The 1,121,359-nt window shown below is 35.5% G+C and overlaps 23 protein-coding genes and 3 long non-coding RNA genes across 69 annotated transcripts; 12 read left to right on the top strand and 14 right to left on the bottom strand.

Annotated features, from left to right (window-relative positions):
- The first annotated feature begins 10,697 nt into the window (after nucleotides 1-10,697).
- On the top strand, nucleotides 10,698-45,136 carry LOC123530250 (protein phosphatase 1H-like). Its single transcript, XM_053522095.1, has 11 exons — nucleotides 10,698-11,034; nucleotides 16,380-16,569; nucleotides 17,467-17,565; nucleotides 18,586-18,720; nucleotides 21,676-21,788; nucleotides 25,572-25,656; nucleotides 26,716-26,834; nucleotides 28,604-28,667; nucleotides 32,082-32,189; nucleotides 33,452-33,603; nucleotides 35,510-45,136. Exons 1-11 carry the CDS (start codon nucleotides 10,805-10,807, stop codon nucleotides 35,688-35,690), a joined length of 1,476 nt encoding a protein of 491 aa, XP_053378070.1. The 5' UTR covers nucleotides 10,698-10,804; the 3' UTR covers nucleotides 35,691-45,136.
- A 2,032-nt stretch (nucleotides 45,137-47,168) lies between these two features.
- Nucleotides 47,169-69,088, bottom strand: LOC123528449 (WD repeat-containing protein 82-like). Of its 2 annotated transcripts, XM_045308165.2 has the most exons (9): nucleotides 68,860-69,088; nucleotides 58,238-58,335; nucleotides 57,850-57,916; nucleotides 56,518-56,617; nucleotides 55,597-55,713; nucleotides 54,660-54,815; nucleotides 49,718-49,798; nucleotides 48,844-49,056; nucleotides 47,169-48,322 (listed from the first exon to the last, which is right to left on the bottom strand). In XM_045308165.2, the coding sequence occupies exons 1-9, from the start codon at nucleotides 69,033-69,035 to the stop codon at nucleotides 48,293-48,295; spliced, it is 1,038 nt and encodes a 345-aa protein (XP_045164100.1). In that variant the 5' UTR covers nucleotides 69,036-69,088; the 3' UTR covers nucleotides 47,169-48,292. The 2 variants fall into 2 exon arrangements, with proteins under 2 accessions (XP_045164100.1, XP_045164101.1); XM_045308166.2 differs by lacking the exon at nucleotides 49,718-49,798 and having other exon boundaries at nucleotides 68,860-69,076.
- Nucleotides 58,342-67,851, bottom strand: LOC123528448 (uncharacterized). The gene is made up of 3 exons (XM_045308164.2): nucleotides 66,265-67,851; nucleotides 62,460-62,633; nucleotides 58,342-62,035 (listed from the first exon to the last, which is right to left on the bottom strand). Exons 2-3 carry the CDS (start codon nucleotides 62,541-62,543, stop codon nucleotides 60,938-60,940), a joined length of 1,182 nt encoding a protein of 393 aa, XP_045164099.2. The 5' UTR covers nucleotides 62,544-62,633; nucleotides 66,265-67,851; the 3' UTR covers nucleotides 58,342-60,937.
- Nucleotides 69,089-74,761: 5,673 nt separating the features above from the next.
- LOC123530251 (glycerate kinase-like) lies at nucleotides 74,762-104,890 on the top strand. 2 transcript variants are annotated; one of them, XM_053522088.1, is made up of 8 exons: nucleotides 74,762-74,833; nucleotides 82,353-82,627; nucleotides 90,766-90,928; nucleotides 91,770-91,953; nucleotides 92,886-93,037; nucleotides 100,569-100,744; nucleotides 101,180-101,305; nucleotides 103,576-104,890. In XM_053522088.1, the coding sequence occupies exons 2-8, from the start codon at nucleotides 82,427-82,429 to the stop codon at nucleotides 104,389-104,391; spliced, it is 1,818 nt and encodes a 605-aa protein (XP_053378063.1). In that variant the 5' UTR covers nucleotides 74,762-74,833; nucleotides 82,353-82,426; the 3' UTR covers nucleotides 104,392-104,890. The 2 variants fall into 2 exon arrangements, with proteins under 2 accessions (XP_053378063.1, XP_053378064.1); XM_053522089.1 differs by lacking the exon at nucleotides 74,762-74,833 and adding an exon at nucleotides 78,528-78,636.
- Nucleotides 104,891-108,674: 3,784 nt separating this feature from the next.
- Nucleotides 108,675-122,287, bottom strand: LOC123528488 (dnaJ homolog subfamily B member 9-like). The gene is made up of 4 exons (XM_045308241.2): nucleotides 122,133-122,287; nucleotides 112,414-112,645; nucleotides 111,538-112,044; nucleotides 108,675-111,048 (listed from the first exon to the last, which is right to left on the bottom strand). The coding sequence occupies exons 2-4, from the start codon at nucleotides 112,637-112,639 to the stop codon at nucleotides 110,978-110,980; spliced, it is 804 nt and encodes a 267-aa protein (XP_045164176.1). The 5' UTR covers nucleotides 112,640-112,645; nucleotides 122,133-122,287; the 3' UTR covers nucleotides 108,675-110,977.
- Nucleotides 122,288-122,330: 43 nt separating this feature from the next.
- On the top strand, nucleotides 122,331-152,651 carry LOC123528487 (protein cereblon-like). Of its 3 annotated transcripts, XM_053522093.1 has the most exons (10): nucleotides 122,354-122,489; nucleotides 125,516-125,747; nucleotides 137,429-137,595; nucleotides 142,929-143,134; nucleotides 143,861-144,064; nucleotides 144,591-144,771; nucleotides 147,706-147,771; nucleotides 149,184-149,384; nucleotides 151,095-151,288; nucleotides 152,309-152,651. In XM_053522093.1, exons 2-10 carry the CDS (start codon nucleotides 125,690-125,692, stop codon nucleotides 152,484-152,486), a joined length of 1,455 nt encoding a protein of 484 aa, XP_053378068.1. In that variant the 5' UTR covers nucleotides 122,354-122,489; nucleotides 125,516-125,689; the 3' UTR covers nucleotides 152,487-152,651. The 3 variants fall into 3 exon arrangements, with proteins under 3 accessions (XP_053378069.1, XP_053378067.1, XP_053378068.1); XM_053522094.1 differs by lacking the exon at nucleotides 125,516-125,747 and having other exon boundaries at nucleotides 122,331-122,489; nucleotides 143,861-144,025; XM_053522092.1 differs by lacking the exon at nucleotides 125,516-125,747 and having other exon boundaries at nucleotides 122,331-122,489.
- A 10,699-nt stretch (nucleotides 152,652-163,350) lies between these two features.
- On the top strand, nucleotides 163,351-301,173 carry LOC123528489 (cyclin-dependent kinase 17-like). Of its 6 annotated transcripts, none has more exons than XM_045308245.2 (18): nucleotides 163,358-163,453; nucleotides 195,896-195,948; nucleotides 228,784-229,003; nucleotides 243,618-243,760; nucleotides 271,635-271,751; nucleotides 274,830-274,886; nucleotides 278,627-278,741; nucleotides 279,913-280,007; nucleotides 282,856-282,918; nucleotides 285,516-285,639; nucleotides 286,414-286,474; nucleotides 288,535-288,594; nucleotides 288,791-288,994; nucleotides 289,990-290,032; nucleotides 290,647-290,737; nucleotides 294,025-294,102; nucleotides 295,249-295,263; nucleotides 299,134-301,173. In XM_045308245.2, the coding sequence occupies exons 3-18, from the start codon at nucleotides 228,862-228,864 to the stop codon at nucleotides 299,163-299,165; spliced, it is 1,440 nt and encodes a 479-aa protein (XP_045164180.1). In that variant the 5' UTR covers nucleotides 163,358-163,453; nucleotides 195,896-195,948; nucleotides 228,784-228,861; the 3' UTR covers nucleotides 299,166-301,173. The 6 variants fall into 6 exon arrangements, with proteins under 6 accessions (XP_053378066.1, XP_045164180.1, XP_045164178.1 ...); XM_045308243.2 differs by lacking the exons at nucleotides 163,358-163,453; nucleotides 195,896-195,948 and adding exons at nucleotides 214,571-215,253; nucleotides 219,214-219,571; XM_053522091.1 differs by lacking the exon at nucleotides 195,896-195,948 and having other exon boundaries at nucleotides 163,351-163,453.
- Nucleotides 301,174-312,957: 11,784 nt separating this feature from the next.
- On the bottom strand, nucleotides 312,958-316,911 carry LOC128547976 (uncharacterized). The gene is made up of 2 exons (XR_008366837.1): nucleotides 316,207-316,911; nucleotides 312,958-316,054 (listed from the first exon to the last, which is right to left on the bottom strand). It is a non-coding gene; the product is annotated as an uncharacterized LOC128547976 (long non-coding RNA).
- Nucleotides 316,912-321,771: 4,860 nt separating this feature from the next.
- On the bottom strand, nucleotides 321,772-447,174 carry LOC123528810 (cAMP-dependent protein kinase type II regulatory subunit-like). The gene is made up of 13 exons (XM_045308817.2): nucleotides 446,640-447,174; nucleotides 410,646-410,681; nucleotides 409,580-409,632; nucleotides 408,508-408,591; nucleotides 393,715-393,756; nucleotides 389,980-390,044; nucleotides 360,482-360,623; nucleotides 355,888-355,989; nucleotides 352,145-352,219; nucleotides 350,904-350,969; nucleotides 336,895-336,955; nucleotides 330,165-330,233; nucleotides 321,772-325,078 (listed from the first exon to the last, which is right to left on the bottom strand). Exons 1-13 carry the CDS (start codon nucleotides 446,857-446,859, stop codon nucleotides 324,948-324,950), a joined length of 1,146 nt encoding a protein of 381 aa, XP_045164752.1. The 5' UTR covers nucleotides 446,860-447,174; the 3' UTR covers nucleotides 321,772-324,947.
- Nucleotides 372,035-680,024, bottom strand: LOC123528430 (ectopic P granules protein 5 homolog). 7 transcript variants are annotated; one of them, XR_008366830.1, is made up of 49 exons: nucleotides 679,878-680,024; nucleotides 672,372-672,941; nucleotides 671,335-671,613; nucleotides 669,970-670,137; nucleotides 669,123-669,283; nucleotides 668,480-668,562; nucleotides 666,694-666,833; nucleotides 665,599-665,810; nucleotides 665,137-665,236; nucleotides 664,642-664,765; nucleotides 663,679-663,835; nucleotides 662,807-662,953; nucleotides 660,664-660,818; nucleotides 659,642-659,659; nucleotides 650,763-650,914; nucleotides 649,707-649,847; nucleotides 649,040-649,204; nucleotides 648,238-648,360; nucleotides 647,354-647,601; nucleotides 646,225-646,365; nucleotides 643,988-644,108; nucleotides 643,185-643,288; nucleotides 642,478-642,574; nucleotides 630,159-630,392; nucleotides 629,176-629,345; nucleotides 628,726-628,871; nucleotides 626,585-626,760; nucleotides 622,698-622,839; nucleotides 621,185-621,356; nucleotides 620,258-620,348; nucleotides 619,757-619,834; nucleotides 617,742-617,884; nucleotides 615,374-615,542; nucleotides 614,171-614,416; nucleotides 613,551-613,682; nucleotides 612,660-612,741; nucleotides 610,000-610,130; nucleotides 608,880-609,072; nucleotides 598,783-598,953; nucleotides 598,117-598,292; nucleotides 597,172-597,351; nucleotides 596,401-596,558; nucleotides 586,008-586,207; nucleotides 585,015-585,263; nucleotides 584,120-584,342; nucleotides 583,542-583,748; nucleotides 580,953-582,907; nucleotides 372,390-372,730; nucleotides 372,035-372,359 (listed from the first exon to the last, which is right to left on the bottom strand). XR_008366830.1 is itself a non-coding variant. In XM_053522064.1 (47 exons), exons 1-47 carry the CDS (start codon nucleotides 679,911-679,913, stop codon nucleotides 582,613-582,615), a joined length of 7,806 nt encoding a protein of 2,601 aa, XP_053378039.1. In that variant the 5' UTR covers nucleotides 679,914-680,024; the 3' UTR covers nucleotides 570,792-582,612. The 7 variants fall into 7 exon arrangements, 2 of the variants coding, with proteins under 2 accessions (XP_053378039.1, XP_053378040.1); XR_008366831.1 differs by having other exon boundaries at nucleotides 372,396-372,730; XR_008366833.1 differs by having other exon boundaries at nucleotides 372,035-372,347; nucleotides 372,401-372,730.
- On the top strand, nucleotides 463,140-563,614 carry LOC123528557 (protein polybromo-1-like). Of its 22 annotated transcripts, none has more exons than XM_053522070.1 (46): nucleotides 463,140-463,236; nucleotides 469,204-469,336; nucleotides 470,329-470,364; nucleotides 472,510-472,548; nucleotides 478,589-478,686; nucleotides 480,500-480,647; nucleotides 481,309-481,473; nucleotides 481,739-481,921; nucleotides 482,420-482,587; nucleotides 482,973-483,061; nucleotides 483,729-483,758; nucleotides 485,252-485,275; nucleotides 487,828-488,058; nucleotides 488,345-488,414; nucleotides 488,964-489,062; nucleotides 495,217-495,282; nucleotides 499,485-499,502; nucleotides 502,959-503,123; nucleotides 503,428-503,559; nucleotides 504,706-504,878; nucleotides 505,060-505,192; nucleotides 505,656-505,823; nucleotides 506,174-506,388; nucleotides 506,621-506,663; nucleotides 509,401-509,616; nucleotides 512,226-512,312; nucleotides 513,025-513,098; nucleotides 517,437-517,487; nucleotides 519,253-519,493; nucleotides 520,183-520,257; nucleotides 520,781-520,927; nucleotides 521,590-521,677; nucleotides 523,192-523,440; nucleotides 525,298-525,395; nucleotides 525,786-525,857; nucleotides 527,066-527,104; nucleotides 529,343-529,513; nucleotides 531,278-531,316; nucleotides 533,821-533,859; nucleotides 536,638-536,787; nucleotides 541,464-541,653; nucleotides 546,528-546,656; nucleotides 551,979-552,308; nucleotides 554,780-554,933; nucleotides 558,585-558,814; nucleotides 560,103-563,614. In XM_053522070.1, coding segments are annotated over exons 2-46 (5,484 nt in total). In that variant the 5' UTR covers nucleotides 463,140-463,236; nucleotides 469,204-469,216; the 3' UTR covers nucleotides 560,105-563,614. The 22 variants fall into 22 exon arrangements, with proteins under 22 accessions (XP_053378045.1, XP_053378043.1, XP_053378058.1 ...); XM_053522068.1 differs by lacking the exons at nucleotides 499,485-499,502; nucleotides 536,638-536,787 and adding exons at nucleotides 497,515-497,562; nucleotides 537,256-537,378; XM_053522083.1 differs by lacking the exon at nucleotides 499,485-499,502 and adding an exon at nucleotides 497,515-497,562 and having other exon boundaries at nucleotides 551,979-552,143.
- On the bottom strand, nucleotides 590,763-596,036 carry LOC128547975 (uncharacterized). Its single transcript, XR_008366836.1, has 3 exons — nucleotides 595,577-596,036; nucleotides 592,527-592,612; nucleotides 590,763-591,394 (listed from the first exon to the last, which is right to left on the bottom strand). It is a non-coding gene; the product is annotated as an uncharacterized LOC128547975 (long non-coding RNA).
- Nucleotides 679,945-741,201, top strand: LOC123528431 (UDP-xylose and UDP-N-acetylglucosamine transporter-like). 4 transcript variants are annotated; one of them, XR_008366835.1, is made up of 12 exons: nucleotides 680,017-680,244; nucleotides 695,761-695,926; nucleotides 707,886-707,999; nucleotides 708,905-709,007; nucleotides 712,637-712,686; nucleotides 713,859-713,940; nucleotides 718,465-718,516; nucleotides 728,671-728,780; nucleotides 731,163-731,238; nucleotides 731,992-732,067; nucleotides 732,470-739,056; nucleotides 739,399-741,201. XR_008366835.1 is itself a non-coding variant. In XM_053522096.1 (11 exons), the coding sequence occupies exons 2-11, from the start codon at nucleotides 695,850-695,852 to the stop codon at nucleotides 732,699-732,701; spliced, it is 972 nt and encodes a 323-aa protein (XP_053378071.1). In that variant the 5' UTR covers nucleotides 679,945-680,009; nucleotides 695,761-695,849; the 3' UTR covers nucleotides 732,702-741,201. The 4 variants fall into 4 exon arrangements, 3 of the variants coding, with proteins under 3 accessions (XP_053378071.1, XP_045164067.2, XP_045164066.2); XM_053522096.1 differs by lacking the exon at nucleotides 680,017-680,244 and adding an exon at nucleotides 679,945-680,009 and having other exon boundaries at nucleotides 732,470-741,201; XM_045308132.2 differs by having other exon boundaries at nucleotides 679,990-680,062; nucleotides 732,470-741,201.
- Nucleotides 738,978-740,653, bottom strand: LOC128547778 (cell surface glycoprotein 1-like). Its single transcript, XM_053520950.1, has 2 exons — nucleotides 740,607-740,653; nucleotides 738,978-739,746 (listed from the first exon to the last, which is right to left on the bottom strand). The coding sequence occupies exons 1-2, from the start codon at nucleotides 740,651-740,653 to the stop codon at nucleotides 738,978-738,980; spliced, it is 816 nt and encodes a 271-aa protein (XP_053376925.1).
- A 5,599-nt stretch (nucleotides 741,202-746,800) lies between the features above and the next one.
- On the top strand, nucleotides 746,801-750,681 carry LOC123529425 (uncharacterized). The gene is made up of 2 exons (XM_053520757.1): nucleotides 746,801-747,352; nucleotides 749,351-750,681. The coding sequence occupies exons 1-2, from the start codon at nucleotides 747,167-747,169 to the stop codon at nucleotides 749,489-749,491; spliced, it is 327 nt and encodes a 108-aa protein (XP_053376732.1). The 5' UTR covers nucleotides 746,801-747,166; the 3' UTR covers nucleotides 749,492-750,681.
- Nucleotides 750,682-777,279: 26,598 nt separating this feature from the next.
- LOC128547777 (arylalkylamine N-acetyltransferase 1-like) lies at nucleotides 777,280-781,037 on the top strand. Its single transcript, XM_053520949.1, has 2 exons — nucleotides 777,280-777,336; nucleotides 780,366-781,037. Exons 1-2 carry the CDS (start codon nucleotides 777,280-777,282, stop codon nucleotides 781,035-781,037), a joined length of 729 nt encoding a protein of 242 aa, XP_053376924.1.
- Nucleotides 781,038-794,232: 13,195 nt separating this feature from the next.
- LOC123528436 (uncharacterized) lies at nucleotides 794,233-810,981 on the bottom strand. The gene is made up of 7 exons (XM_053522063.1): nucleotides 808,585-810,981; nucleotides 806,838-806,977; nucleotides 806,171-806,415; nucleotides 801,594-801,729; nucleotides 799,852-800,043; nucleotides 796,780-796,956; nucleotides 794,233-795,292 (listed from the first exon to the last, which is right to left on the bottom strand). The coding sequence occupies exons 2-7, from the start codon at nucleotides 806,896-806,898 to the stop codon at nucleotides 795,240-795,242; spliced, it is 864 nt and encodes a 287-aa protein (XP_053378038.1). The 5' UTR covers nucleotides 806,899-806,977; nucleotides 808,585-810,981; the 3' UTR covers nucleotides 794,233-795,239.
- A 151-nt stretch (nucleotides 810,982-811,132) lies between these two features.
- On the bottom strand, nucleotides 811,133-813,422 carry LOC123544133 (uncharacterized). The gene is made up of 2 exons (XM_045330199.2): nucleotides 812,837-813,422; nucleotides 811,133-811,854 (listed from the first exon to the last, which is right to left on the bottom strand). The coding sequence occupies exons 1-2, from the start codon at nucleotides 813,240-813,242 to the stop codon at nucleotides 811,433-811,435; spliced, it is 828 nt and encodes a 275-aa protein (XP_045186134.2). The 5' UTR covers nucleotides 813,243-813,422; the 3' UTR covers nucleotides 811,133-811,432.
- Nucleotides 813,423-875,861: 62,439 nt separating this feature from the next.
- LOC123529070 (atrial natriuretic peptide receptor 1-like) lies at nucleotides 875,862-928,876 on the top strand. The gene is made up of 21 exons (XM_053522062.1): nucleotides 875,862-876,630; nucleotides 877,185-877,397; nucleotides 883,212-883,358; nucleotides 885,110-885,261; nucleotides 891,338-891,473; nucleotides 894,447-894,541; nucleotides 906,505-906,631; nucleotides 910,145-910,235; nucleotides 910,830-910,950; nucleotides 911,513-911,647; nucleotides 913,692-913,796; nucleotides 914,737-914,808; nucleotides 916,042-916,207; nucleotides 922,581-922,727; nucleotides 923,012-923,183; nucleotides 923,725-923,871; nucleotides 924,785-924,977; nucleotides 925,646-925,820; nucleotides 926,505-926,603; nucleotides 927,152-927,243; nucleotides 927,836-928,876. Exons 1-21 carry the CDS (start codon nucleotides 876,114-876,116, stop codon nucleotides 928,310-928,312), a joined length of 3,579 nt encoding a protein of 1,192 aa, XP_053378037.1. The 5' UTR covers nucleotides 875,862-876,113; the 3' UTR covers nucleotides 928,313-928,876.
- A 14,118-nt stretch (nucleotides 928,877-942,994) lies between these two features.
- On the bottom strand, nucleotides 942,995-1,036,322 carry LOC123530257 (leucine-rich repeat serine/threonine-protein kinase 2-like). 5 transcript variants are annotated; one of them, XM_053522058.1, is made up of 68 exons: nucleotides 1,036,305-1,036,322; nucleotides 1,032,776-1,033,008; nucleotides 1,031,822-1,031,913; nucleotides 1,030,505-1,030,584; nucleotides 1,029,430-1,029,518; nucleotides 1,020,231-1,020,374; nucleotides 1,019,057-1,019,182; nucleotides 1,017,698-1,017,826; nucleotides 1,016,991-1,017,113; nucleotides 1,015,208-1,015,314; nucleotides 1,014,382-1,014,468; nucleotides 1,012,896-1,012,981; nucleotides 1,012,520-1,012,626; nucleotides 1,011,717-1,011,846; nucleotides 1,011,024-1,011,154; nucleotides 1,010,204-1,010,332; nucleotides 1,002,123-1,002,203; nucleotides 1,001,305-1,001,447; nucleotides 1,000,602-1,000,716; nucleotides 998,604-998,704; nucleotides 994,377-994,596; nucleotides 993,986-994,084; nucleotides 992,943-993,152; nucleotides 988,714-988,869; nucleotides 986,748-986,891; nucleotides 986,487-986,569; nucleotides 984,976-984,993; nucleotides 982,458-982,530; nucleotides 975,888-976,054; nucleotides 974,963-975,073; nucleotides 974,378-974,508; nucleotides 972,758-972,909; nucleotides 972,261-972,384; nucleotides 970,401-970,512; nucleotides 970,060-970,131; nucleotides 969,389-969,499; nucleotides 969,041-969,136; nucleotides 968,584-968,726; nucleotides 967,964-968,120; nucleotides 966,903-967,029; nucleotides 965,986-966,051; nucleotides 964,807-964,903; nucleotides 963,659-963,713; nucleotides 963,124-963,252; nucleotides 962,007-962,165; nucleotides 961,456-961,547; nucleotides 960,706-960,797; nucleotides 959,853-959,953; nucleotides 958,954-959,025; nucleotides 958,443-958,534; nucleotides 957,837-957,964; nucleotides 957,256-957,359; nucleotides 956,950-957,023; nucleotides 956,201-956,264; nucleotides 955,676-955,741; nucleotides 954,910-955,071; nucleotides 954,374-954,472; nucleotides 954,039-954,164; nucleotides 953,616-953,720; nucleotides 952,265-952,477; nucleotides 951,915-952,028; nucleotides 951,270-951,442; nucleotides 949,895-949,973; nucleotides 949,035-949,210; nucleotides 948,565-948,708; nucleotides 947,329-947,501; nucleotides 946,925-946,999; nucleotides 942,995-944,573 (listed from the first exon to the last, which is right to left on the bottom strand). In XM_053522058.1, the coding sequence occupies exons 2-68, from the start codon at nucleotides 1,032,993-1,032,995 to the stop codon at nucleotides 944,401-944,403; spliced, it is 7,929 nt and encodes a 2,642-aa protein (XP_053378033.1). In that variant the 5' UTR covers nucleotides 1,032,996-1,033,008; nucleotides 1,036,305-1,036,322; the 3' UTR covers nucleotides 942,995-944,400. The 5 variants fall into 5 exon arrangements, with proteins under 5 accessions (XP_053378033.1, XP_053378032.1, XP_053378036.1 ...); XM_053522057.1 differs by lacking the exon at nucleotides 1,036,305-1,036,322 and adding an exon at nucleotides 1,034,631-1,034,879; XM_053522061.1 differs by lacking the exons at nucleotides 948,565-948,708; nucleotides 1,036,305-1,036,322 and adding an exon at nucleotides 1,034,631-1,034,880.
- Nucleotides 1,036,323-1,040,294: 3,972 nt separating this feature from the next.
- LOC123528540 (inter-alpha-trypsin inhibitor heavy chain H3-like) lies at nucleotides 1,040,295-1,065,322 on the top strand. Its single transcript, XM_045308309.2, has 13 exons — nucleotides 1,040,295-1,041,062; nucleotides 1,046,171-1,046,328; nucleotides 1,055,927-1,056,037; nucleotides 1,056,378-1,056,628; nucleotides 1,057,252-1,057,415; nucleotides 1,058,571-1,058,859; nucleotides 1,059,125-1,059,834; nucleotides 1,060,643-1,060,736; nucleotides 1,061,440-1,061,523; nucleotides 1,062,848-1,062,979; nucleotides 1,063,797-1,063,985; nucleotides 1,064,445-1,064,763; nucleotides 1,064,983-1,065,322. Exons 1-13 carry the CDS (start codon nucleotides 1,040,943-1,040,945, stop codon nucleotides 1,065,320-1,065,322), a joined length of 2,961 nt encoding a protein of 986 aa, XP_045164244.2. The 5' UTR covers nucleotides 1,040,295-1,040,942.
- A 4,334-nt stretch (nucleotides 1,065,323-1,069,656) lies between these two features.
- Nucleotides 1,069,657-1,072,851, bottom strand: LOC123529720 (uncharacterized). Its single transcript, XM_053520756.1, has 3 exons — nucleotides 1,072,720-1,072,851; nucleotides 1,070,372-1,070,605; nucleotides 1,069,657-1,069,932 (listed from the first exon to the last, which is right to left on the bottom strand). The coding sequence occupies exons 1-3, from the start codon at nucleotides 1,072,769-1,072,771 to the stop codon at nucleotides 1,069,721-1,069,723; spliced, it is 498 nt and encodes a 165-aa protein (XP_053376731.1). The 5' UTR covers nucleotides 1,072,772-1,072,851; the 3' UTR covers nucleotides 1,069,657-1,069,720.
- Nucleotides 1,072,852-1,073,664: 813 nt separating this feature from the next.
- On the top strand, nucleotides 1,073,665-1,075,097 carry LOC123530258 (uncharacterized). The gene has a single exon (XM_045311027.2). The coding sequence runs from the start codon at nucleotides 1,073,697-1,073,699 to the stop codon at nucleotides 1,074,699-1,074,701; it is 1,005 nt and encodes a 334-aa protein (XP_045166962.2). The 5' UTR covers nucleotides 1,073,665-1,073,696; the 3' UTR covers nucleotides 1,074,702-1,075,097.
- A 1,686-nt stretch (nucleotides 1,075,098-1,076,783) lies between these two features.
- Nucleotides 1,076,784-1,078,859, top strand: LOC123529332 (uncharacterized). The gene is made up of 2 exons (XR_006682111.2): nucleotides 1,076,784-1,077,066; nucleotides 1,078,405-1,078,859. It is a non-coding gene; the product is annotated as an uncharacterized LOC123529332 (long non-coding RNA).
- Nucleotides 1,078,860-1,088,985: 10,126 nt separating this feature from the next.
- LOC123529331 (arylsulfatase B-like) lies at nucleotides 1,088,986-1,091,156 on the bottom strand. The gene is made up of 2 exons (XM_045309632.2): nucleotides 1,091,025-1,091,156; nucleotides 1,088,986-1,090,777 (listed from the first exon to the last, which is right to left on the bottom strand). Exon 2 carries the CDS (start codon nucleotides 1,090,761-1,090,763, stop codon nucleotides 1,089,276-1,089,278), a length of 1,488 nt encoding a protein of 495 aa, XP_045165567.2. The 5' UTR covers nucleotides 1,090,764-1,090,777; nucleotides 1,091,025-1,091,156; the 3' UTR covers nucleotides 1,088,986-1,089,275.
- Nucleotides 1,091,157-1,105,431: 14,275 nt separating this feature from the next.
- On the bottom strand, nucleotides 1,105,432-1,110,300 carry LOC123529033 (arylsulfatase B-like). The gene is made up of 2 exons (XM_045309202.2): nucleotides 1,110,167-1,110,300; nucleotides 1,105,432-1,108,369 (listed from the first exon to the last, which is right to left on the bottom strand). The coding sequence occupies exon 2, from the start codon at nucleotides 1,108,356-1,108,358 to the stop codon at nucleotides 1,106,868-1,106,870; it is 1,491 nt and encodes a 496-aa protein (XP_045165137.2). The 5' UTR covers nucleotides 1,108,359-1,108,369; nucleotides 1,110,167-1,110,300; the 3' UTR covers nucleotides 1,105,432-1,106,867.
- Between the last annotated feature and the right edge of the window lie 11,059 nt (nucleotides 1,110,301-1,121,359).

Below are 1,121,359 nucleotides of genomic sequence, written 5' to 3'. Positions count from 1 at the left end.
TTTGCACCGAGAGTAGATCTAAATGTAGTATTTTATATTAATGTGTGTTGTTGTTTGCGAGTTAAAATGTATGAAGTTTTGTTTTCTAAATCTATCTTTTTTTTGGTGTGAAATAAAGAGGTAATTAAACAGTGTTGAGGTTATAACACACTAAATAGTTGTTGTTCTTTATTCTATATAAAATTGACCTATTTCCAATGACCGCAGCACACATCAGGACCCATTTTAAATTTCTGGAACTTACATTCTTTAAGAATATTGTCAGTGCTAACTAAAAATCAAAAGAAAAGTGGGGGTCATGTTTGATGCAATAAAAAATAATTTCAGTGAAACACACAAACTGCAAAATCAGCTAAACAATGAGACCCCAAATTATACTGGTGGTGTATGATCTAAGTTTCCATGAAAAATTTTGTCATGTTGTTATTTCATTATGAAAATGCCACCTACATGTCAAGCATAGATCTGTCATGTGATTCTAGCAACAACAAAAAATGCAAAGAAAATAAGGAAAATAGCTCTACAGAGCAAAAAAACTGAGGACTATTTGTATCCGCCATTATGCGACTACCATTTATTTTCGCGCCATTTTTCTAATTAGTGTCTGTATGCCTTGAGTACAATACTGAATTCGACTGGACTCGTACACAGCAATAATAACCAATATTTGGACTCGGCATTCGCCTCTTCCAAATATGGATTATAACTGCTGTGTACGAGTCCAGCAGAATTCAGTATTGTACTCAACACTGTTAAATAACCTCATATTATGTAAACTGTCTTTCTATAATTATTGTATACTTTTGTAATTACAGAATACCACTTAAGCAGATTTTGGATGGTCTTCTCCTATCTTCTCTTACTTTTAAACTATTTTTCTAATTTTGGTTGTTCGTGAGGAAAATATCAAATTGAGAAATATAAACGGTTGCGCTCCCATGATATAACAGAATGGGTTCTTTTCTATATAAATTTACCATATTATTTGTCAAATTCCCCGTATATATATATTTACAGAAATAATCCTGTTTTTTTTATCATTTTGGTCTGATATATACAGCGCGAAAATACGATAATACGATGTGAAAACATCAATATAGAAAAAGAAAACGTCTTTATCGAAAAGCAAAGCACACCAATTCGCCATTTCACTGGGAAAGATTTCGAAATTTGAGAAACCAAATTACCTCTAAAATTTGGGAGGCAAAAAAAAAACAGCACATTGACAACCTAGCCGCAAAGTTAAAACAAGAAAATCGGAACGCTAAGAGTTGGTGGACCTGTCTTAAATCCTTCATTAAACCTCCTTCATCAGTCTCTATACCCCCACTTTCTTCTGGCGATAACATTATATTCAATGACACTGATAAGGCAAATCTCTTAAATGACTTTTTCGTTGCCCAGACTCGAATTGATGAAAGACGAGCCCCCTTTCTCCTTGATTTGCCCGGTATTTCTGACCAAACTCTGGATGACATTACTTTACTATTACTCCCAGCGAGGTGGAATTGGTACTAAAGTCACTTCCGCTAGGGAAAGCAGCTGGTCCAGACGGAATTAACAATCGTATACTTCGTGAACTTTCACATGAACTGAGTAGTCCTCTCAGTACTCTCTTCAACTATTCAATTCAGATCTCTCAGGTTCCTGACACATGGAAGGAAGAAAATGTTTCTCCTCTTTTCAAATCTGGCGACCCTTCATTAGTTAGTAACTATCGCCCTATATCCCTTATCAGTACTGTCAATAAAGTATTTGAAAGAATTGTATTCAAACAGACTTTCAACTTTCTTCGAGATCATGATATTCTTACTCCTTTGCAATCCGGTTTTGTTCCTGGTGACTCTACTGTCAACCAACTAGCATATATCTATAACTTATTTGCACAGGCTATTGACTCCGGTAAAGAGGTCAGAGCTGTATTTTGTGACATAAGTAAGGCCTTCGATCGTGTCTGGCACAAAGGACTTATTTTCAAACTGAATTCTGTAGGTATTTCCGGACGTGTTTCTTCTTGGTTCTCTTCTTACCTTAATAATAGAAAACAAAGAGTTGTTCTTCCTGGTTGTAAATCGTCTGAAAAGTTCATTACAGCTGGTGTTCCACAAGGGTCAATTCTCGGGCCTTTACTTTTTCTTATATATATAAACGATATAGTACTAGATATCCAAGCGAATATTAGGCTCTTCGCTGATGATACTAACCTTTTCATTGTAGTAGAAGATCCTATCACTGCTTCAACTATTTTAAACTCGGACCTGCAGAATATAACTTCATGGGCAGAAAAATGGTTGGTAAAATTCAATCCTTCGAAAACTGAATCCTTACTGATATCACGTAAAACTCATAGAAATATTAATCATCAGCCAATCAGAATGCAAGGCGTACAAATAAACGAAGTCCGTAATCATAAACACTTGGGTATCAATCTCTCGCATGATCTGCGGTGGTCCACACACATTGAATACATTAAAAGTAAGGCTTGGAAAAGAATCAATTTTATGAAAAAACTAAAATTTCAGCTTGATAGAAAATCACTTGAAGTCATATATATATCTTTTATAAGACCAATTTTAGAGTATGGAGACGTATTATTTGATAACTGTACACAAAATGAAAAAACGAGAGCTTGAGCAAATTCAACAGGAAGCGGCAAGAATAATTACTGGAACAACAAAACTTGTATCCATTGATAAACTCATGACAGAGGTTGATTTAGAATCTTTGGAAAAACGGCGATACAAACACAAACTTATTCTTTTCTTTAAAATGAAAAACAATCTTACCCCACAGTATCTTTCAGATCTTGTCCCTTCGTCAGTTGGCAGTGAGCGTCGCTATCCACTCAGGAATGCCAACGACACGCAAAACATCCTCACACATACTGACTTTTATTACAAATCATTTTTGCCTTCAGTTATCAGAGACTTCAATGCGCTCCCACTTCAGACACAAAATGCTCCAACGGTTGCATCATTCAAGCGAATGCTAAATAACGATCTACCAAATGTCCCCAGCTTCTTCTTTTCTGGTGACCGTAAACTGCAGATCCTTCACACAAGATTACGCACTCACTGCAGCTCTCTTTCCTCTGATTTATTTGAGAAAAATAGTATCGACTCTCCTTTGTGTGACTGCGGGGAAATAGAAAATTCTTACCACTATTTCCTAATTTGTCCAAAATACACAGATCTCCGACCTGAATTACTTACTACGATCTCCCAACATTGTAACCCCTCTATTAATGTTATCTTAAACGGTGATACAGTCTAACCTGTACTAACGGTCACCTCCGATCAGCGGTCACCTCCGTTCAGCGGCCATTTTATGACGCCCCCGACGGAGTTTCCTCTATTTTATCACTTTATTCAGCGGCCACCTGCCGTCCGCGGCCAGCGGCCACCGAAATTGCCTCCCGACCGCCGTATTTGACCCCTTTCAGCGGCCATTTTTCTTCCAAAATCAATTATTTTTAGGCAATAATCACCGAAGATACACGATTTTCGAGAAGCACGTGATTGCTAAGTTTCGCTTGACTTCACCACAAGAACGACAAAATGACATGAGCTTCTCAATTAAAACTGATAACCAAAGGTGTAATCCCCTTTTTGTTATGATCAAATGGCCAGTAATTATCGGCAATTAGCGTGTCACCTCGTGTCAATTTTGTTGTTCACAGTTTGACCTCGGTTAAAGATAATACTCGATAACTAACTAGTAGCATAATATTTGTGACTTTTTATACTTCTGTCATCAAAATACTATTAAATTTATACGAAATTAATTGTGTTTGAAAAAAATTATAAAAACTCCATCTTTTACCGAACGTAACGGCAATCGTAGATTTTAGCGTAGACAATAAGCGCGGAGAGTAGCTTCCCTTACCAAAATGGCGAAAGTTGTAAACAAACTTGTTTTGAAGTTGGAAAATTGTCTGTAACAATTTTTGTAGTAAAAAAATCACGCCGGAATTTTAGATTGCTAAGAAGACCATTCGTATTGCGAAGGCAAATGCACGTCATTGTATCCTGGTAAAATAATAATGGGAAACCCCCCAAAAATGGGCCTAAAGGCTATACTGGCTAGAAGTCTGAAAATACATATATTGGCTGCACCTCCGATCAGCGGTCACCTGGCTTTAGCGGCCAAATTGTCTGCTTCCCTTGGCTGGCTGCTAAAGACAGGTTAGACTGTATTTCACTATCTCTCGATTCCAATATAACAATTTTTAATGCCGTTCAAAAATTCATTAGAGAAACAAAACGAATTTAGCAATAGCTAGTTAATATGTAATGTTGCATAAAATACAATTGCATCTATATATGTATACACGTCATATCTAAACATTATCATTAACATTATAATTATCTAAACATGTTGATTATTTGATTGATTCAGCTATTTTCTTCACACTTTATCCTTATCGTTCATCCGTTTATCCTTTTTTCTTTTACTTGTTTAAGTCTTTTACAACTCTAAATTTAGTTTGGTGTTTAACTTACATTTTACACTTACCATTTAAATCAGTATCAAATATCTCTTTAAATGAGATTTGTTTGTTATTTCATATCAAGCCTTGGTGTTTCTGAATTCTACTTTTCAAAGTCATTGCTATATGTCTGAATATGTTTTCATATTTAAACTCTTATTGTACTTTACAAAAGCACTTTTTGGTTTATTGAAATGTGTCATCTTTTCATGTATTATATATAATACTGTATTAACTGGTAAATAATCGTGCCATGAATAAACATGTAATTTTATGTAATAAGGAGAGGACAACTATAAGCTAATATAGCTTTCTGTCCAGTTCCCGGAATGTTGTATTGTAACTATTTCATGCATTTCGGAATAAAAATATGTTTAAACTAAAACATCAATATCGTAATTTTGCATCGTATATTTGCATTTTTGCATCGTAGACCATTTTAGACAAATGGGTCATGTAGGCCTACACAAGAATGTCCATATCGATTCAACAGCAAACGAAAGCATTTGGCACCTTACGGAAGAAAAAAAATCTGCATTACATAAAGATTCTCCCAATTACATTCTCAACTTTGTAAAATAGTTATAAAAATGTGAATAAAAAATATGTTATAATTAAGTCGCATGCAGGATTCGACCCGCAGTGTACCCGTCTATTTTTTTGTTGTGATAAGGTTTAAAGCAGGTGGTATACTTGGGTCCTACGTAGGAGATAATCTGCTGTCCTTCATGTATTGAAACTTTGACAATTTGATAATTACTCAAACGTTCAGCTATATATATCGGAAGACCAAGCGAAATCTATAAATAAAATGGAATAATTATTGTTCGACGGTGTCGCTGAAGTAGTGCCTGGTAATTTAGTGTCCATCGATCAAAAAAAGCGAGCAGCTTTACGAAAGAGCCTTCATCTTAAAGGTAATAGACGGAACAAAGAAATAAACTACTGCTCTAGTGAGTTGACTGAAGTGAAATGGCGTTTCATACACTGTCAATTATAGACGAAAAATAGGAAAAACTTTCGGTCATTTCCTGTCTATTTTGTTCATGCATACGCGAAATCCTAAACTCATCAAGAGTTCACAGGTAACAAGAATGCCTCAGATACCAATCACTTTCAAAAGAAAACGAAAAAGCCAACTTTATATAACTCCCGTATTCTTCTTTACTTTATCTATCGGCTGGGGCGTTCTTACAAGATCATGCATATTTCAACATAAAGCCAAAGGAACGTGTGATTATTTAATTATTTCCCTAAAACTGTAGATATTTTCTCTGCTTATGAAAACGTTCACTTTGACACCAAAAAAAAAGGCGTTTGATTTCATATATTGTGGCACCGCCAACGAGCATTGAGGTACGCTGCAAATAGCTATTATGCATAAACACGCTAAATATTTGATTTTCTTTATTCTACATAAAACTGAGTATCTTCCCATGGCTACAGCACACACCAGGACCCATTTTAAATGTCGATATTATTTTTTCTTTAAGAATATTGTCAATGTTGAACAATAATCAAAAGAAAACTGAGGATCATGCTTGATGCAAGAAAATTATTTTCAGTCAAACAAACACACTGTAAAATCAGATAAAAAATGAGACCCTTAATTGTAGTGAAGGTGTATGACCTATTTAAGTTTGTTTTCATGACAAGTTCTGTAATGCTATTGTTTCAGGCTGAAAACGCTACGTAAATGTCAAGCATATAGGTCTTTTATGCGATTTCAGCAAAAACTTCTATGAAATTAAGGGAAATAGCTTTACAGAGCAAAAAAAAAAGACTGAAGACTATTTGAATCCGCAATAATGCGACTACCATTTTCTTTTGGCGCCATTTCCATAATATCCAGTGTCTGTATACCTATGATTGTGAGTGTACGTGACAGAAAAGGCAATGGTGTCTAGCTTCAATCAAATAATTTTGTATAGTAGAAATTTAAGAGGAAAACGAATGGAGTTCTTACATGTAAACAACAATTTTCGCGTCGGTCCAACAGTAAACGAAAGCATTTGGCATCTTATTGAAAAATCTGCATTACATAAAGATTCTTCCACTTACAATCTCACTTAATAACAAAGTAAAAAAATGTGAGTATACTTTTTTTAAGCAAGTCGCATGCAGGATTCGAACCACAACATGCCCGCCCATTTTATGTTATGATCAAGTTTAAAGCAGGTGTCTATCCATTGCAGAAACTTTGGTCCTAAGTATGGGATTATCCGCTGTCCTAAATGTATAAAAACTTTGCCAATATATATTGGAAAAACACGATTTTTTGCCGTTATTACATGATCGGACCCAGTGAAAAAGGTATTTTATGCAAGAATACAATTTCAAACTTAATTATCTTATGTCAAAATACTTAATTTATGAAGGTTTACCGCATAAAATATTTATTATCAGTAGATATGAGTAAAAATCATAGCACGTTCCAGAACAGAGAAAGGCTCTTTCATTCCCTTAACTTGAAAGTTTAAGCGTATACACAGAATGGATCATTTACAAACTGAGATAGATCGTAAACATTTTGCTGAAATTATCATTATGGTTTTAAGATGAAATGGAAAACATAATAAAATGATATATCTTTATTAAATCCCTTAATTAATTCTGAAAATCTTAATAATCTAGATATGGCGCCGCAGATTCTTAAAAAATATAATTATAAAAATAATGAAATAATTATAAAACAATCTGTGGTTTAATCTGAAAAAAGGCTTTTCCAAGTGTTTATTAACAAGTAACATGTAATTCCTACACCCTACCCTCTAGTGTCCACACTCTTTTAAAAATCGACAATGTAATGAAAGAGCTTAAGATTAGCAAATATTCTGATATCATATAACATAACACTTGTGTTTAATAAAATCCAGGATAATTTTAAATAAATAAGAAAAATTCTGAAAATAAACGAGAAATTTTAGAATATCTATCTATCCACATATGAGGTTGATAACAGCAGGAGGGAGATAATTCCAGTGATATACTGTTCTGGGGATGAAAGAATGCTTTAAGTAATATCTGTAGTTGCTGTGAATATCTTGTAACTGGGGGAATGGAAGTGACGTGTTGGGCGGGAGAGGAGAACTAAGCAGCCTTCTTTGGGGCCGGCAACTAATTCGTGGTGGATTTTATACATAAGGAAAAGTCTATTATCAATACGTCGGAGATCAAGGCGACGCAGGTTGAGGGATTGTAACATGTCTGTGACACTGGAGGTTTAACGGTAGTCAGCCTTAATCCAACGAGCTGCCCGTCTCTGGACACCCTCGATCTGGTCTACGAGGGTTTGGGTATAGGTTGACCACACTTCAGAGCCATATTCCAGCTGGGGTCTAACAAGTGTCTGGTAATAAAATCTGTAAAAAGACCTCTTGGAAGCATAGAATGCAACCAAGCAGAATAATAGCAGACTTGGCTTGACTGAATCTGATCATGAGAGGTGATTAAATATTCAATACTTCTCACGTTCCCTTGCACCGGCCATGGACTTAAGGGGTTCAGATTTAACCTTGATCACGGTTTCTGCGCAGAAACCCTAAAGATTTGCTTTCTTTGTTCAACTATTGATGTGGGCGTCCCATGACAGATTATTTGATATATCCACGCCGAGGTAATGGCCGAGGTAAACATAAATAAAGATCTTTGTATTTTGTACGCTTTCATCACATTAACATTATAATCCCTTGAATTGATGTTAACGCCTTTTCCATGTTACACATATAGATAAAGCTTACTATTGAATGGATTATACCATAAATTTCAAATATATGTTAAAATTCTAATAATTATCAATACCTACGACAATGCAATTTAAAATACTGCAGAACACGTATGATCCCCAGATTGAGAAATCTGCCGTTTCATTATTTAATATATTTATATTTAATTATTTATCATTATTATATTAGTATTATCTCAACATTTACTTTTTATGTAATAATGATAATTAATAATACTATATACAAGCAAAGAGCTATAAAAAATAAATGGAGGAATAGCCTCTGACTGCCCCCGGTTTTTCTGTCGTTGGATTTTATAAACTGTGCTACGTCAGGGATTTCAACCAAGCTGTGTGCTATCTTGAAAAGCATGGTCGGACGTAAGAATCTACGGCGGTCCTGAAGTGATTCCAAGCCGAGACTGGTGACCATTGTAGTGACACAACCTGGGCTTCTGTCTGTGTAGTCGTTGCAGACATAGTGAACAGCACGGTGCTGCGCCTTGTCTAAACGTTGAAGCGTTGATGTCTTCCTCCGCTTTGTAGGGATCCCAAGAAGAGGCAGCATATTCCATTGTTGAGCGGACCATTGACTTGTATGTGGTGTCACGGATTTGTTTGCTGCAGTCTCTTATGTTGCGCCGGAGGAAACTTAGTGACCTGGAAGCCTCAGCTGCTGTTGACTGTGTGTGCTTCTCCCATTGAAGGCCATCACTGAGGGTAACTCCAAGGTACTTGACACTATCTGTGACCTGTAGCTGCTTGCCGCGGATGTAGTAGTTTGTTTCACGGCGATACAGCTTGTGCGTTATGATCCTCAGTATAGAACACTTTTCAGGGTGGAAACTCATCTACCACTTGGATTCCCATTCCTTTCGGGAGGAGAGGTCAGTTTGGACATTAGTGGCATCCTTAACAGTGCGGATGTGCTTACAAAGAAGCGTATCATCGGCAAAGAGATTTGCTAGGGACGACCTGCATACCGAGGGGAGGTCGTTGATGTAGATGAGGAATAAGAGGGGTCACTGTTCCCTGAGGCGCTCCAGACTGTACTTCAAGCTTCTCTGACGTACTCCCCACTACAAGTACCCGTTCTACCGTTCAGTAAAGAAAAGAATCCACTGAAGTGTGTTATCTCTGATGCCAAAAAAATGTAACTTTTGTAGGAGTCGCTGGAATGGAACTTTATAAAAAGCTTTGGCGAAATCCAAGAGAATGACGACCACTTGGTCCTTTCCAGACTTGAGTTTTTTCGCTATGCCCTGCATGGTAGAGATGAGCTGTGTTTCGCAAGATCGTCTTGAGCAGAAACCTTGCTGACTAGGACTAAGGATATTGTGTGAGTTCAGATGTTTCATGGTAGAACTATAGATGATGTGTTCAACAGTTTGCTGACAACAGAAGTACGTGAAACAGGCCTGTAGTTGGCAGGGATCTTCTTGTGGATGGGAGTAATGAGAGCTTCTCTCCAGTCATCGGGCATGGTACCATTGTCAAGTGATTTTTGAAAGATATGTGTGAGTATTGGTCCTAAGTCATCAGTTGCCAGGATGAAAAATCTGTTAGAAATACCGATTGGACCAGAGGCTTTATGGGGTTTGAGGTTCTTCAGCAACTTGACGACGCCGGGAGTTGATGCATGGATTGGATGCATGGTTGGTATAGTGCTCGGACCCAGGTCTGGAATGTTGGATAGGTCCTCTCTGATATAAACAGACTGGAATTGGTGGTATCTTAGCTTTGCTGTTGCTACAGCTGTGAAGAAAACCGTCCTTGTTCAAAAGAGGCGAAATGTCAGTGTCTTCTTGTTTCTTACTTTTTATGTATGAACAGAACCGTTTCAAGTTCTTGGTCAAGTCTTGGTCAATAGTATGTATATACCTGGTGAATTTCTATGGGCTCTACGAATCTCCTTTTGGGTTTTGGCATTTAAAAACTTGTATCAGTCCCAGACCTCCCTACTGTTGATTGAGTTTGCTTTATGATAGGTCCTGGCCTTACGACGACAGAGGCGACGTGTCATAGTGGAGACCCATGGATGAGTGAGCTAAGCTTAGTAGGGACATGCATATCAATGGTGTTATGAAACCCTGTCTTGAAAGCTAACCACATGTTGCATCACCCTGCGAAGTTGTAGCTAGAAAGGATTGGTAGAGATCAGTGCACGCTTTCTTGATATCCTCTTTGCTGATGTTGTTCCATAGAAAAATCTTCTTCCTTGGTGGTCTGGATTAGACTACTGAGCGCATGTGCCTGTTTGTTATTTTTCACTGTGAAAATACCAAATATATTTCCCTCTTATATGGCGGTAATTCACTGAAAAACGTGACAAAGTGTGTAAGCCTACAAAATCGCTATTCCACAGTTCGCATCTCCGGTAGATGTGTAACGAGTGGTTCATATCTCTTTACGGTATATTTTACCTCTTTACGCTAAAATTGTTATCTTTACGCGCCACTCTATGTCCTGTTTGATTTGTTTACATTCACTTCCGGGTACGATACCAAACACCTCCTACTTTCAGTTTTAATATTTTGACAGAAAACGTAAAACAGCAGTGAAGACATGTTTACGGAGAGTTACATAACAATATGTTAGGAAAATTTAAAGATGCGGCAGCAAATGTCATGTCGAAATATTCGCAGAAAAATGATGGAATTCAAGTGGAAAAGGTACAGAAACCTGAAAAATATACATACGCTCGACCGTATTTCCTAGGATTGGACAAAGATGAGGTGAAATGTGCACAGGATTTTGCATGTAGGCCAGTTATCAAGCCGAGAAATATAGACGGAATGATCTTGCAGTGTGGATATGCTGAGTATGTAAAGTATTAAAAGTGATATATATATAGAAGATAGAAGATCTGATAGAAAGTTTTTCAGAATCATGACACATATTTTTATCCTTCTGCTTTCTTTTTCATACACAGATAATGACCGTCTGTTTCGTACACCAGTAAAACAAGATCTCATTCGGTTCCCATGGCGAGATTTGCTCTATATGCCTTTCAAGTTGCGAATCTATTTATTTTTATAGCTCTTTGCCATATATTATAACATTTATCTGTTTTATAATAAACACAATGGAAGTGTCTAGGGGTATGGATCCGTACCTCTAGACAAGCCTGTTAGGGGTTTTCTAGGGGTACGGACCTCCTTTTTCTAGAGATTTAGGGTTATTTATATCTTAAATTTTGTTGAAAATGAAATAACAACAAAGTCTTAACCAGTCTTCACTTAAAACTTGGATCTAATTGGTTTACAGATACCAGCGTTCATCTGATTGTTTACCTTCTCTTTCAAAACCTAAATAACTGAGGAACTTCAAATGAATACACTGTTCTGTGCCGATAGGAATTAGTTTGTTGTCAAATAAACTGTTGATAAAAGCTAGATTAATGAATGAATCTATCCCTTAAATGAATTCTATTTGAAATTCAGCAAATAAATAAATAAATAAATTAGGCATAATAATATGCACCAGTCTATTTTGTTATTTAACAATGTACATTGTTGTATAATGATAATCGGCACGGAACTTTAATAATCAATTAAGCGACATTAAGTAAAAGAAACTGTTTGTGAAAACGTCCCATGTATCTCGTAACGGCTACCAAATGTGTGAAAAACGTAAATACACTAAGGGCTAATTATCAATTAAAAATAGTTTTCCCCCAACATACTTAAAATTATTTTGTTTAATCTTTATATCTTTTTTTTCTGCCAGTTCGAAACTTCTTGATTTATTTGGTGTTCCTCGGTTATTTACGTTCCGAAAGAAAATGTAACAAATCGGATGAATGTTGTTATCTGTAAACCATTTAGATCCAAGTTTAAGGTGAATTCTGATGAAATGTTATTTGTTATTTTTTTTCAACAAAATTTGAAATGTAAATGACCCTTAATCTCTAGAAAAACGGAGGTCCGTACCCCTAGAAAACCCCTAACAGGCTTGTCTAGAGGTACGGATCCGTACCTCTAGAATCAGATTCTAGAGGTACGGATCCGTACCCCTAGACACTTCCAAACACAAAATAACGAAAGTTGTATTTTAACTTGAGATGCTAATTTTGCCAAGAAAAGGTAGAGCTCCTGTCTTCAACAGACACAAATCCTTTATTTTCCGGTGATGTACTCAATTAAATAATAAATCATTTACATGAATATTAAGATCATTATATATATATACCTACTGCACTTTAAGTATATAAAGGTTGAAACATTTGTAATGTAATACAAATGTTGTTTAACATGAATTATTAAATGTAGGGTATTCAGATTCAGGGTACTTTTTTCTGTTTTATTCTGTTACAGATAACTTTATTCATAACTTGTAACCAAATTCACCATCATCACCTTTAAATAGTTGCCAGTATTACCCCATCCATTTGAAAATGTCTTGAATTCATGTTTGTATTTAGTCATGACCGTTTATATGCTACTATATGACATTGTGTTACATAGATTAATGTTTTATTTCAATGATAAAATGATAACAATAACATGTTTAAGGGTTCATTATGGCCTTATTTTTTTTTAATTCTAATCTTTTTTTGTGTGATTAGAATGATCATACAGTTGACATAGCATTTCGCAAGCCCAGTTCACTAAACTAAATTCAATAAGAAGACATCTACAGGTAGAAATGAATAGCAGCAATGATGATTTAGAATACATACCCAGAAATGACTCTCAGTAGGACAGAAAAATTTAAATATGAGGCAAAGTAAGCAATATTCCATAATTCACATAAGATCTTTATTAATGCCCCACTGTGGCGGAGGGATTATAGGAATGGTCTGCGTCCGTCCTTCCGTCCGTCCGTCCGTCTGTCTGTCTGTCCGTCCTTATGTCTGTTCTTCCTTCCGTCCGTAACAAAATCGTGTCCGGTCCATATCTCCTAAACCCCTTGAAGGATTTTCATGAAACTTGGGTCAAATGATCACCTCATCAAGACGATGTGCAGAACCCATGAGTCAGCCTTGTCGGTTCAAGGTCAAGGTCACAACTCAAGGTCAAAGGTTTGAGCCTGCCATTTTGTGTCCGCTCTATATCTCTTAAACCCCTTGAAGGAATTTGATAAAACTTGGGTCAAATGATCACCTCATCAAGACGATGTGCAGAACCCATGAGTCAGTCATGCCGGCTCAAGGTCAAGGTCACAACTTAGGGTCAAAGGTTTGAGCCTTCCATTTCGTGTCCGCTCTATATCTCCTAAACCCCTTGAAGGATTTTCATCAAACTTGGGTCAAACGATCACCTCATCAAGGCGATGTGCAGAACTTATGAGTCAGCCATGTTGGCTCGAGGTCAAGGTCACAACTGAAGGTCAAAGGTTTGAGCCTTCCATTTCGTGTCTGCTCTATATCTCCTAAACCCCTTGAAGGAATTTTATAAAACTTGGGTCAAATGATTACCTCATCAGAACGATGTGCAGAAATTATGAGTCAACCATGCCAGCTCAAGGTCAAGGTCACAACTAAGGGTCGAAGGTTTGAGCCTTCCATTTGGTGTCCACTCTGTATCTCCTTAACCCCTTGAAAGATTTTCATCAGACTTGGGTCAAATGATCACCTCATCAAGAACTCATGAGTCAGCCATGTCAACTCAAGGTCAAGGTCACAGCTGAAGGGCAAAGGTTTCAGTTCTGTATCTCCTAAACCCCTTGAAGGATTTTCATGAAACTTTGGCCAAATGATCACCTCATCAAGACGTTGTGCAGAATTCATGAGTCAGCCATGTCAGTTCAAGGTCAAGGTCACAGCTAAAATCAAAGGTTTACCCTTTCACTATCCATAGCAGTGGCGGGGGATTTAGCTGTCTTTCAGACTGCCTTGTTTTATTTGCAACTTGATGATCTATTCATGAACATATAAAATTTAATTGCGCATGTTGAAGCATTTGGCCCATTTTAATAATCTGCAAGCTGGTTTAGAATACCTGAGTACACTATAGATTCTCGTGATATAATCCGGATTCCTGTGGTGAAGAAGTAGATTCAGGTATTCAGTGTAAAAGATAAGTCTGTTAAAAAGCTCATTCAGTACTTATGTTGTATTGTTATATGTCTTATTTTACCACCTCACCTCAACTCCCCCTGTAGTTTCCACCTCTTGGTATACTGTGAAATCATTTGATATTTTGGGCATGAAATTACACTATTTTAGCCAAAACAGCAGTTTCTTGGGTATTTATGGACATCAACTTTAAAGACAAAATGAATTGCCATTTCACTCATTCATTGGGATTCAGTTTTATGGATTAATGCAGCTGCAAAATTTCTCATTTCACAGTATATTATCAACATGAAGTGGACATACTGTCAGGACTTTCATATGTTAGATTTTTTGGGGGGGGTTTTGGTCCCTTTTCCAGCTGTATATATCTCTCTCTCTCTCTGTCTCTCTCTCTCTCTCTCTCTCTCTCTCTAATTTTATTCTGTCAAACATTTTCAGAGGGCATCTATTATACAATGTTAACATCATTTTTGTTTTAATGATTTGCTTTTGTGTTACAAGTTTAGTATTCCCAGTAAAAGTCTATTGTTAAGCAGTATTTTAAACTTCCTTAATCAACATTTATGTTATAACAAATATTATAAAGTATTGTTTCATGATAAAAGTATAATGTATTGCACTGATTAGATAGAGGGTATTGATTTTGTAATACTGCATTTAATATTGATATGCTTGTTACGATTAGGCTCTTCATTACTGGAGTAAATAAAAGAACTTTCCGTCTATTTATTAATTTTGCATGTAGATCTATATTTGTGCAAAGAGAGAAAAAAAAGTTTAAAACCAATGTACATGTATGTGGTCTGAGATGAAAGCTTTAGCACACTGTTTCTATCAAAACTTTTAAACAATTCAGTCCATTCCTGTTCAACAGTTGAAACTGAAGTTTAATTTGACATAAAATTTTACTTTACGCAAATACTTGAGGTTTTTAATCTTATCTATTTTTATTGTTGAATATTAATTGTCGAATATTTACTTTCCTCAAATGTTTGATGCAAAGGAAGTTAAATAAAGCCATTACATAATTTTGGTGAACTTTCAACCTTTTAGCTTGCTGGTGGTAAGTGATTCTGCCTTTGCGACCAGTGCAGACCAAGATCAGCCTGCACATCCATGCAGTTTGATCATGGTCTACACTGTTCGCCATTCAGTCAGTATCTTTTTGGACAGCACCCCTTTTAATAGTTAATGGTACTGTCCAAATTGAAAGATGGACAAGTTCATTGTAGAAATTTAGCAGGGTAAGTGTTAAGGTTTGCAAGGTGTAAAGCAGTCTCAAGAACATAGCTAAATGTCATGTGAATAAGATGGAAAATGCAGTAAATGGTTGTTACTGTTTACTTTTCGCAAGATGTATGTATATCATAGTTACAGTTTATATCTATTGTTAATATGTAATATGTATAAAAAATTATATTTAACAATACTCCATCAGAAGAAAGCAAAAGAAAAAAAAAATGTTGAAATATTTTATTTAGAAATTTGTTATTTTTTTGTAAAAATCAGTAATCCCAGTATTTTATCTAAATAACTTAGCAAAAAGCATGGATACCAATGATTTTTATTTTTTGTTCTGTTGTGTATGATGTAAGCCACTTATATGGCAAAAAAATTAAAAAAGGTTATGATAAAAAAATGTGCAATTTTTGTTACTTTTTTTTTGTATATATCACACATGGAATTTTCTCAGTAATGAAAATTTAAAGTATTTCATGTAAATTTTGGAATTTTTTAGATTATTTTATCATTTATGTATTATCATACATACGGAAGTAAAAATTTAAGAAAATTTATCAGTAAATTTAATTTGTCACAAAATTTAATTCATAGATTGTTTTTGTTCTTGGTTCTCTAATTTGATAAACCAATTTTTAATTAGTCATTCATTTATCATGACAAGCATGGTGACATAACCTTATGACTGCTGAAATTAACAGGGTAAATATTGAAGCAGACATGCGTAAATTCTGTTTTAAAAAATGACTGTAGAAAAAATTCTAGGAAAAGTCCTTAAGTCAGGGATTGAACTTGCTACTTCAGGTTTTGTAAGTCCTGGTTCTTACCACCAGACCCTGTTCTTTAACCAGTCGCCTTCAAGCTAAAAATAATTTAAAAAAAATGTAAACATAATTATATACCTTCAGGTGTATAAATGGTGGGAAAAGTGACAATAATGAGGATAATGCGTATGCATGTCTTCTTCAACTGAAGTCAAAAACGAAAAATGGAAACTCACAACCAGCAAGCCCAACTGGAAAAAATAATGGGTCTAAACAGAAGGACAATAATGGTATATTTGAGAGGTCTATGATTGAAATAGCATCTCATGGAAGGGTAAGATATATTGATTTTTCATTTGTTTTTAGGGTTTAAATACAATTCTCCCAAAATTAGAAAGATCTTCATTTTGATAAGGAGGCCACACAGAATATCTTTCTGACATAATTAAATTCAGGTTTGGTATCTGGTTTAGAAAAAAAAAAACACAGAGCAAAATCTTAAGAGTTATAAATGTATGAGTTGTTTGGAATGTTAATGAATGAGGACCCAGTTTATAAGAGTGACAGGGACTTATGCTCTTAAGCAAGAAATGTGGGAGAAGGTCATGTACTGTGGTATATTTGATGGCTGCCAATGCTCTCTGGCCATATACATGTACTGCGGTATATTTGATGGCTGCACATGAAATGTTCATGTTTTATTGCAGATACAGAGTCCTGTTGCAATGTACTGTGGTATATTTGATGGCTGCCAATGCTCTCTGGCCATGTACTATGGTATATTTGATGGCTGCCAATGCATGAAATGTTCATGTTTTATTGCAGATACAGAGTCCTGTTGTAATGTACTGTGGTATATTTAATGGCTGCCAATGCTCCATTGCCATGTTCTGTGGTAAATGTGATGGTTGCCAGGGCATGAAATGTTCATGTTTTGTTTTATTACAGATACACAGCCCTGTGGCTATGTACTGCTGTGTATTTGATGGCTGCCAATGCATGAAATGTTCATGTTTTATTGCAGATACAGAGTCCTGTGGCAATGTACTGTGGTTTATTTGATGTTTATTTGATGACTGCCAGTGTATGAAATGTTCATGTTATATGTGGCAATGTACTTGACTATTTCTCTGTTATTCTACTGGACTATTCTACTGTGGCAATGTACTGTGGTATATTTGTTGTTTATTTGATGGCTGCCAATGCATGAAATGTGCATGTTTTATTGCAGATACAGAGCCCTGTGGCCATGTACTGTGGTATATTTGATGGTCATGCAGGATACCAGACTTCTCTTATAGTCTCTAGACTTTTACATCAACATGTTCAGGTATGTCAAGCATTTAGTATTCTTGCAAACTGGACAAGAGTTTGGAGAACATGGGACTTGTTAGAATATATTCTTAAGTATTATACATTTTCATGGGATACTGGAAAAAGTTGCGTTGTAAATATTCCAGTTTCATTGAAATTGATTTCTGTATCTTAGTTTACCAGTAGTCCGACATAGGATGAATTGAATATGTTGAACCATTTAGCTACTAAATTTCATGTTGCTTTCCCCTTATATTACAGACTAGCAGTTGCTGCTTGAATAATACTGATTTAATAAAATTATCTTTCGTAAGCTGCATTTAGAATATGCTAATAGTACAACCAGTATTTATTTAATGCTTTTTTTGTGAAGTACTGGGAATGATCAGTGAGATGTAATCTGTATCAGACATACTGTTAGTGACTGTGTATTAACCTTTACCCTGCTAAATTTCTAAAATGGACTGGTCCATCTTCCAATTTGGACAGTACCATTTATTATTTAAGAGGGTGTTCACTGAAAATTTACTGACTGAATAGTGAATAGTGCAGACCATGATCAGACTGCACAGATGTGCAGGCTGATCTTGGTCTGCACTGGTCGCATAGGCAGAAACATTTGCTGGCAGCAGGCTAAAGGTTAAAATCTGATGTTTTGAGTAAAACTGGATGAAAACTCTAGGCAAGTTTTGTTCTTTGTAGTATATTTCTCTGTTAATAATAATGTTGACGACAATTTCATAATGTTATGCTGCAAATTATAAAATGACATGGAACTTTATGCATTGTGCATCTTTGTAATGATACAAGATGTCTGAGGTCACTTACATTTATGAGAGTCTGTTGCCCGTTCTGAGCAAAATGAATATTTCAACATAAATAAGACTGAAATAAAAGAACCTACGTATTCAATTGTTTTCATAAAAGTTATTAATTATGTAAACTGTATTTAATCTGTAACTAATATCAGCTCTCATGTTGATTGAATATTTACTTAACGTACACCAACATAGCAAAGTTTTGTTTTCATATACAGGAAAAGTTACTGCAATGTCTAGATCTGATACTAGAGAAATCCAGTGGTACACCACCATGTCCATTTGATGTATTCAGTAATATAAGCATTGATGATCTCATTGTTGGGGCACTGGAAGAGGCCTTTCAAGAAATGGTTTGTGAAAGTGTTTAGTTTATTTTTACCTCACCTGTCACATAGTGACAAGGTGAGCTTTTGTGATCACCCTTCGTCCGTCGTCTGTGCGTCTGTCCGTGCGTCCGTGCGTCCATCCGTCTGTCAACAATTTCTTGTCTGCACGATAGTGGTTTCATTTGTGAATTTATTTTAACCATACTTGCACACAACTTGTATCACCATAAGATCTCGGTTCCTTTCTTGAACTGGCCAGATCCCATTATGGGTTTCAGAGTTATGGCCCCTGAAAGGGCCAAAATCAGCTATTTTGACCTTGTCTGCACAATAGCAGCTTTATTTATGATTTGATTTTTACCAAACTGGCACACAACTTGTATCACCATAAGATCTTGGATCCTTTCTTGAACTGGCCAGATTCCTTAATGGGTTTTAGAGTTATGGCCCCTGAAAGGGCCAAAATTAGTTATTTTGACCTTGTCTGCACAATAGCAGCTTCATTTATGATTTGAATTTAATCAAACTTGCACAAAACTTGTGTCACCATAAGATCTCAGTTCCTTTCTTGAACCGGCTAGATCCCGTAATGGGTTCCAGAGTTATGGCCCCTGAAAGGGCCAAAATTAGCTATTTTGACCTTGTTTGCACAATTGCAGTTTATTTATGATTTGATTTTAACCAAACTTGCACACAACTTGTCTCACCACAAGGTCTTGGCTCCTTTCTTGAACTGGCCAAATTCCATCATGGGTTCCAGAGTTATGGCCCCTTAAGGGTCCCAAATTGGCTATTTTGGCTTTTACAGCCATTTAGAGACTTCACTTATGGTTTTATTTGATACAAACTTCCAAAATATCTTCAACGACAATAAATCTTAGATTCCATGACATATCAGATCCAATTGTAGGTTCCAGAGTTATTTATATCTGATTACCTCCCCTGATTGTAATCAAAATGGATTTATATCAGTAAGTACTTATAGGACTTATTTGAAATTTCATAATTGTCATTAGCTGGACTGAGACAATCAGGGTAGATAACTATGGACTGATTTTATGTCAAATTACCTCCCTTTATTTCAAATTAAAATGGGTATATCTCCGTAACTAATGAAGATACTGATCTGAAATTTCATTTATGTCAACAGATTTATTTGGCAGAGCCTTCTATTGTTCACTTACAATATTTTTTTTTTAATTACTTCCCTTTTACGTTACTATAAATAGCTTATTTTTAGGAACTTTTTTATTATTGCCGTAGGGAAAAACTGAGACCACTTTTCTGTGGTACAACATGGATGGTACCTCCAATTTTTAGGTGCATTTTGACATATCTGTACCTTGTAAGAACTGTTTTTTTCTTTTTGGTTAAATTTCTTACCTTTGTTGTTCCTGTCCTTTGGACTTAAATATTTTTACTGAGGACCTTCTTGTCCTCAAGTGCAATGATAACAGGTGAGCGATATTGGGCCATCATGGCCCTCTTGTTATTTATTCTAGCTTGATTGTGATGAAAGCTTCAAGCTGATTTGAACCACTTTCTAGTCCTCTTCCTGGAATAATCATTACTGGTGTCATATGAGAAGTTGTGGTATTGATCCCAGTGGGGCTTGACTCCGTCACAGCCAGGTTGAGCGGATACACCTCTGCCACTAGACCACCCTTCCCCTTTAATTTGTTTGATGTGGGTCTTAACAGAAATATTTCAGTAAGAGTTCATTAAATATGTGGAAAGATTATTCAAGCTATGCCTAAATTCCATGTTTTGTGCAAGTAACTGATGACTTCCCTATGTGTGAATCAGAGTTGAGAGGACAAATTATTACGAATGCATGGGTGTGACTTGGTTGGAATTTTAGTAAAGTCATATTGTTTTAGGTCTAAATTAATGGTTTTCATTTACTTTTTGCTGCATTCTAGAAATTTCTGTGCTACATTGTAGTAACATTTTTTGCATTTTTGAGTTTTGATATCTAATAAAGAAATATAAGTACTGGTAGGTAGAGCCCTTGTTTCTGTAGGGAGCTTCTTTAAAGAAATATGTATCATCTTCTTTCAGCTTGTGACCCCTAGATGGTTTAACACTGTTATATGTTTATATAGTTTTCATCGTGTATATGTTTTAAATGCTCTGTGTTTTTGTTTGCATGTTTATCATGCAGACACTGTTGTAGATCTTTGATGAAAGGGAGCCTCATTCTTGGAAAGTTGCTTTTTTTTATTGGACATTTGTCATTGTTAGCTCACATGAACACAAAGTGCTCAAGGTCAGCCTTTGTGATCACCCATTGTCTGAAGTGCATCATGCATCATCATCAGTTTCACTGTTAACACTCGAGAGGTCACAATATTGGCCCAATCGTCATTGACCTTTAACCTGGAATGTCTGCACTGAGTAAATTTTCAGTGAACACCCCTTTGAATTATAAGTGGTACTGCTCAAATTGAATAATGGACCAGTTCATTTTAGATCTTTAGAAGGGTAAAGGTTAAAAATGGCCAGAATGTTACTCTTAATAAAATCTTGCAAGTGTTAAAAACTGGGTTATATCTGTGTTCAAAACTTAGCTCACTAGATCAATTAGTAGGAATTGTTAACACTGTAGAAGCTGCATTTTCTGCTTGGTCTTCATAAAACTTAGAATGTTTGTCTGTTTGAAATCTGTGATATATTTATAACAGGGTCACTTGTTTTTTTTTATCTTGAGAGGTTTTGGTAGAGTAAAATGATTGTTGGGAGGAGGGTGATGATATGACACTAAGAGACAGTATCTAGACATCATGCACCCAAGCTGTGAAATTGAAGTGAGCGATCTAGGACCATCATGTCCCTCCTGTTTCTCAGATTTTGAATAACACATTTTCTGCTTTTTATGTAAAATATTTCAGGTGAACTTTAAACATCATAACACTTAAGCACTCATTAATTTTTTTAAAGAAAGGCTGTAAAAATATGAAATAAATTGTGTCATTACAGGATGAGCATTTAGAAAGTGAAGGTTGTAGATTCCATGTAAAGGGAGGCTGTACTACCCTTGTTGTATTGTTACTTGAAGGAAAGATGTATATAGCTAATGCAGGAGACAGTAGGTAAGTGTTGTATTGTTACGTGAAGGAAAGGTGTATATAGCTAATGCAGGAGACAGTAGGTAAGTGTTGTATTGTTACTTGAAGGAAAGATGTATATAGCTAATGCAGGAGACAGTAGGTAAGTGTATTATTGTTACTTGAAGGAAAAATGTATATAGCTAATGCAGGAGACAGTAGGTAAGTGTATTATTGTTACTTGAAGGAAAAATGTATATAGCTAATGCAGGAGACAGTAGGTAAGTGTTATATTGTTACTGGAAGGAAAGATGTATATAGCTAATGCAGGAGACAGTAGGTAAGTGTTGTATTGTTACTTGAAAGAAAGATGTATATAGCTAATGCAGGAGACAGTACATAGGTGTTGTATTGTTACTTGAAGGAAAGATGTATATAGCTTATGCAGGAGACAGTAGGTAAGTGTTGTATTGTTACTTGAAGGAAATATGTATATAGCAAATGCAGGAGACAGTAGGTAAGTGTTGTATTGTTACTTGAAGAAAGATGTATATAGCTAATGCAGGAGACAGTAGTTAAGTGTTGTATTGTTACTGGAAGGAAAAATGTATATAGCTCATGCTTGAAGGAAAGAGGTATATAGCTTATGCAGGAGACAGTAGTTAAGTGTTGTATTGTTACTGGAAGGAAAAATGTATATAGCTCATGCTTGAAGGAAAGAGGTATATAGGTAATGCAGGAGACAGTAGGTAAGTGTTATATTGTGACTTGAAGAGAAAATGTATATAGCTTCTGCTTGAAGGAAAGAGGTATATAACTAATGCAGGAGACAGTAGGTAAGTGTTATATTGTTACTGGAAGGAAAGATGTATATAGCTAATGGAGGAGACAGTAGGTAAGTGTTATATTGTTACTGGAAGGAAAGATGTATATAGCTAATGCAGGAGACAGTAGGTAAGTGTTGTATTGTTACTGGAAGGAAAGATGTATATAGCTAATGCAGGAAACAGTAGGTAAGTGTTGTATTGTTACTGGAAGGAAAGATGTATATAGCTAATGCAGGAGACAGTAGGTAAGTGTTGTATTGTTAATGTAAGGAAAGATGTATATAGCTAATGCAGGAGACAGTAGGTAAGTGTTGTATTGTTAATGTAAGGAAAGATGTATATAGTTAATGTAGGAGACAGTAGTTTAGTATTGTATTGTTACTGGAAGGAAAGATGTATATAGCTAATGCAGGAGACAGTAGGTAAGTGTTGTATTGTTACTTGAAGGAAAGATGTATATAGCTAATGCTTGGAGGAAAGATGTATATAGCTTATGCAGGAAACAGTAGGTAAGTGTTGTATTGTTAATGTAAGGAAAGATGTATATAGCTAATGCAGGAGACAGTAGGTAAGTGTTGTATTGTTACTGGAAGGAAAAATATATATAGCTCATGCTTGAAGGAAAGATGTATATAGCTAATGCAGGAGATAGTAGTTAAGTGTTGTATTGTTACTGGAAGGAAAAATGTATATAGCTCATGCTTGAAGGAAAGAGGTATATAGTAATGCAGGAGACAGTAGGTAAGTGTATATTGTTACTTGAAGAGAAATGTATATAGCTTCTGCTTGAAGGAAAGAGGTATATAACTAATGCAGGAGACAGTAGGTAGTGTTATATTGTTATGGAAGGAAAGATGTATATAGCTAATGCAGGAGACAGTAGGTAAGTGTTATATTGTTACTGGAAGGAAAGATGTATATAGCTAATGCAGGAGACAGTAGGTAAGTGTTGTATTGTTAATGTAAGGAAAGATGTATATAGCTAATGCAGGAGACAGTAGGTAAGTGTTATATTGTTACTGGAAGGAAAGATGTATATAGCTAATGCAGGAGACAGTAGGTAAGTGTTATATTGTTACTGGAAGGAAAGATGTATATAGCTAATGCAGGAGACAGTAGGTAAGTGTTGTATTGTTAATGTAAGGAAAGATGTATATAGCTAATGCAGGAGACAGTAGGTAAGTGTGTTTGTATTTACTTGAAGGAAAGATGTATATAGCAATGCAGGAGACAGTAGGTAAGTGTTGTATTGTTAATGTAAGGAAAGATGTATATAGCTAAGCAGGAGACAGTAGGTAAGTGTTGTATTGTTACTTGAAGGAAAGATGTATATAGCTAATGCAGGAGACAGTAGGTAAGTGTTGTATTGTTAATGTAAGGAAAGATGTATATAGCTAATGCAGGAGACAGTAGGTAAGTGTTGTATTGTTACTTGAAGGAAAGATGTATATAGCTAATGCAGGAGACAGTAGGTAAGTGTTGTATTGTTAATGTAAGGAAAGATGTATATAGCTAATGCAGGAGACAGTAGGTAAGTGTTGTATTGTTACTTGAAGGAAAGATGTATATAGCTAATGCAGGAGACAGTAGGTAAGTGTTGTATTGTTAATGTAAGGAAAGATGTATATAGTTAATGTAGGAGACAGTAGTTAAGTATTGTATTGTTACTGGAAGGAAAGATGTATATAGCTAATGCAGGAGACAGTAGGTAAGTGTTGTATTGTTACTTGAAGGAAAGATGTATATAGCTAATGCTTGGAGGAAAGATGTATATAGCTAATGCAGGAGACAGTAGGTAAGTGTTGTATTGTTACTTGAAGGAAAGATGTATATAGCTAATGCTTGGAGGAAAGATGTATATAGCTTATGCAGGAAACAGTAGGTAAGTGTTGTATTGTTAATGTAAGGAAAGATGTATATAGCTAATGCAGGAGACAGTAGGTAAGTGTTATATTGTTACTGGAAGGAAAGATGTATATAGCTAATGCAGGAGACAGTAGGTAAGTGTTGTATTGTTAATGTAAGGAAAGATGTATATAGCTAATGCAGGAGACAGTTGGTAAGTGTTGTATTGTTAATGGAAGGAAAAATGTATATAGCTAATGCAGGAGACAGTAGGTAAGTGTTGTATTATAAATGGAAGGAAAGATGTATATAGATAATGCTGGAAATAGTAGGTAACTTTTGTATTGTTAATGGAAGGAAAAATATATTGCTAATGCTGGAGACAGTAGGTTAGTGTTGTTTTTTAATAGAAGGAAAACTGTATATAGCTAATATTGGAAATAGTAGGTAAATGTTGTATTGCTGCTGGAAGGAAAGGTATATAGCTAATGCAGGAGATAGTAGATAAGTGTTGTATTTTTTTCTAGAGGGAAAGATGTATATAGCTAATGCAGGAGACAGTAGGTTAGTGTTGTATTTTTTCTAGAGGAAAATATGTATATAGCTAATGCAGGAGACAGTAGCTAAGTGTTGTATTGTTACTAGACTTAGTGAAAAATACACATAAAGTGTTTAAATGTTTGTGTTGCAAATGTCACCTATAGTCTTGAAACAGTGTAGGAATATTATTCAGCATGTGAATTAATGCACTTTAGTTTTTTCTGGATTTCACTCAGCAAGACAAGAGTTATGGCCCTTGACTTAGTCAAAAATATGCATTAAGGGTATAACAGTTTGTTTATCATGTATCTCAATATGTGCTTGACCTAGAGTCACAAAACATTAGAGGATTGTCATATAGAATGCTAAGTTGTACACCTGATGTTCTGTTTGGCATTTCACTCAACCAGATTAGAGTTATGGTCCTTGACTCAGTGAAAAATATACATTAAGTGCTTAAAAGTTGTGTTGCATATATCTTAAAAAAGAATTTCACTTGAACCAACAAACTATGTACAGTGACAGGAAGTGATGCACCAGTGTCCTGTGGATACATAGCTAGATTTATCTTGCTTTTATGTTACATAGTTTACAGTTAATATTTCCGTACTTTCAGGGCAGTTCTATGTCAAGGTGATAAAGTAGAACAGGTGACCACAGATTTCAATCCAGTTACTGACAAACAAAGGATAAATTATGTTGTAGGTAAAATTTAACACTTGGTATACAATGTCAGTGGTTACATCTTTAAGTTTTACAGCAACTGCTTGGCCAATTCTTACTATTGAGTGAACCAAGATTAAATATTCAGCAATGGAAATGAAAAAATCCTGTCTTGCACTCCTGGGTATAAAATTACTCTTGTGTTTCAATTAGTGAATGAATGTGTAAAAATTCATACACTACTAAAGTAAAGCAGTACACTAATAGACATTTATAATCGATCACCTTGATTTTCATATATTTCTTTAAGAATACGTTGAAATTAAAACAATAAAGTATACAATCACTTTATTCAATATCTTAATAACAATATGGGCGGTTTCATTTCATTTAAAAACAGAACATTTGAGATTTGTTAACAACAACAGTTTGAACAACAACACCCACACTTTCCAAAGTCACACTTTCTCTTTGTCAAATTAATATCATTAAGCAGTTGCTAAGAAGTAGAATTCGATGTATTGCCACAGCATTTGAGTTTACATGATCTTGAAAATGACGGCACAAGGTCTCATATAGAGATATATGATTTCGATGCGTAGCCGTTTTTAAGCAGTTATTAATGCGAGCAGCGGACATACGAGATATTGATTGACTGTTCTTGATAGATTTAAATGTTTTTTGGTACACAGGTGTAACATCATAAAATACAATTTTGATGCATTTTCACTATATCTCAGTTATTACGAAATACATTTGATTCAGACTTGACATAGTTGTTCCACATTTTCACCCACATCATATTACACAAGGTGCATAAATCCTGCACCAATATTTCCTGAATTATGCCCCCTTTTTGCTTAGAATTATATAACTTATATAGTGTTTTGATACACTTTATCTGTACCTCTCTTATTATTTGATATTTTTTAACACAGACGTGCAGGCTGATCAAGATCTACCTGGTCACAAATGCAGAATCAGTTGTGTCCAGCAAGAAAAGGTAAAGGTTGTTTAAGCATCACAGAATCCCTAGTACAAATTAGGCACCTGATCATAATGCAGTATAGACCAATTTTTTACGTTTATATTTTCAGGGGCATATACACCCAGAATATCTCCACAATGAATTTACATGTTTAGAATTTCCAAGACGCTTAAATAAAGTTGATGTCGGTGAACCAATGTTGTGCCGCAAGCCTGGCAGGGAAGGATGGTAATTTGTTTAGTAATATATCAGCTGTCTTTATTTTTTTGTTGGGTTAATGTCACACTGACATGATTAAAGTCATATGGCAACATTCCAGCTTTTGATGGCGAAAGAAGACCCCAGGTGCTCATCCGTGCTTTATTTCATCAAGGGTGGGTTTTTGTATGTATACTGGTATCTCAGTACTGGTAGGAATAGATTAAAACTTCACAAATTTGTTCACTGTGATGAACTGACATGCAGTGCTCAGGTTCTGTAACTATTTGCATTGTTACAAAATTATGCTACTTTTTCGACTTTCTTCTGTCCAGTTTTTTGTATGTATGCTGATATCTCAATACTGGACTGAATTGAAACTTCATGAATACTTGTTGCTTGTTATGATCTATCGTGTAGTACAAAGGTTCCATAACTATATTTAACATTTTGATGTTACAAAAATATGCCCCCCTTCCACTTTTTGAGCTTTGTTTAGCTGATATCTCCGTACCCACTCATGGGAATGGATTGAAACATGATCTGACATGTTCTGCTTTGTTTTGGCTCAATTTTTGTAAATTTAGGTTTTGTATGTAAGCTAGTATCTCAGTAACAACTAGTAGGAATGGTCTGAAACTTCACACACTTGTTCACTGTGATGAGCTGACTTGCACTGCTCAGGTTCCATAAAACTGTTTTATTTATTCACAGAGTTGTGCTCCTGTTTTGACTTTTGTAATTAACTGATGATTCATTTAACTTTATTTAGTGACAAGCCATTGAATAGTCCAGTGTTGCTTCCCTCTTACAGCCCTTGTTTATAGCAGCCTTTGCTGTAAAATTATTGACATAGTTACTATTCTGAAAGTTTGTTTCACCTTTAAGTACAAAACAAAATTTTAACATTTGGCTAGAAGTAAAACATCTAAGATGCTGTTGAAATGATTAGTAAAATCAACACTACATTGGTTTTAACAAATGTTTTTAACAGGTTTTGTCTGCTTTCATTGTTTTTCAATGCTTAATATCTATTTTATATTAAAAAGTCATATTTTCACTCCATTAAGTAAGTAAATACTTTTAATGTCATTATTGTTTTCATCTATCTTGACACATAAATGTTATACTGGATGTGTGAAGTTCATAAATGATGACATTTGATATCCAGCATTCATAAATGATGATATTTGACATTCGAAGTTCAGAAATAATGATATTTGGTATATAAAGTTCATAAATGATGATATTTGACATTTGAAATTGATAAATGAAGATATTTGATATCCAAAGTTCTTAAATGATGATATTTGATATCTAAATATCATGAATGATGAAATTTGACATCCAACATTCTTAAATGATGATATTTGACATTTGAAATTGATAAATGAAGATATTTGATATCCAAAGTTCATAAATGATGATATTTGACATTCCAAGTTCATAAGTGATGATATTTGACATTTGAAATTGATAAATGAAGATATTTGATATCCAAAGTTCTTAAATGATGATATTTGATATCTAAATATCATAAATGATGAAATTTGACATCCAACATTCATAAATGATGATATTTGATATCCGAAGTTTATAAGTAATGATTTTGACATTCAAAGTATTTGACATTTGAAGTTCATAAATGATGATATTTGATATCCAAAATTCATAAATGATGATATTTGATATCCAAAGTTCCTAAATGATAGTAGTAATAAAGATAAGAAATGTCATTTAAGTTTAGCAGAACTCTCAAAACCTGTAGTAGTTTGATGTTCAGTGATTATTTATTTCAGGAGTTATAAAAAAGTAGAAGAAGATGATCTCAAATTTCCCCTTGTAACAGGGGAAGGTAAAAAGGTGAGATGAAATACAATAAGCAATATCAAGATTTACTTTGCTCACCTGCTCAAAGCGCAAGGGTGAGTTGTTGTGGTCACCGCTGGTTCACCATTTGTGTGTTAGTCTGCCAGCACTTTTTGAATAAAAGACTTGAAGATGTCCATGCAGGCTGATCTTGGTCTGCACTGGTCGCTATTCAGTTAGTAAATTTTCAATGAACACCCCTGATAGACCAGTCCACTTTAGAAATTTAGCAGGGTAAAGGTTAAAGACGTAAATATAGTTAAGAAATTATCACATTATAGAAGTCTTTCAAAGTTACTGAAAGAATTTTTGACAACTTAAAAAATGTGACTGCAAGGAGTTAGAGAATTGTTCAGTTTGTACAAATAAGACTCTGTGGTCAGATTTGGAAATCTCTAGCTGTTCAGTTTGTTCATATCATGACTCTGTGGTCAGATTTGGAAATCTCTGTTCAGTTTGTTCAAATCATGACTCTGTGGTCAGATTTGGAAATCTCTGTTCAGTTTGTTCAAATCATGACTCTGTGGTCAGCTTTGGAAATCTCTGTTCAGTTTGTTCAAATCATGACTCTGTGGTCAGATTTGGAAATCTCTGTTCAGTTTGTTCAAATCATGACTCTGTGGTCAGGTTTGGAAATCTCTGTTCAATTTGTTCGAAACTTGAATCTATGGTCAGATTGGAAATCTCTGTTCATTTGTTTGAATCATGACTCTATGGTCGGATTTAGAAATCTCTGTTCAGTTCTTTGGTCAGATTTGGCTCTCTTGGTGATCTAGCCAGTATTAGTTTGTGATACAATTTAAGTAGGACATTCTTGCAATTTTATTCTGACAAACTTCATAAGTTGGCTTCCTTTTCAAACCATTGTGAACATAATAATTAGCAAGAATATTTTTACTCTATATAAAAATTCCATAGAATTCACATAAAAATACTGTTCACACTACCTACAAAACAATATTGTAGGGGTTATATCATACATGTCAAGTTTCCCGGATAGTCTGGGAGTTTCCGGATTCAGACCCAATTTCCCGGACGTACGGAAAACTTAAATATCTCCCGGAAAATCATTTTTCCATAATAAACATACCTTTAGTGTAATTTTGGACAGGTGCCAGCCTTAGCCAGACAGTTTTTACATTCCAATGGGCAAAAGCTAAAGTTTAAATCCAATATTCCAAGCATCAAATTAAATGACTAATTACACACTGAGGCTGACGTAATATATCACTAGATTAGCAAGGTCACGCTCTGATGACATCAGTAAACCTGTGTATATATGGGCTATTTTTAGATTGTGTTAATTGGCGAGTTTACATAATAATATGGATAATTTAGATGGGAAAAGATATTTAGGGGTACATTTGAAATTGAATAGATAAATTGGAGTGATGGCAATCATTACCACTGATGGCAGAAGTGTCGACAACTAAATATAGGCAAAGAGCTATAAAAATAAATAGATTGGCAACTTGAAAGGCATGTAGAGCAAATCTCGCCAACCTCCCGTGACAAAAAATCGAGATCTCGTTTACCGGAAGTGGCGCTTTCTCCACGCGCCATTTTGTATGCGAAAGCAATTATTCATCGGTAAAATAATTATCACCGTATGACCACGCTTCTTTCGATGGCAAAAAAAAACGTGTACTTCGTATCTTAAGACCATTTCAAATTAAGCTAATTTTGTTTTAGAAGCTAACATGTATTTTAAATGTAGTTTTAAAGGTACGAAATTGTAACTCCATGCTCGCCGATGTTTGTTTTTAGTAAGATAACGCCGAATCACGTTCTGACATGAGCTCACACGAGATTACAGCCAGTTGCCATTCTGTGTATTTTATACTTCTTTGAAATAGGTTAAAACATTTTTTAACAGCTATGATTTTGTATTTTTATTGAGTAAAAACACTAACACTAATTTTTTAATAAAGTCAAAATGGTGAAAAATTGATTCATTTCCAATCTATTTTAGCTACTGCTCATGGACTAAAATTCTAGGAATGTCAAAAAGACCTGCAGATTATTCACTGGATACTATACTACATGAAATAGAAAGAGATGTGCTAGTTCATCAATTCCTCTGCTTATTAAAAGATAATAATTGAATAAATTTAAATCAATACTTTTTTGAAAAGAATGTTTTAACCCTTACCCTGCTAAATTTCTATAATGAACTTGCCTATCTTTCAATTTGGACAGTACCATTAACTGTTTAAAGAGATGACTGACTGAATGGCATACAGTGCAGATCATAAACAGACTTCAGATATGTGCAGGCTGATCATGACCTGCACTGGTCTCAAAGGCAGAATTAATAGTGTCCAGTATAATAAGGATAAAATGCAAATTACAACCCCTGAAACCATTGCCCAAATCAATTAATCAAGTCAGAAAGGATATGGTTTAGATCTAATCTGTTTTAAGTTTTATATTCGACCTAAAATTTCCTAAAAAATGCTGGTCGTTAAAACTCCTGGATTTTCATCAAATCTCCTGGATTTTCAACTGATATCTCCTGGAAAATTGTTCTGGGAACTTGACATGTATGGGTTATATAGCTACCATATCCCTCTTCATTTTATCAGTTTGAAGTGAAGTCATCAATAATTCCAGGGTCATTGATGGACTGTTGGGACCGTTTCTCATGTGCTTTGGTTTATATTACTCCCAAGTTTCGTTTATGAAAATATATCTGTATATATTTGATATAGCCATTATGGAAATTGATAATGGCTTTTGTTGAAAAAAATAATTTGCTCCTCATGATCAGCAGTGTTGCTTCAAGATAAATAGGGGTCAAACTCTTAAACAGTCTGTGTAACCTTTGAAGCCAAAGTGTAACCTTTGAAGCCAAAGAAAATTAGAGACATGATGGAGTAAATCGGAATGCAGTCTGACACGGTTGGTCAGATTACCTTAGATATTCTCTCATTAGCTTGACTATTCAAAGAATAGATAGAGCTGTTGCAATCACCCATTCGTTTGCATTGGTGTCAGTGTCCCAGTTTGGTGCAGGTTTTGTATGTAAGCTGGTGTCTCAGTAACTGCTTGTGGGAATAGACTAAAACTTCACAATTTTGATGAAGTTTTTGTTTGGTTAAGTTTTTGTATGAAATCTGGTATCTCAGTACCCACAAATGGGAATGGAGTGAAACTTCACAGACTTGTTCACTGTGATGAGCTGACATGCATTTAACAGGTTCAATAGCTCTGGGTTGTTTTTTTTTTTTCACAAAATTATGCCTCTTTTTGACTTTTATATTCAATTAACATTCTATAGTGACAAGGCTGTTGAATAGTTTAGCGTTGCTGTTGTGTTTATTTGATATCGAAAAATATTAATTTAGAACTATGTATTGAAACATTTCATGCAATACTGTTCATGTTTTTCCCCCAATGATATTTCAGGCTCGTGTAATGGGCACTATAGGTGTAACTCGCGGACTTGGTGACCATGACCTGTACGTGTTTGACTCTTCAATTTGGATTAAGCCATTTCTTTCATGTAAACCAGAGGTAAATTAAACCATTTCTTTCCTGTAATCCAGAGGTAAATTAAACCATTTTTGCATGTAAACCAGAGGTAAATTAAACCATTTCTTTCATGTAAACCAGAGGTAAATTAAACCATTTTCTGCTTGTAAACCAGAGGTAAATTAAACCATTCCTTTCATGTAAACCAGAGGTACATTAAATCATTTTTTTCATGTAAACCAGAGATAAATTAAACCATTTCTTTCATGTAAACCAGGGGTAAATTAAACCATTTTTTGCATGTAAACCAGAGGTAAATTAAACCATTCCTTTCATGTAAACCAGAGGTAAATTAAACCATTTTTTTCATGTAAACCAGAGGTAAATTGTCTGGAACATCATTCATATGCCATGCTTGGTTTTTAGTTCCCCACCAGTGTTTCATCAAAAGGGATTTATGGTTAACATCAAACCCTGTCTGTCCGTCCATCAGTCACTAAGTCAGTCACACAAAGTGGGATCCTGTGATAACTTTAAAAGTACAATATGGCTATTGCAAGAAAATGAGAGAAAAATGGCCAAGTAGGATCCTACTAAGAAAGTGCATGATTTTTAATGAAATTTGGTAAGTAAGTAGAGGACAATGTAGAGAACACGCACATTACTTAATTTTCTCTGTTTGTCTGTCTATTCATCTGCCAGTCTGTCCTGTCAGTCACATTTTGTGGATTCTGTCACAACTTAAGTGCAAAGCATTTTTACAGGAAACTTGGTACATGGATATCCATGGATGTCAATCCATCTGTCAGTCACAAAAAATAGATTTGTGTTAACATTCAAAGAGCAAGAAATTGTTTCATGAAATCCAACTTTCAAATGGTTGGTTATTTGGAGAGTATGCAGGTTCTTCAATTAAATTTCAATTTAAAAATAGCATTGAATCACTTGCCCCTCATCGATGTACATTCGAGCCTCACTAGGGGCGTTGAATTCTTCATGTGAGGAAGCCATCCAGCTGGCTTATGAAAGGTCAGTGGTTGTACCCAGGCGCCCACCAGTGATGAAATAATGCACTTAGGGGCACCTGGGGTCTTCCTCCACTATCAAAGCTGGAAAGTTGCCATATGACCTATAATTGTGTCTGTGCAACGTTAAACCTAACAAATAAACTTAAAATGACTTCTTCTCATCAACTGCTTGATGGAGCATCACTAAACTTTATAGTATTTTTGTCTGGTCCTCTCTCAATTTTGTTCATTTGTTAACTTAGTTATGATTATTTAACTTGGCTATTTATTATATAGGTGCGTGTAATAGATCTAGAAGAACATCAGTGGACAGAGGATGATGTGATAATTCTTGGCACAGATGGATTATGGGATGTCACCACAAACCAAGAAGCTGCCGATATTGTACATAAAGAATTCTCATCCTGTCACAAAACTGATTTAACAAAGTAATCCTTTACACTTGCTTTTCCTCTGGTGATGGCTGCATTTGTAGTCATAGACTGTGGTCCTGCCAGGATAGCTCAGTCGATTTAAAACAATAGTATGAATGGGAAAATGAAATATTTGGTACCTGAAGGAGGGAAATGTTCTCGACGGTGAATGACAAAAGATAACACAGTCAAGTCTGTATTAATGGGAGCTACACTATCTGGCTTTATAAAAGTTAAACAGGGTCGACAGTTTGACCCACAGGCGAGGTGTATGTTCTCTTGTGACAATTTGATAAAAGATATTCTGTCTGAAATCATTTGTCCTCCACCTCTGATTCATGTAGGGAAGTTGGCAGTTACTTATACAGAACAGGTTTGTACTGGAACAGAATCCAGGAACACTGTTTAGGTTAACTGCCCGCCGTTACATAATTGAAATACTGTTGAAAAGTGGCGTTAAACCCAAAACAAACTACAAACAAAAGTCAGTTTGGGAGGTTATCTGACTGGCTGCTTAAAACAGATGACTGCTAAGGCAAGTTTAACTGTTTGTCATTCATACTTTGGCTCTAAGTCACATGAGGAAGTTGTCAGTTACAAGGATAGAACTGCAGAGTACTAATACAAAATCTGGAAGCATTGGTTAGATTAACTGATTGATGAATAAAGGAAAAGCTGTTGACATGCATTGAACAATCAAAAAACAAATTTAGATTGGCTGCTTTACAATACACACTGAGAAGTAAATGTTCATATATTTTCTTGTTCATGACCATTGTCTTCAAACATAGGAAATGTTGGAGTTATCAGTTGTCAAAAAGCTGTTTTAAGCAAGCACTTGTTCTTATTTAAGAACTCTGGCAAAAATATAGTTGAAAAAGTAACAATATGCCATATAGCTCAGTCAGAATTGAAGAAAAAAAAATTATCTGGCCTATTCTTTGTGAGTTAAAATACAGTAGAACATTGCTCACTGCACCTGGGCTGACATGAGGAATTCATTTAGTACCCGGTCAATTACATTAAATTTCCTATGTTTGGTTCACTTGAAAACCTAGATTACTCGAGCAATTTTTCATACCCTTGAGGTCTCCAGTAATCTTATTTACAGTAGTATTCAAACATGGCTTAATTTAATTGCCAGTTAAACAGAGAAGAATTTGAAGCTATGTATATTCTGCATTCTAGTATGCTCGACTTACGCTAGAAAAACGTCACGTTAACGTGTGGTGATGTCATGTTTTTGCTGTGACCAAGAAAGAGTGCTACTATATTTTATCTACTGTTTTAGATTAAGGGCGTATGAGAATCGAAATAATTTATAGCAAAATCGTGTTTTAACACTATTTATACATTGTGGCGGTAATACGTCCTACAAATAATTTCAACCGGGCTGCGCCCTCTTAAAATTATGCCCGATGTATAACTGCCCATTATGCATAAATAGTGTAAAAACACTCTTTTGCTATAAATTATTTCTTAAACAATGGTTGACATACAGACTGGTAAGTGTTCATTCATACTCGGAAAAATGAAGTCCAGCATGATTTTTTTTCAAAATATTTCAATAATCATATAAGAGGGAAAGCAATCAAGGGTCTTCTAATTTACTTCGTTTCAAATTTCATATGCTTAGATATTTTACTACTAACACCCTCATGGTTAAATGGGCATTTAAACTCTGAACCCTTTATACAACAGGTGACAAACCACTCAAAGGCTTTATTTGATAAGTATACATATATTGAACAAATTTAGCGAAATTGGATAAAAATTTATCACTGACTTTGGATGTCTCCTAACAGCATTTTATTCAGGCATGTAAAGTAGATTGGATTCTGAACACTTTCTGAAACACTTACACTATGAATGGCATAGTTAAGGATCAGCTTGATATCATAGTTTGTTTCTCCTATTTCAGATATACAATAGCTGCTCAGGAACTTGTGTCAGATGCAAGGGGACACTTTACGGGTCAAGGCTGGAAGAAAAAGAATGGGGGAATGGGTTCCTTTGATGATATAACTGTGATGATTATACCAATCAAAAATTACCTCGATCGGTGGAAGAGTGGACATTTATTAGACAGTGGTGTGACATAATTCCTTCAAATCTGTTAAAATAACTTTATGAAAATAGTCTGAAAATGTTATATCATAATAAACATCTGCTGCTCATACAGATGTTTTAAAAAAAACAAAAACAGTGAGATTATAGGAAACTTCCTGTATTATAAAACCCTGAAACTTATGTTCATGATATACTCCAAGAAAACTAGTGTTTTAAAACCTAGAAACTTTTACCAAATTCAGACTAATTATAAAACCCTGATTGTCTGACAGGTTTTATGACTTAATCCAGTTTTAAAAACATCTTGTCTGAAAAAATTCGTCTTGTTTGAAAACATTTTAATTTGAAATCCACTTTACTTGTGATTTTTAAGCAGTGTGCAACATTAATGGTAACCCGATCGCCAATGGCTATGAAAAATCGGCTCGGGCAACAGAAAATCAGCAGACCTAACCCGTCGGGCTATGAAAAATTCTGAGGAATAAATTTACCAAAAACGATCATTGCAAATGAGCGCATTTTGCTAAGTTCCCTCGTCAGCAGATCATGTTTACATTTGCACCGTTTCCGTGCATTTTACACATTTGTAAAATCTACCTCAGCTGCAAGGGAGTTAACTGGGGTACCTGAGAGATGACAACAACTTGCGCGCTGAGAATGAATCGATTGAAATATTTTGCTGGGGCACAGCCAGGAAAGGCATTCAAAAGGCCAACAGCATTGACACTAACGGCAAAATAAAGAGAAAAATATGAGAAAGAGGTCTGTTCTTTGCGGAATAGTTCTTCTTTCTGTCACCATGGCCCTGTTTATTGAAAACTAGTACTCAAATGAAATTCAAATTTTGATAAATTTGTACAGTTTGAATCCATTATATTTCCGGTCTACTGTATAAAAAAATCAAATCTATTTTATATATTTTCCAACCTATTTCTAGTCTACAAAGCTGTTTTGCTCTCGTTCTGTGTCTTTTACTTTCTGCACAATTTTGTGAACACTGTTTCAGATTTTGAAATCAGTTCTGAAAAACTCGTACAATATTCCAAATAATCTGAAATATATCAATATTTACCAACCTACAGCACTATATTAAAATAAATTAAATAAAACATATTGGAATGAAAGTCTTGATCATTCTTGTGCAAAAATTGATGGGTCTACGAAAAATTCTGTCAGGTTACAAAAAATTGGAAGTCCGTAGCCTAAAAAGTTAATGTCGCACACTGTTTTTAAGAACACAAACCTTCTAAATGTATAAAAACATTGAAATAATTTATTTGGAAACATAGTTGTATTCATTTAGTGTATGAAGATATGAGTCACGCCTTGAGAAAGCCAACATAGTACATTTGCAACCAGCATGGATCCAGTCCAGCCTGCATATCTGTGCTGTCTGGTCAGGATCCATGCTGTTTGCTTTCAAAGCCTATTGCAATTAGAGAAACGGTTAGTGAACAGCTTTGATCCTAACCAGACTGCACGGATGCGCAGGCTGGTCTGGATCCATGCTGGTTGCAAACGCACTATTTTGGTTTTCTCATTGCGTGGCTCATTTGATGTTTAGATGTGATATCAATTACTAGTGTGATTATATGAATTGTATATAGGGAAAAAGTCCATTTTGTGTGAAACTGAAATGAGTATTATCAAATGTTTGAAGTTGTGGTTGTAAAATAAGTCAGTGCCATAGGTTTGATGTTACCCTTTGTCTAGTATTATAACATCTTGACCTTGATCTTGTTTAAAGTATAGATGTTTTTCAGATGGACTTGTCTGTTTTAAGTGAGAAAAGGAGAAATTGCAGTTTTTCAGTAGGAAAACTAATATGTGATGAAAAGAATCCTACATTTTGAATGTGTTGAACTTAATGAATGAATGAATGAAAATGATAAAAACAGTACACTTCAAATTCCAATGGACCAAGCCTTTTATTCCGGGTTAACTGAAATCCGACAAATTGATATTTTATGCACGCGTTTTCGGAACGGGACTTGAAAATGCCTTCTAGCCGAAGTTTTGAGATAAGAAAGTTGTATACATACCTTGTGATAAATGTAATCAAAATTACCTTTCGGCAAAAGTTATCCAGTATTTAATGGTCAAATCAGAAAAATTTAGTTTACGAAAAATACACTTCTACTACTTAATGAATTTTTTAGGACAATTAATATCAAATGATCAACTAGAGATGCTTTTGAGAAAAGCGCATGTCTTCCATAACTGCCTAATCATCTAAGTAGTAAGTCAGTCTTTATATACTGTTTACTTAATCCACATGTGCATGCGCTTTCATGACACCAAAAGGACGCCTATACTACTAGTAGTATAGGCGCCAGTTTAGGGGCAAAACTGTGCCAGAAATCTGAGTGTTTTTGGTAATTCAAGGGCCATAATTCCGAAGTGCCTAGGCCGATTTGGCAAGTTATTGAACTTGGCCGAGCACTTATTGGCAGACACATTTTGTTGAAGTTTGTTGAAGATCGGATGAGAAATGTTCGACTTAGAGTGCAGACACAGACTGGAGTAAATCAATATGTCTCCCACATCACTGTGTGGTGGGAGACATAATAAAATTTGCATGCACAAAACTTTGACTGTACACTTGATCTTTTTCCATCTAATAAGAGTAATAGCATTTCTAATTAGTATTTTGTTTCTAAACTTACTTGCTTGATTATTAAGGCTCCCAGTATCATGCAAAACAGTTTACTGTTTTTGCCTTTGCCATCTGCCTGCATTCAGCTTGTTCAAGCTTCTCTGTGTGTGTGTCTGTTCGGGTTAAACGTCTTTTTCAGTCATATAAACGATGGTGTCTACTTGTAGCAGTGAGCACAATGCCCAACTTTATAGTGCTGCCTCTATGGAATATCACGCTGTAGACACGTGGCATGATACCCCACCCAGTCACATTATAGAGACACCGGACTGAATGAAAATTGGCCAGATTTCAGTGAAACTTCATAGGAGTCTTTGGTATGAAGCCTAGATTTGCATATCGTTAGCACGTATCCCTTAGAATGTGTTTTGCATAATTACTGCCCCTGACAGGTATTTTTATACGCCCGTTTGAAAAACGGGACGTATTAAGGGAACGCCCCTGGCGGGCGGGTGGGCGGCGTCCACAGACCTTGTCCGGAGCATATCTTCTACATGCATGAAGGGATTTTGATGAAACTTGGCACAGTTGTTCACCATCATGAGACGGAGTGTCATGCGCAAGAACCAGGTCCCTAGGTCTAAGGTCAAGGTCACACTTAGAGGTCAAAGGTCAAATTCAAGAATGACTTTGTCCGGAGCATATCTTCTTCATGCATAGAGGGATTTTGATGAAAGTTGGCACAATTGTTCATCATCATGAGAAGGAGTGTCATGCGCAAGAACCAGGTCCCTAGGTCTAAGGTGAAGGTCACACTTAGAGGTCAAAGGATACAAGAATGAAAACTTTGTCCGGAGCATTTCTTCTTCATGCATAGAGGGATTTTGATATAACTTGGCACAAATGTTCACCACCATGAGGCGGAGTGTCATGCGCAAGAACCAGGTCTCTAGGTCTAAGGTCAAGGTCACACTTAGAGGTCAAAGGATACAAGAATGAAAACCTTGTCCGGAGCATTTCTTCTTCATGCATAGAGGGATTTTGATATAACTTGGCACAAATGTTCACCACCACGAGACGTAGTGTCATGCGCAAGAACCAGGTCCCTAGGTCTAAGGTCAAGGTCACCTAGAGGCCAAAGGTCAGATACAAGAATGACTTTGTCCGAAGCATTTCTTCTTCATGCATGGAGGGATTTTGATGTAACTTGACACAATTATACATCATCATGAGACGAAGTGTCATGTGCAGTTCCCTTCTTTAGAATTACTTCCCTTTGTTGTTACTATAAATAGCTTATATTGTAAGTTTTTCATTACTAGTCGTAGGGAAAAATCGAGACCACTTTTCTGTAGTACAACATGCATGCTACATCCAATTTTGAGGTGTATTTTGACCAGTCTCTACCTGGTAAAGATTTTTGTGAGGACTTACATTTTTTTTTTTTTGATTTTTTTTTTTTTTTTTTTTTTTTTTTTTTTTAAGATTAACTTCCCTTAGTTGTTACTATAAATAACTTATATTGTAACTTTTTTATAATTGAGCGTAGGGAAAAACCAAGACCACTTTTCTGTGGTACAACATAGATGTTACTTTCCAATTTTAGGTGTATTTTAAGGTATCTCTACCTGGTAAGGAGTTTTTTTGTGGACTAAGAAAAACAAAACACTTAGTTATTACAAAAATTACCACAAAATTAAAATTCCATTTGCAAATACAGGTGCTAGAGTAAAGAAATTTGCTGTGACGGGCGTATATTGTGACATTCTTGCACTCTTGTTTTTAAATAAAATGTGTCCAAACTACTCTTACTGTTGGTGCACTATTGGTCATAATTCAGTGAAACTTTGCAGGAATGATCAATAGCAAACGTTATTCTGCATTTAAAAGAAGTTTTATGGTTAAAAGATTTTACACTTGAGTTATTGCCTTTTGATTCTTCTACCTAAAAGCATATATAGAGATTCTTGTCCACACTTAAACTCCAACACTTCTTGCCAGAATTCAATGAAACATCACAAAAGTTTGGTATAAAATCTAGTTATGCAGACCTTTGGCATGGTCTACTATGATTATTTTTTGCAGAGTTATGGCCCTTTGAAGGTCATTTTTTATTTTAGTAAATTTCTCACAACTACTTCACCTGTACTATTTGTAGGATTTCAATAATGTCTTTAACCTTATACATAACGTAAACTATAGCATCCTTGATAGTTTTCAGTGCCTGTTTTTCTATAATAAGAAAACATTTAATTCAACGTTCCATTTCCAAGAATAAAACTTTGTTTGCTTTGGGTTCAGCGCCGTTTTTCAACAGTGTATCAGTTGTGTAACAGCAGGAAGTTATAGGAAGTCTATACCAATACTAACCTGTTTTCCGCAAGTATTAAACTGCCAACTTACCAACATGAATCAGAGGTGGAGGACGAATAATTTCAGACACAATGTCTTTTATCAAATCATCAGGGAGAACATATGCCCACCCAGGGATCGAACTCGCAACATCACGATCCATAGATCAGCTCTCTCCCTATTGAGCTAAGCAGGCGGGTCAGAATAAAAACTGCCTTACCAAGGTTACATATATGGGAAAACATACTGCCTTAATAAAGTTAAATACATGGGAAAACATATTGCCTTACTAAAGTTAAATACGTGGGAAAACATACTGCCTTAATAAAGTTACATACATGGGAAAACATATTGCCTTACTAAAGTTACATACATGGGAAAACATACTGTCTTAATAAAATTAAATACATGGGAAAAATACATAGATTTTTTGTTCAAAAAATCTCAATCTAGTCTATTTTGAAATTTATTTCAGTTGTATATTTATTATTCATTGATTTTATTGTGCTCTTCTGTAACTACCGGTATATATTCATCAGGTATCTTGAAATTCAGCAAATATTTGCATAACCTTTGCCCATAGGTTAATCACTAGACCTCTTGACATTCCTTGTTCCTTTATTATGGAAGTATTATTTATTTTTAGCTCACCTGAGCAATGCTCAGGTGAGTTTTTCTGATCGCTCGATGTCCGGCGTCCGGCGTGTCTGTCGTCCGTCAACATTTAGCTTGTGTATGCGATAAAGGCTGTATTTTTCAACTGATCTTCAGGAATTTTGGTCAGAATGAAAACCTTGATGAAATCGAGGCCGAGTTCGAAAATGGGTCATCTGGGGTCAAAAACTAGGTCACTAGATCAAATCAAAGAAAAACCTTGTGTATGCGATAGAGGCTGTATTTTTCAATTGATCTTCATGAAATTTTGTCAGAATGATAACCTTGATGAAATCTAGGCCTGGTTCGAAAATGGGTCACCCGGGGTCAAAAACTAGGTCACTAGGTCAAATCAAAGAAAAACCTTGTGTATGCGATAGAGGCTGTATTTTTCAATTGATCTTCATGAAATTTTGTCAGAATGATTACCTTGATGAAATCTAGGCCGAATTCGAAAATGGGTCATCAGGTGTCAAAAACTAGGTCACTAGGTCAAATCAAGGAAAAACCTTGTGTATGCGATAGAGGCTGTATTTTTCATTTTATCTTCATGAATTTTGGTCAGAATAATTACCTTGATGAAATCTAGGCCGAGTTCGAAAATGGGTCATCTGGGGTCAAAAACTAGGTCACTAGGTCAAATCAAGGAAAAACCTTGTGTATGCGATAGAGGCTGTATTTTTCAATTGATCTTCATGAAATTTTGTCAGAGTGATTACCTTGATGAAATCTAGGCCAAGTTCGAAAATGGGTCACCCGGGGTCAAAAACTAGGTCACTAGGTCAAATCAAGGAAAAACCTTGTGTATGCGATAGAGGCTGTATTTTTCAACTGATCTTCATGAATTTTGGTCAGAATGATTACCTTGATGAAATCTAGGCCAAGTTTGAAAATGGGTTATCTGGGGTTAAAAAGTAGGTCACTAGGTCAAATCAAAGAAAACCCTTGTGTATGCGATAGAGGCTGTATTTTTCAACTGATCTTCATGAAATTTTGTCAGAATGATAACCTTGATGAAATCTAGACCAATTTTGAAAATGGGTCATCAGGGGTCGAAAACTAGGTCACTAGGTCAAATCAAAGAAAAAAGTTTTGTATGCGATAGAGGCTGTATTTTTTAATCGAGGTTGATGAAATTTAGTCAGAATGATTGCCTTGATCAAATCTAGGTCAAATTCGAATATAGGTCATCTTAGCTCAAAAACTAGGTCACTAGGTCAAATTCAAGAAAATACTTGTTTACACTTAAGATACCACATTTTTGATCCAATCTTAATGAAAATTGGTCAGAATATTTGTTTCCATGAAATCACTATGTCAAACATGTTTACACTGTTATGGTGTGTTTATCAGGTGAGCGACCTAGGGCCATCTTGGCCCTCTTGTTATTTATATGTACATGAGTAAAAATGACCGATGTAACTATTTACTTTATTCAGATGTGTGATTGAAGGTTCATTCTAATTCTATTTCAACAGTTTTTGAACATGTTGTTGGATTTTCTTTTCTTTATTGATACTTATCATTACAAAAAAAAAATACACGACAGTTTTGTCAAAAAGTTAAGACCACTTTAGCAATATGCGGACATCGTTCTGAAACTGAACCGAAAAAAAATTTAGAATGCATTGTGATCAGCGGGTCATTTCACATACTGTAAAATCATTTAAATTCGCTGGCATGAAATTTTGCGCAATGTGAAAAAGGACTGTTTCGCACGGGCTTTAATTCGCGCATTTTCTATTTTAGAAATGAAAAATAAAGTTAACAAGAGCTGTCCGTAAGACAGCCAAGCTCGACTATTCGAAATATTGTCACAGAAGCAGGAAATTATTACCCAAAATGTTAAATATCAAAAGAGTTTTAAGTTCGAAACGGGACATAATTTGACCAAAATGCACATCAGAGTTATGGGACTTGATGCTATCAACTAGTTTAATAACCCCGAAGAAACATGTTAAGTTTCAATTCCATATCTGCATTAGTTTTGGAGATAGTAACTTGCATGTAAAACTTTAACCAGAATTTTCTAAGTCCAAAAGGGGACATAATTTGCTCAAAATACATGTTAAGAGTTATGGAACTTGACCCAGTGAGGTTGGTAACTGACCTAGAAAAAAATAAATAAGTTTCAAAGCTATATGCTTTTTGGTAATAGCTGTATGTACTTGCATGCAAAACTTTAACCAGGATTTTCTAAGTCCAAAAGGGGGCATAATTTGCTCAAAATACATGTCAGAGTTATGGGACTTGATTCTATCAACTAGTTTTATAACCCCGAAGACACATGTGAAGTTTCAATTTAATATCTGCATTAGTTTTGGAGATAGTAACTTGCATGTAAAACTTTAACCAGGATTTTCTAAGTCCAAAAGGGGGCATAATTTGCTCAAAATACATGTCAGAGTTATGGGACTTGATCCAGTGAGGTAGGTAATTGATCTAGAAAAAGAAAAAATAAGTTTCAAATCAATATGCCTTTTAGTAATAGCTGTATGTACTTGCACGCAAAACTTTAACCAGAATTTTCTAAGTCCGAAAGGGGGCATAATTTGGCCAAAATACATGTCAGAGTTATGGGACTTGACCCAGTGAGGTAGATAATTGATCTAGAAAAAGAAAAAATAAGTTTCAAATCTATATGCCTTTTAGTAATAGCTGTATGTACTTGCATGCAAAACTTTAACCAAAATTTTCTAAGTACAAAAGGGGGCATAATTTGGCCAAAATGAAGGTCAGAGTTATGGGACTTGGTGCTACCACTAGTTTTATAACCCCGAAGACACATGTGAAGTTTCAATTCAATATCTGCATTAGTTTTGGAGATAGTAACTTGCATGTAAAACTTTAACCAGAATTTTCTAAGTCCAAAAGGGGGCATAATTTGCTCAAAATACATGTTAGAGTTATGGAACTTGACCCAGTAAGGTTGGTAATTGACCTAGAAAAAGAATAAATAAGTTTCAAAGCTATATGCCTTTAAATGATAGCTGTATGTACTTGCATGCAAAAACTTAACCAAGTTGTGACGCCGACGCCAACGCCAGGGTAAGTAGAATAGCTAGACTATTCTTCGAATAGTCGAGCTAAAAATAATAATAGTGCGTTCTTTAATTCGCGCTTCGGTCCTAGCGCAAAATACACGAAAATTTGTCCTACGCGAATAAAAATGATTTCACAGTAAACTAAAACATTCACAATGGAATCCTAGTCGGGTCAACAAACTTGTTCTGAAAAGTCCAAAATGGTCATGTTTTGCACAAGTTGGTTATTTACACACTTTCATCCAATTTCAAATTGAAATTCAGCTTGTATATGGAAACCCTAGCTGATTCCCAAACTAAAATAAACAGCATGAGTTCAGACTCGGTTTTTGTTCTGTTTATATATGAAATGGCATTCAAGAAAATCATCAGTGGACAGATACCTCTGTAACCATGTTTAAAACTTTTAATTGATTTCCAGTTATTGTACATTTAGATTTTTTATCAATTTCAAGTTTTTCTAAATTCCATTATGTTTACTGTGTTCTTGCTAGATTAATTGGAAAATTAGGACATCTACTAGTTATAGATTATTCAAAGAAAGTGACTTCAGACTGCCTTGTTATGTGGGCACTGCTTTTTTATGGTCATAAAAGGCTAGAAATAGATTTACACAGCTTACAGTAATGATTATTTATACCTCATTTTGCTCACCTAATTTAAACAACAATTTTACGATATGCCATCGTGTATTTATTTCGTAGAGGTAATATTTACTTTGATGTTAATTATATGATAAATACTAATATTTTTGTTTGCATACTATGTTAATGTTAATTTGTCATGAATAATATTGTTGAATTGGACCAATAATATACTGTGTCATTTTGTTTGTAATTGTCATTTGTTTAGAATAGGCATTTATGTATCCAGTTCTCCAGTCTTGAAATTTTTCAAAGAATGATTTGGAATGAACTGAAAATATAACGAGAGCACTGCAATGCAGAGCAATATACGCCCAAAGGTATGACCTTTGACCCATAAGTGTGACCTTGAAACGAGCCATCCGAAACATGCGCTCTGCATGTCGTCTCGATGTGGTGAACATTTGTGTCAAGTTTCTTCAAAATCTTTCAAGAGTTACAGAGCGAACACAAAATTGCTAACAGACGGACATTGGTGTCATAACATGATACGTCCGTTCGGGCATATAACAAGACCTGTCGGGAGGACAGCAACGCTCAACTAATCAACAGCCTTGTCAATTGAATAAATACAAAAGTCAAAAAAGAGGCATAATTTTGTAAAAATGCAAAGTAGAGTTATTGAATCTATGTACTGCATGACATATCATGACAGTGAACAAGTGTGTGAAGTTTCAATCCATTCCCGTTAGTGAATACTGAGATACCAGCTTACATACAAAAGCTTGACCAAAAACTGCTAAGTTGAAAAAGGGGCATAATTTTGAAAAAATGCAAAATAGAGTTAAGGGGCCTGCACAGTGCATGTCAGATCATGACAGTGAACAAGTGTGTGAAGTTTCAATCCATTGCCAAAAGTGGATACTGAGATACCAGCTTACATACAAAAACTTAATCAAAAACTGCTGTCGAAAAAGGGGCATAATTTTGAAAAAATGTGAAGTAGAGTTAAGGGACCTGCATAGTGCATGTCAGATCATGATATTGAACAAGTGTGTGAAGTTTCAATCCATTCCCATAAGTGGGTACTGAGATACCAGCTTACATACAAAACCGTAACCAAAAATTTCTAAGTTGAAAAAGGGCCATAGCTTTGTAAAAAAGCAAAATAGAGTTATGGAACCTGTGCAGGGTAAGTCAGTTTATCACAGTGAATAAGTGTGTGAAGTTTCAATCCATTACCACAAGTGGTTACTGTGATACCAGCTTACATACAAAAACTTAACCAAATCGGGACGCTGACGCGAAGGCCGACGTACTGGAGAGTCCAATAGCTCTACTATTCTTTGAATATTCAAGCTAAAAGGACAGGATTGGTCCAACACTCCTGCATGACTGGTCTACATGCACAGCTGGGGGAATCATGACTATCAGTAATCATAACCTATATCCAGCAGACTTTGGTAGATCATGGTTGGTAATTATAACCTAAATCCAGCAGACATGTAAAAACCATGGTTGGTAGTCATAATCTATAGCCAGCAGACATGGGGAAAGTCATGGTTGGTAATCATAACCTTTAGCCAGCAGACATGGGGAAAATCATGGTTGTTAATCATAACCTTTAGCCAGCAGACATGGGTAAAATCATGGTTGGTAATCATAACCTTCAGCCAGCAGACATGGGGAAACTCATGGTTGGTAATCATAACCTTTAGCCAGCAGACATGGGGAAACTCATGGTTGGTAATCATAACCTTTAACCAGCAGACATGGGGAAACTCATGGTTGGTAATCATAACCTTTAGCCAGCAGACATGGGGAAAATCATGGTTGGTAATCATATCCTTTAGCCAGCAGACATGGGGAAAATCATTGTTGGTAATCATAACCTATAACAAAGCCTACAGTGACACACTTTGGGAGATCATGATCAAAATGCAGCAAGTATTCAAACCTTGGTTCAATGTAGCGTTTTACAAAATTATCAACTTGTAATAAACATTATAATGATGGTAATAAAGCTTTTAGTTTAATTCATTACTAGCAGTGCAATTAACAATTTAACATTATATTACTTTAAGCTTCAAAGACAACTTGTCTGCAGTGGATCAAGAATTGGACTCCATCAAACCCAACGGTGCAAGTCTGTAAACTCAAAATGGTGTTTTCATAATACATTGATTCCATCCAGCTGTCATAAAGAGCTGCAGATAATGTATATATGTGTGATGGCTTTGCCAGGGATGAATGTGGCTGCAGAAACAATGAACCAACAACACGTTTTCAAGTTTAGTGTATTTATCTTTATTATGATACATTTTTTTTACAAAATTGTATTAAACTGAATGTCATAAAAATGTCAATATAGAAGTCACTTCTATTTTAAAAAGAAAAAAACAACTTATAAACTGTTAAAAGGAGACCTTTGACATTTACATACTGAATTTTAGTACGAATTTTAGCCATTCCTCAGGCTTGGGATTAAATAAGTTAACCATGGACCCTGAAAATCTACCAGCTTAAGTGTGCAATATCTTTTCAAACTACAGTATTAAAGGTGTATTCTGATAACCGAAGCCAGTAATCAGCACCAGTGCTGAATTTCAAGACTTGATTCTATAGTTCAACAGACTAGCTTTTCCAGCTGTTGTTAGACTGATTGTTTCCGATCTATGATATAATTTGTACCCAAGACTGGGTACATTGTTTACATCTTTTATTTTCTTTCTTTTTGACACCAGAGTAGCACTTCAATTAAAGTTTAAGTCAATAAGACACAGTCTTCAAACTAATCCAAAACTTATATGCATTACACTAACTTTAAATTACATTTTGTACGGACTGCACATAATTCTTACTTAATGAGATTGTGCCAAGAAAGTTGCTTATATAAATCGATTGCAACATCCTAAAGCATAAAATTCAAATGTCACATGGCTACCTTGAAGATACAGAATAATGACTTAAACCAAAGACTGTTGTATCAATGACAAAAATGATTATTTTACGATGAATTCCACTGACAGTTCTGTCCTATTTCATACAATATCCACATCCTGATCTTTCTACAGCTGTAGCTGTCTTTTTTATTATTATTCATGGTATAATGTCCTCTGCTTAAACTGTACAATTTTTCAGCAGCATCAGTGCATTATCATTTTGTCACTTTTCACTATGTCTAATAAAGTATGACAACAACTGACTACACTTTTAAGTATTTACACTGTGTAAAACTTCTATCATGGACACAGCATATATCCTCTGTGTAAAACACACATACCATGGAAACACAGCATATATCGTCTTGTGTACACACATTTATTATGGACATGTGAAATCTGCTGATTTTGATTCCTCCATTGCACTTCATACGTAATTCCCTGTTGCAGAGAGTTATACATTCATTCATCTATGTAAGGAAGCCAAAAGGCCTGAAAGACAAATAAATACATTTTTGTACAAGGACAAAGTTCACAGTAACATGGTAAAACAACAAGAAAAAGAATCATAGGCAATGTTAAGGAAAATATTGCATAATGCCCATTTGGAACAGTGAAGTGTACTATAAATCAAAATCCTGCTGAAGACGAGACAAGTTCCTCAACTTGTATAAATATATTAGAATTTCCTGAACATTCTATTCATTTTCTAGGACAGTGTCTTCAAATCTTTAAGTAGTGTTCTGTAATTACTGTTAGAGAAAAAGAAAAGAACAGGTCTCCTCCAATCCCAGTTATACTGTTAGAATCCATAATGAATCAAGACACGTGTAACTGTTCTGTCTGCATCAGGTGTTTGAGAACAGGGAAATGACTAAGTCAAGTTTTAGATACATTTTCATGTATCTCGAGGAAGCTTAGAATGAGAGAAGAAAAGAACAATTCAACTATATAAGCTTTAAGCTGTACTGTTTAGAAATTTCTATAAACTGTACTGAACAGAAAGAATTTACCATATTTGTACATGCTGTTGCTAACATCATAAATTTGGGGTTAAACCCGACACACTGTACAGGACCAGGATGGTCACAACTCATCGTTGCCACCTTGGCGCCAGATTCTGTATTCCAACAGTGGACACGTCCATCTGTAGATCCGCTGAACACAAATTGGGAGTCTGGACTGAATGAAACCTCTAATGGAATACCTTTGGTGTTTGTATGTCCCTGAAATTATTTACTTATTTTTTAACAATATGAAGTCTAAACAACATTTTAGCTGAAAAGTGAATAAAGGTTTAAAACCTGGCTAGGATATATATAATTCAGCGTTAACAAGTACACGTCTCAGAATGTTAAAAACTTTCATCTCAAAGTCATTTCAAGAAATGTGATGCATGAAAGAACTTGACAGAAAAATTGAATAAAATTTGGAATTCAAACCTAATGTGATGTACATGTAGTGCAACAAGCTTCCAATTTGACACCATGATAAGCTTTCAAGTCCTTTATGTACATTGTAATATCATTATTATGCCTAAGGATACCAATTTATATGGATTTAAAGGCTGTATGAACTTGTATCAATCCTAAAAATCCTAAAAATTTAACTCCAATGAAAAAATAAAATTCCCTAATAGTTTAGCAAAAAGCGTAATCCCAAAATTCAAATCCCCTTGAAATGGCAGATATGGCTGAAAACCAAGAAATTTCATGACCACAAAATTAAATGATTTCACAGTTGAGTATTTGATCTGTGTATTGGGGCAAATGTATTAACACAATTTCAATGAAACATAAAGAACAAAAAATAAAATACAAATGTAGAAGGGCTGAACAAAACAGACAAATAAGAGCAACTTTTCAACAAACATTTCAACTAAAGTACCCCTTCCACGTAATTCTTAGCCATTCTGGTATAGGAGCTCTCAAATGGGTCATTATCAACTTCTTTCTTTCTGCATGGTATCTGATTTGTATACAAGACTTTAAATCATTTTTTTTGCCCTGTACAAGTATCTAATGCTAATCAGTAAAAAGATAACTATTACAAAATGATAAAAGTGTGGAAAAGTGAAATGGTGAAAAGTATAATCACGACAACTGAAATACAGTGAAACCTGCACAGCTGACTTAAACAATTGTGTACCGGTAGTTCAAGTTTGTTTTCCTCATAAAGGTAAAAGGTAAAGGTAAATTTTATTTACCGTTGCTTTGTGAAACAATTAACATATGCTCTGTAGAGCCTTTGAGCCTGCCTATTTTAAGAACAGTTTGCTGGTACCCATTTACAGCTAGGTTGACTGAGGAAATCGTGATAAAGTGCCTTGCCCAAGGACACAACGCAATGGGAGTAGCCAGGATTCAAACCAGGGGCCTTCAACTCCATAGGAAAAAGTCTTAGCCCTCTCGACCAATGCGTCTACACACGTATACATTACATGTTTTGATTGCTTGAAACCCTGGATAACTATAGTGTTTTGCTCATTGCCTTGTGATTCTGAGTAATCAGTATTTAATTGTACAAGACTATATAATATACTGCATTACAAATATATTGCAGATCAATGGCTCTGATTCTTGTTTTTTTTTGTTGGGTTTAACAATTATATTTATTACATTTATAGGTCATATAGCAACATTCCAGCACTAATGGGGAAGGAAGACCCTAGGTGCCTCTCCGTTCACTTTTTCATCAAGAGGGAGGGTGGGCACCTGGGTAGGGCTGAAAGCCAGCTGGATAGCTCCCTCACATAATAAATTCAACGCCCCAAGTGTGGTTCGAAACCACATCAGTAAGGGGTTAGTGATTCGAACCATGGCTCTGCTACACCGATGAGTGCAGTGTAATAATGTACTACTGGTCAAACTAGAGCTATCACTAAAGGTGATGAATGTACCCCCCGCATGCACTGACACAGTACATTGCAATTTGACACACACAAGACTGCATAATTATGTGGACTGTATGTATATAGACTGTATGTATACAGTATAGTAACAAGAGGACCATGATGGTCCTGAATCGCTCACCTCTTCCCACATGACCCAGTTTTGAGTATGACGTCGTTTTTTTCTATTATTTGACATAGTGACCTAGTTTTTGAGCTCATGTGACCCAGTTTTGAACTTGACCTAGATATTATCAAGATAAAAATTCTGACCAATTTTCATGAAGATCCATTGAAAAATATGGTCTCTAGAGAGGTCACAAGGTTTTTCTATTATTTGACCTATTGACCTAGTTTCCAAAGGTACGTGACCCTGTTTTCAACTTTACCTAGATATCAAGGTGAACATTCTCACTAATTTTCATGAAGATCTCATGAAAAATATGGCCTCTAGAGAGGTCACAAGGTTTTTCTATTTTTATACCTACTGACCTAGTTTTTGACCGCACGTGACCAAATTTCGAAACTGACCTAGATATCATCAAGGTGAACATTCAGATCAATTTTCATGAAGATCCATTGAAAAATATGGCCTCTAGAGAGGTCAAAAAAAATTTCTAATTTTAGACCTACTGACCTAGTTTTTGACCGCAGTTGACCCAGTTTCAAACTTGACCTATATATCATCAAGATAAACATTCAGACCAACTTTCATACAGATCCCATGAAAAATATGGCCTCTAGAGAGGTCACAACGTTTTTTCATTATTTGACCTACTGACCTACTTTTTGATGGCACGTGACCCACTTTCGGACTTGACCTAGATATCAACAAGATGAACATTCTGACCAATTTTTATGGAGATCCATTCAAAAGTATGGCCTCTAGAGAGGTCACAAGGTTTTTCTATTTTTAGACCTACTGACCTAGTTTTTGACCGCACATGACCCTGTTTCGAACTTGACCTAGATATCATCAAGATGAACATTCAGACCAACTTTCATACAGATCCCATGAAAAATATGACCTTTAGAGAGGTCACAAGGTTTTTCTATTATTTGACCTACTGATCTAGTTTTTGAAGGCACGTGACCCACTTTCGAACTTGACCTACATATCATCAAGATGAACATTCTGACCAACTTTCATACAGATCCCATGAAAAATATGGCCTCTAGAGAGGTCACAAGGTTTTTCTATTATTTGACCTACTGACCTAGTTTCTGAGGGCACGTGACCCACTTTAGAAAACGACCTAGATATCATCAAGGTGAACATTCTGACCAATTTTCATGAAGATCTCATGAAATATATGGCCTCTAGAGAGGTCACAAGGTTTTTCTATTTTTAGAACTACTGACCTAGTTTTTGACCACACGTGACCCCGTTTCCAACATGACCTAGATATCATCAAGATGAACATTCAGACCAACTTTCATACAGATCCCATGAAAAATATGGCCTCTAGAGAGGTCACAAGGTTTTTCTATTATTTGACCTACTGACCTAGTTTTTGACGGCACGTGACCCAGTTTCGAACTTGACCTAGATATCATCAAGGTGAACGTTCTGACCAATTTTCATGAAGATCTTGTGAAATATATGGCCTCTAGAGAGGTCACAAGGTTTTTCTATTTTTAAACCTACTGACCTAGTTTTTGACGGCACGTGACCCAGTTTCGAACTTGACCTAGATATCATCAAGATGAACATTCGGACCAACTTTCATAAAGATCCAACGAAAAATGTGGTCTTTAGAGAGGTCACAAGGTTTTTCTATTATTTGACCTACTGACTAGTTTGAGACATGTGACCAGTTTCGACTTGACAGATATCATCAAGGGAACGTTCTGACAATTTCATGAGTCTTGAATATGCCTCTAGAGGGTCACAAGGTTTTTCTATTTAGACCTACTGACCTAGTATTTTGACGGCAGTGACCCAAGTTGAACTTGACCTAATATCATCAAGGAACATTCTGACAATTCATGAATCTTTGAAAATATGGCCTCTAGAGAGGTCACAAGGTTTTTCTATTTTTAGACCTACTGACCTAGTTTTTGAAGGCACGTGACCCAGTTTCGAACTTGACCTAGATATCATCAAGTGAACATTCTGACCAACTTTCAAAAGATCCATGAAAAATGTGACCTCTAGAGTGGTCACAAGCAAGTTTACGATCTAGACGGACGACGGAACCCAGATACAAAAGCTCACCTGTCCATTTGTGACAGTGAGCTAACAAAAACAAAGCCCATTAACTGCAGAATATTTATCTAAAAGAATGTAACAAGCATGCACACTAGGGTTTGGGACTGATCACTGTGAAGTTTATTAAATGTGTGCAAGAGTTGGTAGATAGCACGCACAAATTGCTCAACTGTATTGTGACAGTATGTTAACAAGAAACAAAGTCCCATAACTAGCAAATATTTTCACTGAAAGAACCTAACATGCCCCATGCACAACTACTGTGTTTACTGATCACTTGTGTGAAGTTTCATTAAATTGTGTCAAGGGATGAGAAGATGGCAGCACAAGATGTTGAGTCTATGTACATAGTATAGTAACAAAAACAAAGTCCCATAACTCTGCAAATTTTTTTTTCTAAAAGAACCTAACATGCCCCATGCACAACTACTGTTGTTACTGATCACTTGTGTGAAGTTTCATTAAATTGTGTCAAGGGGATGAGGAGAGATGGTGCGTACAAGATTGTGTCTATGTATATATTATAGTAACAAAAAAACAAAGTCCCATAACTCTGCAAATTTTTTTTCTAAAAGAACCTAACATGCCCCATGCACAACTACCGTTGGTACCGATCACTTGTGTGAAGTTTCATTAAATTGTGTCCAGGGAATGAGGAGAGATGGTGCGCACAAGATTGTGTCTATGTATATAGTATAGTAACAAAACAAGAGCTGTCTCCATAGGATGACACATGCCCCCGATGGCACTTTGAATGAATAGTTATGGCCAATGTTAGAGTTTAGGACCTTTGACCTACGGACCTGGGTCTTGCGCGCGACACGTCGTCTTACTGTGGTACACATCCATGCCCAATATTTTTAAAATCCAAGCATGAATGACAAAGATATGGACCGGACACGCCCATCAATGCACTATGTTGAAATATGACCTTTAACATCTAAGTGTGACCTTGACCTCTGAGCTACGGACCTGGGTCTTGCGCACGACACGTTGTCTTACTGTGGTACACATTTATGCCAAGTTATTTGAAAATCCATCCATGGATGACAAAGATATGGACCGGACACGAATGCACTATCATGAAAAATGACCTTTAACGTCTAAGTGTGACCTTGACCTTTGAGCTACGGACCTGGGTCTTGCACGCGAAACGTCGTCTTACTGTGGTACACATTCATGCCAAGTTATTTGAAAATCCATCCATGGATGACAAAGATATGGACCGGACACGCCCAACTATCATGAAAAATGACCTTTAACGTCTAAGTGTGACCTTGACCTTTGAGCTACGGACCTGGGTCTTTCGCGCGACACGTCGTCTTACTGTGGTACACATTCATGCCAAGTTATTTGAAAATCCATCCATCGATGACAAAGATATGGACCGGACACGAAAATTGCGGACAGACTGACAGACCGACAGACGGACGGTTCAAAAACTATATGCCTCCCTTCGGGGGCATAAAAACAAAGTCCCATAACTCTGCAAAATTTTTTTCTAAAAGAACCTAACATGCCCCATGCACAACTACTGTTGGTACTGATCACTTGTGTGAAGTTTCATTAAATTCTGTCAAGGGGATAAGGAGAGATGGTGCGCACAAGATTGCGTCTACGGACAGACGGACAGACGACCAGACGGACAGACAACCTAAAACCAGTATACCCCCCCTTACAACTTTGTTGTCAGGGGGTACAATAACTGAATATAAACGTGTTCTCACCACAAAAGTCTGTAAGGGAGTTCCCTGGAAGGCGTCAATTAAACGTATCACCTGACCATTGGTAGAAACTACAATCAATTTACCATCTGGACTAAACTTCATCCCCGTCCAATCACAATCTTTGTCTTGTGGTAGTTTAAAGGTTGCAAATGGACCCTAAATAAAAAACATACAAATGTTAAAATCTTTAAGTCAAGAATTAACTACATCAACTAAGAAATTTTCCCTTTAATTCTACTAGCTGAACTAACAAAACTAATTTTGTTCAAAATAAAAGTCTGCCTAAGTTTCATCAAAATAAGTGGAAAATTTACTGGTTACGGATACAACTTTACTACACAGTGATTAAAAACTACTAAAAGGATCATAAAGCTTTTTAATGTCTGTTTCTACCCTGACTACAAACCCTCCTAATAACACCAGTTGTCAACTGAACTCAAACTTGGTACAAACAATGACTATTAGTTTGACAATTTGTTGTTTTTTATTTATTTCTATAGGTAAGTGAAGCTTTTGTCTTTGGCCAATTCACATTTCAAATTCAAAAGTTACGCTGAAATCACCAGGCAGTAGTTTGAACAAATAGGTACCCTTTTATCATCAATGCCAGTCACTAATAAAATATTAAGCAATGATGATCAGTGAAAAGTAGTTTTGTCTTTAAGGACAATGCTAGAACACAGCTGTACATTCTAATGTTTCAGTAAGACTAAACAGAGACATGCTGGAAACTCATGTGGTACTAAATGACACAGCTGGTAGTTACATTTTTATCTCCTACTCAAATTAACTAGACATTTTTTTAGATTTTTAAAAATATCATTATGACATACAAAAAGGGAAACAACTCCTTTGCTTAAAACCCTGGCAGAGTAACTGTTACACAGCTAAAAATTTAATCTTTGTACTTAAACTCTTATTTCTTAAAACGTCTTACCCTATCAAATGACCTAAGATCATATAGTTTGACACATTCCGAGTTAATACCAGCTGCAAAGATGAGACCTTCAGGATCAAACGTTGCCACAGGCCGACCTGGTAAATGCATCTGTCCCTAAAAGAAAAATAATTTACCAAATTATAACTTTTCAGCTATCATATCTTGTAACAGTATCACATATACTTTTTTGAGCAGCCATCACTTACAATTTTGTGGGTGGGTGGGGGTGGGGGGGGGGGGGGGCAAATTAATCACTAAGAAGTTGCAAGTACAATAACTGCTGAATCTTGGTATCTCAAATTGCAAGGGCTCGAGCGTTGAACTTTGAGATAACCACATTTAGTTTGCCAAAATGTAAGCAAGAGTTAAAACTTGCCATGTGAGGTCATCTCATTAATGCAGAAAATGTGTGTAGAGTTTGAAAACAATTGGACTAGCAGTTTCTGAGAAACATGCTCCTATGCAAATTTTCTTAAAATTTCTTTGTTAAAAACGGTGCATAATTTTGACAAAATAAAAGCTAGAGTTATGTAACTTCTCCTGTGACTTAGTGAAAGCACTTCTGAGAAAACTGCTTATGGTACATGCAAAACTTCTCCAAAATTTCTAAGATTTAAAGGAATATAATTTCAATGAAACAGAAGCTCGAGTGATATGACTTGTCCTTTGAGATCATCTAATGACACTGAAGACATGTGTGAAGTTTTAAAGCATTTGGTCACATACCCAGTAGTTTTTGAGAACCGTATTTATATGCAAAACTTTGGTGATGGAGAAGCAGGTCACAACAAAAGCTTTCTAATCCAAAAAATTTCAAACACCATAGTCGAGCTACAAAGTAGTAAAACAGGCAAAAGATGAAATTTTGCAGTTATATAGTTGGTATTTTTCAAAATAACTTGTAGAAGAAATATTTACCTGACAATTTTGTGACCTAAGGTCCCATAATCTGATGGTCTTGTCAAGAGATCCGGACAAAAATGTGTCATTTATTGGCGACATATTTAGACATACTACCCTGAAAAAAATCCAAAATATTAAATTTATACAAATGTATAGCTGAAGATTTCATTTGCTTTTTACTAATCATTATTTTCAGTTGACCTAAACTTTAAGTGAATCTGAACACTTAAAACATCATGTATAAAATCATGTCATAAAAATACTTATGTATGGTTTTGTGAAACACCAAAATTCATTTGTTTTACCAAGTAACATTCAAATACTGATAAGATTTAAACGTTAATGTCCAAAATGAGGTCATGGTCAAGGTCAAACTGAGGTCAGGTGATGTGTGAAGATGAGTAATGGTCACAGGTTACATCTGCATTAGTACCAAGTCATTCTAGTAAAGGGTATTGATGTTAGACGAAACGGTCCCATTTGGTTAACCTCGTACGGACGGACGGACGAACGAAGTAACGAACGGATGGACAGGACAATCACTATATGCCTCCGGCATCAGTAGATGCCCGGGGCATAATAAAAACAAGGAGCTGCGTTCAATAAATGCTTGATGCCCCCGGTGGCATCCTTGTCGATACAAAGCAACCGAAGTCCAAAACGAGGTCAAGGTCAAGGTCAAACTGAGGTCAGGTGATGTCTGAAGATGAGGAATGGTCACAGGTTACATCTGAATTAGTATCAATTCATTCTTGTAAGCGGTATTGATGACAGACGAAACGGTCCCATTTGGTTAACCAAGAGATGGCCCATATAAAGTCCAAAATGAGGTCAAGGTCAAACTGAGGTCAGGTGATGTCTGAAGATGAGGAATGGTCACAGGATACATCTGCGTTAGTATCAAGTCATTCTAGTAAGGGGTATTGATGCTAGACGAAATGGTCCCATTTGGTCAACCTCGTACGGACGGACGGATGGACAGGACAATAGCTATATGCCTCACGCATCAGTAGATGCCGGGGGCATAAAAAATTAAAATAGTAATAAATTCAAGGACTGTTTAATTTTTTTATATTTTTTTTCCAATGGTATTTCAATGATGTAATAGTGACCTATTACCAGCACTGTCTTGTTTTCAGCAAGTAACTTCCCTAGAAGTACATAAATCAGAGTAGAAGAACAAATTACTTCAGACAAATTACCTTCAGTCCACTTTTCACAGAGAAGTTAAGCTTAGCCTGGGCATCAGACCTCGTTTACTTCTGTACTCTGTATACAGAGCTAACCTGGTAAGCTTAAGAACAAACTTTATCAACAAACTGGATAAAAATTGGATTATGTACTTACTTTTTGGTGTGTCCAGGAAAATACCTGATGTATTTATTGTCATGTAACGATAAGTACCGGATGGTATCTGCAACAGATGAAAGTCTGTTATGTGACATATAATTTCTATGAATGAATAAAGATACATAGTATATTATAAAAATTTCATAGGAAAAATACATTTAATCCTTATCATGCTGATCACGATTGTTTCTGCCTTTGCGACCAGTGTAGATCATGATCAGCCTGCACATCTGTGAAGTCTAATCAAGATCTGCACTGTTCCAAATATATGAAGCATCATATCTGTATCATGAATACATGTACTTGAAATAATATTGTATGTGCACAGTACACAAGTACCCATAACAAGACAAAACTAGCTACATGTAAGTGGCCCATAACTTACCATCCACTTTTGTTGAACTGTGTAATGCTGTGTTTACAGCGTGTGTGTATCGTATCAGATCAACCCCATACTTTTTGCTGTTCAGTGTCCTTTTCGGTCTAAAAACAACAAAAACGTTATATATGATGACACATGGCATTTAAAAAAGAGACAAGCATGTCGTGTATAAAATTGCACCTGCTCATTCAGCTCAACACAGAGTGACAGCTGAACATTCACAAGAAATATATTTCACAGGATTAAGCGACTTGAATGGCATCCAATAAATTTTTTTTTGGTTTTCAATAACTACTTGCCAAAATCATGACAAAGATCAAAATAAACCCCAAAAAGTATTAAGTTTTTTAGTCAATCCATCCCTACCTAGTAGATTCAGCACATAAAATGATATAAAGTTTATGTGAACAAAGCAAGATTTCTCTTTGGAGTCTCCCTTTGCATACAGGGATGTCGGAATTCTGGTTTGGGACTCAGGTCAGCAGGGCTTGACTTCAACTCTGTAGAGCAGTCATCCATAGCCATAGGGCAACTTCAGCTGCTATTTTTGTACTTGCCCAAACCCAATCTTTAGTTGTCCAATGTATGGTGATGTGATGAGATATTGCAGTGCAGTTTAGCTTCAAAAACAGTGGTACATGATTTTCAGAGAAGTATTTCTTGGGATCTGTCATATATTTCACTGCTTGACGGGCAACTGAGTATGGTTTTTGGCTTGCCCAAACTTCTTTTGCCTACCCCAGGCAATAGGGCAGTCCTTAAGCTCGAGTCCTGGTCAGTCAGGTGAGAGATTTAAACTTTATTCTTCTAGTCCTATCTTTACGTGAAGTGAAGTCATGCATTTCTGTACTTGTACACAAACTTGGTCATACAATCAGCTTTCTTCTCTGAATAATCAACGAGAAAATAGAACTTGACAGATGTACAGTACGTCCAAGATGAAAAGTCAAGTTGTCACGCGACCCTCGCGACAAAAACTTAACGAGCGTGTTCAATTGTGGTGTCCCGGACACGCTAGCAGTCCTGAGCGGACACTGTGTTCGTTTATTTCAGTCTGCACTGCAATGCGCAGCGATGTGAACGTGGTGATTTGCAGTGTCCGGACACGATGCATCTCCGTGTTCAATCGATAAATCAATAATAATGGTGTCATTTATAATTTCTATTAACAAAATGTAAATGCAGATATTTCTATTAAAACCGAGTCCTGTAGGTTTAAATAACGAGAGAAATTATTTGATTTGTTTAAAAATCATATTTATTATGTGAAAAACAATAATCACGTCGTACATTTCAGGTAATTGTCGGAATCTAAGTATAATTATATTATCACCCTATATGTTGATCAAATGTTTTCTGTTTATTATATACCCGTTAAAAATACTGTTCTTGTTATTAACAGGTTTCTATAGTTCAATGCTGATTGAGGTGATTATGCATGCGAGAAATTCAAAGTTTTTTTATTTGTTTGTTTTATTTACTATAAGTACCAATATTGTTTTACATAAATATTAAATACAGGAGTAAATTTCAATGATGTTTGAAGTAGTTTACATTTTCTTTCAAGATTTCATTTGTTCAGTTTATTCACTAATATTACTAACATTGTTTAACTTAAAAATTAAATATGTAGGCCTATGATACAAAAAAACATGTATAAATATTATTAAATTTCAACGATTTTTTAGTATTTTATATTTTTTTTAAATTTTATAATAGATGTATTAGAATGTGATCATACTTCGTTAACTGCATGAAGCGTACGGATATCATAACATTATGTACAAGTACGTGTGCAGATTCAATGCATATTAATTCTAAATATTGGATAAAAGTAAGTTACATTAGTTCTTGCAACTTGCATCGCATCAGTATTTAACCATGTTAACATGTACCGACAATAATAAATTGTTTTGCTTGATTTCTTCAGATCCAGTTTGCATCCAGGGCCTTGGTATACGGATGTTAATTCCCCAACAACCTTTGTCCGTACTTAACCATTTTCCTAATATGTAAGTGTCAGACCTAGACCGGCTTTACTGTGATATTAAATCCTAGCATGTTTTGTACATATTCATAGGAAGTCTTAGCGTGGTTTTCCCACTTTTCACATTGATAAGGACAATTGTTGCTAACCATCATGAAGACGTAGCTTTTTTTGTAGGGATTCAAGATTAATAACTACATGGACTCAACTACTGGTAGTTTTATACCAAACACTACTATTACATCAAACAATGAAAAGTCGGAAGTTTTTCTTTTATTTTCTTCAACCATATAAAACTCATCTATTAAGAATAACATTATACAGCAATATACATACATTTACATAATGAGACAAAGACATAATAACAAGCACACAATTATACATAGACGCTTACACATGTAGACAAAATAACAGGAACATGAAGAAAAAAAGTAAAACACTTATCAATGCTTACACAAATTTGAGGCGAATACACTCATGAGTCATAACCAAATAACATTATATACAGCAATATACATATATTTACAAACGGAGACAAATAAAAAACATAAAAAGATGCAGACAATTACACATAGACACAAATATCAATACATGTGAACAAAATAACAAGGGCATGAACATGAAACATAAAACAAATAAAACACTTATCTACAGTGCCTACACTGAAAAACGACAAATGGCCTCATGGTTCATGACCAAGGGGGTGCGTCCTCATCTCAATCCATGTTTAGGAAATTCATAAATGTACCCAGTGACAAGTCTGTCAACGGCGCCTGGTCATTTTCAGCCTCAACCTCGGACTTGGCCCTCCGCCTCTCCTTCCGCTGATTGCGAGTCTGTCGTCTCAACAGTTCATTGATTTTGGGAACAACGCGTTCCTTCCACACTATTTCTGAAGATACGTCTGGGTAGTAGTACGTTACATACTTCCTTATAGCACACTTCCTAACAGGACACAGTTCACTTTTCTGAAGCTTTCCGCCATCGTACCAATTATATTGGAACCTTAAATTCCCGATTCCGAAGAGTTCCGGAAAGAACCTAAGCACAAGTTTTCCCGCAAAGTTTCCCGGGCAGTGAGAGTCGGCAACCATTTGCTGCAGTACCCCCTCGTCGATCGTGTAGTGGTCTGGTATGCCATCAGACCGAAGGTCTTGTGCTGCTTCTGCAGTCTCGGTTATTCCAGAAGGAACCGATCCCTGGGCCACTAATCTCTCGAGTAATTTCCTGATTGCCCTCTGATTGTCTATAATTTCGTTGTATTTCCTGGATGTCGCCTCGCCCTGTTTCTTCAACTTTTCAACTTCTTTCATAAGCGATCCCTGGGCAGCGTCTATGCCCTGAAGGTAAGTAAGCAACTGGTTACCTGAGGTTGGTCGTACTGATCGAAAGCTAAACTCTGGTCGCGACGGTGTGGATGGTGTGAGTGCATCATGGGCAGGTGTAGCTGTCAGCACTGGAGTAGATGACACAGACGTCACCGATGAACTGTTGGCGGCCGTCGTTGTGGTTACGGTGATGCTGTTTCCGGTCACCTGCACAGTCGTCGATGGGTAATAGCCTGGAGGAGAACATGCATCGGGCACAGACGGTAGTGGATCTATGGGCTCTGGCGCAAGTCTGTTGGCAGCTTCATGGGCAGGTGTAGCTGCCGGCACTGGAGCAGTTGACACAGACGTCACCGGCGTACTGTGGGCAGACGTCGTTGTGGTTACGGTGATGCTGTTTCCGGTCACCTGCACAGTCGTCGATGGGTAATAGCCTGGAGGAGAACATGCATCAAGTACTTTAGCTGCCGGTTTACCACTCGGAGTCTGAAAAAGAATTATAAAATAAGCTAAGATTTAAACATTAATTATATTCATGTTATAAAATATAAACAGTATTTGCGCTACGACGACCACCACTTAGGTACTCTATATAATGATTTTGTGACATAAGCTTTAAAGTACATCATTTAAAGCTTCATTATGGCTACTTGTCAATCAATATTTCCATCCTCGACACACATTTAGTATGATAGTTACATTTATTTTTTCTCAGTAAGAAGTGTCTCACAAAACACGAGTCATTGGGGTTGCAGGTTCCGGCATAATGTGTTGATAATCTTTGGAATTATACTTAAGTATGTAATTATTCTTTATTTTTTTACTGTAGAGACAACATAAATATCTAAGGTCGCGCAATCCAGTTTAGTGCGTTATTACGAAGGCATTAAAGATCTAATTGTCATCTTACTTTGACTGATTCCGTTGCCTTCCTCTTTTGCGGTTTGCTCCTTTGTTTCCCTGAACTCTGCTCTTTGGTCATACGGGCCCGCATGTCCTTCTCTGAACCAGATGCGATTATAACAGCGACATCTACCTGGCCCTTGTTCCCCCACTGAATGTCCTAAGTTTCGTCAATGGCAATCTAGAAAGAAATGAAATCTAAATGATACTCATAGGCCAGATAATTTTACAAATACTTTCCTTTAATTTAAGCCATTAAAAATGCATAAAATAAATAGAAAATTTGTTTGTTTCAGTGTAAAATCGAAATATATTTCACTCGTGAACACCATAATTTACATTTTCACTCGTGGCTGCGCCATTCGTGAAAATATTGCATCATAGTGTTCACTCGGTGAAATACATTTCGATCTTACACTAAAACAAACAAATATCCCCTCTGTATTTTATAACGGGTACATGTACCTATCGTATAATGAATCACGTGATACCGTGACTTTTTGCAATTTGATTTTGTTGCAGCTGAAATGTGTTTATATAATTATAAATTTATAACATATATTAAAGGCACTAACATCCAGATTTAGGCTAAAAAGATTCAAGTTTGGTCATATGACTTTTTGTTTCTAAACTATTTTAAGAATGCCAAGTAAGGAAAAGAAAAATATGCCCATGTCGGGTTTCAAACCGGACCGTCTCAGCGATAAAACTTCCGCTGTGTTTTTTTGCAACTTTGTTCAATATTCTTCGGTCAGGGCAATATAATACAGTGAAATGAATATAAATACCTCTTTGAGTGATTTGACAATGTCTAAATTTTTATACACTAGATTTAATAAATCTGTAGGTGCCTACACACCACTACAGTGTCAGCTTAACGCCTAGCCCCTATGCAAATTTGATAAATCTTTAGTAGCCAATGCACTACAGAAGTGTCAGCCTAACCCCTGCTCCCTATGCAAATTTGAGAAATATTTAGTAGCCAATACACTACTAAAGTGTCAACGGACCTGTAGCCCCTATGCAAATTTGATAAATCTGTAGTAGCCAATACACTACTAAAGGGTCAACGGACCTGTAGCCCCTATGCAAATTTGATAAATCTGTAGTAGCCAATACACTACGAAGTGTCAAAACCCCTTTTTGACATTACACAGAGGCAAATTTTTGGCACATCACCGTGCACTATATAATTAAGAACCTTTGAATTACATGTATATTATCTTGTACAAATACATTGTGTGCAGAACTTTTGTATCGCATGAAAACTTGAACAATATAATAATGGGTAGGATTTCGCATGATGTGAAACTTTCTATAATTGAAATGCATAAATCAGGGAAAAAATCTAAAGAAATATTAAGAACTTTGAATGAGAAAGGACACTGTGTTTCTAGAAAAAACGTGTCATACTGGATACATAGCTACGACAATGGTTATTTTAATCCCGGTGAAGTAATCGTAGAAAAACGTGTTCCGAGGAAAATTTCACAAAGGGATATAGATATAGTACAAAAATTGCTGACACTTAATCCAAATCAATCTAGCAGAGACATTCATCAGGAACTTAAGATTGATGGTGCAGACTTCAGTCTGAACACGACGAAGAATGCAATAAGTGCTGCAGGGTTTACTTGCGACAGTCCAAGATATGCTCAGATGGTGAAAGGTGACAATCAGCCACCGCGAGTGCAGTTTTGTAAATCATTGATAGACAATAACGATTCGTTAGATGACATTATCTTTAGTGACGAAAGTTCAATTCAGTTACACAATAACAAAACAACATGCTACCGGCCAAAGGACTCGATAAACCACATAATGCCAAAACCAAAACACCCGTTGAAAGTTCATGTTTGGGGGGGAATAAGCAGGCGTGGTGCAACAAAGTTGCTCGTTTTCGAACGTATTATGGAGAAAACTTTTTTCACTAACTCTATATTAAAAGATGTGTTACTGCCGTTTGTACAGACAAGATACCCTGACGGTCATAGATTTCAACAAGACAACGATCCCAAACATCGCTCGCATATGGCCAGAGATTTTATGTCAGACAATGGTATTAATTGGTGGGACGTTTGGCCGTCCGAGAGTCCGGATTTGAACCCGATTGAAATGGTGTGGAACCAGTTGAAACGTAGTTTAGCTAAAAAAGAACCTAGAACAAAGGAAGAACTTATTAGTGCTATCAAAAGTTTTTGGTCTAAAATTATGACAGTAGAATTATGCAACAGGTACATTGATCATGTTTTTAAAGTTGCCCCAGTTTGTATTGCGTTAAAGGGAAAGGCAACTGGGGATTTACCAAACACATTGTTTTATGAACGATCAGAGGGGAGAAGTTTTAAGTTCTTCAGTGATTTGATGAAAACAGTGGAATTCCAGCAGAAATGCGCCGACTAAATATTGTTTAAGTCAGACAGGCAGAAAATTTTGACTATACAGTATTTGGTGATACATACAATTGTCAAAAAGAATTATTCTGTAACAGAAAAGTGTTGCAATACATTTTTATGCTATTAAGCTGACTTGCTTTCATTCTTACTGTGTTTACATGAATTCATTTATGAATATGTATGTAAATATACCATGCTATTAAACCGATCGGTTTTGATTGTTACTGTGTTTCCATGAATTCCTTTAAGAATATATGTATGTAAATATACCATGCCATTTAACAAGTTATTTCATAAATGAATGAAACGGTAATATATCTTCATTTTATTTATTGTTCTACCAAAAACAACAATATTGACATCATCTATCAAATATATTATAATTTATCAAAAAAAACTTGATTTTAAGATTTTATAATCACGCCATGTTAAAACACGCCGATTACGATAACAAAAGCCTGACATAAAATTTATTTATTTATTTAAAATGTAATGATCCTTAATAAAACAGTTTATTTAACTGACTTGTGTGTTCATATACAGTATGTATGTATAGAGCCGGCTACCTAGGAAACGCATGTAGAGCTTTTATTTTTCAATATATTTGCTTCAAACTTTCAATATTGATAAAGAATAGATATAGCTAGAATATCAGGGCATTTTCATTTAGATATCCACATTTAAGTAAACACAATTACATAAAAAAGGTCAATTTTCAGCAACATTAACTGTAACATTTCATACAGCGCGATCGTAAATAGCTACTATGTTTTTAAAGTAAATAAATTTAAACCTCTGCGAACATTTAATTAGACTTTTGGCTGTAAAAGGCAAAAAACAGAATACAAAAATCTTTAATAATGAAAAAATGCCATAAATCTAAAAACATACATATTGTTAACTATAAAGAAAACAGTAAAGTACACAGAGTAGCGTATTTATCGATATGACATAATTATAGGCATCTAAAAATATACATGTGTATGGAAAAGTATCGGACGTAAATATTTTTTTTTATAAAGGTGTTTTTAAAGTTTTAATATATTTTAAAGGCAGCTGTTTAAAGGCTTAAAAATTATTTAATAAGATTGACTTAGTCAATGTATATATATATACATGTAGCTGTGCCTATACACTGTACTTTTTATTTCCTTTTTTTTGTAATTCTGTCGCCTTTTATCAATACATTTTGAAGTGTTTTAAGGTAATAAAAAGATATAAGCACGAAACTTGGACTTGCATTTGTGTGTGGGAAAGGGAACTTCTTACATAGCGTAATTATTATATACTTTACTTTGATTTTGGCATCGTTTTCATTATAAAAGCTAAGGTTTTAACTTTTGTCGAGTCATCATACACTAAGTAGTTACACATTCAATACGAATATATAAGTGTATATTATCAAATGAATCTCACCTCTTCACTTCGGATAAATCCGGATGTTCTGATCTGAAGTTTATTGTCGCATCTATACCGCACGAGAAATGGGTATCTGTGGGTTTTGTGAGTGGACGGTAAGCCATTGTTGTACAAAGTTTCACAAAAAGTATTTATATAATATTTAACACTTTCAAAATAGATCTTTACACTAAAACTATATAGAACGAGATGAAGTTATTAATCCTTTTGAACACAAACGGCTTAGATAATAATGTAATGCAACAATGTAGACAGTAATAACTGAATGGAAGGATTGAAGCTGTAACTGTCCTTTTATTCATTTCAAAAATGGAAGAAAGTAAAATAAGTGCAGATTGGTTGCTTAAATGACCCAATCATATCTAACTTCACCAGGTGATAATTTGTTTACCGACAAAGAAAAATAGTTGTATTTTGTTACATTTGTTTTTAACATACAAATGCAGGTAGTCCGCACTTCTATTGTCAATATTTTTTTTAATCCTACCCAACAGAAATGTTGTTAATGTCGGTGCTCTGTACTCTCCGCCATTTATTCCTCAATTAATTGATAATAAGGTGGTAATGACAGGAGTGAGAAAACAGGTTTGTGAAGAATTTCATCAAAGAACAAATGTGTAAAATAACATTGCTTTTCGTTCCATTGCAAAATTACAAGATACAGTAACTTAAAACGATAATGAGAACATGAAAACATATCAAAAATCTAAATTTATTCTATAAAGGCACATACAATATGTATATGTATCTTAATTTGAGATACCGATGACTTTGTAATCGCCGTGTTGAGAAATGTACATTATACTGTACCTGAAATATTTTGCATACAGTAATTATTTGACATTACTTACAAATGAAGTAACAAAAAGCTGTATCTAACATACCGGGAAGTTGAAAAAATAATTATAACAGAATTTTACTTATAGATCAAACACGATCTTATCAAAGATATTTTCACATATTATAGTAAGTAAACATTGTACATACATTTCTAAAACTCCTTAAGGGCTCAAATTTTTATTAAAGTTAAGTTAACATAGTTAGAATAGATCTAGTCCAAGTAATTTAAAAAAAATTTAGCTACGTAAGTGGAAGTAGAAGAATAACTATAGATTAGACAGAAACTACAACTACAATTAAATTTTCAATAACTTATCAAAAAACAAAAACAATCTCATGCAAATTGTAACATAAGATTTAAAATGTGTAAAAATGTTGCAACATTTAACTATAAATTAAACAAACTGATCATCAACAACATGCAGTATGAAAATAACTGAAATATAGTTACAGATCTCGTTCATGTTTGATATTTTCCTGAAAAATAAATTAAAAAAAACAACAGCAAACAAACGAACAAAACAAAGGCACTGATTTAGCTAGACATTAATTCTGACATATTAAATGCACAAACACATTGAGTGAACACTTAATGCCTAATTATACATGTTAACTTAAAACTGCCCTATATACATGTACGTAGTCTTCACTCGATGCGTACGTACATCCGAATTGATATTTGCGTAAGTTTTCTATATCTTATTTATAAAAGACAATTTTATCAGTGGTGCTATTATTATTATTCCCTCGAAAATCTATTGAACTACTGAATAACAACAATAACTACTTAAAAAAAATACAAGAAAATGCACGTATGTTTGTTTATGGTTTGCGAAACGGACACGGTGAATCGCCGCGAATGAACACCCAGAACCATCGTGTCCGTGTCCACCGTGTTCCGGACACGCTGATCGCCGCAATTTGCGGTGGAAACACCCAGCTGGGTGGTCAATTTACAATGAACACGCTGCTCTAGTGTTGCGGTGATGGGTGTCCATTGGAACTTTTCATCTTGGACGTACTGTAACTAGAACAAAATTTAACATGGGAAGTCTATATAAACCATGTGACCTCCAGGGTGGGGCTATATTTGACCCTAGAGGGATAACTTGAATAATCTTGGTAGAGGACAACTAGATGATGCTACAAACCAAATATCACAAGCCCTAAAACCTGTGATTTTGGACAAGAAGATTTTCAGTTTTTCCCTTTGATTGTCATGGCAACCAAAATTTTGTATGGAATTAATTTCTTGGAATAATTTTCAAAGAAGACCATCAAAGGAACACCCCTGTGAGTTTTCATCAATATTGGCCTGGTGGTTTAGGAGATGTTATTTAAAGGAATGTGTTTTTTTTTCCCTTTATAAGTCTATCCATCCATGGAACATCCCTGAAAAATTGGTCTGGTGGTTAAGGAGATGTTGTTTAATGGGAAGTGTGGACGGACGCCAGAAGGCATACAGACGGACGATGAGCGATCACAACAGCTCACCCTGAGCACTCTGTGCAGCTAGAATGTAGGCTTGGCATCCGGTTACTAGACGGCTAGACACTTCCTTTTATCAATCCATTTTAAGACTTACACCATATAGTTTTGGCCATTGCGTATTGACAATAAAGGTTATTGCTAACCTATTAAGTAGAAAAATATAATTTGCAAAGAAATTTATACAGCAAATCCATTTAAAGTCATATTTTATGGATGGATGTCAAAATATTGATGTCGCGAAATCGGATGACGTGAACTTACGTCCCTCCTTGACAGTCGTATATTACAATTGAATCGTCATCACTGCTAGATATCAATGTTTCACCGTTCGAAGAAAAGTCTATGCTTGTGATTTTATCCGTATTTTCTCTGAATATTTTGGCAACACGGAAATTACGGACAACATTTTCCGTCAATTTCATTTCGTCAATGAACATTGTTGATACTTAGACTGTATGAGGTGTATTTTGTAGTATGAAAAGGACTTTCGCATAAATATCATAACCCAGTCTAAAAAAAATGAGCGGAAAAAATACGTTGTGCTATTATCACGGATACTTAGGTATAAGAACACCAAATTATAAGGTGTTAGGTCAAAGGGAAGTAACAGTTTTCCCATAGACTTATATTGTAATGTTTTGGGTTATAGCACTTTCCTAACATTTAAACTTTTGATGCCACCTACCCAGGGTGAAGGAACTATTCAAGGCCTTAAAGAAAACAGCCAGAAATATACATGTTGACCATCATTTTTGTGCACTTTTTTCACCCGCAAGTCAGTAACCCCCAGTCCGGCAGTGAATTTTTGTTTACATTTCATGAAAATACTAAATCACTAAAACAAGCAAAATTTTCAAACAAAATACACTTCAAATATTTTTTCCTCCATTAATCATGGCTTAGTACTTCAATTTAAGAAATAAAACAGTTTTCAAACATATTCAACAGATATTTCACCAATGAGAGACCACTTTACATCTTAAATATTTGTCTCGAAATACCATATACTTTTCAACCAATCAAAGGCCCTGTTAGTTATTTCACTTTGACCTAAAGAGATACTTTTTTTCTTTTTATATGAACAAAATATTGCTCAGAATGATAAAATAAACATTTACGAACTGAGATATGATTACCTTTTTACTCGGATACCCAAATGCTGAAAATCACTGACGAAATTTTGGTGGCGGGACTTGCCTGCATTCTGAGATAGAGATAATATTTCACTTGAATCAAGAAATCCATGATATTTCAGTCACCGTACTCCTAATATTTTACCCATATGGTTCAAATGAGGAATGCATACTAATAAATGTCCCGTCTAACTGCTTGCGTGTATATTTCATGAATACGCTGATATTTATGTCGACGTTGGGTCTATTTCTTACCCCACCCACCACCAAAATCGCGTGTTTTCATAGATTTGCACCTTATGCGCCTATCAGACAACTTTAGGATGCAAGAGTGTAATCAAAACTGAACGAATATATAGCAATAAGTGGTACAGTCAAGGAAATTAATAAATTGAAATCTATATATATACGTTAAACGGACCCCGTGGAGCAGTCAAAATAAGCACCTGACATCCAGAAATTGTAGGAATTTGACTGCTGATGCTACATTCTACAGCCTGTATTAGAAAATATGACGTGCAGAACTTGTTAAAAGTGTAATGTCACTGTTAGATATTTACGTTTTACCAGACTGGCAAAACAAATGACATAAATCTTCATGTAGTCCCGAAGATTAAGGATAAAAGTAGGAAAATTCTCAAATGAACACTATTTTTAATGCCTTTTTCAGTTTCTGTAAAAGAAAAAATGCATTACAGAGGAAGCACCATGCATTTTTGCCAATGTGTTAACACAATCTAACGAAAAATGTCATTTAAGTTACTCAAAATAAACGGGACATCATAAAAAAAGGCAAAAAATAAGTATTTTGCTATTAAAGGCAGGTAATTCAGATTCGTATTATCATCTATTGTCAATCGCGATTGATAAATTGTTTCCCTTTATGGTGAAATATCGTTCATTCCGTATTTCTCACATAATTAGCGATGTGCTAACGCAATTACGTGACTATATTTCAATAAATCAGCAGTTATTTTAACTATAAAGCCCCCTATTTACCGTTCAAATATACCTTTGAAAGAGATACTTTTTTCATTTTTCGAAAATAGTACAGAAAATAAAGTAAAATTGACACCAGCGACTGTTTCAAATACAGATTTGTCTAAATTTTATGCAAATTAACACAAAATGTATGAGAATGATCAAGTTCAAGGTCCAACTGTATCATTTCAGACATTCACTGGGCTTTTCCTTTTTTATAAAAAAAGAACGCTATCTTTATTCTTTTTGCCAAATAATATTCATTTCTCGGATTTCCAATTTACACAGAGCTATCTGGTTCCAGTTATTGTTTACTGTATTCACAATTGTGCATATATAAGCTTGAAATTCAGTCAAAATCTTATAAATATGCATAGAACAGCATATATGCTGCAATATAGCTTTCTGAGGCAGAAAAGTACCTCTCCGTCACACCAGTACCAGTAGTAGTCCCATTTTTATGATAAATTTTCATGAAAAATCTATGTGAAGACACGTTTTATGTTTTAATAGTTTTAAACCAGACACTATCATGCAATTAAAACACATTCATCGTGTATTTCTCTGTTTAAAGCCACCGACACGGCATGGCAATTTAGCAATTCAGGGTGCCCTTTAGGTCAAAGGGAAGTAACAGTTTTCCCATAGACTTACATTGTAATGTTTTGGGTTATAGCCCTTTCCTAACATTTAAACTTTTGATGCCACCTACCCAGAGTGAAAGAACTATTCAAGGCCTAAAAGAAAACAGCCAGAAATATACATGTTGACCATCATTTTTGTGCACTTTTTTCACCCGCAAGTCAGTAACCCCCAGTCCGGCAGTGAATTTTTGTTTACATTTCATGAAAATACTAAATCACTAAAACAAGCAAAATTTTCAAACAAAATACACTTCAAATATTTTTCCTCCATTAATCATGGCTTAGAACTTCAATTTAAGAAATAAAACAGTTTTCAAACATATTCAACAGGTATTTCACCAATGAGAGACCACTTTACATCTTAAATATTTGTCTCGAAATACCATATACTTTTTCAACCAATCAAAGGCCCTGTTAGTTATTTCCCTTTGACCCAGTCAAAATTCAGTCCGATCCTTTTTTATTTCACATATTTAGACTTAAGAGCATTTCAATATGATAAGCATATATAACCATTTAGAATTTCTTTTACTAAAAACGAAAAGAGATATTGGGATGTTATTTCAGGGTTACAGACTGCCAATTGCTTTTCAAATGCAAGCAGGACCTTCTACTTCAAGTTAATACACTCCCTTATAACTTTGAAGATTATGTGTAGGCGCTGATTAAAATTTATGGTGTTTTTACATATAATGTGTCATTAAAAAGCTATGCATAGCTTATGTTAACTTGTTGAAATCTCTCCGACAATAAATAAATTTTGATTTGATTTGATTTGATTTGAGAACAGGCATAGTGGCAATAGGTTAGAAGGAGCTAGCTTTGGCTGCTGTGTGAGACACAGAAGGGGCAACATGTTCCACTGACCTACTGTTCTAGGAAAAAATGAATATTTGTAGGAATCTTACCTGTGTTATTGTGTATGAAGCTATATATATCACCATGTCCGTGCCTTGTTCTTGATTGTTTTCCCAGAGACTTCCATTATAACATTATGGCGTGTACGGCCATAAATAAAAAACATGTATATCATTCAGTCACATTTTTTTTTCAAGGACTTTGTTAGTATCGGACAAAAACATATCAATAGTGATACTTTATTTAAGTAATTTTCGTGTGAATGAGATGACCCCATGTTTACATCGTTCGCATGGCGGGAGAAATTCATTAGATAAAACTTTTTTTCAATACACTTAAAATGTATAATGAAATACTGTAAATGCAGTAAAAATATTCCATTTAAAAAAAAAAACAACACATCTTGGGTTTGTTTACATGACTGACCAATCAGAACGGACAAACAATATCTTATTCCAAAGTATACACTTACCTCATTCCCAGTAAATTCCCTGTACTTTTTATTAATTGGTTGAATTGGTGGTCTCTGACCATGAATCCATTAACAGCCTTATAAGGCTCGTTTCATTTCAAATTCTAGTCGATGCCCTCTTTTTATTACTTCCAAATTGTTAACATTGTGTCTCAATGCTGTTAAAGATATAACTTACTGTCCATGTGTCTGTCTGTCTGTGCGTTCGTCTGTCCGTCCACCAACCCACCGTCCATCCATCCATCCATCCGTTCAACAGAAAGTAAGAGTTTTCTAGCTTTTTTGACCAAGGAGAACATAGCTTTCCTGGCTTGGCTGACATGATGATTTTTAGTTTTAGAAAAGTCACCATTATCCACAAACTAAATATCTATGTCAGAAAAATCATGTACTAATTCTAAGTTTTCATTAGTAAAAGAAAATTGTGGTGTATTTTCTAGACGATTCCTTGCCCCTAGCAAATATTACAGGTTAGAGAACACCAATTGTTTTCCCAAAGACTTCAATGATAACATTATGGCGTGTACGGCCTTAAATCGAAATATTTATATCTAATCAGATTCTTTTCAAGAACTATTTTAGTTCCACCAAAATATCGGACGAGCGGTGGTCTAGTGGATAGTGTGTCGGCCGCTCAATCCAGGGGTCGTGGGTTCGAGTCCCACTGGGGTCACGAGCATGAACAGACTCAATCAAACCGAGTCTGCAATTTTCACTGCTTGCCTTGTTCTCGGTGCTTCCGAGGGATCTACTTTCCAGATTTTATTCTCATATGACACCAGTACTGGCTTTTCCGGAAAGTGGACTCGAGAGTGGTTCCAATAAGCTTGAAGCTTTCGTCACAACCGAGCTAAATCAAATTAGTATAAACTTAATATTGGACGAAAATCATATGAATAGTGATGCTTTATTTAAATAATTTTCATATGAATGAGATGGCCCAATGTTCACATCGTTCGCATGGCGGGAGAAATTCATTAGATAAAACTTTTTTTCAATACACATTAAATGTAGCAAATTTTGTCAAAATGTATAATGAAATACTGTGAATGCAGTAAAAATATTCCATTTTGAATAGAAAAAGTGGAAACTCCACAGGTCGCTCAACACAACAAAAATGAAAATGTTGCAGGCTCGGTTTGATTGAGCCTGATCATGGACGGTAGTGGAAATGCAAGCTACCGTCCACGCCCTCTAGCCCCGGGTTGAGCAGAACTCAACATTTACACATGTTAAAAGTACAAAAACAATTTAGAGACATCCGCAGATGTGTTCATACAGTGGTGCACATGGAACCTTCAATGCTACACTAGTGTGTAATTCCATGAAAAGCGGCATATGGTCCCCAGTTAAAATAATGGGCTTGCCCTAAACGAGAAAACAATGAGAACATATTCACTTCTTGGGTTTGTTTACATGACTGACCATTCAGAACGGACAAATATTACCTTATTCCCAGTTATACACTTCCCTTATCCCCAGTAAGTTCCCTGTACTTTTTTGAATTGGTGGTCTCTGACCTATAAATGAATGTTTCGTTTCATAATTGCCCATTTTACAGTGCTATTGTTAAACACGATCCAATACCAATTGTTTTACAAAGTTTCAGCAAGAAATGTTCAGTTTTAAGAAAGATGTTGACAGTTTACTGAGGTCACCCCCTGTTGATTTACAGGCAAAGATTCAGACGAGATCTATTGTTGTTCTATTGCAATTTTTCACCAAAGTTTAAGTTATCGGCATAGCATTTTGTTTGGAAGCTGGCATATGATTCATGCCGTAAGAAATAGAAATAAATTCTATTTATTTTGATCATTCTCTGACATTAACGAGATAAAAATGAGCATTTTTAGTCCAAAAACTCAGATGCATATGGGCACACATGTCAAACAAAGATACCAAAATTAAAAAAAAATAATATTCAAATTTCACGCTTATTTTTGTACGAAAACGTTTTTCTACAACATCTACAATATATTTGTGACCATTAACATTACCTGTGATGGCCTTCGACAAAAGTCACGCTTTAGCTCTAATATAGGTCAGAGAACATCAATTGTTTCCCTTAGACTTCCATTATAACTTCTACATCTATGCTCGTACTGCCAAGGGCTTTCGTATCGCAGGCAAATGACGACATCACAATGGTTAAAAGCTTCTATATGTATAAGTTAAAAACAGATAAAAACCCTAGTAGTGTCTAGGCGGTGTATTTCTGCAGGCGGTGACTGAAGTCGCCTGCAGATGTGGCCTGCACGAGGTCTGGTGGGAGAGCATTCCACTCACGGGTAGTACGGAGCAGGAAGCTGTTCTTGTACTGCTCATAGTTTGCACGGAGTTCAATGTAGGCTTGGTGGTGTTTTCTAGTAGCATGACGGACAGGACGTTGGAGGTACTCCGGGATGGTAACAGGAGACTCTTTGTTAACTGCCTTGTAGAAAGTAGTCAGTCGTTTTTGCTGCCTACGTTGTTTGAGAGGATGCCATTTGAGGTCGTTCAGCATAGATGTAACGCTGTCTCTGTAAGAATGATTTCCCGTAACGAAACGGGCACCCCTGCGTTGCACTTTTTCCAATGTCAGAATATCTTGTTTGTAATAGGGGTCCCATACTGAGGAAGAGTACTCGAGATGTGGCCGAACAAGAGATGTAAATGCTTTCTGTTTCACTTCCTGGTTGCAGTTGTAGAGATGTCGTCTTAAAAGGTTTAGTATTTTATTAGCTTTGCCAGTAATATTGTTTATGTGGTGTTTCCAGGTAAGATCTGAGGTAAGTTCAACTCCGAGGTAGGGATGGGAATCTACCTTCTGGAGGACATTGCCTTCGATATTATAGCTAGTTTCAATATATATTTTCCTGGTAATCTTCAGTAGGTGACATTTGGCCGCGTTAAAGTTCATGAGCCAGGTGTGAGACCATTCGACCAGAGAATTCAGATCTTGCTGAAGTTGTAACATATCACTAATACTGTTGATGGTACGGTATAGCAAACAGTCATCAGCAAATAACTTAATAACTGTCAGAGGTGATACTTTATTAGCTATGTCATTTACATAAAGTAGAAACATCAGAGGCCCTAACACTGTGCCCTGAGGAACCCCTGAGATAACTGGCGCATCAGAGGATGAGGAGCCATCCAATACAACTCTTTGCTGGCGATGACACAACCATGCTTCAATCCATTTGTTGGTGGTCCCAGTGACTCCATAATGGCGTATCTTGTGCAGAAGCTATCTGTGCGGCACAGTATCAAAGGCCTTACTTAAGTCCAGTATAAGAGTGTCAGTTGTTTTCCTATGATCAAGTCTGCGAGATAAGTCCCCCACAGTGTTAAGAAGTTGAGACTCGCATGAATGGTTAGATCGAAAACCATGCTGGAAGGATACCAGTGTGTCATATTTGTCAAGGTGTATAAATAAAGGATAATGAGTGCATAAACCATGATTTGCCGTGTAGATGTACAAGGTGTACTCCTTAAAAAAATGTACACCTCAGGTTTATACAGCAAGGAGTACCGTCTAGATGGGCCTTAAAATGTATCAAAGCTGATATTTCTTCTAATACATGTTATGAACTAAAACATCAAGATGTGACAACAAATATGTTGTTAGTTCAATATTTTAATCCTTTTAGCACTCCAGTAAGTGATAAAGCTGTCATCAGTTGCAAAAGATGTTGATTAAAAAATTAAACAATGCTAGATTGTTACAGGGGATAAATTAATACATTATGAAAAGCATTATTCAGTAGACTTCCTGGATTATTCAATAATGAATAAATGAGAAATAGCACCTCTAATCAGTTAGTAGATTAGATAATCTTTCTATCTTGTATTTGTTTTTTTGAACATTTTGTAACAACAGAACTCTTTGATTGGAGGCTTAAAAACTATAATCAGATGCAACTAATATGTCAATGATTTAATCAGCCTAAGCCTTTTAATTTCAAATCTTTTTTTTCATATACCTTATTTATTAAATTTTATCATGTTATGTTCAGTCAATATTATAAATGCAGTCATTGTAATATGTTGATGCAGCTTTAGACTTTGGTATTTTTCTCAAATTAATCATAAATTTAAAACAAATATTTTAAAAGCAGACTAAGTACCACAGTTTCTGTCAGTTAACCATGAAACAGATCAACAATTACAGTTTACTTTTGAAGTCATAAAACCTATGAGCTGAGCCATGCAAAGATGTGTCTTCAGACAAAATATACTGAAATATATATCTTTTCAAATTTCAAACAAATGATTCTTCAAAAATAATATTTGCAGAATTCAGCTTCAAAGAGCACTATGCTTATAAATGCCATTGCTTTTTCCTTAATACCAACAATATTTATTATTATTTTAGATACTAAATTCATGTACACACTGAGAAAATTATTATTCATTTTAGAATTAATGTGTTTTTTCTGCAGTTCACTGAAGGTGTAATTATTGTTAAATTAGATGTATAATAGATATCTTTTTTTTTCAACTTGTGGTCATAGAAAGTTTATTCATAATTTATTACTAAATTAAATGTATGTATATATTTACAATTTGTGTTTCTTTTCTTTGTGATTATAGACAGTTAATAAATACAAGTTTTGAGAAATTGCATAAATTATGTATTTAATATTCAACTATTGATATTTTTGTATCTTAGTTAAAGATTCGACTTTTGATATTATAAAAGTCTCCCAAATGATTATTAGACTATCTTGAATTTTAATAATGTATGCAGATAAATTTTGTAAAAAAATAACAGAACAAAAAAGAGTCTCTTTATTCAATGAAGCTCTACAAATTCACAATAACTTATAATTAACTGACATTCCAATGTCATCATATCATGTCCACTTATAAAACACAAGTGTCATAACAGCTATTTCCAAATTTTCATGCATTCTATGTGGTCTGCGTTTTCCAATACCTATTATATTCTTTGTGGTCTGCATTTTGCAGATCCCCTATATAACTCAACTGGTCTGCACTCCTCTTTCCCTTTGTGGTCTGCGTTTTACCCTGTGCCGCTACGGAATACTATGTGCTCCATGGTCTTACACAAGATGCACGTTAACGACACAGGACGATAGTTTGCAGGGTTGGTCTTATCACCCTTTTTGTAGACTGCTGTCACGTTAGCATTCTGCCAGTCTGCAGGTACTTGGCCAGTGTCGTACGACTGTTGAAATATGACAGAGTATCGGTGCTATTTCCTTGGCCATCATCTTCAGTACACGAGTGGGGAGAAGGTCTGGACCAGAGGCCTTTGATGGATTTAAGTTCAAAAGTAATTTCTCAATGCCGGGTGTTGTAAAGTTTATATCGGGCAATGGTGATGTTGGGTCACCATCTAATGCAGGAAGTTCATCGTCAGGCTCTCTAGTAAACACTGAAGTATATTGGTTATTCAAAGCATTATTATAACATTATGGCGTGTACGGCCTTCCATAAATCGAAACATGTATTCCAGTCAGATTTTCTTCAAAAACTGTCTTAGTTCCACCAAAATATCGGACGAAAAACATATGAATAGTGATACTTTATTTAAGTAATTTACGTGTGAATGAGATGACCACCTGTTTACATTGTTCGCATGGCGGGAGAAATTCATTAGATAAAACTTTTTTTTCAAAACACATTAAATATAGCAAATTTTGTCAAAATTGGTGGTCTCTGACCTATAACCTAAGTACGTCTCACTTCGCATCCGCTACATTGTACCACGTATTTGCAATAAGTCGATAGTTACTTCCCTTTATTTTTAATGCGCCATTTGTTGACAGAAGGTTACCAATCCTGCTTTTTACAAATTACATCATTGTTTTACTTCCTTCATTGCTATGATAAGACAAGGAAGTAATATGAAATTAGGCGCTGCCTATCTGACGGGAAAACCTAGTCATACAGAATCTTATTTCTGCATTCATTTTTCTTTTTGAGATTTTCAGTTGTGACAGTAAGCCTGACGGTTTTGCTCTTCAGCCTTTTGTTAAGAAAATTATGAACAAAGGCAAATTTTTAAATGTTTGGAATAAATGAACAAGATCAAATCATTTCTTCAAATGTATCCATTTCTTCAAATGTATCAAAACTAGACTTACGACAGAAAAATTGTTCGGTGCACAGAAGCTGCTAGTCCCAGAATGCACCAGAGGCCACTAGTCCAGTATATACAGTTGGCGCTATGGGCCCCAACGATCATGCCTTTGCTGTCAATTCGTTTCTCTATTAAATACAATTTTCTGAATCCGGGAATGCAAAGTCTCTTTTCAGATCATGTAAACATAACAAATAGTTTTAAAAATACACATTAATCCTGTGTAACGTCACATTCAACCTCATGGTATCAGCACATTTAGATTATGTGGGTGCAACATCAAGTCAGACGTGGCAGTATTTATACTTAATAGCAAACTTAGAAAAATTCTTTTAAAACTTATCTTTGTAAAGAGATAATGGACATCACAATTAATAAAAAACCAGTGTGAATTTAGTTGCTATCTAAAAGGCAGAGTTCTCTTGATAAACCACAGTGCCCCATAAGAATAAAAGAAGTTGTGTTATCATTAATGGAAATTCCTGGTATTACAGATTCTTTTTATGAAGTTTGATGTTCTATTAAGTTATTAACACAATGTCAATTGTTTGCATTAATAATAATCCATAATTCCTGAATGTAATATCAGTTTATCAGTTTGTTATGATTCTTAGACTACAATAAAATTAAAACTCAATTTGACACTTTTTGTATTCTATTAAAGAATATAAGATTCTTTCACTGGTTGTAGGTGCAGTTGGGAATATCCGGCCTCAAGGGAAACTGTCTAGTTCCTGTTTTGTTTTATCAGTTGCAGCATAATGTCATGATTTTTATGCCCCCGAAGGGAGGCATATTAGTTTTCAACTGTCCGTCCGTTCGTTAGTTTGTTCCTCACAACGTTAACTTTTTGCATGAAGGCACTTGACTCGCGAACCACTGCACCCAGGACGTTCAAACTTCACATGCTGATAGTATGCGACCCCTACTGACTTTGGGGTCACCAGGTCAAAGGTCAAGGCGCTATGGGGGGCATTTGTCACCATTAGTGACAGCTCTTGTTGTTTTTTTTTTTTATAAAATAACGTTTTTGAATTGAGAAATATACTATCAGGAACAAAGAGGAACTGTCAAGGTATTGGATTTTTATTCTGTATTATGAAATAAAATATAAATTGCTACATAAATCTTCTACAAAAATGTAGTTTGTTTTACATCATTTACAGCACGAGAGATCCTTCTTTTACAAAAAATGCTTAAGTCTAATGCAAGTCTATATTAAAGTCAATGACCCAACTTGACTTTTAGATGTTGACTTTGGAACCATGATGGGTGCCAATGATAAGGTTAAAGGCGCAGCATAAACCAGTTTAAATTCACCATAGTGTGTTTGCACTGACAGTTACAAGACATAGCCCGACTGTGTTCCTTTCATGCGTTGTCTTAAAGTTTTTTTTCATATATATATTTGATAGATAGGTTAATGTGTACACATTCATACATACACTTCTATGGGGTTGTGGTTTGATGGGACTGCATTCACGGAATCTGACCTTTTCTGTTCTCTGTTAGATATTAATCTTTTTTTCAGATCTAAGTGAAAATTATGCGCTGTTTGTCTCACTAATTGTGTTATCCCCAATGGAGCAAACACTATGTGTTTTTTCAACATCTATAGTCCGTAATATCATTAAACTATCTCACTCAAGTTAATTAAGATGATTCCTCTTAACAGTACCTTATGCTTGCCGTAGTTTGATACAGAAAACCCATGATATCTCAGACTTTTTAAACATCTTTTCCACACAGTTTTCATTCAGTACTTTGATTTATTTAAACCGATTAACTCTGTCACTTATATCAAGACAAGATAATACTGGATGTAGGATTTTGTAGTTTTTACAGACATTCTGTAAATATATGGACTTTCCATAAATTTAAAGATGTTTTCAGTCTATAGGATCTGAATTCTGTTAGAATAACAATTTAAATCAAAACTGCAGGTTCAATCTTAAGATTTTAAGACTGTATGCATAAAATGATAAATGAAGCTGATACTGCAGATGCATTGAATACTTTCATTATGTTCATAAAGTTAAAGGTTGTGACATAAATGCCAATTTGCCTGGAGATTATGGCAAGCAATTGATTTACCAAGCATTGCCAAGTGTGTGGGCATTTTAAGATCAGATGGTTTTACCATCATCACATGATTTCCTTGTCAACAGACCGCTCTTGTTTTTGTTGGAGTTTAACCCATTTTTGGATTTTATAATGTTATCCTATCGAGCATTTACAGGGGGCACAACTGTGTTCAACAATGTTGACATTATTCTTGTTTTCAAAGTGATTCATTGAAATATTTTTGTCAAGCCGGCTGGCGGTGAGCTCGACATAGTTGTCACAATGGCAATTTGGTGTATGTTCTTGCGTCCGTTCGTCCGTCTGTCAAGATTTGTTTGACCGGACCATAGCTTTCACCTGCATGGAGCAGTCTTGTTTATATTTGGCATGAAGGTTAACCTCAGTGAGACGGAGTGTCCTGCACAAACCCCAGGTTCCTATCTTAAAGGTCAAGGTCACAGTCAGGGGTCAAAGGTCATTTTAGAGCTTGTCCGGGCTGTAACTTTGCCATGCATAAAGCACTCTTTTTTAGCTCACCTGGGCACGAAGTGCTCAAAGGTGAGCTTTTGTGATCGCCCTGTGTCCGTCGTCGACCATCGTCATCGTCAACAATTTGACTGTTAATACTCTAGAGGTCACAATTTTGAGCCAATCTTAATGAAACTTGGTCAGAATGTTACCCTCAATAAAATCTTGGGCGAGTTCGATAGTGGGTCATCTGGGGTCAAAACTAGGTCACAAGGTCAAATCAAAGGAAAAGCTAGTTTATACTGTAGAGGCCACATTTATGACCATATCTAAATGAAACTTGGTCAGAATGTTAATCTTGATGATCTTTAGGTCAATAGGTCAGGTGAGCGATACAGGGCCTTCATGGCCCTCTTGTTTTATTTAGCATAAATGTTTGCCTCAATGAGACAGATTGTTGGGTGCAACTCCTAGTCTTTTTGACAGCTGGCAGGCTTGACATGTTGCCCATGGGCATCTAGTTACTAGAAGTTCTTTTTACTAAAAAACATTTGGCTATTATTTTGATACATGTTTTGTATGTAGCTTATTGGCCTTTTATAAATCCTAAAAGTGTTACCTCCACCTGTGATATGTTCCAGTCAAGAAGAAAAAGTTTTTGTAAATGTTGACAGTGGCAGATATTTGATCCACTGTATCTTTTAATTGAAGTAGATAGTACATACCATGTTGTAGAGCATTTAGTGAAATTTTAGTTTAGTAATTAATAATTATGCCCATCCAGCATCACTGGAAATCATTTAAGTTAATTAATCAGGCCTACCTAGTCACTACCATCTCATACTATTCTTATGCCCAGTTTTGTTATTTAATTTGTTATATATTCATGTGTGCCAGTGAAGACGGAAAAGACTTATAGATTGAAATATGTCCCCTTTCAAAAATGTCTAAAATATTAATTTGAAAAAATTAATTATGTGATGGATAGATCTATAAAATGATCAAATCAATATGTCAGTATGATGATAATTCTTTTTTTTCAGGTAGATGTTTAACTATGATACTGTAGAACAGTTTTGGAGTGTATTATAGATGTACTCTACACTGACTTATCAGGATGTACATCTGTCAAAACTGGGTCAGTAAATTATCAAGGACTTGTGCTTCCACATGTATCTATCAACTAAGAGCCGGACATTTCCTTGTTCAACATAACATAAGACACAGTAGAAAATTGTTATCCTATAAAACTGGAAGTAGACTGGATACATCTTGGGGAGCTTCTGTCTTTACCAGACAAGTAGACAGGAGATCAGAGGTAAATATAGAAATAAACACTTCTTTTGTTTTGAGAAAAAAGGTCTTTGCAAATAATTGCATCACTGTGTAACCTCTACCATATCATATTAATGTAGTATATTTAAGTATTACATGTAAAGTTATTGCAATATTAGGTTAGAAGGAAAGTGATGGAAAAAATTTGAACGGTGAGTTTTTGAGATCCTTCAAGATTTTTTGTTAGCCTGCTAACCTATATTGCCAGTTCCTGATATTATGCATTTTTGACATTTAAGTTTGTAAGGCATCTTAGAAATTAAGCCTGGAAAAAGAAATTACATTATTTCTTTCAGAGGTGCATACCTACATAGATTTCTAGTTAAGTTTTATTATCTGTTTTAGCAACACGTATTTTTTTGTAAAATTGAAAACTGTACTATATTAGGAAGTAAGCAAAACTATCAAAGTTTTATTTAGTTTTATAGAAAAAAAAATGGAAAATTTTACATTGATATACTAGTCTAATACATCTTTGAATTTATTATGCTGTTTTGGGCTGCCAGTAGTAGCCATAAAACTTACATAATAAAGTATATACATTTTACAGAAACAGATTTGTTTGAACTTCACAGTGTTAGTAAATTAGAAATTTCGATATACAACACATAAACATAATGCTAAGGTGTGACTTGTAACAAATGATTATTATTACTGTATTATGGCAAATTATACATAAGCTTGAACTTTGCAGAGTTAGAAAATAAGATATATATATACATGAAAATAAATATGCAGTTACACATTTGATAGTGTGTACATTTACTAGCAGTAGTGTATGCATACTGCAAAAAAATGATAAATAGCAATTTATACCAAACTGTTTGGCAGCGTCTGGAGGTCATAAAAAGACATGCCACAGTCCTAGATCTGCAACTCGACCGATCTTAGACATCATCCATATAACAAAATGTCATGGTTAAGTGTTGGAGAATTATGTATGTGTACAGTGTAAATTACCTAAAACTCACTTTTAGCAACAAAACAAACAACTCCAGTCAATCATTGAGAGATGATGATACAGGTGTAATTTTTGAAAAATGGCCACCATTTGACTGACATCATGAATTGGTCCAGTTTCAGAATTCAGACCAGTTACATTGCTTTAAATCTCCTTAAGACATTACTGCATGGGACCCAAAATATGGCTCTAAGCAAACACATCTGAGATTTGATGATTAATGTTCAGTCTAAGCTTTGATAATGTACATTAACCAGCAAAAGCGATCTTAGATTTGATAATGTACATTAACCAGCAAGTTCAGTGTACTTTAACCAGCAGGTTCAATCTGAGACTTGATAATGTACATTAACCAGCAAGTTGAGTCTGAGATTTGATAATGTACATTAACCAGCAGGTTCAGTCTGAGATTTGATAATGTACATTAACAAGCAAGATCAGTGTACATTAACCAGCAAGTTAAGTCTGAGATTTGTTAGTGTACATTAACCAGCAAGTTGAGTCTGAGATTTGATAATGTACATTAACCAGCAGGTTCAATCTGAGATTTGATAATGTACATTTACAAGCAAGATCAGTGTACATTAATCAGCAAGTTCAGTCTGAGATTTGATAATGTACATTTACAAGCAAGTTCAATCTGAGATTTGATAATGTACATTTACAAGCAAGTTCAATCTGAGATTTGATAATGTACATTTACAAGCAAGTTTAATCTGAGCTTTGATAAATGAACATTTACCAGCAAGTTCAGTCTTAGATTTGATAATGTACATTTACAAGCAAGTTTAATCTGAGATTTGATAATGTACATTTACAAGCAAGTTCAGTTTTAGATTTGATAATGTATATTAACAAGCAGGTTCAGTCTGAGATTTGATAATGTACATTAACAAGCAAGTTCAGTTTTAGATTTGATAATGTATATTAACAAGCAAGTTCAGTCTGAGATTTGATAATGTACATTAACAAGCAAGTTCAGTTTTAGATTTGGTAATGTATATTAACAAGCAAGTTCAGTTTTAGATTTGATAATGTACATTAACAAGCAGGTTCAGTCTGAGATTTGATAATGTACATTAACAAGCAAGTTCAGTTTTAGATTTGATAATGTATATTAACAAGCAGGTTCAGTCTGAGATTTGATAATGTACATTAACAAGCAGGTTCAGTCTGAGATTAGATAATGTACATTAACAAGCAAGTTCAGTTTTAGATTTGATAATGTATATTAACAAGCAGATTCAGTCTGAGATTTGATAATGTACATTAACCAGCAAGTTCTGTCTGAGATTTGATGATGTACATTAACAAGCAAGTTCAGTTTTAGATTTGATAATGTATATTAACAAGCAAGTTCAGTCTGAGATTTGATAATGTACATTAACAAGCAAGTTCAGTTTTAGATTTGATAATGTATATTAACAAGCAAGTTCAGTTTTAGATTTGATAATGTATATTAACAAGCAAGTTCAGTCTGATATTTGATAATGTACATTAACAAGCAAGTTCAGTTTTAGATTTGATAATGTATATTAACAAGCAAGTTCAGTTTTAGATTTGATAATGTATATTAACAAGCAAGTTCAGTTTTAGATTTGATAATGTATATTAACAAGCAAGTTCAGTCTGAGATTTGATAATGTACATTAACAAGCAAGTTCAGTTTTAGATTTGATAATGTATATTAACAAGCAAGTTCAGTTTTAGATTTGATAATGTACATTAACAAGCAGGTTCAGTCTGAGATTTGATAATGTACATTAACAAGCAAGTTCAGTTTTAGATTTGATAATGTACATTAACAAGCAGGTTCAGTCTGAGATTTGATAATGTACATTAACAAGCAAGTTCAGTTTTAGATTTGATAATGTATATTAACAAGCAGGTTCAGTCTGAGATTTGATAATGTACATTATCAAGCAAGTTCAGTTTTAGATTTGATAATGTATATTAACAAGCAAGTTTAATCTGAGATTTGATAATGTACATTGATTAGCAAGTTCAGTTTTAGATTTGATAATGTATATTAACAAGCAGGTTCAGTCTGAGATTTGATAATGTACATTATCAAGCAAGTTCAGTTTTAGATTTGATAATGTATATTAACAAGCAAGTTTAATCTGAGATTTGATAATGTACATTGATAAGCAAGTTCAGTTTTAGATTTGATAATGTATATTAACAAGCAGGTTCAGTCTGAGATTTGATAATGTACATTAACAAGCAGGTTCAGTCTGAGATTTGATAATGTACATTAACAAGCAAGTTCAGTTTTAGATTTGATAATGTATATTAACAAGCAAGTTTAATCTGAGATTTGATAATGTACATTGATAAGCAAGTTCAGTTTTAGATTTGATAATGTATATTAACAAGCAAGTTCAGTTTTAGATTTGATAATGTACAATAACAAGCAGGTTCAGTCTGAGATTTGATAATGTACATTAACAAGCAAGTTCAGTTTTAGATTTGATAATGTATATTAACAAGCAAGTTCAGTCTGAGATTTGATAATGTACATTGATAAGCAAGTTCAGTTTTAGATTTGATAATGTATATTAACAAGCAAGTTCAGTCTGAGATTTGATAATGTACATTAACAAGCAGGTTCAGTCTGAGATTTGAGGATGTACATTGATAAGCAAGTTCAGTTTTAGATTTGATAATGTATATTAACAAGCAAGTTCAGTTTTAGATTTGATAATGTATATTAACAAGCAAGTTCAGTTTTAGATTTGATAATGTATATTAACAAGCAGGTTCAGTCTGAGATTTGATAATGTAAATTAACAAGCAAGTTCAGTTTTAGATTTGATAATGTACATTAACAAGCAGGTTCAGTCTGAGATTTGATAATGTACATTAACAAGCAAGTTCAGTTTTAGATTTGATAATGTATATTAACAAGCAGGTTCAGTCTGAGATTTGATAATGTACATTAACAAGCAGGTTCAGTCTGAGATTTGATAATGTACATTATCAAGCAAGTTCAGTTTTAGATTTGATAATGTATATTAACAAGCAAGTTTAATCTGAGATTTGATAATGTACATTGATAAGCAAGTTCAGTTTTAGATTTGATAATGTATATTAACAAGCAGGTTCAGTCTGAGATTTGATAATGTACATTAACAAGCAGGTTCAGTCTGAGATTTGATAATGTACATTAACAAGCAAGTTCAGTTTTAGATTTGATAATGTATATTAACAAGCAAGTTTAATCTGAGATTTGATAATGTACATTGATAAGCAAGTTCAGTTTTAGATTTGATAATGTATATTAACAAGCAAGTTCAGTTTTAGATTTGATAATGTACAATAACAAGCAGGTTCAGTCTGAGATTTGATAATGTACATTAACAAGCAAGTTCAGTTTTAGATTTGATAATGTATATTAACAAGCAAGTTCAGTCTGAGATTTGATAATGTACATTGATAAGCAAGTTCAGTTTTAGATTTGATAATGTATATTAACAAGCAAGTTCAGTCTGAGATTTGATAATGTACATTAACAAGCAGGTTCAGTCTGAGATTTGAGGATGTACATTGATAAGCAAGTTCAGTTTTAGATTTGATAATGTATATTAACAAGCAAGTTCAGTTTTAGATTTGATAATGTATATTAACAAGCAAGTTCAGTTTTAGATTTGATAATGTATATTAACAAGCAAGTTCAGTCTGAGATTTGATAATGTACATTAACAAGCAAGTTCAGTCTGAGATTTGATAATGTACATTAACAAGCAGGTTCAGTTTTAGATTTGATAATGTACATTAACAAGCAGGTTCAGTCTGAGATTTGATAATGTACATTAACAAGCAAGTTCAATCTGAGATTAGTATAATTTGAAATATGAAAGCTTGACATTAATTGTCACATCACCTTGACATTAGTTGTCAACTCAGCACATAAAGTGGATAAATACATCATTAAATCACATATTATTCAAAGAGATGTTCACTGAAAATTTACTGACTGCATAGCGTCGGATGTGCAGACTGATCTTGGTCTGCACTGGTCGCAAAGGCAAAACCACTTGCGGCTAGCAGGCTAAAGGTTAAAAAGAAAATATGTATCTTACAATGTCAATTAATTAATTTTCAGTATAATCAAATTCTGAAACAGAGTTTTTAGCTCACATAAGCACAAAGTGCTCATGGTGAGGTATTGTGATCACGCTGTGTCCGGCGTCTGTTGTCCGGACATGCGTGCGTCCGTTAAGTTGTCCGTCCGTCATCAACATTTTTGTTTTAACGACATCTCCTCCAAATCCAATGAATGGATTTTGATGAAACTTGGCCTTGATGTTCCTTGGGTGGTCCTCTACCAAAGTTGTTCAAATGGTTCTGCTTGGTTGCACATAGGGGCTGCCAGAGATAAAAATAGAAAAAACTTCAAACGACATCTCCTCCTAAACCGATGGTCTGATTTTAAAATAATTCCACACAAATGGTCCTTATGTCACCCTCTACAAAGATTGTTCAGGTTATACCGATTCCTCAAAAAACATGGCCGCTGGAGGCGTGGTCACTTTTCCTTATATGTATATAGTGGAAACTTAAAAAATCTTCTTGTTTGAAACTGCAAGCACGATTTTAAAATAATTTTACACAAATGGTTCTTGTGTGACCCTCTACCAGGATTGTTCATATTATTCTGATCCGTCAAAAACATGGCTGCCAGGGGGCGTGCTCACTTTTCTTCTCTGAATTAATAATAGCTAGAGCCTTGATATTTGGCGTGTGATATCAGATTTGTAGTGTCTACCATAATTGTTCAAATTATTGCCCTAGGTTCAAAAGTGTGTGACATGTATATAATATAGGCTAACATATAGGCTAACATAGAAGAAACCTAACTCTGTACTATACAAACACACTTGAAGCCTTGTACACAGGTGAGTGCTTTAGGGTCAATGACCCTCTTGTTTTTTTAGCCCACCATCATCAGATGGTGGGCTATTAAAATCACTCTGCGTCCGTGGTCCGTCCGTCCGTCATTCCGTCCGTTAACAATTTCTCGTTATCTCATCTCCTCAGAAACTACTGGGGGGATTTTGACCAAACTTTGTCAGAATGATGTATTGGTACCCTAGTTGTGTCCCCCTAAAAATCAGACTGGTTCAACAATTTATGAGTGAGTTATGGCCCTTTGTTTATTTCTATAATTTCTATAGATTTATATAGGGAAAAACTTTGAAAACCTTCTTGGGGCCTCCGTGGCCGAGTGGTTAAGGTCGCTGACTTCAAATCACTTGCCCCTCATCGATGTGGGTTCGAGCCTCACTCGGGGCGTTGAATTCTTCATGTGAGGAAGCCATCCAGCTGGCTTACGGAAGGTCGGTGGTTCTACCCAGGTGCCCGCTCGTGATGAAATAATGCACGGAGGGGCACCTGGGGTCTTCCTCCACCATCAAAGCTGGAACGTCACCATATGACCTATAATTGTGTCGGTGCGACGTTAAACCCAACAAAATAAATAAAATAAAACTTCTTGTCCAAAACCACAGAGCCTAGGGCTTTGATATTTGGTATGAAGCATCATCTAGTGGTCCTCTACCAAGATGATTCAAATTATTTCTCTGGGGTCAAATATGGCCCCGCCCTGGGGGTCACATGGTTTATATAGACTTATATAGGGAAAAACTTTGAATAACCTCTTGTCCAAAACCACAGGGCCTTGGGCTTTGATATTTTGTATGTGACATCATCTAATGGTCTTCAACTAAGATTTTTCAAATTATACCCCTAGGGTCAAATATGGCCCCGCCCTGGGGGTCATATGGTTTACATAGACTTTTATAGGGAAAAACTTTAAAAATCTTCTTGTCCAAACCACAAAGCCTAGGGCTTTGATACTTGTAATGTAACATCATCTAGTGGTTCTCTACCAAGTTTGTTCAAATTATCCTCCTAAGGGCAAATATGGCCCTGCCCCGGGGGTCACATGGTTCATATAGACTTATATAGGGAAAAGCTTTTAAAATGTTCTTGTCAGTAACTACAACATTCAAACTTGGACCACATGGATATTTTTGAGTGGCAAGATGAACCTTGACATGAGTTGACCTTGATTTTGACCTAGTGACCTACTTTCACATTTCTGTAGCTACAGCCTTCAAATTTGGACCACATGCATAATTTTGTGCACTGGAAAAAACTTTGATCTTTATTTTGACCTAGTGACCTACTTTCACATTTTTGAAGGTACAGGCATCAAATTTGGACCATATGCATAGTTTCGTGTTTCAAAATGAAATTTGACATTGATTTTGACCTAGTGACCTACTTTCACATTTCTCAAGCTACAGCCTTCAAATTTGGACTACATGCATAGTTTTGTGTACCGAAAAAAACTTTGACCTTGACATTGACCTAGTGACCTACTTTCACATTTTTGAAGGTACAGGCTTCAAATTTGGACCACATGCATAGTTTTGTATTCTGAAATAAAATTTGACCTTGATTTTGACCTAGTGACCTACTTTTACATTTCTCAAGCTACAACCTTCAAATTTGGACCACTTGCATAGTTTTGTGTACTGAAATGACCTTTGACCTTTACATTGACCTAGTGACCTACTTTCACATTTTTAAGGTACAGGCTTCAAATTTGGACCACATGCATAGTTTTGTATTCCGACATAAAATTTGACCTTGATTTTGACCTAGTGACCTACTTTTACATTTCTCAAGCTACAGCCTTCAAATTTGGACCACATGCATAGTTTTGTGTACCGAAACAAACTTTGACCTTTACATTGACCTAGTGACCTACTTTCACATTTTTGAAGGTACAGGCTTCAAATTTGGACCACATGCATATTTTTGTATTCCGAAGTAAAATTTGACCTGGATTTTGACCTAGTGACCTACTTTTACATTTCTCAAGCTACAGCCTTCAAATTTGGACCACTTGCGTAGATTTGTGTTGTGTATGGATATGAAATTTGACCTTGAGCTAGTCAATAAGTCTTGAAATTTGGAACACTCAAAAATGGCACATTGGTGGGCGCCAAGATCACTCTGTGATCTCTTGTTTAATGATAACACACATTCATTTGCATCTCTAATGATTATTGATTATTTTGTATTAAAAAAGTTTAATTCAATTTCACAAGTGTGTAAAGAATCAACACTTGAATTTTTTATTTCAGTTTGTATGTAGACGGTTCACTACTGTTAAATCATCTTCAGGGAAACTGAACAAGATGGAGTTACAAAATATACGCCAAGATGCGAGGGATATTTTTGACGCTGCTGTTAAATCTGTGTACCCGCCACAGATGATCAGGAACGCCCTGACTGTATCACAGGATGGTATGATGACATTTGTAAATCACCTCATAGAGTGTGTATTGATGCTGTTGTTAGATCAATTTATCCACCAACAATGTTCAGGAACACATGGTTTTAAAATCACAACTACACCTAAGGTTTTGTTACCATTTTCCAGCTGTATTGGTCATTGAGAACCTCATACGCCACATCAGGCATCATTTCAGGCATGGGCGTGTACCTCGGTAGAATCTGCAGCAAACAAGCCAGCTCAAAGGCTTTCTTAAATGAAAAAATTATACCTCTAAGTGCTATGTGGCGAAGTCAGTGGCAACAACTTAAGCATAGCTGTTTAAAAAGATGTTAATAGTTTCACTTTTACTATTTTGACTTTCAAGGTATTGGAATCATAATGACAGTCAACAAGTTCATGTACTATTTCAGCCGCCTCTGTCTGTTGCATATACAAACAAATGCCCGCTCGCTTAGTTCAGTAGGGAGAGCGCAGATCTAAAGATCATGGGGTTGTGAGTTTGATCCTTGGGCGATGCATATGTTCTCCATGATGATTTGATAACAGACATTGTGTCTAAAATCATTGTGTCCTCCTCCACCTCTGATTCATATGGGGAAGTTGGCAGTTACTTGTGGAGATCAGGTTTGTACTGGTACAGAATCCAGGAACACTGGTTTGGTTAACTACTGGCCTTTACATAACTAAAATAATTAAACCCAACACAAACAAATGGCTTTTCATAACAACTGGAGAAAGTTGAAATTGCATAACGTAGAGTATGTAATCAGATGGAAATTTCCAATTGTCATAACTAATACCTTCTTATGGAATACCTGCAAATATTTTGATTCCTCTATTTCCCCCTAGGAAACACCTTGCATATAGATGGCAAAGAATATGATTTGCGCAATAATGTGTATGTTGTTGGTTTTGGTAAGGCAGTTTCCGGCATGGCTCGTGCCCTTGATGACTTGATTGGATGCCATATTGTTCAAGGAATCATCAGTATACCATATGGATCGCAAAAAGTCTTTACATCGATCGGAAAACAGTATGTGTTGAAAAGTTTGTTTGCAGTTTTAATTTTTATACATGTTTATGTTTGATAGTAAAAGAACAATATAATGTGATTTATTGACATTAGAATACATCTGAACCTGCCTAAGCCGTCACCTGTATCAAGCAGCCAGTCGGCTTACTTCCCAAATTGACATTTTTTTCTCATAACTGTTCTTAAGCAGCCACTTGCCTTACACAGCCAGGCTTTCACTCCACTATTTAATACAAGTTCAACTGTATTTACATGGAATGGTGACTTTTCAGACTTTGAGGTAGAAAGATAAAATTGATAATATTTTAGCCACTAGCAAGTACCTAGGTAAAACCACTGACCTCTGCAATCAGCTAGACAGCTTCCTCATTGAACTCATTGTGAAGCTAAAGCCTGCAATGTTGCAGTGTATCCAAGTCAGAAATTGTTATTTAGATGAAAGGATCTCATACAGTGAGTCATTAATACAGTTGAATCTCGGTATCTCGACTTCTAAAGGGATGGAGCATTTTACTTTGAGGTAACCGAAATTCAACTTAAAATTATATTTTGTGCTTGTGTTTTCGGGACAGGACTTGAAAATGGCTTCAAGATAGCCGAAATTTTGAGATAAGCGAGTTCGAGATGTCAGGTTTCAACTGTATGAGTAATGGACTGGTTTTTGTGTTTTAGCTGAGCCAGTGCATGAAGTTAAATCTAAACAAATAAGTAAATTCCCATTCACTTTATGTTCAGACATTAAAAGCCACAAAATTGTATCTCTGTGAAATAGATGTTTTGGTCAAAACCATTAAACTTTGTGTCCATGAAATTTAATGATTTCACAGTATTTGGGCAAGTAGTGTTCCAATTTTTCCATTATTTTACAATTTAATTCCATGCTTAGATACACTTGCTGTGATGTAATAGAAAAGGAAAACATTTTATTTTAGGGATTTGTGTGTTAAGGAAGGCAGCAAGATTAAGGTATTTGAGGGAGCAGAGAATAATATGCCAGATGAGAATGCACACACTGCTGCCATGGCGATTGAAGAACTAGTCCGAAGTCTGGGTGCAGACGATCTGCTTATAGTGCTCATATCGGGTAATATATTTGTATGCTGTTAACTTGAAGGAACAGTCTGATTGATTGTTTACATAGTTTTTAGCTCCACTATTTGAAGAACAGGGGGGCTATTCTACTCGCCCCCGGGGTCTGCGTGAGCTTTCTTCGTTGAAGTTTTTCGGCAACCTTTGTTTTTATGTCCCCGGCATCTACTGATGCGGGAGGCATATAGTGATTGTCCTGTCCGTTCGTCCGTCCGTCCGTACGAGGTTAACCAAATGGGACTGTTTCGTCTAGCATCAATACCCCTTACTAGAATGACTTGATACTAATGCAGATGTAACCTGTGACCATTCCTCATCTTCAGACATCACCTGACCTCAGTTTGACCTTGACCTCCATTTGGACTTAGGTTGCTTTATATGGGCCATCTCTTGGTTAACCAAATGGGACCGTTTCGTCTAGCATCAATACCTCTTACTAGAATGACTTGATACTAATGCAGATGTAACCTGTGACCATTCCTCATCTTCAGACATCACCTTGACCTTGTTTTGGACTTAGGTTACTTTATATTGACAAGGATGCCACCAGGGGCATCAAGCGTTTATTGAACGCAGCTCCTTGTTCTGTCATATTTTTGTTACTATTGCTTATATATTACTGTAACTTCACATAAACATTGTCCAGCATACAAACAAAGTATGTGCAGGGGCTGGGCCCATTATACAGGTCACCAAGATGTTATACTTAGGTTATTTTTAAGGTTAAAGTTTTTCGGCAACCTTTGTTTTTCTGTCATATCTTTATTACTATTTCTTATATCTTACTGTAAGTTCACATAAACATTGTCCAGCATACAAACAAAGTATGTGCAGGGGCTGGGCTCATTATACCCAAGGTCACAAAGTTGTTATACTTGGAATTATTTTCATGTTAAAAATTTTCGCAAGCTTCTTTTATATACATATCTTTGGTACTTTAAAAGATAATGACATGAAATTAAAAATGTTTCTTTATTGTCATCATCTGCATGTGTGGTTACAATCCCCATAACTCTAATTGTATTTTTGACAGAATTATGCCCCTTTTATACTTAAAGTTTTTTGGCAATCTTCGCTTTCTGGATATAACTTTAGTACAATATAAGGTGAAGACTTGAAAGTTAAAATATATCTTTATCATCATCATCCGCATGTGTGGTAACAATCCCCATAACTCTGATTTTTATTTTTGACCAAATTATGCCCCTTTCATACTTTAATTTTTGGACAAACTTCGTTTTCTGGACATAACTTTGGTACTATATAAGATAATAGGTTGGCCGGTGGTCTAGTGGTAACACACTTGACTTTCAGTCCAGATGTCCGGGGTTCGAATCCCGGTCCAGGCACTGGAAATTTCTGAGATGCTCTTGAGTGTCTCCCACCTAACTAGAGGCCTGTACTGGTTCTTCCCAGGAAAGACGGCTTCGCGTGTATCGGTGCTATACACCGGGCACATTAAAGAACCAGACTGTCTATTCAAAAAGAGCTAGGCTAAGTTAGCCGGACACGTCTGTATCTGAAAATTTCTCTCTGTCTGTTCTGGGGGCTTTATCTCACTCAGTCCCTCTGATCAGATCACTCTGTGTCTGTACTAGTAGAGGATGATTTCGCGCCCTGTGTGACTGCAGTTGTTTATCATGAAAAGGGCGCTATGGCCTGGTGCACAGTAAAGTGCCCAATTGGGTTAGCAATTAAGTCAAAAAATAAAGTTTTTACTTTGCCTTGAAAAATACCTTTTTTCTACACTTCAACATGTTGTGCACAAGGATCAGTACCCAAATAGATAACTTTTTGGAAATTTTTTTCAAAAAAGTGGATTTAAGTTGCCATGTCGGGTTGGGGACGGACATTACACTGTCATTCAAATTAGATTCCTACTGTAAATGTTTTATGCAAAACCACTTCTTTTATGTGTATTTTCTAATAGTTTGAAGTCACAGATGAAGAAAATATATGCCTTAACTCTTTGCTTTTCCATATTTTTTTAAAAATAGCTAATTTCTTTGAAATTACGATTATTTTCTGTTAATTGTAAAATTCACTTTAATATAAAATTTGGAAAATGGAACATTTACAGCAGGAAAACACCTTTAAAGCAATTAATTAATACAAACAACAAAGTAGAAACATAAATACCCTTATTTATATTACATTTAAGCAGAAAATATCATAAATAAATAGTGCCGGAAACGGGGGACGGACATTACATAAAATGACTGGTTCAGCTTTTATAACTACTTTGGAACATAAATTACTCTAAAATTCAAATTTCTTAACAAAGGAAACATTTGTGTCATTTCAATAGGTAATATGTCTATAAATATAATAAATGGTTTTACTAAATGATAAAGGAAATTCATTTCAGACATTCATTCAAATAGCAGTTAAAAAGCAAGCAAGATTGAAGTACCGTATTTTCCCGAATAGACGCCCCCGGGGGCGTTACATTTTCCAAAGAGGGGGCGTTCATTTGAGGTAAAAAAATAAGAATTAAAATTTTTACAAAACTTAAAAACATCGTTCAAACCAACTGTAAAGTGTTTCTGTGTTGTTTAATTCCCCCAAAAGGTAATTATTTGGCATCTAATTTAATGCAGTTTATCTTAAAATTATGCATTTAAATACGGTACCTCATGTATTCCGTGACACGCTCGCGACATTACACATTACGTCATCATATCCAAACAGCTGTGTACTCCGATAATATTTTCCTTAGTACATGCGGGTACTGCAATACACAATGTCAGTGGTTTGACACGCTGTTTATGTGCCGGCTTTTAAATTAAAAGTTATTAGAACTGCCGAAGAAAAGGTTAACACTTTGCCGCAAATTTGTTTAAAGTCGACAGGAAGCTTGTGCGCGGGTGGTGCAAAAACAAATCAAAAATGGATTTACCGTTTATTTTTCTATTTGATGATTGGATACGTACCGTACTTAGTATAAACGTTTTGGATTTACGTTACATGTACTGTTTAATAGTGTGTTTAATTCTTAATACATTGGATACTTACTGTAAATTACTTATTATGTGGACTTATAAAAATGAGGTAGGTGATTTTTTTTCGTTCTTGTTGACTTTTTCCCCCCTCCAAAACGGGTGGGGGGCGTTAATTAGAGGGGGGGCCTTAATTCGGGAAAATACGGTATTTCATTTTTACTAATTTTCAAAAAGTATTCTGCTAGTATTAAGCAGTATTTGTCAAAATCAGCTTTACAATCAATTCTTTACTGCATATTATATGTATGCAAGTACTGTTCTGTTTCAAAGAAAAAAACATACATGCAGTACACGCATTCCCATAAATATAATCCATATCTAACAACCTTCCAGTAGAATACAAGCATATTAAATGTAGATGACCATAACATTACTGTATCAGTTTAGCTTTCTATCAGTGTTGTGTTTATGGTACAAAAAGAAATAATGATAACATAATAATGTTCTGTCTATGATTGAAAAAACATTGTTTTTTTGGGGGTTTTGTATACTTGTTTGTATACTTGTACCAATCTTTTATTTTTCACTGTTTAATTTAATACAATACTTTTTTTTAAAAAGGGGAAGTCCTTGGCAAAAAAGGCAAAATACATCCTTACTAGGGGTTTTAATTTTATACAATACACTGGATTATAACACTTACATCAAAGAGTGTTGTTTTAGGTAAAGATTCCATAATGATCAATTAAGATCCAGTTTAGGGGTTTTATGGTCCCTTGTATATTGGCACCCTGTTGAGAAAGTGTGATTTTGTGATCTTCTATGGCCACCTGTGTTTTATGGCATGTTGTTGCCATCTCAATAGGTCACTAATTAATTATGTTGTTTTAATTAAGGAATGATTTTGATGCATCTTATGACCCTTTATTGTGTTGATGAAAATATAAGAGAAAATATAAAAGATAAGAAATATACAGTAGGGCACTAGGGAGGGGGATCAAGTGTTTAAACAGTATGGTAGCATTTCAGAACGTTTTTGTAATTACTAAGGGACAAAAGGGGGGCATAGTTTTCTGGATATGATGTTAAAACTTATAAATTACAACACTATAAATTTCAAGAAGACAGATGACTAAAACTCTACTTACTTTTTTCAACATGTAGTTTTAGTAAAAAAATGTAATGTCCGTCCCCCAACACTTTAAATGTGCTTATAGATAATGTTTGGGAAAGTTTTACTTTATATATATACTCATTAGTCTTTTTTCATGTTTTTTCATGAGTTCTTTATATGAAAGTAAAATTCATGTATGAAACTGATTCATTTTGCTGAAGATTTCAACAAATTTTGACATTTTTTTTACACACAGTGTTTTTAAGAAAAAATGTCACAAAACAATGTATTTTACTGATTTTAAATGCATTTTTTAAAAAATTTCAGTTCTTACTGGTAAATCAGAAATAAAAGGAATTGAATTTGATAGAAAATAACAATATATATACAACATTTAAAATCAATGATAAGTGGGGACGGACATTACGGGGACGGACATTACATATAACTTTTACACTTTGTCAATATCTAAAAAACTGCTTGATGGATTTATACAATTTTTGGAAATGTTACTCATGTCATCATATGTAATAAAAATGTGCTGCAAATTTCTAGTTTTATAACACTTAATGAAGTTTATGGTAGGGGGACGGACATTACGGATTTTTTGTCACAAACTAACTTTTGATGAGATATTCGGCTATATTTATTTATAGACTTGATGTACAGAAATGATACATTGACTATTTCAACTTACATATTTTTCAAACTTTTCAAGGCCATCCCACATGTTCTAGCACCAAAAGATACTACTTTTTTCTTCACATTTTTAAGTATAACATTTTCAGATTTCTAGGGCATTACATCCATACAACTTTGGTTCAAACCATGATTCTCAAAACAAGAAATACAGAAGAACATGATGTTATATATCAAATGAAAGCAAAGATAATTTTCTTTCACAAAATTTAATAGTGAAGATGTAAAAAGAACAGAATTTCTGTGAGACAGCTTACAAAAATGATGAAATTTTAGATGCTAACCCGTTACATGCAAAAATGGCTAATTTTTGCCTACTTAAACTTGTCGCACTACTTTATTTTTAAATTTTCATGAGAAATGTTCACCTCCACATCTACATCTGTATCATACCTTACTTATAAACTTTATTTCATAGTTCTATCTTGTACTGTTTGAAAGATGGGGCTATGTACATGATTTTTTGCTGAATTGGGCACTTTACTGTGCACCAGGCCCTATATAAATCTGGTATAATAATAATAATGACTTGAAAAATATGTCTTTACCATCATCATCTGCATGTGTGGTAACAATCCCAATAACTCTAATTTGTGTGCTTGACAGAATTATACCCCTTGGTGTATCTTCCTTTTAAAGTAGAGGTCTCTTATTGAGACATATATTCATTTTACTGTCATATCTCCGAATAGTGGAGCGCACTGTCTTACGGACAGCTCTTGTTATGTATACACAATATATTGACCTTATTGCATCTTGCATTTACAATATGTAGGTTTTATTGCATCTTGCATTTACAATATGTAGGTCTCATTGCATCTTGCATTTACAATATGTAGGTCTTATTGTACCTCCCGACAACAAAGTTGTAAGGGGGTGTATACTGGTTTCAGGTTGTCTGTCTGTCTGTCTGTCCATCTGTCCGTCTGTCTGTCTGTCTGTCTGTCTGTCCGTAGACGCAATCTTGTGCGCACCATCTCTCCTTATCCCCTTGACAGAATTTAATGAAACTTCACACAAGTGATCAGTACCAACAGTAGTTGTGCATGGGGCATGTTAGGTTCTTTTAGAAAAACAATTTGCAGAGTTATGGGACTTTGTTTTTTTGTTACTATACTATATACATAGACACAATCTTGTGTGCACCATCTCTCCTCATCCCCTTGACACAATTTAATGAAACTTCACACAAGTGATCAGTACCAACAGTAGTTGTGCATGGGGCATGTTAGGTTCTTTCAGAAAAAAAAATTGCAGAGTTATGGGACTTTGTTTTTTTGTTACTATACTATATACATAGACACAATCTTGTGCGCACCATCTCTCCTCATCCCCTTGACACAATTTAATGAAACTTCACACAAGTGATCAGTAACAACAGTAGTTGTGCATGGGGCATGTTAGGTTCTTTCAGTGACAAAAATTGCAGAGTTATGGGACTTTGTTTCTTGTTAACATACTATGTACATACAGTCTGCATATGCAATCTTGTGCGTGCCTAATCTACCAAACCCTTGCACACAATTAAATGAAACTTCACACAAGTGATCAGTACCAACCCTAGTTGTGCATGGTGCATGTTACATTCTTTTAGATAAATATTCTGCATAGTTATGGGACTTTGTTTTTTGTTACTATACTGTATACATACAGTCTATATACATACAGTCCACATAATTATGCAATCTTGTGTGCGTCAAATTGCAATGTACTGTGTCAGTGCATGCGGGGGGTACATTCATCACCTTTAGTGATAGCTCTAGTTACATCTTGCATTTACAATATGTAGGTCTTATTACATCTTGCATTTACAATATGTAGGTCTCATTGCATCTTGCATTTACAATATGTAGGTCTCATTGCATCTTGCATTTACAATATGTAGGTCTCATTACATCTTGCATTTACAATATATTGGCCTTCTTGCATCTTGCATTTACAATATGTAGGTCTTATTGCATCTTGCATTTACAATATGTAGGTCTTATTGCATCTTGCATTTACAATATATTGGCCTTATTGCATCTTGCATTTACAATATATTGGCCTTATTGCATCTTGCATTTACAATATGTAGGTCATATTGCATCTTGCATTTACAATATGTAGGTCATATTGCATCTTGCATTTACAATATGTAGGTCATATTGCATCTTGCATTTACAATATGTAGGTCATATTGCATCTTGCATTTACAATATGTAGGTCTTATGCATCTTGCATTTACAATATGTAGGTCTTATTGCATCTTGCATTTACAATATATTGGCCTTATTGCATCTTGCATTTACAATATATTGGCCTTATTGCATCTTGCATTTACAATATGTAGGCCTTATTACATCTTGCATTTACAATATATTGGCCTTATTGCATCTTGCATTTACAATATATTGGCCTTATTGCATCTTGCATTTACAATATATTGGCCTTATTGCATCTTGCATTTACAATATGTAGGTCTTATTACATCAGATAAACACAATACATCTGTCTTTTTGCATCTTGTAAACATAATATTTGTGCCTAATTTCTTTGTGTAAACACAATATATATGTGCCTTAATGTATATTGTGAACACAATTTATGTGCCTTATTGCATCATGTAAACAAAATATATTTGCCAAATTGCCTTGTGTGAACACAATATGTGTGCCATATTGCGTCACTTGTGAGCACAGTATGTATGTCTTATTGCATTATGTAAACAATATGTGTGCCAAAATGCATTGTGTTGTATGCTTGATAAAGAAACATATGTTATATTTCAGGTGGTGGCTCGGCTCTTTTACCATCACCCATACCTCCATTGACACTACAAGATGAGCTTGAAATGACGGGGATAGTGTCACGAAGTGGTGGCTCTATACAGGACCTGAATGTGTTACGTCAGAACTTAGAAAGTCTCAAAGGGGGAGGACTAGCACAGAAAGCTAAACCTGCCTCAGTAAGTTCACATCAGTAAAACTGACGGAAGTCTAAACTCATGACTCATGTTCCAGCACCAATGTCATTTCAGTGTGTATACAATTGCAAAATTCTTTCATTTACAGTGTATCTAATTGGTTTGCAACTGCTGCATAGGATTGTAAGATCCACAGACCCAATGCATCACTGATATTCACAAGTTACTTTACATTTTAATTACAGTATGAGCTGCCATCCATGATCATTTGAAATAACAAACATTTGTTAAAATGCAGAAACTAGGTTAAGATATGGATCTGAGACTTTAAAACTGAGATTGGAAACCAGTCTCAGTATGCAGTTTTACTATTGGTCAGTTTTTCAAATTTGTATCCAGAATCAACCAATCATATGTTGGAGATTTGTGACTGATCTTCAGTCTAAGAAAACCTTGGAGTCTGGTTTATATTTTCAGGTTATATCATTGATTCTGTCAGATGTTATTGAAGATAAACTAGACATTATCAGTAGTGGACCTACAACACCACTCCTTAGTTCTCCAAGACAATGTTTACAGATACTGGAAAGGTTAAAGATCAAGGTAAGCTATAGAGGATATTTGTTTGTTTCAGTGTAAGATTGAAATATCTTTCACGAGAGAACACCAGAAGGAATACTTTCACAGGTGAAAATGTAAGATATCGTATTCTTGAGTGAAATATAATTTTGATCTTACATGTAAAACAAACAATTGTTTTCTTTATTTCATGCTTTGAATTTACCCATTACATAATTTTGTACCAGTAAAAAATATTTGATAAGTATTAGATATATTTTACTCTGATATTTCTATAATTCACCAAAAGCATGTAATAGAAGGTACTTTCCTCTTTTAAGTGATAGAAATTATATTTTCAAGTTTAAAGCAGCATGACTAGAGATGTTTGTCCAAGTGCCAAATTTTCAAAACAGAAAAGTTTATTGATTATTAAAAAATAATTGCAGTCAAACGTGTGTTAAGCAACCAGCCTGGGGAGTGATATTATCTGGCTGTTTAAAGTAGGTGACTGTTATAGACAAGTTAGAACAAAATGTTGATATGGGAATTTATCAAACTGGCTACTTAAGGCATATGGCTGCTATGGAAGGTTCAACTGTATACGATAAGTCAATCACCACACTTAGCTTGAAATCGTCGTCAGGTCCCAGCAAACTTTCTATATAATGTGAATTTTTGATGGCTTGAACTGTCGATAACTCAACAAATTTTGTTTGTCCTGTCAAGTTTGAGCGAACAAAGTTAAGCTATATATTTTTTTAATTGTATTAAAGATAGAATCCTACATTTGTTCTTTGCAGGTAATCCAACTACTTGATCATAATACAAGAAAAAAATAATATTAACTTTCTGATTTAATAGAACACTTAACAATACAAGAAAAAAATAACATTGACTTTCTGATTTAATACAATACTTAACGTGATTCTGTTTTAAACATTCAAGCCATTTTCTAAAAGAAATAAAGATAAGATGTCTTTTGCAAAATAACACTATTTGAAAATCTAATAAACATCTTCTTTCAGTGTCATTTAAAGAAATCACTAGTTTCTAGATATTGTGTAATTATGTCTCCCCCACTACTGGGGGAGACATATTGTTTTTGCCCTGTCCGTCCGTCTGTCACACTTCATTTCCGATCAATAACTGGAGAACCATTTGATCTAGAACTTTGAAACTTCATAGGTTGGCAGAGTTATGGAGTAGACAACCCCTATTGTTTTTAGGGTCACTCCATCAAAAGTCAAGGTCACAGGGACCTGAACTTGTAAACCCATTCCAATTCAATAACTTGAGAACCACTTGACCAAAATTGTATAAACTTGTAGGATGATTGGACATGCAAAGTAGATGACCCCTATTTTTATTTCAGGATTACTGTGTTAAAGGTCAAGGTCACAGGGTCCTGAACATAGAAAACCATTTCCGATCAATAACTTGAGAACCAATTGACCCAGAATATTGAAACTTCATAGGATGATTGGACATGCAGAGTAGATGACCCTTATTGATTCTGGGGTCACTCTGTTTAAGGGCAAGGTCACCGGGGCCAGAACATGGGAAACCATTTCTGATCAGTAACCTGAGAACCATTTGACCTAGAACCTTCAAACTCCATGGGATGATAGGGCTTTCAAAGTAGATGACCACTATCGTTTTTGAAGTTACTCCATCAAAGGTCAAGGTCATAGGGGCCTTAACATGGAAAACCATTTCTGATCAATAATTTGAGAACCACTTGACTCAGAATGTTGAAACTTCATAAGATGATGGGATTTGCAGAGTAGATGACCCCTGTTGATTTTAGTGTCACTTTGTTGAAGGTCAAGGTCATATGGACCAGAAAATGGAAAATAGTTTCCAGTCAATAACTTGAGAACCATTTGACCCAGAACCTTCAAACTTCATAGCATGATAGGACTTACAGAGTAGATGACCCTTATTGTTTTTGGGGTCACTTGAGCAAAGGTCAGGGTCACAGAGCCTGAAATTGAAAATTCCCATCAGCAACTTTAGAACCACTTGACCCAGAATGTTGAAACTTCATAGGATGATTGGACATGCAGAGAAGAAGACTTCTAATTACTTTGGGGTCACTCAATCAAAGGTCAAGGTCACAAGGTCTTTCGCTGACCCCAATAGATTTCTTGCCTTTTACTACTATGCACTGGGGGAGACATGCGCTTTTCTACAAAAGCATCTTCTAGTTTTTCATAAAGTTTATTGGCACATTGGTCTGTCAGCATGTTATGATTTCAGGACAAGATTCCTGCAGTAGAAAAAGGTACACATACAACATTTTATATTTTCAGGATAAGGTTCCTGCAGTAGTAAGAGATACACTACAAGAAAAAGCCTCCCAGGGAAGATCTTTAGAAGACAGGTCACCTTACCAACACAATGTGCAGAGTTTCGAATCTCAATGGGAACATGTCAAGAATCTGATAATTGGAAGTAACTCTATAGCGACACAAGCTGCATTTCAGGGTGCTGTAGAGAAGGGTTATGCACCCATTATTTTGACAAATACTTTGCAGGGGGAGGCACAGGTAACAGCTGCAATGTTTTCAGAACTCGCCAAGTACGCTATACTTTCTTTTGGCGATATTCCACCCCATCAGGGTAAGGTAACTCTTTGTGAAACAGAAGTTGGATTAACAAAAAGAGGAGTTTCAAAAATGGACTTGAAACGCATAGAAGAAGCTGCTGATAAGGCATACAACAGTCGAACTGGGCTTTGTATTATATGTGGTGGAGAGACGATTGTGAATGTAAAGGGAATGGGAAGAGGAGGACGAAATCAAGAAATGGCTCTTGCATTTGCTATTGAGTTTGCGAAAACTGTGCAGGATGATAGGAGTGGAGTTTTGAAAACTTTCCATGTAGAATTTTTGAGCGGAGGAACAGATGGCCAAGATGGACCAACTGATGCTGCAGGCGCAGTCGTTAACAAGAACCTCATTCCTACAGCAATTTCTGGGAAACTTAATCCAAAGGATTACCTCAACAACAATGACTCATATACACTGTTTAAATCTATAAAAGAAAATAATTGTTTAATTAATTGTGGTCTAACAGGTACAAATGTGATGGATATTCAGATTATGATTGTTAAAAGCCTTTTGTAGACTACTTCAGGTGCTGCTGTAGATTTGGTAATATTTGCGTACTTGTTTTAGCATTTCATGGTAAACAGCCTTAGTCCTAGAGTAGTGTTAAGAATTTGCAAAATGTGAGTGTTATCGGACATGACGTAGACTGATATTCACACACAGAGTTGTAATTCGATATCTTGAACTCACCTACATCCAAATTCTGGTCATCATGAAGATATTTTCAAGTCTCATCCCGAAAACACATACACAAAATACCATTTTAAGTCAAATTTCGGTTATCAGAAAGTAAAATGCTTGATCCCTTGGAATTCAAGGTACTGAGTTTCAACTGTACTTTGAATTGGCAAGTGACTATTCGCAAATAAAAAAAAAACACATTGCAAATGTAAACGAGTCTACATGGACCAATTGTGTTTAAACAGTTATCACTTTTTCACACTTATATTTATGTTATGTAGAGATTATATTGTACATACCTTTTAAATATCATTTAATAAAAGCGTATGCAGTATCATGTTGAAATTAACTTTAATATGATTTTTAAAATATCAAAACTTAATGTCACCAAGACTTTGAACAGTACAAAGGTCTTGGCCAGACATGATTTTGATAATTGATAAAGAGTTACCTCTGCCGCTGAGATGGTTCAAACTTCTCGGTCTGTTCAATGGTGCAAACTTTAATAAGTGTAACAAATTTTGCCAGTCCCGTCAAGTTCTCATAAAGTCTGACTGTACATCATTTTGAAAGAAAATCTTTATGGCCAATCAGCTCCGTTCAGGTCACTTACTTTGGGTCACTCATTCTTCACAATTGGTTTGCTTACAATGACAGACTGACAGGCAGATTGTGATTATCAAGGGCTTCTGCCTAAAGGCGAGGCTCTAATGAGATGATGGTAGTGATTAATGTAAACTACATTACTTGGTTCATAGCTGAATTGAAATAATTTAGTTTAAAGGTCAAGGTAACACTTTGGGTTACAATGTCAAAGTGCCATTGCTGGTAACATTCTTCTTTGTCCTAACACCAGACAGCAGGGGGCATTTATGCCTTATGGACACATTTCTGGTTTGTGTGAGGCCTCTAACATGGTGCCTGCCTATAAATAAAATAATGCCTGGAGGAGTACCTTGGTCTTCGTCCAACATTTAAACTTGTAGATTGCCACAAAACACACCCGTGCATTGTCCAAAGGAACACACTTTAAGCCTTTAAAACAAATACACAAACAACTACTTAAATTGACATTTTTTTTTATTTTGATCAAAATTTCAACAAGTTTCAACAATTATACAAATAGTTCAATGTTTTAATTATTAAAAGAGAAGCACTACTCGTACAATAATAAATGATTGTGTTATAGTAACTAGTCAGTAAAAAAAAAAAAATACAATAAAAATTGTTAATAAAACAGACAAAAATTAACTCTCAGAAATTCTTTCCATGAACAAGTAAACTTAACACAAGAAAGGACAAATGAAATTAAATATCAAAAGATGTTACACCATAAAGAGTACTGTTACCTTAGTTCTTGTGCCATTACTATATTCCTGATACCCTTCAACAAAAATACTATATATAGTTGAACCAGTATTCAGGAGCCAGCCAGTGAAGCAACACAATCTGTCTGCTTAAGGCAGGTGGCTTCATAAGAAAATCTAAAAATCAATGAGGACTAAAAGTCAATTTGTGAACCTAGAAGACTGGCTACTTAAAGCAAGTGGCTGCTTACTGCAGGTGGCCTCTGAGGCAGGTTCTGCTGTATACAGTTATTTTTGATTTTCTCAAGAAAGTAAATGATGTATTCATACTTCAAACTTGGTTACAAATAAATCCTTTTAAGGAGGCAGTCCTTAAATTCCAAGCAACTTGCATGAAAGTTGCCCATTAACACAATTGTACATGCTTAATGATTATATAAAATAGTGCATTAAGTGCAAAGTATATGTGGAAAATATCCATGTTATCAGTAAATAAAAGATATAAAAGGCACTTAAAATCCCCAAAATAAAACGGTAACCAGAAATGATACAGTAACTAATGGAAGCTATAAAAACTGTGGCAATTAATTATGATTAACAGTTAACGTTTATTTGACAAACTGCATACATTTTGTATTATTTTAGTCTTCGTTACATAAAAAAAATTACTGTGGTTAAAGTTAGAATGTTGTAAAATGTTTTTATCAGTGCATGTTTACAGCTGCAATTTAATTTTAACTGTGCAAGGTAACAGTTGCAATTGTTTGTGTGAATTAATTGCTGCAATTTAAGTTGTCTTAGTGCAAGTCAACTGCTGCAATTTAGCTTTTTTGTGCAAGTCTGTACAAGTTAAAAGCTGTACTTTAGCTTTATTGGTGCATGTAACAGCTAGAATTCAGTTTTTGTTTGTGTATGGTAACAGCTACAATTTAACAATTCATATGTTCGTGTAAGTAACAGCTACAATTCAGTTTTTATTTTTGTATGGTTACAGCTACAATTTAACAATTCAAATGTCTGTTCAAGTTAACAGCTACAATTCAGTTTTGTTTGTGCAAGTTTAAACTGCTGCAATTTAGTTTTGCTAGCCAAACTTCATTGCCCATCACCAATGAACTTCTGATTAGCTTTCTGACTGTTTGACGGCACTGACCAGTTGCAGGTTTTGCACTGACTCATAATTTACATAATTAATATAAATCTATAAGCAAAACGAAACTATAATAAATATCAATGAAAAAAACATGAACACATTTTTAAACACTGCAACAAATTAACATAACAATTTTGAAAAAAGAAGCTAACCGGTATGATTTAGCAAAAACATATACAAAGAAACCCTCAAAATGAAAGATTACATTGATATCAATATTCCAAAGTATCGAAGGAAACTCAAAAAAAGATAATTTCCTTCTTATGATTTACATAACTTTATATGGGACTTCCACCTGATTTTACAGGATACAAACAAATAAAATACTTAATGTATGACATGTTGATTCAACTGATAAAATATTGATACAATCAATGCATGTTAGAAAAATTTCATAGTTAACAATTTGAGCACAGTGTGAACACCAACATTACAGCCTGCACATTTATGCAATCTTATCTGGATTAATACTGTACGCTTATCAGTTACATTAAAGAGCTGAAATTGATAAATTAACAGTACTGATGTGGAGTTAAACAGTACATATGCGTATTGATACGGATACATCCTAATCGCAAAATACTAAAATTAATTTTTCAAAAGCGGCACTTATTTATGAAAAAGCCCTTTTAATCAAATCAAAGTTCAGTCACAGAAGTTGATTTATATTGTTTAATAATTCAAATTCCTTAAACAAGAAATGCACATGTGTACAAATGTACAGTATGTGCAGAGCTCTAAGTGTAATAACTCAATTGCCTCCACACATTTTTTGAAGTGTGAAAAAGAAAACTTGCACATCTTTACAATTCAACAAAGTCACATAATCATTCCTTTCAACATACAAAAAGTGTCATCATTTACTAAAAACATATATCACAGTCTGAATGAATATTATTAGTTGAACCAAGAACTTTATCATAACCCTGTAATTTCAGTTTTAACCTATAGCCTGCTAAATTTCTAAAGTGGACTGGTCCATCATTCAATTTGGGCAGTACTGGTTCAGTGCCTAAATCCGGACAGTGCTTAATTATTCGGACACCGTTTAAAAATGGTTTACGATCATGATTTTTTACTGAAATGAATAGAATCGACGCAAACGAAAGCTTTGATGACCAGCTGTCAACAACAGGGTACGAATGTAAGCTTTTCCACAGAAAAGTACCTTCAATATACGCACAGCATAAGTAAACATTGTGTGTGTTGGGGATGATGTCATACAGCGCGCGCCAGTTATTTGAGGTGCGAAGAGGTACTGATTAAATAAGAAAAATATTCTGCCTATTGCAGACGACTCTTTTTGTTTGCTGATCGAAACTGATGTAAAACATGTTTTAGAATTCTGTACTACCCTCAGTATTTATCTAAAAGATTTAACCAATTTCTGTTATTATATCAATTAATTCAATAAAGAAAAAAATGCCAGCATTTTGCAGACAAGGGAAGCAATGCATTAGATAACTCGGCGCAGTGTCATTATAATGATCCCCGTACTAGTTGTGTCAAAATGTATGACAGTGACAGAATAAACATGTAAGAAAGAATAATTTTAAACATTCCTGTTTGCTCAGATAAATTTATTATTATTATTGTTATATTTGGCAATTATATAAGGTAGAAACTAGTCCATAGATAACGTGATGACAGGTAATAAAATTTTATTCGGACGGAGATATTTGTATATATTTTACAGGACTGTATTTGACTGCTTTATTTTAAACGGCGTGTTTATTGTTATTTTGGGTGCACATATTCGTTGTATTTTATACCCAAATAGTGTCCGAATATTTAAGCACTCTGGAGGTCAATTTTGACAGCTTTTACTTGCCCAATTCGGATGACATTTTTATGATGAAATCAGCAATATACGGTTTTGTTGTTTTGCAAAGAGATTTATAAAGAACCTAACATTATACAGTTAAAATTTTATGCACGTGTGGTTTCATAATGCAAAGTTACTGTCAAAAATCCACCAAAAGTGTCCGGATTTAGGCACTGGACTAGTACCATTTATTATTTGAAGAGGTGTTCACTGAAAATTTACTGACTGAATAGCAAACAGTGCAGACCACGATCAGACTGCATGGATGTGCAGGCTGATCTTGGTCTGCACTGGTCGCACATGCAGAATTACTTGCCACTAGCAGGCTGAAGGTTTACATCAACAGACAACATAACAATACGTATATTATGCTTTTCATGAAATGGATTTTACAAAATGTTTGATCCATCTTATTTGGAACAAGCTTTTTTCTTTATTTCTCTTTAAAAATCAGACAACTGAAATGAGATTATACATCTTTCCAACGAACTGCAAGGGTGGTAATAGGAACATTTTAAAACTTCAAAATATCTTGATTAGTTTTCCTCTCATTGTTTAGAAATGATTTTGATGCAGAATTTTCCATTGTAAATTTTAGCTATTTTTTGATGCCTAAAATTTCTAAAAGATCAACAGTGATATTGTTTGTGAATGGATTGTAAAAGAAATTCAGGACATCTTAGTTAGTATAAAAACAACATTCCAAGTACAAAAAATGTACAACTTTTAGTTCCTTTTTGGAAATAGTGATTTTGCCCAATTTCTACAATGAGAAAAATACAATTTTGGCCAAAAAACAAACAAACAAAAAACATGATATGGATTAGGTGGACCAAACAGTAAAACAACATTAATCAGAAGAACAACTTATTATCTCACAAGAGGATGAAAAACTTACAGACTGTTTAATTTTGCATCAAAATCTTTACACTTCTTGTTTTGGTTAAACACAATTTTCGATCAGGTCCAGAGAATAAAAAAGTTCTATCTTATAATGAATAAATAAGCACCTTTGGTTGTGTTTGGGGTGCTCTGTGCTTCTGGGAAATTATTTTATTTTTTGTATCCCAACTTCCGTATTTAACTATCTGTCAACCATTTTGAAGGGTCTTTAACCTTTTATACCAGATTTACACAACACTTCCTGATGTTTAACTAAATTTTTGCATATGGTAGTGGCCAAAATTATGTTACTTAATTGAAGCATCGTTACTTCTGTGTAACCATACATTAACTGCCAGTTTGTTTCTCTTTATAGTCTTATATCTACTGTAACTTTTGATTTACATATTAAATATTGTAGAATAGCCTCTTTGATTTTTCATAGTTCAGAAAGAATCCAGTGAATTAAGACTTATTAGAGTCACAGTGTCAAAAAAGTTAACTATTCAGAACCATCAAGAAATCAACATTTCATTTGGTAAAATATTATTTTATGATTGTTTAATTCCAAGAATTTTTGTCTGTATCTTCTCGCAATATTTCAATATAATGTGCCTAAAGAGAGCTTGTTTTGAGACCCAAACATTTACTGTACATTATAAAAACGCTCCTCTAAACAAGTGGGACAGCCATGTAACAAAATGAAATGTATTTCTAATTATTAATACGATAGTATAATGGAAAAGTTAAACTAAGATTAAAAACGCCTTGCAAAAGTAGTTTTGTCCAAGTTCCTTATTATTTATCGTCTTCCTTTCGTCTTGTAATTTTTGTGGATATATCTGATATGAATCACAATTCACATACGAAATTTTACACACGTTACGAACATTCAGATAAAGAAAACGATACAATCAAGCTGCCAGTTTTCACCATGACTTCCTCAATCCTTTTGATCCCGACTTTCCTCACTCCTGCAGATTAAATGCTAAACTTAAAATCTGACACACATGTATCCTTAATTCTGTAATATTTAATGAGGAATTCCCTTGAATCTTTTATTTAATAAGCAACACTTTCACCCCCTAAAAAGATGTGATTACGTTAACGGTTATGTAGTCCTGACAATGAACCAATTCTTTAATGGTTAGGTTTAATGTGAGAACCCTATCTCACTCTGCCACAACCATCTTTATGGAAAATATGGCTCATTATAATCCACTGACAGTTCCCATGGCACTAGACGGTCATCAATCATGTGCATTCAGTGTGCGTGGTTACTGTATTTCCTATACGTTGTGTAACAGTTCTACAAGTTCTGCCATCTGAAAAAGAAAACACAGTCACAGTGTAAACACTAGATATTTAAGAAACAACTTTCATTTACTTCCATATTTCATGCAGGAGAGGGGATTCAATGTATAATATTATTATTAAACTTCATATGACTGAAAAAAAAAAACACTAAAAATTTCTTGCAACCTACATGTAGGAAGTTATTAATCTGTACAATTTATATGTATAAATTAACAACTGATCTTTCCAACTGACTAAAGTTCAAATAAAAGTAGCCTGCACAGACACTGATAATATATGCGTTGTCCACCAAAAAAACATAAAAATGTATGATAAACATTAAATGTCTCCCTAAATCTGCTCCTGATGTCAACTGGCATTGAGTTTCTGAAATTATCAACAATTTCAAACTTGCAGAAAGACAAAGAAAGTCAAAATTGTCAGACTGGCTTCACAGGCTAAAGTAATCTGTTGTAACTACTAACAATTCTATATAAGTGCCAAAGCCTTATACTTACTTTGAGTATTAACTTTTACATTTTGCATATTCATATGATGGTGTCCACCGAAGCCATTCATATGTCTTGCATGATTGTGCATATGTTGAGCATGGTGACTATTATGTTCACGATCATAGTGATTATGCACCTGATGTCCAAAAAAATCATCATCTTCGTTATCATCACCAAATCCAAAATTCAAGTCTAAGTTTGAAAATGGATCAAAATTAAAGAAATCACCATTATCATCGTCGTCTTCAAATAAGTCATCGAAATTAAAAAACTGAGCATGTTGTCCGTCATTTCCTCCACCAAAGTGGAATTTAAATCCATTTTGGTGTGCCTGGTGATGTGAATGATCATGATGTGTTTTATGTGATCTAAATGCTTCATCAAATCCTTTAAAGAAATCATCAAAGTTGAAGTTAAACCCTCCTCCACCCCCTCCTCCACCATTTTGTTCACCATCATCTCCGAACTGGTCATACCTTCGCCTCTTTTCTGGATCCGACAATACTTCGTATGCTGGAACATACAAGAAAAATTTGTTCGAGTCTACGGTAGCAGAAACAGAAACTAAAACACAAAATGTTTTTATTCAATTTCGTTAAAAAAGGAAGTTACTTTTACATAATTACAAATATATGATGTACATCAGTTTGGAGGCATAAAAGATTTTTAGGGCATAATTCAATAAAATTGAGGTACATTGTAGGTTTAAATTCAGTACTGCTGCTGTTTAAGTAGATATAAAAACATACTTTACTATAAAAGAATCTGAATTCCATACCATTTTTTTCAGTAATTTAATCGAAACACATTTCATAGGATTGCGACTCAAGCTTGATTCAAATACAGCTTCAAAAAATCAATCGGAATAAATTACAAGCATACCTTTTGCAATTTCAACAAACTGTTTCTCTGCATCTGGGTCTTTGTTTTTGTCAGGATGATATTTAACAGCAAGTTTTCTGAAGGCACGTTTAATTTCTTTTTCCTTCGCATTTCTCTTCACTCCCAAAATTTCATAAAAATCTTTCTTTGCTCCAAGCACTAGATAAGAATCTAGCGCCATGATGCAGCATATAGCTGATAGATAGAAAAGTTGATCGCAGTTCATTTTTATCTGTAATGATATAAACACAACTTACACAGTTAGAACAAATTTCTTTGAAATCAAAACAGTTGAACCTAGTGACATGTTAATTTTAATAACAATAATATGAAAGGCATAAAGTGGCCTTTGAGAAACAGTCAAATCAAACTAAAATATGTACTTCAAACAGCATGTCTTCAAATAATATTCATACATTTGTAATTGATAATTTGAGCAAGTGGGAACAAAAAATCCTTTGAACAATGGACGCATACTTCAGTACTAAGTCCAATAATGCACACTATATTGTATACAAGAGCACTGCCTTGCGGGTGCAGACGCTCATCTGATTTTTTTTTGTCTTTGATAGTTTAGGAGAAAAGCTGACTTAAACACGTAACTTAACCAAGAAATCTGATTTTCTAAGTCCAAAAGAGGCCATAATTCTTGCAAAAAGCAATGTAGAGTTATGTAAACAGTACTTGCTGTGCAGAGTCAGCTTTTAATGGTGAATAACTGCTAAAAGTTTTAAAGCAATAGCTTTGACAGTTAAGGAGAAAAGTTGACCTAAACGCAAAACTTACGCAAGAAATCTGATATTTTTTAAGTCCAAAAGGGGCCATAATTCTTGCAAAAAAGCAGGATGGAGTTATGTTTCTTGCTGTACAGAGCCAGTAATTGATGGTCAACAAATGTTGAAAGTTTTAAAGCAATAGCTTTGATAGTTTAGTAGAAAACCTGACCTAAACACAAAACTTAAACAGGCAACACCAATGCCGATCAAGTGATGACATTAACTCATCTTTTTTCTCTCTCAAAAATCAGAGGAGCTTAAAATGGATAAAAAGAAAGAAAATGGCTAGGCTCTTAGTATGGAGGTCCAGTCACTAGACCTCACCACTGCCAAAACATACAGGGCTATAACAAATGGTAACAAGCAAATTCGATGAATTGGTATCCCCCGCCGAAAGGGTTTGTGGTGAGGAATGGCAAAAAGATATATCCGGCAAAAAGTTAAGGACGTTAATAAGAAGCAAATAATTTCATTAGTCAAAATCAATTTAACAGAAAACAAATGTTTAATTAAAGAGTACATAATAAATTTATGATACTTCGATCCTGACTAAAGAATTTATTTTGAATGGGATATGCTTACTGTAATAAGCTTAGCTTTTAAAATTAAATGCAGTTAATTGAAATGTGAGCTTGAAGTTTAACTGAACCAAAATATTGTCTTTGAGTGGTTTGGCACCAGGTGTTGCTGTTTAACATGTACACTTGAACTTAAAAGAACAGATATCCTTAAGAGAACACAGGTAAGATATCACGAACATGGCTGAGGGCATTAGGTTTGTGCAGTCACAACTTAACATGTTGAAGGTTTGAACATTTAAAAAAAAAAAAAGAATGGAAATATATATATGTATATATACATATATGTTTATTTTTTTAGGGGGTGGGGGTGCAGCGGAACGGGAGAGGATAAAAAATTTCACATGTTGATTATAAATATTGACTGAAAATTAAAAATGAAAAAAAAAAAAGGGGTAAAAGGGGGGGGGGGGGGGGGGGGGGCGGGCAGAGGATGCATGATCAGTGGTGGGCATGACTGGGTGGCGAAGTGAGGTGGGGGAATGGTACAACTTGGAAGGTTTGAAAAAAATCTAAAGAAATGAAAAAAAAAATTATTATTCTTTTTTTTTGTGTGTGTGTGGGGGGGGGGGGGGGGGGGGGGGGGGGGGGGGGGGAGGGGGGTCTGACCAAGGCAAGTGGGTGACCAGGTGTGGCAGCGCAACTTTACATGTTTATAATAAAGTTTAAGTTTCATAGTTCTAGGTCAAATATATCAAAAGTTATGATGCAGAAATTGCCATATTTATAGTACCCTATATAGTTAACACTAAAAACTTCTAAGGGCCATAACTCTGGTGTTACTTGGGCAATCTGACTGAAACTTGACGGGCCGCAAGAACTCATAGTGGTGAACATGTATATGAAGTTTAAATAAATATTCCCAACCATTTCCTAGATATGGCTCCGGACGGACAACGCCAAAACTATATCCCTCCGACTTTTGTCGGGGGATAACAAGAGCTCCGCCAAGCGGGGCAATATATGCCCGAAGGGTTACATCATAGGATGGGAGAAACATTTAAAGAACTTGACAGTTGTATCCCAAAGGACTGGAACAACAAAAGGAAAACTTCAAAAAAAACAAATCTAAGTCCACAAAAAGAAAATCCTTATCAGGTACAGGTATGTAAAAATACACCTAAAAATTGGCGGTACCATCCATGTTGTACCACAGAAAAGTGGTCTCGTTTTTTCCCTAAGCCAACAATAAAAAGTTTCAAAATAAGTAGAGTAATTGAAAAAAAATCCTATCAGGTATTAGGTATGAAAAAAAAAAAATATTGTAAGTGAACAAAAAAGAGATCTGCCAATAAAAAAAGGCACTGCAAATGCAGGAGCAGTATACACAAAGCAAAGTCATATATGACCTTTGATCCTTAAGTGTGACCTTGACCTTGAAGCAAGTCAACCGGAACATGGCGCTCTGCATGTCGTTCAGTGGAGGTGAATTTCTGCACAAGTTTCTTTGAAATCCTGTCCAGCAGTTAAAGAGTTACAGAGGGAAGCAGAAACAAAACTACATGATTTTTGACCCCTAAATGTGGACCTTGACCTTGAAGCGAGTCATCCAGAACATGGCGCTTGCATGTCGTTGGCTTGTGGGTTGTGGTGAAACATTGTGTCAAGTTTCTTTGAAGCTCCTTCAGGGCTCAAGATTTACAGAGCGAGCGGGATCTAGACGGACACCAGCGCCATAACATAATACGTCCCTTCAGGCATATAACAAGAGCTGTGCTCAACTTATTTATACCAAGTTATACAACTTGGCTATGTCAGTAGGTCTGATTCTTGAAAGCACTGTGTTAAGTTTCAGTCCAATACATATAGTTATTACTGACATTTTCTAATATTCAAAAGGGCCATAACTTGAATTAAATTCAACCAAGAGTTACCTAACTTAGTTACAAACTAGGAAACTTTGCATAAAATTTTATCCAAAACATGCAATGGTTTATGAGATAAGTACTTGCAAATTTTTTCAAAAAAGGCGGGTCACCGGCACTCAGCTGAGTAGAACAGCTTTCAGCTAAAAGGGATAAATCAAAATTACACTTTCACTACGAAGTTCTACCATTTTTTTTTCAAGAGATTTCATCATTCAGCCTGCAGGTTAGCACACAGCTGTCAGGGATTTCCTGGACGCGTGTTTTTTTAGGCCAAGGACTCGCATTTGTGAACTGATGTGCATCCGCGGGACCCGCTTTTTCGCCAATCACATTTTCAGTAATTTGGTCCTTTTCAGTATTTAAGCTTCTTTTCGGTAGTTACTGTCATTGGTGCTTGCACATTTTAAGCGTCTAGCTGACACATGATTCTGACTACCTTACCGCTACCTTACTTTTTGGTCATAAATTCTCCACAGACGTAAATAATAATGCGGAAAACGATCCAAATAATAATATCCTAGGCCAGTCTGATGTCAGAAATTGAAACTAATACCAAGGGAAACTCGAAAGAAAGAAAGTTTTTACACAAATGGACAGATAATTTTGTATGGCTTTGCTACTGAAATAATGTTATGTATTGCAGCTACTGTGTATCAAAACTATATAACTGAACAAACTTTCTGCTGCAGACAGACCACAGTCATAGTATTATAAGTTCGATAACACTAACTCTATGACAAAATCTAGTAAATGGCTACAGCAATAAGATTTACCCTTAGAATTCTGAGATGACAAAATCATATAAAAAGGTAGTTATCAGGGTTACCAGTAGGATGAATAAAAATAAATACAGGTCAACTTATGTCTTTTAAGTTGTTTAGATATTTGCTTTACAATTCATGGAAATCTCATTAAATATAATTTGGGACCCCCAAAAGTCACCTAGGACTTCCAAACTGGCAAGTGTGGGAGTCTTGGGACCCCCATCTGGAAAAGCCAAGGGAAATCCCTGAGCTGTGCTTGTCTATCAATAATGATAAATGATACATGTACACCATGAAAAGCATGAGGCAACATTAAAAGTATGTTTACAGAACACATGTATTATTGCATTAGTTCCTTGTAAAATGATTCATTTTACACTAGAGGTGATCTTGCGTACATGTACATACAGATATCTACTATAAGTTTTCAAAGTGACTTTAAGTGTCCAAAAACTAGATGCTTAACCTCCATTCTAGACACTGGTAATCAGCAATGCTTGGTGTTCTAACTAGTCCCTAGTTTAAACTAGTGCTTTTCCAGTTAAATCCTCCTTAATACTACCCTACAATCTGACAATACTGTTCAACTGGGTGGTCAATTTAACACTTGACTTTATCAATGTTTTTCAAATGCAATGATAAAATAAAGGTATTAAGCAGCTAAAACAACTGGTCAAATTGACCAGATCAATACCAATAAATTTTTATCAGACAAAAATCCTCTGAGGCTGGCTTCCATTTAATTGAAAACATGCTAAAAGTATTTTTAATACAGACATATTTTTGTGAAATGAAAAGATCCTTGTGTTTGTTTCTTTATGTCTACTGCTTATTGTTTTTAATCCTTAAATGTTTTTGTAATTTGTATGTCTATGACGGAGTTGCTGATCAGTTCTCTCCAAATCTGATTTGGGGTGATAATAGGTCTTTTAAAACCATTTTCTAGCAATACACAGTTGTGTCCTTTTTTCTTTTCAGTGTCTTACACAGATCTTTTTTATGGCAGCTTTTAGACCCTTGGTTCAAGATCAGCAATTCCAGCATACCTTTAATCATGACCTGCTTGAGTTGTCTCTCTTTTTTACAGCTTTTACATAATATGTTCTTACTGTTTTCATCATGTTGTTATAGTCGGTCAAAAGCTCTTCAGAGCTTATGTTATAATGTTGCTTTCTTGCCGACTTTAAATAAAACTTATGTTATCTTAACGAACTGCCCTATTCCCTGAGGTCGGATGCTGAATGCGCTGATGTTATTGTGTTACACCACAGACACTTGGGGCCAGGACCATCCATCTACCACACTCTCTTCTGGCCCTGGTTAAGTTTAGCGAATATTTTTTAGCATTTTAACATATACGGAGCATAGGATATGATTTTAAGTCCAACTAATTTGACGCGATCCTAGGAAATACTGAGATAATTTTTTCATATGGGCAATATTCCCACTCGCGTCAAACGCTCGAAAGACCAAAATAGTTGACGCAATTTCCGATAAAAAAAATTTCATCGCTGCCAACGCTTTACACGCTATAGGTTTAAATGCTGATTATTTTACGAATCGGCCATAAATTCAAATAAAACTTACATGTATCAAAAGGGGATTCAATTCCTCATTGATTTATGTAAAAATTATCAAATAATATCCAAAATTACAAATTTTCTGGTGATTTAAACCTATGTATGTACTGTACATGATTAACGTTTACCGTGTATACAAGCAAATATGCGCAAGTGAAAAAAACAATAACTTTACATGACTGTGCACTGTGATTCATCCTCCATTATTTTGGTCCTTCAAAGACTTGACGATGGATTGCCAGTCACAAATATAAAACAATCTGAATGTCAAATTATTCTGACTCAGGTGACTATCATAAAACACATTTTGTAACAATATCAGCATGTTTTAAAAATGCACTTTTTAACATCAATGCTATAAAAATAAGAAGGTATGAAACAGTGCACTATATGTCCAGCTGCAGAGTACTGTGGCCGGATAGGCGGCTAATTCCATATTTTATTACATTCAAGTGGTCATCTCTGATCTTTGAGATTTAGCAGTATGGTGACTGGTGCAATGCTAGACTAGATTATAAGAACCATCACCGACACCGTGAAAGTGACAGGGTTGCCTTACCTTCATCTGTTACACAGACACTTGGGGGTCAGCACCCCTCCCCCTCCCATTCCGTCCCTGACAACCTTCAGTCAATACATTTTTGTTTTTTAAAACAAACTGAGCACATTTCTTGATCATCCAACGACTTCTGTTACCATTTCAACATGTTTGAAAAATTCCTATACTCTATCAATGCTCAAATAAACTAAAGACAACTTACTTCACAATGTAAACACGATTTTCTTGTCCAAGGAATAGGAGAATAAATCCCAGCTTGATGTTGCGCAGTCAAATTTCCTAAGCAGAGCCGGGACACAGACGATATCGTTAGCGGTTAAAATAACAAGAGCACCGCCTTGCGGGTGCTGACGCTCATCTGATTTTTTTTTTGTGTAATAGAATATTGTCCTACCATATTTTCTAAGTCTAAAAAGGGGCATATTCTTGCAAAGCAGGATAGAGTTTGTTCTTGATGTTCAGTGTCCACTTATGATGGTGAAAATGTTGCAAGTTTTAAAGCATAGCTTTGATAGTTTATGAGAAAAGTTGACTTAAACATAATACTCAACCAAGAAATGATTTTCTAAGTCCAAAAGGGGCAATAATTATTGCAAAAAGCAGGATGGAGTTATGTTGCTTGTTGTACAGGGTCGTTATGATGGTGAACAAGTGTTGCAAGTTTCAAAGCAATAGCTTGATAGTTTAAGAGAAAAAGTTGACCTAAACATAAAACTTAACCAAGAAATCTGATATTTTCTAAGTCCAAAAGGGGCCATAAATCTTGCAAAAAGCAGGATGGAGTTATGTTTCTTGCTGTACAGGGTCAACTTATGATGGTGAACAAGTGTTGCAAGTTTTAAAGCAATAGCTTTGACAGTTTAGGAGAAAAGCTGACCTAAACATAAAACTTAACCAAGAAAACTGATATTTTCTAAGTCCAAAAGGGGCAATAATTCTTGCAAAAAGCAAGATGGAGTTATGTTTCTTGACGTACAGGGTCTGCTTATGATGGTGAACAAGTATTCCAAGTTTCAAAGCAATAGCTTTGATAGTTTAGGAGAAAAGTTGACCTAAACATAAAACTTAACCAAGAAATCTGATATTTTCTAAATACAAAAGGGGCCATAAATCTTGCAAAAATCAAGATGGAGTTATGTTTCTTGCTATACAGAGTCAGCTTATGATGGTGAACAAGTATTCCAAGTTTCAAAGCAATAGCTTTGATAGTTTAGGAGAAAAGCTGACCTAAACATAAAACTTAACCAGGCAACGCCGACGCAGACGCCGACGCCGACAACCACTCAAGTGATGACAATAACTCATCATTTTTTTTCAAAAAATCAGATGAGCTAAAAATACTTGCTTGGAAAGTCAACAGCCGCGATGCTTGGGATAGTACAGACGCTGGGTTTGAAAGAACTTTTTTGGGCAGGGCCACGGGTTCGCTCCGCGCTTCGGGCATTCTTTTTTTTTCTTTTTCTAATATAATATTTTCATTTTCTTTTTAAACAATAAATTCTCAAGATATAACAAAAAATACCTAAAAAAGGAAAAAAAAGGATCGCCCATAGCGCGGAGCGAACCCGCGGCCCTGTCCAAAAGTAAGCACACAGAACCAGCGTCTGTACTCTCTCAGCCACCGCGGCAGCTGACGTCATGGGCGAGTATTTTTATTTTAACCACTAAGGATATTGTCTGTGTCCCGGCTCTGTGTAGTAAATCTGATATCAAGCTGGGGTCTATTCTCCTATTCCTTGGACAAGCTAGTTTGTGTTGAAAACGCTCGAAGTAAGTTGTCTTCAATTTATCCCTAAATACAGGCATTGTCCCTCAAGACTGGAAAAAGGCAACAGTTGCACAAGTCTTTAAAAAAGGTCTCAAATCAAAACCCAGCAACTATTGACCAATCTCTCTGACCTGTATTGCGTCCAAACTCCTTGAGCACATCGTGGTTTCAAATCTTATGTCCTTCTTTGACAAACACAATATTATCAGCCAGTTCCAGCATGGTTTCAGGTCGGGTCATAGTTGCGAAACTCAGCTTATTAATTTTACCCAGGAACTTTATAGTAATTTAGAACAAGGCCAACAAACTGACGTCATCGTAATGGATTTTTCTAAGGCATTTGACAAAGTTGACCATTTGAGGCTAATTTACAAGTTACAATCCCTAGGTGTTAGTCCCCAAATAACTAATTGGGTCAAATCCTTCCTCTCTAATCGTACCCAGAAGGTCGCAGTTGAAGGTCACCTGTCCAGCGAACTTCCGGTCCTGTCTGGAGTTCCACAGGGGTCTGTCCTTGGGCCTTGCCTTTTCCTTGTATACATAAACGACCTGCCTGACTCAGTCAAATGTAAAACCCGTATGTTTGCAGATGACACCATCGTTTACCTCACTGTCAAATCAAATAATGATAGCATAGCCCTTCAAGAAGATCTCCATAAATTAGAAACATGGGAAAGAGTCTGGCAAATGGAATTTAACCCCGACAAATGTGAAGTCCTTAGAGTAAGTAGGAAGAGAAATCCCTTTATATATCCCTACAGGTTACACAATACAGAGTTAAAGTCCACCTCATCAGCTAAATACCTATGAATAACTATCTCCAATGATTTGAACTGGTCACAACACATAGAAAACATAACTTCTAAGGCAACCTCTTCCCTTCGATTTATTCAGAGAAATGTCAAGACAGATAACATAAAGGTCAAAGAAGCTGCATACACCACCTATGTCCGCCCCCAGCTAGAATACTGTTCAATGGTGTGGCATCCCTGGCAGAAAACCCTCACCCATAAACTTGAACGAGTCCAAAGGTCAGCAGCTAGGTATGTTATGAATGATTACAACTATACAAGCAGTGTAACTGAAATGTTGAAATCCTTAGAATGGAAAACTCTCCAGTACCGTAGGTTAAACTGTTTATTACTTTTGTTTTACAAAGTAAGGACCCAGACCGTTGCTATTGACCAAGGTTACTTGTCCCCCATTAGAAACCTGAACTACTTGATCCCTTATTCCAGCACTCAATACTTTGCTAACTCTTATTTCCCTAGAACCATCCGCCTCTGGAACTCCCTCCCCACATCAGTCAAAGCTAGCCCCAGTCTCAGTATCTTTACAGAGAGGCTGGCGGCGGTCACTATGTAATTCTTCCATTCTGTCCTATTTTAACTGTAGCATACTGTCCTTTTATCTTTTACTTTTAATACTATAATATACTAAATTTCTTTAACAACTGTTTCTCTGACAGCGCCGACCAGTCATAATCGGAAATTGATTGTTGGTTGTAACGATGTAGATGTAGATGTAGATGTCTTTATTTTTTCTGAGCATTGATAGCATATGGGAGATTTTTTAAACTTATTGAAATGGTAACAGAAGTTGTTGTATGATCGAGACATGTGCTCAGTTTGATTTAAAACGCGAAAATATATTGGTTGAAGGTTGGCAGGGGCGGATTGGGAGGGGGACAGGTTCTGACCCCCAAGTGTCTGTGATCTGTTACGGAGCGCCTGGGCTAATCATTTAAAATTACAGAGACGAACCGAACTAAAATAAAGCATAGAACTTTTTTCAGATACAGAATTTATCACATAACGAATTCTTACCTGTGTTTCTATACTTGTCTGGGCAACTATAACGTCACGAATGTTTTAAATAACTACACTCAACAGTTTGACAGCTGTGTCGTCATCAAACACCAAAATCCGGAAGTACACGACATGTTTTCTGATTGGACAGAAATTCCACGTGTGTGAATGGTTTACAGTTTTGAAATACACGAACGACTTTTTATGATCTTTTTCGAGAACCCGACAAAAAAATCGGTGTCGGATATTCTTATTTGGGTTTTCCGCAGAAAATATCAAAACAAACAACTGCGGAGATGGCCGACGAAGATCTCTTACCGCTTTTAGGCATACATATGCCTCCCAATGACGATGACAGCTCTGATAGTAACAGTGGTATGTATAAATTTTAAGAAAACGCTTCAAAACTGCAATGATTTCCTTGCATATTGAACAGTAAATATTTTTGTACCGAAAGTTGTCTAGTAACCGGACACTGAAATATCCGATTTGGGATAAAAATGGCAACGTTTATTGATGAGTTCAATGACGTGACATTTGAAAAACATACATATTAGCTCGATAGAGTACCAGAAGCGTTTAGTCAGTTTTGTAGTCAGTAGCTTGATGTTAAGGCTCATGTAAAGCGTTTGACACCACCCACAGTAGCTAAAAAAATTCAGCTTGGAGATGTTTATGTGCATGCTGTTATGGATCTCTGAGCTGAAACATCTACATCTACATCTACATCTTTCACCCAACCGTCGATTTCCGACTATCACTGGGCGGCGCTGTCAGAGAAACAGTTGTTAAAGAAATGATATGTTACAATGTTAAAATAATAAAAGCTAAAAAAGACAGTATGCTACAGTTAAAATGGGGCAGAGGCAATAGAATTACATACTGACCACCGCCAGCCTCTCTCTAAAGATACTGAGACTGGGGCTAGATTTAACATAAGTTGGTAGGGAGTTCCAGAGACTGATGGTCCTTGGGAAGTAGTAGTTAGAAAAGTACTGAGTGTGAGACATGGGGATTAAGTAATTTAGGTTTCTAGTTAATAAGATGAGATTGGTCGACTGCAACTGTCTGGGCCCTTATTTTATAAAACATTACTTATGAGTTGTGTAACCTTCTATATTGGAGTGTATTTAGTGTTATTTCTAGAGCTCAAAAAGGGCAGGGTGCTGCCAAAAAGGGGCAGGGTGCTGTCCGAAAGGGGCAGGGTGCCCTTTTAGATGTGAAAGTTACCATAGCAGTAGTTGCATTTCTAGATGTCTATAGTTAATACATGTATGTATTCCATTTATCTTTATTGCACACTTAAAAGAAATGTCACAGAATAAAGTGCTAAATCTTCCCAAAACTAGTAACAAAGTTTACAAAGGCTTTTTACTTACTTTATAGTTTAGGTTAAACCATTCAAGCCTTTCTCTTAAAAATGTCACCAAGAATGTCAACTTATTCATATGAATGTGAAATAGTGGATGGCCTTAATATAAGCTTAATCTTGAAACCAAGATCATGTTGTAAACAACATAGTTAAAGGCCTGTTTCAGGTCACATTGTGAACTGATAATTATCAAAAGTCCTAATGTATTTATCAGGTCTTTCATCAATATTTCATTAACAGAAAAGTGCTATTACAGTAAAGTTAAGGTAGTAGAGGTGTAATAGCAATGTTTACAAAATGGCATTTGCATGGTATATTCTTAAAGATGACCGTGTTTTGCACTGTATTGCAAATTTTAAACAACTTTTACCATGCCGTTTTTTCTAAATTTTGTATAACTTGTGGTATCTCCTCTAGCTCAAGTAGAGAAAAATTTCAAAGTGATGGCCGCTTTATAAAATGTTTGCAGAGAACTCATTTTACCATTAATTTTAATAAAAGAATCATCAAACTATTGTTAAACAATTATTAAACACAAAATAAAAATGTGGATATCATTTTATATAGTGTTCCTCAAGTAAACAGATTTAATGATACAGAATTCTTATTTCAACGTTGAAAAAATAAGGTCGAATCCTTGTTTCTGTTTTGAATTTTGCTTACTTCATTCAAAAATTACCTGGAAGATTAAACCTAGCCTATTCTCCAATTATTAAAATGGACAAAATGTAGACTTTTACAATGTAAGTAAATAGTATCTTACTAGATGTTAACTTAAACCATTCTGTTTAAAGATAGTAAAGGCCTTTTCAGTCACAAGAAACGATTAGCAAAGTTTTTTTATCAGTTTTCATCAAATCTATTCATTAAACAGAAAATGCTATACAGAAAGAAATCTTAACTAAGCGCAAAAAATTTCCATAGGTCTGTACCACCCCGGAATTGCTGAAAGTAGGTTTTTATGGTAGGTTGAATGACACTTTAAACAGGAGGTACTTATTACACATTACTACTTAAAGTTTACTAAATCGCATATCCAAAATATACTATCGGATACTGTACACTTTCGAAGTGATCTGGAAAGTAGTTTTACTCAGTTTAAAGACCATTGGTAACGAGATAGTTCACTATTTGATGTTTCTCATCAATTAAAATTCAGGACTTCAGCTTTATTTGAAGGAAAATGGAAAATTGCATACGACATCGGGAGTAATAAGATTTGAAACGACATCTAACTTTCTTACTTTCGGTAATCATACAAGTGCCGCATTTTCTAGTTAAATTACAGTAGAATCAAACTGCATTTATCATTTGTTACTAAACGACGGTCTAATTTACATTTTGCCCAAGACTCGAGTGACTTTAGTGCTGTATCAACAATGTTAACACTAATCTGTGCATCGCACGATTTCTGTCAAAAATCGCAGGCATTCACAGGAATTTGGCGGGATTTAGCATAAGATCAAAGGCAACAGGGCACATTTTACGGGCAGCGTGGCGGCAGTAAAAAAGGGCAGGGCGAGGCGCCCCGCTGCGTCGCTCTAGAAATAACACTAGTATTCCATTCTAAAGTTTTCAGCATTTGTGTAACACTACTGGTGTAACTGTAGTCGTACATGACGTACCTAGCAGCTGACCTTTGGACATTTTCGACTTTGCTAGTGAGGGTTTTTTGCCAAGGATGCCAGACGCTTGAACAGTACTCAAGTTGAGGGCGGACATAGGTGTTATAGGCAGCAATTTTGACCTTTTTATTGTCAGTTTTCACATTCCGTTGTATGAAGCGAAGAGTGGAAGTTGCTTTGGAAGTGATATTGTCAATGTGTTTGGACCAGTTTAGATCTTTGGAAATGGTTATGCCTAGGTATTTAGCTGCCACACAAGTTTTTAACTCTATGTTGTGAAGTTTGTAGGGGTAGACCACGGGATTTTTCTTTCTAAAAATTCTAAGGACTTCACACTTGTCCGGGTTGAACTCCATGGACCATGTCTTCTCCCAGGTTTCTAATTTAATGAGGTTTTGTTGCAGGGATACACTATCTGAAATGGAGTTGATGGTAAGGTATATTATGGTGTCATCTGCAAACATTCTTGCGTTACATTTGACCGAGTCTGGTAAGTCATTGATACATACCAGGAAGAGACATGGCCCAAGAACAGACCCCTGGGGAACTCCAGACAGTACAGGAAGATCACTGGAAAAATGACCATCAACAGCGACTTTCTGGGATCGGTTGGACAGGAAAGATTTGACCCAATTGGTAATTTGTGGGTTGACACCAAGGCTTTGTAGTTTATAAATTAGTCTTATGTGATCAACCTTGTCAAACGCCTTGGAGAAGTCCATGACAATAACATCTGTTTGTTGGGAAACGAATTCCATACTGAAACCTAACCAGGAATCGTGCTAGAAGTTTGTCACGCTATAATTTCATCAAATGAAATGCAATGGACTCATCTTTTACTTTAAAATATTTCTAATCCATTTTTCTTTTGATCTGGCATAATATAATGGAAGTGTCTAGGGGTACGGATCCGTACCTCTAGAATCTGATTCTAGAGGTACGGATCCGTACCTCTAGACAAGCCTGTTAGGGGTTTTCTAGGGGTACGGACCTCCTTTTTCTAGATATGTAGGGTTATACCGTATTTTCCCGAATTAAGGCCCCCCCTCTAATTAACGCCCCCCACCCATTTTGGAGGGGAAAAAAAGTCAACAAGAACGGGGAAAAATCACCTACCTCATTTTTATAAGTCCACATAGTAAGTAATTTACAGTACTAAAGTCCAATGTATTAAAAATTAAACACACTTTTAAACAGTCCATGTACCGTAAGTCCAAAACATTTGTACTAAGTACGGTACGTAACAGAAAATTAAACGGTAAATACATTTTTGATTTGTTTTTCCACCACTCCCGCACACGCTTCCTGCCGACTTTAAACATACTTGCAGCAATGTGTTTACGATATACCCTTTTCTTCGGCAGTTTTAAGAACTTTTAATTTAAAAGTAGGCACAACAGCGTGTCAAACCATTGACATTGTGTATTGCGCTATTAGCTACCCGCATGTACTATGGAAAATGTTATCGGAGTACACAGCTGTTTGGGTCATGACGTAATGTGTAGTGTCGCGAGCGTGTCAAAAAGCCAGACATGGAATACACGAGGTACCGTATTTAAATGCATAAAAGACACACTGCATTAAATTGGATGCCAAATAATTACGTTTTAGGGGGATTAAACAACACAGAAACACTTTACAGCTAGTTTGAACGATGTTTTTAAGTTTTGTAAACATTTTCATTTTTTATTTTTTTACCTCAAATAAACGCCCCCTCTTTGGAAAATGTAACGCCCCCGGGGGCGTTAATACGGGAAAATACGGTATATATCTTAATTTTTGTTGAAAATGACATAAAAAAATAAGACTTAACCAGTGCCCGCCCGCTTAGCTCAGTAGGTAGAGCGTCGGTCTACGGATCGCGGGGTCGTGAGTTCGATCCTCGGGCGGGGCGTATGTTCTCCGTGACTATTTGATAAACGACATTGTGTCTGAAATCATTAGTCCTCCACCTCTGATTCATGTGGGGAAGTTGGCAGTTACTTGCGGAGAACAGGTTTGTACTGGTACAGAATCCAGGAACACTGGTTAGGTTAACTGGCCGCCGTTACATGACTGAAATACTGTTGAAAAAACGGCGTTAAACCCAAAACAAACAAAAAAAAAAAAAAACAAAACTTAACCAGTGTTCACTGAAAACTTGGATCTAAATGGATTACAGATACCAGCGTTCACCCAATTGTTTACCTTCTCTTTCAAAGCCTAAATAACCGAGGAACTCCAAATGAATACACTGTTACGTGCCGATAAGTTTGTTGTAAAATAAACTATTGATAACAGATAGTGAGTGCTTGTAACCCTTAAATGAATTCTATTTGAAATTCAGCGGAATAAATTAAGCATAATAATATGCACAAGATATAATGTAATCGGCATGGAACTGATTGTTTAATAATCAAGATATTAAGTAAAAGAAACTGTCTTGTATCTCATAACGGCTACCAAATGTGTGGAAAACATAAATACTCTAAGGATTAATTATCATTAAAAATAGGTTTTTCCCTAGATATTTAACTTTTTTTGTTTAATCTTAATATCTTTTTTTCTGCCAGTTCGAATCCTTATGATTTATTCAGTGTTCCTCGGTTATTTACGTTTCGAAAGAAAATGTAACAAATGGGGTAAACGTTGTTATCTGTAAACCATTTAGATCCAAGTTTAAGGTGAATTCTGATGAATTGTTATTTTTTATTTCATTTTCAACAAAATTTGAAATGTAAATGACCCTTAATCTCTAGAAAATCAGAGGTCCGTACCCCTAGAAAAGCCCTAACAGGCTTGTCCAGAGGTACGGATCCGTACCTCTAGAATCAGGTTCTAGAGGTATGGATCCGTACCCCTAGACACTTCCTAAAATAATCCATGCAACATAATTTGAACACAAGTTATACACACAAGTTTCAAATTGGTACCCATGTCTGCAATATTTTGTTCACCATTGCAGTTGTCACATGATCAGGGTACTCTTCATTTTGAAAACTATTAGGCGATATAGAATCTTTATTTATTGATCAGGTCGGCATGACGTCACATCCGGAGCAATCGATTATGCAAATCACCTTGGAGGTGAAAGCAGGACCCGGCAATTCGTAGCAAATTAACTAGCGGTGCTGGTTGCGATGTTTTTATTTTCAAATAAAACAAATCAAGAGTCATTTTTTTGTTATCTACAGTCCTTATTCTATGGTACAAGCTATATATTTTTCAAAAAAGTAGGATTTATGTAATAATTGATTTTGTGGCATTTTAAAACGGTCTGGAAAAAGTGACACATTAGGTATTGTCAGCTCTTCGGCGCTACGGATCAGTTATAATAATTAAAACAAGTTTCCAAGCTTATTCAACATTTTCTCAGTTCAAGTCAGTTGCATATATAAGTATTTAAACTAAACTAAATATCTGAGAACATAACATTTTTTTATTCAACTTCTTTGCTTAAAATCGTAGCAGTTGTTTCTTTCATCTTTCAGAGAATCTTGTAAGTGTCTTGAAATAGAATGTTGTTTTTTTTTTTCAAGAATGAACAGATCAAATAAATAAGTTACTTTTTAGTTAATTAATTTTCTGATTTCTTTTATGTCTTTTTAAAATAAGCTGATTTTCTAAATGTTTTAATGCTCTGAAATAATTATATTGTTGCCATTTTCTGAAATGTACTTTGTGCGATATTTTATTGTGTTTTATGTAAAATGCTATGGAATGTCGAAGTACATTAAGTATGAAAGTCATTTAAATAAAGTAAATAAAGTTAAATACTTATACTTTATTCTATGTAATCTTACTGCAATTTTTTTGAAGAAGAAATGTCCTTCCAGTCACAAATTTGTTTGGTGAATTGTTTTTAAAATTACAAATGAGCTATATGCTTGGGCATGTGTATAACGTTTTTTTACGTAGTAGCTCTATTAATCCCTTTGTCAGTTGACACGCAAATAACAATAATGTGCATCTTCCAAATCACGGGTGGTAAACGCGCAATCCAGTTCCCACTGGGAATGTGCTAAAAATGGGTTGCGTGACTTCCGGTGCTGGTGTTGCGCATCAATATATACAAAATCGAGGTAGGTGGGTTTTTGTTTTTGTAAATAATGACACATTTACGAGCGCTTTCGAAAAAAAGCAAAATGCTATTCGACACAAAAATGAATAAAGATTATATGTGTGAAATACCAACTTTTTAATTTAAGAATCAGCTCCGTTATCACGAAAACTCTGCTGGCTCGAGCTGTCAAAAAAGCATGGAATCATGAAAAATGCAAATTTTCTAACTCTTGTGCCTTCTTTCTGGAAATGTGATGCTTCTAATGATCAAACGCGCGTAAAACAGTCATGAATATTACATACACTTGAATGAAATGTTGCTTTTGGGGGAAATATTGGCAAAAATTAATCTGGAATGGGGTTGTGTCCCGGGAATGGAGTTGCGCGTATATATTATATACATTATGATGTATAAGAGCAACTCCATTCCTGATGCGCAACCCCATTCCCGATGCTTTTTAGCTCACCTGTCACAAAGTGACAAGGTGAGCTTTTGTGATCGCGCGGCGTCCGTCGTCCGTGCGTGCGTGCGTCCGTGCGTCCGTAAACTTTTGCTTGTGACCACTCTAGAAGTCACATTTTTCATGGGATCTTTATGAAAGTTGGTCAGAATGTTCACCTTGATGATATCTAGGTCAAGTTCGAAACTGGGTCACGTGCCATCAAAAACTAGGTCAGTAGGTCGAAAAATAGAAAAACCTTGTGACCTCTCTAGAGGCCATATATTTCACAAGATCTTCATGAAAACTGGTCAGAATGTTCACCTTGATGATATCTAGGTCAAGTTCGAAACTGGGTCATGTGGGGTCAAAAACTAGGTCGGTAGGTCTAAAAATAGAAAAACCTTGTGACCTCTCTAGAGGCCATATTTTTCATGAGATCTTCATGAATATTGGTCAGAATGTTCACCTTGATGATATCTAGGTCAGGTTCGAAACTGGGTCACGTTGGGTCAAAAACTAGGTCATTAGGTCTAAAAATAGAAAAACCTTGTGACCTCTCTAGAGGCCATATTTCTCAATGGATCTTCATGAAAATTGGTCAGAATGTTCACCTTGATGATATCTAGGTCAAGTTCGAAACTGGGTCACATGGGGGTAAAAACTAGGTCAGTAGATCTAAAAATAGAAAAACCTTGTGACCTCTCTAGAAGCCATATTTTTCATGAGATCTTCATGAATATTTGTCAGAATGTTCACCTTGATGATATCTAGGTCAAGTTCGATACTGGGTCATGTTGGATCAAAAACTAGGTCAGTAGGTCTAAAAATAGAAAAACCTTGTGACCTCTCTAGAGGCCATATTTCTCAATGGATCTTCATGAAAATTGGTCAGAATGTTCACCTTGATGATATCTAGGTCAGGTTCGAAACTGGGTCACGTGGGGTCAAAAACTAGGTCAGTAGGTCTAAAAATAGAAAAACCTTGTGACCTCTCTAGAGGCCATATTTCTCAATGGATCTTCATGAAAACTGGTGAGAATGTTCAGCTTGATGATATCTAGGTCAGGTTCGTAACTGGGTCATGTGCGGTCAAAAACTAGGTCAGTAGGTCGAAAAATAGAAAAACCTTGTGACCTCTCTAGAGGCAATATTTTTTACGAGATCTTCATGAAAATTGGTTAGAATGTTCACCTTGATGATATCTAGGTCAAGTTTAAAAGTGGGTCACGTGCCTTCAAAAACTAGGTCATTAGGTCAAATAATAGAAAAAGCTTGTGACCTCTCTAGAGGCCATATTTTTCAATGGATCTTCATGAAAATTGGTCAGAATTTTTTATCTTGATGATATCTAGGTCACATGTGCTCAAAAACTAGGTCACTATGTCAAATAATAGAAATAATGACGTCATACTCAGTTCAACACTTGGTCATGTGGGGATAGGTGAGCGATTCAGGACCATCATGGTCCTCTTGTTTGTCAATAGTGTCCCCGTAAGCAGTATTTGAAGCAAATAATTTTGATATTCGTTACTTCAAAACAGTTGAGTTATCATAAAAAGCATCAGATGTCCTTAGATTAGGCATATGAGGTCAGAAACTTCCATTTTTGTTGATTTCATACTTTTTTCACGCTTCTTGTTCGCCTGAGTTTTCGTGATAATAGAGCCGAAACATAAATTACAAACCAGATATTTTACACATATGATGTATTATCATATTTGTATCAAATAGCATTTTGCTTTTTTCGAGAAAATTTATACTTGTCTCATACTAAGCAAAAACATAACTTCACATACCTCAATTTCGTCTTTTTTTACGCGCAACACCAGCACCGGATGTTGCGCAACCCATTTTAAGCGTATTCCCGGCGGGAATTGGATTGCGCGTTTACCACCCGTGCAAATATCATAAGACCCTGAAGGCATACATCAAACGGATAAGACAGGAAATTTCCATAAGGCCCCGAAGGGGTACATCAGAGGGATAAAACAAACAGGAAATCAATCTATTAATTAGTGATAGGCATTAGGAACTGGTCAAAACTGATTTTCATGATACACCACATACTGGTTGGTTTCCATAGTGATTTATGACTTATGACTGGAATGATTGCTTTAATTTTGTGGTTTGTGGAAGCAGTCAGTTGTGACAGTCTAACAATAATTAACAAAAAAATATGGATGCAAATTATCGTTCACAGTTTTAAATAATTGACAATTTACTACAAAACAGAGGTCAGTATTTTCGTAAATAGAAGTCATCAATTTATTGATACGTCCTGGCTTTTCGTAAAAAGAAGCTAGCATGCAGTTATCATATATCATTTTATCACCACGTGTAACACAATAGCTCTAGATGTCATATTACATTTAAAACAATTGTAACATATAAAAATCTCTTTGTGTTATTAATGCAGATAAAGATCTTTTATTGTGATCCTGATATGCTTCTAGGGAGAATAAATCCCTTCTCCAGTATTTACACATGATGTACTATTAAGCTTTATATTAGACCTTTATAACGGACACGGACAATGTAATCGTACTATGTACTATGGTCAATATCTGGGGTTTTTCTCAAAACACAAAAAAATGTAACCACAGGAGTTCGTTTTTTTTTTAAGATATTAATATAATAAAGCCTTATAATATATTATTATAATTATCAAGGCACAACATATCTTTATAATTCTTGGCAGTGCTGTCCTCTGCTGCGAATAAATCTTATCCACAAGGAGAACTCAGACGAACACATTATATCTACATATACATCAGATGAAAAAATACCATGTTCAGTTTAAACGTCACATACCTGTACTTTTATTTATTGTCTGCCATTTGATAAAATAACATGTTTTACTTTTGAAATTTTTGAGAATTATTTTGACAGCCTATCGGCAAGCAACGCGTTCATCGTAGTGGCAGTAAATACATTTTGAACTAAATTCATTGGTAGGTGTTTGTTTTTTTTTTGTATAGGTAAAACAATTCTGACCTCAACTCAAACAGACCATTACTAGGTCTTTTCACTCAAAAAAGTAAAGTTTATGGCAGAACATTATCTATTAATTTAGATACAGCAAATTTGAACTTTGATCCAAACAGCTCTAATGTAATTGCAAGCTGGTGTTTTTTTAACTATGTTATTTCTCATGTTTGGTGATAATATGTCATTCTAAACTCTTGACCGAAAACCATTTTTCTATTTTCAGTAACAAACAAGCAGCTACCCCATTTATATCCAAGCCTTTCTATATTAGAAAGCTGCGTATAAACAAAGTTTTTTTTTTCATTACATCTCGTTGTCATTTACTGTAATTAAGCTCAATCAATTTAAGCGAATAAGGATTTCTATAATATGAATTCACACCGACGTCTGTGTCGGTTTTGCTCTTTGCTCTCGGGTCAAAGTTGGCCATCTTCTAAATTTTTCTAGTAACTGCCCCTATAATCATTAAACCTTATATTTTGTAAAAGTGTTGGTTCAATGTTTAAGTCAACCTTCTCAATGCCTTCTTACTACAATCACTATAATAAAAAAGCATCATTTCTTAAGGACTGGTCTTGTTAAAGGATAAATTTCTGATATGCTCCAACTCTTTACGCCTGTACAACTGGCAATGGCTTCATCTCGTATCTCAAAAGTGCAAATAGGCAAGTAAGAACAAACATTAAACCACATTATTTATTTTATAATAAAATAAGCTTCTGAAATAAATAGGTACTGTTTCTGTGAAATACCAATATTTTACCAACCGGAGTGGAATTTATTGCAAAACTTAACTTCCGTTTTACAGGCCATGTTATAGCTGATATTGTTTCTAAATATCTATCTTCCTCCATCCCTCTGACTTTTACACCCTGACTACCAAAACATGAGACAACAAACAAATAAGTTTTATGTTGTTCTATTTTTTAAGTATTGTCCCAAACACCCATATCGTTAAACCACCTAATTACACTCCTACACCGACCGTCAGTTATCTTTGTAATTTCTATTCATATTCCTTTCTTTTTTAACTCCTTGTGTATCTTTTAGTTGTTTTAGAGCACCCCAATCTGACTAAAGTACATCTCCTATTACGCTACGCATAGGATCTGACAACGAGCTATTGATGGCCTCGTTCTGACAACCCTTCCGCTAGCCAATTAAAAGTTAACTTACAACATTCTGCAAGCTTTAAAAAGCCTTGGTATTTGATATTAACTATTTTTATGTAGAAAATTGTCAGATAGCCGGTTAGCTCTGTCGGTAGCGCTCTTGCTCTGTAAGCGAGAGGTCCCGGGTTCGAGCCCTGGTTTAACTGCAAATTTTTCTTACTCTTTGACTTTCGAACAAGTTGTCTGATTGGTTCAAACAAAAATAGATTTGCGAAAATAAAAATAGCAATCTTGGAAATCCAAAATATACAGAAGACGAATATGAATGGGTCAATCTGACTAAAGTACATCTCCTATTACGCTACGCATAGGATCTGACAACGAGCTATTCATGGCCTCGTTCTGACAACCCTTCCGCTAGCCAATCAAAAGCTACCTTACAATATCCTGCAAGCTTTAAAAGCCGTGGGTTTTGATATCAACAATTTTTATGTTGAAAGATGTCAGATAGCCGGTTAGCTCAGTCGGTAGGGCACTTGCTTTGTAAATGAGAGGTCCCGGGTTCGAGCCCTGGATTAACTGCAAATTTTTCTTACTCTTTGACATTCGAACAAGTTGTCTGGTTGGTTCAAACAAAAATAGATTTGCGAAAATAAAAATAGCAATATTGGAAATCCAAAATATACAGAAGACGAATGTGAATGGGTCGTTCTCAGATCTTCGTTTAGAAGATCAAGTACTTTAGTCAGATTGAGAGCACCCCATTCTTTCCCAAACAGTTACAAATACGTCAAAGATCACTGTTTTTGTAAGTATGTACAGCATGCAACTTTACAGGATTAAACTTTACCTCTACACAATTTAAAAGACGATGCACTGTAATTATAATTATACATATTCTCGATACACACTAAGTACAATAGGTTACCATGATTCCAATAATATGTTTGAGAAAACCCCTCAAATTTGACCGCTGTACAGAGTAAGTTTACATTTACATTTCCATGTCCGTGTCCATGATAAAGGTCTATTATGACACCTCTCATTAAATCTCACACAATCAGAATTTAGGTAAGAGGTGTTTTAAATTTTAATTAAATTTGGCGTGACTGAATCACTTTTGACACCACAGTTAAAGCTATCTGGATTTCAGAACTATTTTAATGGCAGGCTACAAAATAGAACGAGAAAAGTGAAACAAATGGAGAAACCTAGTTAGGTGAGCTAGATTCTCTATTTTATCTATTTTTAAAAGACCTCCAATTTTTTAAATTACGACTTTCCTCCAGTCCGTCACAAATACGTGACCTTGCAGCTTACACGGATCAATGATGAATATCACGTCTGAAACCTAAAAAAGAAAGTTTTCTTTCTCAGGAGTGATTTCTGGAATATCATGCTACATTATAAATTCATTGACTTATTAATATTGCCCAAAATTTTACTTTAATCAAAGAAAAACAACCAGCACTAGTGAAACATGAAACGCTTTTCAATTACAATTTAGCGTTTGCTGTCACCTCCGCTTGTTGCTACGCAACGCGATACGCTGAAGTGCCCTGATATCCGACCTGAGCAATTGACATTTTCTGAAAACTTAAACCTTCTAATGTATGTTTTTATGGATTTTATCGAAAATAGTTACGTTTATGATTAAATTATATTCATACATAGGTAAAATTTTGATATTGATTTTCAAAAATAACCACATGCTCTGAACAGTTGCATGACATCATCAGTTTCTCACGAGAGACTGTGCGAGATATTGCATTTTGAAACTGGTTAATTAACCAAATGGGGTTTAGCCATAACTTAATGGACGCAACGATCAGATAATAAAAACAGCGTCAGTCAAGTTATGGTAGCCAGAACTACACCCACAGTTAAATTTTCATTTTGGAAATTATACCTGACAGACCCTTAATATTCATAACAAATGGTTATGTAATTGTTCAGAAGAAGTAGAAAATACTTTTTATAACACGGTTACTTTTTCGGTAATATGTATTTTGTCTTGCAACTTTGAGTCCAACTGTCCACATTCTATTTTGCAGAAAGTATCAAACTCCTTTTTCAAACATATATTTTCTCTAAATTTGAATTTATTGTGTGTCTAACATATTTATCTGGTACTGTAGGAAATGAAAAATAGTTAACTTTTATATTTTTTGAAACATTGCAGCTTTTTGTCATTTTGACAGCTCTACTTTAACTTTCATTTTACAATTTTTGCAGTTTTTTGAAATGTACATGGTTTGTAACTCTTTCAACAACCAGAGTACAAAGTCGTGGAGAAATATATTAGACACACAATAATCGTAAAAGTAGTGACAAAATATTTTTGAAAAAGAAGCTTGATATCTGCTACAAAATAGAAGGTGAGCAGTCAAAGTACATGTGATATAGAACAAGTGTGTTGTTCAATAGAGGATAAACTGTCTTGAAAGTTTCTTCTGTTTATTATGAAGGGTTTGGTGTATTCTTTATGATAAACCAAGGCCTATGTGGCATAAAAAAACTAAAACAAAAAATCACCAAAGGGGAGGTTTGAAAAGGCTTTACAAGAACCTTAAGAAGTCTAATTGATCAGTGTAGGTAAATATCAGATACCTACTTTTATGAAATTGACAAAAAGAAGTGAACATGCCATGAATATACCTTTCCGCGGGAAGTATTTGCAGGATATTTGCTGCTACCAGTGAAATGTCAAAAGTAACTTGTCAGACTCATACTGTGACCTTACAGATAATGTTGCAAATTAATTGATATACGATTCTCAGCTCTTACCAAAGCTCTTCATCAACAGTTTACCAAAAGATTACAATCTTCTTAGTTCTTCTCGCGATCAGTAGTCTTCCTGCGAATATACCCCCGAACAAGTAGTAGATATCAGTTGCGGCATGATCGCGGGTAGCAGCAAATATCCCAAGAATACTTCCTGTGAATAGGTATGTTCACTGCATGTTCACATCTCTTTGACCATTTCCTAAGGGGTATGTTTACTTTGACATATACACATTTATGTTAATTGTAGATGGAAAAAGCTTTGGTCTTCCCATATTTGTAGGTTTGTTTATTAGAATATTTTTTGTATTTGATTTGTTACTGATAGCACAATAATTATTTAAAAGTACACTTTTAATAGCGCAATAATTATATATAAATATAGTGTACAGCCTCATATTTTGCATTATATTGTCTTTTGGAAATATTACAGTCTAAAGTTATCTGAAAAATATCATCCAGTTAAGACCTGTTATCTATCTGAAGGCCATAACTTTGGATAGATTTTAACATATGCGTAAAAAAAATTGTTTCCGGTATCCTGACCTACACTAAATTTTTGGCCTGACCCTAAATGTTTTTATGGCCTTGGAGAATATTTTTTTCAACTTTTTAACAAAAAGTTGCAAAACTGCACTTTCTTTGCTTTAAACATGGTCATTGATGTTAGAAATCAACTTACTGAATAAATTAATAAATTGGTTCAACGCTCTAGGGGCGTATCTACATGTAATAATTATGTGTAGATACGCCCCTATTGCGTTGAACCCTCAGAGGCTCTAAAGGCATAACCCCCTTATTTGTCTTCATTTTTTGACACAAAAATAATTTCCGAAAAAGAAAATCCCCCCAAAAATTTTCCGACTGACCTACCAGTAGAACTTAAGCTTTTGTTTCTAAATTTTCTTAAAAGTGCTTTAATGCTGTGATTTTTCTTTTACATTTTCAGCTGGAACAGATGAGGAGGAGGCTGAGATGGAACAAGATGTTGAGGTTGCAAATGATAATGAAGAGGAAGTTGAAGGTGGAAATGTGAAGGTGAAAAAGAAACCAAAGAAATCAAAAGAGGCCTCAAGAAGCATGTCTTTTGATTCTTCACTACCCAGTTCTCATACAGTATGTAATATCTATTTGTTTGTTTTTGGTTTAGCAGCATTTTAACAGTATTTCAGGTATGTAATAATAAGCAGCTGACTTTACAAATATTCCTGGATTCTGTACCATTACTAAATTGTTCTTTGCAACTAAATGCCAAATTCTCCACATGAATCAGAGGTGGATGACAGTTTTTTCAGACACCATATCTTCTACTAAATTGTCTCAGAAAACATATGCCTTGCTTGGAGGTCAGAGTCATGATGCCAAGATCTGTAGATCTTAGGGTGAGTGGTACAAGCTATAGAGCTACAGAGACAATATAAAGTTGCATTGATTTTAGGCACTCAATCTTCTAATATAATCTATGTTTACTTTCCAATGTTGCAGACTTAAACAAAACACATCATTTTTCAGTTTAGAATGTAGTAATGTTTCTTGTTTATTTTGTTTTCTTGATAAAATTAAAAATTGCAGTTAAACAAGAAATATTATAGAATAATCACTTAGAAACAGGGTTGGCAACTACCCGCCCAGGGCGGGTTTTCCCGGGTTGGGCAATACTCCTAAAAATGAATGAAGTGGGCAATACTGGGCAATAAGAAGTTTTTCTACTTTTTTTAACCAAAACAATTGAGTTTCTATGTTATAAAATGTGAGCTAATTCTTACATTAAGTTTTACTTACTTTGAAATCAATGGTGAAGTGATAGGTAGCTGATAGAACAGTTTTATTAGCCCACCATCATCAGATGGTGGGCTATTAAAATCACTCTGCGTCCGTGGTCCGTCCGTCCGTCATTCTGTCCGTCCGTCCGTTAACAATTTCTCGTTATCGCATCTCCACAGAAACTACTGGGGGGATTTTGACCAAACTTTGTCAGAATGATGTATTGGTACCCTAGTTGTGTCCTCCTGAAAATCAGACTGGTTCAAGAATTTATGAGTGAGTTATGGCCCTTTGTTTATTTCTATATTTTACATAGATTTATATAGGGAAAAGCTTTGAAAACCTTCTTGTCCAAAACCACAGAGTCTAGGGATTGATATTTGGTTTGAAGCATCATCTAGTGGTCTTCTACCAAGATGATTCAAATTATTTCTCTAGGGTCAAATATGGCCCCGCCCTAGGGGTCACATGGTTTATATAGACTTATATAGGGAAAAACTTTGAATAACCTCTTGTCCAAAACCACAGGGCCTAGGGCTTTGATATTTTGTATGTGACATCATCTAGTGGTCTTCAACTAAGATTGTTCAAATTATACCCCTAGGGTCAAATATGGCCCTGCCCTGGGGGTCATATGGTTTACATAGACTTACATAAGGAAAAATCTTGAAAATCTTCTTGTCCAAACCACAAAGCCTAGGGCTTTGATACTTGTAATGTAGCATCATCTAGTGGTTCTCTACCAAGTTTGTTCAAATTATCCCCCTAGGGTCAAAAATGGCCCCGCCCCGTTGGTCACATGGTTCATATAGACTTATATAGGGAAAAGCTTTTAAAATGTTCTTGTCAATAACTACAACATTCAAATTTGGACCACATGTATATTTTTGAGTGGCAAGATGAACCTTGACATGAGTTGACCTTGATTTTGACCTAGTGACCTACTTTCACATTTCTGTAGCTACAGCCTTCAAATTTGGACCACATGTATATTTTTGAGTGGCAAGATGAACCTTGACATGAGTTGACCTTGATTTTGGCCTAGTGACCTACTTTCACATTTCTGTAGCTACAGCCTTCAAATTTGGACCACATGCATAGTTTTGTGCACTGGAAAAAACTTTGACCTTGATTTTGACCTAGTGACCTACTTTCACATTTTTGAAGGTACAGGCGTCAAATTTGGACCATATGCATAGTTCCGTGTTTCAAAATGAAATTTGACATTGATTTTGACCTAGTGACCTACTTTCACATTTCTCAAGCTACAGCCTTCAAATTTGGACCACATGCATAGTTTTATGTACCGAAAAAAACTTTGACCTTCACATTGACCTAGTGACCTACTTTCACATTTTTGAAGGTACAGGCTTCAAATTTGGACCACATGCATAGTTTTGTATTACAAAATAAAATTTGACCTTGATTTTGACCTAGTGACCTACTTTTACATTTCTCAAGCTACAGCCTTCAAATTTGGACCACATGCATAGTTTTGTGTACTGAAATGAACTTTGACCTTTACATTGACCTAGTGACCTACTTTCATATTTTTAAGGTACAGGCTTCAAATTTGGACCACATGCATAGTTTTGTATTCTGAAATAAAATTTGACCTTGATTTTGACCTAGTGACCTACTTTTACATTTCTCAAGCTATAGCCTTCAAATTTGGACCATATGCATTGTTTTGTGTATCGAAATGAACTTTGACCTTTACATTTACCTAGTGACCTATTTTCACATTTTTGAAGGTACAGGCTTCAAATTTGGACCACATGCATAGTTTTGTATTCCGAAATAGAATTTGATCTTGATTTTGACCTAGTGACCTACTTTTACATTTCTCAAGCTACAGCCTTCAGATTTGGACCACTTGCATAGTTTTGTGTACTGAAATGAACTTTGACCTTAAGATTGACCTAGTGACCTATTTTCACATTTCTGTAGCTACAGGCTTCAAATTTAGACCACATGCATATTATTGTGTACCAAACAAACTTTGACCTTGACATTGACCTAGTGACCTACTTTCACATTTCTCAAGCTACAGCTTTCGGATTTGGACCACATGCACAGTGTTGTGTATGGAAATGAAATTTGACCTTGAGCTAGTCAGTAAGTCTTGAAATTTGGAACACTCAAAAATGGCACATAGGTGGGCGCCAAGATCACTCTGTTATCTCTTGTTATTAAAATTATCTTTTTTTTTACACAACAAAATATTTTTATGTGAAAGTAAACACCTTTCAACATTTTTCACATGAATTTATAAACGACACAGTATTACTTTTATATATAATCTACACACTGTCAGTGATCACATATTGAATGATCTCTCTAGGTCACAACTAGATTTTGCTTAGCATATGGTAGTCTAACAGTCTAGTTCTTCTTTATCACGAAGCTTTCTATCTATCTATCTATAAATACTGCATGACACCCTTGTGAGTATTTTATGCAGGTGCGCGTCAGTGCATAAGAGTTTAAAAGCAGGAATGTACAAGAGAAATAAAGTAATACATAAAGTATTTGTGAGAATTTGAGACAAAGCTGATAGTGTTAGTAAAAAGGCGAAATGTACAGTAAAAGGATTAAAAACAGCCTGGTCACTCAGAAGTCCTGGCCCAGCTTGGTTACCCCTTGCCTAAACTGGCCCAGGGTAGGTGCCTGAGCAATGTCAGCTGGCAAAGAATTCCAGAGTATGATGGTAGCCGGATAGAAGGAGAACTTGTAATAATTACAGGGTGTTTGAATTTGCCGAAATGATAGGGAATGCATATGTCTAGTGAGCCGGGTGGGAGGTAAAAAATATAAGATGGCATTGGCACTGCAACCAGTCCATGGACAATCTTGTAAAACATCAGTAGCCTTTCTGTAACAGAACACAAGTTCTGCAGTTTTTTTTTGGTCCCAAGTCTGTGTCTGAGTTTTCTCTGAATTAATACCATAATTTAAAGACACCCTTTCAATTGACCCAGATGCTGGCAAATCTAGAAGGTTTTTATTGCAGGACAAAGTGGTCTTAGGCTGATCTAAAACCAACACACTGGTGACACTGCAACGTTTTAGTGTATGAGCTTTCAGTCCCTCAATTTTGGCACTAACCACAGTGCCACAGTCTTTATATTTTGCAATCTTTTTATAATCATTCCTCAGTAACATTAAAACAATTCCACAAAGAGTACGTAGGTTTCATGGTTATATGATAGAAATGACTGTGTGATCTAAATTGGAAACTGAATGGCCAGATTTAAGTTATTCACACTTCTAACTTTAATCCCTTAATCTTGCTCAATAATTGCTCAGTCATCATCATAATAATGTCTATTCAATAGATTTTTATAGGTATTACAACATTAGGTATGCAGGTATCTGTTGTCACTATTTAGGTTGTATGTCAACTAAAGTGTTGAAATATGTATTGAAGTATGAACTGAAATATCATATTACCCAGTACTGCCCACTATTGCCCAGTAAAACCTGGGTTTTCCCAGTATTACCCACTGGGCTGGGCAATATGTTTAAAACCTGGGTTTTTGCCAACCCTGCTTAGAAACTGAATATACCTCTGTTGTTTTGTAAATCAGAAACGTTCATAGATGGAAAATTTGATTCAGAATAGAATAAACCTTAAAATGATCGAAACTGTTTAAAGAAATCATATTGACACGGTCAGGAAAAGTCTAGATAACATTCGTAATGGAATATTTCATGAAAATAATTATATCTCCCCCAAATATTGTTTTTGCCCTGTCCCTCCATCTGTACATCACACTTCATTTCTGATCAATAACTGGAGAACCGTTTGACTTAGAATCTTCAAACTTCATAGGATGGCAGGGCTTATGGAGTAGACGACCCCTATTGATTTTGGGGTCACTGCGTTTAAAGGTCAAGGTCACAGGGGCCTGAACATGGAAAACTGTTTCAGGTCTGTAACTTGAGAACCACCTGACCCAGAATATTGAAACTTCATAGGATGATTGGACATGCAGAGTAGATGACCCCTGTTGATTTTCGGGTCATTTGAACAAAGGTCAAGGACACATGGGCCTGAACATGGAAAACAATTTCCTGTCAGTAACTTGAGAACCACTTGACCCAGAATGTTGAAACTTCATAGGATGATTGGACATGCAGAGGGGATGACCCCTATCGATTTTGGAGTAACTTCATGAAAGGTCAAGGTCACAGGGGCCTGAACAAGGAAAACAATTTTCTGGTCTGTAACTTGAGAACCACTTAACCCTGAATGTTGAAATTTAATAGGATGATTGTACATGTAGAGTAGATGACCCTTAATGATTTTGGGGTCACTTTGTTAAAGGTCAAGGTCACAGGGGCCCGAACATGGACAATCGTATCCAGTTCATAACTTGAGAACCACTAGGCCCAGAATGTTGAAACTTAATGGGATGATTGGACATGCCAAGTAGGTTGTCCCTATTGCAGCCAACCATCAGTGTCTCTTTGACTTTCGCTCTTGGCCCCTATTGACTTCTTGCATATACGACTATGCATTGGGGAGACATGCGCTTTTTAACAAAAGCAGCTTCTAGTTATTCTTATTAATGACTGATGCAGATTCTAAACCTGTGTTGTAAAATCTTTTTTCTGAAAGTTGTCAGTATTATATTTTGTACGCTCGCTCAGATAAATGAACTTTTTTATTTGCATTTTAGTACCTTGGAACTGATCTAGAAGAAATTAGTGGTAGAACAATTTTAGAAGATGATTCAGTTATAGAACTTCCACTGGTTACCCTACCTGGCACTATACTGGTACCTGGCCACATTATACCACTGTACTCACACAACCAACATGAAGTGGCCATGCTGAAGAGCGTTGTAGATTCCACAGATAAAACATTCGGGGTAGTTGCTCTGAGGTATGTTATAGAATCATAATGATTGGCAGTATATATATATATATCTGCTGTGGCATATATACTGGTATAGACTGGTTTTCAGTCTAGAGTCTAACAGAAGTGTATTACTTTATATAATACCATATGGAGAAGTAAGACTTAAGTCTTCTATGATGGAGATACAAAAGGTGAGTTTTGAGACTAGTCTAAGAATGCAGCCTTGCCATTGGTCGATTTTGGGAATGTGTTTAGAAAAAAACAGTCAGAGGTTAGTGTTAAAAAGACTGGTTATATGCTGTAAATGCCTCATTTGGAGCACCAGTTTTTAGACCGATTAAATGTTTATAATCTAGATCCAAATTTTAGACATTTAATTAATCGGGTGGCAGTGTGTGGCTTTTTCCAGTTACTCAAATTTGGGACTTGCCTTAGTGTCCGTAACAACAGCAGAATGCCCAACAACAACACTAGTATTGTAGTTTCACTGGATTGATTTGTTCACATTTATTTAAAAAATGTGGATGGCAGAAATATCAAGATTTCTTTCAGTATATCTCTGTTAAGGGGTATTAATGAGACAAGAAAGTGGAGATTTTCCCCAGGTCTTGATATTTGAACACGAGTCAGCTTAAGGGAAAAAGGAAACGTGCTCTAACCCTTGTCAGAAGAATATTTGTGGATAGCTGGATTGCCATTCACTTCTGTATTTCTGCAGAAGTGTCAAGATCATTTTTAATGTAATTTCAGGATGGACGAGGAATACCGTCATATTATAGCTGGCATTGGTACAACTGCAGAGATATACTCGGTTAAAAATGAGATGGATGATGCCTCTGGTATTTCAACAATTACTGTTCTTGCACAGGGCCGCCAGAGATTTGAGCTGAAAGAGTACAGGAGAACTATAACTGGGCGAGTGAATGTTAAAGTTCTGGCTTTCATCAATGCGAGGCAAACAATTTAAGACAAAATAAAGATTAATGATGTTCGGTATACAATAACTAATTTCCAGAATTAGTGACCAGTCAGCCAAAGACCTACCAGCCCAGGGTTGCTAAACATACGTTAGTTTTTGTATAGCCAAACAGAACTACTGCTGTAAAATGAAGTTGGAACATTTTTATGCCCCTGGCATCTACTGATGCGGGAGGCATATAGTGATTGTCCTGTCCGTCTGTACGAGGTTAACCAAATGGGACCATTTCGTCTGGCATCAATACCCCTAACTAGAATGACTTGATACTAATGCAGATGTAACCTGTGACCATTCCTCATCTTCAGACATCACCTGACCTCAGTTTGACCTTGACCTTGAACTTGACCTCGTTTTGGACTTAGCTTGCTTTGTATCGACAAGGATGCCACCGGGGGCATCAAGGGTTTATTGAATGCAGCTACTTGTTGAAAGTAGTTTAAATACTAAGAGCTTAGTAGTACAACTAAAGTTTTGACCATTTAACTTTGGAATAAATTTCAGAATCATTATGGGGACAGTGAAAGTGTTACCAGATACAGAGTTAGGTGAGGTGTTTCAAGGAGTTCAACCACATATACACTGTAAGCTGTGTTGTTTAGAAGACCATGAGGAGGATTTTAAGGTGGCAATGGATAGACAGGGCCGAATTATCTCCTGTGTGAAAATGACACCAAAGTCTAAGGTTTGTAAGTCTGCACTTTCTGAATTTAGTACTTGTTGATTGTCAGTATGTCTCCACATGCATTGATTGTCAGTATGTCTCCACATGCATTGATTGTCAGTATGTCTCCATATGCATTGATTGTCAGTATGTCTCCACATGCATTGATTGTCAGTATGTCTCCACATGCATTGATTGTCAGTATGTCTCTACATACCAGAAGCTATGTTGCCCCACATGTACGGGGAGATATATTGGTTTTGTCTTGTCCGTCAGTCTGACACAAAAGTTTGTCAGGACTATTCCTCTTGAACTACTGGTGAGATTTCAAGCAAACTTTGTGGGGTTGCTCAGTGCGATGGTTAGTTTTACATATTGTCATAATTTTTTGGTTGAAATTCATTTTGGTGAAGTTGTTGCCGCTTAAAGGTCTGCTTTTACTAATTTATTTTTGGATTTATAGTAATTTATACAATATAGTATTGCCTCAATAAAGGGTGGTAAACTCGAATCTATCCATAGTGGATTAGAGAAAATGAATAGGAATTTAATTAACATGTTTACTGGGATTAAATATGTGGATTGACTCAACTACGAAAGCCATTAAAGTTAGTCTGCCACAAGTATTAATGATTTCACAGTAAGGTTCTACCTTGTTTTTTGAATGGATTTCTTTATTACCATACCTCAGTTGGTGTTGGTATTGCAGATTTGTTTCCTCACCTCTTTTGACCATTTTATCAATTATACTGATAACAGCGTTATTCAAAATATATAATAACAATGACATTAAGAGGTATGTATATAAAAATACTTAGGAAAACTAGTGCAATTTGACAAAAAATAAAGTAAAATTGTCATTTACTACAGTGAGATAGGTTATTCAGAATGCACTCGTAGGTGAGAAATATAAGAGGCAGTTATTTCTAGAAGATTTTTAGCTCACCTGAGCATTGTTCAGGTGAGTTTTTGTGATCGCTCGATGTCCGTCATCTGTCTGTCTTCTGTCAACATTTAGCTGTGTATGCGATAGAGGCTGTATTTTTCAACAGTTACTGATCTTCATGAATTTTGGTCAGAATGATTACCTTGATGAAATCTAGGCCAAGTTCGAAAATTGGTCATCTGGGGTCAAAAACTAGGTCACTAGATCAAATCAAAGAAAAACGTTGTGTATGTGATAGAGGCTGTATTTTTCAAATGATCTTCATGAAATTTTGTCAGAATGATTGCCTTGATGAAATCTAGGCCAGTATCAAAAATGGGTCATCTGGGGTCAAAAACTAGGTCACTAGGTCAAATCAAAGAAAAACCTTGTGTATGCGATAGAGGCTGTATTTGTCAACTGATCTTCATGAAATTATGTCAGAATGGTTGCCTTGATGAAATCTAGGCCAAGTTCAAAAATGGGTCATCTGGGGTCAAAAACTAGGTCACTAGGTCAAATCAAAGAAAAACCTTGTGAATGCAGTAGAGGCTGTATTTGTCAACTGATCTTCATGAAATTTTGTCAGAATGATTGCCTTGATGAAATCTAGGCCAAGTTCAAAAATGGGTCATCTGGGGTCAAAAACTAGGTCACTAGGTCAAATCAAAGAAAAACCTTGTGTATGCAATAGAAGCTGTATTTGTCAACTGATCTTCATGAAATTTTGTCAGAATGATTGCCTTGATGAAATCAAGGCCAAGTTCAAAAATGGGTCATCTAGGTTGTAAAACTAGGTCACTAGGTCAGATCAAAGAAAAACGTTGTGTATGTGATAGAGGCTGTATTTTTCAATTGATCTTCATGAAATTTAGTCAGAATGATTGCCTTGATGAAATCTAGGCCAGGTTTGAAAATCGGTCATCTAGGATCAAAACCTAGGTCACTAGATCAAATCTATATAAAACCTTGTGTATGCGATAGTGGCTGTATTTTTCAATTGATTTTCATGAAATTTGGTCAGAATGATTGCCTTGATGAAATCAAGGCCGAGTTTGAATATGGGTCATCTAGGATCAAAAAGTAGGTCACTAGGTCAAATCAAAGAAAAACCTTGTGTATGCGATAGAGGCTGTATTTTTCAATTGATTTTCATGAAATTTGGTCAGAATGATTGCCTTGATGAAATCTAGGTCGAGTTTGAATATGGTTCATCTGGGGTCAAAAACTAGGTCACTAGGTCAAATAAAAAAAAGCCTTGTGTATGCGATAGAGACTGTATTTTTCAATTGATCTTTGTGAAATTTGGTCAGAATGGTTGCCTTGATAAAATCTAGGTCAAGTTCGAATATGGGTCATCTGGGGTCAAAAACTAGGTCACTAGGTCATATCTAAGAAAATACTTGTTTAAACTCAAGAGACCACATTTTTGGTCCAATCTTAATGAAAATTGGCCAGAATATTTGTTTCCATGAAATCACTAGGTCAAACATGTTTAAACTGTTATGGTATGTTTCTCAGGTGAGCGACCTAGGGCCATCTTGACCCTCTTGTTTTTTGTTTGGTTTAACACCGCACAGACACAATTTTAGGTTATTTGCTAACTTCTAGCTTTGATAGTGGAGGAAGACCCCTGGTATTCCTCTGTGTATTATTTCATCACAGGTGGGAACCTGGGTAGAATCATTGACCTTCCATATGCCTGCAGGATAGCTTCCTCACATGAAGAATTCCATGCCCAGAGTGAGGTTTGAATCCTCACCAGTGAGGGGCAAGTGATTTGAAGTCAGGGAACTTAACCACTCGGCCATGAAGGCCCCTATTCCTAGAAGAGTATATAAAGAAGTTATGGTTACACCATAATTTTTTAGGGACAGCTATATTCAGTATTGGTTTGAAAGCTGGTTTATGTGTGACAGGAACTTTGCTTAGTGTATATTTGCTTTATGTTTATGTTCTCTGTTTACTGTGAAACACATTGGAACTGTTTTATTACTCATTAAATGACCTGTTTATACTTTTGTTTGCAGATAAACAGATTTAGTGCAGCAAATTATACATGGTGGCCTCCCTGGGTATATAAAATGTATGACACTGTAAGTTCAAGTTTTCAAGAACTCCATCTTTACATACAGTGAATAAAATCTGTCAACAGTTTCAATTTTTCAGTGATGAAATTTACCTGATTTCATTTTATGTTAAATTTTTGATATGCTGGAAGGTGTGTATTATGTGATGGCACGGGTCGTCCATCCATCTGTCTGTCAAATTGTCAGCTATTTAGTTTCCACTCAGTAAAATAAGAAAATTCTTTGATCTGTTATCCTCAAACTTGCTTATTGGCAATAGCTGATCCATATTAATTTTTATGCCAGTGTACAAGAAGTCATGGTTGACTGTTACTTGCTAGGCCCATTACTCATGGGCAGAGGTTGACCCCTATTTATTTTGAATTACCCCCATCATGTCTGAGATGTATCAGTCAGATATCAATGTCACAGTGATTTTTAGTGCTCAATATCTTAGAATGCCTTCACCTACAATCCTCAAACATGGCTGGCAGACACTTTGCTGATGGACATATTCTCCTCAAACTTTGCTAGCATAATACTTATGGGCAGCAGATGGCCCCTGTTAACTATGACTCCCATGAAGAGGAAGGAATATGTTGTTTTGGCCTGTCTGTCGGTTGGTAGACAATTTGTTTTCCAGTCATTTTGTCGAGCCCGCTTGCGAAGTGAAGACATAGCCGTCCAAATGGCTGTTCGGTGTATGTGCGTGCATCCGGATTTGTTTGCCCGAACCATAACTTTGACATGCATGGAGCAATCTTGTATATATTTAGCATGAATGTTAACCTCGGTAAGACAGAGTGCTGTGTGCAGACCCCAGGTTCCTATCTCAAAGGTCCTGGTCATAGTTGGATCTTGACAGCTGGCGGGCTCAACCATGTTGCCAATGGGCATCTGGTTTAAAGAACCCTTTGGCCTACAGTTAGTCAGGACTCGGAACTCCATAGGATGATTGCTTGTGGTCAGTAAATGACCAATATAGTTTTGGAGGTCAGTAGGTGAAGCGTCTTAATGACCATGACACTGAATATTGTTTCCACTCAAGAACTAAATAACATTTTGATGTACTGTCCTCAAACTGAAAAGGATGATTGCCTGTGATCAGTAGATGAATCCAGTTGATTTTGTGTCAGTAGGTCATACATCAAGTTCACAGTGACCTTGAGAATGAAAATGGTCCCCCCTCAATAACTAAAGAAAGCTTTGGTTTACTGTCATTGAAATTTATGGTCCCTGTTGCTTAGGGGGTCAGTAGGTCAAAGGTCAAGGTCATAATTACCTTGAGACTGAAAACCATTTTCACTGAATAACTAAAGAATGCTTTGACCTATAGTCATCAAACTTTTTTTTAACTTTTACACTAAACAGTTATGTAGTTAATAATTTAACTGCTACTACAAATATATCATTAAACGTGTTTTGATTTCTGTAACCAGGAACTGTTAATGAAGAGAGTTAAGACTGAGCTACAGAAGTGGGATGATACCCTGAGTTCAGATAAATTACCAAAAGATGCCACCAAATTGTCGTACTGGGTCACGCAGAATATTCCACTAGATGATAGCCTAAAGTTACACCTGCTTAGTATAAATAATGCCGTACAGAGATTAAGATGTGCACTGCATATTATTTGTAAGGTATGTTTTGACAGAGCTGAGATGTGATAATATATAGAATTAAAGGGATAACAGGAAAGGGGAGATATTTCTTGTAATAAGATTACAGCCAGCACATTTATGGAAAAAACCTGTGTTTATGCCCCCGAAGGGAGGCATATTAGTTTTCAACTGTCTGTTCATTCGTTCGTTAGTCACAACATTAACTTTTTGCATGAAGGCATTTTACTCGCAAACCACTGCATCTAGGACCTTCAAACTTCACATGCTGATAGTACTCATTGAGTACACGACCCCTACTGACTTGGGGTCAAAGGTCAAGGTCACAGGGGCCAAGGCTAACTTTTTGCATAAAGGCACTTTACTCGCGAACCACTGCATCCAGGACCTTCAAACTTCACATGCTGATAGTGCTCATTGAGTACACGACCCCTACTGACTTTGGGGTCACCAGGTCAAAGGTCAAGGTCACAGGGGCCAACGTTAACTTTTTGCATGAAGGCACTTTACTCGCGAACCACTGCACCCAGGACCTTCAAGCTTTACATGCTGATAGTACTTATTGAGTACACAACCCCTACTGACTTTGGGGTCACCAGGTCAAAGGTCAAGGTCACAGGGACCAATGTTAACTTTTTGCATGAAGGCACTTTACTCGCAAACCACTGCAACCAGGACCTTCAAACTTCACCTGCTGATAGTACTCATTGAGTACACAAACCCTATTGACTTGGGGTCACCACGTCAAAGGTCAAGGTCACAGGGGCCAACGTTAACTTTTTGCATGAAGGCTTTTTACCCACGAACCACTGCATCCAGGACATTCACACTTAACATGCTGATAGTACTTATTGAGTACATGACCCCTACTGACTTTGGGGTCACCAGGGGTCAGAGTCACAGGGGCCAACTTAACTTTTTGCATGAAGGCACTTTACTCGTGAACCACTGCATCCAGGACCTTCAGACTTCACATGCTGAAAGTACTTACTGAGTACATGACCCCTACTGACTTTGGGGTCAAAGGTCAAGGTCACAGGGGCCAATGTTAACTTTTTGCATGAAGGCACTTTACTCGCGAACCACTGCACCCAGGACCTTTAAACTCACATGCTAATAGTACTTATTGAGTACACGACCCTATTGACTTTGGGGTCACCACGTCAAAGATCAAGGTCAAAGGTCAAGGCGCTGCAGGGGCATTTGTCACCATTAGTGACAGCTCTTAGTTACTTAGAATTTCAGGCTAAAGCTTGTGCACTTTCATTCTATTTCAGTTATTAGAAGATGAATATACCTTTTGTTAGATGAATTTTAATCTCATCAGTTTAAAATTTTTATTTCAAGATAAGATGGCTTCTGGTTTGATGATAGTTAAGTATGTTACTTTAATGGTTTTCATCAATGAAGTAGGTCTTAAACCTTTTGCTAAATATCTGATCAGTCTCCGAGTCTGTTTCCAGCCAGGCTTTAGTTTTATAAAACTGAAAAAAAAAAAAAACAGTTTAAGAATGCAAGCCTTGTCATTGGTCAGATTAAAATGTTGCATAGAAATAACCATATAGAGTTTTGAGACTGTTCTCCAAATGTATTGTAATAATCTAGGATGACAGGCTTGATAAGTGTTTGCAGTACAGTGTGGCAAGTTACAGTGTTAAGGTATCAGTTTAATAATCGAAATAGATTTGTCATGATATCAAAAATACATCAGAATTTGGTTTTCTGTTTCAGTGTTCTATTTTATGCTGCAAAGATTGCAATGAGCAGATAGCAGACATGTCCAATGTATTCAGTATGTCAGTATCTGGGCCACTGTCAGCATACGTCAACCCTGGAGGTCACGTGCATGAAACAGTGACAGTTCACCAAGCAGAAAACTTAAACTTGATTGGCCGACCTTCAACAGACCATAGCTGGTTCCCAGGGTAATGTGAAAAATTTATTTTTACAACTTCGCTGGTATAAATGTCTGCCATTAGGTGGGAAAGTATATTTTTTGGCAGGTTTGATATGGCATTATGCTAGTAAACTACTGTAAAAGCAGAAATTTTCATGAGGGTTTAAATTTTGCTATAATCACGAGACCCTACATATTGCGAAAATTAATCTTCGCATAAATATTCACCATTACTACAATTCAAGTAGGATACCATTTTTAAAATTTTGCAAATATTAAACCTCACGAACATACTCAAAATTTCAAATTTGAGAAATTTTGAACCAGCAAAAATATATGCTTTTACAGTAACCTGCTGTTAACAGTGTAGCTTGATTCCGTACCAGTGCTATGTTGTTTTTCAAGTACCTGACGTCTTCCCTGAAGGTACAAATGACTTCAGTGGTGTTATCTTCGATCAGATGATGTTTGTCCTGTCTGGGGATTGAACCTGTGGTCGCTTGTGTAGTCCTATGCTCCCTTGATTGTGCTAGCTAAGTGGGTAAGACAGCTTTGACTACAAAGTTTAGGGTGGTATATAAAAGTCCTCTTGTGGTTGGTAACAGCTGTATATATTTTGGATTAAAGCTTTCCACAATGTTCCCTAATCATCGAAACTACTGATATAACCAGGCTGAATACCTTTTGGATAAATTTAAATTTTACCCTTTTTTGACTAAGAAAAATTGGTAAAAGTTTTGCATACGACTGTCAGGCTGTATCTCAGTAACAAATTATTGGCTTGAAACTTCACACAGTGCATCCTGGTCATCAGACTTACTGATATAACCTAGATAACTCTTTGTTTGAATTTAATATAAATTGCAGCCTATTTTCGACTAAACCTTTTTTGCAACTAACTTTCAAGCTGTAGCTCAGTAACCTTTACATCTATTGGATTGAAACTTTACACAATGATTTTAGTCAGTAACCAAGTTAGATAACCCTTGATTAATTTCAGTAGTGTTGATGCAGCTTACTATTTTGTTGATGCATGTTTTATCTGCAGGTATGCTTGGACTATCGCACAGTGTAAGAGATGTTCGGCTCACATGGGTTGGAAGTTCACAACAAGAAGAAAAGACCTTATCCCTCATAAATTTTGGGGCCTGTGTCGGTCCTCGCTTATACCTGGAATGTCTGATCCAGATCATAAAGATAAAGGTGACTGGACACCTGTCATGTGATACACATGTATATGAAGCAAAACGGATGACTATGCCGTATGATCTATGAGAAAGCAAGATAAGAGGTCACTTAAGCCATGTTATGTGAATTGTGAAATAAGAAGGATAGAGATGTATGGACACCTGTAATGTGATATATTAAATAAATCCATTGTAATACTTTTACATTATATTGTTGCAATGACTTTTCAGAATTGTTCACATGGATAGAAGTTATCTTTTTTTTGGTTATGTCAATATGTCTTAAATATCAGTGATGTCAAGCTATCTCAGATGCATTTGACATCAACCAGTCTTAGATAAAACTGATGTCAACCTGTCTAAGATAAAAGTGATGTCAACCTGTCTTAGATAAAACTGATGTCAACCTGTCTAAGATAAAAGTGATGTCAACCTGTCTAAGATAAAAGTGATGTCAACCTGTCTAAGATAAAAGTGATGTCAACCTGTCTTAGATAAAACTGATGTCAACCTGTCTAAGATAAAAGTGATGTCAACCTGTCTAAGATAAAACTGATGTCAACCTGTCAACCTGTCTTAGATAAAACTGATGTCAACCTGTCTAAGATAAAAGTGATGTCAATCTTTGATACTTGCAATGTCAACCCATCTTAGAGGTGTTTGACATTTAGTTACCATTGATAACAGTGTTTTAGCCTGTTTTAGAAGTGAGTGCTGTCAAATTATTATAAATACCATTGATATGAATCTATTATTTTGTCTTTCAGAGATGTGTGTAGTTAGGCCTAAATTTTTATTATGCTACATTATGATACATGCAATAGCCAATGTCTTTGTGTAATTTTATATTTATTGTTTGCTATGATGTAGTAGTGATTTGTTGTAGTATTAGTCTACTGGTTGAAAACCAGTTTTGGGGACTGGAGAGCAGTCTGTTAATCCAATCCATTTTTGCCCATTTTACAACTTTACCATGTGTAGATGGATTTCATATAACTTTGTATAAAGTTAGACCGTAACAGGATCAGATCTCTAGGTCAAGACCAAACTTAGAAGTCATAGACTTAAGGCGAACTTTCTTGTCAGGTCTATTTCATATGCATAAACGGTTACTTGAATTATGCAACACACTTTTTAACAATAATAAGACAGTATGTCTTGAGCAAGATTTAGACCCCCTAGCCCAATAGACAAGGTCAACAGCATTAGAATGAGTATTTCACATGTAAATGAGGAATATTTTGTGTACATTGTATTACAGTATATGAAACAAATATTGAAAAAAGTTTAGAATGCTGGCTAGACCATTGCCCTGTAGACATTACACAAAAAATCAAATCATCTGGTTCTATTAGCAAACTGTATAGAGCTTTATGTAAGATTATAATCAAATGAAAATATTTTCACTACTTGTTCCATTGCCTATTACCAATAGGGACAATGTATTGTTTGGCAATACTTCTTTCATTTCTTTTGTTAAAGAATATTGCACAATGTAAAAGGTATGTTACAGGCATGTGGAAACTGATTCAATGTACGGTTTGAAGAGATATTTATGAATACATGGAATGACTGTTGATGAGTTTTTGTTTGTTTTAGTTGACCCGAGTATGATTTTACTGTTAACATATTGGAGGCATCATTATTTAAGGTAGTGGACTTCTAATGAAAATTGGTATTTTCTGTTTGTTTATGTGTTCTCTGTAGGCAATGTTTATGTGTTCTCCTTAGGCGAGTTTGGAATTCTCAAGTTAATATGAAAAAGAATTTTCTGTTTTTGCTGAAGGCTGCTGAAAACACATGTCGAGGATCGTACGGAAATTGCTGATTGTCATTACAGGGTCTGCCACCTTGAACGTCATTAATGAAACCTGCATGTAATATATTTGTAGAAATTCAAGATCTTGGTCAAGTTCCATATTGGGCAAAATTGCCCATTTTACTTGGGGACAACAGGTTTGTACTGGTACAGAATCCAGGAACACTGGTTTGGTTAACCGCCAACCATTTAATAACTGAAATACCATTGAAAAAAAACAAACAAACAGTCATGTTCTAATACTCAGTCTAATATCGCATGTGAAGTAGTCAATGCAATATAGACTGGCTCCTGGAACATGACTGACTTCTACATGCGCAATACAGACTAGCTCCTAGAACATGATTAACTAAATCACATGCAACTTAAGCTGGCTGCAGGAACATGACTGACTATTTTACATTTGATATAGACTGGCGCCTAGAACATGATTGACTTCTTCACATGCAATATAGACTGACATTTAGAACATGATTGACTTCTTCACATGCACCTAGAACATGACTGACATCTTCACCTGAGATATAGACTGGCTCCTAGAACATGATTTACTTCTTCACATGCAATACAGACTGGTTTCTAGAACATGATTGACTTCTTCACATGCAATACAGACTGGTTTCTAGAACATGATTGACTTCTTCACATGCAATATTGACTGGCTCCTAGAACGTGACTGACTACTTCACATGCGATATAAGCTGGCTCCTAGAACATGACTGACTACTTCACATAGGATATAAGCTAGTTCCTGGAACATGATTGACTTCTTCACATGCAATATTGACTGGCTCCTAGAACATGACTGACTACTTCACATGCGATATAAACTGGCTCCTAGAACATGATTGGCTTCTTCACATGCACCTAGAACATGACTGACTTCTTCACATGTAATATAAACTGGCTACTAGAACTTGATTTACTTGTTCACATGCAATACAGACTGGTTTCTAGAACATGATTGACTTCTTCACATAGGATATAAACTGGCTCCTAGAACATGATTGACTTCTTCACATAGGATATAAACTGGCTCCTAGAACATGATTGACTTCTTCACATAGGATATAAGCTGGTTCCTAGTACATGATTGACTTCTTCACATAGGATATAAGCTGGTTCCTAGTACATGATTGACTTCTTCACATGCAATATAGACTCACTACTAGAACATGACTGACTATTTCATATGCGATATAAACTGGCTCCTAGAACATGATTGGCTTCTTCACATGCACCTAGAACATGACTGACTTCTTCACATGCGATATAGACTGGCTACTAGAACATGATTTACTTGTTCACATGCAATACAGACTGGTTTCTAGAACATGATTGACTTCTTCACATAGGATATAAACTGGCTCCTAGAACATGATTGACTTCTTCACATAGGATATAAACTGGCTCCTAGAACATGATTGACTTCTTCACATAGGATATAAGCTGGTTCCTAGTACATGATTGACTTCTTCACATAGGATATAAGCTGGTTCCTAGTACATGATTGACTTTTTCACATGCAATATAGACTCACTACTAGAACATGACTGACTATTTCATATGCGATATAAACTGGCTCCTAGAACATGATTGGCTTCTTCACATGCACCTAGAACATGACTGACTTCTTCACATGTGATATAGACTGGCTACTAGAACATGATTTACTTGTTCACATGCAATACAGACTGGTTTCTAGAACATGATTGACTTCTTCACATGCGATACAGACTGGTTTCTAGAACATGATTGACTTCTTCACACAGGATATAAACTGGCTCCTAGAAAATGATTGACTTCTTCACATAGGATATAAGCTGGTTCCTAGTACATGATTGACTTCTTCACATAGGATATAAGCTGGTTCCTAGAACATGATTGACTTCTTCACATAGGATATAACCTGGTTCCTAGTACATGATTGTCTTCTTCAAATGCAATATAGACTCACTACTAGAACATGACTGATTTCTTCAAATGAACACACAGACTGGCTGCTAGAACATGATTGACTACTCCATATTTCACTGAAGAATTATATATAGATTTAAGATAATTATAAATGTGTATGACAATTCTGGCAAAGAAATGGATATAAATACACTGTTTGTACACTTCTGCATTGTCAATAGCAGACGCAGTGGTCCATTTCTTACACTGTCTGACTACGAAACAAAGGATGACAAGTTCGAGCCCCTGCTCCTTCTGCTGAAAATTACTAACATTGGAATAGTTCATTTTACACCTGGCACGCTAAAAAAAGCAGGGCAGTTTCTGGAATCTTGCACTATCATCCCACTAAAATTACTGTTAGTTTCTACAGGTGTTGCCTATATAGGATACTGGTGATGAATATAAATAAGTCTTAATACAAACAAATTAAGCAGATGAATGAAGAAGAGTCCAACAGTCTACACATTAACAATTTGCATACATTTAATTATGTAAAGGTTATTATGCCAGGCTAATTTATTTGAAGTTTGAAAATGATAGTCTTGGTACTTACCTAGTGCACACTTGTTTTCTATTGTCATTTATATCTAAGAGAAGGCTTTGAAATATTCATTTCAGTAATGTTATATGCATGCACAATCTCATAACCACATCTTTAATGTCTGGCTCACCTGAGACACTATACTTTAAAGTAAATACAATTTATTCACCAATTTATTCTCGTGATAGTTTCACATGTTTAAAGTTTAAACAAATAGTTTGAATTGCTTCCTTTTATTTTTCACAGAAAAGATCAATTTGTAATACTGAAATAATTATGGAACATATAATTATAAATTTGAAGTTGCAAGTCGAAATCTGTGTAGTTCAAAACTACATTTCCTGAGGTCAAAAACTAGGTCACTGGGCAAATCATAGAAAGATACTGTTAACACTCAAAAGGCCACATTTTCAGTTTGATCTTCTTAAAACTTTGTCAGAATGTTTGCCTCTGTGAAATCTAGATTAAATTCAAAACTGGTTTACATGAGTTAAGAGACCAGGTCACTAGGTCAGATCATGAAAAGACCTTGTTAACACTAGAGAGGCCACATTTTCTATTTGATCTACACAAAACATTGTCACTACATTTGTCTCTATGTAATCTAGTTCAAATGTAAATTGGGTTATCTAGATAAAAAACTAGGTCAGACCGTAGAAAGATACTGTTAACTCTCAAAAGGTCATATTTTCTACCTGACCTTGATGAGACTTGGCTGGAATGTTTGTCTGATTAAAATCTAGGCTAAATTTGTAACTTGGCCGCTTGGGCAAAAACTAGATGATTAGGTCAAATCAGAGGAAAACTTTGTTAACTCTGTAGAGGCCACTTTTTCAACCTGATCATCATAAATCCTTGTCAGAATGTTTGTCTGTATGGTATCAAGGTCAAGTTCAAGAGTCAGGTACCGGAGACCAAAAACTGTCACTAGGTGAACTATGCCATTTAAATAAACATGTTCAAAATATTTGTCTGTGTGAAATCTAGGCCAAATTAAATACTACATTATCTGGTCAGGTGAGCGATACAGGTTCTTTATAGCTCTCTTGTTTTGATTTATTTATACAGTCTGTACGTTTTACAATGTTCTGCATTCTTGAAAATTCAGTTAATATTTTGGTAGCGGATGATCACAATTTTCAAAGGAAATGGTTTTCTTGTTTCAAAAAAGAAACTGTAATTAAACAATGCATTTATTCTTTAAATCTGAAGATTCATTAATAGACAAAGATGAACGGACAGTGCAGAACTATAAGATTAACGATCATACTTATTATGCCCCCCTTCAAAGAAGGAGGGGTATATTTTGATGATGTCTGTCGGTATGAAGACCAATTGGTTTCCGGATGATAACTCAAGAATGCTTGAACCTAGGATCATGAAAGTTGATTGGGAGGTTGGTCATGACCAGCAGATGACCCCTATTGATTTTGAGGTCAGTCTGGCAAAGGTCAAGATCACAGTGGCCTGGAACAATTAAATGGTTTCTAGATGATTACTCAAGAACACTTTGGCCTAGGGTCATGAAAGTTGATAGGAAGGTTGATCATGACCAGCAGATGACCCCTATTGATTTTGAGGTCAGTCCGGCAAAGGTCAAGGTCACAGTGACCTGGAACAGTTAAACGGTTTCAGGATGATAACTCAAGAACGCTTGGGCCTACAATCATGAAATTTGATAGGGAGGTTGATCATGACTAGCAGATGAACCCTATTGATTTTGAGGCCAGTAGGTCAAAGGTCAAGGTCATAGTGACCCAGAACAGTTAAATAGTTTCCGGATGATAACTCAAGAACGCTTGTGCCTAGGATCATGAAACTTGATAGGGAGGTTGGTCATGACCAGCAGATGACTCCTATTGATTTTGAGGTCAGTAAGTCAAAGGTCAAGGTCAAAGTGACTCGGAACAGTTAAACTGTTTCCGGATGATAACTTGAGAATGCTTGGGCCTAGAATCATGAAACTTGATAGGGAGATGAATCATTACCAGCAGATGACCCCTATTGATTTTGCGGTCAGTAAGTCAAAGGTCAAGGTCAAAGTGACCCAGAACAGTAACTTGAGAATGCTTGGGCTTAGGATCACGAAACTTAATAGGGAGGTTGATCATGACCAGCAGATAGGTCAAAGGTCAAGGTCACGTTGACCCGAAATAGTAGAACTTTTCTGTTCATCGACCAAGTAATTCCTGTTCCTTGTGCAATTACTGAATGGATCAAGGGGGGGCATTTCTTGTTCTACGAGTTCTTGTTATTCCGTTATTTCTTAGATTTGAAAATACATATTTTGTAGGAATTTGAGTTGCAACGATACCAAGAGCTTCCATCAAAAATTTCCATTTATTTTCTTACAACACACCCAGTAGGCAGGGTTCAATGTAGCTTTCATACTCGCAAATTTACCTACAGGTATATCATTTCAACTCTGTTTATTTTCATATATAAAATCAGGGTTCCTGACCCTCTTCGCAGAGAAAGTTGATGATTTGGGAGGATCCTATTACACAGAGAAAATTGATGATTTTGGAACAATATATTTTCGTCTCCGGGGTTTATCTCAAAAATTTTTTTTTGCTTGGGCATCTAGGACTAACCTAGCATCAGTTGTAAGCACAGATTCCTGGTCCTAAATTCTAGACAGTTTTTTACTGACTAGGTCCTATTCCCGTCATTTTTAGCTCACCTGAGCACAAAGTGCTCAAGGTGAGCTTTTGTGATCACCCTGTGTCCGTCGTCGTCAACAATTTGACTGTTGACAGGTCACAATTTTGGCCCTATCTAAATGAAACTTGGTCAAAATGTTACCCTCAATAAAATCTTGGATGAATTCGGTATTGGGTCATCTGGGGTCAAAAACTAGGTCACCAGGTCAAATCAAAGGAAAAGGTTGTTAAACTCTAGAGGTCATAATTTTTGCCCAATCTTAATGAAACTTGGTCAGAATGTTACCCTTAATAAAATCTTGGACGAGTTCAATATTTGGTCATCTGGGTTGAAAAACTAGATCGCCAGGTCAAATCAAAGGAAAAGCTTGTTAACACTGTAGAGGCCACATTTATGACTGCATCTTCATGAAACTTGGTCATAATGTTAATCTTGACATTTTCAAGATCCATTTTGAATCTTGGTCATGTAAGGTCAAAAACTAGGTCACCAGGTCAAATGAAAAGAAAAGCTAGTTAACACTGTAAAGGAGACATTTGTGACCATATCTTAATGAAACCTGGTCAGAATGTTAATCATGATCATTTTTAGGTCAAATTCAAATCTGGGTCAGGTAGGGTCAAAAACTAGACAACAATATGAAAGAATATATTGCCGTATTCTTTTGTAAAACACATTACGTAACATAGAATAGATATGTTAAATAAATAATAAACACGTTACTTATAGTTGCATTGATGCAAATCTTTAATTTAACCGTGCAAATCCTGGTAATCAAGTTGGAATATTGGAATATATGCATAACATAATATTATATGGTAAATAAAACATTTTTATACAAACATGTAGAAAACAATACCTTTTCCATATTATCCAGATTCATATCAAGTTAAATCTCTCAGTTTTAAGTAAAATAATAATTAAAATAGTTTGTTCGTTTGTTAGTTTTGGGTTTAACGCCATTTTTCAACAGTATTTCAGTCATGTTACGGCGGGCAGTTAACCTAACCAGTGTTCCTGGATTCTGTACCAGTACAAACCTGTCCTCCGCAAGTAACTGCCAACTTCCCCACATGAAATAGATCTAAAAACAACATGTAGCATCCCTCTGATATTGTGACAGAATGATAATCATACAACATCATCAAGTCATGTGAAAAAGTCAATCAAAGAAGTGGTCAATACAAAATGGTAACATATCTGTCCATAATTTTTCTATTGTGGAAAAAAAAATAGAAAATAGATCCCTTGTTATTGTTACATTTATAGAAAACGTTCGGTCACATAGAAAAGATATAAACGTTTGATATGTATGAATTTGTTAATGAATTAGTAATGGTAAATGGAAGTTGAAACAGGTTTGGAAATAGTATGTGGTAACGTACATATCTATTTAGATTTAAAGACTTCTTCATATTATGTTGCCTATGAAACAATATCATTGCTTTTGCAATTACATGGTATAAAGATTAATTATTGCATGGTGAAATATAACTAGATCTACTTAATATGGATTTTAAAAAATACATGTTGTTCCCTAGCTTCCCCGAATTTTGGTAACATATCTATCTGGTGTTTGAGGGACAAACATTTAATAGCCACACTTTATGCCAAAAAAAACAAACAAACAAAAAAAAAACAAACAGAAAACACGTTTTAAACAGGCAAAGTGCCTTTCCACTCAGGTTTTAAAACTAATTGGTAAGAAAATTAAGTCTATTTTTTTTGGCCATACATAAAAGGTAAAGTGACGTTACTTTGTTTGTTTTGGGTTTAACGCTGTTTTTCAACAGTATTTCAGTCATGTAACAGCTGGCAGTTAACCTAACCAGTGTTCCTGGATTCTGTACCAGTACAAACCAGTTCTCTGCAAGTAACTGCCAACTTCCCCACATGAATCAGAGGTGGAGGACTAATGATTTCAGACACAGTGTCGTTTATCAAATAGTCACGGAGAACATATGCCCCGCCCGATGATCGAACTCACAACCCTGTGATCAGTAGACCAACACTCTTACCTACTGAGCTAAGCGGGCGGGCTTCAAAGTGACGTTACACCAACATGTACATGACGTTACACCAACATGTACGTATAAATGTATCGCCCATATGGAGCACATAAGGAATATGTAATGTGCTCAAATGTGTCAAGCACATAATATTTCAGTCTGATTCTACTAACTGTACTATAGTTTGTCATAGATGGTTCAACATTTGTATTAGCAAATACATCAGTGGGACAAGATTTTCACTAATTTGCATGTGTAGAGGAGAATCGATGTGTAGCTTTTCCTCGGTAAAGGATATTTATACATGTTTTTAAAAAAGAAAAGAGTAAAATGTGTCTGGATTGTGATTATGGAATAAATAGGTATATAGACCTAACTAAACTAAAGGAACCAGCGTGGGAGCCATCTGGTCTAGTCGCGTAATGGCTGCCAGGTATTTGAACACTAATTTTTCACTTGGCATGGCAACAGAGGTCTAAACTGAGGCTAGTTTTTGTTTAAATTTCATTGTGGATGTATTGTTGACATTTTGGTAGGAAAAATGGGAGAGCAGGTTGTATTTGGTGAAGTCAAGCTCAGTTTTAGTATGAGCAGTACTTCCAGGTCACAGCAGTGTGATTTTGATGTCAGTTTACAGTAAGTAAATGTGACCAGAGAAATCTCTCTTAGAAGATACATGACCCCTACTTTTCTCTTCATTTTATATCAGTTTTATCATAACTCTTTAAAATTAGGTAAGGATTTGTTCTCTGAAATGGGTCTAGCTATGTTTGGTAGCTCTTTGAAAAAGGTCAGTTTTATATAGAATATATAGGGAAAACTATTTAGGCTATTGTGACCTATAGGGGCCTACCTGGTAATAGGTCATAATGCAGTAATTCGGTCAAAAATGTGCTTCCATGGTGTAGTCGAAAGAAGTCCCTAATAAATAGATCCTAATTTTTCCATTTTTTGCGCATTTGCATGTAAATCGGGGGCCAAATGGGCATTATTTCACTCGTGTAATGAATTTTACATAAAATAGGACACTTTTCATGCTAATATTCGCAAGTTTTCGAGTTGTTTACTTGAAAATGAAAGTAGGGTGTTTATTCTGCGGACCGCTTTATGAAATGCGGCAATATGAGGGTACCCGACTTCAGTTGACTTGCATTCATAACTTTATCATGACATCACAGTACATTAGGGGTTCTAACTGACCAATCAGAGAGCTGCATTTTCGAGTACCTGCCAGTTTCCACTTGGGTATAATGAAGTATATTTACAATGAACATATAGTGACTTTAGAAATAAATATCACACTATTTTAGAAATCAAATTAAGATCTTTCACTGCACATGCCCCAGATGATGCTACAAACAACAAAACTTTGAAGTTTCATTGAAATATTATATTGATTTAATACCTTTATTTCAGTTAAAAGTTTGAGATTTTACACAGGGAGTCTATGATAAAGTCCGAGTAAAATGTAATCAATACCCAAGTGAAATAAATATCATTCTGCAATGTTTTGGACATGTTAAAGTTATTAATTTCACTGCATACTATTCAACACCCCTTTTTCTTTTCGTTTTCTTGAAGTAAATGTATGGTTATCTTGTGGAAAATAGGTCTACGACAGAGTGAAAATCTAGAAACTGTACCAAAATTGTTCTGAAGTAGCTGAATTTTATATGAAACAAAGAACAATTTCTTTTATTGGTATATAGCCTATAATATATGAGTGGGGTATTAAAAGGGGAAATAACAACTGCAAGACAATGGAATTTAGCGGTATCTATTTTAGGCTAATGAAGCGCTAATATGTTATCGCTTACAACAAAAAGCAAATAACGTCGTGTAAAAATATTCATCCACCAACTGTTGTCAAAATCATTTTAATGCTGATATAACATTATCCTGACTCTTTTTAGTTATACGGTATGCTCGTACAAATTAAAAAAAATCAGATTTGAGGACATAAGCGGCAACAGAATCCCAACAATGAAAATGGCCACCAAACTGTCTTTCTAAGGTAACTTTACATTTTTATCGTAATCCCAACCCTTAGACTGACTCTAAATTCTTTGGTATATTGCAGAATGAATGTATATCCCACTTTCCTTAGTGAAGTGTATTATGTTTTCGACATTTATTTGTCTGATTGTAATAAAATCACTCCCCCAAACTGTTTCTGTCACTTACTTCGAGCACTGACACAAGTGACTGGCAGTGGTCTAGCTGCCGCTGATGTCATTCATCTATCTATCTTATGTTTCTTCCTAACGCCCCTTTCGAGTAATATGAAAGTAGGTGCTACCTAAAAGGCAGAGCTCCCATGAAAAATCACCAGTGCCCGTTAAAAATTAAAGGAGTGGTGCTGGAATTATCTGGAATTATGGATTCGTTTAGGAAGTTTATGTTCTTTAGATCTATTAAAAGTATTAATGATAATTCATGATTTCTGAATGCATGTTTTAGACTGCATCAAGATTAATTCTCGACATGTGAAAACTCTACAAATATTCTGTATATAATCAAAAGAAAGTTTGGTATAGATTAACATCTGCACCAAGATTGATCAGGTCGGCGTGACGTCACATCCGAAGCAATCGATTATGCAAATTACCTTGGAGGTGAAAGCAGGACCTCGCAATTCGTAGCGAATTAACTAGCGGTGTGGGTTGTGATGTTTTAATTCGCAAATAAAACAAATCAAGAGTCATCTTTTTTATCATCTGCAGTCCTTACGCTATGGTACAATCTATATATTTTTCAAAAAAAGTAGGGTTTTTGTGATAATTGATTTTGTGGCATTTTAAAACGGTCTGGAAAAAGTGACAGATTATGTATTGTCTGCTCTTCGGCGCTACGGATCAGATATAATTAAAACAAGTTCCCAAGCTTATTCAACATTTTCTCAGTTTGCTATATATATATTAATCTAAACTAAATATCTGAGAACAAAACATTTTTTTTATTCAACTTCTTTGCTTGAAATCGTAGCAGTTGTTTCTTTCATCTCTTTCAAGTGTCTTGATTTTTTTTTTCTTTTTAAGAAAGAACAGATCAAATAAATAGTAAATTAATTTTCTGATATTTTTATGTCTTTTTTAAATAAGCTGATTTTTAAATGTTTTAATGCTCTGAAATAGTTATATTGTTGCCATTTTCTGAAATGTATTTTGTGCGATATATTTTATTTAGTTAATGTAAAATGCTATAATGTCGAAGTACATTAAGTATGAAAGTCATTTAAATAAAGTTGAAAACTTATACTTTATTCTATATGTAATCTTATTGCAGACATTTTTTTTGAAGAAATGTCCTTCCAGCCAAAAATAGTTTGGTGAATTAATTTTAAAGTTTCAAATGAACTAAATGTTCGGGCATGTGTATTGGTTAAAGTTGTTTTTTTTTATGTAGTAGCTCTATTAATTCCTTTGTCAACTGACACGCAAATAACAATAATGTACATCTTCCAAATATCATAAGACCCTGAAGGCATACATCAAACGGGTAAGACAGGAAATTACCATAAGGCCCCGAAGGGGTACATCAGAGGGATAAAACAAACAGGAAATCAATCTATTAATAAGTGATAGTCATTAGGAACTGGTCAAAACTGATTTTCATCAATATACCACATACTGATTGGTTTCCATAGTGATTTATGACTGGAATGAATGCTTTAATTTTGTGGTATGTGGAAGCAGTCAATTGTGACAGTCTAACAGTTAACAAAAAAAAAAATGGATATTGAAAACTACAAGATATGACTAACATTATTCTAGACAAAGCGTGCAAATTATCGTTCTCAGTTTTAAATAATTGACAAAACAGAGATCAGTATTTTTTTTTAGTATTTTCGTAATTGGAAGTCATCAATTTATTGATACGTCCTGGCTTTTCGTAAAAAAGAAACTAGCATGCAGTTATTATATATATCATTTTATCTCCGCGTGTAACACGGTAGCTCTAGATGTCATATTACATTTAAAACAATTGTAACATATAAAAAACCGCTTTGTGTTATAAATGCTTTTGTGATCCTGATACCCTTCGAGGGAGAAAAAAATCCCTTCTCCAGTATTTACGCATAATGTGCTATTAAGCTTTAAATTATGACACCTCTCATTAAATTTCATACAAATGAGAATTTAGGTAAGAGATGTTGATTTGATTAAATTTGGAGTGACTGAATCACTTTTGACACCACAGTATAAGCTATCTGGCTTTCAGAACTATTTTAATGGCAGGCTACTAAATAGAACGAGAAAAGTGAAACGAATGGAGAAACTTAATTAGATGAAATAGATTTTCTGTTTTATTTACTTTAAGAAGACCTCCGATTTTTTAAATTATAATTTTTATCCAGTCCGTCACAAATATGAGACCTTGCAGCTTACACGGATCAATGATGAATATCACGTCTGAAACCTAAAAAAGAAAGGTTTCTTTCTCGGGAGTGGTTTCTGGAACATCATGCTACATTATAAATTCACTGACTTATTAATATTGCCAAAAATTTTACTTTAAGCAAAGAAAAACAACCAGCACTAGTGAAACATGAAACGCTTTTCAATTACAATTTAGTGTTTGCTGTCACCTCCGCTTGTTGCTATGCAACGCGATACGCTGAAGTGCCCGGATATCCGACCTGATCAATAAAGAAAAAAAACGTATTTGAATAATTTCTGTTATTCTTATTAAAACGCACTGCATCAACAATTTTACATAACTTATTATCATACTGGAAACCAGTCACAAAATGATAACTGCTTCAAATTGAAAAGCTTGAACTTTGAAAATTTCAAACCTAACAGAATCTCATTAGGCCAATAGCCAAAGGAATTCTGTGTCTTTGCGTGTGAATGTTGGGCAATGAGGACTTAACGTAAAAAGTTAATGTTCCAATTCCAAATTTACTTACAATAGACTTTAGTTATACAATATTTTCAAAACTCATAATAATACAAAAAAAATGAAATAAAAAATAAAAATTTAAAAAAAAATCTGGTCCAGGTGAGGTTCGAACTCACGACCTCTGGATTACAACGCGAACTCGCTAACCACTACACCATTGTGGAGTTATGACGTCTTCAGACAAACATAAGTATATATAATAAAGTTCAGTAATGGCAGCGTGACAAAAGTCGTTTCAAACTGAAAATATTGTGTTTTATTTCTTTTTTTCTTCGTAGAAAATGTATTTAGCATTAATTTCTTATTATCAAACGCTCATTTGCATTTTTATTCAATATTCAAAGCAGTAAGCGAGACGCTTTTGTCAACCATAAACAGTAAGCGTCTACTGACGTCTTTACTGATTAATTGCATAGTGTACTTGAAAAAATCCGAACAACACCGATTCCAAAAAGTACCACGAATTTTCAACTCGATAGTATACACAGTTAGATATCTCTATTCGTTTTATTTTTCATACGTTTAACTGTAATGCGACGCTGTTGGCGCCGCTTTGCGGCGCCGGTAGCTCTGCTATTACTAGGAGCTGTGTGTCAGTGTGAGAAAAATTTAAAAAATAATTGACAAGAGTTGTCAAGATTTAAAAGATGACAGCACGTCATCGGGTGAGTTTAATGATTAAAAACACTACTTCAGCCATCTAAGGATTGTAGTAGGATTGCATGGCCTGCTTGAATCTATAAAGATCAGGTTTAGTCTTATCATTTGGCGTATCAGAATATTTTATGATCTGAATCCCTCTGTACTGTTCATACTGTTGTAGAGGCCACATATGAATAAATCGTTTGATGGCCGTTTTCTTTGTGTTCTCCCAAATTATAAAATTATAGTCATCACAATGTCACAACATCATTGATAGCAACTAGCCTTAAATTTTATGGGAGGACCCTCCCAATGTTTATTTAAACGTGATTTAAATGCATTTACTGAGGGTAATGACACTACATTATCAGGTAATTCATTCCAGGTATCGATTACTCTCAGACTGAAAACACTTCTTCTCAATTCAGAGTTAGATCTTCTCTTATATAACTTATACCTGTTACCCCTAGTTCTGTTCTGACCTATCAAGGAGAAAAACTTCAGATAACTTTATCGTAACCATGGAGGACCTTGAACACCTGTATCATGTCTCCCCTAAGCCTTCTATATTCCAGAGTAGGTAAGCCCAACAACCCCAGTCTTTCACAATATTCCATATTGCCTAAATCTGCTATAAGCCTAGTTGCCCTTCTGGACATTCTCTATAGCAGTCAAATCTTTCTTCAATCTTGGATTCCATACTACAGACACATATTCCAAACGTGGCCTGATCATTGCCTTATACAGAGACAGAAACATACTATATCCATATATGTAAAAGTCCTAAAAATGAGACCAAATTCCTGTTTGCTTTATTGACCTTTTCATTGATATGAATAGAAAACTTCATATCTGCATCAAAAACAACTCCAAGATCTTTCTCACTATGTACCCGACTAATTTCGGTAATCTGATTGTTACTACTTTTCATATAAACATGATAAAAGGTGTCAGTAATTTCCCTTTTCCAAAAGTGCCAATGCTTGCACTTCTTACTGTAATATACCATTTGCCATTTTTGAGCCCATTCACATGCACTAAACACACTATGTTGAAGCACTGACTCTTGTGCAGAGTCAGAATATAGTTTGGTATCATCAGCAAATAATTTGGTCACACTTTTCATTATGTCTGGCAAATCGTTTATGAAGATTAGGAATAATACAGGCTCTAAGACACTACACTGGGGTACCCCACTTACAACTCTTTTTCCAGGAACTCATTGACCCATTAACCATAACTCTTTGCTGTCTATTGCTAAGAAAATCCTTTATCCAAGCAAACACCTTCCCTCTTACACCATAACCCCAAATCTTTTTAAGAAGGCGTTTATGAGGCACCTTGTCAAATGAAGCCCTAAAATTCATATAAATAACATCAACATCTTCACCTTTATCTAATTTATCTGGCAATTCCTCTATACAGTTAAGTAGTTGGGTCACACAGGAGTAGCCCCGCCTGACACCGTGTTGATCAGTCGAAATTAGTTTGTTAGACTGCAAGTGCTTAACTATTGCCTCTCTTATTATTCTTTCCAAAAGCCTACAACAAATCAAAGTAACACTTACAGGTCTATAGTTTTCTGGTTTACTTCTTTTACCACTCTTTTATAGCGCTGTCACATTGGTGTCCTTCCATTCAATGGGCAATTTCTCTTCATTCAAGGTCTTAGTAAATATTCTCCTCAGCAATACAGATGACGGATCGATGCATTCTTTAATCACTCTAGGATGAATCCCATCTGGTCCTACAGCTTTTTTGGGATTAATTTTTGTATATGCTTTTTAACATCGTCCTTGTGTATGATGATTTCTTCTAAAATTGTATGGTAGGGTCTATCCTCAAAATTTGGTATGTTATTTACATCTTCATCTGTAAAAACAGAACAAAATTGTTAGTTCAATATTCTAGCTCTCTCACCATCCTCCTGGACACATTTTCCATACTCCTCTTCTAACGAGCCATCTGTTACATTAGTTTTTAGCTCACCTGTCACAAAGTGACAAGGTGAGCTTTTGTGATCACGCGGTGTCAGTCGTCCGTGCGTGCGTCGGTAAACTTTTCCATGTGACATCTCTAGAGGTCACATTTTTCATGGGATCTTTATGAAAATGGGTCAGAATGTTCATCTTGGTAAATTCTAGGTCAAGTTCGAAACTGGGTCACGTGCCTTCAAAAACTAGGTCAGTAGGTCTAAAAATAGAAAAACCTTGTGACATCTCTAGAGGCCATAATTTTCAATGGATCTTCATGAAAATTGGTCAGAATATTCACCTTGATGATATCTAGGTCTAGTTCGAAACTGGGTCATGTGCGGTCAAAAACTAGGTCATTAGATCTAAAAATAGAAAAACCTTGTGACCTCTCTAGAGGCCATAATTTTCAATGGATCTTCATGAAAATTAGTCAGAATGATCACCTTGATGATATCTAGGTCAAGTTCGAAACTGGGTCACGTGGGGTCAAAAACTAGGTCATTAGGTCTAAAAATAGAAAAACCTTGTGACCTCTCTAGAGGCCATATTTCTCAATGTATCTTCATGAAAATTGGTCAGAATGTTCACCTTGATGATATCTAGGTCAAGTTCGAAACTGGGTCACGTGGGATTAAAAACTAGGTCAGTAGATCTAAAAATAGAAAAACCTTGTGACCTCTCTTAGAGGCCATATTTTTCATGAGATCTTCATGAATATTGGTCAGAATGTTCACCTTGATGATATCTAGGTCAAGTTCGAAACTGGGTCATGTGGGGTCAAAAACTAGGTCAGTAGGTCAAATAATAGAAAAACCTTGTGACCTCTCTAGAGGCCATATTTCTCAATGGATCTTCATGAAAATTGGTCAGAATGTTCACCTTGATGATATCTAGGTCAAGTTCGAAACTGGGTCACGTGCGGTCAAAAACTAGGTCAATAGGTCTAAAAATAGAAAAACCTAGTGACCTCTCTAGAGGCCATATTTTTCAATGGATCTTCATGAAAATTAGTCAGAATGTTTACCTTGATGATATCTAAGTCAAGTTCGAAACTGGATCACGTGGGGTTAAAAACTAGGTCAGTAGATCTAAAAATAGAAAAACCTTGTGACCTCTCTAGAGGCCATATTTTTCATGAGATCTTCATGAATATTTGTTAGAGTGTTCACCTTGATGATATCTAGATCAAGTTTGAAACTTGGTCAGGTGGGGTCAAAAACTAGGTCAGTAGGTCTAAAAATAGAAAAACCTTGTGACCTCTCTAGAGGCCATATTTCTCAATGGATCTTCATGAAAATTGGTGAGAATGTTCAGCTTGATGATATCTAGGTCAGGTTTGTAACTGGGTCACGTGCGGTCAAAAAATAGGTCAGTAGGTCGAAAAATAGAAAACCTTGTGACCTCTCTAGAGGCCATATTTTTCACGAGATCTTCATGAAAATTGGTGAGAATGTTGACCTTGATGATATCTAGGTCAAGTTTAAAAGTGGGTCACGTGCCTTCAAAAACTAGGTCATTAGGTCAAATAATAGAAAAACCTTGTGACCTCTCTAGAGGCCATATTTTTCAATGGATCTTCATGAAAATTGGTCAGAATGTTTTATCTTGATGATATCAAGGTCACATGTGCTCAAAAACTAGGTCACTATGTCAAATAATAGAAATAACGACGTCATACTCAGTTCAACACTGGGTCATGTGGGGATAGGTGAGCGATTCAGGACCATCATGGTCCTCTTGTTGTGTTTTGCCTCACATACTTCCAAAACACTTTAGAGTCATCTTTGATCTTAGCAGCCAGATTCCTTTCATAATTGTATTTACACCTTTTCAGCTCATTTATTAAGTTTATTCCTAGCTTTTTTATATTGATCATAAGTTATACTGTTTTTACAGTTCTGATTTCTATGCCATTTCTTTCTTTTATTCCTAATTGCATTCAATGCAGTAACATCTACCAAAGGATTTCTTTTCACATGGGATACAGCTCTTATCACTGGTGTATTTTCTTCAGTTAATTTAGTTACGGTTTCGGTAAAACTACCTTATGTGACCTGAACTCCTTCATCCAACGCTTCATTGACAAAAATTTCATTCAAACCCTGACTGATTTCAAGGTAATTTCCTTTGTTAAAATTTCTACGCACAGTTTTTGATTCTGCCTTTTCAGTATAACAATTTAAATCAAAGGATAAAACTAAATGATCACTTTTACCCAGACTTGGATTATACACCACTTCTACCATATTAACTTCATTGGTTAATATAAGATCTAAAATGGAAGGTTCGTTACCCTCTCTCAATCTCGTTGGCCTTAGTACATGCTGGTATAAAAAAAGATCTCTAACACTCTCATGGAATTTGTATGCATAGTGATTTTCTCCTACTGTGGTAGTCCCAGTTTCCCAGTCAATTTCTTTAAAGTTAAAATCCCCCATTAGCAATAAATGAGAGACTTTTGAATTGTATACTAAATTTAATAGGGTTAACAGTTGATCGTTACTACTGTTATTACAACTAGGACTTCTGTATATACAACAAAAAACTAACCTATCATTACCCTTCAAATGAATCTGTCCGAAAAGAAATTCCTCAAAATCATTTGAAAGAACCAAATCACTTGCACATAAATCAAACCTGACAAATACAACAACTCCTCTACCTGATCTTGTAGTATTGACAAATTTATTATATCCTGGTACTGAATAAAATTCATCAACAGTCCCTAACATTGTATGTTTGGGATATATTTCCATTAAGGCTATAAAATCATAGTTCTCTTCAATCGCCAAAGCCAACAACTCTGATTTCTTATCCTTAGACAAACAGTCTACATTAGAATACATAACTTTTAAAATATCAGCAGTTATATAGTTCTGACATGGTAAAACATTTCCATATGTACAACTAAAACCGTTTCCCTTAGACCCATCTTTGTCAGGGCTAAAACACTTACTATTCACACTTCTGATTTGGCCTTTTCTCAATCCTAATTTCTTTCTGACTTAAATCAGTTCCGCCTAAAATAGTTTCATTAATTTCCTCATTACAATTTTCACTATTTGTGAGTGTAGTGTCAATTATCTGTTGCGACTTGGCCGGTACCATAGAATCATCTACTACTTTATCCCTCAACAGAACATTACCCGTATCCATATCCATGTCATCAGTAGACCTCTCATTATTACGTCTAGCACTACCCTTAGCAATTTTACTTTTCCTATCTCTCCTCTGTTCCTCAGTAAGATCTTTAGCAATTATAACATTCGATAACTGATGGTCAGCCTTTTCTTTTATATACTTAGCATTTTCTAACAACATTTTTCTCTGTTTTCTATCTTTAAGCAATAGCTTTAAAGGCCTAGTTCTTCCTACTTCTCTCTTTCCTAACCTGTATGAATTCTCAATTTCAATAACATCAACTCCTACACTTTGTGCTATTCTATTGAATAACTCCTCATCATTTTTTAGCTCGACTATAGGAAGTATAAGGAGAGCTATCCTACTTGCCCCGGCGTCGGCGTCGGCGTCTTTCCGCGTCCCCACCTTGGTTAAAGTTTTGTGCACTTTCCCTTTTTAGCTCATCTGATTTTTTGAAAAAAAATGATGAGTTATTGTCATCACTTGAGCGGTTGTCGGCGTCGGCGTCTGCGTCGGCGTTGCCTGGTTAAGTTTTATGTTTAGGTCAGCTTTTCTCCTAAACTATCAAAGCTATTGCTTTGAACCTTGGAATACTTGTTCACCATCATAAGCTGACCCTGTATAGCAAGAAACATAACTCCATCTTGCTTTTTGCAAGATTTATGGCCCCTTTTGTACTTAGAAAATATCAGATTTCTTGGTTAAGTTTTATGTTTAGGTCAACTTTTCTCCTAAACTATCAAAGCTATTGCTTTGAAACTTGGAATACTTGTTCACCATCATAAGCAGACCCTGTACATCAAGAAACATAACTCCATCTTGCTTTTTGCAAGATTTATTGCCCCTTTTGGACTTAGAAAATCAGTTTTCTTGGTTAAGTTTTATGTTTAGGTCAGCTTTTATCCTAAACTATCAAAGCTATTGCTTTAAAACTTGCAACACTTGTTCACCATCATAAGTTGACCCTGTATAGCAAGAAACATAACTCTGTCGCTTTTTGCAAGATTTATGGCCCCTTTTGGACTTAGAAAATATCAGATTTCTTGGTTAAGTTTTATGTTTAGGTCAACTTTTCTCTTAAACTATCAAAGCTATTGCTTTGAAACTTGCAACACTTGTTCACCATCATAAGCTGACCCTGTACAGCAAGCAACATAACTCCATCCTGCTTTTTGCAATAATTATTGCCCCTTTTGGGCTTAGAAAATCATTTTCTTGGTTGAGTATTATGTTTAAGTCAACTTTTCTCATAAACTATCAAAGCTATTGCTTTAAAACTTGCAACAGTTTTTCACCATCATAAGTGGACACTGTACATCAAGAAACATAACTCTATCCTGCTTTTTGCAAGAATGATGGCCCTTTTTAGACTTAGAAAATCATGGGTAGGACAATATTTCTATTACACAAAAAAAATCAGATGAGCGTCAGCACCCGCAAGGCGGTGCTCTTGTTTAGCTCACCTGTCACAAAGTGACAAGGTGAGCTTTTGTGATCGCGCGGTGTCCGTCGTCCGTCCGTGCGTCAGTGCGTGCGTCCGTCCGTAAACTTTTGCTTGTGACCACTCTAGAGGTCACATTTCTCATGGGATCTTTATGAAAGTTGGTCAGAATGTTCATCTTGATGATATCTAGGTCAAGTTCGAAACTGGGTCACGTGCCGTCAAAAACTAGTTCAGTAGGTCTAAAAATAGAAAAACCTTGTGACCTCTCTAGAGGCCATATATTTCACAAGATCTTCATGAAAATTAGTCAGAATGTTCACCTTGATGATATCTAGGTCAAGTTTGAAACTGGGTCACGTGCCTTCAAAAACTAGGTCAGTAGGTCTAAAAATAGAAAAACCTTGTGACCTCTGTAGAGGCCATAAATTTCACAAGATCTTCATGAAAATTGGTCAGAATGTTCACCTTGATGATATCTAGGTCAAGTTCGAAACTGGGTCACGTGCCATCAAAAACTAGGTCAGTAGGTCAGATAATAGAAAAACCTTGTGACCTCTCTAAAGGCCATATTTTTCATGGGATCTGTATGAAAGTTGGTCTGAATGTTCATCTTGATGATAGGTCAAGTTCGAAACTGGGTCACGTGCGGTCAAAAACTAGGTCAGTAGGTCTAAAAATAGAAAAACCTTGTGACCTCTCTAGAGGCCATATATTTCATGAGATCTTCATGAAAATTGGTCAGAATGTTCACCTTGATGATATCTAGGTCAAGTTTGAAAGTGGGTCACATGCCATCAAAAACTAGGTCAGTAGGTCAAATAATAGAAAAACCTTGTGACCTCTTTAAAGGCCATATTTTTCATGGGATCTGTATGAAAATTGGTCTGAATGTTCAACTTGATGATATCTAGGTCAAGTTCGAAACAGGGTCATGTGCGGTCAAAAACTAGGTCAGTAGGTCTAAAAATAGAAAAACCTTGTGACCTCTCTAGAGGCCATACTTGTGAATGGATCTCCATAAAGATTGGTCAGAATGTTCAGCTTGATGATATCTAGGTCAAATTTGAAACTGGGTCACGTGCCTTAAAAAACTGGGTCAGTAGGTCAAATAATAAAAAAACCTTGTGACCTCTCTAGAGGCCATACTTTTCATAGGATCTGTATGAAAGTTGGTCTGAATGTTCGTCTTGATGATATCTAGGTCAAGTTTGAAACTGGGTCAACTGTGGTCAAAAACTAGGTCAGTAGGTCTAAAATTATTAAAATCTTTTGACTTCTCTAGAGGCCATATTTTTCAATGCATCTTCATGAAAATTGATCTGAATGTTCACCTTGATGATATCTAGGTCAGTTTCGAAACTGGGTCACGTGCGGTCAAAAACTAGGCCAGTAGGTATAAAAATAGAAAAACCTTGGGACCTCTCTAGAGGCCATATTTTTCATGAGATCTTCATGAAAATTAGTGAGAATGTTCACCTTGATGATATCTAGGTAAAGTTCAAAACAGGGTCACGTACCTTCGAAAACAAGGTCAATAGGTCAAATAATAGAAAAACCTTGTGACCTCTCTAGAGACCATATTTTTCAGTGGATCTTCATGAAAATTGGTCAGAATTTTTATCTTGATAATATCTAGGTCAAGTTCAAAACTGGGTCATACTCAAAACCGGGTCATGTGGGAAGAGGTGAGCGATTCAGGACCATCATTGTCCTCTTGTTCATCTTATCTCTGTAATTACTTGATGGATTTGATTCAAACTTGAAATACTTATTCCTCATCATCATCCACATCATCTGACATAAGGGCCATAACTCTGGCACCAATATTTCATGAATTATCCCCCCTTTCCACTTAGATTTTCGGGTTAAAGTTTTGATGCACTTTCACTCTATCTCTGTTATTACTGAATGGATTTGATTCAAACTTAAAATAGTTGTTCAACATCATCACCCACATCATATGATACAAGGTGCATAACTCTGGCACCATTTTTTCATGAATTATTCCCCCTTTTTACTTAGAATTTCAGGTTAAAGTTTTGGTGCACTTCCACTCTACCTCTGTTATTACTGAATGGATTTGATTCAAACTTTAAATAGTTGTTCAGCATCTTCACCCACATCATATGACACAAGATGCATAACTCTGGCACAATTTTTCATGAATTATTCCCCTTTTTACTTAGAATTTCAGGTTAAAGTTTTATGCACTTTCACTCTATCTCTGTTATTACTGAATGGATCTGATTCAAAATTTAAACAATTGTTCAGCATCATTACCCTTATCATATGGCACAAGGTGCATAACTCTGGGACCAATTTTTCATGAATTATTTCCCCTTTTTACTTAGAATTTTAGGTTAAAGTTTTGATGCACTTTCACTCTGTCTCTGTTATTACTGAATGGATTTGATTTAAACTTAAAATAGTTGTTCAACATCATCATCCACACCATATGACGCAAGGTGCATAACTCTGGCACCAATATTTAATGAATTATGCCCCTTTTTGCTTAGAATATACTTATATAGTGTTTTGATACATTTTATCTTTACCTCTCTTATTACTTTGTTGATATTTTTGACATAGACTCAGACTATTGTGCAATATCTTCATCCACAATTGGAGTCATTAAACACTTCAGTGACAGCTCAGATGTGCCCAGTTTCACTATCCAGCATCGAAATAGTCGAGCGTGCTGTCTCCTGTGACAGCTCTTGTTTTCCTCTCTACACCACTTTTATCAGTACTTTCTACCATATTGAAACAGACCACATTCATCTCCCTTCTTCTGTCCTCCATTTCCTTTGTCCGTTCATCAACATACAACTGCATTTTCTCTGTTACCCTTTTTTCTAAATCTGTTTCTGTAACTTTCAAAACTTCATCGATGTACTCTTTGTTACCACCTTCAACTACCTGTAACCTATCTTCTAACTGTTATAATCTCATTTCTTGTTTTTCCTTTTATAACTTTCATAGTAGCACTGATCTCATCTAAAGTAGGTGACGTGGCTTTACAACTTTTACACTTCCATGTGAAGTCCTTGATTTCTCCCTCTGTAATCAGCTTATAAGCCTCTGGTGATATTCCCCCCCCCCCCCCCCCGCACACTTCATACAAAAGTTTAATTTACAACCTTTACAACACATAATACTATCAACCCAAGCAAGGTCCTCATCACACTTAGCACACTTTTTATACAAGTCAGGACTATTTAATTGTTTACTCTTATTTACATTTAGATGCATTTGTACAGGTGTACCAACATTTGGCAGTGTACGAAATTTGAATCCACTGGCCCGTTTGGGCTACCAGATTGGAAATTTTCCAAGCCCAACACCAGTTTCAATAGCCCGAACTTTAAATACATAATTTTTGCACCATATAACATTTTGTTTTACAGACATCTCTATGCATGTTTGAAGTAATAAAAAAGACATACTGTACATGTTTGCCCTGTTTTTGAAAAATTTTAACTCTAAATACTCCAGTCCAGATCAGCATCGTCAGAGTCCAAAAGCATCGGACATAACACTCCTTGCCAAAACAAAATCTAAACTGTTACGCCCGATTTTTTAGGATCCGCACTCGCCAATTACTGCAACTCAGACTGTTGACAATTTACAAGATGTAATAACGAGTGCTGAATACACATTTACACACACGCTGATAGCATAATTTAAGCTCCGCCTACTGCAGGTACTTGTGAGATTTTCGCAAGAAGTATGAAAGCTAATCAAATTATCCGTTACGTTACTGCGGTTACGTCTTTGACAATGTGTTTGACTGTCAACACGTGAGAGTGCAAAACCAACAATAATTCCATAAGCGTTTCTCAGTCTGGATGCAGTACTCATTTAATTAGCATGATTTTTTAAACAAATTAGGAAAATTCGGTAGCCTGGTCGGGCTTGTACCTGCAGAAAATCGGTAGCCCGAGCTGAAATTTCGTAGCCACGGGCTGTCGGACTACTGCGAATTTCAAACACTGATTTGGAAATATACTCCTACCCTAAGCTGACTGATGTCTAACTGGAGTACTATGGTCATACCCACTAGCCATATTACACGGCCTGTAAACACTGGCTCATCCTCTTTGAGGAGATGAGTTGAAAAAAGAGCCAATGATACTTCCGAGGAGGCGCTAATGATAGGAACTTTATGCAGAATGTAAACAAAGAAGAAGGGTGAGTTGATTGTTTTCTTTCTCAGATAAATTTAAGGCCCTATTTAAAAAAATAGTCAATGTAGTTCCAATCAGAAATGATTATACTTTTTATATATGCAGGCCATTTTGCAAGGTAAATGCATTCAATGACGTGAGAACTTTTGAAAGTTGGAAAATAGAGCAAGTCCAAACCAAAAGTAGACATTTTCCCATACATTTCACCCTAATTTACACAAATTTAAGATTTTATAGTCTCTGCGTCAATCTTGCTGAAAAGCATATCTTAATACTGCATGACTTATGTTGTTTACTAGCGTGTTTATCCCGTATATGTGCATTTATTACCATGTGGAGGAGCCACCGCCACAGAGGAGGCGCTAAGAACCGGAGTGGGAGCCAAAGCACTTTGAAACTGAGATTTTTTTTAATGTATCATCAATTCTTACATACCAGAGCTTTATCATGATTCCCTTGGGTTGTGACAATTATCTAATGGATGATATTGTAACAACATCCTATTCATTTAGAATGTATTACGAGATATTTGCACTTCTCTTTTCTTTTGCACTTGTCTAATGATGGGCTATCATGGCGTTATAAGTTGTATAATTATGATATTTTCTATGTAAGGGACATTTCCTAATGCACAACGGTTTTCGTGTCCAACGCATTTTTGATATTTTAATAGTTAGTGTTAACTTTGTGGTAGTCTTGAAATGCAATTGCAATATGTGCTTCACTTGGTACTTACAAATGCTAAATAAATATATCTGTTTACTTGTAAATTGCTTAATTCGATTACATATATGAAAAAATGCTAACACTCAAAATACTCTCCCAGATGTTCTAACAATAACAATGAAACTGAAAACGTTAGATATCTATTCCCCGGTCGAACCGCATATAGGTTATGTCTTATCCTTGTCCGTTTGGCAGTCGTTCTGCTGTCAAAGTCATATTAAGTTATTTTGTACTGGGAGTTTGTAAATAGGGTGCCATCTTTTGAGGCAATATTTGATGTCAGACATTGTTTTTAAGTAATGCTACGTTGTCAGAATGGGTATTGACCGTTACTGAGCTTACAGTTACAGAATTATAAATACAATTTTTTTTATTTTACAGAATTGGGCATCATTTCTTTGCGATTCCTTTCAAACATTAAAAATAAAACTTCCATTTAACATTAAAGTCAAATATCTCTGTTACTATCAAAGCTATTGACTTGAAACTTAAAATAGTTATTTACTACCAAAGTTTACACCGGGAGAAACAATCCCTATAACTGATTTGAATATTGATGGAGTTATGCCCCTTTTTAACTAGAATTTTGGTTAACACTTTTGATAGCATCAAATATCATTGTTACTATCAAACAGAACAGAACAGAACAGAATTTTATTGAGACTTGTACATCGTACATCGTCTAAACACTAATATTACAATATACACGTTCAATTTTAAGGAAAGTAACAAACATGTTATTAACTAGAAAAGAGAAAACAATATCTAGACATATAATATATAATCAAATACAATGCAATTAACAAAGAAAGTGAGAATACAATGACATGGGTTCTTTATAATGTATTATTAATAACCTTTTTTTTTTATTGCCTCTTTGATACATTTACACACATTTATAAGCTCATCTTTGTTGGTCGAATTTAGTAGTTAATGGAACTATTGAATTGAAACTTAAAACAGTTATTTACTGTCAAAGTCTACACCAGGAGAAACAATCCCTATTACTCCGATTTGAATTTTGACAAAGGTGTGCCCATTTTTAATCCCCCGCCATGGCGGAGGGATTATAGGAATGGTCTGTGTCCGTCCTTCCGTCCTTCCGTCCTTCCGTCCGTAACAAAATCGTGTCCGGTCCATATCTCCTAAACCCCTTGAAGGATTTTCATGAAACTTGGGTCAAATGATCACCTCATCAAGACGATGTGCAGAACCCATGAGTCAGCCTTGTCGGTTTAAGGTCAAGGTCACAACTCGAGGTCAAAGGTTTGAGCCTGCCATTTTGTGTCCGCTCTATATCTCCTAAACCCCTTGAAGGAATTTTATAAAACTTGGGTCAAATGATCACCTCATCAAGACGATGTGCAGAACCCATGAGTCAGCCATGCTGGCTCAAGGTCAAGGTCACAACTCAAGGTCAAAGGTTTGAGCCTTCCATTTTGTGTCCGCACTATATCTCTTAAACCCCTTGAAGGAATTTTATAAAACTTGGGTCAAATGATCACCTCATCAAGACGATGTGCAGAACCCATGAGTCAGTCATGCCGGCTCAAGGTCAAGGTCACAACTTAGGGTCAAAGGTTTGAGCCTTCCATTTTGTGTCCGCTCTATATCTCCTAAACCCCTTGAAGGATTTTCATCAAACTTGGGTCAAACGATCACCTCATCAAGGCGATGTGCAGAACCCATGAGTCAACCATGTCGGCTCCAGGTCAAGGTCACAACTTAGGGTCAAAGGTTTGAGCCTTCCATTTCGTGTCCGCTCTATATCTCCTAAACCCCTTGAAGGAATTTTATAAAACTTGGGTCAAATGATTACCTCATCAGAACGATGTGCAGAAACTATGAGTCAACCATGCCAGCTCAAGGTCAAGGTCACAACTAAGGGTCGAAGGTTTGAGCCTTCCATTTGGTGTCCACTCTGTATCTCCTTAACCCCTTGAAGGATTTTCATCAAACTTGGGTCAAACGATCACCTCATCAAGAACTCATGAGTCAGCCATGTCAACTCAAGGTCAAGGTCACAACTTAAGGTCAAAGGTTTCAGCTCTGTATCTCCTAAACCCCTTGAAGGATTTTCATGAAACTTTGGTCAAATGATCACCTCATCGAGACGTTGTGCTGAATTCATGAGTCAGCCATGTCAGTTCAAGGTCAAGGTCACAGCTAAAATCAAAGGTTTTACCCTTTCACTATCCATAGCAGTGGCGGGGGATTTAGCTGTCATTCAGACTGCCTTGTTAACTAAGATTTTTATGTTTTATAAAGTTTTTTTCTGGCAAAGCTCTAATTCAGAGTCAAGCACTGAGAAAAGTCGAGCGCGCTGTCTTATGGGCAGCTCTTGTTATTTTATGTAGAGTATGTGTATATTTGGGTAGTATAATACAATTTCAAGCATCAAATTATAAACATTAGAAGGAAATAGATATTACATTGCGAGAACGAAAACGTTTTATACGAGTGTTAATCACCCAGGAAAAAAACTGGTCAGTGGCTCCGACTCTGGACTTTTGCGCCTCCTCCAAGGCTTTGGCTCCTCCTCTTAGCCAAAATTGAACATAGAGGGGTAAAACCCGCCGTTAAAACACATAAATAATTCAGATTTAATATACCATTATGGGAAAAATTGGTACAATGTATGTTTACTCTTATTTGTGTAAATTAGGGCGAAATATATGGGTAAATCTCCACTTTTGGTTCGAACTTGCCCCATTTTCCAACTTTCAAAAGTTCTCACGTCAAGAAATGCATTTACCTTGCAAAATTGCCTGCAGAAATAAAAAGTATAATCATTTCTGAGTGGAACTACATTGGCTATTTTTTGAAATAGGGCCTTAAATTTATCTAAGAAAGGTAACAATCAACTCACCCTTCTTCTTTGTTTACATTCTGCATAAAGTTCCTATCATTAGCGCCTCCTCGGAAGTATCATTGGCTCTTTTTTCAACTCATCTCCTCAAAGAGGATGAGCCAGTGTTTACAGGCCGTGTATTAGCTGAATCCAAAAGCACTACCACAGCAATAATAGTCCAAATTAGTTTGATTATAAATTGCTATTTATTTTTCAAGTAATAACTTCAAGTAAACTAATTCAATAAGTGAATTCTGAAAACTACCACAATACCGATAATACTCTAAATAGTTGGATTATTTAATTGCTATTTTATTTTCAAGTACATTAATTCATAAGTGACAACAGTCACCACTCACTAGTTAATCAATTTAATAACTGAATTCTAAAGCACTGCCACAACAATAATAATCTAATTAGTTTAATTATTTAATTTCTAATATACAAGCATCTAGCTTCAAATACACTTATTCAGTAAGAGTTTAGTCACCACAAACTGTTAATCAATTGAATAACAAATACATGCATATATAGTTATACACTTACGGTACTAACAATATACGTCCTAGTTACAATTGACCCAACTAGAAATACCTAAATTTCTCAGACAGTTAATCTCAATTAATTTTTCAAAATAAATACTAGTACATTGATTTAACAAGTTTCATCACTCATTAGTTACTCATGTGACAAACAGTTGATGTATATATATATATATATATATACACTCGTAGTGTTGTATCCAGGATGTAAATAGGGCATGGGGCAGTGGAAAAGGGGCATGGGGCTAGGGGGGTCCGGGGTTCCCCGGAAAATTTTCAAATCATGCGCGTCATTTCGCGCAATTTGGAGGCATTCTGTGTGTATTTGTGTGATGATGTACCATTGTATTTCCCTCAAATATTGCTTAGTTATGCATCTATTGTATTAAAACATATTTTGAAAACATCTGCTTATGTCTTTCTTAACACAGGCAGTTGACTAAGTTGTCCTTGGCATCTCAGTGAGATTAATTGTTAATGACTGTTTACATTCTATTTTGTAGTTCTAAGAAATCAAACTTTTTTTCAGAAGTATTTTCTCACTTTTAAACAGTTAAAGTAGTTGTAAAAACTGAAAATAGCACGTGACTAGTGCATCACAAACTAAAATGACTTCTGCACTGCTATCAGGCGCAAGTCACTGATGCACGTGCATACGTGAACGAGTACATTAATTTTTTCAAAATGTATTTTCAGAAACGTATATCACTTCATAAGTATGAGTAAACAAGTAAAATATAGATTTATTTACCTTTTAAAGAACGAAGTTAAACTCCTGTTTGTTTGTGCAATTTTAGCACGCTCATTTTGGAGTTGAATTTTCTTCCGTTTTTCAGAAGGCATGATTTACTTTTACACTGGTAATGTCAAAGTTTCTAGAAAGAATGACAACCTACATAAAACTTTCTTGGCCAAAAAACTCTGTACAATAAGAAAATTATAGTAAATTACCTTTTAATTACCGTTTAAATTAATTCCAGTTAATCCTCAGATGCTTGCCGACGTGACAAAAACAATCCTTAATTAAGATACTTTCCAACATTTCTTACAATCGTTTGTTTTTTTTTCTGCGAAAAACAACGATTATCCCAATCAATTTCGATGACAAACACTCGCCGCATATACATTTATGTAAATCGACTCGATAAACTTGCACACTGTTTAATGTACACGGATCAATACACACAGACACACGCGACCTTGATTACATGACATAATTAGCGATAGCGAGAAACTGCCGATTGATGCTTTAATTGCTTGTCAATCAATCGCAGTTTCGGCGCGTGATTAGTGGAATAAGGCGGGGCTTCACAAAGGGCATTAGAGTGGCGCAGTTACACATCGAATGGCGCTAAATACGGGCAGAAGGGTGCAAGAAAAAGGGCGGGGCGCTCCGCCTTTCTAAATCTCTCTGGATACAACACTAACTCGCTATTCTTACATCTTTTTAGTCACAGTTTAGTCACGGTTAAACCAACTGTTCTATTCTGTTCTGTACAATAAAAATAGATGTTCTGAGTTCGTACAGTCCACACTCAGACGCTTATAGATAACATTTAATAACAGCCAGAAAACAAAAAGACTATACTATATAAGTAGTGAAATAAAATGTTCTGTAATTAGTTCAAGAAAAATCTAGGCAATCACTTCCTGACAGTGATATATAAAACTACTGATGTAATCACTAATTATTAGTGGTAGAATCTTGAATAACCATTTTCTGGCCACGATATCAATTGGGTGTACACCGTCCTTCAATAGAGACTGATGATATACGTATCTGTTGCACTGTTTTCTTCCTGACCTAGATTTAACTAAAAAACAACTAAATCACGGCGATATGTACCCCAATTCAAGGTTCACTGACGCAAGTGACTGGCAGTGGCCTAGTTGTCGCTGGTGTCATCAATATATCTATCTGTTGTTTCTTCCTAACTCCCTTTTCGAGTATTACTAGGAGCTGTGTGTCAGTGTGAGAAAAATTTAAAAAGTAATTGACAGGAGTTTTCAAAAGTTAAAAGATGACAGCACATGCCATGTCATCAGGTGAGTTAAATGATTTAAAACACTACTTCAGCCATCTAAGGATTGTAGTAGGATTGCAGGGCCTGCTTGAATCTATAAAGATCAGGTTTAGTCTTACTCATTTAGCGTATCGGAATATTTTATTATCTGAATTCTGATATTTTATAGTTGTTATCCCGCTAAGCTTTACCCTTACAGAAGCAAGCCTCTGTGGCGTACATGCTGCGTATTTGCTGTGTATATGCCGCGAACACAGTAGTACGCCAGAGGAGTACATTTTACATACACCGCATGCCGCGTACATGCCGCGTACTATTTCGAGGAGTACACAGCATGTACGCAGGAGGTCACTAGTACACTTCTAGTACGCAGCACAGACTCTGAAAATTTAAGGAGTACACTGCATGTACGCAGGAGGGACTTGTACAAGAAAATAGTACACTGCATGTACACCGCAGATACTTCTAAATTTATAACACTTATATTTAGTTGCATTAAAGTTGTTTCCCCTTGATGCAGTTACACCATTTTCTTCAGATGTTTACCAAATTACATGCTACAAAAATTGGTTTATTTCAATGAAAAGTGGATGAAGAAAAGCATACTAATTTATTTGATAACATCAATCTACATTATTTTGGTAAGGGTAAATACTTATTGATGCATGTCATTTATCTTTTTTCTGTTTTTTTCTGTCCAAAGATCAGCATTTGCATAAGAAAGTTGGTGGGGTAAGGAATTTACATTATCACAGCAGTTTCGCCACAAGAGTACACAGCATGTATGCAGCAGGAGTACACAGCATGTACACCGCAGGACTCGGGCCAGGAGTACACAGAATGTACGCCGCAGGAGTACACAGCATGTACGCCGCAGGGGTAGTACACCGCAGGCTCATTTGCATGTGAAAAGTGTATGTGCCGCGTACATGCTGCGTACTATTTCCCGCATACTAAATTCCTCCAGCGTACATCCTGTGTACTATGTAGTCCACAGCATGTACGCAGCAAGTAGTACGCGGCAGAGCTCATTTGCATGTCAAAAGTGTACTACAAACGTACTATCGGTGTATGTGCGGTGTATATCCTGCGTACTGTTTAAAGCCCTTGATTTCAGTACACATCATGTACGCATCATATACGCTGTATGTACACAGCAAGAGTACGCAGAAGGCCTTTTTCTTCTGTAAGGGTACCCTTGTCTGCATTTTACTGTAAGGAAAACAAAGACATTAAAAAGTAAAAAAAAAATCTTAAAATGCTGGTCAGACTTACTTGCTCCAATAAATAAAACATTAATATTCATGTAGAAACTTCAAATGGGTTGAAATTAACTAACAGACATAAATATTCGGAAATACGATGTGAACAGGTGCGAGGAGATACCTGCGCTGACAAGGTTTCATACACAGCAGACTGCCGATGACACTAAATTGCAGAAACAAAACAAAAAATATCAGTGAGGCAATTTTATGCTTTAATGTTGTCATAAATTCATTATCAGAGATGTATTCATTACAAATACATTGTACATGTACCAGAAAACGTTTCCAATGGGTTTCGTTGGGATTTCCTAACCGAAATATGCAGAATAAGTTTGGACGTGACGGGACAGCGACAGTCAAAAGTTATCAGGCTATCCCGAAACGTCCTGTTATTTGGACTAGATCAGGTTGCAAGACGACTAGCCTGGGAATCCAGTCTGCCAATTTCTAACCTTTTTTTCTACCTGCAAATTGACAGCCTAGGGAAACCTGTTTTCCGACTGCAGCGCCACCTATATTACACCCGAAATATGCGGGTGTTTAATAAAGAACGATAACTTCTGAAAGCAATAATCCATGGCTAAAAATAGAAACGGAATTCTCATGGAAAAAACAGATCGGAATCGTGTTCTTCCGAAGGTTTCCGAACATTTCCGGGCCATAGACAAATACCAGTTTGTACCTCCCATAGCTTTTCCAGCAAGTTGTAACAACTTTAAATATGTCAGTATAAACTTAAAATTTGCATCATAGCTATCAAGATGTTATTTTAATGCAGACCTAGTGATCTACGAAAATTGTCGAAATTTTGGCAGCATTGCCTCGTTTTCGATTCAAACAAGCGCAAATATGATCACATGTTAATTAGGCTAATTATAGAAAATCGATAATCAGTAGTTACATGGAAACTCCTTCAGATTTCCCCAGGCGTTGATAATATCAGTAACTCGATGAATGCCAATTAACACTAATTAGCGCAAATTAAGTGATATCTTTAATGCATAAATATTTAGAATGATTTCTTGTGACAAAGCACATATATTATCAACGGCTTCCCAGGCTACAAGACGACATATGAAGGAAGGCTGTTCCGTATCACCACTGTATAAGGGAAAAAAGAAAACTTGAAATAATTGGCAGAAGTATGGTTATATATCTTTATAGGATTAACTACTGTGTTTATAATTTATGGATGAAAGTGTATGTACATTTATGTATGCTGCATTGACAGTGCACAGTGTTCACTCATTCCTCCAGAAATGCTTTAGTCACCTTCATATCTTACCCAGACAAATGACACTAAAAATCTAAAGCCAACACTAGTTTGCAAATGACGACCATAATTAATACTAAATTCTGTTAAAATGGTGCAGGACTATAACAAAGATGCATGATGGCAGGAGTCAAATGTAGAAATATTTTCTACTAGCTAAAATTAGCTAAATTAGATAGTACCTTTTTGTTCAGCTAATAGGAAGAGCTACTAAGAACATTGTAAAAGTGAACAATAGTATTTAAATACTTTGTAAATATTTTACTAGCCAAAACTTACTAAATGATTAGTCTCTGTAAGTAACCACTCACAAAAAAAAATTTCCTACTAGCTAAAACTAGTTACATGTACTTCCATTTCTGTCTGCTTACCAGCTAAAATCAAAGCCTACCTGGTGCACTCCCCTGATAAGGATAAGACTTTTTTAAATCCATATATAAGAAATAATAAGTTCCCAATCGTGGTTTATCGTAGAATAACCCCTGTTTTGAGTTCTTATGTGTAAGAATATATCACTAAGGCCATAGGCCTGAGTGATATATTGTTTCGCATAAGAACGAAAAAAACTCGGATTATTCTACGATAAATCACACTTTGGAACTTGTTATTTCGATTCAAACACGACATACTAGCTGCAACAACTGATACGGGGACTGGAAACAGGCATTTATCTTATCTGATGCTGTCGTCCAATCGAAGCGTATGCCGTAGGTTATTCTGCTATTACTCAAACACTTACGCCTTTCAGTTTAACTCGTCCTTTCAGTGAAAATCTGGGAAAGCATTTGTTGAATTTTTTGTTGAAAACAAAAGTTCTGCCATGAAATTATTGCCTGCATCTGTTTTTAAATGGAAAATATCTACATTAATGTTACTTTTCGCCCTGTGAAAATGGTTAAATCTGGACTTGTCTTACCCAGAGAGAAAGATGTTGTTTTTTACATGATATTTGCCTTGTTGATTCAGAGTATTTAGAATAAAAAAATTAGGACATATTTTAATGAAAATAGCAAGTCAAAACTGTAAACTGTTGCCTGAAAATATTTGTTTATGATATTGCTCTGTTCTTCACCATTTAAATGCGTGTTAAACCTAGATGATTTTCTGCAGTTTTATCTAAAAGTTCGGAATACTAAATGTAACTTCGTTGTCGGCCTTTTTAAAAAAAATATTGTTATTTTAATTTAAATACATTGTATTTTTCACACATCAGTTTTAAGATTAAATTTATTAAACTAAATTTTGGAGTTTAAACAACAATTTCGTTTGAAACATTCCCTACATTCAAGAAGAATGTTTGTTTCTGTATGTAGAAATCTGACATTATAAACAATAATTACAATTATTGCTCTACAAGATTAAGAAAAGTGTCAGCTTTCTCTTATTTTCCATTTTTTTTTATTCAAATCCAACAAAAATCGGCCCTTTGATAAAGGTTTGAAGTTACGTGGTAAAATATTTCTTCAGGGAAGTGAGCTCGAGTTAATTCATAATAATTAAGCATATCACCACATGCAGTCGCATGCTGTTTTTGCTTCAGAATCCCTTTAGATCAATCTCTGATCATCTAATTATCGCCACTTAACATGTGACTGGTAAACCCTTTGAACAATAAGTGTTATAGCTCCATGATTAATTTGAGGTAATATGCTAATTACGCGCTAATCGATAGTGGCGAAAACAAAATATCGATCGCTAACGACTGGTCGATATTTACAGGTATGGACGACAGCATAGTACAGATAAATGTACTGATTTATACGGAGTTTCTACTCCCCGTATTAGACTTTCCTGATACTAGTATCAACAGAGTTAGGAAAAATGGTAACTACTTTTAACGACCTTGCTACGCACCTGGATCGGATGACGTCATTGTACGCGTGTGGGTTATTGCAGAAAAACCCGAGATAGATTTTGCTTTACATGTATATAGGTTATTTGCTGATCTTGTTAGAATTTGTAATATTGAATAAGTAACTTACTAAACACAACTGTCATCGTAATGAATAACTGCAACATATATACAGTCCACATGTTTCAGCTAACAAGATTGTACAATGTAAAAGAAGGGCTTGCATGTGTTAGATACCCAAATTGCTGCAGGTGGTCAGGGTTCTTGAGACTATCTTTCAATATGAGTCCCTTCAGCTGCATTAATCAGGATATGGTTTGCGACTATATAATGTGTACAGTCTAGGATTACCTGGACTAGAAGATCATCATCCTGTGTGATGGTTAAGTAAGAGACATCATTGTTGATTATAGCTTTCAGTTTTTCCTGATGTCTGAAAAGGTTGTACATCTCACAAGGTGTTCTCGAGTCTCATCTTCCTGCTTACAGAGCTTACATGTGGCTGAGACTATGTTCTGGTTGAATCTGGTGGTATTGCTTTATAGATGGATGTGCCAGTAAGCCTGGCTTTCACTTCTGCACGTCAGATTTCATAAGGTTTTTAATTGTGTGACTTCCATAGATTATGTGGGGCTCCAATAAGATTTGTCTGAATTTGAATATACTTTGTTCAGTTTGTTGATGATTTTGATGTTAATTCATCTTCCCATGTGTTCTTCCAATACTCATTGGTTGCCTTCTTCAACATCTGTTTCCATCTATGGTTCATGAGAAATTGTCGTAGAGGATCTTCAGATGTTGGCAGATTGTATTTATCTAAGGTCTTTCTGACATTTGAAGTGAATGTGTTACTTTCAATGTTTGACATTGTTAATTGTCTTTTCATGATACTAAATTCACCTGAGTCTGGTAGCCTGGCTATATTGAGAAACAGAGACAGGTAGTTTCAGCCGATGACCAACTCTACAGATCCTGAGCTGAGCAACATGTTTATTGCTTCAGTGGAAGTTCTCTCGGGGATTCCTTGTAGCTGTTTGATGTAGGTTTGTTTTAGTGAGAATATGGACTTCTATACTCTATAAAAATCTGGATACCAAGAAGGTCTTCCACATCTTGTATGGTGCCATCCCTCATCTGGTGTGTAGACCAGGACCAAGTAAAGGGTATATTGTTCTCTGAGCAGTTTCTAATCTGGCTTCTGGATCTACGGTGTTTCTGTTGTTTTGATCAATTCCTAAATGCTTAACATAAGATACGCAAGAGATTTCCTGCCCCTCCAGTTACATTTACTGGTTGCTTGCATTTAACTGTATTTCGGACTTGTCTAGTTTGATCACGCTTTGTATTAAATTCAACCAGGTCTAACTTGGAGTTTGAGATTGGTTGCAAGAAGGTCAGTGTCATGGTGACCTTGAGCTGGTAATTAGTTTCCAATCTTTAACATAAGAACGCTTCATCTTATGGACCTCAGACTTCATAGGCAGGTTTTCTCTGACCAGCAGAGCCCATATTGATTTTGGGTCTGGTTGCTTGAAGGTTAAGGTCACTGTGACATTGAGCTGAAAATCGTTTTTAGATTTGTAACTCAAGAAGGCTTAAGGTCAGGAACCTCAAACTTCATATGCAGGTTGATTGTGATTGGCAAGTAAACCCATTGATTTTTAGGTTATTAGGTCAGAGGTCATGGTCTTGATTACAGGTTAATTACTGAAGAATTCACCTCAAACTTGTTAGGCAGGTTGGACTAGAACAAATGACCCAATTAATCAGGGGTCACACTGGGATTTTTTTTCTCTGAGCCACTGCTTTTTCCGAAGATAAAATTATGAGGCTAACAACGGCAAAGCGCATAGCGTTACGTTCTTGTAGGACTACATTATATGTACCAAAGTACTCATACCACTCAAGAAATTAATGTAGTTATTACATATTTCTTAGTAACCCTTTAAAAAGCTATTTAGAAAATTAATTTCTGTTAACTTCTAAAATTATCATTTTTATAAACATCTGCCATTTAATAACAAAAAATTCAGAACATGACATTTAAAATAAAGATGTTAAAAAAGAAGAAATTTTGTTTTAAGCAGTGTCTTATTTTGCACATTGCTTATGAGTGGGTGGGGTTCGATGCCTTCGCATGTTTTATTCCCAAAAAAAAATTAAAATGAGCTCTTTTTGCAACAGTTTTCATATTTTTCTTAAATGTAGACTCTTTATTGGGTTTTTATTTAAGACTGCACTAAAAAATCTCGTCAGAAATGACAGAAATTTCCGAAAATGAAGGTCGCGAAAACAGGTGACAAATACGGAAAACGTAAGTTAGAATTAAATTTTTCATAAAATACCTATGTTTTAAATTGGCTTCCTCCCTTTCAATAATAGATGTTGTTTGTCTACACAGATTATCGATTTTTCACACCTTTTGGTTCTTAATACTGGCAATAATCGTAGTTTTGCAGACAGACGTAGCTTCGGGCCATTTTCGCCTTTTATAAAATTTCGGAGCCACATTTATTTTTTTGTCGCAAATGGCTCAAGTGGCGATCGACAGCGTGACCCCTAATTAATTGTTAGATCAGTAGGTCAAAGATCAAAGTCTTGCAGATCTAGAGCTAAAAGGTTGTTGTCGCAATTAATGCTCCCACATTTAAACAATTTAGTGTCTTGTTTAACTGTTAAATGTTTATGAAATTTCTACCCAGTTAAACGAAAGGTCACCCAAAACAACATGAACTTGGTAAATTGTTACCAGATATTTGCTTGAATTTGTGATATCTTTTCCCATTTGATTTGAGAAAACAATGCATTTTCGATTTGGGGCCCCTGTAAAAAAGGGAAAAAGTCATCCAGAGCCATCACTGAAGAGTTACTGAAGGCCATTTAAACGGTATTGTTTCATGTTTGAAAGATTGTGTAAATGTTTACAAGAGTATGTGAACATGGGAGCCTTAGTTGCATTAGGTATTTTTTCACCTGTTCATTCACAGTTAGTATGGCACCATTCAAACCATGCATGTTTGGATTTTAACTCAGTTCAATTTATTTATTTCTCTCAGGTCATAAAACATGACAACTGATTCCATTAGATCTGACTTTTTAGCTCAGGGGTGAGCTGTTGTGGTCATACATTGTCTGTTGTCCATCCGTCTGTCCACACTTTTCTTCAGATGGCATATCCTCTGAAACTACTGGTCAGAATTGCACTAAACTTGGACAGTAGCATCCTGGCAAGATCTTCTATCAAGTTTGTTCAGATGTTTCAATTTGGCCCTTTTAGAGGGCTACCAGAGCTAAAAATAAAATACTGGTAAACCTTGAAATGACTTTTTCTCATGAACCACTGGATGAATCTTCATCAGACTTGGTCTGTAGCATCATTATAAGGTCCTGTCCCAAATTTTGTTCAAATTAAGGGGCTTGGTGTCTTTTAGGGACAGCTAGAGCTAAAAACAGAAAACAAAAGTTTAAATGGCTTCTTCTCATGAACTGCATGATGGACATAATCAAGCTTGAGTCTGTAGCATCATTGCCCTCTGGTCTGGCTGAAGTGGGAGCATATTTCAGTTCTTGTTTCATTGGGGTTTTAATTTGTAGATTGATGCAACCATGAAACCTGAACAGATAATAATTGATTTTCTAAGATTTACTTTGATATTTTACAGCATATCTCCTGCAGAGAAAATATTGATATTAATAAAAAAAGATAAGTTACTGACTACACACTGAACAGTTTTTGGAAGATTTTCAGTTATCAGCAAAACTTGCAACTAGCACATTAATCATGTATTTTATTTATGGGGGTTTCTGAAAGCTTTCATGAGATAAGATAGTTACCTAACCTGAGGAAGAATCATGAAATTTACTGGTATTAGTTTTAAATATACTGGTAACAATCTTAACATGATTTAATACAGTGAAGTGCTTAAATTTTGTGGGAAAATCATATGTGAGGACATGACTTTGTATAGATATGGAAAAAAAGGCATTTTATTATGTAGTGTGTGTGTGTGGGGGGGGGGGGGGGGGTGCAGGTGGTGATCCAGATGGGAACATATTTATTTAGTACTGTCCGTCTTTTTGTCACAAAGTTTGTCTGCAGAACTCCACAAACACCACTAGGTGGCCTTACACCTAACCTTACAAAAGTGATCATTGCCAAGCCTAGTTGTGCATATTGTCGGCATTTTCTGGTTCGATGAATTTCAGTGTAGTTATAGCCCTTGATTTATTGTAGTTTACCTTGGCCACGCAACTTCTCCAATGCCACATGGAAGATTACACCAATCTTTGCAAAATTTATCATTGCCAAGCCTAGTTGTGAATATCATCAGCATGTTCTAGTTTGGTAATTTTCAGCACAGTTATGATCCTTGATTAGTCTGAATTTTATGATGTTTTGACCACTTCTCTTATGATATTTGGCAGATTTCCAGTACAGGAGTGATCAGTGTCATGTTGCCGGCATGCTCCAGTTCCTTGATTTCCAGCAGAATTATGACCCATGATTTGTCAAATTCTTAGGTGTCTGTGTTACTTCTCCAATACCACTGGTTTGAATTATGTCTCCCAACACACAGTGATGCGGGAGACATATTGATGTACTCCTGTGTGTATGTCTGTCTGTCTGTCTGTCACAAAGCTTGTCCGCACTCTTAAAGTCGAACATTTCTCACCAGATCTTCACCAAACTTGAACAAATGTGTTTGCCAATATGTCCTCGGCCAAGTTTGATAACTAGCCAAATCGGCCCAGGCGCTTTGGAATTATGGCCCTTGAACATAATTACCCATACAGAGTTGTAGACCGGTTACTCCAACTCGAACAGATACCAGTAGGCTGCAAACAGTAACATGCGCTTTTCTCAAAAGCACCTCTAGTTCCTCCAGACTTTACAAGAGTGATCAGTGCAAAGCCTAGTTGTGTAAATTGTTGGAATGTTATGGTTGAATGATTCTCACTTGAGTTAATTTATAGCATTTTACAATGCCTGCATGGTATATACCTTTCTCGTGAAAAACAAGCTCTAGTTTTGTTAGTTAAAATTTGATTTCATGGATTGTAACACCCCACCCCCCTCCGCTCCACCCCTCCACATACAAACACACACATGCTTACAGGCATGAACACTTGCACAAGTAAGTTGTAACTGGTTAGGGAAATGGGTATTCTGCATCTAAAAGAGATCAGTGTATCAAGTGTATCAAAAGTGGGTATGAGTGATTTGTAAACAGCACAGCATCATTTTCCGAACAGTATCACAAACATTAATATTACTTGACTGAAATACTAAATTCGTGAAAAGCAAAGTTGAAGACTGCAAAAAACCACTAAATTCTTGAAAAAAAAATTGCTATAAAATTTTCTCACAGGTTTCAAGGTCTTGTGAGGACATGCATGTTTTTGTGTAGGAAATTAGGAATACTGAATAGGCCTGGTTTTAATTGATTACAAGAGGATGATTTAGTTTACAGAACCAGTCTTTGGCATTGACCCATGGCAGTTTACAGTGAATTTATGGGAAAATTGTTACTGTATCTTGGGGTATGGTTCATAGTCATTAAATTTTGTAGAGAAATAAAATCTGGATAATGGCTTAGTTTAATGGTGCAGGCAGAGCATGTTTATAATGAAAGTATATCTTTCTAGACCTCGTATAATTTCCATACATCAGTGTTTTTAGTGAATATATAATTCTGAGGATAATTGATGAAATTGCTTCAGTTCTACGACTGTTGGTACTATGCATGGAAAAACGTGATGATGATACAAATTCTTTTGTTGCTGCTATATTGTTTACCAACAATTAAACATTTTCTCCCATATTGCTTTTGAAGTATTACAAAACCTGTATTGAAATCTTGAGTTAAATCTCTTCTGTTACAGAGATGTCTCTGTAGCCAGTGGTTAGAGTGTCTGACTTCAAATCACTTGCCCCTTGTTTGGAGTGTGAGAAAGCCATCTACCTGGCTTACAGAAGGTCTGTGGTTCTACCCAGGTGGGCTTCTGTGCCTTAATATTGCATGGAGGGTCACCTTGGGTCTTCCTCCACCTTCAAAAGATGCAAAGTTGCCATATGACCTAAAATTATGTCAGTGTGACGTAAAACCCAACAAACAAACAAAATTCTATCCCAGTCATTTGGGAAAAACACCAATGAAAAAATACACCGGGAATCAAGTTTGGGGTATATTTTTCATAGTCTGAGAAAGATGCCTTTGAAAGTTATGTTTAGTTGTACTAGATCCAAGAGAGTTTTTTTCCCTCTGAAAAATGCACCAAAATACTAACATAAATAAGCAGCTTTATTTACATCAGTCTTGATGGATACATTAATCTTATGCAGTCTAAACATTGCTAGATAACCTATTGAGATAAGCAGGTAGGAATTTATTAACTCAGTACCTTATCTCCCATCTCTGGTTTTTTAACAAACTTGAAGGCCAAACAAAAATGAGATAAAAATTGCTTCCAGAAAGGAATGGCTTGGCTAGTTGAGGAAATAGAGTCCAGAAAAGGCAATTGTTTTAGGCTAGTTAGTGCCCCCTGTGCTTGAAAATGTAGTATATGTACACTATATCCTGAAATTTTTCTTATAACCTATTTGCTCAAGCTGTATAAATATTTTTGTTTGTCAATAATTAACATTACCTCTTTACACAATAATGGGACCAGCCACAACTTAAGTCCAGAGATTTGGGTGATATTTCCTGTGATACCCATTTGGCAGATTACCTTGGTCAGCATTGTCTTCTGGTGAATATCGCATCATATTCAATGGCAACAATTATTTTATTAATCCCCTGCCAAGATTAATTCGGTGTTTTAAGAATGGTCTTTGTCTGTTCGTCCTTCCGTCTGTCCATAGCAATTGTGTGAATATGTCCGCTCCATATAACTTAAAGCCCTTGAAAGATTTTCATGAAACTTGGGTCAAATGATCACCTCATCAAAATGATGTGCAGAACGTATGAGTCAGCCATGTCAGCTCAAGGTCAAGGTCACAAGTCAAGGTCAAAGGTTTGAGCCTTCCATTTTGTGTCCACTCCATATCTCCTAAACCCCTTGAAGGATTTTCATGAAACTTGGGTCAAATGATCACCTCATCAAGTCGATGTGCAGATCTCATGAGTCACAATTTAATTTATTAATCCGCAATAATCTGTTCAAAAGTTTTTTTTGTCCTTCCGTCTGTCCTAGCATCTGTAAACCTCCTAAAAGCCCTTGAAGATTTTCATGAAATTAGGTCAAATGATCACCTCATCAAAATAATTGCAGAACAATGCTTGCTCAAGGTCAAGTCACAATCAAGGTCAGTGCTTTCCTCCATTGATCACACCCATACTTCCAAACCATTGAAGGATATTATGACAACTTGGGTCAATTATCACTTTTCGAGGCAGAACTATGGTAGGACCATTTGGACATGGAGTTGCAACTCTTGTCATTTAAAAGGTAATTGTGAGCTGCTGACCTAACCATTACCACCACTGACCTAACCATCACTGGTGGTATGGATTTTAGTTTTGTTATGTGAAATAGTCAGGTCATCAATTTTGTCCAGAATTAAAGGGAATGGTGTTGACAGAGGTTGTACTGTAGTAAGTTTATGACTTTTTCTCTTTTTATAGACGGAAGCCAGAACATAGATGGTTGAATCACATACAGATAATTCAAGGAAATTGTAAGTAGCTCTGTAGAAGTCTCGTGTATTGTATGTTGCATACAGTTGTGTAACTTACAACTCATGTGTAAGATCAACTAGCTGGGAAGTCTTTCAATGAATGCTATATATTATTCCACAGGCCAAATGAAATATTTCTTCTGTAAATCAATTTCTCTTGCAAAAGGAGAATGTAAAAGGCAGACAACTGATTGCTTATCAGTGGTTATTAAGCCTGATTAGAAGTCAAAGACATTACAGGAAATAATGTGATTGAATGGGAGATAAACCATTTAACTAAACACCCTGGATGTCTTGATTTGTTTGTTTCCTACTGTACATTCTAATATACTGGGAAATTGTTGATATTTGTAGTGACTAATTTTCATAGATTTCTTGGTGTTATTAATCCATGTAATTAAATCCAAGTGAACAAATAAAATTCACATTTAATTTAATACATTCAAAGTTGGAAAATCCTTGAATCCATTGCCAGACAAAATTTTGGTTTGGCTGAAGTCATCAGATTTCATGCCAGTAAAAATAAACAATTTCACAAGTTTTGAAAAAAAAAGGTGGAAATTTACTAGAATTGTTTCCTTGTGTGTCTGATTGAAAGACTAGTTAAGCATTGTTGTAAGATGTGTTTGTGGCCCCAAGCGGGATTCAGAAGCTTGTACTCATGGCAGACACTTATTCACTTCACCACTTGCCCTTTCAACTGTAGGAAATGGTAAGTTTTCATATTAAAGACCTATCCTGAACCAAAGTTTTGGAGGTACCTACACACAGGTCTCCTCATTCTTTTCATTGTTCTGTTTGACAGTCAAGATTCATATGGGCATATTTGAATAAAACTTTGTAGAAATGGCTGCAACTTTAGGAAAATGGGTCTTGCAAGTTTCAGTAAAATTGCTTGAGGAATGCAAGAGTTATGACCCTGAGTACTTAAACTGTGTTCAGTATAGATGGTATTACTTAGGAAACCACACAGAACTATTTCTGCTCAATAACCAGGTAGAAATGAGAAATTTTGGATCAGGCTTGGTATAAACAGCTTTCTTCGAGACAGGGTATGTCTTCTGGACATTGGTGTAAAGATCAAGGTCACTATGACTAAAATAGTAAAATGGTTTCAACTAAATAGCTTCAGTTAGGAATGGAGTATTAAAACGAAACTTAGAATGTAGGTAGCCTACACTTAGACCAAGTTTCAGTTGCATTTTGGATTGCTTGGGTTAAGGTTTAGGCCACCATTCCTGAGATAGAAAAAAATGTCATGACTTCCACTCAGTGACTTAAGTTAGGAATGATATATGTTGACCAAATTTGGTGTATAGGTAGCTCGAATAGACCATTATGAGATTTAAGCTAAACCCATTGGGAGATGATACCAATTTATTTATAATTATGTCATATTTGGGAAAGGGCAACATCTTGTGGCTTGACTCCCAGGTATTCCAGTGGATTTTCATTAATATTTGTATTCAAGGCACTGATCCAAAGATTTTCCTCCTCTTACTCTGTTTTGTATAAGATGGTTGACAGTTACATGACAGAAATGGTGATTTTGTAATTTAGATATTGTAGAACATTGTAGCATGGAAAACGTTACACAAGAAACAAGACAGTATAATGGTGCAAATATATACTGTTTTACTGTTTATGTAGATAGGGAGGGGGTAAGAGTTAGATAGTATCTGTACTGATAAGGAGTATATCTGACAGTGAGATGGTGCCTCTAAACAGGTAGATATTGCCAGTTTCTGGCTTACATTCTCTCTTAGAGAATTAAATTGCTTGAAACCAGTTTTCATATGCATGATACCAGTTTGAAATGTATTCCCCCTCAGATTGAGTTCTTACAGTTTTGCCCTTGGTCCAGTATTATAAAATTTGAGAGGCCAGATTTTGAATGCAGCCTTGTCATAAATTTGGAGACCAGATTTTGAATGCACCCTTAGATTTTGAATGCAGCCTTGTGAATGATTAGGCAGATTGCTTTCAAGAGGTCTGTGTATTCAAAGATCCTTCAGAAGCATAGAAAAGAATCAGGTACATTATTGACTCAATTCATGAGAGGTAATTTATAGTACAAAACCCCTCAAGCCCCTTAGTACCAGCTTAAGTGTAATTCTATAAAAACATGAAATACAAAGTCCCCAGCTGGAAGGTGACTAATTATCGCCTAATAATCAGATATCTGTCTGACACCAAGTGATGTACAGGTCAATACACAATATGTTGTACATACAATTTTCTGGTATTAAAATTTGCAAAAAAAACCCCAAACTATAGTTGTTGATTGCTTTTAGAGTTTAAAAGTATAAAAAGGTATTTAATTTCAATATTTCTTTTTAGCTCACCTGAGCCAAAGACTCATGGTGAGCTTTTGTGACTGCTCAATGTCCGTCGTCAGTCGTGCTTCGTGTGTCTGTCAACATTTAAAAAAAAATCTTCTTCTTGAAAACCACTGAGCAGAATTACACCAAACTTCACAGGAATGATTCTTAGAAGGCCCCCTTAAAAAAATGTTCAAAGAATTGAATTCCATGCGAAACTGGTTGCCATGGCAACCAAAAGGAAAAACTTTAAAATCTTATCCAAAACCGCAAGGCGTAGAGCCTTGATATTTGGCATATGACATTATCTAATGGTCCTCTATGAAGATTGTTCAAATTATGCCCCTTGGGTGAAAGGAGGCCCCGCCCCAGGGTACCCAAGTTTTACATAGACTTGTATAGGAAAAGACTTTGAAAATCTTCTTGTCTGAAACCGCAACACCTAGGCCTTTGATATTTGGTATGAAGCATTGCTTTGTGGTCCTCTACCAAGAATGTTCAAATTATGCCATTGGGGTGAAAAGAGGCCCTGCGCTGTGGGGGAGTCTCAAGTTTTACATAGACTTATATAGGAATTTTTTATATGCCCGTTTGAAAAAGGGGACGTATTATGGGAACGCCCCTGGCGGGCGGGCGGGCGACGTCCACAGACTTTGTCCGGAGCATATCTTCTTCATGCATGGAGGGATTTTGATGAAAGTTGGCACAGTTGTTCACCATCATGAGACGGAGTGTCATGCGCAAGAACCAGGTCCCTAGGTCTAAGGTCAAGGTCACACTTAGAGGTCAAAGGTCAAATTCAAGAATGACTTTGTCCGGAGCATATCTTCTTCATGCATGGAGGGATTTTGATGAGACTTGGCACAATTGTTCACCATCATGAGACGGAGTGTCATGCGCAAGAACCAGATCCCTGGGTCTAAGGTCAAGGTCACACTTAGAGGTCAAAGGATACGAGAATGAAAACTTTTCCGGAGCATTTCTTCTTCATTCATGGAGGGATTTTGATGAAACTTGGCACAATTGTTCACCATCATGAGACGGAGTGTCATGCGCAAGAACCAGATCCGTGGGTCTAAGGTTAAGGTCACACTTAGAGGTAAAAGGATACAAGAATGAAAACTTTGTCTGGAGCATTTCTTCTTCATGCATGGAGGGATTTTGATATAACTTGCCAAAAATGTTCACCACCATGAGACAGAGTGTCATGCGCAAGAGCCAGGTACCTAGGTCTAAGGTCAAGGTCACACTTAGAGGCCAAAGGTCAGATACAAGAATGACTTTGTCCGAAGCATTTCTTCTTCATGCATGGAGGGATTTTGATGTAACTTGGCACAATTGTACACCATCATGAGACGAAGTGTCATGCGCAGGTCCCTTCTTTAGAATTACTTCCCTTTGTTGTTACTATAAATAGCTTATATTGTAACTTTGTTGTTGTTTTTTTTAGATACAGCCTTGAAATTTGGATGACATATACAGTTTTGCACACCGATCTTAAAACTGACTTTCAGTGACCATGATTGTGACCTACTGACCTATTTTCTAATATTTTAGCATCACTTTGCCATTTGAAACATGTGGCTCATATTACTTAGGTGAGCGATTCAGGGTCATCATGATCCTCTTGTTTTAATAAGTTGGTGGAAAAATAATGAGAAAAAATGTAAGAAATCATAATATAAAATGGTCATAATGCCTTTGTCCAAAATGTGGCTGCAATTATTTTTTGTTACGAGGATAAAACATTATTTTCTTGTTAAAACCTGTTCCTCATACATTAGATTTGAATATTTGAGTAACAATTTAGCAGAAAGTATTATTAAATCCCATTGTTTTATTACCTCCCTTTATGGCTCTGACTGTTTAATTTCATGGGAAGTAAGGGAAGTAATTCTTGAGAAAACACCAACAGATTTTTAGCTCACCTGAGCACTAAGTGCTCATGGTGGTATGTGACCAAGCTGTGCATGCGTCTGGTCAGCAACAGTTTCTTTAAACAACATCTCCGCCAAAACCACTAAATGGATTTTGATGAAACTTGGCCTTGTTCCTTGGATGGTCCTCTATCAAAGGTGTTCAAAGGATTTCACTTGGTTGCACATAGGGGCTGCCAGAGCTAAAAATAGAAAAATCTTCAAACGACATCTCCTAAACCACTTGTCCGATTTTGAAATAATTTCACACAATTAAGGAGTCCTTATATAACCTTGTACCAAGATTGTTGAAGGCTGATCCTGGTCTGCACTCAGGTCCCAAAGGCAGAGCAGGCTGAAGGTTAAAAAAAAAGTAAAGAAAATGATTTGCTTGGCCAGCTTAGAACATAAATATGAATGAGGAAAAAGAGAGCTGACGTTTACAAAGACAGGAGAAGGACAACACATGTCATCTGAGCAAGTGAAATTATAATGTATATATAATATGATAACCTGCGTGTTATACATATGTAGTCCATATTTGTGATTTGGTGGCTTACTGAGTGCATGCAAAGTTTTGTAGAGTGGCTGAGAAGAAACCTCCAGACAAATGAACAAGCAATACAGTAATGTTACTTTTGAACAAATGCCATCATCACTCAATGAAACTGAAAATATTTGATCCGCACCATAAGAAAACCAACATGGTGCATTTGCGACCAGCATGGATCCAGACCAGCCTGCACATCCGCAACTGCAAAATCTGGCTAGGATCCATGCGGTTCGCTTTCAAAGCCTATTGCAATTAGAGAAACAATTAGCGAACAGCATGGATCCTGACCAGAATGTGTGGATGTGCAGCCTGGTCTGGATCCATGCTGGTTGCAAACGCACTGTTTGTTTTCTCATGGTTTGGCTCATTTATGTAGGATTTCAGACTTGTATTTTGTTATTGATTAAGGACAGAATAAGGACAGAAAGGAACTAATTGTGGTGAAAACTGGGAGTGGTGTATTGATAATTAAATTTCACAGGAAATGAACTCCATTGTTTTCTTGAAGTAAAATTGGCTTGCGCTAGACAGTTCCCTAGAATATTAGTCTTGAGTACTGCTTTAAAAGAAAATTACTGGAGTCATGAAAGAATACGGTTGACACTTAGGTAGTGATTACTGGCACAGTTGCCGGCACGAGAGAGTCTAAAATATTCCGAGATTTCTGGAAATTATCCAATAACCGACATTTCTTTGACTGAACTTGAATGGGCTGAGAAATGTAAGAATCAATTTAAGACAACAAGTCACCTTAGTGTTAATTGTTGGGGAGTGCTGCCCGCAGCATTTATATCCAATTATCCTGTTGATATTTCTTTTGGTATAAACAACATATTTGCTTTTAAAGTAGCATGCCTCCAGATTTGGCTAAAAAATAATCTTTCTTTCAAATTGAAGTTTGGTCATATTATGAACATTAGAATATGAATTTTTATACGCCCGTTTAAAAAATGGGACGTATTATGGGAACGCCCCTGGCGGGTGGGCGGGTGGGCGGGCGGTGTCCACAGACTTTGTCAGGAGCATATCTTCTACATGCCTAAAGGGATTTTGATGAAACTTGGCACAGTTGTTCACCATCATGAGACGGAGTGTCATGCGCAAAAACCAGGTCCCTAGGTCTAAGGTCAAGGTCACACTTAGAGGTCAAAAGTCAAATTCAAGATTGACTTTGTCCGGAGCATATCTTCTTCATGCATGGAGGGATTTTGATGAAAGTTGGCACAATTGTTCATCATCATGAGACGGAGTGTCATGCGCAAGAACCAGGTCCCTAGCTCTAACGTCAAGGTCACACTTAGAGGTCAAAGGATACAAGAAAGAAAACTTTGTCCGGAGCATATATTCTTCATGCATGGAGGGATTTTGATGAAAGTTGGCACAATTGTTCATCATCATGAGACGGAGTGTCATGCGCAAGAACCAGGTCCCTAGGTCTAAGGTCAAGGTCACACTTAGAGGTAAAAGGATACAAGAATGAAAACCTTGTCCGGAGCATTTCTTCTTCATGCATAGAGGGATTTTGATATAACTTTGCACAAATGTTCACCACCACAAGGCGGAGTGTCATGCGCAAGAACCAGGTCCCTAGGTCAAAGGTCAAGGTCACACTTAGAGGCCAAAGGTCAGATACAATAATGACTTTGTCCGAAGCATTTCTTCTTCATGCATGGAGGGATTTTGATGTAACTTGGCTCAATTATACACCATCATGAGACGATTGTCATGCGCAATTCCCTTCTTTAGAATTACTTCCCTTCGTTGTTACTATAAATAGCTTATATTGTAACTTTTTCATTACTACTCGTAGGGAAAAATCGAGACCACTTTTCTGTAGTACAAAATGCATGTTACATCCAATCTTGAGGTGTTTTTTGACCTATCTCTATCTGGTAAGGATTAGTGTATGGACTTACACATTTTTTTTTTGGATTTTATTTTTTTTTAAAGAGTTACTTCCCTTAGTTGTTACTATAAATAACTTATGTAGTAACTTTTTATAATTGACCGTAGGGAAAAACCAAGACCACTCATCTGTGGTACAACATAGATGTTACTTTCAAATTTTATGTGTATTTTTAGGTATCTCTACCTGGTAAGGAGTTTTTATGTGGATTTAGAAAAACAAAAGAATTACAATAATTACTAAACAACCACAAAATTAAAATTCCATTTGCAAATACAGATGCTAGAGTAAAGAAATTTGCTGTGACGGGCGTATATTGTGACATTCTGGCACTCTTGTTGTTTCTAAAATATTTTAAAAGTTCCAAATCAAGAAAAAAAGATGACCCGGACCGCCACAGCAATAAATACATTTTCTCGTTGTCATAACCAATAGCGCTATAGCTGAAGTAGTGAATAATGACTTCAAAATATAGATATTTATAATCGAGACAGTTTACTTGGAGTAAAAGCGTGACAAACGCTTTTCGGTTTTCATTGTAAAAATTGTTAAAAACAGCAAATTCTCATGTGTTTCCGTAACATAAAGTTTGTCAGTAATTAAGTTTTAAAGCCTTCTTAAGAAATATAGCATTTATTTCAAGATATCTAGAATTCATTTTTTTTTTTGTTGTTGTCGAACGATCTGGAGGCATGCCGCTTTAACCATATAATAAATGAAATGTGCCATTAGAAGCTACAAATCGTCAAAGGGAAGGGTGGTTGTTTGAAGGACAAACTGTTTTCTTTATGCCATAAGAGAAATTCCACTTGAAATTTAAGCTTTCAGACACACTTGGGTAATACCACATTATTTTGATTTGGATCAAGTAAAATTGCTAAACGGAATTGGGTATTTTAAAACACGTCACTCCACGATTTTCATTTCAGTTGCATATACATGTATAATGTACATCCAATTTGAACATAGTCTGAGAATGTACAATGTAAAAAATTGTTAACTTATTTGCCAGAATTCAGTGAAAGGCATCAAGTATTCAAGTGTACAAAGTAACCTATCCTGATTGCCCATGCAAGAAAGAGTTACGTTGGCATAAGTATAAATTAGATGAAAATGCTTTTCCTTAGGACTAATATAAATATTAAGTACTATTGTATTACATTTATGAAACGTTTGCATTAACGACTGTGTATTAAGTTGAAATTCATTAAAATGCAAAATTAAACAATTATTATTATCTCCCTTTTCCTGTCTTGGTTGGGCAACCAAGAGAGATTGGAAACCAATTTATTTAGAAGCTTTTAAGACACAGTTTTATAACTTGCCTTTTGGTTAAGGTTGTTGAAATATCATGATAATTATCATCAAAACTCAGTGGTATAAATAAATTCATTTTGAGGGGGAAGGGCAGTAATTACAAAATATCATATCAATTAAACATATTTTGGTAATAGGGATTTAACACTTTGTAATGGATCTTTTTGTTTCCAAAGAATTAGTTAGGAAAAGTGAAAAATGTCATGAAGTGTTGCATAAGTTTCCATATAGATGTTATGCTTTAAAGGACTGTTGTCAATAATGCGCATGAACTTTTACAGATAGAGCCAATAAAGGGAGGTAATAAAAACAATGGATTCAGTAATACTTTCGGTATTCAAACATTTGACAAATATATGAGAAAATATTTGTTGAAAATAAGATTCAACAGGAAATTAGTGTATTTGATACACTTGACAAAAAATATGGCAGTCTTAAAATTATTCTAAACAAAGGCATAATGATCCTTTTAATGTGATTGCTATAGTCAGAAAAAAAAAAACGATAACCTCTACCCACCCAGGGACTTCTGATCATTCATTTCTAAATTAAAGGAGAAACAAAAACAGCTAGCATGAAGTAATTATTTGCTCAGTAATGCAGGCAGCATATATATTGTAGATGCGGTCAGTTTGATTTTACGAAAAACAAAATAAAATCAAGAATTCTCTATTTTGGGCTTACATAATTATGCGTCTTGAAATGCATAAGAATGATTTGAATTGCATATTGTAAACATTTAATTGCATAATTACGCAGATAATCAGTTTATTTGTTTCTCTGGATACTGAACAAGATTTTTGAAATGCATTTTGTCACAACATCTGTAATGTTTGTGGATTTTTTTTGTTCATTTTAGTGCACATTAGTGCTGAAGTTAGATTATTATTATCAAGCATGGTTAAAGGTATTTGACGATACTGTCATGGCAAAAAAAAATGAAAATCGACAGGCTGCTGAAGGTAATTTAGCTGTCTTTTATCACTCTTCCTTGCAGCTGTATTGTACTAATGAACACCATCTTCTCTGCTCGGAAACAATTTAACAAATATAGCTTTTACCAAATTAGGTAGTAGCGAGTAAAGGCAGTGAATTCGGTAAAATGTCTTGATTGGAATTTTACCGGTACACAAAATAACGGCTGCGTCATTCATAATGAATCTCCCAGACATTGTTCGGAAAGTAATTAGATATTGTGTCTCAATGAAATAGTGTACTACCAAAAGACTGATGTAAAACATTGATTTTGAAAGTTTCTGCAAACAAGACATTTTAACAGGATCATATTAATTGTGGATGCTAATTAAATATGGCCTTGTATGGTTTCCAGTGCATACTGTTACGTGCTAGATATTAGAAGTGTATTTTTTTGTTTGTATATTTTTGTTTCTGGTAGTGATTAAGGTACAGTTGTCACAGTTGGAATATTACTTTCCAAATCAGGTTGTGCTACTCGTAGGTAAGTGAATATTTCATGGCTTATCCCCTTGTTTTGATTGTTGTTTAACTAGCTCAGGTAAATATAGACCAATATGATATACAAAGATTAATTTGGTAAAAAACTGTTAATTTTCGTGCTAATTGTGTTAGGAAACATTTTTATGCCCCCAAAGGTGGGCATATTAAATTGCACTGTTGATGTGTGTGCGTGCGTCCATGCACCCGTGTAAATTCTTGTCTGGGCTGAAACTGCCACCCATAAAGGGATTTTGAAATTACTTGGCATAAATGTTCACCATAATGAAACAATGTGTCATGTGCAAGACCCAGACCCCTAGCTCCAAGGTCAAGGTCACAGAGGTCAAAGGTTAACAAGGACTGTTTTGTGTCCTGTCCATAGCTCTGCCATTCATCAAGGGATTTTGTGTCATGTGCAAGATCCAGAACCTTAGCTCTAAGGTCAAGGTCACACTAAGAGGTTAAAGGTTAACAAGGTCTGTTTCTTTTCCTGTCCATAGCTCTGCCATTGATTAAGGGATTTTAAAATTACTTGGCATAAATGTTCACTATAATGAGGTGACATGTCATGCAAAGACCCAGACCCCTAGTTCCAAGATCAAGGTCACACTAAGAAGTCAAAGGTTAACATAGTCTGTTTCTTGTCTGGTCCATAACTCTGCCATTTATCAAGGGATTTGACACAAATGTTAACCGCATTGAGAACGTGTGTAGCGCTTATGACCCGGGTCTCTCAGTCAAGGTCAAGGTCACAAAATGATTCATACCTAAACTATAATGGCATATTTTGCGCAGACAACTGTAGCACTCTTGGTCACACTTCTGGGGTATTTGTACACTGCTAGTGACAGCTCTTGTTAAAAAGTCAGTTTTGATTGTCAAGCTAACAAGAATTGATATGATTTCAGAAGGTTATTTAGCTTGACATGTAGGTGTCTAAGCTTTGAAAGGCAGTCGCAGTTAATCACTTGCTGCCAGCAGGCTATAGGTTAAAGAAGATATGGAGTGGAAACCTTGACCTTGAATTTAATGACCAAGTCATGTACTTTGTATGTTGTCTTGATGAGGTAAACAATTGATGCAAGTATTTTGAAAATGAGGTTAACAATTCTTGCTAGTTTATTGTGATTGTGATCACTCTGTGTCCGGCTTCTGTCTGTTTGTCCGTCAAGTGGTCCGTTTGTCATCAACAATCGTGTTTAAATGACATCTCCTCCAAAACCACTGAACGGATTTAATGAAACTTGGCCATGATGTTCCTTGGGTGGTCTTCTACCAAAGTTGTTCAGACGGTGCCGTTTGGTTGCACATAAGGGCTGCCAGGGGTAAAAATAGAAAAAAACTTCAAACGACATCTCCTCCTAAACCGATGGTCCGATTTTGAAATAATTTCACACAAATGGTCCTTATGTCACCCTCTACCAAGATTGTTTAAATTATACCGATTCGTCAAAACACATTGCCGCCAGGGGTAGAGGTCATTTTTCCCTATATTTATTTAGAGGAAACTTTAAAGGTCTTCTTGTGTGAAAATGCAAGCCTGATTTTAAACAATTTAACAGAAATGGTCCTTGTGTGACCCTCTACCAAGTTTGTTTAAATTATTCCAATTCATTAAAAAAAACATGGCCCACGGGGGGCGTGGTCACTTTTCCCTATATGTATATAGTGGAAATTTAAAAAATCTTGTGTGAAACTGCTTGCCAGATTTTAAAATAATTTCACACAAATGGTCCTTGTGTGATCCTCTACCAAGAGTGTTCAAATTATTTTGATTCGTCAAAAAACGGCAGTCAGAGGGCGAGGTCCCTTTCCCCTATATGTATATGGTGGAAAATTTTAAGAATCTTCTCGTGTGAAACTGCTGGCTCGATTTTAAAATAATTTTACACAAATGGTCCTTGTGTGACCCTCAAACAAGTTTGTTCATATTATTTTGATTCGTCAAAAAACAGGGCCGCCAGAGGGCATGGTCACTTTCCCCTATATGTATATGGTGGAAAATTTTAAGAATCTTCTCGTGTGAAACTGCTGGCTCGATTTTAAAATAATTTTACACAAATGGTCCTTGTGTGACCCTCAAACAAGTTTGTTCATATTATTTTGATTCGTCAAAAAACTGGGCCGCCAGAGGGCATGGTCACTTTCAGCTATATGTATATGGTGGAAAATTTTAAGAATCTTCACGTGTGAAACTGCTGGCTCAATTTTAAAATGATTTTACACAAATAGTCCTTGTGTGACCCTCAAACAAGTTTGTTCGTATTATTTTGATTCGTCAAAAAACATGGCTGTCAGAGGTCATGGTTACTTTTCCTTATATGTTTATCCGGGTTGAAACATTTAAAAATCTTCTTGTGTGAAACTGCTGGCCGATTTTAAAATAGTTTTACACAAATGATCCTTGTGTGACTTTTCCCTATATATATGTAGTTGAAACTTGAATTGCCCAATTTTAAAATAATTCCACACAAATGGTCCTTGTGTGCCCTTCTACAACTATTGTTGAATTTTTTTTGATTTGTTAAAAAACATGACTGCCAGAGGGCATGGTCACCTTTCATCAACAATTTCTCTAATTGAACAACATGATGAAGATCTCCAAAACCACTGAATGGATTTTGATGAAACTTTACACAAATGATCTCTAGATAGCCCTCTTTCAAAGTTGTTCAGATGGTTCGGGTTCGTTGAACATGTGGGTATTTTTGGTTTGAAATAGGTTTTCAGAGCTATCAGACTTCAATTTTTTTTTCCTAGAGCTTTGATATTTGGCATGTGATATAAAGGCCCGGTCACACCGACCGAACTTTGTTGGAGCATTCCTGGAGCGGTGAAAAAATTTCATCACCGCTCGTTACCGTTCACCACCGTTTAACAGAAGTTGGCCCCCGTTAAGGCAACGCCGTATACGCTTGGCCACCGCTGATGGTCCCTCCTACCGCTCCGAAAGTTTTGAGCTGCACAAAATATTGCGAGCGGTGAGGAGCGGGCAATTTTCCGCTCCGGCAAAGTTCACCACCGCTCTAACAATGCCCAGTCAAGTTTGGCACCGCTAGACGCAAGTTCGTGGACGCTTGGGTCCGCTAGGCCAACGCAGAAATCTTGAACGCTGGACTACCGCTGCTTCGCCAGCTTTGCCCGGGCGGTGATTAAACGTTGCACAAACTTTTGGTGGAGCGGTTGTAAGCATTTTACGAGCGGACACGGGATTGCTGGAACGGTGTCGGGCGTTGAAGCAGCGATCCATTGCGGTGATGAACTTTGGTTTGGCGTTGGTATGGAGGTGTCGGAGCGGGACCAGAATCGCTACCGCTCGCTACCTTTAAACCAACGCTTTAGCAACGCCGGCTTCAGCGGTGCACCTCTAAGGCAACGTCCGTGTTTTCGATTTTTTTCCCATTTTGTGCGCGGTGACGAGCATTGTCTAAATTCCACCTCCTCTCCCTACCGTTGAAGGAACGCTCCAACAAAGTTCGGGCGGTGTGACCGGGCCTTAAGGGTGTGACTCTGTACCATAATTGTCCAAATTATTGCCTTAAGGTAAAAAATGGTCAAGTGAGGTAAATATTTGATGCTAATTTTATGTAAATTTCAAAGTGGTCTAGAAGATATGGAATGGACACTCAGTGAAATTATTTGGCCTTTGACCTTCAAATATGACCTTGACCTAAGACCTAGTGACCTAGGTTAATCACTGCACACCATCTTGTTGAGGTTAATATATCTTCCTTACGTTAACACAATATGAAGCAGATACAGAGTTAACCTATTTTATCTTAAATCTCCCAATGTGACCTTGACATTGACCTAGTGACCTTGGTTGTATGCTCTGCACATTGTCTTGAAGAGCACAAACATTTTTCTGTATAACACGTCTGACTGTTGCACTTTAAGACTGGGAACAATAGGCAGTTTTAGGACTTTTAAATGTGTGTCATACAAACAATTTGGTTTTCATTAAGCTTGATCCATAGCAGTTGTCTTGTTGGATTTTAACTTCCTTAAAAGTATTTGATAAGATATTCCCAATTTCTTGTAAGCATGACTGTTCACTACTCAGTATAAGTTAGTAAACTAAATATAATTCTCTTCAAGTTGGCTCTTTAATTACCGGTTCGTCTTCATTAGCATTACACCTTTTTCATAGATAGTGACTTAAGTACAACCTATTATTAGATAGAAGCTGCAAACGCTTGCCTCTTTTACCCAAATATGGATTTTCATTGTTGTTCTTCATGCAAGTGATGTAATAATGCGCACACAGATATTGGTTTCCGATAAAATCTCAAAGGATTCCATTTTGTTTTCTCAATGAATGGCAAATGTTCTTACAACGAAGGCTTGGCAATTTTTAAGACGCAAGAACCTAATGGAATGAGTGTCATTAGACGCAAGGATTTCTTTTGTCTAAAGCAGTTGGTTCACAGATTTTTGTAAAAGAATGAAATTATGAAAATTGTATTTTGTTAATGGTACTTTCTTATGAACGTCCACCTTTGGTGTGAACATATTTTTAGTTTGATTATTCAAAGAATAGTCTAGCTGTTCTACTCTCCCTTGAGTCGGTGTCTGGGTTGGAGTCACACCTTTTGCAGTATATTTGGCCAAATTATGCCCCCTTTTGGATTTAGACTTTGCATGCTATTTCCAAAGCTAATGTTGATATTGAATTGAAACTTCACATGCCATTGTGTCTTTGGGGTTATAAAACTAGATGATAGCATCAAGTCCATTAACACGGACATGCATTTTGGCCAAATTATGCCCCCTTTTGGACTTATATTTTCTTTTTCTAGGTCAATAACCAACCTCACAGGATCAAGTCCCATAACCCTGACCTGTATTTCAGATGAATTATGCCCCCTTTTGGACTTCCTGGTTAAAGTTTGTGTGCAAGTTTCTATCTCCAAAACTAACGTAGATATTGACTTGAAACCTAGGTGATAACATCAAGTCTCATAACTCTGAAATGCATTTTGGCGAAATTATACCCCCTTTTGGACTTGGAAAATCCTGGTTAAAGTTTTGCATGCATGTTATTATCTCCAAAACTAATGCAGACACTGGATTGAAACTCTATAGATATTTTAACATTTAAGGTAATATTAATAATATCTGTCATGTATTTACGAATTGGGTAGAAATATTCTCTCAAGGGCAGCTGCGCATTGGGCGGTAACAAGGCTTCCGCGTAGTAAGGCTAGTTCCAAATGAGATATTGTGATAAAACTTGGAGGTTTCATACCAGGAAGAAAGGTTTGGATTGTATTTGTCAAGATCAGTGGATTATGTATTCAAATGAAAACATAACTGTTCCTTGTCAGGTTTGAAATCCTGGTTTTGTAGGTTTTGTAGTGTTGCCTTGTTTCTATGGATATACATTTTATGTCAGTCATTGAGTATTTGATTCAGCTCATCTTTGAATGAGCAGCTTTTAATGATTATGAATATTTTTGCTGCATTTTGTTGTCTGAATTGTCTGAATCAGATAACCTGTGGTTTCTGTCTCCATTGTAAAGACCACTCTATATTCAGCATAATGTTTTCTCCCTGTACTGTCTGATCTAGAGGCAGAATTGTGCTTGAGAATTATGTCTCCCCCCTCTGGGGGAGACATATTGTTTTTGCCCCGTCTGTCCGTATGTTATCCTTCATTTCCGATCAATAACTGGAGAACCATTTGACCTAGAACCTTCAAACTTCATAGGGTGGCAGGGCTTATGGAGGAGACGACCCCTTTTGTTTTTGGGGTCACTACGTCAAAGGTCAAGGTCACAGGGACCTGAACATTGAAAACCATTTCCGATCAATAACATGAGAATCACTTGACCCAGAATGTTGAAACTTCATAGGATGATTGGTCATGCAGAGTAGATGACCCCCATTGATTTTGGGGTCACTCAGTTGAAGATCAAGTTCACAGGGGCCTGAACATGGAAAACCATTTCCGATCAATAACTTGAGAAGGACTTGACCCAGAATGTTGAAACTTCATAGGATGATTGGTCATGCAGAGTAGATGACCCCTATTGATTTTGGGGTCACCCCATTAAAGGTCAAGGTCACAGGAGCCTGAACATGGAAAACCATTTCCGATCAATAACTTGAGAACCACTTGATTCAGAATGTTGAAACTTCATAGGATGATTGGATATGCATAGTAGATGACCCCTACTGATTTTGGGATCACTCTATTAAAGGTCAAGGTCACAGGGGCCTGAACATGGAAAAACATTTCCGGTCAGTAACTTGAGAACTAAATGACCCAGAATCTTGAAACTTCATAGGATGATTGGACATGCAGAGTAGATGACCCTTACTGATTTTGAGGTCACCAGATCAAAGGTCAAGGTCACAGGGGCTTGAACATGGAAAACAGTTTCCAATTCATAACTTGAGAACCACTTAGCCCAGAATGTTGAAACTTTGTGGAATGATTGGACATGCCGAATAGATGATTCCTATTGGATCCAGCCACCAGTGTTAGTCCCCTATTGACTTCCTGCCTATATGACTATGCATTGGGGGAGACATGCGCTTTTCTACAAAAGCATCTTCTAGTTTCACTTACCTTTACAGGAAATATTGTATGTGACAGAGAGATTTATTGGTCCTCCATCCCTGTTCCATTATCAGGACTTGCAGAGAACATTTGTCAGTACTGGTATATATAAAATCCCGGAACATTCAGCAGGTTCAACTAGCCAAAATACTGTCAGATATGGCATTGGAAAAGTATTAAACAAAAATCCTACAGATTTTCGTCACGATCCCTCTACAGTAACATGCGATATATACCGAATGAGATATACTATTGAATTAAAAAAATGTGGTCTTCTGGCACATGCACAGAGCGTCTGACTTTGGATTTTTTGGAAGAATACGCTTTTTCCTTGTGTGTAATAAGCATCCACATAACTTGTCCGAACCGCAACATCTTCTACATCAGTATTGTTTTTTATTCCAAAATCTACCTTTAAATTGATACAAACGCATACTTCTGGGGAAGCCGATGGACTGTGTTCCCGATTGAGGCATTGCCTTATTATGTCTCCCCCAGGAGACATATTGTTTTTGCCCTGTCCGTCCGTCTGTCCGTCCGTCCGTCTGTCCGTACGTCACACTTCATTTCCGAGCAATAACTGGAGAACCATTTGACCTAGAACCTTCAAACTTCATAGGGTTGTAGGGCTGCTGGAGTAGACGACCCCTATTGTTTTTGGGGTCACTCCGTCAAAGGTCAAGGTCACAGGGGCCTGAACATTGAAAACCATTTCCGATCAATAACTAGAGAACCACTTGACCCAGAATGTTGAAACTTCATAGGATGATTGGTCATGAAGAGTAGATGACCCATATTGATTTTGGGGTCATTCCGTCAAAGGTCAAGGTCACAGGGGCCTGAACATTGAAAACCATTTCCGATCAATAACTAGAGAACCACTTGACCCAGAATGTTGAAACTTCATAGGATGATTGGTCATGAAGAGTAGATAACCCATATTGATTTTAGGGTCATTCCGTCAAAGGTCAAGGTCACAGGGGCCTGAACATTGAAAACCATTTCCGATCAATAACTAGAACCACTTGACCCAGAATGTTGAAACTTCATAGGATGATTGGTCATAAGAGTAGATGACCCCTATTGATTTGGGGTCACTCCTCAAAGGTCAAGGTCACAGGGGCCTGAACATTGAAAACCATTTCCGATCAATAACTAGAGAACCACTTGACCCAGAATGTTGAAACTTCATAGGATGATTGTCATGCAAAGTAGATGACCCTATAGATTTTAGGGTCACTCCAGTTAAAGGTCAAGGTCACAGGGGCCTGAACATTGAAAACCATTTCCAGTCAATAACTTGAGAACCACTTGACCCAGAATGTTGAAACTTAATAGGATGATTGGTCATGCAGAGTAGATGACCCCTAACGATTATGGGGTCACTCTGTGAAAGGTCAAGGTCACAGGGGCCCGAACATTGAAAACCATTTCCGGTCAGTAACTTGAGAACCACTTGACCCAGAATGATGAAACTTCATAGGATGATTGGTCATGCAGAGTAGATGACCCCTAACGATTTTAGGGTCACTCTGTTAAAGGTCAAGGCCACAGGGGCCTGAACATGGAAAACCATTTCCAATCAATAACTTGAGAACCTCTCGACCCAGAATGTTGAAACTTCATAGGATGATTGTTCATGCAGAGTAAATGACCCCTATTGTTTTTGGGACCACTCCGTTAAAGGTCAAGGTCACAGGGGCCTGAACATTGATAACCAGTTCTGATCAATAACTTGAGAACCTCTTCACCCAGAATGTTGAAACTTCATAGGATGATTGAACATGCAGAGTTGATGACCCCTATTGATTTTGGGGTCAGTCTGTTAAAGGTCAAGGTCACAGTGGCCTGTTCATGTAAAATCATTTTTTGGAAATAACTTGAGAACCACTTGACCTACAATGTTGAAACTTAATAGGATGATTGGACATGCAGAGTAGATGACCCCTATTTATTTTGAGGTCACTTGATCAAAGGTCAAGGTCACAGGAGCCTGAACAGTGACTGGAGAACCACTAGGCCAAGAGTGTTGAAATTTAGCGGGATGACTGGACATGCCAAGTAGATGATCCCTATTGCAGCCAACCATCAGTGTCTCTTTGATTTTTGCTCCTGACCCCTATTGACTTCTTGCCTATAGGACTTTGCATTGGGGGACACATGCGCTTTTTTACAAAAGCATTTTCTAGTTTCATATTAGTCTTCAGTAACTTTATGATGATAATCACTGCTTTATAAGTTCGTCATCATCAGTACCATAATGGCTCTCGGCTGCAGTAAGTTTGGCATCATCATCATTAAGAACATTAATCTTCATAATATGACCATCAGCTAGATATGATGTATGAGAGGTGGAAGCGCCATACCTGAATAAACAGTTTGCCAGCTTGTGATCAGGTAGTTACAGTTTGGCCTTATCTTCTTTGGCCCGTTTTAAGTTTTTTCTCCTGTGATGTAATTTTACACTTGTGTAAAAAGGCTCCAATTTTTTTTTTTTACAATTTTTAAACAGCATTTATTCATAAAAGCATTTTGGCATCTGTTTTCCCTACACATGTTTGTGAAAAAAACAAGAAACAAAACAGTATACAGGAAGGATATGCATATGGTTTTCATTCATTGCAATCATATAATTTGAGTTATTAATTAGTATATGAATGAAATAATTATGTTACCAATTAATGAACTGCGCATTTCTAAAATTTAATCAGGAAGAGGCACTTATAATAAAAGTTCTGAATCGTTATCAGTTTTAGTTTGCATACATTCAAGGAAGGAGTTATATAAAAACAGGAATGCCTCAGTTATCAGTAGAATATGGTTTATCTGCTGAAATCATTGGAAACCCTGTTGATTATGAATGGCCTAGATCTCTGCAGCATGAATGAAAATTTTTGTAGAAATAACACTCTTGTGTTGAGGAAATTACCATCTGCTCTATGGTTTGTGAGAATGAAAACAAATAGGGAATGTTTGAATGAAGAACATGAACTTAATGATTAGGATAGTGCTCATGGCGTTTTGTGGTTTTTAGAATTTATGGAGGTTTGAAAAAAATTTAATTCCATGAGAAAGGAGTGCATTTAACTTTCAAATTTTTTATATCATGTTCCAGAATTTGGTGACATGTATAAAGATGGATAGAAACTACCATTTTTGAGACTTTTTAGACTGTTTAAGATATGATTGTTATTCTTGTGGAGAGATGGGATATTGTGTTGGAAAAGAAGTTTGTTACAAAGAGAGAAATTCATGGGAGTGATAAAACTGTGCATTAGTCATATACGTATATATGAGCCGTGCCATGAGAAAACCAACATAGTGGCTTTGCGACCAGCATGGATCCAGACCAGCCTGTGCATCCGCGCAGTCTGGTCAGGATCCATGCTGTTCGCTAATAGTTTCTCCAATTCCAATAGGCTTTAAAAGCGAACAGCATGGAGCCTGACCAGACTGCGCAGATGCGCAGGCTGGTCTGGATCCATGCTGGTCGCAAACCCACTATGTTGGTTTTCCCATGGCACGGCTCAATTATGTTGCTATCTTGGCAATGGCTTTAATTTCCTGTAAAATCATTTAATTTTGTATGCATGAAGTTTTGACGAAAATGGCTGTTATGTGGGCATATGAGTTTGTGGATTTCAACTTTGGAAGTTAAAATGAATAGAAATTATATTTGGTTGTTGGAATTCCATTTTGTGGATTTATTCAATCATGAAATCCACAAAAGAAGTCCACGACGAATATAAAAGATTTATAGTACTTTTAATTTTTATTTACAGTCTCATTTGCTCAAACTCAATGGAACTGTCAAAATTTGTTTGAATTATCGGCATTTCAAGCTATTGAACTATATACAAAATGTTATAAAGGGATTTTGCGGGGACCTGATGGTGAGTTCAAGTGAAAGGTGGTGTATGAATTATCTGAGTTTGAGCAATCGAAGTTCGACTGTATTTATTTCTGACTTGTTATCTTACATTTGTGTTCTGATCAGAAGGTGGTTACTATACTTAAAGGTTTGAATCTTGGATGAGACGTGTGATTTACTTCATACATCTTCCTCGTCTCTCTCCTTTGCTTTAAGTAGAGGAGTTGTCATTTACATTTTTTAGAACATGTTACATGTTAATGCTTTAAAGGATACATGTTAAAAAAGGTTAACAGATCCCTATATAACTGAAATACTATTGAAAACCAGGTTAAACCCAAGGAAGTGATTTTCTAAATTGTAGAAAATTTCTTTGTTATAGATAGAGTTTATGAAGTGAATTCTTCGTGAAAAAGAAACCGATAGGGAGTGACCGATCGAGGTTTCTTTTTCTCGAAGAATTCTCTTCATGGACTCTATCTGACATAGTGTGAAATCTACGTTTGACCAATCAGAATTGCAGAGTCGGTCGTGTCGACGCTTTTCAGCATGTAGAGCTGTTCTTCGAAAATTATTGCTTCAGTCAAATTGGTCTTCAGGAATAAGAAGCCACATTTTTAGCTCGACTATACAAAGTATAAGGAGAACTATCCTACTCGACCAGGCGTTGGTGTCTTTCCGCGTCCCCCACCTTGGTTAATGTTTTTTTTACACTTTCTCTTTTTTCAACTATCTCTGTAATTACTTCATGGATTTGATTCAAACTTGAAATAGTTATTCCTCATCATCATCCACATCATCTGACATAAGGGCCATAACTCTGGCACCAATATTTCATGATTATCCCCCCTTTTCACTTAGATTTTCAGGTTAAAGTTTTGATGCACTTTCACTTTATCTCTGTTATTACTGAATGGATTTGATTCAGACTTAAAATGGTTGTTCAACATCATCACCAACATCATATGACACAAGGTGCATAACTCTGGCACCAATTTCTCATGAATTATTCCCCCTTTTTACTTAGAATTTTCAGGTTAAAGTTTTGATGCACTTTCACTCTACCTCTGTTATTACTGAATGGATTTGATTCAAACTTAAAATAGTTGTTCAGCATCATTACCCACATCATATGACAAAAGATGCATAACTCTGGCACAATTTTTCATGAATTATTCCCCTTTTTACTTAGAATTTCAGGTTAAAGTTTTTCACTTTCACTCTATCTCTGTTATTACTGAATGGATCTGATTCAAACTTAAACAATTGTTCAACATCATTACCAACATCATATGACACTATTTGCATAACTCTGGCACCAATTCTTCATGAATTATTCCCCCTTTTTACTTAGAATTTCAGGTTAAAGTTTTGATGCACTTTCACTCTGTCTCTGTTATAACTGATTGGATTTGATTCAAACTTAAAATAGTTGTTCAACATCATCACCCACACCATATGACGCAAGGTGCATAACTCTGGCACCAATTTTTCATTAATTATTCCCCTCAAAATTTTCCTTAGAATTTCAGGTTAAAGTTTTGATGCACTTTCACTCTATCACTGTTATTACTGAATGGATTTGATTCAAACTTGAAATAGTTGTTCAGCATCATCACCCACACCATATGACACAAGGTACATAACTCTGGCACTAATATTTAATGAATTATGCCCCCTTTTTGCTTAGAATATACTTATATAGTGTTTTGATGCTCTTTATCTTTACCTCTCTTATTACTTAATATTTTTGGCACAGGCTCAGGCTATTGTGCAATATCTTCATCTACAATTGGAATCATTAAACACTCCAGTGACAGCTCTAGTTTCCCAAGATGTGCCCAGTTTCACTATCCAGCATCGAAATAGTCGTGCGCGCTGTCTCCTGTGACAGCTCTTGTTTAAAAAATAACTCACTCTGATTTGTCAAAAAAGTAGGTTGCACACTATTTGGTTGTTGTAGTAAATGTAAGTTTTATTCTGGAATTCAAATTTGTTCATCCAGTTTGCTCGCATGATATGTGGTTCGAGATCTTGCCAGATGCCAGTGGCACTGTACTGTATTGCTCCCACAGGAAAGCGGAATTGATCACCAATTATGACTTGGGCTATTGATACTTTGGTGATATTTTGGTGGGTCTTTTTAAGTGTGTGTGTACAAGTTTTTCTTGATGTCATGGCATTTGCAAACTACAAAATGAAGGGGCACTTGAAGCGATTACTCTGTTAGTGATTATTTACATTCATTGATGTTTTGCAACAGGGCTGGCGTCTCATGGCTGTCTTATCGCTGCGAGGTACATAAATGAATGTTTTGCAGTTTAAAAGTCAGTGGACCCTTAATATATTTAATGTTTTGCAGGTGCTACATTTCATTAAAAGCTTCCCTATTACCTTACTTTTAAGGCCCATGTCCGAAAACAGTTTTTGGATCATCCTGCTTGTGTCCATCTATTTTGATAATAATATCAAAACTCTAAGGCAGGACTTCACTTTTCAGATGTGCAGCTTCTAAGTTTTTAATCAGAGTTTTAATGAATAAAATGAGTCAGTACTGTTACCTATTGTGATAGTCAGTGGACCTCTGAAGTCTGGCACTATTTCTCCTTCTGTAGGTTGTTTAATTGTTCTTTAATTAATTAGTGATTCTAAATTTGTCCGCAGTTCAGACAGACTATTGTCTAGTTTAATGATACTGTGGTGAATTGTCAATAGTGCAAGAGTTTTTTTATTACTTTCTGGTCTGGCTAGAAAATTTGGCATCGTGGAAGCAGTTTTAGGCTTTAACATTCTGACAGCAGTATCACAGGTTGCTCTATTTTTATGTTGGGAATACTTGAAGTTTTTATTCTTAGAACACAGGTTGGTCATAAAAGTCTTGGTAAATAAGGGTAATATGTTTGGAAATGTTGTAAGATTGAGATATAAAGCTCTTATAAGTGGATCAGGAAACAATAAAGCTTCTTTATAACATGGAATAAATGGCGGAATAGTAACCAATTTGCAAACTTTTGAACAAGTGTATATGCCTATTACTGTATCCTTTAATGTGGTTGTGTTTAAAAACGCTTGAAGAATACTGCGAACTTGTTAAATTTTGTGAGCTTAAAATTTCTTGGTTTCGGCTGAAATGGTTTCTTTTTGGGAGTACATGAATTTATAAATTTCAAATTTTTAAATTAGCATATATTTGTTTGGTGGAATGTGAAATCAGTTTTATGGATTAGGGTGCAGTTGCCACAGAAATCCATGAATTTGATGGCCAGCCAATGATAATGATTTCGCAGTAGTACTTCTTAAGTTCTTATTGATTAACTATTGAGCTTTATTCATGGTGGAGTTATATCATATATTATAGATTTCCACTCCTACATCTTGAAAATTAATTGATGAAAGATATACACACATTACACTGCAAAAAGAGATGTTTCATTAATAGAGATTCAAGTGTTGTGATTATAAATATATATGTACATTTATGATGGATTGATAATGAAAGTTCAAACATGTGGTGATATTTGGCTGATATAATGGATGTAAACTAGTGTTGTTATTTGGAAATTTGAACGGAAATGCATTGTTTTTAGATGTTAAAGAAGTGTTAAAAGGAAACATTTTTAGTGGAGATTACAGTGAATATAAAGTTTAAAGTGGAAAAAAATTTGATTTCATATGCAATGGTGGATGTAGACCAGCACTTGTCTGGGGAAACACAGGTAAAATATAGATAAAATTTATCTATTTTATTTGACTGAATTGTATTTATCTTAACCTGGTTTTTAAGTTTCCAGGAAGTCAGTGACTTTTTATCTTGATATAATTATGTGTCAGAACATTATTATTTGCCAGAAGACTAAGTAATAATGTTTTGATTGCTGGAAAACATTGGAAGTATGTAGATTGTACTCAGAAAATTAAAAAAATATAAAAAATAATTCTCCAAACTTTTCAATGTATTTAGGCCGTACCAAAGCATTTATAAAGTATGTTATACCTAAAATGCCAGCTTAAAAAAGGCCATTCTCAGCTTTTCAATGTGTGTAAGACTATACCCAATTTCTCCACCCTATGTGAAAGACAGTTTTCCCAAAGTATGGGCCGGTATAAAAAGCTGCACAATTGTCAAATTTTCAGTGTATGTAAAGCTCAGTATCTCAATTTATGTGAAAGACTATGTAGTCTAAATTTGTCAATGTGTGTATTGTCAAATTTACCCCAAATCTCAACTGACACGAAAGACCTCCCTGAGTCACAATTCTTCATTGTGTGCATGTAAGACAATTCCCAGAATCTCAACTGACATGAAAGACTAGTCACAACTCTTCATTTTGTGTTAGTCCATACCCAAAATCTCAACTGACATGAAAGACCAGTCACAACTCTTCATTGTGTGTAAGACCATACCCAGAATCTCAACTGACATGAAAGACCAGCCACATATCTTCATTGTGTGTAAGTCCATACCCAAAATCTCAACTGACATGAAAGACTAGTCACAACTCTTCATTGTGTGTAAGTCCATACCCAAAATCTTAACTGACATGAAAGACCAGTCACAACTCTTCATTGTGTGTAAGTCCATACCCAGAATCTCAACTGACATGAAAGACCAGTCTCAACTCTTCATTGTGTGTAAGTCCATACCCAAAATCTCCACTGACAGGAAAGACCAGTCACAACTCTTCATTGTGTGTAAGGCCATACCCAAAATCTTAACTGACATGAAAGACCAGTCACAACTTCATTGTGTGTAAGTCCATACCCAAAATCTCAACAGACAGGAAAGACCAGTCACAACTCTTCATTGTGTGTAAGAAAATGCCCAAAATCTCAACTGACATGAAAGACCAGTCACAACTCTTCACTGTGTGTAAGGCCATACCCAAAGGCCGTACCCAAAATCTTAACTGACATGAAAGACCAGTCACAACTCTTCATTGTGTGTAAGTCCATACCCAAAATCTCAGCTGACATGAAAGACCAGTCACAACTCTTCATTGTGTGTAAGGCCATACCCAAAATCTTAACTGACATGAAAGACCAGTCACAACTTCATTGTGTGTAAGTCCATACCCAAAATCTCAACAGACAGGAAAGACCAGTCACAACTCTTCATTGTGTGTAAGACAATGCCCAAAATCTCAACTGACATGAAAGACCAGTAACAACTCTTCAATGTGTGTAAGGCCATACCCAAAGGCCGTACCCAAAATCTTAACTGACATGAAAGACCAGTCACAACTCTTCATTGTGTGTAAGACAATGCCCAAAATCTCAACAGACATGAAAGACCAGTCACAACTCTTCATTGTGTGTAAGACCATACCCAGAATCTCAACTGACATGAAAGACCAGTCACATATCTTCATTGTGTGTAAGTCCATACCCAAAATCTTAACTGACATGAAAGACCAGTCACAACTCTTCATTGTGTGTAAGACAATGCCCAAAATCTCAACTGACATGAAAGACCAGTCACAACTCTTCATTGTGTGTAAGACAATGCCCAAAATCTCAACTGACATGAAAGACCAGTCACAACTCTTCATTGTGTGTAAGACAATGCCCAAAATCTCAACTGACATGAAAGACCAGTCATAACTCTTCTTTGTGTGCATGTAAGACAATACCCAAGTCACAACTCTTCATTGTGTGTAAGACAATACCCAAAATCTCAACTGACATGAAAGACCAGTCACAATATTTCATTGTGTGCATGTAAGACAAAGCCCAAAATCTCAACTGACATGAAAGACCAGTCACAATTCTTCATTGCGTATAAGACAATGCCTAAAATCTCAATTGACATGTGAGACCGGTCACAGTTCTTCATTGTGTGTAAAACAATACCCAAGATTTCAAGTTAAGTGAAAGACTGTTCTCAGCTCCTCAGTGGGAATGGGTATGTGAAAGATCACTTTATGAAGACATACCCCGGAAGTCGAAAGGTGCCCACATGTTCTTCTTACTTGTCAGTGTAGGTAGACCTGGATATAGTCTGTATACCTAGACCTTAAAACTTACATGCTTCCCTAAAATTTCAATTTCTTAAGCTGTTCTACGATTATTACATGCCTGTTGAGCTGTATACAGCATTATATTCAAGAACTCTGACATGTTTAGTGTAAAACGCTTTTACCATTTATCTTTTAGATATTTCTGCAAGTTCCTTTTATTATCATTTACTAATTTATTATACAGATAGAAACATTGAACCAGAAATTAAAGTTATCTATTTTGGCTGGAATGCACATTTATGCACATTATAGACTTAGGTTTTAAAGTTTGTGGAGTTTTTGAATTGCTTTTGTGCAGTGATCAGTCGAGTAATATTTCCAAGATCATAAAGTTTCAGATCAACTTCCTGTTTTAGAAAGTGGTCAGCTGTTTGTTGAGCATTTATTAGAGCTACAAAAGTTAGTTGGAACATAATATAGATGACAAAACACGACCATTCTTCCCCGAATTACTGTTGAAAAATGGTCTAATAGGACCCGGAAATACTGTAAATCCGGTATTATTTGCGGTGTTATAATTTTCGCTATTTTTCGCGAATCGGGTGCATCGCGAAATCATGAATCCGCGTAAATATCCTTCCATAACATACAGACATATTCGAAAAAATGTCCAAAATACGGTCAAGTTCAGCAATCAATACTAGCCGCCTGTACATCGATGTTTATTGAATATATTTCAATTCATTTCACATTTCAGTACATTATGAATAATTCATGTAGAATATACTGCTTAAGGTTAGATTTACATGCAGCTGGCAGTTTTTTACGGAGAGCATCTCCTTGATGCACATCGTATGTGTCACCCAAACAGAGCGCGTGTTGCCCGAGGGGAAGACCCATATCATCCCAACATTATCATCTCAACAAACCTGGTATTTTTACACATTTTGTTTAGACAACAATAGGGATAAGCGGACAATTTATATTTATCACACTATTGTATTATATACTTGAATGTATGTTAATTATTTATGAAATGGCTGTAACAAACTTTGAACATTTTATCAGCTATTATAATCGCCAGTAAATTGAATAAAGGATTTAAAGGCTCAATTAATTCAGTCTGTGTGAATAAAGTAACCGATTGCTAATACAAAATAACCGTTACGGACCAAGTGTTTAACGAGTTTGGCATGCATAAATTCGGTACGGTACTGAAAAATGGGCATTAATATAATCACGACTTCCTGAAAAAATGGAAATTCCGCTAATAAAAGATAAGAACCTTCGCGAATTTAAATTCTTGACCCTTCCGTCGCGAATTCATAAAACTGCGAAATAATTCAGGGTGCCGGAATTTGCGAAATAAAGATCACGCTAATATAAATTGATTTACAGTAATCATGCCCAGAGAACTTGCCAGGACATTACCAATTGTGGGTTGGGTCATTACCAGTTTTAAGTCAGCTGACTGCCCCAAAAGTGCATTGATGGGAAATGCATTCAATTCCAACTCCTCTCCCAGGTCGTGGGATGGTAAACATGAGAAACTAGAAGCTCATAGTGGCAGTTTCTCTAGAGAGACTTATCTTCTTGTCAGTATGAAGTGCTCCATCAACCTTAATAACTCCCACAGGAATAGGGAAACAGCCAGCATGTTATCTTTGCTTGTCTATCCGCGGGTTATGGTGACAATATCTAGAACAACTTCAATTTATTCCATTATAAATAATCAAACAAAAAAACGTTAGCAATTAACAGTTTTGGTTTTCTTACTAAAAGGGCATTAAATAATCACACTTCCGGAAAAAAGGAAATTGCCTATAAAGGGGCATTATGAACCTTCGCAATTTAATTTTTGTGGAATTTATAAAACGCAATTTTCGGTGCCGTACATTTAAATAAAATAACGTAATCATAATATTTGAAGTATATGCCCCAGAAATAAGAAACGGGACTAATTAACAATGTGTTTTTTTCCAGTTTTACGCAGTGACTCCCTACCTATAGTAGAGAAATTCTCATTCAATGCAACATCTCCCGCGTCGTGGGATTGACATGTAAACTGAACTCATGTGCCAGTTCCAAAATATTCTTAGAAAAGGTCATAATTAATAATCAACAGTACTAGGAACAGAAGAGTTATTTGTTGTCTTTTGCGGGTTGACAATACTGTACATTTCATATACTTCCTTATTATATCAAAAATCTACTTAGTTTCATTTTGGTACTTAAAATGAAATTAATTCCAACTTTAAGTTACCAAGGAAAATGTTTCTTATCTTTAATTATCTCTCTGTGTTTTGTTTTCTGATTAAAAGCCCCCTATATTTCTGTGATTTTCAAATCTGGTTTAGGCTGTAGTTGATTGAACAGATCAGTGACTAGGTATGTTAGGATACCTGGCTAATATGTCCCCTACCCCAATTTTTGAGTCGGCTAGATTTCTCATTCTTAAATGGCCTCACAACACAGCGAAGTGATGTTGTTCCATTAGATTGTCTCTAATTTCAAAGAGTTCATTGACCGAATGAAGTTCATTTATATCAATCCTATTTGCTATGACTAATATACGATGTAATCTGGTATATTTATGACTTGTAATTGTGCAATACTCGAATAAAGCCACGTATTTTCTTCCGCGGTAACTCATTACGCATAAACACGCATAACGATTCTGCGGGATTTGGTAATACATTTGCGCATATGATTATGGTGACGAATTTTATGCCCTTTTGTCACAAAATAGCAAATATGATGTTCACAAATTCAAATAAAAACTGCATATTAACTTATTAGCCAAATTATCCATTTGTTACCCTGTCCGTTTCAAAAAATAATCTTTAAAATCATTGCGTAAATAACAAACTTATTGTGCTATGCATTTTATGAATTGCGCAGACTTACAAAGCTTGCGTAACATCCAGCGAAAGACAAAATATAGTTCCAGAACATATTGCTAGTATTTTATTGAGTGGGTACCTCTGAAAGCATTTGAATGTCTCTTATCAGAGTTTACCACATCCATGAAATTTAATTATGACAGCTTCATTTTAAATGACCCGAATAAGATATGTGCAGTACGTTAATTCTTCCGCGAGACTTCGCGGATGAATCCTAACTACATTCTGGACACTTGTCGGCGAACACGCGTGACCTGTTTATAACAACGCTTCTACGACTTTGCGTGGGCTGAATTTTGCAGTCAGTAAACGGATAAATTATCGGAAGAAGAAGCTCTTACTGGTTTGTTTAGTTACTACTGATATTAAAAATGATTTTATTTCTGATTTTTCGAGAAATAAACAAATCGGCGAAACATTAAATTGTATTTTCTTGTAGTTTTTGAAATCGAAAGTAGATCGTCTATGTTTGGCTGCTTTGACGAAACGAAACAACGCTTTTATGAAAAGGTTTAAATAAGAGGTAATTTAACCGTAAACTTCAATGTCAGATACTGCCAATTGCTGCTAAATGTCTTCGTATCATCACAATTTGTAAAATATATTGTTGAAACTGGAGAAAAGTGTAATCGTATCCGGATATATTTTGGGTAAATATCGAGCTGTGTTATGAAATTTTAACATTCAAGTAACATACATGATAGATATTATTGTAACAGAAATGATTCTAGAATTTAATTTTATTACACCTACATATAATCTATATCAGACTCATATTCTAGTCCTGAGGCATGATCTGAAAGTAAAAAGATGAAGTGACAGTCATACTTTGGATATTGTAATACTAGAAAGAATCTAGGTAGTATTTAGAAATTGAAACAGAAGATTTTCAGTTAAAATCGCACCAAAGGATTTCTTGTGGTAATACCCCAAACCCTTCTTGCAGGAGGGTGTATCCTCCCACACCCTTCCCCCATATTGCCACTTTACAGTTTGATACATTTGCCCTTTTACCACCTGCCGCAATGCCCATTTCAAAATCTGACTGCAATTTAAAGCGGAAAGAAACTCCCCTCCCCGCACCCACCCTGCTACCGACCACGTAAAAATGGCTCAAACATTTTTTCTGCCCAGTCTGAGCCTGTCTGTCTACATGAATCAAAATGGATAATTGAAAGTGGATGGACTTCGGGATAACAGACATGATTTTTAAGGGGTTAACAAGTCTGAAATAGAATAAATGATAATTTTAACTAAAAAAGAACTGCATTTATTAATATCGGTTACACTGTATATTGACACTCAGCAACATTTACATACATGTATCTCTAAACGCAAAAGTAAGTATACTTTAAATTGACATCACTTATAATATGATTGAACAATACCTAACATATGACAAGGCTATCGCCAGGCCCATTATAATATCTGTAAAATATCAGTTCTTTCGTCCATCCGTTACAAATTGTATGTGGCAATCCACACTGTAAAATTTTAATATTATAAATTGTCATATTCAAATTTTATCAAGTGCGAATATATACCAGCCGATAATTGCCTCTTTTGGCAATGCCGGAGGCAAATGTTTACTGGAAAATATATAAAGTCATGGGCAGTATCTTAGTGTCAGCTGTCAAATTGTAGTTTGTACTTTCAACATTTTTATTTCTGTGAACCACTCTTCAATTTTAGAGAAATATATTGGGTTTAAATACTTGTATAATGTCAATCAAAGTTTTACTAGGCATCAACCGAATGTTCATTTCATTTATTGTAACAAAATCTCTCTTTAGTTAGGGAAAAAAACTAAAAACAAACTGAAACTGGTAGACTATACTGTCAGTACATCAATCATTAGCCGACTCAGGCCCTTCAAGCCTTTGATAAATCATACTGACGCCATATATTTTGTGGCAGGTATATCAAACACAGCAGTCAATTATGTCTATCTTTTTTGAGTTGTTTAAGTTGTGATTTGGTTACCTCCCTTTTATTTATAGTCACTAAAAATGGTGATCTGATTACCTCCCTTTTATAATAATCCTCACCTCTTTGCAGAAAATGGGTAACTGAGCTGAAATAAAGAAGCACATATTCAGTTTTTGTGTTGGGGTGACATTGATAATTTGATTACCTCCCTTTGGTATGTCTTTCTTTGTAATTATCTGATCACCTCCCTTGAATATGTCTATGCTTGTATTTTGTGAGGTGATTGTAAAATTTGTTTAGTGTATTAAACTTTTCCTTATTTTGTGAAATAAAAAAAGTCACAACTACCGTAGATACCCATGTATAATGCGCAGTTTTTTGACCCCCGGGACCACCCCCGAATCGTGGGTGCGCATAATATACAGGTACAGACAATTTTCCTACTTCAAAACAAGTTTGTTACCGATGTTCGCCATTTTGGTAAAGGGAAACTACTCCCCGCACTCACTGTCTCCGCTAAAATCTAAGATTGCCGCTACGTTCCGTAAAAGATCGAATTGTTTATTTTTCTTTGAAACAAAATTAATTTCATATAAATTTAAAAGTATTTTGACGAAAGAAATGTTTATAAATCACAAAAATTATGATACTAATTAAAGATCTTTAAAGAATTATCTTTAACCGAGATCAAACTGTGAACAACAGAATTGACACAAGGTGACACGTTAATTGCCGGTAATTACTGGCTTTATGATCGTGACAAAAAGACTATCACACCTTTTGTTATCAGTTTGAATTGAGAAGCTCATGTCATTTTGAAAGATACCATTCCGAAATATTGAATCAGCTGCTATTTATTTATTCAAAATAGTGAATTAAAAAAGGTAAAACAACAAATATAACAATAATTTACTGGTTTTATTCTCGAGAAAACAAAAATCGATAGTACCGTGAGACTGATGCTGCTCTCCGCCGCGGAGATAAAATTTATTACCGATGTCGATGTAAACTCTACTTTCGTTTTCCATCCACCTCAAAAATTGACCAAAAAAATTTTTTTTTTTTTTTTTCCTAGGATTTTGGACTAAGATCGGGGGTGCGTATTATACACGGGTGCGCATTATACATGGGTATCTACAGTACTATCAGGTTATGTTATATTCAGATTTTCGCTTCTGGATAAATAAACTATCATCTATAATAACACAAGGTCATTAACGAAATTTTCAGTTTACCTTGAAGCATTTCTCCTGATGTTGCATATATCAGTATGTTGCACATATCATTAATTAATATGACCAGTCATACAAGGTGTTACAAAACTGTAACTTCAAACGATTTAGGTTGTTAACAGAGTGTAATTCAATGTTACCAGTATACAGAAACAAGATGCAACCAACAAAAAGATTGTAACCTCACATTCTTCTTACTTGTAAATTAGAAATGAGACATACATTTTCATGACTTTGAAAGAAGAAGACATTTTTAAGATGTTAAGCATGAATGTTCCTATTAAGGGTAAATTTCACTTGGAATGCAGTTTTGGAATGATACAAATTAAGATCCAAATTGGAGAGAAATGTGTTCTCCCTGTAGAAGTCGGTGTTCGAGGTCAGATTGTCAGTGACTTGCTCCAATATTTAATGCAGTTTATGATAGCTTAATTATCTGATGTCTCCCTGTAGGGCAGTTACTGAAATATTGAAAAATTCAGATTAATTAAAGACTTACAGGTATTTCAAAGCTGGAAAGTTGTCATTAAACACCCACAAATGAAGTACTCCTGGAGTCTTGTTATACCCCAGCCCCCACACCTTAAATAAGCAAAGTTTAGGGGGTATATAAGGATCATCTTGTGTTGGTTCATTGGTCTATCAGTTGGTTGGTTCATTGCAAAAAAAAAAAAATTGTAGCACAAACTACTTTGAAATTAACACTTTTATTGAAAGGGTTCAAACAGAACCTTATACGTGTGTTTTTAGGCATGAAGTGGCATATTTTTGAGGGTCAGTTTGGGCTTTGCAGGGTTAAATGCCTATGGAAAAAAACTTCTTATTTCCTCTAAAAGCAATTTTGTTTGCCTGTATAAATCACATTCAGTGACAGCTCAAGTTAAATGATTATTTGTGTATTTTTCAGGGTGCTAGTGCTGGATACCCAGTTGTAGTACATCCCGTGCCGCGGAGGTGGCAGAACGGCATACAGCATCTTACAAAAATGATGAATTTGAAGAAGCTGAAACGTCGATTGTCACTGACGTTCAAAGGGAACCGAGGTCTTGACACCAGTCTCTCAGACCTTGCTGAGCAAATGACCATTGAAGACAGCAATGGTATCACAAAAGATAGCAACAGCGCTGGTAAGAGGCAGTTACGTTTAGTTCTTGAGTAGGCAAAATGGTAACTGTTCTTACATAAACAGGTGTTTTGATTCAAGAATACTTTTCAGAAATGACACCACCTTGTTTCAAGTTGACACAGGATTATTATGTTCTCTTTAAAAGATGTGGGAGTATATTGTTTTGCTTGTGCCTGTCTGACTGCAGTTTGGTCTCTTCATCAGTCAGTTTTGTGAACTGTCCATTAACAAGGGAACACTTTTGCTGACAGTGGTTGGATTAAATATGATGATTGCCTGTGGTCAATAGATGACAGTAAATATGGGGTTTTCTGTTTTACCCATAATTAGCAATTATTGTTCTATGAATTGTAAGACAAACTACCTTCTTTCTGATAGAACTGTTCTCACTTTTTTGAAACTACCTGTTTATAATGATGGACAGATTCCCTGCTTGAAACATTCTGCAAGGTTATTGATACAGACAGTATCCAAACAGAAATAGGTTAGAAGTTGAGAAAACAGAGTAACAGTAAAGAGAACAACAGCTGAAAAGTTCCTCAGATTTAAAGCCCTGCTCCGCAGCTATTCAAATTCTGTTGTGTATGCAACCCATGAGTACAATGGGTAACAGTTACGCGCCACCTTTAGCACGCAAAACCACAGGTATTTTATATAGAATTTTATATAGAATAGACTCTATTTTGACAGGCTTCTTCAGTGACAATTTAAGGTTAAAAGGTAGGACTGGAGCAGGTCTTTAAGTCACAAGACTGTCAGACAGACCGACCAACTGACTGACCTGAGTAGGTAGGTTACAGCTGAAATGAGGGGAACCTTTAGAAATGCATATTGCTAGGGAAATAGATGGAAGATACCTCAAGTGGCTAGATATACACTGAAAGTGAGCTGATGATCATTTTTGCATTAGAAACAAGATTTTTAGCTCATCCAAACAGAAAACTGCTCAGTGTGTCTCTTAAGTCTTAATCTTGTTGTTAGAAAGTGGTACACCATTCCTGAAATACAAAATGTAATACCTGACTTCTTTGTAGACTCTCTCTCGTGATTGTTCAAATTATTCTGATTTCTTAACAGTAAGCCCCATCATTGGTCAATTTTCTGACGGATCTTCATGAAATTAAACAAAAGTATAGATGACACAACAGGGCGGTATTGCTTCATCTGGATATCTTCAGTAACTGTAGTTATTGCCCTTTAATTGTTTTAAAATTCAGTATTTTACTCAAAACAAAATACCCATTGATGGATTGTCATGAAACCTAATACAAATATAGATCATCATAGAGTTTTTCCCCTTGACTGTAAAAAAGAGGAACTAACAAACTATTGCTTGGTCCTTTTGTACATAACTTGTGTACCAGTATGTCTGGAAATTAAGTATCTTTCAAAATATAATCCCATCATTCACAAAACAATTTAGTTTGTGGGGAATATAATTTTGTCTCCCACCACACAGTGGTGTGGGAGACATATTGATTTACTCCAGTCTGTGTGTGTCTGTCACAAAGCTTATTTGCACTCTGAAGTTGGAACATTTCTCATCTGATCTTCACCAAACTTGGAACAAAATGTGTTTAACCATAAGACCTCGGCCAAGTTCGAAAACTAGCCAAATTGGCCAAGACACTTCGGAATTATGGCCCTTGAACATAATTGCCATTAATCACCGGCACAGCATTGTAGAAGGTTACTCCCATCCCCTACCGCTGAACAGCATTGTACACCGAAACAGCATTGTAGACCGATTACTCCCAACATGTGAATACCAATAGGCCACAAACAGTATACAAAGACAGACTTACTATTCAGATGATTAGGCAATTGTGGGAGACATGCGCTTTTCTCAAAAGCACCTCTAGTTGAATTTACTGATTTTGCTTGTTTTTAGCTCACCTGAGCACGAAGTGCTCAAAGGTGAGCTTTTGTGATTGCCCTGTGTCCGGCGTCCGGCGGCGTCAACAATTTGACTGTTAACACTCTAGAGGTCACAGTTTTGAGCCAATCTTAATGAAACTTGGTCAGAAAAGCTTGTTAACACTCTAGAGGTCACAATTTTGGCCCAGTCTTAATGAAACTTGGTCAGAATGTAACCTTCAATAAAATCTTGGGTGAATTCGACATTGGGTCATCTTTGGTCAAAAACTAGGTCACCAGGTCAAATTAAAGGAAAAGCTTGTTAACACTGTAGAGACCACATTTATGACTGTATCTTCATGAAACTTGGTCAGAATGTTAATCTTGATGATCTCAAGGTCCATTTTGAATGTGGGTCATGTAGGATCAAAAACTAGGTCACTAGGTCAAATCAAAGGAAAAGCTTGTTTACACTGTATAGGCCTCATTTATGACCGTATCTTAATGAAACTTGGTCAGAATATTAATCTTGAGGCTTGATAAGTTAAGTTCAGATCTGGGTCAGGTGGGGTCAAAAACTAGGTCACATCAAAGGAAAAGCTTGTTAACACTTTAGAGGCCACATGTATGACTGTATCTTCATGAAACTTAGTCAGAATGTTAATCTTGATGACCTGTAGGTTAAGTTCGAACCTGGGTCATGTCGGGTCAAAAACTAGGTCACCGGGTCAAATCAAAGGAAAAGCTTGTTAACACTGTAGAGGCCACATTTACGATTATATCTTCATGAAACTTGGTCAGAATGGTAATCTTGATGATCTCAAGGTCCAGTTTGAATCTGGGTTATGTAGGGTCAAAAACTAGGTCACCAGGTCAAATCAAAGGAAAAGCAAGTTTACACTGTAGAGGCCACATTTATGATCATATCTTAATTAAACTTTGTCTGAATGTTAATCTTGATAATCTATAGGTCATGTTCAGATCTGGGTCAGGTGGGGTGAAAAATTAGGTTACCAGGTCAAATCAAAGGAAAAGCTTGTTAACAGTGTAGAGGCCACATTTATGACTGTATCTTTATGAAACTTGGTCAGTATGGTAATCTTGATGATCTCAAGGTCCAGTTTGAATCTGGGTCATTTTGGGTCAAAAACTAGGTCACCAGGTCAAATCAAAGGAAAACCTAGTGTACACTTTAGAGGCCACATTTGTGACCATATGTTAATGAACCTTGGTCAGAATGTTAATCTTGATGATCTTTAGGTCAGTAGGTCAGGTGAGCAATACAGGGCCTTCATGGCCCTCTTGTTGTTGTTTCTAATAAATAAGTAATTATTTTATCATTCCACAATGACCCCTTCAGCATTAACTTTATAGAATTGGAAAATACAAAGATATTTCCTTCTGGCTATATTGGAGATAAATTAAAAGGAAATTGTGTGGGTGATATTGATATTTCTTTCTTCTGTTTCATTGGTTGCTGGTAGTCTTCCTTGTCAGCAATGCTTTATTATTCTGTGGACAGCTCGTAGCCGTAAATCTTGTCTGGAAATATTTTCTAGACCTAAATGTTTGTTTGATATGGCATTAAGATGTAAAAGGAAAGGTTTAGACTCCTATAATGCAATCATGATACTGGCACTACTAGGATCAGTGGAAAAATGATTGCAATATGAAATCCGCTACTTTTAACTTGGTTGGGCATCGGGTTAGTCATGTAATTGAGCGAAGATGTGTCTGTACTAAAGTAGTAAAACATGAAAAAAGCCTCAGTCTTTTCTCAAGTCCTGTCATAGCCTGCAGCGATTCTTTTTGCCATTTTGGGAAATGGTCCGGGTCTGGGCAAATTTGGAAAAATAATTTTTTGACAACAAAATTTTGTATCTACACTCATTTGTTCCTTTGATAGATGAGGTGTCATCAGTTTTCTCTTCATTAGACATATTTCTGCTTGCTAAGAAGGGAACATTGGTCATATCAGGCTTGCAGTATAATTACTGTGCGCCTAGATATAAGACCAGAGGAACACCCAGTATTGTACATGCAGCCTTGCCTATAAACACTGACCACATATTGTTGGAAATTATTCATTTTTAGCTCGACTATTCGAAGAATAGTCTAGCTATTCTACTCACCCTGGCGTCGCGTCGGCGTCGGCGTCACACTTGGTTAAGTTTTGCATGCAATACATACAGCTATCATTAAAGGCATATAGCTTTGAAACTTATTTATTCTTTTTCTAGGTCAATTACCAACCCCTGGTCAAGTCCCATAACTCTGACATGTATTTTGAGCAAATTAATGCCCCCTTTTGGACTTAGAAAATTTTGGTTAAAGTTTTACATGCAAGTTACTATCTCCAAAACTAATGCAGATATTGATTGAAACTTCACATGTTCTTCGGGTTATAAATCTAGTTATAGCACCAAGTCCCATAACTCTGACCTTCATTTTGGCCAAATTATGCCCCCTTTTGGACTTGAAAATTCTGGTTAAAGTATTTGCGTGCAAGTACATACAGCTATTACTAAAAGGCATATAGATTTGAAACTTATTTTTTCTTTTTTCTAGATCAATTAACCTACCTCACTGGGTCAGTCCCATAACTCTGACATGTATTTGAGCTAATTATGCCCTTTTGCGTTAGAAAATTCTGGTTAAAGTTTTACATGCAAGTTACTATCTCCAAAACTAATGCAGATATTGAATGAAACTTCACATGTGTCTTCAGGGTTATAAAACTAGTTGATAGCACCAAGTCCCAAACTCTGACCTTCATTTGCCAAATTATGCCCCCTTTTGGACTTAGAAAATGTCTGGTTAAAGTTTTGCGTGCAAGTACATACAGCTATTACTAAAAGGCATATAGATTTGAAACTTATTTTTTCTTTTTCTAGATCAATTACCTACTCACTGGGTCAAAGCCCCATAACTCTGACATGTATTTTGGCCAAATTATGCCCCTTTTGGACTTAGAAATTCTGGTTAAAGTTTTGTGTGCAAGTACATACAGCTATACTAAAAGGCATATAGATTTGAAACTTATTTTTTCTTTTTCTAGGTCAATTACCTACCTCACTGGGTCAAGTCCCATAACTCTGACACGTATTTTGGGCAAATTATACCCCCTTTTGGACTTAGAAAATCCTGGTTAAAGTTTTGCGTGCAAGTACATACAGCTATTACCAAAAGGCATATAGCTTTGAAACTTATTTATTCTTTTTCAAGGTCAATAACCAACCTCACTGGGTCAAGTTCCATAACTCTTAACATGTATTTTGAGCAAATTATGCCCCCTTTTGGACTTAGAAAATTCTGGTTAAAGTTTAACATGCAAGTTACTATCCCCAAAACTAATGCAGATATTGAATTGAAACTTAACATGTTTCTTCGGGGTTATAAAACTAGTTGATAACATCAAGTCCCATAACTCTGATATGTATTTTGGTCAAATTATGTCCCCTTTCGAACTTAAAACTCTTTTAATATTTAACATCTTGGGTAATAATTTCCTGCTTCTGTGACAATATTTCGAATAGTCGAGCTTGGCTGTCTTACGGACAGCTCTTGTTCATTGAAAGCCTTATGATGCAACTTTGATGTCGCACTTTGACCATCAAAATAACTCTACAACTTTGAAATTGCCAGAATCTTACAATGGGCATAGCCATTAGATGTTCTGTAAATATATGTAATGTATCAAGTATGCTGATTGGTGAAGTATATACTGGTAATTTTAATTGGTTGACCATATCAAACATTTAAGAAAAAGGTCGCTGTCCTGGATCATACACCTGAATTAATTTAATTTAAAAGAATTTCTAATATATTTTATGATAATATGCATATCTGATTTTGGAAATGCCTATTAAAATTTTCTTTAGCAAGCTGAAATTTTGCTGACAATGGTCTGAATTTTGCCGGCATGGATAAAGAAATGTTAGTTAATATGGATTTTGTGATTGAGTCAATTAGTGCAATTTTTAGTGATCTTTCATTCTAGAATTTCCCCCCAATTTGAAATTCTTACTCACCCTCTCTTTCCTCCTTCCCTTCCCCCACCCACCTCTGCACCCACCTCTGCACCCGGCTCCATGATTGGCGTTCTGAAAGTGAAATTGTCTTATTTTTGAAAAGCATTAAGGTTTCAGACGGTATATAGCTGGAAGTAATTAAAATGTACATGTTCCCACAGACAAATACATTAAATTTTATCAGGAAAAAGTCATGAACAAAGCTGTTAAATGAATGACTCATCAGTTTTCTTTGTTGGGATAGAGTCTGTTTTTTTTTAAGGAGCCTGATTTAAATTACTCATTTGCAGTATTTAGACCTGCATCAAGGAAACATTATAAATGTTAAAGGGACTTCTGGCAATATTTTCTAAATTTTCTCAAAGTCCTGTTTTTGAAAATCTTGAATATCCAAGAGTTATATAACTGGAAGAGGAGGAAACAATATTAACTGCTGATTGGGGTGGGCGGGGGAGGAGGGGGTGGTCGTTCGCAAAAACATAAACAACAACAGTGACAACAACATCAACTTTAAACACACAAAAGTCTCAAAATTTGATTTAATCTCAAACATAGATTGCATGATAAATAAGCTTTGTAGATAGAATGCAAAACTACTATAATTATCTACTATTTAATCCAAATTTTTTGTAACCAAGCTTCTTTGATTTCTCTCTAAATTTATTGAGATAGCATTCATGTTCGATGTTAAAAAAAAATCTCGGAGCAGTTATTTGAATTTTTTGTTGAGCCCACTTGCGGTGAGCTTGACTTAGTCGTCACTTTTGGTGGGTCGGTGCTTGTGTGTCTGTCTGATTTTGTCTGGACCATAACTTTGACATGCATATACCAATCTTGTTTATATTTGGCATGAATGTTTACACCTAAATGAGCAAGCGTGCCATGCACAAACCCCATGTTCCCATCTCAAAGGTCAAGGTCACAGTTGGAGGTCCAAGGTCAGATTGAAGTTTGACCGGAGCGTTTCTTCCTCATGCAAAAGAACTTCAAACTTCATAGGGCGATAGGACTTACAGAGTAGATGACCCTGTTACTTTTGGGGTCACTCCATGAAAGGTCAAGGTCACAGGGGGCTGAACATCGAAAACACTTTCCAATCAGTAACTTGAGAACCACTTGTCCCAGAATGTTGAAAGTTCATAAGATGATTGGACAGGCAGAGTAGATGACCCCTACTGATTTTGGGGTCACTCAATCAAATGTCAAGGTCACAGGGGCCTGAACATAGAAAACGATTTCCAGTTCATAACTTGAGAACCATAAGGCCTAGAATGTTGAAACTTTGTGGGATGATTGGACATGCCAAGTAGATGATCCCTATTGTAGCCAACCATCAGTGTCTCTTTAGACTTCCGCTCATGTCCCCAGTTGACTTCTTGCTGATACGACTTTGCATTGGGGGAGACATGCACTTTTCTACAAAAGCAAAAGATTTCAGTTTTGACTATTTTTGTTGATTTATCATTAGAAAACTTTCAGGATATCTTAGTTAGCATAATTGTAACATTTCCATATGAAATCGTAGTAAAATTTTTAAAAAGATATTTTTTTATCAGAGTTGTTCTTGGGCCAGACTTTTACATGGGGAAATTCAAATCAAATATCAAATCTCTCATAACGAAGCTGCAATTCTTTGAAAGAAAATATAGATTTCGTGGATCAAACAGTAAACATTGTGGTGCCTGGTGTTGTTTGGCCTTTACCTTGGTTTCATGTAAGAAAGTTACGATTGACTTATGGAGAACAGTAAGCAATTTAGTTAGTATGGGTATAAGAAAACTTAAACCCTGAGTTGTTAAGTTACTGAAACACATAAAATGCCAAAGCAAGCATGAAACAAGCTCAGACACAAAGAAAGCGGTGATGTATACAGGAACAGTCCCTTTAAGACCTATTATCAGAACATGATCAGCTTATCAATGCATCTTATGTTTGTAACATAATCTTGTGGTAGAGAATCTGATATTAATAAAAATAAATAATGAGTCAAAATGTTGCCAGTGCATCTTGCACCTGTGGTGCTTTACCATGCTAGATTAACATTTGAGCTGTGTCATGAGAAAACCAACATAGTGGCTTTGCAACCAGCATGGATCCAGGCCAGCCTGCGCATCCGTACTGTTCGATAACGGTTTCTCTGATTGCAATAGGTTTTGAAAGCAAACAGCATGGATCCTGACCAGACTGCACGAATGCGCAGGCTGGTCTGGATCCATGCTGGTAGCAAACGCACTATGTTGGTTTTCTTATGGCGCGGCTCATTTATCCTGTTTAAAGGAGGTTTTGCAATGAATTTTTTTTTTTTTGGCAGAAGTCATTAAGAGTGTCAAGTATTTTGATCTCTTAGGTTAACTGGAACTGGTCTGTGTTTTGAATTTTATATAATTCATCACAATGAAAGCTCAGATATGGTCTTTGCAGTAATGTTGGTGAAATTTAGATAAATATTTTTAGTTTTCAAGGCATCTACAAAATGTTCAGGGTGAGCTATAAGTAAAGGTTGATAAATCGGCAGTCGTTTTCTTGCACTGTGCTAATTTTCATATAGTCTGTCAGTAATTGTGTTTCAAAGCTTTCTTAATTTCCTGATATCTAAAAAAAAGTTTTTATTTTTTTGTTGTGGTATGATCTGGAGGCCAGTGCCTTTAATATCTGTTATTTTGACTGCAAAAGCTGCTGATTGGAGTGTTAAACAGATGTTCAGGTGCATCAGCTGTACTGAAAACATGTCTCAGAGAAAAAAAATATACAAAAGATTTGTTTAATTGTGTATGTACACAATGTTAAAAATATTTTTCTACATTTCTGCTTTCTCCTTTTTATTATCTAAGCAAATTCCTCTGAAGAAAAGGGGCATAATTAACCAAAATTTGAATAGCTTGGGAGTTATCTCGCATGAAGAAAACTTTAACCAGGTTTCAATGAATAAGACTTAGGGTCTGAATATAAACTAGTTACCAATGAACAAAACATTGGGTCTGAATACAAACTAGGTATCTATGAATAAAACATAGGGTCTGAATACAAACTAGGTCCCAATGAACAAAACATTGGGTCTGAATACAAACTAGGTATCTATGAATAAAACATAGGGTCTGAATACAAACTAGGTCCAAATGAACAAAATATAGGGTCTGAATACAAACTGGATTCCTATGAATAAAACATAGGGTCAGAATACAAACTAGGTTCCTATGAACAAAACATAGGGTCTGAATATAAACTAGGTCCCAATGAACAAAACATAGTGTCTGAACTTTAACCAGGTTCCAATGAATAAGACTTAGGGTCTGAATACAAACTAGGTCCCAATGAACAAAACATAGGGTCTGAATACTTTAACCCTGTTCCTATGAACAAAACAAAGGGTCTGAATACATACTAGCTCCCAATGAACAAAACATAGGGTCTGAATATAAACTAGGTCCCAATGAACAAAACATAGTGTCTGAACTTTAACCAGGTTCCAATGATAAGACTTAGGGTCTGAATACAAACTAGGTCCCAATGAACAAAACATAGGGTCTGAATATAAACTAGTTACCAATGAACAAAACATTACGTCTGAATACAAACTAGGTATCCATGAATAAAACATAGGGTCTGAATACAAACTAGGTCCCAATGAACAAAACATTGGGTCTGAATACAAACTAGGTATCTATGAATAAAACATAGGGTCTGAATACAAACTAGGTCCAAATGAACAAAACATAAGGTCTGAATACAAACTAGATTCCTATGAATAAAACATAGGGTCAGAATACAAACTAGGTATCTATGAATAAAACATAGGGTCTGAATACAAACTAGGTCCAAATGAATAAAACATAAGGTCTGAATACAAACTAGATTCCTGTGAACAAAACAAAGGGTCTGAATACATACTAGGTCCCAGTGAACAAAACATAAGGTCTGAATACAAACTACATATCTATGAATAAAACATAGGGTCTGAATACAAACTAGGTCCAAATGAACAAAACATAGGGTCTGAATACAAACTAGATTCCTATGAATAAAACATAGGGTCAAAATACAAACTAGGTTCCTATGAACAAAACAAAGGGTCTGAATACATTCTAGGTCCAAATGAACAAAACATAGGGTCTGAATATAAACTAGGTCCAAATGAACAAAACATAGTGTCTGAATTCAAACTAGGTTCCTATGAACAAAACATAGGGTCTGAATACAAACTAGGTCCAAATGAACAAAACATAGTGTCTGAATTCAAACTAGGTTCCTATGAACAAAACATAGGGTCTGAATACAAACTAGGTCCAAATGAACAAAACATAGTGTCTGAATACAAACTAAGTTCCTATGAACAAACATAGTAGGTCCCTATAAACAAAACAGGGTCTGAATACAAACTACCGGTAGGTCCCAATGACAAAACATTGGATCTGAATACAAACTAGGTCTCATTGAACAAAACATAGGGTCTGAATACAAACTAGGTTCCTATGAACAAAACATTGGGTCTGAATACAAACTAGGTTCCTATGAACAAAACATTCGGTCTGAATACAAACTAGGTTTCTATGAACAAAACATAGGGTCTAAATATAAACTAGGTTCATATGAACAAAACTTTGGGCCTGAATACAGATCAGGTCCTTGGACAATGTGAATGTTCTGTGTGAACATTTTGACAGAAGACAATACATTGTTATTTGTAATGTAGCTTTGATGCATGTGGTGAAGTGCAGTTATTTGAATGGAATAAGTTAGTGTTAATACACTAGAATATTTTATTAGCCCACCATCATCAGATGGTGGGCTATTCAAATCACTCTGCGTCCGTGGTCCGTCGTCCTTCCGTCCGTCCGTCCGTCATTCCGTCCGTCCTTCCGTTAACAATTTCTCGTTATCGCATCTCCTCAGAAACTACCAGGGGGATTTTGACCAAACTTTGTCAGAATGATGTATTGGTACCCTAGTTGTGTGCCCCTGAAAATCAGACTGGTTCAACAAATATTTAGTAAGTTATGGCCCTTTGTTTATTTCTATAATTTACATAGATTTATATAGGGAAAACTTTGAAATCTTCTTGCCCCAAACCACAGAGCCTAGGGCTTTGATATTTGGTATGAAGCATCATCTAGTGGTCTTCTACCAATATGATTCAAATTATTTCCCTGGGGTGTAATATGGCATGGTTCGCACAGGTCCTTGAAAGTCCTTGAATTTGATCTTAAGTCCTTGAAAAGTCCTTGATTTTTTTCTTCCAAAAATCCCCGAAAAAGTACTTGAATTTTGAAAAAAAAGGTAGAAAAGTCCTTAAATTTTGCTAAAAACGGGGGTGCAATCGTATTGTAGGGGAAAAATACAAAAAATAAATAATAAATAAGTCAAAACGAGCGATAAAACGGTGTAAAATAAAAATACATGCACACCCACGGAGGGAACGCTAGTTGAACACCGTTTCGGTACGGAAGTTAGATACGGAATAGCGATTTTCACAACGTTAAAATATTATGCGCAAGGTCATTGTAGCGTGACTTATCAACAACAACAATGAGTGGCCCAAAAAATAAATGTAGTTTCGCCAATAAATGGCTTACACAGGATGATTATTCATCGTGGTTAAAGGAGTTTAAGTCAGACAAGCATAAGTGTATGTGATAAACTCATTGATGTCGGAACTATGGGAGAAACTGCGTTGAAATCACACGCGAAAACAAGAAGTGAAGTTTCTTGAGGACAAATTGAAAACTAGTCTTGAGAGCTTGAAAGACTTATAAGAAACATGTACTAAGTATGTATACAGGCAAATATAGCTCATAAAAGGTAATCCCATTGAAGATCTCATAAAGGTTAAGATATGCTATTGTAGCTTATGGAAAATAAAACTGTTCTGTAACTTTTCTTCTGTCATAATCACTGGCGCCAGATCAGAAAGAAAATGCCTCTGTACATATTATACCCTACCCCTAGGTATTCTATAAGAACCATGGTCGTGAACGGGAAAATATACTAACCCGTTTCAATCGCGCATTTCATACCTAAAACACGCAGTTGGGTAAATGTGTACTATGGATATCAAACAGGTGGTAATTTATCTTCTATTGTGTACCGGTCACATTTTTCAATACATCTTATCTTAGAAAAACAACGCGTAGTTTATAGTAATTTCAACATTACACAAAAAACTTGCTTGAACTTCCCTGGTGAAGTTCCGTTCTAGATTACAAAACCATTCTGATTGGCTGTAGTAAAAATGTATGTCAATCGTCATTTTACTACACGTGTTCGCTAAAATGTGAAAATGCAGCAAAATGTGCAAAATGAATAAAATATACAGAACAGACGCAGACCAATGTACGATTTCAAATTAAAGATCATATACAAGATGAATTTCATTCATCATTTCGAGTTTTAGTGTAAAATTTTGATTTTTTTAAAATCTGTTTTTGTTTGTTTACGTTTCGCCAAACATGTGCGCACTGCCGTGACCTCTAGACCGGATGTTCATTAGGGAAGTTCAAGCAAGTTTTTTCTGTAACGTTGACGAAAGCATAAAATATGTTGATAATCTCAGCAATATGGAATATTGAGACAATGTGACTGGTGCACGATGGAAGATAAATTATCGCTTGTTCAATATACTAGGTACCCATTCACCGAACTGCGCGTTTAAGTTGAGAAATGTACGATTGAAACGGGTTAGTGCACTTTCCCGTTCATGACCATGGTTCTTATAGAATACCTAGGGGTAGGGTATAACATGTACAGAGGCATTTTCTTTCTGATCTGGCGCCAGTGGTCATAATGCCTTATGAAGAGCCTAAATGGTTTTGTAATTTAAGATTTAAAGCGATTAAAATAGTCCTTGAAAATCCATAAAAAGTCCTTAAAAAGTCCTTGAAAAGTCCTTGAATTTTCTTTGCCAAGTCCTGTATGAACCATGTATGGCCCCGCCCCGGGGGTCACATGGTTTATATAGACTTATATAGGAAAAAACTTTTAAAAACCTCTTGTCCAAAACCACAGGGCCTAGGGCTTTGATATTTTGTATGTGACATCATCTAGTGGTCTTCAACTAAGATTGTTCAAATTATCCCCCTAGGGTCAAATATGGCCCCGCCGCGGGGTCACATGGTTTACATAGACTTATATAGGGAAAAACTTTGAAAATCTTCTTGTCCAAACCACAAAGCCTAGGGCTTTGATATTTGTAATGTAGCATCGTCTAGTGGTTCTCTACCAAGTTTGTTAAAATTATCCCCCTAGGGTCAAATATGGCCCCGCCCTGGGGGTCACATGGTTCATATAGACTTATATAGGGAAAAGCTTATAAAAACTTCTTGTCAATAACCTACAACATTCAGATTTGGACCACATGTATGGTTTTGAGTGGCAAGATGAACCTTGACATGAGTTGACCTTGATTTTGACCTAGTGACCTACTTTCACATTTCTGTAGCTACAACCTTCAAATTTGGACCACATGCATAGTTTTGTGCATTGAAATAAACTTTGATCTTGACATTGACCTAGTGACCTACTTTCACATTTTTGAAGGTACATGCTTCAGATTTGGACCACATGCATAATTTCGTGTTTCGAAATGAAATTTGACCTTGATTTTGACCCAGTGACCTACTTTCACATTTCTCAAGCTACAGCCTTCAAATTTGGACCGCCTGCATGGTAATTGTACCGAAACAAACTTTGACCTTTACATCGACCTAGTGACCTACTTTCACATTTTTGAAGGTACAGGCTTCAAATTTGGACCACATGCATAGTTCTGTATTCCGAAATAAAATTTGACCTTGATTTTGACCTAGTGACCTACTTTCACATTTCTCAAGCTACAGCCTTCAAATTTGGACCACATGCATGGTTTTGTGTACCGAAACAAACTTTGACCTTTACATTGACCTAGTGACCTACTTTCACATTTTTGAAGGTACAGGCTTCAAATTTTGACCACATGCATAGTTTTGTATTCCGAAATAAAATTTGACCTTGATTTTGACCTAGTGACCTACTTTCACATTTCTCAAGCTACAGCCTTCAAATTTGGACCACTTGCATAGTTTTGTGTACCGAAATGAACTTTGACCTTAAGATTGACCTAGTGACCTACTTTCAGATTTCTGTAGCTATAGGCTTCAAATTTAGACCACATGAATAGGATTGTGTACCGAAACAAACTTTGACCTTGATATTGACCTAGTGACCTACGTTCACATTTTTGAAGGAACAGGCTTCAAATTTGGACCACATGCATAGATTTGTGTTGTGAAGTGAAATTTGACCTTGATTTTGACCTAGTGACCTACTTTCTCATTTCTCAAGCTACAGCCTTCAAATTTGGACCACTTGCATAGTTTTGTGTACCGAAATAAACTTTGACCTTAAGATTGACCTAGTGACCTACTTTCAAATTTCTCAAACTACAGTCTTCAAAATTGATGCACATGCATAGTTTTGTGTACAAAGAACTTTGTCCTTGAAATTGATCTAGTGACCGTCTTTCACATTTCTCAAGTTACAGCTTTTGAATTTAGACCACATGCACAGTGTTGTGTACGGAAATGAAATTTGACCTTGAGCTAGTCAGTAAGTCTTGAAATTTGGAACACACAAAAATGACACATTGGTGGGCGCCAAGATCACTCTGTGATCTCTTGTTGTTGCTACATTACTGAAATATAAATGAAAAATGGTGCTCAACCAAAAAACGACAGTCAAATTTTATTTGCATTTCAGATTTGATACAAGAACCACATTCTCGTATACATATACAGATAGGTGATGATGATGATGTCCCTGATGATATCACAGCAAACCCAGAGGAAAAACGAGATTATATATCCCCAGTCCGTATGCGGAACAGAAGAAGATTCAGTGAGGTAAATAAAGATACTGCTTTTTTTCCATTGTGCAGATGGTGCCTTTCTGGCCAAATGGGAACACCCTGGCTATGTTGAGCTACCCTTGCCATGTGGAGGCACCCTTAGACAAGTGATTTTAAAAGATTGCTGAATTGAATTGCATGCTTGTCACCTCTGTGAGCCATGCTTGAGTCATCTGAGAAGGTTATTCTACGGGTTTGCAATCGATAGTTCCACCAAGATACCCACCCATGCTTAAAATAATGCTCGCTGGGGTACCTCTGGTCTTCTGGTCGAGTTATTAAATAAATAATCAAGTTCCATACAATCTAACACAAAAATGACACTATTGCACTAAAGGAGTAGTACATTGTCAATAATAAAGTGATAGCTGTGTAGCTGGAGGTGCTGTAATATTGTATATTCTGTCTCTGTACAAGGATATATCCCATAGAATATGATCAATAGATAGTGGGTAGGTGAAAAAATGTCATGTTTTCAGCATTGGGTGATACATGTTCATTACCAAGTGAGCAGCTTTAAATGACATTGATTATCCTTGGCTCACCTATTACATGGTAGAGATATTATTCTAGAATGATTTTCTGAATTTGGTAGTTAATTTTCTGTAATATGAAAATATATTTGAAAAGAAATCTATGCATCTGTCTGAATTTGTTGCATTTAATGCAAGATAGGTAACTACGTACTTGTGGTAAAAACATCTTTTATAGGAGTTATGTACCTTTGTCCAAACTTACCTGATAGTGTATTTGATTAATTAATTTAAACTAACATAGAGGTTTTACGTCATGAGGGTTTCACAGACACATTTTTTTGTCCCTTTGAAGACAGTTTGACCCAAAATAACCTCTTTGTCATATCCTTTCAATACCTCCAAGGGAAAATCATTTGTGATGAAAACAATCCAAGGACAAAATAATTAATCCCAGTAGACAATCCATGCAATGCCTTTTTCTTGGTAAAACATCCCCTTGACAATATTTACCTCTAGGACAAACTTGAGATTCCACAGTGCTCACAATTTAAAACACAGGTCGACTTGACCACCATTTACTAATTTGATTTTAAGAGCCTGCACTTAGTACATCTTTTGTCATATTACACTGAAATTAATGGTTGACCAGAATCTATGTAACAATTATTTCACATGCTGGTATATGATATGAACAGTTATGATGAACTTACAATAAAAAATTGTTTAAATTTATTTACACTGTGAAAACTTGCAGCTTCTATGAATTTTTGAGGAACTGTTCTGGAATTTTTCTTGACCTGTTTAAGAAATGCTCTTCAGCTGTTCTCTATAGATCTGTAAAAGAATAGTTTAAATATAGTTCTTGTAAATTGAGACAAATTTTCATGTTAATTTTGATTACTGTCTGTTGCACATATTCAGGACATAATTTTATGCACCTGAATTTTTTTGTAAGTTGGGGCAGTAGGCAATTAGAATTTTCCGAAATGTATTTCATAATAATAGTAAATATATATAATTTATTAGAGAAAGAGAATTATTAAGTATACTAAAAAAAGCTAATGATAGTTTACAGACATTGCATATTATTATTTTGAGGGCAAGCCCCTTAAAATTTCTTTAAAATGCTGTAGTCATTTAACTTTGTGGGCACAAAATTTTGTGGTTTTGGTCATATTGGCAATTTGTGCGACCCTAACCTTGTGGATGCCTATTTTAGAACATAAAATGAATGGGAATTCACTTGATCATCTGGAACCATGAAACCCCCATGGGAACCAGCGTGAAATCAACCTTGAAACCATGAAATTGATGAAAATTAGTCTACCATGAAAATTAATGATTTCACAGTACTGATTACCATAGATTTTCAGATCAGTACATATATTTTCTGTTCTGGAATTTTACTTTGTAACAGACTAGCAATATTTCTCACAAATATTTTCCTAGGAGGGGAAAAAGTCCCTATGTTAACAAAGAAATAGCCAACAAAAAATTCAAGAAACTGAAGCAGGTGAGAAATGGAATTGGGCAATTACCAGAAATGATTAAAGCATTACACCTGAGGAATATAAAAAAAAGGCAGGAAGCAAGTGTTTGTGTTTGCCATGGAAACCTTGAGGTACTGGCCCATCTGTTGGAGTTTGATGTATTGTTCTAAATAAACTATGGAATCATTAGGTCAGGTATAAAAAAATAAGTGTTGTCAGATTGGCAATGTAATGTATTGGCATTTGACTTAGTTTACTCAAAAATTCATTGGATTTATCAAAGCAACTTAGAATTCTGAGTTGGAACCAAATTAATGTCAATGACCTATCAGCAATTATAAAATATTTTAATACAGGTATCTAAAACATTTACTCATTGATGTTGTTTTGAAATGCTTGTGTCAGTGCACACTGAACTGTAAATGCTTCCAAGCATAATGCTAACATCTGTAAGTATATCAAAGCATATGACACACATATCTGTTAAAGCTTCCAAGTCTAGGGCACAATAATCTTTAAATGCTTGCAACTGTGATGCAGGATAATCTGTACATACCTCTATTGTTATACATTCTAATCTGTAAATGCTTCCAAGCAGGATTATCTGTAAATGCTTCCAATTAACTTTACATTATTCTCTAAAATTTATTAATACTTCCAAGCTTTGTGCTCTTTAAAAAAATAATGGTTCAGAGATTAATTCACTGTAAACTATACATGTTTACTGGAGAATTGCATTGTAATTCATAAATTATTGTAAGCATCACTGACATTTGTAAATGCTTGCTAGTGTAATATATCCAAATTAATCTGTACATGCATCACATTAAATCTAAAAATTTGATTTATTTCCCAGCAAAATCAGGAATTGAAATCATAAGATCAATTTTTTACCCCACTAAAAAAAGTCTATTGATTGAGAACAATGACAGAGACAGCGTCATATGTTACTTGTTGGGTGTTTATTGTTTTTGTGCAGCACGTTTTGGTACATATAAATCTATACAACATGCAGTGATTCATGTAAAACTTACAAAAAATTAATTCGGATAAACACATTTTGGATTTTTTTTTTCATTTTACATTTCATAATTGTGAAACAAATATTTTTTCATCATTTTCTCAGTTCTGGGAATAAGTTATTAGAATGCACACTTCCATAGATAAATCACAGAATGTGAGAATATCTTGTGTTCATGTCTTTTTGAATGGCAGAAATTCTTTGATTATTGCCTGTCATTAAGCTTGTTGGGTTGGGTAAATATTTGTCATTTTAACTGATTGGATTTAAGCATTCTGGTGAAGACTGATTTCTTTTAGGCCTTACAGGAAGCCTCTTCTTAATTGATATTGAGAGGTCTTTATGGATATTGCATTTTGCTTATAGTGCTGTGTTTACCTTAGGAAGAATCTTATTCTTCTGTACAGAATGGATAAAAAGCAGATTACAATATTCTGGGACAATTTTTGTCCAGTGTGCAAAGTGATTAGTGCTGCGTTGAAATATTGTTGAAAAGAATTGCAATCGGGGAAATTTAGCAAGGCTACCTGCAGTTTATTGTGAACTCATTTTGTGTCTTTCATTCTGTAAAGTGAGTTTCTCAGCAATTTGTCTACATTCATAAGATATTATAAGGTATTACGAATTGCGGCCAAAACTTGCCCTGGAAAAAACGACAACATTGAATCATCCCATATTGTATAGGACAATTTTCATACTTCTATTTTTGCAGTAGAAAAAGGAGAGCAATACAGGCAGACATAATTCCATTTTTAAAATTTTGCAATAACATAGGGTCAAGCATTTACTGAGGATAAATTTTATGGGAATATTTTCATCAGTCAAACAGCTTTTACTTTTAAGTTAACATTGGGATTCAAACCAAAGTTGTTGTGTCATCCAATATGGAATATATTGTATCCAGTACAAAATATATTGGACAGTCACATGCTACAAATGTGAATCACTGATTGGAAGAAAATAGGTACAGAATAAAACAAGATATATGAAATATTTCAGGCGAGGGAAATGTTTTGAGGTTGCTCATGATTATTAGCAAAATTAGATTTGTTTAAAATGCACAGAAATGTCGTTTATTGATTAAGAACAATGTACTATCCAGCGTCAGATGTTCTATTATAACCAGGTGTATTGTTTATATGCAGCATACTTCGTTTTAACAAAATTGTATAGCAGCGATTTTAGCAGTGATTCATACGAACGTTAGATTAATCTCTTGTAATCAAATCTAAATTACACAATTCTGATTTTTTTTTCTAAAGATAAGAATTGTAGATTTTTTTATGCTTTACATGTGAAACAAATATTTTTTTTCCACCCATTTCTCAGATCTCGAAGGAATAAGCACTTTCATTGATAAATTACAATAACTGAGAATATTGTGTCTTCATGTCTTTGTGAATGGGAAATATGTTGGTATGAATTCTGGGGGAAATTCTTCCTTTCACTGTCTGTCATTAAGCTTGGCAAGGTCGGATTTTAACTGCTTGGATTTTAAGCACCCTGATAAAGAAAGTGATGTTTTTATTGCCATACATAGAGCTTCTTAGTTGATACTCAGTGATTTTTATTGATACTGCTCTTTGGTTATAGTGCTGTGTTTACCTTTGAATGGATGCTCGTTTACAGAAATAATGGATTTTTGTTGTTGTTTTTTTTCCAGAAACTTGTTGAGTATTACAATGGATTTAAGTGTGCAAAGTGATAACTGCTGTCTTGAAATTATCAGAAGTATACTTGTGTAAGTGTAGTCGGGGCTTGGCGCTGTCTATTGGAAATTGACACATTTTGTTCATTAATTAAGTTGACAGTATGCCATGATGTTTACTGTATGTGAAGAGAGCTGTAAGTGGAGAGAGTATTGTTTAATCATAAATTACATTGATATTGAAACCCTTCTTTAATACTCTGATGAAAAAGCCATGCACATCTTCATTAAAATGCAGTATTGAAGTCATGACAACATACTGCTTCCACATTTGATCTACTATGTAATAAAAAGATGTTTTAGAATTGCATTGACATATCAGAACAGTGTTGCACTTAACCCTTAGCCTGCTAAATTTCTAAAATGGACTGGTCCATTATTCAGTTCGGGCAATACCATTTATTATTCGAAGGGGATTTCACTGAAAATTTACTGACTGAATAGCCAACAGTGCAGACCATGATCTGTGCAGACTGAGCTTGAGCTTGGTCTGCGCTGGTCACAAAGGCAGAATCATCTGCTGCCAGAAGGCTAAAGTTTAATTCACAAACTCTGAATAGATTATTAAAGAAGTATTTAAATGATTATGTGATCAAAAAATCAAAAGCTTGTGAATGATTGTGTGAGCAAAACGCGGAAGCTTTATTAATGCATTGTCCTGAGAAGCAAAAGCTTGCAAATGATTCTCTGACTGACAAACAAAAGCTTGAAAATGATTCTCTGACTGACAAACAAAAGCTTGAAAATGATTCTCTGACTGACAGGCAAAAGCTTGCAAATGATTCTCTGACTGACAAACAGAAGCTTGAAAATGATTCTCTGACTGAGAAGCAAAAGCTTGCAAATGACTCACTTAATGTCTGACTGACAAGCCAAAGCTTGTAAATGATTCACTTACTGACAAGCAAAAGCCTGCAAATGATTCTTTGACTGAGAAGCCAAAGCTTGTAAATGATTTACCTACTGACAAGAAGCAAAAGCTTGCAAATGATTCTCTGATTGACAAGCAAAAGTTTGCAAATGATTCTCTGACCGACAAGCAAATGCTTGCAAATGATTCTGTTACTGACAAGCAAATGCTTGCAAATGATTCTGTTACTGACAAGTAAATGCTTGCAAATGATTTTCTGACTGACAAGCAGAAGGTTGTAAATGATTCTCTGACCATAAAGCAAAAGCTTGTAAATGATTGCAAAAGCTTTTAACTGATTTTTTTACTGACAAACAAAAGCTTTTAACTGATTTTCTGACTGACAGGAAAAAGCTGGTAAATGCATATCTAGCTTGAAAATACATCTTTGACTGAAAAGCTAAGGCTTGTTAAAAGCATTTATATGTGTTTATCCACATTTACATTAAAATTTAATCTATGTATTTTATAATGTTTAGGGATAGGGTGGGTATCTAAATGATAATCAACTTAACAAGTGTTGGAGAGAGTTACACAGATTAAGCTTGTATTTACAGTGGGTTTCTAGCATGGTGTACTGAAATTTGGCAGGTATTTCTATGATATCTGATTTGTAAATGATGCTAGATTCCTTGCATAGAAATAATATTGTATCACCATCACCAGTCATTTCAAATTGGAAATATCTGTTTTAAAGAAAGTATTTTTTTCATGTCTTTTTATGGATGTGTGTGCCTGAAAGTGTGTGTGACATTGTCCTTAATGCTTGCTATCGGATTTGGACATTTAGATTGCATATTTAGATGACATAAGATAAAGACACCTGTTGTTAGGTGCGAGCTGCATAAATTTTGAAAGTGCTGTATGATGTGTTTTAGAGGAAGTTATTAATTCATTGTTTTTACTAATTGACATGAATCTGAAAGTCTGTTAACAAAACTTATTAAGGGATGCCTGTTGTTAGACATTCTTTAGAAAGGCCAGATTATGCCATACTCTGGACATTATTGTCAGATATTTAGATACTCTTGTTGAATGACCCCAGTTATTTTATTAGGTCAATTTAAATTATTTTTATTTGGCCATGAAAGAGGATGTGTTATGGGAACACCTGTGGCAGATGGGCTGCATCCACAAAAGTTGTTCGCTGTCTTAACTCGAGCAGTTCCAATTTTTACCAAACTTTGTCACAATGTTTATGAGCATAATGTTTTGGTCAGCTCAGATAACCAACTGGATCCTTGAATATTCTATCTGGAGTTTTGGCCCTTGAATTACCAAAAATTATAAAATTTAATAGTCTCTGCTGTCAATTGTTAGTAGTTCTTATCCAGTGTTCACCAAACCTGGTCATTATGTTCATGAGCATAACTTCACAGACAACCAGCTGGATAGTCTCTGTCACTCTTGAGTTATTGAAACTTAAAAATACAATTGGAATAAAGTTCTTTTTACACTACTAAAATATGTTTTTACCATGACAGTTTCAACAACGGTCTGTTGTCTTCCTCAGATGTATCGTACTATGACGATCGGCTATCTTCGGCCTTGTCCGTCAGTTTCCGGTTTCGTGGAAACAATGAACAAAGGGTCGTAGACGTGGGACAGCCTGTACGCCCCCTCATCCCTGTTCATGACCGTGCAATGTTCACTAAACTATGTCAAAATATTTATGGGCATATCATCTAGGTCAAGTTCAGTAACCAATTTGATAGTCTCAATTGTTGTGGAGTTATGGTCCTTGAATAATTAGACATTTAGAAAACTAACAACTAGTCAGCTCAATATTTACAGTATTTTGATTTATATTTATTGAGTATTTTAAAAATCAGAAGTTATTTGCTTTGAAAAGGACAGTTAGGCAATCCAGTCGAAGACACTATGTACTTTGGACGTTCTGTTCGTATAAATGAATGTCATAAGATAGATGTCTGTTAAGTGACACCTGTCATTAGGCATGAGTTAAATGTGGCTTGATGGTGCTGTGCTTTAGACATGATGGTCTGTTTTTAGATGACATTAGAAAAATACAGATTCCTGTGCTTAGGTATGAGTTGCATGTGGCTTGATGGTGCTGGGCTTTGGACATGATGGTCGGTGTTTTAGATAACATAATTCAAGGGTTCAACGCAATAAAGGCGTATCTACATATAATAATTATATGTAGATACGCCCTTGTTGCGTTGAACCCTTGATATGGTAAATGTCTGTTAAGGCATGAATTACATGTTGTTTGATGGTGATTTGGGCTTTGAACATTGTGGTTTATTATTAGATGTCATAAGGTATAGTGTCTTGTTGTTAGGCACGTGTGACTGGATGGTGCTTGACTTTGGACATTATGTATCAAAGGGACGTTATTTGTAAGGCATGAGTTACATGTGTCTTGATGGTACAGTAACCGTACTCTGGGCTTTGGACGTTATAGTCTGTTTTTAAAATATCATTAGGTAATTGTCTGTTAAGAGGCATTAGTTAAGTCTGGCTTGATTATATGCTTGGCTTTGGCCATTAGTGGTAGTTATTAGATGTCATAAGATAAATGACTGTTAAGGGCCATTATTTGTTAGGTATGAGTTACATGTGGCTTAGTTATAGTGCTCATGACTTCGGACATTATGATCTGTTATTAGATGTCATTAGATAAGTAACTGTGAAGGGATGCTTGTAGTTAGACGCTTAATGGTGCTCTGGGTCTCGGATTTAGATGTCATAAGATCAATATCAGGATTGTTTTAGCAGTTTGCGAATTTAAGGGGACGCATATTGCTACATTCACAGTTCATACAGAAATGCGGAAGGGGTGCATATTCAAGAAATCGATGGTGTGAAAATAAAATACATATTCCTAAACTGATATAATACTGATGGACACCTGTAATATTCAGTATTTTGTGGATAAGGATGTGGTACTATGAATGTAATAGGAAAACAGAAGTCTTTGTGAAAGTACATTCAGCACAAAATATTAAGTTTTTTTATAAGGAAAAAACAGGTTTTTTACAATAACAGTGTTCTAAATAATATTGAAGGGATGAGATTTTCTTTCTAATACACCAGGTTTGCTTAAACATGTAAAAATTTAACGCCACGTCATTTCAGCTCGGGATGGACGCCATATTTCTCATTGATAAAAATGTAAACAAATAAAATCAGAGTGGGATTAGCATTGCAAGGGCATAACATGACATTCTACACAATGAATACCTTAGAACAGATATCTAAGATGCTACACAGGTCAGGCGGGTTAAATGCATAATGGCGATCACTTGAAATTCATCTTGAAAAGGTGGTTAATTTTAGTTTATTTACATGGTTTTTAATTTTCCCACGACTTCTCGGCGATTCACTGCAAATGTATTACTGCGCCGGACGAAAGGTAACTCTAATAAACAATGGGAGACAACTTAGGTGTCAGCACATGTACGATTTTTAAAAAAAACATGTCGATGATTATAATTTCTTATCAAATAATGAATCCTATTCAGATATTCGTCTTTAATATTAGAAAATTATTAATTTCTGTGGACATTTGTCAAAAAATATTACTTACATTGGACTACTTTGCGCATCAAACTGGTTTCCGCTTCAGTTGTGAGGCACTTCCGTTATACTTTTTGACAACAATAACAAAACACAAAATGAATCAATAAAGTCACTTATAAACCGACTGCTATTTAAATCAGTGTGTTACAACATTATACATGTTCGTTACGTTATGAGATAAAGTTTATCTTGAACTGCATAATCCGTTAATTACGTTTAGATGATATTGCATTTACAACTTATTTGACCCCATTTTTTTACGTGAATGACAGCATTCTCGTGCAACTCGTGCAAACAGAGTTATGAAAAGTATGGTGGAGAATTCAAGGATAAATTATAAATGACATTAAAGTGAGGATAATTGTATATTCGTCCAGTTTTGATCATTGACATGCCTGCTGTGTATTAGTAACTTTTGTGAACAAGATTATAATGTTACTTTTGCACATATACACATTGATTGGACCTCACAACCAAATTTCATACCTTATTTTAGGGATTTTTAAGACAATACATTTTCAAAAGTTTGTTGAATGTGTTTTGATATTTAAGTGCATTGTAGTTCATGAATACCAAGTTAAAAATTAATAATGGCAACATTTCTAGGCCCTTATTGTAAGCCACTAGACTTCTGTAACGATAAATGTTTAATGTATTAAGGGGAATATACTCTTTTAGTTTTGGAATGTGGCATTCCTTGACCACCGTATCTTTTCTTACCGGTATGCACTACTTTGTAAACAAACTAAATAATGTGTTTTAGCTTACATATGCGAAATGAAAAGCAAGACAGTGACCATATTTCACATTCTTTCTTTAAATTAGAATCTGTAGGACATTGATAAATGTTTGGACAAGGTGAAGCACTATTATTTTCGCACCAAAAAGTCTTAATTGTTGACTTTGAATGTACACAGTAAGTCTTATGTAATTCAACAATAACTTTCTGGTTTCAGTTTTCTCATTTTTATTTTAGTGAGCAATCCTTTGTGTACTTATAACAGTTGAAACAGTATCAATTTCATGTACCAAAACCTTGTACTTTTTTGCAGGTAAATTTTATCATACCCCACCCACTTTTTTCTAATTTCAAAGTATGCGTCCCCTGAAGTTATTCTGTTGAAAAAACCTGAATGACCTAGCAGTTTAACTCGGTATCAAATTTACGCAGACGTTTTGAGCCATTCTTATTCTGTCAAGACTGTCGTTGATAATAAGTTATGAAAATTGCTATACAGAACACTGCTAAAAACACTGGTAAAAACTATTTCCAGAAATGAGACATTTTCTTAGTTATAAAATGAAAATGAAGACTTGACCAATGAATGAAGATTTGCGTAGAAAAAGATGTTGTTTGTGAAGAGTATTTACGACAAAACGTTATATGCTAACAAGAGACAGTTAAAGTGGGAAGGGTTTATATGCTGACAAGAGACAGCGTGAAGTGGGAAGGGTGTTTGCTATTCGCTGACATTCAGAAAAATAAAAGTGGAGTTTAGTGTGGATGTTTTCCATGCACTGTGATAATGATTGACCAGGAATTGCTTGCACGGGTAAGTTTTTAACAATTCTAGACTTTTTTATGCACCTGGGCATATAGTGATTGGACTGTCCGTCCTTCTGTCCGTTATTCTGTTCGTCCGAGCAAACAAGCGATCATCTGTTGGATACTGAAGACAATAGGTAAAGGTAAATTCTGTTAATTCTGTACTGATTATTGGGCACTTTCAGTAGCTTGTGGGGTACCTTATAACAAAAGAAATCTCCAATAAAGGTCCATTCGTAATAATGATAGTCCATCTGTACGAACCAGATTGCCTATAGCCCACATCAATAACCCAATTTAGTTCATACTAGCTCTCAACAAATCTTGTGGCAAGACCTACAAACTAAATATAGAGATGACCTTGACTTTTATATGATCTTCACCTTAATGCAACTGTCAATATTTTGCCCGTCCGGGAGGGCGGCGGGCTAACCCAGGGGAATTTGACATTTCAAAAATTTTGTTGTCTAAATCCCCACCCAAGAGACAACCTTTTTTGTCTAAATCCCACCCTAGAGCCTGGTTGGTACATCAAATGTTTGTCAAATTCCCGCCTGTCGGGAATGGTCTTCTGTCTAAAGTCCCGTGTATGCCCACCGCTTTCCCGGGCGGGCAAAATATTGACAGGTGCATAAACCTAATACCTCAGAAACCAACATCTTTGGTCATATATTTGGGAGCATGTTTTTAGCTCGACTATTCGAAGAATAGTCTAGCTATTCTACTCACCCTGGCGTCGGCGTCGGCGTCGGCGTCGGCGTCACACCTTGGTTAAGTTTTTGCATGCAAGTACATACAGCCATCAATTAAAGGCATATAGCATTGAAACTTATTTTTTCTTTTTCTAGGTCAATTACCAACCTCTCTGGGTCAAGTCCCATAACTCTGACATGTATTTTGAGCAAATTATGCCCCCTTTTGGACTTAGAAAATTTTGGTTAAAGTTTTACATGCAAGTTACTATCTCCAAAACTAATGCAGATATTGATTTGAAACTTCACATGTGTCTTCGGGGTTATAAAACTAGTTGATAGCAGCAAGTCCCATAACTCTGACTTTCATTTTGGCCAAATTATGCCCCCTTTTGGACTTAGAAAATTCTGGTTAAAGTTTTGCGTGCAAGTACATACAGCTATTTCTAAAAGGCATATAGATTTGAAACTTACTTTTTCTTTTTCTAGATCAATTACCAACCTCACTGGGTCAAGACCCATAACTCTGACATGTATTTTGAGCAAATTATGCCCCCTTTTGGACTTAGAAAATTTTGGTTAAAGTTTTACATGCAAGTTACTATCTCCAAAACTAATGCAGATAATGAATTGAAACTTCACATGTGTCTTCCGGGTTATAAATCTAGTTGATAGCAGCAAGTCCCATAACTCTGACCTTCATTTTGGCCAAATTATGCCCCCTTTTGGACTTAGAAAATTCTGGTTAAAGTTTTGCGTGCAAGTACATACAGCTATTTCTAAAATGCATATAGATTTGAAACTTATTTTTTCTTTTTCTAGATCAATTACCAACCTCACTGGGTCAAGTCCCATAACTCTGACATGTTTTTTGAGCAAATTATGCCCCCTTTTAGACTTAGAAAATTTTGGTTAAAGTTTTACATGTAAGTTTCTATCTCCAAAACTAATGCAGATATTGAATTGAAACTTCACATGTGTCTTCGGGGTTATAAAACTAGTTGATAGTAGCAAGTCCCATAACTCTGACCTTCATTTTGGCCAAATTATGTCCCCTTTTGGACTTAGCAAATTCTGGTTAAAGTTTTGCGTGCAAGTACATACAGCTATTACTAAAAGGCATATAGATTTGAAACTTATTTTTTCTTTTTCTAGATCAATTACCAACCTCACTGGGTCAAGTCTCATAACTCTGGCATGTATTTTGGGCAAATTATGCCCCCTTTTGGACTTTGAAAATTCTGGTTAAAGTTTTACATGCAAGTTTCTATCTCCAAAACTAATGCAGATATTGAATTGAAACTTCACATGTGCCTTCGGGGTTATAAAACTAGTTGATAGCAGCAAGTCCCATAACTGATATGCATTTTGGTCAAATTATTCCCCCTTTTGAACTTAAAACTCTTTTGATATTTAACCTTTTTGGGTAATATTTTCCTGCTTCTGGGACAATATTTCGAATAGTCGAGCTTGGCTGTCTTACGGACAGCTCTTGTTATGTTTTAAAAACACAGCTCCTTGTTTTATTTGATTCAAGGATGTTTTAATCATTATTGATATATTTATATTACTTAATTATAGTATTACTAAATTATGATGGCTTACAATTGTTTATTGGCATTTATCCACTTTGTAGTATGGCTGAGCATCATGGTACAGTTCTATTTTTAGCTCAGCTGAGAGCAAAGTGCTTGAGGGGAGCTAGTGTGTTCACCCTGTGTCTGTGGTCATGGGTCATCCATTGTCAACAGTTTGAATCTAAATACTCTAGAAGTCACAATTTTAGCCTAATCTTAATGAAATTTGGTCAGAATATTACCCTCAATAAAATTACAGAGGAATTCTTTGCTGGATCATCTAGGATAAGAAACTGTGTTACTAGGTCAGTTAATAGGAAAACCTTGTTATCACTCCAGAGACCACATTTTCTATCTCATCTCTATGAAACTTTGTCAGAATGTCGCTCTGTCTTTATGAAATGTAGGACAAGTTCAAAACTGGGTTACCTAGGTCAAAAGCTAAGTCACAAGGTGAAAACATAGAAAAACCTTGCTAACACTCTAGAGGCCACATTTCGAGTTGATCTTCATATAACTTTGTCAGACTGTTTGTCTCTATCAGATATAGTTAAAATTTGAAACTTGATTACCAGTGGTAAAGAACTAGGTCACTAGGTCAAATCATAGAAAAATATTGTTAACACTCGAAACGTCACATTTTTACCTGATCTCCATGAGACTTGACAGAATGTTTGTCTTTTTAAAATCTATGACAAATCTTTAACTGGGTCACTTGAGAAAGAACTAGGTCATTAGGTCATGTTGTAGAAAAACTTTGTTAACACTGTAGAGGCCACTTTTTCACCTTGGTCACCATAAATCTTTGTTAGAATGTTTGTCTGTATGAGATCTAGGTCAGGTTCAAAAGTAGGGTACCTAAGGTCAAAAACTATGTCACTAGGTCAATTCATTGAAAAACTTGGTCAATGATCTTTCCTGATTTGTGTAGCAGAGATACTTTAATAGGGTTTTCACTGAATTCTTATATAGTTTTCCATGTGGATGAAACTATCAGAACCGGCGAGGTTAGTTAAGGTATTTTCCTTGCATTGTCATATATTTTTGTCTCAGGTTGGCAGGTTTAAAACACTAACTAAATTTAATTAAATTGATTTATCTGTCAGCAGAACTTTCAGTCTGACTGTTTTGGATTTATTTTTTGCACACATTTCAATCATTTATTTCATTCCCAAATTCAGATAACACAAACAGCTATCATATCTTATATTCTCTTTCATGATATGAACAAACTGTCTTTAGAGACGGTACATCACAGAGAAATACAGTATTCATACGAAATAGGAAACAAAATTACAAAACAAGGAAGTAATTAGGGAACCAGGATGTCAATTACGGATTTCTTGTAGACTGTGTCATGTCCAGAATAGTTAAGACTGTCTTTTCAGAGTGTTGAGCAGATTTGATATAAGGCATGTGGAAGGGAGAAAATCTTGGTTAGATTTTGTAAAGGGAGACAATCTGTGTACATCTTTTAAATGAAGTTTGAAAAAAAAAAAACTTTGATCAGTAAGCTGACCTGTTAATTAATTGGAGATATTTGCCAGTCAATACAAAATATATTTTAAACCTCACTTTTTGTGTCCTCAAAAATTTTGGGAAGGGTTGAGGGCGGGGGTGGGGGGGCACTTGTCAGTCAGTCTGTCTGTCAGTCCTAATTTGTGTCGTGCATATCTCAAAAAGTATTTGACCCAGAGTCATCAAACCTCACTGGATTGTTATGCAGCTAGGGAGGTTGTGCACCTGGTGTTTTAATTGGGATCTCACACAGCCAGACCAGAGTTATAGCCCTTGACTTAGTCAAAAATATGCATGAAAGGGCATAACCATTTGTGTCATACTTATCTCAAAAAGTGTTTGACCTAGCAAGCATTCCTACCAACCTTTTGAAAAGTGGGTACATGTACCCAAATATTTCAGTAAATGTGGGTACCCCGCTTAGCTCAGTAGGGAGAACGTTGGTCTACGGATCGCGGGGCCACGAGTTCAATCCTCTGGCGGGGCGTATGTTCTCTGTGACGATTTGATAAAAGACATTATGTCTGAAATCATTCGTCCTCCACCTCCGAAAATTCATGTGGGGAAGTTGGCAGTTACTTGCGGAGAACAGGTTTGTACTGGTACAGAATCCAGGAACACTGGTTAGGTTAACTGCCCGCCATTACATGACTGAAATACTGTTTAAAAAACGGCGTTATACTCAAAAAAAACAAACAAATGTGGGTACAGGATAAAAAAAGTTGGGTACAAACCATACAGTTAAAAAAATTTTGTTTATGGATAAAGACCATAGATGTGACCATTCATATTCTTGAGTACATCATTTTCCATGTAGTTAGTATTATTTCATTCGAAAATTCTGAAAAAAGCTGTTTTCAAAAAATTCCAGCTGATACTTATTTTTTATACGCCTGTTTTGCACCTGTGTCTTATGGACACACATCTAAGTTTTCATCTAAAAAATAAAGTATATTGTGCACTGTAGTGAATATAATCAACTGCCAATCAGCGTTATGGCATCATGCAGACCCCACATAGGCTCCGACTACTCTAGTTGCAAATGCATGTCTCTCTGATAGTAGAAATTAGTTATACTGTAGTGAGCTTTAGAAATAAATGTATTAAAAACCAGGCTCCAGTTATTATACATATCCCTTCTGTTTATACACAGTGTACTTTATCAGTACATCAGTATCAATGACAGTGCATGCACAATGGCATTTCATAAGATATTCATGGTTATGGACAGGTTTTCATTTCATTCTCAGTTAGACATTTGGTCAGTCCTTTGACAACAGAACAATTGAAAATAGAAATCGCCACAAGTATTAATTATCGTACTTCATACATATAAAGTTCAGAGTTGACTATAAGAATCTTCCACTGGTTGTAGGTGCGTATGGCAATATCTTGCTAGAGTGTGCCTGTTAAGGTGTTAACAAAGCTCTTTAAAGTTACCGCAAAGAAGTTACCATAGAGCCAGACATTCAGTTTATACTAATTTGTCTTAGTTGTATTGTGATGAAAGCTTTAAGCTAAATTGAACCAAGAGTCCCGCTTCCTTTAAAAAAAAACAGTACTGCAGGTGCCATTATGATAAAGTGTGATCAGGTTACAAAATATTCCATACAGAAAACATTGTCTGAAAAATACCGTTCTATAGTAGTATATAGCCATTCAACAAAGTCATTAACTACTATAATCGGCCGATTATAGGTCGCACTCGTGTATATAAGGACGCAGTGAAAAAATATCAGCAGAATTCTGGAAAAATGCTTATACCCACTTATCACTTATCCGAATTTATGTTTGTCCGAAATTCGCTATAGTTTCTACGAACTCGCCGTTTTTGCTAAATCATTGTCGATGTTTTTTGCATTTTGTGCAAGTATTTAAATTGAAAAACCTATACTCTGTGTAAGCACTAAACTGCCGCATTCCCTGATCACACCATGAATATTGACGCCAGTGGAAATGAAAGTACACTTTGGCACATGGCGGTAAAATGACGTAATTTTAAGATTGGTTTGCAAATTGTTTTGAACATTACGGATCAGCGACTATGATAATATTGGATCAGTCTAAAATCTCGCATGCACATGTTTACAAATGCCTCCGGGTATGATTAAACGGTTAATTGTTTGCAGATCGTGACAGTAGGTGTAAGATAAGTAATGCCTCGGGTGTGAATTTCTCGATGAACAAGAGGATTATAGACAGCTATCAAAATTATGTTTGAAGACTAGATAATCGATTTCTGGGCTACCTGATACAGAGTTTCAAGTATTTTAATGCAAAATGTGTAAAAAAAGTAATTTAAGACGCCGGGTCCCGATACCGGCTGTTAGCTTTGCCCGAGTCATTGGTATTTACTCCCTTTGAATTCTCTTCAATATAAAGGTACGCAATGTAAACAAAGATCGATTTTCTTAATTTTTGAGTCAGGGGAAATGTTTGGTCTTTTTCTGTCCCCATATATAGGACGCATCGGTCCTTCAAGACCAGAATCTCAGTAAAAAATGTGCGTGTTATATTCGTAAGATGGCGGTATATACATAATGTTTAGATATGCTAATAATTTTCGTCATTCATAGGCAAGAAAAATTTCACATGTCTGCCTGTCAATGACAGCTGTCTTACACAACATTGTCTTACACATGCAGACATGTAAGACCCATGTAGACATAAGGAACAGTCAGTATTGCAAATGTATTGAACCAAACTTGCTAGATCAGGAGGTAAGGCACAAGGCTACCAAATCAAGGTCATGAGTTTGATACAGGGACAGTAAAGCAATGATCTCCATGAAAATGTTAAAAGAGGTTAACATGTCTGAAAGTCATTTTTAGCTTGACTACTCAAAGTATATGGAGAGTTATCCTTCTGCGTACACACCTTGGTAAAAGTTTTGATGCACTTCCCCTTAATCTCTGTAATTACTTGATGGATTTGCTTCAAACTTTTAATAGTTATTCCTCACCACCAACCACAACATTCGGCTTTTTACTTAGAGTTTCAGGTTAAAATTTTGATTTACTTTTGCTCTATTTCAGTTATTACTACATGGATTTGATTCAAACTTAAAATAGTTGTTCCACATTATTAGCCAAATGAATTGACACATGGTGAATTTACCTTTGCAGAAATTTTCCATTGATAATGTCCCTTTTATACTTATTTAATGTTTTGATACACTATATCTATCTGTTGTTACTAAATCCATTTGACACAGTTGAATATCATCATCCACATTGGAGTCATTCAACACTCCAGTGACAGCTCCAGCTTCCTCATTTGTGCCCAATTCACTATCCAGCAGCGAAATAGATGAGCTGGCTGCCTCCTGTCACAGCTCATGACTCTCCTCCACTAGAAGTGAAGAAGTTGTCAGTTGCATGCAGATCATAAGCCAATATTTGCCTGAAATGCTGTAGCACTGGCTAGCTGCTGTGTTATGTACTGTAAAAGGTTTAGAAAAATGGTGTTAAAGCCATAATAATGGAACAAAATGAAGTATTGTGAAATCTTGACAACAAAATGCTTTTAATTTGTTCACAGACATCAAAAAGAAATTAAGGAAAAGTCATGAAAGGTGTTGTATTAAACATATTGTTGTTGTGGGTTGTTTTTTTTCTGCAATAGAGAAAGAAGAAAGTCTTTATATCGGAGGAAAGGAATGTGCAGTTTTTGGTGTACTGTTTCTGACACACAAAAATGAAAATTGGCAGGCATTCAATGCCTGTATCTCTTCAAGACATACAATTAAGATATTATAATTGTATCAAATCGGATATTTTTGGAAACTTGTTCTAGTATTGAATTCCAATTTGCCAGTGTTGAAAATGTGGAAGAAAGAAAAAAAAAATCACAGTTATTTAATGTTGAATAAGCTTTCTTTATCAATTAATGTCTGTAAGAATCGATAGCATGAGAGGAATTAAAGTTTTGAAGATGATGTTTTTAAATATATGAAGACATTTGCATGTTTCTGTTAAATACTGATATATATAAACTTGCAGCTTGTAATATCTGACTGCTCTTACTGGTCTGATTGAGAAGTATGAGATTAAAGAAGAGCATCTGAGTTTAATGCTTGTTCAAATCTCAAGTCAGAGCATATCTCCATAGTCTTACGTGTTCAAATTTCAAGTGAGAGCATATCTCCGTAGTAGGGGTGTAACGATACATCGAACTATCGATGCATTGCGATACTAAGTGTCCCGATAGCATGCATCGATAGAAAAGTCACGATCCAATAACAATCGCCGATAGTTCCTTCTACAATCGATAGGTTCGATAGTTTTGAAATTTTAGTAAATACAGAAATAATTTATAATTTATAAACCAAGAAACAGAGCCAGCTTTCATTTGCGCCTCGGAAAATGTTTACGTCTCCATTACAATAATTACCCTCACGGAATTAAACTACCATAAAGGACTGAGAAGTCTGGGAGATAATTAATAAATTTAGTTTCTTAGAAACTTTGATTAAATATATTTAAATAACCTGTTAATTTTAGATGAGAAAATGTACTATGGACATGGAGAAAGAAGGCTACTTGTATTATACAGCAAACTGTTCGGTAGGGCCCTTCATTTAGTGCTGGTACACCTTAAACCCGATCCGTTAATTTTCGTCTTTTTCGATGCTTTGGGTTATTAAACATGTTGACATTCGCAACAAAATGGCCGATTCGTTTGAGTATACCTTGCATAGGTTTATTGTTTTACTTATTGTTCCAAAGCCAAGGAAGGCAAGAATTATTTAATGTTAGAATTATTTCTGTCCGTTTCAGTTATACAAACATCTCAATGTGTGTTAACAGCAATTATAAACAGTGTCGTCTCTTACACTGTGTAACAATGCCAGTTGTTAGCTTTACTGTATAAAATATGATGGCCGATAACTATTGAAATAGTATTGCAATAGTAACCTGCAATAGAATAGTATCGCAATAGTTTTTAAGCAATATCAATAGTATTGCAATAGTCAAAATTGGCCTCAATAGTCACCCCTACTCCGTAGTCACTTACTTTAATAGCAGCAAGTATTGAAGCTCTTTACGGCTGTTTCACAAATTCATATTTGTACTGTGTGAGGAGTATCGAAGCTCTTATCCAGCCAGTTTTACTGTGTGACTAGCACTGTACCTATTTATACTCCTAGATACAAAGTGTATCTGAGTCTGCTCTATATTTTCTTAACCCTTTCCCACATCGATACGTTTATCACGGTATCTATCGATTACCAAACAGAAACGTATTGACCCGTGTCTATCGATTACCCGATAGAAACGTATATTATCGAGTATCAGCCATTTGAACAGAAACATCTATCCCCGTATCTCATAATCAATCGCTTTATTTTCATTCTTTTCCTAAAGAAAAGAATTCCGGATGTTTACTAACGCAAAATATGGGATTTCGTCATCAATATTTGCGTAAAATATCATGCGGTTACTATTTAAATTTATCGAGTACTTTGCAAAAATAGACACCGGGGTTTTTTCCTACATGTGCACGACACTACGTCATGGAAAATTACTGTGAAAACGACCTGCAACTGGCTGGTTCGAAGGACTTTCCTCGTTCTAAAAATAACAACCATTTAACATCTAATTAAGTATTTTTAAATGTGTTAGGTCATGAAGGTCACGCGTGATACATGCGGATTTCCCCTAAACAACAATTTGTGTATACGATGGCTCGGAATTTATGGCCTTACATAACGGGAAGTGTTAATCAAAACAGAAGGACCACTGACTTCCAAATATTTTATGACACCCCAAGAGTTAATTGCAGCGGAAGTCACCCGTGATGTACCGACGTTTGATCAGCAAAATATTACGTAATATTATCTAAAAATATTTTAAATTTTAGCACAAGAATACCCTAGTCGGTTACGAGTCTCGATGTCAGCGATCTTTTTGCACTTTCAGAAATTTTACGATCCGTTATTTATGTAGTGTTATTCGCTGTCACATAGTGACAAAGTGAGCTTTTGTGATCATGCTTCGTCCGTGCATCCGTCAACAATTTCTTGTCTGCACGATAGTGGTTTCATTTATGATTTTATTTTAACCAAACTTGCACACAACTTGTATCACCATAAGATCTCGGTTCCTTTCTTGAACTGGCCAGATCCCTTTATGGGTTTCAGAGTTATGGCCCCTGAAAGGGCCAAAATTAGCTATTTTGACCTTGTCTGCACAATAGCAGCTTTATTTATGATTTGATTTTTACCAAACTGGCACACAACTTGTATCACCTTAAGGTCTTGGTTCCTTTCTTCAGCTGGCCAGATTTCATTACGGGTTCCAGAGTTATGGCCCCTGAAAGGGCCAGAATTAGCTATTTTGACCTTGTCTGCACAATAGCAGCTTCATTTATGATTTTATTTTAACCAAACTTGCACACAGCTAGTATCACCATAAGATCTTGGTTCCTTTCTTGAACTGGCAAGATTCCTTTATGGGTTCTAGAGTTATGGCCCCTGAAAGGGCCAAAATTAGCTATTTTGACCTTGTCTGCACAATAGCAGCTTCATTTATGATTTGAATTTAATCAAACTTGCACAAAACTTGTGTCACCATAAGATCTCAGTTCCTTTCTTGAACCGGCTAGATCCCATAATGGGTTCCAGAGTTATGGCCCCTGAAAGGGCCAAAATTAGCTATTTTGACCTTGTCTGCACAATAGCAGCTTCATTTATGATTTGATTTTAACCAGCTTGCACACAACTTGTATCACCACAAGGTCTTGGTTCCTTTCTTGATATGGCCAAATTCCTTCATGGGTTCCAGAGTTATGGCCCCTTAAAGGTCCAGAATTGGCTATTTTGGCTTTTGCAGCCATATAGAGACTTCATTTATGGTTTTGTTTGATACAAACTTCCAAAATATCTTCAAAAACAATAAATCTTAGATTCCATGACAAATCGGATCCAATCGTAGGTTCCAGAGTTATTTTATATCTGATTACCTCCCCTGATTGTAATCAAAATGGATTTATATCAGTAAGTCCTTATAGGACTTATTCGAAATTTCATAATTGTCATTAGTTGGACTGAGACAATCAGGGTAGATAACTATGGACTGATTTTATGTCAAATTACCTCCCTTTATTTCAAATTAAAATGGGTATATCTCCATAACTAATGAAGATACTGATCTGAAATTTCATTTATGTCAACAGATTTATTTGGCAGAGCCTTCTTTTGTTCACTTACAATATTTTTTTTTAATTACTTCCCTTTTACGTTACTATAAATAGCTTATTTTTAGGAACTTTTTTATTATTGGCCGTAGGGAAAAACCGAGACCACTTTTCTGTGGTACAACATGGATGGTACCTCCAATTTTTAGGTGCATTTTGACATATCTGTACCTTGTAAGAATTGTTTTTTCTTTTTGGTTAAATTTCTTCCCATTGTTGTTCCTGTCCTTTGGACTTTTCATAAAATTTTACATCAAAAGTTAACCTCAGGAAGACACAATCCAGGTTACTTGGTCCAAGGTCAAGGTCACACTAGGTCAGGGGTGAAACAGCATTAATTTGACTGCCTGGAAGCTGTTGAATTAATTATTTACCTCATCAAGATGACATGCAGAGCCTAGGTCACTAGGTCCAAGGTCAGGGTCAGTCTTGAAGGCAAAAGATCATAAAGCTTAATCATGTGGGGTGCATATCATATAAACTGCTCATAAAATTAGCATAAGCTCAGCTTATCTCATCAAGATGACATGGAGACCACATGACCCAGGTCAACCCTCGTCTGTCGTCTGTCCGTCCACAATTTCTTGTGAACACAATAGAGACCACATTTTGCAAGCAATTTTGATCAAACTTGTACAAAACTTGTATTGGCATCGTATCTCGGTTCCTTTCGAAAACTGGTTAGATCCCTTCATGGGTTCTTGAGTTATTGTCCCTTAAAGGGCCAGAATTTGCTATTTTTGTGCGTCAGCAATTTCTTGTCTGCACGATAGTGGTTTAATTTATGATTTTATTTCAACCAAACTTGCACACAACCTGTATCACCATAAGATCTTGATTCCTTTCTTGAACCAGCCAGATCCCATTATGGGCTCCAGAGTTATGGCCCCTGAAAGGGCCAAAATTAGCTATTTTGACCTTGTCTGCGCAATAGCAGCTTCATTTATGATTTGATTTTAACCAAACTTGCACACAACTTGTATCACTCCAAGATCTTGGTTCCTTTCTTGAACTGGCCAGATTCCTTTATGGGTTCTAGAGTTATGGCCCCTGATAGGGCTAGAATTAGCTATTTTGACCTTGTCTGCACAATAGCAGCTTCATTTATGATTTGAATTTAATCAAACTTGCACACAACTTGTGTCACCATAAGATCTGGTTTCCTTTCTTGATCCGGCCAGATCCCTTAATGGGTTCCAGAGTTATGGCCCCTGAAAGGGCCAGAATTTGCTATTTTTGTGCGTCAACAATTTCTTGTCTGCACGATAGTGGTTTAATTTATGATTTTATTTCAACCAAACTTGCACACAAGCAGTATCACCATAAGATCTTGGTTCCTTTCTTGAACTGGCCAGATCCCATTATGGGCTCCAGGGTTATGGGCCCTAAAAGGGCCAAAATTAGCTATTTTGACCTTGTCTACACAATAGCAGCTTCATTTATGATTTGAATTTAATCAAACTTGCACAAAACTTGTGTCACCATAAGATCTCGGTTCCTTTCTTGAACCGGCCAGATCCCATAATGGGCTCCAGAGTTATGGCCCCTGAAAGGGTCAAAATTAGCTATTTTGACCTCGTCTGCGCAATAGCAGCTTCATTTATGATTTGATTTTAACCAAACTTGCACACAACTTGTATCACTCCAAGATCTTGGTTCCTTTCTTGAACCAGCCAGATTTCTTTATGGGTTCCAGAGTTATGTCCCCTGATAGGGCCAGAATTAGCTATTTTGACCTTGTCTGCACAATAGCAGCTTCATTTATGATTTGAATTTAATCAAACTTGCACACAACTTGTGTCACCATAAGATCTCAGTTCCTTTCTTGATCCGGCCAGATCCCATAATGGGTTCCAGAGTTATGGCCCCTGAAAGGGCCAAAGTTAGCTATTTTGACCTTGTCTGCACAATAGCAGCTTCATTTATGATTTGATTTTAACCAAACTTGCACACAACTTTTATCACTCCAAGATCTTGGTTCCTTTATTGAACTGGCCAAATTCCATTATGGGTTCCAGAGTTATGGCCCCTGATAGGGTCAGAATTAGCTATTTTGACCTGTCTGCACAATAGCAGCTTCATTTATGATTTGAATTCAACCAAACTTGCACACAACTTGTATCACCATAAGATCTTCATTCCTTTTTATACGCCCGAAGAGACGTATTATGTTATCGCATCGGTGTCCGTCTGTCTGTCTGTTGGTTAGCAATTTCCCTTCCGCTGTGTAACTCTTGAACCCATTGAAGGATTTCATAGAAACCTGACACAAATGTTCATCTCATCGAAACAACATGCTGAGTGCATGTTTTGGATGGCTCACTTCAAGGTCAAGGTCACACTTAGGGGTCAAATGTCATATGACTTTGTTTTGTGTGTATATTGCTCTGCATCTGCGTTGCATTGCAGTGCACTTTTTTTATTTATTAGATCTTTCTTTTGTTCACTTACAATGATTTTTTTAATTACTTCCCTTTTATGTTACTATAAATAGCTTATTTAGTAACTTTTTTATTATTTGCCGTAGGGAAAAACCAAGACAACTTTTCTGTGGTACAACATGGATGGTACCTCCAATTGTTAGGTGTATTTTGACATATATATATCTGTACCTTGTAATATTTTTTTTTCTTTTTGGCTAAATTTCTTCCCTTTGTTGTTCCTGTCCTTTGGACTTACATATTTTTTCTGAGGACTTAGATTTATTTTTAATTTCTTCCCTTTGTTGTTCCTGTCCTTTGGGCTTCATCAGTCAAAATTTTGCTCCTATCCTCCTCTGATGTAATCCTTTGAGCATGAAACTACTGGCCTGATTTGAAAATAATTTTATTTGAAGTAACTTTAAGAAAATTTCAGCTATATTTTCTCATAATTTTTTTGATTGATCTTGATTATGATTTTTTGACCTTCTTGTCCTTAAATGCAATGATAACAGGTGAGCGATATAGGGCCATTATGGCCCTCTTGTTATCAGGCTCTGGGTAAATTATGTTTATCAACGAATTGTAAGCTTCTGCAAAAAATAACTATCCAGGATAGGAAAATCAAACTGGAATAAACTTTCAATGAAAAACTAGCTCAGTGAGGATGAATTAGTGTAAATGATCAGATGTAAAAGCGTTGAACAAATCCATAATTTTACCAAATTCTGAATAATCACCTTTAATCATCTACTTGATGAAATTTCTGTTACCCTGATCAATAGTTTGGACACAGTGCTTATACATTGTTTATGTGCACAGTTTAAACAATGTCGTATTATTGCTTTATTTCATTCATTAGCGCTAGAGTATTTATGGTCATAATTGCCGTGGTGACAGACTTCTCTTGGCTTGATAGCAGTTGTATTAGTGTATTTCATTGGTCAGTTTTAGGTGTCATATGGATTCTACAACAGTCAATATTTTCTACAAAAATAACAGTTAGGAAGAAATTATATAAACATTGGTCAGTAGCGGAAATATTATATAGACTGTATTATAGTGGTTCATCTAGACTGTGAAAGTTCTCAGGAAAGTAAATCGTTTGGAAATTATGAGTTATTACACCCAACAGACAGCTTTGGTAATCATCTTTTTTTTCATTGTTAAACATTATTATACAGACTGTTCAAGTTACTTGCGAGTGTTCTTTGTTAAAGCCCTGAAAAAATAAAATAATGAGTGTTCTTCAGTTGTTTTTCATGCCAAGCAATTCTTTATATTTTGACAGCATTATCATATTTTCTTGATTTAATTATGTACGTGCTATTATTAAAAGTAATCGTAATTTTTTATATAAAGTAAGTTCTTAACAAATAATTGACAATTTTCTCATATGAAATGTCTTTTATTAGTTCATTGTATATAACTGTTTTTTCCAGATCAACAAATTTATGGTCTTGGAATTTAGAGATGCACATGTGTTTGTCAGTTTATCTAATTAAATTCTGCAAGATTTGTCAGATTTTATACTAAGTTAGCAGGGCTCGACACTAACACTGGTCCGCTGGTCCGAGGCCAGTGAAAATCAACAAGGACCAGTGAAATATTTGGAGGACCAGTAACTGTTTCATTTAAAAACTTAGTGGAAACTGCTCTTCGGACCAGTGGCCCAAAATGGTTAGTGTCTAGCCCTGCTTAAAGTCCCAAATGAAGTGATGTTTCTGTGTGGTACCCATTGGTAGTGTTTGGATAGTGTGCAATGATGGAAAAAAATTATGATGAAATAGCTGTCGTCCATAGTTCCTGTAACTGTTTATGTTTTCAATAGTCTTACCACAAAAGCATTTTAAGTTTCTATTTTCCGACTCCTTTTACTGTTTAAAGCATTTTTTAACTGTAACATTTGCATGATCGTAAGAGGCGACTAATAGGGTCTTAACACTTAGTTTTGCAGTAACTCTGTGATTCTAGCAGGTATGCAAATTTTGATTCCATACCTCATGTTTTTATTTCAATGTAAATGAGATGAGGAACCAAATTTATAGTCCTGTTTGGCACCATATAACCTATACTGTGTTGGTGCGCTGTAAAACCCAAATAAATAAATAAATTTCTATAAATAGATACCATAATAAGGTTGATCCATTTTGGAGTGTATCGGAATAGTATGCTGCATTATACTTTATAGAATTGCAAAAGTCCTTACATTTAATTTTAAATGAGGACTTCAGGTGGTTTGTTGTCAAATTTATAGTACAGATGCACAAGCATTGAGCCCTCATGGTTTAATATAAACCATGGTAAATTAGAGGACAAACCACAAGAAGGTCTCAGTTGTCATTCTTTCATATTCATTGAAATATTATGATAAAAATTATGCTGGGCTTTATAATGAACCCTACGTCATCAGTAACTGACGTCATAATGCTGTCATGTCAGTCATTGTTTATCACAGAATATAAAGACCTTGAACTTCTTTGTTTAACTGGCAATCAAATCGAGCCATCTTAGAATATAGATTGTAATTTTGTTTGATGAACGTTTTTTGATTGAAAAATTATATTGAATAGGAGGAATATTTAATGAGCTTTTGAAATTCTAGCATACGTAATTGTTTTCTGAAAGAATATGATTTCTCTTGGGGGGTTTGTTAATGATATTCATTGCAGAACCAATTACAGGAACACTCCTGGAGACTGGATTTTGTTTATTAACTTTTCACTTATTTAAGACAAAAGATTTGTCTGGTACCAGTATTTTACAAGTTGTTTCTATGTGTGATTTCTTTATCAGACCTTTAAGATAAACTGTTAGATGGATTATTTTGTGTCGCATTATTCAGCATAAGAATTTTTGTAAACAACTTGTCATGAAATTCTTGAAGGATCATCACTAGGTTTGTTCTGTAGCACCCTTTGTATGAACCCTTCACTTCTTTGGCAAAGTGGTTTCATGAAGTGCTTGCATGTTAGGCCAGTTTGATCAGGTTAGCCATGTAATGCCAACTTGGCAAGTTTGCTTGCCTAAGCAATGGTGGTAACTCCAAGAAGAGACAGAAGTCTGGTATGTTTTTAGCACACCAGAGCACAGCTTGCTCAAGTAGATCTATTGTGATCACTCACCATGGGTTGTTTGACAATCCTTTTTTGTCAACATTTTCTTAGAACAACATCTCTGAAACCATTATGTCGAATAAGATGAATACAAGCCTAGATGTTCCATAGTTAGAGTCCTCTTCAAAAGTTGTTTGAAGAATTCTTGTTGGTTGCAAATCGGTGCCGCCAGAGCTAAAAATAGAAAATACTTCGAATGACGTTTTGTAAACTGATGGTCTTTAATACTTTGAAATTTTTTCACACAAAATGATCCTTTAGTGACCCTCTGCCAAGTTTGATCAGATTATTCAGATTTGCCAAAGAACATGGCCGCCAGAGAGCATGGGGACTTTTCTCTATATGTATAATGTAAGAATGTTGAATTAAAAGAGAAATCTTTCTTAGAACAGTCTGTTGGATGTTCTAGAGAGCTTTTAAGGTTGTTTATTAAAGTATGCAGGGGACAAAGTTAAAATACTGGCAGGTATTCTGCTATTGGTATTATTCATTTTGAACTTATTTTCATGGTATTACTAACCATGATTGACAACATTAGATTCCAACGAACAAGTGACATTCACATTTGTCAGATTTTATTCAAGAATAGCTTGGAGACTGGGAGAACATTGATAAAAAGGTAATTGATAAAAGTGTTTCTTTTTTGTTTCAGGAGGTAACGAAACGTCTTTCCTTACCAGCAGACATCCGATTACCTGGACAGTTTCTGGCGAAACAGAGTCGAACTCCAGAAGGCCAACTCAGTCGGCGGTCACGGAGAAAATCCCTGGTGTGTTACTTTAGTTTATATTTATTATTTTAAGCTAAATTTTCATTATGTAATTATTGCACAGTTGTAAAATCCTAATGTCATAGTTTTGTTTTAAACTGCCTTTTTATGTTCCCGCATTTATGTGGGGGGCATATATTGTGTTGCTGCTGTCTGTACGTCCTGAAATCTTGTGTGTCCAACTCCTCCCACTCTATTAGCCTGATTTACTTCAAACTTTCACAGATAAGCTTGATGTGTAGAGGACATAAAGGAAGGAACTTTTGCTGTGACTATTTTTACCTCAGGCCCTACTTAGCTCGACTTTTCAAAGAAAAAGTAGAGCTATTGCACTCGCCCCAGCATCGGTGTCGCCGTCGCCGTTGGTTAAAGTTTTTGATAAAGTCAGATATCTCTGTTACTATCAAAGCTATTGACTTTAAACTTAAAATACTTATTTACCATCTAAGTCTATGCCAGAAGAAACAATCCCCATAACTCTGATTGAATTTTGACAGAATTATGCCCCTTTTTAACTTAGAATTTTTTTTTTTAAAATTTGATAAAGTCAAATATCTCTGTTACTATTAAAGCTTTTGACTTGAAACTCAAAATAGTTATATCCAATCAAAGTCTGCACCAAGAGACACAATTCCCATAACTCTGGTTTGAATTTTGACAGAATTATGCCCCTTTTTAACTGAGCACTTTTGGTTAAAGTTTTTGATAAAGTCAAATATCTCTGTTACTATCAAAGCTTTTGACTTGAAACTTAAAATACTTATTTACCATCAAAGTCTACCCCAGGAGAAACAATATCCATAACACTGATTGAATTTTGACAGAATTATGCCCCTTTTTGTACCCCCCGACAACAAAGTTGTAAGGGGGGGTATACTGGTTTCAGGTTGTCTGTCTGTCTGTCCGTCTGGCCGTCTGTCCGTAGACGCAATCTTGTGCGCACCATCTCTCCTTATCCCCTTGACAGAATTTAATGAAACTTCACACAAGTGATCAGTACCAACAGTAGTTGTGCATGGGGCATGTTAGGTTCTTTTAGAAAAAAAATATGCAGAGTTATGGGACTTTGTTTTTTTGTTACTATTCTATATACATAGACACAATCTTGTGCGCACCATCTCTCCTCATCCCCTTGACACAATTTAATGAAACTTCACTCAAGTGATCAGTACCAACAGTAATTGTGCATGGGGCATGTTAGGTTCTTTTACAAAATTTTTTTGCAGAGTTATGGGACTTTGTTTTTTTTGTTACTATACTACAGTCGACATTGTATTAAGAGACCACGCAAGGGACTGCTAAGAAGTGGTCTCTTAATGGAATGGTCTCTTAATGGATTCCAGTTAGATGAAAAGAAAAGATATTTTTAACTGTTAATATAACTGTATTTATTATGAACATAATGTATGGTTTAAAAATCTATTTCAACATCGTGAACACTTTTCCAAGTCCACAAACAGTATAAATTATGGCTAGACTGTTTGTCAGTTCGACTGATACAAAGGTTAACTGCATTCAGTCACGTGCAAAACGTACTCGCTAATTACACAGATGAAGAAATGCCCGGTAGAATTTGGTACCCGGTCGCTTAAAAAATAGATACTTTTGTCGAATATTTTAACTGTCGGGACTTCATTAATGTGGTCGCTAGTCATTTAATAAAAAAGTTGTTTAATGGAATGAATTCATGTACTGAAAACGTTCGGGAGGGATTTTGACCGGTCGTTTAATACAAAAATCGCTTAATAGAGGTGGTCGCAAGTACGATGTCGACTGTATATACATAGACACAATCTTGTGAGCACCATCTCTCCTCATCCCCTTGACACAATTTAATGAAACTTCACACAAGTGATCAGTAACAACAGTAGTTGTGCATGGGGCATGTAAGGTTCTTTCAGAAAAAAAATTTGCAGAGTTATGGGACTTTGTTTTTTTGTTACTATACTATATACATAGACACAATCTTGTGCACACCATCTCTCCTCATCCCCTTGACACATTTTAATGAAACTTCACACAAGTGATCAGTAACAACAGTAGTTGTGCATGGGGTATGTTAGGTTCTTTCAGCGACAAAAATTGCAGAGTTATGGGACTTTGTTTCTTGTTAACATACTATGTACATACAGTCTGCATATGCAATCTTGTGCGTGCCTAATCTACCAAACCCTTACACACAATTTAATGAAACTTCACACAAGTGATCAGTACCAACCCTAGTTGTGCATGGTGCATGTTACATTCTTTTAGATAAATATTCTGCATAGTTATGGGACTTTGTTTTTTGTTACTATACTGTATACATACAGTCTATATACATACAGTCCACAAATTATGCAATCTTGTGTGCGTCAAATTGCAATGTACTATGTCAGTGCATGCGGGGGGTACATTCATCACCTTTAGTGATAGCTCTAGTTAACTTAGAATTTTTTGTTAAATGTCAAATATCTCTGTTACTGTTAAAGCTTTTGACTTAAAACTCAAAATAGTTATTTACTATCAAAGTCTACACCAGGAGACACAAATCCCACAACTCTGATTTGAATTTTGACAGAGTTATGTCCCTTTTTAACTTAGAATTTCTTTTACTGGCAAAGTTCTAATTCAGTGTCAAGCACTGAGAAAAGTTGAGCGCGCTGTCTTACGGACAGCTCTTGTTAGTTTTGCTGTATAGAATATAGAAAGAAATAATGTTGTGTCCAACTCCTCAAACACTATTGAAAGGATATGCTCTAAAGTTTCATGGATGACGGACCTTGATGTGAAGATGACCATAAATGATAGACTTTTTTCTGTGGCTTTCTTTTTTTTATTTCACAAAATAGGACAAAGTGAACTCCTCATACACTTTTTGAAGGAATGGATTCAAAGTTGCTCAGATGCACAACCTTATTTGAATACAATTTGCTTCAAACTTTTAGTTGACCATCCTTCGTGTGAAGATGGTCTGTACTAAAAACCTTGCTATTTAGAGGATGGCGTAGTAAGTGGGGGCATCCGTGTCCTGTGGACACAATTCTAGTTAATCTTTCACTTCTTTTTCTTAAATTGTTAAATGTTTTTATTTTTCAGTCTGAAATTGGGTTTGGCAAGATAGAGTCATATACAAAACTTGACAAATTGGGTGAGGTAAGTGACAAGAATAGACCAATTATTGGCAACATCTGATTGTTGATTGGTTTCTGAAAAGAATGTCAGTGTCACATTGCTGTCCCATCCATTTAATTCAAACAATATATAAGTAGCACATGTCAGTGAGGGTGTTATTGATATGTCAACTCCAAAAATAATTATTTGCTCAGGGGTTAATAAATTTTGAGGGTTGACAATATCAGTAACACCATCACTGACATGTGTTATTTATTATATTATATGGAAGCATCCAAAACAAGAAAAATATTAATAGCAACTGAAATTGAGTGCGATGCACAAAGGACACCTCTGTGCAGGTGTGATTAAAATTATTACTCTGGAATTATTCAAAAACGCTGATGGCGTGAGAGACATTAAAATTAGTACCTTTTGAGAGATAGAGACTTTGAATTAGGTGTTTTACATGAGGTATAATAAAGATAAATACAGTTTCTTTGATCCTAAATTAATTTGAGTCATTTGATTTGATTTCATATTCATCTGAAAAAGTAAAATGCTTAATTCCACATCGATGACTTGGAATCACCTGCCATTCACTGATGTGGGTTCAAGCTTCTTTCAAGGCGTTGAATTCTTCTTGTGAGGAAGTCATTCAGCTGGCCTACAGAAAGTTGTTGGTTCTACCTACATGCCTGCCTGTGATAAAATGATGCATGGTCGGGCACCTGGGGTCTTCCTCCTCCATCAAAAGATGGAAAGTCACTGACCTATATTGGTGTCATTGTGACGTTTAACCCAACAAAAAAAATGATCGAAGAAAAAAGGTGGGTCTGATCCTCTCTTGCGGCGTTGATTTAATTCATATGAGGAAGCCATCCAGCTGGCTTTCGTAAGGCCAGTGGTTCTACCCAGGTGCCCACCCATGATGAAATATTGCACAGAGGGGCCCCTTTGGTCTTCCTCCACCATCAAAAAGTCTCCCAACAACAAAAATACTAAATATTTAAAGAAAAACTTTCAGTCAAAGACAGTTTAACATAGTTGCCTCCCCAATGTTATTATTCAATTTTTGCCTATTTGAAGTGTTTACTTTGTTTCACTTGAATTTAAAATATGTTGATTTCAATATAATATGAATATAATCTATACAAACTGTCAGAATAGAAAACCCATCCCTATATGAATAGTCATTGTAGACATTTTATGCTTGAAAATTTTCACACCTGTTTTAATTTGCAGTGCTCAAGTTTGTGCATACAGGCGAAAAACAAAACAATAGCAGATAATATCCTTTGTACAATAAATATGATAGGTCCCCTCCCTTACTGACCACCTATCATTTTCATTGTGAAATTCAATTCCCCAGTTGGTCTGGAATCTGAGATTTATTCATTTCCTGTAGAATAAGCTTCCTACTATAGCTGACTTCTGTAAGTCCCTGTCTGAAGTGAACATGACCTTAAAATTTTCCCCGGTACTTTTACACTAACAGTGAACTAGTCCCCAGCTCTAATTGGGCACACTGGTCCCCACGCTCTAACTGGGTATGACAGCAGGCCAAAGCGTTTTTATCCACCTGTCTCTGAAAGAGTGGGGCGTATTATGTGAACACCTGCGGCAGGTGGGCGGCGTCCAAAGCATGTCCGCTCTCTAGGTCGAACAGTTTTCATCCAATCTTCACCAAACTTACTGACAATGTTTGTCGCCATAATATCTCGGCCAAATTTGATAACCACCTAAATTGCCACAGGCACTCTTTGATTATGGCCCTTGAATTACTCGAAAAAATGTGAATTTAGCCTTGTCCGCTCTTCAAGTCTAACAGTTTTCATTCAATCTTCACCAAATTTGCAGACAATGTTTGTGGCCATAATATCTTGACCAAGTTTGATAACCATCCTAATTGCCCCAGGCACTCTTGCATTATGCCCCTTGAATTAGGCTAGGTTCGATGACTGGTGTATTTTGTGACAGTCTAGCACTCTTGTTGCATGTTGACAGACTTTTTCTCTATAAACACATTCAAAAAGTTTTTACCCTAAAATGATCAGTTTAAATGGTTGCTATGATTACAATAGTTTATTAAATATATATGATATTAGCCAGGTGTCAGCACAACAAAAGGGCATTAATTAACATACTCACCAGATATATCATTCACCAAAACATAATAGGTAAAAAGCAGTACTACTGGAAATAGAAAAACATTGTAAATAGATGATCAGATATTAAAGCACTTTCAACAGCTGGAGATATCCTAGGTTAAGAGGAATGTAAATACAATAATGGCCATCAGTAATTAAATATTGACCTGAAAATGTCTGACAGTGTCTGTGACAGAGTATACTGTCTGATGTAAACAAGCCGATAAGTTCAAGTCTAGTTCAGTATACATTTCAACTTCCCTATCACGATTTTGAAGACCCCCTCGCTGCCCCCTTTGTAACTTAAGTTGTAAATATGTGGTGCAAAAGCTGTATTGCACTGCTGAATAAAGTGTAGTCTGCAAGTTTCACGGATCCAGAGGCAGGTTTCTGAAAGCTTAGATATGAAATAACTGTGCATAGTCCTCACCCACCATTTGTTTCTCATTAAAAAACACTAAATAACTTTGTCTACAGGGTATCATTATAGGTATTTCAGTTCAGTGAATCTTAACAGTCTATCAATGCACTGGCATAACCTTACAGTCACTGTATATGACAGTTCGTCAATAATGAACACTGAGGGAATGTCTCTTAGATGCTAAAAACTGTAAAATTATGTAATTTCATAGGCATAAAATTTCGTGGTTTCACCAAAACTGCTGTTTCATGGGGATATGAAATATTTGTGGATTTAAGCTTTTGAACATGAAATAGATAGAAATTTTACTTGCTTGTTAGGATTTAATTTTGTGGATTGACTCGGCCTCAAAATCCACAAAAATTTGTCTCCCACAAATATTTATAATTTTACAGTACCTGTGACAGCATGGGGTAGTATTTTGTAGCATTTACGTCATAAAAATCGTCCTTCGTGACTTAATGATATGCTACCGGTTAGATGTGGTTTTGACAAGTTGACCAACACCTACATAAAAGAAAATGACATTCCTCTAACTGTTTGCCTAATTGATTTTTTGTTTTTGTTGGGTTTAACATGACACTGACACAGTTATTGGTCATATGACAACTTTCCAAACTTTGATGGTAGAGGAAGATCCCAGGTGCCCCTCCATGCATTTGATGAAGAATTCAATGCCTGGAGTGCTCAAACCAACATCAGTGAGGGGCAAGTGATTCAAAGACAACGACCTGAACCACTCGGCTACAGAGGCCCACTTGCATAATTGAAGTTAATCCCTTGAAATGATGATGAGTGTTGTCTGAAAACTATCTTAAAAATTTAGTTCAGTTGCTTGCTACAAATAAATCTTCACAGTTTAAACTTACATATATGAATACTTGCAAAAGGAGAGAAAAACTTGCATTTTGCCACTTTAAAACAAAGTTCTTGTCAAGAAAAGCAGGTCCAATTTTACAATCATTGTCAGAAACTGCTGGCCCTTTACAAAGATCAATATACTGTTTAATAATAATTTGACAGACATTTTCCTAGCATAATTTTCTTCCAAAACTGTTGAAGTAAGCAGTGTATCTCAGGTGAGTGACATAGAGCCATCGTGGCCCTCTTGTTAAGAATAGCGCTTGTGTTGTCAAACATTATATTAACAAAATTAATATGAAATTGTTTAAAAGTATAACAATAGAGCAATTATGTCACTTTGATTTCAGGGTACATATGCAACAGTGTTCAAAGGTAAAAGTCGACTGACAGACAATCTGGTGGCCCTTAAGGAGATTCGACTAGAGCACGAAGAAGGTGCCCCGTGTACAGCCATTAGAGAAGGTAATATATTGCACAGTAGTAGCTCTTGCTATGCATTGCTACAATCTTCCCATTCAAATGCCTTACAAAGTTCGAAACTGAAGAAATAATATTAATTTGTCAGTGGTTTATAACAGTAATGTATGTCTCGACTTAGAGAAATATCCAGAAATTTAGCTTCTGAAAACTGTATAGGATTAAGAAAAGAAAATTGAAACTCTAAGCAGATATAGATGTGCAAGCATTAAATGTTGAAAGTCTGTGTAAACAATTTGGTTTACCTATTGATCAGTTACTTGAGATTGCTTTGGTTTGCAGCTGTCAAATTTCATTGATTCCTGCCAGTAGTCAGTAGATGACTCTCGTTGTTTTTGGGATCAGTAGGTCAAAGGTGAAGGTCACAGTGACAGAAGTGGTTAAAAATTCTACACAATGACATTTTGTCAATCACTGTCAACCAATTTTGGTGACAAAATTAATGCACACAACCATACATTGACATGTTGTTTCTCACATTGTGAATCTAATGGTTTTAGTCAGCTGTGTAATCAGACCAAGAGTACACAAATAATATTTTTTGCATGGAACATGATTTAAATGGACCTGTGAATTAAAAATGAAAAAAAAAATGTCACCCTAATGATACACAAGACAGTAGTCAACTATTTTTAACTGATATCTGACTTGTATATTCCCTTAAACAAAACAGTCAGACTTGTGCTATTGACCACCTGTGTACAGAGACCACCACTAGTGTCATTCCTAATTTAAGCATTTGCAATCTTAATAACCCTGCAAATTAACTTCGTTAGATTTTGTCTTTGTATAGAAGTTTGACAGTATAGTTTTGCTGAACTCTTGACATTACCATATAAATCTGGTATAGGGGCCTGCATTAGCCAAGTGGTTAAGGACACTGTCTTCAAATTACTTACCCCTCACCAATGTGGGTTTGGGCCTCACTCAGAGCACTTAATTCTTCATGTAAGGAAGCCATCCAGCTGGCTTATTGAGGGTTGGAGGTTCTACCCAGGTGCCAGCTTGTCATGGAATAATGCACAGAGGGTCACCTGTGGTCTTCCTGCACCAACAAAAGCTTGAAAGTGGCCATATGGCCTATAACAATAAGCCAAACAAAAAAAAAAAACCTGGTATAATATTGCTAACTTAATTTTTATGTTTGTTTTTTCAGTGTCTCTACTCAGGGAACTCAAGCATGCAAATATTGTCACATTACATGATATTGTCCACACAGAAAAGTCTCTCACCCTAGTCTTTGAATATTTGGTAAGTTCATTTTAATACAATGTCTTACTATTGTACATATTACTTGATTATTTGGTAATGCTGGTAAATAGTAACAGAATATCTGTTTTAGTGGCAAAATATTACATCATGATATGAGTTAATGCACAATATTCATTTACTTTGATATTGAATATTAGGTATTATAATTTTCTGTATAGTGTTTATCTGAAGTTAAATAACTATCGCCACGTGTAGGTGCTTTACACTGCGTGTATTAAAGAACCAGACAGTCTGTTCAGAAAAGAGCTAGACTAAATTAGCCAGACATGCCTGTATCCAAAAAGATTTCTCTCTGTGTCTTACAGGGGCTTTCTCTATCTCTCTCCAGGTCACTCTTTACTAGTAAAGGATGAATTTGGTGCCCAGATTGGCTGCTTTTGTATGTAAAGCACATATGTGTTATCATGAAAATGGTGCTATATAAATCTGGCATAACATAATAGTTATTGTAAACAAATAGTCTGAAGACAGACCAGTTGTAGAATACAACCTTGCCATTGGTTAGTTAAGGTTTTGGTTAAAAAACAACCAATCAGAAGCTAGAGTTTTCAGCCTGGTCTCAAAACAACTTTATAGCCTTGAAGACAGAGTTTAAATGAAACATTTCCCTGAAATTCATCTCATTTTCTTGACAATGAAATATAATTTTCAAATGAACTGCCAGTTCGTTTTCCTTTTTCAGTCTCTTGGAAGAAATTAGGTAGTCTCTTGTCACAGTATTAAGGTTATAAATTAAATAACCTGTTCAAGAGTGTTACAAGCATTTCATTGCCACTACGATAAGATTTTCTGTCTTTTTTTTATACTCAGAAATCAAAAGTTCATTTTCTAGATTTTGGGATTTCTGGTTATCGGATAGCAAATAATAGCTCACTTGTTGTTTTTTTTTCAGTAGGGAGAGAACAGGGTTCAGGGTTATAAAACCTGTGTTTAGAGACCAGTCTCATAATGCCAGCATCTGATTGGTCGTTTCTAAGCACAAATTTGAAATTTACCAATGGAAAGGTTCCATTCTGAGACTGGTCAAATCAGTGCAAGGACTACCAGTCTAGAGATGATGAGTTTTAATCTCAAAATGAAGGGATTTTTTTCACATGATGATATGACAGAAGATGATAGTTCTGAAGTCAATTTTCTTATGGTTCATGTGAAGAAGTTGCTAGTTATTGCTTAGAACAATTTATTACTGGTATAGAGTCCAGTACAGTAGGTGCATGCATGGCCAAACTTTTGGTAGAACAATTTATTACTGGTATAGAATCCAGTACAGTAGGTACATGCATTACTGATATAGAGTCCAGTACAGTAGGTACATGCATTACTGGTATAGAGTCCAGTACAGTAGGTACATGCATTACTGGTATAGAGTCCAGTACAGTAGGTACATGCATTACTGGTATAGAGTCCAGTACAGTAGGTACATGCATTACTGGTATAGAGTCCAGTACAGTAGGTACATGCATGGCCAAACTTCTGTTAGAACAATTTATTACTGGTATAGAGTCCAGTACAGTAGGTACATGCATGGCCAAACTTCTGTTAGAACAATGTATTACTGGTATAGAGTCCAGTACAGTAGGTACATGCATTACTGGTATAGAGTCCAGTACAGTAGGTACATGCATGGCCAAACTTCTATTAGAACAATTTATTACTGGTATAGAGTCCAGTACAGTAGGTACATGCATGGCCAAACTTCTGTTAGAACAATTTATTACTGGTATAGAGTCCAGTACAGTAGGTACATGCATTACTGGTATAGAGTCAAGTACAGTAGGTACATGCATTACTGGTATAGAGTCCAGTACAGTAGGTACACGATGGCCAACTTCTATAGAACAATTTATTACCTGGTATAGGTTCCAGTTCGTAGGTATGCATTACTGGTATAGAGTCCAGTACAGTAGGTACATTGCATGGATCAACATTTGTTCAGAACATTTATTACTGTATAGAGTCCATTCAGTAGGTACATGATGGCAATTTGTTAGAACAATTTATTACTGGTATAGAGTCCAGTACGTAGTGAGGTAACTTGCATTTACTGGTATAGAAGTCCAGTACAGCAGGTACATGCAATGGTAAGCGTCAGTAGAGCTGCAACTTTGTTAGAACAATGTATTACTGTATAGAGTCCAGTACAGTAGGTACAGCATTACTGGTATAGAGTCCAGTACAGAGGTAATGCATGGCCAAACTTCTGTTAGAACAATGTATTACTGGTATAGAGTCCAGTACAGTAGGTACATGCATTACTGGTATAGAGTCCAGTACAGCAGGTACATGCATGGCCAAACTTTTGTTAGAACAATTTATTACTGATATAGAGTCCAGTACAGTAGGTACAAGCATTACTGGTATAGAGTCCAGTACAGTAGGTACATGCATGGCCAAACTTTTGTTAGAACAATTTATTACTGATATAGAGTCCAGTACAGTAGGTACAAGCATTACTGGTATAGAGTCCAGTACAGTAGGTACATGCATGGCCAACTTTTGTTAGACATTTATACTGATATAGAGTCCAGTACAGTAGGTACAAGCATTACTGGTATAGAGTCCAGTACAGTAGGTACATGCATGGCCAAACTTCTGTTCAAGACTGAAAGAAAGAACAAAGTTGAGAGCAGTTTTAAAGATTTATGGATTTGTTTATGCTTCAAGATATTTTCCAAGATTGCAGTAGTTTTGCTCATGTATGTAGCACTATGTGTTTGTATACACTAGTGGAATGGCTTGCAGTTCAACAGTCAAAACTTTGCCAAAAGTCCAGAAGACCCATGTATATCAAAGTGTTCATTCCTTTGATCTCACTTTTTTATTTCAGGAAAAAGATCTCAAACAGTATATGGATGATTGTGGAAATATAATGAGTATGACCAATGTGAAGGTTTGTGCCATACTGTCAGATCAGTAATTTTCTTACAGGACTTATTTCCATGGATTTTTTGGTTGAGTCACAAAATTTAGATACAACTCACCAGTAAAATATCTTTTCATTTTATGATTAAAAGTTAAATTTCAGGAATTCATATCCTAAGTTAACTGCAGTTTATGCCACTTTTTTATGCACACAGTATTTGTGTATTTTTGCTATATATATAACAGACGTCATAGGATGAAGTTTTTGTTGTTGGTGATAATGTCAGAAATACATTAATAATCACATCAGTACCAAACTGTTAATGTTCATTTTCAAAGTTCTCCCTGCACAAGCCCTGTTTTACCCTCTGCACAGAAAAGTTCAAAAAGTAATCAGCAGGTAAGTACAGTAAAATATGGCATGAAGTCCGGAACAAGCAGAATGCTTGAGTTTTGAGCAATCCAGACATAGGTCAGTTAGGGAAAATGGCTGTGACCACATGGATCCTTGAGTTTTGAGCAGTCCAGACATAGGTTAATAAGGGAAAATGACTGCGCATCCAGACATAGGTCAATATAGGGAAAATGGCTATGACCACATGGATCCTTGAGATTTGATCAATTCAGACATAGGTCAATATGGAGAAAATGGTCATGATCACATGGATCCCTGGAGTACCCCAGGTGAACTGGGCATTGATGCTAGAGAGAGCATTGTTTTACTGTGAGTTAAAGGTGTCTATTGAGTTTGATCTAGAAGTGAACATACTGCTTTTAGAATTTTATTTTTAGCTCGACTATTTGAAGAATAGGGGAGCTATCCTACTCGCCCGGGCGTCGGCAAGAGGGTCACACCAATGTTAAAGTTTGCATACCACCCCAAATATTGTTCAAAGTCATTGAGATATTGCTTTGAATTTGTATTTTTAGCTCAACCCATTGAAAATAGGGGAGGGTACCTATCCGCCCTTGCTGTGGCCTTTGATCAGGATATCTATTAATGTTAATGTTTGCTACCAACCCAAATATTTTCAAAGTCCATTGAGATATTGCTTTGCATATTTTGCATACTTGTTTACCATCATAACCCCAGTCTGTAAAAAGGAGGAGGCAACTCTATCAAGCATTTTGACTGAATTATGGCCCCTTTTTGACTTAGAATATGCTTATTGTAATGTTAAAGTTTGCGTACAACCCCAAATATTTTCAAAGTCCATTGAGGTATTGCTTTCATATTTTGCATACTTGTTTACCATCATGACCCTAGTCTGTAAAAAGGAGGAGGCAATTCTTTCAAGCATTTTGACTGAATTATGGCCCCTTTTTGACTTAGAATATGCTTATTGTAATGTTAAAGTTTTACTCATAGCTTATATTATACTATCAAGCATGCTGTCCACTGACAGCTCTTGTTAATTCCCCGCTACAAGTTGTGGTGGGGGGAGGTGTTATAGAAAAATGGTCTCCGTACGTCCGTCATTCCATCTGTCCATAACATTTTGTGTGCTCTGTATCTCCTAAACCCCTTGGAGGATTTTCTTGAAACTTGGGTCAAATGATCACCTCATCAAGATGATTTGCAGAACCAATGAGTCAGCCGTGTCAGCTCAAGGTCAAGGTCACAACTCAGCATCAAAGGTTTGAGTCTCCATTTTGTGTCCACTCTGTATATCTCCTAAACCCCTTGAAGGATTTTCATGAAACTTGGGTCAAATGATCATCTCATCAAGATCATGTGCAGAACTCATGAGACAGCTGTGTCGGCTCAAGGTCAAGGTCACAGCTTAAGGTCAAAAGTCTGAGCTCCATATATCCTAAACCCCGTGAAGGATTTTCATTAAACTTGGGTCAAATGTCAGCTGTGTCAGCTCAAGGTTTAGGTCACAACTCAAGGTCAAAAGTTTGAGTTCTGTATCTCCTAAACCCCATGAAGGATTTTCATTAAACTTTGGTCAAATGATCACCTCATCAAGATGATGTGCAGAACTCATGAGTCCGCAATGTTGGCTCAAGGTCAAAGTCACATCTCAAGGTCAAAGGTTTGAGCCTTCCATTTTGTGTCCACTCTGTATCTCCTAAATTCCTTGAAATATTTTCAAATTCATTGATGTCGTCATACATGAGCTATATAATATACTTAACAACGTCAATGCTTCCACCCAATACTGTCAACCCTTTCACTATCCATAATAGCGACGGGGGATATAGCTGTCTTTCAGACTGCCTTGTTCAGTTACCTCAGCGCCTGTTACCTCAAATTATTTGTCTCTCACCTCTGTTGGTTTGAAATTCCACAAGGGATCTAGAATTCTTTCATAAGAGGATGTCACTCCTCTAGCTATTTGGAAGTTGGTGGTATTACCTTGGTGCCCACCCATGCTTGAAGTAATGCCAGGAGATGCAGGTACAAGCAGGAAAGCAGCCATGTGATTTAGTATTTGTCAGTGAGCCGTCATGAACCATAAAAAACAATTTTCTATCTTGATAATATGAGCAATTAATAAATGAAAAAATATATATATCAGTTCTCCGCTAGAACTAATTGTTATGTTTTACTGGTTATAGATAATTGGTGTTTATTTAGAACCTATGTAAGCCTTTAATATGAACATTTTCTACTTTCAGATATTTTTGTACCAATTGTTACGCGGGTTGGCATATTGTCATAAACGTCAGGTGCTACATAGAGATTTAAAACCTCAAAACCTACTCATTAATGAACGAGGGGAACTCAAATTAGCTGATTTTGGTAAGTAAATGTAGTTCAAGGCATTTCTGTAGTTCAGTGCATCAATGTACTTCAAACCTTGATGTTAGGTCACACATTTTTAAACACTTTCTGCTTTCAAGTGTGTATATTTTAACACTTTAAGGATTGCAGTCAAAGGAGATTTGAAATCGTCTATATAATTTGCAGGACCCATTGATTGTTGTATGAAAAGTTGACAGAAACACAATTATTGAAATATTTTAAACTATATTAATGATTTCTACAATCTGCTTTTATAAAAAGGTTAAAGATCATTCACTTTAACTTGAATATATGAGCCGCGCCACGGGAAAACCAACATAGTGGATTTGCGACCAGCATGGATCCAGACCAGCCTGCGCATCCGCGCAGTCTGGTCAGGATCCATGCTGTTCGCTTTCAAAGCCTATTGCAATTAGAGAAACCGTTAGCGAACAGCATGGATCCTGACCAGACTGCGCAGATGCGCAGGCTGGTCTGGATCCATGCTGATCGCAAAGCCACTATGTTGGTTTTCCCATGGCACGGCTCATATAAAATATTATATGTACACTTATACACTAGATCTTATTTTGGTTTATCTGAATATCAAAAAGTGAAGATTTTTTTTTTAGGAGAAAGATTATTTTCATTCTGCACTAGACTCACATAACTCATATGTTATTCAACTATTTTTAACCTTTTTTCATATTTTATTAGTAAAGGTCATCAGATGAAGAAGTATGGATTTTCCATATGAAATTGCTGCAATGGAACTTTTTCTTTTATTTGTAGGTTTGGCAAGAGCCAAGTCAATACCAACCAAAACATATTCCAATGAGGTTGTTACCTTATGGTGAGTGTATATGAGAGCTTCTGTGCGAAAACCAACTTTAGGACTTTGCGACCGACAAGGATCCAGATCTCTGCACATCCATACTGTGTGTTTATCTTCAACTTAAATACTGTTTGTTTATTAACATCAACACTTGTATAGGACTGAGAAGCAAACAGGATAGATCGAGATTAGGCTGTATGGACGTGCAGGGTGATTAGGATCCATATGGGTCACAAAGCCACATTATACAAAGCATTTTATCTTCAGATGTGTTCCATGTAAGTCAGTTAGGGGATTGAGATTTTAGGAATTGCACCTGTACTTGTAAAAAAAAATACTATACATATCTATCAAGGGCAGGTCCAAAGGGGAAAGCATCTTTTATAAACCCAAACCTCCCACATACCGCCTCGTTAGCTTAGTGGTAGAGCGTCCGCTTCGAGTGCGGGAGGTCGTGGGTTCGATCCCCGGCCGCGTCATACCAAAGACGTAAAAAATGGTACTAATAGCTTCCTCGCTTGGCACTCAGCATTAAGAGGATAGTGCTAGGACTGGTCTGCCCGGTGTCAGTATAATGTGATGTATGGGTGGTGTATCATGCCACGTGTCTGCGGCGTGATATTCCAATGAGGCAGCACTATAAAGTAGAGAATTGTGCTCACTGCTACAAGTAGACACCGTCGTTTATATGGCTGAAAAATTGTTGAAAAAGACGTTAAACCCGAACACACACACACACACCAAACCTCTCACCTTATTCCTACCCCTCAAAATCTGGCAAACATGAATTTTTATACCCCTGTCTCTGAAAGAGCGGGGCGTATTATGTAAACACCCGTGGCGGGCGGTTTCAGCGTCCAAAAGCATGTCCGCTCTCTATGTCAAACAGTTTTCATCCGATCTTCACCAAACTAAATGAAAAATGTTTGTGGGCATAATATCTCGGCCAAGTTCAATAACCAGCAAAATCGCCCCAGGCACTCCTTAGTTATGGCCCTTGAATTACTTGAAATCTGCAAATTTAGCCTTGTCCGTCCTCTAAGTAAAACAGTTTTAATCAGATCCTCACAAAACTTGGTGACAATGTTTGTGGGCATAATATCTCGGCCAAGTTCGATAACCAGCAAAATCACCCCAGGCACTCTTGGATTATGGCCCTTGAATTACTTGAAATTTGCGAATTTAGCTTTGTCCGCTCTCTAAGTCGAACAGTTTTCATTTGATCTTCACCAAACTTGCTGACAATGTTTGTGGGCATAATATCTCTGCCATGTTCCATAACCAGCCAAATCGCCCCAGGCATTCTTGGATTATGGCCCTTGAATTAGGCCAAGTTTGATGACGGGCGTATTTTATGACAGTCTGCCACTCTTGTTTATAACCTACAATTGAGATCAATCACTTTAGTCCAGATTTTCATTAATCCTTTCTAACAAAATTGTATATTATTTATGATTACTGAAGTACAGAGACTAACGGCAGTCTTACTAAAAAGCTATCAACTTTATCAAGTTGCCTTTTTTTTGTTGAAAGATGGCATGTCAAATACCCTTGCTCTGTGTCAATTATAATTCAGATTGCATTATTTTAAATCCACTTAGCAAACATTTTTCTGAGAGGGCATAACACCCACACCAACCCCACCCTTTTTCAAACCAAAATTTTGGATTCACCCCTGGTTATGCATCTGCGGAAATTGGTTTGAAAAAAACTTTTGCTTCCCTTTATTTAAATGTTTGAAATGTCAGGTTCTTCAAGTTTGGCAATAGCAGTCTGAAGATTTACGGATAAAGTGTTTAAACGCTGAAATGAATTTTGATATTATGACACCTTAGTGTGATACTGACATGAGAAATATTTATGAAAATCAGCGTTGTATGAACCCATACCGAAGTTTCGAGGACTGGTAGTTTGGCTGTTGACCAGTAGACCATTCATTAAGTGTTTTATTGCATGACAAGAAATCAATTGTCGTAGTTGTATTTTTGAAGTTTTGTCTGTAAAGCCCACTAAATGTGCTGAATATAGCACAACCTATAGACAAGTGATTTTGTTTAATATGTGTTGATATTTTTCAGGTATCGGCCACCAGATGTCTTACTAGGCTCCACAGAATACGGCACCCCTATTGATATGTGGTAAGTTTTATTTTGTTGTTGTTATTGTTAGAATAGACAAAATGTCAGGAATGATATACAATAGTAATATCATAATCTTCCCCACTACAAAGATCATTGAGGGGAAGTGCAATTTACAAGAAATATGACTCTACCTTGTTTACATTTTGAATTATTACCCTTTATATGAAACATACACAAATGTCTTTATTTTCAGGGGAGTTGGTTGCATATTTTATGAGATGGCATGTGGTCGACCATTATTTCCAGGATCAACTGTAGAGGATGAATTGCATTTAATATTCAAGACTTTAGGGACACCAGACGATAATGTATATCCTGGGCTGTCTCAGAACGAGGAGTATTTGTCATACAGTATACCAGTGTACACCGCAGAACCTTTAATAAATATTGCTCCAAGGTAAATCTATACATGAGTTTTTAGCTCACCTGAGGACAGTTCATCCATCCACATTTTCTTAAAGAACATTTCAAAACCACCAAGCCAGTTTCAGCCAAATTGTTTTAGGAATGTTGTATGGGTGGCAGCTAAAAGGAAAACTTTAAAAATATTCTACTTGGAAACCAGGGGCATAATTTTAAAATAATTTCACAGCCAAATTCTTTAAACATCTGCAAAATTCCTTAAATTATTTTCATTTGTCATAAAAACATGGCAACATTGGGAGGTGCCAGTTTTTTCTATATTGCTACTTTGAAAACTTTAAATATCTCCAAATTATTTCACCTCTATTTTACGTCTTGTGTGATGTTTCAAACAATTGTAAAGAAATATTTCTTGGAGGAAACTCCACCAGGATTATCTAACTTGGCCACCAGAGCTAAATATAGAAATACAGTTGAAACTCTCAAATTCCAAGGGATCAAGCGTTTTACTTCAAGATAACCCAAATTGACAAAAATTATATTTTGTGCATGTGTTTTTGGGACAGGACTTGAAAATATCTTCAAGATAGCCAGAATTTTTATATAAGCAGGTTTAAGATATCATGTTTCTAACTGTATCTGTATTGGTTTGACCTTTTAGAAGACTGTCCAATTTGTAACTTTGTTTCAGAGAGTTTTGATACAAATACATTTGTTAAAATAGATTCTACAAAATGTACTTTTTTCCTGCATTAAACAATTGCACATGCACATGCTTTCAATCAGTGTAATACCCTATATAATGAAAAATAATCATCAGTAATTTGTTCAATTCTATGCTGAAATCCACTGATGTTGACATGTGTAGCAAACGTGTTCTCTCAAACACATAAACTCATAATTATGAGAACCAGCAAAATTGTTTAAGTCAAGGTATCCAGTACTTTGAAATGTTGGATAAATTAACATACTGATTTCCTGATGTATTTTTTATTAACTGTCAATCTTTCTTAATTGTTTTACTTCCAGACTAGACGGCGATGGCCTGGACTTGTTAGCAAAATTATTACAGGTGAGTTTTCATGCTTTTCTTCACAAAACTATCAGGCTAGAGTATAGTGGTAGAGATGTATCAGTTGAATCGAGTGTTTTGATTTTCTTGTGCAAGTTTGCAAAATGTAGAAAAGAGAAAATTGGCAGCTGGTGTTTCCATAGTTACTGTAGTACAACGTAAAGGGGTTTGACAGGTTTTGTTAAGTGCGTTCATCTTGCCTACATTGTATTGTGTTAATTCTTTGTATGGGGGAATTCGTTCTTGGGAGATGTCTCCCTGAGATCAATTTACAGATACAGATTTTAAGTACTTAAGGTAGTTCTGCATATTTGATAAACTGGAAGTCACTGCATAAGGGCACTTTCCTGGAAAACATAGAATAAATTCTGGACTCTACATATGGATAGGAAAATTTTTACAGATACTTATTTTATACCTGCGAATCAAAAATAAAAATATGCTGAATGAAATGAAGCTGCCAATCCCTTTTAATGAGCATGTATACAATATGACAGAGTAACAGTAAGCTAGAAGTGGGCCTGTTCTACATGGTTCAGTACTTACAATGTGCCCATCTTGCAGAAGTTGCAAAATATATTTTTTTACAGTATATTATTTTTGCTATATTTCAGTATCAAGCCAAATTACGTACATCTGCTGCAGAAGGCACCAGGCACGCTTTCTTTAACTCATTGGGACCCAGTGTAAATAGATTACCAGATAGTAAGTTTCTTTTGTTTTTAATTCTGCCTGCAAAGATAAGGGACTTTTGCAGAATTTTTATCGTAACATTGTTTTTAGCTCGACTATTCATAGAATAGTAGAGCTATTGGACTCGCCCATGCGTCGGCGTCCGTGTCCCAATTTGTTTAAGGTTTTGTATGTAAGCTGGTATCTCAATAACCACTTGTGAGAATGGATTGAGACTTCACACACTTATTCACTGTGATAAACTGACCTACACTGCACAGGTTCCATAACTCTATTTTGCTTTTTTACAAAATTATGCCCCTTTTTCGTCTTAGAAATTTTTGGTTAAGGTTTTGTATGTAAGCTGGTATCTCAGTACTTACTAATGGGAATGGATTGAAACTTCACATACTTGTTCACTGTCATGATCTGACATGCACTAAGCAAGTCCCATAACTCTACTCTTTTTTTTTTTCAAAATTATGCCCCTTTTTCGACTTAGAAATTTTTAGTTAAGGTTTTGTTTGTAAGCTGGTATCTCAGTAACCACTTGTGGGAATGGATTGAAACTTCACACACTTATTCACTGTGATAAACTGACCTACATTGCACAGGTTCCATAACTCTATTTTAATTTTTTACAAAATTATGCCCCTTTTTCGACTTAGAAATTTTTGGTTAAGGTTTTGTATGTAAGCTGGTATCTCAGTACTTAATAATGGGAATGGATTAAAACTTCACATACTTGTTCACTGTCATGATCTGACATGCACTAAGCAAGTCCCATAACTCTACTCTTTTTTTTTTCAAAATTATGTCCCTTTTTAGCTCATCTGATTTTTTGAAAAAAAATGATGAGTTATTGTCATCACTTGAGCGGTTGTCGGCGTCGGTGTCGGCGTCTGCGTCGGCGTTGCCTGGTTAAGTTTTATGTTTAGGTCAGCTTTTCTCCTAAACTATCAAAGCTATTGCTTTGAAACTTGGAAGACTTGTTCACCATCATAAGCTGACCCTGTATAGCAAGAAACATAACTCCATCTTGCTTTTTGCAAGATTTATGGCCCCTTTTGTACTTAGAAAATATCAGATTTCTTGGTTAAGTTTTATGTTTAGGTCAACTTTTCTCCTAAACTATCAAAGCTATCGCTTTGAAACTTGGAATACTTGTTCACCATCATAAGCAGACCCTGTACATCAAGAAACATAACTCCATCTTGCTTTTTGCAAGAATTATTACCCCTTTTGGACTTAGAAAATCAGTTTTCTTGGTTAAGTTTTATGTTTAGGTCAGCTTTTATCCTAAACTATCAAAGCTATTGCTTTAAAACTTGCAACACTTGTTCACCATCATAAGCTGACCCTGTACAGCAAGAAACATAACTCCATCCTGCTTTTTGCAAGATTTATGGCCCCTTTTGGACTTAGAAAACATCAGATTTCTTGGTTAAGTTTTATGTTTAGGTCAACTTTTTCTCTTAAACTATCAAAGCTATTGCTTTGAAACTTGCAACACTTGTTCACCATCATAAGCTGACCCTGTACAGCAAGCAACATAACTCCATCCTGCTTTTTGCAATAATTATTGCCCCTTTTGGACTTAGAAAATCATTTTCTTGGTTGAGTATTATGTTTAAGGCAACTTTTCTCATAAACTATCAAAGCTATTGCTTTTAAAACTTGCAACAGTTTTTCACAATCATAAATGGACACTGTACATCAAGAAACATAACTCTATCCTGCTTTTTGCAAGAATGATGGCCCTTTTTAGACTTAGAAAATCATGGGTAGGACAATATTTCTATTATACAAAAAAAATCAGATGAGCGTCAGCATCCGCAAGGCGGTGCTCTTGTTTTGACTTAGCAGTTTTTGGTTAAGTTTTTGTATGTAAGCTGGTATCTCAGTATCCACAAATTGGAAAGGATTGAAACTTCACACACTTGTTCACTGTCATGATATGACATGCAATACAGAGGTTCAATACCTCTACTTTGCATTTTACAAAATTATGCCCCTTTTTCAACTTTTGTATTAATTCAATTGACAAGGCTGTTGAATAGTCGAGCGTTGCTGTCCTCCGACAGCTCTTGTTGATTATGTAGTTAACTTCATTTCTGAGGCATACATATTTGAGCCGTGCCATGAGAAAACCAACACAGTGGGTTTGCGACCAGCATGGATCCAGACCAGCCTGCGCATCCGCGCAGTCTGGTCAGGATCCATGCTGTTCGCTTTTAAAGCCTACTGCAATTACAGAAACCGTTAGCGAACAGCATGGATCCTGACCAGAATGCGCGGATGAGCAGGCTGGTCTACATCCATGCTGGTCGCAAACCCACTATGTTGATTTTCTCATGGCACGGCTCATTTATGACAGATGTAGGAAAGTACTGTCAGATGTTTCTGTCATAATGGAAATTGAAATATGAGGAAAAAAATTGAGCTAGTGAATTTGTGTTGCTCATCACTGCATTAATTTTGGAGTGGTCATGATGTTAAATCTTAAATTTCTTGTCCCGCGGTGAAGTACTGATGTCAACTCTTAAATTTCTTGTCCCGCGGTGAAGTACTGATGTCAAGTCTTAGATTTCTTGTCCCGCGGTGAAGTACTGATGTCAAGTCTTAGATTTCTTGTCCCGTGGTGAAGTACTGATGTCAAGTCTTAGATTTCTTGTCCCGCGGTGAAGTACTGATGTCAAGTCTTAGATTTCTAGTCCCGCGGTGAAGTACTGATGTCAAGTCTTAGATTTCTAGTCCCGCGGTGAAGTACTGATGTCAAGTCTTAGATTTCTAGTCCCGCGGTGAAGTACTGATGTCAAGTCTTAGATTTCTAGTCCCGCGGTGAAGTACTGATGTCAAGTCTTAGATTTCTAGTCCCGCGGTGAAGTACTGATGTCAAGTCTTAGATTTCTAGTCCCGCGGTGAAGTACTGATGTCAGATCTTAGATTTCTTGTCCCGCGGTGAAGTACTGATGTCAGATCTTAGATTTCTTGTCCCGCAGTGAAGTACTGATGTCAGATCTTAGATTTCTTGTCCCGCGGTGAAGGACTGATGTCAGATCTTAGATTTCTTGTCCCGCGGTGAAGTACTGATGTCAAATCTTAAATTTCTTGTCCCGCGGTGAAGTATTTATGTCAAATCTTAAATTTCCGTAACCTTAGAGTGAAGTTGTGAAGTGAAATATTAATTTTTTTTATCAAACGGATTACACAAAATTTATCAAAATCATGCAAGAATTAACTGTTAATGTATAATATTTGAATATAATCACATACATGCATAAAATTGGGACATAACCTACTGTAACTTGTTATTTCAGCTGTGTCAATATTTACTATACCAGGAATAGCTCTACATAGAGATCCCGGCATGAGATCATCATCACTTAACTCATCAGGTATGAAAACAGATCCAGTTTTTAATGTTTCAACAAACAGTATATAGAAAGTATTGAATGCAAACATGCTTTTTAGCTCAACTAAAAGAAGTATGGAGAGCTGTCCTGCTCGACCCTTTTGTCAGCGTCTTCCGCATTCGCACTTTGGTTAAAGTTTTAACTTTCACTGTATCTCAGTAATTACTTGATGAAATTGTTTCAAACTTAAAATAGTTATTCCTCATCATCACCCACATCATATGGCACAAGGGCCATAACTCTCACACCAATATTACTTGAATTATCCCCCCTTTTTACATAGAATTTCAGGTAAAATTTTGATGCACTTTCACTCTAACTCAGTTATTACTAAATGGATTTGATTCAAACTTAAAATAGTTGTTCCACCTTATCACTCACATCATATGACACAAGAGATGCAAACTCTTGCACCAATATTCCATTGAATTATCCCCCTTTTTGCTTAGAATTATGCATATTTAATGTTCTTTATCTCTTATTACTTTTAAAATACTTTTTGACACAGACTTGAGCTATTGTCAAATATTGTCATTCTTTTTGGAGTCATTAAACACTCAAATGTCAGCTCCAGCTTCCTCAGATGTGCCCAGTTTCACTATCCAGCATCGAAATAGTCGAGCGCCTTTTCTTAGAATGGATTCTATGTCTTTAATAACAAACAAGGTCTTGCCCATTTTTCACAAAATTCACTTGATGTGCAGCGAATAGGTTTGTTTTGGGGGAATAAAATGTTGTAATTTTGGCCAAAATGGCAGTTTCTCAGAGATGTGTAGTAGTGCATTTTTCATTTTATGGATTAAAGAGAAAATTTTGTAGATTGTGGATTGATGCAGTGATAAAATCTGCGAAAATAAATTCATTATAGATAATAGTGATTTTATAGTAATTTAAAGGGGACTATTTAAATTAAAGAAATCGAATAAAGTGCATGAAAATGCTCCATAATGCTTTATTTTTATGTATAAAAATATTTACTTCAAATACCTGTACTGTTTATTGTATACTTGTAAATCATTTCTTGTTGAAAACTTGTGTGGTGGAAAATAGGTTGATGAAATCTATTAAATGTGTTCAAATATTCCCCAAAAATTGTGACTTACCTTATATTTCCTGATTATTTCAAAGCATTTAATTCATCAAGTAAGTATATAGTAGTGTGAAATCATTTGATATTCATGGGGTTTGTGATTTTATGTTTCAAACAATTACTACAGAACATAGCATATATTGTTCCTATGAGTTTAGTAAGGACAATTTATTATTTCTGCATGAATGAACGAAACACTGAGAAAAAAATCAGATTGTTTTTCTAAAAACATTATATGGTTCAGAAAAAAAGTGTGAAAAAAGATTTTAGTATATTTTTACTGTGTTTAAATAACTCAAACTTGTCATCTCCAAAGTGTAGCAAGTTCAAAAGTAAAATCTACGTACAAAACTATTAGAAAGTGCTGCCCAGGAGGAGAAATATTTGTCCATGTGATAATTTGATGACAAACATCAAACCTCTGGTTCAATAAAGTCTGTTATTGATTGCACGTATATGTCTAAATTTAAACTCCTTATGGTAAAGAACTGTTGTTTAACTGAAAAGCTTTATAGTCCTAAAACATACGTAATAGTGAATAAATAACAGAGGCCAGTGAGGTTGATACAAAATGTTGTCAGCGTGAGAAAACTAAAAACACCAGATGTGCTTACAATCATCCCACCTTGATACTGTTCAAAATAAATTCCCAGAGCCTGCCCACTTAGCTCAATAGGGAGAGCACAGATCTACGATTTGCCTGTTTACAATCCACAGGCAAGGTGCATATTCTTTGTGACAATTTGATAAAAGACATTGAATCTGAAATCATTCGTCTTCCACCTTTGATTCATGTGGCGAAGTTTGCAGTTACTTGTGGAGAACAGGTTTGTACTGTACAGAATCCAGGAACACAGGTTAACTACCCGCCTTTACAAAAACGAAATTACCGTTGAAAAATGGCGTAAAACCCAAAGCAAACAAACAAAGAAATAAAAATAAATCCCTGTTGGTTTGTGGAGGAAGTTTTGCATCGAGTATTAACATGAAGTATAAGATAAAATGTAATTCAAAATGTAATGCATAACTGAGCCATGAATTGGCTAGATGCTTAATAGTAGAGCTTCCTGGGTAAGCCTGGTAGGTAGAGCACAAGACTGTGTCTCTAAGTTGAGAGTTCAATCCTTGGTGAGATAAATGTTTTTCATGACAATAAAACATAAGACAATATGTCTGAAGAAATTCATTCTTCACCTCTGATACATGAGGAGAAGTTATAGGTTACTTAGGGAGAACAGGTTAGTACTAGTAAAGAATCGAGGTACACTGGCTAGGTCAGCTGACCATTACTAGATATTAACTGAAATACTGTTGAAAAATGTTTTAAACAAGAAAAAGTGAACAATTATTAAACTGGTAATAAATTTTCTGGTTCAAAATGGTCGATATATAAGTAGTGTTAGAATACCCCCATGATGTTAAATGATTTGACATTTACTTGTTTGTGGCTTGAAGTGATACAAGATTTCATGATGCATTGTAATCACATGTAATCCTCAAACATTTATGTTTCTTATGGCAAATGAAGTACTAGAACATAATCACTGCTATGATATATGAATATTGTTGTCATCTCCTGGAAATATTTGCTTTCATAGTGAGAGATGAAACATGTTATGACTACATCTGTTTCTTTCAGCAAAAGCATGGCTTAAACATATATCCATAAATTCACTCTTAAGGTCAAAAGATTTCCTCTGCACAACATCATGTGTTTCCTTTTGCATTGGCTGTACAAAAAAAAAAGAAAAGTTTATTATGATAAAACTATGATTGGAAACCAGTCTCAGAACTCTGAAAACTCTGGCAGCTGATTGGTTGATTCCTGAAAACACATTAAAATTGACCAATGGCAGGTCTTCATTTTGAGACTGGTTTACTCTTTAGGAACAGAGTGTCTCAAAAGCCAGTCTCAAACTTCTGAAAATATACGTTGCTGAAAACAGCTTAACTTTATCTGAATAAAAATAACCCTCTGTTAAACCTGCTACTCCCACTTCCTTCCATATGTATAATCTTTCTTTTAAACAACAAATGAATTTCCTGATCTTGATGCTTCCTAAATTCTCTTAAATAATATCGCATCATTCTGTCCTCATCCATAATGCATTGCAGATCATTTCCGGTACCATTTGATGTAATTAACTTGTGCACATTTTGACTTGAAACTAGTCTTCTACACAGTATCATGATTATGTCCATGTGTATACACAACTTATGTTGCTTTGTAAACTATAAGGAAACACTGTCTTCATTGTGCATTTTCCTTTTGATGAAATTTTTCCAAGTTGTTGATAATTTTTTGCCAAGTTTGTAATTCTGTTGCAAGTATCTTATTATTACCACATATAATCAGTTTGCTGTTTCTCATTTGATGGTTTTTTTTCGGTTTTGAAAGACTAAGTGTGGAATTTGATATGATGTAATGAATAACTGCATATTTAAAAGTACTTTGACAGTGTCCTTGGATATGAGAAGTGAATAAAGTTTGACATATTTTGGATGTAACAATTTTTTTTTTCGAATAATTAGCTCGACTATTCAAAGAATAGTCTAGCTATTCTACTCACCCTGGCGTCGGCGTCGGCGTCACACCTTGGTTAAGTTTTTGCATGCAAGTACATACAGCTATCATTTAAAGGCATATAGCTTTGAAACTTATTTATTCTTTTTCTAGGTCAATTACCAACCTCACTGGGTCAAGTTCCATAACTCTAACATGTATTTTGAGCAAATTATGCCCCTTTTGGACTTAGAAAATTTTGGTTAAAGTTTTACATGCAAGTTACTATCTCCAAAACTAATGCAGATATTTAATTGAAACTTCACATGTGTCTTCGGGGTTATTAAACTTTGATAGCACCAAGTCCCATAACTCTGACCTTCATTTTGGCCAAATTATGCCCCCTTTTGGACTTAGAAAATTCTGGTTAAAGTTTTGCGTGCAAGTACATACAGCTATTACTAAAAGGCATATACATTTGAAACTTATTTTTTCTTTTTCTAGATCAATTACCTACCTCACTGGGTCAAGTCCCATAACTCTGACATGTATTTTGGGCAAATTATGCCCCCTTTTGGACTTAGAAAATCCTGGTTAAGTTTTACATGCAAGTTACTATCTCCAAAACTAATACAGATATTAAATTGAAACTTCACATGTGTCTTCGGGGTTATAAAACTAGTTGATAGAATCAAGTCCCATAACTCTGACATGTATTTTGGGCAAATTATGCCCCCTTTTGGACTTAGAAAATTCTGGTTAAAGTTTTGCGTGCAAGTACATACAGCTATTACGAAAAGGCATATAGCTTTGAATCTTATTTATTCCTTTTCTAGGTCAATTACCAGCCTCACTAGGTCAAGTTCCATAACTCTTAACATGTATTTTGAACAAATTATGCCCCCTTTTGGACTTAGAAAATTCTGGTTAAAGTTTACATGCAAGTTACTATCTCCAAAACTAATGCAGATATTGAATTGAAACCTAACATGTTTCTTCGGGGTTATAAAACTAGTTGATAGCATCAAGTCCCATAACTCTGATATGTATTTTGGTCAAATTATGTCCCCTTTCGAACTTAAAACTCTTTTGATATTTAACATTTTAGGTAATAATTTCCTGCTTCTGTGACAATATTTCGAATAGTCGAGCTTGGCTGTCTTACGGACAGCTCTTGTTTTGTCTTTTTCTTGATTTTTTTTATTAAGTCTTTACGTTAGTTTTTTGATTCTGCATTTCTTCTTGTTAGAGGATTAAAAATGTAAACGATGTATTTACAATTAAAGGATTTATATATTAACACTGTTTATAAAGGTTCCAAGAAAAGTTTGTTCTGTTTATATTTTTTTGTATCTTTAAAAAAGCATATCTCTTTTAGTTACAAAAAAAGTATATAAGAAGTTTTATTGTTTTGTTTCAGGTAAAATACGAAGACAGAGTATGCTGTTTTAGACAAGACGTGACTGTCTCACTCTGGTTAGACTGATTAATTTGCGTGTAGACACTTTTGCTACTAAGGGGCCTTATTGGGGGCAAAGTCTGACCCCAAACAGGGTCAAAAACTGACCCTACTTGTCTTGTGATAGTGCTGTATGTAGCTGCCATTTGGGAAATGTGAAAATGTGTAAACATCGGAATACAAGTTTGAGGTCCACCTTGGGGTTTTCACACCGTGAGCAAGGACACCGAATTGATGCAGGAGGCCCCGGTGCTTGGGTCCAATTACAGTAGAAATGGATAGATGCATGGTCATTGTTAAATATTCCTCTTTTTGCAGATTTTCTGTAATACAGAAAAAAGAGATCATCTGAGACTTGTCTTAGCATATCATGATTGTTGATTCTTGTATATATGGATAGGTGGGCTCTCAATTGATATATATATTTGTTGGAAAATGATTACACTGTAAGAAAGATGTTTTAAGGTTTCCATAAAAGCATATATTTGAGCTGGAGTTGAGTAAAATGAAAAAAAATATACAAACAGTGCAGTAAAACTGTCTAAATCTGCATTTTTTTCTCCAAAGAATAATGTAAAACAAAAAGAGAGAGCTTGAAACTTGTATGTAATAGATCATGAGTAAAAATTTGGCTGTTGTATGATTTGTCAGATGACCTTTTCTCCACATTAATCTAAGGTTAAGGTCACTGTACCTAGTGACACAGATTATTAATATATGATCCTCTACAATTTTAACCAGAAATAGGGAGTGCCTTTAATTTGCTTTGAAAAATCTCGTACAATCATGTTTCTATTAAAAGTGCTGCTTAGTCCTTGATTCTAAAAATAGACTATTCTTCTAAGTGTGCTAGTAGTTTTGAAAATGTCAGTTGTCACAGAGAAGCAAGGGAGGTAACTCTTATGAAGATGTGAAACAAGAAGCAGCTGATGATATCTTAGACATTGTGTATGTTACCGATAAAATATATTTGTAAGGTCTTTAAATAAATAATATTCAGTATGCCTTTCTGAAATACTGGGCCTCAATTTATCAAAGTTCTTTGTTTTATAGAGATTAAGGCATAAACTCATGAGATTAATTTTTAGCTCACCTAAGCACCAATTGCTCAGGGTGAGCTATTATGATCATTCATTGTCCAGTTTCCATCATCCATCTGGCTGTTAACTATTGCCTTCAAACACCATTTGCTCTGAAACAGTTTGGTGGAAGATGATGAGACTTGGCCTGGTAGAGCTAAAAATGGAACATTCTCTAAACTGTAAATGGGATTTTGAAATAGTTTCTCACAAAATTTAATGATCATCTGGTGACCGTCTATCAAAGTTTTTCATATTATTTTGATTTGTCTAAAATTCTGCCATCAGTGGGCCATTGTTATTTTTCTTTATATGTATACAATAGAAAATTTCAATAAAAATCTTGTCAAAAACTGCAGGAACAAAGCCAGCTCATTGTTCCCTTGATGTATATAGTAATAGCTTCAGAAACTGCTGACCCTTGAATGACCAAGCTTGTTCAAGTTGTTTTGATTTGTCAAAAAACGTGACTGCCAGACGGCTTAATCACCTTTTTCCGATATGTATATAGTGGAAACTTTAAAAATCTTGTCGGGAACTGACAAGACACAAAACTTCTTTGGTTGACCCATTGCAAAGAGTGAAAGAGTGACAAGATTTCCAGTTTATCAAAAAAAAAAACAAACAACATAGCCTCCAGAGCAAAAAATAGAACCATCTTTAAATGTCATCTTCTCTTAAATCTCATCCAATTCTAAAAAATGTTTTGTAGAAACCTTCCTTTGGTGATGCACTACCAAGATCATTCCAATTATTCTGATTCATCAAAAAAAATAAAATGGCCACCAGCCAGAGCTAAAACCAGAAAAATGTTCCAACGGCATCTCCTGCTAAACTGTTGAAAAGATAATTTCACTAACAAGCACATTGGATGACCCTCTTTGTTCAGATTATTTTGATTTGTAAAAAAAAATTTGCTGCCAGGTGGGTCACTTTTATCCCGAGGGAGCATAAGTTTTGAACGTCTGTCGTGTCAGTCGTCGGTTGTCACTGTCGAAATTTCGTGTCTGGTCAATCTTTGTATCGATGGACGGATTTAAATACTTGGTATGAATGTGACCACAGTTAGAGACGTGTCGCGCACAAGACCAGGTACCGTAAGCTCAAAGGTCAAGGTCACACTTAGACATTAAAGGATAGTGCATTGATGGCGTGTCCGTCCAATCTTGACGATGGATGGATTTTCAAATTACTTGGCATGAATGTGTACCACAGTAAGACGACGTGTCGCGCGAAAGACCCAGGTCCGTAGCTCAAAGGTCAAGGTCACACTTAGACGTTAAAGGATAGTGCATTGATGGGCGTGTCCGGTCCATATCTTTGTCATCAATGGATGGATTTTCAAATAACTTGGCATGAGTGTGTACCACAGTAAGACGACGTGTCGCGCGCAAAACCCAGGTCCGTAGCTTAAAGGTCAAGGTCACACTTAGACGTTAAAGGATAGTGCATTGATGGGCGTGTCCGGTCCATATCTTTGTCATCGATGGATGGATTTTCAAATAACTTGGCATGAATGTGTACCACAGTAAGACGACGTGTCGCGCGCAAGACCCAGGTCCGTAGCTCAAAGGTCAAGGTCACACTTAGACATTAAATGTCATTTTTCATGATAGTGCATTGATGGGCGTGTCCGGTCCATATCATTGTCATTCATGCACGGATTTTAAAATAACTACGCATGAATGTGTGACACAGTAAGACGATTTGTCGCGCGCAAGACCCAGCTCCGTAGGTCAAAGGTCCTAAACTCTAACATCGGCCATAACTATTCATTCAAAGTGCCATCGGGGGCATGTGTCATCCTATGGAGACAGCTCTTGTTCCTTATGTATGCATATAGTGGAAACTAAAAATCTTTTTGTTAGAAACTGCTTTATTCTGATTTGAAAAAATTAAACCCATAGCAGCAAGAGATAAAAATAGAAATATGTTCAAATTGCATCTTTTCCTAAACCACTGGTCTGAATTTGAAATAGTTTCTTCCTTTGGTGATCCTCTATCAAGTGAATGAATTCATTCTGTTTTGAAAAAAAAAACCATGGCTGCCAGGGAATGTGAGGTAAATGATTTGTCTTACCTATAAGTCTGTAGAGGAATCTTTGAAAATCGTGGCCCAAGTTTAAAAAAAAATTTTGCCCAAATAAGTGATCTTTGGGTGACCCTCTACAAAGTCTATTCAATTTATTTTGACTTTCATATTAATTAAAAGCTGCCAGAGCTTTAATAATGTCCAAACAACATCATTGGTTTGATTCAGAAATACTTCCACAGAAATGCTTCTTGAATGACCATCTACCAAGAGTGTTTCCTGTTATTCTCTTTTGTCAAAAAATATGGCAAAACGGCTAAAAATAGAACAATCTTAAAATGAGATCTTTTAAACCACTGGTCAGATTTTGAAATTCCACAGAAATGTTTTTGTGTGACTGCCTTCTAAAATCAAAAACAGTTGTGAACTTTCAAAAACAAAAAATATGACGGTCAGGAGCGAGTCTAGTTTTCTCTGTATGGCTATATGGTGAACTTTGACAATCTCCTCCGAGTCTGCAGGCCAGTTTCCAAAGTAATTTGGCAGGTATGTTTCTTGTTATACCTGTGTGAGCAGTGAAACTCTAGTGAGCGATATAGGGCCATCATGGCTTTCATGTTTCCAGTCCTTGCCATTGTGTTAGTAAACTACCAAAAATTCTCGGAAATGGTGAATTCTACATTTTGCTTCTTAAAAAAGTAATCTTTTAAACTCTTGTAAAATTAAGGCGTTTTTCCAAAAAAAAAAAAAAATAATTGTAGTTTTATGTCTTGTGTGAAATTTTCAAACTTATAACTTTGATAAATTATTGGCCGAGGCTAATTAGCAAGGTATTATCTATGTGAGACTGTTGTATTAAACACTGGTGTGGAAGTTGCTGGAGTTGTCTACTGTATTGTGTAAATCATGAATTGTACAGAGGCGAAGAAAATCAACATTTTTAAGATATTTTTTGTACATAGTTCTACTGAAAGAAAAACATGCTTTATTTATGTGTATTTATGTATTATTTACAGCTTTTTGTTGATTTTGTTTTTTGTTTCTAAGTCGCTTGCATTATCTTGTAAATTATTTGTTTATTATTTATATGCAGATTATAAATTTAGGAACAGCCAGCTTTTAGACAGATTTTTATTTGGGAAATTTTTATAAGAATATTGATAGTTACTGAATAGTGTGTTTGGGTTTAAGATTATATTTCTCAAAACTTCGGATAGATCATTTCACATAGAAACTTCGAGGTAGAGATAAGACTAGACAGAATTTAAAACTATTCCATTTATCGTTCTTTCCCGAAGTTTATAGATTAAATTAAGAATTGTTCAAGTCAGACGTTTTGTTTAAACGTTTTGAGCTTGACTTTTTGAAGAAAAAGTAGAACTGTTGCACTCGCCCCAGCATCGGCGTCGCAGTTGGTTAAAGTTCTTGATAAAGTCAAATACCTCTGTTACTATCAAAGCTATTGACTTAAAACTTAAAATAGTTATTTCCTGTTAAAGTCTACACCAAGAGAAATAACCCCCATAACTCTTATTTGAATTTTAACAGAGTTATGGCCCTTTTTAACTTAGAATTTTTTTTGTTAAAGTTTTTGATAAAGTCAGATATCTCTATTACTGTCAAAACTTTTGACTTGAAACTTAAAGTAGTTATTTACTATCAAAGTCTACACCAGGAGAAACAATCCCCATACGTCTGATTTGAATTTTGACACAGTTTTGCCCCATTTTAACTTAGAATTTTTTGCTTAAAAGTTTTAAGAAGTTTTAACTAGCAAAGCTGTAATTCAAGCACTGAGAAAAGTCGAGCACGCTGTCTTACAGACAGCTTTTGTTAATGGGAAACTTAAGACTATGTTAGGACATACTATTGCTTTCTGTGAATGAAGTGAGGAGAGCTTTTCATGCCTGTTTTATTGTTTAGAAAAAGAAAATGTAGACAACATGTCATTGAAGATGAAGCCTATTTCTATTTCAGGCCATCAACTAATTCTTAGTTTGTTTTCTTATATTTTTGACAGACTTACTATCTTCTAACGACTGCCTTTATTTTCTTTTATTATTTTTTGTATTTGAATGCCAACTAGAGGCGGAGGACATATCATGGCAAACTTTTCTCTGGCTTACTTGGCAAAGTGGAGTGGGGTGGGGGGCAAAATTTTCATTTTCTTTTTTGAGGGGGGTGGGGGGGGGGGGGAAAGAGTGTAATAATATGTTTTTGTCTCATATTTTTTGTGAAGACCTGGTTGACAACCTGTTGTTTCAGTTTAGACAGTCGTTTTTTGAGAGATTTATATTTGACTTTGTATCTATTATTGTGTTTGTCTTTGACATCAGAATAGTTGCATGGGTTTCACATGAAAGATATCAGATTCATTTAGCTTGTCCTTTGTCAGTTTTGTTTTAACAAATCTTTATATACTGCAGGGTACATTGATCATGGTATAGAACAATACTTGATGTCATTAAAAATGCAAATTTTTTCAGGATTTTTTAAATTTTCTATCTGGTTTGTAAAATAATACACCATTAATTATCAATAAAAACCATGTTTGAAAACTATATAACAATTTATATTCAGTTTGTTACAGCTGAATTTAATTAAGAAATAATAAGTATCAAAATAAGGTTTATCGTAGGATTACCCGAGTTTTAGAGTTCTTATGCGTATGCATATATCAGGTCTATGCATATGAATGACAGAGGAGGGTTATTCTATGTTAAACCTTACTCAGATACTTATTATTTCAATCTAACACAACTTATTTCAGATAACGTTAAAATGATAATCAGAGGAGTATTTTCATCAAACATAAATTACAACTGCGTTCTATACTGCAGCATTTGGCCAAAACACAGTGCGCGTGCAGCATAGTTCAAGGTCTGTTTATGCAGAATAACTCGAGATAGATTTTGCTCTAAAAGTATGTAGTTTATTAGCTGGTCATGTTACAAATGAATATAAATGTAAGCTTACATGGAAAATGTTTTCTTAGCTACACGTTTTGGTTTTCAATGTTTTAACAAATTTGTGTTTTTAAGGGCGTTAAGTTAAGACAATTTTTAAAAATGAAAGTATATAATCAGTGCTAACTGTAATGAGTGTACATGTATGTTATATCATGGCATTTTTGATCGTATGAAGAAAAGAAAGTCAGTTTTAAGGACATTAAACTTTCATAGTAAACCCTTCACAAATACAAGTCTCTACAATATCTTTTAAAAAAATATTATTTAAAAATGCCTACACGTATATAAATTACCGTGAAATAATACATTCTTGCAGGCATAAAGTTTTGCATCAAAATGGCAATTTCATAGGGAGATACATTTGTGGATTCTAAATTTTGTGGTTTAAAAAAGAGTCTTCAACTAGGATATTATTTGAGGAATGACAAGTCCACGAAAATTAGTGCCCCACAATTAATAGGAATTTAACAGTTATTTAAATATCACTAAATTATTATCCATTTGAAGAGTGGAATTATCTGTATGAATCATTCACAATAGTCAGTGAAGATAAAAATTAAGATGTAACCAGCCAAAGGGTTACAGAACACAAAACAAAGTATTATTATACATGTTATCAGAAACAGCATGTAAATTTATTTAAGCTTTAAATAGTGATAGGCATAGTATTATTGCTTTTATTTGCTGTTAGCTTTAAAACTGCTTTACAGATAACCATATCTAAAAGATAAGTAACAGAGTGCAGTCATGTTGTAAAGTTGTAAAATCTACTTGGTGCCCAGTATTGTGCATCTTAGATGCCATTTTTCCTGAAATTTTTAACTAAGTTGCTCATAACGTTATCCTTTTTGGTGAACTATCCACCTATTTTTTTAGCTCACCTGTCACATAGTGACAAGGTGAGCTTTTGTGATCACGCAGTGTCCGTCGTCGGTGCGTCCGTCCGTCCGTAAACTTTTGCTTGTGACCACTCTAGAGGTCACATTTTTTGTGGGATCTTTATGAAAGTTGGTCAGAATGTTCATCTTGATGATATCTAGGTCAAGTTCGAAACTGGGTCACGTGCCATCAAAAACTAGGTCAGTAGGTCTAAGAATAGAAAAACCTTGTGACCTCTCTAGAGGCCATATATTACACAAGATCTTCATGAAAATTGGTCAGAATGTTCACCTTGATGATATCTAGGTCAAGTTCGAAACTGGGTCACATGCCTTCAAAAACTAGGTCAGTAGGTCTAAAAATAGAAAAACCTTGTGACCTCTCTAGAGGCCATATATTTCATAAGATGTTCATGAAAATTGGTAAGAACGTTCACCTTGATGATATCTAGGTCAAGTTCGAAACTGGGTCACATGCCGTCAAAAACTAGGTCAGTAGGTCAAATAGTAGAAAACGTTGTGACCTCTCTAGAGGCCATATATTTCATGAGATCTTCATGAAAATTGGTCAGAATGTTCACCTTGATGATATCTAGGTCAAGTTCGAAAGTGGGTCTCGTGCCATCAAAAACTAGGTCAGTAGGTCAAATAATAGAAAAACCTTGTGACTTCTCTAGAGGCTATATTTTTCATGGGATCTGTATGAAAGTTGGTCTGAATGTTCATCTTGATGATATCTAGGTCAGGTCTGAAAGTGGGTCACGTCCCATCAAAAACTAGGTCAGTAGGTCAAATAATAGAAAAACCTTATGACCTCTCTAAAGGCCATATTTTTCACGGGATCTGTATGAAAGTTGGTCTGAATGTTCATCTTGATGATATCTAGGTCAAGTTCGAAACAGGGTCATGTGCGGTCAAAAACTAGGTCAGTAGGTCTAAAAATAGAAAAACCTTGTGACATCTCTAGAGGCCATATTTGTGAATGGATCTTCATGAAAATTGGTCAGAATGTTCATCTTGATGACATCTAGGTCAAGTTCGAAAGTGGGTCACGTGCCTTCAAAAAGTAGGTCAGTAGGTCAAATAATGAAAAAACGTTGTGACCTCTCTAGAGGCCGTATTTTTCATGGGATCTGTATGAAAGTTGGTCTGAATGTTTATCAACTGGGTCATGTGGGAAGAGGTGAGCGATTCAGGACCATCATGGTCCTCTTGTTTAACTAATTATGTATGAATCTGAAAAAAAAAATTGCAAAACCAATTCTTTTTATATTGGTTAACAAATGCTCTTTAAATATTTATTCTGGAACAGATCTATTGATTTCATGGAAAATTTCAAGCTGACTTTTATCTTAGACTGAAACAAGTCATCTACATGGAGTTAATGGTATAGGTACAAATTTGAACAGTTAAGATAATTGATGTTCAAAGCCGTATTTTCTACCAGTTTAAAACCACATTTTTGTGCAATGAAAATAGTTCTTGGTTTTACTACTACCGGGCTCAACATATAAATCATTGTTTTTAATGCTTGAAAACCTATATGGAGTGAAAAATTGTTTACTGCAAGATGTTTTTACTATGGAAGAAGAACTGTGATAAATGAAAAATTGAAAAAAAATCTGGCAAATTGAGGAACATGATTTGAGCCGTGCCATGAGAAAACCAACATAATGGCTTTGCGACCAGCATGGATCCAGACCAGCCTGCGCATCCACGCAGTCTGGTCAGGATCCATGCTGTTCGCTAACAGTTTCTCTAATAGCAATAGGCTTTGAAAGCGAACAGCATGGAGCCTGACCAGACTGCGCGGATGCGCAGGCTGGTCTGGATCCATGCTGGTCGCAAAGCCACTATGTTGGTTTTCCCATGGCACGGCTCATTTACTGTTTTAAACTAGTGGCCTCAGATGTAGTATGATAAGATGTTAACAGTGAGTTGTTTTATTCTCCAAGATTATTGGGAAGCAATTTCACTATTTAAAAATAAGCACCATATTTATTTTCGTATTTACTGTTGTTAAATTTTCTTGCATTTAAATTAATGTTGTTTTTTTTTCGTTTTAATATTACAAGCACGCAAGGAAATTAAAATCAGTGCAGAGTCATAGAGGATATAAAAAGTTCATTCATTTTTGTGTTTGTAAATGTCCCCAATTACAGTCATTTCCTGCAGAAAACTCATACTTTGGTGTAATCCTCATATACGCAGTTACAGGAAAAATGGAGAGAAAAAAAATAGGACAAATTTGCACATAGTTTTGCATATGAATGACATGCAGTAATAATAATGGCAATTTTTGAACTCGTACTTTTGTTTTTTTCTGCTACCAGAAGTAAGTGCCATGTTATCATTCCTTCAGATAACATTAATAATTATAAACAATGACCCGATGTAAGGTTTATTATGTATCATGAACTGTGCAAAACATAGTGGTCACCAATTGTCATTTCAACATAACAGATCTAGCACTGTGTAAAATTTTCATTCCTTGATACAATCCTCAGTAATCTTGGCGCAAATTGAAATTTGAGATAGCCTTTGGGGTATTTGCAGGAAATTATGGTAGCACTTAATGTAAAAAGAACATAAATTTTTATCTCAATGCAAAACTGTTGTAAATTTTGGGATGCTATAGTTTTTGCTATGAGGTGACAAGTTATATCAGTGCATCATGTCCAAATATGTCAAAATGTTTCATCAGCAATGTAGATCATTGTTACTAGATGTAAGTAATTCTGTGTCTCTTTTAGTACTAATCTGTGCCATTGTGTATATTATATCATTATTTTCTTAATTGATTACAAAAAGAATAATGTCATATCATAATTTTTCTAGTATTTATGTGCTCATGTCACAGACTTCAGGGGGTACACAGTGTGTTCCCATACTGTATTCATGATTCAATAAATAATCTGTAATAACACTAACCACAGAGTTTAGTTTTCCTTTCTTACAATTGTTGCCATGGCAACAGTTTTTAAATACTTCCTTTATAATGTAGAAAGAAGGCATATACAGTCGAACTTGACTTAGTGTCAGCTGACTGTCCAAATTAATTTCCCAATTTCAACTGCTGCAGCAGCCACTTGTTTTAAGGTAGTTTTCATAGTAGAAAAAAATTCAATTTCCGAAAGACCTCTTTGGTAGCCTAGTAGTAGCGTGCCTGCTACGAGCGTGTGAGGCCATGATTTTGATCCTTGGCCGCAATTAAAATGGTAGATGTAGCTTCCCTCGCTTGGTGCTCAGCATTTAGAGGATTGTGCTAGGACTGGTCAAGTCAGGTGTAAGTATAATGTGACTGGGTGGGGTGTCATTGCATGTGTCTTACGGCGTGATATTCCAGCGAGGCAGCACCATAATGTTGGGTATTGTGCTCACTGCTACAAGAAGACACCATCATTAATATGACTGAAAAATTTAAAAGACGTTAAACCGGAAACACACACACACATTATTTGCGAAAATGTTAAAATTGTGATTTTCCCATTAACCCCCAGTTTGAAAACTTGTGAGATCCAAACTTTTCAAACTGGTCTAGCAAAACAATCAAGGATGACCCTAATTTTTTTCTTTGTGGAAATTTCTAAGTATATTCTGAAGTTTTGAAACATCAGGGTTAAATCAAATTCTACTCCAAACATTTAGAATTACCTCAAGTTGCCAAATTGTCACTCTTTTGGCTGGCAACTTATTGCAGGTTTGGTGTGTATAGATTGTCACACTGTGGTCAGTCAGTGGACTGTGGTCCAGTGGTAAGATGCCAGACATTGCAACCAGGGATCTTGAATTCAAGTCTGCACTACCGTGTGTGAAATATAGCTTTACACCTAGCATGTAGAAAACCAAAGAAGCCTCTGGAATACGAGCATCTTCTATACTTGGCTCTAAAATTACCAACATTCTTCTGGATGAGTTAACCATACTACATTTATGTAGTAACTGGTTATTCTGCCCTTAAGGTGTAAAGCAAATTTATCTCTGATCAGCTTTAACATCCATCAACTTGCCTTGTACATTATGTATTTACTTTGGTCAATGGGCCAAAGGTCAAGGCTATATGAATCTTAGTGTTCCTGTATGTTAAATTTCATAAAAATACTTCTGTTTCGTGCCATCAACCTCTGAAGCAAATGAATTATTCAAACTGTGTTTAGTTTTTACTTGCCTGTGGTCTCCAATGTTTATGAAACTGGAGAAACTTTTTGTTTACAAGAGGTGTAGGCATGTTAACTTTACTGCACTGTTATTTGTCGTCAGTCTTCTGGGGCATAAGCTTGTGTCTCACTGATTGTCTGCTGGGGCGTAAGCTTGTGTCTCACTGATTGTCTGCTGGGGCGTAAGCTTGTGTCTCACTGATTGTCTGCTGGGGCATAAGCTTGTGTCTCACTGATTGTCTGCTGGGGCATAAGCTTGTGTCTCACTGATTGTCTGCTAGGGCATAAGCTTGTGTCTCACTGATTGTCTGCTGGGGCATAAGCTTGTGTCTCACTGATTGTCTAACAGGCTACCAACAATTCCAAACACCAATCCTCTGAAATCTGAGCTTGAATTTTGACATCCAAAGGTGAACACGGAGTAATTAGTAGTGATGACAAGATAAACAAGTGAATGAAGTATTGCCATGCAATACAAAGTCCCCTACTGGAAGGCACCTAATTTTCTCTACTGCAGTATAACATAATGAACTGATATCTGTCAATGATGTATAAACAATATTGTACTACATATACAATATAATATAACAAAACACTTGGATTAAAATTTGCATATATAAAAACGTACAGTTGTTTTCATTTGGATTTTTTTTTGGTCGATTATACAAAAAATTATCATAAAAGTTATTCAAAGTAACAACAAAGTGAAATAAACCCTAAAAAAAAAAAAAAAAAAAAAATCTATAAAATTTAAGTCCACAAGAAACTCTTTACCAGGTAGAGATATATCAAAATACACCTAAAATTTGGATGTACCGTGCATGTTGTACCACAGAAAAGTGTTCTCAATTTTTCACTACGGCCAGTAATAAAAAAGTTACAATATAATCTATTTATAGTAACAACAAAGGGACATAATTCTAAAAAAAGTGTGCCTCATAGTGGTGAACATTTCTACCAAGTTACATCAAAATCCCTCCACGCATGAAGAAGAAATGCTCCGGACAAACTCATTCTTGAATTTGACCTTTAACCTCTAAGTATGACCTTGACCTTAGACCTAGGGACCTGGTTCTGGCATGTGACAATTCGTCTGATGGTGGTGAACATTTGTGCCAAGTTACATTACAATCCCTCAATGCATAAAGAAGAAATGCTCCAGACAAAGTCATTCTTGAATTTGACCTTTGACCTCTAAGTATGACCTTGACCTTAGACCTAGAGCCGGGGCTTTGCGCACAACATGTTGTCTCATCCAGGGAAATGTTTGTGCCAACTGATATTTAAATCCTGTTATGCATGACAAAGTTATAGACCGGACAGGAAAAAAATCTTACTGACCTTTGATCTCAAAGTGTGACCTTGACCTTTAAGCTAGGGTTCTGGGTTTTGCGCATGACACATCGTCTCATCATGGGGAACATTTATGCCAAGTAATATTGTAATCCTTTGATGGATGCCAAAATTCATGGACCGGACAGGAAAAAAACCCTATTGACCTTTGGCCTCCAATTGTTACCTTGACCTTTGAGCTAGGGGTCCGGGTTTTGCACATGACATGTTGCCTCATAATGGGGAACATTTGTGCCAAGTAATATCAAAATCCCTTCATGGATGACAAAGTTATAGACCGGACAGGAAACAGACTCTGTTCATGCCATGTTAACATTTGACTGCTAAGTGTGACCTTGACCTTTGAGCTAGGGGTCTGAAAGTTGTGCAAGACACGTCGTCTTATTATGAGGTACAATTATGCCAACTGATATTAAAATCCCTTCATAGATATGAGAGTTATGGACCGGACAGGAAAAAAGCCCTGTTGACCTTTGACCTCAAATTGTGACCTTGACCTTTGAGCTAGGGGTGCGGGTTTTCCGCACGACACATCGCCTCATCATGGGGAACATTTTTGCCAAGTAATATTAAAATCCCTTCATGGATGAAAGAGTGATGGACCGGACACGAAACAGACCCTGTTCATGCCATGTTAACATTTGACTGCTAAGTGTGACCTTGACCTTTGAGCTAAGGGTCTGAAAGTTGTGCATGACACATCATCTTATAATGAGGTACAATTGTGCCATGTGATATTAAAATCCCTTCATGGATGGGAGAGTTATGGACCGGACAGAAAAAAAGCCCTGTTGACCTTTGACCTCCAATTGTGACCTTGACCTTTAAGCTAGGGGTCCGGGTTTTGCGCATGACACGTCGTCTCATCATGGGGAACTTTTGTGCCAAGTAATATTAAAATCCCTTCATGGATAAAAGAGTTATGGACCGGACACGAAATTGCGGACGGACGGAATGACAGAATGACGGAATGACAGAATGACGGAAAAGCGCATTCCTATAGTCCCCGAAACTGGTTTTCAACCAGTAGGGGACTAATAAATTCACATGTCAACAAACTTGAGGCTTTTCACTTGGAGCTCTAGTTACGCATATTGAAGACTAGTCAGATACCCAATCGAATCCACTTGTACCCAGTCAGATTTCTGAGCTCCATTGAACTTCAGAACTGGTGACCATAGTTCTAACCATTCAATATCAGTGTTCAGTTGAAATTAACCACAGACTGCCCCCTCAGTCCCCAAAAGAAAGTGCTTAAAGTGTTAGTACTGGCCTTTTCGAGTACCAAAACAGGATTTGAAAAAGTAAAACTACAGATAAAATAGAAATTATTTATTGAACATTAATATAACATTGGAAAACATACTCCCAAATTTCATCATTTAACAAATTTCTACTGACAATCATTCCTTGAAATAAATTAAAACATTAAAAACATTTACAATATTACTAAGTACCAGAGTCCAAAATGGACTCCGAGTCTCTCACCTGGGTATTAGAAATAGAAAATTCATACTATGTTAATATGGGTATAGTCATATTTTATCAAGAACCAATCTTTTTGACAAAAGTAGGTTAATGACACACAGAAAGGCATTATACTCTTTCATGAAAAACTTTCTACAGTTTCTAGAAAATATAAAAAAGATTGGCTATCTACACCTGAAATGTCTGGGGCTTCTACCAGGTAAGAGAGAAATGAAATCTACAGTAACACTTGTACATACTCATTACAATCACATAAATGGAAGGTAGTAGGGATTTATATGAAAATGGTGCACTGGAGTGTGTAGTGACAATAGGAATGGTTGGACACTGTGACAATGAATTTTAAGGTAGTTCTGCATGTCTGATAAACCAGAAGTAATGGCGTAACATCATGATAACATAGAATAACACCTGGACTGGGTATATGGAAATGAGAAATGTTTCTATGAATAAATGGCAACCTGTGAGTAAATATTTAAACCGCAATGTTACTATCTTTCTAAAAAGGACATATGATATTAAAACCTTCGAATTTAAATAATGTCTTAAAACCAGCGTGTAATGTGCAGATCTCTTTAAATATGTACAAATACCTAAATAAACAAGCATGGGGACCAATATATTTTGTACATTTTTTTTCATCATATCACACACCATTATTTACTTACAACTATGAGAATTTTAAATTCTTCATTACAGAAAAATTTCTATTATCAAAAAAGTGATCAAAACCGTGTTTTCCATAGCTGCATATTAAGAAAACATGTGAGGTCCAAATCTTTAAGATCAAAATCAAGCACTCCATCCTATCTTTTTTATTTGCCAAATTTTCTAAATATATTCTTAAGTTTTAAAAAATTAGAGTTTAATCACATTCTACAATATATAAAAAATTTTGATCCATGCAGAACTACCTTAATGAATCTAGGATGATTATTTTCCATTACTCAGAACAATATTTTTTACCTTGTATATTTCGGCCGTATCGCACAGCCTTCGTCAGCAAAGTGCCTCGTCACTGTTGCATAGTGTCACGTGACAATTGTTGATCACTTAACCGGGATGAGGGGCTGGAGTTACCTCCAGCTTACAACACTCTCCTAGTGTTACGTAATCACCAATTGTAACATGACGCTATGTAACACTGACTTGGCACTTTGCTGATAAAGGCTGTGCGATAAGGCGAAATATACAAGGTAAAAAATATTGTTTTGAGTAATGGAAAATAATCATCCTAGATGTACAATCCAGAACAAGAGAACAACCTTCATAGTTGTACCTTAATGAAAGTAAAATGTTCATTCACCTTAATGAAAGTAAAAAGTTCTGAAATGACTATCAAAGTTCATGTTTCTCGATCATTTATATTCTGATTCAAATCAGTCTTTCTATACAATAACAAGAAACGCGGCAATGCCACGAAACCAGGTTTTCAACACTTTTCATAAGAATAAAAAAGTGTACTGAATCACAGTGCACCACAACCCTAACCCTAACCTAACCCTATTTTTAGTAACAATGACCTTGACCTTGATCCCAAAAACCCCAAAATCAATCCAAAGCTACAACTTTATATAAGTTTTCTATACACCAAGTTTCATCATGATAGCTCATTCCTAAGTTAAGTTATTGACTGGAAACCCTTTTTCTATTTTAAGTAACAGTGACCTTGACCTTGACCCCAGAAACCCCAAAATCAATCCCAGCCTTTGTCTTGATACAAGCTACATACATACCAAGTTTTATTCAAATATCTTTACCGAAACAAAATTTATTGACCGGAAACCCTTTTTCTATTTTAAGTAACATTGACCTTGACCTTGACCCCAGAAACCCCAAAATCAATCCCAGCCTTTGTCTTGATATAAGCTACATACATACCAAGTTTTATTCAAATATCTTTAATAAAACAAAAGTTATTGACCGGAAACACCAGTTTGACGCCGCTGCCCGCCCATCCGCCCGCCCGACCAACGACATACCCCAATCTAGTAACTCAGGTTTTCGTTGAAAACCTGGTTAAAAATACAGCACTAAGGACTACTCTACTGATCAATGCCTTTAACCTTTGTCAGAAAGGTCAACTGAGTCTGAAATGCAAGAGACAATAACAACAAAAGTTGAGCCACTGAGCTTTTTAAAAAGTAAAAAAACAAGCAAATTCAATGAATTGGAATCCCCCGCCGAAAGGGTCAGAGTTCATGAATGGCAAAAAAATATATCCAGCAAAAAGTTAAGAATGTTACCAAGAAGCAAACAATTTCATTAGTCAAAATCAAATTAAAAGAAAATGAATGGTTTGTTTGGGTGGGGCTGGGGGGGTGGGGTGAGGATACAACAGTTTACATGTTGATTATAAATATTGATAGAAAATGAAAAATGAAAAAAAAAAAAAAAAAAAAAAAAAAAAAAATGGGGGGTAGGGGGGGGGGACCAAGGTAAGTGGCGACCAGGTGTAGGTACACAACATCACATGTTTATAATAAATGTTCATGGAAAAGAATGAAAGAAGTTTAATGAAATTCTTCCAATTGGTTGGTTTGTTATGTACAGATCTGTGGATTTTTAAACAATTAAAGGGCAATAACTATATGGAAAATTGACCAATCAAAAAAAAAACTTGAAGGGCATCGTCGCAGTATCTTGGTTCATGTCTGTTTCAAGTTTGATGAAATTCTACCTGCTAGTTACTGAGAAATGGCTGCAGATGGACATTTTTCATTAAATCAAGGGCAATAACTCTGACGGAAATTGACCTATCAAAAAAAAAAACTTGACGGGCATCAGCACAGTATCTTGGTTCATGTCTATTTCAAATTTGATGAAATTCTACCTGTTAGTTACTGAGAAATGGCTGCAGATGGACATTTTTTATTAAATCAAGGGCAATAACTCTGAGGGAAATTGACCAATCAAAAAAAAAAAACTTGACGGGCATCAGCACAGTATCTTGGTTCATGTCTATTTCAAATTTGATGAAATTCTACCTGTTACTTCTGAGAAATGGCTGCAGACGGACATTTTTTATTAAATCAAGGGTAATAACTCTGAGGGAAATTGACCAATCAAAAAAAAAACTTGACGGGCATCATCGCAGTATGTTGGTTCATGTTTATTTCAAGTTTCATGAAATTCTACCAAGTAGTTACTGAGAAATGGCTGCGGACGGACTGACGGACGGACAACGCCATTTCAATACCCCCCTCCCGATTTCATCGGCGGGGGATAAAAAAATGAAAGTGTAAAAGATTTTGTATAATAATCATGACAATGCTCTGTGATGCAAGTGCTGGTCTAATTCATTTACATCGAATGGCTGGAACAATTTTTACCAGACGTAATTCACAACAAGTACAACACTTTGGGAATCAGCAATATTGAGAGGGCAACTGGAAGGGAAATGAAAATTATATGACTGTATTATGATATCTCTTTATCACATTTTTCAAGTGGTAAGTTTCAAGTTCCTTTTAACCTTTGACTACATGAATTCTGTATACATTTCTTTCAGTGTCTTTCTTGGCTCCGATTATCTAAAGAGAAACAAAGTGACATAAATTTATATATATATTTTTTTCAGATAATACACAGACTAAAGACAAAGGTGACAAGCCAAACTTGATATTAGAAATGTGGTATATAAAATCTTCAGGGTGCCCATACAAAAATGGAATCTAAATGCCTTTGTGAGGTAAAAGTGTATACAAGTGGGGATAAGGTGCAAGCTTAGTAGTACATTATATAAGACTTAAAATTAAATTCACTAACAAGTTAAAAAAAAAGAGACTGATGGCCATGAATCGCTCACCTATCCCAAAGAACCCAGTGTATGAATGAGTTTGAATGCTCGTTATTCTATATTTGACATAGTGACCTATTTTTTTGAGCACAGTGACTAGAATAACATCAAGATAAAAAACTGACCAATTTCATGAAATCCAGTTGAAAAATATGGCCTCTAGAAGGTCCAAGCTTTTCTATTATTTGACTAATGACTAGTTTTTGAAGGCATCGTGACCCACTTTTAAACTTGACCTAGATATCATCAAGGTGAACATTTCATACCATTTTTTCAAGAAATGATCATGAAAATATGGCCTTAGAGAGGTCACCCAAGTTTTGCTATTTTCTGACTATGCTAAGCAAAATTTTGCCCGCACATGACCCAGTTACGAACTGACCTAGAACATCATCAAGCTGAATTTACTGCACCATTTTTTGAAGATCCATGAGAATATGCCTCTAGAGAGGTGACAAGTTTTTCTATTTTTAGAACCTCTGACCCAGATTTGACCCCACTGTGACCCATTTCGACCTGACCTAGAAAATCAATCATAGTGCATTCGACCAATATTCCAGAAGATCTCATAAAAATTGGCCCTAAGACGTCACAAGGTTTTTACTATTTTAAGATCTACTGACCTATTGTGAACCCACGTGGACCAGTTTCGAACTTGATCTAGTATTCATCAAGTATAACATTCTGACCAATTTTCTGAAGATCCATGAAAAATATGCCTACTAGAGAGGTCACAGAGTTTTCTCTATTTTTAACTACTGACCTAGTTTTGACCGCAAGTGACCAAGTTTCGACTTGACCTAAGATTATTTTCAAGGTAACATTGACAATTTTTCATGAAGATCCATTGAAAAAATGCCTCAGAAGGTCACATTTATTTTTTCAATATTTTGACTATGACTAGTATGTAGATCACATGATCAGTATTGAATCTTGACCTAGAATCATTTAAGTTTAACATTCTTGACCAACATTCATGGAAGTATCTCTGAAAAGTAGGCTAGAATACAAGTTATTCTATTAGAACCCACAGACTATTTATTTACCCACTGCCAGTTCGAACTTGACCCTATAATAGGTCAAGGTGAACATTGACCCAAATTCTTAAAATCCATTGAAGAAATATAGCCTATAAGAGTCCAAGTTTTTCTTTTTTAGAACCTAATGACCTAGTTTTTTGACCCTGACATTTCGAACTACCTAGTATCAACAAGGTGAACATTCTAAAACAATTTCATGAAGATCCATGAAAATAATGGCTCTAGAAGGTAACAAGTGATTTTTATTTTTAGACCTACTGACACAAGATGTTTTGCCCACGTGACTCCCAGTTCGAATGACCTGATATCATCAAGTGAACACTGACCAATTGGCATGAAAACTGTGAAAAGGCACTCTAGAGAGGTCTTTCTGATTATGGTGACATGACCATTTATAGGCACGTTAAACCATTTTCGAACTGACCTAGAATCATCAAGGAACATATATGACCAATCAAAGATCCTTGTCAAAATATGTACTCTAGAGTGGTACACAAAAAAGTATTACGGAGCACGGAGTACGTACAGACGACCCGCAAATCACAAAGCTCGAACCTTTAACTTTTAACAGGTGACATAAAAAAGCTCTGGACAAATAAAATACATCTCCAAAGATCTCTTTATAAAGAACATAAGTAATACAGTCTATAATGTACATGATATGAGTCCACTGTTTGAAAATTGCCCCTAGGAAAGTGCATGAAATCAACATGTCAATTTTCAATTAGTTGGGTTTATCTGAAATTTCTCCTTGCTTCCAATCACTCCAGACTGATTTGAGCAAATAAAAAACAAGCTAAGAAATAAAACCTGTAACACAAATATACTCCATTGAAAAAAAGGCAGTTTTTTTAAAAATAAACATCCACTGCAAAAACATGAGACAGGTCCAATTATCCCAAACAGAAGCTATGAACATTTTCTTGAGCACAGAAGTACTAAGTTGAGTGAAACTCGCAACTATTTACCTTTAATATAATATACATCATATTAAAAGTGTGGTCTATCATTCAATTTGGGCAGTATCATTTATTATTCAAAGAAATGATCTGAAAATTTATTGACTTAATAGCGAACATTGCAGACCAAATTGAGCTGTAGGCTCACCTTGGTCTGCACTGGATGCAAAGGCAAAATCACTTGCCTCCAGCAGGCAAAGGGTTAAAAAAAACTAAAAAGACATAACCCTTAAATTTGTATGTTTCAACAATCTTTCAGTAGTGACTTTACTGTACTTTTTTTTTTTGGAAAGGTATTCTCTTCAATTATGACTATTTGGTGGTAATAGATATTGTGAGAAGTCATGAAAATGTTGAAAAGTAAATACTCTGACAGATGTGCTCTCACTGTGACGCCACATCTATGAGCCGCACCACGAGAAAACCAACATAGTGCATTTGCGACCAGCATGGATCCAGACCAGCCTGCGCATCCACACAGTCTGGTCAGGATCCATACTGTTCACTAATGGTTTCTCTAACTGCAATAGAGTTTGAAAGCGAACAGCATGGATCCTGACCAGACTGCACGGATGCGCAGGCTGGTCTGGATCCATGCTGGTTGCAATTGCACTATGTTGGTTTTCTCATGGCACAGCTCATATAGTCATTATTCTGTTACTAAACAAAATTTGTATTAAAGTTTTCACATCAGCTTAATGTAAGTGATATGCACTAAACTAAAACTAAATGGAGGTAGTTAAAACAAAAACATGATTACACTGTATATGTGCATGGCAAGCATAGACATTAATATAATCTCTGAAGCTAGTATAATATGGTAAACCAGCAAAGTAAAGTTAATATGTTAAGATTTGATTTTGTCCACTGTATACCCCAAATAAACTTCTTATATAATGATCTGCACTTACCTAAAAATTCATCGAAAGTACATTTATTTTCTGTCAAATTAATTTTGAATTGGCTAGTATGTCAGTTATCAGTTTTTTAATTGTTGATTTTTTTTTTCTGAAAAGAAATCAAATTTCAAGACTGATGTATGAAACATTCAGTTTATGAACATTAATTAGGAAGGGCCCCTTATTCTCGTGTAAACAGTAACTGAACATAAAAATGTTACAATAAACACAAGGCAGACTATTCTCATTTACAACTGCAGTTATTACGTTACCCTATTAAAGAGGTAAGCTAAGAAATAACAAAATCTCTTAAAAAATAACAAAACAAAATTGTAACCAAAAAATAGAAAAGAGTTCCAATTTTGTTTTCATTCAAATACATAACTGCCTTTGATATATATTTATACTTTTACACCTTACCAACAATACAACAAAAACCATTTTATGAAACATTGCAAATACATGCTTCTGAATATGGTAAATGCAATTTCAGATTTTTTTTTAGGATAAAAACACAACAAAAACAGCAAAGAATCTGTTGTTGCCATGGCAACAGATGATCATGTAGCACCAGTTGCAGAAAGAAAAACTGGAAACATTCACATGTTACACTGCAGCCAAAACATGGGCTATAATAACTCGTACACCAGCCACTACATCAACAATCACTTTCTGAGTACAATGGGTGACATACCAATAACATTAAACCATCTCATAAGTCGAAGCTGATCTGAACACTTCATAAGAACATATAATGTATCCTACAGAATGTGTCTTGTCAAATATTTTATGTTACTTCTAGAGTATAAACACAAAAACACTAATTCGGAGACACATGGTATGTACATGTATTACAGATCTACACATACTATGCAAATGCAACAAACTTTCGAACCATTTTAAACTTTTTTTTTTTTCAAAACAAAGCAGTTATTTACCCCTATTAAACATGTCAAAAGTAACCTCCCTTGAAAAATATGAAATACATCTGTCCAGAGTAGTCTCCCTTCAACAAATTACAACTTAGTAGGTCAATGACAAGTCCTTATTTAATGGTAACACAGATATTTGGAAGATACAGCACTGCTTCAAAGACTAAATATACCAAAAGCATATTCTTTACAAACAGACAGACTAACCGATGGATGCATTTAATTTACATTAGATCTGGTGAGCTATAGATGGAACATCACTAAAAAAAATCTATCTCCCTCCCTCTCTCTGTCTCTCTGTCTTGTGGAACAAATGAATTAAAGCAAATTCTAAAGAAGGGTAAATTATTGTTCTAAAAAATGCTGCAAAAAAAACACAACATATTAGTAATTTCTTTTAGAGCTATAACCCAAATATGACAACTTTAAAAATCTTCACAGTAAGATCCAAACAAGAGATTGTATTTCAGTTTAGTGAGGAAGTATTATTCATTCAACTACTGTGATATCATTAATATTCGTGGGGGACTAATTTTCGTAGATTTCGTGGTTGAGCCAATCCACAAAATTAAATCCCAACAAACAAGTAAAATTCCCATTCATTTTATGTTCTTTTTTTGTTGGTTTTAATGCCGCACCGACACATGATAGGTCATATGGCGACTTTCCAGCTTTAATGGTGGAGGAAGACCCCAGGTGCCCCTCCGTGCATTATTTTATCACGAGCGGGCACCTGGGTAGAACCACCGACCTTCCGTAAACCAGCTGGATGGCTTCCTCACATGAAGAATTCAATGCCCCGAGTGAGGCATTTTATGTTCAAAAGTTGAAATCCACGAATTCATATCCCCACGAAATTGCCATTTTGACAAAACCACGAAATTTCATGCAGAATGAGAAAAAGGCCATGCTTTCCGATTTATTTCCATTTTTTGAAAATGAAGAAAACGCTAACAATAGAAAATGTGACCAAGTGAGTTCTTAGCCATATTTATAAAGAAAAAAACACTTGAGTAACATATGAAATGTGTATAATATCACCAGCGCTCATTAGTCATGCACTAGAAGCATGATGTGAAATAGACAGAATTTAGTAAAATTATAAAACATACTCATGAAAAACAACTGAAATACCAGTAGTATGAATTTATCACTTTTGATATACAATAAATATATCTTTCTTCTGTTGATGCTTCACAGACATTTGAAAATCTGAGTCTGTTTTTGACATATTTCATTATTACAGCATAATTCAACCATATAGCACAAAGTCAGAGACAGATTATTGTGACTGTCCAGAAGACATTAAGAGTCTTGATGTAAATGTTCTCATTAATTCTCACCATTTGCTTCTGGTTCAACATGTGTACATATTTAAGTATACTGCAACTTTAAGTGGACTAAAACAGAAAGTAACAGACATTATCTTTAAAACTTGACTGGCATTTAAAAATCGAGAAATTGTCTTTTTCCGAGATAATGTTCTCAGGTTCATTAACAATTCCACTGAAGCTCATTAATAATAGTTTATTAATATCAGAAAACTGTTAAAAAACCAAATTCTAATGAAAAAAAAAAAAAAAATTTTACAAAGGAATAATGCTTATATTTGTCAACCAATACTGAGATCATATAAGTATTAACAGGACTTATTTTAAAAACTCCAAACACTTTATAATGCAACAAAGGGATGGGAATGTTATAACGAATGTAATTACACTTGAATATTCAATCGTAACAGAAACTGTGTAATCTGTCTGTCTAAACAAGAAGCTGCGTTCAATAAATGCTTGATGCCCCCAGTGGCATCCTTGTCGATATAAAGCAACCTAAGTCCATAATGAGGTCAAGGTCAAACTGAGGTCAGGTGATGTTTGAAGACGAGGAATGGTCACAGATTACATCTGCATTAGGATCAAGTCATTCTAGTAAGGGGTATTGATGCTAGACGAAACAGTCCCATTTGGTTAACCAAGAGATGGCCCATACAAAGCAACCTAAGTCCAAAACGAGGTCAAGGTCAAGGTCAAACTGAGGTCAGGTGATGTCTGAAGATGAGGAATGGTCACAGGTTACATCTGCATTAGTATCAAGTCATTCTAGTAAGGGCTACTGATGCTAGACGAAACAGTCCCATTTGGTTAACCTCGTACGGACGGACAGGGCAATCACTATATGCCTCCCGCATCAGTAGATGCCGGGGGCATAAAAACAAAAGTGGACCAATGTATTTCTACTGAGCATGCTCACACCCATATCTGTAACAGGGTGGCAAAACATAAATGAGACAGTTTCAAAATGTCATGCATTTTTAGTTTGACAAGAGATACTGAAAAAGAACTGCATGGTTCTTTCACAACATGCATAGCTTTCACTCCTCAATGGGTATGACAAACATCTGACATGGTATCAACAGTCATCCCTAAACACTAAGCAGGGTTTTTCTTATACATGTACATCTAAACAAATTTTCTTCTGAACACGATATCTGGTGACACTATACCATGTCCAGCACCTCTATGTAACAGCAGTTAAAAGGTATTTATGTGTATGCAATTATGTTCTAAACATTATCAAAGAATTTCTGCAATTAATGCAATATACATTAGGCATGAACACACAAATGAATATTTTTCACTATATTTTGAATGGCAAGATAGTTTATGAGAGCTTTGTGCATGTATTCAAAAATATGTCCTTGTCCAAACAATATGTAGCAATGCAAATTCAGCAGCTGTTTAGCCTAGAAAAAGTTTCTAATACAGTATAACCTCTGTTAGAGATACCTGTAATAAGCAAATACTTCCCTACAACAGGAGATATTTTCTTTCACGATAGATTTAATTTTTAGTCAATCTACTTTACCAAAGCAACAACCTGTATACAACAAACACATTGCAGTCTGTAGAAATTGCACTGTAGTAGTTTTGAGAATACGGATAAGACTTTGTATGTCTTAAAATACTTAAGGTAAAAAGTACATGTTTTTACTCTTCCTATTAACTTTTGTCTTACTTTCCCTGAAAGTTGAAAATATTCTAGACAGCAGCTAAGGAAGTAAAAATTAGAAGTAAAATCAGAGGTTGCTATTATTTCCCTTTCCATCTCATTTAGCAAGAAAATATGAAGTACACATCATTTGTCCTGTTATTTTAGTACAACTTAAACTTATTTACGACTACAATAAAACACCTCTTTAAAAATACACATTCACAAAAGAAGAAAAGTGACATTTGTTTTTAAAGTTTCTTAAAAACTAATGAAGCTGTAGTGTTTATATGTAAACAGTACAAGAAAATGATGACCTGTCAAGACAGGTTACATACTTGAGATCTACATCTTCAGTAAAAGTTTGATTTAAATAGACCGGAATATTATATACCCATCTTTTATTACCATCTTTCTCCATTGAACAGTAAAAATCTTGCCAGTCTGGACTGCCCTATTACTGATTAAACTTTATAATGAGGAATACTGACTGTGGACAGAACAAAATTTACTGTTTTAATTACTGCAATCATCCATACAGACATACTATAAAATGTCTATTAATACAGACAAAATTACCTCCCCTTCCACTCATTTTATCCATTTCATCAAGGTAGACAAAATTGGCTTCATTTTTCAAACAATATCCCTTAACAAAATCAATGGGTGGACTTTGCTAGCCTTGGTCAATTTAAGTAGGGGGTAAGGGAACTTTGGCCTACATCGGTTTGTCTATATTCTGCCACTTCATAGTAAAGGATGAAAATGGTTACAAAAGACATGTACATTTTACGTAACAGACCTACTGGCAATCAAGACAACAGTAAACAGACAAGTTCATCACATTTTTTGGAAGTTAAATATGTTATCAAACACATCTGTCCATGAACAGTAACAAAAACTACAGACAAATTGCACTACAGACAAATGGCAAGCTGTTCATATTCCATAAATATTTCTGTTACTTGTACATCCTTCACACTGAATAAATAACTCCATGCAAGTAAATTGTCATCATCTGGAATATAATTATCATTTAAATTTTTGTTTTTTCTCCTGGACATTTCAACTGGGAATGTGCTCAACAAAGTATATCCCAGTATCGCCTTATACAAAAAAAATGGATGAAAAATCTACAATGGTAATATTGCTTAACAATAAAAGGAATAGAGAGAGTAAATGGGCACGATATGGCTGAAGTTCTATCGCAAATCACTGATGGCTGCTTTAGAACCAAATACGGAGACGAGTTGTTCTTCATAACTGTCTATACTTCTCTTCATGATGTCCATACAAGGGCCTAGCAGACGCTCGAATGCTTGAACATCTAATACTGAAATATACAAACACATTACTTATGATTTTTAAAAAGTGTAGACCTAATGCTGTGAAATCATTCAATTTCATGGGCACCAAAATTTCCTGGTTTTGGTCAAACTTTGTGTGGATATGGACTTGTGGATTTCAAGCTGTGAACATAAAATGAATGGGAATTTTACCTGTTAATTTGGGATTATGTCTGCAAATTTGCTAAACTGAGAAATTCAAGAAAATTATTACCTACAAAAATCAATGATTTCACAGGATGTGAGTTAAGACTAAACTAGAGCTGCTTTGAGAAAAGTGCATGTCTCCCACAACAGCCTAATCATCTGAACAGTTATGTATCTGAGTCAACCATGGATCAATACATGTATCACTGGCATCTGTGTACAGAAGGATTTTTGGTAATATAAGGGCCATAATTCTGAAGTGCCAGGGCCGATTTGGCTAGTTATCTAACTCAGGCGAGGACTTATTGGGAAACACATTTTGTTCAAGCCTGGTGAAGATCAGATGAGAAATGTTCGACTCAGAGTGCGGACAAGACTTGTGCCAGACACACACAAATGTTCGACTCAAAGTGCAGACAAGTGTGTACAGAGAGATTTTCGGTAATTCAAGGGCCATAATTCTGAAGTGCCTGGGCCAATTTGGCTAGTTATCGAACTTGGCCGAGGACTTATTGGTAAACACATTTTGTTCAAGTTTGGTGAAGATCATATGAGAAATTTCGACTTAGAGCGCGGACAAGACTTGTGACAGACACACACATAAACACACACACAAAGATGGGAGTAAATCAGTATCTCCCACATCACTGTGTGGTGGGAGACGTAATAAGGCCAATGTAGTACACACATTCTGGTTATATATCAACCCTGGTTTTCCCTGGGAGCAGACTTAATTTTCACTGCATATGTTTTGCCACAATGTTCCAGAAAAAAAAATCAGGTCGAACAATGTTTACTAACACCATTATAGGTATACAGCAGTTAGTTAACCTAATCAGTGTTCTGGACTCATTAGACCTGTGTTCCTCAAGTAACTAACAACTTTCTCACATGGAGAACATGGTGTGCCAGTCATCACAGAGAACATGGACCTTGCCTGAGATTCAAACCTTTCACCCATTGACAGGAAGTTTTGTCCATCTTGAAGAAAGTCAGCATAAAAACTATCAAATCTGGTAGTTAGAGGACACTGTTACAAGTGTAAAAGTTCAATAACAAGTCATTTATTATATGATAATGTCACAATATTATTAATGAGGGAGGTTCAACAAGTTCTGATATGGTGGTTATACCAGTTTTACTAGTAAAGCTAACGGTGTCTGAAGTTTTGTATAAATGTCAATTCATCTATTAAGACATCAAAACTAAAAATTATTGACAAAATAATTATTAAATTTTGCATGTATGGTCAAGGTGTTGCAAGGGTCATGATGTTAATGTCACATTTCTCTGAATGCAAAACTGGGTAGTTTATGTCAAAGCCTCTAAAATTATGCAAAATACGAATGCTTCCGCTAATGTTCAACAATTAAGCTTTACCACATACCTTTTAATTTGAAAGTGGTAAGTAAGTATTCATATAAACGAGTTGTTATTTGCTCTTGTATAAAAAAAACTTCAAATGTGTAAGATGTACAGTGCAAATGATGCAACATCTTGATTGCACATACAAATGAGGGGAACAAAATACCTGATTCATGAAATATTTCCAAATTTTATGAGTAATATACATTACTGAATGTGAAAAGAATATGAAAACGTTATAACCTCCTTATCAGAACTTTTTGAACCTCCCTTGAAGTATCATGTGAATTGCTTCAAGTGGAAAAGGACTTTGAGTCAAGTTTTGGGAAATCCCACTTGTCACCTATTACTGTAGTAGGTGTTATGTCAAGTATAAACTGTTATCTTTATCAAATACTTGTGCAGGACCTTGCTTTAACAGTGTGATAAAATGAATAACCTGTATATCAGCATTATTTACAAAACCTTTTTGTTGGGTTTTGGCGGTAATACAGTTAGCAGTGTTGCAATGTAAATTTGGTTCTATTCCTAGCTGCAAATGAAATAAATTACACTAAAATACATGCTCCCTACTGTAAATCTGGTATTATTCGCGGTGTTTATATTTTCGCTATTTTTTTCGCGAATCGGGTGCATCGCGAAATCATGAATCCGCGTAAATAACCTTCCATAATATACAGACATCTGAAAAAATGTCTAAAATACCGTCAAGTTCAGCAATGAATACTAGCTGCATGTACATCACTGTCTACAATATTGAATGTTTTTCAATTCATTTCACATTGCAATATATTATGAATGATTCATGTAGAATATACAGCTTTTAACGGCGAGCATCTCCTTGATGCACTTCGTATGTGTCAAACAAGCAGAGCGCGTGTTGCCCGATGGGAAGATCCATATTTTTTTTACACATTTTGTTTAGGCAACAATATTGATTAGCGGATAATTTATCATACCATTGTATTATATACTTGTACGTTAATTATTTATGAAATGGCTGTAACAAACTTTGAACATTTTATCAGCTATCAAGTGTAATAAGAATAATCGCCAGTCAATTGAGTAAGGATCCAAAGACTCAATTATTTCAGTTTGTGTGAATAAAGTAACTGATTGCTAATACGAAATAACCGTTACGGACCATGTGTTTTTAAAGTACGGTACTAAACAAGAGGGCCATGAAGGCCCTGTATCGCTCACCTGACCTATTGACCTAAAGATCATCAAGATCAACATTCTGACCAAGTTTCATTAAGATATGGTCATAAATGTAGCCTCTAAAGTGTTAACTAGCTTTTCCTTTGATTTGACCCGGTGACCTAGTTTTTGCCCCCACATGACCCAGATTCGAACTTGACCTAAAGATCATCAAGATTAACATTCTGATTAAGTTTCATGAAGATACAGTCATAAATCTGGCCTCTAGAGTCTTAACAAGCTTTTCCTTTGATTTGACCTAGTGACCTAGTTTTTTAACACACCCTGACCCAGATTTAAACTTGACCTATAGATCATCAAGATTAACATTCTGACCAAGTTTCATTAAGATATGGTCATAAATGTGGCCTCTAAAGTGTTAACTAACTATTCCTTTTATTTGACCCCCGTGACCTAGTTTTTGACCCGACATGACCCAGATTCGAACTTGACCTAAAGACCATCAAGTTTAACATTCTGACTAAGTTTCATGAAGATATAGTCAAAAATGTGGCCTCTAGAGTGTTAACAAGCTTTTCCTTTGATATGACCTAGTGACCTAGTTTTTGACTCCATCTGACCCAGATTTAAACTTGACCTAAAGATTATCAAGATTAACATTCTGACCAAGTTTCATTAAGATATGGTCATAAACGTGGCCTCTACAGTGTTAATTAGCTTTTCCTTTGATTTGACCCGGTGACCTAGTTTTTGACCCGACATGACCCAGATTCAAAATTGCCCTAAAGATCATCAAGTTTAACATTCTGACTAAGTTTCATGAAGATATAGTCATAAATGTGGCCTCTAGAGTGTTAACAAGCTTTTCCTTTGATATGACCTAGTGACCTAGTTTTTGACCCCACCTAACCCAGATTTGAACTTGAGCTATAGATCATCAAGATTTGACCAAGTTTCATTAAGGTATGGTCATAAATGTGGCCTCTAGTGTAAACTAGCTTTTCATTTGATTTGGCTTGGTGACCTAGTTTTTTATCCTACATGACCCAGATTCAAACTGGACCTTAAGATCATCAATATTAACAATCTGACCAAGTTTCATGAAGATACAGTCATAAATGCGGCTTCAACAGTGTTAACAAGCTTTTCCTTTGATTTGACCTGGTGACCTAGTTTATGATCCCAGATAACCAAATATCGAACTCGTCCAAGATTTTATTAAGGGTAACATTCTGACCAAGTTTCATTAAGATTGGGCCAAAAATGTGACCTCTATAGTGTTAACAAGCTTTTTCTTTGATTTGACCTGGTGACCTAGTTTTTGACCCCAGATGACCCAATATCGAACTCGTCCAAGATTTTATTGAGGGTAACATCCTGACCAAGTTTCATTAAGATTGGGCCAAAATTGTGACCTCTAGAGTGTTAACAAGCTTTTCCTTTGATTTGACCTGATGACCTAGTTTTTGACCCCAATGACTTAATATCGAACTCATCCAAGATTTTATTGAGGGTAACATTCTGACCAAGTTTCATTAAGATTGGGCCAAAAATGTGACCTCTAGAGTGTTAACAAGCTTTTCCTTTAATTTGACCTGATGACCTAGTTTTTGATCCCAGATGACCCAATATCGAACTCGTCCAAGATTTTATTTAGGGTAACATTCTGACCAAGTTTCATTAAGATTGGGTCAAAAATGTGACCTCTAGAGTGTTAACAGTCAAATTGTTGACGACGGACGGACGGACGGACGGACGGACGACGACGGACGCCGGACACAGGGTGATCACTAAAGCTCACCTTTCAGCACTTCGTGCTCAGGTGAGCTAAAAATGGGCATTAATAAAATTGAAATTTCGCTAATATAAGATAAGAACCTTCGCGAATTTAAATTTCTGACCCCTCCATCGCGAATTAATCTGCGATATAATTCAGGATGCCGGAATTCGCGAAATAAAGATCACGCTAATATAAAGTGATTTACAGTATTATTAACAGCTTATTACAACCTATTTACTCTTTTCTATTAATGTACTTGACCAAAAATTATTTTCTCTCCTGAAATTCGGTTCACTTGAAATTACTAACTCATCCACTTTAGCAAAGAAGATGAAATCACATATCAACCGGATTAATCTACCAAACCCCTAGAATTTTTTGGAAAGTGCAAAGAAATTGTTTTCATTGATAAACAGGATCTTATTTCATTTACATAAGATTTAGGGTGAGCTTGCTCTTCATCAGTTTCGTAACTGTTTTATATTATCAAATGATTTTGAGAACTTAATGTAAAGGCAAATATGTCTACCTAAATAAGGGTTCTATCATAAGTTCTGCAACGTGAAAATCCAATGAGTAACAGGAAATAATGTCATATCTTAACTTGAATAAAATCTTACCTGCTAATCTAGTTTTTCCAACAGCATATACTGTAGCTGCTCTTGGCTTATGAGTTAACAAGGCAAGTTCTAAAATGAAAAAAGTTAATTATCTTACTGAGCAACTTTTAAAACTGAAAGGAAAGCATTAAAATTGCAAGGAAATTAATTATTAAACTGAGATAAGGCTACCCCATGAAAAGGATAGGCAGTATACCTAATGAATGCTTTTGTAAATGAAGTTGCCACTGTTATTTCAAGTAAACTTATATCTGTTCAAAATGAAATGAGAAATTTTTCAAGAAAACAGGAAGTCCCTGACTTTCAAACCAAAGATCAATGGGATTTTAATGTAGTGGCATACAAGAAATAAGTCAATAATGAAACAGTTACAAATAACATGGTTGCCACTTAGTTGAGAAAATGAAATTCCTTTTCCCAACCAAACCATACTTTTCACTGACCAATACCATCATATTTTTTCAGCATTCTCCTCTATTACAGCCGTTCAATCCACCCTTTTGTATTTATTTTATTTCAGGTATAACAAACTTTCATTAACAAATATCAAAGATATATGAGTGTTAACATTATAATAATGATATTTGTCAGTGACAATAATTGACTTGACTTGGCTATAAATACACCCCTCAAAATTACACCGAAATGTGTTTGGAAATATTTATAAATACTGCATGAAGACTGCCATATAGCCACTGAACATTTCAAACATCGACCCAGAATTTCATTTTTCCCAAACTTTTCCCTGACTTTTCTAAAATTTCATTTTTCACTGACCATTATCAAGATTTCCCTGACAATTCACTGACCTTGAAAAAAAAATTTTCCCTGACTTTTCAAGGTAAGTGGCAACCCTGAATAAACAGATATATCTCAGCCAAGATGTGCCACAAGTCAGTACTTCTCCCCTTTGCAATAACCATATTGAATCTTGTTTTTGATTATCAAATAATCAAGGCCTTCGAGTTCAGCTGTTTATCGTCTAATTTATCATGGTTCAGAGTTTAGATGCACAAGAATTTAACCACGCGGACTTAAGCAAAGGCAGAAACATTTGCTGTGGCAGCAGGCTAAAGTTTTATATTCTTAGAGTACTGATTATTGACTTCTCAGACGCACCATCAATGAAATTCTAAATCCCGACAAACAATTGAAATTTCTGTCCTGAAAAGACAGCTCTTTAAAGTCAAAACCATGAAAATGTATCCTAACAAAAACAAAATTAAACGATTCCACAATATCTTTCAAGTAAGAACAAACTGCCAGTTTGTATGTCATAAGAGACAATCCAATAGAATGCAATTACAGCTGTTATAAATCTATCTCACTTTTCACAAGTTGTTGCACAAGATTAAGTTTTGTGTCTGAATTATGTGTCTGGGCATAAAACAGTATTAATGAATTTGAACAGCACAATGTCATTCACTTACCAAAGCTCTTATAAAACTGTAACATATTGAGAAATGTATGTGCAGAAAGTATTGATATATTTCTACTAGATCTTGCTAAGAAAGTTGCAACATGAAGTTTGTAATACTATAGAATAACTTAAATTTGTTGGCACATATTTTTGTGGCTTCTGGCAAAACATGGGAACATAAAACTAGATGATTTTGTAGAAAAACATGTCTCCCCCAAAGCATAGTAATAATAGGCAACAAGTCAATAGCGGGTAGGATCGTAAAGAGATACTGATAGTTGGTTTAGTGACATGCAGTAGGAATAATCTACTTGGTATGTCCAATCATTCAATTAAGTTTCAATGTTCTGGGTCAGTGGTTCTAAAGTTATAGATTGGAAATGGTTTTCCATGTTCTGACCTCAACCTTTGAAAGAATTGCCCCAAGATCAATAGGCGTCATCTACTAGACTTGTCCATTCATCCAGTGAAGTAAGCCCTGTTACCCTATGACCTTTGATGGAGTGACCCAGTAACAATAGGGGTCATCTATTCTATAAGCCCTATCATCCTATAACGTTTGAAGGTTCTAGGTCAAATGGTTCTCCAGTTATTGATCAGAAACAATTTTCCATGTTCTGGCCCCTATGACCTTGACCTTTGATCAATAATAATCATCTACTCTGCATGTCCAATAATCCTAAGAAGTTTCAACCTTCTGGGTCACATAGTTCTTAAGTTAATGATCAGAAATGGTTTTCCATGTTCAGGACCCTGTGACCTTGAAATTTGATGGGGTGAACCCAAAAACAATAGGGGTCATCTACACCTTAACCTTATCACCCTATGAATTTTGAAGGTTCCAGTTACTGATTGGAAATGAAGTGTGACGGACAGACAGAGCAAAAACAATATGTCTCTCCACGTGGGGCAAAATAAAAATCTCACTAAGGAGCAAAAAGATAAAGAGCAGACACAAAATAATCCCTAACTGACCTTTGAATTTACTGCATAACCTTGATCTTAAATAAGCTTGACAGAAATGTGCCCTTGACACACTGTCTCATAATGGTTTGAAAACCCTTCTAGGGCTAAAGCACAACAGATTGTGCAATAAATATTCCCTATTAAACCACTGATCTCACAAGATTTTGACCTCAAACTAGCATGACCTAAAGTTACATGTCTGTGTCAAGTTTTTGTTTGTTTGTTTGTTTTGGGTTTAACGCCATTTTTCAACAGTATTTCAGTCATGTAATGGCTGGCAGTTAACCTAACCAGTGTTCCTGGATTCTGTACCAGTACAAACCCGTTCTCCGCAAGTAACTGCTAACTTCCCCACATGAATCAGAGGTGGAGGACTAATGATTTCAGACACGATGTTGTTTATCAAACAGTCATGGAGAACATACCCCCCGCCCGAGGATCGAAGTCGCGACCCTGCAATCTGTAGACCAATGGTCTACCTACTGAGCCAGGGCTTTCACGAGTGGGTGACTTGAGCAAAATAGGCGCTTTGGAACTTCAAACTTCGCTCAAAACTAACCTCAAAGCGAAATGCAAGTCGATTTTCTTTGATATCCGCATTCGCTAATTACCGCTTCCCAGACTGTTGACAATTTGCACGGTGTCAAAATGAATGTTGAATACACAGAGACACACGCTGATAGCATAATTTAAGCTCCGCCTACTTCAGGTACTTGCGAGATTTTCCCCGAGAAGTGTGAAAGCGAATCAAATTATCCGATACACCATAGTCGATTGGTTCAGCCAATTAGCGCCGCGGTTACGTCTTGGACACTTTGTGTTTAATTGTCAACATGTTCGAGTGCAAAGAACAATGTTTAATAAAGAAATTGCTGATTAACCATGCGATTAATTGAAATATTGTACACAATTATTTGTTATCTATGGTAAAAGAATGACATGTAATGTATTAACTATGTTAAATTGACTTCCATCAATGAATTGATTTGAATATGTATTTCTAGTTTACACAGTTTACTTTCAGTTTTATTTGAGCGAGATATTCACCGAGGTGGTGGCTCAGTGTTAATAATAAATACTTCATACAGACATCATCAAAAATCGGCATGTTACATTTACAGTTAAGTTTTTTGTGAGAAATAAAATGTTCTGTTCTGTTAACAGCATCGGCTTGAATTTTGAAAACGACTTTTTTCAGAATTTTGTAATGAAACAATAACCACTGTATGGGAAATGACCTAACTATGAAAATGAATGGTCACTTCAGTATTTTTTATATAGAAACAAGAAAATTACAGCCACCTTTTGTATCACTCAACAGTATGGTGGTTAAGGAAAAGTCTTCCCACTTCTCCCTAAAGTCTCCCCACTTCTCCCTAAACTAGCTGGAGGAGAAGTGACTCCTCCCAAAAAACTGTACCTAACTAGACCCCTGTGAGCCACTGTGTCAAGTAGTGTCAAAATCCTTCCACAAGTAAAACAAGAGGACCATGATGGTCCTGAATCGCTCACCTCTTCCCACATGACCCAGTTTTGAGTATGACGTCGTTTTTTCTATTATTTGACATAGTGACCTAGTTTTTGAGCTCATGTGACCCAGTTTTGAACCTGACCTAGATATTATCAAGATAAAAATCCTGACCAATTTTCATGAAGATCCATTGAAAAATATGGTCTCTAGAGAGGTCACAAGGTTTTTCTATTATTTGACCTATTGACCTAGTTTTCGAAGGTACGTGACCCTGTTTTGAACTTTAACTAGATATCATCAAGGTGAACATTCTCACTAATTTTCATGAATATCTCATGAAAAATATGGCCTCTAGAAAGTCACAAGGTTTTTCTATTTTTATACTTACTGGCCTAGTTTTTGACCGCACGTGACCCAGTTTCGAAACTGACCTAGATATCATCAAGGTGATCATTCAGATCAATCTTCCTGAAGATCCATTGAAAAATATGGCCTCTAGAGAAGTCAAAAGATTTTAATCATTTTAGACCTACTGACCTAGTTTTTGATCGCAGTTGACCCAGTTTCAAACTTGACCTAGATATCATCAAGATGAACATTCAGACCAACTTTCATACAGATCCCATGAAAAGTTTGGCCTCTAGAGAGATCACAAGGTTTTTTTTATTATTTGACCTACTGACCTAGTTTTTTAAGGCACGTGACCCAGTTTCAAATTTGACCTAGATATCATCAAGGTGAACATTCTGACCAATTTTTATGGAGATCCATTCACAAGTATGGCCTCTAGAGAGGTCACAAGGTTTTTCTATTTTTAGACCTACTGACCTAGTATTTGATCGCACATGACCCTGTTTCGAATTTGACATAGATATCATCAAGATGAACATACAGACCAATTTTCATACAGATCCCATGAAAAATATGGCCTTTAGAGAGGTCACAAGGTTTTTCTATTTTTAGACCTACTGACCTAGTTTTTGAAGGCACGTGACCCACTTTCCAATTTTACCTAGATATCATCAAGATGAAGATTCATACCAATTTTTCATACAGATCCCATAAAAAATATGGCCTCTAGAGAGGTCACAAGGTTTTTCTATTATTTGACCTTCTGACCTAGTTTTTGAAGGCACGTGACCCACTTTCAAACCTGACCTAGATATCATCAAGGTTAACATTCTGACCAATTTTCATGAAGATCTCATGAAATATATGGCCTCTAGAGAGGTCACAAGGTTTTTCTATTTTTAGACCTACTGACCTAGTATTTGATCGCACATGACCCTGTTTCGAACTTGACATAGATATCATCAAGATGAACACACAGACAAATTTTCACACAGATCCCATGAAAAATATGGCCTTTAGAGAGGTCACAAGGTTTTTCTATTTTTAGACCTACTGACCAAGTTTTTGAAGGCACGTGACCCACTTTCCAATTTCACCTAGATATCATCAAGATGAAGATTCAGACCAATTTTCATACAGATCCCATAAAAAATATGGCCTCTAGAGAGGTCACAAGGTTTTTCTATTATTTGACCTACTGACCTAGTTTTTGAAGGCAAGTGACCCACTTTCAAACCTGACCTAGATATCATTAAGGTGAACATTCTGACCAATTTTCATGAAGATCTCATGAAAAATATGGCCTCTAGAGAGGTCACAAGGTTTTTCTATTTTTAGACCTACTGACCTAGTTTTTGACCGCACATGACCCAGTTTCGAACCTGACCTAGATATCATCAAGATGAACATTCAGACCAACTTTCATAAAGATTCTTTGAAAAATACGGCCTTTAGAGAGGTCACAAGGTTTTTCTATTATTTGACTTACTGACCTAGTTTTTGAAGGCACGTGACCCACTTTCAAACCTGACCTAGATATCATCAAGGTGAACATTCTGACCAATTTTCATGAAGATCTCATGAAATATATGGCCTCTAGAGAGGTCACAAGGTTTTTCTATTATTTGACCTACTGACCTAGTTTTTGACGGCACGTGACCCAGTTTCGAACTTGACCTAGATATCTTCAAGATGAACGTTCTGACCAATTTTCATGAATATCTTGTGAAATATATGGCCTCTAGAGAGGTCACAAGGTTTTTCTATTTTTAGACCTACTGACCTAGTTTTTGATGGCACGTGACCCAGTTTCAAACTTGACCTAGATATCATCAAGGTGAACATTCTGACCAATCTTCATGAAGATCTTGTGAAATATATGGCCTCTAGAGAGGTCACAAGGTTTTTCTATTTTTAGACCTACTGACCTAGTTTTTGAAGGCACGTGACCCAGTTTCTAACTTGACCTAGATATCATCAAAATGAACATTCTGATCAACTTTCATAAAGATCCCATGAAAAATGTGACCTCTAGAGTGGTCACAAGCAAAAGTTTACGGACGGACGCACGCACGCACTGACGCACGGATCGACGACGGACACCACGCAATCACAAAAGCTCACCTTGTCACTTTGTGACAGGTGAGCTAAAAAGATAGAGAACAGTTTGCAGAATAATCCTTATATGATCTTTGATCTCATCATATGAAACTGACCTTAATAAACAGACATGACCAAAAGTTGTGTTCTGTACATTATGAGTGAACACAGAATAATCCCCATTTGATTCTCCCTGTGGCCTTGACCTTCAATACACATGACTGAAAACCTTTCCATTATTGTTAAGATTTTTGCAAAGTAATATGAAACACCTCCCATGAGGCATAGAGGGACCAACAGACACAAAACGTTGTTTTTTTCCTTGCTGTTCTTTGAGTAGGAGAAGAGACAGTATATATATTTTCCTTTATAGAGAGTCATCTTCTTTTAGCAAAAGTAAAAATTTTCATATGTAAGTTTACCTCCAAAGTACATTCCCTTTTTACATCTCATAACCTCCATTTCATCTGAGTCAGGTTCTTTCTGTAAAAATAAAATCATCACAATTTTAAAGAAATTATCTGCTGTGGAAAATTTAAAAGAAACATATCGCTCCAGTGTTAAAATGAACAGCTAAAATATACAACTTTTATATAATGCCTAACCGAATATTATTAGTTCCTTAAGGTATTAAAATACATTGTATTTGTTAAATACAAAATCTTTTCCAAATCAGGGGCAATAACTCTGGTGTTAATGAAATCTACAGAAATATCTGTTGGTGAAAATAAATAAATATAAAGCCTGACCACTAAAATTGTGTTTACAAACAAAATAAAATTAAATCGGAAACACGGATGTTAATGCTTATAAAAGGGCGAGTGTCATAGCTCCAAACTACTTCGAATATTTAATCCAAGAAGGGGCAGTACTTTGTGAAAGGCAAAATTAAGATATAGGACCTGTTGTATATATACATATTTAATAAAAGAAATAGATAATGTCTCAAGCACCTGTGCCATATATTTTGTGTCTTGGAGTAAAAAAAAAAAATCTTTTTTTTTTTCTTAATCCAAGTAACAATTTGATTAATTTTTTAAGATCTTGTTAGTTTACTATTTTATCTACAATATGTGACCAAATATGACAATAATACAGTGCATGTCAGACTAACAGTTATGTGAAATATTTTACCTGACATATAAAATTTCTAAAATTTAAAGTAAAACGTAATATATAATCCCTATTACAGCATGTCTTCCCAATAATTTCAGCTTCTAGTCATGCTGTCATTCAAATCACAGAAGAAAATGATAGAGACACTGCTTTCATTATATATATATCATAGTGACATTCCTATTATGCTCCTTGAAAACAGTGAAAAGCACACAAATATACAGAAATCAAGCTTCAGAATTACAGACATGCTATATAACCACCATAGCATAATATATTTCAGCCATCCTATAATTTCTTACTTTTTTGTTTATTTATTTCCAGAAACATACATAAGTGCATAAGCCATTCAGCTGTTTGTCTATCTCCTGCAAACCATGTAATGCTTTTCCAAGACAAAAGTTACAGCTAATCATTATATGTGAATATGTTTGTCCTCTTTTATGTCAATGTTGTATGTTTTAAATTTCCACATAAAATACCATCAACAATCACATAGATTTTGCTAGTTAACAATAAAATTAAAACAAGAGCTGTCCGTAAGACAGCACGCTCCACTATTCCGGGATTTGACAGTAAAAGGAATACATGTCTGAATAAGAGACCTCTACTTTAAAAGGAAGATACACCAAGGGGCATAATTCCATCAAATGCACAAATTTGAGTTATTAGGATTTTTACAACACATGCAGATGATGATAAAGATATATTTTGAGTTTCAAGTCATTATCTTATGTAGTACCAAAGTCGTCCAGAAAACGAAATTTGTAAAAAATTAATAAGTATAAAAGGGGCATAATTCGGTCAAAAATCAAATCAGAGTTATGGGGATTGGTACCACACATGCAGATGATGATGAAAAAGATATATTTTAAGTTTCAAGTCTATCTTATATTGCATTAAAGTAGTATCAAGAAAGCGAAGATTGCAAAAAAGTTTAAGTACAAAAGGGACATAATTCTGTCAAAAACACAATTAGAGTTATGGGGTATGTAGCCACACATGCAGATGATTATAAACAAATACTTTTAATTTAAAGTCATTATCTTTTAAAGTACCAAAGATATGTTATAAACGAAGCTTTCGAAAACATGAAAATAATTCAAAGTATAACTCCTTGGTGACCTTGACCTTGAGTATAATGTGCCCAGCCCCTGCACATACTTTGTTTGTATGCTGGACAATGTTTATATGAACTTACAGTATGATATAAGCAAAAGTAACAAAGATATGACAGAAAAACAAAGGTTGCCGAAAAACTTTAACGTTAAAAATAACCTAAGTATAAACCCTTGGTGACCTTGACCTTGGGTATAATGGGCCCAGTCCCTATACATACTTTGTTTGTATGCTGGACAATGTTTATGTAAAGTTACAGTAAAATATAAGCAATGGTAACGAAGATATGACAGAAAAACAAAGGTTGCCGAAAAACTTTAACCTTAAGAATAACCTAAGTATACCACCTTGGTGACCTTGACCTTGGGTACAATGGGCTCAGCCCCTACACATACTTTGTTTGTATACTGGACAATGTTTATGTGAACTTACAGTAAGATATAAGCAATAGTAACAAAGCTATGACAGAAAAACAAAGGTTGTCGAAAAACTTTAACCTTAAAAATAACCTAAGTATAACAGCTTGGTGACCTTGACCTTGGGTATAAAGAGCTCAACCCCTACACATACATTGTTTGTACACTGGACAATGTTTATGTGAAGTTACAGTAAGATATAAGCAATAGTAACAAAGATATGACAGAAAAACAAAGGTTGCCAAAAAACTTTAACCATGAAGGGTCACGCCGACGCCGGGGCGAGTAGTATAGCCCCCCTATTCTCCGAATAGTGGAGCTAACAACACTGAATAAAGCATGATAAATAACACAGACACTGCAGAAAAATGACAATCAAGGATCTAACATGACTGCCTGTGTAAGACAGTGTTTTTTTTCTCTACCCGAGGAACACCAGAGAATCAGTTTGTTCTCTGTGTTGTCCCTAGAGTTGAGAAAACATCTGCCTTTACCAGCACACAACCCAACATCTAAGCTCAAGGGCTTGATGTTTTAGACAAGAAGATTTAAACAAGAGGGCCAAGATGGCCCTAGGTCGCTCACCTGAGAAACACACCATAACAGTGTAAACATGTTTGACCTAATGATTTCATGGAAACAAATATTCTAGCCAATTTTCATTAGGATTGGACCAAAAATGTGGTCTCTTGAGTTTAAACAAGTATTTTCGTTGATATGACCTAGTGACCTAGTTTTTGACCCCAGATGACCCACATTAAACTTGACCTAGATTTCATCCAGACAAACATTCTGATCAAATTTCATGAAGATTCGGTGTAAAACGCAGTCCCTATTGCATACACAAGTTTTTTCTTTGATATGACCTAGTGACCTAGTTTTTGACCCAAGATGACCCATATTAGAACTTGACCTTGATTTCATCAAAGCAATCATTCTGACCAAAATTCATGAAGATCAATTGAAAAATACAGCTTCTATCACATACACAAGGCTTTTCTTTGATCTGACCTAGTGACCTAGTTTTTGACCCCAGATGACCCATTTTTGAACTTGGGCTAGATTTCATCAAGGTAATCATTCTGACCAAAACTCATGAAGATTCGGTGTAAAATGCAGTCCCTTTTGCATACACAAGCTTTTTCTTTGATATGACCTAGTGACCTAGTTTTTGACCCAAGATGACCCATATTCGAACTTGACCTAAATTTCATCAAGGAAATCATTCTGACCAAAATTCATGAAGATCAATTGAAAAATACAGCTTCTATCGCATACACAAGGTTTTTCTTTGATTTGACCTACTGACCTAATTTTTGATCCCAGATGACCCATTTTCGAATCTGGCCTAGATTTCATCAAGGTTATCATTCTGACCATAATTCAAAATGATCAATTGAAGAATACAGCCTCTATCGCATACAAAAGGTTTTTCTTTGATTTGACCTAGTGACCTAGTTTTTGAACCCAGATGACCCATTTTCGAAACTGGCCTAGATTTCATCAAGGTAATCATTCTGACAAAATTTCATGAAGATCAGTTGAAAAATACAGCCTCTATCGCATACACAAGCTAAATGTTGACAGACGACAGACAGACGCCGGACATTGAGCGATCACAAAAACTTACCTGAGCAGCATTGCTCAGGTGAGCTAAAAAATTTTACCCTTTATTAGTCTGTGTAAAAATAAAACTGGTAGATGCTATATGCCAAGCTCAGGGCATTACCGTTTAAGACTTGCAGGTTTTTAGAAGTTCTTTTTGTTAAAAGTGCACCATAAGTGGCTGAAAATCATAACTGGCAAAACTGTAACAATGACATATTATGGAAATCTTAAAACAATTCTATCTTCAGTAAAAGAGAAGACTGTGGCAAAAAGTTTGTCAACAATAAAAATCTATTTAAAACAAAGCCTGGCAACAATAACATATATCTGGCAAAAATAAAATGACATTGACAAAACATATATAGAATCAGGAGACTGTAAGCAGATATTGGTTGTAAGTCAAAACATGTACCACTGAAAAGTGAAAGCTCTAATAAATATTTCACTGCAAAAAAGCAAAGTCTGCCAAGTCTTATAAATAGCTGAACTTTGTAAATATCATACATAGTAAGTGAAAGAAACGCTTTACGAGACAGACAACAAGTCTTAACTTCTAACAGAATACATGAGATAGGAAATAAGTATCCATCTTTTAGAAGAGCTAAGTGTTATGTATGGCTTAAACTTTATAAATATTTTAGTGTAGTTAATAAGACTATTTCAACTACTGCTTAACAAGACAGAAGGACAGTTCTAACTTCTTACAGAATACACAAGACAGGAAATACCTATTTAAAATGTAAAAGTATCCACCTTAAGAGAAGAAATGCATTATAAAAGTTGGCAAGACTGTGGTGTTGTGATGGTTAAAAATGAAGACAAAAGAAAAATGAAAGAAACCAAGCTAAAACCAGGAGTGGCATCCACATGTCACTGTGACATACCTCCTGAAAAAATAACAGAAAACAATGAAATTAAAAGGTGTGGAGTTTGTTATTTCAAGGTCAATACATGATACTGTTGTCTTCTCATAAATTAACTTAAAAAATAAATTTCTGAAAAAAAATTTCAAATCGCATTCTAGACTTATGAATAAGTTCAGTATGGCAGAAAGAAATATTGGTCCTTGTTAGAGGACATTCAACCACTTTTTCATACCTTCTGAATATCAAAGACTTTTTTGTATTAATTATGGATTTTCTCTTCATTTGTTTTATGTATGCTTTCATTGTTTTAGTCTTTTATACAGTCTGGATACCATGCTAAAAGCTAGGACTTATCTTTTTGTTGTTTGTTTGTTCTTCAGTGTTTTCAAAAATATTCAAACCCACACCATCCTTTGTGATGTTGTGTAATTTATTTACTTAGTTAACTGAGCAGGCTCATTTATTTATCTATGGCATAATGGTGGACTGACTGGGATGTAGTCAATATTAACACAGGCTAATGCACTGTAATATTTGTTTTGTACAATCAATATTATCATTCTAATTAAAAGATCTGTGATTTAGTTAAAATCAGAAGCATGAAAATCTGCATTTCGAAGGTCCCATAGAGTTTTAATAAAGATATTCTGGCATTCAAAATCCTAATACCAAGACCAGTCCAGAAATATCCCTGGCCTAAATGGAATGCCATACCTTCTCCTGTTTTCTATGAAGAAATCACAAAAAAATATTTCTCAAGGGTATCACACTAAAATTACAGTTAATGTCTAGAAAAAAGCAGAAATGGCACATATTTTTCAGCTATATGATGGAAAATCGATCTTTAGATGAATTTTGTCTGTTGAGAAACATAATACAGACATTTCTGGGGCAGCATTGATTCAATAATTTACAGATACCTGTCATCCCCAGAAAAAAACACAATATTTAGGACTTGCACTTTAAAACGGATCAACACTGAAACATTTTTTGACACAAAAATTCAGAAATGTAGAACAAAATCCATCATGGTCAAAATCCTGCCCCCAATCCCCTTTGATATTCATGGACTGAACTGAAGAAGATGTCTAAAGTCATATTTAGTAAGACCATTTTCTACTCAGCCCTCATCTTTTGTTTAAAGAAAACTTAACAAAAATAATATTAACAATATTGTAAAATAAGTAATTTTAGGTGATAATTATCTATTCTTGAATTGAACAAATTGAAAATGAGCTGTACATAATTGCAAGAATCAAAGGGGGAATTTGTCTTCATCGGCAACATTCAGTAAAAAGTATGTGTGTGGGTTTGGAGTTCGGAAGGGGCTCTGTATTCAAAAACTGATTCAGATTTAGTAACAGCGTTAAGCTTGAAAATGTTGCGCAATCAAACTATTTTCTATTTTTTATTAGTACTCTGATGTCAGGAAGTATTTAAAGGTAAATTGTTTACAACCATTTATTATGAGTTATTTTAGTTCATACAGTTTTCTATTATAAGACATAGATTCCATCAATAGATTTAGTATAAAATATCTCCCATCATAATAAAGCATCACTGCCTTCATAAACAGTTTGTAACTACAACATTTAGTCACAAGGCAACTAATTTCAAACTGAATCTCCCTAAAATATCCTTGTTCAGGCCTTGTTTCTATAAATGCTTGCCAGACAGTCAACAATCAACTTTCTAGGTTTGAATTTCAAAGCATGAAAATGTTATATTAATATTCTTCTATAATCTCACGTTGGAAATTGTAAACACCCTAAAATAGGGATTTCAAATTCATCGTAAGTCACAAGTCACGTATAATTGAGTCAGAATTTGCAAGATAAATTATTACAATAAAAATAAAGGAAAATAACGATATTTTGAGTTTTTGTTTCTATAATTAAACTGACCTTTGGTTAAATCTGTAATACTAATTATAGTGAAACTTTGTACCATGAAATTTCTATCTATACTGCCACGCTATATTAATAAACATAATGAAACTAATTGGAATAGCGCTATATTTCAAGTAAACAGAGATATTCTATTACATCCTTAAAACTGCGTAATTTCAAATGAGATACTATACTGAACCCAATTAGAAATCACACTCCTTATTTGTGTTGTTATTAATAGCGGTTAGGAAAAGTAACTGATATGAAACTTGTTTTAACCACACCTGATAATTCTGTCTGTATAAGAAATGTTTACTGCATGATTCAAATGGAAGACAGCCTTTTTTGTATTTTTTTTTGGATGAAGTAGCCTTTGCCTTTCAAAAGGTGAAAAATTTGGTGATTTCTTTAAACGCTTTTTCCTTTCATTAAAAATTGTGAGAAAAAATGTTCACTGGTACTGATGATAAACCCGGACAGATGATAAAGTCGACCACCTTGGAAATATTAGATTGCAATCAGTTATTTATAAAACTGAATACACCATCTAATAGTTTCCACTTACAACACCAACTGGTGTAAATAAAAACAAAATTGGTAAATATTTTGTATAAATAAATGACTTACATTTATCTGTATAAAAGATATTTATCCAAAATTACTGGGGAAGACAGTGTTTTTTTTGCACATGCTCACTGTCGCCACATGAAGGCCTGACATTGGGTCACTTTTCATTACTTGATCAGGAATGACTGCTGCAGCTTTTTGGGGAAAGTTTCAATGTAATACTACGAAGAAAATTTTGTAAATGACAAAGTGTTCGAATTTATCATCAGTCAACCTGCTTACAGTCCCCATTTTACTAACCCCTTTCAGGGCCTCACTTTATTTGAGTTTGCTAACTAAATATAAATTTGAATTATGTAAAGTTTTAGCAAATGTTGAGCTTTATTTTGATACCAACCATTGATTACAAATTGCAGAAATAAACAAGAGGGCCATGATGGCCCTATATCGCTCACCTGTTATCATTGCACTTGAGGACAAGAAGGTCCTCAGAAAAAATATCTAAGTCCAAAGGACAGGAACAACAAAGGAAAGAAATTTAACCAAAAACAAACAAAAAATTCTTACAAAGTACAGATATGTCAAAATACACCTAAAAATTGGAGGTACCATCCATGTTGTACCACAGAAAAGTGGTTTCGGTTTTTCCCTACGGCCAATAATAAAAAAGTTACTAAAAATAAGCTATTTATAGTAACGTAAAAGGGAAGTAATTAAAAAAAATTTTTTTGTAAGTGAACAAAAGAGGGATCTGCCAAATAAATCTGTTGACATAAATGAAATTTCAGATCAGTACCTTCATTAGTTACGGAGATATACCCATTTTAATTTGAAATAAAGGGAGGTAATTTGACATAAAATCAGTCCATAGTTATCTACCCTGATTGGCTCAGTCCAACTAATGACAATAATGAAATTTCAAATAAGTGCTATAAGTACTTACTGATATAAATCCATTTTGATTACAATCAGGGGAGGTAATCAGATATAAAATAACTCTGGAACCTACGATTGGATCTGATTTGTCATGAAATCCAAGATTTATTGTTGTTGAAGATATTTTGGAAGTTTGTATCAAATAAAACCATAAATGAAGTATCTATATGGCTGCAAAAGCCAAAATAGCCAATTTTGGACCTTTAAGGGGCCATAACTCTGGAACCCATGATGGAATCTGACCAGTTCAGGAAAGGAACCAAGATCTTGTGGTGATACAAGTTGTGTGCAAGTTTAGTTAAAATCAAATCAAAAATGAAGCTGATATTTTGCAGGTCAAAATAGCTAATTTTGGCCCTTTCAGGGGCCATAACTCTGGAACCCATTATGGGACATGGCCGGTTCAAGAAATGAATCGAGATCTTATATTGACATAAGTTTTGTGCAAGTTTGATTAAATTCAAATCATAAATGAAGCTGCTATTGTGCAGACAAGGTCAAAATAGCTAATTCTGACCCTTTCAGGGGCCATCACTCTGGAACCAATAATGGAATCTGGCCAGTTCAAGAAAGGAACCAAGATCTTACGGTGATACAAGTTGTGTGCAAGTTTGGTTAAAATAAAATCATCAATGAAGCTGCTATTGTGCAGACATGGTCAAAATAGTTTATTTTGGCCCTTTCAGGGGCCATAACTCTAGAATCCATAAAGGAATCTGGCCAGTTCAAGAAAGGAACCACGATCTTATGGTGATACATGTTGTGTGCAAGTTTGGTAAAAATCAAATTATAAATAAAGCTGCTATTGTGCAGACAAGGTCAAAATAGCTAATTTTGGCCCTTTCAGGGGCCATAACTCTGGAACTCATAATGGGATCTGGCAAGTTCAAGAAAGGAATCAAGACCTTATGGTGATACATGTTGTGTGCAAGTTTGGTTAAAATAAAATCATAACTGAAACCACTATCGTGCAGACAAGAAATTACTGACGGACTGACAGACAGACGACGGACGAAGGGTGATCACAAAAGCTCACCTTGTCACTATGTGACAGGTGAGCTAAAAAGTTACAGGTTAAAAACCTCATTTTCTGTCCGGGTTTATCATCAGTACCAGTAGCCTTTATAAATATTTAGATCTGGAGTAATTCCATGATAACATAAACTTATAGACAAAACATTTTGTTTTATTTCTTGTTAATATTTAACTTTTTGAAATGTCAAGATAACAGCCTAATTGTAAAGAAAACCTCCAAACCTTATAAAAATACACTGAAGCCCTTAACTTCATTCCAGACTTTTTCCTTACATTATTACAGAAACAGTGATGGACCAAAACTGATTACAATAAAAGTCTAATGAAAAACAATTCTTCCAAAGGCACTAATACTGTACCGACAAGCTTACAGAATGTAATAATACAAAAAGGTTTCTAGACTAAAAGATTTGTGAACATTACCGCTGTGTCAGACATATTTTCTATTTCAATCACGTACAGACACAGTTTATACCCCACAGAAATCCTACAGGAATAGTATCACAGTGATCCCGATTATCTACACTTTTCTAGTTTAGTTATCTCTTGTCATATCTCAAAGAGATCCTGGCTTTGAGATCACAGCAATTTCTAACGATCTGCTATTTCATGCCCCTTGTCTGTAACACAGTTTTTTCATTAATTTAAACTAAATAGTTGATCAGCATACTTTTTAAAGAAATCTAAGTGTGGTAATTGGAAACACAGCGTTGTTTTTTTTTTGCGACTTCTTTGGCCGAAAGCTGGCCCTAGTCTCCTTCCAGGAAGTATGTTTCTCACCTATTTTTGGCAAATATCCTCTCCAAATATATATTTTTTTATTTTGAATATTCAAACCAAAACTGTTTATGTGCATGTCAACCACTTTAAAACACAAGGCAATGTGCTTTGAAGTTTAACATAAAGACATTTACCTCTGAAGAGAAACATATTTATGGAAATTATTATTTTAATTTGGTAGGATTTTTCCCCCTATTTTAGTCATTTTGATGGGATTTTCAGGGTATTTTTACTGTAGGGTCTATCTGAATTAAGTTCATTACTATCATTATATTGAAAAACAAGAGGACCATGATGGTCCTGAATCGCTCACCTGTCCCTACATGAACCGAGTATGACGTCGTTTTTTCTATTATTTGACATAGTGACCTAGTTTTTGAGTTCATGTGACCTAGTTCTAAACTTGACCTAGATATCATCAAGATAAAAATTCTGACCAATTTTCATGAAGATCCATTGAAAAATACGGCCTCTAGAGAGGTCACAAGGTTTTGCTATTATTTTACATAATGACCTAGTTTTTAAAGGCATGTGACCCAGTTTTGTACTTGACCTAGATATCATCAAGGTGAACATTCTCACCAATTTTCATGAAGATCTCATGAAAAATATGGCCTCCAGAGAGGTCACAAGGTTTTTCTATTTTTAAACCTACTGACCTCGTTTTCAACCGCACGCGACCCAGTTTTGAAATTGATCTAGATATCATCAAGGTGAACATTCTCACCAATTTTCATGACGATCCATTGAAAAATATGGCCTCTAGAGAGGTCAAAAGGTTTTTCTATATTTAGACCTAGTGACCTAGTTTTTGACTGCAGTTGACCCTGTTTCAAATCTGACCTAGATATCATCAAGATGAACATTCAGACCAACTTTCATACAGATCCCATGAAAAATATGGCCTCTAGAGTGGTCACAAGGTTTTTATATTATTTGACCTACTGACCTAGTTTTTGACCGCATGTGACCCAGTTTCAATCCTGACCTAGATATTATCAAAATGAACATTCTGACCAACTTTCATGCAGATCCCATGAAAAATATGACCTCTAGAGAGGTCACAAGGATTTTCTATTATTTGACCTACTGACCTAGTTTTGGACCAGACGTGCCCCAGTTTCGAACTTGACCTAGATGTCATCAATATGAACATTCTGACCAATTTTCATGCAGATCCCATGAAAAATATGACCTCTAGAGAGGTCACAAGGATTTTCTATTATTTGACCTACTGTTTTTGACCACAGTTGACCCAGTTTTGAACTTGACCTAGATATCATCAAGATGAACATTCTAATCAATTTTCATGCAGATCCCATGAAAAATACGGCCTCTACAGAGGTCACAAGGTTTTTCTATTATTTGACTTACTGACCTAATTTTAGATCTGACGTGACCCAGTTTCGAACTTGACCTAGATATCATCAAGATGAACATTCTGACCAATTTTCATGTAGATCCCATGAAAAATATGACCTCTAGAGAGGTCACAAGGATTTTCTAGTTTTAGACCTACTGACCTAGTTTTTGACCGCACGTGACCCAGTTTCGAATTTGACCTAGATATCATCAAGGTGAACATTCTGACCAACTTTCATGAAGATCCCATGAAAAATGTGACCTCTAGAGTGGTCACAAGCAAAAGTTTACGCACGCACGCACGGACGACGGACAACGGACGCTGCACGATCACAAAAGCTCACCTTGTCACTTTGTGACAGGTGAGCTAAAAACAATAAACAAATAACAAATAATCCCTAATATAAACTACATCTTTAAAATTCTTTGATTTCAAAAATAAAGACGCATTTTCGACGTAAATGTAATGAAATAAAGAACTAAAAGTCTGCACTAATTTAAGTATACTACAAGAAAGTAAACCTCATGCACAGCTTTAAAAAAATCTATTATTTGAAATGAACAAAACTGCATAAAAAGAAATATATTCAGCTGACAAAATCTTCCTTTTTTTTTTACTTAATTATTTGACTAAGGTGAGCAAAAACAGACTTTGCTCATCTGACAGACACAAATGGAAAAGGCGGACTAGTGTGTGGAGCATTATATGCCAAAAGTAATGTCTTAGAATCAAAGGTCAAAGCATTCTGAAGGGACTGAATGGAAACTAATTTGGACACGGATGGATGGATGAACAGCAAAATCACTTAAAATAACTGTAAAAATGACCTTGTACTAAAAACCCTCAATAATAAGAGGGGTTCATGGTGAATTTTCAATTTTAAATTATGGTCACTATGATCATAACCACATTTCGTGAACAAGGGACCCGAGAACCACTGACCTCAAAATCAGTAGGGGTCATTCACTGTCCTTGCACTGTGCCTGCCAAGTTTGAGGATTGTAGATGAAGTAATTCTCAAAATATTAAGCTGAAAATGTTTTTGTACTAACAGGCTCCTATGACCTTGGCATATGACCCATCAGCCCCAACAGGCTTCATCTACTGCCTACTGAAAATATGCACACAAAGTTTGGAAGTCACAGGTCAAATTGCTCTAAAATATTGAGAGGAAACTGTTTTTGATGACCCTGATCTTTGACCCACTTATTCGCAAGTCAACAGGGGGGCCATGCATTGTCCAAAGATAATATGCCTGCTAAGTTTGAGCATCTCAGGTCAAAGGGTTCTCGACATACAGAGCAGAAATGGTTTCTGTACTAACAGTCACTGTGACACTGACTGTAGACTTTAAAATCAATAGGGATCATGCGATGCCCATTAGCAATGCTTATATCAAGCTTGAGGATCATAGATCAAAGGATTCTTAAGTTACTGAATAGAAACAATTTTTGAACTATTAAACAGTCGCTGTGACCTTAAATGTCACCCAACTCATCTCATAATCAATAGGGGTCATTCTATGCCCGTGAGCATAGGTCAAAGCATTCTGTACTATGTTGAAACAAAATTGTTAACAGATGTACAGAAGACCAGCACAATCACATAATACATCCTTTGGGTGTCCAAAAATTTATAGCTTAATGAACAAACAAGGTAATATAAACAAGAGCTGTCACTAATGGTGACAAATGCCCCCGCAGCACCTTGACCTTTGACCTGGTGACCCCAAAGTCAGTAGGGGTGGTGTACTCAATAAGTACTATCAGCATGTGAAGTTTGAAGGTCCTGGGTGAAGTGGTTCGCATGTAGAGTGCCTTCATGCAAAAAGTTAACGTTGGTCCCTGTGACCTTGACCTTTGACCTGGTGACCACAAAGTCAGTAGGGTTGGTGTACTCATAAAGTACTATCAGCATGTAAAGTTTGAAGGTCCTGGGTGAAGTGGTTCGCGAGTAAAGTGCCTTCAAGCAAAAAGTTAACATTGGCCCCTGTGACCTTGACCTTTGACCTGGTGACCCCAAAGTCAGTAGGAGTGGTGTACTCAATAAGTACTATCAGCATGTGAAGTTTGAAGGTCCTGGGTGCAGTGGTTCGCGAGTAAAGTGCCTTCATGCAAAAAGTTAACGTTGGTCCCTGTAACCTTGACCTTTGACCTGGTGACCCCAAAGTCAGTTGGGGTTGTGTACTCAATAAGTACTATCAGCATGTGAAGTTTGAAGGTCCTGGGTGCAGTGGTTCGCGAGTAAAGTGCCTTAATGCAAAAAGTTAACGTTGGACCCTGTGACCTTGACCTTTGACCCCAAAGTCAGTAGGGGTCGTTTACTCAATGAGTACTATCAGCATGTGAAGTTTGAAGGTCCTGGGTGCAGTGGTTCGCAAGTAAACGGCCTTTATGCAAAAAGTTAACGTTGGCCCCTGTGACCTTGACCTGGTGACCCGAAAGTCAGTAGGGGTGGTATACTCAATAAGTACTATCAGCATGTGAAGTTTGAAGGTCCTGGGTGCAGTGGTTGGCGAGTAAAGTGCCTTCATGCAAAAAGTTAACGTTGTGACGAACGAACTAACTAACTAATGAACGAACGGACGGACAGTTGAAAACTAATATGCCTCCCTTCGGGGGCATAAAAACAAATTTCTAAATAAGGGCAAGTGTTAATTAAAATTAACTATCAAAATACCAATTATCATGCTTTCATAAAACATTCCAACAATAGAACATCAAGTGAAATATTTACCATATTTTTCACTGTGACTCTGGCTTCTCCATCCTCAATGAAATACATACAGTCAGCACTGTCACCCTACAATGAATGAAATACATACATATCAGCACTGTCACCCTACAAAGCAGGAAATACATACAATCAACACTGTTGCCCTACAATAAAGTTTATAACATCGGTAGTGTCTCCTTATAATGAATGAAATACAATCGGCACAGTTGTCCTATAAAGATGAGCAATGTCACCCTGTAATGAATGAAATATATACAATCAACACTGTCTTTCTACAAAACCATTACTGTAACTGACTGAATTCAGGCATCTGCGACCTTGACCTTCGGTGTATTGGCCAAAAAGAAAATATCCTTTGACTAAAACCTATGTGCCAATGAAGTTTGAAGGTACTATGTCAAATGGATTTCAAGCCATTGATCAGAAACAATTCTCAATGTTCAGACCTGTGACCTTGACTTCTGACTTACTTCATCCCTAAAGCAATATGGGAAATCTAATTCTTGTAATAATGAGATCATTTCTTGTTATTATGAGATCTTTTCTTGTAATTACATGATAATTTCCTAGTAATTATGAGATCCTTTCTAAATCTTGAGATTTCTTATAATTTAAAGAGAAAGTTCTTATAATAACAAGATAATACATTCAATTAATATTTTTCATTTGACACAATTCCGTTTTTTTTCATGTTTTGGATCTCTGGTAACCCAGTTTTAAACTTGATTTCAAAGAGAGAAACAGCATGACAAAGATTAATGATAATTACACAGAAAATGCTGATTCTAAAACAACCAAGTGAACTAGTTGCTAGTTTTTGATCACCAGTGACCCAGTTTTGAACTTGTTCAATACTATACTGAGGGAAATGTTCATACAAAGTTTCATTAAGAATGGACAGAAATTGCAACCTCTTTAACTGTTGTCCTTTTTGTACTTAGGTGCGCTAGAAGCTATTTAATGAGTTTTAAAACTTTTATGCCATTAGCAAGAACATCAGCTGCTCTTATGAAACTTGGTTAAACAGACTGGAAAAAAATTCTTATCATTCTATCTACATTAGAGGGAACTTGAAAACCAGTCTAATAATGGAACCTTTCCATTGGTCAAATTTCAAATTGTGTTGAGAAATAACCAATCAATGTTTGCGTTTTGAAACTGGACTCCATACACAATATCATTACACTGGGGTCAGATTTCGAGACGCCCTTTTCAAACTTCATGACTATATCAAATCTTACCTGTTTTATTATAACACTATTATCTTCATAGGTCTTTGAAAATAATGCATCAGCAATATTCATTCTTTCATATGGCTGAAAAAAAAAAGAAATATGTGTGCTTAAACATTCTAAACAAGAGCTGCCAAAAGAGGCAACGGGCTTGACTATTTCTATGCTGGTTAATGAAATATGGCATTTCTGAGGAAATTAGAGCTTTACTTGAGTGATTAACACCCTGGCAATACTTCTTTGTCAGAGGAAACAATATATTACATGTGTGAAATGATGGAATAGCTGCTTCACACCATAAATCTCTGAAAATAATACATCACCCACATGTACACTTCATACATGATGTGGTTGATGATGTGGAACATCTTTCTTAAGTTTGAATCAAAGCACTAATGACTATCACTCTTTCTCTGTTATTACTGAATGAATTTAAGTTAAGATAGTTATTAAGATTTTTCTTTTCCACTGCCATGACAACCAGAGTTCCGCATTGTAATGACATTCTTTAAGAACCACCAATGTCAAGCTTTATCAACTTCCAAGAAATAGTTTCGGAGGAGATGTCATTAAAAGTATGACAGACAGACAGACAGACAGACGGATGAACAGAGATAACAATATCTCACCCCTCTGGTGAGCTAAAAAAAAAGCCTATACTAGAAAATGCTTTTGTAAAAAAGCGCATGTCTCCCCCAATGCAAAGTCCTATAGTCAAGAAGTCAATAGGGGTCAGGAGCGAAAGTTGAAGAGACAATGTTGGTTGGCTGCAATAGGGATCATCTACTTGGCATGTCCAGTCATCCCGCTAAATTTCAACACTCTTCGCTTAGTGGTTCTCAAGTCACTGTTCAGGCTCCTGTGACCTTGACCTTTCATCAAGTGACCTCAAAATAAATAGGGGTCATCTACTCTGCATGTCCAATCATCCTATTAAGTTTCAACATTGTAGGTCAAGTGGTTCTCAAGTTATTTCCAAAAAATGATTTTACATGAACAGGCCACTGTGACCTTGACCTTTAATGGAGTGACCCCAAAATCAATAGGGGTCATCTACTTTGCATGTTCAATCATCCTATGAAGTTTCAACATTCTGGGTCAAGTGGTTCTCTAGTTACTGATCGGAACTGGTTTTCCATGTTCAGGCCCCTGTGACCTTGACCTTTGATGAAGTGACCCCAAAATCAATAGGGGTCATCTACTCTTCATGACCAATCATCCTATGAAGTTTCAACATTCTGGGTCGAGAGGTTCTCTAGTTATTGATCGGAAATGGTTTTCCATGTTCAGGCCCCTGTGGCCTTGACCTTTAACAGAGTGACCCTAAAATCGTTAGGGGTCATTTACTCTGCATGACCAATCATCCTATGAAGTTTCAACATTCTGGGTCAAGTGGTTCTCTAGTTATTGATCGGAAATGGTTTTCCATGTTCAGGCCCCTGTGACCTTGACCTTTGATGGAGTGACCCTAAAATCGATAGGGGTCATCTACTCTTCATGACCAATCATCCTATGAAGTTTCAACTTTCTGGGTCAAGTGGTTCTCTAGTTATTGATCGGAAATGGTTTTCAATGTTCAGGCCCCTGTGACCTTGACCTTTGACGGAGTGATTCCAAAATCAATTGGGGTCATTTACTGTTCATGACCAATCATCCTATGAAGTTTCAACATTCTGGGTCAAGTGGTTCTCTAGTTATTGATCGGAAATGGTTTTCAATGTTCAGCCCCCTGTGACCTTGACCTTTGACGGAGTGACCCCAAAATCAATAGGGGTCGTCTACTCTTCATGGCCAATCATCCTATGAAGTTTCAACATTCTGGGTTAAGTGGTTCTCTAGTTATTGATCGGAAATGGTTTTCAATGTTCAGGCCCCTGTGACCTTGACCTTTGATGGAGTGACCCCAAAAACAATAAGGATCGTCTACTCCAGCAGCCCTACAACCCTATGAAGTTTGAAGGTTCTAGGTCAAATGGTTCTCCAGTTATTGCTTGGAAATGAAGTGTGACGTACGAATGGACAGACGGAAGGACGGACGGACGGACAGGGCAAAAACAATATGTCTCCTGGGGGAGACATAATTATGACCAAAAAAAATAAAATGTGAGGTTTTGTCCAACTGACTTATTTGATAATAATAAACAAATGTATAAAATGTGAAGGCTATAGCTGCCACAGTTTTCAAAAAAAGTGGATCTAAACAAAAATGTTTAACCAAAGCAAACACCCATCACAGAATGACGCCAATCCCTAATCACTGTTTATTTCATCAGACAAACTAGAAAGTCAACAAAGCATCAGACCTTTCAAAAGATAACAAAAGCCAGACAGTAAACGAGTTAAAATGGAAAAATGGATCAAGGAGTTTATATTTTCTATGAAATACAGCTGAATTACAGATCAGAACATTAAGCAGCCAGACAATATGATCTAAAGATATACCAACAATCAGAACAGTCACTCATTCATTATGATATAAGTAATATGGTAATACTACAATAAAACAGAAATCTTGTCTATACATTTTTCTCCTTTCTCGTTCTTTACAATTTCAAAACAAAATAACTGAAAGCTGCCTCATACAATGTCTGCTTCAAGTAATTTTTCAAATACATTACAATATATATTGTATCATTCATTTCTCCTACAACCTTCGTTTTTCCTTTAAAAGCCTGATGTTTTAGACATTATTGCAGACAAAATAAGTATCGAGAAGTATCACAGTTTTTGCTTTGTTCAAAACTGGTGGTAGTTACCATCTATAGAATCAGGTTTTATTTTAACAACCAACACTAATTTAACTGAAATTCTTGTCATCACTGAAAGGGCATTAAATTCTTTGTCCTAATTTTGTCTCCAGAATGGTTAAATTGCTTGCAGAACCATTAATGCTACAAATAATTGGAAATAATTCTCATTGCGAGACAAAATCAATAGATATTTTATCATCATTCACCCATTGTTAAGACAGAAATTTTTTACTCTCAGTTTCTGCTGTGGGGTAAGTTTATGATCTTTCGAGTTTTTTCACTTGGTCGATAGGGAAGGTAGCATTTAAGGGGAGGGTAAGTTGTGAGAACTTGACCAAAACAACAACATATGAAATATGTCAAAGTTCTGTGAAATTTATTTCTATAATCTGAAGCAAGATAAGCTGACTTTCTAATATCTGAACATGTACAGAGACAATGTTTCATTCAGTAAACAGTCTTAAAAACTTCCAAACCTTACACGTTTTTGTTTCATGAGTGGACATCATGATGATTTAAGGAAGGGAAGAAAAAATCTTAATTTGTGCATACAATCTATTATCATTTTAATATTTTTATTTGTTGCATTTAACATCGCACCGACACAATTATAGATCATATGGCGACTTTCCAGTTTAAATGGTAGAGGAAGACCCCAGGTGCCCCTCTGTGCATTAATTCATCACAAGCGGGCACCTGGGTAGAACCACCAACCTTAGGACGGCTTCCTCACATGAAGAATTCACCGCCCTGAGTGAGGCCCGAACCCGTATCGATGAGGGGCAAATGTTTTGAAGTCAGTGACCTTAACCACTCAAACACGGAGACCCCCCAATCTACAATTAGGTAACCTATGTATCCACAGAGTGCCTGTGTCTAAAACATATATGCCAAACAAATCCAATTTTTCCTCCAAGAGTAAAGAGCAAGCAAAAAAAAAATTTTAATCAAGGGAAGTAACAAACCATACCAGAAAAGACTCTCTTGATGTGTCTATCTTACCTCTAAAGTTTTCAGCATGGGTACATTTTCCAGCAGTGATTCATAAACCTTTCTTTTTTCATAAGCATTTTTCAGCACTATTCTTCTAAATGTTAATCTATCCTGAAATAAGACAAATAAAACTAGACAAGAGGGCCATGATGGCCCTATATCGCTCACTTGAGTAGAGTTGCTTGCTTGAACAAATTTCTTAGCTAAAGCTTTAAGATCTAGGCCTTCTGGTTTATTTTTAGCAAATTTATGAAGATTTCAATCAAGAAACCCTGGGGCTGGTTCAATTTGATCCTGGGGGGTCAAGATTTGAACAAATTTTGTAGAGGTCCACTAGGCAATGCTACATGTCAAATATCTAAGCTCTAGGCCTTCTGGGTTTTTTTTTTTTGAAAATTTTGAAGATTTTTCTATGTACAATCAAGTAACCCCATGGGGCAGAGCCAATTTGACCCCGGGGGTCATGATTTGAAAAATTTTTGTAGAAGTCTAATAGGCAATGCTACATGTCAAATATCTTAGATCTAGGCATTCTGGTTTATTTTTAGAACATTTTTGAAGATTTTCATATGTAAAATCAAGTGACCCCTGGGGCGGGGTCAAATTTGACCCCGGGGTCATGATTTGAATAAATGATGTAGAGGTCCACTAGGCCATGCTACATGTGAAATATCTAAGCTCTAGGCCTTCTGGTTTATTTTAAGAAAAGTTTTGAATTTTCATATGTAAAATCAAGTGACCCCTAGGGCGGGGTCAATTTTGACCCTGGGGTCATGATCTGAACAACTTTAGTAGAGGTCCACTAGGCAATGCTACATGTCAAATATCTAAGCTCTAGGGCTTCTGGGTTTTGAGAAGATTTTTTAAGATTTTCCTATGTAAAATCAAGTGACCCCGGCAGCGGGGCCAATTTTGATCCCGAGGGTCATGATTTAAATAAATTTTGTGGAGGTCCACTAGGCAATGCTACATGTGAAATATCTAAGCTCTAGGCCTTCTGGTTTATTTTTAGAAATTTTTTTGAAGATTTTCGTAATTATATATAATCAAGTGACCCCTGGGGCGGGGTTAATATTGACCCCGGGGTCATGATTTGAACAACTTTAGTAGAGGCCCACTAGGCAAGGCTACATGTCAAATATCTTAGCTCCAGGGCTTACGCTTTTTAAGAAGCAGATTTTTAAGATTTTCCTATGTACAATCAAATAACCCCTGGGGTGGGGTCAATTTTGACCCCGGGGTCATGATTTGAACAAAATTGGTAGAGGTCCACTAGGCAATGCTTCACACAATATATCTAAGCTCTAGGGCTTCTGGTTTTTGAGAAGAAGATTTTTTAAGATTTTTCCTATGTAAAATCAAGTGACCCCTGGGGCGGGGTCAATTTTGACCCCTGGGGTCATGATTTAAACAAACTTTGTAGAGGTCCACTAGGCAATGCTACATGTGAAATATCTAAGCTCTAGGCCGTCTGGTTTATTTTTAGAAATTTTTTGAAGATTTTCATATGTAAAATCAAGTGACCCCTGGGGTGGGGTCAATTTTGACCCGGAGGTCATGATTTGAACAACTTTAGTAGAGGTCCACTAGGCAATGCTACAAGTCAAATATCTAAGCTCTAGGGCTTCTGCTTTTTGAGAATAAGATTTTTGAAGATTTTCCTATGTAAAATCAAGTGACCCCTGGGGCGGGGTCAATTTTGACCCCAGGGTCATGATTTGAATAAACTTGGTAGAGGTCCACTACGCAATGCTTCACACCAAATATCTAAGCTCTAGGGCTTCTGGTTTTTGAGAAGAAGATTTATAAAGTTTTTCCTTTCGGTTGCCATGGCAACCAGAGTTCTCCATGGAATTTAATTCTTTGAACAATTTTGAAAGGGGGGCACCCAAGGATCATTCCTGTGAAGTTTGGTGTAATTCTGCCCAGTGGTTTTCAAGAAGAAGATTTTTTTACAAATTGTTGACGCATGACGCATGACGGACATCAAGCAGTCACAATAGCTCACCTTGTCACTTCGTGACAGGTGAGCTAAAAATGCTTTTGTAGAAAAGCGCATGTCTCCCCCAATGCATAGTCATATAGGCAAGAAGTCAATAGGGGACAGGAACAAAAGTCAAAGAGACACTGATGGTTGGCTGCAATAGGAATCATCTACTTGGCATGTCCAATCATCCCACTAAGTTTCAACATTCTGGGTCTAGTGGTTCTCAAGTTATGAATTGGAAACGGTTTTCCATGTTCAATCCCCTGTGACCTTGACCTTTGATGAAGTGACCCCAAAATCAGTAGGGGTCATCTACTTAGCATGTCCAATCATCCTATTAAGTTTCAACATTCTGGGTGAAGTGGTTCTCAAGTTGATTGAAAAGAGTTTTCTATGTTCAACCCCCTGTGTCCTTGACCTTTGTTGGAGTGACCCTAAAAACAAAACGGGTCACCTACTCTGTAAGTCCTATCACCCTATGAAATTTGAAAGTACTAGGTCAAATAGTTCTCAAGATATTGACTGGAAATGGATTTCCATGTTCTGTCCACTGCGACCTTGACCTTTAATAGTGACCCCAAAATCAATAGGGATCATCTACTTTGCATGTCCAAGCATCCTATGAAGTTTCAACATTCTGGGTCAAGTGGTTCTCAAGTTACTGACCGGAAATGGTTTTGCATGTTCAGGCCCCTGTGACCTTGACCTTAATTAGAGTGACCCCAAAATCAATAGGAGTCATCTACTCTACATGATCAATCATCCTATGAAATTTCAACATTCTGGGTCAAGAGGTTCTCAAGTTACTGATCGGAAATGGTTTTGCATGTTCAGGCCCCTGTGACCTTGACCTTTGGAGTGACCCCAAAAACAATGAGGGTCGTCTACTCCATAAGCTCTTCCATCCTATGAAGTTTGAAGGTTCTAGGTAAAATGATTCTCCAGTTATTGATCGTAAATGAAGTGTGACGGACGGACAGGGCAAAAACAATATGTCTCCCCCAGTGGGGGGAGACATAATGACTTCTAATATGGTGAAAATTCAAGCAAATACTGGTGTAAAACAATATTAAGAAAAAAACTTTCAAATCAATGAAAAGAGCTGTTTGCAAACATGTATGCCCCTCCATGATGGCTTGTCCCATTTTCAGTTTCGTGATCACTATGACCTTGACCTTTGACCTACTAACTGCAAAAACGACTCGGATTATTAACATCATGAACTCAGTCATGCTAACTGTGAAGCCAAGTGAATTATTTGAGCCATGCAATATTAAAATTATTTGAATGAAAAACAAACCTCTGACATTTTACATAAATGTGTGACCTTGACCTTTGAACTAGGAGTCAGTCTTTTGTACATGACACATTGTTTTGTTATTTCTGCCAAGTGCCACTGAAATTCTTTGATGGATGGCAAATATGGTCAAGGCACAAAACAGACCTTGTTTATTCCAAGTGTTTTATATTGATTTGGGTTTTACGGCGCACCAACAGTTTATTCCAAGTGATACTTTATCTTTGAGATAGAGGTCTGTATGTTGTGCAAGACACATAATTTTGTTATGAGGAACATTTTGTACCCAGTAATACCAAAATCTGTTGATTGACCTTGGACATTCAAGTGTTAAAGGGGTCTGGTCTTTGTGCCATACATGTCATACTAAAATTCAGAAGGTGTGTGCCAAGTAGTATTAAGTTCCTAGATGGATGGCAGAGTTATGGATCAGACATGAAAATGTGAAAATACTGGCAGAATGACAGAATGACTGGTGGAAAAGCACAATCAATCAATCATACAGATCCCAACCTATCTAAGTACATGTATTGGCAGGGAACTCTGCAAGACTTTGTAAAAAAAAAAACTTAACAGGATCATTTAAACTACATCTGAATGAAACTTGCCAAATCTACTTGCAAGATGATGCTGTGTGATGCAATTGTTGAAACACGATGTACATACAGGCAAAAGCTGACTACAAAGCTCAGTCAAGTCTTTAACTAAGGTGAGCTTAAAATTGTGGTTTATGAAGAAAGCTACACAGTGCAAGTGGCATGTGTTCATTTATTTTTCATGAACCATCCTCTAACAAAATGCTCACGCCACAGAATTATTCCCAATTTCTTGACACACACAGCTTTTCACAAATAGATCTGCTGTTGAATTACCCAGTTCAGACTAATTAGTAAATTTCACCGAACAAATTAGTAGAGTGCATTGTAATTAAACAAGATTCTTTTGTGGTGTGTTTCTCAGAATATCACTTTTAGTTCTCAGACTGACTGTTGCAAATGGCAGACCTGTCTCTTCAGTATTTCCGTAGAAGGGAAGAAATAAAACTTCTTTTCGCTTCTACACTGCTAGTAGAGAAAGTTCTTACAATTTATTTTAGCTATATACTTGATTACTCCTAGCTAGACTTACAGGCAGAACTCACAGGTTGAGATTTCATTTAGGTATTCTTCATTCTAAACATATCTTCCATACTAAAATGTGGAACAATGCAAGTTTAACCAGATTTACAAACTTATTAATGAAAGTATACTTATTGTTAGCATTATTTTCTGTAAAAATGTTTACAATGTAGGATGAGAAACATACAGAAAATTACATACCATAGCCCATATTGAACCTTCACTGGTAGCGACTATTGTAGCTGCCCTAGGCATATTGTACATGAGTGCTAATTCACCAAAACTTCCAGAACTGTCATATTTACCAACTTGTTTGTTGTCTACAAATATGTCATATGTACCACTGAAAGAATATAAAGAAAAGATATGAGAGACCTGATTCAAATTAAAGTGTTCGTACTACATTTCTAAAAAAAAAAAATATCACAACACAGTATCACAATAAGGAATGTGAAAGAAAGATAGATTTCTTGGACACTGAGAGGTATACACCAGTCTTGCTTCTGCTAACAGCTTTCAGAGATGTACAATGCATCTACAAGAACAGCAATTCAAGGTTTAAACAGAGAACTATCATAACTTGTTTTTCAAAGGAATATAAGACTTAAATTTCATATCTGAAAATAAGAAAAATTTCTAAATAAAGTTTATGTAAAACATAAAATTAACGTGTTTATGTGTATAATCAGTACCTTGCATTAGGTTTAAAACAGTACACACTGTATACACATATAACTAAACTTAGTATAAATGTGTACTACACTAAAAAAAAAAAAACATATATAAAATTCATATATTTAGTAAAATAAGGATTTTCTAGGTCTGAAGTAAAATATATAAAGATAGAACATTTTAGTGAAAGAAGTAATGGGAAGTATTAATACCAAAATACAGGTCTTCATAGTTGCAGCTGTATCCTTTACCACTAACATAATAACAAGAGCTGTCCGTAAGACAGCCAAGCTCGACTATTCGAAATATTGTCACAGAAGCAGGAAATTATTACCCAAAATGTTAAATATCAAAAGAGTTTTAAGTTCGAAAGGGGACATAATTTGACCAAAATACATATCAGAGTTATGGGACTTGGTGCTATCAACTAGTTTTATAACTCCGAAGAAACGTTAAGTTTCAATTCAATATCTGCATTAGTTTTGGGGACAGTAACTTGCATGTAAAACTTTAACCAGAATTTTCTAAGTCCAAAAAGGGGGCATAATTTGCTCAAAATACATGTTAAGAGTTATGGAACTTGACCCAGTGAGGTTGGTAATTGACCTAGAAAAAGCATAAGTAAGTTTCAAAGCTATATGCCTTTTGGTAATAGCTGTAGGTACTTGCACGCAAAACTTTAACCAGGATTTTCTAAGTCCAAAAGGGGGCATAATTTGCCCAAAATACATGTCAGAGTTATAGGACTTGGTGCTATCAACTAGTTTTATAACCCCGAAGACACACGTGAAGTTTCAATTTAATATCTGTAGTAGTTTTGGAGATAGTTACTTGCATGTAAAACTTTAACCAGGAATTTCTAAGTCCAAAAGGGGGCATAATTTGGCCAAAATACATGTCAGAGTTAAGGGACTTGACCCAGTGAGATAGGTAATTGATCTAGAAAAAGAAAAAATAGTTTCAAATCTATATGCCTTTTAGTAATAGCTGTATGTACTTGCACGCAAAACTTTAACCAGAATTTTCTAAGTCAAAAAGGGGGCATAATTTGGCCAAAATAAAGGTCAGAGTTATGGGACTTGACCCAGTGAGGTAGGTAATTGATCTAGAAAAAGAATAAATAAGTTTTAAATCTATATGTCTTTTAGTAATAGCTGTATGTACTTGCACGCAAAACTTTAACCAGAATTTTCTAAGTCCAAAAGGGGGCATAATTTGGCCAAAATGAAGGTCAGAGTTATGGGACTTGGTGCTATCAACTAGTTTTATAACCCCGAAGACCCATGTGAAGTTTCAATTCAATATCTGCATTAGTTTTGGAGATAGTAACTTGCATGTAAAACTTTAACCAGAATTTTCTAAGTCGGGGCCAAAAAGGTGGTGACAGGGGATGTAAATTGTTGGCCCAAAATTAACAAATTTGTCCAAGGGTATTGATGAGGCATTGACCTTTGACAAACCCCGATGAAGGTAAGTGTAAATTAGATCTAGTCAAACAAAGAATAATAATTATTACTGTAGTTTGATTAAAAAATATAATTAATCTATATGTCTTTTAGTAATAGCTGTATGTACTTGCACGCAAAACTTTAACCAGAATTTTCTAAGTCCAAAAGGGGGCATAATTTGGCCAAAATGAAGGTCAGAGTTATGGGACTTGGTGCTATCAACTAGTTTTATAACCCCGAAGACACATGTGAAGTTTCAATTCAATATCTGCATTAGTTTTGGAGATAGTAACTTGCATGTAAAACTTTAACCAGAATTTTCTAAGTCCAAAAGGGGGCATAATTTGCTCAAAATACATGTTAGAGTTATGGAACTTGACCCAGTGAGGTTGGTAATTGACCTAGAAAAAGAATAAATAAGTTTCAAAGCTATATGCCTTTAAATGATAGCTGTATGTACTTGCATGCAAAAACTTAACCAAGGTGTGACGCCGACGCCGACGCCAGGGTGAGTAGAATAGCTAGACTATTCTTCGAATAGTCGAGCTAAAAATACTTTAATTTGCATACAGTGGATACTTTCTGAATAATTTATTGCCTTGGCTACTTCAACATGATTATGTTCAGAAGAACAGACTTCTCTAGAATTTCAGAGCACTGTGCACATTCAACCAAAGTATGCGCATGTACCTGTAAATTTAACTGACAGTTTTTACCATATGCTTATTATGTTGGGATAAACTACACAACAAATGCAGCAACCTTTTTGTTCCAAGCTAATTTGAAATTACAATTCTCACTTTCAGAGCTGTGATGATGATCCATTTGAAAAGGGGCTTTCACAGTTCGCAATCAGAGCTTGATAACATAATTTGCTTCTAGGATACTCTCTTAATGTATATCTTATTTGTATATATATCATTCTTTCACAATAAGTTAAGAAGACTGATGTCACATTTACCTGTTATTGTCTTTTCTCAATGAATGAGTCCCTCTGGGAAATATGCCAGAATAAAGTCTCCCTAAACTCATCATTCTGGTAAGATTTACAACTAACACACAACAGATCTCAGATGAAAAATGGATTGTCCTAAAAATGGTTTTATTATGGTAAATAAGTATATGAGGAAACTTGCTCGACTTTTATAAAAAGTAAATGTAAAGTAAGTTAATAAAAAATAAGGAAAAATAAAAAAACTCTTTACAAATGTGCGTTGAATGTTACCTCCAATGATACTGATGATAAGCAAGGTGTTAATCATTCCAGACCCAAGTCAGGTTTCCTCACACAAAACTCATATCCATTCTTTCTTTCTAAAAGGTAGTAAATACTACCTAAAGCAAGTGGGATAAACTCAACTGGGTCAGCATGCAGCAAAGCCAAACTGTTTGAAAGAACTGCTTGAATAAAGCTAAAAATGCAAGTTTGGTGAAGAATGATCAAAAGGTTCATGGGAAGAAGACACTTGAAAGGTTTTTTCTGTTTTTAGATAGCTCTAGCATGCCATGGCCAAAGAAGTATTTCACATGAAGAAGCTTTTCAAATTATTTTTTTTCTATTCTTAGCACTGTTAACAGGGAGGACAAAGAAACAGATCCCTTTGTAAAAACTGAACAGGAAAGTTTGCAAGAATGCTATACAAAGTCAGGTCAAGCAGTTCATGTCAACACTTTTTTTAATTTCCAAACATCTCATCTAGCTATCTGTGAGAAGAAGCTGAATGTTTTTTTTTCTCTATTTTTATGCACTTGCAAGTCCTCAACATACAAAGTAGTGGAAACATTTGAACAAGTTTGAGAATGGCATAGGCAAGGGTGCTATTTAAAGAAAAGCTGCTATGATCTAATTCTAAAATCAAAATCTTGTATTGCAAATAATGGTACTACCTGACAGTCTTCTGTCTCTAACCACATTTGCTATTTCTGTAAATAAATTCCGTAAATACCACCAAACTGACATAGATTTAAAGAAAATACTGTGCAGAGAATTGACAATGTCAGTCACAGGGAACAAATCTATGAGAAAAATGATATACCAGACAAACTATGACGTATTGCAACTGGAAAATTACCAATTAAAGACCAATGTTCATCAGGAAAACTGAAGTATCTGAAATTAGTAAAGCTACTATAACTGTAGATCAACTTTCCTTCAGAATGTGTCTAGAATGTGCCTATCCTAAAATAAATACCGATTCAAATCAAACCTAATTCCTCAAATAAATAAACAGAGCAGTAAATAAGCAAAGCCTTCAAACATCAATCTGGTAAGCCCTGGTAAAACCAAGAACTAATATCAGCCAAAGATGACCTTTTAAAACCATCAAGTTTGAAAATCCACTGACTATTTCTTAGCAAAATTTCACTGTAACAACTACCATCAACTAAAGTTTCAATTTGCAAAAATTTACTAGCAAAGGAATCAATCAGCTTGCACATCAATAACACCAGAAAACCTAATTTAGAAATTTGGCTTCTCCATCTAAGTTTTCATTCAAATATGACTACATCTCAAGAATCTTTAGCAAGACATTCTGTAATCCTATGAACCTGGGATGAAAATGTTTGACTTTGGCCCGAGGTTGGCTCAAAAAATGAAACATGTGTTCTGCACATCTTCTACATGAGTGAAACCATGATTCTAATTTTTATCAATACCTGAGAATGTCTACAAGCAACATAATCCAAAGCTTAAACATAAATTATATTTACCTTCAGTTGTAACCTTGACCTTAGGGTTGGTGATATTGATACATAGATTCTGTATATCATTTTTTGATTTGATGAACATTCAACTAAAGTTTAAACAAGATGTGTTTGTAAAACAAACTTGCCACCTATGATGGCTTCCTGAGATCACTGTGACCTTTGTCCTCTGACCAACTGACTGCAAAACAGTAAGGCTTATCTAATGACCACAGGCAATCATCCTAAGAAGTTTGACGCCTATAAGCCAAAGCATTCTTCAGACATCAATAGGAAACTCATGGTTGACAGATAGACAGACAGGCAGGTTTTAACACAAACACTAGCGTTCTTCAGTTACCGATGGAAACCGATTTCCCGCTCAAGGTTAAAACAATTTGACAAATCTGAAACATCGGGGCCAAGTGGAACTATTTGAAAAACTTAAATGAGGGCCTTACAAGGATGCAACAAACTAAGTTTGGTGAAGGTCTAAAAAGTAGTTGATGAGAAGTTGTTTAAAGGGTTTTCTATTTTAAGCTCTTACTGCCCCTAAAAGGGTACATGAGTGGAATCATTTCAACAAAGCTAAGGCTTAAAAACAGGTTTCCATCTAGTGGGTCCAGATGAAGCTCCATCAAGTGGCTCATATATGAGACTTTGTTTAAGGTAAAAAGCTAACACTGAATGATGGACAATGGACACAGCACCAACCTTCATAGAAATGAGCCTAATCTACTGTGCTGATGATATTATGCAGTATCGTGCATTGAACCATGCTGCAGTTCATACTGACATACAGCAACTGAAATAAAGACCCTTGTATTTTAGCTGTGTGTCATTACACCAATGGTTCAAACCACTTTAATTTGCAGGTTTGGGTAATAAGAGTTCTAGAAAAGTTGAAAAGAGGCCATAATTGGTTTTACATTCAATCAGGAGTAACAAGTAAATTCGATGAATTGGTATCCCCCGCCGAAAGAGTTTGTGGTGAGGAATGGCAAAAAAATATATCCGGCAAAAAGTTAAGGATGTTAATAAGAAGCAAATAATTTCATTAGTCAAAATCAATTTAACAGAAAACAAATGTTTAATAAAAGAGTACATAATAAATGTATGATACTTTGATCCTGACTAAAGAATTTATTTTGAATGGGATATGCTTACTGTAGTAAGCTTAGTTTTTAAAATTAGAGTGGTGGAACCTATGCTCGCGGTATTTTGTACATATATAATCTTTTTAAGAAGCAAGAAAAAATTATTATTTCGATTTGCCTATGCAAAAACATAAAGTTATCCTCCTTTTATCGAAACATATTGTTGATGTGCGTCATCACGTGACTTAGTCGTCTCATAAGCTATCGACACGGCATACGTGAAAAGGTGAAAATTCGCCCTGAAGGGAACCTATGCTGGCGGTATGTAATATCGATTAAACTAAGGACGATAAAAATTTCAGCAGGCTAAAAATGAACAAACAAGCATATGCGAATATAATATTTAGAACATTACTCATTTATTATGTGAAAAACAAAATAAATGGGGATAAAATTTAGTGTGTGCCTCTATGTGTATATTTCCGTTACAGAAATGGAGTCACTATTAGAACAAAGCTTAAAAACGTATAATAATGTTGTTTAAAAACAGAATATTCAAGTATTAAAGATTCAAACAACTACAGTGATTAACTCGCTAATGTTTTCTACACTTCTTTTGTGTGTAGGAAATTTATTCCTCACTACATCTCAAAAAGAACCATTTCGACTTTGTCAAAATACTAAGATCAACATCGATCTTTTCATGGTTCGAAAGGCACTCGTAGTGTAGCCAGGCGTCACATTCATCACATCTTGCTCTTAAATGTATCTTAGATCTGAATGTAATGCATGATTTCTAAAAAAACTAACTTTAGTTGAGTGATTTTGAAATATCTGTGTGACATTTGTGCGACAGATACAGATTGCGTAAAATGTATCGGCTGCTGTATACGTCACGTGAGCGGCACGCGCGGCTATCGCTACGTTTGTTGTAAAGGCATTTCACCACTAGTCGGTGTTGAACATAGCATGATGAAATATTTTTATCAGTGCTTCTGCAGAGAGCATATTTATCGAAATACCACGAGCATAGGAATACCGCGAGCATAGGTTCCACCACTCTAAATACAGTTAATTGAAATGTGAGCTTGAAGTTTAACTGGAACGAAATATTGTCTTTGAGTGGTTTGGCACCAGGTGTTGCTGTTTAACATGTACATTTGAACTTAAAAGAACAGATGCTCTTAAGGTATTGGACCCCTAATAGTAATGTTTAAAAAATGGCATTAATTTTGCTTGGTATATTCTTAAAGTTGACCATGTTTCGCACTGTGTTGCAAATTTTAAACAACTTTTACCGTGCCGTTTTTTGTAAATTTTGTATAATTTATGGAATTTCCTCAATCTCAAGTAGGGACAAATTTCAATGTGATGGCCACTATCTAAAACGCTTGCAGAGAATTCATTACAACATTAATTTTGATAAAAGAAACATCAAACTATTGTTAAACAATCATAAAACACAAAATAAAACTGTAAATATCATTTTTTTTCTAGGGTGCCTCAAGCAAACAGATTTGATAAGACATAATTCTAACTCCAACTTTGAAAAATTAAGGTCGAATCCTGTGGGTCTGTTTTGAATTTTGCTCACTTCATTCAGAAATATCCTTGGGGCAGACGTAAAACCTACCTACATTTCTTCCACAGTATGTAATCTAAAGAATGAAGGCAAAATAGAGAACTTTTACCGCATGTAACTCAGTATTTTTCAAGATGTCTAACTCTACCCCTCCTGATTCAGAGGTAAATTCACTTTGAACTGCAAGGAAACGCTTATAAAATGAATTTTTTTCCAGTTTTGTACAATGCATCCATAATAAGTCTTGAAAGAAGTAAAAATTTACTAGAAAAAAGGAAAACACGGGGAAAAAAATTTGGTCCCACTGGGGCTTGAACCTACGCCCCCCTGAAAATTGCAGTCAAAGTAGGTTTATTGTAGGAACTGAATACTCTTCAAAAAGGAGGTACTCTATTACAGGTGTTGGGATTAACGCTCTTATATGTATGACGTTATTTACCGCCATTGTATGTAAGACATCGTTGACGTCACTTACTATGTACAGTCGAGTCCACTTAATACGAACTCGCTTGATACGAATTTTTTGGATTAAACGAACAAAGTCCGAATTCCCCGGCCGAGTCCTTCTATTTTCTTTGTAAAATTATTTCGGTAATAGCGAACTCGCTTGATACGAATAATCGGTAGATACGAACACATTTTGGAAGTCCCAATAAGCTTAAATATTATACTTTTCCATCTTTTGATACGAATTAATTTTAGAAGTCGGGGCCGTTATAAAATGTGTTGAAAATAATAATATGGTCAAGCTTGTGCCGCTTGGTAATTGAACAATGGAGTAGTTTACACCTATTCACAAACAAATACTCGGTCCTTTGTGTATCATGTCAATATAAAACAAGAGCTTGTCGAACACGAAATGCCCCCCTTGATGCATTTAGTAATTGCACAAGGAACAGAAATTATATGCACACTGTAAATAAGAATATGTAAACCATGTGACCCACAGGGCGGAGCCATATTTGACCCTTGGGGAATAATTTGAATAATCTTAGTAGAGGATCACTAGATGATGTCATATACAAAATATCAAAGCCCTAGGCCCTGTGGTTTTGGACAAGAGGTTTTTCAAAGCTTTTTCCTAATAAGGCTATATAAACCATGTGACCCTAGGGGTGGGCCATATTTGACCCCAGGGAAATAATCTGAACAATCTTGGTAGAGGACCACTAGATTTTGCTACATACCAAATATCAAAGCCCTAGGCCCTATGGTTTTGGACAAGAAGATCAGAAACCATTTAACTGTTCCTGGCCAATGTGACCTTGACCTTTGACCTAATGACCTCAAAATCAATAGGGGTCACCTGCTGGTCATGACCAACCTCCCTATCAACTTTCGTGATCCTAGGCCTAAGCGTTCTTGAGTTATCATCCGGAAACTGTTTTACTGTTCAGGGTCACTGTGATCTTGACCTTTAACATACTGACCTCAAAATCAATAGGGGTCATCTGCTGGTCATGGCCAACCTAACTATCAATTTTCCTGACACTAGGCCCAAGCCTTCTTGAGTTATTGCCTGGAAACCATTTTACTGTTCCTGGTCACTGTGACCTTGACTTTTGACATACTGACCTCAAAATCAATAGGGGTCACCTGCTGGTCATGACCAACCTCCCTATCAACTTTCGTGATCCTAGGCCTAAGCGTTCTTGAGTTATCATCCGGAAACTGTTTTACTGTTCAGGGTCACTGTGACCTTGACCTTTAACATACTGACCTCAAAATCAATAGGGGTCATCTGTTGGTCATGACCAACCTCCCTATCAACTTTCATGATCCTAGGCCCAAGTGTTCTTGAGTTATCATCCGGAAACCGTTTTACTATTCAGGGTCACTGTGACCTTGACCTTTGACATACAGACCTCAAAATCAATAGGGGTCATCTACTGGTGATGACCAACCTCCCTATCAACTTTCATGATCCTAGGCCCAAGCGTTCTTGAGTTATCACCCGGAAACGGATAGGTCTACATTCCGACCGACCGACCGACAGACCGACCGACATCTGCAAAACAATATACCCCTCCTTTTTCAAAGGGGGGCATAATAATTTAATCAATTAACAGGTCAAAATTTAAAGAAGTGTAAATAATTTTAAACACATTATTAACGTTCTAGTGTCGATACAGGTAGGCTATGTCTTCCAAAATATACAAACTTTTATACCTCTTAGAATTTTTGTTATATAGTACAAGCTTCAATGTTGGCGGTGGTTATAATTTGGCGCTCTTGACCTCGAACGCACATTAAAAATTAAATTAATACAGTTTTACCTGTTTAAGTATGACTTTTCTTGAGTAATTTCAATGTTATCTGAATGAATTAACTTAATCAGTTTAAAACTATTAACTACTTTCATGTATCATAATATTGGAATTTATTCACCGATGATACCGGTGATACTGCCCAAATTGCTCGGACAAATTATCTGGTCATACATTCATTAATACGAATTTCGTTTGATACGAACATATTTCTTAGGCCCGGTTGAGTTCGTATAAAGCGAGTTTGACTGTATATGTTTTTGGTTTGAGGGTTTCAGAGAATAGATTGGTAAAGTACACAACGCGTCTATTGTTATACGACCCTATTTTCCACATTTTGGTGCCGTGACCAGGATTCGAACCTGGGTTGTCGCGGACAACGCGAAGTACTAACCACTATACAATCAATCGTACAAAGCCCCAGATCCCCCACCCCTACCGAAATATCGTCTTGAAGACAGTCCTCCATTTACAGTAACTGGAGTAGATTTTACAGGTGCATTACACGTTAAAGATCGTCATGGAAACCAGGAGAAAGCTTATATATGTCTTTTCACTTGCGCCTCTACACGAGCTTTACACCTAGAAATTGTTCAGAATTTAACAGAAAAATCATTTCTACAGGCGTTTAGAAGATTTTGCAGTAGAAAGTCATTACCACGTATAATGGTTTCTGATAACGCAGCAACGTTCCAGTCTACATCAAGATATATACGTCAGCTGTTTGAATCCCAGAGCATACGAGAAACTCTAAGTCAGGAAGGTACACAGTGGTATTTCATCCTGACGAGAGCTCCCTGGTACGGCGGATGGTGGGAGCGCTTAATAGGAATTACCAAAAATACTCTAAAGAAAGTTCTAGGTCGCAGATTTATTACGTTAGAGGAACTCCAGACGACAACCACCGAGGTAGAAGCGATACTCAATGATTGGCCAATTACCTATGTATCATCCGATGTCTCGGACCCAGTACCTTTGACTCCATCGCACCTGTTATATGGTCAGCAAGTGACGTACCTCCCATCACAAAATGTTCCAGTTGAAACGTTATCAGATCCAACGACTGGCAGTCGTTCCAGTCTTACCAAAAGAGCCAGGGTACAGAAACAACTAACTGATCATTTCCGGGAACGTTGGCGACATGAATACCTGACGGCCTTACGTGAATACCACCGAGTGACGGGAAACAACCAACAGAAGATCTCACCTGGTGACGTTGTTCAAATCCATGAAGATACACCACGTGCGTGGTGGAGATTAGGTGTTATTCAGGAACTCGTTTACGGGAAAGATGGACTTGTACGTGCCGCGAAAGTTAAATCAAACAATGGAACTTTAGTGAGACCGATTGTTAAACTTTATCTTTGGGAACAAAGTGACTGTTAATAAATGTTTCATGAAGATCGCGCTATGTAATAATGTTCCGTGAAAAAGACTGACCGACAAACTTTGCTGTCAGAAACTGAAGATTGTAATTCAGTTGTGAAAATTTCATATTTGTTTATATATGCATAGTTAACGATTTATTGCCAATTTTAAATAGTTCTGCATCGGCTAATAAGTTATTCAGTGCATTCAGTTTATTCCTAAACTGACTCTTAGTTAACTTCAAATTTCATATTTTAATACTGAACACTTGAGTAATTAATCATTTCGCGGCCCCCAGTATGTTGGGATTAACGCTCTTATATGTATGACGTTTTCCACAACAGGTCCAATACCTTAAGAGAACACCGGTAAGATATCTTGAACATGGCTGAGGACAAGGTTTGTGCAGTCACAACTTAATATATTTATTTTTAGGGGGTGGGGGTGCGGGGGGAACAGGAGAGGAAACAAATTTCACATGTTGATTATAAATATTGATGGAAAATTAAAAATGAAAAAAAGGGTAAAAGGGTGAAGTTGGGGGGGGGAGGGGGGCAGAGGATGCATGGTCAGTAGTGGGCATGACTGGGTGGAGGAGTGAGGGGGGGGGGAATGGTACAACTTGCATGTTGATAAATAATCGTGGAAGGTTTGAAAAAAATCTAAAATAAGAAATGAAACAAGAGGGCCATGATGGCCCTATATCGCTCACCTTTCATCATTGCACTTGAGAACAAGAAGGTCCTCAGAAAAAATATCTAAGTCCACAGGACAGTAACAACAATGGGAAGAAATTTAACCAAAAAGAAAAAAAAATCTTACAAGGTACAGATATGTCAAAATACACCTAACAAGAAATGTGGCAATGCCACGAAACCAAGTTTTCAACACTTTTCATAAGAATAAAAAAGTATACTGAATCACAGTGCACCACTTTAAAGCACAACCCTAACCCTAACCCTAACTTTAAATCACAACCCTAACCCTAACCTTAACCTAACCTAACCCTAACCCTATTTTTAGTAACAATGACCTTGACCTTGATCCCAGAAACCCCAAAATCAATCCCAAGCTACAACATAAGAATAAAAAAGTATACTGAATCACAGTGCACCACTTTAAAGCACAACCCTAACCCTAAACCTAACCTAACCCTAACCCTATTTTTAGTAACAATGACCTTGACCTTGATCCCAGAAACCCCAAAATCAATCCCAAGCTACAACTTTATATAAGTTTTCTATACACCAAGTTTCATCATGATAGCTCATTCCTAAGTTAAGTTATTGACCGGAAACCCTTTTTCTATTTTAAGTAACAGTGACCTTGACCTCAGAAACTCCAAAATCAATCCCAGCCTTTGTCTTGATATAAGCTACATACATACCAAGTTTTATTCAAATATCTTTACCGAAACAAAAGTTATTGATCGGAAACATCAGTTTGACGCCGCCGCCCGCCCACCCGACCAACGACATACCCCAATCTAATAACTCAGGTTTTTGTTGAAAACCTGGTTAAAAATTGGAGGTACCATCCATGTTGTACCACAGAAAAGTGGTCGCGGTTTTCCCCTACAGCCAATAATAAAAAAGTTACTAAAAATATGCTATTTATAGTAATGTAAAAGGGAAGTAATTAAAAAAAAATATTGTAAGTGAACAAAAGAAGGATCTGCCAAATAAATCTGTTCACATAAACGAAATTTCAGATCAGTATCTTCATAAGTTACGGAGATATACCCATTTTAATTTGAAATAAAGGGAGATAATTTGACAAAAAATCAGTCCATAGTTATCTACCCTTATTGGCTCAGTCCAACTAATGACAATAATGAAGTTTCAAATAAGTCCTATAAGTACTTACTGATATAAATCCATTTTGATTACAATCAGGGGAGGTAATCAGATATAAAATAACTCTGAACCTACGCTTGGATCTGATTTGTCATGGAATCCAAGATTTCTTGCTGTTGAAGTTATTTTGGAAGTTTGTATCAAATAAAACCATAAATGAAGTCTCTATGGCTGCAAAAGCCAAAATAGCCAATTTTGGACCTTTAAGGGGCCATAACTCTGGAACCCATGATGAAATCTTGCCAGTTTAAAAAAGGAACCAAGTTCTTGAGGTGATACAAGTTGTGTGCAAGTTTGGTTAAAATCGAATCATAAATGAAGCTGCTATTGTGCAGACAAGGTCAAAATAGCTAATTCTGGCCCTTTCAGGGGCCATAACTCTGGAACCCATACAGGAATTTGGCTAGTTAAAGAAAGGAACCAAGATCTTATGGTGATACAAGTTGTGTGCCAGTTTGGTAAAAATCAAATCATAAATAAAGCTGCTATTGTGTAGACAAGGTCAAAATAGCTAATTTTGGCCCTTTCAGGGGCCATAACTCTGGAACCCATTATGGGATCTGGCCAGTTCAAGAAAGGAACCGAGATCTTATGGTGATACAAGTTGTGTGCAAGTTTGGTTAAAATCAAATCATAAATGAAACCACTATCGTGCAGACAAGAAATTGTTGACGGACACACGGACGGACGACGGACGAAGGGTGACCACAAAAGCTCACCATGTCACGTTGTGACAGGTGAGCTAAAAAAATATAAAAAATTTTGGAGAGGGGTGTGGGGGGGAGGGGAGGGGGGTTGGGAGGGGGATGTGACCAAGGCAAGTGGGTGACCAGGTGTGGGTGCACAACTTCACATGTTTATAATAAATGTTCACAGAAAAGAATGAAAGAAATTTAATGAAATTCTGCCAAATGGTAAATCTGTTATGTACAAATATGTGGATTTTTAGAAAATTAAAGAGCAATAACTCTAAAGTTACAAAAGAAACCCGTTCTAAATTGTGAGTGCACAACCACATTATAGTGCTCTAAATTCTGTTAAAGTTTCATAGATCAAGGTCAAATATATCAAAAGTTATGATGCAGAAATTACCATATCTATAGATCTATAGTACCCTATATAGTTAACACTGGAAACTTCTAAGGGCCATAACTCTGGCATTACTTGGGCAATCTGTCTGAAACTTGATAGGCCCCATAACCTCATAGTGGTGAACATGTTTATGAAGTTTGTTTAAAAAAATTTAAATAAGGATTTTTTTTTTTTTTTTTTCTGGGGGGGGGGGGGGGGGGGGGGGGGTGGGAGGGGGATAGGGAGGGATGTAATCAAGGTAAGGGGGTGACCAGGTGTGGGTACACAACCTCACATGTTTACAATAAATTTTCATGGAAAAGAATGAAAGAAATTTAATGAAATTCTACCAAATGGTAAGTTTGTTATGCACAAATATGTGGATTTTTATACAATTAAAGGGCAATAACTCTTAATTTACTAATAAATCCAAACGAAATTGTGTGTACACAACCACATTATGGTGATCTAACTTCTGTTTAAGTTTCATAGTTCTAGGTCAAATATATAAAAAATTATGATGCAGAAATTGCCTATTTATAGTACCCTATATAGTTAACACTAGAAATTTCTAAGGGCCATAACTCTGGTGTTACTTGGGCAATCTGACTGAAACTTGACGGGCCACAAGAACTTATAGTGGTGAACATGTATATGAAGTTTTAAATAAATATTCCCAACCATTTCCTAGATATGGCTCCAGACGGACGGATGGAAGGACGGACTGAAAGACGGACGGACAGACAACGCCAAAACTATATCCCTCTGACTTTCGTCGGGGGATAATCAAACTGGAGTTATTTCAAAAGGTTTGTTTGATGACAAGGGAAGCGCTGTAGAAAGATTCAATCCAATACATTAAGATACAACTTGATAGTTGCATGCAAAACTTTAGATGAAAAGGAGCCATAATTTGCTAAAAACTAGTGATACTGCTATCATGACATCATGGTTCACTGGTTCTTTCTATTGTTTGAAATGAAAAAAGCATCAGGCAGTAAAAAAGATCACTAGTCCATGATGACCTCACACCGATTACAGACAAAAAAATACAAATAAACATGCTTCATTACTTATTTTCATTAAGAATACTTTCTCTCTCTCGTCTTTCTGACACAATAGCAAGTATTTTTTGAGACGTAATAGCAATTTATGTCTGTCTGGCAGCACTTTAGTTTTTGTTTTGTACATCTAATACAATGTGCAACTACCATGTGCAAAACCCATTAACAACAGACAGGGCCAATTCTTTAACAGAAATGCACAGTGCCTCATTCACCAACCGTAGCTAGATTGCTTTCTGTGACTTTTCCAAACTATATATCTTTTGCAGCATCAACAACAGTCAAGTCTGAACACAATGGGCTTTCAATTTCATTCAAGCGTATCTAATGTAACTGTTTAACTGAAGGTAGGGTAAAGACAACATCAGTACATGCAGTGTGATTAATTAACCCTCATTTTAATTAAGCTTATTCATATATCATATCATGGCCAAGAATGAATGTCTGAAGAACACCCTGAAGGACTACAAGTAAACATTACATATGAGTAAGTTAAATCTGTTGTACTAGCATTAAAACTTAAACCCCATTCTGGGGAAAAATTGCACAGCCACTGCTATTCAAGTTAACAAATAGGGATGGCTTATGAACAGGATTTGTGAATAACTGAAAAATATTTATGCATCAAAACAAAAAAATGCTGAAACTTTGAATGTTATATACCAATGACATAGGCTGTAATATGTCTCATGAAACACATGAACCTAAAGTAGACTTAGAAAATGTAAACTGTAAACACAGTTATTAATGGCTCTCTAAAGTAACTTTTAAGAAAGAATACATTTCTCTCTCCTAAACAGGATGTGATTTGAGCATTCATTCTGTTTGTTACATTGAATTGTATCAGTAAAGCAGAAAAGATGTCCAAAATAGTCTCCAGCAAGAAAATTTGCCACCCATAAACATTTCCAGGTCTCCCTTAAATTTCCTCATTTGGTAAAACAGACATAAAATACAGAACAAGAAAAACTAATTTGATAAAGAAGTGTCCCTGGTCTCGCTGTACAAGTGTAAATTTTATTGTGTCATCGCTAAAAAGTCTGGCAATACTGAATAAATTGCACACAAAGAAAAAGTCAGAGTCCCAGAGGAATTAAAGCAACTACTGCATTCTGATATAATGATGGTGGTTGTTACTGCAGTTTGGACCTACTTTTCTGTAGACTATAGGTGGGTGGGGTAGAGGCAATTATATTCTAGATAATAGAGCCCCATAAGGCAGAGGCATTTTATTTATTTTCTATTAACAGTTTCCACAGATTTCCATCAAATAGACTGGTCTTCAGATACAAAGAGCCCACTATGGAATATTCCTTGACACCTTTGTGGACAGAATCATCTGAATGCTATGTTGGGGGAAAAAAACATCAGAAAAAACTGCAATGTTGCAACAGAAATAAAAGAAGCTAATTTTTACCATAAACTGGGGAAAAAAAGGTGAAAGGTGATAAACTAAGGTAATCAATGGAGGTTATCACTTCACAAGAAACTGTAACAGAGTTATTGACATTCTCCATCTAGGAACATTTTTCACAAAACAATTTACTGACAGCCAATACAATCTTAATTCAACCATCAAAAAATAATATATATATATAAATACAGGGAAAAAAGAAAAAAGCCGAAAGTGAAGGCAATCCATATAAATATATTCATGATCCATATATATATATATATATATATATATATATATATATATATATATATATATATATATATATATCGTAAAATTATAAAATAACTTCACGCGCTTTTATATATATATTAAAGTTTACTGGGGTCCATGTGACATTCACTTTTGAGCTAGGGGTCACGATCATGCACAGAACATACTGTTTTGTAATGCCAAGTTATTTGAATATCCATCTGTGTATATAAAAGTTAATGAACATTAAAGTATGATCCTAACCTTTGAGATAGGGGTCTTGGTCTTGGCATGTGACACATCCGTACCGAAATAAATGATCTGGACAGAATAGGGACCTCTTTGATCGCTAAATGTGACCTTAACCTTTGAGATAAGGGCATGACAAGTCCTTGTCATTTGTGCCACATTATAATGAAATCCCTGGAAGTGTTATGGGCTGAACACAAAACAGATCCAGTAACCTTGTGACCTTGATCATTGAGCAAGGGGTTTTGGTCTTGCTTGCAACACTGTTTCTCATTATGGGGAACAAGTGTCATAGATATCAAATGTTTATAGAGAAAAGGATGTTTGTAACCACTTTTCAAAGCAATCCAATTGGGAAAATTTAGTTTGTAATACAAGAAAGCCATAAGAAATGGTCTCCTTTGGCTTTGAAATAAATAGAAATAGTTGGACATATTTCATTATAATGTAACATGCAACTTTCAGCCCAGTTATTCTGTTGAATCAAGCAGAATCATTTAATAATAGGATATGGATTTAAGGCAAATTCACTTTAAAAATAGTGTTTTAAGCTTTCAGACTCATTAAGTTTATCTTTCAATCTTATGTTGCAACAACAATCTAAATGTAAGCATTGCATGCCACAAAGTAATTCTTGCTAAATGGAGATAAAATAGCTTGCTTCTCAGACAAGTAGAAACTGCATAAAAAAAAGAGGTAATAAAATTGCACAATTATTGCTGCTTAGGTGGTGAGTGAGTCATCCCCTGCCTTTTTGAAGAAAAAAATTGAGATAGTCTGCCTTTCTGTCTGTCATGCTTCATGTCCGGTCAATAACCCAAGTTTCAATATATGAAACTGTCTGAACAATGCACAGCAAATGGACATGTCAGACACTGTTACAGAAGAGCCTTAAATAACTCAAGAGTTACAGATACAGAAGGACCTAGTGCAAGATATCTTTGCAATAACATTAAACCTTTTCTAAAACACTGTGCCTGGACATGATACTTGGTTAGATTCCTGACTTCCAATCAATGTCCAATATCCTTTTCATATTTATCAGCTGGATCTAATACTTTACTTGGCCATTACCAGACAACAATATGGATTTAGACAATTTTGGTATAGACCTAGAGTTTATTAGCAATTACTGTACATAGTTATAGTCATGTGAGGAAGCCATCCAGCTGAGGTTCTACCAAGGTGTCCGCTTGTGATGAAATAATGCCCAGAGGGGCACCTGGGTCTTCCAACTCCATTAAAAGCCAGAAAAGTCACCATATTATGACCTTTAATTGTTTAAGTGTGATGTCAAACCCAACAAAAACAAAATAAACAAAACAAAGAAAGTTATAGACAGTTGTTGCTTATCTGTTCTGAAATTAACAAAGGGCTATAACTCTAACTCATTTTCTTCACTTACTTCTAATACATAATGGGTAATTTTCAAAGAAAGTTTGAACCAGTTCCATTTGACAATGACTAAGGAGCTTAACATACAAGATTTGTGGGACACACATATACCTTGTAACAATAACATTGAACTTCAGACACATGAAAATACAGAACAAGATAATAGCTGTCTGTAAACACATGTCTGACCTACTACTCCAAACTACTCCTGACTACTGACCATGACAACTCCAAGCATTCTCTAATTATTGATTGGAAACCAAATGGTTTAACTGCCAACTGACAATGACCAAAATATAATATCCCCTCTTCTTTAGAAGGGTTTTGGGGGAGGTGAATAAAATGTGTCCCTGGCCTTGTCATATAGTGTTTGCAATATTTGGTGTTTACCTAAAAAGCACAGGTTTTTATTTGTTTTCTTTGGTATATTCAAATACAAAGAGTGTGCATTATATTGATCATCCTTGACTTATGTAGATCTCTGTGGACAAAATCGTTATGGAAACCACCATTAGCAATACTGCAATAGGTGCACTAGTAAAAGAGAAATAAATGTAGCTAATTTCTATCATAAACTCGAGGAAAACAAGGTAAACAGGGATAAATTAAGGTAATCAATGGAGTTAATCACCTTTCTAAACTAACTCAGGAAGCTGAAAATGACACTTCTTTTTTCCACCACCTAAACAGCAACAATTGTGCTGTTTCACTGCCTCTTAAATACAAGTTCTGCCTGTCGGTAGTGCAAGCTATTTTATCTACATTTTGTTGAAATTATTTGTAGCATGCAATGCTTACATTTAGGCAACAAAAGATTGGAAGATGAAACTAATGTGTCTGTACATTTAGTAGACACACTCAGTCCAGCACATGCTGTCGATTTTTGATTTTGCATGTTTGTATCTAGAAGTAGTGACATGAAATTCCAGTTTGTAATTACATTTCCCTGGCACACACTAAATAGTTCCATCCAACAAAATTACTGATCTCTTAGCTTATAAATCATGTTTATTTGCCATTTGCATCTTTCAAATGAAATTTTCTTGCCTGGCTGTTAAATATAAGTTTATAACAAAACAAAGCAAAAAGTGAATTAACCAACAACCAAATACAGTACCACAGCAGGATTTGACCAGACTTCAAAAGAGATGCTGCAGTCTCCTAATTGAATTGCAGGTAGACTATAAATTGCAGCAGGGTGAGTGAAAATTCTAGGCACGCCTAATGAAGGATGGCTTACTTTCAAAGAATTTGCTTTGTCCTGCATTAGACACATTCTTTAGAGATCTGTGAAGTTTCTCTAGGAAGAAACTGAATTTAACTGATTTATGTATGCATTAGAAACAGGTTACACTGTATCCTTTTGATGAAGAGTGTAACATAACTGCATGTAAAGACCAAATATGGTGTTGCTGAGTTCCTTTCAGCCAAATTGTTGAATTAATGTCATGGACTGCATAGCATAATCACATGACAGAATTGTCATTGCTAGCAAGATTCTGAATGCAATGTAGACAGGGGCAAGAGTTTCCAGTGACTTTAAAAACACTTGACCTTGGAAACACTGCAACTGCTACAGCAGATAAAGAAACATATAAAAATTGTTTGTGGTAGATATCCAGCTCAAGACTAAATATAAAACAGCTTGACTTTTTTATATTCAGTCAATATGTAGTATCCGAAACCATTATGTTAAAAAACATGATGACACTGAAGCGCTTCCTCAAGTGCAGTTTCAATCAATGAAACTTTCAAACAACTGAAAGCATATGGACATGCTGCAAAATTGTTTTCAATGTATAGAAATACCTAGCATAAGATATTTTTGCAATAACATTAAACCTTATCTAGAAAACTGCCTGGACATGAGACTAACTTAGCTTCCTTACATTCTAATTAATGTCCAATATCCTATTCATTATGATCAAATGGCTCTGTAATTTAGTGCTATGGATTTAGAGACTAAGCCGGCAATTTATTAGTATTAAATGACTGCTAACATTGCTTTTGCTTTTATTTTAAGCATCAAAATAGGACAATAACTTCAGGAATTAAACAACATTTTAAAGCTTTTCTTCACTGACACACTTCTTAGGATGAGAAATCATCTTTGAAATTTTGAACAAGTTCCATAACTGTACTTATGAATATAAGCTATCACTAAATGTGACTTTCTTGTTTGAAGACATACCAACATTATTTTAAATGATACAGGACTTATCATCTTTTGCGGATGGAAGAGGTCCACATGTGCCTTTCAGAGCACTTGTTCATTACAGGCAAAACCTGTGTAAAACCTAGTGACCTTCAGTAAGCAATACATATATGTGGCCAGATGGTCTAGTGGTAACATGCTGGACTGTCAATCAAGGGGTCAGAGATTCAAATCCCGGTCCAGGCACTGGAAATTTCTGAGATGCTCTCTAGTGTCTCCCACCTAAATAAGAGGCAGTTACTGGTTCTTCCAAGAAAAGACAGCTTCACATATATCGATGCTATACCCAGCACATGTTAAAGAACCAGACTGTCTATTCACAAAGAGCTAGGCTAAGTTAACTGGGCAAGCCTGTATCTAAAAGGATTTCTCTCTCCCTCTGTTCTTGAAGCTTTGTCTCACTTTGTTCCTTTGGCCAGATCACTCTATGTGTCTGTAGTACAGTATGAATTTGGCACCCTGAGTGGCTGCCTTTGTGCTACGTAAAGCGTCTTTGATCATGTTTATCATGAAAAGGGCACTTTATAAATCTGGTATAATAATATAATAATATCTGTACTTCACTAACAAGAGGTTACATTTTCTTGATCTCTGCAGCCTTCATTATTAAGAGTAATGATCTCTATAAAAGTGGGGATATCATTTTTCTAAGAATTTCTTGATCTTGACAGCCCCCATTCATTAGAGTAGTGATCTCTATAAAGCTAGAGTTAGAGGTGGGATGATAAATTGCATGATTACTGTCAACTGTTTATCTGTGAAACAATCACTATGGAACCCTGGAGAAAAATAATTAACAGCCATGTTACAGTATATTGACCATGTGCTAATCAACAATCAATAACACTGAATGTGAAGTAGGACACTGGTATTAGAGAATTCTCTTATCTCTGTCACCATGGGAAAAATGACAAAGAATCTGACCCTCTTCATTTAGCAACAACTTTTTTCCAGAAAAGAAAATTTAGTTTATTCTGATCAATAACCTTGCATGTATAGCTATAGAATCTGATCTTGTTAATCTTTATCTTGTTTCACATTTTCTCAAATAAAAACAAGAGGGCCATGATGGCCCTATATCGCTCACCTGATTAAGACTATTTAAGACGAGTACTGAAATCTTATCAAACATTATACATGTGGTCCAAACCTTTTTGCTGTAGCTTCAAAAACAAGAAAGTAGGTAAAGTAGGTCAGGTCTAAGAACATTAAAGATAAGTATTGAAATCTTTATCGAAAGTTATTGACGTGGTCCAAATTTCTATGCTGTTAAGATCAGTGTGTAAACCTGTATATGTCATCCAAATTTCAAGGCTGTATCTTAAACAAGAGGACCATGATGGTCCTGAATCGCTCACCTTCTCCACATGACCCAATTTTCATGAAGATCCATTGAAAAATATGGCTTCTAGAGAGGTCACAAGGTTTTTCTTTTATTTGACCTAATGACCTAGTTTTTGAAGGCACATGACCCAGTTTTAAACTTGACATAGATATTATCAAGGTGAACATTCTCACCAATTTTCATGAAGATCTCATGAAGAGTATGGCCTCTAGAGAGGTCACAAGGTTTTTCTATTTTTATACCTACTGACCTAGTTTTGACCAAACGTGACCCAGTTTCAAATTTTATGTAGATATCATCAAGGTGAACATTCAGACAATTTTCATGAAGATCCATTGAAAAATATGGCCTCTAAAGTGGTCAAAAGGTTTTTCTATTTTTAGACCTACTGACCTAGTTTTTGACTGCAGTTGACCCAGTTTCGAACTTGACCTAGACATCATCAAGATGAATATTAAGACCAACTTTCATACAGATCCCATGAGAAATATGGTCTCTAGAGAGGTCACAAGGTTTTTTTATTATTTGACCTACTGACCTAGTTTATGACTACACGTGACCCAGTTTCGAACTTGACCTAGATATCATCAAGATGAACATTCTGACCAATTTTCATGAAGATTCATTGAAAAATAGGGCCTCTAGAGAGGTCACAAGGTTTTTCTATTTTTAGACCTACTGACCTAGTTTTTGACTGCAGTTGACCCAGTTTCGAACTTGACGTAGATATCATCAAGATGAACATTCAGACCAATTTTCATACAGATCCCATCAAAAATATGGCCTCTAGAGAGGTCACACGGTTTTTCTATTATTTGATCTACTGACCTAGTTTTTGACAGCATGTGACCCAGTTTCCAACCTGACCTAGATATCATCAAGCTGAACATTCTGATCAATTTTCATGGAGATCCATTGAAAAGTACGGCGCCTAGAGAGGTCACAAGGTTTTTCTATTTTTAGACCTACTGACCTAGTTTTAGACTGCAGTTGACCCAGTTTCAAACTTGACCTAGATATCATCAAGATGAACATTCAAACCAACTTTCATACAGATCCCATGAAAAATATGGTCTCTAGAGAGGTCACAAGGTTTTTCTATTATTTGACCTACTGACCTAGTTTTTGACCGCAGTTGACCCAGTTTCGAACTTGACCTAGATATCATCAAGATGAACATTCAGACCAACTTTCATACAGATCCCATGAAAAATATGGCCTCTAGAGAGGTCACAAGGTTTTTCTATTATTTGACCTACTGACCTAGTTTTTGAAGGCACATGACCCAGTATCGCAACTTGACCTAGATATCATCAAGGTGAACATTCTGACCAATTTTTATGAAGATCCATTGAAAAATACGGCCTCTAGAGAGGTCACAAGGTTTTTCTATTTTTAGACCTACTGACCTAGTTTTTGATGGCATGTGACCCACTTTCGAACTTGACCTAGATATCATCAAGTTGAACATTCTGACCAATTTTCATGAAGATCTTGTGTAATATATGGCCTCTAGAGAGGTCACAAGGTTTTTCTATTTTTAGACCTACTGACCTAGTTTTTGACGGCACGTGACCCAGTTTCGAACTTGACCTAGATATCATCAAGGTGAACATTCTGACCAATTTTCATGAAGATCTTGTGAAATATATGGCCTATAGAGAGGTCACAAGGTTTTTCTATTTTTAGACCTACTGACCTAGTTTTTGAAGGCACGTGACCCAGTTTCGAACTTGACCTAGATATCATCAAGGTGAACATTCTGACCAACTTTCATAAAGATCCCATGAAAATTGTGACCTCTAGAGTGGTCACAAGCAAAAGTTTACGCACGGACGCACGGACGGACGGACGACGGACGCCGCGCGATCACAAAAGCTCACCTTGTCACTTTGTGACAGGTGAGCTAAAAACAAAAATGTAGGTCAGAAGGTCAAGATCACAGTCAAGTGACCCCTAATTACTTGGGGTCAGGTAATTATAATTAAACAGTCTAGGAAATATGATGAGATAATTTTTGAAGTATATTTTCCTATACAAGTGACCCCCGGGGCGTGGGCCTCTTTTCACCCCAGGGGCATAATTTGAACAATTTTGTTAGAGAACCACTAAGCAATGCTACAAACCAAATATCAAAGACTTAAGCCTTGAACTTTCCTATATAATGTAAAACTTGGGGTCACCGGGCAGGGTCTCTTTTCACCCCAGGGGCATAATTTGAACAATTATGGTAGAAGACCACTAGGCAATGCAACATACCAAATATCAAATGCCTTGGCCTTTCAGTTTCAGGCAAGAAGATTTTTTAAAGTTTTTTTCCTATATAAGTCTATGTAAAACTTGGGACACCCTGGGTGGGGCCTCTATTCATCTAAGGGGCATAATTTGAAAATTTTTGATAAAGAACCACTAGGCAATGCTACACATCAAATATCAAAAAGCCTAGGCCTTGCAGTTTCAAACAAAAAGATTTTTTAAAGTTTTTCCTATATATGTCTATGTAAAACTTGGTACCCCCGGGGCAAGGCCTCTTTTCACCCTAGGGGCATAATTTGAACAATCTTAGTAGACGACCATAAGGCAATGCTACATACCAAAAACCAAAGGTCTAGGTCTTGTGGTTTCAGACAAGAAGATTTTTAAAGATTTTCCTATATAAGTCTATATAAACCATGTGACCCCGGGGCGGGGCCATTTGTGAACCTAGGGGAATAATTTGAACAACCTTGGTAGAGAACCACTATATGATGCTACATACCAAATATCAAAGCCATAGGCCCTGTGGTTTTGGACACGAAGATTTTTTAAGTGTTTCCTTTCGGTTGCCATGGCAACCAGCAACCAGAGTTCTGCTTGGAATTAAATTCTTTTGAACAATTTTGAAAGGGGGCCACCTAAGGATCATTCCTGTGAAGTTTGGTGTAATTCTGCCCAGAGGTTTTCAAGAAGAAGATTTTTTTAGGAATTGTTGACGGACACACGATGCACGACGCACCTCGGGCGGCGTACGACGGACATTTGGCTCAGGTGAGCTAAACAAGAGGACCATGATGGTCCTGAATCCCTCACCTCTTCCCACATGACCCAGTTTTGAGTATGACGTCGTTTTTTTTATTATTTGACATAGTGACCTAGTTTTTGAGCTCATGTGACCCGGTTTTGAACTTAGATATTATCAAGATAAAAATTCTGACCAATTTTCATGAAGATCCATTGAAAAATATGGTCTCTAGAGGTCACAAGGTTTTTCTATTATTTGACCTATTGACCTAGTTTTCGAAGGTACATGACCCTGTTTTGAACTTTACCTAGATATCATCAAAAGAATATTCTCACTAATTTTCATGAAGATCTCATGAAAAATATGGCCTCTAGAGAGGTCACAAGGTTTTTCTATTTTTATAGCTACTGGCCTAGTTTTTGATCGCACGTGACCCAGTTTCGAAACTGACCTAGATATCATCGAGGTGAACATTCAGATCAATTTTCATGAAGATCCATTGAAAAATATGGCCTCTAGAGAGGTCAAAAGATTTTAATAATTTTAGACCTACTGACCTAGTTTTTGACTACAGTTGACCCAGTTTCAAATTTGACCTAGATATCATCAAGATGAAAATCTAGAACAACTTTCATACAGATCCCATGAAAACTATGGCCTCTAGAGAGGTCACAAGGTTTTTTTTTATTATTTGACCTACTGACCTAGTTTTTTAAGGCACGTGACCCAGTTTCAAATTTGATCTAGATATCATCAAAATGAACATTCTGACCAATTTTCATGAAGATCCATTCAAGGGTATGGCTTCTAGAGAGGTCACAAGGTTTTTCTATTTCAAGACCTATTGACCTAGTTTTTGATCGCAGTTGACCATATTTCAAACTTGACCTATATATCATCAAGATAAACATTCAGACCAACTTTCATACAGATCCCATGAAAAATATGGCCTCTAGAGAGGTCACAAAGTTTTTTCATTATTTGACCTACTGACCTACTTTTGAAGGCATGTGACCCACTTTTGAACTTGACCTAGATATCATCAAGATGAATATTCTGACCAATTTCTATGGAGATCCATTCACAAGTATGGCCTCTTGAGAGGTCACAAGGTTTTTCTATTTTTAGACCTACTGACCTAGTTTTGGATGGCACGTGACCCTGTTTTGAACTTGATCTAGATATCATCAAGACGAACATTCAGACCAGCTTTTATACAGATCCCATGAAAAATATGGCCTTTAGAGAGGTCAAAAGATTTTTCTATTATTTGACCTACTGACCTAGTTTTTGACGGCACGTGACCCAGTTTCGAACTTGACCTAGATATCATCAAGATGAACATTCAGACCAACTTTCATACAGATCCCATGAAAAATATGGCCTCTAGAGAGGTCACAAGGTTTTTCTATTATTTGACCTACTGACCTAGTTTTTGATGGCACGTGACCCTGTTTTTAACTTGACCTAGATATCATCAAGGTGAACATTCTGGCCAATTTTCATGAAGATCTCATGAAATATATGACCTCTACAGAGGTCACAAGGTTTTTCTATTTTTAGACCTACTGACCTAGTTTTTGACCGCACGTGACCCAGTTTTGAACTTGGCCTAGCTATCATCAAGATGAACATTTAGACCAACTTTCATACAGATCCCATGAAAAATATAGCCTTTAGAGAGGTCACAAGGTTTTTCTATTATTTGACCTACTGACCTAGTTTTTGATGGCACGTGACCCAATTTCGAACTTGACCTAGATATCATCAAGGTGAACGTTCTGACCAATTTTCATGAAGATCTTGTGAAATATATGGCCTCTAGAGAGGCCACAAGTTTTTTCTATTTTTAGACCTACTGACCTAGTTTATGATGGCACGTGACCCAGTTTCGAACTTGACCTAGAAATCATCAAGATGAACATTCTGACCAACTTTTATAAAGATTCCACAAAAAATGTGACCTCTAGAGTGGTCACAAGCAAAAGTTTACGGACGCACGCACGCACGCCGCGCGATCACAAAAGCTCACCTAGTCACTTTGTGACAGGTGAGCTAAAAAAAACTCAAATGCAAAGATAAAACAGTCGAATATTTTATGCTAGATATACTTCTTAGTGACAAAAGATGCTTATTGTCATGTTCATTTAAGACAAAACAAGAGCACCGCCTTGCGGGTGCTGACGCTCATCTGATTTTTTTTGTGTAATAGAAATATTGTCCTACCCATGATTTTCTAAGTCTAAAAAGGGCCATCATTCTTGCAAAAAGCAGGTTAGAGTTATGTTTCAGTGTCCACTTATGATGGTGAAAAACTGTTGCAAGTTTTAAAGCAATAGCTTTGATAGTTTATGAGAAAAGTTGACTTAAACATAATACTCAACCAAGAAAATTATTTTCTAAGTCCAAAAAGGGCCATCATTCTTGCAAAAAGCAGGATGGAGTTATGTTGCTTGCTGTACAGGGTCAGCTTATGATGGTCAACAAGTGTTGCAAGTTTCAAAGCAATAGCTTTGATAGTTTAAGAGAAAAAGTTGACCTAAACATAAAACTTAACCAAGAAATCTGATATTTTCTAAGTCCAAAAGGGGCCATAAATCTTGCAAAAAGCAGGATGGAGTTATGTTTCTTGCTGTACAGGGTCAACTTATGATGGTGAACAAGTGTTGCAAGTTTTAAAGCAATAGCTTTGATAGTTTAGGATAAAAGCTGACCTAAACATAAAACTTAACCAAGAAAACTGATTTTCTAAGTCCAAAAGGGGCAATAAATCTTGCAAAAAGCAAGATGGAGTTATGTTTCTTGATGTACAGGGTCTGCTTATGATGGTGAACAAGTATTCCAAGTTTCAAAGCAATAGCTTTGATAGTTTAGGAGAAAAGTTGACCTAAACATAAAACTTAACCAAGAAATCTGATATTTTCTAAGTACAAAAGGGGCCATAAATCTTGCAAAAAGCAAGATGGAGTTATGTTTCTTGCTATACAGGGTCAGCTTATGATGGTGAACAAGTATTCCAAGTTTCAAAGCAATAGCTTTGATAGTTTAGGAGAAAAGGTGACCTAAACATAAAACTTAACCAGGCAACGCCGACGCCGACGCCGACAACCGCTCAAGTGATGACAATAACTCATCATTTTTTTTCAAAAAATCAGATGAGCTAAAAATCAAATTAAAAAATTTTTTTTTTCTTAAAAGTAAAGAAACTGGGCTGGACATTTAAAAAAAATCATGAATTCAATGTAGGGGATGGACTTTCTAAGTTTCAATCAATAGTTATCTAACTTGCTTATGTAAGTACATTTAACAAGCAGGATGCCTTGTGTAATTTCCATGTACCAAATGTATTTGTTACTGAGACACAGCTTGACAGTAAGTTGTACATAAAACATTTAACACAATTTTCTTTGCTGAAAAAGCCAAAAACTCACAATGAAATCAATCAAAAGTTACTTTATTTGGTTATTTCAGTAGATTTCATGGCTGGGAAGCATTGTGTGACATTTCAATCCAATACAGAAATGGCCTTGCATGAAAAATTTCTAACAAAAGTGTGACACCAAAATAGCTTTCACTCTTCTTGGAATAGGTGAACAAAAAACTGAACCTTTTTTTTTTTTTAAATGAGATTTTAGCATTTCTGCTATCACTGAAGTATTGAAAGTGTGTTTTACAATGACAAATCAATGCTTCCATGATGATCGCTTCAAAAACTAATTGTTATGTTCTACATTTTCTCAGAAAAAGGTTAACGCAATATTCTAAGTGTTCCATCCCCAGTATTAATTCTGATTGCTTTATATCAGCAGGGAATAAAATAAGATATTCGTTCAGTATTAATGGTTCCAACATCACTTTCAGTAAGACACGTAATTTTATCAATAGGGAGTTCATGGCTGAGCTTTTCATTAGTCACTAGCCAGAGATGGCGACTATTTTTGATAAACTCTAGCATTTTGCTTAAGGTAGAATAATCTCTAACAAGGAGGAAGTGAAACTTTGAAGGAAAACATTCTAAAAGACTATTTCACATATTGTAATTCTTTTAAATATGAATCAACAATAAGTAAAACCTTAACAATGTGAAACATGTATCAAGTAATTTATTTATTTATTTATTTATTTATTTGGGTTTTACGGCGCACGACCACAGTATAGGTTATATGGCGCCAAAATATATCAAGTAAGTTCTGCAGTAATAGACTGCAGTAATAGAAAGCTTTGGTTTCGAGTATTACTTAATCTTTTCTGAAACAAGATATTTCTTCAATTTCCCTTTGAGTATCAGACCAAGCCAATCATATTATATATGAGGATATAGAATTCCAGGAAATTAAAGATATATTCACACTTCAAGAAGCTTCTTCTACCACCTGAATATCTTGGGGAGGGGCTCAATTGAGAACAAGCAGAGATATTCTACAAGCCAGCTATACAGCTTCCTGATAAGATGGCACAAGCAGGGTTCAAATTCAAAGTACTGCTTGACTGTGGAGGTTCCAGGCCTCTTATACAGGAAAACAATGGTCACCCCTATTTAACCAACAACTTCTTTCCATCTAAATAGGAAAAGTGGTGTATAATAATTGTACACTACATAATGTGTTAGCCATTTCCACAGTTTAAAATGTTTTTGGCAATTTTATGTCTGATTCACCTCTGACTATGCCATATGGTATTGTAACTTATACTCAGGTTTGGCAAGTAAATCATCTAATTTTCAATCAAGTCAAACCTACCTGTCTATGACATAGAAATTATCACCATCATCACCTTGGTCAATTACATGCTCTCCTGGAGTCACCTGTAAAACAACAAAGCAAACAATTGACATTCACTAGTAGTATCTGCTCCACCGGGGATATGTTTTCAACCACAGAAATATAATGTGAATATTTTCTTTTCGCTGAAAACAAAAATTTGCTTCAAAAGACCTGTCATCTAATAAAGTCCAAAAATAACAAGAGCACCTCCTTGCGGGTGCAGACACTCATCTGATTTTTTCTGTCTCTGTATAATTGAAACATTGTCCTACCCATGATTTTCTAAGTCCAAAAGGGGCCATAATTCTAGCAAAAAGCAATGTTGAGTAACGGTACTTGCTGTGCAGAGTCAGCTTTTAATGGCGAATAACTGCTCCAAGTTTTAAAGCAATAGCTTTGACCCTTAAGGAGAAAAGTTGACCTAAACGCAAACTTAACCAAGATATCTGATATTTTCTAAGTCCAAAAGGGGCCATAATTCTTGCAAAAAGCAGGATGGAGTTATGTTTCTTGCTGTACAGAGTCAGCTTATGATGGTGAAAAAGTGTTGCAAGTTTTAAAGCAATAGCTTTGATAGTTTAGGAGAAAAGCTTACCTAAACATAAAACTTAACCAAGAAATCTGATTTTCTAAGTCCAAAAGGGCCATAATTCTTGCAAAAAGTAGTATGGAGTTATGTTTCTTGCTGTACAGAGTCAGCTTATGACGGTGAACAAGTCAAAGCCAAGCAATAGCTTTGAAAGTTTAGGAGAAAAGCTGACCTAAACATTAAAATTAACCAGGCAACACCAATGCCAACGCCGATCAAGTGACGACAGTAACTCATCATTTTTTTTTCAAAAAAATCAGATGAGCTAAAAATGCTCAGTAACCTCTATCAAACACCATGTTATAATACATTTAACTGTCTACACCCTGGTCCAGTGGAGCCCTGCATTTTTCAAAAGGTAAGCATATTTTCTAAGTGAAAAATACATATCAAATTTTATGCATTTCAACTAATTTAGAACAAGCTATATCTAAAGAAAACTTGTCACCATGTTACTGATCTCCATCAATGAAAAACTAACTTTAATATTGTTTAGTGTTCAATTCTGTAAAATGTTTGAGTCATAGGAGTCTGTCATATCCACATTTATTTCCATAAAATGGAAGATATCTCTTCAAAATCAATACAAAATGCACAACAACTAAATTCAAATTTGTGAAACTTAACTGAATGTATGGAAAGCAATTTTGCAAAACCAAGAAATATTACTTTGCATGAATATCTGCAGAATTCAACTGATGATAAAAAATATTTCAATGAAAAGCAAAAAACTATTAAAGAAAGACAAGTGTTGCAAAATTTGTCTTGCTCTAAATTATTCACAGGAAAAGAGTATGGGGATGCTTTTTCTTTATTTGTTCAGCAACACATTTGATTGATCTGACATGGGTACACCACAATTTTTCAATGGTAATTCAGTTGTTGCAAACAATTAAACTAACTATCATTGATTTTGTACCTGTACTGACAAGCTCACAACACAACACTCCCACATGTCTCCAGGATGGAGAGAAAATTTCTTACTTTTCACTGATGTTTGTTTGTATGTAAGCTTAAATTCATAGTCGCTACCAGTTTCCCATAATATGGGCAATGATAGTAAGGTAGTGGAAGGATAGTGCAAGATACAAAAGACATTCTAATTCCAGAAGTTTCCCTGGTTCTTTAGCGTGCCAGGTGTTAAGCATCCATACACAGGCCTCTTCTCCCAATTTTGAGAATATTAAGTTGGAAGAGTGGGTGCTCAAATTCATGGACCCTGGTTTTGCACTCAGTGTTACCACTGGAGTGGACCACTGCGCCAGCTCTACTAGTCACTGAGCTAAATGAACTGCCTTTTAGGTCAAGAAATTTGTATTCAGTGGCAGTGCTTTTTGGACAGATGGTTTCCTTGTGAAGATTTTATTTCTGATCTTTTACATTCTATTAAATAACATCCAATAAAATACTGCTCTTTACTCACATAAAACATTTTATTTCCTAATAATAATCATTAAAAATAAGATTAAATGTCTCATGTTTATTCGATTTACCCAAAATGTTCTGGAGAAATATTAATCAAATACAGTTAGAAAGCCTTACTTTTTGAGAAACATCCTCCCAGGAGATTTTCCTAGATCAATATTTTTTGCCTGCCTGTTCAGTTCACAATATATAATGTCTGATACCTTTGTTTACCACATACGTCTTTCTACCCAATATCATATGCCCTAAATAATTTCATATTAAGCTTTTCCCATATAATTTTGTACACCCTCCCTCCCTTCATGTTGGTGGTTATTGAAGATAAAAACAGCTATCTAGTGTTTTAGCAGATTCAAATGAATGTACATACTCAGATGATGTAATTTTCCACTATATAAATTGGTCATCCTGAAAAAAATTCTTCGATCTGCAGCAATAATGAAATTCCTTACCCAATGCATTTTACTATCATTTTAAATTTACACCAAAATGGCAACTTCTGCAGTTTTTGATAATCAGTTCATTTATTTATTTTGTTGGGTTCAGAGTCACACCGACACAATTTAGGTCATCCTGAGACTTCCCGCTTTTAATGGTCAAAGAAGACCTAGGTATCACTCCAGACATTGTTTCAGACACCTGGGAAGAACCAACCACCTTCTGTATGCCAGCTGGGTGTCTTCCTCATTAGAAATTTTACACCCCAAGCAATATTTCAAACCTATTTCAAGAGACGGACGAGTGACTCGCAGTCAGCCACCTTAACCAATAGAGTACAGAGGCATTTTTTGATGACAAGACCAAAGACTGCCTTCAAGGCATGATTTCAAGCACTGGCAGGCACCTAGGTAGAACATTTCCCAAGTCAGCCAATATCCTCCTTACAATGAAAGACTTGCAAAAGCCAAAGGCATGCAAAAGCCTACAGACTTAAATGAAAGAAGCCTACAGACTTAAATGAAAGTAAGTAGAATCTAACAGCGCACCTACACAAACTGTTACAGTATGTAGCACATATGCTGTATAATTTGCAGTATTTAGACTGCACACTTTCTTTCGGATCTTTTGCTAATTACCTTTCTTTTCAATGAAAGAAACAGCAGCTATTGGTATGCACAATTACAAAACTGAACCCCTAATAACAGAGTTACACCTAAAGAATTTCATTATGTTTTCTAGAATAAATTATGTTTCAGTTTTTGCTTCGGTTCTGTTGATGAAATGTGTCAAACATCACACATAATTCACTTGCAAATGTTGTTGACTTTAAGCCAAAGGAATTTTGCATGTGTGTTAAACGTTACACTGACACAATTGTAGGTCATATCCTGATCAATGTAAAATGCATTTTGTTAGTTACATTTACTTTACGCAGAACGAAACTTGAAATTTTGGTACCAAACTCTGTCAAATGATTATAAACAAAGTTTGGAGACCAGTCTCAAATAAAACCTTTCCCATTGGTTACTTTCATGATTAAGCTCAGTAAGAACCAATCAGATGTCAGAGTTTTGAGACTTGTATACAAACTCAGATTTATGTTAAACCTAGGATTTTTTAAGACAACTTTACCCGTTTTTCCAATCTTGTAACTTTTTATCCTGTTTAGGCCTTTTTTCTAGACATAACAACATTACATGAACACTTTTCTTTGTATGATCTATTATTACATGAAAACATGTTAAGTCGTACTTTACCTTCTTTTCAAACATGGCATCTAATACACAGTGCATTTGTTCCTGAAAAACAAAAGAAAACCAATAGAAATAGCAAAGAAAAACAACAAAGTTAAACAAGAGCTGTCCATAAGACAGCCAAGCTCGACTATTCAAAATATTGTCCCAGAAGCAGGAAAATATTACCCAAAAAGGTTAAATATTTAAAGAGTTTTAAGTTCAAAAGGGGACATAATTTGACCGAAATGCATTTCAGAGTTATGGGACTTGCTGCTTTCAACTAGTTTTATAACCCCGAAGGCACATGTGAAGTTTCAATTCAATATCTGCATTAGTTTTGGAGATAGTAACTTGCATGTAAAACTTTAACTTAATTTGCTCAAAATACATGTCAGAGTTATGGGACTTGACTCAGTGAGGTTGGTAATTGATCTAGAAAAAGAAAAAATAAGTTTCAAATCTATATGCCTTTTAGTTATAGCTGTATGTACTTGCACGCAGAACTTAAACCAGGATTTTCTAAGTCCAAAAGGGGGCATAATTTGGCCAAAATGAAGGTCAGAGTTATGGGACTTGCTGCTATCAACTAGTTTTATAACCCCGAAGACACATGTGAAGTTTCAATTCATTATCTGCATTAGTTTTGGAGATAGTAACTTGCATGTAAAACTTTAACCAGAATTTTCTAAGTCCAAAGGGGGCATAATTTGCTCAAAATACATGTCAGAGTAATGGAACTTGACCCAGTGAGGTTGGTAATTGATCTAGAAAAAGAAAAAATAAGTTTCAAACCTATATGCCTTTTAGTAATAGCTGTATGTACTTGCAAGCAAAACTTTAACCAGAATTTTCTAAGTCCAAAAGGGGGCATAATTTGGCCAAAATGAATGTCAGAGTTATGGGACTTGCTGCTATCAACTAGTTTTATAACCCCGAAGACACATGTGAAGTTTCAATTCATTATCTGCATTAGTTTTGGAGATAGTAACTTGCATGTAAAACTTTAACCAGAATTTTCTAAGTCCAAAAGGGGGCATAATTTGCTCAAAATACATGTCAGAGTTATGAAATTTGACCCAGAGAGGTTGGTAATTGACCTAGAAGAAGAAAAAGTAAGTTTCAAGAAAAAATAAGTTTCAAAGCTATATGCCTTTAAATGATAGCTGTATGTACTTGCATGCAAAAACTTAACCAAGGTGTGACGCCGACGCCGACGCCAGGGTGAGTAGAATAGCTAGACTATTCTTCGAACAGTCAAGCTAAAAACAGAATTATAAATAGCAAAATGTAAGTTTTATTAACTTTTCCATTTACTGAAGGATGCATTATGCACTTTTGTTTTAATTTCTTTTTAACTTTAAACAATCATAATATGAACTGGAAAAATCTCTAAAAATATAACTAGCTGTAATAGGGTGTGAACTCTCAAGAATTTGAGCACTGAAGGAACAGCAAAAAATCCCCAAATCATTTTTTTTTTTCATAATAAGACTCAAAAGTCCCATGTTTATACCACTGGCGTAGCACCCTGTAGGCACTGCTGGCCCGGGCCTACACTTTCCCCGAAAAAAAAAACAACACTAATACATCCAGAATGCACATGAAGATTACACAATTTAACATTCATTTTCATTATCTTTCTGGGAGACATACCTCCAGACCCCCTAGCTAATCGCACCTTCGGTGTTCTTATATTTGGGCCTACTACTTGAAATTCCTCAGCTACGCCGCTGTATAAATGTACATATTTGCTGCACACATAATATATGTACACGTATAACATTTGCTGCAAAACACTGATAAAATTTTGCTCAGAATTTTGATACTGATCTTAATATCTAACCTCAAGATTATATACAAACAGTTTTATTAAGTTTTAAATATTTCTGATTACCTCCCTTTGCAAGACACTACAAGGCTTTAAAGCCCGATTTGCAAAATGATTTTCGGGTAATAAAGTAATAAATTTTGTTTTTGTTGTTGGGTTTAATGTCACACTGACACAATTACAGGTCATATGGTGACTTTCCAGCTTTTGATGTTGGGGAGACTCAGTATCTCGAACTGGTTTATCTCCAAATTCTGGCTATCTCAAAGACTTTTCTAAGTCCTGTCCCAAACACACATACACAAAATATCATTTATAAGTCAAATTTTAGTTATAAATCTCAGGGTACAACTCTCGATCCCTTAGAATTTGAGATACTGAGTTTCAACTATATATACATATATTATTCTCTGTTTACCTTTTTTAAATAATTGTTCATTTTTTGGGCATAATTTATCTTTAAAGTGGTTAACTTGACCTTCTTTCAAAAATGACTTTATGAAAATTAATCTATACCAAATACAACAATTAGCTGTCAGTTTTATGGCATATGATATAACGGCTTATGAACAACTGATCAAACTTGTCATAAACAATGTTAGTGTACCATAGGTCCTCATTACAGTTGTATAAGACATTGTTATTTATTGCACTTGTACCAATACATAACCTGTCATATAGATGATATAGATCAAACAGCAATTCACTATGACCAATTGAATGAGGTGATCGTTTATTTATCTCAAACTTTTTCTCTGTTTCACCAAAGTGAAATGTTGGATTATATCCCCATTCGTTCCACTGTTTCAAACAGAGAGATTGTCAAATAATATTTAACTGGTACAGACTTAAAATTTTCTGCCTCACAAAACTTTAGCCTGCTGGCGGCAAGTGATTCAGCCTTTGCAAGCAGTGCAGACCAAGAACAGCCTGCACATCCATGCAGTCTGATCATGGTCTGCACTGTTTGTTATTCAGTCAGTAAATTTTCAGTGAACACCCCTTTGAATAATAGGTGGTACTGCCTAAACTGAATGCTGGATCAGTCCATCTTAGACATTTAGCAGGGTAAAGGTTTAGTATGGTTTCAAAATAATGCCACACTGTATCTGCAGTCCCCAGCAAAACACATTTTTTTAAATTATTTAGTTTTGACTGGGTTAAATCACAGATAAATAGGGAAGAGGTGTTTATTAATTAACCCTTATACAGGTTTACATCCCTTATGCTGGCAATGCTTCAGTTTATAGTCGAGCACTGAAAAGTCTAGCTTTCCGCCTCATGGACCGCTCTAATCACTTTTAGAAATGGAAATGATTTTTAATTGAAACGGTATATATTTTTAAATGGAAACAGTGTAAACTGGTATTATTTTTAAATATAGAAATAATTTTTAATTGAATGGTACAAATTTTAAAGTTAGCAGTGAAACATTCCCAGTGTACATCTAATGCTTAAATTTGTTGCTTTCTGTATTCTTTTTGAAGTTTAAGTGGTTGTAATTAATAATTTTATTTATCTTTAGTCAAGTATACTAGATACATCTCAAGAGTAGAAATAACTCATATTAATATGAATAAATAAACGTATGTAGTAAAATTAAATAAATAGAAATACTCCTTTCAAGAACTAATTTTAACATATTTTGTACACTGGAAAGGTTTCCTGAAATGCTATTTTTTAATATTTGTACAAATGCTGCTGTATGTTTTAATATTTGTATATACAAATAATGCTGTTGTTTTATGTGCTGTATAGTCTCAAATATTTCTTATAGAATGGCTGTATACATGTATATTTGTTTATAATGTATATGGATGAGACTGGAATAAACAAGCAAATTCGATGAATTGGTATCCACCGCCGAAAGGGTTTGTGGTGAGGAATGGCAAAAAACTATATTCGGCAAAAAGTTAAGGATGTTAATAAGAAGCAAATAATTTCATTAGTCAAAATTAATTTAACATAAAACAAATGTTTATTTAAAGAGTACATAATAAATGTATGATACTTTGATCCTGACTAAAGAATTTATTTTGAATGGGATATGCTTACTGTAATAAGCTTAGCTTTTAAAATTAAATGCAGTTAATTGAAATATAAGCTTGAAGTTTAACTGGAACGAAATATTGTCTTTGAGTGGTTTGGCACCAGGTGTTGTTGTTTAACATGTACATTTGAACTTAAAAAAACAGATGTCCTTATGAGAACACTGGTAAGATATCTTGAACATGACTGAGGGCAAGGCTTGTGCAGTCAGAACTTAACATGTTGAAGGTTTGAACATTTAAAACAAGAGCTGTCTCCGTAGGATGACACATGCCCCCGATGGCACTTTGAATGAATAGTTATGGCCGATGTTAGAGTTTAGGACCTTTGACCTACGGAGCTGGGTTTTGCGCGCGACACATCGTCTTACTGTGTCACACATTCATGCATAGTTATTTTAAAATCCATGCATGAATGACAAAGATATGGACCGGACATGCCCATCAATGCACTATCATGAAAAATGATCTTTAACGTCTAAGTGTGACCTTGACCTTTGAGCTACGGACCTGGGTCTTGCGTGTGACATGTCGTCTTACTGTGGTACAAATTCATGCCAAGTTATTTGAAAATCCATCCATCGATGACAAAGATATGGACCGGACACGCCCATCAATGCACTATCCTTTAACGTCTAAGTGTGACCTTGACCTTTAAGCTACGGACCTGGGTCTTGCGCACTGCACGTCGTCTTACTGTGGTACACATTCATGCCAAGTTATTTGAAAATCCATCCATCGATGACAAAGATATGGACCGGACACGCCCATCAATGCACTATCCTTTAACGTCTAAGTGTGACCTTGACCTTTGAGCTACGGACCTGGGTCTTGCGCACTGCACGTCGTCTTACTGTGGTACACATTCATGCCAAGTTATTTGAAAATCCATCCATCGATGACAAAGATATGGACCGGACACGCCCATCAATGCACTATCCTTTAACGTCTAAGTGTGACCTTGACCTTTGAGCTACGGACCTGGGTCTTGCGCACTGCACGTCGTCTTACTGTGGTACACATTCATGCCAAGTTATTTGAAAATCCATCCATCGATGACAAAGATATGGACCGGACACGAAAATTGCGGACAGACCGACAGACCGACAGACTGACAGACTGACAGACCGACAGACAGTTCAAAAACTATATGCCTCCCTTCGGGGGCATAAAAAAGAAAAAAAAAAGAAATGGAAATATATATATGTATATTTATATTTATTTTTTAAGGGTGTGGGGGTGCGGGGGAACTGGAGAGGAAACAAAATTTCACATGTTGATTATAAATATTGATGGAAAATTAAAAATGAAAAACAAGAGGGTCATGATGACCTTGGATCGCTCACCAGAGTAATATGAGCTACATGTTTCTAATGTCAAACTGATGATTTTTGGAAAATTTTCCGATGTACAATCAAGTAACCCCTGGGGCGGGGCCAATTTTACCCCTGGGGTCATGATTTGAACAAAGTTTGTAGAAGTCTACTAGGAAATGTTACATATCAAATATCTAAGATCTAGGCCTTCTGGTGTATTTTAAGCAAATTTATGAATATTTCCCTATGTACAATCAAGTAACCCCTGGGGCCGGGTCAATTTGACCCTGGGGGGGTCAAGATTTGAACCAATTTTGTAGAGGTCCACTAGGCAATGCTACATGTCAAATATCTAAGCTCTAGGCCTTCTGGTTAATTTTTAGAAAATTTTGAAGATTTTCCAATGTACAATCAAGTAACCCCTGGGGCGGGGCCAATTTTACCCCGGGGGTCATGATTTGAACAAAGTTTGTAGAAGTCTACTAGGAAATGTTACATATCAAATATCTAAGATCTAGGCCTTCTGGTTTATTTTTAGCAAATTTATGAAGATTTCCCTAATTTGACCCTGGGGGTCATGATTTGAACAAATTTTGTAGAAGTCTACTAGGCAATGCTACAGGTCAAATATCTAAGATCTAGGCCTTCTAGTTTATTTTGAGAAATTTTTTGAAGATTGTTCTATGTAAAATCAAGTGACCCCTGGAGCGGGGTCAATTTTGAACCAGGCGTCACGATTTGAACAAATTTTGTAGAGGTCCACTAGGCAATGCTACAAGTGAAATATCTAAGCTCTAGGCCTTTCTGGTTTATTTTAAGAAAATTTTTAATGATTTTCCTAAGTAAAATCAAGTGACCCCTGGGGCGGTGTCAATTTTGACCCCAGGGTTCATGATTTGAACAAATTTTGTAGAGGTCCACTAGGCAATGCTACATGTGAAATATCTAAGCTCTAGGCCTTCTGGTTTATTTTTAGAAAATTTTGAAGATTTTTCTATGTACAATGAAGTAACCCCATGGGGCGGGGTCATTTTGATCCTGGGGGTCATGATCTGAACAAATTTTGTAGAAGTCTATTAGGCAATGCTACATGTCAAATACCTAAGATCTAGGCCTTCTGGTTTATTTTTAGAAATTTTTTAAAGATTTTTCTATGTAAAATCAAGTGACCCCTGAAGCGGGGTCAATTTTGACCCCAGGGGTCATGATTTGAACAAATTTTGTAAAGGTCCACTAGGCAATGCTACATGTGAAATATCTAAGCTCTAGGTCTTCTGGTTTATTTTTAGAAAATTTTTGAAGATTTTCCTATGTAAAATCTAATGACCCCTGGGGCAGGGTCAATTTTGACCCTGGGGTCATGATTTGAACAAATTTTGTAGAGGTCTACTAGGTAATGCTACATGTGAAATATCTAAGCTCTAGGCCTTCTGGTTTATTTTTAGAAATTTTTTGAAGATTTTCCTATGTAAAATCAAGTGACCCATGGGGCGGGGTCAATTTTGACCCCGGGGTCATGATTTGAATAACTTTAGTAGAGGTCCATTAGGCAATGCTACAAGTCAAATATCTAAGCTCTAGGGCTTCTGGTTTTTGAGAAGAAGATTTTTGAAGATTTTCCTATGTAAAATCAAGTGACCTCTGGGGCGGGGTCAATTTTGACCCCGGGGTCACCCCGGGTGACCAAGGCAAGTGGGCGACCAGGTGTGGGTGCGCAACTTCACATGTTTATAATAAATGTTCACAGAAAAGAATGAAAGAAATTTAATGAAATTCTGCCAAATGGCAAGTTTGTTATGTACAAATATGTGGATTTTTAGACAATTAAATATATCAAAAGTTATGATGCAGAAATTGCCATATTTATAGTACCCTATATAGTTAACACTAGAAACTTCTAAGGGCCATAACTCTGGTGTTACTTGGGCAATCTGACTGAAACTTGATGGGCCGCAAGAACTCATAGTGGTGAACAGGTATATGAAGTTTTGAATAAATATTCCCAGCCATTTCCTAGATATGGCTCCGGACAGACTGACGGACGGACGGACGGACAACGCCAAAACTATATCCCTCCGACTTTCGTCGGGGGATAATAAAATATATATATGCCCACCATGATGGCATATCCCAGGTAAACAAGTATGTAAATTTCAGTCTAATGTGCTTGGACCTTGACCATTGACCAACAAACAACAGGGACCATCCAGTGACCAGAGACAATCAAGTTATAAAGATTGATGGCCATAGGCCAATTTTTGTCCAGCTACAGATCAATTACCTTATTTAACCTCTGGCCTTGAACTCTGACCTACTGACACCTGAAACAATGTCATCAGCTGACCAATCATGCTATCAAGCCTGACAGCCATAAGCCAAAATCTTCTCCACTTACTGATTGTAAACTGTTTTGAGTCTGCAGGTCATTTTTGACCTCAAAACAAGAAAGAGTCATCTACTGACCACAGGCAATCATCTTAATATGAAGTTTTACAACTTCAGCCTGAAGTATTCTTTTCAGTCGAATGGTCACTTTCTGACCTAAAATACAATATGGGTCACCTAAAGACTACATGCAAACATCCTATAAACTCTGACAACTGCAGGCATCAGAAGCTGTTTCCAATCTCAATAATTCACTGACATTAACCTCTGACATACTAGTCAACAAAAAGAACAGGAGCCATCTACTGGCCACAGGCTGTGAAAATTGACCACTATAGGCCCAATCCTCATTTCTAAATGACTGACAGACAAACCAACCAACATAAGCAAAATACAATACATTAAAATGTATCTACAAAATTAAATGTTACAGATTACAAAGGCAAGATTGGGTCAAGTGCTAATAGCAGCACTTGTATTTTCTTTTCTATTTCACATGATTGTACTTCTCACTTTGTTTTTTCTAGTACTACTTCAAACATTGAATCTAATCCTACAAAATTATACTGCCATAATATACAGAAATGTTTATTCTAAAGCAAAATTACTTAAATTTAAACTGATTATTATTTTTATCCTGAAGCGGACATTGTTAGTTTATTTACCATTAAATCATTAATATGAATGCGAACACTTATTCAGGTATAATCAAGGTGATTGATCGGTTAAATACTTAAAACTTCTTTTTAAAGTCTGCAGCTTATTAATGAATTTAAAAGCACACTAATTTCATATACGATTGCTGCACTCAGACATGCAGAATGTTAATCCGGTTAAAAAGCTTGATTATGTACATACAAGTCAATCACATTACAAAATTAATGGCAATAAACTGAAGGTACTGAAGGCATACCACTAAAATACTAAAACTGGTAATCAATACAAAATGACCATGTCCAGTAACGGTATGGACAAATTGTGTTCCTTAAATGCAAATAGACCAAATTCCTATTGATTTTTTTCTTTCAAATTTCAAGTAATTACATTCATAGTTGAAGAAATATACACTTGATTTATTAATCTGCTAATATTGTATTTTACAATGTCATGTGGTTTAATTGAATAGTCAATAGATTGATTTTGCTCAGCATCAAGAGAAATAAATTATGATACTTTGAGACCATATTATTTCTGACCATATCATTTCTGAATAAAATTTAGACATGACCATGTTTTATTTTACTCATAAAATCATTAAAATCCTACCAGACTACCTTAATGGGACAATTAATATGGACTTCTAAAGAGCACTTTTTATGATTTTATGGTTTTGAATTTTGAGGTAATTTTCTTTACAGTTCAATAAAATCTCATATAAGAAACCAAAATCTATAGAGGAGTGATAAACTTTAATCCACAGCATTGAAACCTTTTCATGCAGCAGATTACTTTCACACAAAATGCTGAAGCAAGCAGACTTTAAAAGTTATCTTATTTTATATGAAATAAAACACAATGACCGTTATGGAAAAGCCAAAAAGAAGTGCAAGTATTTATCACAGCTGATTTTACACAACAACTGTATACAGTGTCTATATTTATGCCAAGTTTTCCCTTCTTTTTATATATTTAAGAAAATTCAAATTGTATATAAACTCAAAGAACCAGAAGAAATAACAACACTAACTTTACTTAGCACACAAAGTTCTAACATAAACCACAAGATTGATTTCAAGTACACAAGAACAAATTTTGTAGAGGTCCACTAGGCAATGCTACATGTCAAATATCTAAACTCTAGGCCTTCTAGTTTATTTTTAGAAAATTTTGAAGATTTTTCTATGTACAATCAAGTAACACCATGGGGCGGGTACAAGATTTGAATTTTTTTTGTAGAAGTCTACTAGGCAATGCTACATGTCAAATATCTAAGATCTAGGCCTTCTGGTTTATTTTTAGCAAATTTATGAAGATTTCCCTATGTACAATCAAGTAACCACTGGGGCTGGGTCAATTTAACCCTGGGGGTTCAAGATTTGAACAAACTTTGTAAAGGTCCACTACGCAATGCTACATGTCAAATATCTAAGCTCTAGGCCTACTAGTTTATTTTTAGCAAATTTTGAAGATTTTTCTATGTACAATCAAGTAACCCCATGGGGTGGGGTCAATTTGACCCCGGGGTCATGATCTGAACAAATTTTGTAGAGGTCCACTAGGCAATGCTACATGTCAAATATCTAAGATCTAGGTCTTCTGGTTTATTCGTAGAAAATTTTTAAAGATTTTCCTATGTAAAATAAAGTGACCCCTGGGGCGGGGTCAATTTCGAACACGGGGGTCATGTTTGGACAAATTTTGTAGAGGTCCACTAGGCAATGCTACATGTCAAATATCTAAGCTCTAGGCCTTCTGGTTTATTTTTTAAAAAATTTGAAGATTTTTCTATGTACAATCAAGTAACCCCATGGGGCAGGGTCAATTTGACGCAGGGGGTCATGATTTGAAAAAATTTTGTAGAGGTCCACTAGTCAATGCTACATGTCAAATATCTAAAGCCTCCATCACACCAAACTAGTTCTCAAAACGTCCCAACCCGTCCTAGAAAATTGTAAAAGGGGCTGCGATCTGGCTAAAACGTCTGAAATTTGGCCGGAAAATATCCTTAACATGATCATAGTTAGTTCTTAAACAGTTCTCGATACATCCATTGCGTCTTTATCCCATCTGAAGTACGTTTATAATAAGTTCAGTTTGGAAAAAATGCCCGTTCACCTCATGTGAACACCATTTGTAGGCAGTCAAAGTCCGTCTGTAGTTTAAAGAAGTTTGTAACTAGTCCTACTTCATTCCGAGTACGTCGAAATACATCCTAACTAGTTGTTAACTTGACCAACTCGCTCACAGACAGTTTAACTCGTTCTGATTACGTCCTTATCTCTCCCTAGTACGTTCAGAACGTAAACTGCAATCACGTTCTGGCCCGATGGCTATCAAAAGCCATCACATTTCGCCCAGTTCTCCTTTTCGTTTGGCTCTTCAACCTCTCAAGACACAAAAAATCTACAGCAATAGGCAAGTATCAATATGACTCCAAAGAAAAGTGAAGCCAAATAGAGACAGGGTGTAAAGTGTTAAAGCAGTAAAAGACCAGTGTCTCAAAAAAAGCCGATACAGTCTTCTGAGTCAGCTCCTGAAAGTGAAAGTTGAGAGGATGGGATGAGTGTCGTAATATATTCCCTGCACCTTCTAACGACTCTGTCTCCAAGTCCGAGGATGAAGGAGGACAGAGTCAGAGACCAAAAGGCATAAACTTGGCTAAACCTTGTGCCCAAATCTTGAACCTGTACGACAATGGCATGTATTTATACCCTAACTTGTGTAATTGTACTGCAGACGGGATCAACGTTGTAGGAACTGTGAATAAACTTACTAAACGTACTTAAAACGTGCGGAGCGTACTGAGAACGTATTGTAAACGCTTAGAACTGTTTTGAAACGCATTGCAAACTATAACTAGAAAATGCTTTTGTAAAAAAGCGCATGTCTCCCCCAATGCAAAGTCCTATAGGCAAGAAGTCAATAGGGGTCAGGAGCGAAAGTCAAAGAGACACTGATGGTTAGCTGCAATAGGGATCATCTACTTGGCATGTCCAGTCATCCCGCTTAATTTCAACACTCTTGGCCTAGTGGTTCTCAAGTCACTGTTCAGGCTCCTGTGACCTTGACCTTTGATCAAGTGACCTCAAAATAAATAGGGGTCATCTACTCTGCATGTCAAATCATCCTATTATGTTTCTAGGTCAAGTGGTTCTCAAGTTATTTCCAAAAAATGATTTTACATGAACAGGCCACTGTGACCTTGACCTTTAATAGACTGACCCCAAAATCAATAGGGGTCATCTACTCTGCATGTTCAATCATCCTATGAAGTTTCAACCTTCTGGGTCAAGTGGTTCTCAAGTTATTGATCGGAACTGGTTATCAATGTTCAGGCCCCTGTGACCTTGACCTTTAACGGAGTGACCCCAAAAACAATAAGGGTCATTTACTCTGCATGAATAATCATCCTATGAAGTTTCAACATTCTGGGTCGAGAGGTTCTCAAGTTATTGATTGGAAATGGTTTTCCATGTTCAGGCCCCTATGGCCTTGACCTTTAACAGAGTGACCCTAAAATCGTTAGGGGTCATCTACTCTGCATGACCAATCATCCTATGAAGTTTCATCATTCTGGGTCAAGTGGTTCTCAAGTTACTGACCGAAAATGGTTTTCAATGTTCAGGCCCCTGTGACCTTGACCTTTCACAGAGTGACCCCAAAATCGTTAGGGGTCATCTACTCTGCATGATCAATCATTCTATTAAGTTTCAACATTCTGGGTCAAGTGGTTCTCAAGTTACTGACCGGAAATGGCTTTCAATGTTCAGGCCCCTGTGACCTTGACCTTTGATGGAGTGACCCCAAAATCAATAGGGGTCATCTACTCTTTATGACCAATCATCCTATGAAGTTTCAACATTCTGGGTCAAGTGGTTCTCTAGTTATTGATCGGAAATGGTTTTCAATGTTCAGGCCCCTCTGACCTTGACCTTTGAATGAGTGACCCCAAAATCAATAGGGGTCATCTACTCTTCATGACCAATCATCCTATGAAGTTTCAACATTCTGGGTCAAGTGGTTCTCTAGTTATTGATCGGAAATGGTTTTCAATGTTCAGGCCCCTGTGACCTTGACCTTTGACGGAGTGACCCCAAAATCAATACGGGTCATCTACTCTTCATGACCAATCATCCTATGAAGTTTCAACATTCTGGGTCAAGTGGTTCTCTAGTTATTGATCGGAAATGGTTTTCAATGTTCAGGCCCCTGTGACCTTGACCTTTGACGGAGTGACCCCAAAATCAATAGGGGTCGTCTACTCTTCATGACCAATCATCCTATGAAGTTTCAACATTCTGGGTCAAGTGGTTCTCTAGTTATTGATCAGAAATGGTTTTCAATGTTCAGGCCCCTGTGACCTTGATCTTTGACGGAGTGACCCCAAAAACAATAGGGGTTGTCTACTCCAGCAGCCCTACAACCCTATGAAGTTTGAAGGTTCTAGGTCAAATGGTTCTCCAGTTATTGCTCGGAAATGAAGTGTGACGTACGGACGGACGGACAGGGCAAAAACAATATGTCTCCTGGGGGAGACATAATGATGCACTAAGGATGTAATGCGGTCGAGTTAAGTCTTTCTGTGAACGAGTTAAACGAGCTACAAACGGAACCGGTCGGTGTGCACACGTACTTAAATTGACCACCGATCGCATTACGTCATACCACGTCTCTAGTACGATCGAAGTACGGCGGTTCAGTTCTTAGTACGTCCATCTCGTTTTAAGTACGTTGTCAGTCCGTCTAACTGTAGGATGGAATGATCAGCAGAAATTTTTGAGTAGGCTCAAAATTCTGGAGCACCATTCCCGTTCAACCCCATCCGAGCCAGTCCATAAAGTTCTTAGACAGACAGTAGAACGTCGCTACTACGTTTGTTCCGTTGCCATACAGTTTGAGCCCGTTCAGCTACATTTAGAACGTACTGAAAACGAGCTTGGTGATGGGGGTAAGCTTTAGGCCTTCTGGTTTACTTTCAGCAATTTATGAAGATTTCCCTATGTACAATCAAATTACCCCTGGGGCTTGGTCAATTTGACCCTGGGGGGTCAAGATTTGAACAAATTTTGTAGAGGTCCACTAGGCAATGCTACATGTCAAATATCTAAGCTCTAGGCCTTCTGGTTTATTTTTAGAAAATTTTGAAGATTTTTCTATGTACAATCAAGTAACCCCTTGGGGCGGGGTCAATTTGATCCAGGGGGTCATGATTTGAACAATTTTGTAGAAGTCTACTAGGCAATGCTACATGTCAAATATCTAAGACCTAGGCCTTCTGGTTTATTTTTAGAAATTTTTTTAAGATTTTCCCATGTAAAATCAAGTGACCCCTGGGGCGGGGTCAATTTTGACCCCGGTGGGTCAAGATTTGAACAAATTTTGTAGAGGTCCACTAGGCAATGCTACATGTGAAATATCTAAGATCTAGGCCTTCTGGTATATTTTAGAAAATTTTGAAGATTTTTCTATGTTGACCCCGGGGGGTCATGATTTGAAATTTTTTTGTAGAAGTCCACTAGGCAATGCTACATGTGAAATATCTAAGATCTAGGTCTTCTGGTTTATTTTTAGATTTTTTTTTTTAAATTTTGCTATGTAAAATCAAGTGACCCCCGGGGCGGGGGTAAATTTTGACCTCGGTGGTCATGATTTGAATAATTTTGTAGAGGTCCACTAGGCAATGCTACATGTCAAATATCTAAGGGTAGGCCTTTTGGTTTATTTTTTAAAAAATTTTGAAGATTTTCCTATAGAAATCTATGTAAAATCAAGTGACCCCTGGGCCGTGGTCATGATTTGAACAACTTTAGTAGAGGTCCACTAGGCAATGCTACATGTCAAATATCTAAGCTCTAGGCTTCTGGTTTTTGAGAAGAAGATTTTTTAAGATTTTCCTATGTAAAATCAAGTGACACCTGGGGCAGGGTCAATTTTGACCCCGGGGTCATGATTTGAACAAACTTGGTAGAGGTCCACTAGGCAATGCTTCACACCAAATATCTAAGCTCTAGGGCTTCTGTTTTTTAAGAAGAGAATCGTAAAGTTTTTCCTTTCGGTTGCCATGGCAACCAGAGTTCTGCATGGAATTCAATTCTTTGAATAATTTTTGTAGAGCTTCACCGAAGGAACATTCCTGTGAAGTTTGGATGAAATTGGCCTAGCGGTTTATGAGGAGATGTCGTTTAAAGCAAAAGTTTACGGACGACGGACAACGGATGATGGACGACGGTAGCCGGATGGGACGGTGAGTGATTAGAATAGCTCACCCTGAGCCTTTGGCTCTGGTGAGCTAATAAAAAGACTTTAAAACTGCTTAAAATTTGAGGAAAAAAACCTGTACTTACAAGATAGATCAGCTCAATTTACCTAATTATTTCTTACAATTTAATGCAGTATTACAGCATATAATATTATCAGAGATTTCATTAAAGGCCCATGGGGACGTGAAGCCCTGGCTACTTTTCCTGTAGCAAGCAAAGTTCTAAATGGGAGGCCTCGAAGATTCAGCTCTGCCTGGCAACTTCCAACTTCTACTTCAATAAATAATGAAACCCCTGACTGTATTATTACAACTTACTGGTTCTAATGATCTAAAAAGGAAGATAGGTTTTACGGCTTCACTCAACCGCTTTCTCTGCTCATCTGACTTTGGATGTACAATCTGAAAAACAGAACCAAAAATATTATTATCCCAAAATAAAACCTGTGTCTCAACAAAGCTAGGTTGGAAAGGGAAGGAGAACTACATCACCAGTCATTGACACCTATAGCAGCAGTTATATTATGTTTAAATAAATATTTAAAAACATTTATATTTGAAAACATATTACTGCAGAATCAATGGGCCATTGTGCTTAAATTGGTAAAAAAAAGAACTTTTTTCCCCCAAATTTCTGAAAAAAACCTTGTGCCCAGGTAACTGCCTAGTAGTGTGCCCAATACACACATTTTAGGTCTATCCACAATCCAGTAGATGCACCACATGGAAAATAAACTTTACCAAATTACTCTCTAAAAGCTTTTGGTATGCTCCTTAATGACCTAATGAATCAGAAAAACACGGCATGCATTAAATTTTGTTTATCCTCCATCATCTATTGCTGAATTATTTGCAAATTTGCATATAACACTGAGATAACTAACATAAAATCAAACTTTTGTCTTGAATCTAACATCCATATTACCACAGGCTGTAATTTTCATGGTTTGCTCATAATGCTACCGTCTTTATCCTGAAGCATTCGACCTGTACCAAAAGTGATTCTACTTTTTCTGAATGCAAGTTAATAATTTTCTTTACCAACCTGCAAACTGTGCAATCAATGGCTGTGGGAAGGTAAGTAGGTAGGTAAGCAGAGAATTTTTCAATCATACTATTTATATTGATTTATAACATAATGTAAGCTATGAAATAGTGTCAGAGCCCCCTGAATATGTATAAAGTGTGTTCATCAATGCTCTAACCAATCTGTAGTCACAGATGTGGACACATAGGCAGATGCTGGGCAAGTAGGATAGTTCATATCTCAAGTACAGAATATTAATTTTGTGATAAAAATTTTGAGTACAGAGCTAGTGACAAGTTTTGCTATTAGCACCTTGACAGAACTGTAACTATTACACACAAAAAAACCTAACTTTAAGCATACTTTTTGGTCCCCTTCCTCCTCATCTGCCTCTGGATCATATCTTTCTGCTGATACTGAAACAGAAGCAAAATATCTAATATACTGAAATAACAGTAAAACAAATGGTAAAATACTGATATCTATTTTAACTTTGCCAAAATTTTGATATTTTACATTCAATAAAAGATATAAATATATAAAAAAAGATATATATAAAATATATATATATATATATAGAGAGAGAGAGAGAGAGAGAAAGAGAGAGAGAGAGAGAGAGAGAGAGAGAGAGAGAGAGAATCAGTATTTATATCTGAAAACCAACAAAAATGTAGAACTGGCATAAAATTAACTAAAACTAAAAAAGAATAAAAGAAAAACAAGACATGTTTGTAAAACACACATGTCCCCTGGAATGGCCGCCCAAGATCACTATAACCTTTGTCCTTTGATCAACTGACCGCAAAAACAATAAGGGTTATCTACTGACCACAGGCAACTTTTAAAAACGGTTCGACGCCTGTAGGCCAAAACATTCGGAAACTGTTTTCAATCTCAAGGTAACTATGACCTTAAACTTTGATCTTTTGAAGGACCCCATAGCAGAAAGACTTTGAGTTAAGATGGAAACCATATTCCAAGCCAAGGTCACTGTCACCATGACCTTGCCTATGACCTCTGAACAATGACCCTCAAAACTGATAGGGGCCATCTGCCAACCAAGTTGTAAGGTTCATGTGCCAAAGCATTCTTCAGTTATTGTTTTCAGTCCCAAGGTTACTGTAACTTTGACCTTTGACGTACAGACCCCAAAACAATAGAGGTTCTTACTAACGGTAAACCACAGGCAATCATCCTATGAAGTTTGACAACTGTTGGCCAAAGCGTCCTTCAGTTATCAAGCAGAAACCATTTTCAGTCTCAAGGACACTTTGACCTTGACCTGTGACCTAACAAAACAATAAAGATTATCTACTGACCACAGGCAATCATCCTATGAAATTTGAAGCCTGTAGACCTAAGCTTTCTTCAGTTTTAGATTGGAAACAGACACCATATTACATGCAAAAACAGAGTAAAAAAGTATTACCTGATTTTCTTCTGGCAAATTGTCTAGGCGGGGGCTCTGAAAGTAGAAAACAAAATATATGAATGTCTGAAAGAAGCAAGTTAACAGAGTTACCTGGAAAATCTTTAAATCAATTTATGTAGCACACTAACCAAAAATGTGTTACTTCTTGAGCAACTAACAAAAAGACAGCTTTATAAGAAACTCTTCTGAACCAACCATCCAGAGGACAACTGCTTACAACTTTCTTAAAATGATTTAGAACTCTTTGAGAAGCCATTGAAAGGATAGCTGCTTAAGCTTTCTTCTAAAAACTCTTTGAGCCATCAATCAATGAACAGCTATGTTCACTTTCCAGAAAAAAATCTTCGAGCTACCAGCTTACAGCTTTCTTTTGAGTAACAAACAGCAAAAAATTCTTTTGAGCTACTAACCATAGGAGAGTTTCATGCAAAGTTTTGGCAACCCACAAATAAGGAAAGTTGTTTGCAAATGTTTAAAAGAACTGTTGATTAACCAATAAAAACAACTTTTTGAGCAACCGACAACAACTGCTTGCAGAATTTTGAAAAGGACTCTTTCAACTGCCGACAAAAGACCAGATGTTTACAGCTTCATTTAAACAAGACAACAATGGGGGCTCTAATTTTACATCTAATGAATAATAATACAAAACTGTTTGCAAATGTGATTGTCCTCTTTATAACACTTTGAATATGGAGAGAGAACAACTATTATTGGCCAGATTAGATTTTCACATAAGTAAATTTAGGACATAGGACACTGAAAAAACTTCTAAATGGAATGTCTGACACTATTTCTTTTTACCACAAAATGGACACAGAACACAATTACATTCAGCCGAGATAACCTGTATCATTCCCAGCCATTTCTGACACCACTCTGGTGACAAAATCTAGCTGAGTCAGGAAAATTATAGGTAATTAAGCCCACTGGTTAGCTGGTTATTTCATGTTACCAACTGATATTTGCAGAAAGCAATCGCTATTATGATAAAATCCATTGGGAATAGCTAATGTATTATCAATAAAATGCATTCTGTCCTTCAAAAAAACAACAACAAAAAACAGCTTCCTGCTTTCTGAATTCAATTTCGAAATGAGTTTTAAATTAAGATAAAAGAGAGCTCAAACTTAATAATCAAATGCTAATTCCGAAAAAAATTGTGTGCATAAATAATGAAGCATTCCCTGTAAAAACTGCTCCTCAGTGAAGCTCCACAGTAAAATGATAAATTGAAAAATTCTTTATTTTTAGTGCAATATTCTTTTTGTATTTCAAAACATAAATAGCTAAAACTGAAGAAATTTCCTATCCCTTTTACAATGTTAAACTTTATTATGGTATTCTGGGCAAATGAGGCAGAAAGAAGCTGCATGATACCCAGACCAAAGACAGGTAACAATTTCATATTTGTACATGTACCAGTACATCTGACTGAAGGCCAAAGAGTTCAAAGGCAGGCTAGTCTGAAGGCATGCCAGTCCAAAGGCCCAGTAGTGTGAAATTCATCACTGACTACAGATCTGCCAAGCTGTATGTCCAAATCCTCATTACTCCAAAGGCCAAGTCAACTTTCTTCCAGCAGTCTGAAAACCAGTCATGCAGAACATCTAATTCAGACTAGCACAAGCCTTAAAACTAGCTCACCTTCAGACTGGCAGATATTCTGAGTAGGTTTAAACTTTTAAACTGACGAGCCATCGGACTGGCGAACCTTCAGACTAGCAGGTCTTTCGAGAAGTAGGTCTTCAAACTAGCCGGACTTCAGACTAACTGGTCTTGGAACTCTCTGACCACCCTGATGTAACTCTAAATCTCTACACATGATGATATGCGTCTGCTAAAATTTGTCTTATAACTTTTATCAAACTGCTTGCTACACTGAAGCCTTTATATACAGGTTTTACAAGCACATATTGAACTTGTATGGTCAATTTCTAAACTGTAATGTTCTCAATTTTGATAGCCATACTTAGAACTTATCAAGAAAGAATTTGTATATTATGCATAAACATACAAGACTACCTTGCCTCAGACTCAATGACAGGCAATTATAAACTAACACCCTGTGCAAGGTGAAAATTTACTAGAAAGGCATTCTTCTGCTACCTTGCCAAAGACTCAATGACAGACAATTACAAAATAACACCCGGCCATGCCTTCTTTATAGTCTCCTTTAAAATTTATGTCTCATCATATGAAGTCCATTTTGATAGTGTTTCAGAAATATTTTCAATCTTCCTTATCTCTCTTTTGAGATCAACTTTATGAGAGCAAAAAAGATTTTCAGAGAAAATTCTAAACTCATTATAAAAGTACAAACAACTTAATCTGCAGACCTTGCAAATCTATTATCCTACCATACCATATCATTATTGCTAATTTATAGGATTGCTGACTTAGCCTATGTGCACAATGCAAACCAGTTTCATTATTTGAAATATATATGTATTTAAAGCACCTGCTTTATGGAAAGGCTCAACTTGTATACATGAGCATGTTTACAATTATAAAAGCCATCATTACAAAATACAGCCTCTATCCTGAAAAACAGTGACGGACTTGCTCAATTTTTATCTCAATGCTTTTCAGACTGACTGTGTGGAAAACGAAGAAAATTTGGTTGCACTAAGCCAAGACAACAAATGAATATCAAAAAGTAGGCATGGCAGGTGTGCCATGCTTGTGCATCTCTCAAGTTGCAAGACAGAACAGAAGTTATCATTATGAGCAGAGATCTTCAGCCATAAAACTAGAAAATTCACATTCTGACTGGATAGAAGTTGGGCCAGCACTGAAAATAGCTGAAAGGAATGTTTAAATATGACAATTCGGCTGAAAGGAATGCTTAAATATGACAATTCAGCGGCAGTAGCAGCTGTGACAAGTGTATTATGATATAAAATTTGTTTCAAAGATGCTGCAGCACAATTTCTCCGTGACAAAATAATATCTAAAGTACAATATGAAATCAATACCTCATTAAATAACTCAGAAAGTAAGATTTTTTTCACAGCTGTGAATTTTTGTCTATATCATGACTTAAGAATTCCTTTAATGCTTGGAAGGGATGGCCATGCAAATGACTAAATATAACATTGATCTTTAGAAATTGTGATAAAGGCTTTAAGTTTGAGTCCGCTCCCTCAGTGCTGTGTCATAGGCGTGGTTGTGATATTCAATACAATAGGGCCAAGTTGGTCCTCAACAGCTCTCTTGGGTAAACTGACTCCTGTGTGCAGTGGAACAGACATAACTGAACACAACTAGGAGAGGAACATGTCAGGATGGGACAGAACAAATTTGGTCAAGAGATCATTAACCAAGCATTTCATGTTTGTTGCACTAAAGTACTCTATTTCTATTCAAAACTGTATCAGACCTAATGTAATCGGGTATCATGAGCAGAACCATCTGAATGAACCTGAGCACTTGTGGTCAATATAATACTTCAGACCAATTGCAACTGAGGTAAAGATCCATCTTGCACTCTGTAAGTAGAAATTGTTTAAAGCAAATCTTTATTAAGTCAATTGCCAAATGGAGGATAATGACTGACAGACAGATGGACAGACACATTATTAGCAATGATTTTCTTCTGGACACTAAAATACAAAAATTGCTTTTAGAAATACTAACTTATTCTTTTTGAAAAATGTAAAAATGCACTTTTCAGAAGGGTTACTCAAAGAAGATATACTGTACACAAGAAGACATGAATAAAACAAAGCTAATCTCTTGATCAAGGCCATAGACACTTGTGAGCTAATTGTTGACACAATTTTACAGAGAGAGATTTTCCCATCACAAGTGTCAGGAAGCGGTTTCATCCTTCAGCCAAGTGACAAGCGGACATTCAGTAAATATCAAGATACTGTAATTTCAGAAAGCAACCCTTCAATTACAAGCCAAGATCTCATTTGTCCTTCTGGTTAAACCTCTTCGATTTTTGTTGGCAGCTTGCAAAGATAGGAAGAACAATTAGTGTAACAGCAAGCTGGATCTAATGGACAATTACAAGTCAGCTACTTTATAATCATTGTGTTTGCCCCTGAATTGATCTGTTGCACTCTGTAATCAGCAGACATTCAATTTCAGTGCACTTTGCACAACTTGCTTCTCATCATGTCCAATGCATTTCTGCAAACTAGCCTTGAAGTGTCTGAAATTGCACTCATTATCAGGCTTATAAGCAATGGTGGTGCTATAAGATTTACAAGATTGAGATGATGTTCATGAATACTGGCAGATGTGGTTTTACTCCCTCAAAATTGCCTGTAAGAAGAAACTGAATACTGTGAAATCATTTAATTTCATCGGCTTTTGGCCAAAACGGCTGTTTCGTGGAGACGTAAATTCCTGGAATTCAAATTTTCAAATTTGTTCTTTATTACTTCCACAGGACTAGATCCAGTATATTATTTTGTTCTTACATGTGAAACCTACACGTGTCAAACAGTGCTACCATGGCTACCGAATTTGCAATCTACGCCGCGTGAGATTGGCGAGTGATCATGTGCCAATTAACAATCGCGTTATCTTATACGACCCCTAATTTGCAAAACTTAATGAAACTGTGAAATATTCAGTATGAAAAGTTGGCGCCAATTAAAAAGTGTCAAAACCGTAGCACCAGCGATATAAAATTACAAGCTGTTGAACATGAGCATGTGTTATTTCCTGCCGAGAAACGTGTAATGTGAATTGGGTAATAATGCATCAGATGCAAATCTAGCAATTTTATAATATTTAATAGTCGCAAAGTGTACTAAGTCTGTAAAAATAAAGGCTAGTGTATAAACATTTCAGAGCAGAGATGAATAAATGCAAATAATAGTGCTGTCTGTCAAGTTACGCTATGAAAAACTACTATTTTTAGTATCTACTTTTAATTTCATGGTTGTGCTGAACCACTAAATCTATGAAAATTAATCCCCCACGAAAAATAATGATTTCACATTATATAATTTTCAGTCTCAAGTATGCTGTGTTTTTGACATTTGTTTGTTTCTTTGTTTTGGGTAAGTTAATGTAACTGGTCAGTATTCCTAGATTCTGAACCAATACTACGCAAGTAACTGTCAACTTCTTCGAATGAATTGTAGGTGAGGGATGTAATGATTTCAGACACGTTTCCATCAATTCATCATGGAGAACATACGCCTCGCCCAGGAATCAAACTAACTGAGCTAAGTAGGCAGGGGATATTAACTTTTGACATAATAAGTGGTTCACCAAATGACCTATGACCACCATGCTTCACAGTTTGATGGTGGTAGGCTCTAGCATTCTCTACAAACTGATGTTAATACTCTCAAGGTCACCTTGACCATTTGACCTTCTGACCCACTAGTGATGGGCCGACAATCGGCGACAATCGAATAATCGTCGGCGTTGCATTCATGAGCGCAATCGCCGACTTCACTTTTCCCTGACGGATTAATTTCTTGTCAACCTAACAGATAATTTAGTTGTTTCTGACCTTATTCTTTCTGGTATTTACAGTTCTTTGGGGCAATTACGCCAAGGGAAACTACTCTACGTAAAAACTTCTTCCTCCAAAGTGTCAAAAGAAATTGATGTCATCTGTGATCACCCAGATTTTGGAAGAGATATGACTTTTACAAAAATAAGCCGGGGAAAACCATCAACCTAAACCTTTTGACATTAGTATGGCAGTATGCATAGCATGCCATAAGACTTACGCAAGCATATTAGCAAAAGTATTTTCAGTTTTTGATTTTGTGGGATTAAAATCAGTCCAGTCGTTAACTAAGAATTAATAATTTGTTAATACTTTTTTTTGCTCCAAATAATTTTAATTTAATAATATAATATCACTGGATAAGTCCCTGGCAAAATTAAGACAGTACCTGATTTGAAGGTTACTATTTTCACAAATATTTTACTTTTATGCTGTTAACTTACTCATATTTATGAAGGGATACAATAGAAATAGTATATTTGATGTCTGTGAGGTTCATTTCTTAATGAAAAAACATACATTGTGAGGTGAACTTATAGATATGCAACTAGAGTAACTGATTATCCGATTATATCCGATTAATCGAATCGGTTGGCTTGTCCGATTATGCTGATTAATCGGTTGGCAAATCTAACCGATTTGCCCATCACTATGACCCACTAAGCTATTATGGTTTATCTGCTGATCATAGGTAATCATATATTAAGTTTTGCAGTATATGCCCAAGCATTCTTAACCATTTTCAGTTTCAAAGTCACCGTGACCTAAGGCCTAAGCATTCTCCAGTTATTAACAAGAAACAATTACCAGATTAATGGTCATTGTGACTTCTGCCTTTGACCTACTGGTTATGAATTTTATGATGTTTAAGTTTAATGAAAACACAAAAAACTGACTGAATGAAATTTGCAGATAAAGTTGTGAAAACACATTAATTCAGGGAGAGCCTAAATTGTCCACCTGTCATATAGCTGTTATCAGAATGATTTTCAGGAAGTTCATGTGGGAGGAAAAAGTAGGTCACCAGGTTGTGGTGTGTCTTTAAAATGTTTATAACAGAGAAGCTCTAGCCATGGTTCTATCACTGCTACCAACATTCCGTAAGTTTGAAGATGCTAAGACAATATGATCATCAATAGCTAACTGCTAGCAGCCTCTGGTCAGTCATTTGTGAAGGTTTTGTATCTTAACAAAAGGCCATAGATTCTCACTTGCGGCCACCATGAATTGTAACGGTACACTCGAGGAAGCAGTAAAAGAACTGACAAGGAACTTCAGAAACACTTCAACTTGACTTTGTAAACAATATCAATAACATTTGAGCCGTGCCATGAGAAAACCAACATAGTGGCTTTGCAACCAGCATGGATCCAGACCAGCCTGCGCATCCGTGCAGTCTGGTCAGGATCCATGCTATTCGCTTTCAAAGCCTACTGGAATTAGAGAAACTGTTAGCGAACAGCATGGATCCTGACCAGACTGCATGGATGCGCAGACTGGTCTGGATCCATGCTGGTCGCAAAGCCACTATGTTGCTTTTCTCATGGCACGGCTCATTTATTGTTGATTTTCATATAAATTTCTTCACACAGTAAACTTCTGAGTCATTTGCATTCTCATGAAAAGATCAGTAACAAAAAATTAGGTAACATAATTATGGTTCGGACTTCCCCCCACACTATATACAAAATAAAAAGAAATACAAGCGATTAATCATATATAACATTTAGAAGTTACTTCACTACATATCATCACCCAATGTCTTATTTGTACTTTTTTGTAGAAATTGACGTCATTTATCAGCCAAAGTACCAGAAGTTTTATAATTCTCTATTCATCATGTATGTTTTTTTTTGACAAAGTGATTTACTCACATATCATCTGTAATTGCACAATTAATCAAACTACATAGCACAAAAAAAGTCTAAATGGTAAGATTAAATCATTATTCATTTTGAGTAATTAAACATTAAGAAACTTAACTTATTTAGTCCCACAGCATCTAAAAGAACCTAAGATGGCAAATAATACTTTATGAAATTTTATTCACTAAAATCTTTAGAGAATTGTAAACATGATAAAGACTTCAAAAATGTATAGATTTACAGTCACTCACTTCAAACCCGGTAATCTCCAGAATCATAACCTTTTGGTTATATATGGAAATGCTTCTGTTGTGATTTCCGGTTATGATGGTTTTCACGTAAAAACAGTGACACAGGTAAGGAATTCTTACGTTTTTTTTCTAATATTACTATAAATGAAAAATCAGTGAACGCTATTCGATGCACAATTGAACAATTATTAGATACATTCAAGATTTTCCGTGCAGTGACCAACTATTTGCTTCCTGTCAACTTTATAAGTTGTACACATAATGACATTTCAGTGTTTCTGTGCCACCCATACCGCTTTCTGCTATTGTTTACGAACACATACGTTTTCTTGCGGCAGATAGTCGGCATCAGCTGATCAATGATACACAAACGTTTCAATTTATCCCCACAGAAACGTGTGAGAGGGTTGTTTACAACCGAAATTTTGCAGTTTATTATAGGGGTTATGATTAGGTTGATGATGTTATGATTCTTCGAAAGGGGTTATGATTTTTTTGTAAAACAATACCTGCCATAGGAAATCTAAACTATTCTGTCATGAAAAGCAAAATAAAATCATGGATGTGCGGAATACCATGTCTGCATTGAATGTCTATTTTGCTGTTGCTAATATTATTTCCATTATCTCAGTTGTTTTACGATAAAGTCGTGCTTTAAATTTTCATATTAAAAGTTAGGCCACTAAATGTGTATAAATTCAATATAGCAGAGGAATTATTTAAAAAAATGTTTCAGACATCAACAGAAGTGTTTCACAACCTTATGTTTTGTACCATCATGCTATAATTTCTAATATGAAAACTTAAAGCGCTACTAAATAATATTAGTGACAACAAATTGACATTCAATGCAGACATGGTAATCCGCACCATGTCATGCTGATCAGTGGTGTCAAGTTTGTTTTTGAAATCCATCCATAAATGACAAAGTTACAGACCAGACAGGAAATCAGGATGGTCTTAAATAAGGGGAGTGAATTCAGAAAGCAAGAGTGATTGATTTAAGGTTCTTGCATGCAACACATTGCTGTGTCATGCTGATCGTTGGTGCAAAATGTTTTTTTTAAATCCATCAAATGATTCATGAACAACAAAGTTACAGACTGGACATGAAATTGGATTGGACATTCAATAAAGGAAGATAACTCAAAGAGAAAGATGGGTAGATGGTAAATTATGGTCAACTGCACATTTTCTCTAAATGTCCTCTATCAATGTTTGCAATTTGCATTAGTTTGGATGCCCTGGACAAGCATATTCAATAGAGGGTGATAACTCAAAAATGAGAAGGATAGAGTTATGGTTCTTGAACATGACACATCATCTTGTCATGCTAATCATTGGTGCCAAGTTTTTTTGAAGTCCATTCATGAATGACAAAGTTACAGACCAGAAATCCAGATGGACATTCAATGGATTTGTTTGTTTGTTTTTGGTTTAATGCGGTTTTTCAACAGTATTTCAGTTACATAACGGCGGGCAGTTAACCTAACCAGTGTTCCTGGATTCTGTACCAGTACAAACCTGTTCTCCGCAAGTAACTGCCAACTTCCCCACATGAATCAGAGGTGGAGGACTAATGATTTCAGACACAATGTCATTTATCAAATAGTCAAGGAGAACATAAGCCCCGCCCAAGGATCGAACTCGCGACCCCGCGATCCGTAGACCAACGCTCTTACCTACTGAGCTAAGCGGGCCGTTGGAAGAATATTAAAAAAGGAAGACATGTAGATTTATGGTTCTTGCAAGCAACATATCCTCATGTCATTCTTTTTTAAAATCCGTCCATGAATGACAAAGTTACAGACTGGACACAAAATCGGGACATTATGAATGAATGGACAAATGAATGAACAAACAAACGCATGCTGTAATTACTATATGCTGCCCCCACAGGTGTGAGGGGGATGTTATAAAAAAACACATAACATTTAAAAGATTTTAGCATATAAAATTTTATAAAGTTTAGGAAAAAATTAATTTTTGCACGATCATGTGTTCTTTCTTCACTGAATTAAACTGAACAGTCTTTGGGTCTTAAATTGACAGATTTTACTCTTCTTGCATTTAAGCATCTTTTCATCTTGCTTGAGGAAAAAAATCAATCCCAGGCCATAAACATTACCATCTAAATATCATTGAAAGTTAGGAATTAGCTTCAAAAGACCTTCTATATTTACAACTTATTATATACTGACAAATATATAGACCTAAAGATTTTAATAAAATTACTGAATGCCTTTGAATGAATGAACTTTATAATATCATAAGATAATTTCAATACAGTGTTACATATGCCCTGATAAGAAATTTTAACAATCCCTAAGGTCAACCATGCCATTCTGAACTATAAAAGAGAGTGCAATGATCAAGTGACATTATCAAATACTTTATGACTTTTTAACCACATTTTTCCCAGGTACTGGAACAAACAATTTTAATGAAATATAGACGAATGGCTTTATCCGGGAATCATTAAAGACTTATCTAATGGGCAGATGTTTTTCCAAACGAAGCAACTGTTATGGAAGCAAAGTCTCAACCTGTTTTGGTAGAAGTTGGTAGTTTCTAGCCTTAGATGCAAATTGGCCAAAATAAAGGTAAGTATCAAAACTGAAGGCCCTGTGTGTTTCCTTCAAAATGATATTCAATGCGCATTTTGACGGATTGCTGGCTGTATGTCAATTAAAACAGAGGCCTAACTAGAAATTGCTTTTGTAAAAAAGCACACGTCTCCCCCAATGCAAAGTCCTATAGGCAAGAAGTCAATAGGGGTCAGGAGCGAAAGTCGAGATGGTTGGCTGCAATAGGGGTCATCTACTTGGCATGTCCAGTCATCCCGCTAAATTTCAACACTATTGGCTCAGTGGTTCTCAAGTCACTGTTCAGGCTCCTTTGACCTTGACCTTTGATCAAGTGACCTCAAAATAAACAGGGGTCATCTACTCTGCATGTCCAATCATCCTATTAAGTTTCAACATTCTAGGTCAAGTGGTTCTCAAGTTATTCTCCAGAAATGATTTTACATGACCAGGCCCCTGCGACCCTGACCTTTAATAGACTGACCCCAAAAATCAATAGGGATCATCTACTCTGCATGTTCAATCATCCTATGAAGTTTCAACATTCTGGGTCAAGTGGTTCTCAAGTTATTGATCGGAAATTGTTTTCCATGTTCAGGCTCCTGTGACCTTGACCTTTAACAGAGTGACCCCCAAAATCAATAGGGGTCATCTACTCTGCATGTTCAATCATCCTATGAAGTTTCAACATCCTGGATCAAGAGGTTCAGAAGTTACTGATAGGAAATGGTTATCAATGTTCAGGCCCCTGTGACCTTGACCTTTAACGGAGTGACCCCAAAAACAATAGGGGTCATTTATTCTGCATGAACAATCATCCTATGAAGTTTCAACATTCTGGGTCTAGTGGTTCTCAAGTTACTGACCGGAAATGGTTTTCAATGTTCATGCCCCTGTGACCTTGACCTTTAACAGAGTGACTCCAAAATCAATAGGGGTCATCTACTTTGCATGTACAACCATCCTATGAAGTTTCAACTTTCTGGGTCAAGTGGTACTCAAGTTATTGATCAGAAATGGTTTTCAATGTTCAGGCCCGCGACCTTGACCTTTGACGGAGTGACCCTAAAAACAATAGGGGTCATCTACTCTAAATGACCAATTATCCTATGAAGTTTCAACATTCTGGGTCAAGTGGTTCTCCAGTTATTGATCGGAAATGGTTTTCAATGTTCAGGCCCCTGTGACCTTGACCTTTGACGGAGTGACCCCAAAAACAATACGGGTCATCTACTCTTCATGACCAATCATCCTATGAAGTTTCAACATTCTGGGTCAAGTGGTTCTCTAGTTATTGATCGGAAATGGTTTTCAATGTTCAGGCCCCTGTGACCTTGACCTTTGATGGAGTGACCCCAAAATCAATAGGGGTCATCTACTCTTCATGACCAATCATTCTATGAAGTTTCAACATTCTGGGTCAAGTGGTTCTCTAGTTATTGATTGGAAATGGTTTTCAATGTTCAGGCCCTGTGACACTGACCTTTGACGGAGTGACCCCAAAAACAATGGGGGTCGTCTACTCCAGCAGCCCTACAACCCTATGAAGTTTGAAGGGTTTAGGTCAAATGGTTCTCCAGTTATTGCTCGGAAATGAAGTGTGACGTACGGACGGACGGAAGGACGGACAGACAGGGCAAAAACAATATGTCTCCCCCAGAGGGGGGTGAGACATAATTCAGCATGGAGTCCGAAAAAAAGTAATCGGTTTTGTTATGCAGAATAGGTACGGGAGAGGTTTGTATACAAGGCATTGTGCATTGTTGGGACTCCTCCTTTTCCCCTAATTTTTTGCCACCTGGCCATGCAAATATGGTAATATTTTGGAAGATTGGTCCATATTTTCACGAACCTTAGTTTATTATTAGTTAAGTTTGGACTACAGAGTCTTATAAATGGCAAATATTGTTAATGGATTTTAAGGAAGCATACAAATACATGATAGCTATATGCTTTATTTCTTTCAAATCTCTGGGTTTAGTTGATTTTTGCTGAATCAAAAGGAAGACGGTCTCCGGCTGTCTTGCGAAAAGTCCAAAAGCTGGAATCTGCTACCTTTATGCAACAGATTCAAGTGAAAATAAATCACAATTATCAAAGTTCTTAATTGAAACAAGAGATCACAGAGTGATCTTGGCGCCCACCAATGTGCCATTTTTGAGTGTTCCAAATTTCAAGACTTATTGACTAGCTCAAGGTCAAATTTCATTTCCGTACACAACACAAATCTATGCATGTGGTCCAAATTTGAAGCCTGTACCTTCAAAAATGTGAAAGTAGGTCACTAGGTCAATGTCAAGGTCAAAGTTTGTTTCGGTATACAAAACTATGCATGTGGTCCTAAATTTGAAGCCTGTAGCTACAGAAATGTGAAAGTAGGTCACTAGGTCAATCTTAAGGTCAAAGTTCATTTCGGTACATAAAACTATGCAAGTGGTCCAAATTTGAAGGCTGTAGTTTGAGAAATGTAAAAGTAGGTCACTAGGTCAAAATCCAGGTCAAATTTTACTTCGTAATACAAAACTATGCATGTGGTCAAAATTTGAAGCCTGTACCTTCAAAAACGTGAAAGTAGGTCACTAGGTCAATGTAAAGGTCAAAGTTTGTTTCAGTACACAAAACTATGCATGTGGTCCAAATTTGAAGGCTGTAGCTTGAGAAATGTAAAAGTAGGTCACTAGGTCAAAATCAATGTCAAATTTTATTTCGGAATACAAAACTGTGCATGTGGTCCAAATTTGAAGCCTGTACCTTAAAAATGTGAAAGTAGGTCACTAGGTCAATGTAAAGGTCAAAGGTCATTTCAGTACACAAAACTATGCAAGTGGTCCAAATTTGAAGGCTGTAGCTTGAGAAATGTTAAAGTAGGTCACTAGGTCAAAATCAAGGTCAAATTTTATTTCAGAATACAAAACTATGCAAGTGGTCCAAATTTGAAGCCTGTACCTTCAATAATGTGAAAGTAGGTCACTAGGTCAATGTCAAGGTCAAAGTTTTTTTCGGTACACAAAACTATGCATGTAGTCCAAATTTGAAGGCTGTAGCTTGAGAAATGTGAAAGTAGGTCACTAGGTCAATATCAATGTCAAATTTCATTTTGAAACATGAAACTATGCATATGGTCCAAATTTGATGCCTGTACCTTCAAAAATGTGAAAGTAGGTCACTAGGTCAAAATAATGGTCAAACTTTTTTCCAGTGCACAAAATTATGCATGTGGTCCAAATTTGAAGGCTGTAGCTACAGAAATGTGAAAGTAGGTCACTAGGTCAAAATCAAGGTCAACTCATGTCAAGGTTCATCTTGCCACTCAAAACCATACATGTGGTCCAAGTTTGAATGTTGTAGTTACTGACAAGAACATTTTAAAAGCTTTTCCCTATATAAGTCTATATGAACCATGTGACCCCCAGGGCAGGGCCATATTTAACCCTAGGAGGATAATTTGAACAAACTTGGTAGAGAACCACTAGATGATGCTACATTACAAGTATCAAAGCCCTAGGCTTTGTGGTTTGGACAAGAAGATTTTCAAAGTTTTTCCCTATACAAGTCTATGTAAACCATATGACCCCCAGGGCGGGGCCATATTTGACCCTAGGGGTATAATTTGAACAATCTTAGTTGAAGACCACTAGATGATGTCACATACAAAATATCAAAGCCCTAGGCCCTGTGGTTTTGGACAAGAGGTTATTCAAAGTTTTTCCCTATATAAGTCTATATAAACCATGTGACCCCCAGGGCGGGGCCATACTTGACCCCAGAGAAATAATTTGAATCATCTTGGTAGAGGACCACTAGATGATGCTTCATACCAAATATCAAAGCCCTAGGCTCTGTGGTTTAGGACAAGAAGGTTTTCAAAGTTTTTCCCTATATAAATCTATATAAATTATAAAAATAAACAAAGGGGCATAACTCACTCATAAATTGTTGAACCAGTCTGATTTTCAGGGGGACACAACTAGGGTACCAATACATCATTCTGACAAAGTTTGGTCAAAATCCCCCCAGTAGTTTCTGAGGAGATGCGATAACGAGAAATTGTTAACGGACGGACGGACGGACAGACGGAATGACGGACGGACCACGGACGCAGAGTGATTTTAATAGCCCACCATCTGATAATGGTGGGCTAAAAAAGGTCATTGCTTTTGTCAAAAGGTAGATTGATAAGATTCTGCCTCTCTGTCCTAAAATTTTGTTTGTTTACTTTGTGTTTTGCCCCATTTTTCAACAGTATTTCAGTTAGGTAATGGCAGGCAGTTTACCTACCCTCCTCAGTATTAACCTGTTCTCTGTAACTAACTCCCAACTTCTCCACAAGAATCAGCAGTACATGGAGGATGAATGACTTTGACACAATGCCTTTTGTAAAATCGTCGAGGAGAAAACCCTGGAACAGAACTCACACCCCAGAGCTCCGTACCCCTGTGAAATAGGTTCATGAACTTTATGAATTTATTCATGAATTTGTAAGAATTCATGAATTATGAATAATCAAGAAAGTTCATGAACTACAAGGAAAAATTCACTAACTTAAATTCATGAACTCTTAAGTTCAAGAATATTACTTTCATTTCATGAACTTGTAAATGTAGTTCATAAACATTTCAGAAATTCCATTAAATAATTTAAGAAATTCATGAACTTGAAAATGAAATTCAGATAATGATTGAAACTGTGATTCAGGAATTACTGAGTTAGCATGCCCTGTAAAAAATGTTCTATAACTAGTAATAAGTTCTTGAACATTCAAGAACTTCTTGACAGTTACTGTTGGTCTAGACTAAGAACCAAAATTGTTCATGAACACAGGTTCATGAAAAAGTACTAAAATTCAAAACCTTTCTCTGGTTCAGTACCAGTTCTTGTACCCAATTGTGAGTTTCTGAACTGTTCATTCATTAAACATAAAACTTAGGTTTACCTTTTATAAATGAATAAGTTCATGAACTGTTCATGAATGTTCATGAACATTAAATTCATAATGTCACATGATCAGTTTCCATTATTCTGTTGCATGCTGGGAATTTTTTGTACATGTGAATCTGCAATTTTTGAGAAGTTTGTGCAGCAAATAAGAAGGAAATATTTATCATACTACACTTAGGAATGGTTTAAAAGGAACATAAGTATACTGAATATCAAATAAGTAATTATGGAGTGGTCATAAATCATTCATTTTAAAAAATATAAAATCCTTTTAAAATGTCAAAAGTTTTCACGACCCTGAAGCAAAGCTATCTGAATTTCAATCTTGAGATTATACAATGTTTAACTTAATGTTTTGTAATTTATACAGCAATTGTTTACTTCTTATTATGCTCCCAATCCCACTCTAGTTTACTGTTTTACTCAACATATCATTTGTTGAGGGTGAAAAATGTTATTGTCAGAGTGACTCAGCAGATACTAAAAAAACAGTCTCTGGTCACTATCTGAACAACACTTTGACCTACAGGAATTTTTCTTGTATCAAAATCTACAGATACTGTTCAAAGAATTTCATTACATGCAGATCTCTCAGATTTCATAGTGTTACACTCCTGCCAGGTTACCTTGACTAGTTCATGAATTAGTTCATGAAACTTGGTGTATTTATTTTAATTCTATTTTTTTACAAAAATAGTTCATGAAAATCAAAATTTATGTTTCATGAATTTCAATATTCAGGAACTAGTTCATGAATTAAAATGCATGTATGATTTTCAATTCATGATTTTATTCATGAACATCAAAATCTAGTTCATGAATTAAAATCCATGTATGATTTTCAATTCATGAACAAGTTCATGAATATTGAAATTCATGAAACACAAATTCTGATTTTCATGAATATGTATGATTTTCAATTCATGAACAAGTTCATGAATATTGAAATTCATAAAACATAAATTTTGATTTTCATGAATATTTATTCATGAACTGTTTAATGAATATGTTCATGAATCTTTTTCACAGGGGCATATCTGCGTAGATCTGCCCTCTCTCTATTTTTATGATGTTGGAGCAATTTATAACATTCACATGTTGGTGTCAAACTTGGAACCCCTAAAGTCATAGGCTGCCCATTATAATTTTTGTGATTTTCAAAATAACTGGCTTATAATGCTGCTTTTCTATTGTTATGCAAAGAACTTATTTTAGACAGACCACCCTTGAGTAAAACAATATACCAGGTGCATGAAAAAAAAGGATCCAAAATTCTTTAAACTATGTTAATTAAATATTCAATTTTATAACAAATAATATATGATATAAATTACTGAAAAATGGAAATGGCAAGAAGTTTATAACAAAAAATGAGGCAGCCACATTTCAACGAAAGACCTTACGACTCTTAATGAATGCACAGAAGACAGATTACTTATGATAATTAAATCAATTAATTAGCATATTGTAATTAAATAACTTGCCCCAGAAAATTAACTTAACATATGCATACAGAGCAACCTACACTAAGAAATGTATGAGCTGAGAAACACGTTTCCAAATTATTTCTAGACCTTAAATTCCTATTCAATCCTTTTTGCTGCTTCTTGTAACAGAACAGGACTGTCATTATATTTCATAAAAACATTGTTTAAACCAAATGTATGAGCCTTTATTTTTCAAAATATTAACATTCCAAATTTCACTAGGTGAACTTTAATATAGTATGGCAATAGAGGCAATGGAATCGCATCAAACAGTGCCAAACGTAGTGCAGAAATGTCAAAACAGCCTGAACTTGTGAAAATGTTATAAAAAATTATTTTGAATTTGTGATAGTTTTTCCTGTTTAATTTGAGAAAATTGTGTGCTCCCACTGTAAAAGGGAAAAAGCCAGCCAGTGTCATAACTGAAGACAATAACTGATTGCAGTTTAAACAGTACTGTTTCGTGTTTGAAAGATCGTGTAAACGTTTAAAAATTTCTGTAAACATGGAGTCTTACATCCTTAAATAAAAAACTTTGTTGTATATTACCAGTGTTCATTCCAGAATGTTTAAAAGTAGTGTCAAAGGGCCCCATTAAGGCAAATCCTTTGGGACATTTGAAAAAAAAACTGGGATAACGAAAGAATAACTGTTTTACCCGTAATGAAAAGCAGTATTTTTAACACTTTTTCGTTACATGTAGCTCAACATATTACTTAACATAACAAGAGATCGCAGAGTGATCTTGGCGCCCACCAATGTGCCATTTTTGAGTGTTCCAAATTTCAAGACTTATTGACTAGCTCAAGGTCAAATTTCATTTCCGTACACAACACTGTGCATATGGTCCAAATTTGAAAGCTGTAGCTTGAGAAATGTGAAAGCAGGTCACTAGATCAATTTCAAGGACAAAGTTCTTTGTACACAAAACTAAGCATGTGCATCAAGTTTGAAGCTGTAGTTTGAGAAATTTGAAAGTAGGTCACTAGGTCAATCTTGAGGTCAAAGTTTATTCTGGTACACAAAACTATGCAAGTGGTCCAAATTTGAAGGCTGTAGCTTGAGAAATGTGAAAGTAGGTCACTAGGTCAAAATCAAGGTCAAATTACACTTCAGAACACAAATCTATGCATGTGGTCCAAATTTGAAGCCTGTACCTTCAAAAATGTAAAAATAGGTCACTAGGTCAATGTCAAGGTCAAAGTTTGTTTTGGTACACAATCCTATGCATGTGGTCTAAATTTGAAGCCTGTAGCTACAGAAATGTGAAAGTAGGTCACTAGGTCAATCTTAAGGTCAAAGTTCATTTCAGTACACAAAACTATGCATGTGGTCCAAATTCGAAGGCTGTAGCTCGAGAAATGTGAAAGGAGGTCACTAGGTCAAAATCAAGGTCAAATTTTATTTTGGAACACAGAACTATGCATGTGGTCCAAATTTGAAGCCTGTACCTTCAAAAATGTGAAAGTAGGTCACTAGGTCAAAGTAAACGTCAAAGTTTGTTTTGGTACACAAAACTATGCATGTGGTCCAAATTTGAAGGCTGTAGCTTGAAAAATGTGAAAGTAGGTCACTAGGTCAAAATCAAGGTCAAATTTCATTTCGGAACACAAAGCTATGCATGTGGTCCAAATTTGAAGCCTGTACCTTCAAAAATGTGAAAGTAGGTCACTAGGTCAATGTCAAGGTCAAAGCTTTTATCAGTGCACAAAACTATGCGTGTGGTCCAAATTTGAAGGCTGTAGCTACAGAAATGTGAAAGCAGGTCACTAGGTCAAAATCAAGGTCAACTCATGTCAAGGTTCATCTTGCCACTCAAAACCATACATGTGGTCCAAATTTGAATGTTGTAGGTTATTGACAAGAAAATTTTAAAAGCCTTTCCCTATATAAGTCTATATATATGAACCACGTGACCCCCAGGGTGGGGCCATATTTGACCCTAGGGGGATAATTTGAACAAACTTGGTAGAGAATCACGATTACAAATGCCAAAGCCCTAGGCTTTGTGGTTTGGACAAGAGGTTTTTCAAAGTTTTTCCCTATATAAGTCTATATAAACCAAGTGACCCCGGGGCGGGGCCATATTTGACCCTAAGGGGGATAATTTGAACAATCTTAGTAGAAGACCACTAGATGATGTCACATACAAAATATCAAAGCCCTAGGCCCTGTGGTTTTGAACAAGAGGTTTTTCGAAGTTTTTCTCTATATAAGTCTATATAAACCATGTGACCCCTGGGGCGGGGCCATATTACACCCCAGGGAAATAATTTGAATCATCTTGGTAGAGGACCTCTAGATGATGCTTCATACCAAATATCAAAGCCCTAGGCTCTGTGGTTTTGGACAAGAAGATTTTCAAAGTTTTTCCCTATATAAATCTATGTAAATTATAGAAATAAACAAAGGGCCATAACTCACTAAAAAATTGTTGAACCAGTCTGATTTTCAGAGGGACACAACTAGGGTACCAATACATCATTCTGACAAAGTTTGGTCAAAACCCCCCTGGTAGTTTCTGAGGAGATGCGATAACGAGAAATTGTTAACGGACCGAAAGCAGCCAACCTGTCTTAAGCAGACAGTGTCTCATTTCCCAAAATGGTCATTCATTCTATAAATGACCTGCATTAAGCAGCCACCTGCTGTAAGCAGCCACTTTTTCCCACGCCTATGGCTGCCTGCTAAAGACAGGTTTTAGTACATACACTCCTACTCCTAAAACCACTTTAAGAAAAGAAACATTCTCCCCATTTTAAATTAACTAAATTACATGTGCAAGAATAAATCAAAGGCCTGAATGGCCTGAGTCGGCTAATGATTGATGTACTGACAGTATAGTCTACCAGTTTCAGTTTGTTTTTAGTTTTTTTCTTAAAATTTCATAACACAGCTCGATATTTACCCAAAATATTATATCCGGATACGATTACACTTTTCTCCAGTTTGAACAATATATTTTACAAATTGTGATGATACGAAGACATTTAGCAGCAATTGGCAGTATCTGACATTGAAGTTTACGGTTAAATTACCTCTTATTTAAATCTTTTCATAAAAAAGTTATTTCGTTTCGCCAAACATAGACGATCTACTTTCGATTTCAAAAACTACAAGAAAATACAATTTAATGTTTCGCCGATTTGTTTATTTCTCGAAAAATAAGAATTAAAATCATTTTTAATATCTGTAGTAACTAAACAAACCAGTAAGAGCTTCTTCTTCCGATAATTTATCCGTTTACTGACTGCAAAATTCATGTGTGTGTGTAGAAACCCACGCAAACTTTATAGAAATCATACGATGCGTGTATACGTTCAATGTGGGAGAATTAAGGCTGATCGGGATCGGCTATGTTACCTAACGCATCCAGATGATTCAGATTTTGTTTTTAAAAAAGCATTGTGTGCATTTCTGTAATTTTATATACGTTTAGAAATTATTAGACATGCGTATTTGCATTATTTCTATACGTAATTTACGCTAATACGCATCTTATCTGGAGCCCTGTGGAACTATTTTTTGTCTTTCGCTGGATGTTACTATATTGGTCATAGCAAAGGGAATTCACGCAACTTAACTTCATTCTTGCAGTGAACTGTTTGAAGTTTGAGAAATCTAATGGAACTACATCGCTTCACTGTGTTATTTGGTCCATTTAGACTTAGAGAATCGCTGGATAGCAAGGACTTGTCAAAACGATTACATCGTTTAGCCGACTCAAAAAATCCAGTATGACAATACAATTCCATTAAGGACGACAATATGTAATGTACAAGAAGCATTTGGAAAACAAACAGAAAGCATTTAACAAGAGATGACTAATGACAGTGCATTTGATTATTTGAAACCCTCAGCATAATACTTGCTTTATCAAAATCTCTATGTTGAAAAAGTGGCATAAGTTTGTAAACTGTAAGCCATAAACATGGAGCCTTGTTGATAATAGACAAGACAAGACGTACCAAAGAGTTTGAAAGCAATCAGTACAAAATAAACTTACTTACATGCAATACATTCAACAAAATGGGGAATGATTATGCCAAAATTTAAGCCAGAGTAATGAAATCTACTCTTTGAAATCACATCATGCCAAAGACTTATGAAGAGTCTGAAAGCATTAAATTTTGGTCTAGAACTTTCTGTGGTCAGCTCATGACGCTGAAGTTATTAACCCTGTGCACTGAATGTCAGATCATGACAGTGAACAAGTGTGTGAAGTTTCAATCCATTCCAATACCAGCTGACACACAAAAACGTAACCCAATCAGGACGCCAACACAAGACTCCAACGCACGGGTGAGTCCATTATAGCTCTACTTATTCTTTGAATAGTCAAGCTAAAAATACTCAGAACACTTCAAACTAGAGATGCTTTTGAGAAAAGAGCATGTCTCCCACAACTGCCCCTTAGATGATGAAAAATGTTAGTTTCTCTAGATGTTTTAGACGAGTGGATCCAATTAGATGGTCTGGATGAGTGGATCCAATCAGTAATTCAAGGGCCATAAATGAAAAGTGCCTGGGCAGATTTGGCTAGTTATCGAACTTGGGTAAGGTCTTATGGCCAAACACATTTTGTTCAAGTTTGGTGAAGATCGGATGAGAAATGTTCGACTTAGAGAGCGGACAAGAGTAAACAGACGGATTTTTTCGGTAATTCAAGGGCCGTAACTCTAAAATGCCTGGACTGATTTGGCTAGTTATCGAACTTGGCCGAGGTCTCATGGTCAAACACATTTTGTTTAAGTTTGGTGAAGATCTGACGAGAAATGTTCGACTTAGAGTGCAGACAAGAGTAAAAAGGCTGATTTTTCGATAATTCAAGGGCCATAACTCCAAAATGCCTGGACCGATTTGGCTAGTTATCGAACTTGGCCGAGGTCTCATGGTCAAACACATTTTGTTCAAGTTTGGTGTAGATCGGATGAGAAATGTTCGATTAAAAGTGCGGACATGATTAATAAGGCCAATTCTTCGATAATTCAAGGGCCGTAACTCCAAAATGCCTGGACCGATTTTGCTAGTTATCGAACTTGGCCGAGGTCTCATGGTCAAACACATTTTGTTTAAGTTTGGTGAAGATTGGATGAAAAATATTCGAATTAGAGTGCAGACAAGAGTAAAAAGACCGATTTTTGGTAATTCAAGGGCCATAACTCCAAGACGCCTAGACCGATTTGGCTAGTTATCGAACTTGGCCAAGGTCTTATGGTCAAACACGTTTTGTTCAAGTTTGGTGAAAATCGGATGAGAAATGTTCGACTTAGAGTGCGGACAAGCTTTGTGACAGACAGACACACACACACACACACACACACACACACACACACACACACACACAGACAGACTGGAGTAAATCAATATGTCTCCCACACCACTGTGTGGTGGGAGACATAACAAGTCAAATAACAATGACTTGGAAAGGCAAGAACACCTTGCTCTTTTATCAAGGAAGCTCAAGCTGAGTTTCTTAATTAAAGCTATTTCCAGAAGTCCAAAGACCTTCTTCCTGTTCATTGCATATTGATAAATAAACATTAAAACCGACTTCTCCAATCCTTGCATCATTTCTAGACAGCTAACAGATCAATGACCTTAGAGAAGACTTTTCAACACATGTAGACACCAATAATGACCGTATGACTATAGATTCTAAACTTTTACTTGGAGCAGAAAACAACCTTGTTTAGCGAAAACTTTTTGTTTGACTGATTATAACATGACGTTACTAGAAGTAATTAGTGCTATTTACCTACACTCCGTGCAGCCACCGCACCTCGCCGTTCTTTTCTCGACTCACGAAATGCATTCCTTTCTATACAAAAATCATCCTCTACATCCATCATGATTTGTACATCACACAGATCGAAGAGAAAATCGTAATCCCTTTCTATGGTTTCTCTACATTTCAGTGAAATCAAGCTTTTTCTATTTTTCATGCAATGTTACAAGTAAAATCAATAGGCAACATACTGCTCCTATATTTTAAAAGAACCCATAGAAAAGAGATATAATTATCTTCCTATATAAAAAATTCCTTCCAATAAAAATGACAATTAACAGCGAGATTCTAAGTTTCTCCACTAACTATGACACCGTCACAAAAACACATTTCAAAATGTCTTATAATTCTAAAACTTTTTGTTCCAGTTGCTGCTTATATATATTGCTTCCGAGCATAGGCTAAATAAGCCGCTAATTGACAAAATTTCACACAAAAAAGAAACATTCAAAATATTATATACTATGCCTTAAATGAAAAATGTCCATTTTCCAAAAACATACAAAAAACTTTAATCTAAAAGGAAATTCCTTGCTCCAATCACAATATTCATTTAAAACAAATTTCCTGGAAGGTACCCATAAATCCTTTGAGAGGATTCCCACCTTTCAAGAACAGCGCCTGCAATTTCATATACAATGCTAGTCATGCTAAAATACAATCATTTATATAAAACGGAAAAAGCAATGGAAAAAGACATCTGCATATCATTTACGTCCCAGGATCACGACATTATAAGAATATGTTTCCAACACTATTCCAAGTATTCCGTGTCCTCTGAACTGGTACAACAATTTGCAAGGCTAATAGATAGTAATAAAAGCATAGAAAAGGAATGACAAATAATTTTCTTTGATTTTGCAAGCATATAATTTATGTCCTTAAAGGTTGATTTTCACTTTTAGTCTGCTTGGAGAATTATGATGTTCCCATGTTTTCCCAAAAATCAATTATCTTGTTCAGCTGACTTTTGGCCTTCATAAACATCTACCATCATTTAAAGGTCCATTACTAAGGGAAAGTGAGTTGGCAATTTTTTTCATAGCCAGTGCATAGACTTTTGCAAGACACTAAATAATGAAGATTGGCAGGTCAAAATTTACAGAAGGTCTTTGGAACTCAAAGAAATGTATGTGTATTATGTTGAAATTTCAATGAATCGACAGAATGACCCCCAATGTCTTTTAACCTTTCTTCATACTTCATAGAAAAATAATTGTACATATACTGCGATTTATTTCGAATTTCTACATACCAACTTTCATTTTCTAATAAAATGAAATAGTTTCTGTGCTTTTTAAAAGAAATTAAAATGTTCACTTTCCTTAGTATTGGACCTTTAACAGTAGGACTAACAGCTACAGTAGATCAGTGTACAACTAAGTCTGATCTTACATTACCATTAATCAGCTTTAAATTGTAAGTAACCATTAACTGAGCCTTCCCTGCAATGTACTCTCTTAGTTAAAAAGTACTATTGTTCTCTACAGTACTGTTACAGTAATTAAATTTAGGCCAGGAAACCATGGTAACCTTTGAAACATTGCACAACATTAAAACACAGCAGCTCATACTTACCTGTTTCTACTTCTACAGACAATGAAAAATCTATTGAAAATATTCATTACCTAATTGCATGTTGGACTTTTGGACTTTATTTGTAAGAACTTTATTTTCCATTTGAACAAAACACCAAGCGCAGTTCCAACAATACAAAATCTGCAAATCAGCACAAATCCTGCCTTTAATGATGTATGATTTCCAGGCAACACCCAATGACATGAAACTTTAAACTTAGAAAACCTGGAAAACACACCTTTAAAGGAAGATTATGGAGACTGTGTTTTTATGTACATTAGAATAGCGAACTGTCATGAAAGTCTGCCAATTATCCTCTGAGAGGCCAAAGATCTCTTGTAAAATCAATGGAAAAACAGATACCATATTTAATCACTTTAAACATGACAACAGATAGCTTTATTACAGCTCGAGTAATTTAATCTATTTGCAATGACATATTGCTTATGAGAGTCATGGGAGAAATAAATAATCCCGCCTGCCTTACAAAATTAAAGTAAGATTATAAGTCAGATGGCTGGCAAATCAATCTTTCAAAAGTCTGTCAGTCCGACTTCAGGGTCAGTTGATCAATCTTCAAAAAGTCAGTTGGACAATCTCTGGTAAGTCCATTGATCAATCTTTAGCAAGTCAGTTTGCCAGTTGATCAATCTTTGTGAGATTACCAATCTCTGGTGTGTCAGTTGGTCAGCTGATCAACCTTCAGTAAGTCATTTGGTCAGTTGATCTATCTTCAGTTAGTCAGTTAGGTAAATTGATCAGTTTAATGTAAATCAGATGGCCAATCTTTAGTAAAATCAGTTGATGTATCTTTGGTAAGTCTGTTGGTCAGCTAAACGATCTTTACTAAATCAATTGGTCAGTTAATCAGTGCTTGGTAAGACAGTTGGCCAACTGATCAATACGTGGAAAGTCAGTTGGTAAATCTTAACAAGTCAGCTGGTCAGATAAATCAATCTGATCAAGTGACCCCATCTGATAAGTAAGTTTGTCAACAGATCAATCTCAGGTAAATTAGTTGATCAAGTTGTAGTAAGTCAGTTAATCAATCTGTAAAGAGTTGATCAATTTATGGAATTGCTGTCAACTGGTCAGTTCATAAACCAGTCTTGTAAGCCAGCAGGTCATTTGATCAATCTCTGGTAGTCAGTTGATCAATTTGTGTTTAGTCAGATTGACAGGTCATTTGATCAATCTCTGGTAGTCAGTTGATCAATTTGTGTTTAATCAGACTGACAGGTCAGCTGATCAATCTTTGGTTGTCAGTTGATCAATTTGTGGTAAGTCAGACTGACAGGTCATTTGATCAATCTCTTGTAGTCAGTTAATCAATTTGTGGTAAGTCAGATTGACAGGTCTGGTACGTCAGTTGATCAATTTGTGGTAAGACAGATTGTGTGATAAGTCAGATTGACAGGTCAGTTGATCAATCTCTGGTAGTCAGTTGATCAATTTGTGGTAAGTCAGATTGACAGGTCTGGTAGTCAGTTGATCAATTTGTGGTAAGTCAGACTGTGTGATAAGTCAGATTGACAGGTCATTTGATCAATCTCTGGTAGCCAGTTGATCGATTTGTGGTAAGTTAGACTGTGTGATAAGTCAGATTGACAGGTCATTTGATCTCTCAGGTAGTCAGTTGATCATAAATCTGACTGACCGCCTTTAAGCATAATAACACTTTTGCATAATGCCTAAATCTAAATCAACTGAATGTGCACATCACAGTTATAAGAAATGCAGGAAACAGACAAATGAAACAGTAAAATACCAAATAAGAATTGAATGTCATTACAACTAAGTCTGACAGGCAATTCAGAAATACCAGAGATTATCAAAATCTAATTATTCTGCTTCAAACTTTCTTTAAAAGAGGACAATGATGATTCAGGCTTCCACCAGTCTTACATATTCTTTCATACCTGGCCGTGATTATTCTACTCTGATACTAGAGCAGCTACACCATGTCTGAAATGATGCCTAGAGGTGCACCGGGATCTTCCTCCACTGATGAAAGCTGAAGAGTTGTTACATGACCTAAGTCTTTACACAAAGTGTAAGAACAGTTAAGTAATTTTTTCAGTCTCTATCTAAAAACTAGGATAGAGTAAAGTTTTTATTTTGTCTGACAAAAGGCCTGGCAAGACTCTCATTTGAAGCTGCATGACTCCAATCATAATATCTATGTAGACTGTCCGTGCTAATGCTTTTTAGAGGCACAGAGGAGAATTTAGTTCTTCACCCAGTATCTGTGTATAGTGCTTATTGAAATAACAGTATTGTAAAATATTGTGAATTATAAAACCAATATTGCATTTATCAGTATCTATGCTCAATCAATACCAGACAGGCATTTGATCAATGCTAGTAAGTAAGAACTCCCTGTGTACAGTTCATTTAAAATTCTAGAAGAGGGGGCGGTGGTGAGATTTAATGACAATGTATCAGGATATAAGGCAAGGTGGTCTAATAGACTTGGGAGCCTGTGGGTGAGACGCATCTATGGAAAACTGAAATGCCTGCACCTACTTTCTGTTCCAAACCTTATACTTTAAAACATTACTTGGGGACCATATTTCTGTAAGAAAAATATTCAAGTTGCAGGAAACTATGAAATGCTGACCATTAGCACATTTGCACCATTCAAAAACTTTTGGCATCCTGGCTCTATTTTCTGGATAGTATACAAGTGTACTCCATTTTAAAACATCTATCATTTTTCATGTCAGACCTATTCATCAGTGACAAAAAACATCAAGTCAGAGAATTAGTGATATGATCTAACAAAACAGTTCTGACATGATGCAGTCAAATCAATATGAAATAGCATATAATTCTGTATAATAAGTCTATGAGCTGCAGAGCCACATATAAATGGTGTTTTCAGACAGTACTTAGTATTAACCTTTACCCTGCTAAGTTTCTAAAATAGTCTGGTCTATCATTCAGTTTGGGCAGTACCACTTACTACTCAAAGAAGTGTTCATTGAAAATTTCCTGACTGAAGTAGACGAAGATGAACCTGCACGGATGTGCTGTTCGCAAAGGTAGAATTACTTGCTGCAAGTAGGCTAAAGGATAACCAACAACCATTGTCATATTCATCCTTATCAAATTCTGGTACTGGTTCCATGCTTTAATATCCTTCTGACAACATAGCATATGATATTAGCCTAGTAACTATTCTGGCCCTGAAAACAACATCTATTAACCCTGCAGCCACAATCTGACATAAACAAGAGCACTGCCGGTGGGTGCCAATGCTTGTCTGCAAGTGCTGGACAATATGTTAAAAAAAAGAGTTATGGTTCTTGGCCTTCTTACTCATCTTAATTGATGAAAAAAAGAATGTAGGCGGTTCAAAGCTACAGAAAGTATTCAAGAAAATTGAACTTAAACAAAAAACAACCAAGAAATACTGATTTTCTAAGATAAAAAGGCCCATAATTCTGACAAAATGCAAAATAAGTATGGTTCTTGACCTACTTACTAAACTAATGATAATAAACAAGTGCACAAAGTTTCAAAGCTATAGCTCTTATAGAAATCAAGAAAAGTGACCTAAACGAAAAGAAATTCAAATTTTCTAAGTACATAAAGGACCATAATTCAGACAAAATGCATACCTGACTTATGGCTCTTGGCCTACTTACTCGTCTAATGATGATAAACAAGTCAAGCTAGTGTTCTTACGGTATTCAAGTGAAGTGGGCCTAAACAAAAATTTTAACCAAGAAATTTAAATTTTCTAATTACAAAAAGGGCTACAGTTCTGATAAAATGCTTTCGGTTCTTGACCTATATAGTCACCTAATGATGATACACAAATGCAAAGTCTCAAAGCTGTAGCTCTTATAGTTTTTTGAGAAAAGGTGAACCTAAACAAAAAATTAAACCAACGCCGACGCCGAAGTTCAAATGACGACAATACATCGTAGATTTTGTTCAAAAATCAGACAACCTAAAAATGCATTCTTGATTGTGATTTTCTCTGATCAAGATCCCTCATGCCCCTTCTTGCAGCAGGGGAAACTCTTCTTCCTGCATCCTGCTTTCCATTTCATGGCTTGCCTCACAGCTTTGTAGCACATGATTGTAGCATGTAATCTTAAGTCCAAATCAAATATGGTTGGCTATGCCCCTGACTTAATTAGTTATCAAACCTTTGAAACATTTTGATGGTAACTGGGCACCAGTCCTGAAAACCGAATAATCCATTTATACAGACTGCGATCTGTTTAAAACATTTTCAATACAGCAATTTTAATACATGCAGTTCAATGTCCTCCCACGCAACATTCACAAACAAAAGCAATACTCAACTGTTCAAAAGCTTTGGTTGTAACAAACATAATCATGCAATACAAAATTCCTTTCAGGAAGGTGACTAATTATCTCAAATACAGCATTCTATGATGTATACAATATTTTGCTTTACATACAATATGTATATGGCAAAATGTTTGGATCTAAAGATGTCTAGCAGACATCTTTCACTAAAATACTATACTTTTCGATAATATCTTTAAATGTGGAAGATCTACATAAAAAAAATTAACTTCACTAAATATAATTATGAACTAACTGTATTTTAATTTTAGTAAATATATTTACAGTTCAATGCCAGGTATAAGGTTTAACAAGGCAGTCTGAAAGACAGCTATATCCCCCGCCACTGTTATGGATAGTGAAAGGGTTGATGGTACTGGGTGGAAGCACTGATGTTGTTAAGTATATTTTATAGTCCATGTATGATGACATCAATGAATTTGAAAATCCTTCAAGGGGTTTAGGAGATACAGAGCAGACACAAAATGGAAGGCTAAAACCTTTGACCTTGAGTTGTGACCTTATCTTGGCTGACTCATGAGTTCTGCACATCGTCTTGATGAGGTAATCATTTGACCAAAGTTTCATGAAAATCCTTCAAGGGGTTTAGGAGATTCAGAGTGGACATAAAATGAACGGCTCAAACCTCTGACCTTGAGCCGACATGGCTGACTCATGAGTTTGCACATCGTCTTGATGAGGTGATCATTTGACCCAAGTTTCATGAAAATCCTTCAAGGGATTTAAGAGATACAGAGCGGACACAAAATGGAAGGCATAAACCTTTGACCTTGAGTTGTGACCTTGACCTTAAGCCGACATGGCTGACTCATGAATTCTACATATCGTCTTGATGAGGTGATCATTTGACCCAAGTTTCATGAAAATCCTTCGAGGGGTTTAGGAGATACAAAGCGAACACAAAATGGAAGGCTCAAACTTCTGACCTTGAGTTGTGACCTTGACCTTGAGCGTACATGGCTGACTCATGAGTTCTGCACATCGTCTTGATGAGGTGATCATTTGACCCAAATTTCATGAAAATCCTTCAAGGGGTTTAAGTTTAAGTTAAATGGAGCGGACACCAAATGTTACGGATGGACGGATGACTGACCATTCCTGTAACCCCCTACCACTCGTGGCGGGGGATTAAAAAAAATTCCAGTTTACACATTTATACTGTGTGTAGATTTAAACGTATTAGGTATGTACTATTTTAAACCTAACACATTGTACTGTTTTATATACACAAAACACATAAATAGTTATATACAATGTACTAGGAAGTTACTGTACAAATTTGGGTATAATATATTTAAATCTACAGATCTGAAAATTTACAGTTGTTGAGTGCTTCTGTCATCAGCTGTTTGTCATCTATTTATATAAGTCCATCATTTTAAAAACTTTGTTTTTAAATTTGTAGGAAAATTCATAAAAATCGTGAAATACTTAATAACATTAAAGGGGAGTAATTTTAAAGAAAATAAATCAATTTTTAATATGGTCCATATGACACATCTGCTTGTTATGATTACCGTTTATGCCAAGTAATTTTAATATTCATGCATGAATGAAAAGTTACAGACTGGAAAAGAGACATGACATAAACCTCTACTTCCTAGTGTGACCTTGACATTGAAGCATGTGGACTAGGTCATGCACATGATACATCATCTTATTATGAGGGTAATTAAATTTTGTACTAAGTAATATTAAGATGTTTTGGTGAATGATCGAGAAAAATTTTTTTTTAACTTTTGACCTCAGTGACCCTGACCTTGACAGCTTGGTGTCTGAATGATGTCAATGGCACATTGTCTCGTTATCGGAAAAATTTGTGTCAACTAATACAAAAATTTATTGATGGATGACTCAGCTATAGACCAGACAGGAAAAAAGCCCTGTTGACGTTTGACCTCTTGACCTTTGAGCAAAGGTGGTTGTGGTCTTGGTGGTTGTCTCACTTTAAGGTACAAAGTTATTTTAAAATCCCTTAATGGGTGATAGAGTTATGGACAGGACAAAAAAAGTGCGGACGGATGATAACATGTACTGAAAGACATACTGAAAAGCACAATCCTATAGTGTCCCCCAAACAGGATTTCAATAGGTAGGGGACTAAGGAGCAAAAACATCTAGCTACTGGATCTGTGAAATGCATGTCATATCATCGAAGTGAACAAGTGTGTGACTTACACTTCCAGATTTCTTCAATTACCGGTATGTCAAGATAGCGTAAGGGACTGTCCATTTATTGCCCTTTTCCACTATCACAAATTTCTATGGTTGAAGTGCACCCTAATCATGGCCTCAAAAAATCCCTTTCTGTGAATCAAGTATAATGATGTCAAGTGTATCAGCCAAAACATCCCCATGTGAGGCTTAAGCTGCTGAAAATAAACTTTACAAGACCTAGCCCTCCCATCCGCAATTCAATATTAAACTACCACTAATATATATACAATGTAATAAATGGTTAGACCTGGTGACAATATGCTAAATGAGATTGCTAATAAATTTACATGGCAACATTAATGCATGAGGACCCTGTTTTTCCTTATCACAATGAAAAGTATCCAATATCTTAGTTTTCACTTTTTTGTCTGTTGCCCTAGCAACCATGGTATCTGTTACTTCATAATATTGATCTATAGACATTCTTCCATGAAGAGTTGTTGTTCCTTCACTTCTGCTTTGAACAAGAACATTCACCTCTGTCAACATCTTTGAGGAATCTTAAACTTAAAAATGACAGCCACAGTTACAAACTTTTTTGTACTGTCTGTAAAGTCTGCATAATTACAGGAATAGAGCTTGCCATGAATCAAATATAACAAGGTGTCTACATCATTCTGATGTCTTAGAATACAAATGGCAGGCGAGATAAAAATAACTCTAACTCTAAAAGGTATGAGTTATGGTATAAATAATTTTAATGGAAAATTATAGCAATTTTGGTTTTTTTTTCTACTTACAAAGTTATCTTCAGTAAAAAGAGTCAGTCCCAAAGCAAAAATTAAAGTACATTTTCCCCCAAAGTCAAAATGATTGTCAATTATCAGACTTTCACAAACTGCTTATCAATTATCAGACTTTTAATACTGTTGCTACTTTTAATCTTTAATGTGCATTCAGCTGGACAACAATTAAAATGCCATCAAAAATTTCTATATATATATATATCAACAAATAATTGTCAACACACTTTTTGGAGATATATTCCCCCATTACACCAGAGTTGAGAGCAAGGCTGTATCTTAAAAAACAAGAAAGTAGGTCAGCAGGTCAAGGTCACAGTCAAGTGATCCCTAATCACTTGGGGTCATCTGTATTATAATTAAACAGTCTAGGAAATATGATCTGATAATTTCTGAAGTATTTTTTCCTATATAACTCAAAATTATAAAAAGTGACTCCCAGGGCTGGGCCTCTTTTCACCCCAGGGGCATAATTTGAACAAACTTGTTAGAGATCCACCAGGCAATGCTACATACCAAATATCAAAGGCCTAGGTCTTGTGGTTTTAGACAAGAAGATTTTTAAAGTTTTTTTTACTATATGTCTAAGTTAAACTTGAGACGCCTGGGGCGGGGCCTCTTTTCACCCCTGGGGCACAATTTGAACAATCTTGATAGAGGACCATAAGATGTCACATGCCAAATATCAAGGCTCTAAGCCTTGCGGTTTTAGACAAGAAGAGTTTCAAAGTTTTTCCTTTCGGTTGCCATGGCAACCAGAGTTCTGCATGGAATTAAATTCTTTGAACAGTTTTGAAAGAGGACCACACAAGAATCACTCCTGTGATGTTTGGTGTAATTCTGCCCAGTGGTTTTCAAGAAGAAGACTTTTTTAGAAAATGTCAATGGACGGACGACGCACGACACAAGACGCACGTCACACGATGGACATTAAGTGGTCACAAAAGCTCACCATGAGCCAAAGGCTCAGGTGAGCTAACAAGGGCCTGAAATTTCAAACAAAAAAAAACTTGTGTGTACTGGATATTAATTGACTTAATGTGAAAGCCTAAAGGTAAGTGATGTGTGAGACTTTAATGCATCACAAATGAGGTTTTACTGCCCAGGAGGTCACAGAGAATTTCAGAGTAAATCAATAAATAAAGACAAAATGTTCCACACAGAATCAATAAAAAATGATAAAGATAGAGGTGAAATCCCTACAGTGTCCTTAGTGACAACATCATTCCACATTTTCCAGATATTTGCTGACATTTTCAGACAATCATGAAATGATGCTTATGTGTGGGTAGCATCACCAGAATAAGGTCATAACTTAACAGGAACCTTTCAAAAAATATATTGATATCTAATTACTTAATAAAGCTTAAAGAGGCACACCTCCAGATCTGTTCATAAGCAAACAAAATGAAAAAAGTTTTTCATAAAAGTGATTCAGTTGCTTCAAGGCAAAACTCTTGAGAAATCTGTCAAACATACACTAAGAAAAGTTCTCTACTGTGTTGCAGGGTGCCCGCTGTCGGCCAATGGCGCCAAATGCGACAAAATGTAAATTCTGGCGCTAAAAATCTTCAATTGGCGAATTTCATTGGCGCCTACAAGATAATCCTCGATCTGATCTTCTGATCTTTCTCAAGGACGCAATAACGATATTTAACACAACGTGTCAATATCGATTTACACCTCGGGGCATAATTTAAAACTTCGGGGAGTCACTAGAGCGTTCCTCCACACAAGATCGAAATATCAGTCAATCTGATTCGCCAAATTTAGCCACGCCTACTTACACGAAAGCAAATGAAACAATATTAGCTGTGCTTCGTCTAATGCACCACCTTTTTTATGATGCAAAAAACACGAGATAAATTTACAGGTTATTTTAATGACAATCCGATTCGCCGAAGTAATCGAGACCCGAGAAAATGCTGGAAATAGTGACACGTCAAAGCGCGATCAAAATATACACATATTCTCGTAAATTTCAGTCGCGGTCGTGTAATTAATTTCAATCGAAGAATTTTTGACATACAAATGAACTAAAGCAGTTCTTTTACATGCCCAACATACAGCATTGATACACGGGATAATTTTAAAAAGCTGAACCCCAGAGCTTCTAAACAAAGTGCTAATAATACCTGTAGGTGGTATTTTCACTATACATTAGTATGTATGAAAGGAAATAGAAATTTAGTTATATATATAATGAAACTTAAGCATTTTAAAAAGCTTTTCAAAAGTTACAAAATAATATAAAACAACACTGTTTTTGATAAATGACCTAATTAAATTTTGAAATAAAAAGTTAAAAGAATAAAGAGATAAATATTCATGTTTTAAAAACATCTATTTAGTGAAAATGACCATTAAAGGGAGATAATTAAAAATGACAAACTATATAAAGGGATAATTTTATTGATTGAGAAATTACTTTTGTTTAGAAAATGTTCTTGAAAATGGTTGAGAAGATTAAAAACTATTTTTGATTCAATGTGATATTAGGATAAATATTCATGTTTAAAAAACATCTATTTAACTACTAGTGAAAATGACCCTTAAAGGGAGATAATTAAAAATGGCAAACTATATAAAGGGATAATTTTATAGACTGGGCAATTACTTTTGTTTAGAAAATGTCCTTGAAAATGGTTGAGAAGATTAAAAACTATTTTTGATTCAATGTGATATTAGAATAGACAGGTTCAAGAGCAAATTGCATGGTTACTGTAAAGAATCAAATGAAAAAGAGATTGAAAAAGAAAATGGTATGTCGCCCATCACAGACTATTGGCTCCAACTTGAGAGCCACTGGCACAAACTTTTCCTGATTGGCGAATTTGTTGGCGCAAAGTGAAATTGACCCAGAGGAAACCCTGTGTTGGTCACAAAGCAAAGTTCCAGAAAATTTAATGCACTTTACATCTCCTGACTACCTGACATGTCTTCTGAAGTGTTTCAAACATTTCACAATAAAAACAGGATACTCCAGATATTCATAATATTAAGTGGATTAAGTCTTTACATATATTTATACTCTAGACATCAATGGTAATAAATGGAATGGGTAAAATTTATTATGCAGAAAAAACATGAGGAAAAGCAAAGGAGAAAATCTGCTTGCAAGTATTTTTTTTCTGAGGTAGACACAGCTAGGAGTTAAATAACCTTTATAAATCAAAGAAAATTTCCAGCATATATGTCATGTAGGGGACACACATCAGCACCCCTGCATCGAAAATACACCTTTTTCTGCCTAAAAACTGTTCATAATAAATCACATTTGACTATACATTAACTTTTGTTTATTTGTTCCAGGTTTAGCACCATTTTTCAACGTATTTCACTGATTTTCAGTAAAGTAATAGCAGAAGTTAACCTAACCTGTTCTCTAAGAAATTGCCAAGTTCTCCACATCATCATGAATCAAAGATGGAGTATGAAATGACTTCAGACATGACGTCTTTTATCAGATCTTCAAAGAGAACATACCCCTTGCCAGAGGACAAAAGTCATAACCCCATGTCCATGATCTGTAGCTTTATGCTGTAACTTCTCTTGTGAAGTTTCAATCCAATATATATGTTGTTAATTAATTATTTTGAGATACAGTTTAATTGTTTGTTATACACAAAACTTAAACTGCATTTGAAGTAAAAAAAAAAAAAAAAAAGGGCCATAATTTATTGTAAATTCAAACCAGATTTTTAGTAGGTTTAATGATGGGAAACATTGTGTGAAGTTTCATTCCAAAACATACAATTATTACTGAGATACATTGTGATAGTAGCATGCAAAACGTAAACAAGTTCAAGTTGAAAAATGGACATAATTTGTATCAAAATTCAGATTAAACCAAGAGTTATCTATCTTTGTTATTTCAGCAGGTTTAATGATTTAGAAGCACTCTGTGAAGTTACAATCTGAAACAGCCAGTCTGTATGTCACACAAAACTAATTCAACACAAGGGACATAACTTCCATTTCATTCAATTGTATAAACTGGATTTTGATCCTGCAATGCAAAACTTAAATCCAACTACAGTGCTTTAGGGTATAGCGGATTTTAGGGTATAGAGGATAGATTGACAAATTTTATATTAAGACTTGAATTATTGTATAAATTTTCATATCATTCTTTTACTGGCATGCAAACAGATATTCTGACATACATTTTAAATATTTGCTTCTTGTGGTATTTTTCATATGTCATCAAATGTAAAATAAAGCTATCCCCTATAGACGAAATTGGTGTATATGTAAAAAACGTCAGTGAAAGAAAAGTATTTGATAGAAATTTAAAAAGCTGAATGTTTTTAAAAAGAGAATACATTATTATTCTGATTTATATTACAGAAATTTTGGAAAGTTTGTTAAGATGTGGATTTTAAACTAATAATGTAAAAAATGACCAAAGCTATCCTGTACACCCTAAATCAGCTCATATGTAAACAATGGCGAGGAGAGAAAAAACATGAATTTCTATGAAAAGCTGACTGTTTTAAGAAGAATAGATGTTTTCTGTCTGATATACTGAATAAAAACTACTATTTCCATTTCTTTGAATTGGAATGCAGGAAAAATTAGTTAGCTATCCACTATACCCTAAAGCACTGTATATTAATGCAGACATTAACATCCTGCTAAATGCCATAACTCTCCATATTTCTTAAAAGCTAAAAAAAAAAATCTAACACCTAACAGTGATTTTACCTATCATAGGTTCATCATCACTTTCATCTGTTTGCATGGGCTCTGACTCTGCAAACCGAACACCTCTGCTTCTTTCATTTTGGTCATCACTCTTCTTGTCATTTAGTTTGTTGAAATATTCAGCTGCAAATTTAACCAGATCGGGTGGCCTCTCTTTTAACACTGCAACTGTGAAATCTTGAAGGAGATCAGTTAATCCGTCGGGTATTTCGAAGCTCATTTTATTATCCAGTGCAATTTCAGATCTGTAAAGCAATATTCATGTATGTTCCAGTTGACAAATAAATAATAGTTACAGACCAACCTAACAGTCGTGCACTTCTCACGATTGACGTCAACGCACGGTTATATTCTTCCGCGTTCAACACTTTGAAATTTTTCACGTTAATTCATGAATTTCATTTCTAAAGGACCCACACAAAAGTGACTTATTTCACGCACTGACTTCGTATGTTAAACACTAATTGTTTACAATAACATCTACGTATTTATACAAACTACTTTTCGAAAATTTATGTCGTCTGAACTTCTCAGATAAACATTGTGCGGTTTAGGTCAGAAGACACTAATTTTATCTATATCTAGGTTGTACAGTAGTAAATAAATTTGCTATATGTTCTATATAAAATTAACAGTATTCTGCCAGGCCATTTAAAAAAATACTACCATTTATGTTCTTAAATGACCTATAAATCACCAAAATACACATAAAAAGTACTATCTTCTAAGAGAGATTTCTTGTCTGACAGGTAAACAGTATGGAATATCTTCCAAACTGACAACTAAAATGTGGGCATGAACACATGAGTAATAAGGTCTATTTACATTTCTATAAATGCAAAAAGTATCCTTGAAAATACTACCAGAATGTCAAGTTTAGGTCCACAATAGCCCAGAAGTGTTTGATTACTTATTTAGTACTATTGTCTGTATATTAAGGTTACACTTCACCAATTCAGTTCCTTCTTTATTTCATATAAACAATGAAATATTGAGACCTCATTTTCAGTACTTTAGAGTATTTCAATGATATGAAAAACCATACATAGTCATTTAGCATAACATGTCTTCTTACCAAAAATTAAAAAAAAATATTGAGATGTTACGTTACATATATGAAAAATAATATGTTTTGAAAAGCATCACCCTCTGAAAATGCTCCCATGAAAATTGCCATTTAGCAGTAACACGTATGTAGACATTTTCTCAATGACTAAAACTAAAACCTGCAAATTCACAATGAAATTCCCAATATAATAAACAAGAAAACTCAGCCAAAAATATAACTGCCACATCATTATATGATTCATTTTACCAGATTTCATCAACATCATGGAACTACATTTTGGACTACTTCACATGTAACACTGAGTAGTCCCTTTCATGTTTGGTCTAATCAGTCCTTAATCGTGCTCAAACCCCCTTTTGGGTGTTGGTATTACTCGCAGCTGCGTCAGTGCAAATTGAAAAGAGATGTCAAAAGTGGTAGACGTTAAAAGATGACAGCACGTCACCAGGTGAGTTAAAATATCAAAAACACTGTTTCTGATATCTAGATCTTTTCATATTCTGACTGGTGATTAATTACAATATAGAATAAATATCGTTTTTAATTTTTCTCATCTAATTACCATGCCTGGCCTGATAGCGACAAGAAAACTACAATGTACGTGATAATAATTAAGCAATATATTGATCACTTTTTTCAATGATATGATGTTTGAAAAATCAATCTTAAATCATATCATTTTCATTGTCGCTTCTTGTCTTTTATTTTTTTCATGTCACTTTTTAGTGAGATCAAAGTAAGAGTGCAGAGCCTGTTTGAAGCTATCAAGATAAGGTTACAACGACATTTGACGGAATGTTAAACTGTTCCATATCACTCCAGTGTAAGGGAAACAAACTTGATTAACGACCAGCTTGTGGCATAAAACACTAAATACCATGTATTCTTTATAACACTGACACACATCAAACGGCTGCAATATACATCCCATAAGATGTTGCACAAGATGGTACACATCCCAATCCGAATGGGGGAAATTAACAATACCAAAATTAAAATGATCCCTCTTGTCATAAATGTTGGTATGTATAATAGTGTCATTAACAGAGAGATGTAAATCTCAGAACGAAGAAATAATATCCGAATTGTTAGTTATTAAACGCTTTATTAAAAAAAAAGGTTATGACCCAAATGTTTTGAGATACACCACATGTTTGGTGTTCAGCCCTTTTACATACGCTAAGCTTTCCTCTTTGATTGTGTCTGATGGAACAGGTGGAGTATTCTGTGACAGTTAGTTCTTAAATCCGACCGGGACTGAGCTATTTTGATTTCTCTCTTCTGGCCTGTTTCGTCGGGCACTTAAGGGTGTTTCCCTTGTTAACCTGTCTTCTGCAAAGGCATTGAGTACATGCGTTTTAGGTTAATAAGGATTGCTTTTTATATAAATATACAAGAGTATTTTTGTGTTTTATATAACATGCATTCTGTTGCGTATGTTAGGGTTTCACCTAGCGAGGATAACTTTTATTTGCACTGTCCTGTGACTTTGGAACATGATGGGGGTAAGAGTAAAGTTAGGTACAACAAAAACCGGTTTAAGCTCCCCAGTGGTGGTTTTGCCACTGACCGTTCCAAGGCGGTGTCCCACTGTGTTCCTTTAGTTTTTCGTTTTGTCCTAGTGTGTTTGCTTTGTGTGAGAGGGTGTTTTTGTATTGGTCGTGTGCGCGTCCGCGTGCTGGGTTAACGCGAACGCGCATACCACCAACACACACATACGCGTACACACACACACATACGCACGCATGCACACACACACACACACACACACACACACACACACACACACACACACACACACACACAAAGACAAAACGAACAAATAAAGGAACACAGTGGAGCACCGCCTTGGAATGGTAAGTGCCTAAAGACATACCACAGTGGCTGCAAAAGTCTATAGAACCTCAGTTATTTTGACATGAAAGCAAGCGGCATAAACCATCTGCGTGCTGTGAGTTTCGTTTTGGGAGGCTGCGTTTTTTTTTTTTGGAACATGGCATTCCCTGTTTGATATTCATCATTGTTTTTTTTTTTCAATTGCAACTTGAGATTAGTAGGTGTCAGTGGGCATTTGATCCTCTATATGTCATTCAACAGAGAGGGGTAGTAGGACTTGAAGATAAATTGTATAAAAAATGAATGGGTTAAAAAACGAAGACAAATATCAAACAGAGAATGCCACGTACCACAATCGCAGCCTCCCCAAAACGAAACCTACAGCACGCAGACGTGCACACCACAAACACACACACACATACACGCGCACACACACAAAGCCAACACACGAGGACAAAACGAACAAACAAAGGAACACACACACATACACAAAGCCTACACAAGAGGACAAAACGAACAAACAAAGGAACACAGTGGGGCACCGCCTTGGAATGGTCAGTGGCAAAAACACCACTGGGGAGCTTAAACCGGTTTATGGTGCGCACCCAACCTCATTCTTACACCCACCATGTTCCAAAGACACGGGACAGTGTATATGTACTCAATGCCTTTTCAGAAGACAGAGCAACAAGAGAAACACCCTTAAGGGCCCGACGAAACAGGCCAGAAGACAGATATCAAAACAGTTCAGTCCTGGTAGGATTTAAAAACTGCTTATCATAGAGTCCTCCCCCTCTTTCGTCAGACACAATCAAAGAGGGAAGCGTAGTGTCCAACTGTAAATGGGTTGAACACTAAACATGCGGTATGTCTCAAAACAGTTGGGTTATAACTAGGGATGGGAACGAATGTTCGAATATTCGAATATTCGAAAATCGGTCGAATATTCGAATATGAAAATCAAATTCGAATATTCGTAAATTATTGTATTTTTTCTTTTTTAAATAAGTATCATTGATTTTGGGCAATATGAGCATGCTAATTCTACAGAATAAAACCATGTCATGTTAGGTTATCATGTATCAAAAGATGTCCAATTAACAAGAAAATAGCAATGCATAATTGGCAGGGGCCATCGTTACTTATTAACAGTTTGCAACAGGCGTCAATGTGTCAGATGCATGTCAAAAGATGTCCAATTATCAAGAAAATTGCAATGCATAATTACCTGGGGTTATCGCTACGGATTAACAGTTTGTATTAGGCGTAAATGTGATATCTTTTTATCTTTTGTTCATTTTTATTGGCGCCTGTTTTGTGTAACAAGTTGTAGAATTTATTTTTTCGAAAACAATACCAAACTTGTAGATATTGTCGATCTTTTCACAATATTTTGTACGACGTTTCAAACAATCTGCAGAATCGGTTTTCATCCGCAATCGGCCGTATTCGAATTAAATTTTGAAGTAGTTAATAATAAAATCAAGAAAAACGTATGATTGATGCACAAGTTCATGTTGAAGGAGGTTTAAGTCTGCCTTACTTGCATTTTACACGACGATTTTTACACGCCGATTGAAATTTTTCAAAATGGCGGCGGTAATACAACAGCGCGTCACGTGTTTAAATGGGACGACCTGCTATTTTTATATAAAATTGCGACGGTCTAAATTATAATCATTTTGATTTTTTTGTATCATTTTGAAGCTAAAACACTGAATTAGTTAAATATGTTCATGATTATACTGACCGAATCGTGAAATAAAACGCTAGGATCGGCGGGTTTTGCTATGTAGGATCGGGTTACCCGAAACAAACATTTTTTGGGCCTTATTTACGATTATCCACGCTTTAAACAAATGAATACGTTATGTATATGCCAATCACTTAATAAGAATTTAAAGCTTCCATTAAAACTAACCGAATATTCGAATATATTCGAATATGGCAAACCGAATATTCGAATATTGATTTCAGTATTCGTTCCCATCCCTAGTTATAACCTCTTTTAATAAAACGTTTTATATTTTTACTAAATACATTTGGAAAATTACCATGACCCAAGATCTTACGAAGTTTGTAAACCACATCCCCATAAAAAACGGGTTTAGAAATACCTTCTCGCAGAAGTGTCTTTAAATTACTATTGAATTTTAAAACTAAATCAGAATTACGATAGTAATATTTAGCAAAATATTTACGCAATTTGTAATAACGGTAGCCTTGCTGAAGAAGTTCTATATAAAGCCTATATAAAATCGCTATTTTTTGGGTGTCGGACATGTTAACTTAATAAAAGATAATAAAATCTATAAGAAGATCCTTTGGAAGCACAGAATGCAATCAAACAAAATAATAGCAGACTCGGTTTGAATGAGTGTGTTCATGAGAGTTAATGGAAAGTGCAACATCCCCCAAACCACTAGCACCGGCTTAAGCGGGAATCACATTTTAATTGCCATTTTTAAATTTTTGGGTATGTGACAGAGTCATTTATTATAATGGAATCCTATGGAAATGCCGTTTTCAAGGGCAGCTAACTCTTTTTCAATAGTGGTAAATAGTAACCTATGACTTTTATTGCATACCTTTGTTTCTTAGATGATTGTCCTTCAAAATCCAAAGAAATTCTCTTATTGGGAAAAAATCGCCCATCTCATATACAGAGACTTTAGCGTACGCCTTTAAACATCCTTAATATTCATAAATGGGTTGGATCAATATTTTCACCCCTAGCAAATTGCTGGTATCCAATATCAGCTGCAAAGAATTAGGCAAAAATAATAAAGTACCTTGCCTAAAGACATACGGCAGTGGCTACAAAAGGCTATAGAACCTCAGCTATTTTGATGTGAAAGCAAGCGGCATTAACCATGACCTTCCATGATTCGACACACACTTTTCAAGCATATTCACAGGCTCATTTTAATAATAAATACGTCATTTAAATATTTTTGACTGTATGTTTTTTCAAGGGATTTTATGAGGAAAGGCTCTGGTACGATTGGAAGGTGTTTCAAGGTTATTTGTCTAACTTGTCGGGGAAAAGTATCAACAAATCAAGTACGCATTTATTTATAGAAACAAATAATTTGTTCACAATGTAATCTTTAAAAAGTTAAACTCCAGGATACTTTGCTGACTTTGGCTGTAGAAGTTATTTTGTAGGTGTATTATTTGATGTACCTCCTTGCTTGCCTTTTCTACATTTTCGACATACATAATTACATAATCATTCTTGATAGATCTTGCAGAAAAAAATGAGACTTTTCATGTGTCATATTTTAAATTTTCCTTTACACTTAAAAAGTGTGTTGTTTTTTTCAGGATCGTTGTCACCACAGCTACAACTGTCCGAAACGAAAACAATCGGGTGGCGAAAATACGTGACATTCCATTTCAATCATGTTAGAGCGTTTGTCAGTTTCTGATACTTTATTCAATAAAGGTTAATGCATCCGTGTGTTTTTAAATATTTGATTTACAAAAACATATAGTATAACAGCAAATCATCAAGAGCCATGTTATAAAAATCGCAACCGTTTTTTTTTTTCAAACATTTGTTTGATTTCATTGGCAGAAACACCTTTGTATGCCAGTACTTTCTCTGGATAAAAAATCATTTCAGCTGATAATTTTCCAATTGTTAGTTTTTGCAAGGAATTGGTATCGGGAACAAGGCCAATATACCGTCTCATGGGACAGCTAGAAAAACTGGGTCGGCAATTCATCTTTCTTGTGTAATGGCTGAATATATCACTAAAGAATGCAAAGAAAATGCAAACATTGTCACCACCATTTTAGATTTAGTGTCTAGGGATAATTCGCGGTTGTTACTAAAATGAGGGCGACAGGTTTTTATTAAGGTCGGCCGTGAGACTGGAAACACACCTATTAACAAATTAAAGGATAGTGCAATCCTTAAGAACCTAAAACGCATGTACTCAATGCCTTGCAACAAGGAAAACACCCTTAAGGGCCCGACAAAACAGGCCAGAAGACAGTTCGTTTCGTAAAACATTAATATGATGTAGGCGTCAAATAATGGTAATATTGTTAGCCGCTTTGTCTGCTGGAACTAAAAAACAAGGCTAAATAGCAAACAGGGAATACCATGTTCCAAAAATGCAGCCTCCCAGAAAAAGAAACTCACAGCACTCAGATGTGCACACTACCAACACACACACACACACACACGCACGCACGCACACGCACACGCACACGCACACACACACGCACACGCACACACACACACAAAGCAAAACGAACAAATAAAGGAACAAAGTGTGGCACCGCCTTGGAACGGTCAGTGGCAAAAACACCACTGGGAGCTTAAACTGGTTTATAGTACGCACCCAACCTCACTCTTACCTCCGCCATGTTTCAAAGACACGGGACATTGTAAATAAATGTAATTCCCGCCAGCTGAATCTCTAACACATGCAATGGAAACAAAAAGGCATGGCATGTAAAACAAAAATGTTGCTGTATAATCATATAAAAGGCAAACCTTAAGAACCAAAAACGTATGTACTCAATGCCTTTGCAGAAGACAGAGCGTCAAGAGAAACACCCTTCAGGGCCCGGCGAAACAGGCCAGAAGAGAGTAATCAAAACAGTTCAGTCCAGGAGGGATTTTAAAACTCGTCAGACACAATCAAAGAGGGAAGCGTAGTGTCCAACTGTAAACGGGTTGAACACTAAACATGCGGTATGTCTCAAAACAGTTGGATCGTAACCTCTTTTAACAAGGCAATCTGAAAGATAGCTATATCCCCCGCCATTGTTATGGATAGTGAAAGGGTTTATGGTATTGGTTGGAACCATTAAACAATCGAGTTGTGACCTTGCCCTTAAACTGCCAGGGGAGTATTTTGAATTCTGCACATTGTCTTGATAAGGGGAATATTACAGCCAAGTCATATTGGATTCCTTCAAGGGGTTTAGGAGATACAGAGTAGACATAAAATGGAAGACTAAAACATTTGACCTTGAGTTGTGACCTTGACCTTGAGCCAACATGGCTGACTCGTGAATTCTGCACATCGTCTTGATGAGGTGATTAATTGGCCCAAGTTTCATGAAAATCCTTCAATACGTTTAGGAGATACAGAGCGGACACAAAATGGAAGGCTCAAACATTTGACACTGAGTTGTGACCTTGACCTTAAGCCGACATGGCTGACTCGTGAGTTCTGTACATCGTCTTGATGAGGTGATCACTTTACCAAAGTTTCTAGAAATTCCTTCAATGGGTTTAGGAGATACAGAACGGACACGAAATGGAAGGCTCAAATATTTGACCCCCGAGTTGTGACATTGACCTTGAGCCGACATGGCTCACTCATGAGTTTTGCACATCGTCTTTATGAGGTGATCATTTGACCAAAGTTTCATGAAAATTCTTCAAGGGGTTTAGGAGATACAGAGCGGAAACAAAATGGAAGGCTCAAACATTTGACCTTGACCTGTGACCTTGACCTTAAGCCGACATGGCTGACTAATAAGTTCTGCACATTGTCTTGATAAGGCGATCATTTGACCCAAGTTTCATGATAATCCTTGAATGGGTTTAGGAGATATAGAGCTGACACAAAATTGAAGGCTGAAACATTTGCCCTCAAGTTGTGACCTTGACCTTGAGCCGACATGGCTCACTCATAAGTTCTGCACATTGTCCTGATGAGGTTATCATTTGACCAAAGTTTTATGATTATCCTCGAAGGAGTTTAGGAGACACAGAGCGGAAACAAAATGGAAGGCTCAAACATTTGACCTTGACCTGTGACTTTGACCTTAAGCCGACATGGCTGACTAATAAGTTCTGCACATTGTCCTGCTAAGCTGAAGATTTGACCAAAGTTCTAGAATTATCTTTAAATAGTCTTATGAGATATAAAGCGGGCACAAATTTGAAGGGTCAAACCTTTGACCTCCAGTTGCGACCTTTACCTTGAGCCAACATGGCTGACTCATAAGTTCTTCACATCGTCTTGATAAGGCGATCATTTGACCCAAGTTTCATGATAATCCTTGAATGGGTTTAGGAGATATAGAGCTGACACAAAATTGAAGGCTGAAACATTTGCCCTCAAGTTGTGACCTTGACTTTGAGCCGACATGGCTCCCTCATAAGTTCTGCACATTGTCCTGATGAGGTTATCATTTGACCAAAGTTTTATGATTATCCTCGAAGGAGTTTAGGAGACACAGAGCGGACACGAAATGGAAGGCTCAAACATTTGACCTTGAGTTGTGACCATGACCTTGAGCCGACATGGCTGACTCATGGGTTTTGCACATCGTCTTGATGAGGGAATCATTTGACCAAAATTTCATGAAAATCCTTCAAGCGGTTTAGGAGATACAGAGCGGACACAAAATGTTACGGACGGACAGACTGAAGGACGGACGGAGATCATTCCTATAACACCCTCGACCCCCCCACCCCCACTCGTGGCGGGGGATAAATAAAACGTTTTATAATTTTGCCAAATACAGTTACCATGACCCAAGATCTTACGAAGTTTGTAAACCACATCCCTATAAAATAGAAAAAGTGGAAACTCCACAGGTCGCTCAACACAACAAAAACGAAAATGTTGCAGACTCGGTTTGATTGAGCATGTTCATGGACGGTAGTGGAAATGCATGCTACCGTCCACGCCCTCTAGCCCCGGGTTGAGCAGAACTCAACATTTACACATGCTAAAAGTCGAAAAAATTTTTTTTAGAGACATCCGCAGATGTGATCATACGGCGGTGCACATGGAACCTTCAATGCTACACTAGTGTGTAATTCCATGAAAAGCGGCTTTTGGTCCTCAGTTAAAATAATGGGTTTGCCCTAAACGAGAAAACAATGAGCTGAACTAAACAAACTGGAATTTAGAAAGGGGATCTGAGGTTATGGAGCCTGATATCACAGGAACTGTCAAAAGACAAAATTAAAAAGCAGGCACCATATCCAAGGGGTGATTAAACAACATCCAAAGCTATGAAAGCGGGAGTATTGGAACCACCCAGGCCGAAATGTTCCTGCTGAGAAACTAAACAGTACTAGTAACACGACATAAAAGTCGTGCTGAACGATCTGAGAAGATCGAAATATAACAGCCCTGATTGAATGTACGGTGAGACTTTTTACGGCCGCCACACGGCACAAACAACGCTGCTGTGATAATAAAATAGAATCAAAGCACTGAAAGTATTGGAGGATCGATTGTCTTTGAACAACACAGATTGTACAAGATTTTGACGATTAGCATTTATCATTTATCAATTAACATTAGCTATTTGACATTGACGGAATCGGTTACCTAGCCAATGATTGACGGAATCGGTTACCTAGCCACTGCCTTCTCCGCACGTAAAAATACGACTGTTTAATACATACTCCTCGTCAATCATTTCTCGAAACATATTTATTAGCCTCTGATCTGTTATCCATAAGCTATACTCTGTGTACATATGAATTAAAATACTGCAAGTAACTTAAGACAGAGCCCTTTGCAATATTTTGCGTGACCGATAAAACCATAACCCGCCATCAGTATTAGCCCGTAATTGCATTCATGAATACTTTTGACCGTTTAACTGAACTTGATGCTTTTAAGCATTAAGAAACAAATTATTGTTTGATTTACTAGTACGTAATATATTTTTCAAAAAATAAAACAACATTTCTATACAAATTTCCAAAATGAAGGTCTGTAAAGCCAGCGGAAGATGTAGACCCTGAAATAATTTCTGCTCCGTTTAGAAAACGTTTCAGCACTTTATAAAAGTGTTATCTAATCCAGTCCATATCTGACCATCCTTGGACCAATATCTCTTTTTTATAGCATAGATATCGTAATATGATGTCAGAACCATTATAGTTTTGCTCACTGGTTTTAAGTCGGACCGATATCATGTCTAGGTCCGATATCGATCAGGTATCAAACCGTCTATCCGTCACTGGGGATACTCCGTCTTTTACGCAGTTCACTGTTATTGACAAAAAAACTCATCAACGTTGAAATCGGCATGCCAAACAGGTTACATTTATAACATAATTTTATTTAAGTTACATTTCTTACGACATCTGGCCAATACTTGACCTTTGTTGTTTTTGATGTGTTTTACATATATGAATGGTTAGGTACTGACTGAGGGGATTTTTAATCATATCATATACACATAACACTATGCCTAATCGTTAGGGAAAAATGGTGTGGGTCATATTTTTATATCGGGCAGACATAGCGCCTACCCGCCAATATTCCGACTGCCGTCAGTCCAATATAGGCATGCAAACTGAATGACACATCTATGAATTAGGCGCGGAGAATAATCAATAGTAAAGTGTAACAATACTAACATGCTGTTCAAAGTGAACCTTTGATTTAAAAGTAACGTGTAATGTTCCTAGCGCCGTCATTTCATTACTATATCAACATTTTGATGGAATACATATACATTTGTATGTAAACGCTAACTGACGGAATGAATAATTAAGAAAAAACAAAAGAAAACATCTATAAAATCGAACAAATATTTCTCATTCACAATATTTACAACTCACAACTTTCCCGTGTCTCGCTATGCTATGCTAATATAATCGTAAATGTATTAGCCAGAATCCAAAATAGTCGTAAATATATTAGCCAATAAATCTATTTATATCTTCGGCGTTTGTCCGGTGACCTAGTTTTCGCGCATTAATATATTACTGCAGTCAGAAACAAAAAACAACAGAAATGTATATTATACTGACTGAAAAATACGTTAAAATTGACGTTCGATAGCTGAAAATACCGTCGTGGCAAACTAATTATATTTTGATGGTTAAATAAATGTATGGCACGGAACTATTTGTTTGTACCTACGGCACTACTTTTGTTCGGTCTGCAGTAAGGAAATTTCTACATTGTTAACTTTGGATCGTGAGACAATCGATCCAAAAAGTGGAAACTCCACAGGTCGCTCAACACAACAAAAACGAAAATGTTGCAGGCTCGGTTTGATTGAGCCTGTTCATGGACGGTAGTGGAAATAGGTTTTGAAATATCTTGAAGTGTCTTTAAATTACTATTGAATTTTAAAACCAAATCAGAATTACGATAGCAAAATTGAGCAAAATATTTACGCAATTTGTAGTAATGGTAGCCTCGCTGAAGAAGTTAACTTGTAATATAGTCATTACGTTCATTAAAATCCTCGACATGACAACACACTCCGACAAACCGAATTAATTGAGAAATATATACCCCATAAGATGTAGCCCGAGATACATCCCCATCCAAATAGGGAAAATTTACAATAATAAAATTTAATTTTTTTCCCATTGTCATAAATTTTGGTATATATAATATTGTCATAAATAGAGAGATGTTTATCTAACATTGAAGCATCAGTATCCGAATTGTTAGTTTTATTTAACTGAAGCTCCCTAGGATAAATAGTATCCACCAATTGACCAAAAAACGGATTATCCATGTTAAGAATACCATCCAGATAGCGTGATGTATAATTAAGTGCAGTTATAATGTCCGTCTGCGTATCTGGAGAAATGCTCAGCATAAAGTCTCCTTCATAGCAATATAAAAACAAATCTGCGACAAGGGGTGTACAGTTTGTTTCCTACTTGTTTATGTAATTTAGGAAACCAGTACATGGTTGGAAGTTTAATTTGTTGATTATCTATACGGACTTTCAAATTAGAAACTTCAGTGATGTGACCAGTGACCTTTTTCTTCAACAGAATGATTCAATGTATAAGCTTCAGAGCTATTTAGCTCATTTTGTAAAAGTAATGCATTCAGTCTGACACTTTTACAAATTTCACAGAAAACATTGAATTGTTTGATTTTGACACAAATAGTATCAAATGCTTTCGCAAAATCCAAATTTATGCATAAACTGAGTAACACAAGAACAAGGATGAATATCCCAAACCATGTTGTTGTTTTGTAAAAAGTTCAAAGGTTTCCATACGTTCATAACGACATCACGAACAAACGATTCCAGAACTTTTCATAAAATAACTGTTAAACTTACTGGTCTGTAATTCGCAGATAGGTGTTTATCCCCCTTCTTAAAAATAGGTGTTATTTGAGCCTTTTTCCAGGTAACTGGTAAAACCCCAGTCTCTAAAGAAGTTGCAAAAAGCTTGGAAATAGTGTCGCTAATCTCAGTACTGCATTCCTTCAAAAACAAAGGGTGAATTTAATCCACGCCTGTACATTTATTAGTTTTTAAAGTGTCTGATTTTTTTTACAAGAGATACATTGATATTAATACTGATTAGCGGGCCAATGAACCCCCTATCTTCAAGTACTGGAACATAATCCAGATCCTCATCGGTAAAAACACTAGAAAAAAACGAGTTCAAAAGTTCTGCCTTCTGTCGGTCAGAGGTTGATAATGATCCTTCTTCTGTTCTCAAGTCGCTTATACCACTACGGACCTGGAATCCCTATAACATTAAGTGGGATATTATATGTTTTATAAAGTACCACCATTTTTTCAATTTTACAAAATTTCAGAAATGCTTAAATATTGGGTGAAGAAAATGCCCTATAAAATTAAAACGAGTTCGGTGACCTGTGTTTTTTCTTCTCTTGTTTGTCTTGGAAATTAATGTTCTTCAAGCTCACAGGGTATGAAAAAATTCTTAACGTTAGAAAAAACTCGTTCCTACATCCTTAAGTGATTGTAAGAAGCATATCCAGTCTATTAAAATCCTAACAGAAAGTGCGTACCAGTAAAGTGCATTCTAGCCGGTAAGGTATAATTGGTTTTAACTGTTCTTAAAATAGGGTCGCTCAAAGTATCAAGACCTCTGGGACAATACACCCTTGGACTTTACTCCTCCAGGTCTTTACACCCTAGGACTTTACACCTCCCTTATTTATATACTATAGATATCTATTGTGTAGGCAATAATAATTATTGATTATTCAAGTTATAATTGATTCGATTAAATAGAAAGTGTTTGTCACACTTATAATTGATAATTAAAAGCTAGGCTTGTAGCTATGTGCAATATTAATCTACTGATGATGGTAAATTAAATACATTGAAATACATTGATTTTTTTAAAGAAATAAAAGTTACTTGTGCATTTTTTGTAGACTCTCAACATAAAATATTTAGCTTAATCATTGACATTTCCCAAATAGATTTTAATTCTTTTTTTAAATGTTTTAAGAATGAATCCTGGTTCAAAATTTTGTCAGGTTCAGATATGTTTTTTTTCAGATTTATTTATTATTACAGTATTCTAATTAACAACTCATTTTTAAACATACTGTGAATTTTAATTGATCACCTTAGAATTAATTGTCAAATATTGCGAAGGAAGAAACATTATACATTAAAAATGATAATTAAAAAGTGTTCGTCAATTCATTTTGTGTCAGTCATTCCATTTTACAAAATAATATTGATAATTTTTTTTAATGTATTATGAAATGTATTAATGTGAAAGATAAAATACATATATTTAAGACACCATTTTTCTGTTTAAAATGGATCTCATTGCTTCATGATTTATATTGTCCAAGATAGAAGAATCAATTCTTAACAATAATGTTGTCTTAAATACATATGTATATTATCTTTCACTTTCCTGTGAAATTCCAATCCAAGCAAGTGTCACTGTTTGATAGTAATGGCACAATTGTGCATCATTTCTCACATTCCAGAGATGCTAGTAATGTCTAGCAATTAATTAATTTCAACAATATTATCATTGAAAAACTTGAAGAAGGAAAAGAACAAATTCGAAGATATATCACTTTTTTAATTTTCATAATTTATAATTACATTCTCATGTAACTCTGTTACAAATTAACATATAAGAATGTATTTTATTATAGTTTCAGTTTTAGATTAATTGGAAATCAGCTTAAACCTTTGACCATTCGCACAATCATATAATAAGGATGGCCAAGATATCACAAAATATACAGTTGTAACAAATATAAGTTCTAAATATATCTGTAAGCGTTTTATTTCTTAAATGCATTAGCATAATATACATATTTAGAAGATAATATCCTAGTGAATTATATATATAATACTTTATGTGTCTAATTAGCAATCAATTCATGCCTTGAATATTTTCAGTCATCTTTATTTCTGATAAGTTACTTAGCCATATACTCGGCTGGACCATACACACGGCTGATTCCTTGAAGGAACTTGGTTGCACTCAGTTCCTTTTTTTATATTGATCCCAAAGCTCGAATCTTTTTCACAATGTCTAGTTTGGCGACGCTCTTGTCTCCCAACACCATGGTCAACTAGTTCATTGCTGTCGATCTCGGCGTCAAAGGCCTGTTTCCGCAGAGCTGGCACCATTCGGTAGAAGGATAGTGACCGGTACCCACAATCACTGTTTAGACGGTTATGCCAATCTGAAAGGGAGATAAATGAAATTATAATAATGTATTTAAAAGTATTGAATAGTTAATAGAATTTGATTAAAAAGAGATTGTTGATCTAAACATTCATTGCTTATAATGCACTTGTATATTCCCTGTGTGATGTATTATATATATTCTAATAAATTGTTGGGCGACCTGTGGAGTTTCCACTTTTTCTATTTTACTAATGATACTTAGTTCTTAAGAATGTCAGTATTATCTAAGACTGTAAATACAATGTATTTATAATTTAAGTGTAATTCAAATTGTTATTTGTAATTATTGCTATGCTTGATGCTATATTTAAAAGTTGTTCTTCTTAGGTGTAGTAGGTCTAAAACAAATCATTTTCTTTGGCCTTGCATTTAAATATATTGAACTGCTTAAGATTGCTTAGTTATTACCTTCAACATCATTGTTTGTGCGGATCCTATACTTGAAGACAAACCAGCTCTCAATGGGAAATCACTCTTACTCTATCCACTGTTGTCTGATGTAACGGACAAGCTCCTTCTGTTGCTCATTGTTAGCACTTACTGCTAGACTGTTGAATGTTGTTGCGATTGTGATTGCTCTGCAGGAATGGTAGAACAAGGAGTTTATGGATCCAATCCCAGACTGACTTGCGCTTCATGTAGGCTGGACCGAGCCCAATAGTTTGAACATGACGCCACACAGACTGTGCCCAGTGGAATGTGCATCCCTTGATCTGCAACCCCGGAAAAACGTACCATAGCCTTTTATTAAAAATCTCATATGGCATAACTTAATAAAATATTTATTATTTTTGCTATTTTGTACACTTAAGACATTTTTGAATTGTTTTTTCTGCAATTTTTAACAGACTGTTGTAATGCGACGAAACTTGAAATAACAATTAACCACAGTAAACCATATTTTCAGAAGTAAAAAATGAACCAGTTTCTTATTTCAGTAAATAATAAAATGGAAATCTTTAAAAGGCTTCATTTTTTTTTTATTTTCACCCATATATGTTATACCTCATGTTGTCATGTAGTATTTATTTCACAAAGAGACGGTAAATAAACTTTAAATTTACCTTTTTTACTTTTTATCTCTCCATACCGTATACGGAAGCTGTGGAAAAATTAGTAGCAGTGCCTGACCTATCGATACGACACCGACCTTGTTTTATTTCCCAGAGGAAGTATCATTGTACTACGACACCGGAAAGGAATATGGCGGCCAATGTGAAGTTTTAGAAAGAATTGGATTGTTTCAAGCATTTTTAGGAGAACTGAACATTAAATTACCCAACGTACGTAATAGTATTATGCCAATTACATGTATTCGTCAGATGCATAATAGATGTACACACTTAGTAATCGGATTGAACATCAAATCTTGAAAATAAAACGTAGCGTTATCTTCTTTGTTTTCCAAACATCGATTTTTCATCGATTTTATGAGAACGTACAATATGTTAAAGCGTTGCACTAAGTAGTCTTTCAAGTGAAATATGGCAGTTTATTTATCTTTGACAGGATTGTCCTTGCATTGCCTCTTGTGCATATATCAGTTTGTAGTGCTGCAGATATATGACACTGGGCATTTTTTTTTATGAGTATATGTGGCTGTTTATGTACCAGTCCAGATATGTATATCTCTTACTGCTATATTCGTGTTACATCTGGTCTCACGGTATTTGATTTTTGCGAGAACAGCAAAGTGCAGCACTCACTACTGGAAACAGATTTGATCTACATTGAAAGCTCTTTACGTTTCACACCCTATTCAGGGGTGTGGAATTCCTATGTCCGACTTGTCCGACTCGGGACTTTTTGACGGCGGACAAGTGGGTTTTCACATTCCGTTTGTCCGCGGACAAGCACAAATCTTCTGGTTTGAAATGAAAAAGGAAAGAATAATTTAGAAACGCTGAACAGTACTTCAAGTTTATGGAGTTTATAAAAGAATTTGACATACGAAACAGATGTTTCACCAGCCGAGCGGCCTCTCGACTTCTCAAGTTTTGGGAAAACCAAACTGCGTCTAAATTTAGCATTTCTTTCTCTGTATTCTGATTGGTTCCCTGTTATGAACTCGTGTGAATTTTGCACACGATAACTCGGCGAAAAGAAACCGGAAACGTAAATAAATATCAAAATGTTTTGGACAAATTCGTTGTTACAACTTCGTCTGCCAACAAAAATGGAAGTCAACAGTCAAAGCACAAAGCGATCGCTATTACGAGTCAGGAAGTATGATGTTTTCTGACAGTCAGAAAGTTTCGTGCTTTCTCACCTGGCTTCGCATGGCATGATGGGCAGTCTTTTAGGCCTTGTGGACAAACAAAAACTAAAGTGTCAAAAGCTTTTTTTTTTGAAACAGCTAATACACTTTATTATGTTTGCTTTTGTAACTACTTGTAGATTATTGTTCAAAATAAAGAATTATTTGCATGCTTAAATGTTGAAAATCTGGGCAAGTAAGTTTTGACTGCGGACAAGTAGATTTTTAAGTGGCCCTTGTTCGTGGACAAGTGAAAAATATTGGGATTTCCACGACCCTGCTATTTATGTAAAGATAGGTTAATTATTTTTAAATACCCTCGTTGATCATTTGACAATGTAAAATCGGTAATGAATTATGTGTTGTCCAAATATTTGACAAAATTACCCTGCCACTGTCTTAAATTAATTGCAGTAATTATATTTGTTAATGTCGTATTAAATTAATTCTGAAAATATAGGGGTCCGATACATTTTACACTTTCACAGGAAGCACTTTATCAAGTCAGAAGCCGTACTGCGAAATTAGAATTAACTCCCTTGGCAAAAGTGAAGGTCACATGCGCCAGAAATATGATGGGTTTAAAAGTAAACAAGGACTAGAAAAATGATTTTCTTGGAAAAGGAAATAATAGCAACGTAATCTTTTTTATGCCCCCATTATCTTCTGATGCAGGAGGCATATAGTGATTGTCCTGTCCGTTCGTTCGTTCGTCCGTCCGTACGAGGTTAACCAAATGGGACCCTTTCGTTTAGCATCAATACCCCTTACTAGAATGACTTGATACTTATGCAGATGTAACCTGTGACCATTCCTCACATTCAGACATCACCTGACCTCAGTTTGACCTTGATTTTGACCTCATTTTGGACTTGGATTGCTTTATATGGGCCATCTCTTGGTTAAAACCAAATGGGACCGTTTCGTCTAGCATCAATACTCCTTACTAGGATGACTTGATACTTATGCAGATGTAACCTGTGACCATTCCTCATCTTTAGACATCACCTGACCTCAGTTTGACCTTGACCTCATTTTGGACTTAGTTTGCTTTATATGGGCCATCTCTTGGTTAACCAAATGAAACCATCTCGTCTAGCATCAATTCTCAATATTGACATTATAGGATAAATCCTGTTTTCCGGTATTACCCACCAATAAACACCAGTTCCCAGTTTTACGGTGAGCGGGGTAGCGACCATTACGCTGTGTAACGGTAGTGTTTAATATTATCTTTTTTTCAAGGTTAAAACAAAGAATATGAATAAAAAAGTATTGCAGATTATCATAAAACATTGTTGTCATTAAGATTTAGCAAAAATATCCTCAATGTTTAATTTATTTGTAACATTGTATCTTTTATTCTACACTACCGCTTCTGTTGCTCGATACCAAAGGTGTGAAATTATTCACATTTTTCAAGGTTAACAAATAATTTTTGCAATTTTTTTTGCCAAGGTCGTAAAATACTATTTTCATTGTGAGAAAGTAAGAACTTTCCTAAAATCTTGTCTTCTGGCAAAAATAAACGCTGATATTGTACACGGTCCGTATATCGGTTAATCTCGCAAGCCCCCCTGACTCTATTTACGGAAATATCGGAACACTGGATTTATCCTATAATGTCGATATGGTCAATACCCCTTACAAAAATGAATTGATACCAATACAGATGTAAACTGTGACCATTCCTCATCTGCAAACATCACCTGACCTCAGTTTGACCTTTACCTCGTTTTGGATTTAGGTGCAAAATCTATTGACAAGGATGCATCAAGCGTTTATTGAATGCAGCTTCTTGTTTTCTTTATTTTACTCATTTATTCCCTTAGTACCGCAAAAATAGGTGCAAACAGGCTACTAGGTCTTTTATGTACCACTTTGACATCTAATGTACCACCTATATATTATATAGTAATGTAACCAGGTAATGGGGTCTAGGATTTCGATGTTTTCACAGACATTCTGTATGGTAAATATGACAATCTATAAATGCAAAGATTTTCAGTCTGTGTAAATCATAACTAAATGTACAAACTGGGTATATGACATAAATTTGAATAACAAAATCAAAACCACAGTTTAAAATAATATATGATTTACATACCATCGAATTACCCATTTTCAAACCCCAAAAAAAAATTTGAGAAATTATTTACAATTAATGAATTTTTAGTGTTTCCTGCAGACTCTAAAAGGAGCATGTTGCTTCCTCAGAAAAAGGGCACTTTCTGCGCATGGTTTGGCACTAATTTAGGCCTAATGAGCGCATCGTAATTGTGCAAAAATAAATCTACATTTTAAATGATTACAAATACAACCTTTTAGGATTATTATTGATTAATTGACCATTTTCTTCTTCCTTCCTTAAAAGCTACACTGCCGTCCAATGTGCTTAAAACAATGAATTTTAGTCTATTCTTCCCAATTAAAAGAGTATCATAAAACAGTTATTGATTGCATAATCCTGTCAGTTCTTAATCATGGTCATCAAAAGATCGTGACACGCATTCAGTATTCTTGGTTGATGCACCCACATGTCAGCCTGTTGATCGAAGCCGCTAATCGACGGTACTATACACAGAACATGTCCCGCGGACATTCACTTTCCTTGCTGGTTTTGAAAGGGCACTTGTCGAGTTAAATAAGGCTGATAAAATAAAAGGCCACATGGCGCGTATGGACAGTTTGAAGGGCAGCATGACGGCACTTCAAAAGGGGCATGGTGCTGCGCCATGTTAAAAAGGCTAGTTTTACAGGACATGATAAATTTGTTATCAAGTCAAGTGATGACTTGGACATTTAAAAATAATAAATTAATTTACACAATATATCTTCAGCAATAAATAACATAATCCAATAATCTGTTTTCAAACCACCTGCAAAAACTGCATAATTATAATAATTGCTTTGACGATGTAAGAGCCTTTTAAGTTTTTGAACTTTTTAGCTCACCTGAGCACAAAGTGCTCAGGGTGAGGTATTGTGATCGCTCACTGTCCGGCGTCTGGCCACTTTTTCCTTTAAACAACATCTCCTCCTAAACCAACAGGCCAATTTTGATGAAACTTCACAGGGATGTTCCTTGGCTGGTCTTCTTGAAAAATTGTTCAAAGAATTGAATTCCATGCAGAACTCTTGTTGCCATGGCAACAGAAAGGAAAAACTTTAAAAATCTTCTTCTCAAAAACCAGAAGCCCTAGAGCTTAGATATTTGGTGTGAAGCATTGCCTAGTGGACCTCTACCAAGTTTATTCAAATCATGACACCGGGGTCAAAATTGACCCCACCCCAGGGGTCACTTGATTTTACATAGGAAAATCTTAAAAAATCTTCTTCTCAAAAACCAAAAGGCCTAGAGCTTAGATATTTGACATGCAGCATTGCCTAGAGGACCTCTACTAAAGTTGTTCAAATCATGACCCTGGGATCAAAATTGACCCCGCCCCAGGGGTCACTTGATTTTACATAGGAAAATCTTCAAAAATTTTCTAAAAATAAACCAGAAGGCCTAGAGCTTAGATATTTGACATGTAGCATTGCCTAGTGAACCTCTACAAAATTTATTCAAATCATGACCCCGCCCCAGGGGTCACTTGATTTTACATAGGAAAATCTTCAAAAATTTTCTAAAAATAAACCAGAAGGCCTAGAGCTTAGATATTTCAAGTGTAGCATTGCCTAGTGGACCTCTACAAAATTTGTTCAAATCATGACCCCGCCCCAGAGGTCACTTGATTTTACATAGGAAAATCTTCAAAATTTTTCTAAAAATAAACCAGAAGGCCTAGATCTTAGATATTTGAAGAGTAGCATTGCCTAGTAAACTTCTACAAAAAATTTTCAAATCATGACCTCCGGGGTCAAATTGACCCCGCCCCATGGGGTTCCTTGATTGTACATAGAAAAATCTTCAAAATTTTCTAAAAATAAACCAGAAGGCCTACAGCTTAGATATTTCACGTGTAGCATTGCCTAGTGGACCTCTACAAAGTCTGTTCAAATCATGACCCCCGGGGTCAAAATTGACCCCACCCAAGGGGTCACTTGATTTTGCATAGGAAAAATAAACCAGAAGGCCTAGAGCTTAGATATTTGACATGTAGCATTGCCTAGTGGACCTCTACAAAAGTTGTTCAAATCTTGACCCTCAAGGGTCAAATTGACCCAGCCTCAGGGGTTACTTGATGTATATAGGGAAATCTTCATAAATTTGCTAAAAATTAACCAGAAGGCCTAGATCTTAGATATTTGATATGTTACATTGGCTATTAGACTTCTACAAACTTTGTTCCATTCATGACCCCCGGGGTAAACTTGGCCCCGCCCCAGGGGTTACTTGATTGTACGTCAGAAAATGTTCCAAAAAATTTCTAAAAATCATCAGTCTGACATTTGAAACATGTAGCTCATATTACTCTGGTGAGCAATCCAGGGTCATCATGACCCTCTTGTTTAAGTTAGGATAGATTTTGATATTCATCACATTTTATAGTTAATTAAATGTCAGTCTTTTTCTCAAAACAAAATAAAATAACAGACAGTTATCAGATGACAGAAAAATTAAGAAAAAAGTGAAAACTATTATCTTTTAGTGGTACTGTATTTAGACCAAGTAGCCAAACGCTAAGAAACATATTTTTTCAGTTGAAACAATAATGATATGACATAACAGTTTATACTTTTTTATTTCCTGTGGGTCAAAAATTGACCCTTTGTCATAGTGAAGGTTTGGTTGGACCCCTCTGAAAAAAAATTGCTGGATCTGCGCATGCATTAATGGCTAAGGATCTGAAAGTTCCTGTTGCATATAGTCTCAAAAAGTATTTGACCGACCTAGAGTCATGAAACATTTTAGGATTACTACTCGCCATCTGAAGTTATTGCACTGGAGGTTTTGTTTGGGATCTCACTATACAAGTCTGGGGTTAGTCTAAAATATGCATTAAGGTTGTAACATTGCAAATTTCATTTATATTAAATTGAATTTCAGATTATAAAAGAAAATGCCAGCAAAGAGAAAGAGAGGCACAGCTGAGTGTAAGTCTGAGGATCCTGAACGCTCACCCACGCCAACTTCTGTCTCCTCCAGCAAGAAGAGAAAGAAAGAACTGCAGTATGATCCTGTAAGTTGCTCTAGTGTATTTTAGTGTTTGATGACATAGGTAAATATACTTGTATTCAATTGTAGGCTTGTTTAATTTGTGTCAAGACCTACAAAAAACTAAAGGCTTGGAGTTTTAAGACAACTTCTTTAAATATCTAGATTCCATGTTTTGACCATTGAATCAAAATACTACTTAAGACTGACAGGTTAGGACTGTTCTTGGAAGTAGATAGGTAAGACCAATGTCCTGTATAATAGATGTTATTTTTAGCACATACACTTGGGGGAGGGGTCTGGCTTAGTTAAAAGGTGTATGTCTGTATGCTAAACATTCACCAGTTTAGTAGAGTTTACATCAATATAGTTCAAATGTAGTGGACATAAAACGATGATTTCTTTACATTTGAGCCACACCATGAGAAAACCAACATAGTGCGTTTGCGACCAGCATGGATCCAGACCAGCCTGGGCAGTCTGGTCAGGATCCATGCTGTTCGCTGACGGTTTCTCTAATTGCAATATGCTTTGAAAGCGAACAGCATGGATGCTGACCAGACTGCGTGGGAGTGCAGGCTGGTCTGGATCCATGCTGGTCGCAAACACACTATGTTGGTTTTCTCATGGTGCAGCTCATTTATAACATAAAATTGCTTTTTCATGACGATCAGAAAATGCTAAGATCTCATGCAAACAATATGTTATCAAATGGAAGATGCAAATTGCCATTAAGGGTCCACTACCTTAATAGATGTTTTCATGTGTTTAGCAATTTTTTTATCTCGAAGCTGTACAGAAAATTACGACCATTTGAAAATCATTCTATTATTATGTAGGAGAAATAATTAGTATTATTTAACAATAATTGTTTTTTTGAAAATTTGAATAAGTGTTTATCAGATCTAGATTGAAAATTGCTGATACATATTTGTTAACAGATTAAATAAGGCTGCTTCAGTTTACAAGATATAGCTTTGCCTTTCATTCACAGATAGTAAATTCACTTGTTTTCAGGTTTGCCAGCCAAGCACCTCAGCAGATATTGATTTTGTAAGAGCCTAGAATTGTGCTTAGAAGTTTAGTTTTGACAGTCTTGTGTTCTAATGTTGTTATTGCATGTTTTATTCCAGCATGAGGTTTCCTTGTCAGTGTTGATTATTATTTAAAGGATCAGAATACAAAGGCAAAGAAAATGCATTAACATTATTTTCCTTTTCTTCATTTGTTTAACTTTGGATGAAAAAGAAAAAAAAATCGGCTTTGGCGTTCACTATTGTTTTAAATTTAAAATTCACTTAGTAGAAGTTATATGATGCAACAAATGCAAGAATGGGTCTTGATGTATTGCCTTTTGTCAGGGGTTTTATTTCAAATTTGGGTTTTAAAGATTTAATTTGGACACTTGTGGGAGACAGTATATCTGGTGTAATAATTCAGGTGCATGTTAGATTAGACTAATGGAAGATGAAATAAAAAGGGCTTGGCCATTTCATAGTCAGAAATATTTTGGATTTGGATATAAATGGAGGTCACAATTTTAATTCAGTGGACTGCAATTGCAAATATCCTTCTTTTAAATAGATTTGATTGATTTCATGACTTTAAATTACTAAAAATAACATTTGAAAGCATCAGGTCTAATGATACCATAGTGGCATGTATTATTTATTTCTGATAAATGTTAGTATGAAATTGGATGTAAATGTGCATAGTTTTTACGGTCATGGAATCAGTTAGGTAATTTGGACTATTTTGTTGATTTTCCCCCACAAAATTCTAAATTACAGTTGGTCAAAAAAGAAACTACCCTCAATCTAGTCCATGTCTAAATAAGAGATGAACACGAAGAAAGACTGGATGAACCTGATTGACTTTGAGGTCATAGGGTAACAATAGAAAGGTCATAGCGACTATTAGTATAAACAGGGAAGTATTATATGATGGCGCTGGTCATTGATCTTTTAGTCTTTAAGCAGAATACTTACTGCTCGGTAACTTAAAAATGTTGTGTCCTATGGTCTTCAGACTTGATATGCACATTGCTTATAGGCAGTGAATGACCTTTATTGATTTTTAGGTCATAGGGTCACATATGTCAAGGTCACAGTGGCTACTCCTACAAAAAGTTTGTTTCTGTGAGTATTTTGAGATCTTGGCAGGTACATTGCCAGTGGGCAGTGAATGACTTGGAAATTAAATGATTTTGATATCATTGGGTCAAAAGTAAAGAACATTTACCATATGGACCTCTCATCTTTATGAGGTTTCTTAGTCAAACATCATGGCCACTTCCGTGATAAGTGTTTAGATGGACTTAAAATTTGGTGTTACTGGTTGGCCATCTGTCTGATTGCAATCAAGTTTCCGCTGAACAACTTAAATTATTTTGACTAATGATCCTCAAGCTTGCTTTGAGCATATTTTGCTGGGTACAGCAACACTTATTGTTTACGACCATGGCACCAAAAACATATAATGTGAAGTGTAAGTTCTTCCTTCATAAACTAGCCAAAATGAATTAGTATAGACTTACTAAAACTAAATTAATCACCCCTTCTGCCTTACCTGTCTTTAAGTTCTGTATGTCTGACATACAAAACTGTGTGTTAAAGTAGTACTGAATGAAATGTCATTCTGAATTATTCAGTTTTAAAGCATGGTTGTAATTAAATAAGCCTGTTCAGTAGGAAGTTTTATCCAAATTCTATTTGAGCTGTGCCATGAGAAAACCAACGTAGTGCGTTGGCGACCAGCATGGATCCAGACCAGCCTGCGCATCCGTGCAGTCTGGTCAGGATCCATGCTGTTCACTAATGGTTTCTCTAATTGCAATAGTATTTGAAAGCGAACAGCATGGATCCTGACCAGACTGCACTGTGTTGGTTTTCTCATGGCGCGACTCATTTCTTGCTGTAGATTTTGGGTCATCAGTCTGATATCCTAGTCACCAAAACTGTCACAGTACTTGCAAGAAAAAAGGTGTCAACTTTATACATGGTTATCAGTAAAGCACCATTTGTGGGATATAATTGCATGGCTCAGCTTTTCTGCCAGACACTTCCGCTTAATTCTCCTCAGTTTAGGCATAAAAAGATAAATATAAAGACTGTTCAAAAGAAGATTGAAAATGGATTGAATTTTTTTTTTCATAAGTTTGCACAAACCTTTATAGTGGCATTTGTGTTATATTTTCAGGTACAGCCATCCACATCTCATACAGATGATGTAGATATTGTAAGACCCTTCAGAAATACACCACCTATTGTTTATACTTTGATTTCACTGTGAAAATCAGGAAGTATTACATTTAAAATGTGCATAACTTTAGATATTTTAAGAGAAATTCAACCTGATAATGCAAGTTTGGTGTAATTCTGACCAGTAGTGTCAGAGGAGATGTTTAAGTAAAAATGTTAATGCATGACAATGGACGATTGTGTCTAAAAGCATTCATCTTCCATATCTGTTCCGAGTCTCACCCGGGGCATTGAATTCTTCATGTGAGGAAACCATTTAGCTGGCTTACAGAAGGTCGGTGGTTCTATCAAGGTGCCTGCTTGTGATGAAATAATGAACGGAGGGACACCTGGGGTCTTCCTCCACCATCAAAGCTGGAAAGTCACCATATGACCTATAATTGTGTTGGTGCGACATTAAACCCAACAAAATAAAATAGGTAAATCCACATCCGTTCCATGTAGAGTAATGGCAGGTACTTGCAGAGAACAGGTTAGTTCTGGTACAGAATCCAGGAAAACTGGTCAGGTTAATTGCCCGTCATTACATATAAATGAAATACTGTCAAAACTGGTAAGTTAAACCCAAACAAAGAAAACTTAACCATTGTGTTCAGTGTATAACTGTCAATCTTTATCCTATAGAAAATGAATAAATAAAAAAGGCCTTCAATATTCACACATCAAATACTTAAATCTTTAAATTTCTTTTTTTTCGTACCGTAGATACCCATGTATAATGTGCACCTGTGTATAATACGCACCCTTAATTTTAGCCCAACATTCTGTGAAAAGAAACATTTTTGGTCAGTTTTGAGGTAGATTAAAAACAAAAGTAGAGTTAAAAATGACACCAATAATAAATTTTACCTGTGGGGCAGACAGTGGAATTGGTCTCCCTGTACTGATACTGATTTTTGTTTTCTTGATAGTAAAACCAATAAAATATCTTTATATTTGTATTTTTAATGAAAATTATAGAAAGCAATTGTTTCAAGATCTCGCAAAGGCATCTTTTAAAATTACACGAGCTTCTTCTCAGTTCAAACTGATAACAAAAGGTGATCTTTTGTTACATCTGTTAAATTTTAAAGGTTAAATGGACAGCAAATATCTGCAATTAAAGTGACACCTATGTCAGTTTTGTTGTTCACAGTTTGATCTTGGCTAAAGGTAATTCTCGATCTTTGATTATTATCATAATATTTATGCTCTTTGATATTGTTTTTCAAAATAATTTTGTTTAAGGAAAAATAGTCTAGTCTTATCTACTGCGGAACATAACGGCAATATTAATTTTTAGCCTGGACAGCGCAGAGAGTAGTTTCCCTTTACCAGAATGGCAAACATCATGAACAAACTTGTTTTGAAGTTGGAAAATCATGTTTACCTGTGTGTAACACACAGCTGTCCTGGAAGTAAAAAAAATATGCGTTATACAGGAGTATCTACGGTAAATTGCAGTATCTGAAGAAAAGTTAGGGTCATGTTGATACTGAAATGTTTTCAGTGATGGAAAAAAAAAAGATTGGTAAAATAGAATGGATCTGAAACTGTGAAAAGGACATGGAGCTAATCTTGTGATAATTGAATGAGATCTTGTTTAAAAGTTATGAAGCACTTTGATCAGCTGATCAGGATGAAACATGATTTCATAATTAAGAAAACAGTTATAATTTTGTTGTTTATTATTATTTGATACACATACATTACAAAATACAACTGGCTTAAAGAAAGAAAATATGTACTATGTTTGAATTTGCAGTAGCACAGTATAGATGTTGTTATACTTCCTGATTTTTGCTAAAGACTGTTTCTTAATTTTGTTGATTTGTAAGCAATGTCTTTCTAATTTTGCGTTACTGGTGCACAAATGCTGTATTTATTTTATAAGCTTTTTTCACTGGGATATTTGACAACACACTGAGATCATTGAAGTTGGGCTTGAAATACAACAAAATAACAACTAGTACATTTTGAGGTACTTTCTTGATATATTTAACCTTTACCCTGCTAAATTTCTAAAATGGGACTGGTCCATCATTTGGGCAGTACCATTTATCATTTGAAGGGGTGTTCACTGAAAATTTACTGACTGAATAGCGAACAGTGCAGACCATGATGTGCAGGCTGATCTTGGTCTGCACTGGTCGCAAAGGCAGAATCACTTACAGGCAACAGGCTAAAGGTTAAGTTCCAGAAATTTCAAATTGATAGATCCATGGGTGTGCCACTTTTAATTTGTAGTTAAATGCCACAAATAACTTTTAGATGAGAAGTATTTGTGTTTGCTTAGAAATGTCCAGGCTTTTACTCTGAGAAAAAGTAAAAGAACTATTTGAAATTTGGACCTATCTGTTATTAGAAAGGGATTGCTTATTGAATATATTATCTTTGTAAACTAATGTAAAATCTCTTTTACTAGTGGGCATATATTCTTCTAGAACAATAGTTTACTTTAATAATCCTCTTCAAGTGTTCTTTGCGAGCAAAAATATAATTTTAAAAAAAGAAGATGAAAATAGAATGATAATAGTTAAGTGCTTGAAAATTGATGCCTAATGCAGAGATTTTACTTTATTTGGTTGCATGATTCAGTCTGCACAAAATTGTCATTACAAGAATATTACAAAAACTGACTTCCATAAATAATTATGATCCGTGAGTTTGGACCAAAGTTTTATATGTTCGAGACAGTCAGGTAAAAAATTCCAGCATCGTTGTTTTTATAATAGTATCTAAATTACTTGTAATCTGGAAAAACAAAATGTTTGGTACTCATTGTTTTGTTTAAAAAAAAAAATGGATTCAATGATTTTCAAAAAGAGAAACTATAAATTAATAGGGGCTTCAGTGGCCAAAGTGGTAAAGGTATATCTGACTTCAAATCACTTACCCCTCACTGATGTGGGTTTGAGCCTCACTTGGGGTGGAGAATTCTTCATGTGAGGTAAACACATTTCTTCACCTGGGGTCTTCATGCACCATGAAAAGCTGGAAATTAGCCATATGACATGTGACTGTCAGTGTGATACCAACAAAAACAATGAGAGTGACATATCACTGTTCGCTCAAACGTCTTTGGCTTGAGCGCTCTGAAATTCTGTCAATAAGGCTGCAGAAGTAAATCTTTAACAAAATATATCCCCTGTATGTAAAATAATGACCAGGAACAGAAATGTGAGAAACATAGGATCACCTGAAAATATGAAATGAATCAGGGCGATCAAATTCTAGCGAGCATGCTGACAAAAGGGGTATATTTTTTTTAAGGTAGACTTCTGGAGTCGCACTGATAGAATTTCAGACTCCTGTGCAGCAGTTAATGTTTAAATAAATGTTGAAGTTTTGTGTAGTCTGATGTTTGGTTACTGTATGTATTTGTTTGGTTGATAGTCATTTTGTTAAGTTGAACTGCACCATACATAGTTTTATTTTATCATTTTAAATACTTTGTTAAGAATTGTTACTGCTCAGGAGTTGTTCCCCATGTAAAATAGGCTACCACTAGTAGTCCAGTCTGTTAAAAAATGTTTGATTATTAAATATTCTTCCCTTTTAGTTATAATCTTAACTTTTCAATCATATTTACATAACCTGGCTCATATTCACAAACCAGGGTAGGATGTAATGTATTTATAGTCTGTTTCAGTGTATAAGAAAGTCTTGTACCCCTGTAGTTATAAAACTTATATTCTGTTTCAGTTTTAGTTGCTGTATTAATAGTTTGTGGTTTCCGTTTCCTTTTCAGCATGCCTGTACATTTATTACATTGTAATCCATCTTTATAGTTTCTATCCCTGGTTTGGTTCAGAAGTTTGGGGTGCTCCTCTGCATTTTTGTTAACTGATTATGAATAAACACATGCTAGAGCAGAAAGTGTTCCTCTGCATCATTCAGGTTGTGAGAATTCAGTCGTTAAATGTGTTAACATCACTTTTGTCAAAAGGACTGCAATAGAAAATTGTAAATATTTTATGAAGCAGAAGTTTTTGTTTAGAAACACTTTTCTGCTCTCGTGATTGTTTGAGTCAAGTATCAGTATAGTATTTGAGCTTGGTTATGTTGAATGCATGTTGTTAATATAGTGTTTAATAGTTTTGTCCATTTTTAAGAGGATTTTAGTTTATATTCCTAGTGAACAATGGTGATATGCATGTTAACATAATAATGGTATCGAAAATTTATGGCATAATAATGTCATGATTTGGAGGGTTTGCCGTGTGAGGGACGTTATTAAATATAAGAAGCACATGCTAAGATCAATCCATATGATCTATAGAAATTAATGAATGGGAAAGTAATAACATTCCTGCCTTCATGAACCATTTACTATTGGCCCCAATCAGATAGTTTAAAAAGATGGACGGATTTTGAAATTTGGACACAAGTTCTGTAAAATTTGTCTATATTTCAAATGGTTATCTCAAAAATGTCTTTTTAGCTCACCTGTCACAAAGTGACAAGGTGAGCTTTTGTGATCTCGCGGTGTCCGTCGTCCGTCCGTGCGTCCGTAAACTTTTGCTTGTGACCACTCTAGAGGTCACATTTTTTGTGGGATCTTTATGACAGTTGGTCAGAATGTTCATCTTGATGATATCTAGGTCAGGTTCGAAACTGAGTCACGTGCCTTCAAAAACTAGGTCAGTAGGTCTAAAAATAGAAAAACCTTGTGACCTCTCTAGAGGCCATATATTTCACAAGATCTTCATGAAAAATGGTCAGAATGTTCACCTTGATGATATCTAGGTCAAGTTCGAAACTGGGTCACGTGCCGTCACAAACTAGGATCAGTATGTCTAGCACTTAAAAGAAAACTTTGTGACCTCTCTAGGAGGTCCTAATATTTTCAAAAGATCTTCATGAAAATTGGTCAGAATGTTCACCTTGATGATATCTAGGTCAAGTTCGAAACTGAGTCACGTGCCTTCAAAAACTAGGTCAGTAGGTCAAATAATAGAAAAACCTTGTGACCTCTCTAAGGCCAATTTTTCAGGACCTGTATGAAAATGGTCAGAATGTTCATCCGATGATATCTAGGTCAAGTTCGAAACTGGGTCACGTGCGGTCAAAAACTAGGTCAGTAGGTCTACAATAGAAAAACCTTGTGACCTCTCTAGAGGCCATATATTTCAGAGATCTTCATGAAAATTGGTCAGAATGTTCACCTTGATGATATCTAGATCAAGTTCGAAAGTGGGTCACATGCCTTCAAAAACTAGGTCAGTAGGTCAAATAATAGAAAAACCTTGTGACCTCTCTAAAGGCCATATTTTTCATGGGATCTGTATGAAAGTTGGTCTGAATATTCCTCTTGATGATATCTAGATCAACTTTCGAAAGTGGTCACTGCGGTCAAAAACTAGGTCAGTAGGTCAAATATAGAAAAATCTTTGACCTCTCTAGAGGCCATACTTTTCAATGGATCTTATGAAATTGTCTGAATGTTCATCTTGATGATATCTAGGTCAAATTTGAAACTGGGTCACTGCAGTCAAAAACTAGGCCAGTAGGTCTAAAATAGAAAAATCTTTGACCTCTCTAGGGCCATATTTTTCAATGGATCTTCATGAAAATTGGTGAGAATGTTCACCTTGATGATATCTAGATTAAGTTCAAAACAGGGTCACGTACCTTCGAAAACTAGGTCAATAGGTCAAATAATAGAAAAACCTTGTGACCTCTCTAGAGACCATATTTTTCAATGGATCTTCATGAAAATTGGTCAGAATTAATATCTAGGTCAAGTTCTAAACTGGGTCACATGAGCTCAAAAACTAGGTCACTATGTCAAATAATAGAAAAAACGACGTCATACTCAAAACTGGGTCATGTGGGAAGAGGTGAGCGATTCAGGACCATCATGGTCCTCTTGTTTTTTAGACAAATGTGGGTATTCTTTTTTTAACCAAAGGGCGGGCCCTGCTTTATTGAAATGTTTTGATCTTGGGGAGAAAAACTAAATTTGTCATCAATTATATATCATTTTGCAACAACTTTTTTTTGATTTTGCAACGAGATGATATATCTGCTTTCAGGCTGAGATCATTCAAGAGCTGTTTGAGACAATAAGGAACTACAAATCAGAGGAGGGGAAACTACTCTGTGAATCCTTTATCAGAATACCAAAAAGAAGGTATAGTTACATTGCTTTTGTGTTTGCAATTGTAAACTTATAAAACTTACGTGTTTATAATTCCCAAATAAGGCACACTGCTATGATGTGAAACAATGGCAGAGCATACAAGAGGTCACATGGTTCAGTTGGGTGATATTGTTTACATAATGTCACATTGTCATACAAGATATATGCGTTTTACTGGACGTTTCCCAGTAGAGTGTTTGCTGTTTCAACAGCTGTCTTTATTTCATAATTTTGTGGTTTTAGGGAACTATACATTTAAAAGTTTGCAATATTGGATCGCCCGCCCGCTTAGCTCAGTAGGGAGAGCGTTGGTCTACGGATCGCTGGGTTGCGAGTTCGATCCCCGGGCAGGGCGTATGTTCTCCGTGACGATTTGATAAAAGACATTGTGTCTGAAATCATTCATCCTCCACCTCTGATAATTCATGTTGGGAAGTTGGCAGTTACTTGCGGAGAACAGGTTTGTACTGGTACAGAATCCAGGAACACTCAGTCTGGTTAGGTTAACTGCCCACCGTTACATGACTGAAATACTGTTGAAAAACGGCGTTAAACACAAAACAAACAAACAAACAGCAATATTGGATCAGTTTGAATAATGTAAATGTAAGCTATGTATTAAATGTTAATAATTTATATTTTGGTTTGAAATACATGGTCATATCTTGGTCTCTGGCCTTTACACACTGTTTAGATGCTCACTTATTTTTTACCCAAACATAAACTTCTAAACCTTGATTTTTTCATAAGTGAATTCCATTTTTGTAAAATTGGAAATAGAATTATATTAAATGATTAGAAAGTTATTAGAAAGTTAGGAAAATCTTTGCATAAGTTACAGCCTTTGAATGAGTTTGTAAATGTATTTGAAGTTTGTTTCAAAAAGACTACATTTCATATAGTTGCAAATTTGTCTGTGTCTGTTCCAGAATATTTGTCTGCTAAAGTTAAACAAGATTTGGCCCAGACTTACAGAAATTTGTGACTATGAAGTGAACTTGTGCATAATATCAGGACAAGAATGCAGTCATTGTTTAGAAGTTATGATGCTTTGAATTTTACAGAAAGTTGTATTATTGTGCAGTACTAATAAATGCCTTGTTCGGATAACACATACAAATTTGAAAGAATTTGGCCTAAACTTACAGAAAAGTATAACTATGAAGTGAATTTTGCATATTGTCTGGATGTAAATACACCTTGCCTGCTTTATGAGTTATGACCCTTTGAAATTTTACAAACAGTAAAATACTACTAAAGCATAATTCACATTAATACAGTTATCAAGAGGTCTGTCCAAAACTTACAGAAAAGAATAACAGTTACTATGAAGTGAATTTGGGCATATTGTCAGTACCTTGCCTGCTTTATGAGTAAGATACTACTAAAACATAATTCATTTACAGTTATCAAGAGATCTGTCCCAAACTTGTAGAAATGAATTACATGGTGTGAACTTAAATTACATATTGAGTTTTTTCAAGGGACCTAGGCTATACAAACAAATGCATTGCTAATGTGAGATATATATGTACTACCATATAGCCCAGTATAAATGCTCCCCATTTATATATGTTCTATTTATGCCCTAAAAATGTTATTTTCACATGTTGTCAGGATATACATGTTCTGCTGTTTGCCCCAGTATAAATGTGCTGCTAGTAAACACACCATTATAAAAGAAATTCATTGGCATGATTCCTATGTCCAGGAATTATACATTAGTTTAATTGACAAGCTGATGCTTTTCTTAGACTAAGTTGACAGCTGTTCTGAAGTATATGTTTTATCTTTATTCTGGTAGAACAAATCCTGATTACTATGAGGTGGTCACACAACCAATGGACATGTTGAAGATTCAACAAAAGATGAAAATGGATGAATATGAAGAAATAGAACAACTTACAGCAGATGTTGAACTCATGGTGAACAATGCCAGAGCTTACTATAAGGTCAGTGTAACTGGAATAAAAAACAGTATCGGTCATTTACTAGAATGTTTGAGGCTTCAACATTTGTACATGTATGTCTGCATGGAGAAGTGCCTTTAAGTAGTCAGGTTGGGGTTTCATGACATATACATGTATGCCTGCATGGAGAGACGCCTTTAGTTAGTCAGGTTGGGGTTTCATGACGCATACATGTATGCCTGCATAGAGAAGCACCTTTAGGTAGTCAGGTTGGGGTTTCATGACGCATACATGTATGCCTGCATGGAGAAATGCCTTTAGGTAGTCAGGTTGGGGTTTCATGACTCATACATGTATACTTGAAGGGAGAAGATACCTTTAGGTTGTCAGGTTGGGGTTTCATGACGCATACATGTATGCCTGCATAGAGAAGCACCTTTAGATAGTCAGGTTGGGGTTTCGTGATGCAAATATGTATGCCCTTGTTCTGTTTTATGTCTTGGAAGGTTTTCACTAGTTATCAGCAGAGTTGTTCTAAATTTACACTGATTGTCTGTCCTGGTGTATATATAGAGAGGTATGTAAAGAAAGAAATTTTAAATTTGCTGGGTATAGCCCTTCGGTTTTTTTTTTTTAATGAATGTAAAAATAGATATTTTTGGATAACTGGTAGTACTTCAAGTCTTACTTTACAATGTTACAGAAAGGATCCCAGGAGTATATAGATGCTACAGACTTGTTGGACCTATATTACGAGATACGTGATGAGTTGTTAGTAGAAACATTTGGAGACAACAAGAGTATTATGGATGATGATGATGAAGATGGTGAGCCTGACGATGCTAACGTTTCTCTTGAACAGTTACAGGTAAATAGGAGACTTTGAGTCATAGACAAAAAATTTTTTTTTGTAGTTTAGCATTTTCCAAATTTCATCTGGTTCAAATTTGTACTTCTGGGTAATTTACCTATTAAAGGTTAAGTATTTTATATGTCAAAATTCAGGCAATTTTGCTTCAACACAAAGTATTAGTTTTAGATAATCTGACCTTATGTGATTGTCTTCAACAATACTGTACCTCCCTACCTGTAGTGTTTCAATGCCAGATGATATTTTCCTCGTGTATTTTCAGTCCAAGATAGCGAATATAGTGCAGCAGGAGGGTGCTAAGTTGAAGGGACTTCCCCCTCCAGATGGTGATGATGAAAATTCGTGTGACCCTGAAGACTTGGAGGGACTTTTTGCTGCTGTTGCGAATGCACAGGATGGAGATCGAACAATTAGTGAACCTTTCCATCTACTTCCTTATAAAACAGTGAGTACTGTCAGCACAGTAGGGCTGGGGCCTTACTTGTTCCTGTGGTTAAAGTCACTACATGTATCTTCAAATCACTTGTCCTTTACCTTTTTAGATACAAGTCTGTCCTGGGTTGCCAAGTGAGAATACCATCCAGCTGGCTTGCGGAATGCCAGTGGTTCTTTCCATGTGCAGATTCATGCCTGAAATAATGTTTCAAGGGGCAACTGGAATCTTCTCTGCCTTTAAAAATAATTACCTGAACAGTGTTTGACTTACATTCCAGCAAAAGTGGGGTTTTTTTTGTCACTATTATGTTTATGCCTTTTCAAGTTCATTTTAGTTTCATGATATATTTATGAAAGTATAAATCTTGGATCCATTGATGTGTGAAGAGGGCTTTGTGAAGATAGCATGCAGCTTAGGGAAAATGTTTTAGAATGAGAAGAAAATGTAAAATGCTAGCATGTGAGTATTATGTTTATATCAAAATGCACAAATATTTCTTTATTCCAGCTGTACCCCAATTACTATGATGTAATAAAAGAGCCAATTGACTTGAAAATGATAGCCAAGAAGATCCAGGACAATGAATATAGAAGCTTTGATGACATGGATAGGGATATAGCATTGATGGTGCATAATGCCAAAACATTCAATGAACCCAAATCACTCATATACAAGGTATGCTGTCTGTTTCATTGTAACCAGCCCAGTCAACTCAGTAGGTAGTATACAAGACTAGGAGTTCAGAGCTAGGTTGTTTCATCTCTGGGCAGAACATGTTTTTCATGACAATTTGACAGAAGGCATTGTGTCTGAAGAAGTGAAAACAGCTTAGTTTCTCTTAAGAATCCAGAAACATTGGTTACATAATTGACCACATAATTATATGATTGAAATACTGTTAAAAAACAGTTAAACATAAGAAAACTAAACAGACATATTTTTTCCAGATATTGATATATACTTTGTATGTGGGTCTTAAATTTGCTTTTAAATGTGTTTGAACTAGATTCTTAGTTAAGAAAAAACTAACTGCATATTGAATACAAATTTGCTGTTACAGGATGCGTGCACATTGAAAAAAGTATTTGATGTAAAGAAAAGAGAACTGGAACATAGAAAATCAAACGCCAAATCCAGTGAGAGACATAGGTAAGACACATTATCAGCACTGCAAGAAAAAAAAATCACCTCTTATTTAAAACTTTGTTTTTAGTGACTAAACCGATCTATAACTGTAGTAATCAGTCTTTTAGCCTAGACCCCCCGAAAATTTTTTTGTCAGGCCTGTTGTCTCAGAATGTTTGGTAGCTAAGTCAAAACGCCAAAACCAGCCATGGATGCTTATGACATCAATTCTATGTTTTTAAATATATCTACCAACATTTATGGTAATATCAAGGAACTGTTATGCTTAAATTATTTATATTTTGTTTTACAAATATCAAATTAAAATCTAGGGTTGGCAGGTTCTCAGTAGGTGGGGTTGAGTAGCTAGAAACTAACAACAGTTTGTTAGGCCTTAAATTGCCAGGAAAAGGTTGATGTAACACCCTGAAATGGAAAAAGATGAAGTATGTCTGACATTGTTAATCTTTACCCTGCTGGCGGCCAGTGATTCTGTCTTTGCGACCAGGCTGAGCTAATCATGGTCTGCACTGTTTGCTGTTTGGTCAGTATATTTTTAGTGAACACCCCTTAATAATAAATAGTACTGCCAAAATTAAAAGATGGACCAGTCCATTTTAGAAATTTAGCTGGGTGAAGGTTAAACATCATGTGTAATGATAGGATAAAGTAATTTATTATCATGACACAGGAAATCTTCCAAACGCAGGAAGAAAATTAGGTATTGTTTATTAAAGTTGAGTTATGTTTATGTTAGAGAGATTCACATTTCATCAGCTTTCTTGTATGTGTACAGATTTACATAGTAAAATAATGATATAACAGGTGTTCAAAAATTTTGTGACATCTTGCAGCTTTATGAAAATGTAAATTTGTCATTTATTGTAAGTGTAGATTTCATTTAAGATGACTACATAGATTTTAATCTGCCCATATGGGTTTATGTATGAAATTTTCACCTCTCTTTTGAATAGTTTATTTGTATCTCCTGCTGAAGGGGGAGGGTTATAATTTCTATCACCTCATGTCCGTCTAGTCTGTCCAGAGCCATAGCTGTGACACAGTTTAGAGGATTTAAATAAAACATGGTAGAAGTAAACTGCTGTAGGATATTTCCATGGAATTGCCACCAGGAATGGCCCTTTGAACATATAATTCATAAGTAGTGTTTTTATTCTACTGTGCATCATGAGTCATATCTCAGACATAGATTCATATAAACATGGTCATAATGCTAACTGTTATCGGTAAATATGGCCCTGCAAGTTTCAGTGAAGATGCTTGAGGAACACATGAGTTATGGCCCTTAGTACCTCACTGTGTATTGTATTTCTTTGCAAATGGTATAGGTCCATTTTGGCTTTGGATATTGTGAAAAGGCTTAGTACATACATTTTGTATATGGCTTTCTTGAAAATTGAGGTACCATACATGTTTTGGTCTCTGGGGTCAAGGTCATGGTTGCTGTTACTTCAAATAGAAAATGGTTTCTGCTCAGTAACTTCTGTATGGAATAATATTTTGTAACCAAACTGCTTGCATGGAGGCCATGGTTTTAGTTGTATTTTGGGTTGCATGGGTCAAGGTCAAGATTATTGTTACAAAAATTGTAAAATGGCTTTCACACAATAACTTCAGTTAGGAATAAGGTAAGCAGACCAAACCTGGTTAATAGGTAACATTTATAGAGACCCAAAAACGTTTTGGTAGCTTGTGCCAAGGTCATTGTAAATGTTTTTTTTTATCAATAATCTAGTTAGGAATGAGTTGCTTTAAAGGAGACCAAAATTCAGTTGCACTGAAGTGCTTTTTCTTGGGAGAGAATGTTTTTTTCAAGGGTGAAACCTTTATTACATTCAGCAGGGGATACCAGTTATCTGAATTTGCTTGTTTGTTTTGCATATTCAGTGTCTTATTGCTTTGTGCTTTTTATCCGCAGCATACTTATCTATAAAAGAATAGTGTTATAGTTCATCTGATTTTGCTTATGTAAAATTCCTATGTTACAGTGAATTTAATTTTTTGAGTGACGCATGTCACGTTGTGATGACACACCTGTATGAAAAATAATAAGAATCATAATCAGTTTTGTGATAATTACATTTTCATTTTCATGTATTGCAGACTGCAAAACAAAATGTTTTGTGAAATTATCCTTTAATCCATTTTCCATTCCTGACCTAGGCCAAAGTTTCAAACAATTCTTTGTTTCAGGTCAGATAGTCCAAAAAGAACCGGGTATGTTAATATCTTTTAAAATGAACAAATTTTAACCTTTTTATAAAATAAGTTTTAAATTGGACATGTTTTTATGCTCCCTGAAGGGGAAGCATTTAGTCATCTGTTTATCGGTCCGTTTGTCTGTCAGTCCCGCAGTTCTTGTCCGGAGTATTTCTCAGCAACCACTAGCTGGAATTTAGGGAAACTTCATAGGAAGCTTTATTCCCAAGAGGAAATGTGCATATTATCTACATTTTTCACTGAGTTGTTGCCCTTTAGTTGGCTATAGTATGATCCATTTCTAGAGTATTCCTCTGCAACACTTGGCTGATATTCACTGAAACTTAATGGGAAGCTTCATTCCCAAGAGGAGATGCGCATGTCTTGTGCACGCTTTTTAGCTCACCTGTCACAAAGTGACAAGGTGAGCTTTTGTGATCGCGCGGTGTCCGTCGTCCGTCGTCCGTCCGTGCGTACGTGCGTCCGTGCGTCCGTAAACTTTTGCTTGTGACCACTCTAGAGGTCACATTTTTCATGGGATCTTTATGAAAGTTGGTCAGATTGTTCATCTTGATGATATCTAGGTCAAGTTCGAAACTGGGTCACGTGCCATCAAAAACTAGGTCAGTAGGTCTAAAAATAGAAAAACCTTGTGACCTCTCTAGAGGCCATATATTTAACAAGATCTTCATGAAAATTGGTCAGAATGTTTATCTTGATGATATCTAGGTCAAGTTCGAAACTGGGTCACGTGCCATCAAAAACTAGGTCAGTAGGTCTAAAAACAGAAAAACCTTGTGACCTCTCTAGAGGCCATATATTTCACAAGATCTTCATGAAAATTGGTCAGAACGTTCACCTTGATGATATCTAGGTCAAGTTCGAAACTGGGTCACGTGCCTTCAAAAACTAGGTCAGTAGGTCAAATAATAGAAAAACCTTGTGACCTCTCTAAAGGCCATATTTTTCATGGGATCTGTATGAAAGTTGGTCTGAGTGTTCATCTTGGTGATATCTAGGTCAGGTTCGAAAGTGGGTCACGTTCGGTCAAAAACTAGGTCAGTAGGTCTAAAAATAGAAAAACCTTGTGACCTCTCTAGAGGCCATATATTTCATGAGATCTTCATGAAAATTGGTCAGAATGTTCATCTTGATGATATCTAGGTCAGGTTTGAAAGTGGGTTACGTGCCATCAAAAACTAGGTCAGTAGATCAAATAATAGAAAAACCTTGTGACCTCTCTAGAGGCCATATTTTTCATGGGATCTGTACGAAAGTTAGTCTGAATGTTCATCTTGATGATATCTAGGTCGAGTTCGAAAGTGGGTCACGTACCTTCAAAAACTAGGTCAGTAGGTCAAATAATAGAAAAACCTTGTGACCTCTCTAAAGGCCATATTTTTCATGGGATCTGTATGAAAATTGGTCTGAATGTTCATCTTGATGATATCTAGGTTAAGTTCGAAACTGGGTCAACTGCGGTCAAAAACTAGGTCAGTAGGTCTAAAAATAGAAAAACCTTGTGACCTCTCTAGAGGCCATACTTGTGAATGGATCTTCATGAAAATTGGTCAGAATGTTCACCTTGATGATATCTAGGCCAGTAATGAAACTGGGTCACGTGCCTTAAAAAACTAGGTCAGTAGGTCAAATAATAAAAAAACCTTGTGACCTCTCTAGAAGCCATACTTTTCATGGGATCTGTATGAAAGTTGGTCTGAATGTTCATCTTGATGATATCTAGGTCAAATTTGAAACTGGGTCAACTGCGGTCAAAAACTAGGTCAGTAGGTCGAAAATTATTAAAATCTTTTGACCTCTCTAGAGGCCATATTTTTCAATGGATCTTCATGAAAATTGATCTGATGTTCACCTTGATGATATCTAGGTCAGTTTCGAAACTGGGTCACATGCGGTCAAAAACTAGGCCAGTAGGTCTAAAAATAGAAAAACCTTGTGACCTCTCTAGAGGCCATATTTTTCATGAGGTCTTCATGAAAATTAGTGAGAATGTTCACCTTGATGATATCTAGGTAAAGTTCAAAACAGGGTCACGTACCTTCGAAAACTAGGTCAATAGGTCAAATAATAGAAAAACCTTGTGACCTCTCTAGAGACCATATTTTTCAATGGATCTTCATGAAAATTGGTCAGAATTTTTATCTTGATAATACCTAGGTCATGTTCAAAACTAGGTCACTATGTCAGATAATAGAAAAAAACGACGTCATACTCAAAACTGGGTCATGTGGGAAGAGGTGAGCGATTCAGGACCATCATGGTCCTCTTGTCTTCAATAGCTACTTGCTGGAGTCCTAAGAAATGCGCTAATTTGATAAATTCTGCTTTTGTGCTTTTAATATGCAATAATCATATTGCCGGGAGCATCTGCTTTATCAATATTTTCTTGTTTAAGTTTAACTCTCAGTCTTATCTAGAACCTGAACCAAAGATTGTTCAATATTACGGCCTTTGCAACCAAAATATTATGTTTTGCACTACATGAAAAGAGAAGAAAGCCTAAACAAGAATACATATGAATATGTGCAATAATGGTTTATTTTATCAAGGACTCGAGGGACAACCAATGTTCAGAAATTGACAGCTCAGTTTGCAGCCCTGGAATACCCAGAGCCGATAGACCCAACAGATATCATGGAGTATGAGGAAGATTCGGGGGCAGAGACCGTCATGTCTGAGGAAGAGAACCCTATGTGGCATTTGTTTAATGCTGTTAAGAACTACACTACTACAGATGGCTTGAAAATCATTGACCCCTACATGAAACTTCCTAGTAAAAGGTTTGTTGTTTATTAAGTCAACAGTTTCCATAGTGTGGTGATCTCTGCTTAAACAAGTCTGGCACTGAGATCTTTGTCTAGCTGTATTTTTTTTGTGCGGGGGAGATATGTGGGAATATTAAATCTGTTTTAGGAAGATAATACAAAAACATGAAAAGGTTATGCGCAAGTTCATTTACTTCCATTTTTCAATAGTTCTAGTATTTTTACTTTTTACTTGAAGTATATTGCAGGTAACATGTTTTGTAGAGTTTGTTGTTGTTTTACATATTTCAATGAATTTTAGGTACTATCCAGATTACTATGAAGAGATTAAGAAACCACTGTCTGTTATAAATGTGCAGAAAAAGTTGAAGGTAAGATATTCTGACATAAGGGATCCTTTATCACTGTTTCAACAAGCAACTTATTCAAGTATTAAAGGTGTTTGATAAAAAATATATTTTTTTTCTAAACCAAGGTGTAAAATATTAAATGACAGGTTTTTAATTTATTCAAAATTGTTTTATAAGTTTTTCAACAGTCCACTTTTAGGGAGGAAAAATGTGATAAAATTAATGATATTTGTAGGGGACTTATTTTTTGTCGCTTGTGGAAACAAAGACCTAGTTAAAACCCAGGAATTTATATCCCAGCGAACTACCTGTTATGGCCCGAATGACGAAATTTTCATGTTCATAAAATAACATTTAAAGATGCTGTGCATGGTCCATTTTGACAGATGAGTAAAATAAAACATGCCCACCCCTATACATTTAAACTGAACTTTAAATTTCTTCATTATTATTTTGGAAGAAGAAGAAAAAATCAATTTATCTGCTTCTGTAACCGAGTGTGGAGGATTTGATTGCAGATTTTGTCCGGAAGATGTGATTTTGTTCTAAAATACGTTGTTTATGTTTCAGACTGGGGGATATGCGGGATTAGATGATTTGTATGCTGATCTTAATCTTGTGTTTGAGAATGCCAAAAGATACAACGCTGATGAGTCCATTATCTTTAAGGTAGATATGATAAATAAATATCAGGATGCTTGATTACTTCATTTCATTGCCTAAAGCTTCATGACCTTGATCCAACATTTCCTGAATCAAGGTAGATCAGGTGTTTGGTTGTTAACACAATCTAACACTATCTGGCCTGCAGGCTGTTGAAAAACAATCCACACAAAACTGATAAAAACATGTGTTCTAGGAATAAACTGTATTTTTTCTGTTATTTGTGGGGTTTGTGAGCTGTTTTTAAATTTACATATATGGTATTGTTTGGAGCAGTTCTACATATGATTGTTAGAATAATTACCTTTTGTAAATGATATTAATTTTGTTAAAGATTTTGTTATGTAAAATCAAGACTAGTTTAAAAAGTGATTGTACACATGAGCTTAGGCTTGAAATAGGTGTATCTAATTTTTAACTGGAAACTTAGGCCACACCAAATTGAAAAGTTGTTGATCGGATTTTTTTTCTGAAAAAAATTGAGGCGGCGAGCGAAAAAATAATTTAAATATTTTTTTTGGTTTTTGAGAAAATCAGGAGCGAGCGAAGAGCGAAGAAATATATTTGTCTTCATTTGGCTCTCGACTGACTAATAAAAACGGTTAAATAGAATGTATAGCCCTTTTACATAAAAAATAATTCCCCAGGAATTGAGAAAATCTGACCTGCAGACGCACAACAAAGCGAACTCTTGAAAAAAGGTAATAACATTGGCATACAGTACACTGTTATCAAATAATGTATGCTTTTGAAAATGCTGTTAGAAAATATGTAATAAACAACAATGCACATGGGTGAAAGTTTTCCGGAATACTCTGGAAGTTCCAGATTTTCCATCTCGGCCGGGATCGTTTTTCCAAATCGTCTAAATCCGGGTCGAAATTCGGGGGTGCGGGGGGGGGGGGGGGGGGGGGGGGTTGGTATTGTGTCATCAATCAACAAAGCTTGAAAAATCAGTCGATCGGCGACAAACACAATCGACTCTGTTTATCACATTTGCCGTTTGCAGCGCATCTCGCATATTGTCAATATGTAACGACAATTTTGATTGGCCCGCATAGGCGCTGTACTTCAATGAAAACAACTGTTACATTTTTCATAAATTTTACATGCGCCGAACAGTTCCCGCGCATCAGAATTTGCACGGACTTTTGTCTGCAGCATGCATTTCTCGATTTCTTGCATGCAATTTTATCTTCAGACACCACGGACATGTAGCCGCCTCGTATATTGCGAGTTATGTCTTATACGAGTATTGGTGGGTTAAAGTCTGGATAGGGAGGAGTGGACCTCTCTGTATGCTCATCCGATCGGACGCGTGGATTTTACCTCATAACTTTACCAAATGCAGAAATTACATCCCTAAAACTAACCTGGATTGACTGGAATTTACCCGCGAATCGTAAAGATATCAAAACGTCATACCAGTAATTTTCCATTCCACGAACACGTGCGACCTATCGTAATAATAATATCTAATTTAGGCTAGATCGCCGTTACTTTTGTTTATCGACACGTACACAAAAAACGTGCGTAGTGCATTCATTTTTTAATATAATCGCTTTAAATTTTTACACTGCTTGAGAAGTAATACAGTTTGAATTCTATCACGATTTTAATAAAATATCGACAGAAATGTAGGCAAAAGTCTATAAAAACAATCGAATTTTCATACATTTATTTGTAAAATTTCAAACAGCGCGATCTTAAATATTTATTTATTTCTAAAAGTAAATAAATACAACATTCTATGGTCATAAAATTCAGACTTTTGACAAGAAAGTACAAAAAAACAGAATTAAAAAATCTTAAATAATAAAAAAGCGGCAGCTATTTCAATACATGAGTAAAACAATTTTTGGCAAACAGATTTCTGTGTAATGCGGCAGAATAGGTTACGTGACCTCATGAACGTAAATAGAAATATAGTTTTAAAATAAAGCAGTATGATGTCGCTGTGGTTTTAGATAAGTATGATAAGTAAATGAATATTTGTAGATGTATTTTTGACACGACACTATGTGAGATATTCTTCTCAAACAATAATGTAAAAAAATTTAGGGCAAATAGGTCACTTATCGTTTGACACATTTACCTGTCAGTTAATACGGGATATTGCACATTCGCTTTTAAAAAAATTAAAGAAGATACTTTTTTTACTGTTTTAAAGAACCGAGGCGGTACGATCAGACAGTGATGTGTCACATGGCGCGAAAACATGACGTAATGCCATGACAATCTCGGGCAACTTTGATCTCCACTTCAGATGCCATGATACCGACACACTTCTTTTTGCTCTTTAAGGGGGTTTTAACTGATGACGAAAACAAGGCCAGTACTTATTTTATCAACAGAATATTTACCGATAATTGTTAATGTTTTTTTCCGCTTTGAACAGGGGTGGGTTGATGATAATTATTTTTCGGGATTTTCGAATCCAAAGCAATCTAGATCAGATAGGATACAAGAAAAATAATTAACAGCTGCATACTGATAAAAGGAAGCAAGATTCCTGTTTGTTTCATATTTAATGTTAGTCCCGGCAGTGCAGGACCAAATGTCCGGCCATTTTTTGGCAACTTTCGTGATGTCTGGATTTTATTATACACACCTTGTAAAGAGTTCCAATTATAAAACAAGCGTCAACCATGGAAAAGTCACTTTTATAAAAAAAATATTGCAGTGATGATTACTCGTTCCCGTTACGTACCGAAATTTACTTCAACTGTTTGTTTTAAAACATCATTTTAGACGACCGTTTATATAACTATTCACTCACGTTTTTCATGACTTTCACGTGCGCCTAAAAGTTGCCGCGTCAAAGTTTGCACAGACTTGCACACGCATGTTTTGATTTCTACGGTTTGCACGCTTTTTATCTCCAAAGTATCAATCTTTCCACGAGGAACAGGAGGAAGATCGAGATTTCTTTCGGGGATTAACACGCCGTAATTAGGGCTGCACGGGATAGTGCCTGAAAAATAATGTTTTTACCGCCAGCGTACAATACTTAGGACTTAGAAAGCAAACATGGTAACAAATGGAGATGGGCTTGGCTATCTGAATGTGACACTGATGGTGATCGATGGGGTCTTTGGCTACGAAAACCGGATATTGCCGAGTCTGCATTTTGTGAATGTTGTGCCAGAACATTAAAATATGGTGTCATGAAAAAACAAAAATGTTGCTAGAATTTTCAGGTAGTTTCAGTCTGAATCTTACAAAAATATGTTGAGGGTATATTGTGTAAACAAGTCCTTGACTTAGAAAAGTTATTGTTAACTGAAAATCATGCATTCTGTGCAATATAATAAGTAAATTTTTGGCACATATAAGGGTAGAATAGGGCTGTTCTAAGCGTTCAAAATCACTAATTCTCAGAAGCTTCCGGGGGGCTTTGGCCCCGCTACCAGGGCTTTGTCCTGGGCCCCCCTACCAGGGCTTTGTCCTGGACCCACCGGGGGCCCTGGAGGCCCCCAAACCCCAGCAAATTTTTCAGGATTTTCAATATTCCATACTTTCACCCATGAATGCATAACCTTAAACCATACTTATCACATACATATGACTGTGACTTGAATATTTACTACTATGAAAATGTAGCAATTTTAGCACATGAAATATCTCTGTAAGTGTAATACTAGACCTATTAAAGCTTTTGATTTGAAACTTAGAATAGTTATTTACTGTCAAAGTCTACACCAGGAGAAACAATACTCTTTAAGTCTGAATTTAGACAGAGTTATGTCCCTTTTTGACATAGAATATTTTTATTTATGTTTTATATAATGAGCAATAGCTCTGTTACTTTCAAAGCTTCTGACTGTTATGCCCCTTTTACTGGCAAAGCTCTGATTCAGGAAAGTCGAGCATGATGTCTTATGTACAGCTCTTTTCCTAACTTTAAACTTTCATAACATATTAAATTTGTTGAAACAAAGTCTCAATTAAGGTCTGAAATGGAGATTAACGTGCATTAACATTAGTCTACTAAATGATTTGAAAAACTGAAAATCGAAACTGGTCTAAAAACAACTCGTAATGTAAATTCCTTACCCCACCAACTTTCGTATGCAAATGCTGATCATTTGGACAGGAAAAACAGAAAACAGATAAGTGACATGCATCATTAAGTATTTACCCTTACCAAAATAATGTAGATTGAGGTTATCAAATGAATTAGTATGTTTTTCTTCATCCAGTTTTCAGTGAAATAAATCGATTTTTGCAGCATGTAATTTGGTAAACATTTGAAGAAAATGGCGTAACTGCATAAAGGGAAATAACTTTAATGCAACTAAATATAAGTGTTATGATCTATTATAGACGATGTGAGTGTAGTATGTATTTATTTTTAGCTCGACTATACGAAGTATAAGGAGAGCTATCCTACTCGCCCCGGCGTCGGCGTCTTTCCGCGTCCCCACCTTGGTTAAAGTTTTGGTGCACTTTCTCTTTTTTCAACTTATCTCTGTAATTACTTGATGGATTTGATTCAAACTTGAAATACTTATTCCTCATCATCATCCACATCATCTGACATAAGAGCCATAACTCTGGCACCAATATTTCATGAATTATCCCCCCTTTTCACTTAGATTTTCAGGTTAAAGTTTTGATGCACTTTCACTCTGTTATTACTGAATGGATTTGATTCAAACTTAAAATAGTTGTTCAACATCATCACCCACATCATATGACACAAGGTGCATAACTCTGGCACCATTTTTTCATGAATTATTCCCCCTTTTTACTTAGAATTTCAGGTTAAAGTTTTGGTGCACTTTCACTCTACCTCTGTTATTACTGAATGGATTTGATTCAAACTTAAAATAGTTGTTCAGCATCATCACCCACATCATATGACACAAGGTGCATAACTCTTGCACCATTTTTTCATGAATTATTCCCCCTTTTTACTTAGAATTTCAGGTTAAAGTTTTGGTGCACTTTCACTCTACCTCTGTTATTACTGAATGGATTTGATTCAAACTTAAAATAGTTGTTCAACATCATCACCCACATCATATGACACAAGATGCATAACTCTGGCACAATTTTTCATGAATTATTCCCCTTTTTACTTAGAATTTCAGGTTAAAGTTTTGGTGCACTTTCACTCTATCTCTGTTATTACTGAATGGATCTGATTCAAACTTAAACAATTGTTCAACATCATTACCCTTATCATATGATGCAAGGTGCATAACTCTGGCACCAATCTTTTATTAATTATTCCCGCTTTTTACTTAGAATTTTAGGTTAAAGTTTTCATGCACTTTCACTCTGTCTTTGTTATTACTGAATGGATTTGATTCAAACTTAAAACATTTGTTCAACATCATCACCCACACTATATGACACAAGCTGCATAACTCTGGCACCAATAATTAATGAATTATGCCCCTTTTTGCTTAAGATATACTTATATAGTGTTTTGATACATTTTATCTTTACCTCTCTTATTACTTTAAGTTGATATTTTTGACATAGACTCAGGCTATTGTGCAATATCTTCGTCCACAATTGGAGTCATTGAACACTCCAGTGATAGCTCTAGTTTCCTCAGATATGCCCAGTTTCACTATCCAGCATCGAAATAGTCGAGCACGCTGTCTCCTGTGACAGCTCTTGTGATTAAAATCCATTTGAGAACAATCTGGGACTGGAATTATAAGCATTTATACACTTTCACTTCCGTAAAAAGTAGCACACCAAAAAATTTTGGACTGATTTTTTTCAATGGGGCAAGAGCTAGCAAAAAAAACAAAAAAATTTTTTTGTGTGTGTGTTTCTGTAAATATATATGAGCGGCAAATCCGATGAACAACTTTTTAATTTGGTGAGGCCTTACTGGAAAAAAAAAAATCAACGTAAATTGAAACTATTTTTCAACAGCATTTGATTAGTAACAGAACTTTAACACATTAATAAATGTAGTTTATAATGATATGTGCAGCGTTTAGACAAAAAAATGGCTGGCATAATTTTTAATGTCTAAATTGTAATTCAGAAAAATTTGATTTTGATGTTGGCAGTTGTCATACATTTTGAAAAAAAAATTGTAGGAAAAAAGATTTGAAAAATATTTTCAGGATCCTGTAAGCTTTTAATGTTTTCAGTGTTAAATGTAGTGATACGAGTATTTTTCTTTCTTTAGAATTCATGCTTGCTACAGAAAGTCATGAGAGAGAAGAAGAAGGAATTAGAAAAGTTTGGATACAAGGTACGATATGCAACAATTTTGTTTCTTTACACAAACATTTAATTTTTTTTACAAGCTTTTTCCACTGTGTATATGAGAATACTAACATATTATGACTTTTTTTTCGATGTCATGATAGTGTGATGGGTTTCATTATATCCATGGTGGATCAGTACTCATTTCCTCATTGACACAACCCCATGTTAGTTTTGGTGGTAGGAATCTTGCGTCTATTTATAGAAATACTGTAGTTAGTAGGTAGCTTACCATAGTTATTTTTTTCTGAAGTTTATGGTTTTGATGGGAGCATTATGGTAAATTTTATTGGTTGCAAGGAGGGTAAGTGAGAATGTGTGGACTGAAACTTAATTTCTTCTAAAGTTAAAATATTTACTGCAAAACAAAGAGGAGTGATATTTTTAATGTTGAGTTGTAGTTATGTATAAAGGTATCATTTGAACAGATACCATAATCATAAATGGTAAAAATAGGATGGTGAAAAGCTTGTCTGAGTATATATTTTATACCTTACTCTGTAGGGCGGTGTTGTAAATTAAGACTTTGACTTTGTAAAAATAAGGGATGGGTAAATATTCGAATATTCGAAAATCGGACAAATATTGGAATATGAAAATCAAATTCGAATATTCGTAAATTATTGTATATTTTTTTTTTTCAAAATAAGTATCATTGATTTTGGGCAATATGAGCATGCTAATTCTACAGAATAAAACCATGTCATGTTTGTTTATCGCGTATCAAAAGATGCCCAATTAACAAGAAAATGGCAATGCATAACTGGCAAGGGCCATTGTTACGGATTAACAGTTTGCAACAGGCAGGTGTCAATGTGTCAGATGCATAATTACATGGTGTCATCGCTACGGATTAACAGTTTGTATTAGGCGTAAATGTGATATCTTTCTATCTTTTGTTCATTATTATTGGCGCCTGTTTTATGTAACAAGTTGTAGAATTTTTTTTTTTCGAAAACAATACCAAACTTGTAGATATTGTTGATCTTTTCACAATATTTTGTACGACGTTTTAGACCATCCACAGAATCGGTTTTCATCCGCAGTCGGCCGTATTCGAATTAAATTTTGAAGTACTTTATATTAAAATCAAGAAATAACATATGATTGGTGCATAAGTTCATGTTGAAGGAGGTTTAAGTCTGCCTTATTTGCTTTTTACAAGCCGATTGAAAATTTTCAAAATGGTGGCGGTAATACAACAGCGCGTCATGTGTTTAACTGGGAAGACCTGCTATATTTAGATAAAATTGCGACGGTCTGAATTATAATCGTTCTGATTTTTTGTATCATTTTGAAGCTAAAACACTGAATTAGTTAAATATGTTCATGATTATACTGACAGAATCGTGAAATAAAACGCTAGGATCAGCGGGTGTTGCTAGCCTAAGGTAGGATCTGGTTACCTGAATCAAATATTTTTTGGCCTTATTACGTACGATGATCCACGCTTTAAACAAATGAATACGTTGTGTATATGCCAATCACTTAATAAGTATGTAAAGCTTCCATTAAAATAAACCGAATATGGCAAACCGAATATTCGAATATTGATTTCATTATTTGTTCCCATCCCTAGTAAAAATACCTTGTTGTGAAAACTAATTGTATACATCAAGTGAGGTTTAAGTAGAGCACATGAACCATTTAGCAAGTTGGTTCACTAGGTATATTTGATGTACATAATAGTAATAATATATATGTAGTAAGATGTATTGGGTATTAAATATATAGCACTGTTCTTGTATTGAGTGTACATGTAAAGCATCAGAATTCACCCTATTGTGGCACCATGCACTAGAAAGTGTGTGATCTTTTTCATTGTGATTAACTGAGTGAATGAAGTTGTATTTGACTGATTTTAATGTTGTGTACAAGAAAAAATGGTATGGAAATATTGTACATATTAGAATCCAGCCTGAGCCTGAATGAAACTCTTGTGTGTTATGATAAAATAATACATTTACGAACAGTTCAACTCCGCAATTCCTTTGTTTAATACTCATTTTGTTAAGTGTGAGTGCTGTTATACTTGTAATTGAAGAGGGAAATGTAATGAGGTAAATAAGTAAATCCGCAAAATACCAGTTTATTAATGTAAGATAACTTTGATTACCAGATTGGTTGAGTACACATAGAAATGGTTTATACATATTGTCAGATTGTAGATGATTATTTCATCTTGTAAAACATTTATGATGTAATAACTACTCTATAGGAAATGTCGATACCAGAATTAGGCATCCATTTTGAATTTCCTATGCTGGTGAGTAGAAAGAAGGGAGACAAATCTTTATTTTACTGCTTCTTGATGTGTTTTTAGTTGCTTTTGTATAATAAAATATTGATTATTTTCTCACCTTATTTTGGGTTCTGAAAAGATCTGTCATGGCAGTGTATTTTTAGTTTTACCTTACTACGTATAGTTGTCAGTCAATATTGTTACCTCCCTTTGGAAGGAATTTGTTGTCGATTGATAAGGATAAGGATGTTCAGTTTAGATTACAGGGTATGACTTTCATGAGAATTATTTTTAATCATCTTTGGTATGGGAATTCATGTAAAAGTATGAGGTTATTGTATTTTTGTATAGGGAATAGCTAAAGGGCTTTGCATTCTGAACAGCCCTTTTTATATGCCACAGTATTTTTTTTTATAGAAAATGTAGTGTTTCACTTGAAAATACCTACTAGATAATTGTAATACATGTACTTTTGAACTTAAATATTTTCAGTTAGTTTTGTAACTATAAAATTTGTGTAAGTTTTTCAAATTTACTCACAAAACAAACCTGAATTTTAAAGGGAGGTAACCATTGTAGTAATCCTATTTATTATACGTAATATGACATTGTGTTAGTTAAGTAACAGAATATAGGAATGTTGTTGGCTGTGACATGTAATGTTGTATTGGTGTATGAAATGCATGAATGTGATATTTGGAAAGTATGTAAAATGCACTTCTGATAGATAGACGTAAAAACAGACAGTGAATTAAAAATGCATCAGCTTGGTAACAGAGATCTGGAGCTTGTTTGCAGAAGCTTACTAGTGACTTTGGTGAAAATTGCATCTTGAAAATCATTTTCCAGTTATTAGTTACTGTATTTTTTTAACATTGTCAATAGCATTTTTCTTTTGTACGTCACAATGTGCATAGGGCGTTCATTAATTTTATCCAAAGTAGACAAGGTGCTGTAGAATTCTGTCTTTATTGTTTCTAGAAAATGATTTTAACAGAATTTTCATGTCTGCATGAAATCAAATAAAGGAACTTTCTTGACAGTTTTTGTTGCCAAGGTAACATGTTTCAAAACTATTTTTCTTCAATTTTAACTTTAGTTGGACATGGATTTGTAGAAGCTGGGACAAAAGTAAATGAATACAGTATGTGTGTTGTGCATTTTTTGCAAGTCTGTATATGTCATATACATTTTAGTAGTTCCTATATGTAATAAATCAATATGAATATGATAGCTCAGTTACTGAACACTCGTTAGACCTTGAACCAAAAAGATTGCAAAATGTGGGTCGAGACAAGTTTCAGAGTAAAGCTTTGCCATTGGTTGGTTTCAACAAGCAATCAGAAGCTGCAGTTTTTAGACTAGTTTCAAAACTCGAAGTGTTAAACCTAAGTCTGTGTACATTTTAGCTTGTAACTGGTGTAAGCTAATGTAGCACAAGAGCGTAAGAAAACATGTTGTTTTTTTATGTCCGCCTTTAGGGGTGGCATATAGTAATTACAGTGTCCATCTGTCCATTTGGACATCCTAAATTCCTGTCTGGTCTGTACCTTTGTCATCAATCATCCATCAAGGGATTTTTTTTTTTGGTTGGGGAGGGGGGGGGGGGGGGGGCATGCACTTTTTTCAAAAGTAGTCTCTTGTTTAAACATGAAAATTTATTCTTTTTTTTTTTAGATATATAGATATATTCCAACTGGCACCTTAATTACTTTGGGTAGACAAGAACAAGTTAATGGGATGGGCAGTAAAGTTTCATGAAATTTGTACAGTTCATGAATAGACATTGAATTCATTTAAAACATTTCTTTAAAAATCTATTGCATATTTGTTGTGTTATACAATAGTTGTTATAGAAATTATCCATATGATTATATTATGTTGGTTTGATAATTTTAATGTAAAAATTATGTTGTGTTTTAATCAATGTTGTTGCATGTTTCAAGGCCCAGGATGAAGCTCATGTAAGCTATATTGTTTGTGTGTGTGAAATTACCAAACTTAACTTGACTTGTGCTGGATATAAATTACTGTTATGGCTAATTATTAAATATATTAACTTTTTAGAAACAAGTTATTTTATAATTATGTAAATAAATTTCAGCATTATTTGGTAAAAATTGTTAAAAGTCCTTCATGAGAAGCTATGCTGTAATATTTATCAGAAATTAGGCCTCCCTTCTGCAAAATGCAGTGTGCCTTGAGGTATTTATTCAGGGATATATGGTATTTAAACGGCATGCTGGGGGTTAAGTAAAACATTTTCATTAATATTGATATATTAGTAGTTACAGAATTTATATTCAGCACTAACTAAATGTGCAAGTGTCTTAACAGAAACTTTGCTGTCTGTAGGACTGATATTAACATCATTCTGATTAACAGTACAAAAACTGAATCAGTTGCCTGCCAGATTAGCTCTAAAGGTTGGACAGAGGTCTTGAGTTTGAAAGCTAGAGGGATCTTTGGTTTGAAAAGCAGGGGGAGCTCAGGTCTTGTGTTTGAATCCTTTGGTTTGGATCCTGGAGCAGCTCAGGTCTTTGGTTTTAAAATCCAGAGGGAACTCAGGTCTTTGGTTTGAAATGTGGGGTGAGCACAGGTCTTGAGATTGAATCCTTGGGTTTGAGTCCTGGGGTAGTTGAAGTCTTGGGTTCAAATCCCTGGGATCTGAGGTTTTGGGTTCAAAATCTCTGTGAAGTTGAGGTTTTGTGTTTGAACCTTTTGGAAAGGTGGGGGTTGTCTGTGATGATTGACTGAAGACAATATATCTTAAGGTCATACGCCTTCCGTTCCTCATACATATGTAGCAGTTGTGAAAACCAACAAAATAAAAACGATCTTATATAGTTTCGTTAACATGTTTGCTCCAGTAGAAATTAACCACTAAACATGGTGTTCCCTGAAACACCAAAATAAGATTTCATCTTTCTTCTTTCAGTTTCTTTTATGATTATATGTCTAGGTATATTTAAGATAGCAGTCATTAGTGTAGAATCTATTACTTTACTGTCCATCTTCTAACTTATTTTATGTCATTGATTTAAACTGTTGGAAAATGAGACATAAGTTTACATTTAATTGAGAAACTACCTTCCATATCCAAAATGAAGCTTGTGTCAGTGGTTTGGCGGCTGTTTCGACATTATCTTTGTAAAACTTTTTAAATTCATTTTGATAATTTTTTAGATGTACTTTGCTAATTTTCCAGTTATATTTCTTGTTAATGTATGTATTTTTAGCCCACCATCATGATGATGGTGGGCTATTAAAATCACTCTGCGTCCGTGGTCCGTCCGTCCGTCATTCCGTCCGTCCGTCCGTCCGTCCGTTAACAATTTCTCGTTATCGCATCTCCTCAGAAACTACTGGGGGGATTTTGACCAAACTTTGTCAGAATGATGTATTGGTACCCTAGTTGTGTCCCCCTGAAAATCAGACTGGTTCAACAATTTATGAGTGAGTTATGGCCCTTTGTTTATTTCTATAATTTATATAGATTTATATAGGGAAAAACTTTGAAAACCTTCTTGTCCAAAACCACAGAGCCTAGGGCTTTGATATTTGGTATGAAGCATCATCTAGTGGTCCTCTACCAAGATGATTCAAATTATTTCTCTGGGGTCAAATATGGCCCCGCCCTGGGGGTCACATGGTTTATATAGACTTATATAAGGAAAAACTTTGAATAACCTCTTGGCCAAAACCACAGGGCCTAGGGCTTTGATATTTTGTATGTGACATCATCTAGTGGTCTTCAACAAAGATTGTTCAAATTATACCCCTAGGGTCAAATATGGCCCCGCCCTGGGGGTCATATGGTTTACATAGACTTATATAGGGAAAAACTTTGAAAATCTTCTTGTCCAAACCACAAAGCCTAGGGCTTTGATACTTGTAATGTAGCATCATCTAGTGGTTCTCTACCAAGTTTGTTCAAATTATCCTCCTAGGGTTAAATATGGCCCCGCCCCGGGGGTCACATGGTTCATATAGACTTATATAGGGAAAAGCTTTTAAAATGTTCCTGTCAGTAACTACAACATTCAAACTTGGACCACATGTATATTTTTGAGTGGCAAGATGAACCTTGACATGAGTTGACCTTGATTTTGACCTAGTGACCTACTTTCACATTCCTGTAGCTACAGCCTTCAAATTTGGACCACATGCATAATTTTGTGCACTGGAAAAAACTTTGACCTTTATTTTGACCTAGTGACCTACTTTCACATTTTTGAAGGTACAGGCATCAAATTTGGACCATATGCATAGTTTTGTGTTTCAAAATGAAATTTGACATTGATTTTGACCTAGTGACCTACTTTCACATTTCTCAAGCTACAGCCTTCAAATTTGGACCACATGCATAGTTTTGTGTACCGAAAAAACTTTGACCTTGACATTGACCTAGTGACCTACTTTCACATTTTTGAAGGTACAGGCTTCAAATTTGGACCACATGCATAGTTTTGTATTCTGAAATAAAATTTGACCTTGATTTTGACCTAGTGACCTACTTTTACATTTCTCAAGCTACAGCCTTCAAATTTGGACCACTTGCATAGTTTTGTGTACTGAAATGACCTTTGACCTTTACATTGACCTAGTGACCTACTTTCACATTTTTAAGGTACAGGCTTCAAATTTGGACCACATGCATAGTTTTGTATTCCGAAATAAAATTTGACCTTGATTTTGACCTAGTGACCTACTTTTACATTTCTCAAGCTACAGCCTTCAGATTTGGACCACATGCATAGTTTTGTGTACCGAAACAAACTTTGACCTTTACATTGACCTAGTGACCTACTTTCACATTTTTGAAGGTACAGGCTTCAAATTTGGACCACATGCATAGTTTCGTATTTCGGAGTAAAATTTGACCTGGATTTTGACCTAGTGACCTACTTTTACATTTCTCAAGCTACAGCCTTCAAATTTGGACCACTTGCATAGATTTGTGTTGTGTACGGAAATGAAATTTGACCTTGAGCTAGTCAGTAAGTCTTGAAATTTGGAACACTCAAAAATGGCACATTGGTGGGCGCCAAGATCACTCTGTGATCTCTTGTTAAAAGAAGTCTTGTATTGGTTTCTTGTACAGGGGAGTACTTGTTATAGTTGTTTAACAGATGAAGTTATTTATTTATCTTAACGGTTAACCTACTTAAGAGTTTTAGTCTATGGCTGTTTTCTTTTGTAGTTCATAGATTTTCTTTTGAGTGACCTTAATATGAAGAAAACAGGAGCCATGCTACATTGTAGTACTATGATGGAAGTCGTATGATAAAAAAAATATATAAATAGCTTAAAGTATTTTCACAGTTGACTAATTAAAACATTACTTTAGGACATACCTTATTGATGCACTGCCTCTTTACAACTAGTCTCTGAGTTTTGTTTACAACAATATATTGCAGAAGTCGTACGATGAAGATCTGGCCAGTAAGAAGACGAAGAAGAGTTTGACACCTTTAGTGGAACCTGAGAAGAAACGAGGCCCGCCGAAGAAAACACCATTTGATGCGGATGAGCTTCTCAGAAAGAGACTGATGTCACTGTATAAATCTGTATATGACTATGCAGTGAGTAGTGCTTTCTTAATTGTGATCTTGAACAGAGATTCTACTGAGATTCTGTGTAATGTAGTTCAACCATGGCAATTGTGCATGTCCAGTTTAGAGGTTGGCATGGTCAAGTCATAATCAGGGCAAAATTTCTTTAGTGTAGTATATAACTGGTCATTAAACCTTAACCTTTGTATCATCTTTGAGTGTAAAACATGGCTAGTTCGTTAGGGATGACAAGTTTGAAAGTAAAATTTGTTTAGTTCATAAAGGATGTCAAGTTTGAATGTAACACTTGTTTGATATTTATTTATTATTGTAGGACAGCTCAGGTCGTCTGTTACGTCAGATTTTCATGTATCTGCCATCAAAGAAAGATTACCCTGACTACTACAAGGTTATTACAGACCCTATAGATCTCAGCATCATTGAAGCCAAGATCAAGGGAAATAAGGTAGGTTATACAGATATGTGCATACCAAGCAATTCTAAGATGGGTTTACTTGTCAGTTATCATGCTGGACACCATTGATTCTGCCTTTGTGACCAGTGTAGATCATGACCAGCCTGCACATCCATGCAGTCTGATAAAGATCTGCACTGTTGTCTGTCCACTCAGTATATTTTTGGTAAGCATCCCTTTTAATAGTTAATGGTACTGTCCAATTTTAAAGATGCACAAGTTCATTATAGAAATTCAGCAGGGTAAATGTTAAGTTAATGAAAATTGCTGTTAGACTAAGGTTTTAGTTAAACGTAGAAGTAAACAGATTGATATAATAATAATATCTATATTTAATATAGGTTACACATAATGTATTACAGTATATTAGCATATAACATTTAAGTTTTCAGTGTGGTCTTCTGTATCAAGAAAAAAATTTTTGAAAATTCCCAGTTGTAATTTTGCTTGGTTCTTTCTGTGTTGTTGCACCATAACAGCTAGATCTTTCAATTGAGAACCATCATGTTCTACATTTATAATTTTCATTGTTTCCCTTTCTTTGTGTTTTTTCTTTTTAAAAATTAATATTTTTGACAGATCATTGAAAAATATACAATTTGTTCATTTTAGAACTAATTTCTGTATGCAGACCTGGTACCTTCCAGGACTAGTCCTGGTTTCAGACTTTTGACTGCCAGAATTTCCATATATACCTCTATTGAAAAAAGGATACTTCAGATTTGAAAATGTAGGTTTTCAGGCTTTTGACTGCCAGGATGTCCATATAAACCTCTATTAAATAAGGAGATTTCACTTGAAACTGTAGATTTTCAGGCTTTTGACTGAATCCCAGGTGTGTGTATATGATGCAAAATTGAATGAGGAAGTCAAAAGAATCAGCTTATTTCTTATCAGGTATTTTAATTAACCCTTTGCCTGCTTAATTTCTAAAATGGACTGGTCCATCTTTCAATTTGGGCAGTACCACTAATTACTCAAAGGTGTATTCACTGAAAATTTACTGACTGAATAGCGAACCGTGCAGACCATAGACTACACAGATGTGCAGGCTGATCTTGGTCTACACTGGTCGCAAAGGCAGAATCACTTGCGTCCAGCAGACTAAAAGGTTAACAATTTCATTGTACATTTCAGTACCCATCAGAGTACAACCTGATGTCAGACTTTGACCTGATGTTCAAGAATGCCCGCCACTATAATGAGGAAGGTTCACAGGTCTATACAGATGCCATCACCCTGGAGAAAGCTCTGAAAGCCAAATGGAGGGTGATCAACCAAGCCGCAGGCACACCAAGACCTGGAAAATCGTAAGTTTTTACCTTGCCTATTTTGACAGGTTTCACTAAACATTTGGCTATACATAATACTTTGTCTAATTTTCGGATCATTTGTTCAGTTTGGAGTGGTGTTAGAGTTTTCAGGGGTTTCAGTTTAGAAGGATTAGTATATAGATAGAAATTATTACATATTGACAATTTTGTGTTGCAGGAAGACTCGTAAAGGTCCGGCACCAACTACATTGGCATCCAGACTTCAAGAATTGTATGAATCTATTAGAGATTATCAGGATGCAAGGGGAAGAACTCTGTCCAGTCCTTTCATGAAAGTGCCTGCAAAGGCTGTAAGTTTCTTTACAATGCAATGTTTCTTACTTGTAGAAAAAAGGTTTATTACTTTTGAATTACTCAATTTTGTTGGGCATAAAGTTAAGTTTTTCAGGCCATGTTAGATTAAATGTCACGGATTTGACATGACCGCAAAATTATGAAAATCAGTTTCTCACTAAAAAAATGAAAATGTAGTAAGAACATTAAGAAAGAGGCTATGAAGAGAAATCCAAAGGGAGGGAGCAGTGTGCTGAACAGCCTCTTAGTAATACCCAACGTGGCGGAGAGGATTCGAAAATTTTGAAAATGTCTGCAATGTGATTAGTTGAAAAGGTAATGTAATACTGTCAGTGATAAAAGAGCTGGAAAGACTTAGTTGAAGTTTATATTTCTCATAATAAATGATTTTTACTTAAATGATGTTAGGATGTAACTTAGAAACAGCATGAAAATGAAAAATGATTTCATATGTTTCAGGATTATCCGGACTATTATGAAGTAATTAAGAAGCCTATGGATATGTCTAGTATATCACAGAAGATGTTACTGAAACGTTACGAGTCTCTTGAGGACATGGTTGCAGATTTTGTACAGATGTTTGACAATGCTTGCAAATACAATGAACCAGACTCTCTCATTTATAAGGTAAAACTATCCACATTAAATTAGCAGTTTGATGTTTGATTAGTATATTGCAAGTCTTTCTCTCACCTAAATGTAGAAATAAAGACATTCTTAACAAGTATATGAATTTCTTGAAGTTAGATCTTTATATGACAAAATGAATACAGGTCAAAAGTCGTGTGTTATCTTTGATGTAGTAAGTGGAGAGAACTGCAATGTTTTTATACATAAATTTGGTTAGATTAAATGAATGTCATTACATAATGACTTCCTTTGAAATATCTAACAAATTGCATTAAACCATATTGATTATGTATGAATTTCTGTCTCGTGAGATTGATACAATATTTAATTTTTTTATCCTATCCCAGGATGCTCTGACACTACAGAGGGTGTGTCTAGAAAAGAAGGTGGAGCTTAGTGATGATTTTACCAATGAGGTTCCAGATGTGCGAGCAGTTGTACAGGAAATGATGACAAATCTATTTATAGCTACATATAATCACCAGGATGAGGAAGGGAGATGTTACTCAGACTCATTCTCGGAACTGCCGGAACGAGACCCTGGAATGGACCCTAATGCAGAGTATGTAGCCTACATTTTGTAGCATTCTAAAAATCTGTTTTCATGTAAACAAGTGTAATAATAATAATAGAACTTGAAGAAAAAAGTTGCTTGTTAAGAATGAATTAAATTAATAGACTTACACTTAAATTAGACCCAGTTAAGCTACAGGATTTAGGGTTTTGGATATTATTTCATGCAATCTTGTATGAGAAAGTGAATTCTTAGAATATTGTTTTGATTTATCTTTCAGGAGACCGCTGTCTTTTGACAAGATAAAACGGAACCTGGATCGGGTATGGATTATTCTTGTGATTGTGTACTATTTCTCAGTGTTTGGTGTAATTAAATTTTCTTTCCTGTAGACGAAGAATCTTGGTAACATTTCAATATACAGTGAAATCATAATTTTCGAGGGGTGGGTGGGGAGTGGGGGAGGAAGACTAACTTACCTGGATTTTGTGGTTGAGCCAATCCACAAAGTTAACTCCCAGTGAATAAGTAAAATTCCCATTTCTTTTAGGTTCAAAATTTTAAAACCATGAATTCTTATCTTTGTGAAATAACGGTTGAGGACAAAAGCACGAAATTTCATGCCCATGAAATTAAATGATTTCTCAGTAAATACTTGTTGCTTTAAGTGTTAAATATGTCAAAGGTTAAAGATGCAAAGGCTTTAGTTTTACTATTAGTAGAAAGCATGTATGATCTAGGTAGTAATTATTACTGGGGGAGACATATTGTTTTTGCCCTGACCTGTCTGTCTGTCCTTCTGTCCATCCGTCACACTTCATTTCCATTCAATAACTGGAGAACCATTTGACCTAGAACCTACAAACTTTATAGGTTGGCAGAGCTTATGGAGTAGACGACCCCTATTGTTTTTGGGGTCACTCCAAAGGTCAAGGTCACAGGGACCTGAACACATTTCCGATCAACAACTTGAGAACTACTTGACCCAAAATGCTGAAACTTCATAGGATGATTGATCATGCAGAGTAGATGACCCCTATTGATTTTGGGGTCATCCTGTTAAAGGTCAAGGTTACAGGGGGCTGAACATTGAAAACCATTTCCAATCAATAACTTGAGAACCACAACCCAGAATGTTGAAACTTCATAGGATGATTGAACATGCAGAGTAGATGAACCCTATTGATTTTAGGGTCACTCTGTTAAAGGTCAAGGTCATATAGGCCTGAACATTGAAAATCATTTCCGGTAAGTAAGTTGGGAACCACTTGACCCAGAATGTTGAAACTTCATAGGATGATTGGACATGCAGTGTAGATGACCCCTATAGATTTTTGGGTTACTCTATTTAAGGTCAAGGTCCTGGTACACAGAACATGGAAATCCATTTCTGGTCACAGACACTTGGGGGTCAGCACCCCTCCCCCTCCCATGCTGCCCCTGACAGCCTTCAATCAATACATTTTTGTTTTTTAAAACAAACTGAGCACATGTCTTGATCATCCAACGACTTCTGTTACCATTTCAGCATGTTTGAAAAATTCCCATACTCTATCAATGCTCAAAAAAACTAAAGACAACTTACTTCGCAATGTAAACACGATTTTCTTGTCCAAGGAATAGGAGAATAGATCCCAGCTTGATGTTGCGCAGTCAAATTTACTACATAGAGCCGGGACACAGGCGATATCGTCAGCGGTTAAAATAAAAATACTTGCTTAGAAAGTCAAAAGCCGCGATGGTAGGGATAGTACAGCCGCTGGGTTTGAAAGAACTTTTTTGGGCAGGGCCACGGGTTCGCTCCGTGCTTCGGGCATTCTTTTTTTCTTTTTCTAATATAATATTTTCATTTTCTTTTTAATTAATATATTCTCAAGATATAAAAAAAATACCTAAGAAAGGGAAAAAAAAAGATCGCCCATAGCGCGGAGCGAACCCGCGGCCCTGCCCAAAAATAAGCTCAAAGAACCAGCGTCTGTACTCTCTCGACAACCGCGGCAGTTGACGTCATGGGCGAGTATTTTTATTTTAACCACTAACGATATTGTCTGTGTCCCGGCTCTGTGTAGTAAATTTGACATCAAGCTGGGATCTATTCTCCTATTCCTTGGACAAGCTAGTTTGTGTTGAAAACGCTCGGAGTAAGTTGTCTTTAGTTTTTCTGAGCATTGATAGCATATGGGAGATTTTTTAAACATATTTAAATGGTAACAGAAGTTGTTGTATGATCGAGACATGTGCTCAGTTTGATTTAAAAAGCGAAAATATATTGGTTGAAGGTTGGCAGGGGCGGATTGGGAGGGGAGACAGGTTCTGACCCCCAAGTGTCTGTGTTTCCGGTCAATAACTTGAGAACCATTTGACCTAGAACCTTCAAACTTCATAGGGTGATAGGACTTACAAAGTAGATGACCAAGGTCACAGGGGGCGGAACATAGAAAACTCTTTCCAGTCAACTTGGGAATCACTTGACCCAGAATGTTGAAACTTCAGAGGATGATTGGTCATGCAAAGTAGATGACCCCTATTGATTTGGAGGTCACTGTGTTAAAGGTCAAGTTTACATGGGCCTGAACATGGAAATCCATTTCCGCTCAGTAACTTGAAAATCACTTGACCCAAAATGTTGAAACTTAATAGGATGATTGGACATGCAAAGCAAATGACCCCTACTGATTTTGGGGTCACTCGATCAAAGTTCAAGGTCAAAGGGGCCTGAAGATGGAAAACCGTTTCCAGTTCATAACTTGAGAACCACTAGGCCTAAAATGTTGAAACTTAGTGGGATGTTTGGACATGCCAAGTACATGATCCCTATTGCAGCCAACCATCAGTGTCCCTTTGACTTTTGCTCCTGTCCCCTTTTGACTTCTTGCTTATATGATTATGCATTTGGGGAGACATGTGCTTTTCTACAAAAGCATCTTCTAGTGGACATTCTACTTAAATAACTCAAGTAAGATTAATTGTGTGGCTGATTATGCAGGGTACTTATTATTTAATGTTAGGGATGTTACCCCTGAATGGACATGATATTAACAACTTATTATATAATTTTAGGGGCGTTATCGCAGGATGGACAGGTTCCAAGATGACATGTTTAAGGTGTTTTCTCGAGCTCGTGCCCTAAGTCGCTCTGACTCACAGCTGTATGAAGATACTGTAGAAATGCAGATGTTCTTCATCAAGACTAGAGATTCTCTGTGTAAAAATGGAGAAATCCTTCTTACACCGGCTCTCAGCTTCACAGAGAAACATATTCATAGCATAGTAGAGGTTAGTATTTGAGAAAAGCGTGCTTCTTTCATGATTTATTTACTTGTTTTTAGCTCACCTGTCACAAAGTGACAAGGTGAGCTTTTGTGATCGCGCGGTGTCCGTCGTCCGTGCGTGCGTGCGTGCGTGCGTCCGTAAACTTTTGCTTGTGACCACTCTAGAGGTCATATTTTTCATGGAATCTTTATGAAAGTTGGTCAGAATGTTCATCTTGATGATATCTAGGTCAAGTTCGAAACTGGGTCACGTGCCTTCCAAAACTAGGTCAGTAGGTCTAAAAATAGAAAAACCTTGTGACCTTTCTAGAGGCCAAATATTTCACAAGATCTTCATGAAAATTGGTCAGAATGTTCACCTTGATGATATCTAGGTCAAGCTCGAAACTGGGTCACGTGCCGTCAAAAACAAGGTCACTAGGTCTAAAAATAGAAAAACCTTGTGACCTCTCTAGAGGCCATATATTTCACAAGATCTTCATGAAAATTGGTCAGAATGTTCACCTTGATGATATCTAGGTCAAGTTCGAAACTGGGTCACGTGCCCTCAAAAACTAGGTCAGTAGGTCTAAAAATAGAAAAACCTTGTGACCTCTCTAGAGGCCATATATTTCACAAGATCTTCATGAAAATTGGTCAGAACATTCATTTTGATGATATCTAGGTCAAGTTTGAAACTGTGTCACGTGCCGTGAAAAACTAGGTCAGTAGGTCAAATAATAGAAAAACCTTGTGACCTCTCTAAAGGCCACATTTTTCATGAGATCTGTATGAAAGTTGGTCTGAATGTTCATCTTGATGATATCTAGGTCAAGTTTGAAATTGGGTCACGTGCGGTCAAAAACTAGGTCAGTAGGTCTAAAAATAGAAAAACCTTGTGACCTCTCTAGAGGCCATATATTTCATAAGATCTTCATGAAAATTGGTCAGAGTGTTCACCTTGATGATATCTAGATCAAGTTCGAAAGTGGGTCACGTGCCTTCAAAAACTAGGTCACTAGGTCAAATAATAGAAAAGCCTTGTGACCTCTCTAGAGGCCATATTTTTTCATGGGATCTGTATGAAAGTTTATCTGAATGTTCATCTTGATGATATCTAGGTCAGTTTCTAAAGTGGGTCACGTGCCTTCAAAAACTAGGTCAGTAGGTCAAATAATAGAAAAACCTTGTGACCTCTCTAAAGGCCATATTTTTCATGGGATCTGTATGAAAGTGGGTCTGAATGTTCATCTTGATGATATCTAGGTCAAGTTCAAAACAGGGTCATGTGCGGTCAAAAACTAGGTCAGTAGGTCTAAAAATAGAAAAACCTTGTGACCTCTCTAGAGGCCATACTTGTGAATGAATGTCCATAAAAATTGGTCAGAATGTTCACCTTGATGATATCTAGGTCAGGTTTGAAACTGGGTCACGTGCCTTAAAAACTAGGTCAGTAGGTCAAATAATAAAAAAACCTTGTGACCTCTCTAGAGGCCATACTTTTCATAGGATCTGTATGAAAGTTGGTCTGAATGTTCATCTTGATGATATCTAGGTCAAGTTTGAAACTGGGTCAACTGCGGTCAAAAACTAGGTCAGTAGGTCTAAAATTATTAAAATCTTTTGACCTCTCTAGAGGCCATATTTTTCAATGGATCTTCATGAAAATTGATCAGAATGTTCACCTTGATGATATCTAGGTCAGTTTCGAAATTGGGTCATGTGCGGTCAAAAACTAGGCCAGTAGGTATAAAAATAGAAAAACCTTGTGACCTCTCAGAGGCCATATTTTTCATGAGATCTTCATGAAAATTAGTGAGAATGTTCACCTTGATGATATCTAGGTAAAATTCAACACAGGGTCACGTACCTTCGAAAACTAGGTCAATAGGTTAAATAATAGAAAAACCTTGTGACCTCTCTAGAGACCATATTTTTCAATGGATCTTCTTGAAAATTGGTCAGAATTTTTATCTTGATAATATCTAGGTCAAGTTCAAAACTGAGTCACATGAGCTCAAAAACTAGGTCACTATGTCAAATAATAGAAAAAACGACGTCATACTCAAAGCTGGGTCATGTGGGAAGAGGTGAGCGATTCAGGACCATCATGGTCCTCTTGTTAAATAATGAGATGGTCTGTGTGGTCACTGACATCACATCAAATCACTTGCCTCTCACCAACATGGATTTGAAACCTCACTTTGGGTGTAGAATTCTTCATGCGAGGAAGTCATCCAACTGGTCAGTGGTTTTACCCAGGTTCGAGCCCATACCTGAAACCTTGCCTAGAGGGGCACCTGGTGTCTGCCCCATCAAAAGATGGAAAAGTCACAAGTCCAACAAAATTTAAATATAATGAAGTTTTGATTCAAGGTAGTTCTACATTTTACTAAGTACCAAACCTGGTGGAAGAAAGAGTTTTGCGTTATTATTCTAAGACTTAATTAATAGCTTATATAGTGTATAATAATATGGTAGTGTACAAGTAAAGACTGAAGAAGGAGAAAAACACACTGACATTTTAACAAAATAAACTTTACTAAAAAAATTTATTTTTAATTAGTTTACCCAAATGTATAAGAATTTTGTCAAAAAAGCACTAGTTTATCTGTTTTTGTGTGCTTACTGCAGGCTGAGAAGTTGGCAAAAAGTGTTGCTGAACAAGCAGAAGATGAGAAGAAAACAGATGTTGATGAAACTCCACAAGTATCCACTGATGTAAGTCTGTGTATTGAGATCTTTTTTGTGTCATTTTTAGCTCACAAGAGCAAGACCTTAATGATCAGTACCAAGCCTAGTTGTGCATATCGCCGGCATATTCCGCTTTGCTGCACAAAATGGCCGCCAGAGCTAAAAATAGAAAAATCTTGTCCGGCTTTCACAGGTCAAACTGCTGGCTGGATTTCCATGAAACATCACAGGAGTAATCAGTACCAAGCCCAGTTGTGTATATCACTGGCATGTTCCGCTTCGCTGCACAAAATGGCCGCCAGAGCTAAAAATAAAAAAAATCTTGTCCAGCTTTTACAGGTGAAACTGCTGGCAGGATTTAGATGAACCTTTACAGGAGTGATCAGTACCAAGCCTAGTTGTGCATAATGCCGACACATTCTGCTTTGCAGCACAAAATGGCCGCCAGAGCTAAAGGTATACATGGGGGTAGACATGTTTTTGTGACAAAAACATCTTCTAGTTGTGGTTTGTCTCTCAGCAGCTTTAGTGTTAACCCATTGAAGACCTCATTTCTTGAGTAATCTTTGAGATCTTGATCAAATACAGAGTTATGACCCTTGAAAAATTCTAATATATAAACACTTTGTACCAGAGTACATACTAGTATATTAAAACCATAAGTGACAAATTTTTACAGATGTCTAAGCCCACGTGAAATGGAAATTTTATAAGACATATTGTATAACTCTGTTTACAGGGAGAAGGTAATGAGAGCTTGAAATACAAAGATCAGATATACAGAGTAGGGGATTTTGTATACATTGAACCAAGGTATGTTAATTTCATTTTTAGCTCGACTATGCAAAGAATAGTCTAGCTATTCTACTCACCCTGGCATCGGCGTCGGCATCGGCGTCACACCTTGGTTAAGTTTTTGCATGCAAGTACATACAGCTATCATTTAAAGGCATATAGCTTTGAAACTTATTTATTCTTTTTCTAGGTCAATTACCAATCTCACTGGGTCAAGTTCCATAACTCTAACATGTATTTTGAGCAAATTATGCCCCCTTTTGGACTTTGAAAATTCTGGTTCAAGTTTTACATGCAAGTTACTATCTCCAAAACTAATGCAGATATTAAATTGAAACTTCACATGTGTCTTCGGGGTTATAAAACTAGTTGATAGCACCAAGTCCCATAACACTGACCTTCATTTTGGCCAAATTATGCCCCCTTTTGGACTTAGAAAATTCTGGTTAAAGTTTTGCGTGCAAGTACATACAGCTATTACTAAAAGGCATATAGATTTGAAACTTATTTTTTAGCTCGACTATTCGAAGAATAGTCTAGCTATTCTACTCACCCTGGCGTCGGCGTCGGCGTCACACCTTGGTTAAGTTTTTGCATGCAAGTACATACAGCTATCATTTAAAGGCATTTAGCTTTGAAACTTATTTATTCTTTTTCTAGGTCAATTACCAACCTCACTGGGTCAAGGTCCATAACTCTAACATGTATTTTGAGCAAATTATGCCCCCTTTTGGACTTAGAAAATTTTGGTTAAAGTTTTACATGCAAGTTACTATCTCCAAAACTAATGCAGATATTGAATTGAAACTTCACATGTGTCTTTGGGGTTATAAAACTAGTTGATAGCACCAAGTCCCATAACTCTGACCTTCATTTTAGCCAAATTATGCCCCCTTTTGGACTTAGAAAATTCTGGTTAAAGTTTTGCGTGCAAGTACATACAGCTATTACTAAAAGGCATATAGATTTGAAACTTATTTTTTCTTTTTCTATATCAATTACCTACCTCACTGGGACAAGTCCCATAACTCTGACATGTATTTTGGGCAAATTATGCCCCCTTTTGGACTTAGAAAATCCTGGTTAAAGTTTTGCGTGCAAGTACATACAGCTATTACTAAAAGGCATATAGATTTGAAACTTATTTTTTCTTTTTCTAGATCAATTACCTACCTCACTGGGACAAGTCCCATAACTCTGACATGTATTTTGGGCAAATTATGCCCCCTTTTGGACTTAGAAAATCCTGGTTAAAGTTTTACATGCAAGTTACTATCTCCAAAACTAATATAGATATTAAATTGAAACTTCACATGTGTCTTCGGGGTTATAAAACTAGTTGATAGAATCAAGTCCCATAACTCTGACATGTATTTTGGGCAAATTATGCCCCGTTTTGGACTTAGAAAATTCTGGTTAAAGTTTTGCGTGCAAGTACATACAGCTATTACCAAAAGGCATATAGCTTTGAATCTTATTTATTCCTTTTCTAGGTCAATTACCAGCCTCACTAGGTCAAGTTCCATAACTCTTAACATGTATTTTGAACAAATTATGCCCCCTTTTGGACTTAGAAAATTCTGGTTAAAGTTTACATGCAAGTTACTATCTCCAAAACTAATGCAGATATTGAATTTAAACCTAACATGTTTCTTAGGGGTTATAAAACTAGTTGTTAGCATCAAGTCACATAACTCTGTTATGTATTTTGGTCAAATTATGTCCCCTTTCGAACTTAAACTCTTTTGATATTTAACATTTTGGGTAATAATTTCCTGCTTCTGTGACAATATTTCGAATAGTCGAGCTTGGCTGTCTTACGGACAGCTCTTGTTCTTTTTCTAGATCAATTACCTACCTCACTGGGTCAAGTCCCATAACTCTGACATGTATTTTGGCCAAATTATGCCCCCTTTTGGACTTAGAAAATTTTGGTTAAAGTTTTGCATGCAAGTACATACAGCTATTACTAAAAGGCATATAGATTTGAAACTTATTTTTTCTTTTTCTAGATCAATTACCTTCCTCACTGGGTCAAGTCCCATAACTCTGACATGTATTTTGGGCAAATTATGCCCCCTTTTGGACTTAGAAAATCCTGGTTAAAGTTTTACATGCAAGTGACTATCACCAAAACTACTACAGATATTAAATTGAAACTTCACATGTGTCTTCGGGGTTATAAAACTAGTTGATAGCACCAAGTCCCATAACTCTGACATGTATTTTGGGCAAATTATGCCCCCTTTTGGACTTAGAAAATCCTGGTTAAAGTTTTGCGTGCAAGTACATACAGCTATTACCAAAAGGCATATAGCTTTGAAACTTATTTATTCTTTTTCTAGGCCAATTACCAACCTCACTGGGTCAAGTTCCATAACTCTTAACATGTATTTTGAGCAAATTATGCCCCCTTTTGGACTTAGAAAATTCTGGTTAAAGTTTTACATGCAAGTTACTATCCCCAAAACTAATGCAGATATTGAATTGAAACTTAACATGTTTCTTCGGGGTGATAAAACTAGTTGATAACACCAAATCCCATAACTCTGATATGTATTTTGGTCAAATTATGTCCCCTTTCGAATTTAAAACTCTTTTGATATTTAACATTTTAGGTAATAATTTCCTGCTTCTGTGACAATATTTCGAATAGTCGAGCTTGGCTGTCTTACGGACAGCTCTTGTAAAATTTGTTGTTTTCTGGTCTCAGAAGATTTTACTTCAGCATTGCTATTATACTGATTATTTTAATGCTTTATCACCTTTATTGTACCCCCCAACAGCAAAGTTGTAAGGGGGGGTATACTGGTTTCAGGTTGTCTGTCTGTCTGTCTGTCCGTAGACGCAATCTTGTGCGCACCATCTCTCCTTATCCCCTTGACAGAATTGAATGAAACTTCACACAAATGATCAGTACCAACAGTAGTTGTGCATGGGGCATGTTTGGTTCTTTTAGAAAAAAAATTTGCAGAGTTATGGGACTTGTTACTATACTATATACATAGACACAATCTTGTGTGCACCATCTCTCCTCATCCCCTTGACAGATTTTAATGAAACTTCACACAAGTGATCAGTACCAACAGTAGTTGTGCATGGGGCATGTAAGGTTCATTTAGAAAAAAAAATTGCAGAGTTATGGGACTTTGTTTCTTTGTTACTATACTATATACATAGACACAATCTTGTGCGCACCATCTCTCCTCATCCCCTTGACACAATTTAATGAAACTTCACACAAGTGATCAGTAACAACAGTAGTTGTGCATGGGGCATGTTAGGTTCTTTCAGCGACAAAAAATGCAGAGTTATGGGACTTCGTTTCTTGTTAACATACTATGTACATACAGTCTGCATATGCAATCTTGTGCGTGCCTTATCTACCAAACCAACCCTTGCACACAATTTAATGAAACTTCACACAAGTGATCAGTACCAACCCTAGTTGTGCATGGTGCATGTTACATTCTTTTAGATAAATATTCTGCATAGTTATGGGACTTTGTTTTTTGTTACTATACTGTATACATACAGTCTATATACATACAGTCCACATAATTATGCAATCTTGTGTGCGTCAAATTGCAATGTACTGTGACAGTGCATGCGGGGGGTACATTCATCACCTTTAGTGATAGCTCTAGTTTTAATATGCTTTGAATGTAAAGTGTTAATGTTTTCTTTTTATACCCCCGAAGGAAGGCATATTGGTTTTCAACTGTCAGTTCGTTCATTCATTCGTTCGTTAGTCACAGTGTTAACTTTTTGCATGAAGGCACTTTACTCGTGAACCACTGCACCCAGGACCTTCAATCAGCACGTGCTGATAGTACTCATCGAGTACACGACCCCTACTGACTTTGGAGTCACCAGGTCAAAGATCAAGGTCACAGGGGCCAACGTTAACTTTTTACATGAAGGCACTTTACTCGCGAACCACTGCACACAGGACCTTCAAACTTCACATGCTGATAGTACTTAATGAGTACACGACCCCTACTCACTTTGGGGTCACCCGGTCAAAGGTCAAGGTCACAGGGGCCAATGTTAACTTTTTGCATGAAGTCACTTTACTCGCGAACCACTGCACGCAGGACCTTCAAACTTCACATGCTAATAGTACTTATTGAGTACATGACCTCTATTGACTTTGGGTTCACCAGGTCAAAGGTCAAGGTCACCAGGTCAAAGGTCAAGGCGCTGGGGGGGCATTTGTCACCATTAGTGACAGCTCTTGTTGTTTGATTTATATGAGCCTATGCCTCGTCAGTGACATGGCTCGTTACAGGTAAAAAAATTACCAATAAAAGAACCATTTACTTAGAATCATGAAAGCTATGTATCTATGAACAGGCTTACATCTAAATCAGGAAGAATACGAAAAAGAAATTCAAAGTATTTGAGGTATCTTGTTATGAAACCAAAAAAAAAAAAAAAAAATGAAAAGCTTTTGTTATGCTTACTGTTATAAAGTTTTTTGCTACTTGTTGATAGTTTGTTTATGCTTTGAGTTATTTGTTTGTACATAATTTATTGTACCCCCCGACAACAAAGTTGTAAGGGGGGGTATACTGGTTTCAGGTTGTCTGTCTGTCCGTCTGTCCATAGATGCAATCTTGTGCGCACCATCTCTCCTTATCCCCTTGACAGAATTGAATGAAACTTCACACAAATGATCAGTACCAACAGTAGTTGTGCATGGGGCATGTTAGGTTCTTTTAGAAAAAAAATTTGCAGAGTTATGGGACTTGTTACTATACTATATACATAGACACAATCTTGTGCGCACCATCTCTCCTCATCCCCTTGACACAATTTAATGAAACTTCACACAAGTGATCAGTACCAACAGTAGTTGTGCATGGGGCATGTTAGGTTCTTTGAGAAAAAAAATTTGCAGAGTTGTGGGACTTCGTTTTTTTGTTACTATACTATATACATAGACACAATCTTGTGCGCACCATCTCTCCTTATCCCCTTGACACAATTTAATGAAACTTAACACAAGTGATCAGTAACAACAGTAGTTGTGCATGGGGCATGTTAGGTTCTTTCAGAAAAAAAATTTGCAGAGTTATGGGACTTTGTTTTTTTGTTACTATACTATATACATAGACACAATCTTGTGCGCACCATCTCTCCTCATCCCCTTGACACAATTTAATGAAACTTCACACAAGTGATCAGTAACAACAGTAGTTGTGCGTGGGGCATGTTAGGTTCTTTCTGCGACAAAAATTGCAGAGTTATGGGACTTTGTTTCTTGTTAACATACTATGTACATACAGTCTGCATATGCAGTCTTGTGCGTGCATGTTACATTCTTTTAGATAAATATTCTGCATAGTTATGGGACCTTGTTTTTTGTTACTATACTGTATACATACAGTCTATATACATACAGTCCACATAATTATGCAATCTTGTGTGCGTCAAATTGTAATGTACTGTGTCAGTGCATGTGGGGGGTACATTCATCACCTTTAGTGATAGCTCTAGTTTTACCCTGTTGCTTGTTAATCATACATGTGTTTAGCAGCTTTACAATATGTATGTACTCCTTTCATTACCTTCAGACTTGAGATTAAATTAAAAGTTCAGTTAATACAGAAGATTTAAGATTTTATAATAAAGAAAAGGTTCATTTATCAGAATTTTGTGATAAAAGTCCCACTGCAGTCCCGGGAGGTTGATATGGAAAATGTTCATCCCTCGAAATTTGAATATAGAGTTCAGCTAATAACTTTTGAATAACAATTTTCCTATCACCCTCTTAGACATGCAATATTTATATAATATACAGTACAATATAAAGTATGTCAGATGAATCACTTTCAATCAATAATTCAGAAAACAGCCTGTTGCTGTTTTCCTACTTGTCGTTTATATGTACACAAATACTGAATATGTCTTTTGTACACTTATTCAGTATGTTCCTTGAGATGTTTTTCCCAAAATTTAATGAGATTAGTACTTACTCAAACAAGTAAAGTCAAGATAAAATCAAAATGCTACTTACAAGATACGGAAGTTTTCTCTTTTTACAGAAAATATTTAATTCGTTTTGTTACGTATTAAAGGAATATGTTGATAATGCTGTGTGATTTTTTTTCTTTTAGTACTAGGCCACATGATATTTGTTCAGTATATGAGTGCTGTGTACTTTCAGAGATTCAGATAGCGAGCCTCACATATTCTGCATTGAGAAGATTTATACAGACAGCACTGGTCAGCAACAGGTCTATGGGAACTGGTTTTACCGACCTAACGAGACTTTCCACCTGGCTACGAGAAAGTTCTTACAGAAGGAAGTTCTGAAAAGTGACTGCTACGCTAGTACTTCACCAAACCAAATCATTGGAACATGTTTTGTAATGAACGTCAGAGAATATTTCAAATATAAACCAGAGGTAACCTTCAGTTATATTATGTCCCACAAGGTATATCCATTTTAAATGATATTTTCATACATAAGTTGTAAAATTCACAGATGATAATGTTGTTCAGGAATTTACATAAAAAGTATTTATAGACCCATTTTGGATTTGATATTTTGAGGTTCTGAAAGAGAAAAGAGAACCTGCAGTATAGAAGATTATCTTTGTTTTGATATTGATAGTAGAATCTAAATGATAAAAAAGTAACAGTTCTAATAATTTGATTGCTGCTTTATTAATAAGAGTATAGTGATATCTCGGAAAAGTGTGAACAGTATTAGGGACACATAAATATCTTTGTAGCGCATAAGTTGTTGCCCTCAAAGAAGTTAATTTACCAGGGATTATGTTTAATAAGAAAGAAAACATGTAGAGAGGTGTTTGCTCATGGAACTGTTGTTAACAGTGTTTACAGTATTTCATCTTTTAACCCTTAGCCTGCTAAATTTCTAAAATGGACTGGTCCATCAATTATAATATAATACCATTTATTATACGAAGGGGTGTCCACTGAAAATTTACTGACTGCATAGGGAACAGTGCAGATCATGATCAGACTGCACATATGTGCAGGCTGATCTTGGTCTGCACTGGTCACCAGCAGGCTAATGATTAAAATTGTCTATTCACCTACAAAAAAGAGTAACTGTTTTATATTGTAGGGTTTTGCTGACAATGATGTGTATGTGTGTGAGTTTAGATACACAAGCAAGACAAGAAGTTTCAAGAAAATCAAGGTAATGCATGGGTTTTACTTGCTTTGTGAACTATACATTCACACATTGGTGTAAGTACAACTTGTAGTTTAATCATCAAAATGAAACAGGTCTAGAAATGCAGGTGGAGCTGAAAAAATACATTTGGATGTTGTGAAAGATTATTTGAAAGGCGAGTCAGTCCTCCCTGCTGTGCATGTGTAAATTGTGAATATATACTCCATATGGAGTGAGGCAATCACTTAAGATGATGATTAACATTAACACTGAGGTTATGTTTAAAGATGTGCTATACTTGCATTTCAGTCAAATATTTTATCATTAGATATTGATTTAAATGTGGAAAATAATTTTCAAATAGATTTAACTTAGCTAAATATATTAACAAAATATATGGGTAGAGCTGAATCATTTAAACTTACCATTTTTAGTGGCATGAGATGTTCATACCGTATCTACAAATATACATTTGATGGTGTATAGTACTTTATGGCTGAGGATAAAGAGTTTTCAATGTAATCAATATCTGACGTGTATATTTTAGTTATGGTCTGTGCCAAGAAATGAAGATTTGAAGTTGATAGAACGAGAGGTTCCATTTCATCCAATACGTGTAGCATCGATATTTGCTGACAAGGACAAAGATGAATTTGATGATGGAGACACAAGTATTCTTGATAAAGAACGAAATGTAGGTTTTCCTTTGCGTAATAGTTTTAACAGGAAATAAGATATGATATACAGTCAAACTTCATTCACTAGAACTGGGATGAATTGAACTCCACCCTTCGCTCGAAGTCATTTTCCGGTCCCAGCAAAATCCATATATACTTGATAATTCTGACAGTCCTGTCGAGTTCAAGCAAACAAACTTTGACTGTAGAATCAAAAATGTTGATAAGAGTTATTTAGTACGAAAGGCACTTTTAACAATATAGTGAAGTAGTAATATACTGGGAAAAAAGCCACCAGCTGAGTCTGGATACTGCATGCTGGAACCCTACTGGAGACATAATTTTGCATGCCTATTTGAACCTAGCACTTGTTTTTCTTGAGGCAGCAGACTTAGACGTGTTCAGGATATGCTTTATAGTCGGGTCAGCTACTGAATAGTTAGACTAAACTGATGTTCAAGGAAGAAAAACTTTGGAGCTCATAAAAAAAATATTAGCCTTGTAAAAATGGAATACTGGTGGAAGGGAAAATAGACAAAGAAATGTTGTTTACTGTCACTGTTTTGATATTTTAAATGAAGTAAAAATCTGTAAATGACATTGCAGAATAGAGTCTAGTACAATTATATAGCAGTAGTAGGTTAATAATGAAAGTTGAAAAGTTAGTTAATGTTTGCAGGATGTTCTGGTTAATGTTGGCGCACCGAATGAAGATGGACAGATCTTGTATGAACAGATGAGTACGACTACAGGAGTTTATAAAGTTGGTGAGTTAACTGTACTTGCACTTTTACAGTCATTTTGTTTTTATATGTATAGTGGACTTAAAAATTCTAAAGGTAAAATAAGTCAGAGTTTTATTTGTTCATTATGTGATGCAACCAAGAATTTAGGGAAAATAAGTCCCCTACAAAAAATGTATTAATTCCACTTTATTATCCCCCGCCGATGAAATCTGGAGGGTGGTATTGAAATGGCGTTGTCCGTCTTGTCATGTCCGTGTGTGCGTGCGTCCGTCTGTCCGTCCGCAGCCATTTCTCAGTAACTAGCAGGTAAAATTTCATGAAACTTGAAATAAACATGAAGCAACATACTGTGGTGATGCCCGTCAAGTTTTTTTTTTGGATCGGTCAATTTTCCTTAGAGTTATTGCCCTTGATTTAATGAAAAATGCCCAAAAATGTCCATCCGCAGCCATTTCTCAGTAACTAGCAGGTAGAATTTCATGAAACTTGAAATAAATATGAACCAAGATACTGCAATGATGCCCATCAAGTTTTTTTTGGATTGGTCAATTTCCGTTAGAGTTATTGCCCTTGATTTAATGAAAAATCCACGTCTGCAGCCATTTCTCAGTAACAAGCTGGTGGAATTTCATGAAACTTATAATAAATATGGACCAACATACTTCAATGATGTCTGTCATTTTTTTTTTCAATTGGTCAATTTTCCTTTGAGTTATTGCCCTTTAATTGTTTGAAAATCTACGGATTTGTACATAACAAACCAACCAACTGGTAGAATTTCATAAAATTTCTTTCATTCTTTTCCATTAACATTTATTATAAACATGTGAAGTTGTGTACCCACACCTGGTCACCACCTTGCCTTCGTCACCCCCCCCCCCCCCCCCCCCCCCCCCCCCCCCACCCAATAAAAAAAAAAAAAAAAAAAATCTTTCCTTTTTATTATTATTATTTTCAAACCTTCCATGAATATTTATCAACATGCAAAGTTGTACTGTTCCCCCACCTCACTCCTTAACCAAGTCATCCCCCCCCCCCCCCCCCCCACCTCCCCCAACCAAAAAATAGCATTCATTTTATGTTAAATTGATTATGACAAATGAAATTATTTGCTTCTTAGTAACAACCTTAACTTTTTGCCAGATTGCCATATTTTTTTGCCATTCCTGACCACAAACCCTTTCGGCGGGGGATACCAATTCATCGAATTTGCTTGTTTATATTCATATACTTGCGGTGAATAGATAATGAAAATCTTAATCAGCCTGTCACAAAATGTGAAGACCTGTGACACCATATTTTCAGGTGTGGTTTCTATCACTTTTCTATACATGCCTCTTGTATGTAAATTCATGAAAAAAAAAATCTGGTGCAGACTTTAGGTACCTGTTTACCTTTACAACTTACATTTTTATGGTCAGGTACTTTTATGGATTTCCAGTATTTGTAGAAGAGTCATTTCATGTGTTTTCTAATTCTTTAGAGAAGTGTATTTTGATAGATAGTGTTCTAATCAGTTGTGTTTGATTTCGTAGGAGATTGTGTGTATGTGAAGTCTGACCTTGACAAGCCTATGATCTACAGGATAGATAGAATGTGGGCTGATAAGTACGATCAGAGATATTTCTATGGTCCCCTGTTCATCCGCCCATGTGACATTGAGCACCCGCCTACGAGACTGTTTTACAAAAATGAAATGTTTATCTGTGGCGTGGAGGAGGCTCGGACCATGGACAGTGTGACAGGAAGATGTTGCGTGTTGCATGTGAGGGACTACTGTAGCAGTAAGTAGCCTTTGTTGTCAAATAATGTATAACCAGTCAAACTTGAACAGAAAAACTTTCTAGCTGTTGAGATCTTGTCTTGGTGCATGTCTTTTCTCTTGAATTTTCAAATTTTTATTATTTAAAACTGGTTAGAGAAGTTAGTATTTGCTAAATTAACTTGCACCTCACTGATAGGGGTATGAAACCTTGCTTGGATGTACAATAGTAGTCTTGTATGCTTATGGAAGGTCACTGGTTCTACCGAGATGCATGCTCATGCGTGAAACTATGCTGAAGGGGTACCTCGGATCTTCATCCACAGTCAAAAGCTGGAATGGTTATCATATGACATAATTATGTCTCCCACCACACAGTGGTGTGGGAAACATATTGAATTACTGCTATCTGTGTGTGTGTCTGTCTGTCACAAAGCTTGTCCGCACTCTAAGTCAATCATTTCTCATCCGATCTTCGCCAAACTTGAAGAAAATGTGTTTGACCATAAGACCTCGACCAAGTTCGATAACTAGCCAAATCGGCCAAGTCACTTCGGAATTATGGCCCTTGAACATAATTACCAACAACTACCGGCGCAGTATTGTAGACTGGTTACTCCACTTCACTACTGCCGAACAGCATTGTAGACTGGCACAGCATTGTAGACCAGTGACCACTACTGACACAGCATTGTAGACTGGTTACTCCAACATGTGAATACCAGTAGGCCACCAACAGTATAAAAAAGACAAGACTTACTATTCAGATGATTAGGCAGTTGTTGGAGACTTGCGCTTTTCTCAAAAGCACCTCTGGTTTGTATTAGTGTGACAAAACACCAATAAAAAAGTAGCTGATTTGTTTGTTTTGCAGAAAAAAAAATGATAAAAAAGCAGGTACAGGGCAATTTACTTTAGACATATAACTGCCAGGTTTTAGTATTATGAAGTAGTCAATCTTTGCCTGACACTCTACCTGTAATTAAAGTTTGCTTATGTTCTGGTGGTGCTGAACATTTTTAGCTCATCTGATTTTGGGGGAAAAAAGATGAGTTATTGTCATCACTTGATTGGCGTCGGCGTTGGCATTGCCTGGTTAAGTTTTATGTTAAGGTCAGCTTTTCTCCTAAACTATCAAAGCTATTGCTTTGAAACTTGAAACACTTGTTCACCATCATAAGCTGACCCTGTACAGCAAGAAAAATAACTCCATCCTGCTTTTTGCAAGATTTATGGCCCCTTTTGTACTTAAAAAATATCAGATTTCTTGGTTAAGTTTTATGTTTAGGTCAACTTTTCTCCTAAACTATCAAAGCTATTGCTTTGAAACTTGCAACACTTGTTCACCATCATAAGCTGACCCTGTACATCAAGAAACATAACTCCATCCTGCTTTTTGCAAGAATTATTGCCCCTTTTGGACTTAGAAAATCAGTTTTCTTGGTTAAGTTGTATGTTTAGGTCAGCTTTTCTCCTAAACTATCAAAGCTATTGCTTTAAAACTTGCAACACTTGTTCACCATCATAAGCTGACCCTGTACAGCAAGAAACATAACTCCATCCTGCTTATTGCAATAATTATTGCCCCTTTTGGACTTAGAAAATCAGTTTTCTTGGTTGAGTATTATGTTTAAGTCAGCTTTTCTCATAAACTATCAAAGCTATTGCTTTAAAACTTGCAACAGTTTTTCACCATCATAAGTTGATGCTGTACATCAAGAAACATAACTCTATCCTGCTTTTTGCAAGAATGATGGCCCTTTTTAGACTTAGAAAATCATGGGTAGGACAATATTTCTCTTATGCAAAAAAATCAGATGAGCGTCAGCACCCGCAAGGCAGTGCTCTTGTCTTAAATTGATTATTATAATTGTTGTAGGTCGTCCAACAGAAGTACCAGAATCTGATGTATATATCTGTGAGTCAAAATATCATGAAACAGAAAAGACTGTGAGAAGGCTCTCAAAGGGGTTAAAGGTAAAACTTAAACTTTCATTTCTGCTATTTTACAGGAATAAAGAAATTGTATTAGTTTGTTGTTCAAAATATACCATTCTGTCAAGATAGAAGTGATGTATTTCTCCAGAGCTTCTCTTTTAACAAGCTTTTTAGGTATTATGATTATGTGATAGTAGACTATGACATGTTTTTGAAGTTATAAAAAATCGTAAATGTAGGATATGACTATATTGTACAGAAAGTGAGTTGAAACTAGACTTGAATAGATTTGGCTTTACAAACTTGGAGTTACTACACTTAAATTTCAGATTAAAATTGAGATTTTGAGATAGCAGGATTTTTTTTTATTTATGTACAGTTTTGAGATACCTGATTTGAATAATATGTCAAATATTAATATTTTCCTAGAAACACTCGCTATCACCAAGGGTTACGGATGATGAGATTCTGTTCTTCAGGAAACAGATCATCCCTACAAAGGTAAATTTTAGTCACCATGTTACATGTTTTTGTTTAAACCCTTTAGCATGTAGATTTTTTATACCCCATGTAAATGGCTTTATATGCCACAAGTTGATATTTGAGGGCTTTATGGTGAACAGTTAAAAGTTATCTTAGTTGTAGTGAGTCGAAACTGTTTTCTATTTAGCCAGCGTATTATTGCAAGTTTGTTATGAATATTTATCTTTTTTTCTTACTGAGTAGGTGGAAAAATGGAGGGTTTTAACTTAAGTCAAACTGAATTTCATGTGGGTCTTAAAATGGAGGGCCCATACTAAAGTAGGACTGAATATCCAGTGGATTTAAAAATGGAGGGCGTGAACTAAAATAGAACTGATTATCAAGGAGTATAATATCAGAGAGCCTGAACTTAAGTTGGACTAATTATGAAGCGGGTGTGAATGTGGAGGCTGTGAACTAAAATAGGACTGTTAATGGTCAGGTGTAAAAATGATTGATTATCGTGTATGTGTAACGATATTTGATGTGAACTAAAATGGGGCTGATAACTGAAATGATTCGAGGACTAATAGAAATGCAAACAGGTCTGATAAATGATTGATGAAGTTCTAGAACTTATTATACTGTAGAAGAGCTTACAGGTGTAATCTATGATTGGTGATAAAGGTAGCTTAAGTTTCAAAACTGTAAAATATTTTCAAGGTCTAATTGGGTGAAGTTATTTAATACATAAAATTTTGACACTGATATATGTTTTCATAGATTTTTCGATACATTTTATTACCCTTTTATTTCTTAATTCTGTGAAATCATTTAATTTGTGGGCATGAATTTTCATGGTTTCAGCAAAGTGGCTACTTTTCTGGACATGTTTTTGTGGATTTCAAATTTTGAGAATAAATGGCAGTTTATGGTTTTTATTAGGATTTGATTTCTTGTATAGCCACAGACAGAATAGATATTAAAATTGGTCCCCAATGAATTGGAATGATTTTGTAGTAATGTGCTGAAATAGATTTCACATTTATTTGATAAAAAAAATGGGAATGGTTTTCTATGCATACTAATTATTACTGTGGAAATTATTTACTGTTCTGGGTGTATGTCTGGTGTCCTGTATTTAACCAACATGGCTGATTTTTGAAATAAAAAAAAATGTTAGATAGATGTAATATACATGTATGTTTTGATAGATATGATATACATGTATTTATTTCCATCCATAGGTGGAAATAGCTCACCCATTCAATGTTATTAATAAACAGGTATAGAATGTTTGAATTTCCTTTCTTTGAAAGACAAGCAGAGATTTCTGACCATTTTTTTCTGTTAACTTACGTTGAAAAATAGAATAGCTTGTCTAATCTTACATAAGTTGTCTTACCTTGGACATATTTTCAAATGTGAACTGACTAAGGTTTTTTAACATCCCAGGATACTGTGAAATCTCTGAATTTAATTGACACAACATTTTGTGGTTTCGCTCCCAAAATGGCTATTTCATGGATTACACATTTTGAAAATTAAGTAAATGGGGTTTTATTTGGATGATTCAAACTTGTGGATTAACCTGTCCGTGGAATGCTTGAAAATAAGTGTCCTCTGAATGTAAATGGTTTCACAGTATATATCTGTTTTTTTAGGGGGGGTGTGGGGGGGGGGGTGTAAAAATTATTCAACGGTTGTACTGTGTTTTATACCTATCCTGGTTTCTTAAAGAATCCCAGTCAGTTTGCATTAAGGTGACAGAAAATATTTAGCATTAAAAAACCTCATTAAAAATTGTGTAAATTTGCAACAAAAATCCTACCAGTTTGTGTGTAGTACAGATCCTACAAATAGAAGTTTTTATTTTTCCTTCCATAATAGTTTACCTTTAGTTCAAGTTGGCTTGCTTATTTGCAATTTTTTATGTCAGGAAAAAAAAGGATATGAAGTACTCGAAAGAAATCTTTGCTTAAGCTGTCCTCCAAAAGGCTTTCGGTGTTGCGTTTTTGTTACTCAGTTAATTTTGTTTTGAAGTTGTGAACATTCCTTATTTGAGCTGAGCCATGAGAAAACCAACGTAGTACATTTGCGACCAGCATGGATCCAGACCAGCCTGTGCATCTGCGCAGTCTGGTCAGGATCCATGCTGTTCGCTAACAGTTTCTCTAATTGCAATAGGCTTTGAAAGCGAACAGCATGGAGCCTGACCAGATTGCATGGATACGCAGGCTTGTCTGGATCCATGCTGGTCGCAAACGCACTATGTTGGTTTTCTCATGGTGCGGTTCATTTCTTGTGACTGAACAAGTCATATAGAAGGGTCATGTTTGAATTAGTATTCTAGTGTGTTTATGATGATATATGCTCAACGCTCGAAATTTATATTTAAATCCAGTTCCCATACATATAGTAAGAAATACATATTATTTTATAATTTAAAAAAAATAGGCATATTAAAATTGGCAAACCCTTCATTTTAGTGTTGATGATTAATTGGGATATTTTTAGTTGTTCCTGTGGAGATCTTTGAGGAAAGCAGACATGCTTTATGTTCAGTTCAGTTTTGATATCAATACAGTTATGTTAATTTTAGCGACTATGTAGCTTTTGATGATTGATATCAACCCCAGCTGCCACTCTTGGCATTCTTTCACACATGGGCAAGTCCCTGGGTAGAACTACTGGCCTTCCCGAAGCCAGCTGGATGGCATACTCAATCGAATCCATAGGTGATATGGAAATGGTTCGAAGTCAGTAACCTTAACCACATGACCACAGGGGCCTGAAGATGAAATGTTGAAGAAATATACTATAAGCTTTGCTTTAGTGATCAGCAATTATATATCTAACAAAATATGTGGCTTCTTAACACGTAGATGATTAGAAATATATAACGTTTAATTTCATATTATGAATGAAGTCTTTTGTGGTTGATTAATTTTTATGGACCAAACACTGGATGATATTTGGGAGTTTCTCAAATAAAGAATAAATTATGAACATAGAGCAAGATTAATTATCTAGAAAAGCAGGGGACCTAATACTGAACAGCTTATCAAAGCTTTGTAAATGATGATATTAATATCAAATTTATGTTATGAAGGATCAGCTAAATTGTTTGAAAGGCAGTTATTGAGCTATATATATTTAGCTTCATGTCTAGGGGTTGTGGGTGGGTTTGAATCCTGATGTTGACCTTGTGTGTATGTGATCAGTTGTTTTGAGCATATGTTCAACCTGCATGCTATATGATAAATGAAATACTTCTAAGGAAAATTGCATGAAGAACACAATTGAAATAGATAGTCTGTTAATTTTGATTTTCTTTGGCACTGTATGATTATATAATGCACTAAATTGATATTGAATATATCTGAATATTTTTAATCGTCAGTAATTAACCCTATCTATATATCTGGAAAATACTAAAGAAATTTCTAACAGCTTTTTCTAATTCAGTGATTTAAAAGATTTTCAGTAAATTTTGGTTGTTGTTTTCTTTTTACCATATATAGGAGCCATCTCCACTTCTAGTCAAAGCGTCAGAGGAGAACCTGGCTTACGACGGTGATGAGTCACGTGATACATTTACGACCGATACTCAGCCAGAAATATTGAATGAATCTCTAGACGAGTATGGCATGCCTATTCCGGCTGTAATAAAAACACCGCATACAACGAAGAAGGTATATCATCACCATGGTGGTTTGATTTGGTTGTTTAGATTTAGTTTGTTTTCTGATATACATTTTGATTTTTATAATTCTTACATTGGTTTCTATTAAATATTTTTTTTTGTCTTTCCACTTAACACTTAATGAGGAGTGTAAAACATACCCGTATTTTCCCCAAGTGTTGGGAAACCCTTAAAATTGGGACACCCTCAAAATCTGCAAAAATAATTACATTTGCAAAAATAATTTTCTCGTACCTAAAATTTTGAACAGAAAGTTCTCAGATATTTTTCAGTTTTTAAAATTTCTGACAGTATGTGAAACAGTTATTTTACAACAAAAAAATGAGAAAAATTGAGAAATGAATTTATATTCCTTTTGTAATGGACTTGTCAAACTTATAGGGAACTTGTTTTAGTATCTTTACAAAAAAGATATAGTTTTTATCAATAATTTGATTGATCCAATGCAGTTAAAAAAAAAAAAAGTTGAGTCAGTAGTCAAGCACTAATATGATTCCTGGGGATATATGTGACAACAGATTTTGTGGGATTTGTTTTCTGTTTTTCTTTTTCTTTTGCCTGTCTATTTATCCCAGGTAAAACCGATGTCCCTAAAGTTTAGGACATTTTTCTATGAATATTTTTTTTTAAATTAAATCTTGGTACAGTTAAAAAATAACTATTTCTGCGTGTCCCAAAACTTGAGGAAAATACAGTAAGTGCAACAACACTAAATCACGTAAAATCTTTCACAATTTTGTGATAAGTATGTTTGGCAGAAAGAGCATTTTAGGCCATCTGATGATATATAACAACAACAAAAAAAAAAAAGAAAAACAGTGTCAAAAATGCAAACAAAATGAAGGTCAGGAAATTAAGAGTCATCTTTGATTTTCAGTTGTTGCATTTAAACTGAGGGATTTCACCAACAGTGGGCTTTTACATTTGCTTTTATGATATATTAAGACCATGTAAAATAAATTGTTTGGGTTTTCAAACCTTGTCTGTCACTTGAGGTAGGTTTTCTTATGCTTTTGGTAGAGGCCAGAATGCATTCTGAAGGTGTTTCAGTAATATTAGCTTAACAGTGATATAATTTTTGAAGAATACCATTGTTGGAGTTCAGATGTTTAGGAGCTATATCAGAAGTGATACAGGGATACATACCTCAACAAAGGTGGTTTTATTAAATGGAAAAAATTCAGTGTTTTAGAAATACTATTTCTATCCTAACATGTCATCGTCCCCAAAAATTGCTTGTTTTATGCTATATTAATTGTCAGCGTGCCTGTAAAGATTTAGGCTGACTTCATGAAAGAGCCGATTTTTTCAGACGTCCAATGATTTTATGGCACAATAACATCACAATTAGGAAAATTGGTCGGGTTGAGTATTCTGCCTTTGCGACCAGTGCAGACCAAGATTAGCCTGCACATCCGTGCAGGCTAATCATGGTCTGCACTGTTCGCTATTCAGTCAGTAAATTTTCAGTGAACACCCCTTTGAATAATAGATGGTATTGCCCGAATTGAATGATGGACCAGTTTATTTGAGAAATTTAGCAGGGTAAAGGTTAATAGGAAAGATAAAACTGGTAATTTGTAGGTTTTCTTGAGAACAAAACAAACAGTTTTACATGGTCTTAGTGAAAACAAAGTAATAGTGTGAGATTTTACTAATTTACGAGTATCGTAAGAGAGGGTTTTAGGCCTTTGCAAATATTTTTTTTGAGTAGGTGGAAGTACATTTGACACATGAATTATTTGATTTTAAGGTTGAGGGATCCACGGGGGGAGAAGGCAGCAAGAAAAAGGTGAATTCAGAATGCTTTATGAAGAAAATATTATTGTCAGAATTGTTGGCGTATTGCCAAAAATTGTCCCCATAAATTGCTTGTTTTATGCTGTATTAATTGTCAGCGTGCCTGTAAAGATTTAGGCTGACTTCATGAAAGAGACGATTTTTTCAGACGTCCAATGATTTTATGGCACAAACACATCACAATTAGGAAAATTGGTCGGGTTGAGTTAGAACAGAAAATGCTATTAACCTTTAGCCTGCTAGCAGTGAGTTATTCTGCCTTTGCGACCAGTGCAGACCAAGATTAGCCTGCACATCCATGCAGGTTAATCATGGTCTGCACTGTTCGCTATTCAGTCAGTAAATTTTCAGTGAACACCCCTTTGAATAATAAATGGTATTGCCCAAATTGAATGATGGACCAGTTTATTTGAGAAATTTAGCAGGGTAAAGGTTAATAGGAAAGATAAAACTGGTAATTTGTAGGTTTTCTTGAGAACAGAACAAACAGTTTTACATGGTCTTAGTGAAAACAAAGTAATAGTGTGAGATTTTACTAATGTACGAGTATCGTAAGTGAGGGTTTTAGGCCTTTGCAAATATTTTTTTAGCTCACCTGTCACAAAGTGACAAGGTGAGCTTTTGTGATCGCGTGGCGTCCGTCGTCCGTCGTCCGTGCGTGCGTAAACTTTTGCTTGTGACCACTCTAGAGGTCACATTTTTCATGGGATCTTTATGAAAGTTGGTCAGAATGTTCATCTTGATGATATCTAGGTCAAGTTCGAAACTGGGTCATATGCGGTCAAAAACTAGGTCAGTAGGTCTAAAAATAGAAAAACCTTGTGACCTCTCTAGAGGCCATATTTTTCATGAGATCTTAATGAAAATTGGTCAGAGTGTTTACCTTGATGATATCTAGGTCAAGTTCGAAACTGGGTCACGTGGGGTCAAAAACTAGGTCAGTAGATCTAAAAATAGAAAAACCTTGTGACCTCTCTAGAGGCCTTATTTCTCAATGGATCTTCATGAAAATTGGTCAGAATGTTCACCTTGATGATATCTAGGTTAAGTTTGAAACTGGGTCACGTGCATTCAAAAACTAGGTCAGTAGGTCTGAAAATAGAAAAACTTTGTGACCTCTCTAGAGGCAATATTTGTCATGGGATCTTTATGAAAATTGGTGAGAATGTTCACCTTGATGATATTTAGGTCTAGATCGAAACTGGGTCACGTGCGGTAAATAACTAGGTCAGTAGATCTAAAAATAGAAAAACCCTGTGACCTCTCTAGAGGCCATATTTTTCAAGAGATCTTCATGAAAATTGATCAGAATGTTCATCTTGATGATATCTAGGTCAGATTCGAAACTGGGTCAGGTGCGGTCAAAAACTAGGTCAGTAGGTCTAAAAATAGAAAAACCTTGTGACGTCTCTAGAGGCCATATTTCTCAATGGATCTTCATGAAAATTGGTGAGAGTGTTCAGCTTGATGATATCTAGGTCAAGTTCGTAACTGGGTCATGTGCGGTCAAAAACTAGTAGGTCACTTGCCTTCAAAAACTAGGTCATTAGGTCAAATAATAGAAAAACCTTGTGACCTCCCTAGAGGTCATATTTTTCAATGGATCTGTATGAAAATTGGTCAGAATTTTTCATCTTGATGATATCTAGGTCACATGTGCTCAAAAACTAGGTCACTATGTCAAATAATAGAAATAACGATGTCATACTCAGTTCAACACTGGGTCATGTGGGGATAGGTGAGCGATTCAGGACCATCATGGTCCTCTTGTTTGATTAGGTGGAAGTACATTTGACACATGAATTATTCGATTTTAAGGTTGAGGGATCCACGGGGGGAGAAGGCAGCAAGAAAAAGGTGAATTCAGAATGCTTTATGAAGAAAATATTATTGTCAGAATTGTTGGCGTATTGCCAAAAATTGTCCCCATAAATTGCTTGTTTTATGCTGTATTAATTGTCAGCGTGCCTGTAAAGATTTAGACTGACTTCATGAAAGAGCTGATTTTTTCAGACCAATGATTTTATGGCGCAATAACATCACAATTAGGAAAATTGGTCGGGTTGAGTTAGAACAGAAAATGCTATTAACCTTTAGCCTGCTAGCAGTGAGTTATTCTGCCTTTGCGACCAGTGCAGACCAAGATTAGCCTGCACATCTGTGCAGGCTAATCATGGTCTGCACTGTTCGCTATTCAGTCAGTAAATTTTCAGTGAACACCCCTTTGAATAATAAATGGTATTGCCCAAATTGAATGATGGACCAGTTTATTTGAGAAATTTAGCAGGGTAAAGGTTAATAGGAAAGATAAAACTGGTAATTTGTAGGTTTTCTTGAGAACAGAACAAACAGTTTTACATGGTCTTAGTGAAAACAAAGTAATAGTGTGAGATTTTACTAATGTACGAGTATCGTAAGTGAGGGTTTTAGGCCTGTGCAAATATTTTTTTTGATTAGGTGGAAGTACATTTGACACATGAATTATTTGATTTTAAGGTTGAGGGATCCACGGGGGGAGAAGGCAGCAAGAAAAAGGTGAATTCAAAATGCTTTATGAAGAAAATATTATTGTCAGAATTGTTGGCGTATTGCCAATTGTTAACCTTTTCTTACCAGCATGTTTTGTATGAATGCTTGAGATTTATATTTTGGGTTTGGAGAATGCATTAGTAAAACATGTATGTGTTTTGAAGAAAAGGGTAGAAATTGCTTGAAACTGAATGGAGACTGAGGAAAAATTCCAGTATGATGTAAAATGTATGAATTTTAACCAAAGCTAGGTTGAAAATAGTTTCTTTGTAAAATCTTTTATAGTAGAACCATAACTTTTTGTGTCTCACGAAGCTTGCAGGTTGGGATACTTAGATTTGCCTTTGTTTGTACAACTGTCTCTAAGTCCGAATTTGTGCCATGCATATTTCAAAAAGTAATTGTCCTGAAACATCGTAGTATTGTCATTCAGCATGTGAAGTTTTGCACATAGGTTTTAATTGGGATTTCACTCGGCTAGACTAGAGTTATAGCTTTTGACTAAGTCTAAAATATGACTGTCTATCTGAACTTGTGTCGTGCATATTTCAAAAAGTATTTGACACAAAGTCATAAACCTCACAGGATTGTCATTCAGCATGTGGTGTTGTGCACTTTGGTTTTAATTGGGATTTTACTTTGCCAGACCAGAGTTATGGCTCTTGACTTAGTCAAAAAGATGCATAAAGGGCCTTGATATTTGTGTTGGATCGTCATGAAGCCTCATGTAAGAATATTATTGTTCAGCATGTGACTTCCTGTCCCCCCACCCCCCACCCAACACACACGCCTACATAAGACTGTACAGTGACATTAGAAGGGGGTATCCAGTGTTCTGTAACTTTTGTAGGATTTTGTTTTACTAGTCTAGTGACAGGTGACTATTAATGAGAATATGCAAATGAATAGGTAGGCCAAGAAAAGGTTTTAATTTTTTTCACACCTACAGACAGTGAAGAAAGTTTTATTGAACAAAATATTCTAGGCAAGAAGAAAAATTGGGTTATTGATCTCAAGTTTAAGACATTTTGCTAGATATTTTTATGCTTGTAGGAAATTTTAGCATGAATTGAATGGGAAATTAGTTATTCTGTAGAAAAGTGTATTTGGTTTATATCAGCTTGTGCTACCCTGTTTTTGGTTTTGGAAATAAATCCCACCTGCGATGTCTTATATAACCTATGTTACAGTGTGTTAAGTAGATTTATGTTACTGTCATAGTTTGCAGTACCAGGAGGAAGTTATATTTATCACCCTTTATTTGTATTTACCTCCCTTTATAGTCACAGTTACTGCTCAATTGAATACATGAACAGAAGGGAGATAACTAAAATTTTAACTCATCAAACAGACAATAAGAATTTTACAAGAATTTCTTTGAAAAGAAGGCATTACTATTTCTACAGTTAAAAAACCCCACATTACATTAATAAGCAGAAAAATGTCTGTTGGCTGAGCTAAATAGTGATAGCACAGTTCTACACTACACAGTTCGCGGGATTGAGTTCTGTTCAAGAGCGGCACATATGTTCTCCATGACAGATTGATAAAAGACATTGTATCAAAAATTATTTCATCCTTCACTTCTGATTCATGTGGAGAAATTGGCAGTTACTTGTGGAGAACATGTTAGTACTGGTACAGAATACAGAAACTCTGGTTAACTACCCGTCATTTCATAACTGAAATTTTGTTGAAAATGGCACTACATTGAAAACAAAACAAAGAACTTAAAATTGAAGCTTTTCCTCCTGGTAAAAGTTTTGATTATAAATCCACCCTACTAATATTTTAGATATCTGTATTATGAAAAACTAGTTAGATAAAGAATTGCAGGAAAGGGCTGAAGTGCAGGCCTTGTGTATTAAAAATAACATGCTTGAAACAGAATTTATATATTATGTGTATTACAGTGTGTTTAGGATAGCAATTTGTTGAATGTTATTGAGGATAGAAATTTTTGTTCAGTTTAAAGTGCTTAAAAATTGTGCAAAAAATTACTTTGAAAATTGCATCAGTGCATGTAAAGCCCTTAGTTTTTTAAATGGTTAAACACTGCATTCTTTTAAAGTACACTAAGCTGAAGTATGTAGAAATTCTTGGCTTTGCATTATTTTGAAGTATAAAATATGTTACATTATCTTGCCTTTGAAATATTGTTAAAAGTTATAAAATTTAGTATATTGTCATTTATTATGACAGTTAATGCATTTCTTAGTCTTGTGTAAATTTGTAGATGTTTGAATAGTTTGTGTGAAGATGTTTTTCCTTTCAGATGTCCTCTTAAGTTTTGGTCAAGGTAACTTAAGGTGCATAAATATTTATGTATTGTCTGGTTTTAAAAACAGATGTTAAGAACTAAAGATAAGCCAAGATGTAAGAGATATGCATGTCAACAACAATAGAATCACCAGTTTGTGTGAAAACTTTGTACAAAAAAATACTAAGATAAGTGAATGTAATTCGAAAATTGCTTGTCAGTTTTTAACCAGACTTTGCATTTCTGCATTCAAGGATTATCTATTGACCTTTAGCCTGCTGGCAGCAAGTGATTCTGCCTTTGCGACCAACGCAGACCAAAATCAGCCTGTACGTCTGTCCAGGTTGATCATGGTCTGCACTGTTCACTGTTCGGTCAGTAAATTTTCAATAAACACCCCTTCCAATGATAATTGGTATTGCCCAAATTGAATGATGGACTAGTCATTTTTAGAAATTTAGCAGGCTAATGGTTTTTTTTAAAAAGATATATAAAATGTTAATAGGTAAATATGTTTGTTTTAGGGTAAAGGTATGAATTGGCGAGACAAAAACAAAGATAAACGGACACAAATTAGTGGCTACATTGTGTTTTCTGGAGAATTTCGTAAAATTGTACAACAAGAAAACCCAGAATGCAATTTCGGTGAAATCAGTCGTCTTGTTGGTGGGAAGGTACTGTATTGGCTGTTGTCCTGGTCATGTGATATTGTCGTCATAGTAACATGTTGTCATAGCAACCAAGCTGTTTTCACCATCATAGCGGGCATGAAGCATGATTTATTTATTTTGTTTGCTTTTTCCATTGGGTCAAACACAACTGATTGATTTTTCTGGGGGCCCTTGTATTTTTTTAAATCCAGAAAAATTAATTTTAAAGTACTTTTTGAACTTACATATATTTAAAAAAACATTCTAGTAATTCTGTTTTGTGCCATATTTTTTCTTTTCATTTTGAAATTGCTTTTCATATAGCTCAAAGGCAAATCAGTCAGTTCTGTTTCTGTGGAAATGAAAATTTATGTCAACAAATTTTCAGCTGCTGAAACACTGTGGTTTCTAGTTTCCATGGGAACGATAGGAAAAAGTGTGTTTGACCCTGAACCTATTTTTATTTTGCATGTTGGTTTACTCATTTTATAGGTGCGAGCTAAACGATATCCGAGTGGCTTTGTCTTGTTTTCTGGCGATTTTAGACGGAAATTGACTGAAGAAGGCAAAAATCATTACACATTTGGAGAGATAAGTCGGATGGTAGGAATACAGGTAAAGATGTCCTTTATGGTAATAGATATGTAAGTCTGAATAAAATTGGAAATCGCTTGAATTTGCTAGCTTTCGTTGTCATTGAATTGGCAGAATGAAGTTACTTAGAAATAAGTGCTTGGATTCGTTTAAGCAATACTTTCAACATTAAGTGTATTTTTTCACAACCTCTGGGAACTGTTACTGCATGTTTAATCTTTAACATGCCTTAGGGCTACAGAAACTTATTGGTTCTGCATGAAAAAAAGGTTAATGTCTTTAAGATTTATTTGATACAGTCACTTTCTATCTTTTATTTTTCCAAATTTTTATTTTCTGCTGGGTTGTTTGGGTGCAAAGAAAAACTGGGTTATTGTGTATGAGTACAGTCTTGACAAGTTTTGACTGCTTTAAGGTATTCACTGAATCTTGTTTTGGTGCACCTGTATACTGGTATTATACTGTCTTGTACACTTTATTTTCTTCATCATTGTCTCTTGGTGTTGTAATATTGTCATTTCATTATCCCAAGTGATAATAACCTTCCTAATGCCTTTGTTTTTGTTTAAAATATTTGAATGGTTCATTTTTCTTTCTCTCCTCTCCCAATCTAATGACTGTGAAATTGACTAGAAATCAAAATTATATAAAGAGTTAGTCACCAGTCAAAACAGAAAGTCTAAAGTCTTTTAATATGGTAGATCAGGTGTTACAAATTTTTTTATTCCATCAGATACTGTAGATTAACATTGTATGACATACTTAAGAAAAAATAACTTAAAAAAAAATATAGCAAGCAACAGTGGTATTTTATTAGAACTTCCGCTTTCCACTTACGTATGATAGCTGTAAGATCTGATGTATATATATTTGATTCTCAGAAGAGAAAAGAAAGTAATGTTATTTTAAACTGTTCATCCCAAATTAGTGTTAAGAAAAGCTTATTGCTCAATACTGTATGATTGAAACATCAGTGAATGATGGCATGATTTTTGTGTTGTATGATGTTATTTTCACTGAGTATAGACCTTGGAATGCGCAGAATGTTGTATGTGTTAGAGTAGATTTTTTTCCAGCATTATTTATAAAATGCTCTTGGCTTTTATAAGATAGAATTGTTAATGCTTTGAAAATATTTACAAGCCTAGATGTTAGCATTTCATTGTTTTATATGTAGAGCTATATAGGTTCATATATAATATAAGCTTCCTGTACCTTGATTTCATAACGCCTTTAGGCTTCCTTGCAGTGTTCTTTTACGGAAGTGTTTGAAAAAAGGGAGGTAACACCAGTTTTCTTAACAGCATTTTCACTAGAACTACTGTATATGTGTATAGTAAAAAGATAGGCATTGTTACACGGTAAAAAGGTGCTACACAGTGTTAACTTTTTATATGTCCATCTCTGAAAGAGCGGGCCATATTATATGAACACCCATGGCAGGCTGGCGAGCGGGCGGAGGTTGGCGTCCAAAGTAAGTCCGCTCTCTACAAGTCGAACAGTTTTCATCAGATCTTCACCAAACTTGCTGACAATGTTTGTGGACATACTATCTCGGCCAAGTTCGATAACCACCAAAATTGCCCCAGGCACTTCTGGATTATGGCCCTTGAATTACCTATTTAGCCTTGTCCGCTCTCTAAGTGTAACAGTTTCCATCCAATCTTCACCAAACTTGCTGACAATGTGGGCATAATATCTCGGCCAGGTTCAGTAACCAACCAAATCGCCTCAGGCACACTTGGATTATGGTCCTTGAATTACTTGAAAAACTGCCTATTTAGCCTTTGAACAGTTTTCATCCAAGGGGCGTATTTTGTGACAGTCTGGCACTCTTCTTCTACATGGAGTTGTCAGTTTTGACATGATATATGCCAACTTGATCTTTTACAGTGGAGAAATTATAAATTTATTAAGAACTTACGAAAGAATGAAATTTATTACGAATGTGTAGACTTCTTTTGAAACATTCTAATAAAGAGAATTGTATTGTATTTCCCCCCCTGCCAAAGGCAACATGTCTGTCCTGCTGTTTGTGCCTCCATCCGTCCAAAATTGAAAATGCTTATTATCAAAAAAGTTTTTTAGCTAGAATCATCAGATCTCAAATGATTATTAATTATGTCTCCCCCCACCTCTGGGGGAGACATTGTTTTTGCCTTGTCTGTCTGTCTGTCCGTCCGTCCGCCCATACATCACACTTCATTTCCGATCAATAACTGGAGAACCATTTGATCTAGAACCTTCAAACTTCATAGGGTTGTAGGGCTGCTGGAGTAGACGACCCCTGTTGTTTTTGGGGTCACTCCGTCAAAGGTCAAGGTCACAGGGGCCTGAACATTGAAAACCATTCCCGATCAATAACTAGAGAACCACTTGACCCAGAATGTTGAAACTTCATAGGATGATTGGTCATGTAGTGTAGATGACCCCTATTGTTTTCGGGGTCACTCCATCAAAGGTCAAGGTCACAGGGACCTGAACATTGAAAACCATTTCCGATCAATAACTTGAGTACCACTTGACCCAGAATGTTGAAACTTCATAGGATGATTGGTCATGCAGAGTAGATGACCCCTATCGATTTTGGGGTCACTGTTAAAGGTCAAGGTCACAGGGGACTGAACATGGAAAACCGTTTCCGATCAATAACTCGAGAACCACTTGACTCAGAATGTTGAAACTTAATAGGATGATTGGTCATGCAGAGTAGATGACCCCTGTCGATTTTGGGGTCACTCTGTTAAAGGTCAAGGTCACAGGGGCCTGAACATGGAAAACCGTTTCCGATCAATAACTTGAGAACCCATCGACCCAGAATGTTGAAACTTCATAGGATGATTGTTCCTGCAGAGTAAATGACCCATATTGTTTTTGAGGTCACTCTGTTAAAGGTCAAGGTCACAGGGGCCTGAACATTGATAACCATTTCTGATCAATAACTTGAGAACCTCTTGATCCAGAATGTTGAAACTTCATAGGATGATTGAACACGCAGAGTAGATGACCCCTATCGATTTTGGGGTCACTCTGTTAAAGGTCAAGGTCACAGGAGCTTGAACATGGAAAACCATTTCCGATCAATAACTTGAGAACCACTTGATCCAGAATGTTGAAACTTCATAGGATGATTGGTCATGCAGAGTAGATGACCCTTATTGATTTTTTGGTCAGTCTATTAAAGATCAAGGTCACAGGGGCCGGTATATGTAAAATCATTTCCGGAAAATAACTCGAGAACCACTTTACCTAGAATGTTGAAACTTAATAGGATGATTTGGACATGCAGAGTAGATGACCCCTATTTATTTTGGGTCAAGGACACAGGAGCCTGAACAGTGGCTTGAGAATCCCTAGGCCTAGAGTGTTGAAACTTAGTAGGATGACTGGACATGCCAAGTAGATGATCCCTATTGCAGCCAACCATCAGTGTCTCTTTGACTTTCACTCCTGACCCCTATTGACTTCTGGGACTTTGCATTGGGGGAGACGTGCTTTTTTACAAAAGCAATTTCTAGTTAGCACATGGCCTTTGCCCACAGGTAGTATTATCTCGCTTGACTAAGAAAAGTAAGAGTTTTTCCCTTTCATTTGGGAAAAAGTAAGAATTTTTGACTGTATCCAAGATTCATCAAGTTCTCAGTGACTGCATAGTGCCCTTTCACTATTTTAATATTCATAAATTCCCACACTGTAGGGCAGTTGTGCACATGCAACTTTTGTCAGGATATCTTGACTAACTTTAAGAGTTATTGACCTTTAATTGTTTTAAAATCTTTAAATTCCAACATAAACCAAGTAGCTAAGCATTAGAATTTCATTACTAAAACTATTTAAGGATGAAACCTCTATTACGTTTGCCAGGGGTTAACAATTTACTGAATTTGCTTGTTTTCATAAAAACTCCAAATTGGTTATATGCCGTGTTGAATAATTCATTTAGGCTATGCCCTTGTGAAATGATTTCTCAGGTTTATAACATCTTTGTCATAAATATATTGAATATGATTCTGCTATATATTATTCTGTAAGTGAAGAACGGCTGAATGTTTTGTGTTCTGTATTATTTCGGCCTGCTTTTTGATGGTACCACTGTGTTATTGTAGTGGAGGAACTTGGAGAAAGAGGAGAAGGAGAAATACGAGGATAAGGCTCGTAGGATTGCCGAGGAGCAGCAGGCCAAACAGGCCGACGCTGAGAGGGCTTTCAACATGACACTGCAGCAGCAACAGCCACAACAACAACAACATGCCACCCCAGCGGAGAGTCCCAGACCCAGCACTCCTGCGCAGCAAGGTTGGTGTTATTATGTTTCAGTAGTTATTTTTGACTGTGGCGATTGTACACGTTAACTATACCTGTCAAGGTAGTTCAGTAGCTTTAGACAAGCTATCTAGAAGTTGTCAGCTAAATATTTTGATAGGCTGTGAGGACTGTATCCAGCTGCCAGTGTTTATTTCTTGCAGTTACAATGGATTTTTAGCAGCATAAAATCTTTCCCTCTAGACAGTCTTAGAAGAAAGTATTCAAGCACTGGCTGTTGCAGAGTAAGAACATTGTATATACATTACATAGAATAGTTAATTTTCTGCTGATAGCTTGTGGAAGTTTGATTTTAACTCAGAACCCTGCCCTAGCCAGAAGTTGTGTCTGAACAGGCCTTTTGAGTAGGCTTCCAAATTTACATCACGAAACACGCCATATGACCTAAAGTTTTGTTGTTGTGACTAAAAGTGATCAAATTTCTTATGGAATGAAATCCTTCCTGATGTTGTATTGTGAAGTAGCATTACTATATCTAGAAGCTAACACTGTATTTAACACGAGATATTGTGAAATAACCAACTGTAAGACACTAGTGCACTCAGCATTATTATTATTTAAGCTTGTAAGCACCTTGTACTGGGTAAATGTGTGTTAACATAGTGTACAAGTTGAAAGCACAATGTTTGTAGGCCAATCTATTTCTGCTAAATCAGCCACTTTCTGCTGGATAGTTGTTCAAGAACATACTGTAACTACAATAGGAAAAGCCTAGAATTTTTTATCCTTATATGAGGAGTAACTGTTAACATTGAAATAAAATCATTTTCATTGGTTCTTGCGGGGATATTGTTTGGTACTTGAAGCATTCTCATAGGTCCATGCAGGGGAATTGTTTGGTACTTGAAGCATTCTCATAGGTCCATGCAGGGGAATTGTTTGGTACTTAAGTTGAGGAGAACAAGAAAGTACTGGAAATACCTACTGAAATGTAGATTTACTGCCTTCAAATATCTAAAACACTGACTAAAGTCTTATCTGGGCAAATGATCTATGAAGTGTTAATAATCTATAAAATTTGTGTTGTTATAACTTGTAGATGTGTCTTGTTTTAAGAATTATGTGTATGTATCAGTAGGTATTTAATAAATGTTTTATGTGATAGGAGCATGTTTGACATTGTTCTTTAGTGTGCTGATTTTTTGTGCCTCTGTTTATGTGTATCTATGTGTAACTTGGCACAATTGTTCACCATCATGAGACGGAGTGCCTTGCGCAAGAACCAGGTCCCTAGGTCTAAGGTCAAGGTCACAAAGGATACAAGAATAAAAACTTTGTCGGGAGCATATCTTTTTCATGCATGGAGGGATTTTGATGAAACTTGGCACAATTGTTCAACATCACGAGACGGAGTGTCTTGCGCAAGAAACAGGCCCCTAGGTCTAAGGTCAAGGTCACAAAGGATACAAGAATAAAAACTTTGTCCGGAGCATTATCTTCTTCATGCATGGAGGGATTTTGATGAAACTTGGCACAATTGTTCACCATCGCGAGACGGAGTGTCATGCGCAAAAACCAGGTCCCTAGGTCTAAGGTCAAGGTCACACTTAGAGGCCAAATGTCAGATACAAGAATGACTTTGTCCGTAGCATTTCTTCTTCATGCATGGAGGGATTTTGATGTAACTTGGCTCAATTGTACACCATCATGTAATGGAGTGTCATGCCCCTTTAGAATTACTTCCCTTTGTTGTTACTATAAATAGCTTATATTGTAAATTTTTCATTACTAGTCATAGGGAAAAATGGAGACCACATTTCTGTAGTACAACATGCATGTTACATCCAATTTTGAGGTGTATTTTGACCTATCTCTATCTGGTAAGGATTTTTGTGTGGATTTACAATTTTTTTAAGATTAACTTCCTTTAGTTGTTACTATAAATACCGTAACTTGCATTGTAACTTTTTTTAGCTCACCTGTCACAAGGTGACAAGGTGAGCTTTTGTGATCACTCAGCGTCCATCGTCAGTCTGTGCGTGCGTGCGTAAACTTTTGCTTGTGACCACTCTAGAGGTCACATTTTTCATGGGATCTTTATGAATATTGGTCAGAATGTTCACCTTGATGATATCTAGGTCAGGTTCGAAACTGGGTCATGTGCGGTTCAAAACTAGGTCAGTAGGTCTAAAAATAGAAAAACCTTGTGACCTCTCCAGAGGCCATATATTTCACGAGATCTTCATGAAAATTGGTCAGAACATTCACCTTGATGATATCTAGGTCGGGTTTGAAACTGGGTCATGTGCCTTCAAAAACTAGGTCAGTAGGTCAAATAATAGAAAAACCTTGTGACCTTTCTAAAGGCCATATTTTTCATGGGATCTGTATGAAAGTTGGTCTGAATGTACATCTTGATGATATCTAGGTCAAGTTCGAAACTGGTTCATGTGCGGTCAAAAACTAGGTCAGTAGGTCTAAAAATAGAAAAACATTGTGACCTCTCTAGAGGCCATATATTTCATGAGATCTTCATGAAAATTGGTTAGAATGTTCACCTTGATGATATCTAGGTCAAGTTCGAAACTGGGTCATGTGCAGTCCAAAACTAGGTTAGTAGGTCTAAAAATAGAAAAACCGTGTGACCTCTCTAGAGGCCATATATTTCACAAGATCTTCATGAAAATTGTTCAGAACGTTCACCTTGATGATATCTAGGTCAAGTTTGAAACTGGGTCATGTGCAGTCCAAAACTAGGTCAGTAGGTCTAAAAATAGAAAAACCTTGTGACCTCTCTAGAGGCCATATATTTCACAAGATCTTCATGAAAATTGGTCAGAACGTTCACCTTGATGATATCTAGGTCAAGTTTGAAACTGGGTCACGTGCCCTCAAAAACTAGGTCTGTAGGTCAAATAATAGAAAAAGCTTGTGACCTCTCTAAAGGCCATATTTTTCATGGGATCTGTATGAAAGTTGGTCTGAATGTTCATCTTGATGATATCTAGGTCAAGTTCGAAAGTGGGTCACGTGCCATCAAAAACTAGGTCAGTAGGTCAGATAATAGAAAAACCTTGTGACCTCTCTAAAGGCCATATTTTTCATGGGATCTGTATGAAAGTTGGTCTGAATGTTTATCTTGATGATATCTAGGTCAAGTTCGAAACAGGATCATGTGCAGTCAAAAACTAGGTCAGTAGGTCTAAAAATAGAAAAACCTTGTGACCTCTCTAGAGGCCATACTTGTGAATGGATCTCCATAAAAATTGGTCAGAATGTTCATCTTGATGATATCTAGGTCAAGTTCGAAAGTGGGGCACGTGCCATCAAAAAGTAGGTCAGAAGGTCAAATAATGAAAAAACGTTGTGACCTCTCTAGAGGCCATATTTTTCATGGGATCTGTATAAAAGTTGGTCTGAATATTTATCTTGATGATATATAGGTCAAGTTTGAAACTGGGTCAACTGCGATCAAAAACTAGGTCAGTAGTTCTTAAAATAGAAAAAACTTGTGACCTCTCTAGAGGCCATACCCTTGAATGGATCTTCATGAAAATTGGTCAGAATGTTCACCTTGATGATATCTAGGTCAAGTTTGAAACTGGGTCACGTGCCTTAAAAACTAGGTCAGTAGGTCAAATAATAAAAAAACTTTGTGACCTCTCTAGAGGCCATACTTTTCATGCGATCTGTATGAAAGTTGGTCTGAATGTTCATCTTGATGATATCTAGGTCAAGTTTGAAACTGGGTCAACTGCGGTCAAAAACTAGGTCAGTAGGTCTAAAATTAGAAAAATCTTTTGACCTCTCTACAGGCCATATTTTTCATTGGATCTGCATGAAAATTGATCTGAATGTTCACCTTGAGGATATCTAGATCAGTTTCGAAACTGGGTCACATGCGGTCAAAAACTAGACCAGTAGGTATAAAAATAGAAAAACCTTGTGACCTCTCTAGAGGCCATATTTTTCATGAGATCTTCATGAAAATTGATGAGAATGTTCATCTTGATGATATCTAGGTAAAGTTCAAAACAGGGTCACAGGTTTACCTTCGAAAACTAGGTCAATAGGTCAAATAATAGAAAAACCTTGTGACCTCTCTAGAGACCATATTTTTCATGAAAATTGGTCAGAATTTTTATCTTGATAATATCTAGGTCAAGTTTAAAACTGGGTCACATGAGCTCAAAAACTAGGTCACTATGTCAAATAATAGAAAAAACGACATCATACTCAAAACTGGGTCATGTAGGAACAGGTGAGCGATTCAGGACCATCATGGTCCTCTTGTTATAATTGACCATAGAGAAAAGTCAAGACCACTTTTCTGTGGTACAACATAGATGTTACTTTCAAATTTTAGATGTATTTTAAGGTATCTCTACCTGGTAAGGAGTTTTTTTTGTGGACTTAGAAAAACAAAAGAATTACTTGTAATAATTACAAAAAAAAATCATTGTAAACAACCACAAAATTAAATTCTATTTGCAAATACAGGAGCTAGTGTAAAGAAATTTGCTGTGACGGGCGTATATTGTGACATTCTGGCACTCTTGTTCTGATCTAGTTTCTAACTTTAAAGATCAACGTTGAAGATTTTATGTCATTTTTCTTGTCCAGTCTTTTATATGCATGGATTGGTTAGTCTGGTCTATAACATTTAGTATATGCAATAGTTGTGCATTAACATTAAAACATTAAATTAGTATGTTAATCCATCGCTCAAAAGTCAAGGTCATTTTTAGGGGATTATCTTAATATTATACTGTCAGAGTGCCCTTACAGAAAACACACTTCTATTACCTAACATGACAAAGCAGAGGCATTCATATTCTACGGACACTTTTCTTGTTTAATTTGTTCTGCATATTGTGATTTCTAATCTGCATTTGATATAATACTAGGATACCCAGGATATTATTCGGGCTATAATGTTCCACCTCAGGGGTATTCACCCTCCCCAGGGCCATATGGTGGACCCTATGCCCCATCCCCTGGGGGCCAGTTTGCTCCTTTGCACCCCCAGCACCCAGGTAACAAAGCATTGTTGCGGTAAAAATGGCTAAGATTTATGAAGCATCTGAATGGCTTAAAATGACTATGCAGACTCCCATAAACAACTTTTACATTTGAATAAAGACTTTTTTTCAGTAACATGTTTTTTTATATATATATAGAATTTCAGTTGCTTTGTAAATCTTTTGCCAGTATTTTTATTATATGCATGCAATCCTAACTTGTAATAAACATAGTGCAGGGTTCAGTGTATACAGAAAACTAACTAAGTAATAATGATGTTAAATGGTTTGGTTTTTATACTAATAAGCATACTAAAGCTTGCTTTGTTTTATAACACTAGGCATATGGCGCAGCATGATTTTAGGAAACGAATAGTACTGTCTTGAAATAAAAGATGGTTCAGTATGGAAAAAACAGAACTGTTTCAAGATTATGTAGGGATGAAAAAGTTGGCAGTAGGCAGGTTCTCTTGCCGAATGGTTAAGGTTGTTGACTTTCAGTTAGTTGTACTGTTGATGTAGCTTGACAGTGTATGGAAAATTTTCATGAGGGAAAACTACTCAGCTGTTATGCTGAAGGTTGGCATTCCCACTTAGCCAATGTTGTGTCCAAAATAAGGCCTGTACTGCCACCTGAGGTTTTCCACCACCATTAACCACACTGCAGTTTTCAGATCAGTACCTCATTTGTATACAGTGAAACACCGCTCGCTCAAGCAATTCATGTGGTCCCGGCCGATTTCCTATTTTCTATGTGAAATTACCATGGCTGGGTCGAGCATCAATAACTCGATCGCTCGAGCATAACATCCGGTCCCTGTGTATTAATTTTCTCTTTGTTGCTTCTCGCAAACTCGAGCAGAGATGTCAAAATTTTTCACTCCTTCAGTGGTCAGAATGTATCGGTTAATCAAAAAATTTCCACACACCATGAGAATGGCATGGTCTATTCCACAACTATCCTAAATGTTTGTCTGTTGGTATATTTGATCTGATAATGAGATTAATTATTGATAAAAGGTTGAAGAAAAGTTTTATTGATAAGAATGAGATATAGATGAATTACTCATTACTTAAAACTTCTTTTCTGTGGATCCGAGAAGATTGTTACAAGATTTTAGTATTTTAATCAACAGTTGTTTGCATGCAAATGAAGGAAATAATATAGCATTTTCATAAATTTGAGACGATAATTTTGATATGCACTTGTTGATAAATAAAAATAAAACGTCCTAGTTGTTTCTTCACATGTGCCATTTACAAATTACGTATTGAAACATCTATCATATGTAATGTTTGTAATACATTCTTTTGCAAAAGTTACAACTATGTTGTTATTACATCGTTTACTCTGCGAATGGTCCCAATGACAATTGGTATAGGTAAAACAAACTTCAATTTTCATCTTATGTTGGTCAATGTTCGGGTCGCTCGAAACCATGGATAACTGGAGCATTTTGCCCATCCTCTTGCGACCTCGAGCAAGCGGTGTTTTACTGTATTTCAGTCTGTTTGTATATATATAGTCAGAAGATTTTTAGCTTGACTATTCGTAGAATAGTAGAGCTATTGGACTCGCCCATGTGTCGGCTCTGCGTCCGCGTCTGCGTCCTTGTTGGCGTCGGCGTCCCGATTTGGTTAAGGTTTTGTATGTAAGCTGGTATCTCAGTAACCACTTGTGGGAATGGATTGAAACTGCACACACTTATTTACTGTGATAAATGGACTTACATTGCACAGGTTTCATAACTCTGTTTTGCTTTTTATGCCCCCGAAGGGAGGCATATAGTTTTTGAACCGTCTGTCGGTCTGTCAGTCTGTCCGCAATTTTTGTGTCCGGTCCATATCTTTGTCATCGATGGATGGATTTTCAAATAACTTGGCATGAATGTGTACCACAGTAAGACGACGTGGCGTGCGCAAGACCCAGGTCCGTAGCTCAAAGGTCAAGGTCACACTTAGACATTAAAGGATAGTGCATTGATGGGCGTGTCCGGTCCATATCTTTGTCATCGATGGATGGATTTTCAAATAACTTGGCATGAATGTGTACCACAGTAAGACGACGTGTTGCGCGCAAGACCCAGATCCGTAGCTCAAAGGTCAAGGTCACACTTAGACTTTAAAGGATAGTGCATTGATTGGCGTGTCCGGTCCATATCTTTGTCATCCATGGATGGATTTTCAAATAACTTGGCTTGAATGTGTACCACAGTAAGACGACGTGTCATGCGCAAGACCCAGCTCTGTAGCTCAAAGGTCAAGGTCATTTTTCATGATAGTGCATTGATGGGCGTGTCCGGTCCATATCTTTGTCATCCATGCATGGATTTTAAAATAACTACGCATGAATGTGTGACACAGTAAGACGACGTGTCGCGCGCAAGACCCAGCTCCATAGGTCAAAGGTCCTAAACTCTAACATCGGCCATAACTATTCATTCAAAGTGCCATCGGGGGCATGTGTTTTCCTATGGAGACAGCTCTTGTTTACAAAATTATGCCCCTTTTTCGACTTAGAAATTTTTGGTTAAGATTTTGTATGTTTGGTTAAGGTTTTGTATGTAAGCTGGTATCTCAGTACTTACTAATGGGAATGGATTGAAACTTCACATACTTGTTCACTGTCATGATCTGACATGCACTAAGCAAGTCCCATAACTCTACTTTGTTTTGTTTTTTCAAAATTATGCCCCTTTTTCGACTTAGCAGCTTTTGGTTATGTTTTTGTTTGTAAGCTGGTATCTCAGTATCCACTATAGGAAAGGATTGAAACTTCACACACATGTTAACTGTCATGATTTGACATGCAGTGCAGAGGTTCAATAACTCTACTTTGCATTTTACAAAATTATGCCCCTTTTTCAACTTTTGTATTCATTCAATTTACAAGGCTGTTGAATAGTCGAGCGTTGCTGTCCTCTGACAGCTCTTGTTATATCATGTTGTACTATACAAATACCAGTTTTCTGTCATTACTTATTTTCTTAAGACCTATTTTCTGTACCTTAACATGTATGTTATTTGTAGCCCTCTGCTGTTTTATCAGCAATATACATGTGTATTGTATTCGCCTTTTATAAAGATATTTGAAAAACAGTTTAGTATTGTGTTCACCTTTTATAAAGATATTTGAAAAACAGTAAAGTATTGTATTCAGCTTTTATAAAGATATTTGAAAAACAGTTTAGTATTGTGTTCACCTTTTATAAAGATATTTGAAAAACAGTAAAGTATTGTATTCACCTTTTATAAAGATACAATGACAAACCCTATGAAGCTTTTGCATCATATTAAGAAGAAATTGAAGCCATACCAAATTGATATTTCCATTGAATATTGTCTGGTTGAATGTATATTTTTTGAATGACAGATACACAGTCAGTCTTACATTAAGTAACCAGCCAGGAATGTGACACATTCTAGCTGTTTCACACAGGTGATGGCTTAAGTCAAGGTGAAATTAAAAAACAACAAAAAAAACATCAGTTTTGGAAGTCAGCTGACTGCCTGCTTAATACAGGTGGCTGCTTATGCAGTTTTAACTCTACCATATGGAAAGATCCATAGATTGGTGCAGTCGCCATATGACCTATCATGTGTCGGTGTGACATTAAATCCAAAAAAAAAAAAAAAAATAGATTGGTGCATATCTTAGAGGGAATTGTGGTTTGAGTTTCCAGAGACTTAAAGCATGCTTGTTTGAAGTTACTCTTGTTAATTGTTATGTACAAGCTTTAGTGCATCTGAGATTTGGTATAATTTTAGCTCATCTGAGCTTTTGTGTAATTTTAGTTCGTTGGACGTCATCTGAACTTTGGTGTAATTTAAGCTCATCTAAGCTTTGATATAATTTTAGTTCATTTGAGCTTTGGTGTTCTATCTTTATCTCATCTTATCTTGATATTTCATCCCGTTGGTTTATTACTCGTGCAAACTTTTGGGATGTAGTATATAACCAAAAATGCATCTAAAAATCTAAAGATTAAGATGTGTATCTTAGTCTAATTAAACTTTAATTAAACTTTTTAGGTAGTTTTGCATATTTATTATATCTCCTACATGTAGTTGGGGAGACATATTGATTTAGTGCTGTCTGTATGTATGTCACTATGTTTGTCCAAACAACTCCTCAGACAACACTGGATAGATTTACACCAAACTTAAAAAAAGTAATCATTGCTAAATCTAGTTGTGCATATTGTCGGCATTTTCCTGTACGATGATTTTCAGCAGATTTATGGCCCTTGATTCATCAAATTTAATAATGTTTTGGCCACTTCTGTTATATTATAAGGCAAACTTTCACCAAACCTTACAGAAGTGATAATTTCATTGTACATATTATCAGTATATTCTGGTTCAGTGATTTACCATGGAGTAATGGCCCTTGATTTATTGTATTTTACCTTGTCTGGCAACAGCTGATACTGATGGAATTACACCACACTTCACAAAGTGGTCATTTCCAAATTTAGTTGTGCTCGTCATTGACATATTTTGGTTTGGTGTGTTTTCAGCAGAGTTATGGCCCTTGATTCATCAAATTTTATGATGTTTTAGCCACTTCTCTTACAAACAAGGGAGGATTTCCACCAAACCTAACAAGAATGATCAGTCCCAAGTGTTATTAACATATGTTGTCCACATATTTCAGTTGAGTGATTTTCAGGGGAGTTATGGCCTTTTATTTGTCAAATTTTATATTTTGGTAATATCCCTTACACAGGAGTTACCACTGCCAAGCCTAGTTGAGTATATGTTTGGAATGTTATGGTTTAGTGATTTTCCCTTGAGTTGTTGCCCTTAATTTGTGGCATTTTACAGTTTCTGCATGGTATGTGATGGGAGACAAAAAAAAAGTCTAGTTCTTTATGAGTCATGACATCTGGTTCACCAAACATGTATAACTGAAGACCGAGTATGGTTCAGATTTTTTAGGGGGGAAAGAAAACTACTTCCTTTTCTGTATGAAAGAATGTGTAAGGACTTAGTGGTGAATTTGCAAAAAAACAACAAGCTCTTTATTAAAGATACTCAGATGAGCTATTTTATGGGACCATTTTTGCATGCTGGTTGTCTTTTGACACAGATTTTATTATGTTTAATATTATTGTCAGTTAAAGCTTTTTACAGGACATTTGTCTCGTTCTTTTGTTTGATTTTCGTACTAATTTCAAAATTGTTGTATTAGAAGTTACTTTGAAAGAGTAAATTTTATATAGAAAACCTTTTTGTTAAGCATGTATCCCCAGATGTTTTTGTGTATATTTGTTAAATTTGTTATTTGTTGGTTTGCATTTTGTTTGATTTTTGTATGTTGCTTGGTTTTGTAAGGTATGATGAACGGGATGGGTGCAGCCTACATGTCACCCCAGGGGCAGAAAGGCAGCCCAGCAATGATGCAGAATGGACAGAGGCCGCCCTTTAAGGGTCAACTTTATCAGTCTCCAGGAGGGCCAGGAATGAGACCAATGGGACCCAATATGTCCCCTTACCCTGGTATGACATCTATTCCCTATGGACAGACACCGCCAGTAGGGGCTCAGGCTCCTCACACAGGGGCTCAGCTGGGACCATACCCCAGCAGCCCCGCCCCCCACCCCGGCATGGTCCAGGCTGGTATGCATGTAAACCAACCAGCACATGTACTCTCCCAGCAACCAGGTAACCGTGTAGTATTGTGTACATAAATCAACATACATACACCCATATATACATATATTGTGCCGTAAAATTAACAAAGGGAAAAAAGGACACAAAAATGTAATATCTAATATGGCATATTGGGAAACAAGGTTCATTTTAGAACATTTGGGTTCTACTGTCAGTTTGTATTTCAGCATAAACATTAATTTTGAAAAAAAAAAGAAACACTTGATTTGGTTTTAGAAAATAAATGAACTGCTGCAGTATTATTAAGAACGACATTTGGAAATGTTAGATATATAAAAATGCAAAATGTAGGTATTATGTGTGTGTATGTTGGTAACTAGATGTTGCCAAAGGCCTGGATGACTAACAGACACTTGCACAGGTAACGCAGCTATGTTCTTTCTTATTTCTCTTCTCTGGTCTATTTCTTTACTGCCAATGTTGTAGCAATAGTATCACATGTGATGTGTTGACAAGTGCTAGCCAAAACTGTTTATTAATTAGCTAATATTTTGAGACAAAACCTTTTGCAAGGAAAATGACAAGACCAGTTTTTGTAACACAGAGCCTGTGAAAAAAAAAGAAGAAAGAGTTTGGCGGTCTTACTTCACAAACATTTGTAATTGCACATATTGAAAAAATTGTAAAGATATGAAGAATTTAAAAATTGCAGGGGAAGGGTTGTAATAAAATGAGCCGCACCATGAGAAAACCAACATAGTTCCTTTGCGACCAGCATTGATCCAGACCAGCCTGCGCATCCGTACAGTCTGGTCGGGATCCATGCAGTGCACTAACAGTTTCTCTAATTGCAATAGGCTTTGAAAGCGAACAGCATAGATCCTGACCAGACTGCACAGATGCGTAGGCTGGTCTGGATCCATGCTAGTCGCAAATGCACTATGTTGGTTTTCTCATGGTGCGGCTCAAATGATGTAGCTTTTGTGAGCAATGGCAGATAGAAATATTATACTGGGATACTGTGAAACAGGAAGCCTTGACAGAGTCTCTGTCAGAAATACTGTATGTCGTTTTTTTGCATGGACTTCTCATGTTTCATAGTATATTTTTCTTCTTTGTTCAGATATGCACTATAACAAAATCATGCATTTTGATGTTGGTGGAAGAGCTGTTTCAGTTTTTTTCTGTACAATTTTCTTATGACTTTAATTTGATCTTTGATAAGTGTTTATACTTTACTGTATAATATTTCCAAGTTTAGTCTTCTGCTTTTGCTATAGTGTATTCAGTTGATTTATGACTGTCTTAATGTCTTTTAAAGTTCTGATACAGTATAGCTTTAAATGTCCTTTATGATTCTATTTCATTCTATTGACTGTGAATGCAGAACATTCAGTTGAGGAAAAAATTTTGAAAACTGAAATTTTCTAACTTTTTCTTTCCTGTCAGCATATGCATTTGCAGACTGGTATGTGATTATATAATCCCATTCTTGATATGAATTAATAATTATATAATCCCATTTTTTTATAATATAACATAAATTAGTCCATGATAATAGCAAAGTCAGGATTTGGAAAATTGAATTATCATCAGCTCAATGGGTAGAGCTATTGCACTCAGCCATTACGGTGTCTGCATCAGTTTTCTGAGTTGATGAAGTTTTGTGTCTAAGCTGGTATCTCAGTACCCACTAACTGGATTGGATTGAAACTTTTAACACAATGTAATAATCAGTGCAGTGAACAGGTTCCATAACTATTTTGCTTTCATTGAAAGTTATGATCCTTTTAAAACCTTAAAGTTTTTGGTTAAGCCTGTATGTAAGCTGGTGTCTCGGTAACTACTAATGGGAATGGATTGAAACTTTCCACCCTTGTTCACTGAGCAGTGCAAAGGTACCATAACCATGTTTTGCTTTTTCACAACTTTATGACCCTTCTTTGGCAATTTTTTTGTGTGTAAGTTCTATGACTCAAAGTTGCTGTCCCTTTTGTACTTTCTCGTAATATGAGAATTTTTATTCCATGTGTTTTTCTTCAGTGGCAAGGCCATTGAGTAGTTGAGCATTGCTGTCTTTTTGTAATGTACAGTACTTTACTGAGCGCCTGCAATGGCAAGTGTATGCAATTTGAAGCAATTTGTAACAGATCAGTGGTACTTTTTAACAGTCATGTATTGATTTGCTAAATGTTTATGAATTTAGTTTTAATCTTCTGAAATTAATGTTTAAAAAAAGTTGTTTTCTTTAAAGAGAGATGGGCATGTAAGTTCTTTTTTTATCTTGCATCCTTTTGAGCTTGGAAATTAATAGATGTTCAATGTGGTACATATTATGTTTTGTTAGTTTTGTTATTAATTTGTTCCTTTTCACACTACTAAAGTTTTGCATGATTCACGCAAAGTAATTTTGTTATCTGTGATATACTGGCATTAATTAGCATGCCACAAATCTTTAAAAGGTATTTAGCTTCGTTTTTTGTGTAAGATTAACATAATTATCTGATGATTTTAATCTTCAGGTCAACAACAACAGCAGCCCCAACAACAACCCCAACAGCAACAGCAACAACAACAGATGGCCCCACCCCCTCCTCCACCTCGTCCAGCTTCACCAATGTTTGTTACTGTACCACCTAGAACACAGAGATTATTACACTCGGAGGCTTATCTCAAGTAAGTTGTATAATAACACTCTGAGGCTTATCCAGAGTAAGTTGTCCAACTACACTCTGTTGCTTATCTCAAGTAACTTGCCTAACTGCTCCCTGGGGCTTGTCTCGAGTAAGTTGTCACATTGCACCTAAAAGTCTAAAAGTCGATTAAAAGGTTGTCTCGCTACTCTCTGAGAATTATCTCAATTATTACTAGTTGTTTCACTATACTGGATGGCTTATCCCAATTCAGTTGTCTCATTACATTTCAAGGCTTGTCTCAAGTAGTCTCATAACACTCGGAGGCTTATTGCTAGTAACTTGTTTTACTGCACTCAAAAACTTATTTCAAGTATTTTGTCTCACTACACTTGGAGGCTTATCTTTAGAACTTTGTCTCATACACGCGGAGGCTTATCTCAAGTAAATTGTCTCTGTATTTGGAGGCTTATGTCACGTAAGTTCTCATTACACTTTTAGTTGGCTCCCTACACTTTGAAATTCTCAAGTAAATTGTTTCCTTTCACTGGGAGGCTTAATACAAGTAAGTTCATTACACACAAAGACATATCTAAAGTATGATGTCTCACAAACTGGTAGGCTTATCTCAGGAAAGTTGTCTCATTACTAGCAACTAATTATATCTCCCCCAGGAGACATATTGTTTTTGCCCTGTCATCCGTCCTTCCGTCCGTCCGTCCGTACGTCACACTTCATTTCCGAGCAACAACTGGAGAACCATTTGACCTAGAACCTTCAAACTTCATAGGATTGTAGGGCTGCTGGAGTAGACGACCCCTATTGTTTTTGGGGTCACTCCGTCAAAGGTCAAGGTCACAGGGGCCTGAACATTGAAAACCATTTCCGATCAATAACTAGAGAACCACTTGACCCAGAATGTTGAAACTTCATAGGATGATTGGTCATGAAGAGCAGAGGACCCCTATTGATTTTGGGGTCACTCCGTCAAAGGTCAAGGTCACAGGGGCCTGAACATTGAAAACCATTTCCGATCAGTAACTAGAGAACCACTTGACCCAGAATGTTGAAACTTCATAGGATGATTGGTCATGAAGAGTAGATGACCCCTATTGATTTTGGGGTCACTCCGTCAAAGGTCAAGGTCACGGGCCTGAACATTGAAAACCATTTCCGATCAATAACTAGAGAACCACTTGACCCAGAATGTTGAAACTTCATAGGATGATTGGTCATGCACAGTAGATGACCCCTATCGATTTTGGGGTCACTCCATCAAAGGTCAAGGTCACAGGGGCCTGAACATTGAAAACCATTTCCGATCAATAACTTGAGAACCACTTGACCCAGAATGTTGAAACTTCATAGGATGATTGGTCATGAAGAGTAGATGACCCCTAACGATTTTGGGGTCACTCCGTCAAAGGTCAAGGTCACAGGGGCCTGAACATTGAAAACCATTTCCGATCAATAACTTGAGAACCACTTGACCCAGAATAGTGAAACTTCATAGGATGATTGGTCATGAAGAGTAGATGACCCCTAACGATTTTGGGTTCACTCAAAGGTCAAGGTCACAGGAGCCTGAACATGGAAAACCATTTCCAATCAATAACTTGAGAACCTCTCGACCCAGAATGTTGAAACTTCATAGGATGATTGTTCATGTAGAGTAAATGACCTCTATTGTTTTTGGGGTCACTCCGTTAAAGGTCAAGGTCACAGGGGCCTGAACATTGATAACCAGTTCCGATCAATAACTTGAGAACCACTTGACCCAGAATGTTGAAACTTCATAGGATGATTCAACATGCAGAGTAGATGACCCCTATTGATTTTGGGGTCAGTCTATTAAAGGTCAAGGTCACAGTGGCCTGTTCATGTAAAATCATTTTTTGGAAATAACTTGAGAACCACTTGACCTACAATGTTGAAACTTAATAGGATGATTGGACATGCAGAGTAGATGACCCCTATTTATTTTGAGGTCATATGATCAAAGGTCAAGGTCACAGGAGCCTGAACAGTGACTTGAGAACCACTAGGCCAAGAGTGTTGAAATTTAGCGGGATGACTGGACATGCCAAGTAGATGATCCCTATTGCAGCTAACCATCAGTGTCTCTTTGACTTTCGCTCCTGACCCCTATTGACTTCTTGCCTATAGGACTTTGCATTGGGGGAGACATGCGCTTTGCTTTTTTTACAAAAGCATTTTCTAGTTACACTTGGGAGGCTTCTCTCACAACTCTGGTTTTATCTCGAGGAAGATGTCTCACAAAACTTGTAGGCGTGTCTCAAGAAAGTTCTCTCATTACACTCATAGATTTAACTAAAGCAAGTTTGCTCAATACACTCTAAAGTTTGTAGCCAGGAAATGGTCTCACTACCCTTGGAGTTTTATCACAGATAAGTTGTTTTATTACACTCACAGGCTTATCTGAAATAAGTTGTTCAGTTATTTCAAGTAAGTTGTTCCACTACACTCAAAAGCTGATCTCAAATAAGTTGTTTCATATCACCCCGAGGCTTATCACAAGTTGTTTCACTACCTCTGGAAGCTTATTTCACTAGTATATTATTGTTTCTTTTTTCTTTAACCATCCATTTGTAAATAGGTCCCAACTGTGTACTTTTTAACCAGAATAGGTAGGAACTAACATACCAGTTATGGACGTTTAGGTTGGAGTTACTGATACACTGCGAGACTTCCTTTCTTTTCTTTCTTTTTTTTGGGTTTAACGCCGTTTTTCAACAGTATTTCAGTCATGTAACGGCAGGCAGTTAACCTAACCGTGTTCCTGGATTCTGTACCAGTACAAACCTGTTCTCCGCAAGTAACTGGCAACTTCCCCACATGAATTATCAGAGGTGGAGGACTAATGATTTCAGACACAATGTCGTTTATCAAATAGTCATGGAGAACATACGCCCCGCCCGAGGATCGAACTCGCGACCCCGCGGTCCGTAGACCAACGCTCTTACCTACTGAGCTAAGCGGGCGGGCTGCGAGTCAAACTAACATACCAGTTATGGACGTTGAGGTCAGAGTTACTGATACACTGCGAGTCAGGATATTTCAAACGAACTTTTCTGAACACGAAGATCTCTCACCCTTCCAGTGTTTATTACAAAAGTGCAGATGTGTTCATGTTAGTGGGTCTTGATTCTGTGAAAAAATCGTTAAATTTTTTTTAGCGGAATTGATTTCTGTAATACTTGAATGTGTTCGTACTTGGCTATCCAGCTGGCTTTTAGGTCAGACTGGTCCAGGAGTCTTCCTTGGGCATTATGCTATACCTGAATTGGTGTCCACAGTTCTATGTCAGAAGCTGCCCCATATGGTTCTGGGACGATCTGTGTATGAAAAGAATTGGAACCACTGCCTTACCCTTGCATGATTGTAAGAGGCGACTAATAGGGTCTTAACACTTGGTTTTGCAGTAACTTTGTGATTCCAGCAGGTATGCAAGTTTTGAATCCATACCTCGTGTTTTTATTTCGATGTAAATGAGATGTGGAACCAAAATTTGTAGTCCTGTTTGGCGCCATATAACCTATACTGTGTTGGTGCGCCGTAAAACCCAAATATATAAATGAACTGTCAGGAGCTGCAGTTGTCTTACATCCTTACAGCCTCATATCTTCTTTATGTGTGAAACATATTCAAGATCTTGCTACTTTCAATGTTTCAGATATATAGAGGGGTTGAATTCAGAGAATAGGACCATCACAGAGTGGGAGAAAACGTTCACAGCAACACCTGAAAACACAACCGTACCTGACGAATCACGTCTACCAACTCATTGGCTGGGACAAGGAGCTGGGTACCATGGTAGTGTCACTGATGCATTGTGGGCAATGCGTGATCTCATGTTGAAAGATGCTCTCAGTATACAGAGAACATTACCTTTTGAGGCATTATGTGAGTATATGCAGTCTTTAAAAAGCTTTGATTATTGCAGCCAAAAGTTGACACTAGGAAATGGGGAAATGGTTTTTACATTTATGATATATAGACATGATTTATACTCAAATGAACTAGATTTGTTTCTCTCTGCCTTATAGAACTGTGTGTAAATGTTTGTTCTTTGAAGGTCTGCATGCCAGACTTGGATTAGGGAAGGATAGTATTATAGAGCATACTTTCAAACTTGAAGGTTATCGGAAAGTAAGAATATGTGGGAAGAAATCTGAATGTTTACATCTTACTGTGTCTCAAAAATGTTGGGCGGGGGGCACTTAGAGTTGCCCTTGTCTGTCCATCTGTCTGTCCAATTTGTGTAGTTCATATCTAAAAAAGTATTTGACCTAGAGTCAGCAAACGTCACAGGATTGTCATTCAGCACGGGAAGTTGTGTACCAGGGTTTTAATTTGGATCTCACACAGCCAAACCAGAGTTATGGCCTTTATGGCCCTTGACTAAGTAAAAAATATGCTTAAAAAGGGCCTAAATTTGTGTCGCATGTATCTCAAAAAGTGTTTGGCCCAGTATTATGAAAAATTACACAAATATTATTCAGCATGTGAAGTTGTTCACCTGATATTTTATTTTAGATTTCACAAAGCCAGACCAGAGTTATGGCCCTTGACTTGATAAAAAATATGCGTAAAAAGGGCCTAAGACTGTGTTGCATGTATCTCAAAAAGTATTTGACCCAGGATTATGAAACATCACAGGCATATTATTCAGCATATGAATTAAAGCACCTGAACTCTGTTTGAGATTTGACTGAGCCAGATGAGAGTTATGACCCTTGTCTTAGTTAAAAATATACAAAAAGGGCATAGAAGTTTATATTGTACATATCTAAAAAGGTATTTGACCTAGGGTCATGAAGCACAAAAGGAATATTATTCAGCATTAGAAGTTGTGCACCTCTGGTTTTGTTTGGGATTTCTGTCTATCAGATCAGAGTTTTGGCCCTTGATTAAGTCAGAAATATGCATAAAGGGCATACACGTTTGTATCACATGTATTGCAAAAGGTATTTGACCTTGACATTTACATTAAGAGATCACCGTTGGGAAGGGCAAAATGTGGTCTCTTTAACAAAAATGGTCTCTTACTACAACATAATTTGCTCTAAATGAACACTAAAGGGAACTGAAAAAAGTGGTCTCTTAAATCAGGTTAGACTATTATCTATTTTAACAGAATCAACACATAAATTAACATGTAGGATAGAAGTTTTTGTTTTGTCTATTTCAGAAGTACTAGTAACGGCACAAGATGTCTCATTAGGTGACGGAGAAAAGATCTGTTTCAGCCATGGTGCTCAACATTTGAATATATCATAAAACTCCTGTCAACATTGGATATAGTGTTCAGTTCATCAATAAGTATCCAAAATTCCTTGCAGGAAGTTCTGTGCAAAACATAGAAAGTACTGTTCAAATCACAGGAAGTACTGTGCAGTTCACAGAAAGTACTGTGCTATTTTGAAAAATCTTCGTAGGAATTTCCCATGATATGTACATTGATTCATGTAAAGACAGTCAGTTTTTACTAGCATCATTAGTCATGTATTTGTTCTCTCATTTGTACTGAAATATAATGAGAAAAATTAACATTAGGGACATGTCTTAGGAGAAAAAGTGAAGTTCATGCGGTAGTTCATTGCATTTTAATTTATGCATGATAGAAACAAATGTTTGTATATAATAGATAGGAGAAAGTCTAAGTTTTACATTTTTTACACATGAAAAGGCATGAACAGACTGTAGAATCAAGTGGACTTCCTTGATCATACTAATCCACAAAATGTTTTTTGCCATCATTTATCTTCATGAATTGAAAATCACAAATTTATTCTCACACAAAATAGTGGTTTTGGTAAAACCCCACAAGGTAAAATGGTTTACAGCTTATGTTGGTTGTTGTTGTTTTTCTCCTTTATTGTGGTGTTTGTGTATTATTGGTGAAAGTATTTTCCGGAGGTTACCGGAGTAGGGCCAATAAATAAGATAATGTTACACAATGATTATATTGTAGGAATATATAACTGTATTGTTGTGTTTATCAGAGTCTAAAGTGTAGAAACTTTGATGTTGTGATGTCATTTGTTGTACATTAGGAGACTGGTTACTTTTGTTTCCCATATATTTGTTGTAGGGGACATAAATTGTGGAGATGGCTTGGAAACAGTCTATTATATGGACTTTTTGCCAATGTTACTTTTTGCACAAACTATGTGTTAAGGTCAGTTCAATGTAAATGTCAGTATTTTGGTTGAAGCATTAAAAAATGGAAGGAATTTTTGGAAGATCTTTTTAAATGTAGCAGACTTACCAGGGTAAGCTTTGAAATCCTGGTCTATGATTTCACTCATTCAAACATCTGTCTGAAAAAAATTGTGTGAATTAATGAATTTTGACACATAAAGTACATCTTTGAATATAGGAAAATAACATACTTAGAAGGAGAAGGTTCATAGACTAAATAGATTCAACATTGTGACATACACTGGTATATTGTTTATTGCACATTAGATACACACTGTGTTTTAGTTGTTTGCAATCAGTTATATTTGGTATGTTTAAGATTACTGATGACACAAAGGAGATATTCACTGTATATATTTGGCGATGCTGACTAGTGCTTGACATTGTATATAGGATTCAGATAGTCCTGGGTTCCCAAATGAAAGTATTGTCATAATGCTGTATCTCTCATTGATCTTACAGCAGATTTTATATTTGTACAGCACTTCATTTACAGAAAATTTATAGAAGTTTCCTTAAATAGGCACAGGTTTGTTTTGTGTGGTGGTTGAATATATACAAATAGGATGTTTTGTTTTTTATCCACCAGCTTTCTTTACAAGTATGGTCTGCCTGCTTAGCTCAGTAGGGAGAGTGCATATGTATGGAGTTGTGGAGTCACGTGTTCGATCCCTGGGTGAGGTGTTTGTTCTCGGTGATAATTTGATAAAAAACGTTCTGTTTGAAAACATTTTCCACTCTCATTTATGTAAAGAAGTTTGCAGTTACTTGCGGGGAACCGGCCTCTTTTGGTACAGAATACAGGAAAACTGGTTTGGTTATATGTTCGCAGGTACATAACTAATACTTTTGAAAAATTTTGACAAACCCAAAACAGATAAGCAAGGATTTTCTGGCTATGAAACGTGGCTCAAAAGGAAGTGCATATCTTTCTGTATTTACAAAAAAAAACCCACATCAAAATCAATAACAACACTAAAATGCATTGGCAGAAATATATTATTAATTAGAAATGGAATGTATAATACATTTCAGACTTAATGCATGTCAAATGTTTGTTAACAATGTTGCTGATATGATATATTTAAGCTTACTTTCAAGGTCGTGCAATAAGTCGATGATAATTGTAAAAAAATCATTTGTTCAAAAATATATATATATAAATTGCCATTTAAAAGTTGTTTTAGAAAAATTTATGTGAAAATTGTGCATCAGTGTAAGCCATTTATTGTAGTGTAATTTAGCTTGTCTGCATAGTGTGACTGTTTAAAAACATGCACAATTATAAATCTTAGTGGATAAACTTTGTAGATATTGGTGTAAAAGGGTCAGTGTGGCTGTTTCTGCTTATCTATAAAAGGAGGTAGTGTTTTTTTAAACTGTATATGGGAAGTCAGTGAAGGTATGATTTAAGAATTCAAAAAGCTTTTCTTCTGTTCAAAGTTTCAGAAATTTTAAGGGAAAAATGTGAACCCAAAGCTTTGTGCAATTGGAAGTAACATTCAAGTAAATAATTTGTTTTCAAAAGCAGACACTTGGTACGGTTAAGCTCAACAATTTATGGACTTTCTATGACTACCATACTGCTGTCATATTTTGATCCCACTACTGATACACATGTAGTTGATTGAACTGGAATTTACAGAAATTACCAAGAAGTTCTTAATAGACAGTTATAAGGTGTTGGTAGGGTGGTGTTTTTGGTTTTCAGATCCTGATAAATCAGTTTCGTCATTAAAACCCAACACGAGGAAATTCTTTGAGATTATGGAAGCCTAAAAGAAATAGGTTCGATTAAGTATATTCTGTATTATATGCACTGCTTAAATACACATGTTGGGGGTGTACAGACATAAATCATACATTATTTCATCATATTCGGTAAGACATACCATTGTGGAGACATGGATATTCATTTTTACATTAGACATTTTTTTTTAGCTCAGGGAAGTTGTAATACATGTAACATTTGAAGTCAGTAACAACATTATTATTTAACACTACTTTCATAAATACACATTTCATAAATACACATTTGTCAATGTGAGTTGTCCCACTTCAAAGGACCCTGTTGGTAAATTTACTGGTTTTTTTGTTCACTCGTTAATAAAACAAAGTCAGAGTAAGATTTTGCCTCAGTTATGAATTTAAGGTTAATCAGTGAGCAAGAATCTTGAAAAAGATACAAAAACACAACATTGATATATTAAATTCAGTCATTTCTTACATAATGCCATTTTATAAGATGGATCCTTTTTAATGTGTCAGCTCATCCAATTTTTGCATTGGTTGAACATATAATAATACTTTTATGAGATCTGCATTGTCATCCTTGTGAGTGTAATTCTGTCACTGCCATTAGCTAGCTTGAAATACATGATACTCATTTGTGTATAGATAGACAGGTAGTTCTTGTCAATGTTTTGTACATGTTTATTTATGATTTGTTGTCTGTTTGACAAGTCTGGATATGGAAATAAAAGTATGCTTCAAGTTCAACACCTTGTTTCTTTTTATCATAGGGCATTTTTGATTAATGTCAGTCCCTTGCTTTTCAGTTGCCAGCTCCTTGCAATGTTGGGGTTACTCTTGAGTAACTCCCTACTTACAAGCAGCTCCTTGCAAGGTTGGGGGCTACTCTTGAATAACTCCCTACAAAGTTAAAAGCAGCTCCTTGCAAGGTTGAGGGCTACTCCTGAATAACTCTCTACAAAGTTAAAAGCAGCTCCGCAAGGTTGAGGGCTACTCCTGAATAACTCCCTACAAGGTTAAAAGCAGCTCCGCAAGGTTGAGGGCTACTCCTGAATAACTCCCTACAAGGTTAAAAGCAGCTCCGCAAGGTTGAGGGCTACTCCTGAATAACTCCCTACAAAGTTAAAAGCAGCTCCTTGCAAGGTTGAGGGCTATTCCTGAATAACTCCCTACAAAGTTAAAAGCAGCTCCGCAAGGTTGAGGGCTACTCCTGAATAACTCTCTACAAGGTTAAAAGCAGCTCCACAAGGTTGAGGGCTACTTTTGAATAACTCCCTACAAAGTTAAAAGCAGCTCCGCAAGGTTGAGGGCTACTCCTGAATAACTCCCTACAAAGTTAAAAGCAGCTCCTTGCAATATTAAGGCTACTCTTGAATAACTCGTTACAAGACTAAACGCAGCCCCACAAGGTTGAGGTCTACTCCTGAATAACTCTCTACAAGGTTAAAAGCAGCTCTGCAAGGTTGAAGGCTACTCCTGAATAACTCTCTACAAGGTTAATAGCAGCTACTTGCAAAGTTGAGGGCTACTCCTGAATTACTCTACAAGGTTAAAAGCAGCTTCTCAGCAGGCAGCTCCTTGCAATGTTGAGGGCTACTCCTGAATAACTCCCTACAAAGTTAAATGTTGCTCCTCAGCAGGCAGCTCCTTGCATTGTTGAGGGCTACTTCTGAATAACTTCCTACAAGGTTAAAAGTTGCTCTTCACAGCTCCTTGCAATGTTGAGGGCTAATTCTGAATACCTCACTACAAGGTTAAAAGCAGCTCCTCAGCAGGCAGCTCCTTGCAATGTTGAGGGCTACTCCTGAATAATTCCCTACAAGGTTAAAAGTTGCTCCTCAGCAGCTCCTTGCAATATTAAGGCTACTTCTGAGTAACTCCCTACAAGGTTAAAACATGTTCCTAGATAGCTCTTTGCAATGTTGAGGGCTACATCTGAATAACTCGTACTAGGTTAAAACATGCTCCTCAGCAGTGCCTTGCAATGTTTAGGGCTACTTCTGAATAACTCCTTACAAGATTCAAACATGCTCTTCAGCAGATGGCAATGTTGACGGCTACTTCTGAATAACTTCACAAGGTTAAAAGTTGCCTTTCAGCAGCTCTGCAATGTTGAGGGCTACTTCTGAATAACTCCCTACAAGGTTAAAAGTTGCTCCTCAGCAGCTCCATGCAATGTTGAGAGCTACTTCTGAATAACTTCCTACTAGGTTGAAAATTGCTCCCCAGCAGATCCTTGCAATGTTGAGGGCTACTCCTGTATTACTCCCTACAAGGTTAAAAGTTGCTCCTCAGCAGCTGCTTGCAATGTTGAGGGCTACTTCTGAATAACTTCCTACTAGGTTGAAAATTGCTCCCCAGCAGCTCCTTGCAATGTTGAGGGCTACTCCTGTATTACTCCCTACAAGGTTAAAAGGTGCTCCTCAGCAGCTGCTTGCAATGTTGAGGGCTACTTCTGAATAACTTCCAACTAGGTTGAAAATTGCTCCTCAGCAGCTCCTTGCAATGTTGAGGGCTACTTCTGAATAACTTCCTACTAGGTTGAAAATTGCTCCTCAGCAGCTCCTTGCAATGTTGAGGGCTACTTCTGAATAACTGATTTAAAGGTTAAACATGCTCCTAAGCAGCTCTGCAATGTTGAGGGCTACTTCTGAATAACTCCCTACAAGGTTAAAAGTTGCTCTTCAGCAGTTCTTTGCAATTTTGAGGGCTACTTCTGAATAACTCCCTACAAGGTTAAAGCATGCTCCTCAGCAGCTCTGCAATGAATTGGGTTACTTGTGAATTGACAAGGTTAAGAATTGCTCCTCAGCAGCTCCATAGGACACTCGTGGATAAATAGCTGTCTTCAAGCTTATGAGCTGTTTTTGACATAACTTGACAGCTAGTAAAAAAAAGTCTGGAATGACTACAGAATGCCGAGAACTGCCCTATAGCAGCACCTTGTAATGCTGAGAGAAAATCATGAATTAACAGCTGCAAGGTAGAGAGCCCAGCAGCTTCTTGCAATGTTGGAAACTACCCATAAATTGCTACCAAGAGAGCTCTTTTGCAGTTCCTTGCAATGTTGAGAGCTGCTCCTGTATAATTCCTTACAATATTGACTGTGGTTCTTTTGCAGTTCCTGCAGTGAGAGCTGCTCCATACTATCTCCCCATGTTCAGAGCTGCTATTTAACAGCTCCTTGAGAGCTACCACTGGTTAACATTCTGTTACATGGGGAGCTGTTCATAAGCAGTTAAGTGCAACAAAGAGCTACAAGGCAACAAACCTTCAGCAAATCCCTCGTTTGTGGAGCCACTCTTCAGTAACTCCTCAGAATGTTTAGAACCACTTCCTTGCAACTCTTGCTTTTTTAGAGCTACAGATCTCTAATTTAGGATAACTGTTCAAAGACAGACAAGTAATATGTATACCAATGGGGACTAACTGTGTACCACTTCATGCAAATTTATTTTCATACTATTGCCAACAATATTTTTATATGATTTGTTCACTGAAACATGAAACACAGTTTGACATTACTGAAGCTTTAAGTATTATAACTGCTGGCTAATATTAATTATTGGGTTTGTTAGTTTCCCTCGATGAAAATGTGTGGGGTAAGTATAATAAAAGGGGGTGGGGCATAGCTGAGTCCCCATTTTTAGCTCACCTGTCACAAAGTGACAAGGGGAGCTTTTGTGATCGCGTGGCGTCCGTCGTCCGTGCGTCCGTAAACTTTTGCTTGTGACCACTAGAGGTCACATTTTTCACGGGATCTTTATTTAAGTTGGTCAGAATGTTCATCTTGATGATATCTAGGTCAAGTTCGAAACTGGGTTATGTGCGGTCGAAAACTAGGTCAGTAGGTCTAAAAATAGAAAAACCTTGTGACCTCTCTAGAGGCCATATTTTTCATGGGATCTGTATGAAAGTTGGTCTGAATGTTCATCTTGATGATATCTAGGTCAAGTTCGAAACTGGATCAACTACGGTCAAAAACTAGGTCAGTAGGTCTAAAAATAGAAAAACCTTGTGACCTCTCTAGAGGCCGTACTTTCCAATGGATCTTCATGAAAATTGGTCAGAATGTTCACCTTGATGATATCTAGGTCAAATTTGAAACTGGGTCAGGTGCCATCAAAAACTCAGTAGGTCAAATAATTAAAAAAACCTTGTGACCTCTCTAGAGGCCATATTTTTCATGGGACCTGTATGAAAGTTGGTCTGAATATTCATCTTGATGATATCTAGGTCAAGTTCGAAACTGGGTGAACTGCGGTCAAAAACTAGGTCAGTTTGACCACTCTAGAGGCCATATTTTTCAATGGATTTTCACGAAAATTTGTCTGAATGTTCACCTTGATGATATCTAGATAAAGTTTGAAACTGGGTCACGTGTGGTCAAAACTAGGTCAGTAGATATAAAAATAGAACAAGAGCCATGTTAGACATGGCCAATCCCCCCGCCGGGCATATTATAATTGAAGGCTAAAGTTCCTGGCAAGTTAGTGTCTGAAAGTATGTTTTGGGGAAAGCTTTGAAGAACCATTTAGTTGTGGTCCGAATCAGGGGTTTTAAAGATGTGAAAGAAAGAATAAGTCAGTGGTGAGGTGGTTTACTGCTAAATTTTATTAATTTTCATGAACAATATAGCTATGATGTTTTTCTATATGGCTACTGTAAAAAGAAGGAATGGAAAGCTAACAGGGAACACAAGTGCCAGAATGTCACAATATATGCCCGTCACAGCAAATTTCTTTACTCTAGCAGCTGTATTTGCAAATGGAATTTTAATTTTGTGGTTGTTTAGTAATCATTGTAAGTCATTTGTTTTTCTAAGTCCACAAAAAACTCCTTACCAGGTAGAGATATCTTAAAATACACGTAAAATTGGAAAGTAACATCCATGTTGTACCACAGGAAAGTGGTCTTGTTTTTTCCCTACGGTCAATTATAAAAAAGTTACAATATAAGTTATTTATAGTAACAACTAAGGGGAGTTAATCTTAAAAAAAAAAAAAAAAAAAAAAAATTGCAAGTCCACAAAAAAGTCTTTACCAGGAAGAGATTGGTCAAAATACACCTCAAAATTGGATGTAGCATGCATGTTGTACTACAGAAAAGTTGTCTCGATTTTTCCCTACGACTAGTAATGAAAAAGTTACAATAAAAGCTATTTAAAGTAACAACAAAGGGAGGTAATTCTAAAGAAGGGAACTGCGCATGACACTTCGTCTCATGATGGTGTATAATTGTGCCAAGTTACATCAAAATTCCTCCATGCATGAAGAAGAAATGCTTCGGACAATGTCATTCTTGTATCTGACCTTTGGCCTCTCAGTGTGACCTTGACCTTAGACCTAGGGACCTGGATCTTGCGCATGACATTCTGTCTCGTGGTGGTGAACATCTGTGCCAAGTTATATCAAAATCCCTCTATGCATGAAGAAGAAATGCTCCGGACAATTTTTTTTAAGAAAATATGATAAAGGGGAATAACTCAAAAAATAGGCAAGGTAGAGTTATTGTTCTTGCACACTGCACTTCCTCCCAATGTGTTCTATCAGTGTATGAAGTTTGAAGAAAATCCCTCCAGTACTTTTGGAGTTATGCTCCGGACAAAATTTTTTCAGAAAAGGAGATAAAGGGGAATAACTCAAAAAATAGGCAAGGTAGAGTTATTGTTCTTGCACACTGCACTTCCTCCCAATGTGTTCTATCAGTGTATGAAGTCTGAAGAAAATCCCTCCAGTACTTTTGGAGTTATGCTCCGGACAAAATTTTTTAAGAAAATAAGATAAAGGGGAATAACTCAAAAAATAGGCAAGGTAGAGTTATTGTTCTTGCACACTGCACTTCCTCCCAATGTGTTCTATCAGTGTATGAAGTTTGAGGAAAATCCCTCCAGTACTTTTGGAGTTATGCTCCGGACAAAGACTGTTGCGGACGCACGCACGCAAGCACAGACGGAGAGCATTTCTAATATCCCCTTCGCCTTTGGCGGGGGGGATAAAAAACCTTGTGACCTCTTTAGAGGCCATACTCTTCATGAGATCTTCATGAAAATTGGTGAGAATGTTCGCCTTGATAATATCTAGTCAAGTTCAAAACTGGGTCATGTGCCTTCAAAAACTAGGTCATTAGGTCAAATAATAGAAAAACCTTGTGACCTCTCTAGAAGCCATATTTTTCAATGGATCTTCATGAAAATTGTGTCATGTAGAGACAGGTGAGCGATTCAGGACCATCATGGTCCTATTGTTATCATACAAACCCTACAAATTTTTGTAGAGGGTCACTAACAAACCATTTACTTGATTTGTTCTATCAACCACTTATTTTTATGACCTGAAAAACTTAACACCACAGAAAAAAGGGGGTCACCACCTGACGACCTTTTTAGCAATGAAAATCCTACAATCTTATGGGAGGTAAACAAGATAATAATAAGCATCAGCACCATGTTTGACCAAATGTTTCAGTATGAAAGCAGTAAACACTGCCAAGCTTATACAGTTAAACTCGCTTTATACGAACTCTTCGGGACCTGGGAAATATGCTCGTATCAAACGAAATTCATATTAACGAATGTATGATTGCCTGATAATTTGCCCGAGCAAGTTGGGCAGTATCACCGGTACCGCCGGTGAATAGCTTCCGACAAATAAAAATACAGTAGTGAATAGATGTTCATTAGAAGTTTTAACTGATCAAGTGTGTGTATTCATTTAACAGTGAAATAAGTCAACAAAATTCATACTTAAACAGGTAAAAATGTATGAACAACAAATTTAATGTACAAATGTATTGAATCATCAAGTGTTTATAGCAGGTAATTTACACATGGTATTTTAAACTTTTACTTGAAAAAAATCTATTATTTAGTTCCTGAATGCCAAATTCCTCTAGTTCTGAACAATATTTGAATAATTTTTCATATGAGCCTTTATCCTCCAGAAACTTTCTAATGCTATCTACCAATATTTAATTTACTGTCTTGTACAAAATTTTAATTTGCAGACGCTAGTACTTAAAATGCATAAATAATGAAAAGCTCGTGCAACGTGATATTTACTACAAGGGATTAACTGACAGATCGCAGTTGAATAAACATTGAGACGGTTTAGTGTTTGGACAACAGTTTTGGCATCATGTAATCGGACAATTTTCACAAACATGCATTTAACAGTTTATGACAACTGATGGTTTAACCTTATAATCCTGCTGTTGTGATATGTGTCGATAATACAATAGAATCAAACAAACATCGATCTTATAATCAAATAGGTATTGCACAAGTGAACACGTTCACTTTTTACAGGTGATAATCACTTCGACTAAATATCAGCACTGTACAGATTCAAACTATTAAAAGATCAAGCGAAGCAAAAAAAAAAATGGCCGCCGACATCTAAAATTAGTTCGTATCAAAAACTGGAAACATGTTACATTTAGGCTCATTGGGACTTCCAAAATGTGTTCGTATCTACCAAAAATTCGTTTGAAGCGAGTTCGCTATTACCGAAATAATTTTACAAAGAAAAAGAAGGACTCAGCCGGGGAATCCTGGTTTTGTTCGTTATTGCCGAAAATTCGTATCAAGCGAGTTCGTATTAAGTGGACTCGACTGTATAATTATTTTGATGGGAGAACATTTATTGTGAAATATACTAAATGTATACTAAATGAATGATACATTGTCCGACTTTTCCTTTTCAAAATTTCTTAAAACAAATATTACCAGTACAGTGTACCCCTTGAAACTGAAATATTTGAAAAGTAGAACTCGTCAAAAGTGACAAAACTGAAGTTTTCCTTTGGTCCTCGAGGCTATTCACTTACCACAGTGAAATATATTAATAAGTACAAGGCTGTACTTCTATTTACAAGAAACCCAATTGGTGATTACAATGTAATTATTGTAAAACAGAAGAAGACATTCTGAAAACTTTTGATTTATTTAGAAGCTTAGTATAAAATTTTACAGATGATATGAGTAACAATCAACATCTAAACAGCATTATTGCACAGTGTAAACATCCAAATATTATTTACATTTGCAGACCTGTTATCACATAAATAACTAAACATTCTTTTTTTTCAGAATTTGATTAGTTCTTTCCAATAAATCCTCCTTTATGTACACTACTGCAAGATTTACATCAAGCAAAATTACCTCCAGTTTAACATACCTGACAGGTATCTTGCCTTGAGCATGATTCTGTCTAGAGTCAATAAAATCATGCTTTCAGGCCAAACATATTTTCTATCAAACGATTCTCATATCCTATGACACAATCTTATATCGAGATCTGAGTGCAAAACTTCTGTAACTGTATGTAAATAAAGAACAAGATGCAATAGTTTCAAACTTAATCCTCAGTATGACTTTTGACATTTGCCACTAATTTTAGTTACAAACTCTTTTACTCCCTCTTAGCTTTCTCAGTTTAACTTAAAAGTAAATATGAGCCACACCATGAGAAAACCAACATAGTGCACTTGCGACCAGGATCCATGCTGTTCGCTAATGGTTTCTCTTATTGCAATAGGCTTTGAAAGCAAACAGCATGGATCCTGACCAGACTGCGCGGATGCGCAGGATCCATGCTGGTCGCAAATGCACTATGTTGGTTTTCTCATGGTGTGGCTTATATCTGATTTTATGACTCCTGTTATTTGTAGATGTTACAAATTCCATACCATATAATTACCAGATCTTCACACGCAATTTAAACAACACTGTTTGCCACCCTGCAACATTGGGTCTCGTGCCCAACACCAGTTTTGTATGGAAACAAAATTCGGAAGGCCTGGGTCAGGACAACAAGTCCAGCATTTGTAGTAATGGTATTCTGAATACCATTGCATCACTTTCAAATTTTCATCCATATGAAGATGATGATAATGATGATAACATTGATACAGTGTCTTTAATTTGAGCAAAAAAGAAATAATTCAAAAACTTTGTATATTTATATGACATTGTTGAAACACAAAATATATGAACAGCTTTCATAAAATGCCCAGACTGCATGACCAGTAGCCTTATCTATCATATCGGGGTAATGTAAATTTTTGTAATTGCAAGAAATGGCTTATTTTTATAATGCAAATAAATCTAAATAAGTTTAAACAAAATTGCCCAAACTGCTGTAAAAAGACCTCACTCTCACTACGTCCTAAAAAGCTGATGAAACCAAAAGTAACTTGACAGAAACTGACAAAGTCAGAATATGTCCATCCTTTTTTTTTCAGTTGTGTTTAGCTTGTATACCCTTTTCAAGTAAACGTAACTGTGTAGCTGTATACCCCACCCTCCCCTGAGTCACACAGTATGGTTAGTGAAATTCACTATTGATATATTATTGCCTTCATTAAATTTCAAGAACAGTAATTGATCAGAGTAGAATTTAGCTTCACAACAAAGTTTTAAAAGGAAGGAGTCAATTTTTTCTTGCATAAACACAAAAGAAATGCCTATGCAAGCTTACACACACATAAATGATTTAAACAAACTAGAGACTGCTTTTGAAACAGCTGTCGGAGGAGAGCAATGCTCGACTTCAACAGCCTTGTCAATTGAATAAATATAAGAGTTAAACAAGAGTGCCAGAATGTCACAATATACGTCCGTCACAGCAAATTTCTTTACTCTAGCACTTGTATTTGCAAATGGAATTTTAATTTTGTGGTTGTTTAGTAATCATTGTAAGTCATTTGTTTTTCTAAGTCCACAAAAAAACTCCTTACCAGGTAGAGATACCTTAAAAAACACCTAAAATTTGAAAGTAACATCCATGTTGTACCACAGAAAAGTGGTCTTGTTTTTTCCCTACGGTCAATTATAAAAAAGTTACAATATAAGTTATTTATAGTAACAACTAAGGGAAGATAATCTTTAAAAAAAAAAAACAAATAAAAAAAAAAAAATAAATCCCCCAAAAATAGTAAGTCCACACAAAAATCTTAACCAGGTAGAGATTAGTCAAAATACACCTCATAATTGGATGTACTACAGAAAAGTGGTCTCGATTTTTCCCTACGACTAGTAATGAAAAAGTTACAATATAAGCTATTTATAGTAACAACAAAGGGAAGTAATTCTAAAGAAGGGAATTGCGCATGACACTTCGTCTCATGATGGTGTATAATTGTGCCAAGTTACATCAAAATCCCTCCATGCATGAAGAAGAAATGCTTCGGACAAAGTCATTATTGTATCTGACCTTTGGCCTCTAAGTGTGACCTTGACCTTTGACCTAGGGACCTGGTTCTTGCACATAACACTCCGCCTTGTGGTGGTGAACATTTGTGCAAAGTTATATCAAAATCCCTCTATGCATGAAGAAGAAATGCTCCGGACAAGGTTTTCATTCTTGTATCCTTGACCTCTAAGTGTGACCTTGACCTTAGACCTAGGGACCTGGTTCTTGCGCATGACACTCCGCCTCATGGTGATGAACATTTGTGCCTAGTTATATCAAAATCCCTTCATGCATGAAGAAGATATGCTCCGGACAAAGTTTTCTTTCTTGTATCCTTTGACCTCTAAGTGTGACCTTGACCATAGAGCTAGGGACCTGGTTCTTGCGCATGACACTCCGTCTCATGATGATGAACAATTGCGCCAACTTTCATCAAAATCCCTCCATGCATGAAGAAGATATGCTCCGGACAAAGTCATTCTTGAATTTGACCTTTGACTTCTAAGTGTGACCTTGACCTTAGACCTAGGGACCTGGTTTTTGCGCACGACACTCCGTCTCATGATGGTGAACAACTGTGCCAAGTTTCATCAAAATCCCTTCATGCATGTAGAAGATATGCTCCGGACAAAGTCTGTGGACGCCGCCCGCCCACCCGCCCGCCCGCCAGGGGCGTTCCCATAATACGTCCCATTTTTCAAACGGGCGTATAAAAAGGGCATCATTTAGTAAATATGCAATACAGAGTTATGGAACCTGTAGAATGCATGTCAGCTCATCACAGTGACCAATTGTGTGAAAATTCAATCCATTCCCATTAGTGGTTACATATAAAACAAAGCAAAAATTTCTAAGTCGAAAAAGGGGCATAATCTGTGATCGGAACCTGTGCACTGCATGTCAAATTATCACAGTGAACAAGTAAGTTAAGTTTCAATCCATTCCCATTAGTGGGTACTGAGATACCAGCTTACAAATTGGGATTCTGGCGCATTGGTAAGTCCAATAGCTCTACCTATTTAAGCTAAAAAGCATTTTTCTCCCAATACCGTTACATTTAAATGACAGGTCAAATTGATATGCAGTATCTGGGCATTGTACAAAGGTAAGTGTTGAAAGAAAGACAAACATAAATATTAAGCAGTACAATGCAAATTAAAATTTTTGGGGTAGTTTGGAATGTGTATGTGTTGTAATACATGGGTTACACTGCATATAAATCATGTTACATGGAAATTATTGCTAAACAAAAGGCAAATGACTTGTCAGTTAATAGTCCATACATGTGATCTCCTGCCCGGGAGAGTCAAAATCCCGATTTTTTCACCTTGCCTCCCGTCTCCCGACCAAAACCATAATTCTCCCGCTTTTCAAAAAAAAACAAAAAACAAACAGTATTATGACTGGGTTGATAATTACCGAGGAGTGCCAAACATGTTTACACAGTAAATCAAAGTGTCACCGACTGTTGTGTATTATACGTGTTTGACACACATGTAGCTGGAGGAGAGTTGTTTTTCACAGGTGAATTTTGATAACATGATTAATTGTTTGTTTTGATAAGGGATTAGACAAGCAGGGCCTTTTCCACCTGTCTCACGGGGCCGAATATCGGCCCATTCTCAATGCCAATTAGGCTTCATTTTTTTACCAATTTGAAGCAAAAAACTCCCAGTCATAAGAAATAATTCCCAGCTGAAATGAATTTTTGATTATTCAAAGGAAAGTTTTGTTCGGTAACAAAATCACATAAATAATTGTTGGAAAAACCAACCCATTACTATTTTTAGAATGTGAATGTTATTTCCCCTTATGCAGTAACGCCATTTTCTTCCAATGTTTACCAAATTAATTTGCTACTAAAATTGGATTTATTTCATTGAAAACTGGATGAAAAGACACACTCATTTATTCGCTAACATCAATCTACATTATTTTGGTAAGAGTAAATACGTGTTGATGCATTTCTGTTTTCTGTTTTTCATGTCAAAATCATTAATGATCAGTATTTTTATACGAAAGTGGGTGGGGTAAGGAATTCACATAATTTATGAGTTGTGTTCAGACCAATTTAGAGCTTCTTTTTATCAGTACTCGAGTAGAATAATGTTAATGCATGTTCACCACCATTTCAGACCTAAATTGAGACTTTGTTTCAACAAATCTAATCTGTTTAGAAAAGTTAGAACAAGAGGGAACTTCTGTAAGACAGCATGCTCGACTTTTCTCAGTGATTGACTCTGAATTAAGCCTGAATTAAAGCTTTGCCAGTAAAAGGGGCATAATAGTCAATAGCTTTGATATTGTACATTATATAAACTTTAACCAAAAATGTAAGTTAAAAAGTGGCATAACTCTGTCAAAATTCAAATAAAGAGTTATGAGGATTGTTTCTTCTGGTGTAGACTAATGCGTTATTGTGTGGCCTAAAATGTTGGATTTTGTCTCTAAGTTTTGTGTCCTTGCGCTTAATTTATGTCGATAAAAAACCTCCAGGTTTTAGACCCCAACTCCAGCTGAAAAATGGCAAACCTCCAGTCTTGGGATTCTGAACTTATCACATGTATGATAGTCTGACCTCACCAGTACAGTGGCAGTACTGTGATAATACCCTAACTTGATATTCATTTTACAAGTATACATGTTCTGTGTAAATACATTACAGATTTTATTCAGAAGGTGCTAGTGCAAACAGTAAAATATTACATTTTTCTTTATAAAAGAGGGGAATATAACTCTCATCCAGCCTACATTCAAATTTGGCAGAGATCTCATTGGTAAAAACACTCTGTAAATATGAAAAATGAAGGTAAACAAGCACAAACAAAGAATATTATGGCTTACCATTTTAATCTGGTCCAATTTCAATCATAAAGAAGACCTTATGGTGACAAAGTGAACATTTCAAAGGCCCATAACTCCATCAAAACTGATTCAATAAAAAAACTAGAAAATGCTTTTGTAAAAAAAGGGCATGTCTCCCCCAATACAAAGTCCTATAGGCAAGAAGTCAATAGGGGTCAGGAGCGAAAGTCAAAGAGACACTGATGGTTGGCAGCAATAGGGATCATCTACATGGCATGTCCAGTCATCCCGCTAAATTTTAACACTCTTGGCCTAGTGGTTCTCAAGTCACTGTTCAGGCTCCTGTGACCTTGACCTTTGATTAAGTGACCTCAAAATAAATAGGGGTCATCTACTCTGCATGTCCAATCATCCTATTAAGTTTCAACATTGTAGGTAAAGTGGTTCTCAAGTTATTTCCAAACAAGAGCACCGCCTTGCGGGTGCTGACGCTCATCTGATTTTATTTTGTGTAATAGAAATATTGTCCTACCCATGATTTTCTAAGTCTAAAAAGGGGCATCATTCTTGCAAAAAGCAGGATAGAGTTATGTTTCTTGATGTTCAGTGTCCACTTATGATGGTGAAAAACTGTTGCAAGTTTTAAAGCAATAGCTTTGATAGTTTATGAGAAAAGTTGACTTAAACATAATACTCAACCAAGAAAATGTTTTTTTAATCCCAAAAGGGCAATAATTATTGCAAAAAGCAGGATGGAGTTATGTTGCTTGTTGTACAGGGTCAGCTTATGATGGTGAACAAGTGTTGCAAGTTTCAAAGCAATAGCTTTGATAGTTTAAGAGAAAAGGTTGACCTAAACATAAAACTTAACCAAGAAATCTGATATTTTCTAAGTCTAAAAGGGGCCATCAATCTTGCAAAAAGCAGGATGGAGTTATGTTTCTTGCTGTACAGGGTCAACTTATGATGGTGAACAAGTGTTGCAAATTTTAAAGCAATAGCTTTGACAGTTTAGGAGAAAAGCTGACCTAAACATAAAACTTAACCAAGAAAACTGATTTTCTAAGTCCAAAAGGGGCAATAATTCTTGCAAAAAGCAAGATGGAGTTATGTCTCTTGATGTACAGGGTCTGCTTATGATGGTGAACAAGTATTCCAAGTTTCAAAGCAATAGCTTTGATAGTTTAGGAGAAAAGTTGATCTAAACATAAAACTTAACCAAGAAATCTGATATTTTCTAAGTATAAAAGGGGCCATAAATCTTGCAAAAATCACGATGGAGTTATGTTTCTTGCTATACAGAGTCAGCTTATGATGGTGAACAAGTATTCCAAGTTTCAAAGCAATAGCTTTGATAGTTTAGGAGAAAAGCTGACCTAAACATAAAACTTAACCAGGCAACGCCGACGCCGACGCCGACAACCGCTCAAGTGATGACAATAACTCACCATTTTTTTTCAAAAAATCAGATGAGCTAAAAAAGATTTTACATGAACAGGCCACTGTGACCTTGACCTTTAATTGACTGACCCCAAAATCAATAGGGGTCATCTACTCTGCATGTTGAATCATCCTATGAAGTTTCAACATTCTGGGTCAAGTGGTTCTCAAGTTATTGATCAGAACTGGTTATCAATGTTCAGGCCCCTGTGACCTTGACCTTTGACGGAGTGACCCCAAAAACAATAGGAGTCATTTACTCTGCATGAACAATCATCCTATGAAGTTTCATCATTCTGGGTCAAGTAGTTCTCAAGTTACCGACCGGAAATGGTTTTCAATGTTCAGGCCCCTGTGACCTTGACCTTTAATAAAGTGACCCCAAAATCGATAGGGGTCATCTACTTTGCATGTACAATCATCCTATGAAGTTTCAACATTCTGGGTCATGTGGTTCTCTAGTTATTGATCGGAAATGGTTTTCCATGTTCAGGCCCCTGTGACCTTGACCTTTGATGGAGTGACCCCGAAATCAATAGGGGTCATCTACTCTTTATGACCAATCATCCTATGAAGTTTCAACATTCTGGGTCAAGTGGTTCTCTAGTTATTGATCGGAAATGGTTTTCAATGTTCAGGCCCCTGTGACCTTGACCTTTGACAGAGTGACCCCAAAATCAATAGGGGTCATCTACTCTTTATGACCAATCATCCTATGAAGTTTCAACATTCTGGGTCAAGTGGTTCTCTAGTTATTGATCGGAAATGGTTTTCAATGTTCAGACCCCTGTGACCTTGACCTTTGACAGAGTGACAGACGGACAGGGCAAAAACAATATGTCTCCTGGGGGAGACATAAAAAACCTGTAAAATATGCACTAACTTGCTTGGTACTGATCAATCCTATAAAGTTTCATTCAAATCCCATCAGAAGTTAGGAGAAGTAATTTGGACAAACTTTATCAAAAAATGTATTTTAAGTGGTCATAACTACCAACAAGAGCTGTCTGATGACAGCGCGTTCGACATTTCTCAGTGCTAGACTCTGAATTAGAGCTTTGCCAGTAAAAACTTTACAAAAATTTAACAAACAAGAGCTGTCCGTAAGACAGCCAAGGTCGACTATTCAGAATATTGTCTCAGAGGTAGGAAAATATTACCTGAAAAGGTTAAATATCAAAAGAGTCTTAAGTTCAAAAGGGGGAATAATTTGACCAAAATGCATATCAGTTATGGGACTTGCTGCTATCAACTAGTTTTATAACCCCGAAGACACACGTGAAGTTTCAAATCAATATCTGCATTAGTTTTGGAGATAATAACTTGCATGTAAAACTTCGACCAAAATTTTCCAAGTCTAAAAGGGGGCATAATTTGCTCAAAAAACATGTCAGAGTTATGGAACTTGACCCAGTGAGGTTGGTAATTGATATAGAAAAAGAAAAAATAAGTTTCAAATCTATATGCCCTTTAGTAATAGCTGTATGTACTTGCACGCAAAACTTTAAACCAGAATTTGCTAAGTCCAAAAGGGGGCATAATTTGGCCAAAATGAAGGTCAGAGTTATGGGACTTGCTGCTATCAACTAGTTTTATAACCTCGAAGACACACGTGAAGTTTCAAATCAATATCTGCATTAGTTTTGGAGATAAATAACTTGCATGTAAAACTTCGACCAAAATTTTCTAAGTCTAAAAGGGGGCATAATTTGCTCAAAAAACATGTCAGAGTTATGGAACTTGACCCAGTGAGGTTGGTAATTGATATAGAAAAAGAAAAAATAAGTTTCAAAACTATATGCCTTTTAGAAATAGCTGTATGTACTTGCACGCAAAACTTTAACCAGAATTTTCTAAGTCCAAAAGGGGGCATAATCTGGCCAAAATGAAGGTCAGAGTTATGGGACTTGCTGCTATCAACTAGTTTTATAACCCCGAAGACACATGTGAAGTTTCAAATCAATATCTGCATTAGTTTTGGAGAAAGTAACTTGCATGTAAAACTTTAACCAAATTTTCTAAGTCTAAAAGGGGGCATAATTTGCTCAAAATACATGTCAGAGTTATGGGTCTTGACCCAGTGAGGTTGGTAATTGATCTAGAAAAAGAAAAAGTAAGTTTCAAATCTATATGCCTTTAATTGATGGCTGTATGTACTTGCATGCAAAAACTTGACCAGAATTTTCTAAGTCCAAAAGGGGGCATAATTTGGCCAAAATGAAGGTCAGAGTTATGGGACTTGCTGCTATCAACTAGTTTTATAACCCCGAAGACACAATGTGAAGTTTCAAATCAATATCTGCATTAGTTTTGGAGATAGTAACTTGCATAAAAAACTTTAACCAAATTTTCTAAGTCTAAAAGGGGGTATAATTTGCTCAAAATACATGTCAGAGTTATGGGTCTTGACCCAGTGAGGTTGGTAATTGATCTAGAAAAAGAAAAAATAAGTTTCAAATCTATATGCCTTTTAGAAATAGCTGTATGTACTTGCAAGCAAAACTTTAACCAGAATTTTCTAAGTCCAAAAGGGGGCATAATTTGGCCAAAATGAAAGACAGAGTTATGGGACTTGCTGCTATCAACTAGTTTTATGACCCCGAATACACATGTGAAGTTTCAAATCAATGTCTGCATTAGTTTTGGAGATAGTAACTTGCATGTAAAATTTTAACCCAAATTTTCTAAGTCCAAAAGGGGGCATAATTTGCTCAAAATACATGTCAGAGTTATGGGACTTGACCCAGAAAGGTTGGTAAATGACCTAGAAAAAGAAAAAAAATGTTTCAAAGCTATATGCCTTTAATTGATGGCTGTATGTACTTGCATGCAAAAACTTAACCAAGGTGACGCCAGGGTGAGTAGAATAGCTAGACTATTCTTTGAATAGTCGAGCTAAAAAAATCTAAGTTAAAAAGGGGCATTACTCTGTCAAAATTCAAATCAGAGTTATTGGGTTGTTTCTCCGGGTGTAGACTTTGATAGTTAATAATTATTTTAAGTTTCATGTCAAAAGCTTTGATAGTAACAGTGATATTTGACTTTATCAAAAACTTAACCAACAGCGACACCAACACCAACGTTCGAGTGAGTGCAATAGATCTTCTTTTTCCTCGAAAAGTCGAGGTTAAAACCAGTCAGCCAGCATAATTATGCTGATGACATGTGAAACTAGTCTTGATACAAGTTTTGATAAATTCCCACCAACAGTTTCATAGTAGTCCAAACAAACTTTTCGGACAGACCAACAGACAGCACAAGGTCAATAAATCTCCCTGCATAATGAGAGACATACATATAAATTGGTATTATATTCATATAAATATTACATTTCTACAGTTTATAACATACACATGCTTTATTGAGTATTTATCACAGGTCACAGTTTCTCATTATCACTTTCAAACACCTCTAAGCTAACTTGCATTGTTTTATATTCTGATATATTCTTAACTACACAAAGACTCCTATAATCTTAGCAGTTATGTAACTGTAATAAACAAGAAATGCGGCAATGCCATGAAACCAGGTTTTCAACACTTTTCATAAGAATAAAAAAGTATACTGAATCACAGTGCACCACTTTAAAGCGCAACCCTAACCCTAACCCTAACCGTAACCCTATTTTTAGTAACAATGACCTTGACCTTGATCCCAGAAACCCCAATATCAATCCCAAGCTACAACTTTATATAAGTTTTCTATACACCAAGTTTCATCCTGATAGCTCATTCCTAAGTTAAGTTATTGACCGGAAACCCTATTTCTATTTTAAGTAACAGTGACCTTGACCTTGACCCCAGAAACCCCAAAATCAATCCCAGCCTTTGTCTTGATATAAGCTACAAACATACCAAGTTTAATTCAAATATCTTTACCGAAACAAGTTATTGACCGGAAACACCAGTTTGACGCCGCCCATCCGCCCGACCAACGACATACCCCAATCTAATAACTCTGGTGGTTAATAAACTGGTACTTTATACCATACCAGTATACTAACTACCAGTAGCACCTTAGAACCTCTTATATACAACTACCCTACCATGTAATATTAAACTTCATCTCCCTAACTAGAGAGTAAAATGTGACAGAAAAACAGTCACCATTTCACCCCATTAATGCAGAAAGGTAACAGTTGCTGATAATTAAAGAAAGTTATGGTACCTTTTTGCATTAATGCAAACGATTAAGATATTCATGTAATTCAAAAATGCTTAGGTTAATATCAGAGTAATCTAATATATCAGCATTACATAATACACAAGAGTTTATGCAAAACATTTCTTCATCAATGTTCCAGGATAACCGTTATATACATTTATCACATCTTGATTCCTTATAAAAATCTACAACAACAACAACAACTGAGCCGCCCCACGAGAAAACCAACATAGTGGCTTTGCGACCAGCATAGATGCATACCAGCCTGTGCATCTGCGCAGTCTGGTCAGGATCCATGCTGTTCGCTAACGGTTTCTCTAATAACAATGTCGGGATAACGCATGTTTTTTCGTGTTATAACATCTGCAGTATCCTGAGGGATTGGTTGGTGCCCGAGCCCGTTAGGGCGAGGGTACCAACGTATCCCGAGGGATTCTGCAGATGTTATAACACGAAATGAATATGCGCTAATGCTATTCTAGCATAAAACGCGAAAAAAATACTAATAAATGAATACATCCTACCTCAACGTCATTAAATTTCCATGAAATGCGCGGGAATGTCTGAGCCATTTTTACGTTGACGTCATTTCGTTTTGAATTATCCATTTTGGGGCCAAATGACGTTTACGCTTTGCCACGGAACTCGCATATATAAAAAGGTGTTATAACAGCACGTGAGCGCGAGAATCTCTCTGTTAACACACGTTTTCTCTCCTGTTAAAACACCTCCGAAATGTGACAATAACAACAGTTTTATGCTAGAATAGGCTTTGAAAGCTAACAGCATGGATCCTGACCAGACTGCACGGATGCGCAGGCTGGTCTGGATCCATGCTGGTCACAAAGCCACTATGTTGGTTTTCTCATGGCGCAGCTCACTAACAAGTTAGTTCAGGTCTTATCACTACTGTTTATATTTAATCAACAATGTTAAAGAAATATACAAATGTTCAGTGAAAACACTTCCTCAAGAATCAATGGTTCAAGCATGCTGGATCACTCAAGCAATTCATATGGTACCCAGTCATTTTCCTGATATTTTCTAAGTTTTGGTCATTCAAAACCCTGAACAACTTGAGCATTTTGCACATCACCATTTGACCTTGAGTGATCAGTAATTTACTGTACATAATATTTTTTTTTAAATCACAGACAAATACTCCTTGTCAGCATAAAATCTTCCCTTCAGTAACTTTAAAAGATCTAGTACATCTCTCAGGCATTTTGATTGGTTGGTTACAAAGTCACATGCCATATCCACCTCTGTTTTGATTGGCTGATACTTCTTATTGGTTTTGATTGACAGCAAATAGCCAATATCCTGTTTAGCTGTTGAAAGAGTAGATGTTGGGTCAGTTGGTAAGAGGCGGAGTTTATCATCGCTGACAACCTGACTGCTGCAGAACGCTACCACTGCCCTGCTACACACACGAAACCTGCAGTTTAAAATTACCATACTGAAATATTACATTATAATGCAATTCATTTGAGCCGCACCATGAGAAAACCAACACAGTGCATTTGTGATCAGCATAGATCCAGATCAGCCTGCGCATCCACACAGTCTGGTCAGGATTCATGCTGCTCGCTTTCAAAGCCTTTTGTAATTAGAGAAACCGTTAGCGAACAGCATGGATCCTGACCAGACTGTGTGGATGTGCAGGCTGGTCTGGATCCATGCTGGTCGCAAATGCACTATGTTGGTTTTCTCATGGTGCGGCTCATATTTTAGTTTTAAAAAGGAAAACTAGAAAATGATGCCATACCTACATTTGTCTTGTACAGTCAATTACTATAAACTGTTTATTAAAAATAAACATTTAATACTGACAAAAGAACTAAAGCTGTTAGAGGAAAGCAACTCTCGACAATTCAACAGCCTTGCCATGAAAGCAAGTTAAAGAAATGCATACAAAAGTTGAAAAAGGGGCATAACTTTGTAGAAATGCAACGCAGAGTTATGGAACCTGTTATATTATCATAATGAGCAGGTGTGTGAAGTTTCAATCCATTCTCAATGGTGGATTCAGAAGTACCAGCGTACAACAGTCAACCTAACAACTGACATACTTTTCTGACAGCATTGACTTCTTCCCAAATCCAATGGCCCCTAGAAGTCCAGCAGAAGCCCTGTCTTCACCAAACCCCTGAATTTTGTGGATAAGCTTCTTGAGAAGAGTTACACAGGAGGCGGAGTCACGTCCGTAATCTATCTGACGAAGTATTAACTCTAGAACCTTGTGCCACCACAGTAACAATTTACTCTCATTCTCCAAACTGTAAATATAACAAGGATATTATCAGGTGCAGAAGCAGGAATGTGTCTTCCATACAAAATTGCCCTTAAAATAGTACACTGTCCATAAAAAGGTGACCTGATGTTTTTACAAATAACAGGCCTTCCTGCTATGCTAAATAGGTAAAGAATAAGTGTTCAGATCAGTATGATGTAGGTTTTTATCATGAAAAAAGCACTATGTTCTCTATGACAACTGACTTCAAATGTGATTTCTCATATTCCACTAGAAACATGTGGGGAAGTTGTAAATAACTTGTGGAGAACCAGTTAATTTTTCAAGGGTTTGACAATTTTAAATGTTCTCATAATGCATTTTACTAAAACCAACTGGCACAGTCTTGTATCTTACCTTGGCTTTGCATGTTCAGTCCAGTCAAGAACTAACTCAATGACCCCCTGTTCCTCGGGCAGGGACTGACACAGTGGTATTCTCTGTATCACGTAACAATACAACAACAGATAGGAGGACTCTTGTTGACAAGTCTGGAAGAATTCTGTAACATTTAACTCGGGAATCTGTACAGCTGCTAGCACACTGTTCCATGGGTCACCTGACTGATGCATGTGACCGTCTGAAAAAACAAGCCAGATAAATGCAAATGTATTTTGCTATTTAACCCTTAGCCTGCTGGTGGCAAGTGATTCTGCCTTTGCGACCAGTGCAGACCAAGATCAGACTGCACATCCGTGCAGTCTGATCATGGTCTGCACTTTTCGCTATTCAGTCAGTATCTTTTTGGTAAGCACCCCTTTTAACAGTTAATGGTACTATCCAAATTGAAAGATGGACAAGTTAATTATAGAAATTTAGCAGGGTAAGGGTTAATCAACATTATACTGATTAAACAACTCTATTTCAAATTTTATACTGAGCAGACTGAGAAAATTTCATCCTTTACAGTTAGTTGGTGCTCACCATTGAAAACATTTTGTCATTTAAACGTAAATGAAATGATCAATGACCTATAAAAGATTCCATGCAGTTCACAACTGAGTTAATGAAGACAGAAAATCAAGGCCTAATCCTACTAACTGCTGATCAACCACGGTTGCTGTTAAAGATCACAGTAATCTTACTTGTGTGTAACAAGACACTGGTTCCTGGACTGATATTTGCACAGATCCTACTCTAGGTCAGTGTCTAACCCATTTAAATCAACAACTCTGCACACACGCACATACTTTTATTGCTACAGCTTAACAATTCTCTCCCCAATTAAAGTATGCCAAAATGTCTTACTTACCTGACACAAATGATAAATGTATACATTGTTCCACAATCTGGACCATGTATGTCAATGAAGCGAGGTTTCTTGAGGCAGCATGAATACACGGAGACAGCAAAATCGTCTTTGGAGATCCTTGTAACCATTCTAATATCGTCTTCAAGATAATCTCTGATCCCTGATGTTCGGGATTACTGTTGTTCAGGAGACTGAGTATTTCCTTCATCATGTCTGTACTCTCCTCTAGTCTTGTGTGAGGATCTTGAACTGTAAATATACAGGAGGAAGGGATAGAGTGATGATACAGCTTTTACGGTAAAGTCATTGATATTTATTAGAGGCTACCATATTTTACCTATGTGTTGGGACATGAAAAAATAATGATCTACTGTCCAAAGACTTCATTTCATGAAAGAAGTATGTCATTCCACAAAATTAATTCCAAAAAACATGTAAAATTCCCATTCATCTTGTCTTCAAAATTGAAATCCATGAATTCATACCCCCATGAAATAGCCTATATGGCTAAAACCACATAATTTCATGCCCCAAAATTACTGGTAATTGATTCCACAGGAGTTTATATTTCAAATAAATCTAGCCTATGCATTCTTGAAGTCATCATAACTTACAAGTTTGCAACATGTTCACCATTGTGCTTTATAGATGTTCTTACAGACTACCAAGTTTAGATTTTCCTGATCTTTTCCTCTAGCTTTAATGGAGGAGTAAGATCTAATGTGCACCTGCAGACATTACTGCATGCATGCATGTAAATGGGAAGTAACACTCTTATGCTTTAAATAATGACGGTGACAGGTCCACTTTGACAACTCTGCCATGGAATCACAAAGAACAGATGACAGCCCAAAACTAAATACTAAACTAGACTTGTATTCATAATTACTTGAGTAATGTATCAGATTCTGATGTATCTGAGTAAAAAACAAACAGCTACTTTCCAGAATTTCTAACCAGAGTTACTAAATATAGAAACACAGACTGGTATACCTGCAGATTCAACAGTCTCTGTCTCAGTAAGTAAGTTGATGATGAAAGTTGACAGCTGTGTTGTATCCCAGTCTGGGAGGTATGTACACTGGCAGATGAGAGAGGAAACACAGTGAAGGTAGGACAGACGTTTGATTCTCCACGCCTCCGACCATATCATGGAAATCTCAGTGGTAAATCCTGAAGCTGATTCCAACAGCCTGAAACAGTCATTCCATTAGTGAAAGTAACTTATTTGGTTTCAAACATAATAAATATCTTAAGGCAACTCATTTAGACCAGAAATGAGTCAAAACAGTGTACCCAAATATGACGGTATGTTTTACTGTAAAATCATTAATTATCATGGGGGAATGATTTTCATGGATTTCCTGCTTGAGTCAATCCACAAAATTAAATTCCAATAAAGTAATAAAATTCCCACTTATTTCATGTTCAACAGTTGAAATTCACAAATTTATTTCCCCATGGAATAGCCATTTTGGCCTAAAGCACAAACTTTCATGACTACAACATTAAATAATGTCACAGTCTTACATTACTCCTATATATATACTGCCAGTCCAGAGTTAGTGCTGTTTGACCAGTCACATTTGCTTATGAAACTTATAATGTCATGAAATAAGACCTTCAGACATAAAGCAAATAGTGTTGCCTGTGGATTGGCAGTCCCCTTCAGTAAGTTTATACTCCATGATTTTACAATACAGTGATATACATGTACCTCTACTATAATACTACGACCTCACTATAATGATATTTATGGTAAACAACAAAGGGCAATAACTCATAGGAAACGTACCCTTCAAAATTCTTTCCTTCATTTGATCTCAGAGCCAAAAAATGTCATAAACATGGAGCTGTGTTCGATAAACGCTTGATGCCCCCGGTGGCATCCTTGTCGATAGATTTTGTACAAAAATCCAAAACGAGGTCAAGGTCAAGGATAAACTGAGGTCATGTGATGTTTGTAGATGAGGAATGGTCACAGTTTACATCTGTATTAGTATCAATTCATTCTTGTAAGGGGTATTGATGCTAGACGAAACAGTCCCATTTGGATACCCAAGAGATGGCCCATATAAAGCAACCTATGTCCAAAATGAGGTCAAGGTCAAGGTCAAACTGAGGTCAGGTGATGTTTGAAGATGAGGAATGGTCACAGTTTACATCTGTATTAGTATCAATTCATTCTTGTAAGGGGTATTGATGCTAGACGAAACGGTCCCATTTGTTAACCAAGAGATGGCCCATATAAAGCAACCTATGTCCAAAATGAGGTCAAGGTCAAACTGAGGTCAGGTGATGTCTGAAGATAGGAATGGTCACAGGTTACATCCGCATTAGTATCAAGTCATTCTAGTAAGGGGTATTGATGCTAGATGAAACGGTCCCATTTGGTTAACCTCGTACAGACGGACCGATGAACGGACGGACAGGACAATCACTATATGCCTCCTGCATCAGTAGTTGCCGGGGGCATAATAAAAATTTACATAGATTTCCATTTTTGCCTGAAAATGAATTACGAATTCTAAAGAGAAGATTGACAAATCATGCTCGAAGACAGAAAATGAGATATCCATATGCTCCCGTTTTCACGAGGCATAGAAAACTCCAGGAAAGTCAACCTTTAAACAAATAATATGAAATAAGGCACTGCCTCAATCGGGAATCTATCAGACTTCAACTCATCCCTTTAACATTAAAAAAAAACTGTCTACTAGGGTGTTTAATAACAAGCAAACTGTTGAGAAGCACAATGACAGACTTAAGGTGATCACAACAGCTCACACTTTGCCCAGGTGAGCTAAAAATCATACAAACTGAAAAGTTAATAGATTGCAACTCACTGTTAACAAGACTTAACAGAAAGACACACATCAACAATCTATTTGCACCACGGCAGGTTAAGAGCTCAGTCTAGGGAGATATATTAGCCTTCTTGTGCAGGCTTGGTTTTTTCTATTTGTGTTAATTGTAATTCTGAAATTACTCGTACAACAAATCCTAATTTTGTTTTTATATACACATCAAAAAGACTTGCATTACACTTTATTTATTGAATAAACTGTTCACATGTTTAAATTTTATCTGTATACACATTTATAATGATCACAGATCACACAACTTGTTTTATCCATACATGAAATATAGCTGAACTGTGAATAACAACTTTTAAAAACAGTACTGGATGCTTTTGTCAGGCTTTGAAATAAGTATTGTCAAAATAAAGAAACGTGACTTGCTGTAATCTGTATTCTAAAATGTACAAATTTCTCTTACAACAAGAACAAATAAACAAGAGGGGCCATGATGGCCCTGTATTGCTCACCTGACATATTGATGTAGAAAGATCATCAAGATCAACATTCTGACCAAGTTACATTAAGATATGATCATAAATGTAGCCTCTAAAGAGTTAACTAGCTTTTCCTTTGATTTGACTTGGTGACCTAGTTTTTGACCCCACATGACCCAGATTCAAACTTGACTGAAAGATCATCAAGATTAACATTTTGGTGAAGTTTCATGAAGATGCAGTCATAAATGTGGCCTCTGGAGTGTTAACGAGCTGTTCCTTTGATTTGACCTAGTGACCTAATTTTTAATCCCACCTGAACTAGATTTAATTTGGCCTATAGATCATCAAGATTAAAATTCTGACAAAGTTTCATTAAGATTAAGATATGGTCATAAATTTGGCTTTTAGAGTGTAAACTAGTTTTTCCTTTGATTTGACCTAGTGACCTAGTTTTTGACCCTACATAACCCAGATTCAAACTGGACCTTGAGATCATAAAGATTAACATTCTGACCAAGTTTCATGAAGATATAGCCTTAAATGTGACCTCTACGGTGTTAACAAGCTTTTCCTTTGATTTGACTTGGTGACCTAGTTTTTGATCCAAGATAACCCAATATCAAATGTGTCCAGAATTTTATTGAGGGTAACATTCTAACCAAGTTCATAAAGATTAGGTCAAAATTGTGACCTCTAGAGTGTTAACAGTCAAATTGTTGACGACGGACGGACACAGGGCGATCACAAAAGCTCACCTTGAGCACTTTGTGCTCAGGTGAGCTAAACGCTAGAGTTGTCACAGGAGTGAAGAATTATACTCTACAATATGGCCTTATCACAGAACTAAGCCAATATCAAAGCAGCCTTTTCTTGAGCTATGACCTAATGACCTCAAATTCAATCTCTATAGTTTCATGATCCTCCGCCAAAGTGTTCTCAAGTTGTTGTATGGAAAAGGTTTAAATGTTCCAGGTCATCCTGACCTTTGGAACTCTAAATCAATACAGGTAATCTGCTGGTCAAAACCAACCTTGTACTAAATTTTGTGTTTCTCATCCCAAGCATCCTGAAGTTATTGTCCAAAAACCGTTTTAAAGAACAGTTATTTATTTTGTTGAACTTAACATCACACCGACACAGATAGGTCATATGGCGACTTTCCAGTTTTAATGGTGGAGGAAAGACCCCATGTACCCTCCGTGCATCATTTAAAGAACCGGGTCAGTATGACCTTGACCTGTGACCTAAACATCATTAGGGTCACCTGCTGGTCATAATCAACCTCCTTACAATTTTCATGATCCTAGGCACAAGCATTCTCAAGTTATAATCTGAAAAACATTTCACTGTTTTGCTTTATTGTGACCTTGACCTACTGACCTAAAAAAAAAAACTTGACCTGTATTTCATGATGTGACACCTGTGTACCAAACTTTATCATCCTAGGCTCAAGGTCTCAAGTTATCATTCGGAAACGGCTCAACTGTTCAAGGTCACTGTGACCTTGACCTTTGATCTATTGACCTCAAATTCAAACAACCTGTATTTTATCATGTTACACCTGTGTTACAAAAGCTATGATCACAGGCCAAAGCGTTTGCAAGTTATCTTGACCTTTGACCTACTGACCCCAAAGTCGAACTTGACCTGTAACTATGTACAAAAAATATTTAAAGCGGTCAAGCTTTTCATGAGTTATCACCTGGAAGCCATGAAAACCTACTGACTGAAAGACAAACAAGCTTACTACATGGGGGTATAACAGAACATTCTCTTTAAAATCTCATGAAAAATATGAGAACTAGATACCCACGGGCAATATGTCAAGCCCGCCAACTGTCAAAAGGACTGGGAGTTGTGCATGACACTCCTTGTCTCATTGAGGCAAACATTTATGCCAAATAAAAGAGATTGCAAAAAGTTACAATATAAGTTATTTACAGTAATAACAAAGGAACGTAAAATTTTAAAAAAAAAATTTAAAAAAAAAAAAATATATAAAAAAAATTCTAAGTCCACACAAAAATCCGCACCAGCAGAGATAGGTCAAAATACACCTAAACATTGGATGTAACATGCATGGTGTACTACAGAAAAGTAGTCTCGATTTTTCCCTACGACCAGTAATAAAAAAGTTACAAATGTAAGCTATTTATAGTATTAGTAACAACAAAGGGAAGTAATTCTAGGATCTTATGCATGACATTCCGTCGCATGATGATGAACAATTGTGCCAAGTTACATCAAAATCCCTCTATGCATCAAAAAGAAATGCTCCAGACAAAGTCATTTTTGTATCTGACTTTTGACCTCTAAGTGTGACCTTGACCTTAGACCTAGGGACCTGGTTCTTCCGTATGACACTCCGTCTCATGGTAGTGAACATTTGTGCCAAGTTACATCAAAGTCCATCCATGCATGAAGAAGAAATGCTCCAGACAAAGTTGTCATTCCTGTATCCTTTGACCTCTAAGTGTGACCTTGACCTTAGACCTAGGGACCTGGTTCTTGCGCATTACACTCCATCTCATGATGGTGAACAATTGTGCCAAGTAACATCAAAATCCCTCCATGCATGAAGAAGAAATGCTCCAGACAGTCATTTTTGAATTTGACCTTTGACCTGTAAGTGTGATCTTGACCTTTGAGATAGGAACCTGGGGCTTGTGCATGACATTCCGTCTCACTGAAGTTAACATTCATACCATATATAAAAACAAGATTGCTCCATGCATGTCCAAATTATGGTCCGGACAAACAAATCCGGACGGACGGACGGACGCACATATGCCGAATAGACATTTGGACAACTATGTCTTCGCTTCCACAAGCGGGCTCGACAATAACAAAACCAATGTGATAATACATTATCTCTTAAAGTAACTGAGCTTTGTCAAACACTGCTCTTCTCAAAATAAATTTAGTTTCTAAATAAATCCTGAATTCCTATCCTTAAAAGTTTTTTTTTAAGTTCCCTTGTTCTTCTGTCTTTTTATATTTGCTGGTGTTTCTTTCTTGCTTTTCAAGTATACTGGATTTGTTGACCTTCCATTTTGTAGCTGCCTGCTCTCAAGAAGTGAACCTGTAAAACAGAAAATCAAATATTGTAAATTGATAAAAAGAGACCCTAACCAACTTTCATAAAGATCCCATGAAAAATGTGACCTATAGAGTGGTCACAAGCAAAAGTTTATCGACGCACGGACGGACGACGGACGCCGCGCTATCACAAAAGCTCACCTGTCACAAAGTGACAGGTGAGCTAAAAAATCAATATCTGAGAACCCCTTCCTCCAGTCATAAATTAAACTATTTGTTGATGTGATTTTTGGGAAATGTTACCTTTCATTTTGGGATGTTGGGAAAATATAAGGATGAAAAGCCCTGCCGGCTAACAATTTCTGACAAGAAATCATTTTCAAAGTTTTTCTTTCCGGTCAGTTCTATATGGAATTAAATTCTTTGGGTAATTTTGAAAGAGGACCATCCAAAGATCATCCTGTGAAGTTTGGTGTAAATCTGCCCAGAGGTTCTGAAGAAGATTTTTTACAAATTGTTGGCATATGACGGACATCAACTCATGTTGTCACCCTGTGACAGGTGATTGAGCTAATAATTGTTTAAATTTGCATACATGTATTAAATTTTATGGTTTTGTCCAGAAATGCTTTATCATCAAGAAAATGAAATGGAGTCTTTACTAAGGTCTAAAAAAAAAATTGTTTCCGGTAACATGCTAAAATAAATTAGGTTAGGTAGGTCGGAAAAACTTTTTCTTTGGATTTTTTGAAATTATTTTTAGGGAGACTTTTTGGAAATTATTTTTGTGTCAAAAAATAAAAAATAGGGGGGGGGGTTATGCCTCTAGAGCATCAGTAAGTTGATTTATAACATCACTGTCCATGTTTAAAGCATAAAAAGTGCAGTTTTGCAACTTTTTATCAAAAAGTTGAAAAAAATGTTCTCAAAGACAAAGGCGGACGGACCGTCCATTTAGGGTCGGGCCAAAAATTTATGGTAGGTCAGGATACAGGAAACAGACAATTTTTTTTACGCCTAATGTTCCTTGATATTTGATTCTATGCACTGACTCAATCGCAAAAATCTGTTCACACAAATACTAATTAGTATACAGTATATCATACTTTTTGAATGATTGAAACTGCTTCCAACAGCTGCAACTATATAATAAAGAAACAGATTGATAGAAATACCTTATGAGCCGCAAGCAAGTGGTTTCAGTCTGTCAACAAGCACTCTGGAGCAGTACAACAATACTCTGTATAATAGACCAAGATGCCTGAAAAAAGTGAAAAGGGAGCAAATTAAGAAAACATGGACAACCAGCTGTTTTGAAATTTCAAAGGTCTAAGAGCTAATATCCTTTTCGCAGTTTTTCAATTTTCATGCCAATAAGATGACCCCAATTATATCATTGGCATGGCGGGAGAAATTTGTTAAAGTGGAATTATGGACATTTTTTAAGTAAAAATCTGGCTGAAATAAATGTGTGTGTAAACAGGGTGTAGAAAATTATAGCTTTTAACCCAATATACTAAACTATTCTTGTTAACTGTACGAAATAATAACTTTCCAAATATGACTTTTCTTATCTGGACTGGGGCGGTCATTTTAAGAAAAGTCGAACTGCACGAAAGAGTTGCTTCCCTTCAACTTCAGAAATCTTTACCTATAGGTAAGGGAGATCACTTCGTAGAAGATTGAAGAAAATAACTATTATTTTATTAGTCCATTTCTTTATTTCTAAAGCATCAATTTCAAATGCTTATGCGGCATCATCGTTGATTTAACACATTTAAATGTAACCCATGCTGGCAACCAGATAGAAAATTTTCAAAGCTTGACACCAATTTCACATGCCTGAACTTAAAGCTGAATTTTGAACCATAAAACAACTGGTCTAGCTCATACCCTCAAAATACTTCATCATATTGTTGGGGACATGCTTGACTGGGGATTCCTAGGAGAACAGGAACTGAATGCATCGGACCAAAAAGTAATGTGAGCGGCTTCAGTTTAACTTTTTTGACCAACATAAAAATTGTAGCATGTAGCTTTTTTTTCTTGTTGCTTAGTCTGAAATCATCTTGCAAATTTAGACTTTCAATTAAGAATTAGAATATCCTAAAAAATCATGCTAGAACATCAATATTGTTTGCACGGTTTTCCTGGCATACAATTTTGTTCGGTTATAACTCAAATAACCTTCAAAGTAATTCGGAACGCATCATTGATGGCGTAACTTAATTACTGGCTGAAACTAACGGCAAGGCAAATTTTCGTACCTAATATTATAAATAGCGATTCAACTGTATAAATGTACGATTAGTAAGATGCATTCTAGATTTAATTATAAGATAGACCTCTACATTTCTTTATAATCAGTAATCCATTCAATAAAAAATGGCTAACCAAAATAAGATGTTGTGTTTTCTGTTATCCTCAAATGAAAGCGAATCTACAAACATTAACAAAAAACCGCAACAATTTTGACTAAATTATTTGTATTTGCAAAATAATTGTGTGAATTTTTGATCTTAACTTGCATTCCATGAATTGACTTGCATTTAGCGAGTCCAAATTTTGAGCCTGTGATTTGTGAAAGTAATTACATCTTCTGCATGATTATGGTTCTGACTAACTCTTAAACTCTTGCATTATGGAACAGTTTGAATTCAATTCCTTCATAATTTTGACCAATAATTGAGCATGCTTCAGAACTCCAGATTAAGGGCTGTATTTTTGTAATTACAAACTTGTTAGGGATCAGATATGACTTTATTTTAAAATGTGGATGTATCAATAAGAATTTATTTTAAAATGTGGTTGTATCAGTAGGACATGTAAACAGTATTACATATATTCCAAAGAAAGATCGAGCCGAATTGCATGTCTGCGCCAAGTTGCACTTATCAACGCTATCCTGACTGTTGACAATTTGCACGGTGTCAAGTGAGTGTGGAATAAACGAAACAAACGCCAATAGCATAATGTAATGCATTAACACATAATTTTTTTGGACTTCAAAAATTATGCGTCATAAAAATCTGAAAAGGGGAAATAATTCTACCAAAACTGAAGGCAACCAAGTTATTTTTTATTTCAATTTGTGTCATATGAACAGATGAACCAATTTGGAAAGAAATATCTTTACTATTTTTCAAAAAATGTTAGTTTTTATGTTGAAAGCCCGATTGGGCAATGTTTCCAGCCTGTTTAAAATCTATATTTTTTTCTATAAGCCGATCCGATTCCCTATATTTAGGCCGAGCACAGCTTATCGGCAGAATCATAAGCTCAACTCAATCACTGTGTCAGTGTTCGAAATTTGCGGTAGTCCGACAGCCTGTGGCTACCAAATTTCAACTCGGGCTATCGATTTTCCGCAGGTACAAGCCCGACCAGGCTACTAAATTTTCCTATAAATTTGTTTTAAAAATCATGCTAATTAAACGAACTCGTACAGCATGGTGATTTCATATGATCTCCATTAATAAACACTAAGAAGACATCACGCATCGTCCAGACTGAGGAATGCTTATTGAATTGTTGTGGTTTTTTTTGCACTCTCACGTGTTGACAATCAAACACGAAGTGTCAAAGATGTAATCACAGCGCTAATTGGCTGAATACAATCACCTCTCACAAGTACCTGCAGTAGGCAGAGCTTAAATTATGCTATCAGTGTGTGTGTAAATGTGTATTCAGCACTCGTTATTATATCTTGCAAATTGTCAAAAGTCCGAGTAGCAGTAATTGGCAAGTGCGATCTTAAAAAAAATCGGGCGTTATAGTTTACAAAATGTTAAATGGTGCAAATTAAGTATTTTATATTTTAAGGTGTTAAAGTTCGGGGTAGTGAAATTAGTGTCGGGCTAGTCCAAATAATTGTACTCGAGAGTTGAATATATATTTTTTTTTGACTTGTCGATATCCGCCTCCTCTAGACAGACAACGTAAAATATCAAAATGTAATATCGGCCTACTCCAGGTCTCATTATTTAGACTAAGTGTCAGGCTTGGAAAATTTCCTATCTGGTAGCCCAAATGGTCTAGTGGATTCAAATCTGAATTTCGCACACTGCTGTGTATACATGCAGTGAGCCTTAAGAAATAATAATCTAAAAGGCCTATTTCAAATTGATGAATAAATAAAAATGTAAAAAATAAGGAATTTCTATGCTATTTATGGGTGGGGTGTTTGTTTACATTATTATTATACAATGGAAAGTTAGTTACTGACGTTTCTAAAATTGTCAACTGGCCAACCATGCACATGCTGTACTGGAGTGCCGTCCATATTCTATATAAAAGTAAAATAATTCCATTAATCAGTCATGCCTGCAAGTAAAATCACGGATTTCTTAATTTTAAAAATTCAATATAGGCTTAGTAACAGAGAAGTTCAAAGAAACTAAAGTACCGGAAAGGAATTAAAATACGATCTGAAAAGCGACACAAAGGTGAATCTATTCTCTCATTCCCCGAGCTGAAGAACTCGTTGGAGAATGTTTTTGTTTCCTCAAATTTTCAAAATGTCGGCGCCAGTGTAACGTGTATCCACTCTCACTCTAAATATAAAAATGTTCAAAATGTCGCCGTTTCAAAATGCTACTCAGTATGGAATAAAGCATGTTTGTATCACAAATTATATCAGTGTAGTCACGTTACCGGCTGATTAGCTTCTGACGCAACAAAATTAACAGCTTACTTTGAATATTCTTTCGGGTCGCAGACATCTTATTGTGCGGATATTGCGTTTCCCCTACTGATCTGACGGACGCTTATTAACATTAACGAAGACCGTGATATCCCGAATTTCATCGGGGTCGTCGCACGCCCATGGTCTAAACCGGAACTCCATATTTTTTTATTTGGATAGTATGTGTTGTTTGGATACCCTCGTATGTTACCGTAGTGGGATTCGATCCCGATTTTCGTCGCTTTGCGACGAAAATCGGTAAGATCAATTCCCTATTAAACCTTTAGCCTGCTGTCTGGATTCCACATATACTGTTACTGTCAAAATGTTGGGCAAAATTAGGAAACAATTACAATCATACAAACCTCAGTCCTAAAGCTTCAGGTGAAGTTCTTCCATGTAGCAGACATTTAGGGTCACCTGACTGCAGGAACCAGGAACCAGCATTCTTATAGTGGTCTGGTGACAGATGTTTCCATTTGAATGTCTGAGCTTGTAATAACAACTGCTGAATATCTGGGTTCTAAAATGTAACAGTCATATACGTGACTCCAGTCTTTTTGAAAACACAAAAGAAATATTATCATTAACAAGAAGTGCATTTGACAAACATGTAAGTCATCAGAGTGACATATCTGACAGAAATATTTAAAACCAGGTTGTAAAACTGAGTACTTATTAATGTCTACGTAGGGTCTGAGTAACTAAGAACTATGATTTAGGCTTTAATACATCTCTTGCTAATTATTCAAAAATCTTTTGATGGGTGACACAGTTATAGCTTGGACATAAAATTGAGCCTATAAACTTTTGACTCAAAAATAAGACCCCAACTATGTGTTCTGCTTGAAATATCATTACTTTGTCACAGGATGTATTTCAATCTCAAGAAGTTTCATAAAAAGGGTAAAAGTGAGAGTTGCTCAAAACTGTATCAACATGATAAGCTATCCTTATGCTTAATTTTGGAAGTTCTTGCCATCAAATATATATTACTGAATCTTGTGGAAAAGACCCCACAGCAATTTTTAAAACAGTTTTGTAATCAATTTACAAGGTTTATATTTAGAAGAATATTACCATATTTACAGCTTATCTGCATAATCAAGCTCTGCGAAGTCAAAATTAAAAGTTACCTCGACGTGTTTGTTCTCTGTAAATGCCTGGATAAGGAGTATATACAGACACCCCTCATACCTGACCTGGTGGTTGAGATCAAAATATGACTCGTACCACTTTGACACTTGTTGCCAGTTTATCACAGCAACGATATCTGCTACAAGATTAAACCCGAGGCTGCATCCTTGTTCCTTCAACTGAAAGTATTAACAATAACATTTTCAATTTTTCTCTGAAGCAGTTGATGTTTTTTGTTTTTGGATTTAACGTCGCACCGACACATGATAGGTCATATGGCGACTTTCCAGCTTTAATGGTGGAGGAAGACCCCAGGTGCCCCTCCGTGCATTATTTCATCACGAGCGGGCACCTGGGTAGAACCACCGACCTTCCGTAAGCCAGCTGGATAGCTTCCTCACATGAAGAATTCAATGCCCTGAGTGGGGCTCGAACCCACATTGATGAAGGGCAAGTGATTTGAAGTCAGCGACGTTAACCACTCGGCCACGGAGGCCCCTCTCAAGCAGTTGAAGGCAAGATTAAGTCAGCAAAGATTGAAACAAAATGCTTTTTCTGGATCTGTACGTCTGATGGTTTCTGTGTTCACAAGCCATATTAATGAAACTGAAAAGTCCATATACGGCCGCAACAGGCCAAGATGATATCAAATGAGGATTCTGTTTCATATGGTCTCCAGCCATATTCAAGTTGATATTAATTAAGGGCTCTTGACTGTTTATCAAACTTAAATGCTTGATAAAATATTCAAGTCTCTTCAATTCCTGTGTCATATCATTCCCTAATATAAGTAAAAATAAAAAGGCTAAAAAGCTATAATATATATAAAAAAAAAACTATGAGAGGATGTAACAAATTTGAGAAGGAAGGTTCATATGTAACAGCTATGTAAATAAGTAATTTTATAATTTCCAGAAACTATTACAATGAACTTAGTAACTCACCCCTGCCATAGTTTCCATAATATGTATGTTTGGTAGTAACTGTTTCCATGGTAATTGTACAAACTCCATGTTGAACACAGAAACAACGTCTGCTGACACGTCTGGCTTACATAACACAGTTGCAAAATGTAACCATGACAGAGACAGGAAGTCACTGTAAAATCTACCACGAATATCTGAAATAAACAAATTATGCTACTAAAATTCCTTTTTTTCAATCAAACTTGAAAAGTCCACAGTCTGTGAGCTTATGCAAATATATATATATTATATATATATTCTTGCCAATATTTTTCACTTCCCAATAAGTATTGGAAGTGTAATACTGTAAAATAATAAATATTTGTTGGGGACTGGTTTTCATGTATTTCTTGGCTGCATCAAACCATAAGCAAACAAATAAATTTCACATTCATTTTATTTTCAGAAGTCAGAATCCACAAATTCATAATTCCACGAAACAGTTGTTTTGGTAAAAACTACAAAATTTCATGCCCACAAAATTAAATGATTTGACAGTAAAACAAAACAAAAACAGCATTATTCTCGTTGAGCCAGATGTTTAATAGGAACCAAACCTTTTTCAAAATTGTTTTAAAATTGTTTATCATAGTATCAAACCTACACATGTGGAACGTTTAAGTCACTGAGTAAATTTAGAATTACCTTCAGTTTTATGATGGGCAAATGCAACAAAATGTGCAAGAGCTTTGACCATGTGGGAAGCGGAGTCTCTGTCACCAGCTATCCATGGCTGACTGACAACTTTCTTTGTCACCACAGTCTGTAACCAGGGTGCAAAACTTTCCTGTACACTCTGCCAGACAAGCTCTATACCTGAATAACAAATATAATACATGCAGTTGGTTACCTCTGTGCATAAAGTGGGTAACTCTTTGACATAAAGAAGCAGATATCCTCTTTTTGCACTGAAGTGACATAATTATAAACTTTGTCAACATCACCCTCTTTTTGCGCTGTAGTGACATAATTATAAACTTTGTCAACATCACCTTTGAATATTACTTTCTCACCTATGTACAAAACAACTTGCACATTAATAAAGAAGTCAATACAACAGTCTCGCGGTGAAGTGACATAATGCATTCTTATCAATGCAGGCAATTCCAAAGCATTTTCATAGTAAATAAATCTCTTTACATCAACTTCATACAGCAATCAAGTTTCAGTCTTCCTACAGGTGCTATGTTTTCAAAATTGTGGATTGTTTTTAACCTTAAAAGTCTATCTCCTTGTTTTATTCAACAATTTAACATTAGATAATAAAAGAATCTTCTAATCTGTTTAGCATGGACAGAAAAGACTACCACAAAAATTATACAAAATATTTGACCAAAGATATTCATTTCCATTGGAGTTTGAGGTTCATTCTTGAAATTCTCTTATAGAAATAAGTAGGTGAAGTCTGCAAACTGAACTTAACACGAGGACCATGATGGTCCTGAATCGCTCACCTTTTCCCACATGATCCAGTTTTGAGTATGACGTTGTTTTTTCTATTATTTGACATAGTGACCTAGTTTTTGAGCTCATGTGACCCAGTTTTGAACTTGACCTAGATATTATCAAGATAAAAATTCTGACCAATTTTCATGAAGATCCATTGAAAAATATGGTCTCTAGAGAGGTCGCAAGGTTTTTCTATTATTTGACCTATTGCCCTAGTTTTTTAAGGCACGTGACCCAGTTTCAAACTTGACCTAGATATCATCAAGGTGAACATTCTGACCAGTTTTCATGAAGATCCATTCAAGGGTATGGCCTCTAGAGAGATCACAAGGTTTTTCTATTTCAAGACCTACTGACCTAGTTTTTGATCGCAGTTGACCCAGTTTCAAACTTGACCTAGGTATCATCAAGATAAACATTCAGACCAACTTTCATACAGATCCCATGAAAAATATGGCCTCTAGAGAGGTCACAACGTTTTTTCATTATTTGACCTACTGACCTACTTTTTGAGGGCACGGACCAACTTTCGAATTTGACCTAGATATCATCAAGATGAACATTCTGACCAATTTTTATGGAGATCCATTCACAAGTATGGCCTCTAGAGAGGTCACAAGGTTTTTCTATTTTTAGACCTAATGACCGAGTTTTTGACCGCACATGACCCTGTTTCGAACTTGACCTAGATATCATCAAGATGAACATTCAGACCAACTTTCATGCAGATCCCATGGAAAATATGGCCTGTAGAGAGGTCACAAGGTTTTTCTATTATTTCACCTACTGACCTAGTTTTTGAAGGCACGTGACCCAGTTTCGAACTTGACCTAGATATCATCAAGGTGAACATTCTGACCAATTTTCATGAAGATTTCATGAAATATATGGCCTTTAGAGAGGTCACAAGGTTTTTCTATTTTTAGATCTACTGACCTAGTTTTTGACCGCACGTGACCCAGTTTCGAACTTGACCTAGATATCATCAAGATGAACATTCAGACCAACTTTCCTACAGATCCCATGAAAAAAAATGGCCTTTAGAGAGGTCACAAGGTTTTTCTATTATTTGACCTACTGACCTACCTAGGTTTGACGGCACGTGACCCAGTTTCGAACTTGACCTAGATATCATCAAGGTGAACGTTCTGACAAATTTTCATGAAGATCTTGTGAAATATATGGCCTCTAGAAAGGTCACAAGGTTTTTCTATTTTTAGACCTACTGACCTAGTTTTTGACCGCAGGTGACCCAGTTTCGAACTTGGCCTAGATATCATCAAGGTGAACATTCTGACCAATTTTCATGAAGATCTTGTGAAACATATGGCCTGTAGAGAGGTCACAAGGTTTTTCTATTTTTAGACCTACTGACCTAGTTTTTGACCGCACGTGACCCAGTTTCGAATTTGACCTAGACATCATCAAGGTGAACATTCTGACCAATTTTCATGAAGATCCATTGAAAATTATGGCCTCTAGAGAGGTCACAAGGTTTTTCTATTTTTAGACCTACTGACCTAGTTTTTGATGGCACGTGACCCAGTTTAGAACTTGACCTAGAATTTACCAAGATGAACATTCTGACCTATTTTCATAAAGATCCCATGAAAAATGTGACCTCTAGAGATGTCACAAGGAAAAGTTTACGCACGCACGGACGACGGACACCGCGCGATCACAAAAGCTCACCTTGTCACTTTGTGACAGGTGAGCTAAAAATTAGAGCTATCACTAAAGGTGATGAATGTACCCCCACATGCACTGACACAGTACATTGCAATTTGACGCACACAAGATTGCATGATTATGTGGACTGTATGTATATAGACTGTATGTATACAGTATAGTAACAACAAGAGCTGTCTCCATAGGATGACACATGCCCCCGATGGCACTTCGAATGAATAGTTATGGCCGATGTTAAAGTTTAGGATCTTTGACCTACGGACCTGGGTCTTGCGCGCGACACGTCGTCTTACTGTGCCACACATTCATGCGTAGTTATTTTAAAATCCATGCATGAATGACAAAGATATGGACCGGACACGCCCATCATTGCACTATCATGAAGTATGACCTTTAATGTCTAAGTGTGACCTTGACTTTTGAGCTACGGACCTGGGTCTTGCGCGCAACACATCGTCTTACTGTGGTACACATTCATGCCCAATAATTTTAAAATCCATGCATGAATGACAAAGATATGGACCGGACACGCCCATCAATGCACTATCATGAAATATGACCTTTAACGTCTAAGTGTGACCTTGACCTTTGAGCTACAGACCTGGGTCTTGCGCGCGACACATCGTCTTACTGTGCCACACATTTATGCGTAGTTACTTGAAAATCCATCCATGGATGACAAAGATATGGACCGGACACACCCATCAATGCACTATCATGAAAAATGACCTTTAACGTCTAAGTGTGACCTTGACCTTTGAGCTACAGACCTGGGTCTTGTGCGCGACACGTCGTCTTACTGTGGTGCACATTCATGCCAAGTTATTTGAAAATCCATCCATGGATGACAAAGATATGGACCGGACACGAAATTGCGGACAGACCTACAGACGGTTCAAAAACTATATGCCTCCGAAGTCCCTTCGGGGGCATAAAAAACGAAGTCCCATAACTATTCAGAATATTTATCTAAACAAGAGGACCATGATGGTCCTGAATCGCTCACCTGTCCCAACATGACCCAGTTTTGAACTGAGTATGACGTCATTTTTTTTCTATTATTTGACATAGTGACCTAGTTTTTGAGCTCATGTAACCCAGTTTTGAACCTGACCTAGATATCATCAAGATGAACATTCAGACCAACTTTCATACAGATCCCATGAAAAATATGGCCTCTAGAGAGGTCACAAGGCTTTTTCATTATTTGACCTACTGACCTAGTTATTGACGGCACGTGACCCAGTTTCAAATTTGACCTAGATATCATCAAGATGAACATTCTGACCAATTTTCATGAAGATCCATTCAAAAGTATGGCCTCTAGAGAGGTCACAAGCTTTTTCTATTTTTAGACCTAATGACCAAGTTTTTGATTGCAGCTGACCCAGTTTCGAAATTATTCTAGATATCATCAAGATGAACAGTCAGACCAACTTTTATACAGATCCCATGAAAAATATGGCCTCTAGAGAGGTCACAAAGTTTTTCTATTATTTGACCTACTGACCTAGTTTTTGAAGGCACATGACCCAGTTTCAAACTTGAACTAGATATCATCAACGTGAACATTCTGACCAGTTTTCATGAAGATCTTGTGAAAAATATGGCCTCTAGAGAGGTCACAAAGTTTTTCTATTTTTAGACCTACTGACCTAGTTTTTAACCACAGTTGACCCAGTTTCGAACTTGGCCTAGATATCATCAAGATGAACATTCAGACGAACCTTCATATAGTTCCCATGAAAAATATGGCTTCTAGAGAGGTCACAAGGTTTTTTTATTATTTGACCTACTGACCTTGTTATTGACGGCACGTGACCCAGTTTCAAACTTGACCTAGATATCATCAAGGTGAACATTCTGACCAATTTTCATGAAGATCCATTCAAAAGTATGACCTCTAGAGAGGTCACAAGGTTTTTCTATTTTTAGACCTAATGACCTAGTTTTTGACCGCAGCTGACCCAGTTTCGAACTTGACCTAGATATCATCAAGATGAACATTCAGACCAACTTTCATACAGATCCCATGAAAAATATGGCCTCTAGAGAGGTTACAAGGTTTTTCTATTATTTGACCTACTGACCTAGTTTTTGAAGGCACGTGACCCAGTTTCGAACTTGACCTAGATATCATCAAGATGAACATTCTGACCAATTTTCATGAAGATCTTTTGAAAAATATGGCCTCTAGAGCGGTCACAAGGTTTTTCTATTTTTAGACCTACTGACCTAGTTTTTGACCCCACGTGACCCAGTTTCGAACTTGACCTAGATATCATCAAGATGAACATTCTGACCAATTTTCATGAAGATCTTTTGAAAAATATGGCCTCTAGAGCGGTCACAAGGTTTTTCTATTTTTAGATCTACTGACCTAGTTTTTGACCGCACGTGACCCAGTTTCGAACTTGACCTTGATATCATCAAGATGAACATTCTGACCAACTCTCATAAAGATCCCATGAAAAATGTGACCTCTAGAGAGGTCACAAGCAAAAGTTTACGCACGGACGCACGGACGGACGGACGGACGGACGACGGACGCTGTGCGATCACAAAAGCTCACACTGTCACTTTGTGACATGTGAGCTAAAAAAACGTAACATGCACCATGCACAACTAGGGTTGGTACTGATCACTTGTGTGAAGTTTCATTAAATTGTGTGCAAGGGTTTAGAAGATTAGGCATGCACAAGATTGCATATGCAGACTGTATGTACATAGTATGTTAACAAGAAACAAAGTCCCATAACTCTGCAATTTTTGTTGTTGAAAGAACCTAACATGCCCCATGCACAACTACTGTTGTTACTGATCACTTGTGTGAATTTCATTAAATTGTGTCAAGGGAATGTGAAGAGATGGTTAGCACAAGATTGTGTCTATGTATATAGTATAGTAACAAACAAGAGGGCCATGATGGCCATATATCGCTCACCTGTTATCATTGCACTTGAGGACAAGAAGGTCCTCAGTAAAAACATTTAAGTCCAAAGGACAGGAACAACAAAGGGAAGAAATTTAACCAAAAAGAAAAAACAATTCTAACAAGGTACAGATATGTCAAAATGCACCTAAAAATTGGAGGTACCATCCATGTTGTACCACAGAAAAGTGGTCTCTGTTTTTCCCTATGGCCAATAATAAAAAAGTTACTAAAAATAAGCTATATAAAGTAACGTAAAACGGAAGTAATTAAAAACAAGAGGACCATGATGGTCCTGAATCGCTCACCTCTTCCCACATGACCCAGTTTTGAGTATGACGTCGTTTTTTCTATTATTTGACATAGTGACCTAGTTTTTGAGCTCATGTGACCCAGTTTTGAACTTGACCTAGATATTATCAAGATAAAAATTCTGACCAATTTTCATGAAGATCCATTGAAAAATATGGTCTCTAGAGAAGTCACAAGGTTTTTCTATTATTTGACCTATTGACCTAGTTTTCGAAGGTACGTGACCCTGTTTTGAATTGTAACTAGATATCATCAAGGTGAACATTCTCACTAATTTTCATGAAGATCTCATGAAAAATATGGCCTCTAGAGAGGTCACAAGGTTTTTCTATTTTTATACCTACTGGCCTAGTTTTTGACCGCACGTGACCCAGTTTCGAAACTGACCTAGATATCATCAAGGTGAACATTCAGATCAATTTTCATGAAGATCCATTTAAAAATATGGCCTCTAGAGAGGTCAAAAGATTTTAATAATTTTAGACCTACTGACCTAGTTTTTGACCGCACGTGACCCAGTTTCAAACTTGACCTAGATATCATCAAGGTGAACATTCTGACCAATTTTTATGGAGATCCATTCACAAGTATGGCCTCTAGAGAGGTCACAAGGTTTTTCTATTATTTGACCTACTGACCTAGTTTTTGACCGCACATGACCCAGTTTCGAACTTGACCTAGATATCATCAAGTTGAACATTCAGACCAATTTTCATACAGATCCCATGAAAAATATGGCCTCTAGAGAGGTCACAAGGTTTTTCTATTATTTGACCTACTGACCTAGTTTTTGACGGCACGTGACCCACTTTCGAACTTGACCTAGATATCATCAAGGTGAACACTCTGACCAATTTTCATGAAGGTCTCATGAAATATATGGCCTCTAGAGAGGTCACAAGGTTTTTCTATTTTTAGACCTACTGACCTAGTTTTTGACCGCACATGACCCTGTTTCGAACTTGACCTAGATATCATCAAGTTGAACATTCAGACCAATTTTCATACAGATCCCATGAAAAATATGGCCTCTAGAGAGGTCACAAGGTTTTTCTATTATTTGACCTACTGACCTAGTTTTTGATGGCACGTGACCCACTTTCGAACTTGATCTAGATATCATCAAGATGAACATTCAGACCAATTTTCATACAGATCCCATGAAAAATATGGCCTCTAGAGAGGTCACAAGGTTTTTCTATTATTTGACCTACTGACCTAGTTTTTGACGGCACGTGACCCACTTTTGAACTTGACCTAGATATCATCAAGGTGAACATTCTGACCAATTTTCATGAAGGTCTCATGAAATATATGGCCTCTAGAGAGGTCACAAGGTTTTTCTATTTTTAGACCTACTGACCTAGTTTTTGACCGCACGTGACCCAGTTTCGAACTTGACCTAGATATCATCAAGATGAACATTCAGACTAACTTTCATACAGATCCCATGAAAAATATGGCCTTTAGAGAGGTCACAAGGCTTTTCTATTATTTGACCTACTGACCTAGTTTTTGACGGCACGTGACCCACTTTCGAACTTGACCTAGATATCATCAAGGTGAACGTTCTGACCAATTTTCATGAAGATCTTGTGAAATATATGGCCTCTGGAGAGGTCACAAGGTTTTTCTATTTTTAGACCTACTGACCTAGTTTTTGACCACACGTGACCCAGTTTCATCAAGATGAACATTCAGACCAACTTTCATACAGATCCCATGAAAAATATGGCCTTTAGAGAGGTCACAAGGTTTTTCTATTATTTGACCTACTGACCTAGTTTTTGACGGCACGTGACCCACTTTCGAACTTGACCTAGATATCATCAAGGTGAACGTTCTGACCAATTTTCATGAAGATCTTGTGAAATATATGGCCTCTAGAGAGGTCACAAGGTTTTTCTATTTTTAGACCTACTGACCTAGTTTTTGACGGCACGTGACCCAGTTTCGAACTTGACCTAGATATCATCAAGGTGAACATTCTGACCAATTTTCATGAAGATCTCATGAAATATATGGCCTCTAGAGAGGTCACAAGGTTTTTCTATTTTTAGACCTACTGACCTAGTTTTTGATGGCACGTGACCCAGTTTCGAACTTGACCTAGATATCATCAAGATGAACATTCTGACCAACTTTCATAAAGATCCCATGAAAAATGTGACCTCTAGAGTGGTCACAAGCAAAAGTTTACGGACGCACGGACGCACGCACGCACGCACGCACGGACGGACGACGGACGACAGACACCACGCGATCACAAAAGCTCACCTTGTCACTTTGTGACAGGTGAGCTAAAAAAAATATTGTAAGTGAACAAAAGAAGGCTCTACCAAATAAATCTGTTGACATAAATGAAATTTCAGATCAGTATCTTCATTAGTTTCAGAGATATACCCATTTTAATTTGAAATAAAGGGAGGTAATTTGACATAAAATCAGTCCATAGTTATCTACCCTGATTGTCTCAGTCCAACTAATGACAATAATGAAATTTCAAATAAGTCCTAAAAGTACTTACTGATATAAATCCATTTTGATTACAATCAGGGGAGGTAATCAGATATAAAATAACTCTGGAATCTACGATTGGATCTGATTTGTCATGGAATCTAAGATTTATTGTTGTTGAAGATATTTTGGAAGTTTGTATCAAATAAAACCATAAATGAAGTCTCTATATGGCTGCAAAAGCAAAAATAGCCAATTTTGGACCTTTAAGGGGCCATAACTCTGGAACCCATGATGGAATTTGGCCAGTTCAAGAAAGGAACCAAGACCTTGTGGTGATACAAGTTGTGTGCAAGTTTGGTTAAAATCAAATCATAAATGAAGCTGCTATTGTGCAGACAAGGTCAAAATAGCTAATTTTGGCCCTTTCAGGGGCCATAACTCTGGAACCCATTATGGGATCTAGTCGGTTCAAGAAAGAAACTGAGATCTTATGGTGACACAAGTTTTGTGCAAGTCTGATTAAATTCAAGTCATAAATGAAGCTGCTATTGTGCAGACAAGGTCAAAATAGCTAATTTTGACCCTTTCAGGGGCCATAACTCTAGAACCCATAAAGGAATCTCGCCAGTTCAAGAAAGGAACCAAGATCTTATGGTGATAAAAGTTGTGTGCAAGTTTGGTTAAAATAAAATCATAAATGAAGCTGCTATTGTGCAGACAAGGTCAAAATAGCTAATTCTGGCCCTTTCAGTGGCCATAACTCTGGAACCCATAATGGAATCTGGCCAGTTTAAGAAAGGAACCAAGATCTTATGGTGATACAAGTTGTGTGCCAGTTTGGTAAAAATCAAATCATAAATAAAGCTGCTATTGTGCAGGTAAGGTCAAAATAGCTAATTTTGGCCCTTTCAGGGGCCATAACCCTGAAACCCATAATGGGATCTGGCCAGTTCAAGAAAGGAACCGAGATCTTATGGTGATTCAAGTTGTGTGCAAGTTTGGTTAAAATAAAATCATAAATGAAACCACTATCGTGCAGACAAGAAATTGTTGATGCACGAACGGACGGACGCACAGAAGATCACAAAAGCTCACCTTGTCACTATGTGACAGGTGAGCTAAAAACAAAGTCCCGTAACTCTGCAAATTTTTTTTTCTGAAAGAATCTAACATGCCCCATGCACAACTACTGTTGTTACTGATCACTTGTGTGAAGTTTCATTAAATTGTGTCAAGGGGATGAGGAGAGATGGTGCGCACAAGATTGTGTCTATGTATATAGTATAGTAACAAAAAACAAAGTCCCGTAACTCTGCAATTTTTTTTTTTCTGAAAGAACCTAACATGCCCCATGCACAACTACACGAGAGATGGTGCAAACAAGATTGTGTCTATGGACAGACGGACAGACAGACAGACAACCTGAAACCAGAATAATAGAGATGTGTCTACTGGACAAAGATCCCTCCTTAAAATTACAGCAAATCTATAGTGGACAAAAATTCCTTTTATTGACATATATCTAAACATAAGAACAAAATCATCTATGAAAGGGTGTCTAACATTGTAAAATTGTAAAACCCACCAGACATTTACAAGAGGGATTTATTTTCTTTACTTTCTTCATTTGTCAAGGTAAATACTTGTCAAAAAGATATTACAGTCTTTTATGTTTCTCAAGCTGGCCATGTATCGCGAATATTTCACCATGTGCACCAATTCAGATCTTGAATTTGCCTCGCAAAAATATTTAATTTTACAAATTCAAATAAGGAATTTTGCATTTTGTATATTTAAATTTTAAGATGTACCTTACATAAAGGTAAATCTATATATGTACCAGGTGTAGACAATGAGGTGGACTTCAAGGAATGAGGGGATATTGTGTGTACATACTTACCTTCATTATTTGGTGCATCAGCCAGGTTAGGCAACATTTTATCAACCAGACATTTTGAAAGGTCCCTCATGAAAGCAGCAAGGTATGGTACATAACGCTGCCACTTCGGATACATCCCGAATGTCGTAGCCTCTTTCTGATTCAAGCGCATCTGCATAAACTCATGTCCGAGCCATGCTAATATGTTTCTTATCTAAAACACAAGAAATTGTAAACTCTTATCTATTCAAAATTCCTATAATTCATTAGACTGCAAAACAACAGCGGTACGTAAGACAGCACGCTTGACTTTTCTCGGTGCTTGACTGTGAATTAGAGCTTTGCTAGTAAAAACTTTATAAAACTTTAACCAAAATATTCTAAGTTAAAAGGGGCATAACTCTGTCAAAATTCAAATCAAAGTTATAGGGATTGTTTCTCTTCTCCTGGTGAAGACTTGATATTAAATAATTGTTTTAAGTTTCAAGTGAAAAGCTTTGATAGTAACAGAGATATTTGACTTTACCAAAGAATTCTAAGTTAAAATTGGGCAGAACTCTGTCAAAATTCATACCAAAGTTATGGGGACTGTTTCTCCTGATGTAAACTTTGATAGTAAATAACCATTTTAAGTTTCATGTCAATAGCTTTGATAGTAACAGAGATATCTAACTTTATCAAAAACTTAAACCAACGGCGCCAGTGACGCCGGTGCTGGGCCAAGTGCAATAGCTCTACTTCTTTCATTGGAAAGTTGAGCTAAAAATCAGATAAAAAATTCAATTGTACTCAGCAAACTGAGTAACAAATCAACAAACAAAAGTATATTTTGCAGAATATTCATTTAAGTTAAGTTATGCCACCAAGGCATGATGACTGTTTCCTAGAACCAGTCACCACATTCACTGTGGGACTTACACAGAACCAGTCTAAAAATGTATAATTACCACTGGTCAATTTTACAATACTCTCAGAGACAACCAATCAGAAGCTTGAGTTTTATGACTTGGGGGTTAAGGTCCCTTTTCACCAAGATTTGCACATGTGACCTTTGGATAAGCAGTCAGTAGCTCAAATTCCTATGACACTTGTAACATGTACTATTAGATCACTATGTATAATGACATAAAACAACATATACCTCTTCTATAGATAAGTTTGTAGATACTTCTTGGAATGTCTTTTCAGGGGTTTGCTCAGTTTGGTTGCCATGGAAACAGTTGTCATGGAGGACTTCCCAGCATTCAACACATACACGCTGCATTGATGAACCTGAAGCAAACAAAAGATTGTAAACAAACCTACAAAACATTGAAAATTAACAAGCTTCAGTGTATTGTCATTATGGGAAAAAACAGAGTTTATGTATGCATACATAACAGTTTTGATCAAACTGTAAGATAGATATTACATCACACATTAACTTAAAACAAGAGGACCATGATGGTCCTGAATCGCTCACCTGTCTCCACATGACCCAATTTTCATGAAGATCCATTGAAAAATATGGCTTCTAAAGAGGTTACAAGTTTTTTCTATTATCTGACCTAATGACCTAGTTTTTGAAGGCACATGACCCAGTTTTGAACTTGACCTAGATATTATCAAGGTGAACATTCTCACCAATTTTCATGAAGATGTCATGAAGAGTATGGCCTCTAGAGAGGTCACAAGGTTTTTCTATTTTTATACCTACTGACCTAGTTTTGACCACACGTGACCCAGTTTCAAACTTGACCTAGATATCATCAAGGTGAACATTCTGACCAATTTTCATGAAGATCCATTGAAAAGTATGGCCTCTAGAGAGGTCACAAGGTTTTTTACTTTTAGACCTACTGGCCTAGTTTTTGACCGCAGTTGACCCAGTTTCGAACTTGACCTAGATATCATAAAGATGAACATTCAGACCAACTTTCATACAGATCCTATGAAAAATATGGCCTCTAGAGAGGTCACAAGGTTTTTCTATTATTAGACCTACTGACCTAGTTTTTTAAGGCACGTGACCCAGTTTCAAATCTGACCTAGATATCATCAAGGTGAACATTCTGACCAATTTTCATGAAGATCCATTGAAAAGTATGGCCTCCAGAGAGGTCACAAGGTTTTTCTATTTTTAGACCTACTGACCTAGTTTTTGACCGCAGCTGACCTAGTTTCGAACTTGACCTAGATATCATTAAGATGAACATTCAAATCAACTTTCATACAGATCCCATGAAAAATACAGCCTCTAGAGAGGTCACAAGGTTTTTCTATTATTTGACCTACTGACCTAGTTTTTGAAGGCACGTGACCCAGTTTCGAACTTGACCTAGATATAATCAAGGTAAACATTCTGACCAATATTCATGAAAATCCATTGAAAAGTATGGCCTCTAGAGAGGTCACAAGGTTTTTCTTTTTTAGACCTACTGACCTAGTTTTTGACCGCACGTGACCCAGTTTAGAACTTGACCTAGATATCATCAAGATAAACATTTTGACCAACTTTCATAAAGATCCCATGAAAAATGTGACCTCTAGAGTGGTCACAAGCAAAAGTTTACGGACGGACGATGGACACCACGCGATCACAAAAGCTCACCTTGTCACTTTGTGACAGGTGAGCTAAAAACAAAAGAAATTAAGGTAACTTTATTTTCTCTCCATCTTATTTCTGAATAGAATCATATCCACTCGACACGTTTTAAATGAAACAAGTGTATGACAGAGCCAAACAAGTGCATGACTGAACTAAACAAGTGTATGACAGAGCCAAACAAGTGTTTGATAGAGCCCAACAAGTGCATGACAGAGCCAAACAAGTGTATGATAGAGCCAAACAAGTATATGACAGAGCCAAACAAGTGTATGATAGAGCCAAACAAGTATATGACAGAGCCAAACAAATATATGATAGAGCCAAACAAGTGTATGATATAGCCAAACAAGTGTATGACAGAGCCAAACAAGTATATGACAGCGCCAAACAAATGTATGATAGAGCCAAACAAGTGTATGATGAAGCCAAACAAGTATACGACAGAGCCAAACAAATGTATGATAGAGCCAAACAAGTGTATGATAGAGCCAAACAAGTATACGACAGAGCCAAACAAATGTATGATAGAGCCAAACAAGTGTATGATAGAGCCAAACAAGTATACGACAGAGCCAAACAAGTATATGACAGCGCCAAACAAATGTATGATAGAGCCAACAAAGTGTGTGATAGAGCCAAACAAGTATATGACAGAGCCAAACAAATGTATGATAGAGCCAAAAAAGTGTATGACAGAGCCAAAAGTGTATGACAGAGCCATCATAAGTATTAACTTAAACGCACGACAAATAATTATGATCATCAATGAAATTTTGATTAATTCCATCTGGCATGATTTTACCAGTATATGTATGAAAACAATGAAACACAGCTCTTACTAGAATCACGGGCTTGAGCAACAGACTCTAGTAATTTATGTAGTCCTCAGCAATTTTCCTTACATATTCTATGTTTGGATCCATTTAAAGGGAGCAATTGTCTAGTGGTTATGGTGGCAGCAATTCAACTTTGGGGTCGCGGTTTAAACTCAATAGGTGTCACAATCATGACTTCTCATATGACACCAGTACTGATTTTTCCAGAAAGCGGACTCAAGAGTGTTTCAAATAAGCTCCAATCTTTCATCTCAATCAAACTAAAATATATTAGTAAAAATTAAAACTGTTTGGATTTCTTATAATCCCAGATACTACCAACAGTCTGCTAATCCCCTTGTGACTTTGAGTGATCAGTATTTTACTGTAGGTACAAACCTTGGAGTAGTGCCGCTAGAACCTCATGAAGGTAAAGAGGAAACTTGTGTCGTAGCAGTGTCTTCTCATGGCTTCGATATATCTACAATAAAGAACATGTACAGTAGTCTTTGTATTGAAAAATCATAGACATAGATATCCAGCAAATTTAACAACAAAAACACTACCATTGGTTAATATACAATTTTTTTCCTAATAAATCTCCTAATGACTGTCATGTAATATAAAGACCTCTTAAAAGAAAATAATTATTGCAATATCATATGTAACTTTCGATATGGCTGCTTCAAATTTCAGTAAAGAGAATATGCTCAGAAATGCACAGATGCTGCACATGAAAGGCCTGGTCTCCATACTCAGTTTTAAATCCTTACTTGTTTGTCTGCTTTGGTTTTAACTCAGTTGTTCAAAATAGAATCTCTGATATATATGCCAACAAGTTGTTCTAACCAGCACTCTTAGATTCCTTTCTCTCCACAAGTTACTGACAACTTCCCCATAAGAATGAGAGGTGGAGAACAGATGACATCAGGGGTATCATCTTCAGTCAACTTTAGGGCGCACATAACCATGGCTGACCAAGAACTGAACCTTCAAAGGTCCTGATTGCATGCTTACTGCTCTACCTATCATGCATGCTAATATGTAAGACTCATAACTCACCTTGAACACCATGAAATATCCCTCTTTAGCATAAGTAACATAATCTGTACAATAACTTACCTTGAAGACCATGCAATATCCATTTTTAGCATAAGTACCTCATGCAATAAATGCCTGACTGAGATAATCTGGACAATAACTTACCTTGAAGACCATGGCATATCCATCTTTAGCATCAGTACCACATGTGATAAATAACAGACTGTGATTCTGTGGACAATAACTCACCTTGAAAACCATGGCATATCCGTCTTTAGGATCAGTACCACATGCCATAAATGCCTGGCTGAGATACTCCGCCAGTTTCTTCACCTCTTGTTTACTTGGGTTGTATTCTTCAAGCCATTTCCTTATCTCAAACTATACATAATGGTAATTACCACATATTAGCAAGAACATCATCTTCATAACAAATTATCAAATACCTTTCAAGTAGAAACCTACACAATGTAATGAACATTTTTTTCACATTTTTGAAATTTAAATAGCAACAAATCACTTTAAATTAATGAAATCAAAATATGTTAAAAGTAACAATATAAAAGATGTCAGCATTACTGAGATCTGGCTGCAATATATATTTTTATTCATTATTTATCTTTTAAACTTCCTCAGTGAATATTTTTTTCTGTTAAGAATACTGCTATGTTGGGGAATGCTAACTTATTCACATTTTTCAAAATCTAAATATATCTCCAAAAAGTCTCAAATCTGTGGCTTGTTTCAGAGTGAATGTACAAAATCAGTTATTCCTAGCACAAGGTATAAACTGGTTCTTAATTTTATTTATTCATTATTTTGTTTTTTGTAGTACATTGTACTGTATTTTACTTATCAAATGATGATACCTTTGTCAACAGCATAGACAGAGTCTCTAAATCAACTTTAGGATCCTTCTTCCCAAGCCTTTTCATCCCTTTCTGGTCCCTGCTGTCCTCTTGTAGAACCCCTACAAGCTCACCATACATTTTCACAAACAGAGCTGGGGACAAGTTGGGTTTGAAATGAGGTGCAAGCATCCCTCCTATCACAGATCTGTTAAGCGCCATCTGCAGTACAGCTTCAGTCTGCTGAGGATCACTCTGTATAAACTCCTGAAATACATGCAAATGAAAGGAAAATGATCTCAAGCAAAGTATCAGATGTGTGATCCAACATTAGCTATTCTTATTTCTGGAAGAATGCCATGAAGAAATATCAATTTATCAATAATAGTATCTTGGACACAAAATGTCTCATCTTGATGGCAAACATGCTTAGATATGCAACTTCCTATCTCTATTACAATTTTACTTTTAAGAAATAAACTGCTGTTTAGCAGTCATTTTGGGTAAGAAATACATAGACTTCTATTTAAAGTTTTGTTTTCTCTTTTACTGGCTCATTTTAACACATCTATATCTAGTGTTGTATACATTTATGTAAAATCCATATAGAAAGACCATACTTGTACAAACTAAAACTTTTTATTGGCAGCTGGAGTTAATTCCAAGGTTGAAATACACTTCAAATGATTAAATAAGAAATGCTCAGGTAGTATCTATTAACAGGTAATCTTTAACCTATAGTCTGCTAGCGGCAAGTGATTCTGCCTTTGCGACCAGTGAAGACCAAGATCAGCCGGCACTTGGTCAGTAAATGTTCAAAGAACACCCCTTCAAATAATAAATGGTACTGCCCAAATTGAATGACAGATCAATCCATTTCAGAAATTTAGCAGGATAAAGGTTAAGACATGTCTGACTATACCTCTGTAGTTGTTGTAACAGCAAATGTGTAGATTGTGTCACAAGGCATGTTTAACAGGACAAGGTCAATTAAAACTCACATGACTTGATATATGTAAACAAACATGATCAATCAGGAAGTGTGGCTTCTGGAATAGTTTGCCTTTGGAGTCAACAAATTTAAGGGTATCTGAATGAGAACCCAGTATAAAGTTTAAATGAAGGAAACCCATATGGATTGTGAATATAGTATTTATGCTTTCATTTTTCCACTTCATAAACTGAACAAATTATAAATACAATGTTTAAATATGTGAGAATTACCTTTCCTAAGATGTCTATACAAGATGAGAAGAACTGCTTGGTTGGAGGATATTTCAGTATACTAGGTGTAATGGTGTCACTCAGATGTAAGAACAGACTACACGCTATACTATTCAATGTCTGACTTCTTCTGTGGTCTGTGCTGCTTCGATACAGCTTCACCAACATACTGTAATATAATGGGAATGTGTCTAAGTACAGTTAAAACTTACTTGATGTGACAAAATAAATCTCTTTTGTTATTGTTTTTGCTGGGTTTAATGTCACACTGACACAATCATGAGTCATATGGCAACTTTCCAGCTTTTCATGGTAGAGGAAGAAGCTAGGTCCATTCCAAGCATTATTTCAGGCACGGGCAGGCACATGGGTAGAATCACTGGCTTTTGGCAAGCCACATTGATGGGCTTCCTCACATGAAAGATTTCCTACCCCAAGAGATGTTTTGAAACCATACCAGTAAGGAGGAAGTGATCTGATGTCAGCTACATTACATTAACATTCACAGAATTGTTTATATATAGGTTTCTGCAGTTTGACATGGTTTTGATAAAAATAGAATCGATTCTATATCAATCATTGGTTGCAATTTGGATTGCTACTTTAATACGTTTGTCAGGAGATGTTCATCCAAATCCGGGACCAAACACCCCAGATAATTCTTTCTCTAGTTCATCTTCATCTGTACACCTTCTCAAAAATGGCCTTAGTATAATGCATTTGAACATTCAAAGTCTTCGTCCGAAAATAGATCTTCTCGAGATCGAAGCCCAATCCTATGATATATTGATTTTCTCAGAAACTTGGCTTACATCAGATATCGACAGTAATGACCTTAAAATTCCTAACTTCGGTCTCCCGTTCAGAAAAGATCGAGTTGATAGAATTGGCGGTAACGAACACTTAACAACGACTCATAATATATCGGTCTTTACTAAAGTGCAACAATACATCGTTGCCTCGAAGCGATTCTCCACGTGACCGGCATACCGGTGCATGCGGGTGACCATTGGCGCAGACTGGCCGCATGCAGCACATTCTTAGTACCAAGCAGCATTTCTCAACTTTTTTCACAATGTTCATACTTTACTAACTAAAAAACTATAAAAGGTTTAAACTAACAAATAAATAGACAAACCCCATACTCTTTTACACTCTATCCTTACAACATGTTTTACTGTCGAGGAAATGAATTAATATAAGTTTTCGCTGAAAACTTGTTTTCAGATCCTTTACATCATTTTGATTGTAAATGTTACTGTATATATTTATGTACATGATATATCTAATAAATACTGTTTAAACTAAACTGATGTCAGCTACCTTAACTACTTGGCCATAGAAACCCCTGAAAAAATCTCTAAAAATGGAAGTAACGATTCAGTATAACCTCTGTTAATAACACCCCTGAGGAGCAAAAAACTCTCTACATGGGCAAACGTTTCCTTTCCCATATGATCATCTTCCAAATAATTAACATCATCAGAGCAACAACCTCTTAACAACAAGCACAATTTAGTTGTCCCAATTGTGTTCACTGCAGAGAGGTAACACTGTATTCTAATAACACATGATTGAGTGTGAAGTCAAAACTTCCCTGTACTATGCATCATTTTTCATACGGTCTTAATCCTTATCATGCTGAACACAACTGATTCTGCCTTTGCGACCAATGCAGATCGTGATCAGCCTGCCCATCCATGCAGTCTGATCATGATCTGCACTGTTTGCAATTCAGCCAGTAACTTTCTGCTTTGCACTCCTTTTAACAGTTAATGGTACTGTCCAAACTGAAAGATGGACAAGTTCATTATAGAAATTTAGCAGGGTAAGGTTATGATTAAACTAAACCTAAATAGCAAAGCTAAAGAAATTATTCTGGCCACTTTTGAGTTTACACTAAACATGTTTTTTTCACTATCCCTCTGTTCAATACATAAAAGGAGAACTGTTCCTATTCAAGTAGGTTTAATTTTGTTTTGATGGGTTTGAAATGAAACCAACACCAAACCAACATCTCTAGATGAGACTTAAACAAACAGTAATAAGATTTAGTAACTGAAGTCAACAACATTCACAACTCAGCCTCATACAATCCTTTCTTACTAGCATTATTAATGCAGTAGAATGCATAATACTGCAAATTCATTAAATATTGAGGGCATGAAATGTTGTGGTTTTAGCTGAAATGGCTATTTAGTGGGAATATGAATTAATTCATGGAATTCATCTTTTGGAGATAAAAGGAATGGGAATTTTAAATGTTTGTTGGGATTAAATTTTGTGGACTGATGCATGAAATCCACTAAAATCAGTCCCCCACAAAAATTAATGATATCATTGTAATCTGTAAAAGAAAGTAACTTACGTAATAGCATTTTCTGTGTGTACAGCACAGATCACTGTGTTCTGGGCAGGGGGTAATTTACACTCAATCATCACCTGTTTATACTCCGCCCTATTCTCATTTGCTTGTCTCTGTTTGATTGGATCATTCCACTTTTCTTCAACCTTAACGTAAAGATAAAAACAATATTACAGGTTTAAATTCATACAAGTATGCTTACGTGAAGGATTTCTTTTTTACATCCAATGAGCATCTGTGGTGTCTACATTCAGAACAGTGCAAGTTATTCAATGCACACATTCATAATGCACTTGTAAAACTAAAGTCTGAAGTTTTAAACATATACATTGGATTAAAATTTATCTGACAATTTTAGATGACACATATTATAATGTATAAGGATTTACTCACAGCTATAGGCCTACATATCAAAAAAGCAACCTACTTGCAGAAAAATTGTACTAGTCAAATTATCATAATTATTATCAACATGCATGTGATTTTGAAAGTGTATTAATTTTATGTACCTCTTAATGTTGTCAATGAAGGATCTTCACTTGAGTAAGTAGTATAACTGACTAACACTGACTTTCTACTTATATATCTAGCCTACAATATCTATATACACAATGTCATTATAATAAAATTTACTTACTTACTTACTTACTTACTTATATCCTACTTTATTCCAGATTTTAATGGTTTTTTTTCAGTAAATGGCCATTTCCAAGAGGATCTTTATTTTTTACAATGAATTAAAGGGAATTCCTATAGTTTTTTTATGCGCATCTTTCTGCGCAGCCGACACTTTCTATGGAAAACTGAACTGAAGTCAACATTTGTTGAAACATGTTACAGACAATCTTAAATATGAGGAATTTTGAATGAAATGACATTTTTGATAAGTTATATCAGTAATCAAATGTTGATACTGGTTTATGTTGTATTGACAAGTATCATGCCTGACAGGTATCTTGCTATTTTGTGGTTGTGTTTTCACATCGCATTTTAGTACAAAGACAGTGTTGTTCATATAATGTAAGATAATTGACTTAGTACTGATAAGACAATATCACCTTTCAGATTATTTAGTATTCAATTATAGAAAGATTTAAGAATTTTTAAAACTTTTTTTAACTTTTAGCAGACATGCATGTAATCAATTTGACCAGGTTCGTGCCATTTCCGTCCGAACGGGTGTTGTATTCTAGCGGTCTTAACATAAAATTTAGCCTGGTGACCCATACATTTTTAGCCATTTTTATGCTCACAATACAATTATCTATACACAAGAAGAAAAAGAAAAAATTCTATGAAAGAGTTTTTTCAAAATTAAAAAAAATATTCTTCACTATGGGTATTTTTCATTGAAAAAAGTTTACAAAAGTAAATATGAAACAATATTTTTTTTCATTTGTACCCATTATTGTAAGGATAGAGTATTACAAATATGACTATGATATCAAATAAGTATAATAAAATCTGTAAAAAGAAAAAACCGTATTGTGCTGCCTGGATGTATATTTTGGTTGGTATTTATAAAAAAAGCAGAAAATTATGAAAATGTTGAAAAATCGCTGGCAGTTTCAGCAACAGTGGGTGTGTTCAAAACAATTTTTCACAAAAACAAGCCTGTTGACCTATTGTTTTTATTTGTTCATTGTTTTCAGCACAAATTTTCCTATCATATATGTGAATTTAAAAAAATTCTATGAAAGGAAAAAAACTATAGGAATTCTCTTTAAATTAATAAGAAACTTGCTATAAACTTGACAAAATGGTTCTCCAAAATGAAAGTAAACTTGTTTTAGCTCTTATCATGCTGGACACCACTGATTCTGCCTTTGCACCCAGTGTACATCATGATCACCCTGCACACCATGCAGTCTGATCAAGATCTGCACAGTTCGCCATTCAGTCAGAGTATTTTTGGTAAGCACCCCTTTTAATAGTTAATGGTACTGTCCAAACTGAAAGAGTTCATTATAGAATTTAGCAGGGTAAGGGTTAATAATGCAGTATTGAAGAAAACTTACCCAGACAGTGACAGCACCAGGTTTTGTACACCTGTGTAATGGGTTAATCATACTGGTGCACTTAAGTGAGATGGTCACCTGTAAAAATAATATTGCAAGAAAATGTCCACATTTAACAACATATCTGTCTTCTCCTATCTCAGATATAGAATCTACAAAGGGAACACAAGATTTATATAGTTTGTAATTCAATACATTAAACGGAGCCTAAGTATTTTTAAAAAGGCACAATACTTGTACTTTCCTTTGATGACTGTGTTCAAATTCTGGCGGCAAACAATTTTGTTGTTTCAGGCAAAATGGCTATTTCATGTGGACATCAATTCACAGATAAAAAAACAACAATAAAATACATGGGATTTTACCTTGTTCACTTGAATTTAATTTAATGCATTAATCCAACCATGAAATCTTCAAAATTACCCCCTCCCATTCCCATAACCCCATCCCCAACAAAGATTATTATTTCACAGTATCACAAAAAAACTGTATATTTAGTACCTGTTGCCTAATATTTTTGTAGAGTGCAGGCACAAAGTCAATAAATGCATCATCTAGGGCCTTGTGGTGTTGTAGTCTTGTACAAAATTGTCTGAAATAAAAACATGGAGAATATTTGTTTCTTTCAGTTTAAATGTATTATTGAAATATCTTTCACTGAATGAACACCAGATATTGAAGATACAACCTTACCACAAGTGGCATATAATTTCGACGTGTGTGTATGGGGGGGGGGGGGGTGTAAAAATTAGTATCTCATATATAAACAACAAATTTACAAATCATTTATTTCATGCTTTTTGGGACATTTCTTGGGTAAAACTACATTGTGTCATTTACTGACAGTCAAGGATGCAACTTAATTAATATCTTGCAAACTTGTTTTGCCCTTTTATGAACTTTATTTTTTTTGCAACATATTCTGAGCAAGTTTATTGCTTTAATGATTACTAAGATAGTTTGAAGGTTAAATACAGACCTAGCTATAAATCAAGTCAAATATAAATATTTACATTCGCCCTATTCTTTTTCATTGAAAATTATGACGTTCATTTCTTAAAACAGCAAAACAAATAGCGCACAATTTATGTCAGCACTGCTTAGTGATAACAGGCCGCTGTTTTGACGACTTCCGCATATAGTCAGGGAGAACGTTCCTTAGATGAAGTCGCAGTTGTTCCATGTGGTGAAAAGAATGGCCGGGAAGCTGATTTTAATGTTAAATGCCACAAAATATGTGCAATTTATAATATTATCTTGTTTACAAATGGGAAAGAAATATAATGTAAATATAAGAAATGAAACTATTTTTTTCGGTTTTCAGAGCAACAGAATAGGATCGGCAAATAAAACATGAATCGCGCCGACCCTATTCTGTTGTTCATTTTGCATAAACACTAAAAAAAAATCATTTCATTTCTTAATTACCCAGCATGCTCCTTGAGCATATTAAGATCAGACTCCAGTAAATGTAGAATTGCCCCCTTCTCCTCCATGATCATTGGGCTGATCTCTGGTACCGGGGCTTTAATAGGATGTATAGGGGGTGGGGGTAGAGGTTCATCACATCTTGAAAGTCTGAACAGAATTCGTTCTTTTGCTGAAAAGAAAAGGATGTCACTTACACACCTAATACGGCTTTTTTCCATTGAAAACAAGAATTAATTTTAAATATCCTGTAGTCACATCAGTTGCAACTAATAAAAACAAGAGCTGTCTGATGACAGCGCGCTCAACTATTCGGAGAATTGATTGAAGAATTGGGTCAAAATATTTCCACAGATATTCAGACAAAAGAAATAAATAGATTAGACAAACAATGTTCCTGTATTTCTTTGATTTCGATAAGTCTTGCACTAAATGGCAATGTATGAACCAATTTTAAAGTCCAAAAAGGGCCATTATTCAGTCAAAATAGTTATGTACGCTTGCCTACAGATGGAAATCATAATGATAAACAAGTGTTCAAAGTTTAAAAGCCATATGTCAAATAATTTTGACAAAACGTGGGCTTGTATGAAAACAGAACCAATTTCAAAGTCCAAAAAGGGCCATAATTCAGCCAAAATAGATGATAGAGTTATGTACTCTTTCCTACAGATAGAGACTATTATACTAAACAAGTGATAAAAGTTTCAAAGCCATATGTCAAACACTTTACAAAAAATATATGAACTGGTACGGAAAACTTAACCCAGATTTATAAGTCAAAAGGGGCCATAATTCAGCAAAAATCCTTGATGGAGTTATGTACTCATGCCTATAACTGGCCATGGTGATGGTAAACAGGTGTTGAAAGTTTCAAAGCTTTATCTCAAAAGACTTTGTCAAAATATGAACTGGTACGAAATATTAACCCAGATTTCTAAGTCAAAAAGGGCCATAATTCAGCCAAAATCCTTGATGGAGTTATGTGCTCTTGCCTATAACTGGACATGGTGATGATAAACAAGTGTTGAAAGTTTCAAAGCTTTATCTCAAAAGACTTTGTCAAAATACGAACTGGTACGAAAAACTTAACCAAGATTTCTAAGTCGAAAGGGGCCATAATTCAGCCAAAATTCTTGATGGAGTTATGTACTCTTGCCTATAATTGGCCATGGTGATGGTAAACAAGTGTTGAAAGTTTCAAAGCTTTATCTTAGAAGACTTTGTTAAAATATGAACTAGTACGAAAAACTTAACCATGATTTCTAAGTCAAAAGGGGCCATAATTCAGCCAAAATCCTTGATGGAGTTATGTGCTCTTGCCTATAACTGGCCATGGTGATGGTAAACAAGTGTTGAAAGTTTCAAAGCTTTATCTCAAAAGACTTTGTCAAAATGTGGACTGGTACGAAAAACTTAACCAAAGTGTGACGCCGACGCCGTGGTGAGTAGGATAGCTCTACTTATTCTTTGAATAGTCGAGCTAAAAATGTGAAACAAAGTCACTGCATACCTGTTAATGCAGTCTTTTTTGAGTCTTTAGGTTCCTTTGACCTTGGGTTCTGTTCAGGTGTGCTACTCTGTAACCAGTCTGCTACCTGAGATTTTAGACTGGATTTCACTTCTGGTAAATCTAAAAACTCTGTCCAAGGAGTCTGAAAAATAACATTATAGTTTGTAAATAAAACGGCAAAACAAAAATATGCTGAAAAGTATGGTAGTATATTCGAATTATTTATGGAAATTACTCGGACATAAGTTCATTTCATTTCTGTAAGTACATAGGGCCGAGCCTTGGTTTTATAAGTCAGTAATGAACTTGAGGCTTGAACATCCATTCAGTCACAGATGACCAAGCCCATATGATGTTTTAGGAGCTCTGACAAGTCTAACAAGAGCTGTCAGATGACAGCGTGCACGACGATTCGAAGAATTGATTGAAGAATGGGGTCAAAATATTACCACAGATTTTCAGACAAAAGACAAAACAAGATTAGACAATGTTCCTGTATTTGTGGATTTCGATAAGTCTTGCACTAAATAGCAATGTGTGAACCAATTTCAAAGTCCAAAAAGGGCCATAATTCAGCCAAAATAGTTGTCAGAGTTATGTACTCTTGCCTACAGATTGAAATCATGATGATAAACAAGTGTTCAAAGTTTAAAAGCAATATGTCAAATAGTTTTGACAAAACGTGGACTTGTATTAAAACAGAACAAATTTCCAAGTCCAAAAAGGGCCATAATTCAGCCAAAATAGATTACAGAGTTATGTACTCTTTCCTACAGATAGAGACTATTATCTTGCCTCCTACAAGTTTCTTGCATTTCTATTGGTCAATAGACGTCACGTGGAGACAGGTATATTCCATATCCTGCTAGTATATTTCAGATATGAATTTTGATTAAAACAAAATGGCTGCCACACTGCTGAGCCAGATTATTTGTTAGCTCCAGTGATAGTATCGTTTCCGAGAGTAAATTTAGTGTTTTCTTGCCGATTTCATTCTACCCAGTACTTAAGTTGAGGCTCATGAAGTTTGACAAAAGTTAGCCGTAAAAGGGGAATAACTCTGTATGGAATACATGGATGTATGGAATACATGGACGTTGAAATCTTGTTTTGGAAGTTAAATAGTTAAATCATCATGAAATAAAGGAATTGACATATTTGTTGCTCAGCAGTTTGTTGTAGGATCATTTAATCTACGTGCAAGATAAATGATTTAACAGGAAACGGGATGAAAGCCGTGTATCAAGACATTTATGACATCGTGATATCCGGTAACTTTCGAAGGGATGGGACAAGAAGTTTTTTAGTGTTTCTAATCTAAACCAGTTCATAACCTGTGTAAATGAGCTTTTGTGTTTTGTGATTTAACCAAAACACAGGTCATTGTGCATTTTATGACTGGTGTAAATCAACTAGTGAAGCTGACCAAACAAATGATCTGTATGATTCCAGTCTGCACTTTAAGTAGCTTTGTTAATTTACAAAATGTGTTGATTATTGTATAGCATGTAAGTAAAGGGTAGTCGCAAGATAAAATCGTTACACTGCTTGTTGGTGACAGGATACGGGATATACGCTGTCTCGAAAATCCATATCAGGCTCGAGCTTCACTCTCACCTGATAGGGATTTCCTCGACAGCGTATATCCCGTATCCTGTCACCAACAAGCAATGTAACTAATATTATACTGAACAAGTGATAAAAGTTTCAAAGCCATATGTCAAACATTTTACACGAAATATTAACTGGTACGAAAAACTTAACCCAGATTTCTAAGTCAAAAGGGGCCATAATTCAGCCAAAATCCTTGATGGAGTTATGTACTCTTGCCTATAACTGGACATGGTGATGGTAAACAGGTGCTGAAAGTTTCAAAGCTTTATCTCAAAAGACTTTGCCAAAATATGAACTGGTACGAAAAACTTAACCAAGATTTCTAAGTCAAAAAGGGCCATAATTCAGCCAAAATCCTTTATGGAGTTATGTTCTCTTGCCTATACCTGGGCATGGTGATGGTAAACAAGTGTTGAAAGTTTCAAAGCTTTATCTAAAAAGACTTTGTCAAAATATGAACTGGTACGAAAAACTTAACCGAGACTTTTAAGCCGAAAGGGGCCATAATTCAGCCGAAATCCTCGATGGAGTTATGTACTCTTTCCTATAACCGGACATGGTGATGGTCAATAAGTGTTGAAAGTTTCAAAGCTTTATCTCAAAAGACTTTGTCAAAATATGAACTGGTACGAAAAACTTAACCATGATTTCTAAGTCAAAAGGGGCCATAATTCAGCCAAAATCCTTGATGGAGTTATGTGCTCTTGCCTATAACTGGTCATGGTGATGGTAAACAAGTGTTGAAAGTTTCAAAGCTTTATTTCAAAAGACTTTGTCAAAATGTGGACTGGTACGAAAAACTTAACCAAGACGCCGACGCCGTGGTGAGTAGGATAGCTCTACTTATTCTTTGAATAGTCGAGCTAAAAGGCAAGTACAGTCGAAACTCGGTATCTCAAACTCGCTTAACTCGATATTCCGCTTAAGTCGAAGAAATTTTCAAGTCCCGTCAAAGTTCCTTCTTTACATATGTACTTCAACTCCAGTTACGTCAAAATTTGACTTATCGAGATTCCGGATATGTCAAAAGGGATTTTCAGTCCCGTAAATAGAATTCAAGTGCACTGTAAACTCGGTAAGTCGAAATGAGAAATATATGCGATAAAATTTCACACATCTCGTTGTGAATTTGGTTGGTTTTTAACACATATTCATGTTTATTGCCTAACCAGAAAGCCATGATGCCGACATATCAAAGGTGCGGCGATTATCAAAATGAGATGATGTCATACTTGTTTGCACGTGCCATAATGATAATTGTTTGATGTAAGCATTAGATTTCTTAATCAGCGATAATTTGTTTTTGAGACGTTATGAAAACTGCTTTTAAGTTAAACTAAATGAATTAATTAGTTTAAACAGTTGAGATCTTTAATAAGGATTAACTAGCGGTAATCGCGATGAGACTGTAAAAAATAACTTCTTTTGGGAAAGCATCATTCTTTCAAAATGTCAGATCGAAATGCTGTCAATCCTCCGGGGAAGAAACGTGGTACAAAAAGGAAACTTGCCTCAAAACACATTTGAGGTTAGTGTCATTTTTATTCTTCGAAAAACTGAAAACTTTGATAAACACAAACTCGTATCGTGTACGCATAAAGTGCCGAGAGCGTATACACGGCATCAACGAAACAGCTTTTATTTTTCATTAAATATTTTCGTAATTTAACCAACTTTTTTGATAATTCGTCCATATACATCCCTCCTCATAACTCGAATTTCGGTTATCTCGAAATAAAAAGCACGGTCCCTTGAAATTCGAGATACCGAGTTTCGACTGTATATGATTGACTGTTTCACAGCACAATTCTGAAATAGTTCATGGCACAACTGCATTCATTATGCATATATCTAAAATAATACAGCAGGAAGTCGAAGTAACTTATGAACAGTGACTTTGAAATTCCTAAAGAAAGTCAACATGAGGCTGAGTTCTTGTTTTGAAACTCTGTAATATTCTTATATCAGCTAAATAAATATTATCATCTTATATTTTACAAGATTTATATAGCACCCTTGTTATGATAACGAAGTGCAAAGGCATTTTAAAGAGAAAGTAAGCCAATAAGAGCACCAAATTCATTCTCTACCAGTACAGAGCGAAGGGACCGAGCGAGGGAAAGCCCCCATAAAAGAGAGAGAAATCTTTAAGATACAAACATGTCCCACAAACCTAGCATAGCTCTTTTTGAAATTGACAGCCTGGTTCTTTAACATGCCCAGTGTATATGATCAATACACACTAATCTGTTTTTTTATAAAGGTTAACTTACTGTTTGGTTTTGAAAGATGGCTAGCAGTCTGTCAGCCTGGTATTGTGGTGGTAAGGAGGGGAGATACAGAGTGCCATCATGAAGTAACGGTTCCTCTACCCACAGCTGCAGGGTATTGTATAACCTCGCCAGCTTGTAGTACAGTTCCTTCCTCGATGTCTGTCCATCTTCCTCATCTACAAGAAAGGAAGCAATTTCATGAAGACCTCTATATTATAAGTTAATGAGAGTTTCTTTTGTGTTATAAAAGACAGTAAGCCTCCAACTAAAAGGCTACTTCAGTTTTGGGATTCAGAACTTACCACATCTATGCTATATTTGACTTACCTTTACAGTGCATTTTATTCATAGGGACATTAATTCTGTCCTCATCTAATTGGCTGAAACACAAAACATAGGGTTAAATCCCTATTAAAAATATAGGTTTTTCTGCTTTTTATAAAATATGGTAATTATCCCTTTAATATGCATTAAATAAGAGCCCCACTGTGCAGAGCAAGATATACTCTTAGTAATGTACCTATTAGGTCAAACCGTTCTGAAGTAACTAAGAGGAAACTAGGGAGCAAACAGAGAGATGGATGACCAGCACCAGCACATAATATGTACATATCTCATACCTTTGACTAAGAAACTTCAAAATCAAGAGGGGACCATGCCGAATGTTCTTTTTGTACTAACAGTCCCTGTGGTCTTAAAGTCTGATCTAATGACCTCAAAATCATTAGGGTCATTCAATGCCTATGAACTGTGTGCTTCTGGCCTTAAATCAATTGGAGTCATCTACTGCCCATTGACTATGTGCCTGACAAGTAATAGGATCACAGGTCAAGGCATTCTCATGATATTGAGTGAAAAAGGTTTTTATACTAACAGTCACTGTGACCTTGACCTTTGACTCACTGACCTTAAAATTGACACGGGTAATGGTCTGCCTATGGGCAAAGTGCCTGCAAAGTTTGAGGACTGTAGATTAAGGGGTTATCAAAATATACAGCAAAAGCAGACCAAACAGAAAGTGACCATGCCCTCTGGCAGCCACATATTTTCACGAATAAGAATCATTTGAATAGTCTTGGTAGAGTGTCAATAAAGCTTTTTTTAAAATTATATTAAAGTCAAAGGAGATGTACTTTGAAAACTTCTATCTTTAGCTCTAGCAGTCATATTTTTTGATGAATCAGAATAACATGAAAAATCTAAGTGTCACAAAAGGAATACTTATATGAAATTATCTTGAAATGCAGCCATTAGTTTCTAAATGGAAGATTTTTTTATAGTTTCTGCTATATACATATAGGGGAAAGTAACCACCTCTCCCAGTGGCTATGTTTTTGTTTTTTTTGATAAATCGGAATAATATGAACAATCTTGGTAGAGGGTCACTCAAGAAATATTTCATTAATTGGACTTGCAGTTTCGACAAAAAATTTGTTTCGGGTTTTCTTTTCAGTTGCTATGGCAACCAGTATTTGCATGGAATGGATTTTTTTCCCCAACAAATTTATCAAAAAGCCACCCAAGGTATGCTACTATACAGTTTAATTGAAACTGGCCAAGCAACTGTTGACACACATCAGATGGGTAAAGAAACTGGACATTGGATGATGGAAAAAGCTAATCTTGAGTACTATGTGCTCAGACGAACTTAAAATAGGCAAATGTTTTCATGTATACGTTTCAAACAAATCCATTAAATGAACAAAATCTGATTAACCATTGTGAAGTAGAGTGCTTGAATTTCTGTACAGAAACACTTCAAAGGAAACCACAATATTCCTTTCCCATCTTATTCTATGTTTCTTACATCACCCGCTGTTATCAAAATGTTCTAAAACACGACTTGTCTGATGTCACCACGGTGATGACTGCTGCTATTTTGTTTATTTTTTTCCTGACTAAAGTCCCATTGGCACAATTTGGTCATATGGCAGCTTTTCTAGCTTTAATTGTGGAAGGAAGTACAACTTCAAACATCATTACTAACAATACAACTATCAACCTCATGGAAGCTAACTGGCTTCCTCGTGTAACAACCCAAGCACAGTTTGAACCTTCTGAAGTCAGGGATAAGTTATTCAAATTCAGCGACATTAACCACTTGGAAACACACATCTGTTAAGAGTATTGTCAGGGTTTACCTTCATTATCCTCTCCCGACTTTTTAGTATAATGGTCTGCTGTCTTTCCGAGCTGTTTCTTCATTTTCTTCAGCATGCCAGAGTAACCAACTCCTGTAAAAAATCCTGTAAAGAATCTCTCACCTACACTTGCCCTCTGTGGTAAACTGAAATGATAATTTGAGGATATTTTCTGCGGCATATATTTAGGTTTTTTACATGGCTAAATTTGATCTTTTTAGGACAGTTAGCGCTGTCAGTTATATATCCTGTAAATTTGTTTTGCTCTTTTAAATTTGATTTGAGCAAAAATGTTTTTTTTTTTTGGCTGAATTGACATCCCTTTCCTTCATGTCTATAGTTGGTGTAAATTTCATAAGAGCAAAGATTTGGACGACATCATCAATAATCTTGTATTATCCAGATATTCAAACTTGAGTCTTATCTAGCAAGGATGTTGCAAATATTTACCTTGTTTGTGTAGTGCTTAGTCTTCCTAGAAAGAGCACAAAGAACCTCTGCCAGGTAAGAGCAGCTACTGGATGACCAATTGGCATGTCTAATGCCTGCTGTGCCCAGCGATAGATGTTCAGTCGTGCCCAAGTTGGTGCCTGATCTAGCTTCAACTTCGTAACTGATTTCTGTGACAACAAACAAAATCAGCAAGTTTTATCACTTCATTTATCAAAGCAACAACAAAAGATTACAAAAATCTTGTACAAAATTTACTTTATGTAATAATTAAATTTTATTTCTTTGTAAACATAACTAGCTCTTAAATTATTGAAGTTTTCATATTTTATATCTCAAAATTGGTTATTCAGGAGCACTTACTACTAAAATTTCGGACCAAACTAGGAATACACCTTTATATTCAACTTAGTCTGACTCGTAACAGAACAAAACTAGGAAGGAAATGTACATGGGCAATGTAAGTCATAATATGCTCACAAATATTTTAGGGGACTTCGTGATGGAGTGATCTAGGTTACCAACATAGAATGACTTGCACCTTACCTCTCTGCTCTTGTCATATGAAAAAGCAAGACAGCTGGCTTGCAGAATTAGGTTGGTTGACCCAGGTGCCTGCCCCTGCCTGGGGACATCTGGGGTCTTCCATCACCATTAAAGGCGGAAAGTCATCACAGAACTGACTCTACAGTTTGACTATAATCAACAACAAAACTCAAATGAGCTGCACCATGAGAAAACCAACATAGTGTGTTTGCGACTAGCATGGATCCAGACCAGCCTGCACATCCGCACAGTCTGGTCAGGATCCATGCTGTTCGCTTTCAAAGCCTTTTGCAATTACAGAAACCATTAGCGAACAGCATGGATCCTGACCAGACTGTGCGGATGCGCAGGCTGGTCTGGATCCATGCTGGTCGCAAACGCACTATGTTGGTTTTCTCATGGTGCGGCTCAAATATTTAAGCCATAAATTCACCAACCTTCAAACACGTTTCTATTCCTGCTTTCTGATTATTCAACATTTCCTCTTGCAGAGTAGACCACAGTTTGGAGTCTATTTCAAAACTTCCTTCTAACCACAGTATTATATAGGTAAGCCAGCTGAAGTCTGGGCAGGATGATTTGTCCAGGAAGGTAGGTAATGTAACACCTGAGGTCACCCAATTCACAATAGAGGAAACAACACCATGGCTTCTCTCATGGTGGCAATATTCCTGAAAGGTTAGAAAATACTCTTTACTTGGAACCTTGTTACAACCTTTTATTATTTGAATTTTTCAGAAAGAAGGGATATAAGTTAATGGAAATTACATGTTCCAAATTCTTTATTCAGTCAATGTCTTCAGAATTTAAAACAAATCTGAAAATCTGAAACATGTTTCCAAATAAATAAGCAGTCCAATTAAAAATATTGGAGAAACATCACATGGATCAACAAAAATCTGTGTAAAGAACAAAGTTTACAATTGAAAGTCATTTTAAAAAAAAAACAACACTATTTAAAAGAAGACACCCTCCAAAAGTTTTACAGCTTAAAATCAAGGTTTGATAAAATGTCGTGATCATGACCTTTAACCTCCAAGTGTGACCTTGACCTAGGACCTAGTGATCTGGTTTGTATACTCTGCCTACCATCTGAATGAGGTCGACAACAGAAGACAGTTTCATAAAAAACCTTCCTTTAGTATACGAGATATGAAACAGACAAGAAATAAGCCAAATGTGACCTTGAACTTGGATCTGGTTACCTGGTTTGAGCATGATTCTTATATTATTATGGTGAATATTTATGTTAATATAATTGCAAATCAAGCATACTGAAATAAAGCTAGTTGACCTGAAAATCAAGCAGTCTGAATTAACTACTTTAGCTCTATGTGTGATCTTGACCTTTGGCCTAGCTACCTGAGTTGTGCTCTGCATGTCCTCTTAGTAAGATAATCAACAGACATTCCATGAAAATTCTTCCAGTAGTTTATTTATTTTATTACCCGAAATTATAACCAGAAGACAAGTAGCATTCACATTTTTACATGTTTATTTGTACATTTCAGATATGAATACAGTCACATATTTCAATTACCGGCACGTAAGATACTGTAAACAGTGCTAATTCAACCTATGAAATATTCCTTTCAATATAAAAGTTATTATCAATATTTTGGCAGAGTATGGCCACTCCAATGAAAGCTATTTGAAAAACCAGTCGACCGGGAGGAAACCAGACGTACTCGTAAAGCACCACATCATTGCTCCACGTTACCTGTAGAGCAACAAGCAGCGCCACACGGACGCAAGGGATACCACAGTACACCACAGTAAATTAAACATCCCCCAAAACTCGACGTTACCTGCAAAGCAATGAGGAATATTTAGCGGACCAACGGAGCAAGGCAACGTACTGTGGTTCTAAGCAACGAGCAAGGCTACAGTACACAACAATATTTAGCGGACCAACGGAGCAAGGCAACGTACTGTAATTCTAAGCAACGAGCAAGGCTACAGTACACCACAATATTTAGCGGAGCAAGGCAACGTACTGTACTTCTAAGCAAGGCAAATACTATGAGCAAGGCTACAGTACACCACAGTAAATTAAATATTCCCCATAACTCGACGTTACCTGCAAAGTAATGAGGAACATTTAGCGGACCAATGGAGCAAGGCAACGTACTGTAATTCTAAGCGAGGCAAATACTATATGATGAGCAAGGCTATGACATCAGCAAGGCTATGATACATTTAAGCAAGGCTAGTCAGATATTGCCAAGGCACTAGAGCAATACCTTTAATATACACCGTAACATCCGTACCATCAAAACGTCCCAAAGCACGCCCGATCGCCCCCACGGTCGACAGAATTTTTCCAGGCCCTTACAATTAGGAGTGACATAAAAATAATTGTATATAAATATGGAAATGATTAACTGGAATTTTAGTAATAAAAATTATACATGTATTAATTCTAAATTGTCCTTTTGATTTCTCATAAAGCAACAGTCCGGAAGAATGATATCCTTTTAGATTTGTCTGTTTCACAAATTTTGTAGCCCAGGAATCCGTTCAATTAATGTCTGTGGAAAGTACCTGGAGTCTGATCACTTCCGGAGTTGGCACCCAATGGCAGCATATTATCTGCAACATAAATACTTCACAAAACAGTCAGATTGTCATAACAGAATTAAAGGTACAAAATATACTGAATTGTAGTATACAACAATTTTTATTATTATTATTATTATTACTGGGGTGTGGCGGGTGGGCAATTTAACATCGATCTGAAGCGCTAGCCAATACACCTTTAGTTCAACTGAGAAGATTGCACGTGCTCTCGATTTAATATAACGCTCGAGTGGTTCCCTGACGAATAGGCGTTTATCATTAATCTGTTATGTTTAGACAAGGAACTAGAAAACTGGATTACTTGACAACGACGATAGTTTATAGCTAACACACCTAGCAACGAGATAGCCATAAATTTCGGGAAAAATAAAAGTAATTATTTTTAGGCAAAATAATTTTTATTATTTTATTACCCGAAATTATAACCAGAAGACAAGTAGCATTCACATTTTTACATGTTTATTTGTACATTTCAGATATGAATACAGTCACATATTTCAATTACCGGCACGTAAGATACTGTAAACAGTGCTAATTCAACCTATGAAATATTCCTTTCAATATAAAAGTTATTATCAATATTTTGGCAGAGTATGGCCACTCCAATGAAAGCTATTTGAAAAACCAGTCGACCGGGAGGAAACCAGACGTACTCGTAAAGCACCACGTCATTGCTCCACGTTACCTGTAGAGCAACAAGCAGCGCCACACGGACGCAAGGGATACCACAGTACACCACAGTAAATTAAACATCCCCCAAAACTCGACGTTACCTGCAAAGCAATGAGGAATATTTAGCGGACCAACGGAGCAAGGCAACGTACTGTGGTTCTAAGCAACGAGCAAGGCTACAGTACACAACAAAATTTAGCGGACCAACGGAGCAAGGCAACGTACTGTAATTCTAAGCAACGAGCAAGGCTACAGTACACCACAATATTTAGTGGAGCAAGGCAACGTACTGTACTTCTAAGCAAGGCAAATACTATAATGAGCAAGGCTACAGTACACCACAGTAAATTAAATATTCCCCATAACTCGACGTTACCTGCAAAGTAATGAGGAACATTTAGCGGACCAATGGAGCAAGGCAACGTACTGTAATTCTAAGCGAGGCAAATACTATATGATGAGCAAGGCTATGACATCAGCAAGGCTATGATACATTTAAGCAAGGCTAGTCAGATATTGCCAAGGCACTAGAGCAATACCTTTAATATACACTGTAACATCCGTACCATCAAAACGTCCCAAAGCACGCCCGATCGCCCCACGGTCGACAGAATTTTTCCAGGCCACAATAAATTTGCCAAAATTTATCCCCCAAAAATTCTGTGCAACGATTTCTTAAATTCTAAAAAATACTATCTCAACTTTACAACAATTATATTTGTTCTTTAAAACCAAACTGGTTCATCCATATAACTATAACATAATCGGATAGGCTATTTGAAAGACAAGTAGAGCAAATCCCGCCAACATCACGTGATCACGTTTTGCCAATGTATGAAACAAGGAGCGGAAGGATTATCGTCTTGAGTGATTCGGATCATTTTTCATCATCATGATGATAATCTATAGTTCTATCTTTGAAAGAAATAACTAACTTAAATGCTTACCTAAAATATATTTGTTTGGATACACGTTTTATCTTAAGATTTATGTCCTAATGTAATTCAATTAAATTCAATTCCAACCATGTTGATATGTGCCCCTTCAAGGCTATACATCAATATCCAGAAAGACCATTATCCCTTTTATCCGCAAGCATTATCCCTTTTATCCACAAGCATTATGTTGTTACTGCATTTTGGTTAGCTTTTCAATGAGTTTACCAGGCCTCAATCGGGTCGGGTATGACAACACAATCCAATACACTACGGTACCAATTTAAACATAGTATAGATCAACTTGATACTAATTAAAACGACTGCATGTTTATACATTGTATTATCGTTTGCTTGTTATGGTTCTCATGCATCGTTGAACTCAAGAAGATTGTCAATGAAAAAAGTTAAGTGCATACTGAAATGTTTTCTGTATTGAAACGTTTTAATGAAGAAAATCATAATTATCAAACATTTTATCGTTTAAGTTACCGTGTGGGATTTATACATCAAGGCATGTCTGCCCTATTGATTTATAATAATACTGCGGTAGAATACCGAAGCTAGCGGATGGGTCACACATCCCTAAAAATTGTCGTGCAATTATACATGTATTTATAAATGAATAGATCTACTGCGGAACTAAATCTAGGTCGATATATTTATCAATAACGTGTTAAAGTAGTTGTACTTCTGTCGAATCGTATATTAAAAGAAAACCATACTTTACTATGAAGACCCTGAATAATCGACTTTTCCAATAATGTTTCGCTATCGCTTTTCTACTTCTAAATACGTAATCGTTCTATAAATAGATTGCGCTATACAGCATGAAATATGTCCAGATATTCAACTTACACGAAAACACAATTTCAACCTTATTTTGTAAATCTAATACATAATGACGTTAACATTATCTGTCTTCAGTAAATAATTTCGGCTTGGTTTGTCAAAGAAAATTTTTTACTTAAATATTAAAAATCCGACTTTAATAATTTATATAACAAACCAACACTGATTTATGAAATCCCGGTTCCGGGCTAAGGTAAAAAAACTACAGAATTTCGTTAACATGATATAGTGCTACATGGGCTATTCGGAGAGAATTCACTTACTGGAACAGGAGAAAAATTAAGACAACCAAAAAATTTTCATTCATACATAACGTAACAAACGACTGGTAGTTTGTTACAGATTTCAACCAAATCCCATGATAACCAGCTCTGAAGTTTTGCTCACTACACATACATACTCCAGTGATAAAATCATCAGTCAAGAGTGTTGTAATACAGTATGATGACTTCCAAAATTTTAAGAACCATTAATATGATCTGTGATATTGGATTCGGCTAAATATTGGCAGTATATCTTAACGCTACATATTTACAACTATGATGACCTAATCTTACATTAGTTAGCTTCTAACACCAAACAAAAACGTGACACTATATAACGGGAAACCAAGTGCAAACAGTTCTATCTACTGTTATTTGCAATGTCACACCATTTTAAAATGTCATGTTAACTGACACCAGTGCCCTTAGAAATAAATACGAACAGCTCTAACTAAATACTATTAAGAATTAATGACAACCAATAAAATATCATAGGAAAGCTAGCCACATATACATGTATAAATTCAATCGATTTCTCTTTATTTTTGAAAGTTTAGAATGGTGTAAGGTTTTTTTTTTTTTTTTTTTTTTTTTTTTTTTTTTTTTTTTTTTTTTTTGAGGCCGCAACTTGAATTAACAAAGTTTCCGTGATATCTTATTTGACTCTGGTAACGATAGAATCTATAATAATATAATAGAATCCGGTTCTGTATGGAAAATAACAAAATATCTATTGTTTTTCAGCCTCTAAATTGACAGACATCACGATTCTGACCCCGTTTCTTCGAAAAATTCAAGTAACAATGTGTTTCGGGAAACGTAACAATCGTTTCAAATTTAATGTACGGAAAGTTGAGCTTCAACGAAACAGAATTTCCTCACCAAATTAACAAACGTAGTAGTGCAACAATTAACAATCCTGAACACCAAACAAAGAACAAACTGCCCAACTAATACTGTTTAAAAACGTTTGAATCTTATTTTCATAATAGACCACGCGATTTTTTTTGAGTTTTTTTTTTTTTGTAAAACGTTTGCGAGCATTTAGCCTAAAATAACAGTGAACGAGTTACATAAAATTTATCAACAACATGCGTCACTCTATTTCAAAGATGCACTATAAAGTAACGGTACTCTTTGTAATCTGTGATGACAACTCTACATGATTTGCATGAAGAATACATGAGGCACACAAGAATTTAGTTCAAAATTGACAGTGACATATTAAGCAAAGACAATGTGCATTGCATGAATTAATGTAGCGATATATATGTACGTCGGTGTGTTTAGTTAAATTTCAATCATATTTTGTTTCCCAGCATAAGAAAATTATTCCTCTATACTTGACAAACTATGCTGAAAAGAGATTTAATAAATAAGTCTTCAGATAATGTTGCGAAAACACATTTATCAAAGGAAGGGCCTAAATTATCCACCTGACATGTACATTATACCTGTATTATACAACCTAGCAAGTTCAACATCTTTATTTATTTTGGATTAAGTATTGTGGATCTTAAATTTTCGATTCTATGGATGCACGTGTTCCCGTGCAGTGTATTTGAAGATCATTACCGAAACCAATCGGAAGAAAATGTAAGTACATCTAAGTCTAATATTGAACCAGTGAATTTGTTAGTGATATTTGTTTATGATATCGAAAGAGTTAAATGACCTAACCTGATCCAACGTTAACAGGTGCTGATGCCTGCGTTTGCATGCCGACAGATTCTCCTGGTCATGTAAAACTTATCGCAAAGTGAGGGTCGTAATTAATAGTGTTGAGAAAACCTACTTAAATATCTTACAGTTGCGTCCTTGTATAAATATTTTTCCTAATTACAATCTTTCTGGTTTCCATAACCCATCCGATCTTAATCCGTATACTATACCCTTGCAATACTAAACTATTCGACGGTCCCATAAAGGGGACATTAACGTAAAACACTCCAAAAAATTTGCTATTTAAATTCCGGGAAGTAAATGAGCACAACAGTGTCACTGTCTAATGAAATGTGACGTCACCGATGTTACTATTTACTTTGCGAGCACCATACGAGTAATAAAACGGAAATGCCCTATGTGAATCACGTGTATTGAAAGTACCACTGCCTGTCGGAATCAAGAAACTATTACGACAGTTGACTGAACTAGCAACATTATTGTTTTGGTTCGAATCTGTAAAATTATGAGAAATAGGGTCGCCACACCCCGTATTAAGTTTACAGTTAATACAATACACAATTCATAATCGGTGCATAGATGTTAACGGGAAGAGATTAACTGTGTATAACTATTTACTGACGTAAGTACTGTCATTACCAAACTGCAGAATTAATTGCGACTCCTTCGAAATTTGTTCGAAATCAATAACAAACCTACCGGCATTTTGTCTGATGCCTGGAATTTCTGGCAAATCCGCCGTCTAGTTCGCCTTTCATTTCCTTCCCTTCATAATCATCTCGACAGGCTGGCTCGCCTCTACCTTTCAGGCGTGTTCTGCATCGACCACGTGGCATGGCTATTCAATTTAACATCGATCTGAAGCGCTAGCCAATACACCTTTAGTTCAACTGAGAAGATTGCACGTGCTCTCGATTTAATATAACGCTCGAGTGGTTCCCTGACGAATAGGCGTTTATCATTAATCTGTTATGTTTAGACAAGGAACTAGAAAACTGGATTACTTGACAACGACGATAGTTTATAGCTAACACACCTAGCAACGAGATAGCCATAAATTTCGGGAAAAATAAAAGTAATTATTTTTAGGCAAAATAATTTTTATTAGTGGACAAAAAGTTAAGGTACTTGACATTTTTCACCGAAGTGTGACATTGACCTTGTATGTGGAGGCCTGTCGTATCTGATTTTTATTGTATTATCATGTTGAACATCAGTCTGCACTTATTTGGCTATAACCGAAGGTTCTTAAGACATGCATGACTCCAACAGAGCCCCTATGTACACTGTATTTTGAAATATAAATATACAAATATTTCATGAGTCATTAGAGTGTCAACTTTGTAACAAAAATAAAAGCTAAAAGAAACAAGAGGGCCATGATGGACCTAGATATCTCACCCGAGCGAGTTACACTGCTTACTTCAACAGTTATGGAAAATAATTATGCAAGGAAAATGTCTGTGAAACTATTATAAAATAGTATATCTGTACAATCTTTGTTAAGGGCCAGCAGTTTCTGACTACGATTTTAAAATTTGGCCTACTGTATCTTGAAACTTGAAACTTGAGAATTTTCTTAAACGCCTATTTCAACACACAAAGCATCTTCAATGGCGTTGTACACTCATGCATTAAAAACAGTAAAAACAATTCATCAGTATTAACACAAAGTCTTGATTTGCTTCAATGTAATTGCTGTAGTATGAATTTTAGAACAATGAATAGTAGCCTTTGAAGAAGTGAGTTTTCAACTGCTTTTTGAAGATTTTAACTGATTCACTTTGTCTGAGATTTAATGGCAGTTCGTTCCAAAGTTTTGGTCCAACCGTACTGAAGCTTCTGTCACTGAATGTTTTTTTCTTGTTATAAGGGACAACGTAGCATCCTACTGATGATTCTGACGAACGTAGTGTACACTTTGAAATTTTACTAGACAAAAGTTATATTAGATATTGAGGAGCATTACCAACAAAGCAGTTGTACATATAAGTAAGGATCTTAAAATTGATTCTTGCCTTCACAGGTAGCCAGTGCAAGTCATATAATGCCTGTTTTGAACTATCACGCATCTTACGGTTGAGAACAAGTTTGGCGCACATATTCTGAATACCTTGTAATTTACCTACTTCACAATTAGCAACACCATAAAGAATAACATTACAGTAATCCAAGTGAGAAATTACTAATGACAAAACCAATATTTCAGTGGCTTCTTTGGTTAGGTATTTACGGATACTTTTGATCTTGAAACAATTCAACATTGCAGTTTTAAATTTCCTTTTTATATGCTCCTTGAAATTAAGTGTGTCACCTAGAAAAGCGCCTAAGTATCTAATACAACTCTGCACTTTGATTTTATCACTGCATATTTCAATGTCTGTGGTGGAACACTTATTCAACTGTTGGCGACTACCAAACATTATAAATTCTGTTTTAGATGTGTTCATTTTTAGTTTGTTACTGTTCATCCAATCATTAATAACAGTAGCACAATTTTGAAGGTCTTGAATTGCATTCTTTTCTGCGATGATTGATGGCTGAAAGATTATTGAAGCTTCCGATATATACATATAGGGAAGAAGTGGCCACACCCCCAATCTTGGTAGAGGGTCAAACAAGGACCATTTGTGTGAAATTCTTTTTTTTTTTAAATCGGGCCCTTTTTTATACAAGAAGATTTTTTAGGTTTCCACTTATACAGTGGAAACTTCAAAAATCTTCTCATATGAAACTGCACTGTATACATTCAGGAGGAAGTGACCATGCATCCTGGTGGCCATGTTTTTTGACAAATCAGCCAAATTTAAACAACCTTGGTAGATGGTCACACAAGGACCATTTGTGTGAAATTATTTCAAAATCGGGCCAGCAGTTTCATACAAGAAGATTTTTAAAGCTTTAAAGTGACCACGCCTTTCTGGTGGCCATGTTTTTTTTATTAATCGGGATAATTTGAATACTCTTAAGTGGACTAACGGTTTAGAAGGAGATGTTGTATAAAGATTTTTCTATTTTTTTGCAATGTGCAACCAAGCGGAATCTTTTAATCAACTTTGGAAGAGGACCACACAAGAAACATCTAGGCAAAGTTTAATCAACTTCCACCAAATGGTTTCAGAGGAGATGTTTAAAGAATAGTGTGGTCGGATGGACAAACGGATGGACGTGGGGCGGTGAGTGATCACAACAGCTCACCCAGAGCACTTCGTGCTCATATGAGCTAAAACAAGAGGACCATGATGGTCCTGAATCGCTCACCTCTTCCCACATGGACCAGTTTTGAGTATGACGTCGTTTTTTCTATTATTTGACCTATTGACCTAGTTTTTGAGCTCATGTGACCCAGTTTTGAACTTGACCTAGATATTATCAAGATAAAAATTCTGACCAATTTTCATGAAGATCCATTGAAAAATATGGTCTCTAAAGAGGTCACAAGGTTTTTCTATTATTTGACCTATTAACCTAGTTTTTTAAGCCTCGTGACCCAGTTTCGAACTTGACTTAGATATCATCAAGGTGAACATTCTGACCAATTTCCATGAAGATCCATTCAAGGGCATGGCATCTAGAGAGGTCACAAGGTTTTTCTATTTCAAGACCTACTGACTTAGTTTTTGATCGCAGTTGACCCAGTTTCAAACTTGACCTAGATATTATCAAGATAAACATTCAGACCAACTTTCATACAGATCCCATGAAAAATATGGCCTCTAGAGAGGTCACAACGTTTTTTCATAATTTGACCTACTAACCTACTTTTTGATGGCACGTGACCCACTTTCGAACTTGATCTAGATATCATCAAGGTGAACATTCTGACCAATTTTTATGGAGATCCATTCACAAGTATGGCCTCTAGAGAGGTCACAAGGTTTTTCTATTTTTAGACCTACTGACCTAGTTTTTGATCGCACATGACCCTGTTTCAAACTTGGCCTAGATATCATCAAGATGAACATTCAGACCAACTTTCATGAAGATCCATTGAAAAATATGGCCTTTAGAGAGGTCACAAGGTTTTTCTATTATTTGACCTACTGACCTAGTTTTTGATGGCACGTGACCCACTTTCAAACTTTACCTAGATATCATCAAGATGAACATTCAGACCAATTTTCATACAGATCCCATGGAAAATATGGCCTCTAGAGAGGTCATAAGGTTTTCCTATTATCTGACCTACTGACCTAGTTTTTGAAGGCACGTGACCCACTTTCAAATTGACCTAGATATCATCAAGATGAACATTCTGACCAATTTTCATGAAGATCTCATGAAATATATGGCCTCTAGAGAGGTCACAAGGTTTTTCTATTTTTAGACCTACTGACCTAGTTTTTGACCGCATGTAACCCAGTTTCGAACTTGGGCTAGATATCATCAAGATGAACACTCAGACCAACTTTCATACAGATCCCATGAAAAATATGGCCTTGAGAGATGTCACAAGGTTTTTCTATTATTTGACCTACTGACCTAGTTTTTGATGGCACGAGACCCAGTTTCAAACTTGACCTAGATATTATCAAGGTGAACGTTCTGACCAATTTTCATGAAGATCTTGTGAAATATATGGCCTCTAGAGAGGTCACAAGGTTTTTCTATTTTTAGACCTACTGACCTAGTTTTTGATGGCACGTGACCCAGTTTCGAACTTGACCTAGATATCATCAAGATGAACATTCTGACCAATTTTCATGAAGATCTTGTGTAATATATGGCCTCTAGAGAGGTCACAAGGTTTTTCTATTTTAAGACCTACTGACCTAGTTTTTGATGGCACGTGACCCAGTTTCGAACTTGACCTAGATACCATCAAGATGAATATTCTGACCAACTTTCATAAAGATCCCATGAAAAATGTGACCTCTAGAGTGGTCACAAGCAAAAGTTTACAGACGCATGCACGCACGGACTGACGGACGGAAGACGGACGACGGACACTGGCGATCACAAAAGCTCACCTTGTCACTTTGTGACAGGTGAGCTAAAAACACTTTAAGTCAAAATTAAACAATGCAAATAAAATTGATCTTTAATTTACCAAATTTTTCCATATACTTTCAGCTAACAATGCCTGTCAAAACAGTATTACAAAAAAAAATTTAATCACAACTTTGTTAGTGTTGGAATTCAGTCAAAATTTCGAAAGCCAGTCATCGCAGAAATTACAGTCAACTAGATTTACTTGAAAATCGGTTATTTGATTATTGCAGATAATTGTATACAATGTTAGAACACAGATCAATCCCCATATAGCAAAACATAATAATATTTTTACTTTATTGAATGCAATTAGTTTAAAGCTACAACAGCCTTAGCAGCCACCTGTATTAATTATTATTATTATTATTATACCAGATTTATATAACGCCCTTTTCATGATAAACACGTTCAAAGGCGCTTTACATATAGCAAATGCAGCCACACAGGGCGCGAAATTCATCCTCTACTAGTACAGACACAGAGCGATCTGACAGAGTGAGATAAAGCCCCCAGAACAGACAGAGAGAACAGAGATACAGGCCTGTCCGGCTAACTTAGCCTAGCTCTTTGCAAATGGACAGTCTGGTTCTTTAACGTGCCCGGTGTATAGCAACCAGGCTGTCTTGGTTCCTTAGCTGGATGCTCAATACAGGTTTAACTGTCCACTGAGACCCCTCTCAACCAAACGCCTCTATTATTAAGGCCATTCATTTTGTAAGGGTTCTAATGTATAATGTATCTAGACTGGAATTCCAAGATCTTGGACTGTATACACTTACCCTGTAGCTTTCCTTAAATATATCTTGTAGATGCTCTACTGCAGATTGGTAGGTGAAAGCTGCTTTAATCAGCTCATCAAGTATGCAACAACAGTTGCTGTAAAAGCAAGAGAGACAAATGAAAAAATAAATCTTTATGAAATTCTGGAAAATATTAACACTGACAAATCTTCCAAAAATATTGTGACCTTACATCACTGTATCACGCAACAATTTTTTTTTTTCTCATTGGAGAACTCCATATTCAATGGCTGTACTTTTTCATTATTTCTCTGTTTATACTGTACATCAATACCAAACTGATTAAAACATAACTAACTGAAAAATTTGCTGTAAATCCAGAAATCTTAAATACCACAAATTATCATTGAGGTTGTTTTTTTTAAAATTCATTTTGTGTTTGCTATTCATGAACAACAAACTACATTAAAATGACAAGATATTATGTTTAATCATTATAATTCTTGGGATCCTAATTTTCTTGGATTTCCTTGTTGCTTCATTCCATGAAATTAAAATGTAGCAAACATAAAATTTCCATTTTTTTTACCCTATGTGGTTTGAAATCCACACATTAATGTCCCAATAAAATAACCAATTTGACAGAAGTCATAAAATATTCTGCCAACAAAACAAGATGATTTCACAGTATACATTTTTCTCAATAAAAAAATTCAAACCCACTGAAGAAATGAAACACTACCTACCTATCATGGTACCATTTTGGTATTTTCATGAGAAGTCTGGTCCACAAACCAATGGTCAAGGTCATCCCATCTCTAGCTGTTTTATATGCTTCCTCTATCTGACACTACAATGTACATGCATATGTTTGTTGAAGTATATCATGTACATGTATATTCACTGTGACATTTTGTGCAAATATTCATGTTTATCTACTGTCACCATATGTGCATGAATATACACTGTTAACCTATGTGTGTATGTACACATTCTTCATTGCTACCCTCTATATGTACATGCATATTCACTGTGTCCCACATGTGTAAATGTACAAGTAAATTAACTATCACCTCACATGTATGTGCATATGCACAAGTCATGAATATTTACAGTAACCCTATTTTTGCATATGCATGAATGAATATCCTAACCTTATTTTTGCACACACATGAATATTTATAGTTAACGGTGCCTTTCTATGCACATACATAAACACTTATGGTAACCCTATTTGTGCATAAGCATGAATATATATGGTAATCATAATTATGTGTGCACATAGATATGGTTACCGCATGTGTGTAGGTAAAGGTACATTCACCATTATGCTTCACAACTTTATTAAGTATATATATTTCAATAAATATGCAGCTCATGTAATTATATCTTTCATTTCTGCAATGATTTGGTATTTGAAACGTGCTATGCACATTTTTAAAAGTATATGTCATTGACTTCAAAACAGAAGTAACATCATTAAAAGGTGAAATATAAACTTAAACAATGTACCATTTAAATTTCAACAAAATGACTTTCGTACATATACCTGCATCATAGATATAAACAGTTTTGTGATTGGTCCAGGGAAGTCATATGACAATAGTCCCTTCACAACACGGAAATATGACTCGTCTGCTTGTAGAATGGCTAGTAAAACCTCTTGAAATCTGAAAAACAGGAATAAATAGAGGCTGCTTTTGAAAATAAGTGCATGTAACGCTCTTTTTTCTTAATTTTATTCTTCTTTTAAAAGGTGAATCAATACATTATAACTGGTCATAGCAAAATGAAATGTGCTGGAAAATGAACCAATTAAAATTCTATATTGAAAATTTCACCAGGCAAAAATAGAGACAGGACACAAAATGATCCCTACTTAACTTATGATCTCACCATGTGACCTTGACTTTGAACAGACATGACCAAAGGTTATGTTATGCATGTAATCTCATTAGGATTAACAGTTATGGAAAGTGATTTGAAAATCTTTCTTGGGTTAGAAAGATTCAGACCTACAAAATATGAACTGGTGAAAGATACTGAAGGAAAGACTGACAGAGATCAGACCAAAAACAGTTTTTCCATATGTATGTACAAGGCAACCTTTCCAAAACAGACATAAACAGGAGTGTCTTAAAATGTAATGATTTAAAATAAAACAGCATTTTCGTTATGTTTAACCCTTTCCCACACCGAAACGTTTATCACCGTATCTATCGATTACCAAACAGAAACGTATTGACCCGTGTCTATCGGTTCCCCGATAGAAACGTATTATACCGATTAACGGCCATTTGAACAGAATCGTTTTATCCCGTGTCTCATAATCAATCGCTTTATTTTCGTTCTTTTCCTATAGAAACAAATTCCGGATGTTTACTAACTCAAAATATGGGATTTCGTCATCATTATTTACGTACAAGATCATGTGGTTACTATTTAAATTTATCGAGTACTTTGCAAAGAAATTTCCTACATGTGCACGCCGCTACGTCATGGAAAATTACTGAGAAAGCTGCTTGCAACTGGCCGGTTCGCGGGCTTTCCTCGTTCTAAAAATAACAACCATTTAACATCAAAGTATTTTTAAATGTGTTAGGTCATGAAGGTCACGCGTGATACATGCAGATTTCCCCTAAACAACAATTTGTGTATACGATGGCTTGGAATTTATGGCCTTACATAACGGGAAGTGTTAATCAAAACAGAAGGACCGCGGCTTTCAAATATTTTATGACACCCCAAGAGTTAATTGCAGCGGAAGTCACCCGTGATGTACCGACGTTTGATCATCAAAATATTACGTAATATTATCCTAAAAATTTTTAATTTTTAGCACAAGAATACTGTAGTCGGTTATGAGTCTCGATCTCAGCGATCTTTTTGCACTTTCAGAAATTTTACGATCCGTTATTTTTGTAGTGTTATTCAGTTTGATGGTTGTTTTTTTATATAAATACTTACTGATTCCGATTCGGAAGATAAGTCTATTAACTATAAATCAAACTTTCAAACATCATTTTGAAATGAAATTGTATATGAATTTCAATGTGAAAGTAATCCAAAACAGAATTTTATGCCTAAAAATATATATTCCCGTACTTTAACACTTTATATCTTCGAAACTCAAAGAGAAACTACAATAAATTTTGTATCATCGGAAAGAGAATTTAAATTGCTATAAACTTTATATTGACAAAAATAATGTCAAACTTACAGAAAATATTAAAATAATGACATTTTTAACATAAGTGTGTGTTAATCACAAAATAATGCCAACACCTCTGTTCAGATAAGACAGTCACCTTTATCAGCCATATACCGATTATAGATTATTGATTATCACTTATCAGTGTTATGTAAAGGAGGTTACTTTGGCTTCTGTTCTGTGTGGTAAAGGGTTAAGGTTATTTTTCTAACAATGCTGCACATAATTATGGAAGACTCATCATATAGGTTTTAACTTCGATAATATGAGTTAAGAGAATGACAATTCAGTTTTTTTTAGTTTGTTGTGTTTAGAGTCACACTAACACAATGTAGGCCATACGGCAATTTTTCCAGCTTTATAATAGTGGAAGAAGTTCCCAGGTGCCACTCCATGCTTTATATCAGATATGGGCTGGTATCTGCACAGAACCACCAATCTCCTACAAGCCAGCTGGATGGCTTCCTCACATGAATAATTTCTGAAATATGCACTGCTTTGGACTGTGAAGTATATAGCATGCAGCATTTTTATCTAAGATAATCCATGCAAATGAAGTAAAAATCTATATTTACTTGATACTGTCTACAATGTATTTCTGGCTATCCACAAACAAGGGAAGAATGTAGTATATTGCACTGACTGTTGGCTTGAAGAGACCCTGCTCAGACAACACTTGTAACAATGGCACTCCATCAGAAATAATGTCACCAACACTGAATATACAATGGAGATTTATTGTATAATTATATCACTGGAAATACTTTTGAAAGTGCATTCATAATCCTAGTGAAATAAGAAAAGAAGTTTATTTCTCATCATCAGTTACTAAACAAAGAATTTATTATCATTATTTTGCATTATAGTCTGATTCAAACTTCCCTTCCCCGCAAAGGTAACATGTCTCATCAACCTTTACCCTGCTATATTTCTAAAATGGACTGGTCCATCATTCAATTTGGTCAGTACCACTTATAACTCAAAGGGGTGTTCACTGAAAATCTACTGACTGAATAGCAAATGGTGCAGACCATGATCAGCCTGCATGGATGTGCACCTATTTCATCCATCACCAGTATTTTTGATCCTCAATGAGTATGCAAACAGCCTTTGCTTCTAGCTTATACTGATTTATACTACAGTAAAATGCTTCTCGTTCAAGTATCGATGACTCAAGTACTGGGACAGACTGGAGCAGTTTTGTTGATCCCCTACCACTTTTCTTTTATTTTCTACGTTTGGATCACCCAAAGCCCTGATTAGCTGCAGCATTTTGATCAAATGCTTGTGCCTTCCAGCAACAGGGTTTTCTACTGAATACTGGATATGTTGGCATGTAAAAAATTGTGCAAATTGCAATTCCAGACGTTTTGCCAACAAATTTTTTTCTTGCAAATTTCTGAAAACTGAAGTACCAAAGCTAAGTTTGTATATCTTTACTTAAATCTAATGATGTATCTTGAGAAACATGGAAATTTACACTGGCTAACATTTTCGCGAAATCAATAAATTCACGAAATTTGTAAATATTTCGACGTCGCAAACTTTTTCCACTTACACAGTATAAAATATGGACAAAGTCAGTAAGCCTTCAGAAGAAGGAGGGACATTACTTCTGTATTCTTCATGTTTTATGTAAGAAGCAAAGTGCACACTGACAGAACAGTTAACTTTCTTGCAATCTAATGGAAACAAAATACATACCTATGTCCATATTTAGTGAGCATAAGAGTAACATAGCATGCAGTTGGGTTCTTTTCTTTGATCCCTTTACACAAGGGCAGCAGTGAGTCATCGCTGTTAACATCTGGAGCCTCCCCTAAACTCGCCTCTAACCTCCGATCACTCTGAGGCAAACTACCTCTATGTAAGGACAATTTTAACAACAGGTCCCAGCACCATGTGTTGAATTCTTGTTCCAAAGTCATGTATTGTTGCACTGCAGCTGACATCTGTATTGACAAAATTTCAGCTGTCACATAAAAGAAGGACCGTTTCGTAGAAAGATACATTGTAAAAAAAAATAATATTTATAATTTTTAAAGTTTCTTAACATAGTTAATTACACATTCAGTCTTGTACATAATTTAAATTTACTTAAGAAAACATTTCAATTTTCTTAGGCAGAAAGTTTAAGACTCAGGATGTGAAAAAGTCTTAACCACAAGTCTCTGTCATAGCAACCCACAAGTAAATATCATTATATGAGCCGTGCCATGAGAAAACCAACATAGTGCGTATGCGACCAGCATGGATCCAGACCAGCCTGCGCATCCGCGCAGTCTGGTCAGGCTCCATGCTGTTCGCTAACAGTTTCTCCAATTCCAATAGGCTTTAAAAGTGAACAGCATGGAGCCTGACCAGACTGCGCGGATGCGCAGGCTGGTCTGGATCCATGCTGGTCGCAAACCCACTATGCTGATTTTCTCATGGCACGGCTCAATTATTTTTTTTCTTTTTTTTTATCTCAACCATACCTCAGATACTTTCAGCCTTTCTTAACTTCCTGCATTTTTTGTTACGATATACATTGGACCACAATTATAAACATAAAATTCTCACAAAACAAATGTTGCTAGCCTCCTTACTTGTTTGACCCCTTCCATTATCATTGAGCCAAGATGTTTGCCGAAGATAAACTTCTGGTAGGCCTCCACCACAAGGACAGCCACTTGTTTGTGGACACGCCATGGTACCATCAATCTGTCTCCCTGTGATAAATCAAGTCAAATTTTCTAATCATAACATTAACTTCAAAACATATACAGTGCAACTTGTCAAGAGTGAACAATACTGGAAAGACTAAACTTTGTTTGTTGTACAGATGTTGTTGCTGTTGTTGTTGTTGGGAGGGTTATTATTTAAAAATAATTACCTAATCATTAAGACAGTATCTGTCTTTGTAGAGAGGTGCTTCCTCTACGGATGTATCCTTAACAGGTGTTCTACTATACTTATAATTAACTGCATATATTTTGTCATTTGAATGCACTATAGGAATGCACCAAAAGAAGGCACCGAGCCACACCAACATTAATGATCACTTTACAGTAGCTGAACTTGTGTTAGCGGCCACCTGCATTAAGTAGTCACCTGCCTTAAGCAGCCAATCAACACACATCCCAAATGACCTTTTTGTTCTAGTAACAATTTGCCTAGCAGTCAGATTGTGCTAGCTCCCTTGACTGGCAGCTTAATACAGGTGTGACTGTATTTCTGAAGAAATGAAAGACCTACGGGAATTATTTCGAGTGGCAAGATGGCAAAACTGATCTTCCAATAAGCCATTAGAGCCTGCAAATTACTAATATCATTCACAAATATTTTCAAATACAAATATCAGCTTTAAATATCTATCACTCATGAAACACATGAATGGAATGTACAAACCCTTGACGAGTTTCCCCAGTTGATATTACTCAGTATTTCCTGGGCCATCAGATTAGCCGGCGACCCTACGGCTGTATTCAGGAGCCAATGACGTATAATGACCAAGTCTGGGTCAGTAGGTAACCATGTCTCCATGTTTATTCCCTTATATAGGTACAAACCCATCTGAAAGGCAAATCTTGTTAAATACATTTAGGATATTTGTTTGTAAAATGTAAGATCAAAATATCTTTTACAGAAAACACCAGTGGCAATATTTTTGCCAGTGACATGCCATAATCTGTATAGCTAGTGGTAAAGCATCCACTCAAATCAGGGACACTGGGGGGTTCAATACCAAGTCACATCAAATAAAAGATGTGAGAAATGGTATAAGACCTAAAATATATCTTATTCCCAATTCTAAACATTTCCGGGCACTGAACGGTTTAATTCCTTTAACTTTAAGCATGTCCAAACTCATAATCCTCTATGGAATGAATCTTTTACATATTCTAATTCTTAGCTTGTTTTCCCTTTCAGATGCATTACATCAATCCTGTCACCTGTGATTCTCTATTTCATACCAGGCATTAGTCTGTTCTATTAGGATTTTTATGCAGTGAGAAAGAGGCCAAGGTCAAACATCTTCAAGGTAAAACAAACAGCCAATGGTTAAATGGCATACCTGTCCAAGTTTTTCCATGTATTCATGCACTCTCTGTGTAAGTACAGACAACATAAATGGATGACATGTGATCACCGCCGACAATAATTCCCTTCCCATCTTTGAACATACATCTCTCGTTTCTGGACAAATGTAGGACACCTTTAAAAAGAATAAGTAGTAAATTATAGTTTGACAATTTTTTGTCTGGACCTCAGTTCGATATGATAAAATTGAGATCAGAGACCAGTTTAAAATTTCAAGCATTTGGTTGGTTGTTTTCCAGCAATATTTTGAAACTGACCAATGGCGATGATGCATTTCCAGTCCTGTTGAAATGCTAAGTTACATGACCTAGACAACTGGTTCTATTTACTTGATGAATGATTGAACCTTATATAACACATCTGATAAGTCTTACAAGCTGAGGAAAAAGGCTGAACTTCGAAATTTTAATCATATTTTTATGAATAATATGTTCTCATGCTTTCTGTTTATTTACTAGAATTCATTTCACTTGTTTTGCTCAATCTTAATAAAAGGTTAAAGAAACATTTATTTTCTAATTGGATGTTTGCAATATCTGCTGGCTGTTCATGCTGATCTTCTTGAATAGCATATAAATCTTCATTTCATGTAAGTAAGTAAGAGAGAAGTCCTACACTAAAAAATTACAATGTAAAAGTGCATCTATAAAAGTCTGACATTTTTTCCTTATAACTTTACTAGCAACCACCATTATTCTTTTGTTATATTTCACGCTGTTCATATTCTGTTTGATTAATTTTTGCTTGATACATACTTGATGCACAAACTTTTGCCTTCCTATAATTAAGTCAATCTAAACATTGCAAAAAAAGCACTGGCTTTTAGTTACAAAATAATTCCACTAAAATCTACCCTATTAGGAAATTTCTGGATACTAAATTGAAAACCAGTCCAAAAATTCAACTTTCTGACTAGTTGCTACTGAGCAAATTTTGAAATAAATCAATGGCAAGTTTGTCTACTAAGACTGGTTCCCAAAATTAACTTAACCTTGAAGCAAGGATGCGAGAATACATTTATAAAGCTCACCTCAAACACTGCCATGGTAACAGTTTCTATAAAGCTGATGTCAGAAGAGGAACAACTTTCTGTCATGTTAGTCATAGTATTTAAGAGATAAATGCCCTCCGATGCTGGTACCCTCTGCAGGATATCTGCTAGCTGGCTTCGACATGACGGATCTAAAACAGATCAGGATTTTTCAAAATTCACAATTTTAGACATTCTTTGCAAACAATAAACAATTTTTTTAGACAACTCTTTGTGATTTCTTTCAATGTCAGCATAGTTTACAAAGAGCAGTCTCTAATTCAGCATGAATGACAAATTACTGTCTCAAATTCTGTATGAATTTCAAAGAACCATTTTGAATTATGAACAAATCCAAAGAGTTGTCCAAGTTCTACATGGAAAACAATGTTTCAATACAAAAGAAACAATATCTAAGAGAACACAAGAAGAGAACATAAATATGAAACTTTTCTTTCATGCATAGCAGTTCTAAATCTAAATGTTTAAATATTATATGTTTTTGAAATCATTTATCTAAGGGTTGAAGTATTTAAAGTTCCAAAAACACACAAAAGAAAGGACAAACAGAGAGCAAACAAAGCAGTACGGTGAGTACCTATTTTCAAAAGGTTACACAATGTTAAATCTACAGCTACAGGAAAGTCATATTATTCCTGTCAGGGAGGGTTAATGAAATGAAACTCAATGTAAATGATCTCTAAGATAAAAGGTCAGTACATTTGAAATTAGTCCACTCTATCATGTTAAGACATTAATTATTTACTCTTACTGTTATATTTATTTAATCAGGATCAGGAGTTAGTCGGTATATTACTTTGTCAAGTGATGGTCTATGACAATAAACCACAAAAATGTGTTTTCTTGTTCTTGTAAAAGAGGCTTTTTCTTCCAAAAATTAACAATCTTGGCCCCAGAAATTCAAAAAGCAAAATATTTTCATACGTATATTAAAGGTTAGTATCAAGTAAAACAACAAGAGGGTCATGATGACCCTGAATTGCTCACCTGAGTAATAGGAGCCTCATGTTTCAATTGGCAAACTGATGCTAAAATATTAGAAGTGATCAGAAGGTCTCATTCATGGTCACTGAAAGACAGTTTTAAGATTGGTGTGCAAAACTGTACATGTCATCCAAATTTCAAGGCTGTATCTTAAAAAAAAACAACAAGAAAGTAGGTCAGTAGGTCAAGGTCAGTCAAGTGATCCCTAATCGCTTGGGTCATCAGGTAATTATAATTAAACAGTCTAGGAAATATAACCTGATAATTTTTTAAGTATTTTTTCCGCTATAACTCATAATTATAACATGTGACCCCAAGGGTGGGGCCTCTTTTTACCCCAGGGGAATAATTTGAACAAATCTGTTAGAGATCCACCATGCTACATACCAAATATCAAATGCCTAGGCCTTGAACTTTCAGACAAGATCTGTTTCCTATATTAGTCTATGTTAAACTTGGTGCCCCCAGGGCAGGGCCTCTTTTCATCCTAGGGACATTATTTGAACAATTTTGGTAGAAAAACACTAGAAAAGGCAACATACTTAATATCATAAGCCTAGGCCTTGCAGTTCCAGGCAAGAAGATTTTTAAAGTTTTTTCCCTATATAAGTCTATGTAAAAAATGAGACCCCCCAGGGCAGGGCCTCTTTTCCACCCAGAGGCATAATTTGAACAAATTTTGTAGAGGACCACAAGGCAATGCTACATACAAAATATCAAAGGCCTAGGTTATGTGGTTTCAGACAAGAAGATTTTTAAAGTTTTTACTATATAAGTCTATGTAAAACTTTTGACCTCTGGGGCGGGGCCTCTTTTCGCCCCAGGGGCAAAATTTCAACAATCTTGATACAGGACCATAAGATGATGTCACATGCCAAATATCAAGGCTCTACGCCTTGTGGTTTCGACAAGAAGTTTTTCCTTTTGGTTGCCATGGCAACCAGAGTTCTGCATGGAATTAAATTCTTTGAACAATTTTGAAAGGGGACCACCCAAGGATCATTCCTGTGAAGTTTGGTGTAATTATGCCCAGTGGTTTTCAAGAAGATTTTTTTACAAAATGTTGACGGACGGACGAGGGATGACTGACGCCGGACATTGAGCTGTCACAAAAGCTCACCATGAGCCTTTGGCTCAGGTGAGCTAAAAAGCATTTTGAAATTTCAGGAAACCACATCCTGAATTCTAAGTATTTACATGCTGAGATGATATTTCCATAAAGGAACATTGCTTTCCCATTTCTTATTCTTCCCCTATCTTCTAAATAACAAGAGCTGTTGTAAGCACACAAGAAACCATGATAGCCCGTCAGAGTGAGCTGAATGTGTTATCTTCAGTCTATTGTATGCTGTGACCGTGACCTTTGCTGTGATCTAATGAGTTCATCTATTGACCATAGACAAATTTAAAATATAGTTTGACGGCCACAGGCAAGACGTTATCTAACTACAGATCTTATACAATTTTCAGTCTAAAGGTCACTGTGACCTTGAACTTTTGACCTCCTGACCTGAAAAAGATACAGGTCATAGGTCCAACCATTCTAACACTATTGATCACCAACCACTTTAGTCTAAAGGTCACTGCAACATTGACCTTTGAGATCTACTGACAACAGACAACAATCCTAAAAGATTAGACAATCTTAGGTCAAAGCATTCTCCAGTTATCAATCGAAAACCATTACAAATCAAGAGGTCACAGTGACTCTTATAGTCATCCTAAAGTTTGACCACTATTGGCAAATTCTCTCAAGTTATTGGCTGGAAACAATTTTAATCACAAGGTCACTGTGACCTTAACAATTGACATACTGATCCTGAAAATACCTGAGGTTATCTACGAACCACAGGTAATTAGTCTAAGAAATTTTACCAATTTAGGCCAAAACACTTTTTAGTAACTGACCAGCAACCAAAGTGAAAGCTGACTGACAGACAGACCAACATGAGCAAAACAATATACCGCCTCATCGTCAAAGATGGACTTGATCAAATTGCATTTTTTCATGCCATGAGTATAATGGCATTTCTAGTCAACATTTTTATGGTTTAACTAGAATTACTGTATAGATTATATTAATATGTTAAATAAAATCACCAGTATGTTATAAAACAAGCAAATTCGATGAATTGGTATCCCCCGCCGAAAGGGTTTGTGGTGAGGAATGGCAAAACAATATATCTGGCAAAAAGTTAAGGATGTTACTTTAGAGGCAAATAATTTCATTAGTCAAAATCAATTTAACAGAAAATTGGTGGTGGGGGGGGGGGGGGGGGGTGTGACTGGGTGAGGGTAGAAAACATCACATGTTGATCAAGGTTTGAAAAAAAAGTAATAAAAAGGAATGAAAAAAAAAAATTCTTTTTTTTTGTGGGGGGGGGGGGGGGGGGGGGAATGACCAAGGCAAGGTGGTGACCAGGTGTGGGTACACAACTTCACATGTTTATAATAAATGTTCATGAAAAAAGAATGAAAGAAGTTTAATGAAGTTCTACCAGCTTGTTATTGAGAAATGGCTTCAGACGTGGATTTTTCATTAAATCAAGGGCAATAACTCCAAGGGAAATTGACCAATCAAAAAAAAAACTAGATGGGCATCATCACAGTATATTGGTGCATCTTTATTTCAAGTTGTATGAAATTCTACCTAATAGTCACTGAGAAATGGCTGTGGACGGACATTTTTTGGTATTTTTCAATAAATCAAGGGCAATAACTCTAAGGAAAATTGACCAATCAAAAAAAAAACTTGACGGGCATCATCGCAGTATGTTGGTGCATGTTTGTTTCAAGTTTCATAAAATTCTACCTGATAGTTACTGAGAAATGGCTGCAGACGGACGCACGCACGCACGGATGCACGGACGTGACGGACAGACAACGCCATTTCAATACCCCCCTCCCGATTTCATCGTCGGGGGATAACAACCTTTAATGATTAATATGAACTCATTCTTTAAAGATTAGTAACAGAAGTGGGAATTAAAAAGTACAAAATATAATATATTTGAAATCTGGCGAAGAAAGATAAAATGGTATTAAAAAACAAGAGGACCATGATGGTCCTGAATCGCTCACCTCTTCCCACTTGACCCAGTTTTGAGTATGACTTCGTTTTTTCTATTATTTGACATAGTGACCTAGTTTTTGAGCTCATGTGACCCAGTTTTGAACTTGACCTAGATATTATCAAGATAAAAATTCTGACCAATTTTCATGAAGATCCATTGAAAAATATGGTCTCTAGAGAGGTCACAAGGTTTCTATTATTTGACCTATTGACCTAGTTTTCAAAGGAACATGACCCTGTTCTGAACTTTATCTAGATATCATCAAGGTGAACATTCTCACTAATTTTCATGAAGATCTCATGAAAAATATGGCCTCTAGAGAGATCACAAGGTTTTTCTATTTTTACACCTACTGGCCTAGTTTTTGACTGCACGTGACCCAGTTTTGAAACTGACCTAGATATCATCAAGGTGAACATTCAGATCAATTTTCATGAAGATCCATTGAAAAATATGGCCTCTAGAGAGGTCAAAAGATTTTTCTAATTTTAGACCTACTGACCTAGTTTTTGACTGCAGTTGACCCAGTTTCAAACTTGACCAAGATATCATCAAGATGAACATTCAGACCAACTTTCATACAGATCCCATGAAAAGTATGGCCTCTAGAGAGGTCACAAGGTTTTTTTATTATTTGACCTACTGACCTAGTTTTTTATGGCAATTGACCCAGTTTCAAACTTGACCTAGATATCAAGGTGAACATTCTCACCAATTTTCATGAAGATCCATTCAAGGGTATGGCCTCTAGAGAGGTCACAAGGTTTTTCTATTTCAAGACCTACTGACCTAGTTTTTGATCGCAGTTGACCCAGTTTCAAACTTGACCTACATATCATCAAGATAAACATTCAGACCAACTTTCATACAAATCCCATGAAAAATATGGCCTCTAGAGAGGTCACAACGTTTTTTCATTATTTGACCTACTGACTTACTTTTTGAAGGCACGTGACCCACTTTCGAACTTGACCTAGACATCATCAAGATGAACATTCTGACCAATTTTTATGGAGATCCATTCATAAGTATGGCCTCTAGATAGGTCACAAGGTTTTTCTATTATTTGACCTACTGACCTAGTTTTTGACTGCACATGACCCTGTTTCGACCTTGACCTAGATATTATCAAGATGAACATTCAGACCAACTTTCATACAGATCCCATGAAAAATATGGCCTTTAGAGAGGTCACAAGGTTTTTCTATTATTTGACCTACTGACCTAGTTTTCGAAGGCACGTAACCCACTTTCGAACTTGACCTAGATATCATCAAGATGAACATTCAGACCAACTTTCATACAGATCCCATGAAAAATATGGCCTCTAGAGAGGTCACAAGGTTTTTCTATTATTTGACCTAATGACCTAGTTTTTGACGGCACTTGACCCACTTTCGAACTTGACCTAGATATCATCAAGGTGAATATTCTGACCAATTTTCATGAAGATCTCATGAAATATATGGCCTCCAGAGAGGTCATAAGGTTTTTCTATTTTTAGACCTACTGACCTAGTTTTTGACTGCATGTGACCCAGTTTCAAATTTGACCTAGATATCATCAAGGTGAACATTCTGACCAATTTTCATGAAGATCTCATGAAATATATGGCCTCTAGAGAGGTCACAAGGTTTTTCTATTTTTAGACCTACTGACCTAGTTTTTGACCGCACATGACCCAGTTTCGAACTTGAACTAGATATTATCAAGATGAACATTCAGACCAACTTTCATACAGATCCCATGAAAAATATGGCCTTTAGAGAGGTCACAAGGTTTTTCTATTATTTGACCTACTGACCTAGTTTTTGAAGGCACGTGACCCAGTTTCGAACTTGACCTAGATATCATCAAGGTGAACATTCTGACCAATTTTCATGAAGATCTTTGAAATATATGGCCTCTAGAGAGGTCACAAAGTTTTTCTATTTTTAGACCTACTGACCTAGTTTTTGATGGCACATGACCCAGTTTCGAACTTGACCTAGATATCATCAAGATGAACATTCTGACCAATTTTCATGAAGATCTCATGAAATATATGGCCTCTAGAGAGGTCACAAGGTTTTTCTATTTTTAGACCTTCTGACCTAGTTTTTGAAGGCACGTGACCTAGTTTCAAACTTGACCTAGATATCATCAAGGTGAACATTCTGACCAACTTTCATAAAGATCCCATGAAAAATGTGACCTCTAGAGTGGTCACAAGCAAAAGTTTACGGACGGACGCACGGACGGACGACGGACACCGCGCGATCACAAAAGCCCACCATGTCACTTTGTGACAGGTGAGCTAAAAAACCCACTTAAAACAAGGGCCCCATGAAGGCCCTACATTGCTCACCTGACCCAGCTCTTACCCCAGAAAATCTAGTATGCAAAATGACCTAGATTTTGTTAAAAAAAAAACCAATTCTGACCAGGCTTAAATGTACATCAAGTAGAACATTTAAACCAAGTTTTTCTATGCTTTGACCTAGTGACCTAATTCTTGACACTAGGTAACTGAGTTTCAAAATTGACCTAGACATTATAGGACAAACACTCTGACAAGGTTTCATAGAAATCTGGAATAAAATGTGAAGTTTTTGTTTTGATGATTTGATCCAGTGACTTTGTTTATGATCCAGTTTTGTACTTAACATTGTTTTTGTAAAGACAAACAGTGTGACAAGATTTAATGAGTATCAGATAGAAACTGTGCTTTATATAATCTGACCTAGTTTGCGATCTAGATGACCAAGTTTTAATCTTGACCTATATATCATACAGATGAACATTCTAACAAGATTTCAATGTATTTCTCTAATTTCTCTTGTGCCCTACTTTTGGGGTTTCATCCAGAATGATATAGTTTCAAACTTGACCTAAATTTTATATAGACAAACATTCTGAACATGTCTGATACAGATCAAGTAGGCCCATACAGATAAATTAGAACATGTGATCTCTAAAGTTTGAACAAGCCTTTTCTGTAATTTGACCTAGTAACCTAGTTTTTAAGCCCAGATAACCTAGTTTTTTATCCAAGATGAACATGTTTGAAACTTGACCTTTACTTATAGAGATAAACATTTTGCTTTAGTTTTCATGCAGGTAAGGTAGAAAATATGGCCTCCAAAGTTTAAAAAAACATTCCTATGCCTTGACCTTATGACATTGTTTCTGACCCCATTATGATTCGAATTTGTCAGAGATTTTGTTGAAGCAAATATTCTAATGAAATTTCATGAAGACTGCACAAAAATTATAACCTCTTGTCTTAATATTGAAATTGTTAATGACGCTGGACAACTGACATAGAGCGGTTACAGCAACTCACCTTGAACACTGTGTGCTCAGGTGAGCTAAAATTTTAAGGATATACATCCTTAGAAATAGGAATGTATTAATTCTACAAATATCAAAGTTTACTATGGCATCAACAAGTTCTTGTGTCAATAATTAGTCATCAAATACAGTGAATTTATGAACAACATGAACAGTTTAAGATATAAAACACTATGAATGTAAGAAATCCCTTTATAGAAAACAAGTGAATGTAGTATTGCCATACAATACAGACTATCATACTGGAAGGTGACTAATTTCAAGTTACAGTCCGGACAGGGAAAAACCTCTGTTGACATTTGATCTCCAATTGTGACCTTGACCTTTGAGCTAGTGTTAAGGATTTTGTGAGTGACATACCATATCATTATTGGGAACATTTGTACCATACAACAGAAAAATCCCTTCATGGATTGTCGTATTGTGGACTGGACAGAAAAAAAAAACAAGCTGTTGATATCTGGCCTCCCAAGTATGACCTTGATATTTAGGCTAGGGTTCTGGGTGATGTGCAAGACACATCATCTCATTATAGGGAATATTGTGTCAAGTAACACTGCAATCACTTGATAGATGGCATTTATTTGCCAGGCATGAAACAGACCCTAATAATAAAATGTTAACCTTTGACCAAAATGTGACCTTGACCACTAAGCTAGGGATCTAGGTGTTGCATATGATACATAGTCTTTATTCCACTAAATATTATAATTGCTTCATGGATGAGTTATGGTGCAGACAAGAAACAAAACCTTTTAAAACCATGTTAATCTTTGACCTCAAAGTGTGACCTTGACCTTGAAGCTAGTAGTCTAGAAGTAATAGATGTATTACTATCCTATGATGGATGGTCAAGTTACAGACCCGACAGGAAAAAATAACCTTTTGACTTCTGACCATCAAATGTGACTTTGATCTTCGGGCTAAAGGTCATAGCATTGAGCAGGACACATCATCTAATTATGAGGAACATTTATGCCAAATAGTATTAAAATCCCTGATGGATGACAGATATACTGACCAGGCACTGAAGTGTGGACAGACAGAAAAGTGCAACTGTATAGTGCCTGAAAATGGTTTTCAACCAATAGTTGACTAATAAAAATCTGTTCAAAAAAATAATTTATTTGCTGAAAGCTTGAAATATAAGTGTATTTGATGTTTTATATGGTCCGAATTTTTAAATATATGCAGTACAATGTATATGAATAATATAGCTAATAAAATCCTACATAATCTTGTTCCTGTACCAAGTATGGAATCACAATCTCTCTATGTCTGCTGTCTACATCTTCTTACATGGTAAGATATAACTAATTACAGAGCAAATAAATTAAAATAAAATGATATCATAACAATATCAAACTTTATCTTGTAACATCATTTTAGATGTTAAATCAACATAATGATGTTTAAAAATAGACACAAGTACTCATTGAGGCCAAAGTAGTAAAACTATATGTTTACCATTTGCTCTTATAAAACCTGTAACAGAAATGAAAATACTCTTTTCCCCTTTTTCCCTGTTGTAAGATGATTTCAATTTCGTTGGTATAAAACTTCCTTGTTCAAGGCTAAACTGATATTTCCTGATGACTTTAAACACAACTACTGTAAACTTCACTATTCCTGGAAATTTAATTTCGTGAAGTGATGCAAACATGAAATCTGCAAAAATGCATTTTTAATTTTTTTGTTAGGTTTAACATCACACCTACACAAATAAAGGACCAATGGTGACTTTTCAGCATTTCTGGAGGAAGACCCAAGGTACCCCTCCCTGCATTATTTCATCACGGGCTGGCATCTGGGTAAAACTACCGCCCTCCATAAGCCAGCTGGATGGCTTCCTCACATGAAGAATTCAATACCCTGAGCGAGGCTCGAACCCACATCCATGAGGGACAAGTGAACCAAAGTCAGAGACCTTAACCACTAAGCCCCTAATATTTCACAAAATATGAATGATGTCACAGCAATTTCTAATGCTAGTTCTTGCAATTTTCTGTCATAGCTTTTTACACAGAACACTGAAATACTGAAGAGAATATAGCCTTAATGACTACAGACCTTAAACCTTTACATAGTTTCTCTTCTATATGAACTGTAATGTATCTTTGTAATGCTAACAGAAAATGCAACAAATTATTTTCTTGAAAGTGTTAAAAAATATCAACTTTCAGTGAAATATCTGTACAATACAGGGTTTTAGCCAGGATTTTGTTATAGCTGGGCTCCCCATCCACAATTATGTAAACTCTCTTTTCATGTTATGCATCTACATGGACCTGACGATGAGTTCGAGCAAAGGGTGGTGTATGAATTATCCTAGTCTGAGCAAACAAAGTTCGACTGTATATGTACTATATCATTATGCAGTGATAATCAAATACACTTAAAAAAAAAAACCCCAAAACTTGCAAAATATCTGCAACAAAATATTTAGCTTTATATACAGGTTGTTATATTATAATGAATCTGCAGCTTACCTTTGACAAAGTTTATGCATTCTTGAGCAGACGGGATTTCGTTAATTTCAAACGAGCGACCATGACCTTGGTGTAACAGCCAGAGTATTTTCCACATTGTATCCTTAGAAATCTTACCAAAGGGCATATCAGCTATGAACTGCCACGAGCCTAACCTGTAATGATAAGAAAATTTAAATTTTAAAGTAAGTTCTGTGTAAAACTAGTAGCTGTTTTCATAGGACTTAGTTCAATTTTTAACTTGGTTCCATTTATATAGATGTCAGTTAAATTAAAAACATTTTCGAAACTTATTGCCAGTACAGGTGAATCTCTATAAGTAGAACGGTACTCTACAGAGGCAGAGAGAAAATAGCACAAATGGTGTGCCTGATTGGATATGTCACTAGACCACCAGGACACCATGTAAGTAGGTACACAGAGCAGACATATTTGCTTAAGTAACAACTGAAATCCCATTGTTTTGCTGACTGTTTGTGCAGGAGAATTGGTATATTTCCTGTGTTCCTCTTATTGCAAATCTAATTCAATTTGCAAAAACTTTGAGGAATATTTATAATGCAACTGAATCCTATTATAAATGTGGACTCGCCAATCAAGGGAACTCCTGACACCTGACTTATCTTACAGTAATGGATCTTCAGAATTATAAATATAACAAGAGCACCGCCTTGCGGGTGCTGACGCTCATCTGATTTTTTTTGTGTAATAGAAATATTGTCCTACCCATGATTTTCTAAGTCTAAAAAGGGCCATCATTCTTGCAAAAAGCAGGATAGAGTTATGTTTCTTGATGTTCAGTGTCCACTTATGATGGTGAAAAACTGTTGCAAGTCTTATGGCAATAGCTTTGATAGTTTATGAGAAAAGTTGACTTAAACATAATACTCAACCAAGAAAATGATTTTCTAAGTCCAAAAGGGGCAATAATTATTGCAAAAAGCAGGATGGAGTTATGTTGCTTGCTGTACAGGGTCAGCTTATGATGGTCAACAAGTGTTGCAAGTTTCAAAGCAATAGCTTTGATAGTTTAAGAGAAAAAGTTGACCTAAACATAAAACTTAACCAAGAAATCTGATATTTTCTAAGTCCAAAAGGGGCCATAAATCTTGCAAAAAGCAGGATGGAGTTATGTTTCTTGCTGTACAGGGTCAACTTATGATGGTGAACAAGTGTTGCAAGTTTTAAAGCAATAGCTTTGATAGTTTAGGATAAAAGCTGACCTAAACATAAAACTTAACCAAGAAAACTGATTTTCTAAGTCCAAAAGGGGCAGTAAATCTTGCAAAAAGCAAGATGGAGTAATGTTTCTTGATGTACAGGGTCTGCTTATGATGGTGAACAAGTATTCCAAGTTTCAAAGCAATAGCTTTGATAGTTTAGGAGAAAAGTTGACCTAAACATAAAACTTAACCAAGAAATCTGATATTTTCTAAGTACAAAAGGGGCCATAAATCTTGCAAAAAGCAAGATGGAGTTATGTTTCTTGCTATACAGGGTCAGCTTATGATGGTGAACAAGTATTCCAAGTTTCAAAGCAATAGCTTTGATAGTTTAGGAGAAAAGCTGACCTAAACATAAAACTTAACCAGGCAACGCCGACACCGACGCCGACACAGACAACCGCTCAAGTGATGACAATAACTCATCATTTTTTTTTCCAAAAATCAGATGAGCTAAAAAGATATAAAGTATACCAAAGTATTAGACGCAATTTTCATTTCAGAATTTCAATTTGTAATAATTTTGTTTGTAGGTAAAGGACAACTTAAGAGTGGAAAGAAAATAAATTCAGTTCATATCTATGTGTCATTAAATCTGCAGAAATCCCTTTAACTTATGCCATAAAATTGTTGAATCTTTATAAGTTTTCTCACAGTTTATGGAATTTTAATGCACTTAGTTTTAAGAAAACAAAATTTAAGGCTCAGAGCCAACGAGTCTCATATACAGTCACACTTTGTCCGCTCAAACTTAATGGGGAAAGCAAAATTTGTTCAATTTATTGGTAGTTTGAATCATCGAACAATATAAATTATATAGGTATTTTGCCGGGACCTGATAATGAGTTTGAGCTAAGTGTGTTGTACGAATTATCCGAGTCTGAACGACCAAAGTTTGATAGTATACAGGAAATTCAAACCTTTGTGACATATGGATGAAATTAACGGCCCTCATGAAGAAAGCATCATATTCCACTTGTAGTTTGTGTAGAGCTAGTGCTGGCAAGACTCCTTGATTTGCCTCATTGAAGTTCTCCCAATGTTCCGAGACAAACTGAACACATTGTCTAAAATATGACACATCAAAATTATCAGTTAACTTTAATCTTGATCATATCAGAAACATTTTGGTTTCTAGAATATATCAGTTACTGAACAGTCACTCAGCATTCTATAATGATGTTCTATTTTGCTGGGATTTTAAGTCCCACAGATACAATGACAGACCATAATGGCAACTTCCCAGCTTTTGATGATGGAGGGAGACCTCAGGTGCCAAACAGGCAAGGGTTGGCACCTTGGGTAGAACCAAGAACCTACCCTAAAATAGTTGGATGACTTCCACATATGAAAGAAGTCTAACTGACATCAGTGAGAGGCAAGTGATCCCTAACCACTCAGCAACAGAAAACTTCTAGATATTGAGAAGATAAAAGAAACAAACATCTCCTATTTGAATAATCCCCATAATTTACAAACCAAATAGATTTTGATAACTCAGCAAACTTGCTCACAGAACATATCATTCATATACTATTTTCTTTCTTTATATGAGAAAAAACTTCTGCAATGCTTTTGATGTTTCATCATACTGACATCACCCTCATTCGCAAACTGGAATGTTTTGGAAGTTTCACATGAGATTCAACATTATATAAAAGATATTTTCATAATACTGCTCCATCAGATAACCAAGAACAGTACTTTTTTAATTATCAGATAACAGAACTGGGACCAACTGCAGAAGTAGGATAGCTGTCTGATATATCACTGTGACAGGTTCATAACATACCTGATCATTCTACCAAGTCTTTTGTTAAGCTGTCGGTAACGAGCCATGTTGTATGTTTTGAGCCCATTACCCAGAATCCTGATGAGACATGTACAGAAAGCAAACACACGATACATCGTGGAATCAGTTGTTTTCTTGATGTCATACTCGTAGCAGTCTGAAAGACAAAATTAAAATCTATATTCCTCTAGTTTTCCATTGCCTAAGCATTCTATCTATCTATCTATCACATCTTGTTAGTTAACCTTTACCATGCTAAATTTCTAAAATGGACTGGTCCATCATTTAATTTGTGCAATACCACTTATCAATCAAAGGGGTGTTCACTGAAAATTTACTGACTGAATAGCAAACAGTGCAGACCATGATCAGGCTGCAGACGTGCAGGCTCATGTTTGTCTGCACTGGTCACAAAAGCAGAAATACTTGCCGCCAGCAGGTCAAAGGTTTAACTGATTATTTCTGATGGTTTAAGCATCCTTTTCCAACATTCCAACTATATAAAAGCTATGATAGTAACTTTACATGTACAAATTGTGTTACCAGTTTTGATTTTGTAGTATTTAAATTAGTCTTTGCCAGAAAACTAGAACAAATAGAGTTACAGATTGAATTGATGAAAGGTCATTAGTACTACTGTCAAACTGTAATACAGGATATCTGCTTTCCTATGGAAACATAATTTTTGCTTACACTTGTACTATAAAACTGAGTCTGTACATCAAAGTAAGTGAAAAGCAAACTGCTTCATAATTTACAGATACAGGTAAAACAATCTCTTTTCATGAAATCTACTGTAACTTGGAGAATGCTGCAGGTGAAATTACATAATATTGTATTTATAAAAATTTTGCAAAAGAGATACAAAAGTTTCAATTCAAAAGGAATTTGGAAAGCTGTTCATGTTTTTTACTTTCAGACATATGAAAAACTCTAGTCTTATTTTATATAAATGAAACATACCCCCAGCCTGTGATTGGACAATGAAGAATATATGTCTAAATATAGCAGCCAATGGCAACTGTTTGAGGACAGCAACAACATCATTCTCATGCAGATATACCCACGAACTCTGGGGATCTTCATCCTGCAAAACAAATGCTGTATAGTTTAAAATATGAATCCATGGAATGTTCTCAGTGTACACTATTTAAAACAAATATCATAACCAAGTTTTTTTCTCATAAACTTTTTTCTTTATGGGTGACAGTGACTAGTCTATGAACGTTCAAATAAATTCTGTTAAAGAATGGATGATGCTAAGTTCTCCAAGACTGGTGGACCATTTTGTGGTGTCAAAGCAAGTACAAACAAAACAAAAACTCAAAATTTGTAGCGAGAGATTATTCACAGTGGACACTTTTTACTTCAAACAGGAAATTTTCTGCATGGTCCTGCGTACATACTATAATTTAAGCTTTCCAGGTGCAAAAATCAAAATAGAAAATATTCAACTACCTCTTCTCCGTCAGAATCCACCATGACCCAGGACAGGTTTTTGTTGTCCTTTCCTGTTGCCAACATCTTCTGCATCTTACACATAAATTCACTACGGTAACTGAAAACATAAACAACAGTACCAAACTGTCACAATATACGCCAGCCATAGTGAATTATTATTAAAATGCGTATTGAGTAGACTATTTGTTGGTTTTCTCAACTTCATCTTACCCAAGAGCCATTACTCCAGATCGACAAAGTGTATCAAGCTTGTTATCGAAACTGATTAAAAGAATATTCCCATTACATTCTGACAAAGTCTGGTTAACACTGAATAAGAACTACCTAAGTTTTCAAAATATATCAAACATTAAACCTAACAAAATTGTCTGATTTTTTTGGTAATGTTCATTCAACAAGATTTGATCCTTGGTCATAAAGAACACTACAGATATGACATAACACAGTTACCACACTAACCTTGTTGGTATCAACACTGTGGACAGTCCTGTTATAACATGATCAAGGTAAGTATTTCCAAACATCAATGGCATGAAATTCTCATTGGTTGGAATGGGTGGAGTCTGAACAAAATGAGACGCCCACGAACCAATCCCTGCTGGGCACCTCATTATCTGATTCAGTATGTACATGTGATCTTCAAATGTTCCGACACGCAACAATGCTGACACCTAGAAAACACAAAAGCTGTATACAATAACTAAAGAATATATTTCACATAAACACAGACATGTAGCCTAACAGGGCAGTTTCAAGTTGGTTTTGAAATCGTGGTTCTTTTTATTTATTTCGGATCATTTTCAAAATATGTGGTATGTGATCTGATGTCACAATGAGTGATTACATTATTCCTTTAGTTGTTTGGCTGGGTTTATAGTCAAACTGACATAGTTAAGATTATAAGGCAACATTTAATAGTGTAGAGGACCCAAGGTAGCTGTTTAAGCCTGATTTTAAATCACAGACTGGCATCTATGCAGAACGACCAAACAACCACTTGTTCATCAGTGTCAAAGCTGACTTCTATACACAAAAAATGCAGCTTTAGGGTTAACTGGAAGTCAACGACAATGTCTGCACGACCATATTGGTCCTACCTTAATGATTAGGATCCAGACCGTGGTGAATATATATTGGCTGCCAATGGTTACCTATATATTTTCAAAATAAAGTAAGATTACACTAGAATCTTTGGAAAGTGGTTTTTATCTGCAGACTGTCTTCATTCACGGGTCAGAACGGACTAAATATTTAAATAATTAAACTAAACGTCTTTAGAACTAGGTGGTCTCTATTCACATGTGATCCTCAGTTCAGATTTATTTGAATTATCTCACTGAATATTGTTTTCCTTTAGCAATACTGTGAAACACCATTTGCTAGCGTATCAAGGCTCAAACTTCCCATAGCACTTGCAGAATTTATGTAGTTTCAGCCATTTTCGTTATATAGGCCTATATTTTGGCTCCCTTGAAATCCAGCAAAACTCAGGTAAATCATCACAGTTCCAGCAACTATTTGCAGTATAATGGCAGTTTCTGTATATTGACCTACCATTCTTTCAGTCCAGTGTTGTAAATTTACAACCATTTCTTTATCGTCAATGGGAAGGCGGTGAAATGTGAACAGTATAGAAATACAGTCCTGTAATTTCTGAATTTGGTGTATTGCATTTGGGTTCTGTCTCTCACAAGCTGTAAAATACATGCATTCATTTTGTACATTTTTATACCAGGAATGAAAATGTACATCTGTACATACTGCTTTTCTTCATCTTATATGCATCAGAATCATGTCAAATTTGTTTCTTTGATACAGGATTTACAACATTTTGAACAATTCAGAATATTTACATTCTCCCTATTTGTTCCATCAAAAACTATATATAATGACATTAATTTTGTATGACTGAAACACAAAAAGAAACATGTTTAAGTTATAATAACGTTGTTTAGACTTAAGTGATATCGTGCTGCTGTTTTGATGCTGCCCAAATGTATTCAGGGAGAATATTCCACAGATAACATTGCAATTATTCTATCTGTTAAACAGAATTATTCTAATGCTGATTCTCATGTTAAAGTCAACATAATATGCACAATTTACAAAAAAAAACACACAAAAAAAAACAAACTAAACTAGTTAATAAATTTATGCAAATGAAATATAATCTAAATACATGTTTTAGATTTTTTTTTGTGAAATTAACAACAGGAGAAAAAGAAAAAGAAATTAACCATGAATCACCTGAATCACTAAGGCAATTTCAAGGATTTGCCAATCATATTTTGTTGTTTCATTTTGCATGAACTCGGAAAGAAATTACTTTTTTCTTATTTATCTAAAGCCTGTAAGTATGTGTTCCTGCCTTCCAAACTAGTACCAGAAAAATAGTATTGTATGACACTAGAAACAAGAGGTGTCACTACTAGTGATAAATGCCATGATGCATGCCCAAGAATGCTACAGTTGTCTGCACAAAATATGCCAGAATAGATTAGGTATGAATCATTTTGTAACCTTGACCTGAGAGACCCGGGTCATAAATGCAAAACACCTTCTTAATATGGTTAACATTTGTGTCAAATTATTTTCAAATCCCTTGATAAATGGCAGAGTTATGGACCAGACAAGAAAAAGACTATGTTAACGTTTGACTTCAAAGTGTGACCTTGACCTTGGAGCTAGGGATCCGAGTCTTGCGCATGACATGTCATCTCATTATAGAGAACGTTTATGCCAAGTAATTTTAAAATCCCTTCATACATGACAGAGTTATGGATCGGACAAGAAACCTTTGACCTCTAAGTGTGATCTTGACCTTGGAGCTAGGGGTCTGGATCTTGCGCATTACACATTGTCTCATTATGGGGAACATTATCCCAAGTTATTTCAAAATCCCTTCATGGATGGATGAGCTATGGATGGACACTAAACAGTGTTAACCTTTGACCTCTAAGTGTGGCCTTAATCTTGGAGCTAGGGGTTTGGGTCTTGCGCAGGACACATTGTCTCATTAGGGTGAACATTTATGGGATGTTATTTCAAAATCCCTTTATGTATGGCAGAGTTACAGCCAACAAGAATTCGGACACGCGGACGGACAGTGTGATATGCCCATCTTCTGGGACATAAAAAAGATACAAATATATAAAAAAAAAATAGTCAGATGAGAAAGTAAGCAATGTTATCTGATTCTAAATGAAACAATCAGAAAAACATCCATAAAATTTTCGATCAACCATCGTACTAATTTGAAACACATATTTTAGGTATCTTTTAATGTAAAGAATGCAAACTTCAATACAAAGTTTTCTCATTCTACATTTTAACCACTTACCAAAGACGGGCAGGTTTTTGGGTATATCTCGGAGCACTGGAGATGTTATAAACAAATTGTGAATATAAGATTCCACTTGTAATCTAAAAATGGAAAATATAAACACAGTCAGAAAATAAAAATGCAGACTAGCAGCTTAATTATCTCACAAATGTAACCTCTCTTACAGTATACCTTGACTTGGAAAAAAATGAAAACCTGACTTTGGAGAAAAAAGTAGAGGCATGGATTTTTTTTAATGATATTTTTGAAAATTTAGTAAGAACATTATAAACTTACGTTTATCATGTAAATGCATCAATAAGTTTTTTTTTTTTTTTGCAAAATGATCAATTCTAGTAGATCTGTATATCTATACTCTTCTGTACATTTAATATCCCATGATAATCAGTTTTTTTTATTTTATACATATTAGTCTCTTCCTGTTCACAATGTGCATCTTCACCATATCAAATATATTTCTACAATGGATACAGTATATTCCATATTATTAGCTCATGCAACAACTGTGCTTGATCTACATAATCAAATGAATCAAATGATGTTTTTCAAACAGGTACCTGTCCAAATACATCATTGTATTGTACAGCACACTGTTACATAGACTTATATTATTATTTAAATTTTAAATCTGGGTACATACTTTGAAAGTTGAGCGGAGTATGAATGTAGCGCTAGTTCATTATGTATTTGGTCCTGTATATTCCTCAAGTTCAAGGTCATCCTGGAGAGAGCGTTATAGTCCAGTTTAGCTTGATTGTAGGAATGTGTCCCCACACAACTACTCTGATCCCCACACACACCCTGTAAGAATATTATCAAAAACTGCATTATTTATTTTTTCTTATATCTTAAAGTCAAACTGAAATGACTATCAGAGAGTCAGTATGTCATGTGTTCTGACCAAAAGAAATGCTACAAACATGTACAACTGGATTTAAATGAAAATATACTGGCATAATAAAAATGATGTTTTCATATCACTTTTTTTTTTTAGATGAAGGATAAACATCACCATCTATTGGAAAATTTTATGACTGAAAACAAAGACAGACAGAATAATCACTCCAACACAACATCTCTCTAACAGTTTAATGATAACCACTCCATAACCTAAAGTGGACCTTCAGATGTTAATTAACCCTTATCATGCTGGACATTATTGAGTCTGCCTTTGCAACCAGCGTAGATCATTATTAGCCTGCCATCCATGCAGTCTGATCATGATATGCACTGGTCACCATTCAGCCAGTATCTTTTTGGTAAGCACTCTTTTTAACAGTTAGTGGTACTGTCCGAATTGAATGACGGAAGTTCATTACAGAAATACAGCAGGGTAAGGGTTAAAAAATATAAAACAAAGTCTGCCTTAAACTGACCTGATTCAGAACAGTCAATGAAACAATGACAGTAACAATGACAGCAAATAAACTTGTTTCAACAATAATCATTTCAAAATTAAAGCTATAACCAAATAACCCTCTTCTTACTTTGACAGACTGTGTTTTCATCTCTGTTATCCAAACCTCGTCATGTGATTTACGATAACTTTCCTCGTAACTTTTCAGAGCTGCCTCACATTGCAGTAAATGTTTACGTGCCCTCTGGTAGCTCATAAGGATCTCATAAAATTCATGATTTTCTCTCTTCATCTCCATCTGTGAAGAAAAATAACACTATAACCAATCAAAACCTCAGGAAATGCAAAACCTATAAGCCAATTAATACTTAGCAATGCCACTTTACTGAATCCAAAACACAGACGAAGTGCACAGTGAAATAATTACATTATTTATTTGATACTGATTTAAAGCTATTACCTAACACAATTTTTGAAATGTAAAGTAGAACAGTTAACCTAACCAGTGTTTCTGGATTCTACCACAACAAAAGTTCGTCACAATTAGACTGGTCTCCAAACTGTACGGCAGAAATGTTCTTCACAAGTAGACTGGTCTCTAAATTCTATGACAGTACTAACTTGTTCTTCACAAGCAGACTTGTCTTTAAATTCTATGGCAGTGTTCTGTTGTACTTCACGAGTAGACTGGTTCCAAACTCAACAACAGTACTATCTTGTTCTTCACAAGTAGACTGGTCAACTCCAAACTGTATGACAGTACTGACATGCTCTTCACAAGTAGACTAGTCTCTAAATTCTACAACAGTACTAACTTGTTCTTCAAAAGTAGACTGTTTCCAAACTCTTCAACAGTACTATATTGTTCTTCACAAGTAGACTGGTCTCCAAATTGTATGCCAGTACTGACATGTTCTTCACAAGTAGACTGGTCTCTAAATTCTACAACAGCACTAACTTGTTCTTCAAAAGTAGACTGGTTCCAAACTCTTCAACAGTACTATCTTGTTCTTCACAAGTAGACTGGTTCCATACTCTTCAACAGTACTATCTTGATCGATGTAACTCATTGCAGAGTTGGAGCGGTCTTCTGCGCATGCCAAAAAGTGATTAACAATTGTAGTGCACGGCAAAAATATGCATATTTTTGCATGTCCGCACGCATTTAGTGTATAATATGCATAAAATACTGACAAAAGGTTAGGGTTAGTATCACCATGGTTACAAAATATATACATTTAAGATTTTTTCGTTCGAATTTAGTTAATCCGGTATATAACGGAGTCTGTAATTTATACCGGCGCTCCAAGTCTGCATTGAGTCACAGTCTATCTTGATATTCACAAGGAGACTGGTCTCCAAACTCAGTTTTATAACCTTGGACCCTTTACTTGCCTCAGCCCTCATTTCTATGTAAGAATTAAAAATATTATCATCAACGAAGAAATAACATTCCGGTTAACCAAACCCATAACCACTATACCAAAATATTCACCTGTACAAATCTGTCAATGTAAGCAGTATTGTTTTCAAGTCTTGTGTTATAGTACAGAGAATTCAGCTGTTCTGGAGTCAAAGGCTGAAACTCTTCTCGCCTTTCAACCCTAGGTGGCGCCACATGCTCAATCTCCCTTGGATGCAAGTCAAGTTCCATTGGAGCAGAACTCTTGACTTCTATTTTTGGGACACATTCATTGTCTGTTGAAGCCTGCTCTTTAAGGTCATGAAAAGATGCTTCCAGAATGGGAACACTGTCTACAGTCTGTGATGTTGTCTGCAAATGAATAATTTTGTAAAACCAATTGTTAAGCAATATGTTTTAGAATAATCTAATCCCTTTAAATGAAATAAGTCCTGTGCCACAAACAAAGTTTGACGACAATCCATAACGCAGTTCATGAGAAGAAATTGATTTATTAAGATAATGCTGATGCATCAAAATAGTTGCCAGAGTACCCACTTATTAAAATCTATTTATTAAAAAGCTGAAGCAAAGCCTTCAGTGAGCTGAAAAGTTACAGTAATTCAGGTATGTTTTTTGTTGGGCTTAACATCGCACCGACATAATTTAGCTCATATGGCGACTTTCCAGCTTTGATGGTGGAGGAAGACCCTAGATGCCCCTCCATGCATTATTTCATCAGGGGTGGGGACCTGGGGCTGGGCAGAACCACAAACCTTTCATAAGCCAGCTGGATGACTGGAAGAATTCAAGGCCCCAAGTGAGGCTCAAACCCACATTGTTGAGGGGCAAGTGATTTTAAGTCAGTGGCCGTAACCACCCAGCCACGGCGGCCCCTAGTAATTCAAGTAATCATGCAGTAAATGATTTAGTAAACATAAGTATGTGTTACAGTGATGAAACATTTATCATTCTTACACCATGCCTTGTTTCAGTATCTATAACAGTTTATAATTAAAACACACTCATTTGATTCTATCACAATTAATTATCAATAAATCTTAAATTTTCACAAATACAACATTACCCCAAAAAATGTGTTACTACCTAAGTTAAGACATACAACTTACTAGTTCATTTTCTAACATAAACTGTTGAAGCTGCTCTGATAAATCTGGATAAAGATGTTCTTGTGTTGCATGTTCAACTTTATTATCACTTTTCTGTCCAACTTTATTGGCTACTAATTCATTCTGAACTTCCAAATCAACAGGTATGCCTGCATCCTCTTCTGTCTTCAAAGGTTCAACAATATTAGTTTTAGTTTCAACACCTGTTTCTGTTCTGCTATTCTCATCTTGCTTTTCATCTTTGTTACCCTCATCAATGTTTTCAACCTGTCTTTCACTAGCTTGTTCCTGTTTACTATCATTTTCATCTACATTCTGTTCAGATTTATTTTCAGTTCTATTTTCTGTTTCAGTTTTTTCATCCTGCTGAAGAGCAGGTTTTACATCAACATCAGTTTCGTCTTTACTATCATCCCCTTTTTTATTTTTCTCATCTGCATCCTTATCATTGTCTTTGCTTTCTGTTTCCACTTTCAAAAGATTTTCAAGATCTGCAACATCAGGAATTCCTTCTGCAAGATCCACTTCACTCTCAATGTGCTCAGAGGTCTGTTCATATTTCTTCTTTTCCTGTAAAATAACAAATTTGGAAGTGCATTTTTGTGACAAGGTATGTTTCAAGGGTATAGTACTATAGCACCTAAAATCTGTCTCAAACCTGAAAAAAAAAATCAAAGACAGAAGCCATGTTCCCCACTTAGATTCAAATAAGCTCTCAACAACATTGCTGTAACTGATTTGGTGAATGGTGTAGTAGGGAAGAGTACAACTTATAAGGGTACACTTATACTTCCTTGCTATTGAGCTAGCTTTCATACAAACATCAGAGTGTCTGCCTTAGGCATGAGATATCCTGGGTTTGATTCCCCGCCAGGCATGAAGTATTTTCAGTCTGTTACACATTCAATCATATTATAATATTCAAAGTATATTTCTCACATTTTTTTTCTCAACTTCTGCATGTCTCCCACATTCGGCTATATCTACATGATGAAAGCTAACTGTAAATGATGACATGAAACATCTGACAAGACTGACATCCTTCAAAATGACCTTGACAGAGTTAACAAGTGAATGAAGTATTGCCATGCAATACAAAGTCCCCTACTGGAAGGCACCTAATTTTTTCTACTGCAGTATAACATAATGAACTGATATCTGTCAATGATGTATAAACAATATTGTACTACATATACAATATGTTATAACATTATAACAACACACTTGGATTAAAATGTGCATATATAAAAACCCACAGTTGTTTTCATATTGAATTTTTTTGGCTGATTATAAAAATGTTATCATGTAAGTTATTTATAGTAACAACAAAGGGAAATTAATCTTTAAAAAAAAAAAAAAAAAAAAAAAAAAAAAAATTAATAATATAAGTCCACAAGAAACTCTTTACCAGGTAGAGATAGGTCAAAATACACCTAAAAATTGGATGTTACATGCATGCTGTACCACAGAAAAGTGGTCTCGATTTTTCTCTACTGCCAGTAATAAAAAAGTTACAATAAAATCTATTTATAGTAACAACAAAGGGATGTAATTCTAAAAACAAGGGTGCCTCATGGTGGTGAACATTTGGTCCAAGTTACATCAAATCCCTCCATGCATGAAGAAGAAATGTTCCATACAAAGTCATTCTTGAATTTGACCTTTGACTTCTAAATATGACCTTGACCTTAGACCTAGGGACCTGGTTCTTGCTCATGACATGTTGTCTCATCCAGGGGAATATTTGTGCCAACTGATATCTAAATCCTGCTTTGCATGACAAAGTTATAGACCGGACAGGAAAAAAATCCTCTTGACCTTTGATCTCAAAGTGTGACCTTGACCTTTAAGCTAGGGTACTGGGTGTTGCGCATGACATGTCGTCTCATCATGGGAAACATTTGTGCCGAGTAATATTAAAATCCCTTCATGGATGGCAGAGTTATGGACGGGACAGGAAAAAAACTCTGTTGACCTTTGACCCCCAATTGTGACCTTGACCTTTGAGCTAGGGGTCCGGGATTTGCGCATGACACGTCGTCTCATCATGGGGAACACTTGTGCTAAGTAATATTAAAATCCCTTAATGAATGTCAGAGTTATGGACCGGACACGAAACAGACCCTGTTCATGCTATGTTAACATTTGACTGCTAAGTGTGACCTTGACCTTTGAGCTAGGGGTCTGAAAGTTGTGCATGACATATCTTCTTATTATGAGGTACATTTGTGCCAAGTAATATTAAAATCCCTTCATAGATGGGAGAGTTATGGACCGGACAGGAAAAAAACCTTGTTGACCTTTGACCTCCAATTGTGACCTTGACCTTTAAGCTAGGGGTCCAGGTTTTGCGTATGACACGTCGTCTCCTCATGGGGAACATTTGTGCCAAGTAATATTAAAATCTCTTCATGGATGGGAGAGTTATGGACCGGACAGGAAAAAAGCCCTGTTGACCTTTGACCTCCAATTGTGACCTTGACCTTTGAGCTAGGGGTCCGGGATTTGCGCACGACACATCATCTCATCATGGGGAACATTTGTGCCAAGTAATACTAAAATCCCTTCAAGGATGGGAGAGTTGTGGACCGGACAGGAAAAAAGCCCTGTTGACCTTTGACCTCCTATTGTGGCCTTGACCTTTGAGCTAGGGGTCTGGGTTTTGCGCATGACACGTCGTCTCATCATGGGGAACATTTGTGCCAAGTAATATTAAAATCCCTTCATGGATGACAGAGTTATGGACCGGACACGAAATTGCGGACGGACGGAATGACGGAATGACAGAATGACGGAATGACGGAAAAGAGCATTCCTATAGTCCCCAAAACTGGTTTTCAACCAGTAGGGGACTAATAAATGTGGTAAAAATTGGGAATTGAAATTTAATGCTAGGAAAGGCAAGATTACTCAGTATGGCAAGAACAACAAGTGAATGAAGTATTGCCATGCAATACAAAGTCCCCTACTGGAATGCACCTAATTTTCACTACTGCAGTATAGCATAATGAACTGGTATCTGTCAATGATGTATAAACAATATTGTACTATAGATATACAGTATGCCATAAACAAAAGACTTGGATTAAAATTTGTATATATAAAACCCTATAGTTGTTTTCATATAGCATATTTGGCCGATTATCAGAAAGGTAAAAAAAAAAAAAAAAAAAATCCATACAAAACTCTTTACCAGGTAGAGATAGGTCAAAGTACACCTAAAAATTGGATGTAACATGCATGTTGTACCACAGAAAACTGGTCTCGATTTTTCCCTACGGCCTGTAATAAGTAAGTTACAATATAAGCTATTTATAGTAAAACAAAGGGAAATAACTCTAAAAAAACAAGAGTGCCTCATGGTGGTAAACATTTGTGCCAAGTTACATCAAAATCCCTCCATGCATAAAGAAGAAATGCTCCGGACAAAGTCATTCTTGAATTTGGCATTTGACCTCTAAGCTTGACTTTGACCTTAGACCTAGGGACCTGGTTCTGGCGCACAACAATCTTTCTCATGATAGTGAACATTTATGTCAGGTTACATCAAAATCCCTCCATGCATGAAGAAGAAGTTTTCCAGACAAAGTCATTCTTGTATCTGACCTTTGGCATCTGAGTGTGACCTTGACCTTCGACCTAGGGACCAGGTTCTTGTGCATGACACTCCCTCTCATAGTGGTGAACATTTGTGTCAAGTAATATTCAAATCCTGTTTTGCATGACAAAGTTATACACCGGACAGGAAAAATGTCCCATTAACCTTTGATCTCCAAGTGTGACCTTGACCTGTAAGCTAGGGTTCTGGGTGTTGCGCATGACACGTCGTTTTATCATGGGGAACATTTATGCCAAGTTATATTAAAATCCCTTGATGGATGTCAGAGTTCTGGATGGGACAAGAAAAAAATCATATTGATCTTTGACCTCCAATTGTGACCTTGACCTTTGAGCTAGGGGTCAGGGTTTTGCGCAGGACAAATCATCTCATCATGGGGAACATTTGTGCCAAGTAATATTAAAATACCTTCATGGATAGCAGAGTTATGGACCGGACACGAAACAGACCCTATTCATGCCATTTTAACATTTGACTGCCAAGTGTGACCTTGACCTTTGAGGTAGGGGTCTGAAAGTTGTGCACGACACATTGTCTTATTATGAGGTACATTTGTGCCAAGTAATATTAAAATCCCTTCATGGATGACAGATTTATGGACCGGACAGGAAAAAAGCTCTGTTGACCTTTGACCTCAAACTGTGACCTTGACCTTTAAGCTAGGGGTCAGGGTTTTGCGCATGACACGTCGTCTCATCATGGGGAACATTTGTGCCAAGTAATATTAAAATCCCTTCATGGATGACAGAGTTATGGACCGGACAGGAAACAGACCCTGTTCATGCCATGTTAACATTTGACTGCCAAGTGTGACCTTGACCTTTGAGGTAGGGGTCTGAAAGTTGTGCATGACACATCGTCTTATTATGAGGTACATTTGTGCCAAGTAATATTAAAATCCCTTCATGGATGGCAGAGTTATAGACCGGACAGGAAAAAAGCCCTGTTGACCTTTGACCTCAAATTGTGACCTTGACCTTTAAGCTAGGGATCCGGGTTTTGCGCATGACATGTCGTCTCATCATGGGGAATATTTGTGCCAAATAATATTAAAATCCCTTCATGGATGACAGAGTTATGGACCGGACACGAAATTGCGGACGGACGGAAGGACGGAAAAGCGCATTCCTATAGTCCCCGAAACTGGTTTTCAACCAGTAGGGGACTAATAAAAAGCATATATCTATTAAAGAAACTTGTAAATTTTGAAATGTGATGAAGAAAAGTGTGATAAAGGAGTAGTTTTTCTATACAGACAGTCTAAAAATTTCCTGCATTTCCCTCATATGAAAGATTTCTTTCGCGCTTCAAAAAGAATCTATCTTTATGCTTCTGTCGACCTTTTGCAAAGGAAGAAAGAAAAAAGGTAAAACAAACAAATAAGTAGATAACTGGCAGTATTCTTCTTCTTATGTCATGGGCTCTTTTAAACAAACTTTACAGTGTGTTGTGGAGGAGGTGAACATTACATTTATACAATTTTTTTTTTTGTTCGAAAAAAAATCTACTACTAAGATGAAACATATATTTAAATAAATGTATAATTATAATGAATATATACATTATCTGGTACAAACTCTTTTTTAAAGTAAGCTTGTTCAGTGGCTGGTGGCTGTATATTATGGAAAACTAATATTTTAAGATCATTTTTGCCTGACAAATCTCAGTATCTTAATGCTTATTGTACAAGAGGTGTTACATTATCGAGCAATGTATTTAGGGTCGTTTGCGCATGACACATATCTCATCATGGGGACATTGTGCAAGTAATATTTAAAATACCTCATGGTACTAGAGTTAGATTCCGACACAAACAGACCCTATTCAGCCATTTTAACATTGTGCAAGTGTGACCTGACCTTGAGAGGTCGAGTCTCAGACACATTGTCTATATGAGTACATTTGTGCCAAGAATATTAAATCCTTCATGGTGACAGATTATGGACCGGACAGCAAAAAGCTCTGTTGACCTTTAGACCTCAACTGTGACCTTGACCTTAATAGGCTCAGTTTTTGCGCGACGGTCTCTCACGGACATTGTCAATAATATTAAATCCCTTCATGGATGACAAGTATGGACAGGAACAGACCCTGTTCATGCCATTTCAATGACTGCCAATGTGACCTTGACCTTTGAGTGGTCGAAGTTGCATACACAATCTCTTATGAGCGTACAATTTGTCAGTAATATAAAAAATCCCTTCAGATGGCAAGTTATACCGACAGAAAAAAGCCCTTTGACCTTTGACCCAATTGTACCTTGACCTTACTGGATCCGGTTTTGCGCATGGACAGTCTCTCATCATGGGGAATATTTGTCAATATTAAAATCCTTACATGGATGACAGTTATGACCGACACGAATGCGAAGAGAAGGACGAAAAGGCTTCTATATCCCCGACTGTTTTCAACAGTAGGACTCATAAAAAGCATATTTATTAAAGACTGTAAATTTTGAATGTGATGAAGAAAAGTGTGATAAAGAGTATTTTTCTACAGAAGTCTAAAATTTCGCATATTCCTCTATGAAGATTATCTTTCGCGCTCAAAAGAATCACATTATGCATCTGGTGCGACGCTTTGCAAGATAAAATAAAGGTATTACATAACAAAAAGTAGATTAACTGGCGTTATCATTCTCTTATGTCATGAAGCTCTTTACACAAACTTTACAGTGTTTGTGGAGAGTGAAATTACATAATAGCAATTATGTTGTTTTTTTCGAAAAAATCTACTACTTAGCGATGAATTCATATATTTAAATAAATGTATAATTATAATGAAAATACATTTCGGTACAAACTCTTTTAAAGTAGCTGTTCAGATGGCTGGTGGCGTAATATGGAACTAATATTTAAGATCCTTTGCCTGACGATCTCAGTATCTAATGCTATTGTACAAAGTGTTACAATACGAGCAAAGTATCTAGGAGCTTTCATAAAATCTCAGCTGATAACAGTAATTTATATTGATGGTACCTTAGATTGACGGTTAGAATTCATCAAAAAGAAGTAATAATTTATCAATATAGGCTGCAGTTTCTGTACTTTTCCAACATATTCTCTGCACACAACGGAAGATACCCAAATATGAATGTATGGTATGGTGATCTGGAACATTTTAAGGCTTATCATGTAGTTGGCTAACTTAGTTAATTTGGCAACCAGTTCAAAGAAGATTTTCAAGATGAACTATATATTTTCAATGATAATTTTTAAAAAAAAATTCCTGGATATGTCACTATAAAGAGTAAGGCAGTATAGAAAGATAGATGGATAAATGAGGAGTGCAGAAAGATACATGAGCCGCACCATGAGAAAACCAACATAGCGTGTCTGCGACCAGCATGGATCCAGACCAGCCTGCACATCTGCGCAGGCTGGTCAGGATCCATGCTGTTCACTAACAGATTCTCTAATTGCAATAGGCTTTGAAAGCGACCAGCATGGATCCTGATCAGACTGCGCAGATGTGCAGGCTGGTCTGGATCCATGCAGGTCGCAAACGCACTATGTTGGTTTTCTCATGGTATGGCTCACATGTAGATTAAAATGATTCACCAATCAGCTGTTCAAAGTGAAAGTAGAAATTCATTGGTGTTAAACTGATGTTTCTTTTATGACATTGCTATGTTAGTCTGTCAACAGTATCGACACAAACAGAAGTCATTAATTGTTTTCACACAAAGATATTGATCAGAGATCCACAAAATTATGGCCACTGCAAAGCAAAATAATTTGTGGCCTTCCAGACCTGATACAGCTGAACGACTTACTTCATATCAAACAACTAAGATATATCAATCAAAAATACACAAATGAATTAAAGTAAATTCTGAAAAAATAAGTATTGGTATTAAGCATTTATCACCACAGTTTGGAGAATACCTTGCTTCTGCGTTTTACCCGAACAGCCTCTGCCATTTTCTTTTGTTTATGTCACATGACTAAGTTCCAAATTTAGCACGAGCGTGAAAGTTACACGTCGTTACAATGTACTTTCGGAGACCGAAATGACAAGTAAGAAGATTTTGTCAAACTCAAATACTGGTGAAAGTTTATTCGCAAATATGGTATTGTTTTCAGTATGACTACTGCATTTTTACTTTGATGATTTCACAGTTTACATAGATTTTTCTTACATATTTTGGGAAAGGACGAGTCAAATCATGCAGTAGTTAACTCGTACCCAGACGTTCGTACCAAAATTAACTCGCACAGATGCCGACAGATGTGTTGCTGATTTGATCAATAGGTAGTGCAAATACTGGAGTGTATATGAAATCATGATTACTTATTTACTGGCTGCTAGTTTGTAGCACAAGAGCTTTGTAGCTCATGCTATGATGTTGATTATGCAACGTTTAATAAAGCTTACCTTTAGGGTGCTTTAACTTTTACCTTTACCATGTTGTGATAATATATGTGTAATAACTGATATATTGATTTGTGTGTTACTTGTTTTTTTTATCTTTGTCGGTAAATAGCTATACATAGCTAATGTTTTCTGTTTATATGCTCCAACTTTAAATAAAATTTGTATTGTATTGTCTATCCTTACGCATTTTGTTTATTGTGGTAGCTTAATCTATGATCTGATATATATGGTCAATATGAAAAACATTGATAAAGTGAACCATGAGAAAGTCCTGTTTAAAATGCATTATTATGTTATACATGGAAATGGATTAAGAGCTTCCTTGACAACCAGCTTCAATCCTTAATCCTAAACGGTACAAGCTCAAGTCAGAACCCATACCTGTCTCTTCTGGAGTTTCACTGAGGTCTGTGCTTGGGCCCTTGCTCTTTCTAGCATACATAAATGACCTTCTACAAAATATCAAGTCTTAAGTGTGTCTATTTGCAGATGACACTGCATTATATATTATGTCACTTACGTCCAAAATCAGGGCTGTAGGAACAAGGAGGGCCAGGGGGTCCCCCCCCCAATAATTTGACCGAATATGGTAATTATCTTAGAGATTTTTTGGCAGCGAGTCAATTTTAGCTCATTTTCATAATGTGTGCCCCCCTCCCCCAATCTGAAAATGCTTCCTATGGTCCTGAAAATGACCTTAAAACATTAGAAAAGTGGGAGATGGGCTGGGATATGGAATTCAATCCCGCAAAATGTCAAGTTATCCACATCAAAAGAAGGAAACATCCTATCTCCTCACAATAGTACCTGCATAATACACTTCTAGAATCTGTCACATCAGCAAAATACCTTGGCGTGGATATCTTAGACGATTTTTCATGGGACGCCTACATAAACAGGTCAACCAAAAAGGCAAATCAAACAGGAATATAAAGGTCAGTTCCAACCCCCTTAATAAGTCCATGGCATATCAGACCTTTTTCAGACTACAGCTGGAATATAGCTCAGAAGTCTGGTCTCCATACACACAAACCAAAATAGACCAAATAGAAGTGGAAACTGCTTCGATAGCCTAGTGGTAGAGTGTCCACTTCGAGTGCAGGAGGTCGTGGGTTCAATCCCTGGCTGTGTCATACCAGAGACATGAAAAATGGTACCAGTAGCTCCCTTGCTTGGTGCTCAGCATTAAAAGGGAAACTAGCCTCTTCTCTCATACCCTTGTGGTGATGGATTCCATCAGGAATGAGGTGTTAAGAGTGATTAATATAACTTGTAGAACTTCCTTCACGACCTAAAATAAATTGTGTATAAACTAAATAGAAGCGGTCCAAAGATGGGCAGTGTGTCTGGCTTTGTCTGTCATTGGCCACACCTCCAGTGTCAATGACATGCTGTATAATCAAAAAATGGCATAGGCTTGATCTCTGGCACATTGACTCCTGGCACTCTCTTAGGTATAAAATCTCGAATCAACTGGTGGCAATCGCCATGGAAGATTATTTCACCCCCCTAACATTACCATCTGCTGTCTTACAGGTTAATCTCTGCAACCACTGACTACTACAAATACTCCCTTTTCACCAGGACTATAGTCCTTTAGAATAATCTTCCACCTGACATTCCCTTCCTTCCAGCCCTTGAATACAGTTGACACTGTACAGGGCTTTTTCACCCTATCTCACGGGGCCGATATTCGGCCCCATTCCCAATGCCAAATATGCTCTATTGTTCCTAATCTGGAGCCAAAAGTTCCCAATCCATTGAAAAATTTCCCAACTGAAATCAGTTACTTTCTGTTTTTCAATAATAATTCTTGCACAATTAGTTTTGTTTGCCAAGTAAATCAAACAAAATATTGGAAAAACCAACTTGTTTCTATTTTTAGTAACATGACCTCTGCAACCTCGGCAAAAAATAATTACAAGATTTTGCTGAAGAAATGTATGATTTGTATGCAAAAACCTCTCAAAATGCATAAAAACACAAATATTAATTGAATAAAGTACCCTAAACATGTTGACAGGTAGTTCTGATACCATTAAAATCATCTACCCCAATCCCTAAAAAGAAAAAGGTTACTCCCAAACCTAAACTAAAAACATCTGAACGTCTCACAGTCCTTAACATTAATTGTCGCTCTGTCAAAAACAAAATCCCTGAATTACACCTAGTCATTGACCAAACTAAACCAGATGTTATATGCCTTACTGAAACATGGCTTAAGCCAGACATCAGTTCCTCCGAAATATTTCCTGATAATCTTAATTATAAGGTATATAGGGATGACAGGAGTGAAGGTCAAGGCGGAGGAGTGATGATAGCTATATCTAACTCACTGATCAGCCAAGAACAACCAGACCTCAAGACTTCATGCAATATAACCTAGGCCAAAATTACCATTACTGGCCTTAAAGATATCTTTGTCGGAGCCTACTACAAACCCCAAGAATTAGACGCCGACTCCCTGTCCCAACTTTGGTTATCCCTTAGTAAAATACCCAAGGGCAGCATAGTATGACTACTTGGAGACTTCAACCTCCCCGACATTGACTGGTCAAAAGAGTCCCCTAAACAAACTTGTAAAAACAGATCCTTTTATGAAGAATTTATTGAAAGATATTCCCATTACAATCTTGAACAAATAGTTAAGATCCCAACTAGGTTATCCAACACCCTTGATCTCTTCTTAACAAACCATCCATCCCATGTCCACTTGGTCAAATCCCTACCGAGTCTAGCAACCTCGGATCATGATATAATTTTTCATGAATTGAATCTTAATAGGGGCCGCCCAACCCAACCTAGACGCCCTATAAAACTCTATACGAAGGCTAATTGGGAAGGGCTAAAATCTGACATGAAGGCTTTTGGTGCTAGCTTTCTCACAGAAAACCATTCAGACCCTGAAGTAGCGTGGAATTCATTCAAGGACTGCCTTAATGAATCCCAGTCAAAACACATTCCATCTAAAATGTCTAAACCCTGTGCCGACTTGCCATGGTTAACCCCAAGAATTATCAGGCTTATACACAAGCGTGATAAACTGTACCAGAAACTACACAAATCTCCCTCCCCAGCCCGCCAACAAAGATTCAGATCCCTTAAGTCTTCTATCCAGAAGCAGATAAGAGCCCAATACTGGTCATATATGGAAAGTATCATATTTGACCATGACTCACAACCTGGTAAAAACAAAAAGTTCTACAGTTTCATCAAGCACAACAAAAAAGAAAATGTCGGCATCGCCCCCCTCAAATCAGATGGTCTTACCTACACGGACCCCATCCAAAAGGCTACTATCTTAAACAAACAATTTGAATCTGTCTTTTCCCCTCCCCAGCCCCTTAGTCTGAAGCATATATGTTCCAACATTCTCTCATCCCCAGTCTCCAAGATGAATAAGATCCAGGTCACCACTGAAGGTATGGAAAAACTGCTCCATGGCCTATCCCCACATAAAGCCTCAGGACCTGATGAACTATCCCCACGCATCCTAAAAGAACTCCACCATGAGATTGCTCCTGTACTTGCCCATATATACAGGTTATCTCTCGAATCTGGCCTAGTACCCAGTGATTGGAAAAAAGCCACTGTAGCCCCCGTATTTAAAAAAGGTCTCAAGTCTAAACCTAGTAACTATCGCCCAATTTCCCTAACTTGTATTGCTTCTAAACTCCTTGAACACATTGTTGTTTCCAATCTTATGACCTATTTTGACAAGCATAAGCTACTTAGCCAGTTCCAGCATGGCTTTAGATCAGGTCACAGTCGTGAGACTCAGCTCATTAATTTCACTCAGGAACTTTACAATAACACTGAACAGGGTCAACAAACAGATGTCATTGTCATGGACTTCTCCAAGGCGTTTGACAAGGTCGATCACATAAGACTAATTTATAAACTACAAAGCCTTGGTGTCAACCCACAAATTACCAATTGGGTCAAATCTTTCCTGTCCAACCGATCCCAGAAAGTCGCTGTTGATGGTCATTTTTCCAGTGAACTTCCTGTACTGTCTGGAGTTCCCAAGGGGTCTGTTCTTGGGCCATGTCTCTTCCTGGTATATATCAATGACTTACCAGACTCGGTCAGATGTAACGCAAGAATGTTTGCAGATGACACCATAATATACCTTACCATCAACTCCATTTCAGATAGTGTATCTCTGCAACAAGACCTCATTAACTTAGAAACCTGGGAGAAGACATGGTCCATGGAGTTCAACCCGGACAAGTGTGAAGTCCTTAGAATCTTTAGAAAGAAAAATCCCGTGGTCTACCCCTACAAACTTCACAACATAGAGTTAAAAACTTGTGAGGCATCTAAATACCTAGGCATAACCATTTCCAAAGATCTAAACTGGTCCAAACATATTGACAATATCACTTCCAAAGCAACTTCCACTCTTCGCTTCATACAACGGAATGTGAAAACTGACAATAAAAAGGTCAAATTGCTGCCTATAACACCTATGCCCGCCCTCAACTTGAGTACTGTTCAAGCGTCTGGCATCCTTGGCAAAAAACCCTCACTAGCAAAGTCGAAAATGTCCAAAGGTCAGCTGCTAGGTACGTCATGTACGACTACAGTTACACCAGTAGTGTTACACAAATGCTGAAAACTTTAGAATGGAATACACTCCAATATAGAAGGTTACACAACTCATTAGTAATGTTTTATAAAATAAGGACCCAGACAGTTGCAGTCGATCAATCTCATCTTATTCCAACTAGAAACCTAAATTACTTAATCCCCATGTCTCACACTCAGTACTTTTCTAACTCCTACTTCCCAAGGACCATCCGTCTCTCGAACTCCCTACCAACTTATGTTAAATCTAGCCCCAGTCTCGGTATCTTTAGAGAGAGGCTGGCGGTGGTCAGTATGTAATTCTATTGCCTCTGCCCCATTTTAACTGTAGCATACTGTCTTTTTTAGCTTTTATTATTTTAACATTGTAACATATCATTTCTTTAACAACTGTTTCTCTGACAGCGCCGCCCAGTGATAGTCGGAAATGGACGGTTGGGTGAAAGATGTAGATGTAGATTGTCACATATTTTCGCGACCCAGTCTTTCACTCGAAAATACTCGCACTTTGCCATTCTACTTTTTGGATAATTTCAGTTAAAACTTTGGTGAAAACAAACTGTAAACAAAAAATTTAGCATGACAAATAAAGAGTTACAGTATTTTTAGGCAATATTGGAACACAATCCTGAAAAAAACAACTCAAAAATTCACAAGGGGATACTGTCTACCAGTAAAATTTGAAACTGAAGATTTAAACTAATATATATTAATTAAAAACTCACTTAATTTGTCAATATATTTTCCCAAATTTGACAATTTACCGCGTTAAAAATTCCCAATATGACCAGGGGCCTTATTCCCAAAACCCCCTGAAAAAGCCCTGCTGTATTAAGTGACCACCCAAGGGACTGCTAAAAAGTGGTCTCTTAATGGAATGGTCTCTTAATGAATTTCAGTCAGGTGAAGAAAACTTATTTTTAACTATCAGTGTACTTTGCGTTTAGCTGATGTGGATGCCATGTTGGCGAAAAACTGCATGCATGATATCAAAATCTGTTTTAAGATTGTGAACAATGTTAATTGCATTCAGTCAGGTGCAAAACATACTCGCCAAATACACAGGTGAAGAAATATCCAGCGGGAATTTGGTACCCGGTTGCTTAATAGATACTTTTGTGGAATATTTTACCTGTCGGGGCTACATTAATGTGGTCGCGAGCCGTTTAATAAAACAGTCATTTAATGGAATGAATAAATGTACTGAAAACATTCGGGAGGGATTCTGATCGGTCGTTTAATAAAAAAGTCGCTTAATAGAGGTGGTCGCAAGTACGATGTCGACTGTAGTTTATTAACCCTTTGTATTCATTCCATAACCACTTAAGTCTTTTGTTCCTTAAGTGGTCATTCTGTTGTTTTCAAACAATGACCACCTAAGTTCTAGTGGTCCTCTACCAAGATTGTTCAAATTATCCCCCTAGGGTCAAATATGGCCCCACCCCGGGGGTCCCAAGTTTTACATAGACTTATATAGGAAAAAAAGTTTAAAAATCTTCTTGTCTGAAACCACAAATTTAGACCTTTGATATTTGGTTTGTAGCAATGTCTTATGGTCATCAACCAAAATTGTTCAAATTGTACCCCTTGGGAGAAAAGAGGCCCTGCCCTGGGGGTCCAAAGTTTTATTTAGACTTGTATAGTAAAAAGCTTTAAAAATCTTTTTGTCTGAAACCATACGACCTAGGCTTTTGATATTTGGTATGATGCATTGTCCAGTAGTCCTCTACCAAAATTGTTCAAATTATGCCCCTGGGTTTAAAAGAGGCCCCGCCCTGGGGTCACTTAGTTATTATGTGAGTTATATAGGAAAAATACTTAAAAATTCATCTGATCCTGTTTCCAAGACTGTTTGATTATAATTACCTGATGACCCCAAGTAATATGATGTCACTTGATTGTGACATTGACCTACTGACATACTTTCTTGTTTTTTAAGATACAGCCTTGAAATTTTGATGACAGACACAGTTTTACACACAAATCGTAAAACTGAATTTCATTGACCATGAATGTGACCTACTGACTTTCTTAATATTTTATCATCAGTTTGACATTTGAAACATGTAGCTCATATTACTCAGGTGAGCGATCCAGGGTCATCATGACCCTCTTGTTGGTATTTTTTTTGTCTGGTCTGTAACTTTATTATGCATTGTTTTATATTCAAATGACTTGGCATATATTTTCACCATTACAAGACATTGCGTCATGTGCAAAGGTCAAGGTCACAGGCACCCAAGTTAACTTTTTTTTTAGCTCACATGTCACAAAGTGACAAGGTGAGTTTTGTGATCGCGCAGTCTCTCGTCGTCGTCTAGTCGACGGTGCTAAACTTTGCTTCTGATCCCTTAGAGGTCACTTTCATGGTGATCTTTGAAGTTGGTCAGAATGTTGCATCTTGTATTTCTAGTCCAGTTAGATGGTCACATCGTCCATTACAGGGTCTTTTAAAACTTGTTAGTTAAAACTGGGTCACTATCAGCTTCAAAAACTAGGTCACATGTCAAAATAAGTAGAATAAAAACTGTCATACTCAGTTCAAAACTGGGTCACATGGACAGGTAGCTCAGGAAACATCAGGTCCTATGTTCGAATTAATCTTTTAATAGATTAGATAATACATGTGTTTTAGCTCAGTTCACAAAGTCGACATGGTGAAGTTGTGATCGCGTAGGTCCATGTCGACCATCCTGGTCCTTCATGCGTTGTAAATACTCTTGCTTTGACACTTTAGTAGGTCATAATTTTTTGCTCAAGGATCTCAATGAAAGTTGGTCGATGTTATCTTGTGATACTAGGTCAGTTCAAAACTGGGTCCGCCATCGTGCGTCCAAACTAGTGTCGTAGCTAAACTTAGAAAACCTTGTTGACCATCTCTAGGGGCCATACTTTTCAATGGATCTTATGTAAGTTGTCAGAATTTACCTTGATGATATCTAGTCAAGTTCGAAAACTGGGTCACTGCCGTCAAAAACAGGTCAGTAGGTCAAAAATAAAAAACTTTGTGACCTCTCTAGGGCCATATTTTTCATGGATCTGTATGAAGTTGTCTGAATGTTACTCTTGTTGATATCTAGTCAAGTTCGAAACTGGGTCACGTGCGTTCAAAAACTAGGTCAGTAGATCTAAAATTAGAAAAACCTTGTGACCTCTCTAGAGGCCATACTTTTCAATGGATCTTCATGAAAGTTCATCAGAATGTTCACCTTGAAACTGGGTAACGTGCCTTCAAAAACTAGGTCAGTAGGTCTAAATGAAAAAAAGCTTGTGACCTCTCTGAGGCCATATTTTCATGGATCTTATGAAAGTTGTCTGAAGTCATCTTGAATGATTCTAGTCATTTCGAAACTGGGTAACTGCGGTCAAAACTAGGTCAGTAGGTCAAATGAAAAAAAACTTGTGACTCTCAGAGGCCATTTTTTGAATGGATCTATGAAATTGGTCGAATATTCAACTTGATGATATCTAGGTCATGTTAAAACTGGGTCACATGCTGCTAAAAACTAGGTCAGTAGGTCAAATAATAAAAAAGCCTTGTGACCTCTAGAGGCCATATTTTTCATGGGATCTGTATGAAAGTTGGTCTGGATGTTCATCTTGATGATATCTAGGTCAGATTTGAAACTGGGTCAACTATGGTCAAAAACAAGGTTGGTAGATGTAAAAATAGAAAAAACTTTTGACCTCTCTAGAGTCCATGTTTTTCAATGGATTTTCATGAAAATTGGTCTGTTGATATCTAGGTAAAGTTTGAAACTGGGCCATGTGTGGTCAAAAGCTAGGTCATTAAGTCAAATAATAGAAAAACCTTGTGACCTCTCTAGAGGCCATATTTTTCATGAGATTTTCATGATAGTTGGTGAGAATGTTCACCTTGACGATATCTAGGTCAAGTTTAAAACTGGGTCACGTTCTTTCAAACACTAGGTCATTAGGGCAAATAATAGAAAAACCTTGTAACCTCTCTAGAGGCCATATTTTTCAATGGATCTTCATGAAAATTGGTCAGAATTTTTATCTTGATGATATCTAGGTCAAGTTCAAAACTGGAACACATGAGCTCAAAAACTAGGTCACTATGTCAAATAATAGAAAAAACGATGTCAAACTCAGTTCAAAACTGGGTCACGTGGGGACAGGTGAGCGATTCAGGACCATCATGGTCCTCTTGTTATATCAGTTTTCCCACTAATTTAAAATGAAATTATCTTTATTAAAAGTAAGATTATTGGTATTGATAGATATAAAAAATCTATTAATAATTTTAGACTTGTAGAATGCAAACCCAGGCACAAGTTATAATTAAATGGTGAGATAGGCAAATACTGTTGTTGCAAAACATTAGGTTGGTATGTAGTGCAGCTCTGCACTGATCAACAGTAGAATTAACTTTTTCTGGTGTGTAATTCAAAAACAAGTTTTTTAAGGCATGCATTTTATTTTTTGTTAATTACCTCCCTTTAATATGATAAAATATTTCATTATATCTTTTTTATTTTTCCTTACCAATTTAAAAATAAAATCTTTAAAATACAGATGTTAGCATTTGAAAGCATTCACCTATTGTAGATTTCCAGTCAGTTTCAAACATGAATGACAATCCTATATAGTTATGACTTACATACGTTGTTATTTAGAAGATGTTGTATTGGCATGCAGTATGTTTTGTGAAAAATGTAATAGATTCTTTTCAATAATTAATAGTCTCTCCTACACCATTTTCCCCGACCCTACACTTAAATGGTAATTATTCCTGTGATATAAAAAGTAATATCAGATACAAAGAGTTACCATACATAAAAATACTCCACTTTATTAGAGACTCTAGCATGATGATTTTCTTGTATGTTGTGATGATATTTCTATAATTACTGAAAGCTGGTGAATGTACATGAAAACATGTTGAACATATTGAAAATATCATTGTTAATCCTTATAGTCCACAAACTGTTATCATTTGAGCCGCGCCATGAGAAAACCAACATAGTAGGTTTGCGACCAGCATGGATCCAGACAAACCTGCACATCTGCGCAGTCTTGTCAGGATTCATGCTGTTTGCTTTTAAAGCCTATTGGAATTGGAGAAACTGTCAGCGAACAGCATGGATCCTGACCAGACTGTGCTGATGCGCAGGCTGGTCTGGATCCATGCTGGTCGCAAACCCACTATGTTGGTTTTCTCATGGCGCAGCTCATTTCTAGGTGATAAAGTATTTATTATAACTATTTCTAGGAACAGATGTTTACTAAGTCATTAATAGGGTATGCTGTACGAATGAATTGTCAGTGTATATTTAGATTGGATTATTTGTGTTTAGAAAATCAATGGATAAATTAAATTGGATGAAGAAGTTGTAGGACTTTAGGAGTAATGCCACACCAAGGCCGGTCCTACTCAACCAATACTATCAGATTAAAAATATAAATTTCCATTTTGGGTATCATGAACAGTCATAGAGTAAATAACAGTGTTTTCATAAATTGACAGAAATGGAATACTTTTTGACAATATTTCAAGAACTTTTTATGGACCAAGGATTGAACTTTCTAAAACACTGTTAGTTTAAGACATAAGAAAATTATACTCGCATCTGGCATTTTGGTTTTTGAAATTTTAGTGAATTGTACTGACTGGTGATTTAAATTCGGATAAAAAAAACACCTTGTAAGAATTTGGAAACCTCAGAAAAAAAAAAACTGTTATGTACTTTTTGTCAAGCCACGGCTATCATTCAGCATGATGTCTTGAACAATGAAATTTAAATTTGGCAGTAATTTGCAGAATTATTGCCCTTTATCACTAGACTGTTGTGTTTACGGGACTCATATTTTTCAAATTTTGCCATGCAGGTTAACATTTTCGAAGCTTTTACAATTTGACTCCCAGAGGCTAGTAAGTTAGGACAAGAAAATGTGTGAGTCATTTAGATATTTTACATGTATATTACAGACAGATTATCAAAATAGTGTTGATTAATTACTGTTACATTTGTACCTTTGTGTAATTGCTGTTATTTGGGTTCTTTTTGTACATAGATAGAGTTAACGAGAAATTGCCCAGGTAATCATTTGTTAATGTTAACTCATCCTCAAAGGCAGTATGTGTATTCTAGATATATTATTCTTTGTCAAACTGATGTAGTCTTGGATTTTATGCAATTATCTATTTGTTTGCTTTTATTCTAAGTGACGGATTTACTGTATATGTTGTACTACCATAACAATGGAATAAATTTAGAGATGCATTAATTTGCTTTTGCTAGTGAGAAAATCATTTAACATTTCACAAATACTTTTATATTTGAATTTTTATTGAACAGTCATTTTAATTTTCACATGAAATTTAAGTTTACAATCGTCATATGAAAAAAGCTGGGAATAAAATAAGTATTTTGTAAGTTTTCATTTAGCACAAGAATGTAAATGATGCTGCATAATCCAGTTTCCAGGTGGCATGAATTTTCTCTGAGATGCCATGGCTGTAGGTCTAATTCATTTCTCCTCCACCTGTTTGTGGGGATGTTGTTGGTTTCTTGTATAGAACAGGTTAAAACTGGTATAGAATCGTGGAACACTGATAATATTAACCCTTAGCCTGCTGCAGGTGAATTTAACAGCCTTTGCAAACAGCTTGGAATCGGCGTCTGATCAGGTTCCAAGCTGTTTGCTACTCTGACAATATTTCTTCCAGTTTTGGAGCAAAATGAATGAACTTTACAATTTTAGCAGACGACACTCAATCAGAGGTTAAGGTCACAGGGGCCTGAACATGGAAAATCATTTCTGATCAATAACTTGAGAACCACTTGACTCAGAATATTGAAACTTCATAGGATGATTGAACATGCAGAGTGGATGACCCCTATTGATTTTTGGGTCACTCTGTTAAAGGTCAAGGTCATGGGCCTTGAGCAAAGGTCTAGGTCACAGGGGTCTGAACATGGAAAACTCTTTCCCATCAGTAACATGAGAACCACTTGACTCAGAATGTTGAAGCTTCATAGGATGAATGGACATGCAGAGTAGATGGCATCTATTGATTTTTGGGTCACTTGATCAGAGGTCAAGGTCACAGGGGCCAGAACATGGAAAACCGTTCCCAATCCATAACTTGAGAACCACTAGGCCAAGAATGTTGAAACTTTGTGGGATAATTGGACATGCCAAGTAGATGATCCCTATTGCAGCCAACCATCAGTGTCTCTTTAACTTTTGCTCCTGGCCCTATTGACTTGCCTATTACTACTATGCATTTTGGGATACATGTGCAATTCTACAAAGCATCTTCAGCAGGAAAATGCTGAAATCACATAGGGACTGTATACATTTACGTAAATGAACGGAAATAACCATTACAGGTCCAGTACCTTAAAATGATTTCATTTATTCACTAATTTATTTTTGTTCATGAGGGCATTGTAAGTAACAAGATACAGTGCATTCGCGGTGCTACGAATCGCAATTTAACGAAATACCGGTATACTACGAAAAAGTGTTGTGGTCCCGACTGTTTTCCTTCTTATTTCTATGTTACAAAGTCGCGGTTTTACGAAAATGCAATTTTACGAAAAATGCGCTGCTACGAATGCATTTTTATGCCCTTAAAGCCTATTTTGAGCTTGTTTTAATTGCGGTTTTATGAATACCTGTATTGTCTAAGTTTTCACACCTTCCATAATGGGGTGAAAAATGCTTTAGAGTGTAAAGTGTCACGTTCAGTCAGCTAGGCGAAAACAGTTATTAAAGTGTGAAAACTTAATAAGATTCGAAACACATACGCTGTGTTAGTGGTTATTTTTTTCTTCTCTAACTATCGGATCGAATGGCACATCAGTCACACTTGTTTCGGTATCTATACGTCTGAAACAATCAATACATAAAAAGATAAAAATATTCAAGTCCTGATCGTCTCTAAATTGTCGTTTTATTATTCCGAACAATTCAGTTAAGGGTAGCTGAATCGGAATAGGCAATTGCTATTTTTGTTCTCATGCAACAATGTACCCAGTTTATGTTTTATATACAGTGAACAAAAAAGTGAAGAAAAAAACTAACCCGTTTTACACTTCGGATTCGAATAAGATCTGTAGTAGACCCAGATGTACATATAAAATTTGTATACATGTACATGTTCTCCGATACGAAATTTACATGTTTAAATATCACCGGTTACGACGTGTAGATATCAAGGTACTGTGTAGCGAAATTTCCTATGCTGCGCTCGAACGAAAATGCGATATTACGAAAAAAACGGCCGGTCCCTTGGCTTTTCATAGGATCGCGATTGTACTGTAGGTGTTTTTTCTTCTTCTTTTTTTTATCTTAGATATACTCTATTGTTTGCGAAAATACAAAGGAAGTACAAGTTAAATTTGCCAAAATAATGTCATTCTGTATGTTTGTAGGAAATAAACTGTATAAATTCTCCTGTGCCATAGGTAGGTATAGGAACAAACTGTGAAGAAAAAAGAAGTGTTCATTATAAACTAATGACTAATGTACTATGTAAAGTGCCTTTAAATATTAACATGTTTATCATGAAAAGGGCACTATATAAATTTAATATACCGGTAATAATAATGATAATAATGACTCATCTTTTAGAAAAAAGAGGCACCTGTAGTGTCAGTCAGTCACATATTTTTCTAGAGGAACTGGCATGATATAACATTATGAGGTAATGAATATTTTTTCCTTCACTTGGAGTTCATGTTCGGAAGTTGTCAGTTACTGCTAAGTTTGTATGACTGGGTATGAAATCCCATTGACTTCTGGTGGGTTATCTCAGATTACCTTGCAAAATATGAATAGGGTTGAAAAATGGCATAAAACACCCCTAGAAAACTCCAGGACAACAGGACTTTGTAAGGCCAAAGAAACTCAATTCATTGATTGTTATGCCTTGAATTTGAAAAGTTTGATAAAGCAGGCTTCTTTTTATTAACACAATCTCATTTATTTGAACAAACACTGAAGTTTACAATGCACCAGTACTGGTAAAAATATTGCATCTGGTGTTCACTCATGAAAGATATTTCAATTTTACTCTGAAACAAACAAATATCCTCTTAATAAACCATAATTAGTGTACTTTCAGGTGACTAAAGTTACTGCTGTTTTACCTACCTGGGAAGAATACTAACAGAATCCTGAAAATAAATGATGAGTAGACATGTAGTTAACTCAATAACCATATGTTCTTTACAGATTAGCAAAACATGTGAATTATTGCAAGTAACAAATAGCTAATTGCTGCTTTGAGTATAGAAGTAACTCACACACTGTGTTTTATAGGATGATTTACTCCCAAGAGCTTTATAATGAACATAAACTCTAAACAGATGTTACTGCTTTTATATAGCTGGGCATATCGTTTTTGCACCTCTCTTACAACCAAAGCCATTTACAAATTCAATGGATGTGCAGTGATGGCAAATGCGTACAAACTGGCTGAATGAATTTGCAGCTGTGCACTATTAATTAAAGGTCCATTACTAAGGGAAAGTGAGTGGGCAATTTTTTTCATAGCCAGTGCATAGACTTCTGCAAGACACTAAATAATGAAGATTGGCAGGTCAAAATTTACAGAAGGTCTTTGGAACTCAAAGAAATGTATGTGTATTATGTTGAAATTTCAATGAATCGACAGAATGACCCCCCAGGTCTTTTTAACTTTCTTCATACTTCATAGAAAAATAATTGTACATATACTGCGATTTATTTCGAATTTCTGCATACCAACTTTCATTTTCCAATAAAATGAAATAGTTTCTGTGCTTTTTAAAAGAAATTAAAATGTTCACTTTCCTTAGTATTGGACCTTTAAAGCAAACTCAACACACTAGGGATGGCAGATGTTATTCCCCTTTCTTGATTTGTAGCGTTATGAACATACTGCATTTTTAGCTCAGCTATTTGAAATTTTCAAATAGTAAAGCTTAGAACTGTAATCACTCTTTCATTGGTGTTGGTGTTACAAAAGTTCAGGTTTTGCATGTAAGCAGGTTTCTCAGAAGCTTAGTAACTTGGCCAAATGCTTTCAAACTTCACACATCATGAGATGACCTCCCTGGACAAGTTACATAACTCTAGCTTTTTTTTTTTTTAACAAAATATGCCCCATTTCAACTTAAAAATTCAGGTTAAAATTTGGCATGTTAAGCAGGTTTCTCAGTAACTATGTGGCCAAATGCTTTCAAACTTCACACATGTCTTTAGCATCATAAGATGACCTCCCAGGACAAGTTACTGTAAAAACACATATTTTCGCTAGATCAAAATTTCGTGAATTTGAAATTTTGAGTATGTTCTCGAGGTTTAATATTTGCGAAATTGCAAATATGGTATCCTACTTTAATTTGAATTATACTAAAGGTATATATTTAGGAGAGGATTAATTTTCACAAGATGTACTAGGGCTTCGCGAATATAGCGAAAATTAAACCCTTGCGGTAATTGCTGCTTTTACAGTACATAACTCTAGCTTGTATTTTATCAAAATTAGGCCCCTTTTTATATTAAAATTTCAGGTTAAAATTTTGCATGTAAGCAGATTTCTCAAAAACTACATCGTCATATGCTTTCAAACTTCACACATGTCTTTGTCATTATGGAGTGACGTTACAGGGCAAGAAAACTCATGCTTACATTTTGGAAAAAATATGCCCCAATTTCAACTTTTGCTTTTGTATGTAAGCTAGCATTAGGTGGGAGGGCTTCGTATAGCCAAGCATGTTGTCATTAGACAGCTCTTGTTTAAAAAACTATGCTTAAAATAAAGTCTGTACTTCTTCTTTTCAGAAAAGATGAGACAGCACTGACATAGAGCGGCTATTTTTCAGTCTGACAATCATATAAATTTGAAGCCAGAGACAGAATAGACCTCAAACATGCATCCAGCAATACCAATTTCGTTGGTGTTTATAGGCTGTTGCTCTAATGTTGTCTTCCTAGAGCTTATAGTCAAGTAAGTTTGATAATGCATAGCTTTTTATTCGCCCAAAGGAATGTATCGTGTCTGTCTGTTTGTCTGTCTGTAAGCAGTTTAGTCTATGTACAGTTGTTTAAGAGTGTTTTGACCTTCAAACAACCTTCTACTTTTAAAGTTTTGGGTTGCCAGAATTTTATGGAAAACACTGGCAATTTCCAGCCATTTTTCTAATGGTTTGATAACTAGTTAAATCGGTCTAGGCATTTTGGAGTTACGGCCCTTGAATTACCGAAAAATTCGCCTTTTTACTCTTGTCCGCTCTCTAAATCCAACATTTCTCATCGGATCTTCACTAAACTTGAACAAAATGCGTTTGGCCATAAGACCTTAGCCAAGTTCGATAACTAGCCAAATCCACCCAAGCACTTTTGATTTATGGCCCTTGAATTACTGATTGGGTCCACTCATCCAGACCATATAATTGGATCCACTCGTCTAAACCATCTAAAGAAACTAGACATTTTACATAGGGGCAGTTGTGGGAGACATGCGCTTTTCTCAAAAGCATCTCTAGTTTTTATACATTTGTTTCCTTTCACTACGATTGTTGGGCGTTAATTAACGTTTCTTTCCCGGTTCTGCCCCCGCATAATATGTAAGTAACGCCATTTTGATATGTTGTCGGAGATGTTGCAGTTCTCGGGGTCTGATAAATGCCGGTCAGTCGGACCGCATCCGGATAAGAAACCGCAGAGCGGATCAAAATTTTCCGGTCATGTCCGTCAGACCGACAACTTTCCGGAAGTCTGATGGTGCTGGCTGCCTGTCCATGTGTTTGTCTACCTGTCCATCTATTAGCAGTTTAGTTTCCACTTAAAAACTACTTTTACCTTTGACCACTATCTTGATATGCACACTGCTGACGGACTCTGGATGATCCTATTTTGAGGTCTGTAGGCGAAATATGGCTATAAATATCATGTCCATTCTATGAATTATATTGAGAATGCCTTAATCCTAATTCTTAACTGCCCTATTAATTTTAAGGTCATTGGGTCAAATGTCAAGGTTATAGTAACTGTAAGTTTAAAAATCACAGTCACCACGGACCCATCTTCATTTTGAGATTTTTAGCTCACCTGTCACATAGTGACAGGGTGAGCTTTTCTGATCGCCCTTCGTCCGTCTGTCCACAATTTCTTGTCTGCACGATAGAGATCACATTTTGCAAGCAGTTTAGATCAAACTTGTACACAACTTGTATTGGCATGATATCTCGGTTCCTTTCTTGAACTGGCCAGATCCCTTTATGGGTTCCAGAGTTATGGCCCCTGAAAGGGCCAAAATTAGCTATTTTGACCTTGTCTGCACAATGGTAGCTTCATTTATGATTTTATTTTAACCAAACTTGCAAACAACTTGTATCACCATAAGATCTCGGTTCTTTTCTTGAACTGGCCAGATCCCATTATGGATTCCAGAGTTGTGGCCCCTGAAAGGGCCAAAATTGACTATTTTGACCTTGACTGCACAATAGCAGCTTCATTTATGATTTGAAGTTAACCAAACTAGCACACAACCTATATCACCACGAGATCTTGGTTCCTTTCTTGAACTGGCCAGATGTCATCATTGGTTCCAGAGTTATGGCCCCTGAAAGGTCCAAAATTTGCTATTTTGGCTTTGCCATATAGAGACTTTATTTATGGTTTGATTTGATACAAACTTCCAAAATATCTTCAGCAACAATAAATCTTGGATTCCTTGATGAATCTGTCAGATCCAATCGTAGGGGCAGAGTTGTTTTATATCTGATTACCTCCCCTGATTGTAACCAAAATAGATTTATATCAGTAAGTTCTTATAGGACTTATTTGAAATTTCATTATTATCATTAGTTGGACTGAGACAATCAGGGTAGATAACTATGGACTGATTTTATGTCAAATTACCTCCCTTTATTTCAAATTAAGATAGACTTATATAGGGAAAAACTTTGAAAATCTTCTTGTCGAAACCACAACGACTTGGGCTTTGATATTTGTAATGTAGCATCATCTAGTGGTTCTCTACCAAGTTTGTTCAAATTTTCCCTCTAGGGTCAAATATGGTCCCACCCCGGGGGTCACATGGTTCGTATAGACTGATATAGGGAAATACTTAGAATCTTTATGTCTGATTACCTCCCCTGATTGTAACCAAAATCGATTTATATCAGTAAGTTCTTATAGGACTTATTTGAAATTTCATTATTATCATTAGCTGGACTGAGACAATCAGGGTAGATAACTATGGACTGATTTTATGTCAAATTACCTCCCTTTATTTCAAATTAAGATAGACTTATATAGGGAAAAACTTTGAAAATCTTCTTGTCGAAACCACAACGACTTGGGCTTTGATATTTGTAATGTAGCATCATCTAGTGGTTCTCTACCAAGTTTGTTCAAATTTTCCCTCTAGGGTCAAATATGGTCCCACCCCGGGGGTCACATGGTTCATATAGACTTATATAGGGAAATACTTAGAATCTTTATGTCTATAACCTACAGCATTCGAATTTGGACCGCATGTATTGTTTTAAGTGGCAAGATGAACCTTGACATGAGTTGACCTTGATCTTGACCTAGTGACCTACTTCACATTTCTGTAGCTACAGCCTTCAAATTTGGACCACATGCATAGGTTTGTTAACTGAAACAAACTTTGACCCTGTTATTGACCTAGTGACCTACTTTCACATTTTTAGCCCACCATCATCAGATGGTGGGCTATTCAAATCACTTTGCGTCCGTGGTCCGACGTCCGTCCTTCCGTCCTTCCGTTAACAATTTCTCGTTATCGCATCTCCTCAGAAACTACCAGGGGGATTTTGACCAAACTTAGTCAGAATGATGTATTGGTACCCTAGTTGTGTCCCCCTGAAAATCAGACTGGTTCAACAATTCTTTAGTGAGTTATGGCCCTTTGTTTATTTCTATAATTTACATAGATTTATATAGGGAAAAACTTGAAAATCTTCCTGTCCAAAACCACAGAGCCTAGAGCTTTGATATTTGGTATGAAGCATCATCTAGTGGTCCTCTACCAGAATGATTCAAATTATTTCCCTGGGGTCTAATATGGCCCCGCCCCGGGGGTCACATGGTTTATATAGACTTATATAGGGAAAAACTTTAAAAAACCTATTATTCAAAAACACAGGGCCTAGGGCTTTGATATTTTGTATGCGACATTATCTAGTGGTCTTCTACTAAGATTGTTCAAATTATTCCCCTAGGGTCAAATATGGCCCTGCCCCGGGGGTCACATTGTTTACATAGACTTATATAGGGAAAAACTTTGAAAATCTTCTTGTACAAACCACAAAGCCTAGAGCTTTGGCATTTGTAATGTAGCATCATCCAGTGGTTCTCTACCAAGTTTGTTCAAATCATCCCCTAGGGTCAATTATGGCCCCGCCCTGGGGGTCACATGGTTCATATAGACTTATATAGGGAAAAGCTTTTAAAATCTTATTGTCAGTAACCTACAACATTCAAGTTTGGACCACCTGTATGGTTTTGAGTGGCAAGATGAACCTTGACATGAGTTGACCTTGATTTTGACCTAGTGACCTACTTTCACATTTCTGTAGCTACAGCCTTCAAATTTGGACCACATGCATACGGGTGAAACACAATATAGGGAGCATTTAGAATATCACATTGTTATACATGGTTTTCATAAATGTCCTAACCCTTTATTGCAATTTAACTTTTACACTTCATAACACTAAATATGAAGAAGTTCTGTGCCAAATTTTATTGATCTAGCTCAAATAGTTTTCAAGCAGTCGCAAAAAATGCATCTAAAAGAAGTCATTTTTGAAGCGTTATGTTGTTGCACTTAGAATTTTCCATATTTTTCAAATAAAATAACCATATGATACTATATATTTCCATGTAAATGTGTGTTATCAGCATAAAGACAATTTTTTAAAGATTATTTTGGTGTTTGATTTGTCATGATCGGATGAAAATTGTTGAAGCTGTCAAGAAAAATGTGAAATGGGTAAGATGTTATGCAGTTTTTCACTGAAATTCCTTCCTTTTGTTATAATGAATAATTGCAATGTTAACATTATTTTTTCTTTAATATTTTGCTCCAGAATCATTTCTCTGTTGTAATAGTACTTAAAGAAAAAAAATCAAAATTATCTTTTTCTGAAATTTAATTGTATGAATTTTTAAAATTGAAAATCAGGTTTTTATAAAAAGATGTAGAGTCCGTAACCAATTGTATTTTATAGATTTGAAAGATATTATGAGAGTCTTTATTGATTTTTTCTTATCAAGTTTAACTGTTGATACAAAATTTTCATGCTATTTCCTTTATCGTTAACTACATTTTTGCTGTAGCACCACTAATATGGTTACGGACACTACAAAAACCCTGTAGTGTCGGTAACCTGTCTTTCAATGGTGTAAATAAACATTTTTTTAAATTTTATTTATAGTTATTCTTATGAAAGTAATAACTGATTTCACAAGTTAATTAATCAACTTTATTTTTCATCAACTTGTTGATGTTGCAACCACATTGGAAAACTCTTATTGCGGCATCTTTATATACAGCATCATTTTCTGTTGCTGCAGCATGACATTGAAAGTTGTCATAGCAAACATGGAAGCGACGAGAGATAAAGAATCACTATTTTTTTCAATATGGAAGGTTCACTGATGACAAATTTAACAAAGTTTATTAATAATTTTACTACAAATGGTAAATTTTGTATATTTAATAATGCTACTTGAAACAGTAGTGTCCGTAACCAGAGCTGAAAAAATTAAAACTTGCATCTTTTTACAGAAAAATGAAAAATTATCATTTCAAAGTTTATTATTATAAAGAAAAAACAAATATATGTATTTGTTGACAAATATTTTCAGATATGAAAATATAGATACAGTTCAAAAGTGCTAAAAATCATGTTTATCATTTAAATTGCACAGATTTATATTAAAAATGTAAAGATGTGATAATGATAATTAACAGTTATTCACTAAGACAAATTTCTTCAGGAGCATCATTGTTAAGATAATTCAAATTCATGTACCTTACAATAATGTTACTTTTCAAAATGTTTCAGAGGAGGCGGTGTAAATATCTGGTTATGGACACTACACAAATTAAAACAATGTAAAAAAAAAACAACCAGTATTACTGAAATTTCTGTTTAAATTATTATACATCTTACAGTTCAAGTGAATAAATCTTTACAAGTATTAATGATTAGAAGTAATATTTAAAAACTTGCAAATGAAAGAAAAATCTCTTCAAGAAGTACAAAGTACTAACCATGTGATGACAGGTACATGTATATTCATTTAGATGAGATTTTATATTCATGTGATGGACATATAGTGTTGCTGCTCTATGTATGTACGTCCGTCAGTTCGTTCAAAATCTTGTGTGTCCAACTCCTCCCACCATTAGATTGCTCTGCTTTAAACTTTCATAGATGAACAACCTTGATGTGTAGATAACCATAAAAGAAGGAATTTCTCAGTGACTATTTTAACCACAGTTATGATACTATATTTTTATATAGAAATATAGAATATATCTAGAAAAATATTGTGTGTCTGACACCTCCCACACTATAAGCCTGATTTGATTCAAACTTTTCACAGATGAACAAGCTTAAGCTGTGAAGATAACAATAAAGCAAGGATTTTTTTCTGTGACTATTTTACTACAGTTATGGCCCTTTGATAGTTTCTGTTTTTAGCTCACCTGTCACAAAGTGACAAGGTGAGCTTTTGTGATCGCGCGGTGTCCGTCGTCCGTCGTCCGTGCGTGCGTCCGTGCGTGCGTCCGTCCGTAAACTTTTGCTTGTGACCACTCTAGAGGTCACATTTTTCATGGGATCTTTATGAAAGTTGGTCAGAATGTTCATCTTGATGATATCTAGGTCAAGTTCGAAACTGGGTCAAGTGCCTTCAAAAACTAGGTCAGTAGGTCTAAAAATAGAAAAACCTTGTGACCTCTCTAGAGGCCATATATTTCACAAGATCTTCATGAAAATTGGTCAGAATGTTCACCTTGATGATATCTAGGTCAAGTTCGAAACTGGGTCACGTGCCGTCAAAAACTAGGTCAGTAGGTCTAAAAATAGAAAAACCTAATGACCTCTTTAGAGGCCATATATTTCACAAGATCTTCATGAAAATTGGTCAGAATGTTCACCTTGATGATATCTAGGTCAAGTTCGAAACTGGGTCACGTGCCTGCAAAAACTAGGTCAGTAGGTCTAAAAATAGAAAAACCTTGTGACCTCTCTAGAGGCCATATATTTCACAAGATCTTCATGAAAATTGGTCAGAATGTTTACCTTGATGATATCTAGGTCAAGTTTGAAACTGGGTCACGTGGGTCATAAACTAGGTCAGTAGGTCTAAAAATAGAAAAACCTTGTGACCTCTCTAGAGGCCATATTTCTCAATGGATCTTCATGAAAATTGGTCAGAATGTTCACCTAAATGATATCTAGGTTAAGTTTGAAACTGGGTCACATGCGGTCAAAAACTAGGTCAGTAGGTCTGAAAATAGAAAAACTTTGTGACCTCTCTAGAGGCCATATTTTTCATAGGATCTTTATGAAAATTGGTCAGAATGTTCACCTTGATGATATCTAGGTCAGGTTCGAAACTTGGTCACGTGCGGTCAATAACTAGGTCAGTAGATCTAAAAATAGAAAAACCTTGTGACCTCTCTAGAGGCCATATCTTTCAAGAGATCTTGATGAAGATTGGTCAGAATGTTCATCTTGATGATATCTAGGTCAAATTCAAAACTGGGTCACGTGCGGTCAAAAACTAGGTCAGTAGGTAAAAAAATAGAAAATTCTTGTGATGTCTCTAGAGGCCATATTTCTCACTGGATCTTCATGAAAGTTGGTGCGAATGTTCAGCTTGATGATATCTAGGTCAAGTTCATAACTGGGACATGTGCGGTCAAAAACTAGGTCAGTAGGTCGAAAAATAGAAAAACCTTGTGACCTCTCTAGAGGCCATATTTTTCACGAGATCTTCATGAAAATTAGTGAAAATGTTCACCTTGATGATATCTAGGTCAAGTTTAAAAGTGGGTCAGGTGCCTTCAAAAACAAGGTCATTAGGTCAAATGGATCTTCATGAAAATTGGTCAGAATTTTTTATCTTGATGATATCTAGGTCACATATGCTCAGAAACTAGGTCACTTTGTCAAATAATAGAAATAACGACGTCATACTCAGTTCAACACTGGGTCATGTGGGGATAGGTGAGCGATTCAGGACCATCATGGTCCTCTTGTAATCATAAGGAATGTAGAGAAACATTTTTATATGTCCAAATCCTCCAACACTAGTAGTCTCATTTGTTTCAGACTTTCACAGATGAACAAGCTTGATGTGCAGATGACCGTAAAGGGAGATATTCTTTCTGTGACTGTTTTTAACTTTAGTTATGGCCCTTTGATAATTTTTGCTATATGGAATATCATATGATAGGTGAAACTCCTGTGTGTCCAACGATTCCCAAACTTTTAGCCTGATTTGCTTCAAACTTTAACAGATGAACAAGCTTTATGTGCAAATGACCATAGAATAAGGAATCTTCTCTGAGTATATTTTTACTGGCGGCAGTTATGATCATTTTTGCTTTCTAGAGAATGGCACAGTATGTGCGCGCATCTGTGTCATATGGTTATAATATCTAGTTTTATATTGCAATTTAATTGCTTTATATGTAGAAGTATGTCTGATTCATTGTGCATTTGTGATTCAGATATAGAGTTTTGATCTGATGAGGCAGCTGCAGTGCTGAAACTTAAAAAGCACAAAAATGCTCAATAGGTTAGAAGAGGTTAAATGGCAAGAAAGGTAGAAACTCAATCCAGGCCAATGTGAAAATTAAAAGAAAAATGAGAGAGAGAGAAAGGATTGTAGAATGAGACAGCGACAAGAAGTAGAGAAGAGTAACTCAAAACTAGATTAGTTAAGAAAGCAGAACTAATATCAAAATCACATGATGAAGGAAAAAGAGTGGAAACAAATTTATATGTCTGCACAAACAGGATCTGTCATAGGAGTACTATGACTGATAATAGGGCTACATTTTCAACACCAAGACATTCTGAAAATCTGAAAAAAAAGTTCCAAAAAGATTATAGATATGTGTACTTCCGTTAGATAATTCGTAGTGTAGTGTCCATAACCATGAACTTAATTTCTTTTTTCTGGTCAGTGACATTCTTGAGTAAAAAAGTGTAAGTGTTACTTGTGTGATATGAATACAAAGTATTGATGATAATGTATCACTTAGAGAACTTAATATTGCTTATTAAGTAACAAGATTTCAAGAAAACAGGAAGTTTTCAGATTTTATTGTTCTGTTTTCTTTTTGATTGGTTTTAATTTGGCAAGTTGTATATTTTTGTTTGAAGAATATCAAATTTAAATACACTTTCCATTCAGATATCATTTTAACATTATACCAAACAATTCATGAGTGGGTTTAATGTTTTTAACATAATCTAATGCAAAACCATTCTTTAGGCTTTTTTGTAGTGTCCGTAACCAATTACTAGTATATATCAATATTTAGGATTTTTTTGAAAATTAATCACTTTCCCTTTAATCTAAGTCATTTTGTTTCAACAAAGACAGAATTTGTGTTGATTTTTCATTAAGTATTCTTCATTAACACTGAAATTGAAGATGTCAGACGATTTGAAATATACATGTTTTTTAGCAACAAAGTAATATCCAACAGTATGTTTCTTTTTTCAGTGTCTATACCTTTCCTAGTCCTATTTTTGCCTTGCATTATGTATTTCCATGTGTTTATCCTACAAAACAGTAAATATAGTTCAAGTTTATCATAAAGTTGAGGATTTATTTTACAAAATGTACCACTTGTAGTGTCCGTAACCAGCAAAATTATGCATTTTATCAGCCTTTAAAAATTACATTTTCGATGCAAGTACCAGCAAACCACTTAAGTTGCTTATACTTCAAGCACTCTACTATGTAGAAAAATACTTTTTTTGCCAAAATTAAGAACTTATTTTTTTACCTCTAAGTGCAACACTACTGTTCCCTATATTGTGTTTCACCCGATAGTTTTGTGCACTGAAAAAAACTTTGACCTTGATATTGACCTAGTGACCTACTTTCACATTTTTGAAGGTACAGGCTTCAAATTTGGACCACATGCATAGTTCTGTGTTCCGAAATAAAATTTGACCTTGATTTTGACCTAGTGACCTACTTTCACATTTCTCAAGCTACAGCCTTCAAATTTGGACCACATGCATAGTTTTGTGTTCTGAAATGAAATTTGACCTTGATTTTGACCTAGTGACCTACTTTCACATTTCTCAAGCTACAGCCTTCAAATTTGGACCACATGCATAATTTTGTGTACCGAAACAAACTTTTACATTGACCTAGTGACCTACTTTCACTTTATTGAAGGTACAGGCCTCAGATTTGGACCACATGCATAGTTCTATGTTCCGAAATAATTTTGACCTTGATTTTGACCTAGTGACCTACTTTCACATTTCTCAAGCTACAGGTTTCGAATTTTGACCACATGTACAGTGTTTTGTACGGAAATGAAATTTGACCTTGAGCTAGTCAATAAGCCTTAAAATTTGGAATTCTCAAAAATGGCACATTGGTGGGCGCCAAGATCACTCTGTGATCTCTTGTTTAAGGTACAGGCTTCAAATTTGGACCACATGCATAGTTTTGTGTTCTGAAATAAAATTTGACATTGATTTTGACCTAGTGACCTTCTTTCACATTTCTCAAGCTACAGGCTTCAAATTTGGACCACATGCATAGATTTGTGTACCGAAATCAACTTTGATATTGAGATTGACCTAGTGACCTATTTTCACATTTCTGAAGCTACAGGCCTAAAATTTGGACTGCTTGCATATTTTTGTGTTCTGAATTGAAATTTGACATTGATTTTTACCTAGTACCTACTTTCACATTTCTCAAGCTACAGTCTCCCAATATGAAGCACATGCATAGTTTTGTCTGCCGAAATGAACTTTGACCTTGAAATTGATCTAGTGACCTACTTCAGAAACTTAATCATATCATTTTGAGCAATGGTAAACAGGTGAGCGATATAGGGCCATCATGGCCCTCTTGTTAAGTCATTGTCACTTTAATTTGTCATATATACAGTCATTCACTCTATATCTACTTAATCCCTCATTATAAGTTTCATGGATGTCTTCTAGCCTGTACTGCACTACACAATATACTGTGGAATCATTTAATTTCGTGGGCATAAAATTTCCTGGTTTTGGTCAAAACGGCAATTTCCTGGGGACATGAATTCGTGGATTTCAACTTTTGAACATAAAATGAATGGGAGTTTTACTTGTTCGTTGGGATTAAATTTCGTGGATTGACTCAACCATGAAATCCACGAAAATTAGTCCCCCACAAATATTAATGATTTCACAGTATGCAATGTTTTGTTAAAAAAAAGTACAGTTATAATGTCTACCTTAAGGAAGAGGGGGTATATTGTTCTGCTCATTGTCAGACTGTGGGTTGGTCGATAGACTATATAGTTTTCTGATTAATAACTAGAGAATGTTTGGTCTCACAATGGTCAAACTTCATGGAATGATTGCCAGTGTTCAGTAGATGGCCCCTAATGTTTTGTGGGTCAGTACATCAAAGGCCAAGGTCACAGTGACCTCAGGACTGAAAATGGTTTCCACTCAAAAACTAAAGAACTGTTTGGGCTACATAGGTCAAACTTCATTAGGATGATTGCCTGTGGTCATTAGATGACCTCTTTAATTTTGGGGATCAGTAGGTCAAAGGTCAAGATCAAACTAGAAACTGAAAACAGTTTCAGTTCTGTAACTAAAGAACACAGTCCACAATCTTTATAGGTTTATTCTTTGTGATAAGTAGACCCTTTTTGTGTTGGGAAATTAGTATGTCAAAGGTCAAGGTCAAAGCAACTTGAGACTGAAAATGGAACATCCCACCATTGGGGTATGTGTGTTTTCCAAACAGCTCTTGTTATTAGCTCAACTATCTATAGAATAGTGAGCTATTGGACTCGCCCATGCGTCAGTGTCTGCGTCGGCGTCCCAATTTGGTTAAGTGTTTGTATGTAAGCTGGTATCTCAGTAACCACTTGTGGAAATGTATTGAAACTTCACACACTTATTCACTGTGATAAACTGACTTACATTGCACAGGTTCCATAACTCTATTTTCCTTTTTACCAAAATTACTCCACTTTTTCGACTTAGAAAGTTTTGTTTAAGTTTTTGTATGTAGCTGGTATCTCGGTACTCACTGATGGGAATGGATTGAAACTGTACACACTTGTTCACTGTCATGATCTGACATGCACTAAGCAGGTCCCATAACTCTACTTTGCATTCTATTATAATTATGCCCCTTTTTCGACTTAGCAGTTTTTGGTTAAGTTTTTGTATGTAAGCTGGTATCTCAGTATTCACTAATGGGAATGGATTGAAACTTCACACACTTGTCCATTGTCATGATCTAACATGTACTGTGCACGTTTCATAACTCTACTTTGCATTTTTTCAAAATTATGCCTCTTTTTCGACTTAGCAGTTTTTTGGATAAGTTTTTGTATGTAAGCTGATATCTCAGTATCCACTAATGGGAATGGACTGAAACTTCACACACTTGTCCACTGTCATGAGCTTATAAGCACTTTGCAGGTTCCATAACCCTGTTGTGTATTTTTACAAAATTATGCCCCTTTTTCGACTTTTGTATTCATTCAATTGACAAGGCTGTTGAATAGTCGAGCGTTGCTGTCCTACGACAGCTCTTGTTTTATAACTTATTGTTTTATTATTTTATCTATATTAGTTTTACCACTTTATAGAAGTATAGGGGTTTGTGTTGCTTTGTCTTAGTCTGTTGCTTTGTTTGTGTTACAGGGAGCACCATGGAGCTGGAAACCTCATTACATTCATGCAGTTTTTATTTGTTGCTGCAGAAGGATTCATCTTTACAGTGAATTTTGGTACCAAAAAGAGTGTTATACCTTTAAAGTAAGTTGTTAGTCTGTCTGCATAAAGAGTATTTCTCGGTCTAGGTTACCACTGTTGTGCAAATAACATGTTGTGTATTGTGTTACCACTGTTGTGCAAATAACATGTTGTGTATTGTGTTACTACTGTTGTGCAAATAACATGTTGTATATTGTATTTCAGACCTAATCAATTAATTTTAAGGAGAATTTATGGACACATTGTATGCATAAATAATGAACCTGTGAATATAAATGATTTTAATCAAAGCCAGAATTAAAGCCACAAATTTTATATTAACCAGCACTTACCATTGTTGGTTCAAGGCCTTATATGGATTGAATTGTTGAAAGTGAGAAAGCAATGTATATACAAAACGTATTCTTTAAAAAGGTTAATGATTCTAGTCAGGTGCATGCCTAGACCCAAAATACTAGTAGCGCATCAACAAGTTTAGCAAAAAAAAAAAATAAGAAAAAAAGTTTCAGCAAAACTTTTCATGTGTGACATATGTGACATGCAGAACTTTGCAATAATTGTGTACTGTTAGAAGGCAGAAATACTTTCTGCTTATGAAATACTGTAAAATCATTTAATTTTGTGGGCATAAAATTTCGTGGTTTTGGTCAAAACAACAATTTCGTGGGGATTTTCGTGGATTATAACTTTTGAACTTAAAATGAATGAGATTTACTTGTTCGTTGGGATTAAATTTTGTGGATTGACTCAACCACCAATTCCACGAAAACTAGTCCCCCACGAACATTAATGATTTCACAGTATTTATTTTCAGATGTAAATCATTGTATGCAATCATATAATTTTTGTCTCAGGATTGAAGGGTAATCTAAAAGCTGTTATTATTTGTCCTATATGAAGCTTTGTTCACTGATGTTAAAACTATTCTTACAACATTTTATTTTCAGAGTGTATGGATTTATGGTATCATTCTTCTTTGTGGTTCAAGTCATCAATAATTATGCCTTCAATTTCAAGATACCCATGACACTTCATATAATTTTTAGAGCAGTAAGTGTTGTACAAGCATATTATTATCCACACTGTTTACTTCACCATGTTTTATGGCACCTGGAGCTTATTCACAACAAAATGTTTGGCTTTTTAGCTCACCTGAGCACAAAGTGCTCAAAGTTGAGCTTTTGTGATCACCCTGTGTCCGTCGTATGTCCGTCAGTCGTCCGTCGTCAACAATTTGACTGTTAACACTCTAGAGGTCACAATTTTGGCCCTATCTTAATGAAACTTGGTCAGAATGTTACCCTCAATAAAATCTTGGACGGGTTCAATTTTGGATCATCTGGGTTCAAAAACTAGGTCACCAGGTCAAATCAAAGGTAAAGGTTGTTAACACTGTAGAGGCCACATTTGTAACTGTATCTTCATGAATCTTGGTCAGAATGTTAATCTTGATGGTCTCAAGGTCCAGTTTGAATCTGGGTCATGTAGGATCAAAAACTAGGTCACCAGGTCAAATCAGAAGAAAAGCTAGTTATACCCCCACCAAACATGTTTGAGGGGGGTATATAGGAGTCAGTTTTGTCGCGTTTGTCGCGTCCCGTCGCGTCCCGTCCCGTCCCGTCCCGTCGCGTCCCGAAATCTATTATCTCAGTTATTACCAAATGGATTTGATTCAAACTTAAAATACATGTTCCACCTTATCACCCACATCATGTGACACAAGGTGCATAACTCTTGACACCAAGTTTTCATGAATTATGTCCCCTTTTACTTAGAATTTAAGGTTAATTTTGTTGTATTTTCACTATATCTCAGTTATTACTAAATGGATTTGATTCAAACTTAAAATAGATGTTCCACCTCATCACCCACATCATGTGACATAAGGTGCATAACTCTGACACAATTTTTTTTATGAATTATGCCCCTTTTTACTTAGAATTTAAGGTTGATTTTGATGTATTTTCACTTTATCTCAGTTACTACTGAATGGATTTGATTCAAACTTAAAATAGATGTTCCACCTCATCACCCACCTCATGTGCCCACATCATGTGACACAAGGTGCATAACTCTGACACCAAGCTTTCATGAATTATGTCCCCTTTTACTTAGAATTTAAGGCTAATTTTGTTGTATTTTCACTATATCTCAGTTATTACTAAATGGATTTGATTCAAACTTAAAATAGTTGTTCCACCTCATCACCCAGATGATGTGACATAAGGTGCTTAACTCTGAAATAAATTTTTTATGAATTATGTCCCCTTTTACTTTAAATTTAAGGTTGATTTTGATGTATTTTCACTATATCTCAATTATTACAAATGGATTTGATTCAAACTTAAAATAGATGTTCCACCTCATCACCCACATCATGTGACACAAGGTGCATAACTCTGACACCAATTTTTCATGAATTATGCCCCTTTTTACTTAGAATTTAAGGTTAATTTTGATGTATTTTCACTATATCTCAATTACTGCTGAATGGATTTGATTCAGACTTAAAATAGATGTTCCACCTCATCACCCACATCATGTGACACAAGGTGCATAACTCTGACACTATTTTTCTTGAATTGTGTCCCCTTTTACCAAGAATTTAATGTTAATTTTGATGTATTTTCACTATATCTCATTCTGATTGGCTTAGAGCCAAAGGGAAGTAACCTTTTTTAACCTTTGTACTGAGTTTCTTCCCCTTAAATTCCAGGAATTAGTCTATTTTTAGAAATCCTATTTTTAGATTTTCAATCTTTTTTATTATAAGTCCTATGTAAAAAGTAAAAACATTTTTCCGTGGTAACATGGGTCGGTAAGACACTTCTTTGTATTCACTTTTAGTGTATCTCTAATATTAGAGATTTAATATATTTACTAGTATTACTATACTAGTATTACTTATATGTGGAAGCCCAGGATGAAGTACTCCAAAGTATTTTTAAGATTCCTTATGGTTGCCATTCTTCTGTGACAAGACCGTATGGTGGGGGTATGAGTCACTCCTGTGACAGTTCTAGTTAACACTGTAGGGGCCACATTTATGACCAAATCTTAATGAAACTTGGTCAGAATGTTGATCTTAATGATCTATAGGTCAAGTTCAAATCTGGGTCAGGTGGGGTCAAAAACTAGGTCACTATGTCAAATCAAAGGAAAAGCTTGTTAACATTCTAGAGGCCACGTTTATGATTGTATCTTCAAGAAACTTAGTCAGAATGTTAATCTTGATGACCTTTAGGTCAAATTCGAATCTGGGTCATGTGGGGTCAAAAACTAGGTCAACGGGTCAAATCGAAGGAAAAGCTAGTTAACACTTTAGAGACCACATTTATGACCATATCTTAATGAAACTTGGTCAGAATGTTATTCTTGATGATCTTTAGGTCAGTAGGTCAGGTGAGCGATACAGGGCCTTCATGGCCCTCTTGTTTTATTCCCCATCCCTTGAGAAAAGAGGGTGTGTGTGATATGTTCATATTGTTAAGTTGGTCTCTGTAGATAGTTTTCTGCCTTCTGATAACATTTGAACAGTTGTATAAACTTAATAGAATGATTGCTCCCTGTCAGTAGATGATCCCCTATAGCTTTTCTTTAGAACAGTAGGTCAAAGGTCAAGGCCACTGTGACCTAAGACATCATTAGATTTTTGCCTACTCTCAGTGGGTGACACTTATTGTTTTGACATCAGTACATCCAAGGTCAAGGTCATTGTGACCTCAGACATATTGCCTACTCTCAGTAGATGACCCCTATTGTTTTGGGATCAATAGATCAAAGGTCAAGGCCACCATGACCTTGAGACTGGAATTTTTTCTCTGATTACAAGCTGGTAAAAGCTTGGCTTTTAGCTGTCAGACTTCATGCTAGGATTGCTTGTAGATGATCCCAATCTGTGTGGGGTCAGTAGATCAAAGGTCACTGTGAAATCAGGAGAAATCATTTGGCTTAAGTCATTCAAACTTTGAAAAATGACTGTCTGTCTGTTTTTAATTGGGGAGATTCATTTGGTCAAAGGTCACAGTTTATTTGAAACTGAAAATTACATACTCAGTAACGTTGGACTCATCATCATGCGGAACATATATGTATTGAAAACGGCTAATATTTTACCAGTTTGAACCACAACAGCATGCATCCTCGTGAATGACCTAAAGAAATAAGTGATTACATTTTACATTTTCAGTAAAATGGTATTGTTAAAGGTATTGAACATAATTTTGACGTTGATGCTCATAGCATTAAGACTAATTGTGAAATTAGCTATCATAATAAAGTGTAGATTAGACTAGACAGATTATTAAAAAATGTATAATGTAATTTCTTTGGAGTTGTAAGCTAGTCTATTCTGGCATTTTCTTTTCTAGGAAACAACTGTAAGATTATTGAAAACAGGATATACACTCGCCAACATTCACTAAAATTGAATATAACAGATCATATAGCTGAAAAATATATCCCAGTGGAGGTGGTAATCTTGATATGATGGTCTGTCTTGTGTTAAATTAACCAAATTTTTGCTATGTGTGAAGTGTGTAGTTGGAAGTTATACCAACGTTGGAATTTTATGTCTCAGCTGTTTTACCCTATTTTTAGTTTATTCTATTTGTTCTTTCAATATAGACTGTGATAGCTAGTATAGAAAGACTAAGGACCACTATTTTTGAATTTTTCAGGGATCTCTTATTGCAAGTCTTGTACTTGGTGTTCTTATCTTGAAAAGGAAGTAAGTATCTACACAAATCCTAAATATTCCCTTCTTGTTAAAAAACTCAACATGGATTTTTCAAAAAAAAGAAGAAAAAAAAAGAAATGCTTTTAACTAGAGTGGTGGAACCTATGCTTGCGGTATCCCTATGCTCGCGGTATTTCGATGAATATGCTCTCTGCAGAAGCACTGATAAAAATATTTCATCATGCTATGTTCAACACCGACCAGTGGTGAAATGCCTTTGCAACAAATGTAGCGATAGTCACGCGTGCCGCTCACGTGACGTATACAGCAGCAGATACATTTTACGCAATCTGTATCCGTCGCACAAATCTCACACAAATATGTCAAAATCACTAAACTAAAGTTAGTTTTTTTAGAAATCATGCATTACATTCAGATATAAGATACATTTAAGAGCAAGATGTGATGAATGTGAGGCCTGGCTACACTACGAGTGCCTTTCGAACCATGAAAAGATCGATGTTGATCTTAGTATTTTGACAAAGTCCAAATGGTTCTTTCTGAGATGTAGGGAGGAGTAAATTTCCTACACACAAAAGAAATGTAGAAAACATTAGCGAGTTAATCACTGTCGTTGTTTGAATCTTTAATACTTGAACATTCTGTTTTTAAACAACATTATTATACGTTTTTAAGCTTTGTTCTAATAGTGACTCCATTTCTGAAAGGGAAATATACACATAGAGGCACATAATAAATTTTATCCCCATTTATTTTGTTTTTCACATAATAAATGATTAATGTTCTAAATATTATATTTGCATATGCTTGTTTGTTCATTTTTAGCCTGCTGATTTTTTTTTTCGTCCTAAGTTTAATCGATATTACATACAGCCAGCATAGGTTCCCTTCAGGGCGAATTTTCACCTTTTCACGTATGCCGTGTCGATAGCTCACAAGACGACTAAGTCACGTGATGACGCACATCAACAATATGTTTCGATAAAAGGAGGATAACTTTATGTTTTTGCATAGGCAAATCGAAATAATAATTTTTTCTTGCTTCTTAAAAAGATTATATATGTACAAAATACCGCGAGCATAGGTTCCACCACTCTATATTAATCAATAGGAAGCATAAAACTTGTACAAATATTAGAAGTGGATTTTCACAATTAACATTTTCAGCATTAAAACTTAAAAAAAGATATTTATTCTTACAGATATCCAATAAGCAAGCATCTATCAGTGATAATGATCACAATAGGCATCTGTGCATGTACATGGGCATCTGCTGACAGTCATGTAAGTTCTTTATGATCACTATAGATATCTATACCTGGGCATCTGCTGACAGTCATGTAAGTTCTTTATGATCACAATATGTATCTACATCCAGGCATCTGCTGAGAGTCATGTAAGTTCTTTTATGATCACTATAGGTATCTATACCCGAGCATCTGCTGACAGTCATGGAAGTTCTTTTATGATCACTGTAGGTATCTATACCTGGGCCTCTGCTGACAGTCACTTAGTTTCTTTATGATCACAATAGGTGTCTATACCTTAGCATCTGCTGAATGTCTTGTAAGTTCTTTATGATCACAATAGGTGTCTATACCTGGGCATCTGCTGACATACCTGTAAGTTCACTATGGTCACAATTGGTATCTTTATCTGGGCATCTGCTGACTGCCATGTAAGTTTTTTAGCTCACCTGAGCACAAAGTGCTCGGGGTGAGCTATTGTGATCGCTCACCGTCCGGCGTCCATCCGTCCGTCCGGCGTCCGTCCGTCCACACTTTCCTTTAAACAACATCTCCTCCTAAACCAACAGACCAATTTTGATGAAACTTCACAGGGATGTTCCTTGGACGGTCTTCTTTAAATTTTTTTCAAAGAATTGAATTCCATGCAGAACTCTGGTTGCCATGGCAATCGAAAGGAAAAACTTTTAAAATCTTCTTCTCAAAAACTAGAAGCCCTAGAGCTTAGATATTTGGTGTGATGCATTGCCTAGTGGACCTCTACCAAGTTTGTTCAAATCACGACCCAGGGGTCAAAATTGACCCCGCCCCAGGGGTCACTTGATTTTACATAGGAACATCTTAAAAAATCTTCTTCTCAAAAACCAGAAAGCCTAGAGCTTAGATATTTGACATGTAGCATTGCCTAGTGGACCTCTACTAAGTTATTCAAATCATGACCCTGGGGTTAAAATTGACCTCGCCCCAGGGGTCACTTGATTTTACATAGGAAAATTTTCAAAAATGTTCTAAAAATAAACCAGAAGGCCTAGAGCTTAGATATTTCACATGTAGCATTGCTTCATGGACCCATACAAAATTTGTTCAAATCATGACCCCATGGGTCAAAATTGACCCCTCCCCAGGGGTCACTTGATTTTACATAGGAAAATTTTCAAAAATTTGCTAAAAAATAAACCAGAAGGCCTAGAGCTTAGATATTTCACATGTAGCATTGCTTCATGGACCTCTACAAAATTTGTTCAAATGATGACCCCATGGGTCAAAATTGACCCCGCCCCAGGGGTCACTTGATTGTACATAGGAAAATCTTCAAAAATTTTCTGAAAATAAACCAGAAGGCCTAGAGCTTAGATATTTCACGTGTAGCATTGCCTAGTGGACCTCTACAAAAAATTTTCAAATCATGATCTCCAGGTCAAAATTGACACCGCCCCAGGGGTCACTTGATTTTACATAGGAAAATCTTAAAAACTTTTCTGAAAATAAACCAGAAGGCCTAGATCTTAGATATTTGACATGTAGCATTGCCTAGTAGACTTCTACAAAATTTGTTCAAATAATGACCTTTGGGATCAAATTGACCCCGCCCCATGGGGTTACAAGATTGTACATAGTAAAATCTTCAAAATTTTCTAAAAATAAACTAGAAGGCCTAGAGCTTAGATATTTGACTTGTAGCATTGCCTAGTGGACCTGGTATTATATAGGAAAATCTTAAAAAAAAATCTAAAAATAATCCAGAAGGCCTAGAGCTTAGATATTTCACGTGTGGCATTGCCTAGTGGACCTCTACAAAATTTATTCAAATCATGATCTCCGGGGTCAAAATTGACCCCACCCCAGGGGTTACTTGATTGTACATAGGAAAATCTTCAAATTTTTTCAAAAAATAAACCAGAAGGCCTAGATCTTAGATATTTGACATGTAGCATTGCCTAGTAGACTTCTACAAAATTTGTTCAAATCATGACCCCCAGGGTCAAATTGACCCCGTCCCATGGGGTTCCCTGATTGTACATAGAAAAATCTTCAAAATTTTCTAAAAATAAACCAGAAGGGCTAGACCTTAGATATTTGACATGTAGCATTGCCTAGTGGACCTCTTCAAAAGTTGTTCAAATCTTGACCCCTTAGGGTCAGACTGACCCGGCCCCAGGGGTTACTTGATTGTACATAGGGAAATCTTCATAAATTTGCTAAAATAAACCAGAAGGCTTAGATACTTGATATGTAACATCGCCTAGTAGACTTCTACAAACTTTGTTCAAATCATGACCCCCGGGGTAAAGTTGGTCCCGCCCCAGGGGTTACTTGATTGTACATCGGAAAATCTTCCAAAAAAATTATAAAATCATCAGTTTGACATTTGAAATACGTAGCTCATATTACTCAGGTGAGCGATCCAGGGTCATCATGACCCTCTTGTTATGATCATAATAGGAATCTATATCCTGGCATCTGCTGACAGTCATGTTAGTTCTTTATGATCACAGAAGGTATTTATACCTGGGTATCTGCTGTCAGTCCTGTAAGTTCACTATGATCACAACAGGTATCTTTACCTGGGCATGTGCTGACAGTCATATTAGTTCTTTACGATCACTATAGGTATTTATACCTTGGCATTTGCTGACAGTCCTGTAAGTTCTTTTATGATCACAATAGGTATCTATATCCTGGCATCTGCTGACTGTCATGTAAATTCTTTATAATAATAATAGGTATCTATATCTGGGCATCTGCTGACATTCATGTAAGTTTTTTTTATGATCACTATAGGTATCTATACCTTGGCATCTCATGATCTGCTGACAGTCATGTTAGTTTTTGATGATCACAATAGGTATCTATACTTGGACATCTGCTGACAGTCACTTAGTTTCTTTATGATCACAATAGGTGTCTACACCTGGGCATCTGATGAATGTCTTGAAAGTTCTTTATGATCACAATAGGTGTCTATAAATGGGCATCTGCTGACAGTCCTTAAGTTCAGTATGGTCACAATTGGTATCTTCATCTGGGCATGTGTTGACAGTCATGTTAGTTCTTTATTATACCTGTGAATCTGCTGACAGTCATGTAAGTTCTTTTATGATCACAGTACGTATCTATATCCTGGCATCTGCTGACATTCATGTTAGTTCTTTATGATCACAAATTCACAATACATATCTGTACCTGAGTATTTGCTGACAGTCCTGTAAGTTCTTTTATGATCACAATAGCTAATTATACATGGGCATTTGCTGACAGTGATGTAAGTTCTTTATGATCAAATAGGTATCTATATCTGGGCATTTGCTGACAGTCATATAAGTTCTTTTATGATCACAATAGGTATCTATATCCTGGCATCTGCTGACAGTCATGTAAGTTATTTTATAATCACTATAGGTATCTATACCTGGGCATCCGCTGGCAGTCATGTAAGTTATTTTATGATCACTATAGGTATCTATACCTGGGCATCTGCTGACAGTCATGTAAGTTATTTTATGATCACTATATGTATCTATACCTGGGCATCTGCTGACAGTCATGTAAGTTATTTTATGATCACTATAGGTATCTATACCTGGGAATCTGCTGACAGTCATGTAAGTTATTTTATGATCACTATAGGTATCTATACCTGGGAATCTGCTGACAGTCATGTAAATTCTTTATAATCACAATAGGTATCTATTGCACACGTACTAGCAGTGGCCTAGCAATGGTTTTGGAAAGTTTAAATGTAATGTCACATGAGTCATTTTCATATAAACCTTCTTAGAATAAAAAACATTGTGTCTGAAATCATTCGTCCTCCACCTCTGATTCATGTGGAGAAGTTGGCAGTTACTTTCGGAGAATAGGTTTGTACTGGTACAGAATCCAGGAACACTGGTTAGGTTAACTGCTCGCCGTTACATGACTGAAATACTGTTGAAAAATGGCGTTAAACCCAGAACAAACAAATTCTTTATCAGAAAGCAATATATACTGGTGATGTGATTTATGTAACAGAATTATACACTTTTAACATTTAGAGACTTTGGTAAAAGTTATACCACATGCTATAATGTACCTACAAAAGTATAACTGTATATGGATTTTGAACACATGTTTTCCATCAAAAGTAAAAATATTTGACTCCTAACATGAATATATACACTTTTACAATTTGGAAATAGTAAATAAGCACCATCTTGTCATTTGATACTCGGTTAATTTGACCACTTTACTTTTAATTAGCCCTCCTGAAACAGAAATGTTGGGAGAACTACGCGTACAGGTGGATCAACCGGCGGCCATTGTACCATTCTTCACAATTTTTTTTAAAACATCTTCTCCACGTAAACTATTTGCCAGAATTACACATGGTCTATAGCATCCTAGCATGGGTCTCTCTTGAGTGTCTTTAAATGGTTTGACTTGACTGCATTTAGGGGCCGACAGAGCTAAAAATAGAATAAACTCTTAAAACTTCTCATAAACCTAAATGGAAGTACATCAATCTTAATCAGATAATTCTATGCTTGTGTTATGTGTCATTTTTATACCGTGTTTATTTCAGGAAGCAGATGAAGGGGAGAGTGTAGAGCATTTTGTATTTAATTATGTAATGGGTGAGTCACACATTTTCCTTTTTGTACTCTATCCTATGAATTTCTCAAGGTAACATTCCAAATGCTGTAATTGATTTTTCATGCTAGACTAAGTAGTTGGCAGGATGCATTTCTATAATGTGATTTCCCCAAATTTCAGGAGGATAAACATATATAAGGTCATCTTTCAGGTTTATCTGGCCCCTTTAAGAGATAGCCAGAGCTATAAATAGAAAAAAAACCTCGAAAGAACTTCTTCTCAAGAACCACATGATGGATCTTCATCAGATTTAATTCATAATACCCTTGCATGGTCTTCTCTTAATTTTGATAAAATGGTTTTGCTTGGTGAATTCTAGGGGCTGCTAGAGCTTAAAGTAGAAAAAACCTTTAAATGACTTCATTCATGAACTGCTTGATGGATCATTACAAAATTTGTCTTGAAGCTTTGCATGGATATATCTCAACTTTTTACGAAGGCTTGCGTTTTACCCCTTACAGGGGTCGCCAGAGCTAAAAATATGAGAACTTCTAGTAATGGATGGACAAAGGTAGGGGAGTGGAAGGCCCCTGTCCGCCTCTGCAAAATGCTTACAGAGCTAAATAAGTGTAGATATACTCAACATAATATTTATATTTGTGATGGGGCCTCAGCATTCAGCCTCATCTGCAATTTGTTAAGTGATGTGTTTTCTCACATTTTTTAAGGGATTTCAATTAAACATCTTAAATATTAAGATCAACATGAAGCGTAGATGTGAAACTTATTTTTCTGGGATGGACAAGAGTAATATATAAATAAAAATATTGGTTTTCATTATGACATGATTTTTTCCCATTTTAGTCCATTTCTTCCTTCCAGTGGGCCCTACTGTCATTCCCTGAAATTAAAAAAAAAATCAATGCTGGATGTGCATACCATATTTTTTTTTTGTGGGGTGGGGGGGGGGGGGGGGAATGACCATATGTGGAGGTCACCAATATCTTAAGATATTTTCCTCTCATATTAAATTCATCTAGTCATTTTATAAAGGTCAAGGTCACTTTGATCATCCATCTTCCATTTATGACTTCTTTCCTTATACAGCAAAGCACCCAATTGGGGGAAATGTTCACTGTAAATTCTAGTACTGTTTAAGAGATTTATTCAGCCCACAGACAGGTATTACAGTGTAACTTCCGAAAACCGGACCTTCTGAAAACCGGAAACCTTTGAAAACCGCACGAAACTCAAGGTCCCAATTTTCTCTGTTCTTATTTCTATATAGTTTTAACTTCTGAAAACCGGAACTTCCGAATTCTGAAAACCGGACGATTTTTGAAGGACCGTTTATATTTCAACACTAAAATTGACCTCAAAAAACCGAACAGCAAAATTTTTGCCGGGTTAAAAGTGTCTAAAACGCTTGCGGCCCGTGTTTATTTTGACACGCTAGATAATCACAATGATCATAAGATGCAAAAATAAGGAAACAATTAGCGATAACTTTCATTGTATTCAATTTATGAAAACGTGATAAATCAAATATCTTGGTGTGATAACCTTTTTTAATGTTTGAACAAAAGTAAGATAGGTGTTTTAGTTCATTTAGTTACATCGATTAAACTATGCATTGTTAAAATTAACGAAATGTTGACGAACTCCGAACTCCAAAGATGGTAAAATTAAGTGAAAAATGTTTGCATAAATGCTAATATTTAGGATTATGTTGTTTCTTTTTATATTTGTTATTTATGTATTTATTATCATTAATGTTTATAACTAATTAATAAATAAATAAATTAATTAATTACTTTTAATAAAATAGAAAAAATAAAAAGCATAATAATCTCATACATCCTACGTGTAAGAAAACAACTCTTTTGCACCAAGTCCACTTTGCCTACAAACCTTCAAACTTCTGAATTCTGGAAACTTCCAAAAACCGAACTTTTAGGCTTGTCCGGATGTCGTTCGGTTTTCGGAAGTTACACTGTAACTAAAAAAATGTATATGAATATTTTATATACATGTATATAAAAAAACAATATTTAGAATATTTGTACAAGCACAGGTTTTGTTGGTAACTTCCACAAGAGTTTTTAAAAGAAATTGCTGATTTTTATTTGTTACATCGATAATCAATATGTCTGTTTCAAGATATTTGAAAAGAAACTGTTGATTTTTAAAAATTGTCTGTCACAGTGACAATCAATAGTTTTTTCTGATAATAATGTTTCTGATGAGTTGAAACTTGCCTTTGTCAAACTTGTGTACAAAAAAGAATATTAATTACTCTTGGTATCGGGAATAGCAGACCTCACTAAAGTTTTAGTATTATTCCCAAGATTCAACAAAGAGCTGTAGAAGTGTATTTAGGTAAAAGTGATTTCTCTTTGAACATCAGTCAGGTTTTATATGATTTCACACTAAACTGACATATATCTTCATCTCTTAGGCCATTTCAGGACAAAGAGATCTACAGCCATATTTATTGGTATGGTTATTATAGATTTGCAAAAAGCTTTCGATACTTTTGATCAGAATTTATTACGTGGAAAAATAAAACTCATGGGGATATCTAATACAGGCTGCTGAAGGTTGTGTCACTCTATCATTTCCAACTTCCAACAGTTGCAGACTTCCTTAGGGCAGTATTTTACTGGACAACCCACCTTTTCCATAACAAGCTTTTTGCTTGATTTCTCTTTAACCCTTACCCTGCTAAATTTCTTTAATGAACTTGTCCATCTTTCAATTTGTCCGGTATCTTTAACTGTTAAAAGGGGTGCATACCAAAGAGATACTGACTGAATGGCGAACAGTGCAGATCATGATCAGACTGCTTGCATGTGCAGGCTGATCATGATCTGCACTGGTCACAAAGGTAGAATCAATTGTTTCCAGCATTATAAACGTTAAATACAAGACAAAACCATTGATATTATACATCTTTCTATAGATCTATGAGGGCGGTAAGGGAATATTTTTGATTTTCAAAATATCTTGGTTAGTTTTGAATCCATTTTCTGCTTGGCTCTTGTAAGAGCTAAAATCATTAAAAAAATTTTTGAACACCTTCTCTTCATGAACCACTTGGTGGATCTTCACCAAAATTGGACTGTAGCAACATTGTAAGGTCTTTGCTCAGTTTTTCTGATATGGTTCTGCTTGATCCCTTTTAGGGGCCTTCTTTTGCTAAAAATTGAAGGAAAAAAAAACAACAAAAAAAGACTTTAATCGGCTTCTCATGAATCACTTGATGAATCTTCATCAAACATTTGTCAGGTGTTCAAATGGTTCCTCTAGGTCCGTTTTAAGATATTCATCTTACTTGGCCTGTTGCAATCCTTGCACAGACCTGTCTCAGTTTTGTTCAAATGGTCCTACTCTACCCCATTTAAAGACCACCAGAGCTAAAAACAGAGAAAAAATCTTCATGCAAATTCTTTCTTATGATAATAATCTTCACAAAACTTGTTCCATAGCATCCTTGCATGGAGCTCTCTCACAGTATTTTCATTCAGATGGTTTTGCTTATAAGTGGCCATCAGAAAATAAAAAAAAGAGCTTTAAATAACATATTCTCATGAACCTCTTGAAAGGCCTTTGTTTAACATGGTCTGCAGTAGCCTTGGATGGCCCTTTATTAATTTTATTTAAATGTTTCTGCTTGATTGAAACTAGGGGCTGCCAGAGCTGAAATCTTTAAACAGCTTCTTCTCATGAACTAAGTAGGCCAAACTTGATGTGTAGCACCCATGGTTGGACCTCTCTCAAGATTGCTATAATGGTTACACATTTTGGGACTTCACAGCAGAAAACAGAAAATGCTTTATTACTTTTAATGAACTCTTAATGGATGTTCACCTTACATGGTCAGAAGCTGGGTGAAATGGTCTCAGTCCTTCTTGGGTGTGCAGCTTGAGGCCCAGTAGGGCCTCTTGTATGTTAATGGCATGATCATCAGTATTGATCCTGAACACAAGCTTATATTTCATGCAGCCATAGATCTTATTTATTTTGCAGATTTTAGCTCACCTCTCAGGGGTCACACTGGGAATTTTTTTCTCTGAGCCACTGCTTTTTCCAAAGAAAATTATGAGGCCAACAACGGCGAAGCGCATAGCATTGACGTTCTTGTAGGACTACATTATATGTACCAAAGTACTCATACCACTCAAGAAATTAATGTAGTTATTACATATTTCTTGGTAACCCTTTAAAAAGCTACTTAGAAAATTAATTTTTGTTAACTTCTAAAATTATCATTTTTATAAACATCTGCCATTTAATAAAAAAAATTCTGAAAATCACATTTAAAATAAAGATGTCTAAAAAGAAGAAATTTTGTTTAAGCAGTGTCTTATTTTGCACACTGCCTATAAGTGGGTGGGGATCGATGCCTTCACATGTTTTATTCTCGGAAAATACTTCAAAATAAGAGCTCCTTTTGCAACAGTTGTCAATTTTTTTTAAATGTAGACTTTTTATTGGCTTTTTATTAAGATTGCACTAAAAATTCACGTCAGAAATGACAGAAATATCCGGAAATCACGGTCGCGAAAACTGGTGACAAATACAAAAAACGTAAGTTAGAATTAAATATTTGATAAAATACCTATGTTTTATTGCTTTTCTATCATCATAGCTATTCAATACTTACAATTTCTGCTTATCTAAAGCATTTTTTATTTGTTTTTGTCCAAACTAACCCTCGGCAATCATAGAAAATTTGCTATAGATCGTGTAACGGCCGATTGCTCATTAAATCGTATCAAGCGCACAAAATGATGATTATAATTATCCAGTTTGTTATTCAATAATCTTTTTATCACCAGTTAACTGCCTGATCAAATAAAAATTGTGCAAATTGGCTCCCTCCCTTTCAACAACGGATGTTGTTTGTCTACACAGATTATTGATTTTTCACACCTTTTGGTTCGTAAAACTGGCAATATTCATAGTTTTGCAGACAGACATAGCTTCGGGACATTTTCGCCAATTTGAAAATTTCGGAGCCACATTTAATTTTTTGTCGCAAATGGCTCAAGTGGCGATCAACAGCGTGACCCCTGCCTCTTTTTGCAGTTTTTAGCTCACCTGAACTGAAGTGTTGTAATTGTGCTTTGACCTTCATCTGGCTTTAACTAACTTCTTCTCATGAACCACATAATAGATTTTCACAAAACTTGGTCAGAAGCTTCCTTGCAAAGGATTTCTTCTCATGAACCACTTCATAGATCTTCACCAAACTTGGTCTATAGTATCCCTCTAACATCCTCTGTCAGGCTGGTTCAAGTGGCCCTGCTTGGCCCATTAAGGGGCAAGCAGAGCTAAAAATAGAAAAAAATTAAATGACTTCCTCACAAGAACCACTTGAATCTTGGATCTTCGTCAAACTTGGTCTGTAGCCTTATAGAAGGTCTTATTTCAGATTGTTCGAATGGTTCTGTTGTGCCCCTTTCAGGGGTCACCAGAATTAAAAGAACAAAGCAAATTGAAATGAGCAACGTTTTGTCATAAACGCTTGATTTTTCTTCACCAAACTTTGTCTTTATCATTTTTCTTTGAACTTTGTTCAAATATTATGCTTGAGCCCATTTAGAGATCACCAGAGCTTAAATAGATATAGAAACATTATCATATAAACTGCTTCACTAAACTTTGTAGAATTCTTGTAAAGGTCTTGTTTTAGTTTATTGAAATGGTTCACATACATGACATATTTCTTAGGGTTATATAAAATGTGTTTTTAGTTTATTAGTTGTCTGTGTAAACAACTGTTGATTATTTAATCGCTTTTTAGTGACTAGTTAGAAATATTCTAATATTTGTACCAAATTTATCCAAATGGGCATTATCATATGGATTTAGTAGAAATATAACTTATAAATAGATGTTCATATTTCATGACTTGAACCAGAATGAGCTATTTTGATGGCGCTTTATCCATTGCCTGTCATCTGGCAGTAGTTTTTTACTTTGAATATTATCATCTCATGAACAACTTGATAGATCTTCACCAAACTTGGTCTGTAGCATCCTGGTAGGTTCTCTCTCAAACTTGTTCAAAGTTTCTGCTAGGCCCCAAGTAGAGGCTGCTAAACATAGAAGAATCTACATACAACCAAGCTGTGGTGGCCTAATGGATAAAGCACTTGTCCTGCAATCGGGAGGTTGAAGGTTGTAGCCCTGTCAGAGGTTGAACTTGTTACTGAAGAGAGACAGGTTGGTGAGCTGCCAGCTAGTTAAATAATGGTTACAGATTGACTACCTTCCTGGTACCTGGCATTTAAAAAATAGGAATCGGGAAGTAATGCTGATTAATGTATAATAGGTGTCTTATAAGCCAACTTGGTAGGGGTGACACTATAATAAACCAACACTTTACTTTTATAACTGCATCTCATGATCTTCACCAAATTATCTCTGTAACATCCTTGTAAGGTCCTCTTTCAAGTTTATAAACTTGGTTGTGCTTGGTCCCATTGGGGCTAGCAGAGCTGAAAATAGAACCCTTTAACAACTTGTCATGAACCAGGCCTGCCCATTTAGCTCAGAAGGGAGAGTGCAGATCTACAGATCATAGGGTTTTGAGTTTGATCTTAGGAGAGGCATATGTTCTCTTTGATGATTTGGCAGTTACTTGCAAAGAACAGATCATGTCATAGCTTTACATTCAGGCTAATGTTGGTTTTTCTCACCAATAAATCTGTTTGTTACATCCTTAAAAATATTATAGCAGGTGAAGATAATTTGTGTTTTGTTCATAAGATTGTCAGTATTTGTTAATATATGTTGTTGTTGTTTCTTATTTTAGTGCAGTACATGTGTATGTCCAAGATCTGTGCAGTAAAAATCTTTTTATTTAGACATTTTATTTGTGCAGCATTTTGATATGAAAATATGTAATTGTGATTTAGTGTCTTTAAAGTAATTAGAGAAAAAATATGTAAAGTGTATATATCTTTCTTCTCAAGAAGGAGTTATTAGTTTAATATTTACCTAAATACAGGCTTTGGAAACAGAACTTGTGCTGCCCAGAAAGTTTTATTATCTTCCTTGGTTATATTTTACTGTGCTTGACTGATGTAACCCCTGCTTAATTTCTAAAATGGACTGGTCCGTCATTCAATATAGGCAGCACCACTTATTATTCAAAGGGATGTTCACTAAATTCACTAAATAGTGACTGGTGCAGACCATGATCTGCATAGATATGCAGGCTGATCATGGTCTGCACTGGTTGTGAAGATGAAATCACCTTATGCCAGCAGGCTAAAGTTTAAAACTGTTGAAGGAATGGAGTTGACATTTTACAGAATATACATCAAATATGATAAAAGACATTGAGAGGAAGTTCTGTGTGCAGGAACCATCACTCTTTTCTCTGCTTTTACTGAATTATTCCCCTTTTTCCTCTTGGTCATCTTTTACATAAAAACATTTTTAGATCATCTGATTTTTTGAAAAAAAAATGATGAGTTATTGTCATCACTTGATCGGCGTCTGCGTTGGCATTGACTGGTTAAGTTTTATGTTTAGGTCAGCTTTCCTCCTAAACTATCAAAGCTATTGCTTTGAAACTTGCAACACTTGTTCACCATCATAAGCTGACCCTGTACAGCAAGAAACATAACTCCATCCTGCTTTTTGCAAGATTTATGGCCCCTTTTGTACTTAGAAAATATCAGATTTCTTGGTTAAGTTTTATGTTTAGGTCAACTTTTCTCCTAAACTATCAAAGCTATTGCTTTGAAACTTGCAACACATGTTCATCATCATAAGCTGACCTGTACATCAAGAAACATAATTCCATCCTGCTTTTTGCAAGAATTATTGCCCCTTTTGGACTTAGAAAATATCAGATTTCTTGGTTAAGTTTTATGTTTAGGTCAACTTTTTCTCTTAAACTATCAAAGCTAGTGCTTTGAAACTTGCAACACTTGTTCACCATCATAAGCTGACCCTGTACATCAAGAAACATAACTTCTTCCTGCTTTTTAGCTCATCTGTCACGAAGTGACAAGGTGAGCTATTGTGACCACTTGGTGTCCGTCGTGCGTAGTGCGTCGTCCATCGTCAGTGGTGCGTCGTCCATCAACAATCTCTAAAAAATCTTCTTCTTGAAAACCACTGGGCAGAATTACACCTAACTTCACAGGAATGATCCTTGGGTGGCTCGCTTTCAAAATTGTTCAAAGAATTGAATTCCATGCAGAACCCTGGTTGCCATGGCAACCGAAAGGAAAAACTTTAAAAATCTTCTTCTCAAAAACCAGAAGCCCTAGAGCTTAGATATTTGGTGTGAAGCATTGCCTAGTGGACCTTTACCAAGTTTATTCAAATCATGACCCCTGGGGTCAAAATTGACCCCGCCCCAGGGGTCACTTGATTTTACATAGGAAAATCTTACAAAATCTTCTTCTCAAAACCCAGAAGCTCTAGAGCTTAGATATTTGACATGCAGCATTGCCTAGTGGACCTCTACTAAAATTGTTTAAATCATGACCCCGGGGTCAAAATTGACCCCGCCCCAGGGGTCACTTGATTTTACATAGGAAAATCTTCAAAAAAATTCTAAAAATAAACCAGAAGGCCTAGAGCTTAGATATTTCACATGTAGCATTGCCTAGTGGACCTCTACAAAATTTGTTCAAATCATGACCCCCTGGGGTCAAAATTGACCCCGCCCCAGGGGTCACTTGATTTTATATAGGAAAATATTAAAAAATCTTCTTCTCAAAAACCAGAAGCCCTAGAGCTTAGATATTTGACATGCAGCATTGCCTAGTGGACCTCTACTAAAGTTGTTCAAATAATTACCCGGGGGTCAAAATTGACCCCGCCCTAGGGGTCAGTTGATTTTACATAGGAAAATCTTCAAAATTTTTCTAAAAATAAACCAGAAGGTCTAGAGCTTAGATATTTCACATGTAGCATTACCTAGTGGACCTCTACAAAATTTATTCATATCATGACCCCCTGCAAAATTGACCCTGACCCAGGGGTCACTTGATTTTACATAGGAAAATCTTCAAAATTTTTCTAAAAATAAACCAGAAGGCCTAGAGCCTAGATATTTGGTTTGAAGCATTGCCTAGTGGACCTCTACAAAAAAATTTCAAAGCATGACCCCCGGGTCAAAATTGACTCCGCCCTAGGGGTCACTTGATTTTACATAGGAAAATCTTTAAAAAAAATTCTAAAAATAAACCAGAAGGCCTAGATCTTAGATGTTTGACATGTAGCATTGCCTAGTAGACTTTTACAAAATTTATTCAAATCATGACCCTTGGGGTCAAATTGACCCCGCCCCATCGGGTTACTTGATTGTACATGGAAAAATCTTCAAAATTTTGTTGATTTTACATAGGAAAATCTTCAAAATTTTTCTAAAAATAAACCAGAAGGGCTAGAGCTTAGATATTTGACATGTAGCATTGCCTAGTGGACCTCTACAAAAAGTTTTCAAATCTTGTTTTTAAAGTTACTTTAAGAAAATTTCAACTATATTTTCTGATAATTCTTTTGATTGATTTTTATTATGATCTTTTGACCTTGAAGACTTGTCCTTAAGTGCAATGATAACAGATGAGCGATATAGGGCCTTCATGGCCCTCTTGTTTCAAGAATTATTCCCCCTTCTGGACTTAGAAAATCAGTTTTCTTGGCTGAGTAATATGTTTAAGTCAGCTTTTCTCATTAACTATCAAAGCTATTGCTTTAAAACTTGCAACACTTGTTCACCATCATAAGCTTACCATGTACGGCAAGAAACATAACTCCATCCTGTATTTGCAAGAGTTATGGCCCCTTTTTGACTTAGAAAATATCAGATTTATTGGTTAAGTTTTATGTTTAAGTCAGCTTTTCTCCTAAACTATTCAAGCTATTGCTTTGAAACTTGCAACAGTTGTTCACCATCATAAACTGACTATGTACATCAAGAAACATAACTCCATCCTGCTTTTTGCAAGATTATTGCCCATTTTTGACTTAGAAAATCATGGGTAGGACAATTTTTCTATTTTACAAAAAAAAATCAGATGAGCGTCAGCACCCACAAGATGGTGCTCTTGTTTTCAGCAGGGAGGTGGCCAAGCCCAATTTATGATTTCCATAACCAAACTAGTAGTATGTTTTAATAATAAGCTACATTATTATATACTGAAGTTTGATTTGTTTACAGGTGTTGGGACCCTAGTTCTGTCTCTATTTCTTACTGCCAGGATGGGAATATACCAGGAGACCATTTATAAAGAGTATGGAAAACATCCTAAGGAATCGCTTTTCTTCAATGTAAGCACATGAATGATATGTACTGTAGTTTCAATGGTGATTTAAATAAACAAAAAATTTACATTAGGTAAGAGGTAACAATGGTACGATATAAGAATAAGAATAATATGTTGAGCTTGGAAATTTAAGTAGGGGCATCTGTGGCTGAGTGGTTAAAGTTGCAGACTCTGAATCCCTTGCCCCTCACTGATGTGGGTTGGAAAGCTCAGTTTGGATGTAGAATTCTTCCTGAAAGGAAGCCATCCAGCTGGCTTACAAAAGGTTGGTGGTTCTACCTAGGTGCCTGCCCAGCCTGCAGCAATGCCTAGAGGCACACCTTGGGTCTTCGCAACCAACAAGTCTCGCCATATTGCCTAAACTGTGTTGGTATGACTTTGAACCCAGCAAAGTAAATAAATGGAAGTTTAAAGTAAATAAGATTTTCAAGTTAAAGTACTTTTATGTTACCATTTGGTATTGGCATTCAACTGTAAATGGATATTTTATCATTATTGAAAAAGCTGTTACCTAGAGAAAAAATAAGTGACTTATGCTGCTGCCTATAAAAGTACCACATACATGATGAATACTTGATTAAATTTGTAAAGTCAACTATTTTAGAACATGACTGAATGTTTACATAATTTAATGTGTTTCATGATGTACCAATTAAACGACTGCCCTCTGTGTTGTAGTTAATCCCCCGCCGTGGCGGAGGGATTATAGGAATGGTCTGCGACTGTCCTTCCATCCGTCTGCCCTTCCGTCCTTCCGTCTTTCCGTCCTTCCGTCTGTAACAAAATTGTGTCCGGTCCATATCTCCTAAACCCCTTGAAGGATTTTCATGAAACTAACAAGTGACTTATGCTGCTGCCTATAAAAGTACCACATACATGATGAATACATGATTAAATTTGTAAAGTCAACTATTTTAGAACATGACTGAATGTTTACATAATTTAATGTGTTTCATGATGTACCAATTAAACGACTGCCCTCTGTGTTGTAGTTAATCCCCCGCCGTGGCGGAGGGATTATAGGAATGGTCTGCGACTGTCCTTCCATCCGTCTGCCCTTCCGTCCTTCCGTCTTTCCGTCCTTCCGTCTGTAACAAAATTGTGTCCATATCTCCTAAACCCCTTGAAGGATTTTCATTAAACTTGGGTCAAATGATCACCTCATCAAGATGATGTGCAGAACCCATGAATCAGCCTTGTCCGTTCAAGGTCAAGGTCACAACTCAAGGTCAAAGGTTTGAGCCTGCCATTTTGTGTCCGCTCTATATCTCCTAAACCCCTTGAAGGAATTTTATAAATCTTGGGTCAAATGATCACCTCATCAAGACGATGTGCAGAACCCATGAGTCAGTCATGCCGGCTCAAGGTCAAGGTCATAACTTAGGGTCAAAGGTTTGAACCTTTCATTTTGTGTCCGCTCAATATCTCCTAAACCCCTTGAAGGATTTTCATCAAACTTGGGTCAAACGATCACCTCATCAAGGCGATGTGCAGAACTTATGAGTCAGCCATGTCAGCTCAAGGTCAAGGTCACAACTGAAGGTCAAAGGTTTGAGCCTTCCATTTCGTGTCCGCTCTATATCTCCTAAACCCCTTGAAGGAATTTTATAAAACTTGGGTCAAATGATTACCTCATCAGAACGATGTGCAGAAATTATGAGTCAACCATGCCAGCTCAAGGTCAAGGTCACAACGAAGGGTCGAAGGTTTGAGCCTTTCATTTGGTGTCCACTCTGTATCTCGTTAACCCCTAGAAGGATTTCCATCAAACTTGGGTCAAATGATCACCTCATCAAGAACTCATGAGTCAGCCATGTCAACTGAAGGTCAAGTCACAACTGAAGGTCAAAGGTTTCAGCTCTGTATCTCCTAAACCCCTTGAAGGATTTTCATGAAACTTTGGTCAAATGATCACCTCATCAAGACGTTGTGCAGAATTCATTGGTCAGTCATGTCAGTTCAAGGTCAAGGTCACAGCTAAAATCAAAGGTTTTACCCTTTCACTATCCATAGCAGTGGCGGGGGATTTAGCTGTCTTTCAGACTGCCTTGTTTTCAAAGGGCTTGGTCCCTGGTCTGTAAGTAACTTAAAAAATTTTGCCTCTCACACTGGGGATCATGGGTTCAGTTCCTAGTGCAAAACAACTAAATGTGTCCTTATATGACAATAGTACTGTTTTATTCAAAAGGACAGACTCAAGAGTGAGTCATATAAGCTATTACCTTTAAATCAATATAAACAAAATAAAAGTTTTAATTGTAAATGATATTTTCAAAATATCATACTTGTATACCTACATGCCTTAAACATTAGCAATTTTTATAACAATTTTGATATAATTATCTTTTGAATGAGATATAAATTTCTGATATTATCACTATTTCAGCATGCCCTACCTTTACCTGGGTTCCTGATGGTAGCACCAGATATATACAAGCATGTACTGCTGTTTAATCAATCAGGTAACACATGATGGAATGATTACTGTGAAATTTTATAATTTTGTGTGCATAAAATTTCATGGCTTTGGCCAAAAAAAGCTGTTACATGGGAATATGAATTTGTGGATTTCTGCTCTTAACCATAATATGAATTGAAACTTTTCTAATATTGTTCATTGGGATTAAATTTCCAGGACTGACTTAACTACGAAATTCACAGAAATTAGTCCCGTCAGAATCTTTATGATTTCACAGTAATATTTCTTTTGCTGACACAAAATGCACCTCAGCCTGTCTTAAGGTGACTTTTATAGGAACAAGTGAAACTAATCTGTTACTCCAGTTGGCTGCTCAGTACACTGGGACCCCTTTATAACGCTGTTGTTGGGGTCCAAGGTTTGAGACCTGCGGATCTAGCAGGGTTAAATTTATAACGCAGGTTGACCGTATATGCCGTGCAGGCTGATCATGATCTATACTGGTCACAAAGGCAGAATCAGTCGTGTCCAGCATGATAAGGGTTAAAGATTGCTGGGCCATGATTCAGGATTAAAGTCATATACAACTTAAGACTATAAAATGTGGATAAAGTGCAAGGAAAATCTCTACCAATCTCTGCAAATGTTTGGATTCTGTTTCCACAAATTAAGTTGAGTTGTTGGATTTGATAGTACATCAGGTGTTTACCTTACGTGCTTGGTCCATACAATATGAGAATTTATATCAACTTTACTAAAAAGTAGTACTTGTTTTGATATATACCTTCTTTTACAGATCCAGTAGGATTTACCTCCCTTGGATTGACTATACCAAAGATGTGGCTCTTCCTAGCAGGAAATGTCATAACACAGTATCCTTTGTAGCTTATTATCATTATTATTTATTTGTCTAAAAGGGAAATGAAACAAGACGTTTTTAACATAAATGTGTATTACAATGTATTTGATGTGAGTTTCTTACCAGATATCAATTAGAAAAATTACATGGAAAAGCCAGTCTAAGGAGGAATCAGGTCCTTTACCTCGAACTAAGGAGTCATTATGGTGCCATGACACCGTGGAAAAGCCATTCTTGGGAAGAATTTAATCCTTTAGCTCAAATTAGGGAGTATTTATAATGTTGTGACACAATAATTTAATGACAGTCGCGAGAGGAGTTGATTCCTTTACTTCAGGCTAAGAAGTCTTTTATAGTGCCATGTCACCAGAGCAACTACTGTAAAGTTTTTTCATTTTCCTTAACCTAGCTTCAGATATATATGTATACGTTCAGTTTTTATACTGACGACAGAGTGCAGCGCCCTGACCGTCACCCTTGTAGTCACACTGAGAAAATTTGCTAGTCTAATTCTCTCTATAGTTTACTTTAAAAATCCATTTACCCTGTTACACTGGTTAGGGGCAAGCTTGGTCTTCATTGGAACATTTATATTTACAGAAGTATTACCACTTAAGAAGAAGGAAGTTGAAAAGAAAAGACAATAGAGAAATCCATTTATATAAAAAATATAGTCTCTTATAGTAAAGTTTTCTATCATTTGTAAGCACTGACATGATAGCAGGACAGGTTTTGTGCTTTTAAATTTTGTCTCAGATCTAGATAGGTTTTTTAAATTTCTCTCAAATGTAGCTAGCCTCTTTTTTAATTTGGCATATGAATGTCTTTTGTAAAATAGTTGTAGTGAGTTTTTACAGTCTCTTGTTGTAAGAATGAAGTGGAGAAATGAACATTGTTATTTATTTTAAGGATTTTCTGTCCTTTAGATAGATAAAGAAATAAAGGACAGGCTAATGTTTTATTTTTTTTAAAAATGTAATAAAGGAAAACTTTACAATTTACCATTCACAAATGTAACAGCCATATTTCTCCGCTGAAGTAAATTCTGTCTATTTTTGTTACTGCTTATGTCGTCTTTTACTAATGAAGTCAAATTCTGGAAATTTCAGTAGCTGATAGTTAAATAGTAATTGATGTAGTTTATCTCAATATCTTTTGAATTGTCTGTTAGATTTTATAAAGCCTGTTGATACATAAATATATTTTCAATATAATACATTTATTATATACATTACTATAAATAATGACAAATTTACCTTAGAATTACACATAATTATATCAGTTTATTTGCTGAAGTGATATTTGCACAGTGTGCCAACATTTTATTTGCTTACTTTGAGTCCACTGTAGTAATGTATATAGTAAAAAGGTCATTCTAACACAGTGATTGATTTCCCTATTAAACAAAGAAGACTAAAAACTGTATGTTATTATGCAATATACACACTTCTTGTATGTCACAATTATTATTATAGTGGTGCACGTTGGAAAAGAAAGCTACACGAAACAGGCAAATATTTGGTGAATGTTGGTGAAAATCCTTGATAGCGTCTTGGAATCGAAAAAATATATCTCAAACAGCAATTAGCTCTTGAATAAAGTCATTATTTGTTGTTCCGATGCGTATTATTATATCACTCAGGTTGTGCCCTCGTGATATAATTCCTTACCATCTTAACTCGAAACATGATTTTATTCAGTGACAAATCACTAAACAAGTTACATTATTTCTTAAATAAATGCCTGGGATGTGCCTTCTGGTCATAATGACACGCAAAGCTCAATAATAGTGCTTGGACTAAAGCTGGTGTGCCAATATCACTCTAGATGAGCCATTATGGCCAGAAGGCACACCACAGCAGTATAATTTCCTCTTTGGTAGAAACATAACTTGTTTCATTTGCCTCTTCTTGGAAGTTAATAAGTAAGACCTGAGGTTGTAAAAATCTCATCCAAATGAAGCACAAGGAATAGTTGTTGTCTCTTCGTCTTCCAGAAGAGGAAAAAAAATCCTGAATGAAGCTCATGCTTATTTGCCATTCTATTCAGTGCACTCTTTCAAAGACACTGATTAGCATGGCATAACATTGAAAATATTTCTTTAAAGGGCAGTAACTCTGAAAGTTACAGTAAAAAATTAAAAGGGTCATTTTAAGGTCTGATATTGTTTGACTCATCAGTGCAGCACTGTTTCCACAGTGGTTTCATTCAGATTGCTGTACTCGTCTGATTTTCCTCTTCTATTGTAAAACAGTAATTTGAGTAAAAGCTGTTTAGAAAGGTCTTACAAACACTGAAGCTCTTCCGAGGTAGCAGCTGAAACAAGTTAACACTTTAGTTCTCTAGTTAGCAAAGATGAGATGGCCAACGCACTTGTGATATATCTGATTTATTAAAGGGAGATACTGGGTATTTTATTTTTCTGAAACATTATCTTGATAATGTGTGTTATTCAACTCATTTAGTTAAGGGTAACAAGAAGAAACAATATTATCTAACAAACTAAATGTTGCTATGATGTACATTACCGGTATGTGATAGTACAGTCAAACCTGTCCTAAGCGACCGCACAGGGGAAGTTGAGATTGTGATCTCTTAAGACAGGTGGTCTCTTAACTCAGGATATACTGCTGAGCTTGTATTCCGGTAAAGAGGTACTGTAGATACTAGTGTATAATGAACAGTTTTTTATACGCCTGAAGGGACGTATTATGTTATGACGCTGGTGTCCGTCTGTCTGTCCGTCTGTCCGTTAGCAATTTCGTGTCCGCTCTGTAACTCTTGAACTCCTTGAAGGATTTCAAGGAAACTTTACACAAATGTTCACCACACCGAGACGATGTGCAGAGCGCATGTTTTGGATGTCTTGCTTCAAGGTCAAGGTCACACTTAGGAGTCAAAGGTCATATCAGTTTGTTTCGTGTCCGCTCTGTAACTCTTGAACCCCTTGAAGGATTTCAAAGAAACTTGACACAAATGTTCCTCACACAAAGACGACGTGCAGAGCGCATGTTCCGGATGACTTGCTGCAAGGTCAAGGTCACACTTAGGGGTCAAAAGTCATATCAGTTTGTTTCGTGTCCGCTCTGTAACTCTTGAACTGCTGGAAGGATTTCAAAGAAACTTGGCAAAAATGTTCACTACATTGTAACGATGTGCAGAGCGCATGTTCCGGATGACTCGCTTCAAGGTCAAGGTCACACTTAAGGGTCAAAGGTCATATATGACTTTGCTTTGTGTATATTGCTCTTGTTTTTTATTTAGCAGATCTCTTTTTTTGTACATACAATAATTTTTTTTTGAATTACTTCCCTTTTATGTAAGTATAAATAGCTTATTTTGAAACTTTTTTATTATTGGCTGTAGGGAAAAACCGAGACCACTTTTCTGTGGTACAACATAGATGGTACCTCCAATTTTAAGGTGTATTTTTACATACCTGTACCTGATAAGGATTTTTTTGTAGACTTTGAATTTTTTTTTTGTGGACTTAGATCTGTTTTTTGAAGTTTTCCTTTTGTTGTTCCAGTCCTTTGGGCTACAACAGTCAAGTTCTTAAAATTTTGCTCCCATCCTATGATGTAAGCCTTCGGGCGTATATTGCCCCGCTTGGCGGCGCTCTTGTTTTAAACACGGGACCACCCCCGAATCGTGGGTGTGTATCATACACAGGTATAGACGATTATCCAGCTTCAACACAAATTTGTTTACAATTTTTGCCATTCTGGTAAAGAGAAACTACTCTCTGTGCTAATTGTCTAGGCTAAAAAGTAAGATTGCCGTTACGTTCGTATGATCTGTATACGACGCAGGACCACAAATAGGTAATAGTAGTTTATTTTTCCTTAAACAAAATTAATTTTATATAAAGTTATGTATTTTGAAGAAAGAAATATCAAAAATTGTAAATAATATAATACTAATAAAAGATCGACTATAATTATCTTTAACCAATATCAAATTGTAAACAACAAAACTGGCACGAGGTGTCACGCTAACTGCCAATAATTACTGGCCATTTGATCTATATAAAATAACAGATCATAACAAAGGATGATAACACCTTTTGTTATCGGTTTGAATTGAGAAGTTGATGTCATTTTTTTGTCTATTTCATTTTCAAGTTGGTCACTTGATAACGGGTAAATGTAATGAATGGGAAGTAAAATAAATGGTCGCTGGTCACGTTTTTCGGGAGGTCTCTCGGGTACATTTTTGTTGAAATCGCAAGGGAGGAATTTAGGTGGTCGCTTAGGTCAGGATGTTGCTTAACTCAGGTGGTCGCAAGGGCAGGTCCGACTGTATATGAAACCGCAGAAATCTGTGCATTGTAGTCCCAACAAAACTCTGATCACCAGAATCTATTTAGTACACGGTAAAAATAATGGAAATTCACAAAAGTGGTTTATTTTTATATCAAAGTCCTTGAAATATTCTTACCTAGCTTCCATTGGTCAAGTTATCACAATTGTTAATATTACATACATGTATGCCTGTCAGTAACAGGGAAATAATTATGTCTCCCACCACACAGTGGTGTGGGAGACATATTGATTTACTCCTGTCTGTGTGTATGTCTGTCACAAATCTTGTCCGTACTCTAAGTCGAACATTTCTCATCCGATCTTCACCAAACTGGAACAAAATGTGTTTGACCATAAGTCTTCGGCCATTTTTTGATAACTAGCCAAATCGGCCCAGGCACTTTGGAATTATGGCCCTTGAAATACCGAAAATCAGCCTTTTTACATTTGTCCGCGCTCTAAGTCGAACATTTCTCATCCAGTCTTCACTAAACTTGAACAAAATGTGTTTGACCATAAGTCCTCGGCCAAGTTTAATAACTAGCCAAATTGGCACAGGGTCTTCGGAATTATGGCCCTTGAATTACCGAAAATTGGCCTTTTTGCTCTTCAAAGGTATATTTGTAGTGAATAAATAGTATACAAAGACTGACTTACTATTTAGATGATTAGGCAGTTGTGGGAGACATACACTTTTCTCAAAAGCAGCTCTAGTTGTAAGGATTTTAATTCTGTGAGCTATTTGACTTGTATCTCCCTTTAATGAATGCAAATCAAGGTAGTACTTGCACTGTACTTAAGTTTTTTGTCCTTAAATCTACATGTCCTAGCTGTAACTTTTAAATAACTGAAGGAATTGCAATGAAACTTCACACAAATTTAAAGCATAACAAGAAGGTATGTTTTGAACAAGACTTAGGTCTGTACCTCTAAGATGAAGGGCACAATCCACTTTGGGGCAGTAAAGGGTGAGGGACATCCATCACTTTCTACTGATGTCTCTTGTTATACTTAAAAGCTACCTGTTAAACAGTTTGGTTGAAATGCAAAGGATTTTGTCATTTACAAAAAGTTCTGATAGAAAATTTATATCTGATATATTTAAATAATAACACAAGGCCTTTTATGTAATGATAAGTCTCCATACATATTCTATATTTAACCCTTACCCTGCTAATATCTAAAATGGACCAGTCCATCATTCAATTTGGGCCATACCACTTATTATTCAGAGGGGTGTTCACTGAAAAATTACTGACTGAATAGCGAACAGTGCAGACCATGATCAGACTGCACGGATGTGCAGGCTGATCTTGGTCTGCACTGGTCGCAAAGGCAGAATCACTTGCCACCAGCAGGCTAAGGGTTAAGTGACACAGTCTTGTGAATGGTCGGCAAATGTGTAATTATGATGCACTGGTCATATTATAACAAAAGGTACAGTTAAAATTTTACTTTTTCTAGCTTAAGAGTACTGGTGGAGATGAAGCTGATTTCCATAGATTGTTGATAATCATTTTATAATTCAGGTTAAAGTTTGTTTTTTCTCGTTCACATCATTTTATAATTCAGGTTTAAGTTCATTTTTTCTCGTTCACATTGTTATAAGCACCCTTATTGATCATATTTATTCAAGGTTTGGTACTTCAGGTATGCCTTGCTAGTTACATACACTGAGCTTTTCATTTTTGCTTGTTTGAATGTATGCTGAACTTATGGATAACAGCGAGTCAAATTGCATATATAAACTCTACAGTATTATGTCATATATTAAGATATGATTGAAGTAGACTAAATCACTTAGCCTTTGTTAGCTTTTTTGTAAACTTTCTTGTATTTTCATGTAAGTCATAACATATTTTAACAAGTATCATATAAACAAACTTAGCTTGAAAAGATGATCATTTTCATGCAGTTTAAATACAAGTGTAAACAATATTTCTAATTTTCAAATGAATGTTAGCTATATTCTTATAAATTAAAACATAAGTGTGTGTAATGAGTATGTACTGCTTGTCAAATGTGAATGTTTACAGTAATTGTTGTTGTTGTTGTTTTTATGGGATTTATCGCCTTCCTTCAACAGTATCTCAGTTTCAGAACAGTGGTCAGTAAACTATCCCGGTGTACATGATTTATTTCCAGTTCTAGTTTGTTCTTTGTAAGTAACTGACAACTTCCCCACAGCACACAGAGGTGGAGAATGAATGACTGTATTATATCCACTTGCCAAGGAGAGCATATTCCACAACTTTGGATCAAACTTGTGTGTTTCATCTGCTGAGCTAAATTGGTGTACTGTGTTTACAGTTGTATCATACTTGAAATTGGTTAGACAATACATAAAGAACCTAAATATAGAATAAGAAAAAATAGACCTGTTTCAGGGTTGTTTTCTGAAATAAATGATACAAATTGAATTGCACACAAAAATGTATTATAAATCTTTACACAATCTTGATTTGCCTGTGCTGATTGAATATTATTTGTAATAGAAAAGTTCTCTTATCCCTCAGGACAATAAATCTATACAAGTTTGCCTGTTGGCAGATATTTCACTTGTGGGGAAGGTATCTTTGTAACCCTGACATTTATGAACCAGATATATATGTGAGAAAGCTATCCATCTTCGTTATGGAAGGTCAGTGGTTCTACCCATGCTGTGATAATGTCTGTGGGGGTGGGATGTGACTGGAAGGTCAGTGGCTCTACCAAGGCTACAATGATGTCTGTGGGGGTGGGATGTGACTGGAAGGTCAGTGGCTCTACCAAGGCTACAATAATGTCTGTGGGGGTGGGATGTGACTGGAAGGTAGGTGGCTCTACCCAGGCTGCGATAATGTCTGTGGGGGTGGGATGTGACTGGAAGGTCAGTGGCTCTACCCAGGCTGCAATAATGTCTGTGGGGGTGGGATGTGACTGGAAGGTCAATGGCTCTACCAAGGCTACAATAATGTCTGTGGGGGTGGAATGTGACTGGAAGGTCAGTGGCTCTACCCAGGCTGCAATAATGTCTGTGGGGGTGGGATGTGACTGGAAGGTCAGTGGCTCTACCCAGGCTGCGATAATGTCTGTGGGGGTGGGATGTGACTGGAAGGTCAATGGCTCTACCAAGGCTGCAATAATGTCTGTGGGGGTGGGATGTGACTGGAAGGTCAGTGGCTCTACCCAGGCTGCAATAATGTCTGTGGGGGTGGGGTGTGACTGGAAGGTCAGCGGTTCTACCCAGGCTGCGATAATGTCTGTGGGGGTGGGATGTGACTGGAAGGTCAGTGGTTCTACCCAGGCTACAATAATGTCTGTTGGGGTGGGGTGTGACTGGAAGGTCAGCGGTTCTACCCAGGCTGCGATAATGTCTGTGGGTGTGGGGTGTGACTGCCCCTTACCTCTAACAGGAAAATCACCATAAGACCTTAGTTGAGTCAGTATATCTTAAAACCAAAGATAACTTTATATCATTATATGTTATGCATTTAATAAAACGTATACTCTGTTATTATCCTGTGTAAATGTTACCTACATTGTTGGCTTTATGTTCTTGTTTACAGTTTGAAAAAATCAATTTTGTATATGTTACCTGTTTGTAATGTTTTCTCAATTTTAATTCAATAAGCATAGTATTGTCACATTGACATCTCTGTATAAGAGTCATTAGTAAATAAAATAAGATAGAAATAATTCAATGTTCACATTGTTATAGCTTCTAGAATTAGACCTTTTGGTAGCTGATTTAACCTTTACCCTGCTAAATTTCTAAAATGGATTCGTCCATCATTCAATTTGGGCAGTACAACTTATTATTCAAAGGGGTGTTCACTGAAAATTTATTGACTGAATAGGGAACAGTGCAGACCATGATCAGCTTGCACTGGTTGCAAAGACAAAATCACTTGCTGCCAGCAGGCTAAAGGTTAAGCTGAAGGAAGGTAGGGGTACTAGACACATGCACAGAAAAGCTTTTTAACTTGGCTTACTGGGTCATCATTATTTGATTTGTAAACTTGATCATCATTATTTTATAAGTACATCTGCTAAGAGTCATAAATCATTTGGACTTTGCTTGTTACACCTGGCAAAAAAAAGGTTCATCTGTTTGTCTACCTTGCCTTTAAATACTTGATTTTTTAAATGTTTTACATCAGTGCACTTCCTGATTAAATTTATACCCACTTCTTTAAAAGAAGTAGGAAATACATTATTTACAGGTTACACAGTGTGGAAAAAAGCATTTTGCCCTGTGTAACTTACATCAGTTGATCATGTTCTGTTTGGTAGAGAATATCAAACTTCTTCATTATGTCACCTTTATTTATTACATCGTGAGCCTAACATGTTTGTCAAGGTTTTCAAGATGTTATAGAAGCAGTGCCCTAACTACACTACGTCATACCAAGGTACATACCTTTAATCTTTAGTTGCTGAGTTGTTGTCTAAAATCGTAACAAATGCGCTAATTTGTCATGTAGCATATCAAAATTTCTTTGAGTAAGTGAGTGCATTTCAACCTGACTTGCTTAGATGTTTTGTCTGAAATTGCTTTAAAGTGCAGTATTTTTGTGGGGACCAAGAAATCCATCCCACAATTCTCCATAAATCTATATTTTGGTCTAGAGACATACTCCAGATAACTGTTCATATACAAGTGTTCAAAATGTTTAAAAATAATGTTAAGTTTGTAAACCTCTCTTCACCCCTCCCCACACCTCTCCCTCCTACCCACAAAGATCCTGCATCGATGTGTTTTTAGTCTAGTTGCGGCACTGCTCGAACATATAGTTAGAATATTTAAAAAGCAGTTTTAACTGTCATAATAAAAAAATGCCATGTAGCATACCAAACTGTTTGTACCTGTGCAAATTTCCCACTTTTAGCTCAACTATTCGTCGGCGTCAGCGTCCCAATTTGGTTAAGTTTTTGTATGTTAGCTGGTATCTCAGTAACCACTTATGAGAATGGATTGAAACTTCACACACTTATTCACTGTGAAGAACTGACTAACATTTTTTTACAAAATTATGCCCCTTTTTCAACACTATATTCTTTTTCAATTGACAAGACTGTTGAAAAGTCGAGCGTTGCTATCCTCCGATAGCTCTTGTTTTAATTTGAATAATAAATCATATTTCCCAGTGAATCTCATGCGCAAAATCGTTATTTTGCTTTATATGCGCATGCGATACTATCATATGCGCGACAGCAACATTTTGGTTTTCCGCGCATGTGATATTATTTTTCATATATCCCGTTGGGTGGTGTGATACCATCACATTAAAAGACAGCAACGATCAATTTCGATGAGGCACTTATATATGTTATAGGATTCATATATTTTTCCCGTGGTCATGCATGTTTGAACCCTATCTAAGAAAATGACTGCTTGCACTTACATTTACGTTTAAAAATAAGAGAGTTATCGCCGTTTTAGAAAGTTACTGCTGTCGGTTTCATAATGTGTTTTTTTTTGGTATGATAAAAGAAATATTACATTCCCAAGAGGGTGATATGAAAAAATGTTCACCCTTCGAAATATGAATATAGATTGTCCCGGCTGACGCGTCGGTCACGCGTCGATATATTTATCTGGAGGTGAACTTTTTTTCATACTGAGAAATTTTCCTTACTTATCAGGTGAAGGAAGTGTGCAAATACTACGATTGTCAATACGATAGTCAATTTCGCTATTAGCGTTTTCTCCCCTTGTGAGCAAAAGCGATAGCGCTTTGAGACCTCTTATCTCAAACAGTGACAAAGTAACCAGACATCATCTCTTACAGGCTTGATTGTCTATACAATCAATGAATATAAATAAATAGCATTTTTATTCAGAATGTGAATGTTGTGACTGACGTTTTTTTTAACAAAAAAGTTTAGTAATTTTCTGTTCTTTGCACGGGAAAATGGATACTTTTTCGCACCTAATACACAAGTGTTTCATTAGAAATTTATTCGTTATACATTGTATTGATTTCTGATCTGAAATTTTAATCCAACGAAAGAATCTAAACTGTACCAGAGGAAAACATTTCAATACGATATAGTGTTATATTTTATGTTTTGTGATAGTATTTATTATCAGATCAGAAATCAAATTAACTTGAATAATTGATTTATTCTTCAGACTGAATAACAAGGATAGATCTATCAAGTTAACCAAATTTATTCAATAATTTCATTGCACATCTTTTAATAATATCAAGTATTGCTATTCAAACAAATCAAAGCATATATGTATATGATGTATGAATGAATGGCCATGCTCTGTTGTAAATGTATGCAGATATGATAAAACATAGAGTTCTTATGAAACTTTAAATCAGGTACATTATATACAATATCAACACATCTGTAATATATCATCTCCAACACCATTCCCCTTATTTTCAGAGTTCTTATCTCTGCTTCATCTTATCCTTATCAATACGCATCAGTGTAGCTTTGCGTAATAACTTCATTAGCTTATATTATGTTTTCTAATTTTTGTGACGATTCCTAGCGATTTCAGTTTTGTTTTTAGTTCTTCCGTGGTCATTTTACTGGCGGGTTTTTAATCCCCCACCGTAGCAGAGGGATTATAGGAATGGTCTGCATCTGTCCGTCCTTCCGTCTGTAACAAAATCGTGTCCGGTCCATATCTCCTAAACCCCTTGAAGGATTTTCATGAAACTTGGGTCAAATGATCACCTCATCAAGATGATGCGCAGAACCCATGAGTCAGCCTTGTCGGTTCAAGGTCAAGGTCACAACTCAAGGTCAAAGGTTTGAGCCTGCCATTTTGTGTCGGCTCTATATCTCATAAACCCCTTGAAGGAATTTTATAAAACTTGGGTCAAATGATCACCTCATCAAGACGATATGCAGAACTCATGAGTCAGCCATGCCTGCTCAAGGTCAAGGTCACAACTTAGGGTCAAAGGTTTTGAGCCTTCCATTTTGTGTCCGCTCTATATCTTCTAAACTCCTTGAAGGATTTTCATGAAACTTGGGTCAAATGATCACCTCATCAAGACGATATGCAGAACCCATGGTTCAGCCTTGTCAGCTCAAGGTCAAGGTCACAACTCAAGGTCAAAGGTTTGAGCCTTCTATTTTGTGACCGCTCTATATCTTCTAAACCCCTTGAAGGAATTTTATCAAACTTGGGTCAAATGATCACCTCATCAAGACGATGTGCAGAACCCATGAGTCAGTCATGCCTGCTCAAGGTCAAGGTCACAACTTAGGGTCAAAGGTTTGAGCCTTCCATTTTGTGTCCGCTCTATATCTCCTAAACTCCTTGAAGGATTTTCATCAAACTTGGGTCAAACGATCACCTCATCAAGGCGATGTGCAGAACCCATGAGTCAGCCATGTCGGCTCAAGGTCAAGGTCACAACTGAAGGTCAAAGGTTTGAGCCTTCCATTTCGTGTCCGCTCTATATCTCCTAAACCCCTTGAAGGAATTTTATAAAACTTGGGTAAAATGATTACCTCATCAAAACGATATGCAGAAATTATGAGTCAACCATGCCAGCTCAAGGTCAAGGTCACAACTAAGGGTCGAAGGTTTGAGCCTTCCATTTTGTGTCCACTCTGTATCTCCTAAACCCCTTGAAGGATTTTCATCAAACTTGGGTCAAATGATCACCTCATCAAGAACTCATGAGTCAGCCATGTCAACTCAAGGTCAAGGTCACAACTGAAGGTCAAAGGTTTCAGCTCTGTATCTCCTAAACCCCTTGAAGGATTTTCATGAAACTTGGGTCAAATGATCACCTCATCAAGACGTTGTGCAGAATTCATGAGTCAGCCATGTCAGTTCAAGGTCAAGGTCACAGCTAAAATCAAAGGTTTACCCTTTCACTATCCATAGCAGTGGCGGGGGATTTAGCTGTCTTTCAGACTGCCTTGTTCATTTTCTTTTTCAAATTTCTTATGTGCAATCTGAATGTAAAACTCAATTCTTCGTTTTTTTGCTTGATGATCTACTTCGCTGTATATATAGCATTTTATAATGTAATATTGATTTTTGTACTTTGATCAGACTTTAATAAACAATTAAACCTTATATTTGCAGTTTAACATAATATTTGCAGTCAACATATTTGAGAATTATTTTCCTTCCTTGTTAATTGTTATTTTTAATAAAAGGGTAAAACATGAGAAGAAAAAAAAATAAAACCTAAAATGTTGGCCCAAATGAACACAGGTGGTAAAAATTAGGTGTCGATTCCTCCTTCTGCTATATTAAAATATCGGCATGTGTTACGATGTTATACCTTTCATTCATACATGCCGTGATGAGGATGGCAACATAACGTGTCACTTTAAAATTTAATTAACACATTTTAAATCCTGCGTACCCTGATTTAAGGCACATGACCATAAAATTTATAATGCTAATATCTTGTCAATACAATATGCTGTCCCGTGCCACGAAGATATACATGTATACAAGAAACAGGATGCTACTTGACCAAAATGACACTTTTAAAAATCTTAAATTCAAATTCAACTAATTTACCAATCATTATGTCAAAATAAGTCATAATAAATATTTTGTATTATTTTTTTTTGGTTATTACTATAATGCAACAACAGAACTGCTTACACTTTTATTTTCGAATTTTTTAAAACATATCTCAGTATTTTCAAAGGAAAATGCCATGAAAAACTTTAAAAACTTTTAAAAGAACATTTGTCAGACGGAACGCACCCAAAAATCATGCTAAACTCTTTTCTATAATTATTCATGTATTCCTATTCCGATACGGCTCTATCTTATCGTAAAACTTAGCACGTTTTTTTGTCAATATACAGAAGGCGTTGAAACTCTGTTTTTTAAAGGAATTCTGAAGCAAGAAAGAAATAACTTATTTTATAATAAAATATATATCTAGAATATGCACGACGAGGACTTTCCAAATATATCCGGGATGGTATTTTAACTTTAACTTTTCCTTCAAAATACTTAGTAAAAACAGGGTTATCTTGTAATTCTGCCAAATATGTATAGCGAGTATATTGAATTTGAGAGACGTTTTTCAAACGAATTTTGAAGCAACCAAATATTGACTTATTTTGAAGGAAAATATACCATCGTAAAGGTATTGAATTGTTTTTTAAGGAAATATCCGGGCCAGTTGCGCTGTCTGATGGCTTATCAGAATATATGCCGTAGATTAGACTGGTCTCAGTCCTTACATTTGCCAGTCATAGTCTCTTTTCATATTTTATGTTAAATTACTTCCCATCATAGTTATAACATGGTTACCTTTTCTTGCTACTAGTCTGATAAGTTTTTTATAAACTAATGTATTTCCTTGTCAGATATCTTTCATTTATAGATAGCTCCCTGTTTAGCTCAGTCCTTACATTCGGCAGCAAGAAAAGGTAACCATGTTATAACATAAAATATGAAAGAGACTATGACTGGCAAATGTAAGGACTGAGACAGCCAGATATTCAACAGGGAGCAATCTATAAACAGGGAGCTATCTATAAATGAAAGATATCTGACAAGGAAATACATTAGTTTATAAAAAACTTATTATCAGACTAGTATATCTAGTCTAGCCGTAGATGTACTGATAAGATCACCTAAGAGGAGAATAGTTCCACATGTTAAATCACCCCCTCAGGAATGCAATATTTATATAATATTTATAGTTCATATCTAATATTAATCGCCAGCACGAAAACATTATAAGAACAACAATAACAAATATTTCTGTAGGACAATTTTCTAACTTAATAAATACTGAGACTATTATTGAATAAAAAATGACATAGAGCGGCGACTTATTCAATTAAAATTATGACACATGAAATCAAAATAAAGACTGTTATGAAATTATAAAACAAAAAAAAATCCACTTAAGTTACTTTTTATGTGATGTTTATTCCTAACTGTAATAAAACCGCAAAAAATATTTGTTATACATATGAAGAAAAGTTGACTACTATTGATCCAACAGTGGGTGTCACAAGGATTTAGGTTTTTCATGTTTTACGATTTTTTATTAACACATATTCACATTTTATCAAAAGAAAACGAAACTGTGACATATTCAAGAGTCGGTTGACACTTCACCAAAGCATATGTGGTCATCATTCTTTTAATAATCATAGCATAAATCTATTTATGTCTACCTTATAAGGTAAATTGAATGTACGAAATTTTCTTTGTTTGATATACAAGAGACAAAAGGCTAAAACCATGTGAATCGAAAAGGTCATTTAATGATAAATGACGGAACATATAAACATGATATCATACAACAATGTATAACAAAATATCAAAATTTGTTTTAAACATACAACAAGAAATAAAAATGACAGTATCGAGTCAGGTGAATAATTTTCACTGAAATGTTCTTCTTCCTCGGTGTGATTCTTTCCAATCTTGCTATGATTTAATTTGGAAGACACGGGTTTTTCAAGCAAATCATTTAATGAATGATGGAGTGCGTGCATCAAACATGCATTAAATACACATGTTTTAAAACCTGCGTTTTTTCTCGAAAAGTGTCACAAGACACCATCTGCTTACACTATCGTTATGCTCAATTGCAGTAAAGGAGATCGACAGGGAGCCGTAAAACCTAATAATAATTGCATTGTAGTGTGAAACAATCCGGTAAGGAGAACAAAGTAATTTGCATAATTCGACAGATGCTGGTAGCAGATGACACGACAATTATATCACTGATATATATTACGGATATCCTGGTGATAAACGTCTTGACAAAGAGACAAAGGAAGTAAACTTACTCATCCGCGGTTAGTTGTACCTCGTTCATAATTTAAATAGATATGCAGTACATTATTACATGTGTTCAAACATTAGACTGAAGATGTCGGAGAAAAAGTTTATCAAAAAGCGTCACATTTTGATATTCATATTGTTGATTGTGTTGCTACATTTAGTATTATATGTAATATCTGAATTCAGATTTAATGAAAATGGATTAAAGAAACCTATCATTTTGTTGGCAGTTTACTCAAAATCGAAAGAGGTAAGTTAATTTATTTTTTTCTAAAATTGAATATAGAAATCTTTTCTGAAAAATATATACTCGATCCCTGTAACCGAAATTCTTTAAAATTTCTTAGAAATTTATGTGATACAATAGCGGAATATATCACATATTTCAAAATTATTTGTTAATATAACTGTAAATTAATAAAATGATCTATTGTATAGTTTCAAAATATTATCATACGCAGTTACTATAGTTAGACATACTTGTGTCCTTGTCAAAAGTTTTATTCGTATACTAAGGCATAACATGCTTTATTATGTTGACATTAATATTTCAAGACAAAAGTATGAACATTAATAATTGAATATTTATCTACTTAGTAGATACGTTGGTTTAAACTGTTCAGATTTTACATGTACATAGTACTAAACATGTTTTATCAATATCAAGTCATTTTTATGTTTGTTTAGAGAATGTATTATTAATCGTTTATACCGCAGGTTTTATTCATTTCTTAACAGTGTACATATTCTTAGAATTCAGTCATTTACAAATCGTGGTTTTAGGTAAATTTTAGACATAACTATGATATCCTGAATAGTTGTTATATCCTTGACCATGTTTTAAGTAAATTTTAAAGACGTATATAGCCATTCTATCCTGAATATTGAGTATATGTTGAATGATGACTGTCTCTAATTTTAGAATTATATATACTTTTTGTCCAAATTTTGTATAAAATGAGTTATCTGACCTTGTAAACAGTCTCCTATTATTCAAATTACTCCTCTTAGGACATCTTAGGAATTGTGTAGAAAGTATGCAATTCTGCACAATGATGGGGCTTAAATAAACGAATAATTAAAGGAAATTTTCGTATGAAATAGATTCAAATTTGATGAACGAAAGTACAAATAGGCCAATTACATGTAAGTAATGTGCATTTATACATCGTACGTAGTTTCAATGGTATGTACATACTGTATGTATGCTTACCCTTATCAGCAGTAGATAACCATTTACGATCGATTCCTTCCTCAATGCTCGTGAAAAACGACGATTGATTTAAATCTATTTTACTACATTTAATTTTTTTTTTGTGTGTAAAATTGATGACATGGTTTTATTTGTTTCAATATAAGCCATTCTTAACATAGTAGTAACTCCAAATATGAAGGGAAGCGGCGGTCTAGTGCATGGATAAGGTGTCGGCCGCTCAATCCAGGGGTCGTGGGTTCGAGCCCCATTGGGGTGGCGACCATGACTTCTCATATGACACCAGTACTGGTTTTCCCAGGAAGCGGACTTGAGGGTTGTTCTAGTAAGCTTAAAGCTTTCATCACAATTAATCGAGCTAAAACAAATTAGTATAAACTATCTTGTTTTTTTTTATATTGTTTAACACTAGAATATATCATAATGTCGATTAGGTCCATTAGGGACACGACTCTGTATAATAGAATTTAGAAGTTTTTTGAATTTGTCTCAGTTTTAATTCTGTTTCTCCACGTTGTTTACAATATGAAGTCTCTAATGCGTTCTCTAATATGTTAACAATGTGGAATGGTAATTTTGACAAGTTCAAGGGACATAATTGAAGAGATGATCGTTTGGTCATATGATCTCGTTGAAGTTTATAAATGGGCATGCTTTATAATGTATTAACAAGCTTTGGCCCTGGATTCAGTAAAAAATGCCATGTTTCACATGTCGTCAGTAGTCTACGAGAAACAAACGTACACTTTTTATCACCACAGGATGTCGGAAAAGTTGATTCGCAAGATCGATTGCTCCATAACATTATGACCATTCACTTAGTCGAAACTTCCATATTTCATATTGTTAACAAATTCAGCAGTCTTCGTGAAACTTGCTCAGAATAAAACAAGACCTTTGCCAAATTCGGAAGGCAGTTTGCTTCATTAAAGCCGAAATTGTCCCTCGTGGTAAACGGATGACAGCTACTATGCCTGTGCTAAACTTTTCATTAATATTACATAATCCTCTTCTTATATTATTATTTTATTTCAGATTTCAATCACCAATCTTAGAAGTTTACTTGAGCGTTTGTTTGCCAACGGCTCTACATTTGGACAAAAGAAAATAGACAATGAGATAAAAACGGTCAGTCTGGTAAATGAAACAGATTTAGCAGCGGTGGTGGATAGATGAAAGCTTTCTCTGACAAAAAATGAATATTTAAAGAACTATAGCGCGAGGACTTTTGTAGTCGGGACACCTTTTTTAAAATGCACATCTAATGGTTTCTATAAAACGGTATTGAGAAGTCATCAGTCTTGAAAAACAAACGACACTCATTCTTTATGTATGACCTGTACTTGCTAGAAGGTTCCAAACATCTACAGATAACTTGTTATGGCGACAAGGAGCAAATGATGAGCAGTGCCAATTCAAGTCCGGAAGTAACTGTATACAAAAGATCGTGACGGACAATCTCCAAGAAACAATTTGAGCAAGTAATAACGGCAAGACACGCTGTCGAGAAATCTATCAAGAGTTCTTGAGCTGTAAATGTTAACCAAAAAAAATCTGCTGATCTGCAGACACTGCTAAGGACATGTTTGATAACCGAAATGGTATTCCAATGGATTAAACTTTCTGTTCGATGAACCCAATCCCTAACATGTTTTTTTCCGTAATTTGCGGCTTTATTTAAGATATTTTAGATGTAAACCTTAAATCATTTTAAACGTCTCTGAGGGAGGCAATAGGGTTTTTTATCATTTGTAAAATATTTTTATAATACCAGTTTTATGGTCAAAAATGTATTAATCCCGTTGTAAAAATCGAACAAAATCACAGTTTCAAAAAAAGAAAAAGGAAAGAAAAACGTTTTTAGAATTTTCACATTTGTTTTTGTACGGAGTTACGACTTGTGTGCTAACTAAGATATCCGGAAAGTTTGATAACAATCCATTCACAGCACAGAAAGACAAACAAACAGGAATAAAAAATGGTTGAAATTTGCAATGGAACGATGCCCAATCAAAATTCCTAGTTCCAGAGTTCTTCGATGTATTATATCAATGATATTGTTTATATTAAAAGAGATATCAAAGGAAAACTTTGTTACGGAAAAGGTGGATCAAACAGTGACATATCAATTGTACAGGGAAACCTCTGGAACTGAAACGTCTGCTGCATCTTCTTGCATTATTTTCCAACAGTTATCTGGGGGCATCGCACATATGTCGTACTGGTGGGGACCATAATAAACTTAGTACAAACAAATGGATATACCACATTTGAATAGCGCAAAAGATATACGTTTTATATGATATTTATAAACATTAACAGTGTCATAATTATGCATCATTAGATTTACAATAAAGGTAATTACATGTTTACCTATAATGCTTTTATAGATAACGAACATTTTTTTTAGATTTCTTACTCATACTGTAAATGTGGTTTACAAAATTAACTACCTACTTTCAAATGTTGCAGAAAAGTTTTTCTAAAGCTTGCATACCCCGTTCAACCTTTTATAGCTGGGTTTCACAGTTTAGGTTGGGCAGGACAAGCGTGAGGGACAAGTCTATGCCAGAGAGACCCGCTGAGGCAGTGACCCCTACAATGGTGGCCAATAATGCGGTCTTTTGTCAACAAAGATCACCAAATGACATTGCAGACGGTAGCTAATCAGTTCAGGGGCCCATAATTAAGATTTGTACACGCATAATTACGTAAGAGTATGAGCCAGGAAAGTGCTAGGTGGTTTACGAAACAGCTGATAGAAGACTAAAAGGCATCCAGGGTGACCATAGCAAAAGAACATTTTGAGCGTTTGAACCGTAATGAAAACAAGTGTTTGAACTGTATTGTAATTGGGGATGAAATGAGGGTTCATTATGCTTGACCTGAAACAAAAGCAGTGGAAATGTCCCAAGAAGTTTAAGCTGTCTGTCTCTGCTGTCAAGGTTATGCTGGTTGCTTTTGGGGATTCGAGTGGAGTAATACAGGCTCATTCCATGCCAAAAGGTCAAACTGTGACTGCTACATACCATTCAGAAGTAATTTTGGGGAAAAAAATCTAATAGAAAAACTGAAAAGGTTGCGTCCCAAGCTAGCTCAGAAAATGTCCCCCTCCCTCTCATATTGCCTCGTTTACAGTAGTACTTATCAACTCCTTCAAGTGGCAATTTTTGTTCCGCCCTCCGAACAGCCCAGACTGTTGCCAACTGCGACTTTTATTTGTTTTCAGAACTAAAAAACAAACATGAGGCTTTGATTTCAGCTGTAAATTATCACCTCAGCAGTAGGTCGATTTGTTTGCCGAGGGAAAACTCCTGCAAAGATGGCGAAAGTGTATAGACGTAGGTGGGGGAATACTTTGAAAAAGATTAAAATGAATTTTTGAACAATACTGAACGTTTTTTGAGAAAGAGTAAAAAGTCCGGATAATTTCCGACTGTCCCTCGTATCTGAATGCACCTCCGTATCCGAGAAGTAGTTCAAGTCACGGGCTTCCAAAGACTTTTCCCAGCAAAGATATTGATGGGTGTGAAATGGGTAAGTATGCTACATTTTGATCTTTTACACGAAAGTGACCCCTGACCTTTAATACCAGGTTTGACCTTGACTTCTCTTCCATGACATCGTCTGAGATATATACAGTAAAATGAACAACGATCAGTTACCGAAATGACAAAACAAATACATTTAAACAATAAAAATTATTACAAATAGGTGATATTATTGCAACATTTTACTCACTTTTTGACCTTTGACCTTTCATATTATGGTTGAACTTGAATGTTTTTAAATTATATGTGCATACAACACATCGCCTAACATTTATACATTAAAATGAACAGATATCATTGACTAGATCGACAGGAAATTGTCAAAAAATAGAAAAGTAAAACAGCTATTTTATCATTCTCTTACTTGAAAATGACCTTTGACCCTTAATATTACATTTGAACTTGTCTGCCTTTAGACGATATCTTCTATATTGACATTGTGAGACATATATACACTAAAATAAACCACGAGCAATTACTTATAATGATGAAAACATATGTTATATTTCAAACAGGAAGCTATTCGTGCAATTTTTAACACAAATTTGACCTTTGACCTTTGATATTAGCTTTACTCTTGGCAGATTTGGGGTTACATCTGCACTGGTGACGTTGCCTGACATACAAACATTAAAACGAATTAACTTCAGTGACTAATAATGTGAAGACATATTAAGCAGATTAAAAAAAGTAAAGATAATAATTTTCACATTTTTGCATGAAAATGGACTTTGACCTTCAATTATCAGGGTTGACCTTGACTTTTTGCAATAAAATTTGCATTTCTGATTTTGGCTGATATATTCACATTACATAAATAAAGATGAGTGACTTATGATAACAAACTATTTTTTAAGAATAAAAATAAATTTCAAATGTGCCATTTTTTGTGATTTTAACATAAATCTGACCTTTGACCTTGAATATCCAGTTTGCCCTTCAGTCCTTTTTGATGAATTTCTTATTGCTGTCATTGTTGGTCATATATACATTTACTGACAATAAGATAATTACTGTAATTAATCAGGGAAAAAACTTGTAGACGTAAACTTTACCCTACCACCTAATATTTTTACAAGTGAGTTTTACCTCCCCTATCACAAACATAGGTGAACAAAATATAGATAGGCACGGCTTTGACACTTAAGAAATGGGTTTTCATGGAGGATATGAAATATTGTTTCCAAAAATATATAAACTTCTTTTGGCCTCAATTGTTGCAATAAAAGTCCGTGAGCTCTCGGACTAGTTCTAACGAGGCAGTCATCCATCTGAAGAAAGTCGTTCATCTGGCTTATGGAAGGTCGGTAAATCTACTCAGGCGCCTGCCCATGCACGGAAGAGCACCTGGTGTCTTAATCTGCTACCTAAAATGCGTTCGTTTGACTTAAAACCAAACAAAACAAAATCAAGATTTACTGTCATTTGATACTTACAAAATTAATTAAATTCTTTTTATCTAAACCGTATGTGTTGTCATAATCAGATGCAATAAATTATATGAGGAGATCGGTACCAATCTGTGATTTCTAATAATAACAAAAGTGCAATACTAGTAGTCACCAAGTAAGGCCGTCGACAACTAAAGCTGTCATTCTGGCATTTGACCATTGACCTCTAAGTGTGACCTTGACCTTAGACTTAGGGACCTAGTTCTTGTGTGTGACACTCCGTGTCATGATGGTGAACAATTGTGCCAAGTTACATCAAAATCCCTCCATGCATGAAGAAGAAATGCTCCGGACAAAGTTTTCATTCTTGTATCCTTTGACCTCTAAGTGTGACATTAACCGTAGACCTACCTAGGGACCTGGTTCTTGAGCATGACACTCCGTCTCATGATGGTGAACATTTGTGCAAAGTTACATCAAAATCCCTCCATGCTTGAAGAAGAAATGCTCCGAGAAAAGTTTGTGGACGCCGCCCGCCCGTCTTTCAGACGGACGTATAATAATGAAAGAACTTGGTTAAGAAGAATAAGGTAATTTTCGTAAGTTGACAGATGCGGGTAGCAGACGACACGACAATTATATAATTAATTTAGAATTAATTTAGTAAAATATAAACCTCGGATATTCTGGTGATAAAAATTTTGCCAAAGGGACAAGAGGAAGCAGAATTACTCATGCACGGTTCGTAATATAAATAGTTATGTACGGAGTTCAGCTACATTAGACTGAAGATGTCAGAGAAAAAAGTTTCTTTATATAGAAGCGACACATATGATATTTGTATTGTTGATTTTTGACGGTCGCTACATCTGGATTTAATGAAAATAGAATGAAGAAACATATCGTTTTGTTGGCAGTTTACTCAAAATAGAAAGAGGTAAGTCATTTTTTTCTTGAATTTTTTTATAGTTTTCTTATCTGAAAAATATATCAGAAATTCTTTTAAAATTTTCATAGAAATATGTGAAACATATCACACATCTTAAAGAGTTTCTTTAGTTGTCTGTTGATAAAAGGTTGGGGGTTAAAGGTCAGTAATTAAAGTCCTTCTTAGTTTCATATAACATGACAACCGCAGGTCGCATTTAAGTATCTTTATAGAACGTCACTTTTTCCTACAACTATTTTTTCATGAAATAAATTAACGAAAGATGAAAAGAAAATTGTAGGTTTAATAGCTCCTAGTGAAATGCCATTCAGTGGTGGTCTGCGAACCTAAAATAACACATATTTGCATCTGCAAACTGTTTTTACCTGTTTGTTTGTTTGGGTTTAACGCCGTTTTTCAACAGTATTTCAGTCATGTAACGGCGGGCAGTCAACCAGTGTTCCTGGATTCTGTACCAGTACAAACCTGTTCTCCGCAAGTAACTGCAAACTTCCCCACATGAATGAGCAAAGGTGGAGGACGAATGATACTAAATATCAATATGTTTTTAAAATTTTATCTGGTGAAGCTGCCATTGTTACAAAATGTTCTTATGAAATAATTTAACTTCATTTTTAATATTGATGTTTTCTGAGTTTCTGAAATCGGTTATTTAAATTCAGTTTTGATAAATGTATTTACTTTAAGGTAGATACGCCTTGATTGGCCGTAAAACACCTTTAAAGGTGTGGGAAAGAACTTGATTACATAACAACTTCTGCAAAGTAACAGGTTTCAAAGTCTGGAGTCAAGATGCAAATCTTTGCTTACCAGGGCTATCACCCTCCGTCCGCCCGTCAATCCGTCATCCGTCAACAGTCAGTGATGGGCACGTTACCGCAGTAATTTCTTGAGTAATCGCCACACGGTTTCGATGAAGTCTGATATTGGACATGATTTATTCAAGAACACTAGAATTATTGGTCATGAGAAAGTAAGAAATTGTTCTTTTCACATTGTTAACACATTAGGGAACACATTTCTGGCACAATCTTCGTGAAACTTAACTACATATAATGTAATGACGACAAGATTTGACGACACATTCGATAATGGGCATGGTATTTTTAATAAAGGTAAAGAATGGCCCTTGACTTAGTTTCACGAAACTAACGGATGCAATGTTAATGGCCATACGATCTAAAGAAAGGTCCAATAATATTAAAGTATGCCATTAATAACACCAGAATTTTGGCCTTTAATTTGGTAAAAAAATGTTATACTTTCACTCCGTTATGAAGTACATTTATTTCGAAGTGTTCAGGTAAGCGATATTGGGTCATATTCGCCCTCTTGTTTGCATGCTGATTTAGTTAAAGAATGGGAAATTGTTTACCCCAGGGTTTCGTCTTGCAAACTGATGAAATGTACTGAGCTTGCCCAAGAATTTTACTAAATGTTAAACCAACCGCTTCTCATATTGTATTTCAGCTAGGTTTAGAAGTTTAAATGAGCAGTTGTTTTTTTTTCCAAGGATTCAAAGTGTGAACGGATTTCTATTGAATTTTAATTTCTATGGAATAATAATTGATAATTTCATACACTTAAGTACAATTATAACATAATTCTATGATATCAAAGGCTGAGCGTGAAGCTATTATATCTTATTTTTTATTTATATACGGTACCGAATATACCGTTACAGTAGTTTCGCGCTCAGCTCAAGATAAAGTAAATATTATGCGAGACAAATTACGTCTGCAGTGTTATACAAAAAGTCATATTCAAAAGCTTTTAGCCTTGAAAATGTAATTTTTTTCCGATTTCTCAACTAACATTTTATTAATTGTTAACACTGTATTATAATTTTGTTATAGAAATTTCCTCCTAGACAGCGTATGATTGTAATATTTCACATGGTCAGGATTATTACAAAATAAGCAATCAGATAGTAGGATTATGAGATAAATTGCAAAACTGTACCTAAATTGTTATAAAACTACAAAGACAATTGGTGAATTTCAATGCACGTTAAATCAACTAATCATATAAATCAGTTTGCTATATAAATAATGTCTATAAGAAACAGGTTCGCTTTATTTTTATTACAAACTCAGGTTATAACGAACACGCACTTGCTTGTCCCGATGAGTTCGCTAAAACCGGAGTTTACTGTACTTCAAACACAATATGAAGTAAGCAGTGATAGTGTATGAAGCCATCTCCGTTGCATGACACTAGCCAATTAATTGTGTATAATTGCCAGAATTTCACTACGCAGCTGCGTATTTGCGTAAAGGTAGCTAAGCGCTTGATTAAGATAGGTAAAGAGGACATGAAGTTTAGTAGGTTTGCAGGTTTGTCGAACAATTCAAGCATCGAGGAATTTGCTTATCATCAAAATGTTGAAAATCGTCTGTTGCTACTTCTGTATTGCAAATGGTGATTATGAATCTAAGGGGAGTAAGTTAAAGTATACACAAACAAATCTGCTCTTATATTGTGCCTTTGTATTGTGCCTTTGTAGATTACAAGAAAGCGTTTGATTCTGCCGATTTTATGTGTTTATGAAATGAATTGCTGCAGCATAACATTGATTACAAAGTCTTTGAGGCTAAATATACAATATATGATAAAGCCAAATCTTGTGTAAAGAGTAGCCAAGGTCTATCAAATTTCTTCATTATAGCTCAACTGGTGTACGACAAGGTGAAAATTTATCAACAATCTTATTTTCTGTTTTCTTGAATGATTTAGACTCACGTATGCCTATTTTTTCAAGATTAGTGGAATTATCAAACAATGTAAAGGACCTGCTAAATGAAGATATTTCAGAAATGTTTTCAAGTTATTTTTGTTACTTTATGTAGACGATACAGTGTTATTTGCAGAATCTGAAAATGATTTACAAACCGCATTAAATAGATGTTATAATTAGAAATAGAATATTGAACTACTAGTGTACAATTATTAATGGTAAACAAAAACGTACTTTACAGGTTCATGTAGAGACTCCATCAGAAAATGTAAATTATTGTTCTTGGATTTCATATGTAAAAGAACTTTTAGAACAACTTGGATTTGCTAAATACTGGTTGAATCAATCAGTATTTTCACCAGTGTATTTTCTCAATAAAGTACAACAGAGGTTGAAGGCCAGTTTATTCAATCTTGGAATGAAAAAAAAACTTTGCAAATTTCCAGAAAATGTTTGTGTTACAGAATATTTATAACAACCTTTGAGTTTGAAAATTATTTCAAAGTTTTACCAACAAATCTCGCAATATCCACGTGTCATTCCCGATGTAGGAACAATTTGTTACAAGTTGAAAAAGGGATATTTTTGAATATTGAGCTCAATAACGGGATTTATTATCTGTGTAATAATACATCTTTATGAGATGAATTTCATTACATTATAGAATGTCCATACTTAAATTTAGACAGAGTAAAATATATACCAAATGACTTTCAACAGTCAAATGTAATGTCATTTCAACGTTTATTTCATAGTAATGATAGTATTCTTCTTTTTAAGTAAGCATTGTTTGTACAGAAAATACTTCAATTTTTTTGGGAGGAATAGGTTTTTGTCACTGGCAGTTTATTTGCTGGCCAGTTAAAACACTGTTTTCAAACCTGGTTAATTCTAAATATACACCGTCTTTTATCTTTTAGCTTACAAAATATTTGTATCAGATCTATTATGACCGTAAAACTACCGTTTTTATGTAGCCCTTTAAGTGTTTGTTTTGTTAAATTTGTTGTTATTATAATACTGATGCCAGTATGGGTCCAGTTATAAATAAAATCTTGAAATCTTGAATCTCGCAGATTTCCTCCCTTGACGTACATTAACGTTTACAACCGCTGTGAGGAGTGTGTGAACAAACATTAAAAAGAGATTGGATCTGATAACCAGACTTCCATATCTGCTTCTTTTTCTTCAGTTACAAACCTGGTTAATTCTAAATGTACACCGTCTTTTATCTTTTGCTTACAAAATATTTGTATCAGATCTATTATGACCGTAAAACTACTGTTTTATTTTATGTAGGCCCTTTAAGTGTTTGTTTTGTTAAATTTGTTGTTGTTATAATACTGATGTCAGTATGGATCCAGTTATAAATAAAATCTTGAAATCTTGAATCTCACAGATTTCCTCCCTTGACGTACATTTAACGTTTACAACCGCTGTGAGGAGTGTGTGAACAAACATTAAAAGAGATTGGATCTGATAACCAGACTTCCATATCTACTTCCTTTTCTTCAGTTAGTCACCTGTAAGACACTTATACAGTAGTGTATATTGTATGCACTTGTAAATAAGTCGCATAATTAGCACGAACTTAATGGATGGTGCACCTATAATTACAAGATACGATAAAAGGCAGATTTATGAAGCCGCAGCCTCTCCCTATACGCATACATGCCCAGAGAGAGGGCCCGATTTCCCTTTCAGGAAGAAAAAGAAGGTCTTAACATAAGCACTTTTGCACGGTTCAACGACAAGTTTGGTCGCTTTCATAATGAGACTGAAGGAGAAAAAGAAAAACTCCAAGTAGGCAAGATAACAGAATGTGTAGAATAGAGGGTGGGTGTGAGGGAAGATTTGATATTGGTGAAATACTGCTAACTCACTTCTTTACATTTCTAAAGTTAACATTCTAATCAAATAGATCTACTAAAGGTCAGGTTTCACATTTCCAGTTCTTATTTTCAGATCCTCAAAGCGATTACCGTATCTTTAATTGTTCATTTAAGTGTACCGTATTGCGGAAGTAGTCGCTGCGGGGAGTTTTATAAATGTTCATTGACATAACGAAGACGGTACCCATGTGCAAACGGGTAGGTATCATTGTTTATTTTCAACCATCGTCAGAGGTACCATCAGAAACAGCGACAGGATGCATATAATTGAAATTTTATCAACAAAAATATCTTGCAGGTACACGATCCATTCGTTTTATAGTTGAGTATGCATAGTTTTACCAAGGAGAGTGGCAAATTCAGATATCTCAACTTCGAACAAAGAAAAATACGTCTCAAAACGTCAAATTACATGAATTTCGTTACATTTCTTCAAACTGTGTAGTCATGTCAATATTACTGAGGACTGATATTTTCACCAGTGCGAATTAATGCATTTCCTCGGACGATTCTGTCTTTAAAATGTTCAACATGCTTAAATATGTGTCATACGTTGGCATTGTTTTTATATACCCTATACAACCTACATGTATATAAATCACACGAGGGCGGTATCGCTCACTCGAGTAGGTACCCGAATAACCAGTGTGAGCAGGACAACACGAAAACTACAGAAAGCGTCGTTCTGTCGTGCTGTCGTGTACAATGCATACCGGGTATATACGTAAATTTCGTGATAAACTACTCAAAAGATGTTAAAATAAGTCAAGGTCCAAAACTTATATAATGTAGCCCCTAATGTGTTAACAATGCGAAATCAATGTGAAAAAGGACAATTTGATTTATTCATGGTCAATGATTATAGCGCTATAGGATAAAACACAACACGAACATTCTACGACGACAGAAAGTGTCGTTCTGTCGTACTGTCATGTTGGCAGGCAATTAAACAAAAGTAAAGAGATGGCAGTGCGACAGCTCGACAGACTTTACACAAAGTGTCGTTACCTTTTGTCAAGTTTTCGTATTGGCTGGTAAAAAATATTGTTCTGGTGCCCTTGATGTAGCCAGCTGTTGTACTATCATGTCTTCGACCCATGACACGACACTTTCTTTATTTATAGTGTTATTGTTCTGTCGTGTTAGCGGGGCGAAAACCCGACAACAAGACACACGACAACTTAACATGACAGAAACCAGCCACCATAGCAACATGTATCACTGTAAGAACAGCTTAATACCCGCAGGTCACTGGTGAAGAGTATTCCATATTAAAATGTATAATATTATGTTATGGTCAGATTATTTTAATAGTAAGCGAGTTTTGATTTTCAGAAACGATAAGAATAAATAAATGAATAGCAGATAGAAATCATTTAGGTGGATATATTTTGGCTGTTTGGTCATGTGTTGTTAGTTTTAATTTAATACACGTAATCAGGTCACTGTTAAACAATGTTCTTACGATATATAAAATTTCAACACGGAACTAATTAATGGCTGGCATCTGAGTACAAAATTTATTGTTTAGAAGTGCCATATATAAGTAAATTTCTTTTTTTCACGTTAGTGTACGATGTTTGAAAAATATGTATTTATCTATTGTTTGATCGCTTATAGCCTGGTTTTCTCATTTGCTATGTAATAGCCTTTATCAACAGTTGTTAATCAGCAAAAAACAAAACTTTACGAGCAATTCTGTTTGCTTAGTTGTTTTTTGCAATGTAGGAGAAGAGGACAAACGATTTTGGCAAAGTAGATGTATGTGCTTTATTGCATTAAGTGCAGGATATTATCGATCAGAAACGAAATTAGAATTTACTTTATTTACAATGGAATAGAATTGTAAATACTGATTATATGAGTGTAGATAATAAGTTCGAACACTTCGCCAAAAGAAATATTCTGACACTAAATACCATCCATGACTGACAGGTACAATTGTTTGACCCACCTTTACAAGTTCTTTTTTTATTGTTGTTACTTTTGACATATATAGAAATTTCTATTTCTATTATACACTCGACAATTCAAATTATCAAAATATCTAAATGTTGAATTCATTGTCGAAAACAAATTTGATACGTTGACTGACCATTTGTTTGATAGAGCTAAAATTAAAGAAAAATGTTTCTACTACCATGATGTATAGGGACGTCTAGAATGCTGTATAGCTTTAATCTACATCTTGCAAAATATAGTCAAAGTTCACGCAAACATCTGCAAAAACATTGTTAACTTTATTAAATGTTTTGCAGTATGGTAATTTTAACATAACACAAGGGTAACTGTCACGGTAACCCTAAAGGATAAATTTAAGGAATGAATAAAGAGATAAAGTCGTAAGTCATTCTTTATTTGACAGTTCTTCTCTGTTGAGTTTTCTCATTGCTAAGTTCATGTCTAACCTTATATACCCGCTCTCTAGACTTTTAAAATCATTCCTAGTAATGGAAATTTTTGACAAAATATTTCTTCTATTGAAAACAAAATACATTCAGCATTTTTCGCGTATACGATGTCCGAAGTAAGCTGACTGAATCGCTAAGCAATAAGTCACGACAAATAGTAACTACGAAACGAGTGAATGAGGTTTCGAGCTAACATATCGCTGGTGATAAGTATTCCATATTAGAATGTTTAATATTACAAATTGTCAGATTATGAACACAGACAGAAATATTTGTTTCCTTTAGAGACAAGAGTAACTGAATAAGCTATGGAAGTATCAGCTCGAAATTTACAAGTGCGCAGAGCAACAGGTAAGAAAGAATGGCACATGTTTCGTGCCAAATTATGCCATCGAGACCTGAAAATTGCCATATATTGTTACTTGTAGCTTGCATCTCTAAGTACTTACGTGATATATGGTGCCCGGTAACGATTCTGTTAAAGCCCAAGACGACCCTAAAGTTTATTGATTACTAGTAGGATATCAGCACGGTGATGTAAAACCTAATAATTATTGTAAAAAAGTGTGAACGAATTTCGTCAAGAATGCGAAAGACCCGGATGACTTTATCAATATTTTTTGCATTATGTCGGTAGAAAGATAATCATTTTTACGGATATCGTTGTAATAAAGAACCTATCCCTTCGTGGTTAGACATACTCTTGTTCATTACACATTACACGTGTTCAAACATAAGATTAAAGATGTCGGAGAAGAAGTTTATTAAGAAGCTTTACATTTTGATATTTGCCCGCCCGCTTAGATCAGTAGGTAAGAGCGTTGGTCTAGATCGCGGGGTCGTGAGTTCGATCCCCGGGCGGGGCGTATGTTCTCCGTGACTATTTGATAAACGACATTGTGTCTGAAATCATTAGTCCTCCACCTCTGGTTCATGTGGGGAAGTTGGCAGTTACTTGCGGAGAACAGGTTTGTACTGGTACAGAATCCAGGAACACTGGTTAGGTTAACTGCCCGCCGTTACATGACTGAAATACTGTTGAAAAACGGCGTTAAACCCAAAACAAACAAACAAACATTTTGATATTTGTTTTGTTGATTGTTTTGCTGCATCTGGCAATATATGTGACTGCAAGATTCAAGTTTAATGATACTGGAATAAAGAAACCCACCAATGCGTTGGCAATTTATTCAAAATCGAAAGAGGTACGCTTTTTCGTTTTTCTATAATCTTTTCTGAAAAAATATATAAAAGAACTGTTATTTGAAAATCTGTCAAAATTTGTAGATATTTAAAATTACTATGTGATTAAACAGCATATACTGGAGTTTTAATGTATAAAATTCAGCTTTCAATCGGTTATATCCCTTTGTAGTTAGTATTCAATTATATACACTGGTAGAAAATGCTCTTATTTAAGTATTCAAATTTCCTTCTAAAGTTTTCAAATGGATATTAATGATATGTTATGTATCCATTTGTAAATCAGATAAGGACTTTTTTGCGCCATGTAGTAAACTTTCGTATTTTACTATTGTTGATGGGCTACATAGTTTAAAAATGTGTATTCTAACTATTTATTGTATTCCCACTCATCCTAGTCTTTATCGGCAGTAATGAAAATTTTTTGCTTTATTTCTATGCTAGTGAAAAAAACAAAAAAACAAATGGTTTTCAACACTTGTCTATTTTTGTAAACAGTATTTGTTTCAGTAACAAGCAATGCATTTTTATACAGAAAGTTAACTCCAAATGTTTTAATTTCTTGTTTTTCTTTGTTTTGTTGATATGAATTTACATAGATTACCGTTTTTTCTGGCATCGTTCTATCATCCATATTATTATAAGAAGATCCTTTGGGAAGCATTGATCGCAACCAAGTAAAATAATAGCAGACGCTGCTTTGTGAGTCTTTTTATGAAACACACCATAGCACGGGCTCTAACGGAATTCTGTAACAAACGACGTACTCTGTGATCCCAAAGATCCGAAAATATAGGAACTCCGAATCTGACTGCAGGAAAGTTTTCAGAATTTTTAAGAAATTGGTTATCCCAATTTTGTTATTCCACTGAAATGTTAATATAACTTTGATTGTTCCTCACAACTGCCTGTAAATCATTTTCCTTAAAATGTTTTGAAATTGATCATTGCACTTCGAGAAAAGGCACGGTTACATAATTAATGAACTTTATTATTGTTATTAGCTTGATTCCCTGTCACCTTTAGTATCTCAAGAAACAAGCAATTGTTACCTTTACACGTACACACCACATTTCTTCAGAAGTCTTCTTGAAACTTGCATAAACTTTATATGATGTCAAGGTCTTAGACAAGTGCAATAATGGTCATGATTACTTCAATTACTCCAGAATGATGACAACTGAAGAGGTCAAACTAACTATTTCATATTAGATACCTCATTGCTTGTGCACGTTCCGATGCAGTGTTATGGACAATTGCAATTATGGTTAAGATTGATGAAATAACACCGGAGTTATGGTTATTGAATTAGGCAAAATGTCCACATGCGACACTAACATATCAAACACATTATTTTCGAGATCATTCTTCACGGATCTCACACATGTATAAAGTGCTACAAGGACATATAGAAGTTCAATATTAGGCAAGATTAACACAAGTATTATTACCCTTAGTTTAGTAAAACGTATTATATTTTCACTATGATACTGTGTACAATATTAAAACCTTAAGTCATTAGTTTGTGCAAGTATTCAAGCGAGTATATTGGTCTATCATTTCCCTCTCTCTTGTGTGCACGTTGATTTACGTATGGAGTGGGAAACAACCGTCTCAATCTTGGTGTACTGATGAAAGAATTGCGCTTGAACAAGGCAATTACAAGTATACAAATTCTAGATTCTTGTGCCCTTATACAATCCTGTCAATATCTTTTTATTTTATTTCAGGTGACGATTTTTCGAAGACTCCTGGAACATTTATTTGTCAAAGGTTCTATGTTTGGACACAACAAAATACTCATTGGGATAGAAACGGCTAATGTGGTAAATGAAACGGAATGAGCAGTGACAGTAGATGGATAAAATATTCCTTCGTGAAATGGGCGAATTACCTTAAAACAGAGCTTCTTGCATAAAGGGCAGCCATGTAAAGACTTGCATATCTTGCAGTTTGTAACATGATCTTAAAACGGAGGGCGGATGGGGTGTTGAATATGTAAACGGTCAATTAACGTAGTCTGTAGACATCGTGTGGATATTCTGAGGCCCCGGGCCGTTCCCTGTCTTGCTGCACGATCTGTACACCCTGTAACATTGGTGCCCACTGTGGGACTGTCACGGTAATTGTACTGGTTTGTTTCCAGCGAGTGTAAGGGTTTTATTTATAAAGTACCCACAGACATTCGAGTGCGACTTTAAAAATTGGCGAGGGGATTTGTCACAGTATAGAACATAATTTACAAATTATGCAGAAAATTTGTGAGTTAACTGGTAGCTCTGTCGGCAGATCATCGGATTTTGGGTTCGAGTCCCTCTGACGAAGCACTACTTTTCTTATCCTGTGATATATGAAACAAGTAAAACAAGAGTTGTTGTGTTAACGAATCAATTTTGAAAATGGAGCGCATTGTTTTGTTATTAATCACATCAGTTGTAAAGTACCACGAAACTACGGACCTGTAGAAAGTGTCTTTCCACCTGCTTTGCTTCGAAAGGCTCACGTCTTCCTGATTGCCAAACAGAAATTGTAGACGACGACGGGAAGTATAGTATAAAAACCTACTCAAACTATTAAACAGAAGTATATTAACGTAACACATTCATTATTTGAAAAAGTGACTATTCAAAATAAATTCCAAAGGCAATAAGAAGAATCACGAAAATATCACAAAATGACTGGTAATGAGGGAAATATCGGCAGATCACCAGATGTTGTGACATTACAGTGGGTATGTTTGATACTGACATCAGACATTGACAAACGGTTTATTGAAGTAGTCATTGAATATTAAGAAAATTTAATAAAGTGCGAAAAATAATCTATTAATTGTGCATTTTTTAAAAATATTTTTGATAACTATAATTAGAGATAAAGAATGTAAAAATAATCTCTGTGATAAGTTGATTGTCACAAAGGTATGACAAAACTAGCCAAAATTCGAACGGCAACTGTTTTGGAATGCAATATTGATTCATGTCCGAGACAAAGATAATGCTAGGAAAATGATAAAGATAGCATATATCTAATGCCAATCAGAAACGAAAATTATTTTTAACTACTAAATTATGCGTTTTAGAAATAACTAGAGATGATCAAGATGTCATTCTATATTTTTAGGAGCTCCTGTCCCCCAACTTTTGAAGTATTTTTCCTTTAATTCCGGTGACAAAAATGAATATAACACATGTTAAGTACCTTTAGTAATACATATGTGGCAGATAGCAGTTGTTTATTCCAAATTTTTATTATATTTCAGTAAAAACTTTCTTTTATCATGACCAGAGATAAGGAAAACTACGTGTCTCTCAACTGGACGTGACTTCAACAAATCAATTTAATGCATACAGGCTACAGTTATTAGCTAATTTCAGTAGACTTGTTTGCTTGACATAAATTTATGAGCTACTTGCAAGTAACATCATAAAAATAACTGGCATAAAATTACAAAAAAATATTGACTTTCATTCCCTAGATTTTACATAATTTCCGTAACCCATGTGGAATCCCTGTGATATCTGAACAGATTTAAGTATTTATTAACATTTAAAGGGGTGTCATAGAAGAATGTTGCGATGTTTTCATTTGAAACACTTTGTCTTTTACAAAATGTAATGGAATATGTATATTCAGATGGTCAACATGTTTTATTTTATGTTAGTATACTTTTTGTTTGTCATTACCGTAACGCTTATTTTAGAAAAATTGCTATATCTAGATTTAAGAGCATAACACACACTTGTAGATTCTGCGTACATGGTTCCACATCTTGAATTTAAAATACATAACGTGGTCGTTACGGAAATGACATTTTGTCATTGAAAACGGAGATTTCATAACAGAAAACAATTCTGTAATTTATGTTTTATACAATTGTTTAACATATTTTTGGAAACCTTTCTTTAAAACTAAATGTTAACGTCAAATATAGCGTCTGTTAACTGTACTATGTCATTTCCGTAACGCTGATTGTGAGCAGATCAGTCATAATCTGTGTAGAAATAATACGAAGTTTTTGAACCTTTGGGACACTTTTGTTTCGCAAAATAATGTTTTCAATGATGTTGACAGCTTCAAGTGTGTTCTAGTTAGAGGAAAATGTATTTGTTGTTACGGTAATGCCAAACGTTTGGAAAAAGCAAACAAGAAACATATTTAAAATAATGTCAAAACGCTATTTTCACACTGTGGATTAGTTTTCTAATTGAGAATAACCATCTGTACGCCGCCAAATCAAAATTTTGTAAATTATAAAGCTTTAAAATTCAGCATTTTTTATCCCTAAAAGTTCAAAAATTGACAACGTTTGTAGTTTATTTCCTTATAGCTCCACGTATGTGATTGAAGATATAACAAGTTAATTTCAAACACCATGTTGTAAAATTACCTTTATGAACGATGCTTCGGAACATTGTTTTTAATAAAGGTGAGGCAAGAAAATGATGCAGTATTAGCATCTATATAAAACAGTTAAACTGAATATATATATATATAGTTTATTTAAGTCTCATCCAACTGAATACATTGCTTGTGCCTGATGACTGCAGTACGTGCATTAACATTTTTAACTTTGTGTAGGGAAATAGTTGGCATTTAAATCAAAGAAAAAGAAAAACAAAACAAAACAACGTATACCGTATAGTGCATCGAGGAAGAAAATTATAATATTTGATTTAAATTTAAACGATTTGATCAGGGACATCATCATAATACAATCTGATTTGCGCGCAGATAGTGAATGTTCCAAATCAATCTTGAAATCTTATATTTTGTATTGAGTATACAAACCACAGGCTTTTAAAACAGAATAATTTGTTTTCGTAAGAGTCTATTTTCTCGGATTATTTGGTTGAGTCGATCCATGTAATTAAGTCCCAGTGAACAAGTGAAATTCACGGATTCATATTCCCACGAAATAGCCCTTTTGGTCAAAACCAATATATTTCGTGCCAATAATTTTACAGTAAACCATTAGAGCTAACGGAAAACTTGTCAGGTACTTCAGAAAAGCCCAAGACATACTTTGATGCCAAAGAAATTAAATCGCAAAGACGTCCATCTATCTTTGCTGGTGATTATAATACCACGACAGTATCGTTATGATAATTATTTAGAAGAGTTTTGATCAGTTAATCTATTTTCTAAACTTGAAATCATATCAATTTTCTGTAAAATAGCTCAACTATAGTAAAAGCGAGACTAACACTGAAATTCCACTAAAACGACGCAATTGACACGTCATACTTAGACAAACTGGGGAACCTTAGCTAGGCAGCACTTTAGCTGCAGAGCGCCTTAGCTTCCGGACAGAGCTGTAAGATCATGAGTGTCTCTCGATTTCTAAATTATTACTACCGGTATTAAAATTATTTTATTTTTGAAAGACTATTTTTGAACTATGGATGAATTAATTTATGAAAGATAGATTATTCTGTGTTAATTAATTCAGGATAATTTCGGGCTTTTGAATGAATACATTATATGTTCCTTATGTTTTATGTACTTACGAAAATCCGCCATACGATCAACTAATGAAGTTATAAACGGCTGATAGGGGTAGATGGCATTGTTTTTATATAGAGTTTAACATTTTGTCAATAGTGAACCCCTTGCTGAAACATTCATTTTAGTAACTTGGTCTGCTCATTGTAAACATTTAGGAATAGAATGCTATATTTCTTGTGCGTTTAGATGGATGTAAACCGCATTTGGTGTTCATGCAAATCAATGTAACATTCTAGCGGTTCTTGGATGATCTGCAAGAAATTCCAACGTAATTTATATCCGCATAAACGCATTCCATATATTTACATTTATATAGTAGCTTACTACAAAAACATGGGATTCCTTTCTAAAAATATAAGAAAAAGATAAACCAAATAGTCTATTAACTATCTTTTTTACAATAGGACTGCGAACAGTACAGCCCATGTTAAATTCTATTAGATAATAAGAAACAAATAAGTGATATAAAGAAAACAATGACTTATGCCAGTTACCAAACGTTTTATAGCCCATATGTAATTAAGAATAACTTTTTCTGAATAGATTATGGCACCGAGAATGGTTATTCGGATTACTTGTGGCTAAACTACCATCCTTTGACTAATACAAATATATTTTGCCAGAGCAATTGTTATGTATATATTTCCAACATGTGCAATATTTTTCTTTACCATATAGTTTTTACATTTGTTCGTTGCTTTTGGTATTAGAATTTATTTATAACTAACTTTCTATTTTATTTTCATTAGCAGTTTCGTTTCCATATAAAATGCAACGAAATTATATCGCTTGTACTGCATATGCCTTTATTTATCAGAATGAAATCATCAGATCTTCTTAAATAAATTATTATAGTTTTGAAAAAACTTCAGCCCAAATTTGATGACTAAATTTCCCCAATACTTTAACACTGGTTAGTTGGTATTTTGAAATTCTAATCTCTTTATTTCTTTTGATTTCTGTGTCCTGAGCTCTAGAGAGTCATTAAAAGTACTAACAGAACTTATGTATACGGAATTAGCAATGAAATCCCCTTTTTAGTGTTGATGATATGAATAATTGAAAATTTACAGAAGTGCTATCTGATACATTTGTTCTTGGTAGTTCGGATGTCGTGCTAGGATATCATAGAATGTACATCCCGTCGGCCATTGACGCGTACACGTCAGATGGTGTATATTTCAATATATATCGATCCCGCAATGGTGGGCATAAAATTGCAGACAGCATAACCCATTTGATATATTTTACTTTACAGTATTTTCTACTTAAGCACCGTTCATTGTTATTGTTTTCTACCGGTGGTTTCCGTCTTTTAACTGCTACTTCACAGTACCTGATTTTCAATTTGGCATTCGATTACGTAAAATTGCATAGGCCTACTCTTCAAAACTTTCATAAAAAACAAAGATGAATCTCTAACAGGTAGGCCATGTTTCAAAAAGGTAGCTTCCTCAAATTGCCACCCAAACCACACAGACGCGTACAGGACTAGCACACATACACACACAAAGACAAAGCAAACACACGAGGACAAAACAACGAAATAAATATAAAACCATGGAACACCGCTGTGGAACGTTCAGTGGCAAAAATCACTACTGGGGACCTAAACCGGTTCATGTGGCACCTCACTTTTGCGGCTACCATAATTTCCTGTTCTCTATAAAAAGATACACATGTCATGAAAAATGATTTTAGACGAAAACTATTCTCATGGTCGGATTTTATAAACAGTGCGGCCCGTTACGGTACGTATTGTTTACGTAGTGTACATATGATTATAGTCGATCGATGTATTCAACATTTATAGGTGGTAATTTGATTAAAAGTTCTTTCATTATGTTTATATCAAAGCAGTTTAAAAGGCTAGTCCACATGCATTCGGCGGTACCCGTGCGTCAAATAATGACCCTAGATTTTTTTTACTAGTGCCATAGGTTAAACGTATTTGTTTTCGTCTAAGCATGTATAATTGATTCTATATATTTTTCAGTGTTGTATTGTTCATAATTTTTCATTAAATTACGCTAGAAGAGTCTGTGTAATACGTCGGGGAATTGATTGGTGGTGCAGTTTTAATTACGGTAAATCAATATATTGGGTTTTATGTTGCCTTTTGTGTATAATAAACCTGTTTATTTTTCATGGACCCCTGTTCCAGTAAGGAGGTCGCGACGAGAACAGTATTTTAGTATTTAGTCGTGCGCTAGTTGTTTCCCTTTGTATTTTGAACGCAATTTGTAATGAAAAAAGCGTGAACATCGTTTTTGGATTTGCCACGTTTGTATGGCCATTTCAATCCTCGTCAGCAATGGAACAACATAGACTTTCACTGAATTTTTAGGGATGTTGTTAGTTCACTAAAAAATTTCTATGTTTTTCTAATACTGCTAAACCTTAAACAAATTTCTACTTTGATATGATATAAGTAACGCTTGTTATTAACCTTGGGGCAATTATTATTTTACTAAGCAGTTTTATTTATTTATAATGTATATATACGTATATAAAATAATAATTTTAGTGGCCCTTCAACACACATAAGTGCATTTCAGGTATGGCACTAGGCAAGGTGATTAATAATAAAAGACGGAAAATAATGATTCAAATCGAATTGGTTCTTTGATAATGTTTATTGCTAACAGTTTTTCCCACTTTTGCAGCCATCGCTGGGGATAATTGTTCTTTCGATTGATTCAAATTTTATTTTATTTATCTAATGTATTTTGTTTGTACCTTTGCAGTGTCGCTGGGGCAAATGAAATTAGGTTATTTTCAATATACATCTTTAGCTGTTTGTATAGTATGTGCATTTTAAACATTATCTCACCTTGCCAGTTGCCATGAGAAATCGTTAAATAAAGTCGCGGCCTTTTCCAACTAAACTGTGTTGCAGTTTTCATTTATACTGATAATTTAGTTGAAGTGGGTATTACAGACGTATATGGTCGGACGCTAACTCATAGGCCAACGAAATGATGATATTATCAGTCATTAATAAATTTATTCTTGTTTTCTTTTAAAATGGCTGATGATTTTGCGTCTTGCTAATGGCTACTGTCATTCCCTGTTATATACGGTCCATTGATAAAATAACACGTGTTTTGAGACTTTTCTACATTGCACTTCAATGGAATAAGGTTGAAATCAGCTGTCATTCTATTAAACTTGAAACAGGGACATGATTAAAAGGCGTCCTTTAATGCTATTGAACTACTAAAGGAGCATATATAAAAACAAAATCGGTGTAAATTATAGTTCAGTAGCACTGCCAGTTAGTAAGTCCATACTCTAAAAACACTTCAGAGAAATTTGCACATATTTTATCTAAAAAAGTTTGGAAAAATTAGATTTTTTTTTTTGTTTACACGAAAATTGCCGTTAGCTGACAAAGTCAATTCGCCGAAAGTCACGAGTACTCCGAATATGTAGGTCTTACCAGTTCAGGAAATTCGGGAGGCTGTCTTTTCGCAGAGTAATAATAAAAACCCGGGCATCGATAATATTCCATCTGAAATCTTTAAGTCCGCCTTTGATATATTATCACCATTTTTCAACAACTTGTTTAATAGAATAATTACGAGCAACGAATACCTAGTCTCGTGGAGTCATGGTACAATTGTATTATTGCGCCCATATAAAACATAGGGGAACCAAATGTGGCAAGTATTGTCCGTAAGTATTGACCTGGCACTCATGAATATTCCGTATATTTCTGTAAATTAATCTTCGGTTTCTGAACCTAAATAGCGTTACTACTAAATATTTCATATATCATTCTTAATTGATATACAGTCCCAAGTGCAGGTAGTTATGCAGACAAAGCTTTTAGCTACCAATATCAGGGTTGTGGGTTCGAGTCCTACGTCTGACCATATCTTTTTTTCCCCAAAATTTATATGCAGACTTTCTACTTATTTGATCAAACGTATAGTGATACTTATGGTTCATTTATTAACAGTAATCATATTGACGCGTTGTAAAAATATGAAATAAGATTATTTTAAAGGTATCTTAGATAAAAAGGCAAATTACCTGTCACCAGCGTTCCAGAAAATAAATAGTACAAGAGAAAACAATTAAAATTCATGAAATATGATACATGAAATAATTTTAAAGATGATATTACAATACATTTAATCGAAGAAAAAAAAACATATAAATTTCTTAGTGATTTCGAACCCGTAGTAATGTGCGTTGAAGTCAGACAACTTACCTCTACGCCACCGTGTCATCGATGTACTTTTCATGTTACTTTAGTAATGTAGATACTTTCAGGATACAAATTTTGCGTTAATTAACGAAAACGCCCGAAAATATTGGCGAAGATTAATGAGTGCCAGGTCAATACTTATGGACAATAATAAACGAGTGTAACTTTGATAAATATACTAGCTAAAATAGACCCGAGTTCCCCGTTATTGTTCGTGTTTTTCGTGAATGATATTATTCAAGATATCAATTCGCATTTCGATGTTATTATATCCATTGATAACTTGAAACTTTTCCCCATATTGTATGCCGACGAAATGGTCTTATTTGCACGTTCACCTGAATCACTACAGTCAATGCTTGAGGACGCTGGCTACGCACACAAAAACAAATAAGGTCAACATGCCTTTTTTTCATTACACAAGCTGTTTTCTATATTTCAACAGATTGATTTACCAATATCTAGAAAAATCCAGTTATTTGATATATTAGTCGGTTCCGACCTAAACTTCTGCTCAGAAATCTGGAAAGTGCATACGGCAACTGACATTGAAATGATTCATGTGAAATTCCTACGACGTATACTAGGCGTCAGGCAATCAACAAAATCGACTCTATATGACGAACTTGGTAGGGTACCGATACACATATTCCGTAAGAAAATATCCTGAAAAATTGTATAAAAACTGTTGTCACAAGATTATTCTTCGTTGACGTTTAAAGTTTACACTCTTTTGAGAAACGATGTCGAAAATATTTTAACATACGGGGGAAAATTAGACAGCCCATGCAAAAGATATACTGGAAGAGCACGGATTTGCGTACGTATGGAGGGATCAATTGGTTGATACTAAAACTTTAATGCGGATCAAACAGCGCATATTTGATAATCATGATCAGTTGTGGTATTCTGACATCAATAATTTTCCGCGTTTACAGTCATATTTGTTTTTAAGCATACATTTTGGGGCGAGAAATATCTCGAAAGCACACATTACTGAAAATATTTATTAGCTCTCTTTAGATTTCGGGTGTCTGCCCATCAGTTATTTATCGAAACAGGAAGATACAGCAATATACCTCGGGAACAACGACTCTGCAAATCTTGTACTATCGGAATTTCATTTTCTACTTGTTTGCCCAAAATATAGTCAAAGAAAAAGTGTTTCAAGTCATAATTGTTTCATTGGCCAAATCTGAATAAGTTTGTTCTTCTTTCAAATTAGTAATTAACGACTTGTCATAACAAATCTATTTCACAAAAAAGATTAGGGTTACTGTATGAGAATAAGCTGTAGAATGTATTTCTCTGCTTGTAAACTTACATGTTATATTTAGAATCTGTCTATATGTTTGCAACCGTTTTTGTTGTAACTCTTAAAATTGTTTCTTATAGTTTCATGTATTTCCATGTTTTCTCTCTCGTCATAGTATGTTACTATAAACATTGTAATGATGTTTTATGTAATAAAATACTTTGGTTGGTATTATTACATGGGACGTGTCTAGCAATTATTTCTAACTATTTTAAGACGTATCTGTGGGTTTTTATATAGACAAAGAAGGAAAACTTTAACTAGCGGAGAGAATTTTCTTAAACTTTGCATGATTATAAAGAATCATATCAGAAACAAATTTATGCAAAACAAATTTTGGGGTCCCGGTGCTACTTTTTGAGTTATCTGCCCCTGAATGCGAGTTTTTGCTCTTTTAGGCATTTTCAAGGGCAGATAACTCAAGGTAATGGTAATTTACACTTTATTTGATTTGCAATTAGTGTTTGTTACTTTATTTCATGCAACTGTACAAAATTTGCAGAAATTCTATGAGACGGATTTTATTCTATACTCGCTTACGCAAACAAATAGATTTTTTTTTCAAATTATGCCCCTTTTTCAAGGAAAATGCAGTATGTTTACTAATTGAAACACATCAAAATTCTGTTTGATAGAATGGTTAAAAACTTTGCATAATGACTTGAAATGTAATAACAAAAAATAACGTGAAATGAAATAAGGTATCCGTATGATAGATTTTGAGTTATCTGCCCTTGAAAATGACCTAAAAGAGCAAAAATCTCGCATTCAGGTGCAGATTACTCAAAAAGTAGCATCGGGACTCCCAGTTTTCCCCCCATAAATTTGTTTCTCATATGATGCTCTGTGATCATGCAAATATAAGAAAATTCTCTCCGCTAGTTAAAATTTTCCTTCTTTGCCTATATAAAAACCCACAGATATGTCTTTAAGAATGTCTAAATTATTACTAATTAGCAATAAAGATAACTAACATTAAACCTTTTCTAACATTTTTTTCTGTGAGAACAAAGAATACATACAGTAATTTTACTAAATATAAAAAAATAATAAAATAGAATAGATGGTTCACCGTAACTACAAAAATATAGTTCAATGACCCCTGTTACTATATCTGATAACCTTAAGTTCAACGTTTTAACACATTTAATGTTTTTGACACTTTTATCTACTATTTAATTCACTCGTACCGCCTGCTTCGCCGTGTTTTGGCTATTGCTGTGCTCAAGTAATTGCACACTTACTTCTTTTACTTTTATACAATTTTTTTTGTGATTTTGATGTTACATATATATTGATTTAACATGGATGATGATAAAAAAGCAGGTTTAATGGGAATTTCAAAAGAATCAATAGAAAAGGTTTGTGTCTTTTTTGTTTAATTTAAAGGTAAACCCCACTTAATTTCACAAGGTAAACTATCTTGAAAAAGCTCTTACTGAAAAGAGAACAATCTCTACTACATATATAAATATATATATACAAGAAATAAAAGAAAACAGGATAATAAGACGCATGACTTAGTTTTCCTGTATACAACAGGACTTACATAGAAAACTTACTTTGCCATTGTATGTATAACATAGACAGGATTAGGATTGACGAACAGTGTTCATTCTTCAATTTCATTCTATAAACAGATTCTTTCTCTTGTGTAAAGAGGATGTAGGGTATACGCAATTACACAGAATTACTGGACTACTAATCAGCTTTCTTGCTGTGCAAACTGAAGGAAAATACAAGGTCTGGTCAAATTTACAGCGAAGCCGAACTGGTACATAGTACATTTGCATTACTCGTTATGTAGCACATTTCCATTTTTTCCTATAATATTACGCCATGTATCATCATATTAGACATGTTTTAACAGTTATTCTTGCATAAAACCTTTGTTTTTTGCCGATTTCGGGCATGCACAAACAGGGAAAAAACGTGTACAAACAAGGAGATTCTCGTGAGCACGCGCTGTTGGTGAACGTTTTGAATATGCTGTTGCGGGTCCAACGTAAGCAAATTATGGATCCCGAATCAATTTTGGCCGAAGTCGAAAGGTCCGAGATTTATGAAATCTTTTCATCTGCATTTTTATTAAAAATATCATTTTTCAACCTAACTTTACTTTAACTTGTAATAAGCGCTACCTCTCTTAATACGCGACTGAATTGACGTTCCTTATTATTGTATTATTACGAGTATTTGACTCAAAGTAAGTTTACACGCCGCGATTTAATCCCTGAAAATTTTTTTCAGGTTGTTATGGACACATGTTTTATTTATGCATTTCCAGGGCATACAGAAACAGTGCATATTTTATAAATGTCGAACGGACATTCTTGTTGTGGTAATTTCTTTAATAGTAAATATATGTAAAATAAGCATGACTCCCCCTTTTTCCAATATATCGGTAGGAACTTTAGCTTTAGAGGCTCGGAATTATGAGAAAAGGGCATACACGGCATCCTGTCTTTACACAATTTGCAGGTGAGGTGCCGACAGAACACAATTCTGCTTGGTTTACTGTTTAAATTAATAGTCTGTCCTACGGGCTCGTGCACCAACCAATCCCTTGGGATTCTGCAGATGTTGTTACACAAAAAAACGTGCGTTAACCCTACATTTCTAACTACCTAAAGAATTTTAAGTTACTGCTGATTGTTCTTTCTCTTGAGACGGAACACATTAAATAAGTAAGTCACACTTGACTGAGCAACTGACGTAGAAATCTGTTGGAAGTTACAAGCTGACCAATCAAACACCATGACTTCAGAAATAACTTCTGACGTTAAAATTATTCTTTCCTAATTGAGGCGACTCTCTGACTGAACGCGCTCCGCGGATTTCATATTACTAAACTCGAAAATAGAAAAGTGGCTATTAGTCACAAATCACAAAGGTTAACATACTTCGTTACCTTCGAATGCATGGTCAATATATGAAAACAAACCCCATTGCGACCCTTTTATTGTGCGCAACAAATTCATGCATCGAATGATACTCTACATGTGGACTGACTGGGTCAATGTTTATAGCCAGTGTTTCTTAATTGCCGTATTTACTCTTAATTGCAATATTTTACTCAACTGAAAGTGATAACGGATTTACTTTGTTGTAGGATTGAACAACTTACATGTATGTTAGCGTAAATACTTTGGAAATAGCGGACTTGACATTTTTCAGTAGTAGAAAACAACATAGTTCTTTTTTCAAAATTCTAGTTTTTTTGTATTTGATACAGAAATAAACGTACCCTTGGTGCAAAATGTAATGCCCTCGGGGACGCTTAAACGTAGGGGTAAGGAATGTAAATAAGGTAGAATGGTCCTGTCCTTGTGCCGATCCTGGGGTTTCACACACTGATGACCAATATTCAAAACAGACATTGCAGCAAAAATTTTACAATATTATCATTATATATTTATGTAGATGTGCCCTAGAGGGAACTTTTGCTCTGCAATAAAGGTCACGAACATTATACCATTTCTAACATTTTTTCTATTAGAACGCAGAATACATGAATGTAAAGAAAGTTTAAAATAGTTAAGAGATTAGACGGTTCATCGTAACTGTAAACAAAAATATAGTTCAACGACCACAAATCCTATATTTGATAACCTCATTTAACCTTTTAACACATTGAATGTTTTTGACTGGTATGACTATATACTTCTCTCGTACTGCCTGCTTCGCCTTGTTTTGCTATTATTGCACTTCGTTATACTCAAGTAATTTCAAACTAGCTTCTTTTACTTTGACAACTTTTTGTGATTTTTACGTTACATGTATATTGATCTAACATGGAGAATCATAAAGGAACATGTCTAATGGGACTTTCAAAAGAATCAATAGAAAAGGTTTGTATTTTTTGTGCAATTTAAAGATGAATCCCTAAATGCATCAGCTTTATTACTTGTACTTCTTCTCGATATAGTAAACTATCTCAGTATTATCCTCAAATGTAAAATATATCAAGTTTTTCTATGTATTTCCCTATCATATCGTTTTATACACTACTGAAAAAAGAACATTAATTATTTCTAAGTTATTTAGGTTAGGTAATTTTTCACTGATTGCCAGTAGTAAAACTTTTGCACTAGTGTTGCTTTTTTCCATGGATAAGATTGCTAGTAGTCAACTATTAGCCAGTTTTGCATCATTTATAGACGAGATTCCAGTTCAATTTGCATAGTTTACAACTGCAGTGGGCATTTTCATCGCTCAAGTTTCAGAGATCCCCAGAACTATGCTTTTCCTTTGGCATACATTTACAATTTGACAGTTCATAGCTGACGCGTTCATGTTTCAGATTCGAGTGTACTAACTTGTCATCTTTCTTTGCCCTTTTTAATCTGCAGTGAAGTGCTGAACATTGTATTGAATTGGGATACCTTAAGTCCAATTTATCTCTTCTTAATACCTAAAACGCTTGGGTAGACGTTATCAATAATTGTCCTAATAGCCAAAATATCTATATAAATGGCTCAATATTGCAAACACCAAAATAGGCTTGCTGTATGTACTTGATCTACTTCAAATAACATTCCGAAACAAGTTAAAACATACATTTTATTCCTGTGCAAGTTGTCTTTTCGACAGTGTGTCATCACCTCCTGAAGCAACATTTTCGGATTTGAAATATACAAGACACAGTTCCGGTTCCCTTGTAAGCAAATACAAGATTAAGCTATGTCCAGTAGATGATGTTTCAAGCGGAATTGAAAGGGGACGGAGATGATGTAAAATGTTTGGGCTAGAGATATTACATGCCACAGAAGAATTTTCAATAAAGACAATACCCAAACACCATACAGATATATATAAATTAAATCAAGCTCTAGACAGAAATCCCTGACATAGAAAAATGGGTGGTCATGAAATCGATTACGTTTAAGAAATAAAAACGGCAATAAGTAAACATAAACACAGAAATCGTTTTACGCTGCCTTAATTTTCTTTTTTTCTCTTTCAATTCTCCATATAAAATACTCTTAAACTGTTTTGATGTTTGATCAATGTCTAAAACTAAACTAAAATTCATAAGAAAGAGCCTGATTTTTATGTTTATTTCTAAACAATTTTACATATAACATTTTCCAAGATACATTTACTAGTAAAATGTTAAATCATGAATGGCCTCAAAATACTCAGAATATTACAACCCTTGTGATGTTCTCTCTCTCTCTCTCTCTCTCAAATGACCCATATCAAATTGGTGAGGAGAAATATCATGTCATTCGGTAGAATAGTTAATTTCCTTACAATTGATAGGGTTCTCATTACTTAACTGTTAGTAGGGGTAATCTAGGATTATATTTGCCAACTTTTACCACGCTGTAAGTTAAATGTGGTATTGTAGAGGCTTAAAATTTTTCTTTAAAAATGTTTGCAGTATTAAAAAAAAATAACCATGCAGCCAGTTAGTGTGCCTCGTGTGTAGATGAGGTTGCCAGTAGAAAAATATCGCATTAGTGTTGTTTCATTTATAAATGAGATCGCGAATAGTCAAACTTTGAAGTAGTGAGTTTTCATGTATAGTCCTAGGTGAGATTGTCAGTTGCCAAATATTGCACTAGTATTGCCTTATGTATAATCTTAGATGATTTTGACAGAAGTTAGATATTGCAATAGTGTTGCCTAACGTGAAGTCTAAGTTAAATTGTCATGTGTAGATGAAATCGCCAGTGGCCAAATATTGCAATAGTGTTTCTTCATGGATAGTCTAAATTGAATAGTCATGCGTAATGAAATTGCCAGTAGTCAAAAAATTGCAATAGTTTAACCTCATGTTCAGATGAGATTTCCACTAACTAAACATTGCAAAAGTGTTGCCTCATGTAATGAGATTGCCAGTTGCCCAATATTGCACTAGAGTTGCCTCGCGTGTAGATGAGATTGCCAGTAACCAAATATCTCAACTGCGTTGCCTCATGTACAGATGAAATTGCCAGTAACCGAACTTTGGAAAAGTGTTACCTCACGTATTGTCTTAGATGAGATTGTATGTAACCCCAATATTTGACAAGTTTTGCCTCATGCTAGGGTGAGATTGCCAGTAGCCAAGTATAACATTAGTGTTGCCTCATTTGTACAAAAGATTGCCAGTAGTAAAACATTGAATTAGTATTGCTTTATGTGTAGATGAGATCGCCAGTAGTCAGATTCTGCATTTAGTATTACCTCGTATATAGATGAGATTACTAGTATCAAACATTGCACTACTGTTGCCTCATGTGTAGCCTTAGATGACATTGTCAGTTGCTAAATATTGCATTAGAGTTTCTTCATCATGCATAGATGAGAGACTGCCTGCAGCCAAGTAATACATAAGTGTTGCCTCATATGTATATAAGATTTGCTAGTGGAAAATATTGCCTTAGTGTTGCCTCATATATAGATGAGATTGCCAATAGCCAAAAATTGCACTGGTGTTTACTCATGCATATATGAAACTGCCAGTAGTCAAGTATTAAAGTAACTTTGTTTTATTCATAAAGATGAAACTGCCCGTAGCATAAAATGAACTAATATTGCCTTATCCATGGACTGGATTAGCAAAATAACATTGAACTTGTATAAATGCATAAATGGGATTTTCAGTCATGTAACACTGAACTAGTTTTGCCTTATGTATATTTGAATCTGTCAGTAGTCTAGCATTGAACTAGTATTGACTCATGTTTAGATCAGGTTGCCAGTAAGGTAACATTTAACTAATATTGCCTCTTGCATAGATCAGATTGCCAGAAATGTAACATCGAACTAGTATTGCCTCATGCATAGATGGAATTGTCTCTAGTCAACCATGTAACTAGTGGTGCTCAAGTCTATGTTCTCTTCTGTTTTGCTCTATACTCTTGAAATAACTTCCGTCCATTTTTTTCAGGCATTTAAAAAAGTAACACCAGACAATTTACCCGAGGAACTAGAATTAAAATTACTGACAAACGATATGCAGAATGACGCCGTTTTGTTTATGAAACAAAACTTTGTAGCGCATGAACCATTGATTCATTTATTTGATGTGCAATGGGACGAGGACACGGAAAAATATTGGAGAGCAGTATTTGACCATGGAATGACTTTAGTTCTCACAAGTAAAATAAGAGGTGAAATAATTTCTATTCGAGCAATTGATATTGTACGTAAAACAGACAAGGTCAAGACAACAAATGTAGCAGACGAACGTCTTCGTAATCTGCTGGAATATTTAAACTACTGCGACGACAATGCGAACTTCTTTGAACACTACGGAACCGATGCAGCAGTCCATTTTTCGGGCCTTGCTGTTTCTGAGTCGTACAGGCGTAGAGGAATTGCGACGTTACTGCTAAAATGTGCTGTTGAATTAATTGAAACTTTGGGATTAGAATCTGTTCATATCAAAGGGGAAGCGTCGTCAGATTATTCGAAGAAGATTTATGAAAAATTTGGCTTTGAAATGCTTTTTGAACAAATGTACGAAGATTATAGAGTAAACGGTAAACAAGTAATAAGTAACATAGGTGTGCACAAGACCAATAAGATTTATGGAAAGACTGTCACGTGCTTAAAGTGAACAAGCGAGATAAGACTGAGAACCGTGATATTATAGTTCCCAGAGGAGGAAAATGAATGCTTTAACAAAGATTTTCTGTAGGACTTTTGTTATATGAAATGCAACTATATCAAGTTTCCTTGACAAAAGATTTGTATAGCCCAGCATTCGAAGGGCCGAGAACCAATTGCTCGACAAATGACCGGCAAGCCATTGAATAAGTGTTTATTACATTACGTAAGAAATATTTTTTAGATATTTTTCCTGAAGTATATGACCTAAGTCCAGCAAATTTCAGTGTTGATCTACGAACCTGTTGATAGCAAAAATGGACCAACGATTATTATTAAGAATAACTAACTAAAGCTATTACACATATACTTGATCTGCTAAAATCTCATAAAGTTCAGCTACGAAATGGAAAAAATGTAATATTCATGATCCAGGTAAACATATTAGCACTTTCTAAATGTGCAATATTGAATTTAGATTCATTGTTTGTTTTATTATTCCATGTCCTATTGGTATAATAGCCGCTCAATCTTTTGAAATCAAAGACTAGAGTTTTATTCAGGCTGTTCCAAGACCAAACCTGTATTTAATTAATGACAAAACATCGAATTTGAGATAACTATATATTCATTAAGAGCATTCTTTTGTGTTGCAAATATGAAAATCTGAAGAAATTACCGTAACTATTTTAAGAAAAAAATAATTATTGCATTAACAGACATGAAGTCAAGAACGTCGTAAAAATGTATGACAGCTTCACGTGAATATTGTATGTCATTTTAGGAACTAATTATACATAGTTAATAAACATCACTGATTAGAATACGGAGAGACAGTCGAGATGATTTTACTGAAAAATTCCTTAAATATGTATGTGAACTTTTATCTGTAAACCTTTGTATTCTCAAGGCGCATGGACGTTTTGAAAGTTCTGTTGCCATGACAGCACAAATTACATTTACTTTTGTATTTTTCACGTATGGTAGATTTGATTTGTTTTAAATGTCTAAATTAAAATTTGCTAGAGTCTAGGTCTACATGAGCACAAAGACAGTGATTGTATGTGTTTGTATATATACTGTATGTATATGTTATTTAACGATGTAAATGTTGTGCAAGTTAATAAAGATTCTGTTCTGTTCTGTTCTGACTTTTTAGTATTTTGAACTATTTATTGTGCTATTATATTATGTCACTTACACAGGGTTTCTCGTGGAATAACCCATATATTGTATCTTGACTAGAGTGTGAATAATAAAAATGTAATTAAAGATAATTATAATATACATTTATATATTATTAGTTATATGTATGTATACCTATTGCAATGTTATTTAATCACCAGTCATGATTTAACGAATAACGCAAGTTCAATGAAAGTATAAAAAATTGTTAATGCTTATTAATTTACAATAAAAGGCGTCACGAATAAATTACTCCAAATGTTTTGTCTAAAACTAAGGCATTTTCTTCATTACTTCTGGTAACTTTTGTAACAGTAAAACACGTACTCTCAAAATGATAAATTTTAAAAGATAGAAGTTTTTAAAGCCCAAGTTTCTTTTTTAATGTAGCTTTTCCTGTTTGACATCAGTTTTTGTAATTGTAAGCTTTGTTGAATGTTAAAACAACCGCACGAGAAAGTGCATCATTATAAAAAACCTAATTGTTTTAAAGGGAACCAAAACGTTTCGAAAATAATGGTTTAATTTCGATTTGTAAACAGTGCCCTTATACACAAAAGTGAAATGCAGTATCTCCTTGACGATATTTTAAATAGCATACATGTCACATGGGATATACGGCAAAGTATTTAGTATCTAGTAATTAAGGAAAAGTTTCTTTTGCATTTTTTAAAGTATAATAAAAAGTCTCTCAGGAAATGCCACGGCCATCCATACACCAGTCCACATAAAAATAGGGGGTATATGTAAAAGTTATTTTCCAGCAAAACGCAAGGAGTTTTTATCTACACATTTATATGCTATGTTGACACTTATTCAAGGGTAAACGTAGAAATCGAGAAACCAAAGTTATTGTAAATATGTCAGATATTGTCTATTATCGCTCTTTTAACTTTTCGTGTGTAACACTAGATAAAGTACTTCAATATTCAAGTAGTATATTCATATCATAATACATTACTAAAAGGTAATCAGAAAAGGGAAACGTAACCTCTTAAACATATTTTTCGAAATTATCTCACACATATATTCTTAACTAATTGGAAGTTTTCTTTCTATCACGTGACACTACAATAGAAACCAGTATTGTACTGTTTGATTTAAAATGCATTCACTGTATATAGTAACATTCGAAATCTATAATCCACAAACGCCATTTTTTTTCATATTGGACTCCAGTCCCAAAAATCCATATCTTTTTCATATTGGACGAGACAACTCTTCCGATTCCTTATAACACCGAGTCTCAACGTAAGCGTTGACCGGTGGTATAATTACGTGCGAGCAGGACGCTTTTTGCGGTTGTTTTCCCCAGTCAAGGTAATATTTTCCTTCGCAGTTTTTTTCATTTTTAAAGCTTTATTATTAAGAATTGGCCGAGGATGACCTACAATGGACGCGCTTTGATGTTTTTCATGTCATTTGTATTTTTTTCTAACATTCAGGAAATATTCACTAAAAATACGTATTTGGATACCAAACCGCAGTTTTCTCGCTTTAAATGGAAAAATTACTTTTAAAATATTCTGTAATTTAGTTATACATGTACGATATACCCACTTTAACAGATCGCTAACCGTTATATGCAGTTTAAAAATCATATAGCTGGCAAAACCCGGCCGTCGGCGAAGGTGCTGTCTTACGTCCGAGTCGGTGGTACACCAAAATAAAAATGCATACGTACGAGCTGGTGGAATTTAAGAAAAACGATATTTTCAAGACTTTTCAGGATCCGACAGTGGACAAAATGCATTTTTATCGATATATAGACTACCATTTCATGTTTCTTCGTTGTGCACAGTCATTTAACGCATCATTGTACACAGTCATTTAGCGCATTTTGCAGAATTTTGTGACCGAATATTAATGTTTCCTTCGCGATCGCCAGACTATTATTTGCTTATGTGTCTACGCTTACAGTACAGTTAAACCACAGTTGGCTCTATTAGACATTTGCGAATTCAGTCTACGTGGACTGTGAACACCTAAGATGATCAATTTTTCAAGGGGACCGTCTCAACATGATTATTTTAATTTATGTGTGGTAGAAAAACATTCCTATAATGATGGTTAGGTCTGGCTTAACCGCACAGGATAAGATTTGGATTTGTCTGTCCGTCTGTCTGTTCGCCAGAGAAATGTTTTGTTATACATATCGCAAAAAAGTATTTGATCTAGCGTCATAACACTTTCTTGAAATGTTCTTCAATATTATAAGTTGCGCATCTGCGACAAAGTTGAAAAGATGAGCTAGTCTGATCGCAGTGTGTCCGTACTCCATCGTCGTCGTCGTCGTCCGACATGAAAAAAATCTAAACTAGGTCAGCTGGAATCAAACTGTAGGTTAGAAGGTAAAACATTGTGAAAACTGTAAAAACCTCAATATCTTGCGTCTCCATTCTTTTGTTGTTATTATACGCCCGAAGGGACGTATTTTTTTATACACCAGGTGTTCATCTGGCCGTCTGTCTGTCTGTGTTCCCGTCTGTCCGTTAGCAATTTCAACTCCGCACTGTAACTCGTGAACCCCTTGAAGGATTTTAAAAAATCTTAATACAAATGTTCTCCACATCAAGACGACGTGCAGAGCGCCTGTATCAGGTGGCTCGCTTTAAGGTCAAGGTCACACTAAGGGGTCAAGGTCATATGACTTTGTTTCGTGTCCGCTCTATATCTCTTGATCTGTTTAAAGGATTGTAAAGAAACATTGCAGTGCTCCTGTTTTTTTTGGAAGATCCCTTTTTTGTCCATTTACAATATATTTTGTATTGAATTACTTCCCTTTTATGTTTCTATAAATAGGTTATTTTGTAGCTTTTTTATTATTGGCCATAGGGAAAAACCGAGACTACTTTTCTGTGATACAACATGGCTGGTACCTGCAATGTTAAGGTGTATTTTGACATACCTGTACCTAGTAATGATTTTTAGTGGACTTAAGAGTTTTTCGGGGAATTTCTTCCCTTTGTTGTCCTTTTCCTTTGGGCTTCAACAGTAAAGTTCTTAAAATTTTGCTCCCATCCTCTGATATAACCCTTCGGGCGTATATTGCCCCGCTTGGCGGAGCACCTGTTATTTCTGTAACAGCCACGTTAAAGACTTTGTATTCGTATAACTTTATTGTTTTAATTTGTCAGTAGTGGACGAAGAGATGGACAGATTTTTTGCTAGATAAATGAACGGAAGATAGGAAAAACCAAAATAAAAGATCTTCCAATTTATACTGTATTATGGCATAAACATGAATGAAATAATATCCATTTCTTGTTGATAGTTTTCAGTTTATACAATCAATCTGATATGTTTTCTTCTACACACAAGCATGTCATGAATTCCAAGTTAATACTACCACTTTATACAAAAAAGGGATCTGCAAAAAAAACAAAAAAAAAACAAAAACAAAACAAGAGCATCGTAATGCAAAGCAACATAAACACAAAACAAAGTCATGTGACCTTTGACCCCTAAATGTGACCTTGACCTTGAAGCGAGCCATGCGCTCTGCACGTCGCCTCAATGTGGTGAACATTTGTGCCGAGTTTCTTTAAAATCATTCAAGCAGTTTAAAAGTTACACATCGCACCTGAAAAAAAGTTATATGACCTTTGACCCCTAAATGTGACACTGACTTTATAGCCAGCCATCCAAAACATGCCTTCTGCACGTCGTCTCGATGTGGTGGACATTTGTGCAATGTTTCTTTAAAATCCTTCAAACAGATCAGGAGTTACAGAGCGGACACGAAACAAAGTCATATGACCTTGACCCCTTAGTGTGACCTTGACCTTAAAGCGAGCCATCTGATACAGGCGCTCTGCACGTAGTCTTGATGTGGAGAACATTTGTATCAAGTTTGTTTGAAATCCTTCAAGGGGTTTAGGAGTTTCAGAGCGGAGTCGACCCGAAATTGCTAACGGACAGACAGACAGACAGATAGACAGACGGACAGATGAACATCTGGGGTATAACAAAATACGTCCCTTCGGGTGTATAATAACAACAAAGGAATTGAGACGCAATATATTGCGTTTTATACAGTTTTTACAATGTTAACCCTGCTGACCTACAGTTTGATCCCGGCTGACCCAGTTTAGACTTTTTTTCATGTCGGACGACGACGACAACGGAATACGGATACATTGCGATCAGACTAGCTCATATTTTCAACTTTGTCGCAGATGCGCAACTTATAATATTTCAGGAAAGTGGTATGACGCTAGATCAAATACTTTTGCGATATGTATAATAAAACATTTCTCTGGCGAACAGACGGACGGACAGACAAATCCAAATCTTATTCTGTGCGGTTACATAATAAGCCAGACCTTACCATCATTATAGGAATGTTTTTCTACCACACATAAATTAAAATAATCATGTTGAGACGGTCCCTTTGAAAAATCGATCGTCTTAGGTGTTCACAGTCCACGTAGACTTAATTCGCAAATGTCTATTAAAAGCTAAAACACGAGTTGCATGAGAAATGGAAATATAAATATATGTATATTGGAAAGTTTTAACTGTAAAGACTCTGTGAACCATCCTGACTAATATTTGATTGTGCAATTTAAATTTCAGTTACTGTTTCATGTGGTGCTCATAGAATTATGCTACTTTATCGATTTAAAGAAATCACTTGATTTAAATGACCTTGTTTCGACCAAAACCTTTCAATGAAGATAGTTAATAACTATCAAGCACTGACATTAGTCGAGTGGCAGCTTTTGGTCCCAGTTATACTCACTTGTTTTATATAAATGTACACTTTTTTAAGTTTTAGATGTCTTGCGATTCATAATGACACGAAAAAAATCTCAATTTTTTATTAACCAAACGCTTGATTTTGGTAAAATGGGATACAGGTTCATAATTAGGTCATACCAACACTGAAAGTAAATCAATTTTCTTTTTCTACAATTTAGAAAATTTATTTCTTTGTTTTACATAGATTTTACCCAAAAGCTATCGAATAAAAACGATTGAGTAACATCAAACATTCCATTGATCATTTACTATTATACATAAGGCAATAACTACCTTTATTGCACGGGAAATCGCCACCAATATTCTGTACGATTATAATTGATGATTTATCCGATTCAATTGACCTGCCGGGGCGGGGTTTCGCGATGTTCCACTGCGTTATTGTGCTGGATATATAGTATATTCTGCAACCAGATTTCTTATTCAGTGGCCATCTAGAAATATATTGCTCTGCGTATTTTGCTCGTTTACCAGCATTCGCACAAATCAAAGTTTAACTCCGCCCCGCCAGGTCGAATAACATGGACAGTAGTGCCCTATCAAGACGAAGGCCTTTTCTTTTTATGCCCCCAGCATCTACTGATGCGGGAGGCATATAGTGATTTCCTGTTCGTTCGTTCGTCCGTCCTTACGAGGTTTACCAAATGGGACCGTTTCGTTTAGCATCAATACCCCTTACTAGAATGACTTCATACTAATGCAGATGTAACCTGTGACCATTCCTCATCTTCAGGCATCACCTGACCTCAGTTTGACCTTTACCTCATTTTGGACTTAGGTTGCTTTATATGGGCCATCTCTCGGTTAACCAAATGGGACCGTTTCGTCTAGCATCAATACCCCTTACTAGAATGACTTGATACTAATGCAGATGTAACCTGTGACCATTCCTCATCTTCAAACATCACCTGACCTCAGTTTGACCTTGACCATGTTAAATAAAATGTTTTATGGCACTCTAGCCTGGGCCTCAAAAGGGTATAGTACTGGCAGTTGAAGGGTCGAAAACTGGTCATGTGTTTAAAAACTGGCTTTTGTATTAAACGAAGAAAACCTACGTAACTGTGTCACACAGAATATCAATATATTACATAAAAGTTATGAATAAAACATATTTATTACGCGTCTTTTATAAGTCTTGAATTTTTGTAGCGTTGGTATAAGGTTTTGAAAAATGTTTGCCAGATATAGTAAATTTTGATACAAAAATCATCCAAAAATGTCATTTTGTCGTGATTTTTTTAATCGCGAAATATCTATACTGTTTTAATGTGACATTTAGTAAATACTTTCTTTTGCTGATATAGTGCTCTCTTTTTACGCATACGATTTATTTATTGCACTGCTACTGTTATTTAGTATAGGCTTCGAGTATGAAACCGACATATGTTAAAATGACTGTGCACAACGAAGAAACATGAAATGGTAGTCTATATATCGATAAAAATGCATTTTGTCCACTGTCGGATCCTGAAAAGTCTTGAAAATATCGTTTTTCTTAAATTCCACCAGCTCGTACGTATGCATTTTTATTTTGGTGTACCACCGACTCGGACGTAAGACAGCACCTTCGCCGACGGCCGGGTTTTGCCGGGCTATGTGATTTTTTAAACTGCATATAACGGTTAGCGATCTGTTAAAGTGGGTATATCGTACATGTATAACTAAATTACAGAACATTTTAAAAGTATTTTTTCCATTTAAAGCGAGAAAACTACGGTATGGTATCCAAATACGTGTTTTTTAGTGAATATTTCCTGAATGTTAGAAAAAAATACAAATGATATGAAAAATTCAATACATCACCATCAAAGCGCGTCCATTGTAGGTCATCCTCGGCCAATTCTTAATAACAAAGCTTTAAAAATGAAAAAACTGCGGAGGAAAATATTACCTTGACTGGTGAAAACAACCGCAAAAAGTGACCTGCTCGCACGTAATTATACCACCGGTCAACGCTTACGTTGAGACTCAGTGTATAAGGAGACATTTGGAATTATTTACCTTGTATATAGCGATTTTAAAATGCATGATTCACATTTTCTTAAATGTATATAGTAACATCCGAAATCTACAATCTACAAACGCCATTTTTTATATTGGACTGCAGTCCCAAAAATCCATATCTTTTTTTCATATTGGACGAGACAACTCTTCCGATTCCTTATAAGGAGACGTTTGGAATTATTTACCTTGTATATAGCGATAGCTGTTAAAAAAAAAATAAAAATTGCGACAATTGTCTTATTTCTGAACAAACGTGTAAGTGTAGGCACTCAATTTCTTAGTTAAAACGTTTCATATCCAATTATCATGGTTTCGGTTCAAAATTTCACCAAAAGTTGTTTTCGAAGTGTTTGGCACTGAGAGTGAATGTATGGATCAATGTGTTATCAGAGAAGAACGTATTTTAAATTAATGTGTGTTGTTGTTTGCGAGTTAATATGTGTGAATTTTTGTTTTCTACATCTATCTTCTCATTGTGTGAAATAAAGAGGTAATTCAACAGTGTCGAGTTCAATACTGAATTCAAATGGACTTGTACACAGCAGTAATAACTCATATTTGGACTCGGAATTTGCCTTGTCCAAATATTGATTATTACTGCTGTAAACTCGTCCAATAGAATTCATTATTCTATATCTATTTTATCTGTCCAATCGTGAACGTTCATTTACAACACGTGACCGCACAATATATTACCTTACTGGACGCACGTGCGTACGAAAGACCTGTATTTTTCCGTATTTGGACGGTTCAAAAAGTCCCATGTTAAACATACAATAAAGCCTGAAACGCGTGAAAATGTTCCGAATGAAAATCGGGTGAAGTAGGCGCTCTATGTACAGAGTTTGGATATGCATCTTGAAATCAGGAAGGCAAAACTACAATATTCAGTGAAGCATTTTTAATTTAAACTAAGATAAAATAAATATAGAATAAATAGGTTATTTAACATTGAACTGTACAACACGAGATGTATTTGGACTCGTACCTAGCGGCTCATCCAATATGGTTTTCTCAGCTGGGTACTCGTCAAAATATATCTCCGTATTGTAAAGAACAATATTAAATAACCTAAAAGTATCTGGACAGTCTAACTATTAATGATGATCTAGATAGTATACCACATACTAGCACGCCGTCCTTAAGAAGCATCGGGGAGATGCATAACAAAAAATCACCAACTATACATATATATTTTGGTTATATTACCATTCAAAAAAACCTTTTACCGTGATCAATTTAGCAAAATATGATTTTACACTCAGGATCGTACAACCTTCCAGCTAAGAAACTGTCAAATGCACGATATATCACAGTATACGTATTACTGTCATCTTCGCACGAGTTCGCTTTTGTTGTCATTGCAAATATATCATCTTCGCACGAGTTCGCTTTTGTTGTCATTGCAAATATATCATCTTCGCACGAGTTCGCTTTTATTGTCATTGCAAATATATCAATGATCGAATAAGCACCCCCGCTTAGCTCAGTAGGTAGAGCGTTGGTCTACGGATCGCGGGGTCGTGAGTTCGATCTTCGGGCAGGGCGTATGTTCTTCGTGACTATTTGATAAACGACATTGTGTCTGAAATCATTAGTCCTCTACCTCTGATTCATGTGGGAAAGTTGGCAGTTACTTGCGGAGAACAGGTTTGTACTGGTACAGAATCCAGGAAGACTGGTTAGGTTAACTGCCCACCGTTAAATGACTGAAATACTGTTGAAAAACGGCGTTAAACCCAAAACAAACAAAACCAAATCAATGATCGAATATAACCGTTGTACCGTTCAAATTTACCAGGAAAGCAAATACTAGTTTAAGTGTTTAGAACATTAACAAATATTTTCATATCAAACATGACACTGCCCTCGTAAAAAGAAAATATCGCACCAATTTCTTTATGTAGTTTCTCTGGAAACATGCTTATCAATGGCGTTAACCGCAACATTATAAGCTGAAGTAACAATATCGTGACCAAGTTCGACGAGAATGTCTTCGTCTTCTTCCATTGGAAATAATTCGGGCAACACCTCATTCAAAACATTTGTAATCTTTTGGATGACATCAATATATCGACTGGGGTGTCAATCTTCAATTGCTCTTATGTTAATATGTTGGTGTGTTATTTTATCAGTTTAAGGTGCATCTTCTTACTTTCTATAACTAAACAATTCAATTTCATGTTTTGTAGCTTAAAATAAAAACTAAAATCTTCAGATATACGAGAGGAAAATCAACATCCCCAGCTTTTATTATATTTGACTGGATTATCATAGTAGGTTGTCCCCCTTGAATATTATCCGATAATCAATATTGGTTTCCCTATTGATATTACTTTGAGCAATAGATTATATAGGAAATTTATTTTCAATGATTAATTTCAAATATGTCTTTTGGTTTGTGAATATTTTACCAGATATGACAGTATACATCAATTTCTTCTCTTCAATTTAATGTGAAAATATTTATTCTAACTGAACATCTTCTTGCTTCCAATTTTGTTTTAAAAGTATCACCATCGCTTATATTGAATATATAGTGAAAAACACTAAACTTTTCAATTTCTTATACTTTAGAGGCAAATAAATAATATTTTCCAAAGCATGACAACTTATTATCACATATGAAGATGTTCTTGACTTTATAAACAATACAACAGTGTAATTTTAAGTGTAATAGGATAAAGGCTTCTTGCTTCCATTTAACTTCAAAATGTATCAAGAAATAAAAAACTTGCGGATTTCTCAAAGTTCTGATGTAACTTAAACCGTATTAATCTATGGAACTGCAAACCAACAACTGACGTACGATTCAATATAGTCTTTTGAAATAATAACATTCATAATTGTCCCATTTGTCAAAAAATAGAGAAAAAAAATAAACAGAACAGAATAGAACAGAGCTTTAATTTTTCACAAAACTGTTTGACAATTCGAGTCAACATAAACTACATTATTTCTGACTGAAAGCTAAATATCTTTGGAATATTGAAACATTCGACGACCGAAGAAAAACTACGTCAAAGAATAATTTTCTTATGAAATAGTGTAATTTGCAAGTTAGGCGTTCATTGAAAGCTGGTGAGAGAGGGAGAGAACGTGTATATTTATTTAAACAAAAGACACATCATGGTTTCCATGCTGTGCAAAGAAAGGGTGAAATATGATGTCTATTTTTAATTAAAAAATTAAATCCAAGATTGAAAAAAAAGAAATAAGTAATAGCATGTTTTCCATGAGTTTGCACGGTAGAATGATCTCTTTAGGACGTCCTACATTTTTGTCACTGTTTTGTTCGTGGAAAGCATGCAAAGTAGCCACCTTTACAGCTAAAGACTGCTTTACATGATTGGATAAATTTGTTTTCATGATTGAATTGTATAGTATGTATTAAAAGAATACAAACACATACCTGAATGACATATTTGATTCATGTATATGTAATAGTTATTGTTCGAGGAATAGGTCTGCATTGCTTTTATAGACCTGTGAGGGATTTTTGGACCGAGCGAGGGTAGCGAGCGAGGTTTTCATATCACCTTACAGGTCTATAAACACTATGCAGACCAATTTCGAGAATGACAAATGACTTACCTACATGCTTCTTTGTTTTACATAGTCCAGATTGGTTTCGGATTTGAAGGACGTTTGTAACGTGTATGTATGAATGTATGATTACAAACAAATAGTAGAAGAAGGAACAAGAGAATATATGCTACAATTTATCGGATACTATTAATATAACAAAAGGCCCAACTTGCTACGCACCTGTAAATATATTTCTCAGCAGCTAGGACATGACATTTTGCATCCATTAAGTTCTAAAAAATTGCTTTTTGGTGTAGCTAACTTGAACGACGCAGAAAATCAAACCATATTTAATGAAGTACAAACATACACTAAGAATACAGGTCGTTTTCAACCAACCTAATATTATTTCATTTGTTCCCTGTAATGTCCTCCTATTAAGGAGAAGATGCATTTGAGATTGGATGGTTGGCTGGGGTCGGTCGGTAGAACTTTGTTTGGAACACATAAGCACAAATCATTTTTTTTCATTTCATCTGTCACTCAATCAATTTCTTTTTCTTTTTTGTTTCTTGTCATCTATCCATCATTCGAAGATATATTCCACCATCGGCTTAATCTGCGTAATCCTGATGAATTAGGGAGGACTGTTTATAATGTTTGCATAACTTTAAGTCCAACCCATTTGCTGTTCGTTTCTTTTCAATATATGATAATCTATTATGTATGTTTTGTATATAATTATGTAGAAATGAAAATTATATGCAATAAAATATGATTAAGAGGCATCACAAAATAACTCTATTCTTTTGTGTTTCCATGATGGTAATTATACATGCTTTGCATGAAGAAAATAAATGAGAAATGACAAAAAGTTTCAATCCATTCCCACTAGTGGTTACTAAGATACCAGCTTACATGCAAAAACTTAACCAAATCGGGACGCGGACGCCGACGCATGGATGAGCCCAAAAGCTCTAATTATTCCTTGAATAGCGGAGCTAAAGATAAAATTCGAGAGCAGATTAATTAAACATTTAAAACTGGCTCATGCCAATTGAAATGACTATAAATAATTCCACTATGTCCTAAACTAAAATTGCCAAATTAAATGTATAAAAATATAATATTTTATTTTACTTTTAAAACAGAGGCACATTTAACACGTCAGTGCCAATTGTTTGCAACAATTATGGTATATTGCCTTGCCGATGAATAGGTTTGACTTTAACCGAAGTATTTACAAATCAAGTAACGAAATTTACATAGGGAAAGGAAATGAATATTTCGTCTCCCTTCACCCTAAGATAATGTTTTTCTTTCAGATGTTAAGTGCATTTCATATTTTCATAAATAGTTTAAGAATTCGTTTGAGTATGCATTAGCTATCTTTCTTCAAAAGATTTTCTATCATTTTTAGACTGAGACAGAACCAGGCATCGTATGACGTTCAAATTGAAAACAACAAAAAATATGATAATATTTCTACGAAACGTTATTAAACACATTTATTTGAATCACACATGCACATATGTTTTGACTTCATTTTCATTTTAGACAATTATTATAGAGATTTGTACCATAGATTTTGCTATTTTAGATTCACATGAGCTTACAGCTTTTATCAAAATCGAGCTAAATCAAATTTGCGCAGACTTTACTATTTGGAGGTTTCACGTTCGAGTCCAAGTGAGAGCGATATATATCTTACCGTGGTCCTAAGATATGTTATGAGAACCCGCAAAATTAATAAGATGGCTACCAGATTTGTAGTTTGATCAGCAGAAAACTAGATTTTTTTCCAAGTAGCTTCAATTTCACGTTGAATTCAAGGCAAGTGTGACAAACAAGATGATCTACCCCCGGGTTCTTTCGTTCTTAAGTAACTGATCAATTAATGGTAGTGTCTTTATTTTAAGTTAATGCTGTTGTTAATTAAGTGTGTTCTTGTTACTACCTACTCTCCTTCAACAGACTTTTGCATACAGCAATCAGTAAACATTTGCGATTAGTATTGTAATAAAACACAATGTTCATTTTCCATTGTAAATTTACAATTAAAGCAAACTACCACTAGCAGGAATATCTTTTTAATTATGTTGCAGCAGTACCACCCCGACACTTAACATTCACACCGATATGCTCCATGTAAAACAATTTTACAATTATGTAAAATGTACAAAGAGTCTATGTTCATATCTACCAACACCGCGGGGATCAATATCAATTCAACTGGTTTACATGCTTATTCTTTAAATAGCAGGTAAATAAGATGGAAAATATACCATATCAAGTATTACATTTTTCCCGTTGAGGAATATCCACAAACAACAATAACATCGTTTTAACTTAGGGTTTTAAATCCACTTGAATTGTTACATCATGCCTTTTGTGATCATTACGTTTGATAGGAATTCACCTAGAGGGGATATCTGTAAGTTTTGAACAGGTAAGGGATAACAGTGAGACTGTGTTCAGCTAACCAGTTCTAACACCCCCTGGTGTTTTTGCCAGCGAAGCCGGTGTTCCACATGTTTTCTTTGTCCATTTATTTTTGTATATATCCATTTGTTTTTTAAAATATCTGTCTCAATTACATTTTTGCTCTTTTTATCATCATTGCTGAACATAATTTCAAGTAAATGTATTCAGAAACGGTTATTGAGAACGCGTGTATTTCTTGATTCCAGGGTAACTAGAACTTTCTAGTTTTGTCGGCAGTCAAGAGTTATTTTGCCACGCTTTCATATGATGGCGGATCTGCACTGGCACTTAATGGTGCTGAAATTGAACACATTTCGCATGGTAACAAATTTGTAATTCAGGAAAATTTCAAAGAAATACACAGCAAGAAAAATATTGGATATTCTCTAGTAGGATAATGTCTCAATAATTGTTATTTCATAAGTTAATACAAGGAGTAGACATATTCCTTTTTAATGACTAACCTTATCTAAAAACATTCAAGAAACAGAACAAGAGACTACTTCTGAAAAATTGCATGCCCCCATACTGCTTCATTTGAATGGAAATGGTAACTGATTATGATATGTCATGTTTGGTCAAATTCATCCATGAATGCCAAAATTTCAGACCAGATACGAAACCGGTATGAACGAACAACGGTCGGAACGACGCTGCAATTCCAATATACCACCCAAAGGGCTGAGTTTGTGTATAAAAAACAATAGTCATTAAGGCCCTGAGTCATTGTCTTGACTTTGATCTTGTATTCAGCAGATTAAGTTTGGTGAATACCCATTTGAATAAGTCTAGGAGAGATCGTCGAAAGGATACAGTCAATGCCTATTACTAACATGTAGTGGCGAGTAGAAGTTGCTTGAATTTTTTAATCAGCCTCGATTCCAGTGTACATAGAAGTGCAGTCATTTGAACAAATATATGAACGATCTTGCAGAACAAGTTTGATTTTATGTATGCTTTTTGTGCAATTATTTTATACAACTATTAAAGTGAAATTAGCAGTTTTACCTAAACCTAAACTCTACTGTGATTTGAGCAGTATTGTCCGCTTTTCTACTTGTTAAGGTTAGAGATATCTAACGGAGTATAACGCTATGAAGAAGAAATGAAATTCTTACTGAACGGACGTGTATAAAACATATGATCTGACCAGCCGACATTGCCTAGTCTTTTATGGCTTATAGGAATAGTCGTACAAAGTAGTAACTAAAACTCTGCAGTCAAGAACAATTACTCTTTTGTCTTCGAGCAATTGTTTCCATTATCGAACATTGTCGGATCCTGCTGCAATATACAGTGTTTGTTGGTTTCATGCAGGTAGCTCATGAAATTAGCTCTTTAATGTGTTGACTACGTGAAATATTGCGATGCTAATTTAACAGTAAAAAATTGACCGATTTCGTTGTGCCATATACATTATTTGTCAGTTTCACGAAATTGGTAGAAAGGTAAAAATTATTGAAAAGACATACCATGCATATGTCAAGTCATTTGAAGATAATGCAAAAGAAAATATAATTTAAATTGACATATGGACGGACAGTTGGGCTGTAGACAACATTTTGAAACCTCCATTGCAAAGTAGCTTGACCCCTAACCTCCGTTGTTGTAATCATGTCATGTGTGATACATTGAGAAGACATTAAGCTCGCCATAAAATTTCAAACGTTTTCCAGCAAATTAACGGTTCAGCATCATAAAATGGTACATAAAACACAAAAATAAATCGAAACTTTAATATTTTAGCAAAATGAAGATGCCATTTTGCATCTTGTTTGTATTACCTGATGGATTCTGAAAACTGACATGGCTCTGACATTCAGCTTCTGTCTTTGTTGGCACTGGAAAGGCATTTTGTACAGGGTACATCTGGAAACTACCATCAACTGGTGGCTGGCCCTGAGGTTGCTGTGGAGGGTGGCAACCAATCATAGACTGTGCAGGATTCATGTTTCCCTGATCTACAACACGTTTAAATTCATGAACAAAACAGATGGAAGGGTATCACGGTAACCAGTCAACGTCTGTGCTGGAAACATGTTTCATAGTCCAACAACATTCTTTTCGGTCATTTTGGACCATGAAGTCTATTCACTATGCATAAAAGAGTTCTGCTTAAGCAGGAGCTTAGGGAATAGATAGACGATGTATGTCTCATTGACTCTCGTAAAAACACTAGTCTAAACGGAGTCTGCTATTACTCATCTTGGTTGCATTCTATGCATCCAAATGATCTTTTTCATTTTTTACAAAACTTGCAAACAGAAGCAAGACAGAACTGTTACCAGTTTTGGGTTGTTTTGGAACTGTGTTTGTTAGATATACAACATATTTTTTTCTTTTGTTTCAACAGAACATGAATGTTAACGATTCATCAATTTCGCTGGAACGTTTCTGGGACCTATGTATTTTTTTTTTTGAAGAAGAAAGCAAAACAAAAAGGTAACCAGTCATGAGTTGTTATGGAATCACGTTTGACTCAGTTAACAAACTCTGTTAGAAGATCCTTGGACACGTATTGAAAGCAATAAAAAAATAATTGCTGAATCGGTTTGACTGAGTCTGTTCACGAGAAATAATGAAATATGCAATACTACTGAAGTTCATTACAATGAATCTGTGTACATTGAAGTAACTCAATATTCCCAAAAGACCAGATACTATAAAAGCGCAAAGTGTGGGGAGACCTTTATGACTGCAATTTAGTACTTACAGTCTGATACTGTGAAAGTAAAATAGACAATCCTTTGGAAGAATGGAACGCAATCAAGCAAAATAATAGCACACTTGGTTTGACCGAGACTTTTAATGACGATGGATACTTTTTTCTGATGTAGCGTGTCCTTTGCTGTTCAGACATTATCGTTTCATTGATCAAGAACAAGTTCGTGAACAGAAGCAATAATGCATTCTTAATACTCACAAACCTTTTGTTACTTGGACCTACAACATATTCTTTTCGTGAATAAAAACTAAAACACTCACAGATTTGCCAGTTTAACTGACTTTTAAGTTTTTTTTGTTCTTATGCGAAACAAAATATCACTCAGGCCTACGGCCTTCGTGATATATTTTTACGCATAAGAACTCAAAACTCGGGTTATTCTACGATAAAGCACGTTTGGTAACTTTTTATTTCTTAAATATTTTTTTGCCAGATCATGCAGATGTCCTAATAAATAACTATAGATGTTATGCAAAAATGAGTTAACCCTTGCAATACTTTCGAAATAATCCAGAAATAATCACTTTTCCTTTTTTTTTGTTTTACCAGTATAACACTTATTTCCAATCACTTTGTCATTTTACAATGACATATATACATTATTTGCATGGTTAGTGGAAATGAACGTGTTGAAAAAATTAACTCAAACTGTGGGCGTTTTTTTTTGTAACTCGTAAACAAAGTAACTATATAAAGGCTTTGCTTGGACCACGTTGTCATGACCTTCAACTTCGGTTTGTTACGTGTGAACAGAAGCAGGGCAGAAAAATAGCCAGTCATAAATTTTGTTCTTTACCTTCAGTATGATATTATAACTTGTGAACAGAAATCATTGCTGCCGGGAGGTTGTCTGTTGTATTTTGATTGTTTCATATGCAGTACGGCAGTCTGAATTTATTGATGTAGTGCCCACGTATTATTACGAAGTGAATTGCATCCCACTGTCATTTTCTAAGGGCGATGCCTTTGCAACGTAAGGACTGGTTACTTCTTAAGAAAAGACACTATATAAAAGAGTTTAGCTACTTTTCATTATATCATATTGAAGTTAAGTATGGCATAGAGGCCACCTAAATTTTTTGCTTTAGATTACCCTAAATGAAATAAATATTCACTTTTACGCCTTAAGTAAGATGAGCTAAGTTGTAATCATGCAAAAGATGCATGGCTATATTCGATTTTGTCCAAACTATTGAACGCCAAATGTGTTTGATTTCATACCAAATTATCATACAAGAATCGTTTATTTGGATTTATATAAACTGATTTTGATTGTCAAGCATTAGCCCAATAAACACCATTCCACATTATGAGATGCTATGACGACCTAAAATGCAAATAATGGGGACTAGAAATTCATGTGCCGGTTCCACTAAATTATTCAAATATGATATAGGAAACTGATGCTCTTGTTTCCTATCTGTAGGCTGATTTCTCAAAACGCTTAATTTATTGACAGATCATGATGTTACGCTATATCCAAGAAATCATAATAAATTTATACAAATAAAGAATGGACAGAATGCAAGATCAATCATTATTACATATAAATGGAAATCAGAATCAAACATTGTTGGTATTTCAATAGTTTAGACATTTACAGCTTGGTTATATATCTTACAACTTAGTTCATCGCACCAACAGATTTAAGTTTGTTGTATCTAAACCTTTTTAGACTGATCTCGTTACCATACTAACATTAGTTATATTCTCAAAAAGCGATGACAAGCATTTTTGAATTGTACCGTTATTTCAGAAATAATGAAAACCATTTCTTTTGTCTCTTTGTGATGTTATTGCTCTTAGAATATATAGTGGTGTGCAACCTACTTCGAAAATATAAGTAAGTTTACGCAGCTGCTTCAACAAATGCCTAACGTATTTAATAAAAAATAGGCGTGAAAAGCACACGTTTTTAATTTCTTATAGATCTGCAGAAAACAAATGACAGAATGCCGAAATATTTTACTTGTTTTCATTTCTAGCATACTAAGTAAAGTAACCAACCACGGTTCGTGTGCTGTCAAAACTTTAAAGACAGAAAAGTAAATATAAATAAGATTCTAAGATTACAAGCAAGCAAGCAAGCAAGTAAGTAAACAAGCAAGCAAGTAAGTAAGTAAGATGATACCTATCTGCATGATCAGTTGTCCGCCAGTAGTTTGATAAACTAATGGAGGTCTTTCCGATGCTCTTTTACATGATATGACAAAAATAATGCCAACAATAAATATTGATGCAACACCAATTACTAAGGGCCACGTAGCTGTGTCGGAAGTAGAATCGTTTGTATCTGTGTTCCGTAGATCATCCTCTTTCGGTACTGAAATAAGTAACACTTTTAATTATTTTCGATGTCAGACATTTAAAGCATAACCGTCATTTAAACGACACTTCTTTAAAGAGCAGACGACATCTTTTTTCATTCAAAAAAAGGGAAAATTTCGTAATACATTAACGACTAAAATCAAAGGTTTCAATAGAAGAAATACGGTTAAGCCCACAGTAAATAGGCAGCATAGTACAGGTAACTTTACTTTTTGTCAAGGGACATTGGTTAAGGTCACCCTATTTTGCCTCCCGAGCCCTACAGGGATCGTCATGTGGAGAAGTCATCCAGCTGGCTTATGGAAGGTTGGGGCTTTTAAATTAATTTCTTCACCTGTCGTTTAAGTTTGAAAGAACTGTATAACTAACAAATTACAAATAAGCAAGCATTTATTAAGGTTTAGAATTACGCTTTGAGAAACAAAATTCAAACAACACCAAATCATAGAAAGAAAGAGTTGTTTAACATGAAAATTGAACAGCATGTAAAACATGTATATTACTTTACAAACAAGTGTCAGTATACTGATATAAACATTGAATTCCGGAATAGGACTGCCTAAAGGGGCCCCCACTTCCGGACAGTCAAACGCCTTGAAAAACTCACCATTTTCTTCAAATGGCGGATTCAAATAGTTTTCAGTTTCTTTGTTCTGTAGACATATTTTCCTTACTTTCTTTACATATTTTGCCAAGATCACATGTCAGATCTATGCTTGACATTTAGGAATCATTTTCATAGCATAACAGAATTTGTCATGGAATCTTAGGTCATACGCCACCATTACAATTTGGGTCTCCTTTTTAGCTGATTTTGCAGTATGTATGTTTGACTAAATCATTTTCTTGCATCAAAATGACCTCTACTTTTATTTCGATTTTTATTTAGCACTGACAATTTTCTTCAAGAAAATGTAATTTACAGACATTTACAACTGATCCTGATGCGTGCAGCAGCCATTGGAAATTGGTCAATTACATATAGAATAAAGACGGTCAGCTATTTAATGTGTTCATGCCTGAAAGTTGAAACAACGATGATGAATGTCAAAGCCACGATGGTGACAGTCGAAAGTACGACGATAAAAAGTCAAAAATCGTAACCTCGGTGGTGAAAGTCAAAACCACGATGATGAAAATCGAATAAAGGATGATGAAATTCGAAAGTGGAAGTAACGGCGGTGGATTTTCAAACCAAGATGGTGAAAGTCGGAACTATGTTAATGAACGCCGAAACTGTCGTGTCAAAAACCACGATGATGAAAACATGAAATCATGATGGTGAAAATTCTTATATGCGTGTTCATAATGGTAGTGTTGTGATTTCGATTTTCATCATCGTAGTTTCGAGTTAGTTTTTCACCATCGTAATTTCGATTTTTATTGTTCTGGTTTCGACTTTCAACATAGTAGTTTCATGATTTCGACTTCCACGATGTGGGGTTCAGAAATAATAATAATAAAAAATGGTCCAAACGGAACACCGTAATATTTGAGATTCAAAACAGTTTTTATGTCACTATCTAATAAATTCCATGTACTCACAGTCTTTTAAATACACATGTAGCTGGATATAATCATCAGAACTCCCCCAAGATGTCCGGAACAGAATATATAGATAAGTCGTTCTAGTTGGTCCACACCATTCATCGTAGGAAGCATTTGCACAAGAAATCAACTTCTAAAACAAACAATACAGAAACATTGTCTAAATATAACTGTATGGAACGCCTAAACTGCCTTGGCGTGATAATTATCATTTCGGCATGTTCCAATATATTCGGTACAAATTATAATTTGTTTTGTAGATAAAGCAGTTTGTTGTGTACATTTATTACTTTGTTCGGTACATTTCTTAGTTTGTTCTGTGCATTTACTAGTTTGTGCGGTACAATTTATAATTTGTTATGTAGATAAAACAGTTTTTTATGTGCATTTATTAGTTTGTCCGGTACATTTCTTAGTTTCTGTTGTGCATTTAGCAATTTGTTATGTACAATTTTTAGTTCGTCATGTGCATTTTCCAATATATTCTGTACAAATTATAATTTGTTATGTAGATAAAACAATTTGTTATGTACATTTATTAGTTTGTCCTGTACATTTTTAGTTTGTGTTGTGCATTTTGCCGTTTGTTCTGTACAATTAATAGTTCGTTATGTGCTTTTTTTAATATTTCGGTACAAAGCATAATTTGTCTTGTAGATAAAGCAGTTTGTTATGTACATTCACTAGTTTGTCCTGCACATTTCTTATTTGTTGTGCATTTAATAATTTGTGCTTTCCCCAATATGTTCGGTACAAATCATAACTTGTCTTGTAAATGAACAGAAATGTATTAATGATCTTTTCACAGGTTTATGAAAGTTACAGACAAAAAGAACTTAATTTCTCTATTATCACAAGTAATATATATGTAAGAGAAACAACTTTTATTGACAAAAAAGTAAGGGTACAAGTTTTGTAATTTCACATAAAATCTGACATTTTTAAGCAAGATTTTTTTTAAGTATTAGGCATTTCAAAACAATCGCGATTACAATAACAACATTCCATCAAACTGTACACGTTAAACTACGAAACGGGCATGTACTTTACACTATTACATACAGTCGGGTGTTTATAAAGCGAAAATTTGTAGTTTTTAAAGTGTATTAATTTTCATATTTTTATGCAGAACATGCATATATTTAACATCATAATTAAATTAATATTTATTTGCAAACTTCGTAAAATATAAATAATAAAAAGAGGGTCGAAAATTGGGGCGAAAAGACTTATTTGAAACTGTCAAGGGGATGAGTTGACCGAAGAACGAGAAGATTTGGGGACGAGTTGACTGTAAATCGTCAATTCCTCTATTTTTGCCGGTGCAGTGTCTAATACTTACCTGTATGAATTAACCGCATAACGAATTGTTTTTCGTACAAGACGAATTGTTATATCCGCATGACAAATTGATAAGTGGACATGACAAATTATAATTTGCACCGAATATATTGTGAAATGTACATGACGAACTATTAATTGGACAGCACAAACTACTGAATGCACAACACAAACTAACAAATGTACACAACAAACTGTTTTATCTACATAACAAATATACTTTGTACCGGATATATTGGAAAATGCACATGACGAACTATCACTTGGACAACACAAACTAAGAAATGTACAGGGCAAACTAGTCTATGTACATAACAAACTGTTTTATCTACACAACAAATCCTGATTTGTACCGAATATGTTTTATTTACATAACAAATAATTATTTGTACCGAATATATTGGAAAATGCACATAACGAGCTATTAATTGTATATAACAAACTAGTAAATGCACAGCACAAATTAAATATGTAACGGAGAAGCTAGTAAATGTACATAACAATTAAACTGCTTAATCTACATAATAAATTATAATTTGTACCGAATGTATTAGAAAATGCACATGACGAAGTATTAATTGTACAGCACAAACTAGCAAAAGCACAACACAATCTGGAATGACTACGTAATAAAATAAAAAAAAAACATATCATGTCAAGGCAGTCTAAGCGTTCCATATAACTGGGTAATCTGGCAAAATCCAAGATGGACCTTTCATTTGTTACTGTACAAAATGGTATTGCATTTTCGTGTAGGCATAGCGTTGAAGATAATGAATCCGGTTGATGCGGAAGTGGCACCTTTGAGCATTTAGCTAGAAACAAGATGGCGGCCAATATAGCGGCCAAAAGAAGAAACACACATATTGTTAAAGTTCCAGTTATAGTAGGGCAAAAGTTCGTGCAATTTAGAAGCATAAGTACAATATATACTACAGGCTGGTACATACTGATAGAGTGGTCTAAAATGGACATAGATTTGAAATTTTAATGAACATGAAAAGAAGTATGGTAAAACACAAGTCGGTTGTATCATCACCAATTATGCTCATTTATCTAAGGCGCACTGACACATTTATATACATGTGCACAGAAATAAACCCTGGATCCATGATGGTCGCAAATGCACAATGCTGGTTTTCTCATGGTGCGGCTCAAATATCATGGTTCGTCATCTCAGTAAGTTGACGAGAATTGTTTAGAAAAATAATCCGGAAACAGATCCACAAGAATACATACACTTGACCCCATAATGAAAACTTAAAATAATTCGAAGGGTTGTAACTCTGACAAAAAAGACAGATAAAAAATCTGTTTCTTTATGATGTATGCGCTTTTACATATCATTGTTAATCACCTCCACTCGTCTGAAGAAAGTTTATCAAAAAAATTAAGTAAGGATTTACTGCTACAATATTTCATATTTTATGCTTTTGTTTATTCTAAAAAACACATACATTTATATGATATAAATTATATTCTGAGATCGAGCAGTCAGGACAATAAATGCCTTCTATGACGATATGTCAAAATCGAAAACCAAATCATCATCCGATATAGTGAGGTTTGGTGTATAAAAGATAAGTGATAAGGGTAGATTTCTCGGAAGCACAGAGCACCAAAAACACAGCTACAGAGCCACGCATTTGCATAGTAGGTCCACAACAAAAAGAAGCTGTAATGGAAAAATATACTTATATTAGTATAAAAGTATAAAATAATAATAAAATAAGTATATAATAGTATAAAATCATGTTAAAAGTAAAACGTTATCAGCACATGATGAAGTAACAGAAAAATAACAAAAAGATAAGCGTTTTCAATTATTTCGAGAAAGTGTGTTCCTTATAGTTTATGTCTGTACCTAAGAAACTTTATACTGCTTTCTCACCATGCATATTTGGATCACTGATCTCCCAATGAATAACAATTTTCTTTATCACTAGTAGCAATCTACTCTGTCGTAAAACAGTGACAAAAAATCTATAAGAATAATCTATACAACAATTCTTCTAGCTGATTTAACTTTCAGAATCGCAATTTCTATTTTCGAATAAAAACAGTTTAGTCTATTAAAAAGCAAATATGTGCGATGCAAATGAATTGAACTGTATTTTGTCGCCGATTGGTCAAAATTTTATACTTATATATATACATTCATTTAGAGGGAAAATGGCGTTTAGTTTTTTGTATATGTATATAAGTGAGTCTCAATATTGTTTACACTCGTCTAAACGCTCTTTGATGTTACCAGTCATAGCTTAACTTATCATATTGCATTCTTTGTAAGAAGTTGAGCCGTCCGGAAATTTTATTAAGAATGAAATAAATAGACGAACTTCGCATATTTTTTCGACGGCGGAGGTGTAACAGAATTTTTGTATCTGCAATCTTAAAATATTTCTGTCATGTTATTTCCGCCGTCAGTCATACAAAAAAAAAAAACAGCTGTAAAAGCACGATTCAGTAAAAGAAGTTATACTCGAGTATAAAAATGAGATTTAATATGAGTACACAAGCGTAAGTCTTGCAGCAAAAAAGATGTAATTAAACAGTGCATTATAATTACTCACGAGAAGGGAGAAGGTTATTTAAAAGTTTCAAAAATTATGAAATTATTATAGTAAATATGAATATAAAACAATAGATAGATGACTGAACATAAATGCACAGTTGAAACGAACTAAATCCCCGTGCATTTAATTATGAAATGTGAGACTTAATAAGTTATTTGGAAATTTTCATTTCAAAACATCTATCTCTCTGTACCAAAGGAAAAAAATATGTCTAGTTATTCTATAATGCCGGACGTTGTAAGGTATGGAAACGTAGCGTCGCCTTACCTTTTTAATACTTAATTAAATGTGCACGAGTCAAAAGTTTGACACGCGCAAACCTTTTTAAAGAGTGTTTCGTTTCAATTTGTTGACATGAGTGGAACAAATAACGTCACTGTTTAGAGTCATTGTCAGAAAGCAAGTAAAATTCAAAGATGCAGCCTTACAAAGGTACTTGTAACTTTTTTTCACGATGTCAATTAGAAAGATATAACGCTGCGTCAAGTTATGCATAATTACGCCATCATCTAACACAAGGTCAAATGAACACTTTTCTACTATAAATGCCAAGCATGGTGAAAAACTGCCATACACTTGTCAGCTACAGACAAATCTAGATACATGCAAAACATGAAATACAACGTTTCTAGCACAACATTAATCATAATGAAAAACCTTTGGCTCCAAGTTATTAGAAATACTAAAAGACATCCTGTAGTATTCCACCTTTGTATTGCAGCTAATCTGTAAACTTAACGGTTTAACACAGGTTTGTCTGGTAAACGTCCGATAGTTTATGAACTGCACAATACACTCTTCTTCTTTTAACCGTGTTCCATTATACGTCACATACGCTTCCTTTATATCCTCCATGTTATAGTATTCATCACAACTGCTACTAGTGACAATGGTGTCTAGTCCTGAAACAATGATAAAATAAAAAGTAAAAGGAAAACGCGGATATTCCCCTCCATTTCATGAGCATAATAAATGTTTTAGAATGAAGATATAAATCTGTAACTTTTTAACACTTCAAACAGTCTAAGCAATATGAATGGTGGGTGAGGAGCAATTGTACCATTGTCATGTCTGTTACGAACGTATACCATGAAGAAATATCACATGAGCTATAAAAAAGCAACAAATACTCATTCTCAAATACCCCCAAAGTGCTCATGTAATATAAAACTGTCAGATACATGTACTTTAACGATGGCATGGTCAGTATAAAAAGGCATGTTCAGTTACATTATGCTTATTTTTTGCCAGTTTGTTTTAACTTGATTGTACCTTAATTGTACGGTTAATTATATGATGAATGTAAAATAAAGATGCTACTTACGGGCTGCGACCAATTTAAATGAACATCCTTGTAGTAACAGAAATAATATACTTTTCTTCATGTCTTCTTGAAGTTTGAACTTGCAGCTGTTCACGACTGTGCTAAATAATTCCAATTAACCTTACAATAGATTTGAAATTCTGAAAAACAATGTAACAATTCATTCCGGTATGAACATCTAACGATGTCCCGAATTACGAAAAATAATAGGTAAGGGTAGATTTCTCGGAAGCACAGAACACCAAAAACACAGCCCCAGAGCCACGCATTTACATAGTAGGCCCACAACAAAAAGATGTAATGGAAAAAAATTTCAGACGGGTTGCTTCAAACATCCAACAAGTACATATTAATATAAGCTAAATATTGATAAAGGGGAAGGGAAGGAAATGGTAAGGTGCAAAATGGGGCCGGGGGTGGGGGAGGAATCCGAAGGGGGATGTTGAACAAGGACGACTATACAAGGGAATGTCACGTTCTTTAAAAATCAGTCGCACTACAAGTCCCGATTGTAACGCTTGAACAACTTTACAAATGTCATATTTAAAGTTTAAAGTTGCATGAACAAAATATTTTCTGATATCTTGGCTGGAATTAATTCTATTTCAGAAATACAGATATCAAATACCATAAAGGAGGTATTTATTATAATCACTGGCTGAGACATGCAGGGAGAACTAGAATAGAGTTTCCTTGACTGGGGCGCCCCTTTGACGGCTATTTGAGTAATTCATGCATAAGATGTCTGCGTCGGCTTTAATGATCTCAATACAGTATTGTATCAAAGACTTGTGATGATTCTATATCTCTGAATTCTCATACAAATTCATAAAATGAGGATTAAGTAAGCCTCTCCGGAATACGTTTGTCGATACAGTTGAAGTACATACACATGTTAAAGAAGCTGATTTTGTGTAGTTTGTAAGGTATAAATGATTTATATACTTTATTGAAAACCCTTTTCTAATACATTTCAGCTGACTTCATAGACTTGTAGTTTCAGTACTGGGGTGATTTTTTCAGGTCGCAAGTTCAAACCCAACCAGAATCACTATTTTGTTTAATTTATGTTGTTTATTATTAGTTGTTGTTTTAATTGTTTTTTATATAAAGATATTGAAAACATGGATATAGATAGATTCATACTGTTCGCTAACGGTTTCTCTAACTGCAATAGGGTATGAAAGCAAATAGTATGAATCCTGATTAGACTGCGCGATGCTGGTCGCAAATACAATATGTTGGTTTTCTCATGATGCGGCAATTTTTTTATCGACATTTATGGCAATAAATAGAGACAGATCCAAACAAAAAAAAGTTTATGCCTTTTCATTACATCTGAAAAAAGAACAAACAAACAAATCAAAACAATTTAGATAACATTACAAGGTATCTATAAACGTTTGTTTTGTCTATGTATGATCCATTAGACTTGTGTTTTATATTTCTCACTTTGCTGATTTTCGAGACTAAGCGGTCTTCTCAGAAATGGGTTATGACTGGAATGTAAGCATTGACTCACATTTTGGAAAGTAATCTGTTGATACATCTACTGTCCATATATGCTGAAAGTTTGTAATCGTACTCTTATTATTGCAACGATGGATGTAAACCTTCATTATACTTGTAAAAAAAAAAAAAACAATGTGTTTTAAGGCAAGACTGAAACGTTCAAAATGTTGCTTTCGCAAATGTTTCATGATTTCAACCAGCATTGCGATAACATATGATATTATTATTACTATACCAGATTTTATAGCGCCATTTTCATGATAAACAAGTTCAAGTGTACTGTACATACAAGAGCTGCCACACAGGGCGTCATTCACCTTCTGCTGGTACAAACATAGAGCAATCTGACCAGAGAGAAAGAGAGAGCTATGTTATAAAGCTTTGAATGAAGCGAAGAAAATACTGCTGACTTAACATGTTCAGTTGCACTTATTTGATCTATTTATTCATATATATCAGCGTCTGTACTCAATATAGCTTTGAATATTATCAGCCTGGCAATATGAAACCTAACAAAATACCTAAAAATGAAAATTCTTAATTGATACACAATTTATGAATTAAACTTTCCAAACCTTTCACAAACAGGTCACATTAATCCTAACACTCTGTTTATATTTACCTAAAAATCATGGCAAATGCAATTCCTGCTTCCTTAGGCAATACACCACTATCGATTTTCCAATAGGCTTCTATAGTGCGATAAAGTCCTGTTCTGCGATGTCTATCCTGACCGGCAAATCATATTACATGACATCATTGTTTTCATATCTTTTCTTTTTCTCCAAGCTTTGAGTTGAGCCAAGCAATTTTTTGTTGAACTGTAGGCTTAATCTACCACCAAAAATATACGAAACTTAAATGTCGCAAAATTATTATCAGGATGGAGACAACTGTATTAATAATTGTACATTTCGCGAATCATGATTATCTTTCTTGTCAAGATTAGATAGAAAAGTCATGATGTCGTTAAACGTAAATATCTCAGTATTTTACCCAGGATTTAGAAGGTATTTGATGAGCTGCAATGAACTGCCTTTGGTAATACAAACTGACCAAACATAATCTTCATATAAGTAAAGTTAATAGTGTAATATTTTACTTAGTTATTCGAATTACTTAAAAATATTTTACAAACTTATATATTGAAAACAAATTAATAATAAATGAATTGTTCGGATATTTTTTATTATTCCTGTGATCACAAAGAACAAAAACTGCGGTAGATATTTATTATGTACAATGTACCAGTTTTGTCTGATGGTTTACAAGGGAGGCAATAAATAAGGAAACATAATTGATATTAATTTGCTATAACTACTCAGAAAAGATAATCGCAGTTATGAACCCGGTGTGTCTAAAAACTCGTTCTCTACTCGATACTAGAGTTAAAAACCAAGTGCATAAATTCTCATTGTATTTGGTTCAAGATTTATAAACCCAGCGTAATACCTCTTATCAAACTCTTCCTGTCCTCAATTGCGAGTTATGAACACAGCGCGTATATTATGTATTCTCCTGTCACCAGTACAAATCCAGCTTGTTCTCGGTGACAAAGGTATGAACCTAGTGCGCCAAACTTCTCCTTTTCTCGGTGTCTAAGTTATGAACCTGTGCGTCAAATTCCTCCTGGCCCCAAGACCAGGATTATAAACACAGTCTTGTTCTCTTCTCGAAGAACTATAGCTATTTGTTAGAACATTTAAATTTCGATAAACTTTATATAAGTGGATTGCTACCACCAAACATATGAATATGGAGAGGTCAACAACTGCTGTATTACTTAAATTATTTAAAAATCAACTTCTTGTATTTCTTTCCCTTTGTAGTAATTCTCCATATTTTTTTGTTTTCTCCTACCTGGAAAATAATTACGGATTAACTAAATTTTGTTGGTGCTTAGCTTATCTGAAAAATCGCGATGGAATAACTAAGTTGTGTTTCTGCTTATCTGGAAAATGGCTAAAATACCTGGATTTTGTTGCTTTTAATATGAAAAATGGCAACGGAACAACTAAACTTTGTTGCTACTTCTTTAAAAAGTTAGTAATGCAATTACAAAACTAATTTTGGTTGCTGCTTATCTGGAAAATCGCTCTGGAATAACTTTTTTGTTGCTGTTTATCTGGAAAATGGCAATGGAATTACTCATTTTTGTTGCTGCTTATCTGGAAAATGGCAATGAAATAACGTGTACGGTAGGTGCTTTTACGTTTTGACTTTAGAGGGTGGAAAAAGGATTGCTTAATTTTCCGCTTAGCAGTGTAAAATCGTATTTGAACTGGCGATTGGTGGTATAGATGAAATTTATGCGCAACGACAAAGAGCAAACCTATTCAAGATGTTGACATTGGTGCATTGAGCATTGTCAAGGAATACTGATACTGTTTAATTCTCATTTCACAAGTAACACTTTCAGTCAAACATTAGTATGTCCACTTTGATGTAAGGTCGAGTCTTTTGTTTGTTTCGGTAATGTCAATAATTAAACTTTTCATCTTTTGTAGGGAAACAAAAGGCGTATTTGGTAAGTGAAATATTCATTTTGCCAAGCCTAAATAGCATGCTAAAATCCGTGTTTATGAAAGGGGGAAAATTGTTTGTAGATTTTCTTTTACTGTTGTATAAATAATTTTTTTTCAAAATTGGTTATCAGTTATTTACTATTCTTCTGAAAGGCCAAGGTAGATCAAGATAGGCGATTGTTTCGAAATATAAGCCGGACTGATGAACACTTAGATTAGCTGCGTATGCATGTCGTGCAAAAGAAAGATTACAACACGTCTAGTGATAATATCTATACAGTCAGATACATATTTGAAACCGAAACAAGACAATGACAAATGTTATAGCTATTACATATGTTCATAATTAAGCTGAAACTCAAATATCTTGGATATATTTATAATGTGTCATGATTAAATATGAAATAAAGCATTATGTAAAATCCATGAATATTAATGACATTACAGTATATGTATCAGACACCCGGGACAAAAGAATTCTCCTCGCATAATATTATAGATAACGCAGATGAAAGTTAACCATAGAATATGCTTGTTCTCACTGTAACCTAGTTTCAATTAAGCATATAGAAAGTAACCGGAAAATGTACTTGTTCTCAGTCGGCCATATCCTTCAATGTTATTTCCTGCTGAGCCACAAGACACCCACACTGAATCACCAGCATTCAAACGAATTATTACAGTATTGCCTCCTTGTACGTTTTGGCCTACGGGTATTGGATCAGCAATCGCACTGGTTACAATATTTCTGTTCACAACCATATGGAATATCGACTGAAACCTATGGTAATCTTCCACGAAAAATGTTAGCTGGTAAACCCCATCTCTCGGAACTGTAAATACGCCAGTAAATTTGTTATAGCCTTTTCCGTCGTTTATAATAACGTTCTGAAATTGCACTGTCTGGTCTTTGCCCATAGCCAGGACTTCATGGTTCACATAGGCAGAGAATGCAACATGTTCATCTTCTTGCCTTTTAACTGAAATGATACGTTCCTAATGTAATGTCTTTTAATTATACATGAACCGATAAATGGGTACATGAAAGTGATACTGAGTATCAACGAAGATGTTAAAAACATTTCTTGCATTGCATTTTTCAAATTCTTCAGTGTTGGCACTCAAATTTTTTATATGAAGATTACTTTATTATAAAATGTTTATGGTAGAAAAAGCATGTAGGAAGATCAACCAATTTAATAATGAAAGTTGCAAACAGTGCAATAATGTTTTTTTTTTCTTATAAGTCCAGCTAAGTCTCGATTGATATTAGAGGCTTTGTAATGTTTTTGTAAAAAGCATGGTATGGCTTTGAATTATTTTTTATTATACTTCTATATTCTTATTAAACGGCAATGCCGAGCCCGAAGTGTGTATTTCGGGTTAAACGTCTTTTTTTAACAATTTTTCAGTCATATAAACGACAGTGTCTACTTGTAGCAGTGAGCACAATGCCCAACTTTATAGTGCTGTCTCACTGGAATATCACGCCGTAGACACGTGGCATGATACCCCACACAGTCACATTATACTGACACCGGGTTGACCAGTCCTAGCACTATCCTCTTAATGCTGAGGGCCAAACAAGGAAGCTGCTAGTACCATTTTTTACGTCTTTGGTATGACGCGGCCGGGGATCGAACCCATGACCTCCCGCACTCGAAGCGGACGCTCTACCACTAGTCTACCGAGGCGGTTTGAGCATGACTAAACCTATATAAGCACGAAGAGCGCTAATATCCATGTAATGACGTCACTCATCCGTGGCGGTCGTCAACCGGTTGTATCCAGTTATTTGGCCTGGGTAACAGGATTTTCTCATATGCAGTTTTGTTACTATTTATGATAAGGTATATAATACTGCACATTTAAGATATTGAGAAAAAAACTATTAAAAGAATCTGACATTATATTTAAGGTGAAAAAAAACACAACAGCACAAACACACAAAATCTACTGTACCTCTGTCTTTCTCAGATGTTTTGTGGGTGGTTACAGGTTTGTATCCATCAGCAACCAGTGACATTTCTTCTTTCCTCTTTCCCTCTGATTCACTTTCAACTTGTGCAGCGTCTGACCCAACATACTTCGATTCTAATTGCAATCGTTTGTATAAATCATCAAAATTTTGTCTAAGATTCAAAATACTAAGCTCCAAATTTTTTTTAGCTTTCTCCTGCGATTGTAGAATCTCTTTGAGTGAACGCAAGTCCGATTCAAGGTTGGCAACTTTTTCCGTCAGCTTTGTGTTTTTAGAAATAAGGTCCTTTACCAAATGTTCATCAAAACTGAGCTTTCCCAGCACTGAATCTGCCCTTTCAGAAATTGCACAACTAAAGGCTAGTACTAGCGGTACCAAATTATTCATATTTAATTTTCTTTCTGAAGTTTTATGCAAGTTAAAATGACTCGCTTGTAAATTATCTAACTGATAATATAAGATTTTATAATCCCTAACTTATCAACTAAATATCGTAAATTTTACTTCCCGTCTTTGCTAAACTACAATAAAATCACAAACACTGTATGCAAGTCCAGACGAACGTTTATTTGATCAATGTTGCAGCCGGAAGTACAAACTATAAAAAAATGCATAGTATAACAATACACTTCTTATATCAATATCAATATGTTATCAATACACATACATTTTTGTAAATGTATTACAAAGGCAAGTGTCTCTTCAATTTCAATCGCAGTTTAACTGACATTTCAAATGCTGCAAAATTAGTGCTTTATTTAAGCCTTGCTTATCTTTATATCAATATGATAGGCATACGTCTATGGCAAATGAAATAAACAATTTTATAATTAATTTCTCGTAAAACATAATTCGGCTTAAATTTGACTTGCATTGCAACCCGGCTCACCTAGAAAAAATCCAGATTACTAGAAACCTGTGTCCGTTTGCCAATTGCCAGTTTGCTAATGCTGGACCCCACCCAATTTTTGTGCACGGACGTATGCCTCCATGCATAATTCATTCAAAAACACATCAAAGCTGCATGCCCATAGTTTGGGTAATGTTTTTTCAACATATGACACTGCAAAATGATAAGTGAGTAAAATAAGAGTTAGATATTGTCAACAATGCAAAGAGAATATAGAGAATAAAATAAATTGTCTGCAGTTTTAAAAGCGTTGCAACGGTTTACTACCTTTTGCACAACAACTTCAGTTATTCATAAGGATATCTCGCAAAATTCATGTGTCAATAAGTTTGTACCACTTGTAACTCCAAGTGTACTACCTTTCGTATGGATTTTTTGTGACACTAATTATCCCTAAAATGTGTGGACGAATACCTTTAAAAGCAAAATGCTTTAAAAGACGCTCTCTGTGTAAATCGTCTGGTAGAATGAACCATTACATATCATTTTTCTACGTCTCGAATGACCAATTTCCCCCTGTTGAATACGTAACGCGATGGACAATAATTTCACGCTATTACTATCGAAACGAGTGAAATTTTTAGTCTTTGCTAAACTACAATAAAAACACAAACACTATATGCAAGGCCAGACGAACGTTTACAATACTGAAAAGTACGGGCTTGCTCGTTGCTGTGTAAAAAACTGATAAAATTATAAACTCAACTGCTTGGACACTTCTTACCTTCTGTCTAAAGAATCGGCAACATAGCCATCTTTGCTGTTATCTGCTTTCAAACGACCGTGGCGTTTCAAACAACGATCACTTACAACTGCGTTAGCAGCAGTAGTTACGCCTCCGGACCTTAAAAATGTAAGCCCAAGTTTAGATCCCCGGCAACTTCATTTTTAGACCATGAACAAATGTTTTATTGTACGGAATCGTGTGTAACTGGATCAAGCAGTCAAGGGCGTAGGAAAATTACAAGTGAGTGAAAATCTGGATTATTTTTGTAAAAAAAACAAAAAAAACAGTTAATAAGGAAATATATGTTATACACATATTTTATTGGCTGCAGGATAAATAGAATATTAGATTACTGTCTTTCTTAACTTAAGTTTATCCACCTCGTCTCCGAAAGGTTTATCACCCTCGGCAAGACTCGGGGTGGATAGACCTTTCTCCAACTCGGTGGATAAACTTAACTTAAGAAAGACAGTAACTTAATATTCTCTATTCAACTACTGAGATAAAAGTTTTGTACAATAAAATAAAAAATAATGGAAAATATAACTCGGCTGGAATTCAGTGGTGACAGTGTCTACTGTACCGATAAGGGAGGGGAAGTAACACTGTGTTGGAGTTTGCGTAAGAAACGGAAAAAGAAGAACAATAACATTGTATGGGAGACACGGCATGAAAATCTTGTTTTAAGATAAATCATCGTAAAGCAAAGGAATTAACATATTTGTTACTCAGCAGTTTGTTGTAGGATCATTTAATCTACGTGCAAAATTAGGGATTTAACATGAAACGGGATGAGAGCCGAAGTTCATAACATTTCTGACATCGTGAAATCTGATGATTTTCGAAAGGATGGAACAGAAAGATATTTTGTGTTTTTGATGAAAACCAGTTAATAACCTGTATAGATGAGCTTTTATGATACGTGATTCGTCAAAAATACAGTTCATTGTGCATTGTATGGCTGGGATTAATCAACTATTAACAAAACATGATGGCCAAACAAATGATTGCAGGATTCAAGTCTGCACTGTAAGTAGCTTTGTTAATTTACAAAATGTTTCCATTATAGCTTTGAAGTAAAGTGTAGTCGGCAAGATAAAATCGTTACACTGTTCGTTGGTGACAAGATGTTTTGTGGTTTTCATTAATATGGTATAAACCTATATCGCACCGAGAAGTGAAACAGGAATTCAACATTTTACATATCGAATAGGTTGAAGGTGCCTCACTTGGAGTGATATATATTTCATATTAATAAAAAGATTTCGCTATATTATACACCTACTTACGTTGATATACACACTAGTATTGCAATATATTTTAATCTCAACGCTGGAAACAGACGCACGTAAACTAAACTGACGTTAGACGCCTTATGACGTTTCAAAGAAGCCCATGACATAAAGTTCCATTTTGAAATTATTCTATTATTTGTAGCGTAGCTTTCAAAATACTCGTGAAATACTATCATTACAGGGATGATAAAAATGCTGTAAAGAAAATCCATATCAGGTGAGAGCGTATATCCCGTATCCTGTCACAAACAAGCATTGTAACTAATGTAGCAAGGGACCCTGTTACATATATAGATATAGTACACTGTTACCCGTTACTAAATGTAGTGGTCATATACCGCTAAAAGATAAACAAAACAGCATACGATGAACTTCTACAAACAACTATTAAAATACAGGTAAAACTGAGTCTAGTTATAGAATAACCACTAAATATTATTCCTTTTCTTAATCCTGTTTGATTACATGCAGAAATCATATTCTAGACTTATTATTTACGCTAAAACAAAGTCTCGAAATACGTTGATTCGTACTCAGTCATTTCGACCCTGAGGACGAATCGTATGGGTGCTTGATTACCGTCGGTATCGACAAACGCTTTACTACTGGTTCAAATACTGGTAGCCGGTACAAGCTATATAAGGACCTGCGGAGCAGCTGACTGATCAGAATCTGTCCAGCTGTCGTAGTGTCCACATCGTCAGTAATATATTAAAATAATTATATTAAATTACAGAACGCCTACTAGGATCTTGTCTCTTTTAGGCTTGATTTCTATTGGTTTTCTGATTCCTGTACGTGGAGGGCTCACTGCAAGCATTGCGGTTGCTGGGAGCTACTTAACTGCAGGATAGGCTGACCTGTTCGTGGAGGTCTCGCTGCAAGCATTGCGGTTGCTGGGAGCTACTAACAAACAGGGCATAACAATTCATATATTCTTAGGTTATAAAGTAAGGATATCTCTTCTCGGGCATTAAAGGATAAGCTCATTTAAGATAGATAGGATCAATTAGTACACCCACTGTTCAACAGGGACACAAACCTGTCTGCGGGTACAGGATAGACATATAGGGTCTGATATAAACACTTTAATTATATCTTGATTGAGGATAGTCCATCCACAACACAAGACTTATAATCACTGAAATCATTTGTCTATTCCCTATAATTTTAAACTGATTGCTGGCACCTTAAATCATTTCATTAATCATTGGTAACTAATCAAACGGCTAAGAAGCCCAGAGCAAAATTATCTATCCATAGTAGCTACACGTTACACTAATAATATTTTCCATAGTGAGAATACTGTTGGCTTTTCCACATACCAAAATAAAAATGGTGAAAATAATAATATTTTCCACAGTTGGAAAACTGTTGGAAAACTGTTGGCTTCTTCAGCTATCAAAAAAAAAAAAAAATAAAAAAAAAAAAAAAAAATAAGCCTTTGGTATGCTGTTTTGTATAATTATATTGTTTCTCGAATTACAGTAACAACTTTTGGACGTCATCAAGTCGCAATAAGAGAAGTTTCTATTATATTTTCTTTTATTCAGCTTGACACAACATGATAAAAAAATTAAGAGAGACAAATCAAATCATTTTCCTTTCTCGAAAAATGTGTGACATTATTTTCCCACACAGTTAAAAAAAATACATAGGACCTCATCCGGTTCCCATGTGTTCATCAACCTGATGATTGAAAATATTATTGTTTGGAGATACAAATTTTGTCATAAACATTAATGTCCTTATGTTCCATGATTGCTTTCTTCCAGTAACATTACTAGACCTTGAGCTGACAATTGACCTTGCTCCCCCCAGGGGGAATTTTCAACACTTTGATTTTCTTAAACCTTATGGTAGTTGGCTTTCATAGACAAAAGTTTGCAAGTTTCCGTTGCGGCTTTAACGAGTTACGGAGATTTAAAATACGTTACCAAGCAAATTTTCATTTAATTCACCATTTATGCTAATATAATATTAAAAACATGCCAGTCGTTCAATTAATCATAATAAACAAGACATTTACATATGTTTATGTATTTAAAATTGAAATTATCATGTACATATCATTTAAGGTGAACAAATGTTATGTATTATCCGTAACTTCCGTTACCCTGTTTGAAATTACTAGAACATCAAAAAGTATATCAACATATACGATGTTTTTAAGTAATTAAATAATGATATTGGCCAATACACAGTTAAATAATTAATATAATTATAATACAACTACCACCAAAGTTAACTGATTCAATATGTCACGAATAATACGTTACCTTTCCAAAATATGACTATTTTTGTAAAAAAAAAAAAAAAAAAAAAAAAAAAAAATTGGTATTACACATATGGTTAGGATTTTTATACATTGGACTATAAATTAACATCAACAGACATGAACAACATTATCAAATAAATGTATATAGATTTTATAATTTATTAGACAATATTATGTAAATATTTTAAGAATATATAGCTCTTTGCATGTACCAGTATGACTGCGTATCATAATTATCATAAGTACAAATAAATAACATGAACACGGCAATGCAGAGCAATATAAACCCTAAGGTATGACCTCTGACCACTAAGTATGACCTTGACCTTGAAGTGAAAATGGTATTTACTATACCAGGGTCGACACTCTATTAGGGGCTGAAGAGGTTTCTAACGCTTACAGGCAGATGACCTTAGATTTCGGTTGTTGATGATAAATACAATTGCATTCAAGGGAGTCTGGTCGAGAGAGATACTCCTCATGTGACCTCTGACAGTGACCTTGGTATCCTTTAACTGCATTCCCACTACACTCCCCCCCCCACCCTCTCTCCCCCGTTCTATAAAGTGGGTCACAAGGGCGACAAGTGTGTGTGAAGGAGGCCTGGGAGTCCACAAATGGATTCCATGCAGAATCAGGCATAACAGGGTTACCCTGCTGGATAATTAACATGGAGGTTTAACCAATAACGATTATACATCTAATGTAAAGCAGACCACCAGGACTTCCTTCTAAAAACGACGAGATTCCCCAATGGAAGGTTAATTACTATATATAAGAAGTTATTCCACACATATCTTATAATAACAAGAATTAAAGTCATGGGATACCCTGACCTAAGTTCATAAACTTCTGGGATGCCTAGAAAAACATACCAAATTATTAAGGCCCTCGGATACCCAGAGCAAAGACCATATTACTGACACTAATGCATACCAGGGGATACACATACTGCAGTAGTTCATAAACTCCTGGGTTGCACGGAGAAACATACCAAATTATTACGGTGCTGTGATACCCGGGGATGGAACTATCATACTAATGTGTACTATGGGAAACCCATTCTGTCATTAATTTCTAAAACACAGCCAAGATACATAGTAAAACATACAAATCTGAGAAAACTGGGTTTTCTGGAAAGCTTGGCGTAGTTTCTGCATCTTTCGCAAGGATAAACCTGGAATGCCCAGGAAGCTGCGAAGACCCCAAACAGATGGACGCAGTCTCTGCGTCTATTGCCGGACTGGGCTTTGCCTATGCTGACCCGTATCTGAAAGAGGATCCAAAGTAAGTGATCCATTACCCGGAGTCCCTTTCCCCAGGCCTCTAGCCAAATCTCTATTGCTTAAACCAGACTGGTCCCACGATAGGTCCTGAAATACCAATTCCCATTTGGAAGGGACTCCTGCTTCAACCCAAGTACAAAGGATGTTGTGGTTAAATAAAGGCTGCACAACCATATCTACCATCAGTTTTAGAGACTGCAGTCTCACACTGGAGATAAACCGATCTTGCCGCCACTTAACCAAGTCCACACGTCCACTTACTGAGTAAGAGTTAGCAAGTCACAGCCAGACCCACAAGTGAGACTCTGGCACAACGTGACCCTACTGGACTATCCATCAAAACAGGAGATCTGAACACATCCCAAAGACCCTGCACAAAACCCCTCCAAGTCGATTTTTCCATAATTGTGTAAAGCCATAGTGTCAGGAGCAAGGCACATACTGTAATTGTCGTCATAACCCGACCTTTTCCCCCCGGATTGTGCACAGAAAGGGTAGTGTAAACTACCAGTCTCTGAATGAAGTGATTAGTAAAACTGAGATGAGGGACATAGATCCCCAAACAAGGACACTACAGTTTGCGACGCAGGACAAGGATCGCTCAACATATATATGTTCCATAGTTGCTGCCACGGTGAAGGACTTGACGTACATGCACTTAGGTTTAATGCGGGAAGATGGAACCCTGGTAGAGAAGGTGGTATCGAATACAATGACATGGTTTCTAGTGGCGGCAACCCTCATGCCTGTATGCCCTCATGACCTAGACAAAACAAGGATAAATTAACTGTTGGTTCCCAACATGATTAAAAGGCAACTCCCCAGTGTGACTGAAGGGCAATACTCTAGCGAGCTCTTGATGTTGAATGGGGTTGCTAGTATTAGGTCCACAAACTTTTGGAAGGAAATGGACTCCGAATTTCACACAATTGGATTGACTTTTAGTAACAATATTCCCCAGTATTTTTAGTTTGTCTCTGACCTTAGGTTCCCTAGAAACCAGTTGAGGTTCAAATGACTGGATATCAAATTGAGCCACGGTCTGGCATAAACTTGTCAAGGAGTTATGGCCTTCACACATAAAGTTTGAAGTCCCATATTTGCCATCAAAAGAGTTACTTTTGTAAGAACAGGCCTTCAGACTGGGCATATCTAATGTACCATTTTGCATCTTACTTTTACCTACTTGAGTTACATCAATTTCACTTACAGGGTATCTTATTTTGAGGCAGTTCCTATAATTGTCTTCTTGAACTACCATCAATATATACAGACAGTATTAAAGAAAGTTACAGTATTCAAGTCCTGACCATTATTGGATACCGGCTTCATAGAAGCTATAATATTCAGGGTCTGAATGCGAAACTATTGTATCTTGTTCTACATTTTTAAACAGTTACAATAGTTTCGCGCTCAGCCCACAATATGTACATAGAACATCTAATTAAGGATATAGTCGAGATTGACAACATGTTGGATGAAGTCTATGTTGATGAATGAATCTACTGCACATTCAAAACAATCACAGTTTTAACAGTTAACAAAATGTACGTGTGCATAAACATGAACTAGATCTCTAAATATAGTGATATGTCTGTTTCAAGTTTAATATCATTATAGTGCACTGTTTCGGGCAATGTCTGTATTTATTGTAAGTATGTCACTACAATGTGCTAAAATAGCTGACATATATATATATATATATATTAAGTGTTTTAAAAAAGTTTGTGTGCGTAGTGTTCTCATGAAGATGTAATAATGCAAATTAAATTATAGTTTCATAGTTTGATTGTTAAATGTATGGGTTTAAAATTGATTGCAAAATATTTCAAACAAAAGCATAATTGTAAGTTTGCTATTTTTCAAAGATAAAGTATGTGTTCAAGTTACAGAATAAATGAAAATGTATAGTTTATATGTTAGGTAACGTAAATTGTAACGTAGATTGTTTTTAAATATGTATGTTTAAAGTTAAAATGCAAAGCTCTGTAAAAACATATTTTGATTGAATTGTAAATATGTTATTTCTAAATGCTAAAGTAGATTTAAGGTAACAGAACACAAGGCATATAGTTTGTGTGTTTGGTAACGTAAATTGTAAGTTAGTTTGATATATAAATACATGTGTTTTAAGTTAAACCTACAGTTTGAAATGCAAAACTAAGAACAGAATTATATCGTAATTTTATTTTTCAAATGATAAAGTATGTTTTAAAGAAACTGATGACATAAACTATAATTTGTATGTTTGGTAACGTAAAATGTAATGTAGAATTCAATGTAACATATCTTACAAGTTAGAGGCTTGTTGATAAATAAATAAACAGCTGTATTACAGTAACTTTAGAATGTTAATATAAAATTGATATGAACATTTCTAAGAAAAACATGATTGAATTATGTATGATTGCAAAATAGCACATTTTGAAGAATGACGTTACATTTTAAGAATCGCTAAAAATCAGCCTTCTCATAACTTATACTGGCAATCTATATACCAATTTTTTCGTTGAACTTTGAACTTTTTAATGGTACTTCATTTTTTGATTACCTGATCATCTAAATATGAAAAAATTATGCCAAAAATGTTTAGATTTTTAAGGTAATGTATCTTTTTCCGATATTTTTTTTTCTTTAACATTACATTTTAGACATTAAAAATTAATCAAATTGCAGCATCTAGTATACACCTTGAAATAAAATATGCAAAGTTGAAATGATTTACTAATATAATGGTACAATTTGTCTTTAAAAATTGATGAAAAAGTTATAGGTTTTGAGGGTAACGTATTTTAAAGCGTGGTTATGGAGAAAAGCCCCGCTCGCCAGTTGCAAACTTTATGCCAAAATGTTCTTCACACATTGGGGTTTCAAAAAAATATGGTCCACAAAATTCCCCCTGAGGGGGGAGCAAAACCCCTCTGGCTCATGGTCTATACCTTTATATCTTGTGTTACTTTATATCATCACTGAGAGGATCAAATATCATTCTTGCATAAAACCTTTGTTTTTTGCCGATTTTGGGCATGCACAAACAGGGAAAAAACGTGTACAAACAAAGAGATTCTCGTGAGCACGCGCTGTTGGTGAACGTTTTGAATATGCTGTTGTGGGTCCAACGTAAGCAAATTATGGATCCCGAATCAATTTTGGCCGAAGCCGAAAGGTCCGAGATTTATGAAATCTTTTCATCTGCATATTTATTAAAAATATCATTTTTCAACCTAACTTTACTTAACTTGTAATAAGCGCTTCCTCTCTTGATACGCGACTGAATTGACGTTCCTTATTATTGTATTAAATAATTACGCGTATTAGACTCAAAGTAAGTTTACACGCCGCGATTTAATCCCTGAAAATGATAGACAAACAACAATTTACAAAAATACAATTTCGTTTTCCAAATTAATTTGGGTCGAGAAAGTTGACATGCTAACTTTAAATCTTACACTAAAACTTTTAAAAAATGTTTGTGTCTACTTTACACATCTATGCAGTCTACTGATGCAGTGATGGTGTGTAATGTAAAGCATAAACATGACGAAGTGTAGTTTGAAGGATTTTTCCACAGTTAATGAACATTTGATGAACAGAAGGTATTTATTATATATTTTTCAATTTATTTGTAGATCTCACCAACCATGTTTGAGTTTAAAAATCCAATCTAAGTTGATTATATCGATGTTGGAAAAATTCAAATTTTTGTGTTTATCAAACTTTGATCGCGATGGGGTGGGGTGCAAAGCAAAATTTTCTAGTTATAGGCCTAGAGATTTCATTCTTAACGACATGAAGAATATAGGTATCGACACCAGTTTCTATTAAACGATAATATTTACATTTAAAAAGCGTAAGGGGCAGACTATTAATTTAAACCAAGCTGAATTGTGTTCTGTCGGCACCTCACCTGCAAATTGTGTAAAGACAGGATGCCGTGTATGCCCTTTTCTCATAATTCCGAGCCTCTAAAGCTAAAGTTCCTACCGATATATCGGAAAAAGGGGAAGTCATGCTTATTTTACATATATTTAGTATTAAAGAAATTACCACAACAAGAATGTCCGTTCGACATGTATAAAATATGCACTGTTTCTGTATGCCCTGGAAATGCATAAATAAAACATGTGTCCATAACAACCTGAAACGGCCGACTTCGATCGGCTAATGTCAGCTGGATAGTCTTGTTTTTTTCGATATTTCCAGCACTTAAGTTGTGTTTTATGCAAGAATAGCGATTACACACGTTTGTTTCGTGAAACAACATCTGCAGAATCCCTCGGGCTATGTTGGTGCACTCGCCCTACGGGCTCGTGCACCAACCAATCCCTTGGGATTCTGCAGATGTTTTTACACAAAAAAACGTGCGTTAACCCTACAGCTATTTTTTTTTAAGAAGCGTGCTTGGTTTAATGATACATAGATAGTAGACACAATGAATACAGCTAGCAGAATGTAGCCAACTGGGGAAATGTGAAGATATATTTGAAATATACTTAAATTATATAAAAGTAGTCACCGTCATAAGAATGAAAGACAGAGATGATATTTTTTTATGAATATGGTATATATCGCGCCGAGAAGTGAAAAAGAAAATCAACATTTTACATACTGAATAGGTTGAAAGTGTCTCACTTGGAGTGATATAATATTTCATATTAACAAAAAAATTTCGCTATATTATACACTTACTTACGTTGATATACACATATTGCAACGTATTTTATGCTCAATAGGGAAAACGGACGTACATGAACTAAATTAAATAAATTACGTAATTAACATAGGGATGGAAGCTACTGCATACACAAGCATTTGGAAAGCTACGCTACAAACAATAGAACAATTTTTAAAATGGAACTTTATGTCGTGTGCTTCTTTGAAACGCCATAGAACTTCTGACGTCAGTGTAGTTTACGTACGTCTGTTTCCCGCGTTGAGATTAAAATATATTCTTGCATAAAACCTTTGTTTTTTGCCGATTTCGGGCATGCACAAACAGGGAAAAAAACGTGTACAAACAAGGAGATTCTCGTGAGCACGCGCTGTTGGTGAACGTTTTGAATATGCTGTTGCGGGTCCAACGTAAGCAAATTATGGATCCCGAATCAATTTTGGCCGAAGTCGAAAGGTCCGAGATTTATGAAATCTTTTCATCTGCATTTTTATTAAAAATATCATTTTTCAACCTAACTTTACTTTACTTGTAATAAGCGCTACCTCTCTTGATACGCGACTGAATTGACGTTCCTTACTATTGTATTATTACGCGTATTAGACTCAAAGTAAGTTCACACGCCGCGATTTAATCCCTGAAAATGATAGGCAAACAACATTTACAAAATTACAATTTCGTTTTCCAAATTAATTTGAGTCGAGAAAGTTGACATGCTTACTTTAAATCTTACACTAAAACTTTTAAAAAATGTTTGTGTCTACTTTACACATCTATGCAGTCTACTGATGTAGTGATGGTGTGTAATGTAAAGCATAAACATGACGAAGCGTAAAGTTGGAAGGATTTTTCCATAGTTAATGAATATTTGATGAACAGAAGGTATTTATTATATATTTTTCAATTTATTTGTAGATCTCACCAACTATGTTTGAGTTTATAAATCCAATCTAAGTTGATTATATCGATGTTGGAAAAATTCAAATTTTTGTGTTTATCAAACTTTGATCGCGATGGGGTGGGGTGCAAAGCAAAATTTTCTAGTTATAGGCCTAGAGATTTCATTTTTAACGACATGAAGAATAAAGGTATCGATACCAGTTTCTATTAAATGATAATATTTACATTTAAAAAGCGTAAGGGACAGACTATTAATTTAAACCAAGCAGAATTGTGTTCTGTCGGCACCTCACCTGCAAATTGTGTAAAGACAGGATGCTGTGTATGCCCTTTTCTCATAATTCCGAGTCTCTAAAGCTAAAGTTCCTACCGATATATCGGAAAAAGGGGAAGTCATGCTTATTTTACATATATTTAATATTAAAGAAATTACCACAACAAGAATGTCCGTTCGACATGTATAAAATATGCACTGTTTCTGTATGCCCTGGAAATGCATAAATAAAACATGTGTCCATAACAACCTGAAACGGCCGACTTCGATCGGCTAATGTCAGCTGAATAGTCTTGTTTTTTCGATATTATGCAAGAATAGCGATAACACACGTTTGTTTCGTGAAACAACATCTGCAGAATCCCTCGGGCTATGTTGGTGCACTCGCCCTACGGGCTCGTGCACCAACCAATCCCTTGGGATTCTGCAGATGTTGTTACACAAAAAAACGTGCGTTAACCCTACATTGCCATATATGTAATAACTATATCAACGTAAATAAGCGTATAATATAGAGAAAATGCTTCTTGCTAATATGGAATCTATCTCGCTCTATGTGAGACACCTTCAACCTATTCAATATGTAAAATAAAGAAGTTGTTTCACTTCCATAGTCATGACAAATATCGTCTACGTCTTTCAATTTTATGACGGTAACTAAGTTTATGTAACGTATATTTCAAACATCTAAGTTCGATTGAAATGCTTGGAAATGTGTTTCTTTCCCTGTTAGCTGAGTTCATTATGTCAACAAATAGTACCTGGGCATCACTAAAACCAAGCACACTTCCTAAAATATAACTGATATTTGATCCTTTCACAGACGATATTAATTAACGCAGGAAAGTAATGTTAATGAAAGAAAGAACATAAGGACATTAATGTTTAAGACAAATTTTGTATCTTCAAACAATAATATTTTCAATCATGAAGCTGATGAACACATGAGAACAGGATGAGGTCAGGTCCTCTGTATGTTGACGTCATTTTGTTTTGAATTATCCGTTATGGGGCCGAAGGGCGTTTACGCTTTGCTACGGAACGTGCATATATAAAAAGGTGTTATAACAGCACGTGAGCGCGAGAATCTCTCTGTTAACACTCGTTTTCTCTTCTGTTAAAACACCCCCGACAAGTGACAAGAACAGCAGATTTATGCTAGAATTTTCCTTGAACTGAATGGGGTAAAATGTTACAAATTGTTTTGGAAAGGAAAATGATTTGATTTGTATTGTTTTTATCATGTCATGTTAAACTGATTGAAGCGAAATAGATGGTAACTTCTCATATTGCGACTTGAGGACGTCAAAAGTCATAACTGTATTCCAAATAACAATATACACTACAGACGAACAAAAACATTTTTAAAATATTTTGATAGCTGAAAAAGCGAAATGTTTTTCAAACTAAAAAAGCAGTATTATTTCACCTTTATCTTGAGCGCCGTTGCTCAAACTAGTATTGTATAATCTCTGTTGACGGTGTCACTGAGTAATAAATATACTTGTACAAAGTTGGATATTTTCTCTCTAACTTAAGCTAGATTCTACGTAAATGAGTTCCGACACAGCAACAATCTCTCTTCATTCACTCTAGTGAGGCTTATGTTACTTTAAACTTAAGAAGCTACATATGTACAAAGACATAATCGCTCAGCGTCTTCCGTGTACGCCTGAAGGACAGTCAAATGCAACACCTTAATTATTTCAATCGTTTTATGGTTGGCTGTTTCGGTGTCATGCCCGTCCAACATCCAAATCGGTAAACTGGCTACTTCTATTTGTTTTAATCTATTTGATAATTTGATGGAGAATCGTAGTAGGGAGTAAAATAATCTGTATAACGATAAAGAAGTTAGAGCTCTCTCCTAAGAAAGTTGGGCAGTTGCAAACATCTACTGACTGAAATTATTCTGACACGTCATTCATATTAAAACTTTTAAGGTGGTTTTAGGAATGTTTTCAATTTTCAAAATAACTTTTTCAGGGATATATCCGTTGTAATTTTTAGGATTTTTTCTTTTAAAAGTGTTAATGAAAAACAAACACATCATGTTATGAATTGGTGTTGAGAGGACAAGTTTGATAAATTGATATAAAATGCGTATTCTCACGAGAACAACGCTCCCTGCACTGATTACATCATTAATCTCACGGAAAACAAAACTATAATTGTAATGTTTCTGTTTCAATAGATTCTAATATTACTTTCGGCAATCTAAACAATACATGCGAATCAGCGTAGCAGTTCAATTCCATAAGAGGCAAATGACAGATAAAATGGATTAAATTTTATACAGCTGACAAGGTTGATCCAGTACATTTGAATCCAGAAGGAATAAAATCACATTTCTAAGAAATTACTGGGAAAGTCATACACGACTAGTGTTTACTATTAAGGCGGCAAAAGCATCATCATCTGTGATAATTGTAATAGTTGTAGCAGCAATAGTAGTAGAGACAACAGAAGCAGTATTAAAAAAGGCAACAAGAGCAGCTAGTAGAGCTAACAGCGCTGAAGCAACAACCAGAGCAATAGAAGCAGAGACTGCAACTACAACAACAGCTTGGAAAGAAACCAACTTTACGGCATTTTTATGAATACTTGGACTTCTCAAGTTTTGTTAAGGGTTTTTGTAAAGGTGTTTTAACTACTTTTGTAATAAACTAGTAAAGATGTTGCGGTCTGACAGGCTTTTTTATCTGGATACAAGAAAACTTGAATAAACAACATATGAGGAATGAAGATAGTTGTTTGATCGGTTACATACAGGAAGCTTTTGAAGTTTGTTTCAACAGAAAAATACTAGAAAACACTCATGAATTTAAGTATAACAAACAGAAAGAGTAAATACAGTAAAACTTAACAAGGCTTAAACTAATACGGATGTGCAAATTTAAGTTACCTTCTATCTCCGGACACTACTAACCCCTCTCGCGAGTGTTATAAGCAGGAAATAGGTGCACGTCAGATTATTAGTAAATAGGTGAGAGAGAGATAAAACCTGACAGTGAAACATATCAGGATAAGTGAGACTGGAAAAGTGTTCTAGTCATGATGTAATTAGTGAGAAAAAGTGAAGATAAAAAGTAAAAACAGCGGGAGTCAGACTAAAACTGCATCTTTACAACCGCCCGCTTGAACTGATCAAGGTCGGGCAGGGTGGCAATGTGGCTTTGGAGTTTGTTCCAAAGTGCAATGCTGTAAGGAAAAATGGAGTACTTGTGGTAATCAGAGGAAACCTGTATTTGTCGTAGAGATAAAGGGTGCATGTGTCTTGTTAACCAATGATGGACTTGGATACATAGCAGGAGATTAACTGCAACTAGGTAATGTTATATTTTATAAAACAAGATGAGCCGGCAGTCTAGTCTGCGATATTCAAGGGAACGCCAGCCTGCATGACTGTTACACTCGAGAGAGGGAAGTAGTCCCTCTTTACCCATCGTATTGCACGTCTCTGGACCATTTCTACCTTGTGAATGTTGGATTTAGTGTAGGGACTCCAGATAGTTAACGCATATTCAACCAGTGGCCGAACCAGGGACTAGTATGCTAGTTCTCTGACATTTTTATTTTTCGTTGTTACATTCCTTTTCATGAAACAAAAATATCTGTTTGCGTTGGAAGTTATTCTAGATATGTATATGTGTGTGTTAAACTTAAGGTCAGCGGATAGATCTTGGCCGAGATATTTAGCATTAGATACAGATTCTAGAATTTGACAATGGAGCAAATATTGGTGATTAATCACAGTTTTGTTTCTATTTATATGGATAACTCCATGTCCCACTGCTTCTACCAAAGTACCATGTTGTTTAGATCATGTTGAAGTGTTGGAGGGTCTGAGGAGGAGTTGATGGTAAGGTACACAGCAGTGTCATCAGCAAATATTCTGACTTGGGATTTTAATTCAGAGAAAGGTAGCTGGTTGATGTAGAGAAGGAAACAAAGGGAGCCTAGGACTAACCCCTGAGGTAACAGGCACTTCGGAAGAACAGTTATCATCCACAACTACTGTCTGTCTACGGCCAATGAGAAAAAACCTAATCCAGTTTAGGATTTGGAACAAACACCATGTTCTTGAAGAGTGTATAAGAGTTTGAGATGATTTACTTTATCAAAAGCTGAAGAAAAGTCAAGGAGTATAAGATCTGTTTGTTTACCAGAGGAGAGGTTGTTCTCAAGGTAATCAGTTAATTCAATGGGCTGGGTCTCGCATGATTGTCTTTGAAATTGGGCGATAATTTGCCGGGTCACTGGTATCTCCTGGTATCTCCTTTTTTGTAAACAGGGCAGACATTTGCAATTGTCCAGTCACAGGGAATATTACCGGTGGTCAGGATCTTCTGAAAGAGAACAGTGATGATGTCAGCAACCAACTCTCTCAGCTCCTTCAGGACAATTGGTCTTATATTATTAAGGCCGGCAGTTTTGTTGGCATTGAGGTTGGCAATGAGATTTAATACACCGACTTTACTCATTTGGAGGTTTCTGGGGTCCAGGAGCCTCAACTCTTGTATGCATGTTTGTATAAGTGAGAGTGGTGAAACTGGGGAAAAACTGATTGAAATTGTTTGTTAAAATATTTGCTTTTTCAATGTTGTTATTTTTAAGAGAGTCTAAGTTTTGATCTTTTATTGGGGATACCTTTTGTAAATCTTGATTTGAGTGTTTTATTAGCGTATAGAGCTTTTTAGTATACACTTTGTGTGACAGTTCCATCATCACCTGCAAGATACAGAATGTTTTCTAAATAAGAGTCATATGACTGTTTAATTCTAGCTTTTATTTGAGATTTTAGTTTGTTAAGTTTATCCATTGTTCATGATCTGTCTTGTTTTTTTAGTGTTTTTTTTATATTTTTGTAGAGCTGGTCTCTTTTGTGAATTAGTTTCTTAATGGATTTAGTTATCCAAGGCAGAGATAATTTTGCTTTGATTTTTTTAGTAGGTATGTATTTTGATATGCCATCCTCAAGTGTGTGTTTGAACTGGGCCCAAAGGTCTTCAAGAGAGATTCGGCTTTTTGTAATATTTCTGATGTAGATATTTTAATAAACGTTTTTAATTCAGTCCAGTGGACCCATTCAGATTTGCAAGAAAAATGTAATCTTCTGAGTTTTTAATTTTCCGATTTTCTAAACTGATTACTGTGAAGGAAATGTGCCGAATCTGAATATGAGCTATAATCCATACCACTTATGAATCATAAAGTTTTTATTTTATTTTATCATTTCTTTGATAGTTTGTATGATATAAAAAAGAAGTATTTTGTTCGTTAATATTGAGTATATCTCACCTCGAAGTGACACATTTTTCACATTTTTAAAGAAATTTGATGATTTGTGATCATTTAATTTCGAAGACCGACGCTCCTGCGAAATCTGCGAACATAAGTCTCCTACGAATACGTACAGCCGCCCATATCTAAATCCCATAAAGTAAACCGTTGTAAAATTTTCTGGACATTTTTCATGACATAAAATCTAAAAACAGCTTGCTTGCCTTCTAAATAGATCACGAATGAAAAAGCCGATAAGTTCTTAGTATTTTATTTTGATTTCTAATTAAAAGCAGCCCTTCCAGACTAATTATGATTTCTAGTGGAAGTCAACGCACATGTTCGGGAGTTTAGAATGAGTATAGGAAATCAACACACTGGGGACACCTATTTAATCTATGTTAATTGCTTACTATTTTCATTTTACCCCAATGAATCCAACGGCATCAACATAGCTCTTATCAAATTCGTACTTTCAAAAAAGGTAGTATAGACTAATGCCTTTGACCACTCGGCCGGGGTAGAACTTACATATAAGTTAAGGAATACGCAGTATTGTTAGTAAACCAAAAAAAAATGAAATAACGCCAACCCGAGCCATGCTTGCTTTGAAAGAATCCATCTAAATGGCTTGTGGATGGTCAACGGTCCTACCCAGGAGCCCTGTCGTGCCTTAAATAATGTTCGGATGATCACCTAGGGTGTAACTTTAGCATGAAAAGCTGGAAAGTTGCCATAAAACCTATAATTATGTAGGTGTAACGTTAAATCCAACAAAAATATAACACCCATCCCCCGACAAAAAAAATAAACATGAAAAAGCAAAAAGAACTTTTTCATCCGACAAAAACGGAACGTGTAAGTAAAAGGTGCACTACAAAGCACACTTAGGTTTTTCGGAGAAATAGCAACGTCTTTATTTTGTTTCTATGCTGATGTTTAAGATCTGAGGACCCAGTACTTGATCACGTTACAGATTATCCTATGTTTTTTTAAACGATTCAATATAATTTCACATAGATCTTTATTTTGAAGTGATAAATACTATTTAATGTTAGACGGATTGTTTGGACAATTCATAGAAGCTGTCCGAACAAAAAGTACTAAATTGACATTACAAACGTTCAATGTTTTATGCCTAAAAGCTTTAGCAATATCAAATCAAATATTAATTGTTCATATATAGAAATCTGAAATAAAAAACATAGATTGATTTTTTTTTATATTTTACTGGACTAAATTACACCATTTGATATATATCCGATATAATTAAATGTCAGTTTCAACGCAGTGTAATTAATTTTATCTCTAACAAACGTAAAACAAACCTAACTTTTAGATTTGTAATCTTATCTCTTCCACTCCTTAATCTAATTCTTGATTAAAAGACATATAGAGCTCTTTCATTTGTTTTGTCATTCACAAAAAGGCTGAACTGAGAGAATTATTTTCCTCGTTAAATTTTGCAGTTGATGAATATGTCAGGAGCGTGGTTTTACAGAAATTTCAATTTCCGCTGAAACCACACGAAATCAAATTAACAAAAGGGTCAATTCGAGCCTTTGTAGGATTTCATGACGGAAAGAAAATAAATGATTATGTACTATTTTCAAGTTAATGCTTAAGAACTGTTAATACATATATACCTGTTTATGTTATGTTTACATACACTGCGCGAGGCAATTGTTATCATTATATGTTCTAAACATAATCTTAAGGGGCGGGGGGGAGGGGGGGGGGGTCCCAGTTAGGTGTCTGCGCAAAATGTATTTTGATTTTATTTATACTTTGTGGTAATATACCTACATGTATTAAGTTTCATTAACAAGTATTGTTGTTACTAGTTTTGACTTACTTTTATAGATATTCACATTTAAAGTGGGTGGGGTAATCTGACATGTGACCAGCCAAGAACACAACTTTTGTTATTTTTTTAAAAATAGTTCTAACTTTTTACCTGAAACTTTCATGATAAAATAACTATGCAATGGACATTCACACAACATGTTGCATTTTAAATTGTACTGAATACTTTTTTCATTACAGAGCCACAAAGTGATCTAATCAAATTTACTGATTTTCAATGGACGAACTTTACCAAAAAGCTAAAACATTTTTCATTAGTTGAGATATTAAGGTGTTACTTTCAGCAGATATTGTTAACTTAATAAACATTAAAATGAAAGTATATCAGTGTACTCTGATTAATATTGGAAGAGTGGTACACTCTCAAACTGGGAAAAAGTGGGTGGGGTAAATAAATATTCGAAGCAACACTACAAAAATTGTGCAGTTGTTACGAAATGGCCTCAGATTGTCTATTACTATCTTATTTTATTAAATACAGCATTGATTGATAAATTTTAACAAAAAATTCCCATTTTATACATGTGTGTCATGGAAAAAGCATGGACCTTGAACATGACATGTAGACAAACCAAATTAACCCTGAAAGCTCAAAGTATTTAACAAAATGTTTTGCCTGAGGCAGTATATTTTGAGGAAAGCTATTTTTCAAATTAACAATAAATATTCTGCATTGATTTTTCCATGGCACACATGTATAAAGTCTTATTAAAGTGAAAAAAAATTGTTAAGATTCATCAACCAAGTCTGTATTTAATAAAACTAGAATGTGTCTGTAGGACACAAGGTGTGTCCCCCTCCCCACCCCACCTCCTCGCATGGTACATTTGTCACAATAAGGGGAAATAATTCAAATGTTTGCAGTCTTAATGGGGTATAGCCTCAAAAAACTATGAAAAGGATTCATTATTCTATACCATATACTTTATGAGCATCACAAACAAAAATTCCACTATTTTAGCTATTTCAAGGGCCATAACTCAATAATAAATGCTAAAATTCTCAAGAAGTGCCATGTGTGCAAAGGTCACATTATGGTAAAGACTCAAGCAAGGTTTCATGAATTTACATTTAAATACTTCTGAGTAAGGCACCGAGAATACTTCTGAGTAAGGCACATAATTAGGTAAAAATGTGCATTTATCAGTTACTATTTCAGGGGCCATAACTCTGGAAATAGGGGGCAAACCCAGATAAAAATAGTATATGCGCAAGTTCATATCATGATAAACACTCATCAATTTATATCAAATACTTTTTGAGCTAGGCATGTCACAAGGTGAAAATGTGCATTTTTGACTATTTCAGGGACCATAACTATAGAAATAGGGCGCGGACCCAGATTAAAAATAGGAGATGCGCAAGTTCATATCATGATTAAGACTAATGCAAGGTTTCATGAATCTATATCAAATACTTTTTGAGCTAGGCGTGTCACTAGGTGAAAATGTGCAATTTTTACTATTTCAAGGGCCATAACTCTAGAAATAATAACGGGGCCAGACGAAAAATAGAAAATATGCAAGTTCATATCATTATAATGACTCACGCAAGATTTCATCAATTTATATCAAATACTTTTGAAGCCAGGCGTGTCACAAGGTGAAAATGCGCATTTTTTACTATTCCAGGGACAGTAACTCTAAAATTAGGGGGCGGAGCCAGGCGAAAAATAGAAGGTGTGCAAGTTCATATCATGATAAAGACTCTTGCAAGGTTTCATCAATTTATATGAAATACTTTTTGATCTAAGCGCGTCACGAACTTCGGACGGACGCACTGATGGATTGACGGACGGACGCACGGACAAATGCAAATCTATATGCCCCCACCTCTCATGGTGGCACAATTAAGATACATTTTTAATGTATGCGAGAAAATCAATAAATTTGATTAGACCACTTTGTGGCTCTGTGATTAAAAAAGTATTCAGTACAATTTAAAATGCAACATGTTGTGTGAATGTCCATTGCATAGTTATTTTATCATGAAAGTTTCAGGTAAAAAGTTAGAACTATTCTTAAAAGAATAACAGAAATTGTGTTCCTGGCTGGTCACATGTCAGATTACCCCACCCACTTTAAATGTGAATATCTATAGAAGTAAGTAAAAACTGGTAACAATAACACTTGTTAATGAAACTTAATACATGTAGGTATATTACCACAAAATATTAATAAAATCAAAAAACATTCTGCGCAGACACCTAACTGGGACCCCCCCTTTCAGATTCTCATTCGTGATATTATCTTGTAACCAGGAATTACCACGGAAATCGTACGACGCCCCTACGGCTTCCGTGCAGTGGCTGCGCGGCGAAGATACGGTGTCGATACAGACTCGGTGACGTTTTTGAGGACGAATAATGAAAACATGCTGGAGATTAAAAATATATATAACCATCTGAAAAATGTTTGTCCCATATCAAGGCCGCAGCACGGCAATGGTGAAGCCGCTGTATGGTTGCCGCGCGATGATTGATCAATATCCATATGATTTCACGGGTACTGCACGGGCACCATGTGAAGATCTAACGAGTCACAATCTCCGTACGATTTCTTTTGGGCATTCGTGCATTGGCTGCACGATCAGCGCGCGGTCTCCTAACGATGCACGTGCGGGTATTGTGAAATACCGCCTGCAAAATGTCTTTGGGCTACGGGCTTACGATTTTATTTTCAAATTTGTATAATTTTTCGCTAAACAAAATCGTAGAGGCTGCGGAGCCCGTGAATTCGTACGAAAATCGCACTGCAGCCTCCTGCATCTGCACGGAGGCCGCACGGAAAGGAGGATACGGGCAGTCTACGGTCTCCGCAGACGCATCGCAAGCCAAATGAGGGGATATGGATTTACGAGTTGTTAAAACAGGAGAGCAAAGTAACAAATGGAAACAGCCAGATAGTACTACTAGTGTGAATTTGAGTGCATTTTGCAAAATGTCATAATATGGGTATTGATCATTATAGCTTCATACATTGAACAATTACCGTTTTCGCTAAAACAGAAAATTGACAGATGAGAAAAATATTACTAATTTTCTGATATTCATTTTGCAATGGCTTGCTGTTTTTAGTATAATACTGTTTATAAGAACATTAAAAAGCATTGTTTTACTTCAAGATAACTGAAACTCTACTTGAAATGATATTTTGTGTACTTATTTTTGGGAGTGAATTGAAAATGTATGCGAGAAAGCCGGAAGTTTGAGATAAATGTGTTCGAGATTTTGAGTTTCAACTTAATTTTCAAAATCACAGCATCAGTTGATATTGATAGTTTAGTTCAGTTTACACTAATTTGTTTTAGCTCGATTGTGATCAAAGCTTCAAGCCTATTGGAACCACTCTCTAGTCTGCTTCCTGGCAAAACCAGTTCTGGTGTCATATGCGACAGTTTGACCAGGAAAGTAGCAATTATCTAATTATCAAAACAATTATCGAAACATTTTGGTTTGTATCTGACGGAACAGGTGGAGGACTCTATGATAGGTAGTTCTTAAATCCCACCCGGACTGAGCTATTTTTGTTTGTTCCTTTATTTGTTTGTTTTGTCCTTGTGTGTTTATATATTGTGTGTGCTGGTCGTTTTTGTTAAGTAACAAAATATTACCAGTTTCGACATCTTATATTTGATGGATTTACATTATTATTGTGGATATAAAACTATATTTAAAGAGAGGATTTATATTCAGTTTGGATTCAGTGCCAAATATTTGGAATTAATACTGACTGGATTTAAATTTGACCAGGACAGGATTTGGACGATTCTTGCATATTAGAATTGGACCTTACGGCTTGTTAATATTTTCAAGGTATTTGAATCGTTACTTTTCAAAAATAGATCTTGTAACTGTTTATAATTAATGGTTTATTTTTCTTTTACCTATATTATTTTAAGTAACAAGCGAGTGTTACCCTTAGACATAACAGTATAATCTGGTCCTTTATATGATCCGGTTTGAAAAAAAGCTTGTAGCCCTTTAATGAATGTACTGGAAATTTATTTTTAAAGCCTGAGGTATGTTTATCAGATTAGATGAAATGATATGTTAATAAGACTTAACAAGTAGATGGAAACTAATGCCATTGTACACAATATAAAAATGCGTATTTTTTAAAAATAGATATTTGGATATTTGTAAGATCAACATACTTTTTCTGATTTCGAACACATCATCTTATTTTAATCCCTTTCCAGAAGATCCTAACAGTCCTGCTCTATTTGAAAGCATAAATATTCTACAATCTATTCATCTTTATACATTGTATTAGAGATCAGCCAAGGATCCTGGAGATGTTTAACATGCCTTTACAATCCGAAGTTTGTTACAACTGGAACAAAGGTTATCCCATAACAGGGTCGCAATTCTCTGATTTCTTTAGTTGTTGCTGGTCCGAACATAAGTAAAACAACACAAAACAAGAAACTATCGCTCATACTACGGTGTTCCGTTTGGACAATCGTGACATTTTATTTAATACTAAACCGCGATGCACGATGGTACGATGACGAAAACGCGATGGCGCGATGATGGAATTGCGATGGTGCGATGGTATGATGGTGAAATGTCGATGTAATATCGCGTTTTCATCATCGTACTATCGCGTTTTCACCATCGAATCATCGTACCATCGCGTTTTCATCATCGTCGCGTTTTCACCATCGTGTCATCGCGTTTTCATCATCGTAACATCGCATTTTCACCATCGTACCATCGCGTTATTACCATCGTACAATCGCGTTTTCACCATCGTGTCATCGCGTTTCATCATCGTACCATCACATGTTCACCATCGTATCATCGCCTTCCGGTTATCATGAGAATTGGTACAGTGTATGTGTCAGTAAAATACAAGCTTGATACAATCTCATTTTCACATTGAACTATGTACCTTCTACATCCTAACAAGAATAAGTTGAGTTTGATTAACACATGTGACTATTACGCCCAGTTTTTTATTTACTTCCATGCATACATAAAATACAAAGGACGTAGCCTTGAAGATTTTACGGTTTTAATGAACTGAGCACTGAACATTTTGTAAAACATTTTGCAAAACAGCAAAATGTAAATGGTAAATTTCTTCTCACAAAATACGCGATGGTACGATGATGAAAAGGCGATCGACATTTCACCATCGTCACATCGCAACATTGCGATTTCATCATCGTGCCATCGCGTTTTAACCATCGTACCATCGTTGTTTCATCATCGTACTATCGCGCCATCGCGTTATTAACATCGTACCATCGTGCATCGCGGTTTAGTATTAAATAAAAAGTCACGATTGTCCAAACGGAACACCGTACTCATACAGTTAACACTACTGTCTCGTTCTTGCAGTGAAGTGCTCATTTGAAAAGCAGTCCCATTAAAGACCATGTTTTGTTGCTTTTTTGAGAGGCTTTGTTATATTATTGTTTTTAAACCTAGAAATATTTATTGCAGATATATGCATACTTTTATGTTTATTGATTAATACTTTAAATCAATTTTTTATTGAACAAAGCCATCCTGATTAAAACAACATTGAGCAACTTGATTTCTCTTCAATGCATTTTCAAAGGTTTTTGTGTCGAATCACAATATCTCTCTTTCATTCTACTGACTTAAAGTAATACTCTTCAAACAACTGTATATTGAACGAAATAAATTGTTGCTTGATATCATCATACAGAAGCCATATTTATAGGAAATTATCATTGTTCTTTGTTGATTTGTTTTAATCACGTGACATCTTGACACATTATTTAGAACATGTTTGACATTAAATACAATGTCTTACATCTTCGCAGCTCCGTTCTAGTTTAGTTGGGCGTTGTCCTTGGTCTCATTTGTTACTGCTATTGTGTGTTGCACTGAAATCACACAAATGCAATATAATCTCTATCAACGAAACCTCTGAATATCAAATACCTTCTTACAAAGACATTTTATTTTCAACTAGATCACTTTATGACTTGATTAATGTTTACAGAGCAACACTTTTTTACAAGAATTACATTTAAGTTTTCCTTTCAGGGTTCCTTCTCAGATGGCTTGTCTCTTTTTATTTGAAAGTAAATGAAATGACAAAAAATGTTGAAGCCCTACGTACATGTAATACTCTTTTTTATCTTTTATCTAGTTTTGGTGAGTAACATTACATATTTAGACATCTTTATACATATATGTATATGTTTTAGCTCATATGAGAAGATATATATATATATATATATATATATATATATATATATATATATATATATATATATATATATATGTTTATCTATTTAAAGGGGCCTCCGTGGCCGAGTGGTTAGAGTCGTTGACTTCAAACCATTTGCCCCTCATCGATGTGGGTTCGAAACCTTATTTGGGGCGTAGAATTCTTCACGTGAGGAAGCCATCCAGCTGGCTTACGGAAGGTCGGTGGTTCTACCCAGGTGCCCGCTCGTGATGAAATAATGCACGGAGGGGCACCTGGGGTCTTCCTCCACCATTAAAGCTGGAAAGTCGCCATTGTGTCGGTGCGACGTTAAACCCAACAAAAAATATCTATTTAAAGTGAAACTCTTTTGTATGTAGAACTATATACAGTCAAACCAGTGTTAAAGACCACCACTGAACAGATACCACCTGGCTCTAAAGACCACATGTTTTATTTCCCATTTAACATTTACAGTGTATTCTAACCTGTAAATAAAGACCACCACCCAGTAAAGACCACATTTTGGCTCTCCCAAGGGTGGTCCTTATAGACAGGTTTGACTGTATAGAAAATGGACATTTCATTGTTGTCTGTGGAAACCATTAATATTTTTTTAAACACACCTGTCTGCGAAGCGCTGTCTACAGCAACATTTGTATACAGTAATATTGTTTAATACATGATAAGGATTAAGACCAGATATTCTCAGTATAACTGTATCGGTTATGTATCCAAAATTTATTCAAATATTCAAAAATGACAAGTAAACTGGATTGATAATGCAGATTTCCAACTTAAAAGCCTGTACAAGAATCCAGGAACACTGGTTAGGTTAAATGCCTGCCGTTACATGACTGAAATGCTGTTGAAAAACGGCGTTAAACCCAAAACAAACAAACAAAAAGCCTGTACAAGATATAGCATTTATAACATGTTATACAATACTGCCAAATCGATTATTTCGTGAAAAGGAAGAGATCTTAGAGCTCTGGATATTTTTATAAGAGTTGTGTTAAACACACCAATCAATTAAGCTCCTTGCAATAAAGAGAATATTTTGCAAGGAAATAGTCCTATTTTTGTTAACCTGATTGTAGGCAGATTTTCTCTGCACTATTATTGACAAAATAAATTTAATTTGTGTATGGAAACAAAATGACACAATTCTAATAACAAATACCACAGTTGAAGGACACGGCTATCAAGAAACACTCCCCATAGTGATATTTGCAAGTTCTGCTTCATACAGGAATAAAGATGACATAGTAATATATGCATTGTAAGTCAAGCTATAAGAGAACGAGACTGTATACGAATGAATCATCAACATAGCTCAATAACATTAGAAACCTAAGAGACCACAATGTTATTCGGCATAGCATATAGGTCCGGTTTCACCAAGGCCAGGATGGTAATTGAAATGCTGAATTTTCTCAATTTTCGTGTGTTCTCTCAAATTTTAATGAAATTACCCTGAAATACAGAGCAAGTAGCACTCGTGTTGCTTACCTATGTATTTAAATGTCGGTGGTGCAATGCCAGAAACAAAACACGGAGTAGCATCTGGGCTCTTCTTCAAACATAAAAAGCTTGACATTTTGTCATGTAATATGAATTTTGTCTTGTATTGCATATATTGCATATTATTTAGTTTGTCTTGTATGATCAAAACGGCTTTTGTTTCATCTTATTCCCTAATATTTCCTCTAAAACTCAACACGGTTTCATTAATGGTATAGAATAGTAAAAAGCAAAAACTTGTGCTCGAAGGGGAAAAAGATGCGAAATTATCTATGGACAAATAGAGATATTAGATTATTGTTATAGAGAAATAGTTTAGATAATGTTTGATAAAAGGAATGACACTTAGAAGTCTGTGATACACAGTTTTGTAATACTGGAAGAACTACAGAAGTCCTTTGAATATTTCAATCGTACAACTGAAGTTGAAAGGAATGTTTTGTTTTGTACCCTTATACCGTATGTTTTTTACTCCAGAATAAAAGTTCTTAATATTTTTCTCTTATTAAAATTCTTCTTCATTATTGTTTAGGCACTAGTACAAAAATCTTAAGATTTTGTTTAGGAAATTGTGCAAAATCATTTGATAACGTAATTCCTCATTCAATTTCAAAACGTTTAAATGGCATAGGCTTTCGTGGTCAATACGTGTAGCTAAGTATAGTTTACTTCCTTAATTTACCAATACACCTTAAATCATGCTTTTATGTAAATTTACCAAATTTTCATTTACTTATTTACTGGTGGAGGTAACAAAAGAAGTGAAATGATTTAACCATTTTCTCTCCTGAGAATGTTGGACAAGAAACATGAAATATCAAAACGACCATTTTGTTTGGTGGGGGTATTAGTAAAACAACAAAATTAACCATCCAAACACTCTTTGGTATAGCTGTTTTGGAAATATATTTCATGGCAAAGTATCAGCTTAAAAAATCCAAAGTTCGGTTTAATTTTCTAAATATTTTCATGAAGCTGACCGCTTGCTAGATTTTATAACATTTTTAAGAAGCTTAAGTCGATCATATCTTCGATACTAATGCCATTGACGAAAGTAAATCTGTAAATTTGTAATTCAAGTTACTGATTTCATTTACCATTATATACGAAACAGTAAGATATGTTTTATCTGTTAATTTTGATGAACGATTGTATTATTCACTTTGATAAATATACAGGCAAATTTTGACAGTTATGTTAATAAAGTTTTTGGTTGTGTTAATAAAGAAACACAAAAATATATAGTTTTTGTCTTTGAACTCAAACTGTTGTATGTTAAACTATATCTGCCGAAAATGATAGCAAACTATACATGTTAAAATATATATAAATAACGTCTTTAAAATATTACGATTAAATAAGGTACCATTGAGACTTTATTTATAATACGTTAGATGATGGTATTCTCAATGCTTTAGAGCTATTGAAATTTTGAAAACAATCTGGATAAATTTGAACACCTTCAACTGTATATTTGTGTCTACGGAGACTAATGTTTATTGCTAACAAATTCAACGGGTTTGGTCCATATCGGAAGATGTTCTATCTCTGTGTGATATTATTCATGACACTACTGTTAGAAAACTTTAGCATGTGGTGTACAAAAGTGTGGTTAACCTCTCCATATTTTCTGACCGATCTCAAATATAAACTGAATCCATGAGCCTTCATAGGACCAAAATATTCACATGCTGTCCAGTCTTCCGGCCGCCTAGCCCAATACCATCGTTTTGCGTTAAACTTTTAAAAGGACTCGAGGATCTTGCTGAAAAAAAAAACACGACATAAATGAAAATGTTGTAGGCTCGGTTTGACTGAGCCTGCCCATGGACATAAAACTACTATTATTTTGTCTCACAACATCAGGGTATTGTCTGTAATGCTAAATTATATAAAAAGTTAAGATTTATCTTAACAAACACGGGGGTTTTACGCCAAAAACCTTTTCATTATCTATTTGTGTAGTTCTTACCACTTAATAATTTCACCTTATAATACAAGCTAATTCGTTAAGAGTATTCAACTAACCACTATAAATTGTTTCATGCCAGACAGACGAAAATACATAATTCTTATTGTCTTGAGATAATAGGTTTTAAAAAAGAATTACATGTTCAAGACTATTTTTTGTCCTTTTTCAGAGATTGTTTATTAAATTTATTAAATCTTTTGTAAAATGTTTACGTTAAACACAGTCTCGGTCCACTATTCTAGTTTACAATATATGCAGTGGATTGGTTATGCTAGGAAAGCAAGAGATTGCGCGGATCATAACAACACATTTTAGGGAAAAAAAAAGTCCAATCTTCATTAGCTGTAATTTCAAGTTATGTCGCCATAAGTAGGTTATTGTTACTATTGTTTCTGTCGCAAAAGAGAACTGAATAGTATGTAATTGTACGCAGCATTTATATGATACTTAAAATCCTACTTCAAAATGGACACCTTTTTTTAAAGCTCCGCCCGCCGCTTAGCTCAATATGGAGAACGCAAATAGACGAATCATGGGGACGTGAGTTCGACCTCCGACCGAGGCATATGATCTCCGTAACGACTGATAAAAGACATTATATCTCGAGGTACTCGTCCACCGCCTATGATTCATATGGGGAAGTTTGTAGTTATTTGCAGGCGCTCTGATTAGGCTAACTTCCTACCATTACATAACTGATATTCTGTTGGAAAACAGTGCTAAACCTTTAACAAACAGACAAACAAAAAACATTTTTAAAGACTCATAATGCATTTGGTTATAGTATGGTTGTCACATGTGTTGATTTGAGCGTATTATTCGTCAAAGTTTTGAATAGTAGGGAGTTTTATTGAATCCACTGTTTTGATTACCTCCCATTATGGCTCTAACTGTATAAGTTCTTGTACAGTATTGGAAGTAGCGCTTTTAAATCCCTGTAAGTATGTATAACTTCTCTTTTTACAGCTATTCTATTTTTTTGTTATACAATTTTGAGCCGTCTGAAACCTGGTTGTTATATATGGAAAGGATAGTTTAAAATTTCATAAAATGGTTGATCATGGGGTTGCCATTTTGAATGGCGTCAGTATCGTTAGAATAATTAAACCGTAATTGTAATAGAAGGACACAAGTTCTCTGAAAAGTGAAAATTGCTGTAAATCACTTCTTTCCATATAACAAATTATGCAAAATCTAAAGCTGAAATTACTTAAAGCATTTTCGTATAATAACATATTATGTACTATACGCAAAATTCAAATCTTATTTAAACCACGTATTTCGCTAGAATCTGTTGACGTTACAAAGAGTAATTATCAGTTAATTGGCGACAAGTGTCGGTACTACTTAAAAGTGATCATATTTTTTTTATTGGTGTAGACCTTATAAAGAAGGTAGTATTGGACCAGGTTCATTTAGTGTACATGTTTAAATAAGAAGAATCATTTGACAGAGAAGACTGTTTAATTATTTGTTTCCGTGTTATTTTTAATTGTAAACATTCTAAGAAAATGACAACAGGTTCTTGACGAATCAAAATACAATGATAACTTTTGTTATCAGCAGTTTTGTTTCAAAGAATTTTGAAATGTAGAAAAGTGTAAAAATAGTCCATGTATGTCTTCATTTTTGTCCGGTGAAGGGAGAATCTAATGTCAGACTAAACACTCTTTGATAATACGAGTAATATTATTTTGAAACATGTATTTCTCATGCGAGTAGAAGATGTTTGTTTGTTTATATGTAAGATCGAAATTGTACCGCGTGCATACCGAGAATCATATTTTTTATTAGAAGCGTAAGACACGTGTTCTCGAGTGAGTTTTGAAGCATATTTTATCTTACAGGTAAAACAAACGCATTTTCTTTAAATAATATGTTTTATCTAAACTCGACCAGTTTGTAGTAACATGTTACTATGGAAATACTAAAGATATTTCAGACTTATGTTCAAATGGTTCACAGAAATACATGAAATAAGGATTTTTTACTTCTGTTTTGTTGACTTCTCAAATAATTTATTAACAATCATTATAACTGTCTTAGAAGGTCGTGTGACTATAAATAGTCAGCTGCCACTGCAACCAGAATTCTGTATGGAGATAGCGGATACGGCATTGATAGCAAAATTACGCTTGCTCTGTTTAACTGTTCCAATTTAATCTCTATAATCTTTTACTTTGGTGGGGGGGGGGGGGGGGGGGGGGGGGGCGTGAGAGGTTTGGCACTTTCGATTACCTCTCATGAACAGACTTAACCAAACCGACTCTGCTATTATTTTGCTTTGTTGCATTCTATGCTTCCAAAGAATCTTTTTACATATTTCATTTACTATCACAACAGCAATCTTTAAATGCCGTGTGGAGGCTGTAAAAAGCCTCCAGTACTTGGATTCAGTGTTGTTATATTTTCTGGTCCATTGGGATCCCGAAGTCCATTCAATATATATGTATTAAATAGAATTCTGCTTAAGTCGGTGCTAGGGGTCGTCAGAGGTGTTGCATTTTACATTACTTCTTAAGAACAGACTCAATCAAACCGAGTCTGCTATACTTTTGCTTGGTTGCATTCTATGCTTCCACAGGATCTTTTTACAGATTTTATTTGACATACCATATGATAGATAATACCATATGAGGGAAGAACGATCAGACTAACGGGATCAAATTGTAAAATAACTGCATATCTAGTATATTATCCAGTATCAATTTTCTGGTTTTCGTACGGTTTTTCACTTCTGTTTACGTTTCTGATTTCCTGTGTTTTTCAAAAATATCCTTTAGGAGCTTTATAATGATTTATAATGAGAATTGCTGTCAGCAACTCATTTTGTCACAATTAACTTAATTTTTACAGTAATAACATATAATATTGCTTTCACTGTATAAAGATATGATATTAAGCTGAAGTCATGATGCTGTAATTAGATGATTGTACGTTTGCTTCTTAGAGTTGCTTCTACTAAATTGACCGCCTCGGTAGCCTAGTGGTAGAGCGTCCGCTTCGAGTGCGTGAGGTCGTGGGTTCGATCCCCGGCCGCGTCATACCAAAGACGTAAAAAATGGTACTAGCAGCTTCCTCGCTTGGCGCTCAGCATTAAGGGGATAGTGCTAGGACTGGTCAGCCCGGTGTCAGTATAATGTGACTGGGTGGGGTATCATGCCACGTGTCTACGGCGTGATATTCAAGTGAAGCAGCACTATAAAGTTGGGCGTTGTGCTCACTGCTACAAGTAGACACCGTCGTTTATATGACTTAAAAATTGTTGAAAAAGACGTTAAACCCGAACACATACACTGTACTAAGTTGTGTTGATAAAAGCGGTCAGTAATGTTCAGATATTTTTCTTCCGTATTACAGAAATTATTGACTTGAATCAAAGATCATGGCCGTCTAATATCTTGGCTTAATTAGCTTTAACATAAAATAATCATGCCTAAACATTTGTGAAGCAGAGAGAGTATAAAGAATAATGAAGAGGTAATTTTATAAGAAATGAGTGGCGTGGCTTCCATCGTTGGGAAACGTTTATTAATGGAATTATTATTTGGGTTGATGAAAATTTCAGAATATCATTTGTTTATCATTGTTCTGTTTCAAAATGAGGATGTTTGCTAAAGCAATTAGAAGTTATTGACAGCAATATATTTATAAGAATATTTATTACTTTCATCTTTTAACACCCTGCTGAACAAAAAAAAACAAGTACCAGAACTACACTTATCAAATTTTCATTTTTTTTTTGTCTAGCCATTTGTTGACAAAATGTTAGAAATCTACGCTTTAACATACCTCATCAAATTGAAGGCACGACTTAAATCACTGTGCTTCAAATGAGCACACCTGGTAATACTTCTTGCCAAATGATCGCTTTGCTGAATTCAAGCTGTGAGGATGGAAGGGAGGGAAATACTATGTAATCGTCATATCTTTAGAATAAAGGCTATAATTGTTAAAATTTACTTATATGGTTTATAAGTAGCCCCTTTAGAGACAATTATAGTATAATAATTAACAAACAAATTCAAGTGGCCTTCCCTTGCCGAAATAGCCCAGTCGCGATCGCTGTTCTTGTAACAATCAATTACAACAAACGACAACTTCTTGGATGTTTATGTAACTTATGGCGTTACACCTCCATCGAGCCATGAAATGATAAGATACATGTTTCGACTTTTATATCTTCACGTACAGATCTGTTTCAAAATTTTACTACGTAGGTAATTGTCCAATAAGTTTTCACATACCCCTACGTCGGCTAAATTATGCAAAGCATTATGTTTCTACTCAATGAATTTCTGCAGATGACATGAGTGATAAATCATTAAAAAAAACAGTATTTAACAGCAATTATCGATTCTCGATTGTAACCGAGAAACATAAAAATGTTTAATAGCAGAAAGCAAAATATAATTCGTTTTGCTTGGGACTGATGCGGTCTTAATATAATCCAAGTTCATCTATTAATGTATAAGATCATTTTAAGAAGGTAAAACTTGTTTTTGGTCTTCAAGAAAAATAATCTTCGTTTTCAATAAATATTAAAATTTTGATCAGAAAATTGATTTTGCGCAAAGAAAAGGAAACCAAGTTTGATAAAATTGCATTTTAAAACTTTCTGATGCTTTTTTGTAGTATATTAATTGTTCAATCACACAACTATTTCGGAGTTTATTTTGTGAGTAAGGTTTTCTTTGCTGAGAAGAGTTGCAGCTTTACTTTTATAACTATATAATTGGAGGAAACACAAAAACACAATTATTCGACAAAAAAAGCATGTTCCATCTACTTAATACGATATATATTTCAAAGACCATTGTATTTAGTCTTGATATGGTGTGTGTAAATTGCATGCAATAAAGGCTATTTTATTCTTTCTGTTATATGATATTTTATTTTTCTGATATAGAAATTAAGGAACGATAAAATAATTGCCAAATGAGTCATATAAACTACAAAAAAATGAATAAATAAAATAGGGGAGCTCAACATAACACCCCCTTGAGCTACCCTTCCCGCACTAACTCCTTCGCTGTCGTTGGCGCCAAAAATTCTTGCAACATGCTTTTCAAATTTGTTAGATATTAACCTATAATATAATGCGGACCTGTACATACAAACGAGTCACATCCGCAAAGTAATATGTATATATCATATTATTTGTATTATTGTACATATAGAAAGGAGTTATTTTGATACGGCCGAAAAACATAGTAATAAAATTATGGTTCAGTATGAAATGGAGAAAAATAAAACCCGACACATCTGTATGCAAAACTTTACAATATACAGCTGAATGTAATGCGACAATAAAATACACGCACGCACGCACGTATACACGCACGCACACGAAGAGAAAATAAACGACAATGACAAATCGAACAGACAAAAGAACACAGTTGAAGACCGCTCAGGAAAAGCCGGCGGCAAATAACTAGTTTGGAGCTTAAACATGTATGTTGTTGATACCTTACCCTTATCATATCAAAAAGAGAAGGGCTAAAAAGCGGGTATGGGAGAAGTAACGCCACCAAAATACTAATTTTAATACATCAGGAATGGTAAAAGACATATGTTGTTATTTGCGGTACTAATCATTGGATTCGTTCGAAAGATATATGTTTCTACTTTCAGGTCTAAATTTCAAGCTTATTTATTTTCACCCAGGACTGAGACCAATGTGACAATACAAAATACATACACGGTATATATGGAGACGCGATTAAGAATATATATGAACATTATCAATAAAGGGATACGAAAGTGAAACAAGCACACATGGCTAATGAGTGTGGAAGTTGAAAGTGAGATAAGCAGAGGAAGAAGGAGAATGCATTAAGTAAGTAGATAAAGAAGTATATTACATTAAAGGTAATTACATTAGAACTGTATTTATATATTTACCATGTAATATAGGATAATTATTATTCACAGAAACTGTTAACGTTATACATGTATATACCGAACTGAACAAAGTACCTTAAGTACACTATAATTATGAAAAATATTGATTACATTGATTACATATTTGTTAATTGACGGTTCTGTAGTGACCTAACTAACTCTCTTTGGAACAAGATGATCTGAAATAATGTCTGACTTCGTGTTGAGAAGGGATCGACACCTACAGATAAAGTAATGTTTATTTTTAAGGGAAATGGTCAATAAGCATTACAGATGTTGTTTAATCCTTTAGTTATGCTCTAAATTTTCATGAAACAAAAATTAGTGGATTACCAATTAATATATTTAATACAATCAAGTTCCTATATATGCAATAAATACTGAAAGTAGAATCCCTCTGATCTCTTTGGGAATAGATATCCATATAACCCAGTATTTTATCTGTTCATTTACAATATCTTATTTCCAATTGTTACACTGAATAGACCATTTTCAGGAAAGTCTAAACAGACAGTATTCTTCCGTAATGGTTTATTTGAGATCCCCTTAGCGTTGTGTTTACTCATAAAAAGAACTGTTTCTAAATTCAAATGTTCAATCTGCTGGAATTCACTGCAACTTTAATGTGCCTTATTGCAGTTTGCAATATCTGAAATTATTTTTTAATCAATAGATATTATACGCATTGCTACAGAAAAAATATATGATTTTGAGTCGGCTAAACGCTGTCAAGCGTTTGACGAGTCCTTGCTATCACCCGATTTTTCATTCTTAAATGGCCTCACAACACAGCGAAGTGATGTAGTTCCATTAGATTGTCTCTAATTTCAAAGAGTTCATTGATCGAATGAATTTCTTTTATGTCAATCCTATTTGCTATGACCAATATACGATGTAATCTGTCATATTTATGACTTGAAATTGTGCAATACTCGAATAAAGCCACGTATTTTCTTCCGCGGTAACTCATTAAGCATAAACACGCATAAAGATTCTGCGGGATTTGGTAATACATTTGCGCATATGATTATGGTGACGAATTTTATGTCCTTTTGTCACAAAATAGCAAATATGATGTCCACAAATTCAAATAAAAAAAAGCATATTAACTTATTAGCCAAATTATCCATTTGTTACCCTGTCCGTTTCAAAAAAATAATCTTTAAAATCATTGCGCAAATAACAAATTTATTGCGCTGTTCATTTTATGAATTGCGCAGGATTACAAAGCTTGCGTAACATCCAGCGAAAGACAAAATATAGTTCCAGAACATACTGCTAGTATTTTATTGAGTGAGTCTCTGAAAGAATTGGAATGTCTCTTATCAAAGAGTTTACCACATCGATGAAATTAAATTATGACAGCTTCATTTTAAAATGACCCGAATAAGATATGTGCAGTACGTTAATTCTTCCGCGAGACTTGGCGGATGAATCCTAAGTACATTCTGGACACTTGTCGGCGAACACGCGTGACCTGTTTATAACAACGCTTCTACGACTTTGCGTGGGTTGAATTTTGCAGTCAGTAAACGTATAAATTATCGGAAGAAGAAACTCTTACTGGTTTGTTTAGTTACTACTGATATTAAAAATGATTTTATTTCTTATTTTTCGAGAAATAAACAAATCGGCGAAACATTAAATTGTATTTTCTTGTAGTTTTTGAAATCGAAAGTAGATCGTCTATGTTTGGCTGCTTTGACGAAATGAAACAACTTTTTTATGAAAAGATTTAAATAAGAGGTAATTTAACCGTAAACTTCAATGTCAGATACTGCCAATTGCTGCTAAATGTCTTCGTATCATCACAATTTGTAGATTATATTGTTGAAACTCTAGAAAAGTGTAATCGTATCCGGATATAATAATTTGGGTAAATATCGAGCTGTGTTATGAAATTTTAACATTCAAGTAACATACATGATAGATATTACTGTAACAGAAATGATTCTAGAATTTATTTTTATTACACCTACATATAATCTATATCAGACTCATATTCTAGTCCTGGGGCATGATCTGAAAGTAAAAAGATGAAGTGACATTCATACTTTGGATATTGTTATACTAGAAAGAATCTAGGTAATATTTAGAAATTGAAACAGAAGATTTTCAGTTAAAATCGTACCAAAAGGCTGTATAAGGGTCTACATATTCAAATATTTCTTGTGGTAATACCCCAAACCCTACTGCAGAGGGGTATCCTCACACCCTTCCCCCATATTGCCACTTTACAGTTTGATACATTTGCCCTTTTACCACCTGCCGCAATGCCCATTCCAAAATCTGACTGCAATTTAAAGCGGAAAGAAACACCCCTCCCCACACCCACCCTGCTACCGACTACGTAAAAACGGCTCAAACATTTTTCTGCCCAGTCTGGGCCTGTCTGTCTACATGAATCAAAATGGATAATTGAAAGTGGATGGACTTCGGGATAACAGACATGATCTTTAAGGGGTTAACAAGTCTGAAATAGAATAAATGATAGTTGACTAAAAAAGAACTGCATTTATTAATATCGGTTACACTATATATTGACACTCAGTAACATTTACATACATGTATCTCTAAACGCAAAAGTAAGTATACTTTAAATTGACATCACTTGTAATATGATTGAACAATACCTAACATATGACAAGGCTATCGCCAGGCCCATTATAATATCTGTAAAATATCAGTTCTTTCGTCCATCCGTTACAAATTGTATGTGGCAATCCGCGCTGTAAAATTTTAATATTATAAATTGTCATATTCAAATTTTATCATGTGCGAATATATACCAGCCGATAATTGCCTCTTTTGGCAATGCCGGAGGCAAATGTTTACCGGAAAAATATATAAAGTCATGGGCAGTATCTTAGTGTCAGCTGTCAAATTGTAGTTTGTAGTTTCAACATTTTTATTTCTGCGAACCACTCTTCAATTTTAGAGAAATATATTGGGTTTAAATACTTGTATAATGTCAATCCGAGTTTTACTAGGTATCGATCGAATGTTCATTTCATTTATTGTAACAAAATCTCTCTTTAGTTGGAGAAAAAACTAAAAACAAACTGAAACTGGTAGACTATACTGTCAGTACATCAATCATTAGCCGACGCAGGCCCTTCAGGCCTTTGATTTTGTTTCAAAAATATGTTTAACGTTGTGCATGTAATAGTGGGATAAATGGTTAAAGCATTTGAGTACATAAGATAAAAACAAATGCTTGTTAAATGTTCGTTACACGCATTTTGCAACGTGACACTCATGTAATTACAATGTATCATCAGTGACCTGCAAGTAGAATTGTAAAGAGAAAGACAACCCTTCACTATCACCTTTTTGATTGGAAACAGAGGCGAGAAACAAGTTCAGGGGCCGGTTGTTCGAAACTTTCACCGGCTGTTAACATAACGCGTGTTAAATTTTGATTCAAAATACGTTCTTAATTCTTATATTTGATTTTCAAAGTCGTCTTAAATGCCGAAAAATAACTCTAAAAGTTAATCGACCGTTAGCTTAATCGCCTGTTAAAGTTTCGAACAACTGGGCCCTGTTTTTTAAATCAAGAGTAAAACATGTGTGTTTTTGACAGCTGTTCAAAGAAAATTGAAATGGCTACAAGGTGATTTCTGTTTCTTAAGAAAATCCGTCTAAGATGAATAAACTAACTTCTTACGACATTGATCAATCAGAGATACTGAAAGACAAGAAATGTACCTAATTATTTTGAAAACCAATGTATATTGTTTCACATACGATATGACATTTTTTTATTTGATGTAATACAATAGGATACAAAATGAATATGAAACAAATCAATATGGTATAACATATTATAAATTATAATAGCCTATATTTCTCAGTATTCTATGTTTTCAGTGTTTAACGGAAAATTCCAGAGTTTCTATATGCCGGGAGATAAGAAATTGTAATACTGAATTTTTACAGATAGGCTTCCATGTGTACAAAATTTTAGTATATGCCGTGTATATCTCGAAGCATAATGCACGGAAGTACGGTAAATGAAAAACAGTTGAAAACTCGCTATCTCGAATACCAAAGGATCGAGCGTTTTACTTTGAGATAACCGAAATTACATTAAACTGATATTTTGGTGCACGTGTTTCGAGACGGGACTTGAAAACGTCTATCACATAGCCGGAAGTTTGAGATAAGCAAGTTCGAGGTATTGAGTTTCAAATGTATTTGGAAATGTAAAGTATGAATATTAGACACAAAATAATTATTGATTATGAAATCACGTGTAAAGCCGCTGCTTTCATTGTTGCAGCTACCTTTGACAATACAATTTTAAATTAGAATAAATATGTATTTACGTTTATTTTGCATTACTTAAGTTACTATGTATGGCTTGTACTACATCTTATGTAAGAGAACTTTTCAATCCTCACTGTAAATGATAGTGTTGCTTGCTGTTTTATATGAGTCTTCATTTCTAGATTTATTATTGGAACAAAGGAATTTATTTTCTCTTCAGAAATACAATAATGTTATTTTTCATTAGGCACGCACAAGCTATAATTTTTGCTTATTCTGTTTTTCCAATCCTGAACGTGATTCGATAAATCAATATCGCACACGAGGAGTTCATAAGTGTGGTTTGCTTCCTTGTTTGTAACCATTTTGTGTTTTGGACATTGGGTGACGGTGTCCTTGATTCGACACATCGCAAAATTGTCATAATTTATGATGAAAACACTTATTTTCACACATTTAAACCAGTAAGACAACCCGAAGTGAATAAAGAAAATGTCTTTTAATATTTTTTGACTAGCGGTCTCAATTCGTGCATACTTTGTTTAGATGTGAAGATAAATGTGGACCTTAAGTAAGTTTTATTGTAGTGACATTTTGTTTAGATGATTTTCTTCATCGATTACTTTTAAAAATTGTAAAGCCTTTAAAAAAAGAGAAATATAGCTTCAGCTTATTCTTTAGCATGGTACATGAATTTCTACATTTCTAACATTTAATTCAGAAATTTTATTTTTTCGCTATTGACTTTTGATTAGCTTATTCAATAAATGCTATTAAAGAATGATTGAATCTGACACATTATTTGCGATATAAAGAATGCACTTTCTATAATGTAGTACTATCATTTGAATATTTAAAAGCGCTGGATAGTCATGTGTCCTTATGTCTTGTTGCTGTCGTTACTGTTGATATTCCAGTGATATAGAAGATTTAGAAGCTTATTACTGAAGGACGTGTTTGATGAAGAAGACTAGTATCAAGACGTATTATGATGATGTTGGAAGGGACAATTTAATAATGATCCAATGTTATCATTTTCATATGCTGTGTTATAAGGTTGATTAACTGTTGTTGATTGCTAATGGTCTCTTTATTATTTTGATGGTATCCGGAGGACGATGATGGTAATGACCACGATGATATATTTATTATACTTGTAAATGCTGAAGTAAAAGTGATGATGGTGATGATTAGACTATTCATTTTAGTGTACATTGGATAATACTTACAGCAATAACTATGTTGACCTTTCGAAACGTGCAATTATTTAAATCATGATTGTATTACATTTCGTTCAGTATACAGCAGTACAATCTTTTGTTTTGTTTTATATTTTAGCAGATATTGAAACGAAATTTCTTTATGAGCCATGAGTAAAGAAAAACATACATGTGGACACTAGACATTTATGCTGGTATTTGGTAAAATAGTAAGAATAAGTGATCTGGTAGCAATACATATCTTAAAACAGTCTTAAACTTCTCTTAAATCTTAGACATTTCTGAATTTTTATATTGGATGATAAAGCATGTTGAAATAAGATATACTTTGATATTTTCAAGGAAAATGTCTCGTATATACTGTCTGCAATTAAATGTAAAATGAAGCAACTATTAATGTCTCCTCCTTTATCTATACATGTACACTGGTCCAATACTATCAGTGAGTTACCGGCTTACACCAACAGAAACGAAATATGATAACTTTGAAGTAGTATTATGCATTTGAAGCAGATACCATGTTATATTAACATAATGAAAATTACCTTCCGAAGTATACGTCAATAGCTACTAGCAAAATACTCGCTTTATCTTTGTATCTTACATATTTTATTAGGAAGTCATGACTTGCAGCTGAAATGCTTTTAGTAGTTTCAAAACTTATATTCTGCTGGTTATATTGTCTGTGAACACTAATTGTCTTCATTGAATGTTCAGAAAGAAGCAGAAAAGAGAACTAAATAAATATAACTGAAATTGCAGCAGTAACAACCAGCAGTTGTTTTCCCAGCAACGTAAAAAAATATTTATCTAGGAAGTACACCTATGAATTACCTTGAACTTGTTAGAGTTATAGTTAAGAAGTAATATCCAGCATTCATTTTCGGTAAAGAACGTAAGTCAATCAGCAACTCAGCAATCACTCATTTTATAAAACTTCGTGACCCTTTCCATAATTATTGGATTTTAAAATGATTTCAGAGTTATATAGGTTTTAAAGATGGGTGTGTAATAAAATCTTACATATAGTTACATTATATATAATTCTCTGTAGTGTATATATTTGAAATAAAATGTTTTTCGTCACTTTCATTTAGAATTGCACACTATTTATATTCGTTCTAAGATTAGAACATTCCAAAGGTTTCAATCTACCCTATGACTACCTTCAAATGTCTTTAACAACAAACATATTTCTTATTGATAAGTGCAAATGACTGCACAAAAATTCATATGTTTGATCTCTACCAAAGTGCCTATGATAAAGCTGATGTGACTTTATATCAAACTGCAGTCCTCATTAACATGTCCTGAATTCAGCAAGAAATGACTGGAATTAAGATAAACGCCTTTCAGAGCAAACACGAATATCGGGGATATTTAGATACGCCATTATGCGGTGATTTGAATATTAAGTGTATGCTTCCCAGAAAATTATCTATGAATATAATCTTGTAAAATTGCTAAATATGATAAAATTGTATAAGAACAGGATAGTCAGGTTACTTTTAATATTCCATGACCCTAGGAGATTAGGAAGTGCAAATGTTTTCAATATATATTGCAGGAATTTAGATTGTATTAGATAAAAGGGGAATCCATTAATGTTCTGTTGTTCATGAATTTAAAGTTTTACTCCAGGGCTTATTCTCCTAATTACTTATATGCGTTTTAAATTTCCCTCAATTTAGCAATAGGTTATCCGTTTATTTCCCAGAATCGGAAAAGGGACTATTTACCAAATGACTGTAATCTATTAAGCAATATTTCCAAAAGGTTATTAAACGCCACGCACAAAATTCTGCAATACGAATTAGATTGAACTATATTTTGCTACCCCGGCTTTAAATATATAATTATCTAAATCTAATTGGATACTACTTTTTACAATTATATCTCTAGCACTCTTAATTTATGATGACGTAAATAACCAACGAATTTCAGCGGACTTTGGGACAAGGAAAGTGCAATTAAAGTGCCAAACAGAAGACAACTTTTGTTCGTAGAGGGGCAGAAAAAATCTGACTACAAAATAATAAAAGTGACAAGCCGAAACATATATATAAATCGATGATGTGATAAGATTTTGCATCTTGTGCACAGTAACTTCATTCTTCTGATATTAACTAGTTTTTAGCTATCTAAGTCAATCAATTTTTGCATTTATGTGCCTCTGCACTTTGACCAACGTTGAAGAAATCAGATGATGTTCAAATATATTAGTTCTTTTTGTTGTGGGTCTACTTCGCAAATGCGTGGCTCTGGGGCTGTGTTCTGTGCTTCCCAGACATTTGCCCTTACCTATTATCTTTTGCCTTTGGTTTGACAAATATTTGTATCTGAGGGTCATTGCGGTAAATGCTGATAATTTTAGTTGCATTGTACTATATGAATAACAGGTTATAAAAACACATTATAGTTTTGAAGCAATGCAAAAGTTGATTAAATTTCATAATTATGCTGTCATGTAACAAAACTGGTTATGCACTCATGGTCACGGTGATGTCTGACAAGCGTTTCTGGCATAGTGTTCTTCGAAATAAGGATAAGCCGGATGGTTGGCTTGATTTGTGTGATACAAAACCAGTAGAAACAGTTTACTTTCGTATTGTAAAGCTATAAATAGTTGTAAATGTATTTTCAAAGATTCTCATTTCGAAAGTTGTATGTAAAAATAAGTTTTTTATTTGGTTTAAATTACTCATTCGGACATGTCCTTTCCTGCTGGTTTCGTATAAAACATGTTTTAGTTTGTGAGTAGTGCAACTCCTTATGTTTCATTTTATTTATGATTTAGACCTTGATGAAATACACACAAGAAGACTCCAACAGAATTATGTTATTGTTTTACATTGAAAGCTTGTCTGACATACATGTATTTTTTTCACTTTCGTGTAACTAGAAGAGTATGAACCTTTGTGAAACCTGCAACAATATTTTCGTCTGCCTTACAAACGCTAAATTAAGTTAGGAATTTTTGTTATCTCCTCAGGGTGTACTTGGTACATAAGTGTGTTTTTGCCATATTCCGGTGGCGCATTTGACTTTAAATAAGGGTTGATTGAGAAAATAAAACCAGTTTAGAATATATGGTACTATATCAAGTTTTTTTCTTTATGCTAGTGCCAGAGACTACATTTGTACGTCTGACACTGCCATCTATAGAGAAACAGGACATAAAAACAATTGACACAATAAATAATGTTTTGCTCTATTTCATACAAGTTTTAAGGTAATTGCCTGAGAATCTAAATATTTCTTTGGCCTACAGAAAATGCAAACGGTACCATGATCTCTTTGAATAACCAAGACATGTTGAGGTTTAATACTTTTAATTAGAGACAGAAGCATTATGGTAGAGATGAAAGAGTAAAAATTACCTATTAATATAACTTATGTATTTTACGTAGCTTTCATCAAGTTGATCTTAATATCTGTGAAGCATTTCGAAGCGCAAGAAATAGCGATAATTTTTTCCAATATTTGACATCACAAATGAATAAAATACAAGTGATGTTTCATGTTTGTAAGTCTTGCCAAGTGAGAATATATTGATACGAATTGACATTAGACAATAAAACATAAATTTCCATAATTATTAGATGCCCCATTTAGAACAGTTATATGTTTTATTTCTAAGCGATCTATGACAGTGCAAGGGAAATGTTTGTCAGGGTTAATGTCACACCGACACAATTAAAGGTCATATGGCAACTTTCGAGCTTTTGCTGGTGAAGGAAGACCTCCCCCACCCACACTCCCCCAGATGCCCCTTCTTGTATTATTTCACGTTCCGGCACCTGGGTAAAACCACTGACCTTTCGTAAGCCAGGTGGATTGCTTCATCATATGAATACTTCAACGCCCTGAGCGAGGCTCGAACGCACATCGGTGAAGGGCAAGTAATTTGAAGTCACTGACTTTTAACCACTCGACAACGGAGTCTTCGCAAGGGAAGACTAAATTATTGTAAAAAAAAGATACTCAATACAATACGCGTTATTTTGTAAACTGCTGCTTTATTCTATTTTAGGCGACGATATTGCCTCTTCCAAAATTGTCATCGACGTTATCTGTCTTTTTTCAATATCTATGTAATAAAATTCTACTTAAGTCGTTGCTAGGGGGCATAAGAGGTGTTGCATTTTCCATTTCCTCTCATAAACAGACTAAATCAAACCGAGCGTGCTATTATTTGCTTGGTTGCATTCTATGCTTCCAAAGGATCTTTTTACAGGTTTTATTTGACATACTCAATATGATTATCGTACATATTATTCATTTATATACCATTTATGTAGAGACTTACCCTAAACCCTCTTTACACAAGTTAAACAATCTGTTTATATAGTGAAACTGTTGAGTGAACACCGTTTGTTAATCCTAATCCTGTCCGTGTTATATCAATGCAATGGAAAAGAAATCTATCTATGTTTTTTAAATGCTATTCATGATAAGTCAGTCATGCATCTGATAGTCCTGAAATAGATTTCTTTGATTTTCTGATATTTCTAAATATTTTACAATACTTTGACGCATATATATGGGTAGTAAAGATTGTTCTCTTTGCAGCAGTAGCCTTTTCAACATATTTTATCTTGTGAAATTATGTTGGTTTTTGACTTTTTCAAAAATATCCTCTATTTGTTGACAAATTTCACCACAGAAAATGTCACACTTTCCCCAAGACATTAACTTATTTGATCTTTACATAGTTTTCTATTTAGATTGCTAATCCTTGTGGCAATTATGCATGCTTTTTCCTGCCTAGAGGTAAAAAGTGCATAGGCTGCATGAGGTACTAGGTAAATAGCCACTTAAAGGAGTTGTCTCCATTTTTTTCAAATATAACCCGGGATCATTTTTTTTTCCAGCTCAAATAACTGTTTTCAGGAAAAGATATTTTAATATTTTTTTTTTCAGTCTACGTACTTTGATGCAGTTAACTACACATATATCTAAATGGATAGTTCCTACTTGAAGTTTGTATTTTCAGTTCCACTGCCTATCTGATAGATAGTACCATATGAGGAAAGAACGATCAAACTAACGGGCTCTAAGTACAAAAAAACTGCATATCCAGTATATCCAGTATCTCATTTCTCATTTTACGGTTTTTCACTTGTTTTACGTGTTTTTGAAATGTCAAAAATATATCCTTAGCTAATTGTTTTATAATGGTTTATAATGAGAATTGCTGTCAACAACTCATTTTGTCAGAATTAATTTATTTTTACAATAATAACATTTAATAATCTCTGTATAAAGATATGCTATGTAGCTAAAGGCATGATGCTATACTTAGATGGTTGTACTTTTGCTTCTTTCAGTTGTTTGTAATAAGGTGTGTTAATAAAAGCGACCAGTAATGTTCAGCTATTTTCCTTCCGTATTACAAAAGTTATTGACTTGAATCAAAGATCATGACCGTCTAATATCGTGGCTTAATTAGCTTTAACAATACACTTCTAATTCACTTCCTCCTCTGACAACCGCCATTAATATATAATCACTAAATTAAGACAATTCTGTCATGTAATAATTATAAAACGCTTTATAACGTTGCATTATTTGCATTAGCCATACAGAGTATTGCTGTTTGTTAGCTCACTTGAGGACAAGCTATTGTAGTCATTCACCATTCGTCACATGTCCGTCGGCACTTCCCTCCAAAACAATATCTTCTGCTTAACCACTCTGCCTGTATCAACTAAACTTCATTGGAATATTCCTTGGACAGACGTCCTTTAAGGTACATATGTGCTTAGTTACATATTTGACCCAAACACATGTGAAACCAATCTATTTGTGATTTATACGTTGCTTATCATAACTGAAATTTATAATAGTAAGGAAAATGATATACGCGATCTTTTTAGAATGTCGTGTACGGAAAATGTGTGTTTTCAATAACTTTTCTTCAGTTGATTTATGTACCAATAACGTTTTCATTAGAAAGCTTCAAAGGTTGAAACATTTAACAGTGGCAAAATTTTTGCAATAAATGCAAAGGAAAAAACACATTAAAACTAAATCATGTATGAGTTAGTAGAAGGAATATTGATTATTTCCAAGAGAAAGCGATAAGTCGTTTGAGAATAAAGAATCGTTTTCACAATTTAAATATATTTTCATAAACAACCTCAGTTGCAATATATCACTAAGCAACCAGATATTGCATAAAAAGAGGTGTTAGAAGAAAAGAATTATATATGAAGCAGAGAGAGTATGAAAGAATAATAGGGTAGTAAGAAATGTTCGCTGGGAAATGTTTTGAAAGAAGCAACATTAATGAAAATATTATTTAGGTGGATGAGGGTTCAGAGTCGTTGTTCTGTTTCAATAAACTAGTATTTGCAAAATCATTTAGAAGAAGTTAGGCTAGACCTACTGACAGCAAATTATGTATTGGAATATTTTTTACTTTTTAGTCTTTCAACACTGTGCTGAAAAATACCTAAACTACTCATCAAAATTTTCATTTTTTTGTCTCGTTATTTGTTGACAAAATGTTAGAAATCAACGCTTTCACATACCTCATCAAAGTGAAAGCACGCCTGTTTTCAAACCACTATGCTTCAAATGAGCACACCTGGGAAGACTTTTTGCCAAATGATCGCTTAGGAAAATTTAAGCCATTAGGATGGAATGGAGTAAAATAGTATGAAATCGTCATATCTCTAGAATAAAGGCAATAATTGTTAAAATGTACGTATATGGAGTATAAGTAGCCCTTTTAGGGACAATTATAGTACAATTAAGTAACAAACACATTTAAGTGACCTTACTTTGCCGAAATAGCCCAGTCGCGCCCCCACTGTTATCATTGCAGTTCTTGTCACAATTAATTACAACAAATGACAAGTTCTTGGATGTTTATGTAACAGATGGCTGTAGAAGCAAAGACGTTACACCTCCATCGAGCCATCACATGCATGCTTCGACTTTTATTTCTTCACGTACAGATCTGTTTCAAAATTTTACTACTGAGGTAATTGTCCCATAAGTTTTCATAAACCCCTATGTCGGCTAAATTATGATCACATTGAAGGGCATATTATCTTTGCAAAGCATTATATTTCTACTCTTTGAATTTCTGCAGATAAGTTGAGTGATAAATCATTAAAAATGACCAATATTTAACAAAAAATATCGATTCTCAATTCTAACTGAGAAACATAAAATTGTTTAACAGCAGAAAGCAAGAAATAACTCGTTTTGCTTGGGACTGATGCAGTCTTGATATACTCCAAATGCATTTTTCAATGGATAAGATCATATCAAGAAGGTAAAACTTGTTAAATTAATATTCGCTTTCCATCAAAATTAAAATGTTGATCAGAAAATTGATTTTGCGCAAAGGAAAGGAAACCAGGTTGGGTCATGGCAATTTTCCAATTGTATTTAGTAAAGTAATTAAACGTTTAATGAAAAGAGGTTATGACCCAACTGTTTTGAGACACACCGCATGTTTGGTGTTCAACCCTTTTACAGTTGGGCGCTACGCTTTCCTCTTTGATTGTGTCTGACGGATCAGGTGGAGGACTCTATGATTAGTAGTTATTAAATCTCACCAGGACTGAGCTATTTTGATTTCCGTCTTCTGGCCTGTTCCGTCGGGCCCTTAAGGGTGTTTCCCTTGTTGCTCTGTCTTCTGCAAAGGCATTGAGTACATGCGTTTTAGGTTCTTAAGGATTGCATTTTTATATTATATCTACAAGGGCATCTTTGTGTTTTACATTACGTACCTTCTGTTGCCTTTACGTATGTTAGGGTTTCACCTGGCGGGGATTACTTTTATTTACACTGTCTTGTGACTTTGGAACATGGTGAGGGTAAGAGTGAGGTTATGTGCACCATAAACCGGTTTAAGCTCCCCAGTGGTGGTTTTGCCACTGACCGTTCCAAGGCGGTGCCCCACTCTGTTCCTGTATTTGTTTGTTTTGTCCTTTTTTTGTTCATGTTTGTGTATGGTGTGCAAGATTGTTCGTGTGTGTCTTTGGGGAGGCTGCGTTTTTTGAACGTGGCTTTCCCTGTTGGATATTCTTCCTTATTATTTTTGATAATGTGCATTTTTAATTTTGCCTTTTGTAGTATTTTTGTTCAATCATACATCTTTTTGATGTCAGATTTTGGATCTAAACTATTTCGGGTTTTATTTAAGGTAGTTCTGCACATTCGGATCGAAATTATTTCTACAATGTAGAATTTGATTAAACTCTGATTTTTCAAAACTTCAGAATATACTTCGAAAATCCAGCAAATAAAAAAGATAGGGTCGTGTACTCAATTTTTTGCTAGAATGTTTGAAAATTTAGGATCTCATGCAAGTTTTCATAATGGGAGTCTATAGGAAAATCAGAACTTTCATAACATTTTCGCAAGTAGAATATTTTCTACAATGTAGATTTTAATAAAACGTCTCACAATTGTAAATAAACCATATGACCTATAATGTGGTGAAATAAAATGTACATGTCCATGTGCTTATTTTTGAGATATTTGACCATGATTAAAGTGAATAACACATTTCACGCTAATTTTAAGACATTATTTTGAATTATTTAACGTGTTAAATGTTTTAATATCATATTTTAACTTTAGGAAGATAGTGACAGTGCCATGGGATAAATTTACTCACAGGTTGCCATTAATTTATAAAACGATTTTCATGTCCGTAAGCCGAATCCAGGCTTTATTCTACGTTATCAAGATAAATGACGTTACGCCATCCCGTTCGGTTTATCAAACGTGCAGAACTACCTTAATGTGAAAAGTTTTTCTTTGCTGAGAAGAGTTGCAGATTTACTTTCATAACAGTTATAATTAGGGGAAACACAAAAACGTGATTACACAATTATTCGACATGTTCCAATCCACAGAAACAGTAACGTCAGTTATACATACATAATACCGAACAGAAATAATTACACATTAAGCACACAATTTCGACAATATTGTTAAATTGATTTAATTCGTTTAATAGTCCAAGTGACCTAACTGACTCTTTTTTAAAATAAATGATATTGGAAAAAAAAAACGTATGAGAGTGAGCGCACCTACAGATAAATGTATGTTTTTATTTTGTAAGAGGGAATGGGTATAACTTAAATTTCATGAACAATAGAAAACTAATGGGTTCCCCAGTAATCTAAATAAAAAACTCTAAAGATAATAGGTAAGGGTAGATTTCTCGGAAGCACAGAACACCAAAAACACAGCACCAGAGCCACGCATTTACATAGTAGGCCTACAACTAAAAGAAGCTGTAATGGAAAAATATTTCAGACGAGTTGCTTCAAACATTCAACAAGTACATATTAATTTAAGCTAAATATTGATTAAGGGGAAGGAAATGGTAAGGGGTGAAATGGGGTCGGGGGTAGGGGTAGGAATCCGAAGGGGAAAGTTGAACAAGGACGAAAATACAAGGGAATGCCATGTTCTTTAAAAACAGTCGCACTACAACGTAAACCACAATAGCGCAGACACTCATGTACCAAAGATAAAAACACAACGACGATCAACTGAATAACATGGAAAAACGAACAAGCAACACATAAGAAAACAGTAGGGCACCGTAATAGACTCACAAGCGTACAAGCGCACCCACACAAGTAGGAAAAAACAATCAAGTACCGTTTTGGGATTCGGCTGCCAAAACAAAGGGGAGCCACGAAAACTTACTAAAAGTAAAGGGGGAGGGGATGTAAATAGTTGCGTAAATGCAAGGGAAAGGAGAGGGCAAAAGGGGGAGTGGGGCGGAGGAAAAACGCTTACAACAAACAAGAAAACATACGCAACACACAATACAAGACTGACAAAACAACCTGTTGAAAATAGGGGCACCGCCTTGGAGCGGTCAGTAACCTAAATAAAGGAAACTGGGGGTTTAAACGCGTTTAGGGCATGCCAACCTCGCACTAACCCTATTTTCAACAAGTTAAACAACACAATGTAAATAAAATCCCCGCCGAGAAAGACTCTAACATAAGTGCAAAAGTAACAGATAAATAAAATAGTAACAGATAAATAAAATATGGAAAGTAATAAAGCAAAACATAAAATTAAAGTAAATTTAAGGTACAATTACACCAATGTACTCAACAACTTTTCTGAAGTCAGAGTAACAAGAGCCTAATTTTTAAGGGCACGATTAAGAAAACTGTAAGACAAAAATCAACTCCCCCCGTCCGTTGTATGTAGGATTAAGGAGAAAAAGCATCATTATTAGTCATCGCACCATCAAATAGGAAAGCGTAGCAATTAACTGTAGAGGGGTCAATCACTAAACATGCACTGTGCTTCACGATTTTCGCATCGTATCCTCTTTTGATAAACTTTTTAACCAATTTTACAAAAAAGGATTAAAATGGTATGTTTAATTTTCCGAATTTTATAAACTACATCTCCATAGTATTCCGGGTGTGTAAGTCCAAGTTTTAAAAGTGTTTTAAGGGTCGTATTGTATTTTTCTAACAGTTCAGTAGTAAATTTACTAAAATCTTTCCGTAGCTTATGATAACGGTAACCCTGTTGTAACAAGTTCCTGGTGATTTGAAGATTTCTGTCATTAAAATCATCTATCTTTGAGCAAGCTCTTGCAAAACGAATAAGCTGTGAAATATAGACACCGTATGATGTTGTTCGAGGGACATCTCAATCAAGATAGGGAAAGTTGACAATTTCAAAATAAAAATCGTCCCTCTTATCATATATTTTCGTTTCTAGATTATCATTCACTATTCTTAAATTTAGATCCAGAAATGACGCTTCTAAATCTGAAGTATTGGCCTTGTTACGCTGTAACTCTTTAGGGTAAATATATTTCACCATTTCTGAAAAATATTGGTTGTCCATATTTAAAATATCATCAAGAAACCTTGAGGTCCCATTAAAAGCTTCAATGATTTCAAATTGTGTCTCAGTGGATAAACTAAGCATGAAATCTCGTTCATAACAGTATAAGAATAAATCAGCAATGAGGGGGGCGCAGTTGGTTCCCATCAGTTCCTATAGATGCAATAGATACTGAAAGTAGAATCCCTTCCTGATCTCTTTGAGGACATAAATATCCATAGTAACCCAGGTAGGTTATCCTGTTCTTTTACAATATCTTGTTTCCCAATTAATGACACTAAAAGACAATTTTCAGGAAAGTCTTAATTGGAGAGATCATCACATAACGAGATACTAGAGATCCTTTAGATCGTGTTTGCTCTAAAAGACTTGTTTCTTAAATTCAAATGTCATGTCTTACTGAATTCATTGCAACTTAATGATGTCTTTATATGCAATTTGCAATATTATAATATTATATATTTAAAACCACATCAGATATTATAACAGCATTAGCTACAGATCAAACATAATATGATTTTTTGTTTGTTTCAAAATACGTCTAAAGTTGTACATGTAATAGTGGGATAAATGGTAAAAGCATTGGAGTACATAAGATAAAACTAAGAATGCTTGTTAACTGTTCGTTACATGCATTTTGCACACTCGTCACACTCATGCAATTACAATGTATCATCAGTGACCTGCAAGTAGAATTGTAAAGAGAAAGACAACCATTAACTATCGAACATGAAATATCGGTCGAACATGAAATATCGGTCAGATGCCGGGAAACAAGTTCTTGTTTTTTAGCTCGACTATTCGAAGAATAGTCTAGCTATTCTACTCACCCTGGCGTCGGCGTCGGCGTCGGCGTCGGCGTCGGCGTCACACCTTGGTTAAGTTTTTGCATGCAAGTACATACAGCTATCATTTAAAGGCATATAGCTTTGAAACTTATTTATTCTTTTTCTAGGTCAATTACCAACCTCACTGGGTCAAGTTCCATAACTCTAACATGTATTTTGAGCAAATTATGCCCCCTTTTGGACTTAGAAAATTCTGGTTAAAGTTTTACATGCAAGTTACTATCTCCAAAACTAATGCAGATATTGAATTGAAACTTCACATGTGTCTTCGGGGTTATAAAACTAGTTGATAGCACCAAGTCCCATAACTCTGACCTTCATTTTGGCCAAATTATGCCCCCTTTTGGACTTAGAAAATTCTGGTTAAAGTTTTGCGTGCAAGTACATACAGCTATTACTAAAAGGCATATAGATTTGAAACTTATTTTTTCTTTTTCTAGATCAATTACCTACCTCACTGGGTCAAGTCCCATAACTCTGGCATGTATTTTGGCCAAATTATGCCCCCTTTTGGACTTAGAAAATTCTGGTTAAAGTTTTGCGTGCAAGTACATACAGCTATTACTAAAAGGCATATAGATTTGAAACTTATTTTTTCTTTTTCTAGATCAATTACCTACCTCACTGGGTCAAGTCCCATAACTCTGGCATGTATTTTGGCCAAATTATGCCCCCTTTTGGACTTAGAAAATTCTGGTTAAAGTTTTGCGTGCAAGTACATACAGCTATTACTAAAAGGCATATAGATTTGGAACTTATTTATTCTTTTTCTAGATCAATTACCTACCTCACTGGGTCAAGTTCCATAACTCTTAACATGTATTTTGAGCAAATTATGCCCCCTTTTGGACTTAGAAAATTCTGGTTAAAGTTTTACATGCAAGTTACTATCCCCAAAACTAATGCAGATATTGAATTGAAACTTAACATGTTTCTTCGGGGTTATAAAACTAGTTGATAGCATCAAGTCCCATAACTCTGATATGTCCCCTTTTGAACTTAAAACTCTTTTGATATTTAACATTTTGGGTAATAATTTCCAGCTTCTGTGACAATATTTCGAATAGTCGAGCTTGGCTGTCTTATGGACAGCTCTTGTTTAATCAAGAGTATAAAATGTGTGTTTTTGACAGCTATTCAAAGAACATTGAAATGGCTGTAAGGTGGATTCTTTTACTTAAGAAAAACCGTCTAAAATGAATAAACCTACTCCTTGTGGCACTGATCAATCAGAGATACTGAAAGACAAGAAATGTACCGAATTATTTTGGAAACCAATGTTATTGTTTTACATACGATATGACATTTTTTGATTTGATGTGATACAATAGGATTCTAAATGATTATGAAACAAATCAATATGGTATAACATAATATAATAGCCTATATTTCTCAGTATTCTATGTTTTCAGTGTTTATCGGAAAATTCAAGATTTTCTATATGCAGGGAGATAAGAAATGATAATAATGAATCTTTATACTGATAGGCTCCCTTGTGTACAAAGTTTTAGTATATCCTGTGTATATCTCCATGCATAATGCACGGAAGTGCGATAAATAAAATACAGCTGAAAATCGGTATCTCGAATATCAAAGGATCGAGCGTTTTACTTTGAGATAACCGAATTTCAACTTTAAATGGTATTTTGTGCAATAATGACTGGTTATGAATGCACGTGTTAAACCGCTGCTTTCATTGTAGTAGACACTTTTGACAGTACACTTATTAATTAGAATAAATATGTATTTACGTTTATTCTGCTTTACTGTATTTATTATGTATGGCTTTTACAGTATTGTATTCAAGAGAACTTTTCAACCCTCACTGTAAATGGGAGTGTTGCTTGCTGTTTTATATGAGTCTTCATTTCTAGATTTATTATCCGAACAAAAGAATTTATGTTCTCTTCAGAAATAAATTAATGTTATTTTTCAGTAGGCACGGAAAAGCTATAATTTCTGCTTATTATGTTTCTTTTTTCCAATCCTGTGCATATGATGCAACGTGCTTCGATTAAGCAGTTGCTTAACAAATAACTCAGCTGCGTGTATAAAAATTATGAACATCACATGTTTAAAGAGCTAGCGTTTTCCAGTAATTCAAGCGAAATGCAGATAAGTTGTTGAAAAAAACTTTGTCGTTTTAGGTTATGACATGTTTCATAAAAACTAGATGAATAGATAAAATTATTGTCCGCTCAAGTTCATGAATTTCAAATACTAATTCCTGCGTTATTTATGTCGAACAATCAATGGTATTAAATATTACCAAAACCTTGGTCTTTTTCAAGGGAAACCCCTGTTTTTGTTGAAAAAGTAGCAACAACCGCCATTCTTTGTTTCTTTCTATTTTGTTGAGACATTGTGTTTTGGACAGTGTCTGACGGTGTCCTAGATTCGTTACGTCGCAATATTTTCATAATTTAGGGAGAAAACACACATTTTTCACACTGCTTATACAGTCACACCGCTAAGACTACCCTAAGTGAATAAAGAAAATGTGTTTGAATATTTGGTGACTAGCGGTCTCAATTCGTTCATATTTTATTTTTGTTTAAATGGGAAGATAAATGTGGACCTTAAGTAAGTTTTATTGTAGTCGGTCTTAAGCGCAGGATCGAATAGAATGAAAGCGATGACGATATGTCATGCAGTCCATTATGGTCTTGTTGCTGTCTTTACTGGTGATAATGCCAAGTATACTAGAATGAATTTGAAAGCTTTATGTACAGAAAAGGATGATGTTGATGAAGAAGACTAGGGGTCAAGACGATTCTTATGATGATGTTGGAAGGGACGATTTAGATGATGATTGCAATGATTATCATTTTCATTACTGCTCTTGTTACTGAAAGAAATAGAATATTGTTGTTATTTTCTACTGGTTCTATTTCATCATTTTGATGGTATCCTGATGATGATGACGATAATGACGACGATAATCTTTTAATCATGCTTGTAAACGCTAAAGTAAAAGTGATGATGAAAATGATAATTTGACTATGCATTTCAGTGTACATTTGATGGTTAAACAACTAGGCTGACCTTTCGAAACGGGCAATTATTTCAATTATGATTGTATTATATTTCGTTCATTATACAGCAGTACAATATTTTGTTTTTACAAAATGCGATACAGACTATACATTGGGGTATGACCAAAATATTTATGTTAACGCTTGATATTAAACTGTCTTGCTGTGGCTTTTGTAAAAGCGGACAGGTAAAAAGATAAAGATCTAACCGTTGTCTTTGGTCAATAAAAGGCATCCTGTTTTTTCTACCATATACGATAATACTATACATTGATTTATGTTCGAAATATTGATTTTAAAGGCTTGTTATCCCCCGCCGAAGGCGGATGGATATAGATGGATGGATTGTCCGTCCGTCCGTCCTTCCGTCCGTCCTACTAGAAGCTGAAATGCTTTTAGCAGTTTCAAAACTTATATTCAATCCAGTTATATTGTCTGTGAACACTAATTGTCTTCATTGAATGTTCAGAAATAAGCAGAAAAGAGAACTAAATGATTATAACTGGAATTTCAGCAGTAACATACAGCAGTAATTTTCCCAGCAACATAAGAAACAATGAATTATCTAATATTAAGTACACCTATGAATGACTTTGATCTTGTTATAAGATGTAATATCCGGCATTCTTTTTTCAGTAAAGAAAGTAAAACACTGTTGTCCTTTATATTTAATCATGAAATGTGTCAAAGACGTCGAATTAAGTCAAACAGCAACTTCAGCAATCCCCCATTTTATAAAACTTCGTGACCCTTTCCATAATTGTTCGATTTTATAATGTTTTCAAGGCTAGATAGGTTTGAAAGATGGGTATGTCATAAAATCTTGCCCAAAGTTACATAGTATGTAATTCTCTGTAGGGTATATATTTGAAACAATTTTTTCCGTCACTTTCATCAAGAATTACACACTTTTTATATTCATTATAAAGATAGAGCATTCCAATGATTGCAATTTACCCTTGGACTACTTTCAAAAGTCTTCAACATCAAATATATTTCTTATTGATAAGTGCAAATTACTGCACAAAAATCCATATGTTTGACCTAAAATAAAGCTGAAGTGACTATATTGCAAACTGCATTCATCATTAACATGTCGTGAATTCAGCAAGAAATGACTGGAATTAAGAAAATGCCTTTCAAGCAAACACAATTCTCGGGGATATTTAAATACGCCACCATGTGGTGATTTGACTATTAAGTGTATACTTACTAGAAAATTACCTATTAATATAATCTTTTGATTGCTAAATACGATGAGGGCAAATGTTTTCAATATCTGTTGCAGGAATTTAGATTGTACTAGATAAAATGGAAATCCATTAATGTTCTGTTGTTCATGAGATTAAAGTAATACTCAAAGGCTCAAAGCTTATTCAGCATTTCCTCTTTACGAAATAATGCTCCTAATTACTTGCAGGTGTTTAACTTCCTTACGTCTAACATCCGTTTATTTCCCAGAATGAGAAAAGGGGCTATTTACCAAATGACTGTGATCTATTGAGCAATATTTCCAAAAGATTATAGAACGCCACGTAAAAATTCTGCAACACAAGTAGGGTTGAAATATATTTTTCTATCCCGGCTTTAAATATATAATTATATAAATCTAATTGGATACTATCATTTACAATCATATCTCTAGCACACTTACTGTATGATGACGTAAAAAACCAACGAATTTCAGCGGACTTTGGGACAAGGAAAGTGCAATTAAAATGCCAAAAGAAGACATCTTTTATTCGTAGAGGGGAAGACAAATCTGACAACAAAATGATTAAAGTGGCAGGCCGGTACATATATATAACAGCGAAAGATAAATATAGACATGAATATACGTCGGTGATGTGATAAGACTGTATCTTGTGCACAGTTACTTCCTTCTTCTGATATTAGCTAGTTTTCAGCTTTTTAAGTCAAACTTTTTCACTTTGACCAACGTTGCCAAATTCGCTAAAAATTAAAGAAATCAGATAATGTTCAAATATATTAGTTTTGCCTATGGTTTGACAGATATTTATGTCTGGTGGTTGCACTTTGCTATATGAATAACAGGCTATAGTATAACAATATCGTTTTGAAGTTATGCACAAGTTAACTAAATTTCTGAATTGTGCTGTCATATAACAAAAATGTGGTGATGCACTCATGGTCACGGTGATGTCTGACATGCTTTACTCAAGCATTTCTAACATAGTGTTCTCCGAGATATGGATAAGCCGAATGGTTGGTTTGATTTGTGTGGTACAAAACCATTAGAAACAAATATTAAATTTTTAATGTACCTTTATTTTCGCATACAAACTATACTATTGTAAAGCTATAAATAGTTGTAAATGTATTTTCGAAGATTCTCGTTTAGATAGTTGTATGTAAAAAATAAGTTTTTTTCATTTGGTTTAAATTACTCATTCGGACATGTTCTTTCGTGATGGTTTCCTAGAACATATAATTGTATTAATTTGTAAGAAGTGCAACTAGACTAATTATGTTTCATTTTATTGATGATTTAGACCTTGATGAAATACACACAAGAAGAATCCAACAGAATTATGTTATTGTTTTACACTGAAAGCCTGTATGACGTACTTGTATTTTTTTCACTTTCGAGTAACTGGAAGAGCATGAACCTTTGACGATTGTGAAACCTGCTAAAATATTTTTCTCTGGCATACAAACACTGGATTAAGTTAAGCATTTTTATTTTCTGCTCAGAATGTACTTGGTAGATAAGTTTGTTGTTGCCAAATTTCGGTGGTGCATTTGACTTTAAATAAGGTTTTATTTGGAAAGTAAAACCAGTTTAAAAATATAGGTCACTACATCAAGTTGAATGTCGACTTTTTTCCTTTATACTGGTGTCAGAGGCTATATTTGTATATCTGACACTGCCACCTACAGAGAAACAGGAAATAAAAAACAACCTCCAAAATTAATAATATTTTGCTCTGAGAATCTAAACTTTGTTTCGGCCTACAGAGAATGTAAACGTTTGTAATCTATTTGAATAACCAAGACATGCTGAGGTGTTATACATTTAATTAGAGATCGGAGCATTATGGTAGAGATGAAACGTAACTAATTCACCAAGAGTTAAAATTTACATATTAATATAACTTCTGTGTTATGCGTAGCTTTAAAAGCAAGTTGACCTTTATTTATGCGAAGCATTATAGAGATCCAGTTTTTCCAATATTTGACATCACAAATGAATCAAATACAAGTGATGTTTCATGTTTGTAAGTGTTGTCAAGTGGGAATATGTTGATATTAATTGACATCAGACAATAAAACATAAATTTCCTTAATAAATACATTCCCCATTTAGAATAGTTATGTGTTATATTCTAAGCGATCTATCACAATGCAAGGTTTTTTTTTTTGTTGGGTTTAATGTCACACAATTATAGGTTATATGGCAACTTTAAAGCTTTTGATGCCCCTCCTTGTATTATTTCATCATGTTCGGCACTAGGTAAAACCACCGACCTTTCGTATGCCAGGTGGATTGTTTCATCATATGAATAATTCAACGCTCCGAGCGAGGCTCAAACCTACATCGGTGAAGTGCAAGTAATTTGAAGTCACCGACTTTAACCACTCGTCCACGGAGTCTCCGCAAGGGAATATAGAATAATTGTAAACAAAAGATACCCAATACAATACGTATCATTTTGTAAACTGTTGCTTTATTCTATTTTAGGCGACGATATGGCCTCTTCCAAAATTGCCATCGACTTTATCAGCCCGTCAACAGGGTAGAAAATGTCGTCCTCATCATAAATATCTGACACGTGCCGCCATCCGCATTCCCGCAGTAGTATATAATCAACCTTTTCTGAAGGTGTATCGTGATTTATTTATGAATAAATAGCATCATCACTCCGACATAGTACGCTTTATTATAATACATGTATTATAAAGGAAAGGTATACAGTATTAGATAGCTAAAAGGAACATTAAAAATAATCCAAACATCTTTCTTTGCGTTTGATTCCAACATTTGATTTTAAATGTTCAGGTTAAAATTTGTATTTTCAAGAAAAAAAATCTTCAAAGGTTTTTTGAAAGTTTTATGGGAGGGAAAAGTACATTTCTGGCCATAGCATTGGTGACACTATCAAAGATTTCTTAAAATTCTACTACACCACGGGAACTTTCTTTAATGTGTAAAATAAAACTGGTTCTTACAAGATTAAAGCTGATTCATGAACAAATACAGCAATGGATTAGATGGATCGGACAGATTACAAAGTGTTAATATTTAACAGTTTTCACAATGGCCTTGTTACTATGTCGAGGCCGAATGCTAATACTACATTCAAACTCTAAAGTTTTCACAATGTTTAACTCCATTAACGTTTCGGCCTTAAGGCCTTTGTCATAAATCGAGTAAATATCTACATCATGGCGTTCTTTCAATACAACAACAGTTGAAATACAAGGCCGGAATTCTTAGTGACTGCGCCGTTTTTTTTTTAACATTATTTAAGTCATATGGACAGAGTAGATAAATTCTGTACTGGTACTTACCTGTTCTCCGTATGTAACTGCTCAACATAAGAGAACATAAAACTCCCAGAAGTATGTGTGTTGTTCTTTTTCCCTGACCGACAAAGGTCATCGGACATATTACAGGGATGTAGCAGCGAGAGTTCTGTAGAGCATTGAATCGCGTAAGAACCCAAGATGTTTTTTAATGCTTTCAAGATGGCGACTAGATTATTTTAATGAAATGCAAAGATTCCATGAAACAAGTTTTCAGACCCGAATCTAATAATAGGTTTTTTTTTTCAAAAGGGGCGATTTTCCCTATAATGGTTGTGTTTCATGGCCATATCGGCGCTGTGTGACTAATATCAGCGGGAGTTTGATATCATATAACGTCTAATATATACTGTAGTTAATACATGAATAAGGATTGTTCTACGAAACGGCTTAGTGCACGACAGGAATATTCTGTAAGTTTATATCTGAAAATTAACGATTACAAAACCTAAGTCAAAAACTCCAGGATTGTAGACTCAACAAACATTTGTTCTTTTGTGAATGGTATTCCTCGACTTGATTCTAAAGCAACGTTTTCATTAAAAAGATACAACAATAGCATTTAAAAGTATGTTTTACCAATTATAAAACAGATCTAAGTTATATTTCGTGAAACAAATATCATCTAAATACCATCCCTTAGCATTAAACCGAATATCAGTTTTCATTCAGTTTTAAATGATTTCGCATGTTTTATCCTTTAGCACACGGCCTGTTGTTTACTCATTTACTGTTCCATTAATAAAACAATGTTAATATTTAGAGGGAATGCTGGGAAATAAAACGAATAAAGCCGATTAGATCATAAAGGAAACATTGAATAATGAATATATAGATAACCATTAATAAATTGCAATGTTACCTTATTCTTTGATAAACGAAACAAAAACGATACCTGATACCACAATTAATTTTCAAATGGTCTCGGCAATGAATAGATAATTATACATGCATTTTAAACATCTGTTACAATAAAATCTGAGTAAAGACCTTCTGGAAGCATAAAACGCGGCCAAAAACATAATAGCAGACTCGGTTTGATTAGTTTGTTCACCCCTCACGTTCCCTAGCACCGGCTTAAGCGGGCTTCTATCTCAGTAGAAATGAATGCTGTCCATGATCCCAAAAGGACCAGAAAATATAACACCACAGTGTCGACTTACGGGGAGAATTTACAGCCACCATACCACACTTAATAACCGTTGTTGTGATAGTAAAATAGAAAAAAGTGGAAACGTCACAAGTCGCTCAACACGACAAAAACGAAAATGTTGCAGGCTCGGTTTGATTGAGCCTGTTCATGGACGGTAGTGGAAATGCATGCTACTGTCCACGCCCTTTAGCCCCGGGTATCTGAGATAAATTTCCTTTGCAGTCATAGAACGCAATCAAGAAACGTAACAATTATAAGTAAAGCCTACCAAATTTCAAGAAAAATATGAATTTGTTGTACACAGGTTGTTGCTATGTAAGGTCGGTTTAGTAGTCAAGTAATCATTGTCTTACTTTGTAGTGAAAGAGAAAGACGCTGTAACTAATGCCAAGTATGCACTAAATCACCTGACAATAATTTTCATGATTGAAATGAAGGAGTAAAGAACAATAGCGATTTCCTTTAGATATGGCTTCTTCAACAATTTGTTTCGGTCAATACACAATTGAACAGTAATTAATAATATCAGCTGAACGTCTGAGAAGTGTTTTGAGTAAAAATAAAAACATGAAAATGGCATCGGACAGAAAACAAGCTGCTTCATATGCTATTTTCCGAGAAAGCTTTGTTTCATAGAAAATTGTTTTTAAAGTACTTTTCCATGAAAATAAAAGTATGCGTTTTAATACATCTGCAGTTAATTTGTTCATATTTACATAAGATTTCAACAAAAAATCTTTAAAAGAGGCAAACTAATTAGTAATAAAAGAGTCTGTAAGTCTTTAATTGCACCGCTTTTCAAAGTATCGGGGGAACACATTCGTGAGACATAAATAAATAAATATTTAAATATGTAAATATGTAATGATGGACATATTGCGTTGTGTGTTAATATCACGATGTAACATAAAAGTATCATTTTAAAATCTAGATTATAATGTTTGGCGAACAATGTGAAGAAGTGTGATTATAGAGCAAGGGCATATACCATATACCATATGTATATTCATTTTAGGCTCCCTTATTTAGTATATTCTTTACATAATATTCTCCTGGGCAAGAGGAGGATACCAAATGCAATATAATATAAACCAAGCACGTTTCAATACCTGTTATTACATTTGTTGCATATGGGTTGCAAGTGAGTTGGCGCTAAATACAATGCGAAGTTCTATGTACGTTTTTTTCAGACTTATTATCATGCCTTAAAACATATACGAGCATCACACTGCGGGGTCTTCGAGAAGATATAATCACGTTAAACGCAATTCCTGTGGAAGATGTTCAAAGCCCCACTGAACGTACATCCAAGCGGCTTAGGTGGCCATCTCCGTTACAGATGTTCACAAATACTGCTCCACCGCCTTTAGAATGTCCTAATAATCGATGTATGGCTAATTATGTTCATAGATAGAATAACCGGCTTGGCAAAAATCTTAAAAGATTTTTTCAATATTTAGAAACGTTATATGTGATTATTTCCATACAATTTGGAAATGTATTTTAAATCTCTAAACAGATTAAACAATAAGGTTGAAACGATATACAGATTTTAGCAAATAAAAGTTTATAAAGCGTTACACGTCACCTTAAAAGATATTTTTCTCATTGCATTTATCATTGTTCGTTTTATACTAATTAAGGTTTAGTCGCGAAAAGCTAGCATAAAATTCAAGAACGGCGTTTCATACATTTATTATTTAGTGTTCTATTTAAGGCTTCAATAACCTTGTTCTACATCATTTTCCCTTATTAAAGTCACATTGCTCGATTTAAATGGTAAAGCAGAATTATTCTGCGTTAAAGATGAAAATTGTTTCTTGCAAAATCCTTTAAGTTATTAATTGAATGAAAATTGTTATGTAGTTGATGTCCGATAAAAGGAACGTTACTTAGTTGACTGTGATACATTTTTAGTGATATCGGAAAATTTAGGTGATGTTATTGTACATAGAATTATCCTTCGTTAAAGATGAAAATTGTTTCTTGCGAAATCATTGTAAATCGAATGAAAAGTGTTATTTAGTTGATATCCGATAAAAAGACGTTACTTAGATTGCTGTGATACAATTTTAGTGATATTGGAAAGTTTAGGACAGATTTTTGAATGATGTTATTGTACATATTCAGTTTTAAGGATGTCCTGGAGCTTTTTTGTTTGAGAGTTTGAAAGTATTTTTGTTTTTAAATTGTTATGAGTATATATTATGTGCAAACGTAGAGGGAAATGCTAGCAGATTATGGCATATATATATCTGAGAAAAAAGGAAATTTTAAAAACAAATTGGATAAAGTTTGACAAATACAGCTGTGGCTTCTTTTTTATGTGTCTCCGTTTTCTCTGTTTATCAGCCACGGAGAGTAATGCTACCATAAAAGTTGGTGTTTTATTGATGACAAATTCAACTTTTCCGGTCGACTTACCCAGAATAGGACCTGCTATAGATAAGGGAATCGAAGACGTTCGATCCCGTTATGGAATAAATTTCGATCCGATTATAGCAAACTACAGTGTTTGGTGCACAAAGGCACGATATACGGCTCCTGGCTTCCTGGCTGATCTCTATTATAAACAGGATGTTCGAGCCTTTATAGGGCCAGCATGTTCGTATGCTGTCCAGTCTTCTGGCCGCCTTGCAGAATACTTACGGGTACCCTTGGTAACAGGTCTCGGTGATCTTACAGAAAGAAATCTAGCTGAAGATGATATGTTTGAAACTACGATTATTTTGTCTTACAACATTAGGAAAATATCAGGTATGGTTATTTATACATACAGCCTAAGATATTTGTAACAGCTTTAGCTGATATGATCTAAAAGTTCGTAGATATTATATAAATGTGATTTTATGTAGGATGTGATACGGCGAGCAAAAGATATTTGTCACAATGGTTGATTTTTTTCTGTTGTTTTTTTCCCCTTTTTTTGTGTCATTGTTATTTTCGAAAAGGCACTGTTAATAGTCTTGCTTTGCAGAATAGTTTGTGTATTTTTTTTATTTGATTAATTCTTATAATAAATATTTTCATATCAAATTTTGTTTTAAAAAATAAACATTTTTCATACATAGGGAATGAAGTGGCGCCTTTTAATTAGGCCCCAAATCATTTTCTGTTTAACAAATTATATGTTTCTTTATTCACATTTATTCTATTTTGTTTTGTTTATATGATGAGCTAGTTAACGTTATATGTACATTAGCACTGAAATATAACCAATTTTAAATGATATGAACATTTTTTAAATACTCCAAAATATGACGTAAAAGTTAAACAAAATGTCTCTATGATTAACATGTTTATACATTAAGTATCCGTGCGCGCCCTCTTGCGAGAGTACGACTGGAGGCACGTGTCAATTATATATGACGAGGATGAGATTTTCTACCTTGTTGCTGGGCCTAGCATGGTGCATGATTTTGAAATGGACAGCGAATTTCCGGATTCAAACCCAGTACCTTTTAAACGTACAAAGGATTGGAGTCCGCCAGACACACTAAACAAAGCTTCGAGGCATGCTCGAGGTAAGATATTAAATCGCTGTACTGTATATGCGAAGGTTTTTAATCGTTTTATAATGTGATAGGCCTATTCAGTACTTTGTTGCATCAACGTTTGGTAATATAATCGTGACATAGTCTAGACGTTTTTGTAGGAAGTGCAATCTGATATATTTGTATGATATGTATGAAGTTTCAGGCAGAACGCCTAGCCAAAATCATTCGAGCGCGTTTCAAAGTTTGGTAAGACTAACAATTTGCTCTTTGTGGTCATTAAGGAAACCTCAAATTCATACCACCTGGCTGGAATGCAAGCATTTAAGAAATTAATGATATATTTCAATATCAAAAGTGACCAGCAATGTTTTAATATAGCAGAAAAGGATTTTCTTAATTTTTCTCTCTTGTTTTGTTCTTGAAAAAAGCAAATTAATAAATTGTGAGAGAATTTCTACTATATACAACTGACAAATGTATACATTCAAAGTGCATGCATCGTCTGCTTGAAGATGCCAATTACTTGGAAGAAAGTTACACATTCATTAAGGCTGTTCTAAAATTATGTATATGTTCACTATTGGATGCACATACCGTTGAACATGGTTTAAAACCCTGTAAAATATCCATTAAAATAGGAAAAACCGTTAATTAACCCCATTAATTCTTGCATCACTTTATTTAAAAGGTTTCACAATATTGATAGGTTACATGTTAAAATACCTTTAAAACACCCATTTTTGACCATGAATCCTGTCATTAAAAATTTAGTTTGATAGCTAAAGATGTTAATGGCTTTGAAAAAATAGTGAAATTCTGTATATTTTGAATTTAACAGGATTATTCATGGCACTTAAATTTGATTTAATGCCCATCAAATGTTCAGGTTCTGTACAATTTCATTTAAGAGTAAACTTAATGGCCCTTAACAGCAATGTGATGCCCATTAAATTCTACATTCTGTAAAATGTATATTTTCTTTTTTTTTTTTTTTTTGGTTTTTGGCTTGCACTCCCATTGAATGCTTATAATTCCAGTCCCATATTATTCTAAAATAGACTTCTATCACAATAAATACATACTACACACACATCGTCTATAATATAACATGATGTTATATTTAGTTGCATTAAAGTTATTACCCCTTGATGCAGTTACGCCATTTTTTTCAAATGTTTGCAAACTTGTGTTCCTACAAAAAATCGGATTTATTTCAATGAAAGTCGGATGAAAACATATTAATTTATTTGATGACATCAATCTGCATTATTTTGGTAAGGGTAAATACGTATTGATGCATGCCACTTTTTCTGTTTTAGCTCGACTATTCGAAGAATAGGGGAGCTATCCTACTCGCCCCGGCGTCGGCGTTAGCGTGAGCGTCACACAAATGTTAAAGTTTGCGTACCACCCCAAATATTTTCAAAGTCCATTGAGATATTGCTTTCATATTTTGCATACTTGTTTACCATCATGACCCCAGTCTGTAAAAAGGAGGAGGCAATTATGTCAAGCATTTTGACAGAATTATGGCCCCTTTTCGACTTAGAATAAATGTTAAAGTTTGCGTACCACCCCAAATATTTTCAAAGTCCATTGAGATATTGCTTTCATATTTTGCATACTTGTTTACCATCATGACCCCAGTTTGTAAAAAGGAGGAGGCAACTCTATCAAGCATTTTGACTGAATTATGGCCCCTTTTCAACTTAGAATAAATGTTAAAGTTTGCGTACCACCCCAAATATTTTCAAAGTCCATTGAGATATTGCTTTCATATTTTGCATACTTGTTTACCATCTTGACCACAGTCTGTAAAAAGGAGGAGGCAACTCTATCAAGCATTTTGACTGAATTATGGCCCCTTTTCGACTTAGAATATGCTTATTGTAATGTTAAAGTTTTACTCATTTCTTATATTATACGATCAAGCACTGAGAATAGTCGAGTGCGCTGTCCACTGACAGCTCTTTTTTGTTTTTCCTGCCCAAATAATCAGCATTTGTATAAGAAAATGGGTGTGGTAAGGAATTTACATTATAAAATGTGTTCAGGCCAGTTTAGATTTTCAAATTTTCCAATCTTTGAGTAGAAACTAAGGTTTATAGAGAAGTGAACAGTACATATGACTGTGAAGATTTACAGTCTGATTTAAATTCATTTGGGGCATGGGCAGTTCAATCGCTACTTCGTTTCAATGAATCAAAGAGTGTGATACGCTTGATTGGGGAGGGGGGAAGCTACTTGTGATGCAATCCCTCAAACATTTGCTCTTAGCTGTTTAAGTACATGCACCTGAGCACAAAGTACTGAAGTAGAGCTAAATTGTGATTGCCCATTGTGCGCTGACATTGTCATCAACAGTTGCTTTTTGAAAACTCCTGATACCTAATGTCTATACCAATAAAAACTTGGTCAGAAATAAATGTTGAATAGTTAAAACTACCCACATGGTCACTTGATCTATTAAACCGGTACCTGTAAACCCTTCTCAGTACAACACAATACAATACAATATCCATTTATTTTCTCATTTCATATGAACATATGACAGAATAAGGATGCAATATGACAAATGTTTGTAAGAGGCTGTAACATGTGTTTACATTACAAAATAATGAGAGAGAAAAGAAGAAACAAATGTTCTTCTTCTAGCATTTTACAAAACAGTACATATGTATAGATACTATTACATGTGTAGTATGTGTGTGTTCGGGTTTAACGTCATTTTCAACAATTTTTCAGTCATATAAACGATGGTGTCTACTTGTAGCAGTGAGCACAATGCCCAACGTTATAGTGCTGCCTCACTGGAATATCACGCCGTAGCCACATGGCATGATATACCACCCAGTCACATTATACTGACACCGGGCTGAACAGTCCTAGCACTATCCCCTTAATGCTGAGCACCAAGCGAGGAAGCTGCTAGTACCATTTTTTTACGTCTTTGGTATGACGCGGCCGGGGATCGAACCCACGACCTCCCGCACTCGAAGCGGACGCTCTACCACTAGGCTACAGAGGCGGTATACATGTGTAGTAATACGTAGTTTAATTCAATACTGCAAATATCAATATGAAGATGATTATCTTAAGATGTCTAATTCTGATGGCAATTTCTCATGACCCTTAATTTGATATACCATTAAAATATTACGAACCCATTAAAATTGAATCTGACATATTTAATGAGACCATTAAACATTTTCTTTTAAAATAATAAATGGCCATTAACAGAGTATTAAAAATTAATGGCCCCATTAGCTCTTACTAATTAATGTGGAATTAAGGGGTACTTTTAAATGGCACATTAATTTCATGCCAAGTAAAAATTTTCATGGAGTTTTAAGGAGCCTATTAACTTATTTTAATGGTTTATTTTAAGCAGCTTTTCATGGCCATTAAAGTCATTTTAACAAGGTATATTTTACCAGGGTTTTAATATACTTATTTCATGGCTTTTTAATATATGGCATTAAAACTATGGTCATGAAAATCCCATTAAATAGTAAGAAGTAATGGGTGAATTTTAATGGTGCCCTGTTAAAACTCTGTTAAAAACTTTTGAAAAAATTAAGGCCAATTTCATGACCCTTTAAATGGCATGTGCATCCAGTAGTGGTTGACATGAGGAGAAACAACGGTACTTGCATTCCTTTCGGATTGTATCAAGGGGCATTTTTTAGTATCATTCAATTAAATAGATATCTAAGAAATATTTTCATATTTTTTATAACTAGGCTTAGGGGAATTTAGCAATTAAGTGATAGTATCTTTTGATTGGTTTCAGTTCGTGTAAACATGTTGAACTTCCCGTTATACGTGTAGAAGCAGAGACACTTTTATATATATTTGTGATAGCAAATACTAGAAACAGTCAAATTGGTTTATTGAAATCAATATAAACAACTACTTAAGAGCATTAGCTCATGATAATATTGGTTTATACACCAATGAAATTATTCGTATACCATCTGTATAAGAAATTTCCTATGTGGTCGATTTTGAGCGCTGAATGCTGCACTGGTAGGAAAACAATGCCTGGGAATCTTTTATCGTCCGTCAATGGAGGACACGCACGTCACAGCGCCCTATAGAGTAACAGAGTAGTACTTTTAGCAGATAAAAAGGTTGGAAATTCTTGTAACCATTGGTAATTTTGCAGATAATTAAAAGTTAACTCAATGTAATTTAGCCTATATCAAAGCGAATCTGTTATGGAACAATTTATTAATCATGTTATGAAGAATTATTGTAGTTTGAAAAAATTAAAAGTGAAAGAGGTAGAGAAGAAACGAGCTAAGAGTGTATTGTACTTTTAAAACTATCTTTATCTTTGAGTAATATTGTAAACTAATTCTTCCAGCAACATTGAGTAAATTTCGTGGTTCTGTTGCTTCTGTTAGAATCGGGTCACCTACAAGTCTTTGTTTGGTTCTTGTCATGTTTTGTTGGATTGTTATGTGTACTACTATTTACCCATTATTCTGATGCAAAATGCTGTTCCTATTGTGCAGAACGTTTTTGGCTTGTCATGATACCTAAAAAGACTAAATGTATTTTTTACTAACCACTCTTTATCAGACTTCGTGCCAACACATGTCATAACATGTGAAATAAGATAATGTTTATTTGTGTAAATAATGTATAATTGCTAATTTTACTTTTGTGTTCTATTGTACTTTATACAATCCAAAGAAAAGCAGTCGTTGCTGATCACCAATCCAAGAATTAGCAGAGTTTTCTTAGTATTATCTTGTAGATATGTGTGTAAATTGTGTTTACAGCATTTGTAGAGCAACATGTACAGTCTCTTAATTGGCATTTTGTTTCATGACAATGATGTTTAGCTTAAGTGTATGCATGAAAAGTGATACAATAATTAGACTTAGATGTTGTAAACAAAAAAGTTATCCATTCTTTCTACTTTTACAAATAACTGTTATAAATCATATAAATGGACTTTTCCCGCATAAAATCAGACATATAAGTTATTGCTAACTACCCTGCATCTTTAAACAGAGAGTGCTTCAAATAAATATAAAAAAATATTAAGGTTAAATAAGGTGATTCCATCTACAAAAAAAGCAATATAACAGATGTTTGTAATTTTCTTGCTCAAATTGCACACGTGTATCCAAATTGGGAATTGGAAAAACACCTTATACGTATATATAATTAATATTATATTATTATCTATAAAAACCGACCATGATACCCCTGCATTGAAAAATAAATAACATACAGGATAAACATCATTTTTCTTTGTTTTTATCTGTTAAAATTATGACGATGTCCGCCAAATGTTCAATTATGAAGCGAATGCGATTATTACTCATTAAAATTAAGGACAGGATGGTAAATTCTTACCTCAAGAGCTCAATGTGTATCGCGACTTTATTGTGTTGTTATATTTTCTCCTCCTTAAAAATATGGTATCTATTCAATTATCTGAATGATAGATATCCACCGAAGGCTGTACAAGAAGATATGAGTGGTATTTCATAAGATTACCTCTCATGAAGATATTCAGTTACACTTAGATTGCTTTTGGTTTTCTTGATTGATGTCTATGCTTCTAAAGGATATTCTTTAAGATTTTATAGTTAAAAGTCACGTTAGCAAAATTGTTTTTGTTTTTTTTCTTCGGTTTTTTCTTCCCTTTTTGCGATTAGTACCTTTGCATCCTGTTACTTTGGTTTGCTTTGAAATCATAGGCATTTCTATTGATTTATCTTCAAATCTTACAAAAATGCGTCTGATAACACATTTTATTTATTTTACATAATCAATATATAGTCTTAAATTAATCACTTAATTATAAACTTTCTGTTTCAGTGTTTATTGTGCTTGTCAATGCTGGAGAGTTCCGTACACTGATGTACCACGCCTATCAACTGGGCATGGCTTCTGGGGACTACGTATTTATGGTCATCCAGTTAGCAGAGATAGATTGGTGGGGATCTTATAGAAACTTCCTAAAAGGTTACACAGTAATTTTGCTTCTTTAAGTCGTATGTCTTAAAAACAAAATTAAAGACATTTGATATAAACACATTTTGCCCCATTCTCTTTTTATGGTTACATATAAAATGTTCAAATATAATACTTAGACAAAACATTTTAAAGAAAGGCATAAGTTCATCAAACATACGTATTTAAATCAGTCCGCCCCGAATGCATATTTAAAGGATTTCATATTGATTTCATTGTATTCTCATGAAAATAGATCAAATATATTTGGAATAAACAGCTAAATGTCGGAAAAAGATAAAGAGTGCAAACTGTAGGAATTAAGCGTTAGTGAGATAGATGGAGAGATTGAGAGAGGGAGAGTCATAAGTCCAGGGTCATAACTGGGAGAGGAGCAACTGCGTGAAGCTAATACTGTAGCTGAAATCTGATCTTTTAACGAAAACGATTTGATTATGTATGTTTGATATATTTTTGTACTGTTACACTTCGACATAACAGTCTGACAGTTCTTTAAAAATTATCAGTAAATTTCTTCCTCGGTATGATTTTCGTTACCAAACAAACACACGTATTAAGTGGATTTAAAGACACATAAATCTACACGAGTGTTATCGACTGTTTGTTAGAAGTTCGTTAAAAGTAACACATTCCATTAATTTTACAAATGTACACATATGGACAAATTTCCTCTTAAATTTCTAACTATGGTACCATTTGCCATAACTGTGAAGTTACTTTATTTGTTGCATCTATGACAACATTTACCACAGTTTACACATTTAGTGCGTCGTCTTTACTACATTTAAAGTAAAACTGTTAGAAAAGATAACAATTTACTTCATCTAGCTGCAACTGCTGTACACAAAATTATTGAAGAAACCTTCACAGGAAAGATTGTGTTCATTTGTTTCCTATCATGTAATATTTCATTGCTTAGTTTGACATAAATAGGCCATTAGATTTGAAAGACGTAAATGAATAGTCACTTTTAAGTCACTTTTCGTAGCACAATGTAATGCATGTGGCTTCTTTCGACTGCTCCTAATATCAATATGAAATTGTTTGTGTTTTTTGAAGCAAAGCTTTGAAACCACCGTGAAAGTCGTGGTAGTAATTTTTAAACTAATTCATACTTAGTAAATGTCGCAATAAAGTTTTTCGAATTTCATATGTATAAATGAAAACCTGAAATGTTCAAATATTAAGTCCTTTTACTTTGTTTTGTTTCTGTTATATATATATATATATATTATATATATATATATAAATATATATATATATATTATATATATATATATATATATATATATATATATAATATTATATATATATCTTTCACTTGTTCAAATTCAGAGTGTTTTATATTTTTTGATTTTACATAATCTAATGAAAACGTGCAAATTATATATCAGTCATTAGTTACTTTTAACTTACTTGGTTGCATTATCTTCTTTCAAATAAGAAATAACTAAAAATCGCCATTTGTAACAGAATGAAAACGTTAGTATTTGAAATTGACTTGCATATTTTAGAAGTTAATGAATACCATGCATGGTAATAGACACGAACTGGATATGCGTTTTGGCTAGGTCTAGATTCAAACATGAAGAAATTCAACCATTTGACCTTATACCCATTATTTCAAGTGACAACGACTCATGCGCTGTTTTGAAATTAAGACATTATATATATATCTTTGGTATATGCCCTTTAGACTTTAGTTCGTCCACAATATTTTCATTATTTAAACAATATTTCAGGTGACAAGATGGATGAAGCACTGAAGAAAGTCTATGAATCTGTGTTTATTTTTACACTTGTGAATCCTGCGGCAAACAATACTCAATTTCAGACGGATATCCGAATGCGATCTGCCCGAGACTACGGCTATAATTTCAAAAACACCGAACCGGTATACCTATATCAACTTCTTTATCCAATTTTCGGCTTTTAGATTGGACATCTGTTGTGGTCTTTCACCCTGATATGTACATAGGTCCAAGCCAGCGGCCAAAATTCTTAAATTCCAATTATAGGTCACATGATAGCAGTAACTAATAATTCTATTTAATACTGGTACACATAAGTAAGTCAAAGAATGTAACATTTCTGTAGTTCCGTAAATAAAGATAAAGTACTTACATTGTTTGAGTTTTTACACATTGATTGCGTATTCAGTGTACTCATTTCCATTATATTATTTAAGGAACAAAGTAAAACTGAATACCTGAGGAATTCGAAATCATGTTTATTAGAATTTATACATCGTCAAGTAAACAGACACATTCTGCTAGTTTAGTCAGTATGCCAAATGCCAATTAGTTACCTAACCTCAAATTACAGTATGCACAAAGTAATTTTGCATAAAAAAGTTTCTACAACATGTATCTTAATAGAATCTGGATGATGCAACTCTGTCACCATTGAGCATTTTGAAATATTCAAGAAGGCCACCAAGATGGCCGCCAAAAATCCAGAATATTCTAAACTGTAATTGTAAATAATAACTTAAGAAGATTTCAAAACCGTCATTTTGACTTGTATTCGAGTATTTGCCATTAACTGTTCTTACTGTAGCGTTTACCGCATATAACTCAATGTGGCACCGAACTTATTTGGAGTTTATTTAGAGTCCTTTTGGATGAAATGATTATACCGGTATACTTGAAATCCAAAATCTTTCAGGAGTATCGGAGAATTTTCAGGACCCATTTTCACATTATGAATTAAATAATATAAATAGAAAATAATATTTCGACTTTTATTATGGTTATTTTTCAAAATCTATTAATAACAGTAATCATTCCGTCGGTCCGACTGTCTGTCCATATTCAGACACTTTCTTGTTCTGGTTTTAACTTCATTAACATTTTAGCGTTTTTTAAAACCAGTATCAAGATATTTGCTATGTGCGATGTTGAACTATATGCTGTATCTTCAAGGTGTTAAGGTCAGAGTTGTCAGAACTTTCTGAATATCATACTTCCTTATTTGAGTTTTAACATTTCTACTGTAATTTCTGCCTGATCCATCTTTAGAGTCATTGTCAGGAAACGGGTCAGGGTCAAATATAATCTTTTTAAATCATGTTTGCCAATCTGGGCCCGGTTGTTCGAAACTTTAACCGACTGTTAAACTAACCATCGTATAAATTTTGATTAAAAATACTAGACTTGGTGGGACACACTGTTGTGATGTTTTGATTTTATTGTAAAGATTTTCCAGTGTTCAAAATTCCTACATCATACATCTGTTTTTCAAAGTCTTCTGAAATGCCGAAAAGGAGCCCTAAAACTTAATCAACCGTTAGCTTAATCGCCTGTTAAAGTTTCGAACAACTGGGCCCTGGGCTATTTTTTGTCTGTAATGAAACTGTATTCAGGCACACCGTACTTCCATTTACAAGGTACGACTGCATTATATAAAAAGTTTTATCTGTTTCCTCATCACCCATATCCGGTCACATCCTCACACTGATTTTATCTAAATCAGTGATATATCAAAGAAACGTTTTAGCATTTAAAGATATAATGTTACGTGAGGTATTTATTTCTTCTTAGTGGTAACTTATGGAAGATTATTGCATGTTTTTCATGTCAAAGGTTAAATCATGCAGGACAATTACGTGATCGCCCCCAGTCTACGATGATTTGGGCAGACGCTTAAAGATATAGATGTTGCTGGAATTGCTTCTAAGTTTTTAAATGTCCATTTCAATAACATTAAGGACGTATAGTTTAAAACTACTTTTATTCAATTGAAATTACTAATAATTTGCAGGAATGGAACAACATAGCGATTTAATATCCTTAAAGATATATTTTTTTTAATGAAAACAGCTTAAGCTTGCTCATATTTTATACTTTATTTGACAATAGAAATTTAATCGAATCTGAAATTACGCAATTTGAAGTTGTTATAGTTACAGCTGGCATGGTTTCCTGATTCCCTTAGAGACATTGAATATCACCTCCGATCTCTTAGATAATTAAAGCTCATTTTTTTTTTAATTAATTGTACTCAAAGGAGCATTTCGGTAAGCATTACACTAAATGATTAGTCGCAGTATGACGGATTCATATAATTCTAACATATGGTTTGTTCTTAATTGCATTTTTTTAAAATTTAAATATACGCAGTTTCTTTATGAATATAGGTAATATTTCCAAGACAGACTTTTTTTGTAGCATTTTTAAATTTTTATTGTTTTTGTTATCATCTATTGTCTATCATTTATTATTTTTATTATGATTGTTATGATTATGATTGTTAGTAGTATTGTTATTATTATTGTTATGTTAGTATTATATCAAATATATAGGCGTAAAGCACTATTTTCATGGATATGAACACTTTCATAAATTCATTCTATGTAGAATATCATTAAAATACAAATGATCAGGAATTACAAACATGAAAAACAAAATCTTCAACACTGCTTAAAGAGAATTCCTATAGTTTTTTTCCTTTCACAGAAATTTTTTAAATTCACATATATGATAGGAAATTTTGTGCTGAAAACAACGAACAAATAAAAACAATAGGTCACCAGGCTTGTTTTTTGTGAAAAATTGTTTTGAACACACCCACTGTTGCTGAAACTGCTAGCGAGTTCTCAACATTTTCATAATTTTCTGCTTTTTTGTAAATACCAACCAAAATATACATCAAGACAGCACAATAAGTTTTTTTCTTTTTACAGATTTTATTATTTACTTATTTGATATCATAGTCATATTTGTAATACTCTATCCTTACAATAATGGGTACAAATGAAAAAAAATATTGTTTCATATTTACTTTTGTGAACTTTTTCCAGTGAAAAATGCCCATAGTGAAGAATATTTTTTTTAAATTTTGAAAAAACTCTTTCATAGAATTTGTTCCTGTTTTTCTTATGTATAGATAATTGTATAGTGAGCATAAAAATGGCTAAAAATGTATGGGTCACCAGGCTAATTTTTATGTTAAGACCGCTAGCATACAACACCTGTTCGGACGGAAAATGGCGCGAAACCGGCCAAGCTGATTACATGTATGTCTGCTAGAAGTTAAAAAAAGTTTTAAAACTTCTTAATTCTTTCTATAATTGAATACTAAATAATCTGAAAGGTGATAATGTCTTATCAGTACTAAGTCAATTATCTTACATTATATGAACAACAATGTCTTTGTACTAAAATGCGATGTGAAAACAACCACAAAAATAGCAAGATACCTGTCAGGCATGATACTTGTCAATACAACATAAACCAGTATCAACATTTGATTACTGATAAAACTTATCAAAAATGTTATTTCATTCAAGATTTGTCATATTTAAGACTGTCTGTAACATGTTTCAACAAATTTTGACTTCAGTTCAGTTTTCCATATAATGTGTCGGCTGCGCAGAAAGATGCGCATAAAAAACTATCGGAATTCCCTTTAAGATACAGATGCAAGCCAAAACATTCATGCAGATGAAAGTATTTTTAAAAACATAAGATGTATACAGCATCAAGATTTCATATGCGAAAATATGAATAATTATTACATAGAGTTATGCAAGCATACACTTACCATGACGTTTATTTGTATTAACAGTACTGTGTAACAGTTTTAAAATAGTACATACTTATTATTCAACAAACGCCTGCTACTGCATGGTATTTTATTGTGAATGTAGCTCTACATGTACAATAAATCATTTTATTAGGTAAAGTTGTATACAGATGATGAGGAGTTTCTACATTGGAAATAAATATCTAAAGATAAAATATTTATTAAAGATGAGTATTAGGTATCTTTAAAAAACTTATTCGATAACATAATGCTTTTTTCTACAATGCTTTCTAAATTTTTAAATATAAGTATGTGGAATCCTACTTTACTGTAAAATATGACAAATAACTGAAATTTACTTCAGTAAGTGCCCTATCAACCATTCAATTCTAAATATAAGTGGGCTATTCCCCATTCACCCAAACACTCATCCGTTCAGATTTTCCTTAACGTGGCTTGAAAAAATATACTGCTTAACCGAATACTAATACATACACTTGATTCAAATTAGCTTTTGCAAATTATTATAGCACTGTACTTTCCGCTTTTAGTTGAAAGTCGTTTCTTACTTTTTTCCTGAAAATTGAATATGAATTGCCTCTTGTTTTTCATAAGCAACTAGAAGGATGACCTAAACTCATATCTAAACAAATAAAATATTTGCTTTCTTGAGTGCCCAATCACCACAGTAATATTACGGTTGTTACTGTTAATGTTTCAGGCTTTAATAATTATTAGTATTTTCTGTCAATTTTGAAAGCTCTTTAACAGTAATTAATTATGAAGAAGAAGTAAGTATGAGAACTGTTGAAATCTTTTTAACTATAAAATAAGGTATAAAATATTGCATGTTCGCAAAATAATAAAAGCATGACTGCCAAATAAAAGCTTCTTTTGCTTGTACCTTTTGAAAAGAGTGCTTCATAGTTATTGTTCATTGGATTCAAATTTTATCTCCGTCTAATAATGTACTGTGATATTTAAGGAGTTTTCCAATGAAAATGTTGTATAAAGGTGTATACGCGCCATTTTCAGAGGAAAAGTATATTCAATAAGTAAGTTGAACGTGTTTTATCGTGTTTTTAGTATCACAGGCACAGTAAACAATTATGTAAGATATTAACGAATGCAATAAATCCTATACATATATGTACACTTTACACATTACTTATGAATAATATTTATCTATTATATAATACACTTGGAAAGGATAGCAAATAGTAAAAACGTTTGGATTACTTGCAAACAAGTACCAAGATAAAAATTGAAAACAGCTGTATGTTTTGAATGTTGCAAATCTAAAAGTTTCCATCGTATCTTAGCTTAATAAACATTATTAAACATTTTTTCTCTTGACTGCAGTTTGAAAATACTACATTCTTGGACCAAGGCATTTTCTGATTGATATTAATCCTGTTTTTTATAACATGGTTTTCAAGACATTATTAGACACTGCCAGCAAAATATAATTGGCGGTTTCTATACCTGTACTTTTTTATGAGTAGGAAAATACATTCTAAATACAGTTGTCATGGGTGACATGGCTTGGCAACCGTCTTTAGTGCGATATCTCTAGATATTAGTCACTTCTTTCTGGCATAAATATTACTAGACTCAATAAGCGCATTGCACTCTGGGCGACTTCTAAAGCAACGTGGGAAAAATGGATAATTAGTGTTAATAGATAGATAAGCTTGTTTAGCTGCTATAAATGTTTCAAGCGCTGTACATTTTGTTGTTGAGAAGATGGTTGAGAAAAAAAACGGATAAATTGAAGAACTCTCTATCGCAGAGTTGACAGTGCTTCCTGATGAGGTCTTAGTGACTTACGTACATATGTATTGTTAAAATCAAAATTGAATTGTCTCCTGAAAAATACTGTAATATAATTCTTCCATTAGGACTCGGAGCTACATTAGCAAATTTCGGATTATTAAATGTGAGTAGTAGTTGTAAAATAATACACTGTAGATAATAGTTTTCTTAAATAAAAGTAAACACCATTTGTTCTCTTTCTTTTCTATAATAGCCATATAGTTCTTTATGGAAATGGGTCTCTGAAAATCTCACATATTAGAAAATGTTATAAAACTTTAAAAAGTGGATTTTACATAAAGAACAGTCAGATTTTAATTAGTGGTGTTGAGCCTATAACCATTTATTTTTAGCAGCAGTCACTCATAGGTTTAAACATGGAAAGCACTTTATATGTTAAGTATCATGAATGTAAGTTAAAGATACGGGTAATGAATTAAAAACGTTGATTATGCGAAGGCAAGTACTTAAGTAGTACCTGAACTATGTGTCAAAGGTCGTATTTCGTAAAGGCTTTCACAAAATTTGAATTCAGATATTGATTTTCTGTTTTCAAAATGTTGATATTTTAACGCAAATATTCAAATATAAACGATTTCACTTACCTTTTTCTATTATTATTATTTTAGGTCCATTATTTTATTACGGCATTTTACGAGGCAGTTCTTTACCTTGGAGCAGCGTATAACAAGAGTCTAGCTGAAACTGGGGACATTTCTGATGGTTACAAAATTGCAAGGTCATTTTTCAATGGCACATTTGAAGGTTTGTTCCTATTAAATAGTTTTCCATTGCATTTTGAGTCAAGCGAGCTTACACAGTTTACTGAGTTTCGAAACAAAATAGACATGCTAAACGTTAAACGTCCCAAGAGCCTTTGTACAACTATGATAACTTACAAATTAATATACCCTCGTAATATTTCAAAATCAAAATCCCAACACGATCTTTTTCTAAGAGGGATAACTGAACAACAGGGTAAAAAATAAAAATCATTTTGCCAGTACAATGATGCAGTTTAAAGTATTGATCATCTTTTTTATAAGATTATAACATATGTTAATATGGTATTAATCTCAGTCAAAATGTTTTGTTTTTTAAGACCTTAAATAAAATGAAATCAAGTGTACGACCTTGTTAGGCTCAGCCAAGGTTTAACAAAACAAAATTATCCATCTATATTATATAGATATCATATGGCAGCGTGTGTGAAATTGATAGTGTCAACCCGAGGACAGAATGTCACCCGAGGCGAGGGTTGACAATATCAATGTCACACACGCTGCCATATGATATTTATTTTATTATACAGAACAAAATTTAAAATATTGATATATATACCAGCGCGGTCACATGACCTGAGGGTCACTTTCGCTTGGTCACATGTCAAAAAGGTTGAAAATGTTTTTGATAGTCAAAATATCTCTTTCTCGGGTAATGGGAGACAAAAGTGAGGTATAATAATGTTCTATATCTTACCTATTAGGACAACAACAGATAATATATAACTGATATAATACTGGAAACCGTGCTCCTAACTATATTTTGTACTGGTTTTGGCACCAGAGAATGCCATTTCGCACTATCGGTTCGATTTTAATGGTATAAACTATTTACATAATCTGAACTTCACAGGCAAAGTTTAACATTATGAAATCTTGCGGCGTCCAAATCAATCAATTAAGTAGAATGGTGAATTCATCTAAAGTCTCAGAGTGGTAGATGCATTATGTTGCCATTACTTACTACAATTATTTGAGCCGTGTCATGAGAAAACCAACATAGTGCTTTGCGACCAGCATGGATCCAGACCAGCCTGCGCTTTCGCGGAGTCTGGTCAGGATTCATGCTGTTCGCTTTCAAAGTCTATTGCAATTAGAGAAACTGTTAGCGGACAGCATGGATCCTTACCAGACTGCGCGGAAGCGCAGGCTGGTCTGGATCCATGCTAGTCGCAAAGCCACTATGTTGGTTTTCTCATGGCACGGCTCATTTGTAGATGGATTCCCTTTATCAGGATTCTTTGAGTTTTAAGGACCTCGCCGCATATATTTATATGAATCTAAGTCTGAGGAGCCAATATTTAACAAATATAATCAATTCATATAAGTACATACTGCTCAAAACGTATGATATACTGAAATTTCAAATAAAAATCATGAAGATCCGAGGATTCTAGAATCTGTTATAATTATTTAAGAAATAATATATCTCATCCAGTGATTTGTCGTTGAATAAATCATTGTTTGGAGTTCAGATGCGAAGAAATTATATCAAGAGGGCGCAGCCGAGTGCTATAATATTACGCATCTGAACGAAAAATAATGATTTATTCAAGAGCAAATCACTAAATGAGATATATTATTTCGATTCTAACACGTTACCAAGGATTTTTAAGTACATCCTTGACGACATTAATCAGATATTTGCCCGTTTTCAATCGGCTTCTTTTCCAGCGCGCCGCTATGCCGTTTGACGCCATGACGTAATAATTGTGACGTTAAAACAGTGATTTGTTTAACAAATAATCAAGGCCTTCGGGTGGTTTATCGTCTGATTTATCACGGTTCAGAGTTCAGATGCGTAGGAATTGAACCAAGAGGGCGTTAGCCCGAGTGGTTAAATACTGAAGCATCTGAACGATGAACCGTGTAAATTAGACGATAAATCACAAGAAGGCCTTGATTGTTTTCATTCTGACATGCTCATTGATATATTTTAATAAATATTATGCTGGGCTTCTTTTACGCGAGGAGTAATGTATCGGACGTCATGCGGCAATTTGACGTCATAATTGACGTCATAATTCTCTCGCGCGTTAACCGTTGTTTATCGCAGAATATACAGAGCTTGATTTTCTTCTTTGTTCAACTGGAAATCAAATCGAGCCATGTTAGAATGTGTGATAATTAGCAATACAAATGAATCCCGTTGGTGTTTCAACAGTTACTATAGAAAATAGGCATACATCTTTTATCATACGTTTATAACTTTACTGATTCTAACAAGGGCGTAAAGTTGAATGTTCCTTTTATCTAAAACCATTCAAACCAAACGTTTTTTTGAAAGTCTCAGTGAAATGCGATTTTAATATATGTCATTATGAATATAGATATCTAATATCAGTTTTGTAGAAACAATCTATTTTTTTTTCAATTTACGTTTTCTGGTTGTTAAGTTACCTGTCTTTGAAAACGGCATTAGAGTGCAATTTATGTAGAAATGTTACAGGGGTATATTAATACGTTAAAGTAGATGTAATTTTAAAGATTAATTATCTTTGCAGATTATGTTTTTTAACAGAGAACTATATTTGCTTTAGCCCAAATCATGTGGCTTACCGGCTGACTGTAATGCATTTACTTTTGTTATTTCTACGTCACATTTAATATAAAAATTAGGTACTATAGAAATGCTAATATGTGTTCAGCCGAAGCTGATTAGTCCAATCGTGCGAGGAATTTTTCTCATTCGGGCACGCATGTGTGTGTACAAGTTGTTAGCCTATCTGGACACTGTAGCAGCGCGTTTCATTTCTCCATTGGATGTATTATTGCGTTTTGTGATATTAGAGCCGGTGATGATGACATTTCGCTGTGTAGGACATATTCCTTGTGTTGACAAAAATGCTTAGTATGGAATTTCTTCAAATTTCACTTTTAAACATATCTTGTATTGTGGACAATCGTGTAAAATAGTTAAAAAACTAAAATATTATGTTCATTTTAACCCCTTCAGGTTTAGATGAATTAGTTGCATTTGATGAAACGGGTACCAGAGTCGCCGATTTTGAAGTTCTAGATTTACTAAATGCAAGCAACGAGACATTTCAGGTAAGGGAAATGCCCGTTCAAATCAACAGGGATATAAAAATCAGACGTTCAAACCAAATAATAATTAGTACAAATTAATTTGCAATGAAAATGCATAATAAATAAACTATTTTTCTTAACTACAGCAGTATTATCTGTCATAATCATTTGAAGTGAGGTATTTCTGAATATTAAAGTTTTATCCTGATTATGGACTGTTCGTTTCGTCTGACAAATATATATTTCTTTATTAAAGTCTAATCCATATACATTCAATTAAAAAAATATTACAAGCAATGCACAATGTACATGGCCAATCAAATCGGAATTACAAGAGACTGTATGGTGCCCCTAAAGTGAGATGTTACACACTTTTTTCCACTTAGGTAATGTGAGATTTTTTTTTATTTCGTTTAAACGAAATAAGTTTAAACGAAATCATTTCGTTTGAACGAAATAACTAATTCGTTTAAACGAAATGATTTCGTTTTAACGAAATAACATCTCCTAAAAACGAAATCATTTCGTTTAAACGAAATGATTTCGGTCTGACGAAATAACATTTCGTAAAAACGAAATCATTTCGTTTAAACGAATTAGTTATTTCGTTAAAACGAAATCATTTCGTTTAAACGAAATAGTTATTTCGTTGAAACGAAATGATTTTGTTTAAACTTATTTCGTTTAAACGAAATGATTTCGTTTAAACGAAATTAAACGAAATAGTTCTTTCGTTTAAACGAAATAAAAAAAGTGTGTAACATGTCACTTTAGGGGCACCGTAATACAACTATAAAAATATCGCATATAAAATTATCACCAAAGCATTCATAATTTATACAATATTTAAATATTCACATACAAATAAAACTGAGAAGTCAATACTAACTCCGAAATAGAACCAACAGTGACAAGACACTGACCTTTAAAATCATGTTCCGAAGCGCCAAACTTAAGAAGTGTTCTAAAATTACTGCTCAATCTCAGTTAGATCGAGGATGACTTAATTAGCAGTTACTTCTCATGTATAATAACAAGAGCTGTCCGTAAGACAACACGCTCGACTTTTCTGTGACATTGACTCTGAATTAGAGCTTTGCCAGTAAAAACCTCATAAAACTTTAACCAAAAAGCTCTAAGTTAAAAAGTGGCATAACTCTGCCAAAATTCAGTCGAGTTATTGGGATTGTTTCTCCTGGTGTACACTTTGATAGTTAATAACTATTTTAAGTTTCAAGTCAAAAGCTTTGGTAGTAACGGAGATATTTGAATTTATCAAAAACTTTAACAAAACGAGTTAAAAGGGGGCATACCTCTGTCGAAATTCAAATCAGATTTATGGATATGGTTCCTGGTGTAAACTTTGATAGTAAGTAACTATTTTAAGTATCAAGTCCAAAGCTTTGATAATAACAGAGATATTTGGCTTTATCAAACAAGAGGGCCATAATAACCTTATATCGCTCACCTGTTACCATTGTACTTAAGGACAAGACCTACTGGCCTAGGTTTGGACCGCACATGACCCAGTTTCGAACTTGACCTAGATATCATCAAGATGAATATTCATACCAACTTTCATACAGATCCCTTGAAAAATATCACCTCTAGAGAGATCACACGGTTTTTCTATTATTTGACCTACTGACCTAGTTTTCGACTGCACGTGACCCAGTTTCAAACTTGAGCTAGATATCATCAAACATTCTGACCAATTTTCATGAAGATCCTTTGAAAAATATGGCCTCTAGAGAGGTCACAAGGTTTTTCTATTATTTGACCTAATGACCTAGTTTTTAAAGGCACGTGACCCAGTTTTGAACTTGACCTAGATATCATCAAGATGAACTTTCTTACTAATTTTCATGAAGATCTCTTGAAAAATATGGCATCTAGAGAGGTCACAAGGCTTTTATATTTTTAGACCTACTGCCCTAATTTTTGACAGCACGTAATCAAGTTTCAAACTTGACTTAGATATCATCAAGGTAAACATTGTGACCGATTTTCATGAAGATCCGTTGAAAAATATGGCCTCTAGAGAGGTCAAAAGGTTTTTCTATTCTTAGACCTACTGACCTAGTTTTTAAACGCAGTTGACCCAGTTATGAACTTGACCTAGATATCATTAAGATGAACATTCATCTGGGGTCAAAAACAAGGTCACTAGGTCAAATCAAGGAAAAACATTGTGTATGCGATAGAGGCTGTATTTTTCAATTGATCTTCATGAAATTTGGTCAGAATGATTACCTTGATAAAATCTACGCCGAGTTTGAAAATGGGTCATCTGGGGTCAAAAACTAGGTCATTGGGTCAAATCAAGGAAAAACCTTGTGTATGCGATAGAGGCTGTATTTTTCAATTGATCTTCATGAATTTTGGTCAGAATGATTACCTTGATGAAATCTAGAACGAGTTTGAAAATGGGTCATCTGGGGTCAAAAACTAGGTCACTAGGTCAAATCAAAGAAAAACCTTGTGTATGCGATAGAGGCTGTATTTTTCAATTGATCTTCATGAAATTTGGTCAGATTGATTATCTTGATGAAACCTAGACCGAATATGAAAATGGGTCATCTGGGGTCAAAAACCAGGTCACTAGGTCAAATCAAGGAAAAACCTTTTGTATGCGATAGAGGCTGAATTTTAAAATGATCTTCATAAATTTTGGTCAGAATGATAACCTTGATGAAATCTAGGCCGAGTTTGAAAATGGGTCATCTGGGGTCAAAAACTAAACTAGGTCACTAGGTCAAATCAAGGAAAAACCTTTTGTATGCGATAGAGGCTGTATTTTTTAAACGATCTTCATGAATTTTGGTCAGAATGATTATCATGATGGAATCTAGGTCGAGATTGAAAATGGGTTATCTGGGGTCAAAAATTAGGTCACTAGGTCAAATCAAAGAAAAACCTTGTGTATGCGAAAGAGGCTGTATTTTTCAACTGATCTTCATGAAATTTAGTCAGAATGATAACATTGATAAAATCTAGGGAGACTTTGAAAATGGATTATCTAGGGTCAAAACTAGGTCACTAGGTCAAATCAAAGAAAAACATTGTGTATACGATAGAGGCTGTATTTTTCAATTGATCTTCATGAAATTTGATTAGATTGATTGCCTTGATAAAATCTAGGTTGAGTTTGAATATGGGTCATCTGGGATCAAAAACTAGGTCACTAGGTCAAATTAAAGAAAAAACTTGTGTATGCGATAGAGGCTGTGTTTTTAAGTTGATTTCAATGAAATTTTGTCAGGATGTTTGCCTTGATGAAATATACGTCGAGTTTGAATATGGGTTATCTGGGGTCAAAAACTAGGTCACTTTTTCAAATTAAAGAAAAACCTTGTGTATGCGATAGAGGCTGTATTTTTCAATTGATCTTCATTAGATTTGGTCAGAATGATTTCCTTGATAAAATTTAGGATGAGTTTGAACATGGGTCATCTAGGGTCAAAAACTAGGTCACTAGGTCAAATTAAAGAAAAATCTTGTGTATGCGATACAGACTGTATTTTTCAATTGATCTTTATGAATTTTGGTCAGAATGATTGCCTTGATAAAATCTAGGTCGAATTTGAACATGGGTCATCTAGTGTCAAAAACTAGGTCACTAGGTCATATCTAAGAAAATGCTTGTTTAAGCTCAAGAGACCAATTTTTTGGTCCAATCTTAATGAAAATTGGTCAGAATATTTGTTTCCATGAAATCACTAGGTCTAACATGTTTTACACTGTTATGGTGTGTTTCTTAGGTGAGCGACCTAGGGCCATCTTGGCCCTCTTGTTAGACCTACTGACCTAGTTTTTAATTGCACGTAATCGAGTTTCAAACTTGCCCTAAATATCATCAAGGCAACCATTCTGATCAGTTTTCATGAAGATCCATTGAAAAATATGGCCTCTAGAGAGGTCACAATGTTTCTCCATTTTTAGACCTACTGACCTAGTTTTGGATCGGACGTGATTGAGTTTCGAACTTGACCTAGATATCATCAAGATGAACATTCTGACCAACTTTCATAAAGATCCCAAGAAAAATGTGACCTCTAAAGTGGTCACAAGCAAAAGTTAGAGGTCAAAAGGTTTTTCTATTTTTAGACCTACTGACCTAGTTTTTGACCGCAGTTGACGCAGTTTCAAACTTGAACATTCAGACTAAATTTCATACAGATCCCATGAAAAATATGGCCTCTAGATAGGTCACAAGGTTTTTCTATTTTTAGACCTACTGACCTAGTTTTTGATTGCATGTTACTCAGTTTCAAATTTAACTTAGATATCATTAAGATGAACATTCTGATTAATCTTCATGCAGATCCATTGAAAAATATGGCCTCTAGAAAGGTCACAAGGTTTCTCTATTTTTAGATCTACTGGCCTAGTTTTGGACCGCACGTGACCCAGTTTCTAACTTGACCTAGATATTATCAAGATGAACATTCTGACTAATTTTCATAAAGATCCCATGAAAAATGTCACTTCTAGAGTGGTCACAATCAAAAGTTTACGGACGCACGGACGACGGACGCCGCGCGATCACAAAAGCTCACCTTGTCATTTTGTGACAGGTGAGCTAAAAGGGGCATAACTCTGTCAAAGTTTAAATCAGAGTTATGGGAATTTTTTCACCTTTTGTAGACTTTGATAGTAAATAACTTTTTAAGTTTCAAGTCAGTAGCTTTGATAGTAACAGAGATATTTGACTTGATAAAAAACTTTAACCAACGGCGACGCCGACGCCGGGGCTACTTTTTCTTTGAAAAGTCGAGTTTAAAAGTGCTGTACTTAGTGTTGCGTAAAAAACAGACTCACTGTTTACGTAACTATTGTTTAACTGACCGTTTTCAATAATCTCTTCCATAAAGGCTACATGTAGCTTTACCGCCGTACTAAAACAAAGAGATTTACAACTTTTGCTCCTGATTTAAGTTTCATGAAACAGTTATTGATTGCATAATCCTGTCAGTTCTTAATCAGGGTCATCAAAATAACTGACCGTAACTTAATCAGTGTCATCAAGAAATCGTCGCTGGATCAAAGCAGGCTTAATCAACATGTGTCCTGCTCGAGGGCATGAAACCGATAAGGAATAAACAATGTGACACCGGGGACTGTTTGTTGTGTAAAATTCAACAATTTATAGAAAAAAAACAAGTTTTTTGGGGATTATTTTTATTTGTTCCTGTATTTTATTTTCGGGGACATTTCAACCAGAAAGTTTGTTATTTTAGATATTATTTGTTAAGTACTACAACTAGATGCCCACGGGCAACATGTCGAGCCCGTCAGCTGTCAAAAGGACTGGGAGTTACACACGACACTCTGTCGCATTGAGGCAAACATTTATGCCAAATAAAACAAAGATTGCAAAAAGTTACAATATAAGTTATTTGTAGTAACAACAAAGGGAAGTAAATCTTAAAAAAAAAAGAAATTTATAAGTCCACACGAAAATCCTTACCAGTAGAGATAGGTCAAAATACACCTAAAAATTGGACGTAACATGCATGTTGTACTACAGAAAAGTGGTCCTGATTTTTCCCTTCGACCAGAAATAAAAAAGTTACAATATAAGCTATTTATAGTAACAACAAAGGAAAGTAATTCTAGGTTCTTGCGCATGACACTCCGTCTCATGATGGTGAACAATTGTGGCAAGTTACATCAAAATCCCTCTATGCATGAAAAAGAAATGCTACGGATAGTCATTCTTGTATCTGACCTTTGACCTCTAAGTGTGACCTTGACCTTAGACCTAAGGACCTGGTTCTTGCGCATGACACTCAATCCCATGGTGGTGAACATTTGTGCCAAGAAACATTAAAATCCCTCCATGTATGAAGAAGAAATGCTTCGGACAAAGTTGTCATTCTTGTATCCTTTGACCTCTAAGTGTGACCTTGACCTTAGACCTAGGAACCTGATTCTTGCGCATGATACTTCGTCTCATAATGGTGAACAATTGTGCCAAGTTACATCAAAATCCCTCCATGCATGAAGAAGCAATGCTCCGGACAAAGTCGTTATTGAATTTGACCTTTAACCTCTAAGTGTGACCTTGACCTTTGAGATAGGAACCTGGGATTTGCGCATGACTCTGTCTTTAAGGTTAACATTCATGCCAAATATAAACAAGATTGCTCCATGCATGTCAAAGTTATGGTACGGACAAATAAATCCGGACGGACTCACGCACGCACTGACGCACGCACATACACCGAACAGCCATTTGGACAACGCAAGCGGGCTCGATAAAAATCAATAATGAATTGAATCCCCTTTCGATACATGTAAGTTTCATTTGAATTTATGGCCAATTCGTGAAATAATCGACATTTAAACCTATAGCATGTAAAGTGTCGGCAGCAATGAAAATTTCATCGATAAGTGCTTCAACTATTTTGGTCTTTCGAGTGTTGTGACGCGAGTGGCATACGAAAAATTATCTCAATATTTCCTAAGATCGCGTCAAATTAGTTGGACTAGCTTACAATATATAGATTTTTAGCATATTAAATATCACTAATAAAAATGGTGTCAAAAAAGTAACAGGTAATGCCAGGATGGCAGCCCTCAACTTACTCAGCAAACAGAACTGAGAATCAACTGAACAAACAAAATTTTCATGATAGAATCTAGAAAAACACACCAACATATCATACCTATGGCACCTTTGGTGTTCACATCAAATACTGGAGGACCACGAGCTTCTGTTCTATGGGACTTTCCTGTCGATACAGAGTTCAGAATACCACATTCTCACTGAATTATAAAAACAGAACCTAACCCATGTCTATTTTCATGCACAATCCTCTTTAGATTTAGCAGGGTTTTACAGTCCGTACAATACATTTGTTTTGCAAGATAGTCCATTTCTATAATTCTTCTTCCACTAATTTTGCACTGAGTTGGTGTGGAAGCGTCTGACGCTTTTTCTTTTACACAGATTTGAGTGGGTGGGGAAACGTCTGCCGCTTGGTGTTCGCTTTCTCTGGCCTTATGATGCTTATGGCCAGTTCTAAAGTTATGGAATGCTTCATTTTTACGTTTTGCCCTCGACTTCTTCACTTGTGGAATGAACTTGCCATTGTGTCGAGCTTTACTTGCCATTTTGCTAAGCGACCGCCAAAACGTCCGAATTATACTTGATCGTCCGGACTTAGTCTCACTATCTCCTTTTTGAAGAGTATGGGCGGCGCAGAAAGATGCGCATAAAACACTACCGGAATTCCCATTAATAACTTGCAACATTTTGCCAGACACACCACTGTTCTTTAATCTGTTCCAAAGCTTTGGCCGACTTATTGAGTCATGCGCCTTTCTAAAATCAATAAAGGCCGTAAATGTTGGTAACTTACATTCTTTGCGAGTTTCTATAATACTAGTTAATGAAGATAAATGATCTATAGTTCCATGCTTCTTTCTGAAACCATTTTGATCATCAGCTAAGATGTTATTCCTTTCAATATAATTGTTTAACCTATCATTAAGTATCCTACAATTGAAGATTGCCGATGCGGTGGCAATTCCTCGATAAGACAGAGGGTCTCTAGGATCCCATGTAGGAGACTTAGGAATAGGGATGATAATACATTACTCCATACTGTAGGCACAATGCCATTATTAAAACAAAAATTAAACGACACATGTAAAAAGTAAACAGCACTGTCATTTATAAATACTTCTGCTGGGATTCCATCCACACCATTTGCCTTGTGTGACAGGAAAGGCCGTACCGGCGACAGTAACCATCAAAACAAATCAACACCCTTTACAATATTTACAAATTTATTTACATAAGATGATTATTAACAATGAATAGATATGAAAAGAAAAAAAAATGATTATAAGAAAGAAAAAAAAAGAAAGTTCAGTATCTCTAGATACAAAAGTTCTTATAGTCCATTCTAATCTGACGTGACACAGGTCTTTAATGTAATTGTGAACTTTAAGTAGCACAAACAAAACATATCTCAAAATCCAGTCCCTTTAAACCGTGAAAACGTTGATTCCGTATTGGCTCCCTATGGTGGTAGGTGATTGCATCCCTGAGCTGACTTCAGAGGATAACAAAAATCATCGTCTTTGCGGTTTACGGCACAACCATGGGACGAAAGCTCTGCGCTGGGAATATCACATCCAGGCGAGTGAAGACAAGTGAACCTCGGGCATTGTACTTCCGGGTTATGACATCACCAGGTAAATCGTCTGGCGGAAGAAGCTAAATATATAACATATGGTAAGCACCATAGCAAAACAAAAAGTCAGGGCATTAAACTGCTCCTTTGGGTACACCATACCTCCGTAGGCTCCCTATAAATTATACGTGCATTATACAAAAAATGTATCTAATAAGTTCAAACGTCACATGATAAAAATACGTCACTTATTACTTCCATTATTACAAAGATTACTTATTAGAAACGAAAGCTAAAGTATAAAAATAGATATGAAAAGTATTGATGATACATTATAGTTACGATTGAATATGCGCTATTAGTGTAAATATCACATTTAACAAATTCAATGGAGCAATGAAAAGTTTATCGAAGTACGTTCACTATTTTAGTTTATTGACCGATGCATACAGGAAATTATCTAATTTAGATGTGTCAATAGATTGGACACAAAATTTATATAATTTACATATAATATACAAACAAAAATGGCAATAGGATGCCATATGGGTTATACTAACAAACAGATGCAGTCAATGGCCGTTTCCATATAAATTAGAACACACACATTTTACCATATGTTTGTGTTACATCAAAGTATACTTCTGTTATATTCATGTTACAATTTCAGATACCAATTCTCACTGATTATATATAAAAGAACTAACATTCTTTAGAATCCTCTTTAATAATTTACAGTCTCGTAAATAATTTTATTAAATATCAATTCCTAAACTTCTTCTTCATATTTGCCGAATGTTAATGTTCGACGTTCTGTTAAAGATTGATGGGAGAAAAATTTCCCAGTATTCGCTTTATGCCTAAATGCTTTATCAAAATTATGAACTCATTTTCTTTCCTCGATCTTGCTATTTGCAATGAACTTAATTGGTCGACTTACTTGTCTATATTGCTGCGGCAAGGTCGGTTATTGACGCCAGGATCTATTTCACTGTCTATTTTAAGGATATGCGCGCAAAAGACTAAATCTACTACGGAATTCCTCTTAATATTGTCATTTTGCCAGGGACCACCACGTCTTTAATCGGGTTCAAAGCTGCACTTATTGAGTCATGCGATTTTAAATCTAGGCCATAATGTTGACTCCTCTTATGGTTTTGGATAATAAACTATATTAATGAAGATTATAATACTATATTCACATTTCTTTTCTGAAACAATTTAATAGAAATTTATCCTTGTCAATTTATTGTTAAATACTTTACAGTAAAAAATTGAGAGGTGATTCATCGTGAAATTGACATGTCTCTAGACCATTAAACTTAAAAATTTAAAACATACTCATTGGGGCACATCTGCATATTAAAACAAATTAACAAATGTAAAAATAAGCCTGTATTTTAAATTTTGTGACCCACACACCTTTGCCGCTGTGTTTAGCTTTTCATATTGCTCTCCTAACTTCTACTAAATACTTAATATAATTATTAAAGGATGCATTATTTCCTTTCCAAAGTTATTACTATTACTACCATCATCATTATATGTATCAGAAAATTCATCAGTACTTTTAAAAAGAGTACTTAACTCCATTTTTTAACAAGTCCGAAATAGATGTAATTACTGTTCCATCATTTAAAATTACTTGCATTTCTTGGGATTATTTACACAGATTTTTCCAATAGATTTCCAGAAATTATTCTGGTCCACATTACTTTCTTCCAACAAATTCTTGCATATTATACCAGTATATTCGTTTGGTCTTTTGCACGACACGACCAAAGTGCTTGCGTAATTCAACATAGTCTGATTTAAAAGTCCGTTTGAGATTTCTAAAAGAACAATTCAACCATTTTTTCAGCAAAATTTTGACTACGCTCCTTTACCAGCGTATCCACTACCGTTACTTCATGTATTGTAATATTCGACCGATGCGTGGGAGAGTAAATTTTGACCAGAAATCTGTGAGGAAATTACTCCACCATGGTTTTCTGTGTCTCCATTTTCTAAAATTACTAGACATACTGTTTACAATAACTTTATGAGGAATACTAACATGTAAGTTGGTCTGAACTAAATGTTGTGCCCATAACTCAATTGATATAATTGTATAGTATATATTTTATACCTTTGTATAATGTGGAAGCAGAGACAGATACATGATTTTACGTTATATTACGAAAGTTATTCTTTACAATAATGGAAACCCTGCAGGTCTCAAATTGATAAGAAAATCATACGTGGAGCACTAGGTTTAAAATCTTATAGTTGTATACATTATAAGATCATCCTTCGATATCGCAATATAAACTTTAAGTTATTCAAAACGATAAAACTAACGTACATTTTGACATATAAGCGCCGTCAAACAGTAACCAGAAATAGTATATGTGTAACAAATATTTCAAATGTTGATAGTCAGTTATAATGATAATGGATTACATATAATAATGCAGAACCAGCAACTGATGGCAAATAATACTTTCTAATGCCATATAACTTGTTTAAAAGTTGTAAAGATTCTGTATTGGAAATAAAAACTTTGCAATAATAAACATTTCTGATTCTGAGAACACATGACCTGCATATTTTTGCGATCCATTATCATGAAACAAATGGCAAAATGGTATTATATTGCGATCTTGTGCAGTGCAAGAAATGTGCATTTCGGGATAATAGCAAATTAATGTCACTCCCACACGATTAACTGTTAAACATAATTTGTCATGGGCTAATCTTTAATGCTATAAAGAGCGCAATCTGAATAACAAAGGCGCCACTTCAAAATATATTATCGAATCGCAAGACACTTCATAAAACGTCCATACTATCATGCTTTTATTTTGATTCTAGTATCAAAGTAGTTTTAGAAAATATAAAGTAAACAAAACAATAATAAGTTTCAGTCAATATTGCGAAACTAAATTTATTAGGGAAAGTATTATGTGCGAAGGGCTACAGCATCATTTTCCACTGAAAAATAGTTTTGTTGACAATGTATTACATCACGTTACAAAAAGGTTATTATGAAAACGTCATACATCATGTTATACTGTGAACATTTCACAAAGAACGCGCATAATTAGAACAATTGATAGCTTCTAGATACACGTATTTATGTACCAATGTAAAGAACTATTGTCAATTCATGTATATCGGGCCTTGCAACCGCCTCATCCTCATCTATCTAAAAATTCAATGTTAAAGATATATTTTCTCCTTCATTCTTTTAAGCTATTTGCTTTCTCGCTACTTTCTTTTAGTACCTCTTCCTTTTGACCAACCACATTACACCGCGGGCCGCATCGAAAGTAAAGAAACAATTTAAAAGGCTTTTTACTTAAAGTTCTTATGCTTGATTTAGTACCCTTTCACCACTATTTCACTTATACTAACAAACCTTCACGAATTCTTTTATTTACTTTCGTTTCTTGATATTGCTTCCACGAACCTATGAATCTGCCGATCTCCCAAAAATATTTTCTCCATAAAGCTATTTCGGTATCTTTTGTTTCTCTACACTATTATTACTTAAAGTACAATAGCCCCTGTCACAATTATTCTGTTATTATCTCCCTTTTTGTTCTAAATTTTAAAAATACCTGTATTTGTTCTAACAACAAATTTACCATTTACACCACAGTGAAAGTTTAAAAAAGAAAGTGTATTTTGTTGATTCCTTGTAAAGTACACTATGCTCCCATAGGTTTGACACAGAAACAAAAAAAAGCCTGTTTCAAATGCATCAAATTTAAAACAACCTTCAATGAGTTTCTCGCCAGTGTTCCGGTTCTTTGATTAAGAGTCAAGTAAGGTGTTGTTCTTCTTTGATTTCAGCGTGTTGGCATATTCCTTGGTTCCAAAAGAAGGTACATGCCGCTTCGATCTACTGAAATCAGATGGCTTAATGGTGTTCCAGTAGACAAACCGTTGTGTGGTTTTTCCGGTGAATTATGTGTAACAGGTTTGTACAAATACATAATTCTGCATTCCTATTCTAAGCGTTTGAATACATTTTTTTTCGTTGGGCTTAACGTCGCACCGACACAATTATAGGTCATATTGAGACTTTCCGTAATCCCTCACATAAAGAATTCAACGCCCCGAGTGACGCTCAAACCCACATCGGTGAGGGGCAAGTAATTCGAAGTAAGTAACCTTAACCACTCGACCAAGGAGGCCCCACTTTGAGCCCTTTTTAATGTGAAGTTAAACGCCGAACTTATATTAGCTGTCGGACAAAATATAGACTTGCTGAAACAGTGCTAGACTGCTGAGGCTTTTACTATTGGCTCAAATCTACAGAGCTTCACAGAGAAAACATAAAACATTTTCAAAAGAATTATTTTATGCTTTCTTACATTTCATCAATAACTAATGAGCAGATTAACAGCTATGAATCAACTGAAAAGTGTAAAACAACTACTCAGTAAACAAAAGTTTTAGTGCTAGAGAAGATGAGATGAAATGTTGAAAAAAATAGCTGTATATCATCTACAAATGTTGATGGCATTTAATCCTTACCCAGCTAAATTTCTAAAATAGTTTGGTCCATTATCCTATTTGGCAGTACCACGTATTATACAAAGGGGTTTTCAGAAACTTTTCTGAATGAATAGCAGGCTGATCTTGGTCTGCACTGGTCACTTGCCGCCAGCAGGCTGAAAGTTAATTGTCAATGCATTTGCTTCCCACTGGAATTTCGTGTTAACATTCAGTTAGGGGTGTCATGAACCATTTTCTCACCGATATACGTACATATATATTTACATTAAATTTAGCTATTTTATTATGTCTCCATATTAGATATACATTATTTGCCAAACTGAGTTCAAAACAATTAAATCACAAGCTTTTGTTTCGTCTTTATTGTCGTTTTTTCATGTTTGTTGTTTTTTTTTTTTAATTACGTTGTTCTTTGTGGACTTGTTGTTTTATATTTCTAGGGTCGGGTTGAATACAAATATTATGCTATGTATGATATTTTGCTATAAATTTCTACTCAGTATCCAAAGCTATTATTTGAAAGGTAAAACGTCTATAGAAAATAAACACACATGTATTAGGAAAAGTACAGTTTCCAGCTGGAAGTGATGGTCAGGCTTATTAGCTTAAACTGAGAAACGATGGTTGAGAAATCAAATTCGTTTAGGTAACACATTATCTAGACAATTGATTGGCGCATATTTGTCTGTTTTAGAACTTGTAATCTTGGTCAAGTTCTCACAAATATCACCACGGGCTTAAAGTATATGTTTTTGACAGCTGCTCAATGAAAATGGAATGGTTTGAAAACCGATTTCATTTACTTAGTGAAATCCGTCTCAGATGAATCAATTTACTCCGAAAGACCTTATTGATTAAGCAGAAAAAATCATCTTGGCTTCTCAGTTTTAAAATATTTCATATGACATGTTATGATCTGATGCCAACCAAAATGTCAATTATACGTAATGTACGATTCCAATATCTCATTATTAGTCCCCTACTGGTTGAAAACCAGTTTCGGGGACTATAGGAATGCACCTTTCCGTCATTCCGTCCGTCCATCCGTCTGTCCGTCCGTCCGTCCGTCCGCAATTTCGTGTCCTGTCATTAACTCTGTCATCCATGAAGGGATTTTAATATTACTTGGCACAAATGTTCCCCATGATGAGACGACGTGTCATGCGCAAAACCCGGACCCCTAGCTCAAAGGTCAAGGTCACAATTGGAGGTCAAAGGTCAACAGGGCTTTTTTCCTGTCCGGTCCACAACTCTCCCATCCTTGAAGGGATTTTAGTATTACTTGGCACAAATGTTCCCCATGATGAGATGATGTGTCATGCGCAAATCCCGGACCCCTAGCTCAAAGGTCAAGGTCACAATTGGAGGTCAAAGGTCAACAGGGCTTTTTTCCTGTCCGGTCCATAACTCTCCCATCCATGAAGAAATTTTAATATTACTTGGCACAAATGTTCCCCATGAGGAGACGACGTGTCATGCGCAAAACCTGGACCCCTAGCTTAAAGGTCAAGGTCACAATTGGAGGTCAAAGGTCAACAAGGCTTTTTTCCTGTCCGGTCCATAACCCTCCCATCTATGAAGGGATTTTAATATTACTTGGCAGAAATGTACCTCATAATAAGACGATGTGTCATGCACAACTTTCAGACCCCTAGCTCAAAGGTCAAGGTCACACTAAACAGTCAAATGTTAACATAGCATGAACAGGGTCTGTTTCGTGTCCGGTCCATAACTCTGACATTCATTAAGGGATTTTAATATCACTTAGCACAAGTGTTTCCCATGATGAGACGACGTGTCATGCGCAAATCCCGGACCCCTAGCTCAAAGGTCAAGGTCACAATTGGGGGTCAAAGGTCAACAGAGTTTTTTTCCTGTCCCGTCCATAACTGTGCCATCCATGAAGGGATTTTAATATTACTTGGCACAAATGTTTCCCATGATGAGACGACGTGTCATGCGCAACACCCAGTACCCTAGCTTAAAGGTCAAGGTCACACTTTGAGATCAAAGGTCAAGAGGATTTTTTTCCTGTCCGGTCTATAACTTTGTCATGCAAAGCAGGATTTAGATATCAGTTGGCACAAATATTTCCCTGGATGAGACAACATGTCATGCGCAAGAACCAGGTCCCTAGGTCTAAGGTCAAGGTCATATTTAGAGGTCAAAGGTCAAATTCAAGAATGACTTTGTACGGAACCTTTCTTCTTCATGCATGGAGGGATTTTGATGTAACTTGGAACAAATGTTCACCATCATGAGGCACCCTTGTTTTTAGAATTACGTCCTTTGTTGTTACTATAAATAGATTTTATTGTAACTTTTTTATTACTGGCGGTAGAGAAAAATCGAGACCACTTTTCTGTGGTACAGCATGCATGTTACATACAATTTTTAGGTGTATTTTGACCTATCTCTACCTGGTAAAGGGTTTCTTGTGGACTTATATTATATAGATTTTTTTTTTTTTTTAAAGATTAATTTCCCTTTGTTGTTACTATAAATAACTTACATGATAACATTTTTATAATCAGCCAAAAAAATTCAATATGAAAACAACTGTGGGTTTTTATATATGCACATTTTAATCCAAGTGTGTTGTTATAACATATTGTATATGTAGTACAATATTGTTTATACATCATTGACAGATATCAGTTCATTATGTTATACTGCAGTAGAGAAAATTAGGTGCCTTCCAGTAGGGGACTTTGTATTGCATGGCAATGCTTCATTAACTTGTTTCTTGTGTTTCATGTCTGTATCTGTAGCACTATGAATGGAGGCGCGGCAAATCTAATATTTAACAACAGTAAACTCAAAATAGTTATGATTAGTTGAAACCTAATATTTAGTAGTTGTCAGCATTGTTGTCGCTACGTGTGACAAAAGAAGTATTAATATGACTATATATGTACAATTCTCCTCGAGTACTACATGCATGTATTGCTTTTATTGTATTGTATTTCAGACTACATGTCAACCCAGGCTATAATTGGTATTGTTGCCGGTTGTTTAATATCAGTCTTAATCTCCATCATTATTATTCAGACAGTTTACAGGTAGGCCTATCCCAGTTTTCTGTATATTTTGTGGACTCACGCAAAGAAATCATAAAGTTTTAATTTGATAGAATTTCTCTGTAAAACATTGTTTTGTAAAACATTGTTTATTTCGATGTCATAATATTTATTACCTTCATTAATGACAATTCTATTTTTGCGTTTAACCATTTAATGCAGTTATAACGGTAGGCGAATATGATCATGAAAACGTACATCGCTTTGTTGATAACAAATCTTGGACAGACGTACAGAGTGGTAGTAGTAGAATTAGTGTTAGCCGGTATTTTCCGGATGAGGAAATTCTTGTACCTACCATTGATATATTTTGACCTGTTAACTCCATATTTTCTAGTATTTGTTGAAACTTTGGCGAATATTGTTTCTTTTTGCCCGATAGATTTAAGCTTCAGAGAGTTCTTATACACGCTTCACGCAAAACGTTAATACAGATAAAAACAGAGGTCTGTTTGAAAACTCAAAATGGTATATTCAAATCTGTTCACAAAACACTACTACAGAATTGACATTAAATTCAAAACCAGACTTTATTTAATGGGTCGAAATTACCTAATAGTTCTAGTACTTTTTCAGTCGCCGGAAATTGAACAAGGATATGCGATGGCGGATTAATTGGAGGGATGTAGATGTACTGAAAACAAAAGGCAGTGTCAATTCAGGATTTTCTAAGTCAAAACTATCAATCGAACAAGACGTATGTTCCAATGACTGACCTTTTTTGTACAAATAAACGCAAGAATATAACATTTAATTGCTTTTTGTTATTTTTAAGTAATATATTGAAATAAACGCTATATATGTGAAATATATAACTCATAACATTTATACGGAAAGAAAAAATAAAACTTTAAAAGATTTGTGAACACAAAAGATAAAAGGTATGTTTCAATGATAATGTGCTTCAGTTGTTGCAAAAATCATTGCCACCAAAGACAATTTACTTATCCGTTTGCCGTCTGCGTCAAAGAAAATATATGACGTGACGTATATGCAAATCCAGTCTGTTTTTCCCCAGGAAATTATCTGCTTACGTTTCTTTGAGTACGTTTAGTAAATGCTTGTTTTGTCACTAGTCAATGAATATTATATAATTGTGTATTTTTGATAGCGTCTAATAGCTTTAGAAAAAGAAATCGATGACATAATTGATGTCAAGCAAAAGTTATTTAAAATATAATTATATTAAAATAAATTTGTCTTAGCTGTTTCTTAAATTAAACATTCTCTTTCCTCTAAAGTATGTTGATATATTAAAGGCCGACAGTATGCCTGACGATATGAAACTTGTAACGGGATCTAATGGTATGTACAAAGGTACCTCTGTCTTCATTCGAAACTACAATTTTACATCTATTGACATCACATCAAAGGTCCTAATGGAAATGAGAAAGGTACGTTTTGGTGATTTCTAATGATATGATGTTTTCAAAACAGATTTACATGCCTATAATTTAATCTCATTGAATTCCACGTAATTTGTTTCACATTTCAGCAATAATTGTAACATTTAAATAAAGAATATTGATACTCGTTTGGCTTTCTATTGTAGAATATAGTTAAATTTCATATGTCTCCTTTAAGTTGGTGAAATAATACATCAATTATTCAAACAACAATGATGAACATATTTTGCGTTGTGTTATTTTGTAGCACTACGATGACGGTTATAAAATCTATAAAATGTTTTTATAATTTTCGGAGGTATATGCTTTAAAGATTTGAAACACAAGGCAAAAACAACGGCAACAACTGGAATATACTGGGACAATAATATATGTCGCATTTGAACTGCATTTTCTGTATTTCTATTTCTGAAAACTTACAACACGTTCTTATTCTAAAATAACCTGTACCAGTTCCGGTGACTATAACATTGCGTTTTCCCGTCCGTCCGTCCGTCCGTCCGACCGTTATTACGCCCGTCCGCACTTTCATGTACGGTCATTCACTCTGTTATCCGTCAAGAATATTTGATATTACTTGCAGTAAATAGTCCTCATAATAAGATAACTTGTTACATGCAACATCAGAATTCTAGCTCAAAGGTCAAGGTACACTTGAAAGTCAAAGGCCAATCAGGTTATTTTCCTGTCTGGTCCCTAACTATGATAAAGGGATTATCGTTCTCCTGTACGATCCATAAGTCTCACACCGAGTTTTTTAATATTCATATTACTTGGCACAAATATTCCTGATGTGTCATTCGCATCATCTAGATCAAAGGTCAAGGTCACATTCGGAGATCAAAGGTCAAGATGTTTATTCCTGTCATGATACAAATGTTCCTTATAATGACTCCCACCCCACCCCAGCTCAAAGCTCTAGGCCACCTCCGGAGCTCTAAGATTAATACAATGTATGTTTCCCCTGTACGGTCTATACCTCTGTCATTCCTCAAAGGTTTTATTATCACCTGGCACTTATGCCGCATTTTTCCCTTATTTTCCCACCAGCGTAAAATGTTATTTCATAAATTTTATACTAATATATTTTTAAGCAATAACAACTGTAGATTTTTATATATTCAAATTTTAATCCAACCATTATGCTTTATACATATTGTATGTATTGCACAACATTGTATGAACATTGGCAGATAACTGTTACAGATCATTATACTATACTGCTGTTGAGATAGTCACCTAACAGTAGGGCACTTGAACTACATGGCAACACTATATTTACTTGTATTTATTTGGATCCTCAGTAAAACATATTTGTCGTATTCATTTTGCTATAAAAGCTCAAATACTTGATTTGGTTTAAACAATATTTATTCAACTTAATTGCAGTTATTACAATGTTACATATATCAACATAGAGGATTGAGTATGAGGCTAATAGCGTTTTAGAAACTCTCTCCATATACATAATATAATTTCAACAGTAACAAAATAAATAATCTATCTTACATGTTCTGCTTGCAGTTTCTTCGTTTATCAATGTGGTATGAGACATAAATTTATCAAACTGTAGTATAAAAAGGAATACATTTTCAAATATGAAAATATAATATTTGAACTGTTTTTTATAAACTTAAATCTGAACTCAAATATTTCTTATTTCGTATTATATAAGATACATTTTTGAAACTAGATTGAAACTAAGGAATATCATTATTGCTATTTGGATAGTATCAGTATAGGGTAATGTACTGAAATTGCTGCAGCAGATACTACAAAAATCCTATGTTAATTACATAATATAATAATGGGCCGCACCATGAGAAAACCAACATAGTGCATTTGTGACCAGCATGGATCCAGACCAGCCAGCTGTTCGCTTTCAAAGCCTATTGCAATTAGAGAAACCGTTAGCGAACAGCATGGATCCTGACCAGACTGCGCGGATGCGCAGGCTGGTCTGGATCCATGCTGGTCGCAAATGCACTGTGTTGGTTTTCTCATGGTGCGGCTCAAATATGATTTTATTCAGTTATATCAGTTGCGACACAATAACTTAGAGACATTTATCGGAGCCTGCACTGATACAGGGAACATTGCTGTTCTGTCGGAGTTATGTCCAAGGGGAAGTCTTATGGTAGGTTTTTGGAAGTGTTTATCTTCCAGCAGAGAGAAGAAAGAATGATTCTTTTGATTTTATAATAAAGCCAAGTGGTGAGATGACTCACGAACAGATAAGTTTGCTGTTTGTAAAACAATACAAATGGTAATTAAAAGTCTGGTAATCAAATATTCTGACATTAAATGAATATCAGTTCTGTAGAAAATGTTTTTAATCACGAAGCTATATAAGTTGTACTTGACTGTCATTTCCAACTCTGTGTCAGTGTACTCTATTGCATATCAAGGTTGTTCAATTTACTTAAAATGTGTTTAAACAGTGATCCTATCTTAGATCATACTATTTAGTATTACATTGTAAATATCTTAGTAATTGAAAGTAGATCTAAAGTCGTTCTTTTTGCTTTTGCATTCTATATTTTAATCTATCACGACCCAATTTGCTTTCCTATTAAACAAAGTAGACTGAAAACTTTGTGTTATTAGCAACACACATGGTTTGTACGTCATATTTATTGCGTCATAGCGTCAAAAGTCACTGCGACACGCTGGAAAAGAAAACCATGCAAAACAGGCTGAATATTTTTAAGATGTAGATAATAACCTTTGTAACGTGAAATAATCTCATTTAGTGATTTGCTCTTGGATAAGGTCATTGTCGTTCATATGCGTATTGTTACAGTATTATATGATTCCTTCGCATCTGAACTTCAAACAATGATTTTATTCAACTACAAAGTTAAAAATAAATTATATTATTTCTTAAATGACGTTTTCAAATTATTTCGTCCTGTTGATACATGAAGACAATATTTTGTTAATAGCAAGCGAATAATTTGTACCCCTATTAGATTATCTGTTTACAAGTTTTGTAAAAATATTAATTTGAAGAATATTTAATTTTTTGCAAAGCATTGTTCTTTCTGCATCCAATAAACTATACATTCCTGTTTCAGGATATTATAGCAAATGAAGGTATTGAGTTGGACTGGTCCTTCCGTCATTCACTAATCAACGATGTTGTTCAGGTAATTTTATAGACAAAATTTATTCAAACAAACGTTCTTTTATAACTGAGGAAACGTTTAAATTTATTTGATACTCATGTCTGGATACGCTATTTTTCCCCCATAAAATGTAAACTTTTCTTTTTCTTACTTTTGTCATATCATTTTAATGCTTTTACGACTTTTTACCCATTTCACAAATATAACGTTTAGCATATCGGACTGAAGTAGAAATTGTTATGTATAAACATGTAAAATATCATCAATATATGTTTCCAGTATATACCTTTATATTTTTGTTAGTATTATAATACATCTAAGTCTGTGCTGAAACATGGTTGTGATAAAAGATTTCAGATTGTTTTGGCTTTAACTCGCGTTGTTTTTTTCTGCGTTCAAGGGTAGTGAAATACCAGTCAAATATATAAAATATATTTTCGGTAATCTTAGAGCAGCTGTTCGTTACAATTTGCATCACATGAATTATTATTGTATTTCCTAATATTTCAAAATAAATTGCATACACAATGAGAGATGATAGATTTTAAAAATGATTTATTCATTCAAAAAATTGTGCAAATAAATGAATTTATCATATTATGATAATGAAATTCTAAAGATCAGAAGGTTTTTAAGTCTGTCAAAAATGTATGTTTTTCGTTGCCTAAAATAAAACGTCATTTAGGCCCTATGTTTACGCTCTTGGTGTTTTGAGCAAACAAAAAACAATGTATAGCAATATTCCATGATGACTATACAATAGAAATAATACGATGCTTGAGTATATTGCCAATTATCCTAAAATAATGGTAAATATCTCAACCATATCCCCATGCCATTTTACAAGAAAAGTGTACATTCCTCAAAAGTAGCGTTTTGTTCCATAAATTAATTATGTTTGTAAAGTATGTGTCCGTTGGAAACCTTTTCATACTATAAGTAGATGGGATGTCCAAAACAGATTTAACGATCAGATTTGGAGTATGTGAAATTTCTTAAGGATAATGTACTTTTTAATATTGCGTTAACATCTCAAAGACTATATCACTACAATGTATGTAAAACTATTATTTCGAAATGTTACGGCGGTACATAAAAATGTAGCTTGTACACCCTCATCAGTCACAAGTATTTGTTGTTTTTAGAAAGTGCGCTTGACAATTTTTAAATTGATTTCAAACTATTTTCTCGTATGTACCACAAAACATATATTGGAAACTTAAGACAAATACTGGCATAACAAATATTTTGCAGGGTATGAAATTTCTTCACCATAGCGATATAAACGTGCACGGACGGTTGCGTAGCAGCAACTGCGTCGTGGACAGTAGATTTCTTCTCAAAATTAAAGGCTTTGGACCCAAGTGTTTCCTTGAAATGGAGTTCAAGAATCAAAGAAACACATTTCGTAATGACTCAAGTAAGTAAACATTGTGTTCAGTATATTGACTGATGACCCCTTTTTAAAACAAGTTATTTAGTTATCCCGTGTTTTGTTACTGTGTGTTTTATTTCCGCTCTCATAATTCATTCAGAAGCATTCTATTTCAAATGTACCGTGTTGAAGGACACACTAAGAATTTCGTCCTATTAAAGACCCCAAACAGCCTAGTAACTAGCATTTTACCCCTAATAAACGTTTTGAAAAATGACAGGTGCACAATTTACTACCCTTCCGGGTTATTTGATTTTCACAGAATTATCTGCAATCTATTTTTAGCTGTTTGCTTGCTGTCAGTCGTTTTTATTATATTAAATTTTAATGAACATAACTAAATAAATATCTTATGCTGCAGAAAATCTAAATATTTATGTATTCTATTATACATTTCCCAGCACTACCGCTTTGGCTATAACAGCTAAAAGCCAGGTTTACTTTTAAAATTTTGTGCTTTGCAACTGGTTATAGGCTGCTTAGAAGAATATGCAACTCGCTTGAAAAAAAAAGCATCGCAATTTTGATCGAATCCTTAGTATTTCATAAGGTGGCATTATATGTTTACAGGTCTAACTAGCTCTGTAGTAAGCGCAGGACAATCGACACGGTTTGTCAAGCAGTCTTGGTCACCTCAGCGGTTGGACCGATTTCATTTCTCTAGCTACAAAAGACAAATGAAACTATACATAAAACAATGTATGGTATAATTTGTATACTATTTCAAACTTTTAAACAATTTAATGGTTTCCACGGAAACATAAAATGAATATTTCATATTTGCGATGAAGAGATATCCATCAACCCTCATGAACAAGATCAAAAGCAAGGTCATTTTCTTTTTAATATAATACTAATACGCGAGTGTGGGGCTTTTTTCAATTAATTGTTTAAAGGCATTCGGACACTGATTTTGAGGACTTTGAAAATGTAAAAGCGGACGCGATCAGGTATAAAAACAGTATGTAGCTTCTGCCCAGTATCTGATCTTACAATGCACTGTTAATATTCTCTGTGCTTGATATGCCATTTATGAAGCAAACGTTTTCTTTTTCATCAAGGTCGATTTTTTATTGGTTTGATTAGTTTGCTGTGGTTGTTGCACGGGACCTTCTAACTACACTCAAGGAAGAAAGCCCAAGATTTCCATGAAATATTATGTCGAAATGTTACAGCCCGTAGCTCAGTAATCATAGCGCAACTGTCCACTGCATGAGTTTTGGGTCATTAGCAAAGATATAACCACAAGCTGGCAGGTCATTCGCTATAGAAAACATACATTATTCCATCCTGTTTCCATTCTGTTTTAAACGCTTTTAATTTTATTATTGTATGAGACTGTGATAATCAAACATCAATACGATTATTTTCTGCTATGATCCTAAAAGTAGTCCTGTATGAAAGATCTTGATTCTTTTATTAATTTGGTTTCATGTGGATTCAACGGAAATTGAGATTTCTGTATAACTACTCTCTTGACATTTTAATCAACACGATACAAGTTATTCTGTTCGTTTTATAGGAAGTGTCTTGTTTCGGGATAGTAACAATGTTTTTATCATGGGTTAAATTGAAATTTGAAGGAAAACTTTGTACTTTTAATGTAAAGTGATCAATCAATATACAATTAAACATTACTGAAGTTAGTAATTATTATCTATCAAGAAAAAATCTATTGGTATATGAAAAAATCTCTAAAAGTTTGATTGAATATTTTTGCAGAATTCCAGGCCTCTTTTATGTCAAAAAGCTAAATATTGTTCGGACTACTTGTATGCATTGTCTCGACTACTCTTATAAAACTAGATTATATTTTTCGAAGCGTTGAAGGTCCATGTCAGATCTTATTCAATGAGGATGTCATAAGCTAAATTTCGAAAATATTTAAATTTAAGTTCCAACGAAATAGCTGTTATGGTCGTCTTTAACACCACGAAGGATTGTAAAACGTTCCTTTTTCACCTGAATTTCGAAATTTAGATGTCCAAGCAGGTCTGAAAGACATGCCGTAATAAGAGAAAGAACATTAAAAATAAATAAAAACCTTGATATGTTAAAACTTTACTATATTTTCTCACACATTGGTTACCCTTTATAAAAATGCAACGGAAAGGTTGGTCCTTTTCAAAGCAATAGCTAAAAGTGCAGCAAATAAATTATTTACCAGGAGAAGAATGAATTATTATAACGAGTCTACGTTTCTGAGTGGTTAAGGTCACTTACTTCGAATCGCCTGTCCCTCAACGACGTAGATTTACTGAAATAATGGTCTCCATGGTCTTTCTCTACCAGCAAAAGAAGATTGAAAATCACCATTTGATAAAAAACAAAACAATGAATAATTATAAAGCTGTAACCAAGTTTTTCTGTAATGCCATTGTTGATAAGGTAGTTAGGTACAGTAAGACACATTTTGCAATACAGAATTTACTTTCCGAAGGATAATTGTAGAAGGCAACTGCATTCATAAAACATGAATATATGATATGATATTTTCACTTTTAAGACTTGATTACTGTTTAGTAAGATGGAATGAATGTTTCATAGAACACCTTTTTTGAACAATCAGAGCTGTTACATATCGATCTCTTTAGATAATTCAGCATAATATTTATGTTATTCTAAAGGTACTGTTTAGTCTCTCCTCTCATAGTTTTGGGTATCTGGATACTGTGCCTGCTTTTCAAGTTTATCTTTTGACAGTTTCTGTGTTATACAGGCTCCTTAATATCGGATCCCCTCTCTAAAACTACATGAGTGTTCATAAATAGTGTTGTTTAACTAAAAGCATTTTCACCAAAAGAATGTAAAGTATATAAAACGAGCAACAGCTATCGATATGGCATTATAATTATCAGAAAGACTAGGACAGTCCCATGCAGTTATGATTTTTGACCAGGTTCTTCACTTTAAACTTATGGATTTGAATAGGCAGTACCTTCATAAAGGGAAAACCTTATACCAAACATGTGGTTTACATATATCATTGGATCTTTTAAAAATACTAAGTTATAGCATGACAGGTTCTGGTTTACATCAAATGTGGATTGATTCCATCCGCTAGAGTCCCACAGTTGCAAGTCAAGTGTTGGCTGGAAATCAATATAACAGAGGACTAAGGTCTCATATAAACTCTCTTGGGAGTGTTTCTTCCATAATTACCAAATTGTATTGTACAGAGAGATATAAACTGGTATGGAACATTAATTGAAATGATTCTGAAAACACAGAAAAAGTCGTTGCTGGTTAACAAAACGACAACTTCAGTGCTCGTTTTGAAAATTATCGAAATCCTTACTTCCTGTGTTAGTGGACATACCATGAAATAGTTTCATTGATTCTGCTGTTCAAGCAAGCTGTAAGGGATGCTCTTTGAGGTCTATATCTGTTCGCATTTCGGTGCATGTTACTTATATTTCGTAGATATGATCATACTAGTTATGCATGTTAGGGAACTGTTTATTTGACTGATGCTCATCAACTTCCCCCAGAAGCCTTGCATGAAAACAAACGTGGAAACGTTTATGAAAAAATATCCAACACTATATTATATCAGGTTGATCCTGAGCAAAGGGAGGATTGGTTAAATTCAGCTGGAAAACTATGAAGAATAAGAGGTATTATGAGAAACCCTATAACCTCGACTAGATAGTTTTCATCACACTGCGTTAGGTCAAACATAAGCCTTCGGACCGTTTGTACAAAGTCATCGACGGAACATACTTGTGCACAGGAAAACATCAAAGGACAGACAAGCTTAGGGCCAACAAGCTAAAAGTTTAATTTTGAAAATGTAAGATCACATTTGCAAGGTGACAGTTTATTGAATATAGCGGCTAAAGACATCGCTACCATAGTAAAGTCTCATTGTCAGCCATTAGGCTACTATATGATATAATAGGATAAAGTTAAAAACTTTGTCAGCGACATATTACATACTAAAACAGTAAAATCTTACCGAAAGTTTAACTAAGCGATAAATGAAAAAAGAACAGTCCCTCAACATATGCTTCATTGTACATCGCTAATGTAGCATCTAAACTGGTAGACGGAATTGGCAACTGTGCCCGCTTAGTTCAGTAGGGAGAGCGTTGGTCTACGGATCGCGAGGTCGCGAATTTGATCCCCGGGCGGGGCGTATGTTCTCCGTGACGATTTGATAAAATACTTTGTGTCTGAAATCATTCGTCCTCCGCCTCTGATCATTCATGCGGAGAGGTCAGCAGTTACTTGTGGAGAACAGGTTTATACTGGTACAGAATCCAGGAACACTAGTTAGGTTAACTGCCAGCCGTTACATGACTGAAATTCTGTTGTTGAAAAATGGCGTAAAACCCAAAACAAACAAAATCATCCTGTAGTGTCCGTTTATAAGGCAGAAAGGGATGTAAATATCGAGACAGGGAAGAAACAAAAGCATGAATTGTTGCCAATTCAAGTGTCCATTTTTTCTAAAAAAAGATGGAACTCTGAAAACGGGCTAGACATTGAGATGAGTAACCAGAAAATCATAAAGGAAAGTCTGCATGTATTTGTATGGCTAGTCATTAGTACACAGTCTGAATATAGAATGAGAAACAACATTTGGACAGTATGCTTCTTTAGATGTTGATACAGATTTAAACAAGGACAAAAATTTCAAACAATTGATCACCGATATAGCCATCAGTCAATCAAAACAAACACACAAAACAAAAACGTACAAGGACAAATCAACCAGTAAGAAGAGTAAATGAAGTACTTTACCATTACAAAAAGTAAGCCCTGCTTGCGAATTAAATTGAATAAATGAATAAATAATATGATTTTTAGAAGGGTTAATCAAGCAAGTACATATAGAAACTGCATAGGTTGTTTATGATGGCTTTCAAGAAGAAGAAACTGTTGGTAATAAGGACATAAAGTTAATTTGAATGTATTAAAGGCAAAACACGAGAAAGCTGACTCAGGAATCATTCTCCATGCTGTAAACAGTCAAATTGTAACACTTGTAGATTCTGCCCCGGATATCCAGGGATACTGATGTGTTCTATATCACATGCAGGAAATAAATGCAACAATATGAATGATGCCTGAAACAGCAAAAAGAAGAAAACGAAAATAAATCAATGTTAGTACGAAATTGTATAGAAATTGACTTGCTAACCGGCAGTGACACAACATCATATTTCTGTGGAATCTCTGAAACACCTGCATTAAAAGGCTTTTACAGCCAATGTAAAACTGATGTTGACAAATGTCTGACAAATTTCTGAAAAACTGTGAATATTTTGTTTGCAAACCATATAAGAATTGAAATGTTCTTTGAACAAACAATGTCAGAAATGTTACGTTTTGTAAGTCAACAGGTCCTAAACGCATGACCCAAACCAGTGATGCCTACTGATTCCATATGCATATAGTTCATTATTAAGCTCTGATATGGTATTAAGAAATCGTTCCCAGCCCTCAACTGTCTGAACCTCCGGCATAGGTCGGAAGCTGGCAGACGAAACACTTAGTCCCGTTCTTGTTACCCTTGACGCCATTCATCAAGCTTGTATAGTGATAATTGCTTCTGTATAGTGTAGGATGTAAGACCTAAAAAGGTAAATGTAAAAAGACCGGCTAATATATGAGCCGCGCCATGAGAAAACCAACATAGTGGGTTTGCGACCAGCATGGATCCAGACCAGCCTGCGCATCCGCGCAGTCTGGTCAGGATCCATGCTGTTCGTTAAAGGTTTCTCTGGTTTCATTAGGCTTTGAAAGCGAACAGCATGGATCCTGACCAGACTTCGCGGATGCGCAGGCTGGTCTGGATCCATGCTGGTCGCAAACCCACTATGTTGGTTTTCTCATGGCGCGGCTCATATACAGGTACATGAGATAAAAGCGTTACCGGCTGTGTGATCTCGAGCCAATGAATTAACGGAAGAACTGGTACTATAAAAACATACTTTAAAGGTTTCAGTATTTCAGTAACGTGTCGATTTAATTTCATAATCATTTTATGATGAATACTTTATCGATTTAGCTTCTGAATTGTTGTAAACTATTATGGCGCAATGCACAACAATAGATTTGCAATGATAACCAGCAGGACTACATTTTACTCATAAATGGATACTTATTTGCATTGAAAGTCATTTATCTTTGAAAATTGTTATTTATTTAATCTATAACCATGTTCAACATTATCCCCACATGTTTCGAGCTAATTGTGATAATAGAACATACTTGTTTGGATATGCAGCCATTTTGGCACCTTGACACAAATTTAACGCCTGATATTTTTTGAAGTCGGCATACCCAAATTACATGTGATTCTTTTCATATATTTCTAGCAATAATCTAATTTGTTCTACTATTCTTGCAGAGTTGCTTTGGACAGCTCCGGAGCTTCTCCGACAAAACGGCTGGAATCCAGGAACACAGAAAGCCGATGTTTACAGCTTCTCCATCATTCTGCAGGAAGTTATCATCAGAGGTGCGCCATTCGAGTTATCGGACCTTACGAGCACAGGTAAGATGATCAGAATGGCAGTAAGATTTACTTTATATCTCACACACAGGTATCGCGCAATATTATAGGATTTGACCCAGAGAAGTGTGGATTAGGGGACGCCAAGACCAGGTATCATATAAGTATAAGATTTAAGATAATAATTAGAAATATTCAAAAGTGTTATGGTTAAATGGCATAGGTCTGGATAGTTGAGTAGAAAGGGTATTAGTACATAGACATAAAACAGTATATTCTTTAATCAATTAGCGAAGTTTATTTTGTACGGGAATTGTATTTTACAGATATTATTGAGAATGTAAAATTAGGTCGGACGCCACCATTCCGGCCGGAATTACCGTCTTCTGTTGAGTGTTCGTCAGATCTGGTTGATATCATGGTATCCTGTTGGGCCGAGAAACCAGAATCCCGTCCAAGCTTTGATGTCATTGACTCATATTTGAAGAAAACATTAAAGTAAGTTATACACATATGTTCTACATTTGTGTCACGAAAATGCTACGTTTGTAGTAAACGTAAATGAAACAAAAATACGATATATTTTTAGAAGATATTGCGAAAATTTATAATTAAAAGATTCTCAAATCTCCGAATACACTTTTAAGGATACAACGTCAGTCTTTGGTTCCAATAATGATTTTATAGTTAAATGATTTGTATTGCAAAACATAGGTTTGTTTACGAAGTACCCCCATTTTACTTGAAACAATATACCTTTCTCCACCATCAAAAAGAATTAAGGTGTGTCTGTTTCACTAAACGTTTTACTACATGTAACTGATTACTTGCATACCTTTATATTCGGTATATATTCTGAATCATGACTAAGTCTTGAAACCCATTTGAATCATTTACTTGTCCGTTCTTAGTGAATTAATTATCAGGAAGGTCACCAGCTGAACATCTAGCCTTCGAGTAGTGTGACCTATTCCTTTTCCATAAAATCAACGCTATATGGCAAATAGATGAGCATTTTAAAACCAGATTTTTAACATAGATCAAAAGGTAGCAACATTATGGACAACCTCATGCGCAGAATGGAGCAATACGCGAATAATCTGGAGACACTCGTGGAGGAAAGGACAAACGCCTACATGGAGGAGAAAAAACGGGCAGAAGATCTATTATACAGGATGATTCCAGTGTAAGTGTTTCATTTCATTATTTCAGAATTTGACAACAGTTAATTTTTCATATGTTTAGAATTACAAACTGTATCTAGACTCATTTTAAGAGATGCGCCTAGGATTATATTACATCGTGTTATTCATTTATTAGATACACTTGGTCAGCTATCGGGAAAAAAAGGTGTTGAAATATACAAAAGAATTAAATGCTACTAGTATGTGTATGTACTGCTGCTACTTTTACAATAAATGTTGCTACTATATCAAATGTTGCTACTGATTCTACTTATGCTCTTCTTGCTGCAAACGCTTTTAATACTGTTGCTGCAACTCCCGCTGTTCTTATTTCTTTTGTTGTTGCTGTCGTTGCTATTATTTATTGAATTCATCATTAAACAATGTGTGAAATGTTCTTTCAAATCTGCCATAATTTGGCAGTGACAGGATTTAAAAAACCCTTTATACAACTCCATGTAGTATTTATTACTTTCATTAATATCTGATTTGTTTTTAAATGCATACTAGTATGCATTTTTCATGGATTCTGAATTGCATATGGTAATCCCATCTACGTATACATTGCCTGTTCACATTACATGTGTATGACTTCTACCGTGTTTGCGGACCGGTACTTTTTACTGTATCACGGGTTTTAAAATTTTTAGAGATCTTCTTTCTATTAACTTAGCTGTTTCTCATCTCTCTGTCTTAATAAAAGGCTTGCATGATATGGTACATATATCGTTTATATGTAGAATTCTACATTTTACTTCTACATCGTTTTCTGATTCAACTGCCTGCCTCACTAACGACACTTTTAGCCAGCTCATTACGATTAATTTAAGCAAATCACTGATAAGTTATTACAATATGATAGCAGAAATAAATACAATTCTAACGAATATAGAAACTATTTCATTTACCCTATAGATCGGTTGCTCGCCAGTTACAACATGGTGGAAATGTTGAACCGGAAACATTTGAAGCGGTTACAATATATTTTAGTGATATTGTGGGGTTCACTTCGATTGCTAGTAAAAGCCTACCGATGCAAGTAGTAGACTTGCTGAACGACCTTTACACAACCTTCGATGCTGTCATAGACAATTTTCAAGTCTACAAGGTAAACAGTCTCGATACAGTTCATTCCGACATAGATAATGGATGTGTTAGGCACCGTTACGAAATTTCTCAGTGTCAGTGACCTTTTTCGTTTTTGATTTTTACACATTTGTTTATGAAAAAAGACAACGATAGCACTAGTCATACAGTTTTAAGGTACACACTCAAAAACATATTATGTGCAAGTAACCCGTTGAATATCAAAGTTAGGATGTCTTACACACTGCAGTAAGAAATCAATACATTAAAGCAACAATTTTGGTAGAAATGATACATTTCACGGTAATGAATTTATCAAGTTCCCATTTTGAGTACTGTCAATCGAAAATATTCCCATTTACTATTAAAGAATTAATTGTTTAGAAAAATAAATCAGTACGTTTAAATCAAAATGAAACAATTTTTTCGTTCTCCCATACATTCCGGAGAAAATATAGTCGAAAAAGAAATGATTGATTGATTTTGATCTTACCAATTTATTATTGTTAAAACTACAAGTCAAAGACAATATTTGGATAACAAAAACACAGAAAATATGTCAATCTTTGTTATGTATTGAAAGTGCTAATAAATCATAGCTACTTTGCAACTGACATAGGAGATTTTAGGAGATCATCATTGTCTTTATTTAGATACAGCTTATTTAGCATTTGTCAAATTATCGAACAGGTTGAAACGATTGGAGATGCTTACATGTGCGTTTCCGGTTTACCAATCCGGATTGGTTGCAGGCATGTCACCGAAATAGCCAATATGGCGTTGGCAATACTAAACAGTGTAAAAAGGTTTACCATACGGCACTTTCCAGAAGATCGTCTTCATATCAGAATAGGGCTACATTCAGGTATGGTATTAATGTTTTGTGTGAGTTATTGGGAGGGGAGTTCAGTCTGAATTTATTTGCCATAGTCTAGAAAGCTTGCCTCCATAGTGGAAATTGAACATTCGTAAGAAAACATACAGACGCTGTTTCTCTAAAGGCAGCTGGTTTATATTGGAAAGAAAATATCCCCGTTATACCTCACTGCAGAGCTCAGAACAAAAAAAAAAGTTAAAATAATGATACTAACATTACTTTCCTCTTTTTCTTCCAATGTAATATTTTGCTCACCTAACTTTGAGTGTTTTTAATGTGTTTGACATTTTATCTGCTTATTCGAAACTTCAAATAAATCTTTCCTAATGTTATGTGTTTAGGACAAAGCCCGTGGCAAAGCATCTTGAGCCAAATTATGTTTCTACGTGTTCAGTTCAAAGCTGGTTGCAAAAAACTAAAGCTCCTATGTGACCATTAGCTAAGCAGTCTTCTATATTTATTTGTAAAGATTTTATATTTAGAATTTAGAATATACATTTTTATATTTAGTTTATGCATCTTTCATAATCGTTCTGCTTTTCTGTTGTTTATATTTATCTGTCACAAATTGACTGTTTTTGTGGTTTATTTTGGCACAGTCTTATCCGCCCAAAATTTCCTAATGTTTCCCGGGCTTTATGTTACCTTGAGTATCTTTGGGTTGTATTTTAGGAAGCGTGGTTGCAGGTGTGGTTGGTTTAAAGATGCCAAGATACTGTCTGTTTGGGGACACCGTGAATACAGCCAGCAGAATGGAGTCAACAGGAGAACGTAAGCAGGCATACCAACCAAGTTTATACCTCAGAAATATAAGTTAACGCATTGAGCGTCGTTTAAATGAATGACACTTATTTTCATCACGTTTCCTGTTAAATCCTTTATCTTGCACGTAGTTTAAATGATCCTACAACAAACTGGTGTGAAACAAATTATGTTAATTCCTTTGTTTTACGATGATTTAACATAAAAAAAAGATTTCAACGGCCGAGTCTCCCATACAGAGCTATTGTTCTTATATTTCCGCTTCTTACGGCTAACTTTTGTCCAACTTCACGAGCCTAAACTAAGTAAGAGAATGAAAACGGCAAGAAAACACTAAATTTACTCTCGGAAACGGAGCTAATTAATAATCTGACTTGATTCAATTACGCCAGCGATGCGGCAGCCATTTTGTTTTAATAAAAATTCTTATAGGAAAACTACTAGCAAGATATGGAATATATTCTGTTTACACGTGACGTCTCTTGACCAATAGAAATGCAAGAAACTTGAAGAAGGCGAGATAAATACGGGTATTTGTTTGTTCTTTTCAATTACAGCCATGAAAATTCACATATCAGAGCCTACAAAAATATTACTAGAAAAGATGGGAGGGTTTTACACGACATTTAGAGGCGAAATATCTGTTAAAGTAAGTATTCAGTAATATTTTTCATGAGAAACTGATACAAACAGAAATAACAAGCGGACTCTTTGATCAAACAAAAACTGTACTCATTACAAAAATAATTGTAAAGTTGATAATACAGACATAAATATAGGTCTATCATGATCAATGATTCACATATTTTGTCATAATCAGTTGCGTTAGTTTTTTAGTGAATATTTTCTTCGGTTGTACATAAACATATTTTCTATAATATGGAATAAAATGTATAGGTCTGTATACTTGTTACTGAGGGTGTTGCCCATGATTTAAGAAATATGCACATTTAAAGCTGATTGAGACATTTGGAATTATTCAATTTATCAAACTTTTAAGTATTATGTTTTATTTTCAGAAAGATACTAACATTGTCGATGTGATAAAATTACTCACGGATGTAGATAAATTCATAGAATAATGTTCATATGCAGATGCCGAGTCTAGGCGTTATTCTACCTGATTCGGATACATGATATTACATAATTACGTCCGGTTTGTCAAACGTGCAGAACTATCTTGATAATAAAAATATTAGTCCATATTACAATTATGAAACCTAAAATAATTATATTTCCAGGGCAAAGGTTTAATGAAAACACACTGGTTGGAAACTGGGAACACAGAGGACATAGTACCTTCAACAGATACAGAAAGGCCTTTCCATATGACTGCAGAGTCTATTGAACAGCATGATGAGAAAACTATGGAAAATGAATTGATAACGCTAGATGACATTGACAATTGTACCGACCGTGCCTACGAAGAATCTGATGGTTTGGTTGTAAATCTGATGGACTCGTGTGAACTGAATAAGACTCAAAGAAATAAAGTCGAAAAACTTGAAACTGAACAATCATTAAGTGACGAAAAATCCTTCTTAGGCTCATATCTTACCGCGAATGGTTTAACAGGGGATCGAGATAGAAAAATAGTCATCACCCACATGGCTGGCAAAGATAGTGTAAATGAGGATACGTTATTGGATCTTGAATGTGGGACTAGCAAATCAAGTGACGCTTCAGAGCTGAATGTTCATTTACCAAAGGTTGTGTAAGAAGTCAGCCTTTTTTGTTGTTATTAAATGTAAATACAAAAACTGTTAAAGAAAAAAGGATTAATCTTACTTTCACCAGTTTGAACACTGTCTTTAAATGTAACATTATTCATATCATCTGTTAGTAGTATCTCTCAAAAATTATAAGCAGCCAATTACATAGAGGGGCCTAGGTAGAAAGGTGATGAAAGGCCCTGACTCAAAGACCACTAATCCTGACCACCGTTGGACTAAATCCCCGTCCCACTTGGGGTCTAAAACTATTTCATATAAGCATTATATCTTGCTTACCCAAGTGCCTGTATGTATATGAATTACACCAAAACCGAACACAAAACTAAATACTGATGACCTTAAAAGAAGAAGAAAAAACATCAACAAATTAAGGACAAAGATCCAAATAGAAAAACTGCTCTGAATGAGTAAGCCATTATACAATTCTTATGCGCTTACAAAACCGTTGGATACATTTTATGTGAAACATCGGCTTTAAAATCGTTTTTTTATTTATATGTACACATGCGTGAAATTTCTGAGATGTTATTTCATATATACACCAAAATCACATGGGGAAACAATACGTACTTAATTATGCTCTGGTTTTTATAACACGTGACATGTAAATGTGGAGTTCTGCTCAACCGTGGATGGTAGCTTGCATTTCCACTGCCATCCATGAGTAGGCTCAGTCAAGCCGAACCTGCAACATTTTCGTTTATGTCGTGTTTAGTGACCTCTAGTTTTCCATTTTTCTATTTAACTAAGTTTGCTGGTACATTTTACCTTCTCCGATTGACACCTAGAGATTGTATCTCAATATCCATTATATGTTATTAATATCAGTAATATTTCAGTTCTTACACATGTATAACACGCTAGATATACATACTGAAACATAGGACCCACTTCTTTTATGATAAATCGCCTTTATACTGTTTTGAGCTAAGCAAACATCCTCACATGCGAAGTCTTGTGTATGTGTGTGGGGGGAGGGGATTCAGCAATGACGTCATAACAATATGCCGCTGAACATTGTAACGTTATACACAATATTTAAGACCATAAAGCTGGTCACACTGAAAATTTAATTTGGCGATTTTCTTTATAAATAACCTGCAAATTATGACGACTAGTTTATAAATATACCTCAATTTTTTTTATGCATTGCTATCCAGTCGATGGTTTAAATTTTAATAGCAGGGTGACCTAATTATGTAACTGTGCTTAAATGCTGTTCAACAAAGTTATATATCAAAAATAAATTATCAAACTTTCATTTGATATGAATAAAAAGGTCGTGTTTTTTTCTAAATTTACACATTTTTGCATTTTAGCGTGTGAGAAAAACAAACAGTCAAAACCATTCTGGGGAACTTAAATTCCACCAGCTTTGATGGGAAAATATGAGAATCTTGCCGATAACGAAATAAAACTAGGTCATTTGAAAAATGTTTTAAAAAAACCCTTTTCTTTTTCTACTAGAAACATGTATAAAATACGAAATGATTACTAAATAAGGAAAGATTATTATTCCTCCGGCAATGGTCTTAAGCGATAAATAATGGACTATTTATTCCTGGTAAAATAGAGGCAATTTTAGCAGTCTATCTTTTTGGAATTGTACTGACATAAAATATACGCAAAAAGACAAGGTTTCTTTAAATTCATCTTAGAATACAATATTTCTAAAAGAGACAATATTTTGACCATCATACCGATAATATAGTTTTACTTTATGAAACTGAATAAAGTGCGCTTATTTGCTTTTGTTTTAGTGCCGTTTTTTAACAGTACTTCAGTTACGAAACGGCGGGCAGTTGAACTATTTACCCGTGTTCCTGGATTCTGTACCAGTACAAATCTTTTCTCTGTAAGTGGCTAACTTCTCTAAATGAATCAGAAATGGAGGCCGAAATGATTAATAAAATCGTCATTGAGAACATACGCATCACCCAGGGACCGCGTGATCCATAGATCGGCATTCTCCCATGAGCTAAGGACTAATATTCGCTATATAGAATATTTTCACTTATGCGAAAATCCGATGTGTCTAATGTTTTCACATGACTGGTAAAAACGATTATGTTATCTAATAAGCTAGGTAGGAAAATTGCTTGACGGAAATTATGTTTCTTGTTAAAATGTACACATCTCATTCTGGCATATTTCATTTAGCTCCAGTTGAAACAAATGAAGAATGACCGTGGCAATAAAAATGATTAATTTCTAAAGCAGATAAGATTGATTCTATAAACAATGACACTAGATTTCACTGATAAAAATCGAGCGGCATTTTGGACTAGATTCACTCAGCTGTCATTAGTCTAAGCATAACATTTATTATTCTGTTGACATTTATTACACAAATTTACTGTGTACAGTTTCTCCAATAAAATCGTGATTCCAACCGCCTGGTGTAGACTCATTTTGTACAAGTTGCTAAACATCACCATCATTCATTGCTTCCGGCAGCTGATTTGTCAAAATAAACAGTTATACTGCTGTTCTGTTCTGGTTTTAATCAAAAAACGGTGTATAGCAAACATTATGAGGCAGTTTGACACAGCTGTTAAATGTTTTTACAATTTGTATACTTCAAATAAACATAAGCAACATTTGCAAATATCATTATAAAACAGTTGCATTGAAAAAAATCAATGTTGTTTCCATGCAACCTACGATACCAAATTAAAACTGCTAAAACCTTAAAAGCTTTCACGTAATGAAATGAGGTATTTCTTTAATTTCTTTGCTAAAATGGCTTCTAATGATGCAACACAACAAAGGAAAACATGTGCTAAACATACATGTTGAAGAATATTTAATCAAATTCAAAAGAATGCTGGAGATGTGTTTGATTTAATATTTTACAGCGTGACATTTGCGAAAACATAGACACAGGTTGTCCATATTTAGCAATTTTTAGTAGATTATGACAACATTCTGTGTTTTTACTAATTTTCCGTAGTATTACACAGACAGCCAATCCAAGCAGTTTTACTTCTATCACAAACTGTCCTTTCCCCTTTGAACGTTTAATTGGCAGAGACATTTTTACAGGTTTATATGCAGCTGACAATTGGTATCGTCAAAACAATTTTTTATTTTCTTTCCTTCTCTGAACTTTTAAGTGGCAGTGGCATATTTTCACCTTATCTTTCGATTGGATAATAGAGAAGTCCTATGAATCACCAGAACAATTGTAATTATAATGAAAAAAAAACAAAAACTTAGAAGACATCAACAATATTTTACTGGAATCAGCAGCCATTCTGATAACATATAACAATGTTCGGTTCAGAGCAAATACAAAGATAAAAATTACCACTTGAATAAATATCATCATTATTATCATATTCTTCATTTTCATCGTCATCAGCCAACAGCATTAAACCTGTTATCATCATAATTATCGTCATCTTAATCTCCATCGTCATCAGCCCATGGAAATATTGATAAACACATAAACGGCACGATATGAATATGTAACCATCATTGGTATCGTCATCTTAACCTCAAGTGTCATCAGGCAATGGAAATATTGATCAATACATAAACGGCACGATATGAATATGTAACCATCATTGGTATCGTCATCTTAACCTCCATCGTCATCAGCTCATGGAAATATTGATCAGTACATAAACGGCACGATATAAATAATTATGTAACCATCATTATTATCGCCATCTTAATCTCTATTGATCAATACATAAACGGCACGATATAAATAATTATGTAACCATCATTATTATCGCCATCTTAAGATCTTATCGTCTCAGCGTAGATACTGATCATTAAACGGTACGATATTAATATATATTCATCACTTTTTTCATCACTTTAATCTTTATCGCCCTCATTCAGCATTGCATTTGATAAACAAAAATTAATCATCATATTTCAAAATAGATTTGAACCAACGATACAATTTTACAAAAAAAATCTAAGAACTTTACTAATTTTACTACATTACACCATCCAAATGCATGCAATTATTTAATCATTTTCATTGGAGTGGGGTTTTGAAACAATTACCATGCAAAGTACAGAATTTTTTTTTTTTATGTTTCTAAAAAGCCATACATTTTGCTATAAGTGCCAATTATATTATAACGTTTACTCTTTCTTCAATATAACTTGATTGACATAAATTTTATGTTATAAAAATACGTAATTGATTTACTAGCCTTAGATCTAAACATATGTTAATATTGTACCATTTATTCAATATACAGGCATTTTTTTTGTATATTGCAAAGTCATGTAGGCAAAATTAACCCAAAATAAAAGAATCTTTGTACGCTACAATTTGTATAATAAATTTAAGATTTTTTAAATACCACGGCTGATTAATCTCTATTTTAGTTTGAAAGGTTATTAAGAAAGGAGAAACAATTCCAAGGCAATAATCGCGAATGTTGACAAGAAATAGTGTATGCATAAATCAACCGGTGAAGAGAACTTTAATATTAATAATGCAAAAGATAAATAACGTAACTCTCAAGAAGGCATATGTTAAAGAAATTAGGGCAATGAAATAGGATAAATGACTTGACGTTCGTACTCATTTACAACACTGTGCAAGAAAAACACAAGCTATCAAATGATGGGTTACTGCACAGATATGCTCTTTGTAACAACTGAATGCACACACACTTCATGTTGCAAGTCTATCTGTAACTATAAATAAATTTCATTATTTCATGTTTAGAGTAAGTAAATGTCTAACTCGTCACATTACATCGTACCAAATCTCTACACGATGCCATATACAATGCCGTATAAAAAAGTTATTTCTTGATTGCATTAGGTCCATTCTACCTTTACGTTTCACACTCTTCTAGGTGACAGATTCAGTTCCGCCTTCAGACGACTAAGATCCACTGCGTTTATATATTATTTTTTCAAAGTCTGAGGAATGCAACGCGCTCCTGTTCCTCTCATAGTCGGTGACAGCTTTAGAATACTGAGGAAATTCCGAGTCCCACACTAAAACACAGCCGCACATATCCTCTGAAAAAAATACAATAGCTTCTTTTACTGAAAACTATAAATTTTTAACCTCGCCTACGATAAATATATATATAATACGCTAATTTCCAAATCCGAGGTTTTCTTTGTTAACAAATATTCAATAAAAAGCAGTTCCAATATGGTTCTCTGTCATATAAAACGGTAAATAATAGCTAAAATATTACAGCACATTGAAATTTCGTATTTATGCCTTCGGTATGTATAAAACGTGACAGTTCTTACAGTAACTGGTATGAATAAAACGCATACAATATCATGTTTCTTGCTGATAATCTGAACTGCATCAATGTATGTATGTATATATGTATGTATGTATGCATGCATTGTGTGTATGTATATATGTATGTTTTGCTAGCCTATAACAATACAGAAAATTCATTTTTTCTTATAACTTTAAAATTAAAAACGACAATTTGCACATTTCTGTTTACTGTTTTATTTTTTTTCATAAGAAATTTTCATTTGACTGGCTCTGCTTTTGTTGAGTTTAGAATCACACCGACAGAATTTAGGTCATACAAAAGCAACGTTAAAAGCCGCTTGTTAAAATCAGGTAGAATGATTATCTTTGATTGCTCCTTACAACGTTTTACGACATAAATATTGTAGTTTGTCCTTCTATTAGATGTATTAATAGGAAGAACAAAGTGAATATTCTCGTCCTGATCTTTAATGGCAGCATTTATAATCGTTACTGTCAATTCCTGGTCTACGCGAATGAAATAAATAATTACGGACACTTTCTGTTAAGTCGTAAGAAACATAAACTGTTTTTGTTAGTTGTTTGGTACTTAACTGCCAACGATTCAATGCTCGTAAAATTCTACTTATATATCAAGGTCTTTGTGGATTTATTTTCAGGTCTTTTCAAATACACGTGTCCATTCGATGTTTATGTATAACTTAGGGACAGGAGTGGTGTTGGATGTTTCACACTATCGAGACTGCTATTATTTTGTTTGCTTGAATTCTACGACTCACTGTACGTTATCAAAAATTCAAAATAAAGAAGAAATTAGTGCATTGTAAGTAAACATTGTCTACTGGCTACTAAAATCATGATAATTTCAAATTTTAACTGTAAACTCCTAAATGGGTTTAAAAGCTAAACTCTGCATGGAAAACTATATTGATTTTTAAGCGTCTAATTAATAATAAATCTGCAAGATCCTTTGGAAGCATGAGGCAACCAAGCAAAGTAATAATAGATTTAGTTTGACAGTGTATGTTTATAACAGGCAATGGAATATACAACACATCTAACGACCATTAGCAGCACCAGCTTTAGTAAAATTACAGTAAAGCTCAATAGACGCCATGATCCCAAAGGACAAGAAATGCAAAATCGGCATAAGTTAAGTAAAAAACACTAACACAACGTTTACAAAAATATTCTGAAAATATACATATACCAAATTCGTCATATTTTGGCAATTTATAAACAAAACTGTGTCTCTTGCTTCAAATACGGAGAAATCAAATATATATTTGAACTAGTTTACACATTATATAAAACATATATCACTAGGCATAGAGTGTTTAAATGTTTATTGGAATTAAGAACATCTAAGTCTTAGAAATTTCAAACTGCTATATTAAAAGGAGCTCTATCCTGACTTTTCACAGTAGGTTGCAAGTTTTACCGTTGATTCTTCTGTTCTACTATTTATAGGTTATTAGATTTGTATCGAGAAATATGCACTCGTTCTTTCGCGGAATAATATTGCGCTCCTGAAGTCGCGCAATATTTCCGCTGCAGAACTCGTGCATATTTCTCGATGCAAATCTAATAAGTTAAATTCAAAATATCGTCGTTAAAGAACATTTAAACGCGACGACATACATGAAAGTGACGTCACAAATGACGTCAAACACCCGATTTGAAACTTGAACGTCAATATGGAAAAATATTGACGTTTGAGATTACATTATAAGTAAACGGAGATTGAAAATGCGTATGTAATAAAGTAGAATATAGCATAGCCAATTACTAAGTTTCTTGTTTCATTAATGATAACGCAGAGTAAAGACCTTTTGAGATATCATTCACCGCTTACCGTTAAATAATTATATCAACTTCATACTATCCAAAATGTATCTGCATATGTATATTACTAAGGTTTTTTAACTCTTATTTCATTTTTTACCTAAAACATGAAATTTAGCTCAAAATCTGTTAGTAAAATTGTGTTTTAAGTACGTTTTGCATAAGAAATGTTTAAACGCAATGGTTTATGAAAAAACTTACGTTTTTGTGTTGCAAAGTTTGCAATGTCTCTAAACCCAAGACCTCCACTGAAAACGATTTTATTGCGACTGGAGTCTGAAATATGGCACCAATAATTTGTCTAATGTTCATTTCTAGTTAGCTTTTACTATTGCGTACATTTTATGCTAAAATGTAAAAAGGTCTTATTTTATTTAAAATGCAAGTTCGCATGTAAATATATTTGTAGTTTTCTAATTCACATACATTTGAAACTAGTTATCTCGAATTCAAAGGGATAGAGTGTTTAACAACCAAAATTTGATTAAAATGACGTGTTTTGGGACAGGAGTAGAAAATGTCTCCGAGATAGCCGGAATTCAGAGATAAGCGAGTTTGAGATATCGAGTTTCAACTGTATTACTACAGATGCAAAGGAGAAATATTGCATGATGTAGTTAATGAAACAAATTCTTAATTCACGTATTATACCTTTATCTTTGACATGTACCAGACTCCGTACAGCCCTCATGTGCCGATGAGTTAACGCAATAACACTGAGTGTTTTCACATCTAGCACCCCTATATTTCCGCCATGAGTACCTATCCAAAGCGACGTACTGTCAATTGATAATGCTGTTACCCGGGCTTCCGTCTTTGGTATTCTGTAAAGTAGTTTAATTAAACATTTCCTTCGATCTGGGTGGACGGAAGAGTCTTAAAAAGGTCTTTACATTCAAACTGAATACCCCCGCATACGCACTTCTATCGCAACGTTAAGGAAAATCACATGTGCTTCTCTAGACTGTATGGAAGATACGGGATTTAATCTTCGTCAGGTTTGAAACTGGCCCTAATATGTGATGTTAACTGTTTAACCACGTTTGCCAAATGTCAAAATACTTTGACCTACTGATCCTGACAACAATAGGGACACTCTACTAACGACAGTTAATGATCCTACCAAGTCTTTGGACTGTGGGCCAAATCGTTCTCAAGTAATTGTGCGGAAACTATTTTTAGTTTCGATGGCACTGTGACCATGACCCTCGACCTATTTATCCTAAACAACAATAGGGGTCATCTAATGACCATAGGCAACTCCATGGGGTTTTGTACTTTGAGACCAAACATTTTCTTAGTAATTGATCGGAAATCAAATGTTTTAGCAACCGACCACAGACATTAGACAAAACAGTATTAATTTCATCTTCTGCAGATTGGGCATAATGAATTATTTAGTACTCACAAGGCAACAGTAACTTGAGAATATTTTATCAACGGCATCACTACAAGTAAAGATTAGTAAAATAAAATTGTAAATTCATTGATTGTTACTTTAACCTTGTTTACCCAAACTTTTCTCCGACGTCAAACTTCTTCTGAATTTTCTGATTTGACGCATCCAATATTTCTACAGTTGATGAGGACTTTCTAGAGAATATTACATTTCCCTTCCATACGGCTAGTGTATAAATAGGTGGACACGACGGATTCCTGAAATTAAAGATTAAATTGGATACACATTTTAAAAAAACAACAATATATAGTATTCCTGTGTAGCATTAATAACAACTGCGAACATTTAGCAAAGGAATTTCAGTACATTTAATTCCAATAACATTTCATATATATATTTTCGCTACTGCAAAATCGTAGGAGAGTAACAATAAGAGACGTTTCAACAGGTAAAAAAGCTACGTGTCATCAACAGTTTATTTCGATCAATAACAACAAAATATTCAAACCATCAACTTCACCTAGAATGTGATGACTCAATTTCTTTGTCGACGAGATTTTCTTTTCCTTTGGTTGTATTCAAAACTATAATTCTTGTACCGCAAGAATGAAATATTCGGCGTCCAAGCTTCGTCATGCACACCACCGGCTCGTGTTCGTCTCCTAGATACAACCATTTTGGATCTACATCGCGATTCTGCATAGGAAATTCAGAGACAAATATATAAAAATAACAGAAAACATCAAGGACAAGAATTGCTTTGCGCCAAGTACACATCTCCCTTAAGAGTCAGACTCTACAATAGTGTATGTATGGATGTGTTGGCAATTGTATTAGTTTGTTACATTTAACGTCACGACAAAATTATAGGTCATATGATGAATTCCAGCTTTAATTGTGGAGAAAGACTAAACGTGCACCTCCAGGCATTAATACACCTGGGTAGAACTATCAGCCTTCCATAAGGATGAATCTCTTACATGAAAAAAATCTACAACCAAAGCGAGGTTGAATCTACAGGAGTCAGGAGTAAGTTATTCAAAGCTAGGGACTTCTACCAATTAGCTATGGCGGTCCACGGATATGTAATCAAATAACAAATAAAGGCAGCGTAAAATAGTCGAGGTTTTTTAAAGGCTCATAATGTCTTTGTTCAAAATATGGCTGTCACACTTTTTCGTTATGAACATAATTTATATCAAGTTTTTGTTAGATTATATTTCCAGTAATTGTTTTCTCAAATACGATGGTCCAGCAAAAAGTCACTAACGGGCTTTCGTAGTTTTCCCATGTATTTTTTAAAACGCTTCATTAAACTTGAACGGTGTGCCCAATAGCTTACGATATCCGTTTATTTCGTGCAAATTGCTTATCAAATGATCAAGTTATTTCAAATTGGAATACATGCAGTCATATACACTGACCAATTTACTAGCCACATTGTAAAATTGACGACAAGACTGAAATTCGTACTATATTAGATGCCGCATTAGGCTTGATAGAGATAGAGCAGATATTTGATGAACTGTATGGTATATATGAACCTCAGGCCATTTCAGTGCGCACAGGTTTTAGGTGGATTAAAGCTTTTAAAGGTCGATGATGATATCCGTTCTGGTTGGCCCAAAAACCTCTGGTACCAAGGCAAACATCGCTGCTGATCAGAGAAAGATATAGCCAGTTGAACTGGCATATCAGAAGGCAGTGGGCAAACAATGCTAAAAAACGTTTGGACCTAGGGAAGGTTTGCGCTAGGTGGGTACCTCATTTTCTCACTGAGGAGCAAAAAAAAAACAAGGCCTTAAATGGGCCCGGGAACTGTTGAAAACATACAAAGGCTGTGACAGTCAGGTTATTTCTAACTTGCTAACAGGTGACGTTACCTGGGTGCACATGTGTGAGCCACGAGGAAGGGCTGATTATAAGCAATGGAAGCGAGTAGATCAAAAACGCCAATGTATTGCCAAGAGAACCGTAAGTTCGAAAAAGATGTTGTACGCATTTTCCTTCAATTCTAGTGGGCCAGTCGGTCAAGTGCCTTGTCCACCTGTCATACAGTCAATGGTCTATTCTACAAGAACTGTAATGAAGACTGTGAAAGAATTTTACAATAGGAAACGTCCAAGCAAAGGATGTTCAGGAGTCAATCTTACACACGACAACGCCTACTCTCGTAAGTGTGAGGTTGTTAAGACATTTCTGGCTTCTGAAAAGGTAGAAGTTGTAAACCACCCGCCTTATTCACCTGATCCGAGTCCCTGTGACTTTTTTATTTCCAAGGCTAAAGAAAATGCTTTCTGGAAAGAAGTAATAAAATTGAAAGTGGAAACTTCACAGGTCGCTCAACACAAAAAAAAATGAAAATGTTGCAGGCTCCGTTTGATTGAGCCTGTTCATGGACGGGAGTGGAAATGCATGCTACCGTCCACGCCCTCTAGCCCCGGGTTGAGCAGAACTCAATATTTACACATGCTAAAAGTACAAAAAGCAATTTAGAGACATCCGCAGATGTTTTCAAACGGCGATGCACATGGAACAATGATACACGAGTTGTGGCGTGTAATTCCATGTAATGCGGCGTTTGGTCCCCAGATAAAGTAATATGTTTGCCCCAAACGAGAAAACAATGGGCAGAACTAAACAAACTGGAATGTAGAAAGGGGACAGTCCAGAAGTTCTCTTGGCAGCGCCATTGATCAGTGTTTCCAATAGATACCAAAAGGAAGACTATTTATCTGCTTTTTATGGAATCCCGGTGCGACATGCTTTTTGCTGTTTGCTTTTTGCTGTTTGCTTTCTGCGTTTTGCTTTTTGCATTTATATTTTGCCTCTTGTGTTTTGCTATTTGTCTTTTGCTAGTTTGCTTTTTTAAATATATGCCTATAGCTATAAATAATAAAATCTGTAAAAAGATCATTTGGAAGCTAAAAATGCAACCAAGAATAGTAACAGCAGACTTGGTTTGATTGAGTCAGTTCAAGAGATGTAATGAAATGTGCAACACCTCTCACGCCCCCTAGCACTGACTAAGCGGAACTCTATTAAACATATGTTGAATGGATTCGATGATCCCAAAGGACCAGAAAGTATAACAACACAAGACATCAACGTTAAGCATCTTTAAAAATATAGAATTGGTAGTATTTTAAATTTCTATAGCAGTGAGACCGGCTGTATTTTACGAAATCCCTATATAATATGTTTTATTCTTTTAGCGTTTTGATTTTTGGTATTTTTGCGCCTTGATTCTTGCTTTTTGCTGTTTGTGTTTCGTGTTTTGCTTCATGGTTTTTGCTTTTTGCGTGTTGCATTTTTTTGCGTTTTGGGTGTAGTATTTTCGAACATGTACATAACTGCACAATTTGGAATCCCGGTGCAAAAAGCAAAACGCAAATAGCAAGACGCAAAAAGCATGTCGCACCGGGATTCCATAGCTTTTCACGATTGCAAAAATGTGTTTCAGTAAAGGGGGAATACCTTGAAGGTTTGTAATAAAAATAATATTGATAAAACGTAGCACTTAAGAAATCCGAATTCAATGACAGAACTACGTTCATTTAATATTGATATAAAGGTGCAATATAGTACTTAACACTCGGCTACGAAATAATTATACATGCAATACGTGTTTGATAAAGTAACTGTTTCTACGCAAGAAGAAACAGTTGCGTTTAAGTTATTACCTGCAGTAAATCCTGTAAAGGAAATATAGCGACTTTTCCATTTGCTAGACCGACAAGCAAAACACCACCCTCGGTATCCCTGAATCTGAATAAAAATACATTTGCAGATACAAGTATTATCTCTGAATACACGAGAATGAACTTTTTAACTAGACATGTATTTTATTACTCCCACACTTTAAACTAACTTTCATTTTGATACTTCAAAGATTAATGTTCTTCATAACATAACGCTAGCAAAACTTAAAACAAAAACAAGAAGGACACACTTTCTACATGTGTAGGAGACGCATTCTGTACAAGCAAAAGCAACTTTCTTCACAACTTGTATACAAAAAGGCGACGCGCTATCAACACTTGTAGACGAGGCATTCTTCTTAAGAAGGAAAAGCATTCTAGGCACTTTCTACAAAAATAGGCGACGCGCTTTCTACACAATTCAAGTAGGAGCAAAAATTGAAGACGCTTTTACAGAGAATGCTGTGTTTCCGTAAACAAAAACATATTAATATTTGTAGGAAACACACTACATATCTAGAAATATTCAAATATATATTTAAATATTTCTAAAATATTTATTTTTTAGTCTGCTCTGTTTTAAGCAATTTAGGTCCAATATATTTCTCAATGTAGTACAGGAATGAAAGTACAAAACATGTATTCAAATAACTACAAATGTTAACATAGAACTGTCAAAGCTACTACTCAATCAAACTACTAGATTACTTAGGTAAAATTCATGCACATTTTGTTGATAATACTACCTAGATATTAGTTATAAACACATTACAAAAATGCGTAAAAATGTTTTTGAAATAAAACAAAAACTAATCCATGTCCTTTTAGAGTTGGATTGTGCGTAGTTAAAGTGTATGCTATAAATTTATGTTTCCAAAGAAGGCAACATCGCTAAAAAAATTCTGAACTTGTGAACAAGTTGTCACATTAGGAAAAACAATATGCATCACTCGCGGGGAGGTAACAAAACATATGCTTGACGGTAATTGGTGAGCGATTTACCTTGTTATTTAAACATAATCTGATAAACCTGTAATACCTATGAAGGACGATTACGATTACCAGTGAACATTTTACCTTATTATTTCAACACAATGTGATAGAAACACTGTTTTCGATTTGTTTATATTTAACTAATAATCTTTACAGTATGATCGTACTTCTGTGATATTTTTATTTTGTTTTAATGGAATTTGTTTTAAATGTTTCCTATAAAGTCTTATGTATGTTTTTATATATGATACATGTTTTCATGCTTTGTAGTGTGTTTGTTTTGACGAAGAAACATAAACTGTGACCCGACAGTCTTCTGATTACTAACCCTGGTCGGCCCGGTTACAATGGCTCCCCGACGGGGAATTAAACATCGGTCTCCTGTGTGACAGGCGGGGATACTTATCATTATAATATGTATACAGTGCACCAGTACTGTTGATACTTGATATTTGTGGTACTGTTATGTGATAGCGCATAACAGATATTGCTTATTTATTTATTTGGGTTTTACGGCGCACCAACACAGTATAGGTTATATGGCGCCAAACAAGACTACAAATTTTGGTTCCACATCTCATTTACATCGAAATAAAAACATGAGGTATGGAATCAAAATTTGGATACCTGCTGGAATCACAGAGTTACTGCAAAACCAAGTGTTAAGACCCTATTAGTTGCCTCTTACGATCATGCAAGGGTAAGGCAGTGGTTCCAATTCTTTTCATACACAGATCGTCCCAGAACCACGTGACTGTGCCTTGAATATTTGAAGCCCCGATATATGTAGTCCCTCTACTCTCTTGCATACGAACGTAGTGAAATATAGTGAATATTGTTTTGTGAATTATGGACACTTGCATACTTTAAATGCATATAAAGGAATTCTGAATTTGATTTCGACTTTGAAGTCTGTTTTTGAATATTGTTTCTAATGATAAAGAAACTACCCAGGGTAGTATTAACGATGTTAGTAAGAAAGTTACTGCGGAAATGGAATCTATTTTAAACATATTGGGGAACGATATTAATTGGTTTCAAAACATAAACCTGCATCTACAGCAGCGGCAACTAGACCCCTCAAATTTATGATTGATAAATTGGCCCATTATTAGCACTGGTACTATACCAAAGGTACGCATTCATACGCCACCTCGGTTGTCTACAAAGCCTATTTCTACTTCCACTCCTGCTTTCTACTTTCCTAATGTTTTAACTTCACTGGTTCAACCTTTGTTCCAAAGAACCCTTGTTTTTCGGGTGACGAACCATACTTTTTGTTGAGGTATGAGGTGCAGTGTTTATCTGCAAACACTGAATACACGGAAACGCTTGTTGTTCAGGTCACGAGATCTTCTCTTCGTGGTTCTGCCAGACTTTTAACAGTTCCACTTGGTATGGAGGCTATTGTTGTCTATGTTTTAACTAAAATAGTTGCCATGTATTCCAATGCAGAACCAGAAAACTTGAACAATTGTTGAATGTATTATAATGAAAAAAATAAGAAAACAACAACGATATTTTACTAGAATCAGTAGCCATTCTGATAACATATAACAATGTTTGGTTCAGAGCAAAAACAAAGATAACAATAACACTAGAATAAAAATGTAATCATCATTATTATCATATTCTTCATTTTCATCGTCATCTGCCAACAACATTATTGATCAATACATAAATGATATATATATAAATATGTAACCATCATAATTATCGCCATCCTAATCTTCATCGTCACCAGCCCATGGAATTATTTATCAACATATAAACGATACGATATAAATATGTAACCATAATCATTATCATCATCTTAATCTCTGGACATCGTCATCAGCCCATGGAATTATTGATCAACACCTAAACGGTACTATATATTTAACATCATTATTATCATAATCTTAATCTCAATTGCATCAGCCCATGGAATCATTGATCAATACATTAACGGTACGATATATATATGTAACAATCATTATTGACGCCATCTTAATCTCTATCGTCTCTGCGTAGATACTGATCAATAAACGGTACGATATAAATATATATTCATCATTTTAATATTCATCGTCATCAATAAGCAGAGTATTTGATCAAAAAATGAACAGACGATATACAACTATTATCCCATTTCAAAATAGATTTAAACCAACGATCGAATTTTACAAAAAGCAATGAACTTTCGTAATTCAACCACATTACACCATGGAACTATTGAATTTTTTTCATTCGAGTGGGTTTTTGAAACAATTACCATGCAAAGTACAGTATATTTTGGATTTCTGATGTTTCTAAAAAGCCAAAAATTTTGCTGTAAGTGTCAATTATAACGTTTACTCTCTCTTCAGTATAACTTGATGGACATAACTTTATGTAATAAAATACATAATTGATGTACTATCCTTAGATGTAAACATGTGTTAATAAAATATCATTTATTGACTATATACAAGCATATAACGCAGTCATGTTTGCGAAATTACAGTATTAACACAAATGAAAGAAGCTTTGTACGCAACAATTTTTGTATGATAATTATAAGCTTGACAGATACCGGCTGTTTAATCTCTTTTTAGTTTGACAGGTCATTAAGAAAGGTGAATTAATTCCCAGACAGACAATATGAATGTTAACAAGAATAATTGTATGCACAAATCAACCTGAAAAGAAAAACACAAGCTGTGAGTTAGTGCACGGATATGCTCTTTGTCACGAAAGAATGCACAAATACGTGTTTCATGTCTCCAGTCTATCTCATGCTTAGAATAAGTCAATGCTTAACAATATTACATTATACAGAGTCTCTCCTTACACACAATGCCATATACAATGCCGTATAAATACATTGTTGTATTACAAAGCTATTTCTTGATTGCACTAGGTCCATTCTGCCTTTATGTAACACACTCTTCTAGGTGACAGATTCATCTCCACCTTGAGATGACTGAGATCCACTGCGTTTATATATTATTTGTTCAGAGTCTGAGGAATGCAACGCTCTCCTGTTCCTTTCATAGTCGGCGACAGCTTTAGAATACTGAGGAAATTCCGAGTCCCACACTAAAACACAGCCGCACATATCCTCTGAAAAAATACAATAGCTTGTTTTAACTATGGTTTTACTGAAAACTATAAACATTTAACCTGATCTATGATCTACGATAAATAGATTACACGTTATAGTCCAAGTCCGATGTTCTCCGAGCACTTCATGACTTCGGCATGTAAAAACAGTTCTTGCAGTATCTGGTATGACTTAAACCCATACATATCATCTTTATAGCTGATAATCTGAACTGCATCACTGTATGTATGCATATTTGTATGTATGTATGTATGTATAGCTAGTTTATAGCTAAAACAGAATCTATAAAAATACAGAAAATTCATTTTGTCTTATAACTTTAAAATTGAAAACGACAATTTATTTACATTAAACATATTCATTCATCAGTTAATAAGTCATTATAATTTGCTTTTTACTAGGAGAAGGAAGATTTATATCTTTCATTTAACATAATCAGACAAAAGCGTAACGAGTAATTTTGTTCAACTGCTCAATAAAACAAAATTTCCCCAACATACTGTATTAGCGAAATTAAGTTAGTTACGTTTAGCTAAACTATGCTGGAAATTAATAAGACATATGGCAAAGGGATTATAACAATTATATATCTTTAATGTGAAATAATAACTAAAAGCGGGCTTTTGTGTTTTGTTAATCATTTTGGAACTGTTTCATCCAAATTGATCTGAAAATTGTAGATAATATATAAATATATTTCAATAAACAGAAACACGCTTGTCATTAAGATAACATGCACAATTCAGTTTACTGATACACCGTCTTAATTAATGAGCCATGCCATGAGAAAACCAACATAGTGGCTTTGCGACCATCATGGATCCAGACCAGCCTGCGCATCTGCGCAGTCTGGTCAGGATCCATGCTATTCGCTTTCAAAGCCTATTGCAATTAGAGAAACTGTTAGCGTACAGCATGGATCCTGACCAGACTGCGCGGATGCGCAGGCTGGTCTGGATCCATGCTGGTCGCAAAACCACTATGTTGGTTTTCTCATGGCGCGGCTCATTTCTTTTGCTTCGGGAATTTCTGCTTTTGCTGGGTTTAGAGTCACACCGACAGAATTTAGGTCATACAACGTTAAAAGCCGTTTATTAAATCAGGTAGATTGATTATCTATGATTGCTCCTTATATATTACAACGTTTCACGAAAGAAGTATTGTAGTTTGTCCTTCTATTAGATGTATTTAATACAGGAAGTGAATATTCTCGTCCTGATCTTTAATAACACCATTTATAACCGTAACTGTCAATTCCTGGCCTACGCGAATGAAATAGATAATTACGGGCACTTTCTGCTACATCGTAAGAAACATAAACTGTTTTTGTTACTTGTTTGGTACTTAACTGCCGACGATCCAATACTCATACAATTTTAGTTATATATCAAGGTATTTGTTGCTTTATTTCCGGTCTTTTCAAATAGTGGTGTCCATTTAATATTTATATATAACTAAGGGACATGAATAGTGTTGAATGTTTCAAACTATCGAGACTGCTATTATTTTGTTTTCTTGAATTCTACGGCACCAAGGGATCTTCGTTTTTGATTTACGTTATCAGAATTTCAAAATAAAGAAGAAGTTTCGAACACATTATAAGTAAACGTTGTCTACTGGCTACACAAATTATGATAATTTCAAATTTTCACTGCAAACTACTAAATAGGTTTAAAAGCTAAATTAAGCACGCACGGAAAACACTCTATGCCTCGAGATATATGTATTTATATAAGGTGTAAACTAGATCAAATATATGACTTCTCTGTAATTCAAGCAAGAGAAATAGTTTATAACTGCCAAAATATGACGAATTCGGTATATGTATATTTTCAGAGTACATTTGGAAACGTTTTCTTTGTGTTTTGTTTGTATTATTTGTTAAACTTCTGCTGATTTTGCATTTCTTGTCCTTTAGGATCATGGCGTCTACTGAGCTTTACTGTAATTTTACTGAACCCGGTGCTACGGGGCGTTAGATGTGTTGTATACTTCATTGTATTTTCTGACTTAATATTTTCACATTAGATTGCAAGTATTACCGTTGACTCTTCTGTTCTACTTTAGTCGAATATATCATAGCCAATTACTAAGTTTCTTGCTTCATTAATGATAACACACAGTAAGATCCTTTTGAGAAAACATTCATGTAGCTTAAATAATTATATTTACTTCAAATACCTAAAAAGTATACGCATATGTATATTAATCAGAGCTTTTTTTCAACTCTTATTTTATTGTTTTGTCAGAACATGAAATTAAGCTCAAATTCAATTCGTAAAATTGTGTTGTAAGTATGTTTTTTTTTTCACACTAAATGTTAAATAGCAAAGGCTTATGAAAAACTTACGTTTTTGTGCTGCGAAGTTTCCAATGTCTTTAAATCCAAGACCTCCACTGAAAACGATTTTATTGCGACTGGAGCCTGAAATATGACGCCAAGCATTTGTCTAATGTTCATTTCTATTTTGCTATTACTATTACGTACATTTATATTGTATTCTTATTCACATATTTATTCACAAACACTTGATATGAAACTCGTTATCTCGAATTCCAAGAACGAAACGTTTTACTTCAAGATAACCGAAATTCGATTTAAAATGAGATAGGACATGAAAATGTCTTCGATCCGGAATTCAGCATTGGGAGAGTTCAGCGAGTCCGAGATATTGAGTTTCAACTGTATTACTACAAATGAGAAATATTGCCTGATGAAATTAATGAGTGAAGTTCTTAATTCACGTATTATACCTTTATCTTTGACATGTACGAGACTCCGTACGGCCCTCATGTGTCGATGAGTTAACGCAATAACATTGAGTGTTTTCACATCCATCACCCCTATATATCCGCCATGGGTACCTATCCAAAGCGACGTACTGTCAACTGATAATGCTGTTACCCGGGCTTCCGTCTTTGGTATTCTGAAAAGTAGTTTGATAACATGTTTCCTTCGATCGGGTGGACGATTGAGTCTAAAAAGGTCTTTATATTTAGACTGAATACCCGTGTATACGCAATCGTTAAGGAAGACTATGTCGAGGGTTGAACGCAATACTGTCGCAAGTCTTTTTTTATTTATGTATGCTTCTCTAGGAAGTATGGAATATACGCAAAAAGTTTTTATGGATTGAATCTTCGTCGGGTTTGAACACATCGTGGTGAAGAACAACTGGCTCTTAGTAAGTGATCTTAACTGTTTAACCACATTGGCCAAATGTCAAAATACTCGCACCATATTAACCAAGAGCTGTTTGTAAAACACCTTTGCCCCCATGATGTCCTGTGTAATTTTAAATTCTGATATCACTAAGACCTTCACCTTGACCTACTGATCCCAACAAAAATTGGGGCAGTAAATCATCCTACAAAGCTTTTGGACTGTAGGTCAAATCGTAATCGTTCTCAAGTTATTAATATGTTGAAACTATTTATAGACCGGAGGGCCCTGTGACCTTGACCCTCGACCTACTTATTCCAAAAAACAATAGTGGTCATCTAATGACCATAGGCAACAATTCTATGAAATTTCGCTATTACGAGTCCAAGCTTTTTATGTTATTGATCAGAAACCAAATGGTTTACCAACCGACCACAGACAATATGCAAAACAATATTATTGAGAATATATTATCTGATTTTTGTTTTTGTTGGGTTGACGTCGCACCGACACACTTATAGGTTATATGGCGACTTTCTAACTTTAATGGTGGAGGCAGACCCCATGTACCCATCAGTGTATTATTTCATCACGGGCGGGCACCTGCGTAGAACCACCGACTTTCCGTAAGCCAGCTGGGTGGTTTCCTTCACATGAAAATGCAACACCCCGAATGCGGCTCAAACCCATATCAATGAGGGACAAGTGATTCAAAGTCAGTGACATTAACCACTCGGGCATGGAGGCCCCCTATAGGATATATTATCAACGGCATCACTACAAGTAAAGTTTAGTGAAAAAAATAGTAATCTTTAAAGGTTTTTTACCCAAACTTTTCTTCGACACCAAACTGATTCTGAATTTTCTGATTTGAAGCATCCCATATTTCTACAATTGATGAGGACTTTCTTGAGAATATTATATGTCCCTTCAATACTGCTAGTGTATAAATAGGTGGACACGACGGATCCCTGAAATTGAAGATTAGATATTTGTAAACTGAAATCATCTGCATGGCTTTTCTTTTAACGTTGCTGGATACAAATTTTAAAATAACAATTTATGGTATTCCTGTGTAGCATTAATTACAAGTGCGATCATTTCGCAAAGGTATTTCAGTACATTTAACTCCAACAACATCTCATATATAAGAACACGAGTATACTGAATGTTCGCTGCCGCAAAGTCTCGGAGAGTAACAATGAGAGAGAGACGTTTTGGACGGGTAAAAAAGCCACGTGTCATCAACAGCTTATTTCGATCAACAACAACAAAATATTTAAACCATTAACTTCACCTAGAATCTGACGTCTCAATTTCTTTGTCGACGGCAATTCCTTTCCCTTTGGTTGTATTCAACACTATAATTCTTGTACCACAAGAATGAAATATTCGGCGACCTAGCTTCGTCATACACACCACCGGCTCGTGTTCGTATCCTGGGTACAGGCATATTGGATCTACATCGCCATCCTGCGTAGGAAATTCACGAGACAAACATATAAAAATAATTTAAAACATCAAGGATAAATTTCCTGTAATTGACTGCGCCAATAATATATCTCTCTTAAGAGTCAGACACTATAGCAGTGTATTTATGGATGTGTTGACGATTGTTTTAGTCTGTCAAAATTAACGTCATGACGATACAATTATGGATCATATGATGAAGTTCAGATTTAACTGTTGATAAAGTCTGCAGTGCTCATCCAGGCATTAATACACCTAGGCAGAACCATCAAAACTTCCATAGGCAAGCTAGATGACTTCCTTACATAAAAATATTCTACACCCAAAGCGAGGCTGAATCTACAGGAGTCAGGAGCAAGTTATTCAAAGCCAGGGACGTTTACCAATCAATTTGCAACGTCGACCCACGGATATGTAAACAAAGAAAAAATAAAAGCAGAGCAAAACAGTCAAAGGGGTTTGACGTATTAAGAGATGAAAGAAAAAGCAGAAAATAATAAAGAATTAAACCGAATTCGGTTATTTTGCTACGTTCATTTACTATTAAAATATAAAAAAGAGAATATATTCTAACTGTCATATATTGTTAATACCCATAAAGTCCATATACATATTTTGCATGCAATAGATGTTAGATAAAGCATGTTTCTACGCAAGAAGCAACAGTGAGCAGTTTACGTTTATTACCTGTAGTAATTCCTGTAAAGGAAATATAGCGACTTTTCCATTTGCTAGACCAGCTAGTAAAACTCCACCTTCGATATCCCTGAATGCAAAATACATTTACAGATACAAGTTTTATTTGTGAAAGTATCTTTTAACTAGACATGTATTTTATTACTCCCACTCTTTAAACGAACTTTTATTTTTATACTTCACAGATCAATGTTTTTCATAACGGTAGCAAAATTTAAAATAAAAACTTCTACACAAGTTGGCGACGTTTTCTTTACAAAAAGGCGACGCGTTATCTACACTAGTAAGTGAGGCTTTCTTCACAAGTAGGCGACGCGCTATCTAAACTAGTAGATGAGGCTTTCTTCACAAGTAGGCGACGCACTTTTTACACAAGTTGAAGACGTTTTTACATAAGAAGGAGAAGCTTTCTACACAGGTTGAAGGCGCTTCTTACAGAGGCTGCTGTGTTTGCCTCAAACAGTAAACACATTATTATTTGTAGAAGACACTCGACATGTCTAAAATTTTTAAATGTATATTTGAATGTCTCTAAAATATCTATTTTTCATTCTGTTCTGTTGCAATTTAGGTCAAATATATTTTTCAATGTAGTACTAGAATGAAATAACAAAACATTTTCATAACTACCAAAGTTAACGTAGAACGGACAAAACTACTACTAAATCAAACTACTTGATAACTAAGGTAAAGTTCATGTACTTTTTATAACTAATACTACCTAGAAAATGCGTAAATATGTTTTTGAGAAAACAACACTATTTCATGTCCTTTTAGAGTTAGACTGTGGGTAGTAAAAGTGTATGCTATAAATGTTTGTTTCTCTAAAAAGATTTCTGGACTTGTTACGATTAAGTCGGCACATAAGGAAAAACTATGCATCACTCATGGGGAGGTAACAAAACATATGATAAGCGATTTACCTTGTCATTTCAACATAATCTGATAAGCCTATGATACCTATGATGGACGATTATCAGTGAGCGATTTACCTTATTATTTCAACATAATGTGATAGAAACATTGTTTTCAATAGTGTTTATTTGTTTTTTATACAAAGAAGACATGTATCATAGTATCCTACAATACTATATAAAATAATTTAAAACGTCCCCATTTAAACTGACTTGTTTATATCGCCATTACTTAAAAATGGCGGATTAATTCAAATATATTTCAATGACTTAGATCACTGAAAGCACTATATTTTATGCTGTTTTTTATTGTACAATGTACACTTGCACGAATGCTCCCATGTAACACACTTACACTCATCCTAAAAACTGGCAAGCCTAATAACATTATTCAGTATTGATATACAGCATCCAAGTTAGAAGTTACAAAATTTCTTCCTATGTGAACTTACCCTTTTACATGTTTCAGACTCAAAACAGAATCTTTCAGCTGTGCCGATGCATGTAAAAGATTACATTTACTCGTGTCAAAAACCCAGACCTTCCCAACCTGTGTACCAAGAGCAAGACGGTGATCACCGAGAGATTCCATGCATAATATACGACCGTACTTGAAGAGTTGACCCTGAGGAATACAAGTCTTTGATAAATGGACATAAAGTTGCTTTTAGAACGTATTAAACCAGCTGTTAGCAGTAAATATATACAGTTTAATGTTTTTAAGTCAAAGAATTGTGCATTATGACGTGTTTCAACACATTAACACCAGCATAATACCTCTTAAGGTACAATTAACAGCAGGTATAAAAGACGTAGTTAAATCTTCAAATATCTATGCTTGTCAAACGCTGAACTCATTACTGCAAAATAAGGAATATGATAGTCTTTGGTGAAATAACACAAAACTTCTTGAACGCATAAAACCAGTGTTTCACAGTCATTGTAAAAATAGTACTTTTTCAGGTCAAAGAAAAAGCAGTGTATACAGCCAGAAAAGTGCACAAGACGTGTGTCAACACATTAACGACAGAATACCTACAAGTGCTATTTTTCAAACATCTCTTTTGTTTTAGATAGAACAAAAATTAGTAACATACTTTTGTTTCAGAAGAATGGTCACTGACAAGTTTATAGGACAACTGGAAAGTTTCAGAATCTCCACTTGCTATCCAGAGTCTCAAATCTTTCTTTCCGGCAAAGTATACGTCGTCCTGGAATAAACAAATCCACGAACACCATTCATGTAATGTAATTACAGTGTTCACACCCGAAGATAAGTAAAAGAAAAATAACATCTGAATATATTAACACCTAAGTCAGTTTAAGGCTTTTTGCATAAACTCAAATGCTAACACATGTACAGAAAGAAAGGATTTGGGACTGTTACAGAAAATCTGGGTCATTTCAGATAACTTAGACCTTTGTGAATTGCTTTATTCTTCTTTACCTCAACGCATAAGCACTCCACTGTAGTTGACCTTGACACAGGTATATGCCTCTTCAGACTTACAACCTCTGGTCGACGTAGAGCTTCCCACACCTCTTCAGCATGTGGTCTTTCCTCAGGCTCATAGCATAGACAACTCATTATTATAGTTGTCATATCTGGCCATATTACTGGTGACACTCTGTCGCTATCAGGCTGTGGTATTGTAATTCCCTAAATGTAAACAATCAGACATTTAAACATTCTGACAAATTCATTGTCGACAGTTAAATCGGAATGGTCTGGCACAGAGGAAAGCAGTGGGTTTTTTACTGTATAATAACCTAAAGGATATTGATTGCGTCTTGTGGCTAGGGCTCTAAGGAATGTAAAGAATGAAAGAAACATTGTGCCCTTTCGACTGGAGCTACCTCTAAAGGTGAATAATATTCTCAGACGCCGCTTTAGCACAGGGAAAAGAAAATGTTGTGCTCATATTTTTTACCTTCAAGTTTGACCTTGAACTTGAAACTACTGTCTTAGGTTGTACCCTATGCATGTCATTTTCAGGAGGTTTTAGTTTTATAAAAATCTTTCCAGTTGTAAGAAGATATAGAGTGGACACAAATTTGAGCTATTTGAGTTTCGACCTCAAAATGTGACCTTGACCTTGGAAGCAACAACCGGAGTTGTGCCCTCTGTACGTTTTCTTTTCTTTTTTTTTTTTTTTTTTTTTTTTTTGAAAAACACAGTAAAAGTCTCTACGAGCGAAATATTTCAGTTATCCCCGGTGATTTCAATCCGGATTGCGGACGTGTTCCTGGTTTTTATCACTTCGTTTGGCAGCTGAAATCGCCGGTGATATTTGAAATATTTCGCTCCTGAGACTTGTGCTGCGTATTTCAAGGCAATTTATGGGGTCAGTTTAGTATTTATGGAAGGCTTTAAATGTTTCGGAGGTGCAGTCATGCAGGTAGCGGCTGCAAGTATATAAACTCCGATTTTGAAATGTTCTACAAGTTTGCCGAGTAGCTTCCCATAGCGTTACGCTCGCATAGTTCACCTTTTCAATGTATATGACACTGTGACCGGATTTTTTGTCATCGATTTTTTTTTCATTTGACTAACATATAAAAGGTTAATTGTGTAAAAAAAGGTGTTTTTTATATTAAACAAAAAATATACACTGGACCCATGCCTGTGGTACTGACCCGTGTTGTGCGCTGTTACATCGTTGTGATTAAATTGGTAATTGACGGAAGATTTATGAAATTCTTCTCTGCGGTTAAGGTAGTCCTGCACGTTTTATTAACCAGAAGTAACAATATCATGTCTCAGAGCGGGAAAGAATGAAAAACGAAGTGAAGCTTACCTCGGCAATCGCTCTGTCCATTTCACCTCGAGAATCCATGTAGTCTAATGGATGCTTCTTGGTCATCATAACATACATCGTCAAACCGTATGAGTAAATGTCGGCCTAAATATATCAGTACAGCCTTTTTAAAATTACAGTTGTGAAAATATATTTAATGTTAGAGGGCAAAACGATGTTTGCTAAATAGTTTCATTTTATACTAGGTAATGGTAGTCTGTGGTAGCAAAACTATATTTAAGCTCATCGACGGAATGCTAAAAATATATCACCTTAGTTTATATCATATCTGATGTCATTTCTGAACATTCGACAAAAAGGTCTACTACAAGATTGTATTTGCAGATACCAGTCCAAGGCACCATTTCTTTATTTAACTTATAGTGTATGTTAAAATCTAAACATGTAGGCACATGAGCTTACCTTAAATGAGTAATTTTCTTTTCTTATAACTTCTGGTGCTCTGAATGCAGGTGTCCCTTCCTGTGACATTTGACCTTGGAGCGTTGTCACTCTAGCTATACCGTAATCGGATATCTTTGCATTGATCTGTTACAGTAGTTAGAGACAAAAGATTTCAATTCTGCACTATTACTACGATGCTTGCAAGCTATCTTAACTGAAAACTTCTTCAGACTTATCCCCCTTTCTAGAGATAATCAAGCGAAGGTATAAGGATCAAATTTTAAAAACAATGTAGATGTATTCAACAGTCTACCTAACAAATAAATTGACAACATTATATTATAAACACTTACCGTAGCGTCTAAAGAAGTGCTAAAGATGAGCACATTTTCTGGTTTCATGTCTCGGAAGATGATCATTATGTTATGAAGGTACATTAAACCCTCAGCAACCTGCAGCGAAATGTTTATTAGGAAGTCCATAAAAGCAAACAACAAGTGATTGTAATCATAAAAAATTAAAAAAGGTCCAAGGCATCTGCAAAAATCTCTTCAACAAATCAATCATCTGATTCAGCTAGATCGATGTAAAATGGAAACAGACCTGAATGCATAGTCCGATACCAAGGGCCCGATTCTCCATTACAGAATTGGCTGTATCGTAATATTCGCGATCTTTTCGAGAGCCAAAAATCAAGTATGGGACTATCTGTAAAGATGTGCTATGTTGAAAATTACATCTGTAGAGAAGATGTCATACACTTGTGGCATACTAAGATTTCTTTTTTCTATATGGGCAGTACAGTATGATATCATCCGACGTAATAACGCAAATTCTGCCATGAAAAAGATATCAGCACCAACAAAGCAAACAAACAAATACAGTCTACCTGTAAAGCTATTCTGTGTTGAAGAGCCCGTTTGTGTTCTCGCTTTGACAGGTGTCCGAGTGTTCCATATGGGGCCAGCTCCATTAGAATTACCGGCGGTCGGATGCCAACGGCTACCATACATACTACGCTCGGATGTTTCAGACACCGTATTATTGTAGCCTTTGTTAGTAATGAAAGAGATATATAAAATCAAACAATGATTACTACTTTATGGAAAATCCTTTTCTATACTCTATCATTTATATCAATTCACTGTCAGATTTAATTTACATGCATGAGAAAATCAAAATAGATCTAGTACCATAACACGCGTAACGGTGGCCTTTAGCTTAACTTGTTAATATTTAAGGTTCGTAATACATTTGAATAAATCGTGGTTGACACATCTTTTTTGAACATGAAATACATCGATTTTTTTTTCAAATCTTACTTTCAATAACTGTTTTCTCAAAAACTAACTACAGTTTGAATACGAGTTAATACAGTCGAAAGTTTAGTCGATTTATTGTTCTGACCACCTCATTTTATGGTTCTAACGGTATAATTCCGTTTGCAATATTGAAAGTAGCTCTTTTCTGACCATCCAATATGCTTAACATCTATTTGGACAGCTGCTTTATCTGCTTCCATCTTAAAATATTAAGCCTTATGCAACTTTAACGTGTTAATGCTAACCAAGTCAAAGGTTTAAGATAAGCCATGCAAGTTCTATGTTCAATTGTGAAATTGTTATAAATTTAATTTGATAAAATGGCGTTCAAACCTCTTGCCTGAGCATCGTCAAAGCGTGAACATCTGCTACCTCTTTAAATAATTTAGCTGCCACCTCCTGTCAAAAATAGCATTGGTAAAACAAATATGCATATATGTACAAGTAAATAGTTTTGTAATTTCAAATGTTGACTCTTAGTAAGCAATGAGGAATTCAATCAAGTATAGAGAAATAAATTCAGGGTCGTACGATAGTTAAAATAAATTACTATTCGCAAACTTTTATATGATAAAAATTATCAAGTATTGGTGTACTTGTATTTTAGCAAAAACATTCTTCAAATTGGAAATATTTTATTAACGTTCATATTTTACTTTAAAAAGTTATTTAAACGTCTTCCGCTTTTTGAAAAGAATTTCTGCAGTAATCCGAGGAAACCTACAACTTATTTATTTCGTTTCTATATAGATTAAATACAATCTGGCACAGATTAAATTTAAGACTTATATATGACATTATTTACATAAACAATTATGTCACTTATAAGTGAATCTTTTTTTATGGTAAAAAGCAAACCTTGTTTTTGTACGTGGCTTTGTATACATCACCAAAACTTCCATCTCCAAGTTGTTTGTCGGAGCTAAAACAATAAGTTAGTCTCCTAAATATGAACACCAATTAAAACAGAGTAATTGTCAGGAAAAATTAAACCAAATCTCCACTCTGGAATTTTGCAATGCTTTAAATATTTGTTATCATTCCGCGTATCTGCTGCTATCTCTTCTTACACATTATGATATTAATACAACATGTATCTATCTGTGGTTTGTTTAATCTTCAGCAAATTGGTAAGATATTGTCTTGAAATGGCGTTATCTTTACGGTTCGTTTTGCATCCAGATTTATTACTATGGTGACTCGTAGATACACTTAATCTAGCTTGTGCTTCGCGAAAGTTTACTTCATCAATTAAGTCATCCTGAATAATTTAAATGCAACTTCCAAAAATGCTTTTGTCTACTGCAATTTCGAAGACTAAATTAGATAACGTATTGTACTTTTTATCTTCATATTTCTTTTATGACAGTCAAGATATTCTTTTTAAGAATCCTTCATTTACTAAGAAACTAAGTCATACAAAATTCATTTTCACAGTTCTTTGCAAAAAATATTTTCAATCAGATTAATTTGTTTGCGTTGTTGGGTTTAACGTCACACCGACACATTTATAGGTCATAACAATCAGATTAAAGAAGACAAGACCTGTCAGGAGCAAGTGAAATTACTATTTTTAATAGATTACTAGCATAATATAGATAATTTACCTTTCTTCTAAAATAAACTCACTACTGTCCAGTTTTAATTCATCTTCTAAATCACCGAGTACAAGATCTGGGGCCTAAAATAAATATGTCAATTAATTTGAAACTAATGATGATCACACCAAGAAATCAGATATAACACTAGCATATCCCAATTATAATATCTGAAGCAATACCAAGATTTCATTTTCAAACCACACATTCTTCATGCCTTGCAATATCTTGATACCGATGCCAGTTGTATTTTTAATGGATTTGTGAAAAGTAGTTACAAATATGTCGCGACATAATAATAAACATAAAACGTACTACTTCTCCAATATGGATATCATTTTCATGTGATGGACAGTGTACAAAGTCCTGCTTGGAGGCAACGGTCCTCAGCTCTCGTATTGTAAACATGTATGGGCTATCTAGAAGAAGAAAAAGAGAACATGTTAATCAATTTAATCTTTCTTTATATCTAGTTCTAGGCTAAAATGTCAAATAAGAAATATTTAAAATAACCAGTTTCATTTTTGTCTGTTTGGGAACTAAAACAACTTTACTTTAGTATTTGGTAAGGTATGTAGGACTGACTTCATTTGGGAACTTATTTCTCTGCGTTTTTATTAAAATTTCGGGAGCCGTTACTCATGGATGAAGTAAATGGTTAATGCTCCATTCCGATTAATCACGTCAAAGTATTATAATCAGAACAAATTATAAACATCTATTGAAGTTAAATGAAATAGCCAAACAAAAGAGAATAATTGCTGAAATGTCAGCAATAAGATTTACCAGACACACATCTATATTCAGGTTTCTATTTTTCATGATCCATCATGCCTTAATGTGTCTCCCATCGCATAACTGAATTTTTTAACATATCATCGTTATTGTATTTTTACCTTTACATTGACTACATGGTGCCAGTATTTCTAGAACCTCCTGTCCCATCATCGGATCAATGCAGGTCAATCCTGGGTACCACTCATCAATAAGGTTATCAAGACTGTCCACAATCTGCCCTAGTAGTCTGTAAATCAATTGATTCTGTTAATTTAGTTTAAATTATTTTGCTTCCAGATGGAATAATTGAGCTTCTTGGTAAATAGACTGATTACAGGGTGTATCTCATTAACCACATGAAAGGTCAACAAATTATTTCGACAAACCGTTTGTGAACTGCTCGTTAGATGTGGTGCTGCATGTTTTATATAGTTCATATCCGAAAGCTCGTTTCGGAATTCTCATAGGAAAGAAACTGTAATGTTTTAGTAAAGAATCCATGCGCAAGACTTAAGCACACAAAACGCAGTCAGATCCCCTTCCGATAAACCAGGTCATTTACATATTGACCCTGAAGTCGAATGGAAATACGTGTATAAACAGTCCAAGAGCTTTTTTTAACCCATAAGCACGATACATTTTTATACAGTAGAAAAATTATAACGTTTGTAACTGCATAATATTGATTCAACAATAAAAGTAGAGTAAAAACAAACAGAAATCACCTTGAGCCCTGACGCGAGGAAGGCACTGTTATATGAATTGAATCTATCTGTTCAACTGCGTCCGTTGAAGAATCTAGGAGAAAATATTCAAACTGAAAACGCAAAACGAACAATTGTAATTACTGTGACAGTAAATAATATGGTACGCTGTTTACCATAACTGTGGACTTAACTTTGAAGTACAGGCAGAAAAATACTGTGACGGAAAGTATTTAAAACAAATCAAAATAACCAAAACTTTGGATGAAATACATATTTAATGTATAATATTATAGGTTTAATAAAATACTCTATCCAAGAGGTATCTGGTTTAATGGTCTACATGACGAATTGACAACAGATATGTTGGCAATCATTTGTCCTCCTATTCATGTCAGTTCTCAGAAGTTACTTGCCGGGGAACAATCAATTATTACTGGTAAATGAACAAACAACAAACATTTATGATAAAGTACATGTAACATTTTAAAGAACATTTGAAAACTGACTTTTGACGATGTAACATACGAACCTCTGACCAATAAATGTACAGCCCCTTCCTCCAACACACCGTTTTCTGTGGTTTACCAAGGTTTGTTATTGACTGAAAAGGTAAAATGCCAGTTTTATGGGAATATAAATATGTACGTCCCTTCGAATAAGCCGGTAAAGGAAATATAACTTGACATTTTAAATTTTAGCAAAATCACAATGCTACGCATGTATAGAAATTTGTTGACTTTAAATACACAGAAAATTTGTTTTGTTCACAAGATTTATATTTCTGTCTAACATTTCTGTCAAAGCTTGCCTGAGCCACTCATGAAAAATATTGCATCTGGTATACAGTCAATTCTCGTACGACGAATCATAAAAAAAAATCTTTTTTATACGTTTAATGTCATTTTATAAAATGATTTCAGGAACAAAATCTTAGAGTTTTCGAAAGAAAACAGAAGTGTCCTTTTAATTACATGGTCATGATTCAGAACGAAATTTATTCGTCGAAAAGTTATCTCATAGACAAGCTATTGTTTATCTGATATTTGAAATCAAAATAATGCTATACATATTTTCTTTATGTGTATACACTGTGAAGATTCTTGTGGCGCCGTTATTATAACGAAACATATTTTTGTAGTCATGAACATTTCATAGTAAGGACTTCAAAAAACCAACAATGTTTCATCGACCTGGCAGTCTCGGCTATTATTTTTCTCTCTCTGGTAATATTGACATTATACAGTGCAAGGGATGAAAAATGGTTCACTAAGACCAAATTGGTGGTTTTTTCTTGGTATTACTCCTCAAAAAGCTGTGACCTACAGGCAAGCAACTGCTGTTTACATCATAAATTTGTTTCTTACATGAAGCGAACAAAAACTGAAGTATTCGTCGAATGTGTTCTAAACAAAAGTACAAATTATATACCTGAAAGCCGATATGTGTTGTCATAGATATCATTCGTGCAATCAGGCGAAACCAAAGACCGATCGGAACGTGTGGCATTCGGTATATTCTACTTATTTTAACTGAAATAATCGATTAACATTATTTACCACATAAGTATAAAATCACTGAAACACATTGCTACTAATTGAGGAATTAAATTGTTGTTAAAGGGAATAATCAGCTAATCAGCCGGTTAATTCTGCTTTGATTATAATTTTGACGGTCGATTTACTCTTTGTAGCATCAAAATGTAAGAGATCAGAGGGCTCGTGGGGCCGTCAGTTTTATTCTCAGTCACAATTCTCCGTTACGATTTGACAGAATAGGGTGCCCAGAATTAATCGTCCTATATCATTCATTCATGTAGAGAAGTTGGCAGTTACTTGAGAAGAACAGGTTAGTACTTGTAGAGAATCTAATAATGGAATGAAATACTCTTGAAAAACGGTACTTTAACCATAACAAGCAAACAAACACTAGGTAACTCAATCACTCATATATGTGTCATATATTTGCAGGATTAAATCTGAAACGAGGAGTTGACATTCAATGTTTTTAAGTTTCTTATAAAATCCCCATATTTTGTAATGACACCTAAATCACGGCCAATACGGTTATTAGTCAAATACAAGTAAATATCTTGTAATAAAGCTTGACACTAAAATAAAATTGATGGTAATTTGATGTGCAATATTACGGTGTCGATCTTTGTCTATACGTATTCTCACAAAGTTTTATTGCATTAATTTGTACAATACTTAAACAAATAAATATTCTTATCGTGTTTAGGAAAGTACAAAACAGGAAAAAGAAAAATCGAACATAAACTTACTCAATCCAGGTGGATGAATTACTGGTTTTGCTTTTGGAAGTTTTGAGGGTATCAGTAGTTCGGTATCAGAATGCGGAAGTGCTATCTCAAACCTGAAAAATGATATAACCAAACAATTACTGGCAAGAAAGTTTGAGAAATCGACTGTCATGTTTGGGAGTGTCATTTTCAACCTGAAAAATGATATACAAAAATGATTACTGGCAAAATAGTAAAACTTCTAGACAGTAAGTCCAAGAAATCGACTGTCAGAATAAAGAAGTGTTGTTTCCAACCTGAAAAATGATATCAAAACCATAACAATTACTGGCATTACTGTTCAGCTTCCAGACAGTATGGCCAAGAAATCGACTGACAAAGTGAGGAAGTGCTCCATAAAGATATAATAACACAAGTGGAAGTTGTTCCCATTGGATGGTTTACTCTATTAATAACAAATCATCTCATCACTAGTAACAACATCTAAGCGTTTAGCATGAAGAAAGTATCAGAAGGCACCGACAATGTATCAATCCATTCGTTTGTAATAGTATATACATTGTACTTTAAAAGTGTTGCCTATAACAATAATACCATGTAATGAAATCTGTGAAAGATCCTTTTGAAGCATATTATGCAACGAAGCAACACAACAGCAGACTCAGTTTGACTAAGTCTGTTCATGGGAGGTAATAAAATGTGCAACGCCTCTCACACCTGCTGCCAAGGCCTTAAGCAGAATTATACAGTAAAATGATAGTAAAATCATACTTTTCCAGCAGCTTTATGTACTGGGGTATCAGGTACTGCGGAAATTTCGTACTTCCCTTGAACAGAATATCAACGTCTCTTTTCTTCAAAATCTAAAAAAGAAATACATTAAAGCCTTATTACAGTATTTAAACCAACTAATTAAAAAATGCCGACAAGCATAAAGTCAGGAGTAATTAACATTTACTAACAGACATATTACATAAAATCAATGAATGTATTTTATTTCCTTAAATACTAATTCATAAAATTTAATGCATCTTTTCTTTTCTCCCTTGAGGGGTTTTACGAAGAAAAATAATCCAAACAGGCTCATTCGACCAGTTCTTTTCTGTTGCTACATAAATTGATCAAAGTGTTAAGATATCTATTTTAATCATCAGATCAAACTGATCTTTTGTTTTCAAATAAACTAGGAATAACTGATACTATCATTTATATAATGTTTAACGCATTTTTACATATTACTGCAATTTTATTTTCTATTTGACTTTGACTCTGGCAGAATAAAACGCGCGTTCAATTTGACAATACACTGTAATTCTATTCACCCCGTCGGTATTGATGAAAGGGTTGATTTGGCGAACAGTAATTATTTGAGCCATCATCTGACACAACCATCCTGGATCTATAAAATAATAATCCTTCAGCCTCAGGGATGCATCATCATAGTGTAACAGAACGCCAGATTCGTGAAGGAACTGAACTGCCTTAAAAAACAAAAGTGTCTTCATTTAATTGCGAACAAAATCTGGTTATCATGTGAAATGAATACCATCTGAAGCTTGTCTTTGTTCGGAAAGGGTTTTTTAAAATTATATTTTAATATCAATATTGAAACTGAAAAACTGTCAACTTAACAAGTGCTACAAACCAGAAACAACTTTAATGAAATCAGATCAATGGTCAGTTTTGGAATGCAATGTAAAGAAAACAAAACAACTGATAATATTAAACCAGGTACACAGCTAGTCTGATGTCTCTTGATCAAATACTTGAGAGATATGTGCAACCCAAACTTCGTTATCAGCCCTCATCCTTATTTTGTCAATGAATTGAATTATGATGTAGCAACAGTTATTTCCACAAAATATCTAATTCATGTATTCAAACAGTTTTACAATTACATATGTTGTTTCCATATTCTTGATCATCAAAATGTCATTTTCCATTACCAAGAGAGAGAGATATTTCCATCTTGTAACTTTTGACACTTGTTTTACTATTTTTACTACTAGTATCTCCTACAGCAATTAATAGGACGAAATGAAAGGAAATGCTAATAATGTAAGTAACGCACCTTTGAACGTGTAATGAGAAGGGTGCTATATAAATCTGTTTTGATAATGATAATAATAATAACAAGAGCTGTCTCCATAGGATGAAACATGCCCCCGATGGCACTTTGAATGAATAGTTATAGCCGATGTTAGAGTTTAGGACCTTTGAGGTACGGACCTGGGTCTTGCGCGCGACACGTCGTCTTACTGTGGTACACATTCATGCCAAGTTTTTAAAAATCCATCCATCGATGACATAGATATGGACCGGACACGAAAATTGCGGACAGACAGACTGACAGACCGACAGACTGACAGACGGTTCAAAAACTATATGCCTCCCTTCGGGGGCAGAAAAAATGATAATAAACACAATTAAATAGTTTACCTGCTGTAATTCGTTGTCGTCTAAGTCTAATTTCTTTGCGTGAACAAGGTCAGAAAGTTCCCTATACTGTAGCACAGGATATTTACATTCTTCAGATCTAGCTCTCTCCGACAACAAGTCAGCTAATTGCTGCATAAGATACAATGCTTTCTCTCAATGAATTATAGCATTATAAGCCAAATTTATGTAGATCCGTTCAATTTAGTCTATAAACTATGTACAAAATGATGAGCTCCGTAACAAGCTCATTTCGAAGCAAAGAATTGAACAAAGCAAATGATAGCTGAATAGTTTGACCGAGTCTGCTTACAGCAGCTACTGAAATGTGCAACACCTTTATGCCCCTAGAACTAGCCTAAGCGGAACGTTAATCCTGTGACGGATATACATTGAATTACTTCTTTGTCCCAAGCAAATATAAGAAAACCGACTCAGAATACGAGGAATCTTCTACGCCGCCACTCGGCCCTTAAAACTACTATTATTGTAATTAATTAATTTGATAAGAGAGAGTTTGACGTATAGAAACACTTACAACGTAGCTGGCCGGTATTTTCTCACCCATCACACGTTTTCCACGAATCTGAAATCTATTAAATTTGATTTTTAAATTCTTTACTCAGATCATAAAACATATCTACATAATTTTATGTTTATGCTATGTACGTGAAATTAAAATATCAGAAATAGATATTTTGTTTCAAAAATATACCATATTAACAATATTTAAAAGCAATCGGAAAATATATTTTACTAGAAGATGATTTGGTAGAAAAGCACATTTCTCACACAAAGCATAGTAGTAACAGGCAAGAAGTCAATAGGGGACAGGAGCAAAAGTTAAAGAGACACTGATGATATTCTTAGTGACCCAAATGCAATAGAGATCATCTCCTCGGCATTTCCAATCATCCCATGACGTTTCAATGTTCTGGGTCAAGTGGTTCTCGTTATGAATCGGAAACGCTTGCTCTGTCCCTGTGACCTTGACCTCGGAAAGAATGACCCAAAGATCAACAGAGGTCATCTACTCTGCATGTCCAATCATCCTATGTACTTTCAACATTTTAGGTCAGTAATTGATCGGAAACGGTTTTCCATGTTCAGGCCCCTGTGACCTTGACCTTTGGTCGAGTGACCCCAAAACATTAGAGGCCATCTACTCCATAGGCCCTATCACCCTTTGTAGGTTCTAGGTCAAATGGTTCTCCAGTTATTGAGCGGAAATGAAGTGTGACGGACGGATAGGGCAAAAATAATATGTCTCTCCCAGTCATAGTTAACAGAGGAACTACCAGACACGCATCAGAAAACTGGAATAAATCCTTCTACCAAAATTTATTCAAGCCGGATGCTAGGCAATAACTTAAACAGACAGGCCCAATTAAACACAAATAAACTAATATACATCAACAAGACACTACTTTTGAATTGCATTCCCCAATACTGCATGAAAGTGGTTACTGATATGTTATATCTAGGAAAACGTTTGGTCATATTTATAACCTATTTCTTTACATAAAACTGGTTTGATTTTATTTTTATTGCACCAAGTACGAATTCAAGGATATGCAAAGGAAGTAAAAAAAATATTCATGAAAAATATTTTACTGGTATACTTTTAACACTTTTATGGTAAACTTTCAATATACTTCAAGGCTTTTCTAAAATTTATAAACATACTGGTCAACAACAGTTTTAATGGCTTTTCTTAGATCTTCCATATCTTCATTGTCACATGAAGCATCTACCAAGAAAACATGCGTGATATCTGGAAAACCTGCGTAGAAATCATTATATAATTACATACTTGTTAATGTCAATATAAAAAAACATCATTAGATATCACAGAAACCTGGATAAAAGTCATTACATGATTATAAATTCAGTAATATAAATATTGAAAACCTTGACAGATAATCATTAAACAATTACAAACTTAGTAATAGAAACATGGAAACCTTGAAATATAATCATAACACCATTACAAACTTAGTAAAATAAACACAGAAACCTGGATAGAAAGCATAACATCATTAAAATTTAGAAATATAAATACGTAACCCTGGACCTCATTACATACTTAGTAATACAGAGCAAGGAAACCTGTATAGAAATCGTTATATAATTACACTAAGTGAAATAATCAGATATGAAAATGGAAACCTGGATATATATCATTCCATCAATACAAATTTAGTACTATAAATATGGAAAACCTTGATAGAAATTATTCCATCATGACAAACTTAGTAATACAATGTATATCCACAGAAACCATTATATCATTAGAAACTTATTAATATAAATATGGAAAACCTGGACAGAAATCGTTACAAATGTAGTAACATAAATCTGGGAACTTGAATAGAAATAATTTCACCATTACAAACTTGGAAATACATATATGGAAACCTAGATAGAAATCATGACAACCTTAGCAATATGAATATGTAAACCCACTGTTTATATGTATCCCGTTACGTCAATTCTATATATTTTATATGTTTCGTTTTAGGTATTTCTGTTTTGATAGGGTTTTTTCAACCCGGGGCTAGAGGGCGTGGACGGTAGCATGCATTTCCACTACCGCCCATGAACAGACTCAATCAAACCGAGCCTGCGCCTTTTTGTTTTTGTCGTGTTCAGCGTCCTGTGGAGTTTCCACTTTTTCTATTTTACATGTACTGATCGGAAGATAATAAGAACGCTTCGTAAGAATGCAAGTAGGGGTGAAACAGGCTTTAAAGAATTCAGGAAGCACTAGAACGTGAATTAACTGACATACAAATACTAAAACCTTTTTAAAAAAATAAAGTTGAACAAGGTAAGAAGTTAACGAACACACAGACATAAACTTACCTGGTTTGATGTTGATTTCCCTCAACATATCTGTAACCTGTGTAATTCTCTTTTCTCTGTTTCCCTCTGAAATAAAAGTCCGGAGTTTTGTAAAAGTCTGAATAAACCGAATTATACATAACACTATCAACGTACCAAGACTATTTTAAACAGTACGGACAAAATTTATAAGATTTGTGGTTTACAAAATTTCTCATGAAATACGTATGCTTTAATTAAGAAATAATAAGTTCCCAAACGTGGTTTATCGTAGAATTACCCGAGTTTTGAGTTATTATGCGTGAGTGATATATTGTTTCGCATAAGAACGAAAAACTCGGGTTATTCTACGATAAATCACACTTGGGAACTTATTATTTCGATTCTAACACGACATTCTAGTATCAACAATGTTAGAAAAAATGGTAACTACTTTTTACGACCGTGCTACGCACCTGAATCGGATGACGTCATTGCACGCGAGTGGTTTATTGCAAAATAACTCGAGACAGATTTTGCTCTACATGTATGTAGTTTATATGCAGGTCGTGTTAGAATATTTCTAAAACTTTATTTCCGAACTTTAAAGTTATGTACACAATATTCATCAAAATTGTGAGGAATAAGGCAGACACGCAGGGTATAGTATGCCAGTGTTAGAAAAAATGGTAACTACTTTTTACGACCGTGCTACGCACCTGAATCGGATGACGTCATTGCACGCGAGTGGTTTATTGCAAAATAACCCGAGACAGATTTTGATCTACATGTATGTAGTTATATGCAGGTCGTGTTAGAATATTTCTAAAACTTTATTTCCGCACTTTAAAGTTATGTACACAATATTCATCAAAATTGTGAGGAATAAGGTAGACACGCAGGGTATAGTATGCCTCGTATATGTTATACTAGTTACATAAAGCCCTTTCTTTCGTTACCATCAAGTTTATCCAAGTGGGTTCCTACAATAAATACTGGACAACCCGGTGCACGAGAGCGTATGCTTCCTAACCAAGACTTCAATATCTCACATTCATTAACACCTTTCCGTAGGTCAAACACTACCTATGAATATAAATACAGTATAACATTTATCACTTTAACAATGCAATATGTATACAGCGACTCATGATTTCTTTCCAAATCTACGTTAAATTCGAGAGCAACATATCTGTACATTAACACATTTATATCATTCTAATGGCGTTAAGAAAAGAATCATTACAAGCGTCAGCATAGCAGAAAATGAAATACGAAGAATATTTCTATTTTCAATCACAGGTTTCTATTGATACTGAAATTCATTTAATTAAGATAAATGTTCCAAAGCGAATGAGAGACATATCATGTTCCTTTTGTCTGAACGTTTACACAATTTTATGAAATATTTTAATGCAACAATCACTGAACTTGCAAAGAAACACAGCAATTTATAGCAATATACTACTAGCAAGCATTAAAACAAAACATACTGCAAATAGATGCCTGCACACAAGCATACCTATATGAATTAAGAGGTTTTAAAACTGAAATACAATAGAATCATGTCACAACACATGTATGTATTTTAAGGTCAAACACAGGTAAGTTTCTACTTATTGTCAACTTGTAAGTTCGGAAAAAATAATTTAGTTATCCTGTCAGTCAATGACAGTTACACTTCAAACTACTCAGTATATCCTATTGTGTTTTTTTTACACTGAATAGGAAATAAGTGGACTGTTTAAAAGCAACAGATATGTCAGAATTGTCAAAGATGGAGTAATTAACTGAAGATAATATTAACTAAATAAACTGCCCGGTTAGACAGATAAAAGTTATGAGTGCTGTAGAATAAAGTTACTTACGATATACACACGAAATAAACTGCCCGGTTAGACAGATAAAGTTATGAGTGCTGTAAAATAGGTAACTGAAATAATACTCACTAAAAAACTGCCCTGTTAGGCAGATAACAGTTATGAGTGCTGTAGAATAAGTAACTGAAGACAATACTCACTAAATAAACTGCCCTGTTTGACAGATAACAGTTATGGGTGCTGTAGAAGTCCTCTTGACCGGCAAAGTCCCAAGTATTCAGTGTAACTTGTACCCTTCTCCCCGAACTGAACAGTCTAATGCCGTCATCATTTGATCTTCTGTCATACATTATGTACCTAGAGTGTGAAACAAATCAAATTAGTTACAGTACATATTAATTTGCAAAACTGCTAATATTTGAAGCTGCGACTCGATTTTCACCGATCTTAATACAATGCGTTTCGTAACCATGCTGTATGTAGATTTTAACGACACAATTCCTTAAGAAAATTGATTAAATCAATCATCAACCGTGTAAGATTTTAGGAACTCACTTTCTGTACATTCCTTTAAGCGCATCAACAAAACTATTGTTTATCATTTACTAAAATTAGTAATGTAATGCATATTTTACTAGATTACTATGGAACACTACAAATAAACAGATTAAGACAATTTGTACTACAAGTGTGATTTCTCAATGTCTGGTGTATTAACTAAATTCTGCTAAAGCAATATGAAAAATAAAAAATGCGAATGTTTAGATATAGCTCCAGATATTCAATATTATTCTGTTGATCAGATAAGTAAAGATCATACACCCAATCCTTGACAACAACACCAACTGTCGGTCTGTTCTCCTTCTTCTTCATCTTTTCCTTCATCAGAGTCTTCAACAAAGTTGTCTTACCCCTCCCGCCATATCCAACCACCATCAATTTCATACGATAATATCGCTGTGCCTGAAGAAGTAAAATATCAAACTCTGAACACTTTTGAACTAAACACCTGCTTAGGTCAAAGACAGTTCTATAAGATGTTCCGAACTTCTTCATTTTCTCGAGCGTTTATGTTGTATCCAAGAAAGGAATGAGAAATGAATAGCTCTTTAACTAGGTATGAGAAACATAATATAAACTTCGCCGAAAATCAACAGAAATATGTCAAAATAAGATGATATCCACTGTGAAGCAAAGAGTAAGATTATTCAAAATGTACATGTAAAGCACACTGAAAAAGTAAGTTATAATCTGCTTGCTTTAATTAAACAGGATACCTTTTTTAATCTGTTATGTAGGTAACTGATAATGTCTTTAACTCTTCGTCCTGTTACAGTTCTACTAATATCCAAGTCCAGTCCATCTATTGGCATCTATAAGGACACAAGAATATTCAATTACATAAATAAATGTCTTCACTTCGTTATATAAAGTGTTCAAATTTTTTAAACATTAATCGTAACGAAAAATATCTGTGTACTTTTGCAATAGGTAACCAAATACCTTATTTTCTTTGTGTGTACAACTTTAAATTATACCGTTTTCAATACTCCTCCCCTTCCCTTCTGTCTGGTTTCTGTGGCAGTTTTACCAAATATGGAAATGTAAAACATTCAAACATTTACCTCATATATTTTGGAGCATCTACCAAGCTCGTCCGGAAGTGACGTAATATCTTTGTTATGACTGAAATCTAGCGATGTCAGGGACGTGAACTGCCCAATCTCCTTCGGTAACTGAGATTCAGAAAAAACTTTAGACACGTAATATATTTAAATATCCAGGAAATGATAAAGTTCATAGAAATAATGAATCCAGAACACTACATTTAAACTGTCGCACTAGTAATAAGACAATGTTTAACCAGATTATAGTGCCATAGGGCGCAATCACTCAATGATAAAGACAAGACCGTTAATTCTATATACTTTAAACGAGAAAGGCTTAAGTACTGAGAGTGACTTTGTCAAGCAAATGAGGGCAGAGATCACGTAGAAAAGTATAGTTCCAAGAGTGCACCATCAAATCACAATAACCCTATCGGCTGTGTCTAATGCAAATAAAGATGGTTGAATAGGAAGGACGACAAACATCAATGAACTGGTAAAATATACCTCAATTTATCAATTAAAAAGTTATTTTATACTCTAATTAGAATATGTACACCGTATTCAATATTTCGCCTTTGTTTTTTTGTTGTTTTTTCCCCGATATTCCCTTTGGTTACTACGAATTTTGTCTTTATCAAGGGAAAAGAATGCAGTCAGATTCTAATAAATTCAACATAGTGTTTTACCATTTTTAACTTATTATGGGACACGTGCAGTTTTTCTAGCTTCGACCAAACTTTGGAGTCTTCCAAGCTGAGCTGGAATGAAAAATAATGCTGTTCATTTATAACCGTATGTCTGTAGCCATTTCATAAACTAAAGCTACTGCAAACGTCTTTGCACTACTGGTTTAGTTGACGAAGCCACTAATTGGAAAAACAAATACCACTCAATATGCATTTAAACCTACAAACATTATAAATGCTTGTCTATCTGTTTATTGATGTTTTCAAATGACACAATTCCTTAAATAATTGTTCCTTGCTTAAAATCATGGCATAATCCTTACTTATTAGTAATAACTTACCTTTGTGATATTGTTTTTCGATGCAATAAAATCCTTCATAGTTTGTGTCTTCCAGTTGGACAGTGAAGGAAATCCCGTCAACTGGTTTTCACTGATGTCTATGGTCCTCAAGCTAAATTGTATTGGAAAGAAAGAAGCGTGCATGAGTGTTTGCGAATTATCCAGAGCACGGTTGCCTTTAGACACATATTGAATGCATAAGTTTTGAGCGTTCGGACACAAATAATATTGTATGTACAGTTTTTCAAGTTAGCCGGTCTTTATGATTTACCAAAACGTCATAATAAATTATGTTTCTGATCACCCTTCAGTTCATTACCAATGTATGCGCTTAAATGATTTTCGATACATAACTGAAGAACTATAGGCATAATACAATGTCTAAATTTCTTTAGCTATTTTAGCGACAAATAAATATGGTTACATGTACTGTCGAATAAAATCAGTGAAAAGATCCCTCGGAGACATATATTGCAAACCAAACAACATAATAACAGACTCGGTTTGATTCAGTCTGTTCAAGAGAGATGTGCAACATCCCTGTCGTTGATGTATGACAAATGTAGACGATTTCATGAAAATCTGTAACGGTTTGGTGATTAATTCAAATATCAAAAATAAATCCTAACTTAATCACATCATTTCTCGTGCATGTTTTTGACTGTAAATTTCCAATATATGAAAATCGACATTAAATCAATAAGTTATATGACTGACCAAGGGATACAAAAATAGATCATAGGAAACCATTAAAAATAATATTGACCGAAACAAAACAAAACCAAATCATACTACACCAATACAAAGGACGTCGAAATCTAAAGCATACATTTTTCAAAACTGCACTTGCTTTCATCGCTACGGAACATTCTGTATATATCATTCTACATTATGCCACTCTTATTTTTTTTCATATTAATGCCTCATTATTTACTGTAAAACCTGTCCTAGTTTTGTGACATCATGTGGCAATAAGTTATTTATGTTCTATAGTTTCCAGAAGGCTAATAATTAGGTTGTTAACATTATTTTAAAGTCTGATATTTTCTGGGTTTTCCAGAATCTTCTTTTTTGTTTTTGGTTATACATAAAAGTGCTGGAATCTTCCATGATGCTTTAATAGGAGGCTGTCTGGGGACACAGCAAGCACGGTCTTACTGAAACACTCTCTTATATTTCTTAACAAAATATTATCGGTCTGAACATTTAAAATTTAGTAGGTTTACATTAACATTGTTTAAAAAATTATCTTTAAAGCAGGAAATAATATTCTTTAGATATTCTTAATGCAGTTTGGATTCTGTGTGAAATTTGGAATGAATAATTTGACCTGGACAGAATTTAGGCTATTCTTGCATATTTGAATAAGACTTTACGGCTTATTAAAATTGTCAAGGTATTTAAATGGTTACTTTTCAAAATTAAGTTTGTTGTTGTTACCAGTTCCCGGTTTATTTCCTGTTACTTTTAGTATTTAAAGTAACAATTGGTACATTCAGACGTAAGAGTAAAACAGGAACATGGGTTGTGCATTGGCTATAAGTAAAACTAAGTGCTTGATTTTATTCTAAATTCTTTGTTCACGGCTGAAAATTAACATTTATATACCAAGAAATAATTAAAAACTGCAAACGAAAGTAACTTAAGTATGTTTGTGTGCTATAACTTCAGAAATAGGTGCTCAAAATGTCACAATATGACATATATTTCCAAGTTATGGCCGACATTTCTTCTTTGCTTATATGTAGGCTACTTTGGTATTTTTCTACTGTGACAGCGTTTATGATCGACAAAACCCATAACGGTATGCAAAATTCTAGTTTTCAAATTTAAGGCAGTGTTATGGAAATTAATTATTACCTTGGTAATTGAAGAATGAATCTTGGTATGTAAAAAGGTTCCTTTTCAGCTAGGTGGTTATGTCGAAGTTTCAGTTTAGCCAGACTTGAGAGCTTTTCTGCATATTTCTCATCAGGGAGGCGTGCTATGAATTATAAAATCAAGTGTAATATTTAATATGAACGTGCACTAATTAAAACACTGCACGAAATTATGACATTTTTTTTGCTTTGTCAGATGCGCCTAACTTTGTAATTTTGTCATAAAATGGTTTTAATACAGCTCTGAATAAATTCCGAATATTGTTTTTGTTACAATACTAGTAAACAACGACAAAAGTATAAAAATAGTTTATAAGCAACAGTATTTGATACTGTCCTCGCATAAAGTAATTAACGTCTGTTTGCATTTCCTTATGACACAATACAATGTTTTAACACAACACCAGGACAGCCAACTATAAATCACAACAACAATATATTTATTGCAGAAAACGTATAGCAAACGAACACACATACTAAGAATGTTGTATGAGAGATCCAAGGTCTCTAGCTTCGTACATGATAAAAGACACTCGTCAGGTACACAGTCAATCTGGTTATGAGACAGGTCAAGTGTCTGCAGTTTCTGGAGCCCGATAGAGGTATCTGGCAAAGCTATCAGATCATTCCTGTGAAATAGAAGGTTTCAAGGGTTAGGTATAATATGGTGTCCAGTAACAACATAAAACCGCCGTACTGTGGAGATATAAGCAACGTGTCATTGGAGAACAAAACATATTTTACATAGAAATAGCCAGTTCTGTTAAGAACAAAATCTATGAAAAGTTAAGATTATGCCAAATTCTAATATGTTTTTATCCGTTAAAACACTCTTACGCTACAATGACGTCACGTTAACGTGCGGTGTAGTCAATGTTTTTGTTGCGACCAAGAAAGAGCGCTATAATATTTTATCTACTGTTTTAGATTAAGGGCATATTAGAACCGTGTTTTAACACTATTTATACACTCGGGCGGTAATACGTCGTACAAATAATTTCACTCGGGTTGCGACCTCGTGAAATTATTACGCCCGACGTATAAACGCCCATCGTATATAAATAGTATTAAAACACTCTTTTCCTATAAATTATTTCTTAAATATCATTGTACAAAAAATGAATTTACTAAACATTATCCGGGCAATCAAGTCACTAAACATTATCTATGCAAACAGAAATTAACATGCTTAAGTTATGTTTATAAACGTTATGCAACTCTCTTCTAATTCCTACTGTTTTCATTCTCAAAATGTACTTACTGAGATAGGTGCAGTTCATGAACGTTATACAAGTACCTACCACTGCCTTCTGTTAGACTTCTCAAAATGTACTTACTGAGACAGGTGCAGTTCATGAACGTTATACAAGTACCTACCACTGCCTTCTGTTAGACTTCTCAAAATGTACTTACTGAGACAGGTGCAGTTCATGAACGTTATACAAGTACCTACCACTGCCTTCTGTTAGACTTCTCAAAATGTACTTACTGAGACAGGTGCAGTTCATGAACGTTATACAAGTACCTACCACTGCCTTCTGTTAGACTTCTCAAAATGTACTTACTGAGACAGGCGCAGTTCATGAACGTTATACAAGTACCTACCACTGCCTTCTGTTAGACTTCTCAAAACGTACTTACTGAGATAGGCGCAGTTCTTGAACGTTATACAAGTACCTACCACTGCCTTCTGTTAGACTTCTCAAAACGTACTTACTGAGATAGGCGCAGTTCTTGAACGTTATACAAGTACCTACCACTGCCTTCTGTTAGACTTCTCAAAACGTACTTACTGAGATAGGCGCAGTTCATGAACGTTGTGCAAGTATCTACCACTGCCTTCTGTTAGACTTCTCAAAATAAACTTATTGAGATAGGTGCAGTTCATGAACGTTATACAAGTACCTACCACTGCCTTCTGTTAGACTTCTCAAAATGTACTTACTGAGATAGGCACAGTTCATGAACGTTATACAAGTACCTACCACTGCCTTCTGTTAGACTTCTCAAAATGTACTTACTGAGATAGGCACAGTTCATGAACGTTATACAAGTACCTACCACTGCCTTCTGTTAGATTTCTCAAAATGTACTTACTGAGATAGGTGCAGTTCATGAACGTTGTGCAAGTATCTACCAATTTCGTCTGGTAGCTCCTTTAACTGATTTTTTGTCAGATACAGTTTCTTCAATGATGTGTTGAAATATGTCAAAGTCACAATTTGTATCTGTTTTAAATGAAACAAATGACTTTCTCTTTAAAAAGCATACAATTCACTGCAAAAACATGTTTAAATTAGATCTAATTTATGTTCAAGGGCATGTTGTGTTAATATTTATAACCTGATATATACAATCTGCCAGCAGAACGTAGAAATTAATCTGTGTTGTCATACGCTTTCGTTTTCTGTTAAGATATGTAGTTACCTTGTTTACGTTATTGAAGGGTGTTTGCCTAGTCATAAATGGACCTATATCAGCTTAGTTCAATTTCAGACGAAAGAATACACAGCAAAAGTATAATTTAATCAATTAACGAAATAAAACATTTTAAGCAACAGTATTATATATATTAAACAACGTACAGAAACCATATTACATTCACATTCGACAACTCATATTATTCAATAATGCTATGACAGTTTACATCTTTTTTATCAAAATGAAGTAAGTATACCTTACCTTGTTAAAGCCTAATCTTAGTTCTTCAAGCTTTTTGCACTGTAACAGTGTGTCAGGAAACGTTTCTAACTCATTTTCTGACGCATCTAGTGTTTGTAAGTTTGGCAAATTCTGCAAACAATAAAAGCTGTATAGAGCGCACCTTCTAGTACTTGTTTTCAAAAATATAAACTTATGTTTTCGGATTATTGTCTTAAAACATGGCAGAAATGGTCTGATGCAATTCAACACGTATTGAATTAAGTGGTCGCATAACACGAAGGCTGACTATCAAACATTATAAAAATTATGCAATGCATATTATGATAGGTTATGCAACCAAACATGAAAGTGTGTATAAATTGTAGCTATTGAATCACTATCATATTACTTAAGGTGTTTTCCGGGTAGTTGCATCATCTGAAGAATTTCTTTGAAGTCGTGAAGTCTCCAGTTTTAAGTCATCCCTATTTTGACTGGTTACATTTCAAATGTATTTACTGACATTGAATCATTTCTTGTGTCTTTAACAGCTATTTTGTCTGGTTTTTTTGCAAAACTACATTTATGTGCAGAAGGATTAAAAAAGTACTCCAGACAAGCTGACCCTAACAGATGCTGATGAAAATGCGGACAGTGATTATAAACACTGCAGTTTAACAAAAATGTTCATCGTACATGACAGTTGCTGGTCTTGAATGACTTGGATAGTGTTAAAACTTTAAAAATACAGAGCCGCCATTGCTGTAATTGTTTTGAGAAATTAATTCACGATTCGTGTAAAAAAAAACGTTTGTTCGTCTATATATCAAACCAAGGAAGGATGAATGATTATAATACTGGGCCGACACCTTAAATACTGTTGATACTGCATTCATAAGGTGGAGGTGTATATATCATCATGGCGGTACTTAAGCGGACTATGAATTTTATAATGACATGTTACCTTCCACATATCGACAGGCAGTTGAGATATCCTGTTACATCTTAGATCCAGAGTATGCAACTTGGTAAAATTATCTGTCAGCTTGGGTGATACTAGTGCCGTCACATTCCGTACACAGTTCTCGGATATGTCGAAATATACTAGTGTTTTAAATTCCTGTGCTAGATCTACAGAGGAATATACTTATATCTTAGCAAGAATAGTTATGGAAAATAAGTATTGTCGCTTACTTTTTATTAATATTTATTATTTTTCTGATCTTAATTGTGTTTAAAAGTTTTAAACATTAAAAATGTAAGAGTTGAAGAAGTATGTCATACACCACATGACGTCTTTCCCTGTAAAAATTTAAGTAATGGACCCTTAATTACAACGCCAATGTCCGTTCCATGAAATAGTCTACATCTGCAATTTCGACATTTCCCGACGGTACGAAAATCCATGTGTGACCGCCGAAGAATGCCGAAGTAAGATACGGAAAATACAATATTGCACGGAAATTACCGAGGGTCATTATGGGTCCATTACCTAAAAGATGGGAGTACCAATGGAAACATTGATAACAAAACAAACAAAATCTAAACACCGCAAATCATAACACAACAGGCTTAATGGCATATCAACTATCTATAGTGTAACAGCACATAAAATAGTAAACAAAGTATCATACCGTACATGAAATATCAGGCAAGGTTATCATACTGTACATGAAAAATGAGACAATGTTATCATATCGTACAAAAAATGGCAGACAATATAATTATACTGTAATGAAATATCAAACAAGGTTATCATACCGAACATAAAATATCAGAATATCAGAAAAGTCGTCATACCGGTCATAAAATAACAGACTAGGTTGTCATACCGTACACAAAATAACAGACAATGTCGTAATACCGTACACAAAATAGCAGACAAGGTTGTCATACCGTACACAAAATAGCAGACAAGGTTGTCATACCGTACACAAAATAGCAGACAAGGTTGTCATACCGTACACAAATAGCACACATGGTTGTCATACCGAACTCAAAATAGCAGACAAGATCGTAATACCGTACACAATATAGCACACAAGGTTGCCATACCGTACACAAAATAGCACACAAGGTTGTCATACCGTACACAAAATAACAGACAAGATCGTAATACAGTACACAAAATAGCAGACAAGGTTGTCATACCTTACTTAAAATAACAGACAATGTCGTAATACCGTACACAAAATAGCAGACAAGGTTGTCATACCGTACACAAAATAACAGACAAGGTTGTCATACAGTACACAAAATAGCAGACAAGGTTGTCATACCGTACACAAAATAACAGACAATGTCGTAATACCGTACACAAAATAACAGACAAGATCGTAATACCGTACACAAAATAGCAGACAAGGTTGTCATACCGTACACAAAATAACAGACAAGATCGTAATACCGTACACAAAATAGCAGACAAGGTTGTCATACCGTACACAAAATAGCACACAAGGTTGTCATACAGTACACAAAATAGCAGACAAGGTTGTCATACCGTACTCAAAATAGCAGACAAGGATGTCGTACCGTACTCAAAATAGCAGACAAGAATATCGTACCGTACACAAAATAGCAGACAAGGTTATCATAGCAGACAAGGTTGTCATACCGTACACAAAATAGCAGACAAGGTTGGCATACCGTACACAAAAAGCAGACAAGGTTGTCATACCGTACACAAAATAGCACACAAGGTTGTTATTCCGTACACAAAATAGCACACAAGGTTGGCATACCGTACACAAAATAGCAGACAAGAATATCATACCGTACACAAAATAGCAGACAAGGTTGTCATACCGTACACAAAATAGCAGACAAGGTTATCATACCGTACACAAAATAGCAGACAAGGTAATCATACCGTACACAAAATAGCACACAAAGTTGTCATACCGTACTCAAAATAGCAGACAAGGATGTCGTACCGTACTCAAAATAGCAGACAAGAATATCGTACCGTACACAAAATAGCAGACAAGGTTGTCATAGCAGACAAGGTTATCATACCGTACACAAAATAGCAGACAAGGTTGGCATACTGTACACAAAAAGCAGACAAGGTTGTCATACCCTACACAAAATAGCACACAAGGTTGTCATACCGTACACAAAATAGCAGACAAGGTTGGCATACCGTACACAAAATAGCACACAAGGTTATCATACCGTACACAAAATAACAGACAAGGTTGTCATACCGTAACCAAAATAGCAGACAAGGTTCTCATACCGTACACAAAATAGCAGACAAGGTTATCATACCGTACACAAAATAGTAGACATGATCGTAATACCGTACACAAAATAGCAGACAAGAATGTCATACCATACGCAAAATAGCACACAAAGTTGTCATATTGTACACAATTAGCACACAAGGTTGTCATACCGTACACAAAATAGCACACAAGGTTGTCATACTGTACAAAAAATAGCAGACAACTTTGTCATACCTTACACAAAATAGCAGACAAGAATATCCTACCGTACACAAAATAGCAGACAAGGTTGTCATACCTTACACAAAATAGCAGACAAGAATATCATACCGTACACAAAATAGCAGACAAGGTTGTCATACCGTACACAAAATAACAGACAAGATCGTAATACCGTACACAAAATAGCAGACAAGAATATCATACCGTACACAAAATAACAGACAAGATCGTAATACCGTACACAAAATAGCAGACAAGGTTATCATACCGTACACAAAATAACAGACAAGATCGTAATACCGTACACAAAATAGCAGACAAGGTTGTCATACCGTACACAAAATAACACACAAGGTTGTCATACCGTACACAAATAGCACACAAGGTTGTCATACCGTACACAAAATAGCACACAAGGTTGTCATACCGTACTCAAAATAGCAGACAAGGATGTCATACCGTACTCAAAATAGCAGAAGAGAATTTCATACCGTACACAAAATAGCAGACAAGGCTGTCATACCGTACACAAAATAGCAGACAAGGTTGTCATACCGTACTCAAACTAGAGCTGTCACTAAAGGTGATGAATGTACCCCCCGCATGCACTGACACAGTACATTGCAATTTGACGCACACAAGATTGCATAACTTGTGGACTGTATGTATATCGACTGTATGTATACAGTATAGTAACAAAAAACAAAGTCCTATAACTATGCAGAATATTTATCTAAAAGGATGTAACATGCACCATGCACAACTAGGGTTGGTACTGATCACTTGTGTGAAGTTTCATTAAATTGTGTGTAAGGGTTTGGTAGATTAGGCACGCACAAGATTGCATATGCAGACTGTATGTACATAGTATGTTAACAAGAAACAAAGTCCCATAGTATGTTAACAAGAAACAAAGTCCCATAACTCTGCAATTTTTGTCGCTGAAAGAACCTAACATGCCCCATGCACAACTACTGTTGTTACTGATCACTTGTGTGAAGTTTCATTAAATTGTGTCAAGGAGATGAAGAGAGATGGTGCGCACAAGATTGTGTCTATGTATACTAAGTATAGTAACAAAAAAAAAACAAAGTCCCATAACTCTGCAAAATTTTTTTTCTGAAAGAACCTAACATGCCCCATGCACAACTACTGTTGTTACTGATCACTTATGTGAAGTTTCATTAAATTGTGTCAAGGGGATGAGGAGAGATGGTGCGCACAAGATTGTGTCTATGTATATAGTATAGTAACAAAAAAACAAAGTCCCATAACTCTGCAAAATTTTTTTTCTAAAAGAACCTAACATGCCCCATGCACAACTACTGTAAGTACTGATCACTTGTGTGAAGTTTCATTAAATTCTGTCAAGGGGATAAGGAGAGATGGTGCGCACAAAATTGCGTCTACGGACAGACGGACAGACAAACAGACAGACAGACGGACGGACAGACAGACAGACAACCTGAAACCAGTATACCCCCCCCCCTCTTACAACTTTGTTGTCGGGAGGGGTAGAAATAGCAGACAAGGTTGTCATACCGTACACAAAATAGCACACAAGGTTGTCATACCGTACACAAAATAGCACACAAGGTTGTCATACCGTACACAAAATAGGAGACAAGGTTGTCATACCGTACTCAAAATAGCAGACAAGGTTGTCATACCGTACACAAAATAGCACACAAGGTTGTCATACCGTACACAAAATAGCAGACAAGGTTGTCATACCGTACTCAAAATAGCACACAAGATGGCATACAGTACACAAAATAGCACACAAGGTTGTCATACCGTACACAAAATAGCATACAAGTATGTCATACCGTACACAAAATAGCACACAAGGTTGTCATACCGTACACAAAATAACAGACAATGTCGTAATACCGTATAAAAAATAGCAGACAAGGTTGTCACACCATACACAAAATAGCAGACAAGGTTGTCATACCGTACACAAAATAGCAGACAAGGTTGTCATACCGTACACAAAATAGCAGACAAGGATGTCATACCGTACACAAAATAGCAGACAAGGTTGTCATACCGTACACAAAATAGCACACAAGGTTGTCATACCGTACACAAAATAGCAGACAAGGTTGTCATACCGTACTCAAAATAGCACACAAGATGGCATACAGTACACAAAATAGCACACAAGGTTGTCATACCGTACACAAAATAGCATACAAGTATGTCATACCGTACACAAAATAGCACACAAGGTTGTCATACCGTACACAAAATAACAGACAATGTCGTAATACCGTATAAAAAATAGCAGACAAGGTTGTCACACCATACACAAAATAGCAGACAAGGTTGTCATACCGTACACAAAATAGCAGACAAGGTTGTCATACCGTACACAAAATAACAGACAATGTCGTAATACCGTATAAAAAATAGCAGACAAGGTTGTCATACCGTACACAAAATAGCATACAAGTATGTCATACCGTACACAAAATAGCAGACAATGTTGTCATACCGTACACAAAATAACAGACAATGTCGTAATACCGTATAAAAAATAGCAGACAAGTATGTCATACCGTACAAAAAATAGCATACAAGTATGTCATACCGTACACAAAATAGGAGACAAGGTTGTCATACCGTACACAAAATAGCAGACAAGGTTGTCATACCGTACACAAAATAGCAGACAAGGTTTTCATACCGTACACAAAATAGCAGACAAGGCTATCATACCGTACACAAAATAGCAGAGAAGGTTGCCATACCGTACACAAAATAGCAGACAAGGTTTTCATACCGTACGCAAAATAACAGACAAGATTGTAATACCGTACACAAAATAGCAGACAAGGTTGTCATATTGTATATAAAATAGCAGACAAGGTTATCATACCGTATATAAAATCGCAGACAAGGTTGTCATACCGTACACAAAATAGCAGACAAGGTTATCATACCGTACATGAAATCGCAGACAAGGTTGTCATACCGTACACAAAATAGCAGACAAGGTTATCATACCGTACATAAAATCGCAGACAAGGTTGTCATACCGTACACAAAATAGCAGACAAGGTTGTCATACCGTACACAAAATAGCAGACAAGGTTGTCATACCGTACACAAAATAGCAGACAAGGTTGTCATAAAGTACATAAAATAGCAGAAAACGTTCTCACAATACCTGTTAACAACCTTGTCAATGTCAGAGGTCAATGTTCTAGAGATGTTTATTTACGAGGAAACCGGCGAAGCGGGCAATAAAGAAAGTTTGAACGTTCAATTATAAGAGAATATAAGAATCTTTCACTGGTCGCGGGTAAAGATGGGAATATCCGGCACGAGGAAGCCTCGTTACCGCCTAAACAGTTACCCTCGTGCCGGATATTCCCATCTTTACCCGCGACCAGTGATTGATTCTTTTTCTTGCATACCGATTTCAAGAAATAATAATAAAAATAAAATCAATCGAACGGCTTTCCTTTTAGAACTATTTCTTATAGCAGTGTATTTAAACAAAGCGCGGGAAACCAACGTCCGTAAACAGGAAAGACGTCATGACGTTTCAAAACAAATAACAATGTTTAGTTCCGGTTTTGTTTTATCAGTTGCAGCGTAACGTTATGAATTTTTGATAAAATAACGTGATTTGAATCGAGAAATATACTATCAGGAACTAATAGGAACAGTCAAGGTATTGAATTTTTATTCCGTTTTTTAAATAAAATATCAATTACTACATAAATCTTCTACATATATGTAGTTCGTAATACGTCATTTACAGCACGAGAGTCATCTTACACCCCGGGGTGTAAGATGGAGTTTTCCAGCACCGGTAAAAATACCGGAAATCCCCGTCTGGTATGCAAGAATACACTATATGAAAAAAAACAATGAAACAAACTCTAAAACAAAATGCATCTCTGCTGCCATAAAATGAAGAAATCTAGGATTGTTACTAGTGCCTGGCTAGGAAGATTACAATTTTATGTGGCAGCGTAAATAAAATTTATCTCTGTCTAGCAATGTTTAACATTACATCGATATGCTAGTACCAGATTATGTAAAAAGCAACACAGTGGAATACAGACCTTTTGAAAATTCTTCGCTTCTTCGTCTTGGCAGTTTGACATGCTCTAGATCAGACAGTACCGGCTCTGACATCTAAGAGAAAAGAAAATGTATTAAAGGGGAATGTTGTTAAAGTTTGCATAAAATGTTTGGGCGTACGGTTAAATCCTTCCAAATAGGTCATCATACTCCTATATCTAGCATGATCAACAATTTGGTTCGCCGTCTTACCGGTAAAATGATCCTCCTTGAAAAAGCCCGGTTTGGCGAGAAACAAAGAAGGAAAAAAATGAAGAAACATTGTTTTAATTAGAATGAACGCACAATATTTATTATCCTATTGAAGTCTTCGTCATTCTTTTCTCGTTATAAAGATATTAAAATTATTTATTTAAAATGAAAACTTTATGCTTCCATAGGCGATTGAAAAACACCACTATCAGTCTCCTTTTGCGGCGTACAGTTACTGAATAAAGTAAGTAAAACCTGTGATACATATCTTATTCTTTCATTTGTAGTCACTTTATTCATCTGTTGGGAATATTTATTATCCTATTTATTGAAGTATTCTACAGACACTAATTTATTTTATATATGTTTATGTTTTGAAATTATTTTAATATCTTCTTGCTTCCCTAGACGTTTAAAAGTTGATGATTTTTGTAAAAATTCTTCATCTGCTCGTGTTCGTGATATTTTCTAACGCGCGCGGAAACATACGAACTCGTCCAAAGTTAAGCTATTGCTTGTACCTTGTCATTGACACAGAAAGAGCTGTTTGTTACAACAGAATATTATTATTACTTGGTTATTCAAAATAAAGGAAGAAAGAAAGAAAGAAAGAAAGTCATGACAATTTCATGAATTCAAAAATACGAGGGGCGTTCAATAAATACCCGGAAAAGTGCTCTCAATTCTTCATGTATCATCAAAAATAAATGAAAATGCTATAAAATGTAGACTAGGGAATATTGAGTTGATATGTCAAAATTAGAAATGAGAGCACTTTTCCGGGTATTTACTGAACACCCCTCGTATATCTACTGTTTGTTATACAAATTAGAAAAGAAGCTAGAGTATCTAAATAATCTATAATTTTAAATGATAATTTAAATTAATCTCATTTAACGAAAAAGATTTTGTGTGACTGGAGCGATCAAGTACACAGACACTTGGGGTCAGGACACTCCACCCACCCCACTTTTATCCGCCCCTGCCAAAGTTTAGAGAATATTTTGTAGCAGTTTAACATATATTGTATTGTACATGGGTGAAGATCATGAAACGCACTTTTTTACAATTTTATCGTGTTTTAAAAGAACATTTTTCACCATCATTGCTCCTAAAATAAGAAGACTTGCAATTGTGAACACTTGCTTCCGCTGGAGCCCCGTTCTTTTATCGTGCGTGTCATTAACCGGGTACCAAAATTAATACGCTTACGACTATATTTATACTGGATCATCTCTTCCTACAATAAAAGTCCAATTTTGGTACCCGATCTCAATATGCGCAGTATAAAGCAGGGAACAATTCGCAGGGAAGTCTTCCATAAAATTGAAATTGATCGATTTATAATAGTTACTGATTTCTCGTCGGAATCCGAATGTCAGTTGTCAGGACTGGTGTCATTTGACAGAACGGTAACAGACCCGTTGATTAATATCAGGGATTTACAGGTAGGTATTAATTTAAATGATTAATCGACTATTGTTTCCTAGTGACCATTACACAGTTGCAATTCTTCTTATTAGGACCATTGGTGGTGAAAATGTTATTTTAAAACACGCTGAAATTGTAAAATAGTGCGTTTTATGATCGTCACCTGTGTGCAGTACGTGTTAAAATGCTACAAAACATTCGCTAACCTTTGGCAGGGGCGGCGGACAGTGGGGTGGGTGGGGTCCTAACTCCAAGTGTCTGTGCAATCAACACCTGTTTCCAAGTTTATTGCTTATCAACGCCTTTTTGTTAGGGGACAATGGGTGATCATGTAATTTATTACACAGATAATAATCATCTCGGTTATAGCAGCGGTAGCACTGCGTCTTTATTAACAGCCAAAATTCCCCAATATTTTATCAATTTTTAATAAAATACAAATGCTGTCAAATACATAGTCTGTATTAATTACCGTTAAGTTCAGGATAATGTGACAGTGATTTAGTATGTACACAGAGCTAATCTCAAACGGGTATAACACGCGCCAAAAGAAAAGGTAAATCTGTAATCCCTTATTTTAATAATAATAAAAATAATGAATAAACGTGATATTTTCTTTCCACTACATAAAAGGAAAAACTTATTGAGCTGTTAAAGAGTAACATGTAAACAGAGCAAGTATTAATATAAAAAATAAATCATGTAACATTGGTATTTTCCAGTGTTCCGAAAATGTCGTAGACTGGCATCAGTCGTTAGAGCAAAGAAGTATAAATTATAGCTCTTTGGTTAGTGTCATTAAATATAAAGCACTTGGTCATAAAATCATTCCTTTCTAATAGCACTTTCTGTAAAAAATACAGTTATACATCTTACCTCTCTCTTGAGATTAGCCTAGAAAGAAAATAGTTTTCTGAGAAAATATCAGTCTCAGTATGAAGAAGGAAATTAACATTATTACAGATTATTTGATCTCAAGAGACTTTGTTAGTCTAAAAATATCGGTACGACAGCTTTGTTTCACTTAAAACAAACCATTTTTGTAGATTTTTTTTCTATAATGAGATAAAAGCTTGTTTTAACAAAATCAGTCAATCATAATCCGTACCTACTGAATGGCTCGAGGGCAAATAGGTCACACTACCGGTGTTGGTGTCATAAATAGATACCTTATACACTGACAAGTGTATTTGTTAGTTTGTTGTTTCTGTTTATTCTTATTTGTGTGTGACGATTAGTTTTTCAAATGTTTATTACTTAGAAAAGTTAGATCTAATTCATTTAATGAGCCGCGCCATGAGAAAACCAATATAGTGGCTCTGCGACCAGCATCCGCGCAGTCTGGTCAGGATCCATGCTGTTCGCTGACGGTTTCTCTAATTGCAATAGGCTTTGAAAGCGAACAGCATGGATCCTGACCAGACTGCGCATGGCTGGTCTGGATCCATGCTGGTCGCAAACCTACTATGTTGGTTTTCTGATGGCACGGCTCAAATTTTCATTCATCAAAAATTACATTTAATGTAATAAAAGACCGTAACAAACTCACATTTACTTATAATATCTGAAAATGAAATAGTCAAGTTTGCAAACACTTTTCAAATTATAAACTTTTCCTGCTTTCTATTATTTTCTATTTTTTACGATTATAGTACTATGTATTATATGTGCAAAAACAAGTTTAATGTACATGCATGTTACGCTACTCAAAATATACTACCTGTTTGGATTCGCCTAACATATATAATTTTGTATATTCATATTTTTATGTCTTAGTTTCTTTAATGCAAAATAAAAAGAAGATAATTAAGATCATATTTTAATATACTGATTATATCTTCTGCAAAATAAAAGAATAAAATAACGTAAATCTATTGTTCGGTGTCTTCTTTTTTTCCGTTCTGCAAATGTATACTCAGTATTATTGTAAAACCGAATTAAACCATGTTGTTACACTGTAGGTAACCTGGTAGAAATAATAACAGAAGACTGTATTTGTTGTTGTTGTACCGGTACTTAAAATTGATATAAAATGAATTGCTTATTCCCAAGTTTTTACAGTTTCTATAATGCTGATGGTATATATGTCTGATCCGTTATTGTAAAACCGTGATGCAGAAACTGGCTTTTAGCTATTCTCCTTCACATTACTCTTTTTAATTTTAACATTGTCCACGTATATGTATCCCATTGTAATAAGATATTTCATTAAGAAAGTTTTTACTCTTTTGCCGAGATTACAGATACATGAAAGTTATGTCATACATTTTTTCGAAAGTAAGGGCATTAATTAAGAGTATAGAAAATCACTTATTTTGTCAGATATGTACGTACGGAGAAATCCAATGGTTCATATGTGGTATCAGCTAAAAATATCTTTACAATACCTTTCGACCGCCTAAACGCGGTGACGATCCCTCATCGCTTGAAACAGATCCTAGGGGTGTTCTGTGCTTTCTTTTCCATTGACCTGCATATATATATTTGTGAACACGTTCACTATATTTCTCTACGTGACACGTTTACTATATTTCTTTGAAGTTTTCAAAAGTCTCTGTGTGCTATGTTACTAGTAGGTAATGTTTAACTAAAGCTTGACTCAAACTATTACTAGTTTCTTATAACATATCAAGTTTACTTCAATTTACCTTTTTCTAATGAGTTTTTTCTAGGGTTGGTTGGTGACGGTTGTAGTCTTGGATCGTTAGAACTATATGCCACGTTTGCTCCACTCAGAGTGAATTCTCTCCATTCCTCTTCATCCGTCTGTGATGCATCAAACACAGGAATTTCTTAAAACGAATCAACAAAAACGCATTATAATATTTACAACTGAATAAGTGAGAGTGTAATATTGTGACTGAATTTTCAAGTTTGGCGTGTCTGTCACTGGAACAATGATCAAACTATCGACAGAAACACTGATTCAATATCTATATTATAGGCTGCCTTCTTGATAATTCAAAGTCAATAAAATATGTAGTCCGGCAGCGCCTCGTGAGATCCGATCTTGCAAAAATCCACTCGAGCCGAATACAGCATCCCGGATCGAGCTACTGTTATAATAACTCTATTGCATCAATACTGTCACGGTACCCTATCGACGAACTTTTCCCTAATGCATAGTTCGAAAGAGTGTAAACAACGACACATTAATAAATATCCGGTCCTGACATAGCATTTTAAAATTAAATCCATGCATTAACAGCACGTGAATTGCATTAACAGCACATGAATTGCCTTGTTAATAGACACGATTTTTCTCCCGTTAAAACATGGGCGTGTCCAGTAAAAAGGGTAGTTTTTATGCAAGAATGTTGCTTTTATTTCATACGCATACAACGAACTTAGCTTCATTGTTATTATATTTTCTGGTCCTCCGGTCTCAGTCAAATCTAATACCACGTGATTCAGCAGACGTTAATACACACAAAACGTACATTATCCCTGTATAAATATAATTATACTCCCCTTACCTATTGTCTTCTATCATTGGTTTAATCAAATGAGTTCTGATACTTACACTACGCGTCCTAAAAGGAAGCGCTCCTTTTCAAGCTTGATCTGAACGCTCAATTGTAAGAACAGTTAAAGCTGTTCTGAGCGACATCTTTGAATAGAATCACAACTATAAAACATGCTTATAAAGGTCAGTGTATTTTCATCCTGTTTCACTATCAATAAAGTTTATTTTAGATTTATTCGTGTTGTGAGATCATATGTAAGCAAGAACCACAGACAAGTTTAACTCTACTTTCAAAAATCATATAAATGTCAAAATGTTACCGAACAATGTTTATAGGTCTGCGTATATGTTCCATGTTAAGGTAGTTCTGCTCGTTTGGATCGAAATTTTTTCTACAATGTAGAATTTGATTAAACTCTGATTTTTCAAAACTTTAGAATATACTTAGAAAATTCAGCAAATAAAAAAGATAGGGTCGTGTGCTTGTTTTTTTGCTAGACTGATCTGAAAAATTTGGACCTCACGCATTTTTTTCATAATCGGAGTCTATGGTAAAATCGCAACTTTCATAACTTTTTCGTGAATGGAAATTTTTCTACAATGTAGATTTTAATGAAAGTTCTCAAAGTCGTAAATAAATAGATGGTCTTTAATGTGGTGAAATAAAATGTATAGGTCCGTGTGCTTATTTTTGAGATATATGACCATGATAAAAGTGAACCGCACATTTCAAGCTAATTTTCAGACATTATTTTGAATTAATTAACGTGTCAGATCTTTTAATATCATATTTTAACTTTAGGAAGATAGTCACAGTGTCATTGTAATATATTTAGTCGCAGGTTGCAATTTATTTATAAAGTTTTTTTTTTCATTTCCGTCCGCCGAACCCAGGCTTTATTCTACGTTTTCCGGGTAAACGACGTTACGCCATCACTTCCGGTTTATCAAACGTGCAGAACTACCTTAAGAAATGACAGCACTAATAAAGTGTGTCAAGCAAGTGACCTAGGTTATCTTTTAGGACATTGAGATCTTTTGAATTTCAATGAATGAACTTTGCCTGGTTGACATCGATGCTTCCAACGAATCTTCTTATATATTTGAATTCTCCGAGTATTAGAGGTACAGACTTTTTATCCCCTTACCTGGTTCCTCTGGGGGACTACCCGCCACGATTGTCGGTAATCTAGTTATACGTGGAAATCTAGGAGACAGGTCGGGCCCTGAATCCTGGGTAGACACCGATCGATTGAACCTCTGCTGCGGCGGCTCGAAGAATGGGTTGGAGTTAGTTACAACTACTGAATCGGAAATAAAATCAATTATATGAGAAAACTGGATTATAGAAGGAATAGTAATCAATTATACGGAAATACTGGATTTAGAAAGGAATAATAATCAATTATATGAAAATACTGGATTATAGAAAGGAAAAGAAATCAATTATATGAAAAAATACTGGATTGTAGAAAGGAATAGTAATCAATTATATGAAAAATACTGGATTATAGAAGGAATAGTAATCAATTATGCTTCGTAGAATGTGAATAAACCATTAAAGAATTCACCAAAGACATACACACATCTATACCATTTTCATCACAAATGTCAGAGCGAACTGTAGTGACACGACTTTAATAATCTATGATATTTAATGTGTCAGAGAATAACCTATGGGCAATTGAGAAGAACAACAAACTTTCCGTAAGCCAGTTGGATGACTTCCTCACATGAGGAATTCAACGCTCCGAGTGAGGCTTGCACTCACATTGGCAAAGGGCAAGTGATTCGAAGTCAGCGACTTAATCACTCTACCACGGAGGCCCTAGTTTTGTCTTGTAAAATTGCTAAGTTGTAGGAATAACAAATGTACCGCAAACATTTAACTTAGCTTCATACATGCATATGTTATCGTAATGCTTGATATATCCATCGGAAACAAGAGCTGTCAAAATATGCCAGAATAGTTAAGGTATGAATCATTTTGTGACCTTGACCTGAGAGACCCGGGTCATAAGCGCGACACACACTCAAATTATTATCAAATAAAAAAATTGATAAATTGCAGAGTTATGGACCAGACAAGAAAAATACCATGTTAACCTTTGACTTCTAAGTATGACCTTGACCTTGGAGCTAGGTGTCTGGGCTTAAGCATGACATGTCATCTTATTAAGGGGAAAATTTAAACTAAGTAATTTTAAATTCCCTTTATGGATGGCAGAGTTATGGACCGGACAAGAAACAGACCATGTTAATCTTTAACCTATAAGTGTGCCCTTGGCTTTAGAGCTAGGGGTCTGGATCTTGCGCATGAAACGTCGTCTCATTATGTGGAACATTTACGCCAAGTTATTTTAAAATCCCTTAATGAATGGCAGAGTTATGAACCTGACACCTATTCACCTTTGACTTCTAAGACTTTTACCTTGGACCTAGGGCTCTGGGTCTTGCGCATGACACAGCGTCTCATTATGGTAAACAGTTATTCGAAGTAGTTTTAAAATCCCTTTGTCAGAATAATTTGTATGTTTGATATATTGATAATGTTACACATAGGCACAGATAGTGCTCTGTTACTCCCTCTCCATGCTATAGTTACTTGAATGATTGTTGAATTGCTGTTAATAACATGATTTGGGTCATTTGTGGCTGATTTGGGTTCATTATGTTGATAGCTGTATCTCAGCATCACACATTATGTCATATACAATAGTTAAAGGGTAAGTTCACTTCGAAGCTCTAGGGTAGGGTAGAGACCGACTCTACAATCGATAACCCATTTGAACAGTATAAGTTAGTACACCAATCGTACCTTCCCTGTTGAAGAGCTGAACTCTGCAAACTCCACGGCGAGGTAGGGTTTACTGGTTCCTTGCTTTTTATCACAGCGCTCAATGTGCAGGGAAAAAAGATTTACATGTATCCAGGGCCCAGTTTTTGATTGGTCGGTTACATTACTGGTGGGAGTAAATATCATTTACACAACAGCCTACCCTTCCCTAGAGCTCCGATGTGAACTTACCCAAAGGGAACCAAATATTTGTTAGAGCAAGTACTCGTTGTAAAGTACTATGTTTGAATTTGGACCAATTAGAAACAAGTTCTATAAATAGCATCAATCAAAGCTCACGTCTGCTAAGGTATAAAAAGGTAGATGGATGACAGAGAGATCATTCTGTATCCAGCGATTGAAATACATCGAGGATTCAACTTATAATTTATCCCAGTACCTTGATAAGGAAGTTATTGCAACTACCCTGTCAGGGCGGATAAATTATTAAAAAGAAGCCGTTTGAGGTTCATCGACTAACGAAGAGTTTCGAGCTATAGGGCAAGCGCACAGGAGTTTTACCTTAACGGTAGTTATAGCAAATATAGGCTGAGCATCGGAAAGCTGAGATAGAGACCCAGATTTTGGTAATCTACTAAGATAGTAGGAGAGTTCCAGCTTATAGACGGTTCAGCGTTATTGGCCAAGTACAGCCAAGGCATCGGGAATATACCTATATGGTAGTTGAATGCTACATGTAATAGCATATAGGCGCTGAGCATCCAGGAGTCAGGGCAATTATATAGAGTTACAACTTCAATTGAGAGGACAGAGGCCGAGCATAAATGCGATAGGACTCGTATGTTGTTGATTCAAAGACATTGTCCGACGGGAACTTCAACAAAAAGACCAGTCAAGTTTAGAGTCTACAGCCTATAGGAGGAGTTTGAGCCAATTATTATTAACTGACGATTGTTAGTTTGAAACATTTACTGATTAGCCTGATCCCTGAAATTATCTAGCTCGTAACTGAATCATTGGTACACGAATCATTTAGGCAAGGTAGCCACAGGAAATTTTATGTATGAGATATTTGGTCTCACCAGCTATACGTTTAACAAAGGGCATTTTATATCGTTTGTCAGCTAGTCTAAGACATAGTCACCTTAGCGATTGGACCATTTTCATTGTTCAAAATACTAGGCACTTTCCTAGGTCATAAAACTCGTATCCTGACAATTTGGCTCGCCCGGGATCCATATCCAAGGAGGTTTAGAGACTAGTGGTTTTAACGTTTAGCAGGTGTATCAGAAGGCACAGTGAACTCCAGGTAGTTTGAGCTACATATATTTGAGTTCCAGACAAAGTTCCAGCTTAAGGCTTCAAGATGAACTACGATAAATGGGTTGAGATGTGCGAATGTATGCGTCTGTCAGGTTCAGAGCTCATAGAGTTTGTGGATAGGAAAGACAAAGAATATACTGAACGCGAGGAAAGAATGCTGAGACGAGATGAAGAAAGTCGGCGTCATGACGACGAACAACGTAGGTTTGAGGCTCAAGAAGCTGAGAAGAAACGACTTTTTGAGCTCGAACAGGCCGAAAAGTTACGGCATTATGAGGAACAACAGACAGAAAAGAAAAGATTGTAGTTGGAAAAGGAAAGAGTTTTGAGGGAGCAAGACCTAGCTTTGAAGGAGCATGAGCTGCAAGTCCTTAAAATGAAAGCTGAGGCTGGATGCTTAGGAGTTGCTAAAGGTACTGAGCACTTGAGCGGTAAAACATTGCGGCCAAGTCTACCGAAATTTGAGGAAAGTAAAGATAACATGGATGCATACCTTGAACGATTTGAGCGGTTTTCAAAAAGCCAGGGATGGAAAGTAGAGACATGGGCTGTGAGCCTCATTAGCTTTTCACAGGATAAGGCCTGGACGTATATACAAGCATGCCTCCGGACCAAGCCAAAGACTATCCTGCATTGAAGAAGGCAGTGCTGAAGCGTTATCAGTTGACAGAGGAAGGTTTTACATTGAAGTTCAGGGAATGCAAGCCAGAGCGGGGTGAAACTGTTTTTCAGCTCATGGCAAGGCTGGACAGGTATTTCAGTCGATGGACGGATATGGCAGAAGTTGATAATACGTTTAAAACACTGTGAAAGATCTTATGATCAGAGAACAGATCTTCCAATCTTGTTCCACAGACCTTGCTTTGTTCTTGAAAGAAAGAGTTGCAAGATCGAGAGCTGAGATCACGCAGTTGGCAGAAGCACATGGTGGTACTATAACCTCAAACAGGATTTTGAAAAATAGTTCCTCATCCAATAGGCCACCACATCGTTCAAGTATGACACCTTCATCTCAGCCACAGCAAAAAAGGAATTAAGAGGAAGATAAGCGGGTCTGCTTTAGCCAGAAGGGGATCCTACGAGGAGATACAGAAAGATAGGCATGGAATACAAGATTCTACACCTCGGGGGCATAAAAATGCGTAAACAAAAGACTACATACACAGATATCTTGATATGCCAATCAATTACAAAGCAAAGAGTCTAAGTGTACGCATCGACAAATTGTTGCAACTTACAAAAAGTAGCGAAACTTACCCATAGACGTCGTAGGGTGGACCACTGGATCCTGCGGTCTTGCTCTTGTTTCCTCTTTTGGTTTGTCTTCAAATATGATTTTATGTCTAAGTCTAACTTGTGGGTGTTTCAGGTAAGAGTCAGATTTGGAGTATGCTAGCTTTCCCAATTTTCTTTTCCTTCTTCTCTGTTCACTGGTTTTTATTTTGTCGATATAAGTTTTTCCACGTTCTGGTAAAAATAGTGAAACGAACGGTAAGAATAAAATCCATTTATTGTAGTTTTATCGACTAACGACTTGTCCTTTTAACGTTTTTACCTTAAACATTATGTGATCCTTGCTTTTACGTGTTATGCTTGTACCTATCTATGATTTTCTATACTAACGGATATTTTACCATTGTAGAACCTTAATCCATCGGGGAAACATCGACTCGTTTAGCTTAAATCCAGGTCAAGTATGAGGTTTGCTTGTCATAAACCTATTAAATTGTCGCTCAGCTGCCTTCATTTACTTTCTTTTGACTGGTCCCAGGTTGTACCTACCTTTACCATGTTGTCAATTGCCAATTGTGTGTGTGAATGCGCATGTTTGGGTTTGCAATGTGGATTTGTCTTCAAGATGTTATATGGTGTCAACTGTTTATTGTGGCTGTGTGTGGGCGTGTTTAGGTTTGCAATGTGGATTTGTGTTACGCTTCAAGATGTTATATGGTGTCAACTGTTTATTGTGGCTGTGTGTGGGCGTGTTTAGGTTTGCAATGTGGATTTGTGTTACGCTTCAAGATGTTATAAGGTGTCAACTGCCAATTGAGGATGAAGGTGGGCGTGTTTAGGGTGTGGGTGACGTTATATGGTTTCTCCAACTGTTGTTGTGGGTGAAGTGTTTAGATTTGCAAAACTGATTTGTGTTACGCTTCCAGCTTATCATTAAAAATTCTAGAATTGAAAGTGTAAATACTAGAACATGGAAGTGACCCATTTCTAACTTTTCAGTCGACAGGCAATCAAGACAAAAAGAGATCTGCAGGTACATGTCTCTACGACGCAGCCTCAGAACTAACCTGTATCCTGTGCCGAGGACAGCCCAATAGCCAAAGCAGTTACAATCCACTTTTCTTCGAGGCTATCAAGTTCCAGTCCACTCCAGCATATAACTCCACCTATTTTATGAATAAAAACCTAGCTAACTTTATTTAGCAAAAATGAAATTATCTATGACCTTTAAGGCGTAACAGTATTTACAAAGCTTTTTTTAATGAGGAACATTATCAAAATTCGTCACAAGATTTCATATACAATAGGCATCCTGCCATTTTTGCCTCGGTAAGATTTATTTATATGGCAAACTATGAGAGTATAACGATGGTGAAAAATAAAACAAATTCGAAATATCATAGTCTATTGTTTGCAATATAAGTCAAAATATTGTACTTTTTTGTAATAAAAGTATACCGTCTCTATCATAGCCTAACTGTTGCAATATCAGTCCAGATATTGTGTGACTCTCTTGTTTTAAGCTTTGGACCAGTGGTGTCCTGAGGTCTTGTATATCTTGCTTCAGCAGAAACTTCACGACATCCTCGTGCAAACTTGCAACCGCAAGAAACAATGGTGTATTGCTGCCTTCACCAGTGTTGACATCGGCACCAAGCTCAATAAGGCATTCTGTGGCCTGCAAAAAAATTAAGTATGAGAAATATGAAAAGAAAATTGATGAAAGGAAACAAGAAGTGTCGCGCTTTCAATGATGTACATATCCTAAGACGGTTAAGCGTTGAAAACGCTACTAAACGAATGATACTTTAAAAAAGATGAGTTTGGGAAAGAGTATTAAGAGGAGTTATTCTGTTTTATGTACATCTCGGACTGCAAGCAAAGATGTAGTGGTAAGAATTTTCTACTTCGTTGCATTCACTAGAGCAAGAATTAATATTTTTGTCTGAAAGAGCAGGAGATAAAGAACTGCAGTGGGACTGAAGTCTTGTCCGAAATATTTCAAATCCGTGATCACCAGAAAAGAAAAAGCCGGACGCGTCTGTATATCGTTGTTTAACAGACGTGTAAGGGTGTCTACATTTCGTATGTAACCAGGAAGAGCATTATTATAACTAATGGAAGAAATGGTTTAAAATAATGATCAATATGAATGAATGTGTTCTATGTGCCATTTTCGTACCTAAGCGGATACCTTTACCTTGTGCTAATAGAAATAGTGGCGAGATTATAAAGATGTTTAGGTGTAGTATCTTACTACAAGTTTGTAAATTGATATTAGTTCCATTGTACAAGTCAAATTTCTTCTTCTTCAATAAATAGGTTGGTATCGCCTGTCTGCAAAGAGTCTACGCATGCTTTGAATGTCTACACCATGTGAATGATATGTATGAGAAAGCGAATAGAGCAAAAGACTGAACTTTGCGGAACACCAGCAGTTATAGAATTATCTTGGAAGAACAACTCTTCGCTTTATGTTTTAAATGTAAGATAATAACCAAGATATTGGCGATAAACAAGTTGCGAATATGTGGGAGCTGGTTACGGGTCGAGTCTACCGTTACACGTCCAGACAGTAGAAGGAAAAAGAGTGTTGTTATCGTGTAGTTGGATGAAAGTGAGTTCAAACACAATGTGATCCAGTATTTTGTTCACAAATACTGATTAAAGATATTGGCCGGCATGCATTGACCAAACAAGGACCGCCAAATTTAAAGAACGTAGAACTATTTACTGTTTCAAAGTGTCCGGTATGTAGGAGATTCAAATTGAATAATTGAAAAGAGAGCAAAGAGTACGAAAGACCCGTGGTTACATTTCAACTTCATTAATTCACGATTTCTGCTTCATGATTTCACGATTTCCACTTCATGAATTCACGAATTCACGACTTCTGCTTCCTGTTTTCACGATTTCCACTTCATGAATTCACGATTTCACGATTTCCACTTCATGAATTCACGATTTCACGAAAGAACTTCACGATTTCTTGATTTCACGATTTCATGATTTCACGATTTCTTGATTTCACAATTTCCACTTCATGAATTCACGATTTCACGATTTCTGCTTCCTGAATTCACGATTTCCACTCCTTGAATTCACGATTTCACGATTTCCTCTTCATGAATTCACGAATTCACGATTTCACGAAAAAACTTCACGATTTCTTGATTTTACGATTTCCACTTCATGAATTCACGATTTCACGATTTCTGCTTCCTGAATTTACGATTTCCACATCACGAATTCACAGTTTCACGATTTCCACTTCATGAATTCACGATTTCCACTTCTCGAATTCTCGATTTCACAATTTCCACTTCATGAATTCACGATTTCACGATTTCCACTTCACGAATTCACGATTTCCACTTCACGAATTCACAATTTCCACTTCACGAATTCTCGATTTCACAATTTCCACTTCACGAATTCACGATTTTACAATTTCAACTTCATGAATTCACGATTTCATCATTGTGAAATCGTGAATTTGTGAAGTGGAAATCGTGAAATCGTGAATTCGTGAAGTGGAAATTGTGAAATCGAGAATTCGTGAAGTGGAAATCGTGAATTCATGAAGTGGAAATCGTGAAATCGTGAATTCATGAAGTGGAAATCGTGAATTCAGGAAGCAGAAATCGTGAAATCGTGAATTCACGAAGTGGAAATCGTGAAATCGTGAAATCATGAAGTTTTTTCGTGAAATCGTGAATTCGTGAAATCGTGAATTCATGAAGTGGGAATCGTGAAATCGTGAATTCATGAATTCATGAAGTGGAAATCGTGAAATCAGGAAGCAGAAATCGTGAATTCATGAAGTGGAAATGTCACCACGGGTCTTTCGTAAAAGAGGGCTATGAAGTTCAAAACAAACATTTGACAAATCAGGAAACCGTGAGGCTAAACTTTTCTCCATTAGTGAGAACTCATTCAAGGGATTTGACTTACCAGTGTCGTCAGTAATACTAATTAGGTTTGATAGGTGACCTGAGGACTGTTCACCAGCTCCCCAAGTTTTTTTTTTTATTTCCTGACTTCGTATTTTCAGCTAATGTGTCGACATGTTGTTGCTTCACCCCCAACACCTGGGTGTGATCCACTTTCCAATGGTATGAAATGTTGCCCAGTGGTATGGTTAATCTGTTCGCCTCAGGTTTTGTAAAGTCGTCTTTGCTTTTGTATCATTTTCAAATAAAGTCCTTTCGTTTTCTTTAAATGAACCTTTTATATTTGGGATGGACTCTAGAACATTTTAAAATTTTACCTGTTATGTTTTAAGCATAAACACTTGCTTTCAAAGATTCCCACTCACATTCCGAGGTCATTTGACTGTGCAGTTCGAACTACCCGTTATCAAATATCCAAACTTCGCGATAAAAACATGCTCGCTTTGGCCCTTTGTGACCTGTCCGGATGCAATTGCATAGTCAAGTAGTATTATGCAGGACTCTTGCTTTGTACACCCACTGCCGAAAAAGCTACGATGTAAATGTTATAATTAATGGGCCATTGACCTACAAATTAGCTGGGTTTACCTACTCGGTGCCATCTGCTGATTTCGGATAATTTCAGACTGACATTTATTTTTTTGCAAGTGTCAAGGACAATTTGATCTGCATTTTCGTCTGTGCTTTCAGGTATTCTAGTAATATGGATGTTGTTTTGGCGCTTATATTTTCTTAGTAGTCTACAACAGAGTTCACACTGAGCTTGCTTTTTTTTCATGTTTTAGTTTTAAGTTTCCAGATTCGTGCAATGTCACCTTTTCCTGAAGGCCAAACAAAACACAACCAACAGTAGCATTGACAGAAGAACTGACAGCGTCCTTGGCCATTTCCGCTTAAATTGTTTCTAAAGGCAGCTTAAACATCTCGAACATTTTCTCTTTATCTTTGTGACTAAAATAAACTGGCTCCATCCTGTATAATTTTGAAAGTGTACGTGTTGCCTACGAATCAAAATTTTCAAAATGGTAAGGACAAATAGCGCTTCTTCCTGGTACCTGGCTTAGGGATTGACACCCTCACAGAAATGTGTGATAATGACTTTGCGCAAACTGTATACACTATGCCCCCTGATATATTTACGATGAAGTTAATATAGGAATTATAGTACTTCAAGTGAAGCTATTATAAATGAGACCATAAGGCCTTAAATTTTATGTTAAAAACAGATGGAAAAGACGTCCGAATAGACGGTATGCATAATTACAAGAGCTGAAAATCACTTCTTTTTATACTGAACATGAACTTTTACACATACAAATAAGAAGGGAGGTAATAAAAACAATGGTTTCAATAGGGCTTTCTACAATGTTGATTAATATTCAAACCGTTGGCAAATATTCAAGAAAGCAAGAACTGGAAATAGGATTTACAAAGAAATTAATATATTTTATGTTCATGACTAAAATTGTGACAGCCGCATTTCAAACAAAGGCCATATCCTAACACAATTTTCAACCCCCTAAACGTCACTAACTCTATATATGTTTATTTTTTACATCGTATATATAGAAAATTAAACTTGCAGCCGTGACTTTGTGACAGAAATACTTGGAGAACATAATGCAGTTTATATTATACGATTTAACTTATAAATACAATTACTGAGGTTAAAAAATGCTTCTACAAACTTTAATGATTTTTATCAAAATGAACTGAAGATGATATCACTTACCGGCAACATTCCGTTTCTACAGGCAGAAAGCAACATGTCAGACTTCAGGTTTTGTTCTTGACTCAACACAAATAAACATTCACTGCTAAGTTCGTGTATACCTAAAATCATTAGCGATTGAGTCAAGGACGTTTTGACAATTTGCTATACCAGATTACAAAGCAATAAATTAGTGAGATACTATGCAAAAAGCTAGAAAAGTTAAATGTGACAGTAAAACCAGTGCACTGTATTATTCCGACAAAGTGTAACAAGATAGCTGTACAGGCCCTTCTTAGTTGGCTAGCAAGAGCTTCACAGCTCAACTTAATAATAACTTCGGTAGAGAGTCATCCAAGAAAATATCGGCAAAATTATTTTTAAAACCGACATGCAGATTCAGAGAAGAACTTTCTAATTTTTTCTAATTATCCATATTGAGAACCATGTTATTTTGACAAATCAAGATGATCTTAAATTAACTAATTTTACTAGGGAGTTAAGCAAGGATCATTCCTGCAACATCATTTTCAAATTAGACCAACTGTTTCGGAAAGGAAGGTGTCTGAAGTTATTTTTCTATCTTAGTATTGGTGGCCATACGATTTTGACAAATCTCAACGATCTAAAAACAATCTTGGTAGACGCTTAACCAACAAACATTTCTGTAGTACTCATTTTGCAATTGGACCAGCGGTTTGGGGGATTTTAAGTGTCTTCTATTTTTAGTTCCGGTCTAATCTTGGTAAAGTGTCTGCCAAGAAACCTCAGTGTGGTATTCTTTTAAGATCGGACAATCTCTTGACGACAAAAAGATGTTTTGAATTTACTACTGTACAATATTTATACTAGGAAAAGAGACGATGCATTCTTATGGTCACATCTTTAACAAACTGGATTGAACTGAACAACTAACAAGAAACACGTCAATGAAATTATTTTGAAATCGAGCCAGCAGTTTTTGGCCAAAACAATTGATCTGAACTTTTTCGGCGGGGGATCAACCTAAAACATTTGTACAAAATTATTTCAAAATTGGAATGGCAATTTTTGACTAAGTTTTTGTGCTCCCACTATATGAATATACTGAAAAGTGATTTCGCCTTATGGTGGTGATGCTTTTAGAATAATCAGTAAAACAGAGTCATCTTTCAAGATAGTCCAAAGGGCAACAGTGTGAAATCATTTCGAATGATTAAAGTTCCTAATATAAATACATATAGATAAGTGGCCACAGGCGGCCAAATATTTGACGAATAAAAATCTGAACAGCTTTGGTAAAGGCTCACCAAATGAGCATTTCTCTTCAGTGATTTGATATATAATTAGCTAGCGGTTTCAGATAAGATATAAATATAGGGATAATAAACATGCCCCTAGGCGGCCATATTTTCAACGAAATGGAATAATTTGAACAATCCTGGTACAGAGTCACCCAAGGAAAATATAAAAGAAATAATTATGAAATCGGCCGATGATTTCTGTTGACAGTTTTGAAGTTTCTTCTTTTCGTTGAAATGGTAACAGAATTCTGCATGAAATAGATAGTTCTTTCAAAACGTATCGAAGAGAACCACTCAACGAACATGTATGTTAAATTTCTTCAACTTCCACCAAATAAATGGCTTAAAAGAAGTCTTTTATTGAAAATGTTGACGCTGACAGACAATGGAAGAACTGTAAATGATCATAATGGATCACCTAGAGCATGCCATGCTCTGGTTGTCTAAACTGTCCTTTTGATCAGACAAACACAATGAATGGCACATTTATAAGACTTTGTTGTTTTCATTTATCATTTTGCATGTATTGGATCGGTAAAAAAACAGCTGAGTTACACAAACAGTCGTTACTACATTTTATGTCGGAATCTTCTTATCAACACTGATGTATTCCGATTTATGTCAACAGAAATGCATAATAAGTACAAAATGCACATGACAATTAAGTTATAAGCCGAAATTAGAACTGACAGAAAGCACGTAAAAATCGTGAAAATTGATAACGAGGGAATAGTACCTGTTGCACTGTCATTTTCCAGATTCCGGAACAAACATTCATGGCAGTCTGCATCTACAAACGCACGACTCATTTTCTTGTCTACTTCGGCAAGTAATTGTAGTGCAACACACGCCTATATTAATTAACAAAAACATTATAATAATGGGTGGGTATAACAGAACAAGAATTTCTTGATCGTTATGAATTCATGTTTGACACGCATAATACATTAAATGTCACATTTAATCTGTAGCTGTTTCACTAGATTTAAACAACAGTTACAGAAAAAAAATTAAAATCTGCATTTGCTACAAAATTCCAAGGATGATGATATGAACAGATGAAATACAGATAACATGAGCCGCGCCATGAGAAAACCAACATAGTGGTTTTGCGACCAGCATGGATCCAGACCAGCCTGCGCATCCGCGCAGACTGGTCAGGATCCATGCTGTTTGCTAACAGCTTCTCTAATTGCAATAGGCTTTCAAAGCGAACAACATGGATCCTGACCTGACTGGGCGGATGCGCAGTCTGGTCTGGATCCATGCTGGCCGCAAAGCCACTATGTTGGTTTTCTCATGGCGCGGCTCAGTCATGATATAAAGATCAATCAAAGACTTTATCAGATGACTTTCGTCTTATCAATTGTGTTTTATATGTGCCTGTGGCTTTCGTTTATATGACGAAACAGTTTACGTAAACAACGAGTATACACTACCTCCGACTGAACACCCTTGCTGTCTGTAAAATTTTGGAGCGCTGACTTCAATATTGTAACAATAGTCCGTCTTGTTTCCTTGTTTTGTACAACAGTTGGACTCGCTAGCAGCTGTAACACTATCAGCCCCTTCTTTATGATCACTGGAATTAAACATATTTTTTATTAGATATAATGGACAAAAACGATTTCAATTTCACCTATCGGGAAATGAAGACGCGTACTAGACATTTATGACGGCGAGTTAACAAGTTAGAATGACTTCATTTCCTATGAAAGCCTATAAAGTTATAGTGAAATCTATGGCAGCATATTTGTATAATATCACTCGAGAATAAGTTCTACTGACGGCTTTATTCCTCACGTACATACTAATTATACCACAGCCACGACGACTTACCCTTGTTCCAGCCTCTGGTATAATCCAGACCGTGTTATAACAAAAATATATTGAAATAATGAAAAAATAGGCACTGAAGTATGATTTGACTTTGGCTCAAAATACTTATGCCAGAGAGAAGACTCTCAAATTTCAAAGACATTATAATAGCAGTAAGAACAAAAAGTAATTCATCAAATCTATCAGGAAATAATGTAATGACAGTGCTCAGCGATGGTGAATTTTATGCATTTTACAAGTATACACCTACACATCTATGTTAAACTAGTTCAGTCTATTGATTTTAAAATTTTAAAAATGTATTTTCTGATTTTCAATAGGAAATAGGAATATCCTTTTAAATGACTTTGATAAGTTGTATATAAGGAATAATTAAACACCAAAATTTGTCAAAGAAATTTAAGATTATACAACTTACAAACATTGTCTGGCGAACCTTCCATTGTTTCTAAAACTACATTCAATGCACCATCATTCAGTAATATTTCTTGTCCACCTTCTGCAAAACACGCAAAATAAAACAACGTCAACACCATCTAAAGGACGATAAACATAAACAATTTGCATGACCCTTGTCAAGTTATGTTTATTTGTTTGTTTGTTTGTTTGTTTTGGGTTTAACGCCGTTTTTCAACAGTAGTTCAGTCATGTAACGGCGGGCAGTTAACCTAACCAGTGTTCCTGGATTCTGTACCAGTACAAACCTGTTCTCCGCAAGTAACTGCCAACTTCCCCACATGAATCAGAGGTGAAGGACTAATGATTTCAGACACAATGTCGTTTATCAAATAGTCACGGAGAACATGCGCCCCGCCCGAGGATCGAACTCGCGACCCCGCGATCCGTAGACCGACGCTCCAAGTTATGTTTAAGGACCAAAAAATGAATAAATCCACCTTATCAAGTTTTGTTCAAGGACTTTAAAATGTTAAACAGAAAAAAGAACACTGGATGAATTCTCAATTTATATTGTTTTAAAGACAAAATTCTTACATTATTACATAAGCTACTGCAGAGAATCAGTTAGGTTAAGCATGCAGTCCAAGTAGCTGATTGTTACGAATGGCACATGTAGAAATAGTGATGCTTAATATATAACTTAATGTAATCTTAATGCATATGGCTATTACAGCTGACAATATCTGACATTTATCAAGATAAAATAGTTCTAGATATTTAACATACATGTATCATAGTTTAATGCCTGGTATCTGATTCTCTTTCTCTTTGAAGAATCAAGCAAATGTAATTGTTAATGTATATGTCTTTTCTCTAGTGCTGTTTTGTTTCGATCACCGTATGTTTCATTTCTTCAAGAAATAATGTTTGATGCAGACATGAACTTATGGATTTGAATTTTTCAAAAAGTCAAACTGGTATTTTGTAGAAATCTAAAAACAAGTACAAATTGTCAAATGTAGAATTCTTCCCGATATTATGTTAAAAAGGTAAATGAAGAAGATTTCAAAACTATTCCAGAGTTTTATTGTATTTTTCTGCTTCTTTTATGAACGTTACTGTCACATATATTAAAACTTGTTAGTCCGATAGATATTTGTAGAAATATGGCTCGTGTTTGAATAATTTGTGTGTAACAAAGTCCATAAGGAAAATACATAAATACAAAACGAAATGCCATTTTTCCGAATAACACCATGCAAATATGCACCTTTTTTAATACATATGGGATAAAAGATTTCACTCCAGTTGCTGCGGGCGTATGTTTATACTCAGTTTTGTGTTACATGTTTATAGATTCGAAAATTTTCTCCAAAACCGTATAGGCTTATACGAGCAATCTTGAGACATTATTTTCATAACCAAACTGTCTGACAAGCCTGACTATTGCTAGTGAAAGTGAACTAAAGCCTTCTAAGCCTTGTAATATTACTTGTGGTGTTCCGCAAGGGTCAATACTAGGACCTCTTTTGTTTTTAATTTATGTGTATGATATGTCTGCAGTGGTTAAAAATAAACTGTTACTCTATGCTGATGATTCTGCTATAATGGTCTCTGGTAAAACTAAGTCGTCTATTGAAAATGATCTAGCTAAAGATCTTGAAATGGTTAGTCAATGGTTAATTGATAATAAATTGTCTCTACATCTGGGTAAAACTGAATCTATTATATTTGGTTCCAAGCCTAAACTTAGGACTAATAGGGACCTTAATATAAAGTGTAATGGTCAAATTATTAATCCTACCTCAGCTGTCAAATACTTGGGTGCAACCTTAGATCAGAGTTTAACTGGTGAATCTATGGCTAGTTCCATTATTAAGAAAGCTAATGCCAGGTTAAAATTTCTTTATAGAAAGAAGGCCTATCTTAATGAACATACTAAAAGACTTTTGGTTTTATCCCTTATTCAATGCCATTTTGACTATGCTTGTTCATTTTGGTATCCTGGTTTAACAAAATTTTGGAAGGACAAACTACAGGTTACACAAAATAAATTGATCCGATTTGTATTGAACTTGGAACACAGATGTCATATTGAACAACATCATTTTATTTCCCTAGACTGGTTACCCGTTTCCAGAAGAGTTGAACAAATTACTCTTTGTCATGTTTTTAAAATAAAAAATGGTCAATCCCCTGATTACATGGGTCATCATATCGTTAAACAGGATTCTGTTCACACATACCAAACTAGATCTAGCCAAAATGGGTCATTTGTGCCACCGAAAGTTAAAGGTTTTGGCCTAAAGTCTTTTTCCTACTTGGGCTGCAAGTTATGGAACATGCTGCCTCCCCACATAAGACAATTGCCCAACATATCTAGTTTTAAAAGGGCGGTAAAGGACCACTTTCTTAAAGATAAGCTTCATTGCTGAACTTATGTGTTCTTTCTGTTATCTAGTCCCTGGTTGTAATGCATTTTTTTTAAGAAATTATATTTTTACAATGTACTGTGATATTGATGTGATATTGGTGTCTATTTATTCATATGTCTTTCATTTAATTAAGAATCATAAATTGAGCAATTATAATTACATATGCATAACATATACGTTATTTTATAATAATGAACTCGGTAATTTTTTTATATATTCATGTTAATGTTTCATGCCTCTCTATGTCAGACCATTGGTACCAAGGACCACAATGGAAATAAGAGATTTTTTTTCTCTTTCTTGTGTCATCCTTGATATTGATGTGACTGACATAGTTCATAACACATTACTTCTTATGACAACTTTTATATGTGATTATAAATTTTATTATATGCATGTATTGTAAAAATGTTATGTTTGCTCAATTATCAAAATAAATCTATCTATCTATCTATAAAACATGTTCGACTGGAAAGTTCGACAGCAAGAACTGAAAGAACTTCAACAGAGTTTAAGAATCCAGATCTGTATGAATAAAAGGAAGCCGTAGCCAATACAAGCTCACAGGAACAATTTATAAGTACACAGAGCACAGTTTGTGATAAATGAGCGTTTGCAACCATGTTGTTTTGCTATTTGTATGTGTAGTGGCATTTCGTAAAGACATTTCTAAAATCTACTCGAGTAGGAAATTTTATAGAGTAATTAGAGCGAAAATTTGTCACTGTTCCAGCTGAGCACTCAACTATCCCTATTATGTTCATACACATTTGGAATCTTTCAAAACTTTCTTCGGCAAGCAGAAACTGCATCGTCAGTAGTTTTGTAAAACTGACCGAAATTTTTGGATATGAACTGATAAACTAATATTCTGCAATAACTTTGTTTGGCCAACTTTACAGCCTTCTTCTAGTTTTGGTATACTTGCAAAACAGTTACAATTTTTTTCAAAAGATTCAAAATTTTCAAAATCATTTTTCGTCAGTTCAGTCAAACACATGTCTGTTAAGAGATATGTAACTGCCTTTCTTGAATTGTTGTAAGCCTGGTCGGACAGTTTTCAAACATCAAATAATTTGCATCCTCACACACATTTCTTCTGTGATTTTCTATATTCGGACTAACCAAGTATTAAATTTCTATATTACATTTATAAATTTAGCTTCTTCTTGTATTCAAATGTTTCTCAAATGAGAAAAATAAAGATTTTCATCTTCGACGAAGGATGGTGTGTGAGGGAAACGTCAATTTATTTGGAATTTTTAGTTTTTTCCCTTCTTGCTAATGTACTCAGTCAAAACTGTTTTCATTCCAGCTCATTTAAAAATAATCACTTGATATTTTGTCATCTGTAGCACTAAAGAGAGTCATTTGGACTTCGGCATTTTCAAACATTTCTTTTAACACCAATATTTTCTATTTAAGAAATTATTTATTTGTGTCGTGTTAGGGTTCCTCTGGAATTTTGACAACTTTAGTTATCATAGTTTAGTTCCTTTCAATTTTCAATCTCACTAGATTTAAACGACAGTTACAGAAAAAAAATTAAAATGTGCATTTGCTACAAAATTCCAAGGATGATGATATGAACAGATGAAATACAGATAACATGAGCCGCGCCATGAGAAAACCAACATAGTGGTTTTGCGACTTCCCCACATGAATCAGAGGTGAAGGACTAATGATTTCAGACACAATGTCGTTTATCAAATAGTCACGGAGAACATGCGCCCCGCCCGAGGATCGAACTCGCGACCCCGCGATCCGTAGACCGACGCTCCAAGTTATGTTTAAGGACCAAAAAATGAATAAATCCACCTTATCAAGTTTTGTTCAAGGACTTTAAAATGTTAAACAGAAAAAAGAACACTGGATGAATTCTCAATTTATATTGTTTTAAAGACAAAATTCTTACATTATTACATAAGCTACTGCAGAGAATCAGTTAGGTTAAGCATGCAGTCCAAGTAGCTGATTGTTACGAATGGCACATGTAGAAATAGTGATGCTTAATATATAACTTAATGTAATCTTAATGCATATGGCTATTACAGCTGACAATATCTGACATTTATCAAGATAAAATAGTTCTAGATATTTAACATACATGTATCATAGTTTAATGCCTGGTATCTGATTCTCTTTCTCTTTGAAGAATCAAGCAAATGTAATTGTTAATGTATATGTCTTTTCTCTAGTGCTGTTTGTTTCGATCACCGTATGTTTCATTTCTTCAAGAAATTAATGTTTGATGCAGACATGAACTTATGGATTTGAATTTTTCAAAAAGTCAAACTGGTATTTTGTAGAAATCTAAAAACAAGTACAAATTGTCAAATGTAGAATTCTTCCCGATATTATGTTAAAAAGGTAAATGAAGAAGATTTCAAAACTATTCCAGAGTTTATTGTATTTTTCTGCTTCTTTTATGAACGTTACTGTCACATATATTAAAACTTGTTAGTCCGATAGATATTTGTAGAAATATGGCTCGTGTTTGAATAATTTGTGTGTAACAAAGTCCATAAGGAAAATACATAAATACAAAACGAAATGCCATTTTTCCGAATAACACCATGCAAATATGCACCTTTTTTAATACATATGGGATAAAAGATTTCATTCCAGTTGCTGCGGGCGTATGTTTATACTCAGTTTTGTGTTACATGTTTATAGATTCGAAAATTTTCTCCAAAACCGTATAGGCTTATACGAGCAATCTTGAGACATTATTTTCATAACCAAACTGTCTGACAAGCCTGACTATTGCTAGTGAAAGTGAACTAAAGCCTTCTAAGCCTTGTAATATTACTTGTGGTGTTCCGCAAGGGTCAATACTAGGACCTCTTTTGTTTTTAATTTATGTGTATGATATGTCTGCAGTGGTTAAAAATAAACTGTTACTCTATGCTGATGATTCTGCTATAATGGTCTCTGGTAAAACTAAGTCGTCTATTGAAAATGATCTAGCTAAAGATCTTGAAATGGTTAGTCAATGGTTAATTGATAATAAATTGTCTCTACATTCTGGGTAAAACTGAATCTATTATATTTGGTTCCAAGCCTAAACTTAGGACTAATAGGGACCTTAATATAAAGTGTAATGGTCAAATTATTAATCCTACCTCAGCTGTCAAATACTTGGTGCAACCTTAGATCAGAGTTTAACTGTGAATCTATGGCTAGTTCCATTATTAAGAAAGCTAATGCCAGGTTAAAATTTCTTTATAGAAAGAAGGCCTATCTTAATGAACATACTAAAAGACTTTGGTTTTATCCCTTATTCAATGCCATTTTGACTATGCTTGTTCATTTTGGTATCCTGGTTTAACAAAATTTTGGAAGGACAAACTACAGGTTACACAAAATAAATGATCCGATTTGTATTGAACTTGGAACACAGATGTCATATTGAACAACATCATTTTATTTCCCTAGACTGGTTACCCGTTTCCAGAAGAGTTGAACAAATTACTCTTTGTCATGTTTTTAAAATAAAAATGGTCAATCCCCTGATTACATGGGTCATCATATCGTTAAACAGGATTCTGTTCACACATACCAAACTAGATCTAGCCAAAATGGGTCATTTGTGCCACCGAAAGTTAAAGGTTTTGGCCTAAAGTCTTTTTCCTACTTGGGCTGCAAGTTATGGAACATGCTGCCTCCCCACATAAGACAATTGCCCAACATATCTAGTTTTAAAAGGGCGGTAAAGGACCACTTTCTTAAAGATAAGCTTCATTGCTGAACTTATGTGTTCTTTCTGTTATCTAGTCCCTGGTTGTAATGCATTTTTTTTAAGAAATTATATTTTACAATGTACTGTGATATTGATGTGATATTGGTGTCTATTTATTCATATGTCTTTCATTTAATTAAGAATCATAAATTGAGCAATTATAATTACATATGAATAACATATACGTTATTTTATAATAATGAACTCGGTAATTTTTTTATATATATTCATGTTAATGTTTCATGCCTCTCTATGTCAGACCATTGGTACCAAGGACCACAATGGAAATAAGAGATTTTTTTTCTCTTTCTTGTGTCATCCTTGATATTGATGTGACTGACATAGTTCATAACACATTACTTCATATGACAACTTTTATATGTGATTATAAATTTTATTATATGCATGTATTGTAAAAATGTTATGTTTGCTCAATTATCAAAATAAATCTATCTATCTATCTATAAAACATGTTCGACTGGAAAGTTCGACAGCAAGAACTGAAAGAACTTCAACAGAGTTTAAGAATCCAGATCTGTATGAATAAAAGGAAGCCGTAGCCGATACAAGCTCACAGGAACAATTTATAAGTACACAGAGCACAGTTTGTGATAAATGAGCGTTTGCAACCATGTTGTTTTGCTATTTGTATGTGTAGTGGCATTTCGTAAAGACATTTCTAAAATCTACTCGAGTAGGAAATTTTATAGAGTAATTAGAGCGAAAATTTGTCACTGTTCCAGCTGAGCACTCAACTATCCCTATTATGTTCATACACATTTGGAATCTTTCAAAACTTTCTTCGGCAAGCAGAAACTGCATCGTCAGTAGTTTTGTAAAACTGACCGAAATTTTTGGATATGAACTGATAAACTAATATTCTGCAATAACTTTGTTTGGCCAACTTTACAGCCTTCTTCTAGTTTTGGTATACTTGCAAAACAGTTACAATTTTTTTCAAAAGATTCAAAATTTTCAAAATCATTTTTCGTCAGTTCAGTCAAACACATGTCTGTTAAGAGATATGTAACTGCCTTTCTTGAATTGTTGTAAGCCTGGTCGGACAGTTTTCAAACATCAAATAATTTGCATCCTCACACACATTTCTTCTGTGATTTTCTATATTCGGACTAACCAAGTATTAAATTTCTATATTACATTTATAAATTTAGCTTCTTCTTGTATTCAAATGTTTCTCAAATGAGAAAAATAAAGATTTTCATCTTCGACGAAGGATGGTGTGTGAGGGAAACGTCAATTTATTTGGAATTTTTAGTTTTTTCCCTTCTTGCTAATGTACTCAGTCAAAACTGTTTTCATTCCAGCTCATTTAAAAATAATCACTTGATATTTTGTCATCTGTAGCACTAAAGAGAGTCATTTGGACTTCGGCATTTTCAAACATTTCTTTTAACACCAATATTTTCTATTTAAGAAATTATTTATTTGTGTCGTGTTAGGGTTCCTCTGGAATTTTGACAACTTTAGTTATCATAGTTTAGTTCCTTTCAATTTTCAATCTCTTCAATTCGCTTCTATCATATCAAGTTTTAATATTTTCATTAAACGCAACATTCTACAATATTTCTGTGTCAAATTTAAAGCTATAGCTATCCGAAATCAATAGCAGGTTGTGGTTATCGTGTAAATAGATGAGTTGGTTTTGCTGTAAAAACAACCGAATAATACCAGGATGTCGTAAAAACACAACGTCGTTTAGCAAGACAGCCATTTTACCGGTGGACCTGTCGTACTTTTTGGAAAGTCGCAGGGGACCAGTCCACCGGTAAAATGGTGCCTATAGTGGTTCCCTGCGAATTATGTAACCTGAATGGCTTATCCAACTTTGGACAACCATTTTGAATGGGAACCACTATAGGACAGGAAACCAGATTATTTTGACGGGAGGACTGTCAGAATTACCTGCACCCGCCAGCACGGCAAATGTCTCTAGTCCAGCTTCTTGTATCATCGTGTCCTCGGCAAACTGGTACATACATTCTCTCACTTTCTGTGGTATCTCCTCAACAAAACACTGGTACCGTACAACATCTGTTGGAAATAATGACGCCACAATGACGTCAAATGATTTGAGAAACTAGTTTGAGAAAAGGCCGTATAGACACCCCTCCACTCTTCCTCAACCCCTGTCAACTGTTATCCATGATCTTGTAGCATTTTAACACAAACAGAGCTTAGGTGACGATCATGGAATATGTTTTAAAAATGCACTTTTACTATCAATGCTCTTTATAGTTAGCAAGGGCGTAGAGGTTGAAGGTGGGGTGGTGATCATAACCTCAAGTGCCTGTATATGAAAAAATTGGAAGGAAAAAATGTTTTTAAATTACAGAAAAAGTTTTCGTGTATGAATATATCAAAAAGTAAAATTACAGAGTAAATTACAGCATGAAACAAAACAGTGCTATAGTTCTGTATCTTTAGTTGCGAAATTCAACAAGAAATGAAAACTAGACACATTTTCAGCTGAATAACGTTCTTTGCAGTAAGATCTGGTTGATAATTAGTAAGGAAGCCTGTCTCTGGGTGCAGCCTTGTTTTTAATAATTTATGAATGTTGCCCAGGTTTACAAAACTACCATTGTTGTAGCAGTATCCCACCTCTTTGTATTTAAACTAACGAAAATTTCAGTAATTTTATACTTGTAAGTGTATTGAATTTTTTATTTTTCTTGACCATAACCTTTGTGTTATATAGCATTCTACCAGTCTGAGATCTTACCAACATCTGCTAAGCATGCTATAGCGCTAACCACCTCTATCTGTACCATGACGTCATTTTTATAACGTTCCTGAAGTTGTGTCAGCAAAGCGAACGCGTCATACTCAACGACAGCCTTCTTATGATCATGTCTGTAAAATAAAAACAACAATTTTGAGTTTTAATAACGGACGCCAGTGTCATAACAGCACAACTTTGATACATAGGTCCAAATACATAATATACAAGGATGGCCTCTTAGATTTACTGTCTTGGAGGAAAATGTGCACAGTATAGGAATAATTATGCAGAAGAAGTAGATTAAGATAGACCAAGTTTTTTTACCTTTGAAGACCCAGTTTTGCCCTTCATCTGGATTTATATACATAAGGTAAATATCATGCATAAGGAGCGCTAACGAGAGTTTGATTCCAGAAAAGCCCACTTTTTGAACATAAATGTCGTTCAGACAACAATTTTGGCAAGGTTCCGAGAAAATCAAGTAAAATATGGCTTTTCTGTTGTTAACAATGTGATTCTATGCTCTGATACAATGACCTAGTTTTTTATCACAGATGACCCAGTTTCAAACTTAACCTAGTACAAAATAGTAATATATGCATTTGTATAAACAGGTAACATCAGTGAGCCCAAACCATCAGATAAAAAAAGTACTATTAAGAAAAAGGAAGAAATGGTGGCATTTGTTCTTACAAGAATATGCAGAGCCCACGTAACGCTCTGCATCCGGTCTCTACAGCCAGAGACATTTGACCGTGACGTCGCAAGCCGTCTATAATTGCCACGTGCACATTCTTTAACATCAAGGACGTACATAAACGTTCTACAAAAAAGAGAGAGAAAAAACGGTCGTTACAAAAAAAAGGTCAAACTCTAGACCTTCAAAGTGAAAGATCTAAACAATTATCAAAAAATGAACGTTAGATTATAATTTTAAAACAAATCAAAACGTCGATAATTTATTAGAAATCATTAAGGAATATTAGTCTCATTGGTACTTATGGTGTTTAGTGTAAAGGACATACAGTAACTATTGTACCACGTAGCAAAGATAATAAAATAGCTTATAAGCTGATAAAGTAGCTAAGTCACCCTTAACTTTAAGTTACAAATCTATGAAATCACTTTCATATTTTCAAAAAAAAAAATAAAAAATACTGGCGCTTATTACACGTTTTTCAGTAAATTACCGAAATATTAGTGCGAAATACATCTGGTATTTTTACAGTGAATAGTATCAAATATATTTTCCATCGGTGCATGTAAGAAACTTTAAAATGGGTAAATTTAGTGAAAGCATAAATAAAAAGAAAATTTGTTTGATTTACATGTAAGATCAAAATATCTTGCACTCATTCATACCACACCTTACATTTTTACTCGCGGCTATGCAACTCAAGAAAATATTGCATCTGGTGTTTACTTGTGAAAGATGTTTCAATTTTACACATGCTCTACATATCTTGAGGCAAACTAGTGTGTGCGGAAATATGTACCATTATCCGCAGCAATCCAGAATATAGCTTCACATACTGACACAAATATTTCAACGTTCTTGCGAAATGAAAATAATGCGCCAACACACAGATTGTGGACGGGGTACCTGAAATGAAATGCAATGTAGATTTGATACAAACCTACCGAAGCTACAAAAAACTCTGAAAATGAAATACTATTGGGCAACAGTTGCAACATTTTGATGAAATTTTGAACAAGTCATCAAGTCATCAAAAGGCTGCTAGAGACCAGGTACATTGCAAACAACTACTTGCAAGTTATTTAAGGTTTCAATAACAAATGTTTCTAATTTCTTAATTTGATAAATGAAAGATTAAATGACTTCGAATAAGAAGTAGAGAATAATTAGCCTACTGTTTTTCCTCCGAGTTTTCACCTATCCATTTATGCGCTTCTGGTCGGTTTTCTAGAAGTACGGACAGTGTTCGGCACCCTGCAACCTGGCAGAACAAAACATTATTATTCAACATTTACATTCAGCTTTTTCAACTGTATATGAGCCGTGCCATGGGAAAACCAACATAGTGGGTATGCGACCAGCAAGGATCCAGACCAGCCTGCGCATCCGCGCAGTCTGGTCAGGATCCATGCTGTTCGCTAACAGTTTCTCCAATTCCAATAGGCTTTAAAAGCGAACAGCATGGAGCCTGACCAGACTGCGCGGATGCGCAGGCTGGTCAGGATCCATGCTGGTCGCACACCCACTATGTTGGTTTTCCCATGGCACGGCTCAGATACTTTAAGCTACGTATGCTAAATAAAAACTAAACTCCTAGAGGTCAAGGATGAGAGCATACCGATACATGTATGTGTATGAGTACGTTAATAATAGTTTGATTTTTGCTAGTAAGTGACTGAAATTACATCGAATCAGAACAAATATTGCGTAAAAATATGCCATTACGTACATATATACTCTGACATAAAATTGATTTTTTTAATAGAATCATGCTGGCAAATAAAATGGTTTGGACAATCGCGTTTTTTTTTATGTCTGAACCCAATACCACTTAAGTCGAAATCATGACACTAAGATAGTGAAATTAAAAATTATGATGGTGAAAGTCAAAATTATGAAACTTAAATTGTGTGAAAATATCTCGCGTTTTGACCATTGCAGTTTCGTATTTTCAACATCGTATTTTCGACTTGAGCTGTCGTGGATTCAACTTCAGATTTTTATCACCGTGCGTTCGACTTTCACCAATCATGTCATCGACTTTTATCACGATTTCTAACTCACGGCGAGGATAAAGATTTTTTTTTTTTAATTTTGAGCTTGAATTGCCTAATAAGAAGACAAACTCTGTATGATGAAATTCTAATCTATGATGAATCACCATGGTTAAAGCTGAAATTGAGATGATGAAAGTTGAAACGACAACGTCGAAAGCTGAAAGTAAGATGGCAAAAACACGAAATTGGGTGAAACACGACGATAAACGTCGAACCCACGATGATGAATGTCAAAAACAACATGGTGAAAACGCAAAATCATATCTTGTTTTCATAATAATAATAATAATAGTAATAATAATAATAATAATAATAATAATAATAATAATAAAGCCTTTATTTAACGAGGGAAACTCATTTGAAAAACAACATCAATCTTCCATGAGGCACTCAAAACAATACATAATATACACATCTAAAACATTAACATGGTACATTGTAACATACAGAAGAAAGACAAGTGCGTTTAATACCAGTATTTTTGTTGTTTATACTATATTAACTATACGGAATGCAATATTATAAATATTAAGCATTATGATTGTGTGCTGCGCCAAGCTATGTATAGTGATTTGAACTGCCTTACTGATGATGCTCTTCTTACATGACTTGGTAAGGAATTCCAGATAGTAGCACCAGAATATGTAAAACTTCTTTTAAATTGTTCAGTTTTCGGTCGAGGAAGGAAAAGCTGCAAATTAGAATATGACCTCAAAGTTCGAGCATGTATGTCATGTATATCACAGCTGAATGTAAATGAATTTCTGAGGTTAATAGGTGCTTGATCGTTTATACTTTTGTACATTAAAACTGCTTTTTGAAATATTACCCGCTCCGGAAAAGTCATCCAGTTTAATTCTCGAAATAATTCAGCAAAAGGGGTATCGAAGTCTTTATCAAGAATTAAGCGAGCTGCTCTTTTTTGAAACTTAACAATTTTGTCTTCTAATGAATTGGAACAGCTTCCCCATATTACACAACAGTAATCGAAGTGAGGTAATATGTAAGAGTTACAGAACATTTTCCTCATAGGTACAGAAAGATATACTTTGATGGGAGACAACAGGTATAAAAGTGAACATTTGCATTTTTTCAAAATATTATCAACATGTGTATTCCGAGACAAATCATTCATCATGGTTTCGCGTCTGTTGTGTTTTCATTACCGTAGTTCCTTATTTTCAGTTTCAACTTTCACCATCGTGATTTCGAATTTCATCATCGTGGTTTCGAGCACCGTGTGGACAGAAAAATGAAAATCGCGATGGTTCAAAAGGAAACCATACATTTAATACTTCTAGAATGCTAAATTTGTTCTTTGTGTGAAAAATGTCATTTGGAAAATCTTTTTATATCACCTAAAAGGTATTAATGAGCCGCTTTAATGTCTTACCCTTAAACCCAACAAAATTAATTAATTTATGTCTTACCTGAACAGACCCGTACTCTATCTGTGTAAACATTGCGATGTATATACATTTGACCACAGTATGAGATACCTCGTCTGCTTTACTTTTATTCTCTAGAATACTTGGCACTGAATGAAACAAATGTGATACCAAACAACACCGTAAAGTGTCATTTGACTTGACTATATATGAATATCTTATGTCAGGGCAACACAGTCCTTTAGAAGGGAAATACCGTTAGCAAAGGCCTTGAGCCAGAAAGATTTCTCTTATGGCTCTAAGAGGCAATTATATAATGTATGAACTCATAATATGACTCCAAGTATGTAGATCGCCGGTACATAATGTTTGTAATATGACCCGTCTTTATTCAACTCATGCTTGCTCAGCTAAAGTCAAACAAAAACAAAATCTGCTTAAAACTTTTTCTGGTACTAGTATAAAATATTGACTGAACGGCTTGCTGTTCAACAGAGAAAACTATAGAAGATAACTGACTGGCGAGCTTAGTCATAGTGTCAAGTTTTGACCGCCACGTATACAACCTGAGACAATGTAGAACAACGTGGCTGAAACGGGATCAAACCTGAGAAAATGTTAACTGGAAATATTAATTTCTAACATGTTAAAAATTCGCTGCCGTTTTCCAACAATGTGGCAATATGGCGAGAACGTAGTACATGTACAACATAGTATAACTTATACCCTGGTCACAAAAACGCTACGAGCTCCGTACGAGTAGGTTTTCAGTCGAATTGTGGCAAACTTTTACGGCTTCCGTACGGGCACCGTTGACTTGTACGAGCGTCGTACGGATTTTTTGAACTCGTAGAGGACTCGGGAATTCGGCGAAAAATGTTTCACCGAGCTCCTGAGTTCTCTACGAGTTTGTAGATATTTTCGAAGTCGGGAGCAGCTCGCAAAAGCCCCTTTCGGGAACCGCACGGGCCCCGGAAGAGGTCGTATGGGCATCGCTTGATGTCCGTGCAGACTTCGAAAACTGATAGGCTTGCCGATGCCCGCACGGCTATCGCAGGGGACTTGCACGGTCAACGTACGATATCTGTACTAAATTAAGAACACCATGTGGAGAACGTGCGATGTCAATACGGGGCTCGCAGGTCGTTTACAATCGCCGTACGGGCTCCGTACGACTTCCTTGGTAGACATCGTACGAGGTATGGCCAGGCTCCTTGCGAGCTCCGTACGATTTGTCTGCGATGTCCGTACGGATATCCTACGACTGAAAATGGAAATTTATCAGACGTCGCCGAACTGATTTATTTTTGTCGTACGGACATCGTTCGGACACGGTACGAGTGCCATACGAGCGCTGTACGAACCAACAAGCACCGTACGAGGTACGGCCGGGATCATTGCGAGCTTTGCATGACTTGTTTGCGATGTCCGTACGGATATCCTACGATTGCCTCCTCTAAAGATCATACGGGGCCCGTAGGTACTGTGACTAGACGCTACGATTGTACAGAGACAATAAGGATTCTAAAATTGGTTGACTCGTACGATTTTTTAAAACCATACGGACATCGTACAGTTTTGTGACCGAGGCATAGCAAAAACGCAACAGAACGTGAACATAGCGCGCCCAGGCGGTTGATAAGTGTGTCCGCCCGCATAGCTCAAGAGGACGATTGCAGATCTACGTATTGTGCGATCGTGAGTTCTATCCACGGGCGAGGCAAATGTTCTTTATGACGATTTGATAAAAGACACTGTGACAAATAAATTCATAAAGTGTATGATGTACTTATTTTACCTTTTATTTGACAAAAGTAATACTTACTTAATATTTCCATCATTCTAAGTCCCGCCCTTTGCGCCTTTTCAGACAGACGTAGAAAATCCATGATCCCAAACAGACCATTCTGTACAAAGCTGTTTGTCGACATAATTGTCCTGACAGTATCTGCAAGCAGTCATGAAAAACAGACCACGCGAGTATAAAAATATCGTTTGTTGAAAATTCTTAAAATAGGATTTTTCATCTGAACATCGATTCATTCTTTTATATTTGACGACAAAAATTTATCAATAAAAACAGTTATGTTTGTACTCCTAATCATTAAAAGAATCAACTGTGTAAACACCTTGGCACTTTTATGTATCTTTTTAGTAAGAATGTGTACGCTGTGTCCAGAAATCGCGGAGGACGAAATGAAACATTATGAAAGTTAGTCACGTAATACGTAGTGAAAGAATTCTTAGGAAATTCACAGTAATCATCTAAACTGGTTGTTACGGTGATCAAATACGAAAGCAGTTTTGTTGTTGTTGTTTATTTTTTCGAAAAATATTTGTTATATATTTATCTCTTTTTTAAGCCATTCTTTAACATACTGTTATCTATTATTTTTCGTTCTTTGGATTATTTCAAGGTATGTCTAGAGACGGGACAAAGAACCGTTTAACTGCATTTATTCCGTTTAAAATATTAAATTAATACTAAATTTTCCCTATTAGAAATTGTTAAAATGAGAAGTTCAAATATACCATCTGTGCTAAGTAAGGCTAGTAACCCCATTGCCTCAGACATCAATGATTTGTTGGTCGGATATTTCTTGCATAACTCCATCAATGTAAAATGAACATCTTTTTCCACCAATGTCATTTTCTGTTGCTCTAAAAACAGTTATTGAAATTTATATCACTTATGGAATATATTTAAATTACATACCACTCGGAAGAAAATCTGATCTGTTCTTTTTTTCACAATTGAGAACAATAGACTAGCTCATATATAATCTTTCTTCTTTAATAGTGAAGGTAACTAGAGCAGGTAATTTCATCTTTCATTGTCCTTTGCTCTGAACAATTAAGCTTTCAGAGTAAGATATGTTATTTTGGAGGCTCAAAATTTACTTATAAAATGTTTGCGGTATTTATAAAGAACTTACCATGTACACAAAGAGCAAGGCTAACTACTGTTACGCGTTCATGCATAAATGATGAGATAATGATCAAACATACACATACATATATTAACGGTATACAAGCACATGTTGATAGCGAGTTATATTTGAAAATTAAGGACATTGTCCTGTTTATATTTTTAAATAACTACTTCTCTATTTATAAACAGTTACTTGCAGACCCCTTTCCCTGTCAACCAAAGGACAACGGCATGTAAACAATGACAGCTTTGTTCGCCAAGGTGAAAAGTGTTTTTTTTTCATTTCAGTGATTGTATTATGGCTCGATTTTATAGTTACGGGATGTTCTCAGGGAAAAGCTACATCATCTTTTATTGTTCAATATCGTGTCAGAATTTTGAAAACAGATAGATATATAAAGAAGTGTTGATGCAATGTTTAACGCTGGTGGACTAGTGAAGGAATTGGAATCGGAAAATCGTAAATGGTATTCTTTTCTTGGCCATATAATCAGATTAGATGTAAGTAATATGACTAATATCCAATGTGAAGGTTAGGGAGTAGCCATACGGTAGAATGAGGCTTTGATTATTTTGGCTCAGGGTGAATAAACTCAATCCGCCCACATTTATACACATCCACTCATGTGGTGGACACTCTCCACCGTAAACCGTTGATTTGTAATCAGAATCGTGGAAAACTATCCAGCAGTATGGCATTTTCGATTCAAATAATTAACTAAAAGAGGTTCTGAAAATAATCTATGCTCATGTAAAAATAATGAAGAACAGCTAACAGAAGAAGTGTATCTTCATAATATTTGTAATGTATCCATACATCATATCAAAAAGGACCATAGACCTCCGGACTAAGTAACTTAGTTGTGTTTAGTATCTGACAAAAGTCACACTGAAATAAGTTTTTTTTTTACATTTAAATGAAAGTTTATACGTTATTCACACCCAACCTATATACTGACCTTCCTTGCCAAAGAGACAGTTGAGTATACGAATCTGTGTTTCAGTTTCTGTTTCTTTACGCAGAGCGTCTATCACACTGTCACAAACATGTTCTATGAAATACGCTCGCAAGTCCGCATTTTCATCTAAAACGGGAGGAAAAAATCGGTATCAAAACAGAACAGGTGAGAGTTTGTCATAATTCAAAAGCACCGGCTTCGTGCAATAACCTTTTTATGTACAGGGTACTTCTGTGTATTATGCAAAAAGCAGTCATTACATTTTCAGTTTATTGAATGACAGCTATCATAAAGTGACAAGATTTAACTTTTTTGTTATGGTACTGTTCAACACAACTACTCTTACCTAATTTTGAACAAACTCAGTATTCACTTTAAAAACAAAGAAAGGTCAGCTATAAAGTAAATAACAAGTAATAAAACAAATTTGTAAAAACTGAAATTGAATACTGGCCTGAAATATGTACATACAGAAGATGTTGTTTGTTGTAGAAGCAATGCTTTATAATGCACTCAAAATCTTGCCTTCCACATGCGTCTATCTTATAGTTTTGCACAAATCTAGTTTTAAACTAAGTTATTTTTGAATGATTTGTAACTGTAATCCATTTCAAAACACATAATACCACTGCATACCATCTATAGCAAACAACTTTCATTTATTTGGGCTAATTACGTTTGAGACGGGCCGGTGACTGCTGAAATATGCAATTACTTTGGGTAAAGAAAGGAAGTTGACAGTGTTAATAGGGGTGGGCGTGCTGAGGGGTCTCCATGACCAAGTGGTTAAGGTCCCTGACTTTGAATCATTTTCCCCTCATCAATGTGGGTTCGAGCCTCACTCGGGGCGTTGAAGTCCTCATGTGAGAAAGCCATTCCTGAGCTGATTTACGGAATGTCGGTGGTTCCATCCTGGTGCCCGCCCGTGATGAAAAATGTATGGAGGGGCACCTGGGGTCTTCCTCCGCCATCAAAGCTGGCAAGTTGCATTATAACCTATAATTGTGTCGGTGTGATGTTAAACCCAACGAAAAAAGTGTTACTGTGGTAAATGAGTTAGAAATGTTTTTCAATCTTAAATAGTACATGGCTGTTTCATGAAAAGTAACTAATAAACAAACAAGAACTAGAACTAATCACACTTAAAATATCAATTTACATTCAAACTGCATACCATTATCTGTTAAAAAGTAACTGATAGCGCGGGAGGCAGCGATTTCTATAGACTGCACTTCCGGAAATGACTGTATTGCAACACAGATCACGTGAGCGATTTCTTCTTCCTGTTTGTCAAGTAATATCTGGTCTCTGAACGATTCTGTTAAATAAATGTTTTAAGTTCTTGACTGCGATTTAAAATATCTAGAAAACTTGAGTCACCAACTTTTATTCTAAATTCCATTGAATTAAATTCTCTATAAAAGCAAAACTCAAGAAAAGATCAAATGAATACCCTTTTGAGTGTTTAAAAATAACTAATTCCAACACATACTAATTGTGTAAAGTGTCACTATCAAAGTTTCCTCGGCACTTTTTCACAAATTAAATAAATTAAATTGAAACAAATGCTATATTGTCAACAGAATAGTTGATACGTATATCAAACTGGTTTACTCAAGTCGGCTACATGAACAAATGTATAATGAAATTCATGGCACGTTCTTTGAGATAGACAGTTGATATGACTATCAACAATAGAAAATTTATATAAATATTGAGGGTGATATGAAAAATGTTCACCTCGAGATATATGAATACTGACCGAGGCGTCAGCCGAAGCTTTTGTCATATCACCCTTTCAGGAATGCAATATTCATTTTATTATACTGAAAACATATAAAGGTCGAAACACTTACTACAAAATCAACATAATGAGTTAAATGATTTATTGATTACGATGTTCAGCTAAAGTAACCGTTGTTTCGCCCCTTCTCCTATTTTAGTTAAGTTGGTCTGCAGTTCGCAGTTCGCAGTTCGCGTTTCGAATTGCGAACTGCAAACTGGTCTGCAGTTCGCAGTTCGCAGTTCGCGATTCGAATTGCGAACTGCAAACTGGTCTGCAGTTCGCGATTCGAATTGCGAACTGTAAACTGGTCTGCACTTTACGATTCAAATGTCAACGTGCAGTCTGATCAACAATGTCCTGCACATTGCAGACAAGAATGCATTTCACAGTTGGTCTGCAGTTCTCGTTTCGAATTGCGAACTGCAAACTGGTCTGCAGTTTGCGATTCGTGTTGCGAACTGCAAATTAGTCTGCAGTTTACGATTCAAATTTCAAAGTGTGCAGTCTGATCAGCACTGCCCGGCAAATTGTAGACAAGAATGCATTTCACATTTGGTCTGATGTTAGCAGTTCGCGTTTCGAATTGCGAACTGCAAACTGGTCTGCAGTTCGCGATTCGAATTGCAAACTGTAAACTGGTCTGCGCTTTACGATTCAAATGTCAACGTGCAGTCTGATCAACACTGTCCTGCGCATTGCAGACAAGAATGCATTTCACAGTTGGTCTGCAGTTCGCGTTTCGAATTGCGAACTGCAAACTGGTCTGCAGTTCCAGATTCAAATTCGAACTGCAAACTAATCTGCAGTTCGCGATTCGAATTGCGAACTGTAAACTGGTCTGCGCTTTACGATTCAAATGTCAACGTGCAGTCTGATCAACACTGTCCTGCGCATTGCAGACAAGAATGCATTTCACAGTTGGTCTGCAGTTCGCGTTTCGAATTGCGAACTGCAAACTGGTCTGCAATTCGCGATTGGAATTCGAACTGCAAACTGGTCTGCAGTTTGAGATTCATATTGCGAACTGTAAACTGGGCTGCAGTTTACAATTCAAATTTCAAAGTGCAGTCTGATCAGCACTGTCCAGCGCATTGCGGACAAGAATGCATTTCATAATTAGTCCGCAGTTTGCATTTCGCGTTTCCAACTGCGAACTGCAAACTGGTCCGCAGTTCGCGTTCCGAATTGCAAACTGCAATCTTGTCTGCTGATTACAATAAAAATTTCAAAGTGCAGTCTGATCAGCACTTTCTTGTGCATTGCAGACAAGAATGCATTTCACAGTTGGTCTATAGTTCGCAGGTTGTGTTTCGAATTGCGAACTGCAAACTGGTCTGCAGTTCGCGATTTGAATTCGAACTGCAAACTGGTCTGCAGTTCGGGATTCGTATTGCAAACTGTAAACTGGGCTACAATTTACGATTCAAATTTCAAAGTGCAGTCTGATCAGCTAATTAATACAGATGGATAACTCTAGCTACCCTAAACGGTGTTATTTTATGCTAAAATCTTTAGATAACGTAGGTAGAATCACCTGGGCTACTCAGGTCAAGCACTTGTTATTTTTGTATGGTTTGGGTTATGTTTGGATTTCACATGATGTTGGAAATATTGACTACTTCGTTAGTATTTTTCGTCAAAGACTCATACGGATTGTCATAAACAAAACTGGAAAGAGTCTATCGAAGAATCAAGTAGATGTCACCATTATAAACATTTTAAAACTTTATTAAATACAGAACGTTACCTTACAATAAATTTGCCATTTAAATACAGACTAGCAATGTCAAAATTTCGTTGTTCAAGCCATAAGCTGCATGTTGAAACTGGTAGGCACAACAATACACCTTTTGAATCTCGTATCTTCGTATCTGCCAATTTTGTTATAATAGAAGTAACACTAGTATTGTTGAATGTGAATATCATGCTTTTTTTTCAATGTGAGAAATTTAGTGAGATCCGTAATCAGTATCTTCTTAATTGGTATTCATCTGACAGAAGTATACAAAGTTTTTATAACATACTTAGCTCTGATAATGAAAAGGTGTTATATCTAACAGCATTGTATCTTGAGAAACTCTTAAATAATGTTTGACCTGTTAAATATGATATTCAGCAGCCTATGTTTACTAGTCGACTGTGTGCTGAACCTATGAATATGTATTTTAACTTATCCGATTGTATATGTTTACATTTTGTGGGATCACAACTGTTTATATATTTACTTACTATATATTACGTAGTGTATTTTTGGCCGGAGGCCTTTGTTACAATTCATAAACTTTTGACTTGACTTGACTTGACTGTCCAGCGCATTGCGGACAAGAATGCATTTCATAATTAGTCTGCAGTTCGCATTTCGCGTTTCCAACTGCAAACTGCAAACTGGTCCGCAGTTCGCGTTCCGAATTGCAAACTGCAATCTTGTCGGCTGATTACAATAAAAATTTCAAAGTGCAGTCTGACCAGCACTTTCTTGCGCATTTCACAGTTGGTCTATAGTTCGCAGTTTGTGTTTCGAATTGCAAACTGCAAACTGGTCTGCAGTTCGCAGTTCGCGATTCGAATTGCGAACTGCAAACTGGTCTGCAGTTCGCGATTCGAATTCGAATTGCAAACTGGTCTGCAGTTCGGGATTCGTATTGCAAACTGTAAACTGGGCTACAATTTACGATTCAAATTTCCAAGTGCAGTCTGATCAGCACTGTCCAGCGCATTGCGGACAAGAATGCTTTTCATAATAAGTCTGCAGTTCTCATTTCGCGTTTCCAACTGCGAACTGCAAACTGGTCCGCAGTTCGCGTTCCAAATTGCAAACTGCAATCTTGTCTGCTGATTACAATAAAAATTTCAAAGTGCAGTCTGATCAGCACTGTCTTGTGCATTGCAGACAAGAATGCATTTCACAGTTGGTCTATAGTTCGCAGTTTGTGTTTCAAATTGCGAACTGCAAACTGGTCTGCAGGTCGCGTTTCGAATTGCGAACTGCAAACTGGTCTGCAGTTCGCAGTTCGCAGTTCGTGATTCGAATTGCGAACTGCAAACTGGTCTGCGGTTCAAGATTCAAAATAAAAATATATTTGAACGTTACTCTTATACTTTTAAGTAATAGGTCAGTATTTGCTAAATATAAAATTTTGAGCCGTGCCATGAGAAAATCAACATAGTGGGTTTGCGACCAGCATGGATCCAGACCAGCTTGCGCATCCGCTCAGTCTGGTCAGGATTCAGGCTGTTCGCTAATAGTTTCTCTAATTGCAGTAGGCTTTAAAAGTGAACAGCATGGATCCTGACCAGACTGCGCGGATGCGCAAGCTGGTCTGGATCCATGCTGGTCGCAAACCCACTATGTTGATTTTCTCATGGCACGGCTTATTAATGTTAATGGTTTGCACTTCCTCCCTCTTCAGTAGAACTGCAAAGTGCCGGCAAGTCTGCGGCTCCTAGTTTTCGATTCGAACTACGAACTGCAAACTGGTCTGCAGTTCTCAGTTCTCAGTTCGCAATTCGTAGTTCATAATTCGAATTGCGAACTGCAAACTGGTCTGCAGTTCAAGATTCAAAATGAAAATGAATTTGAAGGTTACTCTTATACTTTAAAGTAATAGGCAAGTGTTTGCTAAACATAAATGTGAAAAGTCTGCACTTCCTCCCTCTCCATTAGAACTGCAGACAAGAATGCATTTCACAGTTGGTCTACAGTTCGCAGTTTGCGTTTCGAATTGTGAACTTCAAACTGGTCCGCAGTTCGCAGTTCGCCTTTCGAATTGCGAACTGCAAACTGGCCTGCAGTTCGCAGTTCGCGATTCGAATTGCGAACTGCAAACTGGTCCGCTGTTCGCAGTTCGCCCTTCGAATTGCAAACTGCAAACTGGCCTGCAGTTCGTAGTTCGCAGTTCGCAATTCGAATTGCGAACTGCAAAATGGTCTGCAAGTCGCGATTCAAATTCGAACTGAAAACTGGTCTGCAGTTCGAGATTCGTATTGAGAACTGTACACTGTGCTGCAGTTTACGATTCAAATTTCAAAGTGCAGTCTGATCAGCACTCTCCAGCAAAATGTAGACAAGAATGCATTTCACAATTGGTCTGCAGTTTGCAGTTCTCAGTTCACGTTTTCAAATGCGATCTGCAAACTGGAAAAGTAAAGAAGAAATGAAAAATCTTGAAATGGAGCTTCTCTATCTTGCAGGATTTTTTCCAATGAATTTAGTAACATTTTTATGGAGGAGCCGCCCGTATCAATTACCGGTGACGAATATAGATAAGCTTAAATATAAACAATGAAAACATGTAGAAGTTATAGCATGTTTGTCACGGGATGTAACATTTCATGTTCTTTAAACTTAATAGTGACGTGCGCCGCGCATAGCGGGGAACTAATACTTTTCCCTGGCGGTATCGTCTGCTGTTTAATTGAATTGGATATCCTCGGCAATGAACGTGTTATTACGAATATTAACGGAGATGTCCGAGGCACTTCATCCTTGCCCGTACAGTCTTTGTGAATTCTTGTCATGTAGGTTACATTCTACCAATTCAATTCCTTATTTATTTCATATTAATAACAAAACATTCAGACCTCATTTTCAACACTTTAGAGCATTTCATTGATATGAAACCATATATGTTCATTTAGTATAGCATGTCTTCTTATCAAAAGTAGAAAAATATTGACATGTTATGTTGTATATAAGAAAAATAATCTGTTCTGAGAAACATCACCCTCTTAAAATGCCCCCATGAAAACAGCCGTTTAGCAATTACGCGTAGGTAGACATTTTTCGCAAAGAATAAAACTTATTCCAGGAAATTTACAATGAAAATGGTCTAGATCTATTCTCAATACAATAAGCAATAAACATAAGCCAAAAATTTAACTGTCACCTCCTCATGTCACTCATTATACCAGACTTCATCCATAGCATGGAACTACATTTTGGACTACTTCACATGTAACACTGAGTAGTCACTTCCGGTTTGGTGTAATCCGTCCTGTATGACCAATCTTCTTGGTTTGTTTTATGAGTATAAAGGAGAGCTAGAATGAGAGAAAGAAATTCACTGGTGTTCTCTTAGTACCTTTTACTGCCAAATTCCTTCTACGCTCAGAGTAGTTAATGTACTCTTACGAGCAATACAGTAAAATTCATAGAAAACTGAATTAAAATCATTTAGAATTCTTATGATTACTTCAATTAATTCACCAGTCGGTGTGGCAAGGAATATTTTGAAATATCTTTAATATTGTAGTTTGTATTTCTTTACAGAGCGCGTGAATTTTTTATTATTTTTTTTTTGGTGAAAACTTTGTATTATTTTATCTTTATTTTATCAGTTGATATATATTATAACATGTTTCAATGTAAAGACATTTACACCCATTATAAGGATCGTCTACAGCCAAGTATGGCCTAATGTAACTCTTGAATGGCTTAAAGCCCAACCCGTTTATTGTCATGATGTTATAACATTTTTTCTTATGGAATGTTTTTAACTCAAATACATTTCTATTGTATTTAGGACTTATTAAAAGGTCATAAAACACATGAACTGACATATAAAAAATAAAATAAAAAAATCTTGTGCAGCTTTTGCAGTAGTGCGTTGTTCCTGTAAAATAATTCAGCTTTACATTGTGTGATTTCTATTACAGTACATGTGCCATTGATAAGTAATTTGAATTAAATTGTCCATAACTAATTGGAACGACGACATTTTTTGTCGCAGTCGCAATTATGCACTCGGCACTAAGACCTGCATGATTGGTCAACATACCTTAAATGGGCGTAAGAAGAGAGTTGTGTTGTTTGTCTGTGCAAAATGTAACCAATCAAAGTGTTTAAATGATCCAATGGGGCTTTGAAGAGTGCTGAAATAATCCCCAAGTCTTGTATAAAAGACATGCCCGCCATTTACAGACGCATTGTGATAGCATTATGAAAAGCATTCTTGTCCGCAATGCGCTGGACAGTGCTGATCAGACTGCACTTTGAAATTTGAATCGTAAATTGTGTCCCAGTTTACAGTTCGAAATACGAATCCCGAACTGCAGACCAGTTTGCAGTTCGCAATTCAGATCGCGAACTGCGAACTGCGAACTGCAGACCAGTTTGCAGTTCGCAATTCGAAACGCGAACTGCGAACTACAGACCAGTTTGCAGTTCACAATTGGAAACACAAACTGCGAACTATCGACCAACTGTGAAATGCATTCTTGTCTGCAATGCGCAAGAAAGTGCTGATCTGACTGCACTTTGAAATTTTTATTGTAATCAGCAGACAAGATTGCAGTTTGCAATTTGGAACGCGAACCGCGGACCAGTTCGCAGTTGGAAACGCGAAATGAGAACTGCAGACTAATTATTAAATGCATTCTGGTCCGCAATGCGCTGGACAGTGCTGATCAGACTGCACTTTGAAATTTGAATCGTAAACTGCAGATTAGTTTGCAGTTCGCAACACGAATCGCGAACTGCAGACCAGTTTGCAGTTCGCAATTCGAAACGCGAACTGCAGACCAACTGTGAAATGCATTCTTGTCTGCAATGCGCAGGACAGTGTTGATAAGACTGCACGTTGACATTTGAATCGTAAAGCGCAGACCAGTTTACAGTTTGCAATTCGAATCGCGAACTGCAGACCAGTTTGCAGTTCGCAATTCGAAACGCGAACTGCTAACTTCAGACCAAATGTGAAATGCATTCTTGTCTACAATTTGCCGGGCAGTGCTGATCAGACTGCACACTTTGAAATTTGAATCGTAAACTGCAGACTAATTTGCAGTTCGCAACACGAATCGCAAACTGCAGACCAGTTTGCAGTTCGCAATTCGAAACGAGAACTGCAGACCAACTGTGAAATGCATTCTTGTCTGCAATGTGCAGGACATTGTTGATCAGACTGCACGTTGACATTTGAATCGTAAAGTGCAGACCAGTTTACAGTTCGCAATTCGAATCGCGAACTGCAGACCAGTTTGCAGTTCGCAATTCGAATCGCGAACTGCGAACTGCGAACTGTGAACTGCAGACCAGTTTGCAGTTCGCAATTCGAAACGCGAACTGCGAACTGCGAACTGCAGACCAACTTAACTAAAATCCTTCTCCTTCTAGATTAGAAAGGGCGGAGTGGCGACAAGACGAAGCGGAGAAGATGCAAGTCGATGGCGCGGTAATAATACGCGATATTAACATTGCTTTTCAGCATCGTGCTTTTGCATTTTCGCATCGTATTGTCGCACTATCGTCCCTTCAACATAAGGTTGATATTTTGAAAATGCCATGTTACTGTTGCATTAAAATATAAAAATTTCGCCCTTACATTTAGGGTCGATACTATGATAATACGATGTGAAAACGCGAAACACAATACGAAAGTCGCATCATACTATCGTGCCATCGGATTTGTGTCTTCACGTCTTCGCATCGTATTATCACACTGTTGCCATTACATGGAGCGAAACAGCGATGGTCTTACCGGAACACCGTTGGCGGCTGTTGGCAAACACACCTTTCTATGTTATTCAGGTAACAATGAGGTTTTTAGTGCATATAAAGTTATTTTAACCCCGATTCGTTTATTTTATATTTTCAAATCACATTTTCTCTCAATATTGGAGTTTTTTTCTTGCATACCCGATAGGGTTTTCCCGTGTTTCTGCCGGTGCTGGAAAAACTCGTCTTACACCCCAGGATGTAAGATGACTCAAGCGTTGCAATGCCTAAATTCATCCACTTCTAAATAAAATAGTACTTAAAAGAAAACGCATTCGCTTTACTTTATTCTAACTACTAATTAAAGGATAAAACATGCAAGAAAAAGAATTTATCACTAGTTGAAGGTGCGAATGGAAATATCTGACTCTCGGGTAACAGTTCTGCGGTAACTCGACAGAGCCTCGTTACCGCCTAAACAGTTACCCTCCAGCCAAACATTTATATCGGCGCCTTTAACAGGCAAATATTCTTATAATATTATGTAGCGGAACTATCGATCCATAGAACGATAATGTTGCGCCACACGATGCTCACTTTTCACGGAATTCAAGTGTGTTGTATGTAATCAAGCGCTACCTATCCATTCTTTGTGGTATTTCAGAAATTAAAATACTACTGTTTTATGACTAGGATAGTTCGTCATGGACTGTTAATACAAATATTACGAAGATGCGACATTACATACTGATGTATATAAGATTTTTTTTCACGTCTAGTTGTAGGTGCAGATGGGAATATCCGGTTTGAGGGCTTGCTTAGACGTTAGCGAGGCTCTGACGAGTTTACGCGTAAACAGTTACCCCAGAGCCGGATATTCCCACCTGCATCTACAGCAAATGACCAAATATTTTTCTTGCATACCACATTCAAAAATAACTAGTTAAAATAAAATCAAACAAATGAGTTTCTTTTTAGCATTATCATTGTGTAGCAGCGTATTTAAACAAATTTTTGTTTCGTTTAATAAATTACTACATAAATCTTCTAAATAAATGTAGTTTGTTATACGTCATCTACAACACGAGGGTCATCTTACATCCGCAAGAAAACATCTGTTTACGTCACAATTAAATATGATAATTATATTACCTATGGACAGCAGATGGGCAAGAACATTTATTCCATAGTACTGGATTTCTTTGTCTGTGTTATATTCCTTCAGCTGCTCCAAGAGGAAGCTGTACATTTAAACAGAACTATATTTATAAAGGTTGTTTAGGAATAAAATTGTTAGGCAAATGATTATGATAAAAACATTAAAATATTAAAAATATTAAAAATAAAAAAATGAAAATATGACTACATGCAAACGTCTAAAACCGTGATGATATCTTTTAGATAAGTTTTCATTTTCTGGTATTTACAAGCCTTTTAAAAAACGGGGCATTTTGTTTGTTTAAAATAAAAATAGATTTAAATGAGCAGTTTCAAACGCCTAAATCTGTTAAACCATAGATGCCTTGTACTTACCGAACAAAACTAGAAGAGTTGTACAAATGACAGACCTTACATCCTTAAATAGGTTGCAGGTGTAAATAATTTTATCACTTAGTCCATGTAAATGTTAAGTAGGTACCAAGTATAAAATTTTGACTCGAGTTTTTCATGTATTTAAAGCAGACAACTTACACAATTTTGGTAGCGACGAAGACCGTAGTTACCTATTTTTTACGTTTTAGGCATTTGCTGGCAACTCTGCAAGCAATCTCAATCGCTTCCTTAGTTACAGATTAAACATTTTAACGAAAATGAAAATATGCTCTGGACAAAACTATCTAATTTAAATTTACTTTTTTGTAAAGAGCTAATTGATATAATTTTTTATTATAACATGGTTCAGAAGCTAATATATATATAATGTTCAATTAAAATGAATCCGATATATGATAAATATATATTAAGAGTGGACATATCGATTATACGTGGAAGGCAAGATGCTTGAAAGGTATACTAGCAAATTAACAAGGGAGAGAACACTTAATATTTCTAATTGAAAAGTGACCTTGTATGAGGTAGCCCGAACTGAACACGGGTATGCGACTTGATTTACGCGATGTCATAAGATTTCAATATAACTGTCAAGTGTTATTACCCCTATAAAGGGGGGCTATTTTGTTTAGTATTAATGATTACTGCGATACTGGTGATTAACAACTATATGTACCTGTGAATTCCACTGGAACTTATTGTTGTCCTAAACTTTGGAGAGTGTTCGCACAGTTGAAACAATACCGTGAATCCGGCCTAAAACAAAGAATCAAGAAACTGTAACGATTCTGACTAATTTAGTTTATACTTGATTTTATCGTTACAATTGGAAAATCACGTCCACTTACAGTATCATAAAACATAAAGTTGCATGTATTTAATATATACCTAGATATTATGACTTTGATTTTTGTTAATCTTTCATACTAAATAGTGTAACTAACTCCAATAAGCGAATTGCATTTCATGCAGAATCTAGTACAAGGCTGCAAAAGTTATTTGTTAAGTATTTCGCCTGTATATATGTGATAACTAATAAATATAGACTGCACTGGGGCAATTTTAAGTGAACTACAGGCTTTTTCATATACTTGATATAACTGACGCTACCAGCCTTTCTTACTCTAATTAATGTAGTCACAAAAGTCTGCACGTTCAGATAAAACATTTCTACAATGTAGAATTTAATTAAGCCCTGATTTTTCAAAACTTTAGAATATATTTTTAAAAAACTCGGCAGATTAAAAAGGTAGGGTCGTTCTGCTTGATTTTTTGATAGACCGATTTAGAAAATTTGGACTTCGGACAAGTTTTCATAATGGGAATCTATGGGAAAATCACAATTTTGATAACATTTCCGCGAATAAAAATCTTTCTACCATGTAGATTTTAATGAAACTTCTAACAGTCGTAAATAAACATGTTATCTATATTATATGAAAATGATATATATATAGGTCCGTGTACTTGTTTTGAAAGCTTTGTCCATGATCAAAGAGACCCGCACATTTCAAGCTCATTATTTTAAATGATTTAAAGTGTTAAACGGGTTGCCATTAGTTCATAAAATGATTTTCTTTTCCGTATGCCGAGTCTAGGCTTTTATGTCATTTAGGTTCAGTGTTGTTATATCTACTAGTCCTTTGGGATCATAGAGGGCACTTATTTTTACTGAAATGCCGGTGTTAGGGGAGTGAGAGGTGTTGCACATTTCATTACCGAATCAGTCACACCGAGTCTGCTATTATGTTTCTTAGTTGCGGTCTATGTTTCCAAAGGATCTTTTCAAAGATATAATTAAATGGCATTACGTAATTGCTCCTAGTTTACAAACGTACGGAACTAAAGTCCCCGCAGCGATTACTTCCCCTAACGGTACATTGAACGCAAGGGAAGGTAACCGCTGTAAGAACTACCTTTAAAGATTACAAATGTCGTAAACTTTCGCAAGAGAAACAACTCTTTTAAATTCAACAATGGCTTGTTGTATTACCTGTTGTATTTCGAGTGAAGCTGGTAGATGCTTTAGAATAGTAAATATATGCTCATACACTTCGCTGCGTTCCAAATACTCCAATACATCAACTGAAATCCACCAAAACAAACTTGCATGCAAAAATCTAGAACAATACATGCGGAATTGAATATAAGCAAAAGTTTAACAATTTAGTTGTATTAATTCCATAAAATACGTTCTGTTTAAGGAACCGTAATTCTTTCGTTTTCTGAATTAGTCTTTGGGTAGTTCCTTTAATGGACCACTTTAATTATCGCAATGCCTGCCAGGATTAGGACAAGTTGTTCTTCAGTAATGTAATGCCGTTCCAATTCGGAAACGTAATTGATTTAAAAAGACAGTTACATCGACATTTGTGGTACTGCAGACTAAAAAGCAGCAGTACTGGCTGTTTGATTTTTAATGATATGTTGATTTTTCTTGAGTCTTTAAAATATTTGAATAAAAATATATCTATTTAAAATGTTTTAAAATAGTGCTGATCTGATACTGTAAACATATTTATCTCGTGTTGACGTATAATGTGATTTCACTTTTAAGATAACAAAGACACTTAAACATTCATTTAGATAAACATGATGTTCTGTCAAATAATGTTAAGGTCATAACTAATACAGGAGAACGGGGGCGGTTCCTGGCCTTGTTCCCTTTAGCCTTGCAAGCACTGGGACAGTTGCTTGAGACCCTTCTGAAGCCAAAGGAATATGCAAAAAATACAACCATTTGCCTTAAAATTATTGAAAGACTGATTTCACAAGAAATACGCATATTTTATTCTGTGGTTAAACATCCTGTGATGTGAACACAAGTGGTAGAACTATGGCCGTGTTCTCACTCATATAAAAAAACGTGCTACATTACATACAACGGTTAATATAGCACACGTCTATTGTACGACGCAGAACATTGTTTATGGTACTATTTTCTTACCATTTTCTTTCTTTATGCAACTTTGTATCATCCTCAGGCTATTGACAAGTTCTGCCTCGTTGTAGTTTTGTTTTAGTACAGAAACTGCTCCGACCACGTATTGTATGGCGTTATCAAAGTCGGTACCGTCATTCTTGTTCACCATTTCTTTTGCTAGAGCGAGAGTTAAACTAGCAAGAGGAGAAGATCTTCCGCTGTCATGATCAAACTCGTCTCCCATTTCTCATTTCAGTCTGGAAGAGAAAAAACGATGCACAGGTTACATCATCAGACGATTGTAACGTCACAGTGTAGATCAACCAATGGCGTATCTCCTTGTTTGTAGAGATGTTGCACGGATAGGACCGTTGTTGTAACAGTTAGGTTCAGCTTACTGCGATCCAACCTCCTCGAATCCGACTCTGGTTTTAATTGGTGATGAGGTGTTACAATCGGGCCACCAGATGGATTCGAATCTGTGACCTTTGGGACGAGGTAGAGGACGATAATTTGAATTTATGGTAAGAAATATTATAAACATTTGCTGAAGTTTAAACCATAAAGAATATATTTGTAACTGAAATGTAGTTGCAAAATTGTCATTAGAATAAAGATAAAATAATACTGATAAATGACTCAATATGTCAGATGAATCTGCAATGAAATTTGATAACCGCATGATTTATCAGTGCATATATATGATTAGAGTGGCACTTGAAATTCTATTGGTTTATAACTTTATTTGTTATGATATAATACTAATATCAGGTCATTTTATGAATATATTGCATCAAAGAAATGACTTCTTGTATTGAAATGCTATACTTACGCAAAACATTAAAATTCTATTACCCCAAAGCGAAAAAAGTAAAGAAAGGATAATTATGTTAACTATAGTATCTACAACGCAGCCTGATCATGAGCACGTGACGGTTCATCATTTTTGATTGATGTGACTGAGGTTCTTCTTAGGGCTATTAAAGAATGTAAAAGCTGCAAAACAACTCAACCGTAATTATGCTCAATATAATGCGTATGCACACTCTGCAGCATGACAATTGTTTAAAATATACTATTAGTTTTAATTTCAAAGGTCTTCACGATTGAAAAGGTCAGACGAACTATTACTTCACTTTATTTTTTTATTTTTTTTTTCATTTTATGAATGAATAATAATTATTCTATGACCCCTTACACAAATCGATTGTCAGGTTTATAACTCAACGCTAAATTTGGCTGGGCAAAAGTCAAAACTTTGTTTAAACGTTGTTGTTTTTTTCTTACGTCATGACCTCGGGCAGGACATGGAAACCATTTAATAAGTGTATACTCTTAATATTATACAGGAAATGTGATTGTTTAATATAACATCAAAATATTTTTCAGCGAGTTAACCCCAGACGAAAGATATTCCAATTATTTATGCTTTCCAGTATTGGAGGAAATAAAGAAATAAAGAAATCTATTTTCAATGATTTTGTGTTATACCTAAATTTTACCCATTTTTATAGCTTTAAACCAGTTTAAGATACTGCATCCTTCAGAGAACTATAACGTATTTATACGTAAAAACATTTTGGCATTTCACAACTTTTTTACGCTCACGTGCGGATACGTCAAATACTGCCGTTTGAGTTAGGCTCGTATTTCTCCTACTTCCGGTTTACTGTCAAAAACGTTACATAATGTTCTTTGTCTTCATTCATCCCACCCTCTTTGTGTTCAGGTGTGTAAAGATATCTTATATTTTTCGCTTTGAAAACACAAGATATATTTCACTCTTATATTAAATTATTCTCTGAATTTTTTTATTTTTTCTTAAATCAACGTTAGTCATTTAGGCTAAAAACTAGAAATATAGAACATGAAAGTTTACCTTGGTTTAAAGCTTAAACTTCCGCATTTTACACCTTCAATGAAATGGATAAATACCACCCCGAAATCGATGTTTACATATCACGTGTCTACTAAGCATTTATACATGTTTATATACCCGTTTCGTTTGAAATTTAAGAAGTTAAACACACGTTTTTAATACTCTGGTTGAAATAAAATAACGGATAAAACACAGCACTTTAAAATTTACTTTCATTTTAGAATGTAAGCACTAACATGTACATGATAACAATATGCTCACGTGACCGGCAGCCTTGACCGTGACAAAATGGACAGAGATAAACCCTTTGGGATAAAAATAATTTATACAAATACGCATTAACTTGTACACGATTAATGGACGTGTGATATTTCAAGCGGGTTATGCCTGTTTGATATATTTAAATAAACTTTAAAAGTACCCGCTCATTCTTTGTAGGCAAAATATAAATAAAGCAACAACATTCCTCATTCATGTTTGATCGTCACGTACAATGATGTTAGATATGAAATCACGCTGATATCATACCAAATATTCGTTCTATTGATATTGACCAGTTCATCAGGTGTATTGATTTGTTATCAATAAATTTAACATAAAAGATAAAACACATTTTCGTTTTTTATTTCATTTCTGACGAAATTTTACACATTTTATTGCTTAATTAAGTCTCAGTCACACTACACCGTATAGCGTTAACGGACGACTAACATATAACAAAATTTTCAGTCCGTTCGTATCCGTTCGCATGCGTTTCTTTTCCGTTTCTCGTGCGGCGCCTACGCTCCTTGTCCGGCGACGTTCGTTTCATCCGGTGGAATGTTTTGAGCATGTTCAAAATTTAGAACGTACAACCCTGGACAAAGTTGTCCGTTAGATGTACGGTAGCAATGCGCTAATATGCGTTTTGTTCGTTACTCGTGCGTTCTCTATGCGTTTTGTTCGTTACTCGTGCGTTCCCTATTCTGTACTTGTCCGGATTGCATCCGTTCTTGTCCAGTGGACCTGATTCACGGCCGGACTACTACCGGACATGCAACGGATGTAACGTATGTTCAACGGACGATAACTAACAAGAACGTTTTGTCAGTTTCTCATGCGTCGCGCTTACGTTTTACAAGGTACAAATCCGTTACTAGTACGTTGATATCCGTTAATTGAACGTTGTTCGTCCTAAATATGTGCGTTAATCTTGCGGTCGGTGTGCGTTTTATGCGCCCCATGCACCTATCGGGAGAGCACCGAGCAGCAGCGGGAGATGCCTTTCGTCACCGGATAACTTTCTGCCGCAATATTTCTATACGTTTGGCGTCCGTTAACGCTTTACGGTGCAGTGTGACTGACACATATGGATTTCACAGTGCAAATGCCGTATATAGTACCTACGTACTGAATGGCTAGCTAGTCAAAATTATTGCCCGAGTTTCGATGGACCTAGGGCCAATAGACAGGCATTCTAATCAATAAGACATAGGAAATAAATGTTCATTTTTTTCTTTCTTTAGCACAGCAAAATTTAGTGTTGAACTAGATCGGTCAATAGCTCAAACCATGCACCGGCGATTTATATAAGATGTCACGCATTAATTCACTGTATCATTTCAATAATTCACTGAAAAATATGTAACATAATCATAATAATAAAAAGTCTACATGTACAGTACAAAAATGTACCTGTTTTTTCCAGGATGTCAGCCACCAAACACAATAACCGGTCTCGACCCTGCTCAGCAGGAAGATCGTCTTGAAGTTGGCAGTACAGCAGTAGCAGCAGTAGGAGCAGTTAACTGCTCAACTTCACGCCGATAGCAGGAAGTGATAATTATTGGGAAACCAAGATCGTTTCGCATTCAGCGGCAAAATGCGCAGATGATTTGATAAGTATAACTGAATGGAAAGGATTTGGATATTTTTAGAAAGCAAAATTATCATATAAAGGTCGTCATGATCATCAATCACCATCGTCATTATCATCAGCATAAGTTTCATCATCATTAGCTTCAGTTTTATCATCATTTTTAACTTTATATCCTGACGAACGAATAAAGTTCACACCACTGGTAATTTTTCGGAGATTAAAAACATTGCTAGTAATACATGTACATGTAGTTATATTATGTGTGCGAGTGTGGTATGAGGATATACCAGAGCCAGGGGTACATCGAGGGTATTCTCTGCACATAACTTCGAGGCCGGTATATAATTATGGCAACAGTTTTATAAGATATCAGCACAGATTTTGTATACAGTCAAACCTGTCTATAAAGACCACCCTGGAAGGGCCAACATATGGTCTTTATTGGGAGGTGGTCTTTATTCACAGGTTAAAATACACTGTAAATGTTAACATGGGAAACAAAACATGTGGTCTTTCGAGCCAGGTGGTCTCTGTTCAGAGGTGGTCTTTATAACAGGTTTTACTGTATATCTCAACAGTTTTATAAGATATCAGCACAGATTTTGTATATATCGCAACAGTTTTATAAGGTATCAGCATAGATTTTGTATATATCGCTATAGTTTTACAAGATATCAGCACAGATTTTGTATATATCGCAACAGTTTTGTAAAAAATCAGCACTGAGTAGTAATAATGGGTATTAGATCTACCATGAGTAAGATGCTGTAAAGATCAAAGGAAAATTGCTTCCGCACCATGCGATAATCTAAAAAGGTTGTTTCCATAATTCATTGTTTGGCCCATTATGATAGTATATAGCAAAATTCGACTTAGTTTTGGTAAAACAACCAAATTCCGCTGCTACCATTTTAAGTCATAACATACAATGTAGCTCTCATATACTTATATCATCTGTCGTCTATGTTGTTTTAATTATGCCATCTCAGGTCTCCACCACGAAGACACGAAAGGACTGCCAATTCGTGTGTTTGGAGTGAAGAGACAGACACATAACGGACAACGACGGGGATATTAATGCCCGCAAATCTTCGCCAGCAAAGTTCGGTTGCTTCGCCGCAGTGGTTTGTGTCTTTGCCCGGGAACGAGAAGACAAGCTAAATCACCAGTTTTTCATGGTTTCGTTTCTTCGGGGCACGAAAACCTGAAATGGCAGAAATCAGCCACCATAGTACGCGTGTTACGTCAGAACTAGTATCTTAAAGGATCAACATTTATTGCGAAAAAAAATTGAGGGGACCGAATATTACAGTATACGTTTCAAGTTTTCCATATCCTGCCATAGCCCAGCGCATAATATCATCAAAGCACGATGGCAGCACGCAAAATGGCAGGATAGTAGGCTGGTAGGATGGGCGATGGTAGGATAATAGGATAGCGATATAAGAACGGTAAAATAGCGATGGTATGATGACAGGATGATTGCCATCCGACAACACAATCCTAATCGCCTAGCTTGTACAGAGCAAGAAGAATTTAAGTCCATATTGCATATGCGCCATTTCCATGATTTCATTGCACAATTTGCACATATTTGATGATTATGTCTGTAATTGACAAAGATCTTATTACTGGCATGTAATACAATGCAAATTGTGCGTTTACAACAAGATTGAATTTGGATTAATATATTTCTTTTATTAAAAGGACGGAACATCCCCATCCTACCATCGCCTTTTGTCCTTTTTTTCCGGCGTTGTAATATTTAGTGGTCATTGCCCTACTACATTGCGTGTTTGTTTTCTACACGCGCATCTAGCTTAGTAGCTAAATTTGTTTACATCAAGCCATAGCCCATCTCCTGATTCAAATACAATCGGCTTTGTTAAATCATTTCAACCTTTAACCTGCTGGCGGCAAGTGACTTTGCCTTTGCGGTCAGAGCAGACCAAGATCAGCCTGCACATCTGTTACTATTCAGTCAGTAAATTTTCATTGAACACCCCTTTGAATAATAAGTGGTACTGTCCAAATTGAATACTGGACCAGTCCGTTTTAGAAATATAGCAGGGTGAAGGTTAAAATGCGGATGTTTCTCTTCAACGTAAATTCGTTTACGTTTCCTCCAAGGTTGCAACATATCTGTTTTTCTCATCAGCAGGAGATTATGTGATCCCTGTTGATTTCTGCTAGAGCATTTATCTGATATGTTTGTACTTAAATACTTTAACTTATACAAAAATCTACAGAGAACACCTTACGACAAAGTTACAAAAATCGCAACATTAATTAAGCTAGCACTACATTTTAAGGCAGAGAAATTAAACAGTTCGACTTTCATCATTTATCACAGATACTGTACTTTGAGGTAAATATATTGAAATTACAACCTTGATAAAACTCAGTAAATGTCTGTAAATTCTGTAAATTTCAAGAAAGATATTGCTAGTTTCTTAGTTTCTATGCATTTTGATATAATTTTTGATCGGTTTACCTTAAATAAAAAGAAATAGAAAATAAATAAAAAAAACGCGTCAGGTTTTTTTCTCTGGTTTTTTTTTTTTTTTTTGTTGTTGTTTTTTTGACGAGACACTTTGTTTACGAGATAGAAAAACATTACGTATGATGAATATAGTGTTATTATTCCAGTCTAAGCCAGACAAAATAATCGCACAGGCCGTCGGAAGGACAGCGGGACTGATTTTAACCCGTCAATCAGCCCCATGTGGCCTCCAGGTACATACGTACTACTTACTATCTAGATAAAACAATCCGTTAATATTTGAATCTCAAATCTAAACACTCTTTCAGACAATAAGTCAAACCGGCGAGTGTTTATTCAATGGGGCGTTTTTGAGAGGCAGTCTCCATCTGTAAGGGGAAGGAACAATGTGTTGGAGCCTGTAATGAGTAAAATTAAAGGATGTAAGAGTAATTCGGTCTAAACTATGCTTGAAAAACTTCTTTATAAAGATAACTATATATAAATTAAAGTACGGGGTTTAATTATTTTTAGCTTTTATTCGCATTTTTGGTATAGGTCAAGCACAACCAATTGAAAAAAAGTCAGGGAACTTACTCGTGTACCTGGGAATAAGGTAATGATTAATCCTTTCTGATTGATCAGTAATGTAAACAAACAAAAGAAATGATTTTTTTTTTCATAGTTGGAACCTTTAAATGCGTTTACAATACTTTATTTTAATAATAATTGCTAAATTTGGTGTAAATCGAAAAACAATTTCATGAACTTTATAAACAAGGGGTCATATCATTCACGAGAAAAACACTCAAATAAAGCAGGGACATAAACAGATACATAAAATAGATTATTCCAGATTAAACTACCTTTTCTTCCGTTATTTTGGTGAAAATAAGATAGTTCTTGAAAAAATTTGATTTGATATACATGTTTGGTTTAATTGAAGGTCGTACACGCCGTAATGTAATCATGGAAGACTAACGGAAAACAATTGATGGCCTGTAACCTGTTAACGTTCACTTGGAATGAAAAGTATTTAGTCTGTGGACCACGTTATTCTGCGGTACTAGACTATATTTTGTTCGCTGACTTTTGCTCGGTATTTCATTACAAGTTGACCAACTCGCTTTTCTTTCCAATTATTTAGAGTGGGTGTAATCTGTTACTGAGCCTATGCCACTCTAAGCCCGAAAATGAGTAGATTTTAAAATATTTTGTTTTATTGGTAAATAACCCCTGAAGCTGCCTTAAACCTGTGCTTTACTAGTATTAATACAATGGTTTGCAGTAAATCCTAGGAACCATTGAGATAACCTGTGATTTTGTAGTGAAGTATAGTTTTCTTGGAGTGAGCAAGAATTCTAGCGGGCTATTGTGTCTGCCATAGTTCGTTCACTGAAGGTGTAAGCACGTGTTACCTATCATGTTGTTTTATGGCTACTTAATTGCTGCCGTTAATTAATATATCACGAACGGATGCTGGATACATACCTGTGATTTTGATAAAAAAGATAAAAGAATTCAATCGAGAGATTACGAGAAAACATGATATCTTTATTGCATAACAAGTTGTAAAATTTGTCCTCGAAAAAAACATGTTGTAAGTGGATAGCGCTTACTTCACACCAATTAAAGACAAGTGGACGAATAAAATGGATTAAATGATCAGTTTTGTGGTTAATATAGTGAGCTTAATAATCTTGTGAAAAGTTAATGATATCTTGGAATATCATGATTTCAAAATAATAAAAATGATACATAGATAATTGAGTTGATATGTTTTATAGCTAAAGGGTTTCCGCATTTTTCGTTTGTGGAATATGGCTTAAAATGCACTTCTTGTAAAGATATATGGATTATTTTGTAGAAAAAAAATCGTCGAGGGCAAATCATAAAACAAATATGTGTAACTACTGGAAGATGGTGAATTTAGTAATTGGTGGAATTATGTGATAAGAGCAGGTTGAGAAATATGAAGTATTCCAATTTCTTCAAAATGGAATCAAGTGAAATCTCATGCATTATAGTGCTTTTGTGTTTGACTATATCAGCTGTTAGCCAGTATCTTAGCAATGACATAACCGGAGGAAAGGTATGTACATGAAAAAAAAGTTAGAAATCCTGTTTTACTCATGTTTGTAATAAAATTTATAACATTTGTTATCAAATGAATGCGAATAACCAAAGATTCTCTTCATTTAAGAATCGATGATTTTGTACTGTACAAAATATTTCATGATATTTTTTCATATTCATCACTTATCCCCCTTTATAAAATATAAAATGCATTATGCACACGAATTTGATCAATGTTTGACCGCGGAATCGCAATAAACTTAAAATACACAAGACATATTTTTTTTACCCAAATTTATGAAAACAATTACAGAACTTTCAGGTGAATGATATCAATCGCCGAAGCCATGTTACCCAGCGAAAATATATACACTTATTGAATTGCAAGTCGGTCAATAGTCAAAACTATTACACAAGATCCGAAGAACCGAGGGTCATTTTTTTTACTTCGTTGAATAAGTGTTTTATCTTATGACAACGGAAATAACTGTTCATATTCTTTTTCAAATTTTGACTTTAGCCCGGCAAAATTTAGTATTGATAATGAAGCGGTTAACAGTACAAACTATGAACCGGTAATTTTTAAAAGGAGTCGTGTAATAATCATAACTGTATTCAATAAAACTGAAATGGTGATATTATTGCGACTGAAAAGCTATGACAAAATTGTTACCGTCTTACTATCATTTTTTGTGACGAAGACAATAATATGAGCCATGCCATGAGAAAACCAACATAGTGGGTTTGCGACCAGCATGGATCCAGACCAGCCTGCGCATCCGCGCAGTCTGGTCAGGCTCCATGCTGTTTGCTTTTAAAGCCTATTGGAATTGGAGAAACTGTTAGCGAACAGGATGGATCCTGACCAGACTGCGCGGATGCGCAGGCTGGTCTGGATCCATGCTGGTCGCACACCCACTATGTTGGTTTTCCCATGGCACGGCTCATATATAGTATGTAAGACTTTAGCGAAGTTTGTTTTATATGAGTAAAATTATTTGCGACTCTTTTGATTAATAAGAAGAAAGAGAATATAAATGATTAAGTATATGTCGCTTATCCTTGTGGTCGCAGGTTTGAGCTTTGGCTCGGTCATCACCGTGTGTTCCTATTAGGCATCAATATTTTTATGCAGGAATGGTTTCTAGCATGACTCGTTGATTTTTTTATATTTACTATTATATGTTAGCTTCAATGTGAAGAAGATTACCTGGTCATGGTGTTACCTATGAAGGCACCGTCGTGGCCCATTTAGGTGACTGAACCTGCGACCTCCGGGTTAAGCTCTCCCTTGATGTTGAAAAAAACGCATACAGTACAAGCGTACTGAAAACCACATTTTGCAGTGATATATGTTTAAAACACTGCAGATCAGCTGAAAGTTTGAAATAAAAGCTACTCGGCGAACTCTCAAACAACACTTGTATAAACATACATCAGATTTCTCATTTCCGTTCGAGCTTTTTTATGTGAAATCACTCCGGAGACGATGTTCTTACATGTTTATATTTTTGCATGTGCATTCAAACAAAACTCTACGTGTTTATTCTATCTCAGATAATTTACAGTACGAACTCGCTTGAATAAAATGCAAGTTATTGCGTCGGAAATAAAGTTCTCTCAGATAGTTTATTAAAGAACGGAGATCAGGGAAAATTATCATGATTTGTTTGTTATTCAAGGCAAATGGTGCATTTTGGTTGAATCAGTTTTAGTTTATTTTTTTCGTCTAGACGGAAAACAAAGGCGTATTACTTCTACATCTACGTAATACTCACCAAAATCAAAGGACTACTAACTGAGAGGCATAAGTCATGTGAACTCAGTCGTTAAACGTGGGGAAGATCTCAAAAATTCAAGTGCAAGGTTAAAAAGAAAGAAAAACAGATGTGTACAGAACTTATTAGATATTAATAATATGACTTGAATATAAGCCGTCCCTCGTTATCATTGTAGTAACAAATTATATATATTGTAAATATACGTACACTTAAAAACAAAGAAATAAATTAATAAACTGAGAATATTTTTTATAACAAGAATCAAGCATGACGATGTAATTACGTGTGTTTGACCTAATGGCAGATGTTACGGGTTCGAAACTCAATCCGACCCGTAAGTTACGTTGTGTTATGCATTATGCACTCTTGTCTCAAAAGGTGGACTTTACTCAACCTAAACATGTAATACCGAACTACATAACATTGTCTTTCAGTGTACCAAAAATTTTTTAAATTTATTTTCTTGAGTGTTCACAAAAAGTATATATTACACAAGATTATGTACTATACACTCTATAGCTCTGCATTTGAGCAAAAACCAAGAAAAAAGCCAAAAAAACCCAGCCATTCATTCATATAACTGTGGAGTATTTTGAATGATACGAATCAGGAATTTATAGGTCCCTGTATCTAATCTTGCTCTCGGCTCAGCTATTTCCGGCGAAATTTGAACCTTCTCACCAATTTAAGTGCGTTATTACCTTTGAAGTTGTAAAATCTAAGATAGTGTTGATAAGCCCAGCCTCTCTGATGATATCAATACATCGATATTGAAACACTCGCACCCAGTTCTTTATGTGCAGTATCAAATATTGAGGTAAAACAAAGAAGGGGAATTTTATTATCCAGTCAGTGTGTCTTTCGTGTGAGATAATCAGAATGCAGAAAATTTGCAAAGTCCCATTTTCAATTATCAGGTATAATTCATATGTCGCATTATTTCATTTAATATAGGCATGAACTTGCAAATGGAACTGCGCGTTATTTTCGCAGTTTTTGCCGCTAACGTAAAATTTGTGTACTCGTATTACTCTAAGAGAAACTTGAAATAATTCATTTATGATTTAATGTATATGCCAGTTTTTATGTCTTCTGCTATTACTTTTGGTCAGTTTTACACATTACATACACATTTTTGTCCAGAACAAACTGTTGATTAAGTTCTGAAGTGCTGGACAGGTCCATTAACTTTTACTTATAGGACCAAAAAGAGTTGGGAGATAATCAATTTAGCGACCTGAGACTTCAGCCGACTCCCAGCTGCAGTTTATTTTTTTTTTTACAGTAAAATTTAGCACATTTTATCTGAGGCTAACCGGAGTGCGCGGGCATGAATAATGTCATATGTGAAGCATATGCTGGAGTGACTTCCTCTGTTAATGGAGACAATATATACGACAGAAATAAAAACATACGGACGGCAGCCAGTCTACTGAAGTCAAAGACAGGAAAACGAGTGTCTTCGTCTGCATTTTCTTCAAACACTTTGCCCAAATTCCAGTGTGAACGTTACATGCAGACGATTTGTGCCAAGGAAAGCACTCGTTCTCCTGTCTTCAACGCTTTTCATATTATCAAAATCAGTCCAGAAATAAGGAAATTATAAGCAAAAATGTTATCAGAATCGGGCGATTTCTTCGTGTACAACATACGATACAGAAATGTCACGCGGGTTTGCCATTGGAACATTGAGTCGTAAGATATGTGCCTCTACGTGCGTACGTTCATCTTAGTGCACATTCAACTTGTGAATCAAGTACAACGTTTATTTGTAAACAATCTAATGATCTATTTCCTCATGTTCCTGTTGTTTACAAATAGAATGTCAAAAACATCTGCGTTCTTCTATTTATTTATCGAAATTGTAAAAATTAGAAATGTATGGTGGCTGATTGTGCCTTTCGTCCTTTTGCCACACGATCCTGCCTTTTTAGAGTCGTTGGATGAAACGTTACTCATCAGTTGGGGCACGGCCCGAATCGCGGGGCGAAAACAAGGCTTAAAATAGAGCATAAAATTTATTTTGTTCAAAACATAATGAATTGATTGATCGATCGATCGCTCGATCGATTATTCATCATTATTATTATTATTATTATTATTATTGTTATCATTATTATTATCATATAATCACGGGTAGGCATGTATTGTAATGTGTAAAGGCGCGGTAAGTAGAAAATGGCAAGAAAGAAAATTTCAGTTCACAAGCATACAGCTGTAAAAATTACATTTGAAAGTAACAGCTGTAATATTGTGATGCCTCAGAATTACAGCTCTAAATATTAGTTATTCTGTAGCAACATTTTCATTTTTTAAATAAAGTAAACCTTTTAATAAATGTTTAACAATTATAAATGACAGAACAGAACAGAACATACATTTTATTTATGACTTGTACGTACATACATTGTCATTAGATAAAGAAAATATAATACACATATATAGTCATTCCTAATTTACAATAACGAAATCTTTTGCCATAGGTATCGTTCTAAGTAAATCATTTTTAGATAAATGTGGTAACAGCTAATTCAGGGATAACTTATCACAAGAACTCAAACCTGCATAATTTCATATCCGACTTTTATGAGGATGAACTATTATACAATTTTTCTTTTCTTATTATTAATGCTTCCTTTATATATCTGGCTATTCTAATAAGCATGGTCTTATTTTCTGATTTAAGCAATTCTATAAATTTTAACATTGACGGTCGGTTGAAGAAGTACTTTTTAATATACATGTATTGTTTCTTATTTGTGAGTAACAAGGGCAAATCAATATGAAATGGTATTCGTCCTCGATATCAGGTAAATTACAACAGTCACAGTAACGTTCATTTCTTGGTGTTCTGTTTCTACCATATCTACCTGTATGTATTTTAAGACTGAATGGGCAGACAGTCTAATTCGTGATACAAAACTTCTTGAATTTTTAGTAGTATGTCAAGGTACCTTTCATAAGAGAAATCAGTTTTAAAACGTTCATATAGATCTAGTTCTAAAACGGTATTATTTTGTATTAGATTATGCCAGTCTTGCAAATAATTGTCAAAAAACCCTCTGCTTAAATATTTTAAGAAATACATTACAGTCTACAGATTCAGGATTTGAAAAAACGTCTGCAAAACCATATATACTAAGTAACTTTTTAACATCAAATGACGAGAGAGGCAACAAAACCGTATAAATCGCGATTTGACAGATATGTTTCTGATGCATTTCATACATTACAATAAAAATTGATAGCGACTTGTTTCTAAAAAGTGAATACACAATGTAAAATATATTTTTAAAACCTTTGTAGAATGACAAATAAGTGTTTCTATTGTATTTTATTTTAGGGACCACGTGTAATTTCACTGGCGGTACGATCTGACATTTTGCACAGATTCGCAGAAACGGTTGTGACGTCAACAGTTGTGAACGAACTTTATGACGACAGAGAAACGACGTTTGACGTCAGCCTTCCAGAAGCAGCTTTCATATCAAATTTTACATTGTGAGTACAAAATGTCATTTTATGTATGAAAACTTCAAATGATATTACTATAAGTTTTTACTTTATCATTATGAATTGACCTTGAACCTGGTTTGGTAAAATTGTATCAGCCATTCGGTGACAAAGCCATCCGCTTATACCGCCACTATCTGTACCAGCAAACGTATATGACAGAATCAGGTTGTATGGTGGCTGATTTCTTCCATACCTCTTTTAGAACGAGCTAACAAGCCAGAACGACTAATTCTTGACTTGGGTTTGCGCCGTGAACGACAAATAGTCTACTCTACTGCGCTAAAGGCTTCTGGATTCTGGGGTGTTAGCTTCTTCCATCAAAAATCAGCATAATAGCTGTGATAATTATTCTGACTAATCCTGACGGTCAGTGTAATAAAATAGTTTTTTAAGTATACGTGATACGATAGATATTTTGTAAACATTATAGGCTGTGATGTAACACCTACGGTGAGATGGAATTGTACATTTTACGACGAAAACGTATACTTACTTACCCATGTTGTACATGATAATGCTTTGTTCTCTGTAAAGTTTAGTAAGTCTTTACTATGTATTACAATAGTGAACGACGGCCCACACGCAAATGTATTTATTATGCATGTCCAGGTCAAGGAACCTGTCTTCATTCAGCTATATAGGTTCAGAATTTTTCAATGTAATATTCGATAATATCCCTCATTTTTTAACATCATCAGCATCTGTGTTGTCCCGTCTAGGGAGGCAGCCTCACCTCAGTCTGTCCGGAATAGCTTGATGTACTCAATTTTTGATTATAGTTGAACCGGTCTCCTCAATCCAAGGATGAAGCTTTTACCTCGAGAAACAGATTAGTATTCGACATAAAGATAATTGAGCGCGCATGAAAACCAACGTAGGGGAGTTGCATAGCAGGGATCCGGGACAAAGCTGCGATCTGCGTGTCATGGTCAGGATCATGCTGTTCGTTTGTCAAAGCTAATGCAATAGTGAGAAACTGTTAGCGAACAGCGTAGATCTACAACTGGGATGTGCAGGTGGTCTGATCCATGCTGGTCCAAACCCCAAATATGTTGGTTTTTTCATGGCGGCTCATTAATTTTGTGAAACGTGTATCTGGAATTGAAAATGTCTTCTAGATAGCCGGAATTTTGTAGATAAGCGAGCTTCGAAATATCGATCAGATTAAGGATGTACAATGTGATTTAATAGTTAAACATTTCATGTAAATTGACATAATGTTATTAATTTATATGTAGGCTTTATTAGGTCTACCAACCTTTGACGAGTCCCTCGCAATAAAACATTCTGGGACAAATATCACACCCAGGAAACATTCTATAAAATTCACTAGGGATAAAGATAAAGGGGGGAAGTGTTAAAAGACAGACTCCCTTCTTCTCATTAAACTGCGGTCTGGAGAGAAGAACCTTTCATAATAGAAGCTATCAAAAGGAAACTAAATATTGTTGTACCATATCGAAATACAACCTAGAGTTAATGAATTTTCCATCCACCCTTACTAAACTGATCGACAATTAACTGTTCCATTATTTCACTTAAACACTAAATTTTTGACTTTGAATAGCAGTAATAATCCCAAATCACATACAACGCACACTCTGGAGTCTGGTTTCTTAGCTGAATTGTTCATAATGAAATTTTTTTAAGAATAAATTTGGTAGTAGGGGTTTGAGTAAGATGACAGATTGAAGCCGTATTTGCATAATGATATTACAACTGGCTGAGTAAATGTTGTTCCGTGTCTTATTCGTGTAATCGTCAGTCAGCCACTGTAGATATATCTAGATAACTGTGAAAAAATGTAAGTACAGGCGATAAGAATGGTTGTTAACATGTCTAGCACCGCTATCTTTCTACAGGAATCTATTCAACATGATGTTTTACCGGAAATGATATTACAAGAAATTATAATGTCAAACACGTGATTACAATTTTGACATTGTATTTTGAAAAAGAGTATTTAATATGTACAACAATGTAAGGGAAAATTTTCATCTACTGGCATTTAAATACTATTCATACATTAGACAGCATATAAAGTTGTTGGTTTTAGGTAGCAGAAAATCATTTTCTATGTGCTTTAAAAAATGTCACTGTACATTTTGAAAAGTCTTCAAACACAAAAATATTAAGCCTTATGACTATATACAAAAAGAATAAAAGATCACTAAAGTCTATTTCAACTTGGTGACCCCTAAAATCGGATAACCAAAATTTGTTTATTTACCAAAATTTCTGAAAAAAACAGTTTTCTGAAATCCCATAGAAACATAGTGACAGTCACAATTTCATGGCAGATAAATAGCACCTCTTAGTAACCAACCACTTACTTACTTAAAGGTCTATGCATGCACGTTATGTTACGTATTCCCAAATAACGACCGTTTTCGATCTGTTGCAATTATTCTCGAATTTTAAAGCTTGAACTCTTTCAAACGAAATTTTTTATCAAGACTCCATGTTAGTATATGTATTAGTAATTCAAATTCATGTGACTTTGTGTACTATTTTCAGAGGGGAAAGAGGCTATAAGTCGTACCTTTGAAATTGTATGGGAATAAGTAGCAAAAACAAAGCAATTGTTAATATACTAAAATTACTGAGGTAAAATAACATATTCTGGAAACTGCCGAACTGCCCAATATAGATCGCTATGATAATATTATATATAAATTTAATTTTATATATATATATAATATATATATTGACAGAACGTATACAGCTCTTCTAATTTTCAGTTCGAGAATAAATGCAGATGCAAACATTTTTTTTTTCAACTTAAAAATTATCATTTCGAAGCTTTATAAGCTTTTTATCATATGAACCAAATAACATTAGCACGTGCATTGCATTTTTTTAGATGCGTATTGGCGTTTTTGGACTAGGATAATTTGAATTTTTCTGAATGAAATGCATGTGCTAGTGACACGTGCCAAACTGGTATAATACGGTTCTGTTCTTATGTTGTAGAGATAATTTGAATCATGATGGATTTCAGAAGATGATCTTCTTGAAATAATTTTAGAACTTTTGTTAATGACCCATTGCCTATATTCATTATTAGTGTTAAGTGATGCAAAACAAATGTAGTGTGCCCATCGTCATTCAGGGAAATAAAACTGTATCAGATCACGGAACCGTTTTTGAAAAAAAAATCCTAGTTATAATTGAGCCTAGTCTGGCTACCGACTAGATAATCTTTTTTTTTTTTTTAGAAAAAATAATTCAGTAAAAATTTTGTCTTCATCAGTCCTGGCTCTAATTATCTTTGAGAAGACAAGGGACATAATTATACAAAATTTGAATAGCCTCAGGAGTTATATCCTTTGAACAAAACATACGGTCTGAACACAGACTAAATTGAGCCATGCCATGAGAAAACCAACATAGTGGCTTTGCGACCAGCATGGATCCAGACCAGCCTGCTGTTCGCTTTCAAAGCCTATTGCAATTAGAGAAACTGTTAGCGAACAGAATTGATCCTGACCAGACTGCGCGGGTGCGCAGGTTGGTCTGGATCCATGCTGGTCGCAAAGCCACTATGTTGGTTTCCCATGGCGCGGCTCATATGTATTATAGATGGTTGGTTTGCAGCTGGTAATAGCTTTCTTTTTTTAGATGCAAAAATTACGTCCACGTTTTGCAAGTGCAAGTGGACTAACGAGATGTGGTTAATTTATGTTTTTCTGACAGATCTAAGTGGCTTTTGGCTGTGAATTGGTTCCGATCATGCAGATATTCCATTGATAATAAGTATCTTTCAGCTAATACAATAAACACTTAAAGGTGTGCCACGTTAATCAAACAAGAGCTTACAGTCTGTTAGATACCGATACTAATTTCTTTTATGTCTGATGTATTCTACTTTACAAAAGTTTCTTGTAGGAGATAACAGGTTCTTGTCTATATTGTCTGACACTGACGATAATGTATTTGATGATTTATGGGCGATGACGTAAAAAAATCGCTATATTGGCTAGAAAATAAATCATTTCTCTTCAAAAAATAAATAAACTTTTGGAAATAATTAAGTATTGCACTTGAAAACCTTGATATGGCATGAAATGAAAACTTGGGTTTAAGAACAGGCATGACTTGAAAACATAGATTTGTGTATGACTACTTGAACTGAAAATCAAGGTTTAGGCTATATGAAAAATTTTGACCTCAATTAAAAATTTAGTCATAAACATAATTAAAGTCAAACGTAGTCAGATGTAGACTACAATGTATATAAAAATTCATTTGAATAATTTTATTGGTCTATGTATATACCCTTTCGTGTATACTGCGTCCTCGGTCAATATCATTTTTACCGGTTCGTAAAAACATATATTGACCTCAACATAAGTCAATAATTATAGGTTATTAGTTTTGTATCGGGAAATATGCACGAGTTCTTCAGCGGAAATATTGCGCGACTTTAGGAGCGCAATATTCTTCCGCCGAAGAACGAGTGCATATTTCCCGATGCAAAGATAATAACCTTTTTATTACATACGCATCTACACGATAACATAATGTAAATATCATTAATTTGTTCAATAGCCTGAATAGGATTGACAATACTTAACTAAATAGAAAAAATAGTGCAACAACATACACTGAATTACGTCACGCACCCGATATGAAATTCAGGCGTCAGTGTATGGAAAAATATTGACGTTTCCGGTACCAGTGTAATTTAACGGGGAATAGAAACGAGTATATAATAACTGTATAATATAGACTTACAAAGTCTGTTGAGATCAAGTAATCTGTATTAAAGTTTATTTTTTCTTTATACCGACACTGATATTTTCTTAGAAAACCCTTTTCTCTCTAGGCTCATCTCAGAGATAAAAGATATTGTAATATTTTTCAGAAAGTGCTTTTAGAGAGGAATGATTTTTTGGCCAGGTACTTTACATTTTATGACTCTAACGACTGATGCCAGTCTATGGTATATATTACGACACTGGTTTGATTTTGTAGTAATAAATACTGGGGCTCCAGGATTAAAATAGTTACTTTACCTTACTGATTTTGTACTTTCAAGAATTTTATTTAAAACATCGGTTTTTGTCCTGTAATAGCAATTAGCATGCCAAAATAGTGCGATTCAGCTGAGGTACGTATCAGTACATCGTAGGATTCAGGTAAATGGGTCCGACACAGCACTGACCAACCAATTTTTAATTGATCAAATTATAAGCAAACAACTTGAGTCGAGCTGACGAACCGACCAAGAAAATTAAATATTAAATACTCCTGTTTTTGGACTTTATCATCTGAACTAAACCGTATTTGGTCGCGTCAGAAAAACAAGCTACATCGACTTTAGATTTTTTTTCTCCAATTAAATCGGACTCCCCAGTTCAATAACTGATATGCTGCTACAGAATGGAAGTTTAAGGTTCATGAGCTACTAACGATATCAATAAAACAAAGAACTAGGATCTATAAACATAACTCGCTACCAGATAAATATTATGCAGCTGAAACTCAAAAGGATCAAGCATTTTACTTCGAGATAACAGAATTCGACTTAGAATTATATTTTTGTGCACGTATTTTTGAAAAGGGACTTGAAATTGTCTTCGACATAGCCTGAAATTTAAAATAAGCGAATTCAAGACACCGAGTTTCAGCTCAACTGTATATTGTTTATTTCCACTTCTACAATATTTAAAACATGAATATATTTTTATTAAAATTAATATGAAAGAAAAATGACTTTCTTTTAAATATTTATCAAATCATCTCCATTTTTACAGTATTGTTTTTCTTTTCTTTTCTTTTTCATATAGTAGATCTGAAGCAATGATGGGTGTTCATTTAAAACCATAGGTTATGAGCACTAGTTGACAACTTTTATCCCCTACCACTGATATATTATTTTGGTTATTCATTCATTTCGTATATTAACATATTGGCACACCACCTGCATATGATAGCTCTTGATCTTAAAGGTCCAATACTAAGGAAAGTGAACATTTTAATTTCTTTTAAAAAGCACAGAAACTATTTCATTTTATTGGAAAATGAAAGTTGGTATGTAGAAATTCGAAATAAATCGCAGTATATGTACAATTATTTTTCTATAAAGTATGAAGAAAGTTAAAAAGACCTGGGGGGTCATTCTGTCGATTCATTGAAATTTCAACATAATACATATACATTTCTTTGAGTTCCAAAGACCTTCTGTAAATTTTAACCTTCCAATCTTCATTATTTAGTGTCTTGCAGAAGTCTATGCACTGGCTATGAAAAAAATTGCCAACTCACTTTCCCTTAGTAATGGACCTTTAAGTTAGTAGATACCAGACTTTGGACTTTTCATAGTCCAAAAAGAGGCGGTCCTCCTTAAAGTCAACAGAAATCACATAACACAGAGACCTGAATAGTTATCATATATTTTTATGTTTTCTTTATACCCATGAACAATATCTGCTATTTATAAGACCCTATAGTCTGTACAAAGCTAATAGTGAAACCTCAGTCCGCGGATATATTCCGTTTTCCTTAGTTTATATCTTATCTGACATGGTAGCAAAAAGTTAGGATAAAAACGGGAGTTCAATAATGCACGGTGTTTTGCACACAAACCTTTCCTGTCTACCACATCAAAATTACCTGTCAATGGATTACATTTTTCAGTATTTTTGCTGGCTCAAGACACTTGTTGTTTTGGCATTAGTACGTTGAGCCAGAATTCGCTTTTTTCGCGTTTGACAACTTTAGCAACAATCAACATTTTAAAACTTTTGCTAAGCATTCAGCTAACCATAACGTATCCATAAATAGCTTTCACTAAGAAAAGTTTTTCTAGAGCGCGTTAGCATACCAGGAACGCGTAACATATCTCACATTCTTTCCCTTAATACTTATTAATTTATAAATTCATGAATAAATATGCGTACCTTTAAGGCACCGTTTTCAATTAGGAGATTCTATTAATAATAGTTTATGAGAGTTTTACTCCCTTTAGTCGTTTTTCATTAACAAAATCTGAAATAACTGGTATATGCTTGAAAGAAAATTATTTTGGGATAATTATTGAAATAGTTGGCATATTCGGTATTACAAGTCATTAATTGTACTACTTAAAGAACAAAAAGAAGATAAATATGTAGAAAAGATTGTTTTTCTTTTAGTTTCCCTTGATTAAAGTCTCTTTAAAAGATATATTTATACAAAAATAAATGAAAGGTTCATTACAGGGATAATACGCTCGTTAAGTAGGTAAAAAGTTATCATAAGAATTTTTATTGTCGTCTGTAAAAGATCTATATAAGAATGCACAACGTCATTATCAATACATATTTTACAGAAATTTCCCAAAACTGGGAATTTTGGAAGGCCTTTGGCCATTTTATTTGCCAAATGCTAGATGCAAATGTTTAATGCTAAATGAAAATTACTTAATGCTAAATGCCAAAAGTAACGCTAAATGTTACATACTGAATGGTGTATGCTATATACTAAATGCTATATGCCATATTCTAAATATCAAATAGCAATGCTAAATGCTAAATACCAATCGCTAAATGAAGAAATTATCTTTACCTCTGAAGGTAAAAAAAAAAACTGTGACTGAAGATAGGCCTATAGTGTTCTCCCAGTCTGGCTTGAAGCAATTATATACATGGGAACAATGGTCCGAAACTGCTTAATCTAAATTGTTTAGAAATTATTAAAGCGACAAAGCAATCAAGACCAGTGACTATATGAATGATGCGTTCGTCCAGTGATATGTTCAGCTGTTTGTAACATTTATCATTGGCGTTAAGCTTTTGACAAATTTCATTCTGCAATAACTACTTAGCATTTGGCATTTAGGAAGTTGCATGTCGAACCAGCCTTCCGTAGTATGTGGACCTTTCCTTTCCGTCGTCTGGACAATAACACAGTTAGGATTAGCCATAGAAACATGCATTAGGAACCATGTCCAGAATGGTATGCCGATAGGTCAGCATTTCTTTCTGTTTTGAAATGCTTGCAAATTAGGTTTCCTTAGAGTTTGCATTAAGCGGGTGAAATATCACCTAAGTTACAAAATCAACTTTTCCAACAAAAAAAATCGGAAAATACTATGTAGAAGTCGGTGATGAAAATGTGTTTTGGTCGAGTTACCAGAATCGCATTGTCTGCTTCTATGGAAGGGAATCTCCGCCAGGACATGCATGCTGCTAAATGACATTGCTGTGTTATTTACTTACATATGCGTTCTGCAATATTGTAACTGCATTTTAGTTTCTTAAACATTTGCCTTACAAGAAATTCATCTTTAATGCTTCTTAATGCTAAGAAACCAGTCCTTTCATGAATATCGGTTATTCTTGCATGTAATTGACAAGTGCGTTCAACCTTTTTGTTTGCTTACTGCAATATTGAAATGTATACTCATGCTATTACTAACTGTATTCTATGTTTTCTTACGCGTATTTGACGTTGTTGCTACTGAATGTAACGAGCTATTAAAAACGTTGTGACTTGTGAATATTCCGAAATTTTCATAACTTGATTGTAACTGCTTTTTGGATTTAACATTAGTGATGCTTGCAACCACTTGATTCTTGTTTATATTACAGTTTCCCGGCAAAAATAATATAATACTAAAACACATGACTTTAATAAATATTTAAACTTGCAGTATAACAAAATTTTAAGCACGGTAGTGCATTACAACATTACAGGGAACCAACAAAAAGCAAAAATTTTAGCACAAATTACACGGGAGACCACTCTCAACAGCAAATTCACGTGTTCGATAGTTTCCGTGGGTTAAACGGTGAGAGAGTCTAAACTTACCCGTGTATACTTGTGTTGTTTTCGCTGGAAATTACGTCCCTGGACAGCTGGAAATTATAAGTACTTTTTTTTTACTAAAACACCGTTCATGGTTCACTGATTTTACGGAAACTGCCGGAAATTCTGGTTCCCAGCTTTCTACGAATTTCATATTACAAATGTTAAAGTCGCATTTGATTAACTTCGTGCTGCTTAGTGCTTACTTAGCACTGTTTTCGCCTTGCATAAATTTCAATCATTGCAATACTAAGAATCCATGAATTTAAAGTAGGGACCTACATAGAAAAGGTCTATAACAGGGACCTATATATCAAAAACAAAAAACAACGGGCAACAACTAAATGTTAACATGCGCGTGTTAGTTTTATATAATGGAGGAACGATTTAATCAATTTCAGAAAGTAAAACGTACAAAACACTTAGAACATTTTAATATGCCACAGAATTGATGCATTTGCCATTTACACGCAAGAATATGCGTTTTACATACATGCAGTGACGAGAGATGCAAGGTTTGTGCCACTAACAGATGGAAGGTAACACAAAGACGCATGGATGTTGCATTTAGTTTAAAACGAATAACACAAGGCAATATGCATTTGTCATTTAGCAGCATGCATGTCCTGGCGGAAATTCCCTAAAATGCAGTTGCAATGTTGCAGAACGCATATGTAAGTAAATAACATAGCAATGTCATTTAGCAGCATGCATGTCCTGGCGGAGATTCCCTTCCATAGTTTCATAGACTGAACGCTTTTTAGTTATCCCAATGTTATTACGATTTCAGAGAAGTTGACGGAATATTATATCCAGGTCTTGTGAAAGAAAAACAAGCAGCCAAAAAGACTTACGACAAAGCTAAAAGAAAAGGACAATCTGCTGGACATATATTTTATAAGTTAGTATTCAACGTATTCAATTTTAAATCATATATCTTAACACCCATCTCGAATCTAAAACCATTTTTTGTGTCTAAGTGATTTGGCACATTTACTTGAGTCAGTGCAAACATATCAAACAGTAAAGATAAATGCATTTCCATGCTTAAGGATACAAAATGTGATAAAAGTGTTTTGAAGAGTCGGCTTGATTTGATATTGATGAAGTCTGACGTTGTATTGAAGCACTGGTTTTACATACAAAGTTTCATGTAATACAGGCGTCCTGTTATTTCTGATGCTTTAATTTTCGTCTCAAAATCTTATGTTGCTCATAATTCTTCTACATTTTTGTTTCAGACCAAGAGACACCAATAAATTCCGCGTCACTATAAACATCGCTGCGCAGTCGGAAGTGACGTTCCAATTAACGTATGACGAACTCCTCCAACGAAAACGAGGCCAATATGAACATATCATCTATATAGACCCAAAACAAGTTGTAGACCAGCTTCTTGTGGAAGTATTCATCTACGAATCACGAGAAATAACAGCTTTAAGGATACCCCCTGTACGAAACGACATACTGTCTAATTCATTTGAAATATCAAGTAGGTAATTCTTGCCACAAGCGTTTTCAGTGGATTATAGAATATAAAGAGTGCATGCGCAGTCAAGTTCGTGCCAATTGTTTAGATCTAAATAAAATAAACCTGGATTGGTGGCTCCTAGCATTTAAACATTTATGTTTCCGAACTATCTAAGATTCAAAAAGTTAGAAAACGTTTGCACATTGCCAATTTGCTGCAAGCTTTCTAATGAAAAAGCACAACTGCTTGTACTTCACTCTTTTTCTATACTCGTATACATGAATATATATTATACACTTATTGAATGGCTTACCGGTCAATAGTTAAAACTATACTCGGAATATTTCGCCTTTGGTCCGACTATCATTTGTTGACCGGCTTGTTTTGTTATTTGACAGTATGAATGAATTTCAAAGATCATTTCACAGTTGTTGACTTTAGCAGGAACTTTAGGCTGGTAAATAACGTAAACTATGGACCGGCGATATACATATGTATATATGAAATCATGTAAAAATGTTCTAGATATGTATTTGTATTGGACTATAAAATCCATATAAAGTGAGTTACTTACCTTTGGAAGAATTTTTTTCTGACATTGTCACAGTTTTTGCTACTAACATGTAACACATTGATTATTACAGCAACCAATGATTTGGCACTTGTTGAACGACCCTCTCCAAAAACTGCGTACATACGATACAACCCTTCTCCAGAGGAACAGAAAAGGGATTCTGCACAAGGCGTGTCTGGATTGTTTAAAGTCCAGTATGACGTGCAGAGATCACTTGATGCCGGAGATATTTATGTATGTCATGTAAAACCACATTTATGGGGATACATAGGGTTTTGGGTCCGTTTGTCGCCCCGACTTGTGATCATTTGTTGCGATCATGTCTGCTCCATAATATTTTTAAAATGCACGATATCTTAGCCTATAACTTAATTTAGAGCAAACGTTTGCTTTAATGAGACGATATGCATAACCGACTCCCAGTCACATCATGCCAAGGACATTGCAGTACAGTGAAGTCAAAGGTCAAATATGCTGATATTTTTACTCCAATTTGTATATTACTCGGCATAAAGAGATGGAAAAACGTTATGTTTTGCACATCGACTTCCACTTTTCTATTTAATTTGAAGGTCAAGTTCAAATGGCCAGTTAAATGTCATAAAGTCAGACACTTTGTTTATTTTCCTTATTTTTTTCTTCTACGAAGGATTTCTAAATAAAGCGAAAATGTTCCTCATGAGGGGTCAATTTAACGACGCAAGTTTCAATGATATCTGGTTGAGGTCATGGTCTTACGTACATTGTGCATCAATTTACCCCCTTGATGGACTTTTGGCAAAGTGTTTCATATGCTTAGTATTACGAAAATTATCATTCTCGTGTGTCTGTTCTAAATATTTTTAACACGTTGAACAATGTTGAATTACCTGGCACTGTGTCTTACATGTCACACTGTGCGTACAGTCAACTAGGAGGCACGGAACACCGTTGGTATGGGGTGTGGGGAAATACATACCGGTATTTTGATATTATAAATAATCTTGTTTAAAACCATTCACAATATTTTTACAGTTTAGGCTTTTTATTGAGACAAGACTGAGAATTATGTTAATTGCTTGACTCTTTAGTGGCCAAGTCCAAATTTGACCAATGGCAAGGCTATATTCAGAGACTTGTCTACAAATATTTGGTTTAATTATATTATCCGGACAAATTACATACTAAATTTGATAAGAAAATTGAAAAATTGAAGGAAATACACAACCCTCGAGTTTTTCTTTAATATTCCATAGAGCTCTATTTACATTTTTAACACAAACAGTAAAATATTGTTTACCTTTGCAGACTGTAGTTTTCACCTGTAGGATTTGGACCGCTATGGAAACTGATCACTTTTGTTTATGATGTAAGCATTAAGCTAAATCGAACTGTTTGTGCTCTTTGCAGGTTGTGGACGGTTATTTTACTCACTTCTTTGCACCAGTTGGGCTTGAACCTCTCCGGAAACGGATTCTTTTTGTTCTTGATATAAGCGGCTCGATGAGCTTCTCGCGGAAGATTACACAACTGAAAGAAGCCATGACCCAGATATTGAGTCAGCTGAACGAAGAGGACAAGTTCAACATCGTTACGTTTGAGAGTAACTCTCATCCATGGTCGCCCGACATGAAGAAAGCGAATCATGCTAATATTAAGGAAGCTACAGAATTTGTGCAGAATCTAATAGCGGAGGGAGGTACGTACAAGACAAACATGAATGATTTTGATATAAAACTGTTGATCTGATTTAAAGGGAAACACAGTTTTGGTTCACCCAGAATTAGAGAATTTACTTATTACTTTTCATTAAAAGATATTTTGTCGTCTCTGTTACGATCTACAACTGTATTTGGTACATATAAGGTGTAAGAAACATTTGTATGTTCAAAAAAAAAGGTAGAAGTCTGATTGACCAAAGCAGAACCGATTAAAATGTCTAGGTTCTTCACGTATAATTTCAGGAACAAACGTTCATGACTCGCTGATGGATGGTCTAGATATTCTACAAAATTCAAATGACGCTGGTGTCAACGCCCCAATAATCGTTTTCCTTACCGACGGCGATCCTACTGTTGGCGTTACAAACTTCAAAGAAATTCTAAATGCCGTTGAATCAAAAAACAAAGACAAGATACAAATTTTCTGCTTAGCTTTCGGCAGTGACGCCAACTTTGAGTTTCTCAAAAAGATTTCGGCCCGAAATAACGCCTTTGCCAGAAAGATTTATGCCGACGCCGACGCCATGTTGCAATTAACAGGATTTTACAAAGAGATTTCAGACGTTCTTCTTTCTAAGGTATCATTTACCTATCTGGATGACACCGTGAATCTTACATCTCTCACGCAGTCACAATATCCAAGTTTCTTTGATGGTTCAGAACTGGTAGTTTCTGGAAAGCTAAATGAACTTGATGAGGATTTTAACTCCCTAACCTTGTCTGTGGTCGGAAATGGCAATAAAGGTGTTATCGAATTGTCTTCAACCACCCAGTTTGAAAGTCTCAATAAAAATACCATACCGGATTTTAAGACTCGGTTAGACTTTTCAACAATCGTTGAAAAGACTTGGGCCTACTTGACCATCAAGAAGTTGCTAAAAGAGGAATTGATAACTGAGAATGACCTTCTTAAAGAAGAAATAAAACTGGATGCTTTGCACCTTGCCTTAAAGGTAAGTATTTGTTTTAATTGTGTCTACGATAACCATGTGATATAATCATTTTTGTCCTTGAAACATTTGTATGCTTTGATAGGTTCATCTTAGGTTCGAATGCCAGCATATGGTTAATTGATTTTGTATGACCTATTTTTCAATTTCATTTCTTTCTTTAGTTTAGGGGGACCTCCGTGGCCGAGAGGTTAAGGTCGCTGACTGAATCACTTGCCCCTCGTCAATATGTGTACCAAATCTCGCTTGGGTGAGACTTCTGACGAAGCCATCGAGCCAGGTGCCCACTCGTGATGGATTAATAAATAGTTGGAGAAGTAGTCATATGACATAAATTGTGTGGTTGCGACTCTTAACCTAACAAAAATGAAAAATGAGCCGCGCCACGAGAAAACCAACATAGTGGTTTTGCGGCCAGCATGGATCCAGACCAGCCTGCGCATCCGCGCAGTCTGGTCAGGATCCATGCTGTTCGCTAACGGTTTCTCTAATTGCAATAGGCTTTCAAAGCGAACAGCATGGATCCTCACCAGACTGCGCGGATGCGCAGGCTGGTCTGGATCCATGCTGGTCGCAGAGCCACTATGTTGGTTTTCTCATGACACAGCTCAAATGAAAATACTATGTTGGTCTGCACTTCATTATATATTCATGGCGAAGATCTAAAGTGCCCCATGCTGTAGACACTATCTTACAGACCACTTCTCGTCTTGTTTGCAGACGAACAATTTCTTGATTTTTTTTATAGCTGTAGCACGGTTTAAATTAATTCCAAATATCTCTGTAACTAATTTGAATACAATATTTGCAGTATAACTTTGTCACCCCAATGACATCAATGGTAGTAACGAAGCCTGAACGAAGAAAGGAAAATGGAACGAAAGAAGAAAACGGTGTCCAGGATGGTAAGAGTGTCTATACTATCTCATTTATTTGCAGAAAGTATTCAGCTCTTTGTTAAGTCTTTTGTGTTTTTATCTGCGTTCCTCATCTTTAAGAAACTGTATAATCATGTTAGTGGGTATGAAATTTCATGTTTATTGTTTGGCCTTGACGGCTGTTTCGAGAGAATGTGAATTCGTGGATTTCAACTTTTGAACATAAAATGATTTGTTATCTAGATATTTGTTTGTTGGAATTTAAGCAATATTTTTATGTTAATAAACTTTTAGTTAAGTCCAAACTCTTTAAAACTAGTTACTAGTTACGACAGTGTATATTTTTTACCCATGTGACTAGAGACCAGAGCAGTCTTAAGTCAGTCATTCAGTGCCTATGCTTAATAACGCTCGTTCCGCTCTATCGGGCGCAATATATTTGAAACCAGAAGTTATGAAAATTTACCTCTGTGAAACTTAAAATGCCAATCAGAACCTTAAAATGCCAATCAGAGCAGGAGCCTCACAAAGGGTGCAGAATTCTTCATGTTAGGAAGCTATCTAGCTGGCATATGGAAGGTCTTTACTTCTACCCAGGTACCCACCTATGATTAAAGCATGCCCGGGGTGGCGCCTTCGATCTTCCTCCACTATGAAAAGCTAGAACCTTGCCATATGACCTGATTGTGTCGGTGTGACGTTAACATCATGACGTAAATTTATATTGCAGACGATGCCAATGCATTAGAAGGTAGTAATGATCCGGGTACCGCTGCTTTAACTGGCTCCTCTGGAACGCTGAAACTGTCTGGAAGTAAGTTAGATTAGATTTTTTCTATTTTAAGATCATATCTTTTCTATTTTGCATGTAGAATGCAAATGCTTGAAAACTTTGATAATGGTTTCAAGACTGGATTAAAAGTTTGTACAGCAATATTTCAATATTTTAAATGTTGTGCAGTATATGGTTTGGAAAATAGAAATATTATATGGGAAAGATCCCCAACTAAAAGTGACGCATTTGTGTGATTCAAATAGACAATCCATTATCTGTTCGGTCATAGATGTCTCCCTCTTCCGGTCATACATTATCATTAAAATTGCATACAATATTATTCAACAACACTCAAGCGCCAGCTAATTTAGATATATTATCTCCCAAATGGTGATTTGTGGTAGAATAAAGTCATGCTGTTGAGTTTGAATTCGAAAGAATAATATCGCGAGGGCACAGCCCGATTGATATAATGGTACACATCTGAACGAAACAAAGATTTTGTTCTTTAGAAAATAACTGTTTGAGATAAATTATTTCGATTCGAACACGGTATCAAGGAGTATTGGCTGTCAAATAACAGTTGAATGTTTTTATGTGGTTTTCTTTTCCAGCGCATGCTATGACGTAATAACTGCGACGTACAAACTGTGTGAATTTGTTGCATGATAACAGGGTATCGCACAGTAATAAGGCGCTTTGAAATGTAAACAAACAAAACAATAACAATAACATAAATTTAAGTCAATACACAACGTTTACGCTGACAACAATAATTTCTCATTGGGCGAGCGGTAATGGTACCCGTCTTATACTTTTTCGTCGGGAGTTCGATTCCCGGACCCGTAAAATAGTATTTTGAAAAGTGTATTTAATTTCTTTTTTTTTCCCAATACGATTCAACGAAAGCAACACAAGCTTGTTAATCTAGTACTAACTTGTTCATTAACTTATATGTGTCACTGTTAACACGTAATCATATTTAAATCAGTGAATCTTCATCTTTAATATGATCTAATGTTTCTGAGGCTTTCGTGAATAAATTAGAAAACAGACAAAAACACAAACTTACACAAAGTGTAAAAATAAAATAAAATAAAAAAAAAAAGAAAATGACGGATGCAAGGTTCGAACCATCAAAACTGTCACTACAAAATGATAATATTTCTATCCACTCAACCTACTGCGCCACCAAGCCAACTGTTGATCTTATTTCCAATATATTCTGTTTTAAAAGAGATTGCTAAGTACTGATTGTTTATTTACATGTTGCTAAAAATAAAAACGCCATAATACTGTGCGGTACTTATAGGTCTTCTGTGTTTAAAATTTATGTTGATTGATGCATATAAATATTTTGCAGATAAGTCAAAGTTTATGACCGACAGTGATCCGCATTTTATAGTGAACGTCAAAGGCCTCGACTACGCCATATGTTTTGACGTCATGGGAGAGGAGGGCGACGTCTATAAACTGATAACCGACACTTACTCCAGTAAGTACATAAGCGCATAAAATAGAGGCACATCCGTTCATATTAACGCAAAGATTTTTGAAATTTAAAGAATACTTGCTTTAGCAAGTAACTGAAAATAAAAAAAACTAATTTGAGTTCATCAGTACGTAAAGTTTACTGTTTGTAAAGTCTGCACACCATGTAGAAAGAATAAGCAATAAAACATTAGAAACAAAATAATCAGATTTGTTTAAGTAGAGGAGAGGTTGGTGGAATGACTTTGGTCTCTAACAGACATAAAAGATTAACATTTAATAAAAAGAATATTACATCTGTGGAACTTTCTTAAATTCAACTGAAAAGAATCCCTCGCGCGTTCTTGTTTAATACTACTCGTTTATTTAGATTCAACTTGAAAAAAGACACTCATGTAATACGAGTATCCTCTTTGCTTTAGTTGCAGCCTTGTCTATGGAAAAGGTCAATGTTTAAAACAACTTGTCCCCCGCCGTTGTAGATTGGAAGCAGCTGGCTTAGGGAAAGTCGGCGTTTCTACCAAGGTGTCCTTCTATGCCTAAAACATCCGGAGTGGCATCTGGGGTCCTTTTGTCCCATTGAAGCTGGGAAGTCGCCTAATGACCTAAATTGTGTTAGTGTGACTTATAATACAACAGAAACTTCATTATAATAGGTCGTACATTTTATAGCTGTCCACATTTTCTCTGCTATATTTAACAATTCAGTAAGTTTAGTAAGGAGTTGATACCATCAAAATGCGTTCTTTGTAAATGATGTGAAAAACTTTCGGAATAACCACTTAATCACAATTTAAAGTTGCGCATCTTTGTTCTTACAGGTTTGACAGTAGATGCAAAAGTTGTTGCTAACAAAATGGTTGTTAATGGATCCAATGTGTCGCAACACTCCAACCCAACTGAGATAAAAACATTTCTTGGCGAGATAAGTATAAAAAGAAGGCGGCTTGAGCTTACTGTCACACCTACAAAAATCACGCTGATGGGTGAAACAATAGATTGGGTGAATGGTAATATGTTTGATATACAGGAATTTTTCTATGATTTTTTTAAATAAGAGATTGGTATGGACCGAAACCTTTCTGTATCATCCCTTATTAAACAGAAGATTTCATTACAAAGTCAATGTGAGGTCATGATACCGATATCATTTAACAATTAGTAAAAACAACTGATTCTCATGTGTTTCCATAACATATTGTCTGTCCGTAATTAAGTTCCAAAGTTTTCTTAAGAAATATAGCATTAATTTTATGATACGTAAAATCTTTTTGTTTCATTGTCGTACGATTTAGAGGCCAGTGCCTTTAATTGTTGATATGAAACAAAGAAGGAACTGAATTGGTATAGTGAAACCTTCAAATAGTGATTCTTCAATTTCCGGCAAGGACAAGATGGCGGAATCGTGCAGCGTCACGCTGATTAGGATTAATTGAAATATGAAATAAGAAAAAACCACTTTATTTCAGGTACCACATTGAGTCACGGTAAAACCAAAATAGTCGTAGATCAAGCGGGTACAATGGTTGTGGTAATGTTTTATGACAGAGTTACCTTTCTTATTATGAGGCACCTGAGGTCAAGGTCATTACTCCGCGCGGGAAAGGTCAATTTTCTCGGCCTGTACATTGTGGAATACGAAGGACTTTCTTATCATACCCACGGACTGCTTGGTAGGGATACAAAAGATTATGAGTTTTCAACATTTCTTTGGCACTTTCGAAAATTATGTTTTATTCTACCCGTCAAGTTACAACACCTTAGAAGCTACTTTATCTCATTTTATATGTGTGTTTCAATAATTTCTTGTAAATATGTAATTATTTAAAAAGTTGAAATTACCCTTTTAATGGACTAAGGCGGACTTAAATCAATGATATCTAATCTCAAATTTAATAGCATGGTTTATCGTTTATTGTTTTAAAAATATATTTGATTTGTTTTTCTCTCGGAACGTTTGGACCGAATGCAATACTTGTTACTAATTTCAGGCCAATTCTTGCACAGACACGTGATTTTAAAGAAAACGAAAAATCGAAAAGGAAAGTTAATGGGACGGTTGAGAGTGAGTGGCAATACTCAAAGACCACGCAAGGTCATGGCAACCCTAGGCCATCGGTTAAATCTTGCTAAAAATGAAACAGTCTCGTGTTGGATGGTCCAGCATAATGGAGGCGCTCTGCTAGATGGAAAAATCACGGATTATTTGATTAAACGAAAATCAGTCGACAAATTAGACGAAACAACTACAGACGAAAATAATGAAAAAATACCGAATGTTAAACATAAACTTGAGAAAGGTAAACCAGAAGCTGAAAAAGACAGCGATTCAAATGCACTAGAATAATTTGATGCTTTAATTGGTGTGGCTTTACAGATAATTCATCATTCCTGGCACTGTTATGGTGACACTTACGAAATATAGATAAAGATTTACAATGAATTAGTGGATGGGGCAATTGCTATAATATTTGTGTGAGCTTACGAGACCCAACAGGGTTAAATAAGTTTGAAATAACATGAACCAAGAAAAAAAAAACACTTTGCTATTGAACTTCTAATTTTGAAGTCAAAAGATGAAATAGTGTTTATCATATTTGTTTAATATATTAAAAAGTGTGAAGACATGCAACACAAAAGTTCGTAAAACGAGATTTAAATGTAGATGTATTTTATTTCCTTTATGATCAAGGGAAATCATAGGACTATATTATATGCATACTTGTATATTATGCTTGAATATACTTGCATTGTGTTTGATATATATTTGTCAATTCTGTAAAATATACATGTATATTCATGACATATTGTGAACTATCACAGGGAGATTCATCACAGTTTTGCTTTGTTTAAGTGCCTTTCACATGAAAGGTACACTAAAATTGTTACAAACAATGGCTTGGTATTATTTCAGTGAAATAACATAGCATCTCCGCCAGAGACAAAATAACGTTATATTTATACCATTGAGGACATTCATGTTGTACAAAGGATATTTTATTGTTTTAATTCACATAAATGATAATGTGCAGTGCAATTTATCTGATTGTATAGCAGTGTAGGAGACTCAAACTGCTGGAACTTAAGGCTAGTTGTATTGGACGCCCACACTGGATGAACAAAGGCTAATAGTAGAGGACGCCCGCACTGCCTGAACATTAGATCAGTTTTTTTTTGAACAACTTGAGACTAGTACGGGTAACCCGTACTACCTGAATTTTAGGCTAGTAGTACGGGACACCGGCACTACCTGAACTTCAAGCTAGTAGTACGGGACACCCGCATTGCCTGACCTTGAGGCTTTAGTAGGGTACACCCGCAAAGGCTGAACATTAGGCTAGTTGTATGGGACAAGTGCACTGCCAGAACTAGAGGCTGCACTGCCAGAACTTGAGAATAGTAGTAAAGGACATCCGCACTACCTGAACTTGTAGCTAGATATACGAAATCCGCACTACATGGACTTGAGGCTAGGTGTACGGAAAATCCGCATTACATGGACTTGAGGCTAGGTGTATCCGCACTACATATAGACTTGAGGCTAGACGACGGGACACTCGCACTACATAGACTTGACGCTAGGTGTACGGAAAATCTGCACTACATGGACTTGAGGCTAGGTGTACGGAAAACCAGCACTACCTGAACTTGAGGCTAGGTGTACGGAAAATAAGCACTACATGGGCTTGAGGCTAATTGTACGGAAGATCCGCGCTACATGGACTTGAGGCTTGGTGTACGGTAAATCCGCACTACATAGACCTGAGGCTAGGTTTACGGAAAATCATCACTACCTGAACTTGAGGCTAGGTGTACGAAAAATCCGCACTACATGGACTTAAGGCTAGGTGTACGGAAAATCCACACTTCATGGACTTGAGGCTAGGTGTACGGCACACCCGCACTACCTGAAATGTTCAGAATCATTCAAATTTTACTGCAAATTCGTTACTGTTCATTAATTTAGTCTTGTGTTTGTTTGCAAATCATATCGAAGGCAATCACATATATAGGTACAAGTTTTCGATTTATCTTATGTTAAAACTGAACCCTGGCTCCACAGATTCTACAAATTCTCTATACTGTTTTGATAAAAACCAATGAAGTGAACGATTGCAAATTGTTGAACCTCGATGGCTTCAAGATATATTATAAGCACTATTAGTCGTCATTAAGACATGGCTGTATTAAAATAAAGTCATTTGAAGTGGTCATTTTTGTTTTGTGATTTTCCGCATACTGAAATGTAACATAGATTTATAGAATATTTTTATAAATACGAAGAATCATTATTGATATGACTTAAAGCCTGTTTGGAGAAATATCAATACAGTTTCGGAAATCCTCCCCTCCCAACTCCCCGACACACATCTGTTGTCAATAAATAGAATAATCTTTTCCTTGAGCGAAAAAGGTTCGAAAATGATCGTCTTCAGATGAGATGAAATTGCAAGATAACTTAAAATGATATTATTATGCAATTTTAAAACATGCCTATAAGTTCAAATTATCGTAAAATCTTGGTAGTTTTATGGAAACACACAGCTCTGTAGATATGTTTTTAACAATGAGGGGAGATAATAAAACGCAGAGAAACAATTAGTTCGGGTACAGATCTAGCCCTTTGTAAAAAAGCTATTCCGTTCATGAAATAACTCTTAAACAGAACATATGAAAAGTGTCGTAAAATGTTGCTAAAATGTAATGATCATCTTTAAATTTTGTAGGTCTTATAACTCTCAATATATACTGGTTTCCCAGTAGTTTCCGGACCCAAGTAGTTTTCCGGACCTTTTACATTTCGTGCTGTATAGACTTTACGCCGTCGTAAAGCATCTGGCTAACAATATCATATCATCTAGACCTTTGTTGCCTTTACCTAGCAGCGAAAATCTAGCATTACCGAACTTATTTATTATTTGAATATCCCGGTTGTTTTATCTACTTCGATGTAATGTTGACACAAGAGATTGTCAACTGCAGGGGAAATCCAGTTACAGTGCTCATGCGCAGAAATTGAGGCCCCTTGAAGGTAAACATCAGTTATTGATGCTCCCATTTACAGACGATACAGCAAAAACATTCTGATAGTAATAAAATAAAACAATGGAAGTCAGAAAAAATCGACTTATTCACTATACTACGACATTAAATCATCGATTAAAAATAGGAACCAAAATAGAAAGGGATTTGCCTACGATACCGTCTATCAAACAAATGTTTAGCAGCAGCGTCCATGCCCGAGTGGTCAGGGCGTTAGACTACCAATTTCGTGACCGGTCTTGTTCTTTTATTTTTTAAATGTTGTAATTATATCAAAAAGTTCTTACTTTCTTTTTTTGTAATAGTATCTATTACCAGTCCGCTCAATACGTCCCGTCAGTTTAGCGTGACGTTGCAAACGTCATTCAAACGTAATTAGAAGTAACTGTAATGAGCGTATTATAAATCTAGTATTTGTTAAATTCTTGAAATATACTTTTCAAATCGTCATCACGCCTTAGAATTATGTTTTAATTTGAATACATATAACGAAATCGGAAATGTTTGCTTTTAGAGAAAGGTTACAATTGTTATAAAGAATGGTCCGGAAAACTACTCGGACTAACTAAGATATTAATGGAATTAATTGCCCCTTTTGAGGCCTCATCTACACTTGTGTTATGAACGCAAGTGTAATACGAATTCTGCATGTTAATGAAGAACCTAGCTAGCTTTTTTCTGTGAAAATTTTATGTTTCTATTATGTTTTATTTGAAAGTTACTGGCAAAAAATAGCGATTTCGGTCCTGAAACTACTGGGAAACCAGTATACCTCCTGATCAAAGTTCAAGCCAATACCAGATATCCATTTAAATATTTTTCTTTAAAACATGTTCTTTTTTAGCCACGAACAGGATACACTCCTTGCTCCTTCAATACGTAAGTTCGATGGCTTAAATGTTTAATTCTGACCCATCATGAAAAATGAATTCCATTGATACAAAACATTTATTTTTTAAGCAAACCCAACAGTCTTTCTGTAATTGCAGACCTGATACATCTGTCCTTTTGAAGGGATCTACGGGAAAAATTTGTCCGCAGTATAGTGACTCTTTGCACGACTTGCAAGAATGAAATGTTTAAGAATTAAGGCATATTTCTCGGATATGTTGGTTAATTCGTTTTCGTGTGAGACAAGACAAATTATCAACGTAGTGAGATATAATGTTAATAGGATGCAGTCTCTGATAAACTTTAAACTACTTCGTCCCTGCAAGATAAAGTGTACATACGCGTAAGTTATTGTTTAAGCAGAATGCAGACCGCAATTTGTTTACTATATTAATTTTAATTTCATGTAAAATGTTTGAAACAGACATTCATACTACGAATACTTCATTGCTTTTTATTCGTTATTTCGCTACTTTGATTTGTTATCCCCGCCAACATATCCGCCATTACAGAACGGAACAACACATTTTTTGGCATGTTTAGTGCGCCGTTTCAACGTGTACCAATGTGTCATTTTTTCCTTTCATTTATGTTGCAAAAGCCAAAAAGACTGACCGAAACTGGCAGAAATTAGCCACCACACCTTTAGCAAAGACAACCTAGGTAAAGCAATAAGGACTCGCTGGGCTTCCCATCACATGACTTTGAAATCTACATCAGAAGAAATATCAGTAAAAAATATATATATATTCTTCAATGTGAAAAAAAATCACTTTTCTTTATTGTTCAAAGAACATATTATTTTGATATTTCAATAAGGTTTACACACTTTTGATGTCTGATCAAATATCTTTCCGCGAGGACATGTCATCTTGGTAAACCTCCACTCGTCGCACTCTCCATAGTACGGAGAATTTGGCATACTGTCCATCGGTATAAAGCCGTTCCTTACCGTACACTTGGAGTAGTCATAGATACAACTCCGGCATTGTGGTCCGTTACACTGGTTGTTGAGATATTCACCTGCAATACAGAATATTTATTTGAAGAGTGTCATTGTAAAAATGGTCATCTGGAAATTTTGCTTTCATTTTCCTGAAAAGAAATATATTTGATTAAATGTAAATATTTAAAACATTACGCTTGAAATACACTAAAACATTTTCTACGAAAGAAATCATTTGAAACCGGTGCCAACGTTAGAATTCTTAACTTTGTTTTAAAGTGCTGTAGTGTCTAGTTCGATTGCACATGAAAGAAATGTCTGACATTGTCTCTCCATGAACATAGGTTCGAAGCAATGAATCTGGAAAGTGAAGACGAAAATCTTGCACATTTATATTTCGATCGGACATGATCATAACATATTAATCGAACCCAAATGGATGGGTGGGGAAATAAGCGTACGAGTAACCTATGTAATAACCACCAAGCCGCAAAAGAACAACGTAAATTGTCTTACACCCATGTTTAAATTCTTTCCTGCTTCCACAAGTAACAGTTTTGAAATTCGCACACGACTCTGTAAGCGTACTGAACAGATCTGGATAATGGCACTCCATTACGTGGTCGCCAAGCCAGGGCCGGAACTCAGTTATCTTCATAGAGCAGTTGTAGTACATCTGACATTTGCTGTGAGGGTAAACCCCAGTGTCTCCGGGTTCACATGGATCTGTATCATAACCTTCGTCGCCGTCTGTAGACAGAATAGGTTTTATTGAAAATATAAACTTGACCAATTAGCCGCATGGATGTAAATCAACGTTCATTATAACACGACACGATTTGTTTTCCTATTAAACAAAGAAAGTTGAAATTGTGTGTTATCATGCAATAATTCGTTTTTCTAATGTAACGGTTATTACATCATATTCTTGCATAAAAACTACTTTTTTCACTGGATCCGCCCATGTATTAACGGGAGAAAAATCGTGTGCAAACTAGGCAATTCACGTGCTGTTAATACCCGATTTTTATTTTTGAAATGCTTTCCCAGGGACGTATATGTAATTCTGCGCAGATTGACATCTGGTATGTGTCTTTTTTCTTTCATAAAAACCTCTTCTTGAAGCATTAAAGATGCAAACTAAACCATAGAATGTTTTACTGTATCAGTAACTAACGCCAAATGCGCTGCCCCCAACATTGTTCGTACTTTATACCCCCTTTTAGAACTCTGCATCAATTCAGAGTTTGTAGACAGCCGTGAATGTTAAAGAATCGCGTGTTTACCTGTGTGATTCTTTGTTTTTAGGTATCATATTTATGATTTTGGTAAGTATCAGTCAGTATGTTTTTATCTAATTTCTCGAAGAATTTATATAAACAGCTTGGAAACTTGACACTACGTTCGTACTCATCCGTACTCCAACTGCGTATCCGTACTCAATATAACTCGAATGTAAAGTTATTATTCTTGAAATTGTGATCGAGTCCACTAAAAAGTGAAATCATATGAACAATTATTGGTAATCTTATGTTTGTAATAATGAGAGATAAAAAAAACCGCTTAAAAACCTTCAGGATGTACTTTTGATAGTGTTGTTTATTTCCGGGCCCTGGATACGGATATTTAAAACATGTTTACCGTTTCCAAGAACAACTGGAATGGTAAATAAAAAATGTACCGGAATCGTCGTCATCACATATGAAAACAATACATAAATCGTCGTGAAATATAATTTTATGCAAAAATACCTCCGGTCTCGGTCACAAACAATCCCGCGGGCTTCTGCAGACGTTAATACACAAAACTAACGTGTATTATCCCTACAACGTAAAACGGCATCAAAGAAATCAACGGAAAACGGGCATTTACTTGATTGATGCCGACAAGGATGTACATAATAATACTTGATATCGTGTTAGAATCGAAACAATATGTCTCAAACAGTGATTTATTCAAGAGCAAATACTGAATTGTGAAATGCTTACAGAATAGTATGCATGAAGCAGCGCTTTAAGTAAGATAAAACTGTTACTGGATTGCTAGGAACTGTCTGACAACATAACCTCATAAATGAGAAGTTGAACTGAATGGCAAAGAAGTGGGAATCAAACTCGGGCCCTATGAATGCAATTATACTTTAAAATACGTGCAATGAATGGCTGAGTTGGTTGTTGCTTTTAGCACAAAATGTGTTTATTCAGAATGTATTACGGATAGGTTTTAGTAAGATTATTTTAAAGATTAAAGGTATACCAGACCAAAATTTCAATTTTGAAAATATAAAAAAAAAATACTATATTATTTTATGTAGACAAACACTTACAAGTTCAAGTGCAAGTAGTAATAATTCTATGCATAAACAGTTTGAAAAGTACACACTTAATACACGAATATCTAAACACAGTATAAATGTGAAGTTTTTTTAAACAACTGACTGTTACCGCATGGCATTTAATTACGAACGCAACTCTACATAAGCAATTAATATATAATAATTATATATATTTAGTAAAGTTAAATACACTCGATGAGTGTCTTCTAAACTTGAAGTACAAATCCAAGATAAAATATTTTAGTAAAAGACAGGCAATGGGTATCTTTAACATTACCCTGCTAAATTCCTGTAATAAACTTGCCAATCTTCCAATTTGGACAGTACCATTGACTGTTAAAAGGAATGCTGAACAAAAAGATACTGACTGAATGGCGAACAGTGCAGATCATGATCAGACTGCATGGATGTGCAGGCTGATCATGAACTACACTGGTCGCAAAGACAGAACCAATCGTGTCCTGCATGCTTAGGGTTAAGGGTTAAAAAGATACCAAATAAAAGTAAGATAAATGATAAGCATACTTACATGAAAACGACATGGTGCAAAATAAAACAAAGCACAACACAGCGCAATCCATCTGATGTCTACAATAATTCAATCTACAATAAGGACTTACGTAGAAAGCGATAATTAATATAAACCCAAAGTGCAAACAGATGTCGCAAAATGTATCACTTTTATACCTTGGGTTGTTTATTCATGATGCATTGAAACTAATAAGACTGATTATGTGAAAAACAAAAAGTAAATAAGTTTGTAGCATGGCAATTTAAAAAAGAGTAATATATTCCCGTAAAATTCAACATAGCCGTGTTCAAAGCTATGTATTCTCTCTTTAAGGTAAGTAGTATGTAACATGAACGGCTATGATATTAACTACATTCTGTTATGTTCGGTGATCCAAAAAGTTTTAGACAAGCACGTTTTCTAGACAGCAAATAGAACCTAGACGAGGATAAATACCGCCGCATGTAAAGTTCGGTATTGGAAGATGATGGTGTAACCATGGTTTCCAGCCTCATCATATTAGGACAGTGTTGAAACTCAATACATAGCATTGATGGTGGGAATGTTCTATAAAACAAAAACAGTATAGGTGGCAGGGTCAAAGACACAAGCATGAATTAATACTTTGTGCATGCAGTAATTTTAAGTTATTTACAAAAGAACATAGAACGAGCAAATGTTTTAACAGAAAGCCTATAGATTCTGTTTTCGCAAAAACCCTTTTACCAATCAAGAGGCAGTCTTTTTTACCAATTTAATTAAAGTTTGATTCCTGAAGTACCCACCAATCAGACGCTTTGACTGCTCTGGAGTTTAATAAAACTAGTCAAATCTTTACGAAAAAACAGTTGAATTAGCTATATCAGTTTGAAGAAAACATAATTATGTCGAGAGCTCCTGGATTGTTCATGAATCTTCACGTGCATTTAAAAGTACCGTAAAATGACGTCGGCATGTCAATGACGTCATATTTGCAGACGCAAGAAAAAAAAAACATGGCGTCGACGAAGTTGTATGTGGTGATAATTTTCAGTTTATTCATAAAACATTCATTTCCTGTAAGCAGACTGGACGAAAGGTATTCACAGAAACGAATAAAAAGGTCACAGAGCACTGGACCAACGCATATCACTGAAAAATATAAAAATGCTGCTAGTCGCGAACTTTTAGAAACACATCATTCTTTTGATCGCAAACCAATGTCTCGCTTGACGATGTCTTGCAAAAGCAAGGCATACAAGATGATCATGTCAGACTATCCTTTTGCAGAGGTACGTTGGAAACACAATGGGGAGAATTTTGCTCTTCAGCCGTCAAGGATGGTCACAGGTTTGAATTCGGTGACTATACAGAATCTTATGCCCGAAGACAGCGGTGTGTACCACTGTGTGTTGACATTGAGCAAAAAAGTTCACATTATTGTTGCAGTATTTTCTGTTGTTGTTGGAAATGAAACTAAACATGTTACAAAAGGCGACACTGTGAAATTAGAATGTCATGGAAATGAACTCGGCAAAATATTTAAGCAGTCGACTAGAATGTGGACAGATCCCAAGAGAAGAGAGCAGTTCCGGAAATCAGCTATTGATAAAACCCAGGATGTAATCAAATCAGCAGACGAGAAAAGTGCAGGACTATGGTTGTGCCAGGTAGAGGACAGAAGCACTAACCGGGCATGGAAAACAGCTAGAATTGAAATAACAGTTGGACCAGCACCAACGGGATGGAAGAAATTAGTAAAATATTCAAAGACACACAAAGTTGAAACAGTGGCCATTATGTTTGCTGCAACATTTGTGTTAGTCTTGATTATGAACTGTTTGACTAAAATAGTGGAATGGAAACAGAAAAAGTTTAAATCTGAACTGGATGAAATTCAAAAAGTTCTTGGGATAACTGAAGAAAATTTGGGTGCTGATAATATTCCATTGTTACTACGTGAAGCAGACGACAATATAACCGGAAATGGTAGTTCAGATGAAGAGAGTTGTAAAAGCTGATATGGGTCGTGTATGATCTGCATTCGTTTGCGTAAGTTGTCAAGGCAAAGGGGACCATCATGAAGAAGGAAAATAATATGTAATGACTAAAGTTTATGTGGTAGGCTACTTTAATGAATACAAAATTTACATTGCTATCATATTTTCTGTAAATACTCTTCTTCCCAACTGCTACCTTGCACATAAAAAATAAATTTTACATTCGTATTGGTCGTAGATAATTTGTTGTCCTGTTAATTTCAATGATGTTTTTCATTGAATATTTTGGAATATTATAGTGAAACATACTGGTATTTTATGTAAAAGATATTAAAAATATATTTCAATGTTAAGAAGTTATAAAATGTGTGAAATTTAGTTAAAACTGGATTGGTTAAATAAAATATGTTTATCAAATACCTGTCATTCATGAAAGGCCTATCTTCCTTTTTCAACTCATTGATATACCACTGGTGTTCAAATTGTAAAAGATATTTTAATCTTACACTGAAACAAACACATATCTTTTACATCTTAAAACCTTAGAAATAAAAATTAGAATAATATTATGTTACACCTGAATGTTATTTGAAATATTCAGACTTTATTTGAGTCTACATGTACATGATAATCAGACAAGATAATACATTCCGGAAAATACCAATCGGACAAGAACAGACTGTTGCAAGTTCCTTGCCTTCAAGTTGCACCCACACAATAATTCAGCGACCTTCAAACTTTGAATGGTGGAGTGAGACCAAAAGTGCCCCTGTGGACATTATTACTGGCACCAGAGGGCACTTGTGTAGAACCACAGGGCATGTAAGCCATGTGGATAAATCTACATCCCAAATGGAGTTTCGAACTCACACCGTTGATGATGGACCATTTAGCTACGGAGCTAGATGAAAATGTTTTTTTGTTTTTGTTGTGTTTAACGTCACACCTACACAATGATAGTTCATTTAGCAACTTTCTAGCTACTCATGGTGGGGTAAGACCTGCCTTTCCGGGCATTATTTCATCATAGGAGGGCACCCAGGTGAACCCAACAACCTTCCGTAAGCAAGCTGTTTGGCTTCCTCACATGAAAATTCAACACCTCAAATGAGGCTCGAACCCTCATCGATGAGGGGACAAGTGTTTAGAAGTCAGCGACCGTAACCACTTTGCCAGCTTCCCCACCCCCTACCCCCACCCCCTACCCAGCGAAGGAAATGGTAATTCAGGCAAAAGGTTGACTCTTTGAATTGAAACATATATATCTTTGTGAAATAATAACATTTCAAGAAATGACTTCATGCCAAAAGGATGGTTACCGTACATCAAGTTGTATTTGTTGGATGTATCGCGTGTCGGACATAATCTTGTCGTTGGATTAAGAGTTATGCACATTCGAAATCAAGATCAATGACGAATATATATACGAATCTTTGGTATAATCTTATAACATCCTTTCACTATGCATTAAAATGCAAATATGTTGTCTAGTGCATGTTTTAAATCACGATCGTAGCTGACTATAAAATGTGTGCAAGCCTACCGAAGGGCTGTAGGTGGGTCCGTGGGGCATGCCCTTAGAAGAAAAAATAGGATGCATTTCTGGTATTTTATCTTTTTTGGTTTCAAGATTGTTTAGTTCGATCCACGGATTCGTCACTGTAGATCTATAAAATATGAGAACAGTTCTGAACAGAAATTATGCCACTGCCGGTTTGACGCGCGGACTGTAAGTGCAGTATTTTTACAAGATCTATGTATTGCGGCACGGTTCTTCAACAGGTATATGTGGGTACGAGTTAGCCACTGCAACTGTTACTGCTACTGCTACTGCTACTATATTACTACTACTACTACTACTACTACAACTATATACTAATATTACTACTAATACTAATACTATTAATACTAGTTTTTTAACGAGGATAACATATTTGGCTGTAGTCAGTCTAATATATGATCATCTAATATAATGATTAATATGTAACACAGAAGGTTTGCTTTATACACAACTTAATTCACTACCTTGAAAATTGTAACATAAGATGATCAATTACCAAACGTGCACAAAATTATCGAGACACATTTTATAATATTAGAGCACTGATAATATTGAATGTAACGATTTTGTCCGTTTTAACCTGTGTATGCATATTTATGTATAATTATATGATATCAGTAGCATAGAAAATTGACAGATTGGCAATTCTATTTACTTACTGCTTACAAATCACGGACCGTTAAAACCAACAAAAGATTGATCAGTCGTAAAACAAGCCATTAAATATTGATATGTGGGAATTAGTTAGGAAGAATCGGACTTTAGAGCAAAAGGCGAATAATTATCATGTATTATATGATACAATAACGGATTAAAGAACTGCAGGTATGTAGTTATTTGTGTGTCTTATTTGCTAATTTATATTTTTATATATAAAATATATTTTATATACTTCTTCCATGTACCTAGCTGTTGCGCAAGTGTTTAAAGGCAGAAGGTTTAAGATATCAGGACTGTACTGGATATTAACCTCCATTCATAGACCGTAAGATATCAGGATATCTCGCAAGTAGTGCCAGTTGTAAAAGCATAAAAGAACAGAGCCATCATTTTTGACCCGACATAAAACTGCAAATAACTTTACGATCAATGATTCAGCTATACCGAACAATTTTGACTGGTGACTGAAATATTCCATAAGGATATATACACCTTCAAACCGCGTCAAACCTGTCAGCCAAACCTGTCTCTAAAGATCACCTTGGGAGAGCCAAAATTGTCTTGTTGGAGGTGGTTTTATCACAGGTTAAATTACACTGTAATGTAAAGGAACAAACGTTGGCTTTAGAGCCAGTGGTCTGTCAGAGTTGGTCTTTAACACAGGTTTGACTGTAAACGAAGTATTTAAAGTATTGTTAGACAAGGAATATTTATAATTCAGAGCATTTTCAAATGGCCAGTTTCAAGTACAACGCAAAATTAATTGTTGAATTACATGCGCTTAAAGGGACTGGCCTCCAGATCGTTCGACAACAAAAAAAATAAAAAAAATTTTAAATATCTGGAAATAAATGCTATATTTCTTAAGAAGGCTCTAAAACTTAATTACTGACAAATTATATGTTACACAGAAACACATGAGAATTTCCTGTTTTTACTACTTTTTACGATGAAAATCGAACAGCGTTTGTAACGCCTTTACTCCATGTAAACTGTCACTATTATAAATAACTATATTTTGAAGACATAATTCACTACATCCTCCTAGCGCTATTGGTTACAACGAGGACAATTTTTTTTATTACCGCGGCGGTCCGGGGTTCGATTCCCGACGCGTTCATCTTATTTTCTTGATTTGGAATTTTTAAAATATTTTAGAAACAAAAACTCATCTTCTAATGTTCATAATATGATCAAACTTCAATTTGAAAGAAAGATTATTTTCAGCCAAATCTGGAGGTCAATGCCTTTAAAAGTACGATGCGGAACTAAATTCAGTTACAAATGCGATAAATATAGTCAGTTACAGGTATGATAAGCGAAAAAAATAAAAACAACAAATACATTTACGAATTGCTACAACTCAGTCACATGTCATGACTGAATGGGTGATTTATTTATCTTGAAAAATCGCAGACCGGTACCTCAAGTGCTTTACTTAGTGACTGCTATTCTCAGACCAAGAGATAATTAATAGCAACATAACAGATATATATATTTCAGAGATGATGTACACATTACTTGGCTAAAATGGGCGACACACCGTCACGACCGTCAAGTCGCCCGCAATATATGAATACAGTTCAGTATCCAAGACAAGGACAAAGTGAACCGTATATGCACCAGTTGAACTATCAGCCGGAAATGGGCAGACCAGTCAGTACCGTCAAACCTGTTTACGCAGAAATTTCAGACGACAATAAAGAAGTGCAATCTACGACCTCAGATACTTTCCCACCAAAACCTTTGCCGCGAAAATGAGATGGATGCGAAGTTTAAATAGTTTAGAGTTTGAGGCTGGCGACAACATGCCCAGCTGTAGCTCAGCTCTGTCTCAAGCAAGATTTTAGTTACATGAAACCTCAATTACTTTTCCGTCAAAAACTTTGCCGAGAAACTGATATTATATATGAATGTATAGAATTTAGATTAAAGTCGCTGGCGACAACATACGTATAGCTTTTCAGCTTGTTTTTTCTCTTTGTCTGAAGCAACAATTTATTTATTTTAGAATTAATCATTACCATATTTATAATGTATTAAATACTGTAAAATAACCTGAATACGTCCAACTTATTCTGTTTTAGTCCTGTCCTACACAATCAATCTTTGTCCCAATTCATTATTGTGGAATATTCACAGCAAAATGCTGATAAAATCATTTTGTGCAAAGTTTAGAATCAAAGTACTCAAATGCCAGTAGAGTCGTCTACAGAGCAAGAAGCCAAGGACTTTGTTGGCTAAGCTAGCTAGATTTATCTATCTTTGTTGAAAGAACAGTGTAAGTCAAGAAAACAAAATTTTCTTTTTTTTCTTGAGTTATACATGTAATTCCTCTTTTTTATGCTTCATGATTCCTTTAGGACGTAAACTTACCATTCAAAATGTTGGCTGGATTTTTTACTAAACTAAATAAATAATAAATTTGACATGACATCTTACCAGGCACGTTGATATTTTCTGCGGATACTCGAGCATTTAATTATGCAACATGGTTTCTAAATTTGATTTCTTACGTGCCCGATCGAATTTTAACAATAGAGATAGATGTTGTTCGGTTTGGTCACGGAAACAGATTTTTCAGCCATTCAAAGTGACGAAAAGTTTTTGAGTGAAAGCAATAGGTCGCAATGTCACTAAGAAACAGTAATAATATAAAATGAGAATAATTATAATGATGATAACAACAATAATAATAATAATCATCATCATCATCATTATCATCATCATGATACTGCTGCTAATAATAAAACATTTAACCAGGGAACACATTTGAACAAGTCAGTGATCCACGAGACCACCAACAAATGATATGCATTAACCCAAACATATAGGCCCTAATACAAAAAAGCACAATAAGCGATCTATCAGAGAACAATTTATCTGAAATCTGCTAGCTGCTAGGTAATTTGCTGCATTGCAAATATAATTATTCAAAATGTTTTGCAGAAGTTGCATTTTGTATGTAATTGAACCAGGATACAGAAAGGATTTTCTGAAGAAGAAAAAACACCAGTTGGACTGGGCATATGAAGTTGGTGTTCTAGAATGATTAAGTAGATCTTTGAGATACGCAGGAGCTATATACCATATGTGATTTTAGAATTGCTTTTTTGTGAGAAAAAAGACGGGTCCAGAGTATTATGGAATGTCGTCGTCCGTCAACATTTTAGGTTTCCACACTGTAAGTCAGAAAGTATAATAGCTATGAACTTTCAAACTTTACAGGACAATCATGCACACTTAATTAATCCTAATAGATCAAAGGTCAAGGTCACAGTGACCCGGAGACTGAAAAATGGTTTCTATACTCTAAATTAATAAGTATATAAGCTACGAATTTCAATAGACAATAACTGATATATGAGTACTATTAGAGAAAGATCCTTATCGTTTTAGGTATCAGTGGCTTAAAGGTCAAAGTTAAACTGACTTGACTAAAGTTCAGGTTGTTGTTTTTTTTGTTGTTTTTTTTAAATTTTCGTTTCCGGTCATAGAGTATAATAGCTATAGCTTTTACAGGATGACTAAACACTATTTAAAAAAGATCACAATCACTTTTAGGGTAAATAATTCAATGATCAAGATTACAGTAACCGGGAGCCGGGCAGTAAATCTAATGTAAAACAGCTATGGTTTTCAAACTTTACACAGCGAATGACTACAGCTAAAGAAAGGTCCTTATTGATTTTTGAGTCAGCAGCTTAAAGATCAAGGTCACATGGAAATTAATTAAATTCTGATATTTTGTCGTTTCCGGTTAAGGTCACAGGGGCAACCCCTACCCATTTTTTTGCTTTGTTTTGTCTTAAGGAGGTAGGTTACCTTTATATTTGTATGTGCGCATGTCCAACCGGAAGCTAACGTGACGATTTACGACGACGTTTACGACAAACTAAATGTGTTTGTATATTCATTCTTCTGAAAACAAATCATAGACCTGTCTTCGATCTGACTCTTTATGGTTTAATAATGCAGAAATAATGAATAAATTGCCGCAGAAACGCTTCAAAACAATGTTGCCTTAAAATGACGTCATTGACGTCATGACGTTACGTGTCAGTTACCGCGCAAAATTAATAGCTTTTATCTTGAAAGTACGTAATTCTGTGCATTTTCTTTATTCAAACTATTTTCAAATAACCATTATTTGCTGAAATATTTTTTATGAGTCTTTTGCTCTGAATAATAATCAATATTTTGCTTCTTTTATGTAGTTATATTGAAATGTTATGCCGAATGTAAGAAAATAGATGATGGTAACCAATGTTATTTGGAATATAGTTGGGTGAGAGGTTACTTGTTACGACCATTTTCAAATAAAAAATCTAGAAGTTTGATTTGTAATACCTATTTTTCAGGTTCCGTTGATAATTTGTTACTTATATACTAAAACTAAGATCTAAAATTGTTCAAATTTCAGTAGAAAATTGTGGTTTCTTGAATTGAATTGATGTTACCATGGAAACGAAGCCCGTGACCTATGTATCTAAATGTAAAATTCAAAAGCGTTGACACTAATCTATTTAAGAAACACAGCTTCGGCTTTTTATTTTCATTTCAACAATATCCATGAGAATAATAGTAGCATGCTGAACGATTTTTCCATGAAAAATGCCAGACGAGGGGTACTGCTGTAAGTATTCTAAGCTTAGAAATTTGTTTGAATAAATGCAGATAACACGAAAATATAACTTACGTTAGAAATAATATGTTTTAAAGCTACATCAACTAGAAAGATAATCTTATTCAATATTATTTTATAAGAAATTGCGACAAAAAGCAAGATATAAGCCATTTTAAACATCTCTGTTGCCATGGTTACTTTAAACTTTAAGAAAAATAGGGTACCTTGTATAGTGCTTGGTATGTTGCTAATAATATTACCCAAATATTCCATGTTGGTCATTAACAGAATGGCACTGAAGCCGTTGAAAACCCCTATTTTTATACATAGTTGTTTAAAAATGAGAGAAAATGCGTTACCATGGAAACACGAGCCCCGCGACATATACATTTTCAGCTTATATTAGAAAGCTAACGTGCATACTAGTAAAATTATAGATTATGCTGACTTCTACGGATATCAACGAAACTAAAATACACTGAAAAGTGTTAAATATCCGTATTTTCCTTCTTCTTCCAATATGAAATACCTTTGGAGGGTCATGTTCTTCAAACCTGGATAAAAATTGAACTTGAAGGAACAGAGACAAACGAAACTGAGATTATTACAGTTAAGACTTCATATTACACGAAATACGAAAAGATGCTGCGGTTCAACTAATTTGAATTTACCCTTGTAACAAGGTAACCTACCTCCTTAAATTTCATTTTAGATTCTAGATATTGTATCTTTGTATCCCACATCCACATCTCGCAACACTACACCGCCTCACATGCACCCTTTACGTCCCTGTAATTTCTTTTTTTTAGATAAGTTTCTCGATATCGTATCTTAGTATCCCTCGTACACATCCCGCACCCTAAACAAACCCCGCCTCCCCGCTCCAGCTCGCCGCCGCTGTATTTTTGGACCGCCAGGCTGTGTCTTAGTATTTCTTATGAAACACACCCACTGCTCCCACCAAAACCAACCCCTTTATTTTTACCTTGATATTGTATGTTAGTATCCCTCATCTATAGTGCAGAGCCCCACATAGCCCTCTTACCCCTGTCTGCCCCTGCATCTTTATTTTCATTCAGTTCAATTTCATGATATTGTATCTTAGTATCTCTCATCTACAGTGCAGTTCCCCATATATTATATTTTTATCATACCCGAATTTCATGATAAACACAAGCGCGTGAAGCTCTAGGCGCTTAACATAGCGCAAAGGCAACCATTAAGGGCCTGCTAGTAGACACACGGAGCGATCTGACTCGTGGGACAGAGTGAGACTCCTTGTACATACATGCCTGTCCATCAGGTCTTTGGGGGAAAAATCGAACATCACGAAATCATAGAAAGAAAGCGTGCGTCCATCCGTACTTGCTTGCGTGCGTGCGACCGTCTGGATTTGTTTGTCCGGACCATAACTTTGACATGCATGGAGCAATCTTGTTTAAATTTGGCGTGAAATGTTAACCTCAGTGAGACGGAGTGCCATGCGTAAATCCTAGGTTCCTATCTCAAAGGTCAAGGTCACAGTTGGAGGTCAAAGGTAATTTCAGATTTTGTCCGGCCCATAACTTTGACATGCATTGAGGAATCTTGCTTATATTTGACATGAATGTTAACCTTAGTGAGACGGAGTGTCATGCGCAAGCCCCAAGTTTCTATCTTAAAGGTCAAGGTCACAGTTGGAGGTCAAAGGTCATGTTAGATCTTGTCCGGCCCATAACTTTGAGGAATCTTGTTTATACTGGCATGAATGTTTAACTCAATGAGACGGACTCTATCTCAAAGGTCAAGGTCACATATAGGGGTCAAAGAGTTGGCTCGACATGTTGCTCGTGGGCATCTAGTTTCTTTACAAATGGCAATCTTTTATAAAGGGAGACAACTTTTGAGAATATTTTAAGTATCCAATGGTACAGGGCAGTAAGGTCAGACATGTATTAGACAGGTAGATTGTTGGTAAAAATGTTGTTCCTTTACCAAACATTTCTGTGATTTGGTGATATACTGCTAAACCTTAATGTATCCGGTGATTGCACCAATACACGCGAAGTCGTCTTTTCTGGGAAGAATCAGTATTAGATGGGAGACACTTAAGAGCATTTCAGAAATTTCCAGTGCATGAACCGGGTTTCGAATCTCGAACCTCTGGATTGAGAGTCAAACGTGTTACCACTACACCACCGGACCACCTGTAGCCCGCAGTCTCTCATATATCATTCCTCACCGTCCCTGCATTTTAGTTTACTTTCAGTTCAGTTTCTTGATATGATATTTTAGTATCCCTCATCCCCAGTGCAGTCCACCACATAGCCCCCTTATTCCACTCCGCTTTTGCATTTTTGTTTTCTTTCAGTTCAGCTTCTGGATATTGTATCTTAGTATCCCTCATCCGCAGTGCAGTCTACCACATAGCCCTCCTTACTCCACTCCGCTCTTGCATTTTTGTTTTCTTTCAGTTTAGTTTCTGGATATTGTATGTTAGTATCCCTCATCCATAGTGCAGGCAGTCATCGATATAGCCCCCTTTCTCGTCTCCACCACTGCACTTTTGTGACTTTCAGTACAGCTCCTGGATATTGTATCTTGGTATCCCACATCCACATCACGCATCCCAACGTAGGCCTACTGGTAACTTCCGCATCTCTCTGTCCCTCGCCGCCCATGTATTTTAATATGATTGTAAAGGAGCGTATTATGCCGCAATATGTGGAGTTCTTGCTGAAATTTGACGCGTTCAGGAAGGTAATCCATTTAAGTTCCGAAAAAGATGTAACAGATGGAGTCTAGGCTCATTAATTGTAACTAAACAAAAACAACATCATGATGTTGCGGATGGCAACAGTTTGAGTTGATATGTAATGCGTCATCACAAACAGGTATCACGCTCCTACCATGAGTTTTCTTATTCTACATAGAAGTTCTTGAAATTAACTATAAAACCCGAGCGCGGCGCTTAATTTAAACGGGCAAGCCTCCAAATGTACATACAACACACTGTTACTTCCCCTGATCGGCACAGTAGACATTGCCACCATGTATTTTGGGCTGAATTTCACTGAGCTGAGTTATATTTATAGTACAAAGTTTTTATCTCAGTAGTTAAATATTATATATTTTGCTCGTAAAAGACTAAAAAATAATGCAGTATTACTAAAATAACTTATTTTCTGGTGTTGTGACGCGCACCTGCTAAAAAAGTAAACAATTCAATTACTTGACGGCATTTTGAGTACAGTGAATTCGACGAATGGCATACTGCAAAAGTTAGATGCTTTAAATACTTTTATTATGTTTTGAAAGGTTTTGACATAAATGTCAATTTGCCTGTAGAATATGGCAAGCATTTGATTTACCAGGCGTTGCCAAGCGTGTCGCCATTTTAGGATCACATGGCTATACCATCGTCACGTGATTTGCTTGGAGGTGACAATATTCCTGCGCGGAGGTTGACTAAAACTGACCAGCAAGATACAATCGTGCAACATCGGGCATTTCCGTATTCTCCGGTCTATTGCGTAGCATAAAGGCCGAGGTGATCAGATTGCAGCAAGGTAGGAAAGTTTCCTTGTAAATAACTATCACGAATAACGCAGTCTGTCCACTTCAGGTAATGGTGAATTATTTTACAAGTGCGATCAGACAACTAGGGGTGCCTGGGTCCACTCTTTTGCCGCTTTAAAAATCTGCCGTTGACAATTTATCACTTTCCTCCTTTTTTCTATAAAAAAATCGCTATTTCCCTGGCAATGAATACTCTTGGTACCAGTCTTATTCGTTCAAAATGTGGGCAGCTGCGATGGTTGCTACCAAGGGGGTTTCTGTACAGGACATAAAAGTGAAAAGGGTCGTCAAATCAAGTCCAGATACCGTAAAGTCTGATAGAGAAGAATTTCTCAGTCAGTTGAAATACTAGTTGAAAAATGTTCCGTTTTAATTACAAAATGTAATTAAATGCTTTGTAAAATAAACATTTCAGGTTAAACATCATTTAGTTTATGCAAAGTAGTATTGTTATTATTGAGTGACTCGATATGGTTCAAGATTTAATCACAATAGAGCTAATATAAATTAGTATAAACTAAAAGCCATGTCTACGTACAGAAGTATGTGTCATGAGAAAATTTTAAAGACATTTTTAATATAGGGGTTTTGTCTACAATCGTGAACTGAAATGAAAAGAAAAAGAACAATAGGTTTACAACATTTTGGCAACATTTTGTGCAACGATTTAGGTATGGTAATTAAATATAATCAGCGGAAATGCATTCTCATTCTGAAAAGAAACAAATGACAATTAGTAGGAAGGGGCATAATTAGCCAGTTGTATCAGGAAATTAATCACAAAAGTTTCAATAAATAGGCAAGAAAATTTATTCTAAACCTTATTCAATAAGACGATTAAAGATGAACAACAAGTAAGTTGAATATTATCTTTTTGGATTCGTAACTAAAGAACTTTGCGAAACAATATTGTGAAATATGTGTTTCGCTAGTAATGCCGTGTTTAATTCATACTTTATTCAAACTTTTTTTCGAAATTAAATTGGGATTTTGACTTCAAAACGCAAGAAAAACAATCTAGGACTAATACAAACAAAAACGAAAAATAAAATGGATAATCTAAGTAATCTAAGACTGAAACAAAAATGAGTGAAATTGTGACGTGAAGAAAGACTATTTTCGATTACCTTATCTTTTATGTTATTCTTTGAATGCGTATTATATCATGTATTGAACTTATATATTATTGACTTTGTGTATTTAATTGTGTTCTGTTCTACTTAAAGATATTAATCGTCAGACATACGTTAAAAACATTTGAATATACTGTTGACAGCTTAACATACATTGTCTTATGTCTTATACATTGTCTAATTGTCTTATATATATAATTTATTATTATTATATATATATATTGAATGTTTTTTCGTTGTTGTTTGTTTCAGTAAAGATGCATCGCCTGCTATTTTTGTGCTCTTTTACATGGTCGGTGCTACGGAAACGTATGAAATTCTAAGCACCGATCTGTCATGAAGTCAAGCAATCCAGGTTCTGAAGGTTTTTACCGGGAGGGACGGAACAATTACTCCTGCTGTGAAACCAGACAATTTCGGGCTACTGTGCCGATCAAGGAAGACAAAAGCGTTGTCGAAGGCAGTATCCTGGCTGCTTTATACCCAAAAGACGACTATTAATAACAACTATGACTATATATATCTTTTTGACATTACTTGATTTTGAGACAAAAATAACTGGATCGACCAACTCTTTATCAGAGATCCAAGGACTACAGTTCCATTAAACCTTCGTCTTTTGTTAACTATTACAACAACACATCCTCATAAATGGAATGTATGCGCAGATTCGCAATCGCCAGAGTTTTCCTGGATTACACATTGGAGTATTTAGTTAGTAAAGTCTGGCATTCTGCCAACGAACAGGCAAAGGCGACCTGCGACGTTTGCTGGGGCATGGATGAGGAATAAGACCACGCATTCCGGGCCACAGACCTTATCCGCCGATTCGACGGCGTATACTTGCTAGCCGGGGACCAGTTTGCCAAGCATTTATTTATAAAGAAGGTGAAGCGTCGTGTCCTCGAAACTTCAAGGAACAGGCACGTATGTACTCACTGCATACGTATGGAACTGAACAACGCCACTTTGCAGGCTGTTATGGAGGCTTGCGCAAACTACGAGACAGTTTTCCGGTCAGTTCTCCAGAAAGTGGACAAGCTGGCCACCGATATGGTAGTATTTCTCTTCATATTTAAATTTTAAATTATCAAAAACATTTTACAAAAACTACAAAAAAATAAAACGTTGTTTTTATTTTTTGTGTCTTATAAAATTCCCATACGCATAATTAACCTAGAATTTGAAATGAATTTTCATTTATTTCACTATGTTTACAATGAATATTATGTTTTATTCTTCCATAGAAAAGCTGTTGCAGTAAAACAAAACTTTCTATTACCTCATTTGCTATGCTTCCAACAACTTCTTTAAAGTACAAATGGCGTAAAATATTTCCGAACAAAGTTCTTTTGTTACGAATGAAAAATCAACTTACTTGTTGTTCTTCTTTAATCGTCTTGTCGGATAATGTTTAAAAACTTCAAGCCCTTTTATTGAAACTTTTTGTAATAAACATGTCAGGATTACTATTTGGTCAGCTTGTCAAAACAATTAGTAACTGGACAACAAAACGATCATTACGTAGCCAAAGGAGGAATAGTCAGTTTTGCATGTGACTCAATTCTGAAGCTAACTGAAAAAGGAAATGCGACATTTAATATGTCTTATCACTTATATGACCGAAAACTGAATGAAAAAATAAAACTTAAAACTATTTATAATGGATTTCTTTAGACCATTATACCACAAATACACTATTCCCCTCTGAACAGATGTTGTAAATGACATGTTTAACCCTTATCATTCTGGTCACAATTGCTTCTGTCTTTGCGACCAGTGTAGCTCATGATCAAGCCTACAGATACGTGCAGTCTGATCAAGATCTGCACTGTTTGCCATTCATTCAGTATCTTTTTGTTTTTATGTGCCCCTTTTAACAGTTAATGGCATGGTCAAAATTGAAAGATGGACAAGTTCGTTATATAATAGCAGGGTAAAGCTTAACCCTTTATATAAATTGTTTGCAGCATTAACGCCAACCAGTTGTCTGCTTGAAAACAAAATAGTTCGGAATGTCAAACTGCAATAATGTTCTTGTGCCAAAATGTATATAAACTTAAATTACAAAACTTTTGTACCTCTAAATATCACAATCTTAAACTAATTTTGTTTCAGGTTCCCTACCCGGCTTTCACCTAGAAATGCATTATCACAATCATTTTCTCAAGAACAATCTTAATTCAGCCAACATGACAGACGAAATACATATAGAAATAAAATATCCTTAACAGTGATTTGTCGTTGGATAAACTTATTGTTTGGAGTTCATATGCATAGGAATTATATTGGAGGGAGCAGCCCCAGTGATATAATAATACGCATCAGTGATATAATAATACGCATCTGAACGATAAACAATGATTTTATTCAAGAGCAAATCACTGTTTTAGATAATATTGTTTTTATTCGAACACGTTAACACGTGTGTTGTAGAAAGTTTCCCCAAGAACAAGCAGTTTAGTCTTCTTTGTTTAGTTGGGAAATACATCGGAAACTCCGAAACTTTAACGTTTTTCAAGAGAAAACAGTTCAAATGTAGGACGTTTATAACATTTGAGAGATTTTGAGTTTGCTTATTCGCATTCAGTACAAATATATATGCTTCAGTTTGAACCAATGGCAATCACAATGATTATGATTATTTTTCTTTGACCAGCATTTTCAATTTGATAGTCTTTTGTTATCTGTGTACACGTACCCGATAGACCAGTTAATTTTACCAATATAACACTGAAAATGTTTATATGACAACACTGTTTAAAATAACATTTTATTCTTATTTAATATTTTTTTTATAAAATATCCATACACTATAGGCATGTACAACTTAGCTAAAATGTGTTCTTTTATTTTCTAAAATAATGCAAAAAAGAAACAGCTCTTGAACATAGACATGTACAGCTTCTTCGATTGATTTCGATTCATAGCATATGTGTGGACAAAATAATCGCATGAAGTAACACAAAATCTGGCTTGAAGAAAGACATTAATCAAATCATGCCAAAATCTTTATAAAACTGAGAACGTTTTTCTATTGTACGTTTAAATATCACTTAACACCAACCAGGCATCCAATACCCGTCATAGTTTTTCGGATTGGCTTTAGGATCATTAAATGGAAAATTTGGTGTTACATAACTTTTCCTATACTCATCTAGTTTCGCTTTCAGGGTTTTTACAATCTCGGGGTATTGTTTAGAGACATCGTGGTGCTCCGTGGGGTCGTCTTTCAAATTGTAAAGTCCGTCTCCTTTCCATTCACCATTATTTTTGGCTAAATCATCTTTCACTATCTTGGAGTAATCTGTCGTCAAGTGATGATTATTTTCATACCCTTGTTCTGGCTTGTACCAGTCCTGATACGGTCCTGGATATCCGTCTATCAGTTTGAAATCTCCTACCCGTATCGCAGCATGTCCATTTGGCGCCAACACAAAATTATCTATATTATAAACTAGCTCTGTCCTCATCGATTCCCCTCCTAAACTAATTGCTTTCCACTGGTCCAAACCGTCAATGTTATCGTTCGCGTCGTCCATTGAACTACCAGCGGCTGCCAGAATTGTCGGATGCCAGTCGACAGCATGAATTAAGCCGTTGTATGTGGATCCAGGCTTTCCAATACCTGATCCAGAAACAAATGACACAGCTCTCGTGCCCCCTTCAAAAATAGTTATTTTTCCTCCTCGCAATGGGTAGTTGTTTCCTCCATGGCCGGGCCATCCTCCGTTGTCAGCCGTAAATATAATCAAAGTGTCATCCATCATACCGTTATCGACCAAAGCTTGGGTAACATTTCCAATAGCTTCATCCATGGCAGACACCATTCCCGAATATTGCCTTCTCTGATCATTAGCGATAGCTGGATACATGTCCTCAAAACGCTTCGGTACTTGGATTGGAACATGTACTGACTGGAATGGAAGGTATAAGAAAAGAGGCTTTGTTTTGTTATGATTTTTGATAACTGACTTTGCTCTATCTGCATACACAAAAGCAGAATATCTGTTGTCTCCTGTTATAGGTTTTCTATTGTCGTGGAAGTCAGTACCATTAAAAATTGTTTTATTATAATAATCCTCTGCACCGTTGTAGTATCCTAGAAACGAATCGAACCCGCGATTTGTAGGCGTGCAGTCCCAGTTACAGAAACCAAGGTGCCATTTTCCCGCCATGTGGGTAGAATATCCCAGCTTTTGTAACTTTTGTGGAAAGAATTCCATATCAAGGGGCGAGCATGTTGCTTGTTCAGGAAATATAACTCCTCTTTGTAAGCCTGCCTTGAATGGATAAATTCCAGTCATCCAGGAGTGTCGCGAAGGTGTGCATACCGGCTGAACATAAGAACTGTTCAAAATCACACCTCTATTCGCAAGCCTATCAATATTTGGAGTGATCATGTCCGCATTGTGAAAACCGACGTCATTCCATCCAAGATCGTCGGCAACGATAAAAACGATATTCCGTGGTTTGGCGAGTGACGTAGACAGCATTAACATAACCATAATGGTCAGGACTAGCTCTCTGAGACTGCGATACATGATTTTTATTCCGTCTGAAATGTAAATACCAAAATAGTTTACTTCAAAGTCATAATTTCAATTCGTTACATTGGTGATTATTTAAGCATGAGTTAAGATTTGTAAACACCTTTTTAAAAACAAGCAATGAATGCATTGAAATTTGTATAAGTGTATTGTGAACCAAAAGCAAACAAGTTACTGTGGATCATGCAAATCGAAGACATTTTTTTTTTTAATTAATATAAATTTGTAACAGAGTTTATTTTAGCAAGTACATACCGACTTTCCAGATCCAAAATATGTTGGTAAATTATCATTTTCTGTCGTTATTTATATTACTATATAAATGTTAATAGCTGGGACGAGAGCTCCTTCACATTCACGTGCGATACTCATATGACCGATAACGATAGTGGGATTTTATTAGAGTGACTCATCTGGTAAATCATAGGTTTGAAATGTATTGTACGCTAGATGGATATAATAGGGTTATTATAATAATAGCTCGATCTGGGAAGTTGTATTCGGCTCGAGTGGATTTTTGCCAGATTGGGTCTCGCGAGGCGCGCAAGCGACGAGTGTGATCCGACCTTGCAAAATCCACGAGAGCCGAATACAAAATCCCAGATCGAGTTGTTATAATGACCCTTTTATTATATACCTCCACCTTCTGATTGTTGTTTTGTATTGAACGAAATCTTTGATGTTAAAATGGAGCTTAGTGAAGTTTCCGTATGCGCTATTTATAGCACTGTGTCAGGTCATGCATAATAATGAAAGTAGTACGGCAAAATACAATGCAAAGGTACAATACGGATTTTTTTTCTGCCTGTTCATATTTACTAGTGAAATACAAGCCAATTTTTTTACAGAATTTATATAGGTATATAATAAAACTTGTATCCATATATCTACATGTTTTAAGCCACATATTCATTGATATAAGGATAATACACGTTTTTGTGTATTAACGTCTGCAGAACATGCGGGACAGCTGGTGACGTTTATAGTCGCTATTCTCGCATAAACACATTACATAAAGACTAAATATAATTAGCAATGACTTTACGTTACCGGTACAATTTTAGTTAGCATTCCGTCGCTATAAGAAACGATCAACATGTTTTATACATCCACAACACTCCGAAAGCATGTATTCAAGGTGTTTAAACGATTTGTTATCAACCATAATTGTGTTGACATGCTTCAAAAAATACATACATTCTGTAAGACATTGAATAAAAATAACACCCATATACATTTATAATCGGCCACCTATAATTTTCATATATTTCTTTAAGAATAACCTGAAAATAAAACAATAAAGTGTACAATCAATTTATTCAAGATCTTAATAACAATATGGGCGGTTTCATTTTATTAGAACATTTGAGATTTGGTAACAACAACAGTTTGAATAACAACACCCACACTTTCCAAAGTCACACTTTCAATCAATATCGCGTATGTCAGATGTGCACATTAACTACTGCCTGAAAACCGCTACGCATCGAAATGATATATCTCTGAATGACGCGATATTCTGTCACTTGTCAATGGCGTCATTTTCAAGATCACGTAGACTCAATTGCTGTTGCAAACGTGGAATTCTTCTTTTCAGCAACTCCTAAATGATATTAAAGACGCTTGCTACAGCTTCGTTTTTCCCCCTCAATAATAGATTTTGATGAAGTGTTTTGTATTAAAAGATCATGTCATGATGTATTGAAAAATGAAATAAATACACTAGGTCCCCATAAAATGATACTCATCTTCTATATCACCGCTATTACACAATAAACAATATCTTTGGTTATGATCAATCCTGTTAGCGCCATAACGGCCAGTTTCAATTCTTCAGGCGAAGACGAGAAATTGCAATTCTAAGTTTAGGCGATAAAAAATCTAAATAGTTTTTCCAAATCCAAATGTAGTTTTAAACAACTTATATGCACATAAGCATCTGCTATCGTTAATACCATTGAAACAGTTTTGTACAAAGTCACCCTATTCTTAAATACAATATGGAACGTTTTAAGATTCACAATATCTGGATGGATTAATCCATACATACGGAAACTCGTAACTATCCAATAACTGTATAACAGATGCCCAATTCGTTCTACCCATTTCAATATCACTTACTAAAGAATAATATAAACTTTGTATAAAAATATTTTTACACTTACCAACCTTCAACCAGTATTTTATAATACGTTCATATCTATTTACATATAATCTGCCAAATTCGCTATAAATACCATAATTATAAGAAGATGTCTTAACATGAAGAGCCAATTTACAAACTTTCATATGAATTCTTTCAATTGGTTGTGATTTACCAAAGTCCCATATCTCACTGGCATATTCATAGTGTTGACATTACAAATGAGTCAAATAATTGCAAAACAGTACTACTTTTAAGAGATAATTTACTAATATTATTTAGAAGAACGTTCATATCTTTAAGTCCTTTTCCAGCATTTGTTTCTTGATTTAATAGAAATGTACCAGTATAATTAAACACTGTTCCTAAATAGTTAAGATTTTCAACGACTTCGAGGGTCTTATTATCATAATACCAAACTATATTACGTCTAAATGGCCAACGCTTTCTAAAAACTATTTTACTTTTATATGAGTTAACCTGTAAACCCCAGTTGACACAATTTTCTTTTAACAATAAAATAAATGTAAACTCATCTAAATAGAAGCCGTTGTCGATACCGTCAATAAAAGATGAATCTGTCTTCTAGGATAAGAGAAAAAAGAACAGGCGAAATTACTTCCCTTTGTTTTAAGCCCAATGAACATTAAAAAAATCTAGATACGTCTTATACCCTCTTATACAGGACTTAACTTTAGAATACATGTCTCGAATGATACGCAGAGTTTTATCAGCAATTCCCAGTTTATATAATTTAAACCACAATCCATTACGATGAATACTATCAAAAGCGTTTTGAAAATCAATAAAAACACATGAAAGACCGCCATTATTATTGAAAACTATTTGAATGAGTGCATTTAATACAAAAATGGCATCAGCAGTTGAACATCCCTTTCTAAATCCAAAACTGAACATCACTAAGTATATTATTATTTCAAATCTAGTTATTAATTCTTTGGTTAAGGATACATGTAAATATTTAAAAAACACCACCAAAAAACAACTAACTAATGTAAATCCTGTATAGTTACTGGCTAATGTAGTGGTACAATTATGCCTTCTACCCAACTATCAGGAAAATAGCCTAAAATCAATACGCCGTTAAAAATATCAATTATCATTAAATGTCGAAAAGTAATTTTATAAAACTCACCAAGCGATATATTGTTACTTGATGTTTTCTTATTACTTTTGAAAAATTTCCAAAAATCTTTAGGATTACTATGCCATCAGTCATAAAATCGCGTAACTTTGCCTCAGTTTGCACAGAAGATTTGTCCAAACTTTCCGCTATGTTACCAAATATCAAATTGTTCCTCATGCTTTGAGATTGTAAATAGAACATATTGTCAAGTAATTTGACCCCCGTTTGCCGGTAACTAGGTGATTTCACTCTGGGCCTGAGAAAGTGAGAATTCGAGGGTGGACTTTACATTGTCATGAGTGTTTGATATCATGCATAAGGCAAGTGACTATGATATCTACCGTATTTCAATTAATTTTAGGCTAGCATTTTATTTATAGGCGATCTATTTCCTTTTAGCAGCATTTTACGACTTTTTTACTTTTCATATATTCTGGTTGAGATCTAATGGAACAAAAAGTTCCAATGCAAAGATTAGATTTAGATCCCTGTTAGAAATGTATATATTTAATACTGTTTATATGAAAATTTGAAATTACTCCCTCCACTCTTTTAAAGATATCCAATGCGCATATTTTTCACTAAAACTATTTATTTATCTATAATTTTCCGTCATGTCCAGAAATGAGGCCGTGTTTTGAAGAGTATTGCCCCTTGATTATTAGGCTAAGTTGTTTAAATTTGGTTGTTTCCCTTTATACCATCTTAACGCGAGTATCGAACTTTGTTAATTTCCCTTATGGTAGCTTGATAATCTTGATGACTTTACACTCTGTTATAGCATTTGTACCTATCATCCTATGTCAGTATGCGGGAGAATCTTCTCAAACAATTTGCTAAGCGCACAAACTGTTTATATATGTATTTGAAACTGGCAATGTGCAGGTTATTCTTCAAACAAGATATTTGAAATATTCGGGTAGATAATCGGTTGCATTGCTTTAATGCCGATTCACATCTATCGTGCAAAATGCCTTTATATGATTCAATTAACCATAAGCAATACACTTCCTATTACAAACCGAGCGACGGCATGTCGCTGCGATGGCACGGAAGTATATCAGATCCTTTAGGCACGAGTTCCATCATCGGCATGCACCAAAGAAGGTCCAGCAAAGGTCCAGCAAAGCCTCGAGAGGAGTTTGGGCCCGGGTATACCCCCGGGAAAATGTTTGGTAAGCATACCTCAACTGGTGCAATCTGACTTTATATTTGACCATGAACTTTTGAGACAAAGTCATTTTCTAAATTTGTGTCTCTTTAAAAAAAATGCAATCTGACCAAGTGGGTAGCTTTTTGAACTGACTATTGTGTGCTTCAACCACTCCAGTAGTTAAATACTTTTGATATAATGTTTTGAATAAAATTATTGATATCTCAATTTTAGGCTTTCGAAAGTGTATGCTTGTCAGATTTGAGGGCGGGTGCCTATGTCCTGGATCCTCCCTTGTGTATTTATATGCACCCAATTTGCAAACTGCTATCACTGGTCTTTGTAAACAACAGTAAATATTATTTATTGTAAATAAATGTTTTTATGGCTGTGAGACTAGGTTACTTTTTACATATGCGTTGGGCAGTATAATTTAGTGTAGTATAACCTAAGGTAGTCGAATCCGGATTAGGGTAGTCGAATCCGGATTAGGGACGACACTCAGTTTTTTTATTCATTCTTATCTACGCAATTTTCTTTGCCTTGAGGTCACAATAGCGTAAATAGTTTTCCCTATATATTCTATATAAAACTGACCTTTTTCAAAGAGCTACCAAACATAGCTAGACCCATTTCAGAGAACAAATCCTTACCTCATTTTAAAGAGTTATGATAAAACTGATATAAAATGAAGAGAAAAGTAGGGGTCATGAATCTTCTAAGAGAGATTTCTCTGGTCATACTTGCTTACTGTAAACTGACATCAAAATCACACTGCTGTGACCTGGAAGTACTACTCATACTAAAATTGAGCTTGACTTCACCAAATACAACCTGCTCTCCCATTTTTCCTACCAAAATGTCAAAAATACATCCACAATGAAATTTAAACAGAAACTAGCTTCAATTTAGACCTCTGTTGCTATGCCAAGTGAAAAATTAGTGTTCAAATACCTGGCCGCCATTACGCGACTAGACCAGATGGCTCCCATGCTGGTTCCTTTAGTATAGTTAGGCCTTGACACGTTTTTTGCATCAACGAGAAACATTTTGACTTAGTTACTGTATGTGTAGGAGAAAGTGACTTAATTAAGTCGAAAACATTTTTTAGTATTGTTTTTCTTGCGTTTTGAAGTCAAAACCTTAATTTTCTAAAACATATTTTTAAAAGCCCAACAGCATTACTGGTGAAACACTTTTTCACAATATTTTTCACAATACTTTAACAAAATTCCAGAGCTAGAATGCACGTTTTCCTCCCTTGCCGACAGGGGTTTTGTCTACACTCTTGAAACTGAAATGGAAAGAAAAAGAACAATAGTTTTACAACATTTTGGCAACATTTTGTGCAATGATTTAGGTATGGTAATTAAATATAATCAGCGGAAATGCATTCTCATTCAGAAAAGAAAAATGACAATTACGAAGTGGCATAATTAGCCAATTGTATCAAAAATATTTCAATGAATAGGCATGAAAATTTATTCTAAACATTCGATAAGACGATTAATAAAGAAGAGCAACAAGTAAGTTGATTTTTTTATTCGTAACTAAAGAACTTTGTGAAACATATTGTAAAATGTGTTTCGCTTGTAATGCCGTGTTTTATATATACCTTTTAGAAAAATTGGGGTTTTGACTTTAAAACGCAAGAAAAACGATCTAGGACTTAAACAAACAAAAAAAAAAAAAAACAAAACAAAAAAAAAAAACAAAAACAAAAAACGGATAATCTAAGACTGAAACAAAAATGAGTGAAATTGTGACGCGAAATAAAAAATGAAATATTTTCGATTACCTTATCTTTGAATGCGTATTATATTACGAATTTGTGTATTTAGTTGTGTTCTATTCTACTTGAAGAAATTAATCGTCAGACCTACGTTAAAAATATTTGAATATGCTGTTGACAGCTAAACATATATGTGACGCACCATGACATTTTGGGTCCAAATTCGGCGTTACGTCATTTGAGAAAACATCGATTAAAGTTACGTCACAAAAAAAATGGTGGACGTTACCACGTGTTCGCGGCAATTAATGCATTTCTTGTTTTCAATAATACTCTACCTTGCCACAAGAAAAAAATGAAGTGACATTTATAAACATTTCCGTGTTTTGCAATTCCGTTTCTTTAAAAATTTTAAATGATTAATAATTTATCGCCCTTTGATTCGACACGCCATTTGTAAACATCGAAGGTCGCGGAGAAAATGAAACTACCAAAAACAATTATTTGATGATTTATTCTCAAGGTAAGTACGTATTTAAGCGATATGTAGTGTTAAAGATATTATTTGAGTTCATATCGACAGTTTTGTCCGATATCTTTTCCAAAAATAGCCCGGATTTGACACTAATCACAGATTCGAGGTAGATTTAGCGCAGTTCACATTTTATTTACAAGTGTCAATATATTGTAGACTATATTTTATTTACTAAATCTGCCATTAGAGGTAGATTTAGAGCAGTTCACATTTTATTTACAAGTGTCAATATATTGTAAACTATATTTTATTTACTAACTCTGCCATGAATTCAACTTTTTTTTAAAAATCGGTTTTGACTCTTATTCAGTAGAATCTGTATGCAAGACAATTACAAGAAGTTTTTTGTTTTTGTTTTGTTTTGGGTTTAACGCCGTTTTTCAACAGTATTTCAGTTATGTAACGGCGGGTAGTTAACCTAACCAGTGTTCCTGGTTTCTGTACCAGTACAAACCTGTTCTCCGCAAGTAACTGCCAACTTCCCCACATGAATCAGAGGTGGAGGACTAACGATTTCAGACACAATGTCGTTTATCAAATAGTCACGGAGAACACACGCCCCGCCCGAGGATTCGGTAGAATCAGTATGCAAGACAATTACATGAAGACTTTGTGACTCTGGTGCCAGACATAATTACAACAGTCAGTCATAATGTTTAGTTACATATTAAAGTTAAAGCCCTGATCATTTTATAAATATGGCCATGCCATGAAGGTGACTGATTAGGAATAGTTGAAACACATCTATTGTCAGCTTCAGCCACTAATTTCTTACATATTGCCTAATGAAATTTATATACTAAATGTTTTTTGTTTTTTTTTGTTGTTGTTGTTTTGTTTCAGTAAAGATGCATCGCCTGCTATTTTTGTGCTCTTTTACATGGTCGGTGCTACGGAAAAGTGAAATTCTAAGCATCGTTCTGTCATGAAGTCAACAAATCCAGGCTCTGAAGTTATTCACCGGGAGTGACGGAACAATTACTCCTGCTGTGAAACCAGACAATTACAGGCTACTGCACCCATCAAGGAAGATAAAAGCGTTGCCGAAGGCAGAATCCTGGTGACGTCACGGTAATCTCTCCTATACCCAAAACTTTTAAGTGCACAACAATGACAGATTTCTACTATTAATAACAACTAGGACTACATGTTATTTTTGACATTACTTAATTTTGAGTTGACGGGTTCACTTACTATATAAGAAGACAAAAATAACGGGATCGACCAACTCTTTATCAGAGATCCAAAGATTACAATTCCTTAAAACCTTCATCTTTGTGTTAACAATTACAACAGCGCATCTTCAAAAATGGAATGTATGCGCAGATCAGATTCGCAATCGCCAGAGTTTTCCTGGCTTATACATTGGAGCATTTAGTTAGTAAAGTCTGGCATTCCGCCAACGAACACGCAAAGGCGACCTGTGACGTTTGCTGGGGCATGGATGAGGAATTCCGGGCCACAGACCTTATCCGACGATTCGACGGAGTATACACGGAAGTGGTACGAATGCTAGCCGGGGACCAGCTTGCCAAGCATTTATTTATAAAGAAGGCGAAGCGTCGTGTCCTCGAAACTTCAAGGAACATGCACGTATGTACTCACTGCATACGTATGGAACTGAACAACGCCAATTTGCAGGCTGCTATGAAGGCTTGCGCAAAATACGAGACAGTTTTCTTGCATATCGGACTGGCGTTTCCGGTTATTTTACCCATGCCGGCAACACCCATCTGCCACCCCCCATGCCAGATGACTCCCGTGCTGTTAATGACAACTACTGGTTCATACACTAATAATATATTGTTTATGTAAAATACGAAAAAAGCAGGTACCTTGATAGTTTCTCTCCGTTCCTTATAGTATATTTCTCGATTCAAAATACGTTAGTTTACCATAAAAACATAACGTTACGCTACAAACGACAAAACTAAAGTGGAACTTTGTTATTGTGCGTAACGCAAAACATCAGTACGTCACTTCTGCTTACGGACGTTAATTTCCCGCGCTTTGTGTTCATTCTCCACTATAGGAAAGAGTGCTAAAAAGAAACTATTTCTACCTTTTATAAAATACGGTATGCAATATAAGTCTGCCAGAATAAAATGCAAACATGTATACGATATGCAAGAAAAAATATCAGTCATGTGTTTACGAATCGGATGGAAATATCCGTCCCTCGGCCACCTGCGCATGGGCGGTAATTCGGCAAGCCTCATTACCGCCCAATGCGCAGGTGATCTAGGGACGGATATTTCTATCCGATTCGTAAACACATGACAGATATTATTATTCCGGTCAGTTCTCCAGAAAGTGGACAAGCTGGCCACCGATATGGTAGCATTTCTCTTCCTTTTCAAATTTTAAATTATCATAAACATTTTACAAAAGCTACAAAAAAAAATAAAACGTTGTTTTTATCTTTTGAGTCTTATAAAATTCCCATACGCATATTTAACCTAGAATTTGAAATAAATTTTCATTTATTTCACTATGTTTACAATGAATATTATGTTTTATTCTTCCATAGAAAAGCTGTTGCAGTAAAACAAAACTTTCTAATACCTCATTTTCTTTACTTCAAACAACTCCTTTAAAGTACAAATGGCGTAAAATATTTCCGAACAAAGTTCTTTTGTTACGAATAAAAAATCAACTTATTTGTTGTTCTTCTTTAATCGTCTTGTTGAATAATGTTTAAAAAATTTCATGCCCTTTTATTGAAACTTTTTGTAATAAACATGTCATGATTTCTATTTGGTCAGCTTGTCAAAACCATTAGTAACTGGACAACAAAACGGTCATTACGTGGCCAAAGGAGGAATAACCTGCGCGAGAAGATGTAACCTGTCAGTTTTGCATGTGACTCAATTCTGCAACTAATTTAACAAGAGCTGTCCGTAAGACAGCGCGCTCGACTTTTCTCAGTGCTTGACTGAATTTAAGCTTTGCCAGTAAAAAAAAATCAAGTTAAAAAAGGGCATAACTCTGTTAAAATTCAAATTATAGTTATGAGAATTGTGTCTCCTGGTGTAGACTTTGATAGTAAATAACTATTTTGAGTTTCAAGTCAAAAGCTTTTATAGTAACAGAGATATTTGACTTTATCAAAAAATTTAACAAAAAAATCTAAGTTAAAAGGGACATAATTCTGTCAAAATTAAAATCAGAGTTATGGAGATTGTTTCTCCTGGTGTAGACTTTGATGGTAAATAAGTATTTTAAGTTTCAAGTCAATAGCTTTGATAGTAACACAGATATTTGACTTTATCAAAAACTTTAACCAAAAAATCCAAGTTAAAAAGGGGCATAATTCTGTCAAAATTCAAATCAGAGTTATGGGGATTGTTTCTCCTGGTGTAGACTTTGATAGTAAATAAGTATTTTAAGTTTCAAGTCAATAGCTTTGATAGTAACAGAGATATTTGACTTTATCAAAAACTTTAACAAAAAATTTTAAATTAAAAAGGGGCATAATTCTGTCAAAATTCAAATCAGAGTTATGGGGATTGTTTCTCCTGGTGATGACTTTGATAGTAAATAAGTGTTTTAAGTTTCAAGTCAATAGCTTTGATAGTAACAGAGATATTTGACTTGATCAAAAACTTTAACCAACGCCGACGCCGGGGCGAGTGCAATAGCTCTACATTTTCTTCGAAAAGTCGAGCTAAAAAGGAAATGCAACAGTTTTAATAATATGACTTATCACTGATATGACCGAAAACTGAGTGAAAGAATAAAGCTTAAAACTATTTATAATGGATTTCTTTAGACCATTATACCACAAATACACTATTCCCCTCTGAACATATTTTGAAAATGACATGTTTAACCCTTATCATGCTGGACACAATTGCTTCTGTCTTTGCGACCAGTGTAGATCATGATCAGCCTGCAGATACGTGCAGTCTGACCAAGATCTGCACTGTTCGCCATTTAGTCAGTATCTTTTTTGTATGTGTCCCTTTTAACGATTAATGGCATGGTCAAAATTGAAAGATGGACAAGTTCATTATAAAATAGCAGGGTAAGGATTTACCCTTTGCATATATTGTTTGCAGCATTAACGTCAACCAGTTGTCTGCTAACTTGAAAACAAAATAGTTCGGAATGTCAAACTGCAATAATGTACTTGTGCCAAGAATTACACAAATTTAAATTACAAAACTTTTGTTCCTCTAAATATCACAATCTTAAACTAATTTTGTTTCAGTTTCCCTACCCGCCTTTCACCTAGAAATGCATTATCACAATCTTTTTTTCAAGAACAATCTTAATTCAGCCAACATGACAGACAAAATACATATAGAAATAAAATATCCTTAACATTGATTTGTCGTTGGATAAACTTATTGTTTGGAGTTCATATGCATTGGAGGGAGTAGCCCCAGTGATATAATAATACGCACCTGAACTTCAAACAATGATTTTATTCAAGAGCAAATCACTGTTTTAGATAATATTGTTTTGATTCGAACACGTTAACACCTGTGTTGTAGAAAGCTTCCCCAATAACATGTGCGTGAAATTAGCCAGAGCATCCAGAGTAGCCAGAGTAGCCAGAGTTCGGCCAGAGTTCAGCCAGAGTAGCCAGAGTTCAGCCAGAGTTTAGCCAAAGTAGCCAGAGTTTAGCCAGAGTTTAGCCAGAGTAGCCAGAGAAGTCAAAACTCTGGTTACTCTGGCTAGCCAGAGTAACCAGAGTAGCCAGAGTTCAGCCAGAGAAGTCATAACTCTGGTTACTCTGGCTGGCCAGAGTAGCCAGAGTTCAGCCAGAGTTCAGCCATAACTCTGGTTACTCTGGCTGGCCAGAGTAGCCAGAGTTCAGCCAGAGTAGCCAGAACTCTAGTTACTCTGGCTGGCCAGAGTAGCCAGAGTTTAGCAAGAAAAGCCAGAGTTTGTAGGATGTTAAAATGTTATGGCTACTCTGGTCAGCCATAGTATCCAGAATAGCCCGAGTCGCCTGGATTTTTATTTGCTTTGGTTAGTCTGGCCAGAGTAGCAAGAGTTTCTAGGATTTAAAGAGCAGGCAGAGTAACCTGGTTCACTAAACATTTTCAGTCTTAGCTGAATTTGATTATGAAACTTAATATGTAATTTCTATCTAAATAGCATGTTAAAACTGAATTTCAAGTTAATTACTATTTTTAAGTGGCTATTTAGTGTAGCCAGAGTAGCTAGAACTCTGGTTAATCTAGAGTAGCCAGAGTAGCCAGAACCCTTGTTACTCAGGCTGGCCAGAGTAGCCAGAGTTCAGCCAGAGTAGCCAGAGTTCAGCCAAAGTTCAGCCATAGTAGGAAGAGTTTCTAGGATTTTAACATGTTCTGACTACTCTGGTCAGCCAGAGTATCCAGAGCAGCCCGAGTCACCAGGAATCCTTTTGCTCTGGTTACTTTGGCTGGCCAGAGAAGCCAGAGTTTGTAAGATTTTTTTGCAACTCTGGTCAGCCAGAGTAGCCAGAGTAACCAGGTCCCATGTTCACAAAAGTTTTTCAGTCTTAGCTGGATTTGATTATGAAATTTAATAATTGAGCCGTGCCACAAGAAAACAAACATAGTGGCTTTGGGACCAGCATGGATCCAGACCAGGCTGCGCATACGCGCAGTTTTGTCAGCATCCATGTTGTTCGCTTTTAAAGCGTATTGTACTTTGAGAAACTGTTAGCGAACAGCATGGATCCTGACGCACAGGCTGGTCTGGATCCATTATGGTCTCAAACCCACTATGTTGGTTTTCTCATGGCACGACTCATATGTCATTTCTATCTAAATAGCATGTTCAGAACTGAATTTTAAGTTAATAACTATTTTCAAGTGGCTATTTAGAGTAGCCAGAGTAGCCAGGACTCTGGTCACTATGGCTGGCCAGAGTTTAGTCAGAGTTTAGCCAGAGTTCAGCGAGAGTAGCCAGAGTTCAGCCAAAGTAGGAAGAGTTTCTAGGATTTTAACATGTTCTGACTACTCTGGTCAGCCAGAGTAGCCCGAGTCACCAGGATTCCTTTTGCTCTGGTTACTTTGGCTGGCCAGAGAAGCCAGAGTTTGTAAGATTTCTTTGCAACTCTGGTCAGCCAGAGTAGCCAGAGTAACCAGGTCCCATGTTCACAAAAGTTTTTTAGTCTTAGCTGGATTTGATTATGAAATTTAATAATTGAGCCGTGCCACAAGAAAACAAACATAGTGGCTTTGGGACCAGCATGGATCCAGACCAGGCTGCGCATACGCGCAGTTTTGTCAGCATCCATGTTGTTCGCTTTTAAAGCGTATTGGACTTTGAGAAACTGTTAGCGAACAGCATGGATCCTGACGCACTGGCTGGTCTGGATCCATTATTGTCTCAAACCCACTATGTTGGTTTTCTCATGGCACGACTCATATGTCATTTCTATCTAAATAGCATGTTCAATCTGAATTTTAAGTTAATAACTATTTTCAAGTGGCTATTTAGAGTAGCCAGAGTAGCCAGGACTCTGGTCACTATGGCTGGCCAGAGTTTAGCCAGAGTTCAGCCAGAGTTTAGCCAGAGTAGCCAGAGTTCAGCCAGAGTAGCCAGAGTCCTGGTTACTCTGGCTGGCCAGAATATCCGGAGTTCAGCCAGAGTAGCCGAGTAACCAGGATGTCAATTGCTCTGGCTACTTTGGTTAGGCAGAACAGCCAGAATTTCCGAAATGTCCATTGGTTCTAGCTACCAAGGCTAGCCCGAATAGCCAGAGAAAATACTGTAATACCTATTGCGAAATGACCCTTTTGGTTCTCTCAGGTTTGATTTTTGAGTGTTTTATATATATCAAGTGATTCATAAAACGGACTTCAAAGAATTGTCTTATCTTTTAGACTGCAGCCAGAGTAGCCAGACGTTCTAGGATTTTTATATTTTCTAGCTCTGGCTGAACTCTGGCTACTCTGTTAGAAACAGCCAGAGTGACCAGAGCAAATGATATCCTGGTGACTCGGGCTACTGTTGCTACTTTGGCTGAACAGAGTAACCAGAACATGTTAAAAATCTAGAAACTCTGCCTACTCTGGTTGAATTATGGCTACTCTGGCCAGCCAGAGTAACCAGAGTTCTGGATACTGGATGAACTCTGGCTACTCTTGCTTAACTCTGGCTACTCTGGCCAGCCAGAGTAACTAACCAGAGTTCTGGCTACTCCTGCTGAACTCTGGCTACTCTGGCTAGCCAGAGTAACCAGAATTATGGCTACTCTGGCTGACCTTTGGCTACTCTGGCCAGCCAGAGTAACCAGAGTTATGACTTCTCTGGCTGAACTCTGGCTGAACTCTGGCTACTCTGGCCAGCCAGAGTAACCAGAGTTATGACTTCTCTGGCTGAACTCTTGCTGAACTCTGGCTACTCTGGCCAGCCAGAGTAACCAGAGTTTTGACTTCTCTGGCTGAACTCTGGCTACTCTGGCTAGCCAGAGTAACCAGAGTTTTGACTTCTCTGGCTACTCTGGCTAAACTCTGGCTGAACTCTGGCTGAACTCTGGCCGAACTCTGGCTGAACCCTGGCTACTCTGGCTACTCTGGCTGCTCTGGCTAATTTCACGCACATCCCAATAACACACAGTTTAGTCTTCTTTGTTTAATTGGGAAATACATCGGAAACTCCGAAACTTTAACGTTTTACAGGAGAAAACAGTTCAAATGTAGGTCCTTTAAAACATTTAGAGATTTTGAGTCTGCTTATTCGCAGTCAGTACAAATGTAAGTGCTTCAGTTTGAACCAATGACAATTACAATGACTAAGTGACTATGATTATTTTTCTTTGACCACAATTTTCAGTTTGCCAGTCTTTTGTTATATGTGTACACGTACCCGATAGACCAGTTTATTTTACCAATTTAACACTGAAAATGTTTATATGACAACACTGTTTAAAATAACATTTTATTCTTATTTAATATTTTTTTTTATAAAATATCCATACAATATAAGCATATACAACTTAGCTAAAGTTTGTTCTTGTATTTTCTAATATAATGCAAAAAAGAAACAGCTCTTGAACATAGACATCAGGCCCGTGTCCAGGATTTTTTGCTGGGGGGCCAAACCTGGGGTGGGTTATCCCTCCCGATGTCGAAATTCTATTAATATGCCACATGAAAAGATGCATTTTCCTGCTACCTGAAACACCTTTAAGGATGCATGAATGTATAATATATTTAAGGAAAAGTCTATTTTTCAATCATTTCATCAAGCCTTTACAATGTATGTGTGATTGTACAGTCACAGTGTATGGACTTCATTTTTCTGTATGATACCCAGGTCTCAGTGTATTGGCTCTGATATCTACCAATCCAATGTATAACCAGCCATCAGTAATAAAGAAGCTAGTGGTTTGAAAATCAACTTTCTTTATCATAATAAAACAAACTATATGATTGTCAGCAATAATTATACTACATTTTAATCAAATGAATAAAATTTCATTCATACTACCCTTTTCTTTCAATCATAATATAAAAAAAAAAATACTAATTAAAAAAAATAATCAAAAACTGCTCAAAACTGATATACAAAATGACATGATCTGTAGAAAAATGATTTACTAAGTTCACAAATAAATATTAATAATGAAATAAATAAAAACACAAAAATATTTTCTGAACTTTTTCTGCATTTCTTGTGTTCTAAGCAAATATAATGAAATAAAAATTGTTGAAGTTTTAAGATGATTTATTTATTTGCAAAATGGCCAAATGTTTTTTTGATTTCCAACAAAACAAAGTATTATGACAATTACTATTTACATCAGAGATTTCAAATGACAATGAACACTTTTAAAACTGTACAAACTATAGCATCACAGCACATATTTTATGTATAAAACCCCTCATAGGTAACGAATTTTAGATGCGTTTGTTAAGATTTACTGAGAAACTACTTTTAAAACTATGAGAGTTTTTAAGAATGGTTATTGGACCCAAAAGAGTAAAATTGATACAGTAGTTTCAAATTCATAATTGTTGTAAAATTAAAAGAAAGGATGAACATCTATCAATTTAATGAATTTGGGGAATGTGCCTTAATTAATGTAAAAACAAAATAAAACCATCATAATGTTTCAATTTTCAGATTCATTTTAAGATTTACTTAACAAAACCAACAATGTTATGATCATTTTATAACACTTCCAAAGAGTAAAAAACATGATAGTTTCTCCACTACCCAATCAAGTACCGCGTTTAAAAAGCAAGCGATCAATGAAGCATGTCACATGTACAGCTTCTTCAATAGATTTCGATTCATAGCATATGTGTGGACTAAATAATCGCATGAAGTAACACAAAATCTGGCTTGAAGAAAGACATTAATCGAATCATGCCAACATGTTTGTAAATCTGAGAATTAATCAATTGCACTGTTATTCTGAAGCACATATAAATATCATTTAACACCAACCAGGCATCCAAAACCCGCCATAGTTTTTTGGATTGGCTTTAGGATCAATTAATGGATCATTTGGTGTTACGTAACTTTTCCTATACTCGTCTAGTTTAGCTTTCAGGGTTTTTACAATCTCGGGGTATTGTTTAGAGACATCATGGTGCTCCGTGGGGTCGTCTTTCAAATTATAAAGTCCGTCTCCTTTCCATTCACCATTATTTTTGGCTAAATCATCTTTCACTATCTTGGAGTAATCTGTCGTCACGTGATGATTATTTTCATACCCTTGTTCTGGCTTGTACCAGTCCTGATACGGTCCTGGATACCCGTCTATCAGTTTGAAATCTCCTACCCGTATCGCAGCATGTCCATTTGGTGCTAAGACAAAATTGTCTATATTATAAACTAGCTCTGTTCTCATCGATTCCCCTCCTAAACTAATTGCTTTCCACTGGTTCAAACCGTCAATGTTATCGTTCGTGTCGTCCATTGAACTACCAGCGGCTGCCAAAATTGTCGGATGCCAGTCGACAGCATGAATTAAGCCGTTGTATGTGGATCCAGGCTTTCCAATACCTGATCCAGAAACAAATGACACAGTTCTCGTGCCCCCTTCAAAAATAGTTATTTTTCCTCCTCGCAATGGGTAGTTGTTTCCTCCATGGCCGGGCCATCCTCCGTTGTCAGCCGTAAATATAATCAAAGTGTCATCCATCATACCGTTATCGACCAAAGCTTGCGTAACATTTCCAATAGCTTCATCCATGGCAGACACCATGCCCGAATATTGCCTTCTCTGATCATTAGCGATATCTGGATACATGTCCTCAAAACGCTTCGGCACTTGAATTGGAGCATGCACTGACTGGAACGGAAGGTATAAGAAAAGAGGCTTTGTTTTGTTATGATTTTTGATAACTGACTTTGCTCTATCTGCATACACAAAGGCAGAATATCTGTTGTCTCCTGTTATAGGCGTTCTGTTGTCGTGAAAGTCAGTACCACTTAGAAATGTTTTATTATAATAATCTTCTTGACCGTTGTAGTATCCTAGAAACGAGTCGAACCCGCGATTTGTAGGCGTGCAGTCCCAGTTACAAAAACCAAGGTGCCATTTTCCCGCCATGTGGGTAGAATATCCCAGCTTTTGTAACTTTTGTGGAAAGAATTCCATATCAAGGGGCGAGCATGTTGCTTGTCCAGGATGTATAGTTCCTCTTTGTAAGCCTGCCTTGAATGGATAAATTCCAGTCATCCAGGAGTGTCGCGAAGGTGTGCATACCGGCTGAACATAAGAACTGTTCAAAATCACACCTCTATTCGCAAGCCTATCAATATTTGGAGTGATCATGTCCGCATTGTGAAAACCGACGTCATTCCATCCAAGATCGTCGGCAACGATAAAAACGATATTCCGTGGTTTGGCGAGTGACGTAGACAGCATTAACATAACCATAATGGTCAGGAGTAGCTCTCTGAGACTGCGATACATCATTTTTGTTCCGTCTGAAATGTAAATACCAAAATAGTTTACTTCAAAGTCATAATTACAGTTCGTTACATTGGTGATTATGATATCTAAGCATGAGTTAAGATTTGTAAACACCTTTGTAACAAGAAATATCTTTAAAAATGATGGTCGGCGAATTGTAATAAGGAAAGAAGTGTATGAATTTTTCATCTAACATTCATCTTTCGTCTAATATTTTTCAAATTGCAAAACTAAACACCGCACTTTAACGATTTAAATGGTTCTCTTTTAATTTTTCGCAAAGATTTCGTAGGGTTGCAATTTTGTTTCGTTTATCCTTAGACGAATAATTACAGCAGTAGTTTGGTGAAGATTCATGAAGCGGTTCATGAGAAGAGGTCATTAAACGTGTTTATATTTTTAGCTAAATTGGTCCCTATCCCCATTTGTAACAAAATAGCGGGAGACCTTACGATATTGTTACACATCGAGTTTTATAAAAATCCATTACATTTTAGTGGTTAATGCGAAGAAAGGCATATCTACTTTTAGCTATAGTGGTCCCTAATAGGGCCCAAGTTCCTATATAAATAAATTCGGAAGAGGACCTTATAATGATGCTCCAGACTAAGTATGACAAAGATCCACCAAGCTGTTCATGAGACGCTGTATAAAGGCATTTCTAGTTTTAGCTCTAGCAGCCCCTAAAAGGGGTCAAATGTCCCAGCTGAACAAAGTTGGCTGCGGGCCTAATAAAGATGCTACAAATCAAGTTTGATTAGAATATATGAGAAAAAATCAATTAAAGGATTTTTTATTTATTATTTTAATTTATTTCTAAAATAGGCCAACTGATCCCGCATTAACAAATGCATATTCGCTATTCATGAATCTTTGGACAATGACGTCACACCTATAAAAAAGTGAAGGTCAAGCAAAACACAATTGTAATTATTTCAATATTTCTGTTTCATAAGCAAAGTTTGACCGTAGTAATATCACATAGATAAACTGTATGCAGCGTACCTTCATTTCAGTGTATTGAGATTCAGTCATTATATAGCATATATATAATAAAACAAATTTCAACTGAGTTCAATATTTGCATACCATACTAAAGAAAAATATTCATATATAATAAATCAGTTAAATAATTTATAACAAATATATCAAAGCAAACAAGTACTCATTTTAATATGCAATCTGAATAAGTCACAAAAGCAAGAAACCTTTTCATATACACACGACAATTGTAACAAGGAAAATCTTTTAAAAAGCACTTCTCTACATAAAAGACTCTTATTACACCCTTATTCATGTGATACGCAGACCGTATTCAGCTCTTTCTTTAATTTGATATATGTTGGTATTTGAACAGGTTTTTATCATATTTATTAAACTTACTTATCATTTTGAGATATATCAATATTCTTGCTAAATATACTGAGCCAAAGTTAGCTTTAAAACTGTGAACAGCGTCGTTTAGGATAAACGCTTTGTCTACATTTCACTCAGCGTAGCACAATCAACAGAGTGAAAGAAATTGACACTCTCGTCCAATCAGGCAGAGTGTTGCATAAATCTTCCATTTTGATAAATTATCTATAATGCGTTATCAAGTAGTTTGATTTGCAAACTGAAGTCACGTGGCATAGGTAACGAAAACGAATTTAGACGGCGTTCGCCGAAAAACAAGCAATGAATGCTTTGAAATGTGTATAAGTGTATTGTGAACCAGAAGCAAACAAATTACTGCGTATCATACAAATCGAAGACATTTTTTAAAAAATTAATTTAAATTTGTAACAGAGTTTATATTAGCAAGTACATACCGACTTTCCAGATCCAAAATATGTTGGTAAATTATCATTTTCTGTCGTTATTTATATTACTATATAAATGTTAATAGTTGGGACGAGAGCTTCTTCTCATTCACGCGCGATACTCATATGACCGATAACGATAGTGGGATATTTTAGAGTGACTCATCTGGTAAATCACAGGTTTAAAATGGAAGGTATGCTAGATTGACATATCATGTACCCATCTCTACATGTTTTTAAGCCACATATTCATTGATATAAGGATGGTACACGCTTTTGTGTATTGACGTCTGCAGAACCTGCGAGGTAGTTGGTGACTTACACGAAGACTAATGCTAATACTTTTAAGATTATTTTTCGACCTTCGTGATTAATTACGACGCATCTGAACGAAAAAAACATGTTTTATTTGCCAACAAAGGACGCAAAACTAAAATCTATTTCCCAAATATAATGTTTTTACTGGCGATGAATTTTCGATTCCGGTACAATATTAGTTAGCATTCCATTGTTATAAGAAATAATCAACATGTTTTCTATAATATCCAACACAATACCAAAAGCATGAATTCAAGAATTTTAAACGATTCGTTATTACCAACAATCATTTTGAGTATGACGTGTTTACATGCTTTCAAGATTTACATGAATTCTGTGAGACATTATATAAAATTGTACCGACTAATACTTCCCAAAATCGTTGAAATGATTCCTAAGTTACATGCGATTCAATACATTCACGGTTATGGAAGAATCATTCGGCCATGTCTCAGCATTTTATAAATGTGAATATCCGGTTAGAGTGTACGCCAAAAGAGTAACCTGAGAGTCAGATATTCTCTCTACATCTACAACCAGGGATAGGTTATTTCTACTGTATTTCTTCAAAACTACAGTGTATATCAACATTTTACTGTTGTGTTGATTCTACTCCTCAAAGATATTTGAACAATGTAATAACTTGAGGACCTAGCTCTGGTCAACTGATGTGAGCAATTGTCCGCTATATAAAAACTGTTCAATGATAGCTACCTAACTGAGGTAAAATAACACTTTGTTTTCAAGGCATAAGAACTGAACTGTGAAATGCCCAGTTTTGTTTACGGCGACGACAAATAACACAAAATTCTTCCTGAAATCAGCGACTCGTCAGAAATCCGACACCACTAGATGTGATTACACGATTAGACTGAGTCAAATTGCGCCGACTGTTTGATTTTGTCACGTCACCTGTACATAAATTATAAGCCCTCTACTGGTTGAAAACCAGTTTCGGGGACTATAGGAATGCACTTTTCCGTCCGTCCGTCCACAATTTCGTGTCCGGTCCAGAACTCTGTCATCCATGAAGGGATTTTAATATTACTTGGCTCAAATGTTCCCCATGATGAGACGACATGTCATGCGCAAAACCCGGACCCCTAGCTTAGAGGTCAAGATCACAACTGGAGGTCAAAGGTAAACAGGGCTTTTTTTCCTGTGCGGTCCATAACTCTCCCATCCATGAAGGGATTTTAATATTACTAAGCACAAATATACCTCATAATAAGACAATGTGTTATGTACAACTTTCAGACCCCTAGCTCAAAGGTCAAGGTCATACTTAGCAATCAAATGTTTACATGGCATGAACAGGTTTCGTGTCCGGTCCATAACTCTGACATTAAGGAATTTTAATATCACTCGGCACAAGTGTTTTCCATGATGAGATGACGTGTCGTGCGCAAATCCCAGACCATTTGCTCAAAGATCAAGGTCACAATTGGGGGTTAAAAGTCCAGAGAGCTTTTTTCCTCTCCGGTCCATAACTCTGCCATCCATGAAGTGATTTTAATATTACTTGGCACAAATGTTCCCCATGATAAAACGTGTCATGCGCAAAACCCGGACCCCTATGTCAAAATTGGAGGTCAAAGGTCAATGGGATTTTTTTCCTGTCCGGTCCAGAACTCTGTCATCCATCAAGGGATTACTATATTACTTGGCATAGATTTTCCCCATGATGAGACGACGTGTCATGCTCAACACCCAGAACCCTAGCTTAAAGATCAAGCTCACACTTTGAGATCAAAGGTTAATAGGACTTTTTCCTGTCGGGTCTATAACTTTGTCATGCAAAATAGGATTTCAGTATCAGTTGGCACAAATATTCCCCTGGATGAGACAATATGTCTTGCGCGAAACCCGGGCCCTAGGTCTAAGGTCAAGGTCACACTTAGAGACCAAAGGTCAGATACAAGAATGACTTTGTTCGGAGCATTTCTTCTTCATGCATAGAGGGATTTTGATATAACTTGGCACAAATGTTCATCAATATGAGACGGACTGTCTTGCACAAGAACCAGGTCCCTAGGTCTAAGGTCAAGGTCATATTTAGTGGTCAAAGGTCAAATTCAAAAATGACTTTGTCCGAAGCATTTCTTCTTCATGCATGGAGGGATTTTGATGTAACTTGGCACAAATGTTCACCACCATGAGGCACCCTTGTTTTTAGAATTACGTCCCCTTGTTTTACTATAAATAGATTATATTGTAACTTTTTTATTACTGGCCGTAGAGAAAAATCGAGACCACTTTTCTGTGGTACAACATGCATGTTATATCCAGTTTTGTATTTTGTGTAATCTCTTCCTGGTAAAGAGTTCCTTGTGGACTTATATTATATAGATTTTTTTTATGATTAATGTTCCTTTGTTGTTACTATAAATAACTTATATGATAACTTTTTTTATAATCGGCCAAAAACAATCCATATGCAAACAATTGTAGGTTTTTATATATGCAAATTTTAATCCAAGTGTTTTGTTATAACATATTATATATATAGTACAATATTGTTTATACATCACTGACAGATATCAGTTCATTTTGTTATACTGCAGTAGAAAAAATTAGGTGCCTTCCAGTAGGGGACATCAGTTCATTTTGTTATACTGCAGTAGAAAAAATTAGGTGCCTTCCAGTAGGGGACTTTGTATTGCATGGCAATACTTCATTCACTTGTTTAAATAATGTTTAATCAGTTTAACCAAGTTCTTCCATCCTCTCCATTTTCAAACGGTATTATTCATATTTCGCCCAGACATTCCTCTCATTATCTTCAACGTCTACAAAGTCTGGATATCTTAGTGGCACTAGGGTATCACCAGGTTTGATGCTTAATGCATATGTCGCATGCGGATGTGATAAAATGAAAATATATGAACTACGTAAAAAAGCAACAGACATGTCAGCTTTTAGTGGCGGGTTGGGTCATTTTCAGAGCGGAATTAAAGATGGAGTGATACGTACTGGATCTGGACTTTAACCATTACCCTGCTAAATTTCTATAATGAACTTGTCCATCTTTCAGTTTGGACAGTACCACTAACTGTTAAAAGGGGTGCACACCAAAATGGTACTGACTGAATGGCGAACAGTGCAGGCTGATCATGATCTGCACGGGTCGCAAAGGCAGAATCAATTGTGTCCAGCATGATAAAGTTTTCATAAACTAATGATCTTGGTAAATATCTACATCCTCTTGCAAATGTATATATATTATTCTTTATGAGAACATTTATATTTAGGCCTTAAAATCGAACGCCAATGTGTACATACGTATTTCAGGAGACCTCTGCAAACTCCTTCGTTGCTTATCTAAGTGAACGTGATACATTAAATTGAGTCCTGCATTATAACACCATTTTAAGAATAACAAGTTTACAAAAAACGGGGGAATTTTACATGTCCATGAGTGTTTGATATCATGCATAAGGCAAGTGGCTATGATATCTACCGTATTTCAATTAACTCTAAGCTAGCGTTTTAATGTTATATTAAAGGCGATCAATCTCAACAGTTTACGACATATTTTACTTTTCATAATTGAGCCGTGCCATGAAAAAACCAACATAGTGGCTTTGCGACCAGCAAGGATCCAGACCAGCCTGCGCATCCGCGCAGTCTGGTCAGGATCCATGCTGTTCGCTAACGGATTCTCTAATTGCAATAGACTTTGAAAGCAAACAGCATGGATCCTGACCAGACTGCGCGGATGCGCAGGCTGGTCTGGATCCATGCTGGTCGCAAAGCCCACTATGTTGGTTTTCTCATGGCACGGCTCATATATTCTGGTCGAGATCTATTGGAGGAACAAAAAGTTCCATTGCAAAGATTAGACTTAGATCCCTTTTAGAAATATATATTTTACTGTAATATATGAAAATTTGAAATTACACCCTACCAAGGTCGAGTTTTGGTAGAGAAAAAATGCGTTGCAAGGATACATATGATGTGTTAATGATCATGGAATGGAACGTATTTTGGTAGTTTTTTTTTTCTACATCTGGGTCTGTGCTCATTTATACATTACGCACAAAAGAGAGAGATAAAATGAGGGAATGTCTCCTATAAAAATGGTGGGGGAGGGGGTTCGGAGTTCACCTCCCGAGATATAAATCTAGTTTTCGTATAAAAACAACCGAAATGTAGATTCCTGAGCGTGTGAAAGGGGCCTCAAACGCCCCATATGCAATGACATTGTATTGTTTTGTTGTTTTAATGTGCTTGTGTTGTCATAGGAATAGTCTACCGAGATCTTTTAAAGCACGAAAATGTTGAATTCTGTAAAACGAAGTATGAATGTGAGGCTGACACGTGGGTCCTCCACCTAGATATTTTTAAAACATCCTACATAAACATAAATGGTGAATTATTTGCGTGTTTTAGGGATCTTAGATAAATATTTCCGGCAAAAATGATTTTTTCTCCTTAAAGCTGAGGGTTTTTTTAAAAACTAAATTCTCCGTCGTTAGATTTAGATTTTCATTTTGGTGTATACATGCGAGTGGTATTTTTGGGTCCTTCCCGGACAACGCTTCTGTGTGTTTAGATGGGTAAGAAATATATCATTTACTCAAAAATAAAGCTTCCTCCGCAATAAGGTACCTTTTCTCGTGAATCTTCTGAATTTCAATCTCAAACAGTCTATACTTACTTATGGACGTTTGTAAACCTATCCCAGGGTCATGCGAACGACGCATTAAATAACTGTGGTGAATAGTTGTGCCAAGTTTCTTCAATATCTCTCGATGTATGTCAAAGTTAGAGTTGCATTGACCTCTCTCACGTGTGTTCCAATGGTCCTGCTTGACTGAACCTAGAGCAGTTATATTTTCAAGGTCAAAAGCTCAAGGTCGGATAGGCGACTAGGTCCTTCATGACATTTGAAATAATATTGTCCATTCGTCATAAAATATTTTTTTATAAATAATGAGATTAGAAATACCGTTTTGCGTTGGATCTGTACATATCCAATGCATTTTGGTACTACATTTTTGTAAACTGACAAATTGCGTTGAGTGTAACGCATTTTGGTAGTGACTACCTAAACTTGGCCGAACATTTGTTGTGACTATCAAAATGCGTCGCTACCATTTTATGGTGCAACAGAGCACACATTGTCCTCTCTTGTGTGTGCCATGATTCATTATGAAAGTTACTATATACCAGAACGTCGTGTTGGGTAGAGAAATTCATTTTACCAGTTTATTGATTTATATGATATTCCAAACAGGGTCATATATGTTCCTGTCCCATAATCTTAATTGTTTTTTGTTCTCGTTTCATAGTTTAATATAACATAATCCCGTTTGACCGGCGGACCAGGCGAGCTATTTTCATTGGACTGATTACAGAATTGAGGAATGATAGAAAAGAATGCTCCAGTAATCCGATTATATTCGCGATCAAGTTTCGCCGTAATCCAGTGTGATCTGAATTGCGGTATTTCATAAACATGTTAATACTTTTGTTATGAAATCAAAAACAATGTGAGCGTATGGTTGAAGAAGACCAGGTCAGTATTTCGTCTTTAATCGGGCGTATGAGAGTAAAATAACATGAGATATCATACACTTTAATCATGGCACCACTGTAATGGTGTTCCATCCAAAGGTTGATAGTAGATTAAAGGGGCCGAAATCATTGTCGCATATCAGAGATTCACATAGTTCCATAGTGTTCGTCGCAGGATTCTGACGAACCTGACCTCTATACATTGAAACTTATAGAGCCGCCAGTCAAGGCAGTAAAATAATTTAGCTACTTAAGGCAGATTCTTCTTTAGTCAGGTGGAAATAGGAACTAGATGTCTCTTAGGAAAGCTAGCTGATTGGGGCTGTTTAGGGCAATTAACAGCTTAATCTGTACGAAATTTTACAGCTGTAAAAGACCTGTATTTTTGTTCAAAATTACAGTCATGATTATTTCAATTTTACACCTGTAGATTTTATTATGCAAATGACATAGCTGTAAAAATGAAAAAGTTACAGCTGCAAATATGTCTAAAAGTTACAGCTGTAAAAATATAACAGGCGTTGAAAAAGAGTACATTATTTTAAGGGACGAAATCAGAAGTACAAACAGTTTTAGGATGAATTGTAATTCTCTAGAATTGCAATTACTACATAAATGGCAAAATAAATGACCTGGTAAGTAAAGAACAATATGAAATATGTTTCTAGTATAGCAACTGCAAAGTTAAAGAGTAGGATACAATGTAGAAACTATGCATCATATCTTGTTTATAAAACTTTCTATGTCATGAAAACATATGACAATTTTGCAATTATTTCCTATAAAAGCGAATAGAATAGGATAGAATAATCAATTGCGCAAAATAATTACTAAGAAAATAATTTACATGTATTAAATATCAGTGCATGACTTAGTTTGTAAAAATAGACAGCAAGTATGTCAAAACTAATTACAGGTATAGGCTAATGCTATAATCTTTTACGACTTGTTATTTGGCAAAATGTCAAGCTCTGCAATGTCACAATGTTGTGAAACTTCTTTTGTAATCAGTTATTTTGTCATTGACAAAAGTTGGGCCTTAGTTAAAACAAAACAAAAATAGTCAAAACTGAAATCACCGTACAGGAAAGCTAACTGAACCTTTACGGAGATACCTTCAAACTTGTACAAATATTTGCTGGAATACTTTGTACTAAATACACATACAGCTAAAGTCCATTTCGGGGGTTGAGCAGAAAAAAATATCGTAACTCCTTCTTTATTTAAAGAGTTACGGTAGTTTTCCGTTTAAACTTCTGTATATCTTTCTTACTCATGCACAGGATTTACAACAGAAAGCAAAAGTCACAAGAAAGGGGCAACCCGTTTTTATTATATACCTATATAAATTCTGTAAAAAAAATCGGCTTGTATTTCACAAGTAAATATTAATAGGCAGAAACAAGAAAAATCTTTAAAAAAAAGATTGTCGGCGAATTGTAGTAAGACAAGAAGTTTATGAGGTTTACATATCGTGTTATTCTATCATCTGTCTAACATTTTGCAAATAGCAAAATTAAACACCACACATAACAATTTAAATGGTTCTCTTTTAATTGTCCACAAAGGTTTCGTAGGTGTGCAATTTTGTTTCGTTATTCTACGATGAATAATCACAGCAGTGGTCTGGAAGGCATTTCTCTACATAGAAGACTCTAATCGCACCCTTATTCATTGTGATACGCAGACTGTATTCAGCTCTTTTTGTAATTTGATATATGTTGGTATTTGAACAAATTTTTATCATAATATACTGAGCGAAACTTAGTTTTAAAACTGTGAACAGCGTTGTTTAGGATAAACGCTTTGTCTACATTTCACTCAGCGTAGCACAGTTAACAGGGTGAAACAAATAGACACTCTCATCCAATCAGGCAAAGTGTTGCATAAATCTTTTATTTTGATAAATTATCTATAATGCGTTATCAAGTAGTCTGATTTGCAAACTGAAGTCACGTGGCATGGGTCGGTCAAGGTCACGAATTCGTTCTTAAATCGGCATTCGCCGAAAAAACTCGGTATTGTACCTTTTTGTATTGTATGTTACCGGACTACTTTCATTAATATGCATGATCCGACACAGTTCTATAAATAGCGCACATAAAACTTCTCTAAGTTCCATTTTAACAAGTTCAATAACAAAACACCAACCAAAAAGGTGGAGGTATATAATAAAAGGGTTATTATAACAGTAGCTCGATCTGGAATTTTGTCGGCTCTCGTGGATTTTGCAAGGTCGGATCACATTCGGCGTTTGCGCGCCTCGTGACTGATCCAATCTGGCAACATTCCACTCGAGCAGAATACAGCATACCAGATCGAGCTACTTTATAATAACCCTATTGTATTCGCTGGTCACAGTTTACATACTGACTTCAGTATTGCATAAGTTGGTATATTATTAGCATTATTGTGCTAGATCTGTGTCCATAGACTCTAGAGCCCCCGTTCCCTGTCTCTGTGCGGTCATATATTACTTGTTGACAGTGCAGTTCTATGTAAATTTTCATTTGGTTTTGGGTGCGAGTCTATCATGGGGAAGAGGATAGAGGGCTTGGGTTATGGATACTGCAAAACATCATCAAGAACAACGTTCAGGTAAAGTTTCATGACTCCATGTCAAATGTTTTAAGATTCGTGCGACATGTATATTTTTGACCAAGTCAAAGGCCATAAACCTGCTCTTACTGAGCGAAATCCCAATCAAAACCACAGGTACACACGTTCCACATGTTGAATAACAATCCTATGATGTCTGATGACACCAGGTCCTTTTTGAATATGCACGACATAAAGTTGGACAGAATAACGGACTTACAGACGTACAGGCAACGGCAAGCGCCCCTTCCATTTTTATTTCTTTTTCTTTTCTTTCTTTTACTTTTTTGTAGTGTGTAGGGGTGGGGGTCACAAAAACGAGGTTTTGAGAGGTTTTATCGGGAGATCGAAGACCAGTCAGGGAAGAATTTGTACGGTGCCCCTAAAGTGACATGTTAGGCACTTTTTTAACACTTAGTTGTGAGACTTTTTATGCCCCCGAAGGGAGGCATATTAGTTTTCAACTGTCCGTCCGTTCGTTCGTTAGTTAGTTAGTTCGTTCGTCACAACGTTAACTTTTTGCATGAAGGCACTTTACTCGCGAACCACTGCATCCAGGACCTTCAAACTTCACCTGCTGATAGTACTTATTGAGTACACCACTCCTACTGACTTTGGGGTCACCAGGCCAAAGGTCAAGGTCACAGGGGCCAACGTTAGCTTTTGCATGAAGGCACTTTACTCGCGAACCACTGCATCCAGGACCTTCAAACTTCACATGCTGATAGTACTTATTGAGTACACTACCCCTACTGACTTTGGAGTCACCAGGTCAAAGGTCAAGGTCACAGGGGCCAACGTTAACTTTTTGCATGAAGGCACTTTACTAGCAAACCACTGCAGCCAGGACCTTCAAACTTCACATGCTGATAGTACTTATTAAGTACACCATCCCTACTGACTTTAGGGTCACCAGGTCAGAGGTCAAGGTCACAGAGGCCAACGTTAACTTTTTGCATGAAGGCACTTTACTCGCGAACCACTGCACCCAGGACCTTCAAACTTCACATGCTGATAGTACTTATTGAGTACACCACCCCTACTGACTTTGGGGTCACCAGATCAAAGGTCACAGGGGCCAACATTAACTTTTTGCATGAAGGCACTTTACTCGCGAACCACTGCACCCAGCACCTTCAAACTTAAGATGCTGATAGTACTTATTGAGTACACCAGCCCTACTGACTTTGGGGTCACCAGGTCAAAGGTCAAGGTCACAGGGGCCAACATTAACTTTTTGCATGAAGGCACTTTACTCGCGAACCACTTCACCCAGGACCTTCAAACTTTACGTGCTGATAGTACTTTATGAGTACACCAACCCTACTGACTTTGGGGTCACCAGGTCAAAGGTCAAGGTCACAGGGGCCAACGTTAACCTTTTGCATGAAGGCACTTTACATGCGAACCACTTCACGCAGGACCTTCAAACTTCACATGCTGATAGTACTTATTGAGTACACCATCACTACTGACTTTGGGGTCACCAGGTCAAAGGTCAAGGTGCTGCGGGGGCATTTGTCACCATTAGTGACAGCTCTTGTTTTATTTCATTTAAACGAAATAACTATTTCGTTTAAACGAAATCATTTCGTTTTAACGAATTAGTTATTTCGTTTAAACGAAATGTTATTTCGTTTAAACGAAATAAGTAATTCGTTTAAACGAAATAACTAATTCGTTTAAACGAAATCATTTCGTTTAAACGAAAAAAAAAATCATTTCGTTTTTACGAAATGTTATTTCGTTTAAACGAATTAGTTATTTCGTTTAAACGAATAAGTTATTTCGTTTAAACGAAATAGTGATTTCGTTTAAACGAAATAGTGATTTCGTTTAAACGAAATAAAAAAACTCTCACATTACCTAAGTGGAAAAAAAGTGCGTAACATGTCACTTTAGGGGCACCGTAAATTTGACATAAAATATCGTTGTTTTATCGTATCTGATTTAATATAAACAATGTTAGCTTTTTGTAAAGGCTAGTCTGTAACCAGTTTATTATTCTAATATTCAACATAAGTGAGACTGTAAGATTTATAGCTTACATATAATGGTAAACCATCGGCAAGTTACGCAAAAAGGAAACAACTACAAAGAGTCTGTATTGTAATATCTGGCCCCGTGTTCACAAAACAGTTTCAGTCTCAGCTGAGTTTGATAACGAAACTTTATTTGTCATTTATATCTAAACAGCATGTTTAAAATTAGATTTGAAGTTAATAACTATTTTCAAGTGACTATTTAGTACTGATGGTCAGTCTCGTTTGGAATTTAGCCATGAAGTTTTAGTAAAACTGATATTAAAATTTCCAACTCAAACTCAGCTGAGACCGAAAAATGTTTTGTGAACACGGGGCCTGGTTCTCAGCTTGACAATGCATTTGCAGAAAGCAAGGTACGAAAAAGGAATTTAAAAGCTTTTTATTGTTGTTCTCAAAGGCACTAGCCTCCCGATCCTTCGAAAACAAAACAAAAGAAGTTTTGTGTTTTTTTTTTGTTTTTTTTTTAAACATCTGGAAATTAATGCTGTATTTCTTAAGAATGCTTTAAGCATAATCACTGACAGACGATATGTTACGGAAACACATGAGAATTAGTTGTTTTTACTACTTTTTACGATGAAAATCGAAAAGCGTTTGTAACGCTTTATCCGAGGTAAATTGCCTCGATTATAAATATCTATATTTAAAGTGCATTGAAAATCCGCTATAGCGGTATTGGAAAACTTCTTTATTGCCGCAGCAGTTCGGGTTCAATTCCCGA

Source organism: Mercenaria mercenaria, chromosome 13, assembly GCF_021730395.1.
Source record: "Mercenaria mercenaria strain notata chromosome 13, MADL_Memer_1, whole genome shotgun sequence".
NCBI lineage: Eukaryota > Metazoa > Mollusca > Bivalvia > Venerida > Veneridae > Mercenaria > Mercenaria mercenaria.
The sequence above is the reverse complement of the archived record's forward strand: the minus strand, read 5'-3'. Positions and strand labels throughout refer to the sequence as shown.

Coding starts and splice junctions, on each gene's coding strand:
- LOC123530250 (XM_053522095.1), top strand. CDS start 10,805: ATGTTAGGAAAATTTAAAGATGCGGCAGCAAATGTCATGTCGAAATAT. Junction 18,721..21,675: donor AAGAGGCCTTTCAAGAAATG/GTTTGTGAAAGT, acceptor GTGTCATTACAG/GATGAGCATTTAGAAAGTGA. Junction 21,789..25,571: donor GCTAATGCAGGAGACAGTAG/GTAAGTGTTGTA, acceptor CCGTACTTTCAG/GGCAGTTCTATGTCAAGGTG.
- LOC123528448 (XM_045308164.2), bottom strand. CDS start 62,543: ATGCGGGCCCGTATGACCAAAGAGCAGAGTTCAGGGAAACAAAGGAGC. Junction 62,036..62,459: donor AGGCAACGGAATCAGTCAAA/GTAAGATGACAA, acceptor ATTCTTTTTCAG/ACTCCGAGTGGTAAACCGGC.
- LOC123528449 (XM_045308165.2), bottom strand. CDS start 69,035: ATGTTCATTGACGAAATGAAATTGACGGAAAATGTTGTCCGTAATTTC. Junction 57,917..58,237: donor CAGTTCAACAAAAGTGGATG/GTAAGTTATGGG, acceptor CATCTGTTGCAG/ATACCATCCGGTACTTATCG. Junction 56,618..57,849: donor TTTCCTGGACACACCAAAAA/GTAAGTACATAA, acceptor GATTTTTTTCAG/GGTAGTATGTCTAAATATGT.
- LOC123530251 (XM_053522088.1), top strand. CDS start 82,427: ATGTACATCTGTCAAAACTGGGTCAGTAAATTATCAAGGACTTGTGCT. Junction 91,954..92,885: donor TTTACATCGATCGGAAAACA/GTATGTGTTGAA, acceptor ATTTTATTTTAG/GGATTTGTGTGTTAAGGAAG. Junction 100,745..101,179: donor AGAAAGCTAAACCTGCCTCA/GTAAGTTCACAT, acceptor TTATATTTTCAG/GTTATATCATTGATTCTGTC.
- LOC123528488 (XM_045308241.2), bottom strand. CDS start 112,639: ATGAACTGCGATCAACTTTTCTATCTATCAGCTATATGCTGCATCATG. Junction 112,045..112,413: donor GTTTGTTGAAATTGCAAAAG/GTATGCTTGTAA, acceptor TGTATGTTCCAG/CATACGAAGTATTGTCGGAT. Junction 111,049..111,537: donor TGTAAAAGTTAATACTCAAA/GTAAGTATAAGG, acceptor TTTCTTTTTCAG/ATGGCAGAACTTGTAGAACT.
- LOC123528487 (XM_053522092.1), top strand. CDS start 122,411: ATGGCCGACGAAGATCTCTTACCGCTTTTAGGCATACATATGCCTCCC. Junction 137,596..142,928: donor CACTACCCAGTTCTCATACA/GTATGTAATATC, acceptor TTTGCATTTTAG/TACCTTGGAACTGATCTAGA. Junction 151,289..152,308: donor GACCATAGCTGGTTCCCAGG/GTAATGTGAAAA, acceptor TTTTATCTGCAG/GTATGCTTGGACTATCGCAC.
- LOC123528489 (XM_045308243.2), top strand. CDS start 219,533: ATGGTGGATGTAGACCAGCACTTGTCTGGGGAAACACAG. Junction 278,742..279,912: donor GTGTACAGCCATTAGAGAAG/GTAATATATTGC, acceptor TTGTTTTTTCAG/TGTCTCTACTCAGGGAACTC. Junction 286,475..288,534: donor AATGAGGTTGTTACCTTATG/GTGAGTGTATAT, acceptor GATATTTTTCAG/GTATCGGCCACCAGATGTCT.
- LOC123528810 (XM_045308817.2), bottom strand. CDS start 446,859: ATGAGCTTCGAAATACCCGACGGATTAACTGATCTCCTTCAAGATTTC. Junction 352,220..355,887: donor CCATGCTGAAAACTTTAGAG/GTAAGATAGACA, acceptor TTTTTTTTTCAG/CCATATGAAAGAATGAATAT. Junction 325,079..330,164: donor TGGAAAAACTAGATTAGCAG/GTAAGATTTTAT, acceptor TGTATATTTCAG/TATTAGATGTTCAAGCATTC.
- LOC123528557 (XM_053522066.1), top strand. CDS start 469,217: ATGCCAGCAAAGAGAAAGAGAGGCACAGCTGAGTGTAAGTCTGAGGAT. Junction 482,588..482,972: donor CCAAATCACTCATATACAAG/GTATGCTGTCTG, acceptor TTGCTGTTACAG/GATGCGTGCACATTGAAAAA. Junction 504,879..505,059: donor ACACCAAGACCTGGAAAATC/GTAAGTTTTTAC, acceptor TTTGTGTTGCAG/GAAGACTCGTAAAGGTCCGG.
- LOC123528430 (XM_053522064.1), bottom strand. CDS start 679,913: ATGGCAGAGGCTGTTCGGGTAAAACGCAGAAGCAAG. Junction 619,835..620,257: donor ACAAAAATATTAGGCAACAG/GTACTAAATATA, acceptor TTATTTTTACAG/GTGACCATCTCACTTAAGTG. Junction 610,131..612,659: donor TCTAGCGGCACTACTCCAAG/GTTTGTACCTAC, acceptor TGTTTGCTTCAG/GTTCATCAATGCAGCGTGTA.
- LOC123528431 (XM_053522096.1), top strand. CDS start 695,850: ATGCATCCAGCAATACCAATTTCGTTGGTGTTTATAGGCTGTTGCTCT. Junction 712,687..713,858: donor GTTCTTATCTTGAAAAGGAA/GTAAGTATCTAC, acceptor TTATTCTTACAG/ATATCCAATAAGCAAGCATC. Junction 728,781..731,162: donor AGGAATCGCTTTTCTTCAAT/GTAAGCACATGA, acceptor TCACTATTTCAG/CATGCCCTACCTTTACCTGG.
- LOC128547778 (XM_053520950.1), bottom strand. CDS start 740,653: ATGAAGAAGTTTGATATTCTCTACCAAACAGAACATGATCAACTGAT. Junction 739,747..740,606: donor ACAGAACATGATCAACTGAT/GTAAGTTACACA, acceptor TTTTCCTGTTAG/AGGTAAGGGGCAGTCACACC.
- LOC123529425 (XM_053520757.1), top strand. CDS start 747,167: ATGTGTTCAAACATTAGACTGAAGATGTCGGAGAAAAAGTTTATCAAA. Junction 747,353..749,350: donor TTTACTCAAAATCGAAAGAG/GTAAGTTAATTT, acceptor ATTTTATTTCAG/ATTTCAATCACCAATCTTAG.
- LOC128547777 (XM_053520949.1), top strand. CDS start 777,280: ATGGAGAATCATAAAGGAACATGTCTAATGGGACTTTCAAAAGAATCA. Junction 777,337..780,365: donor CAAAAGAATCAATAGAAAAG/GTTTGTATTTTT, acceptor CATTTTTTTCAG/GCATTTAAAAAAGTAACACC.
- LOC123528436 (XM_053522063.1), bottom strand. CDS start 806,898: ATGAAGAAAAGTATATTATTTCTGTTACTACAAGGATGTTCATTTAAA. Junction 806,416..806,837: donor ATTTAAATTGGTCGCAGCCC/GTAAGTAGCATC, acceptor TCATTGTTTCAG/GACTAGACACCATTGTCACT. Junction 801,730..806,170: donor CTAATAACTTGGAGCCAAAG/GTTTTTCATTAT, acceptor TGTTTGTTTTAG/AAGTTGATTTCTTGTGCAAA.
- LOC123544133 (XM_045330199.2), bottom strand. CDS start 813,242: ATGAATAATTTGGTACCGCTAGTACTAGCCTTTAGTTGTGCAATTTCT. Junction 811,855..812,836: donor AACATCTGAGAAAGACAGAG/GTACAGTAGATT, acceptor GTATCATTTCAG/TTAAAAGGCAAGAAGATGAA.
- LOC123529070 (XM_053522062.1), top strand. CDS start 876,114: ATGGCATATATATATCTGAGAAAAAAGGAAATTTTAAAAACAAATTGG. Junction 910,236..910,829: donor ATTATTCAGACAGTTTACAG/GTAGGCCTATCC, acceptor GTACTTTTTCAG/TCGCCGGAAATTGAACAAGG. Junction 923,184..923,724: donor TATTTGAAGAAAACATTAAA/GTAAGTTATACA, acceptor TTTTTAACATAG/ATCAAAAGGTAGCAACATTA.
- LOC123530257 (XM_053522058.1), bottom strand. CDS start 1,032,995: ATGGGAGACGAGTTTGATCATGACAGCGGAAGATCTTCTCCTCTTGCT. Junction 986,892..988,713: donor TAGTCCCCCAGAGGAACCAG/GTAAGGGGATAA, acceptor ATTCGTTTTAAG/AAATTCCTGTGTTTGATGCA. Junction 986,570..986,747: donor AAAAAACTCATTAGAAAAAG/GTAAATTGAAGT, acceptor ATATATATGCAG/GTCAATGGAAAAGAAAGCAC.
- LOC123528540 (XM_045308309.2), top strand. CDS start 1,040,943: ATGAAGTATTCCAATTTCTTCAAAATGGAATCAAGTGAAATCTCATGC. Junction 1,046,329..1,055,926: donor TTCATATCAAATTTTACATT/GTGAGTACAAAA, acceptor TTACGATTTCAG/AGAAGTTGACGGAATATTAT. Junction 1,060,737..1,061,439: donor AGAAAACGGTGTCCAGGATG/GTAAGAGTGTCT, acceptor TTTATATTGCAG/ACGATGCCAATGCATTAGAA.
- LOC123529720 (XM_053520756.1), bottom strand. CDS start 1,072,771: ATGGATTGCGCTGTGTTGTGCTTTGTTTTATTTTGCACCATGTCGTTT. Junction 1,070,606..1,072,719: donor TTGCACCATGTCGTTTTCAT/GTAAGTATGCTT, acceptor TTCTGTCTACAG/ACGGCGACGAAGGTTATGAT. Junction 1,069,933..1,070,371: donor GAAAGAATTTAAACATGGGT/GTAAGACAATTT, acceptor TCTGTATTGCAG/GTGAATATCTCAACAACCAG.
- LOC123530258 (XM_045311027.2), top strand. CDS start 1,073,697: ATGGCGTCGACGAAGTTGTATGTGGTGATAATTTTCAGTTTATTCATA.
- LOC123529331 (XM_045309632.2), bottom strand. CDS start 1,090,763: ATGTATCGCAGTCTCAGAGAGCTAGTCCTGACCATTATGGTTATGTTA.
- LOC123529033 (XM_045309202.2), bottom strand. CDS start 1,108,358: ATGATGTATCGCAGTCTCAGAGAGCTACTCCTGACCATTATGGTTATG.